The 1,153,433-nt window shown below is 43.6% G+C and overlaps 1 protein-coding gene across 1 annotated transcript; it reads right to left on the reverse strand.

Annotated features, from left to right (window-relative positions):
- Nucleotides 1–111,557: 111,557 nt before the first annotated feature.
- On the reverse strand, nucleotides 111,558–611,085 carry TRPC3 (transient receptor potential cation channel subfamily C member 3). The gene is made up of 12 exons (XM_069743890.1): nucleotides 610,794–611,085; nucleotides 469,028–469,805; nucleotides 294,323–294,502; nucleotides 252,600–252,764; nucleotides 250,697–250,913; nucleotides 247,890–248,123; nucleotides 155,546–155,810; nucleotides 152,445–152,640; nucleotides 136,544–136,753; nucleotides 123,894–123,974; nucleotides 123,352–123,427; nucleotides 111,558–117,115 (listed from the first exon to the last, which is right to left on the reverse strand). Exons 1-12 carry the CDS (start codon nucleotides 610,997–610,999, stop codon nucleotides 116,973–116,975), a joined length of 2,751 nt encoding a protein of 916 aa, XP_069599991.1. The 5' UTR covers nucleotides 611,000–611,085; the 3' UTR covers nucleotides 111,558–116,972.
- Nucleotides 611,086–1,153,433: the final 542,348 nt, after the last annotated feature.

A 1,153,433-nucleotide genomic window follows, 5' to 3' on the forward strand; every position in this document is an offset into this window, starting at 1 on the left:
GAAATATCACAAATTCACATGCTCAGGAACATACTTCATCTACTTCTGATAGGAATATGGGTATAATTATTGATCTGTATGGGGATTATGGGTGAAATATCACAAATACACATGCTCAGGAACATACTTCATCTACTTCTGATAGGAATATGGGTATAATTATTGATCTGTATGGGGATTATGGGTGAAATATCACAAATACACATGCCCAGGAACATACTTCATCTACTTCTGATAGGAATATGGGTATAATTATTGATCTGTATGGGGATTATGGGTGAAATATCACAAATACACATGCCCAGGAACATACTTCATCTACTTCTGATAGGAATATGGGTATAATTATTGATCTGTATGGGGATTATGGGTGAAATATCACAAATACACATGCCCAGGAACATATTTCATCTACTTCTGATAGGAATATGGGTATATCTATTGATCTGTATGGGGATTATGGGTGAAATATCACAAATACACATGCTCAGGAACATACTTCATCTACTTCAGATAGGAATATGGGTATAATTATTGATCTGTATGGGGATTATGGGTGAAATATCACAAATACACATGCTCAGGAACATACTTCATCTACTTCTGATAGGAATATGGGTATAATTATTGATCTGTATGGGGATTATGGGTGAAATATCACAAATACACATGCCCAGGAACATACTTCATCTACTTCTGATAGGAATATGGGTATAATTATTGTTCTGTATGGGGATTATGGGTGAAATATCACAAATACACATGCCCAGAAACATACTTCATCTACTTCTGATAGGAATATGGGTATAATTATTGTTCTGTATGGGGATTATGGGTGAAATATCACAAATACACATGCCCAGGAACATATTTCATCTACTTCTGATAGGAATATGGGTATAATTATTGATCTGTATGGGGATTATGGGTGAAATATCACAAATACACATGCCCAGGAACATACTTCATCTACTTCTGATAGGAATATGGGTATAATTATTGTTCTGTATGGGGATTATGGGTGAAATATCACAAATACACATGCCCAGGAACATATTTCATCTACTTCTGATAGGAATATGGGTATATCTATTGATCTGTATGGGGATTATGGGTGAAATATCACAAATACACATGCTCAGGAACATACTTCATCTACTTCTGATAGGAATATGGGTATAATTATTGATCTGTATGGGGATTATGGGTGAAATATCACAAATACACATGCTCAGGAACATACTTCATCTACTTCTGATAGGAATATGGGTATAATTATTGATCTGTATGGGGATTATGGGTGAAATATCACAAATACACATGCCCAGGAACATACTTCATCTACTTCTGATAGGAATATGGGTATAATTATTGATCTGTATGGGGATTATGGGTGAAATATCACAAATACACATGCCCAGGAACATACTTCATCTACTTCTGATAGGAATATGGGTATAATTATTGATCTGTATGGGGATGATGGGTGAAATATCACAAATATACATGCCCAGGAACATACTTCATCTACTTCTGATAGGAATATGGGTATATCTATTGATCTGTATGGGGATTACGGGTGAAATATCACAAATACACATGCTCAGGAACATACTTCATCTACTTCTGATAGGAATATGGGTATATCTATTGATCTGTATGGGGATTATGGGTGAAATATCACAAATACACATGCCCAGGAACATACTTCATCTACTACTGATAGGAATATGGGTATAATTATTGATCTGTATGGGGATTATGGGTGAAATATCACAAATACACATGCCCAGGAACATACTTCATCTACTTCTGATAGGAATATGGGTATATCTATTGATCTGTATGGGGATTATGGGTGAAACATCACAAATACACATGCCCAGGAACATACTTCATCTACTTCTGATAGGAATATGGGTATAATTATTGATCTGTATGGGGATTATGGGTGAAATATCACAAATACACATGCCCAGGAACATACTTCATCTACTTCTGATAGGAATATGGGTATATCTATTGATCTGTATGGGGAATATGGGTGAAATATCACAAATACACATGCCCAGGAACATACTTCATCTACTTCTGATAGGAATATGGGTATATCTATTGATCTGTATGGGGATTATGGGTGAAATATCACAAATACACATGCCCAGGAACATACTTCATCTACTTCTGATAGGAGTATGGGTATAATTATTGATCTGTATGGGGATTATGGGTGAAATATCACAAATACACATGCCCAGGAACATACTTCATCTACTTCTGATAGGAATATGGGTATATCTATTGATCTGTATGGGGATTATGGGTGAAATATCACAAATACACATGCCCAGGAGCATACTTCATCTACTTCTGATAGGAGTATGGGTATAATTATTGATCTGTATGGGGATTATGGGTGAAATATCACAAATACACATGCCCAGGAACATACTTCATCTACTTCTGATAGGAATATGGGTATATCTATTGATCTGTATGGGGATTATGGGTGAAATATCACAAATACACATGCCCAGGAACATACTTCATCTACTTCTGATAGGAATATGGGTATAATTATTGATCTGTATGGGGATTATGGGTGAAATATCACAAATACACATGCCCAGGAACATATTTCATCTACTTCTGATAGGAATATGGGTATAATTATTGTTCTGTATGGGGATTATGGGTGAAATATCACAAATACACATGCCCAGGAACATATTTCATCTACTTCTGATAGGAATATGGGTATAATTATTGTTCTGTATGGGGATTATGGGTGAAATATCACAAATACACATGCCCAGGAGCATACTTCATCTACTTCTGATAGGAATATGGGTATAATTATTGATCTGTATGGTGATTATGGGTGAAATATCAAAAATACACATGCTCAGGAACTTACTTCATCTACTTCTGATAGGAATATGGGTATAATTATTGATCTGTATGGGGATTATGGGTGAAATATCACAAATACACATGCTCAGGAACATACTTCATCTACTTCTGATAGGAATATGGGTATAATTATTGTTCTGTATGGGGATTATGGGTGAAATATCACAAATACACATGCCCAGTAACATACTTCATCTACTTCTGATAGGAATATGGGTATAATTATTGATCTGTATGGGGATTATGGGTGAAATATCACAAATACACATGCCCAGGAACATACTTCATCTACTTCTGATAGGAATATGGGTATAATTATTGATCTGTATGGGGATTATGGGTGAAATATCACAAATACACATGCCCAGGAACATATTTCATCTACTTCTGATAGGAATATGGGTATATCTATTGATCTGTATGGGGATTATGGGTGAAATATCACAAATACACATGCTCAGGAACATACTTCATCTACTTCTGATAGGAATATGGGTATAATTATTGATCTGTATGGGGATTATGGGTGAAATATCACAAATACACATGCTCAGGAACATACTTCATCTACTTCTGATAGGAATATGGGTATAATTATTGATCTGTATGGGGATTATGGGTGAAATATCACAAATACACATGCCCAGGAACATACTTCATCTACTTCTGGTAGGAATATGGGTATAATTATTGTTCTGTATGGGGATTATGGGTGAAATATCACAAATACACATGCCCAGGAACATATTTCATCTACTTCTGATAGGAATATGGGTATATCTATTGTTCTGTATGGGGATTATGGGTGAAATATCACAAATACACATGCCCAGGAGCATACTTCATCTACTTCTGATAGGAATATGGGTATAATTATTGATCTGTCTGGGGATTATGGGTGAAATATCACAAATACACATGCTCAGGAACATACTTCATCTACTTCTGATAGGAATATGGGTATAATTATTGTTCTGTATGGGGATTATGGGTGAAATATCACAAATACACATGCTCAGGAACATACTTCATCTACTTCTGATAGGAATATGGGTATAATTATTGTTCTGTATGGGGATTATGGGTGAAATATCACAAATACACATTCTCAGGAACATACTTCATCTACTTCTGATAGGAATATGGGTATAATTATTGTTCTGTATGGGGATTATGGGTGAAATATCACAAATACACATGCTCAGGAACATACTTCATCTACTTCTGATAGGAATATGGGTATAATTATTGTTCTGTATGGGGATTATGGGTGAAATATCACAAATACACATGCCCAGGAACATATTTCATCTACTTCTGATAGGAATATGGGTATAATTATTGTTCTGTATGGGGATTATGGGTGAAATATCACAAATACACATGCTCAGGAACATACTTCATCTACTTCTGATAGGAGTATGGGTATAATTATTGATCTGTATGGGGATTATGGGTGAAATATCACAAATACACATGCTCAGGAACATACTTCATCTACTTCTGATAGGAATATGGGTATAATTATTGATCTGTATGGGGATTATGGGTGAAATATCACAAATACACATGCTCAGGAACATACTTCATCTACTTCTGATAGGAATATGGGTATAATTATTGTTCTGTATGGGGATTATGGGTGAAATATCACAAATACACATGCTCAGGAACATACTTCATCTACTTCTGATAGGAATATGGGTATAATTATTGTTCTGTATGGGGATTATGGGTGAAATATCACAAATACACATGCCCAGGAACATATTTCATCTACTTCTGATAGGAATATGGGTATAATTATTGTTCTGTATGGGGATTATGGGTGAAATATCACAAATACACATGCCCAGGAACATATTTCATCTACTTCTGATAGGAATATGGGTATAATTATTGTTCTGTATGGGGATTATGGGTGAAATATCACAAATACACATGCCCAGGAGCATACTTCATCTACTTCTGATAGGAATATGGGTATAATTATTGATCTGTATGGGGATTATGGGTGAAATATCACAAATACACATGCTCAGGAACATACTTCATCTACTTCTGATAGGAATATGGGTATAATTATTGTTCTGTATGGGGATTATGGGTGAAATATCACAAATACACATGCCCAGGAACATACTTCATCTACTTCTGATAGGAATATGGGTATAATTATTGTTCTGTATGGGGATTATGGGTGAAATATCACAAATACACATGCCCAGGAACATATTTCATCTACTTCTGATAGGAATATGGGTATAATTATTGTTCTGTATGGGGATTATGGGTGAAATATCACAAATACACATGCCCAGGAGCATACTTCATCTACTTCTGATAGGAATATGGGTATAATTATTGATCTGTCTGGGGATTATGGGTGAAATATCACAAATACACATGCTCAGGAACATACTTCATCTACTTCTGATAGGAATATGGGTATAATTATTGATCTGTATGGGGATTATGGGTGAAATATCACAAATACACATGCCCAGGAACATACTTCATCTACTTCTGATAGGAATATGGGTATATCTATTGATCTGTATGGGGATTATGGGTGAAATATCACAAATACACATGCCCAGGAGCATACTTCATCTACTTCTGATAGGAGTATGGGTATAATTATTGATCTGTATGGGGATTATGGGTGAAATATCACAAATACACATGCCCAGGAACATACTTCATCTACTTCTGATAGGAATATGGGTATATCTATTGATCTGTATGGGGATTATGGGTGAAATATCACAAATACACATGCCCAGGAGCATACTTCATCTACTTCTGATAGGAGTATGGGTATAATTATTGATCTGTATGGGGATTATGGGTGAAATATCACAAATACACATGCCCAGGAACATACTTCATCTACTTCTGATAGGAATATGGGCAGTGGCGTAGGAAGGGGGGTGCGGGGGGGGGGCGGTCCGCCCCGGGCGGCACAATGCTGGGGGCGGCCGGCGCTGCAGGAGAAGAAGATAAAAAAAAAAAAAAAAGACGCCCCTTTAAATCTTCGGGCGGCGCCGTCCGCCGCCACGACCAGGGCCAGCTCCCCCCACCCCCGGGTCCCGCCCCCGCCCCCGCCCCCCGCTCTATACTCACCTCTCCTGGTTCCTGCGGCGCCGGCAGCTGCAGCCTCCTCTGACTCTGCGACGTCTCAGAGCAGAGGGCGCGATGACGTCACTACTGTGCGCGCCGCTCTGCCTCTCTGTCCTGAGCGTCGCAGAGCCGGAGAGACGCTGACTGCACCGGACCTGCGCTGGGAACGGGAGAGGTGAGGATTTTACTTTTTTTTTTTTTTCTTTATGTCTGACTGTCTGGGGCTGGGGCAATGCTGGAGACCATGGGGCAGATTGCTGGACACACTGGGGCAGTACTGGAGACCATGGAGCAGAATGCTGGACACACTGGGGCAATACAGGAGACCATGGGGCAGATTGCTGGACACACTGGGGCAATACAGGAGACTATGGGGCAGATTGCTGGACACACTGGGGCAATACAGGAGACCATGGAGCAGATTGCTGGACACACTGGGGCAATACAGGAGACCATGGGGCAGATTGCTGGACACACTGGGGCAATACAGGAGACTATGGGGCAGATTGCTGGACACACTGGGGCAATACAGGAGACCATGGGGCAGATTGCTGGACACACTGGGGCAATACAGGAGACCATGGGGCAGAATGCTGGACACACTGGGGCAGTACAGGAGACTATGGGGCAGAATGCTGGACACACTGGGGCAATACTGGAGACCCTGGGGCAGATTGCTGGACACATTGAGGCAATGCTGGAGACCCTGGGGCAGACTTCTGGACACACTGGGGCAATGCTGGACACTGGGGCAGATTGCTGGACACACTGGGGGTAATATACTGGACACACTGGGGCAATGCTGGACACTGGGGGTAATATGCTGGACACACTGGGGCAGACTGCTGGACACACTGGGGAAAGGCTGGACACTGGGGCAGATTGCTGGACACACTGAGGGCAGATTGCTGGACACACTGGGGGTAATATGCTGGACATACTGGGGCAGATTGCTGGACACACTGGGGGTAATATGCTGGACACACTGGGGCAGATTGCTGGACAACATGGGGGTAATATGCTGGACACACTGGGGGCAGGACTTGAGGCATGGGCAGAATGTAGATACGGGGCATGATTGGAGACACGGGGCAGGATTGGATCATGGGGCAGGACGGATACGATGGAGGCTGGTGGGGCAGGATGGGGAGATCATATGGGGTAGAATGGATACTCATGAGGGCAGGATACGACAACATATGGCTGGAGCCAGGAATGAGATAAACGGGGCCAGGGTGGGGAATATTATTACCATAGGGGATAATTAAGGGATATTGTTACTGCAGTGATGTATTTATTTTATTTTTTGAGTATACTGTTTTAAATGGGGGGGCGGTCCTGTTACTGTGCAGAGTGACACTATATCACCTTTTTTTCTTCATGTGGTGTAATGTAGAAGTTGTGAAAAATTAAGTAATGTGTTCTGCAAGCGGAGCTCGAGATAACTGTGTTATTTCCTGCAGAAACGAGTCCTGGCTGGAAGGAATGATGGCGGTCTGTGCTGGATAAAAGATGAAGGACTTCACCTAGAGACGTCACTGGTGAGTCAGTGTTACCTATACACTGACACTATACACTGTATACTATATAGAGGTCCTGTGTATAATGTCACCAGTGATCTCTGTATTACCTCTACACAGACACTGCATACTAAGTACAGATCTCCTGTGAATACTGGCACTTATGGTGATAGTATTGTGGGTTTTTTTTTATTACTGATCAGTATTGTAGTATTCAGTCACTATGTAGTGGTAATATGTGGTCTGGAAATGGTGCGGTGGTATTTGTCCCTTGTATGTAGTATTATTCGGTCACTATGTGGCCTGGTCATGGTGTGGTGGTATTAAGTCACAGGTGTGGCATGTGGGGGTGACACCATTAGGCCCAGTTTAAGTTGTACAAAACAGGAAAACCATTTTTGGTAACCTTTGTGTGTATTGAGCTGGGGGGGGGATGGGGGGGGGGATGGGAGAGGATGGGGGGGGGGGGGGGCGCCAAACTCGGGAACAGCCCCGGGCGGCAAAAGCTCTAGCTACGCCTCTGAATATGGGTATAATTATTGATCTGTATGGGGATTATGGGTGAAATATCACAAATACACATGCCCAGGAACATATTTCATCTACTTCTGATAGGAATATGGGTATAATTATTGTTCTGTATGGGGATTATGGGTGAAATATCACAAATACACATGCCCAGGAACATATTTCATCTACTTCTGATAGGAATATGGGTATAATTATTGTTCTGTATGGGGATTATGGGTGAAATATCACAAATACACATGCCCAGGAGCATACTTCATCTACTTCTGATAGGAATATGGGTATAATTATTGATCTGTATGGGGATTATGGGTGAAATATCACAAATACACATGCTCAGGAACATACTTCATCTACTTCTGATAGGAATATGGGTATAAATATTGATCTGTATGGGGATTATGGGTGAAATATCACAAATACACATGCTCAGGAACATACTTCATCTACTTCTGATAGGAATATGGGTATAATTATTGTTCTGTATGGGGATTATGGGTGAAATATCACAAATACACATGCCCAGGAACATACTTCATCTACTTCTGATAGGAATATGGGTATAATTATTGATCTGTATGGGGATTATGGGTGAAATATCACAAATACACATGCCCAGGAACATACTTCATCTACTTCTGATAGGAATATGGGTATAATTATTGATCTGTATGGGGATTATGGGTGAAATATCACAAATACACATGCCCAGGAACATATTTCATCTACTTCTGATAGGAATATGGGTATATCTATTGATCTGTATGGGGATTATGGGTGAAATATCACAAATACACATGCTCAGGAACATACTTCATCTACTTCTGATAGGAATATGGGTATAATTATTGATCTGTATAGGGATTATGGGTGAAATATCACAAATACACATGCTCAGGAACATACTTCATCTACTTCTGATAGGAATATGGGTATAATTATTGATCTGTATGGGGATTATGGGTGAAATATCACAAATACACATGCCCAGGAACATACTTCATCTACTTCTGATAGGAATATGGGTATAATTATTGTTCTGTATGGGGATTATGGGTGAAATATCACAAATACACATGCCCAGGAACATATTTCATCTACTTCTGATAGGAATATGGGTATAATTATTGTTCTGTATGGGGATTATGGGTGAAATATCACAAATACACATGCCCAGGAGCATACTTCATCTACTTCTGATAGGAATATGGGTATAATTATTGATCTGTCTGGGGATTATGGGTGAAATATCACAAATACACATGCTCAGGAACATACTTCATCTACTTCTGATAGGAATATGGGTATAATTATTGTTCTGTATGGGGATTATGGGTGAAATATCACAAATACACATGCCCAGGAACATACTTCATCTACTTCTGATAGGAATATGGGTATAATTATTGATCTGTCTGGGGATTATGGGTGAAATATCACAAATACACATGCTCAGGAACATACTTCATCTACTTCTGATAGGAATATGGGTATAATTATTGTTCTGTATGGGGATTATGGGTGAAATATCACAAATACACATGCTCAGGAACATACTTCATCTACTTCTGATAGGAATATGGGTATAATTATTGTTCTGTATGGGGATTATGGGTGAAATATCACAAATACACATGCTCAGGAACATACTTCATCTACTTCTGATAGGAATATGGGTATAATTATTGTTCTGTATGGGGATTATGGGTGAAATATCACAAATACACATGCTCAGGAACATACTTCATCTACTTCTGATAGGAATATGGGTATAATTATTGTTCTGTATGGGGATTATGGGTGAAATATCACAAATACACATGCCCAGGAACATATTTCATCTACTTCTGATAGGAATATGGGTATAATTATTGTTCTGTATGGGGATTATGGGTGAAATATCACAAATACACATGCTCAGGAACATACTTCATCTACTTCTGATAGGAATATGGGTATAATTATTGATCTGTATGGGGATTATGGGTGAAATATCACAAATACACATGCTCAGGAACATACTTCATCTACTTCTGATAGGAATATGGGTATAATTATTGATCTGTATGGGGATTATGGGTGAAATATCACAAATACAAATGCCCAGGAACATATTTCATCTACTTCTGATAGGAATATGGGTATAATTATTGTTCTGTATGGGGATTATGGGTGAAATATCACAAATACACATGCTCAGGAACATACTTCATCTACTTCTGATAGGAATATGGGTATAATTATTGTTCTGTATGGGGATTATGGGTGAAATATCACAAATACACATGCTCAGGAACATACTTCATCTACTTCTGATAGGAATATGGGTATAATTATTGTTCTGTATGGGGATTATGGGTGAAATATCACAAATACACATGCTCAGGAACATACTTCATCTACTTCTGATAGGAATATGGGTATAATTATTGTTCTGTATGGGGATTATGGGTGAAATATCACAAATACACATGCCCAGGAACATATTTCATCTACTTCTGATAGGAATATGGGTATAATTATTGTTCTGTATGGGGATTATGGGTGAAATATCACAAATACACATGCTCAGGAACATACTTCATCTACTTCTGATAGGAATATGGGTATAATTATTGATCTGTATGGGGATTATGGGTGAAATATCACAAATACACATGCTCAGGAACATACTTCATCTACTTCTGATAGGAATATGGGTATAATTATTGATCTGTATGGGGATTATGGGTGAAATATCACAAATACACATGCCCAGGAACATATTTCATCTACTTCTGATAGGAATATGGGTATAATTATTGTTCTGTATGGGGATTATGGGTGAAATATCACAAATACACATGCTCAGGAACATACTTCATCTACTTCTGATAGGAATATGGGTATAATTATTGATCTGTATGGGGATTATGGGTGAAATATCACAAATACACATGCTCAGGAACATACTTCATCTACTTCTGATAGGAATATGGGTATAATTATTGATCTGTATGGGGATTATGGGTGAAATATCACAAATACACATGCTCAGGAACATATTTCATCTACTTCTGATAGGAATATGGGTATAATTATTGATCTGTATGGGGATTATGGGTGAAATATCACAAATACACATGCTCAGGAACATACTTCATCTACTTCTGATAGGAATATGGGTATAATTATTGTTCTGTATGGGGATTATGGGTGAAATATCACAAATACACATGCTCAGGAACATACTTCATCTACTTCTGATAGGAATATGGGTATAATTATTGTTCTGTATGGGGATTATGGGTGAAATATCACAAATACACATGCCCAGGAACATATTTCATCTACTTCTGATAGTAATATGGGTATAATTATTGTTCTGTATGGGGATTATGGGTGAAATATCACAAATACACATGCCCAGGAACATATTTCATCTACTTCTGATAGGAATATGGGTATAATTATTGTTCTGTATGGGGATTATGGGTGAAATATCACAAATACACATGCCCAGGAGCATACTTCATCTACTTCTGATAGGAATATGGGTATAATTATTGATCTGTATGGGGATTATGGGTGAAATATCACAAATACACATGCTCAGGAACATACTTCATCTACTTCTGATAGGAATATGGGTATAATTATTGATCTGTATGGGGATTATGGGTGAAATATCACAAATACACATGCTCAGGAACATACTTCATCTACTTCTGATAGGAATATGGGTATAACTATTGATCTGTATGGGGATTATGGGTGAAATATCACAAATTCACATGCTCAGGAACATACTTCATCTACTTCTGATAGGAATATGGGTATAATTATTGATCTGTATGGGGATTATGGGTGAAATATCACAAATACACATGCCCAGGAACATACTTCATCTACTTCTGATAGGAATATGGGTATAATTATTGATCTGTATGGGGATTATGGGTGAAATATCACAAATACACATGCCCAGGAACATACTTCATCTACTTCTAATAGGAATATGGGTATAATTATTGTTCTGTATGGGGATTATGGGTGAAATATCACAAATACACATGCCCAGGAACATATTTCATCTACTTCTGATAGGAATATGGGTATAATTATTGTTCTGTATGGGGATTATGGGTGAAATATCACAAATACACATGCCCAGGAGCATACTTCATCTACTTCTGATAGGAATATGGGTATAATTATTGATCTGTCTGGGGATTATGGGTGAAATATCACAAATACACATGCTCAGGAACATACTTCATCTACTTCTGATAGGAATATGGGTATAATTATTGATCTGTATGGGGATTATGGGTGAAATATCACAAATACACATGCCCAGGAACATATTTCATCTACTTCTGATAGGAATATGGGTATAATTATTGTTCTGTATGGGGATTATGGGTGAAATATCACAAATACACATGCCCAGGAGCATACTTCATCTACTTCTGATAGGAATATGGGTATAATTATTGATCTGTCTGGGGATTATGGGTGAAATATCACAAATACACATGCTCAGGAACATACTTCATCTACTTCTGATAGGAATATGGGTATAATTATTGTTCTGTATGGGGATTATGGGTGAAATATCACAAATACACATGCCCAGGAACATACTTCATCTACTTCTGATAGGAATATGGGTATAATTATTGATCTGTCTGGGGATTATGGGTGAAATATCACAAATACACATGCTCAGGAACATACTTCATCTACTTCTGATAGGAATATGGGTATAATTATTGTTCTGTATGGGGATTATGGGTGAAATATCACAAATACACATGCCCAGGAACATATTTCATCTACTTCTGATAGGAATATGGGTATAATTATTGTTCTGTATGGGGATTATGGGTGAAATATCACAAATACACATGCCCAGGAGCATACTTCATCTACTTCTGATAGGAATATGGGTATAATTATTGATCTGTCTGGGGATTATGGGTGAAATATCACAAATACACATGCTCAGGAACATACTTCATCTACTTCTGATAGGAATATGGGTATAATTATTGATCTGTATGGGGATTATGGGTGAAATATCACAAATACACATGCTCAGGAACATACTTCATCTACTTCTGATAGGAATATGGGTATAATTATTGATCTGTATGGGGATTATGGGTGAAATATCACAAATACACATGCCCAGGAACATACTTCATCTACTTCTGATAGGAATATGGGTATAATTATTGATCTGTATGGGGATTATGGGTGAAATATCACAAATACACATGCCCAGGAACATATTTCATCTACTTCTGATAGGAATATGGGTATATCTATTGATCTGTATGGGGATTAAGGGAGAAATATCACAAATACACATGCTCAGGAACATACTTCATCTACTTCTGATAGGAATATGGGTATAATTATTGATCTGTATGGGGATTATGGGTGAAATATCACAAATACACATGCTCAGGAACATACTTCATCTACTTCTGATAGGAATATGGGTATAATTATTGATCTGTATGGGGATTATGGGTGAAATATCACAAATACACATGCCCAGGAACATACTTCATCTACTTCTGATAGGAATATGGGTATAATTATTGATCTGTATGGGGATTATGGGTGAAATATCACAAATACACATGCCCAGGAACATACTTCATCTACTTCTGATAGGAATGTGGGTATAATTATTGATCTGTATGGGGATTATGGGTGAAATATCACAAATACACATGCCCAGGAACATACTTCATCTACTTCTGATAGGAATATGGGTATATCTATTGATCTGCATGGGGATTATGGGTGAAATATCACAAATACACATGCTCAGGAACATACTTCATCTACTTCTGATAGGAATATGGGTATATCTATTGATCTGTATGGGGATTATGGGTGAAATATCACAAATACACATGCCCAGGAACATACTTCATCTACTTCTGATAGGAATATGGGTATAATTATTGATCTGTATGGGGATTATGGGTGAAATATCACAAATACACATGCCCAGGAACATACTTCATCTACTTCTGATAGGAATATGGGTATATCTATTGATCTGTATGGGGATTATGGGTGAAATATCACAAATACACATGCCCAGGAACATACTTCATCTACTTCTGATAGGAATATGGGTATAATTATTGATCTGTATGGGGATTATGGGTGAAATATCACAAATACACATGCCCAGGAACATACTTCATCTACTTCTGATAGGAATATGGGTATATCTATTGATCTGTATGGGGAATATGGGTGAAATATCACAAATACACATGCCCAGGAACATACTTCATCTACTTCTGATAGGAATATGGGTATATCTATTGATCTGTATGGGGATTATGGGTGAAATATCACAAATACCCATGCCCAGGAACATACTTCATCTACTTCTGATAGGAATATGGGTATATCTATTGATCTGTATGGGGATTATGGGTGAAATATCACAAATACACATGCCCAGGAGCATACTTCATCTACTTCTGATAGGAGTATGGGTATAATTATTGATCTGTATGGGGATTATGGGTGAAATATCACAAATACACATGCCCAGGAACATACTTCATCTACTTCTGATAGGAATATGGGTATATCTATTGATCTGTATGGGGATTATGGGTGAAATATCACAAATACACATGCTCAGGAACATACTTCATCTACTTCTGATAGGAATATGGGTATAATTATTGATCTGTATGGGGATTATGGGTGAAATATCACAAATACACATGCCCAGGAGCATACTTCATCTACTTCTGATAGGAGTATGGGTATAATTATTGTTCTGTATGGGGATTATGGGTGAAATATCACAAATACACATGCCCAGGAACATACTTCATCTACTTCTGATAGGAATATGGGTATATATATTGATCTGTATGGGGATTATGGGTGAAATATCACAAATACACATGTCCAGGAACATACTTCATCTACTTCTGATAGGAGTATGGGTATAATTATTGTTCTGTATGGGGATTATGGGTGAAATATCACAAATACACATGCCCAGGAACATATTTCATCTACTTCTGATAGGAATATGGGTATATCTATTGTTCTGTATGGGGATTATGGGTGAAATATCACAAATACACATGTCCAGGAACATACTTCATCTACTTCTGATAGGAGTATGGGTATAATTATTGTTCTGTATGGGGATTATGGGTGAAATATCACAAATACACATGCCCAGGAACATACTTCATCTACTTCTGATAGGAGTATGGGTATAATTATTGTTCTGTATGGGGATTATGGGTGAAATATCACAAATACACATGCCCAGGAACATACTTCATCTACTTCTGATAGGAATATGGGTATATCTATTGTTCTGTATGGGGATTATGGGTGAAATATCACAAATACACATGCCCAGGAACATACTTCATCTACTTCTGATAGGAGTATGGGTATAATTATTGTTCTGTATGGGGATTATGGGTGAAATATCACAAATACACATGTCCAGGAACATATTTCATCTACTTCTGATAGGAATATGGGTATAATTATTGATCTGTATGGGGATTATGGGTGAAATATCACAAATACACATGCCCAGGAACATACTTCATCTACTTCTGATAGGAATATGGGTATATCTATTGATCTGTATGGGGATTATGGGTGAAATATCACAAATACACATGCCCAGGAACATATTTCATCAACTTCTGATAGGAATATGGGTATAATTATTGATCTGTATGGGGATTATGGGTGAAATATCACAAATACACATGCCCAGGAACATACTTCATCTACTTCTGATAGGAATATGGGTATAATTATTGTTCTGTATGGGGATTATGGGTGAAATATCACAAATACACATGCCCAGGAACATACTTCATCTACTTCTGATAGGAATATGGGTATATCTATTGATCTGTATGGGGATTATGGGTGAAATATCACAAATACACATGCTCAGGAACATACTTCATCTACTTCTGATAGGAATATGGGTATAATTATTGATCTGTATGGGGATTATGGGTGAAATATCACAAATACACATGCCCAGGAACATACTTCATCTACTTCTGATAGGAGTATGGGTATAATTATTGTTCTGTATGGGGATTATGGGTGAAATATCACAAATACACATGCCCAGGAACATACTTCATCTACTTCTGATAGGAATATGGGTATAACTATTGATCTGTATGGGGATTATGGGTGAAATATCACAAATACACATGCTCAGGAACATACTTCATCTACTTCTGATAGGAGTATGGGTATAATTATTGTTCTGTATGGGGATTATGGGTGAAATATCACAAATACACATGCCCAGGAACATACTTCATCTACTTCTGATAGGAATATGGGTATATCTATTGTTCTGTATGGGGATTATGGGTGAAATATCACAAATACACATGCCCAGGAACATACTTCATCTACTTCTGATAGGAGTATGGGTATAATTATTGTTCTGTATGGGGATTATGGGTGAAATATCACAAATACACATGTCCAGGAACATATTTCATCTACTTCTGATAGGAATATGGGTATAATTATTGATCTGTATGGGGATTATGGGTGAAATATCACAAATACACATGCCCAGGAACATACTTCATCTACTTCTGATAGGAATATGGGTATATCTATTGATCTGTATGGGGATTATGGGTGAAATATCACAAATACACATGCCCAGGAACATATTTCATCTACTTCTGATAGGAATATGGGTATAATTATTGATCTGTATGGGGATTATGGGTGAAATATCACAAATACACATGCCCAGGAACATACTTCATCTACTTCTGATAGGAATATGGGTATAATTATTGTTCTGTATGGGGATTATGGGTGAAATATCACAAATACACATGCCCAGGAACATACTTCATCTACTTCTGATAGGAATATGGGTATAATTATTGTTCTGTATGGGGATTATGGGTGAAATATCACAAATACACATGACCAGGAACATACTTCATCTACTTCTGATAGGAATATGGGTATATCTATTGATCTGTATGGGGAATATGGGTGAAATATCACAAATACACATGCTCAGGAACATACTTCATCTACTTCTGATAGGAATATGGGTATAATTATTGTTCTGTATGGGGATTATGGGTGAAATATCACAAATACACATGCTCAGGAACATACTTCATCTACTTCTGATAGGAATATGGGTATATCTATTGATCTGTATGGGGATTATGGGTGAAATATCACAAATACACATGCTCAGGAACATATTTCATCTACTTCTGATAGGAATATGGGTATAATTATTGTTCTGTATGGGGATTATGGGTGAAATATCATAAATACACATGCCCAGGAACATACTTCATCTACTTCTGATAGGAATATGGGTATAATTAGTGATCTGTATGGGGATTATGGGTGAAATATCACAAATACACATGCTCAGGAACATACTTCATCTACTTCTGATAGGAATATGGGTATAATTATTGATCTGTATGGGGATTATGGGTGAAATATCACAAATACACATGCCCAGGAACATATTTCATCTACTTCTGATAGGAATATGGGTATATCTATTGATCTGTATGGGGATTATGGGTGAAATATCACAAATACACATGCCCAGGAACATATTTAATCTACTTCTGATAGGAATATGGGTATAATTATTGATCTGTATGGGGATTATGGGTGAAATATCACAAATACACATGCTCAGGAACATATTTCATCTACTTCTGATAGGAATATGGGTATAATTATTGTTCTGTATGGGGATTATGGGTGAAATATCACAAATACACATGCCCAGGAACATACTTCATCTACTTCTGATAGGAATATGGGTATAATTATTGATCTGTATGGGGATTATGGGTGAAATATCACAAATACACATGCCCAGGAACATATTTCATCTACTTCTGATATGAATATGGGTATAATTATTGTTCTGTATGGGGATTATAGGTGAAATATCACAAATACACATGCCCAGGAACATATTTCATCTACTTCTGATAGGAATATGGGTATAATTATTGATCTGTATGGGGATTATGGGTGAAATATCACAAATACACATGCCCAGGAACATACTTCATCTACTTCTGATAGGAATATGGGTATAATTATTGATCTGTATGGGGATTATGGGTGAAATATCACAAATACACATGCTCAGGAACATATTTCATCTACTTCTGATAGGAATATGGGTATAATTATTGATCTGTATGGGGATTATGGGTGAAATATCACAAATACACATGCTCAGGAACATACTTCATCTACTTCTGATAGGAATATGGGTATAATTATTGATCTGTATGGGGATTATGGGTGAAATATCACAAATACACATGCCCAGGAACATACTTCATCTACTTCTGATAGGAATATGGGTATAATTATTGATCTGTATGGGGATTATGGGTGAAATATCACAAATACACATGCCCAGGAACATACTTCATCTACTTCTGATAGGAATATGGGTATAATTGTTGATCTGTATGGGGATTATGGGTGAAATATCACAAATACACATGCCCAGGAACATACTTCATCTACTTCTGATAGGAATATGGGTATATCTATTGATCTGTATGGGGATTATGGGTGAAATATCACAAATACACATGCCCAGGAACATACTTCATCTACTTCTGATAGGAATATGGGTATAATTATTGATCTGTATGGGGATTATGGGTTAAATATCACAAATACACATGCCCAGGAACATACTTCATCTACTTCTGATAGGAATATGGGTATAATTATTGATCTGTATGGGGATTATGGGTGAAATATCACAAATACACATGCCCAGGAACATATTTCATCTACTTCTGATAGGAATATGGGTATAATTATTGATCTGTATGGGGATTATGGGTGAAATATCACAAATACACATGCTCAGGAACATACTTCATCTACTTCTGATAGGAATAGGGGTATAATTATTGATCTGTATGGGGATTATGGGTGAAATATCACAAATACACATGCTCAGGAACATACTTCATCTACTTCTGATAGGAATATGGGTATATCTATTGTTCTGTATGGGGATTATGGGTGAAATATCACAAATACACATGCCCAGGAACATACTTCATCTACTTCTGATAGGAATATGGGTATATCTATTGATCTGTATGAGGATTATGGGTGAAATATCACAAATACACATGCCCAGTGTCATATTCGATCAATTCCTGGTAAGAACACGTATGTGTACAATTATTGTTTTATATGTTGATTATTGGTAAAATATGATGAAACATTTCATTAACTTCCGGTAAGAATATGGGTATATTTATTATTCTATATGGGGTTATGGTCAGAATGCTATGGATCTACAGATCCTGTAACCTATTTGCATCTGATAGGATTACATGTCCATTGACTTCTCCCACCCCTGGGAGATGTGAGCCCTGGCATCATAGGTCTTTGACCCAGTGTTCCCACCTCCTTATTAGGCCGGCCATGTCATAGAGATGAGCAGTCTTGCACCATACTTCTTGCTTATATACCTATATTATTCTCAATACATTGTCCTTTATAGGATGTTGGATCTTTTGCAGGATTTTATTGGTTACTTAGGTTTGTTGACATCAATAACTTTTAATGGAGAGATATAGAATTTTTTTTAAAATAACTTTTAATAAAATAATAGGTTTTATCTTAACAAAAATATTTGGAAATGGAACATGTATTTTAGTGTATACTGGTCTCTAGGTTAATACGAAGGCCATCATAACAAATCCAACAAAATAGTTTTCATGGAACAATAAATGATCCTGCTTACGTTCACATGTCTGATATAGGACTCGGTATTGCTTCTTCGTCAGTAGGCAAGGCATAATTGAATCTTATGTGCCTGTTTTCCATCCAGGTTCACTTGAATGGGAATGGAAACTTTCATATTGTTCCCCGCTATACAGGGCAGTTTTTTTTTTTTTTGTGTGGCTGTGGGAAAAAGATGAGGGTAACGTATACAGTCATGGCCAAAAGTTTTGAGAATGACACCAAAATGATATTTTCACATTATCTGCTGGCCTCTGGTTTTTATTAGTGTTTGTCTGATGTTTATATCACATACAGAAATATAATTGCAATCGTATTATGAGTACCAATAGGTTATATTGACAGTTAGAATGAGTTAATGCAGCAAGTCAAAATTTGCAGTGTTGACTCTTCTTCTTCAAGACCTCTGCAATTCTCCCTGGCATGCTCTCAATCAACTTCTGGACCAAATCCTGACTGATAGCAGTCCATTCTTGCATAATCAATGCTTGCATTTTGCCAGAATTTGTTGGTTTTTGTTTGTCCACCCGTCTCTTGATGATTGACCACAAGTTCTCAATGGGATTAAGATCTGGGGAGTTTCCAGGCCATGGACCCAAAATCTCTGTTTTGTTCCATGAGCCATTTAGTTATCACCTTTGCTTTATGGCAAGGTGCTCCATCATGCTGGAAAAGGCATTGTTGGGCGCCAAACTGCTCTTGGACGGTTGGGAGAAGTTGCTCTTGGAGGACATTCTGGTACCATTCTTTATTCATGGCTGTGTTTTTAGGCAAGACTGTGAGTGAGCCGATTCCCTTGGCTGAGAAGCAACCCCACACATGAATGGTTTCAGGATGCTTTACAGTTGGCATGAGACAAGACTGGTGGGAGCGCTCACCTCTTCTTCTCCGAATAAGCTGTTTTCCAGATGTCCCAAACAATCGAAAAGGGGATTCATCAGAGAAAATGATTTTGCCCCAGTCCTCAGCAGTCCACTCCCTGTACCTTTTGCAGAATATCAGTCGGTCCCTGATGTTTTTTCTGGAGAGAAATGGCTTCTTTGCTGCCCTCCTTGAAACCAGGCCTTACTCAAAGAGTCTCGGCCTCACAGTGCGTGCAGAAGCCCTCACACCAGCCTGCTGCCATTCCTGAGCAAGCTCGGCACTGCTGGTAGTCCGATCCCGCAGCTGAAACAGTTTTAAGATACGGTCCTGGCGCTTGCTGGTCTTTGTTGGGCGCCCTGGAGCCTTTTTGACAACAATGGAAGCTCTCTCCTTGAAGTTCTTGATGATGCGATAGATTGTTGACTGAGGTGCAATCTTTGTAGCTGCGATACTCTTCCCTGTTAGGCCATTTTTGTGCAGTGCAATGATGGCTGCACGTGTTTCTTTAGAGATAACCATGGTTAACTGAAGAGAAACAATGATACCAAGCACCAGCTCCTTTTACAGTGTCCAGTGATGTCATTCTTACTTAATCATGACTGATTGATCGCCAGCCCTGTCCTCATCAACACCCACACCTGTGTTAATGGATCAAGCACTAAAACGATGTTAGCTGCTCCTTTTAAGGCAGGACTGCAATGATGTTGAAATGTGTTTTGGGGGTTAAAGTTCATTTTCTGGGCAAATATTGACTTTGCAAGTACAGTAATTGCTGTTAAGCTGATCACTCTTTGACATTCAGGAGTATATGCAAATTGCCATTACAAAAATGAAGCAGTAAACTTTGGAAAAATTACTATTTGTCTCATTCTCAATACTTTTGGCCATGACTGTACAGCACTTTGCCAGCCAATTTACTGCTTTATCCAAGCATCCAGACGGCTGCCCAGGGCTCCCCTTTTAGACACAAAAAATGGACAAAAGCGGACAGTAGAACATAAAAAAGAGGTAGGATGACACAAAAGGAGGATACTCAGAGGGACAGAAGGATACAAGAGGGACAGGAAGACCCAAAGCGGGACAGCAGGATACAAAGGGGGGGCATTTTAATCAGTTGTTTGAGTTATCCCAGTTTTTCACAAATCCAAGCACCCTCTGCTCCCGTTTAGCTTGGATAAAAGAGACTCTACTGGATATTTTTATCAGGTAAAGGATAAATATGGGAGTTGGGATTTGTAGCCATGTTATCCAAATCATAATCCCCATATAAATGAATATTGATAATAATCAATAATATAATCATCCACATCTGATGATCATATCACATTACATTTTATGTGAAATTAGTGGGGTAAGGTGTTTGTTGGTTGACAGCACACGCTATGCACGATTGAGCAGCTAAGTATTAAATTTCACAAGGAAAACACAGGCTATTTTCAACTCGACGCTTTAAAGAGGACCTGTCATCACATTCAATGCCACCAAGCCGCTATGGTGGCATAGTTGACAGGTCCAGCTGTGTGGAGAGACCTTTGTCCACCTCCCTGGGTGCCTCCTCATTGAAATACTAAACTTTATTGCCCCCTTGGCGCGCGTAACGGGAATCAAGAAGTGGTCCTGTTGGTGTTTTGGAGTGTGAACCAATCAGTGCTTGAGCCCTGCGCTGTGCCGCGTCATCAGTCGCTGGGCAGTAAAACAATTCCTGCCCAGCAACTGATGACGCAGTGCATTGTAGATAGCGCAGATTTGTTCACACTCCATCGGACCGATACAGACACTTCATGCTTCCAGTGGTGCCCGTCGAGAGGAATAAAGTGTAATATTTTATTGCGGAGGCACCAGGGAGGCGGATAGAGGGCTGTCCACACTGCTGGACCTGTCAGCTATGCCACCATAGCTGCGGCTTGGTGGCGTTGAATGTGATGACAGGTCAGCTTTAAGCCTTTTTTTCAGTACTGAAGATAAGCAGTTAAGTCTCTTAACCCCTTAGTGACAGAGCCAATTTGGTACTTAATGACCAGGCCAATTTTTGCAATTCTGACCACTGTCACTTTATGAGGTTATAACTCTGGAACGCTTCAACGGATCCCGCTGATTCTGAGATTGTTTTTTCGTGACATATTGTACTTCATGTTAGTGGTAACGTTTCTTCGATATTACTTGCGATTATTTATGAAAAAAACGGAAATATGGCGAAAATGTTTAAAATTTTGCAATTTTCAAACTTTGTATTTTTATGCCCTTAAATCAGAGAGATATGTCACGAAAAATAGTTAATAAATAACATTTCCCACATGTCTACTTTACATCAGCACAATTTTGGAAACAAAATTTTTTTTTCTCATTTTTACAACACCATTTTTTTTAGGGACCACATCACATTTGAAGTCATTTTGAGGGGTCTATATGATAGAAAATAATGAAGTGTGACACCATTCTAAAAACTACACCCCTCAAGGTTCTCAAAACCACATTCAAGAAGTTTATTAACCCTTTACGTGCTTCACAGGAACTGAAACAAGGTGGAAGGAAAAAATGAACATTTAACTTTTTTTTGCAAACATCTTAATTCAGAACCATTTTTTTTATTTTCACAAGTGTAAAAACAGAAATGTAACCATAAATTTTGTTATGCAATTTCTCCTGAATACGCCAATACCCCATATGTGGGGGTAAACCACTTTTTGGGCGCACCGCAGAACTTAGAAGTGAAGGAGCGCCGTTTGACTTTGTCAATGCAGAATTGGCTGGAATTGAGATCGGACGCCATGTCACGTTTAGAGAGCCCCTGATGTGCCTAAACAGTGGAAACCCCTCAAGTGACACCATTTTGGAAACTAGACCCCTTAAGGAACTTATCTAGATGTGTGGTGAGCACTTTGAACCCCCAAGTGCTTCACAGAAGTTTATAACGTAGAGCCGTGAAAATAAAAAATCGCTTTTATTTACACAAAAATGATCTTTTCGCCCACAAATTCTTATTTTCACAAGGGTAACAGGAGAAATTAGACCACAAAAGTTGTTGTGCGATTTCTCCTGAATACGTCGATACCTCATATGTGGGGGAAACCACTGTTTGGGCGCACCGCAGAGCTTGGAAGTGAAGGAGCGCCGTTTTACTTTTTCAATGTAGAATTGGCTGGAATTGAGATTGGACGCCATGTCGCGTTTGGAGAGCCTCTGATGTGCCTAAACAGTGGAAACCCCCCACAAGTGACCCCATTTTGGAAACTAGACCCCTTAAGGAACATATCTAGATGTGTGGTGAGCACTTTGAACCCCCATGTGCTTCACAGAAGTTTATAATGTAGAGCCGTGAAAAAAAAAAATCGCATTTTTTCTACAAAAATGATCTTTTTGCCCACAAATTTTTATTTTCACAAGGGTAAAAGGAGAAATTAGACCACAAAAGTTGTTGTGCAATTTCTCCTGAGTACGCTGATACCCAATATGTGGGGGTAAACCACTGTTAGGGCGCACCGCAGAGCTTGGAAGAGAAGGAGTGCCGTTTTACTTTTTCAATGTAGAATTGGCTGGAATTGAGATTGGACGCCATGTCGCGTTTGGAGAGCCCCTGATGTGCCTAAACAGTGGAAACCCCCCACAAGTGACACCATTTTGGAAACAAGACCCCTTAAGGAACATATCTAGATGTGTGGTGAGCACTTTGAACCCCCATGTGCTTCACAGAAGTTTATAACGTAGAGCCATGAAAATAAAAAATCGCTTTTGTTTACACAAAAATGATCTTTTCGCCCACAAATTCTTATTTTTACAAGGGTAACAGGAGAAATTAGACCAATAAAGTTGTTGTGCAATTTCTCCTGAGTACGTCGATACCCAATATGTAGGAATTAACCACTGTTTGGGCGCACCGCAGAGCTTGGAAGAGAAAGAGTGCCGTTTTACTTTTTCAATGTAGAATTGGCTGGAATTGAGATCGGACGCCATGTCGCGTTTGGAGAGCCCCTGATGTGCCTAAACAGTAGAAATCCCCCACAAGTGACCCCATTTTGGAAACTAGACCCCCCATGGAACTTATCTAGATGTGTGGTGAGAACCTTGAATGCCCAAGTGCTTCACAGAAGTTTATAATGCAGAGTCGTGAAAATAAAAAAAATTTTTTTTTCCACAAAAAAGATTTTTTAGCCCCCAAGTTTTTATTTTCACAAGGGTAACAAGAGAAATTGGACTCCAAAAGTTGTTGTCCAATTTGTCCTGAGTATGCTGGTACCCCATATGTGGGGGTAAACCACTGTTTGGGCGCACGGCAGAGCTCGGAAGGAAGGAGCGCCGTTTTGGAATGCAGACTTTGATAGAATGGTCTGTGGGTATTATGTTGCGTTTGCAGAGCCCCTGATGTACCTAACCAGTAGAAACCCTCCACAAGTGACCCCATTTTGGAAACTAGACCCCCCAAGGAACTTATGTAGATGTGTGGTGAGAACTTTGAATGCCCAAATGCTTCACAGAAGTTTAGAATACAGAGTCGTGAAAATAAAAAATATTTTTTTTTCCACAAAAAAGATATTGTAGCCCCCAAGTTTTTATTTTGACAAGGGTAACAAGAGAAATTGGACCCCAGAAGTTGTTGTCCAATTTATCCCGAGTACGCTGATGCCCCATATGTGGGGGTAACCCACTGTTTGGGCGCACGGCAGAGCTCAGAAGGGAGGGAGCACCATTTGGCTTTTTGAGCGCAAAATTGGCTGTTGTGTTTGGAGACCCCCTGATGTACCTAAACAGTGGAAACTCCCCAATTCTAGCTCCAACCCTAACCCCAACACACCCCTAACCCTAATCCCAACCTGATCCATAATCCTAATCACTAACCCTAACCATAATCACAACCCTTACCCCAAAACAACCCTAATGTCAACCCTAACCATAACCCTAATCACATCCCTAAATCCAACACACCCCTAATCCTAATCTCAACCCTAACCTCAAACCTAACCCTAATTCCAATACACCCCTAATCACAACCCTAACCTTAACCCTAATCCCAAACCTAACCCTAATCCCAAGCATAACCCTAATGCCAACCCTAACCCTAATACCAACCCTAATCCAAACCCTAACCCTAATCCCAACTCTAACCCTAACTTTAGCCCCAACCCTAGCCCTAACTTTAGCCCCAACCCTAACCCTAGCCCTAAGGCTACTTTCACACTTGCGTCGTTTGGCATTCCGTCGCAATCCGTCGTTTTGGACAAGAAACGGATCCTGCAAATGTGCCCGCAGGATGCGTTTTTTGCCCATAGACTTGCATTGCCGACGGATCGTGACGGATGGCCACACGTCGCGTCCGTCGTGCACTGGATCAGTTGTGTTTTGGCGGACCGTCGGCACAAAAAAACGTTCAATGAAACTTTTTTTGTACGTCGCATCCGCCATTTCTGACCGCGCATGAGTGGCCGTAACTCCGCCCCCTCCTCCCCAGGACATAGATTGGGCAGCGGATGCGTTGAAAAACTACAGCTGCTGCCCACGTTGTGCACAATTTTGACAACGTGCGTCGGTATGTCGGGCCGACGCATTGCGACGGCCCCGTACCGATGTAAGTGTGAAAAAAGCCTAACCCTAAATTTAGCCCCAACCCTAACCCTAAATTTAGCCCCAACCCTAGCCCTAACCCTACCCCTAACCCTACCCCTAACCCTAACCCTACCCCTAACCCTAGCCCTAACCCTACCCCTAACCCTAACCCTACCCCTAATTTTAGCCCCAACTGCTGTTCTCCTGCCGGCCGGCAGATGGAGACAGATGGCGGGCGCACTGCGCATGCGCCCGCCATTCTCTTCTGCCAGCGGCCAGGAGGAGCAGCAAGAGGATCCAGGGACACAGGTGAGTATGCTAGGGTCCCCGAATCCCCCTATTTCTCTGTCCTCTGATGTGCGATCACATCAGAGGACAGAGAATTACACTTTACTTTTTTTTTTGCGGTCGCGGTAAACAGTTAATTACCGGCGATCGCAAAACAGGGGTCGCATGCTCTTTGGGGTCTCGGCTACCCCCGGCAGCCGAGACCCCAAAGATTCTCGCGGGGCCGGCCGGCGGGCGCACTGCGCATGCGCCCGCCATTTTGAAGATGGCGGCGCCCACCGGGAGACACGAGGAGCATCGGGGGAGATAGGTAAGTATTGGGGGGCCACCTGGGACCCCTTTTCTCTGTCCTCCGATGTGCGATCACATCGGAGGATAGAGAAATTAAAAAGAGATCGCGTTTTTTTTTTTTTGCGATCGCCGGTAAACGGTTAATTACCGGCGATCGCAAATGCGGGGTGGGTTAAAAAACCCCCGAATCATGTTCTCTGGGGTCTCGGCTACCCTCGGCAGCCGAGACCCCGGAGAAAATCCGACTCTGGGGGGCGGTATTCACTTTTTCCACAGCGCCGTTAATTAACGGCGCTGTGGTTTAAGTACCCTTAGCGGCCGCCGTTAAAAGGCGTATCGGCAGTCGCTAAGGGTACTTTCACACTAGCGTTTTTTGTAAATCCGTCACAATGCGTCGTTTTGCAGAAAAAATGCATCCTGCAAAAGTGCTTGCAGGATGCGTTTTTTCCCCATAGACTTCTATTGGCGACGCATTTGCGACGGATTTGCACACTTCGCATCCGTCTTGCGACGGATGCGTCGTGCTTTGGCGGACCGTCGGGAAAAAAAAACCCTACATGTAACGTGTTTTTCTCCCGACGGACTGCTTTTTCCGACCGCGCATGCGCGGCCGGAACTCCGTCCCCACCTCCCCGCACCTTACAATGGGGCAGCGGATGCGCCGGAAAAATGCATCCGCTGCACCCATTGTGCAAAGCGTTAAACGCTAGCGTCGGAATCTCTCCCCGACGCATTGCGAAGGGGAGATTCCGACGCTAGTGTGAAAGAAGCCTAAGGGGTTAAATCAGCCTTTATTTACTTATTTCAGCAACCTTGACGTCCAACCACAAAATATATCAATAAAGTCACAAAAGCTATTTTCAAGTCAATGCTTCAGACAGTTTTCACAATCTTGAAAAAAAAAAAAAAAAAAGCAAAAACTTTGTTAAACCCATCTTTCCAGGCCTGTTTCAGCATCTTTGAGCGTATAAACACTGCATATGTCCAGGAAGTCAATGCAGATATTTTCAAATTAATAGTTCAAACTGTTATCGCTATATTAATGAAAAGCCGTCATATAGAGACAATAAACAGCCTATACTGACTTATTACAGCGCTATTGAATGCAGAATTACCAAGCTGTAAAAGGAAATTACTTAGCCTATTTGACGCTGTAATATAAATGTACATATAGGTATTCATTTATTATGGAGCTTAGGTGCCCACAAGTTTTTAAAGATATTTTTTCAAACAAAGCTGCAAAATTATTTAGCCTCTGTAAATATAATATTTCACATTGAATTACCATGGAGGTGAATAATTCTATTCATATTATTATGGTAAATTCATCAAATGTGATACTGGGCATGACTATTTGGGATAAATATATATGTTCTTAAAATAATGATAAAATATGTTCCTGGGCATGTGTATTTGTGATATTTCACCCATAATCCCCATACAGATCAATAATTATACCCATATTCCTATCAGAAGTAGATGAAATATGTTCCTGAGCATGTGTATTTGTGATACTTCACCCATAATCCCCATACAGAACAATAATTATACCCATATTCCTATCAGAAGTAGATGAAGTATGTTCCTGGGCATGTGTATTTGTGATATTTCACCCATAATCCCCATACAGATCAATAGATATACCCATATTCCTATCAGAAGTAGATGAAGTATGTTCCTGGGCATGTGTATTTGTGATATTTCACCCATAATCCCCATACAGATCAATAATTATACCCATATTCCTATCAGAAGTAGATGAAGTATGTTCCTGAGCATGTGTATTTGTGATATTTCACCCATAATCCCCATACAGATCAATAATTATACCCATATTCCTATCAGAAGTAGATGAAATATGTTCCTGAGCATGTGTATTTGTGATATTTCACCCATAATCCCCATACAGATCAATAATTATACCCATATTCCTATCAGAAGTAGATGAAGTATGTTCCTGGGCATGTGTATTTGTGATACTTCACCCATAATCCCCATACAGAACAATGATTATACCCATATTCCTATCAGAAGTAGATGAAGTATGTTCCTGGGCATGTGTATTTGTGATATTTCACCCATAATCCCCATACAGATCAATAGATATACCCATATTCCTATCAGAAGTAGATGAAGTATGTTCCTGGGCATGTGTATTTGTGATATTTCACCCATAATCCCCATACAGATCAATAATTATACCCATATTCCTATCAGAAGTAGATGAAATATGTTCCTGAGCATGTGTATTTGTGATATTTCACCCATAATCCCCATACAGATCAATAATTATACCCATATTCCTATCAGAAGTAGATGAAATATGTTCCTGGGCATGTGTATTTATGATATTTCACCCATAATCCCCATACAGAACAATAATTATACCCATATTCCTATCAGAAGTAGATGAAGTATGTTCCTGGGCATGTGTATTTGTGATATTTCACCCATAATCCCCATACAGAACAATAATTATACCCATATTCCTATCAGAAGTAGATGAAGTATGTTCTTGGGCATGTGTATTTGTGATATTTCACCCATAATCCCCATACAGATCAATAGATATACCCATATTCCTATCAGAAGTAGATGAAGTATGTTCCTGAGCATGTGTATTTGTGATATTTCACCCATAATCCCCATACAGATCAATAGATATACCCATATTCCTATCAGAAGTAGATGAAGTATGTTCCTGGGCATGTGTATTTGTGATATTTCACCCATAATCCCCATACAGATCAATAGATATACCCATATTCCTATCAGAAGTAGATGAAGTATGTTCCTGGGCATGTGTATTTGTGATATTTCACCCATAATCCCCATACAGATAAATAATTATACCCATATTCCTATCAGAAGTAGATGAAATATGTTCCTGAGCATGTGTATTTGTGATATTTCACCCATAATCCCCATACAGATCAATAATTATACTCATATTCCTATCAGAAGTAGATGAAGTATGTTCCTGAGCATGTGTATTTGTGATATTTCACCCATAATCCCCATACAGATCAATAGATATACCCATATTCCTATCAGAAGTAGATGAAGTATGTTCCTGGGCATGTGTATTTGTGATATTTCACCCATAATCCCCATACAGATCAATAGATATACCCATATTCCTATCAGAAGTAGATGAAGTATGTTCCTGGGCATGTGTATTTGTGATATTTCACCCATAATCCCCATACAGATCAATAATTATACCCATATTCCTATCAGAAGTAGATGAAGTATGTTCCTGAGCATGTGTATTTGTGATATTTCACCCATAATCCCCATACAGATCAATAATTATACTCATATTCCTATCAGAAGTAGATGAAGTATGTTCCTGAGCATGTGTATTTGTGATATTTCACCCATAATCCCCATACAGATGAATAGATATACCCATATTCCTATCAGAAGTAGATGAAGTATGTTCCTGAGCATATGTATTTGTGATATTTCACCCATAATCCCCATACAGATCAATAATTATACCCATATTCCTATCAGAAGTAGATGAAATATGTTCCTGGGCATGTGTATTTGTGATATTTCACCCATAATCCCCATACAGAACAATAATTATACCCATATTCCTATCAGAAGTAGATGAAGTATGTTCCTGGGCATGTGTATTTGTGATATTTCACCCATAATCCCCATACAGAACAATAATTATACCCATATTCCTATCAGAAGTAGATGAAATATGTTCCTGGGCATGTGTATTTGTGATATTTCACCCATAATCCCCATACAGAACAATAGATATACCCATATTCCTATCAGAAGTAGATGAAATATGTTCCTGGGCATGTGTATTTGTGATATTTCACCCATAATCCCCATACAGAACAATAGACATACCCATATTCCTATCAGAAGTAGATGAAGTATGTTCCTGAGCATGTGTATTTGTGATATTTCACCCATAATCCCCATACAGATCAATAATTATACCCATATTCCTATCAGAAGTAGATGAAGTATGTTCCTGGGCATATGTATTTGTGATATTTCACCCATAATCCCCATACAGATCAATAGATATACCCATATTCCTATCAGAAGTAGATGAAGTATGTTCCTGAGCATGTGTATTTGTGATATTTCACCCATAATCCCCATACAGATCAATAGATATACCCATATTCCTATCAGAAGTAGATGAAGTATGTTCCTGAGCATGTGTATTTGTGATATTTCACCCATAATCCCCATACAGAACAATAATTATACCCATATTCCTATCAGAAGTAGATGAAGTATGTTCCTGGGCATGTGTATTTGTGATATTTCACCCATAATCCCCATACAGATCAATAGATATACCCATATTCCTATCAGAAGTAGATGAAGTATGTTCCTGAGTATGTGTATTTGTGATATTTCACCCATAATCCCCATACAGATCAATAATTATACCCATATTCCTATCAGAAGTAGATGAAGTATGTTCCTGAGCATGTGTATTTGTGATATTTCACCCATAATCCCCATACAGATCAATAATTATACCCATATTCCTATCAGAAGTAGATGAAGTATGTTCCTGGGCATGTGTATTTGTGATATTTCACCCATAATCCCCATGCAGATCAATAATTATACCCATATTCCTATCAGAAGTAGATGAAATATGTTCCTGAGCATGTGTATTTGTGATATTTCACCCATAATCCCCATACAGATCAATAATTATACCCATATTCCTATCAGAAGTAGATGAAGTATGTTCCTGGGCATGTGTATTTGTGATATTTCACCCATAATCCCCATACAGATCAATAGATATACCCATATTCCTATCAGAAGTAGATGAAGTATGTTCCTGAGCATGTGTATTTGTGATATTTCACCCATAATCCCCATACAGATCAATAGATATACCCATATTCCTATCAGAAGTAGATGAAGTATGTTCCTGAGCATGTGTATTTGTGATATTTCACCCATAATCCCCATACAGAACAATAATTATACCCATATTCCTATCAGAAGTAGATGAAGTATGTTCCTGGTCATGTGTATTTGTGATATTTCACCCATAATCCCCATACAGATCAATAATTATACCCATATTCCTATCAGAAGTAGATGAAATATGTTCCTGAGCATGTGTATTTGTGATATTTCACCCATAATCCCCATACAGAACAATAGATATACCCATATTCCTATCAGAAGTAGATGAAGTATGTTCCTGAGCATGTGTATTTGTGATATTTCACCCATAATCCCCATACAGATCAATAATTATACCCATATTCCTATCAGAAGTAGATGAAATATGTTCCTGAGCATGTGTATTTGTGATATTTCACCCATAATCCCCATACAGAACAATAGATATACCCATATTCCTATCAGAAGTAGATGAAGTATGTTCCTGAGCATGTGTATTTGTGATATTTCACCCATAATCCCCATACAGATCAATAATTATACCCATATTCCTATCAGAAGTAGATGAAATATGTTCCTGAGCATGTGTATTTGTGATATTTCACCCATAATCCCCATACAGATCAATAATTATACCCATATTCCTATCAGAAGTTGATGAAATATGTTCCTGGGCATGTGTATTTGTGATATTTCACCCATAATCCCCATACAGAACAATAGATATACCCATATTCCTATCAGAAGTAGATGAAGTATGTTCCTGAGCATGTGTATTTGTGATATTTCACCCATAATCCCCATACAGATCAATAATTATACCCATATTCCTATCAGAAGTAGATGAAATATGTTCCTGAGCATGTGTATTTGTGATATTTCACCCATAATCCCCATACAGATCAATAATTATACCCATATTCCTATCAGAAGTAGATGAAGTATGTTCCTGGGCATGTGTATTTGTGATATTTCACCCATAATCCCCATACAGATCAATAGATATACCCATATTCCTATCAGAAGTAGATGAAGTATGTTCCTGAGCATGTGTATTTGTGATATTTCACCCATAATCCCCATACAGATCAATAGATATACCCATATTCCTATCAGAAGTAGATGAAGTATGTTCCTGAGCATGTGTATTTGTGATATTTCACCCATAATCCCCATACAGAACAATAATTATACCCATATTCCTATCAGAAGTAGATGAAGTATGTTCCTGGTCATGTGTATTTGTGATATTTCACCCATAATCCCCATACAGATCAATAATTATACCCATATTCCTATCAGAAGTAGATGAAATATGTTCCTGAGCATGTGTATTTGTGATATTTCACCCATAATCCCCATACAGAACAATAGATATACCCATATTCCTATCAGAAGTAGATGAAGTATGTTCCTGAGCATGTGTATTTGTGATATTTCACCCATAATCCCCATACAGATCAATAATTATACCCATATTCCTATCAGAAGTAGATGAAATATGTTCCTGAGCATGTGTATTTGTGATATTTCACCCATAATCCCCATACAGAACAATAGATATACCCATATTCCTATCAGAAGTAGATGAAGTATGTTCCTGAGCATGTGTATTTGTGATATTTCACCCATAATCCCCATACAGATCAATAATTATACCCATATTCCTATCAGAAGTAGATGAAATATGTTCCTGAGCATGTGTATTTGTGATATTTCACCCATAATCCCCATACAGAACAATAGATATACCCATATTCCTATCAGAAGTAGATGAAGTATGTTCCTGAGCATGTGTATTTGTGATATTTCACCCATAATCCCCATACAGATCAATAATTATACCCATATTCCTATCAGAAGTAGATGAAATATGTTCCTGAGCATGTGTATTTGTGATATTTCACCCATAATCCCCATACAGATCAATAATTATACCCATATTCCTATCAGAAGTTGATGAAATATGTTCCTGGGCATGTGTATTTGTGATATTTCACCCATAATCCCCATACAGAACAATAGATATACCCATATTCCTATCAGAAGTTGATGAAATATGTTCCTGGGCATGTGTATTTGTGATATTTCACCCATAATCCCCATACAGAACAATAGATATACCCATATTCCTATCAGAAGTAGATGAAGTATGTTCCTGAGCATGTGTATTTGTGATATTTCACCCATAATCCCCATACAGATCAATAATTATACCCATATTCCTATCAGAAGTAGATGAAATATGTTCCTGAGCATGTGTATTTGTGATATTTCACCCATAATCCCCATACAGAACAATAGATATACCCATATTCCTATCAGAAGTAGATGAAGTATGTTCCTGAGCATGTGTATTTGTGATATTTCACCCATAATCCCCATACAGATCAATAATTATACCCATATTCCTATCAGAAGTAGATGAAATATGTTCCTGAGCATGTGTATTTGTGATATTTCACCCATAATCCCCATACAGATCAATAATTATACCCATATTCCTATCAGAAGTAGATGAAATATGTTCCTGAGCATGTGTATTTGTGATATTTCACCCATAATCCCCATACAGAACAATAGATATACCCATATTCCTATCAGAAGTAGATGAAGTATGTTCCTGAGCATGTGTATTTGTGATATTTCACCCATAATCCCCATACAGATCAATAATTATACCCATATTCCTATCAGAAGTAGATGAAATATGTTCCTGAGCATGTGTATTTGTGATATTTCACCCATAATCCCCATACAGAACAATAGATATACCCATATTCCTATCAGAAGTAGATGAAGTATGTTCCTGAGCATGTGTATTTGTGATATTTCACCCATAATCCCCATACAGATCAATAATTATACCCATATTCCTATCAGAAGTAGATGAAATATGTTCCTGAGCATGTGTATTTGTGATATTTCACCCATAATCCCCATACAGATCAATAATTATACCCATATTCCTATCAGAAGTTGATGAAATATGTTCTTGGGCATGTGTATTTGTGATATTTCACCCATAATCCCCATACAGAACAATAGATATACCCATATTCCTATCAGAAGTAGATGAAGTATGTTCCTGAGCATGTGTATTTGTGATATTTCACCCATAATCCCCATACAGATCAATAATTATACCCATATTCCTATCAGAAGTAGATGAAATATGTTCCTGAGCATGTGTATTTGTGATATTTCACCCATAATCCCCATACAGATCAATAATTATACCCATATTCCTATCAGAAGTAGATGAAGTATGTTCCTGGGCATGTGTATTTGTGATATTTCACCCATAATCCCCATACAGATCAATAGATATACCCATATTCCTATCAGAAGTAGATGAAGTATGTTCCTGAGCATGTGTATTTGTGATATTTCACCCATAATCCCCATACAGATCAATAGATATACCCATATTCCTATCAGAAGTAGATGAAGTATGTTCCTGAGCATGTGTATTTGTGATATTTCACCCATAATCCCCATACAGAACAATAATTATACCCATATTCCTATCAGAAGTAGATGAAGTATGTTCCTGGTCATGTGTATTTGTGATATTTCACCCATAATCCCCATACAGATCAATAATTATACCCATATTCCTATCAGAAGTAGATGAAATATGTTCCTGAGCATGTGTATTTGTGATATTTCACCCATAATCCCCATACAGAACAATAGATATACCCATATTCCTATCAGAAGTAGATGAAGTATGTTCCTGAGCATGTGTATTTGTGATATTTCACCCATAATCCCCATACAGATCAATAATTATACCCATATTCCTATCAGAAGTAGATGAAATATGTTCCTGAGCATGTGTATTTGTGATATTTCACCCATAATCCCCATACAGAACAATTGATATACCCATATTCCTATCAGAAGTAGATGAAGTATGTTCCTGAGCATGTGTATTTGTGATATTTCACCCATAATCCCCATACAGATCAATAATTATACCCATATTCCTATCAGAAGTAGATGAAATATGTTCCTGAGCATGTGTATTTGTGATATTTCACCCATAATCCCCATACAGAACAATAGATATACCCATATTCCTATCAGAAGTAGATGAAGTATGTTCCTGAGCATGTGTATTTGTGATATTTCACCCATAATCCCCATACAGATCAATAATTATACCCATATTCCTATCAGAAGTAGATGAAGTATGTTCCTGGGCATATGTATTTGTGATATTTCACCCATAATCCCCATACAGATCAATAGATATACCCATATTCCTATCAGAAGTAGATGAAGTATGTTCCTGAGCATGTGTATTTGTGATATTTCACCCATAATCCCCATACAGATCAATAGATATACCCATATTCCTATCAGAAGTAGATGAAGTATGTTCCTGAGCATGTGTATTTGTGATATTTCACCCATAATCCCCATACAGAACAATAATTATACCCATATTCCTATCAGAAGTAGATGAAGTATGTTCCTGGGCATGTGTATTTGTGATATTTCACCCATAATCCCCATACAGATCAATAGATATACCCATATTCCTATCAGAAGTAGATGAAGTATGTTCCTGAGTATGTGTATTTGTGATATTTCACCCATAATCCCCATACAGATCAATAATTATACCCATATTCCTATCAGAAGTAGATGAAGTATGTTCCTGAGCATGTGTATTTGTGATATTTCACCCATAATCCCCATACAGATCAATAATTATACCCATATTCCTATCAGAAGTAGATGAAGTATGTTCCTGGGCATGTGTATTTGTGATATTTCACCCATAATCCCCATGCAGATCAATAATTATACCCATATTCCTATCAGAAGTAGATGAAATATGTTCCTGAGCATGTGTATTTGTGATATTTCACCCATAATCCCCATACAGATCAATAATTATACCCATATTCCTATCAGAAGTAGATGAAGTATGTTCCTGGGCATGTGTATTTGTGATATTTCACCCATAATCCCCATACAGATCAATAGATATACCCATATTCCTATCAGAAGTAGATGAAGTATGTTCCTGAGCATGTGTATTTGTGATATTTCACCCATAATCCCCATACAGATCAATAGATATACCCATATTCCTATCAGAAGTAGATGAAGTATGTTCCTGAGCATGTGTATTTGTGATATTTCACCCATAATCCCCATACAGAACAATAATTATACCCATATTCCTATCAGAAGTAGATGAAGTATGTTCCTGGTCATGTGTATTTGTGATATTTCACCCATAATCCCCATACAGATCAATAATTATACCCATATTCCTATCAGAAGTAGATGAAATATGTTCCTGAGCATGTGTATTTGTGATATTTCACCCATAATCCCCATACAGAACAATAGATATACCCATATTCCTATCAGAAGTAGATGAAGTATGTTCCTGAGCATGTGTATTTGTGATATTTCACCCATAATCCCCATACAGATCAATAATTATACCCATATTCCTATCAGAAGTAGATGAAATATGTTCCTGAGCATGTGTATTTGTGATATTTCACCCATAATCCCCATACAGAACAATAGATATACCCATATTCCTATCAGAAGTAGATGAAGTATGTTCCTGAGCATGTGTATTTGTGATATTTCACCCATAATCCCCATACAGATCAATAATTATACCCATATTCCTATCAGAAGTAGATGAAATATGTTCCTGAGCATGTGTATTTGTGATATTTCACCCATAATCCCCATACAGATCAATAATTATACCCATATTCCTATCAGAAGTTGATGAAATATGTTCCTGGGCATGTGTATTTGTGATATTTCACCCATAATCCCCATACAGAACAATAGATATACCCATATTCCTATCAGAAGTAGATGAAGTATGTTCCTGAGCATGTGTATTTGTGATATTTCACCCATAATCCCCATACAGATCAATAATTATACCCATATTCCTATCAGAAGTAGATGAAATATGTTCCTGAGCATGTGTATTTGTGATATTTCACCCATAATCCCCATACAGATCAATAATTATACCCATATTCCTATCAGAAGTAGATGAAGTATGTTCCTGGGCATGTGTATTTGTGATATTTCACCCATAATCCCCATACAGATCAATAGATATACCCATATTCCTATCAGAAGTAGATGAAGTATGTTCCTGAGCATGTGTATTTGTGATATTTCACCCATAATCCCCATACAGATCAATAGATATACCCATATTCCTATCAGAAGTAGATGAAGTATGTTCCTGAGCATGTGTATTTGTGATATTTCACCCATAATCCCCATACAGAACAATAATTATACCCATATTCCTATCAGAAGTAGATGAAGTATGTTCCTGGTCATGTGTATTTGTGATATTTCACCCATAATCCCCATACAGATCAATAATTATACCCATATTCCTATCAGAAGTAGATGAAATATGTTCCTGAGCATGTGTATTTGTGATATTTCACCCATAATCCCCATACAGAACAATAGATATACCCATATTCCTATCAGAAGTAGATGAAGTATGTTCCTGAGCATGTGTATTTGTGATATTTCACCCATAATCCCCATACAGATCAATAATTATACCCATATTCCTATCAGAAGTAGATGAAATATGTTCCTGAGCATGTGTATTTGTGATATTTCACCCATAATCCCCATACAGAACAATAGATATACCCATATTCCTATCAGAAGTAGATGAAGTATGTTCCTGAGCATGTGTATTTGTGATATTTCACCCATAATCCCCATACAGATCAATAATTATACCCATATTCCTATCAGAAGTAGATGAAATATGTTCCTGAGCATGTGTATTTGTGATATTTCACCCATAATCCCCATACAGAACAATAGATATACCCATATTCCTATCAGAAGTAGATGAAGTATGTTCCTGAGCATGTGTATTTGTGATATTTCACCCATAATCCCCATACAGATCAATAATTATACCCATATTCCTATCAGAAGTAGATGAAATATGTTCCTGAGCATGTGTATTTGTGATATTTCACCCATAATCCCCATACAGATCAATAATTATACCAATATTCCTATCAGAAGTTGATGAAATATGTTCCTGGGCATGTGTATTTGTGATATTTCACCCATAATCCCCATACAGAACAATAGATATACCCATATTCCTATCAGAAGTTGATGAAATATGTTCCTGGGCATGTGTATTTGTGATATTTCACCCATAATCCCCATACAGAACAATAGATATACCCATATTCCTATCAGAAGTAGATGAAGTATGTTCCTGAGCATGTGTATTTGTGATATTTCACCCATAATCCCCATACAGATCAATAATTATACCCATATTCCTATCAGAAGTAGATGAAATATGTTCCTGAGCATGTGTATTTGTGATATTTCACCCATAATCCCCATACAGAACAATAGATATACCCATATTCCTATCAGAAGTAGATGAAGTATGTTCCTGAGCATGTGTATTTGTGATATTTCACCCATAATCCCCATACAGATCAATAATTATACCCATATTCCTATCAGAAGTAGATGAAATATGTTCCTGAGCATGTGTATTTGTGATATTTCACCCATAATCCCCATACAGATCAATAATTATACCCATATTCCTATCAGAAGTAGATGAAATATGTTCCTGAGCATGTGTATTTGTGATATTTCACCCATAATCCCCATACAGAACAATAGATATACCCATATTCCTATCAGAAGTAGATGAAGTATGTTCCTGAGCATGTGTATTTGTGATATTTCACCCATAATCCCCATACAGATCAATAATTATACCCATATTCCTATCAGAAGTAGATGAAATATGTTCCTGAGCATGTGTATTTGTGATATTTCACCCATAATCCCCATACAGAACAATAGATATACCCATATTCCTATCAGAAGTAGATGAAGTATGTTCCTGAGCATGTGTATTTGTGATATTTCACCCATAATCCCCATACTGATCAATAATTATACCCATATTCCTATCAGAAGTAGATGAAATATGTTCCTGAGCATGTGTATTTGTGATATTTCACCCATAATCCCCATACAGATCAATAATTATACCCATATTCCTATCAGAAGTTGATGAAATATGTTCTTGGGCATGTGTATTTGTGATATTTCACCCATAATCCCCATACAGAACAATAGATATACCCATATTCCTATCAGAAGTAGATGAAGTATGTTCCTGAGCATGTGTATTTGTGATATTTCACCCATAATCCCCATACAGATCAATAATTATACCCATATTCCTATCAGAAGTAGATGAAATATGTTCCTGAGCATGTGTATTTGTGATATTTCACCCATAATCCCCATACAGATCAATAATTATACCCATATTCCTATCAGAAGTAGATGAAGTATGTTCCTGGGCATGTGTATTTGTGATATTTCACCCATAATCCCCATACAGATCAATAGATATACCCATATTCCTATCAGAAGTAGATGAAGTATGTTCCTGAGCATGTGTATTTGTGATATTTCACCCATAATCCCCATACAGATCAATAGATATACCCATATTCCTATCAGAAGTAGATGAAGTATGTTCCTGAGCATGTGTATTTGTGATATTTCACCCATAATCCCCATACAGAACAATAATTATACCCATATTCCTATCAGAAGTAGATGAAGTATGTTCCTGGTTATGTGTATTTGTGATATTTCACCCATAATCCCCATACAGATCAATAATTATACCCATATTCCTATCAGAAGTAGATGAAATATGTTCCTGAGCATGTGTATTTGTGATATTTCACCCATAATCCCCATACAGAACAATAGATATACCCATATTCCTATCAGAAGTAGATGAAGTATGTTCCTGAGCATGTGTATTTGTGATATTTCACCCATAATCCCCATACAGATCAATAATTATACCCATATTCCTATCAGAAGTAGATGAAATATGTTCCTGAGCATGTGTATTTGTGATATTTCACCCATAATCCCCATACAGAACAATAGATATACCCATATTCCTATCAGAAGTAGATGAAGTATGTTCCTGAGCATGTGTATTTGTGATATTTCACCCATAATCCCCATACAGATCAATAATTATACCCATATTCCTATCAGAAGTAGATGAAATATGTTCCTGAGCATGTGTATTTGTGATATTTCACCCATAATCCCCATACAGAACAATAGATATACCCATATTCCTATCAGAAGTAGATGAAGTATGTTCCTGAGCATGTGTATTTGTGATATTTCACCCATAATCCCCATACAGATCAATAATTATACCCATATTCCTATCAGAAGTAGATGAAATATGTTCCTGAGCATGTGTATTTGTGATATTTCACCCATAATCCCCATACAGATCAATAATTATACCCATATTCCTATCAGAAGTTGATGAAATATGTTCCTGGGCATGTGTATTTGTGATATTTCACCCATAATCCCCATACAGAACAATAGATATACCCATATTCCTATCAGAAGTAGATGAAGTATGTTCCTGAGCATGTGTATTTGTGATATTTCACCCATAATCCCCATACAGATCAATAATTATACCCATATTCCTATCAGAAGTAGATGAAATATGTTCCTGAGCATGTGTATTTGTGATATTTCACCCATAATCCCCATACAGATCAATAATTATACCCATATTCCTATCAGAAGTAGATGAAATATGTTCCTGGGCATGTGTATTTGTGATATTTCACCCATAATCCCCATACAGAACAATAATTATACCCATATTCCTATCAGAAGTAGATGAAGTATGTTCCTGGGCATGTGTATTTGTGATATTTCACCTATAATCCCCATACAGAACAATAATTATACCCATATTCCTATCAGAAGTAGATGAAGTATGTTCCTGGGCATGTGTATTTGTGATATTTCACCCATAATCCCCATACAGATCAATAATTATACCCATATTCCTATCAGAAGTAGATGAAATATGTTCCTGAGCATGTGTATTTGTGATACTTCACCCATAATCCCCATACAGAACAATAATTATACCCATATTCCTATCAGAAGTAGATGAAGTATGTTCCTGGGCATGTGTATTTGTGATATTTCACCCATAATCCCCATACAGATCAATAGATATACCCATATTCCTATCAGAAGTAGATGAAGTATGTTCCTGGGCATGTGTATTTGTGATATTTCACCCATAATCCCCATACAGATCAATAATTATACCCATATTCCTATCAGAAGTAGATGAAATATGTTCCTGAGCATGTGTATTTGTGATATTTCACCCATAATCCCCATACAGATCAATAATTATACTCATATTCCTATCAGAAGTAGATGAAGTATGTTCCTGAGCATGTGTATTTGTGATATTTCACCCATAATCCCCATACAGATCAATAGATATACCCATATTCCTATCAGAAGTAGATGAAGTATGTTCCTGGGCATGTGTATTTGTGATATTTCACCCATAATCCCCATACAGAACAATAGATATACCCATATTCCTATCAGAAGTAGATGAAGTATGTTCCTGAGCATGTGTATTTGTGATATTTCACCCATAATCCCCATACAGAACAATAATTATACTCATATTCCTATCAGAAGTAGATGAAATATGTTCCTGGGCATGTGTATTTGTGATATTTCACCCATAATCCCCATACAGAACAATAATTATACCCATATTCCTATCAGAAGTAGATGAAATATGTTCCTGAGCATGTGTATTTGTGATATTTCACCCATAATCCCCATACAGAACAATAATTATACCCATATTCCTATCAGAGGTAGATGAAGTATGTTCCTGGGCATGTGTATTTGTGATATTTCACCCATAATCCCCATACAGAACAATAGATATACCCATATTCCTATCAGAAGTAGATGAAGTATGTTCCTGAGCATGTGTATTTGTGATATTTCACCCATAATCCCCATACAGAACAATAATTATACCCATATTCCTATCAGAAGTAGATGAAGTATGTTCCTGGGCATGTGTATTTGTGATATTTCACCCATAATCCCCATACAGATCAATAATTATACCCATATTCCTATCAGAAGTAGATGAAGTATGTTCCTGAGCATGTGTATTTGTGATATTTCACCCATAATCCCCATACAGATCAATAATTATACCCATATTCCTATCAGAAGTAGATGAAATATGTTCCTGAGCATGTGTATTTGTGATATTTCACCCATAATCCCCATACAGAACAATAATTATACTCATATTCCTATCAGAAGTAGATGAAATATGTTCCTGGGCATGTGTATTTGTGATATTTCACCCATAATCCCCATACAGAACAATAATTATACCCATATTCCTATCAGAAGTAGATGAAATATGTTCATGGGCATGTGTATTTGTGATATTTCACCCATAATCCCCATACAGAACAATAGATATACCCATATTCCTATCAGAAGTAGATGAAGTATGTTCCTGAGCATGTGTATTTGTGATATTTCACCCATAATCCCCATACAGATCAATAATTATACCCATATTCCTATCAGAAGTAGATGAAATATGTTCCTGAGCATGTGTATTTGTGATATTTCACCCATAATCCCCATACAGATCAATAATTATACCCATATTCCTATCAGAAGTAGATGAAATATGTTCCTGGGCATGTGTATTTGTGATATTTCACCCATAATCCCCATACAGAACAATAATTATACCCATATTCCTATCAGAAGTAGATGAAGTATGTTCCTGGGCATGTGTATTTGTGATATTTCACCCATAATCCCCATACAGAACAATAATTATACCCATATTCCTATCAGAAGTAGATGAAGTATGTTCCTGGGCATGTGTATTTGTGATATTTCACCCATAATCCCCATACAGATCAATAATTATACCCATATTCCTATCAGAAGTAGATGAAATATGTTCCTGAGCATGTGTATTTGTGATACTTCACCCATAATCCCCATACAGAACAATAATTATACCCATATTCCTATCAGAAGTAGATGAAGTATGTTCCTGGGCATGTGTATTTGTGATATTTCACCCATAATCCCCATACAGATCAATAGATATACCCATATTCCTATCAGAAGTAGATGAAGTATGTTCCTGGGCATGTGTATTTGTGATATTTCACCCATAATCCCCATACAGATCAATAATTATACCCATATTCCTATCAGAAGTAGATGAAATATGTTCCTGAGCATGTGTATTTGTGATATTTCACCCATAATCCCCATACAGATCAATAATTATACTCATATTCCTATCAGAAGTAGATGAAGTATGTTCCTGAGCATGTGTATTTGTGATATTTCACCCATAATCCCCATACAGATCAATAGATATACCCATATTCCTATCAGAAGTAGATGAAGTATGTTCCTGGGCATGTGTATTTGTGATATTTCACCCATAATCCCCATACAGAACAATAGATATACCCATATTCCTATCAGAAGTAGATGAAGTATGTTCCTGGGCATGTGTATTTGTGATATTTCACCCATAATCCCCATACAGAACAATAATTATACCCATATTCCTATCAGAAGTAGATGAAGTATGTTCCTGGGCATGTGTATTTGTGATATTTCACCCATAATCCCCATACAGATCAATAATTATACCCATATTCCTATCAGAAGTAGATGAAATATGTTCCTGAGCATGTGTATTTGTGATACTTCACCCATAATCCCCATACAGAACAATAATTATACCCATATTCCTATCAGAAGTAGATGAAGTATGTTCCTGGGCATGTGTATTTGTGATATTTCACCCATAATCCCCATACAGATCAATAGATATACCCATATTCCTATCAGAAGTAGATGAAGTATGTTCCTGGGCATGTGTATTTGTGATATTTCACCCATAATCCCCATACAGATCAATAATTATACCCATATTCCTATCAGAAGTAGATGAAATATGTTCCTGAGCATGTGTATTTGTGATATTTCACCCATAATCCCCATACAGATCAATAATTATACTCATATTCCTATCAGAAGTAGATGAAGTATGTTCCTGAGCATGTGTATTTGTGATATTTCACCCATAATCCCCATACAGATCAATATATATACCCATATTCCTATCAGAAGTAGATGAAGTATGTTCCTGGGCATGTGTATTTGTGATATTTCACCCATAATCCCCATACAGAACAATAGATATACCCATATTCCTATCAGAAGTAGATGAAGTATGTTCCTGAGCATGTGTATTTGTGATATTTCACCCATAATCCCCATACAGAACAATAGATATACCCATATTCCTATCAGAAGTAGATGAAATATGTTCCTGGGCATGTGTATTTGTGATATTTCACCCATAATCCCCATACAGAACAATAATTATACCCATATTCCTATCAGAAGTAGATGAAATATGTTCCTGAGCATGTGTATTTGTGATATTTCACCCATAATCCCCATACAGAACAATAATTATACCCATATTCCTATCAGAAGTAGATGAAGTATGTTCCTGGGCATGTGTATTTGTGATATTTCACCCATAATCCCCATACAGAACAATAGATATACCCATATTCCTATCAGAAGTAGATGAAGTATGTTCCTGAGCATGTGTATTTGTGATATTTCACCCATAATCCCCATACAGAACAATAATTATACCCATATTCCTATCAGAAGTAGATGAAGTATGTTCCTGGGCATGTGTATTTGTGATATTTCACCCATAATCCCCATACAGAACAATAATTATACCCATATTCCTATCAGAAGTAGATGAAATATGTTCCTGGGCATGTGTATTTGTGATATTTCACCCATAATCCCCATACAGATCAATAATTATACCCATATTCCTATCAGAAGTAGATGAAGTATGTTCCTGAGCATGTGTATTTGTGATATTTCACCCATAATCCCCATACAGATCAATAATTATACCCATATTCCTATCAGAAGTAGATGAAATATGTTCCTGAGCATGTGTATTTGTGATATTTCACCCATAATCCCCATACAGAACAATAATTATACTCATATTCCTATCAGAAGTAGATGAAATATGTTCCTGGGCATGTGTATTTGTGATATTTCACCCATAATCCCCATACAGAACAATAATTATACCCATATTCCTATCAGAAGTAGATGAAATATGTTCCTGGGCATGTGTATTTGTGATATTTCACCCATAATCCCCATACAGAACAATAGATATACCCATATTCCTATCAGAAGTAGATGAAATATGTTCCTGGGCATGTGTATTTGTGATATTTCACCCATAATCCCCATACAGATCAATAATTATACCCATATTCCTATCAGAAGTAGATGAAGTATGTTCCTGGGCATGTGTATTTGTGATATTTCACCCATAATCCCCATACAGAACAATAGATATACCCATATTCCTATCAGAAGTAGATGAAGTATGTTCCTGAGCATGTGTATTTGTGATATTTCACCCATAATCCCCATACAGAACAATAATTATACCCATATTCCTATCAGAAGTAGATGAAGTATGTTCCTGGGCATGTGTATTTGTGATATTTCACCCATAATCCCCATACAGAACAATAATTATACCCATATTCCTATCAGAAGTAGATGAAATATGTTCCTGGGCATGTGTATTTGTGATATTTCACCCATAATCCCCATACAGATCAATAATTATACCCATATTCCTATCTGAAGTAGATGAAGTATGTTCCTGAGCATGTGTATTTGTGATATTTCACCCATAATCCCCATACAGATCAATAATTATACCCATATTCCTATCAGAAGTAGATGAAATATGTTCCTGAGCATGTGTATTTGTGATATTTCACCCATAATCCCCATACAGAACAATAATTATACTCATATTCCTATCAGAAGTAGATGAAATATGTTCCTGGGCATGTGTATTTGTGATATTTCACCCATAATCCCCATACAGAACAATAATTATACCCATATTCCTATCAGAAGTAGATGAAATATGTTCCTGGGCATGTGTATTTGTGATATTTCACCCATAATCCCCATACAGAACAATAGATATACCCATATTCCTATCAGAAGTAGATGAAATATGTTCCTGGGCATGTGTATTTGTGATATTTCACCCATAATCCCCATACAGATCAATAATTATACCCATATTCCTATCAGAAGTAGATGAAGTATGTTCCTGGGCATGTGTATTTGTGATATTTCACCCATAATACCCATACAGATCAATAATTATACCCATATTCCTATCAGAAGTAGATGAAGTATGTTCCTGGGCATGTGTATTTGTGATATTTCACCCATAATCCCCATACAGATCAATAATTATACCCATATTCCTATCAGAAGTAGATGAAATATGTTCCTGGGCATGTGTATTTGTGATATTTCACCCATAATCCTCATACAGATCAATAGATATACTCATATTCCTATCAGAAGTAGATGAAGTATGTTCCTGGGCATGTGTATTTGTGATATTTCACCCATAATCCCCATACAGAACAATAGATATACCCATATTCCTATCAGAAGTAGATGAAGTATGTTCCTGGGCATGTGTATTTGTGATATTTCACCCATAATCCCCATACAGAACAATAATTATACCCATATTCCTATCAGAAGTAGATGAAATATGTTCCTGAGCATGTGTATTTGTGATATTTCACCCATAATCCCCATACAGAACAATAATTATACCCATATTCCTATCAGAAGTAGATGAAATATGTTCCTGAGCATGTGTATTTGTGATATTTCACCCATAATCCCCACACAGATCAATAGATATACCCATATTCCTATCAGAAGTAGATGAAGTATGTTCCTGGGCATGTGTATTTGTGATATTTCACCCATAATCCCCATACAGAACAATAATTATACCCATATTCCTATCAGAAGTAGATGAAGTATGTTCCTGGGCATGTGTATTTGTGATATTTCACCCATAATCCCCATACAGAACAATAGTTATACCCATATTCCTATCAGAAGTAGATGAAGTATGTTCCTGGGCATGTGTATTTGTGATATTTCACCCATAATCCCCATACAGATCAATAATTATACCCATATTCCTATCAGAAGTAGATGAAGTATGTTCCTGAGCATGTGTATTTGTGATATTTCACCCATAATCCCCATACAGAACAATAATTATACCCATATTCCTATCAGAAGTAGATGAAGTATGTTCCTGAGCATGTGTATTTGTGATATTTCACCCATAATCCCCATACAGAACAATAATTATACCCATATTCCTATCAGAAGTAGATGAAGTATGTTCCTGGGCATGTGTATTTGTGATATTTCACCCATAATCCCCATACAGAACAATAATTATACCCATATTCCTATCAGAAGTAGATGAAATATGTTCCTGGGCATGTGTATTTGTGATATTTCACCCATAATCCCCATACAGAACAATAGATATACCCATATTCCTATCAGAAGTAGATGAAATATGTTCCTGGGCATGTGTATTTGTGATATTTCACCCATAATCCCCATACAGAACAATAGATATACCCATATTCCTATCAGAAGTAGATGAAGTATGTTCCTGGGCATGTGTATTTGTGATATTTCACCCATAATCCCCATACAGAACAATAGATATACCCATATTCCTATCAGAAGTAGATGAAGTATGTTCCTGGGCATGTGTATTTGTGATATTTCACCCATAATCCCCATACAGAACAATAATTATACCCATATTCCTATCAGAAGTAGATGAAATATGTTCCTGGGCATGTGTATTTGTGATATTTCACCCATAATCCCCATACAGAACAATAGATATACCCATATTCCTATCAGAAGTAGATGAAATATGTTCCTGGGCATGTGTATTTGTGATATTTCACCCATAATCCCCATACAGATCAATAATTATACCCATATTCCTATCAGAAGTAGATGAAATATGTTCCTGGGCATGTGTATTTGTGATATTTCACCCATAATCCCCATATAGAACAATAGTTATACCCATATTCCTATCAGAAGTAGATGAAGTATGTTCTTGGGCATGTGTATTTGTGATATTTCACCCATAATCCCCATACAGATCAATAATTATACCCATATTCCTATCAGAAGTAGATGAAGTATGTTCCTGAGCATGTGTATTTGTGATATTTCACCCATAATCCCCATACAGATCAATAATTATACCCATATTCCTATCAGAAGTAGATGAAATATGTTCCTGAGCATGTGTATTTGTGATATTTCACCCATAATCCCCATACAGAACAATAGATATACCCATATTCCTATCAGAAGTAGATGAAGTATGTTCTTGGGCATGTGTATTTGTGATATTTCACCCATAATCCCCATACAGAACAATAATTATACCCATATTCCTATCAGAAGTAGATGAAGTATGTTCCTGAGCATGTGTATTTGTGATATTTCACCCATAATCCCCATACAGAACAATAATTATACCCATATTCCTATCAGAAGTAGATGAAGTATGTTCTTGGGCATGTGTATTTGTGATATTTCACCCATAATCCCCATACAGATCAATAATTATACCCATATTCCTATCAGAAGTAGATGAAGTATGTTCCTGGGCATGTGTATTTGTGATATTTCACCCATAATCCCCATACAGAACAATAATTATACCCATATTCCTATGAGAAGTAGATGAAATATGTTCCTGGGCATGTGTATTTATGATATTTCACCCATAATCCCCATACAGATCAATAGATATACCCATATTCCTATCAGAAGTAGATGAAATATGTTCCTGGGCATGTGTATTTGTGATATTTCACCCATAATCCCCATACAGAACAATAATTATACCCATATTCCTATGAGATGTTGATGAGATATATCACCAGGCGTGTGTAACCCGATATTCTACTCATAATCCCATATAGTTACAATCTTTTTCCCTGGTTCTAGTATTAAACTTTAATCCAGCCCTGTGGATGTTCTGATTCATTTAAGTATTTCCATTGAATTCCCTTCTTGCTATATTACAAGAAGTCATTTCCTGGGCTGCATTTGTAAAATGTGCTGCCATCTAGTGGTGGAGTCTAGTATTGCAGCCCATCATCCCATCATCCCATAATCCCAATATGCAGTTTAGTCCGTCCCCGCAATTTTGGTCCTCTCATCGGACTTTTTAAATGGAATTTATCAAGATTTTAATGGAGCAAACACCACAGGTCAGACAGGAAGATTTTTACACTGTTATATAGTTAACTAGATGGTGGCCCGATTCTAACGGATCGGGTATTCTAGACTATGTATAGTAGTATATAGCACAGGCCACGTAGTATATAGCACAGAGATGTAGTATATAACAGCCCACGCAGTATGTAACACAGCCACGTAGTATATTGCCCAGCCACGTAGTATATTGCCCAGTCACGTATATTGCCCAGCCACATAGTATATTGCCCAGTCACGTATATTGCCCAGCCACATAGTATATTGCCCAGCCACGTAGTATATTGCCCAGCCACGTAGTATATAGCACAGCCCACGTAGTATATTGCACAGCCACGTAGTATATTGCCCAGTCACATAGTATATTGCCCAGTCACGTATATTGCCCAGTCACATAGTATATTGCCCAGTCACGTATATTGCCCAGCCACATAGTATATTGCCCAGCCACGTAGTATATTGCCCAGCCACGTAGTATATAGCACAGCCCACGTAGTATATTGCACAGCCACGTAGTATATTGCCCAGTCACATAGTATATTGCCCAGTCACGTATATTGCCCAGCCACGCAGTATATTGCCCAGCCACGTAGTATATTGCCCAGCCACGTAGTATATTGCCCAGCCACGTAGTATATAGCACAGCCCACGTAGTATATTGCACAGCCACGTAGTATATTGCCCAGTCACATAGTATATTGCCCAGTCACGTATATTGCCCAGCCACGTAGTATATAGCACAGCCCACGTAGTATATTGCACAGCCACGTAGTATATAACAGCCCACATAGTATATAACACAGCCATGTAGTATATTGCCCAGCCACGTAGTATATTGCCCAGCCACGTAGTATATAGCACAGCCCACGTAGTATATTGCCCAGCCACGTAGTATATAGCACAGCCCACGTAGTATATTGCCCAGCCACGTAGTATATAGCAGAGACGTAGTATATAACACAGCCACGTAGTATATAGCACAGCTCACGTAGTATATAACAGCCCACATAGTATATAACACAGCCATGTAGTATATTGCCCAGCCACGTAGAATATAACAGCCCACGTAGTATATTTCACAGCCCACACAGTATATAACACAGCCCACGCAGTATATAACAGCCACGTAGTATATTGCACAACCATGCAGTATATAACACGCCATATCCCTGTTAAAAATAAAAAATAGTTATATACTCACCTTCCGTCGGCCCCCGGATCCAGCCCAGGCGTTTAGCGAGGAGCGGAAAAAGCATAGGCAGCATCAATAGTAAAAAGTTGGTCACACAGGGTTAATAGCAGCGCTAACGGACTGCCTTACACCGCGTTATGCCGCGGTGTAATGTCCGTTTAAGGGACTGCTAAAACCCTACGTGGCCGCTGACTGGAGGGGAGTAGGGAGGGGCCAATTTGCGGTCGGACTGTGCCTGTCGCTGATTGGTCGCAGCCAGCCGTGATTTCCGCGACAGACGGACGGAAATACCCATTAGGCAATTATATATATAGATGTATTTGGGCAAAATATTTTTTTTCCTGATTTATAAAAAAATTTACATTTTTGTTGTGGCTTTTTGTAATATACATTTCCTTGCTTTAGTACAGTTGAGTGCAGCCATTGATCTATTTGCTATGTAAGTATTATTATTATTATTAAGTCATCATAAAAGAGCGCAACCGACAGTCATAAAAGAGCGCAACCAACAGTCATCATAAAAGAGCACAACCCACAGTCATAAATAGCGCAACTGACAGTCATCATAAAAGATCACCACCGACAGTCATCATAAAAGAGCGCAACCAACAGTCATCATAAAAGAGCGCCACCGACAGTTATCATAAAAGAGCGCCACCAACAGTCATCATAAAAGCGCAACCGACAGTCATAAAAGAGCGCAACCAACAGTCATAAAAGAGCGCAACCGACAGTCACCATAAAAGAGCACAACCCACAGTCATAAAAGAGCGCAACCGACAGTCATCATAAAAGAGCGCAACCGACAGTCATCATAAAAATGCTACCGACAGTCACCATAAAAGAGCACAACCGACAGTCATCATAAAAGAGTGCAATTGACAGTCACCATAAAAGCGCACAACTGACAGTCATGATAAAAGAGCATAATGGACAGTCATCATAAAAGCGCAATCGACAATCATCATAAAAGAGAGCAACCGACAGTCATCCTAAAAGAGCGCAACCGACAGTCATCATAAAAAAGCGCAACAGACAGTCATCATAACAGAGCAACCGACAGTCCAAGGAGAGCAACCGACAGTCATCATAAAAAAGTGCAACAGACAGTCATCATAACAGAGAGCAACCGACAGTCCGAGGAGAGCAACCGACAGTCATTATAAAAGAGCACAACCGACAGTCATCATAGAAGAGAGGATCATGAATTCTGTGCACTCTGTACTGTCTACAAGAACATCCTTTGTACAGCAACTCCATTCTAGCTGTCTCACTACAGAGATGACTAGATCAGAGTAACTGCACTGAGGCTCATGATTTCTGTGCACACCGTAATGTCTATTCCAATGGTTCCACTAAGGTTTCCATGCACATAAGGCTAAAGTCGTCAGGTTCAGCCACAATGTGAAGTGTATGGGGCCTCTCAACTTTCTTTCCATACTTTATGTGAGTTAAGGGAAGCATCCGGCCTGTAGCAATTCCAATGGTTGATCCTCTTGTTCTCTCTGTAGATAAGCTGCCGCCAAAGGAGCCTGACATCTGCTCTCTAATAGACGGCACAAGAAGGCTCCTGTGTATGTGATAGTCAGGAGAGATAACTGTCCACCAAACGGCTGTAGAGCTGACCGTTATATGTCTGAGGCCGGGTCTTAGGCCATGGTCACACGTTCAGTATTTGGTCAGTATTTTACCTCAATACTTGTAAGCCAAAACCAAGAGTGGAACAGTCAGAGGAAAACTATAATAAAAACATATCACTTCTGCATTTATCACCCGCCATAGCGTACTCAGCTATGGCGGGTGTGCGAGGCAGGCACAACTCTGGCGGGAAGTGAATAGAAGTCTCCCCACAATAGATCTATCGAGAGGTCCAGAAGTTATCACATGAGACTGGAAGAAGAACCCATGGTTGGAACAATCGCTGCCGAGTGAAGCAGAATTTCACTAGTTCTATTAAAAAATTTTTTTTTATCCCACACCATCACTAGTGGAATTCTGCTTCACTCGGTAACTCTTGTTCCAATCATGGATTCTTCTTCCACTCTCATGTGTGTAGCCCTAAAGGGACTCTGTCCGCACAGAATGACTGCGCAGCCAATCATTTTAGTACAACTTCCCACCTACTTGTTTTCCATCTATCTCTGATCTTCTCTGGTTCTATAAAGCCAGAGCTGTGAATCAAAATAGAGGGAGGTGGAATATAGAAAAAAAAAGTAGATGGGAAGGATCACTTAAAGGGGTTGTCCACTACTAGGACAACCCCTTAAACTAAATGTTCGGCCCCAATCCCGTGGTGTCGGCGCTCGCTCTCCCCAAGGCTGTGATGCGTTGTGACACATGATGCTCGGCGCCCAATCAGCACTGGCATCACTGTCTCCGCCTTCGGACAAACTGAACATGAAGAAGAGTCCTTTAAAAGGAATTTATCAGCACAGAATGATTACTCTGGTCGTGCAGTGAAAACAAGTTATCACCTAACTATGGGATAGGTGATAACATGCTGATCAGTGAGTGTGCGACCGCTGGGACCTACACCAATTGGCAAAACGGGGACTTTATATTCCCGTTACAAAATAGAGTGGCTGGTTGGATGCCCGAAAAAGCAGAGTGCTCTGCCCCCCATAGAGCAAAAACGGAGCTCATTCTGAGCATGTGCAGCACTGCTCACAGAATGGAGCTCGGACTAAGAATGTGCACTGCTGCTCAAAGAATGGAGCTCAAACTAAGAATGTGCACTGCAGCTCAATTCTAAGGGCTCGCTCACATTAGCGCATAAATGATCGGTCCTATTCTCATCCAGGAGAGTAAGACGATTTTTTATCACTTGTCATCTGTGTACAAGCTGTATTTTTACTCAGCAGCTATTAATCTTTTACAGGATCATTTACAGTTTCCCATCTTACAGAATTGTAATGTATCTGTAAAAATCTGATGCTATACTGATGGTCCGTATACTGGTGGTCCATATACTGATGGTCCGTATACTGGTAGTCCTCATACTGATGGTCCGTATACTGGTGGTCCGTATACTGGTGGTCTGTATACTGGTGGTCGATATACCGGTGGTCCGTATACTGGTGGTCCATATGGCATCTGATTTTTTTTCTCACACCCATCACATTCCATAGTGAAACCGTAGCATGCCGAACACAGCTGAGAAAAAAATCTGCAACCTGCTTGGCCTCAATGAATAACATTGGTCAGAGAGTAATCCGATTTTTTAATCAAATTGCACTCAGTTATACAGTGGGTACGGAAAGTATTCAGACCCCTTTAAAGGGAGAAGAGCCTTGGTGAGAGAGGTAAAGAAGAACGTCAAGATCACTGTGGCTGAGCTCCACAGATGCAGTAGGGAGATGGGACAAAGTTCCACAAAGTCAACTATCACTGCAGCCCTCCACCAGTCGGGCCCTTATGGCAGTGTGGCCCGACGGAAGCCTCTCCTCAGTATAAGACTTATGAAAGCCTGCATAGAGTTTGCTAAAAAACACATGAAGGACTCCCGGACTGTGAGATATAAGATTCTCTGGTCTGATGAGACAAACAGAGACCTTTTTAGTGATAATTCTAAGTGGTATGTGTGGAGAAAACCAGGCACAGCTCATCACCTGCCCAATACAATCCCAACAATGAAACATGGTGGTGGCAGCATCATGCTATGGGGGTGTTTTTCAGCTGCAGGGACAGGATGACTGGTTGTCAATGAAAGAAACATGAATGCGGCCAAGTACAGAGATCTGGATGAAAACCTCTTCCAGAGTGCTTTGGACCTCAGACTTGGCCGAAGGTTCACCTTCCAACAAGACAATGACCCTAAGCACACAACAAAAATAACAAAGGAGTGGCTTCAGAACAATTCCGTGACCATTCTTGACTGGCCCAGCCAGAGCCCTGACCTAAACCCAACTGAGCATCTCTGGAGAGACCTGAAAATGGCTGCCCAACCAAAGTTCACCATCCAGCCTGACGGAACTGGAGAAGATCTGCAAGGAGGAATGGCAGAGGATCCCCAAAATGCATCATTCCCAAGAAGACTCATGGCTGTACTAGCTCCAAAGGGTACTTCTACTCAATACTGAGCAAAGGGTCTGAATATTTATGACCATGTGATATTTCAGGTTTTCTTTTTTCATAAATTTGCAAAAATTACTACATTTCTGTTTTTTTTCAGTGAAGATGGGGTGCAGAGTGTACATTAATGAGAAAAAAAATGAACTTTTTTGAATTTACCAAATGGCTGGAATGAAACAAAGAGTGAAAAATTTAAAGGGGTCTGAATACTTTCCGAACCCACTGTATGCCAGTGTGAGCGCAGCCTTACAGAGATAAAAGTGCCCATTCTGCCGATCAGTGCAGGTCCCAGCTATTGGACACCACCGATCACCTTGGATAGGTGACAAAGGGATAAAGGGGTTGTCTGATGAAAACAAGTTCTCTATACATGCGTGGAAGCATCGTCATAAGATACAGTTTTCCCTCATAAATAGCGAGATTTTAGTATTCTGTATACCATGGATGGCCAATTTATTTTTCCGAGGGGCCACATGAGAGACTGACTGTTGTGGAGACTAAACCAATAGGCAGAAATTAATTCTGCTCAATAATAATCTAATTATTCCTGTTTTATATTATTTGTATTACTTCATACTGAGCAGAATTAATTCCGCAAATTCGCTTCTGCATGTTACAATAGGGCTTATTATAACTTGTACAATTACTTGTAACAGGGAATCAGCGCCAAATAATTCACTGCTTTTTATAAAATCTGTAAATCATTTGCTCCCATTGTTCAGCCATTGTACCTTGATAAACAGCTACATACAATAAGATGCTCCCACAGCCCTCCCACACAGTACGATCCCACCACAATGTACAATGCCCCCACAAACCCAACCACACACAGTACGTTGCCCCCACACACAGTACAATGCCCATATGATGCCCCCACGGCCCCAGCCACACGCAGTACAATGCCCCACAACCCCATCCATTCACAGTAAAATGCCACCACAGCCCCAACCACTCACCAAACGATGCCCCCCCAGCCACACACAGTACAATGCCCCCACAGCCACACACAGTACAATGCCCCAGCCACACACAGTGCGATGCCACAAGGTACGATGTCCCCACAGCCCCAGCCACACACAGTACAATGCCCCACAACCCCAGCCACTCACAGTAAAATGCCACCACATCCCCAACCACACACAGTTCGATGCCCCCCGAGGCACACACAGTACAATGGCCCCACAGCCACATACAGTACAATGCCCCAGCCACACACAATACGATGCCACAATGTACGATACACCAACAGCCCTAACCACACACAGTGCAATGCCCCCACACACAGTACAATGCCACCACAATGTACGATGCCCCCACACCCCCAGCCACACACAGTACAATGCCCCACACCCCATCCACTCACAGTAAAATGCCACCACAGCCCCAACCAGGGGCTGGCTGGCACTTTTCAGCCTGGGGGGCACCACAAGGCAGTTGGCCCTCCAGTTGCAGTGCTTTCGCCCTGCTTATCTCTGGCCTCTGCATTAAAGCAGCAGAGAAAACAGGCTTTAAAAACAGGCTGGTACATAGATATGGGAACAGAACGGAGCTAGCTGCATATATATGGAAGAAGAACCAAGCTTTCTACCTACATAGATACTATAACAGAAGCAAGCTGACTACATAGATACGAGACCGGAACCAAGATTGCTATGTAGACAAGAAAACTAACTGAAGCTTACTAAAGAGGTATAGGAGCAAAACCGAGCTTACCACAGAGATATTGGAGCAGAACTGATCTTCTACAGAGATATAGGAGCAGAACGGAGCTTAATACAGAGATATGGGCACAGAACTGAGCTTACTACAGAGATATAGGAACAGAATGGAGCTTACTACAGATCTATGGAAGCAAATCCGAGCTTACTGCAAAGATATGGAAGCAGAACCAAGCTTACTACAGAGATATGGAAGCAGAACCAAGCTTACTACAGAAATAAGGGAGCAGAACCAAGCTTACTGCAGATATAAGGGAGTAGAACCAAGCTTACTACAGAAATATGGGAGCAGAACCAAGCTTACTACAAAGATATGGAAGCAAATCCGAGCTTACTGCAGAGATATGGGAGCAGAACCGAGCTTACTACAGAGATATGGGAGCAGAACCGAGCTTACTCTAGAGATATGGAAGCAGAACCAAGCTTACTGAAGATAAGGGAGCAGCTTACTATGTCTACCACAAGGAAGGGAAACAGAACCAAGCTTATGGCATACATATCGTACCAGAATCTAGATTACTACATTGATACAGTACCAGAATCAATGTTACCGCTTAGATATGGTACCATAACTGACCTTACTTACAAACATACATACAACTCCAGAAACACAGACATGTAAACACACAGTACAGCAGGGGCATTGCTAGGGTCCTTAAAGATCAAGGGCCCAAGCCCCATACGACCACCATTTAAAATAGCATGTATATTTAATTACAGTATACCACTTTTGCTAACCAAAAACACACAATGCAAAGACCAATATTATCAATATTACTACTATAAAAGGCCAAAACAATATGGCTGCACAATGCCCACTACCATCACGACCACACGGTGAATACATAATATAATATGACCCACATTCTACTACATTATGACCAAAACACATTAAACTGTTACTAAATAAATAGAAAAAAGCTACTGAAAAGAGCAATATTACCACCTTACAGTAAGTGTATAATGGTAGATACCAGTCCTGCAGAACACACACATGAGTACAGTACAGTTATTTATAGTAACTTACAGCTGGCGTTCTTTCTGATTTGGGCCACACACTTTTCCCATCTTTTCTATCTGGCCCAGACCGACATGACAACTTCTCCAGCGACAACTCATCTGCACAAATTACAACAAAAACACATCTGACTTCTCTCATTTCCATCAGCGTCTTCATCTATTACCAACATACAAAAACTCCCCCTTTGCATGCACCTGAGGAGAGGAACAGTGACCCCAATATTTAAAAAACTGTGTCACTACTATGATTACTCCCTCCCCCCCAAAATTAAAGTGTGCCATAGAAAGTATTAACCCCTTAATCCCATATGACGTACTATCCCGTCGAGGTGGGGTGGGCCTTAATTCCCACCGACGGGATAGTACGTCATAGCGATCGGCCGCGCTCACGGGGGGATCGCGGCCGGGTGTCAGCTGCCTATCGCAGCTGACATCCGGCACTATGTGCCAGGAGTGGTCACGGACTGCTCCCGGCACATTAACCCCCGGCACACCGTGATCAAACATGATCGCGGTGTGCCGGCGGTACAGGGAAGCATCGCGCAGGGAGGGGGCTCCCTGCGTGCTTCCCTGAGACGATCGGTACAAGGTGATGTGCTCACCTTGTACCGAGCGTCTTCTCCCTGCAGGCCCCGGATCCAAAATGGCCGCGGGGCTGCATCCGGGTCCTGCAGGAAGTACTTCCGGGTCAGGAGCAGGCTGCAGCTGCAGCTCTGTAAGCCTGCAGCGATGTGAGTGAGATCGCCGATCTTACAGAGTGCTGTGCAAACTGTAAGATCGGCGATCTGTGATGTCCCCCCCTGGGACAAAATAAAAAGGTAAAAAAAAAAATTTCCACATGTGTAAAAAAAAAAATAAAAAAAAAATTACTAAATAAATAATAAAAAAAATATTATTCCCATAAATACATTTCTTTATCTAAAAAAAAAAAAAAACAATAAAAGTACACATATTTAGTATCACCGCGTCCGTAACGACCCAACCTATAAAACTGTCCCACTAGTTAACCCCTTCAGTGAACACCGTAAGAAAAAAAAAAAAACTAGCCAAAAAACAACGCTTTATTATCATACCGCCGAACAAAAAGTGGAATAACACGCAATGAAGAAAAAGACGGATGTAAATAACCATGGTACCGCTGAAAACGTCATCTTGTCCCGCAAAAAATGAGCCGCCACAAAGCATAATAAGCAAAAAAATAAAAAAGTTATAGTCCTGAGAATAAAGCAATGCCAAAATAATTATTTTTTCTATAAAATAGCTTTTATCGTATAAAAGCGCCAAAACATAAAAAAAGATATAAATGAGATATCGCTGTAATCGTACTGACCCGACGAATAAAACTGCTTTATCAATTTTACCAAACGCGGAACGGTATAAACACCTCCCCCAAAAGAAATTCATGAATATCTGGTTTTTGGTCATTCTGCCTCACAAAAATCGGAATAAAAAGTGATCAAAAACTGTCACATGTCCAAAAATGTTACCAATAAAAACATCAACTCGTCCCGCAAAAAACAAGACCTCAGATGACTCTGTGGACCAAAATATGGAAAAATTATAGGTCTCAGATTGTGGAGACGCAAAAACATTTTTGCTATAAAAAAAGCGTCTTTTAGTGTGGGACAGCTGCCAATCATAAAAATCCGATATAAAAAACGCTATAAAAGTAAATCAAACCCCCCTTCATCACCCCCTTAGTAAGGGAAAAATAATAAAATTAAAAAAATGTATTTATTTCCATTTTCCCATCAGGGCTAGGGTTAGGGTTAGGGCTAGGGTTGGGGCTAGGGTTGGGGCTGGGGTTAGGGTTGGGGCTAGGATTGGGGTTAGGGTTGGGACTAGGGTTAGTGCTAGGGTTAGGGCTAGGGTTAGGGTGGGGTTAGGGTTGGGGTTAGGGTTGGAGCTAAAGTTAGGGTTAGGGTTGGGGCTAAAGTTAGGGTTAGGGTTGGGGCTAAAGTTAGGGTTAGAGTTGGGGCTAAAGTTAGGGTTAGGGTTGGGGCTAAAGTTAGGGTTAGGGTTTGGATTATATTTACTGTTGGGATTAGGGTTGGGATTAGAATTAGGGGTGTGTCAGGGTTAGGGGTGTGGTTAGGGTTACCGTTGGGATTAGGGTTAGGGGTGTTGTTGGATTAGGGTTTCAGGTAGAATTGGGGAGTTTCCACTGTTCAGGCACATCAGGGGCTCTCCAAACGCGACATGGCGTCCGATCTCAATTCCAGCCAATTATGCGTTGAAAAAGTAAAACAGTGCTCCTTCCCTTCCGAGCTCTCCGGTGCGCCCAAACAGGGGTTTACCCCAACATATGGGGTATCAGCGTACTCAGGACAAATTGGACAACAACTTTTGGGGTCCAAGTTCTCTCCTTCTATCCTTGGGAAAATAATGGGGGCTAAAAATCATTTTTGTGGGAAAAATAAGATTTTTTTATTTTCGCGGCTCTGCGTTGTAGCAGTGAAACACTTGGGGGCTCAAAGTTCTCACAACACATCTAGATAAGTTCCTTGGGGGGTCTAGTTTCCAATATGGGGTCACTTGCGGGGGGTTTCTACTGTTTGGGTACATCAGGGGCTCTGCAAATGCAACGTGACGCCTGCAGACCAATCCATCTAAGTCTGTATTCCAAATGGCGCTCCTTCCCTTCCGAGCTCTGCCATGCGCCCAAACAGTGGTTCCCCCCCACATATGGGGTATCAGCGTACTCAGGACAAATTGGACAACAACTTTTGGGGTCCAATTTATCCTGTTACCCTTGTGAAAATACAAAACTGGGGGCTCAAATAATTTTTGTGGAAAAAAAAGAATTTTTATTTTCACGGCTCTGCGTTATAAACTGAAGTGAAACACTTAGGGGTTCAAAGTTCTCACAACACATCTAGATAAGTTCCTTGGGGGTCTAGTTTCCAATATGGGGTCACTTGTGGGGGGTTTCTACTGTTTGGGTACATCAGGGGCTCTGCAAATGCAACGTGACGCCTGCAGACCAATCCATCTAAGTCTGTATTCCAAATGGCGCTCCTTCCCTTCCGAGCTCTGCCATGCGCCCAAACAGTGGTTTCCCCCCACATATGGGGTATCAGCGTACTCAGGACAAATAGTACAACAACTTTTGGGGTCCAATTTATCCTGTTACCTTTGTGAAAATACAAAAATGGGGGCTAAAATATCATTTTTGTGAAAAAAAAGAATTTTTATTTTCACGGCTCTGCGTTATAAACTATAGTGAAACACTTAGGGGTTCAAAGTTCTCACAACACATCTAGATAAGTTCTTTGGGGGGTCTAGTTTCCAATATGGGGTCACTTGTGGGGGCTTTCTACTGTTTGGGTACATCAGGGGCTCTGCAAATGCAACGTGACGCCTGCAGACCAATCCATCTAAGTCTGTATTCCAAATGGCGCTCCTTCCCTTCCGAGCTCTGCCATGCGCCCAAACAGTGGTTTCCCCCCACATATGGGGTATCAGCGTACTCAGGACAAATTGGACAACAACTTTTGGGGTCCAATTTATCCTGTTACCCTTGTGAAAATACAAAACTGGGGGCTAAAAAATCATTTTTGTGAAAAAAAAAAGAATTTTTATTTTAACGGCTCTGCGTTATAAACTGTAGTGAAACACTTGGGGGCTCAAAGCTCTCAAAACACATCTACATATGTTCCTTAGGGGGTCTACTTTCCAAAATGGTGTCACTTGTGGGTGGTTTCAATGTTTAGGCACATCAGGGGCTGTCCAAACGCAACATGGCGTCCCATCTCAATTCCAGTCAATTTTGCATTGAAAAGTCAAATGGCGCTCCTTCCCTTCCAAGCTCTGCCATGCGCCCAAACAATGGTTTACACCCACATATGGGGTATCAGCGTACTCAGGACAAATTGCACAACAACTTTTGTGGTCTAATTTCTTCTCTTACCCTTGGGAAAATAAAAAATTGGGGGCAAAAAGATAATTTTTGTGAAAAAATATGATTTTTTATTTTTACGGCTCTGCATTATAAACTTCTATGAAGCACTTGTTGGGTCAAAGTGCTCACCACATATCTAGATAAGTTCCTCAAGGGGTCTACTTTCCAAAATGGTGTCACTTGTGGGGGGTTTCAATGTTTAGGCACATCAGGGGCTCTCCAAATGCAACATGGCGTCCCATCTCAATTCCAGTCAATTTTGCATTGAAAAGTCAAATGGCGCTCCTTCCCTTCCGAGCTCTGCCATACGCCCAAACAATGGTTTTCACCAACATATGGGGTATCAGCGTACTCAGGACAAATTGCACAACAACTTTTGTGGTCTAATTTCTTCTCTTACCCTTGGGAAAATAAAAAATTGAGGGCAAAAAATCATTTTTGTGAAAAAATATGATTTTTTATTTTTACGGCTCTGTATTATAAACTTCTATGAAGCACTTGGTGGGTCAAAGTGCTCACCACACATCTAGATAAGTTCCTTAAGGGGTCTACTTTCCAAAATGGTGTCACTTGTGGGGGGTTTCAATGTTTAGGCACATCAGGAACTCTCCAAACGCAACATGGCGTCCCATCTCAATTCCAGTCAATTTTGCATTGAAAAGTCAAATGGCGCTCCTTTCCTTCCAAGCTCTGCCATACGCCCAAACAGTGGTTTATCCCCACATATGGGGTATCAACGTACTCAGGACAAATTGTACAAAAACTTTTGGGGTCCATTTTCTCCTGTTACCCTTGGTAAAATAAAACAAATTGAAGCTGAAATAAATTTTGTGTGAAAAAAAGTTAAATGTTCATTTTTATTTAAACATTCCAAAAATTCCTGTAAAACACCTGAAGGGTTAATAAACTTCTTGAATGTGATTTTGAGCACCTTGAGGGGTGCAGTTTTTAGAATGGTGTCACACTTGGGTATTTTCTATCATATAGACCCCTCAAAATGACTTCAAATGAGATGTGGTCCCTAAAAAAAAATGTTGTTGTAAAAATGAGAAATTGCTGGACAACTTTTAACCCTTATAACTCCCTAACAAAAAAAAATTTTGGTTCCAAAATTGTGCTGATGTAAAGTAGACATTTGGGAAATGTTACTTATTAAGTATTTTGCATGACATATCTCTGTGGTTAAGGGTATAAAAATTCAAAGTTGGAAAATTGCAAAATTTTCTAAATTTTTGCCAAATTTCCATTTTTTTCTCAAATAAACGCAAGTTATATTGAATAAATTTTACCACTAACATGAAGTACAATACATCACGAGAAAACAATGTCAGAATCGCCAAGATCCGTTGAAGCGTTCCAGAGTTATAACCTCATAAAAGGACAGTGGTCAGAATTGTAAAAATTGGCCCGGTCATTAACGTGCAAACCACCCTCGGGGCTTAAGGGGTTAAAGCCCATACTGTGCGACATAGAAAAGCTCTGTATGTTCCTTTAAAGAATATAATATCCCAAATGCCCCCCTCTAGCAACAAATACCCTTGACTGTCCACTTGAAGATAACAATGCCCACCAAGAAAAAAAAATAATGGAACCTGAGTGCCCCTATTAAAACTAATAATGTCCCCATTTATAACAAACTAGATGGTGGCCTGATTCTAATGCATCGGGTATTCTAGAATATGTATAGTAGTATATAGCACAGCCACGTAGTATATAGCACAGCCACGTAGTATGTAGCACAGCCACGTAGTATATAGCACAGACAGCCACGTAGTATATACAATGCCTACAAGTAGTATTCAACCCCCTGCAGATTTAGCAGGTTTAATAAGATGCAAATAAGTTAGAGCCTTCAAACTTCAAACAAGAGCAGGATTTATTAACAGATGCATAAATCTTACAAACCAAAAAGTTTTGTTGCTCAGTTAAATTTTTATAAATTTTAAACATAAAAGTGTGGGTCAATTATTATTCAACCCCTAAGTTTAATATTTTGTGGAATAACCTTTGTTTGCAATTACAGCTAATAATCGTCTTTTATAAGACCTGATCAGGCCGGCACAGGTCCCTGGAGTTATCTTGGCCCACTCCTCCATGCAGATCTTCTCCTAGTTATCTTGGTTCTTTGGGTGTCTCATGTGGACTTTAATCTTGAGCTCCTTCCACAAGTTTTCAATTGGGTTAAGGTCAGGAGACTGACTAGGCCACTGCAACATCTCGATTTTTTGCCTCTTGAACCAGGCCTTGGTTTTCTTGGCTGTGTGCTTTGGGTCGTTGTCTTGTTGGAAGATGAAATGACGACCCATCTTAAGATCCTTGATGGAGGAGCGGAGGTTCTTGGCCAAAATCTCCAGGTAGGCCGTGCTATCCATCTTCCCATGGATGCGGACCAGATGGCCAGGCCCCTTGGCTGAGAAACAGCCCCACAGCATGATGCTGCCACCACCATGCTTTACTGTAGGGATGGTATTCTTGGGGTCGTATGCAGTGCCATCCAGTCTCCAAACGTCACGTGTGTGGTTGGCACCAAAGATCTCGATCTTGGTCTCATCAGACCAGAGAACCTTGAACCAGTCAGTCTCAGAGTCCTCCAAGTGATCATGAGCAAACTGTAGACGAGCCTTGACATGACGCTTTGAAAGTAAAGGTACCTTACAGGCTCGTCTGGAACGGAGACCATTGCGGTGGAGTACGTTACTTATGGTATTGACTGAAACCAATGTCCCCACTGCCATGAGATCTTCCCGGAGCTCCTTCCTTGTTGTCCTTGGGTTAGCCTTGACTCTTCGGACAAGCCTGGCCTCGGCACGGGAGGAAACTTTCAAAGGCTGTCCAGGCCGTGGAAGGCAACCAGTAGTTCCATAAGCCTTCCACTTCCGGATGATGCTCCCAACAGTGGAGACAGGTAGGCCCAACTCCTTGGAAAGGGTTTTGTACCCCTTTCCAGCCTTGTGATCCTCCACGATCTTGTCTCTGATGGCCTTGGAATGCTCCTTTGTCTTTCCCATGTTGACCATGTATGAGTGCTGTTCACAAGTTTGGGGAGGGTCTTAAATAGTCAGAAAAGGCTGGAAAAAGAGATAATTAATCCAAATATGTGAAGCTCATTGTTGTTTGTGCCTGAACTACTTCTTAATACTTTAGGGGAACCAAACAGAATTCTGGTGGGTTGAGGGGTTGAATAATAAATGACCCTCTGAAAAGACTTTTCACAATTTAAAAAAAAAAAAAAATAAACAAAGAAATAACATTCTTTTTTGCTGCAGTGCATTTCACACTTCCAGGCTGATCTACAGTCCAAATGTCACAATGCCAAGTTAATTCCAAATGTGTAAACCTGCTAAATCTGCAGGGGGTTGAATACTACTTGTAGGCACTGTAGCACAGCCATGTAGTATATATAACAGCCACGTAGTATATAGCAGCCACGTAGTATATAACAGCCCACATAATATATAGCACAGCCCACGTGATATATAGCACAGCCCACGCAGTATATAACACAGGCCACGTAGTATATAACACAACCCACGCAGTATATAACACTGCCCACGTAGTAGATAGCAGCCAGGCAGTATATAACACAGCCCACGTAATATATAGCACAGCCCACGTAGTATATAACACAGCCCACGTAGTATATAACACAGGCCACACAGTATATAACAGCCCATGCAGTATATAACACAGCCCACATAATATTTAGCAGTGTGGGCACCATATCCCTGTTAAAAAAAATAAATAAATAAAAAATAGTTATATACTCACCCTCCGGCATCCACCGAAGCTGTCCCGATGCGCGCGATGCTTCCGCCAGCTTCTGTTCCCAGTGATGCATTTTGAAATTACCCAGATGACTTAGCGGTCTCGCGAGACCGCTAAGTCATCTGAGTAATTTTGCAATGCATCACTAGGAATGGAAGCTGGCGGCAGCATCGTGCGCATCGGTGGACGGCGGAAGGTGCGCATCGGTGGACGGCGGAAGGTGAGAATAGTACAATTTTTTATTTTTTTTAATTATTTTTAACATTATATCTTTTTACTATTGATGTTGCATAGGCAGCATCAATAGTAAAAAGTTGGTCCGGGATGGGACGACACACTGGCACTGACGGGAGGGAAGTAGGGAGGGGGCACTGACTTGAGGAGAGTAGGGAGAGGCTAATTCGAAGCCAGACTAAGCCTGTCGCTGATTGGTCGCGGCCGGCCGTGACCAATCATCGACCCGGGATTTCCGTTACAGACAGAATGACAGACAGACAAACAGACGAATGTGCCCCTTAGACGATTATATACTGTAAATAGACTAGATGGTGGCCCGATTCTAACGCATTGGGTATTCTAGAATATGCATGTCCACGTAGTATATTGCACAGCCCACGTAGTATATTGCCCAGTCACGTAGTATATTGCACAGTCACGTAGTATATTGTCCAGCCACGTAGCATATTGCCCAGCCACGTAGTATATTGCACAGTCACGTAGTATATTGTCCAGCCACGTAGTATATTGCCCAGACACATAGTATATTGCCCAGTGACGTAGTATATTGCCCAACCACGTAGTATATTTCCCAGTGACGTAGTAAATTGCCCAGTCACATAGTATATTGCCCAACCACGTAGTATATTGTCCAACCACGTAGTATATTGCCCAGTGACGTAGTATATTGCCCAGCCACGTAGTATATTGCCCAGTTACGTAGTATATTGCCTAGTGAATTAGTATATTGCGCAGCCACGTAGTATATTGCCCAGTGACGTAGTAGATTGCCCAGTGACGTCGTATACAGCACAGAGCCACGTAGTATATTGCCCAGTGACGTAGTATATTGCCCAGTGACGTAGTATGCAGAACAGAGCCACGTAGTATATTGCACAGCGACGTAGTATACAGCACAGAGCCACGTAGTATATTGGCTAGTCACGTAGTATATTGCCCAGTGACGTAGTATACAGCACAGAGCCACATAGTATATTGCACAGCGAAGTGGTATACAGCACAGAGCCACGTAGTATATTGGCCAGTCACGTAGTATATTGCCCAGCTGCGTAGTATATTGCCCAGCCAGGTTTGTCACAGGTTAAAAAATAAACATATACTCATCTTTCCGAGGGCCCCTTGTAGTCCACGGCAGCTTCCGGTCCCAGGGTTGGTATGAGCGCAGGACCTGTGATGACGTCGCGGTCACATGACCGTGACGTCATGGCAGGTCTTTCTAGCGCAGGCGCGCAGGGCCTGTGATGATGTCGCGGTCACATGACCGTGACGTCATGGCAGGTCCTTCTCCCATACCATCTTTGCCACCGGAACCTGCAACGGAAGATGGCGGCCGGTGCGAGCAACTACGGAGGGTGTGTATAACAGGTTTTTTTTATTATTATTATTTTTAACATTACATTTTTTACTATTGATGCCACATAGGCAGCGTCAATAGTAAAAAGTTGGGGACACACAGGGTTAATAGCGGTGGTAACGGAGTCCGTTACCGCCGACATTAACCCTGTGTTAGCGGTGACCGGAGGGAAGTATGCGGGCGACAGGCACTGACTGCGGGGAGTAAGGAGCGGCCATTTTCTTCCAGACTGTGGCCGTTGCTGATTGGTCGCGGCAGCCATGACAGGCAGCTGGCGAGACCAATCAGCAAATGAATAACCGTGACAGAAGGACAGACAGACGGAAGTGACCCTTAGACAATTATATATAAGACTAGATGGTGGCCCGATTCTAACGCATCGAGTATTCTAGAATATGCATGTCCTCATAGTATATTGCCCAGTCACATAGTATATTGCCCAGCCACATACTATGTTGCCCAGCCACGTACTATATTGCCCAGCCACGTAGTATATTGGCCAGCCACGTAGTATATTGCCCAGCCACGTAGAATATTGCCCAGCCACGTAGAATATTGCCCAACCACGTAGTATATTGCCCAAACACGTAGTATATTGCCCAGCCACGTAGTATATTGCCCAGCCACGTAGTATATTGCCCAGCCACGTAGTATATTTCCCAGCCACGTAGAATATTGCCAAGCCACGTAGAATATTGCCCAGCCACGTAGTATATTGCCCAGCCACGTAGTATATTGTCCAGCCACGTAGAATATTGCCCAGCCACATAGTATATTGCCCAGCCACAAAGTATATTGCCCAGCCACGTAGTATATTGCCCAGTTATGTAGTATATTGCACAGCCACGTAATATACAGCACAGAGCTACGTAGTATATTGCCCAGCCACGTAGTATATTGCCCAGTCACGTAGTATATTGCCCAGTCACGTAGTATATTGCACAGCCATGTAGTATATTGCCCAGCCACGTAGTATATTGCCCAGTCACGTAGTATATTGCACAGCCACGTAGTATATTGCCCAGTCACGTAGTATATTGCCCAGTCACGTAGTATACAGCACAGAGCCACGTAGTATATTGCCCAGTCACGTAGTACACAGCACAGACACGTAGTATATTGCCCAGCCAGGTTGTATATTGCACAGTCACGTATGTAAAAGGTTAAAAAGTAAAAAAGAAACATACCATCCGAAGAGCCCGTTGTAGTTCCGGCGCTTGTGAGCGGTGTCCGGTCCCAGGATTGGTATGAGCACAGGACCTTCCATGACGTCGCGGTCACATGACCGTGACGTCGCGGTCACATGACCGTGATGTCGCGGTCACATGACTGTGACGTCATGGAAGGTCCTTCTCCCATAGCATCTTTGGTAGCGGAACCTGCCACTTGCAGTGCCGAGGAGAGGACGCGACGGCGGAAGGTGAGAATAAGGTTTTTTTTTTCATTATTATTATTTTTTAACATTAGATCGTTTTACTATTGATGCTGCATACGCAGCATCAATAGTAAAAAGTTGGGGACACACAGGGTTAATAGCGGCGGTAACGGAGTGCGTTACCCGCGGCATAACGCGTTCCGTAACCGTTGGCATTAACCCTGTGTTAGCGGTGACCGGAGGGGAGTATGCGGGCGACAGGCACTGACTGCGGGGAGTAAGGAGCGGTCATTTTCTTCCGGACTGTGCCCGTCGCTGATTGGTCGCGGCAGCCATGACAGGCAGCTGCCGAGACCAATCAGCGAATGAATAACCATGACAGAAGGACAGACAGACAGACTGAAGTGACCCTTAGACAATTATATAGTAGATAATCTCCTCTGAGTGCCCACACAGCTCTGAGTATACAGAATGATGGTCCTACAGATCCCAAAACACAATATGATGCTCCCCAAAGCCCTTTATTATACACTAGATGGCAGCCCGATTCTAAAGAATCGGGAGTCTAGAATCCATATATACTTTATTTATTCAAATGTAAGAATAATACAATTAATAAATAATAGTAAGAAAGAACAAAAATAATAGGCAGTATATGGAGAAAACACCAAACAAAAGTTCAAAATTGGTGTGAAAATGTCACTGAACCACTTCACAACTAAATATATATAGTTTTGGTAAATGGTATTATCATTTTTTTGATGAAATTCGGCAGGAGCTTGAAGAGCAACGTCACTGGGCCCGCCTCCACGCAGTAGAAACTTGCTGTGATGTAAAAATTCAAAAATCACACCAAAATGGCGGGCGGAGTGTGTCACAGTACGGCACGTTTCTGATTGGTCGCTCGCAGCAGGCGGCAACCAATCAGACACTGGACACTGTTGACGTCACTTATCTCCGGACATTAGCTCCGGACATTAGCTCCGGACATTAGCTCCGGACATTATCTCCGCACATTAGCTCCGGACATTAGCTCCGGACAAAGCCACGGAAGTTGGCACAAATTGCAGGAAGTAGTATTCTAGGCAATTAATCTCCGGACATTAGCTCCGGACATTAGCTCCGGACATTAGCTCCGGACATTAGCTCCGGACAAAGCCACGGAAGTTGGCACAAATTGCAGGAAGTAGTATTCTAGGCAATTATATATTAGATTGAGGATCCCAGAGATCTCTATATACTGTATAGTAAATTGACTACATAGCCCCTATAAAAAATATGATGTTCCACCTGCCCCCAATATATAGTTTGAAGGTCGCCACTGCCCCTTGTATATAGTATGAAGGTCCCCACTGCCCCCTGTATATAGTATGAAGGTCCCCCTGCCCCCTATATCTAGTATGAAGGTCCCCACTGCCCCCTGTATATAGTATGAAGGTCCCCTTGCCCCTATATATAGTATGAAGGTCCCCACTGCCCCCTGTATATAGTATGAATGTCCCCACTGCTCCCTGTATATAATGGTTAACAAAGTGGCTCAAAGGTAACAAAGTCAATGTTTTGGAGTGGCCATCACAAAGCCCTGATCTCAATCCTAGTGAAAATTTATGGACAAAGCTGAAAAGGCAGATGTGAGCAAGGTGACCTACAAACCTGGATCAGTTACAGCAGTTTTGTCAGGAGAAATGGGCCCAAATTCTGATCAACTATTGTGAGCAGCTTGTGAAAGGATATCCCAAATGTTTGACTCAAGTCATTCAGTTTAAGGGCAATGGTACCAAATACTAATTAAATGTATGTAAACTTTTGACTTTGCAATAAGTAATAAAAATGCCTTAAAACATTCTCTCTCTCATTATTCTGGAATTTGGCAAATATTAATAATTATTGTAATCCTAACTGACCTAAAACGGGAAAGGTTTATTCTGATTTCATGTCAGATATTGAGAAAAACCTATAGATGTGTCTTTTTATATCGTGTATGGAAAATTCTAGTTTCAACTGTATAGTATGATGGCCCCACTGACCTGTATATATAGTATAAAGGTCCCCACTTCACTATATAAATAGTTTGATGGCCCCAGTTGCCCCATGTATATAGTAGGATGGTCCCAGTTCCCCATATATAGTATGATGACCCCAGTTCCCTCATATATAAAGTACTAGACTGTGGCCCGATTCTAACGCATCGGGTATTCTAGAATATGCATGTCCCCGTAGTATATGGACAATGATGATTCCAGAATTCGCGGCAGACTGTGCCCATCGCTGATTGGTCGAGGCAACCTTTATGACATCATCGTCGCCATGGCAACCATTATGACATCATCGTCGCTGTGCCCGTCTCTGATTGGTCGAGGCCTGGCCCGATTCTAACGCATCAGGTATTCTAGAATATGCATGTCCCCGTAGTATATGGACAATGATGATTCCAGAATTCGCGGCGGACTGTGCCCGTCGCTGATTGGTCGAGGCAACCTTTATGACATCATCGTCGCCATGGCAACCATTATGACATCATCGTCGCTGTGCCCGTTGCTGATTGGTCGAGGCCTGGCGGCCTCGACCAATCAGAGAGGCGGGATTTCCAGGACAGACAGACAGACAGACAGACGGAAAAACCCTTAGACAATTATATATATAGATGATGGCCCCTGTTCACCCCATATATATAGTAGCATATCCCCAGTTCACCCCATATATATAGTATGATTGCCCCAGTTCACCCCATATATATAGTATGACGAACCCAGTTTCCTCATATACAAAGTATGATGGTCCCACAGCCCCATATATATAGTGTGAAGGCCCCAGTTCTCCCCATATATATATATAGTAGGATATCTCCACTTCACCCCATATATATAGTACTAGATGGTGGCCCGATTCTAACGCATCGGGTATTCTAGAATATGCATGTCCACGTAGTATATTGCACAGCCCACGTAGTATATTGCCCAGCCACGTAGTATATTGCCCAGCCAGGTACTATATTGCCCAGTGATGTAGTATATTACCCAACCACGTAGTATATTGCCCAGTCAGGTAGTATATTGCACAGCCCACATAGTATATTGCCCAACCACGTAGTATATTGCCCAGCCACGTAGTATAATACCCAGTGACGTATATTGCCCAGTGACGTAGTATATTGCCCAGCAACGTAGTATATTGCCCAACCACGTAGTATATTGCCCAGCCACGTAGTATATTGCAGTCACGTAGTATATTGCCCAGTCACATAGTATATTGGCCAGCCACGTAGTATATTGCCCAGCCATGTAGTATATTTTCCAGCCACGTAGAATATTGCGCAGCCACGTAGTATTTTGCCCAGCCATGTAGTATATTGTCCAGCCACATAGAATATTGCCCAGCCACGTAGTATATTGCCCAGCCACGTAGTATATTGCCCAGTCACGTAATATATTGCATAGCCACGTAATATACAGCACAGAGCCACGTAGTATATTGCCCAGTCATGTAGTATATTGCCCAGTCACGTAGTATATTGCACAGCCACATAGTATATTGCCCAGCCATGTAGTATATTGCCCAGTCACGTAGTATACAGCACAAAGCCACGTAGTATATTGCCCAGCTGCGTAGTATATTGCCCAGCCAGGCTTGTCACAGTTTACAAAATAAACATATACTCATCTTTCTGAGGGCCCCTTGTAGTCCACGGCAGCTTGGCCCCAGTTCTCCCATAAATATATATAGTATGATGACCCCACAAACCCATATATATAGTATGATGGCCCCAGTTCTCCCATATATATAGAATGATGGCGCCAGTTCACCCTATATATAGTATGATGACCCCAGTTCCCTCATATATAAAGTATGATGGTCCCACAGCCCCATATATATAGTATGATGACCCCAGTTCACTCAGATATATAGCATGATGGCCCCTGTTCCCCTCTTGTATATAGTAGGATGGCCCCAGTTCACCCCATATATATAGTATATTGACCCCAGTTCCCTCATATATAAAGCATGATGGTCCCACAGCCCCATATATATAGTATGATGGCCCTAGTTCACCCCATATATATAGTATGATGAACCCAGTTCCCTCATATATAAAGCATGATGGTCCCACAGCCCCATATATATAGTATGATGGCCCCAGTTCACCCCATATATATAGTATGACGAACCCAGTTTCCTCATATACAAAGTATGATGGTCCCACAGCCCCATATATATAGTGTGAAGGCCTCAGTTCTCCCCATATATATATATAGTAGGATATCTCCACTTCACCCCATATATATAGTACTAGATGGTGGCCCGATTCTAACGCATCGGGTATTCTAGAATATGCATGTCCACGTAGTATATTGCACAGCCCACGTAGTATATTGCCCAGCCACGTAGTATATTGCCCAGCCAGGTACTATATTGCCCAGTGATGTAGTATATTACCCAACCACGTAGTATATTGCCCAGTCAGGTAGTATATTGCACAGCCCACGTAGTATATTGCCCAGCCACGTAGTATAATACCCAGTGACGTATATTGCCCAGTGACGTAGTATATTGCCCAACCACGTAGTATATTGCCCAACCACGTAGTATATTGCCCAGCCACGTAGTATATTGCAGTCACGTAGTATATTGCCCAGTCACATAGTATATTGCCCAGCCACGTAGTATATTGCCCAGCCACGTAGTATATTTTCCAGCCACGTAGAATATTGCGCAGCCACGTAGTATATTGCCCAGCCATGTAGTATATTGTCCAGCCACATAGAATATTGCCCAGCCACGTAGTATATTGCCCAGTCACGTAATATATTGCATAGCCACGTAATATACAGCACAGAGCCACGTAGTATATTGCCCAGTCACGTAGTATATTGCCCAGTCACGTAGTATATTGCACAGCCACATAGTATATTGCCCAGCCACGTAGTATATTGCCCAGTCACGTAGTATACAGCACAGAGCCACGTAGTATATTGCCCAGCTGCGTAGTATATTGCCCAGCCAGGCTTGTCACAGTTTAAAAAATAAACATATACTCATCTTTCTGAGGGCCCCTTGTAGTCCACGGCAGCTTCCGGTCCCAGGGTTGGTATGAGCACAGGCCCTGTGATGATGTCGCGGTCACATGACCGTGACGTCATGGCAGGTCTTTCTAGCGCAGGCGTGCAGGGCCTGTGGTGACGTCGCGGTCACATGACCGTGACGTCATGGCCGGTCCTTCTCGCGCAGGGCCTGTGATGACGTCGCGGTCACATGACCGTGACGTCATGGCAGGTCCTTCTCCCATACCATCTTTGCCACCGGAACCTGCAACGGAAGATGGCTGCGGCCACGCCAAACATTTTTTCTTCGGGTCTGTGAACAAACAGGGTTCCACTCACGCTGATGGCACGTGGTAAAACCAATAAGGGGCATTTTAAGAGGTGCCAACTATTTACAGGGAAAAGTTTTCAGATATTTCACCGTTCATAACCTTATTGTCCGTCACACTCTAACAAACATTATCAAATATTTTTGAACCAGGTAACTAACTATAAACCACAACTGTCATTATCTGTTGGTTCTTGTTCTTTATTTTATCTTCCATGGCAGGTTTTCAGGTTTGCAACCTCCTGGTTGAGAACAGTGTACTCTGGGTATCACAACAGGTGACTCTATTGAAAACAGTCCAGCAACTGGAGTTTGTTTAGCCTTGGTTTGAACTTTACTCCCAGTGGCTATCATCATCATCATCTAAATTAGCCCTTTGTCCTGTACATCTTTTTACATTCAGGACATAGCATCCCCTTTCACTATTGTGCTGGGTGAATGTCACTTTGTCTCCAGGGTAAAGGTCATGGTATGGGTGTCCCTTTAAGAGATGCAATTCAACGTCTCTACGGTTAACAAAGAGTTCTGAAGGCTCTCCATGTTCTCAAATGAACCCCCATCATCTATCCAGATTAAAAGAGACCACAGTTCCTTGTCTGGTCTGACCTTGATCCGTGGGTCTGGCTTTGCGGGACTGGGCTTTGGCCAGCATATTGCATTCCTCCATAGCCTCCTTCTTAGCTCTGGGCTCCTGTTGTTCCGCCTTTAACTTTTGGATCTGTCGCCGACAGTAGTCCTCCTTCTCTACCATCTCTACATGATTTTCCCCTTCCTGGGCCTATTCTGAGAATACCATCAGGTCTTACTTAGGGTGCCTCCAGTGTATGCCTTCCTGCTGCCTGCATGCCCCCAGGGACAAGGGTTTGGGTATCAGAGGGTCTGTCAGTATACCCCCCAGGTCTGTCATGCGGTCCCAGGTTACTGTTGTCACTACCTGGCCGGGCGTTGGGGTTGGCTGGGGTTCTAAAAGTCACACCAGGGTCTCCTCAGCTACCGGGGCAGTTTCCATACCTGCTTTTCCGGGCCCGGTCTCCTTCGCCTCCACTGGGGTTGAGGGCGCGGGCTCCAGGTGTTTCATAGGCGCCGCCATCTTCTTCAGCAGTGCCTCTTTCTACGGCTCCGCTGGGGCTCTGAGCACTGGTGACAAGGTCTGATGATTTATGGTCATCACTGTTTTTAGCAGGGACTCCTTCCATGCGGTCACCGCTGCCAGCTGGGTCCGCAGGAGTTGTCGGGCCAGCTCCTCCATCTCTGTGCTGAGGAGCTTCAGATCCAATGCTGTCATCTGGTCCAGGGTTTCTTCTGGCCGACCGTGGAAGTCCAGTCCTCCTTCCGTAGGTTCCGGCGGCTCTCCACTGCTGTCCGCCATCAGCCATGCTGCGACCACGCTTTCCCGTGCCTCCTTCCTTCTCTCTCTTTCTTGGGCGGTCTTTGCTCCACTTTCCCGCCAGCCATCTCCGGGGGCAGATCCATCCTCCTGACAGACATGTTCTTTTTACCTTAAAGTCTCTGCAGTGGGCGGGTCCAGCTTTCGCACCCATTCTGGAGTCTGGAGCCCCACCCATGACAGCACATCTTTTCCGTTCCTCATCCGCCTCGTGGTGTAGCAATGGTGGCCATTAAACGATCTAACACAGTCCATGGTGCACAGGACTCAATTTTTCAGGTCGGTCCATCCTGTTCGTTACTCCAAGATTTGGAGCGCCCCGCCTGGACCAAGGGGTACTCGGTACCGAGTCCGGTGGTCATTAAAGGGGTACACGGTGTCAGTGATCCGGTCCATGGCCCTGGGAGTCCAAATTAAAGGAAATGTATTTAAAGGGGTTATTAGAAATAAGAATGTTCATGACTCAACCTGTGGCATTTGGTCACGCCGCTGTTTTAAGGGGTACTCTGGGGAGTGATGGCACTGCAGCAAGGATGGTATGGCTTCCCACAGGTGAAGCTGGGTCCCCAGTGCTCCCGGTGTATTTGGCAAAGATAGTGTGGTGCCAGAAATAATCAGAGGACACAAGGTTACAGTCTCTTTACCTGTTTACTGATGGTTACGGCCACAGTCCAGGGTTCCGATAACATGTGTTGGTGAGGTCTGGTCAGCCTGGAAGCAATTATGGATCCCTTTCTCAGGTGAGATTAGAAAGCCTTCCTTCTTACGCTTTGAGGTGAGTCCCTTGCTGCCTATGGCTCCACACAAGGTCCTCTCTTCCCTGTCCTAAAACAGTACCCGCATAGTAGGCAACGCAAGCATTTTTACAGGGTCTTTATCATGACTCCGGGCTCTGTATGTTGCTGTACCTTCAGGTGTGGGTGCTGACAGACGACTTAGAATCTTCTGCCCTCCGGTTCTGCTATGGGACATACAGTTCCACACAGCCTTGGGCTCTCGGTGCCCGGTTCCTGATCTCCAGCATGGAAGGAGCTCAGTTGCAGCTCTCTTCCCGCTCCTTAATTCTCCTGTGCTTCTCTCCTCTGGCACTTTCTACAGATGCAACCAGTCTGCTTCTCCTCTCTGGCCTGGAGCTGCAGCACCACGTGGCTGCACGGCCCCAGCTCCTCTGCTCACTCTCCGTCTGCTCCAGACTCCAAACTCAAACTAACTCCTCCTCCAAGCCAGAATATATATATATATATATATATACAGTTAAGTCCATATATATTTGGTATCGGAAGCAGGGTGTGACCAATAGTATAAAAATTAACTTTTAATTCATATATACTAAAAAGTTGGTATATCCAACTGAGTATGCGAACAAGTGCCAAAAAAAATTGGGTATATCGGCAATTTGGATTGCCGATATACCCCTATATTGCGGATCCCCCACGGAGCGGGCGAGGATCCTTTTCTTACTTTCCCCTGATGAGTTGATCATAACGAAACGCATAGGGAAACATGCGGTGATTATTGGGGTCTATACTACCTGCTCAAACAGTGTGGACGGGTTGATGTGCGGCCAGAATCACAGGCCCCCCCCCTCTGTATGCTGTTACCACGAGAACTCTCACCCACATTACAGGATATTTCGAGGTGAGATCGTTCCAATTTTTTTTGGCACTTGTTCACATTTACTGCATCTCCATATGACAGGTGGGGGCAGCCGACATGCGATAGGTCACAGATATATGAACCTTGTGACTCATGTTTGTGTTCAAATACTCCCACACAGGAGTGTATACCATACCCCCCGTGCTGCTGACACACTAAGGTGTGTTTAGAGACTTTGGGGGTTGGATTTTGATACTATTCCCCTAGTTTGGGAATCTTTCTTTGTGGAGTCTTCTATGTTTTTTACTCAGTTGGATATACCAACTTTTTAGTATATATGAATTAAAAGTTAATTTTTATACTATTGGTCACACCCTGCTTCCAATATCATATTAGACTGGTGTGTATTATAAATTTTTTTTTGATCCATATATATTTGGACAGAGACAATATTTTTCTAATTTTGGTTATAGACGTTATCACAATGAATTTTAAACAAAACAATTCAGATTCAGTTGAAGTTCAGAATTTCAGCTTTCATTTGAGGGTATCCACATTAGAATTGGATGAAGGGTTTAAGAGTTTCAACTCCTTAACATGTGCAACCCTGTTTTTAAAGAGACCAAAAGTAATTGGACAATTGACTCCAAGGCTATTTCATGGACAGGTGTAGGCAATCCCTTCTTTATGTCATTCTCAATTAAGCAGATAAAAGGCCTGGAGTTGATCTGAGGTGTGGTGCTTGCATTTGGAAGGTTTTGCTGTGAAGTAAACATGCAGTCAGAGGAGCTCTCCATGCAGGTGAAACAAGCCATCTTTAAGCTGCGAAAACAGAAATTACCCATCCGAAAAATTGCTACAATATTATGAGTGGCAAAATCTGCAGTTTGGTACATCCTGAGAAGGAAAGAAAGCACTGGTGAACTCATCAATGCAAAAAGACCTGGGCGCCCACGGAAGACAACAGTGGTGGATGATCACAGAATAATCTCCATGACGAAGAGAAACCCCTTCCCATCATCCAACCAAGTGAACAACACTCTCCAGGAGGTAGGCATCAATATCCAAATCTACCATAAAGAGAAGACTGCATGAAAGTAAATACAGAGGGTTCACTGCACGGTGCAAGCCACTCATAATCATCAAGAATAAAAAGGCTAGACTGAACTTTGCTAAAAAGCATCTAAAAATGCCAGCACAGTTCTGGAATAACATTCTTTGGACAGATGAAACCAAGATCAACCTCTACCAGAATGATGGAAAGAGAAAACTATGGCGAAGGCGTGGTACATCATCTGTAAAACACGTCGGAGGCAGTGTGATGGCTTGGGCATGCATGGCTGCCAGTGGCACTGGGTCACTAGTGTTTATTGATGATGTGATACAAGACAGAAGCAGCCGAATGAATTCTGAGATATTCAGAGACATGCTGTGTGCTCAGATCCAGCCAAATGCAGCAAAACTGGTCGTCATTTCATACTACAGATGGACAATGACCCAAAACATAAAGCCAAAGCAACCCAGGAGTTTATTAAAGCAAAGAAGTGGAATATTTTTGAATGGCCAAGTCAGTCACCTGATCTCAACCCAATTGAGCATGCATTTCATTTGTTAAAGACTAAACTTCAGAGAGAAAGGCCCACAAACAAACAGCAACTAAAAAACCACCGCAGTGAAGGCCTGGCAGAGCATCAAAAAGGAGGAAACACAGCGTCTGGTGATGTCCCTGAGTTCAAGACTTCAGGCAGTCATTGCCAACAAAGGGTTTTCAACCAAGTACTAAAAATGAACATTTTATTTAAAATTATTTAATCTGTCCAATTACTTTTGGTCCCTTTAAAAACAGGGTGGCACATGTTAAGGAGCTGAAACTCCTAAACCCTTCATCCAATTTTAATGTGGATACCCTCAAATGAAAGTTGAAAGTCTGAAATTCAACTGCATCTGAATTGTTTTGTTTAAAATTAATTGTGGTAATGTGTATAACCAAAATTAGAAAAATGTTGTCTCTGTCTAAATATATTTGGACCTAACTGTATATATATACACTGTATATACAGTGGGGCAAAAAAGTATTTAGTCAGTCAGCAATAGTGCAAGTTCCACCACTTAAAAAGATGAGAGGCGTCTGTAATTTACATCATAGGTAGACCTCAACTATGGGAGACAAACTGAGAAAAAAAAATCCAGAAAATCACATTGTCTGTTTTTTTAACATTTTATTTGCATATTATGGTGGAAAATAAGTATTTGGTCAGAAACAAACAATCAAGATTTCTGGCTCTCACAGACCTGTAACTTCTTCTTTAAGAGTCTCCTGTTTCCTCCACTCATTACCTGTAGTAATGGCACCTGTTTAAACTTGTTATCAGTATAAAAAGACACCTGTGCACACCCTCAAACAGTCTGACTCCAAACTCCACTATGGTGAAGACCAAAGAGCTGTCAAAGGACACCAGAAACAAAATTGTAGCCCTGCACCAGGCTGGGAAGACTGAATCTGCAATAGCCAACCAGCTTGGAGTGAAGAAATCAACAGTGGGAGCAATAATTAGAAAATGGAAGACATACAAGACCACTGATAATCTCCCTCGATCTAGGGCTCCACGCAAAATCCCACCCCGTGGGGTCAGAATGATCACAAGAACGGTGAGCAAAAATCCCAGAATCACGCGGGGGGACCTAGTGAATGAACTGCAGAGAGCTGGGACCAATGTAACAAGGCCTACCATAAGTAACACACTACGCCACCATGGACTCAGATCCTGCAGTGCCAGACGTGTCCCACTGCTTAAGCCAGTACATGTCCGGGCCCGTCTGAAGTTTGCTAGAGAGCATTTGGATGATCCAGAGGAGTTTTGGGAGAATGTCCTATGGTCTGATGAAACCAAACTGGAACTGTTTGGTAGAAACACAACTTGTCGTGTTTGGAGGAAAAAGAATACTGAGTTGCATCCATCAAACACCATACCTACTGTAAAGCATGGTGGTGGAAACATCATGCTTTGGGGCTGTTTCTCTGCAAAGGGGCCAGGACGACTGATCCGGGTACATGAAAAAATGAATGGGGCCATGTATCGTGAGATTTTGAGTGCAAACCTCCTTCCATCAGCAAGGGCATTGAAGATGAAACGTGGCTGGGTCTTTCAACATGACAATGATCCAATGCACACCGCCAGGGCAACGAAGGAGTGGCTTCGTAAGAAGCATTTCAAGGTCCTGGAGTGGCCTAGCCAGTCTCCAGATCTCAACCCTATAGAAAACCTTTGGAGGGAGTTGAAAGTCCGTGTTGCCAAGCGAAAAGCCAAAAACATCACTGCTCTAGAGGAGATCTGCATGGAGCAATGGGCCAACATACCAACAACAGTGTGTGGCAACCTTGTGAAGACTTACAGAAAACGTTTGACCTCTGTCATTGCCAACAAAGGATATATTACAAAGTATTGAGATGAAATTTTGTTTCTGACCAAATACTTATTTTCCACCGTAATATGCAAATAAAATGTTAAAAAAACAGACAATGTGATTTTCTGGATTTTTTTTCTCAGTTTGTCTCCCATAGTTGAGGTCTACCTATGATGTAAATTACAGACGCCTCTCATCTTTTTAAGTGGTGGAACTTGCACTATTGCTGACTGACTAAATACTTTTTTGCCCCACTGTATATATATATATATCTATATCTAGGGAAGCTCCCCTGAAACTGGGTTCAGAGCTCCCCCTTCTGGCCTGGAGTCAGAACATGTTGCATGCATTGGGCTACCTGTCAAAGGGAACTTCCTTGCTTCCAGGCATGGCATCACCCTCCCCCAAAGGAAGGCAACATCACTGTAACAACCGGTTTCCTGGGATGTTACAGATGATCCTTACAGCCAGCCCACATGGTATGACTGTCTGTTGTGAATTCTGTTATCGAACTCCCTCCTGTGGTCATGAATGGTACTTCGGCGAGTTCTGTCCATGGACTCCCTCTGGTGGCTGTGAGTGGAGCTGCTGCTTCTGAGGTTCCTTCCACAGGTGACGTAGTTTATTCTTTGGCTGGCTGCTCTATTTAACTCCACTCCGATCGTTACTCCATGCCAGCTGTCAATGTTCTTGTACTGGTTCAGTTCGCACTTGGATCTTTCTGGTGACCTGTCTACTCCAGCAGAAGCGAAGTCCCTGCTAGTTTATTATTTGTTCATTGTTTCCTTGTCCAGCTTGCTATCATGATTTTGCCTTGCTAGCTGGAAGCTCTGGGATGCAGAGTGGCACCTCCGCACCGTGAGTCGGTGCGGAGGTCTTTTTGCACACTCTGCGTGGTCTTTTTGTAGTTTTTTGTGCTGACCGCAAAGATACTTTTCCTATCCTCAGTCTTTTTAGTTAGTCTGGCCTCCCTTTGCTGAAACCTGTTTCATTTCTGTGTTTGTGACTTTCATCTTAACTCACAGTCAATATATGTGGGGGGCTGCCTTTTCCTTTGGGGAATTTCTCTGAGGCAAGGTAGGCTTTATTTTCTATCTTTAGGGCTAGTTAGCTCTTAGGCTGTGAAGAGGCATCTAGGCAGTGTTAGGTACGCTCCACGGCTATTTCTAGTTGTGTGATAGGATTAGGGGTTGCGGTCAGCAGAGCTCCCACTTCCCAGAGCTTGTCCTGTGTGAGTTTAACCATCAGGTCGTTCCGGGTGCTCCTAACCACCAGGTCCATAACAGTACAGCTGGCCCAAAGTATTAATGCATCTCAATAGAGGGATAAGAGAAGTTCTGAGACCATTTTTTTTTCTCTGCAGTGTGTTTTGTCTTTCTTTTCCCTTTGACCTCTGGGTGGTTCAGGACACAGGTGTAGATATGGACATTCAAGGTCTGTCCTCTTGTGTGGATCATCTCACTGCAAAGGTACAAAACATTCAAGATTTTGTGGTTCAGAATCCAATGTTAGAGCCAATTCCTGATTTGTTTTCTGGGGATAGATCTAAGTTCCTGAATTTCAAAAATAATTGTAAACTGTTTCTAGCTTTGAAACCCCGCTCCTGTGGTGACCCCGTTCAACAAGTAAAAATCATTATTTCTTTGTTGCGTGGTGACCCTCAAGACTGGGCATTTTCCCTTGCGCCAGGAGATCCTGCATTGCGTGATGTAGATGCGTTTTTTCTGGCGCTTGGATTGCTTTATGATGAACCAAATTCAGGCAGAGAAAATCTTGCTGGCTTTGTGTCAGGGTCAGGATGAAGCGGAGGTGTACTGTCAGAAGTTTAGAAAGTGGTCTGTGCTTACTCAGTGGAATGAGTGTGCCCTGGCGGCAATTTTCAGAAAGGGTCTTTCTGAAGCCCTTAAGGATGTCATTGTGGGATTTCCCATGCCTGCTGGTCTGAATGAGTCTATGTCCTTGGCCATTCAGATCGATCGGCGCTTGCGTGAGCGCAAAACTGTGCACCATTTGGCGGTATTCTCTGAGCATAGGCCTGAGCCTATGCAATGTGATAGGACTTTGACCAGAGCTGAACGGCAAGAACACAGACGTCGGAATGGGCTGTGTTTTTACTGTGGTGATTGCACTCATGCTATCTCCGATTGTCCTAAGCGCACTAAGCGGTTCGCTAGGTCTGCCACCATTGGTACGGTACATTCTAAATTTCTTTTGTCCGTTACTCTGATTTGCTCTCTGTCGTCCTATTCTGTTATGGCATTTGTGGATTCAGGCGCTGCCCTGAATTTGATGGACTTGGAGTTTGCCAGGCGCTGTGGTTTTTTCTTGGAGCCCTTGCAGTATCCTATTCCATTGAGAGGAATTGATGCTACGCCTTTGGCCAAGAATAAGCCTCAGTACTGGACTCAATTGACCATGTGCATGGCTCCTGCACATCAGGAGGATATTCACTTTTTGGTGTTGCATAATCTGCATGATGTGGTCGTTTTGGGGTTGCCATGGCTACATGTCCATAATCCAGTATTGGATTGGAAATCTATGTCTGTGTCCGGCTGGGGTTGTCAGGGGGTACATGGTGATGTTCCATTGCTGTCAATTTCGCCTTCCACTCCATCTGAAGTCCCTGAGTTTTTGTCAGATTACCGGGATGTATTTGAAGAGCCCAAATCCGGTGCCCTACCTCCTCATAGGGATTGCGATTGTGCTATTAATTTGATTCCTGGTAGTAAGTTTCCTAAGGGCCGACTGTTTAATTTATCTGTGCCAGAGCACGCCACTATGCGGAGTTATATAAAGGAATCCTTGGAGAAAGGTCATATTCGCCCGTCGTCATCACCGTTGGGAGCAGGGTTCTTTTTTGTGGCCAAGAAGGATGGCTCTTTGAGACCTTGTATTGATTACCGCCTTCTTAATAAGATCACAGTCAAATTTCAGTACCCTTTGCCGCTGCTGTCTGATTTGTTTGCTCGGATTAAGGGGACTAGTTGGTTCACCAAGATAGATCTTCGAGGGGCGTATAATCTTGTGCGAATTAAACAGGGCGATGAATGGAAAACAACATTTAATACGCCCGAGGGCCATTTTGAGTACCTGGTTATGCCATTCGGGCTTTCTAATGCTCCATCTGTGTTTCAGTCCTTTATGCATGACATCTTCCAAAAGTACCTGGATAGATTCATGATTGTATATTTGGATGATATTTTGGTCTTTTCGGATGATTGGGAGTCTCATGTGAAGCAGGTCAGAATGGTGTTCCAGGTCCTTCGTGCGAATTCCTTGTTTGTGAAGGGGTCAAAATGTCTCTTTGGAGTTCAGAAGGTTTCATTTTTGGGTTTCATTTTTTCCCCTTCTACTATCAAGATGGACCCTGTTAAGGTTCAGGCCATTTATGATTGGACTCAGCCGACATCTGTGAAGAGCCTGCAGAAGTTCCTGGGCTTTGCTAATTTTTACCGTCGCTTCAGCGCTAATTTTTCCAGTGTTGCTAAACCGTTGACTGATTTGACCAAGAAAGGTGCTGATGTGGTCAATTGGTCCTCTGCGGCTGTAGAGGCTTTTCAGGAGTTGAAGCGTCGTTTTTCTTCTGCCCCTGTGTTGTGCCAGCCAGATGTTTCGCTCCCGTTTCAGGTTGAGGTTGATGCTTCTGAGATTGGAGCAGGGGCTGTTTTGTCGCAAAGAAGTTCTGATGGCTCGGTGATGAAACCATGTGCCTTCTTTTCTAGAAAATTCTCGCCTGCTGAGCGCAATTATGATGTTGGCAATCGAGAGTTGTTGGCCATGAAGTGGGCATTCGAGGAGTGGCGACATTGGCTTGAAGGAGCCAAGCATCGCGTGGTGGTCTTGATGGATCACAAGAATTTGACTTATCTCGAGTCTGCCAATCGGTTGAATCCTAGACAGGCTCGATGGTCGCTGTTTTTCTCCCGTTTTGATTTTGTGGTTTCGTACCTTCCGGGCTCTAAGAATGTGAAGGCTGATGCCCTGTCAAGGAGTTTTGTGCCTGACTCTCTGGGTGTTCCTGAGCCGGCGGGTATTCTCAAAGAGGGGGTAATTTTGTCTGCCATCTCCCCTGATTTGCGGCGCGTGCTGCAGAAGTTTCAGGCTGATAGACCTGACCGTTGTCCAGCGGAGAAACTGTTTGTCCCTGATAGATGGACTAGTAGAGTTATCTCTGAGGTTCATTGTTCGGTGTTGGCGGGTCATCCTGGAATCTTTGGTACCAGAGATTTGGTGGCTAGATCCTTTTGGTGGCCTTCTTTGTCACGGGATGCGCGTTCTTTTGTGCAGTCCTGTGGGACTTGTGCTCGGGCTAAGCCCTGCTGTTCTCGTGCCAGTGGGTTGCTTTTGCCCTTGCCGGTCCCGAAGAGGCCCTGGACACATATTTCCATGGATTTTATTTCAGATCTCCCTGTCTCTCAAAGGATGTCGGTCATTTGGGTGGTTTGTGATCGCTTCTCAAAGATGGTCCATTTGGTACCCTTGTCTATATTGCCTTCCTCCTCTGATTTGGTGCCATTGTTTTTCCAGCATGTGGTTCGTTTGCATGGCATTCCGGAGAACATCGTCTCAGACAGAGGTTCCCAGTTTGTTTCGAGGTTTTGGCGGTCCTTTTGTGCTAAGATGGGCATTGATTGGTCTTTTTCTTCGGCTTTCCATCCTCAGACAAATGGCCAAACCGAACGAACTAATCAGACTTTGGAAACATATCTGAGATGCTTTGTTTCTGCTGATCAGGATGATTGGGTGTCCTTCTTGCCTTTGGCTGAGTTCGCCCTTAATAATTGGGCCAGCTCGACTACTTTGGTTTCGCCTTTTTTCTGTAATTCTGGTTTCCATCCTCGTTTCTCTTCAGGGCAGGTTGAGCCTTCGGACTGTCCTGGTGTGGATACTGTGGTGGACAGGTTGCAGCAGATTTGGACTCATGTGGTGGACAATTTGACATTGTCCCAGGAGAAGGCTCAACGCTAACCGCCGGCGCTGTGTTGGTCCCCGACTTCGTGTTGGGGATTGGGTTTGGTTGTCGTCTCATTATGTTCCTATGAAGGTTTCCTCTCCTAAGTTTAAGCCTCGTTTCATTGGTCCGTATAAGATTTCTGAAGTTCTCAATCCTGTGTCATTTCGTTTGGCTCTTCCAGCTTCTTTTGCCATCCATAATGTGTTCCATAGGTCGTTATTGCGGAGATACGTGGCGCCTATGGTTCCCTCCGTTGATCCTCCTGCCCCGGTGTTGGTCGAGGGGGAGTTGGAGTATGTGGTGGAGAAGATTTTGGATTCTCGTATTTCGAGACGGAAACTCCAGTACCTGGTCAAGTGGAAGGGTTATGGTCAGGAAGATAATTCCTGGGTTTTTGCCTCTGATGTTCATGCTGCCAATCTAGTTCGTGCCTTTCATTTGGCTCGTCCTGATCGGCCTGGGGGCTATGGTGAGGGTTCGGTGACCCCTCCTCAAGGGGGGGGTACTGTTGTGAATTCTGTTATCGAACTCCCTCCTGTGGTCATGAATGGTACTTCGGCGAGTTCTGTCCATGGACTCCCTCTGGTGGCTGTGAGTGGAGCTGCTGCTTCTGAGGTTCCTTCCACAGGTGATGTAGTTTATTCTTTGGCTGGCTGCTCTATTTAACTCCACTCCGATCGTTACTCCATGCCAGCTGTCAATGTTCTTGTACTGGTTCAGTTCGCTCTTGGATCTTTCTGGTGACCTGTCTACTCCAGCAGAAGCGAAGTCCCTGCTATTTTATTATTTGTTCATTGTTTTCTTGTCCAGCTTGCTATCATGATTTTGCCTTGCTAGCTGGAAGCTCTGGGATGCAGAGTGGCACCTCCGCACCGTGAGTTGGTGCGGAGGTCTTTTTGCACACTCTGCGTGGTCTTTTTGTAGTTTTTTGTGCTGACCGCAAAGATACTTTTCCTATCCTCAGTCTTTTTAGTTAGTCTGGCCTCCCTTTGCTGAAACCTGTTTCATTTCTGTGTTTGTGACTTTCATCTTAACTCACAGTCAATATATGTGGGGGGCTGCCTTTTCCTTTGAGGAATTTCTCTGAGGCAAGGTAGGCTTTATTTTCTATCTTTAGGGCTAGTTAGCTCTTAGGCTGTGAAGAGGCATCTAGGCAGTGTTAGGTACGCTCCACGGCTATTTCTAGTTGTGTGATAGGATTAGGGGTTGCGGTCAGCAGAGCTCCCACTTCCCAGAGCTTGTCCTGTGTGAGTTTAACCATCAGGTCGTTCCAGGTGCTCCTAACCACCAGGTCCATAACTACTGTCCTCACAGTGCCCTACATATGGTATAATGGTTATCATGGGCCCCTATACACTGTATAATCCCCAAACAGTATTATGGTCACCATAGCCCCCCTATATAGTTTGAGCCTCCACACACATAGCCTCTTACAGTGGGGAAAATAAGTATTTGATCCATTGGTGATTTTGTAAGTTTGCCCACTGACAAAGACATGAACAGTCTATAATAGTAGGTTAATTTTAACATTGAGAGATAGAATATCAAAAATAAAATCCAGAAAATCACATTGTATTTTTTATAAATTTATTTGCATTTTGCAGTGAGAAATAAGTATTTTATCCCCTACCAACCATTAAGAGTTCTGGCTCCTACACACCAGATAGACTCTCCTAATCAACTCGTTATCTGCATTAAAGACAGATGTCTTACATCTCCCCTCGTGGGGTATCCTTGATCATGACTTAGGTGAGAGAACAGCCTAAAACTACACAGGGGAACTTGATCTCAAGGCAGCTGGGACCACAGTCACCAAGAAAACCATTGGAAACACATTACGCCATAAAGGTTTAAAATCCTGCAGTGTCGGCAAGGTTCCCCTGCTCAAGAAGGCACATGTGCAGGCCCATCTGAAATGTGCCAATGAATATCTGGATGATTTTGTGAGTGATTGGGAGAAGGTGCTGTGGTCAGATGAGGCAAAATTGAGAGAAAAATTGATCTCTTTGGCATTAACTCAACTCGCCGTGTTTAGCAGAGAAACACCCCCAAAACATAATGTTTCCACCTCCATGCTTGACAGTGGGGATGATGTTCTTTGTGTCATAGGCAGCATTTCTCTTCCTCCTGTAAAGGATGCTGTTGTTTGGCACATGGTCTGTGGCTCCAGACCAAGCCTGAGTGCTGGACATTACACCAGCCTGTGTGCCCACAGGCCTGGTGGAGCAGAGCCCTGCTATGGACATTTAAGCTTTGTTTTTTTTGCCTGATCAAAAGGCTGTTTACCTTTTGTCTGTGCTTCTGAGTTTATGAAGCAATAAATCCACATGAACTTTTACAGGAACGTGCCTTCTGTTTTCCTCCTGTCACACCCGAGTGAGTTCAACCCCTACAATTGGTACTAGATGTGCAGACAGCATTCCCAGCAGAGACATGAGACTTCTACAGGAAGATCTGCATGTCCTGGGTTAAGTCTGTCGCTAGCCAAAAAGGATCCTTAGACAGAATGGCGTGCCATTGGCTGAGATATGTAAATTTCATATTTTAATCCCTGTTATTTTGTAATTGTAGTATATACTGTAGTTGTCTCGCTTTATAAAATCTTTTGTACTTTTGTAAACACTGCCTATTCTTTTTGGAGTAAAATCTATAAAATTTACTAGTTATGTTTTCCTTGCTCCATAAACTTACCACCATGTCTCCATGCTAAATTCATGCTAGCTGGTGGTTTTGCTCCTGACCCAATATTGATATTAACATAGAACTAGGAGCTTGTGGCAGCGAAGTGTTCTGGGCTTTTGGGGAGACTCTGGCTGTGACGGACAGAGGTTATTATGTGTATTACCCACCTAGGCCTGGGGATATACATACCACCCTCCCTGCAGAGTGCCCAATAGCCAGTACACAACCAGATGGCCTTTCTGGCAAAACACTTATGCTAGGTGTAGTTCCCTGAATGACCTGACGGATTTCGAAAGTGGGATATAATAAATCTCTAACAACTGGGGGGCAACCACACCCCCCCAGTTCATGACACATTGGTGGCAGCAGTGCGATAATAGAGAATTCGTGATCTGGTTTGAGCAATCAAAAAGTTTTGGAGAACGAACTCAGTGTTTATTATTGCTGAGACAATGCAGTGTATAGAGATATTACCCCTTCCTCTTCTCTTTTTTTTTCTGTCTTATGTTTTATTTGGCAACCATGGTTACGCTGGGAGAGGCCTGTTATAGGCAGCAGTCAGAGGACACTCTTATTGCCCTTTGCATGTCGAAACAGATTGACCCCATGGTTCCCAGAGCCCAGCGCAGCCAGGGGTCAGCCAAAGTATGGACAATACTGAGCCAGAGGTCCAACCAGTCCAGGCTGGCCCTACTCGCAGCCAGGGTAGCATGGACCACTATCTGCAAGTGGCCCTACAACAATGCCTCGCAGACGATTACGAGAGATGTCTGCAGCTGTTCCAGCAATACCAGTGAGAGGCTCAAGCCCAGCGAGAGGCCCAAGCTCAGAGAGACCAAGAACTGCAGCTGGCCCAACTCGGAGTAGTATCATCTACCACACAGAGCAGTGAGTCCAGCAACGCTCAGTCCCCTAAACCCTAGCCAGCGCACTTTCCTGTGATGGAAAAAGATGGGGACTTGAACATTTTTCTGCGGGGATTTGAGAAAGCCTGTAGACAGTACCAGGTGCCTGGGGACCAATGGGCCTGATATCTAACCCCAGGGCTCAGAGGAAAAGCCTGAAGGAATTTGCTTCTCTCCTGCCAGACCAAGATGGAGACTATGAGGCCATCAAGCAGGCCCTGATAAATAAATACCAGCTAACTCCTGAGGTTTACCGTAAAAAGTTCCGGAACCTCCAACGTGCCCCACACGACAGTTACAGCGATGTGGTGCATGGACTCAGGATCCACTTTGACCAGTGTATCCAAGGACTCTCAGTGAACATCTTTGAGATGCTGTGGGACCTCATGATAAAAGACCAGTTCCTACATCTTTGCCCAGCTGAGGTGTGACAGTTCGTGATGGACTGGGAGTCAAAAGATGAGGATAAAGCAGCGCAGATCGCCAACACCTACGAGGTCAACCATAAGCCAGAGGTGCGGAAGCCAGTCACCGCCAGCTGGAAAGGGGGTAAGCCATCAACCAACCCCAGTACCCCTGCCAACCGACTCACTGGAGGACTTGTCCCCTTTGCCACCGTCAGGCCTACATCAGACCCTCGCAAGTGTTTTTCTTGCAGTCAGGCTGGACATCTCAGCGCCACTTGCCGGAGAAGCAGAGGAACCCCCCAGCCAAGGCCTCTGGGCCTAATGCAGCAGTTCTTTTTGTGGGTGGGGTTGTTGGGAGGGTTTATGAAAATTTGTAGCACATCACCGTGGGGAGCTACAGGCCAAAAGAACACCAGGGCTGAACGAACCCTCATCCGACCCGATCTGGCAGCTCCTAAAGAGATTATTCCAGGGAAAACCCTGTCTGTCACCAGGATTGGGGGCATCCGCTGTCCCTTGCCGATGGCCAGGGTGTTTATATACTGGGGTGTCAAGAGCGGGGTGAAGGAAGTGAGGTTGTCCAAAAACTTGCCCAACAACGTTTTATTGGGGACTGATTTGGAGAGAATGTTCGCTTATTATGTCCCTGACACCCCTCCCCGATCTGACATTGAAGGTAATGCGGATGCTAATGATAATGATGTGAATATGCATGCTTTACCTGACAGTGATTTACCTGATAATGATTTAAATGATAATGCTTATGTATCTGAAGGTGCAGGAGTACTCCGCCACGTCATGCTGCAGGGTAAGATGGCTGAGGAACCCCTACCAGGAGCAAGCAACAGTGCTAAGGGAAATGGGGAGAGGCACGGGAACCATGAGAAAGGTGCGCTGTGCAACTGACCAGTGCCACAGAGGAAGGTAACTTCCCTATATATAGCACTGCTCCTGAGGTAATGGGGGTGGATGGTACCCATAGCAGCACCAGCTGATGGGTCTGTGGAAATCCCCGGGGAGACAGCCTACATAGCCGCTGTGACTCACAGTCAGAGTGCCCAGAATGCAGGTAACGCTCTGCTTTCTGGACCCTCCTCAGTCAGAGGGTTGACTGAACCAGAGATGGACCCACAGCAGGTCCCAGAGGGTTCTCGTGAAGAAGGGACCTTGATGTCACTTCTGGCTGCCTCCAGCCAGGAGTTCCAGGCTGCTCTGCACTCAGAAGTGAGCCTGGAGTGGAGACCTTGTGACATCTCGCCCATGAGCCCACATCTGAGACTGATAAGGAGAGGGTGTTCTGGGAACGAGGGAGGCTGTACCGGGAGACAGTTCCTGGTAAATCCCGAAAGGAGTGATTCAGGGAAAGACAGCTGGTGGTCATCTCATACCAATTTAGGGGTGAGTTGTTGCGGATTGCCCATGATATCCCATTCGCTGGACACTTGGGGATCAGCAAAACTAAGGCCCGACTGTCTCAACACTTCTATTGGCCCAAGATGGGGACAGATGTAACTAACTACTGCCACTCCTGTATCACCTGTCAAAGAGTGGGGAAGTCAGGGCCTGTTCCCAAGCCTCCCCTGATCTCTTTGACAGTGATAGAGAAGCCTTTCCAGAGGATCACTGTGGACATTGTGGGAACAATGGCCGTCCCCAGAAGTTCTGGAAAGCGGTACATCCTCACTGTGGTAGACTGTTATGACCTGGTGGTCAGGACAATAATGGACCTGGTGGTTAAGAGCACACGGAATGACCTGATAGTTACTGATAATAAAGACGAGCTCTGGGACGTGGGAACTCTGCTGACCGCAATCCCTAAACCTATCAAACACACTAGAAATAGCCGTGGATTGCGCCTAACGCTCCCTATGCAACTCGGCACAGCCTAAGAAACTAGCTAGCCCTGAAGATAGAAAAATAAAGCCTACCTTGCCTCAGAGAAATTCCCCAAAGGAAAAGGCAGCCCCCCACATATAATGACTGTGAGTAAAGATGAAAATACAAACACAGAGATGAAATAGATTTAGCAAAGTGAGGCCCGACTTACTGAACAGACCGAGGATACAAAAGGTTACTTTGCGGTCAGCACAAAAACCTACAAAAAGACCACGCAGAGGGCGCAAAAAGACCCTCCGCACCGACTCACGGTGCGGAGGCGCTCCCTCTGCGTCCCAGAGCTTCCAGCAAGCAAGACAACAAATTAAAAAGCAAGCTGGACAGAAAAATAGCAAACCAAAGAAATACAAGCTGGAACTTAGCTTCTGATGGGAAGACAGATCACAAGAACGATCCAGGAGTGAACTAGACCAATACTGGAACATTGACAGGTGGCATGGAGCAAAGATCTAAGTGGAGTTAAATAGAGCAGCAGCTAACGAATTAACCTCGTCACCTGTGGAAGAAAACTCAGAAACACCCACCAGAGGAAGTCCATGGACAGAACCAGCCGAAGTACCATTCATGACCACAGGAGGGAGCCCGACAACAGAATTCACAACAGTACTACCCCCTTGAGGAGGGGTGACCGAACCCTCACCAGAGCCCCCAGGCCAACCAGGATGAGCCAAATGAAAGGCACGAACCAGATCGGCAGCATGAACATCAGAGGCAAAAACCCAGGAATTATCTTCCTGACCATAACCCTTCCACTTGACCAGGTACTGGAGTTTCTGTCTCGAAACACGAGAATCCAAAATCTTCTCCACCACATACTCCAACTCCCCCTCAACTAACACCAGGGCAGGAGGATCAACGGATGGAACCACAGGCACCACGTATCTCCATAATAACGTCCTATGGAACACATTATGGATGGCAAAAGAAGCAGGAAGGGCCAAACGAAATGACACAGGATTGATAACCTCAGAAATCTTATACGGACCAATGAAACGAGGCTTAAACTTAGGAGAGGAAACCTTCATAGGAACATAACGAGATGACAACCAAACCAAATCCCCAACACGAAGTCGGGGACCCACACAGCGCCGGCGGTTAGCGAAACGTTGAGCCTTCTCCTGGGACAATGTCAAATTGTCCACCACATGAGTCCAAATCTGCTGCAACCTATCCACCACAGTATCTACACCAGGACAGTCTGAAGACTCAACCTGCCCTGAAGAGAAACGAGGATGGAAACCAGAATTGCAGAAAAACGGCGAAACCAAAGTAGCCGAGCTGGCCCGATTATTAAGGGCGAACTCAGCCAACGGCAAAAAGGACACCCAATCATCCTGATCAGCAGAAACAAAGCATCTCAGATATGTTTCCAAAGTTTGATTAGTTCGTTCGGTTTGGCCATTTGTCTGAGGATGGAAAGCCGAGGAAAAAGACAAATCAATGCCCATCCTAGCACAAAAGGATCGCCAAAACCTTGAAACAAACTGGGAACCTCTGTCAGAAACGATGTTCTCCGGGATACCATGTAAACGAACCACATGCTGGAAAAATAATGGCACCAAATCAGAGGAGGAAGGCAATTTAGACAAAGGTACCAAATGGACCATCTTAGAAAAGCGATCACAAACCACCCAAATGACCGACATCTTTTGAGAGACGGGGAGATCCGAAATAAAATCCATAGAAATATGCGTCCAGGGCCTCTTCGGGACCGGCAAGGGCAAAAGCAGCCCACTGGCACGAGAACAGCAGGGCTTAGCCCGAGCACAAGTCCCACAGGACTGCACAAAAGAACGCACATCCCGCGACAAAGACGGCCACCAGAAGGATCTAGCCACCAAATCTCTAGTACCAAAGATTCCAGGATGCCCAGCCAACACTGAACAATGAATCTCAGAGATAACTCTACTAGTCCATCTATCAGGGACAAACAGTTTCTCCGCTGGGCAACGGTCAGGTCTATCAGCCTGAAATTTTTGCAGCACCCGCCGCAAATCAGGGGAGATGGCAGACAAAATTACCCCCTCTTTGAGAATACCCGCCGGCTCAGGAACACCCGGAGAGTCAGGCACAAAACTCCTTGACAGGTCATCAGCCTTCACATTCTTAGAGCCCGGAAGGTACGAAACCACAAAATCAAAACGGGAGAAAAATAACGACCATCAAGCCTGTCTCGGATTCAACCGTTTGGCAGACTCAAGATAAGTCAAATTCTTGTGATCTGTCAAGACCACCACGCGATGCTTGGCTCCTTCCAGCCAATGACGCCACTCCTCGAATGCCCACTTCATGGCCAACAATTCACGCTTACCAACATCATAGTTACGCTCAGCAGGCGAAAACTTTCTAGAAAAGAAAGCACATGGCTTCATCACCGAGCCATCAGAACTTCTTTGCGACAAAACAGCCCCTGCTCCAATCTCAGAAGCATCAACCTCAACCTGAAACGGAAGCGAAACATCTGGCTGGCACAACACAGGGGCAGAAGAAAAACGACGCTTCAACTCCTGAAAAGCCTCTACAGCCGCAGAAGACCAATTGACCACATCAGCACCCTTCTTGGTCAAATCAGTCAACGGTTTAGCAACAGTAGAAAAATTAGCGATGAAGCGCCGATAAAAATTAGCAAAGCCCAGGAACTTTTGCAGGCTCTTCACAGATGTCGGCTGAGTCCAATCGTAAATGGCCTGGACTTTAACAGGGTCCATCTCGATAGTAGAAGGGGAAAAAATGAACCCCAAAAATGAAACCTTCTGAACTCCAAAGAGACACTTTGACCTCTTCACAAACAAGGAATTCGCACGAAGGACCTGGAACACCATTCTGACCTGCGTCACATGAGACTCCCAATCATCCGAAAAGACCAAAATATCATCCAAATACACAATCAGGAATTTATCCAGGTACCCTCGGAAGATGTCATGCATAAAGGACTGAAATACTGATGGAGCATTGGAAAGCCCGAATGGCATAACCAGGTACTCAAAATGGCCCTCGGGCGTATTAAATGCTGTTTTCCATTCATCGCCTTGTTTAATACGCACAAGATTATACGCCCCTCGAAGATCTATCTTGGTGAACCAACTAGCCCCTTTAATACGAGCAAACAAATCAGACAGCAACGGCAAAGGATACTGAAATTTGACTGTAATTTTATTAAGAAGGCGGTAATCAATACAAGGTCTCAAAGAACCATCCTTCTTGGCCACAAAAAAGAACCCTGCTCCTAACGGTGATGACGACAGGCGAATATGGCCTTTCTCCAAGGATTCCTTTATATAACTCCGCATAGTGGCGTGTTCTGGCACAGATAAATTGAACAATCGGCCCTTAGGAAACTTACTACCAGGAATCAAATTAATTGCACAATCGCAATCCCTATGAGGAGGTAGGGCACTGGCTTTGGGCTCATCAAATACATCCCGATAATCCGACAAAAACTCTGGAACTTCAGAAGGAGTGGAAGACGAAATAGACAAAAATGGAACATCACCATGTACCCCCTGGCAACCCCAGCTGGACACAGACATAGATTTCCAGTCCAATCCTAGATTATGAACCTGTAGCCATGGCAACCCCAAAACAACCACATGATGCAGATTATGCAACACCAGAAAGCGGATATCCTCCTGATGTGCAGGAGCCATGCACATGGTCAATTGGGTCCAATACTGAGGCTTATTCTTGGCCAAAGGCGTAGCATCAATTCCTCTCAATGGAATAGGATACTGCAAGGGCTCCAAGAAAAAACCACAGCGCCTAGCATACTCCAAGTCCATCAAATTCAGGGCAGCGCCTGAATCCACAAATGCCATAACAGAATAGGATGACAAAGAGCAAATCAGAGTAACAGACAATAGAAATTTAGACTGTACTGTACCAATGGTGGCAGACCTAGCGAACCGCTTAGTGCGCTTAGGACAATCGGAGATAGCATGAGTGGAATCACCACAGTAAAAACATAGCCCATTCCGACGTCTGTGTTCTTGCCGTTCAGCTCTGGTCAAAGTCCTATCACATTGCATAGGCTCAGGCCCATGATCAGATAGTACCGCCAAATGGTGCACAGCTTTACGCTCACGCAAGCGTAGATCGATCTGAATGGCCAAGGACATAGACTCATTCAGACCAGCAGGCATGGGAAACCCCACCATGACATCCTTAAGGGCTTCAGAGAGACCCTTTCTGAAGATTGCTGCCAGGGCACATTCATTCCACTGAGTGAGCACAGACCACTTTCTAAACTTCTTACAATATATCTCCGCTTCATCCTGACCCTGACACAGAGCCAGCAAGATTTTCTCTGCCTGATCCACTGAATTAGGTTCGTCATAAAGCAATCCAAGCGCCAGGAAAAACGCATCAACATCACGCAATGCCGGATCTCCTGGCACAAGGGAAAATGCCCAGTCTTGAGGGTCACCACGTAACAAAGAAATAATGATCTTTACTTGTTGAACAGGGTCACCTGAGGAGCGAGGTTTCAAGGCAAGAAACAATTTACAATTATTTTTGAAATTCAAGAACTTAGATCTATCACCAAAAAACAAATCAGGAATTGGAATCCTAGGCTCTGACATCGGATTCTGAACCACAAAATCTTGAATGTTTTGTATCCTTGTAGTGAGATTATCCATCCAAGAGGACAGACCTTGAATGTCCATGTTTACACCAGTGTCCTGAACCACCCAGAGGTAAAGGGGAAAAGAGAGACAAAACACACTGCAAAGAAAAAAAAATGGTCTCAGAACTTCTCTTATCCCTCTATTGAGATGCATTAGTACTTTGGGCCACCTGTACTGTTGTGACCTGGTGGTCAGGACAATAATGGACCTGGTGGTTAAGAGCACACGGAATGACCTGATAGTTACTGATAATAAGGACGAGCTCTGGGACATGGGAACTCTGCTGACCGCAATCCCTAAACCTATCAAACACACTAGAAATAGCCGTGGATTGCGCCTAACGCTCCCTATGCAACTCGGCACAGCCTAAGAAACTAGCTAGCCCTGAAGATAGAAAAATAAAGCCTACCTTGCCTCAGAGAAATTCCCCAAAGGAAAAGGCAGCCCCCCACATATAATGACTGTGAGTAAAGATGAAAATACAAACACAGAGATGAAATAGATTTAGCAAAGTGAGGCCCGACTTACTGAACAGACCGAGGATACGAAAGGTTACTTTGCGGTCAGCACAAAAACCTACAAAAAGACCACGCAGAGGGCGCAAAAAGACCCTCCGCACCGACTCACGGTGCGGAGGCGCTCCCTCTGCGTCCCAGAGCTTCCAGCAAGCAAGACAACAAATTAAAAAGCAAGCTGGACAGAAAAATAGCAAACCAAAGAAATACAAGCTGGAACTTTGCTTCTGATGGGAAGACAGGTCACAAGAACGATCCAGGAGTGAACTAGACCAATACTGGACCATTGACAGGTGGCATGGAGCAAAGATCTAAGTGGAGTTAAATAGAGCAGCAGCTAACGAATTAACCTCGTCACCTGTGGAAGGAAACTCAGAAACACCCACCAGAGGAAGTCCATGGACAGAACCAGCCGAAGTACCATTCATGACCACAGGAGGGAGCCCGACAACAGAAGTCACAACAGTAGACTATGCTACCCGGTACCCGGAGACAGTGGCTCTGTCCTCAACTAGGGAGGATAAGGTGGAAGATACCCTTTTGGCCATCTTTTCACTAGTAAGATTTCCCAGGGAGATGCTCACCAACCAAGGGACTCAGTTTGTGTCTTGCCTAATGGAGGATCTCTGTAAGAAAATGCAGGTGAAGCGTCTGGTATCGAGCGCATATCACCCACAAACCAATGGTTTATTAAATCGCTTCAACAGTACCCTCAAACAGATGCTAAGAATGCTGATTGAGACACTAGGACGCAGTGCCTCCCACACCTGTTGTTCGCTTACCGAGAAGTTCCGCAGGCCTCAACGGGGTTTTTCCCCTTTGAGCTCCTGTACGGCAGGCGAGTCCGGGGACCCCTTGGGTTGGTAAGGGAATCCTGGGAAGAAGAGCCAAGCCCTTCAGAAGTGTCCATCGTGGAGTATGTCACGCGCTTCCGTGACAAGATGCAGACCTTGATGCAGTTGGTGCATCACAACATGGTGCAGGCCTAGGCTGACCAAAAGCACTGGTACGACCAGAATGCCCAGGAGCGGATCTACCAGGTGGGTCAGATGGTGTGAGTGCTGGTCCCCGTACCAAAGAATAAGCTTCAGGCGGCCTGTGAAGGCTCGTATGTTGTACACCAACAGCTCAACCCAGTCACTTACGTGGTCTTTCTTGACCACGCTCGGGGTAGGTGCAAGGCCTTCCACGTCAATATGATGAAGGCTTATCAAGAACGTGGAGCCTGCATCCCACCGGTCTGCAACCAGCCTGAGGATGTGGAGGAAGACTCCCTTCTGGACATGCTGGCCCAAGCTAATGCAGGTGGGTCCATAGAGGACATGGAGGTAAGCCCCTTGCTATCCGCACCCCAGCGGTCGCAGTTGCGAGTCACGCTTGAACCCTTCCAAGCCATGTTTACCAACAGACCTGGAAGGACTGAGATAGTGGTCCTTGAGGTGGACATCGGGCATCCACTATGGCAGACATCCTATCGAATTCACAGTGGCATACCTGGATGACATTGTCGTCTTCCGTTTCTTATGGGAGGAACACCTTCAGCATCTCCCGGAGGTGCTCGAGCGCATCCACCAAGCAGGCCTGACCATCAAGCCGGGAAAGTGTCAGATGGGCATGCGAGAGGCCCACTACCTGGGGCATCGGGTAGGCAGGTTGCTCACGAGGCCATTACCTGGGAAAGTGTATGCTATCATGTCCTGGTCCACCCCTAGGACCAAGAAACAGGTGATGTCCTTCCTGGACACTGCAGGGTACTATAGGCGCTTTGTACAAAACTATAGCAGCCTTGTAAAGCCCTTGACGGACCTCACCAGGAAGAAGCTACCCCAGTCGACTGGACAGACAGCTGTGAGGTGGATTTTAGGGCTTTGAAAACAGCACTGAGCAGCTCTCCCGTGCTAAAGGCAGTCGACATCAGTCGGCCGTTCTTGGTACAGACGATGCTAGCTAGTTGTTAGGGTTGGCGGAACGCACCAAATATATTTATTAAGTAAGATTGGTGCGTTCGCCACCCAGGATCCACCGTGCAGGAAAGAACCTGCTGCTAAGTGAATGGCGGCACTATATGGCGGTACAATGTGATTACACACACGGGTTAACTTCACCCTGTGTGAAGGAAGCGATCCCTGTTAAGTCACAGGGTCGCGGTACCGCACAGAGAGCGCAAGCAAGGAACCGCATAACTCTATCCCAGGACACAGCATTAGAGTTAGTGTAGACCTCTTGCGATCGACACTACAATTGGGGTCTCGTAGGTAACTATTATGCACAGAAGTGCATGCTGTGCCACACTAGCGGACGCCACTAACCACCCAGACTTGGGTAAGGTAAGCGCTCTAATAGCGCACGGCGCTGCACTGGCGGTCACAGCAGTTAGACGCTGCTTCCTGTGTTAAAGCTGTGAGTTCAGCCGGGCGCTAGATTTCAGCCATACACCTTACGCGAACAGTCATACACAAGGGATGGGTTTTTTAAGGAACGACTTGCACTCATCAACACACACACGATAACAATTGTATACTAGCGCATGGCCGTGCGGTCATGCGAAGCTTATATAGCTGCAGCACGTTCAGGACCTTTCAAAGAAGGACCAATGGATTTGCAGCAGTACCTGAGCATGTGACCCTAGATCTCCATTGAGAGATCTTGCCCTGGGCATGCTCAGTGTGTGCAAAGCAGGACTTAGTCCCAGAAAAGCCTGCTCGCTGCAGATCAGTGCAGGGTACAATAGCAGAGCCTGGAGAGGCAGTAGTAACCCTTTGCACAATACCAGTCTCAGCGAGACGCTGGGAGCGACGTCTCCGCTGAGCAGGCTCCACTGTGGCCGATGCAGAATGGGAGACCGCAGCAGACACGGACCGAGATTCCCCTGTGCAGCAGAGGAAACTCGACTCCTAACACTAGTTTGGCCTCGGTGCTGTGCTTAGCTAGGTCGACTAGGGAAACCAAGAGCACTCCATGTTGTACCTGAGCCGGAAGCTTCTGCCGAGGGAAGTGGCCTATTCCACCATAGAGAAGGAGTGCCTGGCCATGGTTTGGGCCCTGCAACATTTGCAGCCTTACTTGTACTGACGCACCTACAATGTGGTGATCGACCACAACCCGCTGAGCTGGCTGCACACCGTGTCTGGTATCAATGGAAGATTGCTACGCTGGAACCTTGCCCTCCTACAGCATGACTTTACCATGACCCACAAAAAGGGTAACGAGCATGGCAATGCAGAAGGCTTGTCCCGGCTGGGCGAGCCAGCAGAGGTGCGCATGGAGGAATACCGAGAGATACTGCCTCCATAGCTTTGTGTAATGTGAATGTGTAATGTAAGTCCAGCAGCTGGGCACATTTACTGCTCTAACCAGGTAAATCTCGTCTACCCCAAGCACATGTGGTTTTGGAATTTGCTTTGTTCATCCAAACTCGAATATCCTAACGCAGATTGGGCATAGAGGCAGGATAAATATATATTTTTAATAGGCATCATGAAAGCTATCCACAGTGGCGTTTTTCTGTCTTATGCCTGCATCAGGAACTGAGAAAAGGGTTCCTGCCTTCCAATAGGTGGCAGATAGTTCTTGTTTGGTATTAATGGAAAACTAATTGTGTAATAAGAAAAATGATAGTCCTGCCATCACCCTATGAGCCTTGCAGCCAGAGCTATGGTATTTATGATTTTCCTAGCAATTTTCAAAAGGGGAGTACATTCCCTAGCTCTGCCCACCAAGTGAGGTCACTGAACAGGAAGTAAAAGGCTAATAAGCCCAATTAGGAAGTTGTCTTTTGCCTGGGGATCAGCTATGGGAAGCTGTGCATTTTGACCTGTCACTCTGGGTAGGTCTCCTCCCCCCTCCTCCACATAGCATGCCATTGACTGAGATCTGTAAGTTTCATATTTTAATCCCTGTTAATTTGTAATTGTTGTATATACTGTAGTTGTCTCTCTTTGTAACATCTTTTGTACTTTTGTAAACACTGCCTATTCTTTTTCGAGTAAAATCTATAAAATTACTAGTTCCGTTTTCTGTGCTCTATAAACTTACCACCATGTCTCCATGCTAAATTCACGCTACCTAAAGGGTTGGCTCCTGATTCGATATTGATAATAATATATAACTAGGAGCTGGTGGCAGCAAAGTGTTCTGGGCTTTTGGGGAGACTCTGGCAGTGACGGAAGGTGGTTATTATGTGTATTACCTACCTAAGCCTGGGGATATACATACCGCCCTCCCTGCAGAGTGCTCATTAGCCAGTACACGACTAGATGGCCTTTCTGGCGACTACTTATCCTATGTGTAGTTCCTTGACTGACCTGAAGGTAAGGAGGGCACCAGAGAGCTGCAAGTTTCAAACCGAAACTTGAAAGTGGGATATAATAAATCCCTGATGAACTGGGGGCAACTACACATCCCCCAGGTCATGATAACCTTTTATTAGTAATTTGATGAGGGAGTTATGTAAGGTCCTGCAAATCTCCCAGTTGAGGACTTCAGTGTACCATCCTCAGACAGATGACCTTGTCGAGAGATTTAATAAAACACTGAAGAGCATGCTGTAGAAAGCCATTGAGAAAGATGGTAGAGACTGGGACTGTCTCTTACCATATCTGCTGTTCTCCATCCGTGAGGTTCCACAGGCCTTTACGGGGTTCTCAAAGACATCTGCGAGGTCTCCTGAATACCTGGGAAGCCGAAGTCATGTCCCATAGAAGCGTCATTGAGCATGTGGCGTGAATACAGCAGAGGATTGCGAAGGTGATGCCCATCGTGAAAGAACACCTCCAGGCACAATAAGCTCAGACCAAGGTCTACAACCGGTCAGCCAGAGTGAGGCACTTCCATCCGGGAGACCGAGTTCTTGTGCTAATTCCTACGGTGGACAGCAAGTTCTTGGCCAAATGGCAAGGGCTGTATGAGGTGGTGGAGAAGCTTGGTGATATAAATTATAAGATTCATCAACCAGGAAGATGGAAACCATATCAGGTCTACCATGTCAACCTCATCAAGCCATGGAAAGACAGAGAGCTGGCTGAAACTCTATGCTTGCTGGGCAACCCAAAAAGCGAGGTTAGAGGTATTGCCATATCGTAGACGCTGTCGAAGGCCCAGAAACAGCAGTGCGGGGAGTTACTCCAGAAGAACAGGGAACTGTTCTCAGAATTGCCGGGGTGCATGAAGGTCATAGAGTGCGAAGTTCTGACGGAGCCACATGTGCACATAAATGTGAAACCTTATTGGATTCCGGAAGCCCGTCGAGAACTGATCTCCAAGGAGGTGGAGCGCTTGTTTAAACTCGGGGTCATTGAGGAGTCCAAGAGCGGTTGGTCGAGCCCAATTGTCCTGGTCCCAAAGACCGATGGGGAATGGAGGTTCTGCAATGACTATCGGAAGTCGAATGAGGTCTCCAAGTTTGACGTATATCCCATGCCACACGTTGATGAGCTAACGAAGGGATATTGGCAGGTCCCCATGGAACAGGAAGCCAAGGAGAATACTGTGTTTTTTACGCCAGACGGATGTTTCCAGTATGTCCAGATGCTGTTTGGAATGCATGGGGCTCCGGTGACCTTCCAGAGAGCTATGGGTAGAATCCTTGCACCCCATAAGCAATACGCCGCTGCATACCTGGTGTAACAACTCTGCTGGCATCGCAGCATGGCCTCACATCTCTCACACAATCTTACCCACTGCTCCAGGCCATGATGTGCTTTCTCTTTAATGCCAGCTCCATGTTCTGTGTCTTTGCTCTCTGCATGCCTCATGGCTATGTGTATAGGGGGCCGGCGCCTGAACTCTCTGGTTCTTATAGGAATCAGGTGCACCTGTCCAATCAGTTCCTGACCAATTATCAAGAGGCCTCCTGTATATAGTGCAGCTCCACCCTGTGGTCTGGGCCTGTGCAATGTGTTAGCTCAGTTAGTGTTTAGCTGCTGAGTTTGCCTGGCCTTGCTCTGAGTTTCTCCTCTGAGCTTTTCTCTGTGCTTTTGCCTTGTTCTTGTAGTCCGCCCTCCAGGAGGCAGAATATCCTGGTCCCTGTGTCTTTGTCCCTGTGTCTTGTTCTTTTGCCTTGTCTGTACTTTGTCTTTTCTCGGTCTCCTTGTCCGTGGCTTCCTTCCCTGCTTTCTTTCCTTGTGTTTTCTGTCTGCTTATACTCTGCACTCTTGCGGCTCTGCACTCAGATCTTGCTTCGCACTCTCTGGCTTTGCTCTGTGGCTCCGCTCTTTGCGGTACTATCTGGCTCCGCCTCCTGGGTTTCTGCGCTTTGCTCCGTCTCTGCTCTTGGCTCCGCCTCCAGCGTCTCCGCTCTTGGCGTTACCTCCAGCATCTCCGCTCTTGGCTCCGCCTCCAGCGTCTCCGCTCTTGGCTCCACCTCCAGCATCTCCGCTGTTGGCTCCACCTCCAGCGTCTCCACTCTTGTCTCCGCTCTTGTCTCCGCCTCCAGCGTCTCCGCTCTTGGCTCCGCCTCCAGCGTCTCCGCTCTTGGCTCCGCCTCCAGCGTCTCCGCTCTTGGCTCCGCCTCCAGCGTCTCCGTTCTTGGCTCCGCCTCTTGCGGCTCCGTCCTTGGTTCTGCCTTCTCCTTCTCTTCTCTTAGTTCCACCTTCTACTTGTTACTTGGTCCTCCTGTGTGTACAGGTCCCTACCTGTTCCTTCATTCTCCTTTCCTTCTGGCTTGTTTCCGTACCTGCATCTTCTGTGTGTACAGGTCCCTACCTGTTCCTTCATCACACTCACAATAGGACTGCACTCGGGTGTCATCAGAGTGCAGCCTGATTCATACACCACATCAACCAGACCTGTGTATCCTGTGTTCCTGCCAGTCCTGCCGTTCCTGCCCTGCCTTCCAGTCCTGTGTTCCTGCTGTCCTAGCCAGTCCTGTTTCCTGCCGTGTCTCTGCCAGCCCTGAGCTCTCTGCCGTGTCTCTGCCTGCCCTGTCTCAGCCGTGCCAGCCTACTCGTCTGTGTTCCAGCCGTGCTCGTCTGCCAGTCCTGCCTAATGCCCGCACCAATCCTGGTGTTCCTGTCTCCCAAGTGGGATCAGCAGCCACAGCCAGACACCACCCTGGAGTAGCACCTGGCAGCTGCCTGCTGCACAAGCCTGTCCTCACCATCAGAGGCTCCAGTGAAGACCCAGGCAGCTGCCATAGTCACGCCCCTTCCAGAGTAGTCTGGTTTGTGGCACAGTGGGGCTACAAACCCCCCGAGCTCACGCCCACCAGTCAGGGCGTGAGCGTGACAGTTTGCACAGGCCATGGCCTCCGCTGTATCCCATGTCCTACCGCTCTCTGAGCATGATGAACTTTCTGCCTACCAGTATGAGCAAGCTGAAGAATTTGTTCTGCACTGTGTCGTTCCAATTGAGGAGACCTCGGCCCAATCATAATTTCAAATGCTCTCTACAACCAACTTCTGGCCTATGAGGAAGAGCACAACCCAGCAGACCCACCTAGGTTCTATGGGAATCCAGAGGAATGCCAAAGCTTCCTGGAACAGTGCTTGCGCTACATCCTGCAGAATGCAGCTTGTTTTCCCTCTGACCGGATTAAGGTGGGCTATATCATGTCCTACCTAGCAGGAGATGCTTTATTATGGATTTGTCCCCTCTGGGAAGCAGGGGATCCTATTGTCATGAGTCTTGGGGCCTTCCTGGTGGCCTTCCGTAAAGTCCTTGACAAGCCTCATCCTGCTGCTCCTGTGAAGTCTTCCCCATCTAGATCTGAGAGGCGGTCCAGATGGGCGAAACCCGTGAAGAAATCGTCACGTCTGACCAAGTCCGTCCAAGACCCACCTGTTCCTCTACCTGTCCCAGCAGCTACCCAAGCAAAACCCCAGAAGGCTGATAAAAGTGGGCTGGCAAAGCAGCAGCCCAAATCCAGCTGCAAGAAGGAACGCGGTATCACTGCGGTTGCAAGGAACATCCTGACGGTCTCTGCCCTGTGGATCTAAAACTCCAAAACCCTGGGCCAGCAGGAGAGGCTGCCCTAGGTGAGAGTTCATCCTCTCCATTAAAATCAAAGACTGTGTCTCTGTTTTCCGGGAGCTTTGGTGTGGTAAAGTCGCCAACCATTCGGAGTCGGTGTGTGGTCTCTGTCATACAGCTCCAGAACTTGGTGTGGGCGTTGCCTGATAATGGCCGAGCCCTGCTAAAGAGCAGTCTAGTCCTGCAAGGACAACTACAGCTCCAAGTTGGAGCCTTATACACGAAGAAGTTTGTTTTCCGTATGCTGTCTGTTATACCCATGGGTCATTCTGAGCCAAGGACTCTACCACCCGCTCTGGTCAAGAGTTCCAGTAAAGTGCTTCGTTTGAACTTACCCAGTCTTGAGAAGTGTCTGGTTCCCATGCGTCAAAGACACTCAGCAGTGTCATCTTCTTCAGCTGGTCTGCTAGTCGTCGAGTCAAGATGTGCTGACGTCACCGAAGATGGGGAAACGGTGACGATGTCTCCACACATCTCCAATGACTATACCAGTAAACAGCTAGTCGTCGAGTCAAGGTGTGCTGACGTCATCGAAGATGGGGAAACGGTGACGATGTCTCCACACATCTCCAATGACTATACCAGTAAACAGCTAGTCGTCGAGTCAAGGTGTGCTAACGTCACTGAAGATGGGGAAGCGGTGACTATCTCTCCACACATCTCCCACGACTATTCCTGTAATCCGTTCCTAGGAACATCCCCGCCATTTGGACGATTTCTTCTGGATAACGGGCAGAAGATGGTTCCTATGTGGATACCTTCAGCGTCCTTGTGGCCGGCTGGTGAAGATTTCAAAACAGAACTTTGTTCACCTCAATTTTTCTCTGACCGGGTGGAGCTGTTCTCCACTCACATTTCTAATGACTTTTCTTGTGTTCCGTACCTAAGAACATCTCTGCTACCTGTCGGGCAAAAGTTGAATCCTATGAGAAGGCTTCCAGTTTCCATGTGTCCGGCTGGTGAAGATGTTAAGACGGCAGCATTCAATTCCCTGTTACCTGTCTACCTGAAGGTGGTCCAGCCCATTGTGGAAGCTAACCCTGTTGAGCACCAAGAGACTTTGTTTTATGAGATTCCTGGTGACCCGCCTGCCTTATTCTACCCTGAAGATGTCATGTTGGCCTGGACTATGTGTGCTCCTATCCTTCTTCTACAAGTTATTCTGGCGGGCTTGAAGAAGAGGGGCCGTAAAGGGGGGGGGGTACTGTAACAACTCTGCTGGCATCGCAGCATGGCCTCACATCTCTCACACAATCTTACCCACTGCTCCAGGACATGATGTGCTTTATCTTTAATGCCAGCTCCATGTTCTGTGTCTTTGCTCTCTGCATGCCTCATGGCTATGTGTATAGGGGGCCGGCGCCTGAACTCTCTGGTTCTTATAGGAATTAGGTGCACCTGTCCAATCAGTTCCTGACCAATTATCAAGAGGCCTCCTGTATATAGTGCAGCTCCACCCTGTGGTCTGGGCCTGTGCAATGTGTTAGCTCAGTTAGTGTTTAGCTGCTGAGTTTGCCTGGCCTTGCTCTGAGTTTCTCCTCTGAGCTTTTCTCTGTGCTTTTGCCTTGTTCTTGTAGTCCGCCCTCCAGGAGGCAGAATATCCTGGTCCCTGTGTCTTTGTCCCTGTGTCTTGTTCTTTTGCCTTGTCTGTACTTTGTCTTTTCTCGGTCTCCTTGTCCGTGGCTTCCTTCCCTGCTTTCTTTCCTTGTGTTTTCTGTCTGCTTATACTCTGCACTCTTGCGGCTCTGCACTCAGATCTTGCTTCGCACTCTCTGGCTTTGCTCTGTGGCTCCGCTCTTTGCGGTACTATCTGGCTCTGCCTCCTGGGTTTCTGCGCTTTGCTCCGTCTCTGCTCTTGGCTCCGCCTCCAGCGTCTCTGCTCTTGGCGTTACCTCCAGCGTCTCTGCTCTTGGCGTTACCTCCAGCGTCTCCGCTCTTGGCTCCGCCTCCAGCGTCTTCGCTCTTGGCTCTGCCTCCAGCGTCTCCACTCTTGGCTCCGCCTCCAGCGTCTCCGCTCTTGGCTCCGCCTCCACCGTCTCCGCTCTTGGCTCCGCCTCCAGCGTCTCCGCTCTTGGCTCCGCCTCCAGCGTCTCCGCTCTTGGCTCCGCCTCCAGCGTCTCCGCTCTTGGCTCCGCCTCTTGCGGCTCCGTCCTTGGTTCTGCCTTCTCCTTCTCTTCTCTTAGTTCCACCTTCTACTTGTTACTTGGTCCTCCTGTGTGTACAGGTCCCTACCTGTTCCTTCATTCTCCTTTCCTTCTGGCTTGTTTCCGTACCTGCATCTTCTGTGTGTACAGGTCCCTACCTGTTCCTTCATCACACTCACAATAGGACTGCACTCGGGTGTCATCAGAGTGCAGCCTGATTCATACACCACATCAACCAGCCCTGTGTATCCTGTGTTCCTGCCAGTCCTGCCCTGCCTTCCAGTCCTGTGTTCCTGCTGTCCTAGCCAGTCCTGTTTCCTGCCGTGTCTCTGCCAGCCCTGAGCTCTCTGCCGTGTCTCTGCCTGCCCTGTCTCAGCCGTGCCAGCCTACTCGTCTGTGTTCCAGCCGTGCTCGTCTGCCAGTCCTGCCTAATGCCCGCACCAATGCTGGTGTTCCTGTCTCCCAAATGGGATCAGCAGCCACAGCCAGACACCACCCTGGAGTAGCACCTGGCAGCTGCCTGCTGCACAAGCCTGTCCTCAACATCAGAGGCTCCAGTGAAGGCCCAGGCAGCTGCCATAGTCACGCCCCTTCCAGAGTAGTCTGGTTTGTGGCACAGTGGGGCCACAAACCCCCCGAGCTCACGCCCACCAGTCAGGGCATGAGCGTGACACCTGGATGATATTGTTATCTTTAGCCTGGACTGGGAGAGTCATCAAGAAAAGGTCCAAGCGGTGTTTGATGGTCTAAGGAAGGCGGGGTTTTGAATAAACCCAAATAAGTGTTCCTTGGGGAAAAAAGAAGCCAAGTAGCTGGGTTATGTAGTGGGTCGAGGCAAGATCAAACCCCAAATCAGTAAAGTAGAGGCAATTCAAACATGGCCGTGGCCGCTGTCCAAGAAGCAAGTTAGAACCTTCTTGGGAATCGTGGGATACTACAGGAGGTTCATCCTGAACTTCGCCATGATGGCTGCGCCCCTGACTGCCCTGCTTAAGGGGACGAAATCAGTAATGTTTAAATGGTCTAAAGAGGTGGCCTTTCACAAAACGAAAGGGTCTCTAGGTAAGCAACCGGTTCTGGTAGCCCCTGACTTTAGGAGTTTATACTCCAAACATTTGCCTCAGATGTCGGTTTAGGAGCAGTCCTTTCCCAGGAGCACCCTGTTCTCTACCTGAGTAGGAAGCTGTCCTCATGTGAAATGAATTATTCAGTCGTAGAGAAAGAGTGCTTGGCCATAAAGTGGGCTGTGGACACATTACGGCACTTTCTGGTAGGATGTAGCAAGATTGCCTTGCGCTGGCGTGTACTACGTAGGACATAGAATGAACTTCAATCTAATATTACGGCCAGCATACAGCCAGCGGGTAAGGAAAGGGTGAATCAAACACCCGAAAACTCAGCCCATATGACCAAAAACTGGTCCAGCCAAATTCAGGTGACAGGTTCCCTTTAATGCAGGTAGCGAGTTGATAAGGAGCGTCTAACTGGTTTGTAGGAGCCAGAACTCTTAATGGTTGGTAGGGGATCAAATACTTATTTCTCACTGCAAAATGCAAATAAATGTATATAATTTATACAAGGTGATTTTCTGGATTTTATTTTTGCTATTCTATCTCTCAATGTTAAAATTAACCTACTATTAAAATTATAGACTGTTCATGTGGGTAAACTTATAATATCAGCAAGGGATCAAATACTTATTTTCCCCACTGTCAGAGGCTTAGCTAGGGTTTTTGTTCAGGGGGCGAAACTTCTCAGTGGGCCCCTAGCCAGGTACCCTTGATTACAACTGGGTGACGCACCCTAATAGTAGATGAGGACGTCAGCAGATGACCGCACTGTTGCTGAAAATAATCTATATAAAAACCAATATTGATATCACCGCCACATGGTCAGTGGTAAAAACCAGTCCTACAGAACATATAAGAGATCACAGCACAATTACAGATAATGACTTACCGCTGATGTTCTTTCTGATGGAGTCGTTCACTTTACACGACTTTTCCATCTGGCCCAGACCGACATGACAACTTCTTCCACCAAGGACTCGGCTGCAGAGAATACAACAAAGACACATTTCACTTCTCACATTTTCAGCACTGTCACCAATGGGACAGACTCTATAGTATGGCAGACACTATATTATAATGCACTCCCCACACCCAGAGTATATAGTATAATGCACCCCATAGCAGACTCTATAGTGTAATGCATCCCCTAATATAATGCACCCCCATAGGCAGCCTCTATAGTATAATGCAGCCCCTAATATAATGCACCCCAAATGCAGCCTCTACAGTATAATGCAGCCCTTAATATAATGCAACCCCATAAACAGCCTCTATAGTGTAATGCAGCCCTTAATATAATGCACCCCCATAGGCAACCTCTATAGTGTAATGCAGCCCCATAGGCAGACTCTATAGTGTAATGCACCCTCATAGGCAGCCTCTATAGTGTAATGCAACCCATAATATACATGCACCCTATAGGCAGCCTCTGTAGTATAATGCAGCCCCTAATATAATGCACCCTCATAGGCAGCCTCTATAGTGTAATGCAATCCCATATGCAGCCTCTATAGTATAATGCACCCAAATAGGCAGACTCTATAGCATTATGCACCCCCATAGGCAGCCTCTATAGTGTAATGCAGCCCTTAATATAATGCACCCCATAGGCAGCCTCTATAGTATAATGTACCCCCCATAGGCAACCTATATATTGTATAATGCATTCCCCATAGCAGACTCTATATAGTATAATGCAGTCCCCATAGGCCTCCATATAGTATAATGCACTCTCCATAGGTCTCCATATAGTATAATGCAGTCCCCATAGGCAGAATCTATAGAGCATAATGCACTCCCCATGGGCCTCCATGTAGTATAATGCACTCCCCATAGGTCTCCATATAGTATAATTCACTCCCCATAGGCAGACTCTATTTTGTATAATGCATTCCCCATAGGCAGACTCTATATATAGTATAATGCACTCTCCATAGGTCTCCATATAGTATACTGCACTCCCCATAGGCAGACTTTATAGTATAATGTACCCCCGCATAGGCAGACTCTATAGTATAATGCACTCCCCACAGGCAGACTATATAGTATAATGCACCCCCAAAGATAGACTTTATAGTGTAATGCAGCCCCTAATAAAATGCACCCCCATAGGCAGCCTCTATAGTATAATGCATCCCCTATTATAATGCACCCCCACAGGCAGCCTCTATAGTATAATGCAGCCCTTAATATAATGCACCATCTATAGTGTAATGCACCCTCATAGGGAGCCTCTATAGTATAATGCACCCCCATAGGCAGACTCTATAGTATAATGCACCCCGCATAGGCAGCCTCTATAGTGTAATGCACCTCTTAATATAATGCACCTCCATAGGCAGCCTCTATAGTATAATGTACCCCCCATAGGCAGCCTCTATAGTGTAATGCAGCCCCATAGGCAAACTCTATAGTGTAATGCAACCCTTAATATAATGCACCCCATAGGCAGCCTCTATAGTGTAATGCGCCCCCATAGGCAGACTCTATAGTATAATGCACCACCCATAGGCAGACTCTATAGTGTAATGCAGCCCTTAATATAATGCACACCCATAGGCAGCCTCTATAGTATAATGTACCCTCCATAGGCAGCCTTTATAGTGTAATGTAGCTCCATAGGCAGACTCTATAATGTAATGCAGCCCTTAATATAATGCATCCCCATAGGCAGCCTCTATAGTATAATGTACCCCTCATAGGTAGCCTCTATAGTATAATGTACCCCCCTTAGGCAGCCTCTATAGTGTAATGCAGCCTCATAGGCAGACTCTATAGTTTAATGCAGTCTCATAAAAATAAAAATAAATCCAATACTCACCTCTCTTCCTCCTCGCTCCCCCGCTGCTCTGAGCGCTCACATATCTCCAGTCCGCAGGCGCCAAGTAGTGATGTCAGATGTATGTGGATGCGTTATTTTGACGCGTTGCGGTTTGTGCAAATGGCGGGTGCGTTAAATGACGGATCCACATACATCCGTATGTCCTGCATACCCAATGTTACAGATAGGTGCGCAGGACGCATGCCGAAGTATGTGGAAGTAGGCGGTGCTTAATGGAAGATGTACGCAGCCCTCCGCAGAGCCCCCAAACGCAAATGTGAACCCAGCCTTAAACGCATGCTGTACAACAAATTCTCATTATACACATCGTATACACATATACACACATTATACACACATTATATAGACACATATGCACATTACATACATATCATACACAAACACATACACATACCTTGTATACATGTTCACTGCACATACATCATGCACCTGTTCACAGTATACAAACAATAGATTTACTCATAAACATCATATACATATATGTTTACATTGCACATATGGAAACTATATAACCACATACATGCACTTACTTTTTAGGCAGGATAGATGGAGTGCGAATTGTAGAGTTTCACTCTATCTGGTAGGCGATAGGAATGTGGCCTTAGATAGCATTCACACAAGCAATGCAGTTTTGATCCAAACACGTGCATTTTTTTACTGCCTTCCACAGGTTACACAGGACAAAACCAAACTCGTAAACATAATTCCCCAGGCTACTCACACACGGCTGAGCTAGCCCCAGCTCGGTGAAACAAAACTGCTATTGTCCACAGCCACCAGTGATACTTGCGGTTCTCTGCACATGGCATGTGCAGACTCTTCTCAGACAGAGATTATGTCCGGTCTCCCTTTTATGCTCCAAGACACATCCAGTCTGGTCAGCTTCCCTGAACCGAGTGCTTCAGGAGAACAGCTAGTCTGGGTATATGCAGAGCGAGTCAGGTGATTTAATAGGAATCTGTAGAGCTAGAGGACCCTGCTTCAAACCCTCCTGAAAAAACAGTCATGTGAACATACCCTGGAGAAGATGATGCAATCCGACCTGGGTCTCCTCTCCACAATCCTCATAATATCCCTAATTCTGGGGAATTGTTTAATAAACCGACACGTTTAATAAAGAAGACAAGATGAAACTTTCATATACAATTCTTTTATTATTGCCATAATTATCTGTACATCATCAGCGTAATATATACACCAAACCCGATACTGGCCGGGAACATGACAGACTGGATGTAATAGGAGACCTGCGTCACATTCCCATCTGCCCTTGGTCTTACATGGCTGCTATATGCTGTACATATCTTGGATTGGCTGAATACTCATATTGTCTTATTAAAAGCAAAGGTTGTATACAGTTTACATGTATGATAAATTATTAAATAGAAAGTCTTTACTAAAATTCTGAAGTCCAATGTTCCTTTATCAAAGATCTATATTACAGCATGCTCTAGTTAATATTTCTATCTGTGATGGCGCGTTATATTGTATATTCAAGCTGTCTTCTGAATCATAACTCATTCAATGCAAATAACTGCTGGCATTAAACTGTCCTTTGTGTTCCATGGCGTTGACGTTATTACATTTTCATTCAGCAGTACAGGGGAGCTAGATTCAGTTATTGATGATAGTATAGTAAGGAAACACACAATTACTGGTTTTATCAGCGCTTTTCCCAGATAAGATCATATCCACACTCTGCGAGCAGAGCAGCGGAGAGTTTCTCTCCAACATGTAGAAATATTTTCATTAAAAAGTGCTTATCTTGTTCTGGGTGAATGATAACATAAGCACGGCATGATTGGAGTCTCTGAAGATTCCACATTATGAATAAGGTCTTTGGAAACCTGGAGAACTGAAACATATTCAATATTGGAAACATTTATTCACCAATTTATTTACAGTTGTTATGCTGACGATTCACCACTAGATGGAGACATTGTACAGTTTATTACATTTTATAGCTTGGTTTTGCTAAAGCTATCACCTGCTCTTTTTACGTACATGTAAGGGATGGAAGAGTTCGCAGGAACTAAACATTACATTTACAGATAACATTGAAGGGGGGAAAAGTTCTGAAATAATTTTCTTATTGTTATGATTATTTTTACATGACAGAAACCTGGCATTTTAACAGGAGTGTGAAGACTTTATACTCACTGTATCTCAGATCTTTCAGTTACAGTAGTATATACTGAATCCTACTTGTCTTTTAAATTTATAGGTGCAAGCCCAGGAGAGGTTAGCCTGTGTCAAAGATCCCATCTGAAGAGGTCATTGTCCCTGGTCTATATATATAGCTGTAATGCAGCTCCTAATTCATATAATCAATGGCGGCATATTGCACGCAGAGTGTGCATGTATCAGTTTGCCTGTATGCACGCGCATTAGTGTCACAGCACCCTGCACCGGCATATGCAGTTCATTTTGTGAGGACGAGGTGATCCATCTTTGCTGCATTGTGGCGCTGCGCCGACCGCAACAACATGCAACATGTTGCGTTCGACGCAGGTCGGCGCAGCGTCAAAATGGAGGCATCCGCATATATCCGCATGGCCTGAGTACCCAATGTTAAAGATAGGGTACGCAAGATGCATGCTGACGTAGGCGGAGCTGAAGGAAGAGGTGCTGCAGTGGGCGGGGCTTCACGGAGGAACTACGCAGCCCTCCGCAAAGCCCTCATCCGCAAATGTGAAACCAGCCCTAGGAAAGCTTCTTGCCAGCCAGAGAACGTAAACATACGTATTCTAGGCATCTATCAGCAGCGTCTTATATTATGTGCTGCAGTTTTCATGGTGCCCACTAGATGTCAATAAGGAGTATGCTGCTGAAATAAGAACCCTGCTTTCCCAGTGCTGAGCCGCCTGTATGTTGTCGTCTCATTATCAATAGCTGGTAGAGTTTTGGGCAGAGTTCACACACTGCCGCTGTGTTATTCTATTTGGTGCGATTTTCTACTTTTTTTTAAATAACTTTTTACAATCATGATAATTAAAGGGTCACAGCCACATCCAGTGAATCCAGGGTTACAATGGAAGAATGACAGATATTATACGCATTTTATATAGATTAGAGGTCTAATTGGGCATCATTCACTTATTTATTGGGAGATAAGTGGGACCGGCAATGTTACATCGATAAATATCTGCCTGGTCACATGTGCTAGCCGGCAGATCTCTGTAGACATGACGTCACTGGCAACGCTCACTATATCGGGGGCTACATTGCCTCCCATCAAAGTTTTTATTTTTTTAATATATTGCAATCACCATCATATTATATGTGTACTTACAATTGCTCTTTTTGCCTTTCTACCCAGCTAATTCTTCTCTTTTCCATTAGGTCTATGACCTCCTGTTTCTACATAGAACTTAGAAGCGTTCGGCTAGTCAGTTTTTATTCACGTGATGTCTCTTTTTCCCTTCATGAATCATTCCCCTCTTCAACTCCAGTCCTGGACCAGCTGCTCCCTCCTCCTCTTGTCAGGCACTTCTGCAGAGACAACTCATGCAGGAAAAATTGATCTCCTGTTTCTACATAAAGCTTAGAAGGATTCAGCTAGTCAGTTTTTAATCCCGTGATGTCATAGTCCTAATGGAAAAGAGAAGAATTATCAAGGTAGAAAGGAAAAATCAGCAATTGTAAGTCTACAGTGCTGTGTAAAATGATGACTGCAATATATTAAGAGGATAACAATGTTGATGGGAGGAATGCTTCTTTAAGTCACTTGTTAAATGAGGCCCATCGTGGTGATGTTTCAAGCAAATCTTCCCATTGATGATTCCATGAGGGATGTATTCTTTATACTGAGTGGTGTGTTAGCCGCAGCATGGCGCCATTTACAGTATTAATGGCTACTTTATGAATTAGACCCAGATAACAATATTACCATGAGTCTTTAATTAATGTCCCATTTGTGATATGTGCCCGGTTTGTTCTTTTCAGCTGTTTGCATTAATGGCCAGTCAGTACAATTATGTGCAGCAGACTCTACTGATTTATGAACTAAATTAAATCCCACCATTTTAGAAGACAGAGATATATGACTAAGAAGTATTTACTTCACCTTGAGGTGATAAACACAATTAGCTGAAGCCTTACTAGGCCTTCTTTATTTCTAGTGATTCTAAACTCTATCTGTGACGGGATAGGAATAGTAATCATGGCTCCCAATGTGCGGCCATCGTGAGAGAGGAGCTCTGAGATCCTTGTTAGTCATTTTTAGGTGTCCCTGGTCAGGCAAGTGGGTGCTACTAGACTAAATATGCAGCCCCCCATTCCGGCAGGATAGGTCGGGTGGCACTGGGTGATAGAATATTGTCCCCACCTGTCTGCCGCCGGTCACTGAATGTGCATTGCTGTCCGTTCCTCCATTGAAGGCTGACTGTATTACTGGACCTGCACATTTTTCGTGTGGATTGTCTAGAGGGAAATCCAGAGCATAATGTTCGACAACCGAAACACATGCAGAAATTGCCTGGTTGTTAGGGAATCCCTGCATGTGTTCTGGCTGTAGAAGAGCCGCGGGGACTCGAACATATTTTTCGAGCACGCCGAAGTCACTCGGCTATCACCCGAGCATGCTCGGATAACACCTCATCCGAGCACACTCGCTCATCACTAGTCTGCAGCAATTCTGCAATAACATTCATGGCAACACCGACATGGAACATGTAAGATTTTTCTGAAAATGTATTGTGCTTTGGCTGCAGTAATTGTAAGCGTGTGTCTGTGTATGCCTAAAACCAAATTTCCACACGCAGAAATGCTGAATTGTTTACGTTGTTTTTTCAGCACGTTTTCCACCGGAGTCTGACCCAAAATGTGCCACAGCAATTTGTACTGTTTATTGCATTTTTGTTGCTTTTTTTGTGTGTGTTTCCTGTGCTATGATATGTTTTTGGTGCAGATTTGATTCATTTCTTTTAAAAAAAAATTTTCAATGTAAAAATGCTACAATCGCATTTCTGCAATAAACCCCCCACAGAGTTTATTAGTGTTTTTAAACACACAGTGGGCATGAGTTTTCATGAAATTGCTTAATCTTCTAAACGAACACAAATTTTCCACCAAAAAAGCAATGTTTACTATGCTACGTGGGAACATGGCCTTGAACCTTCGCATAGTGAGGCCAGGGTTACATGAGCATATAAAAAAATCATTAAACTTTGATCCAGAAAAAACAGACAATTTTTATGTCAGTTGTCCATCTGACGTCCATTTTTATACATCAGCAGATATTAATATGTACTGGACCAAATACAGGTTTATATGTTAAAAATTGCAATTTATCTGTAAAAAAAAAACAGATTCTATACGTTTGATCCGTACAGGATCTGTTTTATTTTGTACCCATGGACGTGAATTGGTGAATCTCTTACAAAATACAGAAGAGATTAGATCCGACGAGATTGTTCATGAGCAAATTTGGTCCGTGAAGAAAAATCCCTCATCTGAACAGGTTAATTAAACAGCATTGTGCGATGTACATTTTTTCCAGACGGAAAATACAGTTGTGTGAACTTGGTCTCATTCTGTAACCTCCCCTTTAGGTGTGGTCCATGGGGTTTTGTTGTGGGTGGTCCTAGCTTTCACTTATTTAACCCACGATTGACATGTCGTACCCTTCCCTTTTTTGATGTTCCACCTGTTTCATGATAGATGAGCGCTAACCTGCTTTGTGGGTCAATATTCTATCAAGACGAAGCCTCTACTGACTATGGAATAAATGGCCTGTGCCATCAAGATGGTTTTACTACAATATAGTATGATATGTAGAATATTGTCTCCTCTTCAAAGATAGCACAATGCTAAATAGAACATCTGCGGCAACGTTTTTATAGTCCAAGGGTGTCCGCTCTAAGGACGTGCGCAAATGGTGACAAAAGAAAAGAACATACTTTGTCATAATCATTATTGATATCTATCAACTAATTAATTAAGAATTAATAAATTAGCACATTTATTGGGCCCATTCACAGCGTGTATCATGCTCTCAACAGCTCTCCTGCATTGACTGACCCTTAACCTGCTTGTCTTTTCCTTTCTCCCCAGGTTTTCCAACCCTAAAATCCCCACCATATTGTGCCTCTTTAATGCATGTGCACACCTAGACTATTTAGAGCAGAAACTAAGCAGGCAAGTTTTTAAGGAGTTTAGATTTCTAAGGGGGATGATTTGGAGAGTTTATGTCCTGTTTCAGCTCCACAAACTGAGAAAAAAGCTCAGTGTGCACATTCCCTTAGTCTGACCATCAAACGTTTAATGCCACAAATGAACACATCGGCAAAACCCACATGTCCTTGTCATACTGAGTGTTGCCATATTTGATTATTAACCAAGTCAATTGATTGGAACCATCATGACATGACCATGGTCCTCCGGTACTCATAGAGCAGTTGTCACACCGAGGTACATTTACTAAAATTACATTTGAATGACAACTAGTTAATTGTGTGCTATAAATCAGACTTATTTTCTCTTCAAGTATTGGATGCTTTAATAGTTTATTGCCATTGTACTTGCTGCTGACAAATCTCCGGGAGTCATGACTCATTCACACCTTGACATACTGGGATTAAGCTTCTCACTTAGTTTATGAATCAAGGCTGACAATTCTTCAGTAGCTTGTGATTTGTCTTCTAAGAGTTCGTAGCGGAGACTGGAAATATCTTGTTTGATTTCCTTCAGTTCACCTGTAAGAACAATAAACAGTAATATATAGGTGGTCTCCTGCAGTCACCCTCCAATCTGCCCGGTGGCAGCATTCTGTTCAGTGCCGTATGCACAGGGCCAGACTGGCCATCTGGCAATTCTGACACATGCCAGAAGGGCCTGTCTGGTCGTGGGCCGCCTTGTCTGCTACATTATTAGCAGAATCGGTGTTCTCAAGACACCCATACTGTTAAGAGTTGTGATGGAGCACAAATTCGTTGACTCCGTCACTTAGCCCAGCATGCCATGGGTATCATTCGAAATATTGGTCTTGTAGTACATCTTGCCTTCCTCCATCCAGGGTAATATATCCCCCGTCTGGTGCTTGGGACGAGGACAACATGGGACTGTGTGATTTCAAATGCCAGGGCTGAATTTCCGCCCCAGTTCGTACCTGCGTATGCACCATACATGTTCTATGGACACAAACATTTTGTATACTGACAAGCCTTGTTTGGACTGGAAAAAAAAATCTAAATTTCCCAATGTTCCCTTTATTTAGTGAGTGAACACCTGAAATTCCCTGGTGCTAGAGTATAATAAAAGTTACGCTGAACATGGCATCTGAGCTACAGGCAGGATGTTATAGAGAAGGAAAAAAAAGCTTCAGGGAGCCTTGAATTTCATTCGTTGAAATATCTGGTGTTGGTATACATTAAAGTCCAGTGGGCGGTCCTATTCAGTGATTGACAGTCTTCCCTGTATGACTGCATGCAGAGATAGTGATCAATCACTAGTAGGACCGCCCACTGGACTCCTATGTATACAAACACCAGGGATTTCAAAGAATAAAATACAATCGGACTGCATGATTAAACTTTGCGTAAGTAGAACTTCATATTATAATGCACCATGTTGAGACCTATTAAATGTTTGTTCTGAAATTCTTGGATTATGAAGATGAGTGCAATACCCCAGTGGCATGTGACTTGTTGTAACTCATTAGTAAATGAAAGTTCAGAAATGGCCAAGAGACAAGTTAGATTGATTAGTGTTTTGCTAGAAGATCACTGCTGCTCCAATGATATCACATGTAAGTTTTGCCTGGAGATGACACTTGGATGTTGTCCACTGCTGGCTAGTAGGTGGCCAGTTCTATATTTATCATCACACTGGCTTCACTAACCTACAGTGGTTGTCTCCAGGCTAACGTCATGTTTAGTTCTATTCCTGACAGCGTAATATACACATCATCCATGAAAGTCATTACTGAGACTACCGATATCGCTTGATTTCTTCTCCTCTACATTCACTACATTCTTTACTGCTCATATTAAATTCCCATAAACATGGAGCTTGTTATGATAGCTATGTACAGTGCCTGGAAAAAGTATTCCTACTCTGTGAACTTTTCCACATTTATTCACGTTACACCCACAAACTTAAATGTATTTTATTTTGATTTTAAGGGATATACCAACGCAAGGTAGCAAGCATTTTTGAAGTGTAAAGGAAATTATATATGGTTTTCTAATTACCGTATATACTCGAGTATAAGCCGACCCGAGTATAAGCCGACCCCCCTTATTTTGCCACAAAAAACTGGGAAAACTTATTGACTCGAGTATAAGCCTAGGGTGGAAATGCAGCATTTACCGGTGAATTTCAAAAATAAAAATAGATCATTATTTCCCCATAGCTGTGCCATATAGTGCTCTACACCGTTCATTATTTCCCCATAGCTGTGCCCCATATAGTGCTCTGCACCGTTCATTGTGCCCCATAGCTGTGCCATATACGGTGCTCTGCACCGTTCATTGTGCCCCATTGCTGTGCCATATACAGTGCTCTGCACCGTTCATTGTGCCCCATTGCTGTGCCATATACGGTGCTCTGAACCGTTCATTGTGCCCCATTGCTGTGCCATATACGGTGCTCTGCACCGTTCATTGTGCCCCATTGCTGTGCCATATACAGTGCTCTGCACCGTTCATTGTGCCCCATTGCTGTGCCATATACAGTGCTCTGCACCGTTCATTGTGCCCCATATCTGTGCCCATATACAGTGCTCTGCTCCGTTCATTGTGCCCCATTGCTGTGCCATATACGGTGCTCTGCACCGTTCATTGTGCCCCATATCTGTGCCCATATACAGTGCTCTGCACCGTTCATTGTGCCCCATTGCTGTGCCATATACGGGGCTCTGCACCGTTCATTGTGCCCCATTGCTGTGCCATATACGGTGCTTTGCACCGTTCATTGTGCCCCATTGCTGTGCCATATACGGTGCTCTGCACCGTTCATTGTGCCCCATAGAAATCTCTGCCGCCGCTGCTGCAATAAAAAAACAAACCACATACTCACCTCCCTTGATTGCAGCTCCCGGCGTCTGGTTCCGGCGCCTCCATCTTCCCGGCGTCTCTGCTCTGACTGATCAGGCAGAGGGCGCCGCGCACACTGTATGCGTCATCGCGCCCTCTGCCTGAACAGTCAGAGCGCAGACGCCGGGAAGATGGAGGCGCCGGCCGGGAAGATGGAGCGGCGCCCTGCGGCTGGAACGAGGACAGGTGAATATGCTATGCTTACCTAGTCCTGGCGATCCTCGCGCTGTCCCTCTGCCTGGTCTTCGGTGCCGCAGCTCTTCCTGTCAGCGGTCACCGGCACCGCTGATTAGAGGAATGAATAGGCGGCTCCGCCCCTATGGGAGGTGGAGCCGCTTATTCATATCTCTAATGAGCGGTCCCAGGTGACCGCTGAAGAGGGGAAGAAGCTGCAGCACAGAAGCCCGTGGGACGGCAGGGACAGCGCGAGGATCGCTGGGACTAGGTAAGTATACCTCAGCGCCCTCACCCCCTCACCCGCCGACCCTGCCACCCACATTGACTCGAGTATAAGCCGAGAGGGGCACTTTCAGCCCAAAAATTTGGGCTGAAAATCTCGGCTTATACTCGAGTATATACGGTATATTAAAAATATAAATCTGAAAATTGTGATGCGCATTTGTATTTAGCCCCTGTAGTCTGAAACCACTAAATAAAATCTTGAGTTACAAATAACCTCCAGAAATCACTTAATTAGTAAATAGAGTCAATCTGCATGTAATTTATTCTCAGTATAACTACAGCTTTTCTCGAAGGCCTCAGAGATTTGTTTGAGAACATTAGGGATCAAGCAGTATCATGAACACCAAGGAACACACCAGACAGGTCGGGAATAAAGCTGTGGAAAAGAGTAATTAAATTAGCCCAAGCTCTGAACATTCATGGAGCATTTTTCAATCCATCATTCAAAAATGAAAGGAGTATGGCACAACTGCAAACCTACCAAGACATAGCCATGCAGTCCACCTAAAAGGACATCCCAAGAAAGGAAAGCACTAAGTAGAGAAGCAGTCAAGAGGCATATGGTCTCTCTCAAGAAGCTGCAGAGATCTACAGCTCAGGTGGGAGAATCTGTCCACATGAAAACTATTAGCAGTATACTCCACAAATTTGGCTTTTATTGAAGAGTGGCAAGAAGAAAGTCATTGCAGTTTGCAAAAAGCCACAGCTTACAAGTGGAAAAATTCTAAATTCTATATGTGGCAGAAAACTAACACTGCACATCAGCCTGAAAACACCATTCCCACCATCAAACATGGTGGCAGTATCATGCTGTGGGGATGCTTCTCTTCAACAGGGACAGGGAAGCTGGTCAGAGTTGATGGGAAAATGGAAGGAAAAATATGAATATGGGGCAACCTTGAAGGAACACCAGTTAGAAGCTGCAAAAGACTTGAGCCAGAGCTACAATGGAATGATTTAAATCAAAGCAAATCCATGTATGTGAATGGCCCAGTAACAGTCGAGACCTATATCCCTTTGAGTATCTGTGCCACTTTGTGTTGATATATCAAATAAAATCTAATTAAAATCATGAAAGTTTGTGAGTGTAACATGATAAAATGTGGAAAAGTTCACAGTTTATGAATACTTTTTCAAGACACTCTATGAGTAGTTGAATCTCATCCCCATTCTAGAGCCATCCCTACTCAGCCACAGAAGTCATCCAAAGAGTGCACTAGGATAGTTTCAGACTTGGATAGGAGCAGTCCTGCTAGTATGGACTCTGCAGTGTTATCCCACAGCTTACAGGTGCTCAGTCCTCAGTCTGCCCGCATGAAAGTCCCTCTCTCAGCGCAGTTGCAAGTTGTCCTCTTTGTGGCAGGATGATACAACCCCTTTAAATGATTTATTTAAGAAGGAAGCTGAAGATAAGTAGAAACTATCAAGTATATTCACTACCCCTACAAAAGTCTAAGATGGTATGGATAAAGGACTAATCTTACTGTAGTTACTATTATCTTTATGCTTCAAGAGTAACAATTCTCTGCTTATAACCCATTTGTAGACATTGTGCCATGCACTGTATACACAATTTTTTTTTCTTAGAGTGGTAGCCACATCCTTATTATCATTCGCTATCCCTTATTTTATAGAAACTCATTGGTTTTCTGTGACATCCCTAGGATAACTTTTTATTTCAAGTATTGGAAGGCAATGTATCATCAGAAAATGACCTATTACTTAAACTACATTTTTAAGTTAAAGGGAACCTGTCACCCCCAAAATCGATGGTGAGGTAAGTTCACCGTAATCAGGGGCTTATCTCCAGCATTCTGTAATCCTGTAGATAAGCCCCCGATGTAACCTGAAAGAGGAGAAAAAGAGGTTAGATTATACTCACCCAGGGGCGGTCCCAGTGCGGTCTGGTCAAATGGTTGTCTCAGGTCCGCTCCGGCGCCTCCCATCTTCATTCCATGATGTCCTCTTTTGGTCTTCATGCCGTGGCTCCGGTGCAGGCGTACTTTGTCTGCCCTGTTGAGGGCAGAGCAGAGTATTGCAGTGCGCAGGCGCCGGGCCTCTCTGACCTTTCCGGGGCCTGCGCACTGCAGTACTTTCCTCTGCCCTCAACAAGGCAGACAAAGTACGCCTGCGCCGGAGCCGCGGCGTTAAGGCCAGAAGAGGACGTCATGGAATGAAGATTGGAGGGGTCGAAGCGGACCTGAGACACCCATTTGACCAGACCGCAGCGGGACCGCCCCGGGGTGAGTATAATCTAACGTCTTTTTCTCCTCTTTCAGGTAACATCGGCGGCTTATCTACAGCATTACAGAATGCTGTAGATAAGCCCCTGATGACGGTGAGCTTACCTAACCATCGATTTTGGGGGTGACAGGTTCCCTTTAACCCCTTCCTGACATGGCTCATACTTCTACCTCCTGCAAAGGGTGCTGGTGGACTAACAGTAGTGATCAATGCTATCATTTAGATGTTGCATTGCTCCTCCATGAAGCATTTGCAGGGTGCCAATGGGTTAACACGTCAGTTCGAGGGTCTACTGTAGACCCCTGGATGCTGCCATCTTGGGGCTCCAACGAAGCCCCATTTCTGGGTGGGCTTCTTAGGAGATCACTAATTTTACCATATACTGCAATACCAAAGTATTAATCTATATACTATAAGTGATCATACTTTCAAGTCCCTTAGGGGGACAAAGAAAACATGTAAAATACAAAATTAATATTTTTCTTAAATATTGGGAAAAAAACATGTGACATTGCATGTGCATACGTAGAACCGTCCTGATTAGAGCCAGAAGTCCTGGCTCAGTGTGAGAGACATGGGAATTTCATTGCTTTAGAAGATGAGATGAAAACTGGACTGGTGATGGTGAGGAGCGGATGGGCCGAAGAGCTGAGAGGTAAGTTCAGTATTAAGTATTTTTTCTTTTTTTTAACCATTTTATGGTCCTTTACAATTTATAAAAATGGTGGCCAAAGGCCTATATAAGACTGAGTTGTGAGAGCATTTTGGTCATGAAAAGATGTCACCAGTACCAAATGTCACCATCTTGGTCACTATTGTCACCAATAGATAAAAAGTACCTATTGACTGTTGTTTGCATTCATTTAAATGTAATACATTGTATTGTGCTTAATGTATGTCCTGAAAAATGGTGAGTAGAATTCTGTCTTAGGTGTTCATTGAATATTGTAGATGTACAAGTATTGTCTAAAGTCTTCCTTCATTCTAATAATTTACTGATAGTTTTGTCTATATCAGCATTTTTGAACAAAAAAGTATCAGGTTGGATAATCATTTTTTGCAGTACCTCTAATTGGGAGCCAAACAGCTTGATAAGTCATTAAATGCATAAATAAGCAAAAAAATATTTTGGACGGTCAATATGGCAAGTAGAGGTGGTAAAAGTAAAGCTACATGATTATTGCTCATACCTTCATTCACTTCATCGTTTTCTTTGTCCACTTGGGCTCTCAGCACATATCTTTTTATAAGTCTTTTCATTATATGCTGTCAGAGAAAGTGATACAAAACATGAATCTCTAGAAAAGTGACATACAGTCAGTGCTGTCTTGTATAACATCACTGGTGTGAAGGAATTTCTGAAAGTTTTTTGTGTAAAATCATTTAACTTTGCATATACGAGCAGATAATATTTGCAGGATAGTTCATCTCTGTGGTACACCAATACTTTATAATCGTGGCCGACCTCTGGGAACCTCTCCACATTAGAAGAACAGGGATACAGCACTGATTTAGCATTGTGCCCCCTTCCAAATTTTCACATTTTTCTTGCACAGCAAGGCTAGTAGTCACCCTGCTTCACAGCCGGCCCCATACTTAGATTATGCACAGACAAAGTGCTGAACCAGTACTGCAGCCCCTTGATAACCAGTTTGGAAATCCACCTATTACTTGATCAATGGATTTTTCTTATTGATAATGTATGCATATAGAATTATGAGGAACCACTTACTTGATAGCGTGTTGGACTCTGAATACTGTTGACACTATGTGTCTTAAAAACCTTGGCATTCGATTGGGAAAATAGGTTTAACTGGAAAAGAAGATATGATTGTTAAAATATACACTAAAATTATTTAAAAGAAAAATGTAAGCAATTTTTTTTCAAAAATTCGATTTGCGGTGAATCACATGTACTCCAATTGTCTTGGACAGACATGTATAACACTCTGCGGTCTCCTAAGATTGTTTCCGGCTCTTTACAAATTTATCGCAAACACAGACTTAGTAATGTCAAGGTCACCGCAACATATTTGGCTATGGGTATCTCCATAGTGTGCACAGGAATATACAGGCGGTGTACACACAGATCAGTAGGGCCATGCAAGGGTCATGAGAATTTTAATCAGTTGGCTGATTCTTGTGTCCTTTGGATAGACAGTCGATTCGGGTCCATTGATCAAAATGCAAATACAGTTGAAACCAGAAGTTTACTTCCACTATTTAAAAAGACACATTTACATGTTTTTCTCAATATCTAACATGAAATCAGAATAAACCTTTCCTGTTTAGAGAATGTTTTAAGGCAGTTTTATTACTTACTGCAAAGTCAAAAGTTTACATACATTAAGTTTACTATGCCTTTAAACACTTCTGGACTGCCCATATGATGATATCACGTGTATGGAAGCTTCTGAAAGTTTTTTTGCAAACATGTGAGATAATTACAGACACACCTGTGGATGTATTTTAATGCATGCCTGAAATACACTGTTTCTTTGTGTAGCATAATGGGAAAGTCTCAAGAAATAAGTCAAGATATCAGGAAGAGAATTGTGGACTTGCGCAAGTGTGGCTCATCCTTGGGTACACTTTCAAGATACCTGAAGGTCCCTCATTCATCTGTACAAACAATTATGCGCAAGTACAAATAAGACAGTAATGTCCTGCTATCATAATGATCTGGAAGGAGACGGGTTCTGTGTCCCAGAGATGAACGTGCTTTGGTCCGACATGTGCATATCAACCCAAGGACAAAAGCAAAAAACCTTGTAAAGATGATGGTGGAAGCTGGTAAGATTGTGTCAATATCCACAGTGAATCGAGTAATGTATCAACATGGGCTGAATGGCCACTCTGTTGGGAAGAAGCCATTACTCCAAAAGAAACATAAAAAGGCCAGATTAATGTTTGCAAATGCACATAGGAACAAAGACCTGAATTTTTGGAGACATGTCCTGTGGTCTCATGAAACTAAAATTCAACTTTAAAGGCATAATGAGTGACCATTGTTACGTTTGGAGGAAAAAGGGAGAAGCTTGGAAGCCTAAGAACACATTCGCAACTGTGAAACACGGGGGTGGCAACATCATGTTGCGGGGTTGTTTGCTGCAGGAGGGTAGGTGCTCTTCACAAAATAGATGACATAATGAGAAAAGAAGCTTCTGTGGCAATACTGAAGCAACATCTCAAGACATCAGCCAGAGGGTCAAAGCTTTGGTGGAAATGGGTCTTCCAAAAGGACAATGACCCAAAACATACTGCCAAAATGGTAATAAAGTGGCTTAAGGATAACAAAGTCAATGTTTTGGATTGGCCATCACAAAGCCCTGATCTCAATCCTATTAAAAATTTCTGGGCAAAGTTGAAAAGGCAGGTGCGAGCAAGACAACCTACAAACCTTGATCAGTTACACCAGTTTTTTCAGTGGTTAGAGAAAAAAAAATTATTTTCTTGGCGCTTCCGGAAGACAAGGATAGTTTGAAGGTTGAGATAATTTGCTCAGTACCAAATTTATTAGGACACTTTAATAAGAACAAAACAACGCGTTTCAGCCCACAACGGCCTTCATCAGGTATTATATGTGCTTTTCAAATTGTTTTAAAAGAAAGTTATCTTTATAGACTGGTGACTCCTAACACATAGCAGGGGTGTGCCTGAATTAATTGGGATTAACACTTCACCCCAAGTGAGTCAGTGTAATCTTAAACCAATCCTGATGAATCAAATGTTATAATGGTATAATAATAATAAAAAAAAATATATATATGTAAATAAATATACAAGACATATTATAAATTGTAAAGTTACACAGTAAATCCTTTCAAAAAGTATTTAAAAAACAATTAAATTACATATCGTCTTAGCAAACTTTAAAAATATTTAAAGTTAGGTAAGGAGAAAAAAAAAATAAAAAAAAAAAGTAAACAATAAAAATAAAATAAATGAATGAATAAATTAATAAATATGCGAAGCATATTATAAACTGCAAAATTACACAGTGGATCCTGTAATCCTTTCCACAAATATTTATAAAACAATTAAATAGCATTTTAGCAGAATTCAGAAGGGAAAAAATATACATATACCGATACGCATATACATACATATATACACTTTTTTTTTTTGTCTTTCCTCCTTTTTCTCTCTTCTTCTCTCCCTTTTCCCCTTCATCTTTCATTTACCTCTTCTCCCTCTCCAACCTCCTCCCCTCTCCATTGCGAATCTCTATACATTTTCCACTGTTTCGTTGAGGCCATCGGGATATAAGGTTTTCAATCGGAAAATCCAATAGGACTCCTTTCTATTTAATTTCTGGATTCTGTTGATGTCATTCTGTGGTATTTGCTCCACAGGGGTTACCTTTATGCCAAATTTTTTTGTCATGTTTGGCCAGAAGGTGTCTGGACAGACTGTGTTTTAAAAAACCTTTTTTGGTGTTGTGCCTGTGGCCATTCATACGCAATGGCACTGTCTGTGTGGTGCGACCCACGTATTGAAGGCCACAAGCACAAGTGATCACATAAATAACATAGTCACTATCACAAGTGAGGTGTTGATTTATATTTATGGTTTCTCCTGTACTGCTTGATATTATACAGTTTTGTTTATGGCTGATGATGTTGCAGCAGTGACACTTTTTAGATCCACATTTGAAAACTCCAAAAGGATGTTGTATAGGAGTCTCTTAAGTATTTAAAGAGGAAAGGGGTTTCCCCAAATTACTAGGAGCAATGATGTCTTTAATTGTAACTCCCCTCCGAAATGTGATACCGGGATACTTAGGTAACCATTGTTTTAAAAAAGAATCCTTTCTTAGGATGTACCAATACTTATTTAAAATCTGTCTTACTTGCACGCTTCCCTGATTAAAAGCTGTGATGAAATTATATTCCCATCTAGTATTTTTTTCTATAGTGTTTTCATTTTTTTTTTTTTTTGCACGTCTTCGTTTGTTCGATGTTTGAACTAGAAGGTTGTTTATTGTTCTCCAGTTTTTTTCAGGAGAAGCTTGTGGAAGGATGTCCCAAATGTTTGACCTAAGTCATTCAGTTTAACCCCTTTCTGACATCGGGCATAATAGTACACCAATGTCGGACACCCTCCCCTTGATGTGGGCTCCGGCGGTGAGCACATGACAGCGATTTTAAACAGCTGACATGTGTCCGGAACAGCTGCGGGTGGAATCGTGATCCACCCACTCTATTAATCCATTAAATGCAGCTGTCAAATGCAGACAGCAGCATTTAGTATGCGCTTCTGGCAATCGTGCCGGAAATCACCCCATTGGTGACCCTGTCAAAAGATTGCGGGTCACCGATGGGTTGGTATGACAACCAGAAGTCTCCTCACATTGCTATAAGCGCCACCCAGTGGTCGGTGCTCATAGCAAGAGAGTAATTCTGCTACATACAGGCGATCTGCTCATTGCCAGTATGTAGCAGAGCCGATTGGGTTATCGCAGCTTCTAGTCTCCCATGGAGGCTCTTGAAGCATGCCAAGAGTAAAAAAAAAATGTTTTTTTAATAATATAAAAAAATATATATAAAAAAAGTTTAAATTACCCCCCTTTCACCCCATTCAAAATAAAACAATAAAAAAAATTAAACATACACATATTTGGTATTGCTGTGTTCAGAATCACCAGATCTATCAAAAAAGGATTAACCTGATCACTAAATGGCGTGGAGAAAAAAAAAGTGAAAACGCCAGAATTACGTTTTTCTGGTTGCCACGATATTGCATTAAAGTACAATAACGGCCAATCATAAGGTTCTATCTGCACCAAAATGGTATCATTAAAAATGTCAGCTTGGTGCGCAAAAAATAAGCCCTCACCCAACCCAGATCACGAAAAATGAAGATGATACGGGTATCGGAAAATGGGTCATTTTTTTTTAAATAAAGTTTAGAATTTGTTTTCACCGCTTACATAAAAAAGAAACTAGACATGTTTGATGGCTATGAACTCGGAATGATCTGGAGAATCATAATGGCAGGTCAGTTTTACCATTTAGCGAATCATAGTTAAAAAGCAAAACAAAAAATAACTGTGAGATTGCACTTCTTTTGCAATTTCACCGCACTAAGAATTTTTATCCATTTTACAGTGCACAAAATGTTAAAACCAATGATGTTGTTCAAAAGTACTACTCGTCCCGCAAAAAACAAGCCTTCTCGTGGCCATATTGATATAAAAATAAAAAAGTTATGGCTCTAGGAAGGAGAGCAAAAATGCAAAAGTGAATATACCTCCGAGGGTTAAGAGGTTAAGGGCAATGGTCCCAAATACTAATGAAATGTATGTAAACTTTAAACTTTTGAATTTGCCGTAAGTGCAGTAATAAAAATGCCTTAAAACATTCTCTTTCTCTCTCATTATTCTGTCATTTGGCAAATATTAATAACTAGATGGTGGCCTGATTCTAACGCATTGGGTATTCTAGAGTATGCATGTCCTTGTAGTATATTGCCCAGCCACATAGTATATTGCCCAGCCACGTAGTATATTGCCCAGCCACGTAGTATATTGCCCAGCCATGTAGTATATTGCCCAGCCATGTAGTATATTGCCCAGCCACGTAGTATATTGCCCAGCGACGTAGTATATTGCCCAGTTGCGTAGTATATTGCCCAGCAACGTAGTATACAGTACAGAGCCACGTAGTATATTGCACAGCCCACATAGTATATTGCCCAGTCACGTACTATATTGCCCAGCTACGTAGTATATTGCCCAGTCACGTACTATATTGCCCAGCTACGTAGTATATTGCCCAGTCATGTAGTATATTGCCCAGTTACGTAGTATATTGCCCAGCCACGTAGTATATTGCCCAGCAACGTAGTATACAGCACAGAGCATATTGCCCAGCCACGTAGTATATTGCCCAGTTACGTAGTATATTGCCCAGTTACGTAGTATATTGCCCAGTTACGTAGTATACAGCATAGAGCCACGTAGTATATTGCACAGCCCATGTAGTATATTGCCCAGTCATGTAGTATATTGCCCAGTCACTTAGTATATTGCCCAGCCACGAAGTATATTGGCAAGCCACATAGTATACAGCACAGAGCATATTGCCCAGCCACGTAGTATATTGCCCAGTTACGTAGTATATTGCCCAGTGACGTAGTATACAGCACAGAGCCACGTAGTATATTGCACAGCGACGTAGTATATTGCCCAGCCACGTATGTCACAGGTTAAAAAATAAAAAATAAACATATACTCACCTTCCGATCTGAGGGCCCTTTGTAGTTCTGTTGCCAGCTTCCGGTCCCAGGGTGTGATGATGTCGCGGTCACATGACCGTGATGTCATGGCAGGCCCTTCTCGCGTAGGTGCAAAGGACCTGTGATGACATCGCGGTCACATGACCGTGACGTTATGGAAGGTCCTTCTCGCGCAGGCGCGCAGGACCTGTGATGACGTCGCGGTCTCATGACCGTGACATCATGGAAGGTCCTTGTCGCATACCATCCTTAGCACCGGTACGTCACGAAGAGCGGGAAAGGCGCCGGAGGGTGAGTATATGATGATTTTTTATTTTTTTTATTATTTTTAACATTAGATCTTTTTACTATTGACGCTGCATAGGCAGCCTCATTAGTAAAAACTTGGTCACACAGGGTTAATAGCGGCGGTAATGGAGTGAGTTACCCGCGACATAACGCGGTCCGTTACCGCTGGCATTAACCCTGTGTGAGTGGTGACTGCGGGGAGTATGGAGCGGGCGCCAGGCACCTGACAGCAGGGGAGTAGGGAGGGACTAATCGGACTGTGGCCATCGGTGATTGGTCGCGGCAGCCATGACAGGCAGCTGGTTAGACCAATCAGCGACTTGGATTCCATGACAGACAGAGGCCGTGACCAATGAATATCTGTGACAGAAAGACAGACAGACAGAAAGACGGAAGTGACCCTTAGACAATTATATAGTAGATTATGGTAATCCTAAATGACCTAAAATGCAAAAGGCTTATTCTGGTTTCATGTCACATATTGAGACAAATATGCATATGTATCTTTTTTTTTTTATAGTGTATGGAAAATTCTGGTTTCAACTGTAATTTAGAACCCAAGTCTATTCAGGTCTCATGGTGAAGTATAATGATAATGAACAGACGAGAACAACACAGATCATGTTGACTGCATCATGCAAAATACAGAAATGCCTTGACAGAGACGCCAAAGAGATTAATTATGAATAACATAGGCCAAATCCTGTACTTCATTATATTCATTTTTTAATTACTTGGCTAAGAATGAAGCTTTACGTCTGTGACCAGCATGAAACAAACATGACTGTGTGTCAAGATGCTTTGTATGTGAAGATAATCTTATTAATTTTGCTTGCAGTTTAGTTCATACTTGTATTTGACATTAGTGCTCCAGATAATGCAACACAAAGAGGGTGTAAAATGATTCTATGCTGTAAACAGTGGCTGATCTAGGCTGCATACAGTTGGGATTACTAGCAATGAATTTATAAAATGCTATGCATTTGTATTTGGCCACAGACCTGGCTACATAGGAACATTCAAGAACAGTAAAAAGAAGTACCTGTGGCAGAGAGTTGTGCCCATCTACATTATTTTGTACTTTGTTTTATGTGTGGACAGTTTTGCATTCACAATCCTTTTAGGAACAGATATGGAAGTTTCAAAAACTGATATATATATATATATATATATATATATATATACACAGAGGGTGAAATAAGTATTGAATACATAACCGATTGTCTAAGTAAAGATATTTATAAAGGTGCTCTTGACATGACATTCTCACCAAATGTCGATAACCACCCATTCAATTCACACAACTAAAGAAATCAAACCATAAATGTACATAAACTTAATTATGTGTAATAATGAGAAATGAGAAATGATGGGTAAAACCAGTGAGCTGTCTCAATACCATTACAACATTTTTGTTATAAAACATACCGATGGCATTGACAAAAGAATTTCTAAACTAGTGAAGGTTTCAGTGAGCACTGTTGGGGCAATAATCTAGAAGTGGAAAGAACATCATTTCACTATAAACTGGCCATGACGAGGTGCTTCCCACAAGATTCCAGACAGAGGAGTGAAAAGAATTATCAGAAGAGTTGTCCAAGAGCCAAGGACCAGATGTGGAGAGCTACAGAAAGACTTGGAAGCAGCAGGTACAACTGTTTCAAAGAAAGCAATACGTAATGCAAACAACCTCCATGGCCTGTATGCATGCTCACCACTCAATACTCCATTGCTGACAAAAGCATTTTCAAGCAGTTTTAAAGTTTGCTCAAAAACATTTAGATAAGCTTGTGAAATATGGGAGAACATAGTCGTCTAGTCACATGACACCATAATTGAACTCTTTGGTTGCCATAATATACAGTTAGGTCCATATATATTTGGACAGAGACAACATTTTTCTAATTTTGGATATAGACATTACCAGAATGAATTTTAAACAAAACAATTCAGATGCAGTTGAAGTTCAGACTTTCAGCTTTCATTTGAGGGTATCCACATTAAAATTGGATGAAGGGTTTAGGAGTTTCAGCTCCTTAACATGTGCCACCCTGTTTTTAAAGGGACCAAAAGTAATTGGACAGATTCAATAATTTTAAATCAAATGTTCATTTTTAGTACTTGGTTGAAAACTCTTTGCTGGCAATGACTGCCTGAAGTCTTGAACTCATGGATGTCACCAGACACTGTGTTTCCTCCTTTTTGATGCTCTGCCAGGCCTTCACTGCGGTGGTTTTCAGTTGCTGTTTGTTTGTGGGCCTTCCTGTCTGAAGTTTAGTCTTTAACAAGTGAAATGCATGCACAATTGGGTTGAGATCAGGTGACTGACTTGGCCATTCAAGAATATTCCACTTCTTTGCTTTAATAAACTCCTGGGTTGCTTTGGCTTTATGTTTTGGGTCATTGTCCATCTGTAGTATGAAATGACGACCAATCAGTTTGGCTGCATTTGGCTGGATCTGAGCACACAGTATGTCTCTGAATACCTCAGAATTCATTCAGCTGCTTCTGTCCTGTGTCACATCATCAATAAACACTAGTGACCTAGTGCCACTGGCAGCCATGAATGCCCAAGCCATCACACTGCCTCCGCCGTGGTTTACAGATATTGTGGTATGCTTTGGATCATGAGCTGTACCACGCCTTCGCCTTACTTTTCTCTTTCCATCATTCTGGTAGAGGTTGATCTTGGTTTCATCTGTCCAAAGAATGTTCTTCCAGAACTGTGGTGGCTTTTTTAAATGTTTTTTAGCAAAGTCCAGTCTAACCTTCTTATTCTTAAAGCTTATGAGTGGCTTGCACCGTGCAGTGAACCCTCTGTATTTACTTTCATGCAGTCTTCTCTTTATGGTAGATTTGGATATTGATACGCCTACCTCCTGGAGAGTGTTGTTCACTTGGTTGGCTGTTGTGAAGGGGTTTCTCTTCACCATGGAGATTATTCTGCGATCATCCACCACTGTTGTCTTCTGTGGGTGCCCAGGTCTTTTTGCATTGATGAGTTCACCAGTGCTTTTTTTCTTTCTCAGGATGAACCAAACTGTAGATTTTGCCACTCCTAATATTGTAGCAATTTCTCAGATGGGTTTTTTCCGTTTTCGCAGCTTAAGGATGGCTTGTTTCACCTGCATGGAGAGAGCCTTTGACCACATGTTTACTTCACAGCAAAACCTTCCAAATGCAAGTACCACACCTCAAATCAACTCCAGGCCTTTTATCTGCTTAATTGAGAATGACATGACGAAGGGATTGAACACATCTGTACAAGAAATAGCCTTGGAGTCAATTGTCCAATTACTTTTGGTCCCTTTAAAAACAGGGTGGCACATGTTAAGGAGCTGAAACTCCTAAACCCTTCATCCAATTCTGATGAGGATACCCTCAAATGAAAGCTGAAAGTCTGAACTTCAACTGCATCTGAATTGTTTTGTTTAGAATTCATTGTGGTAATGTCTATAACCAAAATTAGAAAAATGTTGTCTCTGTCCAAATATATATGGACCTAACTGTACACCATGTTTGGAGGCCAAAAGGCAATACATATCACCGCAAAAGCAGCATACTAACAGTGAAGTATGAAGGTGAGAACATCATGGTGTGGGGCTGTTTTCAGCATACGACACTGGCAAATTCATGTAATTGAAGGAAGGATGAATGGTCAAGTGTTCAAAGACATTAAAGATAAAAATCTGCTGTCATCTATGGGGATGATGAAGTTATAATGAGGGTGGACGTTTCAGCAAGACAATGATCCCAAATACACAGCCAAGGAAACTCTCAATTGGTTTCAGAGAAAGAAAATAAAGCTGCTAGAATGGCCCAATCACCTGACCTTAATCCGATAGAAAATTTATGGAAGGATCTAAAGCTCAGAGTTCATCGAAGGAGCCTACAGAGCCTTCAGGATTTTAAGAGTGTTTGTGTGGAAGAAACGGCCAAAATCACACCTGTGCAATGCATGTGACTAGTTTCTTCATGCAGGAGGCATCCTGAAGCTGTCATCACCAACAAAGGCTTTTACACGAAGTATTAAATAAATCTCAGTAAGCGTGTTCAGTATTTTTTCCTGCGTCATTTCTCACTATTACACATAACTCAATTTGTAGACATCTATAGTTTGATTTCTTTCCCGGTGTGTAGTGGATTGTTTTTTTATCGACATATGATCAGAATTTCATCTCAATAGCACCTTTGCTACTTAGAAAATTGGTGGCATGTTCAATACTTATTTCTCCCGCTGTACAGTACAGACCGAAAGTTTGGACACATCTTCTCATTTAAAGATTTTTCTGTATTTTCATGGCTATGAAAATTGTACATTCACACTGAAGGCATCAAAACTATGAATTAACACATGCAACAATCTTGTCTTCCAACAATCTTGAAGGAGTTCCCAGAGATGCATAGCACTTGTTGGCCCTTTTGCCTTCACTCTGCGGTCCAGCTCACCCCAAACCATCTCGATTGGGTTCAGGTCTGGTGACTGTGGAGTACAGGTCATCTGGCGTAGCACCCCATCACTCTTCTTCTTGGTCAAATAGCCCTTACACAGCCTGGAGGTTGGGGTCATTGTCCTGTTGAAAAATAAATGATAGTCCAACTAAACGCAAACCGGATGGAATAGCATGCCGCTGCAAGATGCTGTGGTAGCCATGCTGGTTCAGTATGCCTTCAAGTTTGTATAAATCCCCAACAGTGTCACCAGCAAAGCACCCCCACACCATCACACCTCCTCCTCCATGCTTCACGGTGGGAACCAGGCATGTTGAGTCCATCTGTTCACCATTTCTGCGTCGCACAAAGACACGGTGGTTGGAACGAAAGATCTCAAATTTGGACTCATCAGACCAAAGCACAGATTTCCACTGGTCTTATGTCCATTCCTTGTGTTCTTTAGCCCTAACAAGTCTCTTCTGCTTGTTGCCTGTCCTTAGCAGTGGTTTCCTAGCAGCTATTTTACCATGAAAGCCTGCTGCACAAAGTCTCCTCTTAACAGTTGTTGTAGAGATGTGTCTGCTGCTAGAACTCTGTGTGGCATTGACCTGGTCTCTAATCTGAGCTGCTGTTAACCTGCGATTTCTGAGGCTAGTGACTCAAATAAACTTATCCTCAGAAGCAGAGGTGACTCTTGGTCTCCCTTTCCTGGGGTGGTCCTCATGTGAGCCAGTTTCTTTGTAGCGCTGGATGATTTTAGCCACTGCACTTGGGGACACTTTCAAAGTTTTCCCAATTTTTCGGACTGACTGACCTTCATTTCTTAAAGTAATGATGGCCACTCGTTTTTCTTTACTTAGCTGCTTTTTTCTTGCCGTAATACAAATTCTAACAGTCTATTCAGTAGGACTATCAGCTATGTATCCACCAGACTTCTGCACAGCACAACTGATGGTCCCAACCCTATTTATAAGGCAAGAAATCCCACTTATTAAACCTGACAGGGCACACCTGTGAAGTGAAAACCATTCCCGGTGACTACTTCTTGAAGCTCATCAAGAGAATGCCAAGAGTGTGCAAAGCAGTCATCAAAGCAAAAGGTGGCTACTTTGAAGAACCTAGAATATAAGACATAATTTCAGTTGTTTCATACTTTTCTGTTAAGTATATAATTCCACATGTGTTAATTCATAGTTTTGACGCCTTCAGTGTGAATGTACAATTTTCATAGTCATGAAAATACAGAAAAATCTTTAAATGAGAAGGTGTGTCCAATCTTTTGGTCTGTACTGTATATGTTTATACATATATATATATATATATATATTTAGGTTAAAATTTTATTTCTACCTTTTATCATTTGTACATTATGATTTCAGCAATTTACAACAGATTCTAGCTCTGCTTCTTCTCATCAACATTTTTTTGCACATTTGTTCTGCACTTTTAGTAAAGTTCACAAAGAGTCATTTGCAATATGTGCAAAAGAGCTACCACATTTCATCTTATTGAAAAAACTAGCGGAACTAGCGGAACTAAGCTAATATTAAACTTACACAAAGCACCAAGATAATGGCTGGAGCGCTTGGGTCCCGATGAAAAGCTGCACCACCTAACAGTCAATAATGTCACCATAATGGCTAGCTGTACAGCAGTTTGGAACATAATATAAAGATGAATTAGAAGATAGCGCTGCCTGGTTTAATTCACTGAGTGCGCATTATAGAGCTACTGCTTCATTATGTTCCATGGGTTCTTGTAGACCTATACTTGCATAGACTTTATGTTATTCAGTTTAGTCAGTTATATTGAGATTATTTACCTTATTTTTTTTTGTAAGAATTTAAGCAGTTTTTTTTTCATGTTTTATATTTTTTATTATTAAAGTATCATTGAAAACATTTCTGAAAACCTCATGTTCTGAATTTCAGTCTGGACGGGCATTGGGGTGTGGCGATGCATTTTCAATGCCTCAGCCTATATTCCCGAACTAGCATCACCTTCCCAGGGCCGACTGACAGGATGTTTTCTCTGGTGCATAGCCACTGACCTGTTAATAAGCCAGGGAAGGGTGCAGCAAGGTTGGAAAAGCAGGGAAGGCTGAGGCGCTGTAAGTGCATCAACGTCGCGCCCCATTGCACTTACACACTGAACTTCAAAGCATGATTGATCTTTCCATACCGCTAGAGCAGTACTTTGGAGTTATAAAGGGACAGACTATATGATCTTTTAGAGCACCAAACAGTCATGTAAATGATTTGGGGGGGTTGCTGACAGGTTGCCCTTAATGAACATAGAAAACAGTACATGCGCTACATACCACATTTAACATAAAGACACCATTCCCTCAGTTACATGAGTTGTCCAGCATATTTTTTAGTGGAAGAAACAAAGGAAAAGGAGACATCATTTCCAATTTACCCTGGATTTCGAGTCACCCATTCCAATTTCAATGTCTTTCTGCAGTTTTCTTGTTCTGCACTTCAGGAGGTTGACAATCCTCATTATTAAATACACAAACGATTTAGGACTTGGAACAATGCTGAAAGGAGGAGGAAGTGTTTTTCCATCATCAAAATACGACAGCCATAACTTCGATCGGGCAAATTTCCATTCCACATCACTGTCATCCTGTACGTATAAGAAACATAAAAAGGACTTCTCATATCCATTACATGGACGTGCATGACTCAATTACAATGGAGGAAACAACCATTATTCCAAGCCTTATATTTTCTTCTGTTCGCTTTTAAAGAGACATTTCATTAAGGCTACAACTCTAATACGACTCTAATACATTACATTCTTCCAGTGGAAATATGAAGCTTGGGAAGCAAACATTCAAAACGAATAATAAAATACTGTCCTGTTCCAATCTTTTTGTGAGTGGGCCCAGAGGTCCACCTTACCAGGGCATTGTACACAAGCACCAGCATTTTATTAGATTAGTAAGTCGCGGCTGCAATTTTCCTCTGAGCGACAGGTCACTCTTATTTCATTGAGCTGCCTCCCATGACCTGTCGGTCAGACACAGAAAGTGGGCAGTGAATGGGGAGGGAGGGCATGAAATCTGTAAGTGCAATGCGCCACCCCAATGCACTTACAGCTCATTTGCATAGAAATTCAATGTTGATTTTTTCAGAAACTGCAAAACAGATTCCTACAATTAAGGAATGGACTTAATCAGCATCAAAGTGACTTTGCATTTATGATATTAATTTGAAGTATGAAACCCCCACGACAAGTTCCCTTTAGCAAAAACAATAAAATGAATCAAGGAACTGATCTCATTGTTTGCAACGTAGGCTCCAGTCTAGTGGCTTGATAACAACGTGTCATCTAACATTCTGATCCATTCCTGGATGATTGCCTAGAAATAAATAGGGAAAAAGCCTGATAGCAATTTATGCTCCTCTGTATCAGGCTAAAAACACTGAGCCTTATGCATCAAAGATATGTGGACTCAGCCTTATACAGGCAATTTGATAAAACCTGTTAAGTGACAACTCAGGTCTGCCATACCAGATGCCTATGCACACAATGCCTTGAAAATGTATGCATACCATGTGAACTTTTCCACGTTTTTTTCACATTACACTCAAAAACTTAAAGGGAACCTGTCATGTGAAAAACCGCCATTAGCCTGCAGATATGGGGTTAATCAGGTTAATAGTAGTCTGAACCTGCCCTGCCCTGCGCTTAGAGCCCTGCTACTGGGAGGAAATTAACTTTATTCCTCCCGACAGTGTTTGATGTTCAGCTAAGGGGGTGATACTGACACGGTTTCAGTCACCGCTTTGTGCATAGAGAGTGGGGGCTTTAACTGCACCCCCGGCACTGACTGACAGCTGACTCAGCATTAATATATAGTTTATTGGGATTTTGAATGATATACCAACACAAAGTAGCAACTGTTTGTGAAGTGTAATGGAAATGATACATGGTTTTCTAAATATTTTAAAAATATAAGTCTGAAAATAGTGATGTGCATTTGTATTCAGCCCCTCTGAGTCAATACTTTGCAGAACCACCTTCCACTGCAATTACCGCTGCAAGTCTTTTGGAGTAGGTCTCGACCAGCTTTGCACATCTAGAGGCTGGAATTTTTGTCCATTCTACTTTATAAACTAGCTCTAGCTCTGTGAGTTTGGATGGAGAGTGTTTGTGAACAGCAATTTTCAAGTCTTGCCACATATACTCAATGGGAATTAGGTCTGAACTTTGACTGGGCCATTGAAACAACATGAATATGCTTTGATCTAAACCATTCCATTGTAGCTCTGGTAGTATGTTTAGGGTCATTGTCGTTGGAAGGTGAACGTTCGCCCCAGTCTCAAGCTTTTTGCTGCCTCTACTAGGTTTTATTCCAGTATTGTCGTCATGTATTTATATATACTATATATATATATATATACATTTATTTGTATGTATATCAACTCTGAGCAGCTTACCTGTGCCTGCTGAAGTAAAGCATCCACACAGCACAATACTGCCACCACCATGTTTGATAGTGGGGATGGTGTTTTCAGGGAGAAGTTCAGTGTTAGTTTTCTGCTACACGTAGTGTTTTGCATTTAGCCCTAAAAGTTATACTTTTGTCTCATCTGACTTGAGCACCTTCTCCCACAGGCTAGCTGTGTCCCCTAAATGGATTTTTGCAAACTCCAAACGAGACTTCTTATAACTTGCTTTCAAAAATGGCTTTCTTCTTGCTACTCTTTCAGAAACACCAGATTTGTGGTCTATACTGCTAATAGTTGCCCTGTGGAAAGATTCTCCCACCTGAGCTGTAGATCTTTACAGGTTCTCCAGAGTAACCATGAGCCTCTTGGCTGCTTCTCTAATAAGTGGGATGTCAGTTTACAGTAGATGGACGGCCATGTCTTGGTAGGTTTGGAGTTGTGCTATATGTTGTGCTTCCATTTTTGGATGAAAGATTGAACACTGCTCAAAGAGATGTTCAGAGCTTGGGCTATTTTTGAAAGTTAACCCTGCTTTACTTTTCTCTACAACTTTATCATTGACCTATCTGGTGTGTTCCTTGCTTTTCATGATGCTGTTTTATCCATAATTTTCTCAAACAAACCTATGAGGCCATCACAGAACAGCTGTAGTTATACTGAGAATACACTACACACAGGTGGACTCAGTTTTCTAATTATGTGACATCTGGAGGCAATTGATTACACACAATTTTATTTAAAGGTATCAGACTACAGGGGACTGAATACAAATGCATGTCACAATATTTAAATTTATATTTTTAAAATAATTAGAACACCATGTATCATCTCCTTTACACTTCACAAACACTTGCTACTTTGTTTGGTAGATCTCATAAAGTCCCAATAAAATATGTCTATATGTTTAAGTTTGTCAGTGGAACATGAACAAAGTGGAAAAGTTCATAAGGTACAAATACTTTTCAAGGCAAAATGAGTATTATCATAAATGTAACAATCTGTACAACAACTATAAGGAAAATCTGTCGGCAGGTTTTTTCGTTATAATCTGAGAGCAGTATGATGATGTGCCACTTACTAGACTGTGTGTTGCTGTTTCGATAAAATTCCTGTTTTATCAGCAGGATTAATCACTGCAGGACTAAGTATTTCCTGTCTTTTAATCAACTGCACTGTGTAACACCACCTTCACCACTGATTTGCTTTCACTTAATTTACAGTGAACACAGAAATCTGTCAATCAGTGGCTTGGGTGGGGTTAAACAGGGTTCAGCATTACAGAACTGCTAAATCTGAACCAGAAAAACAGTGATTGCAGCAAAATAACAGCATGCAGACCAGCAAGTGACACACCACTAGAATCAGGGTCTCAGTATCTATATCATGCTGCTCTCAGATTATATAGCAAATACCGGATGACAGATTCTTTATAATAGATTATTTTTTGTCATTGGTAAATACATATATTCACCCCAAAATAGCACCTCGAAAAAACCCAACAAGTACTGCTGTGAAAAAAATAATTACGACTGTAGAAATTTAGAGCAATTAAAAGAAATTTTACAATATTTATCCACTTATGAATCACTTATGAGTCACAGAGCTGGATTCAGAGCCACACAGCTTAGTACTGCTTCATAATCTCCTCCATGCTCAGGGCTGCCACTAGAAATTTCGGGCCCCCATACTGGCAAATTTTTCGGGGCCCCCCTTGAGACTCCGCTCAGGCTCCACCCCAGCCATGCCGCCACCCCTCGAACTGTCCACAGTCCCACCGCTCTCTCTTGGAAAAACTCCACTTCTCATTTATCGCACATTAACAGTTCCCATCACCAGATCAAACATATATCCGGGAGCTATTGTTTTTGCCAAACGATTTTTTAAGCCGCCACCATAACACGGTAGACACTTTTGGCCGGGCCCTACTCTGCTGTAGCCTATTAAATATTTGTTAAAATATGCAATACAATTTAGGTATATTTTTATTTATTTTTAAATTTTTAAAATGACCAATAATCTCACATACAAGGAACAAATACCATGTCCAGACCACATATTACCACCAGTGACCGAATAATATCACATACAAAGAACAAATACCACCGCACCATGACCAGACCACATATTACCACCACAGTGATTGAATAATATCACATACAATGAACAAATACCGCTACACCATGACCAGACCACATATTACCCCCACAAAGTGACCAAATAGCACATACAAGGGACAAATACCACTACACCATGACCAGACCACATATTACCACCACAAAGTGACCAAATAGCACATACAAGGGACAAATACCGCAACACCATGTCCAGACCACATATTACCACCACATAGTGACTGAATACTACAATACTAATCAGTAAAAACACAATACTATCACCATAAGTGCCATTATACACAGGAGATCTGTACTTAGTATGCAGTGTCTGTGTACAGGTAATAGTAATCACTGGTGGTATTATACACAGGAGCTCTGTATATAATGTATAGGTAATACAGTGATCACTAGTGACATTATACACAGGACCTCTGTATATAGTATACAGTGTATAGTGCCAGTGTATAGGTAACACACTGACTCACCAGTGACGTCTCTAGGTGAAATCCTTCATCTTTCAACTTTCATCCAGCACAGATCGCTGTTACTTCTTCGAGCCAGGGCTAGTCTCTGCAGGAAATAACACAGTTATCTTGAGCTCCACTTGCAGAACACATTACTTAATTTTTCCCAACTTCTAACAGGACCGCCCCCCCACTTTTAAACAGTATCTTCATAAAATAAAATACATACGTCCCTGCAGTAATAATATCCCTTTAATTAGCCCCTATGGTAACAATATTCCCCATCCTGGCCCCCGTGTGTCTCATTTCTGGCTCCAGCCATATGTTCTCACATCCTGCCCTCATGAGTATCCATTCTGCCCCATATGATCTCCCCATCCTGCCCCATCATAGAAACATAGTAACATAGTAACATAGTTAGTAAGGCCGAAAAAAGACATTTGTCCATCCAGTTCAGCCTATATTCCATCATAATAAATCCCCAGATCTACGTCCTTCTACAGAACCTAATTGTATGATACAATATTGTTCTGCTCCAGGAAGACATCCAGGCCTCTCTTGAACCCCTCGACTGAGTTCGCCATCACCACCTCCTCAGGCAAGCAATTCCAGATTCTCACTGCCCTAACAGTAAAGAATCCTCTTCTATGTTGGTGGAAAAACCTTCTCTCCTCCAGACGCAAAGAATGCCCCCTTGTGCCCGTCACCTTCCTTGGTATAAACAGATCCTCAGCGAGATATTTGTATTGTCCCCTTATATACTTATACATGGTTATTAGATCGCCCCTCAGTCGTCTTTTTTCTAGACTAAATAATCCTAATTTCGCTAATCTATCTGGGTATTGTAGTTCTCCCATCCCCTTTATTAATTTTGTTGCCCTCCTTTGTACTCTCTCTAGTTCCATTATATCCTTCCTGAGCACCGGTGCCCAAAACTGGACACAGTACTCCATGTGCGGTCTAACTAGGGATTTGTACAGAGGCAGTATAATGCTCTCATCATGTGTATCCAGACCTCTTTTAATGCACCCCATGATCCTGTTTGCCTTGGCAGCTGCTGCCTGGCACTGGCTGCTCCAGGTAAGTTTATCATTAACTAGGATCCCCAAGTCCTTCTCCCTGTCAGATTTACCCAGTGGTTTCCCATTCAGTGTGTAATGGTGATATTGATTCCTTCTTCCCATGTGTATAACCTTACATTTATCATTGTTAAACCTCATCTGCCACCTTTCAGCCCAAGTTTCCAACTTATCCAGATCCATCTGTAGCAGAATACTATCTTCTCTTGTATTAACTGCTTTACATAGTTTTGTATCATCTGCAAATATCGAGATTTTACTGTGTAAACCTTCTACCAGATCATTAATGCATATGTTGAAGAGAACAGGTCCCAATACTGACCCCTGCGGTACCCCACTGGTCACAGCGACCCAGTTAGAGACTATACCATTTATAACCACCCTCTGCTTTCTATCACTAAGCCAGTTACTAACCCATTTACACACATTTTCCCCCAGACCAAGCATTCTCATTTTGTGTACCAACCTCTTGTGCGGCACGGTATCAAACGCTTTGGAAAAATCGAGATATACCACGTCCAATGACTCACCGTGGTCCAGCCTATAGCTTACCTCTTCATAAAAACTGATTAGATTGGTTTGACAGGAGCGATTTCTCATAAACCCATGCTGATATGGAGTTAAACAGTTATTCTCATTGAGATAATCCAGAATAACATCCCTCAGAAACCCTTCAAATATTTTACCAACAATAGAGGTTAGACTTACTGGCCTATAATTTCCAGGTTCACTTTTAGAGCCCTTTTTGAATATTGGCACCACATTTGCTATGCGCCAGTCCTGCGGAACAGACCCTGTCGCTATAGAGTCCCTAACAATAAGAAATAATGGTTTATCTATTACATTACTTAGTTCTCTTAGTACTCGTGGGTGTATGCCATCCGGACCCGGAGATTTATCTATTTTAATCTTATTTAGCCGGTTTCGCACCTCTTCTTGGGTTAGATTGGTGACCCTTAATATAGGGTTTTCATTGTTTCTTGGGATTACACCTAGCATTTCATTTTCCACCGTGAATACCGTGGAGAAGAAGGTGTTTAATATGTTAGCTTTTTCCTCGTCATCTACAACCATTCTTTCCTCACTATTTTTTAAGGGGCCTACATTTTCAGTTTTTATTCTTTTACTATTGATATAGTTGAAGAACAGTTTGGGATTAGTTTTACTCTCCTTAGCAATGTGCTTCTCTGTTTCCATTTTGGCAGCTTTAATTAGTTTTTTAGATAAAGTATTTTTCTCCCTATAGTTTTTTAGAGCTTCAATGGTGCCATCCTGCTTTAGTAGTGCAAATGCTTTCTTTTTACTGTTAATTGCCTGTCTTACTTCTTTGTTTAGCCACATTGGGTTTTTCCTATTTCTAGTCCTTTTATTCCCACAAGGTATAAACCGCTTACAGTGCCTATTTAGGATGTTCTTAAACATTTCCCATTTATTATCTGTATTCTTATTTCTGAGGATATTGTCCCAGTCTACCAGATTAAGGGCATCTCTAAGCTGGGCAAACTTTGCCTTCCTAAAGTTCAGTGTTTTTGTGACTCCCTGACAAGTCCCCCTAGTGAAAGACAGGTGAAACTGCACAATATTGTGGTCGCTATTTCCTAGATGCCCAACCACCTGCAGATTTGTTATTCTGTCAGGTCTATTAGATAGTATTAGGTCTAAAAGTGCTGCTCCTCTGGTTGGATTCTGCACCAATTGTGAAAGATAATTTTTCTTGGTTATTAGCAGAAACCTGTTGCCTTTATGGGTTTCACAGGTTTCTGTTTCCCAGTTAATATCCGGGTAGTTAAAGTCCCCCATAACCAGGACCTCATTATGGGTTGCAGCTTCATCTATCTGCTTTAGAAGTAGACTTTCCATGGTTTCTGCTATATTTGGGGGTTTGTAACAGACCCCAATGAGAATTTTGTTACCATTTTTTCCTCCATGAATTTGGACCCATATGGACTCGACATCCTCATTTCCTTCGCTAATATCCTCCCTTAAAGTGGACTGTAGACAAGACTTTACATAGAGACAAACCCCTCCTCCTCTCCGATTTTTACGATTCTTTCTAAACAGACTGTAACCCTGTAAGTTAACTGCCCAGTCATAGCTTTCATCTAACCATGTCTCGGTTATTCCCACTATGTCAAAGTTACCTGTAGATATTTCTGCTTCTAGTTCTTCCATCTTGTTTGTCAGGCTTCTGGCGTTTGCAAGCATGCAGTTTAGACGATTTTGTTTTGTTCCAATCTCCTCGCTGTGGATTGTTTTAGAAATGTTCTTACCTCCCATCTGAGTATGTTTTCCTGGGTCTTCTTTGTTCAAGTCTAATGTTTTTCTTCCCGTCCCCTCTTCTTCTAGTTTAACGCCCTCCTGATGAGTGTAGCGAGTCTTCTGGCGAATGTGTGTCTCCATCATATCCATCCTACCCCATGATCCTGCACGATCTGTCTCCAATCCTGCCCCCAGTGTCTCCAATCATGCCCCCATGTCTTTCATCCTGCCCCGTATCTCCATTCTGCCCCGTATCTCCAATCATGCCCGTATATCCATTCTTCCCCCAGTGTCTCCAGCATTCTGCCCCCAGTGTCTCCAGAATTCTGCCCTCAGTGTCTCCAGCATTCTGCCCCCAGTGTCTCCAGGATTCTGCCCCAGTGTCTCCAGGATTCTGCCCCCAGTGTCTCCAGGATTCTGCCCCCAGTATTCTGCCCCCAGCGTCTCCAGGATTCTGCCCCCAGTATTCTTCCCCCAGCATCTCCAGGATTCTGCCCCCAGTATTCTGCCTCCAGTGTCTCCAGCATTCTGCCCCCAGTGTCTCCAGCATTCTGTCCCCAGTGTCTCCAGGATTCTGCTCCCAGCGTCTCCAGCATTCTTCCTCCCCCTCCGTGTCTCCAGCATTCTTCCTCATACCCCCCATGTCTCCAGTATTCTTCCTCATATTCCCCATGTCTCCAGCATTCTTCCTCTCCCCCCGTGTCTCCAGCTGTCCGTGGGCCCCCTGGATCTCACCGTTCAAAAAAAAAAAAAAAACACGAGGTGTTCTTACCTGGCCGCACTCCTGCGGTGGGCAAAGCTCCCGAGTCCACGCAGCTGAAGTGTGCACTCGCCGGCGGCTGACAATGACATCAGACGCCGGCGAAGGGTGCACTGCGGCTGAAGTCAGCTGCCAGCCTCCAATTGGCTGGCGACTGTTAACTATTGACGTGTGGGCCCGCACCCGCATGTCAATAACGTTAAACTGCCGCAGCGCCTGTAGGGGGGGCCCAGTGAGCAGATGAGATGGGGCCCGATGCGGGCCCCCTCTGCCCACCGGGCCCCATGCGCCAGTCAGGGCAGTAATGCCCTGATGGCGGCCCTGTCCATGCTACTGCTGCTATTTTTGAACAAGTGCTGAGCAGGGAAAGAGTCAAGAATTCCTCATGCCGGTGTACTGTGTATGGCAGACATCACAGCAGTTGCTTTCCTCCCGCTAGCTCAGAGAAAAATTGAAAATTAGAAAAAAAAAGCCTGAAGAGAGGGATACTGGTATCATTCCTCATAAATATGAGAGCTTATTCTAAAAAGTTACCTAAAATGCCAGGTATGCTTTAGTAGTGATGCTATTAAAAAACTTATATTACCACATGTAAGTTTGCCAGGTGTCTCACAGCTGACATCTCCACAATCACAAGAATTAGGGGCCCAATGTTCATGGGATAAATGGGGGTCTCATCAGCAGGACTCTCTTGACTTATATAATCAATGCTGTGGATATCTTATAAATGTTTTTTTTTTTAACAGGACAACCTTTTACACTCCTTCCCATTCCATGATGAACTATCAAGACATGGAGCAGGTGTGGGTGTATGGAGCTAGCTAAAAGCCCTGCAGCTTAGACCTTTTAGAGATCATTTCATCTTCAACTTGCCTATCCCCTTAACGACCGCCGATACGCCTTTTAATGGCGGCAGTTAAGGGTACTTAAACCACAGCGCCGCTTTTTAACGGCGCTGAGGTTTAAGGTTATAACGCCCCCCCAGAGTCGGAATTACTCTGGGCTACCGGGGGTAGTTGAGACCCCAGAGAACATGATTCGGGTCGGTTTTAACCGTCCCCGTTGTTGCGATTGCCGTTATTAACGGTATAACGGCAACCGCAAAAAAGAAGACAGATTTTCCATTTAAATTCTCTCTCCTCTGATGTGATCGCATGGTTAGGGTTGTGATTAGGGTTAGGTTTGTGGTTAGAGTTATGGTTAGGGTTGGGATTAGGGTTAGAGGTGTGTTGGGGTTAGGGTTGTGGTTAGAGTTGGGATTAGGGTTAGGGGTGTGTTGGGGTTATGTTTGTGGCTAGGGTTATGGATAGGGTTGGGATTAGCATTAGGGATGTGTTGGGGTTAGCGTTGTGGTTAGGTTTATGGTTACAGTTGGGATTAGGGTTAGGGGTGTGTTGGGGTTAGGTTTGTGGTTAGGGTTATGGTTAGGGTCCAAATGCAGCCGATTTTGAGTTCAAAAAGTCAAACGGTGCTTCCTCACTTCTGATCCCTGCCATGCACCCAAGCAGTGGTTTACCTCCACATGTGGGGTATCAGCATACTCAGGACAAATTGCACAACAACTTTGGGGTCTAATTTTTCCTGTTTCCCTTGGTAAAATAAAGTCAGTTTTAGAATTTAGTGAATATGGTAAAAGAGCAAAACAAAAAACAACTGTGGGATTGCACTTTTTTTGCAATTTCACCGCACTTTGAATTTGTTTCCCATTTTCCAGTACATGATATGTTAAATTGAATGATATCATTCAAAAGTACAACTCGTCCCACAAAAAACAAGCCCTCACATGGCCATTTTTACAAAAAAGTAAAAAAGTTATGGCTCTGGGAAGAAGGGGAGCAAAAAATGAAAATCTTTAAATACCTCTGGTCATTAAGGGGTTAATAGTTTAATGTAACCAAAACAACAAGCAGCTAAAAGTAGTCAGCTGTCAATTATTCAGGCATTTTCCGTTATACTTTACAAATGTCTTTTTGAGCGTTTTGCCAGTGTTTTTGTTTAACAATCAAGAAACCATCTGCTCCTTTTCAGAGTTAAAAAATTCTGGTATACACTAGTAAAAAAGACAACACAAAAACATTGGAAAAAGCAATTAAAAAAATTAGCGATCAAAAACATCAAAAAAGCTTCTAGGAATTAAAAAAAAAACACATTATGAGGCTTAAGAAAAAATGCAGGCATCTCCTGAAGTGTCTTCCTCTTGGCAAGTTCACTTTCTTAAAGCGAACCTGTCAGCAGAATTTTGCTAAGTAAACCATAGAAACTGTTAGGTTGGCAGTGTTAAACTGATTAAAATGATATCTGGGGTGAGGAAATCCGTCTTGTGGTTCTTGTGTAATCAGCGTTAGAAATATTCCTGTGCTCCGGGGCACAAACAATCTGTCTCTATGATTAGGAACAGGTTTTTGCTTCGGGTTGGCCCTGTGGGCAGATCTTTCCTTGGGTTCTCTGGCTTAGAGCAGGCACCTCATTCACTGAAAACTTTTAACACAGATTATACAAGAACCACAAGACGGATTTCTTCACCCCAGGTATTATTTTAATCAGTATAACAGCACTAACCTGACAGTGTCTGTAGTTTTCTTAGCAAAATCCTGCTTTTATGTCCTTGTGACATTTGCATCACATTTTTGAGATATCCATGTGTGATCCGTTTTCATACATCTACATAAAAAAAAAATGATGAAATACAATTTAAGTTAATAATGGAAATATATCCATAAAAATCAGATTCTACTCGAATATTAAGTGTAGGATCCATTTTTTTGTACTCACCCATTGACTTGGGTATTCGATCTAAAATTCGACAGCACAAGTCAGAATTGCACGCTCATCTGCATGAGCCATAAAGGCTCAGGCTTAATTAACATGTATTATCTAATGTTTTTAGCACTTATTAGTTAGACAAAGTTAGATTAAAAACTTTTAATGTTTGCATTAATCATTTTTTTCATATTTGCTTAGCAGTAAGTGGCAGAGCACAGCGACTTCTAGATTCAGTTTTCATTTAGCAAGTGTCTAAAACAAGATTTACAGGACAAAGTGACACATAAATCTTCAGCTTGGAAATTACTACTTTAATCTACAGCATTGAAAAGTCATACAATTTATAATCCTTGACCAGTTATATCATCTCACCTAAGCACACATGCCTATGAGGTTGGCTGACCTGTCTTACAAAAACCAAAGTAAAAAATACATGATCTACAGCAAAGATGAATTTTCAATAGGTATTAATGGTGTCTTACTATTTTAGAATTTGTGGATTAAAGTCCATTGCTTTTCAAAATACAATCATCTGACAACTACTACTGTAAATCACATATACCAAATTATGCATACAAATATATGTATACACAGCCATAAAATTAAAACCACCAGCCTAGTAGTCTGTAGGTCCATTTCCTGCCCCCTAAATAACTCTCGCTTGTCAAAATTCATCCAGAACTTTGAGGGTGTCATGTGTCATTGATCCTTTAAGTCTTGTAAGTTGCAAGGTGGGGGTTACACATACACATACCACACATACCACAGACACTCAATGGATTGAGATCTGGGAAGTTTATGGACCAACTCGACAATTTGGACTTTGCCATGTTCCTCAGACCATTCCTGAACAATCTTTGCAGCGTGGCAGGATGCATTACCCTAAAAAGGCCACTTCCATAGGGTAGTTGCATTACCATGAAGCGGTGTGCCATTTTCTGCAACAATGATGCATGTAATGACATCACTTGAGAGCTAGTGACTAGACCTCATGTGATTTCATGACATTGCTGGTGTTTAGCACTCATCAGAAGCAAGAATTTGAGTGCTGCCATAGGAAGTTAACACTCCCCTGGTCCAACTGCCATGGACCCGGTTGCCTACTTGTAATAGATTGAAAAAAGTCAAGGTGGAGGGAATAATGGACTGTTCCAAATATCACTCAATTTTGCATCAAAACCTTCAGACCTCTGCTAAAATCTGAAGATGAAGAGGAATTTCACCTTTCAGCATGACCACAACCTTAAAGAGGTTGTCCACTACTTTTTCATTGATGACCTTCACTTAGGATAGGTCATCAATGTCTGATCGGCCGGATTCCAACACTCGGCATACCAACCGATCAGCTGCTATTGGAATCAGTGGCGGCAGCCACCGGCTGGAAGTACTCACTTTTGGAGTTGTCCGTGTTCTGATAGAGGACGGATCTTTGCTCTACACATCTGCCTCCTGTTCAAATCAATAGGAGGCGGATGTGGAGTACCCTGCCTTCGCAAATGAATAATTCTGGCCGGCGGCGTTCATTAATAATAATAATAATAATAATCTTAAAAAACATTATTGTCACTGTATTCCGCAGAAAATGCCAGCACCACTGAGGTATTTCCATCACTACATAGAAGACCTTCTAATTGCTACATTTTAATTTATAGGCTATTTTCTACAATGTTCGCATTGTTTTCTTTAGTGGAAGAAATCGCACTATACAATCTCCTAAAAATGCTATGCAGGACTCTCCACACAATATCCTATTATGTATCTGTCAGTCTCCTTATACCGATAGCGGAAAACATTTCAAGTGAAATAAATTTATCATGTCCTATCTGAAAGAGACTTTTTCTACTGACAAAAATATAACTTAGATATTTGCTCTATTTTACGCCTCTAAAGAAACCTTAGTGTTCTGTCGATGAAATTAATTTTGCACAGAATAAATTCCATTTTCATACCCAAACCTTTTCTTCCATTTAATTATAAAGTGTAGAGCATATTTTTTAATACAAATTTTTATAATGCTTATGTTGCATTTCGACTTCCCTCCTTACTATTATGGCTATATCTGTCAATCATTTGCATCTTATTTATCAACAATAAACCAACCTGAAAAAAGCACTTAATGTTAGAAAAATACTTTCCTGCATCCAGCTTCATGCAATAATGGGTTCAAATTGTAACGTTTAAGCATACTCAATGTTGGGATACAATGAAAAACCATTTCACATAAAAAAAAGTCACAGCATATTTTGAAAATGTACTTCAAATGGACTTTAACACTTTACCGACATGTAACGTACTGGTACATCATATGACTTTGATGTGGACTGGCACACCAAGCCCCGCATCTCTCCCAGCAAGTAATGGCTGCAGCATTCAGCCATCATCCGCCTCTAACAGCCACTGGTGGAGTGAAGCTCCACCTGCGGCTGTTAATATATTAAATGTCAATATCAATCTCTCACAATATGAATCAGCATTGGGGTGCACCATTCCACAAGCCCATTGGTGCGCGCCCGTGACGTGATAGCGGGGCGCCAAAGTATTACAATGACAGCAGGGGTTCTGCTGTAGACCCCAGTGCTTGTCATCATGATTTACCTGTGAAATACAGAGTTTAGCTGGCGTTCATAGGAAATTGTGATTTTAGCTATATATAGCACAAGCGATCGGATGATTGCAGCTTGAAGTTCCCTAAGGGGACTGACAAATACAGTAAAAATACAGTAAAAAGTAAGATACAACTGTTTTTGTTTTTAAAAAATGCAAAGGTTCAAATCGCCTCCCTTTTGCCCCATTAAAAATAAAACAATTGAAAAAACTAAAATATACACATTTGGTATCACCACATTGAGAAAGTTCCGATCTATGAAAATATAAAATAAATTAATCAGATCCATAAACAATGTATCAAGAAAAAAAATCAAAACGCCAGAATTACATATTTTTGGCTGCCACAACATTGTATTACAAGGCAATAACAGGTGATCAAAACATTGTATCCACCCCAAAATGGTATCAGTAAAAATGTCAGCTCAGCGAGCAAAAAAGCAAGGCCTCACACAGCCCCATAACCTGAAAAAAAATTATTTTCAGATTTTCGATTTTTTTTCACCACAAAAAAAAAACATATTGTACATGTATGGTATCTGCGAAACTGCACTGACTTGCAGAATCATATTGTCATGTCAGTTTTACCATATAAAAAACTATTGTGAAATTGCACTTTTTCCTTTTTTTTGCAATTTCAAAGCACTTGGAATTTTGTTCCCACTTTCTTGTGCATCCTATCATAAAATGAATGATGTCTTTCAGAAGTACAACTCATGCCACAAAAAAGCCCTTGTGTAGCTATGTGGATGGAAAAATGAAAAAGTTATTACACTAGGAAGAAGGGGAGGAACAAGCGAAAATGGAGAAAAATGGAAAATTGGGGATGAAGAGTTCAAAGGGAATCTGTCAGCAGGATTACTCACCCCAAACTATTTATATGCACATGTAGCTCTTTCAAAGACAAGTCCAGGAATATCTTCAGATGGCCAGTACTTTTTTCCATTATTGAGAAATCAGCGCTTGTATTGATATGCAAAGGAGTCCTACGAACTATTTGTAGATCTGAAACCTCTGTCACTCCAGCTCTATTTACCACAGGCTCCTCCTGACTCCCTGATGACTCCTTTGCCTGAAGTCACACATCATAGAGGATGTCAGGCAAGCAGGAGGATGTGGTACTGGACGAGGAATAGAGCTGGAATGACAGAGGCATCGGATCTACAAACAGCTCTACAGCTTAATTAGCATTTTAATTCAAACTCTGATTTCTCAATATCAGAGGAACGGATGGGCCATGTAAAAGGCATTGCCTGACTTGTCTTTGAAATAACTACCTCGTTCGAGGGGTGAAATCTTGCTGACGGATTCACATAAAATGAGTATTTTTTTTAATTAAAAAAATGCAATTCTCATCTATATGCAGTGTTGCTATTGTAAATGTCATCTATTGTGATCTCTTGTAATATCTCTTTAATTCTGCCATTACAACACGATTAGGGTGATGACATTAACAGATCCATACAGATACATATATCCGCAAGTTATAACAAAATACTCTTTCATTAAGCAAAACCTAATAGTATAAAATCCAGGGATACTGTTTATATTACTTTCATTTTCTATTCCAGTGAAGGAATTCCTTCACTGGACTCCTGGATAAAATTGACCTAAAATGTCGTGGGAAATGCGTTCTCCTTAAAAGCTCCTGACATCTTACTTATAAATAAAATAAAAGCAGTATTGCAGCCATCATTTCCGAATCAGTGAATAAGTACAGCAGGCCTGAGATGTGAAGTCTTTCTACTAGAAATACACCAATCAGTTTGGAAATGGCACATTCAGTTAGAAAGCTGACAAGTGAGTATTGGATTACCTCGATTTCTTGATATGAGCTGTTAATCATGGCAATCAGCATGTTCAGGAGGACCACCACCATTGTCACATTGTAGATGCCATAAAGCACATAGCCGATGTTCTCGATAAACTTATGGTCGTATTTCAGAACGACGGATGTTACTTCTGAGAGGCCAAATATGGACCAGAACAGTGTTTTAAAGCTCTCCTCAACACTTAAAAGACAGAAAAAGACAAGTAATGTTAAGTAGAACTTTGCTTCTATTATTTAATTATTGGTACTAGAAGTTATATAGTTGGGAGAAGAGTTATGTAAGTTAGCAAAGAAGTAAAATGGAGGTCTTACAAGTGGCAATCAACCAGCTCATGTTTTTTTTCCCAATCAAGTTGAAATATTAGGACTGACAGTTGACTTATTACTGAAACCAATAATTTATGTTTCTCTTTAAGTTCACTGCCGCTAGTATTGTACTCACAAGCCACTTGTTCGTCTGTTATCGGCGCCGCTCCGATCGGTCTCCTGCAGATTGTGACCTGCCGGATCGCTCCAGTGTTTACTGGGCAAGCCGGAAGTCACAACTCAATGTAAGACTATGAGAGCCAGAACAAGGCCAGAATGAGACTTACATTCAGAGCTTATGACTGTTACCTCTGACTTACGGTCAGTCAGGAGTGACGATCACAAGATGGTGGATTGGGACTGAAGCGGTGCCGGAAAGAGCAGAAAACAGTGGCTGGCAGGGGTGTAACTACAACAGGTGCAGGGGTTGCAATTGCACCAGGGCCCTGAAGCCAAGGGGGCCCTAAAAGTCCCTTTGGCCTATAGAAAAAGACTATTGCTATTAAAGATTTAAAATATTTGGGGGCCCCGTTGGAGCTTTCGCATCGGGGCCCATGAGTTTCAAGTTATGCCACTGGTGGCTGGTAAGTATAATACTATATTAGAGAACTTACATTAGTGACACCATTCCAGTACTGAAATTAAAAAAAACAATGCTGGCGTGGTGCTTTAATTATAATCAAATAAGTAAACTCTGACATCCACATTTCATGTCATGTCTTTTATTTGAGTTTATCAGATACAATGCAAATACATTTGGGCCATTGCATTCAGTTAGTGACCGTACTGGTGATGCATATTCATGATATATAAACAGCACAAACTCTAGACTGATGTACAAAAACAACCTAACAGTTTTACCACGATACTAAATGCATTCTGTGTAAACGATCTTTGCAGACAACATACTTTTCAAATACAATACATTTTCTGAATTGAATCCTTTTCCTATTACAGGTTTTTAAGGATGTATAATGTAGCTCATCCAGTAGCAGTTGTGTTTAGTGTCCACTGTAGGGGTTAAATAATGTGACAGCTTTAAGGTTGCAGTCTTTCTGGATGTGTCCTTTTTTATTCACTTTTGTTTTTACATGGCAAATGAGTTTTGAACGTTGAAAGATTTTTCCGTTTTTTTATTTGTTTTTTTTTTTACATTTTTACTTGTCTTTCCTTTTACCTTTTTTTCACTTAGTCCCACAATTTTATTTCAACACTTATTAGTCTGATCGCTTGTCTAATACACTACAATACTTATGTATTGCTTATAGCAAGATGTAACAGACCACTATACCTGCCCGATCTGGATGTGATTGTTTGACGTCCGATTGGCTTGGCAACAATCAGCTCCCCGTGAATGCAACTTGAGTGTATCTATGGAGTTAAAGAGCAGCCCACTACCTTTCTCACAACTATCGTAAGCAAGCAGTTGCAATTAACTGGTATTTGGAGGGTTAAACAGCCAGGATCTGTGCTTTCATCCGTTGTCTGCACACTCACCATGATGTACTGGTACGTCCAACTGTGGGAACATCTTCCCAAATAGGATGCACCAGTATGTATGATGTTGGGAAAGTATTAAAAGGAATTAGCTGAAAGTTTAGGATAGTATATGGGGTAAAACCAACTTTCCCAAAATGAGCTCCCAATGAGATAGTGACATCACTTGAAGGAGCGTTGCTGGTCTCTGCACTCTGGATATTGAGACATGGCTCTGTTGCCAGCTTGTTACTGCTGATCTGAGCCAACAACAGAGCGCACATTGTCATTGTGCACACAATGCAGGAACAAAGTAAGGACTAGCCCCACCCTGAAAGTGAGTGTCACTGATGGACACGTCATTTCACGACAGCAGTCTCTGCCCCCTTATGACACTTTGAGAATCCCTGCATGCATTGGGATTCTCAACCAATGTGTCATCAGAAAGTAGGGAAAAAATAGAAAAGCAGTTAGACAGAGTAGTTAGGGAAGGTTAGGGAATTTACTAATGCAAGTATATCAGAAAATAGGTCAGATTATGGCACTAAATAGGGATTTAGAATGCATAATTACTTTGCCTTCGGACAACACAACCCATTTAATCATTTACATTATCACTTTATATGTAGCATTAAACTTCAACCTGAAAAGATCTGAAGGAAAGCTCATTATAGGGAACAAAGTCCAGTCATTTATTCTGAAAACTTATTGGGCTCCTACACATGATATGACGATTATGTCACTGTCAGCCTGTGTCTCTTGTGTATGGCCAACATAAGAAACAACAGTAACCTGAATAGGAAGTTTACTTGGCAGCCGTGAGAGAGTTCTTCTCCAGTCTATTAAAGAACCTATTAGCACATGGCTTATACCGGTGACCGGTGAGTCTGTTATTCGAACACATACAAACTTTCACATTGTCTCCTGTCAACACTCAATTGTTATATCTATGTTACCAAAGACATACTGATAGGAATTCTAGATTGTGAGCCCAATCGGGGACAGTGATGATAATGTGTGCAAACTGTAAAGCGCTGCGGAATATGTTAGCGCTATATAAAAATAAAGATTATTATTATTATTATTATGTTCTTTAGAGTGTGGGCTTATAAAGGGGCAAGGGTTCATAGTTACCTTGTCTTATTATTAATTCATAAGTTATTTCTTTAAGTGCACAAAGGCCCCTGCTTTTCATTCTACTTGTGCATTTTATTGCTCAACCAGAAAATGTGTTTATATAAATAATGTAAAACAACTTATAAAAAAGTAAGCATTGCTAAACCAAAAAATATTATAATACTTACGTCGTGAAAGCGGAATTCACTTTAGCTCCAAGGTAGTAAGAATACAGGATAAACATCCCAATCATAAATGCCAGGAAAACCATAATAAAGAGGACCATGAACTTAAAGATGTCCTTCACAGTTCTCCCCAGTGATATCTGTAGAGGTCCAAAACTTTCATTGGCTGGCAGAATGTAGGCTATGCGCGAGAAGCTCAGAACAACAGCTATTGCGTATAGGCCTTCAGATATAATCTGTGGATCAGACGGCAGCCATTTATCTCTGGCTGGAAGAAATCAAATACATGGTAAATAACTACGATAAATAATACTGGAATACAATCTGATCAGTGTCTTAAGTGATGACTGAAGAAAAGCATTACATTTCCCTCGTCCTACTTTACATTCTGGAACTATATGAAATGTCTCTCCAGTGAGTGGTGGATGTTTAGCAGAAGGTGGAAGATTTATGATGTGCTTGTTTAAATTACATCTCATCAAAGTAGCCTTAGATGTATGATGGTCCTACCACTTGTGATCTACATTATTCACCCAAGCAATGTATTCATTCAGAGGACATTTATTAGACAGCAAATCATTTCCAAAGGTCACAATACTATAGACTAGAATAAAACATTGTATGCCTAATCAGTGTAAGAGTGTACAGGGCGTATCATCATCTTGACCATTTACTGATTCTAGATCAACCATACTTTGCTCTATGTCTGTGATTTTGCATATTATGATTTCATTTGCAGCTAGTTCTACCTAACGGAGATAATTTCTATAAAATATCTATTACATATGCATATTGTGCACACTTCTTAGTGCTGCTTCCAAATCACAGACACCGTCATCTGTGATTTTTTATTAATCAGCACTTTCCTAACACTGAGGGAAGTCACTAACCAGAGTGTCTGTCAGTCAGAAATTGATTGCTTCTTTGCACGCTGTAAGAGCGCGAATGTCATATACTGTAAGTACAAATTATTCAAAGAAACAATTTGTTATGCTTTCAGAAACTTTACTGATATGATTTACGTTTTTTCAGTGACATCAATGTTTTCTGTTTTTTTTCTACCCCATTAAAGGAAACCTCTCAGGACAATTTCAGTAAGTAAACTAGCAGTATGGCTGTATGGGTCAAAAAGATTAATAATAATGTTGTAGTAACCTGATGCACCATGGCTGATAAATCAATGTTTAAAGTTATATGGAAATTAGTATGGAAAATCATTCTGGGAGTGTGTATGCACAAGGAGTACATTGACACTCCCTTAAAAGGAACCTGTCACCTGAATTTGGCGAGTCCTTTTTTGGGTCATATGGGCGGTGTTTTCGGGTCTTTTATTAACCCCTTTTTTTCCTGCTGTCCGCACGCTGATCGCGAAATTGACTTGCCGTTGATTCACCAGTGCACTATGTCCCGGAAGTATTTTGCTGTGTTTCGGGACATAGTGTGCCGGCGCATGCGCACTAATGGTTTTTGGCTTTGCCCACAGTTGGGCAAAGCATACTGCGCGTGCGCAAGGCAAGATTGCTTTGTGCACACGTTAACTAGGGAGGAAAGCGAATCAACGGCAAGTCAATTTCGCGACCTTCGTGCGGCCAGCGGGGAAAAAAGGGGTTAATAAAAGACCCGAAAACACCACCCATATGACCCAAAAAAGGACCCGCCAAATTCAGGTGACAGGTTCCCTTTAATGCACTTACAATCTAATTTGCACGTGACTTTGAAGCTTATTTTCTGAGCATACCTAATTAAAAAACAGGTATAATTTGTATTGCTATTTTACGACCTATACTATACAACCATACTGTGACACTAGTCACTACTTACGGAAAAGCTGTGAGGTAAGGCAGTCAAGAGGTCTGGAGTCAGATACCAAAAGAGCTCATTGTAAACTAAGGGGAAAGACAGAGGCATAGTCAGGTCACTGTCTGAGGTCAGAATTCCAGGAAGGTAGCATATCAAGACAAAGGGGCTAGGCAAATGGATGGTCAAAGACAAATCCAAGGTTGGTCAACAAAGTGCAGAATATAACAACTCAAAGCACAGAACAAACACACACCACTTGAGCTAAGCTTCAACTGGCAGTAATTGGAGGCAGAGAGGCAGCTAAATAGCCAGGTAATCACTCCAAACAGGAGATAAATGGACTTACACTCACAACACTGACAGCTCTGCATGCCCCAGCCCTAGATTGGATGGCTGAACTGTCACCAACTGCATCCAGACACAACAATAGGAGGAATAGTGACACAAACCACTAATTTGATTAATGTTATTATGCATTTATGAGTAGAGTTGGGAAAATAAATTTGAAGGACTTTTCTTTTGCCAGGTCAGCAATCTGTGACCTCAGGATGGGAGACCTTCACATCTCCTTACCTTTCGACATTCCTTAGTCTTGTTTTAATTAGTCGGTCTGGAGCGACGTTGTGTGTGCATCACATCACAATGTTTATGTTATGTCAGCGTAGTTAATCAAAAGAAGTGCCGATGGTGCCGGCAGGTAAGGAAATTTGCAGGCTTCCAGCCCATCAGTCACAAATTACTGGCCTGGACAATGGACCAGAGTCCTGTGAATCAAGTCTCTCATCTTTAGTTATGAGTTATGGGAATCAAAATACAAATTGAATATAACTGGAGCTGCCAAGCTTAGTGATAGGCTCAGTGGTGATGAGAACTGTAGTCATAATGTCTCTGCCGCAGCCAAAACACACAAAGCAGCAGAGGAGAGGCAGTGCGGGACCCTGGAAGGGTGATTACTATCTGTGATTCTTGTTTTACAGGTATACAATCGTTTGGACACCACTTTTGTGACATTTGAAACCTTTTTAAGCCTTGCTACCCTAGTATTACAGAATATCTCCCACCATCAAAATCTTCAAAAGTAACCAGCCTACAACCTTCTATGACCTTGTTGCCCCTGTAATGCTTAGGTTATTTTCACACATCAGTTTTTTGCCTTCAGGCATAATTCGTCTATTTTTTCAAAAAACGGATCTAGTGCAAATTGTGAAAAACTGATGCGCCGTATCCGTTTTTTTTGCTGGATCTGTTTTGGTTTATCGGGGAGAGAGAATGTAAAATGCAGGAACGGGGCAGATTCACTGCAAAAAAACGGAATTGGTAGCCGGATCCAGTCAATACAACACACGTTTCATCGGTTTATCGCTGGAACCGTGGCTGGGCGTTTTTTCGCCGGACAGAAAAAAACGTTTATATGGATGTTTTCTCCGTCCACCGGAAAATAAATTTTTGACCGATCCGGCAAAAAATGGATGAAATGTGTGGCCATCAGGCGCAATCCGGCGCTTATACAACTCTATGAGAAAAAAATGGATCCGGCGGGAAAAAAACAGATCCGTTTTTTTCAAAACTCGCCGGATTGTGCCTGACGGCAAAAACCTGATGTGTCAAAGTAGCCTTAAGCTATCATTTGCAAGGTCTTCTCCCCATCTGTATCTTTCTTTTGTAAGGCTTATTTTATTTTTGTCTCTGGTATGTACAGTCACATAACTAACTGCGTCTTACAATAAATTTAACTTACAATAATCTAATCCTATCTCATGGGAAGTATCCCTGTTATTATTTTATTACGTTGACAAATTATTCAAGAAACATTAGTTTTATTGTGGGTATGGTATATTCTGAATTGCAAAACCCATTACATACACAGTGCCTTTTCAGGTACTGTGAAACTATCCTAGCATTACTACGCTGAGAGTTGTACCTAATATTGTAAAACTTCTTGAAACATTTTGAGCAATATACTTGACCTACCATTTTCTTCTGCCAAACTAATCCTAAAATGACCCTATTCCGATACTTTAGTTAATTTCCATTGATAGCACAGATAGGCATATAATTCCTTAGATCAGTTATTCTGCATTCAAGAAAGAAATCAATGCTTCTCTTCCTTGTACAATGGATTTTGTTGTATTGACCTTGACTTTTGTCCAGCATCATCCATCTAATCTTGGCCTTGTATATTTGCATATATAAAATGCATAAGTAGAAAACTTTTTTAATGTCCTTTAAGTTGTGTAAACCTGCATTTTTCTTTGGAAAGTTAATAAGCCAGTATAACTTATTTTACTACTTTATTATTTATTTATTTTTTAAAGTACCATTAATTCCACAGTGCTGCACATTCAAAAAGGGTATATATACATATAATACATATATCAAATACAGTAAAGAAGCTAACAGTGACAGGCTGGTACAATGGGGGAGAGGACCCTGCCCACATGAGCTTACAATCTACAGAGTATAGGGGAAGGAGACAGTGGGTCGGGGAGTTGGAGCAGTTCCGATGTTAGTGAGGTGACAGTGGGGTTATTGCTGGCTGTCGTTTCTGAAGAGATGTGTTTTCAGGTTGGTCTGAAGGTTTCAGTTGTGAAAGACAATCGGACATCTTAACCCCTTCCTTTTACGAATGTGGCCCATTTTCATTTTGTCGTTTCCATTTTTTCTGCTCCTTCTTCCAGAGCCATAACTATTTTATTTTTCTGTCCACATAGCCATATGAGGGCTTGTTTTTTTTGTGGGACGAGTTGTACTTTTGAATGACACCATTTATATTACCACATAGTGTACCCAAAAACAGGAAAAAAATTCCAAGTGCAATTCTGATTGTTTTTTGGGAATTGTTTTTACGGTGTACATTTTGTGGTAAAAATGACCATGCAATATGATTTTCCTCATCAATACTAATTCGGTCATTCCTAACATGTCCAGTTTTTTCATTATTTTAGTGGTGAAAAAAATTTGAAGTTTGAAAAAAAAATTTTGGAGTTGTGTTTCCATTTTCCGAGACCCATAACATTTTTATTTTTGGCCAATGGAGCTGTATCATGGCTTATTTTTTGAAGGGCGAGATGATGTTTTTATTAGTACCATTTAGGAATAGCTGTCACTTTTTGATCGCTTGTTACAGCATTTTTTGTGGAATTGTGGCGACTAAAAAAAGTAATGTTGGTGTTCTTGAATTTTTTTAAATTACGATGTTTACTCTTAGTTTTTATTTAATTTTTGAAATTTTTTTAAACTTTTTTTTTTTTACTTTTCTTGTTAGATCACGTAGAGGGCTTGAAGCTGCAATTGTGCAATCGCTTGAGTCATATGCAGCGATGCCTCAACATCAAGTAGCGAGGGGAGAAGTGGATTAATGGGGCAGCAGAGTTAAGGATAGAGGGGCCACAGAGGATGATATTGCAGTAGTCGAGGCGGGAGACGAAGAGAGCATGCAATAACATTTTAATTGATTTGCAGCTGACTAAAGGGTGGATTTTGGAAATAGTTTTGAGTTGGGATGGTTGCATTTACTAAGGGCTTGATCATATGATTTAAAGGACAGAGCAGAGTCAAGGGTTACACTGAGCAGACTTGTGATACAGGAGAAAGCATGTCATTTATTATGGTAGATAGACCTGGTAGGGGGGTTGAGTGGGATGGAGGAAACATTATGAGTTCAGTTTTTTACTCAGTTTCAGAAAGCGCAATGACAATATGGAAGATATATCTATTAGACACTCTGTGATTCTAGATAGCAGAGAGGTGGCATCTGGGACAGAGAGAGATGTATCGAAATACTGTATCTTTTTACACTATCCTAATACTTATAAGTGATTGAATTCTTGTCATGTCACTAGGATAAAACCCAATAATATTATTATATTGAGCATATCTGACCTGTTGTGAATTCTGTGGCCAGGCTCCCTCCTGTGGTCGTGAGTGGTACTTCGGCTGGTTCTGTCTATGAGCTTCCTTTGGTGGATGAGAGTGGTACTGCGGCTTCTGAGTTTCCTTCCTCAGGTGATGAGGTTAAGTCGTTAGGTGTTGCTCTATTTAAAGGGACTCTGTCACCTGAATTTGGCGGGACTGGTTTTGGGTCATATGGGCGGAGTTTTCGGGTGTTTGATTCACCCTTTCCTTACCTGCTGGCTGCATGCTGGCTGCAATATTGGATTGAAGTTCATTCTCTGTCCTCCATAGTACACGCCTGCGCAAGGAAAGATTGCCTTGTGCAGGCGTGTACTACGGAGGACAGAGAATGAACTTCAATCCAATATTGCAGCCAGCATGCAGCCGGCAGGTAAGGAAAGGGTGAATCAAAAACCCGAAAACTCCGCCCATATGACCCAAAACCAGTCCCGCCAAATTCAGGTGACAGGTTCCCTTTAACTCTACCTAGTGCTTTGATCCTGGCCTCCAGTCAATGTTCTAGTATTGGTCTTGCTTCCTCCTGGATCGTTCCTGTGGCCTGTCTATCCTGCATAAGCTAAGTTTTGCTTGTGTCATTTTTGTTTGCTGTTTTTTCTGTCCAGCTTGCTATATTGGTTTTTCTTGCTTGCTGGAAGCTCTGGGACGCAGAGGGAGCACCTCCGTACCGTTAGTCGGTGCGGAGGGTCTTTTTGCCCCCTCTGCGTGGTTGTTTGTAGGGTTTTGTGTTGACCGCAAAGCTATGTTTCCTATCCTCGGTCTATTCAGTAAGTCGGGCCTCACTTTGCTAAAATCTATTTCATCTCTGCGTTTGTATTTTCATCTCAACTCACAGTCATTATATGTGGGGGGCTGCCTTTTCCTTTGGGGTATTTCTCTGAGGCAAGGTAGGCTTATTTTTCTTTCTTAGGGCTAGCTAGTTTCTCAGGCTGTGCTCGAGGTGCATAGGTCTGGTCAGGAGCGCTCCACGGCTACCTTTAGTGTGGTTGGATAGGATTAGGGATTGCGGTCAGCAGAGTTTCCACGTCTCAGAGCTCGTCCTATGTTTTTGTTAATTGTCAGGTCACTTTGTGTGCTCTGAACTTCAAGATCCATTGTGGTTCTGAATTACCTGTTCATAACAGTACTGGAGGCCCAAAGTACTAATGCTTCTCAATAGAGGGAAAAGAGAAGTTCTGAGACCATTTTTTTTTCTTTGCACTGTGTTCTGTCTTTCTTTTCCCCTTTACATCAGGGTGGTTCAGAACACAGGTGTGGACATGGACATTCAGGGTCTGTTCTCTTTGATGGATAATCTCGCTATAAATGTACAGAATATTCAAGATTTAGTGGTTCAGAATCCTATGTTAGAACCTAAAATTCCTATTCCTGAGTTATTTTCTGGAGATAGAGCTAAGTTTTTGAATTTTAAAAATAATTGTAAACTATTTCTGGCTTTGAAACCCCGCTCCTCTGGTGACCCAGTTCAACAAGTTAAGATCATTATTTCTTTATTACGTGGCGACCCTCAAGACTGGGCATTTTCCCTTGCGCCAGGAGATCCTGCATTATGTAATATTGATGCGTTTTTTCTGGCGCTCGGATTGCTGTACGATGAACCTAATTCCGTGGATCAGGCAGAGAAAAATTTGCTGGCTCTGTGTCAGGGTCAGGATGAGATAGAGATTTATTGTCAGAAGTTTAGAAAGTGGTCCGTGCTCACTCAATGGAATGAATGTGCGCTGGCAGCTATTTTCAGAAAGGGTCTCTCTGAAGCCCTCAAGGATGTCATGGTGGGATTTCCTATGCCTGCTGGTCTGAATGAGTCTATGTCTTTGGCCATTCAAATCGGTCGACGCTTGCATGAGCGTAAATCTGTGCACCATTTGGCGGTATTATCTGAGCATAAACCTGAGCCTATGCAGTGCGATAGGACTTTGACCAGAGCTGAAAGGCAAGAACACAGACGTCAGAATGGGCTGTGTTTCTACTGTGGTGATTCCACTCATGCTATCTCCGATTGTCCTAAGCGCACTAAGCGGTTCGCTAGGTCTGCCACCATTGGTACGGTACAGTCGAAATTTCTTTTGTCCGTTACTTTGATCTGCTCTTTGTCTTCCTATTCTGTCATGGCATTTGTGGATTCAGGCGCTGCCCTGAATTTGATGGACTTGGAGTTTGCTAGGCGCTGTGGGTTTGTCTTGGAGCCCTTGCAGTGTCGTATTCCATTGAGAGGAATTGATGCTACGCCTTTGGCCAAGAATAAGCCTCAGTATTGGACCCAGCTGACCATGTGCATGGCTCCTGCGCACCAGGAGGATATTCGCTTCCTGGTGTTGCATAATCTGCATGATATGGTCGTGTTGGGGTTGCCATGGTTACAAGTCAATAACCCAGTATTAGATTGGAAATCAATGTCTGTGTCCAGCTGGGGTTGTCAGGGGGTACATGGTGATGTTCCATTTCTGTCTATCTCATCATCCACCCCTTCTGAGGTCCCAGAGTTCTTGTCTGATTACCGGGATGTATTCGATGAGCCCAAGTCCAATGCCCTACCTCGCATAGGGATTGTGATTGTGCTATCGATTTGATTCCTGGTAGTAAGTTTCCTAAGGGTCGACTGTTTAATTTATCTGTACCTGAGCACGCCGCTATGCGGAGTTACGTGAAGGAGTCTTTGGAGAAGGGTCATATTCGCCCGTCATCGTCGCCATTGGGAGCGGGGTTCTTTTTTGTGGCCAAGAAGGATGGTTCGCTGAGACCTTGTATTGATTACCGCCTTCTAAATAAAATTACGGTCAAATTTCAGTACCCCTTGCCGCTGCTGTCTGATTTGTTTGCTCGGATTAAGGGGGCTAGTTGGTTCACCAAGATAGATCTTCGTGGTGCATATAATCTTGTGCGTATTAAACGGGGCAATGAATGGAAAACAGCATTTAATACGCCCGAAGGCCATTTTGAGTACCTGGTTATGCCATTCGGGCTTTCTAATGCTCCATCAGTGTTTCAGTCCTTTATGCATGACATCTTCCGAGAGTACCTGGATAAATTCCTGATTGTATACTTGGATGATATTTTGGTCTTCTCGGATGATTGGGAGTCTCATGTGAAGCAGGTCAGAATGGTGTTCCAGGTCCTGCGTGCTAATTCTTTGTTTGTGAAGGGGTCAAAGTGTCTCTTTGGTGTTCAGAAGGTTTCATTTTTGGGGTTCATTTTTTCTCCTTCTACTATCGAGATGGACCCTGTTTAAGTTCAGGCCATTTATGATTGGACTCAGCCAACATCTCTGAAGAGTCTGCAGAAGTTCCTGGGCTTTGCTAATTTTTATCGTCGCTTCATCAATAATTTTTCTAGTTTTGCTAAACCGTTGACTGATTTAACCAAGAAGGGTGCTGATGTGGTCAATTGGTCTTCTGCTGCTGTGGAAGCTTTTCAGGAGTTGAAGCGTCGTTTTTCTTCTGCCCCTGTGTTGTGCCAACCAGATGTTTCGCTTCCGTTCCAGGTCGAGGTTGATGCTTCTGAAATTGGAGCAGGGGCTGTTTTGTCACAGAGAGGTTCTGATTGCTTGGTGATGAAACCATGCGCCTTCTTTTCCAGGAAGTTTTCGCCTGCTGAGCGAAATTATGATGTTGGCAATCGAGAGTTGCTAGCCATGAAGTGGGCATTCGAGGAGTGGCGTCATTGGCTTGAAGGAGCTAAGCATCGCGTGGTGGTCTTGACTGATCACAAGAACTTGACTTATCTCGAGTCTGCCAAACGGTTCAATCCTAGACAGGCTCGTTGGTCGCTGTTTTTCTCCCGTTTTGACTTTGTGGTTTCGTACCTTCCGGGCTCTAAAAATGTGAAGGCGGATGCCCTGTCTAGGAGTTTTGTGCCCGATTCTCCGGGTTTGCCTGAGCCGGCGGGTATTCTCAAAGAGGGGGTAACTTTGTCTGCCATCTCCACTGATTTGCAGCGGGTGCTGCAAAAATTTCAGGCTAATAGACCTGACCGTTGCCCAGCGGAGAAACTGTTTGTCCCTGATAGGTGGACGAATAAAGTTATCTCTGAGGTTCATTGTTCGGTGTTGGCTGGTCATCCTGGAATCTTTGGTACCAGAGATTTGGTGGCTAGATCCTTTTGGTGGCCGTCTCTGTCGCGGGATGTGCGTTCTTTTGTGCAGTCCTGTGGGATTTGTGCTCGGGCCAAGCCCTGCTGTTCTTGTGCCAGTGGTTTGCTTTTGCCCTTGCCAGTCCCGAAGAGGCCTTGGACACATATCTCTATGGATTTTATTTTGGATCTCCCCGTCTCTCAAAGAATGTCGGTCATTTGGGTGGTTTGTGATCGCTTCTCTAAGATGGTCCATTTGGTGCCCTTGTCTAAATTGCCTTCCTCCTCTGATTTGGTGCCATTGTTTTTCCAGCATGTGGTTCGTTTACATGGCATTCCAGAGAACATCGTTTCTGACAGAGGTTCCCAGTTTGTTTCGAGGTTTTGGCGAGCCTTTTGTGCTAGGATGGGCATTGATTTGTCTTTTTCCTCGGCTTTCCATCCTCAGACAAATGGCCAGACTGAACGAACCAATCAGACTTTGGAAACATATCTGAGATGTTTTGTTTCTGCTGATCAGGATGATTGGGTGTCCTTTTTGCCTTTGGCTGAGTTCGCCCTTAATAATCGGGCCAGCTCGGCTACTTTGGTTTCGCCGTTTTTCTGCAATTCTGGGTTCCACCCTCGTTTCTCTTCAGGGCAGGTTGAGTCTTCGGACTGTCCTGGTGTGGATACTGTGGTGGATAGGTTGCAGCAGATTTGGACTCATGTAGTGGACAATTTGACTTTGTCCCAGGAGAAGGCTCAACGTTTCGCTAACCGCAGGCGCTGTGTGAGTCCCCGACTTCGTGTTGGGGATTTGGTTTGGTTGTCATCTCGTTATATTCCTATGAAGGTTTCCTCTCCTAAGTTTAAGCCTCGTTTCATTGGTCCATATAGGATTTCTGAGGTTCTTAATCCTGTGTCTTTTCGTTTGACTCTTCCAGCTTCTTTTTCCATCCATAACGTGTTCCATAGGTCATTGTTGCGGAGATACGTGGCACCTGTGGTTCCATCTATTGATCCTCCTGCTCCGGTTTTGGTTGAGGGGGAGTTGGAGTATATAGTGGAGAAGATTTTGGATTCTCGTGTTTCGAGACGGAAACTCCAGTATCTGGTTAAGTGGAAGGGTTATGTGTTGTGAGTTCTGTTTTGGGGCTCCCTCTGGTGGTTACTGATGGTACTGGGTGATTTGTGTTCTGCTGTCTCTGGTGTCCACCTGTTCTATTAGGATTTGGGAGTTTCCTATTTAACCGGGCTTTCTTGTCATTTCCCCGCCGGCTACCAAGGTTATCAGAGTGTTTTGTTACCTCAGCTTCTGGCTTCAGTAATCTTCAGGACTAGCTAAGTTTTTGATTTTCTTGTTCCACGTTTTGCTTTATTTTTGTCTTGTCCAGCTTGCATATAATTGTTTCTTTGCTGCTGGTTGCTCTAGTGGGCTGTAATTGCTCCTCATGTTCCATGAGTTGGAACATGAGTTCAAGTAATTGCAGGATGGTTTTTTGAAGGGTTTTTTGCTGACCGCGCAGTTTACTTTTGTATCCTCTGCTATCTAGTTTTAGCGGGCCTCATTTTGCTGAATCTGTTTTCATACTATGTATGTGCCTTCCTCTCATTTCACCATCATTATATGTGGGGGGCTGCTATTTCTGTGGGGTATTTCTCTGGAGGCAAGAGAGGTCTGTGTTTCTTCTAATAGGGGAAGTTAGATCTTCAGCTGGTGCGAGACGTCTAGGATCAACGTAGGCACGTTCCCCGGCTATTGTTATTTGTGTGTTCAGGTTTAGGGTCGCGGTCAGCTCAGGTTCCATCACCCTAGAGCTCGTTGGTGCTTGTCCTTTTGTGATTCCCTGCCATTGGAATCATGACAGTATAGCCGGCCAAAATGTTTGGGCTGAAGTAGGAGGAAAAGTAGACTGAGGAAGTTTTTTTTTTTTTTTTTCTCTCCTCTGAGGTTGCTGCCTAGCCTTAATTGCAGCCTGGCTGATTTTTTTTTTTTTTTTTTTCCTCCTCTTAATCCTTGAATGGCTCTGACCTTAGCTGTTTATCATGGACGTCCAGAGTTTAGCTTCCAGCTTGAATAATCTTGCTGCTAAGGTTCAAAATATACAAGATTTTGTTGTACACGCTCCTATGTCTGAACCTAGAATTCCTATTCCAGAGTTCTTTGCTGGAGATAGATCTAGTTTTCTGAATTTTAGGAACAATTGCAAGCTGTTCCTTTCTTTGAAATCTCGCTCTTCTGGAGACCCTGCTCAGCAGGTTAAGATTATTATATCTTTCCTGCGGGGTGACCCTCAAAATTGGGCATTTGCATTGGCACCAGGGGATCCTGCGTTGCTTAATGTGGATGCGTTTTTTCTGGCATTGGGTTTGCTCTATGAGGAACCTAACCAGGAGATTCAGGCTGAAAAAGCTTTATTAGCTCTCTCTCAGGGGCAAGATGAAGTAGAAATATATTGTCAAAAATTTCGGAAATGGTCAGTGCTTACTCAGTGGAATGAGTGCGCCCTGGCTGCAAAGTTCAGAGATGGCCTTTCTGAGGCCATTAGAGATGTTATGGTGGGGTTCCCTGCGCCTACGGGTCTGAATGAGTCTATGACTATGGCTATTCAGATTGATCGGCGTTTACGGGAGCGCAAACCTGTGCACCATTTGGCGGTGTCTTCTGAACAGGCACTTGAGACAATGCAATGTGATAGAGTTCAGTCTAGAAGTGAACGGCAAAACTATAGGCGGAAAAATGGGTTGTGCTTTTATTGTGGTGATTCAGCTCATGTTATATCAGCATGCTCTAAACGCACAAAAAAGGTTGATAAGTCTGTTGCCATTAGTACGTTACAGTCTAAGTTCATTCTGTCTGTGACTCTGATTTGCTCATTATCATCCATTTCCGTCGATGCCTATGTAGATTCAGGCGCTGCCCTGAGTCTTATGGATTGGTCATTTGACAAGCGATGTGGGTTTAGTTTTGAGCCTCTGGAAGTCCCTATTCCTTTGAAGGGAATTGACTCTACACCTTTAGCTATGAATAAACCTCAGTACTGGACACAAGTGACCATGCGTATGACTCCCGTTCATCAGGAGGTGATTCGCTTCCTGGTATTGTATAATTTACATGATGTTCTAGTACTTGGTCTGCCATGGTTACAAACTCATAATCCAGTCCTTGACTGGAAAACAATATCTGTGTTAAGCTGGGGATGTCAGGGGGTTCATGATGATGCACCTCCGATTTCTATCGCTTCATCTACTCCTTCTGAGGTTCCTGTATTTTTGTCTGATTATCGGGATGTTTTTGAGGAGCCTAAGCTCAGTTCGCTTCCTCCTCACAGGGATTGCGATTGTGCTATAGATTTGATTCCTGGTAGTAAATTTCCTAAAGGTCGTTTGTTCAATCTGTCAGGGCCAGAGCATACTGCTATGCGGGATTATGTTAAGGAGTCCTTGGAAAAGGGACATATCCGTCCATCTTCGTCCCCTTTGGGAGCAGGTTTTTTTTTCGTGGCCAAAAAAGATGGGTCCTTAAGGCCTTGTATAGATTATCGTCTTTTGAATAAGATTACCGTAAAATATCAGTATCCTTTGCCTTTGTTGACTGATTTGTTTGCTCGCATTAAGGGGGCTAAATGGTTCACTAAGATTGATCTTCGGGGTGCGTATAATCTTATACGAATAAAGCAAGGTGATGAGTGGAAAACCGCATTTAATACGCCTGAGGGCCATTTTGAGTATTTGGTAATGCCTTTCGGACTTTCTAATGCTCCTTCAGTCTTCCAGTCCTTTATGCACGATATTTTCCGTGAATATCTGGATAAATTTATGATTGTGTATTTGGATGATATTTTGGTTTTTTCTGATGACTGGGAGTCTCATGTTCAGCAGGTCAGGAAGGTGTTTCAGGTCCTGCGGGCTAATTCCTTGTTTGTAAAGGGCTCAAAGTGTCTCTTTGGAGTCCAGAAGATTTCTTTCTTGGGGTATATTTTTTCCCCTTCTACTATTGAGATGGATCCCGTCAAGGTTCGGGCTATTTGTGACTGGACGCAGCCTGCATCTCTTAAGAGTCTGCAGAAGTTCTTGGGCTTTGCTAATTTCTATCGTCGTTTTATAACTAATTTTTCTAGTGTTGTTAAGCCTTTGACGGATTTGACTAAGAAGGGTGCTGATGTTGCTGATTGGTCTCCTGCGGCTGTGGAGGCCTTTCAGGAACTTAAACGCCGGTTTTCTTCTGCTCCTGTGTTGTGTCAGCCTGATGTTTCGCTTCCTTTCCAAGTTGAGGTTGATGCTTCCGAGATTGGAGCGGGGGCGGTTTTGTCACAGAGAAGCTCCGATTGCTCGGTGATGAAGCCATGTGCGTTCTTTTCTAGAAAATTTTCGCCCGCTGAGCGGAATTATGATGTGGGTAATCGGGAACTTTTGGCCATGAAGTGGGCATTTGAGGAGTGGCGTCATTGGCTGGAGGGTGCTAGACATCGTGTGGTGGTCTTGACTGATCACAAAAATCTGATTTACCTTGAGTCTGCCAGGCGTCTGAATCCTAGACAGGCTCGTTGGTCACTGTTTTTCTCTCGTTTCAATTTTGTGGTTTCATACCTGCCAGGTTCAAAGAATGTGAAGGCGGATGCTCTTTCTAGGAGTTTTGTGCCTGACTCCCCTGGAAATTCTGAGCCCACTGGTATCCTTAGGGATGGGGTGATTTTGTCGGCCGTCTTCCCAGACTTGCGACGTGCTTTGCAGAAGTTTCAGGCGGGTAAACCTGATCGTTGTCCGCCTGAGAGACTGTTTGTTCCGGATAGTTGGACCAGTAGAGTCATCTCCGAGGTCCATTCTTCTGCGTTGGCAGGTCATCCTGGAATATTTGGTACTAGAGACTTGGTGGCCAGGTCTTTTTGGTGGCCTTCCTTGTCGAGGGATGTGCGTTCTTTTGTGCAGTCTTGTGAGGTTTGTGCTCGGGCTAAGCCTTGCTGTTCTCGAGCCAGTGGATTGTTGTCACCTTTGCCTATCCCGAAGAGGCCTTGGATGCACATTTCCATGGACTTTATTTCGGATCTCCCTGTCTCTCAAAAAATGTCTGTCATCTGGGTTGTGTGTGACCGCTTTTCTAAAATGGTTCATCTTGTACCCTTGCCTAAGTTGCCTTCCTCCTCTGAGTTGGTCCCTCTGTTTTTCCAGAACGTGGTTCGTTTGCATGGGATTCCGGAGAACATCGTTTCTGACAGGGGATCCCAGTTTGTGTCTAGATTTTGGCGGACGTTCTGTGCTAAGATGGGCATTGATTTGTCCTTTTCGTCTGCATTCCATCCTCAGACGAATGGCCAGACGGAGCGAACTAATCAGACCTTGGAAACTTATTTGAGGTGTTTTGTTTCTGCTGATCAGGATGACTGGGTTACCTTTTTGCCGCTGGCCGAGTTTGCCCTTAATAATCGGGCTAGTTCTGCTACCTTGGTTTCTCCTTTCTTTTGTAATTCGGGGTTTCATCCTTGTTTTTCCTCTGGTCAGGTGGAGCCTTCTGATTGTCCTGGAGTGGACATGGTGGTGGATGGGTTGCATCGGATTTGGAGTCATGTGGTGGACAATTTGAAGTTGTCCCAGGAGAAGGCTCAGCAGTTTGCTAATCGCCGTCGCCGCGTGGGTCCTCGACTTCGTGTTGGGGACTTGGTGTGGTTGTCTTCTCGTTTTGTTCCTATGAAGGTCTCTTCTCCTAAGTTCAAGCCTCAGTTCATCGGTCCTTATAGGATCTTGGAAATTCTTAACCCTGTGTCGTTTCGTTTGGATCGCCCGGCATCGTTTGCTATTCATAATGTGTTCCATCGGTCGTTGTTGCGGAGGTATGAGGTACCTGTTGTTCCTTCGCTTGAGCCTCCTGCTCCGGTGCTGGTGGAGGGAGAATTGGAGTATGTTGTAGAGAAGATCTTGGATTCTCGTGTTTCCAGACGGAAACTCCAATATTTGGTCAAGTGGAAGGGTTATGGTCAGGAGGATAATTCTTGGGTGGTTGCCTCTGATGTTCATGCTGATGATTTGGTCCGTGCTTTTCATAGGGCTCATCCTGGTCGCCCTGGTGGTTCTCGTGAGGGTTCGGTGACCCCTCCTCAAGGGGGGGGTACTGTTGTGAGTTCTGTTTTGGGGCTCCCTCTGGTGGTTACTGATGGTACTGGGTGATTTGTGTTCTGCTGTCTCTGGTGTCCACCTGTTCTATTAGGATTTGGGAGTTTCCTATTTAACCGGGCTTTCTTGTCATTTCCCCGCCGGCTATCAAGGTTATCAGAGTGTTTTGTTACCTCAGCTTCTGGCTTCAGTAATCTTCAGGACAAGCTAAGTTTTTGATTTTCATGTTCCACGTTTTGCTTTATTTTTGTCTTGTCCAGCTTGCATATAATTGTTTCTTTGCTGCTGGTTGCTCTAGTGGGCTGTAATTGCTCCTCATGTTCCATGAGTTGGAACATGAGTTCAAGTAATTGCAGGATGGTTTTTTGAAGGGTTTTTTGCTGACCGCGCAGTTTACTTTTGTATCCTCTGCTATCTAGTTTTAGCGGGCCTCATTTTGCTGAATCTGTTTTCATACTATATATATATATCTCACATTTAGTGTGACCTGATAAATAAAGATGATCACCACTATGGTACTCCAATATAAAAAACCAATTTTATTAAATACAAAGATAAAAAATATATATTTCAATATAAAATTTATGACCAACATGTAAACAGGGGAATAGAATCCACAAAAACAAGGGACAAAACAGCCATAGGCTACCTCACATACATCAGGATAAGCACTAGTATATAGATAATAAATCAATTAAAGGTGACCCACTAATAAACAGTGCCTAGATATATGGCCAAAAGGTAATATTACAAATTTACCAGGTACTGCTATAATAGCATATATCCTAATGAAAGACACTCTTAGCCTGCCTGCTCGCAAAAATGCTAAGCAAGGCTTAGATATGGCATAAACAAGATGGGCAATATAAATACAATAAGTGTATACCTTAACTGTGCGTCCTGAGTAGGAGCCCCGGCGTCCCTCTGCCCCGACACGCGTTTCGCGTTCGCTTCTTCTTCTATATACTAGTGCTTATCCTGATGTATGTGAGGTAGCCTATGGCTGTTTTGTCCCTTGTTTTTGTGGATTCTATTCCCCTGTTTACATGTTGGTCATAAATTTTATATTGAAATATATATTTTTTATCTTTGTATTTAATAAAATTGGTTTTTTATATTGGAGTACCATAGTGGTGATCATCTTTATTTATCAGGTCACACTAAATGTGAGATATTTATGTACAATGGGTACTCTGACCCCCATATAGGAGGGGTGTGTACTATATTGATGAGAGCAAAACGTCTGTGAATATATGTTTTCATACTATGTATGTGCCTTCCTCTCATTTCACCGTCATTATATGTGGGGGGCTGCTATTTCTGTGGGGTATTTCTCTGGAGGCAAGAGAGGTCTGTGTTTCTTCTAATAGGGGAAGTTAGATCTTCGGCTGGTGCGAGATGTCTAGGATCAACGTAGGCACGTTCCCCGGCTATTGTTATTTGTGTGTTCAGGTTTAGGGTCGCGGTCAGCTCAGGTTCCATCACCCTAGAGCTCGTTGGTGCTTGTCCTTTTGTGATTCCCTGCCATTGGAATCATGACAGTTATGGTCAGGAAGATAATTCCTGGGTCTTTGCCTCTGATGTCCATGCTGCCGATCTGGTTCGTGCCTTTCATGTGGCTCATCCTGGTTGGCCTGGGGGCTCTGGTGAGGGTTCGGTGACCCCTCCTCAAGGGGGGGTACTGTTGTGAATTCTGTGGCCAGGCTCCCTCCTGTGGTCGTGAGTTGTACTTCGGCTGGTTCTGTCTATGAGCTTCCTTTGGTGGATGAGAGTGGTACTGCGGCTTCTGAGTTTCCTTCCTCAGGTGATGAGGTTAAGTCGTTAGGTGCTGCTCTATTTAACTCCACCTAGTGCTTTGATCCTGGCCTCCAGTCAATGTTCTAGTATTGGTCTTGCTTCCTCCTGGATCGTTCCTGTGGCCTGTCTATCCTGCATAAGCTAAGTTTTGCTTGTGTCATTTTTGTTTGCTGTTTTTTCTGTCCAGCTTGCTATATTGGTTTTTCTTGCTTGCTGGAAGCTCTGGGACGCAGAGGGAGCACCTCCGTACCGTTAGTCGGTGCGGAGGGTCTTTTTGCCCCCTCTGCGTGGTTGTGCGTAGGGTTTTGTGTTGACCGCAAAGCTATCTTTCCTATCCTCGGTCTATTCAGTAAGTCGGGCCTCACTTTGCTAAAATCTATTTCATCTCTGCGTTTGTATTTTCATCTCAACTCACAGTCATTATATGTGGGGGGCTGCCTTTTCCTTTGGGGTATTTCTCTGAGGCAAGGTAGGCTTATTTTTCTTTCTTAGGGCTAGCTAGTTTCTCAGGCTGTGCTCGAGGCGCATAGGTCTGGTCAGGAGCGCTCCACGGCTACCTTTAGTGTGGTTGGATAGGATTAGGGATTGCGGTCAGCAGAGTTTCCACGTCTCAGAGCTCGTCCTATGTTTTTGTTAATTGTCAGGTCACTTTGTGTGCTCTGAATAACAAGATCCATTGTGGTTCTGAATTACCTGTTCATAACACTGACCACACATTGCATATATCTATATATTGACAAATAACAGTTAAAACCTGAGGAATACAGATATTCAGAACATCCTCACAGAATCCTTAGGCATCCAGTTACAGCTCTACATATATATGCTACGACCCAGCTGCTGGGTGACTTGGGACCAGGGGCTTCTTCCCTGTCCCTACCACTAGGGGGTGCCCTAGCTTGCCCTATACCCTGGGATACTTCTGAAGGTGAAGATTCCAGGACCGCCACCCTTGCCTTATCTCCTGAATCAGCCCACCGTCTGTTCTCTTCCACCACCCAGTGAAGAGGGGCGCTACCGTGCACCGCAGTACACCAACAAGACGAACAAGACAAAATGAACAAGGGTAACTGAAAATAGCAATCATACAAATACTGACTCACATGTAATAGAGGAATGTACCAGGCAGTGCAGGAAGGAGGAATAACCAAAGTAAGGAGGGAAGAGAATAGTCACACTTTCAAACCACACAACAGTCACAGATAAATCCTCCAAAACTCTTTCTCATATAAACACCTCTCCACCAAGCCTTGCAGCAAAAGCTGGCTCTGACATGGGTTTGAATCAGGACCCAGATTATAAAGGGGATGGGAGTGACTAACTGAAATAAACACCATGTAAAAAGAAGGAGAAGTGCTTCTTTTCAGCGCAGGAGTAGGAGCAATCAGACGGTGCAGTCTTCTGGCACTTCTTTGTTGCGGTAACCCCGTGACAATATACCAAAAACAATGTATTCCAATAAAAAGTAAAAACATTCATTACTTATTGAACAAAATATTTTATTATTAATTCCATAATAAAACACATAAACAGAAAAAGACCTAATTAAAGAATAAAAAAAGGGAAGAGCAAGCTAGCCATGAATATTTCTATCAGAAGTGGGATAAATATGAATATAAATAAAAGTATTACAAACAACCAGTTAATATCACAAAGGGGAGATAAATATGAGGGCAACAAAATAGCAATTCTAGTAAATACAGTCAATGTGAAGCAAAAATATATAACCATCCATACTATTGCATCCCTTGATATTGTTAACGCACAATTATAATAACCTCTAATATTTGTTGCACAACTCCCAAAAATGTGGTAAAACATTGGTCTATGTAAGTATTAACACGCAATCAAAAGATTGTGCTGACCAATGGATGTAAATACCGAAGCTTCTTCCCAACTCTAATCCAATGCACATTTTCATGTTAGCTTCCTCTTTGATTGTTAAAGAAGCTAACGAGAAATGTGTTGTGGCCTTATTCAATAATTCAATAGAATATTTTGTGTAATAATTAATAAATACTTTTGTATTTCCTTGGAATACTTTGTTTTTTTTATATTTATTTATATAATATTCCATGGCATTTGTTTGAACAATTTGCAAGAAATAATATTGGTACTTTCTTCTAGTATAGGTTAAACAGCTGTTTACAGTGGGGAAAATAAGTATTTGATACACTGCCGATTTTGCAAGTTTTGCCACCTGCAAAGAATGGAGAGGTCTGTAATTTTTATCGCAGATACACTTCAAATGTGAGAGATAGAATAAAAAAAATCCAGATAATCACATTGTATGATTCTTACATAATTAATTTGCATTTTATTGCATGTAATGAGTATTTGCTACAGTAGAAAAACAGAATTTAATATTTGGTACAGAAACCTTTGTTTGCAATTACAGAGGTCAGGTGTTTCCTGTAGTTCTTGACCAAGTTTCTACACACTGCAGCAGGGATTTTGCCCACTTCTCCATACAGATCTTCTCTAGATCTTTCAGGTTTTGGAGCTGTCGCTGGGCAACATTGAGGTTTAGCTCCCTCCAAAGATTTTCTATTGGTTTCAGGTCTAGACAGGGCAGGTCACTCCAGGATCTTGAAATGCTTCATATGGAGCCACTCCTTTGTTGCCCTGGCTGTGTGTTTCGGGTCATCGTCATGCTGGAAAATGCAGCCACAACCCATCTTCAATGTTCTTACTGATGGAAGGAGGTTGTTTACCAAAATCTCGCGATACATGACCCTATCCATTCTCCATTGAATACAGTGCAGTCATCCTGTCCCCTATGCAGAAATTACCTCCAAAGCATGATGTTTCCCCTACCATGCTTCATGGTTGGGACGGTGTTATTGGGGTTGTACTCATCCTTCTACTTCCTCAAAAAACGGCGAGTGGAGTTGATACCAAAAAATTCAATCATTGACCAGTTCCTCCCATGTAGCTCTGGGCTGATTTCTGACCTTTCTCAGAATTATCCTTACCCCACAAAGCAAGATCTTGCATGGAGTTGCATGGAGCCCCAGACTCAGGAAGATTGACAATCATCTTGTGTTACTTCCATTTTCTAATAATTGTGCCAATAGTTGTTACCTTCTCACCAAGCCTATTGCCCTGTAGCCCATCCCAGCCTTGTGCAGTTCTATAATTTTGTCCCTGGCGTCACTAAACAGCTCTTGGCCATGATGGAGATTTTGGAGTGTGTTTTATTGACTGTGTGGACAGGTGTCTTTTATACGTGTAACAAATTGAAACAGGTGCAATTAATACAGGTAATGAGTGCAGAGTAGGAGGGCTTTTTAAAGAAAAACTAACAGGTCTATGATAACCAGAATTCTTGTTGGTTGGTAGGTGATAAAGACTAGAGTTCTAGTCCTCTTCCTCTCTGAAGAGACTATTTGCATATTTCCCAGAGGAGCATTGCGGCTTTAAATCTCCTCATCTCTGGCATGCCTAACAAGTCACTCTCCGCAAGGAGAAACGTTACTACTTGGATCATGCCATAAAATGCAATTTCATAATTTAAAAACGATGCTGTGTGATTTTCTGTTGTTTTATTTTAGATTCCAGGAATCAATGTCACCATTACACACTGAATGGGAAACCACTGGGTAAATCTGACAGGGAGAAGGACTTGGGGATCCTAGTTAATGATAAACTTACCTGGAGCAGCCAGTGCCAGGCAGCAGCTGCCAAGGCAAACAGGATCATGGGGTGCATTAAAAGAGGTCTGGATACACATGATGAGAGCATTATACTGCCTCTGTACAAATCCCTAGTTAGACCGCACATGGAGTACTGTGTCCAGTTTTGGGCACCGGTGCTCAGGAAGGATATAATGGAACTAGAGAGAGTACAAAGGAGGGCAACAAAATTAATAAAGGGGATGGGAGAACTACAATACCCAGATAGATTAGCGAAATTAGGATTATTTAGTCTAGAAAAAAGACGACTGAGGGGCGATCTAATAACCATGTATAAGTATATAAGGGGACAATACAAATATCTCGCTGAGGATCTGTTTATACCAAGGAAGGTGACGGGCACAAGGGGGCATTCTTTGCGTCTGGAGGAGAGAAGGTTTTTCCACCAACATAGAAGAGGATTCTTTACTGTTAGGGCAGTGAGAATCTGGAATTGCTTGCCTGAGGAGGTGGTGATGGCGAACTCAGTCGAGGGGTTCAAGAGAGGCCTGGATGTCTTCCTGGAGCAGAACAATATTGTATCATACAATTAGGTTCTGTAGAAGGACGTAGATCTGGGGATTTATTATGATGGAATATAGGCTGAACTGGATGGACAAATGTCTTTTTTCGGCCTTACTAACTATGTTACTATGTTACTATCTCTCACAGGTGAAGTGTACCTACGATAACAATCACATACCTCTCCATTCTTTGTGGGTGGGAAAACTAATTGGCAGGGTATCAAATACTTATTTTTACCACTATACCTATGCATTGCACTTACACCAACATACACTCTGGCAACTGCAACTCCATTAAAGGGTTTGTCCACTAAATGTTTGGCCTCGCGGAATGTTTGGCCTCGCCCGGTCAGCACTGGCATCACTGTCCCCCCCTACATATGGATTTAAAGTTAGAGATCAGCTGCAGCCTAAATTTCCTCTTCATGTTCAATCCAGGGACAGTGATGCCAGTGCTGATTGGGTACCAGTGTCTCATTTCACAACACCGCATGGGGCCCCGGGGAGAGCGAGTGCTGACACCGCAAGAACGGCACTGGCATGGGAGGTGAGTATACGTTATTTTATCTGGGCCAAACATTTAGTTCAAGAAGGGGTTGTGCTAGTAGTGGACGGCCCCTTTAAGTAAGAAGCACCACTAGCGAAACAACACCAGGAAGACCAAGGAAATCTCCAAACAAGTCAGGGACAATTTTTTGAGTATATGTCTGGGTTATAAAAAAAAATCCCAATTTCTGATGATCCCCTGAAGCATCATCAAATCCATTATTATCAAATGGAAAGAACATTGAAACACAACAAACCTGCCAAGAGAGGGCCTCCCACCGAAACTCTCAGCCCGGGCAAGGAGGGCATTAATCAGAGCGTCAGCACCGAGACCAAAGGTAGCCATGAAGGAGCTTCAGAGTTCCCAAGCAGAGACTGGAGTAGCTGTCCATATGACCACAATAAGCTGTACACTATACAGAGGTGGCCTTTATGGAAGAGTGGGCAGAAAAAAGCTTACTTACACACAAAAATTGTAAGGCTCATTTTGAGTTTGCCAACAGACATATGGGAGACTGCCCAAATGTATGGAGGAAGGTGCTGTGGTCAGATGAAATCAAAATTTAACTTTTTTGCCACCAAAGTAAATGCTATGTCTGGTGCCAAACCATTACAGCTCATCACCCCACCCCAAGAACACCATCCCCACAGTGAAACATGGTGGTTGCAGCATAATGCTGTGGGGATGTTTTTTGGCAGCAAGGACAAGGAAAATGGTCTTAGTCAAGGGAAAGATGGATGGTGCAAAATACAGGAATATTCTTGAGGAAAACCAGTTTCAGTCGGTTAGTGATTTGAGACTAGGATGGAAGTTCACCTTCCAACAAGACAATGACCCAAAGCATAATGCTAAGGCAACACTCAAGTGGTTAAGGGGAAATGTTTAAATGTTTGGAGTGGCCTAATTAAAGTCCTGATCTTAATCCAATTTAAAATCTGTGGTCAGACTTGAAGATTGCTGTTCACTAAAGGAAACCATCTAACTTGAAGTAGCCGAAGCAGTTTTGTCTTGAGGAATGGGCAAAACTCCCAGTAGCAAGATGTGGAAAGCTCATAAAGACTTATCCAAAGTGACTTGCAGCTGTAATTTCTGTAAAAGGAGGCTCTACAAAGTACTGACTATAGTGGGGTTAATAGTTATGCACTCTGAAGTTTTCAGTTATTTTGTCCTATTGGTTGTTTGCTTCAAAATAAAAATAAAACCAAATGTTCACAGTTGTAGGTATGTTTTATTAGAATGACTGATGTAAATCCTAAAAAAACCCTACAACATTCCAGGTTATGATTGGGTAGACCCTCATGGAAACTCAGTTAAAATTGAATGACAGAATTCCAGATCAATTGGGGTGTTTTGTGGAAGCACATTCAGCACCAAGAAATGTTAAGTTATTTTGGGACACCTTGAAGTCATTTCTCAGAGGCTGTCTCATAGATTCATAGATTAAAAGAAAAACCTCCCAAGATGATGCTGACATTGAATATAGGCTAAAAGAAGCTAAACAATCCTACATTTCAAATCCATGTAATGAAAATACGGTAGTTTGGTTGCAATCCCATAGATTATATATTCAACACGCGGATTCCAAATCTAAATGGAAATAGTTTTTTACTCGACAATCATATTTTGAGCTAGGAAATCAGTCAAGAAAGCTTTTGGCCTTCATTATTCATAGATATAACAATACCAATGCTATAGTTAGGATTTGGACACCAGGAAGTCAGGTTGGTTACTGCTGCAGAAGACATCCTAGATGGCTTTCACAGATACTGTAAATCGCGATATAGTTCCAAACGTATTCACAGTGAGACGGAATGCCTTTCATATCTATCGGTTCTTGAATTCCCCAAATTGGTCACCTCCCAACAAACTTTTTTCAAAGCAGATATCACCCTAGAGGAAATTAATGCGACTCTGGAGGATATGGCCTCGGGCAAGGCTCCTGGACCAGATAGTCTACCATTATAACTCTGTCGTAGATATCAAGAGACCCTGGTACCTCATCTCTTGAAGGTTTTTTCTGAAGCTTTACAAAGTGGTTCTTTACCTGAATCCTTTTATGATGCTAATAGTATAGTTCTGAAAAAAGATGGAAAGGACCCTCTGGTCTCTGGACCTTATCGACCTATTTTGTTATTAAATGTAGACTACAAAATTTTCACTACAATTCTAATTTTGAGACTTAAAAGAGTAATTCTCTCCATTTTGCACCCATATCAAACATTTTTTATGTGGAAAAATACCTCTATCAATATCAGAAGAGTACAACCTATATTCCAGTATAGTTAATTATTGCCGGAGAATAGTCGGGTACTGGATTCACTTAACCCCTAGGTGGTTTTCACGTTAATGATCAGGCCAATTTTTGCAATTCTGGCCACTGTTACTTTATAAGATAATACCTCTGAAACTCTTCAATGGATCCCGGTGATTCTGAGACTGTTTTTTCATGACATATTTTACTTCATTATAGTGAAATCAGAAATAATAGCAAATTAAATGTGGTTTTAAAACTTAACATTTACAAATTAGTTTCTAAAAAGAGGCATATAGCCTCAATAAAATTATGTGAATAATAACCCCATCACACACAGAACAAATACAATAAAATACAGACTCCCTGTTTGGGAGAAAAGAGAGTCCACAGATGGCCCTTGTACTAGCCAGCCCTAGACTGACCCTGCTTGCCTCCCGACGCGTTTCCTCAATATCTTGTTTCATCAGGGGCATGGCACATATCTTTCATGTCAGGAGTAATTGGGCAGCATATCCATCCACCCAGAATAATAAGAGGCAAATGTCAAAAATTGGTTCTTCTCTTCTAAGAGGGCTGAAACTATTGGCTAATTTTACCAAATAGGGATAATATATTTGAAGGGAGATTTTTTTTATTTATTTCTCTCGCTATATACTTACTTCATGATAGTGGTAACATTTCTGCTATGTGACGTTTATTTGTGAAAAAAATGGAAATTTGGTGAAAAATTTGAAAATTTAGCAATTTTCAAAAGGTGAATTTTCATGCCCTTAATTCACAGAGATATGTCACACAAAATAGTTAATAAATAACATTTCCCACATGTTTACTTTACATCAGCACAATTTTGGAACTCAAATTTGTTTTTGTTAGGAAGTTATAAGGGTTAAAAGTAGATTTTTCATTTTTCCAACAAGATTTTCAAAACCTTTTTTTAGGGACCACATCACATTTGAAGTCCCTTTGAGGGATCTATATGATAGAAAATACTCAAACGTGACACCATTCTGAAAGGTACACCCTTCATGGTGCTCAAAACCACATTCAAGAAGTGTATTAACCCTTCAGGTGCTTCACAGGAACGTGGGGAAAAGAAATGAACATTTAACTTTTTTTCACACTATATTTACTTCAGATCCAAATTTTCTTATTTTGACCAGGGTAACGGGAAAAATGGACCCCAAAATATGTTGTGCAATTTCTCCTGAGAATGCCAATAGCCCATATGAGGCAGAAAAAAACTGTTTTGGCGCATGGCAAAACTCGGAAGGGAAGAAGCGCCATTTGATTTTTTGAATGCAAATTTGTTGGAACAATTGGCGAATACCATGCCGCATTAGGAGAGGCTCTAATGTGCCTAAACAGTCAAAATCCCCCACAAACGACACTATTTTGGAAAGTAGACCCTCAGGGAACTGATATAGATGTATGGTGCTTCACTGATGATTAACATTGAGCCGTGAAAAAAAAAATCACATTTTCCTCACAAATGTTTTTAGCCCCAAATTTTGCATTTTCATAAGAGTAACAGGAGAAATAGCATCATACAATTTGTAGTGCAATTTTTCCTGAGTGCACAAATACCCCATATGAGGGACAAAACTATTGTTTGGGCACACAGCAGAGCTCGAAAGAGAAGGAGAGTCATTTGACTTTTTGAATGTAAAATTTTACTGGCATCATTAGAGGATGTCATGTCCCATTTGGAGAGCCCTTGATGTGCCTAAACAGTGGAAACCCTCACAAGTGACCCCATTTTGGAAACTAGACCCCCCTCAAGGAATGTATTTAGGTGCTTCACAAACATTTATAACGCTGAGCTGGGAAAATAAAAAAATCACATTTTCCCCACAAAAATGTTGTTTTGGCCCTAAATTTTGCATTTTTATAAGGGTAACAGGAGAAGTTGCACCTTACAATTTGCTGTGCACTTTTTCCTGCGTACGCCAATACCACGTATATGGGGGAATACTACTTTTGAGGCATGGGTGGACCCCACAGTTTAAAAAAAAATTTATTTAAATAATTAAAAATACGGTGTGGGGAACCCTCTATTCTTGATAACCAGTCTTGCTGAGGGTTGCAGCCCCCAGCTGTGAGTTTTGCCTGGCTGGTTACCAAAAATACAGGGGAACCCATGCCATTTTTTTGTTTTTAAATTGCTTAGAGCGCAGGCGCCGGCTAAGGAGTATTCCTATCAACCGCTCCTGCTCTCACTGTTATTAGTGGCAGCAGGCATTGGTTGATGGGAGCAGTAGTCCCATGAGCGAACACCAATGACTGGAGGTAAATTTTATAACTCCGATCATAACTGCAGGCTCACACTGTCATTTGACAGCATGGGAATCACACCTGTCTGACCGGCAGTGATGATTTTACCGCCGATCAGAAGCGGTGTTTGTTGCACTGTCACGCACATGACAGAGTGACAAATACCCGGTATTCAGGGGGGCCAAACCTAAACGGTAACACAGACTTCATGGTGAAGTCCGTGTTCGGTGTCCATGCCCGAATAGTAGGTGTTCAGTACGGATGCCGAACTTTACTGTTCAGGTTCGCCCATCTCTACTAATGAACTAAGATTAACATCTTCAATAATCCGAACCTCCCATTCCCTTTTCCAAGAATTCTCACGTGCTGCGCCAATTCTTTGGAATGCATTACCCAGGACAATTTGATTCAGGGTATGGTAACCTCATACCCATTCATCCAGCCCCCACTCCCCCGCTCCCCCTACTTGGAGCACTATGGAACGCACGCTCCATCTGCAACAAACTGCCATTTATCCATGACCTCTTCATCACCAACAAACTCTCCTTCCTCGGCCTCACTGAAACCTGGCTCACCCCCTCTGACTCGGCCTCTCCAGCTGCGCTCTCCTATGGCGGATTCCACCTCTCTCACACCCCTCGCCCCAGCAACAAACGCGGTGGAGGAGTTGGCTTGCTCCTGTCCGACACCTGCTCCTTTACTCCAATCCCGCTACCACCCTCCGCTACTCTTCCCTCGTTTGAGGTGCACTCTGTCCGCATCTATTCCCCCTCCAACCTCCAGCTGGCTGTCATCTACCGCCCCCCAGAACTAGCCATCTCCACCTTTCTCGACCACTTCACCACCTGGCTACTTCATTTCCTCTCTGTTGACATCCCCACTATCATCATGGGTGATTTCAATGTCCCCATTGACACTTTCACCTCAGCTACCTCTAAACTTTTATCACTGACTGCCTCCTTTGGCCTCACTCAATGGTCCTCTGAGGCCACTCACAAAGATGGCCACACGCTGGACCTCATCTTCACCCGCCTCTGCTCCCTTACTAACCTCACTAACACACCCCTCCCCCTGTCTGACCACAACCTACTGACATTCTCGTCCCTCTCCTCTCCTAGTGTGCAACCCCCACTCCACAAACTCACTCACCCTCGCAGAAATCTCAAACATCTCAACTTACAATCACTCTCTGAGTCCCTTCTCCCTCTCACAGACATAGCCTCCCTTCATGACACAGATGCTGCTGCCACTTTTTATAACACCACAATAACAACAACACTCGATTCGGCCACCCCACTCATGCATAGTAAAACTCGTACAATTAACAGGCAGCCCTGGCTGACCAGCCTGACCAAAGAATTGAGACGGGCTTCCAGGATTGCTGAGCGGAGATGGAAGCGATCCCACTCTGCCGACCACTTCACTGCATACAAGCAGTCCCTCGCCAGCTTCAAGTCTGCGCTCACTGCCGCAAAACAAACTTACTTCTCATCCCTCATATCCTCCCTGTCCCACAACCCTAAACAGCTTTTCAACACTTTCAATTCTCTACTCCGTCCCCCCGCACCTCCTCCCTCCCCCCTCATTTCTGCTGATGACTTCGCCTCTTTCTTTAAACAGAAGATCGATACGATCAGAGAAAGCTTTGGCCCACAGCGCCCACTGCCCCTCTTAGCTGCTCAACCCTGCTCCTCCAAAACCAGCTTCTCCACCATGACAGAAGATCAGCTCTCCACCCTCCTGTCAAGATCACACCTCACCACCTGCACGCTTGACCCGCTCCCATCCCACCTCATCCCTAACCTTTCCACGGTCTTCATCCCAACCCTAACACACCTCTTCAACCTCTCACTCACAACAGGTGTCTTTCCCTCATCCTTCAAGCATGCCAAGATCACACCCATCCTCAAAAAGCCCTCCCTCGACCCATCCTCTGTGTCTGGCTATCGCCCAATATCTCTTCTCCCTTATGCCTCCAAATTGCTGGAGCAACACGTCCATCTTGAACTGTCCTCCCACTTCTCCTCCTGCTCCCTCTTTGATCGGTTACAATCAGGCTTCCGTTCCCATCACTCAACTGAAACTGCCCTAACTAAAGTCACCAATGACCTACTAACTGCCAGGAGCAAGCGACACTACTCTGTCCTCCTTCTCCTGGACTTGTCTTCTGCCTTTGACACTGTAGACCACTCCCTTTTGCTACAAATCCTCTCATCCCTTGGCATCACAGACTTGGCCCTTTCCTGGATCTCGTCATATCTGACAGACCGAACATTCAGTGTCTCCCTCCCCCACACCACCTCCTCACTTCGCCCCTTGTCAGTCGGTGTTCCTCAAGGCTCTGTTCTAGGACCCCTACTCTTCTCCATCTACACTTTCGGCCTGGGACAGCTCATAGAATCCCACGGTATGCAGTACCATCTCTACGCTGACGACACGCAGATCTACCTCTCCGGACCTGACCTCTCCTCCTTGCTTACCAAAATCCCGCACTGTCTGTCTGCCATTTCAGCCTTCTTTTCTGCTCGCTTTCTACAACTGAACATGGACAAAACAGAATTCATCATCTTTCCCCCATCTCACTCTACCCCTCCACCAGACCTATCCATCAATGTCAATGGCTGCTCACTATCCCCAGTCCCACACGCCCGGTGCCTCGGGGTGATCCTCGACTCTGCCCTCTCTTTCAAGCCACATATCCAAGCCCTTGCCTCCTCCTGTCGTCTCAAACTCAAAAATATTTCCCGGATCCGTGCTTTCCTTGACCGCAACACTGCAAAAACGCTAGTGCATGCCCTTATCATCTCCCGCCTCGACTACTGCAACCTCCTACTCTCTGGACTCCCCTCTAGCACTCTGGCACCACTCCAATCCATCCTACACTCTGCTGCCCGACTAATCCACCTGTCCCCCCGCTATTCCCCAGCCTCTCCCCTGTGTCAAGCCCTTCACTGGCTTCCTATCGCCCAGAGACTCCAGTTCAAATCCCTCACACTGACATACAAAGCCATCCACAACCTGTCTCCTCCATACATCTGTGACATGGTCTCCCGGTACCTACCTACACGCGACCTCCGATCCTCCCAAGACCTCCTTCTCTACTCCCCTCTCATCTCTTCTTCCCATAACCGCATCCAAGACTTCTCCCGTGCTTCCCCCATACTCTGGAACTCTTTACCCCAACACATCAGACTTGCGCCTACCATAGAAACCTTCAAAAAGAACCTGAAGACTCATCTCTTCCGACAAGCCTACAGCCTGCAGTGATCCTCAACCTACTGAACAGCCGTACAGCCAGCTCTTCCCTCTCCTAGTGTATCCTCACCCACCCCCTGCAGACTGTGAGCCCTCGCGGGCAGGGTCCTCCCGCCTTATGTACTCGTGTGCCTTGTTATCTGCTCATGTTTAATGTATTTGTCTATATTTGCCCCGTATTCACATGTAAAGCGCCATGGAATAAATGGCGCTATAAAAATGTATAATAATAATAATAATAATAATTAATCCCCAATACTCACAATTTTAAGAGTAGTTTAAAAATGCATTTCTTCAGACTGGCCTACCGCCTCAACATATTTATCTAACTATCCCTGTGTTGCCCATTCAAAATCTTCTTCATAACCAGGACCCTTGTATCATGTGTTCTCACACCCTTTATGCATTTAGTAGCCCTCTGTGTCTGTACTTATACACATACTGGTTGAACACTAGTTCTTGCAGCATTACTTTACATTACAATACCCTATTTATTACATTGAAGGCTGGACAGTACAATGAAAGCAATTGTTACCATCCACCTTTCGTGTCTCCCCTATTTCCTCATAGATTGTAAGCTTGTGAGCAGGGCCCTCATTTCTCTTGGTATCTGTTGTTTATGTGATTATTGTTATTCTGTAATGTCTTTTATTGTCTGTACAAATCCCCTCTAAAATGTAAAATGTTGCGGAATATGTTGGCGCTATAGAAATAACATTATTATTATTATTATTATGGCCACAGTGTGAATGCACACCTACTGTATGCAATGCACTTATACCAACATATGTTCTGGCTTATATTTTTGGGTTTACAGTATATACCTGTAATATTATATCTTTTTAGAAAGCTTCCTTTTCGATCAGGTTAATGAATCTGGAAAGAAGAGTTCAATTACCCATTGTTGGGGTAAGTAGGCAGTGTCAGCAGAACCAACTATCTATTACTCTTTACATAAAGGAACAATGCAACCTTATGGGATTTTTGTCACCACAAATAGGTACTATACTGCACCTATTACTAGAGTACATGGCATGATATTATGCTACAATTTACTATACCTTGCATCTCAATGCTGGAAATAAATTATTCTGGATTTGTTTTTAGAATAGATGCCAATACCTGATATTCTGGAGTCATAACCTTGGCGTAGAAGAATAACCTAACCTGCTCCACTTGAGACAATGAAGAATGAAACAGATCAGCAATGTATACACGTCTGAAGGGTTTGGTAGCCTACAGCAAATGCAGTGATGGATGGTTCTGTAACACGAGCATCTTTTTTCCAAAATAGATATGTCACTAATATATTTCCTTTCACTTTCCCTATCTGATCCATTTATGATTTTGTTGCATTAATTCTTCTGCTTAAAGACTTGCATACGTCACCATTTATGGATATGGTATAGAATAAACAGTACTTAGAAAATAAACTGCTCATAGGTATGTATTTTTTTCAAATAGAAAATATATTGTGCTAACGTACTTCACAGGTAAGATGGTCTGAAATTAATGCATATTTATGTGCAACTAGATGCATGAAATTACATATGCATTTTTAATTTTTTCCTCTGAATAGCGTTTTCTATTGTCAAACATCTGCTTGATTTCCTTATCATCTACAGCCTGTACTTCTGCAAAAATCAAGTGATTACAAATTATATCCTGACTTACAACTAATCACGAAAGGTAAATTTATTAATATCTCTCCAGTCAATCCCAAGTAGCATAGCGCAGTGAGAAATTATTAGCCTCCAATTTCAGAATATTTTAACACTTAATTCAGATTATCAAAATTTTTTTTAAAGTAGAACAAAGACAACATGAATAGGCAGAAAATACAGTTTCAGCGAATATACTGAAGCCATGAAGTTAGGAGACACCAACTGACCCATGGTGAAACATTAATTGTTGACCTCCTAAAATGTAATAACTGCTTATTCCAACTGCAGCCAAGCACTTCCAATATCAAGGGACTAATCTTTCATATGACTAATAAAATAATTCCTTACAGGGAACCTGTCACCAGGTTTTCCCCATATAAAGTATGGCCAGGGCCTGTAAGCCCCCAATCTGCTCTGCAAGGCACAAAAAAGACCTTTTATTATGCTCACAGATGGCGTGGTCCAGTTCTATGGGCATCTCTGGTTTTGATCTGGCACCTCCTTTCTTTTTATGATCACAGTCCTGCTTTTCTGCTACATGTAGATGGCGCGTCCTACGTCATACACACAGTATCCTCCATCACAAATCCTGCACAGACGCTCTTTTCTTTGTCTTGTTGAGGGCAGAGCAAAGTCCTGTAGTGCACATGCGCTGGCTTTTACCTACAGGTCATCATCACTCTTTGGCCTTTCGCTGCGCATGCTTATTACAATATTTTGCTCTGCCCACGGCAGGGTAGAGAGAAGTGTGCTTGTTGGGGAGCACAATGGAGAACACTATGTAGATGACGTAGGAATCATCACCCCCATGAAACAGGGAAGGAGGACAGTGATCGTAAGAAGAGAGGAGGCATTAGATCAAGGCCAGATACATCCATTTGACCGGACTTTGCCATCTGTCACTATAATAAAAGCTCTTTTCTTGTGCTTTGCAGAGCAGATTACAGTAAATAGTAATAACGGTCCTAGGAGCGCTGGGAATGAGACCAAAATAAGGATTTTAGTGTTGAACCACAACGCGTTTCAACGGTTAAACCGTCTTCATCAGGTGGAAGTTTTTCCACCTGATGAAGACGGTTTAACCGTTGAAACGCGTTGTGGTTCAACACTAAAATCCTTGTTTTGGTCTCATTCCCAGCGCTCCTAGGACCGTTATTACTATTTACTGCATTTTGTATCCTCCTAGAAGGTTAACGGCTGGAGCTGCGGTGAACCTTTTGCTTTCAATTGTAACTGTGACCCTCACAGCGCTCCCTAGTGACCGCTTTCTTTTCCCTTGAATTTTATTGCAGAGCAGATTAGGTAGAAATACACAGCATATCAGAATGATGTAACAGAAGACTGAATAATGATGACCATACTTTATATGGGGAAAACTGGTGACAGGTGCTCTTTAAATAATTGCTGCAAATTGGCTGTCCTGTTGTGAATTCTGTGGCAGAGCTCCCTCCTGTGGTCACAAGTGGTACTTCAGCTGATTCTCTCTGGGAGCTTCCGTTTGTGGAGGAAACTGGTACTGCTGCTTCTGAGTTTCCTCCCTCAGGTGATCTGGTGAGGTCGTTAGGTGCTTCTCTACTTAACCCCACCTAATGCTTTGATTCATGCTTCCTGTCAATGTTCCAGTGTTGGACTTGTGTTTCTCTGGATCATTCCTGTGGCCTACTGCTCTGCATAGCTAAGTGCTTCTTTGCTATTTGTTGCTATTTTTTCTGTCCAGTTTGTCTATTTGTTTTGCTGGAAGCTCTGGGACGCAAAGGGTGTACCTCCGTGCCGTTAGTTCGGTACGGAGGGTCTTTTTGCCCCTTTGCGTGGTTTTCTTTAGGGTTTTGTGTAGACCGCAAAGTTATCTTTCCTATCCTCGTTCTGTCTAGAATATCGGGCCTCACTTTGCTGAATCTATTTCATCCCTACGTTTGTCTTTTCATCTTACTCACAGTCATTATATGTGGGGGGCTGCCTTTTCCTTTGGGGTATTTCTCTGAGGCAAGGTAGGCTTATTTTTTCTATCTTCAGGCTAGTTAGTTTCTCAGGCTGTGCCGAGTTGCATAGGTAGCGTTAGGCGCAATCCACGGCTGCCTCTAGTTGTGTTTGGAGAGGATCAGGGATTGCGGTCTGCAGAGTTCCCACGTCTCAGAGCTCGTTCTATTATTTTGGGTTATTGTCAGATCACTGTATGTGCTCTGACCTCCATGTCCATTGTGATGCTGAATTGCCTTTCATAACACTGTCCCACCATTTACCCCTTACTGCCATTGTACAGGATAGTACATCCAATGGCAGTACCCCCGCTTTGATGTGAGCTCCGGTGGTGAGCCCGCATCAAAGCAGGGAAATGTCATCTGTTTTGAACCCCCACACCTATTAACTAGCTAAATGCCACTGTCAAACTCTGGCAGCGGCATTTAACGCATGCTTCTGGCCATCGGGACAGAAATACACGCACTGCTGACCCCATCACATGAATGGGGCGTATCAGTTCATCGGCATAATAACCAGAGGCCTCCTTGAGACCTCTATGGTTGTTGATGCCAGATTGCTATGAGCGCCACCCTGTGTGGCACCCCAGGAGTCCAGTTGTCACAGTGGCATTGCCTCCCTCACAGGGGTGATGTCAACCTGGAAGCAAGAAGGGATCCCCCTAAGCAGGTAACACTGGCATGCAACACTTTCCTGACTCCAGACCAGAAGGGGGAGCTCTAAACCCAGTTTCAGGGGAACTTCCCTTTAAGTTCTGGTCTGGAGGTGGGTTAGTGTGTGTAAGGGAGCAGTGAGTGAAGGAAGAAGAGGCAAGTGAGGAGAGCCTGGGAGTGGAGCTGCGACTGATCTCACCCCAGTACGGAGCGCCAAGACCAGACATTGGAGTCCGTGGTTGTGTGGGAACTGCAGGCCCCGAAGCCAAATCCGGAGGACAGGAGATTGCAGGTCTCATACCAGAGCCCGGAGTCACCATGAGGGAGTGACACCTGGAAAAGGCTCGAGCTGCCTGCCATATGGGTAGTGTTTCACTATGTGAACTGACTGAGAGAGGGACTTGAGGAGAACTACCAGCATCAGGAAACCAGAGAGCAGCGCAGTAGGGACCCCGCCTGGCTAGGGGAATTCTGAACTGCCTCCAGGCTGCCCGGATCTCTAACACCACCTGTTACCTGTGCTCTGGACTGCACCTAGAATGTAAAGAAACTACAGTCCCTGTGTCCTCCAATTATTCTTGCACCCCAACATCCACAAGCTCTCATAGACTGTTGTGGTAGCCCTGGGGCCCCGCTCCACCTATGGGGAGTCAAACCATCTCAGCTGCAACACCACCGGCCCCAGCGGTCCCCTTAAGCAGGATTGCGGCCATCTCTAGCCGAACACCACAGGCAGCGTCACGAATAATCCCCTACATTTCCCTCATCCCTTTTATTGCATCATGATTTTCTTAAGGCTGCCACTACATGTTTTGAGCAATAATTGACGGTGGTGATGGTGGTTATTACTAGTAATATTACTATTAATATTAATAATTTTAAAAAAGGTTTTCCCTTGGCACTTAAGAAATCATTAGTACGAAGCCCAATAAAGCTTTACATTGACCCTATATTTCTGTATAGATAGAAAAACTTATTTTTTTATTTTAGTGACAAAATAAGTACTAAGCACTATTCAAAAAAACACAGGAGAATATAATGTTTTAACACTTATATCTGGATAGCATTTGTAAAACTTTGAAGTAAACTACTTAAATCCTTCTAAGTAAAAAAAATGTAATAAATCTCTGTAAACATCTCATAAAGCTGTCTCGCACAGTTTTTTTGCAGATTTTGGCTGGATTACTTGCCAGGTCTGCAGGTAAATCCAGACCTCAATGATGTCTATGCCAAGTCTCTCTGGAGGCTGAACCATCTACTAAAACTAATTTTCATTTCTTGATAGTTGTTCATGACCTTAGCTTTGTATTTACGGTCATTATCCTGCAACAGAATTAATTTGGGACCAATCAGATACTTTCCTGATGGTACTGAATAATGGATGAGCACCTTCTTGTGATCCTCAGTATTTAGAATTTCATTAATTCTAATGAGTACATTAAAGGAGTTGTCCGGTCTCCAAAGAAAAGTCTGCAGACACTCAATGTGTCTGTAGACTGCCGTATAGTGACAGTGTGTGATGCTCTGTATTTCTCATGCGAATGGGGATTCACTTGCATATTGCAGGTCACTTGCCCACTAGTCTCACTTGGCTACTGTCAATAGAAGAGAACTGAGAGAAGTCAGGGAGTCTAGTTAGCTTGTTATTGACTTTTGTTCTGGGACAGGACAAGCCCTTTAACTCTACATATAGATATACAATCCCATGTTCACTGCCCCACCTGATCCACGTAGCACTCACTTTCTCTTCCATATCTTATTAAAAATGGCCTCCTGTCAGTCATTTTCTAATATTGAATTATTATTTATCTTTTGGTATTTTCATGTATCTCAACAGTTATGTAGCTAAGGGTTAATGTTTCTCCTTGCGGAGAGCGATATGTCAAGCCTGACAAGTCGAAGTGAGGAGACCTTTAAGCTGCAATGTTCATTTGGGAATTGTCTCTTCAGAGAGGAAGAGGACTCTAGTGTCACCATTAGGAACTAGCAATCCTATGTGGGGGGAACCACTGTTTGGGCGCATGGCAGAGCTCGGAAGGGAAGGAGCGCCATTTGACTCTTCAATGCAAAATTGGCTGGAATTGAAATAGGATGCCATGTGATGTTTGGAGAGCTCCTGATGTGCCTAAACAGTGACACCATTTTGGAAAGTAGACCCCCCTAAGGAATTTATCCAGATGTGTGGTGAGCACTTTGACCCAAAGAAGTGCTTCACAGAAAGTTATAACGTAGAGCCGTAAAAATAAAAAATCATATTTTTTCACAAAAATGATCTTTTCGCCCCCAATTTTTTTTATTTTCCCAAGGGAAATAAAAGAAATTGGACCCCAAAAGTTGTTGTGCAATTTGTTCTGAGTAAGCTGATACCCAATATATGGGGGTAAACCACTGTCTTGGCGCATGGCAGAGCTTGGACAGGAAGGAGTGCCGTTTGACTTTTCAAAGCAAAATTGACTGAAATTGAGATAGGACGCCATGTCACATTAGGAGAGCCCGTGATGTGCCTAAACAGTGGAAACCCCCCACAAGTGACACCATTTTGGAAAGTAGACTCCCTAAGGAACTCATCTAGATGTGTGGTGAGCACTATGAACCCCCAAGTGCTTCACAGAAGTTTATAATGTAGAGCCATAAAAATAAAAAATCATATTTTTCACAAAAATGACCTTTTCGCCCCTAATTTTTTATTTTCCCAAGGGTAACAGGAGAAATTGGACCACAAAATTGTTGCACAATTTGTCCTGAGTACGCCGATACCCTATACGTGGGGGCAAACCACTGTTTGGGCGCATGGCAGAGCTCGGAAAGGAAGGAGCGGCGTTTGACTTTTCAATGCACATTGACTGGAATTAAGATAGGACGCCATGTCACGTTTGGAGAGCCCCTGATGTGCCTAAACAGTGTAAACCCCCAATAAGTGTTCGCAGCCCGGGGTCCACCGTGCAGAGATGGAACCTGCTGCTAAGTAATGACGGACTATATGGCGGTACAATGAGGATACACACATGGGTTAACTTCACCCTGTATGAAGAAAGCCATCCCTGTTAAGTCACAGGGTCGCGGTACCGCACAGAGAGCGCAAGCAAGGAACCACAGAACTCTATCCCAGGACACAGGATTAGAGTTAGTGTAGACCTCTTGTGATCGACACCACAATTGGGGTACCAGAGTAACTAATATGCACAGAAGTGCATGCTGTGCCACACTGGCGGATGCCACAAACCACCCAGACTTGGGTAAGGTAAGTGCTCTAATAGCGCACGGCGCTCCGCTGGCGGTCACAGCAGTTAGACGCTGTTTCGTGCGTTAAGGCTGTGAGTTCAGCCGGGCGCTAGATTGCAGCCATACACCTTACGCGAACAGTCATACACAAGGGATGGGTTTTTTAAGGAACGACTTGCACTCATCAACACACACACGATAACAATTGTATACTAGCGCATAGCCGTGCCGTCATGCGAAGCTCATATAGCTGCAGCACGTTTAGGACCTTCCAATAAAGGACCAATGGGAAGCTGCCACAGAAGTTTAGCACCTTCAGGACCTTCCAATAAAAGACCAATGGGATCTGCTGCAGTATCTGAGCATGTGACCCCCCACCTCCAATGGGAGGTCATCCCGTGGGCATGCTCAGAAAGGGAAAATCTGGACTTAGTCCCAGAAAGACCTGCTCGCTGCTGAACATTGTTAGCTACAAGAACAGAGCCTGGAAGACGTCTCCACTGCGGCTGGAGAAGAATGGGAGACAGCAGCGGAGATGGTTCGAGATTCCCCCTGTGCAGAAGTGGGAACTCGACACCTAACATGCAGAGCCATGAAAATAAAAAAGCTTTTATTTTTCCCACAAAAATGATTTTTAGCCCCCAGTTTTGTATTTTCCCGAGGGTAACAGGAGAAATTGGATGCCAAAAGTTGTTGTCCAATTTATCGTGAGTACACTGATACCCCATATGTGGGGGGAACCACCGTTTGGGTGCATAGCAGAGCTTGGAAGGGAAGGAGCGCCGATTGGAATGCAGACTTAGATGGAATGGTCTGCGGGCAGCACATTGCGTTTGCAGAGCCCCTGATGTACCTAAACAGTAGAAACCCCCATAAGTGATCCCATATTGGAAACTAGACCCCCAAGGAACTTATCTAGATGTGTTGTGAGAACTTTGAACACCAAAGTGTTATACTACAATTTATAACGCAGAACCGTGAAAATAAAAAATAATTTTTTTCCCACAAAAATGATTTTTTTAGCCCCCAAATTTTTATTTTCCCAAGGATACCATGAGAAATTGGACCCCCAAAGTTGTTGTCCAATTTGTCCTGAGTACGCTGATAGCCCTTATGTGGAGGAGAACTACCGTTTGGGCGCATGGCAGAGCTCAGAAGAGAAGGAGCACCGTTTGGAATACAGACTTAGATGGAATGGTCTGCAGGCTTCACATTGCGTTTGCAGAGCCCCTGACATACCTAAACTGTATAAACCCCCATAAGTGACCTCATATTGGAAACTAAACCCCCCAAGGAACTTATCTAGATGTGTTATCAGAACTTTGAACCCCCAAGTCACTACAGTTTATAAAGCAGAGCCTTGAAAATAAATAATCTTTTTATTTCCACAAAAATGAATTTTAGCCCCCAGTTTTGTATGTTCCCAAGGGTAACAGGAGAAACTGGACCACAAAAGTTGTCGTCTAATTTGTCCTGAGTACGCTGATACCCCATATATGGGGTAAACCACTGTTTGGGTGCACGGCAGAGCTTGGAAAAGAAGGAGCACTGTTTTACTTTTTCAATGCAGAATTGGCTGGGATTGAGATCAGACGCCATGTCGCGTTTGGTGAGCCCCTGATGTGCCTAAACAGTGGAAATCCCCCAATTCTAACTCCAGCCCTAACCCGAACACACCCCTAACCCTATTTCCAACCCTAACCATAACCCTAGCCACACCCCTAACCCGAACACGCCCTTAACCTGAACACACCCCTAACCCTAATCCCAACCCTAACCATAACCCTAACCACACCTCTAACCCCAACACACCTCTAACCCCAGCACACCTCTAACCCCAACACACCCCTAACCCTAATCCCAACCCTAACCACACCCCTAACCCTGACACACCCCTAACTCTAATCCCAACAGTAATCCCTACCGTAAATGTAATCCAAACCCTAACCCCATCTCTAGCCCCAACCCTAACCTTAGCCCCAACCCTAACTTTAACCCCAACCCTAATCCTACCTTTAGCCCCAACCCTAACCCTAACTTTAGCCCCAACCCTAAACCTAACCCTAACCCTAATGGGAAAATAGAAATAAATACATTTTTTACATTTTATTATTTTTCCCTAACTAAGGGGGTGATGAAGGGGGGTTTGATTTACTATTTATAGTGGGGTTTTTTAGCGGGTTTTTGTTTGGCATCTGACACATGCTAAAAGATGCTTTTCATTGCAAATAATAGTTTTTGCATCACCACATTTTGAGAGTTATAATTTTTCTATATTTTGGTCCACAGAGTCCCAAGAAAACGATGATATTAGGTCAGAAAATAGAGTATAAAAATCGATACTTTATTGATTAAAAATTGACAACAAGTGAATGGAGACGATATAGAAAACAAAGAAAACTAAGAAAGTGCCTTGAAATATTGGCAGGAGGCGAATGTACAGGAGGTCCAAATTGACTACATTGTCATAGAAAAGCAATATCTAATGAAATTTAATTTATTTTGCAGTGCTATAAAATACCCAATATTATGTATTTAAAGTTGTATACCCCTAATAATAATTATTTAATCATGTAGATTGTGGGGTAACAACCAGACATTGTAACAAGTGGACCGAGGTTACTGCATGCGGCAGTAAACTAACCGCTGAGCACACTCATTATAATAAGAGTCATACAAATATAATTACGAAAGTGAACAATGTCTTACCCACCGCAGTGCAGGGACACTCCACACAAACGCCTCCGCCCCCATGTCATGTGAGGTCTTGTTTTTTGCGGGATGAGTTGACCTTTTTATTGATACCATTTTTGGGCACAAGACATTTTTTGATCGCCTTTTATTCCGATTTTTGGGAGGCAGAATGAACAAAAACCAGCAATTCATGAATTTCTTTTGGGGGGCGTTTATACCATTCCACGTTTGGTAAAATTGATAAAGCAGTTTTATTCTTCGCGTTAGTACGATTACAGCGATACTTCATTTATATCATTTTTTTATGTTTTGCGCTTTTATACAATAAAAACTATTTTATATATAAAAAAATTGTTTTTGCATCGCTTTATTATGAGGGCTATAACTTTTTATTTTTTTGCTGATGACGCTGTATGGCAGCTTGTTTTTTGCGAGACAAGATGACATTTTCAGTGGTACCATGTTTATTTATATCCGTCTTTTTGATCGCGTGTTATTTCACTTTTTGTTCAGTGACATCATGATAAAACATTGTTTTTTGCCTGTTTTTTTTTAATTATTTTTTTACGATGTTCACTGAAGGGGTTAACTAGTGGGACAGTTTTATAGGTCGGGTCGTTACGGATGCGGCGATACTAAATATGCGTACTTTTATTGTTTATTTTTTTCTACTCATAGAAATTTATTTATTTATTGGAACAATATTTATGATATATTTTTTCTTTATTTAGGATTATTTTTACACATTTTTTACATTTTCACTTAGTCCCAGGGTGGGACATCACTATATATTGTCAGATCGCTGACAATCAGCGATCTGACAGGCAGTGCTGCAGGCTTGCAGGTGTCTGTTCTCAGCAGGCGCTGGCAAGCCACCTGCCTGCAGGACCCGGAAGGAGCCTGCAGGGAGGAGGAGGTAGGAGACCCTCTGAACAACGCAATCACATCGCGTTGTTTTGAGGGTCTCAGGGAAGCACGCAGGGAGCCCCCTCCCTACGCGTTGCTTCCATATGGCGCTGGAACACTGCAATCTTGTTTGATCGCAGTGCTTGGGGGGTTAATATGGCGGGAGCGGTCTGTGACCGCTACTGGCACATAGTGCTGGATGTCAGCTGTGATAATCAGCTGACACCCGGCCGCGATCAGCCACGCTCCCCCATGAGCGTGGCTGATCGCATATGACGTACTATTCCGTGGATGGGAATTAGGGCCCGAGTCACATGGATGGAATAGTACGTCTAATGGCAGAAAAGGGTTAATGGCCAATAACCGGTGACTGGACTTCTCCTATTTTGGGTTATTTAACAGATGTACTCCAGTTTGGCCTGAAAGCCAATTGCAAACATTGTTTATAAGATGGGAGCGTGTACAAAAATATGATACATTTTTGCTGGACTTCTTATGATTTCAAAGATGCCAGACTGAGTGCCAGACTGAGTAGGAAAACATCCAATTTACAAGGTGAATTTTAATGCCTGGTTGATTACCGTATATACTCGAGTATAAGCCGAGATTTTCAGCGGGTCGGCGGGTGAGGGAGAGAGGGCGCTGAGGCATACTCACCTAGTCCCGGCGGTCCTGACACTCCCTCTGCCCGTCACACGGTCTTCGGTGCTGCAGCTCTTCCCCTGTTCAGCGGTCACGTGGGACCGTTGATTAGAGAAATGAATATGCGGCTCCACCTCCCATAGGAGTGGAGCCGCATATTCATTTCTCTAATCAGCGGTGGCGGTGACCGCTGATAGAGGAAGAGGCTGCGGCACCGAAGACCGTGTGACAGGCAGAGGGAGCGGGACGCCGGGAGCAGGTAAGTATGTAATATTCACCTGTCGGCGTTCCACACGCCGGGCGCCGCTCTGTGTTCGCGTCCTCTTGCTCTGGCTGTTCAGGTCAGAGGGCGCGATGACGCATATAGTGTGCGCGGCGCCCTCTGCCTGATCAGTCAGTGCGGAGAGACGCCGGGACGAGACGCTGGGAGCTGCAAGCAAGAGAGGTGAGTATGGCATTTTTTTTTTATTGCAGCAGCAATGGCACAGCTTTATATGGCACAGCTATGGGGCAATAATGAACGGCGCATAGCACTATATGGCAGCTATGGGGCAATAATGAACGGCGCAAGCACTATATGGCAGCTATGGGGCAATAATGAACGGTGCAGAGCACTATATGGCACAGCTATGGGGCAATAATGAACGGCGCAGAGTACTTTATGACAGCTATGGGGCAATAATGAACGGCGCAGAGCACTATATGGCAGCTATGGGGCAATAATGAACGGCGCAGAGCACTATATGGCACCTATGGGGCAATAATGAACGGTGCAGAGCACTATATGGCACAGCTATGGGACAATAATGAACGGTGCAGAGCACTATATGGCAGCTATGGGGCAATAATGAACGGCGCAGAGTACTATATGGCAGCTATGGGGCAATAATGAACGGCGCAGAGCACTATATGGCAGCTATGGGGCAATAATGAACGGTGCAGAGCACTATATGGCACAGCTATGGAGCAATAATGAATGGTGCAGAGCACTATATGGCACAGCTATGGGGCAATAATGAATGGTGCAGAGCACTATATGGCACAGTATGGGGCAATAATGAACGGTGCAGAGCACTATATGGCAGCTATGGGGCAATAATGAATGGTGCAGAGCACTATATGGCACAGCTATGGAGCAATAATGAACGGCGCAGAACACTATATGGCAGTTATGGGGCAATAATGAACGGTGCAGAGAACTATATGGCATAGCTATGGGGCAATAATGAACGGTGCAGAGCACTATATGGCACAGCTATGGGGCAATAATGAACGGTGCAGAGCACTATATGGCAGCTATGGGGCAATAATGAACGGCGCAGAGTACTATATGGCAGCTATGGGGCAATAATGAACGGCGCAGAGCACTATATGGCAGCTATGGGGCAATAATGAACGGTGCAGAGCACTATATGGCACAGCTATGGAGCAATAGTGAATGGTGCAGAGCACTATATGGCACAGCTATGGGGCAATAATGAATGGTGCAGAGCACTATATGGCACAGCTATGGGGCAATAATGAACGGTGCAGAGCACTATATGGCAGCTATGGGGCAATAATGAATGGTGCAGAGCACTATATGGCACAGCTATGGGGCAATAATGAACGGCGCAGAGCACTATATGGCAGCTATGGGGCAATAATGAACGGTGCAGAGCGCTATATGGCACAGCTATGGGGCAATAATGAACGGTGCAGAGCACTATATGGCACAGCTATGGGGCAATAATGAACGGCGCAGAGCACTATATGGCAGCTATGGGGCAATAATGAACGGTGCAGAGCACTATATGGCACAGCTATGGGGCAATAATGAACGGCGCAGAGTACTATATGACAGCTATGGGGCAATAATGAACGGCGCAGAGGACTATATGGCAGCTATGGGGCAATAATGAACAGCGCAGAGCACTATATGGCTTCTATGGGGCAATAATGAACGGTGCAGAGCACTATATGGCAGCTATGGGGCAATAATGAACGGCGCAGAGCACTATATGGCAGCTATGGGGCAATAATGAACGGTGCAGAGCACTATATGGCACAGCTATGGGGCAATAATGAACGGTGCAGAGCACTATATGGCACAGCTATGGGGCAATAATGAACGGTGCAGAGCACTATATGGCAGCTATGGGGCAATAATGAACGGCGCAGAGTACTATATGGCAGCTATGGGGCAATAATGAACGGCGCAGAGCACTATATGGCAGCTATGGGGCAATAATGAACGGTGCAGAGCACTATATGGCACAGCTATGGGGCAATAATGAATGGTGCAGAGCACTATATGGCACAGCTATGGGGCAATAATGAACGGTGCAGAGCACTATATGGCAGCTATGGGGCAATAATGAATGGTGCAGAGCACTATATGGCACAGCTATGGGGCAATAATGAACGGCGCAGAGCACTATATGGCAGCTATGGGGCAATAATGAACGGTGCAGAGCGCTATATGGCACAGCTATGGGGCAATAATGAACGGTGCAGAGCACTATATGGCACAGCTATGGGGCAATAATGAACGGCGCAGAGCACTATATGGCAGCTATGGGGCAATAATGAACGGTGCAGAGCACTATATGGCACAGCTATGGGGCAATAATGAACGGCGCAGAGTACTATATGACAGCTATGGGGCAATAATGAACGGCGCAGAGGACTATATGGCAGCTATGGGGCAATAATGAACAGCGCAGAGCACTATATGGCTTCTATGGGGCAATAATGAACGGTGCAGAGCACTATATGGCAGCTATGGGGCAATAATGAACGGCGCAGAGCACTATATGGCAGCTATGGGGCAATAATGAACGGTGCAGAGCACTATATGGCACAGCTATGGGGCAATAATGAACGGTGCAGAGCACTATATGGCACAGCTATGGGGCAATAATGAACGGTGCAGAGCACTATATGGCAGCTATGGGGCAATAATGAACGGCGCAGAGTACTATATGGCAGCTATGGGGCAATAATGAACGGCGCAGAGCACTATATGGCAGCTATGGGGCAATAATGAACGGTGCAGAGCACTATATGGCACAGCTATGGAGCAATAGTGAATGGTGCAGAGCACTATATGGCACAGCTATGGGGCAATAATGAATGGTGCAGAGCACTATATGGCACAGCTATGGGGCAATAATGAACGGTGCAGAGCACTATATGGCAGCTATGGGGCAATAATGAATGGTGCAGAGCACTATATGGCACAGCTATGGGGCAATAATGAACGGCGCAGAGCACTATATGGCAGCTATGGGGCAATAATGAACGGTGCAGAGCGCTATATGGCACAGCTATGGGGCAATAATGAACGGTGCAGAGCACTATATGGCAGCTATGGGGCAATAATGAACGGTGCAGAGCACTATATGGCACAGCTATGGGGCAATAATGAACGGCGCAGAGTACTATATGACAGCTATGGGGCAATAATGAACGGCGCAGAGGACTATATGGCAGCTATGGGGCAATAATGAACAGCGCAGAGCACTATATGGCTTCTATGGGGCAATAATGAACGGTGCAGAGCACTATATGGCAGCTATGGGGCAATAATGAACGGCGCAGAGCACTATATGGCAGCTATGGGGCAATAATGAACGGTGCAGAGCACTATATGGCACAGCTATGGGGCAATAATGAACGGTGCAGAGCACTATATGGCAGCTATGGGGCAATAATGAACGGCGCAGAGTACTATATGGCAGCTATGGGGCAATAATGAACGGCGCAGAGCACTATATGGCAGCTATGGGGCATTAATGAACGGTGCAGAGCACTATATGGCACAGCTATGGAGCAATAATGAATGGTGCAGAGCACTATATGGCACAGCTATGGGGCAATAATGAATGGTGCAGAGCACTATATGGCACAGCTATGGGGCAATAATGAACGGTGCAGAGCACTATATGGCAGCTATGGGGCAATAATGAATGGTGCAGAGCACTATATGGCACAGCTATGGAGCAATAATGAACGGCGCAGAGCACTATATGGCAGCTATGGGGCAATAATGAACGGTGCAGAGCACTATATGGCACAGCTATGGGGCAATAATGAACGGTGCAGAGCACTATATGGCACAGCTATGGGGCAATAATGAACGGTGCAGAGCACTATATGGCAGCTATGGGGCAATAATGAACGGCGCAGAGGACTATATGGCAGCTATGGGGCAATAATGAACGGTGCAGAGCACTATATGGCACAGCTATGGGGCAATAATGAACGGTGCAGAGCACTATATGGCACAGCTATGGGGCAATAATGAACGGCGCAGAGCACTATATGGCAGCTATGGGGCAATAATGAACGGTGCAGAGCACTATATGGCACAGCTATGGGGCAATAATGAACAGCGCAGAGCACTATATGGCACAGCTATGGGGCAATAATGAACGGCGCAGAGCACTATATGGCACAGCTATGGGGCAACAATGAACGGTGCAGAGCACTATATGGCACAGCTATGGGGCAATAATGAATGGCACAGAGCACTATATGGCACAGCTATGGGGCAGCAATGAACGGTGCAGAGCACTATATGGCACAGTTATGGGGCAATAATGAACGGTGCAGAGCACTATATGGTACAGCTATGGGGCAATAATGAACGGCGCAGAGCACTATATGGCACAGCTATGGGGCAATAATGAACGGTGCAGAGCACTATATGGCACAGCTTTCTATGGTACATCTATGGGGAATTAATGAACGGTGCAGAGCACTATATGGCACAGCTATGGGGCCATAATGAACAGTATGGAGCATCTATTTTTATTTTTGAAATTCACCGGTAGCTGCTGCATTTTCCACCCTAGGCTTATACTCGAGTCAATAAGTTTTCCCAGTTTTTTGTGGCAAAATTAGGGGGGTCGGCTTATACTCGGGTTGGCTTATACTTGAGTATATACGGTAATTCATATATTTCATAATAGTGCTACCAGAGGAGCCATATAATACAGTGAGAAAATATGCTCCAGAATTATTTTATGAAGAATTTATGTCATGGGTTTATAGCGACAGAGTGGAACCAGAAGATCGCAGTGTCTGATTTCTCCTACTCCTGCATTTATTAGAAGCACTTCACCTTCATATTAAATGGTGAAGGTTTCTTTAAGCAGTGCAAGGGTTAATCTACTCATAGAGCTCCTGGAAGCTTTCCTGCATTAAGGCTCAGTGGTTCACTGTTTGTCACTCCCTTCTCCTACATAATCTGGGCCCAGACAAGCAGTCATTGTCAGAGTAGCTTATACTGCATGGCTGGAGGTTGTTTGCTGGTGGTTGTTATTTGAGAAGGAATTTGGTTGATTTATCTGTGACTGTTGCAAGATTTTGGGTGTGTTCTAATTCCCCTTCTCCTGCTACTCTGGTTTTACCCCATCCTACTTTCCCTTATGTACTGTATACCTCTGTTGTTTGTGTGAGTACATTTGTATGATTGGTATTTCCTTTATCCCTGTTCGTATTACCTTGTTAGTCTGGTTGGTGTATTACGGTACACTGCTACTCCCCTCTTCCTCGGGTGAGGGAAAAGTACAGACTAAGGGCTGATTCAGGAGCTAAGGTAAGGTACGTGGCACCGGCATCTTCACCATCAAAAATAATACGGGGATCCGGGCAAGCTAGGGCATCCCTAGCATTAGGGACATGGAAGGATTCCCTGGTCCCGGGACAACTGACAACAGAGTCGTGACAATTCATTAAAACAGCCATCAGGACAGCATTGAGGTTCTCCTTCAAGGGTTTTGTCAAAATATAGAATGTTACTCTCAATATATATTTTAAATCTATATGCAGGATAGATGATAAACGTTTAATTGCTCTATGGCCCATCACTGGTTCGTCCAACAATTGCTAGGTGTGAGTACTGAGTTTCCTTTTTTAAGATATTTAACATTTAGCACAAGTTACAGTCTTATTTATGATGAGCAAACTTATAGGGTAACTTTACTTTCAACTATCTTTTTTAGAATAACCTGTTCTGTATGTATACATGAGAAATAACACTAGTTCTGGCCATTATGTGTCTTGTATCCTGCATTTTCACCAGTTTTCTCTCTGCAGGCGCTATAACTTAATTTGTAAGCTAGTGGGAGTGTGGGGGTGATCTCATCTAAATGATTGCCTGTTCCTGACCTAAATATGAGCTAAGTGCGCGCATAAAAGAGAGATACCAGACACAGAGTCGGATATATGCTCCTTACTCGGCAAAGGCTAGTATACAGCTGAATTTTATTATTGGAACAAAGAACCATGCTACAGACAGGAAATGGGTGTTGCACAACTTCTGAATAGTAATGGTGTCAGTCTATGATAGGTCAATTCCAACTCCACTCCATATATGATATTCCATCCAATGCCAAGTATTCAGTGACTTCATCACATTCCAAAAATTCCTTCCAGGGTGCTGCTCCAGGAAATAGACACCATCTTGCTACACCATATCTGAACTACCTTATATAAGGTTTAATAATTGATTTCATTAGCCATTCTCTCCTTCCCAGGAGGAGACTAGCTTTTGAGAACTCTCCCACACACAACACCGCACACAGAGTGGGATTCCTCCTCTACACTCTTTTGTTCTGATTCAAAAAGAAGCAGCAACATGGTGTAAATTATACAGTTACACTGAACACTACAGAGTGAATCCAGCTTTCGGTGAGGTGAAACACTTGCTAGAAAGCTCGGCATGATCTTTCTGTGTCTATCTCCACTTGTCTCTTCAGTCTGCTCCTCACTCCTTATCCCCTCTCCAAAGAGTATAATAGGAGAGGTGTAACTCACTATGGCATGTTGTCTTGTGATGAACAAAATGGATTTGAGCTTTTTTTTTTCCAGAGTGGATTGTAAATTCAGGAGGTATGTGGGAGGTGAAGAAGTGGCTTATACAGTAAGTGTAGAAAAATGGTTTTTGCATTACCTTGCGCTATTGATTTATGTAAAGTTTGTTGAAAGTACAGTTCTCATTTAAGCTGACCATACACATTAGATAGGTAGAAGCTGACAGCTGTCATGCCTGATTCCCCCATATACAGCTGAGAACCAGCAAGGGCTTATCTTTGGGAGAACAAAAGGATCAGCTGAAATTCAACAACCTGGATCCTTCTCTCTCCCCAACATCATTTGTTGAGGGAGACTTAGGAGGGCCCAATATGCATGAAATAGTTCAGACTCCTGTGAAGCAGAGTGAAAAGTATTTCTTGACTGAATAGGATCATAAACTATTCAAGAAAGAAGGTCATATGAGATCAGTATCTATGTGTTTTCTGTGCCCATTTACAATGCACTCCATGGCTCAGCACCACCCTACATCTCCTCTCTGGTCTCAGTCTACCACCCTACCCGTGCCCTCCGCTCCGCTAATGACCTCAGGTTAGCATCCTCAATAATCAGAACCTCCCACTCCTGTCTCCAAGACTTTACACGTGCTGCGCCGATTCTTTGGAATGCACTACCTAGGTTAATACGATTAATCCCCAATCCCCACAGTTTTAAGCATGCCCTAAAAACTCATTTGTTCAGACTGGCCTACCGCCTCAATGCATTAAGCTAACGATCCCTGTGTGGCCTATTTAAAAAAAAAAAAAAAAACAGGTTCCTCGCATTATGTTCTCATTCACTTTATGCAGTTAATAGCCCTCTGTGTCTGTACTGCTACATACTTAGGCAGTTAACTGGTTCATGCAGCTTTACATGAACACCTGAGCCTTACACTATGGCTGGTCCGAATAACTATAGCAATTGTTACCATCCACCTCTTGTGTCTCCCCTTTTCCTCATAGTTTGTAAGCTTGCGAGCAGGGCACTCATTCCTCTTGGTCTCTATTTTGATCTGTGTTTATTGTTACGCTATAATGTCTATTGTCTGTACAAGTCCCCTCTATAATTTGTAAAGCGATGCGGAATATGTTGGCGCTATATAAATAACAATTATTATTATTATTATTATTATTATTAGGGTATGTGCACGCGTCAGGTTTTTTTCCTGACAAAATCCTGACATTTCTGCCAGAAATCCGCGTTTTTTTTCACGCGGATTTCTCGCGTTTTTTTGCGCGTTTTTTGCGCGGATTTTGTGCGGATTTTTTGCGTTTTTTTTGCGTTTTTTTTTTTTTCCTGAATGTCATTTTGGCATAGAAATCCGCAAAAAGAATGAGCATGTCCATTTATTTTGAGGAATGCGTTTTTTTTGCGGAAAAAAACGCTAACATATGCACAAAAAATGCGGAATGCATTCTAAAAGATAGGATGCATAATGTTAGCGTTTTTTTACCGGATTTATAGCGTTTTTATTGCGAAATTCCGCAAAAAAACCGCTAAAAATCCTGACGTGTGCACATACCCTTATAATGCTAATGATTAACCTTTTGATTGTTTACTGTGATTGTAACATAGCATATCAAGCCTAGGAAACATGGGCGTTATAACCATACTAGTCTTAGTGAAGACATAACTCATATGGTGGTTTGTATGATACAGAATACAATGTCATGTAATAAGTACATTATACTTTAGTATCTACAGAGAAGAAATCTGAGGCTATATCGGTATATACAGGTCTGGCAAAAATTAAGAGGCCAACATCAAAACCCTGTCATGGGCATCCCAATCTTTAGACCTGAACCCAGGTATGGAATGGGACTGAAATTTAGCCCTGGAATTTGCAATCACACAGGTCCATGTTGCCGCCGTTTCCAAGTACCAGATGGGGATATATTACTAATATTACCCTGGATGGAGGAAAGCAAGATTTACTACAAGACCAATATTTCTAATGATACTTGTGCTCTGCTGGGGTAAGGGTTAACAGTATTGACAGATGGCCAGTCCAGCCCTGCCTGAACCCCATTGAAAACCTCTGGAATGTAATCAAGAGGATGATAGATAGTCACAAGCCATCAAACAAAGAAGAACTGCTTACATTTTTGCACCAAAAGCAGTATGAAAGACTAGTAGAAAGCATGCCAAGACTCATGAAAGCTGTGATTAAAAATCATGGTTATGCCACAAAATATTGATTTCTGAACTCTTCCTGAGTTAAAACATTAGTATTGTTGTTTCTAAATGATTATGAACTTGTTTTGTTTGTATTATTTCAGGTCTGAAAGCCCTGTTTTTTTAATTTTGACAATTTGTCTTTTTCAGAAAAAAAAATACAAAATGTATTGCTTGGAAATTCAGAGACAGGTTGTCAGAAGTTTATAGGATAAAATAACAATTTACATTTTACTCAAAAATATACATATAAAGAGAAAAAGCTGACAAACTTAACATTTTGCAGTAGTCTCCTAATTTTTGCCAGAGCTGTATATATCAACTGTATCCTGTACGTTTCATACTGTAAATACAAGGCAAATGAAAAACCACTTTGCCTATTCTTCTGTAATTTACTTCCCATTTTACATTGTGTTGTCTGTCAGATGCAAAGTTCAAGTGTTCTTTGGAGACAATCTCTGTTTAACCAGAATATGTGTAAAAATAATTGTCCATGATAAAAGCAGACAAAACTGGAGAGATCATTCAGCCGAAATTGAAGAGATTGAAAATCTAGATAAATCTTTAACAGATGCTAAATGCTCAGCTCCAGATGGCAGTAAAACAGACATGGTAAAAGGAATATTAGGGCAATATTAATCCTTCTATCTAAAACCAGATTGAGGAAAAATATAATCTAACTATTCCTGTGCTCAGAACTTTCTTAGAAATCTAGAATCAGGCAGCTTCTTTTAAACACAAACTACAATGGAAATGAAGAATATATTTGCTACTAAATTCAGACTATGAAGAAAATAAAGGATATAGCGATTTCCTACTGCTGCCAGCCCACCTTAACCGCAGTAACAAATGTATATCCCATTAACCATAAAAGTAATTTCCTAATAATTAGTGAAAAACATAGCTCCAAAAGCTTTGACTAAAACGTGCAGTGATGTCCTGGACTAACAAGGAATATTGAACATAAACACATTTACATTTAAAGCACCACTCCAATTTATTTTTTATTGTATCACTGGATTGCTGCCACTAATCTAATTTCTTACCAGGCGCCATTTTCAGCTGTTCCCAGCGCCACTTTGGTCCTGTGCCGTCATCTTGTAACCACAACTTCTGACTGACTGGAAGTAAAAGGTAATGGTCACAAGCTCTGAATGTAAGTCTATGAGAGTTTTGTTCTGGCCTTATTCTAGCTCTCATAGACTTACAGAGAATAATGACATCTGAATTGTCCAACAAACACTGGAGCGATCCAAGATGACGACCGAAGATGCATCGATGACAAATGAAGATGGCAGCTGGTGAGTGTAATACTGGGGGCAGATTAGTGACATTACTTCAATAGTACACAACAACATTGACCACAAACCTAACCCCAACACACCCCTAATCCCAACCCTAACTGTAACCCTAACCATAAAACTAACCCTAACATACCCCTAATCCTATTCACAACCCTAACTGTAATCCCAACCATAACCACAACCCTAACCCTAGCACATCCCTAACCCTAGCCCAACCCTAATCCTAACATTAGCCCAAATCACTTTAGCTCAACCCTAATCCTAATTTTATCCCAACTCACTTTAGAAAAACCCTAACCCTAACTTTAGCCCAACTCACTTTAGCCCAACTGTAACCCTAATGGAAAAATGGAAATAAATACATTTTTTTACTTTATTATTTATTACTTTTAGCTAACTAAGTGGGCGATAAAGGGGGGGGTTTGATTTACTATTTTTTTTATTTTGATCACTGTGATAGGGTCTATCACAGTGACCACTATGAACCAATAGGAAACATTTCCTAATGTTGCCGGTTGCTGGCCGGCAGATCTCGGCAGCTGCACTGCAAATGCACCTGCCATCTCTCCTGTGGTCTCCCATTCTTCTTCTGCCACAGTGGAGCCTGCTCAGCAGAGACGTCAGTCCCAGCGTCTTGCTCAGTCTCACTCTGTGCAAAGGGTTACTGCTGCTTTTTCAGCTTCTGCCATTGAAGCCAGTGCTGGGCAGCAGCGAGCAGATGCTTTTGGGACTAAGTCCTGCTTTTCCCCTTCTGAGCATGCCCAGGACAAGATCTACCGTTAGAGATTGAGGGTCACATGCTCAGATACTGCAGCAGATCCCATTTGTCCTCCAGAAAAGTCCTGAAGGTGCTCAACTTCTGTGGCAGCCTCCCATTGGTCCTTCTGGGAAGGTCCTGTACATGCTGCACCTATAAAAGGTTTGCATGACCGCACGGCCATGCGCTAGTGTACATTTATATATGTGTGTGTGTTGATGAGTGCAAGTCGTTCTTTAAAAATCCCCTCCCTATTGTATGACTGTTCGCTGAACTGTCAGCATTATAACACACAAAACAGCGTCTACTGCTGTGATCGCCAGTGCGGTGCCATGCGCCATTAGAGCGCTTCCTTAGCCCAAGTCTGGGTGGTTATTGGCGTCCGCTAGTACGGCACAGCTCGCACTCTTGTGCTCAAAACTATTATTTCAGTTTATCTCTTACACCCAGTAGCGGTGACGAGCGCAAGTAGTGTAGACGGACTCAAATCCCGAGTCTTGGGACTGAGTTCGGTGACTCCTTGCTTGCGCTCTTTGTGCGGTACCGTGGCCCTGTGACTTAACAGAGTTCGCTTTCACCGCCATATAGCGCTGCCATTTGCTAGCAGCAGGTTCTCTCCTGCACGGTGGACCCTGGACTGCGAACACCTAATAACATCTCACTATTTACTCGGTGCGTTCCGCCAGTCCTTACATGCATGCCCTCATCATCTCCCGCCTCGACTATTGCAACATCCTTTTCTCGACCTCCCTGCTAACACCCTTGCACCTCTCCAGTCCGTCCTCGACTCTGCAACATCTTTCTCCACGCTACTCCTCCGCTTCCCCCTCTGCAAATCTCTTCTCTGACTCTCATTCCCTCAGCATATCCAGTTCAAATTACTAATACTGACCTACAAAGCCATCCATAACCTGTCTCCTCCATATATCTCCGAACTAATCTCCCGATATCTTCCCTCATGTAATCTCCGGTCCTCCCAAGGCCCCATTCATTTTTCCTTTAATGACAACCAGTCCCCCTGTCCCTCCAACTGAAAAACACCTCCATAGCATGATGCTGCCACCACCATGTTATACTGTTGGGAATGTATTGGGCAGGTAATGAGCAGCGCCTGGTTTTATCCACACACACTGCTTAGAAGTATCACTAAAAAGGTCTGCCTTCGTCTCATCAGACCAGAGAATCTTATTTCTCATAGTTTTTGAGTCCTTCATGTGCTTTTTAGCAAACTCTATGCGGGCTTTCATATGTCTTGCATTGAGGAGAGACTTCCGTCGGGCCCCTCTACCATAAAGGCCTGACTGGTGGAGGGCTGCAGTGATATTTGACTTTGTGAACTTTCTCCCATCTCCCTACTGTATCTCTGGAGCTCAGCCACAGTGATCTTAGGGTTTTTTACCTCTCACACCAAGGCCCTTCTCCCGCGATTGCTCAGTTTCGCTGGACTAGGAAGACTTCTGGTGGTCCCAAACTCCTTCCATTTAAAGATTATGGAGGCCACTGTGCTCCTAGGAACCTTGAGTACTGCAGAAATTCTTTTGTTACCTTGGCTAGATCTGTGCCTTGCCACAATTCTGTCTCTGAGCTCCTTGGCCAGTTCCTTTGACCTCATGATTATCATTTGGTCTGACATGCACTGTGAGCTATGAGGTCTTGCCATATGATAAGCAATAAAAATGCCTTAAAAAATCATCTCTCTCTCATTATTCTGGCATTTGGCGAATATTAATAATTATGGTAAACCTAATCGACCTAAAATGGGAAAGGTTCATTCTGTTTTCATGTCAGATATTGAGAAAAACATGAATATTTGTCTTTTTATATAGTGTATGTAATCTTCTGGTTTCTACTGTACATGTATATATATATACTAGCTGAAGAGCCCGGCGTTGCCTGGGCATAGTAAATATCTGTGGTTAGTTACAGCACGTCACTTCTCTTATTTTCCCATCACGCCTCTCATTTTCCCAATCACATCTTTAATTTTCCCCCTCACATCTCTCATTTTCTCCCTCACACCTCTCATTTTCTCCCTCACTCCTCTCATTCCCCCCTAACACTTGTCATTTCGACCTCACATCTGTCATTTTCCGATCACTACACTATTTTCCCTCACTCCTCTCATTTTGCACTCACACCTTTTCATTTTCACCTCACACCTCTCATTTTCACCTCAGTATATACATGTTTGTCATCTCCCTTATATATAGTATACACCTGTATGTCATCTCCTGTATGTAGTATATACCTGTATGTCATCTCCCCTGTATATTGTATATAGCTGCTGTGTGTCATCTCCCCTGTATATAGTATATACCTGTATGTCATCTCCTCCTATATATAGTGTATACCTGTATGTCATCTCCTCCTATATATAGTATATACCTGTATGTCATCTCCTCCTATATATAGTATATACCTGTATGTCATCTCCTTCTATATATAGTATATACCTGTATGTCATCTCCTCCTGTATATAGTATATACCTGTGTGTCATCTCCCCTGTATATAGTATATATCTGTGTGTCATCTCCTCCTGTATATAGTATATACCTGTATGTCATCTTCTATATATAGCATATACCTGTATGTCATCTCCTCCTGTATATAGTATATACCTGTAGATAATCTGCTCCTGTATATAGTATATACCTGTGTGTCATCTCCTCCTGTATATAGTATATACCTGTATGTCATCTCCTCCTGTATATAGTATGTACCTGTATGTCATCTCCTCCTCTATATAGTATATACCTGTGTGTCATCTCTCCTGTATATAGTATATATCTGTGTGTCATCTCCCCTGTATATAGTATATACCTGTGTGATCTCCTGTATTAGACCTCGTTAACACGTTATTTGCTCAGTATTTTTACCTCAGTATTTGTAAGATAAATTGGCAGCCTGATAAATCCCCAGCCAACAGGAAGCCCTCCCCCTGGCAGTATATATTAGCTCACACATACACATAATAGACAGGTCATGTGACTGACAGCTGCTGTATTTCCTATATGGTACATTTGTTGCTCTTGTAGTTTGTCTGCTTATTAATCAGATTTTTATTTTTGAAGGCTAATACCAGACTTGTGTGTGTTTTAGGGCGAGTTTCGTTTTGTGTGTGGCGACATGCATGTAGCGACTTTTGTGAAATGAGTTTTGTGTGGCAACATGCGTGTAGCAACTTTTTGTGTGACAGGTTAGTGTAGCAAGTTGTGTGCAGCAAGTTTTGCGCATGGCGAGTTTTGCGCGTGGCGAGTTTTATGTCTGGTGCCTTTTGAGTATGTGCAAGTTTTGTGTGAGGCAACTTTTGCATGTGTTGCAAATTTTGTGCATGTGGCAATTTTTCCGCGTGTGCAAGTTTTGCGTGTGGTGAGTTTTCCATGAGGTAAGTTTTGCACTTGTGGCGAGTTTTGCGTGAGCCTAGTTTTTGCATGTGGCGAGTTTTGAGCGGCGACTTTTGTGTTTCGACTTTTATGTGGCGAGGTTGGTGTATGTGTGGTGAAATGTGTGCTGAGGGTGGTATATGTGTTCAAGCACGTGGTAGTGTGTGGCGCATTTTGTGTGTGTGTTCATATCCGCGTGTGTGGTGAGTATCCAATGTCGGGGACCCACCTTAGCAACTGATCGGTATATACTCTTTTGCGCCATCGCTCTCATTCTTTAAGTCCCCCTTGTTCACATCTGGCAGCTGTCAATTTGCCTCCAACACTTTTCCTTTCACTTTTCCCCATTATGTAGATAGGGGAAAAATAGTGTGGTGAATTGGAAAGCGCGGGGTTAAAATTTCACCTCACAACATAGCCTATGACGCTCTCAGGGTCCAGACGTGTGACTGTGCAAAATTTTGTTGCTGTAGCTGCGACGCTTCCAACACTTTTCCTTTCACTTTTTTCCCCATTATGTAGATAGGGGCAAAATTGTTTGGTGAATTGGAACGCGCGGGGTTAAAATTTCACCTCACAACATAGCCTATGATGCTCTCGGGGTCCAGACGTGTGACTGTGCAAAATTTTGTGGCTGTAGCTGCGACGGTGCAGATGGCAATCCCGGACATACACACATACACACACACACACATTCAGCTTTATATACCGTATATACTCGAGTATAAGCCGAGATTTTCAGCCCAAATTTTTGGGCTGAAAGTGCCCCCCTCGGCTTATACTCGAGTCACGGTAGCGGTGGGGTCGGCGGGTGAGGGGGTGAGGGCGCTGAGGTATACTTACCTAGTCCCAGCGATCCTCGCGCTGTCCCTGCCGTCCCACGGGCTTCGGCGCTGCAGCTTCTTCCTCTCTTCAGCGGTCACGTGGGACCGCTCATTACAGAAATGAATAAGCGGCTCCACCTCCCATAGGGGCGGAGCCGCTTATTCATTTCTCTAATCAGCGGTGCCGGTGACCGCTGATAGAGAAAGAAGCTGCGGCACCGAAGACAGGAGGGGACAGCGCGAGGATCGCCAGGACTAGGTAAGTATAGCATATTCACCTGTCCTCGTTCCAGCCGCCGGGCGCCGATCCATCTTCCCGGCCGGCGCCTCCATCTTCCCGGCGTCTCTGCTCTCTGACTGTTCAGGCAGAGGGCGCGATGACGCATACAGTGTGCGCGGCGCCCTCTGCCTGATCAGTCAGAGCAGAGACGCCGGGAAGATGGAGGCGCCGGAACGAGACGCCGGGAGCTGCAATCAAGGGAGGTGAGTATGTGTTTTTTTTTCTTTATTGCGGCAGCGGCGGCACAAATTTATGTGGAACATCTATGGGGCACAGTGAACGGTGCAGAGCACCGTATATGGCACAGCACAGCTATGGGGCACAGTGAACGGTGCAGAGCACCGTATATGGCACAGCACAGCTATGGGGCACAGTGAACGGTGCAGAGCACCGTATATGGCACAGCACAGCTATGGGGCACAGTGAACGGTGCAGAGCACCGTATATGGCACAGCACAGCTATGGGGCACAGTGAACGGTGCAGAGCACCATATATGGCACAGCTATGGGGCACAGTGAACGGTGCAGAGCACCGTATATGGCACAGCACAGCTATGGGGCACAGTGAACGGTGCAGAGCACCGTATATGGCACAGCACAGCTATGGGGCACAGTGAACGGTGCAGAGCACCGTATATGGCACAGCTATGGGGCACAGTGAACGGTGCAGAGCACCGTATATGGCACAGCACAGCTATGGGGCACAGTGAACGGTGCAGAGCACCGTATATGGCACAGCTATGGGGCACAGTGAACGGTGCAGAGCACCGTATATGGCACATCTATGGGGCACAATGAACGGTGCAGAGCACCGTATATGGCACAGCTAGGGGGCACAATGAACGGTGCAGAGCACTATATGGTTCACACCTATGGGGAAATATGGACGGTGCAGAGCACTATATGGCACAGCTATGGGGAAATAATGATCTATTTTTATTTTTGAAATTCACCGGTAAATGCTGCATTTCCACCCTAGGCTTATACTCGAGTCAATAAGTTTTCCCAGTTTTTTGTGGCAAAATTAGGGGGGTCGGCTTATACTCGGGTCGGCTTATACTCGAGTATATACGGTATTAGATATTAGATATATATATATATATATATATATATATATATACAGGTCCTTCTCAAAAAATTAGCATATAGTGTTACATTTCATTATTTACCATAATGTAATGATTACAATTAAACTTTCATATATTATAGATTCATTATCCACCAACTGAAATTTGTCAGGTCTTTTATTGTTTTAATACTGATGATTTTGGCATACAACTCCTGATAACCCAAAAAACCTGTCTCAATAAATTAGCATATCAAGAAAAGGTTCTCTAAACGACCTATTACCCTAATCTTCTGAATCAACTAATTAACTCTAAACACATGCAAAAGATACCTGAGGCTTTTATAAACTCCCTGCCTGGTTCATTACTCAAAACCCCCATCATGGGTAAGACTAGCGACCTGACAGATGTCAAGAAGGCCATCATTGACACCCTCAAGCAAGAGGGTAAGACCCAGAAAGAAATTTCTCAACAAATAGGCTGTTCCCAGAGTGCTGTATCAAGGCACCTCAATGGTAAGTCTGTTGGAAGGAAACAATGTGGCAGAAAACGCTGTACAACGAGAAGAGGAGACCGGACCCTGAGGAAGATTGTGGAAAAGGACCGATTCCAGACCTTGGGGAACCTGAGGAAGCAGTGGACTGAGTCTGGTGTGGAAACATCCAGAGCCACCGTGCACAGGCGTGTGCAGGAAATGGGCTACAGGTGCCGCATTCCCCAGGTAAAGCCACTTTTGAACCATAAACAGCGGCAGAGGCGCCTGACCTGGGCTACAGAGAAGCAGCACTGGACTGTTGCTAAGTGGTCCCAAGTACTTTTTTCTGATGAAAGCAAATTTTGCATGTCATTCGGAAATCAAGGTGCCAGAGTCTGGAGGAAGACTGGGGAGAAGGAAATGCCAAAATGCCTGAAGTCCAGTGTCAAGTACCCACAGTCAGTGATGGTGTGGGGTGCCATGTCAGCTGCTGGTGTTGGTCCACTGTGTTTCATCAAGGCCAGGGTCAATGCAGCTAGCTATCAGGAGATTTTGGAGCACTTCATGCTTCCATCGGCTGAAATGCTTTATGGAGATGAAGATTTCATTTTTCAGCACGACCTGGCACCTGCTCACAGTGCCAAAACCACTGGTAAATGGTTTACTGACCATGGTATTACTGTGCTCAATTGGCCTGCCAACTCTCCTGACCTGAACCCCATAGAGAATCTGTGGGATATTGTGAAGAGAAAGTTGAGAGACGCAAGACCCAACACTCTGGATGAGCTTAAGGCCGCTATTGAAGCATCCTGGGCCTCCATAACATCTCAGCAGTGTCACAGGCTGATTGCCTCCATGCCACGCCGCATTGAAGCAGTCATTTCTGCCAAAGGATTCCTGACCAAGTATTGAGTGCGTAACTGAACATTATTATTTGATGGTTTTTTGTTTGTTATTAAAAAACACTTTTATTTGATTGGATGGGTGAAATATGCTAATTTATTGAGACAGGTTTTTTGGGTTATCAGGAGTTGTATGCCAAAATCATCAGTATTAAAACAATAAAAGACCTGACAAATTTCAGTTGGTGGATAATGAATCTATAATATATGAAAGTTTAATTGTAATCATTACATTATGGTAAATAATGAAATGTAACACTATATGCTAATTTTTTGAGAAGGACCTGTATATATATATATATATATATATATATATCTTTTTGTCTGCATTCATTGTCGCTATCTATTTTGTTGTTTATTATGTCTAGGCCTTATGTTCTCATTTCATTTTCTACTTTTCTCTGTATAGTGGTTCAGTAAACACTTTTGAGAGTGGCAGGGCTCCAGAAGTGAGCTACCTATAAATATGTGCATAACCTTTATTTCATTGCTACAGCACACACCATTGCTTGTGACCCAACACTGAACTTCACTAAATCATATCTATATATATAATTGTCTAAGGGTCACTTCCGTCTGTCTGTCTGTCCTTCTGTCATGGTTATTCTTTCGCTGATTGGTCTCGGCAGCTGCCTGTCATGGCTGCCGCGATCAATCAGCGACAGGCACAGTCCGATTAGTCCCTCCCCTACTCCCCTGCACACACTGCCCGGCGCCCGCTCCATAATCCCCTCCACTCACTGCTCACAGAGGGTTAATGGCAGCGGTAACGGGCCGCGGTGTAACGCACTCCGTTACCGCTGCTATTAACCCTGTGTGTCCCCAACTATTTACTATTGATGCTGCCTCACCATCCGACCGGAAGCTGCCGCTTGCAAAAAAGTGGTCCCGGGAGCGACCCGAGGAGCGGGAAAGGCGGCGGATGGTGAGTGTAGCAGGACTTCAACGGGCCTTCGGAAGGTGAGTATATGTTTAGTCTCTATACTATGTGGCTCTGTGCTGCATACTCCGTCGCTGTGCAATATACTACGTGCCTGGGCAATATACTACGTGACTGGGCAATATACTATGTGACTGTGCAATATACTACGTGGCTGGACAATATACTATGCGACTGGGCAATATACTACGTGGCTGGACAATATACTCCGTTGATACTATGTGGCTGGGCAATATACTACGTGGCTCTGCTATATACTACGTGGCTGGGCAATATACTACGTGACTAGGTAATATACTACGTGACTGGGCAATATACTGTACTACGTGGCTCTGCTATATATTATGGCTGGGCAATATACTACGTGGCTCTGCAATATACTATGTGGCTGGGCAATATACTACGTCACTGGGCAATATACTACGTGGCTGTGTAATATACTACGTGACTGGGCAATATACTACGTGACTGGGCAATATACTATGTGACTGGGCAATATACCGTACTACATGGCTCTGCTATATACTATGTGGCTGGGCAATATACTACATGGCTCTGCTATATACTATGTGGCTGGGCAATATACTACCTCACTGGGCAATATACTACGTGACTGGGCAATATACTACATAGCTGGGCAATATACTACGTGGCTGGGCAATATACTACGTGGCTGGGCAATATACTACGTGGCTGGGCAATATACTACGTGGCTGGGCAATATACTACGTGGCTGGGCAATATACTACGTGGCTGGGCAATATACTACGTGGCTGAGCAATATACTACGTGGCTGGGCAATATACTATGTGGCTGGGCAATATACTACGTGGCTGGGCAATATACTACGTGGCTGGGCAATATACTATGTGGCTGGGCAATATACTACGTGGCTGGGCAATATACTACGTGGCTGGGCAATATACTACGTGGCTGGGCAATATACTACGTGGCTGGGCAATATACTACGTGGCTGGGCAATATACTACGTGGCTGAGCAATATACTACGTGGCTGGGCAATATACTAGGTGGCTGGGCAATATACTACGTGGCTGGGCAATATACTACGTGGCTGGGCAATATACTACGTGGCTGGGCAATATACTACGTGGCTGGGCAATATACAACGTGGCTGGGCAATATACTACGTGGCTGAGCAATATACTACGTGGACATGCATATTCTAGAATACCCGATGCGTTAGAATCGGGCCACCATCTAGTACTATATAAGAAGAGTCTAGTTTCTTAGTGTTGTTGAATCTTGTCTATGGTGGCTCCCAGACATATTCCCGCACTACTAAAATAACATGCTCATTCAATGAAAGAGCTGAGGCTGATGAGTGAATGAATATTTGGCTGAGAGCTATGTAATGTCTATAGCTGGAAAGAAAGTCAGCTCTTGAACATCATTTCAAAGTTATGATCCTAATAAAAAGTTGAATCATTTTAAAATACCTTTTTTTTACACATTTGAAATCTAATTACATATTGTGAAAAAACATAACATCAATATTAGAACTATAACAAATATAACAAAACCTCAAAAATAAAAACAATGAGCCCATACCATACTCTACCATAAATAAATACATCTTCCAAGAGCCATAACTTTTTTATTTTTTCATCAACATAGTTGTTTGAGGTTTTGATTTCAGTTCCAACTGAAGTGTAATTGCAAAAAAAAATAAAAATCCAACAATGTTCACTGCATGGTAAGAATACCCAGGCATCATAGCTTTCAAGGTCAGTATGATTATAGCAGTACCAAATGTATCAAGTTTTTTATTATTTTAGTGGTGAAGAAAATTCTGAAATTTGTAAAAAAAAGGAAAATGTCTTGTTTGTTTTTTTCTTAGATCTGCAACTTTTTCTTTTCTTCCATTGATTAAGCAGTACGATGACTTGTTTTTTTTTGTGGGGAAAGCTTATACTTTTGTGATATCTTTTTGGGGTACATGCAATATTTTGATCACTGTTTATTGTATTTTTGCATTTTTTTGCACAGATGTAACAAAAACAACGGGAATTTGGGCATTTAACATACAGGGTTCATTAAGATTTTAATATATCAAACATTTACAGATGCTGCAAAACTTTTTTTTACATTTATTAACATTTTTTAAACTTTGCTTTTTTATATCCTTAGGAGACTTCAAATTACAATTCAATTGTCTGAATTTCTAAATATTATAGTAGAAGCAATCACAGACTCCTATTAAGCCCAGTCAAAGTCTGGATTTCACAAGAGTACCGATATGGCAGCCTTCAGTAGACTCCCTGCAACCATTGCAACCCATCAGTACCCTGTTATTACATTGGATGGGCGCATGCAATTTAAATGGTTAAGAATAGCTAGTGAAGCTCAGCCCCACCCGTGGCTGTTAGTGGGTGGAGCCGAGCTGATATGGTACAGGGTCAGATCCTGAGCCCGTTCCATAAATCCATCCGCTCCTGATTTCCACTGTACATGTATGGCAGACATCAAGAAGGAGTTAAGATGTGAAATGTAAATATTTTGTGTGGAGGCTTATGTTTCCAGAGGTACACTTTGAAAGGGTTGTCTACAAATAATTAAAAAAAAAAACTAAAGGTAGAGAATGTGTCAAAATGAAAAGTGACTTATATCTTCCCACCTTTTCAGAGTTGCAACTTATACAGTCTCGCTAGTCTTGTTGATTTGTTCTGCAGTGATGTCCAGCATGCATACAGTTAAGGAAATAATTATTTGATTCCTTGCTGATTGCATCAACAGAAGGCTCCTTCTCGCAAAGCATCTTACTTATGGTTTTGTAGCCCATGCCAGCTTTCTGCAGGTCTATGATCTTGTTCCTGACATCCTTATAAAGCTCTTTGGTCTTGCCCATGTTGTAAAGGTTAGAATCTTACTGATTGATTGAGTCTGCGGACAGGAGTCTTTTATAAAGGTCACTATGTAAGACAACTGTTTTTAATACAGTTAACCAGTTGATTAGGAGCATCTAACTGGTGTGTAGGAGCCAGAACTCTTAATGGTTGGTAGGGGATCAAATACTTATTTCTCACTGCAAACTGCAAATAAATTTATATAATTTATACAATGTGATTTTCTGTATTTTATTTTTGGTATTCTATCTCTCAATGTTAAAATTAGCCTGCCATTAAAATTATAGACTGTCCATGTCTTTGTCAGTGGACAATCTTAAAAAATCCGCAAGGGATCAAATAATTATTTCCTTCACTGTATCTGACTGCTGCAGCCAATCACTCTTCTAAACAGTAGTGCCAGCATTTTCTGCACAACTCCAATGGGGAAAGTGTGGGTCCCTTGGGAACATTTGGCTTAACATCAGTGCAGGACAAGTCAACAAGACCAGCAGGACCATAGGTGTGTCAACAATGAAGCAATTCTTGACCCTAACTATCTTCTGTGTGTGACCAAATGGCTTCTCATGCCAACACCAGAATTTCTGAAAGCATCAAAGTGAAGAATGACAGAGTCCAGTATTCACAATGTTTACAGTGAAATTAACCCAATGAATTTTAAATGTCTCATGGTAAACAAGAAACTTGTTGCTTAAAATTCTTTTCGTCCCCACGGGGCAGCCTGTGTCCCATTACAGCGCTCGGTATGAATTAGGAAAATATCATGACATTTCAAACATGGGTATACTTGCAGCAGATATCAAAAGCTGGATAATGTCAGACAGTCCATGTATAATCTAAGGATTGACTCTATTTACAACATTGTTCAATCTTCAGCAGATCTGTCATCATACTATTTAAGGGTTGCATAGTGTAGCCATAGGTACCCTCAATAAAAAAAAACTACTGTTAGAAAAAGGGCCTAATATTTATTGTCCCACCTGGTTAACTGCAAATCTAACATTATACAATAACTCATAGTCTAGATCCTGCTGTATTCACAAGATAAGCCCCCTCCTATAGATGCAGCCAAATGCTATTCACCACTCAATGATGCCAGTGGACTAGTTTCCTTGATCACTGTAATTAGTTAACTTGACCATATGGCATCATTTTTAAGCATGGCAGCATAATATTTGCTTGATGTATCACAACTGAGATCTTGGACTAAATGCAAACTTCATGTTGGGAAGTTTATTTTATCAAGTGCACTTAAGCAGTTTTGGACGATTCCATGTCACAAGGCTTTTAAGTTAGGTATTGATTGCTACTATAGAAAACCCAATCTTTTAGTGGAAGGTTAGATTAATGATGGGCAAAGGTTTTTATTATCAGACTTACAAAACTTTTTTTTAATGATCAGCATGAATGAGAAAGTTATATTTCTTTCTTGTACTTTCTGGTTCTTCTCTGAGGCTATTGGAAGAGCTCAACAACCCTAACCCTGTTCTTTCATGATGACTGTAGTGTCCATCCAGGAGCCCGCTACAGTCATCTATGAAGAGCATAGAGGAGGGGTTGTGGAGCGCTTACTGCAAAAAGGCAAATGCACTTGAGCATTGGGGAAAGCCTTGGGTGCCAGAATAACACTTCATATTTTCATTCATGCTGTGAATGTGGAGTCTGTGAAGTTGGAGTCAGTAGAAATGTACCCACTTCAACTGCAGTTTAAAAAATAAATTTGTTATCAAAATTTTTAAAAAGTAACAATATACATTTTTTTCATGTTTTCATTTCATTCAGAGGCCCTTTTTATAAAAACAAACAAAAAAACAAAAACATGGATAACTAGGTAGTAATAAAAAAAATAATTTATTAGGACTGTGGAGTCAGAGTCTAGAAAAATAGAGGATGTGGAGTCTGAACTTTGGGTTATTGACTCCACAGTCCTGGCTAAAACAGTACACAAAGATATACATGTAAAGTTTAGGCACCCTTGTTCAAAATGACTGTTACTGTGAACAGTTAAGCAAGTTGAAGATTACATGATTTCTAAATGGCCTAAAGTTAAAGATGACACATTTCCTTTGTATTTTAGGCAAAAAAAATACATATTTTCATCTTTTACATTTTAAAAATGACAAAAAGGAAAATGGGCTGATGCAAAAGCTTGGGCACCTTTGGCGATTTGTTTGCTAAGATTACTTTGACCAAGATTTCAGACCTTAATTAGTCTGTTAGGATTGTGGCTTGTTCACTATAATCATTAGAAAATGGCAGGTAATGCAAATATCCCAACTTTATAAAAACCCAGCGTCCTCTAACCTAACCTTATGGCAAAAAACAGCAGCCATGGGTTCTTCTAAGCAGCTGCCTAGCACTCTAAAAATGGTGGAGGCCCACAAAGCTGGAGAAGGCTGTAAGAAGATAGCAAGATGTTTTCAAGTTGTCCTTTCCTCAATTTGAAATGTAATTAAGAAATGGCAGTTATCAGGAACAGTGGAGGTCAAGATAAAGTCTGGAAGACCAAGCAAAATTTCAGTGTGAGCTGCTAGTAGGATTGCTAGAGGCAAATCAGAACCCCTGCTTGACTGCAAAAGACCTTCAGAAAGATTTAGCAGACTCTGGAGTTGTGGTATATTGTTCTACTGTTCAGCGACACCTGCACAAATATGGCCTTCAAGAAAGAGTTATCAGAAAAAAAACCCTCCTGCATCCTCATAATAAAATTCGAAGTATGCAAAAGAACATCTAAACAAGCCATATGCATTTTGGAAACAAGTTTTGGGGACCGATGAGGGTAAAATAGAACTTTTTGGCCACAATTATCAGAGGTATTGGTGGAGAAAAAAGGGCACAGAATTACAAGAAAATAACATCTCTCCAACCATTAAGCATGGGGGTGGGTCAATCATGCTTTGTGGTTGTGATGCAGCCAATGGCACAGGGAACATTTTACAGGTAGAGGAAAGAATGCAATACAACACCATCTGTATAAAAGCTGAAGTTGAAAAGATGATGATTTCTACAAATGGATAATGATCCTAATCAAACATCAAACTCCACAATAGTTTACTTCAAAAGGCGCATGCTGAAGGTTTTATAATGTCCCTCACAGTCCCATGATCTGAACAACATTGAAAATCTGTGGCTAGACCTCAAAATAGCAATGCATGCTAAACGACCCAGAATCTCGCAGAACTGGAAGAATTTTCCAAGGAAGAATGAATAAAAATCCTTCAAACAAGAATTGAAAGACTCTAGTCTCGCTACAAAAAACATTTACAAGTTGTGATGCTTGCAAAAGGGGGTGCTAGTAGGTACCAACCATGCAGTGTGCCTAAACTTTTGCATCTATCCATTTTCGTTTTTTGCAATTTTTAAAATGTAAAAGATGAAAATATATATATTTTTTTTGCCTAAAAATACAAATGAAATGTGTCATCTTTAACTTTAGGCCTTTTAGAGATCATTTCATCTTCAACTTGTTTACAATAACAGTAATTTTGACCAGAGGTGCCCAAACTTTAACATGTCAATGTATTAGAATTTCTCTATACCTCTTCCTATCTAGGCTTGTCAACAGTTTTGCAGGATCAAACCTCTGATAGACTCCCTTTAGTTGTGATTGTGTCCTATGGATAGCATATAATATATTTATTGTCTCCATAAACTATTATTTAATTTTCTAGAAACTAAGCAGGTTTCTAAGGAGAGGCGTGGGAAAGATGGGCAGAAATGCAAGTGAAAACTGTAATGGCTTCCACATGTGTTGTTAACCACATTTCCCACCAAAACACTTATTACGAAAATGTCTGAATATAATTTCAGCAATTTAAAATGACACCTCAAGGACCTGTATTTACTGTTGTTTTTATAGTTTTGTTCTTGATGGAGGGAGGAGGAAGATTACACCAGTTCGAAACAACATGCTAAATATTTTTGGGTGAAGCATATTGCTGACTCAATTTAGGAAAGGCAAAATCCGGTATAAGCATTTTATACTGTACTTGTACAAGCATTAAACAGTAGATAGTTGGATGCTCACGCCAAAATTGTCAGGTTCAGTGAGCATAATGGCATGTTTAAACCATCTTTTGCTCCAGCAGAAGCTAACCCTTAAGGGGCAGACATACTGCTAGTGCAGCTGTATCGAGACTTTGAGGTAGCATGAGACCTGTGTAGGAACAGCTTATAAAAAGGATAATCTGGCCTGTCACTGAAAATCCAAGGCTCTGGGAGGCCCATGGACAGATTACCCTCATCATTAGCAGTGTGCATGGTAGAGAGCGTTCCCGAAGCTCCACTGTCTACAGTAGAAAATGGAAGTGGAGCTGCCAGAAACCATCCTCAGCTTCCTGCCTGGTGTTTTCCCTATGATATAGGTGTAAGGACATCAGCCCGCCATCTGCACTATTTAGAAAGTCCCTGGTTGGAAGAGGAAGGAGGCAATTCCATGGGGAATCATCTGGAGAGGTGAGTAATTATTTTTATTCTTTTTTTAACACATTGGCGAGCGCAAGATATAGCAAAGAGTGGTAGAAGATGCTTTGCAATGAGTTGGGGTGGTGGGAGAGGATGCTATAGAAGGTTTTATAATTGAGAGATAGGTATGACTATATCATAGACTTACTATGAATTTGGGTTGGGGAGGACACTATCAAGGACATGTAATGATTTAGGGGGAGTAGGATGCGATCAGGGACTTACAATGAATTGGGGAGTGGGGGAGAATTCTATTTACAAGACAGGGATTTACATTGAAATTTGGGAAAAGAGGATACAAGACAGGGATATATAATGAATTTAGGGAACAAAGGGCATAAAACACGGGCTTATAATGAATTTGAAGAAGACAAGACATAGGACAGTGACTTAGAATATTTTGGGGGCAAGAGTCATAATCACTGATTAATATATATTTGTTGGGTAATGGGAATTATAGTTAATGGGGTCATAGTGCGCTGACATCAATTTATATTTTGAATTGGTTGGTGGCTAGTTGTATACTAATGGAGAGGTACATATTTGTATTCAGCGATGCAGAGTGGGGGATTTTTATTCAGGAGTAGTGATGAGCGAATTTGTTGTTTGAAAAGGATCGCCAAACATAAATTCAGCACGAATATGGCACATTCGGATTCCTGATGTGAAACCCAATCGAGATTTTATAAAATCGGTAACATTCGGTAAAAGTGTGGGAAAATATTTGCATTGCCACAAAAACAGTTTCAGCACTTTAGCAATGATAATGGTGGTGTATCCTGAGCGTTTGGCATGTGTTTGATGAGGGGAGGGGGTTTGAAGAGCTCAGAGGCGCGGCGTTCTTGTAAGCACAGCACAGTAGTCTTTTTTTCCCTAACTTTATGTGTGCACATTGCGACTAGCCAATCAGGAAACACCCACAATGTATTGACACTATGGCTTGTGTCATAGGTTGATGAAATCACATGTCTCTCTCCATATAAATAGCGGACATCTTCTTTGAGCGCCATTTTGACACTGATACAGCGCAGAGAGGCTGCCCCTGATGCTGCCACCATTAACAGCAAGTTTTTAGCTAGTTAGTTAGGTGGTTGTATATCAGTCACATAGTGTATAGCTAGATAGTGTCCAGTGTGGCTATAAAATTTACCTTCTGGAATTTTTTTGGGGGGCCATTACTGATTTCCACAGACAAAGCCAGCAGGGCACATGTCCTACAAGTGTGTTGTGCACTGCTTCTACAGTGCTCCATGCACGAGTATAGCATTCTAAATAATATTTTTTTCAGTAGCTAAATGTGAAAAAGACTGCTGTATCCCACATTTTAGCTAGTTAGATAGGTTGTTTTATATCAGTCAGATAGTCAGATAGTGTAGTGAGCTACTTTCCAGTGTGGCTGTTAAATTTACCTTCCAACATTTGTTTTCTTTTTTGGACATTACTGAGGTCCACAAAGAAAGCCAGCAGGGCCCGTGTTGTGATCCATGCATGAGTATAGCATTCTAATTCAAATGTAGCTAGTGAAAAAATATTAAACAGCCTGCTGTATCCCACCTTGTAATTTAGTGCTGTGATGATATAAAACTGTGTGCAGACCTAAGGCACATTGAAAAAAGTTATAGTTTTTCTGTTGCTAAATGTGAAACGGCCTGCTGTATCCCACATTGTCATTTTGTGGCGGTGATATATACCTGTCTGCAGACCTAAAGCACATTAAGAAAAAAATTATCATTTTTCAGTTGCAAAAAGTTAGACAACTCGCTGTATCATACTTTGTCATTTGGTTGGGTTGAAATTAAGCTGTAGAGGCCTGATCCAGAGGCCACAAAAAGTCTTCTGTTATTAATGTCATACAGTAAGGGACCGGACTTTAAAATAGTTTGTAGCATCTGCAGTTGGGAAAAAAGTATTTAGTCAGCCACCAATTGTGCAAGTTCTCCCACTTAAAAAAAAATGAGAGAGACCTGTAATTTACACCAAAGGTAGACCACAAATATGAGAGTCACAATGAGAAAACAAATCCAGGAAATCACTTTGTCTGATTTGGCAAGATTTATTTTGCAAATTATGGTGGAAAATAAGTATTTGGTTACCTAAAAACATGCAAGATTTCTGGCTCTCACAGACCTGTATTTTTGTTATCAAAAATGCGGACCAGCAGACCTCAACAATCATCAGCTGCTTATTCTTCCTCCTCTGTTACCATGCCAACTACTTAGAGGCTGGTCTTCAATCGCAGAACCTCGGTTCTTTACTCGCTCCAGTCTCGCTGACTGAGAGACCACCTTCAGCTGTAACGGAAGCGGACATGCCTGCTGTTTTTGACTGATCTCACAGAACGATCACACCACAAGTTTCCCAATCCACAGTAACAAGTTTGTCCAGTTCACCGTACTCTGCCCTCTCACAGCACTGCAGCCAGCCCACGGTTCCACACTTGTGGTCACGTAAAATATTGTTTCCTGCTATGCATGACAAAGCTAAAAGGTTGAACTCCACCATCTCCAATTTGTTGGTCATGGAAATGCTGCCTTTCTACCTGGTAGATAAAGACTGTTTCCGAAATCTGATGGCTGTCGCAGTCCCCCAGTGCCAATTACCCAGTCACGATTACTTTCCTAAGAAAATTGTGCCTGTGTTACACCAGCATGTAGCAGACAACATCACCCGTTCCTTGACAAAATCTCTGTCTGCCAGGGTGGGTGTATTTCACCACAGACACTATAACAAATAATAAACATAGCCAAGGGCATTACATCTCACTGACTGGGCACTGGGTGACTCTGGTGGCTGTGGGGACAGGCGCTGCTCCACAAGTCTTGGAATCCCCAAGGCTTGCAGGACAAACCTCTACATTTAACACTTCCTCCACTGCTTCTGCCTCCTCTAGGGCCTTCACCTGGACCCTCCTGCCTTGATGAGACATGTGTTCCAATAGTGCAGAGAGAACCCCCACCACCTCCATACTGCGCAGCCAGGGCTCACTGCAATCAGGCAGTCTTAAAATTGATATGCCTTGGAGATCGCAGTCATACAGCTGAAGAGTTGTGAACAGCTCTCCAGGCTGAGTTTGCTCAATGGCTGTCTTGATGAACCTGCTTCCAGGGAAGGCCGAGTCCGATAACCACGTGAAACTGGTGGTAGCTCTATGGTGAGACAAGCTCACACACATGCCTTGCATGGTTCACATCCTCAACCTCGTGGTACAGCGTTTTCGCAACCACTATCCTGGCCTGGGTGAGCTGCTCCTGAATGCATGTAAGCTGTATGCTCATTTCTGCCATTTGCACCCCACTGCTCAGTGACTTGCATCGATACAGAGGTCTTTGTCCATGCCAGTTAACAGGTTGATAAGTGTCGACAGTAGAATTCCACTCTGCACATGTTGCAGCGACTGTGGCAGCAGCAACGAGCCCTGACGCAGTATGTCATGTCATATAGCCTGGGCCAACGCAGTATGGACGTGGTGCTTATCAAGTTTAAAAAGTGGGAACAGATTAAGGACCTCTGCACCCTTCTGCACAGTTTCGAAACCATCATCAGTATCACTATTACAGTCATCTATATGCTGAAGCAGACTTTGAATAGCCTGCAGAAGGAGATGGTGGTCCCAGAAGAAGATGAGGAAGCAGAGGAGGATGAGGAAGGGATAACATTGTCTCTAAGTTCAAGACTGTCGTCACACAGGTGGGTGCCAAGAGAAGGTGGATTACTGCGATCGAAGGTGGCTGGTGATAACAGACAAACTATTATCGAAGGTACAAGATTCAAGGAACAAATGGAGGAGGAAGAGGTGATTGGCGAGCAACTGTCAGATGAAGAAGATAATTCTCCCCTCACTGTTGTTCATGGTTGGCAGGAGGAGATGGAGGAACTGAGCCTCATTGTTACCCAGCCACCAACACAGCATAGGCTTGGACCACAGGGTAGAGCTTGATATATGAGTGCCTTCTTGCTGCACTAGCTGCAACATGATCTTCGTATAGTTATAATTAGGAATAATGCTGACTACTGGGTTGCCACTTTTTTAGATCCACGTTATAAAACCAAATATTGCCAGATGATTCCCACCCTAGAAAGGGACCTGCGAATGCTTTTCAGAGAGCTTTTCTCCAAGACAGCAGTGAAGCACACAGTTCGCATCGCATCTCTAGACTTCCAAACTCCGGCACTTCAATTCATCAACTCCAAAACATTACCCACAGAGGTGGAAGTAGAAGAAGCAATTTCTGTCAGTCCTTTGACACTTTTTTAACCAACTCGTGCACCAGCACAACAGAGTCCAAATCTTACATGTGATGAACGAATAGAAAGCATGGTGCAGGTGTACCTAGTACTAAATATCAATACCATAAGGGAAGGTTTGGACCCTTTCACATTTTGGTCTTCCAAAATTGATGGGTGGCCTGAGCTCGCCTCACAAGCCTTGGAAGTTTTATCTTGCCCGGCAGCCAGCGTTCTCACAGAAAGTGTCTTCAGTGCTGCTGGTGGTGTCCTGACAGATAAGCACAGCCAGCTAAAGGTACCGTCACACTAGACGATATCGCTAGCGATCCGTGACGTTGCAGCGTCCTCGCTAGCGATATCGTCCAGTGTGACAGGCAGCAGCGATCAGGCCCCTGCTGTGCTGTCGTTGATCGGGGAAGAAAGTCCAGAACTTTATTTGGTCGCTGGATCGGCGTGTGTGACACCGATTCAGCGATGTCTTCACTGGTAACCAGGGTAAACATCGGGTAACTAAGCGCAGGGCCGCGCTTAGTAACCCGATGTTTACCCTGGTTACCATCCTAAAAGTAAAAAAAACAAACACTACATACTTACCTACAGCCGTCTGTCCTCCAGCGCTGTGCTCTGCTCTCCTCCTGTACTGGCTGTGAGCGCTGGTCAGCCGGAAAGCAGAGCGGTGACGTCACCGCTCTGCTTTCCGGCCGCTGTGCTCACACAGACAGTACAGGAGGAGTGCAGAGCACAGCGCTGGAGGACAGACGGCTGTAGGTAAGTATGTAGTGTTTGTTTTTTTTACTTTTAGGATGGTAACCAGGGTAAACATCGGGTTACTAAGTGCGGCCCTGCGCTTAGTTACCCGATGTTTACCCTGGTTACCGGCATCGTTGGTCGCTGGAGAGCGGTCTGTGTGACAGCTCTCCAGCGACCAAACAGCGACGCTGCAGCGATCCGGATCGTTGTCGGTATCGCTGCAGCGTCGCTAAGTGTGACGGTACCTTAACCCCTGAAAAGTGTAGACCAACTAACTTTCATTAAGATGAACAAGTCAAGGATCTCCAAGGACTTTTGCACCCCAATCGCAGTCTGTACAGACTAGGTGATATTGCATTTTTTAGGGTGATGCATTAATATCACATAACTGCACTCTGTGATATCTTTAGTGTGGCTTCTGTGCCTGCTGTGGATGCTGTTGCTGCTGCTGATGTTAACACAAATTTGTGGAAATGTGAACAGTCATGGTTATTATTATTTATTATTATTATTGCGCCATTTATTCCATAGCGCTTTACATGTGAGAAGGGGTATACATAATAAAAAAACAAGTACAATAATCTTAATCAATACAAATCATGACTTGGTACATAAGAGAGAGGACCCTGTCCGCGAGGGCTCACAATCTGCAAGGGATGGGTGAGAATACAGTAGGCGAGGGTAGAGCTGGTTGTGTAGCGGTTTGGTCCATCGGTGGTTACTGCAGGTTGTACGCTTGTCGGAAGAGGTAGGTCTTCAGGTTCTTTTTGAAGGTTTCCACGGTAGGCAAGAGTCTGATATGTTGGGGTAGAGAGTTCCAGAGTATGGGGGAGGAGTGGCAGAAATCTTGTATGCAATTGTGGGAAGAGGAGATAAGAGGGGAATATGGAAGAAGATCTTGTGAGGTTCGGAGGATGCGTGCAGGTAAGTACTGGGAGACGAGGTCACAGATATTTGAAGGAGACAGGTTGTGGATGGCTTTGTATGCCATGGTTAGGATTTTGAACTGGAGTCTTTGGGTAATGGGAAGCCAATGCGGAGATTGACAGAGAGGAGAGGCTGGGGAATAGCGGTGGGACACATGGATTATTCGGGCAGCAGAGTTTAGAATACCATAGAGTGGAGGGGTGCGAGAGTGTTAGAGGAGAGGCCACAGAGCAGGAGGTTGCAGTAGTCAATGCGGGAGATGATGAGGGCATGGACTAGGGTTTTAGCTGATTCTTGGTTGAGAAATGCATGGATTCGGGAAATATTTTTGAGCTGAAGTTGGCAGGAAGTGGAAAGGGCTTGGATATGTGGTTTGAAGGAGATCAGTGTCAAGGATTACACCGAGGCAACGAGCTTGTGGGACTGGGGAGAGTGGGCAGCTATTTACTTTAATGGATACAGTAGGTCTGTTGGGGGAGTCAAGTGAGATGGGGGAAAGATGATGAATTCTGTTTTGTCCATATTAAGTTTTAGAAATCTAGCAGTGAAGAAGGATGAAATAGCACATAGACATTGTGGGATTCTGGTTAGTTTACATCTGCTGGGTTAGCTGTACTGGAAGGTGTCTCGGTCCCAGTTATACTTATTCTATTCTCGTGACAGTTATTCCACTCCGGTGGTGTCAGGCACTCATTTTTAAAATGTGAACACTCCTGGTTGGGTGTCCATCTGCTCTATTGGGTGTAGTGGAGGAAGTGTAGGTTCCTATTATACTATTTCTACTGTGGTGAAATTGAAGCCACTTCTGTGGTGTAAGGCCCTCATTTCTTTAAATGTGAACACTCCTTGTTGGGAGTCCATGCTGGATTGGATGTAGTGAAAGACCTGTCGGTGCCTATTATACTATTTCTACTGTGGTGAAATTGAAGCCACATTTGTGGTGCCTGCCAATAATTTTTGGAACGTGAACACTCCTGGTTGGGGCTCCTTCATGCTTGTTGCCTGTAACAGTAGGCTTCTGAGACTGTCAGGCCTCCACTTCCTTGGACTCAACTACCTGTGTTACTATCCTTAAATTTTTCTGACAATGGTAGTCTACAAAACTGATATTTGTGCCACCTGAGTGTGGCTCAGCATGAAAGCAGGTAGAGTTGTTGCATGTGGTATCAGGGCTCCCAGGAAAGGGGGCCTACACCGATCCCACCGATCCCTCACCCACCTCGTTTTACTGTGACGTTCAATTGAAAGCTGTAAATGCTGTCCCAGACCCCGATACTCCATGCCTGGCTGATTTCTGCAGTGCCATTTTAAAATTAGTACTGTAGGTGAATTGAGGCCCCTTTCCTGGTGTCTGCTCATAATTTGATGTGTTGTGGAAGCATTTGGGCCCTTATATGGTGTTGTGTATGCATTTGTTTTTGCCTCCCATTGACATGAATGGCGCTCGGTTATGTTCAGCGAATTAGTCGGCGAATATTGTAAATTCGGCGAGCGTAATCCGAACCAAACATTGAAATATTCACTCATCTCTTTTCAGGAGGCAAATGTATATATGACCTTGCTATTTGCAGGGTTGCTGGTTTTCAGTGCAGCAAGAGGAGTCATCGCTGGAAGGTGTCAACATGAATGTCTGACCATATGAAGAAGAAACAAAAGAGAACAATTCTAATCAGATGAGACCTGTACGTCACAGGAGGTAAATATTTACCCTTTAACTATATTGCATGAGTCTTGTTTGTAAAACAAATTCCCTTAAGCTACATTCATAGATCCATGTGAAATGTCTGTGTGCTGCCATATTTTTTTTAACAGATAGCACACAGACCCATAACATTTCAAAGATCCATTCACACATCCGTGAAAAATCACAGTTCTGAGAATGAGACCCGTGAGATTAAGGCTAGTTTCACATTTACGGTTTCACATTTGCGTCTAGGTGCGCAGCGTATCATCCGCAACCGCAAACGCATGCAAAAACGCATGCTAACGCAGCGTTTTTTATCCGCATCAGCTTACGCATGACGGCAAAAAACTGCTGTGTGTGCATTTTTTGCCTGCGTTTGCATTTTTTATGCGCATGCATTCGATATTTGAGGAGGGCGTGTCTTAATGGGCGTGTCTCATTCGGTTCCTGGACAGGCGCAGTCCGAAGTACGCAAGTGCATCAAACGCTTGCGTACACAAGGACATGCATATGCATGTGTTCCCATACACAGTAATGCTTGTTTTTTTTGCACACTCATCCGCATGCGCATGCCTGCGCATATCGGACAAAATTTTGACGCTTCCAAAAATGCAACACGGCGCATTTGCCAGACCCCGCCAACATCGAGAAACAACACATGTGTACGCATCCACAGCCGAACACATGCAAACACATGTCCCTGCGTACACCATGTTAAAGATATGTACGCAGGATGCTTGTGGATGTATGCGGATGAAATGCTGTGTACACAGACACAAATGTGAAACCAGCCTAAGAACATGTCCTATTATGATTCGATTTTGAGGATAAGAATAGGATATACTCAATGGGCATGTGTGATATCTAACAAAAAAATTGGGCAGCACCAAGACACTTTACACTCATGTGTGAATCTAGCATTATTATGAATAACATCATCCCTTAGCATATTGGGTACTTTGCTCTTATATGTAGCGCCTTCCCTTATTACATAGCTTACTCTCTTATGTACAGCAATGTCACTTATTACATAGCATCCTTTCTTGTTATGTACAATCCATCCTTTATTACACAGCATCATCTCTAGCTATACATGACGCTGTTCCTTATTATATAGTGTCTTCTCTTGTTATGTATAGTACTGTACCTCACATAGTGTACTCTGTTACTTTTGTTATTCATATAGCACTCTCTATTACATAGAGTTCTCTAATGTTACATATAAAATAAAATGATTACTGATGGAGCAGCATCTGACCAGAAGACCGGTCTATACGCCACTTCCATTAGAACAGAAGTTTTCCGATATTCCATCAGCAGTCATTTAATTTTATATCTAACAAGTGAGGACACTATGAAATAAAGACAGTTGAATAACAAAAATATCAAGGGTCAGGAAGGTGCTTTACATAGTAAAAGATTATTCTATGTAATAATGGGATGACACTAATGAACCAGGCATGTTTGATTTCTCCATACACAAATCTTTGTTCTCACGCAGACAAGGCACTTCCAAAGGCATCAGCTTGTTCCCATTTCTTACTAAAACTAATGTTTATAGGGGTGTCAGGAGGAATATCTTTTGGCCAAACATGTGTTCAGCTTGCAGCCATCTAAAGCATTTACTTAGCTTTAAAGGGAATCTGTCACCCCTGGGATGTGTATGACCTATTAATATGGGCACACAAGTAATAGAAATCTGCGAGCAATGCCTGGAAGAAATCCCTGCCTCCTGTTTTTATTGTAATACTTACCCCCCTCCATCAGCCCCGAAATCCTGCGCCCTCCACTCCATCAGAAATACATATCTCATCCTCCCTTCTATGGGCACTGCATTCAGGGATCTTCTGTGCAGGTGTTGGTGAGTCACTGTGACCTCTGGTGTGCGCGGCGATAATATACCCTCCCCACTTCCTCACCATGTACACATGGTTCCTAGCGATGACTGCTCAGGGAGGAAGTGGGGAGAGTATATTGTCAGCATGCACACCGGAGGTCACAGTGACTCGCTGACGCCTGCGCAGAAGAACACTAAATGCAGCACCCACAGAAGGGAGGATGAGGGTGTTAGAATCTGTTTTGTTTTTGACCAGCCGCCAAGTTGTTGTGGTTTTCTGGCTGCTGGTCTTTTTCCCCTGGTGCTGGGTTGTCTTAGGTCAGGGGATTGTATCACCCTTTATTATCCAGCACCTGCCTCTCAGTCCTTGCTGAACAACAGTGTTAATCCTCTAGAGTTCTGGCTAGGTGCTTTGATAGCTTTCTGTGTTTGATATTGTGCAGTTCTGGGACCCCCAGTTCTGCTATCCTTAGTTTCTGTTTTCTGTTGGTTTCTGCAGCCTTCTCTGTATTTTCAATTAGGAGGTGACCTGTTTTTATACCCAGTCCTTAGATCTTTTAGGGACCTCCTTCCCCCTATTTATAGATCTTTGCTTGAGATCAACCTAGGATCGTTAGAGGGTCTATTCGCAAGGAATGGGTCACCCACTCCATCGTAGGGTATCAGCCTAGTCTCCGTGCAGGGTCAAGCCATGCCCTGCTTCACTTCCTAGTAAATTAGGTATGTTTCATGTGTAAGATGCTTTATCATATAGTTATTAAGGTTGAAGGAAGACTATAAGTCCATCTAGTTCAACCCATAGCCTAACCTAACATGCCCTAACATGTTGATCCAGAGGAAGGCAAAAAAAACCCATGTGGCAAAGAGTAAGCTCCACCTTGGGGAAAACAATTCCTTCCCGACTCCACATATGGCAATCAGACTAGTTCCCTAGATCAACGCCCTATCAAAGAATCTAATGTATATACCCTGTAACATTATACTTTTTCAGAAATGTATCCAGTCCCCTCTTAAATTTAAGTAATGAATCACTCATTACAACATCATACGGCAGAGAGTTCCATAGTCTCATTGCTCTTACAGTAAAGAATCCGCATCTGTTATTATGCTTAAACCTTTTTTCCTCCAGATGTAGAGGATGCCCCCTCGTCCCTGTTTCAGGTCTATGATTAAAAAGATCATCAGAAAGGTCTTTGTACTGTCCCCTCATATATTTATACATTAAAATAAGATCACCCCTTAGTCTTCGTTTTTCCAAACTAAATAGCCCCAAGTGTAATAACCTATCTTGGTATTGCAGACCCCCCAGTCCTCTAATAACCTTGATCGCTCTTCTCTGCACCCGCTCCAGTTCAGCTATGTCTTTCTTATACACCGGAGACCAGAACTGTGCACAGGATTCTAAGTGTGGTCGAACTAGTGACTTGTATAGAGGTAAAATTATGTTCTCCTCATGAGCATCTATGTCTCTTTTAATGCATCCTATTATTTTATTTGCCTTTGTAGCAGCTGCCTGACACTGGCCACTGAATATGAGTTTGTCATCCACCCATACACCCAGGTCTTTTTCAATGATGGTTTTGCCCAGAGTTTTACAATTAAGCACATAATTATATATCTTATTACTTCTACCCAAGTGCATGACCTTACATTTACCCCCATTAAAGCTCATTTGCCATTTATCAGCCCAAGCTTCTAGTTTACATAAATCATCCTGTAATATAAAATTGTCCTCCCCTGTATTGATTACCCTGCAGAGTTTAGTGTCATCTGCAAATATTGAAATTCTACTCTGAATGCCCCCTACAAGGTCATTAATAAATGTGTTAAAAAGAAAAGGGCCCAATACTGACCCCTGTGGTACCCCACTGCTAACCGCTACCCAGTCCGAGTGTGCTCCATTAATAACCACCCTTTGTTTCCTATCCCTGAGCCAGCTCTCAACCCACTTACACATATTTTCCCCTATCCCCATTATTCTCATTTTATGTATCAACCTTTTGTGTGGCACCGTATCAAAAGTTTTTGAAAAGTCCATATACACTACATCCACTGGGTTCCCTTGGTGTAGTCCGGAACTTACCTCTTCATAGAAACTGATCAAATTAGTGTGACATGAACGGTCGCTAGTAAACTCGTGCTGATACTGGGTCATGAGGTTATTCCTCTTCAGATACTCCAGTATAGCATCCCTTAGAATGCCCTACAGGATTTTACCCACAGTAGAGGTTAAGCTTACTGGCCTATAATTTCTGAGTTCAGTTTTTGTCCCCTTTTTGAGTATTGGCACCACATTTGCTACACGCCAGTCCTGTGGTACAGACCCTGTTATTATGGAGTCTTTAAAGATTAAAAATAATGGTCTATCAATGACTGTACTTAATTCCTGCTGTACTCGGGGGTGTATCCCATCCGGGCCCGGAGATTTGTCAATTTTAGTGATTTTTAGACGCCGCCGCACTTCCTGCTGGGTTAAGCAGGTGACATTTAATTGGGAATTTGTATCACTAGTCATTTTGTCTGCAATGGGATTTTCTTTTGTAAATACTGATGAAAAAAAGTCATTTAGCATATTGGCTTTTTCCTCATCCTCATCCACCATTTCACCCAGATTATTTTTAAGGGGGCCAACACTATTATTTTTAGTTTCTTACTATTTATGTAGTTAAAGAATATTTTGGGATTATTTTTACTTTCTCTGGCAATGAGTCTCTCTGTCTCAATCTTTGCTGCCTTGATTTGCTTTTTTCAGAATTTATTAAATTTTTTTGTATTTATTTAATGCCTCATCACTACCTACTTCCTTTAATTCTCTAAATGCTTTCTTTTTGTCACTTATTGCACCCCTTACAGCTCTATTTAGCCACATTGGTTTCCTCCTATTTCTAGTATGTTTTTCCCATACGGTATGTACTGTGCACAGGTCCTATCCAGGATGCTAATAAACGTCTCCCATTTTCTTTGTGTGTTTTTGTGTCTCAGGATATCGTCCCAGTTAATTGCACCAAGATCCTCTCTCATCCTTTGGAAATTTGCCCTCCTGAAGTTTAGTGTCCTTGTAACCCCTCTATTACACATCTTTTTAAAGGATACATGAAAACTTATTATTTTGTGATCACTATTCCCCAAGTGACCCCCAACCCTTACATTTGATATGCGGTCTGGCCTGTTGGTTAATATTAGGTCTAGCAGTGCCCCCCTTCTTGTTGGGTCCTGAACCAGTTGTGAAAGGTAATTGCCTTTCATAGTTGTCAAAAACCGATTACCTTTGCTGGAACTGCAGGTTTCTGTTCCCCAATCTATTTCAGGGTAGTTGAAGTCCCCCATAATATTGACTTCACATTGAGTCGCAGCTTCATCTATTTGCTTTACGAGGATATTCTCCATTGCTTCCATTATTTTTGGAGATTTATAACAAACCCCTATCAGTAATTTATTATTTTTTCCCCCCTCCCCTTATGTCCACCCACAGAGATTCTACATTTTCATTAAATTCACCTATATTATCACGCAGGATGGGTTTTAAAGACGATTTTACATATAGACACACCCCACCCCCTCGCTCATCTGTACGGTCATTTCTGAACAGGCTATAGCCCTGCAAGTTAACAGCCCAGTCATGGCTCTCATCCAGCCATGTTTCAGATATCCCCACCATGTCATAATTATGCTCCAATAACATTAGTTCTAATTCGTCCATTTTGTTGGCGAGGCTTCTGGCACTAGTATACATGCACTTGATGTTCCTCTCTGTACCTCTATTCTTTCTTAAATTATTAACTGTTCTAACCCCACCCACCATGCCACCGTGACCCCCAACTTCCTTATTTGTGCCCAGGTCTCTGTCTGCACTATCTTCCCCTCCTATAAATTGAATACCCTCCCCCCAATCCCTAGTTTAAACACTCCTCCAACCTTCTAGCCATTTTCTCCCCCAGCACAGCTGCACCTTCCCCATTGAGGTGCAGTCCATCCCTAGCGTAGAACCTGTAGCCAACTGTGAAGTCGGCTCAGTTCTGCAGGAACCCAAACCCCTCCTTCCTACACTAATTCTTGAGCCACTTATTATCCTCCCTAATCTCCCATTGCCTCTATGGCGTGGCACGTGGTACAGGCAGTATTTCGATGATGTGATGATGTATATGTAATGTATAGTTATGCATCTTTATGGGAGTAGGGATAGAGTTGGGGAATTATAGTACAAATGTAGGGTTTAGTTACAGTAACAGTAAAGGTTAGTATATGGTTTAGTGCAGTGGGGGGCACTGTCGATTAGGAAATTAGATGAGTTTAGGATAGAACTGATTAAGGAAATAGGGGATTTCCAAGTTGGGAGGGGCAAGAGTACGTGCAGTTGGGACACTTCCTAGTTCACTCAGTTAGAAAGTCTGATGGAGTTTGGTGAGATTGTTTCAGAAACTAGTTCAAGAAGAGACCAACAGTTCAGGGTCTTAAGGCTGAAAGTCACATGGGCATGAGGAAACAGGAGCAGCATCAGAACGGCAGTGACTAGGTTCAGTGGGATATCCCGGAACGTCCGAGACATACAGTCTGGAAAAGGTTTGGAAGAGCCATACTTTATTTCGCCCTCAGAGGGGAAAACGGGCGGGGACCCCCAAGCATGAACTAGTCTAGCTAGTTGGCAAGCTGTGATACTGGATAGTACCTATCAGGAACAAAGATTGCCAGGAAAGCAATGGACAGCACAGCGGGAAGGATCTGTGATCAATGATAATTTCTGTGCATTGTCTGTGACTAAACTGAACCTGTTGAGTAAAGTTGAGTTGTTAAAAATGGACTCTGACTCTGTCAATCAGTGTGTGTTGACATCTGAACCGGGACTGTGCAACCTGAGGAGAACTCCAATCCAAAAGTGTGTGACTTGCATTACACACAAATCACATAACAGACAGGACATTATGTTTTCTTTGCGGGGTGCCAGGGTGTGCCAAAAAAGCAGGCCCCTGGCTATGACTACCACCTTGGCCCCGCACTCCCTGGAGCCTGGAAGAAATCCTTAACACAAAAAGAAAGAATATAACATTTCTCAGCAACTATGAGACATACATATGCCATATTAATAGCTCAAATATCCCAGGGGGTGACAGATTCCCTTTAAAGGAATAATATTTATGCGCTTTCAGGAGTGTATTGCTCCCCTACCTCCTGGCTTCCTGCTTGCTGGGAAAAGGAGGGGGTGGTGTGCTTCTGATGATTGACAGATAACTGACAGTTCAGATCAGTCTTGGTCTTATTTGTACACTCAAGCAAGCCTTATAGCAAAGATCTTGCAAGTGCTGTGCTCCCTGCCTATGAAACCACTTAGATCTGATAGACTGCAGAGGTAGCCAGTAACCAAGGCCACAAGCAACAAACTTTAACATTAACTCCTTAATGACCGCCGATACGCCTTTTAATAGCGCGGCAGTTAAGGGTTCTTAAACCACAGCGCCGCTTTTTAATGGCGCTGTGGAATAAGTGTATGGCGCCCCCCAGAGACATAATTTCTCCTGGGGTCTCGGCTAACGGGGGTAGCTGAGTCCCCAGAGAACATGATTTGGGATGGTTTTTACTGACCCCGGTGTTGCGATCGCCGTTATTGATGGTATAACGGTAACCGCAAAATATGTCAGATTTTCCATTTAATTTCTCTCTCCTCTGATGTGATTGCACATCAGAGGAGAGAGAAATAGGGTCCTCTGATCCCCCCCATACCTCCGGAGTCCCTGCACCCCCATGATGTCCCCCGGGCCGCCGGTGTCTTTTTCCTGGAGAAAATAGCAGGTGCATGCACAGTGCGCCTGCCAAGATCTGCCGGCTGGCACCTGGCAGCAATATTGGTTCTTTTTGATCACTGTGATAGACCCTATCACAGTGATCAAAATAAAAAAAATAGTAAATAAACCCTCCTTTATCACCCCCTTAGGTAAAAATAATGAAATAAAAATATATTTATTTCCATTTTTCCATTAAGGTTAGAGTCGGGCTAAAGTGATTTGGGCTAAAGTTAGGGTTAGGGTTGGGCTAAAGTGAGTTGGGCAAAAGTTAGGGTTAGGGTTGGGCTAAAGTTAGTTGGGCTAAAGTTAGGGCTATGGTTGGGCTAAAGTGAGTTGGGCTACAGCTAGGGTTAGTGTTGGGCTAAATTGAGTTGGGCTTCAGTTAGGGTTACGGTTGGGCTAAAGTGAGTTGGGCTAAAGTTAGTTGGGCTAAAGTTAGGGTTAGGGCTAGGATTAGGGTTGTGGCTATGGTTGGGATTACGGTTAGTGATGGGATTAGGGGTGTGTTGGGGTTAGGTTTGTGGTTAAGGTTATGGTTAGGGTTGGGATTAGGGATAGGGGTGTGTTGGGGTTAGGGTTGGTTAGGGTTATGGTTGGGATTAGGGTTAGGGGTGTGTTGGGATTAGGGATGTGGTTAGGGTTATGGTTAAGGTTGGGATGAGGGTTAGGGGTGTGTTGGGGTTAGGGTTATGGATAAAGTTGTGATTAGGGTTAGGGGTGTGTTGGGGTTAGGGTTGGAGTTAGAATTGGGGGTTTCCACTGTTTAGGAACATCAAGGGGTCTCCAAATGCGACATGGCACCACCTGATTCCAGCCAATTTTGCGTTCAAAAAGTCAAACGGTGCTCCATCTCTTCTGAGCCCTGCCATGCACCCAAACAGTGGCTTTCCCCCACATTCGGGGTATCGACATACTCAAGAGAAATTGAACAACAAATTTTGTGGTCAATTTTCTCTTGATACCCTTGTGGAAATAAAAAAAAATTGGTTCCAAATAATTTTTTTGTGAAAAAAGTGAAATGTTCATTTTAACTTCCACATTGCTTTAGTTCTTGTGAAGCACCTGAAGGGTTAATAAACTTCTTGAATGTGGTTTTACGCACCTTGAGGGGTGCACTTTTTAGAATGATGTCACTTTTGGGTATTTTCTGTTATATTGACCCCCCAAAGTCACTTGAAATGTGAGGTGGTCCCTTAAAAAAATGTTTTTTGTATACAGTATTTTGTTGGAAATATGAGAAATCGCTGGTCAACTTTTAACCCTTAAAACTTCCTAACAAAAAAATGTGCTTCCAGAATTGTGCTGAAATAGTCGTGTGGGAAATGTTATTTATTAAGTATTTTGTGTGACATATCTCTCTGATTTAAGGGCAGAAAAATTAAGTTTGAAAATTAAAAAATTAAAAAAATTTGCCATATTTCCGTTTTTTTCATAAATAAACGCAAGTCATATTGAAGAAATTTTACCACTATCATGAAGTGCAATGTGTCACATAAAAACATTCTCAGAATCAGTGGGATACGTTAAAGTGTTCCAGAGTTATAACCACATATAGTGACAGTGGTCAGAATAGTAGAAATTGGCCTGGTCATTAAGTACCAAATTCTCTGTCACTAAGGGTACGTGTCCATTGTCCGTAATGACTGCGCTTTGGACAGAGCGGAAAACCCACTCCGCCCAAAGCGTCGCCCCTTTCTGTACGCCGGGTGATTCCGGATGTGTTCCTTGCATACATCCGAAATCTCCGCAACCCATACATAGGGCCCTGTGATTTACCTTGTGGCGACGGAGTGTCGCCGCAAGGTAAACAGACATGCTGCGTTCTAAAAAGACGTGCCACATGTCCGTAAACGCAGGGCCGCCAGATGCGTGTTCACGTGCATAGTGGAGACGGGATTTCATAAAATCCCCTCCACTATGCTGTAACATCTGGACGCTGCGGGTTGAACGCTGCGGCTGTACGCAGTGTTCAATCCGCAGCTAATCTGGATGTAATCCTGAACGTGGGCACATACCCTAATGGGTAAAAAATCCTGCTGTTTTTGTATTTTAATTAGGGGATGAATTACAAAGTTGCTTGTTTTTACAATAACTTTAGATGATGAAAACTCATTAAAAACAAGATAATGTAACGTTACATATTTTTTATTAACAGACAAGACTTGAATTGATCGTTGAGTGAAGCTGGATTTATCGATAGTCAGTGTTCCTTCACCCTTTCATATATAATGAAGTGTAGCTCTTCCATTCAAGTGAACAATCAATGCTTCCAGCTGCATATATTGTTATTCTACTTATTATTACTACGCTTAGCTGCTCAATGGTTTAAACAAATATCTCTTGGGCATACAAAAAGATATCAAGCAAGCTGTTAATTCTGCTTAATAGAGAAAAGAAACAGGTAGCAGTCAGCTGCTTTGATGAATACACTATGTGCTCAGAATCCATGTCACAGAGCAAGGCCGAGAGCAGTTTGATTAATTACAAGCTTTTCCATTTGTGTTTTTGTGTCCCTTTCTAATGACAGCCAATGTAAGGAGCTGGATATAGATTGCCTGTGATTTATTAACATAATAATTACTCGGAGGGTCTGTCACGCACTGATTCATGAAAAGCATACATCTAGAATGAAAACAAACAATCCTGGATTTAGATATCAATGGATAGACAAATGGTCGCTGTCGTAGATCACATCATGTTATTAAATTACTTGCAGCGTAATAGAGGCTAATGCAGGAAACGGAGTGAGTGGTCTGATGTGGTCTATTTACTTAATGCTAATTTCATAATATTACTTCATCTGCCAACTGCACTCAAAATTTCACTGTTGTATGATATTGTTATTGTATCTAGCAATTACTTGGTAATAAGCGACATCTTTCAGGAAGTTTGCAACACACATGAAATTATAATGTCCTCACTGCCAACATGGGTTATGTTATATAAATGCTAAACGAGGCACTGTTTTCAGTCATACCCGCCCGATCCTGCCCGATAGCAAAATACATTTCTTTCAAGTATTGATGGTTATAAATAGTGATGAGCGAATATACTCGTTACTCGAGATTTCCCGGGTGTCCTCCGAGTATTTTTTAGTGCTTGAAGATTTAGTTTTCATCGACACTTTCTGGGGTGCCTCAAGGTGAGTATGCCTCTGAAAAATTATTTTAGAATCATTAATTACTGGGAAAAAAAAATATTTTTTGGGTGTCAGACAACCCCTATAAACAGTATGCCAATGGCCAAGATGGGACCCTGAAGTTCGTACCCAGCTCCAGATGGGAGGCAGATCATTTACATACATACGTATATAACATACAGTGAGTAGTTGGTAAAATGGCACATACATAATAGTGTAATAAGGAAAACTGTTTTGCACAGAAATCCAAGTCTGCGCAAATATGAAATTAAACGAGAATTTCACTTTCATTTTTTTTAAATTGAAACATTGGGATACATGTTAATCTTGAACATGAAGAGGCTTCAAGTCACATTGTAGTTTCTCAAACACTTTATCATCAGGTTTAAAGAAATCTACAAGTTCAAGGGGTTTCATTCTATTGCCCATTTTATATAAAATAATCTTAGTTTTACAAACGGCCGAGCACTTTGAGTCTCTTGGCAGCAAGTAATGAAGAAATGCAAATTACTAAATGAATTATTTGATTAGAAGGTTGCTCATTTTCTATCCTCAGGAGCACATTGCCCCTCAGCCTCCCAACTGTCTGATTGTCAGGGGGAGGTAGGGTCCTGAAGATTGGCAGTTCCGATCTGTGGCATGGCTGTGCGCTGCTCCGAGCTATGCGCCCTCTGATGCTGCAAGCAGAGGTAGCGTCTGCAACACCTGAAGAACACAGGAATACCGAAGCTGATCGGATCCAGCTTCAGAGCAGCACATGCCGGTTTTAAAGCAAAGAGCTTGCTAGCGCACCCTCCTTGCTTAGGAAACAAGCCACGTCTAGCATGCAGCAATGGCGGGAAACCTAGCCAATGTAGCAGTAAAATGTAGAATTCAAAATTCCTCGGTTCTTGAGAAAACAGGATTTGTAATAAGAGCTAAATTGCTATGTTGCTTGTTTTTGCAAACACAATTTTATCCATTTAACAAGATGAGGTCATTTTTTAAGAGCTCTTCCAGACTTTAATATTCATTAGCTTCGAGTGTTAGGGTCTCTAACTCCCGCCACCCCACCAGATAGTTGTTTGATGGGACCATGCACACTGGAATCAGCTTCATATATTGCGCAGTGACTGTGAGTAGTACTGGAAGATCACTCCCATTTAGTTTTATGGGACAAGGTTTGCATTCCCATTCACAGCCATTACACAATGTGCTGACTCAAGCAATGTGGCTCCTTTAATCAACTAATGGGTTGCAGAGAGACAGAACCTCGATAATCTGACCCTAAGGATAGATTATCAATATTAAAGTCCTGGAGAAACCTCTAAACAGCTCACATGCTGGTTCCTTTAAAATTGTAGCTTCCAAATTCTCAAACAACTAATAGAGTAATCATTTAACATGTTTTAAAGAGAATGTGTCACAAGGTTTTTGTCTTCTAATCTAATAGCAGAATAATATAGAGACATGGACCCTGATTCCAGCAATGTGTCACTTACTGGGCTACTTGCTGTAGTTTTGATAAAATCACTGTTTTTTTCAGCAGAAGATTATCACTAGAGGACTAGTAAACGTGCATCTGTAACACCACAGGTAACCGGTTGTTACAGTGATGTTGCCTTCCTTTTGGGGAGGGTGATATGAAGCTTGGAGGCAAGGAGGATTCTCTTTACCAGGTACGGCACTCACATTCAACACAATCTGAATCCAGGCCAGAAGGGGGAGCTTAGGACCTGGATTCAGGGGAGCATCCCTTAGCTATAGGCTTCCTGGTCTGGAGAAGGAGTTGGGAAGTCTAGAGGAGACAGTAAGAGGAGAAGGGGAGCTGCGACCCCTGGAAAGAGTGAGAATTTGAAGGAGTTGAATAGTGGAGGAGCTTAGAGAAAAGGAGCACAGAGGAGGAAGAGGCTCAACAGGGGAACAGCAGAAGGACACCCTCAGAGCCAGAGTGCAGAAACTGAGTACCGGGAGCCCGAGGTCATGTTGTTCTCCATGATGCGCGACAGAACCAGAGGGCATAGGACTGTATGTCAATTGCCCGCATCAAGTCTGAGGTGAAGCAGTTACCTGAGAGCCCGGGTCATGATAGAGACCCTATAAACTGGCTCACACTGCCTATCGTACAGACATCTATCTTAGGACAGGAGAGAGGGGACTTTGAAACCAAGCTTCAAGCAGCCAGGACCTCACCAACTAAAGTAGAGCAAGTAGGAAAGGCTTACGGACCTCACCTGGGAGAGGGATCCTCTACTGCCTCCAAGCCGTCTGGACCATAGCTACCCTGCACTTGGTACCCTGGACTGAGGACTGCTATCATCAGTAAACCAGGTAAAGACTGCAAACCTGTGTCCTCGTTCTTTGCCATACCATCCACCACACCATCGGTGCCCTACACCTGGGAAGCCCTGGTGACCCCACTTCACCTGTGGGAAGCATCACCATCTTGCTGCATACCATCACCCCAGGGGACCCCTTTACGCAGCGTCGGTCCCCACTGACCGAACACCACAGGTGGCATCATGAACAATAAACTTTATTCATAAAACCCCTAAAAGACATTCCCCTTAAATTGGGCGCCCAGGGCCACAGACCAGGTCTCAGCCACCGTGACATCCCCTTTAAGTACCGGACCCAGTACAGAGTACCCCATGGCCCTGGCAGGTGTTCCACATCCAGGTAGTCCTCCAAATTCATATGCTCTGTATAACCCTGCACTCATCAATGAATAGCAGCTTTCTGCCTATTCACAGTACACAGAAAGCTGCCAATCAGTGGTGTGAGTGGGGTTATACATTGATTAGCATGGAGTGAACTGGTAAACCTGCAGCAGTGAAAACTGTAATTTTATCAAAACTGCAGCAACAGCCCAATACATGACTGGAATCAGGAACTCTGCCCCCACATCATGCTGCTCTTAGATAAGTTATCAAAAGCTTGAGACAAATCATTGCTTCCTTCAATAATCACTGCTATTCTTTTTGTAAGTTATTTGAGATGTGCAGACACCTGGATGTTCCAGCGGGTTTGGCCAAACAGTTACAAAAAGTTCAGGTTTGGGTATCAGAACAGTACACGGACCGGAACCCGGACCCCATTTACTTGAATAGGGGGCCCGAACATCCAGTGTTTGCCATGCTGTCATGTGCCTGACAGCGCGGCAAACACTGCTTATGATTGGCGGTAAAATCATCACCTGCGCTGTAAATAAATAATTTTTTTTTAAAAACGGCGTGGGTTCCCCTGTATTTTTGATAACTAGTGAGGCAAAACTCACAGCTAGGGGCTACAACCTTCAGCTGTCAGCTTCAGCAAGGCTGGCTATCAAGAATAGAGGGGTCCCTACGTCTAATTGATACGCCTGTCCTGGGCGGCTGCAGCATGCTATTTTTAGGCTGGTGGGGCCAATATCCATGGCCCCTTACCAGCAAGAGAATACAAGCCCCCAGCTGTCTGCTTTGACTAGGCCGGTTGTCAAAAATGGGGGGACCCCATGCTGTTTTTTTAAATTATTTATTTAAATAATTAACCCCTTTCTAACCTCAGACGGGATAGTATGTCCGAGGTGAGAACCCTTGCTTTGATGCAGGCTCCGGCGGTGAGCCCGCATCAAAGCTGGGACATGTCAGCTGTTTTGTACAGCTGACATAAGCCTGCAATAGCGGCGGGTGGAATCGCGATCCACCCACCGCTATTAACTAGTTAAATGCCGCTGTCAAACGCTCACCGTGGCATTTAACTAGCTCTTCCGGACATCGGGCCAGAAATGCACGCATTGCTGACCCCTGTCACATGATCGGGGGTCAGCGATGCGTCGGCATGACAACCAGAGGTCTATTGAAGACCTCTATGGTTGTTGATGCCGGATTGCTGTGAGCGCCACCCTGTGGTCGGCGCTCATAGCAATGCAGCAATTCTACTACATATAGTAGGAGCGATCTGAGCATCGCTCCTATGTAGCAGAGCCGATCAGGCCATGCCATATTCTAGCCACCCATGGAGGCTATTGAAGCATGGCAAAAGTTAAAAAAAATGTGTTCAAAAATATGAAAAAAAAAAAAAAAATGAAAGTTTGAATCACCCCCCTTTCGCCCCATTGAAAATAAAACAATAAAAAAATCAAATATACACATATTTGGTATTGCCGGGTTCAGAATTGCCTGATCTATAAACAAAAAAAAGATTAACCTGATTGCTAAACGACATAGCAAGGAAAAAAAATTCAAAATGCCAGAATTACGTTTTTTTGTTTGCCGCAAAATTGCATTAAAATGCAATAACGGGTGATCAAAAGAACATATCTGCACCAAAATGGTATCATTAAAAACATCAGCTCGGCATGCAAAAAATTAGCCCTGACCCAACCCCAGATCATGAAAAATGGAGACGCTACGGGTATCGGAAAATTGTGCAATTTTTGTTTTTTAGCAAAGTTTGGAATTTTTTTTACTACTTAGATAAAAAATAACCAAGACATGTTTGGTGTCTATGAACTCGCAATAACCTGGAGAATCAAAATGGAAGGTCAATTTTAGCATTTAGTGAACCTAGCAAAAAAACCAAACAATAAACAAGTGTGGGATTGTACCTATTTTTGCAATTTGACCGCATTTGGAATTTTTTCCCATTTTCTAGTACATTACATGCTAAAAGCAATGATGTCATTCAAAAGTACAACTTATCCCGCAAAAAATAAGCCCTCATCTGGGAAGGAGGAGAGCGAAAAACGAAAACGCAAATCCGAAAAAAGCTGGGGTCCTGAAGGGGTTAAAAAAAAACACAGAGTGGGTACCCCTCTATTCTTGATAATCAGCCTTGCTAAGGCGGACAGATGAGGGTTTCAGCCCCTAGCTGTGAATTTTGCATGGCTCGTTATCAAAAATACAGGGGAACCCACGCTGTTTAAAAAAAAAAAAAAAAAATGTATTTACAGCAGAGACGCCAGCTGATGAATACTCCCATCAGCCGCTCCTACTCTCACTGTTATTAGCAGCAGCTGATGGGAGCAGTAGTCCCATCAGTCAACACCAATGACTGGTGGTAAACTTTATACCTCCGATCATAGCTGTGGGCTCTTACTGTCATCTGACAGCATGGGAACTGCGGCTGTCTAACTGGTGGTGATGATTTTACCGCCATTCAGAAGCGGTGTTTGCCATGCTGTCATGCACATGACAGAGCGACAATTACCCGGTGTTCAGGGGGGCGAACCCAAACAGTAACATGGACTTCCTGGTGAAGTCCGTTTTCTGGGTCTGTGACCAAACAGTAGTTTTTCAGTGTGGATGCCGAACTTTACTGTTCAGGTTTGCACATCTCTATAAGTTATACAATTTTCCACTGTACATTCTTTATTATTAACTTCTTTGTAGTCACAGGAACATTTACACTTCCTTTCATTTAGCTTCATGTCGAAAGATATCACAAAAAATCTAGTTAGTCATATTGTTTTTCTCAGAAGTCAGTAAGACTTAGCTTCGATCACTGCAATTAGGTTCACAGTCTAGTGGTAATTGTATTATTATTATTATTATTATTATTATTATTATTATTATTATTATGTATAGTATAGAACTAAAATATGAAGAATTATGGAATCACAGAATTTATTTTGAAAGATACAATGCAATGTAAATTCTGCATTCTGAAGGACTAAAACCAGGAGACATTAGCAAGTCTCAGCAGGTTGCTTACATAATTCTGTATAGTTCTTAGCTATTGACTTACGAATATAGAACTACACAGTCTGTACTACATGACTATCACAAGTTATTCAAATAGGATTCAGTAGGATTCTTACCGTAAGTGAAATACTCCACTTCAGGAGGAAGTGTCACCAAAGACAAATCACTTTCTTGGATATTTTTATCCACGTACTGTTGAGCTTTAGAGGCTTGCATAAAAGCTAGTAGCCTTGCAGTAAATGCTGCAATGAAGATGGAGAGCATTCCAAAATCTAGAACATTCCACAGCTGCAGGACATATTCCCTGGGTCCTTCCAACCACAGCTCCTTACACTCCGACCACATCATTCCTAAAGAAGAAAATAAAGTTTTTCAGCAGTTACGGTACATAATGTAGTGAAAAGTTTATTCTCCAGTCCAGGCAAGCTAACCTATGTGATTGGAGCGCCCCATCAGGGCAAGGGGTTACTCTGTACTGGGTCCTGCGGTTCACAGGGGGATGTCACGGTGGCTGACCCGGACCGTAGCCCTGGGACATTCGTATAAAAAGGAAAGGTCTTTAAAGGGATAAAGTTTATGTTTGTGACACCACCTGTGGTATTCGGTCAGAGTGACCGACGCTTCTTTAAGGGGTCCACTGGGGTGATGTTATGGCAGCTAGATGGCATACCTTCCCACAGGTGAAGTATATCCCCAGGGCTTCCCAGTATGTAGATGGTGAATGGTGAATGGCGCAATGGAGAACGAGGACACAAGGTTGCAGTCTCTTTACCTTTACTGAAGACTTCAGCATCCACAGTCCAGGGCACAGGACCACAGGGCAAGCAGAGTCCGGCTGGTTCGGAGGCAAGTCCAGAGTCCCCTTATCCAGGTGGAAATCAATAGCCTTCCCTTGCACTGTAGTGGTGTAGTCCCTTACTGCATAAGCTTCAAATAAGGTCCACACAGATGTAGTGTCTCTCTCTCTGTCCCCCGTGGTCAGATAGGACAAAAGCCGTATGACTGGTGGCTTGAGGCTGTTTATAGGGACTGTAGCATGCCCCGGCCCCTGAGGGGTGCCCCCGTGCCTTCTGGGTGTAGGTGCGGACAGGTAACATGCAATTAGCTGTCCTGCCGGTCTCTAAAGTAAGGCATAGAGGTCCTTATTACCTCGGTGTTCCGGCTACTGGTGCTCTGCGCCTCAGAAGGAGGCAGCCTGTTCGGGGCTGGTCCCCTTCTGGTATACTCTCCTTTGCTTTGACTTCCTTCACGCTCGCTGCAATACAATTCTGCTTTCAAATAGTCTCTTTCTGGGAGCTGCAGCTCTTAGGGCATGCACAGCTCCGTGGACCCTCTCCTCTGTCAGGAAATCGCTCCTGCCAAGAACAGCTTCCCTGAAGGACTGACCGACTTTCCCTACAGACTACCAGTTATATATATGTGGGGAGTCACTTAGTAAATAGGATCAGAAGCTCCCCCTGGTGGCCTGGAGTATGAATGTGTTGCATGTTTGTGATACCTGGATGCAGTTATCCTTCCTTGCCTCCAAACGTAGCATCACTCTCCCCGGGAGGAAAGCAACACTACTGCGACAACCAGGACCCTGGAGCGCCGCATGATGACCTCAGTATTTACAGTATATTGCTTCATACATAGAGGCTGGTGTCAAAAATCTAAATAATTCAACTAGTGATGAGCCAGTGTACTCATTGCTCAGGTTTTCCCTAGCACGCTCGGGTGATCTCCGAGTATTTGTTAGTGTTCGGAGATTACGTTTTCATGCTGCAGTTGAATGATTTACAGCTATTAGACAGTTTGATTACATGTTGTTTGGGAGTCTCTAGCAACCAGGCAACCCCCACATGTACTCAGCCTGGCTAATAGCTGTAAATCAGTTAACTGCAGCGATGAAAACTTAATCTCCGAGCAACAACAAATACTCGGAGATCACCCGAGCATGCTCGGGAAAACCCGAGCAACGAGTACACTCGCTCATCACTAAATTCAACCACTAAGAATTCTAAGGGTTAAAACTCAAAAGGGAAACATTAGAGTCAGTTACTGATTTATTTTTACTTGGTCACTGCATGTATTATTGAAAAGATGTGTAATATATGCATGAAGGTTAGTGTGAAGGAGGTGTGAACCAGTCACTCCCTTACCTGCTTAGCATGCAGATAGCCGCATTATACAAAACTAATAATCCTGCCCTGCTAAATCCACAAAAATACTGAAGGAATATATATTTTATTTTAAAATAACACTACCTTGTTTGTCCCATTTACACTAACATCATGAGCTGATTGTAGAAATTATCCAATGAACAAATCAAATGCATGACGTTGTCAGATTGGATTATTCATGCAGGCCATTAAATCACTGTTGTTGGAAACAAATCTTATCATATAAACAGGGAACATGCTCCAGGTAATATGCACACTGTATCAGAACAAAATAATTGTATTACTGATCGTTTTATCCCCATACAGTTTGTATAAGCCCGATGAATAGGCCTTTAAACGAGCATCAATTAACTTGCATATACTTGTTATAGCCAGAAATCTGCAGCATATGCACCTCTAACCGCTACCACTAGGGATGAGCAGACTTGCAGAAGGTCAGGTTTGTCCCAACTTTAGTCCAAAGTTCGGTTACCAGAATTGTACCCGAACTTGAACCAGAAACCGAACCCCATAGAAGTCAATGGGGACCTGGACTTTGTTGCTGTAAAATGGTCGTAGTAAAGGCTAGGGGACTGCAAAAGCCTGTTATGCTGAACACTAAAATGGATTTCCAGGAGAAGTCCATGTTCATGTTCAAACTTTCTAAATTTCTAATGACTAAAAGTGGACGATTGTATCTGAGATAAATACATGTGTCTGACATTTCTACATTGGGTACCATTTGTGTTTATATGGAATAACCATGGTAAAAATGAACCTACCTAGAACCCATACCATGATGAGCATTTCCGTCCATGTAAATCTTGTGGTCTTCACTCTGAAAATCTGCTTTGGATATTCAATGACAGTGATGTTTGGTAGAGTTTTGATGCCTTCAAATCTATCTGATGCATTGAAGACGAGTAGGCACAGGAAAATGATAAATGAGGCAGCATGTGCCACGAACTTCATGAAAGGGCTTCGAAGAATCTTGCCTAGCTAGAAGAAAGAAATACGGTTACTAGGAAATATGTGTAGAATCCAGAGGAAATCATGATTATCTTTTGGGTGTTATTTCTATGCACTAGCCCAGTATGCATAACATTTCCAAAACTAAATAATGTGCTATACATCTTTCTTCCCCAATAGATACTATATAATATGTTTAGATAAAGCCATTAATAAAAGATCATATAAGTTGAGTAATAATAGTAATGTAGATTGTGAGCCTTCGCGGGCAGGGTCCTCACTCCTCCTGTACCAGTTATGATTTAGATTATTGTACTTGTTTTTATTATGTATACCCCTCCTCACATGTAAAGCGCCATGGAATAAATGGCGCTATAACAATAAATAATAATAATAATAATGCATTTTGTAAGATTTTTGAAAACCCTTCCAAGACATTAGCCAAATGTTATCAGTTTAAGAGAGAGGAGCAAAACCTTTCATGTTCAAAGGAACTGGAAGTGTGTGCACAAAAGGCTGACATGCATGAACGCTCGCAATGTGTGAGTGCATGTAAAAAGCATTTCACCAAAGTACTATATCCAGTAGGAAAAAATAACAGTGCTGGCTTCTATCCATGCTTTATACAACAGATCTACATGGCTTTAGAAAAGGTCAGGCAGCTTCTTATACATAGGTATATAAGAAAATCTTGTACCACCTTGCACATTCGGCGACTACACTACTATAAACAACATGACTAAAAAATATCAAAAAAGAAATGTTAACTTATGTGTCAGCACAAGAAAGCCATCAGCGAGCTGGGGAATTCTCTAACATACAACATTCAATCTCTTAAGGCCTTAATATACATTAGAGTAAAGTCAGCCAACCCCCCCCCCAATACTGACGGATTTGGCTGACAGTCCAATGTGTATGGGGGTGCCGGTGGAGTGATTGTCGGGGAAAATGTCTATCTCTCGTGGCCAAGTTCAGACTGCCGATCGCATTGTTCTCCTGGAGATAAGCTACTGATAGACAGCCGGCGGTTTTCTCAGAGAACACAGGAGCGGTCAGCAGAAAGAGCACTCCTGTTTATGGGAGAGTTGGCTCAGATTGCTGTTCAATGAATGATCATCCGCAGCATTGTTTGGCCGACAGCCATCTAGTAGGTTTGGTCAGTTTTTGCCGTACATACACAGCTGTAGACTGAATGCCTATTTCGATGACTGTTAAATTCCCTGACCTCTTCGCTTGGTCACAGTCGAAATGTGCTGACATGTGCTGATACTTGGCACTTGTTCCTGGAATCAGCAACCTCTGACACTCAAGCTGTTGTGAAATTACAATTCTCAACAATTCCCATTATGTGGTGCTCTGTGGCTAGCACTTTAGCACTGCAGTGCTGGGGTCCTGGGTTCAAATCCCACCAAGGACAACATCTGCAAAGAGTTTGTATGTTCTTCTAGTATTTGCATGGGTTTCCTCCCGGTTCTCTGTTTAACTCCAGCTCTCCAAAGACATACTGATAGGGAACTTAGAGCCACAGTGATGATAATGTATTAAAGCGCTGCAGAATATGATAGCGCTATATAAGCAAAGTATAATAAATAATAATGTGGTTATTGCTACGTGGTGGGAATTGTAGCTTCAGAACACATGGAATGCTGAGGGTTGCTGACCCATGGACTTCTAGGCATTAAAATTCATATCATTAGAGCATGAGGAATTCAGTACCCGGCTGCATGGAGCAATCCAGTATCCAACAGCGAGGAATGGCAAGCCCAAGGCGACGACCAATACAACCAGACATTTGATGGCAATAGGTTGTTCTCGTAATCCTGAGAGGTTTTCATACCAGATGGTTAAAAGTTGCTGTTGGCAATTTGGGTGTGCGACAAACTGCAAACACAATAATATTAATAATCAATTGACAATTATCATCAGATCTATCCAGGATATCGGTTCAGTGGAACATTATTGAAGAAAAACGTGAATAGTCCGCAATTCCCATATTTCAATTTAAATTTGGATTTAGGATAGGAAATAAGAACATAAATTGTCGACACAGCATTGTGAAAAGCCATGAACCATTACAATACAAGACTGGTAATGTATGTGTCTAATATGCATGACTGCTGCAGCTACCTTCATATACACAATCCTCTGGCTTACCTAGCGCTGCCTTTTGGAACAACTATAAATAAGGAATGAGTTGCATGGTTTGAACAAATAGTTGGAGTAATGAGCTCACGCAATTTACACAGAAATATGTGTTCGAATAATACAGAATAAAATTGACTATTCATTTCTGCAATTTTCTCAATTTTCTCAGTTTAAGTGGTAGCTCCACATAAATATAGAAGCTGAAAAATAGTCATGCGATCCACTGCACTCTAGCATATCTACTATATAATTGTCTAAGGGTCACTTCCGTCTTTCTGTCTGTCCTTCTGTCACGGATATTCATTGGTCGCGGCCTCTGTCTGTCATGGAATCCAAGTCGCTGATTGGTCATGGCAAAACGACCACGACCATTGCCATGACCAATCAGCGACGGCCACAGTCCGGCGGCAATATGGCTGCTCTTTCCTCCCCGCAGTCAGTGCCCGCTCCATACTCCCCTCCAGTCATCCAGTCAGCCCTCACACAGGGTTAATGCCAGCGTTACCGGAGTGCAGTGTAATGCACTCCGGTTACGCAGCTATTAACCCTGTGTGACCAACTTTTTACTATTAATGCTGCGCATGCAGCATCAAAAGTAAAACGATCTAATGTTAAAAATAATAATAATAATAATAATAATAAAAAAATGTTATTCTCACCCTCTGACATGCGTGCTGTCCTCGGCAGTGCAAGCGGCAGGTTCCGGTTCCAAAGATGCTATGCAAGAAGGACCTTTCATGACGTCATGGTCATGTGACCGCGACGTCATCGCAGGTCCTGCGCTCATACCAACCCTGGGACCGGAAGCTGCTGCGTGCACCGCACACAGGCGAAAGGACTACAAGGAGCCTTCGGAGGGTGAGTATATGTTTCTTTTTTATTTTTTAACCTGTTACATACGTGGCTGGGCAATATATTACATAGCTGGGCAATATACTACGTGACTGGCCAATATACTACGTGACTGGGCAGTATACTACGTGTCTGTGCTGTAAACTACGTGGCTCTGTGCTGTATACTATGTCGCTGTGCAATATACTACTTGACTGGGCAATATACTACGTGACTGGGCAATATACTACGTGGCTGGGCAATATACTACGTCACTGGGCAATATACTACGTGGCTGGGCAATATACTATGTGGCTGGGCAATATACTTCGTGGCTGGGCAATATACTACGTGCCTGGGCAATATACTACATCACTGGGCAGTATACTACGTGGCTGGGCAATATACTACGTGGCTGAGCAATATACTATGTCACTGGGCAATATACTACGTGGCTGGGCAATATACTACGTGATTGGGCAATATACTACGTGGGCTGTGCAATATACTACGTGGCTGGGCAATATAATACGTGGCTGGGCAATATACTACATCACTGGGCAATATACTACGTGGCTGGGCAATATACTATGTCACTGGGCAATATACTACGTGACTGGGCAATATACTTTGTGGCTGGGCAATATACTATGTGGCTGTGCAATATACTACGTGGCTGGGCAATATACTACGTGACTGGGCAATATACTACGTGGCTGGGCAATATACTACGTGGCTGGGCAATATACTACGTGGTTGGGCAATATACTACATGGGCTGTGCAATATACTGTGTGGACATGCATATTCTAGAATACCCGATGCGTTAGAATCGGGCCACCATATAGTTATTTTATACAATTCTATGTATTGTGACAACTAGTGAGAGCTTTCCGAAAAGATAGAATGTCTCACAAGATTGTGGTCCAGAACCTGGTTAAAAGGATTGGCCGTCAATGATGTTTTTCACCATTGGGCTAGAATGTTGAAAAAAAAATCTATTACACTTTAACCCCTTCATGACCCAGCCTATTTTTACCTTAATGACCTGGCCATTTTTTGCAATTTTGCAATACCAGTGTCCCTTTATGAGGTAATAACTCAGGAACGCTTCAACAGATCCTAGCGATTCTGAGATTATTTTTCGTGACATATTGAACTTCATGTTAGTGGTAAATTTAGGTCAATAATTTTTGCGATTATTTGTGAAAAAATTGGAAATTTGGCAAAAATTTTGAAAATTTAGCAATTTTAAAATTTTGAATTTTTATTCTGTTAAACCAGAGAGTTATGTGACATAAAATAGTTAATAAATAACATTTCCCACATGTCTACTTTACATCAGCACAATTTTGGAAACAAATTTTTTTTGTTAGGAAGTTATAAGGGTTAAAAGTTGACCAGCGATTTCTCATTTTTACAACAAAATTTACAAAACCATTTTTTTAAGGACCACCTCATATTTGAAGTCAGTTTGAGGGGTTTATATGGCTGAAAATACAAAAAAAAAAAGACACTATTCTAAAAACTGCACCCCTTAAGGTGCTCAAAACCACATTCAAAAAGTTTATTAACCCTTCAGGTGTTTCACACAGCAGCAGAAGCAGCATGGAAGAAAAAAATGAACATTTAACTTTTTAGTCACAAAAATTATCTTTTAGCAACAATTTTTTTATTTTCCCAAGGGTAAAAGGAGAAAGTGGACCCCAAAAGTTGTTGTTCAATTTGTCCTGATTATGCTGAACCCCCATATATGGGGGGAAACCACTGTTTGGGCGCACGGCAGGGCTCAGAAGGGAAAGAGCGCCATTTGACTTTTTGAATGGAAAATTAGCTCCAATCGTTAGAGGACACCATGTCACATTTGGAGAGCCCCTGTGTGCCTAAAAATTGGAGCTCACCCACAAGTGACCCTATTTTGGAAACTAGACCCCCCAAGGAACTTATCCAGATTAATAGTGAACACTTTGAACCCCCAGGTGCTTCACCAATTGATCCATAAAAATGAAAAAGTACTTTTTTTTCACAAAAATTTTCTTTTAGCCTCAATTTTTTCATTTTTACATGGGCAAAAGGATAAAGTTAATCCTAAAATGTGTTGGGCAATTTCTCCTGAGTACACCGATACCTCATATGTGGGGGTAAACCACTGTTTGGGCGCACAGCAGGGCTTGGAAGGGAAGGAGTGCCATTTGACTTGAATGGAAAATTAGCTCCAATCCTTAACGGATGCCATGTCGCGTATGGAGAGCCCCTGTGTGCCTTAACATTGAAGCTCCCCCACAAGTGACCCCCTTTTAGAAACTAGACCTCCCAAGGAACTTATCAAGATGTGTAGTGAGCACTTTTTACCCCCAAGTGCTTCACAGAAGTTTATAACGCAGAGCCGTGAAAATAAAAAATCCTTTTTTTTTTTCAAAAATGATTTTTTAGCCCCCAATTTTTTATTTATACAAAGGTAACAGGAGATATTGGACCCCAAAATTTGTTGTCCAGATTGTCTTGAGTATGCTCATACCCCATATGTGGGGGGAACCACTGTTTGGGTGCATGGCAGAGATCGGAATGGAAGTAGTGATGTTTTGGAATGCAGACTTTGATTGAATGGTCTGCAGGCGTCATGTCGCGTTTGGAGAGCCCCTGATGTACCTAAACAGTGGAAACTCCCCAATTCTAACTCCAACCCTAACCCCCCACTGCAGTGGAGGGTGATCACCGAGGGCAGGACGGGGCTGTCAGGCGTGGGGGGGGCTGAGGCTATGCAGGAGATGGAGCCGGCAGCAGCAGCAGCAGGTGGGGGTGATCACCGGGGTAGGGGGAGGGGGTGATCACGAGGCAGGGGGGAGGGAGCGGAAATTGGGTGGAGGGAGCAGAGGTCGGGGGGCGTGGAATTGGATGGCAGGGGGAGCGGTGAGCAGCAGAGGGGAGTACCTGGCGGCGGCACTGATGGCAGTGGTGATCGAGGTGAGTATGTGGCTGGGCAAGCAGCAGGCACCTCGCTGTTCAGCTTCCATGGATGCCATGAAGCTGGACAGTGAGGCAGCCATCGCTCACTCTGCCCCCCTACACCTGAATGGAGAGCTAGCGTCACATGAACATTAACTCCAATCAGATCTGGGCAGTGGTGACAAAGTGGTCATCAGAGCGATCGTAGCCAAGGGGAGGCAAAGCCACCCCCCGGTGTCAAAGTACAAGTCTCCCTGTCCCTTCAGGTCGGGTGAAATTTGAATTAACCCTTTCAACCGACCTGCAGGAACGCGATCACGCCATGACGCCACATAGGCATCACAGGTCGGGAAGGGGTTAAATTACCGATCCCTCCCCACATCTCTTCCTCTACTGCTTAGATACCTGGCAACTGCCATGCTTCTTTTCCTAGGCAGATGGACAATCATCACAACAGTGACCAACGCTCCACCACTGCAGTCAAACCAGTTCTGTCCATCATCTTTGATTCATAGACACATGAGACTATTTTAGGCAGTCACTGGCCACTACAGTGACTGACAGCAGCAGAAAATACTGATACCTCTTGGAGTCGAGATGCCAGCCTCATCCTCAATGTCCCTCTGATAGTGTATTGCTCTTGTCAATCAGAGGACTATGTTGTGAGTCAGATTATGACATGGTTACAGCAAGGTATCCATGGCATAATGCTGGGATATGCCATCATTTTGTCATCATTGGGAGGTTTAACTGACAAGATCTCCGCCGATTAAGAGAATGAAAGGGACACATGGCTGGTTTAGTCTTGTGTCCGCTTCGCCCAGCTGTACTTCACTTCAGAGTTCATAGCTGTGAACATTAATGTGCAAAAGTTTGAAGAAGATGAAACATGAAAGCAGAACTGCAACCTCTTTCAAAATCGGTGAAGGTCTTACTGATGGAAAATGTTGGTAAATATTACTGATAGGAATTAACCTTTCATCTCTACTAGACTGTCACTTTGAAAAGAACTTGTAGACCTATAAAAAAGGACATTAAAGAGTAACCACAGTTTTTGTATATCAATAGTAAACCTGAAAATAAGAAAGCTTCTAATATTTATTTTCAAAGAAATCAACTTTTTTTTTCCCTACCAAGACTTATCAGTCATTCTCAAAATTTCCATTTCGCAGGCAAAATCCATCTCCAGTGAACAGATTTTCCCATTACTGAGGCAGGAGATGACAGTTTGTGGTGATAAAGGTCTATGGAGGACTGAAAAAGAGCTTGCAGCAGAACGTCTGTGTCTGCCTCTAGCTCCTCCATCCTCCATAGAATTTTAAAAACACAAATTCTCCTCCTATCAGTAATGTGAACATCTATTTTCACTAAATACACATTTTACTAATTGTATGCATAAACTGAGAAAGAAATATCAATCTAGAAGGAGACGGAAGCAGATTTCTCTGATAAGATATATTACAAGCTTTCTCATTTTCATGTGTACTATTGATTTATGATATTAAAATTAAAATGATGGTTACTCTTTCAACAAATGGTCTTGTAAGACATCTGCTGTGACATCTTCAGCTTTGTTGTCGGATTTACAGATTACGTTCATTGAAGTCAATGATCATACAGCACTGTCACACTTTAAACTGAAGGTTAAAAGAAAATTAAATTGTTTTTGGTTCATCTGTGACTGATTACACTAGAAGCTGCATAATGTCTGACAGTCATAGGCAGAAAAGCAATCTAATGGGAAATGTACTCCAATACTGGCTTCACTCAAATATTGTCTAATATGGAAGGAGTCAATCACTCTTGTCTTCTCGTCACACTAGTATTCTTATGTTACTTTAGATTTTTTGCATCAACGTTAGTTAAAACTAGACTAAGCTGAAATCCTATTTGATTTATGTTGTCTATTTATATTTTCTTTAATTTCAGCTCAGTTTAGAGTTAGAAGAGGTAGGAGAATGTCTGCACACAAGCTGTCAGTTAGCTGTCTGATGGATTGTAGATAGCATTACATCAAGCAGCCTGCACTGTTGTATTTTACATGCAAGCTTTATGCGCCAAATGACACATTTTAATGAAAATAAATTACAAATAATTTTTATTAATAAAAGTACATACAATCAAACAAAATAAATTCAAATTCAAAGGTGTCCATAGCCTTGAAAGTGAATCTATCAGTAGGTTCAACCATCCTAAGTTGAAAATTGAACCAACTTATGCCTTGATATTTGTGATCCGAAGTCTTATTCCCGAGAAATCCACATTTTTTCTTAATATGTACATAAGCTGTTAAGATCTATGGGCAGGGCATAGATCTCCCTGAGAATCTGTATGCAGAGATTATTTTTAAAGAAAAAGAAAGGTAGTGTGAGACATGTAATGATTGACATTCTGCTCTCCCGATCTACATGTCTCGCACTTTCATTTAACAACTCTGGAGGCAGATTCTGTTGGAGCTCTTTGTGCGGCCCATAGATCTTAGCAGCTCAATTACTAATAAGAAAAATGTGGATTTCTCCATCATAAGACATTGGATTGGACTTCAAAATATAATTTTATTCAACATCCTACAACCTTAATGCTAATATAGACAGCTTAGGAGGGTTGATCCTAGTGACAGATTCCCTTTAAGTATTAACTTTTAACACTGACCAAATTTATTTGAGGAATATGCACAGGTTTGACATATCCTATTTCTTGCACATACATATATGAGGAATATCAATAAAAATTCTCTAGTGATTCTTTTTTTGCAACCGCTCCATTCACCAACATTCATATACAACTTAAGTGTGAAAATAATTAAAACTAAAAACTCATTGGGATTACCCATTAAATTACATTGAAAGGCCTTTTCCCACATATGTGAAACTTTAGTTTTTCAGGTTGAAAAATGCAGAGACGTTAAGGCTATGTGCACACGTCGCGAATTTGTTGCAGATCCGCAATGTTTTTTCTGCGTGGAATTGCACCAAATCCGCAAAGGAATGCTCAAGCAAGATTAATCAATGGGAATCCAGAATTGGTGTTCACATGCTGCAGAAAATTCCGTCCTGATTTGCAACGCTTTATTTTCCATAGCATGTCAATTCTTTTTGCGGATCTGCAGCGTTTTTGCATCCATTGACTTAAATTGAGTCAGTCAAATCCACAGCCATACTGCAGGTGTTAAAAGGTTTGCAGATTTGCTGCAGATTTGCATATCAAAAACGCTGCAGAAAGGAAATGATGTCAGTAGAAGTAAAAGTGTGTGGGCAGAGAATATATGCGTGCCTCTGTGTGTGGGTGGAGAATATGTGTGAGCCGAGAATATGTTCGTGTCTGTCTGTGTCTGTCTGCAGGTGTCTGTATGTGTCTGCGGGTGTCTGCGTCTGTCTGCAGGTGTGTGTGTGTGTGGCTGTCTGCTGATGTCTGTGTGTGCATCTGTCTGCGGGTTTGTGTCTATCTGCAGGTGTCTGTGTGTGTCTGTCTGCGAGTGTCTGTGTGTGTTTGTGTATACCCATGGCTAGATGAAGAGAATGGGGCATCAGACTGCGCTGCTCGCCTGTGAGGATAATGTACCAGAAAAGTCCAAATAGAAGTAATAGACTTTATTTCTACGCGTTTCGAAGGGCCCCAACATTGACAAACATGTTGGCCCCCAGCCGGCTAAAGAAAATAGAGGATCTCAATCCCTCTACAAAAAAGCCCAGACAAGGCTCCTATAGATGTGGCATCCCGAGATGCCTGTGTTGCTCCAGCATTATTCATGATGCAAAAACTTTTTCATCAGACTGTGGAAATTCAGATGAGTTTCAAATCAAATACCATTTCACTTGCCAATCCAGTTTTGTCATCTATGTCATTATATGCGAATGTAAGAAATTATATGTGGGCAGGACAACGCAACAGCTGCATAAAAGAATAAACTTGCACAGGTATAATATAAAAGAAGGATTTTTACAGCATGGCCTTTCCAGGCATTATGCAATGTATCACAACAAAAGGATATCCTTCAGGGTTATCCCTATTGACCATGTCCCCCTTGAAAATCTCAATTGAGTCCAGACTCTCAACAGAAAAGAGATCTTCTGGATTCACAAGCTGAACACTATAAATCCCCATGGACTCAACGAAACAACTGATTTGTTCAATTGAGGGGTAAAAAAATAAAAATAAAAAATAATTCTCAAGGATTCTTTTTTTTTTTTTTTTTTTCCACTGTTATCGCTCTGATTTCACAGACTCTTGTGAAACTACCACCAAACAAAACAATCAAATCAAATCCACCCATGGCTCAATGGTTCAAAACATCAGTAGCAGGGTCCTGACAAAGAATAAATGTTTTAACACTGTAGGTTCTAGCACTCGCCCAGCTTGTAAAAGTTATTCATTTTGCTCAACTGCTCTTTTTAATGTGTTTTTTTGTATTTAGATTTTTACATGTATGAGCAATGGTTTTAAGTGCTTTACTCAATTATATTTTATGATTGTTTCGTGTGTTTTATGATGGACATATATGTTTGAATATGTGTTTAAGTCAGATTCCCCACCCACTGGGTGTGGTGCTTTTTGTTTGTGTTTTTTTTTTCTTTGAAAGGAGGCGTCTCCATGTGCCTTCTTTTGCTATAAATACAAGACCCTGTATGTGTATGTGTATAGACTGTCCTGAGGAAGTGGTGTGATCACCACGAAACGCGTAGAAATAAAGTCTATTCTCTATTACTTCTATTTGGACTTCTCTGGTACATTATCCTGACAGGCGAGCAGCGCAGTCTGATGCCCCATTCTCTTCATCTAGCCAAGGATCATCACATCGGGGCTTGCAGCAGCCGCCAATGCTAAGTGCAGTGGTTGTGTCTCACACAACCATAATAGGTGAGTGAATTTATACTATCTCTCACGAATATTCCCTTTATCTCGGATAAGACCCTATGTGCGCTCTATATTCCTTCTAGCTACTTTGTGTATACCCAGGCATCATCTGATGGGACTACTGCCATCCAGCTATGCCTGCTGTCACATATAACAGTGACAGCAAGAGCCGATGATGGGAGAGTCGTCCCATCATCCAGCCCCTGTGTTCAATTGTGAAAAAAAATAAAACAGTTGCATAATTACATATACTATACATACTCACCAAACACCTAATCCCCGACACCCACGTCTCCTTCAAGCAATCAAAAATAATAAACAACATATACTTACCTTTCCGACGTACTCGATTTAACGACGTGTTCCATGACGAGCTCATGTGTAGAACAGTCACATCTCGACCGCTTTACTCGGCCTCCGGCAATACACTGACAGGAGTTAATTGATCCCCCCAGTGTATCACTGAGCCACCGTGAGAATTCACTGGAGTTCAGGAGCCGATCAGCTCCCATGCTCTCACTTGCGGCACTGCTGTGTGAGAAAATTCTCACGCAGCGGTGCTGTAAGTGAGAGCACTGGATCTGATGAACTCCGGTGAACTCTCAGTGATACACTGCGGGAGCGATTATCTCCTGTCAGTGTATCACCAGAGGCTGAATAGAGCGGTCACATCTTCCGATGTGATTGTTCTATACATGAGATCGTCGTGGGACACTTGGCAATGGACTATGGCAGACAGGGAGTATTATGTTGGTTTATAATTTTTGTTGCAGAAGACGAGGGCGTCGGGGATTAGGTGTTCAGTAAGTATGGTAAATTAAGATTCAATAAAGGAGTCTGTGTGATTATTTCTAATAAAAGACTTTATTCTGGCCGTGTTTTTATTAACCATGTAACTATGGGTTTAGTAATGGATAACCTGTGGGCTTGATGTCAGCTGACAATACAAAGGTGACATCAACCCCACAAATATGAACCCCACTTGCCAAAGCTACAGGACAAGTGGGAAGAGCGAGGCTAAGTGCCAGAATTGGCGCATCTACAGTATAAGATGCGCCATTTCTGGGACAGCTGAGAGCTGATGTTTTTAGCCTTGGGGGAGCCAATAACCATGGCCCCTTCCCAGGCTATTATTGTCAGCCCACAGCTGTCTGCCTAGCCTTTGTTGGTTCGATTTTATAGGGGGACCCCTTGTCTATTTTTTTCTGGGGTTCCCCTGTGAACTAGCCAGTAAAGGCTAAGAAAACAGCTATTGTCTCCTTTCCAGAATATTAACATCTACCCTCAGCTGTCGGCTTTCCCTCTGCTGGTTATTAAAATTATGCGGGAGTCCACGCAATTTTTTTAATTAAAAAATAAAAATAAACAGATATTGCATTTCATGCAGATTTCTGACAGTTGCTTTTTTGTTACAGCATATGTGGGTTAATTATGTTAATGCTCCTACATAGGCTGGTGTATGTGTATGTGTCTTTATTTAATATTACTGAGGGTATCTGGCTGAAGAGGTTGAACAAGGAAATGACATCACAATTCTTTTTTTTTTTTAATAATATATATTTAGCTCTATGAATTTACAAAAATACAATAAAATCCACATCAAATCAGCATTAAAAACCCATCAAATTCGCATAAAAACCGTGCGGATTTTCTACTGCGTTTTCTGCCAAGAGAGGCAGAAACTGCGCAGAATTTTACATATGCAAATCTGCAACGCGCATATAGCTTAAAGTGTTTTTATATTTATCTACCATAATTGTAAAAGAAAGTTACAACTGTTAGTCAGATTAAAATTTCAGGAATATTCACTTTTTTAATAAGTTCACTAATCACTGCATACTTATGTCCATTTTAAATATCAATGTACATTTACAACTAGGATCTCCATTCTACTTCTGTTCAGCTTCAGAACAATTACTCCTGATAAGCTGAGAAATTGTAACATTTGTAGACTAAATAGCCATTTTTCAATTTTCCTAACTCCACCGGAGCAAACTCAAATTTTCAAGAAAAAATTAGGTTCCCAAGGTGAACAATAAATGTGATCACATGGAAACCATTGGAGCATACACCCACACATGCATGGTCCTGTTGTATGGTATATGCTTTTCTGCTCATACTGCCTAAGATCTAAACAAAGGACTAAATCTGCTTATCATTAGAATGGATTATAAGATTAGAAAGTATTTATAGTTAAACCTGCACGTTTAAATTATTGACCAATAATTTTAGAAATTAGTATAAATATTAAAAATGTTGTTACATGAACAAAACATACGGTATATGCACTGTTAGGGTATAAGGACGTCACAGTGGGGGTACCTTGCACAGGACAATGCTATGACCATGATGCCACGTATGGCTCAGTTCACATCTTGTCTGTGAACTAAATTCTTCATAGGGCTCCAGAAAATTAGACTCCATTCACCCGTCTAATGCCAAAAGGGTGTTCTTATGGCATATATTCATGGTCAAAAGATTTGAGACTGACAGAAATTTTGACTTTCACAAAGGTTGCTCCTTCATTGATTTTAGATCTTTTAGTCAAATGTTTCTATGGAATTACTGAAGTACAACTATAAGGATTTCATAAGTTTTTTTTAACTTTTGTTAGCAAATACATCAAGTTTATGTAAAGCCAATATTTACAAAGTTGACCCTTATTTTCAGGTCTTCTGCTGTTTGCTCTGGCATACTGGATATCAGATACTTGGTGAAATCCTGACTGATGACTGATGGCAACCCATTCTAATCAGTTCTTGCAATTTCTGAGTTTTTGCTTATCTACCCGCTTTTTAAGAATTGAAAAATGTATTTTTTCAGGCCTAACTATGCTATTATGTTACTATGTTCTCCAGACAATCATTCTTCCAGAAGTCCCATATTGTCTGAAGGGTGCTTTATTAGAGAAAATAAATTTGCAGGAAGTACAAAGATTAGGCTGCAGAGGACGGGGGTACAGTTATTTTCTCTGACTATCCTGGAAGAATGATTGTCAGGAGCACATTTTGTTCTAAAATACCTGCATTTTATTGCTCTGTAACAGGTTCAATGTCCTGAAATGGTTAGCAGTCCCTCAACATTATTGATCCTCTCCCATGTTTCACAGTAGATATAGTGCACTTTCCTTCATGGGTGTCATTGCCATGAGATTCGATTCGGTGGTCCTGTGCTCTTCTGTCAGCACCTCTGTCTGCGGAGCCCAACAGGTTTAATCGCTGTCCAGGTGCCGATTACCTTTTGCCTTTGTCCATTCCTTTTGGACAGGAGGTGTTTTTAATTTGTTATCTAGTCTGTCCTGCAGGTGCTACAATTTAAACCCACCTCCTGCTGATCTTCTCTGCTTGTGATAGTCTTAAGTGGATCCTGCTTGGAATTCTAGTCCTACTTCTAATTATCTAGGCCAGGTAAATAAGTGTACTGCTGGGGTTTCTTTCTTATGCTTCCTAAGGGTACCGTTACACTAAGCGTCGCTGCAGCGATATAGACAACGAGCCGATCGCTGCAGCGTCGCTGTTTAGGTCGCTAGGAGACGTCAAACACCGGCAACAGCAGGACGATGCAGGAGCGATCCATTGACGTACTTATCGTTCTCGCTGGTTGTTAGCTCCATGAAAAAACATTGCAGGCATCGTTGCTTTTGCTGTCAAACATGACGAATCACGCCGACTTGACGACCAAATAAAGTTCCGGACTTCTAGCTACGACCAGCGATGTCACAGCGGGATCCTGATCGCTGCTGCGTGTCAAACACAACGAGATCGCAATCCAGGACGCTGCAACGTCACGGATCGCTGTCATTCTCATTCTAAAGTTGCTCAGTGTGAAGGTACCTTAAGGGTTTCCTTAGAATGTACATGATACACTAGACTGCCTTTTAGAAAGCCAGGTCCGAATTGTCTTCTCTAGTTTTTACCTTCACTGTTTATACTGGTCACATGGTCATACTGAAGCCACTATGGGCTGTGTTACTGGATACTATAGTCTGTACAGGAACCAGGTGGGGTTTGTGCAGCTTTTTCACTGTTAGAACCTTTAACCCCGAGTTTACTACCACATGTGCATAACACTAGGCCTAATTTCTTCTATAAAAGTAAAATTGGTACATGCATTGACAAATGTCTCTAGTTTAGTTTCATCTATTCAAAGAACATTTTCCCATATGGATTATGGTTTGTCTATGTATATTTTGGCAAAGTTCAGTCTGTCATTTTTCTGCCTTTCTTTACATGCAGTGGGGTTCTCCTTAGCTTTTTCAAGGTTCTCTCATCAAATTTTCTTTTTCTGCCACTTTTTAGAAGGTTCAAGACTATTCCATGTGAGACAGACTTTTTGAGAGCATTTTGAACAGTTGAAACTGGGATTCTCAGATCTTTTGAGGTCTTCCTTTACCCCCACTATAATGAGTATTGTTTTACTGCTCAGACCGTTATCTTGTCTTTACCTTTGTGAATAGGAAAATGGAATACAACTAGCCATTTTATGCATCAAAGCTACCATTCATAGGGGAATTAAAGTCATGTGGAGCACTGGTAAGGTGCTAGCATGTGAGTCAATTTTTGAATTAATTACAGGTCAGCCTGATTTTGTCCTTTCATCACGAACATAAACATAAAGACCTTTCCCTTTTACATGGGCGCCCTGGGCCATGGACCGGGTTGCAGCCACCATGACATCCCCCTGTGAATCGCAGGGCCCGGTACCGAATAACCCCTAGCCCTCGGGGCAACTCATCTTGGCGTCACGAACAGGATCTACTGACCCTGAAAATTAGGTCATGTGCGCCTAACTGTTTTTGGCCAGAGACTGTGTATTGTGAATTGCTGCCAAAATCCGCCATTACTGCGCTGCATGAAGCGCGAGGAGGAGACATACCTTCGTGGGCAGAGCCAGCAAAAAAAGAGTGCGAAGCAGGAAAAAACGGGTGCCTCGCTGCTGAGAACGCCAGACGTGAAGACATCGTACAGCGGAGCCGCAAGAAAAGACGCTGCAAAGTGCCGAACGGAGCACCGAAGGAACCATCGCAGATTCCAGAGAGGAGATCCGACTTCTACCAGGGTATCGAGGGGAGGGGAAAGAGCCATGTCCAGTCTGGGAGGGGAGTTGGCGGCGGTCACAACTATAGCACCCCCAGGCCCAGCAGCAGACGCACCTGTGGGCCTAGTGATGTCCCCGGGCCCCACAGAGAATGCAGCCACAGTGCCCGTATCGCTAGTCGAGGCCGCAGCTCCCATAATCCGTCCGGACACCGCCACAGTTACAGCAGCCGTCATGCCCTTGTCCATGCCGTACATACCTGGAGCAGCCTGGCGAATCACATATGTTCACCGATTTTAAAGAAAGACTCTGTAGCCTGTTTGAAGTGTATCCCCTGACAGAGCATCAGAAGATTCATATTCTAACTGGCCAACTGTCTGGAGCGGCCCTGAGGGAGGTGAGATCCTGGTCAGCTGTGGATAAAGGGACTGTGCAGCAGATCTTTGCTAAGCTCAAAGTTACTTTTGACACCTGCACCACTGCAGAGATAAAAATGAAGTTCGGATGTAAACAAAAAGCCCAAGACAGTATTTGGGACTATGCTCTTAATTTTCAGGAGGCACTCTGGGCTGTTAATCAATTAGACCCTAACAGCGTACAGGATGCAGATAAACTCTTGAAAGAGCAGTTCATTGAGGGGCTCCTGTTCCACACCCACAGGGCTCAATTATGTATCCTGGCTTTGCAGAACCCTAACCTAGACTTTGCACAACTTAAGGACAATGCCATCCGGGTGTTGCACAAATCTCCAACCAGCCGTGCAATACCTCCTAGGCGTCCAGCCCTCATGTACCACCAGGAGGTGGCACAATATCCTCAAGTTCCTGCTGAGGCTGATGCCCAGGTCCTCAATGATGATTCTCCCGCAGGACTACGTCACCAAATGCATGAGCTAACCAAGAACTTTGTTGCATTAGCCCAGACCGTGCAGTCCCTACAGGAGGCCCCCAAGGAGAAGATCAAGCTGGCTTCCAGACCGAAGGATGTTCCCTGGCAATGACAGAAGAGGATCCCGCCGACCAGAGGGAGACACGACAATCACTATCATCAGTATGGATGACCCATCTGCCGCCGCTACAACCAGGCAGGTCACATTGCAAGGTACTGTCATTTAAACGAGCAACCCCTGGGGCAGAGGGCCAATCCCCAGGAGTAGGACGACCAGGACCAAACAACTGGCGAGCCAAATACATTGGAGGAAGACCTGTTCTCATCGTGATCGACGGTATTCCCATGAACGCTTTGTTGGACACTGGTTCTCAGGTGACAACTATGCCTTAAATTCTATATAAACTTTATTGGGCTGACACAGACGTTACCCATGGCCCTGATGATGATTTCACCATAGTAGCCAGTACCGGTCAGCCAATACCACAAGTGGGATACAAAGAGGTCACCATTAAAGTGGGACGGGTAGAGTTAAAGTCCCAAGGGATTGTGATTGTTGATATTGATTGACGTGAATGTAACCCCATGATGACCATTGGCACTAATGTTATCAAAAATTGTCTGTCCGAGGTTATTGTCTTGTTACAGCAGGTGGCCGAAACAGCCGATTCCAGTGAACAGAGAGTCCTACAGAAAGAAATCAGGGCTCTGGTACAAAGACAACAGGTAGAACTGTCTGTCTGGTGGAGAAATTGGCAGAATCACAGTGAGTGATCCAATCCCCACTGCAATACCCCCAGAAGTGAAATGTTGATATGGTGTCGGGCATCAATAGGTATCAGAGGTAAACACTACCAGGCACTGGTAGAACCTGTGTATTCTGACAGTAGGTCTACGATCCTGACAGCTAGAGGGGTAGTTGAAGTCTGCAAAGGTAGGGTTCCAGTACGTGTTCTCAACTGCGGAGAGAAGGAAGTTCACTTAACCAGATAAGCCACAATTGCCAAACTGTTTACTGTTGATAATAATGTAATACTGGTGGCAGAACCCTTGGTCCCGTCGACCCAGGCGGAGGACAAGGGCTCTGCAGGTCAAATGGAAGATTGGTGTCAAAAATTACATGTGGGTACTGATTCTACACCTTCATACCAGAAACAAGGGGCTTACAGGGTGGTTCAAGAATATGAACAAGTCTTCAGTAAACACCCACTAGTCTTCGGGCAGGTAAAAGGGGTACAACATCACATCCCCATGGGTAGTCCACGTACCCATCAAGGAGAGGTACCGGCCTGTACCTCCAGCTCATTACCAGTGTGCCAAAAATATGTTGCGAGAGATGAAGGAGGCTGGGGTAATCAGAGAGAGTTGTAGCCCTTGGGCGGCTTTATTAGTCCTTGTCAGAAAGAAAGATGGCACCTTGAAGATGTGTGTAGACTATAGGCAGATTAACCGCATTACACACAAGGATGCATACCCATTGCCCAGAATAGAAGAGTCCTTAGCTGCTTTAAAATCTGCTAACTAATTCTCTACCTTGGATCTCATCAGTGGGTACTGGCAGGTTTCCGTAGCAGAGGCGGACAAGGAGAAGACAGCCTTCACAACACCGATGGGTCTCTCTGGGTTCAATTACATGCCGTGTGGATTGTGCAATGCCCCAGGGATGTTTCAGAGGATGATGGAATGCTGTCTCGGACACAAGAACTTCAAAACTGTCTTGTTTTACCTGGACGACGTCATTGTCTTCTCCAAGATGTATGAGGATCATCTGAAGCACCTTGCCAAGGTGTTTGAAGCCCTGTCCAACTTTGGCTTGAAGGTAAAACCCTCAAAATGTCATCTGTTGAAATCCAAAGTGCAATACCTGGGCCATGTGGTGAGCTCAGAAGGAGTGGCCCCAGATCCAGAGAAGGTCACCATCATCAAGAACAAGCCAAAACCCAGTAATCTCCATAAAGTCCAACAGTTCCTCGGGTTGGTAGGCTATTACCAAAGATTTGTGAAAGACTTCACTAAGATAGCCACCACTACAAGACCTGTTAGTGGGCCAATCCAAGAAAACCAAGGGTAAGAATACCCCATTTGACTGGGACAATGGGCTGGAGAGATCCTTCACTCGATTGAAGTTGGCTCTCACGGGAGAAGAAGTACTGGCCTACCCAAAATATGACCAACCCTTTGTGCTGTACACAGATGCCAGCAACGTGGGATTGGGAGCAGTACTGTCCCAAGTACAAAAAGGCAAAGAGAGGGTAATCGCGTACGCCAGCAGGAAGCTGCGCCCCACAGAAAGGAACCCCAAAAATTACAGCTCCTTTAAGCTGGAATTCCTCGCCATCGTCTGGGCAGTGACATAGAGATTTAAACATTATCTAGCCTCTGCAAAATTTACAGTCTACACGGATAACAACCTGCTGACCCACTTAGAGACTGCAAAACTCAGTGCTTTGGAGCAGCGATGGATGGCTCGGTTGTCCAAATACGACTTCACCATCAAATACCGTGCAGGGCACAAGAATGCCAATGCAGATGCATTGTCAAGAATGCCCAACCTACCAGACGTGGGAGAGGATCCAGAAGAACTTGTAGAAGTAGAGCTGCCAACGTTCCATCGCCCTGGAGTAACTCAATACTCTCATTACGTGAGAAACAGACAAAAACAAATGTGGAGTTACGCTGAATCCGTTGCCCCACCATGGATGGGCAGTAACGCAGGATAGCAACACCGCAATCCATCTGGTGATAGAACTGTTGACACAGGCAGACTCGCACCCTGGTCCAGATGATCCACAAGAGACACAGCGACTCTGGAAGGAAAAAGGCAAACTATTCATCTACAATGGTAAGCTGTGCAGAAGAAACATTGATCCACGCACACATGAGCTAGTCTGGCAGATAGTGGTCCCAAGACGAGATGTGCCCATGGTTCTAGAAGCATACCACGACGGAGCAGGACACTTTCGATGGAAGGAATTGGAGATCCTGTTATGTGGAAGATTCTACTGGCCTGGCATGAGGAAAGCCATTGAAAAGTGATGCTGTGAGTGTGGCCCATGTAGTCTGCGCAAAAAGGACCTTGATAGCCAAAGTGCTCCCCTACAGCCCATAGTCATCAAAAAGCCACTTGAATTGGTGGCCTTAGACCATGTGACGCTAACCCCAAGCCAGTCAGGCTATGTCTACGCTTTGACTATTGTGGATCACTACTCCAGATTCCTGGTGGTTGTACCTGGCAAGGATGAGACAGCCAAGACAGCAGCCCAAGCCTTCCAACAGTACTTCTGTAGACCCCATGGATACCCTGAGAAGGTGCTCACTGACCAAGGTCCAGCCTTTGAAGTGGAGGTATTCCAGGAATTCTGCCACCTGTACGGATGTAGAAAGATAAGAACAACTCCGTATCACCCACAAACAAATGGAATGTGTGAGAAAATGAATCAGATAGTGATTGATCTCCTGAAGACATTGCCTTCACACGAAAGGAACTTATGGCCAGAAAAGTTACCAGACTTGGTAGACTTATACAACCATGTCCCAGTAAATTCCACCAACTATACGCCAGCATACTTAATGAGGGGAAGGTCCAGTCAACTACCTGTCGATCTAGACATGGGAGTCTTAACCCCAGAAGATATCTCACCAGATACAAATTGGGAAACTGAGAGAAAAGAAAAGTACCACCAAATGCAAGAATGCGTAGAGAGAAGTTTAGCACAAACCAGACAAAAGCAAGAAAGAGACTTTAATCCACATGCTCCTGCAAGCCCCTTGTCATCAGGTGAACAAGTGCTCAAATGTAAAAGGAGATTACACAAACTTGATGACCAGTGGGAAGCAGAACCTTAAACTATTCTACCTTCCAACTTTGACAACATGAAAGTCTGCCTTATCAGCAAAGATGGAGGAGAAACATCGACGGCAGTGTCCAGAGACCATCTCAAAATATGCCCTGATAAATTGAGGAACAGAGAAACTGGCCCAGGAACATCTCCACCCATGGAACCAGAGGAAAAGAAAATTTGCACTGTTCTTGGAGATTTTCCCCAGTCTTGGACTCAAGTACATCAGGCCATCGTGATACCTGTCTTGACTTTTCCCCAGCTGGAAATACCAGAACAAAATGTTATTCCAGACCATCCTGAACCAGAAGAGACTCTGCACCAACAGGTTCAAGCAGCAAATGTTACCCCAGCAGTGGAAACAGAAAATCCACCCTCTGCTATTGGTGAATCTGTTAGACCAATGGTGAATCTAAGAAGACACAGACTCTTGCCCAATTTACTTACACAATGCAGGCCTACAGATAGTACACACACTAGTGGGTCCACTACAGTAGCAGCAGACATGTTAGATCAGGAACTACGCAGGTCTACTCGTAGTACCAAAGGTCAAATCCCAGCTCGTTACAGGGACTAAAAATGTCAATAATTGCTGTTATTTGTTTGAATTTCTTGCTTATCTTTGTTACAGGTTTAAAATGGACATTGTGGTAATGGACAATGCTTACCAAAAAACTTTCATTGTAAATAGTTTGGCACCCTCATGGTGCACACTGGTTCTGCTCATTTGCGACATGGGTAGAGCCCTTGTTTGTTTCATCTGACCAAAGACAATACTAGATGAACTCTTATAGACTTGCTTTTGCAACGTTCAAGTGTCCTCACCTCCCATAAAGGGACGCCAAAGTTTGTTATTGTTCAAATGTTTGTCAAAATTGTTTGCATTATTTAACTTGTATTTTTGTAATTCTCTTTTCCTAGTCCGGGAGTACTGGATTTAACGGGAAGTGGGGGAATTGTTATGAACAGGTAATTCAGAACCACAATGGACCTTGAAGTTCAGAGCATACAAAGTGACCTGACATTTACCAAAAACATATGACGAGCTCTGAGACGTGGAAACTCTGCTGACCGCAATCCCTAATCCTATCACACCACACTAGAGGTAGCCGAGGATTGCGCCTAACGCTCCCTATGCAACTCGGCACAGCCTGAGAAACTAAATAGCCCTGAAGATAGGAAAATAAGCCTACCTTGCCTCAGAGAAATTCCCCAAAGGAAAAGGCAGCCCCCCACATATAATGACTGTGAGTAAAGATGAAATACAAACACAGAGATGAAATAGATTTAGCAAAGTGAGGCCCGACTTGCTGAATAGACCGAGGATAGGAAAGATAGCTTTGCGGTCAACACAAAAACCTACAAACAACCACGCAGAGGGGCAAAAAGACCCTCCGCACCGACTAACGGTACGGAGGTGCTCCCTCTGCGTCTCAGAGCTTCCAGCAAGCAAGAAAAACCAATATAGCAAGCTGGACAGAAAAATATAGCAAACAAAAATAACATAAGCAGAACTTAGATTATGCAGGATAGACAGGCCACAGGAACGATCCAGGAGGAAGCAAGACCAATACTAGAACATTGACTGGAGGCCAGGATCAAAGCACCAGGTGGAGTTAAATAGAGCAGCACCTAACGACTTAACCTCATCACCTGAGGAAGGAAACTCAGAAGCCGCAGTACCACTCTCATCCACCAAAGGAAGCTTATAGACAGAACCAGCCGCAGTACCACTCACGACCACAGGAGGGAGCTTGGCCACAGAAATCACAACAGGGAATGTGGCATTCCAGGAGTTCGGGTACCACAGTAGTGCTGTGTTCCTCACGGGGAGGATAGTGCTATGTCTGGAGACAAGTGAGATTTCATTTGGTAGTATTACACACACACAACACCTTCCACTTCCAGGCCAGGAGGGGGAGCTCCAAGCCCTGTTTTAGGGCAGCTTCCCTGAATAAAGATCTTGGTTTGGAGGCGGAGAGAGCACAGTTTGTAGTATAGTAGAAGTCTGTGTGCAAGGACAGACAGGTGTGGAGCACAGAGGAAAGTGAAAGCTCCAAGAGGCCACGAGCAGGCCTCTGAAGAGCTAAAGCGCAAGAATCTGGGTACCGGGAGCCTGAGGCTTTTGTGGATTATAAGACACAGAGCTGAACCGGAGGGTATTGTTCTACAAGGACTTTGCCCATAATTACCTGTGGCACAGCAGCACCTAGGAGCCTGGAGTCACCGAGAACAGACCCCACTTCACACGGCCTGAGCTGCCTGCCATACAGGTACCTGTCTTAGGACAGCAGAATGATTAAAGACCTTGTTGAGTCACTTAGTGGCAGCAGGGATTTAGAGACAGAAAGCGCAGAGTGTTAGGCTCCCACCTGACTTATCCAGGGGAACTTGCTTGTCTCTGGCCTGCCCTGTGGTCTGGTGCCCTGGACTGTGGATGCTGAAGTCTTCAGTAAAGGTAAAGAGACTGCAACCCTGTGTCCTCGTTCTCTGCGCCACTCACCATTCACCATCTACAGTATACACCGGGAAGCCCTGGGGATATACTTCACCTGTGGGAAGGTATACCATCTAGCTGCCATAACTTCACCCCATCGGACCCCTTAAAGTAGCGTCGGTCACCCTGATCGAATACCACAGGTGGTGTCACAAACATAAACTTTATCCCTTTAAAGACCTTTCCCTGGGCGCCCTGGGCCACGGACCAGGTCGCAGCCACCGTGAGATCCCCCTGTGAATCGCAGGGCCCGGTACCGAGTAACCCCTAGTCCTCGGGGCGACTCATAGTCACATACAGATGTAGCCAAGTTTACATGTGGCCTAGTTTAACTTGATAAATAGCCATCTTGATAATGTGCCACAGAAGGCTCTCTCACCAACAAAGATTGATATAACTTAAAAGGAGTTTATTATCCCCTAAAACTCAAATTAAACCATTCATACATTTTTATTGGGACCTAGCCCCTATAAAGATGATACTTTTCGTGTAGATTTTAATTATTGCATTATTTATATATACAAAAATGTATTAGATGTGTAAATGAGGGGGCTTTGGTGTTCCATTGGCCAGGGCATCATTCAGGCCCCATCAACTACAATCCTTCATCCCTCTCTTTATGGTGATTTATAGTGTTTACTTTGGAGCGCTGCCTGAATTGAATCATCATCTCCCTGCACACTGACACTGCAGGAACTGAGAGCACACAGAGTGTCAGTGTGTGCAGGGATATTCACACCCCTCTCCGGTCTGCAGCGGCTGCTCACTGTACACCAGTACAGTACGATGCGCACAGGGGAAAGAGATGAAAGCATGCCTTCCCACACTGGCATTGTGTGCATTTTCAGATCCTGCAGTGTCAGTGTGTGCAGGGCTGAGGATTCAAGACAGGCAGTGCACCAAAGTGACTGCAGTCATTCAACATAAGGGTAGGTGTGGAAGATCGTAATTGAGGGGGCAGAACGGTGCACTGAGGCCCTTTCAGTTACACATTTAAGCTTTATTTACACATAACGGGTTTTTTGCGGCCCGTTATTGCGGGCCTTTTTTGCAGGCTGTATCGCCACAATTTTCATGGTCTGCCGCAATAACGGACCAAAAAGAACTTGCGGATCGACGTTTTTTGGGTCTCCAATACTATGGAAATAGTATTGAAAAGAAACGGTGTTCCTCAAACCCGGAAGTCGCGGTGCACCGAAAAAACAAGCTTCCGTTGTTTTTGCGGCCCCATTGATTTTCAAGTCATTTGCAAGTCATAAATATGGCCCACATGGCCATACGGCACACGGTGCACCGTGAAATTATTGCGGCCCGTTTTTGCGGCCCCATATAAATCTATTGAGGCTGCAATAACGGAACAACGGTATGTGTAAAAGAAGCGTTAATAAAACTTTTTTTTATGTAAAACAAAATATTTAAAATCTACACTGCATGTATAATTTTATAGAGGCCAAGTCCCCTATATGAATGCCTAAAATATTACATTTTAATTTTCTAGTTGACAGACACCCTTTATCATTGCATAAGCCATTGATTGATGTCAAGTAATGCATCAAATAACACTTTTTTTGTGCCGTGAGATCCCAGTGCTGGGTTAAACTTGGATACATCTTTATGGCAGATTTGTTTAAGAAATTCTACACCTGAAATTCAGCTTTATTCACCTGAATAAATGAGACATTCACAGAATAGTCTGGAACAAATCTGTCATGTGTGAATATCTCCCAATATGGCAATTTAATTGATTTTCCAGTCTATTATTACGTGGAACTGTATAGACAACCACAACTTCTTCTGGTAACATCTGCATAGGTTTGCTAAATACACACATGGTCAAAATTGTTGGTACCCCTCGTTTAATGACAGAAAAACCCACAATGGTCCCAGAAATAACCTGAAACTGACAAAAGTAATAATAAATAAAAAATCTATGAAAATGAACAAATTAAAGTCAGATATTGCTTTTCAACCATGCTTCCACAGAATAAAAAAAATAAATAAAACTCATAAAATAGACCTGGGCAGAAATGATGGTACCCCTGAAAATAATGTGACAAAAGGGACATGTTAAATCAATGTGTGGTAACTAGCATCACAGGTGTCTACAATCATGGAATCAGTGAGTGGGCCTGTATATAGGGCTACAGATACTCACTGTGCCGTTTGGTGACATGGTATGTATCACACGCAACATGTTAAAGGTAAAAGGTATAAGACCATCTCCAAGCAGCTTGATGTTCCTGTGACTACAGTTGCACATATTATTCAGAAATTTAAGATCCAAGGGACTGTAGCCAACCTCAATGGACGTGGCCGCAGGAGGAAAATTGATAACAAATCTAAGAGACGGATAATACGAATGGTAATAAAAGAGCCCAGAAACATTTCTAAACAGATTAAAGGTGAACTTCAAGCTCAAGGAACATCAATGTCAGATTGCACCATCAGTCATTGTATGAGCCAAAGTGGACTTCATGGGAGATGACCAAGGAAGACACTATTGTTGAAAAAACAAATCATAAAAAAACAGGCTGGAATTTGCCAAACTACATGTAGACAAGCCACAAAGCTTCTGAGAGAATGTCCTATGGAAAGATGAGACAAAAAGAACTTTTTGGCAAGGCACATCACCTCTATGTTCACAGATGGACAAATGAAGCATATGAAGAGAAGAACACTATCGCTACTGTGAAACATGGAGGAGACTCTGTTATGTTCTGGGGCTGCTTTGCTGCATTTGACACAGGGATTCTAGAGAGAAATGTGCTATCCAGTGTCAGAAAGCTTGGTCTCAGTCACAGGTCATGACTCTTGCAACAAGATAATGACCCAAAACACACAGCTAAAAACACCCAAGAATGGCTAAGAGGAAAACACTGGTCTATTCTGAAGTAGCCTTCTATGAGCCCTGACCTAAATCCTATTGAGCATCTTTGGAAAGAGCTGAAACATGCCCTCTGAAAAAGGCAACCTTCAAACACGAGACAACTGGAGCAGTTTGCTCTTGAGGAGTGGTCCAAAATATGTGTCGAGAGGTGCTGAAGTCTCATTGACAGTTACAGGAATCGTTTGATTGCAGTGATTGCCTCAAAAGGTTGTGAAACAAAATATTAAGTTAAGGGTACCATCATTTTTGTCCAGGCCTATTTCATGAGTTTTTTTTTTTTTTATTTCCGTGGAAGCATGGTTGAAAAGCAATGTCTGACTTTCATTTGTTCATTTTCAAAGATCTTATATTTATTATTACTTTTGTCAGATTCAAGTTATTTCTGTGACCATTGTGAGTTTTTCTGTCTTTAAATGAGGGGTACCAACAATTTTGACCATGTGTGTATTCTAGGTGGACTATACCAAGCCCTAAAATGCTGAAAGAGTTTGAGTACTATTTAACAGATGTTCACATATGATTTATTATTATTGACAAGTAGTTTGGTTGCTTTTCACGTTCCTTTATTTTCCAAAACAGTCTCCAAGCTGAGATCTTAGGGCACGTGGTCATGTTGACACACAGCTTATGAATGTATTCTTTATGTATTCTTCAATGTGTATATGAGTCACATCCAGATAGCAATAAAAGAAGGGTGTGTGTAAATAAGTATAATGGCCGTCACCTTGGCCTTTCTCAAAAGAACGTGATTTAGACAAAGTAACAGAATGCATCCCTTTAAATAGAATATTTGATAAATAATAAATTGAGTGTTTCCCATGTTCCCTTTTTTTACAAACATCCGGTCGATAGTTCTCACATATTTAGGATTCCTTGTGGTTTTTGTGTTGTCTCTTTTGCTTTTTGCCTGCCCTGGATATTTTGAGAACACGTTTGATCTCAGCTGTGATAAACACTGTGCATTCTGTTCCAGGAAAAGCATCCATGTATTTGGCATTACAAATGCCTAATGTTTCTCCTATCATTTCTTATTCTTCCACCATTTATATTCTATATTTCCTGTCTCCTAAGAAATTGTGCAGTCTTTCCATATCTCTTCCCAGAAAATCCATCCCTTTTCTAGAAAGTACTAAAATGTTTGTCAGGTTTTATGTGGACGATATGGATGTTCAAGCTGGAATGTGGAAAATAAAAATCTAATTTATTTCATGTAACAATTCGTATCTACTATATAATTGTCTAAGGGTCACTTCCGTCTGTCTGTCTGTCTTTCTGTCTGTGTCTGTCAAGGATCTTCATTGGTCTCGGCCTCTGTTTGTCATGGAAATCCAAGTCGTTGATTGGTCGTGGCAAAACGCCCACGACAATTTCCATGACAAATCAGCGTCAGGCACAGTCTGGCGGCAAAATGGCTGCTCCTTTCTCCCCGTAGTCAGTGCCTGCTCCATACTCCCCTCCAGTCAGCCCTCACACAGGGAAGCTGCCGCGTGCACCGCACACAGGCGCCAGGAATTCAATTGGCCTTCGGAAGGTGAGTATATGTTTATTTTTTATTTTAAGTCTTTTTTAACCACGCATATAGTGCCCACATTGCTATATATTACGTGGGCTGTGTTACATACTGCGTGGGCTGCGTTATATACTACATGGCTGCTATGTACTAGGTGGGTAGTGTTATATACTATGTGGGCAATGTTATATACTGCGTGGCCTGCATTATACACTACATGGCTGCTATATACTATGTGGGCAGTGTTATATACTATGTGGGCAATGTTATATACTGCGTGGGCTGTATTATATACTACATGGCTGCTATATATTACGTGGGCTGTGTTACATACTGCGTGGGCTGCGTTATATACTAAATGGCTGCTACATACTAGTGGGCAGTGTTATATACTATGTGGGCAGTGTTATATACTATGTGAGCTGCGTTATATACTGCATGGCTGCTATATACTACGTGGCCAGTGTTATATACTATGTGGGCAATGTTATATACTGCGTGGGCTGTGTTATATACTGTTTGGCCTGTGTTATATACTGCGTGGCCACTGTTATATACTGCGTAGCCACTGTTATATACTGCGTGGCCCGTATTAACGCATCGGTTATTCAAGAATATGTTGTGGCCTGTGCTATATACTATGTGGCTGCTATATACTGTGATGCAGCGGTAGGACAATACACAGTAAAACGGCAGTGACCCAAGCAAGTTCAAACAAAACGTTAGCTCCCTCTGCATTGTCTCCTGCTGCCGCTGCTGCTGCTGCTGCAAATTCTCTTGCTGGGAATGTTGAAACTGCAGCGTCTCTTGTTGAAGCCTTTGCTGACTGAGCACAACCTGCTCCAAAAGTTCCTCCATTTTTCCAGCTGGCTTAAACTGTAGCTTTGCAGGCTTAATCATTGACATGCAGCACGCTATGGGTATGCCTCAGTTCACATGCCCGCATTCTCCACCATATGTGATGCAGCGGTAGGACCATACACAGTGAAACGGCAGTGACCCAAGCAAGTTCAAACAAAACGTTCTTTTATTGTGTTACTTCACACAGTCAATATAGTATACAGCTTCTTCATGCAGTCCATTAATAATGCATGGCTATATGACACAGTCAATACACAGGCCGAACTTCCTTCTGTCCAGTTTCCCTGGGTGACCGCACGCCGGTAACAAGTCTCTGTACTCACTCAGCACACTGCCCTCTTTATCCTCTTGAGTGCAGCCGGGTACACATAAGACAGCCCAAGACGCAGGGTGTCAGTCTCTCTGGTTCCTTTAGCCTCTGTGCTGCTCCACACAGAGAGAGCTCTGCAGACAACTACCCTGTCTGCTTCCAAGAACACACTGACACCCTCCCCCAGTACTACAGGGCTTTTTAATCAGTCACTTCTTCACTATTCTAATAACAGCCACACCTGTGTCTGCAGTACGCCATCATGGCCTCACTACGCTTCCATGCACATTCTGGAGAGCACATACAGCGCCCCCTAGCTGTAACAGGGGTCACTGCCTCACATATCCTCCCCCCTGTTCATACCTGTGGGGTTGAACATTTGTTACCCCGTAAGGGTGAAAGACAGGGCATCGGTATGCCCTCCTGACATCCCCGCTCACTACATTAAGAAACCAAAGTAGGGACCGGAACCATCGCTCAACGCACTCATCCCTCCCCTTTGCGTTTCTCCTCCATATTTAATTACGGGACCACCCACCCTGATCTCCATTGCAAAGCCCTATTTTCTGATTAACCGCAGATTTGGGCCAGTTTTGGGTGGTCTTTACTTTGTTTACTTCAGGTTCACTAACCCCCCGGGTCATCCTGTCACCTAAGTATCTGCTTTCGGGCCACTGGTACCGCTTCCTCTGTACCCTTACCCGTGCCTCAGTGACTATATCATGCTGAAATGCCACGGACTGCGCTGGCAACTCTGGGCATATATCTGTACTACGCCGCACCCGAACCGGAGCCTCCCGACAATGCTGTCTAGCGAGCAATCTATCAAATTTACTCTGACCCCCGGCCCCTTCCTTGACCGGTGCCAGAGGGTTCCTCGTGCGCACGTCCCCAGTCGCCTCTGCGATCGTACACTCTCGGCTCTTCTCATACCTGCGTCTTTTATATCTGCGTCTCCGAAAGAGACCCTGGATCTGAGCTGGATCGTTGGGTACAGCCGGGACCAGCTGCTTGGAAAGCATCACCAAACCAGGGATTCAAGCTAGAGGAGGCTAATTTGCATATTCCAGGTGCCTTCTGGGAAAGGCAAGGAGTCTCCCTAAGCTAGAAGATCGTTGGGTACAGCCGGGACCAGCTGCTTGGAAAGCATCACCAAACCAGGGATTCAAGCTAGAGGAGGCTAATTTGCATATTCCAGGTGCCTTCTGGGAAAGGCAAGGAGTCTCCCTAAGCTAGAAGATCGTTGGGTACAGCCGGGACCAGCTGCTTGGAAAACATCACCAAACCAGGGATTCAAGCTAGAGGAGGCTAATTTGCATATTCCAGGTGCCTTCTGGGAAAGGCAAGGAGTCTCCCTAAGCTAGAAGATCATTGGGTACAGCCGGGACCAGCTGCTTGGAAAGCATCACCAAACCAGGGATTCAAGCTAGAGAATTTTTGCCTGTAGGACATTATTGCAAGAAAGCTTGGCTGAGTAGATTACCCAAGAAGGAAAACACAGCAAGTCAGCAGGATCTAGGAGCAACATGGCAGATGTGACAACCTACATGGTGAGCTGCAGCATGTGCTACATGTTCACAGATCGACCAGAAGAAGAATCCAATTTCACCTGTCAGAAGTGTAGACTAGTGGCCCTTTTAGAAGAAAAGGTGCGGGGTCTGGAAGAAAGAATAGCAACTTTGAAACTCATCAAAGAGAATGAAGACTTCCTAGACAGAACAGAAGCATCTCTACTGGTCACAGAAGGTGAAAAAAGTGTCAGAGAACCTCCAAAAGCAGATGAGTGGAAGCATGTGACCAAAAGAAGCAAGAAGACCATGGAGAAATCACCAACCACACAACTGAAGAACCGATATCAAATCTTTGTAGAGGATGAAGATGGCACACCTAAGGATGAAGCAATACCAGCAAGCAAAAAAGAAAAGGGCACACAGCAACAAGTGACAGCAAAAAGTACAGCCTAGAAGCAACGAAGAGTGGTGGTGGTGGGAGACTCACTACTGAGAGGCACAGAAGCAGCCATCTGCAGACCGGACATAACTGCAAGAGAAGTATGCTGCCTTCCAGGTGCGATGATCAAGGATGTGACCGATAGGATACCAAAGCTCTTCAGCTCCAAGGACGTCCACCCATTTCTTCTGATACATGTTGGCACCAATGACACGGCAAGGAAGGACCTACCGACAATCTGCAAAGACTTTGAAGAGTTGGGGAAGAAAGTAAAAGAACTGGATGCACAGGTAGTTTTTTCTTCTATCCTTCCAGTAGACGGGCATGGCACCAGGAGATGGAACAGGATCCTTGATGCAAACAACTGGCTAAGACGATGGTGCAGACAACAAGGATTCGGATTCCTGGACCACGGTGTGAATTACTTGTACGATGGACTCCTCGCCAGAGACGGACTACACCTCAACAAACCTGGGAAACACACATTTGCCAGAAGTCTCGCTACACTCATCAGGAGGGCGTTAAACTAGAAGAAGAGGGGACGGGAAGAAAAACATTAGACTCGAACAAAGAAGAACCAGGAAAACATACTCAGAAGGGAGGTAAGAACATTTCTAAAACAATCCACAGCAAGGAGATTGGAACAAAACAAAATCCTCTAAACTGCATGCTCGCGAACGCCAGAAGCCTGACAAACAAGATGGAAGAACTAGAAGCAGAAATATCTACAGGTAACTTTGACATAGTGGGAATAACCGAGACATGGTTAGATGAAAGCTATGACTGGGCAGTTAACTTACAGGGTTACAGTCTGTTTAGAAAGGATCGTAAAAATCGGAGAGGAGGAGGGGTTTGTCTCTATGTAAAGTCTTGTCTAAAGTCCACTTTAAGGGAGGATATTAGCGAAGGGAATGAGGATGTCGAGTCCATATGGGTCGAAATTCATGGAGGGAAAAATGGTAACAAAATTCTCATTGGGGTCTGTTACAAACCCCCAAATATAACAGAAACCATGGAAAGTCTACTTCTAAAGCAGATAGATGAAGCTGCAACCCATAATGAGGTCCTGGTTATGGGGGACTTTAACTACCCGGATATTAACTGGGAAACAGAAACCTGTGAAACCCATAAAGGCAACAGGTTTCTGCTAATAACCAAGAAAAATTATCTTTCACAATTGGTGCAGAATCCAACCAGAGGAGCAGCACTTTTAGACCTAATACTATCTAATAGACCTGACAGAATAACAAATCTGCAGGTGGTCGGGCATCTAGGAAATAGCGACCACAATATTGTACAGTTTCACCTGTCTTTCACTAGGGGGACTTGTCAGGGAGTCACAAAAACACTGAACTTTAGGAAGGCAAAGTTTGACCAGCTTAGAGATGCCCTTAATCTGGTAGACTGGGACAATATCCTCAGAAATAAGAATACAGATAATAAATTGGAAATGTTTAAGAACATCCTAAATAGGCACTGTAAGCGGTTTATACCTTGTGGGAATAAAAGGACTAGAAATAGGAAAAACCCAATGTGGCTAAACAAAGAAGTAAGACAGGCAATTAACAGTAAAAAGAAAGCATTTGCACTACTAAAGCAGGATGGCACCATTGAAGCTCTAAAAAACTATAGGGAGAAAAATACTTTATCTAAAAAACTAATTAAAGCTGCCAAAAAGGAAACAGAGAAGCACATTGCTAAGGAGAGTAAAACTAATCCCAAACTGTTCTTCAACTATATCAATAGTAAAAGAATAAAAACTGAAAATGTAGGCCCCTTAAAAAATAGTGAGGAAAGAATGGTTGTAGATGACGAGGAAAAAGCTAACATATTAAACACCTTCTTCTCCACGGTATTCACGGTGGAAAATGAAATGCTAGGTGAAATCCCAAGAAACAATGAAAACCCTATATTAAGAGTCACCAATCTAACCCAAGAAGAGGTGCGAAACCGGCTAAATAAGATTAAAATAGATAAATCTCCGGGTCCGGATGGCATACACCCACGAGTACTAAGAGAACTAAGTAATGTAATAGATAAACCATTATTTCTTATTTTTAGGGACTCTATAGCGACAGGGTCTGTTCCGCAGGACTGGCGCATAGCAAATGTGGTGCCAATATTCAAAAAGGGCTCTAAAAGTGAACCTGGAAATTATAGGCCAGTAAGTCTAACCTCTATTGTTGGTAAAATATTTGAAGGGTTTCTGAGGGATGTTATTCTGGATTATCTCAATGAGAATAACTGTTTAACTCCATATCAGCATGGGTTTATGAGAAATCGCTCCTGTCAAACCAATCTAATCAGTTTTTATGAAGAGGTAAGCTATAGGCTGGACCACGGTGAGTCATTGGACGTGGTATATCTCGATTTTTCCAAAGCGTTTGATACCGTGCCGCACAAGAGGTTGGTACACAAAATGAGAATGCTTGGTCTGGGGGAAAATGTGTGTAAATGGGTTAGTAACTGGCTTAGTGATAGAAAGCAGAGGGTGGTTATAAATGGTATAGTCTCTAACTGGGTCGCTGTGACCAGTGGGGTACCGCAGGGGTCGGTATTGGGACCTGTTCTCTTCAACATATTCATTAATGATCTGGTAGAAGGTTTACACAGTAAAAAATCGATATTTGCAGATGATACAAAACTATGTAAAGCAGTTAATACAAGAGAAGATAGTATTCTGCTACAGATGGATCTGGATAAGTTGGAAACTTGGGCTGAAAGGTGGCAGATGAGGTTTAACAATGATAAATGTAAGGTTATACACATGGGAAGAAGGAATCAATATCACCATTACACACTGAACGGGAAACCACTGGGTAAATCTGACAGGGAGAAGGACTTGGGGATCCTAGTTAATGATAAACTTACCTGGAGCAGCCAGTGCCAGGCAGCAGCTGCCAAGGCAAACAGGATCATGGGGTGCATTAAAAGAGGTCTGGATACACATGATGAGAGCATTATACTGCCTCTGTACAAATCCCTAGTTAGACCGCACATGGAGTACTGTGTCCAGTTTTGGGCACCGGTGCTCAGGAAGGATATAATGGAACTAGAGAGAGTACAAAGGAAGGCAACAAAATTAATAAAGGGGATGGGAGAACTACAATACCCAGATAGATTAGCGAAATTAGGATTATTTAGTCTAGAAAAAAGACGACTGAGGGGCGATCTAATAACCATGTATAAGTATATAAGGGGACAATACAAATATCTCGCTGAGGATCTGTTTATACCAAGGAAGGTGACGGGCACAAGGGGGCATTCTTTGCGTCTGGAGGAGAGAAGGTTTTTCCACCAACATAGAAGAGGATTCTTTACTGTTAGGGCAGTGAGAATCTGGAATTGCTTGCCTGAGGAGGTGGTGATGGCGAACTCAGTCGAGGGGTTCAAGAGAGGCCTGGATGTCTTCCTGGAGCAGAACAATATTGTATCATACAATTATTAGGTTCTGTAGAAGGACATAGATCTGGGGATTTATTATGATGGAATATAGGCTGAACTGGATGGACAAATGTCTTTTTTCGGCCTTACTAACTATGTTACTATGTTACTATGTTACTATGTTACCAGGGAACACCTCCAGCTCAGGGTTCAATGGGGTCCCCACAACCTCTACTGCCACAACGTCTAGAGGGAGCCTATCGGGATTACACTCTAATCCTAAATTGGTGACCCCTGTGGCATACATCTTACGATCTTCGGGTTCTATGCACAAAACATCTTTAGCTTCTCCTGCCATTACCTCTAGGGGGAGCCTATCGGGATTACACTCTGTCCCTAGGTTGGCGACCCCTATGTCAGGTATTTCAGCATCTTTGTGTTCTGCACCCAGTATAACTTTTTCCATGAGAGAGTTTACCCTGGTCTCCCACAGGGACCAAAACAGGGGAAAATCTCTTCCCAACACAGTCACATAGGGAAGGGTCTTTGCCACTCCCACCACATGTCTAATGTCTCCACATGGTGTAGAAACATTGACCTCCATGGTCAGGCACTCCCGGATTTCCCCATGGATACCCATCACCTCCACTTTCTGTCCATTGGTGTTGTCCCCAGCAACAAAGGAACGTGAGACCAGAGTCACTTTACTCCCCATGTCCAGGAGAGTCTCTGTTCGGCACCCATTCACTAGTACCTGGCACAATTCTTGTTCGCCACCAGCTGTGCCCCTAGTGGTGATACAGACAGGCCGGGCAAACATAGACTCCTGACCAGTGTTCCCACAGTCCACGGGCTTAAATGTTACTGAACAGTTACTAGCCCCATGTCCGGGCTCTGGTGCAACGTCCTGAGTGGACTTATACCGCTCAATCAATTCTATCAGCAGTTCCAGGTGGCCTAGGTCCCTCAGCCCGACCCAATACTGCATGGCGGCTGGCAGAGCCCTCACCATCCGATCAGCCACGATTCTCTCCATCATCTCATACTGAGAACAGAACTCAGGCTGGAGCCACTCCTCCACCAATTGCAACAAGTCACTTGCTTGAGACCTGGCAGACCAAGTCTCTACATAGGACCACTGGTCCACCCAATGATTGCCCCTTACCTTTGGGGTCTCTTCAGGACTCTGCTGTTCACCCCTCACATTAGAGGTCTCCACTTTACATCGTTGAAGCTCTGCTAGCTCCCTCTGCATTGTCTCCTGCTGCCGCTGCTGCTGCTGCTGCAAATTCTCTTGCTGGGAATGTTGAAACTGCAGCGTCTCTTGTTGAAGCCTTTGCTGACTGAGCACAACCTGCTCCAAAAGTTCCTCCATTTTTCCAGCTGGCTTAAACTGTAGCTTTGCAGGCTTAATCATTGACATGCAGCACGCTATGGGTATGCCTCAGTTCACATGCCCGCATTCTCCACCATATGTGATGCAGCGGTAGGACCATACACAGTGAAACGGCAGTGACCCAAGCAAGTTCAAACAAAACGTTCTTTTATTGTGTTACTTCACACAGTCAATATAGTATACAGCTTCTTCATGCAGTCCATTAATAATGCATGACTATATGATGCAGTCAATACACAGGCCGAACTTCCCTCTGTCCAGTTTCCCTGGGTGACCGCACACTGGTAACAAGTCTCTGTACTCACACAGCGCACTGCACTCTTTATCCTCTGGAGTGCAGCCGAGTACACATAAGACAGCCCAAGACGCAGGGTGTCAGTCTCTCTGGTTCCTTTAGCCTCTGTGCTGCTCCACACAGAGATAGCTCTGCAGACAACTGCCCTGTCTGCTTCCAAGAACTCACTGACACCCTCCCCCAGTACTACAGGGCTTTTTAATCAGTCACTGCTTCACTATTCTAATTACAGCCACACCTGTGTCTGTAGTACGCCCTCATGGCCTCACTATGCTTCCATGCACATTCTGGAGAGCACATACAGCGCCCCCTAGCTGTAACAGGGGTCACTGCCTCACAATACATACATATTCTAGAATACCCGATGCGTTAGAATCAGGGCACCATCTAGTAGTGAACATAAAAGCCTAATCCGTTAATGCACAGTAGCTGGTAGATGGCAAGAAAGGAAAACATTAAGACTGCCGTCACACTAGTAGTATTTGGTCAGTATTTTACATAAGTATTTGTAAGTCTAAACCAGGAGTGGAACAAATAGATGAAAAGTATAACAGAAACATATGCACCACTTCTGCATTTATCACCCACTCCTGGTTTTGGCTTACAAATACTGATGTAAAATACTGACCAAATACTGCTAGTGTGACGGCAGCCTAACTCTGAGCTATATATCAAAGTCACGTGGTGGCTTGTTCTCTTTGCTGTAAAAGCTTCTATTATGTACATCTTGTCAAACAATAACTAAAAATTAATTTTCTTGTCTTGTAGGAGGCATCTGTCATAATTACAGTCATTTGAAATATGCCATAAGAGAGATAATCCAAAGGGCATGAAGAAAATGTCCCATAGTTGGGCTTTACTGGAATTAGATATCCCTAATTTTCCAATGTGGACATCGGCTAAAAAATGCAACTTCTCCTCTGGCATACCAACGACTATGTCATCCATCTATTTGAGTTAGGCCGGTTTCACATGTCCTGATATTTCCGGTACCGGAGATATCCGTGTGTGTACTACGTGTGGCAACCATGTGCCACCCGTGTGCCGCATCAGTACCACACGGACAACCACTGGGGAAGAAGCACTACAGTAAGAGCTGTTCCTCAGCGGCTGATGCTGGAGCAAGCTGTCATCATTCTCCCCTGCTCTGCCGGCGAGCAGAGGAGAATGATGAGCGTTAATTTAAAGTCCGAACGACAGCAGGTGGGGGCTTTTGGGCCTGTTACCCCATCATCCGACACCTGCTATTGCTAATAACAGTGACAGTAGGTGCAGAGGATGGGGGTATTCCACAGCCGCTGGCTGCAGTCGTTCAGAAATAAATGAATGAAAAACCTGACTTGGGTTCCCCCTATTTTATTAACCAACCAGACAAAACTCACAGCTGGGTGCTGCAACCCCAGCTGTCAGCTTCTGCAAACTTGGTTATCAAAAATAGAGGGGTTCCCAAGCTGTTTTTTCAATTATTTAAATAAATAAAAAAAACGGAGTGGGTTCCCCCCCATTTTTGAGAACCAGCCATGCTAAAGCTCACAGCGGGGGGCTCCTATCCTCAGACTGGTAAGGGACCATTGATATAGGCTCCCCCAGCCTAAAAACAGCAGCCCACAGCTGCCCAGAAAAGGTGCATCTATCTGATGCACCTTTTCTGGCGCTTCGCCCGACTCTTCCCACTTGCCCTGTAGCGGTGGCAAGTGGGGTAATATTTGTGGGTTTGATGTCACTTTTCAGATTTCTTTGAGGTCAACAGGATATATGATCACTTAATTAACTGAGTTTGTTAGGCATTATAAGCACTGTGCAGTCTCTTGAAATGCATATTAGTACCCATTTTAACCCTTTAATATTAATTTGGTTTAAATTAGCAAGTTTAGAGCACATCTGTCTCATAAAAGATACACTTTTAATCATTTTTATCTGTTAAAGATGATTTGTTGAACCAGCTGCACGTATTCTAAGTATTATAAAAGGCAAAGATGTGATTTAATAGGCCTGTATTAATATTCACAGCTTTTCTTGATTTAATTACTGCTATTTTGGAACCACTATGGTCAGTTAATCCACCTTTTGCACTTGAAATGTCACTTACATTAAGAAGGAGCTTCTGACAAAATCAGTATGAAATGGTGTTAATGAGCAAATTGGTAGCAGCAAACAGTAATGATGTGTTATGTCTTCTGTTTTCGCTTGCAGCATTTTAAAGATTTTGTACAGAAAGCAAAAGGTTTCTTCAATAAAAAAAAATAAAAAAAAGATTACTGGAAATAGCTTTTTCATGTTTTTTTCTGTAGTCCTCCTGTGCATCTTTAAAAATAAAAGCAACATTTTATAACAGCTGCCTGATGGGACGGCTAAGGAGAACATGTCGGGAAAAAAAAGCAGGATAAGAGGAAACAATGACAGTGTAACACAATTGGATGGCAAAAAAGGTCATAATTTCATATTAAAAACAGAAGGGATAGGGATCTGCAAGATTAGATACCAATCGGGGTTGTGTCCTAATTAACCAGAACTCAGTGTGGATTGTGAACGTTGGCATACTGAAGACCATACAGTCTTATAAAGGTTATATTGTGGTACCATGTTATCTAGAAAAATCTATGTTTATAAGAGTGAAATCTTTATTGGACAACCAGAAAAATTATATTTGTAAGCTTTCGGAGCATATAGGCCCCTTCATCAGGCATTTTCCAAATGAATGACTGTCCAATGAGATGATTCCGACGTAAGTCAGATATAATGTAGTCGTTCATTTCTAATCTACCCGAAGAAGGAGCCTCTGTGCACCAAAAGCAAATATATTGCTACTAACTAGCAAATAAAGGTATCACTCCTAAAATAGTTTTGTCATTAAAAGCATTACCATACAGTCCCAATGAATGAATCTATTACTAATAAGTCCATTTTTAGGGTCCAACCAAAGATTCGGGAGCAGACCAACAATCACAAAGCACATAAAACACATTCAGAATATGTTGCAAAGCTCAGCTGACTACAATATATATCTATTGCAAATTAGTAAGACATTTATTTATAGGATACAAACACAAAACAGAAATAAAGATAGTTTTAACATCAGGGTAAACCAATTTTTTTTTAAATGTGTGTGTATATATATATATAGTTGTGCTCAAAAGTTTACATACCCCGGCAGAATTATTGCTTTCTTGGCCTTTTTTCAGAGAATATGAATAACAACAAAACTTTTTCCCCACTCGACAAAGGGGCTCTACTAAGTACTAATGACAATTGGCATGAAAGGGTTGAATCAGTAAAACACTTATTATACATAGTAACATGGTTATTACGATTGAAGGAAGACTTTAAGTCCATCTAGTTCAACCCATAGCCTAACCTAACATGTCCTAACATGTTGATCCAGAGGAAGGCAGAAAAAAACCCATGTGGCAAAGAGTAAGCTCCACACTGGGGAAAAAAATTCCTTCCGGACTCCACATACGGCAATCAGACTAGTTCCCTGGATCAACGCTCTAACAAGGAATCTAGTATATATACCCTGTAACATTATACTTTTCAAGAAATACATCAAGGCCCCTATTAAATTTAAGTAATGAATCACTCATTACAACATCATACGGCAGAGAGTTCCATCGTCTAACTGCTCTCACAGTAAAGAATCTACGTCTGTTATTATGCTTAAACCTTCTTTCCTCCAGACGTAGAGGATGCTCCCTTGTCCCTGTCTCAGGTCTATGATTAAAAAGATCATCAGAAAGGTCTTTGTACTGTCCCCTCATATATTTATACATTAAAATAAGATCACCCCTTAGCCTTCGCTTTTCCAAACTAAATAGCCCCAAGTGTAATAACCTATCTTGCAGACCCCCCAGTCCTCTAATAACCTTGGTCGCTCTTCTCTGCACCCGCTCTAGTTCAGCTATGTCTTTCTTTATACACTGGAGACCAGAACTGTGCACAGTATTCTAAGTGCAGTCGAACTAGTGACTTGTATAGAGGTAAAATTATGTTCTCATCATGAGTTTCTATGCCTCTTTTAATGCATCCCATTATTTTATTTGCCTTTGTAGCAGCTGCCTGACACTGACCACTAAATGTGAGTTTGTCATCCACCCATACACCCAGGTCTTTTTCATTGACGATTTTACCCAGTGTTTCACAATTAAGCACATAGTTATACATCTTATTACTTTACCCAAGTGCATGACCTTACATTTATCCCCATTAAAGCTCATTTACCATTTATCAGCCCAAAGTTCTAGATTACATAAATCATCCTGTAATATAAAATTGTCCTCCTCTGTATTGATTACCTACAGAGTTTAGTGTCATCTGCAAATATTGAAATTCTGCTCTGTATGCCCCCTACAAGGTCATTAATAAATATGTAAAAAAGAAGAGGGCCCAATACTGACCCCTGTGGTACCCCACTGCTAACCGCGACCCAGTCCGAGTGTGCTCCATTAATAACCACCCTTTGTTTCCTACCCCTGAGCCAGCTCTTAACCCACTTACACATATTTTCCCCTATCCCCATCATTCTTATTTTATGTATCAACCTTTTGTGTGGCACTGTATCAAAAGCTTTTGAAAAGTCCATATACACTACGTCCACTGGGTTCCCTTGGTCCAGTCCAGAACTTACCTCTTCATAGAAACTGATCAGATTAGTCTGACAGGAACGGTTCCTAGTAAACCTATGCTGATATTGGGTCATGAGGTTATTCCTCTTCAGATACTCTAGCATAGCATCCCTTAGAATACCCTCCAGGATTTTACCCACAGTAGAGGTTAAGCTTACTGCCCTATAATTTCCGAGTTCAGTTTTTGTCCCCTTTTTGAATATTGGCACCACATTTGCTATACGCCAGTCCTGTGGTACAGACCCTGTTATTATGGCGTCTTTAAAGACTATAAATAATGGTCTATCAATGACTGTACTTAGTTCCTGCAGTACTCGGGGGTGTATCCCATCCGGGCCCGGAGATTTGTCAATTTTAGTGATTTTTAGACGCCTCCGTACTTCTTGCTTGGTTAAGCAGGTGACATTTAATGGGGAATTTTTGTTATCACTGATCATATTGTCTGCCATGGGATTTTCTTGTGTAAATACTGATGAAAAAAAGTCATTTAGCATATTGGCTTTTTCCTCATCCTCATCCACCATTTCACCCAGACTATTTTTAAGGGGGCCAACACTATCATTTTTTAGTTTCTTACTATTTATGTAGTTAAAAATATTTTTGGATTATTTTTACTCTCTCTGGCAATGAGTCTCTCTGTCTCAATCTTTGCTGCCTTGATTTGCTTCTTACAGAATTTATTTAAATCTCTGTATTTATTTAATGTCTCATCACAACCTACTTCCTTTAATTCTCTAAATGCTTTCTTTTTGTCACTTTTTGTGACCCTTACAGCTCTATTTAGCCATATTGGTTTCCTCCTATTTCTAGTATGTTTATTACCATACGGTATATACTGTGCACAGATCCTATCCAGGATGCTAATAAACGTCTCCCATTTTCTTTGTGTATTTTTCTCAGGATATCGTCCCAGTTAATTGCACCAAGATCATCTCTCATCTGTTGGAAATTTGCCCTCCTGAAGTTTAGAGTCCTTGTAACCCCTCTACTACACATCTTATTAAAGGATACATGAAAACTTATTATTTTGTGATCACTATTCCCCAAGTGACCCACAACCCTTATATTTGCAATGTGGCCTGGCCTGTTGGTTAATATTAGGTCTAGCAGTGCCCCCCTTCTTGTTGGGTTCTGAACCAGTTGTGAAAGGTAATTGTCTCTCACAGATGTCAAAAACCGATTACCTTTGCTGGAACTGCAGGTTACTGTTCCCCAATCGATTTCAGGGTAGTTGAAATCCCCCATAATAATGACTTCTCCTTGAGTTGCAGCTTCATCTATTTGCTTTATGAGGATATTCTCCATTGCTTCCATTATTTTTGGAGACTTATAATTAACCCCTATCAGTAATTTATTATTTTTTCCCCCTTCCCTTATTTCCACCCACAGGGACTCTACATTTTCATTAGATTCACCTATATTATCACGCCGGATGGGTTTTAAGGATGATTTTACATATAGACACACACCTCCCCCGCTTATATGTATGGTCATTTATGAACAGACTATAGCCCTGTAAGTTAACAGCCCAGTCATGGCTCTCATCCAGACATGTCTCATATATCCCCCCCATGTGATAATTATGCTCCAACACCATTAATTCTAATTCCTCCATTTTGTTGGCAAGGCTTCTGGCATTAGTACACATACACTTTATGTATCTCTCTGTACCTCTATTCTTTCTTAAATTATTAACTGTTCTAACCCCACCCCCCATGCCACCACCACCCCCCACTTCCTTATTTGTGCCCAGGTCTCTATCTGCACTATCCTCCCCTCCTATAAAATGAATACACTCCCCCCAATCCCTAGTTTAAACACTCCTCCAAACTTCTAGCCATTTTCTCCCCCGGCACAGCAGCTGCACCCTCCCCATTGAGGTACAGCCCGTCCCTAGCGTAGAACCTGTAGCCAACTGAGAAATTGGCCCAGTTCTCCAGGAACCCAAACCCCTCCTTCCTACACCAATTCTTGAGTGACTTATTAACCTCCCTAATGTCCCGTTGCCTCTCTGTCATGGCATGTGGTACAGGCAGTATTTCGGAAAATACCACCTTGGAGGTCCTTGCTTTCAGCTTGCAGCCTTATTCCCTGAAATCATCTTGAAGGACCTACCTCTAACTTTGTCATTTATGCCAATGTGCTCCATGACCACTGGGTCCTCACCAGCCCCTTCCAGTAATCTGTCAGTCCGATCAGTGATGTGTCAGACTCAAGCGCCAGGTAGGCAGCACACCGATCGACGATCCCTGTCTTTGTGACAGATTGCCCTATCTGTTCCCCTAATAATTGAGTCCCCCACTACCAGCACCTGTCCGACCTGCCCTGCTCTCCTATTTCCCTCCTTATTGGAGCAGACACTCCTCCGGCTTTCAGAGGACATGCCTGGCTGCAGCAGTGCTACCCCAGTACTGGCACCCCCCTCATCTGTCAACTTAGCAAACTTATTGGGGTGTGTCAGATCAGGACTAGCCTCCCTGGCACTCTTCCCTCTACACCGCTTTCTAACTGTCACCCAGCTTGATGCTCCACTGTCCTGCAGCTCCATCCTACCATCCCCCACCTCATCTATCCCATTGAGCATCTGCTCAGTGAGCAGTAGACTCCTTTCCATATTGTCTATGGATCTCAGTGTTGCCAGCTGCACATTTAGATCCAGAATCCGGGCTTCCAAATGCACAACGTGCTCACATCTTGCATTGCATTATGCACCCTTGACCGGCTGCTCAAGGATTGCAAACGTGTGGCAAGATGTACTGGATGGCATTAACAAGAGTGGAGCACATTTCCTAATGGGGATTGCACCAAACAGAAAAGTTTAATAAAAATAAATACAAAGTATTAATAAAATACAGACAGAAATTCAGTAATTCCTCCCATAAAAAGTCCCTGAATCCAAAGTCACTGAATCACAAGTCAAACACCTACCGCCGTTCGCATTTATGCTAATACTTACGTATATTAGTTGCGTTGAGGTATTTAAACTGTTTTTATTTGATTAGTTTAATGCAAACAGCAGAAACTGAAAAAAATCTGTACATTTTGGTAATGATCAACATTTCCAATGGTGGTTGAATTATTTTGATTTCACTTATGTATATATCCATCCATATATTCTGTACAAGGAGCAAAAAAAGACAGTTCACGACTAGTGCAATGACACTGAATATACAGTACACACTACCTACCTTCTTGACTTCATACTTAATAGCCAGTTTTACTCGGCTCAATGAAGGTCGGTGGGATTCCATTGGTTCAGCATCCACATCTCCATTTAGGATAGCCTCTACCTCTTCAGAATCTCGGCACAAGTCAAGAACTCCGACCACAAAGTCTTTGCATTGCATAGACAATTTACGATAGTCATTCTGAAAATCATACAAAAATATAATGGTTCAATTGTTATCCAGTGAATAAGTGACATTTTCTTTCATTCCTTTTTGTTTGAACACAATGAAAAAATACCAAAGAATAACAGATTCATTTAGGACGGAGGTTTTTAGGAGATCATTGTCCATGGCTTTTACAAAAAGTCATTCATTAAACTGGACGTATTCTGCCACTCTTACAATGAGCTTAGTGCATCACAAGAATGCAATATTTGTATAATGTGGCAAACATTCATTTCAATTCTATATCTGACATAAAGGGTTTGAAAGTTTGTCAATTCACTTACATTTATTGATATTTGTGCATACGGAAACTTGTCATACATGGAAGGTAACTTTATTCCTAATTCGCCTATGGGTCAGAAGTAGAAATGAACAAATCAATTTGTAGGTCACTGGTCCAGCAGCCATGTCAGTAGTCTGTTCGAGGGCAGGCCTGGACGGATGGTAGCCTGGCAAACTGCCTCCTAATTGCCATCACCTCTTCTGATTTTTGGGTCCAGCACATGAGTGCTGTCACTCTGGGCCTACCAATCAGAAGCAGACTGAGAATTCTGGCAGGTAGTAGCTGGTTCGTAAGGCTCCCATTCGCTTGTCACTTCTGGCGTGGCCCATGGACCAGATGCATTTGAATCAATCCATTCATATTTAGTCATAATGTAAGGATGTGACAGAGACTGTCATATACCTTCCCCTGAAGACAATAATTGTAGTGTGATTCTAATATACGGTTGTATTGTGTTTTTATGGTACAATGTAAAATGCATAGTGTTTAACCTGGTACATTCAGCTCAGAGGTAGAGACAGTATAGAACACAGTTTAATGCTTAGGTTAGAGATGGCCAGTGTCTTTAGGTACATGAGGACATAAGATAGAGTGTGATAGGCATTGTAAGTGTAATATGCTTTGTGCATACTGTTACAAGATAGTGACAGTAATTAAGTAGGTGAAAGGTTGTTTCCCTAGCAACAGACTACTGCAGCAGACAGAGTAGGTTAGGATATAGTTAAATGTTTAGGAACAGCCTAGCATGGGAAAGTGTAGAGTAAAGCAAAAGGGGATAAGGTCAAGAAAAAGGGGAAGCATTTCCTGGTTTAGTCAGTCTGAGTTAGAGAGAGGTTCATGTGAAGTGGAAGTTCAAGTGTCAGTGGAGTACATATTGTTCTGATAGTATGAGGTCGTAGCAGATTTCCTGCGGACATTCCGGTAACATCCAAGGCCTGTGGCCCGGAGTAGGCCCTGGAATAATTTCTTATTATTTTTCAATGCAGAAGAGGCTGAATGAGGAAAAGTGAGTGAGAGGGAATGGTGGCGGTTCTCAGAAAAACTGTGTTGTGGGACGGGGTGTCCCTAGGACCAACAGAAGCTGTTGAGGATGGGCTAGTCCTAGCAGAAAGTAGGCAAAGTCTTACAATGTGCTGTGTGAATGGAACAACGACCGATGGGTGCGGGCTCTGATACCGCATATTGCAAACATGGACATGGATGCAGAGGAGGTTTCTTGCATAGAGGTGAGTGCAGCCATATGCGGATTTTAATAAGGGTAATCTACCCTACAGCACAGGGTCCGTGGCTCCGGATGGCCCACTGCCAGATTGCCCTCATCATAATGTTTTGTGCACTGCCATCGGGGGTGCACATATCCCAGAAGGGAGCTTTCCTGGTGTTGCGCTGCAGATGATACAGAATGGCCGTTCAGCTCCAGGGGAGCTCCCATTGCCTCTGTTGTGACTTGCCAGCACGATGACGTCATCAGCTGGCACGGCACGATGGAGTCATCATGCTAGTATGTACATGCTTGCCAGTAGAAGTCGAGCCACGGGGACCGGTGCAAAGCGCCAGGGGTACTGGAGAGAGGCATGTCTGTATGTGTTGTTTTGTTTTATTAATATGTGTATGGGATGAGAGGGCCTGTACTGTATATAGGAGGCTATGGGCAGGCTCATAATGGACTTTGGAGGCTATATAGGGGCTCATATGTTAGAACTAGAACATATGTTAAAACTAGAAGTTTGCATACATTATATAAAATGACACATATGCATTTTTTTCTCAATATCTGACATGAAATCAGAAATTTCCCGTTTTAGGTCAATTAAGATTACCATAATTATTAATATTAGCCAAATGCCTGAATAATGAGAGAGAGAGAGACAGAGAGAGAGAGAAAGAGAGAATGTTTTAAGGCATTTATATTACTTACTGCAAAGTCATAATTTTACATACACTAAGATTACTATGCCTGTAAACAATTCTGGACTGCCCATATGATGATGTCACGTGTTTGGAAGCTGTTTTTTGGCAATATCTGAGTTAATTATAGACATACCTGTGGATGTATTTTAATGGACACCTGAAACACACTGCTTCTTTGTATAGCATCATGGGAAAGTCTCAAGAAATCAGCCAAGACATCAGGAAGAGAATTGTGGACTTGCACAAGTCTGGTTCATCCCTGGGTACAATTTCAAGATACCAGAAGGTGCCTCGTTCATCTGTACAAACAATTATGAGCAAGTAAAAACAAGATGGGAATGTCCAGCCATCATACCACTCAGGAAGGAGACGGGTATATAGGAGGCTATGTAGGGGCTCATACTATATATAGAAGGCTGTGTGCACGCTCATACTGTATATAGGAGGCTAAAAAGGGGCTCATACTGTATACCGGAGGCTACATAGGTGCTCATATTGTATATAGAGAGCTGTTTGCTGGCGCATGTATATAGGAGGCTAGATGGTGGCTCATATTGTATGTAGGGAGCTATGTGGGGCTTATACTGCATATAAGAAATTAAGTGAGTGGTCATACTGTATCTAGGTAGCTATATGTTGGCTCACACTGTATATAGAGAGCTATATGTGGGCTCATACTGTATCTAGGGAGCTATGTGCAGGCTCATACTGTATATAGACTATATGGGGGCTCATACTGTATATAGGGAGCTATGTGCGGGCTTATACTGTAAATAGGAGGCTATGTGGGGGGGCTTACTGTGTATAGGGAGCTATGTGGGGCTTATACTCTATAGGGAGCTATGTGAGTGCTAGCTATTAGCTATATGGGGGCTCACACTGTATATAGGTAGCTATGTAGGGGCTGATACTGTATGTAGGGGCTGTTTGTGGAATTATATATGTAGGGGGCTGTGTGTGGGCATGTTGACTGGGCCTATGAGCTGTTATCCTCAGTGCAGTGCAGCTTATGGTTTTCTTCTTTTATCCTGATTGACTGAATTCCCCGATGAATCCCTGACTGGCCATAAGAGGGAGAAACGCGGGTCGGATGAAGATTATTATTTTTATTTATTTATATAGCACCATTAATTCAATGGTGCTGTACATGAGAAAGGGGTTACATATAGAGTTATAGATATCATTTACAGTAAACAGGTTTACAGTGACAGACTGGTACAGAGGGGAGAGGACCCTGTCCTTGCCAACTTACATTCTCTACATTCATTCTATTCTATTACATTCTATTACATTAGATGCTATTAAGCTATGTTCACAACTTTTCAGCCCATATAGGATGTCTCTCTCTCTCGCTCTCTCTCTCTCTATATATATAGAGGATAGTCCATGTCCATGGGCTATAATACTCATAGCTCAAAAAACTCTGATGCAAGTGTTCAGCTTAGAGAACTGCGTAAATGTGAACTAGGACTTGGAGTGTTGAAAGTAGTGAAGGGGACTGCTGAAAGTAAAGGACTTCTGTCGCGCCAGAGAATCTCACCCACTTCATATTATCTAGACACCTAGCGTCCAGAATTCCTACAAAGCTCATTTCATGTTTCTGTGTGCAATATTTCAAGATGAACTGTGATAGCCATGACAGGTTGCAGGCTCTATTATTGGGAATTGTGTTTAAACAAGTCAGCCCTATCCGAACACTGAGACATTTTTTCTTTTACAAGCTATGTGCTCTTCTGAGAGCTGTCATGTCATCAAGAAGATTGTTTGCCATTATCCTGGACTTCAGTGAAGGAACAAACGCTCATAAATCCCAAAAGACCTTCTCAGATCAACAGCAAATGACACATCGAAAAAAGCATCTTCCTTAGCTGTAAAATGAACGCCACTTGTAAGGAGCCTTATCCCAAGTCTTCTGAAATACAGCCAAGATTTTTCTGGCATTCAGTGGTTTTAAATTTGGTGTCTGAACACTTTCCTACATGCTACTTGAGTGCCACGACTAGCGATAACAATTGCTCTTTCCTGTAGAATATATTATACAGTAGATAGGTAGACTGATTATTCCAGTAATTAGTCTTATTATTTTTCCATATCTTCCTCTTATTGGAAAAATTCAGAATCCCCAAGGCAGATTTCTATTATATCACATAAATAATTGAACATCTGGACGCTGCAATGAATTCAATAGCCTTAGGCTGTGTGCCCACGTTGCTTTTTTATGTGTTTCCGCTGCGTTTTTTGACGTAGCAGAAACGCTTATCAGTCGCAATCTGTCGAATTTTGAAAAAAAAAAATAGATCCGGCGACCGTTTTTTTCTCATAGACTTGTATTAGCGATGGATGGCCTCACGTTTCATCCGTCATTCGCCGGATCCTTCGAAAATTGTTTGTCCAGTGGCTGGAGACAACGGACAAAGTAAAGTTTTTTGTGTACATCGAAAAAATGGACAGCGACGGATCCGTCTGTCATTTGCTAGAATGGAAGTCTATGGCACCGGATCCATCAAATGATGAAATCCGGCAATGGATTTGTTTTTTTTAACTGAGCATGCTCCGATCCAATTAGCCAGATCTACTAGTCGGATCCGTCCAAAAAATGGATCCGTCACATCAGTTTTTCACAATCTGCGACGTATCCATCGATCCGTCGAGCCAACGGATTGTGAGTGACGGCAAAAAACTGATGTGTGAAAGGGACCTTAGAAGTTAGAATCAGTTTAAATGCAGGCAACTAGATTACTACATGGCATGGAAGGCCTCTCATATTTATGCGTATAAATATATGTGTGGTCAGTAGAGAGGACTGGCACATGACTTATTCCTTCCAAAGACGTAATAAAACGACAGGGACATTCATTACATTTGGAGGAAAAGCTACTCCAGCAACTAAATTGGAAGGGATTTTTTACAGTTAGAGCAGTCAGACTGTGGAATGCCAACCACAAGAGGTAATAATGGCAGATAATATATTAACCTTGATAAAATGGCTGGATGATTTCCTCACAAAAAAATGGTACAGTACGGTATAAATAATTTAGCGATAAAAATGTATAACTGATGGAGAAAGGTTGAATTTGATGGACTTAGGTCTATTTTCAACCTATATAACTATGTAATATCAGGCATATATTAGAGCTCCGCAGCTCAGCATACTTAGATAAATGAGTTTGGATACCTCCTGGCCTGCATGCTAATCTGCTCACAACAGTCGGTTGGACAAGTACAGAGCTGAATCTCCCATAAGATTGATAGGGATGACGTCCACTACATATGTAGGGGGTATGATATATTATGTTTGTACCCTTGCATTTCTCTTTCATCCCGATGCCGTATAGTATCAGTGTTTGTATATTTGTTAACATATGATGGTACTGCTACACGATTTAGTGTATTACCACTCCTATAAAATGGTACTGCTGCACTGTTATGTGTATTACCATGTCTTGCTAAATGCATATATGTGTAATGTTATAATGTTGTAATGCTGCTATGCATAGTATAGGGTAAGTGCAGTTATTAGATTGGCCACTAGATGGGGGCATTCTAGTGTACAGACCTTTCAGCTAGAGTATAGTGTAGGAAAAGGTTAACTATAGGAGGAGCTGCTGTGTGGTAAGCTAGGAACGTTCCCTTAGGTAGTCAGAAGGGCCTGGGCGCCAGAATAGTCCACATGGGCTCTAGGTCCAGGACACCACAGCAGTCACGCAACGTTTAAGAAGAAGAAGCGAATTATAGCCATATGGAGTCTATAGAACAGAAGTATGGTGTCAAGCAGCAGGATTGCAGCAGTTCATAGCTGGAGGAAGGAAGCGGTCTGGAAAAGTACAGGGCGCAGATTGTTCAGAATGTGGCAGATAAATGCATGGGTTGATGCTCTAAGAACCGGTGCGAAACGGACTGGAGAATTCCAAGAAACAGTGAGTCTGAACAGGGAGAGCACTGCGGTATCGCCTAAGGTGTTATTACCCTGAAATGTACTGAAGGATGTGGAACTGAGTGCAGGGAAAGAGCAGAATGAGAACTGCATGGGACTTGCTGTTGATGTTGTTACTGACAAGAATGTGCTGCCAAGTAGTTTAAGTAAAGTTTCACATGCTGAATTTGAACTGGACTGTGTCTCAATTCTTGTGAAGCCTGCTGCAGAAAGCCCTCAGCACCACAGTGGTATACCTGATGGCGTATTAGGAGAAGACACAGGTATGCAGGTGAGATAATGCTGTTTTTACGTAATCAGAGACCAGGGCAAATATACACCAGTCTGTATGGCCATGACTACTGCCCTTTCACTCCCTTACACATACATTAGCCACTTGCCAAGCAAAATCATCTTCTTATTTCAAATGGCATATGACAACACATATCATTTGTTTTTGTCCTGTTTAAAGCATGAGAAACAACTTTCTGTGCGTTTTTTGATCACAGTGTAATTTATGAGTTATTGGTTTCACCAATTGAAACAAGTGATGAAGCTGATGTCCTGGAAGTCACATTGGGTTCAACACATGCATAGTAGAAAGTGGATTCCTCTGCCCAGAACAGGGAAAACATACTGCATATGTACTGGTCCTGTGTTCTATGGGGAATTCAAGCTGAGTGTGGATGAAGTAGGGGACATAATCCACATCAATTAATGAAAGAGGAGATGATGTAAGCCAAATAAATGTAGGGCTTTGCATGATTCAGAAATGGCCAGTTGACTGGATGGGCTCACCTCATGAAGTATATCTACCAAGCCATAGGTCAGGAGGAAGAAAGTACTAGATACAACAGAGATAAATGTGTGAAAAACAGAAACCGGGCAGTGAAGGGAATCTGGTACCTTGTTGCAGAAGTGCAGTAATAAACAGAAACAATAGAGTTGTATAGGCAATCTGGTACCTTGTTGTAGGAGTGCAGTAGCACACAGAAGCAACAACATTCTGTAGGCAATCTTGTTGCCAGAGTGTGGTAGCACACAATAACAGCAGAGTTGTGAGTGTGGACAGCATCAGGAATTATTGAGATGAGCTATTAACGGGGATCTTGACTTAGCACAGTTGAAGGTGCAACAGCACCAAGAATAGCAAAGATGAGTTGGTTATAAGGTACCTCGATAGCAGATCTGAGCATGCAGACAGCATCAAGATCAGCAATGATGACTTTATTTATCAGTTACCTCGATAGCAGAATTGAGGGTGGGAATAGCAACGTAAATAGCAGGACTGAGCTAGTAGGAGAAACTGGTTGCTGGAAAGGAGTCAAGAGCAGAAAAGAAAATAATTAGACACCAGGCTGGAGTAGAGACAAATGGAAAGTGAAGATTTACTCTTGAAATGTAAAAGGGCAGCATAGTATGCTACTGCCTGAATACTCAGGAGACACACAGAGAGCTAAGCATGGCTTAAAAGCCCTTAGATTATTATATCAAATGTGCAAGATGTGATATCAAAGTAATAGGTGATAACACCGATATATAAAATGCAAGTGACTGGCACACTCCAAAAGTGTTGTGATGCAAAGTGGGGTTTTATTTACATACAGTATTCACAACGTTTCGGTCGTTACTGGACCTTCATCAGTGTGCTAATATACTAGTATGCTTAGAGAAGCCCTGAGTAGCAAGGTTAGATTACATCAGTAAAAAGCCTGAAGACATATAGGTCGCGGGGTAGGCACAAGCCGCAGAGAAACAATGGTGTGTCACAAGTGACACTAACTGCTGGATGGAGCAGGAGCCACACGGAATGTACTGACAGTAAGGGCTGCAAAATAGTGCGCATGAGGTAGAAACAAGCTACTGAGATAGGGTAATGTGTCACGGACTGACACTATCTGCTGAATTAAGCAGGAGGCACGCGGTATGTACCGCCAGTATGGGCTGCAAAATAGTGCGCATGAGGTAGAAACAAGCTACTGAGAGAGGGTAATGTGTCACGGACTGACACTATCTGCTGAATTAAGCAGGAGGCACGCGGTATGTACCGCCAGTATGGGCTGCAAAATAGTGCTCAAGGGGTAGGCACAAACTGCTGAATGAAGCAGGGGCCACACGGTATACACCGCCAGTCTGGGCTGCAAGAATAGTGCGCACTATCCGCCTCATCAGCAACAGGAAGCACGCGATGCACTGTAATAGCTCAATGTATAAGTTTTGGATATGTGGTCTATGTTTTTTTTCTACTGCTATGGTATATCGCATGGCCTGTCCCCTCTTTTTCATGCAGAATAAATATTTTTTTTCAGGCAAATAAACCACTAAAATCTATACTACAGGTATAATTTTTATAGAGTCTAAATCTCCTATATATCTGTATAAGTGGTTAAATCTAGTGTTTCTGGGGTGAAACTCAATAATAATGCAGTATATACAGTAGACATCTAAGCTCCCTTTAAAAAAGCCAGCGACTTTTTACAATGCATCTCAATTCAGAAGATTTATAACCCTTTTTTCAGAAGCACATTTCTATTCTCTCTAAATATATACCAAGTAAATCAATAGAATTTTGTACTATAAAATGTCATTAACAGAAAAATAAAATTTACTTTAAGAATGCACATCAAAATACATTTTTTTCTAAGCCCCATTCCATAATACACTGAAAATGTAGTCTGCCTTTTAGAGTGAAATATTTTTAAAGCACTTCTGACAATGTGCCAGATACAAGGCTATGTTAAAGTCAATTAAAAAATTTCACACATAGCATATGTAGCAACTTCAAAGAGAAAATGAGATTATAACTCATCATTCACATCTTAATACCTAGACTGAGGTTGACACGGAATTAAAGGAAGACTAGAACCATTCTGTCTATCCTGTAAGTGTGTTTAACTTTAGGAACCCCAGAAATGAATGCAAGGGTAAGAATATTGTAAACATGTCAGTGATGTATCACCCAATGGAATGCACAGATGTGCTACTACAACTTCAACTGTCTCTTTACCTGTGGACTCACCAAATGTAACAAGGACGATATCCACAATCTACAGTATCTACAGATAAAACTAGAAGTTTACATGCACTATATAAAAAGACACATTTGCATGTTTTTCTCAATATCTGACATGAAATCAGAATAGTCCTTTCCCGTTTTAGGTCAGTTAGGATTACCATAATTATTATTTGCCAAATGCCAGAATAATGAGAGAATGTTTTAAGGCATTTTTATTACTTACTGCAAAGTCATAATTTTACATACACTAAGATTACTATGCCTTTAAACGATTCGGGACTGCCGATATGATGATGTCATGTGTTTGGAAGTTTTTTGGCAATATCTGAGTTAATTATAGACATAACTGTGGATGTATTTTAACCCCTTTACCCCCAAGGGTGGTTTGCACGTTATGGACCGGGCCAATTTTTACAATTCTGACCACTGTCCCTTTATGAGGTTATAACTCTGGAACGCTTCAACGGATCTCGGTGATTCTGACATTGTTTTCTCGTGACATATTGTACTTCATGATAATGGTAAAATTTATTTGATATTACCTGCGTTTATTTGTGAAAAAAACGGAAACATGGCGAAAATTTTGAAAATTTTGCAATTTTCCAACTTTGAATTTTATGCAATTAAATCACAGAGATATGTCACACAAAATACTTAATAAATAACATTTCCCACATGTCTACTTTACATCAGCACAATTTTGGAACCAAAATTTTTTTTTGTTACGGAGTTATAAGGGTTAAAAGTTGACCAGCAATTTCTCATTTTTACAACACCATTTTATTTTAGGGACCACATCTCATTTGAAGTCATTTTGAGGCGTCTATATGATAGAAAATACCCAAGTGTGACACCATTCTAAAAGCTGCACCCCTCAAGGTTCTCAAAACCACATTCAAGAAGTTTATTAACCCTTCAGGTGTTTCACAGGAATTTTTGGAATGTTTAAATAAAAATTAACATTTAACTTTTTTTCACAAAAAATTTACTTCAGCTCCAATTTGTTTTATTTTGCCAAGAGTTACAGGAGAAAATGGACCCCAAACCTTGTTGTACAATTTGTCCTGAGTACGCCGATACCCCATAAGTGGAGGTAAACCACTGTTTGGGCGCATGACAGAGCTTGGAAGCGAAGGAGCGCCATTTGACTTTTTAATGCAAAATTGACTGGAATTGAGATGGGACGCCATGTTGCGTTCAGAGAGCCACTGATGTGCCTAAACATTGAAACCCCCCACAAGTGACACCATTTTGGAAAGTAGACCCCCTAAGGAACTTATCTAGAGGTGTGGTGAGCACTTTGACCCACCAAGTGCTTCACAGAAGTTTATAATGCAGAACCGTAAAAATAAAAAAAAAAAATTTTTCACAAAAATTATCTTTTTGCCCCCAATTTTTTATTTTCCCAATGGTAAGAGAAGAAATTGGAACCAAAAAGTTGTTGCACAATTTGTCCTGAGTACTCTGATACCCCATATGTGGGGGTAAACCACTGTTTGGGCGCATGGGAGACCTCGGAAGGGAAGGAGCGCCGTTTGACCTTTCAATGCAAAATTGATAGGAATTGAGATGGGACGCCATATTGCGTTTGAAGAGCCACTGATGTGCCTAAACATTGAAACCCCCCCACAAGTGACACCATTTTGGAAAGTAGACCCCCTAAGCAGTGGCGTATCTAGGGGGGGCAGCCGGGGCATTTGCCCCGGGCGCAGCTGGCAGGGGGGCGCAGTCGGGCCACCTAACGTGGCGGTCCGTAGTGTCTCCCCCAGCAGCTGCATTCTGCCGCCCCCCGGACTGGGAGTCAGCTGTTCTCTGTGCCGACTGTCAAGCTGACAGCCGGCACAGAGAAGCTGCAGCGCACCGGCTCCCAGTATTCAGTTGTACTCGTATCTTAGACACGAGTACAATTGAAGATCTGACTGCAGGGCAGCGTCTAAACTGGAGTTGATTTCTTGAGGGGGAGGAGTCGATTGCAGGAAGCTGCTGGTGGAGAAGAGAAGCCGGAAATGAGGAGCTGCAGCATGGAGCCGTGCGAAGAGAGGACCAAGGGGCTGCAGCATGGAGCCATGTGAGGAGAGGAGCTGCACCATGGTGGACCCAGGGTACAAGGAAATGAGGACGCATTTGGAATAGGGGCTGATGAGACGCTGTGTGGGGAATGGGGAGATGATGAGACGCTGTGTGGGGAATGGGGAGATGATGAGGAGCTGTCTGGGGAATAGGGGCTGATGAGACGCTGTGTGGGGAATAGGGGAATGATGAGGAGCTGTCTGGGGAATGGGGGCTGATGAGACGCTGTGTGGGGAATGGGGGGCTGATGAGACGCTGTGTGGGGAATGGGGGCTGATGAGACGCTGTGTGGGGAATGGGGGCTGATGAGACGCTGTGTGGGGAATAGGGGGCTGATGAGACGCTGTGTGGGGAATGGGGGGCTGATGAGATGCTGTGTGGGGAATGGGGGGCTGATGAGACGCTGTGTGGGGAATGGGGGCTGATGAGACGCTGTGTGGGGAATGGGGGCTGATGAGACGCTGTGTGGGGAATGGGGGGCTGATGAGACGCTGTGTGGGGAATGGGGGGCTGATGAGACGCTGTGTGGGGAATGGGGGCTGATGAGACGCTGTGTGGGGAATGGGGGGCTGATGAGACGCTGTGTGGGGAATGGGGGGCTGATGAGATGCTGTGTGGGGAATGGGGAGATGATGAGATGCTGTGTGGGGAATAGGGGGATGATGAGGAGCTGTCTGGGGAATAGGGGCTGATGAGACGCTGTGTGGGGAATAGGGGAATGATGAGGAGCTGTCTGGGGAATGGGGGCTGATGAGACGCTGTGTGGGGAATGGGGGGCTGATGAGACGCTGTGTGGGGAATGGGGGGCTGATGAGACGCTGTGTGGGGAATGGGGAGATGATGAGATGCTGTGTGGGGAATGGGGAGATGATGAGATGCTGTGTGGGGAATAGGGGGATGATGAGGAGCTGTCTGGGGAATAGGGGCTGATGAGACGCTGTGTGGGGAATGGGGGGCTGATGAGACGCTGTGTGGGGAATGGGGAGATGATGAGATGCTGTGTGGGGAATGGGGAGATGATGAGATGCTGTGTGGGGAATAGGGGGATGAAGAGACGCTGTGTGGGGAATAGGGAGATGATGAGACCCTGTGTGGGGAATGGGGGCTGATGAGACACTGTGTGGGGAATGGGGAGATGATGAGATGCTGTGTGGGGAATGGGGAGATGATGAGATGCTGTGTGGGGAATGGGGAGATGATGAGATGCTGTGTGGGGAATAGGGGGATGAAGAGACGCTGTGTGGGGAATAGGGAGATGATGAGACCCTGTGTGGGGAATGGGGGCTGATGAGACACTGTGTGGGGAATGGGGGGCTGATGAGACGCTGTGTGGGGAATGGGGGGCTGATGAGACGCTGTGTGGGGAATGGGGAGATGATGAGATGCTGTGTGGGGAATGGGGAGATGATGAGACCCTGTGTGGGGAATAGGGGGATGATGAGGAGCTGTGTGGGGAATGGGGGGAATGATGAGGAGCTGTGTGGGGAATGGGGGATTTATTGTGTGGGGGAGATTTGGAGAGGAGATGGGGGGATTTAAGGACACAAAATGAAGAGCAAAGGGGGAGATGGGGGGCATATATGAGGAAACAGTACAGGGGAATGGGTTGGCATGTATGAGGAAACAGTATTGGGGAACGAGGGCAGACTTCTGAGTTCTCACAGTGCGCACTGCACACTGTCAGAATTCTCTCATGCTGGCGATTTACATACATGCGGTCACATGCTGACTAGACATGTGTGGCCTCACTCAATGAAAATTAACTGAGCGAGGTCAGACACGTCTAGTCGGAATGTGGCCAGAAGTATACAAATCACATACTTGTGCTGACATGACTGTCCACAGGCAAGGGAGAATCCTAAAAATGTGCAGCACATTAGTTGTGAGAATTCAGAAGCCTGCGATGTCAGGATTCAGCTCTGCAGGTTCCAGTAGTCATCACATGGACACTTCTCTCATATGCGACTTTCATACTTACGGTCCTGTGACAACGAGCTTCTCTTCTGCTTCTCCGTTTTTCACTGAATATTGAGAGCATTAGGGAGAGGAGCTTGAAGGTACATGACTAAGTGTGAAAATCGCATATGTCCTGGGGGGGGGGGGGGGGGCGCCAAAATGAATTCTTGCCCCGGGTGCCAGAAGCCCTAGATACGCCTCTGCCCCTAAGGAACTTATCTAGAGGTGTGGTGAGCACTTTGACCCACCAAGTGCTTCACAGAAGTTTATAATGCAGAACCGTAAAAATAAAAAATAATTTTTGTGAAAAAAAATGATCTTTTCGCCCCCGATTTTTTATTTTCCCAATGGTAAGAGAAGAAATTGGAACCAAAAAGTTGTTGCACAATTTGTCCTGAGTACTCTGATACCCCATATGTGGGGGTAAACCACTGTTTGGGCGCATGGGAGAGCTCGGAAGGGAAGGAGCGCCGTTTGACTTTTCAATGCAAAATTCACAGGAATTGAGATGAGACGCCATGTTGCGTTTGGAGAGCCACTGATGTGCCTAAATATTGAAACCCCCCACAAGTGACACCATTTTGGAAAGAAGACCCCCTAAGGAACTTATCTAGATGTGTGGTGAGCACTTTGACCCACCAAGAGCTTCACAGAAGTTTATAATGCAGAGCCGTAAAAATAAGACAAAAATTTTTTCCCACAAATATTATTTTTTAGCCCCCAGTTTTGTATTTTCTCGAGGGTAACAGGAGAAATTGGACCCCAAAATTTGTTGTCCAATTTGTCCTGAGTGCGCTGATACCCCATATGTGGGGGGGAACCACCGTTTGGGCGCATGGGAAGGCTCGTAAGGGAAAGAGCGCCATTTGAAATACAGACTTAGATGGAATGGTCTGCAGGCGTCACATTGCATTTGCAGAGCCCCTAATGTACCTAAACAGTAGAAACCCCCCACAAGTGACCCCATATTGGAAACTAGACCCCACAAGGAACTTATCTAGATGTGTTTTGAGAACTTTGAGCCCCCAAGTGTTTCACTACAGTTTATAACGCAGAGCCGTGAAAATTAAAAAATCTTTTTTTTCCCCACAAAACTTATTTTTTAGCCCCCAGTTTTGTATTTTCCCAAGGGTAACAGGAGAAATTGGACCCCAAAAGTTGTTGTCCAATTTGTCCTGAGTACGCTGATACCCCATATGTTGGTGTAAACTCCTGTTTGGGCACACGGGAGAGCTCGGAAGGGAAGGAGCACTGTTTTACTTTTTCAACGCAGAATTGGCTGGAATTGAGTTCGGACGCCATGCCGCGTTTGGAGAGCCCCTGATGTGTCTAAACAGTGGAAACCCCCCAATTATAACTAACCCAAACACACCCCTAACCCTAATTCCAACGGTAACCCTAACCACACCTCTAACCCAGACACACCCCTAATCCTAATCCCAACCGCAAATGTAATCCAAACCCTAAGCCTAACTGTAGCCCCAACCCTAACTGTAGCCTTAACCCTAACTGTAGCCTTAACCCTAAATGTAGCCTTAACCCTAACTGTAGCCTTAACCCTAGCCCTCACCCTAGCCCTAACCCTAACCCTAGCCCTAGTCCTAACCCTAGCCCTAACCCTAGCCCTACCCCTAACCCTACCCCTAACCCTAACCCTAGCCCTAACCCTAGCCCTAACCCTAGCCCTAACCCTAACCCTAGCCCTAACCCTAGCCCTAACCCTAGCCCTAGCCCTAGCCCTAACCCTAATGGGAAAATGGAAATAAATACATTTTTTAATTTTTTTTTATTTTTCCCTAACTAAGGGGGTAATGAAGGGGGGTTTAATTTACTTTTATAGCGGGTTTTTTAGCGGATTTTTATGATTGGCAGCCGTCACTCACTGAAAGACGCTTTTTATTGCAAAAAATATTTTTTGCGTTACCACATTTTGAGAGCTATAATTTTTCCATATTTGAGTCCACAGAGTCATGTGAGGTCTTGTTTTTTGCGGGACGAGTTGACGTTTTTATTGGTAACACTTTCGGGCATGTGACATTTTTTGATCGCTTTTTATTCCGATTTTTGTGAGGCAGAATTAGCAAAAACCAGCTATTCATGAATTTCTTTTGGGGGAGGCGTTTATACCGTTCCGCGTTTGGTAAAATTGATAAAGCAGTTTTATTCTTCGGGTCAGTACGATTACAGCGACACCTCATTTATATAATTTTTTTATGTTTTGGCGCTTTTATACGATAAAAACTATTTTATAGAAAAAATAATTATTTTTGCATCGCTTTATTCTCAGGACTATAACTTTTTTATTTTTTTGCTGATGATGCTGTATGGTGGCTCGTTTTTTGCGGGACAAGATGACGCTTTCAGCGGTACCATGGTTATTTATATCTGTCTTTTTGATCGCGTGTTATTCCACTTTTTGTTCGGCGGTATGATAATAAAGCGTTGTTTTTTGCCTCGTTTTTTTTTTTTTTCCTTACGGTGTTTACTGAAGGGGTTAACTAGTGGGCCAGTTTTATAGGTCGGGTCGTTACGGACGCGGCGATACTAAATATGTGTACTTTTATTGTTTTGTTTTGTTTTTTATTTAGATAAAGAAATGTATTTATGGGAATAGTATATATATTTTTTTTTTCATTATTTAGGATTTTTTTTTTTTTTTTTTTTTTTTTACACACACTTGTAAAATTTTTTTTTACTTTTTTACTTTGTCCCAGGGGGGGACAATACAGATCGGTGATCTGCCAATTTGCACAGCACTCTGACAGATCACCGATCTGTCAAACAGCGCTGCAGCGTTACCAAGTGCCTGCTCTGAGCAGGCACTTGGTAAGCCACCTCCCTCCCTGCAGGACCCGGATCCGCGGCCATCTTGGATCCGGGACTTTCTGCAGGGAGGAGGTGAGAGACCCCCGGAGCAACGCGATCACATCGCGTTGCTGCGGGGGTCTCAGGGAAGCCCGCAGGGAGCCCCCTCCCTGCGGGAAGCTTCCCTGCACCGCCGGCACATCGCGATCATGTTTGATCACGGTGTGCCGGGGGTTAATGTGCCGGGGGCGGTCCGTGACCGCTCCTGGCACATAGTGCCGGATGTCAGCTGCGATAAGCAGCTGACACCCAGCCGCGATCGGCCGCGCTCCCCCCGTGAGCGCGGCCGATCGCCTATGACGTACTATTCCGTCCGTGGGAAGTAAAGCCCACCCCACATGGACGGAATAGTACGTCTGATGGCAGAAAGGGGTTAATGCACACCTGAAACACACTGCTTATTTGTATAGCATCATGGGAAAGTCTCAAGAAATCAGCCAACATATTAGGAAGAGAATTGTGGGCTTGCACAAGTCTGGCTCATCATTGGGTGCAATTTCAAGATACCTAAAGGTGCCTCACTCATCTATACAAACAATTATATGTAATTACAAACAAAATGGGAATGACCAGCCAGGAAGAAGATGGGTTCTGTGTACCAGAGGTGAAAGTGCTTTGGTTCGACATGAGCATATCAACCCAAGGATAAAAGCAAAAGACCTTGTGAAGATGATGGTGGAAGCTGGTAACATTGTGTCAATATCCACAGTGAAACGAATTCTGTACCAATATGAGCTGAAAGGCCACTCTGCCAGGAGGAAGCCATTATCCTAAAAGAAATATAAAAAGCCAGATTGATGTTTGCAAATGCACACAGGAACAAAGTCCTTTATTTGTGGAGACATGTCCTGTGGTCTGATGAAACGAAAATTAAACTTTTTGGGCATGATGACCATTGTTACAGTTTGACGAAAAGGGAGAAGCTTGGAAGCCTAAGAACACCTTCCCAACTGTGAAACATCATGTTGTGTGGTTGTTTTGCTGCAGGAGGGACAGGTGCACTTCACAAAATAGATGGCATCATGAAAAAAGATTATGTGGCAATACTGAAAGGGCCACTGTCACCCCCTCCAGCCGTTATAAACTAAAAGAGCCACCTTGTCCTAGCCCCGCACTGTGCATAATGCATAACACACTGCGGGGTTGGGATTCCCAAGGTGGGTGGCCGCACTGGCCGCACAGGTGCAGTCTGCAAGCCTCGCTGTGACGTCAGACGGCCAGAGCTCACTGCGCCTGCACCAGACAGTACTACACAGCGCAGGCGCTGGATTTCATGCAAAAACAGCACGGAGGGGGCGGCGCCCGGCGCCCCTGAAGATTTGAGTGACGGCAGTGTGGCGTTTCAAGCAGGGGGGTGAGGACCTGCCTCCCTGGCTAAAGACAGGTATTTTGGAGAAGTTATAAAACGCTTTATTTTGGGAATAAATGCACCAAAAACTAAAAGAGCCACCTTTGTTGTGAGTTCTGTTTTTGGGCTCCCTCTAGTGGTTACTGATGGTACTGGGTGATTTGTGTTCTGCTGTCTCTGGTGTCCACCTGTTCTATTAGGATTTGGGAGTTTCCTATTTAACCGGGCTTTCTTGTCATTTCCCCGCCGGCTATCAAGGTTATCAGAGTGTTTTGTTACCTCAGCTTCTGGCTTCAGTAATCTTCAGGACAAGCTAAGTTTTTGATTTTCTTGTTTCACGTTTTGCTTTATTTTTGTCTTGTCCAGCTTGCATGTAATTGTTTCTTTGCTGCTGGTTGCTCTAGTGGGCTGTAATTGCTCCTCATGTTCCATGAGTTGGAACATGAGTTCAAGTAATTACAGGATGGTTTTTTGAAGGGTTTTTTGCTGACCGCGCAGTTTACTTTTGTATCCTCTGCTATCTAGTTTTAGCGGGCCTCATTTTGCTAAATCTGTTTTCATACTGTGTATGTGCCTTCCTCTCATTTCACCGTCATTATATGTGGGGGGCTGCTATTTCTGTGGGGTATTTCTCTGGAGGCAAGAGAGGTCTGTGTTTCTTCTAATAGGGGAAGTTAGATCTTCGGCTGGTGCGAGACGTCTAGGATCAACGTAGGCACGTTCCCCGGCTATTGTTATTTGTGTGTTCAGGTTTAGGGTCGCGGTCAGCTCAGGTTCCATCACCCTAGAGCTCGTTGGTGCTTGTCCTTTTGTGATTCCCTGCCATTGGAATCATTACAGTATAGCCGGCCAAAAATGTTTGGGCTGAAGTAGGAGGAAAAGTAGTCTGAGGAAGTTTTTTTTTTTTTTTCTCTCCTCTGAGGTTGCTGCCTAGCCTTAATTGCAGCCTGGCTGATTTTTGTTTTCCTCCTCTTAATCTTTGAATGGCTCTGACCTTAGCTGTTTATCATGGACGTCCAGAGTTTAGCTTCCAGCTTGAATAATCTTGCTGCTAAGGTTCAAAATATACAAGATTTTGTTGTACATGCTCCTATGTCTGAACCTAGAATTCCTATTCCAGAGTTCTTTGCTGGAGATAGATCTAGTTTTCTGAATTTTAGGAACAATTGCAAGCTGTTCCTTTCTTTGAAATTTCGCTCTTCTGGAGACCCTGCTCAGCAGGTTAAGATTATTATATCTTTCCTGCGGGGTGACCCTCAAAATTGGGCATTTGCATTGGCACCAGGGGATCCTGCGGTGCTTAATGTGGATGCGTTTTTTCTGGCATTGGGTTTGCTCTATGAGGAACCTAACCAGGAGATTCAGGCTGAAAAAGCTTTATTAGCTCTCTCTCAGGGGCAAGATGAAGCAGAAATATATTGTCAAAAATTTCGGAAATGGTCAGTGCTTACTCAGTGGAATGAGTGCGCCCTGGCTGCAAAGTTCAGAGATGGCCTTTCTGAGGCCATTAAAGATGTTATGGTGGGGTTCCCTGCGCCTACGGGTCTGAATGAGTCTATGACTATGGCTATTCAGATTGATCGGCGTTTACGGGAGCGCAAACCTGTGCACCATTTGGCGGTGTCTTCTGAACAGGCACTTGAGACAATGCAATGTGATAGAGCTCAGTCTAGAAGTGAACGGCAAAACTATAGGCGGAAAAATGGGTTGTGCTTTTATTGTGGTGATTCAGCTCATGTTATATCAGCATGCTCTAAACGCACAAAAAAGGTTGATAAGTCTGTTGCCATTAGTACGTTACAGTCTAAGTTCATTCTGTCTGTGACTCTGATTTGCTCATTATCATCCATTTCCGTCGATGCCTATGTAGATTCAGGCGCTGCCCTGAGTCTTATGGATTGGTCATTTGCCAAGCGATGTGGGTTTAGTCTTGAGCCTCTGGAAGTCCCTATTCCTTTGAAGGGAATTGACTCTACACCTTTGGCTATGAATAAACCTCAGTACTGGACACAAGTGACCATGCGTATGACTCCCGTTCATCAGGAGGTGATTCGCTTCCTGGTATTGTATAATTTACATGATGTTCTAGTACTTGGTCTGCCATGGTTACAAACTCATAATCCAGTCCTTGACTGGAAAACAATGTCTGTGTTAAGCTGGGGATGTCAGGGGGTTCATGATGATGCACCTCTGTTTTCTATCGCTTCATCTACTCCTTCTGAGGTTCCTGTATTTTTGTCTGATTATCGGGATGTTTTTGAGGAGCCTAAGCTCAGTTCGCTTCCTCCTCACAGGGATTGCGATTGTGCTATAGATTTAATTCCTGGTAGTAAATTTCCTAAAGGTCGTTTGTTCAATCTGTCAGTGCCAGAGCATTCTGCTATGTGGGATTATGTTAAGGAGTCCTTGGAAAAGGGACATATCCGTCCATCTTCGTCCCCTTTGGGAGCAGGTTTTTTTTTCGTGGCCAAAAAAGATGGGTCCTTGAGGCCTTGTATAGATTATCGTCTTTTGAATAAGATTACCGTAAAATATCAGTATCCTTTGCCTTTGTTGACTGATTTGTTTGCTCGCATTAAGGGGGCTAAATGGTTCACTAAGATTGATCTTCGGGGTGCGTATAATCTTATACGAATAAAGCAAGGTGATGAGTGGAAAACCGCATTTAATACGCCTGAGGGCCATTTTGAGTATTTGGTAATGCCTTTCGGACTTTCTAATGCTCCTTCAGTCTTCCAGTCCTTTATGCACGATATTTTCCGTGAATATCTGGATAAATTTATGATTGTGTATTTGGATGATATTTTGGTTTTTTCTGATGACTGGGAGTCTCATGTTCAGCAGGTCAGGAAGGTATTTCAGGTCCTGCGGGCTAATTCTTTGTTTGTAAAGGGCTCAAAGTGTCTCTTTGGAGTCCAGAAGATTTCTTTCTTGGGGTATATTTTTTCCCCTTCTACTATTGAGATGGATCCCGTCAAGGTTCGGGCTATTTGTGACTGGACGCAGCCTGCATCTCTTAAGAGTCTGCAGAAGTTCTTGGGCTTTGCTAATTTCTATCGTCGTTTTATAACTAATTTTTCTAGTGTTGTTAAGCCTTTGACGGATTTGACTAAGAAGGGTGCTGATGTTGCTGATTGGTCTCCTGCGGCTGTGGAGGCCTTTCAGGAACTCAAACGCCGGTTTTCTTCTGCTCCTGTGTTGCGTCAGCCTGATGTTTCGCTTCCTTTCCAAGTTGAGGTTGATGCTTCTGAGATTGGACCCCGGGCGGTTTTGTCACAGAGAAGCTCCGATTGCTCGGTGATGAAGCCATGTGCGTTCTTTTCTAGAAAATTTTCGCCCGCTGAGCGGAATTATGATGTGGGTAATCGGGAACTTTTGGCATTTGAGGAGTGGCGTCATTGGCTGGAGGGTGCTAGACATCGTGTGGTGGTCTTGACTGATCACAAAAATCTGATTTACCTTGAGTCTGCCAGGCGTCTGAATCCTAGACAGGCTCGTTGGTCACTGTTTTTCTCTCGTTTCAATTTTGTGGTTTCATACCTGCCAGGTTCAAAGAATGTGAAGGCGGATGCTCTTTCTAGGAGTTTTGTGCCTGACTCCCCTGGAAATTCTGAGCCCACTGGTATCCTTAGGGATGGGGTGATTTTGTCGGCCGTCTTCCCAGACTTGCGACGTGCTTTGCAGGAGTTTCAGGCGGGTAAACCTGATCGTTGTCCGCCTGAGAGACTGTTTGTTCCGGATAGTTGGACCAGTAGAGTCATCTCCGAGGTCCATTCTTCTGCGTTGGCAGGTCATCCTGGAATATTTGGTACTAGAGACTTGGTGGCCAGGTCTTTTTGGTGGCCTTCCTTGTCGAGGGATGTGCGTTCTTTTGTGCAGTCTTGTGAGGTTTGTGCTCGGGCTAAGCCTTGCTGTTCTCGAGCCAGTGGATTGTTGTCACCTTTGCCTATCCCGAAGAGGCCTTGGACGCACATTTCCATGGACTTTATTTCGGATCTCCCTGTCTCTCAAAAAATGTCCGTCATCTGGGTTGTGTGTGACCGCTTTTCTAAAATGGTTCATCTTGTACCCTTGCCTAAGTTGCCTTCCTCCTCTGAGTTGGTCCCTCTGTTTTTCCAGAACGTGGTTCGTTTGCATGGGATTCCGGAGAACATCGTTTCTGACAGGGGATCCCAGTTTGTGTCTAGATTTTGGCGGACGTTCTGTGCTAAGATGGGCATTGATTTGTCCTTTTCGTCTGCATTCCACCCTCAGACGAATGGCCAGACGGAGCGAACTAATCAGACCTTGGAAACTTATTTGAGGTGTTTTGTTTCTGCTGATCAGGATGACTGGGTTACCTTTTTGCCGCTGGCCGAGTTTGCCCTTAATAATCGGGCTAGTTCTGCTACCTTGGTTTCTCCTTTCTTTTGTAATTCGGGGTTTCATCCTCGTTTTTCCTCTGGTCAGGTGGAGCCTTCTGATTGTCCTGGAGTGGACATGGTGGTGGATGGGTTGCATCGGATTTGGAGTCATGTGGTGGACAATTTGAAGTTGTCCCAGGAGAAGGCTCAGCAGTTTGCTAATCGCCGTCGCCGCGTGGGTCCTCGACTTCGTGTTGGGGACTTGGTGTGGTTGTCTTCTCGTTTTGTTCCTATGAAGGTCTCTTCTCCTAAGTTCAAGCCTCGGTTCATAGGTCCTTATAGGATCTTGGAAATTCTTAACCCTGTGTCGTTTCGTTTGGATCTCCCGGCATCGTTTGCTATTCATAATGTGTTCCATCGGTCGTTGTTGCGGAGGTATGAGGTACCTGTTGTTCCTTCGCTTGAGCCTCCTGCTCCGGTGCTGGTGGAGGGAGAATTGGAGTATGTTGTGGAGAAGATCTTGGATTCTCATGTTTCCAGACGGAAACTCCAATATTTGGTCAAGTGGAAGGGTTAAGGTCAGGAGGATAATTCTTGGGTGGTTGCCTCTGATGTTCATGCTGATGATTTGGTCCGCGCTTTTCATAGGGCTCATCCTGGTCGCCCTGGTGGTTCTCGTGAGGGTTCGGTGACCCTTCATCAAGGGGGGGGTACTGTTGTGAGTTCTGTTTTTGGGCTCCCTCTAGTGGTTACTGATGGTACTGGGTGATTTGTGTTCTGCTGTCTCTGGTGTCCACCTGTTCTATTAGGATTTGGGAGTTTCCTATTTAACCGGGCTTTCTTGTCATTTCCCCGCCGGCTATCAAGGTTATCAGAGTGTTTTGTTACCTCAGCTTCTGGCTTCAGTAATCTTCAGGACAAGCTAAGTTTTTGATTTTCTTGTTTCACGTTTTGCTTTATTTTTGTCTTGTCCAGCTTGCATGTAATTGTTTCTTTGCTGCTGGTTGCTCTAGTGGGCTGTAATTGCTCCTCATGTTCCATGAGTTGGAACATGAGTTCAAGTAATTACAGGATGGTTTTTTGAAGGGTTTTTTGCTGACCGCGCAGTTTACTTTTGTATCCTCTGCTATCTAGTTTTAGCGGGCCTCATTTTGCTAAATCTGTTTTCATACTGTGTATGTGCCTTCCTCTCATTTCACCGTCATTATATGTGGGGGGCTGCTATTTCTGTGGGGTATTTCTCTGGAGGCAAGAGAGGTCTGTGTTTCTTCTAATAGGGGAAGTTAGATCTTCGGCTGGTGCGAGACGTCTAGGATCAACGTAGGCACGTTCCCCGGCTATTGTTATTTGTGTGTTCAGGTTTAGGGTCGCGGTCAGCTCAGGTTCCATCACCCTAGAGCTCGTTGGTGCTTGTCCTTTTGTGATTCCCTACCATTGGAATCATTACACACCTTGTTAGAATGCAGCATTACTGCTGCACAAGGTGGCTCTTTTAGTTTATAACGGCTGGAGGGGGTGACAGTGGCCCTTGAAGCAACATCTCAAGACATCAACCAGGAAGTTAAAGCTTGGGTGGAAATGGGTCTTCCAAATGGACAATGATTCGAAGCATACAGCCAAAATAGTAACAAAGTGGCTTAAGAATAACAAAGTCAATGTTTTGGAGCGGCCATCACAAAGCCCTGATCTCAATCCTATTAAAAATTTATGGGCAAAGCTGAAAAGGCAGGTGCTAGCAAGACAACCTACAAACCTGGATCAGTTACACCAGTTTTGTCAGGAGGAATGGACCCAAATTCCAACCAATTATTGTGAGAAGCTTGTGGAAGGAAATCCCAAATGTTTGACCCAAGTCATTAAGCTTAAGGGCAATGGTACCAAATACTAATGAAATGTATGTAAACTTTTGAATTTGCAGTAAGTAATAAAAATGCCATAAAACATTCTCTCTCTCATTATTCTGGCATTTGGCAAATATTAATAATTATGGTAATCCTAATTGACCTAAACAGGAAAGGTTTATTCTGATTTCATGTCAGATATTGAGAAAAACATGCATATGTGTCTTTTTATAGTGTATGTAAACTACTAATACAGTGGGGCAAAAAAGTATTTAGTCAGTCAGCAATAGTGCAAGTTCCACCACTTAAAAAGATGTGAGGCGTCTGTAATTTACATCATAGGTAGACCTCAACTATGGGAGACAAACTGAGAAAAAAAAATCCAGAAAATCACATTGTCTGTTTTTTTAACATTTTATTTGCATATTATGGTGGAAAATAAGTATTTGGTCAGAAACAAAATTTCATCTCAATACTTTGTAATATATCCTTTGTTGGCAATGACAGAGGTCAAACGTTTTCTGTAAGTCTTCACAAGGTTGCCACACACTGTTGTTGGTATCTGGGCCCATTCCTCCATGCAGATCTCCTCTAGAGCAGTGATGTTTTTGGCTTTTCGCTTGGCAACACGGACTTTCAACTCCCTCCAAAGGTTTTCTATAGGGTTGAGATCTGGAGACTGGCTAGGCCACTCCAGGACCTTGAAATGCTTCTTACGAAGCCACTCCTTCGTTGCCCTGGCGGTGTGCTTTGGATCATTGTCATGTTGAAAGACCCAGCCACGTTTCATCTTCAATGCCCTTGCTGATGGAAGGAGGTTTGCACTAAAAATCTCACGATACATGGCCCCTTTATTCTTTCATGTACCCGGATCAGTCGTCCTGGCCCCTTTGCAGAGAAACAGCCCCAAAGCATGATGTTTCCACCACCATGCTTTACAGTAGGTATGGTGTTTGATGGATGCAACTCAGTATTCTTTTTCCTCCAAACACGACAAGTTGTGTTTCTACCAAACAGTTCCAGTTTGGTTTCATCAGACCATAGGACATTCTCCCAAAACTCCTCTGGATCATCCAAATGCTCTCTAGCAAACTTCAGACGGGCCCGGACATGTACTGGCTTAAGCAGTGGGACACGTCTGGCACTGCAGGATCTGAGTCCATGGTGGCATAGTGTGTTACTTATGGTAGGCCTTGTTACATTGGTCCCAGCTCTCTGCAGTTCATTCACTAGGTCCCCCCGCGTGGTTCTGGGATTTTTGCTCACCGTTCTTGTGATCATTCTGACCCCACGGGGTGGGATTTTGTGTGGAGCCCCAGATTGAGGGAGATTATCAGTGGTCTTGTATGTCTTCCATTTTCTAATTATTGCTCCCACTGTTGATTTCTTCACTCCAAGCTGGTTGGCTATTGCAGATTCAGTCTTCCCAGCCTGGTGCAGGGCTACAATTTTGTTTCTGGTGTCCTTTGACAGCTCTTTGGTCTTCACCATAGTGGAGTTTGGAGTCAGACTGTTTGAGGGTGTGCACAGGTGTCTTTTTATACTGATAACAAGTTTAAACAGGTGCCATTACTACAGGTAATGAGTGGAGGAAAGAGGAGACTCTTAAAGAAGAAGTTACAGGTCTGTGAGAGCCAGAAATCTTGATTGTTTGTTTCTGACCAAATACTTATTTTCCACCATAATATGCAAAAAAAATGATAAAAAAACAGACAATGTGATTTTCTGGATTTTTTTTTTCTCAGTTTGTCTCCCATAGTTGAGGTCTACCTATGATGTAAATTACAGACGCCTCTCATCTTTTTAAGTGGTGGAACTTGCACTATTGCTGACTGACTAAATACTTTTTTGCCCCACTGTATATACACCCTCTATTTAGTTGTAAATACAGGACCCAATTATCTAACATGTGAGTTCCAAATTATTTTATGCCACTGAAGAGTTTCATAACAAAAGTAGGTTCAGTTGCTATTAACTTGAACCTTTTAGGAAGATACTACTACTAATGAAATTAGTGACATGACTATAAAAGTCCAGGTACAACAATAAAAATGATACCTGTTTGTAATACTCCAGTATGCCAGTGCTGAGAAATTAAGGTATGAGGACATACCCGTAATGCCACACATACCAACCTTAACAAACTTAGAGGGTAAATTGCATGTGGCTTCAAAAGCTTGATTTCTCAGCAATGGCAGATTAAATTTCTATTACACAAGTATCAATTTTAAGGGGCTGTCACCAGTTTATAAATGGGTAAAATCTCAAAGGGCTTGTAAAAAACAAGCAACCTTGATATGTACACTGTATTGCAAATCCTCTATGTTCTCAGCAATGAAGGGATTTTTAATTTTAGGGTTCAATATATTGTATTAACAATAAGAACAGTACAACTCATGATACAGTTAAACAAAGTTTCAATATGAGAATGAAGCTGGTGAAGTTTCCTGCCTGATGTAGATTCAAAACAATGCAGAATAATAAAGTAACATTTTAAGCATTATTATCATACATTGGCCAAGACTTTGTTGATGGCATCCTACAAGTCCATGTAAACCTTTATTATACCACTATTAAATAAATTTGCCTTTTATCAACCATGCCTGGAGACGATTAGAATAGATACTTTAAACTGAATCCAAGGGTACCATATAGCATACCATGTTGAAGCAGACCTGTTATCGAGTGTCCTGAGTTGGAGCACATTAACCGCCTCCACACAGTCTATTCTGTTTTTTTTTAGAGTAAAGATCTCCATAGCCTTGGTATAAATTGTTGAGCAGCTAATATGAAGTAAGGTAAAAGATCTTTCTATTTTCAGCAATAGACCCTGGAAACATATGCAATAAAGCTATCTCAGGATATGGCTCAATCTGGTAGTTGTGTAAATCATTGTTGAGAGATAACTTGTCACTACACTGGCTTGACTCCCTGACAGATCCACTAAATATGCAGCATTGATCCGGGGGCACAGGAACACCTCCAACAGACATCTGCCACTTCAGGATAGATTCTATGTAGATTAACAGGTGTTCCGTACCACAGGGCCAAGATCTTATAATTCAGTTTCTGTGATCTACAAGACACAGTAAATTTGTGGATGAGTATAAAGGATTTTGCCCACCTTTCAAATGACGCGTCCCAACTCCCTATGCCATTGGCCCATAGAGTTCAAAGATCTGTCCCCAGGCTCTCCCGACACTATTGCATTATTAATTTGAGAGATGGCGTGTGTTGCTGTTTCCCTTGTGAAACATAGTTGTTTGAAAGAGGTGAGAAGATGGAGCAGCTTGGACTCAGGAGTCAGTGACATAATTTAGATATGAATTTGAAAATATTGCAACCAATGTAGAGGTGCCCTCCTCCTATACCCTAGTATGGCTTCTAGAGTTTTAAGTCCAGTTTGGTGAATTACATCTCTGACACATGGTATAGCCCCTTGCGGTGATAATAGCGCCCCATAAATGAGATCCTGTGAGGTGAGGGGAACTGGGCATTGTTTGCCAAGGGAGTAAGTGGTCCTGGTAATTTTGGACATTAAGGCATTACATTAAATAATACATGGTTATGGTTTGTTAGGGTTGGCTGAGTTCCAACCTCTGTTTATCCACAGAGGGGAACAATACAGAAACGAAAGAGTTGCTCTGCAACTGAGCTGTGTCACTCACACACAGAAATGAAAGAGCTGCTCTGCACTGAGTTTTCACTTGCACACAGAAATGAAAGGGAAGCTCTGCAACAGAGCTGTGTCACTCGCACACAGAAACAAAAGAGAAGCTCTGCTACTAAGCTGTGACGCCCGCACACAGCAACGGAGCAGATGCTCTGCACAGAGCTGTGTCATTCGCACACAGAAACGAAAGAGAAGCTCTGCAACAGAGCTGTGTCACTCACATCCAGAAATGAAAGAGAAGGTCTGTAACTGAGCTGTGTCACTCGCACACAGAAACGGAACAGATGCCTTGAGCTTAATACCCTGACTAGGGTTGTGCTTGCTCTGGAACTTTGCTGTGCTAACTGCACACATGTAGGAACCAGATGCTAAGCAAATGGCTAATTGCCCCCACTGACCCTAGCTGCCTGCCTATATGTACAGTCCCAAAGCTTAGACAGAGTCATGACGCTTGCAGACAGAGTGTTAGAGAATCTCTCACATAGCCCTACATAAAATGATACTAGCGCACCGGGGTGCTCCTCTGAGAGCCTTTTAAACATTAGGTTCCACCCCAAACACTCACGCCCAGCCAGCCGTGACATCGCCCGCAGGCCAATCCAGAGCTGCCATATCACATAAATACTCATTAAGGTGATTTCTGGACTTAGGATCCAGAGTTCTGGACTGCACCTGAATATTACTGGTTACCATAGACTTGGCTGAAGAGCCAGCAGTAACCATACAAACAGCACGAGCCTGAGCAAGACGCTGGGACAGAAGTCTATGCTCAGCAGCACCCGCAGCGGCCGAAGCTGAATGGGAGACAGCAGAGACAGATAAGGCTTGGGATTTATCCTGTGACAATGTGAAAAAAGGGACATGTTAGATCAAGGTGTGTCCACTAACTAGCATCACAGGTGTCTACAATCTTGGAAACAGTGAGTGGACCTCCATATAGGGCTACAGATACTCACTGTGCTGTTTGGTGACATGGTGTGTATCACACTCAACATGGACCAGAGGAAGCGAAGGAAAGAGCTGTCTCAGGAGATTAGAAATTATAGACAAACATGTTAAAGGTAAAAGTTATAAGACCATCTCCAAGCAGCTTGATGTTCCTGTGACTACAGTTGCACATATTATTCAGAAATTTAAGATCCATGGAACTGTAGCCAACCTCCCTGGATGTGGCCGTAGGAGGAAAATTGATGACAAATCAAAGAGAAGGATAATACGAATGGTAACAAAAGAGCCCAGAAAAACTTCTAAACAGATTAAAGGTGAACTTCAAGCTCAAGGAACATCAGTGTCAGATCGCACCATCTGTCATCGTCTGAGCTAAAGTGGACTTCATGGGAGATGACCAAGGAGGACAACATTGTTGAAAAAAAAATCACAAAAAAGCCAGACTGGAATTTGCCAAACTACATGTTGACAAGCCATAAAGCTTCTGGGAGAATGTCCTATGGATAGATGTGACAAAAATGGAACTATTTGGCAAGGCACATCAGCTCTATGTTCACAGATGGAAAAATGAAGCATATCAAGAAAAGAACACTGTCCCTACTGTGAAACATGGAGGAGGCTCTGTTAAGTTCTGGGGCTGCTTTGCCTCATCTGGCACAGGGACTCTAGAATCTGTGCAAGATAACAATGAAATCTCAAGACTATCAAGGGATTCTAGAAAGAAATGTGCTGCCCAGTGTCAGAAAGCTTGATCTCAGTTGCAGGTCATGGGTCTTGCAACAGGATAATGACCTAAAACACACAGCTAAAAACTCCCAAGAATGGCTAAGAGGAAAACATTGGACTATTCTGAAGTGGCCTTCTATGAGCCCTGACCTAAATCCTATTGAGCATCTTTGGAGAGAGCTGAAATATGGAAAAGGCAAACTTCAAACACGAGACAACTGTAGCAGTTTGCTCTTGAGGAGTGTTCCAAAATACCTTTCGAGAGGTGCAGAAGTCTCATTGACAGTTACAGGAAACGTTTGATTGCAGTGATTGCCTCAAAAGGTTGTGCAACAAAATATAAGGGTACCATCTTTTCTCTCCAGGCCTATTTCATGAGTTTTTTTTTTTTTTTTAATTATGTGGCAGGATGGTTGAAAAGCAATGTCTGACTTTTTTTTGTTCATTTTTTAAATTTATTATTACTTTTGTCAGATTCAAGTTATTTCTGTGACCATTGTGGGTTTTTCTGTCATTAAATGAGGGGTACCAACAATTTTGACCACATGTGTATATTTTATAGAGTCAATACAAACAGAGTGATCTGTTTCAAGTGGTTATTTTTGTTAATGTTGATTATGGCTTACAGTCAATGAAAACCCAAAAGTCATTATCTCAGTGAATTAGAATACTTTATAACACCAGCCTGAAAAATGATTTTAAAATCTGAAATGTTGGCCTACTGAAATCTATGTTCAGTAAATGCACTCAGTACTTGGTTGCGGCTCCTTTTGCATCAATTACTGCATCAATGTGGGTGGCATAGAGGTGATCAGCCTGTGGCACTGCTGAGGTATTATGGAAGCCCAGGTTGCTTTGATAGAAGCCTTCAGCTTGTCTGCATTGTTGGGTCTGGTGTCTCTCATCTTCCGCTTGACAATAACCCATAAATTCTTTATGGGGTTAAGGTCAGGCGAGTTTGCTGGCCAATCAAGCACAGTGATACTGTTGTTTTTAAACCAGGTGTTGGTACTTTTGGCAGTGTGGACAGGTGCCACATCCTGCTGGAAAATGAAATTGCCATCTCCAAAAAGCTTGTCAGCAGAGGGAAGCATGAAGTGCTCTAAAATTTCCTGGTAGATGGCTGTGCTGACTTTGGTTTTGATAAAACACAGTGGACTTACAGTACATCAATATATGACATGGCTTTTCAAACCATCGCTGATTGTGGAGACTTCACACTAGATCTCAAGCAGCTTGGATTTTGTGCCTCTCCACTCTTCCTTCAGACTCAGGGAGCTTGATTCCAAATGAAATGCAAAATTTACTTTCATCTGAACACAACACCTTGGACCACTGAGCAACAGTCTAGTTCATTTTCTCCTTGGCATTGTCTATTGGTCATGAGTGGCTTGACACAAGAAAAACAACACTTGTAGCTCATGTCCTGGATATGTCTGTGTGTGTTGGTTCTTGAAGCAATGACTCCAGCAGCAGTCCAGTCCTTGTGAATCTCTCCAAAGTTTTGAATGGCCTTTTCTTAACAAGCCTTTAAAGGGTGCGGTTATCCCAGTTGCTTGTGCACCTTTTTCTACCATACTTTTTACTTCCACTCAACTTTCCATTAAGATGCTTGGATACAGCACTCTTTGAACAGCCAGCTTCTTTAGCAATGACCTTTTGTGGCTTACCCTCAGCAGTCTTCCCTATGATTGTGGAGTGTCTACTGAAGCAGACTAAGGGACCCGTCACACTGAAACAACGCTGCAGCCATACGACAACGATGCCGATCACTGCAGCGTCGCTGTTACGTTGCTGTGTGGTCGCTGGAGAGCTGTCACACAGACAGCTCTCCAGCGACCAACGATCCCGAAGTCCCCTGGTAACCAGGGTAAACATCGGGTTACTAAGCGCAGGGCCGCGCTTAGTAACCCGATGTTTACCCTGGTTACCAGCGTAAACGTAAAAAAACAAACACTACATACTTGCCTTCCGTGTCTGTCCTCCGGAGCTGTGCTTTCCTCTGCACTGTCAGCGCCGGTCAGCCGTAAAGCAGAGCGGTGACGTCACCGCTGTGCTTTCCGGCTGGCCGGCGCTCACAGCCAGTGCAGAGAAGCACAGCGCCGGGGGACAGACACCGGAATGTAAGTATGTAGTGTTTGTTTTTTTACGTTTACGCTGGTAACCTGTTATGATGCGGTGGTCTAGGAGCAACTACCCCTAAAGACAGAAGCAGTAAAACTATCTTGCCTCAGAGAAAATCCCCAAAGGATAGATTAGCCCCCACAAATAATGACTGTGAGTGGAGAGGAAAAAGACATACACAGAATGAAACCAGGATGAGCACAGGAGGCCAGTCTAGCTTGATAGATAGGACAGGACTAAACTAAAGGTGTGGAGGGTAAATCTGCTTCCCAGAGCTTCCAGCAAGACAGAATTAATTCATACTGATAACGCTGGACAAACCTAGAAAGCACTGAACGGATAAGTCCACAATCTGTGAACAGAAAAGCGCAAGCAAAAACTTAGCTTTGCTGAACTGGTCAGGATAACAGGGAAATCTGTTGTGAATTCTGCTTTGGAACTCCCTCCTGTGGTCATGAATGGTACTTCGGCGAGTTCTGTCCATGGACTCCCTCTGGTGGCTGTGAGTGGAGCTGCTGGTTCTGAGGTTCCTTTCACAGGTGACCTGGGTTATTCTTAGGCTGGCTGTTCTATTTAACTCCACCCTGATCGTTTCTCCATGCCACCTGTCAATGTTCCAGTACTGGTTCAGTTCGCTCTTGGATCTTTCTGGTGACCTGTCTACTCCAGCAGAAGCTAAGTCCCTGCTAGTTTATTTTGTTGTTCTTGTCCAGCTTGCTAAAATGATTCTGTCTGGCTAGCTGGAAGCTCTGGGAGGCAGAGTGGCAACCTCCGCACCGTGAGTCGGTGCGGGGGTCTTTTTGCACACTCTGCGTGGTCTTTTGTAGTTTTTTGTGCTGACCGCAAAGTTACCTTTTCTATCCTCTGTCTGTTTAGGTAGTCTGGCCTGCCTTTGCTGAAACCTCTTTCATTCCTGTGTTTGTGTATTTCATCTTAACTCACAGTCATTATTTGTGGGGGGCTGCCTTTTCCTTTGGGGAATTTCTCTGCGGCAAGGTAGGCTTTACTTTCTATCTCTAGAGGTAGCTAACCCTGAGGCTGTGTCGAGGCGTCTAGGCCTGTTAGGTACACTCCACGGCTATTTCTAGTGTGTGTGATAGAATTAGGGATTGCGGTCAGCAGAGTTCCCACTTCCCAGAGCTTGTCCTGTGAGTTTAACCATCAGGTCTTTCCGGGTGCTCCTAACCACCAGGTCCATAACAGTACAGGTGGCCCAAAGTGTTAATGCATTTCAATAGAGGGATAAGAGAAGTTCTGAGACCATTTTTTTTTCTCTGCAGTGTGTTTTGTCTTTCTTTTCCCCTTTACCTCTGGGTGGTTCAGGACACAGGTGTAGATATGGACATTCAAGGTCTGTCCTCTTGTGTGGATCATCTCACTACAAGGGTACAAAGCATTCAAGATTTTGTAGTTCGGAATCCAATGTTAGAGCCTAGAATTCCAATTCCTGATTTGTTTTCTGGGGATAGATCTAAGTTTCTGAATTTCAAAAATAATTGTAAACTGTTTCTTGCTTTGAAACCCCGCTCCTCTGGTGACCCAGTTCAACAAGTAAAAATCATTATTTCTTTGTTACGTGGTGATCCTCAAGACTGGGCATTTTCCCTTGCGCCAGGAGATCCTGCATTGCGTGATGTAGATGCATTTTTTCTGACGCTTGGATTGCTTTATGATGAACCGAATTCAGTGGATCAGGCAGAGAAAATCTTGCTGGCTTTGTGTCAGGGTCAGGATGAAGCGGAGGTGTATTGTCAGAAGTTTAGAAAGTGGTCTGTGCTTACTCAGTGGAATGAGTGTGCCCTGGCGGCAATTTTCAGAAAAGGTCTTTCTGAAGCCCTTAAGGATGCTATGGTGGGATTTCCCACGCCTGCTGGTCTGAATGAGTCTATGTCCTTGGCCATTCAGATCGATCGGCGCTTGCGTGAGCGTAAAGCTGTGCACCATTTGGCGGTATTCTCTGAGCATAGGTCTGAGCCTATGCAGTGTGATAGGACTTTGACCAGAGCTGAACGGCAAGAACACAGACGTCAGAATGGGCTGTGTTTTTACTGTGGTGACTCCACTCATGCTATCTCTGATTGTCCTAAGCGCACTAAGCGGTTCGCTAGGTCTGCCACCATTGGTACTGTACAGCCTAAATTTCTTTTGTCCATTACTCTGATTTGCTCTTTGTCGTCCTATTCTGTTAAGGCGTTTGTGGATTCGGGCGCTGCCCTGAATTTGATGGACTTGGAGTTTGCCAGGCGCTGTGGTTTTTTCTTGGAGCCCTTGCAGTGTCCTATTCCATTGAGAGGAATTGATGCTACGCCTTTGGCCAAGAATAAACCTCAGTACTGGACTCAATTGACCATGTGCATGGCTCCTGCACATCAGGAGGATATTCGCTTTTTGGTGTTACATAATCTGCATGATGTGGTCGTTTTGGGGTTGCCATGGCTACAGGTCCATAATCCAGTATTGGATTGGAAATCAATGTCTGTGTCCAGCTGGGGTTGTCAAGGGGTACATGGTGATGTTCCATTGCTGTCAATTTCGTCTTCCACTCCTTCTGAAGTTCCTGAGTTTTTGTCGGATTACCAGGGTGTATTTGATGAGCCCAAGTCCGGTGCCCTACCTCCTCATAGGGATTGTGATAGTGCTATTGATTTGATTCCTGGTAGTAAGTTTCCTAAGGGCCGACTGTTCAATTTATCTGTGCCAGTACACGCCGCTATGCGGAGTTATATAAAGGAGTCCTTGGAGAAAGGGCATATTCGCCCGTCGTCGTCACCGTTGGGAGCAGGTTTTTTTTTGTGGCCAAGAAGGATGGTTCTTTGAGACCTTGTATCGATTACCACCTTCTTAATAAGATCACAGTCAAATTTCAGTACCCTTTGCCGCTACTGTCTGATTTGTTTGCTCGGATTAAGGGGGCTAGTTGGTTCACCAAGATAGATCTTCGAGGGGCGTATAATCTTGTGCGTATTAAATGGGGTGATGAATGGAAAACAGCATTTAATACGCCCGAGGGCCATTTTGAGTACCTGGTGATGCCATTCGGGCTTTCTAATGCTCCATCTGTGTTTCAGTCCTTTATGCATGACATCTTCCGAGAGTATCTGGATAGATTCATGATTGTATATTTGGATGATATTTTGGTCTTTTCGGATGATTGGGAGTCTCATGTGAAGCAGGTCAGAATGGTGTTCCAGGTCCTTCGTGCTAATTCCTTGTTTGTGAAGAAGTCTAAATGTCTCTTTGGAGTTCAGAAGGTTTCATTTCATTTTTGGGTTTCATTTTTTCCCCTTCTACTATCGAGATGGACCCTGTTAAAGTTCAGGCCATTTATGATTGGACTCAGCCTACATCTGTGAAGAGTCTGCAGAAGTTCCTGGGTTTTGCTAATTTTTACCGTCGCTTCATCGCTAATTTTTCTAGTGTTGTTAAACCGTTGACTGATTTGACCAAGAAAGGTGCTGATGCGGTCAATTGGTCTTCTGCGGCCGTTGAGGCTTTTCAGGAATTGAAGCGTCGTTTTTCTTCTGCCCCTGTGCTGTGCCAGCCAGATGTTTCGCTCCCGTTTCAGGTCAAGGTTGATGCTTCTGAGATTGGAGCAGGGGCTGTTTTGTCTCAGAGAAGTTCTGATGGCTCGGTGATGAAACCATGTGCTTTCTTTTCTAGAAAGTTTTCGCCTGCCGAGCGTAATTATGATGTTGGCAACCGAGAGTTGTTGGCTATGAAGTGGGCATTCGAGGAGTGGCGACATTGGCTTGAAGGAGCCAAGCATCGCGTGGTGGTCTTGACGGATCACAAGAATTTGACTTATCTCGAGTCTGCCAAACGGTTGAATCCTAGACAGGCTCGATGGTCGCTGTTTTTCTCCCGTTTCGATTTTGTGGTTTCTTACCTTCCGGGCTCTAAGAATGTGAAGGCTGATGCCCTTTCAAGGAGTTTTGTGCCTGACTCTCCGGATGTTCCTGAGCCGGATGGTATTCTCAAGGAGGGGGTAATTTTGTCTGCCATCTCCCCTGATTTGCGGCGGGTGCTGCAGAAGTTTCAGGCTGATAGACCTGACCGTTGTCCAGCGGAGAAGCTGTTTGTCGCTGATAGATGGATGTTATGTAGGCAATCCAGTGACACAGTGTGCCAGCAATCAGAGCACATACAGTGATCTGACAATAACCCAAAAACAATAGAACGAGCTCTGAGACGTGGAATCTCTGTAGACCGCAATACCTGGACCTAACCTAAACACAACTAAAGGCAGCTGTGGATTGCGCCTGACACTACCTATGCAACTCGGCACAGCCTGAGGAGCTGACTAGCCTGAAGATAGAAAAACAAGCCTGACTTGCCTCAGAGAAATACCCCAAAGGAAAAGGCAGCCCCCCACATAATGACTGTTAGCAAGATGAAAAGACAAACGTAGGGATGAAATAGATTCAGCAAAGTGAGGCCCGATATTCTAGATAGAGCGAGGATAGCAAAGAGAACTTTGCAGTCTACAAAAAACCCTAAAGCAAAAAACCACGCAAAGGGGGCAAAAAGACCCACCGTGCCGAACTAACGGCACGGCGGTACACCCTTTGCGTCTCAGAGCTTCCAGCAAAACAAAATGACAAGCTGGACAGAAAAAGTAGCAACAAAAGCAAAAAGCACTTATCTAAGCAGAGCAGCAGGCCACAGGAAAGATCCAGAAGCTCAAATCCAACACTGGAACATTGACAAGGAGCAAGGAAGACAGAATCAGGTGGAGTTAAATAACAAAGCAGCCAACGAGCTCACCAGAACACCTGAGGGAGGAAGCTCAGAAGCTGCAGTACCACTTGTGACCACAGGAGTGAATTCAGCCACAGAATTCACAACAGTACCCCCCCTTGAGGAGGGGTCACAGAACCCTCACCAGAGCCCCAAGGCCGACCAGGATGAGCCACATGAAAGGCACGAACAAGATCTGGAGCATGGACATCAGAGGCAAAAACCCAGGAATTATCTTCCTGAGCATAACCCTTCCATTTAACCAGATACTGGAGTTTCCGTCTAGAAACACGAGAATCCAAAATCTTCTCCACAATATACTCCAATTCCCCCTCCACCAAAACCGGGGCAGGAGGCTCAACAGATGGAACCATAGGTGCCACGTATCTCCGCAACAACGACCTATGGAATACATTATGTATGGAAAAGGAGTCTGGGAGGGTCAGACGAAAAGACACAGGATTGAGAATCTCAGAAATCCTATACGGACCAATAAAACGAGGTTTAAATTTAGGAGAGGAAACCTTCATAGGAATATGACGAGAAGATAACCAAACCAGATCCCCAACATGAAGTCGGGGACCCACACGGCGTCTACGATTAGCGAAAAGTTGAGCCTTCTCCTGGGACAAGGTCAAATTGTCCACTACCTGAGTCCAGATCTGCTGCAACCTGTCCACCACAGAATCCACACCAGGACAGTCCGAAGACTCAACCTGTCCTGAAGAGAAACAAGGATGGAACCCAGAATTGCAGAAAAATGGAGAGACCAAGGTAGCCGAGCTGGCCCGATTATTAAGGGCGAACTCAGCCAACGGCAAAAAGGACACCCAATCATCCTGGTCTGCAGAAACAAAACATCTCAGATATGTTTCCAAGGTCTGATTGGTTCGTTCGGTCTGGCCATTAGTCTGAGGATGGAAAGCCGAGGAAAAAGATAGGTCAATGCCCATCCTACCACAAAAGGCTCGCCAAAACCTTGAAACAAACTGGGAACCTCTGTCAGAAACAATATTCTCAGGAATGCCATGCAAACGAACCACATGCTGGAAGAACAAAGGCACCAAATCAGAGGAGGAAGGCAATTTAACCAAGGGCACCAGATGGACCATTTTAGAAAAGCGATCACAGACCACCCAAATGACTGACATCTTTTCAGAAACGGGAAGGTCAGAAATGAAATCCATCGAAATATGTGTCCAAGGCCTCTTTGGGACCGGCAAGGGCAAAAGCAACCCACTGGCACGTGAACAGCAGGGCTTAGCCCTAGCACAAATCCCACAGGACTGCACAAAAGTACGTACATCCCGTGACAGAGATGGCCACCAGAAGGATCTAGCCACTAACTCTCTGGTACCAAAGATTCCAGGATGACCAGCCAACACCGAACAATGAAGTTCAGAGATAACTTTACTAGTCCATCTATCAGGGACGAACAGTTTCTCCGCCGGACAACGATCAGGTTTATTCGCCTGAAATTTTTGCAACACTCGCCGCAAATCAGGGGAGATGGCAGACACAATGAGTCCTTCCTTGAGGATACTCGCCGGCTCAGATGAACCCGGAGAGTCGGGCACAAAACTCCTAGACAGAGCATCCGCCTTCACATTTTTAGAGCCCGGAAGGTACGAAATCACAAAATCGAAGCGGGCAAAAAATAACGACCAACGGGCCTGTCTAGGATTCAAGCGCTTGGCAGACTCGAGATAAGTAAGGTTCTTATGATCAGTCAATACCACCACGCGATGCTTAGCTCCTTCAAGCCAATGACGCCATTCCTCGAATGCCCACTTCATGGCCAGCAACTCTCGGTTGCCCACATCATAATTACGCTCAGCAGCCGAAAACTTCCTGGAAAAGAAAGCACATGGTTTCAACACTGAGCAACCAGAACCTCTCTGTGACAAAACCGCCCCTGCTCCAATCTCAGAAGCATCAACCTCGACCTGGAACGGAAGAGAAACATCTGGTTGACACAACACAGGGGCAGAACAAAAACGATGCTTCAACTCCTGAAAAGCTTCCACAGCAGCAGAAGACCAATTAACCAAATCAGCACCCTTCTTGGTCAAATCGGTCAATGGTTTGGCAATGCTAGAAAAATTACAGATGAAGCGACGATAAAAATTAGCAAAGCCCAGGAATTTTTGCAGACTTTTCAGAGATGTCGGCTGAGTCCAATCCTGGATGGCTTGGACCTTAACAGGATCCATCTCGATAGTAGAAGGGGAAAAGATGAACCCCAAAAATGAAACTTTCTGCACACCGAAGAGACACTTTGATCCCTTCACAAACAAAGAATTAGCACGCAGGACCTGGAAAACCATTCTGACCTGCTTCACATGAGAATCCCAATCATTTGAGAAGATCAAAATGTCATCCAAGTAAACAATCAGGAATTTATCCAGATACTCACGGAAGATGTCATGCATAAAAGACTGAAACACAGATGGAGCATTGGCAAGTCCGAACGGCATCACTAGATACTCAAAATGACCCTCGGGCGTATTAAATGCAGTTTTCCATTCATCTCCTTGCCTGATTCTCACCAGATTATACGCGCCACGAAGATCTATCTTAGTGAACCAACTAGCCCCCTTAATCCGAGCAAACAAGTCAGATAACAATGGCAAGGGATACTGAAATTTCACAGTGATCTTATTAAGAAGGCGGTAATCAATACACGGTCTCAGCGAACCATCCTTCTTGGCTACAAAAAAGAACCCTGCTCCCAGTGGTGATGACGATGGGCAAATATGTCCCTTCTCCAGGGATTCCTTCACATAACTGCGCATAGCGGCGTGTTCAGGCACGGATAAATTAAATAATCGACCTTTAGGGAATTTACTACCAGGAATCAAATTGATAGCACAATCACAATCCCTATGCGGAGGTAGGGCATCGGACTTGGGCTCCTCAAATACATCCTGATAATCAGACAAGAACTCCGGGACCTCAGAAGGAGTGGATGACGAAACAGACAAAAATGGAACATCACCATGTACCCCCTGACAACCCCAGCTGGACACCGACATAGAGTTCCAATCCAATACTGGATTATGGGTTTGCAGCCATGGCAACCCCAATACGACCACATCATGCAGATTATGTAGCACCAGAAAGCGAATAACTTCCTGATGTGCAGGAGCCATGCACATGGTCAGCTGGGTCCAGTACTGAGGTTTATTCTTGGCCAAAGGTGTAGCATCAATTCCTCTCAACGGAATAGGACACCGCAAATGCTCCAAGAAAAACCCACAACGTTTAGCATAATCCAAATCCATCAGATTCAGGGCAGCGCCTGAATCCACAAACGCCATGACAGAATACAATGACAAAGAGCATATCAAGGTAATGGACAGAAGGAATTTGGATTGTACAGTACCAATGACGGCAGACCTATCGAACCGCTTAGTGCGCTTAGGACAATCAGAAATAGCATGAGTGGAATCACCACAGTAGAAACACAGACCATTCAGACGTCTGTGTTCTTGCCGTTCAACTCTGGTCATAGTCCTATCGCACTGCATAGGCTCAGGTTTAATCTTAGACAATACCGCCAAATGGTGCACAGATTTACGCTCGCGCAAGCGTCGACCGATCTGAATGGCCAAAGACATAGACTCATTCAAACCAGCAGGCATAGGAAAACCCACCATGACATCCTTAAGAGCCTCAGAGAGACCCTTTCTGAACAATGCTGCCAGCGCAGATTCATTCCACAGAGTGAGTACTGACCACTTCCTAAATTTCTGACAATATACTTCTATATCATCCTGACCCTGGCACAAAGCCAGCAAATTTTTCTCAGCCTGATCCACTGAATTAGGCTCATCGTAAAGTAATCCGAGCGCCAGGAAAAACGCATTGACATTACTCAATGCAGGGTCTCCTGGCGCAAGAGAAAATGCCCAGTCCTGAGGGTCGCCGCGCAAAAAAGAAATAATAATCAAAACCTGTTGAATAGGATTACCAGAAGAATGAGGTTTCAAGGCCAGAAATAGCTTACAATTATTTTTGAAATTAAGAAACTTAGTTCTATCACCAAAAAACAAATCAGGAATAGGAATTCTTGGTTCTAACATAGATTTCTGATCAATAGTATCTTGAATCCTTTGTACATGTGTAACGAGATTATCCATTGAAGAGCACAGACCCTGAATATCCATGTCCACACCTGTGTCCTGAAACACCCAAATGTCTAGGGGAAAAAAAGACTGAACACAGAGCTGAGAAAAAAAAATGATGTCAGAACTTCTTTTTTCCCTCTATTGAGAATCATTAGGCGGGCTCCTTGTACTGTTCTGTAGGCAATCCAGTGACACAGTGTGCCAGCAATCAGAGCACATACAGTGATCTGACAATAACCCAAAAACAATAGAACGAGCTCTGAGACGTGGAATCTCTGTAGACCGCAATACCTGAACCTAACCTAAACACAACTAAAGGCAGCTGTGGATTGCGCCTGACACTACCTATGCAACTCGGCACAGCCTGAGGAGCTGACTAGCCTGAAGATAGAAAAACAAGCCTGACTTGCCTCAGAGAAATACCCCAAAGGAAAAGGCAGCCCCCCACATATAATGACTGTTAGCAAGATGAAAAGACAAACGTAGGGATGAAATAGATTCAGCAAAGTGAGGCCCGATATTCTAGATAGAGCGAGGATAGCAAAGAGAACTTTGCAGTCTACAAAAAACCCTAAAGCAAAAAACCACGCAAAGGGGGCAAAAAGACCCACCGTGCCGAACTAACGGCACGGCGGTACACCCTTTGCGTCTCAGAGCTTCCAGCAAAATGAAATGACAAGCTGGACAGAAAAAGTAGCAACAAAAGCAAAAAGCACTTATCTAAGCAGAGCAGCAGGCCACAGGAAAGATCCAGAAGCTCAGATCCAACACTGGAACATTGACAAGGAGCAAGGAAGACAGAATCAGGTGGAGTTAAATAACAAAGCAGCCAACGAGCTCACCAGAACACCTGAGGGAGGAAGCTCAGAAGCTGCAGTACCACTTGTGACCACAGGAGTGAATTCAGCCACAGAATTCACAACAGATGGACTAGTAGAGTTATCTCTGAGGTTCATTGTTCGGTGTTAGCTGGTCATCCCGGAATCTTTGGTACCAGAGATTTGGTGGCTAGATCCTTTTGGTGGCCTTCCTTGTCATGGGATGTGCGTTCTTTTGTACAGTCCTGTGGGACTTGTGCTCGGGCTAAGCCCTGCTATTCTCGTGCCAGTGGGTTGCTTTTGCCCTTGCCGGTCCCGAAGAGGCCCTGGATGCATATTTCCATGTATTTTATTTCAGACCTCCCTATCTCTCAAAGGATGTCGGTCATCTGGGTGGTTTGTGATCGCTTCTCTAAGATGGTCCATTTGGTACCCTTGTCTAAATTGCCTTCCTCCTCTGATTTGGTGCCATTGTTTTTCCAGCATGTGGTTCATTTGCATGGCATTCCAGAGAACATCGTCTCGGACAGAGGTTCCCAGTTTGTTTCGAGGTTTCGGCGGTCCTTTTGTGCTAAATGGGCATTGATTTGTCTTTTTCTTTGGCTTTCCATCCTCAGACAAATGGCCAAACCGAATGAACCAATCAGACTTTGGAAGCATATCTGAGATGCTTTGTTTCTGCTGATCAGGATGATTGGGTGTCTTTCTTGCCTTTGACTGAGTTCGCCCCTAATAATCGGGCCAGCTCGGCTACTTTGGTTTCGCCTTTTTTCTGTAATTCTGGTTTTCATCCTCGTTTTTCTTCAGGGCAGGTTGAGCCTTCGGACTGTCCTGGGGTGGATTCTGTGGTGGACAGGTTGCAGCAAATTTGGACTCACGTAGTGGACAATTTGACATTGTCCCAGGAGAAGGCTCAATGTTTCGCTAACCGCCGTCGCTGTGTTGGTCCCCGACTTCGTGTTGGGGATTTGGTTTGGTTGTCGTCTCGTTATGTTCCTATGAAGGTTTCCTCTCCTAAGTTTAAGCCTCGTTTCATTGGTCCTTATAAGATTTCGGAAGTTCTTAATCCTGTGTCATTTCGTTTGACCCTTCCAGCTTCTTTTGCCATCCATAATGTGTTCCATAGGTCATTGTTGTGGAGATACGTGGCGCCTATGGTTCCCTCCGTTGACCCTCCTGCCCCGGTGTTGGTCGAGGGGGAGTTGGAGTATGTGGTGGAGAAGATTTTAGATTCTCATATTTCGAGACGGAAACTCCAGTACCTGTTCAAGTGGAAGGGTTATGGTCAGGAAGATAATTCCTGGGTTGTTGCCTCTGATGTTCATGCTGCTGATCTGGTTCGTGCCTTTCATTTGGCTCATCCTGATCGGCCTGGGGGTTCTGGTGAGGGTTCGGTGACCCCTCCTCAAGGGGGGGTACTGTTGTGAATTCTGTTTTGGAACTCCCTCCTGTGGTCATGAATGGTACTTCTGCGAGTTCTGGCCATGGACTCCCTCTGGTGGCTGTGAGTGGAGCTGCTGGTTCTGAGGTTCCTTTCAAAGGTGACCTGGGTTATTCTTAGGCTGGCTGTTCTATTTAACTCCACCCTGATCGTTTCTCCATGCCACCTGTCAATGTTCCAGTACTGGTTCAGTTCGCTCTTGGATCTTTCTGGTGACCTGTCTACTCCAGCAGAAGCTAAGTCCCTGCTAGTTTATTTTGTTGTTCTTGTCCAGCTTGCTAATATGATTCTGTCTGGCTAGCTGGAAGCTCTGGGAGGCAGAGTGGCAACCTCAGCACCGTGAGTCGGTGCGGGGGTCTTTTTGCACACTCTGCGTGGTCTTTTGTAGTTTTTTGTGCTGACCGCAAAGTTACCTTTTCTATCCTCTGTCTGTTTAGGTAGTCTGGCCTCCCTTTGCTGAAACCTCTTTCATTCCTGTGTTTGTGTATTTCATCTTAACTCACAGTCATTATTTGTGGGGGGGCTGCCTTTTCCTTTGGGGAATTTCTCTGAGGCAAGGTAGGCTTTAATTTCTATCTCTAGGGGTAGCTAGCCCTGAGGCTGTGTCGAGGCGTCTAGGCCTGTTAGGTACGCTCCATGGCTATTTCTAGTGTGTGTGATAGGATTAGGGATTGCGGTCAGCAGAGTTCCCACTTCCCAGAGCTTGTCCTGTGAGTTTAACCATCAGGTCTTTCCGGGTGCTCCTAACCACCAGGTCCATAACAGAAATCCAAAGAGATGTGAATCCAACCAGGAACCATTTACAAGTGGCACTGGCTGAAGGAACAGCCAGGCCTAAATAGCCGAGCAGAAGAGACGATAAGTGGAGGCAGCTGAAGACAGCTAACTCCAAGGAGCAGCCATACCACTTGAAACCACAAGAGGGAGCCCAAGAGCAGAACTCACAAAAGTGCCACTTACAACCACCGGAGGGAGCCCAAGAGCGGAATTCACAACAGTAACCAGGGTAAACATCGGGTTACTAAGCGCGGCCCTGCGCTTAGTAACCGATGTTTACCCTGGTTACCAGTGAAGACATTGCTGAATCGGCGTCACACACGCCGATTCAGCTATGTCAGCGGGAGATCCAGCGACGAAATAAAGTTTCAAACGATCTGCTACGACGTACGATTCTCAGCGGGGTCCCTGATCGCAGTAGCGTATCAGACAAATCGAGATTGTAACGATATCGCTGGAACGTCATGGATCGTGTCGTCCTAGCGATCAAAGTTCCACTGTGTGACGGTACCCTTAGGGTCTGTTTCCACGATCAGGAAACGCTGCGTGTCTGACGCTGCATAGAGCCGCAGCGTCAGACACGCAGCGTCCAGATGTTACAGCATAGTGGAGGGGATTTAATGAAATCCCGTCTCCACTATGCGTGGTAACACGCACGCGGCGGCCCTGCGACTCCGGACATGCTGTGCGTCTTTTCAGATCGCAGCATGTCCGTATATCTTGCGGCGATGCTGCGTCGCCGCAAGATATAGCACAGGGCCCTATGGTGGGGAGCGATGATGCCGGATGTGTGCTGTGAACACATCCGGCATCATCGCGTCCCAGAAAGGGGGCGGGGCTACCGCAGAGCGGCTAAGCCGCTCCGGCGATACCGCCGGCCATCCTGACCGTGGAAACATACCCTAAGGGAACTTTTTAAATGCTTAGAAAACCTTTGCAGGTGTTTTTTGTTAATTATTCTAATTTACTGAGATAACAACTTTTGTGTTTTCATCAGCTGTAAGCCATAATCATCAGCAATAAATAAACACTTGAAATAGATCACTCTGTTTGTAATGACTCTATAATATATGAGTTTCTCTTTTTGTATGAAGATGAAGAACTGAAATAAATTTACTTTTTGATGATATTTTAATTTTGGGAGAAGCACTTGTATATTATATTTCTTGCATTTGCACTTTATTATTATTATTATTATTATTATTATAATAATATTTTTCCATTACATGTAGTTTCTGCTATTTACAATCTTGACCCAGTGATATGTACTTTATTCATTTTCTTTTTTTCTGATGCATGTGCATTTATTTTATTCATTCTGGCACATGCAGTAACTAAGGCTACTTTCGCACTTCCGTCTGTACGGGCCCGTCGCAATGCGTCGAGCCGACGTACCGACGGACGTTGCGAAATAACTGCAAGACGTTGGCAGCGGATGCAGTTTTTCAACCCATCCGCTGCCCATTCTGCAGTCCGGGGAGGAGGGGGCGGAGTTTTGGCCGCAAATGCGCGTTGAAAAATGGCGGACACGTCGCACAAAAAACGTTACATTGAATGTTTTTTTGTGCATCGTGTCCGCCAAAACACGATGGATCCGTCGCACGACGGATGCAACGTGTCGCGATCCGTCGCTAATACAAGTGTATGGGCAAAAACCGCATCCTGCAAGCACATTTGCAGGATCTGTTTTTTGCTCATAACGACGAATTGTGATGGAGGACAAAAGACGGAAATGTGAAAGTAGCCTAAGTGTATATTTATACTATCTTCTTTCATTTATGAGCTATAGTGACATCTTTTCTGTATGTATTCAGCCTGCTCTTTGATTACAAAGGGTGATGATCAGCAGCGCTTTGAATCTTCTGTCATATATTAATTTTTCTTGACCATCAATGTGTTTAATTTTGCCCTCCCTCCGCTCCCCCTTGCTATTTCCTCTTCTCCCCCTCCGCTTTCTCCTTTTTGATTTCATCAGTACCATTCGTAAAAACAATTTTAAATACAATGCACTCATTTTTTATGCATCTTCACCTTTTTTATATACATACTGTCTTTAACTTTATCATATATTACCATTACCAGCTGGTAACTTAACTTATTCTCTTTGCACATGCGTGCTTTTCTTTCTCTCTTACCATCTGAGACACAGTTTCAATGATGTGCGTCGTAGACATTGGTCACTTCCGGTAAGTGGAAAGCATGCTATCCACTTCCGTTATTATGCGCATGCGCCCTCACTCTGATTGACCCGGGCATGATGCTCAGTGGTCGCCACCCACAGGTGTTGGCGATCACTTAGAAATCAGTAAGAGCACTTAATAGTATTTAACCTGACATGATGGACATTACCATGACTTCCCATGACGAAGCTACCTGCAGTAGCGACACGCGTTGGGTCCGGCAGCCACATGTGATTCCACATTTCGTTAAATATTTCTGGCTGTCTATTTATCTTTGTTAGATTGTATGTAGGTCTCCCACCTACTGTAACTCTTTGCGGATTTCTTGTTGACTCCGTCCACTGCACATGGATTCCTTTATTGTTTTCACAAATCTCATTGGAAATCCCTCTGCAGTGGAATCCACATCTTAAATACCAGTTTATGATATTATTCTAATTTAGTATTTTTATATTATACAGTACATTCTAATGCTAGGTTACCATTGGATGGGTTTAACTGCCATTTCTTTATTGTACTACAATATATATTTTTCAATTTATTTGCCATATCCGATCTTGTAGGTCATTCGTATTTTTACTTGGTCATACATGGGATATTATTTCGTATTGTGCCTGCCTATTTCTGTATATGCCTTCTTCCATGTTTATAAATGTTTTTAACTTGTTTTTGGCACTCTTGTTTTCAATAAAGCTATGTTATTTATCATTTCTGGTATGGGCACTTTTGATTTGCTCTATCTTTCCTTTTTCTTCTATCAGGATATTAATATCATCTCACAGTTGTCTACTTAGCCTTTAATGGTTATTAAAATAGGGATGTGAAGAATATGGGGGGATTTAAGTAATGCCCATCAATTTTCATATCATACTATAGTCCTCCTTTAGTATGTGTAGCTGTAACAGGATTCCTGGCTCAGCACGGGGTCCAGCCTTCTCAGCTTCAAATAGAAAAGTCACACCTACCAGCTTAGCTAGTATCCACAGGGGGTCATCCTGTGTAACTGCTTCATTCAGTCAGATGGGAATTTCATAAAGAGATTTAAGGAGAATATGGAGTTATCGTACAGCTCTGAGAACAAAGGATGCATCCCCTTTTATACATTTACACCTGTAGATAGATCACACTTTGTCCTATTTGAATATGTACATTGATACTATTTATTAGGTAATGCATGCTCGGCTCATGGTTCTTTCATGGTCAACTTATGGCTAACATTATCACCACTATACAAAGTTTATTTGTATATGTTGGCTTCTTCCTAAAAAGAACCTCACCCACCTGGTAACTTGAGAATGTAGTCTTAGGCAGCACAAGCAACATAGAATTTATTTTTTTTTACTTCAGCAGCATTATGTAGAGATTGAGGCACTGATTACAGTGATATGTCACTTAATGGGTTGCTTCCTGTAGTTCTGAAAATCTCCTGTTGATAAAACAGTGATTTTATCACTAGAGGACTAGTGAACCTACAGTCACACAGTCCTCCATATTAATGAGCTCTATATAACCCCACCCCCAATTGAGAGCTTTCTGCCTATGCACAGTGTACACAGAAAACTGCCAAATAGTGGTGGAGGTGAGGTTACAGAGAGCTCACTTATTTACACCTTACTAGACTACTAAAGGCATTAAAAGGTGGTGATCAGGGACAGTAAGGGAAGAAAAAATCAGCCTTGGCATTTGAAAGCATGCAGCCCCACCTGTGCTGCTTTCTCCTATTCTCCAGATGGGGATCTCAATTACGAATATTACCCTGCCTCAAGGAAATCAAGATTTACTACAAGAACTATATTTCTAATTATACAGCTATAAAAAGATGTAATAATATTGCAATCACTGATATCCATTAAAAATAATAATTAAATATATATTTATATTATATAGACATATACACACATACACACACCATCTGTTTTATAAATCAGGATAAGGTCATGCATTGTGATGTGTGCACAATAATTATGTCACAATTGAAACCACTTAATGTTCTTACCAGCAATACTCCTTTAATGGGTATTATAAAGTATGATGCTCCTAAAAAAGCCCCCACCCACCGAGCATCGAATTCCTTCCCGTGAATCTCCCTCCATTGCATAGTATGATATCCCCATAGTTCCTACCCCCTCGCCACACACAAAGTATCATGATGACCCCACACAGAGTATCGGGGTCTCACACCTGCCTCCTACTTAGTGTAATGGCCCCCATCTTCCCTTCACTCAGTATAATGGCCCACTCAAGGTGTGTGGGGGGGCTGTGGTGGCTCACTTGAATGGGGAATGCATGACAGCGCGCCAAACACTGCTTTAGAGCGGTGGTAAAATTATTACCGCCAGTCATACAGCCATGTTTCCCACGTTGTCAAATGACAGCTTGAGCCTGCAGCTGTGATCATAGGTGTAAAGTTTACCTCCTATCACTGGCATAGGCTGGTGGGACTACTGCTCCCATTTACCGAATTCTGTTGCCACTAATAACAGTAAGAGCAGGAGAGGCTGATGGGGGACTATTCATCAGCTGGCAACTGCACTCTAAAGAAATAATTTAACAAAAAAACCCTCAGCTGTCAGCTAGGCTGGTTATCAAAAATAGAGGGGTCCCCATGCTGTTTTTTTAAATTATTTAAATAAATAATCTTTATTTTTATATAGCGCTAACATATTCCGCAGCGTTTTATAGTTTTCACACGTTGTCATCGCTGTCCCCGATGAGGCTCACAGTCTAAATTCCCTACCACTATATCTTTGGAATGTGGGAGGAAACCGGAGAACCCGGAGGAAACTCGCGCAAACATGGGGAGAACATACAAACTCCCTGCAGATGTTGTCCTTACCCAGGACTCTAATGCTGCAAGGCTGCAGTGCTAACCACTTAGCCACCGTGCCGCCCCTAAATAATTTAACAAGAATGGTGGCAATAATTTTACCACTGATCAGAAGCAGCGTTTGCCATGCTGTTATGCACATGACAGCCCGACAAACACCCGATGTTCGGGCAGCCGAAGCCGAACAGTAACACAAACTTTCTGGTGATGTCAGTGTTCGGTGTCCGTGCCTGAAAAATAGGTGTTCAGTACGGATGCTGAACTTTACTGTTCTGGTTCTCTCATCTCTATTTATTTAGACTCCATGGGCAATATGTACAGTAACTAAGATGAGGATCCAATATGTTTTTCTATTAAGAATCCGCTTTTGTTCATTGCAATTCATACTTGTATTTTGTATGTAAAGCCTTTTGACATGTAGAGCACCATGAAATCATGGTGCTCAAAAAATAAATAATAATTGTAATAATAAGTTTTTAGCTTAATTCATGTCAGATTTTTGCTGTATTATCTTTGGTAAATCTGTCTTAGTTTTTGTGGTCTTCCACTGTACATTTTTTAAAGGAATCTGCAGGTTTTTGCTATTAATTCTCAATGCAGCAAAATATAGGGCAAGAAAGCCTGATTTCAGGGATATATCACTTACTGTGCTGCTTGGTGTATTGTTCATAGAATACCAGTTTTGTCTGATATAGATGTAGCAGAGCTAAAACGTCTGCTCTGTGTATAACCCCACCCACACTCTTGACTGACAGCTTCTTGGGTACACTGTGCACTGCGAGCAAGCAGCCAATCAGTGGTGGGGGTGGGGTTACAGATATTAGCCTGACTGCTGTGCACATGAGATGTAGTCCTGTTGTGATAAAATAATGATTGTATTGAAACTACAACACCCAGCCTAATAAGTGACCCATCCCCGAAATCAGGCTCTTGTGCTCTTTTTAATGATGCTCTTATATTGAATAGCAAAAACCTGCTGTCAGATTCCCTTTAAACCTTTTGTCGATGTTAGCTTAGTAGAGGAAAAAAAGAGTTTAAATACTGAATGTGAATAAGCCATGAGAAGAAGCTTTATGGTTTCAGAGTCTCCAATGGGTCTGTGCTGCATACAAGGTATGGTACTAAATGTGGAAAATATTAGCACTGTAATACAGCATTTAATGTACAATGCCATCATTTTTTTTGTTGGATTTCTATATAATTTAGAAAAAAAAACCACTATAATCCTTTATGAGAAATCTAACACTTGGCTTCAAAGTATGGAATCCGCATAAGGCTATTATAATTGGACCTAATATTACCATTCCTTTGAAGAGTTTTGATTAATTTGATGTTCTTTTTTCATATGAAAAGTAACAATGTTATTATTATTAACATATACGGTTTAGTCTTTGAAGTCTGTATATGTAGTCGTCTTGCAATAAAGCGAATCAGATATAATTTTAAATGTAGTCTATTGCATTAATGCAGAACATTCTGAAAATGCAGAGAAATACAAAAAAAAATCTCCACCCAAAATCCCAGTACATCCCAGGGGTTTACCTCCATGTACACTGTCATACTGTAAACCAGGCAGACCCATGTCATTGAGATTACATGTCACCACTGGGTCCAGTAACTAAACTCTGCTGTTATTAGGAGGTACCATCAGACTCCAGAAGGTTTCGGGCTACAGATTTCCCCTGTGTGTGATGGAGGACACAGTGAGGATACATCATTAGCTGTCACTACAGTAGAAGATGTAATCATGCCATGGCAGCAGCTATAACACTTACAGCCTAAATAAAATCTCACAGCTGAGCTTAACTTTTCAGTCCTTGGTGATTTATACAATATTCCTGTGTTTTCTTTATTACTAGGAACATTTTAAAATTAAAATAAAAATTTATTGCAATATTTCCAGAACTCACATTACTGAATAACACCAGTAGGGTCTAGTCTAAATGTAAAAATCGATAAATGACAAAATATTGTGCGTACATAAATATTATTGCTATATAGAAATCTGGACATAAAAATTGTACAGGATTACCATGCGTCACTCCACAAGTAGACTGTGATGAAGGCAGTCCTAGTGACACATATAATGCCTTACTGTCAGGGGGTTGCCGCTCTGACTTACCGAAGCAGAACACAAACAACGATGTCATCTCTGTGTAAGAAGGTGACCGGAAGCAACGCACAGAAAAAGCAAAAGTCGGAAGTATTCACGGAAACTATTTATTTCCCTGATATGGCAGGTGTTGTGGTAACTATAGCAAAAGCAATTAATGCTAAAAAGATAATTACAGCATGAGATATACAATAACAAATATACAATGAATCCTCAGGTTCACTCTAACTGCTATGACAGTCTCTTGTTATGCGCTCTTATAACTTCTCACAAAGGGGATGATACCGGTTCTAGAGAAAGTCACTGTATTATCGCTTCTTCTAACACAGTCCCTAGCACTAGTTCATCCCACTAGACTGCAAGTTGTCTTGACAAAGTTTAACAAGGCTCACTGGGCTGCCTTCGCCTCAATAGGTCCTCTCCTTGTCTGTTGTACTAGCCCAGACAACCCTTAAACCATACATCGGTGCTGGATGCAATGGCCCAACTCACATGCAACTCCCGTTCGTCACCGCAGGCATCTACCCCCAACAAAGTAATCTCACAGATTTTTGGTGTTTGATCAAGGTCGGATATCTCTGGTACACAGTGGGATGAGGGATGGACCTCGGCTTTTGACTGGCATAGTCTGAACTCCAGGTCTTGACCGCCACAGGTTAGGTCTTCAGGTCTTGACTGGCAACATCTGGATTCTGGAACTTGCCTGACGTGGATCATACCTTCAGATTTTGACCAGCATTGTCTGAATTCAGGAACTCTCTTGGCGCCGAGTGGGTTCTGCTTCCAGGCATGCCACAACTTGCTGCCTCAGGTCTTCTGTCGCAGCCTGTCACCTCAGCCTCAACATCTTCCTTGATGCACGTCCTACCTGTTCCTTCACTTGGTGCCAAAACTCCTACCGTTTTGGGTCACTGGCCTTTTATATCGTGGAACTGCATAATTGAAGTCACCTGACCCGATGCTCCATTCAAACTCTTCCTCCCTGAAACTCTCTCTCATCTGGTTGGTTTCACAGGGTCTCATTTAAACAGTAGATGGCAGTCTTCTTGCATAAATGCGGCACAACTCTGGATTCTTAACACATCTTGCATCTTCCTACAACTGGTCCACACAATTGCCACTCAACTTGACTTGACGTTGCGGTCAGGTGACCGCTCATGTGACCGCGACGTCATTGAAGGTCCTTCATTCACTGCATTCCTTAGGAACGGAGGGAGATGCTAGCAGCGCTGTAAGACAGGGGCTGTCCGAGGGTGAGTATATCCATGTTTTTTATTTTTATTCTTTATTTTTTACATGAATATGGATCCCAGGGCCTGAAGGAGAGTCTCCTCTCCTCCAGACCCTGGGAACCACACGCCGTATAAGATGACTGGGCGTATAAGATGACCCCCGTCTTATACGGCGGGCATAGCCCAAATTCCATATTTTATATGGAAAAGTTGGGGGTCGTCTTATACGCCCAGTCGTCTTATACACCAGAAAATACGGTATGTAAAATGTCTATTTCTTGAATTACATGTTTTGTATACCAGCAGTAATGATTTCTCTTTTACACAAACTGGTTTGGAAACATATATAGAAAGGCACAAAAAAAAGAAGATTCACATTAAGCATTACAGGATAAACATTGCTAATGAGCATTATGGGGTAGAAGTTGAAAAAGGACTATATTTAATCATTGTGTCAGAAAAGCAATTGGGATTGATCTGACGTACAGATGCACTTTCAACTTCTATCTGATGTTTGTGACCATCTATAATCCCATGATAGTAATTTTTTAGAAATGTGAAAAGCTCATATGTAGTCGTGTCAAGCTTCCTGATATCAGATTTGTGACGTGGCGGTGTAGATCAAGTGCAAACTCTTCTCTTATGTATGCAATCTGAACAGCAATTATATGTCTTATAAATGTTTTATAGTTATATATTAATCTAAAAAAAGGGAATCGGAGAGCACTGAACTTCACTTGGCTTTCTATCTCAAAGCAGATGGCAAGAAATAGATTTGTATAGATATTTTTATGTTTTGCAGTGTTATAAAACATTTCTAGTAATATAGATATAAAGTCCACTTCTATCTCCCAACCTCAGTTAGTGTAGCATATGTGGGCTGATTTACATCTAAACATATGTAAAATATTTATCTACAATTATGGCCAAAAGTTTTGAGACAGACAACAGACAGTTTGCTGCTTTAGAGGTTTTAGATCTTTTACGCTGATGTTTCTATGTTTACTGAAGCAGATTTTTATGCATTTCATACGTTTTAACGTTTTATTGACAAATACATCAAGTATATGCAAAGACTTTCAAGATTTCATCAATTTATCCTTACATGTTGGATATCAGCTTCTGGGCCAAATCCTGACTGATGAAAACACATTATTGCCTAATCAGTGTTTGGAGTTTATCACAATTTCTATATTTTTATTTGTCCATCCGCATTTTGAGGATTGACCACAAGTTTTCAATGCAATTAAGATGTGAAGAGTTTCCCGCCATGGCCCCAAAACGTCAATGTTTTGTTCACCGAGCCACTTAGTTATCACTTTTGTCTTGTGACATGATGCACCTTCATGCTGAAGAAAGCATTGTTTAGCATCAAATTGCTCCTGAATTGTTGGGAGAAGTTGTTCTTTAGAGGGTGTTTAGATACCATTTTTTAATCATGGCAGTGTTTTTAGACGAAATTGTGAGTGCACTCCCTTGGATGAAATGCAACCCAACACATGAATGATCTCAGGATGCACAGGACTTATGGTAGTACTCGGCTTTTGTTCTCCGGAAAACCGTTCTTCCAGAAAACGCAAACAGCTTGATGGGGACTTCATCAGAGAGAACAAGTTTGCTCTAGACCTGTGATGTCCAATCCGTATACTTCCTGTAAATTTATTTTTTCTAAGAAATTGTTTGGGACATGTGGCAGAATGAATGACTGGAAAAGAGTATGTGAGTGTTAGATTGAGTCTTGTGTCACAACAATAGTAAAGCATCCTGAGCACTTACAGAACAGATAGAAGGTCCCTGTGCAAGAAAAATATATGGCTCATCATAATGCACAATTGTATGTTCTTTGAAGGTATAAATTGGTCCCTTTAACTCTTGGGCCACTGTGCAGCTGCACCCTTCCACCAATGATACAGTATGTCCACCCACGATCCTGAGACTTTTCATGTGTGTGGTTGATTTTCATTTTGAAGAGTGGACTCACTCATGACTTTGCTTCAGAAAACTGCTGATGTCTAGTGTGGCACACCTGAGGGTCCGGTCGCCACAGAGGTACTGCACCTCATCCAGAGGTGTGGTATCCCACTCTCAGGTAAGAAAGGGACACCAGCATCCAACACCCCACCACTTCAGTCAGGGCACCTGGGCGTACACCAAGGGAGGATAGCCTCATCCCAGACTGGAGAGGGTAGCTGAGTAGAGGGTGTGGGTGGAGTGAGTAGTTAGAGGAGGAGCTAATTAGGAGGGAAAGTTAGTCAGATTGTGAAAGGAGTTGAGTGAGGAGTGAGACATACTGTAAAGATTGATTCTTTCCATAAATGTAATGTATTTGTCAATAAAATCATATGAAATGCTTATAATTGTACTCAAGTAAAAATAGATACATATGACTTAAAGTTCTAAAAACACTAAAGCAGCAAACTTTACAAAAGCCAAATTTTGTGTCAGCCTCAGAACCTTTGTCCATAACTGTATATTTATCCAGCACAAGCGACAATTTTATTTATACTATAAAGTCATAAAGGGTACTTGTTAGAGATTATCAAAGTATATAAGTGTAATTGCATTCTCCTGGAGTTTTGCAAAATCCTCAGTTTCCTAATTTTTTTGCAATTTATTTGGCCAGCTGCAGCTGCCATTGTCCTAAACCATAAGGGGCCAATACGTAGTTAAAGAAAAAAAAAGATACTCACTGCACGTCTGCTATGCTGCCACTGTAGACTGCCATCGAGTCATTGATACCTCGTTTTCACTTTTCCAGTCACATGCATTCTCTTCTGGCTGGACAAGGCCTCGAATGTCATTCTGCACAGTGCTGTTAGTCAGCTGCCTTGTTGAGCTGGAAGCAGGGTTTGCAGTGAAATAAGAATACGAATGATTGGGCAAGAGAAAAGAAGAGGTACTGAGGACCAGAAGACAGCCTGCAGGGACATCCAGAGCAATGAGGTATTCATTTTATTTACATCCTGAGACCAATATCATAATAATGAACATTTCATTTGCAGAGAATAACTTCACTGCAAATATTATTTTCTTGTAAAATCAGCTTGATTTGACAAATATGAATCTCAGTAGATCTGTTCATCTCTACTAACTGTATTTTATAATAACTTTTCAAAATAACCTGTTCTGTGTGTGAACAACAGTACAACACTGACCCTGGCCATGGTATGTCTTGTATTCTGCACTTTAATCAGTTTTCACAGCTGCCGGCTCTATCTCTAATTTGCAATTGACTCTGAGCTGGTGGGAGGAGATTATCTGTCATGATCTCTCTTATACACAGCACTGCACACTGATAGATGGATTCCTGCACTTCATTGTTTAGCTAACATACAGAGAGAAGCAGCAGAATGAGGGAAATTATACCATTGTACTAAGTATTATAGATGTGAATCCAACACTGGGGTGTAGCAAAAGACTTGTTTGAAAGCTCATCACGCTCTTTATGTTTCTACCTATGCTTGTTTCCTCACTCTGCTCCTCACTCCTCCTTCCATCTCCAAAGAGTATAATATGAGTTATAACTCATTCCAGAAGTTCAGCTTGTTTTGGGGAAAACGGATTTCTTTCAGAGTGTATGGGTAAGTTCTGGAGGCTGAAGGGAAAGGAAGACGTGTCTTACAAGTTAAGAAAAAACTAATTTCTAAAATTTCTGTGATATGATATATTAGAGTTATTCTTATATTTGCTTATATTATCAATTTGTGCAAGGTAGTTGAAAGTACAGTTCCCATTTAAGCTGACCATACACATTAGATTGCTGGAAGCCGATAGCCAATTATTCCCATGTTTTCTATAAGAGAGCAATGGGAGAGGCGTATCCCCCTGCTGCAAAAAATAATAGGATTGCACTCTTACTCAGTAGCCAGATCTTTCACTCCCCCTACATTATCTATTGTGTGAGAGGTTGGAGGTTCCGATACATTTTGATGGTTTACTGATCCTACCAAAATCAGGAAGTTCAGACAACCTTTGTGTAATGTATATGGGGCCTTAAGTGATACTATACTGTATTGCTGAACTGTCGTGTTTGCTATACTCATTATTTCCAAATAAAAAGAACTAAACATTGATACAAGTAAGGTGCAAATATCCATTTTTTCAGTCTCATTTGCTACTTTATTAATGTAACAAACGAAACAAAGCGTAACAAAGGTGTAGATTTTATTGATGATATCATGGGAAATCAGAAATTCCTATGTAAAAAACAAAACAAAAACAGAATAGGTTAATGGGAAAAAATCCAGTGCTTGAGGTATTTCCTAATGATATTTAGAACATTGCAATGATTGCAAATCGAAAAGAGAAAGTATGAAATTGCAATAAGGTTTTTGCACCTCGCTTGGAATTTATTTTCCCATTTTAATGAACAGTATTTGTAATATGAATGGTTCCATTGAAAAATACAACTCACCTCGCAAAAAACAAGCCATGTAAAGGAAAAAAAAGAGCATGCAAAAAAATCGACAGGTCTTTAAGTGGTTAAGGACTGGGAGACTTTTCTTTTTTGCTCTTTCGTTTTTTTCTCCCTGACTGCCAGAACCATAAGACTTTTATTTTTCTACTGACATAGCCATATGAGTTTAGTTTTGAATATCACCACTCAATTTACTTGAATATGTAAGAAAAAGTTCTAATTGTGGTGAAATTGTGGAAAAAAAGCAATTCAGACATTGTTTTTCTTGGCTATTCTTTTTTTTTTTTTTTTAAATTACCTGGTATACCGACAATAGAAAAAACAGCAAAACGAGGCAGAGGTGCTTACCTGCCTAGGCCTCTAAACAAATGCACTAACAGGATGCAGTGGACCCATGTGGTTAAGATGGTGCAGCATAACCGATGAAGCAGCCACTCTCAACCTACCAAACTAATGAAGGGGGTGGCTGCTTGGCACATTGCTGCACATAAAAGACTTGTATGTGGCGCTGTTCACACAATGGAGATGCACAGCATTCAGGCAAGCCTAGTAGTGACACCCTTCTATTAGATCAGGCGGGCTGCCCAGCGCTATCCAAATGCACCCCATGTGAACAGACACCACAGTTTACAAGACAAAAATGGGCCCAACTGCATCCCAAAAAAAGTGAAAAAAAAACAAAAAAAAATAAAAATTTTTTGTGAGGTATTAGTTTATACTTTGGCCAAAATACGCAAGCTCGTAGCCCGTGTCAAGGGTCCCCACGCTTACGGCCCATTTTTGTCTTGTAAACTGTGGTGTCTGTTCACATGGGGTGCATTTGGATAGCGCTGGGCAGCCCGCCTGATCTAATAGAAGGGTGTCACTACTAGGCTTGCCTGAATGCTGTGCATCTCCATTGTGTGAACAGCGCCACATACAAGTCTTTTATGTGCAGCAATGTGCCAAGCAGCCACCCCCTTCATTAGTTTGGTAGGTTGAGAGTGGCTGCTTCATCGGTTATGCTGCACCTGTGTAGTCTCCATCTTAACCACATGGGTCAACTGCATCCTGTTAGTGCATTTGTTTAGAGGCCTAGGCAGGTAAGCACCTCTGCCTCGTTTTGCTGTTTTTTCAAATTTTTGGAGGATCTCTGAATCCTCTTCTCGTGCTCTTGCTGTTTAGAATTAGGACTCGTAAGCGTGGGGACCCTTGACGCGGGTTACGAGCTTGCGTATTTTGGCCAAAGTATAAACTAATACCTCACAAAAAAACGTTTTTTTTTTTGTGTTTTTTGCACTTTTTTTGGGGTGCAGTTGGGCCCATTTTTGTCTTGTAAACTGTGGTGTCTGTTCACATGGGGTGCATTTGGATAGCGCTGGGCAGGCCCGCCAGATCTAATAGAAGGGTGTCACTACTAGGCTTGCCTGGATGCTGTGCATCTCCATTGTGTGAACAGCGCCTCATACAAGTCTTTTATGTGCAGCAATGTGCCAAGCAGCCACCCCCTCCATTAGTTTGGTAGGTTGAGAGTGGCTGCCTCATTGGTTATGCTGCACCTGTGTAGTCTCCATCTTAACCACATGGGTCCATTGCATCCTGTTAGTGCATTTGTTTAGAGGCCTAGGCAGGTAAGCACCTCTGCCTCGTTTTGCTGTTTTTTCTAATTTTTGTAGGATCTCTGAATCCTCTTCTTGTGCTCTTGCTGTATACCGACAATACCAATTTTTTGATTATTTTAGTGGTGAAAATAATCTGGAAAAATGTTTTTGTTTAGTTCCAAGTGTGGTGAAATTGTGGAAAAAAGCAATTCTGACATTGTTTTTCTTGGCTCTTTTTGGGGGGGTAAAAATTACTTGGTATACCGGCAACAGCAATTTTTTGATTATTTTAGTGGTGAAAATAATCTGGAAAAATGTTTTTGTTTATGCTGCCATGTTCCACTGGGGCTTGTTTTTTTGTGTCCTGTGCTTTTTATGGATGTGATTTGGGGGTTTTGATCACTTTTTATTGCATTTTTTGACGTGTAGCGGTAATTAAAAAATGCAGTTCTGGTGTTTCAATTTTTTTTTATCTTTATTTTTTACAGACTGTGCTGATTAATTTTAGATTTTGGTGGCGCAGACTTTTTCAAATGCAGTGATACCACATATATGTATTTTTTATAATATCTTTATTTTTATATGAAACCTGTCAAGTGATACATGCTGCCAAAACCATGGGCATTATGTATCAGCCACTGACTGTGGGATCACAGCCATGTATATTTGTGTATGAAACACTGTGGTGTGACTGACAAGCCTCTGCCTATGTACAGGCAGAGGCTCAGTCACTGTCAGCGGGCAGGGAGAATTCACTGGGGACTCGCCTGTATGACTAGTCTAGAGCACGGCTTTGTCCCTGGCATCTATTAAAAGTAAGTTTTTCTCTGAAAAGCTACAGCCCTGTCCTGTCCTTCAAACCGCACATCCAAACTCTTGCCACCTCATGTCACCTCCAACTCAAAAATATTACCAGAATCCATTCCTTCCTCAGCCCTCAATCTACTAAAACTCTTGTGCATGCCCTCATCATCTCCCGCCTCGACTACTGCAACACCCTCTTCTGTGGTATTTCCGCTAACTCTTTTGCACCACTCCAGTCTGTCCTCAACTCCACTGCCCGCCTAATTCACCTCTCTCCTCACTATTACCCTGTTTCTCCCCTCTGCAAATCCCTTCACTGGCTCCCAATTCCTCAACAAATACAGTTCAAACTACTAACACTGATCTACAAAGCCATCCACAACCAGTCCCCTCCCTATATCTCTGAACTAATCTCCCATTATCTTCCCTCACGCAATCTTTGATCCTCCCAAGACTTCCTATTCTCCACCACACTTATTCAACCGCCTCCAAGATTTCTCCCGAATATCCCCCATCCTCTGGAATTCCATACCTCAACATGTCCGATTATCCACCACCCTCGGATCCTTCAGACGGAACCTGAAAACCCATCTCTTCAGGAAAGCCTACAGCCTGCAATAACCATTCTGCTGCCTCACCACCACCCGAGCTGCCACCTCACCACCACCAGAGCTGCTGCACCCCCGACCTTCTGTCTCTTTCCCACTATCCCGTAGAATGTAAGTCTACAAGGACAGAGTCCTCTCCCCTCTGTACCAGTCTGTCATTGTAAATTCGTTTACTGTAAACGATATCTATAACTTCGTATGTAACCCCTTTCTCATGTACAGCACCATGGAACTAATGGTGCTATATAAATAAATAATAATAATAAATGTATATATATATATATATATATATATATATATATATATACAGTGGGGCAAAAAAGTATTTAGTCAGTCAGCAATAGTGCAAGTTCCACCACTTAAAAAGATGAGAGGCGTCTGTAATTTACATCATAGGTAGACCTCAACTATGGGAGACAAACTGAGAAAAAAAAATCCAGAAAATCACATTGTCTGTTTTTTTATCATTTTTTTTGCATATTATGGTGGAAAATAAGTATTTGGTCAGAAACAAAATTTAATCTCAATACTTTGGAATATATCCTTTGTTGGCAATGACAGAGGTCAAACGTTTTCTGTAAGTCTTCACAAGGTTGCCACACACTGTTGTTGGTATGTTGGCCCATTCCTCCATGCAGATCTCCTCTAGAGCAGTGATGTTTTTGGCTTTTCGCTTGGCAACACGGACTTTCAACTCCCTCCAAAGGTTTTCTATAGGGTTGAGATCTGGAGACTGGCTAGGCCACTCCAGGACCTTGAAATGCTTCTTACGAAGCCACTCCTTTGTTGCCCTGGCGGTGTGCTTTGGATCATTGTCATGTTGAAAGACCCAGACACGTTTCATCTTCAATGCCCTTGCTGATGGAAGGAGGTTTGCACTCAAAATCTCACGATACATGGCCCCATTCATTCTTTCTTGTACCCGGATCAGTCGTCCTGGCCCCTTTGCAGAGAAATAGCCCCAAAGCATGATGTTTCCACCACCATGCTTTATAGTAGGTATGGTGTTTGATGGATGCAACTCAGTATTCTTTTTCCTCCAAACACGACAAGTTGTGTTTCTACCAAACAGTTCCAGTTTGGTTTCATCAGACCATAGGACATTCTCCCAAAACTCCTCTGGATCATCCAAATGCTCTCTAGCAAACTTCAGACGGGCCCGGACATGTACTGGCTTAAGCAGTGGGACACGTCTGGCACTGCAGGATCTGAGTCCATGGTGGCGTAGTGTGTTACTTATGGTAGGCCTTGTTACATTGGTCCCAGCTCTCTGCAGTTCATTCACTAGGTCCCCCCGCGTGGTTCTGGGATTTTTGCTCACCGTTCTTGTGATCATTCTGACCCCACGGGGTGGGATTTTGCATGGAGCCCCAGATCGAGGGAGATTATCAGTGGTCTTGTATGTCTTCCATTTTCTAATTATTGCTCCCACTGTTGATTTTTTCACTCCAAGCTGGTTGGCTATTGCAGATTCAGTCTTCCCAGCCTGGTGCAGGGCTACAATTTTGTTTCTGGTGTCCATTGACAGCTCTTTGGTCTTCACCATAGTGGAGTTTGGAGTCAGACTGTTTGAGGGTGTGCACAGGTGTCTTTTTATACTGATAACAAGTTTAAACAGGTGCCATTACTACAGGTAATGAGTGGAGGAAAGAGGAGACTCTTAAAGAAGAAGTTACAGGTCTGTGAGAGCCAGAAATCTTGATTGTTTGTTTCTGACCAAATACTTATTTTCCACCATAATATGCAAATAAAATGTTAAAAAAACAGACAATGTGATTTTCTGGATTATTTTTTCTCAGTTTGTCTCCCATAGTTGAGGTCTACCTATGATGTAAATTACAGACGCCTCTCATCTTTTTAAGTGGTAGAACTTGCACTATTGCTGACTGACTAAATACTTTTTTGCCCCACTGTATATATATATATATATATATATATATATATATATATATCTGTGATTGTAAAGTCAGTGGATGATATTACTGCCCACAATTTGGGCAGCATGTATCACATGACAGGTTTCCTTTAATGGAGAAAAGATGTGTGATACGATGTATGATTTTATAAAATTCTTTTTTTTTACTTTTTGTTTCCTTAGGAGACTTGAACCTGCAGTCATCTAAACGCCTATGCTAAATTCTTCAGAATTGTATTGCTGTATAAAGAAAAATCACGATCTTCTATAAGCTCCACTGCAGGCTGGTTTTCAACAGAGTACTAACATAGCATACTGTATATAAATGTATTATAATAATAATAATAATGCAAGGCATGGGAGTCTTCAGCAGAACAGTCAGAGATTGACAGTGACATTTAACACATTAAATGGAACCTGTCATGTAAAAAACACTTTTTACTTGCAGATATGTGGCTAATCTGTAAGTTAATGTGGTTCTGAAGCTGCCTGTTGAGAGGAAATCAACATAATTCCCCATGGTCGCCTTGGGCTTTCAGTCATAGGGGTGCAGCCGGTGCAGCTTGAATCACCACTCAATGCTTAAATAATATAAACCAAAATAAAAAAATAGTTCATAGTGATCAGCGACTGTAACCAAGCTCGGGCACTGACTGACAGCCGGCACAACGCTATGACTGAAATCTCAAGGCTGCTGGGAGGAATAAAGTTAATTTCCTCCCGGCAGTGGATCTTTCAGTGCAGGAGCCTGTCGGGTTTAGATCGCTATTAACCTGCAGATTAACCCCATATCCTCAGATTTGTAGTGTTTTTTTACATGAGAGGTTCATTTGAACAGCTGCAGGCGGAACTCAGCTCCACAAGCTGCTGTTAGAGGTAGATGAGTAGATGATGGCTGAACAACACAGCCTTCATCTGCCAGGAATGGGGCAGGCTCAGTTGTGCATGCATATACAACGCTCGTTGCCAAGGAATTAAAGGACTCCTTAAAAGGTCTTGTTTCCTTTGTTACCTCCCCCTTCTTTTATCATAAGTAGAGTCTCTGTAGGATAATGGAGGCAAAACCCCTCTGCTTAGGTCTCTACATATTCACTGAATGCCCTTAAATTCCCAATCTCCACTAGTATAAAAAAACACTTCTTCATATGTCCAATGTTATTTGTGCTCCAGATTGATACCATAGAGATCTGTTAACATTAAAAAGAGTTCCTTCTTGTAATAAAGTCTCTATCCTCCAACAAATGATCACACAGACTTGGTAAGTAAAACTATGGGTGAACGTGTGCTTTACGCCTTGGGATGTGCTTTGAATCATAAAACCGTTACTTACTTTGGAATGCTCTAGAGTCTGAACTGTTTTCAATATCTAGAGAATAGCAGACAGTGAAATGCTTTGATACCGCAGGGGCTTTATGAGCATTTCAACATCATATTTTATATGTAATTGTAATAATCTATTTGCCGGTTTTCCAGGATTACGAGGCAGATGTCCCACATGTAGAATGACTTTGCTATTACTTATTCACTATTTATTTCATTTAGTTCTTGAATATACCGTAATTTTAACACTTTTTAAAATGTGAAGCAATATATTGCTTAGGAGGCAACCATGAGCCATGCATATATTTTTTTTCTTAAAATAGTTGTACGATGCAGAAAAAAATAACAAGCCATCGGATGTTTCTCTAATGATGTGCTCTTCTAGTCCCAGACCGCTGCAGCCAATCAGAGGCTTAAGTGCTCTTGTGACTTTGGAATGGAGAAGGCATCATTCCCTGAGCTGTTGTAAATGTCTGGAGTTGCCTATGCTGGATTCAGTGAGCTGCTGTTATCTGAATATGCCTCCATTTTTTTAATTTTAAAAGCATCCATGGCTTAAAAAAATCTTTCAATGTCTGACAACCCCTTTAAAGACTACCTGTCACGCTATTCAGCCTGACTGCACAACTGAAACCCTGTAAACTATTTTATTCTCCGAAATGCTCCATAGTTTCAGACAAAGTATACTTAGAAGATGTGGTCGGGACCATACGCGGAGAGTATGCCTTGCACTGGCCCTGGCCAACATCTGTAAGCTGCGCTCCAGGTGATTGACTGGTCTCTCCCTCAAGTGTCCTTAAGGAAAAAACAGTCAATCCATTGCTGCAGCGCTGAGAAGATCTTCATGGAAAAAACAGCATTTCAGAGAATAATATACAGTACCTGGCTGCAATCATGGAGCCAGGTTGCGATTGATGCTACCCACAGTTTGAGAAATATGAATTGCCTGACAGGCTCACTTTAAGCTTGAAAACAAGTAAATATAAAGAGAAAAATAAAAGTCAACGGGAACAGCACCGTCATCAGAGGTGAGTATAAGCTATTTGTATTTTACACAGGGAACATAGCAATTGAGAAGCGGTTGTCCGAGAAGTAGACAACCACTGAAATACTACTATCCAGAATTACCAACAGCTCTCATTGTGTCAGGACAATTGTGAAGCAGGGCTGAAAAGTAGCAGGACTTTTCGCATACAAAAGTGGCAATTGGAAGCATTCCCTGGATGTCCCAGAGCGGAGCTTAATTATACCAGTTTGGGACTTCAAAATGTTCATAAGTATGTGAACCTAGTAATGTCAGCACTATCAGGTGAGAAGGTCACTTAACAGATCACATAACCAACTCTAAGCTAAAGATGAGGGCTCCACATGGCCATGGCCTCGTGAGGACCCCGAGAACCTTGTATGTAAACAGTGTCATCACTGTGTTTATTCCATGGGAAATAGTTAAAAGCAGGAAAACCCCTTTAATTTTACTCATCTGTCTTGGTACATTAATCCAACTATTCTCAACTATTGTTCTTTGTCATCCACATCTGAAACAGTTCCAGCTCAGCTACGTCTTTCCTATACACAGTGCCCAGTATTCCATAGTGACATATACCCATATTCTCGTGTATGCCCAGAAATCTTTTGATCTTATTAGGTTTAGCAGAAGCTCTTTATCCTGAACTCTCTGTAGTACTTCCAGTACTTCCCATCTTATGCTCTCCAGCGTCTGACGGTATTGTAAGCTTTTTGCCTATGGAAGGTGCCGGTTTGCAGAACATGATGTGAATAAAGGACAATATACCATGGGAGAACAATACGTAAAATCTACACCTCCTAAGTAAAGTTTTAGCCTAACTATGTACTATGCTTGCTTACATAGCACCAACATATTCTAAATATTCTACACCAACATACAGTGAAGAGCAAAAGGGTAATGTTTTCAACTTTTGAATTTCATTCTTCATATCTCACCATCCACTTCTGCTTTGATCATGAGACTACCATCATTTTATGGACGATCATTTTGGCTTTCTCATACTTAAATTTCACTTGCAACTATTTAGCATATGATTAGTTATGCAGATTCTTGTCATGTCACTGCACTGATGCTGTTTTGCTTCTAAAGATCTAAATTTAAATTTTTATTATTTTGTTATCATTTTGTAAACCCACCTTTGGCTTTCAAAACTGCCTGAATCCTTCTGGGCATGCTGTTGATCAGATTCAAACATGTGTCCTCTGAAATTTGATCTCACGTCTCTTCTACAAGTTCCCAAAGTTGGGGAATACTGGTCGACTCACTTAGGTATGTATACAGTTTTTTCCTTAATTCTACCCACACCCACAAGTATTTGATTGGGCTGAGGTCTGGGGACTGTGGGGACCACTCCAGCACCTCTACTTCATTGTGATTGAACCATTTCTTTACCAATCTCGACTTATGCCTAGTGTTGTTGTCCTGTTGGAACACTATGTCGTCCTTTTCATACCCATAGTACTTGAGCATACAAAGTAACTCATCTTGTAGGATACTCACATATAGCTCAGCATTGAGACCACCATTGATTATTTTCAAGAATCCAATGCTTTTGGCTGTGAAACAACCCCATGTCATCAGGCTTCCTCCACCAAACTTGACATTTCCTTCAATTTCGCAATCCGTTAGCCCCTTTTTCCCTTGTTTCTTTCAGACCCATTTGCACCTACCACAGCCTAGTCTATTGACTTTCATGTCATCGCTCCAGATCACCCATTTCAAATCTTTAAATGTCCACTTTTTGGCACTTGTTTGCAAGCTTGAACCAATGCTTCTTATAACAATATTGAAGTTGAGGCTACTTCAGGCCACCATTCCAGATCTGTATAATGTGCATTACACGGTGCTTGCATCGACGTCAGTGATCTCACTGTTATGATGCATATGAGCCAACTCCACTGCCGTGTTTGTTATGGCAGAATTGATAGACCTTGGCATGAGCCGATTAGTTGACTCTGATATTTTGCCTGGATGTCCACCTTTTGTATTCTTCCAACTGTCATGACACTCACATGATGCAGTTTGGCAATTTTCTTCGCCAAGAGACAGCTATAGATGAGCTGAATGATACTATTTATCTTTTCCTCATTTTGAATCAATTACATTTCACTTTGGAATCAACCTAATAATACACTGAGCTATTATGGAATGTGAGAACAGGTTGCATTTTGTAGTATTCAGGAAGAAAAATATTTTTCCACCACAGGAGCAAAAACAGTAACAATGCAGTAACATGACAAGAATCTGCATAACTATTTTATGTTTGAGATAAGCAAAGATGATTGTCTATAAAATGATGGTAGTCTCACAATCAAAGCAGTAGTGAATGATGAGACATGGAGCCTGAAAGTCAAAAGTTCAAAACATTGTTACACTTTTGCTCTTCACTGTATAAACATATTCTATCAGTATGTCATTGGGAGGAAACCACTGAAAATAAGGGAAAATGTACAAACTCTGTGCAGATGTTGTCTTTCATGGGATTTGAACCCAGTATGTCATCATTGTATAGAAAGAGCCACTAAGCCACAGTGATGCCTTATAACTACAGTTCCACTTTGCATGTAATAGTAATCTTAGTATATAATTTCATAAATGTAGAAGAGCATTCTTTTCCAGTAACTGTTATCAATTTGCAGGACCCAGTCTAATGGCCACTGGAGGGGGGTTCTGAGAACTGTCACCTACCTGATAGCATTCATGGCTTATCATTTGATTAGCCAGCTAGCTAATCAAAAGAAGGGCCATTAATGCCAGGAGATAAAAGGAGCTCCTATACAGCGGCCAAAGATCGCTGATGTGTCAGACTGGATCTTCTGAATCCATTTGCACCAACTCTAGTAACCATATCTTATGTAATGTGCTGTGTCTGAAGATTTATCCACTGTGCCACTCACCTTTGCAATCTGATAACATTACATAATGACTAACTGCTGCCAAAAGACGAATTTCATGTCATTAATATATTAATATATTATTGTAAAGTCGGGCAGCACATTAGAAGCTAAAGAAAAGAAGAGCAGATTAACATATATATTATTTAAAAATACTATTATAAATTAATATATTTCATAGCCAAACTAGCATTGATCAATATGCAATATCCTATGCAACAAACCAATCGAAACCTACATAACTAATAGCAAGTAATGGTGATTTTCAGAATTTTCATATGGATTCTTTGTATGGTGGTTAGTCAGTGTGGCAGATTTAAACACTCAGTAAGTATGAATTTAGACTAGACGTTCATAAAGTTCATAATTCTATGTCATTAAACTATTTGCCATAAACCTGTGTAAATATATATATGGAATGTAGAGTAATTGCATTAATATTCTTACCAATCGCCGTCATCTCTGGTTTCCAGTGCCACTCCGGTCCTGTTCTCACTCACTTGACTGCAATTATGAATTGTTGGATAAAACTATGGTCTACGACTCTGATTCATCAAAGTTTAAACATTTTGCAATTTTTTTACGTTTTCACACTAATTTTTCCCAGGTCCGCCAAAATGATCAGAGCTAGAGCACAATGGGGAATGACATCACAACCCATTAAATTCATGATGATTTGTGATGTTCATTATGCATAAATCTTACTCCAGTCAATGAATTAAGTAAGATGAGAGGCGAATTCCGGCATAATCGATTTTGATGAAGCGGAGTCATAGAGCTCAATGTGATCTGTCAACTTAAAATTGCAGACATGTGATCAAGGCCACGTCACACGCTCAGTACTTGGTCAGTATTTGTAAACTAAAACCAGGAGTGGGTGAAAAGCGCAGAAGTGGTGCATATGTTTCTATTATTTATTGGTTGTCTTACTTTGTACCCAGAGGCAGAGCTAGGGTTTTGGTTCGGGGGGTTTTTTTGTTTGAAGCTTCTGAGTGAGCCCCTAACCAGGTAACCTTGATTACAACTGGGTGACGCACCCTTATAGTGGAGGAGGTACTCAGCAGATGACAGCAATGTTACTGAAAATAATCCCAGTGGTAGAAAACAATCCTACAGAACATATAAGAGATCACAGCACAGTTATAGATGGTGACTTACCGATGACGTTCTTTCTGATGGAGTTTTCACTTTTCACATCTTTTGCATCTGGCCCAGACTGACACGACAACTTCTTCCAGCCATGACTAGGCTGCTGAGAATACAACAAAGACACATTTCATGCCTCATATTTTTAGCCATCACCATCTTTTCCCAACCTGCACAAACTCCTCATCCTGGTGATACCCCAATACTGAGCCGCTGCTGCCGTATGTGTCCCTATTACTGCCCCAGATACCCCAATACTGAGCCGCTGCTGCCGTATGTGTCCCTATTACTGCATCTGCTGTGTGGTTCTCTGTGCCATCTAAATTCTAAAGCAACCCTCTATAATATAGTAATGCCGGGTGCAAGTGCCCTAGAAAATAGTGCCCACATTTTGTCCCCTAGAAAGTAATTTTACCCTGTGTGCCCCCTTGATAATCACAGTAACCTGTGTTCCCCTATAACAATAAGTGCCTACTTAACATTTAATAATGTCCCGAGTCTCCCCACCTTACAGCTCCCCTATACACAATATGATGCTCTTTTAAACATAGTATAATGCCCCCTCACTGTATAGTACCACCCACACAGTATACTGGCGCCTTAGTAGCCCCCAAACTGTTTAATGGCTTCATAACTGTAAGATGACCCCCTCACTGTAATTTCCACACTGTATGATGGCCCCCTAGATAGCCTCCATATAGTATAATGCACCACAGTCCTCAAAATAGTATATTGCACCCTATAGGACTCCATATAGTATAATGCATCCCCCATAGGCCTACTCTATATTGTATAATGCACCCCCATAGGCAGACTCTATAGCATAAGGCAGCCCCCATAGGCAGACTCTGTAGTGTAACGCAGCTCCCATAGGCAGACTCTATAGTATAAGGCGGCACCCCATAGGCAGACCCTGTAGTATAAGGCAGCACCCCATAGGCAGACTCTGTAGTATAAGACAGCACCCCATAGACATACTCTGTAGTGTAAGACAGCACCCCATATGTAAACTCTGTAGTACAAGACAGCACCCTATAGGCAGACCCTGTGGTATAAGGTAGCAACCCATAGGCAGACCCTGTAGTATAAGACAACACCCATAGGCAGACTATGTAGTATAAGACAGCATCCCATGGGCAAACTCTGTAGTATAATGCAGCACTCCAAAAGCAGACTCTGTAGAATAAGGCAGCCCCCGATAGGCAGACTCTATAGAATAAGGCAGCACACCATAGGCAGACCCTGTAGTATAAGACAGCACCCCATAGGCAGACTCTGTGGTGTAAGGCAGCACCCCATAGGCAAACTCTGTAGTATAAGACAGCACCCCATAGGCAGACTCTATAGTATAAGGCAGCCCCCATAGGCAGACTCTATAGAATAAGGCAGCACACCATAGGCAGACCTTGTAGTATAAGGCAGCCCCCATAGGCAGACTCTATAGTATAAGGCAGCACCCCATAGGCTTACTCTATAGTATTTGAAGGAGAAATGTGGCACTCACCCTTTTGCATAGATCTCATAGTTTTTATTACACCATAAAAGGTTAAACAAATTCAGTCCATGGGAACGGCAGGTTTTCCGAGGGATGCGGGGAGATAAAGTGGATGATGGCCGTTTCGCAAACAAAGCACTTCAACGGGTCCAGGACTCTATAGTGTAAGGCAGCACCCGATAGGTAGACTCTGTAGGGTATAGCATAAGGCAGCCCCCATTTGCAGACTCTGTAGTATTAGGCAGCACCCCATAGGCTGACCCTGTAATATAAGGTAGCACCCCATAGGCAAACTCTGTAGTATAAGACAGCACCCCATAGGCAGACTCTGTAGTATAAGGCAGCACCCCATAGGCAGACTCTAGTGTAAGGCAGCACCCCATGGGCAAACTCTGTAAAATAATGCAGCACCCCCATAGGCAGACTCTATAACATAAGGCAGCCCCCATAGGCAAACTCTTCAGTATAAGGCAGCACCCCATAGGCAGACTCTATAGTGTTTGAAGGAGAAATGCGGCACTCACCCTTTTGCATAGATCTCGTAGTCTTTATTACACCATAAAAGGTTAAGCAAATTCAGTCCATGGGAACGGCAGGTTTTCCGAGTGGTGCGGGGAGAAGAAAATGGACAATGGCCGTTTCGCGCACAAAGCGCTTCAATGGGTCCAGAACTCTATAGTGTAAGGCAGCACCCATAGGCAGACTCTGTAGGGTAGGGCAGCACCCCATAGGCAAACTCAGTAGTATATTGCGGCACCCCCATAGACAAACTCTATGGCATAAGGCAGCCCCCAGACTCTGTAGTATTAGGCAGTACCCCATAGGCAGACCCTGTAGTATAAGGTAGCACCCCATAGGCAGACTCTGTAGTATAAGGCAGCAACCCATAGGCAGACTCTGTAGAATAATGCAGCACCCCCATAGGCAGACTCTATAGCATAAGGCAGCCCCCATAGGCAAACTCTTTAGTATAAGGCAGCACCCCATAGGAAGAACCTGTAGTATAAGGCAGCCCTCCATAGGCAGACTCTGTTGTATAAGACAGCAGCCCATAGGCAGACCCTCTATAATAAGGCACCACCCTGTAGGCAGACTCTGTAGTATAAGGCAGCACCCCATAGGCAGACCCTGTAGTATAAGACAGCACCCCATAGGCAGACCCTGTAGTATAAGGCAGCATCCCATAGGCAGATCCTGTAGTATAAGACAGCACCCCCCTCAGGCAGACTCTGTAGTATAAGGCAACACCCCCCACAGGCAAACTCTGTAGCATAAGGCAGCTCCCTCCACAGGCAGACTCTGTAGTACAGTGCCTTGCGAAAGTCTTTGGCCCCCTTGAACTTTTCAACCTTTTCCCACATATCATGCTTCAAACATAAAGATACCATATGTAGATTTTTGGTGAAGAATCAACAAGTGGAACCCAATTGTGAAGTTGAATGAAATTTATTGCTTATTTTAAATATTTGTGGAAATTCAAAAACTGAAAAGTGGGGCGTGCAATATTATTCTGCCCCATTAACTTAATACTTTGTTGCGCCACCTTTGCTGCGATTACAGCTGCAAGTCGCTTGGGGTATGTCTCTCTTAGTTTTGTACATCGAGAGACTGAATTCTTGCCCATTCTTCCTTGGCAAACAGCTCGAGCTCAGTGAGGTTTGATGGAGATCGTTTGTGAACAGCAGTTTTCAGCTCTTTACACAGATTCTCGATTAGATTGAGGTCTGGACTTTGACTTGGCCGTTCTAACACCTGGATACGTTTATTTATGAACCATTTCATTGTCGATTTTGCTTTATGTTTGGGATCATTCTCTTGTTGGAAGACAAATCTCTGTCCCAGTCTCAGGTCTTTTCCAGGCTCCAAGGCTCCAACTGTTAGAATCTGTTTAGTTTGTGACTATCCGCCTTTTTCATGTGGTGTTCTGGCTGCTGGTCTTTTCCCTCTGGTGCTGGGTTTGTCTTGGGTCAGGTGATTGTATCACTCTTTATTAACCAGCACCTGCCTCCCAGTCCTTGCTGGACAACAGTGTTAATCAGCTTTAGTTCTGGCTTGGTGCTTTGCTTTGTTTTATGTGTGTATAATTTGTGCAGTAGTGGGACATCTGGTTCTGTTAGTCTTAGTTTCTGTTTTCAGTTGGTATCTGCAGTCTTCTCTCTGTTTTTTATTAGGAGGTGACCCGTTTTTGTACCCGGTTCTAATAGATAGTGGGAAGGGGTTCCCTAAAAGATCTAAGTCGCTATCGCTTGATATTAACCTAGGATCGTCAGTGGGTCTATTCAAAAGGAATGGGTCGCCCACTCCATCATAGGGTATCAGCCAAGTCATAGTGCAGGGTCAGTTTTCCCCCTTCTACCCTAGTCCTGTGTTGCAGTTCCGTAAGAGTTTGTCCAGCCACACATACAAAAAAGTTTTTACAAAAATCCTCTCCTGGATTCCTTCAAAATGAGCAGCGTCCAAGAACTTGCTCAACGCTTGCAAGGATTAACTTTGGAAGTAGCCAACCTGCAACAGCACGTGAGTAGTTACCCTGGAGCACGCTCTGAAGAACCAAAGGTAGGATTACCTGAGTTTTTTTCAGATAAACGGCAGGAATTTTTATGTTTAAAAATGCATGTTTACTATATTTTCGGCTTAGACTTGGATCCTCAGGGAGTGAATTACAGCATGTGGGGATTATTATGTCTTTATTGTGAAGTGAACCCCAAATCTGGGCATTTTCATTACATCCTGATGATCCTTGTTTGACATCAGTAGAAGCATTTTTTACTGCTATGGGGTTGTTATATGATGATCCTGATCGGGTCACATCAGCTGGGGCAGAGCTCAAACAGCTTAAACAGAGTTCTGTTAATGCTGAGAGGTATTGTACCCAGTTCAGACGATGGTCCGCAGAGGTCAGATGGAATGACCCGGCGCTTAAGAGTCAGTTTATAGCAAGTTTGAGTGAAAGAATTAAAGATTTGCTCATTGCATATCCAGCACCTGTTACTTTGGAAACTGGTATGCAGTTAGCTATCCATGTGGATAGAAGATTGAGAGACAGGCAGAATGAATGCTGGACCCAGTCTCTCAGGATAGCCCCATTGACAGCGGGGAACCGATGCAACTTGGGGCAATGTCCTCTCGTTCTCAGGAGAGAGAGAGGAGGTTCTTGCTGGGGCTATGCTTGTATTGTGGTAAGGCTGACCATTTTATTAAGCAATGCGAGGTTCGCATAAGGAAAGAAAAAAATAGGTCAATCAGAGTATCCCTCCCATTCGCATTGCATTTTTACGGTCCGCAGGAGTTTCTTTTTCTGGTAGTTCTACCTGCCATGGTCATTCGATTGATTTTCAGGTGATGGTGGACTGTGGTTCTGCACTTAATTTGATTGATCAACAATTTCTAGACAAGTATAAGATCGATTCTGTACCTTTAACATGCACTTTTCCTGTAGTGGCAATTGACAACACTCCTCTAGAGCATGGGTGCGTTTTTCGAAAGGTCACCGGGTTTCCACTCCCTGTGAATACTGAACACCAGGAATCTTTACACTTGTTTGTACTTGATAAATTGCCTTTTCCAGTTGTTCTGGGGTTACCCTGGTTAAAGATGCACAATCCTGTACTGGACTGGTCGTCAAGTACGATAAGATCCTTGGGTCAGGAGTGTTATGGGAAATGTTGTTATGTACACATTGCTGCTCTGGTGAAAAGTGAGCTACCTGAAGCCATTCAGGAATTCTGGAAAGTATTTTCAGAGGTGGAGTCACAAGCTCTATCACCTCATAGAGATTACGATTGCGCTATTGAGTTCGTCCCAGGTGCTACTCTCCCTAAAGGTACCGTCACACTCAGCGACGCTGCAGCGAGCCGATCACTGCAGTGTCGCTGTTTAGGTCGCTGTAGAGACGTCAAACACAGCAGCTCCAGAACGATGCAGGAGCGATCCTGTGACGTAACGGCGACTCACTTATCGTTGTGGCTGGTTGTTAGCTCCATGTAAAACATTGCTGGCATCGTTGCTTTTGCTGTCAAACACGACGATACACGCCGACCTGACGACCAAATAAAGTTCTGGACTTCTAGCTCCGACCAGAGATATCACAGCGGGATCCAGATCGCTGCTGCGTGTCAAACACGAGATCGCTATCCAGGACACTGCAACGTCGTTGTCGTTCCCGTTGTAAAGTTGCTGAGTGTGAAGGTACCTTAAAGAGTCATTTATTTAATCTGACGATTCCCGAGAGGGAGGCCTTAAAGGAATTCACCTGCAGACTAGTCTTGCTGCATGTCAAATAAGACTCTCTAAAACCCCTGTAGCATGGGATTCTCGTTTTGTCAAAAAAAGGTGGGGGTCTTAGGCTGTGTCTGGATTTCAGGGAGATTAATAAGATCACTGTGCGCAATCCTTACCCCTTGTCGCTAATTCCGGATTTGTTTAACCAATTAGTAGGAGCCTGTTATGAAAGGTAATTCAGTACCACAATGGACATAGAGGTCAGCGCACATACAGTGACCTGGCAATAACCCAAAAAACAAGAACGAGCTCTGAGACGTGGGAACTCTGTTGACCGCAATCCCTAATCCTCACCAACCACACTAAAGGCAGCCGTGGATTGCGCCTAACGCTCCCTATGCAACTCGGCACGGCCTGAGAAACTAGCTAGCCTGAAGATAGAAAATAAGCCTACCTTGCCTCAGAGAAATACCCCAAAGGAAAAGGCAGCCCCCACATATAATGACTGTGAGTTAAGATGAAAAGACAAACGTAGAGATTAAATATATTTAGCAAAGTGAGGCCCAACTTTCTGAACAGAGCGAGGATAGGAAAGGTAACTTTGCGGTCAACACAAAACCCTACAAAAACCACGCAAAGGGGGCCAAAAGACCCTCCGTACCGAACTAACGGCACGGAGGTACACCCTCTGCGTCCCAGAGCTTCCAGCAAGCAGTAAAAAACAAATTGACAAGCTGGACAGAAAAAAAACAGCAAACAAATAGCAAAGAGTAACTTAGCTATGCAGAGCAGCAGGCCACAGGAACGATCCAGGAGGAAACAGGTCCAATATTAGAACATAGACTGGAGGCCAGGATCAAAGCACTAGGTGGAGTTAAATAGAGCAGCACCTTACGACTTCACCACATCACCTGAGGAAGGAAACTCAGAAGCCGCAGTACCACTTTCCTCCACCAAGGGAAGCTCACAGAGAGAACCAGCCGAAGTACCACTTGTGACCACAGGAGGGAGCTCTGCCACAGAATTCACAACAGTACCCCCCCTTGAGGAGGGGTCACCGAACCCTCACCAGAGCTCCCAGGACGACCAGAATGAGCCACATGAAAGGCACGAACAAGATCGGGAGCATGGACATCAGAGGCTCCCTGAGCATAACCCTTCCACTTAACCAGATACTGGAGTTTCCGCCTTGAAACACGAGAATCCAAAATCTTCTCCACAATATACTCCAATTCCCCCTCCACCAAAACCGGGGCAGGAGGATCAACAGATGGAACCATAGGTGCCACGTATCTCCGCAACAATGACCTATGGAATACGTTATGTATGGAAAAAGAATCTGGAAGGGTCAGACGAAAAGACACAGGATTAAGAACCTCAGAAATCCTATACGGACCAATAAAACGAGGTTTAAACTTAGGAAAGGAAACCTTCATAGGAATATGACGAGAAGATAACCAAACCAAGTCCCCAACCCGAAGTCGGGGACCCACACAGCGTCTGCGATTAGTGAAACGTTGAGCCTTCTCCTGGGACAAAGTCAAATTGTCCACCACATGAGTCCAAATCCGCTGCAACCTGTCCACCACAGCATCCACACCAGGACAGTCCGAAGACTCAACCTGCCCTGAAGAGAAACGAGGATGGAACCCAGAGTTGCAGAAAAACGGTGAAACCAAGGTAGCCGAGCTGGCCCGATTATTAAGGGCGAACTCAGCCAAAGGCAAAAAGGACACCCAGTCATGCTGATCAGCAGAAACAAAGCATCTCAGATATGTTTCCAAGGTCTGATTGGTTCGTTCGGTCTGGCCATTAGTCTGAGGATGGAAAGCCGAGGAAAAAGACAAGTCAATGCCCATCCTACCACAAAAGGCTCGCCAAAACCTCGAATCAAACTGGGAACCTCTGTCAGAAACGATATTTTCTGGAATGCCATGCAAACGAACCACATGCTGGAAAAACAATGGCACCAAATCAGAGGAGGAAGGCAATTTAGACAAGGGTACCAAATGGACCATCTTAGAGAAGCGATCACAGACCACCCAAATGACTGACATCTTTTGAGAGACGGGAAGATCTGAAATAAAATCCATAGAGATATGTGTCCAAGGCCTCTTCGGGACCGGCAAGAGCAAAAGCAACCCACTGGCACGAGAACAGCAGGGCTTAGCCCGAGCACAAATCCCACAGGACTGCACAAAAGTACGCACATCCCACGACAGAGATGGCCACCAAAAGGATCTAGCCACTAACTCTCTGGTACCAAAGATTCCAGGATGACCAGCCAACACCGAACAATGAACCTCAGAGATAACTTTATTCGTCCACCTATCAGGGACAAACAGTTTCTCCGCTGGGCAACGATCAGGTTTATTAGCCTGAAATTTTTGCAGCACCCGCCGCAAATCAGGGGAGATGGCAGACACAATTACTCCCTCTTTGAGGATACCCGCCGGCTCAGATACACCCGGAGAGTCGGGCACAAAACTCCTAGACAGGACATCCGCCTTCACATTTTTAGAGCCCGGAAGGTATGAAATCACAAAGTCAAAACGGGCAAAAAACAATGACCAACGAGCTTGTCTAGGATTCAACCGCTTGGCGGACTCGAGATAAGTCAAGTTCTTATGATCAGTCAAGACCACCACGTGATGCTTAGCTCCTTCAAGCCAATGACGCCACTCCTCGAATGCCCACTTCATGGCCAGCAACTCTCGATTGCCCACATCATAATTTCGCTCAGCAGGCGAAAACTTCCTGGAAAAGAAGGCGCATGGTTTCATCACCGAGCAATCAGAACTTCTCTGTGACAAAACAGCCCCTGCTCCAATCTCAGAAGCATCAACCTCGACCTGGAACGGAAGCGAGACATCTGGTTGACACAACACAGGGGCAGAAGAAAAACGACGCTTCAACTCTTGAAAAGCTTCCACCACAGCAGAAGACCAATTGACCACATCAGCACCTTTCTTGGTCAAATCGGTCAATGGTTTAGCAACACTAGAAAAATTGCAGATGAAGCGACGATAAAAATTAGCAAAGCCCAGGAACTTTTGCAGACTCTTCAGAGATGTCAGCTGAGTCCAATTATGGATGGCTTGGACCTTAACAGGGTCCATCTCGATAGTAGAAGGGGAAAAGATGAACCCCAAAAATGAAACCTTCTGAACACCAAAGAGACACTTTGATCCCTTCACAAACAAAGAATTAGCACGCAGGACCTGAAACACCGTTCTGACCTGCTTCACATGAGATTCCCAATCATCCGAGAAGATCAAAATGTCATCTAAGTACACAATCAGGAATTTATCCAGGTACTCTCGGAAGATGTCATGCATAAAGGACTGAAACACTGATGGAGCATTGGCAAGTCCGAACGGCATTACTAGATACTCAAAATGGCCCTCGGGCGTATTAAATGCAGTTTTCCACTCATCGCCTCGCTTAATTATGCACAAGATTATACGCACCACGAAGATCTATCTTGGTGAACCAACTAGCCCCCTTAATCCGAGCAAACAAATCAGATAACAATGGCAAGGGGTACTGAAATTTGACCGTGATCTTATTTAGAAGGCGGTAATCTATACAAGGTCTCAGCGAACCATCCTTCTTGGCCACAAAAAAGAACCCTGCTCCCAATGGCGACGACGACGGGCGAATATGCCCCTTCTCCAAAGACTCCTTCACGTAACTCCGCATAGCGGCGTGCTCAGGCACAGATAAATTAAACAGTCGACCTTTTGGGAATTTACTACCAGGAATCAAATCGATAGCACAATCACAATCCCTATGCAGAGGTAGGGTATCGGACTTGGGCTCATCAAATAAATCCCGGCAATCAGACAAGAACTCAGGAACCTCAGAAGGGGTGGATGACGAAATAGTCAGAAATGGGACATCACCATGTACCCCCTGACAACCCCAGCTGGACACAGACATGGATTTCCAATCTAATACTGGATTATGGACTTGTAGCCATGGCAACCCCAACACGACCACATCATGCAGATTATGCAACACCAGAAAGCGAATAACCTCCTGATGTGCAGGAGCTATGCACATGGTCAGCTGGGTCCAGTACTGAGGCTTATTCTTGGCCAAAAGCGTAGCATCAATTCCTCTCAATGGAATAGGACACTGCAAGGGCTCCAAGAAAAACCCACAACGCCTAGCATACTCCAAGTCCATCAAATTCAGAGCAGCGCCTGAGTCCACAAATGCCATGACAGAATATGATGACAAAGAGCAGATCAAGGTAACAGACAGAAGAAATTTTGACTGTACCGTACCAATGGTGGCAGACCTAGCGAACCGCTTAGTGCACTTAGGACAATCAGAGATAGCATGAGTGGAATCACCACAGTAGAAACACAGCCCATTCAGACGTCTGGGTTCTTGCCGTTCAACTCTGGTCAAAGTCCTATCGCACTGCATAGACTCAGGTTTAAGCTCAGGTAATACCGCCAAATGGTGCACAGATTTACGTTCGCGCAAGCGTCGACCGATCTGAATGGCAAAAGACATAGACTCATTCAGACCAGCAGGCATAGGAAATCCCACCATGACATCCTTAAGGGCTTAAGAGAGACCTTTTCTGAAAATAGCTGCGAGCGCACCTTCATTCCACTGAGTGAGTACGGACCACTTTCTAAATTTCTGACAATATACCTCTATTTCATCCTGACCCTGACACAGAGCCAGCAAATTCTTCTCTGCCTGATCCACAGAATTAGGCTCATCGTACAGCAATCCGAGCGCCAGGAAAAATGCATCGATATTACATAATGCAGGATCTCCTGACACAAGGGAAAATGCCCAGTCCTGAGGGTCGCCACGCAAAAAAGAAATAACGATCCTAACTTGTTGAACTGGGTCACCAGAGGAGCGAGGTTTCAAAGCCAGAAATAGTTTACAATTATTTTTGAAACTCAGAAATTTAGTTCTATCTCCAAAAAACAAATCAGGAATAGGAATTCTCGGTTCTAACATAGAATTCTGAACCACAAAGTCTTGAATACTTTGTACTCTTGCCGTGAGCTGATCCACACATGAAGACAGACCTTTAATGTCCATTGCTACACCTGTGTCCTGAACCACCCAAATGTCTAGGGGAAAAAAAAGGCAAAACACAGTGCAAAGAAAAAAAAATGGTCTCAGAACTTCTTTTTTCCCTCTATTGAGAATCATTAGTACTTTGGGACTCCAGTACTGTTATGAAAGGTAATTCAGTACCACAATGGACATAGAGTTCAGCGCACATACAGTGACCTGGCAATAACCCAAAAAACAAGAACGAGCTCTGAGACGTGGGAACTCTGTTGACCGCAATCCCTAATCCTCACCAACCACACTAAAGGCAGCCGTGGATTGCGCCTAACGCTCCCTATGCAACTCGGCACGGCCTGAGAAACTAGCTAGCCTGAAGATAGAAAATAAGCCTACCTTGCCTCAGAGAAATACCCCAAAGGAAAAGGCAGCCCCCACATATAATGACTGTGAGTTAAGATGAAAAGACAAACGTAGAGATGAAATAGATTTAGCAAAGTGAGGCCCAACTTTCTGAACAGAGCGAGGATAGGAAAGGTAACTTTGCGGTCAACACAAAACCCTACAAAAACCACGCAAAGGGGGCCAAAAGACCCTCCGTACCGAACTAACGGCACGGAGGTACACCCTCTGCGTCCCAGAGCTTCCAGCAAGCAGTAAAAAACAAATTGACAAGCTGGACAGAAAAAAAACAGCAAACAAATAGCAAAGAGTAACTTAGCTATGCAGAGCAGCAGGCCACAGGAACGATCCAGGAGGAAACAGGTCCAATACTAGAACATAGACAGGAGGCCAGGATCAAAGCACTAGGTGGAGTTAAATAGAGCAGCACCTAACGACTTCACCACATCACCTGATGAAGGAAACTCAGAAGCCGCAGTACCACTTTCCTCCACCAACGGAAGCTCACAGAGAGAAGCAGCCGAAGTACCACTTGTGACCACAGGAGGGAGCTCTGCCACAGAATTCACAACAGGAGCCAAATGGTTGTCTAAGATAGATCTCCGTGGGGCATATAATTTGCTGTGGGTAAAAGAAGGCGATGAATGGAAGACCGCCTTTAATACCCCGGAAGGTAATTTTGAGTATCTAGTAATGCCTTTTGGCCTTACAAATGCTCTGGCGCTCTTTCAAAATTTCATTAACGACATTCTGAGGCCATTGATCGGAATGAGTGTTATTGTTTATTTGCACGATATTTTGATCTACTCGCCCGATCAGGAGTCGCATTGGCAGAGAGTCCGCGAGGCTCTGCAGATTCTGAGAGAAAACACACTCTTTGCTAAATTGGAGAAATGCGAGTTTGCGGTACAGAAAATTGGTTTTTTGGGGAACATTATATCAAGTGATGGTTTTGAGATGGACCTGGTGAAGGTTCAGGCGGTAATGGAGTGGCCTAGACCTGAATGCTTGAAGTCAATTCTTGGTGTTTGCTAATTATTATAGAAAATTCATAAATAATTTTTCTGTTATCGCAAAAAAAAGATTTCCAATACTGTCCAATGGTCCCCTGAGTCTGTCAAGGCTTTTGAGCATCTCAAGGAGAGGTTTAGCTCTGCTGCTGTTTTGATCCAGGCAGATGAGACTAAGCCCTTTCTGGTAGAGGTTGATGCCTCATCAGTAGGAGTGGGGGCTGTTCTGTAACCGGAAGGAGAGGGTGGGGTGCATCCCTGTCTGTTCTTTTCTAAGAAATTTTTGGAGCCGGAGCTCAACTACGATATTGGGAACCGAGAATTGCTGGCTATTAAGCTTGCGTTTGAGCATTGGCGACATTTTTTTTGGAGGGCGCCAGACATACTATACAAGTCTTTACTGATCATAAGAATCTGACTTACCTGGATGCTGCTGCCCGTCAAGCTAAGAGGGCTTTGTTTTTTGCCCGGTTCCATTTCTCTGTGACATATATCCCTGGGACAAAGAATGTTAAAGCTGATGCTTTGTCTCATAGTTTCTCCCCAGCGGTTAATACTGAAAAGGAGGAATCTATTCTGCAGAGAGGGGTGGTGGTGGCAGCATTAGGTTCTGAGTTGGAAAATAGCATTCTTAAAGCCCAGGATGCGGCACCAACTAACACTCCGTATGGGAAATTATTTGTGCCTAAAGCTCTGAGGAGAGCTTTGTTTATGGAATGTCATGAGTCTCATTTGGCAGGTCATCCAGGGATTGCCAAAACAAGAAAGTCGATTGGTCGGAGTTTCTGGTGGCCGGGATGGCTAAGAGAAATTGTCAAGTGAGTGCGTCAGTATACCATGTGCGCTAGGTCTAAGGCTTCTCATGCTCCAACAGCAGGGTTGCTTTGCCCGTTGGAGGTTCCTGGTTCTCCATGGACGCATCTTGCAATGGATTTTATCACCAACCTGCCGGTCTCTGAGGGTTTTTCTGTCATCTGGGTTGTTGTGGACCGGTTTAGTAAGATGTGTTATCTGGTCCCGTTCAATAAATTACCCTGCGCTAAGACACTTGCCAGGGCATTTGTAAAAGAGATTGTCAGACTCCATGGTGTTGCCACAGACATTGTCTCCGATAGATCTGGGGATTTATTATGATGGAATATAGGCTGAACTGGATGGACAAATGTCTTTTTTCGGCCTTACTAACTATGTTACTATGTTACTATGTTAGTTTGTGGTGTTGTGAGTTCCGCTCTTGGGCTCCCTCCGGTGGTTGTAAGTGGCACTTTTGTGAGTTCTGCTCTTGGGCTCCCTCTTGTGGTTTCTAGTGGTATGGCTGCTCCTTGGAGTTAGCTGTCATCAGCTGCCTCCACTTATCGTCTCTTCTGCTCGGCTAATTAATTCTGGCTCTTTCTTCAGCCTGTGCCACTTGTCAATGTTTCCTGGCTGGATTCACATCTCTGCTTGGATTCTCCTGGTTTCCTGACCAGTTCTGCAAAGATAAGTTCTGGCTTTGCTCATTTCAGTCCACATGTTGTGGACTTATTGTTCTGTGCATTCTATATTTGTCCAGCTTGTCAGTATGGATTATTTCTGTTAGCTGGAAGCTCTGGGAAGCAGATTTACCCTCCACACCTTTAGTCAGGTGTGGAGATTTTTGTAAACTCTGCGTGGATTGTTTTGTAGTTTTTATACTGACCGCACAGTATCCTTTCCTGTCCTATCTATCAAGCTAGACTGGCCACCTATGCTAAAATCTGATTTAATTTCTGCGTATGTTATTTTTCCCTCCTCTCACCGTCAATATTTGTGGGGGGCTATCTTTCCTTTGGGGATTTTCTCTGAGGCAAGATAGGTTTCCTGTTTCCATCTTTAGGGGAAGTTAGATCTTAGGCTGTGCCGAGGGGTCTAGGGAGCGTCAGGTATCCCCCACGGCTATTTTTAGTTGCGCTGCTAGGTTTAGGGTTTGCGGTCAGTACAGATACCACCTCCTTCAGAGCTTGTCTCATGTTGTTCCTAAACCACCAGATCATAACATTGTGGCTCGCTTTTGGCGTGCTTTTTGTGACAGACTTAAGGTTCATTTGTCATTTTCGTCGGGTTATCATCCGGAGTCCAATGGACAGACCGAGAGCAAGGACCAGGACGTTGAGCAGTTTTTGAGATGTTTTGTAGCGGACAATCAGGCGATGTGGTCGGAATATCTACCATTAGCTGAGTTTGCGCTCAATAATCATACATCTTTTGTGTTCTCCTTTCTTTTGTTGAACTGGGAAGCATCCATCTTTCTGTCCTTTTTCTAGGATGGGTGCATGGTCCCTGAGGAGGAGAGTTTTGGAAAAGGTTTGGACCAGTGTGCGTCATAATCTGAAACAGGCTAATAGGAGGTCTAAGAAATATTTTGACAAGAGAAGAAGGGAGGTGAGGTTTGTCGTTGGGGACATAGTTTGGTTCTCCTCTGGTAATCTGCGTTTGAAGATCCCTTCTAAAAAGTTGGGGCCTAAGTTTGTAGTATCCTTCAAAGTGTTTCAGATTGTCAACTCTGCAATGGTGAGATTAGACATTCCTTCGCCCTGGAAAATTAATTCACTTTTTCATGTATCTTTGCTGAAGAAAGTTGACACGCCAGATAAGGTGGCTATGCTGTCTGCTCCTCTAATTGATGAGGACTGCGAGTGTGAGATTTTACGCAGTCTTGATTCCAGGTGGCACAGAGGAGGGTTACAGTATGTTGTGTCCTGAAATGGTTTCAGTCCCGAGGACAATTCCGGGCTGAAAGCTGTGGACGTCTCAGCCTCAAGGTTAATTAAGGCTTTTCACATGAGATTTCCGAATAAGGCCCGGCCTAGAGGATCCGGGGGATTCTTGTTAAAGGGGAGGTAGTGTTAGTTTGTGACTATCCGCCATTTTCTTGTGGTGTTCTGGCTGCTGGTCTTTTCCTTCTGGTGCTGGGTTTGTCTTGGGTCAGGTGATTGTGTCACTCTTTATTAACCAGCACCTGCCTCCCAGTCCTTGCTGGACAACAGTGTTAATAAGCTTTAGTTCTGGCTTGGTGCTTTGCTTGTGTTATGTGTGTATAATTTGTGCAGTACTGGGACATCTGGTTCTGCTATTAGCTTCTGTTTTCAGTTGGTATCTGCAGCCTTCCCTGTGTTTTCTATTACGAGGTGACGCGTTTCTGTACCCAGTCCTTAGATCTTTTAGGGAACCCCTTCCCCTTATCTATAGGTCTTTGCTTGAGATTAACCTAGGATCGTTGGTGGATCTATTCGCATGGAATGGGTCGCCCACTCCATCATAGGGTATCAGCCTAGTCATAGTGCAGGGTCAGTTTTCCCCCTTTTACCCTAGTCCTGTGTTGCAGTTCCATAACACCAACAGGTTTTCTTCAAGAATGGTCCTGTATTTGGCTCCATCCATCTTCCCATCAATTTTAACCATCTTCCCTGTCCCTGCTGAAGAAAAGCAGGCCCAAACCATGATGCTGTCACCACCATATTTGTCAGTGGGGATGGTGTTCAGGGTGATGAGCTGTGTCGCCTTTATGCCTTTGTGTTGCCTTTATGCCAAGCATATCATTTGGCATTGTTGCCAAAAAGTTAGATTTTTGTTTCATCTGACCAGAGCACCTTCTCCCACATGTTTGGTGTGTCTCCCAGGTGGCTTGTTGCAAACTTTAAACAACACTTTTTATGGATATATTTGAGAAATGGCTTTCTTCTTCTATAAAGACCTGATTTGTGCAGTGCACAACTGATTGTTGCCCTATGGATAGACTGTCCCACCTCAGCTGTAGATCTCTGCAGCTCATCCAGAGTGATCATGGGCCTCTTGGCTGCATCTCTGATCAGTCTTCGCCTTGTTAGAGATGAAAGTTTAGAGTGACGGCCGGATCTTGGTAGATTTGCAGTGATATGATACTCCTTCTATTTTAATATGATCGCTTGCACAGTGCTCCTACGGATGTTTAAAGGCAGCACCCCCCCACAGGCAGACTCTGTTATATAAGGCAGCATCCCCTCCCCCACAGGCAGACCCTGTAGTATAAGGCAGCACCCTCCCACAGGCAGACTTTGTAGTATTAGGCAGCACCCACCCACAGGCAGACTCTGTAGTATAAGGCAGCACCCCCCACAGGCAGACCCTGTAGTATAAGGCAGCCTCCACCACAGGCAGACTCTGTAGTATAAGGCAACACACCCTCCCTCAGGCAGACTCTGTAGTATAAGGCAGCACCCCCCACAGGCATACTCTGTAGTATTAGGCAGCTGTAAGGACTTGGACTGTAAATCTGTTTCTGTTTGCTGTTTGCCCTCAGTTCAGTTACTTTTGCCCTTACCTAAGATGGAGTCATTGGCCTCACGGGGGCCATCTTGTTTCCTGTCAGATTTTCCTTGTTCCTGTCTGTGGTGTATTTAAGGGAGCTCTGTATATATACTCATTGCTTGAGTATCTTGTTCCTGACTTGTGATCAAGCTGGAAGAACTGCTATCTTGCTGGTTTCTTCATTACTTTGGGATACCCCGTCTGTCTCCGGTTCTACATCTCTTCATTGCACTTGTTTCCCTGGATCTGCTCTGCACTCATCTCTGCCGCTGGACTGCTCCCTGCTAAGAGGCCTGGTCTGGTCTCCAGGTCTCTGGACCTGACATACTTGGACTTCCATGGTCTGTACACGTGCTTACTGCCTATCAAGCTCTGTCTGCTACCAACCTGCTGTGTCATAGCTGTTTACTTGCATATCATTATAAATATTCTTGAACTCTTAACCTATTGACTCTCGGCCTCTTTTCTGACCCATGATACTGATCTCCACTGCACTTAGCACTAAGTTTATTACAGCAGCCTTCATAAAGAAAAACAATAAACACTCACCTCTCTTCTTCATGGTTCCTGTGCTGCTCCCTCTGACCTCCAGACCGCGAGCGCCAGGCAGTGACGTCATCGTGCCCCATGTTAGTGTTGGCGTCGGTGACGTCAGACGCTAAGAGGGGGATTATGGGAGATGGAGCGAAGCGCTCATTCCCTCATCAATGCCTTCAGCTGCATCGGCTAGATGCCAATATTGCTGACCCTGTGATGACAGGTGGGGGGCCCTCTGCTGACACCGCCCCCCCTGCCTGCTCAGGGGCCCCATAGCGGCCGGGTGGCAGAGCAGGGAGATCGATTCTCCCTGCTCTGCTGGAGAATGTAACTGTATCGGCGTGCTGTGCATGCCAATACAGTTACAGTAGCGTAGCTCTGTGTGGGCCCCCTCTGTGCACCAGGCCCGGGGCGATGACCCCCTCTGCCCCACCGGTAGCTATGCTACTGTTTGTACCAGAAATTTTTGGCAAAAACATAATGCATTTTTTGTACACTGCATATTATGTTACAACCCTTTCAAAATAAGTTATTTCCAGTGAAGCTGCAACTCTTTGTTGGATGAGTCACTGAAAGTTACTAGTAGACATAATGGGGCCTCATTCGTGCATACATTTTTTTTCTCATATGTGAAAAAAAGACCTAGCTACTAGATCAGATTTTCTTCAGGGTTTGGTCAGAGTGTCAGATTTGAAATAATTAAATGGGGAGGAAGGGGACTGCAAATAATATAGTGGGAGGAGGGGGACTGCAAATGATGAAGCGGGGGAATACAAATGATGACGCAAGGGGAATACAAATGAAAGGGACTGCAAATGATGAAGTGAGTGGGGGGATGCAAATGATGAAGTGAGGGAGGGGACAGGGCCGTATTTACCACTAGGCACTTGAGGGCACGTGCCTAGGGTGGGACGATGCGGGGGGGGGCAGCACCTGAGCAGGTTTTTATTTTATAAAGTCCGGGTCGGGGTCCCCTTAAACCCCACCCGCCCACACGCCCGCTTGCCTCCTTGAAGACATGTCACATCATACAGTATGATTCATACTCACCTACTCCAGCGATGTCTGGTCTGGTCTCAGCGACGGCAGCTCGTCCTTTGTGAGAGGTCACGTGGTACCGCTCATTAAGGTGATGAATATGGATGCATATTCATGACCTTAATGAGCGGTACCACGTGACTGCTCACACAGGACGAGGGTGCTGCGCCGGGACAGAGGTGGAGGATTCCGTTCTGCGCGGTGTGGAAAATGTGAGTATGAGGACAGCCAGGGAGGACCGGGGAGGATGAAGGAGGACCGGGAGCGGAGCCTGTTGTGAGTTCCGTTCTGGAGCTCCCTCCTGTGGTTGCGAATGGTATGTTTGCGAGTTCTGCCCTTGGGCTCCCTCTGGTGGTTTCGAGTGGAACTGCTGCTCCGTTAGGTAGCTGTAGCAGCTGCCTTCACTAATCGCCTTGCCTGGGTTTGTTATTTAAACCTGCTCTGGGCTTTAGTCCATGCCTGCTGTCAATGTTCTTGGTTGGATTTGATTCTTCCCTTGGATTTCTCATATGGCCAGTCCTTGTCTGCAAAAGATAAGTTTTGCTAGTTTGTTTGTCCATTTGTTTGGACTCTATTGCTTTGCATTTTGTCTCTTTGTCCAGCTTGTCACTATGTCTTATTTAGGCTAGCTGGAAGCTCTGGGAAAGCAGATTTGCCCCTCCACACCGTGAGTCGGTGTGGAGTTCATTTTTGTAAACTCTGCGTGGATTTTGTAGTTTTTAATACTGACCGCACAGTTTCCTTTGCTCTCTGTCTATCTAGTTTAGTATTGGCCTCCCCTTTGCTGAATTCTAATTTCATTTCTGTGTTCGTCATTTCCCGCTCCTTTCACAGTCAATATTTGTGGGGGGCTGTCTTTCCTTTTGGGGGTTTCTCTGAGGCAAGATAGCTTTCTATTTTCTTCTTTAGGGGTAGTTATATCTTAGGCTGTGACGAGGTGTCTAGGGAGTGTCAGGAACATTCCACGGCTATTTCTAGTTGTGTTGTTAGGATTAGGGACTGCGGTCAGTAGAGATACCACCTTCTCAGAGCTGTTCCATATTGCGTTTTAGCCACCAGGTCATTTCAGTGTGGCCTCTTAACCACCAGGTCATAACAGGAGCCATACAAGATGGGAGCGGTGGGGAGCCGATGAGCCATGCATTGAGGGAGCCAGGGGGGAGAGATGAGCCATGCAAGATGGGAGCTGATGAGTCATGCATACAGGGGGATGGGAGATGAGCCAGAGCCACCCATGCATACAGGGAGGGGGAGATGAGCCACGCATACAGGCTAGGGGGGAGAGATGACGAGCCATGCAAGATGGGAGCCGATGAGCCATGCATACAGGGGGGATGGGAGATGAGCCAGAGCCACCCATGCATACAGGGAGGGGGAGATGAGCCACGCATACAGGGAGGGGGGAAGATGAGCCACCCACACATAAAGGGGGGAAGATGAGCCACCCATGCATACAGGGAGGGGGAGATGAGCCATGCATACAGGGAGGGGGGAGATGAGCCACCCATGCATATGGGAGGGGAGAGATGAGCCATGAATACATTAGGGGGGAGTCGGGAGAGATGAGCCATGCATGATGGGAGTCGGGAGCCGATGAGCCATGCATACAGGGAGGATGGGGAGATGAGCCATGCATACAGGATGGGTGGGGGAGATGAGCCATGCATACAGGGAGGGGGAAGAGATGAGCCATGCATGATGGGAGTGGAGAGCCAATGAGCCATGCATACGGGGGGAGATGAGCCATGCATACAGGATGGGAGGGGGGTGGGCCATTATACAGTAAGCATGGAGCATCATATGTGTCCATTATACAGTATTGAGCATCATGTGTGGCCATTATACAGTATGGAGAATCATGTAGTGCCATTATACAGTGTGGAGCATCATGTGTGGCTATTATGCAGTATTGAGCATCATGTGTGGCTATTATACAGTATTAAGCATCATGTGTGGCCATTATACAGTATGGAGCATCATGTAAAGCCATTATACAGTATGGAGCATCATGTGTGGCTATTATACAGTATTGAGCATCATGTGTGGCTATTATACAGTATTGAGCATCATGTGTGGCCATTATACAGTATGGAGCATCATGTAGAGTCATTATACAATATGAAGCATCATGTGTGGCCATTATACAGTATTGAACATCATGTGGGGTCATTATACAGTATTGAGCATCACGTGGGGTCATTATACAGTATGGAGCATCATGTGTGGCCATTATATAGTATTGAGCATCATGTGTGGCCATTATACAGTATTGAGCATCATGTAGGGCCATTATACAGTATTTGGAGCACTGCACAGCCATTATACAGTATTGAGCATCATGTGTGGCCATTATACAGTATGGAGCACTGTGTGGCCATTTTTTTTGGTTTATAATTATTGTTTATGAAACAGTGTGATCAACAGTGCTAAATGGGTGTGGTTGGGACGTGGATATGGGTGTGACTAGTTGTGAAATGGGTGTGGTCAGAGGTGTGGCCTAAAATTTTCCGCGACACACTACGCGCGCCGCAAGCTTTATACCTCTTTCCCTTCTTCAAAAGTTGGGAGGTATGGTACCACATTTGTCAGATCACGGCAAGTGCCGCAAATCCCATAGGGAATGAATGAGGCCAAACGCAGTGTTGCTGTAAGTGATCCGTTATGCGGCAGATGCAGAAAAACTGCACTATCTGCTGCAAAAGGCTACTTTCACATCAGCGATTATTGCCAAAGTCACTGCCGATAGTGTCATACTCACCAAAGGGGGAGGCAGCACTAAAAGTGCCTAGGGCAGCATAAACTCTAAATACGGCCCTGGGAGGGGGGCTGCAAATTATGATGTGGGGGAGGAAACTGCAAATGATGAGATGAGTGGAGGGAGGTGGACTGCAAATGATGACGTGAGTGGGGGGAGGAGCACTGTATACTATGTACAGAGCTCCTGTGTATAATGCCACTGGTGATCACTGTATTACCTGTGCACTACACAGACAGGTCTTTCCTTGGGTTCTCTAGCCTAGAGCAGGAAGAGAAGACTCTGCCTACAGTCCCACCCTGGAGCACGGGCATATGATTAGCTGAAAACTTCTAACACTGATTACACAAGAACAACAAGATGTATTTCTTCATCCCATCTCATTTTAATCAGTTTATCACTTCCAACATGACAAAGCCTGTAGTTTACTGCTGACAGGTTGGCATTAACTTCACAAAACTCCATACTTTTCCATTTAGTAACGTTTGGTCTGTGTACATAGCTTAGACATGGCCAGGTTCAAAAGAAAGTTTTTAAAGTTGTTATTTTCACACTAACACTTAGGAATCGCTTTTTTGAGAGCACAAAAAGTAACAGCAATGTGTTCTTATGAGGTACTGCTCAAGGAAAGAAAAGTTTCATTATGTAATGTGACTGCTATGCATCTGACTCCAGGTGAGATTTTGTTGCTAAAATTATCTTGATTTATGCTAACCTATTGAAATGCTAGTCTGCTGGAGCTCATAGCAGAGGCAATCATGTTTTAATGATATGCATTATTACTGTGGTGCAGCCGGCGGGAGAACCACGCTGTGTACTTTGTGTAGCATGATTTCACAATATTCCTGTACATACTGTACACTGTGAGCTTAGCGAGATCTCTGGGTTAATCAAACACAATTCTGACTCCCAGCCAACTCTTTCTCGGTTCCTCTATCCTTTGCTTTTTCCTTATTCCACACATCTGGCATTGTGTTTCTTCCAGTCATGAACATCATTAACCTGTTCATCTTGTCCATCCTTTGCACAAAGCCAAACACAATCTGCCAGTCTCTTAATTTTCAATCTGCTAGTTCAAACTGCCAGGTGTAAGTAACAGCACATGCACTGTATGGGAATTTTAAAGGGAATGTGTTATCAAAATAAGATCTATTATTTAAATCAAGTTTGTGTGTTAAATGTATTATTTAATATTCGTCAATGTTTTTTTTCCTTATCAAAAACTTTATTAAAAATAAATAGAAATGTTGCATTTTTCACAATAGTGATTTGGATTATTCTAGAGCCATTCATCCTATTGCTTCAGGAAATTAACATGTACATTAGCAGCTTAAAGCATCTGATGAGTGTGTGCCTAGTTATTGTGATGGGAGAGTGAGCAGGAGGAGCTATGACATCATCTATTGTGATTGGTGCAGTCTGTGTTATCGGAGATGCAATAGACTTATACTTCCTGAAAGGACAGGAAGTATCAGTCTAAAATAACCCCAGTGGCAAGTGTGATAATTGTGATATTTATCTCTTCTTTTTTAATACAGATTGTGATATAAATAAAACAAATAATAATAATAATAATAATAATAATAACTGCTCAAGATTTGTAATGGCCCTTTCACACTTTGTCCCACATTCGTTGGTCCTGTTGGGGTTTATTACTCCGGAAAAACAGGATTTAGGCATTTGCATCGATAGGGCCATTGACTATAATGATGCGGACAGAGTCAACATGTAATATTTCTTATCACGGAAATCTGCTTTCTTTGTCATAATTGATCAGTCATTATGAAAATTCTCAATTCTGAGAAGATAGGAGGGTGAAGAGGAGGAAGCAGCTCTGCCTTTGGTCAACATAGAATCTTATCGAAAAACCAACAAAGAAAAAAAGGCAGCATATAGTCCAAATATAACGTAGAAAAACACTTTATTAATAATTATGCCAGATTAAAAACGACAGGGGTAAACAATCACCATGCTGTACTCAGCATGCACCTGAATGGACAGGAGATAGGTGCCTCCAGTATAGAAAAATCCACATAATAACCAGAACAAGTATTATAAGATAATCAAGGGGTACCCCTTGAGAATGGCATCAGCCGAAACGCGCGTCGGGGGGGACAGGGGTGAGGTGCCAGTTCACGTCGTGATATATTGCCACATCAACCGGTATGTATACCAGTGATTTGTATTGTGCATGTGTTTCTGTATATATTTTTTGGACCTGTGCGTCCAATACATCTAGGCATATTTTATGTGCCTTGCACAAATTTTGATTATCTTATAATACTTGTTCTGGTTATTATGTGGATTTTTCTATACTGGAGGCACCTATCTCCTGTCCATTCAGGTGCATGCTGAGTACAGCATGGGGATTGTTTCCCCCTGTCATTTTTAATCTGGCATAATTATTAATAAAGTGTTTTTCTACGTTATATTTGGACTATATGCTGCCTTTTTTTCTTTGTTGGTTTTTGCCTATTGCTTTGCAGTTGGTCCGTTATGGTCCTATTTCTGGTCCCACTTTTACTATACAAAAATGTACCCCACCTGGGTCAAATTATAATGCTGGTGACTTGTTATGCGTCCACTATAGTGTTCTGTTTAATAGAATCTTATCGGTAGCAGCCTCCATCTCCTGTCTCAGTAATGGGACAGTCTGTCTATTCTGAACATTGAACAGATTTTACATCAGAATTGAGAATTTTGAGAATAAATGATCGGTCTTGGCAGAAAAAGAAGCAGATTTTCCCAATAGATATATTCCTTAGTTGCTTATTTTCATGTTTACTACTGATTTATGAAACAAAAATTAAAACGACGGTTACCTTATAATATAACTATGGTGGCTTGGTCATTTTCATTTTGAAATAAGAGCTATTTTCACAGAATGTCATATTAATTAAAATTAATTTACCTTCACTGTATTTTATTACATCCATTAACATGACGACTAGAGTTGTATCTCAACTTTCATGGCAAACCTCCATGGATATAAAGCCCCCACTACTGTACAACAACATAACCCGACAGATATTTCATTCAGGAATATGGAGATTTGGTGACAGCCCTGGCCCCCCTTGGGATGTATGATATTGGCCACACTGGCTTTCATCTAGCTTTAAAATAACACACAAAAAAAACCACAAAACAAAAAAAACACATATAACCTTGAAACAGCTGAACAGAATTAACTCTTGAAAAAGGGATAAATCAAGGTAATAACTTTTCTAAAACAAACATTTTATTATAAAAAAGGTACTTGAGGGTGACAATATGTTTTACAACAGTCACAGAAAGCCGGTGAGCTGGGGACTAATGCCAAGTGAAAATAACAGTCAAAGCAAATCTTTTTGCCAAAGCCTGCTCCATTTACTAGACTGCTGACATTTAGGATTAGGTGCCAACAAAGCCTATGGGGAATGTCCCAGACAACTGTTTCCACTGCCCCATGGCCACCTAGTTAATCATGTTGGCAGCTATTAGCACCTCCCCCACCTGTTTGCTGAAATGCATTTTTAAATAATAATTTAACTATTTCCAATTTTCCATGAAAAAGAGGACACATGAGGCTTTTCAAGCTAAATGTATTCAATACCGTGAATCTATGTTTTGCTATTTTTCTCGCTTATGGGATTTGTTCTGAATTTCTGTCTACTAAAAATCCATGTGTTTTACTGTTTTTCTGTTGAAAATCCAAATATAAAACAACCACCTACACAAGATTTATTATTCCAAGAAAATCCAGCCAAAGACTGGACTTTCACAATCCACCTCGCTCATTCATCAGTGCAGACTTGGCACGGCAGCAGAAATTTAGAAAATTACAGACACAGTAGATAGTTGAGCCATAAAGCATGTAGCAAATATTGCTGTTAGGAACTGAAAATATTTATGGCTGATGTGCCAAAAAACACAGTACTGTATCTGCAATTCAATACAAAACTGAAGGTACATCTCACATGCTCTTTATTTAGGAATCTATAACTATGCATCTGTCCTCTTTATTAATATATGCCCCACATATATACATTTTTGCATAGATTATTTGTAGCTATACTAATTTATGTCGCCATTTACATGAATATCACATGCCTATATGGATACATATGTATGTAACAATTACCCTTTGATGTAAACACATTTTCATTCCTGCCATAGAAAATGTCTTAGTGGAACAGAAATGTAATGTCTTTTATTAGTTACAATAGGCATGTGTGAGCAAGCGAAAAATTAATTACGGTACTATTAATTCTACTTACATATGCAAAGATCTTTAATTTTTGACAAGTCTGCAGTCTCTCTGTGTGAGTACAGACTTGTGAATCCTTACACAGTGCTCTCTGCACGCTGTGAGGATCCTCGGGTGTCAGTGACTTGTGACAACTGATAGAGCTCAATTGTTTTGCTTCTCATTTGTTCCAAAATTTCTTTGGATCACTGTGTGATGTCTAGCTTTTGAGGACCCTTTGGTCTACTTCAATTTGTTAGGCAGGTTCTATCTAAGTGATTTCTTGATTGAGAACAGGTGTGGCAGTAATCAGGCCTGATTGTGAGGCCAGCATCGCAACAGGCAGGAAGAGGCAATGGGGCAGCCAGATGGGGAAGGCGGGCAACTGTTCCCCAGAGCATCCACAAAGGCCAACTTCCCAGGTCAAGGGTTAAGTGTGCCACAGTCTGGCACTTTTTTTGTAAAGAAAGTGCAGATGATAAATGAATGCAACATTGCATTTATAACAGGTGCCATTCCAGCATCAACAGGGGCCTGACCACTACCAGCCTGACCACCTCCAGCATGCTCAGGCACATGTCATCAAAGCACCCGAATAGGTGGGCATAACACCTAGGTCCATAATCAATGTCTGTAGGTGATACCACTGCCTCTTCCCCCTGTGCTACGTGCTTGCCAATCTCCTGTCCATGAAGCAGATGTGAATATCTCCCTCCCTGCACCTGTCCTTGCACATGCGCAAGCACCATCAGCAACCTCATGCAATTCCTTGTCCCAACCCCATGCCTGGGAACGACATTGAAAATACTCAGCCACCCACCCAGAGACCCAAACACTAAATGGCCACATTTCCAGACTGCTTGCCCTGGAAATGTTGTTGTTTAGGCTTGTGAACACTGACGTTTTCCGCAACCTCATGGCAGAGGTCAGGGCCTCCATCAGAGCATTACTGCCATTACTGGTGTATGGAACCCAGAGAGCACAGGGGAACCTGGACTGGTGAGACAAACGATTGTATAATCACTCCTCAAGTCTCCTTAAAAAGGTCTTAAAATACATGAAAAAAAAAAACAAACCTAAAATTTCAAATCCCTCCTCCCCCCACTGAGAATAAAGATATTAAAGAAATAAAAAAAATACATTTGTGCAATTTAGAAAAATCTAATCTATCAAAATCTAAAAATAATAAATCCGATCGTTAAACACTGTAAATAAAAAAAAATTAAAAACCACCAAAATTATTTTTTTTAATTGCCACAACTCAACAAAAATGTTGTAACAAGCGATTAGAACATCACAACTGTCTCAAAATGGTATAAATAAAAACGTCTCGCCCTGCAAAAAATAAGCCATCAAACAGTTTAATCAGCAGAAAAATCAAAATGTTATGAGTCTCATAAAATGGCGACACAATCCCCACAACTTCTTTTTTCAAACTTCAGATTTTTCTTCACCACTAAAGTAATAAAAAACTGGACATGTTTGGTATCACCATAATTGTTTAGAAGAGGAGAATCCTATTAGCAGGCAATTCCCCAAAACAATGTCGGAATTGCATTTTTTTCACAATTTCTCTCCACTTGGAATTTTTTTTACATTGGTAAAATGAATGTTGTCATTCAAATGTACAACTCGTCCTGCAAAAAAAAAAAAAAGCTCTCATATGTTTATGTGAAAAGAAAACTAAAAGAGCTATGCCTTTGGGAAGATGGGGAGGAAAAAATGGAAACATAAAAACAAAAATTGGCAGCAATTGGCATCAATCTGCAAAAGTTTATATTTTTTGGTAGGTGGTTTAGTTCTATGCTTCTGTTTACCTTTGGCCCCATTCACATGTCTGATTTTCTTGTACATGTGCTGTCCATTTTTTAACAGATGATACATGAACATATACAGTCATGGCCAAAAGTATTGACACCCGTGCAATTCTGTCAGATAATACTTAGTTTCTTCCTGAAAATGACTGCAAACACAAATTCTTTGGTATTATTATCTTCATTTAATTTGTCTTAAATGAAAAAACACAAAAAGAATTGTCCTAAAGCCAAATTGGATATAATTCCACACCAAACATAAAAAGGCAGTGGACAAAAGTATTGGCACTGTTCGAAAAATCATGTGATGCGTCTCTAATTTGTGTAATTAACAGCACCTGTAACTTACCTGTGGCACCTAACAGGTGTTTGCAATAACTAAATCACACTTGCAGCCAGTTGACATGGATTAAAGTTGACTCAACCTCTATCCTGTGTCTTTGTGTGTACCACATTGAACATGGAGAAAAGAAAGAAGACCAAAGAACTGTCTGAGGACTTGAGAAACCAAATTGTGAGGAAGCATGACCAATCTCAAGTCCATCTCCAAAGACCTGAATGTTCCTGTGTCTACCGTGCGCAGTGTCATCAAGAAGTTTAAAGCCCATGGCACTGTGGCTAACCTCCCTAGATGTGGACGGAAAAGAAAAATTGACAAGAGATTTCAACGCAAGATTGTGCGGATGTTGGATAAAGAACCTCGACTAACATCCAAACAAGTTCAAGCTGCCCTGTAGTCTGAGGGTACAACAGTGTCAACCCGTACTATCCATCGGCATCTGAATGAAAAGGGACTGTATGGTAGGAGACCCAGGAAGACCCCACTTCTTACCCCGTGACATAAAAAAGCCAGGCTGGAGTTTGCCAAAACTTACCTGAAAAAGCCTAAAACATTTTGGAAGAATGTTCTCTGGTCAGATGAGACAAAAGTAGAGCTTTCTGGGCAAAGGCATCAATATAGAGTTTACAGGAGAAAAAAAGAGGCATTCAAAGAAAAGAACACGGTCCCTACATTCAAACATGGCGGAGGTTCCCTGATGTTTTGGGGTTGCTTTTCTGCCTCTGGCACTGGACTGCTTGACCATGTGCATGGCATTATGAAGTCTGAAGACTACCAACAAATTTTGCAGCATAATGTAGGGCGCAGTGTGAGAAAGTTGGGTCTCCCTCAGAGGTCATGGGTCTTCCAGCAGGACAATGACCCAAAACACACTTCAAAAAGCACTAGAAAATGGTTTGAGAGAAAGCACTGGAGACTTCTAAGGTGGCCAGCAATGAGTCCAGACCTGAATCCCATAGAACACCTGTGGAGAGATCTAAAAATGGCAGTTTGGAGAAGGCACCCTTCAAATATCAGGGACCTGGAGCAGTTTGCCAAAGAACAATGGTCTAAAATTCCAGCAGAGCATTGTAAGAAACTCATTGATGGTTACCGTGAGTGGTTGGTCACAGTTATTTTGGCTAAAGGTTGTGCAACCAAGTATTAGGCTGAGGGTGCCAATATTTTTGTCTGGCCCATTTTTGGAGTTTTGTGTGAAATGATCAATGTTTTGCTTTTTGCTTCATTCTCTTTTGTGTTTGTTCATTTAAGACAAATTAAATGAAGACAATAATACCAAATAATTTGTGTTTGCAATCATTTTCAGGAAGAAAAAGAGTATTATCTGACAGAATAGCAGGGGTGTCAATACTTTTGGCCATGACTGTAGAATAGATCTGCATTCACACAATCAATGGTTTAATGGTTAAAAAATAAGAGACATGTCCGAGTTTAGTCTGATTTGCATGAATGTGCTCATCTGTCTATTAGGCCAGGATCACACATGCGAGAAACACGTCCGTGTCTCGCATGTGAAATCCAAGCTCTAGCGCCGGCACTTCGGGGTGGAGCGTGCGGCCGCATAGCAACACATTGAGCCGTGTCATCAGTGTGTCCGTTTTGACCATCAGTGTGTGCGATACTTGTCCCTTGTATGTGGTATTATTCAGTGACTATGTGGTGGTTATTTGTGATCTTGTCATGGTGTGGAGGTATATATCCCCTGTATTTGGTATTATTTGGTCACTATGTGGTTGTCTAGTCATGGTGTGGTGGTATTTGTCCCTTGTATGTGATATTATTTGGTCACTATGTGGTGGTAATATATGGTCTGTTCATGGTGTGGCGGTATTTGTCCCTTCTGTGTGATATTATTTGGTCACTATGCGGGGAGCAATATGTTGCCTGGAAATGGTGTGGCGGCATTCGTCCCCTTCAAGTGGGAAATTGTGGTCTGGTCATTGTTTGGTGATACTTGTCACTTGGATGTGGTATTATTCAGTCACTATGTGGTGGTAATTTGTGATCTGGTTATGGTGTGGCAGTATTTGTCCCTCGTATGTGGTATTATTGGTCTTGGTATAGGGGATTGTGTTGTGTATGAAAATCACTTGTTTTCTCTAATATCAATAAGGGGAAGATTCTTTATTTCCAATAGAGATTAGTTACTTTGACATTTAACCCCTCCCTGTCCAGTGACTATAAGATAGTAGCAATTACACACTTACACAGGTTCTACAGTGAAAACAAGTAATCATCTATCCTCAGGTCACGTTCACACATTCAGCATTTGGTCATTTTACCTCAGTATTTTTATTCGTATAACATCACCCATGCCCTAACCAATGCAGTTACTGGGAAGGTCCACTTAATTACTGACACATGGACAAGTGCTACTGATGCTACATTTCCCTGATGGCATTCTAGGTGAACCTTGCGGAGGCCAGGACTGAGTAGCACCCTGGAAGGCACACGTGCTACCGAGACTGAGGATTGTGGGACTTAGTTCCATCATGTCACGATACCCGGGTATTAATGCTGCAGGGGAAACTGCACCCAGCAGCAACGGAGCTGGACCATAAACCGGGTAACTAACATGAACACCAAAGGGACCTTTCCCATGAGACAGAGTGATCAGGTAAAGCAAAAGGACCTACGATCATGTGGCAAAGTGGGAGGCGGTCAGGGGGCAGAGCCAGATGTCGGGGAAACAGAGAAGGGACAAGCATAAAAGAATAGTGAAACAGGCAGAGGTCGTAGCCAGAAGATTACCAGATACTAACAGGGAGAGTCAGAGAATAGTCAGAAGCCAAGCCAGGGGTCAGTAATTCAGGAAAATGAATAAAGAACATGACAGCAAGACACTAAGCAAGCCAGCACACACTTCAGAGATCAAGCATACAGACTCCAGAAAAACCTATAGCTGACAAGGATACCAGGTTAGGAGCGAGTATAAATAGCCCTCCCATTTTGAAAGAGAGGCTAAGAACATTAACCCTGAGAGCACAGGACATTAACCTTGTCCTAACCATGACACATCAGAGTTTATTTCACCCCCTGCACCAGTTCCTGCATGCACTCCTCCTCATCCTCCATCTCCACATTGCCATCTCGGATCATGTACTCTATATCAGTCAAAAGCTGGAAGCACTGCTTCGGTGAAGTGGCAGCAGGTTCTGCTGAAAGTAACTTGATTAGGTGATAAACAGCACAACACCAATGAGTTTTTGAAATGTACAACAGACAGATCTATGGCTCTTATCATGGAACCTACAATCAGGCATGGTTGTATGTGATAATGATGGCTCTTAACCTTTGCAAGCTTGCACACTTACCATGCTTGGCCCACATGCTCCAATCCATTTGCTTCATCCACTGGTATGTGATTTCCTGGTTGCATAATCATCGTGCCTATTTTCTGATTCCCTTGCACACTGCATATATCTGTCTTTGCTGGCATGTGGTTTCCTGTGTATTTATCATATCAATTCATTGATGCAAATATACACTTGCCTACATCTGATCACATGTGTTTGTCTATTTCCTGAATGAAAATTCATCCTGAATACATTTTACCTTCGTCTTCTAATTCTCCCCTAATGTGTTTCTGTGACTCCTCTCCCTGCTCACACTTGGCCTATTCCATGTGCACTTAAAGCTTTATAACTTTAGAGTCTCAGGTCTGTTTGACTGTGGTCTGGGAAAACAAGGGTGATTGGGGTGCCACCTCTGAGGATTCTACTGTGTGTGATGTTAAGGTGGAGGAAGAGGAGAGGCCACTTGATGCACTGCTTGCCATCCACTGGAGCCCATGCTCTTTCTGAGCCTCATCTGCAAGGCATACCGTTGTGCGGCAGCCAAAGTAAGGGTGTTGAGTAGCCCATCCAGTAACAGATGTTATCGGTGGTCTTTGAATAGGACGAGATGGTGTTTGTTCAGTTGAGCTTTCATTAACATTAACACCTAACCCACGTACAAGTCGAGCACCAAGCCTATTCCCCCTTCCACCACTACCTCGCTTTTTCCCACTCATATTATATGCACCCTGCTGTTTCACAGGTTTTGACCCACAACTGTCAGTCACCTATCACTAAATAAACAATCACTATTTATTTTCTTAGATAGCGTGCCTGAACAACATTGTTAGGCTAAGTGCACACATTGCAGAATTGCAGCGGAAATTTCCACAGCAATTCCGCAACTGTGCCATGGCTAAAATGCATGCGGAATTGGCATGCATTTTTCAGCTAAACACTAGCATTTTACAAGCGTAATTAGCTTGCAGAATGCTAGCGTTTTCCAAGCGATCTGTAGCATCGCTTGGAAAACTGATTGACAGGTGAGTCACACTTGTCAAACATAGTGTTTGACAAGCGTGACCAACTTTTTACTATTGATGCTGCCTAAGCAGCATCAATAGTAAAAGATAGAGTGTTAACAATAATAATAAAAATAATAAATTATGATATTCTCACCTTCCGGCGTCCCGCGCAGCTTTCCCACTCCTCGCGATGCTCCGGTCCCAGTAATGCATTGCTGCATGACCCTAGATGACGTACGGTCTCGCGAGACTGCATGTCATCACAGGTCATTTTTGCATCTGGTAAAGAGTCCTGATTAAATAAATGTGCGATATGAGCATATTTAACAACTATACAGGCTGCCTATGGATGGGGTGCAATATACTATACAGGCTGCCTATGGGGGTGCATTATACTTTACAGGCTGCCTATGGGGGTGCATTATACTATACAGGCTGCCTATGGGGGTGCAATATACTATACAGGCTGCCTATGGGGGTGCAATATACTCTCTTCTATGCTCAGCATTTAGGTCAGTATAACCTCCATTATTTTCCAGTACTATGTAATACTTGCAGGTACACCCATAGTGGATGTTGGGGATTCTTGTTTACTATTGATAATACCTTTGCATGATGTGTTGGTTCTATTTATTATGAGCATACTGATTGATGCTATATACTAGCTATTGGTAGCGGCTGCACTTCCGTATTTATATAGGCCACCACTTTATCTTTTTACATATGTCAAACTTTATCTCCCCTTGCCTCATGGGTTTATTTGTTTGAATATATTTTGGATATATATGGATACGCTAGTGCATGCCCTTATCATCTCCCGCCTCGACTACTGCAACCTCCTACTCTCTGGACTCCCCTGTAGCACTCTGGCACCGCTCCAATCCATCCTACACTCTGCTGCCCGACTAATCTACCTGTCTCCCCGCTATTCCCCAGCCTCTCCCCTATGTCAAGCCCTTCACTGGCTTCCTATCGCCCAGAGACTCCAGTTCAAAACCCTCACAATGATATACAAAGCCATCCACAACCTTTCTCCTCCATACATCTGTGACATGGTCTCCCGGTACCTACCTACACGCAACCTCCGATCCTCTCAAGACCTCCTTCTCTACTCCCCTCTCATCTCTTCTTCCCACAACCGCATCCAAGACTTCTCCCGTGCTTGCCCCATACCCTGGAACTCTCTACCCCAACACATCAGACTCTCGCCTACCATAGAAACCTTCAAAAAGAACCTGAAGACCCACCTCTTCCGACAAGCCTACAGCCTGCAGTGATCCTGAAGTTACTGAACCGCCGCGCAACCTGCCCTACCCTCTCCTAGTGTTTCATTACCCATCCCCTGCAGACTGTGAGCCCTCGCGGGCAGGGTCCTCCCTCCTTATGTACCCGTGTGCCTGTTATCTGCTCATGTTTAATGTATTTGTCTATATTTGCCTCGTATTCACATGTAAAGCGCCATGGAATAAATGGCGCTATAAAAATGTATAATAATAATAATAATAATAAATATACCTTTTTTGGTAATGTATTCAATATACTTTGTTGAGCATTGGTCATTGGTGTCACTACCCCTGTTAATATTAAATTATTTGTTACTTTGTTTTGTTATGAATTTTAAGTATTACTATCTGTGTTTACTATTAATAAAAAATATATTTTATATTTTGCTCTGTGATTCAGTTTTTTTTCTGGGAGATATAATATACTAAACAGGCAGGCTATGGGGATGCATTATACTATACAAGCTTCCTATGGGGTGCATTATACTATAGAGTCTGCCTATGGGTGTGCAATATTCGATACAGGCTGCCTATGGGGGTGCAATATACGATACAGGCTGCCTATATGTGTGCATTATATTAGGGGCTGCATTATACTATAGAGGCTGCCCATGGGGGTGCTTTATATTAGAGGCTGCATTATACTATAGAGTCTGCCTATGGGAAGTGCACTACATTATAGAGTCTGCCTATGGGGAGTGCATTGTTCTATATAGTCTGCCTATGGGGAGTGCATTATACTATATGGAGGCCTATATTGAGGATTGTCTGGTGCATTATACTATATGGAGGCTATCTAAGGGGTCATCATACAGTGTGGAGATTAGTCTTAGAGCTATCTGTTTGGGGGATACTGAGGGGTCAGTATACAGTATATATGTAGTGAGGGGGCATTAGACTGTATAAGAGAACATCATATTGTGTTGAGAAGATCTTTTAAGGGGGAGACTCGGGACATTATTAAATGTAAAGTGGGCACTTATTGTTGTAGGGGAACCTTCAGGTTACTGTGACTGTCAAAGGAGCACACATGACATTATTACTTTTTAGGGGACAAAATGTGAATACTGTTTTCTTGGGCACTGGCACCTGGCATTACTATATTCCAGAGGGTAGCTTTAGAATTTAGAGGGCACATAGTGCCACACAATAGGTGTAGTAACAGGGTCACATATGGCAGCAGCAGCTCAGTATTGGGGTATCAGCAGGATTAGGAGTTTGTGCAGGTTGGGAATAGTCCCACTGGGGACAGTGCTGAAAATTTGAGATGTGAAATGTGTGTTTATTGTATTCTCTGCAGCCGAGTCTTGGCTGGAAGAAGTTCTCATGTCAGTCTGGGCCAGATGGAAAAGATGGTAAAAGTGAACGATTCCATCAGAAAGAACTTCAGCAGTAAGTCATTATCTGTAACTGTGCTCTGATCTCTTATATGTTCCATAGGACTGGAATTTACCACTGACCATATGGCGGTAATATCCATGTTGGTCTTTATAGAGATTATTTTCAGCAACAGCGCGGTCATCTGCTGAGGTTCTCCTCCACTATTAGGGGGCGTCACCCAGTTGTAATCAAGGTTACCTGTTAGGGGCCCACTCAGAAGCTTCGCCCCCCAATCCAAAACCCTAGCTACGCCTCTGAGTGATACTTAGGGTGCTGAGGTAAGAAGAAACTGCTCTCACTGCTGAACAGTACGTCTTAATGACAATGCATGGTATAATTATCACCAGGTCACTGGAGTGGAGCTTTCTATTGCATATGCTCTCAAGCATTTGTCCTAAAATTCTCGGACAGGTTTCTTTAGGTGTAATAGGGTGATGACCATTTTAATACTATCGTGATCGCCTACCTAGATAAAACTATTGTGATTTGCTAATGAAAATTATTTAGAAATTTAATTATAATGACATTTCCTTTTTAGTTTTTTTAATTCCCTGATAATCCATTTAAAGTACATTGTAGGCTTGCAATGTACAGCTTACAATCCAATATAAAACCTAATAGCGGTAACTGAGCCTAGCAGCTCATAATAGTGCTTACATGGACAGGCTTTGCACAAACACTCCATTTAGCAGGTCCCAGGAGAACCCTGACCAAGAGATAGGTTGTCAAGCTGTGTCATTGCATTAGGTCAAAGTAAATGACAGAATTGTGAGACAGTTGGGTAATCACTAGGGTTAGAATAAGTAAAAGACCAGTGTAATAACCAAGCTATAACTGGCATTTAGGAGGTAGCCATTGAGTGTTTAAATAGGGAGTGGTCCCGTCCAAGGTTCAAAGCAGACGGCTGAGTACAACTGATAATCAGCACTGCTAATTTTGTGGGCAGTGCAAATATGATGCTGCTTTGCAACAGAATTTGCAAATTCAGAATCTGCAAATTTAGGAGAGGGTTCAGACACAGATGTAACAGTAGTTTGGTGATACACATGTTTTACCTTGTTGTTGTCTTTATCATTTAATAAAGTATAACAAATATGTTGCTAGTAGTGTTGAGCGATACCGTCCGATACTTGAAAGTATCGGTATCGGATAGTATCGGCCGATACCCGAAAAATATCGGATATCGCCGATATCGATATCCGATACCAATACAAGTCAATGGGACACCAAGTATCGGAAGGTATTCTGATGGTTCCCAGGGTCTGAAGGAGAGGAAACTCTCCTTCAGGCCCTGGGATCCATAGGGATGTGTAAAATAAAGAATTAAAATAAAAAATATTGATATATTCACCTCTCCGGCGGCCCCTGGACATCACGCTGGTAACCGGCAGGCTTCTTTGTTTAACCCCTTAGTGACCGAGCCAAATTTTTGAAATCTGACCAGTGTCACTTTATGTGGTAATAACTCTGCAACGCTTCAACAAATCCCAGTGATTTTGAGATTGTTTTTTCGTGACACATTATACTTTATGATAATGGTAAATTTAGTTCAACATTTTTTGTGTTTATTTATAAAAAATATCAAAAATTTGAGAAAATGTTAAAAAAATTAGCAATTTTCTAAATTTGAATGATTATCCCTTTAATCCAGATAGTCATACAACAGCAAACCATTAATAAATAACATGTCCCACATGTCGGCTTTACATCAGGACCATTTGTAAAATGTTATTTTATTTTGTTAGCATTTTAGGAGGTTTAAAAATGTAGCAGCAATTTTTCATTTTTTCAAAGAAATTTACAAAATTTATTTTTTTAGGGACTTATCCATGTTTGAAGTGACTTTAGGGGTCCCATATATTGGGAAACCCACAAACGTGATACCATTTTAAAAACAGCACCCCTAAACATATTGAAAACTGCTGTCAGGTAGTTTATTAACCCTTCAGGTGCTTTACAGGAATTAATGCAAAGTGGTATGACAGAAATGAAAATGTGTATTTTTACCACCTAAATGTTGCTAACTTCTAAACAGATTACTACAGCCGTCAGACTCTAAGGCCGCTATTTGGTCATGAATTGCCATGGCAAACATCAGGACAACAAAATCATGATCTGAGGGCACCAATTGGGACAAAGAAGAAGCCCCCACACTCTGTTAACCATTTATAATGATGTAGTCACTATTGACAGCAGCATCTAAGGGGTTAAACAGATTTAGATGGTGCAAATACTGATCGTGGCTGGTACAGCAAGTTGTCAGCTATAGTGTACAACCGACAGATGCTGGATTGTCACCTGTATGGGGAGGCTATTCTCTTATATCTCAGGTCAGTTAAAAGACGTATTGGCGGTCATTAAGGGGTTAAAATGAGCGCCTTTAGGACCTGCGAATGACGTCGCGGCTTCTGATTGGTCGTGTGCCGCCCATGTGACCGCCACGCGACCAATCAGAAGCCGCAATGTCATTCGCAGGTCCTTAATTCATAGAATTAGGAGTTTAGTGAATGAGAATGACGTCACGGCTTCTGATTGGTCGCGTGGCGGTCACATGAGCGGCACGCGACCAATCAGAAGCCGCGACGTCATTCGCAGGTCCTAAAGGCGCTCATTTTAAACAAAGAAGCCTGCCGGTTACCAGCGTGATGTCCAGGGGCCGCCGGAGAGGTGAATATATCAATATTTTTTATTTTAATTCTTTATTTTACACATCCCTATGGATCCGATACCGATACCCGATACCACAAAAGTATCGGATCTCGGTATCGGAATTCCGATACCGCAAGTATCGGCCGATACCCGATACTTGCGGTATCAGAATGCTCAACACTAGTTGCTAGTCAAAAAACATCAGTCAACAAACTAGATGCTCTTGACAGATCTGGTTTTGGAATTGTGTTTCTTTTAAGCAAGGATTGAATTGATATTTAGGTCAGCTGGATAAGTAAAAAAGTAACAAAAAACAACAAAAGATGATGATACATACAAAGATTTAATATTTTCTGACTAGACAGATAGTATGAAGCAAAAGTAGAAATTAACTTTAAAATATGTCATAGCTTTGGAAGCAACCAGATGCTCTGATTCAGCTTCCGCCTAACAATTCTCTGCTCTGCCAGTAATCAGGCTCCAACAACTCCCATAGTGCCTAAAACAATCAAGTGTAGGATGTCAAGTGGGTTTTCATCAAATGTACAGGGTGACTATTACAATCTTCTCCTTATATAACCCTAGATTTATATAAAATGTAATATATTATAAGAAAGTATTAACAATAGAATGATACTTCAGCAAATCCAATATACATTGGCTTGCAAAAATAATCACCCCCTTGATTATTTTTACCTACAGTTGTGGCCAAAAGTATTGACACCCCTGCAATTCTTCTGTCAGATAATACTTGGTTTCTCCCTGAAAATGATTGCAAACACAAATTCTTTGTTATTATTATCTTCATTTAATTTGTCTTGAATAAAAAAACACAAAAAGAATTGTCCTAAAGCCAAATTGGATATAATTCCACACCAAACATAAAAAAGGGGGTGGACAAAAGTATTGGCACTGTTTGAAAAATCATGTGATGCTTCTCTAATTTGTGTAATTAACAGCACCTGTTACTAAATCACACTTGCAGCCAGTTGACATGGATTAAAGTTGACTCAACCTCTGTCCTGTGTCCTTGTGTGTACCACATTGAGCATGGAGAAAAGAAAGAAGACCAAAGAACTGTCTGAGGACTTGAGAAACCAAATTGTGGGGAAGCATGAGCAATCTCAAGGCTACAAGTCCATCTCTAAAGAGCTGAATGTTCCTGTGTCTACCGTGCGCAGTGTCATCAAGAAGTTTAAAGCCCATGGCACTGTGGCTAACCTCCCTAGATTTCAACGCAAGATTGTGCGGATGTTGGATAAAGAACCTCGACTAACATCCAAACAAGTTATAGCTGCCCTGCAGTCCGAGGGTACAACAGAGTCAACCCGTACTATCCGTCGGCGTCTGAATGAAAAGGGACCGTATGGTAGGGGACCCAGGAAGACCCCACTTCTTACCCCGAGACATAAAAAAGCAAGGCTGGAGTTTGCCAAAACTTGCCTGAAAAAGCCTAAAATGTTTTGGAAGAATGTTCTCTGGTCAGATGAGACAAAAGTAAAGCTTTTTGGGCAAAGACATCAACATAGAGTTTACAGGAGAAAAAAAGAGGCATTCAAAGAAAAGAACACGGTCCCTACATTCAAACATGGCGGAGGTTCCCTGATGTTTTGGGAGAAAGCACTGGAGACTTCTAAGGTGGCCAGCAATGAGTCCAGACCTGTATCACATAGAACACCTGTGGAGAGATCTAAAAATGGCAGTTTGGAGCAGGCACCCTTCAAATATCAGAGACCTGGAGCAGTTTGCCAAAGTAGAATGGTCTAAAATTCCAGCAGAGCATTGTAAGAAACTCATTGATGGTTACTGGAAGCGGTTGGTCGCAGTTATTTTGGCTAAAGGTTGTGCAACCAAGTATTAGGCTGAGGGTGCCAATACTTTTGTCTGGCCCATTTTTGGAGTTTTGTGTGAAATGATCAATGTTTTGCTTTTTGCTTCATTCTCTTTTGTGTTTTTTCATTTAAAACAAACTAAATGAAGATAATAATACCAAAGAATTTGTGATTGCAGTAATTTTCAGGAAGAAACTGAGTATTATTTGACAGAATTGCAGGGGTGTCAATACTTTTGGCCACAACTGTATTTTCTTACATTGCAGCCTGTGTTTAAATATTTTTGCAATCCGATTTGTGTGCACTAAATGGTCTAAGTTGGTGAAGTGAACTGAGAAAAATATAGGCATACATTTCATTTATGGGATCAAATAATTAAAAATTGGCATGTGAATATGTATTTACGCCTTTTGTAATGAAGCCCCTGAAAATTTTGGGTGGAAGCAATTACCTTCAGAAGTCACATGTTTAATGCAAAGAAGTCCACCTGTGTTCAATCTAAGTGGCACATGGGCTGTCAGTATATACACACCTTTTCTGAAAGGCCACAACACCATTAAGCAAAAGGCAACACTAAGCAAACAACACCAAGGAGATCTATTAAAAAGTTAAGGTCAAACTTGTTGAGAAGTGCAAGTCTTGTTGAGAAGTACAAGTTAGGGTTGGTTCTAGTGATGAGAGAGTGTATTCGTAGCTCGAGTTTTCCCAAGCACGCTCAGGTGACCTGCGAGTATTTGTAACTGCTCGGAGATTTAGTTTTCATTGCGGCAGCTGAATGATTTACAGCTACTAGCCAGGCTAAGTACATGTGGGGGTTGCCTGGTTGCTAGGGAATCCCCACATGAAATCAAGCAGACTAGTAGCTGCAAATCATTCAGCTGCCGTGATGAAAACTGAATCTCCGAGCAGTCATAAATACTCGGAGGTCACCCGAGCGTGCTCTGAAAAACCCAAGCAGCGAGTACACTGCCACTAGATGGGTCACAAAAAGATATCCCAATCTCATGATCGCCAGGAGCACCCGCAAATCCATTATTATCAAATGGAATGAACATGGTACCACAACAAACCTGCCAAGAGAGGGCCGCCAACCAAAACTGTCAGCCTGGGCTAAGAGGGCATTAGACAGAGCACACAGACCAAAGGTAACCCTGAAGGAGCTGCTGCGTTCCCAAGCAAAGATTGGAGTATCTATCTATAAAACCACAATAAGCTGTAAGCTGTACACTCCATAGAGGTGACCTTTATGGAAGAGTGGGTAGAAAAAAGCCTTTACTTACACACAATAATTGTAAGTCTTGTTTTAAGTGTGCCAAAAGACATGTGGGGGACACCCCAAATGTCCGGAGGAAAGTGCTGTGGTTAGATGAGACCAAAATTGAACTTTTTGACCATCAAGGTAAAAGCTATGTCTGGTGCAAAACTAACACAGCTCATCACCTCAAGAACACTATTCCCACAGTGAAACATGGTGGTAGCAGCATCATCCTGTGGCAATGTTTTTTTCAGCAGCAGGGACAGGGAAAATGGCCTGAGTCAAGTGGAGGATTGATGGGGTGAAATACCAGAATATTCTTGACCCCCCCACAATGTCCCCCCACCAACTGATTTCTTACACTGTCTCCATCCATTTTGTCCCTTGCACAATCCTCTGTTTCAATAAGCCACCCTAACACCCAGTCTACAGAAATAGCCCCAAGTAACCCTTATCTATAGTAATAGCCCCTAACCACCAGTCTACAATAATAGCCCCTAAATCCCAGTATACAGTGATAGCCTCCCTAGTCCCAGTTTACAGTGATAGCCCCCTAAACTGCATTCTACAGTAATAGCCCCCGAGCCACCAGTCTACAGTAATAGTCTCTCTATCTCCAAGTCTACAGTGGTAGCCCTTCTAACCCAAGTCTACAGTAGTAGCCCCCCTAATCTTCAGTCTACAGTAATAGCTCCCCTAATGCCAAATCTACCATAATAGCTTCCCTATCCACCAGTCTACAGTAATAGTCCCTCTAACCTCAATGTATGGTAGTAGCCCCCTAATCCCAGTCTACTGTAGTAGCCTCTCTAATCCCCAGTCAACAGTGATAGGCCCCTAACCACCAGTCTACAGTAATAACCCCCTAACCCCCAGTCTAAATTAATAGTCCCCCTTATCCTCAGTGTATAGTAGTAGCCCTCTTAACCCCCAGTCTACAGTAGTAGCCCCCTAACACAAGTCTACAATAATAGCCCTTCTAACCCCAGTCTACATAATGGCCCCCTATCCCCCAGTCTACAATAATAGCCCCTCTAACACCCAGTCTACAGTAATAGCCCCTAACTTCCAGTCTGCAGTGATAGCCCCCTATTCCCCAGTCTACAGTAATAGTCCTCCCTAATCCCCATTCTACAGTAATAGCCACCATAACCCCCAGTCTACATCAATAGCACCCCTAACTCCCAGTCTACTGTATAAACACCACCTAACCCCTACTCTATAGTGCTTACTCTATGAGCGTTTACTTGCTTTCGCGTCTGTCCTCCACCTGGCTCCAGTGGCTGTCTTCCTCCTGTCCTCCTATGGGCTCTAGTGTCTGTCCTATTCTGTGGCACCCAAATGTGAGGTCTGCAGCGTGGTGAGATGACTTCATCGCGCTGCAGATACAGCAGCATTTGGACACCGCAGCACCTTGGAGCAGGGAGCTGATTGGCGCTCTTCTGGCCCTGAAAGTGCAGGCGCTAGTACTTCTGGGGTCAATCAGCTCCCTCGGTCCATGGTTTATTTGAATTCATGTCTCAAAGAAGAGAATACAAATTAATGGAATTACGTGCTCTCCACTTCTCCGAAAAGACAGCAGATTTATCACATTGTCTAATGGAGGAGGGGCAGGTAAAAAAAGAAAACCTTTTTTCACATTTTGTGCCGCTCCCTGCAACTCGCAACCCTGGGCAATAGCCTAGTGGCAAATAAGGGTCTGAATACAAGCATGTAAACCACCCAGCTTATGAAAAAAAAATTTGAAACCAAACAGCTATATAATCTCTTACGTATTGTCAATATGAGATCTTCATAGACATTCTGACTGTTATGTTTTAATGGTTATGTGCTTGTCACAGCCAATTTGTTTTAATTCATACTAAGTTGCTAAAATTAAAAATAAAGCCACTTGGCAAATATTATTGTTAAAATATCCTACCATTTTGTGATTATAACTTTGTATACAAACTATCCTTTTCCAAATTATCGATCTACTGAGTACAAACTAATTCTGTTGTCATCTTTTCTTTCTTACACTTGAGACTAACATACATTCAATAATGTAACAAACCGTATTGCAATACGGGTTTATTGTGACAGAGAAGAGCCAGAAGACCGCAGCATTTGATTTCATGTACTCCTGCACTGATTAGAAGTACTTCTCCTTCATACTAAACGGTGCAGTTTTCTGTTAGCAGTGCAGTGGTTAAAGATTTCAGCTTAGAGTCTCTGAAGTGTTCCAGCTTGGATGATCTCAGCTGTTAAGTATTGGCCACTCCCCTCTGCTATATATACCCACCTCTGGCAATCTGGATTGCCAGTGTTAAGTCTTGTACTGCCTGGTGTGGAGTAGATCAGTTGGTTGTTGGTAGAGGTGTTTGGAGTGTTGATCTGTGACTGTTGCTTGTTGTTTCGACTGTGTGCAAATCCTCACCCTCTCCTTTTGGTTTACCTTCTTTTTCTCCCCGTTGTTCCTCTCTGTTGTCTTTCAGTGCATAGTTGTATGTTGTGAATTCCGCTCTTGGGCTCCCTCCGGTGGTTGTAAGTGGCACTTTTGTGAGTTCTGCTCTTGGGCTCCCTCTTGTGGTTTCAAGTGGTATGGCTGCTCCTTGGAGTTAGCTGTCATCAGCTGCCTCCACTTATCTTCTCTTCTGCTCGGCTATTTAGGTCTGGCTGTTCCTTCAGCCAGTGCCACTTGTAAATGGTTTCTGGTTGGATTCACATCTCTTTGGATTTCCCTGTTTTCCTGACCAGTTCAGCAAAGCTAAGTTCTTACTTGCTCTGTTCTGTTCACAGATTGTGGACTTATCCGTTCAGTGCTTTCTATGTTTGTCCAGCTTATCAGTATGAATTAATTCTGTCTTGCTGGAAGCTCTGGGAAGCAGATTTACCCTCCACACCTTTAGTCAAGTGTGGAGATTTTTTGTAAACTCTGCATGGATTTTTGTAGTGTTTTATACTGACCACACAGTATTCCATCCTGTCCTATCTATCAAGCTAGACTGGCCTCCTGTGCTCATCCTGGTTTCATTCTGTGTATGTCTTTTCCCTCTCCACTCACAGTCATTATTTGTGGGGGGCTAATCTATCCTTTGGGGATTTTCTCTGAGGCAAGATAGTTTTCCTGCTTCTGTCTTTAGGGGTAGTTAGCGCTTAGGCTGTGACGAGATGCATAAGGAGAGTTAGGAGCATTCCACAGCTGCTTCTAGGGTTGTGTTGAGCTTAGGGACTGCGGTCAGTACAGTTACCACTTCCTTCAGAGCTCGTTCCATGTTGCTCCTAAACCACCGCGTCATAACAGTACAAGTGGCCAAAAATGAATTAAATGCAGCTCAAAAGAAGGAAAAGAAAGTTCTGAACCATTTTTTTTTCTGTGCTCTAGTTGTCTCTTTTTTTCCTCTTGATATCTAGGTGGTTCAGGATATATGCTCTAGAATGGATGTTCAGGGTTTGTTTTCTCGTGTGGATCAACTTGCTGCAAGAGTACAGAATATCCAAGATTATGTTGTTCAGACTCCGGCTTTAGAGCCTAGAATTCCTACTCCTGATTTGTTTTTTGGGGACAGATCCAAGTTTTTGAACTTTAAAAATAACTGCAAATTGTTTTTTGCTTTGAAACCCCGTTCTTCTGGTGATCCCATTCAGCAAGTAAAAATCATCATATCCTTGCTGCGTGGTGACCCTCAAGACTGGGCTTTTTCTCTTGAAACAGGGGATCCGGCATTTTTGAATGTAGATGCATTTTTTCAAGCGCTCGGATTATTGTATGACGAACCAAATTCTGTGGATCATGCAAAAAAAAAACCCTGTTGGCCTTGTGTCAAGGTCAGGAAGCGGCAGAATTATACTGCCAGAAATTTAGAAAATGGTCTGTGCTCACTAAATGGAATGAGGAGGCTCTGGCTGCTATTTTCAGAAAAGGTCTTTCTGAAGCCCTTAAAGATGTTATGGTGGGCTTTCCTACGCCTGCCAGTTTGAGCGAATCTATGTCTCTAGCCATTCAGATTGATCGGCGTCTGCGCGAGCGCAAAGCTGTGCACCGTATGGCAGTGTCCTCTGAGCAAAGTCCTGAACCTATGCAATGTGATAGGATTTTGACTAGAACACAACGGCAGGAATTCAGACGTCAGAATAGGCTGTGTTATTACTGTGGTGTTTCGGCTCATGTTATCTCTGATTGCCCTAAGCGTACTAAGAGAGTCGCTAGGTCTGTTACCATTAGTACTATACAGCCTAAATTTCTCTGTGACACTGATTTGCTCATTGTCGTCCTTTTCTGTCATGGCATTTGTGGATTCAGGTGCTGCCCTGAACTTAATGGACTTGGAATTCGCCAGGCGCTGTGGTTTTTCCTTGCAGCCTTTGCAGAGCCCTATTCCTTTGAGGGGTATTGATGCTACACCCTTGGCCAAGGATAAACCTCAGTACTGGACGCAGATGACTATGTACATGGCTCCAGCACATCAGGAGGATTGCCGTTTTCTGGTGTTGCATAACCTGCATGATGTTGTTGTACTGGGTTTTCCATGGTTACAGGAACATAATCCGGTGCTGGATTGGAAAACTATGTCTGTGACTAGTTGGGGTTGTCAAGGGGTACATAGTGACATTCCTTTGATGTCAATTTCCTCTTCCCCCTCTTTGGAGGTCCCTGAGTTTTTGTCGGATTTCCAGGATGTATTTGATAAGCCCAAGTCCAGTTCCCTTCCACCGCACCGGGACTGTGATTGTGCTATTAACTTGATTCCTGGTTGCAAGTTCCCTAAGGGCCGACTTTTCAATCTGTCTGTACCAGAGCATGCCGCCATGCGGAGTTATGTTAAGGAGTCTTTGGAGAAGGGGCATATTCGGCCCTCTTTGTCACCATTGGGAGCGGGTTTCCTTCTTGTTGCTAAGAAGGATGGCTCCTTGAGACCCTGTATTGATTATCGTCTTCTTAATAAGATCACGGTCAAATTCCAATACCCCTTGCCTTTGCTTACTGACTTGTTTGCTCAGATTAAGGGGGCTAGTTGGTTTACTAAGATTGACCTCCGAGGGGCATATAATCTTGTTCGTATTAAACAGGGTGACGAATGGAAAACTGCATTTAATACGCCCGAAGGCCATTTTGAATACCTTGTGATGCCATTTGAGCTCTCTAATGCTCCATCTGTGTTCCAGTCTTTCATGCATGATATTTTCCGCAATTATCTTGATAAATTCATGGTCGTATATTTGGATGATATTTTGATTTTTTCCGATGATTGGGAGTCTCATGTGAAGCAGGTCAGGATGGTGTTCTAGATCCTTCATGATAATGCTTTGTTTGTGAAGGGGTCTAAGTGCCTATTCGGAGTTCAAAAGGTCTCTTTTTTGGGTTTTATTTTTTCTCCCTCGTCTATAGAAATGGATCCTGTTAAGGTCCAAGCTATTCATGACTGGATTCAACCCACATCTGTGAAGGGCCTTCAAAAATTTTTGGGCTTTGCTAATTTCTATCGCCGTTTCATTGCCAACTTTTCCAGTGTGGTTAAGCCCCTTACTGATTTGACGAAGAAAGGCGCGGATGTGACGAATTGGTCCTCTGCGGCTGTTGAGGCCTTTCAGGAGCTTAAACGCCGATTTACTTCTGCCCCTGTGTTGCGTCAGCCGGATGTTTCTCTTCCTTTTCAGGTTGAGGTCGACGCTTCTGAGATTGGGGCAGGGGCCGTTTTGTCTCAGAGGGAGTCTGATGGTTCTTTGATGAAACCGTGTGCTTTTTTTCCAGAAAGTTTTCGCCTGCGGAACGCAGTTATGATGTCGGCAATTGTGAGTTGTTGGCTATGAAGTGGGCGTTTGAGGAGTAGCGACATTGGCTTGATGGAGCTAAGCACCGCGTTGTGGTCCTGACCGATCATAAGAATCTGATTTACCTCGAGTCGGCCAAGCGGCTTAATCCTAGACAGGCTCGATGGTCCCTGTTTTTCTCCCGTTTTGATTTTGTGGTCTCGTATCTTCCGAGATCTAAGAATGTTAAGGCTGATGCCCTCTCTAGGAGTTTTTCGCCTGATTCTCCTGGAGTCCTTGAGCTGGTTGGCATTCTTAAGGAAGGGGTGATTCTTTCTGCCATCTCTCCTGATTTGCGGCGGGTGCTTCAGGAATTTCAGGCTGATAGGCCTGACCGCTTTCCTGTGGGGAAGCTGTTTGTTCCTGATAGATGGACAAGTAAGGTAATTTCATTGTTCAGTGTTGGCTGGTCATCCTGGGATTTTTGGTACCAGACATTTGGTTCCTAGGTCCTTTTGGTGGCCGTCCTTGTCGCGCGATGTCCGTGCTTTTGTGCAATCCTGTGGGACTTGCGCCCGAGCCAAGCCTTGCTGTTCCCGCGCTAGTGGGTTGCTTTTGCCTTTGCCGGTCCCTGAGAGGTCCTGGATGCATATTTCCATGGATTTTATTTCGGATCTTCCTGTTTCCCAGAAGATGTCTGTTATCTGGGTTGTTTGTGACCGATTCTCTAAAATGGTCCATCTGGTACCTTTGCCTAAGTTGCCTTCCTCCTCACATCTGGTTCTATTGTTTTTTCAGCATGTGGTTCGTTTGCATGGCATTCCGGAGAATATTGTGTCTGACAGAGGTTCTCAGTTTGTCTCTAGATTTTGGCGGTCCTTTTGTGCTAGGATGGGCATTGATTTGTCTTTTTCTTCGGCGTTTCATCCTCAGACTAATGGCCAAACTGAGCGAACTAATCAGACCTTGGAGACCTATTTGAGATGCTTTGTGTCTGCTGATCAGGATGATTGGGTGTCTTTCTTGCCTTTGGCCGAGTTTGCCCTTAATAATCGGGCTAGTTCGGCTACTTTGGTTTCTCCTTTCTTTTGTAATTTTGGTTTTCATCCTCGCTTTTCTTCTGGGCAGGTTGAGCCTTCTGATTGTCCTGGTGTTGATTCTGTGGTGGACAGGCTGCAGCAGATTTGGACTCATGTGGTGGACAATTTGACGTTGTCTCAGGAAAGGGCTCAACGTTTTGCTAACCGCCGTCGGTGTGTTGGTCCCCGGCTTCGTGTGGGGGATTTGGTTTGGTTGTCTTCTCGTCATGTTCCTATGAAGTTTTCGTCCCCTAAGTTTAAGCCTCGGTTTATTGGTCCTTATAGAATTTCTGAAATTATTAATCCGGTGTCGTTTCGTTTGGCTCTTCCAGCCTCTTTTGCCATTCATAATGTTTTCCATAGATCTTTGTTGCGGAGATATGTGTTGCCCGTTGTTCCCTCGGTTGACCCTCCTGCCCCGGTGTTGGTTGAGGGAGAGTTGGAATATGAGGTTGAGAAGATTTTGGATTCTCGTTTTTCGAGGCGGAGGCTTCAGTATCTTGTCAAGTGGAGGGGTTATGGCCAGGAGGATAATTCTTGGGTTGTTGCCTCCGATGTCCATGCCGCTAATTTGGTTCGTGCTTTTCATTTGGCTCATCCTGATCGGCCTGGGGGCTCTGGTGAGGATTCGGTGACCCCTCCTCAAGGGGGGGGTACTGTTGTGAGTTCCGCTCTTGGGCTCCCTCCGGTGGTTGTAAGTGGCACTTTTGTGAGTTCTGCTCTTGGGCTCCCTCTTGTGGTTTCAAGTGGTATGGCTGCTCATTGGAGTTAGCTGTCATCAGCTGCCTCCACTTATCTTCTCTTCTGCTCGGCTATTTAGGTCTGGCTGTTCCTTCAGCCAGTGCCACTTGTAAATGGTTTCTGGTTGGATTCACATCTCTTTGAATTTCCCTGTTTTCCTGACCAGTTCAGCAAAGCTAAGTTCTTACTTGTTCTGTTCTGTTCACAGATTGTGGACTTATCCGTTCAGTGCTTTCTATGTTTGTCCAGCTTATCAGTATGAATTAATTCTGTCTTGCTGGAAGCTCTGGGAAGCAGATTTACCCTCCACACCTTTAGTCAGGTGTGGAGATTTTTTGTAAACTCTGCGTGGATTTTTGTAGTGTTTTATACTGACCGCACAGTATTCCATCCTGTCCTATCTATCAAGCTAGACTGGCCTCCTGTGCTCATCCTGGTTTCATTCTGTGTATGTCTTTTCCCTCTCTACTCACAGTCATTATTTGTGGGGGGCTAATCTATCCTTTGGGGATTTTCTCCGAGGCAAGATAGTTTTCCTGCTTCTGTCTTTAGGGGTAGTTAGCTCTTAGGCTGTGACGAGATACATAGGGAGAGTTAGGAGCATTCCACGGCTGCTTCTAGGGTTGTGTTGAGCTTAGGGACTGCGGTCAGTACAGTTACCACTTCCTTCAGAGCTCGTTCCATGTTGCTCCTAAACCACCGTGTCATAACAGTTGTATCTTTGGTATTTAATTTATCCCTGTACGTACTCCTTTGTAAGGCTACGTTCACATTTGCGGTGCGTCGGGCGCAATCGCGGCGACGCATGTGCCATGCACCCCTATATTTAACATGGGGGGCGCATGGACATGCGTTTTGTTGTGCTTTGTGACGCAAGCATCAGGGCGCAGAGGACGCAGCTTGTTGCATTTTTTCTTGCGCTATAAAAATGAACGCATGCATCACAAAATGCAGCATTTTGCTGCATTTTGCATGTGTTTTTGCGTGCGTTGTGCGTTGCGTCGCCGACGCAGCACACAACAACACAAATGTGAACGTAGCCTTAGTCTCGTTTGTGTACATACATACACTGTTAATCCCCGCTTTCCTGGGTGAGAGTGGGGGACAGATATAGGACAGATTCAGGAGTTTAGCATGGTATGTAGCCCCTGTGTCTTAACCATCAAAAGTAATCTGGGGAGCAAGGATAGCAAGAATGCCCCTAGTATTAGGGCCAGGGAAGAAGTCCTTGGCCGAGGGTATTCAGACAACAGAGTTGTGACAGAGCCAGTATTCTGATAGGACCACCCTCTTTACTCCTAAGTGGTGATTGCGCAGGGGTTGTGCAGTGTTGGGCAAAACCTCTATCCTTGCCGCATGATTAGGTATATACAAGTCATCCTTGAGTTTAGCTTTCCAGGAACTCCACACTTACTGCAACAAATAATGTTTGTTTTTCCTAGAGTTGAGCGACCTTGACCTTTTTAGAGTCGAGCCGGGTTTCGCGAAACCCGACTATCTCAAAAGTCGGGTCGAGTGAAATCGGCCGATTATGACGTAAAGTCGGGATCGACCGAAACACGAAACCCAATGCAAGTCAATGGGGCAGCATAGTCGGCAGTGAGTGGGGGCCAGGAAAACACCTAGAGTGCCCATTTTAATGTCAAAACCATCCATTCTTCTTAATGAAGCTTGTCAAGCGTAATTTACCTTATAATAATTGGAAGGCATTTGAAATTGGGGGTCATTTGGCTAAAGTTGTGGTGGGTAGGGCTGGTTCAAATAATTAGTGGGCCCAGGAAATCTGGACCACGTCACGGCAGTGGAGCAGGGAGAGGTAAGTATTTCAACTTTGCAAGTGCTGTGAACCTGAGCAAGCAGGGGGGGCCCACTCGTTGGCATTGGCACTGGCACAGGGCCCCTCAAAGTACAGCGGTGTGTTTGCACGGCGGGGGCGCCTCCCACCGGCAGCAACACTTTTGCGTACCATGAGAGGCCCTGTGCCAGTGACGTCGCCAACTAGTATTCCTCCCCCCACCTGATGAAGGAACCTGCACTTTCATCTGCACCTTCCTGTTTGTCCCCGTGTAAGGTGGTATGGTATGCGGGAAGGGGGACCTGACTTTCAGCAGGGTCACAATCTTGCAGTGTAGCGTGCACGGGAAATGTTGCGTTATGGGTCAATGTACCAGCAGACTCATCTATCACTGGCTGGGCAATGGGCAGGATGAGGAGGAAACACAGATATAGGCCCAAAGAATAAAGTGGGCTAAATGCAGTTCAAAATTGGTAACACAGGACTAATCAGGGGGCATTGCAGTGGAGGACAACTGGAATGAGAGGCTGACACAGAGAGTAGGCCCAAATCAGTAAGTAGTCGAAATGCAGTTCAAAATTGGCAACAGTAGTAAACAGGCGGCACAGCTTTGTTCAGTGGAGGAGAACAGCAAGGAGTGGCAGACACCGATAGTAGGCCCCAACCCAACTAGTAGGCCAAATGCAGTCTAACATTAACAACTACTTAACGAGCGCCTGAAAACGGAATTTCAGGACAGGAAACCAGGAGAACAGCAAGGAGCGGCAGACACCGATAGTAGGCCCCAAACCAACTAGTATGCCAAATGCAGTTGTTCCGTTTAACCACAATTTAATGAGAGCCTGAAGATAGAAGTTCAGGAAAGGCAACCTGGAGAACACCTTGGAGTGGAACACACCATCTCTCTACACCCCATACCCAATTTGTAGGTCTAATGCAGCGTAGTTTCCAACAACTACTAAACGAGAGCATGATGATCGAAGCATTGGCGAGGAAACCTGGGGAACACCTTGGAGTGGAACACACCATCTCTCTACAGTGGAACACACCATCTCTCTACACCCCATACCCAATTTGTAGGCCTAATGCAGCGTAGTTTCCAACAACTACTAAACGAGAGCCGGAAGATCGAAGCAATGGAGAGGAAACCTGGGGAACACCTTGGAGTGTAACACACCATCTCTCTACACCCCATACCCAATTTGTAGGCCTAATGCAGCGTAGTTTCCAACAACTACTAAACGAGAGCCGGAAGATCGAAGCAATGGAGAGGAAACCTGGGGAACACCTTGGAGTGCAACACACCATCTCTCTACACCCCATACCCAATTTGTAGGCCTAATGCAGCGTAGTTTCCAACAACTACTAAACGAGAGCCGGAAGATCGAAGCAATGGAGAGGAAACCTGGGGAACACCTTGGAGTGTAACACACCATCTCTCTACACCCCATACCCAATTTGTAGGCCTAATGCAGCGTAGTTTCCAACAACTACTAAACGAGAGCCGGAAGATCGAAGCAATGGAGAGGAAACCTGGGGAACACCTTGGAGTGTAGCACACCATCTCTCTACACCCCATACCCAATTTGTAGGCCTAATGCAGCGTAGTTTCCAACAACTACTAAACGAGAGCCGGAAGATCGAAGCAATGGAGAGGAAACCTGGGGAACACCTTGGAGTGTAACACACCATCTCTCTACACCCCATACCCAATTTGTAGGCCTAATGCAGCGTAGTTTCCAACAACTACTAAACGAGAGCATGATGATCGAAGCATTGGCGAGGAAACCTGGGGAACACCTTGGAGTGGAACACACCATCTCTCTACAGTGGAACACACCATCTCTCTACACCCCATACCCAATTTGTAGGCCTAATGCAGCGTAGTTTCCAACAACTACTAAACGAGAGCCGGAAGATTGAAGCTCAGGAAAGGCAACCTGGAGAACACCTTGGAGTGGAACACACCATCTCTCTACACCCCATACCCAATTTGTAGGCCCAATGCAGCGTAGTTTCCAACAACTACTAAACGAGAGCCGGAAGATCGAAGCAATGGAGAGGAAACCTGGGGAACACCTTGGAGTGTAACACACCATCTCTCTACACCCCATACCCAATTTGTAGGCCTAATGCAGCGTAGTTTCCAACAACTACTAAACGAGAGCCGGAAGATCGAAGCTCAGGAAAGGCAACCTGGGGAACACCTTGGAGTGTAACAAACCCTCTCTCTACACCACGGAAGGGCTGATTCTTAGGAAGGAAGGCTGTCGGAAAGAAGCAGGGCGCGTCCGAGGGTGATTATATTCTTATTAGGTATATACTCACCCTCGGACGCGCCCTGCTTCTTTATTTGTAATGAATGTTTATTTGCAATGTGGTTTTGACTTACTCTATTTTTTTGGTAAATAATGATTTTATTATTTTCATTGTTTTGCATCTTCTTGGCAATAATATAAAGAAGACGCGACAGGACAACACTCGGTGGATGCCATATCTGTGTTTAAAATTGAAAAAACCTTTCAGTTAACTACTTGCAGGAGAAAGTTATTGTAGCTGGTGGCCATTTTTAGTACTGTACCAGATTTTTGTTGTATGTGTTTGTTTTTAATGTTAAAATGTCTGCATTTGATATCTCTCCAGTATTTTCTTTTTTATAAGCAAAATACTTATTTTTATATTTTCTGATGTTGGTTCCAGGGGTACACGGGCAGCAGTGGTGTGGTCAGTGGAGGCCTAGTGGAAGGAGTGACCGCAGACAGGCATCGAAGGCCTAAAATAATAACACATGGCTGTAGGCAATTTTAAATTGGTTCCAGGGGTACACGGGCAGCAGTGGTGTGGTCAGTGGAGGCCTAGTGGAAGGAGTCACCGCAGACAGGCATCGAAGGCCTAAAATAATAACACATGGCTGTAGGCAATTTTAAATTGGTTCCAGGGGTACACGGGCAGCAGTGGTGTGGTCAGTGGAGGCCTAGTGGAAGGAGTGACCGCAGACAGGCATCAAAGGCCTAAAATAATAACACATGGCTGTAGGCAATTTTAAATTGGTTCCAGGGGTACACGGGCAGCAGTGGTGTGGTCAGTGGAGGCTTAGTGGAAGGAGTCACCGCAGACAGGCATCGAAGGCCTAAAATAATAACACATGGCTGTAGGCAATTTTAAATTGGTTACAGGGGTACACGGGCAGCAGTGGTGTGGTCAGTGGAGGCCTAGTGGAAGGAGTGACCGCAGACAGGCATCGAAGGCCTAAAATAATAACACATGGCTGTAGGCAATTTTAAATTGGTTCCAGGGGTACACGGGCAGCAGTGGTGTGGTCAGTGGAGGCCTAGTGGAAGGAGTGACCGCAGACAGGCATCGAAGGCCTAAAATAATAACACATGGCTGTAGGCAATTTTAAATTGGTTCCAGGGGTACACGGGCAGCAGTGGTGTGGTCAGTGGAGGCCTAGTGGAAGGAGTCACCGCAGACAGGCATCGAAGGCCTAAAATAATAACACATGGCTGTAGGCAATTTTAAATTGGTTACAGGGGTACACGGGCAGCAGTGGTGTGGTCAGTGGAGGCCTAGTGGAAGGAGTGACCGCAGACAGGCATCGAAGGCCTAAAATAATAACACATGGCTGTCGGCAATTTTAAATTGGTTCCAGGGGTACACGGGCAGCAGTGGTGTGGTCAGTGGAGGCCTAGTGGAAGGAGTGACCGCAGACAGGCATCGAAGGCCTAAAATAATAACACATGGCTGTAGGCAATTTTAAATTGGTTACAGGGGTACACGGGCAGCAGTGGTGTGGTCAGTGGAGGCCTAGTGGAAGGAGTGACCGCAGACAGGCATCGAAGGCCTAAAATAATAACACATGGCTGTAGGCAATTTTAAATTGGTTCCAGGGGTACACGGGCAGCAGTGGTGTGGTCAGTGGAGGCCTAGTGGAAGGAGTCACCGCAGACAGGCATCGAAGGCCTAAAATAATAACACATGGCTGTAGGCAATTTTAAATTGGTTCCAGGGGTACACGGGCAGCAGTGGTGTGGTCAGTGGTGGCCTAGTGGAAGGAGTGACCGCAGACAGGCATCGAAGGCCTAAAATAATAACACATGACTGTAGGCAATTTTAAATTGGTTCCAGGGGTACACGGGCAGCAGTGGTGTGGTCAGTGGAGGCCTAGTGGAAGGAGTGACCGCAGACAGGCATCGAAGGCCTAAAATAATAACACATGGCTGTAGGCAATTTTAAATTGGTTACAGGGGTACACGGGCAGCAGTGGTGTGGTCAGTGGAGGCCTAGTGGAAGGAGTGACCACAGACAGGCATCAAAGGCCTAACATAACAAAAATGTCAATACAATGGTATTGTCAGTGGCAGGCATTGAAGGATGTCAGCGCATAGACTAAACATTGGTGGAGCTGTGAGATAATTTTGCAAGTGGTAGAGCACTGTTTGAGCTGGGGTGGGGGGAAACTGTCTTGTGGCCGGCGGTACAGGCCCAGGGCCCCTCATATTACAACGGTGTGTCTGACGTTGGGTGCGCACCACCACCGCCAGAGACACTTTATTGTACTAGGAGGGACCCAGTGGCAGTGCCGTCGACCAAAAGCGGGCTCACCCACCTCTTCAGACAAACTGCACTCTCACGGGTGCTGTCGCCAAGTGTCGATACCACGGCCCCGTGTGGGGAGTTTGGCCATTTAGTGAGGTGTAAACATGTCGTATGCTGGACAATCAGGTGCAGAAAATTACAAGATTGGAAAAGGCATTCAGAATAGTCCACAGGCAAGACCTTTTCATAGGAAAGCTAGGTGTCAGCCGGGCAAGGTGGGGCAAAAGATTTCGAAATCCAGTTGTGGTTCATTTTAATGAAGGTTAGATCATCTACATTTTGGGTAGCCAGACGAGTCCTTTTTTCTGTTAGTATTGAACCTGCAGCACTGAATACTCTTTCTGATAGGACACTAGCTGCCGGGCAAGCAAGCTCCTGCAATGCATATTCTGCCAATTCTGGCCAGGTGTCTAATTTTGATGCCCAGTAATCAAATGGGAATGACGGTTGAGGGAGAACATCGATAAGGGATGAAAAATAGTTTGTAACCATACTGGACAAATGTTGTCTCCTGTCACTTTGAATTGATGCTGCAGTACCTGTCCTGTCTGCGGTCATAGCAAAATCACTCCACAACCTGGTCAGAAAACCCCTCTGGCCAACGCCACTTCTGATTTCTGCCCCTCTAACTCCTCTGGTCTGCTGGCCCCTGCAGCTCGTGTGAGAACGATCACGGGCGCTGTGTGCAGGGAATGCCAGAAGCAAACGGTCAACAAGAGTTGATTGTTTGGTTGCTAATATTAGTTCCAAGTTCTCATGTGGCATTATATTTTGCAATTTGCCTTTATAGCGAGGATCAAGGAGGCAGGCCAACCAGTAATCGTCATCATTCATCATTTTAGTTATGCGTGTGTCCCTTTTGACGATACGTAAGGCATAATCCGCCATGTGGGCCAAAGTTCCAGTTCTCAAATCTGCGGTTGTGCTTGGTTGAGGGGCAGTTTCAGGCAAATCCACGTCACTTGTGTCCCTCAAAAAACCAGAACCCGGCCTTGCCGCGCCACCAATTTCCAGTGGCCCCGGAAAAGCTTCCTCATTAAAAATATAATCATCCCCATCATCCTCCTCGTCCTCCTCCTCCTCTTCGCCCGCTACCTCGTCCTGTACACTGCCCTGGCCAGACAATGGCTGACTGTCATCAAGGCTTTCCTCTTCCTCAGCTGCAGACGCCTGATCCTTTATGTGCGTCAAACTTTGCATCAGCAGACGCATTAGGGGGATGCTCATGCTTATTATGGCGTTGTCTGCACTAACCAGCCGTGTGCATTCCTCAAAACACTGAAGGACTTGGCACATGTCTTGAATCTTCGACCACTGCACACCTGACAACTCCATGTCTGCCATCCTACTGCCTGCCCGTGTATGTGTATCCTCCCACAAAAACATAACAGCCCGCCTCTGTTCACACAGTCTCTGAAGCATGTGCAGTGTTGAGTTCCACCTTGTTGCAACGTCTATGATTAGGCGATGCTGGGGAAGGTTCAAAGAACGCTGATAGGTCTGCATACGGCTGGAGTGTACGGGCGAACGGCGGATATGTGAGCAAAGTCCACGCACTTTGAGGAGCAGGTCGGATAACCCCGGATAACTTTTCAGGAAGCACTGCACCACCAGGTTTAAGGTGTGAGCCAGGCAAGGAATGTGTTTCAGTTGGGAAAGGGAGATGGCAGCCATGAAATTCCTTCCGTTATCACTCACTACCTTGCCTGCCTCAAGATCTACAGTGCCCAGCCACAACTGTGTTTCTTTCTGCAAGAACTCGGACAGAACTTCCGCGGTGTGTCTGTTGTCGCCCAAACACTTCATAGCCAATACAGCCTGCTGACGTTTGCCAGTAGCTGCCCCATAATGGGAGACCTGGTGTGCAACAGTGGCAGCTGCGGATGGAGTGGTTGTGCGACTGCGGTCTGTGGACGAGCTCTCGCTTCTGCAGGAGGACGAAGAGGAGGAGGAGGGGGTGCGAACGGCTACAGCCAATTGTTTCCTAGACCGTGGGCTAGGCAAAACTGTCCCAAACTTGCTGTCCCCTGTGGACCCTGCATCCACCACATTTACCCAGTGTGCCGTGATGGACACGTAACGTCCCTGGCCATGCCTACTGGTCCATGCATCTGTTGTCAGGTGCACCTTTGTGCTCACAGATTGCCTGAGTGCATGGACGATGCGCTCTTTAACATGCTGGTGGAGGGCTGGGATGGCTTTTCTGGAAAAAAAGTGTCGACTGGGTAGCTCGTAGCGTGGTACAGCATAGTCCATCAGGGCTTTGAAAGCTTTGCTTTCAACTAACCGGTAGGGCATCATCTCTAACGAGATTAGTCTAGCTATGTGTGCGTTCAAACCCTGTGTACGCGGATGCGAGGCTAAGTACTTCCTTTTTCTAACCATAGTCTCATGTAGGGTGAGCTGGACTGGAGAGCTGGAGATCGTGGAACTAGCGGGGGTGCCGGTGGACATGGCAGACTGAGAGACGGTGGGAGATGGTATTGTTGCCACCGGTGCCCTAGATGCAGTGTTTCCTACTACGAAACTGGTGATTCCCTGACCCTGACTGCTTTGGCCTGGCAAAGAAACCTGCACAAATACTGCAGGTGGTGCGGAAAATGGTGGCCCTACACTGCCGGAAGGGATGTTGCGTTGCTGACTAGCTTCATTGGCCGAGGGTGCTACAACCTTAAGGGACGTTTGGTAGTTAGTCCAGGCTTGCAAATGCATGGTGGTTAAATGTCTATGCATGCAACTTGTATTGAGACTTTTCAGATTCTGTCCTCTGCTTAAGGTAGTTGAACATTTTTGACAGATGACTTTGCGCTGATCAATTGGATGTTGTTTAAAAAAATGCCAGACTGCATTCTTTCTAGCATCGGATACCTTTTCAGGCATTGCAGACTGAGCTTTAACCGGATGGCCACGCTGTCCTCCAACAGGTTTTAGCTTTGCCACGCGTTTTGGGCAAGATACGGGCCCGGCAGATGGAACCTGTTGCGATGTTGATGCCTGCTGCGGCCCCTCCTCCTCCGCTTCAGAACTGCTGCCGCCTGCACCCTGTTCCCCCAATGGCTGCCAATCGGGGTCAAGAACTGGGTCATCTATTACCTCTTCTTGTAGCTCGTGTGCAACTTCGTCTGTGTCACCGTGTCGGTCGGTGGTATAGCGTTCGTGATGGGGCAACATAGTCTCATCAGGGTCTGATTCTTGATCAGCACCCTGCGAGGGCAATGTTGTGGTCTGAGTCAAAGGACCAGCATAGTAGTCTGGCTGTGGCTGTGCATCAGTGCACTCCATGTCAGATTCAACTTGTAATGGGCATGGACTGTTAACTGCTTCACTTTCTAAGCCAGGGACGGTATGTGTAAAGAGCTCCATGGAGTAACCCGTTGTGTCGCCTGCTGCATTCTTCTCTGTTGTTGTTTTTGCTGAAGAGGACAAGGAAGCGACTTGTCCCTGACCGTGAACATCCACTAACGACGCGCTGCTTTGACATTTACCAGTTTCACGAGAGGAGGAAAAAGAGCTAGAGGCTGAGTCAGCAAGATAAGCCAAAACTTGCTCTTGCTGCTCCGGCTTTAAAAGCGGTTTTCCTACTCCCAGAAAAGGGAGCGTTCGAGGCCTTGTGTAGCCAGACGACGAACCTGGCTCCACAGCTCCAGACTTAGGTGCAATATTTTTTTTCCCACGACCAGCTGATGCTCCACCACTACCACTACCCTCATTACCAGCTGACAATGAACACCCCCGGCCACGACCTCTTCCACCATACTTCCTCATTGTTTTAAAAACGTAAACAAACTAACGGTATTTGTTGCTGTCACACAAATTACACGGTGAGCTATAACTTCAGTATGATTTAGCTACCCCTTTACAGGTGAGTGAGACCACAACGAAAATCAGGCACAATGTTACACACTCTGTTGTTGGTGGCAACAAATGAGAGAGATGCCACACACGCAGGACTGTCACTGAAGCACAAATGTAAATATTAATCTCCCACTGATTTGATTTTTTTTTTTTTTTAAGGGAGACTTTAGGAAAAAAAAATAATAGAATAAAATGATTTTTTCAGGAAGAATTTAGAAACCAAATAAAATAAAATGATTTTTTCAGGGAGAATTTAGAAAACAAATAAAACAAAAAAAGGCTTTCTATGGCCCACTGAGTGAGAGATGACGCACACAGGAGTCAGGAGTGGCACACAAGCCCAGAGGCCAATATTTATCTCCCACTGATTGATGTAGTGATTTTTTCAGGTAGATTTTGGAACCCAAATCAAGCTAAAAAAAATAATAGGCTTTCTATGGCCCACAATTGGAGAGAGAGAGAGAGATGGCACACCCAGGAGTCAAGACTGGCACACAAGCAAAAAGGACAATATTAATCTCCCACTGATTTGTTTTTTTTTTTTTTTTTCCAGGGAGACTTTAGGAAAAAAAAAATAGAATAAAATGATTTTTTGAGGAAGAATTTAGAAACCAAATAAAATAAAATGATTTTTTCAGGGAGAATTTAGAAAACAAATAAAACAAAAAAAGGCTTTCTATGGCCCACTGAGTGACAGATGACGCACACAGGAGTCAGGAGTGGCACACAAGCCCAGAGGCCAATATTTATCTCCCACTGATTGATGTAGTGATTTTTTCAGGTAGATTTTGGAACCCAAATCAAGCTAAAAAAATAATAGGCTTTCTATGGCCCACAATTGGAGAGAGAGAGAGAGAGATGGCACACCCAGGAGTCAAGACTGGCACACAAGCAGAAAGGGCAATATTAATCTCCCACTGATTTGTTTTTTTTTGTTTTTTTCAGGGAGACTTTAGGAAAAAAAAAATAGAATAAAATGATTTTTTCAGGAAGAATTTAGAAACCAAAGAAAATAAAATGATTTTTTCAGGGAGAATTTAGAAAACAAATAAAACAAAAAAAGGCTTTCTATGGCCCACTGAGTGAGAGATGACGCACACAGGAGTCAGGAGTGGCACACAAGCCCAGAGGCCAATATTTATCTCCCACTTTTTTTTTTTGTTCCAGGGAAAATTTATAAACCCAATAAAAAAAATAATAAATAGGCTTTCTATGGCCCACTATCTGAGAGACAGAGAGAGATGGCACGCTTAGGACTGGCACACAAGCCCAAAGGCCAATATTAATCTCCCTTTTTTTTTAAGGGAGAATTTATAAAACCAAAAAAAAATAAATAAATAGGCTTTCTATGGCCCACTATTTGTGAGAGAGATGGCACGCTCAGGACTGGCACACAAGCCCAGAGGCCAATATTAATCTCCCACTTTTTTTTTTTTCCCAGGGAAAATTTATAAACCCATTAAAAAAAAAAATAAATAAATAGGCTTTCTATGGCCCACTATCTGAGAGAGAGAGATGGCACGCTTAGGACTGGCACACAAGCCCAAAGGCCAATATTAATCTCCCTTTTTTTTTAAGGGAGAATTTATAAAACCAAAAAAAAAAAAAAAATAGGCTTTCTATGGCCCACTATTTGTGAGAGAGATGGCACGCTCAGGACTGGCACACAAGCCCAGAGGCCAATATTAATCTCCCACTTTTTTTTTTTTTTCCAGGGAAAATTTATAAACCCATTAAAAAAAAATAAAAATAAATAGGCTTTCTATGGCCCACTATCTGAGAGAGAGAGATGGCACGCTTAGGACTGGCACACAAGCCCAAAGGCCAATATTAATCTCCCACTGATTGATTTATTGATTTTTTCAGGTAGAATTTAGAACCCAAATAAAGCAAAAAAAAAAAAAAAAAAAAGGGCTTTCTATGGCCCACTGAGTGAGTGATGATGCACACAGGAGTCAGGAGTGGCACACAAGCCCTGAGGCCAATATTTTTCTCCCACTGATTGATGTAGTGATTTTTTCAGGTAGATTTTAGAACCCAAATCAAGCAAAAAAATAAATAGGCTTTCTATGGCCCACTGAGTGAGAGATGACACAGACAGGGATGGCACTCTAGCAGAAATGTCAATCTTAATCTCCCACAAAAAAAAAAAAAAAAAAACAGGGAGTGTCCTTCAATTACTATCTCCCTGCAGTAATCTCAGCCAGGTATGGCAGGCAGCAATAAGGAGTGGACTGATGCACAAATTAAATAAAAAGTGTGGACAAACCAAAAAGATAGCTGTGCAGAAAGGAAGGAACAAGAGGATTTGTGCTTTGAAAAAAGCAGTTGGTTTGCACAGCGGCGTACACACAGCAATGCAGCTATCAGGGAGCCTTCTAGGGCAGCCCAATGAGCTACAGCGCTGAGGGAAAAAAAAAAAAAATGTAGCTTCCACTGTCCCTGCACACCGAAGGTGGTGTTGGGCAGTGGAAATCGCTACAGCACAAGCGGTTTGGTGGTTAATGGACCCTGCCTAACGCTATCCCTGCTTCTGACGAAGCGGCAGCAACCTCTCCCTAAGCTCAGATCAGCAGCAGTAACATGGCGGTCGGCGGGAACGCCCCTTTATAGCCCCTGTGACGCCGCAGACAGCAAGCCAATCACTGCAATGCCCTTCTCTAAGATGGTGGGGACCAGGACCTATGTCATCACGCTGCCCACACTCTGCGTTTACCTTCATTGGCTGAGAAATGGCGCTTTTCGCGTCATTGAAACGCGACTTTGGCGCGAAAGTCGCGTACCGCATGGCCGACCCCGCACAGGGGTCGGATCGGGTTTCATGAAACCCGACTTTGCCAAAAGTCGGCGACTTTTGAAAATGAACGACCCGTTTCGCTCAACCCTAGTTTTTCCTCCACAGTTTCAACAGACATTAATAAAACTTAACATGAAAAGGAAAAAAGCTTTAAAGTAAGGCTCTAATTTTGAGTTGACACTAGGGAACATTGCAAGCAAATCAAGTTCTCCACCCCTTCCACAGCAGACATCAAAAGCACAATGCATGCTCAGTTTGCAGCATCTTATATTGGGCTGCAAGGTATTGTAACACCTCGGAAAGCAGATAATTGCTTCTGATAAAAAATGTTATACAAGGAAATTGCTAATTAATTATCAAGATTAATTAATTGGTTGCACTGAGCATTACATAATGTATCTTTCCAAAATAATTTTTAAATATACTTACTAGAAGGAGGACATTTCCCAGATCAAAGTGAATAAAAATAGTCATGCAGCAATCTATGTTATTATAGTTAAACAGGAGGGAGCAGTGAAAAATAAGGAGCTTGGAACACTTCACTATAAAACAAGACAATCTTGGCTTGGAAGCTGTTTTGACTGCATATCCAAAACGCAGCATCATTCAGAATTTCAGTAATTGTAACATCACTGTAATTTCATTTTCTCTGCTCCTTCAGCTTTGAAAGGAAACGCCGGAGAAAGTAGGTTGAATTGAACTAATCTAAGAGCTCTATTTACATTACTAAATATGTTTATCTCTTAGCTCTGGAATTTGTCTTTTTTATAAAGCAGAGATGTAATTTCAAGTAGCTCTAATTATGTTCTGCGTGACTGTACTGGCATGAAACCAGCTATTCTGGCACAAATGTACACAGTCTTTACCAGAAACGCATCAATTCTCTAGTGCTCATCGTTCATTATTTATTCTTTTCAGATTCTGTTGAAATGTACAATTAAAACTGCACAAATAACAGACCAAGAAAGGAGGGTCTAACATATTTAATTTTACGTGTAAAAGAGGTTGGTTTACATATTTGGTTTAAAAAAACATTAAAAATAATAATTATAAATTGATTAAGAGCTAGAGCGCTGCGGAATATGTTAGCGCTATATAAAAATAAGATTATTATTATAAGAGCTGTAATGAGCAAATCATTCTATTGTTAACTGAATTCTCTGTATTGAATTATTAGGGTATTATTAGTATCACTATCTTCTCTACAACAATATAAAATCTAACAAATATACAGTATATATATATATAATAATAATAATTTTATTTATATAGCATATTTTGCAGCGCTTTACAAATTATAGAGGGGACTTGTACAGACAATAGACATTACAGCATAATAGAAATCACAGTTCAAAATACCGTATATACTCGAGTATAAGCTGAGATTTTCAGCCCAAATATTTGGGCTGAAAGTGCCCCTCTCGGCTTATACTCGAGTCAAGGTGGGTGGCAGGGTCGGCGGGTGAGGGGGTGAGGGCGCTGAGGTATACTTACCTAGTCCCAGCGATCCTCGCGCTGTCCCTGCTGTCCCACGGTCTTCTGTGCTGCAGCTTCTTCCCCTCTTCAGCGGTCACGTGGGACCACTCATTACAGAAATGAATAGGCGGCTCCACCTCCCATAGGGGTGGAGCCGCCTATTCATTTCTCTAATCAGCAGTAACGGTGACCGCTGATTAGAGAAAGAAGCTGCGGCACCGAAGACAGCTGTGACAGGCAGAGGGAGCCGGACGTCGGGACCAGGTAAGTATGTAATATTCACCTGTCCACGTTCCAGCCGCCGGGCGCCGCTCCATCTTCCCGGCGCCTCCATCTTCCCGGCGTCTGCGCTCTGACTGTTCAGGTCAGAGGGCGCGATGACGCATATAGTGTGCGCGGCGCCCTCTGCCTGATCAGTCAGCGCAGAGACGCCGGGAAGATGGAGGCGCCGGAACGAGACGCCGGGAGCTGCAATCAAGAGAAGTGAGTATGGCTTTTTTTTTTTTTTTTTACTGCAGCAGCAGCGGCAATGGCACAGCTTTATATAGGGAACTATGAACGGTGCAGAGCACTATATGGCAGAGCTATAGGGAAATAATGAATGGTGCAGAGCACTATATGGGGCACAGCTATAGGGAACAATGAACGGTGCAGAGCACTATATGGGGCACAGCTATAGGGAACAATGAACGGTGCAGAGCACTATATGGGGCACAGCTATAGGGCAATAATGAACGGTGCAGAGCACTATATGGGGCACAGCTATAGGGAACAATGAACGGTGCAGAGCACTATATGGGGCACAGCTATAGGGAACAATGAACGGTGCAGACCACTATATGGGGCACAGCTATAGGGAAATAATGAACGGTGCAGAGCACTGTATGGGGCACAGCTATAGGGACAATCATGAATGGTGCAGAGCACTATGTGGGGCACAGCTATGGGGCAATAATGAACATGCAGAGCACTATATGGCACAGCTATGGGGCAAGAATGATCTATTTTTATTTTTTGAAATTCACCGGTAAATGCTGCATTTCCACCCTAGGCTTATAGTCGAGTCAATAAGTTTTCCCAGTTTTTTGTGGCAAAATTAGGGGGGTCGGCTTATACTCGGGTCGGCTTATACTCGAGTATATACGGTAGATACCAAGAGGAATGAGGGCCCTGCTCGCAAGCTTAATCTATGAGGAAATGGAGAGACACGAGAGGTGGATGGTAACAATTGCTTTAGTTATTCGGACCAGCCATAGTGTAAGGCTCGGGTGTTCATGTAAAGCTGCATGAACCAGTTAACTGCCTAAGTATGTAGCAGTACAGACACAGAGGCTATTAACTGCATAAAGTGTATGAGAACATGATGCGAGGAACCTGATTATGGTTTAAGTTTTTTTTGTTGTTTGTTTTTTGAATGGGCCACCCAGGGATAGTTAGGTTATGCGTTGAGGCGGTAGGCCAATCTGAACAAATGAGTTTTTAGGGCACGCCTAATACTATGGGGATTGGGGATTAATCGTATTAACCTGAGAATCGGCGCAGCACGTGTAAAGTCTTGGAGACGGGAATGGGAGGTTCTGATTATTGAGGATGCTAACCTGAGGTCATTAGCATATATATATATATATACAGTGGGGCAAAAAAGTATTTAGTCAGTCAGCAATAGTGCAAGTTCCACCACTTAAAAAGATGAGAGGCGTCTGTAATTTACATCATAGGTAGACCTCAACTATGGGAGACAAACTGAGAAAAAAAAATCCAGAAAATCACATTGTCTGTTTTTTTATCATTTTATTTGCACATTATGGTGGAAAATAAGTATTTGGTCAGAAACAAACAATCAAGATTTCTGGCTCTCACAGACCTGTAACTTCTTCTTTAAGAGTCTCCTCTTTCCTCCACTCATTACCTGTAGTAATGGCACCTGTTTAACCCCTTCCCGACCTGTGACACAGCGTATGCGTCATGAAAGTCGGTGCCAATCCGACCTGTGACGCATATGCTGTGTCACAGAAAGATCGCGTCCCTGCAGGCCGGGTGAAAGGGTTAACTCCCATTTCACCCGATCTGCAGGGACAGGGGGAGTGGTAGTTTAGCCCAGGGGGGGTGGCTTCACCCCCTCGTGGCTACGATCGCTCTGATTGGCTGTTGAAAGTGAAACTACCAATCAGAGCGATTTGTAATATTTCACCTAAAAAAATGGTGAAATATTACAATCCAGCCATGGCCGATGCTGCAATATCATCGGCCATGGCTGGAAATACTAATGTGCCCCCACCCCACCCCTCCGATCGCCCCCCCAGCCCCCCGATCGGTGGTCCGCTCCCCTCCGTCCTGTGCTCCGCTCCCCCGTCCTCCTGTCCGCTCCCCCGTGCTCCAATCACACCCCCCCGTGCTCCAATCAAACCCCCCCGCACTCCGATCCCCCCCCGTGCTCCGAACCACCCCCCCTGCACACCGATCCCCCCCCCCTGCACACCGATCCACCCGCCCGCACACCGATCACTCTCCCCCATGCTCCGATCCCTCCCCCCCCGTGCTCCGACGCCCCCCCGTGCCCTGATCTCCCCCCCCGTGCCCTGATCTCCCCCCCTTATACTTACCGATCCTGGCGAGGTCCGTCAGTCTTCTTCCCCGAGCGCCGCCATGTTCCAAAATGGCGGGCGCATGCGCAGTGCGCCCGCCGAATCTGCCGGCCGGCAGATTCGTTCCAATGTGAATTTTGATCACTGTGATATAATCTATCACAGTGGTCAAAATAAAAAAACAGTAAATGACCCCCCCCATTTGTCCCCCATAGATAGGGACAATAATAAAATAAAGAATTTTTTTTTTTTTTCACTAAGGTTGGAGTTAGAACTAGGGTTAGGGTTAGGGTTAGGGGTAGGGTTAGGGGTAGGGTTAGGGTTAGGGGTAGGGTTAGGGTTAGGGGTAGGGGTAGGGGTAGGGTTAGGGGTAGGGTTAGGGTTAGGGTTAGGGTTTCGGTATGTGCACACGTATTCTGGTCCTCTGCGGATTTTTCTGCAGCGGATTTCATAAATCCGCAGTGCTAAACCGCTGCGGATTTATGGCAGATTTACCGCGGTTTTTCTGCGCATTTCACTGCGGTTTTACAACTGCGATTTTCTATTGGAGCAGTTGTAAAACCGCTGTGGAATCCGCAGAAAGAAGTGACATGCTGCGGAATGTAAACCGCTGCGTTTCCGTGCAGTTTTTCCGCAGCATGTGTACAGCGATTTTTGTTTCCCATAGGTTTACATTGAAATGTAAACTCATGGGAAACTGCTGCGGATCCGCAGCGTTTTCCAAAGCGTGTGCACATACCTTTAGAATTAGGCTATGTGCACACGGTGCGGATTTGGCTGCGGATCCGCAGCGGATTGGCCGCTACGGATCCGCAGCAGTGTTCCATCAGGTTTACAGTACCATGTAAACCTATGGAAAACCAAATCCGCTGTGCCCATGGTGCGGAAAATACCGCACGGAAACGCTGCGTTGTATTTTCCGCAGCATGTCAATTCTTTGTGCGGATTCCGCAGCGTTTTACACCTATTCCTCAATAGGAATCCGCAGGTGAAATCCGCAGTAAATCCGCAGGTAAAACGCAGTGCCTTTTACCCGCGGATTTTTCAAAAATGGTGCGGAAAAATCTCACACGAATCCGCAACGTGGGTACATAGCCTTAGGGTTAGGGTTGGGTTGGAATTAGGGTTGTGGTTAGGGTTAGGGGTGTGTTGGGGTTAGGGTTGTGGTTAGGGGTGTGTTGCGGTTAGGGTTGTGGTTAGGGTTACGGCTACAGTTGGGATAAGGGTTAGGGGTGTGTTGGCGTAAGAATTGAGGGGTTTCCACTGTTTAGGCACATCAGGGGGTCTCCAAACGCAACATGGCGCCACCATTGATTCCAGCCAATCTTTTATTCAAAAAGTCAAATGGTGCTCCTTCCCTTCCGAGCCCCGACGTGTGCCCAAACAGTGGTTTACCCCCACATATGGGGTATCAGTGTACTCAGGACAAACTGGGCAACAATTACTGGGGTCCAATTTCTCCTGTTACCCTTGAGAAAATAAAAAATTGCTTGCTAAAACATCATTTTTGAGGAAAGTAAAATGATTTTTTATTTTCACGGCTCTGCGTTGTAAACGTCTGTGAAGCACTTGGGGGTTCAAAGTGCTCACCACATATCTAGATAAGTTCCTTGGGGGGTCTAGTTTCCAAAATGGGGTCACTTGTGGGGGGTTTCTACTGTTTAGGCACACCAGGGGCTCTGCAAACGCAACGTGACGCCCGCAGACCATTCCATCAAAGTCTGCATTTCAAAACGTCACTACTTGACTTCCGAGCCCCGACATGTGCCCAAACAGTGGTTTACCCCCACATATGGGGTATCAGCGTACTCAGGACAAACTGGGCAACAATTACTGGGGTCCAATTTCTCCTGTTACCCTTGAGAAAATAAAAAATTGCTTGCTAAAACATCATTTTTGAGGAAAGAAAAATGATTTTTTATTTTCACGGCTCTGCGTTGTAAACGTCTGTGAAGCACTTGGGGGTTCAAAGTGCTCACCACATATCTAGATAAGTTCCTTGGGGGGTCTAGTTTCCAAAATGGGGTCACTTGTGGGGGGTTTCTACTGTTTAGGCACACCAGGGGCTCTGCAAACGCAACGTGACGCCCGCAGACCATTCCATCAAAGTCTGCATTTCAAAAGTCACTACTTCCCTTCTGAGCCCCGACGTGTGCCCAAACAGTGGTTTACCCCCACATATGGGGTATCAGCGTACTCAGGAGAAACTGGACAACAACTTTTGGGGTCCAATTTCTCCTGTAACCCTTGGGAAAATAAAAAATTCTGGGCTAAAAAATTATTTTTGAGGAAAGAAAACGTATTTATTATTTTCACTGCTCTGTGTTATAAACTTCTGTGAAGCACTTGGGGGTTCAAAGTGCTCACCTCACATCTAGATAAGTTCCTTTCGGGGTCTAGTTTCTAAAATGGGGTCACTTGTGGGGGGGTTTCTACTGTTTAGCCACATCAGGGGCTCTGCAAACGCAACGTAACGCCCGCAGAGCATTCCATCAAAGTCTGCATTTCAAAATGTCACTACTTGACTTCCGAGCCCCGACATGTGCCCAAACTGTGGTTTACCCCCACATATGGGGTATCAGCGTACTCAGGAGAAACTGTACAACAACTTTTGGGGTCAAATTTCTCCTGTTACCCTTGGGAAAATAATAAATTGCAGGCTAAAAAATCATTTTAGAGAAAATAAAATTTTTATTTTATTTTCATGGCTCTGCGTTATAAACTTCTGTGAAGCACTTGGAAGTTCAAAGTCCTCACCACACATCTAGATTAGTTCCTTTGGGGGTCTAGTTTCCAAAATGGGGTCATATGTGGGGGATCTCCAATGTTTAGGCACACAGGGGCTCTCCAAACGTGACATGGTGTCCGCTAATGATTGGAGCTAATTTTCCATTTAAAAAGCCAATTGGCGTGCCTTCCCTTCCGAGCCCTGCCGTGCGCCCAAACAGTGGTTTACCCCCACATATGGGGTATCAGCGTACTCAGGACAAACTGGACAACAACATTTGCGGTCCAATTTCTCCTATTACCCTTGGCAAAATAGGAAATTCCAGGCTAAAAATCATTTTTGAGGAAAGAAAAATTATTTTTTATTTTCATGGCTCTGCATTATAAACTTCTGTGAAGCACCTGGGGGTTTAAAGTGCTCAATATGCATCTAGATAAGTTCCTTGGGGGGTCTAGTTTCCAAAATGGGGTCACTTGTGGGGGAGCTCCAATGCATAGGCACACAGGGGCTCTCTAAACGCGACATGGTGTCCGCTAACAATTGGAGCTAATTTTCCATTCAAAAAGTCAAATGGCGCGCCTTCCCTTCCGAGCCCTGCCGTGTGCCCAAACAGTGGTTTACCCCCACATATGAGGTATCGGCGTACTCGGGAGAAATTGCTCAACAAATTTTAGGATTCATTTTATCCTATTGCCCATGTGAAAATGAAAAACTGAGGCGAAAAGAATTTTTTTGTGAAAAAAAAAGTACTTTTTCATTTTTACAGATCAATTTGTGAAGCACCTGAGGGTTTAAAGTGCTCAATATGCATCTAGATAAGTTCCTTGGGGGGTCTAGTTTCCAAAATGGGGTTATTTGTGGGGGAGCTCCAATGTTTAGGCACACGGGGGCTCTCCAAACACGACATGGTGTCCGCTAACAATGGAGATAATTTTTCATTCAAAGAGTCAAATGGCGCTCCTTCCCTTCCGAACCTTACCATGTGCCCAAACAGTGGTTTACCTCCACATGTGAGGTATCGGTGTACTCATGAGAAATTGCCCAACACATTTTAGGATCCATTTTATCCTGTTGCCCATGTGAAAATGAAAAAAATTGAGGCTAAAAGAATTTTTTTGTGAAACAAAAGTACTTTTTCATTTTTACGGATCAATTTGTGAAGCCCCCGGGGGTTCAAAGTTCTCACTATGCATCTAGATAAGTTCCTTGGGGCGTCTAGTTTCCAAAATGGGGTCACGTGTGGGGGAGCTCCAATTTTTAGGCACACGGGGGCTCTCCAAACGTGACATGGTGTCCGCTAAAGAGTGGAGCCAATTTTTCATTCAAAAAGTCAAATGGCGCTCCTTCCCTTCCAAGCCCTGCCGTGCGCCCAAACAGTGGTTTACCCCCACATATGAGGTATCAGCGTACTCAGGACAAATTGGACAACAACTTTCGTGGTTCAGTTTCTCCTTGTACCATTGGGAAAATAAAAAAAATGTTGCTAAAAGATAATTTTTGTGACTAAAAAGTTAAATGTTCATTTTTTCCTTCCATGTTGCTTCTGCTGCTGTGAAGCACCTGAAGGGTTAAAAAACTTCTTGAATGTGGTTTTGAGCACCTTGAGGGGTGCATTTTTTAGAATGGTGTCACTTTTGGGTATTTTCATCCATATAGACCCCTCAAACTGACTTCAAATGTGAGGTGGTCCCTAAAAAAAATGGTTTTGTAAATTTCGTTGTAAAAATGAGAAATCGCTGGTCAAATTTTAACTCTTATAACTTCCTAGCAAAAAAAAATGTTGTTTCCAAAATTGTGCTGGTGTAAAGTAGACATGTGGGAAATGTTATTTATTAACTATTTTGTGTCACATAACTCTCTGGTTTAACAGAATAAAAATTCAAAATGTGAAAATTGCGAAATTTTCAAAATTTTCGCCAAATTTCCGTTTTTATCACAAATAAACGCAGAATTTATTGACCTAAATTTACCACTAACATGAAGCCCAATATGTCACGAAAAAACAATCTCAGAACCGCTAGGATCCGTTGAAGCGTTCCTGAGTTATTACCTCATAAAGGGACACTGGTCAGAATTGCAAAAAACGGCCAGGTCATTAAGGTCAAAATAGGCTGGGTCATGAAGGGGTTAAACTTGTTATCAGTATAAAAAGACACCTGTGCACACCCTCAAACAGTCTGACTCCAAACTCCACTATGGTGAAGACCAAAGAGCTGTCAAAGGACACCAGAAACAAAATTGTAGCCCTGCACCAGGCTGGGAAGACTGAATCTGCAATAGCCAACCAGCTTGGAGTGAAGAAATCAACAGTGGGAGCAATAATTAGAAAATGGAAGACATACAAGACCACTGATAATCTCCCTCGATCTGGGGCTCCACGCAAAATCCCACCCCGTGGGGTCAGAATGATCACAAGAACAGTGAGCAAAAATCCCAGAACCACACGGGGGGACCTAGTGAATGAACTGCAGAGAGCTGGGACCAATGTAACAAGGCCTACCATAAGTAACACACTACGCCACCATGGACTCAGATCCTGCAGTGCCAGACGTGTCCCACTGCTTAAGCCAGTACATGTCCGGGCCCGTCTGAAGTTTGCTAGAGAGCATTTGGATGATCCAGAGGAGTTTTGGGAGAATGTCCTATGGTCTGATGAAACCAAACTGGAACTGTTTGGTAGAAACACAACTTGTCGTGTTTGGAGGAAAAAGAATACTGAGTTGCATCCATCAAACACCATACCTACTGTAAAGCATGGTGGTGGAAACATCATGCTTTGGGGCTGTTTCTCTGCAAAGGGGCCAGGACGACTGATCCGGGTACATGAAAGAATGAATGGGGCCATGTATCGTGAGATTTTGAGTGCAAACCTCCTTCCATCAGCAAGGGCATTGAAGATGAAACGTGGCTGGGTCTTTCAACATGACAATGATCCAAAGCACACCGCCAGGGCAACGGAGTGGCTTCGTAAGAAGCATTTCAAGGTCCTGGAGTGGCCTAGCCAGTCTCCAGATCTCAAGCCTATAGAAAACCTTTGGAGGGAGTTGAAAGTCTGTGTTGCCAAGCGAAAAGCCAAAAAAAAAACATCACTGCTCTAGAGGAGATTTGCATGGAGGAATGGGCCAACATACCAACAACAGTGTGTGGCAACCTTGTGAAGACTTACAGAAAACGTTTGACCTCTGTCATTGCCAACAAAGGATATATTACAAAGTATTGAGATGAAATTTTGTTTCTGACCAAATACTTATTTTCCACCATAATATGCAAATAAAATGATTAAAAAAAAGACAATGTGATTTTCTGGATTTTTTTTTCTCAGTTTGTCTCCCATAGTTGAGGTCTACCTATGATGTAAATTACAGACGCCTCTCATCTTTTTAAGTGGTGGAACTTGCACTATTGCTGACTGACTAAATACTTTTTTGCCCCACTGTATATATATATATGTGTATATATATATATATATATACTAGATTGTGGCCCGATTCTAACGCATCGGGTATTCTAGAATATGCATGTCCCCGTAGTATATGGACAATGATGATTCCAGAATTCGCGGCAGACTGTGCCCGTCGCTGATTGGTCGAGGCAACCTTTATGACTTCATCGTCGCCATGGCAACCATTATGACATCTACGTCGATACTGTGCCCATCGCTGAATCAGAAACGTGGGATTTCTACGTCCTTTATGACATCATCGTCGCTGTGCCCGTTGCTGATTGGTCGAGGCCTGGCGGCCTCGACCAATCAGAGAGGCGGGATTTCTACGTCCTTTATGACATCATCGTCGCTGTGCCCGTTGCTGATTGGTCGAGGCCTGGCGGCCTCGACCAATCAGAGACGCGGGATTTCTACGTCGATGCTGTGCCGGTCTCTGTTTGGTCGAGGCCTGGCGGCCTCGACCAATCAGAGAGCCGGGATTTCCAGGACAGACAGACAGACAGACAGACAGACGGAAAAACCCTTAGACAATTATATATATAGATATATATATATATATATATATATATATATATATATATATATACACAGTACAGACCAAAAGTTTGGACACACCATCTCATTTAAAGATCTTTCTGTATTTTCATGACTATGGAAATTGTACATTCACACTGAAGGCATCAAAACTATGAATTAACACATGTGGAATTATATACTTAACAAAAAAGTGTGAAACATCTGAAATTATGTCTTATATTCTAGGTTCTTCAAAGTAGCCACCTTTTGCTTTGATGACTGCTTTGCACACTCTTGGCATTCTCTTGATGAGCTTCAAGAGGTGGTCACCGGGAATGGTTTTCAATTCACAGGTGTGCCCTGTCAGGTTTAGTTGGATTTTTTGCCTTATAAATGGGGCTGGGACCATCAGTTGTGTTGTGCAGAAGTCTGGTGGATACACAGCTGATAGACCTACTGAATAGACTGTTAGAATTTGTATTATGGCAAGAAAAAAGCAGCTAAGTAAAGAAAGAAAGTGGCCATCATTACTTTAAGAAATTAAGGTCAGTCAGTCCGAAAAATTGGGAAAACTTTGAAAGTGTCCCCAAGTGCAGTGGCAAAAATGATCAAGCGCTACAAAGAAACTGGCTCACATGAGGATCGCCCCAGGAAAGGAAGACCAAGAGTCACCTCTGCTTCTGAGGATGCTTATCCAAGTCACCAGCCTCAGAAATCACAGGTTAACAGCAGCTCAGATTAGAGACCAGGTCAATGCCACACAGAGTTCTAGCAGCAGACACATCTCTACAACAACTGTTAAGAGGAGATTTTGTGCAGCAGGCCTTCATGGTAAAATAGCTGCTTGGAAACCACTGCTAAGGACAGGCAACAAGTAGAAGAGACTTGTTTGGGCTAAAGAACACAAGGAATGGACATTAGACCAGTGGAAATCTGTGCTTTGGTCTGATGAGTCCAAATTTGAAATGTTTGGTTCCAACCACAGTGTCTTTGTGCGACGCAGAAAAGTTGAACGGATGGACTCTACATGTCTAGTTCCCACCGTAAAGCATGGAGGAGGTGTGATGTGTGGGGGTGCTTTGCTGGTGACACTGTTGGGGATTTATTCAAAATTGCAGGCATACTGAACCAGCATGGCTACCACAGCATCTTGCAGCGGTATGCTATTCCATCCGGTTTGCGTTTAGTTGGACCATCATTTATTTTTCAACAGGACAATGACCCCAAACACACCTCCATGTTGTGTAAGGGCTATTTGACCAAGACGGAGAGTGATGGGGTGCTACGCCAGATGACCTGGCCTCCACAGTCACCAGACCTGAACCCAATCGAGATGGTTTGGGGTGATCTGGACCGCAGAGTGATTGCAAAAGGGCCAACAAGTGCTAAGCATCTCTGGGAACTCCTTCAAGATTGTTGGAAGACCATTCCCAGTGACTACCTCTTGAAGCTCATCAAGAGAATGCCAAGAGTGTGCAAAGCAGTCATCAAAGCAAAAGGTGGCTACTTTGAAGAACCTAGAATATAATACATATTTTCAGTAGTTTCACACCTTTTTGTTAAGTATATAATTTCACATGTGTTAATTCATAGTTTTGATGCCTTCAGTGTGAATGTACAATTTTCATAGTCATGAAAATACAGAAAAATCTTTAACCCCTTTCCCGACATGCGCTGTACTAGTACTGCTCTGCAGGAACTGAGTTCCCGCAAACCGCAGTACTAGTATGGCAGTACGATCGCGAGGCCTCACACTGAGCGCCGCGGCGATCGCGTGCGGGTGTCAGCTGTATATGACAGCTGACACCCCGCAGCAATGCCCACTATCGGCGCCAGCGCTGATCGTGCACATTTAACCCCTCTGATGCCGCTGACATAGAGGGGCATCGCGCAGGGACAGGGGCTCTCTGCGCTCTCCCACCGGAACAACGCAATGCGATCGCGTTGTTCCGGTGTTCCGGAAGGAGTCTCTGGATCGAAGATGGCCACGGGACTCCTTCTGGGTCAGGCGCCGAAAAGCCTCCTGCACTGCCTGTCAGATCGCTAATCTGACACAGTGCTATGCACAGTGTCAGATCTGCGATCTGATCTAATATAGTGATGTCCCACCCTGGGACAATGTTAGAAAGTCACAAAAAAAACTAGAATGTACAAAAAAAAAATCCCCAAATAAAGAAAACAAAATTCCCAATAAATCCATTTATTTATGTAAATAAAAAATAACAATAAAAGTACACATATTTGGTATCGCCGCGTCTGTAACGACCCGCTCTATAAAACTATCCCACTTTGTCCCTCAAAAAAAAAGCCGCCATACAGCATCATCAGCAGAAAAATAAAAAGTTATAGCTTTCAGAATAAAGCGATGCAAAAACAATTACTTTTTATATAAAATAATTTTTATTGTGTAAAAGCGCCAAAACATAAAAAAAATATAAATGAGGTATCGCTGTAATCATACTAACCTGTAGAATAAAACAGCTTTATAAATTTTACCACACGTGGAACGGTATAAACCCCCCCTAAAAGAAATTCAGGAATTGCTGTTTTTTTGTTTATTCTGCCTCCCAAAAATCGGAATAAAAAGCGATAAAAAAATGTCATGCGCCCGAAAATGGTACCGATAGAAACATCAACTCGTCCCGCAAAAAACAAGACATCACATGACTCTGTGGGCCAAAGTATGGATAAATTATAGCTCTCAAAATGTGGTATTGCAAAAACTATTTTTTGCACTAAAAAGCGTTTTTTAGTGTGTGACGGCTGCCTATCATAAAAATCCGCCAAAAAACACTATAAAAGTAAATCAAAACCCCCTTCATCACCCCCTTAGTTAGGGAAACATAATAAAATTTTAAAAAATTTATTTATTTCCATTTTCCTATTAGGGCTAGGGTTAGGGCTAGGGTAAGGGTTAGGGCTAGGGTTAGGGTTAAGGTTAGGGCTAGGGTTAGGGCTATGGTTAGGGTTAGGGCTAGGGTTAGGGTTTCGGTTAGGGTTGGGGTTAGGGTTGGGGCTAAAGTTAGGGTTGGGGTTAGGGTTAGGGTTGAGGCTAAAGTTAGGGTTGTGGGCTAAAGTTAGGGTTAGGGTTGGGGCTAAAGTTAGGGTTTGGATTACATTTATGGTTGGAATTATGTTTAGGGGTGTGGTTAGGGTTATGGTTGGGACTAGGGTTAGGGGTGTGTCTGGGTTAGGGTTTCAGTTAGAATTGGGGGGTTTCCACTGTTTATTCACATCAGGGACTCTCCAAACATGACATGTGGTCCGATCTCAATTCCAGCCAATTCTGCGTTGAAAAACTAAAACAGTGCTCCTCCCTTCCGAGCTCTCCCGTGTGCCCAAACAGGGGTTTTCCCCAACATATGGAGTATCAGCGTACTCAGGGCAAATTGGACAACAAATTTTGGGGTCCAATTTCTCCTGTTATCCTTGGGAAAATACAAAACCTGGGGGCTAAAAAATTATTTTTGTGGAAAAATTTTTTTTTTTAGTTTCACGGCTCTGCGTTATAAACTGTAGTGAAACACTTGGGGGTTCAAAGTTCTCACAACACATCTAGATAAGTTCCTTGGGGGGTCTAGTTTCCAATATGGGGTCCCTTATGGGGGGTTTCTACTGTTTAGGTACATCAGGGGCTTTGCAAATGCAACGTAACGCCTGCAGACCAATCCATCTAAGTCTGCATTCCAAACGGCGCTCCTTCATTTCCGATCTCTGCTGTGCGCTCAAACTGTGGTTCCCTCTCACATATCGGGTATCAGTGTACTCAGGACAAATTGGACAACAACTTGTGAGGTCCAATTTGACCTGTTACCCTTGGGAAAATAACAATTTGGGTGCTAAAATATCATTTTCGTGGAAAAAAATATATTTTTTAATTTTCACGGCTCTGCGTTATAAACTGTAGTGAAACACTTGGGGGTTCAAAGTTCTCACAACTCATATACATAAGTTTCTTGGGGGTCTAGTTTCCAATATGGGGTCCCTTATGGGGGGTTTCTACTGTTTAGGTACATCAGGAGCTTTGCAAATGCAGCGTGACGCCTGCAGACCAATCCATCTAAGTCTGCATTCCAAACGGCGCTCCTTCCCTTCCAATCTCTGTTGTGCGCACAAACAGTGGTTCCCCCTCAAATATTGGGTATCAATGTACTCAGGACAAATTGGACAACAACTTTAGCAGTCCAATTTCTCCTGTTACCCTTGGGGAAAAAATTGCGGGCTAAAAATCATTTTGTGGAAAGAAAAAATGATTTTTTAATTTTCATGGCTCTACATTCTAAACTTTAGTGAAACAATTGGGGGTTAAAAGTGCTCAACACACATTTAGATAAGTTCCTTAGGGGGTCTTCATTCCAAAATGGGGTCACTTGTGGGGGTTTCCACTGTTTAGGCACATCAGGGGCTCTCCAAACGCGACATGGGTTCCAATCTCAATTCCAGCCAATTTTGCATTGAAAAATCAAACGGTGCTCCTTCCCTTCCGAGCTCTGCCATGTGCTCAAACAGTGGTGTAGCCCCATATTTTGGGTATCAGCGTACTCAGGACAAATTGAACAACAACTTTCGTGATCCAATTTGTCCTGTTACCCTTGGGAAAATAAAAAATTTGGGGTGAAAAGATAATTTTTGTGAAAAAAAGATTGTTTTTTTTAACGGCTCTACATTATAAACTTCTGTGAAGTACTTTGGGGTTCAAAGTGCTCACCACACATCTAGATTAGTTCCCTAGGGGGTCTACTTTCCAAAATGTCACTTGTGGGGGATTTCAACTGTTTAGGCACATCAGGGGCTCTCCAAATGCGACATGGTGTCCGATCTCAATACCAGTCAATTTTGCATTGAAAAGTCAAATGGCGCTCCTTCCCTTCCGAGCTCTGCCATGTTCCCAAACAATGGTTTACCCCAACATATGGGGTATGGTCGTACTCAGGACAAATTGTACAACGACTTTTGTGGTCCAATTTCTCTTGTTACCCTTGGTAAAATAAAACAAATTGGATCTGAAGTAAAAGTTTTGTGAAAAAAGTTAAATGTTCATTTTTTTTAAACATTCCAAAAATTCATGTGAAGCACCTGAAGGGTTAATAAACTTTTTGAATGTGGTTTTGAATACCTTGAGGGGTGCAGTTTTTAGAATGGTGTCACTTTTGGGCATTTTGTAAATGGTTTTACAAATTTGGCTGTAAAAATGAGAAATCGCTGGTCAATTTTTAACTCTTATAACTTCCTAACAAAAACATTATGTTTCCAAAATTGTGCTAATGTAAAGCAGACATGTGAGTAATGTTATTGATTAACTATTTTGTATGATATGACTCTCTAATTTAAGGGCATAAAAACTAAAAGTTTAAAAATTGCAAAATTTTCAACATTTTCGCCAAATTTCCATTTTTTTCACAAATAAATGCAAGTCAAATCAAAGAAATTTTACCACTATCATAAAGTACAATATGTCACGAGAAAACAGTCTCAGAATCACCTTGATCCGTTGAAGTGTTTCAGAGTTATGACCTCATAACAGAGTTATGACCTCATAAAGTGACAGTGGTCAGAATTGAAAAAAATGGCCTGGTCAGGAAGTTGAAAACAGGCTTCGGGGTGAAGGGGTTAAATGAGAAGGTGCGTCCAATCTTTTGGACTGTACTATAACTATATATATATATATATATATATATATATATATATATATATATATACATACAGTACAGACCAAAAGTTTGGACACACCTTCTCATGTAAAGATTTTTCTGTATTTTCATGACTATAAAAATTGTAAATTCACACTGAAGGCATCGAAACTATCAATTAACACATGTGGAATTATATACATAACAAAAAAGTGTGAAACAACTGAAAATATGTCTTATATTCTAGGTTTTTCAAAGTAGCCACCTTTTGCTTTGATGACTGTTTTGCACACTCTTGGCATTCTGTTGATGAGTTTCAAGAGTTAGTCACTGTTAATGGTCTTCCAACAATCTTGAAGGAGTTCCCAGAGATGCATAGCACTTGTTGGCCCTTTTGCCTTCACTCTGCGGTCCAGCTCACACCAAACCATCAGGTCATCTGGCGTAGCACCCCATTACCCTCCTTCTTGGTCAAATAGCCCTTACACAGCTTGGAGGTGTGTTTTGGATCATTGTCCTTTTGAAAAATAAATGATGGTCCAACTAAACGCAAACCGGATGGAATAGCATGCCGCTGCAAGATTCTATGGTAGCCATGCTGGTTCAGTATGCCTTCAATTTTGAATAAATCCCCAACAGTCTCACCAGCAAAGCACCCCCACACCATCACACCTCCTCCTCCATGCTTCATGGTGGGAACCAGGCATGTAGAGTCAATCCGTTCAACTTTTCTGCGTCGCACAAAGACACTGTGGTTGGAACCAAACATCTCAAATTTGGACTCATCAGACCAAAGCACAGATTTCCACTGGTCTATGGTCCATTCCTTGTGTTCTTTAGCCCAAACAAGTCTCTTCTGCTTGTTGCCTGTCCTTAGCAGTGGTTTCATAGCAGCTATTTTACCATGAAGGCCTGCTGCACAAAGTCTTTTCTTAATAGTTGTTATAGAGATGTGTCTGCTGCTAGGACTCTCTGTGGCATCGACCTGGTCTCTAATCTGAGCTGCTGTTAACCTGCGATTTCTGAGACTGGTGACTCGGATAAACTTATCCTCAGAAGCAGAGGTGACTCTTGGTCTTCCTTTCCTGGGGCGGTCCTCATATGAGCCAGGTTCTTTGTAGCGCTTGATGGTTTTTGCAACTGCACTTAGGGACACTTTAAAAGTTTTCCCAATTTTTTGGACTGACTGACCTTCATTTCTTAAAGTAATGATGGCCACTCATTTTTCTTTACTTAGCTGCTTTTTTCTTGCCATAATACAAATTCTAACAGTCTATTCAGAAAGACTGTCAGCTGTGTATCCACCAGACTTCTGCACAACACAACTGATGGACCCAACACCATTTATAAGGCAAGAAATCCCACTTATTAAACCTGACAAGGCACACCTGTGAAGTGAAAACCATTTCCGGTGACTACCTCTTGAAGCTCATCAAGAGAATGCCAAGAGTGTGCAAAGCAGTTATCAAAGCAAAAGGTGGCTACTTTGAAGAACCTAGAAAATAAGACATATTTTCAGTTGTTTCACACTTTTTTGTTAAGTATATAATTCCACATGTGTTAATTCAGACTTTTGATGCCTTCAGTGTGAATTTACAATTTTCATAGTCATGAAAATACGGAAAAATCTTTAAATGAGAAGGTGTGTCCAAACTTTTGGTCTGTACTGTATATATATATATATATATATATATATATATATATATATATATATATATATATATATATATACACACAGCTCCGGCAAAAATTAAGAGACCACTGCAATATTTTCAGTTTGTCTGATTTTTCTCCTTATAGGTATATTTTTGATTAAAATGTAAATTGCTCTTTTATTCTATAAGCTACTGAGAACATGTTTTTGAATTCCCAAGCGCTAAATTTTGTATTTATTTTCAGAAAATGAGAAATGGTCAAAATAACAAAAAAAATGCATTGCTTGTAGTTGCAGACCTCAAATAATGCAAAGAAAACAAGTTCATAATCATTTAGAAACAACAATACACTATGTGCAGAATTATTAGGCAAGTTGTATTTTAGAGGATTATTTTTATTATTGATCAACAACTATGTTCTCTATCAACCCAAGAGACTCATAAATATAGAAGCTTAATATTTTTGGAAGTTGGAGTGTTTTTTTTTAGATTTGGCTATCTTAGGAGGATATCTGTTTGTGCAGGTAACTATTACTGTGCAGAATTATTAGGCAACTTAATAAAAACCAAATATATTCCCATCTCACTTGTTTATTTTCACCAGGTAAACCAATATAACTGCACAAAATTTAGAAATAAACATTTCTGACATGCAAAAACAAAACCCCCAAAAATTAGTGACCAATATAGCCACCTTTCTTTATGATGACACTCAACAGCCTTCCATCCATAGATTATGTCAGTTGCTTAATCTGTTTACGATCAACATTGCGTGACGCAGCCACCATAGCCTCCCAGACACTGTTCCGAGAGGTGTACTGCTTTCCCTCCCAATAGATCTTACATTTTATGAGGAACCACAGGTTCTCTATGGGGTTCACATCAGGTGAGCAAGGGGGCCATGTCATTATTTTTTCTTCTTTGAGACCTTTACTGGCCAGCCACGATGTGGAGTAGTTGGAGGCATGTGATGGAGCATTGTCCTGCAAGAAAATCATGTTTTTCTTGAACGATACCGACTTCTACCTATACCACTGCTTGAAGAAGATATCTTCCAGAAACTGGCAGTAGGTCTGGGAGTTGAGCTTCACTCCATCCTCAACCCGAAAAGGTCCCACAAATTCATCTTTGATGATACCAGCCCATACCAGTACCCCACATCCATCTTGCTGGCATTTGAGTCGGAGTGGAGCTCTTTGCCATTTACTGATCCAGCCTTAGGCCTATCCATTTGGCCCATCAAGAGTCACTCTCATTTCATCAGTCCCTAAAACCTTTGAAAAGTCAGTCTTAAGATATTTCTTGGCCCAGTCTTGATGTTTTATCTTAGGCTTCTTATTCAAAGGTGGTTGTTTTTCAGCCTTCCATGCCTTGGCCATGTCCCTGAGTATCGCACACCTTATGCTTTTTGCTACTCCAGTAAAGTTACAGCTCTGAAATATGGCATAACTGGTGGCAAATGGCATCTTGGCAGCTTCACGCTTGATTTTCCTCAATTCATGGGCAGTTATTTTACGCCTTTTTTGCCCAACACGCTTCTTGCGACCCTGTTGGCTATTAGCCATGAAACACTTGATTGTTCGGTGATCACGCTTCAAAAGCTTGGCAATTTCAAGACTGCTGCATCCCTCTGCAAGACATCTCACAATTTTGGACTTTTCAGAGCCCGTCAAATCTCTCTTCTGACCCATTTTGCCAAAGGAAAGTGTTGTGAATTCAGCTTTTGGGCTCCCTCCGGTGGTTGTAGAGGGTAATGCAGTTGTGCCTGGACCACAGGATTGGACAGATGTATCTACTAATTGCAAAACTGACTGGGTATATAGCTTTGCAGGACTCTTTAGTCCCTGCCAGTTGTCCATTGTTTTTGGAGGATTCACATCCCTTCTGGTCTCTCCTGTTCGCTGTGCTTTTCTTCAAAGATAAGTCCTGGCTTTGTTTTTGCTGTCCACCTGCTGTGGACCTTATAGTTCTGTGCATTTTCATGTTTTGTCTTGTCCAGCTTTGTCTGTGAAGTATTTTTTGCAGCCTTGCTGTGTCTCTGGAGATGCAGATATACTCTCCATGTCTTTAGTCAGATGTGGCGTTTTGTATTTTCTGTGGTGGATATTTTCTAGTGTTTTTATACTAACTTAAACGCTGATATACTTCTGCCCCTGTGTTGCGTCAGCCAGATGTTTCTCTTCCATTTCAGGTTGAGGTTGACGCGTCTGAGATTGGGGCAGGGGACGTTTTGTCTCAGAGGAATTGTGTTGGGTCCTTGATGAAGCCCTGTGCTTTCTTTTCTCGGAAGTTTTCGCTTGCGGAACGCAATTATGATGTCGGCAATCAGGAGTTGTTGGCTATGAAGTGGGCATTTGAGGAGTGGCGACATTGGCTTGAGGGGGCAACCACCATATTGTGGTCCTGACCAATCATAAGAATCTGATTTACCTCGAGTCTGCCAAACGGCTGAATCCTAGACAGGCTCGATGGTCCCTGTTTTTCTCCCGTTTTGATTTTGTGGTCTCGTACATTCCTGGTACTAAGAATGTTAAGGCAGATGCCCTCTCTAGGAGTTTTTTTCCTGATTCCCCTGGGGTTCTTGAGCCGGTCGGCATTCTGAAGGAAGGGGTGGTCCTTTCTGCCATTTCCCCTGATTTACGACGGATTCTTCAGGAATTTCAGGCTGATAAACCTGACCGCTGTCCAGTGGGGAAACTGTTTGTTCCTGATAGATGGACTAGTAAAGTGATTTCTGAGGTTCATTGTTCTGTGTTGGCTGGCCATCCTGGGATTTTTGGTACCAGAGATTTGGTTGGTAGGTCCTTTTGGTGGCCTTCTTTGTCGCGGGATGTGCATTGTCATGATTCCAATGGCAGGGAATCACAAAAGGACAAGCACCAACGAGCTCTAGGGTGATGGAACCTGAGCTGACCGCGACCCTAAACCTGAACACACAAATAACAATAGCCGGGGAACGTGCCTACGTTGATCCTAGATGTCTCGCACCAGCCAAAGATCTAACTTCCCCTATTAGAAGAAACACAGACCTCTCTTGCCTCCAGAGAAATACCCCACAGAAATAGCAGCCCCCCACATATAATGACGGTGAAATGAGAGGAAGGCACATACACAGTATGAAAACAGATTCAGCAAAATGAGGCCCGCTAAAACTAGATAGCAGAGGATACAAAAGTAAACTGCGCGGTCAGCAAAAAACCCTTCAAAAAACCATCCTGTAATTACTTGAACTCATGTTCCAACTCATGGAACATGAGGAGCAATTACAGCCCACTAAAGCAACCAGCAGCAAAGAGACAATTATATGCAAGCTGGACAAGACAAAAATAAAGCAAAACGTAGAACAAGAAAATCAAAACTTAGCTTGTCCTGAAGATTACTGAAGCCAAAAGCTGAGGTAACAAAACACTCTGATAACCTTGATAGCCGGCGGGGAAATGACAAGAAAGCCCGGTTAAATAGGAAACTCCCAAATCCTAATAGAACAGGTGGACACCAGAGACAGCAGAACACAAATCACCCAGTACCATCAGTAACCACCAGAGGGAGCCCAAAAACAGAACTCACAACAGTGCATTCTTTTGTGCAGTCCTGTGGGATTTGTGCGTGGGCTAAGCCTTGCTGTTCCTGCTTTTGCCATTACCGGTCCCCGAGAGGCCCTGGACACATATTTCTATGGATTTTATTTCCGATCTTCCTGTTTCCCAAAGGATGTCGGTTATCTGGGTTGTCTGTGACCGATTTTCTTAGATGGTTCATTTGGTGCCTTTGCCTAAATTGCCTTCTTCTTCTGATTTGGTTCCGTTGTTTTTTCAGTATGTGGTACGTTTGCATGGTATTCTGGAGAATATTGTGTCCGACAGAGGTTCCCAGTTTGTTTCTAGGTTTTGGCGGGCCTTTTGTGCCAAGCTGGGCATTGATTTGTCTTTTTCTTCTGTATTTCATCCTCAGACAAATGGCCAGACTGAGCGAACTAATCAGACCTTGGAGACCTATTTGAGATGCTTTGTGTCTGCTGATCAGGATGATTGGGTGGCTTTTTTGCCATTGGACGAGTTTGCCCTTAATAATCAGGCTAGTTCGGCTACTTTGGTTTCGCCTTCTTTTTGTAATTTTGGTTTTCATCCTCGTTTTTCTTCTGGGCAGGTTGAGCCTTCTGACCTTCCTGGTGTGGATTCTGTGGTCGACAGGTTGCAGCAGATTTGGGCTCATGTGGTGGACAATTTGGTGCTGTCTCAGGAGGAGGCTCAACGTTTTGCTAACCGTCGTCGGTGTGTTGGTTCCCGGCTTCGGGTTGGGGATCTGGTTTGGTTATCTTCCCGTCATGTTCCTATGAAGGTTTCTTCCCCTAAGTATAAATATGTGGAGCCCGTTGTTCCCTTTGTTGATCCTCCGGCCCCTGTGTTGGTCGATGGGGAGTTGGAATATGTTCTTGAGAAGATTTTGGATTCTCATTTTTTGAGGCGGAAGCTTCAGTACCTTGTCAAATGGAAGGGTTATGGCCAGGAGGATAATTCTTGGGTTTCTGAATCTGATGTCCATGCCACTAATTTGGTTTGTACCTTTCATCGGGCTCATCCTGATCGGCTTGGGGGCTCTGGTGAGGGTTCGGTGACCCCTCCTCAAGGGGGAATACTGTTGTGAATTCAGCTTTTGGGCTCCGTCCGGGGGTTGTAGAGGGTAATGCAGTTGTGCCTGTACTGCAGGATTGGACAGGTGTATCTACTAATTGCAAAACTGACTCGCTGCCAGTTGTCCATTGTTTTTGGAGGATTCACATCTCTTCTGGTCTCTCCTGTTGGCTGTGCTTTTCTTCAAAGATAAGTCCTGGCTTTGTTTTTGCTGTCCACCTGCTGTGAACCTTATAGTTCTGTGCATTTTCATGTTTTGTCTTGTCCAGCTTTGTCTGTGAAGTATTTTTTGCAGCCTTGCTGTGTCTCTGGAGATGCAGATATACCCTCCATGTCTTTAGTCAGATGTGGTGTTTTGTATTTTCTGTGGTGGATATTTTCTAGTGTTTTTATACTGACCGCATAGTACTCTGTTCTATTCTTTCTATTTAGCTAGTATGGCCTCCTATGCTAAATCCTGATTTCATGTCTGCGTATGTTTTTTCCCTCTCCTCTCACAGTTAATATTTGTGGGGGGCTGTCTGTCCTTTGGGGATTTTCTCTGAGGCAAGATAGGTTTCCTGTTTCTGTCTTTAGGGGTAGTTAGTTTCTTAGGCTGTGTCGAGGGGTCTAGGGAGTGTTAGGTACCCCCCACGGCTACTTCTAGTTGCGCTGCTAGGTTCAGGGTTTGCGGTCAGTACAGGGGCCACCTTCTCCAGAGTACGTCTCATGCTGCTTCAAGGCCACCAGATCATAACAGGAAAGGAAGTTGCCTAATAATTAAGCACACCTTATATAGGGTTTTGATGTCATTAAAAAGATGAGAAAAACAAGTTAGATTGTACTCACCAAAGGGCGGTCCGGTACAATCCAGTCTGATGAGTGCGACGACGTCCTCTTCCTTGCTTCCTGTTGCGGCTCCTGCACAGGCATGCTTTGTCTGCACTGTTGAGGTCAGCTCAAGGTACTGCAGTGTGTAGGTGCCGGGAAAGGTCAGAGAGGCCCAACGCCTGCGCACTGCAGTATTTTGCGCTGCCCTCAACAGGGCAAATCAGTATGCCTGCGCTGGAGCCGCGACAGAAGCAAGGAAGAGGACATCATCGCGTAAAGATGGGAGGTGTCGGACAAAGACCTTGATGTCCATTGGACCGAAATGCACTGGACCGCCCCCCAAGGTGAGTATAATATAACTTGTTTTTCTTATCTTTCAGGTTACATCGGGGGCTTATATACAGCATTACAGAATGATGGCGGTGGCCAAAGCTTATATATGAAAAAGTAGGTGACAGATTCCAATTAGCTCAGGAAGAGTTCAGAAATAAATATTTTGTGGAATAACCATGATTTTTAATCACAGCTTTCATTTGTCTTGGCATGCTTTTGACCAGTCTTTCACACTGCTTTTGGGTGATCAGCCTGTGGCACTGCTGAGGTGTTACGGAAGCTCAGGTTGCTTTGGTAGCAGCATTTAGCTGGTCTGCATTGTGGGGTCTGGTGTCTCTCATCTTCCTCTTTACAATACCCCATAAATTCTCTATGGGGTTAAGGTCAGACGAGTTTGCTGGCCAATCAAATACGGTTAATCAAATACTGTTGCTTTTAAAACCAGGAATTGGTACTTTTGTCAGTATGGACAGGTGCCAAGTCCTGCTGGAGAATGAAATTTCCATCTCCAAAAGCTTGTTGGCAGAGGGAATCATGAAGTACTCTAAAATTTCCTGGTAGAGGAGCTGATTTTGGTCTTGATAAAACACAGTGGACCAACCCCAGCAGATGACATGGGTCCAAAAACCATCATTCATTGAGCACAAATGCTTGATACTTGAGTTTGCATTGAGGTCATTCGAAGACCCATGATACTTGGTGCAAACTTGAGTAGCGAGCACTTGCACTCAATACTAACAATACGACATATTCAATATCAAGACATAATGTTATCAAATCCTTTATAGTACCTTTGGTTTAAAAATTCTCACTATACCCCTGGTTAAAATCACTGAGGGGTGTAGTTTTTAAAATGGGGTCATTAGTGTGGGGTTTCCACTGTTTAGGCACATCAGGGGCTCTCCATGATGTGGCGTCCACTATAGATTTCAGCTAATTTTGCATTCAAAATGTCAGACGGTGCTGTTTCCCTTCTGAGTCCTGCCGTGTGCCCAAACAGAAGTTTTCCCCCACATATGGGGTTTCGCCACAGAAGAAATTGCACAACAAATTTTTGGGTCCACTTTCTCATGTTATCCTTGTGTAAGTAAAAGAATTTGGGGCTAAAACAAAATTTTTGTTAAAAAAAAGTAAAATATACTTTTTTTTTAGAGGTACAGTTTTTAGAATGGTATCACTTTTGGGTATTTTCTGTCATACAGACCCCTCAAAGTAACTTCAAATGTTATGCATGTGGTCCCTAAAAATGGTTTTGTAAATTTTGTTGAAAAATTGAGAAATTGCTGATCAATTTTGAACTCTAACTTCCTAAAAAAAATGATGTTTCAAAAATTATGCTGATGTAAAGCAGACATGTGGGTACTATTATTTATCAACTATTTTGTGTGGTATAATTATCTGATATAAGGGCATAAAAATTAAAAGTTTGAAAATTGCAACATTTTCAAATGCTTTCTCGAACTTTTAAGAATATTTTCATAAATCTACCCAAATCATATAAACCAAAATTTACCACTATTATGAGTACAATATGTCATGTCAGGAAAAAACAGTCTCAGAATCACTGGAATTCGGTGAAGCATTCAAGAGTTATTACCACATAAAATAAGACTGGTCAGAATGAAAAAAATTGGCCTGGTCATTAAGGTCAAAATTAGCTCTGTCACTAAGGGGTTAGGAGGCCATAAACCTAGAATAGCTATTTGAGGAAACAGCTATAACTCTTTACTCTCCTACACATTCTTGGTCATGCTTATGTTCTCAATGGGAACTGAGAAGTAAGCTGCTGATAGATGCCCCTTGGGCAGCTTACATCTCTGCAAAACAAAGGATAGGGCATGTTGAAATTCAGTTTACATGATCTCAAACATCCACTGAATGAAGGCTGGACGACCACCTAATACACATAAGATGATTGTGTAACCTCACTGAAATGATCAGGTTTGATTGCCATTGGTCCAATGTATGTGACCAACTTTAAAAACGTTACCCCTTCATGACCTTGCGGTTTTCCATTTTGGGGCTTTCGTTTTTTCCTCCCCTTCTTCCAAGAACCATAACTTTTTAATTTTTCCATCAACATAACTCCTTTCCCTATAAAGTAGACCTGCATCATTACGGATTGCTCAGGAAAACTGCTTAAATAGCGCTTAGGGAATGGAGCGGTATCCACCGCTATGTGGAAAGAACCTATGTAGAGGTGATGGATCTTGTCAACTTGTGTATATTATTACATCGGTGGTAACAGTGGAGGCAGAGGAATGTTTCACCTTTCAGTTAAACAGGAAGCATTGAGAGATGGACCAATGTCTGCTCTGATCAGTTTGCCCTTTAAGTTAGGGGGGCATCTAAAACATGGAAGAAAAGGAACCTGGAATTCTTGGATATTGGGGTAACCAGTTTGAAGAATATTCTTAAAGTTATGTACTGATCTATAGATTTTATATGCACATGTATGAAGGGTATGCCCAAAAGGTATTTGGACAGAAATCTTATTAGATGACTAGAAATAGGCCCGATTCTATTGCATCGGGAGTGCGGTGAAATGAACATCTGTGTTCAAATCCCCCGCCAAAGCCACGTGGCACCGCTCATTAGCTGAGCGCTCCTGGCGCTCAGCCCAAGAGTGGCGCGGGATTCAAATCACCCACTGGCTGAGCCAATGAGCGGTGCCGTGCGGGATTTGAATCCCCCACTAAACCTCAGTCGACGGGTGGCTCAGCCAATGAGCAGAGCCGTGCGGCTTTGGTGGGGAGATTTGAACCCCGCGCCGCTCATTGGCTGAGGCCAGGGGCGCTCAACTAATGAGCTGTGCCACGCAGCTTGGTGGAGGATTCAAATCGCACATGGCAACATTCATTGGCTCAGCCGGCGGGCCGGGGGATTTGAATCCCGTGCAGCTCATTGGCTGAGCTATTTTATATCCTCCACATTGTGTGTATGTTAGAGCAACAATTTTATAAAATGTTTTGATTTAATATACAAAAAGAAGTACAGTGCTTAAAAAATGTTACAAAAGGCGAAATAAAAATCTGATCTTGATGAACTATCCTAAGGATAGGTCATCAATATATTGTGACAGAACACCTTTAAAAAATGACAAAAATAACACTAAAATTTGTCATATTAAAACCTCACTAAGCACATCCACTGCATGTATAATTATAATTGACTTTGTTATTTTTACATTATGACTAGCCAGTGCACAGTGTTCTACCTTTCTGCTAATTAAATATAGTAGCTTAAAAGAGAAAAGATATTGATTTCTCTATGTAATAAAGTTGCAACCAAAATCATTACATACAATTATGACAAAGACTTCCATTCACTCTTCTAACTGCAAAACCTAAAGATGTAATCACTGTAGTATTATCCCAATTCTATGCTTGAACTCTTTAGTTAAAGGGGCTGTTGATGTAGACGGCATGAGCCACTGAGCAAAGTGATTATCGCTTCAACCTGCACCTGGCATATCTAATGTGATGCCCCACTTCTTGGCTGGCTGCGAGCTTGTATTTTTAGGCTTGGAAGGGCCCAATAACCATGGACCTTCCCAGCCTGATAAAATCAGCTCACATCTGTCTGTTTTGCCTTTACTGGTTATCAAAAATGTCATTTTTATTTATTTTATTTATTTTTATATTATTTTAGTATTATTTTATTTTTATATTATTTTATTTTATTTATTTATTTTCACATATTAGCTTAATACAGTAACCAACAAACGCAAGGCCCTAATTATATACAGTTCTGGCAAAAATTAAGAGACCACTGCAAAATGTTCTGTTTGTCTAATTTTTCTCTTTATAGGCATATTTTTGAGTAAAATGTAAACTGTTCTTTTAATCTATAAATTTCTGACAACATGTCTCTGAATTTCCAAGAAATACATTTTGTATTTTTTCTCTGAAATAGAGAAATGGTCAAAATGAAAAAAAAAACCATTGCTTTCTGTTTCTTTATGTAAAGAAAACAAGTTCATAATCATTTAGAAACAACAATACTAATGTTTTAACTCAGGAATAGTGTTGAGCATTCCGATACCGCAAGTATCGGGTATCGACTGATATTTGCGGTATCGGAATTCCGATACCGAGTTCCGATATTTTTGCGATATCGGGAATCGGTATCGGGAAGAAGAATCATGTGTAAAATAAAGAATAAAAATAAAAAATATTGATATACTCACCCTCAGACGCGCCCTGGTTGTAACCGCTGCAACCGCCATGCTTCCCTTCCTAAGAATGAGCGCGTGAAGGACCTGCGATGACATAGCGGCTTGTGATTTGTTGCGTGAGCGGTCACGCAACCAATCACAAGCCGCGACGTCATCGAAGGTCCTTCACGCGCTCATTCTTAGGAAGGGAAGCATGGCGGTTGCAGCGGTTACAACCAGGGCACGTCCGAGGGTGAGTATATCAATATTTTTTATTTTTATTCTTTATTTTACACATGAATATGGATCCCAGGGCCTGAAGGAGAGTTTCCTCTCCTTCAGACCCTGGGAACCATAGAGGATACCTTCCGATATTTGTGTCCCATTGACTTGTATTGGTATCGGATATCGGTATCGGCGATATCTGATATTTTTCGGATATCAGCCGATACAATCCGATACCGATACTTTCAAATATCGGAAGGTATCGCTCAACACTACTCAGGAAGAGTTCAGAAAACAATATTTTGTGGAACAACTATGATTTTTAATCACAGCTTTCATGCGTCTTGGCATGCTTTCCACCAGTTTTTCACAGTTTTTCTATCTATCTATCTATCTATCTATCTATCTATCTATCTATCTATCTATCTATCTATCTATCCATCTGTAATATTTTTGCACTTTTTTAACACCCAAACATCTGTAATATCTATTCTGTGTTGTTGTTTTTTTTTGTGGTTGTGCATTCTATTCCAGTAAAAGTCACATGGATGGTGAACATGGATGGCACACAGACAGTACAAATGGACAACCAACAGAAAGCTACACCGATTCTAAAAACGAACCTCACGAGTATGTTTTTTTTAAGCGAACGTGTGAAGGGGCCTAAGTCTGAAAACAAACCGCATGCTAGCTTAGAAATTAGAAAAATTCAACATCATAGACCGAGCTGTGATTTCTGTCTTTGTGCAGAGTCACACCAAAATGATGAAATTTAAATCCACAGTATTAGATTTTATTTTTTTATTGGGCAATATATATTTTCATCAGAAAGTATTAGTATAGTATATTAATTTCATCAGAAATTTCATGTGTTGCCTGCGTGCAAGTCTTTAAGGCTGCATGCTAATGCTTCTCTGGTATACTGCCCTTTTCTGTACATCCAGTTTCACCAATGTTGTGTAGACACAACAAGTGACCATCACTAGCTGCAGAGGTTACCTTAAGGGCATTGACACATCACAACTATGGTCAGTGATTGGCTGCAGAGGTCACTTGTCGACCCACCACAATTATCACTAGAGCCTGGTAAACAGAAGCCAACAGTCGACCAAGGAATCATTTGCAAAAAGGCAACTGGGGATTAGTGAGGCATTATTTTATACCTTTGGCAACTCGGTGCAAAAAATAATCGGGTTGGAAGACCCTTTTGATTTAGTTTGTAATGCAGAAGAGTTAGGGACAATTTAAGCCACTAGCCAATCTTTAAATTAACCATGTATTGAGAAAAGCTCATCTATCCCTTCCAATATTACTAAATATATTGATGACTCATCCTTAGGGCTACTTTGAAAAATAACAAAATTATAGCACAATGCGACATTAGCCAAAATTTTGAAATGTTTGTCAATTTGGAGATCACGAAGGTCTATGCACTTTTCAAATGCACTGGATTTATCAAGAAGCATGGAACTCAAGCATGATAAATCAGTTGCATCTGACTCCAACATGCCTCCTCATTAAGACTGGCACAAACAACGCTGCTCTTGATGAATCGGGGGTCCACACCTCCGTCATACTGTTTTGTAGCCACCACCAGCTGCTCTAGGTACTGAACAACAATGATTTTCTACTACAACTTGGTAATATAGCCTACTATGATACTTTTCGCTATACAGGTTTTTACACTATATGAAGCTAGGCAGGTGTGTGTTGTACACATATATGGAATACAATATTTTTGGTGGAGAGAAAAAAAAATTGCAACTGTAATCTGAAATTAATACAATAGTAACACTCTGGAAACAAAAGAACCAATAAACAATACAAAAACAAGTTCCTGAATAAAGCAATACTAGAAGAACAAGTGAAGCAAGTCGAAATATATTCTATTTACATTTTAACTAAGCAACATAAAACTTTTCTTCACTTTGTGTTTTTATCACATAGTTTATAAAGAAAACCACATGTAATATGGGTCAGGGAAAGAACACGACAAATGATAATATTAGAATAAATAAGTACTGATAAGCCTTGGAAGATGGGAAGTTTTCTCATCTTGGATTAAAAGTTGGTATTTGGGGTGTGTTGCAGTTCTTAGCATACCCAAGTGATGCTTAAACAAACAGTCTTACAAATTAGAAGGAAATGTTTTACCTCTGCAAACATTTTATAAACTGGCATGGTGCAGTGAAAGTATGGACCCAGAAGATGAAAGGAAGCCGCAGTAGCACTGAAGTAAGCAGATTCATTAAGTGCGGGAACAGAGCCGACTGTACACTGACGACTGGGAGTGCATAGACAAAGCTTACAGACACTGCTCTCAGACTGGGAATTATACTCAGGCACAACCAAACACTTTATCCGTGGTTCTGGCTTCATATTCAATAGGAGACAGTTGACATTTTTTACATACTTTAGTAGTAATTGTAATATTGTAGATGATTTCCATCTATCACTGGAAAACGTTTCTGGTAAACTTCTGTTCAGTTTTTGCTGATCACTTATTTCCACTTCTCCCCTGTATATGTTGGGTTTTTTTTCTATGTTTTTTTAAAATCTGCCATACAGTTCCAGAGATTTGGTACTTTTTATTTAGTTCTAATTTTTATGGTCTTTAAAAGGGGGTGCTGCTAATAGTTGACCATAATTCTTATAGGGAAGGGGTCCTGGACTGGGGAAATAGACTGATCCCTTCTCAGCTCAGGTTCTGCCCTCCCTCTTCATCTCTTTTCCCAGTTTGCCTGAGTTATGTTGAACACGTTTGGTGTTAATCCCAGCTGTCCCTTTTACGTGCTCTGTAGGGGTGTTTTTTCTGTGGCAGAGTCTGTTTTCTGGTTTTAGCTACTGCCTCTGCTCTTATTGTACTGCCCTTTCTCACCACTCCTCATATATTGGTAAATGTGCTCCGCAGCAATAAAACCCCCTTTCCCTGTTTCTTCTCCCTCTTCTCTTGTACCCGCTGTATAGGAGCTTCCCTCCCTTTTTTTTATACTGATATGTTTATGATATTTTAAAAAAATCAAGTGATTTTGTGTGTTTTGATACGATTTCTATATTTTTAAATCAAGTCACAACTGGTGGTAAAATTACATGGTTTTGAGCTGTATATGAGCTGGGAGTCCGCTGGTGCATACCGTTTCAGCTTGATGATGGTTAAAGATGACAAAATACAGTTTGGTTAAATTCATCTTAATAAAGCTGTGGCCGACTCTAACACAAATATAACTTCTTTTATGGACAGTGTATTTTTTTTTAAAGGTGGGTGTTATGTTTATGGGGCTTATGTTTTCATATCAACAGTCCACGGTTCACTGGAGGTCTGCCTTTAGACTGCTCCGCAGTCTCCAGTAAGCACAAGCCCCCTTAAACGGAACCTGTCAGCAAGATTGTGATTAGTAAACTACAGGCAGTGTCAGGTTGGTGCTGTTATACTGATTAAAATGATACCTTGGTTGATGAAATCCGTCTTGTGGTTGTTGTTTAATCTTAATTTTCAGTATTGAGTTAATGATGTGCTCGTGCTTCGGTGCGGCACTCAAGCATTTTACTGCTCGATAATCACTTTACGGCACATTTAGAAAAAAACAAAAAACAGAATATGCAAGGGAGCAGCAGAATTAAAAACAAAAGCTGGCCAAATTTGACCTGGTGACAGATTTTCCAAATTATGTTTCCCTATGCATGGGCAACATACTCCAGCTATATGTTTGTAATCGTAATAATTTTGTGCCCGTTGACCAATAGGAGAAATGTTATGTGTCTGATGTCTTCATGAGAGAAGTGCTCACCTTGTTTCCCACTATTACTGGGGTCTCAGGAGCTATGTCATAATGTCTGTATACTCTTTTGCTCCCTCCCTGCCCAGGAGATGTATGAATGAGATGTATGATCAGACCATGTTCCTGTACGGTCAGACACAGCCATTACACAGCACATAGCAGGGGCATATTTATAACATTTTCTCAGCATAGGATCAATTTTTTAAACACATCCAATTGTGGAAATTATTATTATTCAAAGATCTATTAATTAAAATGTTGATTAAAATTTACTTTGTTCGTGGGAAAACCTCTTTAACCCCTTTCCCACATTATACGTATAGTTCTGTCTAAGGTGCGCTCCCCATTTGCTGCGGGCTCCGGCAGTGAGCCCAAAACTTTTCTGGCACATGTCAGCTGATCTGAACAGCTGACATGTGTCTCTGAGAGCAGCGTGTGGAATTGTGATCCACCCGCAGCTGTAAACATGTTAAATGCCACTGTCAATTATTGACAGCGGCATTTGACATGCTTGCACCAGGGCGCATCACTAATCCCACCCATCAGCGCCCATGTCACATGACCGTGGATTACCAATGGGTTGGAATGACAACCCAGGGTCTGCAACTGTGGTTGTCACTGCCAGATAGCAATGAGCACCGCCAAGCGGTTGGCGCTCATAGCAAGTGCAGACGCCCTGCTCTGTGTAGCACAAGTGATCACATCATCACAGCTTCTAATCTCCCATGGAGACTACTAAAGCAAGTGAAAAGTAAAAAACATAATGTTTTTAAAAGTAGAAAAAAAAAATATCAAAAGTTCAGATCACACCCCATTCGCCCTATGTTAGGACTCGCGGAACGCACCAAGAAAGGTGATATAAATGCGTTCGCAGTCCGGGGTCCACCGTGCAGGTGAAAACCTGCTGCTAGTAAATACAGACTATATGGCGGTACACTAAAGTATATACACGTGGGTTCAACCTCACCCAGCATGAAGGGAGCAATCCTGTTGCGTCACAGGATCGCGGTACCGCACCTAAAGTGCGAGCGAGTAGTCAGCGTACTTAACCCCAACTGGGATTGAAGTCCGATTAGACCCTCGCTGGCACTACACCACAACTGGGTGTGTAAGGAAACTAAGTTTAAATATATAAATGCACAGGAGTGCGAGCAATGCCGCACAGACGGACGCCACCAACCACACTGGCTAGGGTATGGAAAGCGCAAGGCAAGCGCACGGCGCCGTACAGGCGGACACAGCAAGAGGACGCTGTAATGTGTGTATCGTGCAGATGATTAGTCGGGCGCTAGATAGCTACCAACATCCGCGAGCAGACAACAACTCTAGGGAGGGATATTTAGGAGCTTTCATCCATCGACATACATTCATCTACACACACACACATATAACGTTATGAGACAATACTAGTGCATGGCCGTGCGGTCATGCGCAGTTTATATAGTTGCAGCACAGGAAGTGGCTACAGCACTTTTGCCCTTCGAAGACCTGCCAAGAGGACCAATGGAATGTGCTGCAGAGCCTGAGCACATGACCCTCGATCTCCAACGGGAGATCTTACCCTGGGCATGCTCAGTACGTGCAGGCAAGGACTTAGTCCCAGAGAAGTCCGCTCGCTGCTGACCAGCACTGACTTTAATGGCAGAGACTGGAGAAGCAGCAGCAACTCTTCGCACAGAGTCAGACTGAGCGAGACGCTGGGATCGACGTCCCTGCTGAGCAGACTCCACTGTGGCTGGAGGAGAACGGGAGACCGCAGCAGAGACGGATCGAGATTCCCCCCGTGCAGCAGAGGAAACTCGACTCCTAACACCCTATTCAAAATAACACAATAAAGAAAAGAAAAATACGCATACAGCTTTGGCAAAAATTAAGAGGCCACTGCAAAATGTAAATTGTTCTTTTATTCTATAAACTTCTGACATGTCTGAGAACGGGAGACCGCAGCAGAGACGGATCGAGATTCCCCCTGTGCAGCAGAGGAAACTCGACTCCTAACATTACCCCCCCTCCTAGGGCCCCCCCCTCCTTGGGCCTCGCTACGTTCAAAGGCAGCAATGAGCTGCGGAGCCCGAATGTGCTCAACAGGCTCCCAGGACCTGTCCTCGGGGCCATAACCCTTCCAGTCTACCAAATAAAACTTTTTACCACGCACCACCTTGCACCCCAAAATAGTGTTCACCTCATAATCGTCCGTAGACGAACCCGATGTCCCAGCAGATGACTCGGAAAACCGGGACATATACACGGGTTTCAAGAGGGACACATGAAAGGTGTCGGTGATACCCAGGCGTGGCGGAAGGGCCAAACGATAGACCACAGGATTAACCTGCTCGAGGACCTTGAATGGGCCCAAGTAGCGAGGAGCAAATTTAGTGGACTCAACTCGCAGCCTGATGTTACGGGCGGAGAGCCACACCAAGTCGCCAGGAGCAAAGGTCGGAGCAGGGCGCCGATGAGCATCGGCGGAGGACCTCATTCTCTCCTTAGAGGCCCGAATGGCATCCTGAGTGTGGTCCCAAATATCCCGTGCCTCCACAGCCCAGTCTGCCACCCTGGAGTCGGCGGAAGACACGGGCATAGGCACAGGTACCCGTGGATGCCGACCATAGTTGAGGAGGAATGGGGTTTGTCCAGTGGAGTCGGCTACGGCGTTGTTCAGTGCAAACTCTGCCCATGATAGCAAGGATGCCCAGTCATCCTGCCTGGCTGAAACAAAATGTCGCAGGTATGTGACCAAGGTCTGGTTGGCCCTCTCTACCAACCCATTCGTCTCGGGATGATAAGCGGAAGAGAGATTCAACTCAATACTGAGAAGACGACAGAGCTCTCTCCAGAACCGAGACGCAAACTGGGGACCCCGGTCACTGACAATTTTGTCTGGCATACCATGCAGGCAGAAGATATGTCTAATGAACAACGCTGCCAAGGCCCGTGCAGAAGGTAACCGCGGCAGCGGCACCAAATGCACCATTTTTGAGAAATGATCGGTGATGACCCAAATGATGGTACAGCCGCGAGACTTGGGCAAACCCACAACAAAGTCCATCCCGACCATCTCCCATGGCCTATCTGCCACCGGCAAGGGATAGAGCAAACCAGCTGGCCTTTGACGCGGAGATTTATTTTTGGCGCAGGAGACACACGCCAGAACATAATCCCTGACATCCCGGACCATATGCGGCCACCAGTACGTCCTCGCCAGTAGCTCAGATGTCCTCTTTGTCCCAAAGTGTCCACCCACCCTGGACGAATGAGCCCAAGAGAGAACCTCTGGTCGCAAATTAATGGGCACAAAAGTCTTGCCCGGAGGCACAGACTCTAGCGAAACCGGCGCCACGGTTCTCAGGCTCTCGGAAGGGACAATAAGCCGAGGCTCCTCTTCCTCCTCCTCAGTTGACATAAGGGAGCGAGAGAGAGCGTCAGCACGGATATTCTTCTCCCCGGCGAGATAATGAAGGGAAAAGTGGAACCGGGAGAAGGTCAGAGACCATCTGGCCTGGCGAGAATTTAGCCGCTGAGCTGTCTGCAAATAGACCAAATTTTTGTGGTCCGTGTAAACTTGGAAGGGAAACCGCGCACCTTCCAGAAGGTGTCTCCACTCCGAAAAGGCCAACTTCATTGCTAGCAACTCCCTGTCCCCGATGGAGTAGTTCCTCTCCGCTGGCATGAAGGTCTTGGAGAAGAAGAAGCATGGATGCTTCCGACCTTGAGCATCCTTTTGGTAGAGGACTGCTCCAGCACCAACGGACGAGGCATCCACCTCCAGTAGGAATGGCTTATCCACATCGGGACGATGTAAGATGGGAGCGCTAGCAAAGTGGGACTTAATAGAAGTGAAGGCCTTGGAGACCTCTTCTGACCACAATTTGGGATTCGCTCCCTTCTTGGTGAGGGCTACCAAGGGAGCTACCAGAGTTGAGAAGTGGGGAATGAACTGGCGGTAATAGTTTATGAACCCCATAAAGCGCTGCACCGCTTTAAGAGAATGGGGCTCTTGCCAGTCCATCACAGCCTGTAGTTTGGCAGGATCCATAGCCAATCCCTGGGCGGAGATGATATAGCCCAGGAAAGGTAAGGACTCCTGCTCAAACACACACTTCTCCAACTTTGCGTAAAGAGAGTTTGCCCGTAGGAGGTCGAAGACTCTGCCAACATCTCTCCGGTGGGAGTCAATATCTGGAGAAAAGATGAGAATATCATCCAGATAGACTACTACCGAGGTGGAAAGCATATCCCGGAAGATGTCGTTGACAAAGTCTTGGAAAACGGCAGGTGCATTACAGAGCCCGAAGGGCATCACCAGATACTCATAGTGCCCATCTCTGGTGTTAAATGCTGTTTTCCACTCGTCCCCCTCACGGATGCGAATCAGGTTATAAGCACCCCGCAGATCTAATTTAGTAAACACTCTAGCTCCCCGAAGCCTATCGAAAAGCTCAGATATCAACGGCAAAGGGTACTTGTTCTTAACTGTGATAGCATTAAGACCCCTGAAGTCTATGCATGGACGTAGTTCTCCATTCTTCTTCTGCACGAAAAAGAACCCTGCCCCAGCAGGTGACACTGACTTCCTGATGAACCCTCTTGCCAGATTCTCTTGTATGTACTGAGACATTGCCTCCATTTCCGGGAGAGATAATGGATAGACTCGACCCCGGGGAGGCTCAGCACCAGGCAAGAGATCAATAGGACAGTCATAGGGGCGATGGGGCGGAAGAGTCTCCGCTGCCTTTTTGGAGAATACGTCTGCATAACACCAATATTGCTTGGGGAGAGAGGAGAGATCTGCGGGTACCTCTGTAGTAGTAACCTGAATGCACTCTCGATGACACCTGTTCCCACAAGATTCACCCCATCCCAGAATTCTGCCTGAGGACCACTCGATGTGAGGAGAGTGGTACTGTAACCAAGGTATCCCCAAGAGAACCTCATCAATTCCCTCAGGAATGACGAGTAGAGATATAATCTCCTGATGAGATGGTGACATGGACAGAGTAAAAGGGATAGTTTGATGTGTAATCTGTGTGGGCAGTGTCGACCCATTCACCACTCGTACCGTTACTGGTTGAGATAGCATGACCAGAGGAATTGCGTAACGTTGGGCGAAGGCTGAAGACATAAAATTGCCCTCCGCCCCAGAATCCACGCAAAGTTCCACCGAGTGAGAGGATGAGCCCAATGTTATTGTCCCCTTAAAAGACAATTTGGAGGCAAACGTCGCCGTGTCTAGTGCACCTCCACCAACTACCACTAGACGCTGACGTTTCCTCGACCGCTGGAGACATCTGGAGGCAAGATGTCCAGACTGTTGGCAAAGATGACAAATCTGGAGTGCACGAGCGGTCCGGGACTTAGATCCTGCTCGAGACTCTACCACAGGCTCATGGGGCTCAGGAGCCTGGTCTGGAGATTCCAAAGGTTTGGCGAAGGTGGGAGCCAGCCGAAACCTCTGCCTACACTGGGCTCGCTCTAACCTCCGCTCGAGAAAACGGAGATCAATACGAGTGGATAGAGTAATTAATTCCTCCAGTGTGGCGGGAATCTCCCTAGTGGCCAGGGCGTTCTTAACGTGGTCAGCCAGCCCCCTCCAAAATATTGGAATGAGGGCTTTATCCGACCACTCCAGCTCAGATGCTAAGGTGCGGAAGTGGACGGCAAAATGACTGACCAAGGACGAGCCCTGAGTCAATGCCAACAATTGGAGCGCTGTATCATGGGTGACACGAGGTCCTAAAAAGACCTGTTTCAGAGTGCTCAGAAACAACAGAGCAGTCTGCACCACATGATCGCTATGCTCCCATAGCGGCGTAGCCCACTGCAACGCTCTGTCCGACAGAAGAGACACTATAAATCCCACCTTAGCCCGCTCTGTAGGGAAATGAGAGGCCAGAAGCTCGAGATGGATAGAGCACTGACTCACGAAACCCCTACAAGACTTACTGTCACCAGAGAATTTCTCTGGAAGCGGGAGGCGAGTTAGAGTCGGGACAGGAGCGGCAGTGGACAAGGTGGCTGCAGCAACACTAGCAGCCTGAACAGCGACAGCAGTGACATCCACAGCTGAAGTTGAACGCTCAAGAGCCGCCAACCTTCCCTCCAGCTGCTGGATGTACCGCTGTGAACGCTGATCGTCCATCATTTACTAGCCAGACCCTGGCGCTAGTATTCTGTTAGGACTGGCGGAACGCACCAAGAAAGGTGATATAAATGCGTTCGCAGTCCGGGGTCCACCGTGCAGGTGAAAACCTGCTGCTAGTAAATACAGACTATATGGCGGTACATTAAAGTATATACACGTGGGTTCAACCTCACCCAGCGTGAAGGGAGCAATCCTGTTGCGTCACAGGATCGCGGTACCGCACCTAAAGCGCGAGCGAGTAGTCAGCGTACTTAACCCCAACTGGGATTGAAGTCCGATTAGACCCTCGCTGGCACTACACCACAACTGGGTGTGTAAGGAAACTAAGTTTAAATATATAAATGCACAGGAGTGCGAGCAATGCCGCACAGACGGACGCCACCAACCACACTGGCTAGGGTATGGAAAGCGCAAGGCAAGCGCACGGCGCCGTACAGGCGGACACAGCAAGAGGACGCTGTAATGTGTGTATCGTGCAGATGATTAGTCGGGCGCTAGATAGCTACCAACATCCGCGAGCAGACAACATCTCTAGGGAGGGATATTTAGGAGCTTTCATCCATCGACATACATTCATCTACACACACACACATATAACGTTATGAGACAATACTAGTGCATGGCCGTGCGGTCATGCGCAGTTTATTTAGTTGCAGCACAGGAAGTGGCTACAGCACTTTTGCCCTTCGAAGACCTGCCAAGAGGACCAATGGAATGTGCTGCAGAGCCTGAGCACATGACCCTCGATCTCCAACGGGAGATCTTACCCTGGGCATGCTCAGTACGTGCAGGCAAGGACTTAGTCCCAGAGAAGTCCGCTCGCTGCTGACCAGCACTGACTTTAATGGCAGAGACTGGAGAAGCAGCAGCAACTCTTCGCACAGAGTCAGACTGAGCGAGACGCTGGGATCGACGTCCCTGCTGAGCAGACTCCACTGTGGCTGGAGGAGAACGGGAGACCGCAGCAGAGACGGATCGAGATTCCCCCTGTGCAGCAGAGGAAACTCGACTCCTAACACCCTATTCAAAATAACACAATAAAGAAAAGAAAAATACGCATACAGCTTTGGCAAAAATTAAGAGGCCACTGCAAAATGTAAATTGTTCTTTTATTCTATAAACTTCTGACATGTCTCTGAATTTCCAAGCAATAAATTTTGTATATTCCTTCTGAAAAGGAGAAATGGTAAAAATTAAAATAAATAACCAGTGCTTTCAGACCTCAAATAATGCAAAGAAAACAAGTTCATAATCATTTAGAAACAAAAATACTAGTGTTTTAACTCAGCAATAGTTCAGAAATCAATATTTTGTGGAATAACCATGATTTTTCATGCGTCTGGGCATGCTTTCCACCAGTCTTTCACACTGGCACAAAAATGTTAGCAGTTCTTCTTTGTTTGATGGCTTGTGAATATCCACCATCCTCTTGATTACATTCCAGAGGTTTTCAATGGGGTTCAGGTCTGGAGATTGGGCTGAACATGACAGGGTTTTGATGTGGTGATCTCTTAATTTTTGCCAGAGCTGTGTTTGGTATCGCCTGATCTATCAATATATTAAAAGAATTAATCTGATCGGTAAATGGAGTAACGAGAAGAAAAGTCAAATCGCAAGAATTACATTTTTTGGTCGCAGCAACATTGCATTAAAATGCTATAACCTATAACAGGTGATCAAAAAATCGCATCTGCACCAAAATGGTATCAATAAAAACATCAGCTTGGTGCACAAAAAATATGCCCCCACTCAGTCTCAGATCACGAAAAATGGACGCTACGGGTGACTTTTTTTTAAAGAAACTTTGGATTTTTTTTCACCACTTAAATAAAAAAGAACCTAGATTTGTTTGGTATCTACGAACTCTTAATGACCTGGAGAATCATAATGGCAGGTCAGTTTTAGCATTTAGTGAAGATGATAAAATAGCAAAACAAAAAGCAATTCTGTTTTCCAGTACCCTATATGGCAAAACCAATGATGTCGTTCAAAAGTACAACTCATCCCGCAAAAACCAAGCCCTCACATGGCCATATTGACGGAAAAATAAAAAAGTTACGGCTCTGGGAAGAAGGGGAGCAAAAAACGGAAACTCAAAAATGGAAAAACCTAAGGTGGTGAAGCGGTTAATTTTGTTGCTTTTAGTCCCAGAAGGGGGATACTCTGTGATGAGTTTATTTTCAAGGATAATGAAAAGGGATTGTGAAAAGCAGACAATCCCTTAAACAGTGTGATACCATTTATAAGATGGATAGGGAGTGAGATGTAATCCTGCATGGACATCTTAGTATTACATAACACCCATTAAGAGTCATAACACATATCCTCCATTGCAAGTCTTCAGTGTAAGCACAGTCCATTCCACCTATTCCCTAATCTGATTCTGCTAAATCATATAGATAGGGGTTGCCAAAAAGCTACGCCTTGAGAGAAAGTTTTACTTTGTCTGCACAATACTATAAGACTGCTACAAGTTATGAAATTTCAGGCCAACAGCCTGAAACACCGTGTCTGCGAATTGAGATATTGATTTGGCTTTTATCCTATGTCATATTGCACGACTCGTTAAAGGGTTGATTGTGACTTGTAGGATCGCTACTTCCAACAGGTGGCGCTATAGAGTTTAAGTCCTCTTTTTCTCAGAAGAGGCAATTTGCATATGAAATTTTATTGGAAATTAATTGTTCAACTTGGTGTATATATGAATTGTAATAATATGAAATGTTGCCTGATAGCCAAGGGATTACATAAACTTGTGAATTAATCATTGGACCAGTGTTATTATAATTTAGCTTTGAGAGCATGGTGATAGCCAGCAGCATTAGCCATCTGAAGGAGATGTTTCAAATTCTGCTACCTGCATAATGACCTCAAGTGCACAAACAGAAATGTATAATATACTAAGAAAGAGAAACACAATAGATACAAATTAAACAAATTAAAACATTAGACATAAAATACTAAATTGGAACTTATGGGACTTGTCCTGTAGGTATAGTTTGAGACCCTGGTGCATCAATAATGTAAGTAAAGGATGCAGCGAAAGTAACTAAAATAAAGAACACAAACTTTTGTAAAGCAGAAAAATAAAATCATCAATTAATATTAAGATTCGTTCTAAACTCTGGAACATAAAAACACATCATTGGTTCTTTGAATCAATGAATCAGATAATGTTATCAGGCTACAAAATTATATACGTGGAAAATAGAAGACCTATATAATATATAATATGGTGAAATTAATGTATGTTGATAAAAAAAATGGACGTAGTAGAAAGTAGGAATCCATTCATGGAAAGAAACGTCTGAAAACATTCTTCTCCGATTGCTCCCATCTTACCACATAGATGCTGTTGTTTTAACTAGAGGGGGTTGTTCGAGTGGGCATTTCCATTTCAGCATTGTTGATGGCTTAAAATGGCAGCAGGGGCCTACTGAAGGTCCCAATCTCAGACATCTTGGTTCTCCCATAATTTACTGCATGATACAATACTAAAGCATTGCAGGTTAAAGTCCCCTAGTGGAACTAAAAAACGTGAAAGAATTTTAAGAAAAATTAAGAAATGAATTAAAAACAATCAGATTAAATCACCTACCTGTTACCGATACCAAAATAAAGAAATTACAAAGCAGACATTAAAACATAACATTTTTAAAAGCAAATATAAAAAACTATAGAAGTTTGGCATATCTGTTGCTGGTGTTGTTTTTTTACTATACACTGAATGTAGTATATACAAAACTTAAAAAAAAAACAATGGGGAATTGCATGTTTCCACCATTTCATCCGACAAGGAATTATCACTCCATTTCTCAGTAAAATCTATGACTTTTCCCACAGAAGAATAAAGCAATCAATGGGAAAATAAAAAAGTTGTGATTCTTGGAAGAAGGTGGAGAAGGAAAGAAAAGTCCCCCCACTCCTAAAAGGGGAAGATAAATGGGAAGTCAGCTGAAGTGCAATAGTAAGAAAGTGCAATAATAAATATAGTTTTCCTCTTTAAAAAAGAAAGCAATTACTTAGTAATCACAATAATACAAACTACATACAAAAAATGTAACCTATTATGGTCCCTCCATTTAAATGATAATGGACTCCTGGCACATAAAATGATGCCCATGCCCCGAATATCCATATGCATCATAATAACCACTTATTTTCTGCTTTATGCTGGATAGTGAGGACTGGTAAAGATAAATGCAGTATAGTGCTACCGATTTATTTTCGAATGTATGTAATAAATTACCGCTCTGCCCTTTCATTAGGGTCCTATAAAGGTAAGCCACTGAGCCAAATTCAAATTGCCACTCCCAGCGGGGGTGAAGGTACCCACGGGCACACCACTAATTACAGCAGAAGAGTTAAAGGGAACCTGTCATGTGGAAAAAAAACACTATTAACCTGCAGACATGGGGTTAATTTAAAAGTTAATAATGTTCTTAAGCCGTGTGGCCACTGCATTGAAAGCCTGGCTGCTGTGAGAAAATTACCTTTATTCCCCCCGGCAGCATTGGCTTTCAGTCAAAGAGGGGCAGCCGGTACAAATTCAGTCACGGTTCAGTACATAGTGATCAACGGCTGTAACCAGGCCCCGTCACTGACTGAAAGCTGGCTCTACAACACATCAGTGCTAAGCCAGCTGGCAGTCAGTGCCAGGGCCTGGTTACAGCCGACGCTCATTGTTTACTTAGCAGTGACTGAAGCTGCGCCAGCTGCGCCTCTATGACTGAAAGCCTGAGGCTGCTGTGATCTGGATTGGATCTTGCAATTTTTTTTAAAATGTTGGTACATATACAAATGCCACATGGATGTAAAAATGGACATATGAATAATGCACAGATGTAAAAATTACATACATGACATATGGATTGAATATGGATGAAAATAATTTTTTTTCTGGTGGATAATTGGAAGATTTTACATATGCTCATCGGAACTGTGAGGTAAAATTATAGCAAAGGTTACACTTCAAAGTAATAAGACTAAAATCTCCCTCCCTCATAGGCCTCGTGTTTGTTTAATAGCACTTTACTGTTCATGTGTCATGCCATTTGTTTTCTTTCATATTGTCAGGCAATTCTCTATAATATTCCACAGAGAAAATCCTCTGTCTTAGGATGCCTACAGCGAGAATGTCTGACTGTGACGGCAAGACCACAAATTACTGTTATCAAACTATTACTCTAATATGAGAATACATTATAGATGTTAAATGATATTGTATATAATAGTTCATAGGCCATAATTTGTGTCAGCTCAAGAGAAATGAGACAAAATATATTGCCACATACAATATGCTATGCAAGCTGCTATAATTTATGTTTTGATAAATGGAGCCATATGCTTGAGCACAGTGTTAGTTTTATGCCCAGGACATTTTAATGAATAGTCCTATTAGTGCTTTAATGAAAACAAATCTTCATTTTTCACATACATCACTGCATAAATTCACCAGAACATGCTTAACACTGATCCTGCTGTGTTTCAGAACTACATGTATAACATTTATACACAAATCAGCATAGAGATATAAGGGTTTTATTTTTTCCCTTGTGTTAAAGGGAACCTGGGAGCTTCCCCAGGCCTCCCAAACCACCACCGTGTATTATTAATTCCTTTATACACTTCCTAAGAAGCCCCTTATCATGGCTTATTGATTTATTATATTTATGCCTAAAATAAATTTTATAACTGAGCTTGACATATGCTAATTAGTGTCTGACTAATTGTGGGGCCATTGCTTTCCACATACTAATCATCCCACTAATCATTTTATCACTGCCTTGTGGGCGTGAATGACTTCTAAAAGGTGTCGCCACTAGCTCTTTGCAATCTCTGCCTCACTGGCAATGTGCAGTAAAAGCCGATGTATACTTCTTGGCTTCATGAGTGCCCTACCATGCCCAGAGAAGTAGCAGTGACTTGGGACACAGAAATGTGCGAGATTTGCAAAGAACCGGCAGTAACTGCTGGCTGAGTCCTGCGTCACCAATGTCTCCCTGGGTATGCACCGTGCACCGATGACTCCAAGGAGTGTACAACCAACTCACTATGTATTGTGAAGGAGGCAAATATTTGCAAAAAGCTGCGAGTGACACCACTTGAAAATCATGTCACTCTTGCCCACAGGGACATGATAACACGATTAGTGAGGCAATTAGTCCTAGTAATCACCCACTAATTAGCATATTGCAAGCCCAGTTACAAAATTGATTTTATGGAGACTCAAAAATCTACAGGCCACAAAAAGGGGCTTAGGAAATACATAAAGGAATCATTAAATACATGGTGCCTATATGATGGACATGGGAAAGCTTACAGTTTTCCTTTAAGTGTATTAAGATTATTTACAGCCATTTTTGGTAATTGCTTAGTCTACAGATACCAAATTTCCATAGATAATAACCTCTAATATTGGCTTTTTGCTCAGAAGAAGGGACATATCAGGACACGGACCCAACAATGAAGGATGCCTTGACGATGGCTGTTGGGCTCACATATATTGGCCAATCTATGAGCTAAGTGTTAGGTGTCGAGTTCCCGCCTCTGCACAGGGGGAATCTCGAATCATCTCCGCTGCGGTCTCCCATTTTTCTCCAGCCGCAGTGGAGTCTGCTCAGTGGAGACGTCGGTCCCAGCGTCTAGCTCAGGCTAATGCTGGACGACTGGTTAATACTGACCTTCCAGGCTCTGTTCTTGTAGCCAGCAATGTTCAGCAGCGAGCAGGTGTTTCTGGGACTAAGTCCAGATTTTCCCTTTCTGAGCATGCCCACGGGATGACCTCCCATTGGAGGTTGGGGGTCACATGCTTAGATACTGCAGCTAATCCCATTGGTCCTCTAGGAAGGTCTTAAAGGTGTTCTTCTGTGGCAGACTCCCATTGGTCCTTCTCGGAAGGTCTTGTACTTGCTGTAGCTATAAAAGGTTAGCATGGCCGCAAGGCCATGCGCTAGTATACAATTGTTATCGTGTGTGTGTTGATGAGTGCAAGTCGTTCCTTAAAAAACCCATCCCTTGTGTATGACTGTTCGCGTAAGGTGCATGGCTGCAATCTAGCGCCCGGCTGAACTCACAGCTTTAACACATGAAACAGCGTCTAACTGCTGTGACCGCCAGTGCAGCGCCATGCGCTATTAGAGCGCTTACCTTACCCAAGTCTGGGTGGTTAGTGGCGTCCGCTAGTGTTGCACAGCATGCACTTCTGTGCATATTAGTTACCTCTGATACCCCAATTGTGGTGTCGATCGCAAGAGGTCTACACTAACTCTAATCCTGTGTCCTGGGATAGAGTTCTGTGGTTCCTTGCTTGCGCTCTCTGTGCGGTACCGCGACCCTGTGACTTAACAGGGATCGCTTTCTTCATACAGGGTGAAGTTAACCCATGTGTGTATCCTCATTGTACCGCCATATAGTCCGTCATTACGTAGCAGCAGGTTCCATCTCTGCACGGTGGACTCCAGGATGCGAACGCACCTTATTATATCTGTTTAATTATTTGGTGCGCTCCGCTAGCCCTAACACTAAGTACCTTATTTTTTACTGTGATTTTTCATAGCAATTTTGCAGATTAATATTTCATATATAAATTATTTAGCATTCCCCCATTTTCTATGGCAGTGGTGCAGTTCCAGTGTTCTAGAGTAATCATTCTTAGCAATTCAGGCTGCAACCTTATAGTTTCTTATAGTTATATGTTTTTGGTTGCTACCTGTTCACATTAGCTTAGATTTGCTGGTCCTTTTTCTCTATTTGTAGTAACCACTAATGACAGCCATTAAAATGCTCATAAAGGGGACCTACTTTCTGATTCATGCTGCCAAAACCACAGGCAGAATGAAACAGATCCTGGCTGCACAACTGCAGCCAGGTATATATTTTTGTAAAATGCTCCGGCGTTGCAGAAAAAGTATATTTTAAAGATCTGACCGAGAACATAGCCAGAGATGAGACCAGTCTGGCTCTCTCCAGCTCCATTCTAGGTGCTAGACAAGTATCTCACTATGGAAGGATCTGGCCGGGGTGCAGCCGGACTGTTATGGTTCCCGGCTAGACCTTTAAAGTATATTTTATCTACTAGACTGGAGCACTTCAGAGAAATATATGCAATTGTGTAATTTGGCCGCAAATGTGCAGTGGGGATCTGATTCATGTTGTCAGCTGTTTGGTTGGCATGAATCAGATGACAGGTTTCTGTAAACAACACCTATCTCATCACACTAAAAGAGAAGAAAAGCATGGAATACTGGCCTCAACCACTCCCTTTTGGTGCACATATTAATCTAATATATCTAGAAACTGGCCATATCGTCATAGTCTGTAACCTGTCATCTTCTCTTTTTTCTTTAGGCAATTGCTGTCAAATCTGCAAACACAATAATTGCAGAAATATTCTTTCACTTATTTCCCAGCATGCATTGCTCCTGCCATTGTTCAATAACTTGCCTGCCCTGAACAGGAAGTCTGTCTCTCTTTTACACCTGTATACAGTTTGACTAGGAGAGGAGAGTCAGAGCCTTGCACCAATTCCTGAAATCCTTCTCCGCATCTCTGTTGCTAGAGATGGATTACACTTAACAACAGGCAGTTCACAGTGAGCTAGACAGAAGGGAGAAATCAAGTGTGGGGCATTTGGGAATAATTTTTTGAGAAGTACAGTGACCATTTAAGTCTTGTCACTTCGCCAGGTCTAAAAATACATGCCTTTTAATTACTTTCTACCTTTATATGTGAAAGAATAGTTCTGAGGGAATCTTAGTTGAAAAAACAGAAAATTCTGTAGGTTTGCAATATAAAAGAGGAAGAAAAATGTAAAAAGAATAAAAGCTATTAGCAAGTAATGATGAATCAACAGGTTTCCAATATACTGAATCAACTGATTTGTAATATTGTGTACAAGTTATATGCATGCAAAAATGTACCTTAAATTCTTTTTCAATATTGGCAAGTTTGGCTAATTCATTGCTCAACTCCAATGCTGTGTGAACAGGATCTTCACTGGCTAGAGAGAGATAGGCTGGGCTGGCTAGTCCCTTGTAAGCATTTATCCGGGATCTTGAGTGGCTGAATGAGTCATGTTTTTGCTTATCCATGCAGTCATTGCACTTGCAGAAGTAATCATGTGGCCGTTCTATCTTTGCTCCTTTTATCAATAACATATGCACAACTTCATATTTTTGGCAGTGTGCAGCAAGAATGATGGGTGTGATATCTGGTGAGAACCTAGTACCATCTTCATCATAGGAGTAAAAATCATCATCATCATCCTCTTCCTCCTGCTCACATGGACTAAGGGTTAGTCTTTCGCTTGCTGCAAAAGCAGAATGATTTAAGATGGCTTCAACTATCCTAACATATCCTTTGCTAATTGCAAGAAGCAAGGCATCTCCTATTCGTGCCAAGGAATCCTTCTTCAGCAACAGTTCAGTTACTTCTAAATGTTCATTCCCTACTGCCAACTGTAGGCCGTTTTGTCCCATGTAATCCACACAATTGAAATTCAATGAGCTTGACTCCTCCAGCATTTTTCTAACCACTGGAATGTTCCCATATTCAGCAGCATCTAAGAAACGTTCCTCCTCTGCAGTTAGGTTTGGACCTCGGTTATTAAACATAAATGCGGGGCCACGGACAGCCTGTCTCCTTCCCTTTTCTCTTATCATGGTTACTCTTCTTATGGATGGGCTCCCTTCACCTGCTCTGAAGAAGAAAAAACACAAATTAACCCAATAATCCATACGTATTCACCATTTATGAAATATAGGTGGCCATTCTCCTTACATAGCTGTTGACCAATTGAGTGTTATCTTCTGTCATCTAATATATAGAGTTGAGTGTATGTATGTGTGTCTGTGTATGTATCGAGAAACGGTAAATCCACTTAGCCACGCCCACTCCACATAGCAGGCACAGGCCACATCTAGCTCCGTCGTGACTAGAATTGAGTTGTTTCTGTGAGGCATGACGTCAATGGAAAGGGAGGAGCCTCATGGGTAGAGATGTGAGGGGCAAAATGAGAGATGTCAGGGGAAAAATGAGAGAAGTGAGGTGCTGCTGCAGTATGAGGCTGTGTATAGAGTAGAGTGAAGCGCTGCAGGTGGAGGCTGTGTACAATGCCACATTTTACCTCAGTATTTATAAGCCAAAACCAGGAGTGAGTGAGAAAAATACAGATTTGGTGGCATGTTTCTAATAAACTTTTCCTCTGATTGCTTTACTCCAAGTTTAAGCTTAAAAATACTGAGGTAAAAATACTGACCAAATAATGTGTGAACGAGGTCTAATACAGGAGGAGATGACACACAGGTATATACTATATACAGGAGCAGATGACATACAGGTATATACTATATAGAGGAAGAGATGACACACACAGGTATATACTATATATAGGAGGAGATGACACACAGGTACATACTATATACAGGAGGAGATGACTTACAGATATATACTATATACAGGAGGAGATGACATACTTAGGGCTGGTGGAACGCACTGAGTAAATATTGAGATAGAACAGGTACGTTCGCAAGCCCGGGGTCCACCGTCCAGGAGTGGAACCTGCTGCTAGTAAATGGCGGGACTATATGGTGGCACTACGCCTGAATAGACATGGGTTCCGTCACCCAGTCTGTACAGGAGCGAACTCTGTTACTTCACAGAGTCACCGGGATTAAAGAAGACACTGTGCCCTGTTATCCTCACAAGGGATCAAAGCTCACTAACGGAGCAGGTAGCATACAGTGGTTGTACAGTCAGCAACAGCACTCAAACAACTCCTCTTTGGAGCTGCCGGAATTCTAGTGGCTATAAGCCAGCCCTGAATTCATACACTCAAACTCCTCTCTGGAGGTGCCGGAATTCTAGTGGCTATACGCCAGCCCTGAATTCATACACACAATCTCCTCTGCGGAGGTGCCAGAATTCTAATGGCTTACAGCCGACCCTGAGCACATGCTGACACAGACCATGAGGTAGCTAAGCTCATACACATATGAACATAGGTTGATACTAGTGCATGACCGTGCGGCCATGCAAACCTTTTATAGAGGAAGCTCTCCAGGACCTTCCTAGTGGTCCAAAAGGAACTGCTTCTGGACCTGAGCATGTGACCCTCGACCTCCAATGAGAGGTCATCCCTTGGGCATGTTCAGAAGACGAAAAGCAGAACTTAGTCCCAGGAGCATCTGCTCGCCACAGAACAGTGCTGGTTACAATGGCTGAGTCTGGAAGATCAAAAGTAACCAAGCGCACAGTATCTGCCTGAGCCAGACACTGGGACCGACGTCTCTGCTGAGCAGGCTCCACTGCGGCTGGAGAAGAATGGGAGACTGCAGCGGTGGGAACTCGACACTTAACACATACAGGTATATACTTTATACAGGAGGAGAGGACATACAGGTATATACTGTATACAGGAGGAGATGACATACAGCTACATACTATATACAGGCGGAGAGGACATACAGGAATATGCTATATACAGCGGAGATGATATACATGTATATACTATATACTGGAGTGTATGACACACAGATATATACTATATACAGCAGCAGATGACACACAGGTATATACTATATACAGCGAAGATGACATACAGGTATATACTATATACAGGAGCAGATGACACACAGGTACATACTATATACAGGAGGAGATGACACACAAGTATATTATACAGGAGGAGATGACATTCAGGTATATTCTATATACAGGAGCAGATGACACACAGGTACATACTACAGTTAGGGCCAGAAATATTTGGACAGTGACACAATTTTCGCGAGTTGGGCTCTGCATGCCACCACATTGGATTTGAAATGAAACATCTACAACAGAATTCAAGTGCAGGTTGTAACGTCTAATTTGAAGGGTTGAACAAAAATATCTGATAGAAAATGTAGGAATTGTACACATTTCTTTACAAACACTCCACATTTTAGGAGGTCAAAAGTAATTGGACAAATAAACATAACCCAAACAAAATATTTTTATTTTCAAAATTTTGTTGCAAATCCTTTGGAGGCAATCACTGCCTTAAGTCTGGAACCCATGGACATCACCAAACGCTGGGTTTCCTCCTTCTTAATGCTTTGCCAGGCCTTTACAGCCGCAGCCTTCAGGTCTTGCTTGTTTGTGGGTCTTTCCGTCTTAAGTCTGGATTTGAGCAAGTGAAATGCATGCTCAATTGGGTTTAGATCTGGAGATTGACTTGGCCAGTGCAGAATGTTCCACTTTTTGGCACTCATGAACTCCTGGGTAGCTTTGGATGTATGCTTGGGGTCATTGTCCATCTGTACTATGAAGCGCCGTCCAATCAACTTTGCAGCATTTGGCTGAATCTGGGCTGAAAGTATATCCCGGTACACTTCAGAATTCATCCGGCTACTCTTGTCTGCTCTTATGTCATCAATAAACACAAGTGACCCAGTGCCATTGAAAGCCATGCATGCCCATGCCATCACGTTGCCTCCACCATGTTTTACAGAGGATGTGGTGTGCCTTGGATCATGTGCCGTTCCCTTTTTTCTCCAAACTTTTTTGTTCCCATCATTCTGGTACAGGTTGATCTTTGTCTCATCTGTCCATAGAATACTTTTCCAGAACTGAGCTGGCTTCTTGAGGTGTTTTTCTGCAAATTTAACTCTGGCCTGTCTATTTTTGGTATTGATGAATGGTTTATATCTAGATGTGAACCCTTTGTATTTACTGTCATGGAATCTTCTCTTTACTGTTGACTTAGAGACAGATACACCTACTTCACTGAGAGTGTTCTGGACTTCAGTTGATGTTGTGAACGGGTTCTTCTTCACCAAATTAAGTATGCGGCGATCATCCACCACTGTTGTCATCCGTGGACGCCCAGGCCTTTTTGAGTTCCCAAGCTCACCAGTCAATTCCTTTTTTCTCAGAATGTACCCAACTGTTGATTTTGCTACTCCAAGCATGTCTGCTATCTCTCTGATGGATTTTTTCTTTTTTTTTCAGCCTCAGGATGTTCTGCTTCACCTCAATTGAGAGTTCCTTTGACCGCATGTTGTCTGCTCACAGCAACAGCTTCCAAATGCAAAACCACACACCTGGAATCCACCCCTGACCTTTTAACTACTTCATTGATTACAGGTTAACGAGGGAGATGCCTTCAGAGTTAATTGCAGCCCTTAGAGTCCATTGTCCAATTACTTTTGGTCCCTTGAAAAAGAGGACGCTATGCATTACAGAGCTATGATTCCTAAACCCTTTCTCCGATTTGGATGTGGAAACTATCATATTGCAGCTGGGAGTGTGCACTTTCAGCCCATATTATATATAATTATTCAGTATTTCTGAACATGTTTTTGTAAACAGCTAAAATAACAAAACTTGTGTCACTGTCCAAATATTTCTGGCCCTAACTGTATATACAGGGGAGATGGCATACAGATATATACAGGTGGAGATGACATACAGGTATATACTATATACAGGAGATGACATACAGGTATATACTATATACAGGAGGAGATGACATGCAAGTATATACTATATACAGGAGATGATATACAGGTATATTATATACAGGAGGAAATGACATACAGGTACATACTATATACAGAGGAGATGACATATAGGTATATACTATATACGGGGGAGAAGACATACAGGTATATACTATATACAGGAGCAGATGACACACAGGTATATATATACTAAATATAGGGGAGATGAAATAAAGGTATATACTATATACTATATACAGGAGGAGATGACATACATGTATATACTGTATACAGGGGAGATGACATACAGGTATATACTATATACAGGACATGACATACAGGTGTATATACTATATACAGGGGAGATGACATACAGGTATATACTGAGGGGAAAATGACATTATTGCCATCTCCTCATTGGTCAGACCTCATCTGGAATACTGTGTACAGTTTTGGGCACCACATTTAAAAAAAAGACATCAACAAAGTGGAGCAAGTTCAGAGAAGAGCGACCAGAATGGTGACCGGTCTGCAAACCATGTCCTATGAGGAACGATTACAGGATCTGGGAATGCTTAGCTTGCAAAAAAGAAGACTGAGAGGAGACTTAATAGTTGTCTACAAATAGCTCAAGGGCTGTCACATTGCAGAAGGATCATCTTTATTCTCATTTGCACAAGGAAAGACTAGAAGCAATGGTATGAAACTGAATAGGAGACACAGATTAGAAATTAGAATTTTTTTTTGACAGTTAGGGTGATCAATGAGTGAAGCAGGCTACCACGAGAGATGGTGAGTTCTCCTACAATGGAAGTCTTCAAACAGAGGCTGGAAAGACATCTGTCTGAGATGGTTTAGTGAATCCTGCTTTGAGCAGGGGGTTGGACCAGATGACCCAGGTGGTCCCTTCCAACTCCACCATTCTATGATTCTGATTCTATGAGGTGTGAGGTCAAAATGATAGGTGTTAGGGGGAAAAATGAGAGGAGGGGGAAAATGAGAGGAGTGATGGGAAAATGAGAGATATGAGGGGGAAAATGAGAGGAGTGAGGGGAAAATGAGAGATGTGAGGGGGAAAATGAGAGCTATGAGGGGGAAAATGAGAGAAGTGAGGTGCTATAACTAACCACAGTTAGTGACTATGCCCGGGCAATGCCAGGCCCTTCAGCTAGTTCAATATACATGCATGCTCATTCTTGAGAGGCACGCATACGTTCTTAATAGGATGATAGACATAAGTTGCTGCCAGACATCTCCAGCAGTTGCTCATATCTCTAGCCAAGAAAAAATCAGTCATGTTTAAATCCAACATGCCCAATTCTTTATTTCACTAGCATCTGCCATTAGGGGCAAGTCAGGAAACTACCATACTAGCAGCTCCTGATGAAATTGGCTGCTTTGGCAAACTTTTGGCAGATGTGTATGGCCAATTTTCATTGTGGACAGTTTGCCAGAGAGTGATCAAAAAACATACTTGAATCCATCAAAATGCAATCATTACCTATCGTGGTAGCACATTTCAATTTTCAGTTGATTGTATTTAATTATTGGCTTCAAGATATAATGCAAGCCCTTTATTACAGATTTAAGTTTATAAATAAAAAAGGACCAATAAGTGTGTTGCAAATCGTGCTGTTCATTTTAATGTGGTTACATTAATTATAAATGACATGGAAAAAAATCATTCAAATGCCTCCAGAAAAATAAGATGCTTTGAGTAAAAAAGAATTTGTGTTAATTTGCATGAAATTTGCATGCTCTTATACCATGCAACAATTTGCTTTTAAATCTGACTTTTATTAATGTCAAAGGCAATGTAAGGTTTCAGAAATTAATTATTAGAAATGAGTTATTATTTCACATTCAAATTCTGATTATCTTTAACATTCTTAGGGCTATTCCAGGTACAGTCTGTTCTAAGTGTGGACAGCTAAGAAAATGGTAGGCAAGATACATAATAGGTAGTTACATGAATTGAAAATGTGCATTACCATACAAATCAACTTCTCTCAAATCTAGCCAGCTGTTCCAAAGAAGAAAACTCACCACAGACCATGTGCTGCCTTTTTGTATAGTCCTTTAATTTATAGTAAACTTGGTTACTTTGTCTTATAATTGAACTATTAATTTACTCATCACTTGTTTTCTTGTTTGAAATACTGCTATGGCAAAAATTAAGAGACCACCACATCAAAACCCTGTCATGGGCAGCCCAATCTCCAGACCTGAACGCCACTGAAAACCTCTGGAATGTAATCAAGAGGATGATGGATAGTCACAAGCCATCAAACAAAGAAGAACTGCTTACATTATTGTGACAGAAGCAGTGTTAAAGACTGGTGGAAAGCATGCCAAGACGCATGAAAGCTGTGATTAAAAATCATGGTTATTCCACAAAATATTGATTTGTGAACTCATCCTGAGTTAAAACATTAGTATTGTTGTTTCTAAATGATTATTAACTTATTTTCTTTGCATTATTTGAGCTCTGAAAGCACTGTTTTTTTAAATATTGACCATTTCTCCCTTTCAGAAAAAAATACAAAATTTATTGCTTGGAAATTCCGAGACATGTTGTCAGAAGTTTACAGAATAAATGAACAATTTACATTTTACTAAAAAAAATAAAATATAAAGAGAAAAATCAAACAAACTTAACATTTTGCAGTGGTCTCTTAATTTTTGCCAGAGCTGTATATCTCTACATTATGGAGATGGCTCTGATCTGTCTGACACATAACCAGTAATTATATATATACTGGATGGTGGCCTGATTCTAACGCATCGGGTATTCTAGAATATGCATGTCCACGTAGTATACTGCACAGCCCACGTAGTATATTGCTCAGTCACGTAATATATTGCCCAGCTACGTAGTATATTGCCCAGACATGTAGTATATTGCCCAGTCACGTAGTATATTGCCCAGTCACATAGTACTGCACAGTTCGGCAGACTACGGAGGGTGAGTATAGCAGGTTTTTTGTTTTTTTATTATTTTTAACATTACATTTTTTTACTATTGATGCCGCATAGGCAGCATCAATAGTAAAAAGTTGGGGACACACAGGGTTAATAGCGGCTGTAACAGAGTGCGTTACCCGTGGCATAACGCGATCCGTTACCGCCGGCATTAACCCTGTGTGAGCGGTGACCGGAGGGGAGTATGCGTGCGCCGGGCACTGACTGCGGGGAGGAAGGAGCGGCCATTTTCTTCCGAACTGTGCCCGTCACTGATTGGTCGTGGCTGTTTTGCTGCGACCAATCAGCGACTTGGATTTCCATGACAGACAGAGGCCGCGACCAATGAATATCCGTGACAGACAGACAGATGGAAGTGACCCTTAGACAATTATATAGTAGATATATACTAGATGGAGGCCCGATGCCATCACATCGGGAGAGCGGTAATGTCACGATGGGGGCAGTCTTTGCAGTGTTGAGAATCTCTCCCCCTATGTGCTCACCCAACTATCCACTTTCTATTTCCCCATGTGCTGACTTCTGTCTGTGCTCTGTTCTTTGATCTGTCTACGCCTTGTGCTATCCCCCTTGTCTGCTGTCTCTCTCCTTCCTGTGCTGTGTTCTCCCCTCATGTGCCATCCCGTTTGAGCTGTCTCCCCCCTGTGCTCTGTCTCTCTCACCCCTGTACGCTTTCGCTCTTCCCCATCTGCTGTCTTCTCCTCTCATGTCATCTCTTCTTTGACCTGTGTAGGCATATACAGTGTGCAAGTGTCTGTGGCGTGTACAGCATATACAGAGTGTGTGTGTGGTGCGTACGGCGTATACAGCGTGTGTGTGTGTGCATGGTGCGTACGGCATATAGAGTGTGTGTGTGTGGTACATACGGCGTATACAGTGTGTGTGTGTGTGTGGTACGTACGGCATATACGAAGTGTGTTTGTGTGTTTTGTGTACGGCGTATACAGTGTGTGTGTTTGTGTGTGTGGTGTGACGGTGTTCCGCTGGTGGGACCGCGCAAGAGGCTGGTACCACCAGCAGTTTCCATATTGAGACACTTATCACTTGGGTGTCCCAATATGGTGGTTGGTGAACTTACGCCGCTTGGAATTCTAGGATCTGGACACATCTGGACAGGATGTGAAGACATTACAAGGTAAGTATATACTAATAGATAGATAGATAGATAGATAGATAGATAGATAGACTGATAGAAAGATAGATACAGGTGATTCTCACACAATTAGAATATCATCAAAAAGTTAAATTATTTCAGTTCTTCAATACAAAACGTGAAATTCATATATTATATAGAGTCATTACAAAAAGAGTGATCTATTTCAAGTGTTTATTTATGTTAATGTTGATGATTATGGCCAATGAAAACCCAAAAGTCAGTATCTCAGTAAATTAGAATACTTTATAACACGAGCTTGAAAAATTATTTAAAATCTGAAATGTTAGCCAACTGAAATGTATGTTCTGTAAATGCACTCAATACTTTTGCATCAATTACTGCATCAATGCGGCGTGGCATGGAGGTGATTAGCCTGTGGTACTGCTGAGCTGTTATGAAAGCCCAGGTAGCTTTGATAGTAGCCTTAAGCTCGTCTGCATTGTTGGGTTTGGTGCCTCTCATCTTCCTCTTGGCAATACCCCATAGATTCTCTATGTTAAGGTCAGGCGAGTTTGCTGGCCAATCAAGCACAGTGAAACTGTTGTTTTTAAACCAGGTATTAGTACTTTTGACAGTGTGGACAGGTGCCAAGTCCTGCTGGAGAATGAAATTTCCATCTCCCAAAAGCTTGTCAGCAGAGGGAAGCATGAAGTGCTCTAAAACTTCCTGGTAGACGGCAGCGCTGACTTTGATCTTGATAAACACAGTGGACCTACACCAGCAGATGATATGACTCCCCAAACCATCACTGATTGTGGAAACTTCACAATAGACCTCAAGCAGCTTGGATAGTGGCCTCTCCACTCTTCCTTCAGACTCTGGGACCTTGATTTCCAAATGAAATGCAAAATTTACTTTCATTTGAAAACAACACCTAGGACCACTGGGCAACAGTCCAGTTCTTTTTCTCCTTGGCCTTGGTAAGACACTTCTGGTGTTGTCTATTGGTCATGAGAGGCTTGACACAAGGAATACGACACTTGTAGCCCATGTCCATGCCTGTGTGTGGTGGCTCTTGAAGCAATGACTCCAGCAGCAGTCCACTCCTTGTGAACCTCCCCAAAAATTTTGAATGGCCTTTTCTTAACAATCCTTTCAAGGCTGCAGTTATCCCGCTTGCTTGGGCACCTTTTTCTACCACTTTTTCCTTCCACTCAACTTTCCATTAATATGCTTGGATACAGCACTCTGTGAACTACCAGCTTCTTTAGCAATGACCTTTTGTGGTTTACCTTCCTTGTGGAGTGTGTCAATGACTGCCTTCTGGACATCTGTCAAGTCAGCAGTCTTCCCCATGATTGTGGAGACTACTGAAACAGACTAAGGGACCTTTTTAAATGCTTAGCAAGCCTTTGCAGGTTCTTTTTGTTAATTATTCTAATTTACTGAGATAGTGACTTTTGGGTTTTCATTGGCTGTAAGCCATAATCATCAACATTAACAGAAATAAACTCTTGTACCAGAATGATGTGACTGAAGACAGAAGCAACCAGATGAATTCTGAATTGTACAGATCGACAATGACCCACAACTTACTGCAAAAGCAACCCATGAGTTTTTTATGGCAAATAAGTGGAATATTCTGTAATGGCCCAGTCAATCACAAGATCTCAATTCCATCGAGCAGCATTTCACATGCTGAAAACATAACGTAAGACCTACAAACAAGCAACAACTGAAGAGAGCAGCAGTAAAGGCCTGGCAAAGCATCACAAAGGAGGAAACCCAGATTTTGGTGACTTCAGACGGCCATTGCTTTCAAATGATTCTGTACACATTATTAAAAATGAACATTTTATTGATGGTAAAGTTGATTTGTCCAATTAATTTTGAGCTTTGAGGCTTTGTTGAAAAATGGAGGAGGTTGGCACACATATAAAAAAATTAGACAGTAATACCCAATTTGAAAAATATCTTGTATTAGATATCAGGAGAAATACTGCAATAAAAAAGAGAGTCACAGAATCACATAAGTGCCCTGTTTTAATAATAGGGTCAAAAACTGTAGTCACGTTACTAGTATCTTTAGACTACAGTTTTAATGAGATATTTTTGAAATTGGGTATTACTGTCTAATATTTTTGTATGTGTGTGTTTTTCTGTGCATTATGTAGTGTGAAAGATTTTTTAGGGTGCATTAGGGCCTTTAGGGCTGCCCACTTTGAGCGGAGACGCCATTACATAAACTAACTAGGGTGCCAACCTCCGCTGGTAGGAAGGGTGAATATAGGGTCAATCTAGGGAGAGACTAGCCATAGTTAAAGGGAACCTGTCACCCCGAAAATCGTGGGTGAGGTAAGCCCACCGGCATCAGGGGCTTATCTACAGCATTCTGTAATGCTGTAGATAAGCCCCTGATGTTACCTGGAAGAGGAGAAAAAGACGTTATATTATACTCACCCAGGGGCGGTCCCGCTGCTGGTCAGGTCAGATGGGCGTCTTCGGTCCGCTGTGGCACCTCCCATCTTCATTACAAGACGTCCTCTTCTGATCTTCAGCCACGGCTCCGGTGCAGGCGTACTTTGCTCTGCCCTGTTGAGGGCAGACAAAGTACTGCAGTGCGCAGGCGCCGGGCCTCTGACCTTTCCGGCGCCTGCGCACTGCAGTACTATCCTCTGTCCTCAAGAGGGCAGAGCAAAGTACGCCTGCGCCGGAGCCGTGGCTGAAGACCAGAAGAGGACGTCTTGTAATGAAGATGGGAGGCACCGCAGCGGACCGGAGACGCCCATCCGACCTGACCAGCAGCGGGACCGCCCCTGGGTGAGCATAATCTAACGTCTTTTTCTCCTCTTTCAGGTAACATCGGGGGCTTATCTACAGCATTACAGAATGCTGTAGATAAGCCCCTGATGCCGGTGGGCTTACCTCACCCGCGATTTTCGGGGTGACAGGTTCCCTTTAAGTTATTATACTCCCCTTCCATTTTTCATTTTTTGTACATTTTTTGCACCTTTTTGGATAACTAATATTATTTAATATACCTTTTTAAATATTTCAAGTAAAGGTTAATTTTTAGAGGTCTATGGTTTTCTGGTGTTCAATTAAGCTAAGGACCCTACTATTTCATAATAAGGTTTTTGTGTATACTCAGAGATTGGTCTGCAGATTACATGGGCAGCGCCATGAGGAGCCCTTTATAAGGGAATGTCACAATGGTCATATTTACAGAATTATAGTGTGGGTTGTGTGATGTAGTGACCCATGTTACAGCCAGGGGGCACTGTATGTGCTCCTCAGGATACGCATGGAGGCATATCTGTAGTGGTGATAATGAAACAGTGTCCGGCATGATTGTAAATGGCCGGTATTTGTGGCAGAGGGAGCCTGTAGTGTTGTAGTTCTGGGACCTGTAGTCCCACAAGTATTTGTATAGTTAAAAAGGGAGGCTTGCAGGGTTAGTCAGAGAACCACACACCTCCCACCTATGGAGGTGGTTACAGGTACATGTGACCAGGGTTTGGGTCACATGTTCAGAGTGTATGGACCGGAATGGTCAGAGTGTGAGGTCCTGTGAATGGCCTGTGTGTTGGAATGTCCTGGAGTTGACTTAAAGCACATGGTGAGGCCATGGACTGAGGGCCTGTGGGTTGGAAGTACCTGGAACTGGACTTCCTGAATAGTGTTCGGAGAGGCCGTATCTCAGTGTCTAAAGTCCTGGATGGTCTGTGTTGGAATGGATTCCTGGAAGCACCTGGTGAGGCTATGGACTGAAGGCCTGTGTGTTGGAAGTGCCTGGGACTAGACTTCCGGAATAGTGCACGGAGAGGCCGTATCTGCAGAGCCTGTGATGGCTACTGTGTTGGGGAAGCTACAGCTCCGTCTGTGGGTCTGGACTATCTGAAGTGCCCTGGTCACAAGGACAGTGATTCCAGTTCGACAGCTTCCCTGGGAACCAGGATTGACAGGAGTCAGTGTGTGGAGCAGGAGCTCCTGTAAGGTAACTCCAGATAAAGAGGGTTACAGGCAGAGAAGTGTCTGCTTATGATGTCCCGTTGATGTAAATAATTAACTGATTGTTGTGCGGTTTATGATGTTTATTAACCCCTTAGTGACAGAGCCAATTTGGTACTTAATGACCGAGCCAATTTTTGCAATTCTGACCACTGTCACTTTATGAGGTTATAACTCTGGAATGCCTCAACGGATGCCGCTGATTCTGAGACAGTTTTTTCGTGACATATTGTACTTCATGTTAGTGGTAACATTTATTCGATATTACTTGCGATTATTTATGAAAAAACCGGAAATATGGCGAAAATTTTTAAAATTTTGCAATTTTCAAACTTTGTATTTTTATGCCCCTAACTCAGAGAGATATGTCACGAAAAATAGTTAATAAATAACATTTCCCACATGTCTACTTTACATCAGCACAATTTTGGAAACAAAATGTTTTTTTGTTAGGGAGTTATAAGGGTTAAAAGTTGACCAGCAATTTCTCATTTTTACAACACCATTTTTTTTTAGGGACCACATCACATTTGAAGTCATTTTGAGGGGTCTATATGATAGAAAATAACAAAGTGTGACACCATTCTAAAAACTACACCCCTCAAGGTTCTCAAAACCACATTCAAGAAGTTTATTAACCCTTTACGTGCTTCACAGGAACTGAAACAATGTGGAAGGAAAAAATGAACATTTAACTTTTTTTTGCAAACATCTTAATTCAGAACCATTTTTTTTATTTTCACATGTGTAAAAACAGAAATGTAACCATAAATTTTGTTATGAAATTTCTCCTGAATACGCCAATACCCCATATGTGGGGGTAAACCACTGTTTGGGCGCACCGCAGAACTTGGAAGTGAAGGAGCGCCGTTTGACTTTTTCAATGTAGAATTCTCTGGAATTGAGATTGGACGCCATGTCACGTTTAGAGAGCCCCTGATGTGCCTAAACAGTGGAAACTCCCCACAAGTGACACCATTTTGGAAACTAGACCCCTTAAGGAACTTATCTAGATGTGTGGTGAGCACTTTGAACCCCCAAGTGCTTCACAGAAGTATATAACGTAGAGCCGTGAAAATAAAAAATCGCTTTGGTTTACACAAAAATGATCATTTCGCCCACAAATTCTTATTTTCACAAGGGTAACAGGAGAAATTAGACCACAAAAGTTGTTGTGCGATTTCTCCTGAATACGTCGATACCCCATATGTGAGGGTAAACCACTGTTTGGGTGCACCGCAGAGCTTGGAAGGTTAGGAGTGCCGTTTTACTTTTTCAATGTAGAATTGGCTGGAATTGAGATTGGACACCACGTCGCGTTTGGAGAGCCCCTGATGTGCCTAAACAGTGGAAACCCCCCACAAGTGACCCCATTTTGGAAACTAGACCCCCCATGGAACTTATCTAGATGTGTGGTGAGAACTTTGAATGCCCAAGTGCTTCACAGAAGTTTATAATGCAGAGTCGTGAAAATAAAAAATGTTTTTTTTTCCACAAAAAAGATATTGTAGCCCCCAAGTTTTTATTTTCACAAGGGTAACAAGAGAAATTGGACCCCAAAAGTTGTTGTCCAATTTGTCCTGAGTATGCTGGTACCCCATATGTGGGGGTAAACCACTGTTTAGGCGCACGGCAGAGCTCGGAAGGAAGGAGCGTCGTTTTGGAATGCAGACTTTGATAGAATGGTCTGCGAGCATTATGTTGCGTTTGCAGAGCCCCTGATGTACCTAACCAGTAGAAACCCTCCACAAGTGACCCCATTTTGGAAACTAGACCCCACAAGGAACTTATCTAGATGTGTGGTGAGAACTTTGAATGCCCAAGTGCTTCACAGAAGTTTATAATGCAGAGTCGTGAAAATAAAAAATATTTTTTTTTCCACAAAAAAGATATTGTAGCCCCCAAGTTTTTATTTTCACAAGGGTAACAGGAGAAATTGGACTGCAATAGTTGTTGTCCAATTTATCCCGAGTACGCTGATGTGCCATATGTGGGGGTAAACCACTGTTTGGGCGCACGGCAGAGCTCAGAAGGGAAGGAGCGCCGTTTTGGAATGCAGATTTTGATAGAATGGTCTGTGGGCATTATGTTGCGATTGCAGAGCCCCTGATGTACCTAAACAGTAGTAACCCCCCACAAGTGACCACATTTTGGAAACTAGACCCCCCAAGGAACTTATCTAGATGTGTGGTGAGAACTTTGAATGCCCAAGTGCTTCACAGAAGTTTAGAATGCAGAGTCGTGAAAATAAAAAATATTTTTTTTTTCACAAAAAAGATATTGTAGCCCCCAAGTTTTTATTTTCACAAGGGTAACAGAAGAAATTGGACCACTAAAGTTGTTGTCCAATTTATCCCGAGTACGCTGATGTACCATATGTGGGGGTAAACCACTGTTTGGGCGCACGGCAGAGCTCGGAAGGGAAGGAGCGCCATTTTGGAATGCAGACTTTCATAGAATGGTCTGTGGGCATTATGTTGCGATTGCAGAGCCCCTGATGTACCTAAACAGTAGTAACCCCCCACAAGTGACCCCGTTTTGGAAACTAGACCCCCCAAGGAACTTATATAGATGTGTGGTGAGAACTTTGAATGCCCAAGTGCTTCACAGAAGTTTATAATGCAGAGTCATAAAATAAATAAATAAATAAATAAAAATTTTTCCACAAAAAAGATTTTGTAGCCCCCAAGTTTTTATTTTCACAAGGGTAACAAGAGAAATTGGACCCCAGAAGTTGTTGTCCAATTTATCCCGAGTACGCTGATGCCCCATATGTGGGGGTAACCCACTGTTTGGGTGCACGGCAGAGCTCAGAAGGGAGGGAGCACCATTTGACTTTTTGAGCGCAAAATTGGCTGTCATGTTTGGAGACCCCCTGATGTACCTAAACAGTGGAAACCCCCCAATTCTAGCTCCAACCCAACTCCAACACTACCCTAACCCTAATCCCAACCCGATCCATAATCCTAATCACTAACCCTAACCATAATCACAACCCTTACCCCAAAACAACCCTAATGTCAACCATAACCTTAATCAAAACCCTAAATCCAACACACCCCTAATCCTAATCTCAACCCTAACCTCAAACCTAACCCTAATCCCAATACACCCCTAATCACAACCCTAACCTTAACCCTAATCCCAAACCTAACCCTAATCCCAAGCGTAACCCTAATGCCAACCCTAACCCTAATACCAACCCTAATCCAAACCCTAATCCCAACTCTAACCCTAACTTTAGCCCCAACCCTAGCCCTAACTTTAGCCCCAACCCTAACCCTAGCCCTAAGGCTACTTTCACACTTGCGTCGTTTGGCATCCGTCGCAATCCGTAGTTTTGGACAAGAAACGGATCCTGCAAATGTGCCCACAGGATGCGTTTTTTGCCCATAGACTTGTATTGCCGACGGATCGTGACGGATGGCCACACGTCGCGTCCGTCGTGCACTGGATCAGTTGTGTTTTGGCGGACCGTCGGCACAAAAAAAGTCCAATGAAACTTTTTTTGTACGTCGCATCCGCCATTTCTGGCCGCGCATGCGTGGCCGTAACTCCGCCCCCTCCTCCCCAGGACATAGATTGGGCAGCGGATGCGTTGAAAAACTACATCTGCTGCCCACGTTGTGCACAATTTTCACAACGTGCGTCGGTATGTCAGGCCGACGCATTGCGATGGCCCCGTACCGACGTAAGTGTGAAAGAAGCCTAACCCTAAATTTAGCCCCAACCCTAACCCTAAATTTAGCCCTAGCCCTAACCCTAGCCCTAACCCTAGCCCTAACCCTACGCCTAGCCCTACCCCTACCCCTAACCCTACCCCTACCCCTACCCCTAACTCTACCCCTAACCCTACCCCTAACCCTGCCCCTAACCCTAGTCCTAACCCTAACACTACCCCTAACCCTACCCCTAGTCCTAACCCTAACCCTACCCCTAACCCTACCCCTAACCCTAATTTTAGCCCCAACTGCTGTTCTCCTGCCAGCCAGCAGATGGAGACAGATGGCGGGCGCACTGCGCATGCGCCCGCCATTTTCTTTTGCCGGCGGCCAGGAGGAGCAGCAGGAGGACCCAGGGACACAGGTGAGTATGATAGGGTCCCTGAATCCCCCTATTTCTCTGTCCTCTGATGTGCGATCACATCAGAGGACAGAGAATTACACTTTACTTTTTTTTTTTTTTTTTGCGGTCGCCGGTAAACAGTTAATTACCGGCGATCGCAAAACAGGGGTCGGTAAAACCGACCCCGATCATATTCTTTGGGGTCTCGGCTACCCCCGACAGCCGAGACCCCAAAGACTCTCACGAGGCTGGCCGGCGGGCGCACTGCGCATGCGCCCGCCATTTTGAAGATGGCGGCGCCCACCGGGAGCCACGAGGAGCATCGGGGGAGATAGGTGAGTATTGGGGGGCTATCTGGGACCCCTTTTCTCTGTCCTCTGATGTGCGATCACATTGGAGGACAGAGAAATTAAAAAGAGATCGCGTTTTTTTTTTTTTTTGCGATCGCCGGTAAACGGTTAATTACCGGCGATCGCAAATGCGGGGTCGGTAAAAGCCCCCCGAATCATGTTCTCTGGTGTCTCGGCTACCCCCGGCAGCCGAGACCCCGGAGAAAATCCGACTCTGGGGGGCGCTATTTACTTTTTCCACAGCGCCGTTAATTAACGGCGCTGTGGTTTAAGTACCCTTAACGGCCGCCGTTAAAAGGCGTATCGGCGGTCGCTAAGGGGTTAAACCGGATAGACTGTTTTTGTGAGAAAATGTGCCTGAGCGCTTTACTCCCATTGCCAAGCGAGTGTCCCCCAACCAACTCAGGTAGCGCTATCTCACAGTTGATATAATGTACAGTAGCCGGATATCTCTAATTTTCTAGCAGCTAGCAGCTTCATGATATATTGATATGGTTGTGGTTTCCGGAGCCATTTTTCAAACCCTAGGCTGCATGTTGCTTTCACTACTAGGAGCCTGCATGACCTGATCATGCAACCATAGCCTGCACTGTCCCTGGGCTTGCCTCTGAAAGATATCTGGGACATCATTGGTAAACATGAAAGCGAGATAGTTAACTTACTGTGATTTAAGATCAAGAGTTCCAATGACAACCAGTATGACTGACAGGAAGTAGATGCAAAGCAATTTATACATGGTCACTTGAATGGCTAAATGTATACTTCAAGAGCACATACTATGAAAACTCCATTCTTATATTGATGTTAAAATGTATTATTCCCCCAGTAAAATTATCTTCGCTCCAAAGTCAACTGCTAGTTGAATCTTTTGTCCAGCATGCCCTAAAACACCATGTTTCTATATATCAAAGATAAAATAATTCAGTATTGCAATATAAAGGTTTCTGCTTCCTGGAAATGATTTTAGGCATCACTTCCTAGAGAATTTTTGTTTTCTGCCATCTTGACAGCTAGCTCTCCATTTAAGACTCTAGGTGGAAATGCCTGGAGTGGAGTGACCTTGTGAGTAAAAATAGGCTCAAAATGGAAAATACAAATGACAACAGTCCCTGAGGGGCTCTCAATGGCTATACAGTGGGAGGAAAACATTTGTAATAAGATCCAACATAGAGGTGGACATCTCCGTTAGGAACAATATTGGCACAGAAAAATCACAGAGAAGTTAGAAGCTTGTAGTGATACAGGTTGACATACTGTATACTCCAAAAGAAGCCAATTGTCATTGTATTCTCAGTCAGCCATGTACAATAATTGCTTGCATCTACTGGTTTGTAACACAAAAATGTTGTTTTTGTGTTACAAACACAAACGTGTTGCCATTTTTGTGATTGCCATTCTGTTTGACATAACTCTGTTCCAATCCACTGTTAGTTAAACATGTTGACTATATATAGAGCTTAATGGAATATTCGGCTTTTAATCCAAAATTTACATAATTCAAGAATTAAAATCAATAGAAAGTGTTGAGTAACTGCTATTGCATATACTGATTTTGCATTACATACTGTTCTCTTCTCTATTCATTGCTAAAGTTAAAGCTAAAATTCTGTGGATTTTCTGTTACATGACACAGTCAACAGTTAATGGTATAGGAATACAATGGGTACTTGGGCCTGTATGGTGGAGGTCCAAAAGCTGCCACTGTTTTGGAGATCCTTGTGGCTACCACTGCCTTTAAAGGACCTCATGCACAAAATTTGAAAGTCGGTCAAACAAATAATCTACAAGGGGATCTCCAGACCTTTTCCAATAGATAATATCAGGGGAGAGAAGGTTCAGCCATTGGAGTTTCAAAACCCAATCCTTTTGTTTTCAGAGAAGATGAGCTACTGCCAGAGGAGTTGGGCAGTGGTTTTCTCTTTTCACCCAATTGAAAAAAACAAGAAAACACATGGCCAAGCAGAATGCTCATGTGCATGAGGGTGTCAGAAGAGATTACTTTCTGCTAAACAAGCGTTAAGTTGGCAATTATCTCGTATGTATGGCCAGCTTGGGTGCAAGTGATTTTATGGATACAAATACTGACTTTCTTGACCTGTGAAATAGCAGGAATTATTCAGCTGCCCTTGTACAAGAGGATACAGCCAGATGGACTGAGTTACTGAGCATGTGTGACCACCGATATTGGACAAATAAAAGGTTGTATTCTGATGAAGCATTACAAAAAACAGCAGTGGACACTATTACAACCACGTAACAATATTCAGATGCAGGGACATTCTTTAAAACTATTTCAATTGAAAAATTATGTTTTGCAATAGCCCTGTCAATCCTTTATAGACATATCTAAGTTCTTATCTATATGTGGTGCTTTAAGTGATACATTTCACATATTGCTCCAAGCTATATCTTAAAAACAAATAAAAAAAAACACAATGACAAATTAAAATGTTACAAAAGTCACTATCATTTACATCTATATATGATATATTGCACATTCAGAGATTCTATTTTGGAAATTTTTTAGATTGTCATTGGTTGTAAAATCTGGATGCAGAACTCAGTCTAAAAGGTTTTGTGCACATGGTCAGTATTTGCAGCAAATTTTTCTGCAGTAAATACTGGAATGTTGGCAGGAAAAACACTGTATAATATGTGCATTTTTGGTGAATTTCTTTGCCCGCTCATTTGAATGAGTAAAAAACGCTGCAAAACTGCTGAAATAATTTATGCTTCAGATTTTAAACTGCTTTAAATCGTCAAGGAAAAAAAAGCAGCATGTGCATGACATTTCAGAAATCTCATAAACTTTACTTTTACAGTAAAATGCTGCATTTTTCCACTGCAAAAATGTACAGGTAAAAACGTGGAAGAAACAAAACATGTGAACAAGTTCTGCATTAGGTTTCTAGCAAATCACAAGGCTTATCTATACTGCCACTGTATGTACCTTTGTTAATGGTTTCTCTGCTGTACTGTGACTAGTATTGATTGTAAGGCCGAAAAGCAGAAATGGCAGAGTCCTGTTTGGTTGTCATAGACTAGTCCAATCACCAGAGTGTACAGTTCTGTGCAAAGGTTTTAGAGATATGTAGAAAAAATGTTACAAAATAAAATTTTCTAAAGTAGAAGTCTTAATAGTTTTTTATTATTAAAAAAAAATGCTGAGAATAAAAGGCAGAAGCTTATCTATCATATCTTTTCAGCATAAAAAATAATAAGAATTCCTGGGAGTGATGACATGGGCCCTGTAGAGCCTTGATCTCAACATCATCAAGACTGTCTGGGATTACCTGAAGAGAAAGTATTTGCACAAGCCAATATCCAGAAAAGATCTGTGGCTAGTTCTCCAAGGTGCTTGGAAAAACTTCCCTGATGAGTTCCTTAAAAAAACTGTGTGCAAGTGTACCTAGAGAATTGATGTTGTTTTGAAGCCATAAGGTGATTTTTCTTTTGTTCATTCACTTACCAACTAGTTAATTTATAAAAATAAATAATACTTCAATTTTAGAGAGAATTCTAACTTTGGCAGCAATTTTTCCATACCTGACTGGGATCCAAGAGGTATCGTTTCTCCTTGCAGAGAGTGACATATTAAGCATGTCGAGGTGAGGAGACTTAGAGCAGCAATGCTCCTCTGGGAAATATGAAAATTGTCTCTTCAGAGAGGAAGAGGACTAGAACTCTAGGGCCACCTATTGGAAGTAGCAATCCTAACAGTCAATGTCGACCCTTTAACGAGCCTTGTCACATGACTTAGGATAAAAGCCAAACCAGTGTCTAAATTTGCAGACACTGTGTGTTAGGGGTCGAGTTCCCGCCTCTGCACAGGGGGAATCTCGGGCCATCTCTGCTGCAGTCTCCCATTCTTCTCCTGCTGCAGTGGAGCCTCCTCAGCGGAGACATCAGTCCCAGCGTTTTGCTCAGTCTGACTCTGTACAGAGAGTTACTGCTTCTTTTCTTGCTTCTGCCATTGGAGTCAGTGCTGGGCAGCGGCGAGCAGACGCTTCTGGGACTAAGTCCTGCTTTTCTCGTTCTGAGCATGCCCAGAGTAAGATCTCTCAGTGGAGATTGAGAGTCACATGATCAGATACTGCAGCTAAGGCCATTGGTCCTTCTAGGAAGGTCCTGTATGTGCTCACGCTCTGTGACAGCCTCTCATTGGTCCTTCTAGGAAGGTCCTGTACGTGCTGAAACTATTTAAGGCTCGCATGGCCGCACGGCGCTAGTATTGTTCTATGTTATGTGCTTTGCGCCAGTGTGGTCACGTAAGAGTGTGTTCAGGGAGCTAGCTGAAATAAGCCCCTAGAATGCTGGCACCTCCGGCGAGGAGATTGTGTGCATGCGCGACCACTGACTGCTCTGTTTGGGCAGTTAGCCTGTGCCTCTGTGAAGTCTAACAGGACACAGTGCTTTGCTTTCACGGCTACTCGGTGAATTAACTGAGTTAGTCCATACCGCCATATAGTGCCGCCGTTTGCTAGCAGCAGGTTCTCCTGCACGGTGGACCCCGGGCTGTGAACGCACCAATAACAATAAAAACATCTATATTTACTCGGTGCGTTCCGCTAGCCCTAACACTGTGTTTCGGGGTACTGCCCCTCGTCAGTGCAAAGTGGAGATCTTGTTTGGCTGATTGAGTGGCGTCTGACCGGGATCCATACCTGACTAAAACTTTTGCACAGTACTGTACATGTACATTGAAATAAAGATACGCGCTAATGGTGGTCACATTCATGATGTTACAGATACAGTGGGGAAAAAAAGTATTTAGTCAGCCACCAATTGTGCAAGTTCTCCCACTTAAAAAGATGAGAGAGGCCTGTAATTGACATCATAGGTAGACCACAACTATGAGAGTCAAAATGAGAAAACAAATCCAGAAAATCACCTTGTCTGATTTGGCAAGATTTATTTTGCAAATTATGGTGGAAAATAAGTATTTGGTCATTAACAAAAGTTCATCTCAATATTTTGTTATATATCCTTTGTTGGCAATGACAGAGGTTAAAGGTTTTCTGTAAGTCTTCAGAAGGTTGGCACACACTGTTAGTGGTATGTTGGCCCATTCCTTCATGCAGATCTCCTCTAGAGCAGTGATATTTTGGGCCTGTCGCTGGGCAACATGGACTTTTAACTCCCTCCAAAGGTTTTCTATGAGGCTGAGATCTGGAGACTGGCTAGGTCACTCCAGGACCTTCATATGCTTCTTAAGGTACCTTCACACTGAACGATATCACTAGCGATCCGAGACGTTGCAGCGTCCTGGCTAGCGATATCGTTCAGTTTGACATGCAGCAGCGATCAGGATCCTGCTGTGATGTCGTTGGTCGCTGCAGAAAGTCCAGAACTTTATTTCGTCGCTGGACTCCCTGCAGACATCGCTGAATCGGCGTGTGTGACGCCGATTCAGCGATGTCTTCACTGGTAACCAGGGTAAACATCGGGTTACTAAGCGCAGGGCCGCGCTTAGTAACCCGATGTTTACCCTGGTTACCATCGTAAACGTAAAAAAAACAAACACTACACACTTACCTTCTGCTGTCTGTCCCCGGCGCTGTGCTTCTCTGCTCAGGCTGTGAGCGCCGGCCAGCCGGAAAGCACAGCGGTGACGTCACCGCTCTGCTTTCTGGCCGCTGTGCTCACAGTCAGTGCAGGAAAGCACAGCGCCGGGGACAGAAAGCGGCCCTGCGCTTAGTAACCCGATGTTTACCCTGGTTACCAGGGGACTTCGGGATCGTTGGTCGCTGGAGAGCTGTCTGTGTGACAGCTCTCCAGCGACCAAACAGCGACGCTGCAGCAATCGACATTGTTGTCGGTATCGCTGCAGCGTCGCTGAGTGTGAAGGTACCCTTACGAAGCCACTCCTTTATTGCTCTGGCAGTGTGTTTGGGATCATTATCATGTTGAAAGACCTATCCATGTTTCATCTTCAATGCCCTTGCGGATGAAGGAGGTTTGAACTTAAAATCTTACGATATATGGCCCCATTCATTCTTTCATGTACATGGATCAGTCGTCCTGGTCCCTTTGCAGAGAAACAACCCAAAGCATGATGTTTCCACCCCCATGCTTCACAGTAGGTATGGTTTTTCTTTGGATGCAACTCAGCATTATGTCTCCTCCAAACACGAGTTTTGTTTCAAAAAAACAGTTCTACTTTGGTTTCATCAGCGCATATGACATTCTCCCAATATCCTTCTGGATAATCCAAATGCTCACTAGCAAACTTCAGACGGGCCCAGACATGTACTGACTTAAGCAGGGGGACACATCTGGCACTGCAGGATCTGAGTCACTAGCGGCGTAGTGCGTTACTTATGGTAGCCTTTGTTACGGTGGTCCCAGCTCTATATGCAGGTCATTCACTAGGTCCCTCTGTGTGGTATTTGGATTTTTGCTCACCATTCTTGTGATCATTTCGACCCCACGGAGTGAGATCTTGCATAGAGTCCCAGATTGAGGGATATTTTCAGTGGTCTTGTAGGTCTTCCATTTTCTTATTATTGCTCCCACAGTTGATTTCATCACACCAAGCTGCTTGCCTATTACAAATTCAATCTTCCCAGCCTGGTGCAGGGCTACAATTTTGTTTCCAGTGTCTTTCGACAGCTCTTTGGTCTTCACCATAGTGGAGTTTGGAGTGTAACTGTTTGAGGTTGTGAACAGGTGTCTTTTATACTGATACCAAGTTCAAACAAGTGCCGTTACTACAGGTAATGAGTGGAGGACAGAGGAGTCTCTTAAAGAAGAAGTTAGAGGTCTGTGAGAGCCAGAAATCTTGCATGTTTTTAGGTGACCAAATAGTTATTTTCCACCATAATTTGCAAAATAAATCTTGCCAAATCAGACAAGGTGATTTTCTGGATTAGTTTTCTCATTTTGACTCTCATAGTTGTGGTCTACCTATGATGTCAATTACAGGCCTCTCTCATCTTTTTAAGTGGGAGAACTTGCACAATTGGTGGCTGACTAAATATTTTTTTTCCCACTGTACCAATGAAACTGAGAATTGTTTTTTTTCAGCACCAAATTTTGTTCTTGCAATAGTACCGATAAATTAGATTATGAATCTGATAAAGTCTTACCTAGTTTTTAAGAGAAGCAGTTTTAGAAAGAGACATTATATTGGTTCTTGTTCTAACTATATCAGAAAGAAATGACCTACATTTTCTACTGAGGTGGTGCTTTACGATACTGTGAGTAGCTTAAAATAAAAAATTACAGATACATAACATATTCAACCTTTTTTACTGCTTTATATATTATTGAACTTGTGCAGCCTCAGCATAAGGTAATAATTAGGTTTATTATTAGGTAATAAGTATGTGTTACAGACTTTTTGCTTTCTGAATTGTGTTTTGTGAGACTGTGATTACCTTGAAATAAAGAAAAATGATATACACTATTATAGAGACATGTTTCGTATTAAACTCATGCAATCTAAGCATAAAATAGTAAAAATAACACATACTGTATATGGATGAGATTAAACTTTTCTAACATAAAAAGTGAACTGATATTAAAGCGTTAATCAAAAGGAAATGGAATGAGAAAGACTGCTGGGCAAATTAGACTTGATGTGTAGAATTGCATAGGGATGGGAAAAAAACTTGGCCATAGTAAGAAATCTGTTACATCTATACCTAAGAGGGAATGGATAATGGAAAAAGCAAATGACATGAGCGTTTTGGGAAAAGCCGTTTGAAGTAGCAATGTTAACATGCTTACAGCAGACGGTTCTTAGGCCCTTGCCACCATTCTCGAAAACACTGCCTTTTATCAAAGCCCTAAGAACAGAGACACGAAGACCATTCATTTTGTTGTCCAGTAGATGGGAGAAATAATGGCTTGTGATAGAGGATTAGAAATAAGAGCACAGTGATAACTGTTCGAAATCTGTAGGAGCAAGTGTTTAGTGAAGCATGCTTTGAAAGAGAAGCAGGGCAAATACAATAGAAATATGTGGCTTACAAAAGACCGTGTTCTTCCGGCAGTCTACAGATTGCAGACGGCATGGCACCAAACAATAGTAGAGATGTCAGGATCGATTTTTTTATCACAGTTCAGCGCTTGAGCTGTTTGCAAAAAACATTCTAGAATTATAATAATACCATATTGTTGTATTAAGAAGCCCCACGTGTTCAACTGAATACTTGCCTTGCTATTTATTTCACCTATTCAATCCTTTTCTGTTATTCACATCTTTACAATCACAAATTGTCAGCTGTCCCCATGACCGAACGTACAAGATTATCAGAAACAAGTGTTCATAGGAACACTTGTTTCCTAATAATTGAGAATATAAATGGCTCCCAAACAGCCGATGAACTAACACTATGTTCATTTCTCAGGTGAAATGATCTTTAATGTTGCTTAAAAAAAACCATTGTTCTAAGCTGCACATGATCCTCTGTAAACATGACAGTGCTGCTGAAAATAATGACAGTCCATGAGCACAGACTGATCTATAAATGATTGTTCTATGCGCAAAGGGATCGGCGTGTCTAAAAAGGGAATTAAGTGACCACTGATCAGCTTTTATGTATCTGATATGCAGATGTTTAAGTCCTCTAGTATGCCAGTGTAAACGAGAACAAGATGTACGGTGGTTTTCCCAAGTTATGGTAGCAAGGATTAGTGTGTCAAGTGTGGCCAGTTTTCTGTAACAACAATTTCGAAAAGACTGCAGTAGAGAAGACAGCGGGGACGAAAACAGGAGGTAGAAACAATGCAAACATATGCAGGTCATGCAGCAGATGGCAGGGAAGGAATTCAGAGAGCAGGCACCAGAGAGCAGCTGGGTCAGGAGTTGAAGAGGTAAATGATTCATGCAGGGAAAAGAGACTTCCTGTTTTTACATAGAGCATAGAGCAGAGAAAGGAGAATAATTAACTGGGTAGTAGGGCAATATGAGCAATTGTATGTCCACAGTGCTATATAATGTAATGACTGCAATAAATTAAGAAGATAGAAACTGTGATGGGAGGAGTGCTTCTTTAACTAAATCTTCTCTGAGGAAGCTACTATACTCTACAAATGCAAGTAGTTTCTAAAAGACTGACATGCCACTGTGTTTTCTACAAGTGTTATCATGCCAAGTTGCATCCGAGGCTTGGTCCTAAACATAGGACACAAGAACAGAATGGTAGATGATTCTGTTGTCATTCCACATTTTCCATTAAGTAAACCCAAATTTAAATCTTGAAATATCTCGACTACAGGAACAGTGTGCCTGTCACTGATGCATCTGAACAAGAGGTAAATTACCATACATTTTACTTATGTAATCTATTGTTTTCCTGGGATATAGGTATCTGCTAGGTTTTTAAACCCTGCCACCAATAAAATAATAAATAACACTCATCAACGCAATTTTTCTGGCAAAAGGTTTTAAAACATATTTTAAGTCAGTTTTGGCTGCTGATTATGAATATGAACTCCGTTTTTGGCTATCACATCAGAATTTCGAGATATTTTACATTTTTGATGAAAATTACTCCTAATGTTTTTTTTATAAAAACACATGATTTTCGGTACTACATTTTGTATATTTTTAATCAAGCGCACAGATGAATGGCAAATGGCAGTTATTTGAACTTTCTTTTCTTGGCTGATCTGTGATGTACAGAGTCTGAGTTGTCTGTCATTAAGCTCCAGCAATAGTCAGCCATCATATGTGAGTCCCACCGGCCTTGATACCGTTCTTCCATTGTTTTAATGTCCTGATGAAAATGCTCCCCTTGTTTCTCGCTCACATCCCCAAGGTTCTCTGGAAAAAAGTCCAAATGGCTGTGTAAATAGTGAATCTTGATACTCATTCTACATCCAAGATTTCGCAGACTCGTTAGTAGCTCTTCCACAATCTCTTCATAGTTGTCTGCTTTCTTATTCCTTAGAAAATTCTGCACCACATTACAAAATGCATTCCAAGCTCTTTCTTCTGTCCCATTCAATGATGTTATAAAATGTGGGTCTCTCATAAGTGTTCTTATTTGAGGTCCATCAAATATTCCAGCATTTGTCTTCTCTTCATTAAGACCAGGAAAAGTTGAACATATATAGTTAAAGCATTCTCCACTGTGATTGAGAGCTTTGACAAACTGCTTCATCAATCCAAGTTTTATGTGTAAGGGAGGAAGACAATGTCCTTCCTATCCACTAGAGGATCATGGATGACATTCTTATCACCAGATGCCAAACTCTCGCTGAAGCCATTCAGTTTTCACCCAATGCTCTGCTGTAGCTCTACTGTCCCAGTAGCACAGAAAACAAGGGTGTTATCATAACAAATGGGAATTATGCATGTTCAAAGAAAACAAAGATATTCTCACATTTATTGGGAGACTAAATGAAAACTAAATTTACCTTAGTGAACCGTATAAACCGGCACTTTTCATACACTACTTATATTTATCATGGAATTCATGAAAATGGGCTATATACCTATAGCGCAAAAATGTGATGTGATAGAGAAATTATAAGATCAGATTTGAATTCAGCACCCTCAAATTAGTCTAAAACTGTTCTTAAAGTCCATGCCAGTAGAAAAATTTGTAATCAAATAAGATGAATGTGCATGTTTATGTGAAAAGTCTTTAAAGGTAGCTGTCAGCTAGGCTATTGATGAGCTATCTTATGTGTATTGTAAAGCCTTTTTGAACTATATTCCTCAATATTGAAATTGTCTTTATCCCAGTTACACTAACAGCTTAATGTTACATTGATTTGGTTGTGGAACCAGTGGCAACACCATGCCACATTGTGGCGCCCCAGGGTCCTGGTCATCACAGTAATGTCGCTTTCCTCATGGGGAGAGTAATGCTACGTTTAGAGGCAAGAAAGGATAACTGTAACCAGGTACCACAAACATTCAACACATTCACACTCCAGGCCACCAGGGGGAGCTTTTGATCCTACTAGATGACTCCAATATATATATATATATAACTGGTAGTCTGTAGGGAAAGTTAGTGAGTTCCAGACGGCAGTCTTAGGAGGGTTTACGGAGCTGTGTATGCCACAGTGCTACAGCTCCTGGAAAGAGACATTTAGAAAGCAGAATTGATTGCAGTGAGCATGCAGGAGAGGAAGCACAGAAGAGGATACCAGATGGAGACCAGCCCCGAGCAGGCTGCCTCCTTCTAAGGCGCAGAAATCCGGTAGCCGGACCACCAAGGTTGTAAAGACCTCCACGCCTTACATCAGAGACCGGCAGGACAGCTGAACTTCAAGTTCCCTGTCCGACCCAAAACCCAGGAGGCACGGTGACACCCTTCAGAGCTGGGTCATCTAAGAGACCCTATAAACAGGCTCAAGACACTAGTCATAAGGGTTATGTCCTATCCTACCTGAAAGAGAGAGATAACATCTGTGAGGACCTTATGTGAAGCTTCTAGCAGTAAGGAACTACACCACTACAGCGCAAAGGAAAGCTTCTATTTTCCACCTGGATAAGGGGACTCTGGACTTGCCTCTAAATTGGCCGGACCCTACCTGCCCTGTGATCCAGTGCTCTGGACTGTGGCTGCTAAAGTCTTCAGTAAATGAGGTAAAGAGACTGCAAACCTGTGTCCTCGTTCATTACTGCACCCCTCACCATTCTACCATCTTCACACTGGGAAGCCCTGGGGATCTACTTCACCTGTGGGAAGGTATACTATCTAGCTGCCATAACATCACCCCAATGAACCCCTTAAAGCAGCGTCGGTCACCCTGACCGAATACCACAGGTGGTGTCACGAACATAAACTTTATTCTCTTTAAATACATTTCCCTTTTACATGGGCGCCCAGGGCCACGGACCGGGACACAACCACCTTGACATCCCCCTGTGAACACCGGACCCGGCACCGAGTACCCCACGGCCCTGGTGGGCGACTCGACATCACATATTGCTCATGCTACTGTCAGCCTGCATCTCCTAAATGTGCTACCATGGTCTCCAGACTTTTCTCTCACTGTGCACATCTGGGACATCATTGCTTGGAAATAGAAAATAGAGCCGCCAGCAGCAGATCTTGATGATTTTTGTGCCCAAGTGCATTCAGCATGGAAGCACATTCCTTAGACAACTATTAATAACCTTATGAGCAGCATTGAAGATTTGTAAGTGCATATATTTCTGCACATGGTGTTCATACTTACCATTTGCATATCGTCAACATGCCTATTGATTCTGTGATTTCCATAATGCCACAACTTTTCCTTCTTGGTGTTGCAATTTCAATGGTGACAAGCTCATATTACCAAACAACAAATAGAAGCAGTTATGAAGGCATCATTACTGTGCAAGACATAATAAAAAATGTAAACCAAAAGGTTAGGCATCAAGCCACTAGTTATGAAAAAAGTATGAAAGTCTATATAATTGAACTTTCTTCTACTCCTTCCTTCTGCTGCCAGCACCAGGGTGTAGAATATAATTTCCCTACAGCTTCTAAATTCTCTAGGGAAGGAATATGCTGAGGCTCCTGCACACAACTATCTTATAAAAGTCTTTTTATACAAGTCTTACTGATTATTGTCCAATCATTGTTGTATACTCAGAGCAGTGACTGAACCAGTGCCGGTGTCGTGACTGTAATCAGAATGCTGCCAGGGGTAATAAAGTTCATTTTCTCCCTGCAGTGGTTGGGTATGTGCAGGTGCTGGGTAGGTTAATAATGCTATTAACCTTCAGATTAACCCCATATCTGTAAGTTTATAGTGATTTTTCTGGTGGCAGGTTCCCTTTACATGCACAAAGATTTCAGCCTCCAAGACTCCTATGAATGAAGTGGTCAGAAATTCTTATAAGTAACAACTAGCCTTTATCCTAGTGTCTGACAACACGCTGTAATCTGTACATTAAATTCTTGCTGGGGAAAGCCAACATCACTTTATGTTCTTTTCTGATGAAAGCAAATAACTTTCATATGCATGCTACACTATCCTTTTTTGTTGAAATTTCAGAAGCTAGTGCAAGCGAAACTCTCATATTGGTATCGTTCTAAGTAACCCTTATTTAGGATGGACAGCATAGCTGATGCCCACAGAGCCACGTGGATTAATCTACTACAGATGACATACATAAATATATTCAGGAATTATTATGAATGAAGCTTTAGAGAAAAAAATAATACTTTGATGTCCACTCAGAATAAAATATTATATATTGTACATCCACCCAGAGAAAAGAAAGAAAATGGGCTTAACCCCCAACCATTGTAATAGCAAATGACATTGAGGACACCCATGAAGAAGCAACTTATTTAAAGGGAACCTGTCATGTAAAAAAAAAACACTATTAACCTGGAGAAATGAGGTTAATCTGCAGTTTAATACCATACTGAACCTGACCGATGCCTGCACTTAGAGCCAGCTGCCGAGAGGGTATGAACTTTATTCCCCTCGGCAGCATTCAGTTTTCAGTCATAGGGGTGGGCCAGTGCGGCTTCAGTCATGACCCTTTCTTGTTTTTTTCCTTGTGAAAGCTGCCTACCTGATTTTGTAAGTTTGCCCACTGACAAAGATATGAACAGTCTATAATTTTAAGGGTAGGTTAATTTTAACATTGAGAGATAGAATATCAAAAACAAAATCCAGAAAATCACATTGTATAAATTATATAAATTTATTTGCATTTTGCATTTTGCAGTAGTATCCAAAATGTGAGCTGTAAGATGAAGTTGAGGTACAAGCCAAAGAGTCAAAGCCGGTCGGGGAATATGGTATCAGAGATGGAAAACAAGAGGCAGGGTACTAAATCAGGGATAGGGAACGGGTCTAATACAAATACGGGAAGTCAGAGGCAGAAGGATCACCAGGGTATACTGGTCAGCTGCTCTAGCCTAGAAGCATGAACTATCAAGCTGGCCAGCAGACTGCAGAGGGTTGAAAAAGCCCAGCCAGCTCCAAAACGAGGTCCAGGGGATTAACCCCCGCATGGCCAGTCAAGAGAGATGATAGCAGAAAACAAACCCCGAATTAGATCATGACAATTTCTGGAGCCCTTGATATATGAGCTTTATTACAATGTATGAACAATAATGATATATACTCCCCCTTTGATCCTCACTTATCATGTGATTAATTTGTATTACAATTTATTTGTGACAATCATGTTTATAGGTTTAAATATTTTTGTATATTGGACATGTTTTTTTCTCAAAGGGGCGGGGCTAGACACAATGCTTTAGACTGATAGTGGCTTTCTTTTTTCTATTTTATTTAACATATTACTCCATAATTAAAACCATTGGGGAACTACAAAATTTAAACTTTTTTTTTTATATCTGATTTCACCTGTAACTGGGGCTTACACATTTACCCAAGTTGCAGGACAAATTCAGCCTCTTGGTTGCACTGAAAAGCTGATCTGAATATGTTGGACCCAATAGCTCCTAGTCTTTTCTTGCCCACGGAAGTCGCATGATTGCTAGGATAGGATACTGTGTACACAACGTTTCTTCGGTGCTGTGCATCCAGCAATGAGGAAAGCAGGTGCATGGCTGCTTACTATGCAATGATGTTTTAGAACATTTAATATGCCGACTGCTCACTCATTTCAAGTCTATTGGTGGCCTAGGAGAGTTAAATTAGACAACATATTGTAATGATGGCTAGAATAAAAAGATAGTTTATACTCAAAGACACAATCAATAGGATACATGAAGGACTTTTCTAACACTGAGATGGTAGGAATATCTTTATTCAGTATAACATTTTTTATACAATTACTTTCTTATACAATTACCAGTTTCTATAAATGCCACTCACAGTGTTCAGTTATGTCTATTAAATGTGGTAATAAGCATCCTTGTGCAGAAATCTATATTTTGTCTTTCAGTGGTGACTTTCTTTACATGTACAGAAGTCTAATAAGTTTTAAGCAGCCTTTTACTATTTTTGCTTACTCGAATTTGCCAAGTTGTCAGGACAAATGTTATCTTTGCAGACAAATGTTTCAACTTCAGACATAGACTGTCTCCAGTTATGACAATAACTTTGTTAAGCGCTTTAAAACAACTAAAGGGCTCTCAGTGACTGAGAGATGGAGGCTCATTAACGAACCCTTTACGTTTGAAGAAGTACACGTAAAATTCTGAAACTAGAAATATAGGGGGCGGTAAAATAGAGGCTATAGAGGATAAGAACTAAAAATAATCTTTCTACGTGATGCTCTAATTTCCAGAAAAGCACAAAATATTCTAAACTGGTGCCGTTGTGGAACAAGGTCTTTAAAGGACAGTGTTTAAAATGATTAAAATCTTTTTGATGATAGATTTTGCTATTTACAGACTGACAACAATCAGGAAGGCACTTTATATGCACAGGGTATATCATCACAGTGATCAATTAATATTTGCGTCACAGCCCAAGATAATCAGAAGTATGCCAGTGCTCTGACTCCTGTTTCTTGTAGAGGACACTGAAAACAAAGTTGCAAAGGCTAAGCTTACTTTTAAGTAAAGTTTGCCGTCTTTCTGACTGGTTCAAAAGAAACCGGGATTAGCACAATGCAAATGATCTTTTGTAAAAATGCCCTTTTTCTTACGTTTTTATTAAACCATATTAAACCAATATTTTACATTTATTCTGCATTACGAGAAGTATATTGTCTCAAACTAACTCACATTGTGATCCTCCTAAATTTCGTCTATGTTAATCAAAATACCTGCATATGAATATCCAATAGGGATTCTGCCCTTTAAGAAAATATATTTTAGCAGCTTTCTCTTCAAGCTGACAGCAGATTGGTATGTGAATTCATGTTCATTTATGTGCAACAATGTTATTGGTGAAAATGTCACGTTTCAAAAACTGAAGCTGCAGCCTTCGGAATTACTCGGAGATAGACATTAGACAACACAATGTTGAAATTAGTTTTGTCAAATTGGTGTGGCTCTATACAATCTGGCACTGATTGGACAAAGTTAAAGTGTTCAATGACACCCACCCCCAACCACGTACACTCTGTTAAACACAGAGATTTAACAAAAGGTATACCTGAATTATTATTTTAAGGGAATACAATTTTTTAACTAAATTAGACAAGTTATAACAGGTGAAAAGTATTTGTTCTACCTCCCATGTGAAGAGAAACTAATATCACATTAACATCGCAAAACCGAAACAGTGACATATACTCTATCAATATTAGGATATTAGCGAAGGGAATGAGGATGTCGAGTCCATATGGGTCGAAATTCATGGAGGGAAAAATGGTAACAAAATTCTCATTGGGGTCTGTTACAAACCCCCAAATATAACAGAAATCATGGAAAGTCTACTTCTAAAGCAGATAGATGAAGCTGCAACCCATAATGAAGTCCTGGTTATGGGGGACTTTAACTACCCGGATATTAACTGGGAAACAGAAACCTGTGAAACCCATAAAGGCAACAGTTTCTGCTAATAACCAAGAAAAATTATCTTTCACAATTGGTGCAGAATCCAACCAGAGGAGCAGCACTTTTAGACCTAATACTATCTAATAGACCTGACAGAATAACAAATCTGCAGGTGGTCGGGCATCTAGGAAATAGCGACCACAATATTGTACAGTTTCACCTGTCTTTCACTAGGGGGACTTGTCAGGGAGTCACAAAAACACTGAACTTTAGGAAGGCAAAGTTTGACCAGCTTAGAGATGCCCTTAATCTGGTAGACTGGGACAATATCCTCAGAAATAAGAATACAGATAATAAATGGAAAATGTTTAAGAACATCCTAAATAGGCACTGTAAGCGGTTTATACCTTGTGGGAATAAAAGGACTAGAAATAGTAAAAACCCAATGTGGCTAAACAAAGAAGTAAGGCTACGTTCACACTAGCGTTATGCTAGTGTGCATCGGGTTAGCGTCGGGCAACGCAGCAGCGACGCACGCGTCATGCGCCCCTATAGTAAAAGAATAAAAACTGAAAATGTAGGCCCCTTAAAAAATTGTGAGGAAATTATGGTTGTAGATGACGAGGAAAAAGCTAACATATTAAACACCTTCTCCACGGTATTCACGGTGGAAAATGAAATGCTAGGTGAAATCCCAAGAAACAATGAAAACCCTATATTAAGGGTCACCAATCTAACCCAAGAAGAGGTGCGAAACCGGCTAAATAAGATTAAAATAGATAAATCTCCGGGTCTGGATGGCATACACCCACGAGTACTAAGAGAACTAAGTAATATAATAGATAAACCATTATTTCTTATTTTTAGGGACTCTATAGCGACGGGGTCTGTTCTGCAGGACTGGCGCATAGCAAATGTGGTGCCAATATTCAAAAAGGGCTCTAAAAGTGAACCTGGAAATTATAGGCCAGTAAGTCTAACCTCTATTGTTGGTAAAATATTTGAAGGGTGTCTGAAGGATGTTATTCTGGATTATCTCAATGAGAATAACTGTTTAACTCCATATCAGCATGGGTTTATGAGAAATCGCTCCTGTCAAACCAATCTAATCAGTTTTTATGAAGACGTAAGCTATAGGCTGGACCACGGTGAGTCATTGGACGTGGTATATCTCGATTTTTCCAAAGCGTTTGATACCGTACCGCACAAGAGGTTGGTACACAAAATGAGAATGCTTGATCTGGGGGAAAATGTGTGTAAATGGGTTAGTAACTGGCTTAGTGATAGAAAGCAGAGGGTGGTTATAAATGGTATAGTCTCTAACTGGGTCGCTGTGACCAGTGGGGTACCGCAGGGGTCGGTATTGGGACCTGTTCTCTTCAACATATTCATTAATGATCTGGTAGAAGGTTTACACAGTTAAATATCAATATTTGCAAATGATACAAAACTATGTAAAGCAGTTAATACAAGACAAGATAGTATTCTGCTACAGATGGATCTGGATAAGTTGGAAACTTGGGCTGAAAGGTGGCAGATGAGGTTTAACAATGATAAATGTAAGGTTATACACATGGGAAGAAGGAATCAATATCACCATTACACACTGAACGGGAAACCACAGGGTAAATCTGAAAGGGAGAAGGACTTGGGGATCCTAGTTAATGATAAACTTACCTGGAGCAGCCAGTGCCAGGCAGCAGCTGCCAAGGCAAACAGGATCATGGGGTGCATTAAAAGAGGTCTGGATACACATGATGAGAGCATTATACTGCCTCTGTACAAATCCCTAGTTAGACCGCACATGGAGTACTGTGTTCAGTTTTGGGCACCGGTGCTCAGGAAGGATATAATGGAACTAGGATGGGAGAACTACAATACCCAGATAGATTAGCGAAATTAGGATTATTTAGTCTAGAAAAAAGATGACTGATGGTCGATCTAATAACCATGTATAAGTATATAAGGGGTCAATACAAATATCTCGCTGAGGATCTGTTTATACCAAGGAAGGTGAAGGGCACAAGGGGGCATTCTTTGCGTCTGGAGGAGAGAAGGTTTTTCCACCAACATAGAAGGGGATTCTTTACTGTTAGGGCAGTGAGAATCTGGAATTGCTTGACTGTGGAGGTGGTGATGGCGAACTCAGTCGAGGGGTTCAAGAGAGGCCTGGATGTCTTCCTGGAGCAGAACAATATTGTATCATACAATTATTAGGTTCTGTAGAAGGACGTAGATCTGGGGATTTATTATGATGGAATATAGGCTGAACTGGATGGACAAATGTCTTTTTTCGGCCTTACTAACTATATTACTATATTACTATGTTACTATGACGCACCAGCTTTTTCAAAACTCCATAAATTAATTACCATATATTGTAAACAATTGTGCTCACAACACTGAAGACAATGACCCCGATTCATTAAGAATGACATTTTGTATGAAAATCTTAATGAGTGGCGTGCAGGAATAAGAGGCACCAAATGAATTAAGAGTCACGCGCTACTTAATGAATTCAATGAATCTTATCAGCAGTGGGCATCACCGTATTGCTAGTTAGAAATGTTTCTCCAGCTTATTGATGAATTTGACAGGCAGGTGTTGCCATGCCCCACCCTGGTGTTGCCAATTTTGGCAGAGTTGTTTGAAACTGGTGTGAAAATGTCAAAATTCACAAAAGTTTTGCACAACTCCATGATGCATTAAAATTTTGTGACTGTTCAAAGTGTTTCAAACCAGAATTGGCGTAAACACTTTGATGAATCAGGGCAAATGAGCTTATTGAAGAAGATAAGCCTAAACGTTACATATGTTTTAACAAATAGGCAGCCACATATGGGCAGCCATCTCCCTATTTACATGTGTACGAAATTTACTCAATAAGGACCCCAAACACATTTTTGTGATTTTTAACTTAACCAAGCAAAACTATGGCAATTTTTTTAATTTTCTATTACTGAAAATCTGCATAACTTAACCCCTAATTCCCCCCCCAAAAAATTCTGTTAAGGTAACTTTTTTTAATTCATTATATCACATGTTCCATTTTTTTCAGTGAATTATTAAAAAACGTAGAATTAACCCCTTAAAGTGATTTACCCCATGTCAAAAGGTGATGGTTTTCTGACACTTGTGGGTACAGAAAAAATTGCACAACTTTTGGGGTCCAATTTCTCCTGTTACACCGGTGAAAATAAAAAATTGGGGCTAAAAGATCATTTTTGTGGAAAAAAATAGATTTTTTATTTTCATGGCTCTACGTTATAAACATTTGTGAAACACCTGAGGGCTCAAAGTCCTCACCACACATCTAGATAAGTTCCTTAAGGGGTCTAGTTTCCAAAACGGTGTTCATACCCTTCCGAGCCCTGCCATGTGCTCAAACAATATTTTTTTCCAACATATGGAAAAAAACTCAGGAGAAATTGCACAACAACTTTTGGGGTCCAATTTCTCCTGTTATCCTTGTGAAAATAAAAATATTGGGGCTGAAATATAATTTAAGTGGAAAAAAATGTTTTTTTTTATTTTCACGGCGCTATGTTATAAACTTTTGTGAAACACTTTGGGGTTCTAAGTGCTCACCACCCATCTAGATAAGTTCCTTAAGAGATCTAGTTTCCAAAATGGGATCACTTGTGGGGAGTTTACTGTTTAGGCACATCAGGGACTCTCCAAACGCAACATGGCATCGGCTCTCAATTCCAGCGAGTTTTGCATTGAAAAAAGTCAAACAGTGCTCCTTTCCTACCGAGCTCTGCCATGCGCCCAAACAATGGTTTTCTCCTACATATGTGGTATCAGCATACTTGTGAGAAATTGCACATCTTTTTGGGTGTCCACTTTCTCCTGTTAACCTTTGTGAAAATAAAAAATTTGGGTCTAAATTAACATTTTAGTGAAAAAAAAGTAAATGCTCATTTTTTCCTTTCATGTTCCAATAATTGTTATGAAGTACGTAAAGGGTTAACAAACTTCTTGAATGTGGTTTGGAGCACCTTGAGGGGTGCAGTTTTTAAAATGGTGTCACTTGTAGGTATTTTCTGTTATATAAAATTTTGTTGGCGAAATGAAAAATCGCTGGTCAACTTTTATAACTTCCAAACAAAAAAAATTGGGTTCCAAAATTGTGCTGATGTAAAGTTGACATGTGGGAAATGTTACTTATTAACTATTTTGTGTGACATATCTCTGTGATTTAAGGGCATGAACATTCAAATTTTTAAAATTGCACAATTTTCTAAATTTTCGACAAATTTCCATTTTTTTCACAAATAAATGCAAGTCATATTGAAGAAATTTTAAAACTATCATGAAGTACAATATGTCATGAAAAACAATCCCAGAATCACAGGGATCCATTGAAGCGTTCCAGAGGTATAACCTCGTAAAGTGACAGTGGTCAAAATTGTAAAAATTGGCCTGGTCATTAATGTGCAAACCACCTTCATGGGTAAAGGAGTTAATATTGTAACAAATCCAATTATACATTTTCATACAGCCCAATGGTAAAGAAATCAGTGAAACACTTGTAGGATAAAAATTATCATTACACTACTAGATTAATTCCCTGAGGTGTGTAGTTTCTGAAATGGGGTCAGGGTTTTCTGCTGTGCTGGCACCTTGGGGTCTCTTTAAGTGGCACCCATAAACTGTTCCAGCCAAATTTATGCTCCAAATGACAAATATCATGTCTTACCATCCAACCCCTGCTGTGTGCACAAACAGTAATTTTGGACCACAAAGGTATTGCCACATTAAAGAGAAATCTCTTTACAAATTGTTGAGTCAATCTTATCCTATTACCGTTTGTGAAAATGAAAGATTTGGGGCGAAATCAACATTTTAGCAGAAAAATATAATTTTTTTGTTTTCACATCCCAGAATTATAAAATTCCTTACAGCTTCAATGTGTTGAAAATGCTTACCACGCAACATTTCTTTAGGACTTTAGTTCTAAAACTTTGTGGTGAGTTGGGGTTTCGGCTACTTCAGTACCTCCGGTGCTCTGCAACTGCAACATGGCATCCACTGTCTATTTCAATCAAATTTTCAACATGTATGAAAGCAAATTGTAAAGAGTCAACTAAAATAACCATTTTACTAATAAAAGAAAGTTGTGTTGTATCATAGCTTAGTTATCACACTATTCTACTATTCCATATTCTTGGTCGATGTCATTTGTTGCCTAGAAATCACACAGGTATGAAAAAATCAAATGCAATTCAAAGGGACCCCAACAATGCAAATGGATTCTCGTGGTATTTATTTTACACTAACTGAAAGTGGACAAGTATTATGGAAAAAAATAGTCTGTGCACATTAACATGAGCCATAGCCCTCACTAAAAATATATGATAAAAGGATACATATGGCAGTAGTATGGCTTTTGTCCTGTCATTAAAAGAGCTAGGCTCAAGCAGGATTATACATGAATACCATAAGCTTTTAGAAAAAAAATCCATTAAATGTGTCCAGTACATTCATTCAAACAGAGCCAATAAATTGTGTGTAAATACTCCTGAAAACTATGATTCAATAGAATAAATGATAGAAAGCATAGTGAATTCGTGGTATTTAAATAGGAATTGTATATTGCAAAACAAGAGTAAAAAATCATGAAGGAAATTTTAGGACAGGAAATTATTCTTGTGAATATCCTGCCAGTCATATAATGAAACTGCAATTGGTTTCTGCCCTTTATAAAACATACTGGAGCTAAAATATGTTACAAAGGCTGACTTGGAAAAGAGCTTCAACCCTAAGCAGCTGAGCGGCCTGCATCCAATCTGTCGACTGAAACAGTCATATTCACTAACAAAGACAACAAAATTATTGTTGGCATCAGTGAACCAACACTTCGCCAAGCATTGGACCACTGATTCTTCCTAGCTAAGCCCCCTAAAAATAATAATGTTATAAAAACGGAATCCATCAGAAACAAATCCAATATACTCAGCTTTACGCAGAAAGTGATCATTGTACTCTACTGCACAATAAGGAGGCACAGAAGGAAGCCAGAAGAAAGCCATTACTGCTATAATTCGGCAAAGTATCTCGCCTACAATACGCAAAACAGCACAGAGACAAGCCTCAAAACTTCTGGAACAAGGTAATTTGGAGTGATGAGACCAAAATTGAACTTTTTGGCCACAACCATAAAAGTTACATTAGGAGACAGGTCAACAAGGCCTATGATGAAAGGAACACCATTCCTACTGTAAAGCATGGAGATGATTGCTATTATTTTGTGGATGTGTGAGCTACAAAGGCACAGAAAACTTGGTCAAAGTTGAAGGAAAGATGAATGTACTTTACCAGCAAATACTGGAGGTAAATTTGCACTCATCAGCCCGAAGCTATGCATAGGATGTTCTTGGATGTTCCAACATGACATGAATTCAGCAGGAAAAAAGAAAGAAACCAGAACGTATCGTTCCTAATCACGTCTGACCACTTTTAACTAACAACCCAGCATAGCCAGCCACTAGACTCTAAAACTTAACATTTAATATGTATACCTCTAAAATTATGTGTACTTTAAAAACAATTTGGTGCTCATGTTTAAACGTGCACTAGACAAGAAAAATGGCATGATCTCACCCAATTGCTGTCTCTCTTCTTGTTATAGATTCTTGTGCTTATTGAGAGCACGGCATGGGACGGAGACCAATAGACCTGGCTGACAATTTAAATATCACTGTAATTATAATTATTTTTTTTTTCATCTCGCGGGAGATTTATAATTATAATTACAGTGATATTTAAATTGTTGCCAGCCAGTGATGTAAAGGAATTTTTTAGAGGTATTTTCTTAGCATGCTCTACTGTGTAACAATTGGATGTGAAATTAAAAGAGGTATTTTCTCAGCATGCTCTAATGTTCAATAGCTGGTTGTATTCAAAGAATGCTGATTTTATCTGGTGCTCCTTTGTTATCATCAGAATTTGTTTTACGCCTACCTGCCACTGTATATTTATCTGTATGGTTTTGAGGCATTGCTTTATTTTTTGTATTTGTTTGTATTTGTCTGTATCAAAAAAGTTATAACTTTTTATTGAAAAGAACTAGAACACTCTTTGATTCAGCACGCAGTTTAATGACTGCCTGGTTGATCAGTATGTTTAATGATTAAGTAGGGTGTTACCCATCCCATAAGTGTGGTAATGGGTCAGGGTTATATGTTTACTCTGGGGAGGAAGCTGCCTGGAAGATAACTCTGCCTCCTGAGATTATTGTACATTAAATGGTAGTTACCAGTGTGATGTGTTGTGGCTGCTCTCTGCTCTCCTGATCTTACTGCAGAGCTGTGTGGGATTATAACTGACACATCTTCAGGTTCCTTTCAGCTTCAGCTTCCATCTCATAGGCAGACAGGTTTGCAATTTTGCAATATTCTTGCATCACAGCAGAGCTCAAGAGCTGCAAAAAATGTGCTTGCAAAATGTAAAATTTCATTTATCCTGTTCTGTGTTAGTTACTTCTCTCACACTGGTAATGCCCCCTTTTATTTAAAATATGTTCTTTAGGCAGAGGTATCCTCCATGCAACATCCTCCCCATAGCCTGGAAAAAGGTAATTTACCTATGATAAAAAACAGGGAGTTCTCTGGAATAAGACATCAGATCGCAGATATGAAGGTATAATTTTATTCAGCTTCCTGTTACCTACATTTCCATATAGTACAGCAAATATACGGCACTCCACCAATATGAGATGTGGTGCTCAAGTAGAGTATCCAGCCCGTGTCATACAGCAACAAATAAACTTGGCACTCTGGAGACAATATTACGAGAATGAATTTCCTTTTATTGTGTATTAATAATTTGTTGAACGTTTTCGGTCCTGATGGGGACCTTCATCAGAACTGAATGCTACAAGGTGGAAGGAACCCGTGTAGGCTAGCGAATGGAGAGTGCAAGCTATGTTGCTGGCCTGAATAGAAGGACTGATGGCTCATGTGACTATTGAAAGGAAGAAGGAAATGGTTACCAACCAACATCAGCCGATCAATCTAAAAGAACAGCCAGCATGAGACAGATATTAGTCATTGTTGGACCAAAAGGTAAAAACAACATTTAAATTTCAGCAAAACCAGAGCAGCCAAGAGTCACATAATGAAACGTGACACCAGGAGTCAGGGATGTGTGCGCTGATGCTCTCACATGTTTTCATTGGCAGGAATTCCAGCGTCTCATGCCAGGTGAAGGCAGGTTGTTTCCCCCCACAGCTATGGGATATCCCGATATCGGGATATCCCGATGAATGCATGATGGCGTTGGTGCAACACAAAATGGAACAGCTCTGGTAGGGCGTGGAGCAAGTGGTGTGAGCTCACTGGTGATAGGTATGGGCAGAATCAAACAGGCCTTTTGTGCAACCTCCCGCATTACTTAATTCATATTGGTTCCGTGGGGTTTCATACTCAGCGGTTCACAAGAAACTTGCCTGTATAAGCTTTTACTATTGTTTGCTTGGCTTGAAAGATATGACAAAATTATTTATTGTTCAGCAGGCCCTGTAGATCTGGAAAAAGAGCACATTAGAAAGGAGTACCTTCACCAAAACTCTTTTCGCCTTCTGGACTGTTTAATCACAGTAACTAACATTGTTTGATGTTTTTGTGACATTTGATTTTGTGATGACTTATGATTATGAACCATCCCTCTGCAACAAAACTTTCTGCTTAGCTATTTTCAGGGCACTTTGGGTAAGTGTGTTGGCTTCCTTGTCGAAAGCTAAAGTGGGTGGTTAATTAAGAGAAGATGTGATAGTTAGCAATTGTTCTAACTGAATCTGCATTTGCCGCTACAAGACAGACCAATACAGGCGAGATGCATGGATTCTGTTGAAACAAGTGGATGGTATGGTTTGTCCTTTTCATATAATTTCTGCTTATTTAGATACACGACAGAGGGGTGGGAATTTTTTAGCCCCCCCGCGATGGTGCCCATTTCATATGTTACCTGTTTTAGGCTATATCAAATCGATTCTGTCACAGCACAGCTGTCGGGTGACCCGGGACCAGTGTCTCCTTCTCTGTCTCTAACACTAGGGGGTATCCTAGCTCACCCTGCTGGCCAGGATACTTCAGATGGTGAAGATGCCGGGGTCTCCGCCCTTGCTGTATCTCCTAAGTTAGCCCTCTGTCTGATCTCTCCCCCACCCAGGGAAGAGGGGGCACTACTGTGCACCATAATACACCAACCCGACAAACAAGGCAACACAGTCAAGGGTTAACAGAAAACTACAGGCATACAAAATGTAAGAGAGGAATGCACCAGGGTGTGAAGGTAGGGGAATAAAAACAGAGAAGAATAAGGAATTACTACGCATACAAACCAAGCAACAGTCACTAACAACTCCTTCAACTCTCATCATATGTGCTCCTCTCCCACCGTTAGCCATGTAGCAAATGCTAGCTCTGATGATGATTAGTAAAAGAGCCCAGATTATAATGGGAAAATAAATTGTTAACCAAACATAGCTGTGAGCACAGGGATTTCCGACATAGCAGGTTAACTCCTGTTTGGCCAAAAGAAATAAACACATTTACAATGAAGGAGAAGTGCTTCTTCTCAGTGCCGCAGTAGAAGCAATCAGATGCTGCAGTCTTCTGGATCCACACTGTAGCAGTAACCCCGTTACAATACACCCTCTTCTACGAGGAACCTCCGGAACCTCAGGACCAGGCTTATCAAGGCGTGCCACGGGAAAAGCCCAGACCAGTCTGTCTGGCCGCATGAACATCAGATGCTAGTACCCACATCCTCTCCTCAGGACCGTACCCCCTCTAATGTACCAGATACTGAAGTGACTGACGAACAAGATGAGAGTCCAAAATTTTCGCAATCTGAAACTCTAAATTACCATCAACAATGACAGGAGATGTTGGTAAAGGTGATGGAAAAGAAGATGCAACATATCTTTTGAGGAGAGGACGATGAAATACATTATGGATCCTAAAAGTAGGCGGTAAGGCAATGCGAAATTCTATGGGATTGAAGATGGCTGTGATCTTATAAGGACCGATAAACCTGGGACCCAGTTTCCAAGATTGAACATTCAGCTTAATGGTCCTAGAGGACAACCACACCAAGTTACGATCACGCAGGTCTGGACCCACCAAACGTCTCCAACCAACCACACTCTTTTATTTGGATCCCATCTTTCTCAAATTATTCATAACCCCCTGACATATGGTAGAAATGGAAAATGAAAACTGTTCTTCCTCTGGTAATCCAGAAGGGCGATTACTATTAAAAGAACTAAACTCAGGATGGAATCCATATGCCCTTAAAAATGGAGACTTTCCTGGTTTATTCCTGACAACGATTATTTACTGCAAATTTGGCGGTAAACGGTAAATCAGTAACACACTCCTCCTGATTTTCAGAAACATAACACCTGAGGTACGGCTCTAGATTCTGATTAACCCATTCAGTCTGCCCATTAGACTGCGGGTGAAAAGCTGAAGAAAATGTCATATTGATCTCCAGATGGGTATTCCCCGCTGACACGGGTAGATCAATGATAAAATTGACAAATGAGACTAAGGTCTGCTGGGAATCTTTAACGGTTGGAGAGCCCCCGATGGATGAGTATGAGAGGTCTTAGAACGCGAAAAACACTGCAGGCGACTACATACTCCCAGACATGTTTATGAGCACCTGGCCACCAAAAACGCAGAGTGAGCAGATCAGCTGTAGCTCTATTACCAGGATGTCTGGCAATAACTGAATCATGATGTTCAATGAGGATTCTCAGATGGAGATTTATCAGAGCAAACAATTTACCAAGTGGTCAGGCAGCAGGGGCGTCACTCTAGGCGTCAACAACCTCTCTTTCCAGATCAGAGCATATAGACGCCATAACCATCCTTTTTTGAAGAATAGGTACCGGTTCACACTTATTTCCTCCCCATGAAAGCAATGGGATAAAGTATCTGTCTTAATCTTTTTGTTCCCTGGCTTATAAGGGACAAAAAAGTTCAATCTGGTAAAGAACAATGCCTATCTTGCCTGTCGAGGTGTTAAACGTTTCGCCGATTCCAAGTATAACAGATTCTTATGATCCATGATTACCATCACTGGGTGAACCGCTCCCTCCAAAAAATGACACCGCTCCTCTAAAGCCTGTCTGATAGCTAAGAGTTCCATGTTACCAATGTCCTAATATTTTTCAGCCGGTGACAGTTTTTTAGAAAAATCAGCACTTGGTGCCATTTACCAGGAGACTAACCCTGCGACAATACAGCCCCCACTCCCACCTCAGACGCATGAACCTCAACGATAAAAGGCTGAGAGATGTTGGGCGGAATAAGAATCGGTGAAGAAGAAAAACAGCTTTTCAACACATCAAATGCCTCCCTGACAGGACTGGACCACTTGGAGAAATCTGTCCCTTTCCTGGTCATATTCGTAAGAGGTTTGGCTACTACCGAAAAGTTTATTATGACCTTACGGTAGCAGTTGGCGAAACCTAAAAATCTTTGTAATGCCTTCATATCCTCTGGGCTATCCCATTCCAATACTGTCTGGACTTTCACTGGATCCATGCAAAAACTGGTGGAAGACAACACATATCCTAGGAAAGGGATCTCCTTAACCAAGAACATACACTTCTCGGGTTTGACATATAATTTATTGACTTGGAGTATATGTAAGACCTGCCTGACTTGTATCTCGTGTGACTCAAAGTCAGGTGAACAAATTAATATGTCATCCAGATAGATAACCATGAATCTTCATACCAGGTGACTAAAGATGTCATTTATAAAGGGTTGAAAGATGGTGGGCACGGTCGTCAACCCAAATAGCATCAACAGATTGTCCCTCGGGCGTATTGAACGCTGTATTCCACTCATGCCCCTCTTTAATGTGCATGAGATTATACGTCCCCTGAGGTCCATCTTAGAGAACCATTTTAAAATCTGATTAAAGAGATCTGCAATGATAGTGAGCAGATAAGGATCACATACACTGATCATATTGAGTTCATGGAAATCCAGGCAAGGGCGTAACCCCCATCTTTTTTCTTTACAAAAAGAACCCTGCGGCAATGGGGGATGAGGATGTTCTGATATGACCTTTACCAAGGCTTTCCATGATATAGTCCTTCATGGCCTGTCTTTCTGGACCAGAGATGTGCTCTTGGGCAGCTTGGCACCAGGAACAAGATTAATGGCGCAATCCTAAGGATGATGGGGAGGGAATTCTAGGCACAGACTGAGTATCCGCCCAAGCAAACTGGGTTCCCAAGCAGTGTCCTTGATAATACCCACTCCATTTTACTACTTCCTGAGCCTGCCAATCTACTACAGGATTGTGCCGTGCCAGCTACCTGGTATCAGGGCATCAGCATTTATGAATTCGTCAGGCAGACAAGATAGCAACTTGGTTAGTTCCTTGTAATAGTCCTGTGTAGGATCCAACTCCAATTTTTTATAGTAGCATGTGTCCATAAGTTGTCTGTGTGCTTCCTTCATATACCAGTCCAAGAATAGGGACATTCTACATGCTTCCCAAAATCCACAAATTTAGAAGTCCAGGAAGACCAATTATTTTGTGTGGGCACCCTTACTGAGCAGGTATCTGGATGGCTAGAGTGTATGTTAGGAGTCGAGTTTCCTCTGCTGCACAGGGGGAATCTCGATCCGTGTCTGCTGCGGTCTCACATTCGGTATCGGCCGCAGTGAGCTCTGCTCAGCGGAGACGTCGCTCCCAGCATCTCGCTGGGGCTGATTCGGTGCATAGGGTCACTACTGCCTTTTCTGGCTTTCCTATGGTACCCTGCACTGATCTGCGGCGAGCGAGCCTCTCTGGGACTAAGTCCTTGTTTACTCACACTGAGCATGCCCAGGGCAGGGTCTCCCATTGGAGGTCGAGGGCCACATGTTCAGTCACATGCTCAGGTACTGCAGTACATTCCATTGGTCCTTCTGGAAGGTCCTGAAAGGGCAAAACATGCTCAGGTACTGCAGCACTTTCCATTGGTCCTTCTGGAAGGTCCTGAAAGGGCAAAAACTTCAGTAGCAGCTTTCTGTGCTGCAACTATATAAACTGCGCATGACCGCACGGCCATGCGCTAGTATCGTCTTTTGCTATATGCTTTGCGCCAATGTGGTCATGTGTTTGTATGTGTTCAGGGACCCGGCTGAAATAAGCCCCTAGAATGCTGGCACCTCCGGCGAGGAGATTGTGTATAAATGTGTTCAGGGACCCGGCTGAAATAAGCCCCTAGAATGCTGGCTCCTCCGGCGAGGAGATTGAGTATGCATGCATGACCACTCACTGCTCACATCTGGGTAGTTTGCCTGTACCTCTGTGAAAGTCTAACAGGGCACAGAGCTCACCTCTCGCGGTTACTCTGTGAAGCTAACAGAGTTAGTATATACCGCCATATAGAGCCGCCATTACTTAGCAGCAGGTACTTTCCTGCACGGTGGATCCCGGGTTGCGAACGCACCAATTCCTTTTAATAAACAATATATTTGGTGCGTTCCGCCAACCCTAACAGTATACTAGCGCCAGGATCTGGCTAAGTAATGGCGGATGAACAGCGATTGCAGGGGTACATCCAGCTGCTGGAGGGCCGGTTGGCGTCTCTTGAGCGTGCAACCTCGGCGGTGGATGTTACCGCAATAGCTGTTCAGGCTGCTAGCGTGGCTGCAGCAGCTTTACCCACTGCCACCTCTGTTCCGACCCTATCTCACCTTCCTTTGCCTGAGAGATACTCTGGGGACAGTAAGTCCTGTAGGGGTTTCGTGAGCCAATGTGGTATACACCTCGAGCTTCTGGCTGCACGTTTCCCTACTGAGCGGGCAAAGGTGGGATTCATAATCTCTCTCCTGTCGGACAGAGCGTTGGAGTGGGCTACGCCGCTGTGGGAGCGCAACGATCATGTGGTGCGGTGTTCCTAGGTTTCTGGACACTCTGAAACAGGTCTTTTTAGGACCTCAAGTCACCCATGATACAGCGCTCCAACTGCTGGCTTTGACTCAGGGTTCAACCATGGTCAGCCATTTTGCTGTTCACTTCCGGACATTAGCGTCTGAGTTGGAATGGCCAGATAAAACCCTCATTCCCGTATTTTGGAGGGGGCTGTGTTGTGAATTCTGTGGCTGAATTCACTCCTGTGGTCACAAGTGGTACTGCAGCTTCTGAGCTTCCTCCCTCAGGTGTTCTGGTGAGCTCGTTAACTGCTTCATTACTTAACTCCGCCTGATGCTGCTATCCTTGCTCCTTGTCAATGTTTCAGTGTTGGATCTGAGCTTCTCCTGATTGTTCCTGTGACCTGCTGCTCTTTATAGCTAAGTGCTTTTTGCTTTTTTGTTGCTTTTTTTCTGTCCAGCTTGTCTTTTGTTTTGCTGGAAGCTCTGAGACGCAAAGGGTGTACCGCCGTGCCGTTAGTTCGGCACGGTGGTTTTTTTTTGCCCCCTTTGCGTGGTTTTGCTTTAGGGTTTTTTTGTAGACTGCAAAGTTCGCTTTACTATCCTCGCTCTGTCCTAGAATATCGGGCCCCACTTTGCTGAATCTATTTCATCCCTACGTTTTGTCTTTTCATCTTACTCACAGTCATTATATGTGGGGGGCTGCCTTTTCCTTTGGGGAATTTCTCTGGGGCAAGTCAGGCCTATTTTTCTATCTTCAGGCTAGCTAGTTTCTTAGGCTGTGCCGAGTTGCCTAGGTAGTTGTTAGGCGCAATCCACAGCCGCTTTTAGTTGTGTTTAGGATAGGATCAGGTGTGCAGTCTACAGAGTTTCCACGTCTCAGAGCTCGTTCTTGTATTTTTGGGTATTTGTCAGATCACTGTGTGCGCTCTGATCGCTAAGCACACTGTGTTTCTGGATTGCCTTCATAACACCTGTCATTAGCAAACATAACAGTACAAGGAGCCCAAACTAATGATTCTCAATAGAGGGAAAGAAAAAGTTCTGACATCATTTTTTTTTTTTTTTTTCTGCTCTGTGTTCACTTTTTTTTTTTTCCCTAGACATTTGGGTGATTCTGGACACAGGTGTGGACATGGATATTCAGGGTCTGTGCTCTTCAATGGATAATCTCGTTATAAATGTACAAAAAATTCAAGATACTATTGATCAGAAATCTATGTTAGAACCAAGAATTCCTATTCCTGATTTGTTTTTTGGAGATAGAACTAAGTTTCTAAGTTTCAAAAATAATTGTAAGCTATTTCTGGCCTTGAAACCTCATTCTTCTGGTAATCCTATTCAACAGGTTTTGATTGTTATTTCTTTTTTGCGCGGCGACCCTCAAGACTGGGCATTTTCTCTTGCGCCAGGAGACCCTGCATTGAGTAGTGTCGATGCGTTTTTCCTGGCGCTCGGATTGCTGTACGATGAGCCTAATTCAGTGGATCAGGCTGAGAAAAATTTGCTGGCTTTGTGCCAGGGTCAGGATGATATAGAAGTATATTGTCAGAAATTTAGGAAATGGTCAGTACTCACTCAGTGGAATGAATCTGCGCTGGCAGCTTTATTCAGAAAGGGTCTCTCTGAGGCTCTTAAGGATGTCATGGTGGGATTTCCTATGCCTGCTGGTTTGAATGAGTCTTTGTCTTTGGCCATTCAGATCGGTCGACGCTTGCGCGAGCGTAAATCTGTGCACCATTTGGCGGTACTGCCTGAGGTTAAACCTGAGCCTATGCAGTGCGATAGGACTATGACTAGAGTTGAACGGCAGGAATACAGACGTCTGAATGGTCTGTGTTTCTACTGTGGTGATTCCACTCATGCTATTTCTGATTGTCCTAAGCGCACTAAGCGGTCCGCTAGGTCTGCCGTCATTGGTACTGTACAGTCCAAATTCCTTCTGTCCATTACCTTGATATGCTCTTTGTCATCGTTTTCTGTCATGGCGTTTGTGGATTCGGGCGCTGCCCTGAATCTGATGGATTTGGATTATGCTAAACGTTGTGGGTTTTTCTTGGAGCCTTTGCGGTGTCCTATTCCATTGAGAGGAATTGATGCTACACCTTTGGCCAAGAATAAACCTCAATACTGGGCCCAGCTGACCATGTGCATGGCTCCTGCACACCAGGAAGTTATTCGCTTTCTGGTGTTGCATAATCTGCATGATGTGGTCGTGTTGGGGTTGCCATGGCTACAAACCCATAATCCAGTATTGGATTGGAATTCCATGTCGGTATCCAGCTGGGGTTGTCAGGGGGTACATGGTGATGTTCCATTTTTGTCGATTTCGTCATCCACCCCTTCTGAGGTCCCAGAGTTCTTGTCTGATTATCAGGATGTATTTGAAGAGCCCAAGTCCGATGCTCTACCTCCGCATAGGGATTGTGATTGTGCTATCAATTTGATTCCTGGTAGTAAATTCCCTAAAGGTCGATTATTTAATTTATCCGTGCCCGAACACGCCGCTATGCGCAGTTATGTGAAGGAATCCCTGGAGAAGGGACATATTCGCCCATCGTCATCACCACTGGGAGCAGGGTTCTTCTTTGTAGCCAAGAAGGATGGTTCGCTGAGACCGTGTATTGATTACCGCCTTCTTAATAAGATCACTGTTAAATTTCAGTATCCCTTGCCATTGTTATCTGACTTGTTTGCTCGGATTAAGGGGGCTAGTTGGTTCACTAAGATAGATCTTCGTGGTGCGTATAATCTGGTGAGAATCAGGCAAGGAGATGAATGGAAAACTGCATTCAATACGCCCGAGGGTCATTTTGAGTATCTAGTGATGCCGTTCGGACTTGCCAATGCTCCATCTGTGTTTCAGTCTTTTATGCATGACATCTTCCGTGAGTATCTGGATAAATTCCTGATTGTTTACTTGGATGACATTTTGATCTTCTCAGATGATTGGGAGTCTCATGTGAAGCAGGTCAGAATGGTTTTTCAGGTCCTGCGTGCTAACTCTTTGTTTGTGAAGGGATCAAAGTGTCTCTTCGGTGTGCAGAAAGTTTCATTTTTGGGGTTCATCTTTACCCCTTCTACTATCGAGATGGATCCAGTTAAGGTCCAAGCCATCCAGGATTGGATTCAGCCGACATCTCTGAAAAGTCTGCAAAAGTTCCTGGGCTTTGCTAATTTTTATCGTCGCTTCATCTGTAATTTTTCTAGCATTGCCAAACCATTGACCGATTTGACCAAGAAGGGTGCTGATTTGGTTAATTGGTCTTCTGCTGCTGTGGAAGCTTTTCAGGAGTTGAAGCGTCGTTTTTGTTCTGCCCCTGTGTTGTGTCAGCCAGATGTTTCTCTTCCGTTCCAGGTCGAGGTTGATGCTTCTGAGATTGGAGCAGGGGCGGTTTTGTCACAGAGAGGTTCTGATTGCTCAGTGATGAAACCATGTGCTTTCTTTTCCAGGAAGTTTTCGGCCGCTGAGCGTAATTATGATGTGGGCAATCGAGAGTTGCTGGCCATGAAGTGGGCATTCGAGGAGTGGCGTCATTGGCTTGAAGGAGCTAAGCATCGCGTGGTGGTATTGACTGATCATAAGAACTTGACTTATCTCGAGTCTGCCAAGCGCTTGAATCCTAGACAGGCCCGTTGGTCGTTATTTTTTGCCCGCTTCGACTTTGTGATTTCGTACCTTCTGGGCTCTAAAAATGTGAAGGCGGATGCTCTGTCTAGGAGTTTTGTGCCCGACTCTCCGGGTTTATCTGAGCCAGCGGGTATCCTCAAGGAAGGAGTCATTGTGTCTGCCATCTCCCCTGATTTGCGGCGGGTGCTGCAAAAATTTCAGGCGAATAAACCTGATCGTTGTCCAGCAGAGAAACTGTTCGTCCCTGATAGGTGGACTAATAAACTTATCTCTGAACTTCATTGTTCGGTGTTGGCTGGTCATCCTGGAATCTTTGGTACCAGAGAGTTAGTGGCTAGATCCTTCTGGTGGCCATCTCTGTCACGGGATGTACGTACTTTTGTGCAGTCCTGTGGGATTTGTGCTAGGGCTAAGCCCTGCTGTTCTCGTGCCAGTGGGTTGCTTTTGCCCTTGCCGGTCCCAAAGAGGCCTTGGACACATATTTCGATGGATTTCATTTCTGACCTTCCCGTTTCTCAAAAGATGTCAGTCATTTGGGTGGTCTGTGATCGCTTTTCTAAAATGGTCCATCTGGTGCCCTTGGCTAAATTGCCTTCCTCCTCTGATTTGGTACCTTTGTTCTTTCAGCATGTGGTTCGGTTGCATGGCATTCCTGAGAATATTGTTTCTGACAGAGGTTCCCAGTTTGTTTCAAGGTTCTGGCGAGCCTTTTGTGGTAGGATGGGCATTGACCTATCCTTTTCCTCGGCATTCCATCCTCAGACTAATGGCCAGACCGAACGAACCAATCAGACCTTGGAAACATATCTGAGATGTTTTGTTTCTGCAGACCAGGATGATTGGGTGTCCTTTTTGCCGTTGGCTGAGTTCGCCCTTAATAATCGGGCCAGCTCGGCTACCTTGGTTTCTCCATTTTTTTGCAATTCTGGGTTCCATCCTCGTTTCTCTTCAGGACAGGTTGAGTCTTCGGACTGTCCTGGTGTGGATTCTGTGGTGGATAGGTTGCAGCAGATCTGGACTCAGGTAGTGGACAATTTGATCTTGTCCCAGGAGAAAGCTCAACTTTTCGCTAATCGCAGACGCCGTGTGGGTCCCCGACTTCGTGTTGGGGATCTGGTTTGGTTATCTTCTCGTCATATTCCTATGAAGGTTTCCTCTCCTAAATTTAAACCTCGTTTTATTGGTCCGTATAGGATTTCTGAGGTTCTCAATCCTGTGTCTTTTCGTTTGACCCTCCCAGACTCCTTTTCCATACATAATGTATTCCATAGGTCGTTGTTGCGGAGATACGTGGCACCTATGGTTCCATCTGTTGAGCCTCCTGCCCCGGTTTTGGTGGAGGGGGAATTGGAGTATATTGTGGAGAAGATTTTGGATTCTCGTGTTTCTAGACGGAAACTCCAGTATCTGGTTAAATGGAAGGGTTATGCTCAGGAAGATAATTCCTGGGTTTTTGCCTCTGATGTTCATGCTTCCGATCTTGTTCGTGCCTTTCATGCGGCTCATCCTGGTCGGCCTGGGGGCTCTGGTGAGGGTTCGGTGACCCCTCCTCAAGGGGGGGGTACTGTTGTGAATTCTGTGGCTGAATTCACTCCTGTGGTCACAAGTGGTACTGCAGCTTCTGAGCTTCCTCCCTCAGGTGTTCTGGTGAGCTCGTTAACTGCTTCATTACTTAACTCCGCCTGATGCTGCTATCCTTGCTCCTTGTCAATGTTTCAGTGTTGGATCTGAGCTTCTCCTGATTGTTCCTGTGACCTGCTGCTCTTTATAGCTAAGTGCTTTTTGCTTTTTTGTTGCTTTTTTTCTGTCCAGCTTGTCTTTTGTTTTGCTGGAAGCTCTGAGACGCAAAGGGTGTACCGCCGTGCCGTTAGTTCGGCACGGTGGTTTTTTTTTGCCCCCTTTGCGTGGTTTTGCTTTAGGGTTTTTTTGTAGACTGCAAAGTTCGCTTTACTATCCTCGCTCTGTCCTAGAATATCGGGTCCCACTTTGCTGAATCTATTTCATCCCTACGTTTTGTCTTTTCATCTTACTCACAGTCATTATATGTGGGGGGCTGCCTTTTCCTTTGGGGAATTTCTCTGGGGCAAGTCAGGCCTATTTTTCTATCTTCAGGCTAGCTAGTTTCTTAGGCTGTGCCGAGTTGCCTAGGTAGTTGTTAGGCGCAATCCACAGCCGCTTTTAGTTGTGTTTAGGATAGGATCAGGTGTGCAGTCTACAGAGTTTCCACGTCTCAGAGCTCGTTCTTGTATTTTTGGGTATTTGTCAGATCACTGTGTGCGCTCTGATCGCTAAGCACACTGTGTTTCTGGATTGCCTTCATAACACCTGTCATTAGCAAACATAACAGGGCTGGCTGACCATGTGAAGGACGCTTTGGCCACTAGGGAGATTCCCGCCACACTGGAGGAGCTCATAGCCGTATCTACTCGTATTGACCTCCGTTTTAACGAGCGGAGGTTGGAGCGAGCCCAGTGTAGGCAGAGGTTTCGGCTGGCTCCCACCTTCGCCAAACCTTTGGAATCTCCAGTCCAGGCATCAGAGTCACATGAGGCCTTAGAAGTGACACGAGCGGGATCCAAGTCTCAGTCTGCCCGTGCACATAAGGTCCGTCATGTTTGCCAGCAGTCAGGACACCTTGCCTCCAAGGGTCCTCAGCGGTCGGGGAAACGTCAGCGTCTAGTGGCAGTTGGAGGAGGTACATTAGACACGGCGACGTTTGCCTCAAAGTTGTCCTTCAAGGGGACAATTACCATAGGCCCATCCACTCTAATGGTCGAGCTATGCGTGGATTCTGGGGCAGAGGGTAACTTTATGTCTTCCGCTTTTGCCCAGCGTCACGCAATACCCTTGGTGATGCTCGCCAAGCCGGTAACCGTTCGAGTGGTAAGTGGGTCAACACTACCTTCACAGATTACCCACCAAACCATTCCTTTCACGCTATCTGTGTCTCCATCACATCAGGAGATAATCTCCCTATTAGTCATTCCTGAGGGAATTGATGAGGTCCTGTTGGGGATACCATGGCTTCGCTACCATTCTCCTCATATTGAGTGGTCCTCTGGGAGAATTTTGGGTTGGAGTAAATCTTGCGAGGGTAGATGTCTGAGGGAGTGCGTTCAGGTTGCTACTACACAGGTACCCGCAGATCTTTCCTCTCTCCCCAAGCACTATTGGCCCTATGCAGACGTGTTCTCCAAAAGAGCTGCGGAGACCCTTCCGCCTCACCGCCCCTATGACTGTCCTATTGACCTCTTGCCTGGTGCTGAGCCTCCCCGGGGTCGAGTCTATCCGTTATCTCTCCCGGAGACGGAGGCAATGTCCCAGTACATCCAGGAGAATCTGGCAAGAGGATTCATTAGGAAGTCAGTGTCACCAGCAGGGGCAGGGTTCTTCTTTGTACAGAAGAAGACTGGAGACTTACGTCCATGCATAGACTACAGGGGTCTTAACGCCATCACCGTTAAGAACAAGTACCCACTACTCCTGATATCTGAGCTGTTTGATAGGCTATGGGGAGCGAGGGTATATAAAAAATTAGATCTGCGGGGTGCTTACAACCTGATTCGCATCCGTGAGGGGGATGAATGGAAGACGGCTTTTAACACCAGGGATGGGCACTATGAATATCTGGTGATGCCCTTCGGGCTCTGTAATGCCCCAGCCGTTTTCCAAGACTTTGTGAACGACATCTTCCGGGATATGCTCACCACCTCGGTCGTAGTCTATCTGGATGATATTCTCATCTTCTCTCCAGATATTGACTCCCATCGGAGAGATGTTCGCAAAGTCTTCGACCTCTTACGGGCAAACTCCCTCTACGCCAAGTTGGAGAAGTGTGTGTTTGAGCAGGAGTCCTTGCCTTTCCTTGGTTATATCATCTCTGCCCAGGGTTTGGCTATGGATCCTGCCAAGCTACAGGCTGTAATGGACTGGCAAGAACCCCATTCTCTTAAAGCAGTGCAGCGCTTTATGGGGTTCATTAATTACTATCGCCAGTTCATTCCACACTTCTCAACTTTGGTAGCTCCCTTGGTTGCCCTCACCAAGAAGGGAGCAAATCCCAAGTTGTGGTCAAAGGAGGTCTCCAAAGCCTTTCTCTCGATCAAGTCACACTTCGCTAGCGCTCCCATCCTACATCGCCCCGATGTTGATAAGCCATTTATCTTGGAGGTGGATGCCTCATCCGTTGGTGCTGGAGCAGTCCTTTTCCAAAAGGATGCTCAAGGTCGGAAGCATCCTTGCTTCTTCTTCTCCAAGACCTTCACACCAGCGGAGAGGAATTATTCCATCGGGGACAGGGAGTTGCTGGCCATGAAGTTGGCTTTTTCGGAGTGGAGACATCTCTTGGAGGGAGCTCGCTTTCCCTTCCAAGTCTTCACTGACCACAAGAACTTGGTGTATCTGCAAACGGCCCAGCGGCTGAATTCTCGCCAGGCTAGATGGTCCCTGTTCTTCTCCCGGTTCCATTTTACTCTCCATTTCCTCTCCGGGGAGAAGAACGTTCGTGCTGACGCTCTCTCCCGCTCCGTGGTGTCATCGGAGGAGGAGGAGGAGGAGCCTCGGCTTATTGTCCCTTCTGAGAGCCTGAGAACTGTAGCTCCGGTTTCGCTAGAGTCTGTGCCCCCGGGCAAGACTTTCGTACCAGCTAACTTGCGACCGGAGGTTCTCTCTTGGGCTCACTCCTCCAGAGTGGGTGGGCATTTTGGGACCAAGAGAACATCTGAGCTTCTGGCGAGAACATACTGGTGGCCACATATGGCCCGAGATGTCAAGGACTATATTCAGGCGTGCGTTTCTTGCGCCCAGAATCGGTCTCCTCGGCAATGGCCTGCTGGGTTGCTTTACCCTCTACCGGTGGCAGACAGGCCCTGGGAGATGGTCGGGATGGACTTTGTGGTGGGTCTACCCAAGTCGCGTGGCTGCTCCATTATTTGGGTTGTCACCGACCATTTCTCCAAGATGGTGCATTTGGTGCCGCTTCCTCGGTTACCCTCAGCACGGGCCTTGGCGGTGTTGTTCATTTAACACGTTTTCCGTTTGCATGGTATGCCTGATAAGATTGTCAGCGATCGGGGTCCCCAGTTCGCATCTCGGTTTTGGAGAGAGCTCTGCCGTTTACTCAGCATAGAGTTAAACCTCTCCTCTGCATACCATCCCGAGACGAATGGGTTGGTGGAGAGAACCAACCAGACTCTGGTGACATATTTGCGACATTTCGTCTCTGCTAGGCAGGATGACTGGGCATCTTTGCTACCTTGGGCGGAATTTGCCCTGAACAACGCCGTAGCCGATTCCACTGGTCAAACTCCTTTTCTCCTTAATTACGGCCAGCATCCGCATGTCCCTGTGCCCATGCCCGTGTCATCCACCGATTCTAGGGTGGCAGACTGGGCGGTGGAGGCACGTGACATCTGGGACCGCACACAGGATGCCATCCGGGCCTCCAAGGAGAGAATGAGGGTTTCGGCTGATACACACCGGCGCCCCGCTCCGGTCTTTGCTCCTGGCGACTTAGTGTGGCTCTCCGCCCGTAACATCAGGCTGCGAGTTGAGTCCACTAAGTTTGCTCCTCGCTACATTGGCCCGTTTAAGGTTCTGGAACAGGTCAACCCTGTGGTCTACCGTTTGGCTATTCCTCCACGCCTTGGTATCACCGATACTTTCCACGTTTCCCTCTTAAAGCCCGTTCATTTGTCCCGGTTTTCCGAGTCATCTGCTGGGACATCGGGTTCATCCACGGATGAGTTTGAGGTGAATGCTATTGTGGGGTGCAAGGTGGTACGTGGCAAGAAATTTTATCTGGTGGACTGGAAGGGTCACGGCCCAGAGGATAGAACCTGGGAGCCTGTGGAGCACATTCGGGCTCCGCTGTTTATCGCAGCTTTTGAGCGTAGTGAGGCTCAAGGAGGGGGGGGCCCTAGGAGGGGGGGTAATGTTAGGAGTCGAGTTTCCTCTGCTGCACAGGGGGAATCTCGATCTGTGTCTGCTGCGGTCTCCCATTCGGTATCGGCCACAGTGGGCTCTGCTCAGCGGAGACGTCGCTCCCAGCGTCTCGCTCCCAGCGTCTCGCTGGGGCTGATTCGGTGCATAAGGTCACTACTGCCTTTTCTGGCTTTCCTATGGTACCCTGCACTGATCTGCGGCGAGCGAGCCTCTCTGGGACTAAGTCCTTGTTTACTCACACTGAGCATGCCCAGGGCAGGGTCTCCCATTGGAGGTCGAGGGCCACATGTTCAGTCACATGCTCAGGTGCTGCAGTACATTCCATTGGTCCTTCTGGAAGGTCCTGAAAGGGCAAAACATGCTCAGGTACTGCAGCACTTTCCATTGGTCCTTCTGGAAGGTCCTGAAAGGGCAAAAACTTCAGTAGCAGCTTCCTGTGCTGCAACTATATAAACTGCGCATGACCGCACGGCCATGCGCTAGTATCGTCTTTTGCTATATGCTTTGCGCCAATGTGGTCATGTGTTTGTATGTGTTCAGGGACCCGGCTGAAATAAGCCCCTAGAATGCTGGCACCTCCAGCGAGGAGATTGTATATAAATGTGTTCAGGGACCCGGCTGAAATAAGCCCCTAGAATGCTGGCTCCTCCGGCGAGGAGATTGAGTATGCATGCATGACCACTCACTGCTCACATCTGGGTAGTTTGCCCGTGCCTCTGTGAAAGTCTAACAGGGCACAGAGCTCACCTCTCGCGGTTACTCTGTGAAGCTAACAGAGTTAGTATATACCGCCATATAGAGCCGCCATTACTTAGCAGCAGGTACTTTCCTGCACGGTGGATCCCGGGTTGCGAACGCACCAATTCCTTTTAATAAACAATATATTTGGTGCGTTCCGCCAACCCTAACAGTGTATTCTTAAACCACTGGTAAAGGATACACCCAGCTACATTCAGGACACAACTGACCTATTGAATACACTATCAGCAATAGGTCCTCTACCAGAAGGAACTATCCTATCATGGCTACCATGGATGTGGAATCTTTGTACTCTAATATCCCCCACAGGATGGATTAAATGCCTGCAAATTCTTCCTAGAAAACACGGGGACCGATGCTGATTCTGTGATGAAACTTATAAAATTCATTCTCACCCACAATTATTTTGAATTTGACAACAAGATCTATCTACAGGAGACTGGCACAACAATGGGAAGTAAAATGGCACAACAGTATGCAAATATTTTCATGGCCAAGCTTGAAAGCGACTTTTTGCCCTCATGTCCCATCAGGCCTCTGGCCTACTACCGCTACATTGATGATATTTAAATCATCTGGACGGAGTTGGAGCCACAGCTAAAGAGGTTGCATGAACAGTTTAATCAATTTCATCACACCATAAACTTAACACTCAACTACTCCTGCACTGAAATTAACTTTTTGGACACCATCATTAAGCTGCAGAACAATGAAATAGAAACATCCCTGTATCAGAAGCCAATCGACCGCCCAACATACCTTAAATGGGACAGTTTCCATCCAAAACACATAAAAAACTCTACTGTCTACAGCTAAGCCATCAGAAACAATCGTATATGTTCCAACCCCATGGATAGGGATGATCACCTTGGTCCCTCAGAAATACCTTTTTGAATCAGGGCTACCATCCAATAACAATTCAAAACCAAATTACAAAAGCAAATATACAAAACAATAACACTGGCGCTCAACACTAATGCCTAATGGATATATAGGGAACACTAGAAAAACACAAACCCCTAGCTGCTGGTATCCTCAGAATATGTGCCAATTCTGTAAAAACGAAACAAATATACTACAAACTGGAACCGCGCTTAGGTGGTGCAGGTAACTAACCCCTACTCCCAGGGGTGCAGTACACTTGAGTGCAGCAAAGAATGCAGACACTGTGGATAGTGTGCTGCGTGGGGCCACAGAACAACAAACTGCCCACCGGATGGTAGCAATATAACTGCGCACTGTATAAGCGACACTCCTTGCTCCTCCAATACAAATGATACCAGCCGGCGCGGCGGCCGTCCACACAATGATAATTATAATAGGACTGTGGCCCTTACCGTATGCTGGATGAACTGGGACACCCGACTGGTCCTAGAGGAAGAAGGGCGTTTTCCCTTTGAAATGCGTCGGTTAGCCTTTTTGGTCCCAGCAAGGCTCCTTTTGGCCTGTGACGTCACACGCTTCTATGCAGCGGCGGCCATCTTGGTTTCTTAGTGCAACCAGGAACGCCTACAGCCGGGACGTTCCCTGGCTCTGCACTTACTTGCGTCTCTCTGTTCCGGTCTCGCCTCAGCACACACTAGTGTGCCTACCCTCAGGACAACACCTTCACACTTGCCCCGCTTCTGGTCACAGATAGGAGCATCGCACACCCTCCCTACATTCTCTAGGACCAGTCGGGTGTCCCAGTTCATCCAGCATATGGTAAGGGCCACAGTCCTATTATCATTATCATTGTGTGGACGGCCGCCACGCCGGCTGGTATCATTTGTATTGGAGGAGCAAGGAGTGTCGCTTATACAGTGCGCAGTTATATTGCTACCGTCCGGTGGGCAGTTTGTTGTTCTGTGGCCCCACACAGCACACTATCCACAGTGGGTTATTTCAGTGTCTGCATTCTTTGCTGCACTCAAGTGTACTGCACCCCTGGGAGTAGGGGTTAGTTACCTGCACCACCTAAGCGCGGTTCCAGTTTGTAGTAAATTACAAAAGCAACTAGAATATCAAGGAATCACCTGCTATATTACAAAGCTGAAGAAGAAAATAATCGGGTGCCTTTAGCAGTCACATACAATCCAAATCTGGAGGTGCTAAGAGGAGCTGCACGGATATTACAACAGTTACTACAAAAAGATGCCCGTTTACAATCCATTATTCAATACCCCCCACTTTTGTGTTTTAGGCAGACCCCAAATCTAAGAAGTATCATTGTCAGAAGCTCCCTGTCCTCTCAAACAGCTGTAGGAACCCTTTCTTGCAACCAGAAAAAATGTAAAACCTGCTCATTTATAATGACCACGGACAAGATCAAGATCCCCAATTCACATCAGGACTACAAGATCCCAGGTACTTTCAGCTGCATCACATCTAATGTGGTGTACCTAATTGTTTGTACTAAATATCCAACTAGCGGTCTGTATGTGGGGGAGACAGGGCAAAAGCTTAGAACAAGAATGAACTCTCATCGCCACACAATAAGAAAAAAGAATGGATCTACCTGTGGCAATACATTTCTTTCTCCCTGATCACAGCATTATGGACATGAAATTACTTGTATTACAAGGCAACTTCAAATCTCAGAGCTACAGAAGAGTTTGGGAATATAAGCTGATGATGACCTTTGACACACTTAGTGCAGGAATGAATGTGTCACATGGATTTATCTCTTTTTACATCAATTAAGGAATTTGCTCCTCAGACCGTGTGGGGGCATCATAGCATAAAACCAGACCCCAATCAGAGGACAATAAACCATTCACACTCCTTATCTATGAACTGTTCCAATAATTATGGACATAACTGTTTATCGCTCACATAATGGTAGTTCTGCTTCATCACCTGTCTTATCTATGGAATTATTTCTGTGCTGTGTTGTGCATAAATATGTGATTCTTCAGAATTTCTATTAGTCTATGCCTGATGAAGGGACCTGAATAGTCTCGAAAGCTTGCAATTTGTTACCATCTTTTCAGTTAGCCATTAAAAGGTATCAACCACTGAGGACTCTCAAATCTAAATAGTTTTCTATTCACTGGCTAACACGGTACCAAGATACATATCTTTCCTGACCTAAATTGGAGAGTTTTCCAGGCATGCTTTGTGATGTGCAAAGGTCACTTTGTAGGAAGGTAGTGGGTTATCCTCATCACCAATTGGTAATGGTGTGATTCTGTGACATGCACGTACCTTTTGCTTTATATTAGAAGTGTCACCTTTCATTGCTAACCTATTAATATATGGTACCAAAATAAAAAGTATCACAGGTAGTAAGTAGTAAGGTTAAAGTAAGTCATCTGTCAGGACTGTCAACTGTATATAATCTACATACAGTGGATTTAACAAAAAGTCTACACATCCCTGTTAAAATACAAGATTTACTTCATATAGAAAAATTCAAAGAAGAAACATTTTAGAACTTTTTTGAACTTTACCCATTGCTTTCTATGGGTTAAAAAACACGGCCCTGAGTGGAAGTACGTTTTTTTTGCTGTTCCAAGGTATTGGATATGCTATGAAACACAGTGAAGCAATGAATCTGAGATTTTCCATTTTTGTGTTTTGCTCCCCTTCTTTCCAGAGCTATCATTTTCTTATTTTTCCGTCAATATGGCTGTGTGAGGGCTTGTTTTCTGTGTGAGGAGTTGTATTTTTTAATGACACCAATGTTTTTACCATATAAATTACTGGAAATCAGGATATTTCCAAAAAAAAGTGCAATTTCACAGCTGTTTTTTTTTTTTACATATTCACTAGATGCTAAAAGTTTGCAGATACCAAACATGTATAAGTTCTTTTTTATTTAGGCGGTAAAAAAACCCCCAAAATTTGGAAAAAAAAAACAATCGTGACATTTCCGAGACCTGTAGCATCTCTATTTTTGGGGATTTAGGGCTGGGTGAGGGTTTATTTTTTGCATCCCAAGCTGACATTTTTGGGATATGATCTGTTTAATCGCCTATTATTATATTTTATTGCAATGTTGTGTTGCGACAGAAAATGTAATTCTGGCGTTTAAATTTTTTTCTCGCTAAGCTGTTTACCGATCGAATTAATCATTTTTATATTTTAATAAATCGGGCTTTTCTGAATGCAACAATTCCAAATATGTGTATTTTTATTATTTTATTTTGAGTGGGGTGATTTGAACTTTTAATTGTTAAAAATATTTTTGTATTTTTTTACTTTTCACTTGCTTTAACCCCTTTCTGCCATTAGACGTACTATTTTGTCCATGTGGGGTGGGCCCTACTTCCCAAGGACGGAATAGTACGTCCAGCACGATCGGCCGCGCTCACGGGGGGAGTGCGGCCGATCGCGGCCGGGTGTCAGCTGCTTATCGCAGCTGACATCCGGCACTATGTGCCAGGAGTGGTCACGGACTGCCCCCGGCACATTAACCCCCGGCACACCGCAATCAAACATGATCGCGATGTGCCGGCGGTGCAGGAAAGCATCGCGCAGGGAGGGGGCTCCCTGCGGGCTTCCCTGAGCCCCCCGCAGCAACGCGATGTGATCGCGCTGCTGCGAGGGTCTCCTACCTTCCTCCCTGCAGCAAGGCCCGGATCCAATATGGCCGCGGCATCCGGGTCCTGCAGGGAGGGAGGTGGCTTACCAAGTGCCTGCTCAGAGCAGGCACTTGGTAACGCTGCAGCGCTCTTTGACAGATCGGTGAGATGACAGAGTGCTGTGCAAACTGTCAGATCACCAATCTGTATTGTCCCCCCTGGGACAAAGTAAAAAAAATTGAAAAAAAAAATCCAAGTGTGTAAAAAAAAAAAAAACCCTAAATAATGAAAAAAAAAAATGTATATATTATTCCCATAAATACATTTCTTTATCTAAATAAAAAAAAAACAATAAAAGTACACATATTTAGTATCGCCGCGTCCGTAACGACTCCACCTATAAAACTGTCCCACTAGTTAACCCCTTCAGTAAACACCGTAAGAAAAAAAAAAGAGGCAAAAAACAACGCTTTATTATCATACCGCGATCAAAAAGATGGATATTAATAACCATGGTACCGCTGAAAGCGTCATCTTGTTCCGCAAAAAACGAGCCACCATACAGCAACATCAGCAAAAAAATAAAAAAGTTATAGTCCTCAGAATAAAGCGATGCAAAAATAATTATTTTTTCTATAAAATAGTTTTTATCGTATAAAAGCACCAAAACATAAAAAAAATGATATAAGTGAGGTGTCGCTGTAATCGTACTGACCGGAAGAATAAAACTGCTTTATCAATTTTACCAAACGCGGAACGGTATAAACGCCTCCCCCAAAAGAAATTCATGAATAGCTGGTTTTTGGTCATTCTGCCTCACAAAAATTGGAATAAAAAGCGATCAAAAAATGTCACGTGCCCGAAAATTTTACCAATAAAAACGTCAACTCTTCCTGCAAAAAACAAGACCTCAAATGACTCTGTGGACTCAAATATGGAAAAATTATAGCTCTCAAAATATGGTAACGCAAAAAATATTTTTTGCAATAAAAAACGTCTTTCAGTGTGTGACGGCTGCCAATCACAAAAATCCGCTAAAAAACCCGCTATAAAAGTAAATCAAACCCCCCTTCATCACCCCCTTAGTTAGGGAAAAATAAAAAAATATTTTTTTTTAATTTATTTCCATTTCCCCATTAGGGTTAGGGCTAGGGTTAGGGCTAGGGTTAGGGTTAGGGTTAGGGCTAGGGTTAGGGCTAGGGTTGGGGCTAGGGTTAGGGATAGGGCTAGAGTTAAGGCTACAGTTAGTGTTAAGGCTATAGTTAGGGTTGGGGCTAAAGTTAGGGTTAGGGTTTGGATTACATTTGCGGTTGGGAATAGGGTTGGGATTAGGGTTAGGGGTGTGTTAGGGTTAGAGGTGTGGTTAGGGTTACTGTTGGGATTAGGGTTAGGGGTGTGTTTGGATTAGGGTTTCAGTTATAATTGGGGGTTTCCACTGTTAAGGCACATCAGGGGCTCTCCAAACGCGACATGGCGTCCGATCTCAATTCCAGCCAATCCTGCGTTGAAAAAGTAAAACAGTGCTCCTTCCCTTCCAAGCTCTCCCGTGTGCCCAAACAGGAGGTTACCCCAACATATGGGGTATCAGCGTACTCAGGACAACAACTTTTGGGGTCAAATTTCTCCTGTTACCCTTGGGAAAATACAAAACTGGGGGCTAAAAAATAATTTTTGTGGGAAAAAAAGATTTTTTATTTTCACGGCTCTGCGTTATAAACTGTAGTGAAACACTTGGGGGCTCAAAGTTCTCACAACACATCTAGATAAGTTCGAGGGGGGTCTAGTTTCCAATATGGGGTCATTTGTGGGGGGTTTCTACTGTTTAGATATATTAGGGGTTCTGCAAACGCAATGTGACGCCTGCAGACCATTCCATCTAAGTCTGCATTCCAAATGGCGCTCCTTCCCTTCCGAGCCCTCCCATGCACCCAAATGGAGGTTCCCCCCCACATATGGGGTATTAACGCACTCAGGACAAATTGGACAACAACTTTTGGGGTCCAATTTCTCCTTTTACCCTCGAGAAAATACAAAACTAAGGGCTAAAAAATAATTTTGAGGGGAAATTTTTTTTTTATTTTCACGACTCAGCGTTATAAACTATATTGAAATACTTGGGGGCTCAAAGTTCTCACAACACATCTAGATAAGTTCCTTGGGGGGTCTAGTTTCCAATATGGGGTCACTTGTGGGGTGTTTCTACTGTTTAGGTACATTAGGGGCTCTGCAAACACAATGTGATGCCTGCAGACCATTCCATCTAAGTCTGTATTCCAAATGGCGCTCCTTCCCTTCCAAGCCCTCCCATGCGCCCAAACACTGGTTCTCCCCCACATATAGGGTATCAGCACACTCAGGACAAATTGCACAACAACTTTTGGGGTCCAATTTCTCCTGTTACCCTCAGAAAAATACAAAACTGGGGGCTAAAAAATAATTTTTGTGGGAAAAAATTTTTGTTTTATTTTTACGGCTTTGCATTATAAACTTCTGTGAAGCTCTTGGTGGGTCAAAGTGCTCACCACACATCTAGATAAGTTCCTTAGGGGTCTACTTTTCAAAATGGTGTCACTTGTGGGGGGTTTCAATGTTTAGGCACATCAGTGGCTCTCCAACATGGCGTCCCATCTCAATTCCTGTCAATTTTGCTTTGAAAAGTCAAACGGCGCTCCTTCCCTTCCGAGCTCTCCCATGCGCCCAAACAGTGGTTTACCCCCACATATGGGGTATCAGCGTACTCAGGACAAATTGTACAACAACTTATTTGTTCCAATTTCTTCTCTTACCATTGGGAAAATAAAAAATTGGGGGCAAAAATATTATTTTTGTGAAAAAAAATGATTTTTTTATTTTTAAGGTTCTGCATTATAAACTTCTGTGAAGCACTTGGTGGGTCAATGTGCTCACCACACCTCTAGATAAGTTCCTTAGGGGGTCTACTTTCCAAAATGGTGTCACTTGTGGGGGGTTTCAATGTTTAGGCACATCAGTAGCTCTCCAAATGCAACATGGCGTCCCATCTCAATTCCTGTCAATTTTGCATTGAAAGGTCAAACGGCGCTCTTTCCGTTCCGAGCTCTCTCATGCGCCCAAACAGTGGTTTACCCCCACATATGGGGTATCAAGAGTACTCAGGACAAATTGTGCAACAACTTTTGTGGTCCAATTTCTTCTCTTACCATTGGGAAAATAAAAAATTGGGAGCGAAAAGATAATTTTTGTGAAAAAAAATGATTTTTAATTTTTACGGTTCTGCATTATAAACTTCTGTGAAGCACTTGGTGGGTCAAAGTGCTCACCACACCTCTAGATAAGTTCCTTAGGGGGTCTACCTTCCAAAATGGTGTCACTTGTGGGGGGTTTCAATGTTTAGGCACATCAGTGGCTCTCCAAACGCAACATGGCGTCCCATCTCAATTCCAGTCAATTTTGCATTGAAAAGTCAAATGGCGCTCCTTCCCTTCCAAGCTTTGCCATGCACCCAAACTGTGGTTAACCCCCACATATGGGGTATTGGCTTACTCAGGACAAATTGTACAACAACGTTTGTGGTCCATTTTCTCCTGTAACCCTTGGTAAAAAAAAACAAATTGGAGCTGAAGTAAAGTTTTTGTGAAAAAAAGTTAAATGTTAATTTTTATTTAAACATTCCAAAAATTCCTGTGAAACACCTGAAGGGTTAATAAACTTCTTGAATGTGGTTTTCAAAAACCTAGAGGGGTGCAGTTTTTAGAATGGTGTCACACTTGGGTATTTTCTATCATATAGACCCCTCAAAATGACTTCAAATGAGATGTGGTCCCTAAAATAAAATGGTGTTGTAAAAATGAGAAATTGCTGGTCAACTTTAAACCCTTATAACTCCCTAACAAAAAAAATTTTATTTCCAAAATTGTGCTGATGTAAAGTAGACATGTGGGAAATGTTACTTATTAAGTATTTTGTGTGACATATCTCTGTGATTTAATTGCATAAAAATTCAAAGTTGGAAAATTGCAAAATTTCCAAAATTTTCGCCAAATTTCAGTTTTTTCACAAATAAACGCAGGTAATATCAAAGAAATTTTACCACTATGATGAAGTACAATGTGTCAGGAGAAAACAGTGTCAGAATCACCGGGATACGTTGAAGCGTTCCAGAGTTATAACCTCATAAAGGGACAGTGGTCAGAATTGTAAAAATTGGCCCGGTCCATAACGTGCAAACCACCCTTGGGGGTAAAGGGGTTAATAATCTCATTAGGAGACTTGAAGCTGCGATCTTCTGATTGCTTGTGCTACACATAGCAGGACTCTAACCCTGCTATGTGTAGCAGAAATGAACATCTGCTAGGAATGCCGGCCACAGGGTGGCGCTAATAGCAGATCGGCAATGACAAGCACGGAGGTCTCGTGCAGACTCCTGGTTGTCATGCCAACCCATCGGCGCCTTACGATTATGTGATAGGGGCCTCGATGGGTTATGGGTTAGTGACATGTGCATGTTAAATGTTGCTGTTAGATATTGACAGTGGCATTCAGAGGTATATCTAGGTTTTCTGGTACCCAGGGCAAGAATTCCATTTGGCGCCCCCACCTTAAGCACATAGGCGATTTGCACACTTTATTTATTTATTATGCTTTGCTTATATAGCGCTACCTTATTCTGAAGTGCTTTACAGACATCGCTGTCCCCAATGGGGCTCACAATATAGATTCCCTATCAGTATGTCTTTGGAATGTGGGAGGAAACCGTAGAACCCAGATTAATCTCACATAAACACGGGGAAAGCATACAAACTCTTTCCAGACATTGTCCTTGGTGGGATTTGAACCCAAGACCATAGCGCTACAAGGCTGCAGTGCTAACCAGTGCCCTAAATTACAGTCACATGCCAACGAGCTGCTCTCCCTAATTCTCTCAATGTCCAGTGGAAAACTGAAAGCAGGAAGAGAAGCTTGTTGTCACATGACCATAAGCATGAAAATCACATATGAGTGAAATGGCTAGAACCAGCGAGCAGAGCTAAATCCTGACAGTGAGTATTTTACACACTGTTAGGATTGGCTACAAGGCTTTATTTTATAAATAAGAGTCTTGAGATGAAAGTCTGCAGTCACTCTAAGTGACTGCAGGCTTCTGAATTCTTACAATGCATCCACTGCACACTGTTAGGAGTCGAGTTGCCGCCGCTGCACAGGGGGAATCTCGAACCATGTCTGCTGCGGTCTCCCATTCTGCATCGGCCGCAGTGGAGTCTGCTCAGCGGAGATGTCGGTCCCAGTGTCTTACTGAATCTGATACTGTGCAAAGGGTTACTGCTTCCTCTACAGGCTTTACTATTGTATCCTGCACTGGTCTGCGGCGAGCAGGCTTTTCTGCTTTGCACACACTGAGCATGCCCAGGGCAAGATTTCTCAGTGGAGATCAAGGGTCGCATGCTCAGGTACTGCAGCAACTTCCATTGGTCCTCCATGATGGCCCTGTACATGATCAAGTTCTGTGGCAGCCTTCTATTGGTCCTTCTTGGAAGGTCCTGTAGGTGCTACAGCTATAAAGGGTTCTCATGACCGCACGGCCATGCGCTAGTGTCAATTTATGTATGAGCTCAGCACCAGTGTGGTCATGTTTTGTATGCAGTCAGGGACCAGGCTGAAATAAGCCCCTAGAATGCTGGCACCTCCGGCGAGGAGTTTCATGTTTGCATTTGACTGCATGACCACCATCTGCTCTACTAAGTAGCTGTGTGCCTCTGTGAGCCAAACAGGGCACAGCGTTATCTTTGCGAACAGACTCTGTGAAGTAACAGAGTCTGTTTATACCACTATATAGTACCTCCATATCTAGCTGCAGGTGCTTTCCTGCACGGTGGATCCCGGGTTGCGAACGCACCAATTTCCTCTAATAAATATATATTCGGTGCGTTTCGTCAACCCTAACACACACTTTTAGGATTCTCTCAGTGGACGGTCATGTCAGCACAAGTATGCAATTTGAATACTTCTGGCCACAATCCAACTAGACTTGTCCAGCCTCAATTCATTTTCAGTAAGTCAGGCTATGCATGTCTTGTCAGCACATGACCGCATGTATGTAAATCGCTAGCACAAAAGAATCCTGATAGTGTCCAGTGTGCAGTGTGAGAATTCAGAAGTCTGCAGTCAGATAGAATGACTGCAGACTCATCACAAACCTGGATAACCCCTTTAATGTTCCTAACATAAATAAAAATATAAGAATTAGTATCACAAAAAACATTTACATACAGATACCTTTTCAGATGAACAACTCCAGATACACCATCTCTTTCGTTTTATCTTTATTTTGTCCAGATGCCATGATGACTCCTCTCCCACAGCTCGTCTCCGCAGACTTGTGCAGCACATCCCCACACAATGCCCTTAAAGATACCAGTGTCATTATAGTGCTCCCGAATAAAAATATCTGCCGTATGCTGAGCCTCTGAATAAATAATTGCCCCTCACTATATTCTCTGCACAAAATATGACCCCCCAAACTGTCTCTCTTATGGTACATGTCCGCCACACTGCCCTCTCCTTTCTATATTGGGGTTCTTCTTCACTCTGTGTCCCCCCTATAGGGAGCAGTCTCTATACTGTGGCCCCTCACCACACTCCCCCTCCATGGCTGTGACCTTGCACTTTTCCCCCATGCTACCCCACCACACTACTCAGTCTTTATTCTGTGACCACTCACACTCCCCTCTATACTGTCTCCTTACATTTTTCCCTCAATAGTCTCCTTATACATTTCCCCTTGCCTCTTCATACATTTTTCCTTGCCTTCTCATGCTGTCTTCTCTCAAATCCCCCCTGCTAACCATACGGTCACCTCAAAAATCCTTCTGACTCCCCATACTATGTCTGCAGCCATCAACCCTTCTTTGTCTGCACCAGTCCCCCACTCCCTATACTGTATCTGCACCTATCTTTCCCAATCAGCATCCTGTGAATGCATCCATCCCAAACTGTTTTCTCATACATGCCCCATCTCCCCACTTGCCCCTCATACTAAGGCTTCAAATCTTTCCTGTTTTCCATATTGTGTCTGCACCTGTCCCTCCCTCGCTCCCCAAACTTGTGTCCTCAAATCTCTCCCCATTACACTAAATCATTCCCCCACAGAATACAACCTTCCTCCCACAGAAAAAATCTTCCTCCCAAAGAAAAAATTCTCCTCACAGAATAAATCGTCCTCATAGAATAAATTCCCCCACCCCCACAAAATAAATCCCCCCTGTGGTGAAATATGTGTATATATATCTATATGTGTGTAGTGACATATGTCTAGGTTTATATGTGTGACTAGTGATAATGTAACATCTGTCCTGAAGGCAAGTCGCACCTAGGTGTTAATAGGTACTTTCTTGGGACTAGTAGAAATTGTGTCTCCATATCTCACCAGGAGGTCTAGCTAGGGCCAAGAAGAAAAGTAACATTTGGCACCTCCTAGGTCTTGGAGGGGAGATGCTAATTGCGGCCTGAGGGTATCTATTCCTGAGAACCTTTTCACAAGAGAAAATAATATATTCATTAGTAGCGTGGCCGTGGCCAATCAAAAAGCCAGCAATTATTATATTAACCTGAGGGGCCGGTCTAGAAACCTGACCTCCAGACCAAAGTTATAAATTTAGGCTGCAGACAGAGAATTGTGTTCACATGGTGGGGGCAGCCTGAGAAGCTGGTGTGATCCAATATACGTTCTTCCTACCCTCAGGGAGCAGAAAGCAACTACCAGTTAGATAATTTCTGTAAGTTTCTCCTGTTTATTTTGATACTGTTTTGCATAAGTTGTATGTCTTTTTATTATCATATTTTATACCTTTTTCTTATTGTAAGCATTGAACCTTTTGTTATTAAAGTATAAACTTTAACAAGTTGAACCTTGAATGTTCTAAAAGAATCCATAGCCTAAGGTGTGTGAGCCTTATGAGTGATAGACATTATTAGTATTATTAGTTCCGGGACTTTTCGCCCGTGTATTCGATGAATGGTGGCAACGTGTATGAGCCGGTGTGTGGCCTGGGTCGGTGTGTGATTTATACTCCCATTACAGCATAGGACAGAGGTTGAATGCTGGACTGAGTGGGGAGATAGATTAACTCTTGCAGGCACAACCCCAAGTCACGTGTGAGAGTGGGTACGTGACGAATAGGTGACACCACAGAGATGGGATTTGTGACACCCCAAAGAGTAAATCTTCCCCCACAGAATCTTCCTCACAGAATAAATCCCCCCCACAGAATAAATTCTATTAGTATCTACATTTTCCTTCACTTGGTGTCACCTGTATGCATTTGTAAAATTTATATAACCAGCTTTCCCAGGTTTTATATTTTGACCCATAGACTATCCTTTGCCTACCTTCATGTCTCCTCCATTTGTATCTATTATGTTTATATGTATTATGTTTAGTCTGATTTTAATGTGATTTTTAATAATAAATATTATATGTATACTGATTTTTTGATGGTTTGTTGCTACTCTGTTCAGTTCCTAATTTTGAATAACCAGTGCTTGCCAGAAATACAGAAATTCCTGCAGCTCCTTTAATGTGGCAGTTAGCCTCTAGGTGAACTGTCATTTTCTTTTTGTGTTTTAATCAATTTTTAAAGGAAGTCTAGTTCTAGGTAATGTCACTGCTGTGCCAAATTTAACCCCCTCTTTGATACAGGCTCCATAGCTGAGCCTACATCTTTACAGGCACAAGATAGGTGATTTGATCAACTGTAATGTGCCTCTAACAGCCATGGGTGGAATCACGATCCACCAGCAGCTGTTAACTTGTTAAATGCCACCAGAGGCATATCCAGGGGGGCAGCTGGAGCATGTGCCCCGGGAACAGCCGACAGGGGGTGCCATCGGGCCTCCTGATGCGGCGGTCCATGGAGGCTCCCCGTTAGCGGCATTCTGCCACCCCCACACAGATTCTGCCATTCTCTAAGCCGGCTGAAAGTGCTGAATGTTGGTTCCAAGGGATTTTTACTTGAGACGCGAGTACACTTGAACTAAGCCCTGACCGCTGCCGGCACTTCCGGATCAGTGAAATGCCAGCAGCGTGATCAGGTCATATGATCACGCTGCTGACGTCACTCGCCTGCACTTCAGAGGCGAAGACACAGTTGATTGTAACTGCTCCAGATGGTGTAATGGAGCTGAAGACACTGAAGATTAATGGTGGAAATTTAATGACATGCTCTTTGGGGCTAGGAAGGGATGGTTGGGGTCGGGGACGCTATATGGAGTCAGTGCAAGGGAATGTGTGAGAAAACAGTAGGATTGGGGGATGGCTGCAGACACATGGATAGGAAGCAGGGGGAGTAAATTGAGGACTGCATGTGAGGAGCAAGGCTGGGGGGCTGGATGGGTGGGGGTGAGGTATTTATTCTGTTGGGGGGATTTATTCTGTGAGGAGGATATATTCTGTGGGAGGATTTATTCTGTTGGGGGATTTTTTCTGTGGGGGGATTTATTCTGAAAGGAGGATGTATTCTGTTGATGGGATTTACTCTGTGGGGGGGGGATATATTCTGTGGGGGTGGGAGATTTATTCTGTAGGGGGGATTTAATCTTTGGGGGTGGGGGATTTTTCTGTGAGGATTTATTTTGTTGGGGATTGATTCTGTGGGGAGAGCTTTATTGTGTGAGGAGGATTCTGTGGGGGAAGATTTACTCTTTGGGGGGGATTTATTTTGGGGGGGAATCATTCTGTGCGGGTGTGCCTGTATGTCAATAGCATGAAAAGCCACAGCAGATAAACAGCTGCTTACCTATGGTATGTCCAGACCACTTCAGTCCTCCTTACACATGAATTTGTAATATTTTTATACATAGCAGCTAATTTGTTTTGCCAAAACTTACATCAAGTCCGTCAAAAGCATGTGGGAAAATGTTTATGGTCTTATGAGACAAAGGTTAAACTTGTTGACCATAATTTCAAAGCTTTGTTACATGGCCAACACTGTGCATCACCAAAAGAACAAACCATACCTGCAGTGAAACATGGTGGAGGCTGCATTATGATTTGGGGCTTTTTTTGGTGGTTGGAACTGGATTTTTAATTAATGTGGAAGGCCACTGCTATAAAGCTGAAAATAAAGAGGAATAACAATGGCCCTAAGAATACCACCAAATCAATAAAAGAATGGCTTTGTCAAAAGAAGATTCAAGTGTTGCAATGATCCAGGCCTGAATCCAAGGGGAAATCTGTTGACAAGAAAGGGGCTGTACACAGGAAATGCTCTTGCAAGCAGACAAATTTTGAGTGCTGCTGCAAGGAAAAGTGGGCAAAGATAGCTTATTTTAGATGTGCCATGCTGATAGTCTCCTACTAAAAAGATTAAATGCCGTCATCAATTCAAAGGGTACTTCAACAAAGTAGTAGTTTAATGGTGTGTATATTTATGCAACCACTTTATTTTGCTTCATTTTTCTTTTTTCACCTGAACATATTTCAGTTTGTTTTCCATTTGAAAATGGAAGTACAGATTAGGTGACATTAAATGTGGAAAAAGTTCTAAAATTATTTTGCTTGGTATGTTTTTTTACTTGACAAAAACTTATTATTTTAACAGTGGTGTGTAGACTTTTTATATTCACTGTATGCAGGGCTGGTTTTAGGCAAAGTGGGGCCCTAGGCAAAAGTCTAAAATGGGGCCCCAAATGCTAACATATTGCACGTCACACAGAAGCATTTCTGTTGTATTTACATGCACTGAGTTCAGGCTGCTAAACGAGTGGGATCGATTCGACAATATTGAAGTCGTTCGCTTGTTTCCCGGCCTCTTTACACAAACTGAGAAAAAATGATGGGAACAGAATAATCACTAATAGATCAATCTGTCCCCATACAGTATCATGTTATCAGCAGCATATCTACAGTTTACATTAGTGATGTGCTGCGAGAACAATGATTTCTGTTCCGGCATAAACAATTCAATCACTCGATGAATATGCAGCATTTTGCTTGTTTAGTGTAATACACCTGTAATGCCGGTGGGTTTATACCTTGTTTCTTCAGGGTTACTCTGCATGTCTCCACTTTTACCCTTGTTCCTCTCCCCCTAATGTGCATGGATACCGTTGTCTGTTACCTGTATGGATGCAGATCAGTTCCCTGCCCCGCTGCGTAGCTGTACATGTATTGTGATGTCTTTGCTCTTCTGCATGACCATCCGCATGTGTCTTCCCTGGCTGCTGTTGTGAAAGCTATCTGTGGGTTGCAAGGTTCTCTGCAGCTGGTGAATGAATTCCATGTGTGTTCAGGCTTGCAGTCACTGCCAGGTGCCCTAAGCCTCAGTTCCTGTGCTGACTGTGCTGTAATGGTTTCTGTTTGTGCTTAGGGTGCATGCGGCCACACCTTCCCTGCTTTTATTAGTGTTTGTGTGTGCACCTGTGTTGCTTTCCTCAGCCTACTGCTGAGGGGCAGCTCCTATATAAACTCTCTCTTTCCTGTTGGGCATGGCCAGAACATTGCATTGTTTCTGTGTCTTGTCTTGTGTGTGAGGTATCCAGCTCCCGTTCTGTCTGCAGTCTGTTCTGGGAGAGTCGATACCTGTTTTTCCACCTGCTCTGGGGGCAGAGTACCCAGATCCATTTGTGTCTTGCTTTTCCACCTGTTCTGGGGGCTGAGCACCCAGATCCATTTGAGTCTTGTTTTTCTGCCTGTTCTGGAGCAGAGTACCCAATCCACCTATCCTGGAGGCTGCATATCCAGTACCTGACCCTGTCTAAACTGTGTCCTCTGTGTTATGTTCCTGAAGTCCTTTGGTGCCTGACACCCCATACCAAGTGACGTTGAACATTCTGGGCTCATCTTTTAAAGATGGAGTCCGGTGTTCTTGCTGAGCTTTTACTATGCTGTGCTCAGCCTGCAATGCTTTGCTAACTCCGTCCGGCCCAGGTCCAGTCTGGCGGTGCTTGCACCATCCCGCTTGAGTTTCTTCCTAGGTCTGATGCCCGGAGCCTGACGGCCATAGCTATGAACCTGATGACCAGCCGATGTCTGTTGTGAATTCTGTGATCAAGCTCCCTCCTGTGGTCACGAGTGGTACTGCGGCTTCTGAGATTCCTTCCTCAGGTGATGAGGTTAAGTCGTTAGGTGCTGCTCTATTTAACTCCACCTAGTGCTTTGATCCTGGCCTCCAGTCAATGTTCTATTATTGGTCTTGCTTCCTCGTGGATAGTTCCTGTGGCCTGTCTGCTCAGCATAAGCTAAGTTCTGCTTGTGTTACTTTTGTTGCTATATTTTCTGTCCAGCTTGCTTTATTGGTTTTCCTTGCTTGCTGGAAGCTCTGAGACGCAGAGGGAGCACCTCCGTACCGTTAGTCGGTGCGGAGGGTCTTTTTGCCCCTCTGCGTGGTTGTTTGTAGGTTTTTGTGTTGACCGCAAAGCTATCTTTCCTATCCTCGGTCTATTCAGTAAGTCGGGCCTCACTTTGCTAAATCTATTTCATCTCTGTGTTTGTGTTTTCATCTTACTCACAGTCATTATATGTGGGGGGCTGCCTTTTCCTTTGGGGAATTTCTCTGAGGCAAGGTAGGCTTATTTTTCTGTCTTCAGGCCTAGCTAGTTTCTCAGGCTGTGCCGAGTTGCATAGGGAGCGTTAGGCGTAATCCACGGCTACCTCTAGTGTGGTGTGATAGGATTAGGGATTGCGGTCAGCAGAGTTCCCACGTCTCAGAGCTCGTCCCATGTTTTTTGGTTATTGTCAGGTCACTTTGTGTGCTCTGAACTTCAAGGTCCATTGTGGTTCTGAATGACCTATTCATAACAGTACTGGAGGCCCAAAGTACTATGCTTCTCAATAGAGGGAAAAAAGAAGTTCTGAGACCATTTTTTTTTCTTTGCACTGTGTTTTGCCTTTTTTTTTCCCTAGACATTTGGGTGGTTCAGGACACAGGTGTGGTGATGGACATTAAAGGTCTGTCTTCATGTGTGGATCTTCTCACTGCAAGAGTACAAAATATTCAAGACTTTGTGGCTCAGAATTTTATGTTAGAACCAAGAATTCCTATTCCTGATTTGTTTTCTGGAGATAGAGCTAAATTTCTGAGTTTCAAAAATAATTGCAAACTGTTTCTGGCGTTGAAACCTCGCTCCTCTGGTGACCCAGTTCAACAAGTTAAGATCATTATTTCTTTATTACGTGGCGACCCTCAAGACTGGGCATTTTCCCTTGCGCCAGGAGATCCTGCATTATGTAATATTGATGCGTTTTTTCTGGCGCTCGGATTACTGTACGATGAACCTAATTCAGTGGATCAGGCAGAGAAAAATTTGCTGGCTCTGTGTCAGGGTCAGGATGAGATAGAGATTTATTGTCAGAAGTTTAGAAAGTGGTCTGTGCTCACTCAATGGAATGAATGTGCTTTGGCAGCAATCTTCAGAAATGGTCTCTCTGAAGCCCTTAAGGATGTCATGGTGGGATTTCCTATGCCTGCTGGTCTGAATGAGTCTATGTCTTTGGCCATTCAGATCGGTCGACGCTTGCGTGAGCGTAAATCTGTGCACCATTTGGCGGTATTATCTGAGCATAAACCTGAGTCTATGCAGTGCGATAGGACTTTGACCAGAGCTGAAAGGCAGGAACACAGACGTCAGAATGGGCTGTGTTTCTACTGTGGTGATTCCACTCATACTATCTCCGATTGTCCTAAGCGCACTAAGCGGTCCGCTAAGTCTACCATCATTGGTACGGTACAGTCGAAATTTCTTTTGTCCGTTACTTTGATCTGCTCTTTGTCTTCCTATTATGTCATGGCATTTGTGGATTCAGGCGCTGCCCTGAATTTGATGGACTTGGAGTTTGCTAGGCGCTGTGGGTTTGTCTTGGAGCCCTTGCAGTGTCTTATTCCATTGAGAGGAATTGATGCTACGCCTTTGGCCAAGAATAAGCCTCAGTATTGGACCCAGCTGACCATGTGCATGGCTCCTGCGCACCAGGAGGATATTCGCTTTCTGGTGTTGCAAAATCTGCATGATGTGGTCGTGTTGGGGTTGCCATGGCTACAAGTCCATAACCCAGTATTAGATTGGAAATCAATGTCTGTGTCCAGCTGGGGTTGTCAGGGGGTACATGGTGATGTTCCATTTCTGTCTATCTCATCATCCACCCCTTCTGAGGTCCCAGAGTTCTTGTCTGATTATCGGGATGTATTCGATGAGCCCAAGTCCAATGCCCTACCTCCGCATAGGGATTGTGATTGTGCTATCGAGTTGATTCCTGGTAGTAAGTTTCCTAAGGGTCGACTGTTTAATTTATCTGTACCTGAGCACGCCGCTATGCGGAGTTACGTAAAAGAATCCTTGGAGAAGGGTCATATTCGGCCGTCGTCATCGCCATTGGGAGCAGGGTTCTTTTTTGTGGCCAAGAAGGATGGTTCGCTGAGACCTTGTATTGATTACCGCCTTCTAAATAAAATCACGGTCAAATTTCAGTACCCCTTGCCGCTGCTATCTGATTTGTTTGCTCGGATTAAGGGGGCTAGTTGGTTCACCAAGATAGATCTTCGTGGTGCATATAATCTTGTGCGTATTAAACGGGGCGATGAATGGAAAACTGCATTTAATATGCCCGAGGGCCATTTTGAGAACCTAGTTATGCCATTCGGACTTGCCAATGCTCCATCAGTATTTCAGTCCTTTATGCATGACATCTTCCGAGAGTACCTGGATAAATTCCTGATTGTATACTTGGATGATATTTTGGTCTTCTCGGATGATTGGGAGTCTCATGTGAAGCAGGTCAGAATGGTGTTCCAGGTCCTGCGTGCTAATTCTTTGTTTGTGAAGGGATCAAAGTGTCTCTTTGGTGTTCAGAAGGTTTCATTTTTGGGGTTCATTTTTTCCCCTTCTACCATCAAGATGGACCCTGTTAAGGTCCAGGCCATTTATGATTGGACTCAGCCGACATCTCTGAAGAGTCTGCAAAAGTTCCTGGGCTTTGCTAATTTTTATCGTCGCTTCATCTGTAATTTTTCTAGTATTGCTAAACCATTGACCGATTTGACCAAGAAGGGTGCTGATGTGGTCAATTGGTCTTCTGCTGCTGTGGAAGCTTATCAAGAGTTAAAGCGTCGTTTTTCTTCTGCCCCTGTGTTGTGTCAACTAGATGTTTCGCTTCCATTCCAGGTTGAGGTTGACGCTTCTGAAATTGGAGCGGGGGCTGTTTTGTCGCAAAGAGGTGCTGATTGCTCGGTGATGAAGCCATGCGCCTTCTTTTCCAGGAAGTTTTCGCCTGCTGAGCGAAATTATGATGTTGGCAATCAAGAGTTGCTGGCCATGAAGTGGACATTCGAGGAGTGGCGTCATTGGCTTGAAGGAGCTAAGCATCGCGTGGTGGTCTTGACTGATCACAAGAACTTGACTTATCTCGAGTCTGCCAAATGGTTGAATCCTAGACAGGCTCGTTGGTCGCTGTTTTTCTCCCGTTTTGACTTTGTGGTTTCGTACCTTCCGGGCTCTAAAAATGTGAAGGCGGATGCCCTGTCTAGGAGTATTCTCAAAGAGGGAGTAATTGTGTCTGCCATCTCCCCTGATTTGCGGCGGGTGCTGCAAAAATTTCAGGCTAATAAACCTGATCGTTGCCCAGCAGAGACACTGTTTGTCCCTGATAGGTGGACGAATAAAGTTATCTCTGAGGTTCATTGTTCGGTGTTGGCTGGTCATCCTGGAATCTTTGGTACCAGAGATTTAGTTGCTAGATCCTTTTGGTGGCCGTCTCTGTCGCGGGATGTGCGTTCTTTTGTGCAGTCCTCTGGGATTTGTGCTCGGGCTAAGCCCTGCTGTTCTCGTGCCAGTGGGTTGCTTTTGCCCTTGCCGATTCCGAAGAGGCCTTGGACACATATCTCTATGGATTTTATTTCGGATCTCCCCGTCTCTCAAAAAATGTCAGTCATTTGGGTAGTTTGTGATCGCTTCTCTAAGATGATCCATTTGGTACCCTTGTCTAAATTACCTTCCTCCTCTGATTTGGTGCCATTGTTCTTCCAGCATGTGGTTCGTTTACATGGCATTCCAGAGAACATCGTTTCTGACATAGGTTCCCAGTTTGTTTCGAGGTTTTGGCGAGCCTTTTGTGCTAGGATGGGCATTGATTTGTCTTTTTCCTCGGCTTTCCATCCTCAGACAAATGGCCAGACTGAACGAACCAATCAGACCTTGGAAACATATCTGAGATGTTTTGTTTCTGCTGATCAGGATGATTGGGTGTCCTTTTTGCCGTTGGCTGAGTTCGCTCTTAATAATCGGGCCAGCTCGGCTACCTTGGTTTCACCGTTTTTCTGCAATTCTGGGTTCCATCCTCGTTTCTCTTCAGGGCAAGTTGAGTCTTCGGACTGTCCTGGTGTGGATACTGTGGTGGACAGGTTGCAGCGGATTTGGACTCATGTAGTGGACAATTTGACCCTGTCCCAAGAGAAGGCTCAACGTTTCGCTAATCGCAGACGCTGTGTGGGTCCCCGACTTCGTGTTGGGGATTTGGTTTGGTTGTCATCTCGTTATATTCCTATGAAGGTTTCCTCTCCTAAGTTTAAGCCTCGTTTCATTTGTCCGTATAGGATTTCTGAGGTTCTTAATCCTGTGTCTTTTCGTTTGACCCTTCCAGATTCTTTTTCCATCCATAACGTATTCCATAGGTCATTGTTGCGGAGATACCTGGCGCCTGTGGTTCCATCTGTTGATCCTCCTGCCCCGGTTTTGGTGGAGGGGGAGTTGGAGTATATAGTGGAGAAGATTTTGGATTCTCGTGTTTCGAGACGGAAACTCCAGTATCTGGTTAAGTGGAAGAGTTATGGTCAGGAAGATAATTCCTGGGTCTTTGCCTCTGATGTCCATGCTGCCGATCTTGTTCGTGCCTTTCATATGGCTCATCCTGGTCGGCCTGGGGGCTCTGGTGAGGGTTCGGTGACCCCTCCTCAAGGGGGGGTACTGTTGTGAATTCTGTGATCAAGCTCCCTCCTGTGGTCACGAGTGGTAATGCGGCTTCTGAGTTTCCTTCCTCAGGTGATGAGGTTAAGTCGTTAGGTGCTGCTCTATTTAACTCCACCTAGTGCTTTGATCCTGGCCTCCAGTCAATGTTCTATTATTGGTCTTGCTTCCTCCTGGATCGTTCCTGTGGCCTGTCTGCTCAGCATAAGCTAAGTTCTGCTTGTGTTACTTTTGTTGCTATATTTTCTGTCCAGCTTGCTTTATTGGTTTTCCTTGCTTGCTGGAAGCTCTGAGACGCAGAGGGAGCACCTCCGTACCGTTAGTCGGTGCGGAGGGTCTTTTTGCCCCTCTGCATGGTTGTTTGTAGGTTTTTGTGTTGACCGCAAAGCTATCTTTCTTATCTTCGGTCTATTCAGTAAGTCGGGCCTCACTTTGCTAAATCTATTTCATCTCTGTGTTTGTGTTTTCATCTTACTCACAGTCATTATATGTGGGGGGCTGCCTTTTCCTTTGGGGAATTTCTCTGAGGCAAGGTAGGCTTATTTTTCTGTCTTCAGGCCTAGCTAGTTTCTCAGGCTGTGCCGAGTTGCATAGGGAGCGTTAGGTGCAATCCACGGCTACCTCTAGTGTGGTGTGATAGGATTAGGGATTGCGGTCAGCAGAGTTCCCACGTCTCAGAGCTCGTCCTGTTTTTTGGTTATTGTCAGGTCACTTTGTGTGCTCTGAACTTCAAGGTCCATTGTGGTTCTGAATTACCTATTCATAACAGATGTCCCAGCCGATGACCTGGGCTGCCACGCCAGTGCCCCAGATGTCTATCCAGTGTCCCTGATGTCCTGATGTAACCAATGACCTGGGATGCTACGCAGTGTCCCAGATATCTATCCGGTGTCCCTGATGTCCTGATGTAGCCAATGACTTGGGCTGCCATGCCAGTGTCCCAGATGTCTACCCGGTATCCCTGATATCCTGATGTAGACATGACCTGGGCTGCCACACCAGTGTCCCAGATGTCTATCCTGTGTCCTGATGTTCCGATGTCCTGCCTGTGTCCTGATGTTCTGATGTTCAGCCTGTGTCCTGATGTCCTGCCTGTGTCCTGATGTTCAGCCTGTGTCCCGATGTCCTGCCTGTGTCTCGATGTCCTGCCTGTGTCCAAGGTCCTGATGTCCTGCCTGTGTCCTGATATCCTGAGGTCCAGCCTGTGTCCTGATGTCCTGCCTGTTTCCTGATGTTCTGATGTTTAGCCTGTGTCCCGATGTCCTGCCTGTGTCCAAGGTCCTGATGTCCTGCCTGTGTCCTGATATCCTGAGGTCCAGCCTGTGTCCAGATGTCCAGCCTGTGTCCGATGACTTGATGTTCAATTTGCGTCCAACATCCTGAGGTCCGACCTGTGTCCAGATGTCCAGCCTGTGTCCAATAACCTGATGTCCAATCTGAGTCTGATGTCCTGAGGTCGAGCCTGTGACCTGATGTCCAGCCTGTGACTGATGTCCTGATTCCAGTCTGTGTCCTGATCTCCAGCCTATGTCCTGATGTCCTGCCTGTGACCCGATGTTCCATCAGTTCCCCGGGGTCCACCCTGTGATGACGTCTATCCTTGGTCGATGTCTGATGTTCTCCTGCTGAGCCTGTGATATGCCTGAGGCCTGAGAGAAAGGCCATCCTAGTATGCCCGTGCCAGATGACCCTGGACGGCATCAACCCGTGATGACCTCTGACATCGTCTGAAGTCTGTCCGAGGTCAGTGTCTGATGTTCTCCTGCTGAGCCTGTGCTGCTCCTGAGGCCTGAGAGAGAAGCCGTCCTAGTATGCCCGTGCCAGATAACCCTGGACTGCATTAACCCGTGATGTCCTCCTGCCTTCTTCTGTTATCCTGAGACGTGTACCCCTCCTTGATGTGCGTAATCGGGATCCTGGCATCATTATGTTTTGTTTATGTACTGTGTTTTAATTTAAGTAAACTTTGTTTCTTCATACCTAAAGTTGTGGGGTGTAATCTAGTTCTGCATATCATATCACCATCTTGACCACATGCTCAACTACCACCGACCCTGCTCGCTGCCCTTCCCTATTCTGGGTAGGTCCAGGTTACTCTATGTGGTCCAGTGGGTTCCGTTCCCGCTTGGGATGCTCGCCCCATGTTGTCATGGTCTGGTGATGTGGACGCGTCGGCTAGGCTGCGCCTGCAGTCGCAGTTGTAACAATACCCCATAGTCCTCCATATATTATAATGTGCACCACAGTCCTCCATATTATAAAATGCACACCCCATAGTCCTCCATATAGTTTAATACACTCCCTATAGTCCTCCATATAGTATAATACACTCCGTATAGTACTCCATATATAAAAATACACTCCTCAGTTCTCCATATAGTATTATACACTTCCGATAGTCCTCCATACAGTATAATACACTCCTCATAGTCCTCCATATATGAAAATACATTCCTCAGTCCTCCATATAGTATAATACTCTCCTCATAGTTCTCCATATATGAAAATACACTCCTCAGTCCTCCATATAGTATAATACACTCCTCATAGTCCTCCATATATTAAAAGACTGCTCAGTCCTCCATATAGTATAATACACTCCTCATAATGCTCCATATAATATTATACACTCCCCATAGTCCTCCATATAGTATAATACACTCCTCAGTCCTCCATATAATATAATACACTCCTCAGTCCTCCATATAGTATAATACATGCCTCATAGTCCTCCATATATTAAAATACACTGCTCAGTCCTCCATATAATATAATACACTGCTCAATCCTCCATATAGTATAATACATTCCTCATAGTGCTCCATCTATATATATAATTGTCTAAGGGTTTTTTCGTCTGTCTGTCTGTCTTTCTTTCTGTCTGTCTGTCTGTCCTGGAAATCCCGTGTCTCTGATTGGTCGAGGCCGCCAGGCCTCGACCAATCAGCGACGGGCACAGCGACGATGATGTCATAAAGGACGTAGAAATCTCACGTTTCTGATTCAGCGACGGGCACAGTATCGACGTAGATGTCATAATGGTTGCCATGGCGACGATGATGTTATAAAGGTTGCCTCGACCAATCAGCGACGGGCACAGTCTGCCGCGAATTCTGGAATCATCATTGTCCATATACTACGGGGACATGCATATTCTAGAATACCCGATGCGTTAGAATCGGGCCACAATCTAGTATAGTATAATGCACCGCCAGTCATCCATGTAGTACAATTCACTTCCCATAGTATAATGCACCCCATAGTTCTTCATATAGTATAATGTATTCTCCATAGTCCTCGATACAGTATAATGCAGCCACCCCATAAAGCATAATGCAGCCAGTCCACAGAGTATAATGCAGCCACTCCACGGAATATAATGTAGCCCCCTCAAGAGAATAATGCAGTCCCACCATACAATATAATGTAACCCCCATAGAATATAATGCAGCCCCCCTCATATAGTATAGTACAGCCCCTCCATAGAATTTATGGCAGCCCCCCTCAGAGTATAATGCAGCCCCCCATAGTATATAATACAGCCCTTCCATACAATATAATGCAGCCTCCTAATATAGTATAATGTAGCCCATCCATAGAAGACAATGTAGCCCTCCTCATATAGTATAATGTAGCTCCGTCATCGAGTATAATGATACCCCCATACAATATAATCTAGCCCCCATAGAATATAATGCAGCCCTCCATAGAATCCAATGTAGTCCCCTCATATAGTATAATGCAGCCCCCTCATAGAGTATGATGCAATCCTCCCTCATAGAATATAATACAGCCCCCCATAGAGTATAATGTAGCCCCCATAGAATATAATACAGCCCACCTCCAACATAGAATATAATGTAGCCCCATCAAAGAGTATGATGCATTCCTCCCTTATAGAATATAATACAGCCCCCCATATAATATACTGTAACCCCCATAGAATATAATACAGCCCCCATAGAATATAATGTAACCCCTATAGCTTATAATACAGCCCACCTCCCCATTGAATATAATGTAGCCCCATCACAGAGAATGATGCAATCCTCCCTCATAGAATATAATACAGCCCCCGTGTAATGTACTGTAACCTCCATAGAATATGATACAGCCCCCCATAGAATATCCTGTAACCCCCATAGAAAATAATATAGCCCCCCATAGAATATACTGTAACCCCCATAGAACATAACACAGCCCCCATAGAATATACTGTAACCCCCATAGAATATAATACAGCCCCACAATAGAATATACTGTAACCCCTCATAGAATATAATACAGCCTCCCATAGAATATACTGTAACCCCATAGAATATGATACAGCCCCCCATAGAATATAATGCAACCCCCCATAGAATACAGCCACCCCCAAGAATGGCCCAACAGTCATCAGTATGCTAAATACAATGAATATTTTTGCATCATTCAACACTTGTTCTTTTCAGCTCCAAAGTGGGTGTAAATAAATGGGAGTCCACATTTTTGGATGCAAATTAATGGTATAAAGTTTGGCATAACTTAGAGACTAACTTGTAGCAAGATGTAATAAATCTATCACACAGTGTGTGCGACGGTGATAAATTTGGCGCAAGTTCAGACTGCCGGACTAAGTTTACTTTGTTTATTAGACAGTATTACTAAATGTGGACTATTGGAGTGGGAGCTTTATGCAAACATAAAATCATATTTAAAAAAAAAATAAATACCAAAAACCAATGGAAATTGTATCTTTGCCACCTTCTGGCATGAATTATATGATAGTCTATTAAAATGGATTTAACTTCACAAAACGAAAAAATCATATTCATGGAACTCCTGAGTGGAAGATCGTTTTTTTCGCTGTTCATTTAGGGAAATGTCTGTGATCTCTTTGTACTCAAGCACATAAATATTTCATGATAAATAAAAAAGTAATTGATTATTTCAAACTATTTGGTAACAAGGTATGGGCTTTAATAGAGCTGTCACTTATAAACTAGGTAATGAATATCAAGAAAATTCAGTAAGTAGATTAATGTCTGTTAGAAATACAGAGCACCTTGAAAAATAATTGCTCTTTAAAGTTATTCCTTACCAGCTTATAATAAATTATTATTTGAGAAATTCACAATATAAGAGTCATTTCAGAACGCACAGTGCAGTTCTTTCAATGATGATAGGACATGGCACTCCACTGAAAATCAAGCGAATGCTTAAAAATTATGGAATTCCCACCCAGACATAAGGGCTGTTCTCTCAGTTTTTTCATTTTGTTACCCATGTACTAAAATTCAGATATGACAAAATAATAATTAGAAGTTATCAAAGTGTATGTAATAAAGAAGAACAATATTGGATAAGTACATTTTCAATAACAATGTTTTTGGGATATAATCTACAATATAATTATAAATGCCACTATATTAGTATTAAAAATAATGACAATATAACAAGGGATAAATCAAATTACCTGCACACAAAATGATATATAATAATAATACAGGAACCTTGCAGTATAGAAATGATGAGGATAGCATCAAGAAAAAGACCAGATTTCCTCAATAGTACAACACTGTGTTCTTCTATTGAAGCAGGAACCAAAAATGCCATGAAACAAAACTAGAAATTAATCTAAGAGGTACAACATATTAATATACCCCCTATAATTTATTAATATCTTGCTTGGACTTTCCATTGACAATTGGCATATTTGGATGTACTTGCAATCCTCTTGGCTAAATCAACAGCATCTGAATATCCTTAGTATGATAACATAATAAGTTTACAGATGTACTTTGACGCAAAAAGTTATAGATTCTTTACAAGGACGAGGTTGCCACCTTAAATGTAAATGTAAGAGTGTTGGACTGTACTGTTGAGTTCCTGCCCCTGAAGACAACAATCACGCTATGTAAATGATGTCATGTGTTTGCATACATATATTGTAAAGTGTGAACTATGTCCTGTGGTTTTTATTGAGTATTGTAATTTAGACTGTGGCATGGTAAAGTAGGTAACATAGGTCATATGATTGTGTGATTGAAATTATCCCAGTGGCCAAATTGCCTAAATCTCATCTGTTTAACCTCTCTGTTCCAGAAAGAGATGCCTTGAAAGAGTACATTCAGTCTCTACAACGGTCACATAAGGCCAGTCGGCGTGAGATTTTTCTTTGTTAAGAAAAATTAAGGAGGTTTGTGCCCTTGTGTGGATTTTACAGAGATTGATAAGATCACTGCATGTAATCTATAACCTTTACCGTAATCATTCCTGATCTACTAATCAACTAGCGGGGACCAAGTGGTTTTCTAAACTGGATCATAGAGGGGCATATAACCTTATACTTGTTCGACAAGGTGATGAGTGGCAAGAACTGCCTTCCAGTCACCCAAGACTCACTTTTAACATTTGGTGATGCCATTCAGTTTCCCCAATGCTCCAGCAGTGTTTCAGAACTTCATAAATTATATTTTTCCTTCTTTGGTGTGTAGATTTGTGGTGATATACTTGGATGATATCTTGATTTCCTCTAGTTGTCGTGAGGAGCATTGGGAGAATGTTTGACAGGTGCAAGTGTCAATTTGAGGTGCAGCAGATTCAGTTTTTGGGTCATTTTGTTTCTGCTTAAGATTTTCAGATGGATCCCGTTAAGATGCAGGCCATCCTTGATTGGGTACAACCTATTAGTCTTAAAGCTTTACAGAGGTTTTTTGCAATTGTTTCTTCACACTCATCTTCTTAACAAAGTGCATGACTGTATTGGCTGTATATCCTGGTTCCTCTGCTACCTCAAGAGCTGTTTCCATGTCCTTTTGGTGGCGCAAAATAATGTTGATGGGTATGTCAGTAAGTCCAGAGTTTGTGCCAGGTCTAAAGCCTCTTGCCAGGCCCCGACAGGGTTTCTTTTGTCTATCGAGGTTCTGTCTCAACCTTGGACTTATTTGTTCATGGATTTCATCACAGATTTGCTTACTACTGGTGGTAATGCTGTAGTATTGGCAGCACGGTGGCGCAGTGGTTAGCACTGCAGCCTTACAGCGCTGGAGTCCTGGGTTCAAACCCCACCAAGGACAACATCTGCAAAGCGTTTGTATGTTCTCTCCGTGTTTGCGTGGGTTTCCTCTGGGCACTCCGGTTTCCTCCCACATTCCAAAGACATACTGATAGGGAATTTAGATTGTGAGTCCCATCGGGGACAGTGATGATAATGTGTGCAAACTGTAAAGCGCTGCGGAATATGTTAGCGCTATATAAAATAAAGATTATTATTATTAGTATGGGTGGTGGACTGTTTCAGCAAGATGGTTCACTTGGTTCATTTATTACAATTGCCTATGGCTAAGAGTTTAGCTATATTGTTTATCTCTCACATCGTTAAGTTACATGGTGTTTCTAAAAACATTATTTCTGATAGATGGGTTCACTTTATGGCTATCTTTTACTCAAGATTAGAAATTAAGCTTTCGTACTCCTCAGGTTATCATCCTGAGAATAATGAACAGACGAAGAGAATGAATCAAGAATTAGAACAATATTTAAGATGTTTTGTTTCGTCTACTCAAGAGGACTAGGGGATTTTCTTGCACTGGCTGAGTTTGCTCTCAATAACCTCACCTCTTCAACTACCAATACCTCACATGTTATTTGTTGTGGGGGGTTTCATCCAGTTTTTGGAAATTTTTCTGGTTTACAGTCTGCAATCCCAGAGGAGGAATGATATTCTCATTTGATTAACATCTGGAGAAAAGTTGAAGAAGGTCTTCTGGTAACTTGTGATTGGAACAAGAGATCTACGAACCGCAGATGTAGGAGGACTCCTGTCTTTAAGGTGGGAGATTTTGTTTGGCTATATTCCAAAAATCTTCATCTTAAAGTTCCATCAATTAAATTTGCTCTTAAATTTGTTTGTCCATATAAGGTATTTAAGATAATTGATCCTATGACTGTCAAGCTTCAACTCCCCATTGCATGGAGGATTATTAATTCCTTCCATTCCTCGCTTCTCTAAAAGTTTTATGGGAATCCAGGTGCCCGAACATCACTGAGGATGACTTGGAGGAGGACAAGGAGTATGAAGTGGAATGAGTTTTTGTATCCAGATGTGTCAGATGTCAACTGCAATATCTCATTAAATGGAATGGTTTTGTCAGCAGTTGGGGATCTCAGTGGGTTTAGTGGTCCCTCATAAAGGGGGGTACGGTGATGCATCTGGGTTCGAACCCTTGAGCCTGTGCTTCATGGTCTGCTTTTCTGTCTGCCAAGCCACAGCAAATACACCTTTCCACTGAATGTTTACTTTCTGTTATCCTTGCTTCAGTCTTTTTAGGGTAACAGGTGTTTTCATTTACTGATTTGTATGCCCCATCACCTTTTGGGTGCAGGTTACTATAACGTTTCCCATAATGGAATTTCCTGTTGGTGATAGTGTCATTTGGATGTCCAGCCATCCACTACATCAATGCTGTAGGTTAAGCCAGTCAGTGAAAGACCAACTAGGGTTTATCTCTCTCCTGTTTCTGTTCTTTACCCTGCACCCATCTTCTGTTTCATTTTAGGAAGTGGGCACCATATTCTCTAACAGTATACACTTAATCCTTTATTTTGTATTTTGTAGTTTGTTTTATTCACTTTGGGATGTCTATTTCAGCACACTTTAACTTATGTAGGTAATTTGCACTCTGCACTGCCCTCTGGTTCTTTAGGAGGAACGTGAAATGCTTAATGGCCTTCCAGGCAGCTTTGGTCTGAGTTGCCATCATCTAGTCTGTGCTTAGGGCTATCTCAGCTCACGCAGAATTGACTAGGGATTGTGTGGTCAGGATCTTTAGTCTGAACAGGAAGTGGCTGGGTGAATTGCAGTTTTAGTGTGTTACTTATTTTCCCTAGTGAGTTACACTATCATAACATGTCCTATCCAAAAGGACCGGCCAATCTAAATGGTATGTTCTCTACATGGGAGACGGCAAGCAGTGGGGTGCCGCAGGCATCTGTGCTATGACTGATTCTTTTCAACCTTTCTATTAGTGACCTCATTTATATGTATAAATATTTGTGTGGTCAATACATAGGACTGAAAGCATAGGAGGAAAAAGCAAATGGGTAGTTCTGCGCTGCCGTGAAAGAATGGAGAATGTGTGGTTGTCCTGATGAGGACGTTGTATACTTTGAAACGCGTTGACGAATAAACCACTTACTATTGGATTGCATCCTCCATTCTTAGTTCCATCATCTTCAAACTTTACAGGTTATTTTTAGTAAAGTACTCCAGGAAAGCATCTCTTAGAAAACTCTCAAAGATTTTGCCCACGGTATAGGTTAAATTTATAAGCTTATAAATAATACACATATTTAGTATCGCCGCGTCCGTAACGACCCGACCTATAAAACTGGCCCACTAGTTAACCCCTTCAGTGAACACCGTTAAAAAAAAAAAAATGAGGCAAAAAACAACGCTTTATTATCATACCGCCGAACAAAAAGTAGAATAACACGCGATCAAAAAGACGGATAAAAATAAACTTGGTACCGCTGAAAACGTCATCTTGTCCCGCAAAAAACGAGCTGCGATACAGCATCATCAGCAAAAAAATTAAAAAGTTATACTCCTCAGAATAAAGCGATGCAAAAATAATTATTTTTTCTATAAAATAGTTTTTATCGTATAAATGCGCCAAAACATAAAAAAAATAATCTAAATGAGGTATCGCTGTAATCATATGGTTAGGGTTGGGGCTAGGGTTGAGGCTAGGGTTAGGGCTACAGTTAGGGTTGGGGCTAAAGTTAGGGCTGGGGCTACAGTTAGGGTTGGGGCTAAAGTTAAGGTTAGGGCTACAGTTAAGGTTGGGGCTAAAGTTAGGGTTAGAGTTGGGGCTAAAGTTAGAGTTAGGGTTGGGGCTAAAGTTAAGGTTAGGGCTACAGTTAGGGTTGGGGCTTAAGTTAGGGTTAGGGTTGGGGCTAAAGTTAAGGTTAGGGCTACAGTTAGGGTTAGGGTTGGGGCTAAAGTTAGAGTTAGGGTTGGGGCTAAAGTTAGGGTTAGGGTTGGGGCTAAAGTTAGGGTTTGGATTACATTTACGGTTGGGATTAGGGTTAGGGGTGTGTCAGGGTTAGGGGTGTGGTTAGGGTTATGGTTGGGATTAGGGTTAGTGGTGTGTTTGGGATAGGGTTTCAGTTAAAATTGGGGTTTTCCATTGTTTAGGCACATCAGGGCTCTCCAAACGTGACATGGCATCCGATCTCAATTCCAGCCAATTCTGCTTTGAAAAAGTAAAACAGTGCTCCTTCCCTTCCAAGCTCTCCCATGTGCCAAAACAGGGGTTTACCCCAACATATGGGGCATCAGCATACTCAGGAAAAATTTGACAACTATTGGGGTCCAATTTCTCTTGTTACCCTTGGGAAAATAAAAATTTTGGGGGCTAAAGAAACATTTTTGTGGGAAAAAAATTAATTTTTATTTTTATGACTGCATTATAAACTGTAGTGAAACACTTGGGGGTTCAAAGTTCTCACAACACATCTAGATAAGTTCCTTGGGGTCTAGTTTCCAAAATGGTGTCACTTGTGGGGGGTTTCTACTGTTTAGGTGCATCAGGGGCTCTGCAAATGCAATGTGACACCTACAGACCAATCCATCTAAGTCTGCATTCCAAATGGCGCTCCTTCCCTTCCGAGCTGTGCCATGCGCCCATACGGTGTTTCCCCCCCACATATGGGGTATCAGCGTACTCAGGACAAATTTAATAACAACTTTTGGGGTCGAATTTCTCCTGTTACCCTTGGGAAAATACAAAACTGGGGGATAAAAAATAATTTTTCTGAAAAAAAAAGAATTTTTATTTTCACGGCTCTGCATTATAAACTGTAGTGAAACACTTGGGGGTTCAAAGCTGTCAAAACACATCTAGATAAGTTCCTTATTGGTTCTACTTTCCAAAATGGGGTCACTTGTGGGGGGTTTCAATGTTTAGGCACATCAGGGGCTCTCCAAACGCAAAATGGCGTCCCATCTCAATTCCAGTCAATTTTGCATTGAAAAGTCAAATCTTCCCTTCCGAGCTCTGCCATGCGCCCAAACAATGGTTTACCCTCACATATGGGATATCGGCATACTCAGAACAAATGGCACAACTTTTGGGGTCCAATTTCTTTTCTTACCCTTGGGAAAATAAAAAATTGGGGGCGAAAAGATCACATTTGTGAAAAAATATGATTTTTTATTTTGACTGCTCTGCATTATAAACTTCTGTGAAGCACTTGGTGGGTCAAAGTGCTCACCACACATCTAGATAAGTTTCTTAGGGGGTCTACTTTCCAAAATGGTGTCACTTGTGGTGGTTTCAATGTTTAGGCACATCAGGGGCTTTCCAAACTCGAAAACCACTAAACCAGTAGAAGACGGGATCCTAGACAACGCAAAAAAACAAAAGACCAAGGAACCCTAAAATGTAACTTTTAATTTATTAAAGTTAAAACCAATTTATTCCAAATTACGAAGACACTCTGACAGTAAAAAGGAAATAGGGGAAGGGGAAAAAAAATAGAAATGTTAGCTATCTTACCCTGTCTGGACCCTAATACTGGTCCCTGCCTGACAGCGGAGGTTGGCACCCTAGGTTTCAGCGGTAGGCGCCCCCACTCGATGACTGTTAGGTGTTGAGTTCCCGCCTCTGCACAGGGGGAATCTCAAACCATCTCTGCTGCGGTCTCCCATTCTTCTCCAGCCGCAGTGGAGTCTGCTCAGCGCAGACGTCGGTCCCAGCGTCTTGCTCAGTCTCACTCTGTGCATAGGGTTACTGCTGCTTTTCCAGCTTCTGCCATTGAAGCCAGTGCTGAGCAGCGGCGAGCAGACGCTTCTGGGGCTAAGTCCTACTTTGCACACACTGAGCATGCCCAGGGCAAGATCTCTCAGTGGAGATCTAGGGTCACATGCTCAGGTACTGCAGCGACTTCCATTAGTCCTTCTCACGGAAGGTCCTGCAGGTATTAGGACTAAGTTCTGATTTGCACACTGAGCATGCCCAGGGCAAGATCTCTCAGTGGAGATCTAGAGTCATATGCTCTGGTACTGCAGCAATTCCATTGGTCCTTCTTTGAAGGGTCCTGTACGTGCTGCAGCTATTTAAGGCTCACATGTCCGCATGGCCATGCGCTAGTGTACATTTGTAAACGTGTGTGTTGTGAGTGAAAGTCGCTCTTTAAATCCCTATTGGATGACTGTTCGCGGAAGGTGTAAGTTTGCTATCTAGCGCCCGACTTATCCAACAGCACGTCACACACTAATACAGCGTCTAGTTGCTGTGTCCGCCAGTGCGGCGCCGTGCGCTTTCACAGCGCTTTCCTGACCCAAGCCTGGGTGGTTAGTGGCGTCCGCCAGTGCGGCACCGCACGCACTCTCGTGCATTCTTTTGTTATTATTTTGGTTACGCTGACACCCCAGTTGCGGTGTTGACCGCAAGTAGTCTTCACAGACTCAGATCCCAAGTCTTTGGACTGAGCTCAGAGACTCCTTGCTTGTGCTCTTGTGTGCGGTACCTGTGACTTAACAGGGTTCGCTTCCTTCACACAGGGTGGTTAACCCGTGTGTATTCACATTGTACCTCCATATAGTCCGTCATTACTTGGCAGCAGGTTCCATCTCTGCACGGTGGACCCCGGGCTGCGAACGCACCTTATTCTACCTATCTTATTATTTGGTGCATTCCGCTAGCCCTAACAACGATGGCTCACCCTAATAGCCCTTTGTAACCCATATAGTCTTAAATGTGCAAATATAGCCATTACCCAAAAAATAAATGAATAAAAAAACCAAGGAAAAAAGAAAAAATAACCAGAAAAAATCAAAAAACACAACTCAGCAAAAAAACAAAAAATTGTCTTTTCACAATCAGACCCTTAATAGGGTATTGATAAACATATATACATGGAGTCAAAGGTAAGATGTGTCAAAGTCTTCTCTATCCAAGAATGATTCTAAAATAATGAGGAAACTGCTCCAGAAAGATTAAAGGGGGTACAAACAAAGTCCCAATTACCCCTGTGGATATATATCCAACACACTAAACAGTTAAATATCTTATCTATCCGGATATAAACAAATGGAGCAGTAACCTGAGAAAAATAAACCCAAGAGATCTTATTAAACAAATTTCATAGACATATCTCTAGATGATAGTGCCCTGTTTTCATAGCCCAATACACACAAAAAAGATAAAGCGCTTCTACTCATCGTTTTTCAATATTCCATTTTGAGCGCTCAGGGCATCCATCAAATCATCCAGACGACCTCCGATAGGGGCATCATCACTCGCTATACCCGACGCGTTTCCCCCCAGTGAGAACGGCGGGGGTTCATCAGGGGATAAAGACCATCTGAACAATGAGGAGGTATCATGGTCATTAAGTTCCTTAGGGGGTATACTTTCCAAAATGGTGTCACTTGTGGGGGGTTTCAATGTTTAGGCACATCAGGAGCTCTCCAAACTCAACATGGCATCCCATCTCAATTTCAGTCAATTTTGCATTGAAAAGTCAAATGGCGCTCCTTCCCTTCCGAGCTCTGCCTTGTGCCCAGACAGTGGTTTACCCCCCCATATGGGGTATCGGCGTACTCAGAACAAATGGCACAACAACTTTTGGGGTCCAATTTCTTTTCTTACCCTTGGGAAAATAAAAAAATTGGGGGCGAAAAGATCACATTTGTGAAAAAATATGATTTTTTATTTTGACTGCTCTGCATTATAAACTTCTGTGAAGCACTTGGTGGGTCAAAGTGCTCACCACACATCTAGATAAGTTCCTTAGGGGGTCTACTTTCCAAAATGGTGTCACTTGTGTTCACAGAGACAGGCTCTCTCTGAACTAAGAGCATTGCGTGATGTAGTATTTAAACCCGCCGACAAGGGGGGGAACGTGGTGGTTTGGCCCATCGCGATGTATGAGCGTGAGGCCTTTAGGCAGTTGAGGGATAAAAAGTCATATTTAACCCTCACCTACAACCCAGTTGGTACTTTTCAGAGGGAGCTTTTACGGATCCTTGAATTGGCACTCTCTCAGGGAGTGATCACCAAGAAGGTTTTTGAGGGGTTATTTGTTCAGTCTCCAATTATGACTTTGTTACCTAAAATTCACAAAGACCCGGTGGTGCCATCGGGTCACCCTATTGTCTCTGGTGTGGGAGGATTATGCGATCCAGTTTGCAAATTCATTGATCATTATCTCCATCCTTTGGTTGAGACGCTTCCCTCCCACGTCAGAGACACTACGGAGGTTCTTCAGAGACTTGATGGTCTTTCTCTGGAACCCGGCATGTTGCTGGTCACGGCGGATGTGGAATCCCTCTATACCTGCATAGCTCATCAACATGGAGTGAGGGCTGTGGAATTTTTTCTGAGTACGAGCAATCTGGATGTCACATTGCAAAGTCTTGTTCTTGAGTTATTAAAGTTCATATTGACGCATAATTTCTTTACATTTAAAGATTGCTTTTTCTACAGCAGCGCAGGACCGCAATGGGCGTGGGGTGTGCGCCATCCTATGGTAACCTCTTTCTCGGCTATTGGGAGAGGGAGGTTTTCAGGGATGGCGCATGCGCCGTGTCCCAGGTCGTCGGTTGGTATCACTATATTGATGACCTATTATCTGGCAGGGGTCTGAGGCTGATCTTTCTTCCTTTTTTTCTTTTCTTAATAGAAATGAATATAATACCAAATTGACTTTCAAACATCATGATTGGAAGATAGATTTTTTAGACATCCAGATTGTTGTGGAGGATGATTACTCAATTCAAACTGATGTAGTTAGGAAGGAAACTTCTGTAAATGCTCTCCTCCACGCGTTTTCGGCCCACACTCCTTCCATGGTACGGGCGATCCCGATAGGGCAGGTCCTGCACATCAGGCATTTGTGCTCTACAGCCGAGCGCTTTGAGGAGCAGGCGCTGGACCTTCGGGATCGCTTCCGTACACGTGGCTACAGCAATCGGTGTATTAAGAGGGGTTACTGGAGGGCTAGGACATCCGCTCGTGGCCGGCTCCTGTCGGGCTCCAAGAAAGATAGGGATGACTTGAATCAAATTAGATTTATCTCTACTTATAATAATATGTGGGGTACGATTTGCAGCATCCTTAATAAACATTGGTCTATTCTAAAGACCGAACCGGTTATTGGTGATCTTCTCCCTGAGAGAGCGCTTTTGACAGCAAGAAGGAGTAATAATTTAAAGGACCTATTGGTCAAGAGCCACTATGTGGCAACTCCCTCATTTCCATTCTATACTGGTAAACCACGGCAGGGATGTTTCCGCTGTGGCTCATGCATAGCTTGTCACAATACTGTGCGGGCGTTTGACTTTGTCATCAGATGGAAAAAAGAGCTCAGGGAATCCATATCCTGTAGCAGTGACTTTGCCATCTATCATGCTACTTGCCCTTGTAGTCTAATATACATCGGCCTCACGTCAAGGGAGTTACGTGTGAGAACAAGAGAGCACGTCAGGGACATTAAGGCGGCTCAATCCGCTGCAGACGTGGCCTCCTTAAAGACGATCCCCCGACATTTTAGGCTGCGCCATGCATGTGATTCGGACTTATTGAAGGTCCGCAGAATTGACCGTATACACTGTGGGATCAGAGGTGGTGATCTCAAGCGTAAATTGGCGCAGCTTGAGTGCCGCTGGATCATTACATTGGACACCATGACCCCCTTAGAGTTAAATGAAAAACATTAGTTTCTCATCTTTTTTATAATCTAGTGCGTCTGTTTTGGGGTACCCGATGCCATTACTAGCGGTGATTTGTGCCCTGTTGTAGTTATTGATTTTATCTGATTTTTAATGTGTTTTTGTGTCCCTTTTTTCATTAGAGTTCGTTATATTGGATAAAGTGCATCTGCTTTGATATTATGCCACCTCCTACACCTGACCGGCTCATTTGCAAACAATTGATGCCCTTTCCGGTTTACAACTTGGTCATCCCCATGCCATCATATACGTCATGAACAACTTTGTATTAACATTCGGGCTGTCTTATGCTCTTTGATTGTTATTTGTTAAAATTGTAATGTGTTTGGCGTAAATATGTTATTACCGTATATACTCGAGTATAAGCCGAGATTTTCAGCCCAAATTTTTGGGCTGAAAGTGCCCCTCTCGGCTTATACTCGAGTCACGGTGGGTGGCAGGGTCGGTGGGTGAGGGGGAGAGGGCGCTGAGGCATACTTACCTAGTCCCGGCGATCCTGACGCTCCCCCTGCCATCCCACGGTCTTCGGTGCCGCAGCTCTTCCCCTCTTCAGCGGCCACGTGGGACCGCTCATTAGAAAAATGAATATGGACTCCACTCCCATAGGGGTGGAGCCGCATATTCATTTCTCTAATCAGCGGTAACGGTGACCCCTGATAGAGGAAGAGGCTGCGGCACCGAAGACCAGCTGTCCGGGGGAAGGAGCGGGACGCCGGGAGCAGGTAAGTATGTCATATTTACCTATCCCCGTTCCACACGCCGGGCGTCGCTCCATCTTCCCGGCGCCGCTCCATCTTCCCGGTGTCTCTCCGCTCTGACTGTGCAGGTCAGAGGGCGCGATGATGCATATAGTGTGCGCGCCGCCCTCTGCCTGATCAGTCAGTGCGGAGAGACGCCGGGACCGGAGGCTGGGAGCTGCAAGCAAGAGAGGTGAGTATGGCTTTTTCTTTTATTGCAGCAGCAGCAGCAGCAATGACACAGCTTTCTATGGTACATCAATGGGGCAATAATGAACGGTGCAGAGCACTATATGGCACAGCTATGGGGCAAAAATGAACGGTGCAGAGCACTATATGGCACAGCTATGGGGCGATAATGAATGGTGCAGAGCACTATATGGCACAGCTATGGGGCAATAATGAACGGTGCAGAGCACTATATGGCACAGCTATGGGGCAATAATGAACGGTGCAGAGCACTATATGGCACAGCTATGGGACAATAATGAACGGTGCAGAGCACTATATGGCACAGCTATGGGACAAAAATGGACGGTGCAGAGCACTATATGGCACAGCTATGGGACAAAAATGAACGGTGCAGAGCATTATATATGGGGAACAGCTTTATATGGAGCATCTATGGGGCAATATTGAACTGTATGGAGCATTATATGGGGCTCCTAATTCAATATTGATATTCAAAAACACTTAACCTACTGATGTCTCAATTAATTTTACTTTTATTGGTATCTATTTTTATTTTTGACATTAACTGGTAGCTGCTCCATTTTCCACCCTAGGCTTATACTCGAGTCAATAAGTTTTCCCAGTTTTTTTTGGCAAAATTAGGGGGGTCGGCTTATACTCGGGTCGGCTTATACTCGAGTATACACGGTTTATATTGATTATGCATTTTGTATATCATATGGTCTATGTGGGTATACACTTACGGCGTCTCCTTAGGTCAGCTGCCCTTATTCAATATGGCGTATGGATCCCTTCCTGCCACGAGTAGCGCATGTGCGCAATTGACTCCTCCTCCCTACATCCTGTCTGGCGTCTCTACGTGGCGATGCACTTGCTATCCCTATGGTAACTTACCATTATGCCTTGTGACGCCGGATGTGATGTCATGGGGTTGTGTGGCTCCGCCCCCATGCGCTCGCTGGACGCGGCCGGATACGATCACACTCACCACCGATGATTGGCTACCCGGCCCAGAGTGGGGTATATAAACTTGTGGCCTGGCACTTTTGCACACTGCCCCCTGAGGAAGCAGCGAAATGCGCATTGGGGTATCGGAGCAGTGCCTAGTGCTATCCTAATGTTATAAACAGGTGGCCTTGGAGCAGCATGAAATGACCTTCGCTGGAGCACTGGTAACTTTACTGACCGCAAACCCTGATCCTATCACCGCAACTAGAAGTAGCCGTGGGGTGTGTTATGATTAGGTAATTCAGTACCACAATGGACATGGAAGTCAGAGCACATACAGTGACCTGACAATAACCCAAAAACATAGAACGAGCTCTGAGACGTGGGAACTCTGCTGACCGCAATCCCTAATCCTCTCCAACCACACTAAAGGCAGCCGTGGATTGCGCCTAACGCTCCCTATGCAACTCGGCACAGCCTGAGAAACTAGCTAGCCTGAAGATAGAAAATAAGCCTACCTTGCCTCAGAGAAATACCCCAAAGGAAAAGGCAGCCCCCCACATATAATGACTGTGAGTTAAGATGAAAAGACAAACGTAGAGATGAAATATATTTAGCAAAGTGAGGCCCGACTTTCTGAACAGAGCGAGGATAGGAAGGGTAACTTTGCGGTCAACACAAAACCCTACAAATAACCACGCAAAGGGGGCAAAAAGACCCTCCGTACCGACTAACGGCACGGAGGTACACCCTCTGCGTCCCAGAGCTTCCAGCAAGCAAGAAAAACCAAATAAGCAAGCTGGACAGGAAAAAACAGCAAACAAAAATAACAAAAGCGGAACTTAGCTATGCAGAGCAGCAGGCCACAGGAACGATCCTAGAGGAAGCAAGTCCAACACTAGAACATTGACTGGAGGCCAGGATCAAAGCACTAGGTGGAGTTAAATAGAGCAGCACCTAACGACTTCACCACATCACCTGAGGAAGGAAACTCAGAAGCCGCAGTACCACTCTCCTCCACCAACGGAAGCTTATAGAGAGAATCAGCCGAAGTACCACTTGTGACCACAGGAGGGAGCTCTGCCACAGAATTCACAACAGGGGTGTGCCTAACCAGACCTAGACACCTCGACACAGCCGGAGAACTAAATATCCCTAAAGATGGAAAATAGGAAAACTCTCTTGCCTCAGAGCAGACCCCCAAAGGATAGGCAGCCCCCCACAAATAATGACTGTGAGTAGAAGAGGAAAAGACACACGCAGACAGAAAACAGGGATAAGCAAAGGAGGTCACTTCTACCTAGATAGGAAAGGATAGTACAGGATACTATGCGGTCAGCATAAAACACTACAAAATATCCACAGCAGAAAAATACAAAAACTCCACCACCCAACTAAAGATGTGGAGGGTATATCTGCGACTCCAGCGAATCCAACTAGACTGAGAAAAACATCAGGCACAGTCTAGCAGGAACAAAATAGAAACAAGATCAGCACAGGAAATAAACACACAGCAGTGTGTCTAAAAAAATGAAGCCAAACACTTATCTTTGCTGAATTGGCAGCAAGCAGGAGAGGCCAGGCAGAGGACCAACATATCCAAAGGAACATTGAATACTGGCAAGGACTAATGAGTCCTGCACAGCTAAATACCCCAGTCAGAATTGCAATTAGCAGAAACACCTGTCCAAGACTGCTGCTCAGGAATAACTGCATTACCATCAACATCCACCGGAGGGAGCCCAAGAGCAGAATTCACAACAGTACCCCCCCCCTTGAGGAGGGGTCACCGAACCCTCACCAGGGCCCCCAGGCCGGTCAGGATGAGCAAGATGAAAGGCACGAACCAAATCAGCGGCATGGACATCAGAGGCCGAAACCCAAGAATTATCCTCCTGGCCATAACCCTTCCATTTGACAAGGTACTGAAGCTTCCGCCTCGAAACACGAGAATCCAAAATCTTCTCAACCACATATTCCAACTCCCCATCGACCAACACAGGTGCCGGAGGATCAACAGAGGGAACAACGGGCTCCACATATTTCCGCAACAAAGATCTATGGAAGACATTATGGATAACAAAAGAGGCAGGAAGCGCCAGACGAAAAGATACCGGATTAATAATCTCAGAAATCCTATAAGGACCAATAAACCGAGGCTTAAACTTAGTAGAAGAAACCTTCATAGGAACATGACGGGAAGATAACCAAACCATATCCCCAACCCGAAGCCGGGAACCAACACAGCGACGTCGGTTAGCAAAACGTTGAGCCTCCTCCTGAGACAACACCAAATTGTCCACCACCTGAGCCCAAATCTGCTGCAACCTGTCAACCACAGAATCCACACCAGGAAAGTCAGAAGACTCAACCTGCCCAGAAAAAAAAAAAGAGGATGAAAACCAAAATTACAAAAAAAAGGCGAAACCAAAGTAGCTGAACTAGCCCGATTATTAAGGGCAAACTCGGCCAATGGCAAAAAAGCCACCCAATCATCCTGATCAGCAGACACAAAGCATCTCAAATACGTCTCCAAAGTCTGATTAGTACGCTCGGTCCGGCCATTTGTCTGAGGATGAAATGCAGAAGAAAAAGACAAATCAAAGCCCAGCCTAGCACAAAAGGCCCGCCAAAACCTAGAAACAAACTGGGAACCTCTGTCGGACACAATATTCTCAGGAATACCATGCAAACGGACCACATGCTGAAAAAACAACGGAACCAAATCAGAAGAAGAAGGCAATTTAGGCAAAGGCACCAAATGAACCATTTTAGAGAATCAGTCACAAACAACCCAGATAACCGACATCCTCGGGGAAACAGGAAGATCGGAAATAAAATCCATAGAAATATGCGTCCAGGGCCTCTCAGGGACCGGCAATGGTAAAAACAACCCACTAGCACGGGAGCAACAAGGCTTGGCCCGCGCACAAGTCCCACAGGACTGCACAAAAGACTGCACATCACACGATAAAGAAGGCCACCAAAATGACCTACCAACCAAGTCTCTGGTACCAAAAATGCCAGGATGACCAGCCAACACAGAACAGTGAACCTCAGAAATCACTCTACTAGTCCATCTGTCAGGAACAAACAGCTTCCCCACAGGACAACGATCAGGTTTGTCAGCCTGAAATTTCTGAAGAACCCGTCGTAAATCAGGAGAAACGGCAGAAAGGACCACCCCTTCCTTCAAAATACCGACTGGTTCCAAGACCTCAGGAGAATCAGGCAAAAAACTCCTAGAGAGGGCATCAGCCTTAATATTCTTAGAACCTGGTAGATACGAGACCACGAAATCAAAATGAGAAAAAAACAAGGACCATCGAGCCTTTCTAGGATTCAACCGTTTGGCAGACTCGAGGTAAATCAGATTCTTATGATCGGTCAAGACCACAATACGGTGCTTAGCTCCCTCAAGCCAATGTCACCACTCCTCAAACGTCCACTTCATAGCCAACAACTCCCGATTGCCGACATCATAATTGCGTTCAGCAGGCGAAAACTTATGGGAAAAGAAGGCACACGGTTTCATTAAGGAACCAACAGGATCCCTCTGAGACAAAACAGCCCCTGCCCCAATCTCAGAAGCGTCAACCTCAACCTGAAACGGAAGAGAAACATCCGGTTGACGCAACACAGGAGCAGAAGTAAAACGATGCTTAAGTTCCTGAAAGGCAGAGACAGCCGCAGAGGACCAATTCGCCACATCAGCGCCCTTCTTCGTCAAATCAGTCAAGGGTTTAACCACGCTGGAAAAATTAGCAATGAAACGGCGATAAAAATTAGCAAAACCCAAAAATTTCTGAAGGCTCTTCACGGATGTGGGCTGAATCCAATCATGAATGGCCTGAACCTTAACCAGATCCATCTCTATAGACGAGGGAGAAAAAATAAAGCCCAAAAAGGAAACCTTCTGCACCCCAAAAAGACACGTAGACCCTTTCACAAACAAGGCATTGTCACGAAGGATCTGAAATACCATCCTAACCTGCTGCACATGAGACTCCCAATCATCGGAAAAAATCAAAATATCGTCCAAATATACAATCAGGAATTTATCAAGATAATCCCGGAAGATATCATGCATGAAGGACTGAAAAACAGATGGAGCATTAGAGAGTCCGAATGGCATCACAAGATATTCAAAATGGCCCTCAGGTGTGTTAAACGCAGTTTTCCATTCATCACCCTGCTTAATACGAACAAGATTATAAGCCCCCCGAAGGTCAATCTTGGTAAACCAACTAGCTCCCTTAATCCTAGCAAACAAATCGGAAAGCAAAGGTAAAGGATATTGAAACTTGACCGTAATCTTATTCAAGAGGCGATAATCAATACAGGGTCTTAAGGAACCATCTTTTTTTGCAACAAAAAAGAAGCCCGCTCCCAACGGTGAAGAAGATGGCCGAATATGCCCTTTCTCCAAAGACTCTTTAATATAGCTCCACATGGCGGTATGTTCAGGTACAGACAGGTTGAAAAGTCGGCCCTTAGGAAACTTACAGCCTGGAATCAAGTCAATAGTACAATCGCAGTCCCTGTTTGGTGGAAGGAAACTGGACTTGGGCTCATCGAATACATCCTGAAAATCAGACAAAAACTCCGGAATTTCAGAAGAGGGAGAAGGGGCGATAGACATCAGAGGAACATCATTATGAACCACCTGACAACCCCAACTAGTCACAGACATGGACTTCCAATCCAAAACAGGATAATGTACCTGCAACCACGGAAAACCCAGCACGATAGCATCATGCAAGTTATGCAACACCAGAAATCAACAAACTTCCTGATGGGCTGGCGCCATGCGCATGGTCACCTGTGTCCAAAACTTGGGTTTATTTTTTGCCAAGGGTGTAGCATCAATGCCCCTTAAAGGAATAGGGTTCTGCAAAGGCTGCAAGGGAAAACCACAACACCTGGCAAACTCAAAGTCCATCAAGTTCTAGGCAGCGCCTGAATCCACAAACGCCATGACAGAAAATGATGACAATGAACAGATCAAGGTCACAGATAACAGAAATTTAGGTTGTACAGTACAGATGGTAAATGAACTGGTGATCCTCTTGGTCCGCTTAGGGCAGACAGAAATGACATGGGAAGCGTCGCCACAATAATAACACAACCTATTGAGACGTCTGAAACCTTGTCGTTCTGTTTTAGACAGAATCCTATCACACTGCGTAGGCTCAGGAATTTGCTCTGAGGAAAACGCCATAGCATGCACAGTTCTGCGCTCCCGCAAGCGCCGATCAATCTGAATGGCCAGAGACATAGAATCACTCAGATTGGAGGGTGTGGGAAACCCCACCATAACATCTTTAACGGATTCAGAAAGACCCTTTCTGAAAATTGCCGCCAAAGCATCATTATTCCATTTCATCAATACAGACCATTTTCTGAATATCTGACAATACAATTCTGCCGCCTCTTGACCCTGAGACAGGGCCAACAAGGTCTTCTCAGCCTGATCCACCGAATTAGGTTCATCATACAGTAATCCTAACGCCTGAAAGAAGGAGTCTACATTCAGCAAAGCAGGATCCCCAGATTCCAGGGAAAATGCCCAATCCTGTGGATCACCACGTAGCAGGGAAATGATGATTTTAACTTGTTGAATGGAATCACCGGAGGATTGAGGTTTCAATGCAAAAAACAGTTTACAGTTGTTTTTAAAACTCAAAAATTTGGACCTGTCACCAAAAAACAAATCAGGAGTAGGTATCTTCGGTTCTAAAGCAGGAGTCTGAACAATGTAATCAGAAATACCCTGTACTCTAGCAGCAAGCTGGTCTACACGAGAAACTAATTCCTGAACATTCATGCTAGCAAAAGGCTCTTCAGCCACCCAGAGATAAAGAGGGAGGAGAAGACAAAACAGGCTGGAGAAAAAAAAAAGGCTCAAGATCTTTCCTCCCTTCTTCTGAGATGCATTTAACTCATTGTTGGCCAGTAGTACTGTTATGAACAGGTGGCCTTGGAGCAGCATGAAATGACCTTCGCTGGAGCAGTGGTAACTTTACTGACCGCATACCCTGATCCTATCACCGCAACTAGAAGTAGCCGTGGGGTGTGCCTAACCAGACCTAGACACCTCGACACAGCCGGAGAACTAAATATCCCTAAAGATGGAAAATAGGAAAACTCTCTTGCCTCAGAGCAGACCCCCAAAGGATAGGCAGCCCCCCACAAATAATGACTGTGAGTAGGAGAGGAAAAGACACACGCAGACAGAAAACAGGGATAAGCAAAGGAGGCCACTTCTACCTAGAGAGGAAAGGATAGTACAGGATACTATGCGGTCAGCATAAAACACTACAAAATATCCACAGCAGAAAAATACAAAAACTCCACCACCCAACTAAAGATGTGGAGGGTATATCTGCGACTCCAGCGAATCCAACTAGACTGAGAAAAACATCAGGCACAGTCTAGCAGGAACAAAATAGAAACAAGATCAGCACAGGAAATAAACACACAGCAGTGTGTCTAAAAAAATGAAGCCAAACACTTATCTTTGCTGAATTGGTAGCAAGCAGGAGAGGCCAGGCAGAGGACCAACATATCCAAAGGAACATTGAATACTGGCAAGGACTAATGAGTCCTGCACAGCTAAATACCCCAGTCAGAATTGCAATTAGCAGAAACACCTGTCCAAGACTGCTGCTCAGGAATAACTGCATTACCATCAACAACCACCAGAGGGAGCCCAAGAGCAGAATTCACAACACCTAATGGGTGAGACTTTACTCAATCCAGCATTTCCCCTCCTATGATTATATGTGCATATTCACTTTGGATCTGTGTCATGGGTTTCTGGCACGTTTTATACACGGAGTAAAGGAGTTGTCTGGTCATTATTACATGTACCTCACCCATATACATATGTTTCTCAATTGGGGTTACTCATTTGCATATTATCTCTAACAAATGTAAACATGTGGTTATTGGTTGAGAACCCATGTATTATAGATAGCCTGTCACTGCCTGTATGCATCGTCATATAACTAACCTGTCCTGGACGTTTCGGGTTTTATTGTGTGAATTTATTTGCCTGTGTTTTTTGTATTATTGTTCTAATAAAATTTTGTAATTTTTCATAAGAAGGTTTCTCATGGCATATGTTATGTATCTGACATTAGTAATTATATTTGGGAACTCTAGGCTCCTTTCTTTTTCTCTTCATGGTCATTAAGTTCCTTAGGGGGTCTACTTTCCAAAATGGTGTCACTTGTGGGGGGTTTCAATGTTTAGGCACATCAGGGGCTCTCCAAACGCAACATGGCATCCCATCTCAATTCCAGTCAATTTTGCATTGAAAAGTCAAACGGCGTTCCTTCCCTTCTGAGCTCTGCCCTGCACCCAAACAGTGGTTTACCCCCACATATGGGGTATCAGCGTACTCAGAACAAATTGTACAACAACTTTTGGGGTCCATTTTCTCCTGTTACCCTTGGTAAAATAAAACAAATTGGAGCTGAATTAAATTTTTTGTGAAAAAAAGTTAAATGTTCATTTTTTTTAAACATTCCAAAAATTCCTGTAAAACGCCTAAAGGGTTAATAAACTTCTTGAATGTGGTTTTGAGCACCTTGAGGGATGCAGTTTTTAGAATGGTGTCACACTTGGTTATTTTCTATCATATAGACCCCTCAAAATGACTTCAAATGTGATGTGGTCCCTAAAAAATATTGGTGTTGTGAAAATGAGAAATTGCTGGCCAACTTTTAACCCTTATAACTCCGTTAACAAAAAAAATGTTGGTTCTAAAATTGTGCTGATGTAAAGTAGTAAAGTAGACATGTGGAAAATGTTACTTATTAATTATTTTGTGTGACATATCTCTGTGATTTAAAGTCATAAAAATTCAAAGTTGGAAAATTGCAAAATTTCCAAAATTTTCGCCAAATTTCCATTTTTTTCAGAAATAAATGCATGTTATATCTAAGAAATTTTACCACTAACATGAAGTACAATATGTCACGAGAAAACAATGTCAGAATTGCCAAGATCTGTTGAGCGTTCCAGAGTTATAACCTCAAAAAGGGACAGTGGTCAGAATTGTAAAAAAAGGGGTTAAAATGATACCTTAGTTGATGAAAAAAGTCTTGTGGCTGTTTCTTAATTTTTATTTTTATTTTTGTGTTAATGATATGCTTGTGTCCTAAGGCGGGGTTCATGTATGTGGTGCTCTGGTATGTGGTGTCCCCTAGTTTGCATAATGAAAACCATCACATACTGAATTTAAAAAAAAGTTTGTGAATTTGCTCAAACAATTAATTAAGTCACTCACAATGTGATGGCTAGAACTACTTCTCTTTGGTGAGATGTGTGACGTTAGATGATAATGATGACATTGCTTGCTATTCACAACTGCCTTTCCAGATTGGCACAGATATGGAGAGCAGTCAACTCTTTGTGATGATAAGTTTTGCAAAACTTTTGCAGCAGTAATTATTCTGAACATAGATGTACATTACACTGCAGGACTACTCACAGTGGGGGATTCATCACTGCTCACGTTACAGTTATAGAACTCAAGCAGCGAGACATCTGAATACATTATTTAGGATACAGTTAGACTGCTGTTATCTATCACATACGAGACACCAAAAATGCCACATACATCATATAGGAGACATTGAAACTGCTGTAAACATTAGATAGGGTACACTGAGACTGCTGTATATGCATCCCATAGGAGACACTGAGACTACTGTATATACATCACATAAGAGACACTGAGATTGCTGTATATATATAACATAGGAGACACTGTGACAAGTGCATATACATCACATACGAGACACTGGGGCTGGAACATATACATCCCAAAAGAGACACCCTGCTGGAGAATATGTATCACATCGGAAGACACTGGGACTGTGGATATACATCAGATAGCAGACACTGGGTTTAATGCATACACAGCACATAGGAGACACTGGGGCTGAAGCATATACTTCACAGAGAAGTCCCCGAGGCTTTAAATATACATCACATAAAAGACTCTGGGGCTGCAGCATATACCGTACATCATATAAAATACAGGATTTCCCTATCTGTTCCCATAATAATTGAGTCCCCAACTACCAGCACATGTCTGGCCTGCCATACAGTCTTATTCCCCTCCTTAAAGGAGAAAACATTGAGAGGTTGAGTCTTGCTGCTGCAATGCTACACCTGTACTGAGAGTCCATCATCTGCTAACTTAGCAGATTTGATGGGGATGCCAGATCAGGACTAGGATGACAATCTTCTTTCCAGCCTTTTGTCGCCAAGCTAACTGTCTCATTGATCATGTGTTGTGACAGTGAAACATCCGCGACACATGCAGCTATGGCGCCAAACAGCTGACCAGTAGGAGCAAACCAGGTATACGGGTTCCTTGTGCAGCTTATTCGGTAAGCGCTATAACTTGCCGAATAAAGAGGGAGCTGAACAATATCGCTCATCTCTACCCAAAACATAAAAGGGGACATAATACAGTTGGGAAAAAAAAGTATGTCGTCAGCCACCAATTCTGCAAGTTCTCTCACTTAAAAACACGAGAGAGGCCGGTAATTAACATCACAGGTAGACCACAGCTATGAGAGTCAAAATTAGAAGATAAATCCAGAAAATCACCATGTCTGATTTGGCAAGATTTATTTTGCAAATTATGGTGGAAAATAAGTATTTGATCATTAATTAACAAAAGTTCATCTCAATATTTTGTTATATATCCTTTGTTGGCAATGAGGTTAAATGTTTTCTGTAAGTCTTCACAAGGTTGGCACACACTGTTGGTGGTTTGTTGGCCCATTCCTCCATGCAGATCTCCTCTAGAGCAGTGATATTTTGGGAATGTCGCTGGGCGACAGAGGCTTTCAACTCCCTCTAAAAGTTTTCTATGGGGTTGAGATCTGGAGACTGGCTAGGCCACTTCAGCACCTTCATTTGCTTCTTATGAAGCCACTCCTTCATTGCCCTGGCGGTGTGCTTGGGATCATTATCATGCTGAAAGACCCATCCATGTTTCATCTTCAATGCACTTGCTGATGGGAGGTTTGCACTCAAAATCTCACGATACATGGCCCATTCATTCTTTCATGCACACGGATCAGTCATCCTGGTCACTTTTCAGAGAAACAGCCCCAAAGCATGATGTTGCCACCCCCCATGCTTCACACTAGGTATGGTGTTCTTTGAATGCAATGGAGCATTCTGTCTCCTCCAAACACAACGAGTTTTATTTCTACCAAACAGTTCTACTTTGGTTTCAGCAGACCATATGACATTCTCCCAATACTCTTCTGGATAATCCAAATGCTCTCTAGCAAACTTTCCTAGAAAGCTCCCTGGCTCGAGTTCATATGAGGACAACCAGCAGAGGGCGCCTCTTATGATCTCGAGCAAGGGAGCTTTCTAGGAAAGTTCCCACAATCTAGGAACAGCCAGCAGAGGGCGCCTCACCGCAAATGAAGCTAAATATAGATCATTGACCTATATTTAGCTTCATTCGCTGGGGTTTTGCAGAAATGAGCATCCTGCATTAGCTGAGCTCGTGTCTGCAAAATATTTTAACCCCTTCAGATGGATCTACATCATTGGACTTTACAGATCTGCGGAAGGTATGTATATTGTTGGTTTATTATTTTTTTTTAATTTACAGATCGAGGGTCTTCAGTGAGTGGATTGAGAGTAGAATAAATTAATACAACAGCCTTTGTGATTTTTTTTATAAATTAATTTTTAATAATGTGTGTGGTTTTTTTTAACCCTTTACTAGTATTGGATTAATAATGGATAGGTGTCATAATTGACGCCTCTCCATTATTAATTTGGCTTAATGTCACCTTACAATAGCAAGGTGGCATTAACCCTTCATTACCCCATATCCCACCGCTACACGGGAATGGGAAGAGAGTGGCCAAGTGCCAGAATAGGCGCATCTTACAGATGTGCCTTTTCTGGGGTGGCTGGGGGCAGGTGTTTTTAGCCAGGGGGGCCAGTAACCGTGGACCCTCTCCAGGCTATTAATATCTGCCCTCAGTCACTGGCTTTACTACTCTGGCGGAGAAAATTGTGCGGGAGCCCATGCCAATTTTTTCTGCCATTTAACCCCTTATTTTACTAGCTAGAACGGCCAAATTTTGCATATACACACTACTAACATTAGTAGTGTGGAATATGCAAAAAAAATGGTGATATGAGATGGTTTACTGTATGTAAACCATGGCTAATATCATGTCGGGTTTTAGGAAGGAGATAGCAAAAGCCGGTAATTGAATTACCGGCTTTTCTCTCTAACAGCGCTGCGTATTCCTCGTAAGTCACACTGCTGGTCCGTGTGTAATCCGTATTTTTGGGGCTTCCATAGACTTTCATTGACGTTTTATTTGCGCAATACGGTGACAAACGCAGCATGCTGCGATTTTCTACGGCCGTAGAAAGCCGTATAATACGGATCAGTTTAATACGGCAGATAGGAGCAGGGGCATAGAGAATAATTGTGCCGTATTTTTTGCGAGTTTTACGGACGTAGTTTCTGCGCTCTTACGTCCGTAAAACTCGCAAGTGTGACGCTGGCCTAAGTGGGAGAATTTGCACAATTGGTGACTGACTAAATACTTTTTTTCCCCACAGTATAAATGGAAAATAACCTCTGTGAATTCATTTTCCAGGGCAAATCCATGTAAACAGGCAAATTTGAATTTTGTCTGATCAGCTCATCTCTATATGATGACACTATCAATAGTGGAGCTCATTTTACTAATGGAAACTGTACAAGCACAGGAATAAATACAAATAAATACAATCATTGTATTACTGCAAATTGCTCTCTTCTAAAGTATATGAATCCAAAATAATTACATTTCAAGGCACAGTTAAGACAAACTACACTCAAGCTCATCCACTTGCCATTTCAGGTACTGTCAAAATTATTTCATTGTCCATAGCTGCAACATTTAGCTTGCAAACCATTTTCTAGTACATATTCACGTAAAACAGCAGAATTACTCGGTTGTGGTCTAGGTAAGCTTTCATTTTCAAGAAAACCAAAAGGTTCTGGATATCATAGCGGCTACAGAAATTCATTCCTTCTTTAAAATCAATTTTCAATCACAATACCTAGAAACTTAGAACTTCAATTATTTTGCAGTACAGGTAGTGAAGACCTATTCAGAAGATCAAATTCTCTAATATACTGGAGCCTTAGGCCGGGGTCACACCTAACGTATCAAAATACGGTCCGTTTTTTACAGCCAAGATACGCAGAAAATTTCCTGAACAGTGATCCGTATTCAGTGCAATGATGCGATTTTTTTCTCCAAAAATGATCCGTGTGTCATCTGTATGGCATCCGTACGGCGAGATTTACTCGCCGGCTTGCAAAATGGACATAGAATGGATCCATGGGCTCAAATATTCGTTAAAACATATACAATATACAGTCTATATACTGTATATCTACTATATAATTGTCTAAGGGTAACTTCCATCTGTCTGTCTGTTTTTCTGTCTGTCATGGATATTCATTGGTCGCAGCCTCTGTCTGTCATGGAAATCCAAGTCGCTTACATTAGCAAGGTGACATTAACCCTTTATTACCCCATATCCCACCGCTACTTGGGAGGGGGAAGAGAGTGACTAAGTGCCAGAATAGGCGCATCTTACAGATGTGCCTCTTCTGGGGTGGTTGGGGGCAGATGTTTTAGCCAGGGGGGCCAATAACCATGGTCCCTCTCTAGGCTATTAATATCTGCATTCAGTCACTGGCTTTCCCACTCTGGTGGAGAAAATTGCGCGGGAGCCCACGCCAGTTTTTTCCATGATTTAACCTTTTATTTTAACACCTAGAGCTCCCAAATTTTACACACACACACACACAGTTCTAACATTATTAGTGCGGAATATGTAAAAATATAATGGATATGAAATAGTTTATTGTATGTAAACCATGTCTCATATCCTGTTGGGTTTGATAAGGAGATAGCAAAAGCCAGCAATTGAATTACCGGCTTTTAAGCTATCTAGCGCTGTATTAAATATAATTATATATATATGTGTGTGTGTCAATGAGATAATAGGTATATATACAGTTAAGTCCATACACAGTACGGATCAAAAGTTCGGACACACCTTCTCATTTAAAGATTTTTCTGTATTTTCATGACTATGAAAATTGTAAATTCACACTAAAGGAATCAAAACTATGAATTAGCACATGTAGAATTATATAGTTAACAAAAAAGTGTAAAACAACTGAAAATATGTCTTATATTCTAGGTTCTTCAAAGTAGCCAACTTTTGCTTTGATGACTGCTTTACACTCTCTTGGCATTCTCTTGATGAGCTTCAAGAGGTAGTCACTGGGAAAGGTTTTCACTTCACAGGTGTGCCCTGTCAGGTTTAATAAGTGGGATTTCTTGCCTTATAAATGGTGTTGGGACCGTCAGTTGTGCTGTGCAGAAGTCAGGTGGATACACAGCTGATAGTCCTACTGAATAGACTGTTAGAATTTGTATTATGGCAAGAAAAAAGCAGCTAAATAAAGAAAAACGAGTGGCCATCATTACTTTAAGAAATAAAGGTCAGTCAGTCCGAAAAATTGGGAAAACTTTGAAAGTGTCCCCAAGTGCAGGTGCAAAAACCATCAGGCGCTACAAAGAAACTGGCTCACATGAGGACCGCCCCCGGAAAGGAAGACCAAGAGTTACCTCTGCTTCTGAGGATAAGTTTATCCGAGTCACCAGCCTCAGAAATCACAGGTTAACAGCAGCTCAGATTAGAGACCAGGTCAATGCCACACAGAGTTCTAGCAGCAGACACATCTCTACAACAACTGTTAAGAGGAGACTTTGTGCAGCAGGCCTTCATGGTAAAATAGCTGCTAGGAAGCCACTGCTAAGGACAGGCAACAAGCAGAAGAGACTTGTTTGGGCTAAAGAACACAAGGAATGGACATTAGACCAGTGGAAATTTGTGCTTTGGTCTGATGAGTCCAAATTTGAGATCTTTGGTTCCAACCACCGTGTCTTTGTGCAAGGCAGAAAAAGAGAATGGATGGACTCTACATGCCTGGTTCCCACTGTGAAGCATGGAGGAGGAGGTGTGATGGTGTGGGGGTGCTTTGCTGGTGACACTGTTGGGGATTTATTCAAAATTGAAGGCATACTGAACCAGCATGGCTACCACAGCATCTTGCAGTGGCATGCTATTCCATCCGGTTTGCGTTTAGTTGGACCATCATTTATTTTTCACCAGGACAATGACCCCAAACACACCTCCAGGCTGTGTAAGGGCTATTTGACCAAGAAGGAGAGTGATAGGGTGCTACGACAGATGACCTGGCCTCCACAGTCACCAGACATGAACCGAATCGAGATGGTTTGGGGTGAGCTGGACCGCAGAGTGAAGGCAAAAGGGCCAACAAGTGCTAAGCATCTCTGGGAACTCCTTCAAGATTGTTGGAAGACCATTTCCGGTGACTACCTCTTGAAGCTCATCAAGAGAATACCAAGAGTGTGCAAAGCAGTCATCAAAGCAAAAGGTGGCTACTTTGAAGAACCTAGAATATAAGACATATTTTCAGTTGTTTCACACTTTTTTGTTATGTATATAATTCCACATGTGTTAATTGATAGTTTTGATGCCTTCAGTGTGAATTTACAATTTTTATAGTCATGAAAATACAGAAAAATCTTTAATTGAGAAGGTGCGTCCAAACTTTTGGTCTGTAATGTATATTTGGACAGAGACAACATTTTTCCAATTTTGGTTACAGACATTACCACAATGAATTTTAAACAAAATTCAGATGCAGTTGAAGTTTAGACTTTCAGCTTTCATTTGAGGGTATCCACATTAAAATTAGATGAAGGGTTTAGGAGTTTCAGCTCCTTAACATGTGCCACCCTGTTTTTTAAAGGGACCAAAAGTAATTGAACAATTGACTCCAAGGCTTTTTCATGGACAGGTGTGGGCAATCCCTTTGTTATGTCATTCTCAATTAAGCAGATAAAAGGCCTGGAGTTGATTTGAGGTGTGTTGCTTGCATTTGGAAGGTTTTGCTGTGAAGTAAACATGCGGTCAAAGGAGCTCTCCATGCAGGTGAAACAAGCCATCCTTAAGCTGCACAAACTTAAAAAACCCACCCAGAAATTGCTGCAATATTAGGAGTGGCAAAATCTACAGTTTGTTACATCCTGAGAAAGAAAGCCCTGGTGAACTTGCGCAGTGCGCCCGCCATCTGTCTCCATCTGCCGGCCGGCAGGAGAACAGCAGTTGGGGCTAAAATTAGGGGTAGGGTTAGGGGTAGGGTTAGGGGTAGGGTTAGGGGCAGGGTTAGGGTTAGGGGTAGGGTTAGGGGTAGGGTTAGGGCTAGGGTTAGGGCTAGGGTTAGGGCTAGGGCTATAGTTAGGGTTAGGGCTAGGGTTAGGGCTAGGGTTAGGGCTAGGGTTGGGGCTAAATTTAGGGTTAGGGTTGGGGCTAAATTTAGGGTTAGGGTTGGGGCTAAATTTAGGGTTAGGCTTCTTTCACACTTACGTCGGTACGGGGCCGTCGCAATGCGTCGGCCCGACATACCGACGCACGTTGTGAAAATTGTGCACAACGTGGGCAGCAGATGTAGTTTTTCAACGCATCCGCTGCCCAATCTATGTCCTGGGGAGGAGGGGGCGGAGTTACGGCCACGCATGCGCGGTCAGAAATGGCGGATGCGACGTACAAAAAAACGTTTCATTGAACTTTTTTTGTGCCGACGGTCCGCCAAAACACAACTGATCCAGTGCACGACAGACGCGACGTGTGGCCATCCGTCACGATCCGTCGGCAATACAAGTCTACGGGCAAAAAACGCATCCTGCGGGCACATTTGCAGGATCCTTTTCTTGTCCAAAACGACGGATTGCGACGGAATGCCAAACGACGCAAGTGTGAAAGTAGCCTTAGGGCTAGGGTTAGGGTTGGGGCTAACGTTAGGGTTAGAGCTGGGATTAGGGTTAGGGTTTGGATTAGGGTTGGTATTAGGGTTAGGGTTGGCATTAGGGTTACGCTTGGGATTAGGGTTAGGTTTGGGATTAGGGTTAAGGTTAGGGTTGTGATTAGGGGTGTATTGGGATTAGGGTTAGGTTTGAGGTTAGGGTTGAGATTAGGATTAGGGGTGTGTTGGATTTAGGGTTTTGATTAGGGTTATGGTTAGGGTTGACATTAGGGTTGTTTTGGGGTAAGGGTTGTGATTATGGTTAGGGTTAGTGATTAGGATTATGGATCAGGTTGGGATTAGGGTTAGGGGTGTGTTGGGGTTAGGGTTGGAGCTAGAATTGGGGGATTTCCACTGTTTAGGTACATCAGGGGGTCTCCAAACACGACAGCCAATTTTGCGCTCAAAAAGTCAAATGGTGCTCCCTCCCTTCTGAGCTCTGCCGTGCGCCCAAACAGTGGGTTACCCCCACATATGGGGCATCAGCGTACTCGGGATAAATTGGACAACAACTTCTGGGGTCCAATTTCTCTTGTTACCCTTGTGAAAATAAAAACTTGGGGGCTACAATATCTTTTTTGTGAAAAAAAAAATATTTTTTATTTTCACGACTCTGCATTTTAAACTTCTGTGAAGCACTTGGGCATTCAAAGTTCTAACCACACATCTAGATAAGTTCCTTGGGGGGTCTAGTTTCCAAAATGGGGTCACTTGTGGGGGATTACTACAGTTTAGGTACATCAGGGGCTCTGCAATCGCAACATAATGCCCACAGACCATTCTATCAAAGTCTGCATTCCAAAAAGGCGCTGCTTCCCTTCCGAGCTCCGCCGTGCGCCCAAACAGTGGTTTACCCCCACATATGGCGCATCAGCGTACTCGGGATTAATTGGACAACAACTATTGCAGTCCAATTTCTCCTGTTACCCTTGTGAAAATAAAAACTTGGGGGCTACAATATCTTTTTTGTGGAAAAAAAAATATTTTTTATTTTCACAACTCTGCATTCTAAACTTCTGTGAAGCACTTGGGCATTCAAAGTTCTCACCACACATCTAGATAAGTTCCATGGGGGGTCTAGTTTCCAAAATGGGGTCACTTGTGGGGGATTTCTACTGTTTAGGCACATCAGGGGCTCTCCAAACGCGACATGGCGTCCGATCTCAATTCCAGCCAATTCTACACTGAAAAAGTAAAACGGCACTCTTTCTCTTCCAAGCTCTGCGGTGCGCCCAAACAGTGGTTTACCCCCACATATTGGGTATCGACGTACTTAGTAGAAATTGCACAACAACTTTAGTGGTCTAATTTCTCCTGTTACCCTTGTGAAAATAAAAATTTGTGGGCAAAAAGATCATTTTTGTAGAAAAAATGCGATTTTTTTTTTCACGGCTCTACATTATAAACTTCTGTGAAGCACATGGGGGTTCAAAGTGCTCACCACACATCTAGATATGTTCCTTAAGGGGTCTAGTTTCCAAAATGGGGTCACTTGTGGGGGGTTTCCACTGTTTAGGCACATCAGAGGCTCTCCAAACGCGACATGGCGTCCAATCTCAATTCCAGCCAATTCTACATTGAAAAGTAAAACGGCGCTCCTTCACTTCCAAGCTCTGCGGTGCGCCCAAACAGTGGTTTACCCTCACATATGGGGTATCGACGTATTCAGGAGAAATCGCACAACAACTTTTGTGGTCTAATTTCTCCTGTTACCCTTGTGAAAATAAGAATTTGTGGGTGAAAATATCATTTTTGTGTAAACAAAAGCGATTTTTTTATTTTCACAGCTCTACGTTATAAACTTCTGTGAAGCACTTGGGGGTTCAAAGTGCTCACCACACATCTAGATAAGTTCCTTTAGGGGGTCTAGTTTCCAAAATGGTGTCACTTGTGGGGAGTTTCCACTGTTTAGGCACATCAGGGGCTCTCTAAACGTGACATGGCGTCCGATCTCAATTCCAGCCAATTCTGCATTAAAAAAGTCAAACGGCGCTCCTTCACTTCTAAGTTCTGCGGTGCGCCCAAAAAGTGGTTTACCCCCACATATGGGGTATTGGCGTATTCAGGAGAAATTGCATAACAAAATTTATGGTTACATTTCTGTTTTTACACTTGTGAAAATAAAAAAAATGGTTCTGAATTAAGATGTTTGAAAAAAAAGTTAAAAGTTCATTTTTTCCTTCCACATTGTTTCAGTTCCTGTGAAGCACGTAAAGGGTTAATAAACTTCTTGAATGTGGTTTTGAGAACCTTGAGGGGTGTAGTTTTTAGAATGGTGTCACACTTCATTATTTTCTATCATATAGACCCCTCAAAATGACTTCAAATGTGATGTGGTCCCTAAAAAAAAATGGTGTTGTAAAAATGAGAAATTGCTGGTCAACTTTTAACCCTTATAACTCCCTAACAAAAAAACATTTTGTTTCCAAAAGTTGCAAAATTTTAAACATTTTCGCCATATTTCCGTTTTTTTCATAAATAATCGCAAGTAATATTGAAGAAATGTTACCACTAACATGAAGTACAATATGTCACGAAAAAACATTCTCAGAATCAGCGGGATCCGTTGAAGCGTTCCAGAGTTATAACCTCATAAAGTGACAGTGGTCAGAATTGCAAAAATTGGCCTGGTCATTAAGTACCAAATTGGCTCTGTCACTAAGGGGTTAATCTTTATTTTCAGTTCTGAGAAAATGATATGCCTGTGCTTGGAGGAGGCCTGTGGGGTCTTCATGTGGTTCTCTGATTAGGTATTCATTGGTTTCTGACAGGTCACTCAGTGACCTGCCCCCTAGTTAACACAATGAATATTATATATACATACTGAAACATTTTTAATCAGTATAACGGTGCCGACCTGACACTGTCTGTAGATTACTGTGCACAATCCTGATGACAGATTCCCTTTAGCATTGAAGTTGCAACACCAAGAAGGACAAGCCTTAACATTATGCTAATTGAGAAGTAACAGATGCCACTAAGATTTGTAAATTATCAAAGTTTAAAGCACCTAGCTCCTATCTGTGGTATGTGCGAGGGAAATAAAAGCAAACTTTTTTTTAGGCAAATTAAACCTTAAAGGGAACCTGTCACCCCGTTTTTTCAGATTGAGATGAAAATACTGTTAAATAGGGCCTGCGCTGTGCGTTACAATAGTGTATGTAGTGTACCCTGATTCCCCACCTATGCTGCGAAATACATTACCAAAGTCGCCGTTTTCGCCTGTCATTTTTACTAAGTACCCCCCTGAGGAAGGAAGTGTTGTATACTTCCGAAACGCGCGTCGGGGAGGGCGGGAGTGCCTCTATGTGACCCTGTCATTATCTACAGGTATGTGATGTGGGACATGTCTTTGGTGCAGGATGTCCTGCCTATACCTACCTATATATGTATGATTTTATGACTGTCCCCCGGGTGTTTTCACATATGGCCCTTTCTCCGCCTGCTTGCTATGTGGGAGGATCTGTTGCCCTTTTATTCGTTGCCCTGTCTTGTGGTCTGTTTTATGTATCCAATAAACTTTATGTATTGTGACCTCAATAATAGTCTGTGGACGTTTATACACTGATTTTTTCTGGTGGTGCTTGGTCAGGTCAGGTGGGCATGGTGACATCGCTCTTTTCTTCCCCAGCTTTCCATTGGTGGCGTAGTGGTGTGCGCATGTCCAAGTGCCGAATCCACTGCGCGCAGGTGAAGAAAAAGCGCGCGATCTGCGCTATTTCCCTGGTCATCGGTGGGGGCGGCCATCTTCCTGAGGCCGCGCGTGCGCAGACGGAGTGCTCTGCTGCACGGGGCTTCATGAAAATGGCTGCGGGATGCCACGCGTGCGCAGATGGAGATCGCGACGGCCATTTTCCTGAAGCCGAGATGCCTTGAGATCATACAACCATCTTGTGAGGTTTGTGCTTTGTGCTTTCCTATGCCTTGATATCGGTTTGTTTGATCTGTTCCCTGACTTTGGACTTCATTCTGACCATCCACCTGTTTAACCCCTTCAGTTCCTATCCATTATCCTCCCGCTACTCTGACCTTGAAACGTTACCTGACTATGCTTTTGTCTTTCTTCTGTTTATGACGTACCCTCCTGGCTTCTGACCTTGGACTCCTTGACCACTGTGACTCACGGCTTGGCCGTGAGAAGTGACTAGCGTCACTGCTACAAGGGAGAATGGAAGCAACGCCTAAGGCATCAGTGTCTACACAAGCCATCGGGAGGTGTCTGCACAACATTGGGCTAGAAGCCAGATGTCCAGCTATAGGTGTTACATTGACCTAACGCTACTAATCTCATAGGCTATCAACTTGCAAAGCAAGAAAGCAATGCAGGCTGGAATGGAGATCTATCTTATTCACTGATAAGTCCTTCTTTTGTCTTGAAAACCACAACTAACATGTCTATTGATTCTGTGTTTTCCACAATTCCATCACTTTTCTTTCTCAGTGTTGCAGTTTCAGTGTTGTGGAGTATATATATATATATATATATATACCCATACATACATTTGTATATGGATATGCAGTATTTCACAAGAAAAAGCAAAAATCTGACCATGACTGATTATTTCAATGGCATTTCCAAATAGAATCAGTAGCGTAGCTACCGGGGGGGCAGAGGGGGCCATCGCCCCGGGCCCCGCGCTCTGAGGGGGCCCACCGGGAGCTATGCTACTGTAACTGTATCAGCACGCGCAGCGCGCCGATGCAGTTACATTCTGCGGCAGAGCAGGGAGAATCGATCTCCCTGCCCTGCCGCTATGGGGCCCCTGGGCAGGTGGGGGGGCCCGATGCCAGCAGTGGGCCCCCTGCCTGTCATGGCATGGTGAGCTGTATCGGCATCTAGCCGATACAGCTCACCGCAGTGATGAGGGAAGGAGCGCTGCGCTCCTCCCATCATCCCCCACACCGTTTGACAGCGGGCGCGATGACGTCACAGCCCAGCGTCCACTGTCAGACGAGCAGGAGCAGGAAGCGCCGCTGGAACAAGGAGGAAGAGAGGGGAGTATTTATTTGCTGTGTTTTTATGGGGGCTGCCTCATATACAATATCTGCCTATAGGGGGGAGTGCTGCCTGATATACATTATCTGCCTATAGGGGGGAGTGCTGCCTGATATACATTATCTGCCTATAGGGGGGGAGTGCTGCTTGATATACATTATCTGCCTATAGGGGGGAAGTGCTGCCTGATATACATTATCTGCCTATAGGGGGGGGAGTGCTGCCTCATTACAATATCTGCCTATAGGGGGGGAGTGCTGCCTCATTACAATATCTGCCTATAGGGGGGGAGTGCTGCCTCATATACAATATCTGCCTATAGGGGGGGGAGTGCTGCCTCATTACTTTATCTGCCTATAGGGGGAAGTGCTACCTCATTACAATATCTGCCTATAGGGGGGAGTGCTGCCTGATATACAATATCTGCCTATAGGGGGGGAGTGCTGCCTCATTACAATATCTGCCTATAGGGGGGAGTGTTGCCTGATATACATTATCTGCTTATAGAGGGGGAGTGCTGCCTCATTACAATATCTGCCTATAGGGGGAGTGCTGCCTGATATACAATATCTGCCTATAGGGGGGGGGGAGTGCTGCCTCATTACAATATCTGCCTATAGGTGGGAGTGCTGCCTGATATACAATATCTGCCTATAGGGGGGAGTGCTGCCTCATTACAATATCTGCCTATAGGGGGGAGTGCTGCCTCATATACAATATCTGCCTATAGGGGGGAGTGCTGCCTCATATACATTATCTGCCTATAGGGGGGAGTGCTGCCTCATATACAATATCTGCCTATAGGGGGGGAGTGCTGCCTCATATACAATATCTGCCTATAGGGGGGGAGTGCTGCCTCATATACAATATCTGCCTATAGGGGGGGAGTGCTGCCTCATATACATTATCTGCCTATAGGGGGGAGTGCTGCCTCATATGCAGTATCTGCCTATAGGGGGGGAGTGCTGCCTCATATACAGTATCTGCCTATAGGGGGGGAGTGCTGCCTCATATACAGTATCTGCCTATGGGGGAGGGAGTGCTGCCTCATATACAGTATCTGCCTTAAGGGGAGGGAGTGCTGCCTCATATACAGTATCTGCCTATGGGGGGGGAGTGCTGCCTTATATACAGTATCTGCCTATAGGGGGGGGTGCTGCCTTATATACAGGATCTGCCAATAGGGGGGGTGCTGCCCTATATACAGGATCTGCCTATAGGGGGGAGTGCTGCCTTATATACAGTATCTGCCTATAGGGGGGAGTGCTGCCTTATATACAGGATCTGCCTATAGGGGGGAGTGCTGCATTATATACAGTATCTGCCTATAGGGGGAGTGCTGCCTTATACACAGGATCTGCCAATAGGGGGAGTGCTGCCTTATATACAGGATCTGCCTATAGGGGGGAGTGCTGCCTTATATACAGGATCTGCCTATAGGGGGAGTGCTGCCTTATATACAGGATCTGCCTATAGGGGGGGAGTGCTGCCTTATATACAGGATCTGCCTATAGGGGGGGACTGCTGCCTTATTCTACAGGATCTGCAGCTATGCATCCTTTACCTTAGAAATAATTCCTGAAAGACCCAAGTGAAAAAGTCATGTCACCTGATGCAATTTGATGCTCTGGACAATGTTTCTCTGGCAAACCATGGGGGGTTCCGGCATTCATATGAATGTCACCTCCTACCTAAAAATGTGGAACATTTAGTCTATGTGCACACGTTCAGGATTTCTCGCAGAAAATTCCTGAGAAAAAACTGACATTTTCGGCAAGAAATCCGCAAGAAAGCTTCATGCGTTTTTGCCGCGATTTTGCCATGGTTTTGCCGCATTTTTGCCGCGTTTTTTTCCGGACACTTCCCAATGCATTTTGTAGTGGGAAATCCGCAAAAATAACGCAAAATTATTGAACATGCTGCGGCTTTTACCGCTATGCGTTTTTTTTCGCGGACAAAAACACATCATGTGCACAAAACATGCGGAATTCATTCTAAATGATGGGATGCTTATTGTATGAGTTTTTTTTGTGGTTTTATAGCATTTTTATTGGGAAAAACCGCGAAAAAAACGCAACGTGTGCACACAGCCTTAAAGAAAATATCTCCACATGAGTATTTGAAATATTAGGTCTGAAGCGGCTTTCACCACTGTTGCAATACAATTCACTGAGATTTATTTATTAGGAGATAATGAATTTTATAGAATGTGAAGGCATTTTAGTTTAAAAGTCAAGATTTCCATATCCTTATTATGTTCCTAATCACACATGGACATTGTATTAGTTTTTAATAACTATTCTACAGTATATTATAAAGGATTAATATTCTTCCATTTTTCCCCTTTTCCTATTAAACTATCAATTGCTATTGATATTGTGATTTATATCCAGGTGTGAAATAATCCCACAAAAGACACAGTATTTAGCGAGGTGACATTAAATTATTAATAACAACCTTTAAGTATTCCTCTTCTGCTCATCTGAATATAGTGCAATATGTTTGTATTTATGTGCTGGTTTGTTTGTTACAGCATGATCTAGTGGTGGCTGAATTTATAGCCTGTGTTTTTAACAGCAGATAGAGTGTTGCATTGTGGGATTGCAGCAAGGTATGCTGGGGAGAAGAAAGCTACATTTTCTTCTGTGTACTTCATGGGACACATATGTTCATGTGCCCTCCTGTAACTACTCCAACTTGAGTTTGCTATCTGGTTAGATTGCACACCGTATCAACGTGTATGAAGACAGAACAATTCCAATCGATTCATCACAGGAAGGGGAATGCATCACTGCACATACAATTCTATATCTCTGGGCCATTGATACTGAGTTTGAAACTTTACCAATGAAAAACTCAAGTATTTTCTTTCTTGTGTGTATTACTGAGTACTGAAAAGATTATACAAGACTTAAAAATTATGACCATTTTCCTCCAGAAATGTCTATACAAATCCATGTAAAGTTAATGGTGCTGAACTGCAGAACACAGACACAGCCTATTGACAGTAGAGTTCAGCAAATATATTGGCATCCTGGGTCCTGGCAAAAGCCAGATGTGCATATAACAAGGGATACAAGTTGTCTGTCTCTATAGATGAGCTGATCTTTCAAAATTTGAATTCTCCAGCTTTGCCAAATTTTCTCCAAAAACTAAATTTGTGGAGAATAAATTTCCACGAATCTCAATACCGGAAAGCTTGAACTTTCTCAGAAAATACACATGGGGGAAAGGAAAGACAGAGAACTCAGCTGACCATAAAAGCTTACAATCTATAGGAAAGAGAGAACCCTGCTGATCATAACAACTTACACATTACAGAAGAGATGACCCCACTGATCATAAGAGCTTACACCTCTACAGGAGAGAGCGACAGAGAGAGAGGACCAAGTTAACCATAGGAGCTTACACATGTTCAGGATGTGACACTAGTCACTACTCATGGACAGGCTGTGAGGCAGAAGAGTAAGACATTCCGGGGTGAATACTGAGAGAGTGCGTAGATAACCAAGGGAACAGACGAAGGCGTAAGTCAGGTCATAGTCCAGGGTCAATAACAAGAGATAGCGGATCAAATGCCGAAGGACAAGCCAAAGTGATCGAACACGTCCAAAGGGTCAGGCAGCAGAAGATCAGAACTCAGAGCAACAAAATCAGGCTAACAATCGCCAAGAAGCACAAACTACTTCTGGCAGGGATCAGGGGCAGACAGCTCAGTTAAGTAGCCATGCGATCACAAGAACACTGAACACCTGCAGTATGTCCCCCACATCCCAATCACAGATTGGACAGCAGAGCTGTCAATCAAGGCACCGACAGCCCAGCAAGCCCATCACAGGATTGGACAGCCAAGCTGTCAATCAAGACACAGACAGCTCAGCAAGTCAGTTTCCATAGAACAGCATAGCAATCATTCACTGAGCTAAGGAATCGTGAAACAGGAGATGCAAATTGCCTCTTCAGAGAGGAAGAGGTCTTGAACTCTATTGCCACATATTGGTAGTATCAATCCTAAATATCAATATCGACTGTGGGCATATGGCCTAGGAGAAAAGAATTGGGCTTTTATCCTAAGTATTATTGCAGGGCTTGTTAAAGGGTCGATATTGACTTTAAGGATTGCTACATCCAATAAGTGGTACTAGAGTTCAAGTCCTCTTCCTCTTTGAAGAGGCAATTTGCATTTTTAATTTCCCAGAAGAGCATTGCATTGCATATAGGCCTCCTTAAAGTGAACGTCACTATCCACAAGGCGAAACATTACTTCTTAGATTCCACTCTATAGACTTACCCAGTGGTTGTGGAGATGGAAAATGACTCTGCCGTACAAACTATGCTCAGCTGGAAACCACTGATTGCTTATGATCCAAGTACTGACTGTACAAAGTATGATAATTCGCTAGATGTCATCGTTGCAAAGCGTTATGGGGAGGCCCATGCAACAATGCAAGAAGACATTAGCCCACTTTCCGATGCTTCAACAGTGGGGAAAATTGTGCAAGGCACGGTTTGTTTTTTTTTGTAAACCGCAAATCAAATTTTGAAGTCTTTGAATTTTCATGAAACAATGAATTTCAGAATAGTCAACTTGAACTGAAACCTCCTCTATCTGACACAGAATAAAATATGCCCTCGTCTGACTACCACCAAGGTCCAGACTGGACACTTTACCAGAGCATTGCAAATCTTTGTTCAACTCTAGTGGACATGTACATCCTTGTTTTGTGGGGGAAAAAAGAAACCAAGTTTTTCTAATCACGTTTTTCTAATCATGGAGAAATCCCAAGAATATGGCTAAAAGAAGTTGCAGTAGCATAGCATATTTCGGAAGTGAGGTTGAGAACTGTCAGCCATTACCAAGATGGCATTCTATAATAGACGTTTTCACAGGATAAGTCATGGTGTCCATTAGCACCATGTTAGATTTTTTTCAAGATACTGGCACACATGATACAGGCTTGTCTTGCAGGTGTAGAGTCTGATTTCATTGCAGCCTGCAGATATATTATCAGAATGATTCCTCTTTTGAAGTGATTCCAATTAATTCCATTTTACAGTATTAGAGAACTGCATAACGCAATTCCATAAGATTTCAATTGCCTCCACGTTACATTTTAGTGCAACTGTGCACCCCTAGAATAAGAAAATAGAATATGAGCTTTGTATCCACACCATCATGCTCGTCATCTCAAGGATTTTTTTTTAATATTATTCAGCCGCCGATATATGAAAGAAAGCCTTCGGTCCATTCAAAATGAATGTCTAATAATTATGTAAGTGCTGCCCAATAAGAGCCTAGGTTCAAAGAAAAGGTCTGTAAATGTCTCATAGGTTCTCAGGTTTTCTGCTATTTCTGTCTGAACACAAATAAAGACATTGTGTTACAGAAAATCACAAAAGATATTCACTGCTGGAAAATACAGAAATTCTGAACGGTTTCTAATCTCCTGCTCTATAAATGCGGGTGTTATAGAACTGACACAAAATAAACAATATATGGTATAATAATGTCATTTCTCCATTGAACACTGTGCAGTTCACAATATATTAACCTACTTTTTTCTGTCGCGTAGATTTGCATGCGCCAAATCCATATAACAAATAGGCATTACAGCACCCTGTATAGTGGGGATTTATATACTTATCAGAAAATAGGGAAAAGAAATTGGCTTGTAAGAGGTTGAAAGTACTTTTCATAGCAAAAGGGTAAAAGCCAGGAAATCAGCCGTCTCTGACACAGACTTGCTTTATGAATAAAACTATTATCACAAACTTGACAATGTCCAGAAAATTAAGCAAACCTTATCTTTTTGCCTTTGACTGCGTTTTTTATTCAGCCAAACTACTGTATTAAGATTATTGGGTCAAAATAATTATTTATTCTATGGACCAAAGACCCCTATACAATACACCTACAGGAATTTTTCGAGTATCCCATTCAAAATCCATTGGCATTAATATGAAGCTGGTCCTCATTTGCAACCAACACAGCTTCCACTTTTCATGTTAAAGGGAACTTGTCAGCAGGATTGTGCACAGTAACTTACAGACAATGTCAGGTGATGTGCCATTATACTGATTAATATGACACCTGGGATGATGAAATCCATCTCGTGGTTGTTTTTTAATCTTTATTTTCAGTTTTTAGTTAATGATATGCCCGTGCCCCAGGGTGGTCCTGGAGGGGGGTCTTCAAGTGGTGCTCTGATTAGGTATTCATAATGAAGACTGCTGACAGGTTACTGATACCTCAGTGACCTGCACCTAGTTTACATAATGAATATTATACACTGCTCAAAAAAATAAAGGGAACACTAAAATCCCACATCCTAGATATCACTGAATGAAATATTCCAGTTGTAAATCTTTATTCATTACATAGTGGAATGTGTTGAGAACAATAAAACCTAAAAATGATCAACGTAAATCACAACTAATATCCCACGGAGGTCTGGAGTTGGAATGATGCTCAAAATCAAAGTGGAAAATGAAGTTACAGGCTGATTTAACTTCAGTGGAAATGCCTCAAGAGAAAAGAAATGATGCTCAATACTATGTGTGGCCTCCACGTGCCTGTATGACCTCCCTACAATGCCTGGGCATGCTCTTGATGAGGCAGCGGATGGTCTCCTGAGGGATCTCCTCCCAGACCTGGACTAAAGCATCCGCAAACTTCTGGACAGTCTGTGGTGCATGTTGGTGGATGGTGTGAGACATGATCTCCCATATGTGTTCAATCGGATTCAGGTCTGCGGAACGGGTGGGCCAGTCCATAGCTTCAATTCCTTCATCTTGCAGGAACTGCTGACACACTCCAGTCACATGAGGTCTGGCATTGTCCTGCATTTGGAGGAACCCAGGGCCAACGACACCAGACAAGGGGTCTGAGGATCTCATCCTGGTACCTAATGGCAGTCAGGCTACCTCTGGCGAGCACATGGAAGGCTGTGCGGCCTTCCAAAGAAATGCCACCCACACCATTACTGATCCACTGCCAAACTGGTCATGCTGAAGGATGTTGCAGGCAGATCATTCTTCACGGTGTCTCCAGACTCTGTCACGTCTGTCACATGTGCTCATTGTGAACCTGTTTTCATCTGTGAAGAGCACATCTGTGAAGAGCACAGGGCGCCAGTGGCGAATTTTCCAATCCTGGTGTTCTGTGGCAAATACCAAGCGTCCTGCACATTGTTGGGCTGTGAGCACAACCCCTATCTGTGGACGTCGGGCACGCAGACCATTTTCATGGAATCGGTTTCAGTTTGTGCACATGCACATTTGTGATCTAACAAAAAAACACCATAAGAGTAAAAACCTCCACTATTCCAGACAAAAAAATACCAGTACACAGGTATACTGTCAAATAAATAAGGTAGCACAATGCGGCGCTAAAACATGGAAACATGAAAATTGCACTGCACTACTGCACTAGAAATATGAAAAAGTGAGAGCGTCTAGTGCATAAATTGGCTAATTCATGTGTACCTGGCAGCCACACTAAGGCATCTCTCATACACCAGGTCCTAAACTCTCCTTTCCTCGCTGAGAATAAGCGTCTTCATCTGAATGGGAACCTGTGAATCCTCTTCTTAGACTAAATTTCTCTTTCTCTGTGGAGGGGTAATGGACCTGCTGAGATCAAAACACCTGTGGCTAGGAGGTGGAGGAGTGCTCAGTCAGAAGGCTAGTGAATACAAATTTAAAAAAACTGACCGTCACATCCAAACACAGACCAAGTGTGAACAGGTGCTGAACCTAGAGTCACCAACTCGTATACAGTCAAATAAATAAGGCAGCACACTGCGGCGCTAAAACATGCAAACATGAGAATTGAACTGCATTACTGCACTAGAAATATAAAAAAATTAGAGCATCTAGCGCATTAATTGGCCAATTCATGTGCACCTGGCAGCCACACTAAGGCATCTCTTGTACACCAGGTCCTAAACTTTCCTTTCCTCACTGAGAATAAACATCTTCATCTGAATGGGAAACTGTGAATCCTCTTCTTACACTAAATTTCTTTCTCTGTGGAGGGGTTTATTTGACTGTATATGAGTGGGTGACTCTAGGTTCAGCACCTGTTCACACTTGGTCTGTGTTTGGATGTGACGGCCATTTTTTTAAAAATTTGGCTTGGATCTTGACCTGTGGCTTTTTTCTCTTGTCTTTGACATATGTGCTCCTGACCAGTACTGACCCATTTGGCTTGTTGTTGACTCTGTGTTTGCTTATTCCTTTTGCACTGCGCTACAGTCTTATATTGACCAGGCTTGTTTTAACTATTCTGCTGCCACATGGTGGTGGCCTCGCCAATGCATTGAAGGTCTGGTCTTGCTGTGCGCAGTCCTCCCTCCACTCTATTGCCACCTAGTGGAGCTTGCATTTACCTGCATTGCAGCGGCGTGACAGGGTTCACATTGCTTCAATGGCAATGCGCTGACGGCATCAATTACACAGCGGCACCAACGCAATATAACAGATACTTCAGCGCACCCGACTGCCATTATGTAGCGCATTGCTAACGCATGCGCATGTGTTAGCGATGTGCCGTCATTCTGTAATGGACCCTCAGACTCGGTCTGCAGCGGTCCCGGGTTGATCAACCGCTAGCGTAGGTGGAGCATCTGCGCTATCGCGATCGCATAACGCGATCTTTAAAAGGCACTAGCGTTGGTGCAGTCCATTTAACGCTTTGAACGGACTGCACCAACGCAATGTGAACCCTGCCTTAGGCAAGAGAAATTGTGTATCAAATTGTACCATTCGTTTTCTAATATTAACCCTTCTGAAAATTAAAAACTTGGGGCCAAAGCAACATGTTAGTGTAAAAAAATGGTAATTGTACAATTACTCAGCCTAATTTTATACAATTCTGTGAATCGCCTAAAGCTCCAGAATTCAGTTGGCGCTCCTTTCCTTCCAAGCAGCGGCGTGTGCCCAGACAGTAGTTTTCCACCACATATGGGGTATCGGTGTACTCAGAAGAAATTGCACTACAAACTTTAAATGGGATATTGTTTTTTTTTATTTTTCCTTTTTTTCAGAAGACGAGGATCGTCAGTTGGATTGAGAGTACAATAAAGATATTAAAACCCCATGTGTTCATTTATTTCATTAAAGTATTTTAATCATAATGTGTGTGTTTATTTAACCCTTTATTACTATTGGATTAATAATGGATAGGTGTCTTATTGACATCTCTCCATTATTAACCTGGCTTAATATCACCGTACATTAGCAAGGTGACATTAAACCCTTATTACCCCATATCCCACCGCTACTCGGGAGTGGGAAGAGAGTGGCTAAGTGCCAGAATAGTCGCATCTTACAGATGTGCCTTTTCTGGGGTGGCTGGGGGCAGATGTTTTTAGCCGGTGGGGGGGGGGGGGAGGGGGCAAATAACCATGGTCCCTATCTAGGCTATTAATATCTGCCCTCAGTCACTGGCTTTCCCACTCTGGCAGAGAAAATTGTGCGGGAGCCCACGCCAGTTCTTTCCGTGATTTAACCCTTTATTTTAACACCTAGAGCTCCCAAATTTTACACACAGACACTTCGAACATTATTAGTGAGGAATTTGTAAAAATATAACTGATTTGAAATGGTTTACTGTATGTAAACCATGTCTCATATCCTGTCGGGTTTGATAAGGAGATAGCAAAAGCCGGCAATTGAATTACCGGCTTTCCTGCTATCTAGCTCTGTATCAAATATAAATCTACTATATAATTGTCTAAGGGTCACTTCCGTCTGTCTGTCTTTCTGTCTGTCTTTCTGTCTGTCACAAATATTCATTGGTCGCGGCCTCTGTCTGTCATGGAAATCCAAGTCGCTGATTGGTCACGGCAAAACAGCCAATCAGCGACGGGCACAGTCTGGCGGAAAAATGGCTGCTCCTTACTCCCCGCAGTCACTGCCCGGTATCCGCTCCATACTCCCCTCCAGTCACCGCTCACACAGGGTTAATGCCGGCGGTAACGGACCACGTTATGCCGCGGGTAACGCACTCCGTTACCGCTGCTATTAACACTGTGTGTCCTCAACTTTTTACAATTGATGCTTCCTATGCGGCATCAATAGTAAAAAGATCTAATGTTAAAAATAATAAAAAACAAAAAACCTGCTATTCTCACCCTCTGTCGTCTGATGATGCGCTCACGCCCACCGCCAGCTTCCGGTCCCAGAGATGCATTGCAAAATTACCCAGAAGACTTAGCAGTCTCGTGAGACCGCTAAGTCATCTGGGTAATTTCGCAATGCATCCTGGGAACGGAAGATGGTGACAGCCGTGCGCGTATCGCCGGAGCTTCGCTGGATCCTAGGGGGTGAGTATATAACTATTTTTTATTTTAATTATTTTTTTTAACAGGGATATGGTGCCCACACTGCTGTATACTACGTGGGCTGTGTTAGATATCACGTGGCTGCTATATACTACATGGGTAGTGTGAAAAACTGCGGGGGCTGTGTGATATACTGTTGGGGCTGTGTGATATACTGTGGGGCTGTGTGATATACTGCGGGGGCTGTGCTATATACTACATGGGCAGTGTGATATACTGCGGGGGCTGTGTGATATACTGCGGGGGCTGTGTGATATACTGCCGGGGCTGTGTGATATACAGTGGGGCAAAAAAGTATTTAGTCAGTCAGCAATAGTGCAAGCTCCACCACTTAAAAAGATGAGAGGCGTCTGTAATTTACATCATAGGTAGACCTCAACTATAGGAGACAAACTGAGAATAAAAAATCCAGAAAATCACATTGTCTGTTTTTTTAACATTTTATTTGCATATTATGGTGGAAAATAAGTATTTGGTCAGAAACAAAATTTAATCTCAATACTTTGTAATATATCCTTTGTTGGCAATGACAGAGGTCAAACGTTTTCTGTAAGTCTTCACAAGGTTGCCACACACTGTTGTTGGTATGTTGGCCCATTCCTCCATGCAGATCTCCTCTAGAGCAGTGATGTTTTGGGCTTTTCGCTTGGCAACACGGACTTTCAACTCCCTCCAAAGGTTTTCTATAGGGTTGAGATCTGGAGACTGGCTAGGCCACTCCAGGACCTTGAAATGCTTCTTACGAAGCCACTGCTTCGTTGCCCTGGCGGTGTGCTTTGGATCATTGTCATGTTGAAAGACCCAGCCACGTTTCATCTTCAATGCCCTTGCTGATGGAAGGAGGTTTGCACTCAAAATCTCACGATACATGGCCCCATTCATTCTTTCATGTACCCGGATCAGTCGTCCTGGCCCCTTTGCAGAGAAACAGCCCCAAAGCATGATGTTTCCACCACCATGCTTTACAGTAGGTATGGTGTTTGATGGATGCAACTCAGTATTCTTTTTCCTCCAAATACGACAAGTTGTGTTTCTACCAAACAGTTCCAGTTTGGTTTCATCAGACCATAGGACATTCTCCCAAAACTCCTCTGGATCATCCAAATGCTCTCTAGCAAACTTCAGACATGCCCGGACATGTACTGGCTTAAGCAGTGGGACACGTCTGGCACTGCAGGATCTGAGTCCATGGTGGCGTAGTGTGTTACTTATGGTAGGCCTTGTTACATTGGTCCCAGCTCTCTGCAGTTCATTCACTAGGTCCCCCCGCGTGGTTTTGGGATTTTTGCTCACCGTTCTTGTGATCATTCTGACCCCACGGGGTGGGATTTTGCGTGGAGCCCCAGATCGAGGGAGATTATCAGTGGTCTTGTATGTCTTCCATTTTCTAATTATTGCTCCCACTGTTGATTTCTTCACTCCAAGCTGGTTGGCTATTGCAAATTCAGTCTTCCCAGCCTGGTGCAGGGCTACAATTTTGTTTCTGGTGTCCTTTCACAGCTCTTTGGTCTTCACCATAGTGGAGTTTGGAGTCAGACTGTTTGAGGGTGTGCACAGGTGTCTTTATATACTGATAACAAGTTTAAACAGGTGCCATTACTACAGGTAATGAGTGGAGGAAAGAGGAGACTCTTAAAGAAGAAGTTACAGGTCTGTGAGAGCCAGAAATCTTGATTGTTTGTTTCTGACCAAATACTTATTTTCCACCATAATATGCAAATAAAATGATAAAAAAACAGACAATGTGATTTTCTGGATTTTTTATTCTCGGTTTGTCTCCCATAGTTGAGGTCTACCTATGATGTAAATTACAGACGCCTCTCATCTTTTTAAGTGGTGGAACTTGCACTATTGCTGACTGACTAAATACTTTTTTGCCCCACTGTACTGCGGGGGCTGTGATATACTGTGGGGGCTGTGTGATATATTGCGGGGATTGTGTGATATACTGTGGGAGCTGTGTGATATACTGCGGTAGCTGTGCGGTATATTACGTGGGCTGTGTTATATACTGCGTGGGCTGTGCTATATACTACATGGACAATATTATATACTATGTGGGCTGTGTGATATACTGCGGGGACTGTGCTATACACTACATGAGCAGTGTTATATACTGCATGGGCTGTGTTATATACTGCGTGGGCTGTGTTATATACTGCGTGGGCTGTGCTATATACTACATGCCCTGTGTTATATACTGCGTGGCCTGTGTTATATACTACGTTGCCTGTGTGATATACTGCAGGGGCTGTGTGATATACTGCCGGGGCTGTGTGATATACTGCGGGGGCTGTGATATACTGTGGGGGCTGTGTGATATATTGCGGGGATTGTGTGATATACTGTGGGAGCTGTGTGATATACTGCGGGAGCTGTGTGATATACTACGTGGGCTGTGTTATATACTGCGTGGGCTGTGCTATATACTACATGGGCAATATTATATACTATGTGGGCTGTGTGATATACTGCGGGGACTGTGCTATACACCACATGAGCAGTGTTATATACTGCATGGGCTGTGTTATATACAGCGTGGGCTGTTATATACTGCGTGGGCTGTGCTATATACTACATGCCCTGTGTTATATACTGTGTGGCCTGTGTTATATACTATGTTGCCTGTGTTATATACTGCGTGGCTGCTATATACTGCGCGGGCTGTGTTATATAGTACGTGGGCTGTGTTATATACTGTTTGGGCTGTGTTATATACTGCGTGGCCTGTATTAACGCATCGGGTATTCTAGAATATTTATGTATGTATATAGCAGCCACATAGTATATAGCACAGGCCACGTAGTATTTGCTATATAATACATATGTAACGCTCGCGCCGAGACTGGTTGGCACGGGCGTCTGGGGGTGTGGCCCCACTGGACCACAGACCAAACTTCCCTGGAAGGGGCGTAACTAAGTAGCTTCCTAGGTGTTCACTGGAGCCTCTGATGTTGAGGTCAGACTTGTGCAATAGGAAGCTACCAGGTGCCACTCCAGGGTGGAGTCTGACTGTGGATGCTATCCTACCGGAGACGAGACACAGGCAGGCTGGCACAGCTGTGACACTGGCTGACGGATGGGTACGGCAGAGGCCCTCACAGGCAGACTGGCTTGACGGAGATACAGGCAGACAGACAGGCACGGCTGGCACTCAGGCAGACAGGCGGGCACGGCTGGCACTCAGGCAGACAGGGTTGATACTCTGGTAGGAACTGGTATACAGGCGGGTGTATGGAAACAGGTAAGAACCTGTTCAGACTGGAGAGTATATGGAAACAGGAAGGAACCTGTACGGCAAGTTGCTGAACAGAGGTAGAGCAAGAGCGGATGCAAAGCAGAACCACAGGAGGCGGAGTAAGAGCAGGAAGGAGAAGGCGGAACTAAGAGCAGAGAAGCAAAAGGCAGAGCTGAGAAGGAGAAGGCAGAGCTAAGAGCAGAGAAGGAGAAGGCAGAGCTAAGAGCAGAGAAGGAGAAGGCAGAGCTAAGAGCAGAGGAGAAGGCAAAGCTAAGAGCAGAGAAGGAGAAGGCAGAGCTAAGAGCAGAGAAGGAGAAGGCGGAGCTAAGAGCTGGAGGCGGAGCCACATGCAGAAACTCAGGAGACGGAGCCAAGAGCGAGAGACGTAGAACCGCAAGGAGCGGAGCCGCAGAGTGAGAGCTGAGCAGAGCCGCAGAGCAAGGCCACAGAGTGCAGAGCAAGGTCAGAGTGCAGAGCAAAGTTTACAGAGAGCAGAGCTGAGAGCAAAGCCACAGAGTGCAGAGCTGAGAGAAAAGCTGCGAGACACAGAACCACAGGTTGCGGTAGAACTGAGCAGAGAGAAGCAGAGCCACAGACAGTGGGGAACAGAGCAGAAAGATAAGGCGGAGGTACACACAGCAGAGTGGGAAATGACTAATGACAAAGGAGGAGCAGGAACGGACATAGACCAGAGTTCAGACAGGAACGGACATAGAAACAGAACACAAATTAAGGCCTGCAATTGCAGCCCTCAGAGACAGGAAACAGACACGACCTGGCAGCTCAGTAGCAAGTGCTAACTGAGGGAAATAGTTTGCTCAGGCATCCTCCAATGGGTGAGGATGCCTTAAGTATCAGAGGCCTCAAGGCTATTGGCCAGGAGCACCTTAGTGAGGTGCACACAGTCTCAATAAGAATCCAAAGTTGCTGGCCCCGCCCCCCTATGCACACAGCCAGGAAGTGTACACAGAGCAAGCGGCCATGGAGCACATGGCATGGAGCCGGCGGCAGACAGATCTCACAACATGGCACAGGGTAAGTGAGTAGATGTAATAGGCAGGTGGGGAATTGAAGGCCATGCAGTGATGCCGGTAGGGTTCTTACAACATGGCTCCTATATACTACGTGGCCTGTGCTATATACTATGTGGCTGCTATATACATACATACATATTCTAGAATACCCGATGTGTTAGAATCGGGCCACCATCTAGTATATGTGTCTCACTGACATCTATAATATAATGCTGGGAGCGTCACTCTGTCCGAAGCCTTTATAGACTGCGCAAGCGCAAGCGCCAGCGCCGGCGCAGTCTGGACCCCACAGAGTGACGCAGCCCAGGAGACCGTGGTATACGTAAGCACTGAACGCACACCACGATCTCAAACGGAGAAGCAGGGATGTGCCAGGAGGGTGAGTATGCTATATTCACCTGTCCCCTTCCAGCGCTGCGTGCCTTCCGGGTCCCCTGCCTGTGACGTTCAGTTCAGAGGGCACGATGACGCGCTTAATGCATGCCGCCCTCTGACTAAACAGTCACAGCCAGAGGACCCAGAAGACGGAGCGGCACGCAGCACTGGATTAGGGCCAGGTGACTATAGCAAGTGTCGGCGCCCAGCGACGATAAGTGAGTATGTTTTTTTTATATATATCGCAGCAGCATACGGGGCATATAATACTATGGAGCATTTTATGGGGGCCATCAACCATAATGGAGTAGCATATGAGGCATATACTATGGAGCATCTTATGGTGGCCATCAACTTTTATGGAGCAGTATACGGGGCATATACTATGGAGCATCTTATGGGGGCCATCAACCATAATGGAGCAGCATATGGGGCATATACTATGGAGCATCTTATGGTGACCATCAACCATAATGCAACAACATATGAGGCATATACTATGGAGCATCTTATGGGGGACATCAACATTTATGGAGCAGTATACGGGGCATATACTATGGAGCATCTTATGGGGGCCATTAATCATAATGGAACAGCATACGGGGCATATTCTATGGAGCATCTTATGGGGGCCATCAACCATAATGGAGCAGCATACGGGGCATATACCATGGAGCATCTTATGGGGGCCATCAACCATAATGGAGCAGCATATGAGGCATATACTATGGAGCATCTTATGGGGGCCATCAACCATAATGGAGCAGCATATGAGGCATATACTATGGAGCATCTCATCATGTGTATCCAGACCTCTCTTAATGCACCCCATGATCCTGTTTGCCTTGGCAGCTGCTGCCTGGCACTGGCTGCTCCAGGTAAGTTTATCATTAACTAGGATCCCCAAGTCCTTCTCCCTGTCAGATTTACCCAGTGGTTTCCCGTTCAGTGTGTAATGGTGATATTGCTGTGTGCCCTTTTCTTTTTTGCTTGCTGGTATTGTTTCATCCTTAGGTGTGCCATCTTCATCCTCTACAAAGATTTGATATCGGTTCTTCAGTTGTGTGGTTGGTGATTTCTCCATGGTCTTCTTGCTTCTTTTGGTCACATGCTTCCACTCATCTGCTTTTGGAGGTTCTCTGACACTTTTTTCACCTTCTGTGACCAGTAGAGATGCTTCTGTTCTGTTTAGGAAGTCTTCATTCTCTTTGATGAGTTTCAAAGTTGCTATTCTTTCTTCCAGACCCCGCACCTTTTCTTCTAAAAGGGACACTAGTCTACACTTCTGACAGGTGAAATTGGATTCTTCTTCTGGTCGATCTGTGAACATGTAGCACATGCTGCAGCTCACCATGTAGGTTGTCACATCTGCCATGTTGCTCCTAGATCCTGCTGACTTGCTGTGTGTTTTCCTTCTTGTGTAATCTACTCAGCCAAGCTTTCTTGCAATAATGTCCTACAGGCAAAAATTTGCGAGCCTTACGGCGCGCGGTTTGGTGATGCTTTCCAAGCAGCTGGTCCCGGCTGTACCCAACGATCTTCTTGCTGAGGGAGACTCTTCGCTTTTCCCAGAAGGCACCTGGAATATGCAAATTATCCTCCTTAAGCTTGAATCCCTGGTTTGGTGATGCTTTCCAAGCAGCTGGTCCCGGCTGTACCCAACGATGGGGATGGGGGTGCAGGATGGGAGCAGCAAATGACAGGATAAGGGGCGCAAGATGGTAGCAGCACATGACAAGATTAGGGCGCAGGATTGAAGCAACACATACCAGGATGGAGACCATATACCAATATAAATGCTCGCCACCCAGGCATAGAACGAGTTCAATAGCTAAAATATATATATATATACATATATATATATATATATGTATATATATAGACTGTATATATCTTTTCAAGAATATTTGAGCCAATGGATCCATTCTATGTCTATTTTGCAAGTCAGCGAGAAAATCTCACCGTACGGATGCCATATGGAGGTTTACATGCACAAAATACGCAGCCACACCTTGCCAATCGATGACATATGGATCACTGTTCAGGGAAAATTTCTGCGTGTTTGGTCAGTAAAAAACGGACCGTATTTTTATACATTGTGCGTGACTCCAGCATAAAAGTATGTCCACACATTGCGGATTTTGATGCGCTTCCGCATCATTTCTGAACACGCAGAATTGCCTCAAATCCGTAGTGCATTGTGCACACAATGTTAATCAATGGAAAATACAAAAACGCTGTGCACATGCTGCCAATGGGTGAGTATAATCTAACCTCTTTTTCCCATCTTTTAGGATACATCGGGGGCTTATCTACAGCATTCCAGAATACTGTAGATAAGCCCCTTATGCCGGTGGGCTTAGCACATCTTCCATTTTGGGGATGACAGGTTCCCTTTAACCCCTTTACCCCCAAGGGTGGTTTGCACATTAATGACCAGGCCAATTTTTACAATTCTGACCACTGTCCCTTTATGAGGTTAACTCTGGAATGCTTCAACGGATCCCGGTGATTCTGACATTGTTTTCTCGTGACATATTATACTTCATGATAGTGGTAAAATTTCTTTGATATTACCTGTGTTTATTTGTGAAAAAAAAAACGGAAATTTGGCGAAAATTTAGAAAATTTCACAATTTTCCAACTTTGAATTTGTATGCAATTAAATCACAGAGATATGTCACACAAAATACTTGATAAGTAACATTCCCCACATGTCTACTTAACATCAGCACAATTTTGGAACCAAAATTTTTTTTTGTTAGGGAGCTATAAGGGTTAAAAGTTGACCAGCAATTTCTCATTTTTACAACACCATTTGTTTTTGGGACCACATCTCATTTGAAGTCATTTTTAGGGGTCAAAATGACAGAAAATAACCAAGTGTGACACCATTCTAAAAACTGCACCCCTCAAGGTGCTCAAAACCGCATTCAAGAAGTTTATTATCCCTTCAGGTGTTTCACAGGAATTTTTGGAATGTTTAAACAAAAATGAACATTTAACTTTTTTTCACAAAAAATTCACTTAAGCTCCAATTTGTTTTCTTTTACCAAGGGTAACAGGAGAAAATGGACCCCAAAAGTTGTTGAACAATTTGTACTGAGTATGCCGATACCCCATATGTGGGGGTAAACCACTGTTTGTGCGCATGGCAGAGCTCGGAAGCGATGGAGCACCATTTGACTTTTCAATGCAAAATTGACTGGAATTGAGATGGGACGCCATGTTGCGTTTGGAGAGCCACTGATGTGCCTAAATATTGAAACCCCCCGCAAGTGACACCATTTTAGAAAGTAGACCCCCTAAGGAACTTATCTAGATGTGTGGTGAGCACTTTGACCCACCAAGTGTCTCACAGAAGTTTATAATGCAGAGCCGTAAAAATAAAAAATAATATTTTTTCACAAAAATGATTTTTTTGCCCCCAATTTTTTATTTTCCCAAGGGTAAGAGAAGAAATTGGACAACAAAAGTTGTTGTACAATTAGTCCTGAGTACGCTGATACCCCATATGTGGGGGTAAACCACTGTTTGGGCGCTTGGCAGAGCTCGGAAGGGAAAGAGCGCAATTTGACTTTTCAATGCAAAATTGACTGGAATTGAGATGGGACACCATGTTGCGTTTGGAGAGCCACTGATGTGCCTAAACATTGAAACCCCCACAAGTGACACAATTTTGGAAAGTAGACCCCCTAAGGAACTTATCTAGATGTGTGGTGTTTATAAGAGTTTATAACGCAGAGCCGTGAAAATAAAAATTCTTTTTTTTCCCACAAAAATTATTTTTTAGCCCCCAGTTTTGTATTTTCCCAAGGGTAACAGGAGAAATTGGACCCCAAAAGTTGCTGTCCAATTCGTCCCGAGTACACTGATACCCCATATGTGGGGGGAACCACCGTTTGGGCACATGGCAGAGCTCAGAAGGGAAGGAGCGCCATTTGGAATGCAGACTTAGATGGAATGGTCTGCAGGCATCACATTGCGTTTGCAGAGCCCCTAATGTACCTAAACAGTAAAAAAAAAAACACAAGTGACCCCATATTGGAAACTAGCCCCTTCAAGGAACTTATCTAGATGTGATGCGATCACATCGCGCTGCTCCCAGGGTTTCAGGGAAGCACGCAGGGAACCCCCTCCCTGTGTGATGCTTTCCTGTGCTGCTGGAACGCTGCGATCATGTTTGATCGCAGTGTTCCGGTGGTTAATGTGGCGGGAACGGTCCATGACAGCTCCTGGCACATAGTGCCGGATGTCAGCTGTAATAATCAGCTGACACCCGGCGGCGATCGGCCTCGCTCTCCCGTGAGCGCGGCTGATCGCGCTGGATGTACTATCCCGTAACTGGGAATTAAGTCCCAGGTCACCTTGACGGGATAGTGCATCCAATGGGATTAAGGGGTTAATTCCTGTGGAGCACCTGAAAGGTTAATACATTTTTCAAATGAGGATTTGAGCACTTTGAGCGTTTTTTTTAAACGGTTTCTCTTTTGGGTATTTTCTGCCATATAGGCCAATCAAAATCACATCAAATGTGATGTGGTCCCTACAAAAATTGGTTTTCTAAATTTTGTTGGGAAAATTGAGAAATTGATGGTCAACACTTAACCCTTCTAACTTCCTAACAGAAAAAAATTATATTTCAAAAATGATGTTTTTGTAAAGTAGAAGTGTGGTAAATGTTATTTATTAACTATTCTGTGTGATATAACTCCCTGGTTTAAGGGCATAAAAATTAAAAGGTTGAAAATTGAGAAATTTTTGCCAAAATTCCGATATTTTCACAAATAAACGTGAAAAATATTGTCAGATATAAGTCAGAACAAGAAAAAAAAAATCACAAACATAGCCTTAGAACATCCAACCCATGACTATTCATGACAGCACCCCTACTTTAATGTCTACAAGCCTATTGCGCGGCACCTCAAAAACAACATTGACCATACCATTTCTCATTGTGTTGACAACGGCTCTCACAGGATTGACCTTGTCTACCCCAAAATTAAAGCCAAGATATGAGAAACTATCACCTTTTTGAAGGAGTTTTCTCACCTATTTCCTAACAAGACTCATGGACGGAATTTGGGCAGTGTGTTCTCTTTCCACACCAGAATCTGCCCCCTTTCTAGGTTCTTCAAACACCAGAAGTAAAAGAAAGCCATTTCTCTAGCAAATCATATCCTAAATATCACATTTTATGACCACACACACAATCCCTGTAACTGCTCTACTACACATATGTAAAGGCTAGGCTAAATTTAAGACACTAAACTGACTTCTATAATACTTTATTGTAAGAGGTTTCTACAATGCTTTAATGAAAGTGGTCACACGTTAACGTATATTAACCCCATAACTACCAAGCACCATAAACATACAACACTTGATTTTGAGCTTTAACCCCACTTTAATAGAAACTTGGGGCACAGAGTTAAAAGCTCCTTGTCCTGCAATCTAGCAGGAGCAGGTATAGTTCCCAGCTGGCAAACACAACTACCGTGGGTACCATGGGGGAGAAGACAGAAGTGGTTAATTGCCTCAATGAATGCAATGAAGTGTCCAGAAACATCTTGACTCCTGATACTTCAGTAGGACCCAGTGATCACATAAATGCCAGGTCTCAGATTAGCTCTGCCAGTGACTTTCTCTACGCTACTGTAGTGGGCTGTTTTCTCTTGTAACTGGGCTCCCCATGAACAGTGGAAAAAATGATCAATAAAGGAACAAAATGTTCTCCAGAGATCTTTGATGATCTCATGAGGAACAAAATATGTAAAAAATATATATAGATGGCAAAAAAAATAAAGAAATGAAAAGTCCACAAAGTAAATTAATTCAATAAATTCGATTTTTTTTAATATAAAAATAAATTTTATTATTTACACCTCCAAGAATCTCTCATTAAAGGGGTTGCTTGGTCTAAAAAGCAAAGTCTGCAGTCACTGACATGGCACATTGTCACGATTCTCCAGTCCTTTAAGTGACTTCTTAGGAAAGCAGATGAAGAACTTCTACTAGTGCAGGAAGACAAGTTGGACTGCTCACTTTCTATTTTCTCAATAAAAAGGCTTTTGTAAAATGACACACTGAAATATATTTTATATAATTTCACTTTCCACTAATATACATACATAAACCAATGATTGAAACACACAATACATATATACATGGACAGGACTGTAGTGAATAGCTCGATAAATAGCATTGTGTATAGCACCAGAAGATAAACTAAATTAAAACGTAACTTCTTATGGAGACATAAAAAATAAATCATTTATGTATTACCATGTAGTAGAAGGTTTACAATAACAGTATGGTAGAAGTAGTAAAAATATTTTTTTATCATCACTATAAGCTTAGTTATTACATGCTTTTAAAATGAGTGCACAAAAACACAAGGCAAATATATTCATCTTCATTTATCACAGCGTAGGCAGAGTAGCCCAAGAAAAGCACCAGCATCTGGCCATCAGAGGGCGCTGTGGTTAGCTCTACCTTCAAACAGCGCATCCAGTGCATTATTTAGATATTGACAGGCGATAAGAGGGCTGACACATTGCAGACCCACAGTGATGCTCCATTAGCTCAGTTTAAGACATCCAAAGGAAAAAATGTTGGTTTTCCCCAACAGGTATGAAGGAGGCAAGACATCCAACTTACTCCATATAAGATGCTGTAATATTTATATTATGCAAATTGCCTCTTCTGGGATAAAGAGGACTTAAACTCTATAGCGCCACCTGTTGGAAGTAGCGATCCTACAAGTCACAATCAACTCTTTAACGAGTCGTGCAATATGACTTAAGATAAAAGCCAAAATAGTATCTCAATTCGCAGACACGGTGATTCGGGCTGTTGACCCTCGTCAGTAATATTTATGGAACTTATGTCCTAAATACCTGCAAAAAATACTGAGAATGTGCACACATGTACATTGGGCTTAGAATAAGCTAGAAATATATGTATTATAAAATGCACATTATATTTAACGCCCTGCTGGTTACACTCTATACTGTAACTAAAACACAAAAATGCTCAATATAAAAATAAATAAAGTTGGTACCTTGGTGGCAGCTCATACGCCATAACCCTTCAGTCCAGCACAGGAGAACAATTCAATTGTTCATCTCACCATCACATGCCATGTGTGAGGGTAAGGGTGGCATGATCCTTGGGTCAGTAACATGAACTGATATGGACTCTCCAAGAAACCTGGGCTTATGGCAGCTATAAGTCAGGGGCGGAGATACCATTGGTGCAACCTATGGGCTGCACAGGGGGCTCTAAAGGTAAGTGGCCACTGCCAATTCCAAAGAAGCAGGCAGCTTCTATCACAGACACGTCATTTAACTGCAAGGGACCCATATACTGTTCTTGCACAGGGGCCACTTCTGGCTCAGGCCACCCTGCTATGAGGACAGCTCCCATGGACATTTCATCTGACACATGAGTGACCCAGCCCACCAGGGCAATATTCACCCAGAGGTCACAGAACCCTGTGTATTGGGGTACAATGTCCACATCAATGCCTGACATTATCAGACACGATTACTATTCAGACACACACACATAGTAAAATAAGACAAATATGTAAGAAATGAAAACATCTGCTCCTGTTTGTGCAAGGATTAAAAACTGTACATCATAGCGCACTCTATTCTATACTATTCTTCTGCAGCAGATGGCTATGGCATACAGATCTGACCCGACTACCTTTATACCCAAAGCTTGTGGTTGGAGAAGATGAAAACTGGCGTGTCTGAAGAAGTTACCAGACTCAAGGATAATCTACTGTGCAGAGACATTTGTGGATGATTTCACAGCTGTTACATGTGTTGTGAAATGGAATATTACCACCAAACGTCACCCTGGCACACTAGGCATCCCATAATCGACAAGAAATCCATGCATATAATATATTCATGGGACTGCAGGTATTGAGGAATCCTGAAAGTTAGAAAGTAATTTTCGACCTAGCATCACACATAATCCAGATGTCATCTGCTTGGGTGATGATGAACACAACCATCTTCTGTGAGGAGGACGGCTGGCACATTGATTACAGTCAAGTCCCATCAGTGCTTTCCTATACACGCCAATAAACATAGATATCTAGGGAAGAAACGTGTATCAGACCATGCAACAGAGACAGAAGAAAGTTACGGAATATTTGTACATATACAGTACAGGTTAGAATATTTACATATGCATGTAACATATTTATATCCATATATACAGATAGACAGATAGATCTCTACACACACATATGTATATATATATATATATGTACAGTTATGTCTACATTGGTGTGGATATACACTTATGATTATGCGTGGGTATACAGCTGGTCATTCATAGGTATATGATCATACCTTAAGTAACCAAACTTGACCTGACATACGTGCATCAATTGAATTACAGATGAATATCATCAAATCATATCCATTATTGACAATCCCTAATGTGACCGTCCATGGCTTCCCAGCTGAATATGATCATATATGTGTGTGTTTTATATATATATATATATATATATATATATATATATATATATATATATATATATATATATATATATATATCTACATATATATATCAATACAGATAGGTGGTGGATGCCCCTCATGGAATAGACAGTTTTGAAAGCAACAACTTCCCCTTTATGAATAGAACACATATGACACATATGTATAATCAGTAAAGCCCCCCAGCATAGCCAGGACCTTACAGGGGTGCTGTGGATGGATGGGTGGGTGACATCTCTGCATTATAGATCTGCTTATTCCTTAGTGCCACAACACATCTCACCATGACCCAGGCAGGTTGGCACCAAGGTGCTGTGTGTGAATGGATTCCTAAGCAGGTGTACCTTACATCACAACCTCTCAGCTGGTGCCTGGCACTTGAAGGAGATACATAGAAGATATCTGATACCATGTGGCATCTGCCTCCCGAATGGCATCTGATTCTCCCCCTGAATTCCCACCTGTGCCCAGCACTAATGGTGGTAGTGGTGTGTATGCAGCTGGGTAAGAGTGTGGAAGTTCCTCTACAAGTTGCATGTATAGCAGCAGAGGTGGCATTCTAGGGTGGCTGGCATATCATGGCACGTCTCAGTGGTGGCAGGTGATAAGAGAGAGTATACTCACAGGGAATGGAGGTGGTAGAGGTCACTGCGGGACCCCCCAGCAATAAACGAGCTGCTCTCGGCAGGTAAGACCAGCACTCCCTGGGGCTGTGGCAGTGGTGCCCACTGACCCCCATTCCGTGCCAGCCATCCCCCGCGTTCCCCCAGGTCCGGGAAGCTGGCCCTGCCAGGTGGCAGCTCCTTGCATATCCTGCCCTTTGTGGACATGCAGGAATCCCCGGGGCGTGTGAGGTAGCTGAGGGGTCAGGTGTGTGCACGGCTCCGTACAGCTGGGCACCGAGCAGGGAACTGGCGAGTGGTGGTGCTGGGAAGAACTGTACAAGTGCTGCCAGCTGCCCTCCTCCCGCCCGCGCTCTCCTCCCCTCCCGCACCGGCCGCCCATATCCCAGCACTGCAAGCGGAGGACGGACCGGCGGCCGGGGACGTGTACTCCGGTAACACCTGTGTGGTCGGCGGACACGTGAGGAGACGAGGAGGGCACTGCCTGCAGGGGCGAACACACCGGACGGTCCAGGCGGCGGGCATGCGGGAGAGGACACAGCTGACAGACATGTGCCCCTTATCTGATTACCAGCAAGGGTTAATAACAAGTTATATTCCACTTCTGTATCATCTGAAGTGATCTGGTAATAATCACAGAGCAGAGATCTGTACAGTACAGTGATATTCTGCTCCGACCCCTGTGGGGGGACACACTAAGCACCCTGCCATTATTTGGGAGGGGGAAAAAATCCATTTCCCCTGTTTGTTTTGTAGGATTACCTTGACGTTTCTGCTCCATATTCTTTAATATTGGCACCTGTCGTTCATGGACTTTGTACATAATCAAACATTTTTTTAGCACCGAAAGTCAAATGTTTAGTCAAAATGTCACAAAATTTCCCGGAGGAGAAAATTCCTGGCGAACACAAATGCACTTGGGGGAAGCGGACAGGGGTACGTGTGCACAGTAGATTCAGGGTAAGGCTGCGTGTCCACGTTCAGGATGGCCGGCGGTATCGTCGGAGCGGCTTAGCCGCTCTGCGGTAAGCCCCGCCCCCTTTCTGGGGCGGGCGCGATGATGCCGGATATGTTCACAGCACACATCCGGCATCATCGCTCCCCACCATAGGGCCCTGTGCTATAGCTTGCGGCGACGGAGCGTCGCCGCAAGATATACAGACATGCTGCGATCTGAAAAGACGCGCAGCATGTCCGGAGTCGCAGGGCCGCCGCGTGCGTGTTGCCACGCATAGTGGAGACGGGATTTCATTAAATCCCCTCCACTATGCTGTAACATCTGGACGCTGCGTGTCTGACGCTGCGGCTCTATGCAGCGTCAGACACGCAGCGTTTCCTGCACGTGGAAACAGACCCTTTAAGAGACTATAAAAAAGGCACAAATTGGAAGAAGAACCAGGCACAAGTGAAAAAAGTAAATTACAGCACAAAGTAGACAAAAAAGGCACAAATGCAATAATGAATCAGGAAAGTGAATTTGTCATCAGGCCTTTGCCACCTAATCTGGGAGCAGCATGCTGCAGAGTTAGAGACCCTGAATCCAGCAATGTGTCACTTACTGGGCTGTTATGCTGTAGTGTTGATGAAATCAGTGTTTTATCAGCAGGAGGTCAGATGGGACTACTACACCAAATGCCATGTAGTCCTCCACATTCATGACCTTTGTATAACCACGCTCCACCACTGATTGGCAGCTTTCTGCCTATGCACAGTACACAAAAAGCTGCCAATCGGTGGTGTGGGTGGGGTTATACAGAGCTCAGCATTCAGAAACTGGAAGATCAGTAGCAGATAAAGCAGGATGTTTATCAAAACTGCAGCAAACAGCCCAGCAAGTGACACATCAGTGGAATCATGATCTCTGCCCCTACATCATGATGCTAACAGGTAGCAAAAAAAGTGACAGGACAAAGTAGCAGCTAACAATAAACAGCTACAGTTTAATTACCCAAAATGTGGTTTTTTTTGTGAAATATAGTGGAGCGCCCCCAGTAGGGCAGTGGGGTACTCGGAGTCGGGCTCTTCGGTTCTCAGGGGGGATGTCACGGTGGCTGAGCCGGTCTGTGGCCCTAGGGGCGTCCGTTGATAAAAGGGGGAAAGGTCTTTAAAGGGGAAATGTTCGTGATGCCACCTGTGGTATTCGGTCAGGGTGACCGACGCTGCTTAGGGGTCCGCTGGAGTGATGTTATGGCAGCTAGATGGTATACCTTCCCACAGGTGAAGTGTATCCCCAGGGCTTCCCAAAGTGTAGATGGTGGATGGTGTGAGGCGCAGCGAAGAACGAGGTCACAAGAGTGCAGTCTCTTTACCTTTTTACTGAAGGTTCAGCATCCACAGTCCAGAGCACCAGATCACAGGGCAGGCAGAGTCCAGCCGGTCCGAAAGCAAATCCAGAGTCCCCTTATCCAGATGGAAATCAGAAGCCTTCCTCTAGCGCCTGAGTGTTGTAGTACCTCCCTGCTGTGCGTCTCGGTAAGGTCCTCACAACTGTTGTGGATGTTATGTCTCTTTCACTCTCTGTCCCCCTGGTGGTAAGGATAGGACAAACCTGTATGACTGATGGCCTGAGGCTTTTTACAGTGACACTATCACGCCCCGGCCCCCACAGTTGCCACTGTGCCTCCTGGGTATAAGGTCGGGCAACTAATATGGAACTAGCTGTCCTGCCGATCTCTGGAGCCAGGCTTGGAGACGATGACTCCCTTGGTGTTCCGGCTACCGGCTTCTGCGCCTCAGAAAGGAGACAGCCTTTTACAGGGCAGAACTCCTTCTGGTTTCCTTTCCTTTTGCTATGACTTCGTTTCTCACTCTCAGCAACGCAATTCCTTTCAATGTCTCTTTCTTTGGATGCTGCCGCATTGGTAAGCAGGCGCAGCTCCGTGTCCTTCTGTCTAGGCCTCTGACAGGATCCCACCCCTGTCAGGGACCCACTGCCAGAGTGGAGCTCAGATAGCAGCTTACTGAGTGTAGCCCAGCCAGCCTCCGCCAGACTGGTGCTGCCTGGGTGAAACCCAGCTCGCTTCTGCCTAACTTCCTGTCCAACCCACCAGTTTTACCTGATTGTGAGGAGTGCCCTAATAGATAGGAGCATGGCTCCCCCTGACGGACTGGAGTGTGAAGTGTGTTGTGTGGTTTGTGATACCTGGTAAAGTGATCTCCTTTATTGCCATCAGATGTAACATTACTCCCCCTGGTGGAAGAATGACATTACTGCAACGACCAGGACCCTGGGGCACTGCACTAGTTCTAAAGTTATTGCCACTAGGGTTGAGCGACTTTTACTTTTTTAGGGTCGAGTCGGGTTTCGCGAAACCCGACTATCTCAAAAGTCGAGTCGAGTGAAATCGGCCGATTATGGTGAAAAGTCGGGGATCGACCGAAACACAAAACCCAATGCAAAGTCAATGGGAATTTTTTTTTTTCCTCTCTCTCTCTCTCTCTCTCTCTCTCTCGCTACAGCGCACAAGCGACAAGATGGCGATAGGCGTCCACGCCCCTAAGACCTATGTCATCACTCTGCCCACGCTCCTTCATTGGCTGAAAAAATGGCACCAAGCGCGTCATACGAAACGCGACTTTGGCGCGAAAGTCGCGTACCGCATGGCCGACCCCACACAGGGATCGGGTCGGGTTTCATGAAACCCGACTTTGCCAAAAGTCGGCGACTTTTGAAAATGAACGATCCGTTTCGCTCAACCCTAAATTGCCACTAAATATTTCTCTTCTGAGCAACTGCTGGTTGTCAAGACAGATCCCTCTATAGAAAAAGATGCAGAAAATGGGTTACAGGAGTTGCCCTCTCAAGGGTGATCTAGTGATGGCAGGCCGCCTCTTTCCGGGGAGCTGGATTATCTGGCTCTGCTCACAAAAAAAGAGATTCTTGTTTTGGAACCCAAACGGACACCTCTTATTTGTGCTCACGAGCAGGTGAACACGTCTTTTATGCTAAAATCCCTGCAATCCTATGCAGTTGAAACCCCAGTTTCTGTTGCATCAGCAGCCATTATTATTCCCCCTCCCAGTGAGAGCGATCCCGAAACTACAGGTGGTTCTCTTTGGGGTTCCGGTTCCCATTCTTCCCAGAAGTGGCGGATTGGTTGTGAGCGACCCATCACTAGCATGAAGCAGGAGCCGAGCGAGCAGCCAGTGCACCATTCAGAGTAACGGAGAGCAGCATGGATAGCACATAGAGAGCTGTCAGGTGGATTATCATGTGGCCGGTATCGTCTCCAGTCCTTACTCCATCTGCTGGAGCGCTTGCTCTGACGCGCTCTCCTGTGTTTCTCCTACAGCGGATGTAGCCTGTAGGCATCGTGTCTCTCCGAAAATAAAGGATCATCATTCCGAAATCAGACATGCCGGATCCTTATCTCTGGTGTCATTTGCTAGGGACAGCCATTGTCTCGATGCCCAGTAGACTGTTGGCCGGGCCCGCTGGTATTGGTGGGTTCGACCGACATTAGTCTAATATGTTTGGAGGCCTTGAGTTAGCGGCTACACTGGGTAGCACTAGTAATGCTCAGTGATTCATATATGTTCAATGTGTGCTCCATTTTCATGAGCAGCGAGCCTTTCCCCCCAACATGGTTTCCAAGTTGTGTGTCCTCAATCACATTGACAGGACAATGATAAATGACAGATCTTGTCTCTTGTTTTATCAGGTTGGCTGTGGAATTCTGTCATCACCCCTGTCATGCCAACCTTGTTACTGTGTCTGCGGTCTACATTCTCTCTACACAACCTCTTTTGTACATGAGCAGTGGATATACAATCACCTTCAGAGTGTGCAATGGAGTAACAGATTTACCAAAATCAAATGAGTGCAAAGTGAGCATCATGATAACCTGAGCTCAAAGCGTTGTGGATGTGAGTCGACCACCAGGGCAGAGGGGTATGGGTCCAGTATTAAAGGGGAAGTCACGTGGCTGCGACCCGGTCCGTGGCCCTGGTCCGGTGCCCAATAAAGGGAACGGTCTTTTAAGGGAAAAGTGTTTATAAGTCTATCGTGATGCCACCTGTGGTGTTCGGTCAATAGTGGGACCAGGGCTGCGTTAATGGGGTCCTCTGGGAGAGGTTATTGCAGCACTGATGGTACACTTCCCACAGGTGACGCAGGGTCCCAGGGGTCCTAAGGTGTATGGTGGTGATGACGGCTGCCGGTAAATGAGTAAAGGACACAAGTTGTAAGTCTTTATCTGGTTTATTGTAGTTGGCAGGCCACAGTCCAGGGCACCGGCAACAGGTACATAGGAGTCCAGGCAGCCCAGAAACAAGTGGAGTCCCCTTGGCAAGTCAGGTTAGGAGCCTTCCACTCTGCACTTGCTAAACTCCCTTGCTGTCTGAAGTGTTCCAAACAAGGTCCTAATTCTTTCAGTTCTTTCTCCTGTCCTGGAACAGGTACCTGTATGGCAGGCAGATTGAGCCGTACTTTCTGGGGTCTCTACACGGTGACTCCAGGCTCCAGGATGCTGCTGTGCCACAGGCTTAATTTGGGCAATGTCTGTATGATTTTATGCCCTCCGGTTCTGCTGAGTGTCCTGTAGTTCCATTCTAGCATCGGGCTTCCGGTACCCGGTATCTGCTCACTGACTCCTCGGAGGCCTATTCTCAGCCTCCTTGAGCCCTGAATCTCTCCTCTGCTCCTTTCCTGTCTGTCCTCACTCACAGACTGTCTTTACAAACTGAACTAGCTCCTCCTCCAAACCAGGATCTTTATCCAGGGAAGCTGCCCCAAAATAGGGGTTTGAGCTCCCCCTCCTGGCCTGGATTCAGGAGGTGTTGTGTGTGTGATAATCTGCCAAAGGGAATCTCACTTGTCTCCAGGCATAGCACTACCCTCCCCGAGAGTAAGGCAGCACTACTGTGGTACCCGAACTCCTGGGGTGCCACAGATGCTGTGCTCATCATAAAAAAGGCTCTGAAACCTAGAATTTCCCCACCTATACAGTACTACTACCTCTTGAAGCTCATCAAGAGAATGCCAAGAGTGTGCAAAGCAGTCATCAAAGCAAAAGGTGGCTACTTTGAAGAACCTAGAATATAAGACACAATTTCAGTTGTTTCACACTTTTTTGTTAAGTATATAATTCCACATGTGTTAATTCATAGTTTTGATGCCTTCAGTGTGAATGTACAATTTTCATAGTCGTGAAAAAACAGAAAAATCTTTAAATGAGAAGGTGTGTCCAAAGTTTTGGTCTGTACTTTACATTCTAGTCTCATCTGTCACTGTTGCAGAACGCTGTGCTACAGCTGAGGATAGTCTTGTAGATTTGTATGAAAAAAACTGAGAACGTCCGATAAGGACTGTACTTGTAGATTGTAAGCTTGTGAGCAGGGACCTCAACCCTAATGTCACTGTTTAAATTGTCTTAACTTGAACTGAATTTATTGTCTGTACATGTCCCCGCTTAATTGTAAAGTGCTACGGAACTTGTTGGCGCTATATAAATAAAAATGATTATTATTATTATTATTATTAGAGATGTTTTAAGTGTTATATTTGTGCCAGTGCCATCGGGAAACATAACCTGTTTGGAAGCTGATCAGATTTAGGCCCTGTAGCAGTAAGGCTCTTAGACCGGCAGGCCTGCAGTTACTCTCAGTAAACTACCTGTGTTACTATCCTTAATTTTTTTCTAACAATAATAGTCTATGGAGCTGATATTTGTGCCACCTGAGTGGTTGAGCAGAAAAGCAGTTTGAGTTGCTGCATGAGATACTGTATCAGGGCTCCCAGCACAGCAGGCCTACACCGGTACCTCACCCACCTCTTAATTTTAACTTAAATTCAAAGCTGTGAACGCTGGCCCAGACCATGTCTCATGAATGGCTCATGCCTGACTGCTCCACCATTATAACATTTCTTCTGCGGGTCAATTGATGCCACTTTTCCTGGTGTCTGCCCCTAATTTTTGGAAATATTTGGACTACAAGTTTTTTCTCCTTCATGTGTGTTGCCTGAATACACCTGTCACTCATCCACCTGTTACTGATCAATGGTTAAGCTACAAATGCTGGTCCAAGCCCTGTACCAGACCATGTCCCAAGCATACATGCTGCGCAATTATAGTAGTTGTACTCTGGGTCAATTGATGTCACTTTTCTTGGTGTCTGCCTCTAAATTGAGCTTTTTTGGCCACCCTGAAGATGTTGTCTATGCGTGGGGTTTTGCCTTCCATTGAATTCAATGTTGTTCAGTTATGTTCGACGAACATCGGGAAGTTAGCCGATCCATACTGAATCTTGAGATCTGTGCTCATCTCTACTCCTGTGTATAATTTCACTGGTGAGCCACTATATTACCTGTACACTATACACTATATATACAGCTTCTGTGTATAATGTCACCAGTGATCACTGTATTACCTGTACACTACATACAGAGCTCCTGTGTATTTCACCGGTAATCCCTGCATTACCTGTATGTACACTTGAATAAAATGAAGTTTTTAACGTCCACTCAATAACCTGATTTTGGATGTCTCTTACTGGAACTTTTTTGTTTGATTACCATGGCAGCACCATCCTGGAGTTCACACCCAAAGCCAGAGAAATTCATCTAATGGTGAGCTGAACAACTTTTTTTTCTATATTATCTGTATACTGTTCACTATATACAGAGCTCCTATCTGTAATGTCACTGGTGATCGTTGTATTATCTGTACACTGACACTATATGCAGAGTTCCTGTGTATAATGTCACCATTGATCACTTAATTACCTGTACACTATATACAGATCTCCTGTGTATAACGTTACCAGTAATCACTTTGGTACCTGTACACTATATACAGATCTCCTGTGCATAATGTCACTGGTTATCACTGTATTACCTGTACACTGACACAACATACAGAGCTCCTGTGTATAATGTCACTGGTGATCCCTGTTTTACCTATACACTCACACTATGTACAGTGCTACTGTGTATAATTTCACTAGTGATCACTGTATTATCTGTATTCTATATACAGTACAGAGATCCTGTGTATAATGTCACCAGTGAGTCCCTGTACCTGTACATTTATACTATACACTGTATACTATATACAGAGCTCCTGTGTATAATTTCAATGGTGATCACGCTATTACCTGCATAATGACAGTATATACAGAGCTCCTGTGTATAATTTCAATGGCGATCACTCTATTACCTGTATAATGACAGTATATACAGAGCTCCTGTGTATAATGTCACCAGTGATCACTGTATTACCTGTACACTATACACTATACACAGAGCTCCTGTGTATAACGTCACTGGTGATCATTGAATTACCTGTACACTGACACTATATGCAAAGCTCCTGTGTATAATGTCACTGTGGATAACTGTATTACCTGTACACTGACAGTATATGCATAGCTCCTGTGTATAATGTCACCGGTGATCCCTGTATAACCTGTACACTGACACTACAGTATATGCAGAGCTCCTGTATATACTGTAATGTCACTGGTGGTCACTGTATTACTTGTACACTGACACTATATAAACAGCACTGGGGCATAATTTCACCAGTGATCCCTGTAAAACCTGTACACTGACATTATATACAATGTCACTGGTGATCCCTGTATTACCTATACACTGACACTATATACAGAGCTACTGTGTATAGTTTTAATGGTGTTCACTGTATTACCTGTATACTATATACAGAGCTTCTGTGTATAATGTCACTGGTGAGTCCCTGTACTACCTGTACATTTACACTATATACTATATACAGAGCTCCTGTGTATAATGTCAGTGGTGATCACTGTATTAACTATTCTATATACAGAGCTTCTGTGTGTAATGTCACTGGTGTGTCACCGTATTACCTGTACACTTACACTATACACTGTATACTCTGTACAGAGCTCCTGTGTATAATGTCACTTATGGTAATATTGTGGTGACCGTTGTATTATCTGTACACTGACACTATATGCAGAGTTCCTGTGTATAACGTCACCATTGATCACTTAATTACCTGTACACTATATACAGATCTCCTGTGTATAACGTTACCAGTAAGCACTTTGTTACCTGTACACTATATACAGATCTCCTGTGTATAATGTCACTGGCTATCACTGTATTGCCTGTACACTGACACTATATACAGAACTCCTGTGTATAACGTTACCAGTAATCACTTTGTTACCTGTACACTATATACAGATCTCCTGTGCATAATGTCACTGGTTATCACTGTATTATCTGTACACTGACACAACATACAGAGCTCCTGTGTATAATGTCACTGGTGATCCCTGTTTTACCTATACACTCACACTATATACAGTGCTACTGTGTATAATTTCACTAGTGATCACTGTATTATCTGTATACTATATACAGAGATCCTGTGTATAATGTCACCAGTGAGTCCCTGTACCTGTACATTTATACTATACACTGTATACTATATACAGAGCTCCTGTGTATAATTTCAATGGTGATCACTGTATTACCTGTGCAATGACACTATATACAGAGCTACTGTCTATAATGTCACTGGTGATCACTGTATTAACTATTCTATATACAGAGCTTCTGTGTGTAATGTCACTGGTGTGTCATCGTATTACCTGTACACTTACACTATACACTGTATACTCTGTACAGAGCTCCTGTGTATAATGTCACTTATGGTAATATTGTGGTATTGTGTTTTTTTTATTAATGATCAGTATTGTAGTATTCAGTCACTACATGGTGGTAATATGTGATCTGGTCATGGTGTGGTAGTATTTTTTTCTTGTATGTGGTATATTGAGTCACTGTGTGGTAGGAATATATGGTGCGATGATTATGTGGCAGTATTTGTCCCTTATTTATGGTATTATTTGGTAATTACTGTATGTAGTGGTAATATGTAGTCTGGTGATGATGTGACAGTATCTGTCCCTTGTATATGGTACTATTTGTCATGCATGTGACATATTCCGTTAAAGAAAAATAAATAAAAATATTCTTAAAAAGATTATTGGATATTTAACACATTTTTAATAGAGTAGAGTAGGGCCCTGCCAAAAGCGTCTACTTAGTCATGGTGGCAGCCTTAAAATAATCTTTTGCCTTAAACAAAACCTGATAGCTATGTATGCGATATAGGGTTTGATGGGAACTGTTACTGTGTGATTGGTGAGGACGTGGTGCAGAAGTGGAGTGGGCAGTGGGGCTATGGAAGGTTTGATGATAGGGTTTGATGGGAACTGTTACTGTGTGATTGGTGAGGATGTGGTGCAGAAGTGGAGTGGGCAGTGGGGCTATGGAAGGTTTGATGGATCGAGGCGGAGCTGGGGTGGAGCTTGGGCAGAGTTTCAAGGGGGCCTGAAAATTTAGCCAGTATGGAGTCCTGAAATTCCAGGTGGCAGCCCTGCATTGGATGATGGTGGGGCAATGCCTTCTAAACTGCCTGGGGCCATTGCTGCTTTTGTTCTGCCCTTTCTCACACTGTAACTATAAACCTGGTAACATATTATCAACCTTTCTTGCATGGTCTCCACCTGTCAGATTTTTTTCACTCTCTGTTCATTCATTTTCCCTCTCGCTCCTTCTCTGTCTATTTATTTCTTTTTCTCCAGCTTCGATTTATAATTCCTGTTTCTCCAGTTATGTGTTGAAATTTGCTCCTTTTTAGAGGTTTTATTATTCTCTATACATTTTGCACCACTTTTTAAGTTGGCTTTCTTTTTTAGTCTTTTTTATTTCTGTTTGACAACTTCGCTTATCCAGATGTTTTTGACAGATTCATGAAATACAACTTTTTTCAAACGCTGCCTTTTATTTTGGCAGGTCAATAAAGTCGGAGTAAGGCTTGTGGTGCATTTTTGCAACTTTTTAAAAAGTCGGAAAAAGTGGGCAAAGACAAAAATAAAGAGTACTGTGTGCCTTTTTGAAAAATTGGGCCCGAAAATGTGAGCATATACCTCAGGATAATGAAAGAATAGTAACTTCAATAAAATGCAAGTGATAAATTGGACTATTTGTTTCTTTTTTTCTTTCTATACCTTGGACTGTTTCCAGGGCGCCTCCCCAGGGCGCCCGCAGCATTTACTAACTCCGTAGGTAATTATACAGCTATTATGGCTGCTCCAACTTAGGTGGTTATCATACCGTGTATGGGGTATATTATGCTTTAGACCTATTGGGTTGAGTGCGCAATAGAAGGATGTTACTACTTGTGCAGGGTATATTTACTTATAATTGCGTTACTGTGGGCGTCTGTTTCTGAACAGGTGCGAGTGGGTGTTCTGTTCCCCTCCTCCGTGTGGTACCTGTATTGTGAGTTTAGTAATAAAATTTACATTTTTTTCATACATTGTACTTTGGAAGTCTTTTGTCGTATGTTTTTTCTTTGTCTTGGACTGTTTCTGTCTATTAATCTTTTTTTTTTCTCTGTCTATTCCTCTCTGTCTCCTTCTGTCCATTTTTCTTTCACTGTCCATTTATTTTTCTCTCTCCATCTCTTCCTCTCTTTTGTTGTGTCCATTTCTCTCGGTTTCTGCCCTGTTCTCTTTCTGCTTATACCTCTCTTTGTTCATTTCTTTTTGTCTATCATTCCATCTCTCTCTCTAACCATTTTTCTCTCTTTTCTTGCATCTCTACATGTTTTCCTCTCTCTGGCTGTTCCTCTCTCTCTGCCCGTTTCTCTCTCTCAGCATATTTCTCTCTACCCATATCTCTTTCGTTTTTTCTTTCTCTCTATCCAATTCTTTCACTCTCTCTCTCTTCCCTTTTTCTCTCTGCCTGATTCTTTCTCTCTGTCCCTTTTATTCTCTGTCCATTTTTGTCTTTCTCTGTCTGTTTCTTTTTCTAAGGGCGGCGACAGACTGCCGTATTTCTCGTGTGAGAGTCACACCGTAAACCTCGTACTGGTTGTCGGCTCTCCTGACCTGAACTTGACAGCTGCATAGTAATCCATCATGCTGTCTTGCTCATATGGCACCCCAGGAGTCCAGTTGCCACAGTAGCATTGCCTCCCTCACAGGGAGTAATGTCATGCCTGGAAGCAAGGAGGGGTCCCCTTACTAGGTGTCAGTAGGATAGAAGTAGAGCAGAACCTGGGGAGTGGAGCTGTGATTAAACTCTCCCCAGAGCTGAGCGCTAGGAACCAGATACCGGAGTCCGTGGTTGCGTGGGAACTGAAGTCCTGGCAGCTAAATCCGGACAGCAGGGGACTGCAGGTCTCCTGGCCCGATCTAATACCCAGCGGCACAGCAGCAAACCAGAGCCTAGAGCCGACACAAAGGAGCGGCACCTGTAATAGACTTCAGCTGCCTGCCATGCGGCAATGGTTAGTTTTTAAAAACAGAGAGACAGCAGCAGGAGAGTGAGCTGTTGGGCAGCAAGGAAAAATAAGGGGGACAGCGCAGAAGGAAGGTCTCCGTACCTACCTGGCCAGGTGTATCCAAAAATTGCTTCCAGGCTGCCCGGCTTTCCATTACGATCTGTTACTAGTACCTTGGCCTGTACTATCAACCATCAAGTAAAGGAAAATTTCAGCCCTTGTCATTCAGTGATCTCCTGCGCCCTGAGTCCTGCACCACAAGGTACACGAAGCCTGACATAGACGGGATCGGTAGCCCTGGCGCCCCGCTCCACCTATGGGGAGCAGAACCATCCTAGCTGCGTCACCATCAGCCCCAGCGGTCCCCTTTAGCAGCGTTGGCCATCCGTTGCCAAACACCACAGGTGGAGTCACATTAAATCCCATATACACATTCCCCATTTAACGGCACAGCCAGGGTCACGGAGTGGAGTCACGGCCCCGTGACTTCACCAAAGAACTATCCAACCCGGTTCCGAGTACCCCACGCCCTGGTGGGCGTGTCACTCAGGTCAGGAGAGGTGCTGGCCAGTCCATGCAGTGTGATGCAATTCTCACATGAGAAATACGGCAGTCTGTCTCTGCCCTAACTCTCTGACTGTATATTTCTCTCTCCATTTGTCCATTTCTGTCTCTTTCTCACTCTGCAATTTCGCTCTCCTTGCTTGTTTCTCATTTGTTCTTTTTTGTCCACTTCGCTCTAAATTTTTGTCATTTTCTCATTTTTTGTGTATTTTTCTCCTTGTTCTCTCTGTCCTTTGTCTATCTTTCCATCTATCTTTCTTTCCTTTTATCTCTGTTCATTTATCTCTATTTCCCTATGCATGTTTTGGTCTCTCTATGCCTGTATATTTTTGTCTTTTTGCCCATTTCTCTCTATACGTTTTTCACTCTATCAGTTTTTCTATTTTTCTCTCCACAGTTAAATTCTGGGTGGCTGTTGACTGCTATTTTTAGGCTGGGGGGGGGCAATATCCATGGCTGTCTGGTTTAGCAAGGGTGGTTGTCAAAAATGAAAGGGGACCACATTTATTTAAATAATTAAAAAATATGGTGTGGGGACCCTTCTATTCTTGATAACCAGCCTTGCTACTTGTTGCAGCCCCCAGCTGATTGCTTTGCCTGGCTGGTATCAAAAATACAGGGGAACCAACACCTTTTTTTTCTTATTATTATTTATTTACAGCGCAGGAGCCAGCTGATGAATATTCCCATGAGCCACTCGTGCTCTCACTGTTAGTAGTTTCAGCAGGTGTCCGCTGATGGGAGCAGTAGTATCATAGCCGATACCAATGACCGAAGGTGAACTTTATACCTCCGATCACATCTGCGGGCTCAAGCTGTGATTTGACAGCACGGGAACCGCAGTTGCGAGAAAATTTCTCACGGTACAGAGGCAAGTTCACTGCAGTTCAGCGGGAGAATTTCACTGCGGTGAATTTGAACTGCGGGGAACTCGCCTCTTCACCGTGAGACTTTTTCTCACGGTGCAAAGGTCACCGCAATTCAGCCCAGCTAGGAATCCAGCCTCAGTGAATGGCAGTAACCTAGATGACGCCACCCCTAGTAACTGATGCTGCTGCGCTCGCAGCAGCTCATTCACCAGTGGTTCTCAGCCTGGCCGGTTGCATCTTGGCACCATCCAGGTTGAAAACTATTTATCCCCCAGGCATGGATTACGGCATGGAACAGAATGATGGACAGGTGAGGGATACGGTTGTTTTTTTTTTGTTGTAGTGCAGAAGATGAGGGCTTCAGTGGAATTAAGCGCTAGGTGAGTATAACTGTGATATTTTTAAATAAAAAAGTAAAACTGTGTTTTTTTATTTCAAATAAAAGAGTTTATTCTGGCTGTGTTTATTTACCATATAACTATAGCATTAGTAATGGAGAGGTGTCTTATAGGCGCCTCTCCATTACTAAGCTATGGGCTTGATGTTACCGGACAATACCAAGGTGACATCAACCCCAAAAATATGAACCCCAATTGCCACTGCTATAGGGCAATTTGGAAGAGCGAGGCAAAGCACCAGTATTGGCGCATCTAACAGATGCGGCTTTTCTGGGTGGCTGCAGGCTGCTATTTTTAGGCTGGGGGGGGGGCAATATCCATGGCCCCTTACCAGCCTGAGAATACCAGCCCCCAGCTGTCTTTAGCAAGGTTGGTTGTCGGAAATGTGGGTGACCCCACACCATTTTTAGAATTATTTATTTAAATAATTAAAAAATATAGCGTGGGAACACTCTAGTCTTGATAATCAGCTTTGCTGAAACTGACAGCTCAGGGTTGCAGCCCCCAGCTGTGAGTTTTCCCTGGCTGACTATGAAAAATACGGGGGATCCCTGTCTGTTTTTTTTAATTATTTACAGCGCAGGAGCCGGCTGATATACCGTATTTTTCACTTTATAAGATGCACTTTTATGATCCCCAAAATCAGGGGGGAAATGGGGGAACATCTTATAAACTGAACACTGTTCTTACCGATGCTGCGGGCCCGGAGCTGGAGGTGTTGCGGTGGTCATGTGGCGGTCCTGCGGTGTGCGGTGGTGGTACGTCGGCAAGTGATGGTCCTGCGGTAGAGTTACGGTGGCAAGCGGTGGTGGTACGGCAGTGAGTGGTGGCCCTGCGGCGGTGGCATATGGCGGCCACCATTCTTCTGGGGTCTGGCATCTGGCTTCTGGCTTCTCAGTCGGCGCAGGCGCAGATGGAGGAAGGCCGAGATCTCTATCCGCGCCTGCCTCTACCCGTAATCTCCAGGAAAATGGCCGCGGATGCGGTGAAGGCGCAAATGGAGCTCTCGGCCTGGCCTCGATGATCTCACCGCTGGTCAATGATGCTGCGCTCGCAGCAATTCATTCACCAATGGTTTTCAGCCTGGATGGTGCCACGACATGGATTACGGCGTGGGACAGAATGAGGGACAGGAATGGTATATTGTTTTTTATGTTACTTTTATTACAGGAGATTGAGGGCTTCGGTGGAATTAGGCAACATGATAAGTATGGTTTAATTGAGATTATTAAAGGAGTCTGTGTAATTTTTTCAATTAAAGGACTTTATTCTGGCTATGTCTTTATTTACAATACAACTATAGGATTAGTAAAAGAGAGGTGTCTTATAGACACCTACCTCTCCATTACTAAGCTGTGGGCTTGATGTCACCTGACAATACAAAGGTGACATCAACCCCAAAAATATGAGCCCAACTTGTCACTGCTACAGGGTAAGTGGGGAGACCCAGGCAAAGCACCAGAATTGGTGCATATACAGTGGGGCAAAAAAGTATTTAGTCAGTCAGCAATAGTGCAAGTTCCACCACTTAAAAAGATGAGAGGCGTCTGTAATTTACATCATAGGTAGACCTCAACTATGGGAGACAAACCGAGAATAAAAAATCCAGAAGATCACATTGTCTGTTTTTTTATCATTTTATTTGCATATTATGGTGGAAAATAAGTATTTGGTCAGAAACAAACAATCAAGATTTCTGGCTCTCACAGACCTGTAACTTCTTCTTTAAGAGTCTCCTCTTTCCTCCACTCATTACCTGTAGTAATGGCACCTGTTTAAACTTGTTATCAGTATATAAAGACACCTGTGCACACCCTCAAACAGTCTGACTCCAAACTCCACTATGGTGAAGACCAAAGAGCTGTGAAAGGACACCAGAAACAAAATTGTAGCCCTGCACCAGGCTGGGAAGACTGAATCTGCAATAGCCAACCAGCTTGGAGTGAAGAAATCAACAGTGGGAGCAATAATTAGAAAATGGAAGACATACAAGACCACTGATAATCTCCCTCGATCTGGGGCTCCACGCAAAATCCCACCCCGTGGGGTCAGAATGATCACAAGAACGGTGAGCAAAAATCCCCAAACCACGCGGGGGGACCTAGTGAATGAACTGCAGAGAGCTGGGACCAATGTAACAAGGCCTACCATAAGTAACACACTACGCCACCATGGACTCAGATCCTGCAGTGCCAGACGTGTCCCACTGCTTAAGCCAGTACATGTCCGGGCATGTCTGAAGTTTGCTAGAGAGCATTTGGATGATCCAGAGGAGTTTTGGGAGAATGTCCTATGGTCTGATGAAACCAAACTGGAACTGTTTGGTAGAAACACAACTTGTCGTATTTGGAGGAAAAAGAATACTGAGTTGCATCCATCAAACACCATACCTACTGTAAAGCATGGTGGTGGAAACATCATGCTTTGGGGCTGTTTCTCCGCAAAGGGGCCAGGACGACTGATCCGGCTACATGAAAGAATGAATGGGGCCATGTATCGTGAGATTTTGAGTGCAAACCTCCTTCCATCAGCAAGGGCATTGAAGATGAAACGTGGCTGGGTCTTTCAACATGACAATGATCCAAAGCACACCGCCAGGGCAACGAAGCAGTGGCTTCGTAAGAAGCATTTCAAGGTCCTGGAGTGGCCTAGCCAGTCTCCAGATCTCAACCCTATAGAAAACCTTTGGAGGGAGTTGAAAGTCCGTGTTGCCAAGCGAAAAGCCCAAAACATCACTGCTCTAGAGGAGATCTGCATGGAGGAATGGGCCAACATACCAACAACAGTGTGTGGCAACCTTGTGAAGACTTACAGAAAACGTTTGACCTCTGTCATTGCCAACAAAGGATATATTACAAAGTATTGAGATTAAATTTTGTTTCTGACCAAATACTTATTTTCCACCATAATATGCAAATAAAATGTTAAAAAAACAGACAATGTGATTTTCTGGATTTTTTATTCTCAGTTTGTCTCCTATAGTTGAGGTCTACCTATGATGTAAATTACAGACGCCTCTCATCTTTTTAAGTGGTGGAGCTTGCACTATTGCTGACTGACTAAATACTTTTTTGCCCCACTGTAATAGATGCGCCTTTTCTGGGCAGCCGCGGGCTGATATTTTTAGGCTGGGGGGAACAATATCCATGGCCCCATACCAGCCTGAGAATACCACCAGTTGTAAGCTTTCTTTTTAATTGATTAAAAATAAGGTGTGGGGACCCCTCTATTCTTGATAACCAATCTTGATGAAGCTGACAGCTGAGGGTTGCAGCTACCGCTGTAAGTTTTGCCTGGCTGGTTATAGAAAATATGGGGGAACCCACGCCGGGTTTCTCATTCATTTAGTTATAGCGCTGGCGGCGGATGAGGAATACCCCCATCATTTGCTCCTGCTGTCAGGCCGGCTTCACACTCAGCGTATGAAAATACGGTCCGTATATTACGGCCGTAATACGCTGAAAAGTCCCGAAAATAGTGGTCCGTAGCTCCAGCGTAGGCAGGGTGTTTCAGCGTTTTTTGCGCATGCCATCCTCCGTATGTAATCCGTATGGCAGCTGTAATGCGTGTTTTTATCGCAGGCTTGCAAAACCGACATACGGCTCTACAAGGGATCCATGTGTTAAAAAAAAAAAACCATATATACTGTCTCTCTCTCTCTATATATATATATATATATATATGTCAGGGAGACACATATATGTATATATATTATTACTTCATACAGCGCGAGATAGCAGAAAGCCGGTAATTCAATTACCGGCTTTTGCTTTTTCCTTCCTAAACCCGTCATGATATGATACCTGGTTTACATACAGTAAACCATCTCATATCACCATTTTTTTTTGCATATTCCACACTACTAATGTCAGTAGTGTGTCTATGCAAAATTTGGCCGTTCTAGCTAGTAAAATAAGGGGTTAAATGGCGGAAAAAATTGGCGTGGGCTCCCGCGCAATTTTCTCTGCCAGAGTAGTAAAGCCAGTGACTGAGGGCAGATATTAATAGCCTGGAGAGGGTCCATGGTTATTGGCCCCCCCCGGCTAAAAACATCTGCCCCCAGCCACCCCAGAAAAGGCACATCTGGAAGATGCGCCTATTCTGGCACTTGGCCACTCTCTTCCCATTCCCGTGTAGCGGTGGGATATGGGGTAATGAAGGGTTAATGCCACCTTGCTATTGTAAGGTGACATTAAGCCAGATTAATAATGGAGAGGCGTCAAGTATGACACCTATCCATTATTAATCCAATACTAGTAAAGGGTTAAAAAAATAACCACACACACATTATTAAAAATTAATTTATAGAAAAAATCACAAAGGCTGTTGTATTAATTGATTCTACTCTCAATCCACTCACTGAAGACCCTCGATCTGTAAATTAAAAAAAAAAAAAAACCAAGAATATCCTTACCTTCCGAGGATCTGTAAGGTCCAACGATGTAGATCCATCTGAAGGGGTTAAAATATTTTGCAGACACGAGCTCCGCTAATGCAGGCTGCTCATTTCTGCAAAACCCCGGCGAATGAAGCTAAATATAGGTCAATGACCTATATTTAGCTTCATTTGTGGTGAGGCGCCCTCTGCTGGCTGTTCCTAGATCGTGGGAACTTTCCTAGAAAGCTCCCTGGCTCGAGTTCATATGAGGACAACCAGCAGAGGGCGCCCTCTTATGATCTTGAGCCTGGGAGCTTTCTAGGGAAGTTCCCACGATCTAGGAACAACCAGCAGAGGGCGCCTCACCGCAAATGCAGGTAAATATAGGTCAATGACCTACTTTACCTACATTCTCCGGGGTTTTGCAGAAATGAGCAGCCTGCATTAGCGGAGCTCGTGTCTGCAAAATATTTTAACCCCTTCAGATGGATCTACATCGTTGGACCTTACAGATCCTCGGAAGGTAAGGATATTGTTGGTTTATTTTTTTTTTTAATTTACAGATCGAGGGTCTTCAGTGAGTGGATTGAGAGTAGAATAAATTAATACAACAGCCTTTGTGATTTTTTCAATAAATTAATTTTTAATAATGTGTGTGGTTTTTTTTTAACCCTTTACTAGTATTGGATTAATAATGGATAAGTGTCATAATTGACGCCTCTCCGTTATTAATTAGGCTTAATGTCACCTTACAATAGCAAGGTGGCATTAACCCTTCATTACCCCATATCCCACCGCTACACGGGAATGGGAAGAGAGTGGCCAAGTGCCAGAATAGGCGCATCTTCCAGATGTGCCTTTTCTGGGGTGGATGGGGGCAGATGTTTTTAGCCAGGGGGGGGGCCAATAACCATGGACCCTCTCCAGGCTATTAATATCTGCCCTCAGTCACTGGCTTTACTACTCTGGCGGAGAAAATTGTGCGGGAGCCCACGCCAATTTTTTCCGCCATTTAACCCCTTATTTTACTAGCTAGAACAGCCAAATTTTGCATAGACACACTACTGACATTAGTAGTGTGGAATATGCAAAAAAAATGGTGATATGAGATGGTTTACTGTATGTAAACCAGGTCTCATATCATGTCGGGTTTAGGAAGGAGAAAGCAAAAGCCGGTAATTGAATTACCGGCTTTTCTCTCTAACAGCGCTGCGTATTCCTCGCAAGTCACACTGCTGGTCCGTGTGTAATCCGTAATTTTGGGACTTCCATAGACTTTCATTGACGTTTTATTTGCGCAATACGGTGACAAACGCAGCATGCTGCGATTTTCTACGGCCGTAGAAAGCCGTATAATACGGATCAGTTTAATACGGCAGATAGGAGCAGGGGCATAGAGAATAATTGTGCCGTATTTTTTGCGAGTTTTACGGACGTAGTTTCTGCGCTCTTATGTCCGTAAAATTCGCAAGTGTGAAGCCGGCCTCACTGTTATTAGCGGCAGTAGGTGTAGCTTGATGGGAGTAATAGCCCAAAATCCCCCACATGCTGTCATTGTACTAACTTGAATATAACTCTCATCATTCTCCTCTGCTCGCGCCAATTGCTGGCAGAGCAGGGGAGAATGATGAAAGCCATCTTCAGCACCTGGTGCTGGGGAACAGCGCTTACTTTAGCGATTCTTCCTCGGCGCCGATGCGTGTCACATGGATGACATCTATGTGTGTTATGTGTATGAACGTGTGCCGGACATTTTTCCGTCCGTGCTCACAATAAAAACCGATATGTCTACGTGTGGGGCACACGGACACACGGTCTTTGTAAACACACTGACATGTGCACAAACCCATTCAGTTGAATGGGTTTAAGTGTGCCAGTGTCTCCGGTACATGTGAAAACTGTCACCACACATACTGGGCACACTGAGGTATGAAATAGGGTTGAGCGAAACGGGTCGGCCAGATTCAGAAGTCGCCGACATTTGGCAAAGTCGGATTTCATGAAACCCGACCCGACCCCTGTGTGGGGTCGGCCATGAGGTCGGCGATCTTCTGATCTGGAATCGGAATTCCGATACTGAGTTCCGATATGTTTAAGATATCGGGAATCGGTATCAGAATTCATATTTAAGTGTAAAATAAAGAATAAAAATAAAAAAATATTGATATACTCACCCTCGGATGCGCCCTGGTTCTCACCGGCAGCCTTCCTTCCTAAGAATGAGCACCTGAAGGGCCTTCGATGACGTCGCGGCTTGTGATTGGTCACGTGAGCGGTCACATGGGCGGTCACGCGACCAATCACAAGCCGCGACGTCATCTAAGGTCCTTCAGGCGCTAATTCTTAGGAAGGAAGCGTCCGAGGGTGCGTCCGAGGGTGAGTATATTCCTAATAGGTATATACTCACCCTCGGACGCGCCCTGGTTCTAACCCGCAGCCTTCCTTCCTAAGAATCAGCGCCTGAAGGACCTTAGATGACGTCGTGGCTTGTGATTGGTCGTGTGACGCCATGTGACCGCTCATGCGACCAATCACAAGCCGCGACGTCATCGAAGGTCATTCAGGCGCTCATTCTTAGGAAGGAAGGCTGCCGGTTAGTACCAGGGCGCGTCCGAGGGTGAGTATATCAATATTTTTTATTTTGATTCTTTATTTTACACATAAATATGGATCCCAGGGCCTGAAGGAGAGTTTCCTCTCCTTCAGACCCTGGGAACCATTAGAAACCCAATGCACTGCATTGGGTTTCGTGTTTCGGCCGACCCAGACCCCGACTTTTCTATAGGATCGGCCGATTTCACTCGACCCGACTTTTGAAAAAGTCGGGTTTCGTGAAACCCGACCCGATCCTATACAAAGAAAAGTCGCTCAACCCTAGTATGAAAGAGGCCTAAAGCTGAGGAGGGAGAGGAGCAATTCTCCCCTTTCTCTACAGGGATGGATAGTGATTGGTGGAGGGAAGTGTTGCTAAGCTGCCTCCACCGATCACCTTTCTGTCTCTGCACATTATTTAATGTCACAACTATGGTTTTTGTTATGATAGGCAATTCAGTAACACAATGTACATAGCGATCAGAGCACATACAGTGATCTGACAATAACCCAAAATAATAGAACGAGCTCTGAGACGTGGAAACTCTGTAGACCGCAATTCCTGATCCTCTCCAAACACAACTAGAGGCAGCTGTGGATTGCGCCTAACGCTCCCTATGCAACTCGGCACAGCCTGAGAAACTAACTAGCCTGAAGATAGAAAAATAAGCCTACCTTGCCTCAGAGAAATACCCCAAAGGAAAAGGCAGCCCCCCACATATAATGACTGTGAGTAAGATGAAAAGACAAACGTAGGGATGAAATAGATTCAGCAAAGTGAGGCCCGATATTCTAGACAGAACGAGGATAGGAAAGATAACTTTGCGGTCTACACAAAACCCTAATGAAAACCACGCAAAGGGGGCAAAAAGACCCTCCGTACCGAACTAACGGCACGGAGGTACACCCTTTGCGTCCCAGAGCTTCCAGAAAAACAAATAGACAAGCTGGACAGAAAAAATAGCAACAAATAGCAAAGAAGCACTTAGCTATGCAGAGCAGCAGGCCACAGGAATGATCCAGAGAAACACAAGTCCAACACTGGAACATTGACAGGAAGCATGAATCAAAGCATCAGGTGGAGTTAAGTAGAGAAGCAGCTAACGACCTCACCAGATCACCTGGGGGAGGAAACTCAGAAGCTGCAGTACCACTTTCCTCCACAAACGGAAGCTCCCAGAGAGAATCAGCCGAAGTACCACTTGTGACCACAGGAGTGAACTCTGCCACAGAATTCACAACAGGTTTTCACCAGTCCGAGATCCTTTTAGGAAAGGTGAACAAACAACCCCCATCATCCTTCAGAATATACTGTATCAATGGGTATATTCTGAAGGATGATGGGGGTTCTAGCCATATTTAGTGTAAATATACACTGTAATGTAGTGTCCAAAGTGTTTATTGCAAATGTGACTACCACCTCCCTCATCTTTCAGAATACATCCATGTATACAGTAAATGGGTGTATTTCTGAGAATGAGGAGGGTGGTAGTCACAATATACATTACTGCAGGCACTGTACTGTAATTCAAAGATCTCCCATAACAGAGTGTCATCCACAGATAATGTTTTTGCAGTTTCTTAAAGGTTTTTGCAAAATATTTGGCTCAAAATATTTTTTTTCTTATTTTCCTCTCTAAAATCTAGGTGCGTCTTACAATCAGGTGCGTCTTATAAAGTGAAAATACGGTATGCTCTTATCAACCACCCCTGCTCTCACTGTTATAAGCGGTAGCAGGCGCTGATTGATGGGAACAGTAGTCCCATCAACTGACATCTGTGACTGTGGCTGACCGGCGGTGATGATTTTACCGCCTATAAGAAGCGGCGTTTTCCGTGCTGTCATGCACTTGACAGCATGGCAAACACTGGATGCTCGATTCCCGCATTCAATTCTGAAAGCCGAACACAAACTTTTTGTAACTGTTCAGCCGAACCTACCGGACCTGAACATACAGGTGTCCGGCCATCTTTATTCTCTAATCTTTCTCTACTAATATCTCGATCTCTACCTGTTTCTCATTTGCTGTCCATTTGTTTCTCTTTGTGTTTTTGTTCATTTCTTTCTCTTTGTCCAATTTTCTCTCTTTTGTCCTTTTCTCTTTATCGCTGTTTGTTTCTCTGTCTCTTTGTCAGTCACTCTTTTCACTTCTCTCACTCTCTCTGACAGTTTTTGTCTCTCTCTCCCAGTCTCTTTCTTTTTCTAGCCATTTTCCTCTTTATCCATTTACCTCTTTCTTTCTCCATTTCTCTCTCGATCTCCTTGACTATTTCTCTTTTTTTCTCTTTCTCTTCATCTTTTTCTCTTTCTGTTTCTCTCTCTGTGTATGCTTTGTCTCTCTGTCACCAACCCACTCTCTTTTTCCTTTTTTTATCTCATTTTTTATCTCTCTTTTTTTAGTTATTTCTCCTTGTTTTTTCTTTCTTTTTGTCTATTTTTCTCTCCAATTCTCTTTCTTCTTGTCTGTTTCTTTCTCTGTTTGCGTCTCTTGTTATCCGCTTCACTTTCTGACTTTATGTCCATTTTTCTCTCTTTTTCTATTTATACCTGTTTCTTTATCTCCCTGTATATCAGTTTTTCTAGCGTCCATTTGTCTGTCGCTTTGTGATTGCTGCTGTCATTCTTTTTGTTCCGTTTTCTCTCTTTGACCATTTTTGTCTTTCTCTGTCCATCTGTCTCTCTCTAGTCGCCTCTCTATCCACTTTCTAGCTCTTTCTGTTTATTTTTCTGTCTCTAAGTCCATTTGTCTCTCTGACTGTTTGTAGCTGTCTCTCTTTGTCTGTTTGTCCGTTTCTGTTCGTTTTTCTCTCTTTCTGTTCCTATCTCCCTTTGTCTGTCATTTTCTTTGTCTGTGTCCACTTATCTCTATCAATTTCTTTCTCTCTGACCTTGATTCATCATTGCTGTTTCTCGAGTTTTCTGGAATAATTTTCTCTTTTATAGTGGCTTTAGTTTTTGTGCTTTTCTCTAAAACATTTTGAGCCACTTTTTAAGTTGTTTTTCTTTTTTAAGTCTTTTTTTATTTTTCCTCAGCAACTTTGTTTATTCAGATGTTTTTGACAGATTCATGAAAGGCGACTTTTATTAAATGTCGCATTACTTTGGCGCATCTCACCCAAGTGATGCTACAACGTCAGAAAAACTGGTCTGAGAAAAACTAGCATTTTTTATTTAATGCCAAATTTGTGAACCACATCTGCTACTTTGAAGAGTTTGGCACAAAAAAAAAATAAGTGAATACCATAAGTCAAAGAGATAAAAGTGACTTCAATAAGTTACAAACTGTTTATTGGTGCATCAGTCTTTCCTTTTCTTTCTATCTCTTTTATCTGTTTCTGTCTCACTATCAATTTCCATTTCTCATTTTCTCTGCCAATTTTTCTCCCTCTGTCCTTTTTTCTCTCTCTCTCTGTCTGTTTCTTGCTCTCTCCCTCTGTTCTTGTATCCCTCTTGATCTGTCTGTTTCTTGCTCTCCCTCAGTCCTTTTTCTCTCTCTCTGTCATTTTCTTTCTCTCTTTGCATGATTATCTCTCTCAGAACATTTCTCTCTGTTCTTGAGGCCATTTTTCTTTTTCTCTGCTCATTTCTTTTTTGTTGATTTCTCTTTCTCTCTGTCTCTCAGTTACACTCTCTCTACTTATCTCTATCTCTGCTTCCTTCTTTCCCTTCTTCGTTTTTTCTGTTTCTGTCCATTTGTCTCTTTTTCTCTGCCCATTTCTCTTACTCTTTCTTTCCTCTGTCTGTTTCCCTCTCTCTGACCATTTCACTCTCTTCCTGATCTTTTTGCTCTATTTTTGCTCTGCCCATTTTTATCTCTCTGCCAATTTCTTTCTCTCCCTCTGTTTCTCTCTCGTTCTTGCCCTCTTTGCTTCTCTCTCCCTCTGTTTTTCTCTTTTTTTGTCTGCTCCTCTCTCAATTTTTTCTATTCATCACACTTTGTATTTTTCTCTTTGTCATTGTCCATTTCTATCTCTGTCCTTTTCTCTTTCTCTCATTTCTATGTCTCTCTTTTTCTATTTGTCTTTCTCTTTTCCTGTTTTGGTCTCTCTTTGCTTTCTCTCTTTTCTTTCTCTTTGTCAGTTATTTTTTTTGTTGTTAATTTCTCTCCTTTTTTATCTTTATTTCTTTTTTTTGTCCATATCTCTCTCTCTCTGCCCATTTTCTCTCTCTATGACTATTTCTCTTTCTCCTTATTTTTCTCTTTCTCTGCCCATTTCCCTTTCTCTATGCTTATATCCCTCTGTTTCGCTATCTGCCCTTTTCTCTCTCTGGGTATGTGCACACGTCCGGATTTCTTGCAGAAATTTCCTGAAGAAAACCGGAAATTTTCTGCAAGAAATCCGCATTTTTTTTTGCGTTTTTCTTTGCGTTTTTTTTTAGCATTTTGAAAGCATAATTAGCTTGCAGAATGCTAAAGTTTTCCAAGCGATCTGTAGCATCGCTTGGAAAACTGACTGACAGGTTGGTCACACTTGTCAAACATAGTGTTTGACAAGTGTGACCAACTTTTTACTATAGATGCAGCCTATGCCGCATCTATAGTAAAAGATAGAATGTTTAAAAATAATAAAAAAAATTAAAAAAATGGTTATACTTACCTGCAAACATCCGATCTCCTCAGCAGCGTCCATTCCTATAGATGGTGTGTGTGTGCAGGACCTTCCATGACGTCGCGGTCACGTGAGCGGTCACGCGACCAATCACAGGACCGCGACGTCATCGCAGGTCCTACACACAGACCATCTATAGGAACAGAAGTGGCAGCATGCACCGCTGAGAGGCGGGAAGACACCGGGGCCATCAGAGGGTAAGTATATATATATATTTTTATTTTAATTCTTTTTTTTTTACTAATTATATGGTGCCCAGTCCGTGGAGAAGAGTCTCCTCTCCTCCACCCTGAGTACCAACCGCACATAACTGCTTACTTCCCGCATGGTGTGCACAGCCCCATGCGGAAAGTAAGCAGATCAATGCACTCCTAGGTGTGCGGAATCCCCGCAATTCCGCATTTTTAATGAACATGTTGCTTTTTTTTCCGCAATGCGATTTTTTCGCGGAAAAAACAACATTTGCACTAGAAATGCGGAATACACTGTAATTAATAGGAGGCATATGTAAGCTTTTTTCGCGTTTTTATCACGTTTTTATAGCGAAAAAACGCAAAAAAACGCGAAAAATACTGAACGTGTGCACATGGCCTCTGAGATCCTTTCTCTGTCAATTTCTCTATTACTCTGTCCATTTCATTCTCTCTTTCTACTCATTTCTTTCCCTTCTGACTTTTTTCTCTGTGTCCATTTCACGCTTTCTCTCTGCCAGTTTCAGTTTCTCAGCCTATTTCTTTCCCTCTCTGTGCATTTCTTTTTTTTATCTGATCATTTATTCTCTCTCACTGTCCATTTCTCTGTTGATTTCTCACTTTTTTCTATCCCTCTTTTTGTCCCTTTCTATCTCTCTCTCTATTTGTATTTTTCTCTCAGTGTCCTCTCTTTCTATTCCTCTTTCTTTGATTCTATTTATCTTACTAAGTCAGTTTCTCTCAGAGAGCTTTTTCTCTCTTTGCTCATTTCTCTCTGTCAGCCTGATTATCTTTCTCTCAATCTTTCTCTCTGCTTGCATTTCTCTTTTCTGCTCATTTCCTTCTCTCTGCCATTTCCTTCTCTTTCTTACTCTCTACTTATTTCTCTCTCCCTCTTTCTGCCTATTTCCATCTATCAGCCTGTTTCTCTTTATCTTTCTGCTCATTTCTTTATAGGTCCATTTCTTTCTCTCTCTGTTTATTTCTCTAGCCATTTCTCCCTCTTCTACTTTTTTTCTCTATTTTACACTATCTGACAATTTCACACTCTCTCTCTCTCCCTATTTATCTTTTTTTGCACAATTATTTATCTTTCTCACTCACTCTCTTTGTTTCTCTCTCTCCCTCCAATTGTTTTTCTTTCTCAACTTGTCTTTCTTTATTTTTTACTTTTTCTCTCACTTTGAATTATTTTCTCTCTCTCATTGTCCTTTTCTCTCTCCCTCTATCTCTCTGTCTCTTTCTTTCTGCCCACTTTCTTTCCCTCTTTCTGTTTTACTTTATTTATCTCTCTTTATCCAGGTATCACAAACCTGCAACACATTTCACACTCCAGGCCACCAGGGGGAGCTCTTGCTCCTAATTATTAAGTCACTGCCCACATTGGTAAAATTGGTGACCTGTAGGGAAAGTTTGTCAGTTGCTGGCTGAGCTCCGCTCAGATAGTTGGTCCCTGGCAGGGGTGGGATCCTGTCAGAGAACGAGGGAGAAGGACACAGAGCTGTGCATGCCCTCAGAGCTGCAGCTCCTGGAAAGAGACATTGAAGGCAGAACTGTGTCGCAGCGAGCATGCAAAAAAAGTCATAGCATAGGAGTGGATACCAGAAGGGGACCAGCCCTACACAGGCTGCCTCCTTCTGAGTCGCAGAAGCCTGGTAGCCAGAACACCGAGGGAGTAATGATCTTTATGCCTTGCTCCAGAGACCGGCAGGACAGATAATTTCATGTTACCTGTCCGCCCTACACCCAGGAGGCATGGTGGCAACCCTTAGAGGCTGAGGCATGATAGAGTCCCTATAAACCGCCTCAAGCCACCAGTCATACGGGTTTGTCCTATCCTATCCGTAGGACATAGAGAGAGACATAACATCTACAACAGTTGTGAGGACCTTATGAGAAGCTTAGCAGTAAGGGACTACAACACTGCAGTGCTAGAGGAAGGCTACTGATTTCCACCTGGACAAGGGAACTCTGGACTTGCCTCCAAACCGGCCAGACTCTGCCAGCCCTATAATCTGGTGCCCTGGACTGTGGATGCTGAAGTATTCAGTAAAGGTAAAGAGACTGCAACCTTGTGTCCTCGTTCTTCTCTGCGCCTCTCACCATCCACCATCTACACACAGGGAAGCCCTGCAGACATACTTCACCTGTGGGAAGGTATACCATCTAGCTGCCATAACATCACCCCAACGGACCCCTTAAAGCAGCATCGGTCACCCTGACCAAATACCACAGGTGGCGTCATGAACATTTCCCCTTTAAAGATCTTTCACTTTTACACGGACGTCCCAGGGCCACGAACTAGGTCAGCCACCATAACATCCCCCCTGTGAACCGAAGGACCCAGTACCAAGTACCCCACGGCCCCATGGGGGCGCTCCAGTTTTGGCGTTACGAACAGGATCTACTAAACCCCGTAAATCGGGTCATGTGCGCCTAGAGACTGTGCCAGAACTGTGCCTAACCGTGATTTATGCTAAAAGACTGTGTGACTGATGAATTGTGATTTGCCGGCAAAAATTCCCGCCAAAACCGCCGCCATAGCAGCGCCACGAGGAGCGCTGGAGAAGAAGAAGGGCGTGCCATCATGGGCGTGAACCAACTGAGAAGTGCGAAAAATAATGGCTGCCCACTCCAAGTACTACTGTACCATGCGGACATGTCCATCAGCAACAGAGATCCACCTCCTGATCCTGAATGGCAGAAGAAAGAGAATGAAGACGCTCCGTCCCTGAAGGAGAGAGGGGGAAAGGGATGAGGACCCAGAAAGAAGGAACATGGAGGACAAGATGGAGAGCAGCCAGGACTCGGAGTGTGGGGTGGAAGCTGAGGACTCACCCAGCTACCAGGATGGAAGCCGCAGCAAGCCGTTACCAGAGGTCCTGGAGTTCCTGAAAGCGGAGGTGGAGGAACTCACTGACCAACTTCTGCGGACACAGCTGAGCACCATTACCGGGTGGAAGGAGGCCTTCATCGCGAGCCTTATCAGACCTCCATCGGCAGCCTCGTCTGGTCCAGAGCAGGAAAGAAGATCCGGCGCCCTGGAGCCAGAAACAGCGGCACTGCTGAAAAAGATGACGGCGCCGACAAAAGACCTGCAGCCTGCACCTTTGACCCCAGAGGAGTCGGAAAGTGAGACGCCGTTGAAGAAGATGACAACACCGCAGCCTGTCAAGCGACCAGCGACTGCAGCTTCAGCAGAGGAGCAGACCGGCACGGGAAGGACCGCATCTGAGGCAGGTATGAAGAACGACCCTGCCCCAGTGACCGACCCCGCTTCAGTGACTGCTACTGACCCTGCTACAGTGACCGATCTTACCGCTACCGACGAGTTGCTGGTAGGCCTTCTCTCAGCACCATCTGCCCTCCGATCTGATTGGGGCCATTGCTACGTTCCCTGGGACCATGACTCTGATATGGAGAGACTGTGGCCCCTGGCCCACCAAGCATAAGAGAAAATAAAAAGAAAGAATGTGACCAGGGCCGGACTGGGACTAAAATTCAGCCCTGGCATTTGAAGTTACACAGGTCCACTTGTCACATGGTGACTGTATAATATTTTTGTACACTTGTAGGCATGGCTGGTTTTAGGCAAAGTGGGGCCCTAGGCAAAGTTTAAAATGGGACCCCAAATGCAAACATATTGCACATCACACAAAAGCATTTTGGTTGTATTTACATGCGCTGAGTTCAGGCCACTAAATGAGTTTGATCGACAATGCTGAAGTTGTTCAACGCTTGTTTCCCAGCCTCTTTCCACCGTCTGAGAAAGAATGATGGGACAGAACGATCACTAATAGATCACTAACAGATCACCATACAGTATCATGTTATCAGCAGCACATCTACAGTTTACACCGGCGATGTGCTGCTGAGAACAATGATTTTTGTTCTGGCAAAAACAATCTGAATATGCAGCATTTTACTTGTTTAGTAAAATTCACCCCATAGTCCTCCCTATATTATAATATGCACCACATTCCTCCATATAGTATAATACACTTCCTATAGTCCTCCATATATTAAAATACACTGCTCAGTCCTCCACATAGTATAATACACTCCTCATAGTACTCCATATACCATAATACACTCCTCATAGTGCTCCATATAGTATAATGAACCACCATAGTCATCCATGTAGTACAATTCACTTCCCATAGCATAATGCACCCCATAGTTCTTCATATAGCATAACGTATTCCCCATAGTCCTCGATACAGTATAATGCATCCTACATACAGTATAATGCAGCCACCACCCTACAGAGTATAATGCAGCCACCACAGAGTATAATGCAGCCACCTCAGAGTATAATGCAGCCACCCCAGAGTATAATGTAACCCCCATAGAATATAATGCAGCCCCCCTCATAGTTTAATGCAGCCCTCTCATAGAGTATGATGCAATCATCCCTCATAGAATATAAATATAATACAGCCCCCCATAGAATATAATGTAGCCCCAAATAGAATAGAATACAGCCCATCTCCCCATAGAATATAATGAAGCCCCATCAAAGAGTATGATGCAATAATCCCTCATAAAATCTAATACAGCCCCCCATAGAATATAATACAGCCCACCTCCCCATAATATATAATGTAGCCCCCCATAGAATATAATGCAGCCCCCATAGTATATAAGACAGCCTCCCCCATAGAATATAATATACCCCCATAGTATATAACAGCCTCCCCCATAGAATTTAATATACCCCCGCAATAGTATATAACACAGCCACATAGTATATAACACAGCCTCCCCCATAGAATATAATATACCCCCATAGTATATATCAAAGCACAGCCTCCAATCAATTCCATTTTCTGCCACTTTTGATGTCACATCACCTGTGGGGTGATAGGAGAATAATTATTCATCACTCCCTTTGTCATGCACGTATGTCTCATTTATCATAATGAACACTTCCGTAGTGTCACGGACCCTAATGCTATATTTATATATATATTGTATATTTTTATTGTGGCGTGTATACGCGGTTTTCCTCACAATGTTCTTTTTTTACCCCCTTTTTTCTTATTTCATTTATATGTAATATGTGGGGGGTTTTGTATATAAATTGTGTATGCCAAGCAGATCTTCTTTGATATAGGCATGTTGCACCTTGGTGGGGTTATTATTCCCTCTTTTTTTAGCGATTTAGGCACATTTAGGATTAATTTCTTTCTTTATTATGATGGTATGAGCTGTCGCTCTAAATTGGGTGTACCTGGCCTCTTTTTCCGGATTACTCCACTGTGCGCATGTCCGCTGCCGTCTGTTGTCTTGGGCATTGTGGGCGGCGCCATCTAGTGACGCATGCGGTGCAGTGACGTCATTGCGACGGAGCTGTGGACCGCGGCGCCATGTTGGACGCCGTCCGGGATGCAACTCCCGGCCGGGCAAGCGGGGACATGCGCCGCACCAGGTGGAACTAATATCACTATTGGGGGACCTTTAAATAGCACCTTTGGACACTCAGCAGCACCGCCCCCTGACGAAGCTGATGCGAAACGCGCGTTGGGGCTACGGTGTGGATCTTCCCTGATGCCAGCACATGGGTAATAACTCAGGGTGGGTTTTTGACTGCATACATAGTGATCATTTGGAGCCTGTGTACAGGGCTCAGTGATCTACCGACACGGATCTTATATACCCTGGTCTTATGCCTGCTTATTTCTGCACTATGTACTTTATAATGGTATAATGGCATCGGTTTTTTCCACACTGTTTCTGTGATCTGTGCTACCCTACTCTCTCTTTGTTTGCAATAACTCCTATTTTTTTGTAATTTAATTGTATTTATATACTTGATTGTTGTATTTTGGTGATTAATAAATTTGTAATATTATTATAGACATGTACTCCGTCTGTTTCTGTGGAATTAATTGTGGGAGTGTCCTATACGTACTTCTGAGATACCATTCTCCTTAGTAGGCTCCCCACTGTGGTTATGAGCATGTTGGAGAAATTTGGATTTTTATCTTTCATTTTGGGCTTGTTTTATTACAGCCCACACAGTAGTAAATACAGCACAGCCCACACAGTAGTATATACAGCACAGCCCACACAGTAGTATATACAGCACAGCCCACACAACTGTAACTGAGGCAATGACAGACTAGCACAGCCCACATCTCATCTCTCCTCCCCCCCAATAATGGCCCCACAGTCCAGTAAAAAAAAACCACACACTCCTCTCCACTCCTCTTGCCCGCGCTGCTCCGTGCTCCTGTCTCGGCGGCTGCAGTCTGCCCGGGACACAGCAGGTGCGCGATAATATGACATCATCGCGCACCCACAGTATCAGAGGCAGAGCGGGGAATGATGGGAGAGGGAGTGTCAGCAGACGCTCTCTCCTCCATCATTGCATTCAACTGTACTGGCATCCTAGACGCCAGTATAAATGAATGCGGCGGCGGCAGCACTGTTGGGGGAGGGAGGGTAAGAGTGCATCAGCCCACTACTGGCACCGACCCTTCTGGCATTTGCCAGAAGTGCCCAATGGCCAGTCCAGCCCTGAAAGTGACTGTAAATAGTTAACTAAAGTTTAGAAAAGGTGTGCTCACTGTATTAATCGGTGCTCAGGAGAAAAAACATGTAAATATCAAAAAAGAACTCCGGCACACAGACGAGGAATCCAAATGAATAATAAAGTTTATTTATAATCTTCTCGATATTTCATAAATCAAAAATTAGACTCAAAAATAGACTCTGCACATGGTAGCAAAACAAGTTGAGTGTATCAATTTCGTATCAGGTATCAATTTCAACATTTCGGCTGACTCTGAGCCTTTATCAAGATATACCTGTATCTTATAGTAGGCAAATGTCCGGGTGATCTATCCGTAGTGCGATACCGCACTGATACGAAATACTGATACGATGTGCCGGAGTTCTTTCTTGATATGTAAATAGTTAACTGTTTGCTGCAAGTTCCAGAATTGACTGTGGCGGTTTTCAAGTTCGTTAAACCTGACCAGGTTTCCATTTAAAGGGGTCCCTCATTTAAAGGGATCCCTCATTTAAAGGGATCCTCGGTTTACAGAGTTTTGTTTTGCTTCAAGGACATTTGGATCATTGCACATAGTTGGCACCTCCAAGGTGCACACTGGTTCTGCCCACTTGCCAGCGTGGGTAGGGCTTGACTTGCTTGTATATAGTATGCACCTTCTTAAAGGTGCTTCCTACTGGTTTTACAACAAAAGCTTTTACAGAGACCTGAAGAAAAACCTATTGGTGTGGCAGAATTCCAGGTTGGGATACACGCCTTGTAGACCAACGTTGGGGGTTAATAACGGGTCCCTCGCATCGTTCCTGCTATTACCATGTTAATAACTGACTTGAGTATTGATGTTTTGCGCTACCTCAGTAAAAGAGACTTGAATACTGTTTACTCCCTTAAAGGGAATGTTTAATTGTTGCACTTGAGAGAGTATATTAAAGAGTTAAAATAGTAGTGAAAGCTAACATTTGAATTTAGTTAAAATAATGTTTCAGTATAGCCGACAATGAGTATTGATATCTTGATGCACTTTTGAATAAAATAAAGAGAGAATAAATTGAAGGAAAGTGCAGCGAGCCCGTGGGGGTTGATAGACTGTTCTGCACTTGAAGAAGAGTAAAAGTAATAAGATGTTGATTTGCTCTTGAATAGTGTTGAGCGATACCGTCCGATACTTGAAAGTATCGGTATCGGATAGTATCGGCCGATACCCGAAAAGTATCGGATATCGCCGATAACGATATCCGATACCAATACAAGTCAATGGGACACCAAGTATCGGAAGGTATCCTGATGGTTCACAGGGTCTGAAGGAGAGGTCTGGGCCCTGGGATCCATATTAATGTGTAAAATAAAGAATTAAAATAAAAAATATTGATATATTCACCTCTCCGGCGGCCCCTGGACATCACCGCGGGTAACCGGCAGGCTTCTTTGTTTAAAATGAGCGCGTTTAGGACCTGAGGAATGACGTCACGGCTTCTGATTGGTCGCGTGCCGCCCATGTGACTGCCACGCGACCAATCAGAAGCCGCGACGTCATTCCTCAGGTCCTAAATTCCTAGAATGAGGAGTTTAGTGCCTGAGAATGACGTCGTGGCTTCTGATTGGTCACGTGGCGGTCACATGGGCGGCACGCGACCAATCAGAAGCCGCGACGTCATTCTCAGGCACTAAACTCCTCATTCTAGGAATTTAGGACCTGAGGAATGACGTCGCGGCTTCTGATTGGTCGCGTGGCGGTCACATGGGCTGCACGCGACCAATCAGAAGCCGTGACGTCATTCTCAGGCACTAAACTCCTCATTCTAGGAATTTAGGACCTGAGGAATGACGTCGCGGCTTCTGCTTGGTCGCGTGGCGGTCACATGGGTGGCACGCGACCAATCAGATTCCGCGACGTCATTCCTCAGGTCCTAAACGCGCTCATTTTAAACAAAGAAGCCTGCCGGTTACCCGCGGTGATGTCCAGGGGCCGCCGGAGAGGTGAATATATCAATATTTTTTATTTTAATTCTTTATTTTACACCTCACTATGGATCCGATACCCGATACCACAAAAGTATCGGATCTCGGTATCGGAATACCGATACCGCAAGTATCGGCCGATACCCGATACTTGCGGTATCAGAATGCTCAACACTACTCTTGAATAAAGAAAAATGCTTGATTTGCACTTAATAGATAGTATACCTATAAGGGTAATTGTATTTCATAGTTAGCTATAAGTTATGTTGTTTTCTTAATGATACCGTATTGCCTAGAAGTGGATTCACAATGTATATATGTTTTTGTTATGCATCGTTCAAGAGTCCTCACCTCCCATAAAGGGAAGCACCAGTTATATTAACCCCTTCACCCCCGGAGCTTTTTCCGCTTTTTCATTTTCGTTTTTTGCTCCCCTCCTTCCCAGAGCCATAACTTTTTTATTTTTCCGTCAATATGGCCATGTGAGGGCTTATTTTTTGCGGGACGAGATGTACTTTTGAACGATACCATTGATTTTACCATGCCATGTAACAGAAAACGGGAAACAAATTCCAAGTGTGATGAAATTGCAAAAAAAGTGCAATCTCACACTTGTTTTTTGTTTGGCTTTTTTGCTAGGTTCACTAAATGCTAAAACTAACCTGCCATTATGATTCTCCAGGTCATTATGAGTTCATAGACACCAAACATGTCTAGGTTATTTTATATCTAAGTGGTGAAAAAAAATTCCAAATTTTGCTAAAAAAAAAAAAAAAAAAATTTGCGCGATTTTCCGATACCCGTAGCGTCTCCAATTTTCGTGATCTGGGGTCAGGTGAGGGCTTATTTTTTGCGTGCCGAGCTGGCGTTTTTAATGATACCATTTTGGTGTAGATACGTTCTTTTGATCGCCCGTTATTGCATTTTAATGCAATGTTGCGGCGACCAAAAAAACGTAATTTTGGCGTTTTGATTTTTTTTCTCGCTACGTCATTTAGCGGTCAGGTTAATCCTTTGTTTTTATTGATAGATCGGGCGATTCTGAACGCGGCGATACCAAATATGTGTATGTTTGATTTTTTTTTAATTGTTTTATTTTGATTGGGGCGAAAGGGGGGTGATTTGAACTTTTATATATTTTTAATTTTTTTTATATTTCTAATCACTTTTTTTTTTTAATTTTAGCATGCTTCAATAGCCTCCATGGGAGGCTAGAAGCATGCATAACTCGATCGGCTCTGCTACATAGAGGTGAAGTACAGATCACCTCTATGTAGCAGAAATGCAGGGTTGCTTTGAACGCCGACCACAGGGTGGCGCTCAAAGCAATCGGCCATCAACAACCATAGAGGTCTCAAGGAGACCTCTGGTTGTTATGGCGATGCACTGCTGACCCCCGATCATGTGACGGGGGTCAGAAGTGCGAGTACTACCGGCCGCGCGGCCGGGAGCGCTAGTTAAATGCCGCTGTCAGCGCTTGACGGCGGCATTTAACTAGTTAATGAGCGCGGGCGGATCGCGATTCCGCTCGCGCTCATTGCGCGCACATGTCAGCTGTACAAAACAGCTGACATGTCGCGGCTTTGAAGTGGGCTCACCGTCGGAGCCCACCTCAAAGCAGGGGATCTGCCAGCTGACGTACTATTCCGTCAGCTGGCAGAAAGGGGTTAACCCCTTAAGCCCCGAGGGTGGTTTGCACGTTATTGACCGGGCCAATTTTTACAATTCTGACCACTGTCCCTTTATGAGGTTATAACTCTGGAACGCTTTAACGGATCCCGGTGATTCTGACATTGTTTTCTCGTGACATATTGTACTTCATGGTAGTGGTAAAATTTATTCGATATAACTTGCGTTTATTTGTGAAAAAAACGGAAATTTGGCGAAAATTTAGAAAATTTTGCAATTTTACAACTTTAAATTTTTATGCCCTTAAATCACAGAGATATGTCACGCAAAATACTTAATCAGTAACATTTCCCACATGTCTACTTTACATCAGCACAATTTTGGAACCAAAATTTTTTTTTGTTAGGGAGTTATAAGGGTTAAAAGTTGACCAGCAATTTCCCATTTTTACAACACCATTTTTTTTTAAGGACCACATCTCATTGGAAGTCATTTTGAGGGGTCTATATGATAGAAAATACCCAAGTGTGACACCATTCTAAAAACTGCACCCCTCAAGGTGCTCAAAACCACATTCAAGAAGTTTATTAACCCTTCAGGGGTTTCACAGGAATTTTTGGAATGTTTAAATAAAAATGAATATTTAACTTTTTTCACACAAAATTTATTTCAGCTCTAATTTGTTTTATTTTACCAAGGGTAACAGGATAAAATGGATGCCAAACATTGTTGTATAATCTGTCCTGAGTACGCTGATACCCCATATGTGGGGGCAAACTACTGTTTGGGCGCATGGCAGAGCTCGGAAGGAAAGGAGCGCCATTTGACTTTTCAATGCAAAATTGACAGGAATTGAAATGGGACGCCATGTTGCGTTTGGAGAGCCCCTCATGTGCCTAAACATTGAAACCCCCCACAAGTGACACCATTTTGGAAAGTAGACACCCTAAGGAACTTATCTAGATGTGTGGTGACCACTTTGACCCACCAATTGTTATAATGCAGAGCCGTAAAAATAAAAATCATATTTTTTCACAAAAATGATCTTTTCGCCCCCAATTTTTTATTTTCCCAAGGGTAAGAGAAGAAATTAGACCACAAAAGTTGTTGTACAATTTGTCCTGAGTGCGACGATACCCCATATGTGGGGGTAAACCACTTTTTCGGCGCATAGCAGAGCTCAGAAGGGAAGGAGCACCATTTGACTTTTCAATGCAAAATTGACTGGAATTAAGATGGGACGCCATGTTGGTTTGGAGAGCCCCTGATGTGCCTAAACATTAAAACCCCCCACAAGTGACACCATTTTGGAAACTAGACCCCCTAAGGAACTTATCTAGATGTGTTTTGAGAGCTTTGAACCCCCATGTGTTTCACTACAGTTTATAACGCAGAGCCGTGAAAATATTTTTTTTTTTTTCGCAAAAATTATTTTTTAGCCCCCAGTTTTGTATTTTCACAAGGGTAACAGAATAAATTAGACCCCAAAAGTTGTTGTCCAATTTGTCCTGAGTACGCTGATACCCAATATGTGGGGGGGAACCACTGATTGGGCGCATGGCAGAGCTTGGAAGGGAAGGAGCGCCATTTGGAATGCAGACTTAGATGGATTGGTCTGCAGGAGTCACGTTGCATTTGCAGAGCCCCTGATGTACCCAAACAGTACAAACCCGCCACAAGTGACCCCATATTAGAAACTAGACCTCCCAAGGAACTTATCTAGATGTGTTGTGAGAACTTTGAACCCCTAAGTGTTTCACTACAGTTTATAACGCAGAGCCGTGAAAATAAATATTCTTTTTTTTCACAAAAATGATTTTTTATCCCCCAGCTTTGTATTTTTACAAGGGTAACAGAATAAATTGGACCCCAAAAGTTGTTGTCAAATTTGTCCTGATTACGCTGATACCCCATATGTGGGGGGGAACCACTGTTTGGGAGCATGGCAGAGCTCGGAAGGGAAGGAGCGCCATTTGGAATGAAGACTTAGATGGATTGGTCTGCAGGCGTCACGTTGCATTTGCAGAGCCACTGATGTACCCAAACAGTACAAACAACCCACAAGTGACCTCCCACGGAACTTTTCTAGATGTGTTGTGAAAACTTTGAACCCCCAAGTGTTTCACTACAGTTTACAACGCAGAACCGTGAAAATAAAAAATCCTTTTTTTTTCCCACAAAAATGATTTTTAGCCCCCCAAATTTTTATTTTTCCAAGGATAACAAGAGAACTTGGACCCAAAAAGTTGTTGTCCAATTTGTTTCGAGTACGCTGATACCCCATATGTTGGGGTAAACCCCTGTTTGGGCGCACGGGAGAGCTCGGATATAAAGGAGCACTGTTTTACTTTTTCAATGCAGAATTGGCTGGAATTGAGATCGGACGCCATGTTGCGTTTGGAGAGCCCCTGATGTGCCTAAACGGTGGAAACCCCCCAATTATAACTGAAACCCTAATCCAAACGCACCCCTAACCCTAATCCCAACTGTAACCCTAACCACACACCTAACCCTGACACACCCCTAATTCTAATCCCAACCCTAATCCCAACCGTAAATGTAATCCAAACCCTAACCCTAGCCCTAACCCTAGCCCTAACCCTAACCCTAGCCCTAACCCTAATGGGAAAATGGAAATAAATACATTTTTTTAATTTTATTATTTTTCCCTAAGGCTAGGTTCACAGTGCGTTAGGGAAATCCGTTTAGCGCTAGCGCTAGCGGATTGCGCTAACGCAATGTCTTTTTAGGTGTCGCGTTTAGTGGTCGCGTTAACGTCCCTGCTCTGGAAGATCGGGGATCGGACCTCGGGCGCGCCGCGGACGCTGCAAGCAGCGTCCGAGGCGCGCCACAAAAGAACGGCACCTTGCTAGCGCGAGCCGAAAATGGCACGCTCTAGCGATGCGCTACACCCGAAAATCACATTGCTGTCAATGGGTGTGCTAACGGACCCTTTGCACGGGGTTAATTGTGACATTTTCGCCGTGCAACGCCATCCGTTAGCGTTAACCCATTAACGCAATGTGAACCTAGCCTAACTAAGGGGGTGATGAAGGGGGGTCTGATTTACTTTTATAGCGTTTTTATATCGGATTTTTATGATTGGCAGCCGTCACACACTAAAAGACGCTTTTTATAGCAAAAAAGTTTTTGCGTCTCCACATTTTGAGACCTATAATTTTTCCATATTTTGGTCCACAGAGTCATGTGAGGTCTTGTTTTTTCCGGGACGAGTTGACGTTTTTATTGGTAACATTTTCGGACACTTGCCAGTTTTTGATCGCTTTTTATTCCGATTTTTTGTGAGGCAGAATGACCAAAAACCAGCTATTCATGAATTTCTTTTGGGGGAGGCGTTTATACCGTTCCGCGTTTGGTAAACTTGATAAAGCAGTTTTATTCGTCAGGTCAGTACGATTACAGCGATACCTCATTTATATCATTTTTTTATGTTTTGGCGCTTTTATACGATAAAAGCTATTTTATAGAAAAAATAATTATTTTGGCATCGCTTTATTCTGAGGACTATAACTTTTTTATTTTTTTGGTTATGATGCTATATGGCAGCTCGTTTTTTGCGGGACAAGATGACGTTTTCAGAGGTACCATGGTTGTCTATATCCGTCTTTTTGAGCGCGTGTTATTCCACTTTTTGTTCAGCGTTATGATAATAAAGCGTTGTTTTTTGGCTCGTTTTTTTTTTTTTCTTACGCTGTTCACTGAAGGGGTTAACTAGTGGGCCAGTTTTATAGGTTGGGTCGTTACAGACGCGGCAATACTAAATATGTGTACTTTTATTGTTTGGTTTTTTTTTTTTTTTTAGATAAATGTATTTATGGGAATAATATATTTTTTTTCTTCTTTATTTAGGGTTTTTTTTTTGTTTTTTTTTTACACGTGTGGAAATTTTTTTTTTTACTTTTTCACTTTGTCCCGGGGGGGACATCACAGATCACCGATCTGACAGTGTGCACAGCACTCTGTCAGATCGGTGATCTGACATACAGCCGGGCAGGATTAGAGCTGCAGCTGCAGCCTGATCCTGACCCGGAAGTGCTCCCTGCAGGACCCGGATGCAGCCCCGTGGCCATTTTGGATCCGGGGCCTGCAGGGAGAAGACGCTCGGTACACGGTGAGTACATCACCGTGTACCGATCGTCTCAGGGAAGACCGCAGGGAGCCCCCTCCCTGCGCGATGCTTCCCTGCACCGCCGGCACATCGCGATCATCTTTGATCGCGGTGTGCCGGGGGATAATGTGCCGGGAGCGGTCCGTGACCGCTCCTGGCACATAGTGCCGGATGTCAGCTGCGATAGGCAGCTGACACCCGGCCGCGATCGGCCGCGCTCCCCCCGTGAGCGCGGCCGATCGCATATGATGTACTATCCCGTCACTGGGAATTAAGTCCCAGGTCACCTTGACGGGATAGTACGTCATATGGGATTAAGGGGTTAATTTGTTTTATTGCATTTCAAAAATGTGTATGTCTTTTGCTAATGTATTGTTGTTTTTCGCTTCCCAGTCCGGGAGTACTGGATTTAACGGGGGAGTGCAGCGCCCCAGGGTCCTGGTCATTGCAGTAATGTCATTTTTCTCTAGGGGAGAGTGATATTACGTTTGGAGGCAAAGAAGGATAACTGCATTCATGTATCACAAACATGCAACATATTTCACACTCCAGGCCGCCAGGGGGAGCTCTTGCTCCTATTTATTAGGTCACTCCCCACATTGATAAAACTGGTGACCTGTAGGGAAAGTTAGACGGTTGCTGGCTGAGCTCCGCTCAGTTAGTTGGTCCCTGGCAGGAGTGGGATCCTGTCAGAGAACGAGAGAAGGACACGGAGCTGTGCATGCCCTCAGAGATGCACCTCCTGGAAAGAGACATTGAAGGCAGAACTGTGTTGCAGCGAGCGTGCAAAAGAAGTCGTAGCAAAGGAGTGGATATCAGAAGGGGACCAGCCCTACACAGGCTGCCACTTTCTGAGGCGCAGAAGCCCAGTAGCCGGAACTCCGAGGGAGTAATGTTCTTTATGCCTTTCTCCAAGGACCGGCAGGCAGCTAATTTCATGTTACCTGTCCGCCCTACACCCAGGAGGCACGGTGGCACCCCTTAGAGGCTGGGGCATGATAGAGTCCCTATAAACCGCCTCAAGCCACCAGTCATACGGGTTTGTCCTATCCTATCCGTAGGACATAGAGAGAGACATAACATCTACAACAGTTGTGAGGACCTTATGAGAAGCTTAGCAGTAAGGGACTACAACACTGCAGCGCGAGAGGAAGGCTACTGATTTCCACCTGGACAAGAGAACTCTGGACTTGCCTCCAAATCGGCCGGACTCTACCAGCCCTGTGATCTAGTGCCCTGGACTGTGGATCCTGAAGTCTTCAGTAAAGGTAAAGAGACTGCAACCTTGTGTCCTCGTTCTTCTCTTCGCCTCTCACCATCCACCATCTACACACCGGGAAGCCCTGGGGACATACTTCCCCTGTGGGAAGGTATACCATCTAGCTGCCATAACATCACCCCAGCGGACCCCTTAAAGCAGCGTCGGTCACCCTGACCAAATACCACAAGTGGCGTCACGAACATTTCCCCTTTAAAGACCTTTCCTGTTATGACTTGGTGGTTAGGACAATAATGGACCAGGTGGTAAAGAGCACACGGAAAGACCTGATAGTTAATAATAATAATACAGGACAAGCTCTGCGACGTGGGAACTCTGCTGACCGCAATCCCTAATCCTATCACACACACTAGAAATAGCCGTGGATTGCTCCTAATGCTCCCTATGCAACTCGTCACAGCCTAAGGAACTAGCTATCCCTGAAGATAGAAAAATAAAGCTTACCTTGCCTCAGAGAAATTCCCCAAAGGAAAAGGCAGCCCCCCACATATAATGACTGTGAGATAAGATGAAAATCACAAACACAGAGATGAAATAGATTTAGCAAAGAGAGGCCCGACTTACTGAACAGACAGAGGATAGGAAAGGTGACTTTGCGGTCAGCACAAAAACTACAAAAAAACCACGCAGAGGGCGCAAAAGACCCTCCGCACTGACTCACGGTGCGGAGGCGCTCCCTCTGCGTCCCAGAGCTTCCAGCAAGCAAGACAAAAATCAAAATAGCAAGCTGGACAGAAAAATAGCAAACATGAAAAACAAGCAGGAACTTAGCTTCTGTTGGAGAAGTCAGGTCACAAGAACGATCCAGGAGCGAACAGACCAATACTGGAATATTGACAGGTGGCATGGAACAATGATCTAAGTGGAGTTAAATAGAGCAGCCAGCTAACGAATTAACCTCGTCACCTGTGGAAGGAAACTCAGAAGCCGCAGCCCCACTCACAACCACCAGAGGAAGCCCATGGACAGAACCAGCCGAAGTACCATTCATGACCACAGGAGGGAGCTTGACAACAGAATTCACAACAGTACCCCCCCTTGAGGAGGGGTCACCGAACCCTCACCAGAGCCCCCAGGCCGACCAGGACGAGCCAAATGAAAGGCACGAACCAGATCGGCAGCATGAACATCAGAGGCAAAGACCCAGGAATTATCTTCCTGACCATAACCCTTCCACTTGACCAGGTACTGGAGTTTCCGTCTCGAAATACGAGAATCCAAAATCTTCTCCACCACATACTCCAACTCCCCCTCAACCAACACCGGAGCAGGAGGATCAACGGATGGAACCACAGGCGCCACGTATCTCCGCAACAACGACCTATGGAATACATTATGGATGGCAAAAGAAGCTGGAAGGGTCAAACGAAATGACACATGATTGAGAACCTCAGAAATCTTATACGGACCAATGAAACGAGGCTTAAACTTAGGAGAGGAAACCTTCATAGGAACATAACGAGACGACAACCAAACCAAATCCCCAACACGAAGTCGGGGACCCACACAGCGCCGGCGGTTAGCGAAACGTTGAGCCTTCTCCTGGGACAATGTCAAATTGTCCACCACATGAGTACAAATCTGCTGCAACCTATCCACCACAGTATCTACACCAGGACAGTCCGAAGACTCAACCTGCCCTGAAGAGAAACGAGGATGGAAACCAGAATTGCAGAAAAATGACGAAACCAAAGTAGCCGAGCTGGCCCGATTATTAAGGGCGAACTCAGCCAAAGGCAAAAAGGACACCCAATCATCCTGATCAGCAGAAACAAAGCATCTCAGATATGTTTCCAATGTCTGATTAGTTCGTTCGGTTTGGCCATTTGTCTGAGGATGGAAAGCTGAGGAAAAAGACAAATCAATGCCCATCCTAGCACAAAAGGATCGCCAAAACCTCGAAACAAACTGGGAACCTCTGTCCGAAACGATGTTCTCCGGAATGCCATGTAAACGAACTACATGCTGGAAAAACAACGGCACCAAATCAGAGGAGGAAGGCAATTTAGACAAGGGTACCAAATGGACCATCTTAGAGAAGCGATCACAAACCACCCAAATGACCGACATCTTTTGAGAGACAGGGAGATCCGAAATAAAATCCATAGAAATATGCGTCCAGGGCCTCTTCGGGACAGGCAAGGGCAAAAGCAACCCACTGGCACGAGAACAGCAGGGCTTAGCCCGAGCACAAGTCCCACAGGACTGCACAAAAGAACGCACATCCCGTGACAAAGAAGGCCACCAAAAGGATCTAGCCACCAAATCTCTGGTACCAAAGATTCCAGGATGACCAGCCAACACCGAACAATGAACCTCAGAGATAACTCTACTAGTCCATTTATCAGGGACAAACAGTTTCTCCGCTGGGCAACGGTCAGGTCTACCAGCCTGAAATTTTTGCAGCACCCGCCGCAAATCAGGGGAAATGGCAGACAAAATTACCCCTTCTCTGAGAATACCCGCCGGCTCAGGAACACCCGGAGAGTCGGGCACAAAACTCCTTGACAGGGCATCAGCCTTCACATTCTTAGAGCCCGGAAGGTACGAAACCACAAAATCAAAACGGGAGAAAAATAGCGACCAACGAGCCTGTCTAGGATTCAACCGTTTGGCAGACTCGAGATAAGTCAAATTCTTGTGATCCGTCAAGACCACCACGCGATGCTTGGCTCCTTCAAGCCAATGACGCCACTCCTCGAATGCCCACTTCATGGCCAACAACTCTCGATTGCCAACATCATAATTGCGCTCAGCAGGCGAAAACTTTCTAGAAAAGAAGGCACATGGTTTCATCACCGAGCCATCAGAACTTCTTTGCGACAAAACAGCCCCTGCTCCAATCTCAGAAGCATCAACCTCGACCTGAAACGGGAGCGAAACATCTGGCTGGCACAACACAGGGGCAGAGGAAAAACGATGCTTCAACTCCTGAAAAGCTTCCACAGCCGCAGAAGACCAATTGACCACATCAGCACCCTTCTTGGTCAAATCAGTCAACGGTTTAACAACACTAGAAAAATTACTGATGAAGCGACGATAAAAATTAGCAAAGCCCAGGATCTTTTGCAGACTCTTCACAGATGTCGGCTGAGTCCAATCATAAATGGCCTGGACTTTAACATGGTCCATCTCGATAGTAGAAGGGGAAAAAATGAAACCCAAAAATGAAACCTTCTGAACTCCAAAGAGACACTTTGACCCCTTCACAACCAAAGAATTAGCACGAAGGACCTGGAACACCATTCTGACCTGCTTCACGTGAGACTCCCAATCATCCGAGAAGACCAAAATATCATCCAAATATACAATCAGGAATTTATCCAGGTACTCTCGGAAGATGTCATGCATAAAGGACTGAAATACTGATGGAGCATTGGAAAGCCCGAATGGCATAACCAGGTACTCAAAATGGCCCTCGGGCGTATTAAATGCTGTTTTCCATTCATCGCCCTGTTTAATACGCACAAGATTATACGCCCCTCGAAGATCTATCTTGGTGAACCAACTAGCCCCTTTAATACGAGCAAACAAATCAGACAGCAGCGGCAAAGGATACTGAAACCTGACTGTAATTTTATTAAGAAGGCGGTAATCAATACAAGGTCTCAAAGAACCATCCTTCTTGGCCACAAAAAAGAACCCTGCTCCTAACGGTGATGAAGACGGGCGAATATGACCTTTCTCCAAGGATTCCTTTATATAACTCCGCATAGCGGCGTGTTCTGGCACAGATAAATTGAACAGTCGGCCCTTAGGAAACTTACTACCAGGAATCAAATTAATAGCACAATCGCAATCCCTATGAGGAGGTAGGGCACTGGATTTGGGCTCATCAAATACATCCCGGTAATCCGACAAAAACTTCAGGACTTCAGAAGGGGTGGATGACGAAATAGACAAATATGGAACATCACCATGTACCCCCTGACAACCCCAGCTGGACACAGACATAGATTTCCAATCCAATACTGGATTATGGACCTGTAGCCATGGCAACCCCAAAACGACCACATCATGCAGATTATGCAACACCAAAAAGCGAATATCCTCCTGATGTGCAGGAGCCATGCACATGGTCAATTGGGTCCAGTACTGAGGCTTATTCTTGGCCAAAGGCGTAGCATCAATTCCTCTCAATGGAATAGGATACTGCAAGGGCTCCAAGAAAAAACCACAGCGCCTAGCAAACTCCAAGTCCATCAAATTCAGGGCAGCGCCTGAATCCACAAATGCCATAACAGAATAGGATGACAAAGAGCAAATCAGAGTAACGGACAAAAGAAATTTCGACTGTACCGTACCAATGGTGGCAGACCTAGCGAACCGCTTAGTGCGATTAGGACAATCGAAGACAGCATGAGTGGAATCACCACAGTAAAAACACAGCCCATTCCGACGTCTGTGTTCTTGCCGTTCAGCTTTGGTCAAAGTCCTATCACATTGCATAGGCTCAGGTCTATGCTCAGATAATACCGCCAAATAGTGCACAGCTTTACGCTCACGCAAGCGTTGATCGATCTGAATGGCCAAAGACATAGACTCATTCAGACCAGCAGGCATGGGAAATCCCACCATGACATCCTTAAGGGCTTCAGAGAGACCCTTTCTGAAAATTGCTGCCAGGGCACATTCATTCCACTGAGTGAGTACAGACCACTTCCTAAACTTCTGACAATATATCTCTACCTCATCCTGACCCTGACGCAGAGCCAGCAAGATTTTCTCTGCCTGATTCACTGAATTTGGTTCATCATAAAGCAATCCAAGCGCCAGAAAAAACGCATCAACATCACGCAATGCCGGATCTCCTGGCGCAAGGGAAAATGCCCAGTCTTGAGGGTCGCCATGTAACAAAGAAATAATGATTTTCACCTGTTGAACAGGGTCACCTGAGGAGCGAGGTTTCAAAGCAAGAAACAATTTACAATTATTTTTGAAATTCAGAAACTTAGATCTATCCCCAAAAAACAAATCAGGAATTGGAATCCTAGGCTCTGACATCGGATTCTGAACCACAAAATCTTGAATGTTTTGTACCCTTGCAGTGAGATTATCCATCCAAGAGGACAGACCTTGAATGTCCATATCCACACCTGTATCCTGAACCACCCAGAGGTCTAGGGGAAAAGAAAGGCAAAACACAGTGCAAAGAAAAAAAAATGGTCTCAGAACTTCTCATATCCCTCTATTGAGATGCATTAATACTTTGGGCCACCTGTACTGTTATGACCTGGTGGTTAGGACAATAATGGACCAGGTGGTAAAGAGCACACGGAAAGACCTGATAGTTAATAATAATAATACAGGACAAGCTCTGGGACGTGGGAACTCTGCTGACCGCAATCCCTAATCCTATCACACACACTAGAAATAGCCGTGGATTGCTCCTAACGCTCCCTATGCAACTCGTCACAGCCTAAGGAACTAGCTATCCCTAAAGATAGAAAAATAAAGCCTACCTTGCCTCAGAGAAATTCCCCAAGGGAAAAGGCAGCCCCCCACATATAATGACTGTGAGATAAGATGAAAATCACAAACAGAGAGATGAAATAGATTTAGCAAAGAGAGGCCCGACTTACTGAACAGACAGAGGATAGGAAAGGTGACTTTGCGGTCAGCACAAAAACTACAAAAAAACCACGCAGAGGGCGCAAAAGACCCTCCGCACCGACTCACGGTGCGGAGGCGCTCCCTCTGCGTCCCAGAGCTTCCAGCAAGCAAGACAAAAATCAAAATAGCAAGCTGGACAGAAAAATAGCAAACAAGAGAAAAACAAGCAGGAACTTAGCTTCTGTTGGAGAAGACAGGTCACAAGAACGATCCAGGAGTGAACAGACCAATACTGGAACATTGACAGGTGGCATGGAGCAATGATCTAAGTGCAGTTAAATAGAGCAGCCAGCTAACGAATTAACCTCGTCACCTGTGGAAGGAAACTCAGAAGCCGCAGCCCCACTCACAACCACCAGAGGAAGCCCATGGACAGAACCAGCCGAAGTACCATTCATGACCACAGGAGGGAGCTTGACAACAGAATTTGCAACACTTTCCCTTTTACACAGACGTCCCAGGGCCACGGATCAGGTCAGCCACCGTGACATCCCCCCTGTGAACCGAAGGACCCAGTACTGAGTACCCTACGGCCCCATGGGGGCATTCCACAAACATAAATAGTATTGTATTACAGTACGACTCAAGGGTATTTTATCATTTCACCATCTAGTGGTATTGACGCACCACCTTGTGAGATGCAGGGCCTAGTATCTCGGAGGATGGTTCAGTCACGGTGACTCCGATGGCTCTAACAATCCCTAGGTTTGGTGGCAATTATAAAGGGGGAGACGACGGATATATGAGACTGAGTTATGTTGATGCCCGCAAGGGATGAGGCTGCGGACGAAAAAGGCATACATCGGAGTCTCGTGCAAACTTGAAAGATGATCTTTACTGAAGACTTGTAACAATCCTTATATTTTTTAATATAACAGTCGTAGGTAGCCGATAAAATTTTTCTTACAATTGCAACGGTCAAAGCCTTTTCTCGGTCCCGGCCTTGGGAGGATGGTGGTAACTTTTCATTTGACTAACTGTGCTGCATGAAGGGGGAGGATCAAACTGACCTTAATCAGATCGGAGTTTCCAGGGAATTTGCTGCTCAGTTTCTGCAGTTCCTTTTCTTGTCTCAGCACCCTGTTGCTGTAAGATGCGGGGCACTCTGAATAGATTGCTATTTGTACACCCTGCTTGCCCCCATCCAGGATCCCCAATTTTCTACCTCCTCTCCCCACCAAAACCGTCCATAAAGTGCTTTTCGTCCTGCACACACCACCTCCAACTGCTCCTTATCTTCAAATCAGAAAAACACGTTGCAATGCCAAACTAAGGCAGAAGAGGGCAGCATAGTACTACAAGTTGTAATACCAAAACAAGGCAGGAGAGGGCAGCATAGAATTAAATAGTTTACCTCCTCCCAAGGCAAGACAAGGAGCCGGTGTCGCAAGTGTAATCATGTAAGGAATAGAGAACACACTTACCATATGATATATAACATACATTAGTAATGGCTTTCCTGGTCACTACAGTATCAGGAAAATATGTTCCTTGCATATAGTAAAATGACGATCCCTTTACCCCATCTTGTGACCACAGCTGTGACTGGCTGGAAGTCACTGCTAATGGTCAATATACAGTATCTCTTAAAGGGGTTGTCCTATAAAAACCAATAAGTCTGCAGTCACTCAGTGTGACTTCAGACTTATGAATCCCCCCCAGTGCACACATTGAGGGGATTTGCTAGTTTCAGACCTGTAAACGGAGGGTGTGGATGCGTTATACATACCCTTGGCCAGTGGTCATGGCCTTGCTCCATACACTTGTTTGAGCCAAGGCCATGCCCCGACCACCGTATGAAGTGCTAGGCCACACCCACTGGCCGGGGGTACGTATAACTCATACATACTCTCCGTTCCTCAGTCTGAAACAGATGAATCCCTGCAGTGCACAGTGCGTGCGCTGGGGGATTCATAAGTCTGTTTGCAGTCACATAGAGTGACTGCAGACTTATTGTTTTTTTCACATGTGGACTGTTGTCCTCCCTTGCATCACTTGTCAACCCCATTAATGTAAGTGTATAAGAAACTCAATTTGAGTGTCATAGACTTACATTGAGAAGTAACTTCCAGTCCGCTAAGCAAACACTGTTGTGTTCTGGCCTGTCACAACTCTGCTCATGTGATGCAGGGGAGGACAACAGACCACATGTGAAGTTGCGCTGCTCACACGATGTTACCTAATACCAGGTCCCATTCACTGGCTGCAGGGGATGGTTCTCCACACACAATTATTTGCAGACAACTCTGCATTTGAATTAGACAAGATGGCAAAGTATTTTTTTTTATGGAACCTGAAAGCTGATTCATAGCACCATGGGCAGCATGAGCCAGAGAACAGTTTAGTTATTACAGCCATGTATGTTTTACCCTGAGGCATTGGAGAGATTACATACCATAAAATGCTGCCCTTGAACAATGCTGGCTTTTGGTGGCTTCTAACCGACCTGTTAACCTAGTCTTCAGGTATCTCCTTAAACATATATACCGTACATACTCAAGTATAAGCCGACCCGAGTATAAGCTGAGACCCCTAATTTTGCCACAAAAAACTGGGAAAACTTAATGACTCGAGTATAAGCCTAGGGTAGGAAATGCAGCAGCTACTGGTAAATTTCAAAAATAAAAATAGATACCAATAAAAGTAAAATGAATTAAGACATCAGTAGGTTGTGTTTTTGAATATCCATATTCAATCAGGAGCCCCATATAATGCTCCATACAGTTCATGATGGGCCCCATAAGATGCTCCATACAAAATATGCCCCATATAATGCTCCATAAAGTTTATGATGGGCCCCATAAGATGCTCAATATTAAAATATGCCCCATATAATTATGCACAAAGGTTAATAATGGCCCCATAAGATGCTCCATAGAAACATTTGCCCCATAAAATGCATAAATGTTATTATGGCCCCATAAGATCCTCCATAGAAACATTTGTCCCATATAATGCTGCATAAAGTTTGATTATGGCCCCATAAGATGCTCCATAGAAACATTTGCCCCATACAATGCTGCATAAAGGTTGATTATGGCCCCATAAGATGCTCCATAGAAACATGTGCCCCATACAATGCTGCATAAAGGTTGATTATGGCCCCATAAGGTGCTCCGTAGAGTAATATGCCCCATATGCTGTTGCTGCGATTACATCATTGCGCCCTCTGACCTAAATGTCACAGCCAGAGGATGCGGAAGACAGAGCAGTGCCCGGTGGTGGAACGGGGACAGGTGAATATTGCGATGCGCACCCTTCCCCATTATACTCACCTGCCCGGCACGGTCCCTTGCAGCTTCTCACTGACATGGTCTTAGCGCCGGCAGCTTGTTCCCTATGGGATTGGATTCGCATCCATATTCATTACTTTAATGAGCGGTACCAGTGACCACTGAACACAGGAAGAGCTTCCGGCGCCCGGACACCATCGGAGATGCAGGGACTGCACTAGGAGCAGGTGAGTATGCGACATCCGCCGCTCCTCCTCCCCCGCTGTCCCCCTGGGACAATGACTCAAGTGTAAGCCTAAAAATGGGCTGAAAATCTCGGCTTATACTCAAGTATAAAAGGTATATAGGGATTACTGTCAGGGGAGCAGTGCTGGGAGAATCCTCTTGGGCTAGCCATCTTACTCGCATTTAAGGAATCAAACCAATTGAATCAAATGCTATGCTAAGGTTATGCTTACTCATAAGATCTTTGATTTCTACAAGTCCACTGAACTGATCAATAAGTTCAACCACAATACAGTAAAAAAAGAGACTTTCATCTGTAGGTCCCGTGGAAACGCAGCAGCGCGAAACGGCCGTCGTCTGTCACAATTCACATTCTCCCCTGCTGAAGATTCTTCCGTTGCAATAAAGGACTATTTTTAGGACAGTGAGTGCTCTCAGTTTTCTTCTTTCATTGATCAATAAGTTCCATAGTAGCTCAACTGTCTATGTTTAGTAATAAAGATCAACCCCCTGGTTAAAAAATGTATTCAAGGCAGTGTCTTTCTGATAACAAACACTTTCATCCTTTCATGGTCCTGCAATTATCACATTGGTATCGAGGTGTTTCCGATGCGTGGCTGATTGAAATTAGTGCTTGTTGGTATCATCCATGCTTGGCCATTCCCGATGGGTCTGGACTCTGGACACATTTCTCATGCAATGCACAACATTTGTCAGCCGTTTTGAGCAGCCTTGCACAAATTTCAGTTAATTCCTTCCAAGGAGAGAAATGTTTTAATAGTGTATGTGTGGAGAATGTATAAACTGAAAGACTATGTTTCAAGCTGTCTAAATATTACAACAGTTTACATTTATGCGCTAAGTTTAGGAAACTAGGTTTTGGTTTTGGTATTGTCATACTTTTTAACCTACACGAACGTACTTTTATTTATAATCTTTAATAATATATACATAGATGTAGGCAAACATTCAGCTTATCACATTTTTAAAAGGGTTTTATACATTCCTTAGGGCTCTCTAGACACTTTTAATTGATAAAATTTTCTGCATGACATAACACAGCAAACAGTGTGGAACTCTGGAGGCCTTCAAAAACGCAGGGCTTCCATGAACAACAATTTCTAGGACCTGTTTATATCTTCCAGTAGCCCAAACTCATGCACAGAGATGGTGGCACAGAGATGGTGGATGCTGCTTATGTTATCTTGCTCCACAGCGTGGAACACATTTTTGACCTGACGAGTCTTGTGACGCAGCGTGCTCTACCTGCCTTCATAGACATTACATTTTGTTGCAAGATATACTGCAATTGTTCTTCTATTGCATTTATCTGTTTGTGGTTGGTTTAGTTGCACAAAGTTCTCCATATTTCATTCTGTTTAATGCAATTGATTTAACGGGGTAATCCACTACCTGAACAACCGATTCTTAAATTGCTACCATGCCTTTTGTAAAACAACAAAACTTTATACTCACTTCCCGCATAGGCACGATACCAGCAGTGTCAGTGCTCTGTCTGCTGGAGCTCGTGTCACTTCATGCTTCCCACAGAAGAAACTTTCCTTCATAGCGCCATCATATTCCACAGCACTGTGCAGAAGTCATCATGTGACATTAATAATCTCCAGCAGACACAGCACTGACACTGCTGAAATGCCATTAATGGGGGAGGTTAGTTTAAGGTTTTGTTATTTTACATAGGGCACATTAGCATCTAAAACTAATTTAGACAGGCAGATAATTGTCATATGAGGGTTTATGGTTCATTACTGATTATTAGTCCTTGTAATCAGACCAGCAATCACCCAATGAACAAGCAAAACTCTCGTTTATCATGAAGGTATTTCATAGACTGGTTTAAATGCACCTTTAATAATTAACCATGACTACATAATGTAAATTTAAGGCGTGTGATTTCATTGAGATTATGAAACCCTGCAGAATAACAGGAAGATGCTGACTGTGTTACACAACTGGTATCTGCCTATAACAAGTTGCTCCAATTGCTGCTGTTTAACCATATAAATGCCTATATCAATCTCTGTCAGTGGAATCTATATGTCTTCATTGCTTGTGTATGTGCACACAGACTCCCATCGCCCTCCCCCAATTATGTTAAGCTGATGGGCTGTCATAGACATTCGGGGCCCTGCCCCATAACTGCCAGCTTGGTCCTCTACAGCCAGAGTTATATAGGAAAACCACAATTATACTATGTACTGCAATAATGTGGTATTTCAGAATATACAGCTCTGGCAAAAATTAAGAGACCACTGTAAAATTTTCTGTTTCTGATTTTTCTTTTTATAGGTATATTTTTGAGTAAAATGTCGGATTTTGATCTAATTCTTGGATCAAACTTACTAATGCAAGACTATGAGTTTGTGAAAGATTGGACAACACTCATATGCAATTCATGTGCTGTCTATTTTCACATATTGTTAGATATGAGAAGCTTGAAAAACCTCAATCACTTTTCTTTGCATATGTAATAAACTGATAAAACTGATGACTGTGCACTTACCAAAATTAGAAGGTAATCTCCTGAATGAACACTTATAGGTACCCATCTATGCTAAAGATTCAATTTTTTCTGTTCTGTCATCACATGATAGACACAAACAGCGCCTGACGTATCCGATTGGCTATTTTGGGATACATTGGGTTTTGATCATTGGTTCTTTCATTTTACAAATAAAGATAGCACAGAAGTTATTGTGAAAAGAGTTTGATACTAGAGTGGCTTCACTTTAAAAGGAATCTGTCACCAGGTTTTTGCTGCCACATCTGAGAACAGCATAATGTATTGGCAAAGACTATAGTTTCAGTGATGTGTCACTTATTGAGCTGTCTCAGCGGATGCACATTCACTGTTCTCAATCATCAGTGCAATTACGCAATTGACTGACAAGTGATGGACGAGGCCGCAGCTGTGTTCCCTACTAGGCCAGTTATTGAGGAAATCACAGTGAGCATATGGTATATACAGCTCCAACTCCAGACATGAAATATATATTCTATACAGTTATGGCCTAAAGTGTTGGCATTCTTAAAATGAAGTATTTGTCCCAGAAAATTATTGCAATTAAGCATGGTTTTTATACACATGTTTATTTCCTTTGTGTGTATTGGAACAACACAAAAAAAATGAGAAAAAAAAGGCAAATTGGTCATAATTTCACATAAATCCCCATGAATGGGTGGACAAAATTGAGGGCACTTTTCCAAAAATGTGGGTAAACAACTTTGTTTCAAGCATGTGGTGCGTATTCAAACTCACCTGTGGCAAGTAAGTTAACTCAATCTTTGCATTGTGTGTCTGTGTGTACCACACTAAGCATGGAGAATAGAAAGCGGAAAAGAGAACTGTCTGAGGACTTGAGAACCAAAATTGTTGAAAAATATCAACAATTTCAAGGTTACAAGTACATCTTTAGAGATGTTGATGTTCCTTTGTCCACAGTGTTCACCATAATCAAGACATTTACAACCCATGTCACATGGACGGCAGACAAAAATTAATGAAAGGTTGCAAGGCTGGACTGTCTGGATGGTGGATAAGCCACCCCAATCAAATTTTAAAAAAAGTCAAGTGGTCCTGCAGGCTCAGAGTGCATTCATGTCAGCGTGAACTATCCATCAACATTTGAATTAAATGAAACGCTATGGTAGGAGATCCAGGAGGACCCCACTGCTGATACAGAGACATAAAAAGTTAGCAGTTTGCCAAAATGTATGTGAGTACAGAGCCAAAATCCTTCTGGGAAAGTCTTTTGTGGACAGATGAGAGAAGGATAGAGCTTTTTGGTAAAGCACATCATTCTACTGTTTATCGAAAACGGAATTATGACCACAAAGAAAAGAGCACAGTACCTACAGGTAGATATAGCGGAGGTTCAAAAATGTTTTGAGGTTGTTCTGCTGCCTCTGGCACTGGGAGTCTTAACTATGTGCAAAGCATCATGAAATCTGAAGATTTTGGGTCCATAATGTAGTGCCAAGTGTCAAAAAGCTGGGTTTGCGTCCTAGATCATGGGTCTTCCAGCGGAATAATAGTAACATAGTAACATAGTAACATAGTTAGTAAGGCCGAAAAAAGACATTAGTCCATCCAGTTCAGCCTATATTCCATTATAATAAATACCCAGATCTACGTCCTTCTACAGAACCTAATAATTGTATGATACAATATTGTTCTGCTCCAGGAAGACATCCAGGCCTCTCTTGAACCCCTCGACTGAGTTCGCCATCACCACCTCCTCAGGCAAGCAATTCCAGATTCTCACTGCCCTAACAGTAAAGAATCCTCTTCTATGTTGGTGGAAAAACCTTCTCTCCTCCAGACGCAAAGAATGCCCCCTTGTGCCCGTCACCTTCCTTGGTATAAACAGATCCTCAGCGAGATATTTGTATTGTCCCCTTATATACTTATACATGGTTATTAGATCGCCCCTCAGTCGTCTTTTTTCTAGACTAAATAATCCTAATTTCGCTAATCTATCTGGGTATTGTAGTTCTCCCATCCCCTTTATTAATTTTGTTGCCCTCCTTTGTACTCTCTCTAGTTCCATTATATCCTTCCTGAGCACCGGTGCCCAAAACTGGACACAGTACTCCATGTGCGGTCTAACTAGGGATTTGTACAGAGGCAGTATAATGCTCTCATCATGTGTATCCAGACCTCTTTTAATGCACCCCATGATCCTGTTTGCCTTGGCAGCTGCTGCCTGGCACTGGCTGCTCCAGGTAAGTTTATCATTAACTAGGATCCCCAAGTCCTTCTCCCTGTCAGATTTACCCAGTGGTTTCCCGTTCAGTGTGTAATGGTGATATTGATTCCCTTTTCCCATGTGTATAACCTTACATTTATCATTGTTAAACCTCATCTGCCACCTTTCAGCCCAAGTTTCCAACTTATCCAGATCCATCTGTAGCAGAATACTATCTTCTCTTGTATTAACTGCTTTACATAGTTTTGTATCATCTGCAAATATCGATATTTTACTGTGTAAACCTTCTACCAGATCATTAATGAATATGTTGAAGAGAACAGGTCCCAATACTGACCCCTGCGGTACCCCACTGGTCACAGCGACCTAGTTAGAGACTATACCATTTATAACCACCCTCTGCTTTCTATCACTAAGCCAGTTACTAACCCATTTACACACATTTTCCCCCAGACCAAGCATTCTCATTTTGTGTACCAACCTCTTGTGCGGCACGGTATCAAACGCTTTGGAAAAATCGAGATATACCACGTCCAATGACTCACCGTGGTCCAGCCTATAGCTTACCTCTTCATAAAAACTGATTAGATTGGTTTGACAGGAGCGATTTCTCATAAACCCATGCTGATATGGAGTTAAACAGTTATTCTCATTGAGATAATCCAGAATAACATCCCTCAGAAACCCTTCAAATATTTTACCAACAATAGAGGTTAGACTTACTGGCCTATAATTTCCAGGTTCACTTTTAGAGCCCTTTTTGAATATTGGCACCACATTTGCTATGCGCCAGTCCTGCGGAACAGACCCTGTCGCTATAGAGTCACTAAAAATAAGAAATAATGGTTTATCTATTACATTACTTAGTTCTCTTAGTACTCGTGGGTGTATGCCATCCGGACCCGGAGATTTATCTATTTTAATCTTATTTAGCCGGTTTCGCACCTCTTCTTGGGTTAGATTGGTGACCCTTAATATAGGGTTTTCATTGTTTCTTGGGATTTCACCTAGCATTTCATTTTCCACCGTGAATACCGTGGAGAAGAAGGTGTTTAATATGTTAGCTTTTTCCTCGTCATCTACAACCATTCTTTCCTCACTATTTTTTAAGGGGCCTACATTTTCAGTTTTTATTCTTTTACTATTGATATAGTTGAAGAACAGTTTGGGATTAGTTTTACTCTCCTTAGCAATGTGCTTCTCTGTTTCCTTTTTGGCAGCTTTAATTAGTTTTTTAGATAAAGTATTTTTCTCCCTATAGTTTTTTAGAGCTTCAATGGTGCCATCCTGCTTTAGTAGTGCAAATGCTTTCTTTTTACTGTTAATTGCCTGTCTTACTTCTTTGTTTAGCCACATTGGGTTTTTCCTATTTCTAGTCCTTTTATTCCCACAAGGTATAAACCGCTTACACTGCCTATTTAGGATGTTCTTAAACATTTCCCATTTATTATCTGTATTCTCATTTCTGAGGATATTGTCCCAGTCTACCAGATTAAGGGCATCTCTAAGCTGTTCAAACTTTGCCTTCCTAAAGTTCAATGTTTTTGTGACTCCCTGACAAGTCCCCCTAGTGAAAGACAGGTGAAACTGCACAATATTGTGGTCGCTATTTCCTAAATGCCCAACCACCTGCAGATTTGTTATTCTGTCAGGTCTATTAGATAGTATTAGGTCTAAAAGTGCTGCTCCTCTGGTTGGATTCTGCACCAATTGTGAAAGATAATTTTTCTTGGTTATTAGCAGAAACCTGTTGCCTTTATGGGTTTCACAGGTTTCTGTTTCCCAGTTAATATCCGGGTAGTTAAAGTCCCCCATAACCAGGACCTCATTATGGGTTGCAGCTTCATCTATCTGCTTTAGAAGTAGACTTTCCATGCTTTCTGTTATATTTGGGGGTTTGTAACAGACCCCAATGAGAATTTTGTTACCATTTTTCCCTCCATGAATTTCAACCCATATGGACTCGACATCCTCATTCCCTTCGCTAATATCCTCCCTTAAAGTGGACTTTAGACAAGACTTTACATAGAGACAAACCCCTCCTCCTCTCCGATTTTTACGATCCTTTCTAAACAGACTGTAACCCTGTAAGTTAACTGCCCAGTCATAGCTTTCATCTAACCATGTCTCGGTTATTCCCACTATGTCAAAGTTACCTGTAGATATTTCTGCTTCTAGTTCTTCCATCTTGTTTGTCAGGCTTCTGGCGTTTGCGAGCATGCAGTTCAGAGGATTTTGTTTTGTTCCAATCTCCTCACTGTGGATTGTTTTAGAAATGTTCTTACCTCCCTTCTGAGTATGTTTTCCTGGGTCGTCTTTGTTCGAGTCTAATGTTTTTCTTCCCGTCCCCTCTTCTTCTAGTTTAACGCCCTCCTGATGAGTGTAGCGAGTCTTCTGGTGAATGTGTGTTTCCCAGGTTTGTTGAGGTGTAGTCCGTCTCTGGCGAGGAGTCCATCATACCAGTAATTCACACCGTGGTCCAGGAATCCAAATCCTTGTTGTCTGCACCATCGTCTTAGCCAGTTGTTTGCATCAAGGATCCTGTTCCATCTCCTGGTGCCATGCCCGTCTACTGGAAGGATAGAAGAAAAAACTACCTGTGCATCCAGTTCCTTTACTTTCTTCCCCAACTCTTCAAAGTCCTTGCAGATTGTCGGTAGGTCCTTCCTTGCCGTAATGACCCTAAACATACTTCAAAAAGCACCTGGAATGGATGGAAAAAGCGCTGGTGAGTTTTGAAGTGGCCAGTAATGAGTCAGGATCTAAATTATATTGAACACCTGTGAAGAGATTTTAAAATGTTTGTTGGGAGAAGGAACTCTTCAAATATGAGAGACCTGGAGCAGTTTGCAAAAGAAGAGTGGCCCAAAATTCCAGTTCAGATATGTAAGAAGATTGTTGATGGTTATAGAAAGCAATTGATTGCAGTTATTTATTCCAAAGTGTGTGCAATCAAATATTAACTTGAGGGTGCTGACAATTTTCTTTGGCCCATTTTAGGGTTTTCTTTGAAATTCTGTAAACTTCTCCCCTTTTTATCTGATTTCAGGCATGATTTTCACATTGCCGACACCTGTTTCTTGCCAGAGGTGAGTTTGAGCAAGTATCACATGCTTGAAACAAGGTTGTATGCCAGCATTTTTTGGAAAGGTGTCAACAATTTTATCTGGCCATTTCCAGAGGATTTCTGTGAAATTATGTCCAATTTGTCTTTTTTCAAATTTTTCTTGTGTTATTCCAAATACACACAAAGGAAATAAATATGTGGATATCAAAACATGTGCAATTGCAATAATTTTCTGGGAGAAATACTTTATTTTCTCGAACAATTTTAAGGGTGCCAACACTTTTGGATATGACTGTATATACAGTGGGAACGGAAAGTATTCAGACCCCTTTAAATTTTTCACTCTTTGTTTCATTGCAGCCATTTGGTAAATTCAAAAAAGTTCATTTTTTTCACATTAATGTACACTCTGCACCCCATTTTGACTGAAAAAAACAGAAATGTAGAAATTATTGCAAATGTAATAAAGAAAAACTGAAATATCACATGGTCATAAGTATTCAGACCCTTTGCTCAGACACTCATTTTAAGTCACATGCTGCCCATTTCCTTGTGATCCTCCTTGAGATGGTTCTACTCCTTCATTGGTGGCCAGATGTGTTTAATTAAACTGATAGAACTTGATTTGGAAAGGCACACACCTGTCTATATAAGACGTCACAGCTCACAGTGCATGTCAGACCAAATAAGAATCATGAGGTCAAAGGAATTGGCTAAGGAGCACAGAGAAAGAATTGTGGCAAGATACAGATCTGGCCAAGGTTACAACAGCATTTCTGCAGTACTCAGGGTTCTTAAAGGGAACCTGTCACTCCCAAAATCGAAGATGAGCTAAGCCCACCAGCATCAGGGGCTTATCTACAGCATTCTGGAATACTCACCCAGGGGCGGTCCTGCTGTGGTCCAGTCTGATAGACATTGCGGTCCAGTCCGTGGCCTCCCATCTTATGATGACGTCCTCTTCTTGTAGTCATGCTGCGGCTCCGGCGCAGGCCTACTTTGTCTGCCCTGTTGAGGGCAGAGCAAAGTACTGCATTGCACAGGCGACGGGAAAGGTCAGAGAGGCCCGCCTGCGCACTGCAGTACTTTGCTCTCAGGGTGCCACTCTGCCCTGAAGGTCAGCATCCCGGAGTCGCCTCTTCACTGTAGATGTTGACATTGGCGTTTTATGGGTACTATTTAATGAAGCTGCCAGTTGAGGACCTGTGAGGTGTCGATTTCTCAAATTACAGACTCTAATGTACTTGTCTTGTTGCTCAGTTGTGCAGCGCGGCCTCCTACTTCTCTTTCTACTCTGGTTAGAGCCTGTTTGTGCTCTCCTCTGAAGGGAGTAGTACACACCATTGTAGGAAATCTTCAGTTTCTTGGCAATTTCTCACATGGAATAGCCTAAAATTCTAAGAACAAGAATAGACTGTCGAGTTTCACATGAAATTTTTTTTCTAGCCATTTTGAGAGTCTAATGGAACCAACAAATGTAATGCTCCGGATTCTCAACTAGCTCAAAGCAAGGTCAGGTTTATAGGTTCTCTAATCAGCCAAACTGTTTTCAGCTGTACTAACATACTTGCACAAGGGTTTTCAAGGGTATTCTAACCATCCATTAGCCTTCTTACACAGTTAGCAAACACAAAATACCATAAGAACACTGGAGTGATGGTTGTTGGAAATGGGTTTCTATACACCTATGAAGATATTGCATTGCAAACCAGACATTTGCAGCTAAAATAGTCATTTACCACATTAACAATCTTTAGAGTGTATTTCTGAATCATTTAATACTAGCTTCATTGGAAAAAACTGTGCTTTTCTTTTATAAATAAGGAAATTTAAGTGACCCTAAACTTTTGAACGGTAATGTACATGAATGCATTATGTTCGTCCCGACACCAAAAATATATCATAAATACTGGATTAATGCAAACCCCAATATTCATCACTGACCACTAAGTAAAGTAAAGACCAAAGAATCTGAGATAATTCATTTGAACAGAGGAAGGTCCTGTGTTTCATCACCTCTGAGTATACAAATTCTTGACTTAGTGGCTAGTTCTCAGCAGATCTCTTGTTGTAATTACCTGTTCACAGCAGGAGGTCCTACTGTAATGGAGATTGAAGTGGCTATTCTTTCTTAATTCACCAGTTATAATTAATTACATATGTTTAATGTGAGGGTGATACAGTATGTCCTCTCTCCGGAGATGTCTTTATGGGTTTTACAATTTTTCTCTATAACAAGATGCCTGTTATTATTTTTATATACAGTGCCTTGCGAAAGTATTCGGCCCCCTGGAACTTTTCAACTTTTCCCACATATCATGCTTCAAACATAAATATACCAAATGTAAATTTTTGGTGAAGAATCAACAACAAGTGGAACACAATTGTGAAGTTGAACGAAATTTATTGGTTATTTAAAATTTTTGTGGAAATTCAAAAACTGAAAAGTGGGGCATGCAATATTATTTAGCCCCTTTACTTTCAGTGCAGCAAACTCGCTCCAGAAGTTCATTGTGGATCTCTGAATGATCCAATGTTGTCCTAAATGCTTAATGATGATAAATATAAAATCCACCTGTGTGTAATCAAGTCTCCATATAAATGCACCTGCTCTGTGATAGTCTCAGGGTTCTGTTTGAAGCACAGAGAGCGTCATAAAGACTAAGGAACACAACAGGCAGGTCCATGATACTGTTGTGGATGTTAGGTCTCGAGTTCCCGCTTCTGCACAGGGGGAATCTCGAGCCATCTCCGCTGCGGTCTCCCATTCTTATCCAGCCGCAGTGGAGTCTGCTCAGCAGGGACGTCGGTCCCAGCGTCTTGCTCAGTCTCACTCTGTACAGAGAGTTACTGCTGCTTCTTCAGCTTCTGCCATTAAAGCCAGTGCTGGTCAGCAGCGAGCGGACTTCTCTGGGACTAAGTCCTTGTCTGCACACACTGAGCATGCCCAGGGCAAGATCTCCCGTTGGAGATCGAGGGTCATGTGCTCAGGCCCTGCAGCACATTCCATTGGTCCTCTTGGCAGGTCTTGGAAGGGCAAAGTTTCTGTGGCCACTTCCTGTGCTGCAACTATATAAACTGCGCATGACCGCACGGCCATGCGCTAGTGTACATTTGCATACGTGTGTTTGTTGTGAGTGCAAGTCGTCCTTGGATACCCCTTCCCTATTGAATGTCTGTTCGCGGAAGGTGTATGGTTGCTATCTAGCGCCCGACTTATCCTACAGCACGTATCACACATTACAGCATCCAGTTGCTGTGACCGCCAGTACGGCGCCGTGCACTTCCTCTGTGCTTTCCTTACCCAAGCCTGGGTGGTTAGTGGCGTTCGTCAGTGCGGCACCGCATGCACTCTTGTGCCCTAATATTGTTATTCAGCTTCCTTACACACCCAGTTGCGGTGTTGTGCCAGCAAGGGTCTAATCGGACTTCAATCCTAGTTGGGGTTGAGTTCGCTGACTACTTGCTCGCGCTCTATGTGCGGTACCGCGATCCTGTGACGCAACAGGATCGCTTCCTTCACGCTGGGTGAAGTTTAACCCACGTGTGTATGCTTATGAGTACCGCCATATAGTCCGTCATTACTTGGCAGCAGGTTCCATCTCTGCACGGTGGACCCCGGGCTGCGAACGCACCATACTCTATCTGTCTTAGTATTTGGTGCGTTCCGCTAGCCCTAACAGTGGAGAAGTTTAAAGCCGGATTTGGATACAAAATGATTTCCAAAACTTTAAACACCCCAAGGAGCACTGTGCAAGCGATCATATTGAAATGGAAGGAGTATCATACCACTGCAAATCTACCAAGACCCGGCCGTCACTCTAAACTTTCATCTCAAACAAGGAGAAGACTGATCAGAGATGCAGTCAGGAGGCCCATGATCACTCTGGATGAACTGCAAAGATCTACAGCTGAGGTGTGACATTCTGTCCATAGGGCAACAATCAGCCACACACTGCACAAATCTGGCCTTTATGGAAGAGTGGCAAGAAGAAAGCCATTTTTCAAAGATATCCATAAAAGTGTTGTTTAAAGTTTGCAACAAGCCACCTGGGAGACAGACAAGCATGTGGAAGAAGGTGCTCTGATCAAATGAAACCAAAATCAAACATTTGGCAACAATGCCAAACGATATGTTTGGCGTAAAGGCAACACAGCTCATCACCCTGAACACACCATCCCCACTGTCAAACATGGTGGTGACAGCATCATGGTTTGGGCCTGCTTTTCTTCAACAGGGACAGGAAAGATGGTTAAAATTGATGGGAAGATGGATGGAGCCAAATACAGGACCATTCTTGAAGAAAACCTATTTGAGTCTGCAAAAGACCTCAGACTGGGACAGAGATTTGTCTTCCAACAAGACAATGATCCCAAACATAAAGTAAAATCTACAATGAAATGGTTCACAAATAAACATATCCAGGTGTTAAAATGGCCAAGTCAAAGTCCAGACCTCAATCCAATCGAGAATCTGTGAAAAGAGCTGAAAACTGCTGTTCACAAACGATCTCCATTAAACCTCACTGAGCTCGAGCTGTTTGTCAAGGAAAAATGGGCAAGAATTTCAGTCTCTTGATGTACAAAACTGATAGAGACATACCCCAAGCGACTTGGAGCTATAAGCACAGCAAAAGGTGGTGCAACAAAGTATTAAGTTAAAGGGGCTGAATAATATTGCACACCCCACTTTTCAGTTTTTGAATTTCCACAAAAATTTAAAATAACAAATAAATTTCATTCAACTTCACAATTGTGTTCCACTTGTTGTTGATTCTTCACCAAAAATGTACATTTGGTTTCTTTATGTTTCAAGAATGGTACGTGGGAAATGGCTGAAAAGTTCCAGGGGGCCGAATACTCTAGCAAAGCACAGTAATCATTGTGTTTTCTGCTGCAGGTCCAGCAATTATCTGAATGTTGTACTCTATAACTTCATCTGCTGTAGGTCCAACAATTATCAGTCTTTACATTATGTTGCTCTTAGATTAGGCAGCAAACTGGTGACAGATTCCCTTTAAAGTTCTATGGCTTGACATTTACCAGTAGCACGGTGTACTGCAGCATAGTTATATTTTCCAAATTTATAAATAAAGTTATGTGGGAAATATATCATTTTTTAAACATATTAGTACATGTACATTATTGTACAGTTTTATCTATCCAATTACTGCGACCTCGGTTCTCATGGGTCAATCACATTGAGTGATCCATTTCTGCTTCTTGGAAATTGTCTCTTTAAGTGAGTTTTGCCTGTTCGCTTTCAAATGATGTTGCATTGAGCAGAAGAGGCAGCTACCGCGATGAAGCACAGGTATTTTGAGATCATGGTAGTGGCGAGATAACAATTCCATTACTGTCTTAGAAATTTAATACACTGAGGACATATCAATGAAGAAAATCCCCACTTCATAAAAGAGCAATATTCCTATTAACTGCCAAGGCTAAAATTAATTAACTTGGCTCTGATTATTTTCCTTATTTCAAGTAATACATGGTTTATATCATCAGTTTATAAGCAGACAGAAATAATTCATTAGGCTAAAGCTAAGCATCAATAGTCCAAGGAAACTTTTTTTTTTAAACATCTGAAACTACTAGAGGTTATTCATAAGCAGTGTTGCTGTCAGGCTGCTGCAGTGCAGTACAGTGCAACCTCCACCAGGGGGAGCTTAAGAGGAAAGTGAGACCGCACACACAGGACAGCAGAACAGACGCCATCAAGTGGCGAGAGAGTGGTCAGACAAGCCGAGTCAAAGCACGAGATAGCACGACAGTATAATAGGATTAGACAGACGGATAGTCAGGACGTAGCCTGAGATCAGTAAACCAGAACGGGCAATATATGGTACAATAGGGACAAACAGTAACGAAGTAAATAGCCAAGCCAGGAGATCAGAACCGGAGAATCAAGCAGATAAACAGACAGAGAAATACTGGGAAAAGGGCAGACAGAGGGAGTAAACAGACACAGGACAACTCATGGTTCACAGCAGGCAAATCAAGAGCTACCAGCAGGGTCAGGATAACACGCCGAAGGCAGAACTATAGCTGACACTGCCAGCAAGATTCATGGAAGCTAAATAGCAAACCTGAACCCAGAATGAGGCAGAGCAAAGTTAACCTTTGACATGATCCGTCCAAAAAAAAGGGCAGACACTAATAAACCCTGGAATGGTTCATGACAGTTGCATTTTACATTGCAACAGTTTTCACAGTATTAAGGAATGTTGTGTGCCTCTGATTGTCTGCAAAAAAACCCTACAGAGACATTTCTTACTTTGAACTGTGTTGCTGATCAAACTGTGAAAAAAATTCATAACACACAGATGTCATTCATGTGCTGTCCGTATTTTACTGTTTGATGGGTAGAAGAAGCAAATACATTTTTTGCACATATGTGAAATACATATGCAAGAAATATTGTAGAAACTGACCCATAGAGCAAAAACAGATCCATCAAATTGAAAATATGGTAAATTTTTTCATAAATGAGAAAAAATGATGTGTGAAACCAAACTAAGGCTTGATTCATTCAGACGTTAATTATTTTCATGTACTCCAAAAAATAATTTGAATTATCACCAGAGTTTTGGTTCAGAGTTTCATCATTGGCTAGTCAGAGTTTTAGGTTTTTAGCATAAGTGTTTCATCAGCAATTTTTACATATGGAGTATGATGCAGTGAGGGGGATCATCGAGGGCTGGTATGTGTCCCCCAGGATGCGCATAGAGGCGTATTAACCCCTTCATGACCCAGCCTATTTTGACCTTAAAGACCTTGCCGTTTTTTGCAATTCTGACCAGTGTCCCTTTATGAGGTAATAACTCAGGAACGCTTCAACGGATCCTAGCGGTTCTGAGATTGTTTTTTCATGACATATTGGGCTTCATGTTAGTGGTAAATTTAGGTCAATAAATTCTGTGTTTATTTGTGATAAAAATGGAAATTTGGCGAAAATTTTGAGAATTTCGCAATTTTCACATTTTGAATTTTTATTCTGTTAAACCAGAGAGTTATGTGACACAAAATAGTTAATAAATAACATTTCCCACATGTTTACTTTACATCAGCACAATTTTGGAAACAAATTTTTTTTTTGCTAGGAAGTTATAAGGGTTAAAATTTGACCAGCGATTTCTCATTTTTACAACGTAATTTACAAAACCATTTTTTTTAGGGACCACCTCACATTTGAAGTCAGTTTGAGGGGTCTATATGGCTGAAAATACCCAAAAGTGACACCATTATAAAAACTGCACCCCTCAAGGTACTCAAAACCACATTCAAGAAGTTTATTAACCCTTCAGGTGCTTCACAGCAGCAGAAGCAACATGGAAGGAAAAAATGAACATTTAACTTTTTAGTCACAAAAATTATCTTTTAGCAACAATTTTTTTATTTTCCCAATGGTAAAAGGAGAAACTGAACCACGAAAGTTGTTGTGCAATTTGTCCTGAGTACGCTGATACCTCATATGTGGGAGTAAACCACTGTTTGGGCACACGGCAGGGCTTGGAAGGGAAGGAGCGCCACTTGACTTTTTGAATCAAAAATTGGCTCCACTCTTTAGCGGACACCATGTCACGTTTGGAGAGCCCCCGTGTGCCTAAAAATTGGAGCTCCCCCACAAGTGACCCCATTTTGGAAACTAGACCCCCCAAGGAACATATCTAGATGCATATTGAGCATTTTAAACCCCCAGGTGCTTCACAGAAGTTTATAACGCAGAGCCATGAAAATAAAAAATAATTTTTCTTTCCTCAAAAATGATTTTTTAGCCTGGAATTTCCTATTTTGCCAAGGGTAATAGGAGAAATTGGACCATAAATGTTGTTGTCCAGTTTGTCCTGAGTACGCTGAAACCCCATATGTGGGGGTAAACCACTGTTTGGGCGCACGGCAGGGCTTGGAAGGGAAAGCACGCCATTTGGCTTTTTAAATGGAAAATTAGCTCCAATCATTAGCGGACACCATGTCACGTTTGGAGAGCCCCTGTGTGCCTAAACATTGGAGATCCCCCAGAAATGACCCCATTTTGGAAACTAGTCCACCAAAAGAACTAATCTAGATGTGTGGTGAGGACTTTGAACCCCCAAGTGCTTCACAGAAGTTTATAACGCAGAGCCATGAAAATAAAAAAAAAAAATTATTTTCTCAAAAATGATCTTATAGCATGCAATTTTTTATTTTCCCAAGGGTAACAGGAGAAATTTGACCCCAAAAGTTGTTGTCCAATTTCTCCTGAGTACGCTGATACCCCATATGTGGGGGTAAACCACTGTTTGGGCACATGTCGGGGCTCGGAAGTGAAGTAGTGACGTTTTGAAATGCAGACTTTGATGGAATGCTCTGTGGGCGTCATGTTGCGTTTGCAGAGCCCCTGATGTGGCTTAACAGTAGAAACCCCCCACAAGTGACCCCATTTTGGAAACTAGACCCCGAAAGGAACTTATCTAGATGTGTGATGAGCACTTTGAACCCCCAAGTGCTTCACAGAAGTTTATAATGCAGAGCCGTGAAAATAATAAATACGTTTTCTTTCCTCAAAAATAATTATTTAGCCCAGAATTTTTTAATTTTCCCAAGGGTAACAGGAGAAATTTGACCGCAATATTTGTTGTCCAGTTTCTCCTGAGTACGGTGATACCCCATATGTGGGGGTAAACTACTGTTTGGGCACATGCCGGGGCTCGGAATTGAAGTAGTGACGTTTTGAAATGCAGACTTTGATGGAATGCTCTGCGGGCGTCACGTTGCGTTTGCAGAGCCCCTGATGTGGCTTAACAGTGGAAACCCCCCACAAGTGACCCCATTTTGGAAACTAGACCCCGAAAGGAACTTATCTAGATGTGTGGTGAGCACTTTGAACCCCAAGTGCTTCACAGAAGTTTATAATGCAGAGCCGTGAAAATAATAAATACGTTTTCTTTCCTCAAAAATAATTATTTAGCCCAGAATTTTTTAATTTTCCCAAGGGTAACAGGAGAAATTTGACCCCAATATTTGTTGTCCAGTTTCTCCTGAGTACGGTGATACCCCATATGTGGGGGTAAACTACTGTTTGGGGCACATGCCGGGGCTCGGAATTGAAGTAGTGACGTTTTGAAATGCAGACTTTGATGGAATGCTCTGCGGGCGTCACGTTGCGTTTGCAGAGCCCCTGATGTGGCTAAACAGTAGAAACCCCCCACAAGTGACCCCATTTTGGAAACTAGACCCCGAAAGGAACTTATCTAGATGTGTGGTGAGCACTTTGAACCCCCAAGTGCTTCATAGAAGTTTATAATGCAGAGCCGTGAAAATAATAAATACGTTTTTTTTCCTCAAAAATAATTATTTAGCCCAGAATTTTTTATTTTCCCAAGGGTTACAGGAGAAATTGGACTCCAAAAGTTGTTGTCCAGTTTCTCCTGAGTACGCTGATACCCCATGTGTGGAGGTAAACCACTGTTTGGGCACACATCGGGGCTCAGAAGGGAAGTAGTGACTTTTGAAATGCAGACTTTGATGGAATGGTCTGGGGGCGTCACGTTGCGTTTGCAGAGCCCCTGGTGTGCCTAAACAGTAGAAACCCCCCACAAGTGACCCCATTTTAGAAACTAGACCCCCCAAGGAACTTATCTAGATATGTGATGAGCACTTTGAACCCCCAAGTGCTTCACAGACGTTTACAACGCAGAGCCGTGAAAATAAAAAATCATTTTTCTTTCCTCAAAAATGATGTTTTAGCAAGCATTTTTTTATTTTCACAAGGGTAACAGGAGAAATTGGACCCCAGTAATTGTTGCGCAGTTTATCCTGAGTATGCTGGTACCCCATATGTGGGGGTAAACCACTGTTTGGGCACACGTCGGGGCTCGAAAGTGAGGGAGCACCATTTGACTTTTTGAATACGAGATTGGCTGGAATCAATGGTGGCGCCATGTTGCGTTTGGAGACCCCTGATGTGCCTAAACAGTGGTAACCCCTCAATTCTACCTCCAACACTAACCCCAACACACCCCTAACTCTAATCCCAACTGTAGCCATAACCCTAATCACACCCCTAACCACAACCCTAATTCCAACCCAACCCTAACCCTAATCACAACCCTAACCACAACCCTAATTCCAACCCAACCCTAACCCTAAGGCTATGTGCCCACGTTGCGGATTCGTGTGAGATTTTTCAGCATCATTTTTGAAAAATCCGCGGGTAAAAGGCACTGCGTTTTACCTGCGGATTTTCCGCGGATTTCCAGTATTTTTTGTGCGGATTTCACTTGCGGATTCCTATTGAGGAACAGGTGTAAAACGCTGCGGAATCCGCACAAAGAATTGACATGCTGCGGAAAATACAACGCAGCGTTTCCGCGTGGTATTTTCCGCACCATGGGCACAGCGGATTTGGTTTTCCATATGTTTACATGGTACTGTAAACCTGATGGAACACTGCTGCGGATCCGCAGCCAAATCCTCACCGTGTGCACATAGCCTAATTCTAAAGGTATGTGCACACGCTGCGGAAAACGCTGCGGAAAACGCTGCGGATCCGCAGCAGTTTCCCATGAGTTTACAGTTCAATGTAAACCTATGGGAAACAAAAATCGCTGTACACATGCTGCGGAAAAACTGCACGGAAACGCAGCGGTTTACGTTCCGCAGCATGTCACTTTTTTGTGCGGATTCCGCAGCGGTTTTACAACTGCTCAAATAGAAAATCGCAGTTGTAAAACCGCAGTGAAATACGCAGAAAAAACGCGGTAAATCCGCCATAAATACGCAGCGGTTTAGCACTGCGGATTTATGAAATCCGCAGCGGAAAAATCTGCAGAGGACCAGAATACGTGTGCACATACCGAAACCCTAACCCTAGCCCTAACCCTACCCCTAGCCCTAGCCCTAACCCTAACCCTACCCCTAACCCTACCCCTAACCCTAACCCTACCCCTAACCCTACCCCTAACCCTACCCCTAACCATATTCTAAGATTAGTGGAAAAAAAAAATCTTTATTTTTTATTGTCCCTACCTATGGGGGTGACAAAGGGGGGGGGGGCATTTATTATTTTTTTTATTTTGATCACTGAGATATAATCTATCTCAGTGATCAAAATGCACTTTGGAACGAATCTGCCGGCCGCATGCGCCCGCCATTTTGGAAGATGGCGGCGCCCGGGGAGAAGACGGACGGACCCCGGCAGGATCGGTAAGTATGATGGGGTGGGGTGAGCACGGGGGGGGGGATCGGAGCATGGGGGGGTGGATCGGAGCGCGGGAGGGGTAAAACGGAGCACGGGGGGGTGGAACGGTGCACGGGGGGGTGGAACGGAGCACGGGGGTGGAACGGAGCACGGGGGGTGGATCGGAGTGCAGGGGGGGTGATTGGAGCACGGGGGGGTGATTGGAGCACGGGGGGAGCGGACAAAAGCACGGGGGGAGCCGGAGCACAGGACGGAGGGGAGCCGGAGCAGTGTACCGGCCAGATCGGAGGGCTGGGGGGGGCGATCGGTGGGGTGGGGTGGGGGCACATTATTGTTTCCAGCCATGGCCGATGATATTGCAGCATCGGCCATGGCTGGATTGTAATATTTCACCCGTTATAATAGGTGAAATATTACATATCGCTCTGATTGGCAGTTTCACTTTCAACAGCCAATCAGAGCGATCATAGCCACGGGGGGGGGTGAAGTCACCCCCCCTGGGCTAAACTACCACTCCACCTGTCCCTGCAGATCGGGTGAAATAGGAGTTAACCCTTTCACCCGATCTGCAGGGACGCGATCTTTCCATGACGCATATGCTGCGTCATGGGTCGGATTGGCACCGACTTTCATGACGCAGCGTATGCGTCAAAGGTCGGGAAGGGGTTAAACCCACTGGAGCGCATTGTGATTACAGCAAATAATAATGATAACAAGGCAGAGTAAAAGTGAGTGTGTATTTGGTCGAAGTAGTTGACCAAGTCAGATTTTAAGAATACCTGACATGGGCTTTTATTTTTGGAGGAATTTGCAGGTTTGGTAGTGGGGCGAACTCTCCCTCCACTCTGGGTTTTGGGAGTGGTTCTGTGTCCACGATTCCCATTTAAGCTCTCAGTTTTATCTTGGGTGGGTCAGTTTGGTTTTGCAAGCTGCAGAGCAGGAGGCTCTCTGCAACCCAGGCCTGTGTGAAGTTAACACAGAGCCAGGAACTTCAATGCTGCTGACACACCCAAGAGACACAGTGGTGCAGTTGGATTGGACACGGACTGGTATGTGCAAACGTTGCAGATTTGCCTGCAGAATTTTCTGCACAGAATCTGCACATCTTGGCAGAAAATGCAGGTAAAAATCCACACGTTTTTGATGCATATTTGATGCGGATTTGATGATTTTTTTCATGCAGATTTTTGTGTCTTTTTGTGACCTAAATAAAGATCTATTATTTTAAAAAAAGAATTGTGATGTAATTTCTTTGTCCAACCTCTTATTTTACATACTCCATGGAAGAATAGTGTTTACACACAGACAGACAAACAAACAGACAGATAGACAGATAGATAGATAGATAGATAGATAGATAGATAGATAGATAGATAGATAGATAGATAGATAAATAGATAGATATAGATAGACTGATATAGATAGATAAAATGGTACATAAATAGTTAAAGACACACACACAAAATCTGCACGAAATATCTTTAATTAAAAAAAAAAATGGCGTGGGCTCTGGAGCAATTTTCTGCACCAGAGGGGGAAAGCTGGCAGCCAGGGGCCAATATTTCAAGCCTGGGAAGAGGATAATACCTATGGAGCTTCCCAGGCTATGAATATCAGCCCGCAGCTGTATATTTAGCCTTTACTAGCTACTAAAATAGGGGACCCCCCAAAAAAATGACGTGGGTCCCCCTATAATTTAAAACCAGAAAAGGCTATGCAGACAGCTGCGGGCTGATATTCATAGCCTAGAAAGGGGCCATAAATATTGGCCCCCCTGGCTAAAAATACCAGCACCCAGCCACCAGAATTGGCACATCTGGCACTTAGCCTCTCTTTTCCCACTGCCGTGTATCGGTGGCATATGGGGTAATAAGGGGTTAATGTCACCTTTGATTGTAACGTGACATTAAGCCTGGTTAATAATGGAGAAGCGTCAATGAGACGCCTATCCATTTTTAATCCTATAGTTATTAATGGGATAAAAAAGACTCAGCCAGAAAAGAGTTTTTAATGAAATAAAACACTACACAATTTTTCATAATTTTTATTCCATGCCTAATCCAATCGAAGCCATCTATCACCTGCAAAAATATAAAAAAACAAACACAAATACTCCCTGTTCTGACACAGTCCCTCTTTAATAACGAGTGTCTCACGACAATCTCCCCTATAGAGTGGTCACATCAGCACACGTGACCGCTCTATAGGGCCTCCGATGACACACTGAATGGACCCACGGACACACGGACTGAACCCTCCTGCAGTGTATCATCGGAGTTCACTTTACGGCACTACAGCCGTGAGAAAATTCTCATGCTGTAGTGCCACAATTGACGGGTGAACTCAGGTGACCTGTCGGCGGCTGAGTGATACAGTGCGGAGGATTATCTCCATCATTGTATCACCAGAGCCCCTGGAGAGTGGTCGCATCTGCTGAAGTGACTGCTCTCCACAATCATTTTTAATTGAATTATGTCGGACACAGGGAGTATATTAATTGTTTATTATTTTAATTTTATTTGCACATGATCGATGGCGTTGCGGGATTAGGTGTATATGGTAAGTATGTACTATATGTGTACTATATGTGTTTTTTTTTTTAACATTCAACATATTAGCCGGATGATGGTACTACTTTTCCATCATTGGCTAATGGTGTCACTGTAGTAGTCATAGCCGGATGGGACTATTAGTCCCATCGGACGATGCCTGCCTACACACAGACACACACACACAGCCCCGCACAGCCACGCACACAGACAGATTCACCCAGACACCGGCGCACACACACATACAGGCAGACCCCCGCACACACAGACACGCACATAGTCTCCGCCCACACTCTTCCCTCCTCCCGATCTGCAGCATTTCTAGCACCTACATCCGCAGCAAATCTGCAGATCTTTTTACATTTGCCTGACTCAATGGAAGTCAATGGGTGCAGAAATTCTGCAGGTCCGCAAAAAGAATTGACATGCTGTGCAAAAAAAACGCGTTTCTCCGCAGCATGTGCACAACAAATCTCCATTTCCCATAGATTTAGACTGTGTGCCACGTTGCGTTTTTTATGTGTTCCCACCACATTTTTGCCACAGCGGAACTGCTTAAAAAACGCAATCCTATGGGATTCAGCAGTTGCTGTGCCCATGCTGCGGCTTTTCCAGCTGCGGAATCGCATAGCGGTAATATCCGCAGCATGTTCATTATTTCTGTGGAATCTTGGCGATTCCGCCGCCATAGGATTGCATTGAAACGCCTACTTTATGCATGTGGCTATGCCCACCATGCGTACGAGAGCGCTTCATGTGCAGATGTTACTCAGAGTCTGGAGGAGAGGAGACTCTCCTCCAGGCCCTAGATACCATATTCCTGTAAAAAAAAGAATTAAGATAAAAAATAGGAATATACTTACCTTCTGATGGCCCCAGAGTCCTCCCGGCTCCCAGCGGTACACGCGGCGGTTTCCGTACCCAGGGATACATTGCGTGAATCACCTGAGATGATGTCGCGGTCATGCGACTGTGACGTCACAAAGGTCCTTCATGCAATGCATCCCTGGGAATGGGCCCTATAGATATCACTGTGTCTCCTCAGTATCAATGCGGACCAGGTGATCTACAATCCAGCTGTCCTGCCAGTTTCAGCTATGCCACTATAAAGTTCAGCACGGCCACTTTCTTCCTGCTCTCGGAATCTGCACTAGCCAGGGAGGTAGCCACTTCTTCGCTCTGTTCCACTGGCGCTATTCTCCTGCGCTTCTCATTCCTGCAATCTTTTCCACAATCCGTCTTTCTTTTCTCTTCGTCCAGGAGCTGTAGTACCTAGGACTACATGCCCCCCTCAGACCTTCTGACACTCTATGTCTGTTTGCTCATTTCTGGTCTCCCTGGACCAACTGCTCACTGACAGTCTGACTGAAACTGCCCCTCTCCCTCCAGACCAGAATGTATTTATAGGGGAGTTCACCCTGAATCTGGGTACAGAGCTCCCCCTTCTGGCCTGGAGTATGAACGTGTTGTATGTAAGGTTTACCTGGTGAAAGTTATCCTTCATCCCCTCCAAGCGTGACACCACTCTCCCCATGGGGAAAGCAATGCCACTGTGATGGCCGGGACCCTGGGGTGTCACATATATATCTCTTTTCAAAAAATGCTAGTGCTTAAAATAGCATAACTGCAGAGCCAAAAGATGGCCATGTTCTGCCCACTAGCATGGGATCTATAGAGTGCTCTAAAGCAGTAAAATGCACCTATTACTATCTATCTCATAAATTAAAGATTGCTCTTACCCATTGTTCCCCAGAGAGACACCACGAGAGCAGCCCCTACGCATATTTCGCGTTGGCTACTTCAGGGGGCCCATGGTGTGGCGGTATTTGTCCCTTCTATGTGTTATTATTCTGTCACTATGTGGTTGTAATATGTGGTCTGTGTTATGTTTGCTAATGACAGGTGTTATGAAGGCAATCCAGAAACACAGTGTGCTTAGCGATCAGAGCGCACACAGTGATCTGACAAATACCCAAAAATACAAGAACGAGCTCTGAGACGTGGAAACTCTGTAGACTGCACACCTGATCCTATCCTAAACACAACTAAAAGCGGCTGTGGATTGCGCCTAACAACTACCTAGGCAACTCGGCACAGCCTAAGAAACTAGCTAGCCTGAAGATAGAAAAATAGGCCTGACTTGCCCCAGAGAAATTCCCCAAAGGAAAAGGCAGCCCCCCACATATAATGACTGTGAGTAAGATGAAAAGACAAAACGTAAGGATGAAATAGATTCAGCAAAGTGGGGCCCGATATTCTAGGACAGAGCGAGGACAGTAAAGCGAACTTTGCAGTCTACAAAAAACCCTAAAGCAAAACCACGCAAAGGGGGCAAAAAAAACCCACCGTGCCGAACTAACGGCACGGCGGTACACCCTTTGCGTCTCAGAGCTTCCAGCAAAACAAAAGACAAGCTGGACAGAAAAAAAAGCAACAAAAAAGCAAAAAGCACTTAGCTATACAGAGCAGCAGGTCACAGGAACAATCAGGAGAAGCTCAGATCCAACACTGAAACATTGACAAGGAGCAAGGATAGCAGCATCAGGCGGAGTTAAGTAATGAAGCAGTTAACGAGCTCACCAGAACACCTGAGGGAGGAAGCTCAGAAGCTGCAGTACCACTTGTGACCACAGGAGTGAATTCAGCCACAGAATTCACAACAGTACCCCCCCCTTGAGGAGGGGTCACCGAACCCTCACCAGAGTCCCCAGGCCGACCAGGATGAGCCGCATGAAAGGCACGAACAAGATCGGAAGCATGAACATCAGAGGCAAAAACCCAGGAATTATCTTCCTGAGCATAACCCTTCCATTTAACCAGATACTGGAGTTTCCGTCTAGAAACACGAGAATCCAAAATCTTCTCCACAATATACTCCAATTCCCCCTCCACCAAAACCGGGGCAGGAGGCTCAACACATGGAACCATAGGTGCCACGTATCTCCGCAACAACGACCTATGGAATACATTATGTATGGAAAAGGAGTCTGGGAGGGTCAAACGAAAAGACACAGGATTGAGAACCTCAGAAATCCTATACAGACCAATAAAATGAGGTTTAAATTTAGGAGAGGAAACCTTCATAGGAATATGACGAGAAGATAACCAAACCAGATCCCCAACACGAAGTCGGGGACCCACACGGCGTCTGCGATTAGCGAAAAGTTGAGCTTTCTCCTGGGACAAGATCAAATTGTCCACTACCTGAGTCCAGATCTGCTGCAACCTATCCACCACAGAATCCACACCAGGACAGTCCGAAGACTCAACCTGTCCTGAAGAGAAACGAGGATGGAACCCAGAATTGCAAAAAAATGGAGAAACCAAGGTAGCCGAGCTGGCCCGATTATTAAGGGCGAACTCAGCCAACGGCAAAAAGGACACCCAATCATCCTGGTCTGCAGAAACAAAACATCTCAGATATGTTTCCAAGGTCTGATTGGTTCGTTCGGTCTGGCCATTAGTCTGAGGATGGAAAGCCGAGGAAAAGGATAGGTCAATGCCCATCCTACCACAAAAGGCTCGCCAAAACCTTGAAACAAACTGGGAACCTCTGTCAGAAACAATATTCTCAGGAATGCCATGCAACCGAACCACATGCTGAAAGAACAAAGGTACCAAATCAGAGGAGGAAGGCAATTTAGCCAAGGGCACCAGATGGACCATTTTAGAAAAGCGATCACAGACCACCCAAATGACTGACATCTTTTGAGAAACGGGAAGGTCAGAAATGAAATCCATCGAAATATGTGTCCAAGGCCTCTTTGGGACCGGCAAGGGCAAAAGCAACCCACTGGCACGAGAACAGCAGGGCTTAGCCCTAGCACAAATCCCACAGGACTGCACAAAAGTACATACATCCCGTGACAGAGATGGCCACCAGAAGGATCTAGCCACTAACTCTCTGGTACCAAAGATTCCAGGATGACCAGCCAACACCGAACAATGAAGTTCAGAGATAAGTTTATTAGTCCACCTATCAGGGACGAACAGTTTCTCTGCTGGACAACGATCAGGTTTATTCGCCTGAAATTTTTGCAGCACCCGCCGCAAATCAGGGGAGATGGCAGACACAATGACTCGTTCCTTGAGGATACCCGCTGGCTCAGATAAACCCGGAGAGTCGGGCACAAAACTCCTAGACAGAGCATCCGCCTTCACATTTTTAGAGCCCGGAAGGTACGAAATCACAAAGTCGAAGCGGGCAAAAAATAACGACCAACGAGCCTGTCTAGGATTCAAGCGCTTGGCAGACTCGAGATAAGTCAAGTTCTTATGATCAGTCAATACCACCACGCGATGCTTAGCTCCTTCAAGCCAATGACGCCACTCCTCGAATGCCCACTTCATGGCCAGCAACTCTCGATTGCCCACATCATAATTACGCTCAGCGGGCGAAAACTTCCTGGAAAAGAAAGCACATGGTTTCATCACTGAGCAATCAGAACCTCTCTGTGACAAAACCGCCCCTGCTCCAATCTCAGAAGCATCAACCTCGACCTGGAACGGAAGAGAAACATCTGGCTGACACAACACAGGGGCAGAACAAAAACGACGCTTCAACTCCTGAAAAGCTTCCACAGCAGCAGAAGACCAATTAACCAAATCAGCACCCTTCTTGGTCAAATCGGTCAATGGTTTGGCAATGCTAGAAAAATTACAGATGAAGCGACGATAAAAATTAGCAAAGCCCAGGAACTTTTGCAGACTTTTCAGAGATGTCGGCTGAATCCAATCCTGGATGGCTTGGACCTTAACTGGATCCATCTCGATAGTAGAAGGGGTAAAGATGAACCCCAAAAATGAAACTTTCTGCACACCGAAGAGACACTTTGATCCCTTCACAAACAAAGAGTTAGCACGCAGGACCTGAAAAACCATTCTGACCTGCTTCACATGAGACTCCCAATCATCTGAGAAGATCAAAATGTCATCCAAGTAAACAACCAGGAATTTATCCAGATACTCACGGAAGATGTCATGCATAAAAGACTGAAACACAGATGGAGCATTGGCAAGTCCGAACGGCATCACTAGATACTCAAAATGACCCTCGGGCGTATTGAATGCAGTTTTCCATTCATCTCCTTGCCTGATTCTCACCAGATTATACGCACCACGAAGATCTATCTTAGTGAACCAACTAGCCCCCTTAATCCGAGCAAACAAGTCAGATAACAATGGCAAGGGATACTGAAATTTAACAGTGATCTTATTAAGAAGGCGGTAATCAATACACGGTCTCAGCGAACCATCCTTCTTGGCTACAAAGAAGAACCCTGCTCCCAGTGGTGATGACGATGGGCGAATATGTCCCTTCTCCAGGGATTCCTTCACATAACTGCGCATAGCGGCGTGTTCGGGCACGGATAAATTAAATAATCGACCTTTAGGGAATTTACTACCAGGAATCAAATTGATAGCACAATCACAATCCCTATGCGGAGGTAGAGCATCGGACTTGGGCTCTTCAAATACATCCTGATAATCAGACAAGAACTCTGGGACCTCAGAAGGGGTGGATGACGAAATCGACAAAAATGGAACATCACCATGTACCCCCTGACAACCCCAGCTGGATACCGACATGGAATTCCAATCCAATACTGGATTATGGGTTTGTAGCCATGGCAACCCCAACACGACCACATCATGCAGATTATGCAACACCAGAAAGCGAATAACTTCCTGATGTGCAGGAGCCATGCACATGGTCAACTGGGCCCAGTATTGAGGTTTATTCTTGGCCAAAGGTGTAGCATCAATTCCTCTCAATGGAATAGGACACCGCAAAGGCTCCAAGAAAAACCCACAACGTTTAGCATAATCCAAATCCATCAGATTCAGGGCAGCGCCCGAATCCACAAATGCCATGACAGAAAACGACGACAAAGAGCATATCAAGGTAATGGACAGAAGGAATTTGGACTGTACAGTACCAATGACGGCAGACCTAGCGGACCGCTTAGTGTGCTTAGGACAATTAGAAATAGCATGAGTGGAATCACCACAGTAGAAACACAGACCATTCAGACGTCTGTATTCCTGCCGTTCAACTCTAGTCATAGTCCTATCGCACTGCATAGGCTCAGGTTTAACCTCAGGCAGTACCGCCAAATGGTGCACAGATTTACGCTCGCGCAAGCGTCGACCGATCTGAATGGCCAAAGACAAAGACTCATTCAAACCAGCAGGCATAGGAAATCCCACCATGACATCCTTAAGAGCCTCAGAGAGACCCTTTCTGAACAAAGCTGCCAGCGCAGATTCATTCCACTGAGTGAGTACTGACCATTTCCTAAATTTCTGACAATATACTTCTATATCATCCTGACCCTGGCACAAAGCCAGCAAATTTTTCTCAGCCTGATCCACTGAATTAGGCTCATCGTACAGCAATCCGAGCGCCAGGAAAAACGCATCGACACTACTCAATGCAGGGTCTCCTGGCGCAAGAGAAAATGCCCAGTCTTGAGGGTCGCCGCGCAAAAAAGAAATAATAATCAAAACCTGTTGAATAGGATTACCAGAAGAATGAGGTTTCAAGGCCAGAAATAGCTTACAATTATTTTTGAAACTTAGAAACTTAGTTCTATCTCCAAAAAACAAATCAGGAATAGGAATTCTTGGTTCTAACATAGATTTCTGATCAATAGTATCTTGAATTTTTTGTACATTTATAACGAGATTATCCATTGAAGAGCACAGACCCTGAATATCCATGTCCACACCTGTGTCCAGAATCACCCAAATGTCTAGGGGAAAAAAAAAAAGTGAACACAGAGCAGAAAAAAAAAAAAAAAAAATGATGTCAGAACTTTTTCTTTCCCTCTATTGAGAATCATTAGTTAGGCTCCTTGTACTGTTATGTTTGCTAATGACAGGTGTTATGAAGGCAATCCAGAAACACAGTGTGCTTAGGGATCAGAGCGCACACAGTGATCTGACAAATACCCAAAAATACAAGAACGAGCTCTGAGACGTGGAAACTCTGTAGACTGCACACCTGATCCTATCCTAAACACAACTAAAAGCGGCTGTGGATTGCGCCTAACAACTACCTAGGCAACTCGGCACAGCCTAAGAAACTAGCTAGCCTGAAGATAGAAAAATAGGCCTGACTTGCCCCAGAGAAATTCCCCAAAGGAAAAGGCAGCCCCCCACATATAATGACTGTGAGTAAGATGAAAAGACAAAACGTAGGGATGAAATAGATTCAGCAAAGTGGGTCCCGATATTCTAGGACAGAGCGAGGACAGTAAAGCGAACTTTGCAGTCTACAAAAAACCCTAAAGCAAAACCACGCAAAGGGAGCAAAAAAAACCCACCGTGCCGAACTAACGGCACGGCGGTACACCCTTTGCGTCTCAGAGCTTCCAGCAAAACAAAAGACAAGCTGGACAGAAAAAAAAGCAACAAAAAAGCAAAAAGCACTTAGCTATACAGAGCAGCAGGTCACAGGAACAATCAGGAGAAGCTCAGATCCAACACTGAAACATTGACAAGGAGCAAGGATAGCAGCATCAGGCGGAGTTAAGTAATGAAGCAGTTAACGAGCTCACCAGAACACCTGAGGGAGGAAGCTCAGAAGCTGCAGTACCACTTGTGACCACAGGAGTGAATTCAGCCACAGAATTCACAACAGGTCTGGTAATGGTGTGGCAGTATTTCTTCCTTGTACGTGGTATTAATCACTTTGTGGTGGTAATATTTGGTCTGGTCATAATGTGATGGTATTTGTTCATTGCATGTGATATTATTGTTCATTTTAACCCCTTTCTGACATAAGACGTACTATCCCGTCGAGGTGGGGTGGGCCCCTATGACCACCGACTGGATAGTACGTCATATGCGATCGGCAGCGCTCACGGGGGGAGCGCCGCCGATCGCGGCCGGGTGTCAGCTGTTTATCGCAGCTGACATCCGGCACTATGTGCCAGGAGCGGTCACGGACTGCCCCCGGCACATTAACCCCTGGCACACCGCGATCAAAGATGATCGCGATGTGCCGGCGGTATAGGGAAGCTTCCCGCAAGGAGGGGGCTCCCTGCGGGCTTCCCTGAGCCCCCCGCAGCAACGTGATGTGATCGCGTTGCTGCGAGGGTCTTACCTCCCTCCCTGCCTGCTCAGGACAAATTGTACAACAACTTTTGGGGTCCATTTTCTCTTGTTACCCTTGGTAAAATAAAACAAATTGGAGCTGAAGTAAAATTTTTTGTGAAAAAAAGTTAAATGTTCATTTTTATTTAAACATTCCAAAAATTCCTGTGAAGCACCAGAAGGGTTAATAAACTTCTTGAATATGGTTTTGAGCACCATTAGGGGTGCAGTTTTTAGAATGGTGTCACACTTGGGTATTTTCTATCATATAGACCCCTCAAAATGACTTCAAATGAGATGTGGTCCCTAAAAAAAAATGGTGTTGTAAAAATGAGAAATTGCTGGTCAACTTTTAACCCTTATAACTCCCTAAAAAAAAAATTTTGGTTCCAAAATTGTGCTGATGTAAAGTAGACATGTGGGAAATATTACTTATTAAGTATTTTGTGTGACATATCTTTGCGTCTGGAGGAGAGAAGGTTTTTCCACCAACATAGAAGAGGATTCTTTACTGTTAGGGCAGTGAGAATCTGGAATTGCTTGCCTGAGGAGGTGGTGATGGCGAACTCAGTCGAGGGGTTCAAGAGAGGCCTGGATGTCTTCCTGGAGCAGAACAATATTGTATCATACAATTATTAGGTTCTGTAGAAGGACGTAGATCTGGGTATTTATTATGATGGAATATAGGCTGAACTGGATGGACAAATGTCTTTTTTCGGCCTTACTAACTATGTTACTATGTTACTATGTTACTATCTCTGTGATTTAATTGCATAAAAATTCAAATTTGGAAAATTGCAAAATTTTCATAATTTTCGCCAAATTTCCGTTTTTTTCACAAATAAACGCAGGTACTATCAAAGAATTTTTACAACTATCATGAAGTACAATATGTCATGAGAAAACAATGTCAGAATCACTGGGATCCGTTGAAGTGTTCCAGAGTTATAACCTCATAAAGGGACAGTGGTCAGAACTGTAAAAATTGGCCCGGTCATTAACGTGCAAACCACCCTTGGGGGTAAAGGGGTTAAAAAATGTATGTGATACATTATCTTAAATAAAAATAAATAAAAATATACCTAAAAAGAGTATTGGATATTTTAAGAAACGTTTAATAGTTAGAGTAGGGCCCTGGCAAAACAGTCTACCTTGTCGTGGTGCTGGCTTAAAAAATCTTTTGGTGGTGAAGACGCCGTGGGCACTTACCATGCCTTAGCTCTTGAATCCACCCTCAGTCTGTACTCTTCTCCCACACAGGTGTGATGGAAATATATATTTCATATAGATCTCACTTGCATATAAACTCATATATACTTACAGCTAATATATACACTATAATCAATTGCTTAAAATGGCTGACATAAATTGATATAAGCCAGACAGACTGTTTGGGGCTTTCCAAGCAAAATGCGGAACAGCACCAGATGTACTAAGTGATGATCAGATGTCTCAACTTTGTCCTAGATGCAGAAAACAGAGACAGCTACACTTTATTTGCTTAATCTGCATTCATATCTGCATTAATCACAAAATTCCATATATATTTAGATAACCAATAACAGAGGAGCTTGACAATATGGTAATTAACTAACCACCCCTAACCACCCCCTTTCTACATGCAATTATAAAACCATGTATGTACAATAAATCATCAGTATTGATGGACTGTTATTCTGTCACCATAGTGTGCAGTCCATTCTTGATGAGCGCTCAAAATACTCAGACTTATTGCGAATGTCCGCAGCACACACAGGGATAGATTTATCCAAACCAAATTTCCATAACACAGGGAAGAGGGGAGTAATATTGTACCATAGTACACCAACCAGACTAAAGGATAATATGAACAGGGATAAAGAAAAATACCAAACATACAAATATACTCACATGTATAACAGAGGAATGTACCGGGGAGTGGACGATGGGGTTAAATCAAAGTAGGAGAAGAAATGGAGTTATCACATATTTAAAACCATGCAGCATAAACTAGCTCTGACAATGAGGGCTAGCCAGGACCCAGTTTACATAGGAGATGGGAGTGGCTAACAGTGCACAGCTGAGAGCCCTAACGCTTCATGACCTCTCAACTGAACAGATTAACCCCTGAACTGCCAAAAGAAATTTACACCATTTAATATGAAGGTGAAGTGCTTCTAAGGCTACTTTCACACTTCCGTCGGTTCGGGGCCATCGCAAACCGTCGGCCCGACGTACCGACGGACGTTGTGCTAAATTTAGCACAACGTGGGCAGCGGATGCAGATTTACAACGCATCTGCTGCCCATTGTGATGAGCAGGGAGGAGGGGGCGGAGTTCCGGCCCTGCATGCGCGGTCGGAAATAGCAGGCACGTCACACAAAAAAACATTACATTGAACTTTTTTGTGTGCGTCGCGTCTGCCAAAACACGACGGATCCGTCGCACGACGGATGCAACGTGTGCCCATCCGTTGCGATCCGTCGCTAATACAAGTCTATGGGCAAAAAACGCATCCTGCAAGCACATTTACAGGATCCGTTTTTTGCCCAGAACAACGGATTGCGACAGAGGACAAAAGACCACCATGGAGACAACAATGACCCTCACTGTCGCCCTGATCCACTCCTGCCTGGACTACTGCAATGCTCTATTAATTGGCCTCCCCCTCACTCGACTTTCCCCTCTACAGTCCATCCTTAATGCAGCAGCCAGGGTCGTCCATCTGGCTAAGTGTTACTCGGACGCGTCCGCTCTTCGCCAGTCATTACACTGGCTGCCCATTCATTACAGGATACAATTCAAAGTACTTGTTCTCACCCACAAAGCTCTCCACAGTGCGGCACCCCCTTACATCTCCTCCCTCATTTCGGTCTATCGGCCTAGCCGACCGCTGCGCTCTGCAAATGACTTTCAACTAACCTCTGCACTAATCTGTATCGCCCACTCCTGACTCCAAGACTTCTCCCGTGCTGCGCCAATCCTCTGGAATGCTCTACCCCAAGATATTAGGACCATCCACAATTTGCATAGTTTTAGGCGCTTGCTCAAAACACATTTGTTCAGAGCGGCCTACCACGTTCCCTAATCAAAGTCATGCTATGTTTGTGTGTGTGTAGCCCATTCACTATCTCCATCTATCCCCCACCCCTGAAGATGGCTGGACCATCATTGTAAATACATCATTGTAAATACACACCTGTACTTTGTATCTCCCCCACCTCATTGTAGATTGTAAGCTCTCACAAGCAGGGTCGTCTTATTTCGCTTTAATTATTGTATTGTTAACGTTGTTACTTATGACTTTTCAGTTTGAAACTGTTAAACTGTAAAGCGCTGCAGGATATGTTGGCGCTATATAAATAAAGATTATTATTATTATTAAAAGACGGAAGTGTGAAAGTAGCCTAACCAGTGCAGCAGTAGGAGAAATCATACGCTGCTGTCTTCTGGCTCCTCTTTGTTATGATAAACCTGTGACACATAGGCTCTATACTGTAAAGCTGAATTGCAATCAAATACTATTTGCCAGATGCAGGACAAAAGTATGCATAGTAAACTATGTCTATGCAACTGTATATGTAAAAATTATAAATTTTAAAGAAAAATAATATTAAAAAACACTATTACTATTACTCGGTAAAAAAAATCCCAATTCGATTGGTTTGGGAGCTGCTTATTAGGTACTAGATGGTGGCCCAATTATAACGCATCGGGTATTCTAGAATATGCATGTCCATGTAGTATATAGCACAGCCACGTAGTATATTGCCCAGGCATGTAGTATATTGCCCAGTCACGCAGTATATTGCCCAGTCACATAGCATGTTGCCCAGCCACGTAGTATATTGCCGAGTGACGTACTATTTTGCCCAGCTACATAGTATATTGGCCAGCTACGTAGTATATTGCCCAGTGAGGTAGTATATTGCCCAGCCACGTAGTATATTGCCCAGTCAGATACTATGTAGTATATTGCCCAGCCACAAAGTATATTGCCCAGCCACGTAGTATATTGCCCAGTCACGTAGTATATTGCCCAGCCACGTAGTATATTGCCCAGTTACGCACTATATTGCCCAGCTACGTAGTATATTGCCAGCCACATAGTATATTGCCCAGTAACCTAGTATATTGCCCAGTGACGTAGTATATTGCCGAGCCACGTAGTATATTGCCCAGTCACATAGTATATTGCCCAGCCACGTAGTATATTGCCCAGTAACGTAGTATATTGCCTAGCCACATAGTATATTGCCCAGTCACGAAGTATATTCCACAGCCCACGTAGTATAAAGCACAGCCCATGTAGTATATTGCACAGCCCATGTAGTATATAGCAATGTGGGCATCATATCTATCAGGAGAAACCACCAGGTGGCACTCCCCAGTGGTCTATGCTGCCCTGACAGTGAGAACCCAGAGTCTCAGACAGCCTGTGACAGCTATACTCACAGCGCCCGAGAGCTGGGCAAGAAAACACCGTAACAGCTGAGCTGGAGTGAGCAGAACGCCAGGTAGTGAATGTACTGAAAGGACCTGTGGTCACGTGACAACAGGGGGCGGGGCTTAGTGTCCTGTAGCAGGAGTATGCAGGATACTACAGGAACAAAGGGTACAGGAGAAGGGAAAGGGAGTCACCGGACACCAGGGAAAGGATGAGGCAGAGGGAGGCGCAATCCAAGACAAGCCGAGGTCAATAAATGGGAACGGAAACGCAGTACACAAGGAGCAAGGAAATAAAGAATAGTCAGGGACATGGCAGGAGTCAGAAAACCAGAGAAGCAGATACACAGTACAGAATCAGAAGGCAAAATCACACCAGGGAACAGAACCGAGTCAGAACCATACAAGCAAGCTACAATACTGGCACAAGGCACAAGCAAACAGAGGCCAACACCCTTAGCCAATAGCAAAAGTATAACTGACAGAGATTGAAGCTTCCCAGGACTATAAGAAGCTCACCCCGAACCAAAGAGAGGCCAATAACAAGCCCCAGGTGTGCAGGTCAGAGCCTGCACTGATCAACACATTAACCCCTGGCGTGCAGGTGAAACCCAGCACTGGGATCATGACAATATCCCTGTTAAAAAAAAGAATTAAAATAAAAAATAGTTATATACTCACCTTCCGGAGCCCCGGATCCAAGCGAAGCGGTTACCGACGCTGAGTCCTCGCGCGCTCCGGTCTGAAGAGTGCATTGCGGTCTCACGAGATGATGACGTAGCGGTGGATCCCAGGGGCCGACGGACGGTGAGTATATAACGATTTTTTTTAAAATTATTTTTAACATTAGATCTTTTTACTATTGATGCCGCATAGGCAGCATCAATAGTAAAACGTTGGTCACACAGGGTTAATAGCAGCGTTAACCGAGTGCGTTACACCGTGGCACAGCGCAATCAGTTAACGCTGCCATTAACCCTGTGTGAGCAGTGACCGGAGGGGAGTATGGAGGGGGTACTGACTGCGGGGAGGAAGGAGCGGCCATGTTGCCACCGGACTGTGCCCGTCGCTGATTGGTCGTTGCCGCGACCAATCAGGGACTTGTATTTCCATGATAGACAGAGGCCGCGACCAATGAATATCTGTGACAGACAGACAGACGGAAGTGACCCTTAGACAATTATATAGTAGATACTTATATCCCACATCTGGCAAATAGTATTTGATTGCAATTCAGCTTTATAGAGCCTGTGTTTGCAGCCCATATGATTATGATATAATCAAGATATAATTTTACTTGTATGTACTATAAGAAAATCGAACTTTTGATTACTGCTTGTCTCCTTCCTTATATTTGAAACCATAATTTAATAATTTATATACTTGTCTGAAGCAGCTCCCAAGCCAATCACATTCTGATTTTTTCACTGAAACAGCAACATGTGTTTAAATGTAATTTTCAATAAAATTTATAACTTTTACATATATAGCTGTGCCGTCTCTTGGTTCTCCAAGAGATTTGAATACTTTCCCAGTCCAGACACAAAGTGGCTGCAGCACTGACCATAGACACTAAAACACTATTTCACACATATATTACTTTTTTATGTGGATGAAGTATGATTTTTAGATGAAACCTCTCAATTTGAACAAAGCTAAATCTAGATAACGTTGAGTAATTATGTAAATGCTGCTTGTTACTCATCTTGTGGAAACAGGAACACATGGGCTACTTGCACAGTGAACAAGTCTGTATGATCATGTTCACACACCACCAAGAAACCTGAAGACACAAAAGAGAATAGTAAAACCAAAAACACTCAGTTTGAAAAAATGTTGCAGTAATCCGCAAGTGCTAGTAAAAGATGTAAAAAACAGGGTATTTGGTTGATACGTTTTTTGCAAAAAATGTATACTAAGCTGCTCTACCAATCTTCACGGTATACCATTATCAGAGCAGTCCTAACTAATGTATGCAATCCCTATCTGATGTATTTAAAAACCTGATCATCTGTATATAACCTGTGTGAACAGGGTTCAGAGAGGAAAAATCCATGTGTGCATACAGGGTAGAACAGCTTTTGTGCAGATAGCCCAAGAGGAGTGGTGGAACTCCCCAGTCTTGTAGACACAAGAGAACAATATGACTGGGGAGTTCCACCACTCCTCTTGGGCTATCTGCACAAAAGCTGTTCTACCCTGTATGCACACATGGATTTTTCCTCTCTGAACCCTGTTCACACAGGTTATATACAGATGATCAGGTTTTTAAATACATCAGATAGGGATTGCATACATGCATGCTCTGATAAGGGTATACCGTGAAGATTGGTAGAGCAGCTTAGTATACATTTTTTGCAAAAAACGTATCAACCAAATACCCTGTTTTTTACATCTTTTACTAGCACTTGCGGATTACTGCAACATTTTTTCAAACTGAGTGTTTTTGGTTTTACTATTCTCTTTTGTGTCTTCTTGTTACTCATCTTGTACAGACTCTCTGCTGTATTATGTTTTCTTTTCTATTCACATGTACAATGAAGGAGAAATTGTAGAGGTTCTTACTTGGGATCTGTGTGCAGTTCATTTGCACCCTGCAGACATCAATGTGATTAGCAGCTTAGCACTGAGTAACTGTCAGCCGAGCTCCCACAATGCACTGCTTTTAGGTAACAGGAAGCAGGCAAATTTTAATTTTAGCTTGCTGCCTGAACAGATTAAAATATGCAAGATTAGTAAAGCATAATACTTGTAAAGATATTCTACATTTTGCTTTAAATTAATACATCAAATCTTGTAAATATGTTAAACAAAAGAGGAGTTTATTTAACTATAGAAATGTTTTCAGTATGTGAATTGGAATTCATTTTTTCAATTCGGTCTACATTAAAAAAATTTGCATAACATATTAAAAAGATTGTCCAGATCTGTAAAATTAATATCCCATGCTTAGGATAGGTTATGAATCACAGATGGTGGGGGGCCAACACTGTGCACCCCCTCCAATTAACTATTATCAGGTCTGGTGATGGTGTGAGGGTGGGCCAGGGTGGTATTCATGGCTGAGAGCAATCCCTGTATCACACCCTGGCCTCGCCTCACAAATAGTGTTGAGCGATACCTTCTGATATTCAGAAGTATCGGTATCGGATTGGATCGGCCCGATATCGACAAAATATCGGATATCGCCGATACCGATACCCGATACCAATGCAAGTCAATGGGACAAAAATATCGGAATTAAAATAAACCCCTTCTTTCCTTGTGGTTAATTCCACATGAAGGAAAACAACAAAGAATAACGTAGAATGTATCGGGGGAGGTGGAGGAGATATTAAAGGCATAGAGGTTTAGCCCAAATCAAATGGAATTTTTTTAACATGTTCGGAGTTACATAGATATTAACTATGTTTAGATTTTTTATATTTTGTCAGATATTTATGTTTCACTATTTCCATGCCCTGCAACTTTTTTTTTACTTCTCCCACACTTTCCTCTTCATCATCCTCAGCAGCAGCATCTTTTTCACCAAAATCTTCTTCACCTTATTCATCTTCTTCTTCACCTTCTTCCTATTATTCTTTTTGTAAAAATTCTCCATATTCTTCTTATTCAACTCTTATTCTTCTTCATATTCTACTTCTTCATCTTCTTCATATTCTTCCTCTTCATAATATTCTTATTTGTTACAGGCATTCCTGTAGTTGTTATCTATAAAAGTTTGAGGATTACACCTTCTGGTCTGCCTGTCACAAAAGATTTACAACAGTATTTGTCCGCGTTCAGTTTTGCCTGCAGCAGCAGGTATTTTCCAGGGGCATCACGAGGAGGAACGGACTCACCCCCATACACTGCTTAGTCTTCTTCTGCTTATAATTTAGATAATATCTTTTGCTCTGATTTTTAGTCTTATGCTTAATGTTCTTCTGCTTTTTGTTCTGCAGCTTTTTGTTCTTTTGCTTCTCGGTCTTCAGGGTCGTCATCTTTAGGGTGTTGAACTTGGAACTGTAGCAGGAGGTACAAGAAGGCTGAGTAACTGCCGAGAACCAGCTGATGGTAATGGAACCTGGATGGCTACCCGAAGGTAGAAGAGCCAATGGCACGACCGAGGACCAGTGACGGTACTGGAACTTTGTTACTAAGCAGGAGGTACCCGTGCCTGAAAGCACTACCAAGGACCACCTGACGTTGGTGGAACTCAAATACCCAGAAGGAGGCACCTAAGCCAAAGGCTCTGCCCGGAACCAGCTGACGGTGCTGGATCCAGGATGGGGAGCAGAAGGCAGAAGAGCAAAAGCACTTCCGAGAACCAGCTGATGGTACTGGAACCCGGATGGCGACCCGAAGGTAGAAGAGCCAATGGCATGACTGATGACCAGCTGACGGTACTGGAACCCGGTTACTAAGCAGGAGGTACCCGTGCCTCAAAGCACTACCAAGGACCACCTGATGTTGGTGGAACTCGGATACCCAGAAGGAGGCACCTAAGCCAAAGGCTCTGCCCGGAACCAGCTGACGGTGCTTGAACCAGGGGGACCTAGTCAAGATTGTCTTCCCAAGAACCAAAGTCCTACAGGGGGAGCTTGTCTGTTGTGAATTCTGTTATCGAACTCCCTCCTGTGGTCATGAATGGTACTTCGGCGAGTTCTGTCCATGGACTCCCTCTGGTGGCTGTGAGTGGAGCTGCTGCTTCTGAGGTTCCTTCCACAGGTGACGTAGTTTAGTCTTTGGCTGGCTGCTCTATTTAACTCCACTCAGATCGTTACTCCATGCCAGCTGTCAATGTTCTTGTACTGGTTCAGTTCGCTCTTGGATCTTTCTGGTGACCTGTCTACTCCAGCAGAAGCTAAGTCCCTGCTAGTTAATTATTTGTTCATTGTTTCCTTGTCCAGCTTGCTATCATGATTTTGTCTCGCTAGCTGGAAGCTGTGGGATGCAGAGTGGCACCTCCGCACCGTGAGTCGGTGCGGAGGTCTTTTACACACTCTGCGTGGTCTTTTTGTAGTTTTTTGTGCTGATCGCAAAGATACCTTTCCTATCCTCAGTCTGTTTAGTAAGTCTGGCCTCCCTTTGCTGAAACCTGTTTCATTTCTGTGTTTGTGACTTTCATCTTAACTCACAGTCAATATATGTGGGGGGCTGCTTTTTCCTTTGGGAAATTTCTCTGAGGCAAGGTAGGCTTTATTTTCTGTCTGTTCTGTCCCCACATGAGGCGAATGAAGGTGTCGCAGACTAATAAGAGTTGTGAGAGAGATAATCGTACCTTCGTATTTCCTCGATATGAGGCAGACAGGACCAATGCTGCTCAGCGTCCAGAGAGATGATGCACTCCAGGGATTGTGTAATCCAGACTTGTTTATTTTGTTGATCTGGACATACAGCGTATAACTGGTAATACAGAACTTCTCCAGAAATGCAGGGTAGACAGGGTACAGTAAGATGTAGCACCAAGTGTGTCTGCAAGTGTGAGCAGCATGAGAGAGTGGTTGAAAGACTGATGCCTTCCTAAGCCCAGTTCAAAAGCACGTCCTCTCACAACAGAAAGTAAACTGGAAATGGCTGCCAGAGGAAGAGAAGATTTGACCCCTGAACCGGATGTAAGACATGCCCACAAGAAATACATGAAAAACAAGCTGCCATACAGAAAAAGGCCATTGGGTGGCAGCAGAGTAAAATATAACAACATACATGGAAACTGAGGAATATACATGGAACAGCACACTCCCCGTCTGAAATTCCGTAAGGGATTTCACTATATCAATGTCCTTAAAAAGTCCAACAACCTAGAAAGTGAAACCAAACATGCATGTAATGCAATAATAACTTTAAACAAGACATTAAGTCAGTTCCTGAGATAATCCAATGGAAAACCCATCTTCGGATCAGAGAAGCCGCACTAGGCCAAACTATCTCTGACCCACTGTAATCCAATGGGTAAAGTACTAGTGCAGTGTTCTGTTCATAGTTTATCCTACCGGAATGTCCTCGATTGGTAGTATTTTTTTTGGCAGACGTGCCAACCATGACAGTCTTTGTCTCCATGTGGCTTGTGATAAGATCTCGCAATGTGGACTAACCTTGCAATAGTCTTAATGAGTTTCATCCAATTGGAGAAGCGTTCAAAGCGCTGACAACCGAGGGTGGAGGTTCATTTAGCGTTCGTGGCCAGAGCACTGACCTCGGAGCGGACTTCTGGATCATCGTCCGGATCCTGGATGCTGAAGACTTCCTGAACACATTCACTTCCCTTCTGTTCCAGCAGAAACTTTGGACCTTCAGGTAGACAACAGCTGCAATGGCCTCCGTGGATGCATCCGAGAACACATGGAGTTCCGTCCTGGTGCTAGCAGCAAGTGAGATTCCAGCGTAGCATCTCGGTATATGGATTTTATCCAAGGCACACAAAGACTGCTTCCAGGTTTCCCATTTTGGTTCCTTATCAGGAGGTAGAGGGGTATCCCAGTCCTTGACAGTTTCGGACAGCTGTCTCAGAAGGGATTTACCTTGTATGGTAATTGGTGCTACGAATCCCAGTGGGTCATACAGGCTATTTACCACTGACAGGACACCACGTTTAGTGAATGGTTTGTCTGCACAGTTGATTTGGAATCCGAAGGTGTCGGCTGACAGGTTCCACCTCAGGCCTAAGCTTCTCTGCACAGGCGGACGGTCTGGTCCCAGGTCTATGTCCTTGAATCCAGGTGCGTGGTCGCTTGACTCAAAGGCTCTCATGACAGCCGGGCTGTTTGAAGCAATTTTGTGCAGTCTAAGCTTAGCTCGGTACAGCATATGTTGGGTCCTTTTGAGTAGGTCGATTGCAGCTTCTTCTGTAGGTAGAGATTTTAGTCCATCATATACGTAGAAGTCTTTCTCTACAAAGTCTCTGGCGTCTGTTCCATACTCGGACTCTCCTTCTTGTGCGGTTCTCCGCAGGCCATATGTTGCCACAGCGGGTGAAGGGCTGTTCCCGAATACGTGCACCCGCATGCGATACTCCACCATCTCTTTGCTGGGGTCATTGTCCTTGTACCACAGGAACCTGAGGAAATTCCTGTGGTCCTCTCGGACTATGAAACAGTGGAACATCTGTTCAATGTCGGCGGTGATGGCAATGGGCTCTTTCCTGAACCTCATCAACACTCCTACTAGGTTGTTTGTCAGATTAGGACCTGTGAGGAGGACATCATTGAGAGATACGCCTTGATGTTTGGCGCTTGAATCAAAGACAACTCTAATTTGTTTAGGTTTCTTCGGGTGATATACTCCAAATGAGGGTAGGTACCAGCACTCCTCGTTTTCCTTTAAGGGAGACGCTGGCTCCGCATGGTTGTTATGGAATATTTTGCCCATAAAGGTGACAATGTGTTCTTTCATCTCCGGTTTATTGCTTAGCGTGCGCTGGAGAGAGTTAAATCTGGACAAGGCTTGTTCACGATTGTTCGGGAGCCTTACCCTGGTAGCTCGGAAGGGTAAGGGGAAAACCCAGTGATTGGTTTCGTCCTTAAGGAACTCATTGTCCATTATCCTGACAAATTCCTTGTCTTCCATAGATGGGGCTACTTTGTTGTCATCCTTAGTGGTATGAAACACCAATTTTCCCAAGTCGTCTGCATAGGGAGAAGGGATAACATCAGGCAGCTGTACAGAATCTGGAAGCTTTTCCTTCACCTCATAGTGATGAGGACATGGTTTGCAGAAGGTAGTGCGCCCGTCTCGGCGTACGTACGTCTTAAAGGAGTGGACTCCTGTTTGGTCCAAGCATACATTTCCTATGACTACCCACCCCAAGTCAAGTCTCTGGGCGTAGGGGGCGTAGTCAGGACCATTACACTGTTGGCGGACCTTATGTATCCTCAAATTGTCTCTGCCGAGCAGAAGTAGGATTTCAGCATCTGTGTCCAAAGGTGGGATAACGCTGGCTAGGTGCCTTAAGTGTGGTTGGTGGAAAGCAGCTTCCGGGGTAGGGATCTCATCCCTTTGGTCTGGTATTTGATCGCATTCAATTAGCGTAGGTAGGGGTATTTCTACGTCTTCATTGACAGGAGAAGCGATGAAACCTTGTGCTCTTCTGCCGCTAGTCTCTATGCGCCCCGAGCAAGTATTCAGAGTGTAGGGCGTTGCTGGTCCCTTGATTCTAAAGGCTTCAAAGAACTTAGGTCCAGCTAGGGATCGATTGCTCTGATCGTCAATGATGGCATACATTTTTACAGCCTTCTCTGGTTGCCCTTCTGGATAGACTCTGATTAGGCATATCCTGGCACAGCATTTAGCACTTTGATTCTCCCCACATACCTCTGAGCATGAGCAGGACACAGCTGTGGTGGACTTGGCGTGATTCTGTGGCTCCCCGCCATGGTTTGTAGCGGGACCAGAGGTAACTGCGACTGCTGGATCGCTGGTGGCTGAGCCTGGGTGCAAGGCTGATGGGTGTCTGTCGCTATGACACTCTTCACACTTAATGGCAGATTTACAGTCTTTGGCCATGTGTTCTGATGAAGCGCAGCATTTGAAACATATCCCAAGTTCGCTGAGGATTTTCTTGCGCTCCTGCATGGTTTTGGACCTGAAGCCTCTACATTTGTTCAGTGAGTGTGGTCTTTTATGAATGGGACACTCACGATTGAAAGACTTATCCCTCGACGGAATAGTGTACTGCTTGTCGGCAGGTACTGCAGGCGATGGCAGGTTAGTCTTTCTGACGCTTACACTGTTCCTTGAGTCCTTGCGTCTATGTGCGACACTTTCATACCTTGATGAAGGTGTTGCTGGAGCTGCAGTGTTAGACTCCAGGAAGTCGAGGCTAGGGTCGTTCCTCATTTGGGCTTGTTCGTCAATGAACTTGCAGAACTGAATGAACGGAGGAAAGGTGACGTCATGTGACCTTTTATACCTGGAGACGCACACTGCCCACTTCTCTTGCAGACTGTGTGGCAGCTTTGAGATGATCGGGTTCACCCCGTGGGCAGTGTCCAGGTAGCACAGTCCAGACAGACGAGGGTCTCTTTTAGCAAGTTCGAGCTCCATAAGCAGGTCACTTAAATCCAGAAGCTTGTGGGCTTCCTTAAGGTTGATCCTTGGAACGTTCTGCAGTCTCTTGAATAGGGACTTTTCTATGGCTTCAGCGCTGCCGTAGGCTCTTTCGAGTCTCTGCCAGGCAGCAGCGAGACCTGCTTCAGCTTGCCCCACATAGACGGTCCTAAGACTCTTGATACGGTTTGTGGATTCAGGACCCAACCATTTTACCATGAGGTCGAGCTCCTGCTCCACGGATAGGTTGAGATCAGCAATGGCGGCCTTGAAGGTTGCTTTCCAGGCTCTGTAGTTCTCTGCACAGTCGTCGAATTTTGAGAGGCTAGTGCTGATTAGCTCCCTGCTCACCATGAACCTGGCAAACTCGGACATGTCTGATCCTTCACTCCTTGTTACCATATTAGCTTGTGGTGCCCCTCGGGCGTATAAGCCGTGTGGCGTGGAAGGGTGAATTGTTCCCGGGTAGAATGATGTCGCTGCAGGGTTGAGCTGTGGTTTAACCTCTAGAGATTCCGATGACTGCTGCTTGAACTGTGGAGGCGGGCTGGAGTGTGCCTTGTGGTCGTCTTGCGATGATGATTGTTCCTGAGGGGGTACATCACGGCGTTGGTCTTGGGTCTCTGTAGGGGCTGTGGGCGATACTGGCACCATAGGTTGGGCTGACTTGGACGTTTCCGCAATGTTGGGTTGAACGTCACTGGAGAAGGTGTGCGCTGCAGGTATCTGTTTCTGCACGTAGTCTCTGGTACGAACAGCTGGGTCGTCTTCTTCCTGTGGTGGCAGGCAAATTGGGTCGAGGTTTTGCTTCAATGCTTGCTCGAGTATTTTTACTTCGGCTAATGCAATTTCTTCCTCCATTTCTGTTTGAAGAATCTTTGCTCTAGCCTCTGCTTCTGCTCTCTTCGCTTCTGCTTCTGTTTTCTTTTCGGTGTATGAACGTCTTAGCTTGGACCGCTCTGCATTTAAACGGGCCTCTAGGATTCTGTCGCTGAGGGCTGAAGTTCTTGAGCAGGATGATTTGTATGACCGAGCAGAGTGTTTAGACGAGGCTGACCTGTGCGATCTAGTTTCTTGCAGATGGGTGATACGAAGCTCCGCTTTATCTTTGGCGTCTTGCACGGCGGCGTCCCTTTCTCTGTCTGTGGAATCTGCCTTGCTTAACTCTGATAGGGCTTCGTCGATTTTAGATTCTTTTAGGAAGGCAGCATACTTCGCGGACAGTCTCTTGTATCTGCCGTGGGCCACGTCTAGCTGTCTTATAGTGTCCTGTAAACCCGCTGCATCATTTTTATGGCGTTGGACGCTTGACATAAGGGAGGCGACTCGTTCCCATAGGTCGTCCAAGTTGTCATTGAACTCATCCCTTGTGGAACAGTAATTCTCGAGGACCTTTAATGTTGGCTTGATGGAACGTACTGGTCGTGCATCTGGGTCTGCTGTGGAAGCGGGCTCTGCTTCCTGGTCTTCATAATGGACAGTATCAGGTTGTATTTGCTCTGTTTCAGCATTGGGGAACTGTGGAAGGTCCTTTTCGGCCATTTTGATTTAAGGTGCGCTGTCCCTTTAAGAAACTGAACCTTTGAATTGGGGGCTGGAAATTGCGGTGCAGCTTAGTTGCGACCCCCTGATAAGATTCCCAAGGTGTTGTTGGAGAATTGTGGGGTTCTGCGGTCCGACGATCTGCAGCAGTGTGGTATAATACACAGAGAGTCTTTATGTACAATGCAGTCTGAGGTGATGCTGCAGGAGATTTCTTAGCAGAGCAGGGCTGCAGTATGTGAGCGGGCAGAGAGCGGGCACGTGAATAGTGATATAAGGGTGATTCTGGCCGGGCTTCAAGGCAGTCTTTCGACTGTTCTGTCCCCACATGAGGCGAATGAAGGTGTCGCAGACTAATAAGAGTTGTGAGAGAGATAATCGTACCTTCGTATTTCCTCGATATGAGGCAGACAGGACCAATGCTGCTCAGCATCCAGAGAGATGATGCACTCCAGGGATTGTGTAATCCAGACTTGTTTATTTTGTTGATCTGGACATACAGCGTATAACTGGTAATACAGAACTTCTCCAGAAATGCAGGGTAGACAGGGTACAGTAAGATGTAGCACCAAGTGTGTCTGCAAGTGTGAGCAGCATGAGAGAGTGGTCGAAAGACTGATGCCTTCCTAAGCCCAGTTCAAAAGCACGTCCTCTCACAACAGAAAGTAAACTGGAAATGGCTGCCAGAGGAAGAGAAGATTTGACCCCTGAACCGGATGTAAGACATGCCCACAAGAAATACATGAAAAACAAGCTGCCATACAGAAAAAGGCCATTGGGTGGCAGCAGAGTAAAATATAACAACATACATGGAAACTGAGGAATATACATGGAACAGCACACTGTCTCTAGGGCTAGTTAGCTCTTAGGCTGTGAAGAGGCGTCTAGGCCTGGTTAGGTACGCTCCACGGCTATTTCTAGTTGTGTGATAGGATTAGGGGTTGCAGTCAGCAGAGCTCCCACTTCCCAGAGCTTGTCCTGTGTGAGTTTAACCATCAGGTCGTTCCGGGTGCTCCTAACCACCAGGTCCATAACACTTGTCCTATTGGCACTACTGAACCAGCCTTGATTGCCACTTCCCGCAGCCCACATAGGAAGCACTTAAACTGCAGGCACAATGGAGTCGGCTAACCCGACCGCAACACGACAGGACAATGTTTTGGAGTCTAAGTGACCTTGACACTACCCGGAAACAATGAGACATTTTCCAGATTCATTTTTGTGACTCCAAACAGTCACTAAATCAATATATATACCTCCACATAATGCACTAATGGAAAAACCGGAAAAAAACTAGGAGTTTTTGTATAAAAAGCACCAATAGCTTTATTATACACCAGTCAACAAACAATTAAAAACACAAACACAGTGATGAAAGTGTTGGTAGAACAGATATAGGTGGCCCTCAGTACAATAACACGTACATAAATACATCAGTGCAACCATAAGTTAGATCTATTTGAGACAAAGAAACCCCTCCTTAAAGGTATACCGCATGTGCACTACCTTCATTAATGTGAACCAGGGTCATTGTGGCAACAGCCATCAATTTTACCGGCGGTAGGTGAAATGAGCACACCTGGGGGCTACTAAAATTTATGGCTGTTGCCACAATGACCCTGGTTCACATTTATGAAGGTAGTGCACATGCGGTATACCTTTAAGGAGGGGTTTCTTTGTCTCAAATAGATCTAACTTATGGTTGCACTGATGTATTTATGTACGTGTTATTGTACTAAGGGTCACCTATATCTGGTGTCTTTGTCTACCAACACTTTCATCACTGTGTTTGTGTTTTTAATTGTTTGTTGATTGGTGTATAATAAAGCTTTTGGTACTTGTTATACAAAAACTCCTAGTTTTTCGACGGTTTTTCCACTACCCGGAAACAGCAGGCATGCTGGAACCAGGCTGGGCAGGAGGGAGTACCCATGCCAAAGACACTTCTGAGCAGCAACTGGCGGTGTTGGAGCCCAGGGTCATAGGTAGAAACTGACTGTAATAATTGCCGCACACACAGCTGGGGATCAACTGACGCTACTGAACCCCAATAACACGGCAGCAAGTGTTGACTGTGCAGACAGCACTTCCGAGCACGAACTGGCGGTGTAAGTGCCCAGGGACAGCAGGAGGAGCAGAGTGTAGGCTGAAGCCTGCACTGGAGGGAGTTTAATATTTGATGTTGTGACAGCGTGGCGGTCTCATGACACATTGCCGCACACAGAGCTGGGGATCAGCTGACGTTACTGATCCCCAATAACACGGCAGCAAGTGTTGACTGTGCAGACAGCACCTCCGAGCACGAACTGGCAGTGTAAGTGCCCAGGGACAGCAGGAGGAGCAGAGTGTAGGCCGAAGCCTGCACTGGAGGGAGTTTAATATCTGATGTTGTGCAAGCATGGCGGTCGCATGACACATTGACGCACACACAGCTGGGGATCAGCTGACGTTACTGAACTCCAATAACAGAGGAGCAGCTGTTATCTGTGCAGACAGCACTTCCGAGCACGAACTGGCGGTGTAAGTGCCCAGGGACACCAGAAGGAACAAAGTGTAGGCCGAAGCCTGCACTGGAGGCAGTTTAATATCTGATGTTGTGCCAGCGTGGCGGTCGCATGACACATTGCCGCACACACAGCTGGGGATCAGCTGACGTTACTGAACTCCAATAACAGAGGAGCAGCTGTTATCTGTGCAGACAGCACTTCCGAGCACGAACTGGCAGTGTAAGTGCCCAGGGATAGCAGGAGGAGCAGAGTGTAGGCCGAAGCCTGCACTGGAGGGAGTTTAACCCCTTCACCCCCGGAGCTTTTTCCGCTTTTTCATTTTCGTTTTTTGCTCCCCTCCTTCCCAGAGCCATAACTTTTTTGTTTTTCCGTCAATATGGCCATGTGAGGGCTTATTTTTTGTGGGACAAGATGTACTTTTGAATGATACCATTGATTTTACCATGCCATGTAACAGAAAGCGGGAAAAAAATTCCAAGTGTGATGAAATTGCAAAAAAAGTGCAATCTCACACTTGTTTTTTGTTTGGCTTTTTTGCTAGGTTCACTAAATGCTAAAACTAACCTGCGATTATGATTCTCCAGGTCATTACGAGTTCATAGACACCAAACATGTCTAGGTTATTTTTTATCTAAGTGGTGAAAAAAAATTCCAAATTTTGCTAAAAAAAAAAAAAAAAAAAATGCGCGATTTTCCGATACCCGTAGCGTCTCCAATTTTCGTGATCTGGGGTCAGTTGAGGGCTTATTTTTTGCGTGCCGAGGTGGCGTTTTTAATGATACTATTTTGGTGTAGATACGTTCTTTTGATCGCCCGTTATTGCATTTTAATGCAATGTCACGGCGACCAAAGAAAACGTAATTTTGGCGTTTTGATTTTTTTTCTCGCTACGTCATTTAGCGGTCAGGTTAATCCTTTGTTTTTATTGATAGATCGGGCGATTCTAAACGCGGCAATACCAAATATGTGTATGTTTGATTTTTTTTTAATTGTTTTATTTTGATTGGGGCGAAAGGGGGGTGATTTGAACTTTTATATATTTTTTATTTTTTTTATATTTTTAATCACTTTTTTTAAAAATTTTGGCATGCTTCAATAGCCTCCATGGGAGGCTAGAAGCATGCATAACTCGATCGGCTCTGCTACATAGAGGTGAAGTACAGATCACCTCTATGTAGCAGAAATGCAGGGTTGCTTTGAACGCCGACCACAGGGTGGCGCTCAAAGCAATCGGCCATCAACAACCATAGAGGTCTCAAGGAGACCTCTGGTTGTTATGGCGATGCACTGCTGACCCCCGATCATGTGACGGGGGTCAGCAGTGCGAGCACTTCCGGCCGCGCGGCCGGGAGCACTAGTTAAATGCCGATGTCAGCGCTTGACGGCGGCATTTAACTAGTTATTGGGCGCGGGCGGATCGCGATTACGCTCGCGCTTATTGCGCGCACATGTCAGCTGTATAAAACAGCTGACATGTTGCGGCTTTGAGGTGGGCTCACCGCCGGAGCCCACCTCAAAGCAGGGGATCTGCCAGCTGACGTACTATTCCGTCAGCTGGCAGAAAGGGGTTAATATCTGATGTTGTGCAAGCGTGGCGGTCGCATGACATATTGACGCACACACAGCTGGGGATCAGCTGACGTTACTGAACTCCAATAACAGAGGAGCAGCTGTTATCTGTGCAGACAGCACTTCTGAGCACGAACTGGCGGTGTAAGTGCCCAGGGACAGCAGGAGGAACAAAGTGTAGGCCGAAGCCTGCACTGCAGGCAGTTTAATATCTGATGTTGTGCCAGCGTGGCGGTCGCATGACACATTGCCGCACACACAGCTGGGGATCAGCTGACGTTACTGAACCCCAATAACAGAGGAGCAGCTGTTAACTGTGCAGACAGCACTTCCAAGCACGAACTGGCGGTGTAAGTGCCCATGGACAGCAGGAGGAACAGAGTGTAGGCCGAAGTCTGCCCTGGAGTGAATTTAATATCTGATGTTGTGCCAGCGTGGCAGTTGCATGACACATTGTCGCACACACAGCTGGGGATCAGCTGACGTTACTGAACCCCAATAACAGAGAAGCAGCTGTTAACTGTGCAGACAGCACTTCCGAGCCCGAACTGGCAGTGTAAGTGCTCAGGAACAGTAGGAGGAACATAGTGTAGGCCGAAGCCAGCCCTGGAGGGAATTTAATATTTGATGTTGTGCCAGCGTGGCGGTCTCAAGACAAATTGCCGCACACACAGCTGGGGATCAGCTGACGTTACTGATCCCCAATAACACGGCAGCAAGTGTTGACTGTGCAGACAGCCCTTCCGAGCACGAACTGGCGGTGTAAGTGCCCAGGGACAGCAGGAAGAGCAGAGTGTAGGCCAAAGCCTGCACTGGAGGGAGTTTAATATCTGATGTTGTGCAAGCGTGGCGGTCGCATGACACATTGCCGCACACACAGCTGGGGATCAGCTGACGTTACTGAACTCCAATAACAGAGGAGCAGCTGTTATCTGTGCAGACAGCACTTCCGAGCACGACTAGGCAGTGTAAGTGCCCAGGGACAGCAGGAGGAACAGAATGTAGGCCGAAGCCTGCACTGGAGGGAATTTAATATCTGATGTTGTGCCAGCGTGGTGGTTGCATGACACATTGCCGCACACACAGCTGGGGATCAGCTGACGTTACTGAACCCCAATAACACGGCAGCAAGTGTTGACTGTGCAGACAGCACTTCCGAGCACGACTAGGCAGTGTAAGTGCCCAGGGACAACAGGAGGAACAAAGTGTAGGCCGAAGCCTGCACTAAAGGCAATTTAATATCTGATGTTGTGCCAGCGTGGCGGTCGCATGACACATTGCCGCACACACAGCTGGGGATCAGCTGACGTTACTGAACCTCTATAACACGGCAGCAAGTGTTGACTGTGCACACAGCACTTCTGAGCACGAACTGGCGGTGTAAGTGCCCAGGGACAGCAGGAGGAACAGAGTGTAGGCCGAAGCCTGCACTGGAGGCAGTTTAATATCTGATGGTGTGCCAGCGTGGCGGTCGCATGACACATTGCCGCACACACAGCTGGGGATCAGCTGATGTTACTGAACCCCAATAACAGAGGAGCAGCTATTAACTGTGCAGACAGCACTTCCGAGCACGAACTGGCGGTGTAAGTGCCCAGGGACAGCAGGAGGAGCAGAGTGTATGCCGAAGCCTACACTGGAGGCAGTTTAATATCTGATGTTGTGCCAGCATGGTGGTCGCATGACTCATTGCCGCACACACAGCTGGGGATCAGCTGACGTTACTGAACCCCAATAACAGAGGAGCAGCTGTTAACAGTGCAGACAGCACTTCCAAGCACGAACTGGTGGTATAAGTGCCCAGGGACAGCAGGAGGAACAGAGTGTAGACCGAAGCCTGCACTGGAGGCAATTTAATATCTGATGTTGTGCCAGCGTGGCGGTCTCATGACACATTGCCGCACACACAGCTGGGGATCAGCTGATGTTACTGAACCCCTATAACACGGCAGCAAGTGTTGACTGTGCAGACAGCACTTCTGAGCACGAACTGGCGGTGTAAGTGCCCAGGGACAGCAGGAGGAACAGAGTGTAGGCCGAAGCCTGCACTGGAGGCAGTTTAATATCTGATGGTGTGCCAGCGTGGCGGTCGCATGACACATTGCCGCACACACAGCTGGGGATCAGCTGATGTTACTGACCCCCAATAACAGAGGAGCAGCTGATAACTGTGTAGACAGCACTTCCGAGCACGAACTGGCGGTGTAAATGCCCAGGGACAGCAGGAGGAGCAGAGTGTATGCCGAAGCCTGCACTGGAGGCAGTTTACTATCTGATGTTGTGCCAGCATGGCGGTCGCATGACTCATTGCCGCACACACAGCTGGGGATCAGCTGATGTTACTGAACCCCAATAACAGAGGAGCAGCTGTTAACTCTGCAGACAGCACTTCCAAGCACGAACTGGTGGTGTAAGTGCCCAGGGACAGCAGGAGGAACAGAGTGTAGGCCGAAGCCTGCACTGGAGGCAATTTAATATCTGATGTGCCAGCGTGGCGATCGCATGACACATTGCCGCACACACAGCTGGGGATCAGCTGATGTTACTGAACCCCTATAACACGGCAGCAAGTGTTGACTGTGCAGACAGCACTTCTGAGCACGAACTGGCGGTGTAAGTTCCCAGGGACAGCAGGAGGAACAGAGTGCAGACCGAAGCCTGCACTGGAGGCAGTTTAATATCTGATGGTGTGCCAGCGTGGCGGTCGCATGACACATTGCCGCACACACAGCTGGGGATCAGCTGATGTTACTGAACCCCAATAACAGAGGAGCAGCTATTAACTGTGCAGACAGCACTTCCGAGCACGAACTGGCAGTGTAAGTGCCCAGGGACAGCAGGAGGAGCAGAGTGTATGCCGAAGCCTACACTGGAGGCAGTTTAATATCTGATGTTGTGCCAGCATGGTGGTCGCATGACTCATTGCCGCACACACAGCTGGGGATCAGCTGACGTTACTGAACCCCAATAACAGAGGAGCAGCTGTTAACAGTGCAGACAGCACTTCCAAGCACGAACTGGTGGTATAAGTGCCCAGAGACAGCAGGAGGAACAGAGTGTAGACCGAAGCCTGCACTGGAGGCAATTTAATATCTGATGTTGTGCCAGCGTGGCGGTCTCATGACACATTGCCGCACACACAGCTGGGGATCAGCTGATGTTACTGAACCCCTATAACACGGCAGCAAGTGTTGACTGTGCAGACAGCACTTCTGAGCACGAACTGGCGGTGTAAGTGCCCAGGGACAGCAGGAGGAACAGAGTGTAGGCCGAAGCCTGCACTGGAGGCAGTTTAATATCTGATGGTGTGCCAGCGTGGCGGTCGCATGACACATTGCCGCACACACAGCTGGGGATCAGCTGATGTTACTGACCCCCAATAACAGAGGAGCAGCTGATAACTGTGTAGACAGCACTTCCGAGCACGAACTGGCGGTGTAAATGCCCAGGGACAGCAGGAGGAGCAGAGTGTATGCCGAAGCCTGCACTGGAGGCAGTTTAATATCTGATGTTGTGCCAGCATGGCGGTCGCATGACTCATTGCCGCACACACAGCTGGGGATCAGCTGACGTTACTGAACCCCAATAACAGAGGAGCAGCTGTTAACTCTGCAGACAGCACTTCCAAGCACGAACTGGTGGTGTAAGTGCCCAGGGACAGCAGGAGGAACAGAGTGTAGGCCGAAGCCTGCACTGGAGGCAATTTAATATCTGATGTGCCAGCGTGGCGATCGCATGACACATTGCCGCACACACAGCTGGGGATCAGCTGATGTTACTGAACCCCTATAACACGGCAGCAAGTGTTGACTGTGCAGACAGCACTTCTGAGCACGAACTGGCGGTGTAAGTTCCCAGGGACAGCAGGAGGAACAGAGTGCAGGCCGAAGCCTGCACTGGAGGCAGTTTAATATCTGATGGTGTGCCAGTGTGGCGGTCGCATGACACATTGCGGCACACACAGCTGGGGATCAGCTGATGTTACTGAACCCCAATAACAGAGGAGCAGCTGTTAACTGTGCAGACAGCACTTCCGAGCACGAACTGGCGGTGTAAGTGCCCAGGGACAGCAGGAGGAGCAGAGTGTATGCCGAAGCCTGCACTGGAGGTAGTTTAATATCTGATGTTGTGCCAGCATGGCGGTCGCATGACTCATTGCCGCACACACAGCTGGGGATCAGCTGACGTTACTGAACCCCAATAACAGAGGAGCAGCTGTTAACTGTGCAGACAGCACTTCCAAGCACGAACTGATGGTGTAAGTGCCCAGGGACAGCAGGAGGAACAGAGTGTAGGCCGGAGCCTGCACTGGAAGCAGTTTAATATCTGATGTTGTGCCAACGTGGCAGTCGCATGACACATTGCCGCACACACAGCTGGGGATCAGCTGACGTTACTGAAACCCTAATAACACGGCAGCAAGTGTTAACTGTTCAGACAGCACTTCCGAGCACCAACTGGCGGTGTAAGTGCCCAGGGACAGCAGGAGGAGCAGAGTGTAGGCCAAGGCCTACACTGGAGGCAGTTTAATGTCTGTTGTGTCTGCGTGGCGGTCGCAGGACACATTGCTGGCTACACAGCAGGGGAACAGCTGGCGTTACAGAACCCCACTGACACATGAGCGAGTGTTTTTCTCGGTGCAGCCTGCACTTTTGAGCACCAACTGGCGGTATTGGAGCCCAGGGAATCTAGGAGGAGCAGAGTGTAGGCCGAGGCCTGCACTGGAATCAGTTTAATGTCTGTTGTGTCTGCGTGGCAGTTGCAGGACACGTTCCTGGCTACACAGCAGGGGAACAGCTGGCATTACTGAACCCCACTGACACATGAGCGAGTGTTTTTCTCTGTGCAGCCTGCACTACCGAGCACAAACTGGCGGTATTGGAGCCCGGGGAATCCAGGAGGGGCAGAGTGTAGGCCGAGGCCTGCACTGGAGGCAGTTTAATGTCTGTTGTGTCTGCGTGGCGGTCGCAGGACACGTTGCTAGCTACACAGCAGGGGAACAGCTGGCGTTACTGTACCCCACTGACACATGAGCGAGTGTTTTTCTCTGTGCAGCCAGCACTTCCGGGCACCAACTGGCGGTATTGGAGCCCGGGGAATCCAGGAGGAGCAGAGTGTAGGCCGAGGCCTGCAATGGAGGCAGGTTAATGTCTGTTGTTTCTGCGTGGCGGTCGCAGGACACGTTGCTAGCTACACAGCAGGGGAACAGCTGGCGTTACTGTACCCCACTGACACATGAGCGAGTGTTTTTCTCTGTGCAGCCAGCACTTACGGGCACCAACTGGCAGCATTGGAGCCCAGGGAATCTAGGAGGAGCAGAGTGTAGGCCGAGGCCTGCAATGGAGGCAGGATAATGTCTGTTGTTGTGCCAGCGTGGTGTTCGCTGGACACGTTGCCGAATACACAGCAGGGGAACAGCTGGCATTACTGAACCCCACTGACACATGAGCGAGTGTTTTTCTCTGTGCAGCCAGCACTTCCGGACACAAACTGGCGGTACTGGAGCCCAGGGAATCCAGGAGGAGCAGAGTGTAGGCCGAGGCCTGCAATGGAGGCAGGTTAATGTCTGTTGTTTCTGCGTGGCGGTCGCAGGACACGTTGCTAGCTACACAGCAGGGGAACAGCTGGCGTTACTGTACCCCACTGACACATGAGCGAGTGTTTTTCTCTGTGCAGCCAGCACTTACGGGCACCAACTGGCAGCATTGGAGCCCAGGGAATCTAGGAGGAGCAGAGTGTAGGCCGAGGCCTGCAATGGAGGCAGGATAATGTCTGTTGTTGTGCCAGCGTGGTGTTCGCTGGACACGTTGCCGAATACACAGCAGGGGAACAGCTGGCATTACTGAACCCCACTGACACATGAGCGAGTGTTTTTTTCTGTGCAGCCTGCACTACCGAGCACAAACTGGCGGTATTGGAGCCCGGGGAATCCAGGAGGGGCAGAGTGTAGGCCGAGGCCTGAAATGGAGGCAGGTTAATATCTGTTTTGTCTGCGTGGCAGTCGCAGAACACATTGTTGGCTACACAGCAGGAGAGCAGCTGGCATTACTGAACCCCACTGACACATGAGCGAGTGTTTTGCTCTTTGCAGCCAGCACTTCCGGGCACCAACTGGCGGTATTGGAGCCCAGGGAATCCAGGAGGAGCAGAGTGTAGGCCGAGGCCTGCAATGGAGGCAGGATAATGTCTGTTGTTGTGCCAGCGTGGCGTTCGCTGGACACGTTGCCGAATACACAGCAGGGGAACAGCTGGTGTTACTGAACCCCACTGACACATGAGTGAGTGTTTTTCTCTGTGCAGCCAGCACTTCCGGACACAAACTGGCGGTACTGGAGCCCAGGGAATCCAGGAGGATCAGAGTGTAGGCCGAGGCCTGCAATGGAGGCAGGTTAATGTCTGTTGTTGTGCCAGCGTGGCGGTCGCTGGACACGTTGCCGGATACACAGCAGGGGAGCAGCTGGCGTTACTGAACCCCAATAACACTGGGTCATGTGTTGACTGTTTAGCCAGCCTGCAATGGAGGCAGGATAATGTCTGTTGTTGTGCCAGCGTGGCGGTCGCTGGACACGTTGCCGAATACACAGCAGTGGAACAGCTGCCGTTACTGAACCCCACTGACACATGAGTGAGTGTTTTTCTCTGTGCAGCCAGCACTTCCGGGCACCAACTGGTGGTACTGGAGCCCGGGGAATCCAGGAGGAGCAGAGTGTAGGCCGAGGCCTGCAATGGAGGCAGGTTAATATCTGTTGTTGTGCCAGCGTGGCGATCGCTGGACACGTTGCCGGATGCACAGCTGGGGATCAGCTGATGCTACTGAACCCCAATAACACGGCAGCAAGTGTTGACTGTGCACGAACTGGCGGTGTAAGTGCCCAGGGACAGCAGGAGGAGCAGAGTGTAGGCTGAAGCCTGCACTGGAGGGAGTTTAATATTTGATGTTGTGCCAGCGTGGCGGTCTCATGACACATTGCCGCACACACAGCTGGGGATCAGCTGATGTTACTGATCCCCAATAACACGGCAGCAAGTGTTGACTGTGGAGACAGCACTTCCGAGCACGAACTGGCAGTGTAAGTGCCCAGGGACAGCAGGAGGAGCAGAGTGTAGGCCGAAGCCTGCACTGGAGGGAGTTTAATATCTGATGTTGTGCAAGCGTGGCGGTCGCATGACACATTGACGCACACACAGCTGGGGATCAGCTGACATTACTGAACTCCAATAACAGAGGACCAGTTGTTATCTGTGCAGACAGCACATCCGAGCACGAACTGGCGGTGTAAGTGCCCAGGGACAGCAGGAGGAACAAAGTGTAGCCCGAAGCCTGCACTGGAGGCAGTTTAATATCTGATGTTGTGCCAGCGTGGCGGTCGCATGACACATTGCTGCACACACAGCAGGGGATCAGCTGACGTTACTGAACCTGTTATGAACAGGTGATTCAGAACCACAATGGACCTAGTGGTTAAGAGCACACAAAGTGACCTGATAGTTACTAACATAGGACGAGCTCTGAGACGTGGGAACTCTGCTGACCGCAATCCCTAATCCTATCATACCACACTAGAGGTAGCCGTGGATTGCCCCTAACGCTCCCTATGCAACTCGGCACAGCCTGAGAAACTAGCTAGCCCTGAAGATAGAAAAATAAGCCCACCTTGCCTCAGAGAAATTCCCCAAAGGAAAAGGCAGCCCCCCACATATAATGACTGTGAGTTAAGATGAAAATACAAACACAGAGATTAAATAGATTTTAGCAAAGTGAGGCCCAACTTACTGAATAGACCGAGGATAGGAAAGATAGCTTTGCGGTCAACACAAAAACCTACAAACAACCACGCAGAGGGGGCAAAAAGACCCTCCGCACCGACTAACGGTACGGAGGTGCTCCCTCTGCGTCTCAGAGCTTCCAGCAAGCAAGAAAAACCAATATAGCAAGCTGGACAGAAAATATAGCAAACAAAAGTAACACAAGCAAAACTTAGCTTATGCAGGGCAGACAGGCCACAAGAACGATCCAGAAGAAAGCAAGACCAATACTGGAACATTGACTGGAGGCCAGGAACAAAGAACTAGGTGGAGTTAAATAGAGCAGCACCTAACGACCTAACCTCGTCACCTGAGGAAGCACATAGACAGAACCAGCCGAAGTACCACTCATGACCACAGGAGGGAGCTTGACCACAGAATTCACAACATGAACCCCAATAACAGAGGAGCAGCTGTTAACTGTGCAGACAGCACTTCCAAGCACGAACCCGCGGTGTAAGTGCCCAGGGACAGCAGGAGTAACAGAGTGTAGGCCAAAGCCTGCCCTGGAGGGAATTTAATATCTGATGTTGTGCCAGCATGGCAGTCGCATGACACATTGTTGCACACACAGCTGGGGATCAGCTGACGTTACTAAACCCCAATAACAAAGGAGCAGCTGTTAACTGTGCAGACAGCACTTCTGAGCACAAACTGGCGGTGTAAGTGCCCAGGGACAGCAGGAGGAACATAGTGTAGGCCAAAGCCTGCCCTGGAAGGAATTTAATATTTGATGTTGTGCCAGCGTGGTGGTCTCATGACACATTGCCGCACACACAGCTTTGGATCAGCTGACGTTACTGATCCCCAATAACACGGCAGCAAGTGTTGACTCTGCAGACAGCATTTCCGAGCACGAACTGGCGGAGTAAGTGCCCAGGGACAGCAGAAAGAGCAGAGTGTAGGCCGAAGCCTGCTCTGGAGGTAGTTTAATATCTGATGTTGTGCAAGCGTGGTGGTCACATAACACATTGCCGCACACACAGCTGGGGATCAGCTGACGTTACTGAACTCCAATAACAGAGGAGCAGCTGTTGTCTGTGCAAACAGCACTTCCGAGCACGAACTGGCAGTGTAAGTGCCCAGGGACAGCAGGAGGAACAAAGTGTAGACCGAAGCCTGCACTGGAGGGAATTTAATATCTGATGTTGTGCCAGCGTGGCGGTCGCATGACACATTGGCGCACACACAGCTGGGGATCAGCTGACGTTAGTGAACCCCAATAACAGAGGACCAGTTGTTATCTGTGCAGACAGCACATCCGAGCACGAACTGGCGGTGTAAGTGCCCAGGGACAGCAGGAGGAACAAAGTGTAGCCCGAAGCCTGCACTGGAGGCAGTTTAATATCTGATGTTGTGCCAGCGTGGCGGTCGCATGACACATTGCTGCACACACAGCAGGGGATCAGCTGACGTTACTGAACCTGTTATGAACAGGTGATTCAGAACCACAATGGACCTAGTGGTTAAGAGCACACAAAGTGACCTGATAGTTACTAACATAGGACGTGCTCTGAGACGTGGGAACTCTGCTGACCGCAATCCCTAATCCTATCATACCACACTAGAGGTAGCCGTGGATTGCGCCTAACGCTCCCTATGCAACTCGGCACAGCCTGAGAAACTAGCTAGCCCTGAAGATAGAAAAATAAGCCCACCTTGCCTCAGAGAAATTCCCCAAAGGAAAAGGCAGCCCCCCACATATAATGACTGTGAGTTAAGATGAAAATACAAACACAGAGATGAAATAGATTTTAGCAAAGTGAGGCCCGACTTACTGAATAGACCGAGGATAGGAAAGATAGCTTTGCGGTCAACACAAAAACCTACAAACAACCACGCAGAGGGGGCAAAAAGACCCTCCGCACCGACTAACGGTACGGAGGTGCTCCCTCTGCGTCTCAGAGCTTCCAGCAAGCAAGAAAAACCAATATAGCAAGCTGGACAGAAAATATAGCAAACAAAAGTAACACAAGCAAAACTTAGCTTATGCAGGGCAGACAGGCCACAAGAACAATCCAGGAGAAAGCAAGACCAATACTGGAACATTGACTGGAGGCCAGGAACAAAGAACTAGGTGGAGTTAAATAGAGCAGCACCTAACGACCTAACCTCGTCACCTGAGGAAGCACATAGACAGAACCAGCCGAAGTACCACTCATGACCACAGGAGGGAGCTTGACCACAGAATTCACAACAGTACCCCCCCCCTTGAGGAGGGGTCACCGAACCCTCACCAGGGCCCCCAGGCTGACCAGGATGTGCCAAATGAAAGGCACGAACCAGATCGGCAGCATGAACATCAGAGGCAAAGACCCAGGAATTATCTTCCTGACCATAACCCTTCCACTTAACCAGGTACTGGAGTTTCCGTCTCGAAATACGAGAATCCAAAATCTTCTCCACTATATACTCCAACTCCCCCTCAACCAAAACCGGACCAGGAGGGTCAACGGATGGAACCACAGGTGCCACGTATCTCCGCAGCAATGACCTATGGAATACGTTATGGATGGTAAAAGAAGCTGGAAGGGTCAAACGAAAAGACACAGGATTAAGAACCTCAGAAATCCTATACGGACCAATGAAACGAGGCTTAAACTTAGGAGAGGAAACTTTCATAGGAATATAACGAGATGACAACCAAACCAAATCCCCAACACGAAGTCGGGGACCCACACAGCGCCTGCGGTTAGCGAAACGTTGAGCCTTCTCCTGAGACAATGTCAAATTGTCCACCACATGAGTCCAAATCTGCTGCAACCTATCCACCACAGTATCCACACCAGGACAGTCAGAAGACTCAACCTGCCCTGAAGAGAAACGAGGATGGAAACCAGAATTGCAGAAAAACGGCGAAACCAAAGTAGCCGAGCTGGCCCAATTATTAAGGGCGAACTCAGCCAAAGGCAAAAAGGACACCCAATCATCCTGATAGGCAGAAACAAAACATCTCAGATATGTTTCCAAGGTCTGATTGGTTCGTTCAGTCTGGCCATTTGTCTGAGGATGGAAAGCCGAGGAAAAAGACAAATCAATGCCCATCCTAGCACAAATGGCTCGCCAAAACCTTGAAACAAACTGGGAACCTCTGTCAGAAACGATGTTCTCCGGAATGCCATGTAAACGAACCACATGCTGGAAGAACAATGGCACCAAATCAGAGGAGGAAGGCAATTTAGACAAGGGTACCAAATGGACCATCTTAGAGAAGCGATCACAAACAACCCAAATGACCGACATTTTTTGAGAGACGGGGAGATCCGAAATAAAATCCATAGAGATATGTGTCCAAGGCCTCTTCGGGACTGGCAAGGGCAAAAGCAACCCACTGGCACGAGAACAGCAGGGCTTAGCCCGAGCACAAATCCCACAGGACTGCACAAACGAACGCACATCCCGCGACAGAGACGGCCACCAAAAGGATCTAGCCACCAAATCTCTGGTACCAAAGATTCCAGGATGACCAGCTAACACCGAACAATGAACCTCAGAGATAACTCTACTCGTCCATTTATCAGGGACAAACAGTTTCTCCGCTGGGCAATGGTCAGGTCTATTAGCCTGAAATTTTTGCAGCACCCGCCGCAAATCAGGGAGATGGCAGACAAAATTACCCCCTCTTTGAGAATACCCGCCGGCTCAAGAACACCTGGAGAGTCAGGCACAAAACTCCTAGACAGGGCATCCGCCTTCACATTTTTAGAGCCCGGAAGGTATGAAACCACAAAGTCAAAACGGGAGAAAAACAGCGACCAACGAGCCTGTCTAGGATTCAACCGTTTGGCAGACTCGAGATAACTCAAGTTCTTGTGATCAGTCAAGACCACCACGCGATGCTTAGCTCCTTCAAGCCAATGACGCCACTCCTCGAATGCCCACTTCATGGCCAGCAACTCTCGATTGCCAACATCATAATTACGCTCAGCAGGCGAAAACTTCCTGGAAAAGAAGGCGCATGGTTTCATCACCGAGCCATCAGAACTTCTTTGCGACAAAACAGCCCCTGCTCCAATCTCAGAAGCATCAACCTCGACCTGGAACGGGAGCGAAACATCTGGTTGGCACAACACAGGGGCAGAAGAAAAACGACGCTTCAACTCTTGAAAAGCTTCCACAGCAGCCGAAGACCAATTGACCACATCAGCACCCTTCTTGGTTAACTCAGTCAACGGTTTAGCAATACTAGAAAAATTATTGATGAAGCGACGATAAAAATTAGCAAAGCCCAGGAACTTTTGCAGACTCTTCAGAGATGTCGGCTGAGTCCAATCATAAATGGCCTGAACTTTAACAGGGTCCATCTCGATAGTAGAAGGGGAAAAAATGAACCCCAAAAATGAAACCTTCTGAACACCAAAGAGACACTTTGACCCCTTCACAAACAAAGAATTCGCACGCAGAACCTGGAACACCATTCTGACCTGCTTCACGTGAGACTCCCAATCATCCGAGAAGACCAAAATATCATCCAAGTATACAATCAGGAATTTATCCAGGTACTCTTGGAAGATGTCATGCATAAAGGACTGAAACACTGATGGAGCATTAGGAAGCCCGAATGGCATAACCAGGTACTCAAAATGGCCCTCGGGCGTATTAAATGCTGTTTTCCATTCATCGCCCTGTTTAATACGCACAAGATTATACGCACCACGAAGATCTATCTTGGTGAACCAACTAGCCCCCTTAATCCGAGCAAACAAATCAGACAGCAGCGGCAAGGGGTACTGAAATTTGACCGTGATTTTATTTAGAAGGCGGTAATCAATACAAGGTCTCAGCGAACCATCCTTCTTGGCCACAAAAAAGAACCCTGCTCCCAATGGCGACGACGACGGGCGAATATGACCCTTCTCTAAGGCTGGGTTCCCATTGCGTTATGGGACCGCGTTAAACGGACAGCGTTGCACGGCGAAATTAACGCCGTGCAACGCGGCCGTTAACGCGCCCATTCACGCTAATGGGAACGCGCTTCACTAGGGATTCCTGGCGCGCCGCGGACGCTGCTTGCAGCGTCCGAGGCGCGCCCGCGGTCCGTTCCCCGCTCTCGCAGATCGGGGATCTGCGAGAGCGGGGATGTTACCGCGACCCCGACCGCAGCCCCATAGAAAACATTGCGTTAGCGCAATCCGCTAGCGCTAGCGCTGAACGGATTGCACTAACGCAATGTGACCCTAGCCTAAGGATTCCTTTACGTAACTCCGCATAGCGGCGTGCTCAGGCACAGACAAATTAAACAGTCGACCTTTAGGAAATTTATTACCAGGAATCAAATCGATAGCACAATCACAATCCCTATGCGGAGGTAGGGCACTGGACTTGGGCTCATCAAATACATCCCGGTAATCTGACAAGAACTCTGGGACCTCAGAAGGGGTGGATGATGAAATAGACAGAAAAGGAACATCACCATGTACCCCCTGACAACCCCAGCTGGACACAGACATTGATTTCCAATCCAATACTGGGTTATGGACTTGTAGCCATGGCAACCCCAACACGACCACATCATGCAGATTATGCAACACCAAAAAGCGAATATCCTCCTGATGCGCAGGAGCCATGCACATGGTCAGCTGGGTCCAGTACTGAGGCTTATTCTTGGCCAAAGGCGTAGCATCAATTCCTCTCAATGGAATAGGATACTGCAAGGGCTCCAAGAAAAACCCACAGCGCCTAGCATACTCCAAGTCCATCAAATTCAGGGCAGCGCCTGAATCCACAAATGCCATGACAGAATAGGATGACAAAGAGCAGATCAAAGTAACGGACAAAAGAAATTTCGACTGTACCGTACCAATGGTGGCAGACCTAGCGAACCGCTTAGTGCGCTTAGGACAATCGGAGATAGCATGAGTGGAATCACCACAGTAAAAACACAGCCCATTCTGACGTCTGTGTTCTTGCCGTTCAGCTCTGGTCAAAGTCCTATCGCACTGCATAGGCTCAGGTCCATGCTCAGATAATACCGCCAAATGGTGCACAGTTTTACGCTCACGCAAGCGTCGACCGATCTGAATGGCCAAAGACATAGACTCATTCAGACCAGCAGGCATAGGAAATCCCACCATGACATCCTTAAGGGCTTCAGAGAGACCTTTTCTGAAAATTGCTGCCAGCGCACATTCATTCCATTGAGTGAGCACAGACCACTTCCTAAACTTCTGACAATATATCTACCTCATCCTGACCCTGAGACAGAGCCAGCAAATTTTTCTCTGCCTGATCCACTGAATTAGGTTCATCATACAGCAATCCGAGCACCAGAAAAAACGCATCAATATTACATAATGCAGGATCTCCTGGCGCAAGGGAAAATGCCCAGTCTTGAGGGTCGCCACGTAATAAAGAAATAATGATCTTAACTTGTTGAAATGGGTCACCAGAGGAGCGGGGTCTCAAAGCCAGAAACAGTTTACAATTATTCTTAAAACTCAGAAACCTAGCTCTATCTCCAGAAAACAAATCAGGAATAGGAATTCTTGGCTCTAACATAGAATTCTGAACCACAAAGTCTTGAATATTTTGTACTCTTGCAGTGAGATGATCCACACAAGAAGACAAATCTTTAATGTCCATCACTACACCTGTGTCCTGAACCACCCAAATGTCTAGGGGAAAAGAAAGACAAAACACAGTACAGAGAAAAAAAAATGGTCTCAGAACTTCTCTTTTCCCTCTATTGAGAAGCATTAGTACTTTGGGCCTCCAGTACTGTTATGAACAGGTGATTCAGAACCACAATGGACCTAGTGGTTAAGAGCACACAAAGTGACCTGATAGTTACTAACATAGGACGAGCTCTGAGACGTGGGAACTCTGCTGACCGCAATCCCTAATCCTATCATACCACACTAGAGGTAGCCGTGGATTGCCCCTAACGCTCCCTATGCAACTCGGCACAGCCTGAGAAACTAGCTAGCCCCGAAGATAGAAAAATAAGCCCACCTTGCCTCAGAGAAATTCCCCAAAGGAAAAGGCAGCCCCCCACATATAATGACTGTGAGTTAAGATGAAAATACAAACACAGAGATGAAATAGATTTTAGCAAAGTGAGGCCCGACTTACTGAATAGACCGAGGATAGGAAAGATAGCTTTGCGGTCAACACAAAAACCTACAAACAACCACGCAGAGGGGGCAAAAAGACCCTCCGCACCGACTAACGGTACGGAGGTGCTCCCTCTGCGTCTCAGAGCTTCCAGCAAGCAAGAAAAACCAATATAGCAAGCTGGACAGAAAATATAGCAAACAAAAGTAACACAAGCAAAACTTAGCTTATGCAGGGCAGACAGGCCACAAGAACGATCCAGAAGAAAGCAAGACCAATACTGAAACATTGACTGGAGGCCAGGAACAAAGAACTAGGTGGAGTTAAATAGAGCAGCACCTAACGACCTAACCTCGTCACCTGAGGAAGCACATAGACAGAACCAGCCGAAGTACCACTCATGACCACAGGAGGGAGCTTGACCACAGAATTCACAACATGAACCCCAATAACAGAGGAGCAGCTGTTAACTGTGCAGACAGCACTTCCAAGCACGAACTGGCGGTGTAAGTGCCCAGGGACAGCAGGAGTAACAGAGTGTAGGCCAAAGCCTGCCCTGGAGGGAATTTAATATCTGATGTTGTGCCAGCATGGCAGTCGCATGACACATTGTTGCACACACAGCTGGGGATCAGCTGACGTTACTAAACCCCAATAACAAAGGAGCAGCTGTTAACTGTGCAGACAGCACTTCTGAGCACAAACTGGCGGTGTAAGTGCCCAGGGACAGCAGGAGGAACATAGTGTAGGCCAAAGCCTGCCCTGGAAGGAATTTAATATTTGATGTTGTGCCAGCGTGGTGGTCTCATGACACATTGCCGCACACACAGCTTTGGATCAGCTGACGTTACTGATCTCCAATAACACGGCAGCAAGTGTTGACTCTGCAGACAGCATTTCCGAGCACGAACTGGCGGAGTAAGTGCCCAGGGACAGCAGAAAGAGCAGAGTGTAGGCCGAAGCCTGCACTGGAGGTAGTTTAATATCTGATGTTGTGCAAGCGTGGTGGTCACATAACACATTGCCGCACACACAGCTGGGGATCAGCTGACGTTACTGAACTCCAATAACAGAGGAGCAGCTGTTGTCTGTGCAAACAGCACTTCCGAGCACGAACTGGCAGTGTAAGTGCCCAGGGACAGCAGGAGGAACAAAGTGTAGGCCGAAGCCTGCACTGGAGGGAATTTAATATCTGATGTTGTGCCAGCGTGGCGGTCGCATGACACATTGGCGCACACACAGCTGGGGATCAGCTGACGTTAGTGAACCCCAATAACATGGCAGCAAGTGTTGACTGTGCAGACAGCACTTCCAAGCACGAACTGGTGGTGTAAGTGCCCAGGGACAGCAGGAGGAACAGAGTGTAGGCCGAAGCCTGCACTGGAGGCAGTTTAATATCTAATGTGCTCGTGGGTGGTTTGTCGAGAATGGCCGCCTTTTCTAACATGCCTGTGCTACCGATGGCTGTAGAGTGGGCTGGGAGTGTGAAGATGACTAGGAACGTGGTGCTGTGGGTGGAATTACACTGGGTCTCTAGACAACGTTGCCAGAGGTTCTTCCATGGCGATCCTGTGAGGAAGCCGAACCAGCTGTGTGTGAGCTGGAGGAAGAAGCTACAACACGAGCTGAAGAGGTGGTAGGTGCCGCTGTAGGTTGGCCTAGGTCTTCAGTGTGTTTTTGTAACTCCACCGCGTGCTTGACCCGCACATGTTTCCACATATTTGTGGTATTGAGGTTGCTGACACTTTTCCCTCATTTCATTTTCTGATGACACAGCTTGCATTTGACAAAGCAAATGTCATCTGCAACTGTGTCAAAAAAGGACCAGGCACTGCAAGTCTTGGGAGCGCCCACTTTGGCTTTCGGAAGAGGCATGCTCCTAATGGATGCCGAAGTGGAGGCTACAGGCACCGCAGTCTTCCCCCTCCCTCTCCCTCTTTGGGCCGTTCGGGGAATCTCTTCCTCAGAGCTGCTCCCACCACCTTCCTGTACCTCATGCCATGATGGGTCAAGGACCTCATCGTCTACGCTAACCTCTTCCACCAACTGCTTCTCCTGGGTAATCTCGGCAGCAGAGTACGAACCAGAAAGTGGCACCTGAGTCTCATCATCAGATACGTACTGAGGTGTGCTGACCGGAGGCACTGTCCCACCCGCCTCTTCAGATTCAGAGAGACATAGCTGTTGGGCATCACTGCATACTGCCTATTCTTCATATTCTAGAATGCTGCTTGGCTGGCCCCCTATTTCCAAGCCAAGAGATTCAGAGAACAGAGATGGCTCCTGTCCTGGTCTCTCTGACTTCCTGGGCAATTTGGCAGGTGGTGAAGAGACAAATGGTTGCTCTTCAGTGCTCTGTGCCTGAGAGGATGTGGCACTAATTGAAGTCAATGTGTTAGCTGCCATCTATCTGACAATGGCTTCAATTTGTTCGCCCCGCAGCAGCGGGGTACGGCGACCTCCTACAAAGCTGCGCATGAAGGTCTGTTCCCTGCTAAAACTGGGTGATGATGAGTCACTGGTGCCCGCAGCAGGCACAGAATCCCCACGTCCTCTCCCTGCTCCATGCCCATGACCACGTGCCTTACTCCCTGCCTTCTTCATCTTGGTAGACTGATAAAGATAGGCAGAAAAGTACTAAGGGCTTATTGTGCTTATTCCTGAACAGCTCCTAACAGGTATAAGAAATACTAATTTTATAAAGTGTGGACTACACTTTAATATGAGCTAATGTGGCCTACATGACTGTAAAGTGGAGTTTTTGGTGAACTTTATAAACTTTTGGTTTGTTTCGCAGAACAGACACTACAGAGTGAGCTGCACTCACACACAGACCGTGCAGACAGCCGTGAACGGCGCTGCAAGGCCAAAACAAGCTCCTCTATGTAATCCTATATAGTGTTTTTCCACAATCTAGCAGGATTCGCTAGATTTGAAAAAATTTGAAAAAATGTGCAGCAGGCTGCACTAATTGAGAAATGGACAATGGAACGGTATGAGGTAGTGATGCACCCTGAGCTGACTACAACCGGCTGTGGCGGTAGGTCAGACTACAGAGCGAGCTGCACTCACACACAGACCATGCAGACAGCCGTGAATGGTGCTGCAAGGCCAAAACAAGCTCCTCTATCTATTCCTATATAGTGTTTTTCCACAATGCAGCAGCATATGGAGGGAAAGCCACCAATAGGATAAATTTGAAAAAATGTGCAGCAGGCTGCACTAATTGCAAAAAAGGACAATGGATTGAGCAGTATGAGGCAGTGACGCACCCTGAGCTGACCACGACCGGCTGTGGACAGACAACAGAGTGAGCTGCACTGACACACACAGAGACCTTGCAGACAGCTGTGAACAGCGCTGCAAGGCAAAAGCAAGGTTCTCACACAGCAGTTGCTAAATTAGCCTGGGTAAAGCACAATGAAGCAAATCACTATCTCTAAACTGGCCCTCAGTCAGAACACAGCATCCTGTCCCTAACAGAATTCACAGCAGAGTGAACCCAAAATGGCGGCGGCGACTTTTATATGGCATCGTGACATAATTTCAGCAGCCAATCACAGCCATGCCAGTAGTTACATGCCCACCATGCAGAACAGGATGTGCCCACACTTGTAATCATTCCTCATTGGCTGAATTAAATAAAACCAGGACTTTGCATTATGGGAACTTCCAATTCTGGTATCCGATATACTAAAAGTATCGGAACTCAGTAGCGGAATTCCGATACCGCGAATATCGGCCGATACCCGATATTTGCTGTATCGGAATGCTCAACACTACTCACAACGCAATATTGTCTTTCCTTCTGCATACCTGTGTTCTGGGTCTCTGCGCCATCAGGTTCCTCTTTAGGCTGCTGAAGACTCCTTGTCGACGCTATCACACAAAGAGAGGCACAGTCCAGCTCAACTTTAACAACAACTGCTTTACTTGGTTCTTTACACAGCACATCCAAATTATTTCCAGCATCCACATCAAGTGTCAGAACATGCAACTCCTCTTCTGTCCCTGTCCTTTTCTCTCGGTCACTAAGCCTGCTTCCGGGACGGACCATACCTTTTGATCCCTCAGCGTCCTCTCTGTTCAGCCCTACTCCATTTGAGGACTCCCTCAGCCCTTTTGCCCCGGTTGAGGGCATCAGCCCATGCAATAAGCTGCCACATGATGAGTGACCTGCCTGTACTGCTTAGCCTTTTCTAGCAACTGCAGTCCCACTAATACTGCACCGCTAGCACTGTTGCTTCTCCTGATAATGTCCAGACCAGGGATGCTGTATGGCTGGACCTTATTCTTCAACATTGCGTAGCATGGTGTAGCTAGCCCAAGTGAGCTGAACGGGCACCATGGCCCTAACTGAACACTATCAGGAAGTCCTTCCTGCGTTATCCACCGTTCCCTTCCTATGTTTAACCATATACTATCAGAAACTCCTACTATGCTATGTGCAATCCTATACTCTATGTGCCTCTATCTTGTGGCTGAACTAAGCACTTCACTTTCCCTACAATAAGACAATATACACTGTGCAGCAGCAGCTAGGAAAGCATAAATAAATACACTCTTAACATATACAGTAATAATAGAACCAGGACATAATTAAAGGGGTAGGGGCGCACATCAGTCCTTGTAACCCCTTACATTGGCAAAATGTAGCCAGTTTACAGAGCCAGAACAGCACATCATAAACTGCGTAGAGGATGTTTTCAGGGAATGCAGGTGTCTGAACCTCACCAATTAGATATTGATGAGCTTTCCTAAGTATATCTAAGTAGAGGACAATAACTTTAACCCCTTTACACTAAAGTCTTTTTTTACCTTCCTGACCAGGTCAAACTCTTCAATTCTAACCAACATAACGTTATGAGGTAATAACTCTGGAACACTTCAATATAACAGTTGAAACCATAAGTTTACATACACTATAAAAATACACATATGCATGTTTTTCTCAATATCTGATGTGAAATCAGAATAAACCTTTCCCATTTTAAGTCAATTACGATTACCATAATTATTACTATTTTCCAAATGCCAGAGTAATGAGAGAGAGAGAGAATGTTTAAGGTATTTTTACTACTTACTGCAAAGTCAAAAGTTTACATACATTTCATTAGTATTTGAAAAAAACAAAAAACAACTAGGCCCAAGAGCAATATAGATAAAATATAAATTTTATTGTATATAAATTTTTAAAAAAAGCATAAAAACATTAAGGTTACGACACAATTTTAGAAGCGATACAGACAACAACCTAGTACCGCAGACAAGAAACAGGGTATTGCACTAAAATATTGACCAATGGAGGGATAAATAATGAGTGTAATCAAAAATACAATACATATGAAACTTAATTAATGTATATGGCAAATACAATGTACAATACTACCCAGTTGGTCAAGACTGATTATCCCATAAAAATATCAAAAGTGCATAGTGCCAAAGTGCAATCAATCAAAATTGGTATGACCTATTAGTAACTGTGCAAGCATATACAGGCTAAATTATACCCCAAGTGGAGAATGCCCTAATGTAATGGACTATAGAAGTGCCAAACAGACATATATACCAATAGTATAACAATGCGCATACATTAAACCAAGTGGAGACACAATAAAGTAAGGTTACCTAACATAATGGGCACTGTGTTCAAATAGTAATACAAAGGAGATATAAAGAGTCATCCTGTACCTGATTGCGGGAATAGAAACCCCAACGTACGTTTCGCACACTTGCTTCCTCGGGGGGTGTATTTTTACTACTTACTGCAAAGTCAAAAGTTTAGATACATTTCATTAGTATTTGGTATGATTGCTCTTAAAGTGAATGAGTTGGGCCAAATGTTTGGGATATCCTTCCACAAGCTTCTCACAATAGTTGGACGGAATTTGGGTCCATTCTTCCTGACAAAACTGGTGTAACTCTTCCAGGTTGGTAGGTCGCCTTGCTCGCACCTATCTTTTCAGCTTTGTCCATAAATTGAGATCATGGCTTTGTGATGGCCACTCCAAAACATTGACATTGTTATCCTTAAGCCACTTTGTTACCATATTGGCAGTATGCTTTGGGTCATTGTCCATTTGGAAGACCAATTTCCACCCATGATTTAACATCCTTGCTGAAGCCTTGAGATGTTGCTATAGTATTGCCACATAATCTTTTCTCATGATGCCAACTATTTTGTGAAGAGCACTAGTCCCTCCTGCAGCAAAACAACCCAACAACAAGATGCTGTCACCCCCATGTTTAATATTTGGGATGGTGTTATTAGGCTTCCAAGCTTTTTCCTTTTTCCTCCAAATGTAACGATGGACATTATTCCCAAAAAGTTCAATTTTAGTTTCATCAGACCACAGGACATGTCTCCAAAAATGAAGGTCTTTGTTCTTGCATGCATTTGCAAACATTAATCAGGCTTTTTTATATTTCTTTTGGAGTAATGGCTTCTCCCTGGCAGACTCGCCTTTCAGCCCATGTTGATACAGTACTCGTTTCACTGTGGATATTGGCACAATCTTACAAGCTTCCGCTTTTGCCCTTGGGTTGATATGCACATGTCAGACCAAACACGCTCATCTTTGGGACACAGAACCCGTCTCCTTCCAGAGCAGTATGATGGGTGGACATTCCCATCTTGTTTGTACTTGCGTATAATTGTTTGTACAGATGAATGAGGCACCTTCAGGTATCTTCAATTTGTACCCAAGCATGAGTCAGACTTGTGGAAGTCCACAATTATCTTCCTGATATCTTATCTGATTTTTTGAGACTTTCCCATGACGCTACACAAAGAAACAGTGTGTTTCAGGTGTGCATTAAAATTCATCCACATGTGTGTCTATAATTATTTCAGATGTTGCCAAAAAATCTATCAAAAGCTTCCAAACACATGACATCATCATATGGGCAGTTCAGAATTGTTTAAAAGCATAGTAATCTTTGTCTATGTAAACTTTTGAGTTTGCAGTAGGTAATAAAAATGCCTTAAAACATTCTCTCTCTCATTATTCTGACATTTGACAAATATTATTAATTATGGTAATCCTAATTGACCTAAAACGGGAAAAGTTTATTCTGATTTCATGTCAGATATTGAGAAAAACATGCATATGTGTCTTTTTATATAGTGTAAGCAATCTTCTAGTTTCAACTGTACTTCATGATAGTTGTAAATTTAATACACATTTTTGAACCATATTTTTTTTGTTAGGAGATTAGAAGAGTTAAAAATGTATCAGGACTTTTTCATCTTTACAACAAAATTTTCAAAAACAATTTTTTCAGGGACTCTATCACATTTGAAGTGACATTGAGAAGCCTATGTGACAGAAAATACCCAAAAGTGACCCCATTTTAATAACAGCACCCTTCAAAATGCTCAAAACCACATTAAGTAAGTTTATTAACCCTTTAGGTGCTTCACAGAAAGGAAAGCAATGTGGAAGGAAAAAATTAAAATTTTCTCTTTTCAAAGGGGATAATAAAAGAACATGGGTAGAGCCCTTGCCCCTGAGGTGCCAGAAAAGGAGACTCCCATAACTAACCTCACTTTACAAACTACACCCCTAATGAATTAGTTTGGGGTGCAGTGAGCACATTGACACCACATGTGCTTCACAGAATTTTATACCATTGAGTATTGAAAAATAAATACATTTTACCACTACAATGTTGTTTTTGCCCCAAGTTTTTAATTTTATAAGGGCTAATAGGAGAAATTGAACCTCACAGCTTGTTGCACAATATATCTTGAGTGTGCCAATACCCCTCATGTAATCAGGAGCTACTTTTAAGGCACAGTGGAAATCTCAGAAAGAAGAAGCACTATATTATTGTGCAGATTTTTCTGTTATGGTTTGCAAGTGCAATGTCACATTTGCACCATTGGACGGCGAAGAAAAAATAATTAGAGTTCTACCACAAAAAAATAGTTTTAGCACCAGATTTGACATTTTCAAAGGTGAAAAGTTGGTAAAAATGGCACCAAATTGTGTCACACAATTCCTACTCAATGTGGCAATACCCCATATGTAGCTATATAGTACTGCTGAGCCACACAGTGAGACTTGGGAGGGAAGTGGTGCTATTTGACTAGAATAGTTTGCGGATCCAATATATAGAGCCGTTAATTGCCAGAAGAGCAAAAATCCCCCTCAAGTGACCCATTTTGGAAATTACACCCCTCTGGGAATTTATATACATGTGTAATGACAATTTTGACTCCATGGGTGTTTTCCAGAACCAAGCATCAATGGATTTTGATGAATGAAAAATTCCAAATCTGCCATTGTAGTGCCTAGTACATTGTACTGCTCTTATATTGTGCCCAGCTCGTGCTTCTGTAGGCACACACCCTTTAAATTAATGTAGCTCTCATCACTACAGAAACGCCAAAACTCTGAATGCTAAATGTGATTTAGGCATGCTGTGGGTCTCAAAAGGTAAAGGAGCATCATGATACTCTGAGGACGGAACATGTGCTATGCATTCAGCACATGGCATTTTTGGTGCTATTCTCTTCTAGCCTTGGGGCATGTTCAGTTGAAGCTTTTTGTTCTTAAGATGGTGCACGCGCAATGATGCCGTAGCCTGTTTGTTCGTCAACCGCTACAGGTGATAGATATTTAAACAATTATATAAGATACTAGATGGTTGCCCGATTCTAACACATCGGGTATTCTAGAATATGTATGTAGTTTATTTATGAAGTTATCAGAATAATGCAATTTATACACAGGATTCGGCCAGCCGGGCGCGACCCATTAGCAAAGCGTGGTTCAAGTTCCGTGCCAATTTGCGGCTGGACTGCATCTGTCGCTGATTGGTCACGCCCGGCCGCGAACAATCAGTGAAGCCTGCTCCAGGTTTTTGAGGGCCCCGGGCGAAAGAGTCTCAGTGGGTCCCCCTCTTTAACACATACCATGATTCATGATGCACAGATACAGCAGAGAAATATAGCACAGCCAAGTAGCATACAGCCCACGCAGTATATAACACAGCCCATGTAGTATATAACAGCCCACGTAGTATATAACACAGCCCATGTAGTATATAGCACAGCCCCAGTAGTATATAGCACAGACACGTAGCATATTGCCCAGCCACGTAATATACTGCACAACCACGTAATATATTGCACAGCCATGTAATATATTGCACAGCCACTTAGTATATAGCACAGCCACGTAGTATATAGCACAGAGACGTAGTATATAACACAGCCTATTCAGTATATAACACAGGCCATGTAGTATATTGTCCAGTGACGTAATATATTGCACAGCCACGTAGTGTATACTACAGCCACGTAGTATATAACACAGCCCATGCAGTATATAACACAGGCCACATAGTATAGAGCCCAGCGATGTAGTATATTGCCCAGCCACGTAATATATACCACATACACATAGTATATAGCACAGAGATGTAGTATATAACACAGCCCATGCAGTATCTAACACAGCCCACATAGTATATAGCAATGTGGGCACCATATCCCTGTTAAAAAAAAGAATTAAAATACAAAATAGTTATATACTCACCCTCTGTCGGTCCCCGGATCCAGCCCAGGCATTTACCAATGCTCGTCGTGACGCTCCGGTCCCAAGAATGCACCAAGATGACCGCTACGTCATCATCTCTCGAGACCGCAATGCATGGACCGGAGCAGCGGGAAAGGCGATGGAAGGTGAGAATATAATGATTTTTTATTTTGTTCATTATTTTTAACATTAGATCTTTTTACTATTGATGCTGCATGGGTAGCATCAATAGTAAAAAGTTGGTCACATAGGGTTAATAGCAGCATTAACGGATTGCATTACACCGCGGCATAACGTGGTGTAACGCAGCCATTAACCCTGTGTGAGCGCTGACTGGATCGAGGGGGCACTGACAGAGAGTAGGAAGGGGTGAATCCCGTGGAAATTCCGCATCGCTGATTGGTCGCGGCCGGCGGGCACAGTTTGGCCGCGACCAATCAGCGATGCGGGATTTCCGTGACAGACAGAAAGAAAGACAGACAGGCGGAAGTGCCCCTTAGACGATTATATACAGTATATAGATTTACACAGAACTAACTGCATGATTGCTTTGCTGTACCCACCCCTGATGAAGCCACATTTGTAGCGGCAATACGCATGGGGGAGCATCATTAACTGTTTGTTACCTTGCGTGGTACCCTAACATGATATCCCTCTTAAAATTAGTTGTGCCGGTATAGTATATTTTGGAACCTATAGTGGCAGCTGAACTCACTCAGCAGTACATGGAGGTAGAAAACAGGAACACTGTCTCTTTAAATCTTCTGTTTGTTTATTATATAGCGGCATAAACCAACATGAAGGAAAACATAAAATAGTGCCCTGCAGACAAAACAGTAAGACAACAAAAAAAAAAAAAAATGTTGTAACACAGTCCATAGATTTGAGGGGAGCTGCCCCGCTGAAGCAACACAGGTTCAGTCTTTCATTCTAAGGGCACAAACCATTGGAGGAGATCCTCTCTTTAGCCCTGCTGAACCATGACTGCCACTGGAGTCCAGTTATTTAAGCCCCAGACCACTCCCTGGGCTGGAGATAAGGTAGAAATCCTCCCACCTGCTCTATGGATGTCCACATAAAAGCCAGCCCATTATACAAATTAGCTTAACCCCTCACCACACTTAGTGTGCTAGAAGAAAAAGCTTTGGGTTTTATATCACTGACGCCACAAAGCATAGTGAAACATATCTCCACTCCAGCACTTTACCACTGTCTTTGTCACACTATATATAATTTTTATTATCTGCCTTTTCTATATTTTTTTGCATCAATTTTGCAATCAATTTTTTTGCATGCATGTCTGAATCCTTACTTATCTACTGTATGTGAAATACAGATTTGCATGCTGCACTGTATATAAAATCAGTGCACTTTATTGTATTGCAACTAAATTGACAACATTTTCTATATAGGCAGACTTTTTTCCACTTCTAGCGCCCCATTTGTATTTTGAGTTTGGATGCTTGGTTGGGAACCACAGGTTAGGTGGACCTAGGACACATACAGACTAGGTTGTTATTTTGCTATATTGTAGCCATTTTTGTGTTTTTTAATGATTTTAATCAATTTGTGTTGCTTACTGATTATTGTTGACATAGTAATTTTTGTGTGGTGATCACTATTGTCTACAGATTTCTTTCTTGTTCAAATGTGCATTTGGATTTGGGAGCACAGATTTTACTGGATTTCTTTACAGGAGGCTAGAAGCCATTGTGCTTTCCAGAGTCTTTGTGCTACCGGTAACATGGAAGCCCCTATTTTTCCATTAACAGGAGACAGACCTGAGTGGGGCTTGTTTTCTTTTGTGGATTGAGCTTTTATTGGGAACATTTTATATAAAATTGTGGATCGCATTTATTCTGTGCTGAGAATTTACAATGGAGTTTCCATGTTAATATTCGAAAGATACGATTCACATGAAACTCCCGAGGGAGCTCTTCACTATAATGAGGCAGCAGAGTTACTGTGGCCTCCACCTGGTCTCTGTTCAGTGGTTTCCATCTTTTTAGAGGGGCAGCAACTGTGGCCTACCACGCTTTTATGCACTACTGTATTAAAAAGATGGACATGGCGAGATCATAGACCAGACTGAGTTCAAAGTGTTTCCAGCTGCCTCTTTATAGAGAATCTTCCGCTGGGATTTCATCTGAATCAAATATTTCAGAGATTTACACAGAAACCCCGGTATAAGCGTTCAGCGTAGAGCGCAGGATAAATATGAGCCAAGCCGCAGAAATAACAAATTAATAGTAGGACAAGAACTGGTTTTCTTTCTTTTGTTTAATGTCATTCACCGCATAAGTCATAAGATAGCTATATTCTTTGGGTCAGTGCGATTGTAGTGATACCAGATTTATATTGTTTTTTTATGTTTGGCTACTGTCACACATAAAAGAATCTTTTTTTTTCCGAAAAAAGTTTTTGCAACTCCATATTTTGAGATCTATAGTTCTTCTGTATTTCTGGTAACTCAGTCAGGCTTATTTTTATTGATATCATTTTCAGGCACATAACATTTTTGATTGCTTTCTATTCAAATTTTGTTCTTTATTTTGTGATTTAAAAAAAAAAAAAATTAAAAAATTTTTAACTTTGTTTTTTACTTTTTACTTAGTCTCTGTACGGGACTTTATCTTTTATAACTCTTATCGGAGGTCATTATTTGACTTTCCATTGCCATGACTACCATTGGCAGCCTGCGCTTATGCTACGTCACAGGGCGCCGTTTGAGTGGGAAAGGGAGCCCCTTCTCTCTCCTAGCCTTCTAAATGCTGCGATCGCTATAGATTGTGGCTTTTAGGGAGTTAAACAGCCGATCTTAGTGCAGGCACTGCCCCTGGCTCTGACAGCCAGAGTTTGGCTACCGCTTAAGCTGAGCTCCCAGCAGCGATTGTGCGAGCAGAGCTCATGTGGTTGTATGACCACCATGATGTAACTGTATGTCATATTTTAGGAACCCCTTCTCAACTATGACGTACCGTTACATCAAATGCCGTGAAGTGTTTTAATGAATACTGTATTTTACAGACTTTTGGATGCACACCAGGTTTTAGTCAGCAGAAAACAGGAAAAATCTCCTATTAATTAAAACTGTCCTGGCAGTGTAAGGAAAAAGTAGGGGTTCAGTGTCTCTAATTTTAATGGACTAGGGTAAAGTAGTGAGATAATAGATCTATTGTTCGTGTTCTTGTGCAGCACAGGTATTATATATATATAGATTTGCATTATGCACATAATGAACAATGTGCGGTAAACAAATCTACACAACACTACTACAAGCGCAGTACAAGCACAATCAGCTCTGCTACATACACACAGCACTGCTGTATACACACAAACACACAGCTATACCATAAACACTACAGTTCTGCTACATGTACACATACACACACAGCTCTGTTATATAAACAACATAGCTGTCCAACATGCTCAACATTGCTACATAAACACAGCTCAGCTACATCAGCACACACAGCTCAGCTACATCAACACACCATCAACTCAGCTGCAGCCTGCACAGGAATGGAGAGGTAGCTTTGTTACCGAGAAAGCATTAATGCCTGCTTTTCTGGTGGTTGCCAAGGTTTCAACTCAATTGTGACAGCGGCATTCAAGAGGTTGGAAATTAGGAAACATGATTGTGAGATGCAAATGGCTTTATGATGACAGTCAGGTGTCTACTGAAGGGCCACACGTCTTCTATATCAGTGAAACCAAGCCTATGGAGTCATCTCAAGTTAAAAAAGATCAAAAAAGTTTTATGGACACAAATACAGTGGTGATGTAAACTACAGTTTTGATCGAAAAAAAAATATCTGATTTAACTCTAAAAATTAAAAAAAGTAAAAATAGGGTCTAGCCTAAGAGAAGCCACTTAACCTCAACATATATTTTTGGAGTGTGGGAGGAAATCAAAGTCCCTGAAGAGAACCATCACAAGCACAGGGTGAATATACAGACTCTATGTAGATATTATTGTTTGGTGGATTCAATGCCAGGAAGACAACTGTGCAAGGCATCAATGGAAACCATTGAGCCATAATGATGTGCCAGATATTTATAGAGACGATTGCATGGCTAGAATTGGAATAGATGCATTATTATCATTGAAAATTAAAAAGTTTGCGGGGGTTATCTCCAAAGCTTCGAAGATACACCGAAAGGGAATTTACAGTATATAGTGAGCACCAATGGAACAGTGATGATGGTGTCTGTAAAGCGATGTGGGAGTCAATAGCGCTTTCAAAGCACATAAAATAAATACAAAAACTGCCATGTCGAGATTGAAGCCACATTGTTAGCAAACAATTGCGGAATGAGGGAATTCTGCACTGGATGATAAATGTTCTGAGTAAAAGGCAGGTAGATTACATTGCACTAAATATTATTGCACCCCAAAGTAAAAATACACAATTCTCTGAAAATCTGTACACTTCAAAAATCCTGCAATCAAGAAAATAAACTAACTGCAATAACAACCTTGCACTTTTGCATTGATTTTCCATGTGGGTGTCAATTGTTTATTGAACCAGCCCATCCACCATCCCATTTGCAGCTGTGTAATACTTCATCTTCCGAAAACTAAGTCTTATAGTTTATTGATGGGACCTATACTGCAGAGAATCTAGGTTAATGCAAATGCATGATCTCCGATCTCACTTACTATAGGTTACATAACAGATCTATTCTTGTCAATTGACAAGTGAGATATACAGAAACCTTTCCATCTTCATTTAATGTATATCAGGTCATAAGGTCAGGCCTTATCTTATTGACTGTTCACTTCAAATTATAGCTTGACTAACCCACTTGCTCATAGGCAGAGTATAATTACTAATTAAATTAAAGGCTTTGTTGTTAAAAAAAAAGAAAAGAAGTTAATAATAGTTCATTAACCCTTTACCGCAAGAGCCTGTTTTCACCTTTGTGAACTGGACACTTTTTATATTCCGACCACTGTCACTTTATGTGACTATAACTCTGGAACGCTTCAATGTATCCCACTGATTCTGAGAATTGTACTTCATGATAAAATTTGCTCGCTAGGATTTGCATTAATTTCTGAAAATATTGGAAATTTGGCAAAACTTTTGAAAATTTCACAATTTTTAAACTTTAAATCTTTATGCCCTTAAACCAGAGAGTGACAACAAAATAGTTCAAAAATAATATTTCCTACATGCCTACTTTACATCAGCACAATTTTTGAAACATAAAGTCTTTTTGTTATGAAGTTAGAAGGGTTTAAAGTTGATCAGCAATTTGTAATTTTTCCATAAAATTTGCAAAACCACTTTTTTTAGGGACCACCTCACATTTGAAGTAACTTTGAGGGGCCCATATGACAGAAAATACCAAAAAGTGACACTATTCTAAAAACTGCGCCCCTCAAGGTGCTCAAAACCACATTCAAGAAGCTTATTAACCCTTCAGGTGCTTCACAACAATTAATGGAATGTGGAAGGAAAAAAATAACATTTAACTTTTTCCCACAAAAATTTTTACATTAGCGCCAAATTATTATTTGCACTAGGATAACAGAAGAAAATGCACCATAAAAGTTGTTGTGCAATTTTCTCCTGAGTACGCCAGTACTACATATGTGGAGGAAAACTGCTGTTTGGTCACAGGGCAGGGCTCGGAAGGGAAGAGAGCGCCATTTGACTTTTGAAATGCAAAATTGGCTTGAACATGACAGCCAATATGCCTTTTAACTGGCCTGACATATAAGAGCATAGCCTCCCCATACAGGTAACAATCCAGCATCTGTCGGTTGTGCACTATAGCTGACAACTTGCTGCATCAGCCATGATAAGTGTTTGCACCGTCCAAATCTGTTTAACCCCTTAGATGCTGCTGTAAATAGTGACTACATTATTATATATGATTAACAGAGTGTGGGGGCTTCCTCTTTATCCAAACTGGTGCCCTCAGATCATGATTGTGTAGTCCTGATGTTTGCCGTGGCAATTCATGACCAAATAGTGGCCTTAGAGTCTGACGGCTGTAGTAATCTGTTCAGAAGTTAGAGGCATTTAGGTGGTAAAAATCCACATTTTCATTTCTGTCATGCCACTTTGCATTAATTCCTGTAAAGCACCTGAAGGGTTAATAAACTACCTGACAGCATTTTTTGATATGTCAGGGGGTGCTGTTTTTGAAATGGTATCACGTTTGGGGGTTTCCCAATATATGAGACCCCTAAAGTCACTTCAAACATGGATAAGTCCCTAAAAAATAAATTTTGTATATTTCCTTGAAAAAATGAAAAATTGCTGCTACATTTTTAACCATCCTAAAATGCTAAAAAATTAAAATAACATTTTACAAATGATGCTGATGTAAAGCCGACATGTGGGAAATGTTATTTATTAATGGTTTGCTGTGGTATGACCATCTGGATTAAAGGAATAATCATTCAAATTTTGAAAATTGCTAATTTTTTTACATTTTTATCAAATTTTTGATATTTTTTATAAATAAACACAAAACATATTGACCTAAATTTACCAATATCATAACGTATAATGTGTCACGAAAAAACAATCTCAAAATCACTGGGATTTGTTGAAGCATTGCAGAGTTATTACCACATAAAGTGACACTGGTCAGATTTTAAAAATTTGGCTCCGTCACTAAGGGGTTAATAGCTGACGCCATGTCGTGTTTGAAGAGCCCATGAGGTGCCAAACAGTGGAAACCACCCACAAATGACCCCATTTTGGAAACTAGACCCCTCAAGAACTTTATCTAGATGTGTGGTGAGCACCTTGAAACCTCAGGGAATTCACAAAATTTTATAATGTTGAGCCGTGAAAATTAGAAAACACATTTTTTCCACAAAAATTCTATTTCAGCCTCAATTTTTTTATTTTCACAAGGGTAGCAAGAAAAAAATTGTCCCCTAAATTTGTTGTGCAATAGCTCTTGACTACACCGATACCACATATTTGGAGGAAAACTACTGTTTTGGCACACGGCAGGGCTTTGAAGGGAAGGAGTGCCATTTGAATTTTGGAATAAAAAATTGGCTTGAATCAATGGCCGATGCCATGTTGAGTTTGGAGAGCCCCTGAGGTACCTAAACAGTGAAAAAATCTCAAATAACTCCATTTTGGAAACAAGACCCCTCAAGGAATTTATCTAGATGTGTGGCAAGCACATTGAACCCTCAGGGCCTTCACAGAATTTTATAATGTTGAAACGTGAAAATTTTAAAACATATTTTCCACAAAAAAATGTTGTTTCAGCCCCATTTTTTTTAATTTTCACAATGGCAACAGGAGAAAAGGGATGCCAAAATTTGTTTTGCAATTTTTCCAAAGTACGCAGGTACCCCAAAGTTGTTGAAAAACAACTGCTCTGGCGCATGGTAGGGCTGGAAAGGGAATAAGTGCTATTTTGGCTGCAATAGGTTGCGGATACCATGTCACATTTGAAGAGCCCCTGAAATGCCAAAACAGCAGAAACCCCCACAGGTGATCCCATTTTGTAAACTACACCTCTCAAGGAATTCATCTAGGGGAGTAGTGATTATGTTTAACCCTCAGGTGATTCACAAACTTTTATCAAATTGGCCTGAGTAAATGAAATGTTACTATTTTTTCCACTAAAATGTTGCTTTGACCGCAAATTTGCAATTTTCAAAAGGGGTAATAGGAAAAAACGAACAGTACAATTTGTTAATTTAAGCAATTTCTCCTGAGTACATGAATACCGCAAAAGTGGTCAAAAACTACTTTGAGGCACAGTGCAAAGCTCAAAAGGGAAGAAGCTGCACTGGTTTGAGAGGGTCATGTCACTTTGGCAGAGCCCCTGAGGTGCCAAAACAGCAGAACCCTCCCATAAGTGACCCCATTTTACAAACCATACCTCTGAATGAGTCCATCTAGGGGTGCAGTGATCATATTGACACCACAAGTGGGTTACAGAATTTTATACCACTGGGCAGTGAAGAAAAAATAACTACATTTTTACCACAAAAATTGTTTTAGCCCAAGAGTTTACATTTTCACAATGGGAAATGGGTAAAAAGGGTGCCAAAATGTGTCTCACAATATCTTCAGGTCAGTAGGATTACAGTGATACCTCATTAATATCTTTTTTATGTTTTGGTGCTTTTATACAATAAAAACTATTTTATAGAAAAAATTATTATTTTTGCATCGCTTTAGTCTGAGGGCTATAACTTTTTTAATTTTTTGCTCATGATGCTGTATCGTGGCTTATTTTTTGTGGGACAAGATGTCATTTTCGGCAGTACCATGTTTATTTATATCTGTCTTTTTGATCGCGTGTTATTCCACTTTTTGTTTGGCGGTATGATGATGAAGAAGGCCCCCCATCGCCATCTTGGATTCAGGGCCTGCAGGGAGGAGGATGGAGGAGACGCTCGGAACAACATGATCACATCGCGTTTTACCAAGGGTCTCATGGAAGCGTGATGTTTCCCTATGCCGCTGGAATGCTGCTATCATGTTTGATCGCAGTGTTCTGGGGGCTAATGTGCCGGGAGCGGTCCGTGACTGCTCCTGGCACATAGTGCCGGATGTCAGCCGTGACCGACCGCTTTCCCCCGTCAGAGCGGCCGATCACCTATGACGTACTATCCCATCCCTGGGAATTAAGTCCCAGGTCACCTTGACGGGATAGTATGTCTAATGGCAGAAAGGGGTTAAGAATAGACAAGAATGTAACTTGGTCGCGAACATGACATTATTAATAACATGACATTTATAGTAAGTTTATATTTAGTAACAAGAATTACCGCAAAGTTTGTAACGCCGTCTACTCATTAAGCTGGTTACTAATGTCATTACAATCAATAAAAAAGTTTATGAAACAACAACCGCAATGCTAACTGTGCTAACTCAAAGATAAAAAATAGATACATAAAATACAGTTTCAGGTGGCAAAAGAGAGAGAAGTAAGAAGAAAAGAATGGGAGAAGAGAAAAGATAGTTAAAAAAAAAAGAATCTCCACCGATCAGGCCCAGGCCTCCCTACAGGCAAGAAAAGGAAGCAAGATCTTAATTGATTGGTTTTATGTAGATGAGACAAATCAAAATTAGTTTAGTTGCGCTATGATGGCGTATATTAGATTCACGGTGAAAATTAAGGTCCAGATAGCCACGTGTCTAATTCTGGAGATTCCCTAAATGGAATCTAGGAGCCCAAGTGTGATAGATTTTATCAGTGATTCCCTTTGCTTGAGCTATAATCTATAGATATCATTAAGTTCTGCAACGAGTTCGGAACGTGAGGGCGATTTCTCTTGTTTCCACAGTCGAGGATTCAGGTTCCTGGCGGCAGTGAGGAAATGTCTAATAAGACCCTTCAAAAACTTGGATATTGTCATATCACTTAAGGATAATAAAGCTAGCTCCATTGAATTTCGGATCCTGAGGATATATAATCTGTTATAGACATCAAAAATTGCAAACCATAATTTATTTTTGGGTGGACAATCCCACCAGATTTGGGCGTATGTGCTTTCTTCTTTTAGACATCTACATCAAGTATCCGGAGTTGTTGGAAACATGGAGTGAACAGCAGAGGGGCATTTATGCCACCTTGACAAGACCTTATAGCTCCTCTCCTGTGACACCAAACACAGCGATGACAGAAATGTAAATAGAAGTATCTTTGACCTCGCCTCGGGTGATAGAAGTTTCCCCAAGTCGCTCTCCCAATTTGAGAAAAATACTGAGAAATCGTGTAGGGGAGTTTTTCCTTCTTGATAGAGCTTATACCAAAGAGAGACTGTATGTTCTGGAGGGCCCTCTGATATGCGGGGAGTCAGCGGTCTACAAATGTTAATTGGTTAATTATTGCATTGATAAAGCTTTTCAATTGTTTGTAAAAGAACCAGGTACCTGTGGATGGGTCCTCGGCTAAAAATATTTCTTGGAGAGACTTTATTTCGCTTTGGTTTACATAGTCATGTATAATAGGTCGCGAGTCTCTGTGTTTGTGCAAAAAGTTCACCCTACCTATCCCTGTGGGGAACGCTGGATTATCATAAACTGGAGTTAATGGTCCAGGTGATGTTGAGATTTGAAGACCTCTATTACCTCGTTTGATAAATAGTATGATGTTCCTAGTAAGGAAAGGCAGAGAAGCACCTACCTCTTCCCTCAGCTCCCTTTGTGATCCGAAGGACCACATGAGAATAATGACCATTAAGGTCATCTTCCAATTTGACCCACTTCTTGTTATTTTTGCTATGGAATAAATTTAGTATGCATGTTCCAAGTGAAGCATGTCTATATGCTGTGAAATTTGGGACACCAATTTCACCCATTTGCTTGGAACTGCCTAATAAAATGTATGAAATACAAGCTTGATTGTGTGACCAGACAAATCGAGTGATCACTTTTTTGAGGCAGGAGAAGAAAGAGGTGGGTAATTGTTTGAAAATAGTATAGGAGACGTGGTAGTAGATCCATTTTACTTGCGTTCGCCCTGCCAAACCATGATAGCTGTAGTTTGTGCCACTTCTCTAGATCCTGTTCTGCTTTGTGTAGAGCTACCATAAAGTTTGCTTCATATAACTGGGAGACTTTAGCTGTTATCTTGACCCCGAGAGAGGTGATAGAATCAAAACGTCATTTGAAAGGGAAATAGATGCCTAGTCAATCAGCCACTGTTTGTTGTAATGATATCTTCAATATCTCAAATTTATGGGAATTCATTTTAAAATTACTTAAAAGGCCGAAATAATATTTGGCAGGCTTGTGGTAGTGGATGTGATGTAAAGGAGGATGTCATCTGCAAATAATGCCAATTTGTGCTATTCCGATTGGAGTTGTATAACTTTGATTGAGTGATTGTTGCGTATTGCTATACACTTTCTCCCCCCGTCAGTATTCCGGGTTTTCGAAGTCACCTTGTGAATGATCTTGCCCTTTGTTAAGATGGAGTTTTCTGTTCTTGTCTGCCCTATTTCCTGTTCATTTGTTTAAAACCCAGCTCAGGTGTCAGCTTCCTTGCTAGCGTATTCTGCTTCCGTTCCCCTTCAGCTCAGCTGCTTGTTCTACTGTGCTTCTACCCGTGGCTCTGGACATTCTCTGCATATGTAAGCTACACTCTTTAAGTTATCTTTAGTCTGTTGACTTTGGAACTTAACCCTTGGTTCACTCCTCCTGGTAAGAACTCTGTTTCTGAACTGTGTTTTTGAACTATGTTGCTGGACTGTGTTTTGCTACCTAATCCTTCATTTACTCCCCACGGTGGGAGCTATTGGAAACAACACCAGTATAATACTTTAATGTGAACTTGTTTCTGGACTTACCTGTGTTTATGCCACAGCTGAAATCAACTTGTGAACTAGTTTCTGGACTTTCCCGTGTTCATGCCACACCTGAGATTAACCTGTGGCCTTATTCTGGACTTCCCTGTGTTTTCTGCATACCTGGATTTGGCTCTTTCTGCACCAACAGTGTTTTGGATCTGCACCACGTCACCTGTTACACTCACCTTTTGATCACCTTGCCGAGGACTCTGCCTTAAGAACTCTGCTGATTTGCTGTATATGTTTCAAGGACTTGTTTCATTGCAGGTCACTGTGGGTTATCAGTATATTGTTTTGGGTGTTATTGCTGTTGTATAAATACACTATTTGCACTAAAGAAACCCGTCTCTGTCTGTTCATTGCCCCACGCTACCAGAATCCTCGGGTTCCTACAATAGTATTACACCCCCTTTCTATTTTTGATAAAAGGGATATATGTGTTTGAATTACGTGGATTAATGGCTCTTGCCAATAATTTACAGCTTTGTTTTCCGTATTGATAGAAGCGGTTTCTGAGTAGTTCTCTAAAGATTTCTGATCTATTATGGCGAGTAATTTTTGCCTTGCTGTAGAGAGATTTGCGAGTGCATTGGCAGAGAGATTCTGTTTATGTTGGCTTTCTAATGTATGAATTTGTTTTGACAATTTGGCTATCTCAGCAACTCTCTCCCCCTTCAAACGCGCTCCAAGAGAAATAAGTACTCCCCTCAAACTGCCCTTCAGAGTTTCCCATTTAATGGAGGGAGATGTGGGATCCCCTTCATGGTCCACCATAAAATTGGCTATCGTTTGTTCTACCTCGGACTTGCTCAAGAAGTCCCGTAGTAAATTCTCGTTCAGGCGACAAGAGAAGCCCAATTTTACATTGCTGTTTAATAGGATTGAAAAGTATATGAGAGCATGATCTGACCACAATATTGACCCCACATCAGCCTCCACTGGCAGATCTAGTAAGTTATGTGAAATGAAAAAATAATTCTGCTATAGACGTTGTGAATTTGTGAGCAGAAGCTATAATCTTTGGAGTTGGGGTGGAGAGCCCTCCAGACATCCACAAGCCTCATGCCAACCATCTGTTCTCCTACTTAACTAATAACAGCTGAAGAATAAGAGGACTTACCCAAGGAGATGTCAATTGCGGGATTAATGGGTATGTTGAAGTGGCCCCTGAGTATCACAGGAGAGGAGCCAAGGCACCTCTTGCACTCCACTCCAAACTGCCATTGTCCTTGGTTTGGAACATATACATTAGCTATGACAAGTTTACGACCTCCCCACGAAATTCATAGGAAAATGAATCTAACCTCTTGATCAACTAAAGAATCTAAGATTTCGGGCATGAAGGATTTGTGAAAAGCTATCGAGACCCCTTTGGATTTGGAATATGGATTTGCACTATAGTACCATTTAGTATAGTATTTTGAGGTGCGTTGTGGTATAGCCCCCATTTTAAAATGGGTCTCCTGAAGCATTAGCTCCGAGTTTTGTTGTTTATGGTTGGAAAATAGAAAATGTCTTCTCTTTTCTGGTATATTTAGCCCCCTTACATTTAGGGAGCAAAACTTAATTTTTTCCATAATCTAAATACTTTCCAGTGCTCCGGATTCCTGGAACTTCGCCCGAAGGAGAGATCTGTGGAGATGAAATGTGGTTGGATAGGATAGGGTATTGGTTAGAGAGGGAATGAATAGCAAAGCAAAAGAAAAAGAATGAAAACAATGACAAAGAAAATTGAATTATAGCAAGTGCTCTGCGCATCTAGCGCCATTTGTGCTAACATTGGTAGTAGACTACCTACGCACCGTACAAGGAGAAAGGAAGCCTAGAATGGGCAAGGACCGCACCTGCCCCCCCCACCCCCCACCCAGCAGGTCTCATGAACTCATTAAAACATGGAACCATGTATATTTTTGATTCCGTTTTATTCAACTTTTTTTCTTCGGTATGATGATAAAGCATTGATTTTTTATTTTTTTTATTGTTGTTCACCAGATTTTTATGGTAATTATCTGTCCCTGGTCAAATAGGCCCAGAATACATTGACATATTATTAAGTCAGATGTCAAAAAGGGGTTAATTGCAGGACATATTGAAACATTAATCTAGAGGTGTTGTCACTTCTATGGAGGATTTTTAGACATGTCCTCTGATGTCACTGTGCAGAGAGGGGAAAGACGTGAGTTTCAATACTTTGATACTGTCTTAGCACTATAGTTTATACTGTAGCAGCATCCACTGTAGGTATTGCTATTGCAATATTGCCTGTGATGGTAATGGTCTGTACCAGAACAGGAAGTATGAATCTATTATGAAACTTTAAAATGTGGTCCAGGTCTGATGCTTGTGCCTAGGACATGTCATCAATTTGAGATCGGTAGGGGAGGTAAAGTGCATCACTTGACAGTGGCCACAAAGCAATATATAGTGTGCTTCTCACCATTTATTGCTTATATTCAGCCACTGCCGTAACAAATTTCAGCTAAGTGGCAGCAGTACAAGGTTAGTCCAACCAACAGAAATGTCAAGAATATGACAGTTTCGGACAACCTCTTTAAATTGGTCAAATAAGATAGATACAAGTATCTGCAGAGCATTTTCAAAACCAGTGACATTTGGTGAGATTGCTAAGAATCTGAAGTCTGTGATGAACATTCAAATTACATTACCAGCAGATGTCATTAATATAAGGACATGTCATATTTTTTCTTGTATGCCAAAACAAAGCAATTTTCATCTGGTTTTGGATGTTTTTTTAACCTTCAGTGTGTTATCTGTTTTTCCTCATCTGAAAAATAAACTGATGGAAGATTGCCAACTTTCTCTTAGCATTAATTAGTGAAAAACAGGCATCAAATGGATGCAGCATGAATGGCATCCATGTGCTGTCCATTTTTTTTCCAGACCTGTTCATATAAATTGGTGAGCTAGAGCGCTAGAGAGTTATGCTGTTTGCAACATACATCTAATATCCTGCTGCCATTCTGTTCATTTAACCTTTAAAGGGGTTATCAAGGACTAAGAAGTTGATTACATCTTCTAAAAATCAGATCACCAGGGTTCCTGGGGGTTTATACCATTGCAGTTTCACAGTATATAGGGATAAGGGGTCTCTGCACAAATGACTCTGTACACTGAGTACTGGCTTTTCTTGGGGACTGTAATTCATACCACATTCACCTCAATGACAGTTGAGATGCAGTACCTGGGAACTGCCACAATATAGCGTATGCAACTGTGTTGTCTGGTACTGTACGTTGTGAATGACTGGTGACTGTGGCACCAAGTATCAGTTAAGCGCTGTAGGTGTGGGATGTTGAACTCGGTGTAACAGGCTACAGTATACCCCAAGTTCAAGCTATACTCAGGGTATGTTATGGCCTAGGCCAGTTTATTCTCCAGGGTATAAATTGGCCTATGTCTTTTCACACCTCTTCGTGCTACATTATACCTCTCTTGATATCAGCAGCATTGAGTGTTATACACAAGAAGAACTTAATTTTTAAACATCTTATTGTGGGTTCAGGTTTGTCAGGTACAGTGGGAGTAAAAAGTATTTAGTCAGCCACCAATTGTGCAAGTTCTCCCACTTAAAAAGATGAGAGAGGCCTGTAATTAACATTATAGGCAGACCACAACTATGAGAGTCAAAATGTGAAAACAAATCCAGAAAGTCACTTTGTCTGATTTGGCAAGATTTATTTTGCAAATTATGGTGGAAAATAAGTATTTGGTTATTAACAAAAGTTCATCTCAATATTTTATTATATATCCTTTGTTGGCAATGACATAGGTCAAATGTTTTCTGTAAGGCTTCACAAGGTTGGCACACAATGTTGGTGGTATGTTGGCCCATTCCTCCATACAGATCTCCTCCAGAGCAGCGATGTTTTGGGCCTGTCGCTGGGCAACACGGACATTCAATTCCCTCCAAAGGTTTTCTATGGGGTTGAGATCTGGAGTCTGGCTAGGCCACTCCAGGACCTTCATATGCTTCTTACAAAGTCACTCCTTCATTGCCCTGATGGTGTGCTTGGGATCATTATCATGCTTAACCCCTTTCTGCCATTGGACGTAATATTCTGTCCATGTGGGGTGGGCCTTAATTCCCAAGGACGGAATATTATGTCCAGCGAGATCGGCCGCGCTCACGGGGGGAGCGCGGCCGATCGCGGCCGAGTGTCAGCTGCCTATCGCAGCTGACATCCGGCACTATGTGCCAGGAGCGGTCACGGACTGCCCCCGGCACATTAACCCCCGGCACACCGCGATCAAAGATGATCGCGATGTGCCGGCGGTGCGGGCTTCCCTGAGCCCCCCCGCAGCAACGCGATGTGATCGCGTTGCTCCGGGGGTCTCTTACCTCCTCCCTGCAGCAAGTCCCGGATCCAAGATGGCCGCGGATCCGGGTCCTGCAGGGAGGGAGGTGGCTTACCAAGTGCCTGCTCAGAGCTCGGTGATCTGCCAGAGTGCTGTGCAAACTGTCAGATCACCGATCTGTATTGTCCCCCCCTGGGACAAAGTAAAAAAGTTTAAAAAAAAATTTCCAAGTGTGTAAAAAAAAAAAAAAAAAATCCTAAATAATGAAAAAAAATATATATTATTCCAAAAAATACATTTCTTTATCTAAATTTAAAAAAATAAAAATAAAATAAAAGTACACATATTTAGTATTGTCGCGTCCGTAACAACCCGACCTATAAAGCTGTCCCACTAGCTGTCCCACTAGTTAACCCCTTCAGTAAACACCGTAAGAAAAAAAAAAAAAAACGAGGCAAAAAACGCTTTATTATCGTACCGCCGAACAAAAAGTGGAATAACACGCGATTAAAAAGACGGATAAAAATAACCATGGTACCGCTGAAAGCGTCATCTTGTCCCGCAAATAACGAGCTGCCATACAGCAACATCAGCAAAAAAATAAAAAAGTTACAGTCCTCAGAATAAAGCGATGCAAAAATAAATATTTTTTCTATAAAATAGTTTTTATCGTATAAAAGCGCCAAAACATAAAAAAAATCATTTAAATGAGGTATCGCTGTAATCGTACTGACCCGAAGAATAAAACTGCTTTATCAATTTTACCAAACGCGGAACGGTATAAACGCCTCCCCCAAAAGAAATTCATGAATAGCTGGTTTTAGGTCATTCTGCCTCACAAAAATCGGAATAAAAAGCGATCAAAAAATGTCACGTGCCCGAAAATGTTACCAATAAAAACATCAACTCGTCCTGCAAAAAACAAGACCTCACATGACTCTGTGGACTCAAATATGGAAAAATTATAGCTCTCAAAATGTGGTAACGCAAAAAATATTTTTTGCAATAAAAAGCGTCTTTCAGTGTGTGACGGCTGCCAATCATAAAAATCCGCTATAAAAGTAAATCAAACCCCCCTTCATCACCCCCTTAGTTAGGGAAAAATTAAAAAATAAAAAAAATTTATTTATTTCCATTTTCCCATTAGGGTTAGGGCTAGGGTTAGGGTTAGGGCTAGGGTTAGGGCTAGGGTTAGGGCTAGGGTTAGGGCTAGGGCTAGGGTTAGGGCTAGAGTTAGGGCTAGGGTTAGGGCTAGGGTTAGGGCTAGGGTTAGGGCTAGGGTTAGGGTTGGGGCTAGGGTTAGGGCTAGGGTTAGGGCTAGGGTTGGGGCTAGGGTTAGGGTTAAGGCTACAGTTAGGGTTGGGGCTAAAGTTAGGGTTAGGGTTTGGATTACATTTGCGGTTGGGATTAGGATTAGGGGTGTGTCTGGGTTAGAGGTGTGGTTAGGGTTACCGTTGGGATTAGGGTTAGGGGTGTGTTTGGATTAGGGTTTCAGTTATAATTGGGGGGTTTCCACTGTTTAGACACATCAGGGGCTCTCCAAACGCGACATGGCGACCGATCTCAATTCCATCCAATTCTGCATTGAAAAAGTAAAACAGTACTCCTTCCCTTCCGAGCTCTCCCGTGTGCCCAAACAGGAGTTTACCCCAACATATGGGGTATCAGCGTACTCAGGACAAATTGGACAACAACTTTTGGGGTCCAATTTCTCCTGTTACCCATGGGAAAATAAAAAACTGGGGGCTAAAAAATAATTTTTGTGGGAAAAAAAGAGATTTTTTATTTTCACGGCTCTGCCTTATAAACTGTAGTGAAACACTTGGGGGCTCAAAGTTCTCACAACACATCTAGATAAGTTCGTGGGGAAGTCTAGTTTCCAATATGGGGTCACTTGTGGGGGGTTTCTACTTTTTAGGTATATTAGTGGCTCTGCAAACGCAATGTGATGCCTGCAGACCATTCCATCTAAGTCTGCATTCCAAATGGCGCTCCTTCCCTTCCGAGCCCTCCCATGCGCCCAAACGCTGGTTCCCCCCCACATATGGGGTATCAATGCACTCAGGACAAATTGGACAACAACTTTTGGGGTCCAATTTCTCCTTTTACCCTCGAGAAAATACAAAACTGGGAGCTAAAAATAATTTTGGGGGGAAATTTTTTTTTTATTTTCACGGCTCTGCGTTATAAACTGTAGTGAAATACTTGGGGGCTCATAGTTCTCACAACACATCTAGATAAGTTCCTTAGGGGGTCTAGTTTCCAATATGGGGTCACTTGTGGGGGGTTTCTACTGTTTAGGTACATTAGGGGCTCTGCAAACACAATGTGACGCCTGCAGACCATTCCATCTAAGTCTGTATTCCAAATGGCGCTCCTTCCCTTCCGAGCCCTCCCATGCACCCAAACGCTGGTTCTCCCCCACATATAGGGTATCAGCGCACTCAGGACAAATTGCACAACAACTTTTGGGGTCCAATTTCTCCTGTTACCCTTGGGAAAATACAAAACTGGGGGCTAAAACATTATTTTTGTGGGAAAAAATTTTTGTTTTATTTTTACGGCTCTGCATTATAAACTTCTGTGAATCTCTTATTGGGTCAAAGTGCTCACCACACATCTAGATAAGTTCCTTAGGGGGTCTACTTTTCAAAATGGTGTCACTTGTGGGGGGTTTCAATGTTTAGGCACATCAGTGGCTCTCCAAACGCAACATGGCGTCCCATCTCAATTCCTGTCAATTTTGCATTGAAAGGTCAAACGGCGCTCCTTCCCTTCCGAGCTCTCCCATGCGCCCAAACAATGGTTTACCCCCACATATGGGGTATCAGAGTACTCAGGACAAATTGTGCCACAACTTTTGTGGTCCAATTTCTTCTCTTACCATTGGGAAAATAAAAAATTGGGGGCGAAAAAATAATTTTTGTGAAAAAAAATGATTTTTTTATTTTTACGGTTCTGCATTATAAACTTCTGTGAAGCACTTGGTGGGTCAAAGTGCTCACCACACCTCTAGATAAGTTCCTTAGGGGGTCTACTTTCCAAAATGGTGTCACTTGTGGGGGGTTGCAATGTTTAGGCACATCAGTGGCTCTCCAAACGCAACATGGCGTCCCATTTCAATTCCAGTCAATTTTGCATTGAAAAGTCAAATGGCGCTCCTTCCCTTCCGAGCTCTGCCATGCGCCCAAACTGTGGTTAACCCCCACATATGGGGAATCAGCGTACTCAGGACAAATTTTACAACAAAGTTTGGGGTCCATTTTCTCCTGTAACCCTTGGTAAAATAAAACAAATTGGAGCTGAAGTAAATTTTTTGTGAAAAAAAGTTAAATGTTAATTTTTATTTAAACATTCCAAAAATTCCTGTGAAGCACCTGAAGGGTTAATAAACTTCTTGAATGTGGTTTTGAGAACGTTGAGGGGTGCAGTTTTTAGAATGGTGTCACACTTGGGGATTTTCTATCATATAGACCCCTCAAAATGACTTCAAATGAGATGTGGTCCCTAAAATAAAATGGTGTTGTAAAAATGAGAAATTGCTGGTCAACTTTTAACCCTTATAACTCCCTAACAAAAAAAAATTTTGGTTCCAAAATTGTGCTGATGTAAAGTGGACATGTGGGAAATGTTACTTATTAAGTATTTTGTGTGACATATCTCTGTGATTTAATTGCATAAAAATTCAAATTTGGAAAATTGCGAAATTTTCAAAATTTTCGCTATGTTTCCGTTTTTTTTCACAAATAAACGCAGGTAATATCAAAGAAAGTTTACAACTATCATGAAGTAAAATATGTCATGAGAAAACAATGTCAGAATCACCGGGATCCGTTGAAGCGTTCCAGAGTTATAACCTCATAAAGGGACAGTGGTCAGAATTGTAAAAATTGGCCCATAACGTGCAAACCACCATTGGGGGTAGAGGGGTTAAAGACCCATCCAGGCTTCATTTTCAATGCCCTTGATGATAGGAGGTTTGCACTCAAAATCTCACGATACATGGCCCCATTCATTCTTTCATGTACACGGATCAGTTGTCCTGATCCTCTTGCAGAGAAACAGCCCCAAAGCATGATGTTGCCACCCCCATGCTTCACAGTAGGTATGGTGTTCTTTGGATGCAACTCAGCAATTTGTCTCCTCCAAACATGACAAGTTTTGTTTCTACCAAATAGTTCTAAATGCTGTCTAGCAAACTTCAGACGGGCCTGGACATGTACTGGCTTAAGCAGGGATCATGTCTGGCACTGCAGGATCTGAGTCCCTAGTGGTGTAGTGTGTTATTGATGGTAGCCTTTGTTATGGCGGTCCCAGCTCTATGCAGGTCATTTACTAGGTCCCCCCTGTCACGATATGGTATTAAATATCATAAGTAGTTCTCTTGCTAGCCTGCGTGGGCTAAGCCCCCCTTCTTGGAGTGATACTGCAAATTCCTGGCTTTCCTTCTCAGAGAGTGTGGGGGTTAGGAGAGCCAAAAGTATTTACGACCGGTATTTCCTATGTAAGCTCTTGTTCAGCTATAAGTGAAGTAGAAACTTCGAGGATCCATGAAAGATTCTTTGTTTAGTTTTTGTTAGATATTAGGCAAGCGATTTAAGCTAGACATACGAAAATATATATTCTTATTCTCACTCGGTGTACCTACCCATTCCCCGAAGCACGGGCTTCTAACTCCGTCTGGTAAAAAAGTAGGGTTTTCTCTGTAAATATGTATCCCAGATAGGACATATTTGATCTCATTAGAATGCTCACGTTAATCCGAGATGAATGATGGGTTGGTTAGGACTATGAGATGTTTTGTAGCAGAATTATAGAAATTAGATATAGGTTAGGGTAAAATCAGTAAACTGAAGAGGTAGGAGGGACGAGGTGATCCAACCCCTTTCTGGGATGTTACAGGCTTAAGCTATAACTGTCTGCACACATCCCCAGCTTTCTTCTTGTCCTATTTTCCTGGAAGAGCTGAGTACATCCCATGAGTTGGGACGTATGGAAAACTGCCCTAGCCTGGTTGCCTGTCATGCTTTGAACATGTGAGTGTTGCTTTTTCTCATTTATTCCCTTTATGTTATAATTACCCTTGTACATATTTGCAATTGTCTCATTTATAACATCTTTATAAAATATTTTTGATAAAGCACTGCCTAATTTTTTATGGGATATAATATTATATGTTAGTTCATTCTCCATGCTCTAAACGCACCCTGTCTCTGGAAGAGAATTATGCTACTGTGTTGGGTTAGCTTCGGACCCGTTTAATCGAAGCTGGTGGCAGTGATACCGTGCAGACTTTTGGGTTATGCTGAAGCGACTGCGGCATTGCTAATTATTGTTCCTGCCTGAGTGGGAGTAGTTTATCGCGTCGCTGCAGCGTGCCCAATAGCCAGTACATAGCAGGCAGCCTTTTCTGGCCTGAGAGTAAGGGGGCGCCAGAGAGCTGCAAGTGTTAAGTGGAACTGTAAGCGGGATATACATAAATCCCTGCAGTTTGTGGTATATTGAAAGCAGTGGGATACCTAGAATAAGCCCCTGCTGTAAACTAAGAGGTCAATAGCCTTGTGTGTGTTTTCTCATCACATCGTGGAGTGGAGGGATAACTAAGATAAGCCCCCCTGCACATGTGATAGCAGTCTGTTGGCCTAAAGTCACCTCAATCCTTGACGTAGGGGTGACGGTCACGGTGTGAATCCTGACCCATTGGTGACAGCAGTCAGGGGAATCGTGACACCCCCATGTTCTGGGATTTTTGCTCACCGTTCTTGTGATCATTGTGACCCCACAGGGTGAGATCTTGAGTGGAGCCCCAGATTGTGGAAGACATTATCAGTGGTCTTGTATGTCTTCCATTTTCTTATTATTGCTCTCACAGTTGATTTCATCACACCAATCTGCTTGCCTATTGCAGTTTTAGTCTTCCCAGCCTGGTGCTACAATTTTGTTTCTGGTGTCCTTCGACAGCTCTTTGGTCTTCACCATAGTGGAGTTTGGAGTGTGACTGTTTGAGTTTGTGGACAGGTGTCTTTTATACTGATAACAAGTTCAAACAGATGCCATTACTATAGGTAATGAGTGGAGGACAGAAGAGCCTATTAAAGAAGAAGTTACAGGTCTGTGAGAGCTAGAAATCTTGCATGTTTTTAGGCTACCAAATGCTTATTTTCCAACATAATTTGATAATTTGCAAAAAAAATCTTGCCAAATCAGACAAGATGATTTTCTGGATTCATTTTCTCATTTTGACTCTCATAGTTGTGGTCTAAATATGATGTCAATTACAGGCCTCTCTCATCTTTTTAAGTGGGAGAACTTGCACAATTGGTGGCTGACTAAATACTTTTTTCCCCACTGTATTATAGAGCCTACATTTAGGCAGCTTGGCATCAGGGACGAGCTTTATGGTGCAATCAAAAGGACGATGGGGAGGGAGTACTTGTCACCCCTTCTCCGAGAATACATCCCCAAAATCCGACAGGTAACTCGGCACAGACTGTGTATCCATCCACCCAGGTGGGTTACAGCTGGTAGAAAATATTGTGTTCTACCCACGGATGTGATAAGAACACCCAGGTTTTGAACCTTCCCGCAACCCAGGCCACCTAGTTTTCCTGGCAGTTGCTTACTATGTGGTTGGGAGGGACTTGCGCACACAAAATGGTCCTTTTTACCACTATAGAAACACACTCCCCTTTTATGCCAAACAACAGGCAGTTTACCAGAGTGAGGTGCTGCACCAACCTGCATGGGTTCCTCAGTAGGCCCAGTACTGACCTCCCTTGACCCCAAACCTCCCTCACACAGAGGTGACTCCCTATGTCTCTGACAAAGACGGTGTCATCAGATATAAGGCCCAGGGCCAGAAAAAATTCTCCACCAAATAAAACGACTGAGAGATGAGAAAGAAAACGCCCATGCTTGGGGGTCCCCCTGGAGGAGCAAGATTACTATCCCCACACGTTGCTCCTCTGTACCTTAGGAAACTGGACGTAACCTGAAGTACAGTTTACAGGCCTCACTGGACATAGCAAACTTGTCACGCACCTTGAGGAACCTGTCAGGCTACGCGATCTTAGGCTCCACTATGGTTTGCCTGGTAGATGAGAATGCCACACCAGATGTATTAGGGTGCTGCAAAACTACCATGTGTAAATCTTCCACCACCAGACTGAGCTGCTGCAGTTGCCGTCAGAGCAGCAATTTGATCCATAATGTATCAGAGCTAATGTCACGACACAGCTTTTGGGTGACCCGGGACCAGGGGCTCCTTCCCTGTCCGTAACACTACAGGGTTCTCTAGCTTGCCCTATTCCCCAGGATACTTCTGAAGATGAAGCTGCTGGGACCTCCACCCTTGCCTTATCTCCTGAGACAGCCCTCTGTCTGTTCTCCTCCCCCACCCAGGGAAGTGGTGCACTACTGTGCATCGTAGTACACCAATACAACAAACAAGGCAACCCAAACAAGGGTTAACAGAAAACTCCAGGCATACAATATATTCACTCAGATATAACAGAGGAATGCACCGGAGCATGGAGGTAGGGGAATAAACCAAAATAGAGAATGATAGGGAATTACCACACTTACAAAACAAGCAACAATCACAGATAATTCTGTGCCATTATAAAAGGTTCTACTGTGGGTCAATTGATCACTCAACAACCTGTGTTACTTTCCTTACATTTTTCTACCAATAGTACAACATGAAACCGATGATTGTGTTGTCTATGTGTGGCTGGAATAATAAAAAAAAATTGGAGGTGTTGCACGAGGTATCAGATCTCCCAGCTAAGAAGGCTTACACTGCTCCCTCAACCACCAGGTCCTCATTGAAACTTCAATTCCAAGATGTAAGTGCTGGGCCAGACCCTAATACCACATGCATGGCTGACTGCTTCTGTGCCATCATACAAGGTTCTACTATGGGTCAATTGATCAGTCAACAACCTGTGTTACTTTTCTTACATTTGTTTTACAAATAATACTATATGAAACTGATGGTTGTGCCATCCGATTATGGCTGGAATAAAAAAGAAAATTGGAGTTGTTATATGAGGTATCAGTTCTACCAGCTAAGAAGGCTTACAGCGCTCACTTAACCACCAGGACTTAATTGAAATTTCAATTCCAAGCTGTCAATGCTGGGCCAGACCCTGATAACTCATGCATGGCCTATTGCTGACTGCTGCTGTGACGTTTGCAAATTTCTACTGTGTGGCTACTTTTCATGGTGTCTGCCCCTAATTTTAGCTGTTTGGGAAGTTTTTTGTCATCCCTTAAGATGTTGTGTATACGTTTAGTTTAGCCTCTCATTGAATCTAATGGGGTTCAGGTACATTCAGCAATCCATTCGGCGAATGTTTGAGCTTTCAGTTAACTGAACCAAACCTTGAAAGGTTCACTCATCTCTAATCATTATGACAGATTTCCTTTAACCCCTTAACGACCGCCGATACGCCTTTTAACGGCGGCAGTTAAGGGTACTTAAACCACAGCGCCGTTAATTACCGTCGGTGTGGAAAAAGTAAATAGCGCCCCCCAGAGTCCGATTTTCTCCGGGGTCTCGGCTGCCGGGGGTAGCCGAGACCCCAGAGAACATGATTCGGGGGGGGGGTTTTACCGACCCCGCTTTTGCAATCACCGGTAATTAACCGTTTACCGGCGATCGCAAAAAAAAACACGATTTCCCTTTTAATTTCTCTGTCCTCCGATGTGATCGCACATCAGAGGACAGAGAAAAGGGGTCCCCGATAGCCCCCGATACTTACCTGTTTCCCCCGGTGCTCCTCATGGCTCCCGATGGGCGCCACCATCTTTTTCCACGCATGCCACGCATGCGGGGTCGGAAATGGCGGACACGACATACAAAAAAACGTTACATTGAACGATATTTTGTGCCGACGGTCCGCCAAAACCAACTGATCCAGTGCACATCGTGATCCGTCGGCAATACAAGTCTATGGGCAAAAAACACATCCTGCGGGCACATTTGCAGGATCCGTTAGCTGTCCAAAACGATGGATTGCGACGGATGCCAAACGACGCAAGTGTGAAAGTAGCCTTATGGCTAGGGTTCGGGTGGGGGCTAAAGTTAGGGCTAGGGTTAGGATTGGGGCTAAAGTTAGAGCTAGGGTTGCGGCTAAAGTTAGGGTTAGAGTTGGGATCAGGGTTAGGGTTTGGATTAGGGTTGGCATTAGGGTTATGCTTGGGATTAGGGATAGGTTTGTGTTATGTTTGCTAATGACAGGTGTTATGAAGGCAATCCAGAAACACAGTGTGCTTAGCGATCAGAGCGCACACAGTGATCTGACAAATACCCAAAAATACAAGAACGAGCTCTGAGACGTGGAAACTCTGTAGACTGCACACCTGATCCTATCCTAAACACAACTAAAAGCGGCTGTGGATTGCGCCTAACAACTACCTAGGCAACTCGGCACAGCCTAAGAAACTAGCAAGCCTGAAGATAGAAAAATAGGCCTGACTTGCCCCAGAGAAATTCCCCAAAGGAAAAGGCAGCCCCCCACATATAATGACTGTGAGTAAGATGAAAAGACAAAACGTAAGGATGAAATAGATTCAGCAAAGTGGGGCCTGATATTCTAGGACAGAGCGAGGACAGTAAAGCGAACTTTGCAGTCTACATAAAACCCTAAAGCAAAACCACGCAAAGGGGGCAAAAAAAACCCACCGTGCCGAACTAACGGCACGGCGGTACACCCTTTGCGTCTCAGAGCTTCCAGCAAAACAAAAGACAAGCTGGACAGAAAAAAAGCAACAAAAAAGCAAAAGGCACTTAGCTATACAGAGCAGCAGGTCACAGGAACAATCAGGAGAAGCTCAGATCCAACACTGAAACATTGACAAGGAGCAAGGATAGCAGCATCAGGCGGAGTTAAGTAATGAAGCAGTTAACGAGCTCACCAGAACACCTGAGGGAGGAAGCTCAGAAGCTGCAGTACCACTTGTGACCACAGGAGTGAATTCAGCCACAGAATTCACAACAGTACCCCCCCTTGAGGAGGGGTCACCGAACCCTCACCAGAGCCCCCAGGCCGACCAGGATGAGCCGCATGAAAGGCACGAACAAGATCGGAAGCATGAACATCAGAGGCAAAAACCCAGGAATTATCTTCCTGAGCATAACCCTTCCATTTAACCAGATACTGGAGTTTCCGTCTAGAAACACGAGAATCCAAAATCTTCTCCACAATATACTCCAATTCCCCCTCCACCAAAACCGGGGCAGGAGGCTCAACAGATGGAACCATAGGTGCCACGTATCTCCGCAACAACGACCTATGGAATACATTATGTATGGAAAAGGAGTCTGGGAGGGTCAAACGAAAAGACACAGGATTGAGAACCTCAGAAATCCTATACGGACCAATAAAACGAGGTTTAAATTTAGGAGAGGAAACCTTCATAGGAATATGACGAGAAGATAACCAAACCAGATCCCCAACACGAAGTCGGGGACCCACACGGCGTCTGCGATTAGCGAAAAGTTGAGCTTTCTCCTGGGACAAGATCAAATTGTCCACTACCTGAGTCCAGATCTGCTGCAACCTATCCACCACAGAATCCACACCAGGACAGTCCGAAGACTCAACCTGTCCTGAAGAGAAACGAGGATGGAACCCAGAATTGCAAAAAAATGGAGAAACCAAGGTAGCCGAGCTGGCCCGATTATTAAGGGCGAACTCAGCCAACGGCAAAAAGGACACCCAATCATCCTGGTCTGCAGAAACAAAACATCTCAGATATGTTTCCAAGGTCTGATTGGTTCGTTCGGTCTGGCCATTAGTCTGAGGATGGAAAGCCGAGGAAAAGGATAGGTCAATGCCCATCCTACCACAAAAGGCTCGCCAAAACCTTGAAACAAACTGGGAACCTCTGTCAGAAACAATATTCTCAGGAATGCCATGCAACCGAACCACATGCTGAAAGAACAAAGGTACCAAATCAGAGGAGGAAGGCAATTTAGCCAAGGGCACCAGATGGACCATTTTAGAAAAGCGATCACAGACCACCCAAATGACTGACATCTTTTGAGAAACGGAAAGGTCAGAAATGAAATCCATCGAAATATGTGTCCAAGGCCTCTTTGGGACCGGCAAGGGCAAAAGCAACCCACTGGCACGAGAACAGCAGGGCTTAGCCCTAGCACAAATCCCACAGGACTGCACAAAAGTACGTACATCCCGTGACAGAGATGGCCACCAGAAGGATCTAGCCACTAACTCTCTGGTACCAAAGATTCCAGGATGACCAGCCAACACCGAACAATGAAGTTCAGAGATAAGTTTATTAGTCCACCTATCAGGGACGAACAGTTTCTCTGCTGGACAACGATCAGGTTTATTCGCCTGAAATTTTTGCAGCACCCGCCGCAAATCAGGGGAGATGGCAGACACAATGACTCCTTCCTTGAGGATACCCGCTGGCTCAGATAAACCCGGAGAGTCGGGCACAAAACTCCTAGACAGAGCATCCGCCTTCACATTTTTAGAGCCCGGAAGGTACGAAATCACAAAGTCGAAGCGGGCAAAAAATAACGACCAACGGGCCTGTCTAGGATTCAAGCGCTTGGCAGACTCGAGATAAGTCAAGTTCTTATGATCAGTCAATACCACCACGCGATGCTTAGCTCCTTCAAGCCAATGACGCCACTCCTCGAATGCCCACTTCATGGCCAGCAACTCTCGATTGCCCACATCATAATTACGCTCAGCGGGCGAAAACTTCCTGGAAAAGAAAGCACATGGTTTCATCACTGAGCAATCAGAACCTCTCTGTGACAAAACCGCCCCTGCTCCAATCTCAGAAGCATCAACCTCGACCTGGAACGGAAGAGAAACATCTGGCTGACACAACACAGGGGCAGAACAAAAACGACGCTTCAACTCCTGAAAAGCTTCCACAGCAGCAGAAGACCAATTAACCAAATCAGCACCCTTCTTGGTCAAATCGGTCAATGGTTTGGCAATGCTAGAAAAATTACAGATGAAGCGACGATAAAAATTAGCAAAGCCCAGGAACTTTTGCAGACTTTTCAGAGATGTCAGCTGAATCCAATCCTGGATGGCTTGGACCTTAACTGGATCCATCTCGATAGTAGAAGGGGTAAAGATGAACCCCAAAAATGAAACTTTCTGCACACCGAAGAGACACTTTGATCCCTTCACAAACAAAGAGTTAGCACGCAGGACCTGAAAAACCATTCTGACCTGCTTCACATGAGACTCCCAATCATCTGAGAAGATCAAAATGTCATCCAAGTAAACAATCAGGAATTTATCCAGATACTCACTGAAGATGTCATGCATAAAAGACTGAAACACAGATGGAGCATTGGCAAGTCCGAATGGCATCACTAGATACTCAAAATGACCCTCGGGCGTATTGAATGCAGTTTTCCATTCATCTCCTTGCCTGATTCTCACCAGATTATACGCACCACGAAGATCTATCTTAGTGAACCAACTAGCCCCCTTAATCCGAGCAAACAAGTCAGATAACAATGGCAAGGGATACTGAAATTTAACAGTGATCTTATTAAGAAGGCGGTAATCAATACACGGTCTCAGCGAACCATCCTTCTTGGCTACAAAGAAGAACCCTGCTCCCAGTGGTGATGACGATGGGCGAATATGTCCCTTCTCCAGGGATTCCTTCACATAACTGCGCATAGCGGCGTGTTCGGGCACGGATAAATTAAATAATCGACCTTTAGGGAATTTCCTACCAGGAATCAAATTGATAGCACAATCACAATCCCTATGCGGAGGTAGAGCATCGGACTTCGGCTCTTCAAATACATCCTGATAATCAGACAAGAACTCTGGGACCTCAGAAGGGGTGGATGATGAAATCGACAAAAATGGAACATCACCATGTACCCCCTGACAACCCCAGCTGGATACCGACATGGAATTCCAATCCAATACTGGATTATGGGTTTGTAGCCATGGCAACCCCAACACGACCACATCATGCAGATTATGCAACACCAGAAAGCGAATAACTTCCTGATGTGCAGGAGCCATGCACATGGTCAGCTGGGCCCAGTATTGAGGTTTATTCTTGGCCAAAGGTGTAGCATCAATTCCTCTCAATGGAATAGGACATCGCAAAGGCTCCAAGAAAAACCCACAACGTTTAGCATAATCCAAATCCATCAGATTCAGGGCAGCGCCCGAATCCACAAATGCCATGACAGAAAACGACGACAAAGAGCATATCAAGGTAATGGACAGAAGGAATTTGGACTGTACAGTACCAATGACGGCAGACCTAGCGGACCGCTTAGTGCGCTTAGGACAATCAGAAATAGCATGAGTGGAATCACCACAGTAGAAACACAGACCATTCAGACGTCTGTATTCCTGCCGTTCAACTCTAGTCATAGTCCTATCGCACTGCATAGGCTCAGGTTTAACCTCAGGCAGTACCGCCAAATGGTGCACAGATTTACGCTCGCGCAAGCGTCGACCGATCTGAATGGCCAAAGACAAAGACTCATTCAAACCAGCAGGCATAGGAAATCCCACCATGACATCCTTAAGAGCCTCAGAGAGACCCTTTCTGAACAAAGCTGCCAGCGCAGATTCATTCCACTGAGTGAGTACTGACCATTTCCTAAATTTCTGGCAATATACTTCTATATCATCCTGACCCTGGCACAAAGCCAGCAAATTTTTCTCAGCCTGATCCACTGAATTAGGCTCATCGTACAGCAATCCGAGCGCCAGGAAAAACGCATCGACACTACTCAATGCAGGGTCTCCTGGCGCAAGAGAAAATGCCCAGTCTTGAGGGTCGCCGCGCAAAAAAGAAATAATAATCAAAACCTGTTGAATAGGATTACCAGAAGAATGAGGTTTCAAGGCCAGAAATAGCTTACAATTATTTTTGAAACTTAGAAACTTAGTTCTATCTCCAAAAAACAAATCAGGAATAGGAATTCTTGGTTCTAACATAGATTTCTGATCAATAGTATCTTGAATCTTTTGTACATTTATAACGAGATTATCCATTGAAGAGCACAGACCCTGAATATCCATGTCCACACCTGTGTCCAGAATCACCCAAATGTCTAGGGGAAAAAAAAAAAGTGAACACAGAGCAGAAAAAAAAAAATGATGTCAGAACTTTTTCTTTCCCTCTATTGAGAATCATTAGTTCTGGCTCCTTGTACTGTTATGTTTGCTAATGACAGGTGTTATGAAGGCAATCCAGAAACACAGTGTGCTTAGCGATCAGAGCGCACACAGTGATCTGACAAATACCCAAAAATACAAGAACGAGCTCTGAGACGTGGAAACTCTGTAGACTGCACACCTGATCCTATCCTAAACACAACTAAAAGCGGCTGTGGATTGCGCCTAACAACTACCTAGGCAACTCGGCACAGCCTAAGAAACTAGCTAGCCTGAAGATAGAAAAATAGGCCTGACTTGCCCCAGAGAAATTCCCCAAAGGAAAAGGCAGCCCCCCACATATAATGACTGTGAGTAAGATGAAAAGACAAAACGTAAGGATGAAATAGATTCAGCAAAGTGGGGCCCGATATTCTAGGACAGAGCGAGGACAGTAAAGCAAACTTTGCAGTCTACAAAAAACCCTAAAGCAAAACCACGCAAAGGGGGCAAAAAAAACCCACCGTGCCGAACTAACGGCACGGCGGTACACCCTTTGCGTCTCAGAGCTTCCAGCAAAACAAAAGACAAGCTGGACAGAAAAAAAGCAACAAAAAAGCAAAAGGCACTTAGCTATACAGAGCAGCAGGTCACAGGAACAATCAGGAGAAGCTCAGATCCAACACTGAAACATTGACAAAGAGCAAGGATAGCAGCATCAGGCGGAGTTAAGTAATGAAGCAGTTAACGAGCTCACCAGAACACCTGAGGGAGGAAGCTCAGAAGCTGCAGTACCACTTGTGACCACAGGAGTGAATTCAGCCACAGAATTCACAACAGGTTTGGGATTAGGGTTAAGGTTAGGGTTGGGATTAGGGGTGTATTGGGATTAGGGTTAGGTTTGAGGTTAGGGTTGAGATTAGGATTAGGGGTGTGTTGGATTTAGGGTTATGGTTAGGGTTGACATTAGGGTTGTTTTGGGGTAAGGGTTGTGATTATCGTTAAGGTTGTGATTAGGATTATGGATCGGGTTGGGATTAGGGTTAGGGGTGTGTTGGGGCTAGGGTTGGAGTTAGAATTGGGGGGTTTCCACTGCTTAGGTACATCAGGGAGTCTCCAAACACGACAGCCAATTTTGCATTCCAAAACGGCGCTACTTCCCTTCTGAGCTCTGCCGTGCGCCCAAACAGTGGGTTACCCCCACATATGGGGAGTCAGCGTACTCGGGATAAATTGGACAACAACTTTTGGGGTCCAATTTTTCCTGTTACCCTTGTGAAAATAAAAACTTGGGGGCTACAAAATCTTTTTTGTGGAAAAAAAAATATTTTTTATTTTCACGACTCTGCATTATAAACTTCTGTGAAGCACTTGGGCTTTCAAAGTTCTCACCACACATCTATATAAGTTCCTTGGGGGGTCTAGTTTCCAAAATGGGGTCACTTGTGGGGGGTTACTACTGTTTAGGTACATCAGGGGCTCTGCAAATGCAATATCACACCCACAGACCATTCTATCTAAGTCTGCATTCCAAAACAGCGCTCCTTCCTTTCCGAGCTCTGCCGTGCGCCCAAACAGTGGTTTACCCCCACATATGGGGCATCAGCGTACTCGGGATGAATTGGACAACAACTTTAGTGGTCCAATTTCTCCTGTTACCCTTGTGAAAATAAAAACTTGGGGGCTACAAAATCTTTTTTGTGGAAAAAAAAATATTTTTTATTTTCACGACTCTGCATTCTAAACTTCTGTGAAGCACTTGGGCATTCAAAGTTCTCTCCACACATCTAGATAAGTTCCTTGGGGGCCCTAGTTTTCAAAATGGGGTCACTTGTGGGGGGTTAAAACTGTTTAGGTACATCAGGGGCTCTGCAAACGCAACATAACGCCCACAGACCATTCTATCTAAGTCTGCATTCCAAAACGGCGCTCCTTCCCTTCCGAGCTCTGCCGTGCGCCCAAACAGTGGGTTACCCCCACATATAGTGCATCAGCGTACTCGGGATAAATTGGACAACAACTATTGCTGTCCAATTTCTCCTGTTACCCTTGTGAAAATAAAAACTTGGGGGCTACAATATCTATTTTGTGGAAAAAAAAATATTTTTTATTTTCACGACTCTGCATTCTAAACTTCTGTGAAGCACTTTGGCATTCAAAGTTCTCACCACACATCTAGATAAGTTTCTTGGGGGTCTAGTTTCCAAAATGGGGTCACTTGTGGGGGGTTACTACAGTTTAGATACATCAGGGGCTCTGCAATCGCAACATAACGCCCACAGACCATTCTATCAAGGTCTGCATTCCAAAACGGCGCTCCTTCCCTTCTAAGCTCTGCTGTGCACCCAAACAGTGGTGTACCCCCACATATGGCGCATCAGTGTACTCGGGATAAATTGGACAACAACTATTGCTGTCCAATTTCTCCTGTTACCCTTGTGAAAATAAAAACTTGGGCGCTACAATATCTTTTTTGTGGAAAAAAAAATATTTTTTATTTTCACGACTCTGCATTCTAAACTTCTGTGAAGCACTTGGGCATTCAAAGTTCTCACCACACATATAGATAAGTTCCATGGGGGGTCTAGTTTCCAAAATGGGGTCACTTGTGGAGGGTTTCTACTGTTTAGGCACATCAGGGGCTCTCCAAACGCGACATGGCGTCCGATCTCAATTCCAGCCAATTCTACATTGAAAAAGTAAAACGGCACTCTTCCAAGCTCTGCGGTGCACCCAAACAGTGGTTTACCCCCACATATGGGGTATTGACGTACTCAGGAGAAATTGCACAACAACTTTTGTGGTCTAATTTCTCCTGTTACCCTTGTGAAAATAAAAATTTGGGGGCAAAAATATCATTTTTGTAGAAAAATGCGATTTTTTTATTTTCACGGCTCTACGTTACAAACTTCTGTGAAGCACCTGGGGGTTTAAAGTTCTCACCACACATCTAAATAAGTTCCTTAAGGGGTCTAATTTCCAAAATGGTTTCATTTGTGGGGGGTTTCCACTGTTTAGGCACATCAGGGGCTCTCTAAACGTGACATGGCGTCCGATCTCAATTCCAGCCAATTCTGCATTGAAAAAGTCAAACGGCGCTCCTTCACTTCCAAGCTCTGCGGTGCGCCCAAAAAGTGGTTTACCCCCACATATGGGGTATTGGCGTGTTCAGGAGAAATTGCATAACAAAATTTATGGTTACATTTCTGTTTTTACACATGTAAAAATAAAAAAAATTGTTCTGAATTAAAATGTTTGCAAAAAAAAAGTTAAATGTTCATTTTTTCTTTCCACATTGTTTCAGTTCCTGTGAAGCACATAAAGGGTTAATAAACTTCTTGAATGTGGTTTTGAGAACCTTGAGGGGTGCAGTTTTTAGGATGGTGTCACACTTGGTTATTTTCTATCATATAGACCCCTCAAAATGACTTCAAATGTGATGTGGTCCCTAAAAAAAATTGTGTTGTAAAAATGAGAAATTGCTGGTCAACTTTTAACCCTTATAACTCCCTAACAAAAAAAAAATTTGTTTCCAAAATTGTGCTGATATAAAGTAGACATGTGGGAAATGTTATTTATTAACTATTTTTCGTGACATATCTCTCTGATTTAAGGGCATAAAAATACAAAGTTTGAAAATTGCAAAATTTAAAAAATTTTCGCCATATTTCCGTTTTGTCATAAATAATTGCAAGTAATGAAGAAATGTTACTACTAACATGCAGTACAATATGTCACAAAAAAAAACAGTCTGAGAATCAGCGGGATCCGTTAAAGCGTTCCAGAGTTATAACCTCATAAAGTGACAGTGGTCAGAATTGTAAAAATTGGCTCGGTCATTAAGTACCAAATTGGCTCTGTCACTAAGGGGTTAATCTCTTTATTCTGTAATTTTACTCCAGATTTGTTTTTGTAAGAAATAGACCTAAAAGTGAGCCATCATTAATTTTTGAAATATGTGGAAATGTAAAGTAAATCTACAATGATGTAAAAGCATAAAAGTTTGATGACACACAGTGGCAAATATTCTAAACAAATATAGAAATTACCTGATATAATCCCCTTTTTCAGGCCTCCAGTGAAAATGCATATCTGATTGATCTGTTTAATATATTTGTGTTAGTAGCAAAATTGTTTATAAAATAATAAACCAATATAAGTATGAGTTTAGCATTGCAGTTTCTCAACAATTAAGGAATTTCACGTTTGGCTATCATGGAGAGATAACACACAGATAACAGGAAAACACATTCAGTTTTACAAAAAGTCCTAAAACTTTAGTGGAAACATTGAAACAGATTATGTGTCAACCCTAATTTTCATATTTGCTGTTCAGCTAAATTAGGCTATGCTAAATTAGGTTATGTTATAAGCGCTGATACTAGACCTTCCAAAAACATGATCATCTTTTCTCTTTTCATTAGTCTTCAAAATGGCACAAGAATGTTAAAATATTACTATTTGTTTTGCAGTGCATGTCAAGAATAGTAAAATAATTAGGGACAAGTTCACACTCAAAATATGTAGGATGTTTTCTCATACAGATTTATAGAGCAATTCAGATTTATGTTCTTTTATATGTGATATACATTAAAACCATGCTAAAATCATATACACTCTTAAACATTGAAATTGCAACATGAAAAAGGAAAAGTCATGGAATTAAGAAAAATGCAGTACAGATAGACATGTTAATGATAAGCAAATAACAGTTCCTTTCACAATTTCTGACTAATGATGTTCCAGAAGTGCTTGATGTGGAGACATCCGGAGATCCTGCAGGCCATGGTGGCAAGTTTAGACCTTGCAACCTGCTCACAGTAGCAGAAGCAACATTTGACTTGACTTGTGTTTTAAAATTACCTCCTGGAACATTTCCACATTTATGGCTAATATTGCATCCAAGACAAAAGTTGTACTCATTGCTGAAGAGTAAAGACCTCCATTCCAGCCAACATTGCCATCTTTCCATGCATCATGAGTCTTTGAGAGCAGTGGCTTGCGGTCAATGGAACAGGCTTGGTTAGTGATGTCTAATTTCAATTGCAATACAGAATGGATCACTTTGTGCCATTCTTAAAATCCGACAAGAACATGTGTGCAATGTCATGTACAGGCCTTCACGATGGAACATCACACTACTCCTATGATTATGGTGTGTGGTGGCATAATGTATGCTAGCAGGGCTTCTCAGCCAGAAAAATCCATGTAAAAAAACTGTGTGAATATACGCGTACTATCTGTAATGCTTGATGGTAGACACCATCTGACAGAAAATTCAAGCTTATTCAGAAGCCCCATGTAGATACTGAGAGGAGATTTGTAACAGGTTGCATATTCAGGAAACACCTCAAACATGACACCACGGTAGACTGTTACTAGAGAAATGCCTGCAGGAGGTTTCTCGTCCTAAAAAGTAAATTCTAGATAGTGGCTCTCATAGAGATGGAAATAATTTTTCTGTTGTTACATCAAAAGTCCCTTATACTATTGAGTTCCCCTTATACTAATGAGTGTCTTGATACTCACATTATCTTGATGACTTAATTTTGAAGAGTCTTAAAGCCCCACCATTTGTGGTGCTTTGTGTTTACTAGATGAAAATGTAGTTTTTATAGTGTACCGTTTATGTTTTTTTATTACAATGAAATAAAACTTTGATGACCGAATAGTAATGCAAAAGTAGTATATCAACAGTAATATTTTCATAAATATAAGATTCAGTACCAAAAAAAAACAAATGAGCTGCCTTCAGATTTTACTGAGACATGAAAAATTTTGTCACCCTTTTCAGTCACTTAAAGTGAATTATTCTTCAGACTGACCAGATAAGTAAAGGAGTAGAGTTGGCCATGCACACTGTGTACATAATAATTGCCCTAATTACTTTCCAAGCATACACGTATCCCTAGAGTTTATATCATTTTAAGAATTTTAAGAATTTAGCTTTGGGTATTCAACTACAGGCAATACTGATTTATTTTCCTGGCAGGATCAGCCAAAATGTCAGCCAAATTATTTTTTTTCCAACTTAATTTTTTTTTAAATTACCATTCTGGAGAGTTTTTTTTTAGTGTGCACATTGAAACTTCCCCAAGAACTCTATTTCCTACACATGGTAAAGGCATATTTCTGTTGCAAATTATAGACTTTGCAATAAACATAAATATAACTTACCCTTCAGCTAAGTAATAAGAATTACTGTTTCCATTAGAGAATCTACTGTGAGAGATTATATTATATTTTATTTTATCCAATCGACATAATTTCAAGACAGAAAATGATGGGGAAAAAAATGTCAGACATTTATTACACTGACGTCTTTCTATATATTGTGTCTTTGTGTGCGCTCTTACCTTTATTCTACCTTTAAAACATTTTCTGATGCTAATCCAAGTTTTCCCACTGTTTTGTTTGATCATTACTTTGAAAGGCAACACAGACCTGCTTTGAATGATTTCCTTCCCTTTGAGTCAGTGATCAATTTCAATTCACACATACTGTTTTTGGATGATGAAATACATGGCACAGCAGCAATCTGTAACCTATTTATTAGTTTATGGATGTACTACTAAGTAGCAACCTGGAATAATTACATACATTAGTAAACTTAAATTTGAAAATGACTTGCATTTATCCACAGCCACACATGATTACTCTTGATTAGCTAAAAACATCCTGTAAGTTATAGACAAAATTAGACTTAAAAAATACTGTACTAAATAGCTCACTAACTATATGGTAATCCGTTATTATATCATTTTTTAAATTCTGCATAAAGGTGAAAAATATATATTTACTTCCACTTTGTGTCCCATTAAATGTTAGAACCTTGCATGAATTAGTCATTATGGATACCGTAGTATTTATTAATAGTAAAGAGAGAATAGTGAAAAGAGATTACAGAACCAAGATATTTTTTATCTGTGACGATGTATACAACCACATTATGTCTCTGTGAATGATTTGTATATTTAGAGCCAAAGGTGTTTTTGTGTCTTGCCTTGTGAAGTAGATCTTTAAAGGGAACCTGTCACCTGAATTTGGCGGGACCTGTTTTCGGTCATATGGGCGGAGTTTTCGGGTGTTTGATTCACCCTTTCCTTACCCGCTGGCTGCAATATTGGATTGAAGTTCATTCTCTGTCCTCCATAGTAGACGCCTGCACAAGGCAATCTTGCCTTGCGCAGGCGTGTACTACAGAGGACAGAGAATGAACTTCAATCCAATATTGCGGCAGCATGCAGCCAGCGGGTAAGGAAAGGTTGAATCAAACACCCGAAAACTCCACCCATATGACCGAAAACAGGTCCCGCCAAATTCAGGTGACAGGTTCCCTGGAACAACTGTGTCTGTAGGGTCACCCAACGACCATGGCCTGTAAGCTCCTGCTCAGAACAGGAGCTGATACTCCTCCCTGCCTGCGAGATTCTGATCTGATGCCTTGCAATGCAAAAATATTCCAGACTATTAGATCAAGGTAGGAAAAGTTGATGTCCCATCCTGGGACCAGTTAAATAAGTAAAAAATAAGTTTTATAAAATTGTAAAAGTGTAAAAAAAAAATCACAAACTAAAGAACAAAAAAATTAAAGAATATTAGTCCAATAAATACATATATTTATGTAAAAACAAAAATAAACAAAGTACACATATTTGGTATCGTCCAACAACCTGACCTATAAAACTTTTACAACAGTTAACCCCTTCAGTGAACAGATATCATCAAGAATACAAAGTTATTTTTGCATGATTTTGTAATTTGATAACAGCCTAACCTGAAATACTTGCTGTGGTCAGAAGTATTGTTAGAGTGGAATTAAAAAAATGGTTTGTGCTTTGCTGTTCAGACCAGAAATAAAGGGCAAGTTAAATAAACCCAAGATCACATCACGTTTAAGTGGTAGTGGTAGACTGTAACATTTTGTAACATTTTGTCTCACCTCATTTCGATTCCTTGTGGGAAGTTGCTTTATGTAACCTGAGATGACACTCTGTTACTTTGCTAGGAGTAGAAAGACTTTGTGAATAATATATTTCAGTGCTGTATAACTCTGGGGAATAAAGAAGCAGCAAATAGTTTTCTAGATATTAATAACATTAGACAAGATATCTTAGTATTATGGCACATTATAGAACAAGGGTCGCTGGATGAGTGTGTCGCAAGGATGTACACAAAACTGTGATATTAGGCAATAAGGGGAATTTAAAGTCTCTATTATTGTGCCTAAATAGTGTGAAATAAACAAACATAAGAATAAATTATTCACATTTTCAATTACATAAAAATTCAATATGGATTTTGACTTTGTTACTTCAGCCAGACCTCACAGGAAAAATAATTATTGCAATTTATTGCAATATATCATTATAAAATGGTGTAAGAAAGTTTAAAGAGAAAGGAAATTCCAAATAAGTAATTTTAACTTTCTTTTCATTCTTCTGGCATGTTTCCGTTTAATTTTAGTGATGATAAAAGTTAATGTCCCCCAGGAAATTTTCACTTAAAAAGGTTGTCTACTACTGTACAACCCCTTCTTACCTCTTTCAGACCCTAAGCCTGTTTTCACATTTATGACCAGGCCAAATATTACAATTCTGACTATAGTCAATTTATGAGATAACTCTGCAATACTTCAACAGATCTTTCTGATTAATGGAATGTTTTTTCATGATATTTTGTACTTCACGATAGTCGTAAAATTTCTTTGATATGACTTGCACTTATTTGTGAAAAAAAACTGAAAGTTGGCAAAAAAAATTTTAAACTTAATTTTTATGCCCTTAAATCAGAGTTATGTCACATCAAATAGTTAATAAATAACATTTCCCACATGCCTACTTTAGATCAGCAACATTTTTGAAACATAATTTTTTCGTTAGGAAGTTATTAGGGTTCAAATTTGACCAATGATTTCTAATTTTTTCAACACAATTTACAAAACCATTTTATTTAGGGACCACATCCCATTTGAAGTGACTTTGAGGGGTCTATATGACAGAAAATACCCAAAAGTGACACCATTCTAAAAACTACAACCCATAAGGTGCTCAAAACCACATTCAGGAAGTTTATTAACCCTTCAGGTACTTCACGATAATTTTTAGAACATGGAAGGAAAAAATGAATATTTATCTTTTTATCACAAAAATTTTATTTTAGACCCACTTTTTTATTTTCACAAGGGTAACAGGAAAAAAGGGACCTCAAAAATTGTTGTGCAATTTCTCCTGGGCAAGCCGATACCCCTTATGTTTGGGCACATGGCACATGGCAGTGCTCGGAAGGGAAGAAGCACTATTTGACTTTTTGAATGCAAAATGTTCTAGAATGAATAGTGCATGGCATGTCGCATTTGGAGAGCCCTTGCTGTGCCTAAACAATGGAAACCCCCCACAAGTAGCACCATTTTGGAAACTAGACCACTCAGGTAACTTATCTATATGTGTGGTGAGCACCTTAAATGCCAAGGTGCTTCACAGAAATTTAGAACATTGAGCCATGAATATCACATTTTTCCCACAAAAATGTTTCTTAGCCTCAAATTCTGTATTTTCACGAGGGTAACAGGAAATGGCAATGCTCATTTTGTTGATAAATTTCTCCTGAGTAAATTGATACCCCACATGTGCGGAACATCTACTGTTTGGACGAATGGCAGGGCTTGGAAGGGAAAGAGAACCATTTGACTTTTTGAATGCAAAGTTTGGTGTAATAATTAGCGCACGCCATGTCACATTTGGAGAGCCCCTGATGTGCCCAATACATGGAAACCCCCAACAAGTGACACCATTTTAAATACTAGACCCCTCATGAATTTTATCTATATGTGTGGTGAGCACCTTGAACCCCTAGGTGCTTCACTGAAGTTTATAAGATTGAGCTGTGAAAATGAAAAAAAAATCACATTTGTCTCCCAAAAAATGTTTTTTAGCCCCAAATGTTTTTATTTTCACAGCCGCAACAAGAGAAATTACACTATACAATTTGTTGTGCAATTTACCCTGATTGTGCTGATACCCCATACTTGGGGGGTAACTACTGTTTGGTCGCATCACAGGGCTTGGAAGTCATGGCACACTTTTTGAAAGCAAAATGTGTTGGAATAGTTAGCGCATGCCATGTCAAGTTTGGAGAGACCCTGATGTGCCTAAACAGTGGAAAAATTCACACGTGACACCATTTGGGAAACAAAGATGTCAGAGTCTCACGACACTCCCAAGAATATGACAGGATGACCAGAAGGTCATTGTGGAAAATATGTTGAAAAAATTTCCATCAGACAATGCTAGCGGCAGGGGGAAATCTTCCTTGCCCAAACAAGGAGGAGAGGCGATAGTGTCACACACCAGGTACAATGGAGACCGGGATACACTGTCAAATGCCTGGGACAATTTCATGACATTCCCCCAGCCTTCTATGCCCTGATGACCAAGTATTTTTGAAAGGGAGGGAAAAGTTTTTAAAGATGGTCAAGCAATACCTGGCCAACAAAACCAGCATACTCGCTACTTTCTCTGAGACCTTCAGCTATTGGATCTCAAAACTGGACACCTGCCATGATTTATGCTGCCCTGCTGCTAGAATCTTATATGAGCAGGTTTTTAGTGCCACTGGGGAGTCATAACAGACAGGCGTTTTTGCCTGTCAACAGGCTCTCTCTGATAACAATGAACAAAGCCTTAATTAAATCTGACTTTTCCACACTATCAAATGACAGCTGCACATAAAGTGCTTTTTATGTTCAATATTTAAATGAGGCCCACCAGTTGTTGCATTCTAGATTCTAGGGAAATTTAATTTAACTAGTAAAGGTTATGTTTTAACAATTGGGAAAAACTCTTCTCTGCTGTATACTGTTTACCCTGAGAGTTGTGCAACAGTTTGGCTAATCTAAGCTGTGGCTGATTATGAATGACTGGATGACCCTATTTATGTTTTGTTCTTGGCTTTGCACTTTAAGCCTTTATGAGATGCAGCGTTTCGCTTACTCTGTGTCTTGGGGGACACTTGCTTGGCATGGGATTCAAGCACTCAGGCATGGTTTCCTCATATAAATGTCTGTTTGGTTTATTAAACATCATAAACCACATAACGTAAAGCTCATTTCAATACATCCACGAACATGTCATGACCCCCAGTTTGTTCATGTAGCAGATAAACTTCTTTTAGGCATATTACAATCCCCTTGACCAGGGTTACCTTCCAGGAGCTCCTGCTCCACAGGCTGACTCCTCATCAGTCCAAGGTCCTCAACAGGACGGTGTCTTTCTCAGTGTAGTGCCATCCCATTCTCTATTCACACATGTGGCCTGTCCAGGTGCTATTCTGGACACTCGTCCAACACCCAGGCCACTAGGTCCAAAGCCTCACCACATGCCATTCAGGGAGATAGCACACCCAACACATAGGCTTTTCCAGGACCTACAGCACAGACCATTCAGGTCCAAACACTCTCAACCATGTGACCCACACCCTGGTCACATTACATACTTGTAACCACTCCCAGAGGTGGGAGTTGTGTGTGTGGCTAGTCTGACCTGCCCATCTCTCATAACTATCCCCGTCAGTCTCCCTTGTTAAGCGATACAACTTACTTGTAGAACTACAGGTCCCAGAACATCCATACTTCAGGCTGACGGTGCACAGTGTCCTTTCCATGGCCTCAATATGCCTCCATGCGTATTCTGGGGAGACCATACAGCGCCCCCTACCTGTAACAGGGGTCACTGCACCACAGAGTGTAAAAGTACCACAACTACATTTTCTTAATTTTTTTATGAGGCACTCCAGTTGATGCTTTCAAGGGTGTACTGCAGTGCACAGGCGCCCGGCCTCTCTGACCTTTCCCGGCACCTGCTCTGCCCTCAACGGGGCAGACAAAGTACACCTGCGCTGGAGCCCTAGCGTGAAGACAAGAAGAGGACGTCATCGTAAGAAGATGGGAGGCCCCGGACCGGACTGCGATGCCCATCGGACCAGAACAGAACCGGGTCCGTCCCTGGGTGAGTATAATCTAACCTCTTTTTCTCATCTTTCAGGATACATCGGGGCTTATCTACAGCATTACAGAATGCTGTAGATAAGCCCCTGATGCCGGTGGGCTTAGCTCACCTTCGATTTTGGGGGTGACAGGTTCCCTTTAATCCTGCAAATTGTTCTGCTATGTACAAGAAAAAAACTTTTCAAGGCTGGCTGAAATTCCTTCTATATTCTACAATAACACTGCTCTTATCTGCATTTTGTCTAGGTGAAGTGTGACATGCAGAGTGAGGACAGCAGCAGGTGTAAAGGGGAGGGATTTGCAGCACCACAACAGGCAGAAAGATGCAGTGGGGTAGCCAGAGACACAAAGTGGGCAACTGTTCCCCAACGTACTAATACGGGTGAAGTTGCAAGCCAAGGTTTAGGTGTTCCCAGGTCTGGCAATATTTAAAGACAATCTAGTTAACCCAAAAAATGCAATTTGCAACTTCTGTCATGCCAGTGTAAGGGGAACTACCGCACTGTGGGTACCTGTTTGCCAGGGCCGGAACTGTCCAGTCTGCATCTCCTGTTCCCGGGGGGAAAGCGATAGTGAGCTGCACCTTCCCCCTGGGGAGGGGAGATAAAAGAAGAAAGCACGCGCAGCAGAGCAGTTTGGTGCAAAACCAGGGCAGTGCGCAGAGAGATGAGCGGCGCACTCTGCTTCCCATTCTCCCACCAAGTACTGGAGCTGTGGCAGCCCCCATCGACTACAAAGGGACTGCACCAGAGAAAGAAGGACTGCTGCGCTCAGGGAAGCTGCTTGCTCAGCAGCAGCTAGGGAGAGTAGTGCTCTGTCCTGAGAGCACCAGCCAAGCGCAGGTCAGCGTCCGTCATCTGCCTCCGCCAGCTGTGGGGACCAGAGGGAAGAAGACATGCAGTGCGAGTCCAATAACTGCCAGATAACAAGGCGCCGTACGGTCTGTGTCCATGAATATAGCGCATGTGTCACATAAGAGTAACCGGGAACGGGACAGACACTTGCACTCTGACTTTGCCAGTATATATTTGCCGAGCCATGATTGGCTCATACAGGACTGTGACCCATAGCCCTGTCAGCCACTGCAGCAGAGACCAGTGAATGCTCCAGTCCCAGAGCATTCGTACAGCATTGGCCTGCGACCAAGCACCGCCACCGCTGACAGAAACTGTGAGGAGAGTTGTGCAGGGGCCACATCGGGCTCATACAGAGCAGTGGCTCACACTCCTCCGGCCACAACAGTATATGGACTAGGGGCCCAGTGGAAGGTACTGGAGACCGACCACTGCCACCAGAAGACAGACCACCGTTATCACCAGGACCTTCTTAGACAAGCACCGCACCAGCTGTTGTTGGCTTTCAAGCAGCATCTAGAGTCAGTGAAACGTCTGACATGATAAGTGTTCATCAGAGCTGCCGTTATCTGAACCATTGTTCTTCAACTCACAACATACTTTGCCGTTTGAACTGTTTAATCCCCTGTTTAACCCTTTAGCTCATTGTGTGGAGTTTTCCCTTGTTATTAAACTTGTTAACCCTTGCTCTGCCTCCTGTTTGTCACTGCATCCCGCACCCTGCTTACACTTGACATAGTCGGCAGGATGCAGACCACGGGTGCAGAGGTGACAGACCAAGTTAGTTAGTTAGGGGAGCTCCAAGGGCTAGTATACCACTGGGGACAATATTGAGTAACCTCCCTAAGTTTACAGGGAGCAATCTTCTGCTATGGAGCTGGACTGAGCGAGTCAGGGATATGTTGAGGATGTACCCCATGACACCCATAATGGAGGCAGAGATTGCCCTGATGGTTCTGGATGGAGAGGTGAGGATTTACATTATGTTACAGTCTCCCCATGAGCGTGATACCTTTACCAAGGTGCTACAGATTCTAGAAGAGATGCGCGGAGACCCCACAGATGTCAGAGAATTGTGTATACGCTTGTTTAGGCGTGTCCAAAGGTAGGGGGAGTTTGTGACTCATTACATGAACGTGCTACAGGAGATCCATACTGCAATTAATAAGAAAGATGGCATAGGCCTAGGACCCCCTGACATAGTGCTGCGAGATGCGCTGCTTAAGCAAGACTTGGATGAGCACCTGCGAGCTAACCCGCTCATGACATTGTCAGAGATGGGGGCAGAAGTGCGCAAAAGAAACTAGGAGCAGGGGACCGCAGCCTTGACAGGGATGGTCCGGAGCCCCGAAGTATCTACCCAGAAAGAGGATGAGCCGGAGTGGTCCTGCGAATTACGACAGGGAATGCGGAAAATCATGGCAGAAATCGAGAGCTTGAAGGAAGTCCTTGCTGCTGCCTTAGGGTCCACTCCCATACATCGGTGTAACTTACGTCAAGAGAACAAATACGTTAGAGGAGAGATGCGGAGCATAAGAAAAACTCTAACAGCAGCCCCAAAATTTACTTCCAGACCCTGGGGTGAAGAGTGACTACAGGTGGGGTATGTCTCTCAGAGAGGATGGTGATCCAGACCAAAACATCCACCAGACAGGCGCAGAAGTGTGTGTTGGACGTGTGGAAGAATGGGGCACCTGTCAAGAAGTTGTCCCATAGAAGAAAGCCGACAGCGAAGATCCGCTCACCCCTCCGAAGGTCCTGCTAACTGGAGAGAACGCTGCACCTGGAAGAAATGGTACTGTGAGCGAAGGGGAACATCATCCAGAGTAAGACAGAGCCATGACATCGGACGCCGAGAAGAGAGGGAGAAGGTGTCGACTGTCTACGGTGAGATGTCTGTGCTGCTCAGGCACGTGGAGGCAAATCGGGTGGAACGTCAAATTGGATTTGATGGGCCCGTCTATGAGGCTCAACCCAAAGGGGAAGAAAGGATGCCTACCCAAGCAGTCCACTGAAGTATATCGCGACCATGCCTGTCACAACATCCTGAAGGAGAAGAGAAATTGTCAAGTGTCTCTGAAATGCTCACTCCCACGGTTCCCGATGGTGATGAAGAAGAATCCCTTGCTTTGTGATCTGAAATGAATAGTTCACTGCCCACCAGCCCAAGGGATCCTGACCAAATAGAAGAGATGCAAAGTGTACCTAAGATATCTCCTCCTGCAGCTGTGGATTATAAAGAGGAAGAATTTTTTGACCTGCCCCATGTTGAAGCAGAAGAGGAACAGGCTCCTGAAATGACTGCTCCATCAGAATTGGGCACGTCCCTGTCCTCACCCACTCAACCTGAAGTCCTGAATACTCCTGACAAGCAAATTCAAGTGAAGCCTCAAGGTACACAGAGCCAAGAGAGTTCAGAAATGTATGTGAAAACTGTGTGTATCTGTCCCACTTCTGGAGCTCATAAGGGAGCTCGAAGAGTTCTCACCCGTGGAACGGCAAGCTAAAGGAGAAGGGGAGTGTAAGGGGGATGACCGCACAGTGGGTACCTGCTTGCAGGGGCCGGAACTGTTGAGGCTGCATCGCTTGTTCCTGGGGGGGGAAGCAATAGCGAGCCAGACCTTCCTCCTGACCAAGGGGGGTGGGATGATAAAAGAAGAACGCGCGCAGCAGAGTAGTTTGGCGCAAACCCAGGGCAACGCCACATAAGAGTGACCGAGAACGGGACAGACACTTGCACCCTGACTTTGCTAGTATATATTTGCAGAGCCACATTGGGCTCGTACAGGACTGTGGCCTGTACCCCTGTCAGCAGAGACCAGTCATCCAAGCACCGTCACCGACATCGCTGACAAAGACTGTGAGGAGAGTCGTGCAGGGGCCACGTCGGGCTCAGACAATGCCATGGCCCACACTCCTCCGGCCACAACAGTATATGGACTAGGGGCCCAGTGGAAGGTACCAGGGGCCGACCACTGCCACCAGAAGACAGACCACCGATATCACAAGGACCTTCTTGGACAAGCGCCGCACCAGCTGTTGTCGGCGATACGTACTTTCAAGCAGCATCTAGAGTCAGTGAAACGTCTTACACGATAAGTGTTCATCAGAACTGCCATTATATGAACCATTGTTCTCCAATAACAATATCCTTTGCCATTTGAACTGTTTAATCCCCTGTTTAATCCTTTACCTCCCTACATGGAGTGTTCCCCTGTTATTAGACTTGTTAATCCTTGCTCTGCCTCTTGTTTGTGACTGCATCCCGCAACCTGCTTACACCAGCATCAGCAGTAGCAGCACAACTACCAGCTGGACCACCATAATCCTGCTCAGGCACAGGCACATGCATTTGGCTCAAGGAACTACTTGAGCCAAATGCCAGGGTCTGCAAAAAGTGTCTGCGGGTAACATCAATGCCTCTTCTCCTGTTTTACGTGCGCGTCAATACCCTGTTCATGATGTAGGTGAAGATGCCTCCCACTATGCACCTGTCATTGCACACTTGCAACAACTGTCAGCAACCAGATCCACGTCCTTGTCCCAGCGCAGTGTTCAGTTGTCCCTATCATAGTCCTTGGAACGCAAGCATAAATATGCAGCCACCCACTCACAGGCCACGATACTAAATGGCCACATTTCCAGACTGCTTGACATGGAAATGTTGCTGTTTAGGCATGTGGAGACTGAAGCTTTCGGCAACCTCATGGCATTGGCTGTCCCTCAGTACTTGGTCCCCAGTAGCCACTATTAGAGGTCATATAAAATGTTGCAGTACCAGAAGGCCCTACTTAAAGAATTATTTTAAAAAATCCCATCTGGCTGGTGACAGAGGTCACAGTTCCTTGGCCAACCAAGGAGTAGAGACAAGGGAGACACACGCTGGATGCAGCAGGAGCAGGAGAACATTATCAAAGGTCTGGGACAGCTTTCTCAAACCCCCCATCGTCCTGGCCTGATGCGTGGTGTACTCTGACAAAGAGGATAAAGTTTTAGAAGATGCTAAAGGAGTACTTTACCGAACATTCCAGCATCTTCCATGATTTCTCTGTGTCTCCAAGCTAGACACCTGGCATGAACTGTTTCTCTACGCCTTGGAGGTCCTGGCCTGCTCTGCCGCATTTTGTCAGAGTGGGTTTTTAGTGCCTTTTCTGCAGCATTGGATTACCACAGCGGAACATAAACTCAAATCCAGTGTTTTTTTTTTCTGGTCTATTCCCATGCACCCCTTCCCCAGGATTTCATCTTTTTTGTGTAGGTCTCCTCCAGCACCATATCAACAGGGTGGTCATGCTACCCTTGCTACAAATTTTTTAAGGGCATTTATGATGCCCACATTAACAATTTTTAGAGGCCTACATTAAACACACTTTAATATATACAGTGGGGTAAAAAAGTATTTAGTCAGTCAGCAATAGTGCAAGTTCCACCACTTAAAAAGATGAGAGGCGTCTGTAATTTACATCATAGGTAGACCTCAACTATGGGAGACAAACTGAGAAAAAAAAATCCAGAAAATCACATTGTCTGTTTTTTTATCATTTTATTTGCATATTATGGTGGAAAATAAGTATTTGGTCAGAAACAAACAATCAAGATTTCTGGCTCTCACAGACCTGTAACTTCTTCTTTAAGAGTCTCCTCTTTCCTCCACTCATTACCTGTAGTAATGGCACCTGTTTAAACTTGTTATCAGTATAAAAAGACACCTGTGCACACCCTCAAACAGTCTGACTCCAAACTCCACTATGGTGAAGACCAAAGAGCTGTCAAAGGACACCAGAAACAAAATTGTAGCCCTGCACCAGGCTGGGAAGACTGAATCTGCAATAGCCAACCAGCTTGGAGTGAAGAAATCAACAGTGGGAGCAATAATTAGAAAATGGAAGACATACAAGACCACTGATAATCTCCCTCGATCTGGGGCTCCATGCAAAATCCCACCCCGTGGGGTCAGAATGATCACAAGAATGGTGAGCAAAAATCCCAGAACCACGCGGGGGGACCTAGTGAATGAACTGCAGAGAGCTGGGACCAATGTAACAAGGCCTACCATAAGTAACACACTACGCCACCATGGACTCAGATCCTGCAGTGCCAGACGTGTCCCACTGCTTAAGCCAGTACATGTCCGGGCCCGTCTGAAGTTTGCTAGAGAGCATTTGGATGATCCAGAGGAGTTTTGGGAGAATGTCCTATGGTCTGATGAAACCAAACTGGAACTGTTTGGTAGAAACACAACTTGTCGTGTTTGGAGGAAAAAGAATACTGAGTTGCATCCATCAAACACCATACCTACTGTAAAGCATGGTGGTGGAAACATCATGCTTTGGGGCTGTTTCTCTGCAAAGGGGCCAGGACGACTGATCCGGGTACATGAAAGAATGAATGGGGCCATGTGTCGTGAGATTTTGAGTGCAAACCTCCTTCCATCAGCAAGGGCATTGAAGATGAAACGTGGCTGGGTCTTACAACATGACAATGATCCAAAGCACACCGCCAGGGCAACGAAGGAGTGGCTTCGTAAGAAGCATTTCAAGGTCCTGGAGTGGCCTAGCCAGTCTCCAGATCTCAACCCTATAGAAAACCTTTGGAGGGAGTTGAAAGTCCGTTTTGCCAAGCGAAAAGCCAAAAACATCACTGCTCTAGAGGAGATCTGCATGGAGGAATGGGCCAACATACCAACAACAGTGTGTGGCAATCTTGTGAAGACTTACAGAAAACGTTTGACCTCTGTCATTGCCAACAAAGGATATATTACAAAGTATTGAGATGAAATTTTGTTTCTGACCAAATACTTATTTTCCACCATAATATGCAACTAAAATGATAAAAAAACAGACAATGTGATTTTCTGGATTTTTTTTCTCAGTTTGTCTCCCATAGTTGAGGTCTACCTATGATGTAATTTACAGACGCCTCTCATCTTTTTAAGTGGTGGAACTTGCACTATTGCTGACTGACTAAATACTTTTTTGCTCCACTGTATATGTATAATCCCCAGGGGTAAATGTTTTTCAGCCCATGCACTTACCAGTCTAGGATACCCACTCCTTAATAATGGAAAATAATGTTTTCTGAGGCCTTCCACTATGTCTCTTCAAAGTGGTATTGGAGTGCTCCTTCAAATTTTGGGTATCCCTTGCACTTAGTTGATGCGCATTACCATTGTAGGAGATCCACAACTTAGGGCTGTTAGGTGATTGTCACGTAGGGAGTTCTTATACTGCATACAGGAGTTCCTAGCCCAGACAGGAGAGTGTGTACAGCAAGAACAGAAGATACTGGTCTCTTCCATATGAGGCAGAGTTGATGCAAAATGCTCCACTATATTCCCCAGAAGGGTTGATGAAATAACAGTCCTTGATGTTGCTACATTAAACTAAGCACTTTTTTCAGGGCTAATTCAAATAGATTCTATAGCCTTATAATAATACCGCTTTTATCTGCTCTTTGTCTATGGTGAGGTGTGACCATAGACATAGCTTATGACAGGCATCTCGTCAGTGATTATTGCCTTATAAATTATCATTTTTACTGCGGCTTTTTTCCATGCACCCATTGACAGATTCATGTTTTTTATTGTGACCTGTACTCAGAAATTCATCAAAGTTGGCAGTGTTACCTGCGTGCCTCCAGTTTGTTGATGCTATGTACAAGAAAAAAATCTATTCAGGGCCAGTTGAAATCCCTTCTATTTTCTACAATAATATCGCTCTTATCTGCACCTCGTCTACAGTGAGGTGTAGCAGTAGGAATAGCGCATGACAGGCATCTGCTCAGTGATTTTTGCCTTTATAATTATAGTTTTTGCTGCTGATTTTTTCCAAGTACTCATTGACAGATTCATGTTTTTTACAGTGATCTATACTCATTAAAGCTGGCAGGGTTACTTCTGTTCCTCCAGAGTTTGTTGCTGCCACGTACAAGAATATATCTTTTCAGGGCCAGTTGAAATGCCTTCTATATTCTACAATAACACTGCTCTTATCTGCAATCCGTTTACTTTGCGGTGTTAAACTAGGTATAGCGTATGAGAGGCATCTAGTCAGGAATTATTGCCTTATAAATTCTGAACCTTTCTTCCTGCACTGATTGACTGAATCGGATTTTTTACTGTGATCTATACTCATAAATTAATTAACCCTTATCCGGCTGAATAGGTACAATTGTAACTATTCCGTTTTAAAATTGCAATAACTTTTTTTTGAAAAGACGTAGAGGGCTGAAATTTCGTGACATCTCTACATTTTTGGTCCAGAATATATTGGCCAAATTTCAATAAAATATCTCCACCCGCTTCCGAGATAAGGGGTCGAGATCTTTTTGCATCCATAACAAGCTGCATAGGTACAAATGTACCTCATATATTTTGAATGAAGATAATGCAAGGGAAAAAGCATAAATTTTTTTTTAATGATAATGCTATTTAACTATTATAAACAAGTAAAAAACTGTTCATTTACATTATAAAAGAAAATGTAAGAAACTTTTTTTTATTGATTTTCTTTGCAAGTAATGCATGTTGGCTTTGCTACAGAGTGTTCATCGCAAATGGGTTTCACACAAACCACACAAGACTTTCTAGTCTTGCGTTGTTTTCGCCTCAGGTCTCTGCAGACATAGCAACTACCAACAACAGGGGAGGGTCCACGACTACCATGAGGTATTTTGGGGCCAGCTGCTGGCTGCGATGCTACCACAATGCATCGTCCAAGCACCATTTCTACTGCACCTCGAAGAAAATGGTTTCTCATTATCATTTTGTTTGTACTACGATCTTCAATTGCAATCATACACAGCTGATTTGCGAGATCTTTCAGGAACTTTCTTCGTTGATCCTTTGCCCTGAAGCTTGGATTGTGTTCTCTGTAGATGATGTAGGATGCTAACCCACTGACATCAATCATATTGTAGAAAAATGCCAAAGTCCAACGTGATGTTCGTCGTTTCACAGTGTACTCTCCCAACATTTTATCCATAACATCAACGCCACCTTTTGTTATGTTGTAGTATTTTATTATCTCTGGCTTGGCTGCTAGTGTCTCTTCAACTTCTCCCGTCATGTGCATAGATGATAGAAGCACGACTGATTTGTTCTTCTTTGGTACATATGAACAGACTGTTGCATCATGATTGTAGGCAAAATTTGTCGAGTATACAGGCCTTTCTTTGGCAGGCTGCATGTTGTTAGGTAGGAACCTTTTGTTTTTTCTCACTGTACCAACTAGTGTCATGTTCCAGGAGTTCAATACCTTAGCTAGTTCCATGGTTGTAAAGAAGTTATCGGTGGTGACATTTCTTCCAGAGCCTTTATACGAGCTCACTAGGTCCAATACTGTTCGTTCTCCAATGTTTACTTGTCGAGGACCATCAGTTGGTTTCCCAGTGTAGAGCTGACCTTGTAAAGGGTAGGCATTTGATGAGTCACAAGCCCAGAAAATCTTTATGCCATATTTAGCTGGTTTTGAAGGTATATACTGGGTAAATTTAGTATGACCTCTAAATGGAAATAATTGCTCGTCGACGGTGATACAATGATATGGCTTGTAGGCTCTCTCCAGATTACTGTTCAGCATTGTCCAGATGTCCCGTATTGGTGCAGCTTTATCTGTTTGCACACGTTCTGCACGTGTATTTTCGTTGTCAAACCTGATAAATCTGAGTATCATCTTGAAGCGGTCACGAGACATGGCTGCACGTATAAGAGGCAGAGCAGCAACATTCCACATTTCCTCCAGATTCTCTTTGTTGGCTCTGTGCACACCAGCAGCAATCAGTATGCCCAAAAATGCATGAAGTTCAGTTTCAGTAAATTGCTTGAATGTTTTTTGTGGTGGCCGTTTGGAAGAATCAGGAAAACGTTGTACCAGTTCGTTGTTGTAAGCATCACAAACTCTCTTGGCCTTTCGATTCGTTTCCCGTAATATGATGTCACACATCTCGGGAGTCATGATGGACTTGAATAGCTCTTTTGCTGTATATAGGTTGCTGATTGCTGCAGGGCCACCTCTTTGTCGTAGGACATTACGAGATTTTGTTTGTGCATTTGGCAGTGGATTACTGCACCATTGAGTTTCATCCTTAGCAGTCCAAATGTCGCCTGCACTTTGAGGCACAGAATCATCCTCAACACTTTCGTCTGATTCGTATTCATTTTCATGCTCTATGACCATTTCTTGTTCAATGTCTGAATCTTCTTCAGTAACATCCACTTGTGGTACATAGTTTTCATCATCAGATGGAACATATGGTTCATCCTCATGCTCAGAATCAGATTCTTCTAGCATTCGCATTATTTCGTCAGACGTAAATCTGTAAATATGAAAAAATGTAAAATAAATAATTTTCCGAAATACTACATTATTGGCTTTTCACAAAATTATACTAACCTGCAAACACGTTTTCTTGGATTATGGCGGAAACTAGATCCAGCATTACTATCACTCATGATGACTTGCTAGATGAATTTTGGCTTCGTATTTTGTGCTGAATATAAATAAAACATCGTAAAACAATATGTAGATACTAATTATTATCCATTTTTCGTATAAAAATTATACCTATAGTGATAAGTTTCATACAAAATATATGTAAGCCAAGTCCAGGCTGAAAGACAATTTGACTGTTCTGTCCCCACATAATGAGAATAAAGGTATAACTGGCTGTTAGATGCTGTGAGACTTTCCTACCTTCGTTTCCAAGAAATTGAAGACTTCACAAGCCTAGAAATGTGTGCTCACAGCAATGAGATGAACAGCAAAATGGCTAATGAGAGGAGGGAGGCAGGAAGACAAGTAGAAGCCACTCCCAGTTTGAATTAACTTAATTGACAGCAACATAAGTGACCAGTAACAACACTGAACAATAGATATCAGCATAACATTTGTAGCTGAATGAACTTTAGTTTCTGAAACCAAGTAAAGTCTTCCCACAGTGGAGGTATATGTGAAGGTACAATTGTACCTATGCAGCCTGTTAAGGTTGTAAAATTATGCAGCCTGACAAGGGTTAAAACAGGTAAAATTCACTGTTTCTCTGTAGCATCTGAGGCAGAGTGGTGTGGCTATTAAAATAGAGAAGAAGTCTCCTTCTCCATTTTAATAGTGTCTTGTTCTTTTGGTCATTATACAGTGAAAATAGGATACAATCTCTCAATGTTTTCTGCCCGGGAGGTCCCACAGATTCCACTGCTGCCAACAGTTTGTCAAGGAGAACAGATCCCATCATTTTTACCACTTTGTCACAGATGACACCGGAGCGATCACACAGATGCCACTGCTGCCACCTGTTAGTCAGACGAATGTAGTTCTGCTGCCAGGGCAATCAAGCAATTGACCGACAAGTGATGGACAAGGCCGCGGGTGCTTCCACTACAAGACCAGTTATTGGGAGCTCACAGTGAGCGTATGGCATATACACCTCCGATTCCAGTGCATGAAATATATATATACCCTGGTACGGTCACCGCTAACTCCACAATAACAAAAAAATAACCACTGTTAGCTGCCATCACCAATCGTTTATACAGGCCTATTGGACTTCTGTTACAGGTAGTGTATCAATCGTTTATACAGGCTTATTGGACTTCTGTTACAGGTAGTGTATGGCTTCAAGGGTGCGATTTACAGATCATTTACATTTGTATGTATTCATTCCAGAAAAGTAGTCAGTGTTAATAAAAAATATAAAAAGATGATACAAAATGGGAACAAAGCAATACGATACATACAATTACATAAAATAAAAAGGAACAGCTAAAGGGAATTACTAAACCTGATGTTGCAGGAATGGCTCTTATCTTTGTGGAGGGAAGCAGTCTGTTAGAATTTTATGAGATCCCTAACTTTCAGGATATCTTTTCCCCTGGAGATCCCAGGTGATAGATATCGTCATCATGTTTCTTTTTGCAATTTTATCTGTCTATAGAGATGACACATAACATGGATAGCATCATCCATAAGGCAAATATTAAGTTGGAGGGGTTAGAATGGCATTATGCTGATATGAGTGAAGACATTATGTGTGACCCTTCGCTATGACATCGAAAATATATCTCCCATAAATATCGGATCAATGCAAACTCCAATATTCATCGCTGGTCACTGGTTCCAGCTCGTCTGTGATCAGTGCTTTGATCAGAGAAAGCTCATTGGTTTAGAAACATATTTCCCTGCCTCTGACTAAACAAATCTCAGACTTGGTATCTTCTTATCAGCTAATCTCCCTGTTGTGATTAAATGGTCAGTGCAAGAGGCCACTACTTCAATGAAGATTGAAATGTCAGCTCTCTCTCAACTCTCTAGTTATAATTAGTTTTCTCTTTTCCCTAGCGATAATTTTTACCATATGTTCAATGTGAGGTTGATATGTCCCCTCTCTGGAGATATGGATTTTAATTTTTCTCTATGACACAATCCCTAATAGCTAGGTAATGGATGGCAGTCCTTTTGCTTTATATTAGCTGTACAATTTGAGGCTATTGGAGCTATACAGCTATGATAGTAATATACACATTGATAGATCTACCTATTAACCCTTTTAAGCCCCAAGGTGGTTTGCACGTTAATGACCAGCCAATTTTTACAATTCTGACCACAGTCACTTAATGAGGTAATAACTCTAGAACGCTTTAATGGATCTTGGTGATTCTGAGAATGTTTTTTCGTGACATATTGTACTTCATGATAGTGATAAAATTTATTCGATATGAGTTGCGTTTGTAAAAAAAAAATGAAATTTGGTGAAAATTTGAAAAATGTCATAATTTTCCAAATTTGAATTTTCATGGCCTTAAATCACAGAGATATGCCACACTACAAAGTTAATAAGTAACATTTCCCACATGTCTACTTTACATCAGCACAATTTATGTAACACATTTTTTTTAGGAAGTTATAAGGGTTAAAATTGCAAATTGCCTCTTCAGAGAGGGTCGATTGTGACTTGTAGGATCGCTACATCCAACAGGTAGCACTATATAGATTTCAAGTCCTCTTTCTCTCTGAAGAGGCAATTTGCATAGAAAAAAATAATTAATTTTCGAAAAAATTTTACTTCAGATCCAATTTTTTTTATTTTGGCAAGGGTAACAGGAAAAAATGGATGGCAAAATCTGTTGTGTAATTTCTCTTGAGCATGCCAACCCCCAATAAGTGACCCCAATGTACAAACTGGTTTTAGGAAGTTTTGCCCCCAGCAGTTCGCCCCCAGCATTTCGCCCCCAGCAGATTTTTCGCATCCAGCAGTTTGCCCCCAGATGTTTCACCCCCCGGATGTTTCGCCCCCAGCAGTTCGCCCCCAGCAGTTTGCCCCCGGATGTTTCACCCCCAGCAGTTCGCCTCCAGCAGTTTGCACCCAGCAGTTCGCCCCCAGCATTTTGCCCCTGGGTACATTTCACCCCCGCACATTTCGTCCCCAGCATTTGGCCCCCAGGATGTTTCGCCCCCGCACATTTCACCCCGGCACATTTTGCCCCCAGCATTTGGCCCCTGGATGTTTTGCCCCCGGTAGTTCGCCCCCAGACGTTTGCACCCTTGTGGTTCATGAATTCCTTTCCATCATCAATGTTTAGCTCCAAGAAGTTTGCCCCCGGCAATTCGCCCCTGGATGTTTGTACCCTTGTGGTTCATGAATTCCCATCCGTCATCAATGTTTCTCCCCCAGCAGTTCGCCCCCGGCAGTTCGCCCCGGGATGCTTGTACCCTTGTGGTTCATGAATTCCTGTCCATCATCCCCAGCAGTTCGCCCCGGCAGTTCGCCCCTGGATGTTTGTACTTTTGTGGTTCATGAATTCCCGTCCGTCATCAATGTTTCGCCCCCAGCAGTTTGCCCCCAGCAGTGCGCCCCCGGATGTTTCACATCCGAATGTTTCTCCTACAGCATTTTGTCCCTGGATGTGTCGCCATCTTATGTTTCGGACCTAACATTTTGACCCCAGAGGTTTCACCCTCAAATTTTGGGGTCAACATGCAGGAATCAAAACATCTAGGGCTGAACATACCTGGGGGTAAAATATACAGGACCCCAATTGCTGGAGATTCCTGTGGCTGCCTTTTCAGCAGCTCACCCAGTGTCTCTTCTGGTTGGCCTTAAAGGAGTAGTATCTCCCTAGAACAAAAAAAATGGACATACTTATCAGTCGCAGCTGCAGCTCCTTGGGTCACGGAGTGCAGTCTAGCTGTACCCCGTGATGTCTTCTCCTGCTTCTGACTGTCTTTTCATCTTACCTGGATCACTGATCCATGAAGCATGATGAATGCCGCAGCAGTGAGGCCGAATGTCTCCAGTCCGCTCACTGACATGACGTCACTGCTGCCCCATTTATCAGTCAATTCAGGGGGCATGATGCCTCTCCTGTCACCATGGAATTGCATATATAGATCAATAGTTGGCGGTTTGCAAGTAGAGCGCTGGCAGTAGTCCCAGGAAGGGGAAGGTAGACAGCCGAGTCCCTGCAGCTCCAGCCGGGCACCCCCAATAGAGGATATGATAACAGGTCATAGAATTAAAAGCCGGTCCTAGGAGCGCAAAAAAAGGACTCTGACACCAGGTTGAGTTGAGCCACAATGCGTTTCATTGGCATACACCATCTTCTTCAAGTGGTCCACCTGAAGAAGATGGTGTATGCTGTTGAAACGTGTTGTGGCTCAACTCAATCTGGTGTCAGAGTCCTTTTTTCTGCACTCCTAGGACCAGCTTTTCTTCTATCTCCTGTCACCAAGACTCATGGTGGCCTCTGGATCCAGCATGGCCATCGCCAGCCCACACAACCAGGAGAAGATTAGGCAAAGATGAGCAGAAGACCTCTAGGTAAGTACTAGGAGGGGAAGATCGGCAGCATGCTTACTGCAACATGATTGCTGAATCATGCTGCCTTATTTTGATTTTGCAATCCGGCTATGTATAGAATCATGGGGATTGTTGACTGACTACAGGGTTAATCCCACCAACCATCTCTGCAGAACTGAGATATTGGCTTTGCTGAACTAAAGTGGTGGTTAACCAGCTTCTACAGAACCTCTTTATCAGGTCTTCAGATGGGGGGTTTTGGGATTAGCCCTCACAGAACACTCTGCCAGTATACAAAAGAATGGAGCAGCAGATAAAAGTGGTATTCTCACTTCAGGATCCGTTTTTCTATAGATACCCATTCCTCAGATTAGGCCAAGAATAGGGTGCAGTTGTATTCTGCATTGAACCAGCTGTTTATTAGCAACTTTCAGCACCAACGACAATAACAAGTGACTGTAAGCTGCAGCCATAGCTGTCCATGATTTCAGTGAGATCCAGGGAAGATGTGACTGGCAAAGAGCTGATCCACCGTGCCATGCCTTATGCAGGGGCATGCACTGCTCCGTGCAGAGAAATGCATGTTCTGGATGGGACTCAGTTGTGTGTATTCAGTCTTTCAGCAACAAATGGCCCTTTGGGGACAACCATTAAATTGGTGTGGCCCTTGGTGAATATGAGTTTGACACCCCTGATCTAAGACAAGTGACCATCATTTTACTGTCATGTACTAGTGGTGTTACATTTAATGGCTTCTTTTTGTCATCCATTACATATCATACTGTACCTAGTGATGAGCAAACCTGATCTGGAAATTACTTCTTTTCCCATTTGCTGAGGTCCCGACCTGTGTGGAGAGTCCCGATAATGTATAAAATGTAATATGATTATTAGCTTTCCCTGCTAGCACACCGTGGGCTCTGAACGCCCTTCTGTCTGTGTTTCTGCTTGCTGAAATGTGTGTGTGTATGGATCCCAAATCCCTCATTCCCTCCCACCAAAAGAATTTTTACGACCTCTGTAAATAGACAATTGTACCAGCTAAAACTGGTCTGATATCTCTCTTAAGACAGGAGGTTCTTTGTTCTAATATAGTAAGATATTGGGCCACCGATTTAGGCTAGGAAAATAATAAGTGCATACTGCTAACATCCATCGGTAGATCTGCCAAACACTGTAAGCACGAGCCTCTAATCCCAACCGGTACAAAGTACGGATTTCTCCAGAACCGTGTGTCCCAACTAGCCCGAATTTGGTACCAATAAAAAACCAATTTTAATACAAGATGGATGAGGTGTGTTATGACTCTGCCAGATTCTCCAGCAAAGATATGACAATTATAAGAATTGCTGTTGAAATCTGTATGTCTGAGGAGAGGGGAGGGTCACAGGAAACCAGCCCCTTTAGTGATGTCACCAGGCTGCAGGTATAAGGGACTCCACTTAACCCAGCCTTCAGTTATGCCCGAGGAGCTGTTCCTATCCAGACCTCCTGATGCACTGGGATATTTGGGGCTCTGCCTACCAGCATGGTTTTGCCTGAAATGATCAGAGAACATGTGAGTTTTATCTTTCTTCTTTAATCCATGTTATTTTTTAATTGCTTTGTACATACTTTCAATTGTCTCTTATTGTAACATCCTTGTAATCTTTTTATAAACACTGCCTAATCTTTCAGAGTAAAATATTTAAATTACTAGTTTCGTTCTCCTGCTCTAAAATGTACCCTCAGTCTCTGGAAGGGAATTACGCTACTGTTTTGGGTTATCTTCGGACCCATTAATCGAAGCTGGTGGCGGCACACCATGTCCTGTGCTTTTGGGAGTCGTAGCGATGGTTGCATTAAAAATTATTGTTGCTGCCTGAGTGGAAGTAGTTATATCGCCTCACTGCAGCATGCCCAATAGCCAGTACCTATCAGGCAGGCTTTCTGGTGACTAATTACCCCAGGTGCAGTACCTAATCTGACCTGAGGGCAAGGGGGCATCAGAGAGCTGCAAGTTCTCACACGGAACTGTAAAGCGGGATATACATAAATCCCTGCAGTTCATGTTATATTGTAGGACCAGTGGGATAACTAAAATAAGCTCCTGCGGTAAACTAAGAGGTCAATAGCCTTGTGTGTGTTTTCGTCACATTTGAGCAGTGTAGGAATAACTAAGATAAGCTCCACTGCACGTGTCATAGCCATGGGTTGGCCAAAGGTCACCCCGATTGTGACATATTGGTGACAGTCATGGTGCAATCCGTGACAGGTACAAACATCCGGGGGCAAACTACCGCGGGCAAACTGCTGGGGGTGAACAATTAATGATAGACAGAAATTCATGAACCACAAGGGTACAAATATCTGGGGGTGAAACATTGATGACGGACACAAATTCAAGAACCACAATGGGACAAACATCTGGGGATGAACTTCCAGGGGCGTTCTGCTGGGGGCGAAACATTGATGACGGACAGGAATTCATGAACCACAAGGGTACAAACATCCGGGGGCGATCTACTGGGGCGAATTGCTGGGGGTGAAACATTGATGATGGACGTGAATTCATGAATCACAAGGGTACAAACACCCAGGGGTGAACTGCCGGGGGCGAAATGTGTGGGGGTGAGATGTGCGGAGGCGAAACATCCTGGGGGCCAAATGCTGGGGACGAAATGTTCGGGGGCGAAATGTACCCAGGAGCGAACTGCTGGGTGCAAACTGCTGGGTGCAAACTGCTGGCGGCGAACCACTGGGGGCAAAACATCCGGGGGCAAACTGCTGGGGGCGAAACATCCGGGGGGCAAACTGCTGGGGGTGAAACATCCGGGGGCGAACTGCAGAGTGCAAAACATCCGGGGGCGAACTGCTGGGGGCGAAACATCCGGGGGGCAAACTGCTGGGGGTGAAACATCCGGGGGCGAATTGCAGAGTGCAAAACATCCGGGGGCGAACTGGTGGGGGCGAAACATCCGGGGGTGAAATGTGCGGGGTGAACTGCTGGGGGCGAAACATCCGGGCGCGAAACATCCGGGGGCGAACTGCTGGGGGCGAACTGCTGGGGGCGAAACATCCGGGGGCGAACTGCTGGGTGCGAAACATCCGGGGGCGAAATGTGCGGGGGTGAACTGCTGGGTGCGAAACATCCGGGTGCGAAACATCCGGGGGCAGACTGCTGTGGGCGAAACATCCGGGGGCGAAACATCCGGGGGCAGACTGCTGTGGGCGAAACATCCGGGGGCGAAATATCCAGGGGCGAACTGCTGGGGGCGAATCATCCCGGGGGGAAATGTGCGGGGGCGAACTGCTGGGGGCAAAACATCTGGGTGCGAAATATCCTGGGGTGAACTGCTGGGGGCGAAATGTGCGGGGGCGAAACAACCTGGGGGTGAAATGCTGGGTGCGAAATGTTCGGGGGCGAAGTGTACCTGGGAGCGAACTGCTGGGGGCGAAATGCTGGAGGGCGAAATGCTGGGGGCGAAACTTCCAACTCCCTTTCAAACTACACCTCTCAATTAATTCATCCAGGGGTGAAGTGATCATATTGACACTATGGATATGTCACAGAATTTTAAACCATTGGACAGTGATGAAAAAATAACTACATTTTTACCATCAAAATTTTGTTTTAGCCCCAGATTTTCACACAAGAGGTGGGTAAAACTGCCACTATAATTTCTCCCACAATTTCTGCTTACCATAGCAATATCCCATATGTGGCTGTACAGTGCTACTTAGCCATACAGAGAGACTCGGGAGGAATGGAGCGCTATTTGCCTCCTGGAGCGCATATTTTCCTTGAACAGTTTGAGGACTCCATATACAGAGCTCTAATTGCTAGAAGAGCAGAATCCCCCCTCAAGTGACCCCATTTTGGAAATGATACCCCTTTTGGGAATTTATCTATAGGTGTAGTGACGATTTTGACTCCATGAGTATTTTCCGGAAGCAAGCAGCAATGAATATTGCTGAGTGAAAATTGCAAACTGCCATTGTAGTGACCAGCATGCAATAGTGACCACTATGTTGCAGTCACCAGTATGTTACGCAGCCAGTGCTTCTGGAGACATGCACCAGTAAGTTAGGCGGGCTCTCATCGCTTCAGAAATGCCAAACATGTGGATGCTACATGTGGTTTAGGTACACTGTAGGGCTCAGAAGCGAGGGAGGCATTTGGATTTGGGAGTGCAGAATTTGCTGAAATTCTTTTGAAGAGTTATGGAGCCATTTCACTTTTCCAGACCCTTTGTACTACCAGTAACGTGGAAGCCCGTGGATTTCCATTGACATATGGCAAACCTGAGTGAGGACTTGCTTTTATTGTGGATTGAGTTGAAGATTTTATTGGGCACATTTTACATAACATTTGGGATCACATTTATCAGGCGCTCTACGCTGACCACTTATTTTGGGGTTTCTATCTAAGTCTCTGAGTGATGTGATTCAAATCCATTTACTATAACGAGGTAGCAGAGTTACTCTGGACTCCATCTGGCCTCTGTTCAGCACCTCTGTCCTTGTTTCCAGAAGTGCACAAAACTGTGGCAATGGCACTTTTATGCAATCCTAAAAAGACAGACACCACCGGTTCACAGGTCCACAGATCCTCCATTCGCCTCATTATAAGGAATCTTCCACTAGAGGTTCCATCTGAATCACGTTGTTCTGTCTCCGCCATCTAATTTGTTACATCTGATTATCTGTTTGCATAATTTGTAGTTTTTTCACTAGTATGAGTGTACAGGAAGTCATATATTCATATCTTTATTTGTCTACAGTGTTTTGGCTCCCTCTAGCGGTCAGAGTCATGTTCACAGTCCTATTTTCTGTTTTTTCTATTTTCCATGTCTGATTCTCCTCCCCCTTTTTGCAATGCATTATGGTAGCTCAGCCTCCATCTCCCTCCATTTCCCTCCATTTCCTTCAGTCTGCTTTCAAAGAAAGATGCTTTCACTTCATCCCCCTTGTGATTGCATTGCCGGTATGTCTTTATGCTTTCTGTAAATAATTTCTGCTCTAATATTAGCCTAGCTTAGTCAGTTGTACTCCTAGTTTAGTTACTAGCCTTGTAAATGTTCATGCATAATGTACATCATGTGTAGTATGTATTTCTGCTATACCATGCACTGATTGTATGTAAATGATTGTTTACAGTTTCACAGCACCAATATACTATCACTTTCAATAAAAGCACAGACTCAACCACAGTCTCCTTATTGGACGCCGGTATAACAGTTTAGCTGCCTGTATAGCTACATATGAGCCTGCCTCATTTAGTGAGGACAGAACACATGTATTTCAGAGATTTACACAGAAACCTCTGTGAAAGTGCTCAGCGCAGAGCAAAGAACGTGCGCCAAGGCATTACTACTAACTTTGGGAGGCAGAATGAAAAAATCAGCAGCTGGTGAAGAATTGTTTGTATATATTTTTTATGCCGTTCTTCGTGCGGTATAACTGATTAGGTGACTTTTTTCTTTGGGTCAGTGCAATTACAGATTTATATTGGGTTTTTTGTTTGGTTGCTGTCACACTAAAAGACGCTTTATATTGCAAAAAAATAGTTTTTCCATCAACATATTTTGAGAGCTATAATTTTGCCATCTTTTGGCCCACAGAGTCATGTGATGGCTTGTTTTGTGCTGGACAAATTTACGTTTTTATTGGTGCCATTTTAAGGCACGTGACATTTTTTGATTGCTTTCCATTCCAAGTTTTGGGAGGTAGAATTAACAAACACCAGCAATTCAGGATTTTTTTATATTTGGGAGGAGGTTTATGCCATTTCCTGTGTGGTAAAATTGATAAGGCAGTTTTATTCTTCAGATCAGTACGATTAAGCATCCCCATACTATAGAAAACAAACCAAAAACAGGCAGAGATGCTTACCTGTCTAAATGGGCCTCAATACAATTGCACTGACAAGGTGCAGCGGACCCAAGTAAAATGGCATCTGCACAGGTGCAATACCAAATGAAACAGCCAGCCTTCAATCAGGGATTGGCCGTGTGACACACCAATGCACTAAAATATATACTCTGTATGTAGCATGTTCACACAAGGAATGCAGAGCATCTGGTTCTCAGCCTATTAATGACACCCTATGGCGGGCTGCCCAGTGCTAACTATAATGCATCCTGTGTAAACAGAGGCCACAATGTACAGAACCATTTGGGTCCAACTGCACCCCAAAAAAAATACAACGTGCAAACTGTCAGCTCTGCACTGATAGAGAAAGTTGTTGATCATGCATTCCACATGATCAAGCAGCTTTCTTAGCTCTAGTGATCTGGATGTCTTCATGACAACATCGGGTCAACATGACAGCGATAGCGACCCCGCGTCATGCCGTGGGGTCTCCGATCCAAAGGCAGAGGGGCTGTCATCTTTCTGCTGGCTCCCAAAATGCTGTAACCACATTTGATCGATCGCAGCATTCAGGGGTTAACGTACCAGGAGCAGTGTGGGACCATGCCTGGTACTTAGTCAGGGTCAGACTGGCCCACCGGGACACCGGTGAAATGCCCGGTGGACCCCGCCCCAGAGAGGAGGAGGAAGGAAAAAAAAGGGATGCGGGCCCTTTAAATCTTCAGGCAGGGCCGGCGGCACCACCCGGCAAACCCAGGTAAGCGCTGGGGGCCCTGGGCGAACGGGGGTGGGACATGGAGTATGGGGTCCGTGAGTCGGGGGAGTCTGGTGCCAGCGCTGGCATCGGGCCCCCCTTCTAATACTCACCTCTCCTCGTTCCGGGCGGCAGCTGCTGTGTGTTCAGCACCCTCTGACTCTGTGACGTCTCAGGGCAGAGGGTGCGATGACGTCATCACTGCACACTCAGCCTCTCTGTCCTGAGCGTTGCAGAGCCGGAGAGACGCTGAGTGTACGGGACCTGCGGTGGGAACGGGAGAGGTGAGGATTTTACTTTTTTTTAGTGTATGGGGCCCATAGTAATGTATGGAGGAGCGGGGGGGCTTAATACTGTGTGGGGGTCCTGTAATACTGTATGGAGGAGCTGGGGGGCATAATTCTGTGTAGAGTAGCGGGGGGGCATAATACTGTGTGGAGGAGCGGGGGCAGGCATGATACTGTATGGAGGAGCTGGGGGGCATAATACTGTGTGGAGGAGCGGGGGGCATAATACTGTGTGGAGGAGCTGAGGGGCATAATACTGTGTGGAGGAGCTGGAGCTGGGGGGCATAATACTGTGTAGAGGAGTGGGGGGCCCATAATACTGTGTGGAAGAGCTGGGGGCATAATACTGTGTGTAGGAGCTCGGGGGCATATTACTGTGTGGAGGAGCGGGGAGCCCATAATACTGTGTGGAGGAGAGGGGGCATAATACTGTGTGGAGGAGCGGCATCCCATAATACTGTGTGGAGGAGTGGGGGGCCCATAACACTGTGTGGAGGAGTGGGGGAACATAATACTGTGTGGAAGAGTGGGGGTCCCATAATACTGTGTGGAGGAGCAGGGGGCCTATGATACTGTGTGGAGGAGCAGGGGGGCATAATACTGTATGGGGGAACGGGGTCCCATGATACTGTGTGGAAGAGTGGGCTCCCATGATACTGTATGGAGGAGCGAGGGTCATAAAACTGTATGAAGGAGCGGGGGGCCATAATACTGTGTGAAGGAGCGGGGGAGCATAATACTGTGTGGAAGAGCAGGGGTCCCATAATACTATGTGGAGGAGCAGGGGGCCCATGATACTGTGTGGATGAGCAGGGGGGCATAATACTGTATGGGGGAACGGGGTCCCATGATACTGTGTGGAAGAGTGGGCTCCCATGATACTGTATGGAGGAGCAGGGGGCATAATACTGTATGAAGGAGCGGGGGGGCCATAATACTGTCTGGAGGAGCGGAGGGGCATAATACAATGTGGAGGAGCATGGGGCATAATACTGTGTGGAGGAGCTGGGGGGCATAATACTGTGTGGAGGAGCACGGGGCCCACAATACTGTATGTAGGAGCAGGGGGCCCATAAGACTGTATGGAGGAGCATTATATGGGGCCAATAATACTGTATGGAGGAGCATTATATGGGGCCAATAATACTGTACGAGGAGCATTACATGGGCCAATAATACTGTATGGTGGACTATGTGGTTGGCCATAATACTGTATGGAAGACTATGAGGTGGCCATAATACTGTATCGAGGAGCATTATATGGGGCCAATAATACTGTATGGCGGACTATGTGGTTGGCCATAATACTGTATGGAGGACTATGAGGTGCCGATAATACTGTATAGAGGAGCATTATGTGGGGCCAATAATACTGTATGGAGGAGCATTATGTGGGGCCAATAATACTGTATGGAGGAGCATTATATGGGGCCAATAATACTGTATGGAGGAGCATTATATGGGACCAATAATACTGTATGGTGGACTATGTGGTTGCCCATATTACTGTATGGAGGACTATGAGGTGCCTGTAATACTGTGTGGAGCACTATGTGTTGACCATAATACTGTATGGAGCACTGTGTGGTGCCTATATATTGTGCTATATCTGTTTTTTTATCTGTGCATCAGGAATCATGGCATGTGTTAAAGGGGCCCACTGATACTCTTTCACCTGAGGCCCATGAAAACCTGGAGCCGACCCTGGCGACAACGCACATCAAGATGAATGCCGGCTGCTCTGTGACAGGCCATATGTTGAAGTCACATAGCAGTTTTGTTAAATGACTCCTGCAGCCTTTGATAGGCCGACGGCATTTAAATAATAATAATAATAATAATTTTTATTTATATAGCGCCAACATATTCCGCAGCGCTTTACAAATTATAGACGGGAATTGTACAGACAATAGACATTACAGCATAACAGAAATATAGTTCAATACAGATACCAGGAGGAGTGAGGGCCCTGCTCGCAAGCTTACAAACTATGAGGAAAAGGGGAGACACGAGAGGTGGATGGTAACAATTGCTTTAGTTATTCGGACCAGCCATAGTGTAAGGCTCAGGTGTTCATGTAAAGCTGCATGAACCAGTTATCTGCCTAAGTATGTAGCAGTACAGACACAGAGGGCTAATACTGCATAAAGTGTATGAGAACATGATGCGAGGAACCTTTTTTTTTTTTTTTTAAATAGGCCACAATAGGCATTTCAATGTTACTGCTATGTGATGTCGCCGCGCGGCATATCACAGAGCAGAGAACCCTCTCACAGCTGCAGTCAGCAGCCATTGTAACGACCACACCGAATATGAAGCCACAAGAGGATGTCGGGGAGCGCAAGAAGGTGGAAATCCCCCCTCTGTAGTTGGGCAAGGTAGTGGCCATATGGACAAACATAGCGGCCCAGGGAGAGTTCATTAAATAAAGGGGCCCAGGATGAGGACATTATTACTGGAAGGGGTGCAGGATAAGGACCTTATTAAGGTGGACATTGGGGTCCAAGATGGAGACATTAAATAAAGGGGTCCAGGATCTGGCACCTTATGAAATAAAGGGGTGACATAGTTACTGTATTGAGGTCAGGATGAGGAACATACATTATTGGTTTATGGTGGCAAGTGGGGACATAATTACTGTAGGGGCCAATCAGGGGACATTATTACTGCTGTAATTTACTTTTGAGCTTACGGTCTTCCATGGGGAGAACAAAAGGGGGTCCTGCTACTGTGCAGGGTGGCACTATGTCTTTTTTTTCTTCATCTGACATAATATAGAAGTCGAGGAAAATAGTGGGGAATGTGCTCTGGAAGTGATCAGCTATAGTTAACTGTGCTATTTTCTGCAGAGACGAATCTTTGCAGGAAGAAGTAATGACGGTCTGCACAGGATGAAGAAAAAAGACTTCAACTACACATGTCACCAGTGAGTCAGTGTGTTGCTTGTACACTTACACTATATCCTGTATACTGTATACAGAGCTCCTTTGCATAATGTCACTGGTGATCCCTGTATTACCTGTACACTGACACTATATACAAAGCTCCTGTGTATAATGTCACCGGTGATCACTGTGTTACCTGCACTCACATTATATACAGGGCTCCTGTGTATAATGTCACCGGGGATCACTGTATTACCTGTACACTATACACCATATACAGAGCTCCTGTGTATAATGTCACTGGTGATCACTGTATTACCTGTCCACTGACAATATATACAGAGCTCCTGTGTATAATGTTACTGGTAATCACTGTATTACCTGTACACTATACACTATATACAGAGCTCCCGTGTATAATGTCACTGGTGATCACTGTTTCACCTGTACACTATATACAGAGCTCCAGTATATAATGTCACTGGTGATCAATGTATTACCTGTACACTGACACTATATACAGAGGTACTGTGTATAATGTCACTGGTGGTAATAACAGTGTTGTTAGTATTGTGGTATGTATTCATAATCAATATTCTAGTATTCAGGCACTATGTGTTGGTAATTTGTGGTCTGGTCACAGCGTGGCAGTATTTCTCCTTGTATGTGGTATCATTTGGTCCCTATATGCTGGTAATATTTATTTTTACTCATTTATATAGCACTATTAATTTCACAGTGCTTTACAGACATTATTGCCACTGTCCCTGATGGGGCTCACAATCTAGATTCCCTATCAGTATGTCTTTGTAAATGTGGGAGGAAACCACAGAACCCGGAGGAAACTCACGCAAACACGGGGAGAACATACAAACTCCTGGCAGATGTTGTCCTTGGTGGGATTTGAACCAAGGACCCCAGCGCTGCAAGGCTGCAGTGCTAACCTCTGAACCGTGCTGCCCTAATATGTCATATTATTCAGTCACTATGTGGTGGTAATATGTGATCTGGTCATGGTGTGGTGGCATTTGTCCCTTGTATATAGTATTATTCAATCACTATGCGGTGATTTGTTCTCTCTGATATTAATTAGGAGAAGATTATTTATTTCCATTAGAGTTTTAATGCTTTGTACACAGCGGCAGAGATGCACTTACAGGGGGTTTCCTGTAGAAAAAAAGTAATCACCTCTCCACAGGATAAGTGATAACCTTTCTTGGAGGTGCATTGAACAGCAAGGCGGATTGCTGCAGAGAGGAAAAAGAAAAAAAAAAAGTCTTTAAATCTTCAGCTTAGCGAGTGTGACCTGAGCGTAAGTGTGAACGGCGGTAAGTGTGACTTGTGATTCAGTGAAGAGGTATTTGAAAAGCCTTTAACAAATACCTGTGTGAATTTGTGTGAGTTGCTGAATTGCTGTCTGTATTTTATTAATACTTTGTATTTATTTTTATTTAACGCTTTTGTCTAGGGGATTCCCCTTTAGGAAATATGCTCCACTATTGTTAATGCCTTCCAATACACATCTTGCCACATGTATGCAGTCCTTGATCAGCCGGTTGAGGGTGCATACTGCTGTGTGAGATGTGAGCACATAGAGCATTTGGAAGCCCAGATTCTGGATCTAAATGTGCAGCTGGCAACACTGAGATTCATAGACAATATGGAGTGGAGTCTTCTGCTCACTGAGCAGACGCTCAATGGGATAGATGAGGGGGAAATGGTAGGATGGAGCTGCAGGACAGTGAAGTAGCAAGCTGGGTGACAGTTAGAAAGCGGTGTAGAGGGAAGAGTGCCAGGGAGGCTAGTCCTGATCTGGCACACCCCAATAAGTTTGCTAAGTTGGAAATTGAGGGGGGTGCCAGTACAGGGGAAGCACTGCTGCAGCCAGGCATGTCCTCTGAAAGCCAGAGGAGTGACTGCTCCAGTAAGGAGGGAAATAGGAGAGCAGGGCAGGCCAGACAGGTGCTGGTAGTGGGCGACTTAATTATTAGGGGAACAGATAGGACAATCTGTCACAAAGACAGGGATCGTCGAACGGTGTGCTGCCTACCTGGCACTCGAGTCCGACACATCGCTGATCGGGTGGACAGATTACTGGGAGGGGCTGGTGATGACCCAGCGGTCATGGTGCACATTGGCACAAATGACAAAGTTAGAAGTAGGTGGAAGGTCCTTAAAGATGATTTCAGGGAATTAGGCTGCAAGCTGAAAGCAAGGACCTCCAACGTGGTATTTTCTGAAATACTGCCTGTACCACGCGCCACGCAAGAGAGGCAACGGGAGATTAGGGAGGTTAATAAGTGGCTCAAGAATTGGTGTAGGAAGGAGGGGTTTGGGTTCCTTTAGAACTGGGCCGACGTCTCAGTTGGCTACAGGCTCTACGCTAGGGACGGGCTGCATCTCAATGGGGAAGGTGCAGCTGTGCTGGGGAGAAAATGGCTAGAAGGTTGGAGGAGTGTTTAAACTAGGAATTGGGGGGAGGGTATTCATTTTATAGGAGGGGAAGATAGTGCAGATAGAGACCTGGGCACAAATAAGGAAGTTGGGGGTGGCGGTGGCATGGGGGGTGGGGTTAGAACAGTTAATAATTTAAGAAAGAATAGAGGTACAGAGAGGAACATCAAGTGCATCTATACTAATGCTAGAAGCCTCGCAAACAAAATGGACGAATTAGAATTAATGTTGTTGGAGCATAATTATGACATGGTGGGGATATCTGAAAGATGGCTGGATGAGAGCCATGATTGGGCTGTTAACTTGCAGGGCTATAGCCTTTTCAGAAATGACCAGACAGATAAGCGAGGGGGAGGGTGTGTCTGTATGTAAAATCGTCCTTAAAACCCAACCGGCGTGATAATATAGGTGAATCTAATGAAAATGTAGAGTCCCTGTGGGTGGAGGTAAGGGGAGGGGGAAAAAATAATAAATTACTGATAGGGGTTTGTTATAAATCTCCAAAAATAATGGAAGCAATGTTGAATATCCTCGTAAAGCAAATAGATGAAGCTGCGACTCAAGGAGAAATCATTTTTATGGGGGACTTAAACATAGTAACATAGTTAGTAAGGCCGAAAAAAGACATTTGTCCATCCAGTTCAGCCTATATTCCATCATAATAAATCCCCAGATCTACGTCCTTCTACAGAACCTAATAATTGTATGATACAATATTGTTCTGCTCCAGGAAGACATCCAGGCCTCTCTTGAACCTCGACTGAGTTCGCCATCACCACCTCCTCAAGCAAGCAATTCCAGATTCTCACTGCCCTAACAGTAAAGAATCCTCTTCTATGTTGGTGGAAAAACCTTCTCTCCTCCAGACGCAAAGAATGCCCCCTTGTGCCCGTCACCTTCCTTGGTATAAACAGATCCTCAGTGAGATATTTGTATTGTCCCCTTATATACTTATACATGGTTATTAGATCGCCCCTCAGTCGTCTTTTTTCTAGACTAAATAATCCTAATTTCGCTAATCTATCTGGGTATTGTAGTTCTTCCATCCCCTTTATTAATTTTGTTGCCCTCCTTTGTACTCTCTCTTGTTCTATTATATCCTTCCTGAGCACCGGTGCCCAAAACTGGACACAGTACTCCATGTGCGGTCTAACTAGGGATTTGTACAGAGGCAGTATAATGCTCTCATCATGTGTATCCAGACCTCTTTTAATACACCCCATGATCCTGTTTGCCTTGGCAGCTGCTCCAGGTAAGTTTATCATTAACTAGGATCTCCAAGTCCTTCTCCCTGTCAGATTTACCCAGTGGTTTCCCGTTCAGTGTGTAATGGTGATATTGATTCCATCTTCCCATGTGTATAACCTTACATTTATCATTGTTAAACCTCATCTGCCACCTTTCAGCCCAAGTTTCCAACTTATCCAGATCCATCTGTAGCAGAATACTATCTTCTCTTGTATTAACTGCTTTACATAGTTTTGTATCATCTGCAAATATCGATATTTTACTGTGTAAACCTTCTACCAGATCATTAATGAATATGTTGAAGAGAACAGGTCCCAATACCGACCCCTGCGGTACCCCACTGGTCACAGCGACCCAGTTAGAGACTATACCATTTATAACCACCCTCTGCTTTCTATCACTAAGCCAGTTACTAACTCATTTACACACATTTTCCCCCAGACCAAGAATTCTCATTTTGTGTACCAACCTCTTGTGCGGCACGGTATCAAACGCTTTGGAAAAATCGAGATATACCACGTCCAATGACTCACCGTGGTCCAGCCTATAGCTTACCTCTTCATAAAAACTGATTAGATTGGTTTGACAGGAGCGATTTCTCATAAACCCATGCTGATATGGAGTTAAACAGTTATTCTCATTGAGATAATCCAGAATAACATCCCTCAGAAACCCTTCAAATATTTTACCAACAATAGAGGTTAGACTTACTGGCCTATAATTTCCAGGTTCACTTTTAGAGCCCTTTTTGAATATTGGCACCACATTTGATATGCGCCAGTCCTGTGACTCAGTGATTTCCAAATTAATCTACAGGGCGTTGCCGGCAACTGAAAATGACCAGACGGAGACTCATGTCTCTGTATGGGGGATCGAGCAGATCTCTGGCCCCCGTTTATTGTGTATGAGTTTTCATAGTCATAGAAATTATACTTCAACCAATCAGCATAAGAATATGCTCACAGTTCTTAACCTATAAGAATGCAGGAAAAACTTAACCCATGAGGATACAGGAAAAATGGAAACTACAGATATGGTCATGTCTTTTTGGCATAAAAAACATATTAACAGATGCCTCAGTCTTGTATAGCGACACACCCCCGAGTCTCTTATCTGGCTCGGCTCGAGTTAGAATACTCAAGGTCTTTATAGCAATTATGAACCATAGCCTAGTTGAATAACAAAATGTTATCTTCGTGAGAAACAGGACAGAGTTACTTCATGGCAGCTGTAACCTTCTACCTAAGTAAATAACAGAATTTATCTTTAACCAACAAGAAAATGGAGTCAAAGCACAAAATAGAGAATCTAGCACAAAATGGAGAATCTTTCATAATTTGTTCCTTCACATTTTCCCCTAGATAAATTTTGTTAATTAATGTCCAGCATCAGAGGTACTATCCCAAGCTATAAGCTCGAGGGGTACTGGTCTTCACATGACTGGTGCCATGTTACCAGCCATGGCTGTTGCGGCGTACCCGTCCCCCCTGTATACTAGAATTTATGAATAACAATTGTTGATGACGGTGGTGGGGATCTTTTGAAGATAGCCATACACTTGGCTTCAACATCTTCATCAGGTAACTTTGTGAAATCGGTGTAGAGAAGAGCAGGGGTGGAAACGCTTTTGGTTTCATCATTAGTTGTCTTAGTGCAGAATTTCCTAATACATACAGAAATACACCAAAGAACAAGTTTTAGTATTACATACCTGACAAGGATAAAGGCAGCGATATGTAACAAACTTTGCAAGATTCAGCCCCCAAGTCCCTCAAACCAATTGGCTGGATTAAGAAAGGAGAAGGTGTCTGCCCACCAACTGTCCTTATTACAATTATTGTCTTTATCATATTAATCTCTGAGTCTTTGAATGTCTTTTAAAGGTACCTTCACACTCAGCGACGCTGCAGCGATACCGACAACGATGCCGATCGCATCAGCGTCGCTGTTTGGTCGCTGGAGAGCTGTCACACAGACAGCTCTCCAGCGACCAACGATCCCGAGGTCCCCGGTAACCAGGGTAAACATCGGGTTACTAAGCGCAGGGCCGCGCTTAGTAACCCGATGTTTACCATGGTTACCAGCGTAAACGTTAAAAAAACAAACACTACATACTTACCTTCCGCTGTCTGTCCTCCGGTGCTCTGCTTTCCTCTGCACTGTCAGCGCCGGTCAGCCGGAAAGCAGAGCGGTGACGTCACCGCTGTGCTTTCCAGCTGGCCGGCGCTGACACAGGATGCAGGAGGAGTGCAGAGAAGCACAGCGCCGGGGACAGACAGCTGAAGGTAAGTATGTAGTGTTTGTTTTTTTAACGTTTACGCTGGTAACCAGGGTAAACATCGGGTTACTAAGCGCGGCCCTGCGCTTAGTAACCCGATGTTTACCCTGGTTACCAGTGAAGACATTGCTGGATCGGCGTCACACACACCGATTCAGCGATGTCAGCAGGAGATCCAGCGACGAAATAAAGTTCTGGACTTTCCTCAGCGACCAACGATCTCCCAGCAGGGGCCTGATCGTTGGTCGCTGTCACACATAACGATTTCCTTAACGATATCGTTGCTACGTCACAAAAAGCAACGATATCATTAACGATATCGTTATGTGTGACAGTACCTTAACTTTAACTTTAGAGTACTATTGGGATCTGTATAATGACAGAAAGCGGGTCCAATAATCTGACACATACCACCCTGTGCTGCAGTTAAGTAGTCCAGTACTACAGTATATTACTTAGTGACTCAATCAATATGAAAGTCTCGCACTCAACTTCAGTTTCTTGGATTAATGATTTTTATTGGTGCAAGGTAGCACTGGAAACGTTTCAGCTCACATGGAGCTTTCATCAGTCACTACAACATGTGAAAAGATATATTTACATAAGGAACAAAGGCAAAAAAACCAAAAAACATAACAGACAATGTGTACCAAAAATAAATAAATAAATATAAATCAGAACAAAAGTATATACAGAAATAACGCAGGGTCCTGTGTTAGCCAGAGACATATAGAGTAAATGTACAAAACGTATCGCGTAGCAGTGAAAACACGCTATTGCATACTTGCTCGATAAAGGTGAGACTGAGTAGAAAAAACACACATACCGTGCTGAGCCATACACGTATACACGGACAAATCTTAAGTTGGTGTAGAGATGGTGCTTGATGCCTAACGTGGCGTAAAAGAAATAGCAATAAGGTGGAGGAATGATGGAAACCCTGAGTGACAGAGTTCCATAGACATAGACATATACTTACAGCCAAAAACCGTAGGAGAATAGGACAATTGTCCTGTGTTATAGAGTATAAGCTATAGAATATAGAATCTGTGAAAAAATAGAGGGGAATAGGTGGTATCTTTGTCACCTACTACAATGTGGTATGTAACATTAGCAGAAGCCAGGATAAGAGTTACCTTGTATAAATAAATAAATAGTACTGGAGAGGGTGGGCCTGATGGCGACCAGCAAGAAAGTAGGGGCTGTAAAAGATATAGTATATATAGAGAAGTAGGTGGTTAGGCATGAACCCACTGGTCCAATGACATAATACTGCAAGACACCCTATGTTATACCTTATATTTGTAAAGTCTGCGGAGGGAGGTGGTAGCCTCCAATCTGACCATAGGCGGAACAGGGGCTGTGAAATATAGTATATATACAGTATAGATAGGGGAGTGGATGGATAAGAATAAATCCAATAGCTAAAATAGTATAATCCTACAAAAGGACAATAGCTGTACCTTATACTTATAGTGTCCGCGGAGGGAGGAAGTGGCCTCCAATCTGGCATAAGCGGAACAGGGGCTGCAGGGAGTAAAGTGGCAGTCAGATGCAGCCGAGCAGAGCTAGCATCACCTATAACTTAACTAAAGGGGCCATCGCTAAACATAAGAGGAAATACCTGTAATGGCGAGCCGCCTGGAGCTAGGTCACCACCTCTAAGACGCGGAGTCCACCGCACGTCTGTCAGGAGGGACCAAAGGAGCGCTATTTAAGCCCGGCATCGGGCTTACGAAACCGGAAGTGACGTAATGAGTCATGGCAATGGGCGGAAGTGAATGGCCGTGCGTTCCACTAAGAGGAACTGCGTTCCACCCGTGGAACGCTGGGGAGTAATAGCCTAAAAATATATTCTATAGAACAAGGACGTAAGCGCCACATAAAGAACCAGGCTGGGGATCTCGACACAATAATTACATGGAGGGGGGAAAAATGTATAGAGAGGGGAAAAGATATATATGGTATGCCTGATGGATGGGAAGGGGGGGAGGAGTCATGAGAAAGGAATGATACTAATACCAGAGACCATGGTGAGCAGCAGAGGCGGGCCTGTAGTGGACAAAGATGCGTGCATAGTATATTTTACATGCAGATAGGTAATATCAGAGACTATAGTGTGACATCCTGTCCACAACATGACAGAATAAGAAGGTGACAACATGGTCATTCGTACGTCGGTGCATATCCATAGTGGATGGTGACTTAGACAGGGTGCTTCAGACGGTGACTCGTGATGTATCAATCATCATTAGTATAGGCGATTCTAAAAAACAAAATACAGAGTCAGGACTTATGCATGTACAATAAACCACATGAATAACGGTAAATAGCATGGGTATGATAGCCTCATATATCTGCCAACATTTTATAGTTCTAAGTATGATAACTGGGTACGGTATGTGTGTATCGTATCAGCATAATAACCTCATACAAAAGCAGATAGTTCATAGTCCCTATTCAGACCTCTGGGTGCTAGGGTGTCCAATGTGTGGATCCAGTACGCTTCACGCTTCTTTAGCATAAGGATCCTGTCTCCCCCCCTGCGTTGTATAGGGACATGTTCTAGAACCTGAAATCTTAGTTGGGAAATGTTATGTTTCAGTGCATGAAAATGATGAGGTAGTGGGAGAAGTAAATTCTGGCAGCGAATTGTAGATTTGTGCTTGGACACTCTGTCCCTGATGGATTGTGACGTCTCACCCACATATAATAACCCGCATGGGCACTTTATCACATACAGTGGGGCAAAAAAGTATTTAGTCAGTCAGCAATAGTGCAAGTTCCACCACTTAAAAAGATGAGAGGCGTCTGTAATTTACATCATAGGTAGACCTCAACTAGGGGAGACAAACTGAGAAAAAAAAATCCAGAAAATCACATTGTCTGTTTTTTTATCACTTTTCTTGCATATTATGGTGGAAAATAAGTATTTGGTCAGAAACAAACAATCAAGATTTCTGGCTCTCACAGACCTGTAACTTCTTTAAGAGTCTCCTCTTTCCTCCACTGATTACCTGTAGTAATGGCACCTGTTTAAACTTGTTATCAGTATAAAAAGACACCTATGCACACCCTCAAACAGTCTGACTCCAAACTCCACTATGGTGAAGACCAAAGAGCTGTCAAAGGACGCCAGAAACAAAATTGTAGCCCTGCACCAGGCTGGGAAGACTGAATCTGCAATAGCCAACCAGCTTGAAGTGAAGAAATCAACAGTGGGAGCAATAATTAGAAAATGGAAGACATACAAGACCACTGATAATCTCCCTCGATCTGGGGCTCCACGCAAAATCCCACCCCGTGGGGTCAGAATGATCACAAGAACGGTGAGCAAAAATCCCAGAACCACGCGGGGGGACCTAGTGAATGAACTGCAGAGAGCTGGGACCAATGTAACAAGGCCTACCATAAGTAACACACTACGCCACCATGGACTCAGATCCTGCAGTGCCAGACGTGTCCCACTGCTTAAGCCAGTACATGTCCGGGCCCATCTGAAGTTTGCTAGAGAGCATTTGGATGATCCAGAGGAGTTTTGGGAGAATGTCCTATGGTCTGATGAAACCAAACTGGAACTGTTTGGTAGAAACACAACTTGTCGTGTTTGGAGGAAAAAGAATACTGAGTTGCATCCATCAAACACCATACCTACTGTAAAGCATGGTGGTGGAAACATCATGCTTTGGGGCTGTTTCTCTGCAAAGGGGCCAGGACGACTGATCCGGGTACATGAAAGAATGAATGGGGCCATGTATTGTGAGAATTTGAGTGCAAACCTCCTTCCATCAGCAAGGGCATTGAAGATGAAACGTGGCTGGGTCTTTCAACATGACAATGATCCAAAGCACACCGCCAGGGCAACGAAGGAGTGGCTTCGTAAGAAGCATTTCAAGGTCCTGGAGTGGCCTAGCCAGATCTCAACCCTATAGAAAACCTTTGGAGGGAGTTGAAAGTCCGTGTTGCCAAGCGAAAAGCCAAAAACATCACTGCTCTAGAGGAGATCTGCATGGAGGAATGGGCCAACATACCAACAACAGTGTGTGGCAACCTTGTGAAGACTTACAGAAAACGTTTGACCTCTGTCATTGCCAACAAAGGATATATTACAAAGCATTGAGATGAAATTTTGTTTCTGACCAAATACTTATTTTCCACCATAATATGCAAATAAAATGATAAAAAAACAGACAATGTGATTTTCTGGATTTTTTTTTCTCAGTTTGTCTCCCATAGTTGAGGTCTACCTATGATGTAAATTACAGACGCCTCTCATCTTTTTAAGTGGTGGAACTTGCACTATTGCTGACTGACTAAATACTTTTTTGCCCCACTGTATATTACATACGTGGAGTCGCATGTAAAGTAACCCCTGATCCTAAATTCCTTGCCCGAACGTGGATGCCTGATGGATCCGCCTTTTTGGACATTATTGCACTGGACACACCTAAGGCAAGGAAAGGTGCCCTCTCTAGGTGTGCCCAAAAATCTTTGTCGTGTGGTAATGTTTGTACCGATGTCTGCCTTCACTAGGTTGTCTCTCAGGTTAGGGGCCCGTTTAAAACAAGGGAGGAAAGGGCTCTGGAATTCTCTTACGTTAGGATAGGCATTAGCGAGGATTGGCCAGTTGCTTCGTATGGTTCTGTGTAACCTATACATGAAAGGATGAAATGAATGCACAAATGGAATACGTGAGTTAGTGTCAATCTTGGGTCTATTTGTGGTTATTTTGGATTGTTCCAGGAGGGGTAAGGGGTAACCCCTGGCTCTAAACTTCTGGGTCATTTCTTGTTTACGTAATTCTCTGGTGTCTAGATCAGAGACAATACGTTCCACCCTATGATATTGTGCTTTAGGTATAGATCTTTTGGTGGATAGTGGATGAAGACTACTAAAGTGTAAAAGACTGTTGCGGTCTGTGTTCTTCGAGTAAAGGTCTGTGCTTAGAAGGCCGCTAGAGTCCTTTATCACCAATGTGTCCAGAAAGTTCATTCTCCATAAATTATAGCTCATGGTGAATGTAATGCCTGGCCAAGATGCATTGAGAAAAGATAGAAAGGTGTGTAGGGATTCTTCCGAACCCCGCCATACACAGAAAACATCGTCTATAAATCTTTTCCATATAATAACGTTATCCCTGAACAGGCGACTGGGGTAGATTTTGCTCTCTTTGAAGTCGATCATATATGCATTTGCATAAGGGGGTGCTGCGTGCGACCCCATGGCGGTCCCTCGTTTTTGTAGAAAAAACGTATCCTGGAATAGGAAATAGTTGGATGTGAGTATGATATTGAGTAAATCAATGCATAGTGACGTATGGTCTATGTCCCTATCTGTGCTCTCAAGAAGTTGACGGGTCGACTGGATACCTTCCCCATGGGGGATGGAGGTATAAAGATCCTTCACGTCGAAGGTGACCAAATAGGCGTCTACCGGAATGCTTCTGGTTTCTTTAATGAGGTGTAAAAAAGAGCCAGTGTCTAATAGAAATGATTTCGATCTCTGAATGAGTGGAGTGAGTATTCGTTCAATATACCTCGCTAAGGGGGATAGTATAGAGTCCGTGGAGGCCACTATGGGTCTCCCCGGTGGGTTCTCTAGATTCTTATGGACCTTCGGCAGGGTGTAGAATACCGGTGTTATGGGATTCGAGTTTTGTAGAAACTCGCTTGTTTTTTGGTCTACAACACCCCGGTCCATGTAGCGATGAAGTATAGTTTCAATTTTCTGACGAATGCCTGGTAAGGGGTCCCTATCCAATGGCTGATAGATCGAGTCGTCACCTAACTGTCTTGTAATCTCTGCTACGTACTTGTTTTTATCCATCACGACTAGTGCCCCACCTTTATCAGCCGGTTTAATTATGATGGTTCTGTCTTCTTGAAGATTTTTGAGGGAATGTTTCTCCTCTACAGTAAGGTTAGGGGGGTAGAATAATTGTCCCCTCCCCATATCCTCTTTAAGTGATGTAAATGAGTCTTTAATGAACCCAATGAACGTCTCAACCTCGTGGTGACTCTGTGGGGGTCTAAAATGGCTTTTATTGCGTAGGCCTAAACTAGCTGATGATAGCAGTTTCGGGTTGTTGTTTACCAGAGTCGTGTCTATAGTAGGAGGAATAGTAGCAAAATGTGCTTTCAATCTAATAGACCGAAAAAATCTCTGTAGATCCATATCTAGATCGAAAGTACGGCATCGATACGACGGACAAAAAGAGAGACCCTTCTGTAGTAGTGAGTGCTCCGCAGGACAGAGTGAAGATTGGTAGAGCAGCTTAGTATACATTTTTTGCAAAAAACGTATCAACCAAATACCCTGTTTTTTACATCTTTTACTAGCACTTGCGGATTACTGCAACATTTTTTCAAACTGAGTGTTTTTGGTTTTACTATTCTCTTTTGTGTCTTCAGGTTTCTTGGTGGTGTGTGAACATGATCATACAGACTTGTTCACTGTGCAAGTAGCCCATGTGTTCCTGTTTCCATAATTGTTCTCTTGTGTCTACAAGACTGGGGAGTTCCACCACTCCTCTTGGGCTATCTGCACAAAAGCTGTTCTACCCTGTATGCACACATGGATTTTTCCTCTCTGAACCCTGTTCACACAGGTTATATACAGATGATCAGGTTTTTAAATACATCAGATAGGGATTGCATACATTAGTTAGGACTGCTCTGATAAGGGTATACCGTGAAGATTGGTAGAGCAGCTTAGTATACATTTTTTGCAAAAAACGTATCAACCAAATACCCTGTTTTTTACATCTTTTACTAGCACTTGCGGATTACTGCAACATTTTTTCAAACTGAGTGTTTTTGGTTTTACTATTCTCTTTTGTGTCTTCTGGTTTCTTGGTGGTGTGTGAACATGATCATACAGACTTGTTCACTGTGCAAGTAGCCCATGTGTTCCTGTTTCCATAATTGTTCTCTTGTGTCTACAAGACTGGGGAGTTCCACCACTCCTCTTGGGCTATCTGCACAAAAGCTGTTCTACCCTGTATGCACACATGGATTTTTCCTCTCTGAACCCTGTTCACACAGGTTATATACAGATGATCAGGTTTTTAAATACATCAGATAGGGATTGCATACATTAGTTAGGACTGCTCTGATAAGGGTATACCGTGAAGATTGGTAGAGCAGCTTAGTATACATTTTTTGCAAAAAACGTATCAACCAAATACCCTGTTTTTTACATCTTTTACTAGCACTTGCGGATTACTGCAACATTTTTTCAAACTGAGTGTTTTTGGTTTTACTATTCTCTTTTGTGTCTTCTGGTTTCTTGGTGGTGTGTGAACATGATCATACAGACTTGTTCACTGTGCAAGTAGCCCATGTGTTCCTGTTTCCATAATTGTTCTCTTGTGTCTACAAGACTGGGGAGTTCCACCACTCCTCTTGGGCTATCTGCACAAAAGCTGTTCTACCCTGTATGCACACATGGATTTTTCCTCTCTGAACCCTGTTCACACAGGTTATATACAGATGATCAGGTTTTTAAATACATCAGATAGGGATTGCATACATTAGTTAGGACTGCTCTGATAAGGGTATACCGTGAAGATTGGTAGAGCAGCTTAGTATACATTTTTTGCAAAAAACGTATCAACCAAATACCCTGTTTTTTACATCTTTTACTAGCACTTGCGGATTACTGCAACATTTTTTCAAACTGAGTGTTTTTGGTTTTACTATTCTCTTTTGTGTCTTCAGGTTTCTTGGTGGTGTGTGAACATGATCATACAGACTTGTTCACTGTGCAAGTAGCCCATGTGTTCCTGTTTCCATAATTGTTCTCTTGTGTCTACAAGACTGGGGAGTTCCACCACTCCTCTTGGGCTATCTGCACAAAAGCTGTTCTACCCTGTATGCACACATGGATTTTTCCTCTCTGAACCCTGTTCACACAGGTTATATACAGATGATCAGGTTTTTAAATACATCAGATAGGGATTGCATACATTAGTTAGGACTGCTCTGATAAGGGTATACCGTGAAGATTGGTAGAGCAGCTTAGTATACATTTTTTGCAAAAAACGTATCAACCAAATACCCTGTTTTTTACATCTTTTACTAGCACTTGCGGATTACTGCAACATTTTTTCAAACTGAGTGTTTTTGGTTTTACTATTCTCTTTTGTGTCTTCAGGTTTCTTGGTGGTGTGTGAACATGATCATACAGACTTGTTCACTGTGCAAGTAGCCCATGTGTTCCTGTTTCCATAATTGTTCTCTTGTGTCTACAAGACTGGGGAGTTCCACCACTCCTCTTGGGCTATCTGCACAAAAGCTGTTCTACCCTGTATGCACACATGGATTTTTCCTCTCTGAACCCTGTTCACACAGGTTATATACAGATGATCAGGTTTTTAAATACATCAGATAGGGATTGCATACATTAGTTAGGACTGCTCTGATAAGGGTATACCGTGAAGATTGGTAGAGCAGCTTAGTATACATTTTTTGCAAAAAACGTATCAACCAAATACCCTGTTTTTTACATCTTTTACTAGCACTTGCGGATTACTGCAACATTTTTTCAAACTGAGTGTTTTTGGTTTTACTATTCTCTTTTGTGTCTTCTGGTTTCTTGGTGGTGTGTGAACATGATCATACAGACTTGTTCACTGTGCAAGTAGCCCATGTGTTCCTGTTTCCATAATTGTTCTCTTGTGTCTACAAGACTGGGGAGTTCCACCACTCCTCTTGGGCTATCTGCACAAAAGCTGTTCTACCCTGTATGCACACATGGATTTTTCCTCTCTGAACCCTGTTCACACAGGTTATATACAGATGATCAGGTTTTTAAATACATCAGATAGGGATTGCATACATTAGTTAGGACTGCTCTGATAAGGGTATACCGTGAAGATTGGTAGAGCAGCTTAGTATACATTTTTTGCAAAAAACGTATCAACCAAATACCCTGTTTTTTACATCTTTTACTAGCACTTGCGGATTACTGCAACATTTTTTCAAACTGAGTGTTTTTGGTTTTACTATTCTCTTTTGTGTCTTCTGGTTTCTTGGTGGTGTGTGAACATGATCATACAGACTTGTTCACTGTGCAAGTAGCCCATGTGTTCCTGTTTCCATAATTGTTCTCTTGTGTCTACAAGACTGGGGAGTTCCACCACTCCTCTTGGGCTATCTGCACAAAAGCTGTTCTACCCTGTATGCACACATGGATTTTTCCTCTCTGAACCCTGTTCACACAGGTTATATACAGATGATCAGGTTTTTAAATACATCAGATAGGGATTGCATACATTAGTTAGGACTGCTCTGATAAGGGTATACCGTGAAGATTGGTAGAGCAGCTTAGTATACATTTTTTGCAAAAAACGTATCAACCAAATACCCTGTTTTTTACATCTTTTACTAGCACTTGCGGATTACTGCAACATTTTTTCAAACTGAGTGTTTTTGGTTTTACTATTCTCTTTTGTGTCTTCAGGTTTCTTGGTGGTGTGTGAACATGATCATACAGACTTGTTCACTGTGCAAGTAGCCCATGTGTTCCTGTTTCCATAATTGTTCTCTTGTGTCTACAAGACTGGGGAGTTCCACCACTCCTCTTGGGCTATCTGCACAAAAGCTGTTCTACCCTGTATGCACACATGGATTTTTCCTCTCTGAACCCTGTTCACACAGGTTATATACAGATGATCAGGTTTTTAAATACATCAGATAGGGATTGCATACATTAGTTAGGACTGCTCTGATAAGGGTATACCGTGAAGATTGGTAGAGCAGCTTAGTATACATTTTTTGCAAAAAACGTATCAACCAAATACCCTGTTTTTTACATCTTTTACTAGCACTTGCGGATTACTGCAACATTTTTTCAAACTGAGTGTTTTTGGTTTTACTATTCTCTTTTGTGTCTTCAGGTTTCTTGGTGGTGTGTGAACATGATCATACAGACTTGTTCACTGTGCAAGTAGCCCATGTGTTCCTGTTTCCATAATTGTTCTCTTGTGTCTACAAGACTGGGGAGTTCCACCACTCCTCTTGGGCTATCTGCACAAAAGCTGTTCTACCCTGTATGCACACATGGATTTTTCCTCTCTGAACCCTGTTCACACAGGTTATATACAGATGATCAGGTTTTTAAATACATCAGATAGGGATTGCATACATTAGTTAGGACTGCTCTGATAAGGGTATACCGTGAAGATTGGTAGAGCAGCTTAGTATACATTTTTTGCAAAAAACGTATCAACCAAATACCCTGTTTTTTACATCTTTTACTAGCACTTGCGGATTACTGCAACATTTTTTCAAACTGAGTGTTTTTGGTTTTACTATTCTCTTTTGTGTCTTCAGGTTTCTTGGTGGTGTGTGAACATGATCATACAGACTTGTTCACTGTGCAAGTAGCCCATGTGTTCCTGTTTCCATGATTGTTCTCTTGTGTCTACAAGACTGGGGAGTTCCACCACTCCTCTTGGGCTATCTGCACAAAAGCTGTTCTACCCTGTATGCACACATGGATTTTTCCTCTCTGAACCCTGTTCACACAGGTTATATACAGATGATCAGGTTTTTAAATACATCAGATAGGGATTGCATACATTAGTTAGGACTGCTCTGATAAGGGTATGCCGTGAAGATTGGTAGAGCAGCTTAGTATACATTTTTTGCAAAAAACGTATCAACCAAATACCCTGTTTTTTACATCTTTTACTAGCACTTGCGGATTACTGCAACATTTTTTCAAACTGAGTGTTTTTGGTTTTACTATTCTCTTTTGTGTCTTCAGGTTTCTTGGTGGTGTGTGAACATGATCATACAGACTTGTTCACTGTGCAAGTAGCCCATGTGTTCCTGTTTCCATAATTGTTCTCTTGTGTCTACAAGACTGGGGAGTTCCACCACTCCTCTTGGGCTATCTGCACAAAAGCTGTTCTACCCTGTATGCACACATGGATTTTTCCTCTCTGAACCCTGTTCACACAGGTTATATACAGATGATCAGGTTTTTAAATACATCAGATAGGGATTGCATACATTAGTTAGGACTGCTCTGATAAGGGTATACCGTGAAGATTGGTAGAGCAGCTTAGTATACATTTTTTGCAAAAAACGTATCAACCAAATACCCTGTTTTTTACATCTTTTACTAGCACTTGCGGATTACTGCAACATTTTTTCAAACTGAGTGTTTTTGGTTTTACTATTCTCTTTTGTGTCTTCTGGTTTCTTGGTGGTGTGTGAACATGATCATACAGACTTGTTCACTGTGCAAGTAGCCCATGTGTTCCTGTTTCCATAATTGTTCTCTTGTGTCTACAAGACTGGGGAGTTCCACCACTCCTCTTGGGCTATCTGCACAAAAGCTGTTCTACCCTGTATGCACACATGGATTTTTCCTCTCTGAACCCTGTTCACACAGGTTATATACAGATGATCAGGTTTTTAAATACATCAGATAGGGATTGCATACATTAGTTAGGACTGCTCTGATAAGGGTATACCGTGAAGATTGGTAGAGCAGCTTAGTATACATTTTTTGCAAAAAACGTATCAACCAAATACCCTGTTTTTTACATCTTTTACTAGCACTTGCGGATTACTGCAACATTTTTTCAAACTGAGTGTTTTTGGTTTTACTATTCTCTTTTGTGTCTTCTGGTTTCTTGGTGGTGTGTGAACATGATCATACAGACTTGTTCACTGTGCAAGTAGCCCATGTGTTCCTGTTTCCATAATTGTTCTCTTGTGTCTACAAGACTGGGGAGTTCCACCACTCCTCTTGGGCTATCTGCACAAAAGCTGTTCTACCCTGTATGCACACATGGATTTTTCCTCTCTGAACCCTGTTCACACAGGTTATATACAGATGATCAGGTTTTTAAATACATCAGATAGGGATTGCATACATTAGTTAGGACTGCTCTGATAAGGGTATACCGTGAAGATTGGTAGAGCAGCTTAGTATACATTTTTTGCAAAAAACGTATCAACCAAATACCATGTTTTTTACATCTTTTACTAGCACTTGCGGATTACTGCAACATTTTTTCAAACTGAGTGTTTTTGGTTTTACTATTCTCTTTTGTGTCTTCAGGTTTCTTGGTGGTGTGTGAACATGATCATACAGACTTGTTCACTGTGCAAGTAGCCCATGTGTTCCTGTTTCCATAATTGTTCTCTTGTGTCTACAAGACTGGGGAGTTCCACCACTCCTCTTGGGCTATCTGCACAAAAGCTGTTCTACCCTGTATGCACACATGGATTTTTCCTCTCTGAACCCTGTTCACACAGGTTATATACAGATGATCAGGTTTTTAAATACATCAGATAGGGATTGCATACATTAGTTAGGACTGCTCTGATAAGGGTATACCGTGAAGATTGGTAGAGCAGCTTAGTATACATTTTTTGCAAAAAACGTATCAACCAAATACCCTGTTTTTTACATCTTTTACTAGCACTTGCGGATTACTGCAACATTTTTTCAAACTGAGTGTTTTTGGTTTTACTATTCTCTTTTGTGTCTTCAGGTTTCTTGGTGGTGTGTGAACATGATCATACAGACTTGTTCACTGTGCAAGTAGCCCATGTGTTCCTGTTTCCATAATTGTTCTCTTGTGTCTACAAGACTGGGGAGTTCCACCACTCCTCTTGGGCTATCTGCACAAAAGCTGTTCTACCCTGTATGCACACATGGATTTTTCCTCTCTGAACCCTGTTCACACAGGTTATATACAGATGATCAGGTTTTTAAATACATCAGATAGGGATTGCATACATTAGTTAGGACTGCTCTGATAAGGGTATACCGTGAAGATTGGTAGAGCAGCTTAGTATACATTTTTTGCAAAAAACGTATCAACCAAATACCCTGTTTTTTACATCTTTTACTAGCACTTGCGGATTACTGCAACATTTTTTCAAACTGAGTGTTTTTGGTTTTACTATTCTCTTTTGTGTCTTCAGGTTTCTTGGTGGTGTGTGAACATGATCATACAGACTTGTTCACTGTGCAAGTAGCCCATGTGTTCCTGTTTCCATAATTGTTCTCTTGTGTCTACAAGACTGGGGAGTTCCACCACTCCTCTTGGGCTATCTGCACAAAAGCTGTTCTACCCTGTATGCACACATGGATTTTTCCTCTCTGAACCCTGTTCACACAGGTTATATACAGATGATCAGGTTTTTAAATACATCAGATAGGGATTGCATACATTAGTTAGGACTGCTCTGATAAGGGTATGCCGTGAAGATTGGTAGAGCAGCTTAGTATACATTTTTTGCAAAAAACGTATCAACCAAATACCCTGTTTTTTACATCTTTTACTAGCACTTGCGGATTACTGCAACATTTTTTCAAACTGAGTGTTTTTGGTTTTACTATTCTCTTTTGTGTCTTCAGGTTTCTTGGTGGTGTGTGAACATGATCATACAGACTTGTTCACTGTGCAAGTAGCCCATGTGTTCCTGTTTCCATAATTGTTCTCTTGTGTCTACAAGACTGGGGAGTTCCACCACTCCTCTTGGGCTATCTGCACAAAAGCTGTTCTACCCTGTATGCACACATGGATTTTTCCTCTCTGAACCCTGTTCACACAGGTTATATACAGATGATCAGGTTTTTAAATACATCAGATAGGGATTGCATACATTAGTTAGGACTGCTCTGATAAGGGTATACCGTGAAGATTGGTAGAGCAGCTTAGTATACATTTTTTGCAAAAAACGTATCAACCAAATACCCTGTTTTTTACATCTTTTACTAGCACTTGCGGATTACTGCAACATTTTTTCAAACTGTGTTTTTGGTTTTACTATTCTCTTTTGTGTCTTCAGGTTTCTTGGTGGTGTGTGAACATGATCATACAGACTTGTTCACTGTGCAAGTAGCCCATGTGTTCCTGTTTCCATAATTGTTCTCTTGTGTCTACAAGACTGGGGAGTTCCACCACTCCTCTTGGGCTATCTGCACAAAAGCTGTTCTACCCTGTATGCACACATGGATTTTTTGCCTCTCTGAACCCTGTTCACACAGGTTATATACAGATGATCAGGTTTTTAAATACATCAGATAGGGATTGCATACATTAGTTAGGACTGCTCTGATAAGGGTATACCGTGAAGATTGGTAGAGCAGCTTAGTATACATTTTTTGCAAAAAACGTATCAACCAAATACCCTGTTTTTTACATCTTTTACTAGCACTTACGGATTACTGCAACATTTTTTCAAACTGAGTGTTTTTGGTTTTACTATTCTCTTTTGTGTCTTCAGGTTTCTTGGTGGTGTGTGAACATGATCATACAGACTTGTTCACTGTGCAAGTAGCCCATGTGTTCCTGTTTCCATAATTGTTCTCTTGTGTCTACAAGACTGGGGAGTTCCACCACTCCTCTTGGGCTATCTGCACAAAAGCTGTTCTACCCTGTATGCACACATGGATTTTTCCTCTCTGAACCCTGTTCACACAGGTTATATACAGATGATCAGGTTTTTAAATACATCAGATAGGGATTGCATACATTAGTTAGGACTGCTCTGATAAGGGTATACCGTGAAGATTGGTAGAGCAGCTTAGTATACATTTTTTGCAAAAAACGTATCAACCAAATACCCTGTTTTTTACATCTTTTACTAGCACTTGCGGATTACTGCAACATTTTTTCAAACTGAGTGTTTTTGGTTTTACTATTCTCTTTTGTGTCTTCAGGTTTCTTGGTGGTGTGTGAACATGATCATACAGACTTGTTCACTGTGCAAGTAGCCCATGTGTTCCTGTTTCCATAATTGTTCTCTTGTGTCTACAAGACTGGGGAGTTCCACCACTCCTCTTGGGCTATCTGCACAAAAGCTGTTCTACCCTGTATGCACACATGGATTTTTCCTCTCTGAACCCTGTTCACACAGGTTATATACAGATGATCAGGTTTTTAAATACATCAGATAGGGATTGCATACATTAGTTAGGACTGCTCTGATAAGGGTATACCGTGAAGATTGGTAGAGCAGCTTAGTATACATTTTTTGCAAAAAACGTATCAACCAAATACCCTGTTTTTTACATCTTTTACTAGCACTTGCGGATTACTGCAACATTTTTTCAAACTGAGTGTTTTTGGTTTTACTATTCTCTTTTGTGTCTTCAGGTTTCTTGGTGGTGTGTGAACATGATCATACAGACTTGTTCACTGTGCAAGTAGCCCATGTGTTCCTGTTTCCATAATTGTTCTCTTGTGTCTACAAGACTGGGGAGTTCCACCACTCCTCTTGGGCTATCTGCACAAAAGCTGTTCTACCCTGTATGCACACATGGATTTTTCCTCTCTGAACCCTGTTCACACAGGTTATATACAGATGATCAGGTTTTTAAATACATCAGATAGGGATTGCATACATTAGTTAGGACTGCTCTGATAAGGGTATACCGTGAAGATTGGTAGAGCAGCTTAGTATACATTTTTTGCAAAAAACGTATCAACCAAATACCCTGTTTTTTACATCTTTTACTAGCACTTGCGGATTACTGCAACATTTTTTCAAACTGAGTGTTTTTGGTTTTACTATTCTCTTTTGTGTCTTCAGGTTTCTTGGTGGTGTGTGAACATGATCATACAGACTTGTTCACTGTGCAAGTAGCCCATGTGTTCCTGTTTCCATAATTGTTCTCTTGTGTCTACAAGACTGGGGAGTTCCACCACTCCTCTTGGGCTATCTGCACAAAAGCTGTTCTACCCTGTATGCACACATGGATTTTTCCTCTCTGAACCCTGTTCACACAGGTTATATACAGATGATCAGGTTTTTAAATACATCAGATAGGGATTGCATACATTAGTTAGGACTGCTCTGATAAGGGTATACCGTGAAGATTGGTAGAGCAGCTTAGTATACATTTTTTGCAAAAAACGTATCAACCAAATACCCTGTTTTTTACATCTTTTACTAGCACTTGCGGATTACTGCAACATTTTTTCAAACTGAGTGTTTTTGGTTTTACTATTCTCTTTTGTGTCTTCAGGTTTCTTGGTGGTGTGTGAACATGATCATACAGACTTGTTCACTGTGCAAGTAGCCCATGTGTTCCTGTTTCCATAATTGTTCTCTTGTGTCTACAAGACTGGGGAGTTCCACCACTCCTCTTGGGCTATCTGCACAAAAGCTGTTCTACCCTGTATGCACACATGGATTTTTCCTCTCTGAACCCTGTTCACACAGGTTATATACAGATGATCAGGTTTTTAAATACATCAGATAGGGATTGCATACATTAGTTAGGACTGCTCTGATAAGGGTATACCGTGAAGATTGGTAGAGCAGCTTAGTATACATTTTTTGCAAAAAACGTATCAACCAAATACCCTGTTTTTTACATCTTTTACTAGCACTTGCGGATTACTGCAACATTTTTTCAAACTGAGTGTTTTTGGTTTTACTATTCTCTTTTGTGTCTTCAGGTTTCTTGGTGGTGTGTGAACATGATCATACAGACTTGTTCACTGTGCAAGTAGCCCATGTGTTCCTGTTTCCATAATTGTTCTCTTGTGTCTACAAGACTGGGGAGTTCCACCACTCCTCTTGGGCTATCTGCACAAAAGCTGTTCTACCCTGTATGCACACATGGATTTTTCCTCTCTGAACCCTGTTCACACAGGTTATATACAGATGATCAGGTTTTTAAATACATCAGATAGGGATTGCATACATTAGTTAGGACTGCTCTGATAAGGGTATACCGTGAAGATTGGTAGAGCAGCTTAGTATACATTTTTTGCAAAAAACGTATCAACCAAATACCCTGTTTTTTACATCTTTTACTAGCACTTGCGGATTACTGCAACATTTTTTCAAACTGAGTGTTTTTGGTTTTACTATTCTCTTTTGTGTCTTCAGGTTTCTTGGTGGTGTGTGAACATGATCATACAGACTTGTTCACTGTGCAAGTAGCCCATGTGTTCCTGTTTCCATAATTGTTCTCTTGTGTCTACAAGACTGGGGAGTTCCACCACTCCTCTTGGGCTATCTGCACAAAAGCTGTTCTACCCTGTATGCACACATGGATTTTTCCTCTCTGAACCCTGTTCACACAGGTTATATACAGATGATCAGGTTTTTAAATACATCAGATAGGGATTGCATACATTAGTTAGGACTGCTCTGATAAGGGTATACCGTGAAGATTGGTAGAGCAGCTTAGTATACATTTTTTGCAAAAAACGTATCAACCAAATACCCTGTTTTTTACATCTTTTACTAGCACTTGCGGATTACTGCAACATTTTTTCAAACTGAGTGTTTTTGGTTTTACTATTCTCTTTTGTGTCTTCAGGTTTCTTGGTGGTGTGTGAACATGATCATACAGACTTGTTCACTGTGCAAGTAGCCCATGTGTTCCTGTTTCCATAATTGTTCTCTTGTGTCTACAAGACTGGGGAGTTCCACCACTCCTCTTGGGCTATCTGCACAAAAGCTGTTCTACCCTGTATGCACACATGGATTTTTCCTCTCTGAACCCTGTTCACACAGGTTATATACAGATGATCAGGTTTTTAAATACATCAGATAGGGATTGCATACATTAGTTAGGACTGCTCTGATAAGGGTATACTGTGAAGATTGGTAGAGCAGCTTAGTATACATTTTTTGCAAAAAACGTATCAACCAAATACCCTGTTTTTTACATCTTTTACTAGCACTTGCGGATTACTGCAACATTTTTTCAAACTGAGTGTTTTTGGTTTTACTATTCTCTTTTGTGTCTTCAGGTTTCTTGGTGGTATGTGAACATGATCATACAGACTTGTTCACTGTGCAAGTAGCCCATGTGTTCCTGTTTCCATAATTGTTCTCTTGTGTCTACAAGACTGGGGAGTTCCACCACTCCTCTTGGGCTATCTGCACAAAAGCTGTTCTACCCTGTATGCACACATGGATTTTTTGCCTCTCTGAACCCTGTTCACACAGGTTATATACAGATGATCAGGTTTTTAAATACATCAGATAGGGATTGCATACATTAGTTAGGACTGCTCTGATAAGGGTATACCGTGAAGATTGGTAGAGCAGCTTAGTATACATTTTTTGCAAAAAACGTATCAACCAAATACCCTGTTTTTTACATCTTTTACTAGCACTTGCGGATTACTGCAACATTTTTTCAAACTGAGTGTTTTTGGTTTTACTATTCTCTTTTGTGTCTTCAGGTTTCTTAATGGTGTGTGAACATGATCATACAGACTTGTTCACTGTGCAAGTAGCCCATGTGTTCCTGTTTCCATAATTGTTCTCTTGTGTCTACAAGACTGGGGAGTTCCACCACTCCTCTTGGGCTATCTGCACAAAAGCTGTTCTACCCTGTATGCACACATGGATTTTTCCTCTCTGAACCCTGTTCACACAGGTTATATACAGATGATCAGGTTTTTAAATACATCAGATAGGGATTGCATACATTAGTTAGGACTGCTCTGATAAGGGTATACCGTGAAGATTGGTAGAGCAGCTTAGTATACATTTTTTGCAAAAAACGTATCAACCAAATACCCTGTTTTTTACATCTTTTACTAGCACTTGCGGATTACTGCAACATTTTTTCAAACTGAGTGTTTTTGGTTTTACTATTCTCTTTTGTGTCTTCAGGTTTCTTGGTGGTGTGTGAACATGATCATACAGACTTGTTCACTGTGCAAGTAGCCCATGTGTTCCTGTTTCCATAATTGTTCTCTTGTGTCTACAAGACTGGGGAGTTCCACCACTCCTCTTGGGCTATCTGCACAAAAGCTGTTCTACCCTGTATGCACACATGGATTTTTCCTCTCTGAACCCTGTTCACACAGGTTATATACAGATGATCAGGTTTTTAAATACATCAGATAGGGATTGCATACATTAGTTAGGACTGCTCTGATAAGGGTATACCGTGAAGATTGGTAGAGCAGCTTAGTATACATTTTTTGCAAAAAACGTATCAACCAAATACCCTGTTTTTTACATCTTTTACTAGCACTTGCGGATTACTGCAACATTTTTTCAAACTGAGTGTTTTTGGTTTTACTATTCTCTTTTGTGTCTTCAGGTTTCTTGGTGGTGTGTGAACATGATCATACAGACTTGTTCACTGTGCAAGTAGCCCATGTGTTCCTGTTTCCATAATTGTTCTCTTGTGTCTACAAGACTGGGGAGTTCCACCACTCCTCTTGGGCTATCTGCACAAAAGCTGTCCTACCCTGTATGCACACATGGATTTTTCCTCTCTGAACCCTGTTCACACAGGTTATATACAGATGATCAGGTTTTTAAATACATCAAATAGGGATTGCATACATTAGTTAGGACTGCTCTGATAAGGGTATACCGTGAAGATTGGTAGAGCAGCTTAGTATACATTTTTTGCAAAAAACGTATCAACCAAATACCCTGTTTTTTACATCTTTTACTAGCACTTGCGGATTACTGCAACATTTTTTCAAACTGAGTGTTTTTGGTTTTACTATTCTCTTTTGTGTCTTCAAGATTCTATATTCTATAGCTTATACTCTATAACACAGGACAATTGTCCTATTCTCCTACGGTTTTTGGCTGTAAGTATATGTCTATGTCTATGGAACTCTGTCACTCAGAGTTTCCATCATTCCTCCACCTTATTGCTATTTCTTTTACGCCACGTTAGGCATCAAGCACCATCTCTACACCAACTTAAGATTTGTCCGTGTATACGTGTATGGCTCAGCACGGTATGTGTGTTTTTTCTACTCAGTCTCACCTTTATCGAGCAAGTATGCAATAGCGTGTTTTCACTGCTACGCGATACGTTTTGTACATTTACTCTATATGTCTCTGGCTAACACAGGACCCTGCGTTATTTCTGTATATACTTTTGTTCTGATTTATATTTATTTATTTATTTTTGGTACACATTGTCTGTTATGTTTTTTGGTTTTTTTGCCTTTGTTCCTTATGTAAATATATCTTTTCACATGTTGTAGTGACTGATGAAAGCTCCATGTGAGCTGAAACGTTTCCAGTGCTACCTTGCACCAATAAAAATCATTAATCCAAGAAACTGAAGTTGAGTGCGAGACTTTCATATTGATTGCTGACGGTTTGGGAACCTAGTCTCTGCACCACATATATAGCAGTGCACACGGTGTTTATTTGTATATTGATTAGTGACTATGATAAGTTGGTTTTGGACAGCAACAGTAGTATTAAGTATATCCAATATATCCCAAATTTGATCATCTAGATAGTCTGTGGCCCTAAGCAATTTATCCCACATTTGTGTAATCATAGAGTAAATGAAAATAGAACTGAATTTTATTGGCTATACCCATCTGTACTATTAATATTTCATGATATTGTACAAACTTATTATTCAAGGATGTTGGAGAATTTAGGCTGTCCCATGCGGTTACCAATATTATTAAATGGAAATACGAAAAACTAAAACATTATGTCCCCTTATTTGCTACTAGTCTGTTTGACCAGCTTGCAGTGCGATACGTGGATCCACGTCGGCTTTCCTTCCAGCTTTACTGACATAGGAGTAATGAGGAGGACTTGGTAGGGACCTTCATACAAGGGTTCTAGTTCGTGTTTTCTGACATAGCTTTTCACGACCATAAAACCACCAGGCTTCAAATTGTGACAAGTGTCGGTTTCTGCTGAATCTGGAAGGGAAGAAGAAACTAAAACATGGTTGTTAGCAACATTTTTACTAAGCTGAATAACATATTGAACAGCACGGTCAGTTTCTTCTGATAACTACTGAGGCTTGAAATTTGCAACTGAGGGCCTAGCACCAAACAGTATCTCATATGGGGACACGACATGTTTTGTAATAGGGGCAGTACAAATGTGGTACAGTACAATGGGTAGGAGCTCTGGCCATGGAGCCGTAGTCTCCTGCATCATTTTGGTCAATTGTCCCCTCAGTGTGCCGTTCAGCCTCCCAACTTTCCCACTGGATTGTGGATGGTACGGAGTATGGAGGGCTACAGTGGATCCAAGCATTGTCAGAACCTCCTGATACACATGAGAAGAAAAGGCCGGACCTTGGTCACTTTCAACAACTTCTGGAACACCATATCTGCATATAACTTCCATCACCAGTTTCTTTGATGTGGTCTTTGCAGTCATGTTGGTAACGGTGAATGCTTCCGGCCAATTGGAGAACATGTCAACAACCACCAGACAATATTCATACCTTCCAGACTTAGGCAACGTGATGTGGTCCACCTGGAGCCTTTGGAAAGGATAGTCGGGCTTAGCAAGGTGCTTTGGGTGTACACGTTGAAGTTGACCGGGATTTCAGGTCTGACAGATATTACATGCACGGTTGAGTGCTGTCAGTGTCAGGACTGTAGAAATACCTGGAGCCCAGTAGAATTTTTGTACCAGGTCAAGGGCCTGGTTTTTTCCTTGATGTGTGGGCCCATGTGCCCATGTGGCAATAGCAGGGTACATTCACTAACGGAGACACACAAGTTGGTCCTTTTTCCAGAGACCATTGTCCATACATGCTCCATCAGCTTTCCACTGCTTCACTTCTTCCTTTGGGGACATTCTCTGCATCGTCATTAAGCGGTCTCGCGGGGTCCGACAGAAAACTTCAGTCTGTTGTGGATCATCAGGTTCCTGTAGAGTCAGTGTTTCTTGTAACTGTTTACGCTGAGAGCGTGTGGTCACCATAGCTGGTATGGTCTGTTCAATGGGTAGGAGAGCAGCAGCTTTTGCTTGCATATCCGCAAAGGCGTTACCAACAGTCTGTGGACTGTTCCTAGGACCATGCTCCTTAACTTTGATAATGGCCACCTGAGTAGGTAATTTGATTGAGTCCATGAGGGTTTTAACAGCTTCAGCATTCTTCACTGGAGTTCCGGCAGTAGTAATAAACCCTCGATTGGACCATAGGGCTCCGAAACCATGAGCAATACCAAATGCATACTGTGAGTCCGTGGTATATATTAGCCCGCCTCTCTTTGGCCAAAGTACATGCAGTAGACAGAGCCTGAAGTTCTGCTTCTTGTGCTGACAGTGAGGGAGGGAGTGCAGCTGCGTGCACTACAGTGTCTTCCATAGTAACAGCGTATCCTGTGTGGAATCTGCCAAAATCATTACCATATCTTGAACCGTCTTTCAGGGCATTGTAGAGGGGTAGCATTATGCGGGATGCGTCCGGTATCCACTGACGACAATAAGTACATAGTCCAAGAAAACGCTGGAGTTCAGTCTCATCTTTTGGGAAAGGAAGGGAGCTGACGGCTATTTTTTTTTTTCTTCTGTGAGGTGTCTGGCATCCTGAAGGAGACAGTGACCCAAAAACATCACTTGACCAAGGCAGAACTGAAGTTTCGAGGCCGAAACCCGACAGTTCAGACCTGCCAAATACTTGAGGAGGCTAACAGTGGCAACAATGGCTTCCTGCTCTGTTCGTGCACACAACAAAAGATTACCCACATACTGAAGCAGCGTGACATAAGGATATTCTAACTGCCAGGGTAAAAGACACTCGCCCATATTTTTTTTTGCAAACTGATTGGGACTGTTTTGGGCCCCTTGTGGCATAACTGTCCACATCAATTGTCGTCCCTGATAAATGAATGCAAACAGAAACTGGCAATCTGGGTGTAATGGAATGCTGAAGAAGGCATTGGCGATGACTGTGAACCAAGCAGCATCCTGAGGTATCTGGGACAAGAATATGTGGATTAGGCACCACCGGATTTTCTAGAACAGTAACTGCATTAACTGCCCGTAGATCTTGTACCAGCTGGTACACAGGGGGTTGGGCGGGTAGGGTCTTTTTCTTAACGGGAAACAAAGGCGTGTAACATGGGGAAACACAGTACCATTATCGAGTAACATTTGTATTTTCCCCTTGAGGCCCCGCTCCTGATCATGTTTCAAAGGGTACTGATGGACTTTGGGAAAAGGGGCACCAGATTTGAGAAACACTTTTACTGGTTCTACAGGCATTATTGGGGGTGAATCTGGGCCTATCAGGGCCATCATAACCGTGGAAAGGACGTGTAAGATACAGATCTCATTATGTTGATCTGCATAGGGGTTATATAACGTAAGTACCATCTGACCATCATCTTGGAATTATATTCTGGAGCGGAACTGTGATAATAAATCTGCCCCCAGTAAATTTACCGGACATGAGGGAGAGATTACGAACTGAGCAATAACTTCAGGGAAAGGTCCCACAGGGATGGGTTTTGTGAGAGTATATTTATTGGGTCTGCCATCTACTCCAATTAAAACAAGCTCTTGATCTGAGAATTGACATGGCAGGGCTTGGAGATTCCCAGACATAGGGTTAAAATGGATATTGGAGTATGGGACTGGATTTGTGTAAGGTGGGAGGGCAGGAGCTAAAGTCTGTTGCATGGGTTAACTGATAAGGAAGGGAGCTGTGTCCTTGAAGCTGCGGCTCCTTGAAGCTGCAGTGGGGGCTAGAGAGCGAGCAAAAATCGCTGCAGCTGCTGATTTAACCTCTAAATTCCCTGCTGATGCAGAATGGGTTAAGTTCTTCTGAAAACTTTGTACTACTTTTTTTCAATGCATCGTCCGGAATGGAAATCTCAATATCGGGTCTGACTGACATTATTGCCTCTTTCAATTCAGATTTAAGGCCGGACATTAAAGCTACTGAAAAAAGGTGTGAATGGGCTTTATTATACAGTGAAAACCCCAAATCTTTAAATACTACCATAAGACGCCCATAGAACTTCTCGGCAGTCCAGGATATATTGGTGCCTTGGGGTTAAGGGGCATAGGGCTTACAGTCGGGAGAAGAGGCTTAATTTCCTGGGGAGGGACCATATTATCTAGCAGGGAGGGGAGCCCCCCTGTACCAAATTTTTCATTGTTTGCTTTCCCAACACATTAATCTCAGTCACTTTCTCAGTTCCTTCTTGCACCACAAACATCCAGTTTTTGTCATAGTAATAGACAACTTTCCTTTTTCAATGTAACAAAAACAAATCAGAATTCACTTCCTCTGTTAATCCTTAGTTTGCTATTTATCAACCATTCAACTTGAAGCAGGTGAATCTTTTACCAATCTTTCAATTACACTGATAACCAAACATACTCTTACAGGTTTCCTTCCAAAACTAGGCACCATGTTTTACTTTAGACTTACAATATTTCTTTCTAATTCATTACAATATTGTTGTTTTAAACAAAACACAGATCTCCCAGCGCGTTCTACACCAAGGACATAAATTTCAGAGAGGAGGCAGCTACGTGCCCCCTCCATACCAGAGACACATCAGAGATAAGAATATCACAACATTCCTGAACACAAAAGAAAACAATACCGCAGCTGTTTGACTCCCCCCTCCCATCGGGTATCTTAGAAATTTACACACAGCAACGGAATACAGCAGTTCTCAGACTTAATTAATTTCTACAAAACCTTCATCACACAATTCATATGCCAGAACACCTTAGAAAAACCAATGATTGAGAATATTTTCCTCATCCTTGGGCTAACAATATCAGATTCATCACACAAATTCAAAGTCTTCTCTTACTTCCATGGAAACATGATTCTCCTTTAGAGCTAAATATCCTTACTTTGTCGTGCATAGTACTAGAGCGGCCGTATATAGTCTATTCTACTGGGTCTACCTGTCCCCCACTGGGACAACCCAAAAACGCGGTACTCAGTGAAAGGAGGAGGGCATCTCAGACCATCCCTCCGGACACCTCTGGATATATATACTGTATACTTCTATATATTCCTGAGTTACGTATCCTACCCAATCTTCGATCACCTCACCATGCCTGATTCTAACAATGATCAGGAATTCAGGATATTTTGACTATAAAGAGAATTACATCACTGGTCAATCCGGGGTGTCCGTGCCTTATGAGGTACGGTTCGAGCACTGGGCTCCCAACGGAACTACACCTCTATATGATTCCACCCAAAAATCACCCACCATCGGGGACAAACCTCAGATCCTCTTTGCAGCACAAACACAGGAAAACCACACCAAACGGTCAGTTCTGGACAGTATAACTGCCAACTTACCGTGGTTGTTGTGGGGGATGATCAGTCCCAATTTTCCAGTGCCTGTGTCCGCTCCGAGCGTCCTTTGTCTTGTTGTCCTCCGGGGGGCAGAGGCATTCCTGTTTGGGGCCCCACGTTTCGGGCGCCAAGCTGTTGAAGGAGGATCTAAATTGATCCTTCACGGTTGACTCAGTGATTTCCAAATTAATCTACAGGGCATTGCCGGCAACTGAAAATGACCAGACGGAGACTCATGTCTCTGTATGGGGGATCGAGCAGATCTCTGGCCCCCGTTTATTGTGTATGAGTTTTCATAGAACAATTCACCGACATATGACACCATAAAGGTACAGTAAATGACACCAATAAAACTTAACATTTACTAATTTCAAATATTAAAACAATACACCATACACGACCTATAAAAACGTATTGCTGCTAATAAAGATACAAAATGCACAAAATCCCTATAGGGCCAACCGTCTGTACCCTACCCCGCCGCGGAGGCCGGCACCCCATAAAACCTGCGCAACGGCGCCCCCGCTCAACGTAGACTAGCCCAATCTGACCCTAATAAGCCCTATCGTGTGAAAAATAGGGTACCACTCAGCAGACCATACAGACAGACAAGACAAACAAAAACTAGGACTAAGAGAAGATAATATTGCACATATATATAAAATACATCTATTGTGCAATACAAAGGCTGTGCAACCAGTGTATAATAACACTCGTTAATTATATTGCACATATAACGCCTTACCCAAGAACTAAACTGAACCTATAAATGCGCCCTACCTGTCTGCGGGGGTTGGCACCCTAATAACCTGCGCATATGGCGCCCCCGCTCCCGTCGACTATCCCTATTAAACCCTAAACCCGCTATGTATGAGTTTTCATAGTCATAGAAATTATACTTCAACCAATCAGCATAAGAACACGCTCACAGTTCTTAACCTATAAGAATACAGGAAAAATGGAAACTACAGCTATGGTCATGTCTTTTTGGCATAAAAAACATATTAACAGATGCCTCAGTCTTGTATAGCGACACCCCCCCCCCGAGTCTCTTATCTGGCTTGGCTCGAGTTAGAATACTCAAGGTCTTTATAGCAATTATGAACCATAGCCTAGTTGAATAACAAAATGTTATCTTCGTGAGAAACAGGAGAGAGTTACTTCATGGCAGCTGTAACCCTCTACCTAAGTTAATAACAGAATTTATCTTTAACCAACAAGAAAATGGAGTCAAAGCACAAACTGGAGAATCTAGCACAAAATGGAGAATCTTTCATAATTTGTTCCTTCACAACCTTTTACAACTGGTTCAGGACCCAACAAGAAGGGGGGCACTGCTCGACCTAATATTAACCAACAGGCCAGACCGCATATCAAATATAAAGGTTGGGGGTCACTTGGGGAATAGTGATCACAAAATAATAAGTTTTCATGTATCCTTTAATAAGATGTGTAGTAGAGGGGCTACACGGACACTAAACTTCAGGAGGGCAAATTTCAAACGGATGAGAGACGATCTTGGTGCAATTAACCGGGACGATATCCTGAGACATAAAAATACACAAAGAAAATGGGAGACGTTTATTAGCATCCTGGATAGGACCTGTGCACAGTATATACCGCAAGGGAATAAACATACTAGAAATAGGAGGAAACCAATATGGCTAAATAGAGCTGTAAGGGGCGCAATAAGTGACAAAAAGAAGGCATTTAGAGAATTAAAGGAAGTAGGTAGTGATGAGGCATTAAATAAATACAGAAAATTAAATAAAGTCTGTAAAAAGCAAATTAAGGCAGCAAAAATTGAGACAGAGAGACTCATTGCCAGAGAGAGTAAAAATAATCCCAAAATATTATTTACCTATGTAAATAGTAAGAAACTAAAAAATGATAGTGTTGGCCCCCTTAAAAATAGTCTGGGTGAAATGGTGGATGAGGATGAGGAAAAAGCCAATATGTTAAATGACTTTTTTTCATCAGTATTTACAAAAGAAAATCCCATGGCAGACAATATGATCAGTGATAACAAAAATTCCACATTAAGTGTCACCTGCTTAACCCAGCAGGACGTACGGCGGCGTCTAAAAATCACTAAAATTGACAAATCTCCGGGCCCGGATGGGATACACCCCCGAGTACTGCAGGAATAAAGTACAGTCATTGATAAACCATTATTTTTAATCTTTAAAGAGTCCATAATAACAGGGTCTGTACCACAGGACTGGCGTATAGCAAATGTGGTGCCAATATTCAAAAAGGGGACAAAAACTGAACTCAGTAATTATAGGCCAGTAAGCTTAACCTCTACTGTGGGTAAAATCCAGGAGGGCATTCTAAAGGATGCTATGCTGGAGTATCTGAAGAGGAATAACCTCATGACCCAGTATCAGCATGGGTTTACTAGGGACTGTTCATGTCAGACTAATTTGATCAGCTTCTATGAAGAGGTGAGTTCCGGACTGGACCAAGAGAACCCAGTGGATGTAGTGTATATGGACTTTTCAAAAGCTTTTGATACGGTGCCACACAAAAGGTTGATAAAATGAGAATAATGGGGATAGGGGAAAATATGTGTAAGTGGGTTGAGAGCTGGCTGGGTCGTGGTTAGCAGTGGGGTACCACAGGGGTCAGTATTGGGCCCTCTTCTTTTTAACATATTTATTAATGACCTTGTAGGGGGCATTCAGAGTAGAATTTCAATATTTGCAGATGAAACTTAACTCTGCAGGATAATCAATACAGGGGAGGACAATTTTATATTACAGGATGATTTATGTAAACTAGAAGCTTGGGCTGATAAATGGCAATTGAGCTTTAATGGGGATAAATGTAAGGTCATGCACTTGGGTAGAAGTAATAAGATGTATAACTATGTGCTTAATTCTAAAACTCTGGGCAAAACCGTCAATGAAAAAGACCTGGGTGTATGGGTGGATGACAAACTCATATTCAGTGGCCAGTGTCACGCAGCTGCTACAAAGGCAAATAAAATAATGGGATGCATTAAAAGAGGCATAGATGCTCATGAGGAGAGCATAATTTTACCTCTATACAAGTCACTTGTGCGACCACACTTTGAATACTGTGCACAGTTCTGGTCTCTGGTGTATAAGAAAGACATAGCTGAACTGGAGCGGGTGCAGAGAAGAGCAACCAAGGTTATTGGAGGACAGGGGGGTCTGCAATACCAAGATAGGTTATTACAATTGGGGCTATTTAGTTTGGAAACATGAAGACTAAGGGGTGATCTTATTTTAATGTATAAATATATGAGGGGACAGTACAAAGACCTTTCTGAGGATCTTTTTAATCATAGACCTGAGACAGGGACAAGGGGGCATCCTCTACGTCTGGAGGAAAGAAGGTTTAAGCATAATAACAGATGCGGATTCTTTACTGTAAGAGCAGTGAGACTCTGCCGTATGGTGTTGTAATGAGTGATTCGTTACTTAAATTTAAGAGGGGACTGGATACCTTTCTGGAAAAGTATAATGTTACAGGATATATACACTAGATTCCTTGATAGGGCGTTGATTCAGAGAATTAGCCTGATTGCTGTATGTGGAGTCGGGAAGGAATTTTTTTCCCCAATGTGGAGTTTACTCTTTGCCACATTGTTTTTTTTTGCCTTCCTCTGGATCAAAATGTTAGGGCATGTTAGGTTAGGCTATGGGTTGAACTAGATGGACTTAAAGTTTTCCTTCATCCTTAATAACTATATATACAGGAGGAGATGACACACAGGTATATACTATATACAGGAGGAGACGACACACAGGTATATAATATACAGGAGGAGATGACACACTGGTATATACTATATACAGGGGAGTGTTATGACCTGGTGGTTAAGAGGCCACACTGAAATGACCTGGTGGCTAAAACGCAACATCGAGCGAGCTCTGAGAAGGTGGTATCTCTACTGACTGCAGTCCCTAATCCTAACAACACAACTAGAAATAGCCGTGGGATGTTCCTGACACTCCCTAGACACCTCGTCACAGCCTCAGATATAACTACCCCTAAAGAAGGAAATAGAAAGCTATGTTGCCTCAGAGAAACCCCCAAAAGGAAAGATAGCACCCCACAAATATTGACTGTGAAAGGAGAGGGAAATGACGAACTCAGAAATGAAATAAGAATTCAGCAAAGGGAGGCCAAAACTAAACTAGATAGACAGAGAGCAAAGGATACTGTGCAGTCAATATTAAAAACTACAAAATCCACGCAGAGTTTACAAAAATGAACTCCACACCGACTCACGGTGTGGAGGGGCAAATCTGCTTTCCCAGAGATTCCAGCTAGCCAGAATAAGATATAGTGACAAGCTGGACAAAAGAGACAAAATGCAAAGCAATAGAGTCCAAACAAATGGAGAAACAAAACTAGCAAAACTTATCTTTTGCAGACAAGGACTGGCCATATGAGAAATCCAAGGGAAGAATCAAATCCAACCAAGAACATTGACAGCAGGCATGGACTAAAGCCCAGAGCAGGTTTAAATAACAAACCCAGGCAAGGCGATTAGTGAAGGCAGCTGCTACAGCCACCTAACGGAGCAGCAGTTCCACTCGAAACCACCAGAGGGAGCCCAAGGGCAGAACTCGCAAAAATACCATTAGCAACCACAGGAGGGAGCTCCAGAATGGAACTCACAACAGTACCCCCCCTTGAGGAGGGGTCACCGAACCCTCACCAGAGCTCCCAGACCGATCAGGACGAGCCAAATGGAAAGCATGAACCAAATCGGGAGCATGAACATCGGAGGCAACAACCCAAGAATTATCCTCCTGGCCATAACCCTTCCACTTGACCAGATACTGAAGCTTCCGCCTCGAATAACGAGAATCCAAAATCTTCTCTACCACATATTCCAATTCCCCCTCAACCAACACCGGAGCAGGAGGATCAACGGAGGGAACCATAGGTACCACATATCTCCGCAACAAGGATCTATGGAACACATTATGAATGGAAAAGGAAGCTGGAAGGGCCAAACGAAAAGACACTGGATTGATAATTTCAGAAATCTTATAAGGCCCAATAAAGCGAGGCTTGAACTTAGGGGAAGAAACCTTCATAGGAACATGACGAGAAGACAACCAGACCAAATCCCCAACACGAAGCCGGGGACCAACACACCGACGATGGTTAGCAAAACGCTGAGCCTTCTCCTGAGACAACGTTAAATTGTCCACCACATGAGTCCAAATTTGCTGCAACCTGTCCACCACGGAATCCACACCAGGACAGTCAGAAGGCTCAAGTTGCCCTGAAGAAAAACGAGGATGAAAACCAAAGTTACAAAAAAAAGGCGAAACCAAGGTAGCTGAACTAGCCCGATTATTAAGGGCAAACTCGGCCAACTGCAAAAAGGTCACCCAATCATCCTGATCAGCAGACACGAAGCATATCAAATAGGTTTCCAATGTCTGATTGGTTCGCTCCGTTTGGCCATTTGTCTGAGGATGGAATGCAGAAGAAAAAGACAAATCAATGCCCATTCTAGCACAAAAGGACCGCCAAAACCTAGAAACGAACTGGGAACCTCTGTCAGACACAATATTCTCCGGAATACCATGCAAACGAACCACATGCTGAAAAAATAATGGAACCAAATCAGAAAAGGAAGGCAACTTAGGCAACGGCACCAAATGGACCATCTTAGAAAACCGGTCACAAACCACCCAGATGACAGACATCTTCTGAGAAACAGGAAGATCAGAAATAAAATCCATGGAAATATGCGTCCAGGGCCTCTCAGGAATAGGCAAAGGCAAAAGCAACCCGCTGGCACGGGAACAGCAAGGCTTGGCCCGAGCACAGGTCCCACAGGACTGCACAAACGAACGCACATCCCGCGACAAGGAAGGCCACCAAAAGGACCTAGCCACCAAATCTCTGGTACCGAAAATCCCAGGGTGACCAGCCAACACCGAACAATGAACCTCAGAAATTACCCTACTAGTCCATCTATCAGGAACAAACAATTTCCCCACAGGACAGCGGTCAGGTTTATCAGCCTGAAACTCCTGAAGTACCCGCCGTAAATCAGGGGAGATGGCAGAAAGAATCACCCCCTCCTTGAGGATCCCAGCCGGCTCAAGAACTCCCGGAGAATCAGGCAAAAAACTCCTAGAAAGGGCATCAGCCTTCACATTCTTAGATCCAGGAATATACGAGACCACAAAATCAAAACGTGAGAAAAACAAAGACCACCGAGCCTGTCTAGGATTCAACCTCTTAGCAGACTCGAGGTAAATCAGATTCTTGTGATCAGTCAAGACCACCACGCGATGCTTGGCTCCCTCAAGCCAATGTCGCCACTCCTCAAATGCCCACTTCATAGCCAACAACTCCCGATTGCCGACATCATAATTACGCTCAGAAGACGAAAATTTTCTGGAGAAGAAGGCACAAGGTTTCATCAAAGAGCCATCAGAATTTCTCTGAGACAAAACGGCCCCTGCCCCAATCTCAGAAGCATCAACCTCAACCTGAAAAGGGAGAGAAACATCTGGCTGACGCAACACAGGGACAGAAGTAAAACGACGTTTAAGCTCCTCAAAGGCCTCAACAGCCGCAGAGGACCAATTCACCACATCAGCGCCCTTCCTCGTCAAATCGGTCAGAGGCTTCACAACTCTCGAAAAATTAGCAATAAAGTGACAATAAAAATTGGCAAAGCCCAAAAATTTCTGAAGGCTCTTTACAGATGTAGGTTGAGTCCAATCATGAATGGCCTGGACTTTAACAGGGTCCATTTCAATAGCCGAGGGAGAAAAAATGAAAAACAAAAAAGAAACCCTCTGAACTCCAAAGAGGCACTTAGACCCCTTCACAAACAACGCATTAGTACGAAGGACCTGAAACACCATCCTAACCTGCTTCACATGAGACTCCCAATCATCGGAGAAAACCAAAATATCATCCAAATACACAATCATGAATTTATCCAGATAATTCCGGAAGATATCATGCATAAAGGACTGAAATACCGATGGAGCATTAGAGAGCCCGAATGGCATTACAAGATATTCAAAATGGCCTTCAGGCGTATTAAATGCTGTTTTCCATTCATCACCTTGTTTAATACGCACAAGATTATATGCCCCTTGGAGGTCGATTTTAGTAAACCAACTAGCACCCTCAGGGTATGTGCACACGTCCGGATTTTTTGCGTTTTTTTTGTGGAATTTCACTATAAAAATGCTATAAATCCGCATAAAAAACGCTAAAATTATGCATCCTATCATTTAGAATGCATTCCGCATTTTTTGTGCAGATGTATGCGTTTTTTTCCGCAAAAAAAACGCAATCTGCAAAAAGAATGGACATGCTCATTCTTTTTGCGGATTTAATAGCAAAACTGACTTTCAGGAAAAAAAAAAAACGCAAAAAATCCGCGCAAAAAACGCGCAAATTCCGCGAGAAATCCGCGCGGAAAAAAACGCGAATTTCTGGCAGAATTCTCAGGATTTTGTCAGGAAAAAAACCTGACGTGTGCACATACCCTCAATCCGAGCAAACAAATCAGAAAGCAAAGGTAACGGATACTGGAATTTGACAGTGATCTTATTGAGAAGGCGATAATCTATACAGGGTCTCAATGAGCCATCCTTCTTGGCAACAAAAAAAAATCCCGCTCCCAACGGTGACGAAGACAGCTGTATATGCCCTTTCTCCAAGGACTCCTTTACATAAATCCGCATAGCGACATGCTCTGGCACAGACAGATTGAAAAGTCGGCCCTTAGGGAACTTACAGCCAGGAATCAAATTAATGGCACAATCGCAGTCCCTATGAGGAGGTAGGGAACTGGACTTGGGCTCATCAAATACATCCTGGAAATCCGACAAAAACTCAGGAACTTCAGAAGAAGGGGACGAGGAAATGGACATCAAAGGAATATCACTATGTATCCCCTGACAACCCCAACCAGTCACAGACATAGATCTCCAATCCAGCACTGGATTATGTTCCTGTAACCATGGAAAACCCAGCACAACAACATCATGCAAATTATGCAACACCAAAAAACGAATATTTTCCTGATGTGCTGGAGTCATGCACATGGTTAACTATGTCCAGTACTGAGGTTTATTCTTGGCCAATGGCGTAGCATCAATCCCCCTTAAGGGAATAGGACTCTGCAAAGGTTCCAAGGAAAAACCACAGCGCTTGGCAAATTCTAAGTCCATTAAGTTCAGGGCAGCGCCAGAATCCACAAATGCCATAACAGAAAAGGACGACAATGAGCAAATCAGGGTAACAGACAAGAGAAATTTAGGCTGCACAGTACTAATGGTAACAGAGCTAGGGACCCTCCTAGTACGCTTAGGGCAATCAGAAATAGCATGAGCTGAATCACCACAGTAAAAACACAGGCCATTCTGACGTCTGAATTCCTGCCGTTCTGCTCTAGTCAAAATCCTATCACATTGCATAGGCTCAGGACTTCGCTCAGAGGACACTGCCATATGGTGCACCGCCTTGCGCTCACGCAAGCGCCGATCAATCTGAATGGCTAGAGACATAGATTCGCTCAAACCGGTAGGCGTAGGAAAGCCCACCATAACATCTTTAAGGGTTTCAGAAAGACCTTTTCTGAAAATAGCAGCCAGCGCTTCTTCATTCCATTTAGTGAGCACAGACCATTTTCTAAATTTCTGGCAATATAACTGCCGCTTCCTGACCCTGACACAGGGCCAACAGTGTTTTCTCAGCATGCTCTACAGAGTTAGGTTCGTCATACAACAATCCGAGCGCCTGAAAGAATGCATCTACATTCAATAATGCCGGATTCCCTATTTCAAGAGCAAATGCCCAGTCTTGAGGATCACCACGCAGTAAGATATGATGATTTTCACTTGCTGAATGGGATCACCAGAAGAACGGGGTTTCAAAGCAAAAAACAATTTGCAGCTATTTTTAAAGTTCAAAAACTTGGATCTGTCCCCAAAAAACAAATCAGGAGTAGGAATTCTTGGCTCTAGAGCCGGAGTCTGAACAATATAATCTTGGATACTCTGGACTCTTGCAGCAAGTTGATCCACACGAGAAAACAAACCCTGAACCTCCATACCAGAGCATATATCCAGCACCACCCAGATATCAAGAGGAAAAAGAAGACAGAACAGAGTACAGAAAAAAAATGGTTCAGAACTCTTTTTTTTTTCCTTCTTTTGAGATGCATTCAATTCATTCTTGGCCTGCTGTACTGTTATGACCTGGTGGTTAAGAGGCCACACTGAAATGACCTGGTGGCTAAAACGCAACATGGAACGAGCTCTGAGAAGGTGGTACCTCTACTGACCGCAGTCCCTAATCCTGACAACACAAGTAGAAATAGCCGTGGGATGTTCCTGACACTCCCTAGACACCTCGTCACAGCCTCAGATATAACTACCCCTAAAGAAGGAAACAGAAAGCTATCTTGCCACAGAGAAACCGCCAAAAGGAAAGATAGCCCCCCACAAATATTGACTGTGAAAGGAGAGCGAAATGACGAACTCAGAAATGAAATAAGAATTCAACAAAGGGAGGCCAAAACTAAACTAGATAGACAGAGAGCAAAGGATACTGTGCGGTCAGTATTAAAAACTACAAAATCCCCGCAGAGTTTACAAAAATGAACTCCACACCGACTCATGGTGTGGAGGGGCAAATCTGCTTTCCCAGAGCTTCCAGCTAGCCAGAATAAGACATAGTGACAAGCTGGATAAAAGAGACAAAATGCAAAGGAATAGAGTCCAAACAAATGGACAAACAAAACTAGCAAAACTTATCTTTTGCAGACAAGGACTGGCCATATGAGAAATCCAAGGGAAGAATCAAATCCAACCAAGAACATTGACAGCAGGCATGGACTAAAGCCCAGAGCAGGTTTAAATAACAAACCCAGGCAAGGCGATTAGTGAAGGCAGCTGCTACAGCCACCTAACGGAGCAGCAGTTCGACTCGAAACCACCAGAGGGAGCCCAAGGGCAGAACTCGCAAAAATACCATTAGCAACCACAGGAGGGAGCTCCAGAACGGAACTCACAACAGGGGAGATGACATACAGGTAAATACTATATACAGGGGAGATGACACACAGGTATATACTATATACAGGGGAGATGACACACAGGTATATACTATATACAGGGGAGATGACACAGGTATATACTATACAGGAGGAGATGACGTACAGGTATATACTATATACAGGAGGAGATGACACACAGGTATATACTATATACAGGGGAGATGACACACATATATACTATATACAGGGGAGATGACACACAGGTATATACTATATAAAGGAGGAGATGATACACACATATATACTATATACAGGGGAGATGACACACAGTTATATAATATATACAGGAGGAGATGACACACAGGTATATACTATATACAGGAGGAGATGACATACAGGTACATACTATATACAGGAGGAGATGACACACAGATATATACTATATATAAGAGGAGATGGCACACAGGTGTATACTATATACAGGAGGCGATGACACACAGGTATATACTATATACAGGGGAGATGACACACATATATACTATATACAGGAGGAGATGACACACAGATATATACTATATACAGGAGGAGATGACATACAGGTAAATACTATATACAAGAGCAGATGACACACAGGTATATACTATATACAGGAGGAGATGATTTACAGGTATATACTATATAAAAGAGTAGATGACACATAGGTATATAGAGGAGGAGATGACATACAGCAGGTATATACTATATACAGGGGAAATGACATACAGGTATGTACTATATACACGAGATGACATACAGGTATATACCATATATAGGAAGAGATGACATACAGGTATATAGTATATACAGAAGAGATGACATACAGGTATATACTATATACAGGGGAGATGACACACGTATATACTATATACAGGGGAGATGACACACAGGTATATTCTATATACAGGAGGAGATGACATATAGTTATATACTATATACAGGAGGAGATGACACACAGGTATATACTATATACAGGGGAGATGACACACACATATATACTATATACAGGGCAGATGACACACAGGTATATACTATATACAGGAGGAGATGTTTTGTGAATTCTGCTCTTGGGCTCCCTCCGGTGGTTGTTGATGGTAATGCAGTTATTCCTGAGCAGCAGTCTTGGACAGGTGTTTTTGCTAATTGCAATTCTGACTGGGGTATTGCCAGTAGTCAATGTTCCTTTGGAAGTGTTGGTCCTCTGCCTGGCCTCTCCTGCTTGCTGCCATTTCAGCAAAGATAAGTGTTTGCTTCATTTTTTTAGACACACGGCTGTGTGTTTATTTTCTGTGCTGCTCTTGTTTCTATTTTGTTCCTGCTAGACTGTTCCTGATGTTTTTCTCAGTCTAGTTGGATTCGCTGGAGTCGCAGATATACTCTCCACATCTTTAGTTAGGTGGTGGAGTTTTTGTATTTTTCTGCTGTGGATATTTTGTAGTGTTTTATGCTGACCGCATAGTATCCTGTACTATCCTTTCCTATCTAGGTAGAAGTGCCTCCTTTGCTTATCCCTGTTTTCTGTCTGTGTATGTCTTTTCCTCTCCTACTCACAGTCATTATTTGTGGGGGGCTGCCTATCCTTTGGGGGTCTACTCTGAGGCAAGAGAGTTTTCCTATTTCCATCTTAGGGATATTTAGTTCTCCGGCTGTGTCGAGGTGTCTAGGTCTGGTTAGGCACACCCCATGGCTACTTCTAGTTGCGGTTATAGGATCAGGGTTTGGGGTCAGTAAAGTTACCACTGCTCCAGCGAAGGTCACTTCATGCTGCTCCAAGGCCACCTGATCATAACAGTACTACTAGCCAACAATGAGTTAATTGCATATCAGAAGAAGGGAGGAAAGATCTTGAGCCATTTTTTTTCTCTAGTCTGTTTTGTCTTCTCCTCCCTCTTTATCTCTGGGTGGCTGAAGAGCCTTGTGCTAGCATGAATGTTCAGGAATTAGCTTCTCGTATAGACCAGCTGGCTGCTAGAGTACAGGATATTTCTGATTACATTGTTCAGACTCCTGCTTTAGAACCAAAGATACCTACTCCTGATTTGTTTTTTGGTGACAGGTCCAAATTTTTGAGTTTTAAAAACAACTGTAAACTGTTTTTTTTCATTGAAACCTCGATCCTCCAGTGATTCCATTCAACAAGTTAAAATCATCATTTCCCTGCTGCATGGTGATCCACAGGATTGGGCATTTTCCCTGGAATCTGGGGATCCTGCTTTGCTTAATGTAGACTCCTTCTTTCAGGCGTTAGGATTACTGTACGATGAACCTAATTCGGTGGATCAAGCTGAGAAGACCTTGTTGGCCCTATCTCAGGGTCAAGAGGCGGCAGAATTGTATTGTCAGAAATTCAGAAAATGGTCTGTATTGATGAAATGGAATAATGATGCTTTGGCGGCAATTTTCAGAAAGGGTCTTTCTGAATCCGTTAAAGATGTTATGGTGGGGTTTCCCACACCCTCCAATCTGAGTGATTCTATGTCTCTGGCCATTCAGATTGATCGGCGCTTGCGGGAGCGCAGAACTGTGCACGCTTAGGCGTTATCCTCAGAGCAAATTCCTGAGCCTATGCAGTGTGATAGGATTCTGTCTAAAACAGAACGACAAGGTTTCAGACGTCTCAAAAGGTTGTGTTATTATTATTATTATTAATATTTATTGTTATAGCGCCATTTATTCCATGGCGCTTTACATGTGAGGAGGGGTATACATAAAAATAAGTACAATAATCTTAAACAATACAAGTCATAACTGGTACAGGAGGAATGAGGACCCTGACCGCGAAGGCTCACAATCTACAAGGGATGGGTGAGAATACAGTAGGTGAGGGCGACGCTTTTTGTGGCGACGCTATTGTGGCGACGCTTCCCATGTCATTTCTGTCTGCCCTAAGCGGACCAAAAGGATCGCCAGTTCATTTACCATCAGTACTATACAACCTAAATTTCTGTTATCTGTGTCCTTGATCTGTTCATTGTCATCATTTTCTGTCATGGCGTTTGTGGATTCAGGCGCTGCCTTGAACTTAATGGACTTTGACTTTGCCAGGCGTTGTGGTTTTCCCTTGCAGTCTTTGCAAAACCCTATTCCTTTAAGGGGCATTGATGCTACACCCTTGGCTAAAAATAAGCCCCAGTTTTGGACACAGGTGACCATGCGCATGGCGCCAGCCCATCAGGAAGATTGTCGATTTCTGGTGTTGCATAATTTGCATGATGCTATCGTGCTGGGTTTTCCATGGTTGCAGGTACATAATCCTGTTTTGGATTGGAAGTCCATGTCTGTGACTAGTTGGGGTTGTCGGGGGGTTCATGATGATGTTCCTCTGATGTCTATAGCCCCTTCTCCCTCTTCTGAAATTCCGGAGTTTTTGTCTGATTTTCAGGATGTATTCGATGAGCCCAAGTCCAGTTTCCTTCCACCACACAGGGACTGCGATTGTGCTATTGACTTGATTCCAGACTGTAAGTTTCCTAAGGGCCGACTTTTCAACCTGTCTGTACCTGAACATACCGCCATGCGGAGCTATATTAAGGAGTCTCTGGAGAAAGGGCATATTCGTCCATCTTCTTCACCGTTGGGAGCGGGGTTCTTTTTTGTTGCTAAAAAAGATGGTTCCTTAAGACCCTGTATTGATTATCGCCTCTTGAATAAGATCACAGTCAAGTTTCAATATCCTTTACCTTTGCTTTCCGATTTGTTTGCTAGGATTAAGGGAGCTAGTTGGTTTACTAAGATTGACCTCCGAGGGGCTTATAATCTTGTTCGTATTAAGCAGGGTGATGAATGGTAAACTGCGTTTAACACGCCCGAGGGCCATTTTGAATACCTTGTGATGCCATTCGGACTCTCTAATGCTCCATCTGTTTTTCAGTCCTTCATGCATGATATATTCCGGGATTATCTTGATAAATTCCTGATTGTATATTTTGAGTTTTTCCGATGATTGGGAGTCTCATGTGCAGCAGGTCATGATGGTATTTCAGATCCTTCGTGACAATGCCTTGTTTGTGAAAGGGTCTAAGTGTCTTTTTGGGGTGCAGAAGGTTTCCTTTTTGGGCTTTATTATTTCTCCCTCGTCTATAGAGATGGATCCGGTTAAGGTTCAGGCCATTCATGATTGGATTCAGCCCACATCCGTGAAGAGCCTTCAGAAATTTTTGGGTTTTGCTCATTTTTATCGCCGTTTCATTGCTAATTTTTCCAGCGTGGTTAAACCCTTGACTGATTTGATGAAGAAGGGCGCTGATGTGGCGAATTGGTCCCCTGCGGCTGTCTCTGCCTTTCAGGAACTTAAACATCGTTTTACTTCTGCTCCTGCGTTGCGTCAACCGGATGTTTCTCTTCCATTTCAAGTTGAGGTTGACGCTTCTGAGATTGGGGCAGGGGCCGTTTTGTCCCAGAGGGATCCTGTTGGTTCCTTAATGAAACCGTGTGCCTTCTTTTCCCGTAAGTTTTCGCCTGCTGAACGCAATTATGATGTCGGCAATTGGGAGTTGTTGGCTATGAAGTGGGCGTTTGAGGAGTGGCGACATTGGCTTGAGGGAGCTAAGCACCGTATTGTGGTCTTGACCGATCATATGTTATGGCTGGCAATCAGGCAACACAGCGTGCAGTAATCAGCGCACATACAGAGATCTGGCAATAACCCAAAACAATAGGACGAGCTCTGAGACGTGGAATCTCTGTAGACTGCAGTACCTGATCTATCCTCACACAACTGGAAGCAGCAGTGGATTGCGCCTATCAACTACCTATGCAACTCGGCACTGCCTGAGGAGCTGACTAGCCTGAAGATAGAAATACAAGCCTGACTTACCTCAGAGAAATACCCCAAAGGAATAGGCAGCCCCCACATATAATGACTGTTAGCAAGATGAAAAGACAAACGTAGGAATGAAATAGATTCAGCAAAGTGAGGCCCGATATTCTAGACAGAGCGAGGATAGCAAAGAGAACTATGCAGTCTACAAAAAACCCTAAAACGAAAACCACGCAAAGGGGCAAAAAGACCCACCGTGCCGAACTAACAGCACGGCGGTGCACCCCTTTGCTTCTCAGAGCTTCCAGCAAAAGATAATAACAAGCTGGACAGAAAAAAACAGAAAACAAACTAGAAGCACTTATCTAGCAGAGCAGCAGGCCCAAGGAAAGATGCAGTAGCTCAGATCCAACACTGGAACATTGACAAGGAGCAAGGAAGACAGACTCAGGTGGAGCTAAATAGCAAGGCAGCCAACGAGCTCACCAAAACACCTGAGGGAGGAAGCCCAGAGACTGCAATACCACTTGTGACCACAGAAGTGAACTCAGCCACAGAATTCACAACAGTACCCCCCCCTTGAGGAGGGGTCACCGAACCCTCACCAGAACCCCCAGGCCGACCAGGATGAGCCACATGAAAGGCACGAACAAGATCTGGGGCATGGACATCAGAGGCAAAAACCCAGGAATTATCTTCCTGAGCATAACCCTTCCATTTGACCAGATACTGGAGTTTCCGTCTAGAGACACGAGAATCCAAAATCTTCTCCACAATATACTCCAATTCCCCCTCCACCAAAACAGGGGCAGGAGGCTCCACAGATGGAACCATAGGTGCCACGTATCTCCTCAACAACGACCTATGGAATACATTATGTATGGAAAAGGAGTCTGGGAGGGTCAGACGAAAAGACACCGGATTGAGAATCTCAGAAATCCTATACGGACCAATAAAACGAGGTTTAAATTTAGGAGAGGAAACCTTCATAGGTATATGACGAGAAGATAACCAAACCAGATCCCCAACACGAAGTCGGGGTCCCACACGGCGTCTGCGATTAGCGAAAAGCTGAGCCTTCTCCTGGGACAAGGTCAAATTGTCCACTACCTGAGTCCAGATCTGCTGCAACCTGTCCACCACATAATCCACACCAGGACAGTCCGAAGACTCAACCTGTCCTGAAGAGAAACGAGGATGGAACCCAGAATTGCAGAAAAATGGAGAGACCAAGGTAGCCGAGCTGGCCCGATTATTAAGGGCGAACTCAGCCAACGGCAAAAATGACACCCAATCATCCTGGTCAGCGGAAACAAAACATCTCAGATATGTTTCCAAGGTCTGATTGGTTCGTTCGGTCTGGCCATTAGTCTGAGGATGGAAGGCCGAGGAAAAAGATAGGTCAATGCCCATCCTACCACAAAAGGCTCGCCAGAACCTCGAGACAAACTGGGAACCTCTGTCAGAAACAATATTCTCAGGAATGCCATGTAAACGAACCACATGCTGGAAGAACAAAGGCACCAAATCAGAGGAGGAAGGCAATTTAACCAAGGGCACCAGATGGACCATTTTAGAAAAGCGATCACAGACCACCCAAATGACAGACATCTTTTGAGAAACGGGAAGGTCAGAAATGAAATCCATCGAAATATGTGTCCAAGGCCTCTTCGGGACCGGCAAGGGCAAAAGCAACCCACTGGCACGTGAACAGCAGGGCTTAGCCCTAGCACAAATTCCACAGGACTGCACAAAAGCACGCACATCCCGTGACAGAGATGGCCACCAGAAGGATCTAGCAACCAACTCCCTGGTACCAAAGATTCCTGGATGACCGGCCAGCACCGAACAATGAAGTTCAGAGATAACTTTACTAGTCCACCTATCAGGGACGAACAGTTTCTCGGCCGGACAACGATCAGGTTTATTAGCCTGAAATTTCCGCAACACTCTCCGCAAATCAGGGGAGATGGCAGACACAATGACTCCTTCCTTGAGGATACTCGCCGGCTCAGATAACCCCGGAGAGTCGGGCACAAAACTCCTAGACAGAGCATCCGCCTTCACATTTTTAGAGCCCGGAAGGTATGAAATCACAAAATCAAAACGAGCAAAAAATAACGACCAACGGGCCTGTCTAGGATTCAAGCGCTTGGCAGACTCAAGATAAGTAAGGTTCTTATGATCAGTCAAAACCACCACGCGATGCTTAGCACCCTCAAGCCAATGACGCCACTCCTCGAATGCCCACTTCATGGCCAGCAACTCTCGGTTGCCCACATCATAATTACGCTCAGCAGCAGAAAATTTCCTGGAAAAGAAAGCACATGGTTTGAACACTGAGCAACCAGAACCTCTCTGTGACAAAACCGCCCCTGCACCAATCTCAGAAGCATCAACCTCGACCTGGAACGGAAGAGAAACATCAGGTTGACACAACACAGGGGCACAGCAAAAACGACGCTTCAACTCCTGAAAAGCTTCCACGGCAGCAGAAGACCAATTAACCAAATCAGCACCCTTCTTGGTCAAATCGGTCAATGGTCTGGCAATGCTAGAAAAATTACAGATGAAGCGACGATAAAAATTAGCAAAGCCCAGGAATTTCTGCAAACTTTTTAGAGATGTCGGCTGAGTCCAATCCTGGATGGCCTGAACCTTAACCGGATCCATCTCGATAGTAGAAGGGGAAAAGATGAACCCCAAAAATGAAACTTTCTGCACACCGAAGAGACACTTTGATCCCTTCACGAACAAGGAATTAGCACGCAGTACCTGGAAAACCATTCTGACTTGCTTCACATGAGACTCCCAATCATCTGAGAAGATCAAAATGTCATCCAAGTAAACAATCAAGAATTTATCCAGATACTCACGGAAAATGTCATGCATAAAAGACTGAAAAACAGATGGAGCATTGGCAAGTCCGAACGGCATCACCAGATACTCAAAATGACCCTCGGGCGTATTAAATGCCGTTTTCCATTCATCTCCCTGCCTGATTCTCACCAGATTATACGCACCATGAAGATCAATCTTAGTAAACCAACTAGCCCCCTTAATCCGAGCAAACAAGTCAGAAATCAATGGCAAGGGATACTGAAACTTAACAGTGATCTTATTAAGAAGGCGGTAATCAATACACGGTCTTAGCGAACCATCCTTCTTGGCTACAAAAAAGAACCCTGCTCCCAATGGTGACGACGATGGGCGAATATGTCCCTTCTCCAGGGACTCCTTCACATAACTGCGCATAGCGGTGTGTTCAGGTACGGACAAATTAAATAAACGACCCTTAGGGAATTTACTACCAGGAATCAAATCGATAGCACAATCACAATTCCTATGCGGAGGAAGGGCATCAGACTTGGACTCTTCAAATACATCCTGAAAGTCCGACAAGAACTCTGGGATGTCAGAAGGAATGGATGACGAAATAGACAAAAATGGAACATCACCATGTACTCCCTGACAACCCCAGCTGGTTACCGACATAGAGTTCCAATCCAATACTGGATTATGGGTTTGTAGCCATGGCAACCCCAACACGACCACATCATGCAAATTATGCAGTACCAAAAAGCGAATAACTTCCTGATGTGCAGGAGCCATGCACATGGTCAGCTGGGCCCAGTACTGAGGCTTATTCTTGGCCAGAGGTGTAGCATCAATTCCTCTCAACGGAATAGGACACCGCAAAGGCTCCAAGAAAAATCCACAACGTTTAGCATAATCCAAATCCATCAGATTCAGGGCAGCGCCTGAATCCACAAACGCCATGACAGAATATGATGACAAAGAGCACATTAAGGTAATGGACAAAAGGAATTTGGACTGTACAGTACCAATAACGGCAGAGCTATCGAACCGCCTAGTGCGTTTAGGACAATTAGAAATAGCATGAGTAGAATCACCACAATAGAAACACAGTCTGTTCAGACGTCTGTGTTCGTGCCGTTCTACTTTAGTCATAGTCCTGTCGCACTGCATAGGCTCAGGCTTACTCTCAGACAATACCGCCAGATGGTGCACAGATTTACGCTCGCGCAAGCGACGACCGATCTGAATGGCCAAGGACATAGACTCATTCAAACCAGCAGGCATAGGAAATCCCACCATTACATCCTTAAGAGCTTCAGAGAGACCCTTTCTGAACAAAGCCGCTAGTGCAGATTCATTCCACAGAGTGAGTACTGACCATTTTCTAAATTTCTGACAATATACTTCTACATCATCCTGACCCTGGCATAAAGCCAGCAGATTTTTCTCAGCTTGATCCACTGAATTAGGCTCATCGTAAAGCAATCCCAGCGCCTGGAAAAATGCATCAACATTACTCAATGCAGAATCTCCTGGTGCAAGAGAAAACGCCCAGTCCTGTGGGTCGCCGCGCAAAAAAGAAATAATAATCAAAACCTGTTGAATAGGATTACCAGAAGAATGAGGTTTCAAGGCCAAAAATAGCTTACAATTATTTCTGAAGCTCAGGAACTTAGTTCTGTCACCAAAAAACAAATCAGGAATCGGAATTCTTGGTTCTAGCATCGATTTCTGATCAATAGTATCTTGAATCTTTTGTACATTTACAACGAGATTATCCATTGAGGAGCACAGAGCCTGAATATCCATGTCCACAGCTGTGTCCTGAAGCACTCTAATGTCTAGGGGAAAAAAAAGACTGAAGACAAAGCTAAGAAAAAAAAATGATGTCAGGATTTCTTTTTTCCCTCTATTGAAAATCATTGAAAGGCTCCTTGTACTGTTATGGCTGGCAATCAGGCAACACAGCGTGCAGTAATCAGCGCACATACAGAGATCTGGCAATAACCCAAAACAATAGGACGAGCTCTGAGACGTGAAATCTCTGTAGACTGCAGTACCTGATCTATCCTCACACAACTGGAAGCAGCAGTGGATTGCGCCTATCAACTACCTATGCAACTCGGCACTGCCTGAGGAGCTGACTAGCCTGAAGATAGAAATACAAGCCTGACTTACCTCAGAGAAATACCCCAAAGGAATAGGCAGCCCCCACATATAATGACTGTTAGCAAGATGAAAAGACAAACGTAGGAATGAAATAGATTCAGCAAAGTGAGGCCCGATATTCTAGACAGAGCGAGGATAGCAAAGAGAACTATGCAGTCTACAAAAAACCCTAAAACGAAAACCACGCAAAGGGGCAAAAAGACCCACCGTGCCGAACTAACAGCACGGCGGTGCACCCCTTTGCTTCTCAGAGCTTCCAGCAAAAGATAATAACAAGCTGGACAGAAAAAAACAGAAAACAAACTAGAAGCACTTATCTAGCAGAGCAGCAGGCCCAAGGAAAGATGCAGTAGCTCAGATCCAACACTGGAACATTGACAAGGAGCAAGGAAGACAGACTCAGGTGGAGCTAAATAGCAAGGCAGCCAACGAGCTCACCAAAACACCTGAGGGAGGAAGCCCAGAGACTGCAATACCACTTGTGACCACAGAAGTGAACTCAGCCACAGAATTCACAACATCATAAGAATCTGATTTACCTCGAGTCTGCCAAACGGTTGAATCCTAGACAGGCTCGATGGTCCTTGCTTTTTTCTCGTTTTGATTTCGTGGTCTCGTACCTTCCGGGTTCTAAGAATATTAACACTAGGACTACTGGACTCGTGACCCCGCCTAGAACTACTGAAAGGAGTCATTTTGACTCCTTGCTTGTTTTCGTTTATTTTTAGAGTTTCATTTGTGGTTATTTATTAATAATTATATTTTTTGTAATGTATTATTATTGTGAGATCCAACAGTAATGCTTTTGATTGTTTTTTTCTGCTTTTCTTATTTTTCTACAGAAAATAACAATAATTATAATAGACGTTTTTCAAACATTTTTTTTTATTCAAGTGCACACATATAAACAACAACTGAAGAACAAAAAGCAGAGAAAATGTAGGTGGAGGAGCATAAAAATAAAAATATGGCGCAGAATTCACCTTCTAAACATTTGGTGTTTCGCATTTTAGGCATTGCCTTTGATTTATGGCAGTACATTGCCCACACAAAGACTTACCACAAGTCTTACAATTGCTGACAGATCTATTTTTCTTGCACTTTTCTTTGATCTGGCAAAATTTTGTTTGAACCATCACTTCTGAACATGTAGAAACTTGGGACGTGGAACCCTTTTCCCTATCTGTGACATAAGGACCACTCAACTCTCTCACAAGCGTTTGCAAAAATGCCTTGCGTGACATTTTTTGGTGGGTAATCTCCTTGAATATTATACATGCATTTATACCCGCAAAGTCTAAGGCATTTTCAAATGCATGAACAGGCCATCTCCTCGTGGATGTTCGTGTGGTATATTTTCGTGCCATCTGATCCACTACATCTACTCCATATTTTGTTTCATTGTAAAACTTTACCGTTTCTGGAGTTTTTTTAGCGGAATCAGACGCAACAACAACATCTGGATGGACGGAACTCAAAATGACAACATTTTTGTTGGGCTTTCCTTGATATACTGTAAGTGTAAAATTGTCTTCATTTCTAAACACTTTAGTGTTGTACAATTCCTCTTTCATGGATTTTATTTCTTTAGGCACTTCTCGCCTTATCTTATTCAGTGTTCCCACGATGGTTGTTCCTTTGCTTTTTAGCTGTTTAGCTAATTTTAATGAAGTAAAATAATTATCGGTTGTAACATTGCGACCTTTTTTCAAAAACGGGTCCAATAACTTCATTACCACATGGTCAGCTAAACGGTCCTCAGCACGGCGTGTGTCATCTTTGCCTAGATAAGGGAAGCCATTTGCCAGATATTTGCTCTCCTTATCAACAGCTAGCCAATATTTGTGGCCATATTTATCTGGTTTGGAAGCATCCACCGTTATGTATGGGCCAGGTTTGTAACACGCAATACAATTTTCAATAAAACTGTCCCACACAGTAGAAAATAGAGCAAACTTGTCCGTTTGCAGTCTCTCCGATCGAGTAGATTTCTCATCAAATCTGAGAAACCTCATAATTTCAACAAAGCGGTCCCTAGACATTGTCGCTTTGCAAAACGGTATTCCCCAGTCATTACACCAAATACTGCTAATCGAGTGACGGTTCGTGCCAGATATTCCACGAGCATAGAATATCGCAATGAATGCATCTAGCTCCTCATCAGATAGAGTAAACTGTAAATTATTGTTCCTGCATGCTTCTGCAAGCGTACAGTTCTTTATATGTGTCAATATATATGAATAAAAAAATAAACGCCATGCGCTCAAAGGACTATCGATAATGATATTTCTTCTGGTGTATCCTGTAGGGCCAGGTGCTTCTCGAAGAATATTTTGGCTGTCACGCCTACCAGGCAAGTGTTGTCCAATTTCAACAGGTTTCCATTGAATACCATCCGCTGAAACTAGTATTCCTTCAGATTCGCCTTCTCTGATGTTTGTTGTTGCATTACCTTCGCCGCCATCGTTATCTGTTGTTCTTTCATTTCTGGGACGTTTTGCTGATTTTTTCTGTCCACGACCAGGAGGATGGTCACGAGGCAACATAACTGCATGAGCCCGATCCCCAGTTGATGTGCTTGGAATATCTGGAAAAAAGTTGATGAATATTTAGAATTTTTGTTTTGTAAGGGTCCGTGCACACTGGCTGGATTAGCGGCGGAATATCCGACCGGATATTCTCACCACAATCCGGCCCGTACCTGCCCGCTCAGGTACAGAGCAGAGTTTCATACCTGAAGCTCCGCTCCGAACCCCGGGCTGGAGCCGCTGTCTGGGACGGAGCCGTGCTCACGCGTAAGCAAGCGCTGCTCTGTCCCTGACAGCGGCTCCAGCTCGGGGTTCGGAGCGGAGATTCAGGCATGAGCGGCCTGTATTGCGGCAAGAATATCCAGATGGCTATTCAGCCAGAATTCTGCTAGTGTGCACAGGCCCTAACTCAGTGTGTGGAAGAACAAATAAATACACATAACTACTTACCTTCTGGATTTGTTCCTTCTGAGTCTTCAGATTCACTTGATATGTTCTGAGGAATGAAATCTTCATCACTGTCAGAATCAAATACATGTTCCTGCAATTCGGATTCCGATTCATCCTCCGGTATGGATTGCAAAGTAGCCAGAATATCCTGAGGCTTTATCAAACGTCTTCTCTCCATATTCCTCACAAATTCCATAATTCTATATAGTTCCCTGCTGAAAAATAGAAATGAAATGAAAACTAAAAGAAATAATAACTGTTCTGCCACCTTCAAAAGTAGGTGGGCTGAATCAGTTGACAGACAGCTAAACTATTTCATAACAATTCATACCTGTATGAGTCTTCAGAGCTCGTATGTCTGCGTCTGTTCTCTTTGTCTCTTCAGCTGAACTGAAAGTAAAGTTACTATCCAGAATACTGTCTCCTGCTAGGACCTTAGAAAAACACCACCCTTCATTAGCATAAGATAAGAGCCTAGAGTAAACAAGCTATTTTGTTCAGCATTACACAGTAATACAAGCAGGTAAAACACAAGGAAAATGTGAAAAGTTGACATGTAAATTGAACTACATCTATATGAACATCAGGGTAAATAAGACAGAGTGAAAAAATTATGCACAAAACTTTATAGCAACATTTAGTGACAAAAGGACCTCAAAATATAGTAGGGAGTCATAATGACTCCCTTCAGTAGTTCTTGGTAAATTTTGAAAAAAACGCGCAAATTTTTTACCAAAATTATTTATTCTCACAAAATCTTTTTTCACATCATATTTGAGGAAAAGTCACCGAGTTTCAAGCCGGAATTCTGAAAAATGTAGTCACAGAAGAGAAATAAAAAACGAAAGGAGTCAAAATGACTCCATCAGTAGTTCTAGCTGATGCCCTCTCTAGGAGTTTTTTGCCTGATTCTCCTGAGGTCTTAGAACCAGTCAGTATTTTGAAGGAAGGGGTGGTCCTTTCTGCCGTTTCTCCTGATTTACGATGGGTTCTTCAGAAATTTCAGGCTGACAAACCTGATTGTCAACATATAACCCAGACCCATAACCACAAACTCGGGATGGGCAACACTCGAATATAACATCAAACATAATGATCCGCTAGGCAGATATTAAGCTGCATGCTGAATCAAAGAGGGCTATGTTTTTTTATAAAAAGTTATAATTTTATTAACACATACAGAACAAATACTAAAACAATGCCTCAAAACCATATGAACCAATTATATGATGGAGATAGGCGTAAATAGAATTATAATATTAATAGGAGAGCACCAGGTAACATATATATACATAAATTCGTTAAATTTGGCAATGGAGCATGCTGAGAAAATACTTCCAATGAATATTAGATTTAGGTACCTATTATTTGTTGCACAATATTAATAATGTAAAAATATTTATATACATCCAAGTATCAATTTAATGAAATATATACATAAGTGAATATTATTCTAAAAAGACCCATAAGGGTATATTAAAGCATTGACAACAGTTAATGTACACAGAAAGCTATTCACATAATTCAAGATAGCCTAATTACGGTTCAATTATGTCAAAATCACCAATGCTTTATAACCGCAAAACGTATTCAATCTACAGCTGATATTTAATGTGTAAATTCAATTACACGCACTGCCAAATGGTACTTCAATTGCACCATTAAACAAATCAGTGGCTTTGAACTAAAGCTAAAATTAGTACCATAATGGCTATACTCCGATTATATACTCAGAACAATTTGCTGTACATGTGCCCTTATTGTCATGTGGGTAAACATCTATCGAGTCGGCATAACCTAATTTGGCAGCGCAACAATATAATAGATGGATTCCGATAATATGCTGTGCTCCGATACTGAGAACAATTTACTATAAATATGCCCTTATTATCATGTGGGTAAATATCTATCGACTGAGCATAACCAAAATTGGCTGCGCAACAATATGATAGACGGGTTCAAATTATCCCATGACCGGTGCCGAAAGTGATAGCTACAATGAGCGAACAATGCAACACCGCTAAACAGCCTAATTACAACAGAGCCGCTAGTAAGTATACTCTGTGCCAAAACTTGATGTAATACGAATAATAAATGCTGTCAAGCAATATATGAACCCTCAATACAGCAGGTGGCCATCCATGTATAGCAGAGAACTAATGCGCCAAATAAATGGTCTGAAACAGACCTAATTGCCAAGCAAACAGTAATTTACATGCATCTACACATGTCTAAATACAGGGTACGTAAAGACCCCTAAATATACGTATTACCTAATTACCGGGTGCTCCCCGCTTCCAGCCGCACATGGCACGCCACTCTCCGCCAAACCCCGACGCGCGTTTCGCGACAGCTTCCTCCTGGGGGCGTGTCTATAGAGAGGCGTCATAGAGCTTTTAAGCCACAAAGAGCCAATAAAATCCAAGAGGGGTGGGTCTAGCCATCTCATACTATTACCTGGAAAAGCCTGATGGAATTAACCACAGCCGCGGGACAAATCCCACCAGCAAATTGACTGGTAAAAAGCCAATTTATAGATCTACCAGTTCTAAAAAAGATAAGTACGTGCCAAATGTATTTATTGACAAAAACAGCCCTGAAAGAGAACGGGATGGATAGTCCCACATAAAGAATTAAAACTAACCTACCGGCAATCACCGCAATCATATATATTTCACTGCAAACATATAAATGTCTATTAAGAGGCACCAACCGCCCCCCTGAAATAGATAGTGGAGGTGTACTAAAGAAATATAGCATTACCGAACCACGATATACTTTCAGACTATAAAACTACAATGAAAAGAAACTCCAGAAATACATGTCAAAAAACGTAAAATAATAATAATGAAACCAATCATGATAATAATACAAACAAGTGAAACCAAACATTAATGATAATAGAAATACATTTTATATAAAACGTCCCTGCTAACGAAAAAAATCATCAAAGCCCCCCAATACTGGAGAAAACAGCGAATTGTAAAGCATGCATATTCGCAGTTAGATTAATCGACTATCAATTGGATACCAATACTAATAATAAACCCAAAATAAGTTAAAAGAAAAGTGAAAAATAAAATGAGCAAAATGTGAACTAAGAAGTACACTAACACCTAAACACCTATGCAGATCGGTATGTAGTGACTGGAGCCTCCCCTGCAGGTTGAGGCAACCAGCCACGATCATAACCTCTGACAAAGATGGAAAAAATAATTACCTGAACAGATAAGTCCAACAAATAAACAAGTAAAATAGAAAATTTATGAATTAACGTGTTGTGAATAAGAATATAAAATATATACCAAGTGAATTATAAGAATCAATGGCGGTGAGAAACAGCGGAGAGCTCGCCTACAGGATGGGATCATCCGCAAATATCTACATCGGCCAAATGATACATTAAATATCTCTAAGTGAAAGGATAATAAAGAAAGAAAAGAAGTGATAACTCAGAGAAGAAGTGAAAAGAAAAGAATAATGTAATGGACAATATTTAATAATAAAATAATAAATAAATAATAAAACCCATATATAAGATAAATTCAGTGTATATTTTCATTATATATAAATACACATAAATAGAACACTGTGAATCAATACATCCCCATAGGTACACGTTATTAAAGACAAAACAAAAAAATATATTCTAGAGTTCATATGTAGCTTAAAACAGCCAAACACACCCACAACTCTTCAGGGTGTTTAGAGTTCAATATATATATGATGAATTTCTGCGCGTGAAAATGCAATTGAATTAATAAAGTTCAATATATATATGATGAATTTCTGCACATGAAAATACGATTGAATTGTGGCACATCCTTCACGGCTCTTCTGTAGTCATGAATCACTAAGCACAGCAGGCATTCCCGATGACCCAACGAATCCAAGATTCCAAAGAAAAACTAGGAAAGCAAGCCGTAGCATGGCTATATTCCAAAGATAAGTCCGTAAAAACATGAACACTGAACAACTTTCACCGCTCATCATCCATCCGAAGTCAGATGAAACGAATCTGTATCCGGTATACAATCCCAAGTCCGAATCAGAGGGATCCAAGGTGAGTAGATAAAGGCAAACCACATATCCTCTATAGATTAATAGGATCAAGCTCTATGAAGAAATAAAAATGAATTAAAACAAATAAAAAACAACATAAAAAGAAACACCTACAAGACACCAAACAAATTAAAAATGACCAATGCCGCTAAACAGAAAAGGACGGATGAAAATATGTAAGTCATAAAAAGGCCCCAAAGCCAAAATTTTCGTTAAGACCTTGGGGTGCCAGCGTTCCCAACCGATAAATCCATCGGCTTTCAACCTGAGCCAACTTTTTAGCTAGGTCACCCCCTCTAGGTCCCATGCTAACAAGATCCATGGCCTTGACTTTCATCAGCCTAGGATCGCTATTGTGAAATTTTTTGTAGTGCCTAGGAAGTGTTTTGAGGCTAGCAAAATCCTGAACCATCTTAGATTTTTCTATGTCAAGGCAATGCTCACGAACACGTATTTTTAGCTCTCTCGTTGTGAGGCCAATATAGACCTTGCCACAAGGGCACGTGGAGTGATAGATCACACCTTTGGATGAACACGACAAAAATCTTCTGATCTCGTAGCTTTTAGATCCATCGAAGTTGGTAAACTTTTTAGCTTTAACGCAATTGGCGCAAGCTTTACAGCGGCCGCAAGGAAAAAACCCAATTAAATCCAGTTTTGCTCCCTTACTTTGACTACGAGGCTCATAATGGCTATGGACCAAGATGTCGAGAATGTTCCTCGACCTTTTTGCCACTATCGACGGCTTAGAGGGCAAGCATTGCTTGAGAACCGGATCAGTGTGTAATACGGCCCAATGTTTCTCTATGATATTTTTAAATTGAAACCATTTATTGTGGTACCCGGTAATTAATCTAACTTGATCCTTGTCTTTATGCAACCTCGAGATGTTATTATATAATAAGGTATTCCTGGGAGTCCTTTCAGCCCTTAACCGGCCATTTCGTATTGTTCTTTGACTATAGCCTCGCTGCAAAAATCTTTCGGCAAGATCATCTGCCTGTGTGGAAAAATCTTCATCCTTAGAACAAATGCGTCTCACCCGCAAAAACTGTCCAACAGGTATTCCTCTAATTGTGGATGGCAGGTGAGCGGATTCTGCATGAAGCAAAGAATTGGTGGCAGTGGGCTTACGAAAAATGTTGGTAACAAGATCACCCTCAGGCAGGGCACGTATCTGCAAATCGAGGAAATCGACAGACCTACCATATTTGAAGGTCAGCTTAATATTAAGATTATTGCGATTGAGGGCAGCCATGAGAATGTGTAAGTCATTGATGCCCCCCTCCCATACAAACCAAACATCATCAATATATCTCATCCAACCTTGGATGAGATCACTCTGGGGGATGGGATTACTCATAAAGATCTCCCTCTCCCAAGCCCCCAGAAAAAGGTTTGCATAGGAGGGGGCACAGCAAGCCCCCATCGCGGTACCTTGCAACTGCAGATACGTGCCCTGCCCGAACACAAACACGTTGTGTGACAAAACATACTCAAGTAATTCCAACAAAAGTTGAACCAAATTCTTATCCAGATTACTTGCGCTCAAATATAGAGCCACAGCCTCAATCCCATCTGCATGCCTGATGGAGGTGTAGAGTGCCTCTACATCAGCAGTCACCATTATACTGTTTGGACTCAACTGAAGGTTGTCCAGCCTCTGCAAGGCAGCTGTGGTGTCCTTGATAAATGATGGAAGTTGATTCACTAGAGGTTTAAGATAGTAATCCAAGACTTGAGTAATTACTTCGCACAGACCTCCATTGCCGGACACAATCGGCCTGCCAGGAAGGCCACTCGGATTTTTGTGTATTTTAGGGATAAGGTATAGTGTCGGCATCCTAGGTTGCATATTTCTAATGAGTTCAAGCAATCTCTTTGGGATAGTACCTTCATGAAAAGCTCTTTCCAAGATCTCAATCAATTCAGATTGAAAAGCCACCATAGGATTCAAAGCAAGCTTCTTGTAGCAGGTTCTGTCATCCAACAATCTGTAAGCCTGCTTCTCATAAAGAGTGCGAGGCCAGATGACCAAATTTCCGCCTTTGTCGGCTGCCTTATATACTACATCATCCCATTCTTTTAGGGCCTGTAAAGCTTGTTTTTCCTGTTGCCCAAAATTGGACGAACCAAACCCCTTGGCTGCCAGTTCTTCTATTTCTTTGGTAGCCAACCTAGTAAACACCTCCACTGCCGGACATAAATTAAATGCTGGGAATTTCTTAGTCCTACTCACCAAATGGTCAGGAAAACCACTCACCTCAGACGGATTGCTTTCACGCTCCAAGGCCTCCAAGTTGGCAAGAGCCTCCCTCTCTTCTTCAGTATCAAAATTTTCATCAGTTTGTCCCTTGAAATGTAGTCTTTTTAATATCAGCCTTCTTGAAAATAAATGCAAATCCTTTACCGATGTGAAGGCATCTAGGGAGTAGGATGGACAAAAAGTAAGACCTTTTTCAAGGATTGACGTCTGTATGTCAGTCAAAACATGTTCCGACAGATTAATCACCTTCATTTTGTCGTTTCTCTGGTAATTCCTTTTTTTGAAAAATTCATTAGATTTGGAATTTCCTCCAAATCTAGTACGTTTATTCCAAGGAGTGGAGTCGTTCCCTTGATTGGATGTCCCTGCATGTGAAACTGAGGATGCTGAGCTAAATGATTCCGATCTAGCTTGACGTTTCTCCTCATTAGATCGTGGATTTTGCCATCTATAAATTTTGTTGTTATCGTAGTCGGTAACATCTCTTAAATATTTATTTGTTTTCAACGCACAGATCTCTTTTTCCCACTTTTCAAGATCGTTATCAATTTCTTTTAAAAATGATTCTAACTGATCATTTTTTACATCTTTTTTGAGGGAAAGGTCTAAATTACTTATTTCTTTTTCAATTTTCTTTATAGATAAGATGTTACTCTCTATAATTATCTGAAGAAACTCCAAAGTGCAGACAGAAGCAGCTGTCATCCAACGATCAATCAAATGTTGCTCACCTAAATCAAACGTAGGGTAAAGCTGCACCCGTAAACCACGGGGAATTATTTTCTGACTTACATAGTTTTCCAATGTTGTCTTGGTCCACCATATTTTAGTTTTTTTGTGGATACACCTTTTATACTGTTTCATCACGTCTCTTTCTATACTAGAAGCATCGGTCATGGGTTGAGAGGCATTGGAACGAAAAATATTTGAAGCTTTTTGTCGCCAGCTTAATTCTCTGGCTGAGAAATCCATTATAAGGAATCGGGTACACTGCCTATGGGCAGAAAAACAATATGTCAACATATAACCCAGACCCATAACCACAAACTCGGGATGGGCAACACTCGAATATAACATCAAACATAATGATCCGCTAGGCAGATATTAAGCTGCATGCTGAATCAAAGAGTGCTATGTTTTTTTATAAAAAGTTATAATTTTATTAACACATACAGAACAAATACTAAAACAATGCCTCAAAACCATATGAACCAATTATATGATGGAGATAGGCGTAAATAGAATTATAATATTAATAGGAGAGCACCAGGTAACATATATATACATAAATTCGTTAAATTTGGCAATGGAGCATGCTGAGAAAATACTTCCAATGAATATTAGATTTAGGTACCTATTATTTGTTGCACAATATTAATAATGTAAAAATATTTATATACATCCAAGTATCAATTTAATGAAATATATACATAAGTAAATATTATTCTAAAAAGACCCATAAGGGTATATTAAAGCATTGACAACAGTTAATGTACACAGAAAGCTATTCACATAATTCAAGATAGCCTAATTACGGTTCAATTATGTCAAAATCACCAATGCTTTATAACCGCAAAACGTATTCAATCTACAGCTGATATTTAATGTGTAAATTCAATTACACGCACTGCCAAATGGTACTTCAATTGCACCATTAAACAAATCAGTGGCTTTGAACTAAAGCTAAAATTAGTACCATAATGGCTATACTCCGATTATATACTCAGAACAATTTGCTGTACATGTGCCCTTATTGTCATGTGGGTAAACATCTATCAACTCGGCATAACCTAATTTGGCAGCACAAAACACCGCTAAACAGCCTAATTACAACAGAGCCGCTAGTAAGTAAGGCCATAGATCTTGTTAGCATGGGACCTAGAGGGGGTGACCTAGCTAAAAAGTTGGCTCAGGTTGAAAGCCGATGGATTTATCGGTTGGGAACGCTGGCACCCCAAGGTCTTAACGAAAATTTTGGCTTTGGGGCCTTTTTATGACTTACATATTTTCATCCGTCCTTTTCTGTTTAGCGGCATTAGTCTTTTTTAATTTGTTTGGTGTCTTGTAGGTGTTTCTTTTTATGTTGTTTTTTATTTGTTTTAATTCATTTTTATTTCTTCATAGAGCTTGATCCTATTAATCTATAGAGGATATGTGGTTTGCCTTTATCTACTCACCTTGGATCCCTCTGATTCGGACTTGGGATTGTATACCGGATACAGATTCGTTTCATCTGACTTCGGATGGATGATGAGCGGTGAAAGTTGTTCAGTGTTCATGTTTTTACGGACTTATCTTTGGAATATAGCCATGCTACGGCTTGCTTTCCTAGTTTTTCTTTGGAATCTTGGATTCGTTGGGTCATCGGGAATGCCTGCTGTGCTTAGTGATTCATGACTACAGAAGAGCCGTGAAGGATGTGCCACAATTCAATCGTATTTTCATGTGCAGAAATTCATCATATATATATTGAACTTTATTAATTCAATTGCATTTTCACGCGCAGAAATTCATCATATATATATTGAACTCTAAACACCCTGAAGAGTTGTGGGTGTGTTTGGCTGTTTTAAGCTACGTATGAACTCTAGAATATATTTTTTTGTTTTGTCTTTAATAACGTGTACCTATGGGGATGTATTGATTCACAGTGTTCTATTTATGTGTATTTATATATCATGATAATATACACTGAATTTATCTTATATATGGGTTTTATTATTTATTTATTATTTTATTATTAAATATTGTCCATTACATTATTCTTTTCTTTTCACTTCTTCTCTGAGTTATCACTTCTTTTCTTTCTTTATTATCCTTTCACTTAGAGATATTTAATGTATCATTTGGCCGATGTAGATATTTGCGGATGATCCCATCCTGTAGGCGAGCTCTCCGCTGTTTCTCACCGCCATTGATTCTTATAATTCACTTGGTATATATTTTATATTCTTATTCACAACACGTTAATTCATAAATTTTCTATTTTACTTGTTTATTTGTTGGACTTATCTGTTCAGGTAATTATTTTTTCCATCTTTGTCAGAGGTTATGATCGTGGCTGGTTGCCTCAACCTGCAGGGGAGGCTCCAGTCACTACATACCGATCTGCATAGGTGTTTAGGTGTTAGTGTACTTCTTAGTTCACATTTTGCTCATTTTATTTTTCACTTTTCTTTTAACTTATTTTGGGTTTATTATTAGTATTGGTATCCAATTGATAGTCGATTAATCTAACTGCGAATATGCATGCTTTACAATTCGCTGTTTTCTCCAGTATTGGGGGGCTTTGATGATTTTTTTCGTTAGCAGGGACGTTTTATATAAAATGTATTTCTATTATCATTAATGTTTGGTTTCACTTGTTTGTATTATTATCATGATTGGTTTCATTATTATTATTTTACGTTTTTTGACATGTATTTCTGGAGTTTCTTTTCATTGTAGTTTTATAGTCTGAAAGTATATCGTGGTTCGGTAATGCTATATTTCTTTAGTACACCTCCACTATCTATTTCAGGGGGGCGGTTGGTGCCTCTTAATAGACATTTATATGTTTGCAGTGAAATATATATGATTGCGGTGATTGCCGGTAGGTTAGTTTTAATTCTTTATGTGGGACTATCCATCCCGTTCTCTTTCAGGGCTGTTTTTGTCAATAAATACATTTGGCACGTACTTATCTTTTTTAGAACTGGTAGATCTATAAATTGGCTTTTTACCAGTCAATTTGCTGGTGGGATTTGTCCCGCGGCTGTGGTTAATTCCATCAGGCTTTTCCAGGTAATAGTATGAGATGGCTAGACCCACCCCTCTTGGATTTTATTGGCTCTTTGTGGCTTAAAAGCTCTATGACGCCTCTCTATAGACACGCCCCCAGGAGGAAGCTGTCGCGAAACGCGCGTCGGGGTTTGGCGGAGAGTGGCGTGCCATGTGCGGCTGGAAGCGGGGAGCACCCGGTAATTAGGTAATACGTATATTTAGGGGTCTTTACGTACCCTGTATTTAGACATGTGTAGATGCATGTAAATTACTGTTTGCTTGGCAATTAGGTCTGTTTCAGACCATTTATTTGGCGCATTAGTTCTCTGCTATACATGGATGGCCACCTGCTGTATTGAGGGTTCATATATTGCTTGACAGCATTTATTATTCGTATTACATCAAGTTTTGGCACAGAGTATACTTACTAGCGGCTCTGTTGTAATTAGGCTGTTTAGCGGTGTTGCATTGTTCGCTCATTGTAGCTATCACTTTCGGCACCGGTCATGGGATAATTTGAACCCGTCTATCATATTGTTGCGCAGCCAATTTTGGTTATGCTCAGTCGATAGATATTTACCCACATGATAATAAGGGCATATTTATAGTAAATTGTTCTCAGTATCGGAGCACAGCATATTATCGGAATCCATCTATTATATTGTTGCGCTGCCAAATTAGGTTATGCCGAGTCGATAGATGTTTACCCACATGACAATAAGGGCACATGTACAGCAAATTGTTCTGAGTATATAATCGGAGTATAGCCATTATGGTACTAATTTTAGCTTTAGTTCAAAGCCACTGATTTGTTTAATGGTGCAATTGAAGTACCATTTGGCAGTGCGTGTAATTGAATTTACACATTAAATATCAGCTGTAGATTGAATACGTTTTGCGGTTATAAAGCATTGGTGATTTTGACATAATTGAACCGTAATTAGGCTATCTTGAATTATGTGAATAGCTTTCTGTGTACATTAACTGTTGTCAATGCTTTAATATACCCTTATGGGTCTTTTTAGAATAATATTCACTTATGTATATATTTCATTAAATTGATACTTGGATGTATATAAATATTTTTACATTATTAATATTGTGCAACAAATAATAGGAACCTAAATCTAATATTCATTGGAAGTATTTTCTCAGCATGCTCCATTGCCAAATTTAACGAATTTATGTATATATATGTTACCTGGTGCTCTCCTATTAATATTATAATTCTATTTACGCCTATCTCCATCATATAATTGGTTCATATGGTTTTGAGGCATTGTTTTAGTATTTGTTCTGTATGTGTTAATAAAATTATAACTTTTTATAAAAAAACATAGCACTCTTTGATTCAGCATGCAGCTTAATATCTGCCTAGCGGATCATTATGTTTGATGACAAACCTGATTGTTGTCCTGTGGGGAAGCTGTTTGTTCCTGACAGATGGACTAGTAGAGTGAATTCTGAGGTTCACTGTTCTGTGTTGGCTGGTCATCCTGGCATTTTTGGTACCAGAGACTTGGTTGGTAGGTCATTTTGGTGGCCTTCTTTATCGCGTGATGTGCGGTCTTTTGTGCAGTCCTGTGGGACTTGTGCGTGGGCCAAGCCTTGTTGCTCCCGTGCTTGTGGGTTGCTTTTGCCATTGCAGATCCTTGAGAGGCCCTGGACGCATATTTCTATGGATTTTATTTCTGATCTTCCTGTTTCCCAGAGGATGTCGGTTATCTGGGTTGTTTGTGACCGATTCTCTAAGATGGTTCATTTGGTGCCTTTGCCTAAATTGCATTCTTCTTCTGATTTGGTTCCATTGTTTTTTCAGCATGTGGTCCGTTTGCATGGTATTCCTGAGAATATTGTGTCCGACAGAGGTTCCCAGTTTGTTTCTAGGTTTTGGCGGGCCTTTTGTGCTAGGCTGGGCATTGATTTGTCTTTTTCTTCTGCATTTCATCCTCAGACAAATGGCCAGACCGAGCGTACTAATCAGACTTTGGAGACTTATTTGAGATGCTTTGTGTCTGCTGATCAGGATGATTGGGTGGCTTTTTTGCCACTGGCCGAGTTTTCCCTTAACCCCTTCAAGTCGCGGCCCTTTTTCATTTTTGCGTTTTCGTTTTTCACTTCCCTCCTTCCCTGAGCCATAACTTTTTTATTTTTCAGTCAATATGGTCATGTGAGGGCTTATTTTTTGCGGGACAAGTTGTACTTTTGAACGACACCATTGGTTTTACCATGTCTTTTACTAGAAAACGAGAAAAAAATTCCAAGTGCGGTGAAATTGCAAAAAAAGTGCAATCCCACACTTGTTTTTTGTTTGGCTTTTTTGCTAGGTTCACTAAATGCTAAAACTAACCTGCCTTTATGATTCTCCAGGTCATTACGAGTTCAATGACACCTAACATGACTAAGGTTATTTTTTATCTAAGTGGTGAAAAAAAATTCCAAACTTTGCTAAAAAAAAAAAAAAAAAAAAAAAAAAAAGTGCCATTTTCCGATACCCGTAGCGTCTCCATTTTTCTTGATCTGGGGTCGGGTGAGGGCTTATTTTTTGCGTGCCGAGCTGATGTTTTTAATGATACCATTTTTGCACAGATACGTTCTTTTGATCGCCCGTTATTGCATTTTAATGCAATGTCGCGGCGACCAAAAAAATGTAATTCTGGCGTTTCGGATTTTTTTCTCGCTACGCCGTTTAGCGATCAGGTTAATGCTTTTTTTTAATTGATAGATCGGGCGATTCTGAACACAGCGATACCAAATATGTGTATGTTTGATTTTTTTTTAATTGTTTTATTTAGGATGGGGCGAAAGGGGGGTGATTTAAACTTTTATATTTTTTATATTTTTTTCATATTTTTAAAAACATTTTTTTTTTACTTGTGCCATGCTTCAATAGCCTCCATGGGAGGCTAGAAGCTGGCATAGCCTGATCGGCTCTGCCACATAGCAGCGATCATCAGATCGCTGCTATGTAGCAGAAATGGAGGTGTGCTGTGAGCGCGACCACAGGGGGGCGCTCACAGCAGGCCTGCATCAGTAACCATAGAGGTCTCAAGGACCTCTATGGTTACCTTCCTGATGCATCGCCGACCCCCGATCATGTGACGGGGGTCGGCGATGACGTCATATCCGGCCGCCCGACCGGATGCGGTAGTTAAATGCCGCTGTCTGTGTTTGACAGCGGCATTTAACAGGTTAATAGCGGCGGGTGAATAGCGATTTCACCTGCCGCTGTTGCGCGCACATGTCAGCTGTACAAAACAGCTGACATGTCGCGACTTTGATGTGGGCTCACCGCCGGAGCCCACATCAAAGGGGGATTCACGGCATGCGCAGTACTAGTACGGTGCATGTCGTGTAGGGGTTAATATTTGGGCTAGTTCGGCTACTTTGGTTTCGCCTTTTTTTTGTAATTTTGGTTTTCATCCTCGTTTTTCTTCTGGGCAGGTTGAGTCTTCTGACTTTCCTGGTGTGGATTCTGTGGTTGACAGGTTGCAGCAGATTTGGGCTCAGGTGGTGGACAATTTGGTGTTGTCTCAGGAGGAGGCTCAACGTTTTGCTAACCGATGTCGCTGTGTTGGTTCCCGGCTTCGGGTTGGGGATCTGGTTTGGTTATCTTCCCGTCATATTCCTATGAAGGTTTCTTCTCCTAAGTTTAAGCCTCGGTTTATTGGTCCTTATAGGATTTCTGAGATTATTAGTCCGGTGTCTTTTCGTCTGGCGCTTCTGGCCTCTCTTGCTATCCATAATGTCTTCCATAGATCTTTGTTGCGGAAATATGTGGAGCCCGTTGTTCCCTCTGTTGATCCTCCGGCCCCTGTGTTGGTCGATGGGGAGTTGGAATATGTGGTTGAGAAGATTTTGGATTCTCGTTTTTCGAGGCGGAAGCTTTAGTACCTTGTCAAATGGAAGGGTTATGGCCAGGAGGATAATTCTTGGGTTTCGGCCTCTGATGTCCATGCCGCTGATTTGGTTCGTGCCTTTCATCTTGCTCGTCCTGACCGGCCTGGGGGCTCTGGTGAGGGTTCGGTGACCCCTCCTCAAGGGGAGGGTACTGTTGTGAATTTTGTTCTTGGGCTCCCTCCAGTGGTTGTTGATGGTAATGCAGTTATTCCTGAGCAGTAGTCTTGGACAGGTGTTTCTGCCAATTGCAATTCTGACTGGGGTATTTAGCTGTGCCAGACTCCTTAGTCCTTGCCAGTAGTCAATGTTCCTTTGGAAGTGTTGGTCCTCTGCCTGGCCTCTCCTGCTTGCTGCCACTTCAGCAAAGATAAGTGTTTGCTTCATTTTTTTAGAAACACGGAAGTGTGTTTATTATCTGTGCTGATCTTGTTTCTATTTTGTTCCTGCTAGACTGTTCCTGATGTTTTTCTCAGTCTAGTTGGATTCGCTGGAGTCGCAGATATACTCTCCACATCTTTAGTTAAGTGGTGGAGTTTTTGTATTTTTCTGCTGTGGATATTTTGTAGTGTTTTATGCTGACCACATAGTATCCTGTACTATCCTTTCCTATCTAGGTAGAAGTGCCTCCTTTGCTTATCTGTTGTGAATTCTGTTGTCGAACTCCCTCCTGTGGTCGTGAATTGTACTTCGGCGAGTTCTGTCTATGGGCTCCCTCTGGTGGCTATGAGTGAAGCTGCTGCTTCTGAGGTTCCTTACACAGGTGACGTGGTTTATCCTTTGGTTGGCTGCTCTATTTAACTCCTCTCAGATCGTTACTCCATGCCAGCTGTCAATGTTTTTGCATTGGTTCAGTTCGCTCCTGGATCTCTCTGGTGACCTGCCTTCTCCTGCAGAAGCTAAGTTCCTGATAGTCATTATTTGTTCTCTGTTTTCTTGTCCAGCTGGTTATCATGATTTTGTCTTGCTAGCTGGAAGCTCTGGGATGCAGAGTGGCCCCTCCGCACCGTGAGTCGGTGCGGAGGTCTTTTTGCACACTCTGCGTGGTCTTTTGTAGGTTTTTGTGCTGATCGCAAAGTTACCTTTCCTATCCTCTGTCTATTTAATAAGTCTGGCCTCCCTTTGCTGAAACCTGTTTCATCTCTGCGTTAGTGACTTCCATCTTTACTCACAGTCAATATATGTGGGGGGCTTCCTTTACCTTTGGGGAATTTCTCTGAGGCAAGGTAGGCTTTATTTTCTATCTCTAGGGCTAGATAGCTCTTAGGCTGTGACGAGGCGCCTAGGTCTGGTCAGGAGCGCTCCACGGCTATTTTTAGTGTGTGTGATAGGATTAGGGCTTGCGGTCAGCAGAGCTCCCACATCCCAGAGCTCGTCCTGTATGAGGTTTAACTATCAGGTCATTCCGGGTGCTCCTAACCACCAGGTCATAACAGTACAGCTGGCCAAAAGTATTAATGCATCTCAATAGAGGGATAAGAGAACTTCTGAGACCATTTTTTTTTCTTTGCACTGTGTTTTGTCTTTCTTTTCCCCTAGACCTTTGGGTGGTTCAGGACACAGGTGTAGATATGGACATTCAAGGTCTGTCCTCTTGTGTGGATCATCTCACTGCAAGGGTGCAAAACATTCAAGATTTTGTGGTTCAGAATCCTATGTTAGAGCCTAGAATTCCTATTCCTGACTTATTTTCTGGGGATAGATCTAGGTTCTTGAATTTCAAAAATAATTGTAAACTGTGTTAGGTCTCGAGTTCCCGCTTCTGCACAGGGGGAATCTCGAGCCATCTCCGCTGCGGTCTCCCATTCTTATCCAGCCGCAGTGGAGTCTGCTCAGCAGGGACGTCGGTCCCAGCGTCTTGCTCAGTCTCACACTGTACAGAGAGTTACTGCTGCTTCTTCAGCTTCTGCCATTAAAGTCAGTGCTGGTCAGCAGCGAGCGGACTTCTCTGGGACTAAGTCCTTGTCTGCACACACTGAGCATGCCCAGGGCAAGATCTCCCGTTGGAGATCGAGGGTCATGTGCTCAGGCCCTGCAGCACATTCCATTGGTCCTCTTGGCAGGTCTTGGAAGGGCAAAGTTTCTGTGGCCACTTCCTGTGCTGCAACTATATAAACTGCGCATGACCGCACGGCCATGCGCTAGTGTACAATTGTTAATGTGTGTATGTTGTGAGTGCAAGTCGTCCTTGGATACCCCTACCCTATTGAATGATTGTTCGCGGAAGGTGTATGGTTGCTATCTAGCGCCCGACTTAGCCTACAGCACGAATCACACATTACAGCGTCCAGTTGCTGTGACCGACAGTACGGCGCCGTGCACTTCCTCTGTGCTTTCCTTACCCAAGCCTGGGTGGCTAGTGGCGTTCGTCAGTGCGGCACCGCATGCACTCTTGTGCCTTAAAATCGTTATTTAGTTTCCTTACACACCCAGTTGCGGTGTTATGCCAGCAAGGGTCTAATCGGACTTCAATCCTAGTTGGGGTTGAGTTCGCTGACTACTTGCTCGCGCTCTATGTGCGGTACCGCGGTCCTGTGATGGAACAGGATCGCTTCCTTCACGTTGGGTGAAGTTTAACCCACGTGTGTATACTTATGAGTACCGCCATATAGTCCGTCGTTACTTGGCAGCAGGTTCCATCTCTGCACGGTGGACCCCGGGCTGCGAACGCACCATACTCTATCTGTCTTAATATTTGGTGTGTTCCGCTAGCCCTAACATTACACTAGCGCCAGGGTCTGGCTAGTAATGACGGACAAACAGCAATCCTTGCGGTATATCCAGCAGCTGGAGGGTAGGTTGGCGGCTCTTGAGAGCGCAACCTCAGCTGTGGATGTTACCGCGGTTGCTGTACAGGCTGCTAGCGTGGCTGCAGCAACCCTGTCCATTGCCACCCCTGCTCCGACATTTTCTCGCCTCCCACTGCCAGAAAAATTTTCTGGTGATAGCAAGTTTTGTAGGGGATTTGTGAGTCAGTGCTCTATTCACCTCGAGCTCCTGGCTGCACGTTTTCCCACAGAGCGGGCTAAGGTGGGATTTATAGTGTCTCTCTTGTCGGACAGGGCGTTGGAATGGGCTACGCCGCTGTGGGAGCGTGGCGATCATGTGGTGCAGAGTGCTCCGCTGTTTCTGAGCACTCTGAAACAGGTCTTTTTAGGACCTCAAGTCACCCATGATACGGCGCTCCAACTGCTGGCATTAACTCAGGGTGAGTCCTTTGTCAGTCATTTCGCCGTCCAATTCCGCACTTTAGCTGCTGAGCTGGATTGGTCGGATAAAGCTCTTATCCCCATATTTTGGAGGGGCCTGGCTGACCACGTTAAGGACGCTCTGGCCACTAGGGAGATTCCTGCCACACTGGAGGAGTTAATAACTGTCTCCACTCGAATTGACCTCCGTTTTAACGAGCGGAGGTTAGAGCGAGCCCAGTGTAGGCAGAGGTTTCGGCTGGCTCCTACCTTCGCCAAACCTCTGGAATCTCTGGTCCTGGTTCCTGAGTCACATGAGGCCAGGGAAGTGTCACAAGCGGGATCTAAGTCCCGGACCGCTTGTGCACTCAAGGTCTGTCATGTTTGCCAGCAGTCAGGACATCTAGCCACCAGATGTTCTCAGCGATCGAGGAGACGTCAGCGTTTAGTGGTAGTAGGTGGAGGTACACTAAACACGGCGACGTTTGCCTCTAAATTGTCCTTTAAGGGGACAATTACTATAGGCTCATTCTCCCACTCGGTAGAGCTCTGCGTGGATTCTGGGGCGGAAGGCAATTTTATGTCTTCTGCCTTCGCCCAACGTCACGCAATACCCCTGGTTATGCTAACTCAACCAGTAACGGTACAAGTGGTGAATGGGTCGGCACTGCCCTCACAGATAACACACCAGACCATCCCTTTTACTCTGTCCATGTCGCCATCTCATCAGGAGATTATATCTCTGCTCGTCATTCCTGAGGGAATTGATGAGGTCCTGTTGGGAATACCTTGGCTACGGTACCACTCTTCTCATATCGAGTGGTCCTCTGGCAGAATCCTGGGATGGGGCGAATCTTGTGGGGGTAGGTGTCAGAGGGAGTGCGTTCAGGATGCTACTACAGAGGTACCCGCAGATCTTTCCTCTCTCCCCAAGCAGTATTGGTCTTATGCAGACGTGTTCTCCAAAAAGGCGGCGGAGATCCTTCCGGCCCATCGCCCCTATGACTGTCCTATTGATCTCTTGCCTGGTGCTGAGCCTCCCCGGGGTCGGGTCTATCCGCTATCTCTCCCGGAGACGGAGGCCATGTCACAGTACATCCAGGAAAATCTGGCAAGAGGATTCATTAGGAAGTCAGTGTCACCTGCTGGGGCAGGGTTCTTCTTCGTGCAGAAGAAGAATGGAGAATTGCGTCCATGCATAGACTACAGGGGTCGTAACGCCATCACCGTTAAGAACAAGTATCCTTTGCCCTTGATATCTGAGCTCTTCGATAGGCTTCGGGGAGCAAGGGTATTTACTAAACTAGATCTGCGGGGTGCTTACAACCTGATTCGCATCCGTGAGGGGGACGAATGGAAGACGGCTTTTAACACCAGGGATGGGCACTATGAATATCTGGTGATGCCCTTCGGGCTCTGTAATGCCCCAGCCGTTTTCCAAGACTTTGTGAACGATATCTTCCGGGATATGCTTTCCACCTCGGTCGTAGTCTATCTGGATGATATTCTCATCTACTCTCCAGATATTGACACCCACCGGAGAGATGTTTGCAAAGTCTTCGACCTCCTACGGGCAAACTCCCTCTATGCCAAGTTGGAGAAGTGTATGTTTGAGCAGGAGTCCTTACCTTTCCTAGGCTACATCATCTCTGCCCAGGGATTGGCTATGGATCCTGCCAAACGACAGGCTGTGATGGACTGGCAGGAACCCCATTCTCTTAAAGCGGTGCAGCGCTTTATGGGGTTCATTAATTATTATCGCCAGTTCATTCCGCACTTCTCAACTTTGGTAGCTCCCTTGGTTGCCCTCACCAAGAAGGGGGCGAATCCCTAATTGTGGTCTGAGGAGGTCTCCAAGGCCTTTAACTCTATAAAGTCACACTTCGCTAGCGCTCCCATCCTACATCGCCCCGACGTTGATAACATTTATCATGGAGGTGGATGCCTCTTCTGTTGGTGCTGGAGCAGTCCTCTTCCAAAAGGATGCTCAAGGTCGGAAGCATCCTTGCTTCTTTTTCTCCAAGACCTTCTCACCCGCAGAGAGGAATTATTCCATCGGGGACAGGGAGTTGCTAGCCATGAAGTTGGCTTTCTCGGAGTGGAGACATCTCTTGGAGGGTGCACGTTTTGCCTTCCAAGTCTTCACAGACCATAAAAATTTGGTGTACCTGCAGACAGCCCAGCGGTTGAATTCTCGCCAGGCCAGATGGTCCTTATTCTTCTCCCAGTTTCATTTCACCCTCCATTTTCTTTCTGGGGAGAAGAACATTCGGGCCGACGCTCTCTCTCGCTCTGTTGTGTCATTGAGGAGGAGGAGGAGCCTCGGCTTATTGTCCCCACCGAGAGCTTGAGAACTGTGGCCCCGGTTTCGCTAGAGTCTGTGCCCCCGGGCAAGACTTTTGTTCCATCCAATTTGCGACCGGAGGTTCTCTCTTGGGCACACTCGTCCAGGGTGGGTGGACATTTTGGTACCAAAAGGACATCTGAGTTACTGGCGAGGACGTACTGGTGGCCGCATATGGCTCGTGATGTCGCAGAGTATGTTCGGGCGTGTGTCTCTTGCGCCAAGAACAAGACTCCTCGGCAACGGCCAGCTGGTTTGCTTTATCCTCTGCCGGTGGCGGACAGGCCCTGGGAGATGGTCGGGATGGACTTTGTGGTGGGCTTACCCAAGTCTCGTAACTGCACCATTATCTGGGTGATCACCGACCATTTTTCCAAAATGGTGCACTTGGTGCCTCTTCCACGGCTACCTTCTGCACGGGCATTGGCTGTCTTGTTCGTCAAGCATATCTTTCGCCTACACGGTATGCCAGACAAAATTGTTAGTGACCGGGGTCCCCAGTTTGCGTCTCGATTCTGGAGAGAGCTTTGTCGTCTACTCAGTATTGAGTTGAATCTCTCTTTGGCATATCATCCCGAGACGAATGGGTTGGTAGAGAGGGCCAACCAGACCTTGGTCACATATTTGCGACATTTTGTTTCTGCCAGGCAGGATGACTGGGCATCCTTGCTATCGTGGGCAGAGTTTGCACTTAACAATGCCGTAGCCGACTCTACCGGTCAGACTCCATTCCTCCTAAATTACGGCCAGCATCCGCGTGTTCCTGTGCCCATGCCTGTGTCTTCTGCTGACTCCAGGGTGGCAGACTGGGCTGTGGAGGCATGGGACATTTGGGACCGCACGCAGGATGCCATTCGGGCCTCCAAGGAGACAATGAGTTCCTCCGCCGATGTTCATCAGCGTCCCGCTCCGACCTTTGCTCCTGGCGACTTGGTGTGGCTCTCCGCCCGTAACATCAGGCTGCGAGTTGAGTCCACTAAGTTTGCTCCTCGCTACTTGGGTCCCTTCAAGGTTCTCGAACAGGTTAATCCTGTGGTCTACCGTTTGGCTCTTCCTCCACGCTTGGGTATCACCGACACCTTTCATGTGTCCCTCTTGAAACCCGTATACATGTCCCGGTTTTCCGAGTCATCTGCCGGGACATCGGGTTCGTCTACGGACGATTACGAGGTGAACGCTATTTTGGGGTGCAAGGTGGTACGCGGCAAAAAGTTCTATCTGGTGGATTGGAAGGGTTATGGCCCAGAGGACAGGTCATGGGAGCCTGCTGAAAACATTCGGGCCCCACAGCTCATTGCTGCCTTCGAGCGTAGCGAGGCCCAAGGAGGGGGGGCCCTAGGAGGGGGGTAATGTTAGGTCTCGAGTTCCCACTTCTGCACAGGGGGAATCTCGAGCCATCTCCGCTGCGGTCTCCCATTCTTATCCAGCCGCAGTGGAGTCTGTTCAGCAGGGACATCGGTTCCAACGTCTTGCTCAGTCTCACGCTGTACAGAGAGTTACTGCTGCTTCTTCAGCTTCTGCCATTAAAGTCAGTGCTGGTCAGCAGCGAGCGGACTTCTCTGGGACTAAGTCCTTGTCTGCACACACTGAGCATGCCCAGGGCAAGATCTCCCGTTGGAGATCGAGGGTCATGTGCTCAGGCCCTGCAGCACATTCCATTGGTCCTCTTGGCAGGTCTTGGAAGGGCAAAGTTTCTGTGGCCACTTCCTGTGCTGCAACTATATAAACTGCGCATGACCGCACGGCCATGCGCTAGTGTACAATTGTTAATGTGTGTATGTTGTGAGTGCAAGTCGTCCTTGGATACCCCTACCCTATTGAATGTCTGTTCGCGGAAGGTGTATGGTTGCTATCTAGCGCCCGACTTAGCCTACAGCACGAATCACACATTACAGCGTCCAGTTGCTGTGACCGCCAGTACGGCACCGTGCACTTCCTCTGTGCTTTCCTTACCCAAGCCTGGGTGGCTAGTGGCGTTCGTCAGTGCGGCACCGCATGCACTCTTGTGCCTTAAAATCGTTATTTAGTTTCCTTACACACCCAGTTGCGGTGTTATGCCAGCAAGGGTCTAATCGGACTTCAATCCTAGTTGGGGTTGAGTTCGCTGACTACTTGCTCGCGCTCTATGTGCGGTACCGCGGTCCTGTGACGGAACAGGATCGCTTCCTTCACGTTGGGTGAAGTTTAACCCACGTGTGTATACTTATGAGTACCGCCATATAGTCCGTCGTTACTTGGCAGCAGGTTCCATCTCTGCACGGTGGACCCCGGGCTGCGAACGCACCATACTCTATCTGTCTTAATATTTGGTGCGTTCCGCTAGCCCTAACACTTTGTTTCTGCTGATCAGGATGATTGGGTGTCCTTCTTGCCTTTGGCTGAGTTCGCCCTTAATAATCGGGCCAGCTCGGCTACTTTAGTTTCTCCTTTTTTCTGTAATTCTGGTTTCCATCCTCGTTTCTCTTCAGGGCAGGTTGAGCCTTCGGACTGTCCTGGTGTGGATGCGGTGGTGGACAGGTTGCAGCAGATTTGGACTCATGTGGTGGACAATTTGACATTGTCCCAGGAGAAGGCTCAACGTTTCGCTAACCGCCGGCGTTGTGTTGGTCCCCGACTTCGTGTTGGGGATTTGGTTTGGTTGTCATCTCGTCACGTTCCTATGAAGATTTCCTCTCCTAAGTTTAAGCCTCGTTTCATTGGGCCATATAAGATTTCTGAAGTTCTTAATCCTGTGTCATTTCGTTTGGACCTTCCAGCTTCTTTTGCCATCCATAATGTGTTCCATAGGTCGTTGTTGCGGAGATACGTGGCGCCTATGGTTCCCTCCGTTGATCCTCCTGCCCCGGTGTTGGTCGAGGGGGAGTTGGAGTATGTGGTGGAGAAGATTTTGGATTCTCGTGTTTCGAGACGGAAACTCCAGTACCTGGTCAAGTGGAAGGGTTATGGTCAGGAAGATAATTCCTGGGTTTTTGCCTCTGATGTTCATGCTGCCGATCTTGTTCGTGCCTTTCGTTTGGCTCATCCTGATCGGCCTGGGGGCTCTGGTGAGGGTTTGGTGACCCCTCCTCAAGGGGGGGGTACTGTTGTGAATTCTGTTGTCGAACTCCCTCCTGTGGTCATGAATGGTACTTCGGCGAGTTCTGTCTATGGGCTCCCTCTGGTGGCTATGAGTGAAGCTGCTGCTTCTGAGGTTCCTTACACAGGTGACGTGGTTTATCCTTTGGTTGGCTGCTCTATTTAACTCCTCTCAGATCGTTACTCCATGCCAGCTGTCAATGTTTTTACATTGGTTCAGTTCGCTCCTGGATCTCTCTGGTGACCTGCCTTCTCCTGCAGAAGCTAAGTTCCTGATAGTCATTATTTGTTCTCTGTTTTCTTGTCCAGCTGGTTATCATGATTTTGTCTTGCTAGCTGGAAGCTCTGGGATGCAGAGTGGCCCCTCCGCACCGTGAGTCGGTGCGGAGGTCTTTTTTGCACACTCTGCGTGGTCTTTTGTAGGTTTTTGTGCTGATCGCAAAGTTACCTTTCCTATCCTCTGTCTATTTAGTAAGTCTGGCCTCCCTTTGCTGAAACCTGTTTCATCTCTGCGTTTGTGACTTCCATCTTTACTCACAGTCAATATATGTGGGGGGCTTCCTTTACCTTTGGGGAATTTCTCTGAGGCAAGGTAGGCTTTATTTTCTATCTCTAGGGCTAGATAGCTCTTAGGCTGTGACGAGGCGCCTAGGTCTGGTCAGGAGCGCTCCACGGCTATTTTTAGTGTGTGTGATAGGATTAGGGCTTGCGGTCAGCAGAGCTCCCACATCCCAGAGCTCGTCCTGTATGAGGTTTAACTATCAGGTCATTCCGGGTGCTCCTAACCACCAGGTCATAACACTTATCCCTGTTTTCTGTCTGCGTGTGTCTTTTCCTCTCCTACTCACAGTCATTATTTGTGGGGGGCTACCTATCCTTTGGGGGTCTATTCTGAGGCAAGAGAGTTTTCCTATTTCCATCTTTAGGGATATTTAGTTCTCCGGCTGTGTCGAGGTGTCTAGGTCTGGTTAGGCACACCCCACGGCTACTTCTACTTGCGGTTATAGGATCAGGGTTTGCGGTCAGTAAAGTTACCACTGCTCCAGCAAAGGTCATTTCATGCTGCTCCAAGGCCACCTGATCATAACAGAGATGACACACACATATATACTATATACAGGGAAGATGACACACAGGTATATACTATATACAGGAGGAGATGACATACAGGTACATACTATATACAGGAGGAGATGACACAGATATATACTATATATAAGAAGAGATGACACACAGGTATATACTATATAAAGGGGAGATAACACACACATATATATACTATATACAGGAGCAGATGACACACAGGTATACACTATATACAGGAGGAGATGACACACAGGTATATACTATATACAGGAGGAGATGACAAACAGGTACATACTATATACAGGAGCAGATAACACACAGGTATATACTATATACAGGAGCATATGACACACAGGTATATACTATATACAGGAGGAGATGACTTACAGGTGTATACTATATACAGGAGGAGATGACATACAGGTATATACTATATAAAAGAGGAGATGACGCATAGGTATATAGAGGAGAAGATGACATACAGCAGGTATATACTATATACAGGGGAAATGACATACAGGTATATACTATATACAGGAGATGACATACAGGTATATACCATATATAGGAAGAGATGACACACAGGTATATATTATATACAGAAGAGATGACATACAGGTATATGCTATACACAGGAGGAGATGACACATAGGTATATACAATATACAGGAGGAGATGACATACCACAGGTATATACTATTTACAGGGGAGATGACATACAGGTATATACTATATACAGGAGATGACATACAGGTGTATACTATATATAAGGCTAGGTTCACATTACGTTATGTGAACCCGTTAAACGGACTACGTTACACCGCGGCATAACATGGTGTAACGTAGTCCATTAACGCCGCCATTGCTTGTAATGGCGAACGCATCGCTAGCACGCCCACATTGGGCGTGCGCTAACGATGTGCCATCATTTGAGTGACGGACCTCGAACGCTGCTTGCAGCATTCGCGGTCCGTTCCTCACTAGCGCAGATCGGGCATCTGCGCTAGCGGGATCGACAAACACGATCCCTTTTGGGACATTGCAATGTAAACCTAGCCTAAGGGAGATGACAAACATGTATATACTGAAGGGAAAATGAGGTGTGAGGTGAAAATGAGAGGTGTGAGGTGAAAATGAAAAGGTGTGAGTGCAAAATGAGAGGAGTGAGGGAAAATAGTGGAGTGATCGGAAAATGACAGATGTGAGGTCGAAATGACAAGTGTTAGGGGGAATGAGAAGAAGGAGGGGGAAAATAAGAGGGGTGATGGGAAAATGAGAGGTGTAAGGGAGAAAATGAGATATGTGAGGGGGATAATGAGAGGCATGATGGGAAAATAAGAGAAATGAGGTGCTATAACTAACCACAGATATTTACTATGCCCAGGCAATGCCAGGCTCTTCAGCTAGTTATATATATTTGTAAGAAAATATATAATATTTTTCATGTAGAAATGTTTGCAACCAGTGCAAACATTGCATTAATACATTTTAATTACTATTTTAAGCTTAATTTCACAAAAAAGCAAACTACAAGAAAACTGGTGGCACCTTCCCTTTAAGCTTAAGAAGGGACAACCTCTTTAACCCTGAAAAATAAATAACTTATTCAAATCAGTACCAGGTTGCAATTTGAAACCTCTTCGGCCAGCCTGAAAAAAACTGATTTTGAAGTGGATCTTCTTGTTTTGAGTTAAAAGATCAGTAGCGCACGGTGACTTAACCCCTTAGCGACCGCCGATACGACTTTTAACGGCGGCCGCTAAGGGTACTTAAACCACAGCGCCGTTAATTAACGGCGCTGTGGAAAAAGTAAATAGCGCCCCCCAGAGTCGGAGACCCCCGAGACCCCAGAGAACATGATTCGGGGGGGGTTTTACCGACCCCGCTTTTGCGATCGCCGGTAATTAACCGTTTACCGGCAATCGCAAAAAAAAAACAACGCGATTTCTTTTTAATTTCTCTATCCTCCGATGTGATCGCACATCAGAGGACAGAGAAAAGGGGTCCCCGATCGCCCCCCGATACTCACCTGTCTCCCCCGGTGCTACTCGTGGCTCCCGATGGGCGCCGCCATTTTCAAAATGGCGGGCGCATGCGCAGTGCGCCCGCCGGCCGGCCCCGGGAGAATCTTTGAGGTCTCGGCTACCAGGGGTAGCCGAGACCCCAAAGAGCATGATCGGGGTCGGTTTTACCGACCCCTGTTTTGCGATCACCGGTAATTAATTGTTTACGGGCGGCCGCAAAAAAAAAAAAAATGCAAAGTGTAATTCTCTGTCCTCTGATGTGATCGCACATCAGAGGACAGAGAAATAGGGGGATTCGGGGACCCTATTATACTTACCGGTGTCCCTGGGTCCTCCTGCTGCTCCTCCTGGCCGGGGGCATCTTCTGGGCAAAAGAAAATGGCGGGCGCATGCGCAGTGCGCCCGCCATCTGTCTCCATCTGCCGGCCGGCAGGAGAAGAGCAGTTGGGGCTAAAATTAGGGTTAGGGTTAGGGCTAGGGTTAGGGTTAGGGCTAGGGTTAGGGTTAGGGCTATGGTTAGGGCTAGGGTTGGGACTAAATTTAGGGTTAGGGTTGGGGCTAAATTTAGGGTTAGGGTTAGGGCTACATTTAGGGTTAGGGTTGGGGCTAAATTTAGGGTTAGGGTTGGGATTAAATTTAGGGTTAGGGTTGGGGCTAAATTTAGGGTTGATTAGGGTTATGGCTAGGGTTGACATTAGGGTTGTTTTGGGGTAAGGGTTGTGATTATCGTTAGGGTTAGTGGTTAGGATTATGGATCAGGTTGGGATTAGGGTTAGGGGTGTGTTGGGGTTAGGGTTGGAGCTAGAATTGGGGGGTTTCCACTGTTTAGGTACATCAGGGGGTCTCCAAACACGACAGCCAATTTTGCGCTCAAAAAGTCAAATGGTGCTCCCTCCCTTCTGAGCTCTGCCGTGCGCCCAAACAGTGGGTTACCCCCACATATGGGGCATCAGCGTACTCGGGATAAATTGGACAGCAAAAACTGTGGTCCAATTTCTCTTGTTACCCTTGTGAAAATAAAAACTTGGGGGCTACAAAATCTTTTTTGTGGAAAAAAAAATATTTTTTATTTTCACGACTCTGAATTATAAACGTCTGTGAAGCACTTGGGCATTCAAAGTTCTCACCCCACATCTATATAAGTTCCTTGGGGGGTCTAGTTTCCAAAACGGGGTCACTTGTGGGGGGTTACTACTGTTTAGGTACATCAGAGGCTCTGCAAATGCAACATAACGCCCACAGGCCATTCTATCTAAGTCTGCATTCCAAAACGGCGCTCCTTCCCTTCCGAGCTCTGCCATGCGCCCAAACAGTGGTTTACCCCCACATATGGCACATCAGTATACTCAGGATAAATTTATCAACAACTTTAGTGGTCCAATTTCTCCTGTTACCCTTGTGAAAATAAAAACTTGGGGGCTGCAATATCTTTTTTGTGGAAAAAAAAAAATATTTTTTATTTTCACGACTCTGCATTCTAAACTTCTGTGAAGCACTTGGGCATTCAAAGTTCTCACCACACATCTAGATAAGTTCCTTGGGGGGTCTAGTTTCCAAAATGGGGTCACTTGTGGAGGGTTTCTACTGGTTAGGTACATCAGGGGCTCTGCAAACACAACATAACGCCCGCAGACCATTCTATCAAAGTCTGCATTCCAAAACGGCGCTTCTTCCCTTCCGAGCTCTGCGGTGCGCCCAAACAGTGGTTTACCCCCACATATTGGGTATCGATATACTCAGGAGAAATCACACAACAACATTTGTGGTCTAATTTCTCCTGTTACCCTTGTGAAAATAAAAATTTGGGGGCAAAAAGATAATTTTTGTAGAAAAAATGCGATTTTTTTTTTCATGGCTCTACGTTATAAACGTCTGTGAAGCACATGGGGGTTCAAAGTGCTCACCACACATCTAGATAAGTTCCTTAAGGGGTCTAGTTTCCAAAATGGTGTCACTTGTGGGGGGTTTCCACTATTTAGGCACACCAGGGGCTCTGCAAACGCAACATGGCGTCCAATCTCAATTCCAGACAATTCTACATTGAAAAAGTAAAACGGCACTCCTTCCCTTCCAAGCTCTGCAGTGCACCCAAACAGTGGTTTACCCTCACATATGGGTTATCGACATATTCAGGAGAAATCGCACAACAACATTTGTGGTCTAATTTCTCCTGTTACCCTTGTGAAAATAAGAATTTGTGGGCGAAAAGATCATTTTTGTGTAAACAAAAGCGATTTTTTATTTTCACGGCTCTACATTATAAACTTCCGTGAAGCACTTGGGGGTTCAAAGTGCTCACCACACATCTAGATAAGTTTCTTAAGGGGTCCAGTTTCCAAAATGGTGTCACTTGTGGGGAGTTTCCACTGTTTAGGTACATCAGGGGCTCTCCAAACGCGACATGGCGTCCAATCTCAATTCCAGCCAATTCTGCATTGAAAAAGTCAAACGGCGCTCCTTCACTTCCAAGTTCTGCGGTGCACCCAAAAAGTGGTTTACCCCCACATATGGGGTATTGGCGTATTCAGGAGAAATTGCATAACAAAATTTATGGTTACATTTCTGTTTTTACACATGTGAAAATAAAAAAAATGGTTCTGAATTAAGATGTTTGCAAAAAAAAGTTAAATGTTCATTTTTTCCTTCCACATTGTTTCAGTTCCTGTGAAGCACGTAAAGGGTTAATAAACTTCTTGAATGTGGTTTTGAGAACCTTGAGGGGTGCAGTTTTTAGAATGGTGTCACACTTCGTTATTTTCTATCATATAGACCCCTCAAAATGACTTCAAATGTGATGTGGTCCCTAAAAAAAATGTTGTTGTAAAAATGAGAAATTGCTGGTCAATTTTAACCCTTATAACTCCCTAACAAAAAAAAATTTTGGTTCCAAAATTGTGCTGATGTAAAGTAGACATGTGGGAAATGTTATTTATTAACTATTTTTCGTGACATATCTCTCTGATTTAAGGGCATAAAAATACAAAGTTTGAAAATTGCAAAATTTTAAAAATTTTCACCATATTTCCGTTTTTTTCATAAATAATCGCAAGCAATATCGAAAAAATGTTACCACTACCATGAAGTACAATATGTCACGAAAAAACAATCTCAGAATCAGCGGGATCCGTTGAAGCGTTCCAGAGTTATAACCTCATAAAGTGACAGTGGTCAGAATTGTAAAAATTGGCTCAGTCAGTAAGTACCAAATTGGCTCTGTCACTAAGGGGTTAATACTTTAAAAAACACCAGATAACTATTTAAATCTGTGAAAATTGGCTATTTGCCCATTTTTATGCCAGTTCTGCAGCCAGAACACATTTGGTCCAGGCTAGAGTGACCTGAATTTGATGTGCAGCATCACTCTGTATGAAATGCTGGTGTGAGATCAGTGGCACAACTTCTTTTAACCCTCTTAAAAACACTAGTCACTTAATTAAATCTGTAAAACTTGGCTACTTGTCCACTTTGATGCCAGTTCTCATGCCAAGAACACATTTGGGCCAGACCTAAAGTGACCTGAGTTTAATGCGGGCCATCACTATGTATGTAATATTGGTGTGAGATTGGTGGCCAAAAGTTATTTATCCCCTTTAAAACACCAGTAACTTATTCAAATCTGTGAAAATTGTCTATTTGCCCACTTTGATACCCGTTCTGATGCCCCTGACGCTTTTGTGCCAGGCTAGAGTGACCTGAATTTGATGCTGGGAATCACTATGTATGTAAAGGTGGTGTAAGATCATTGGCCCAAAATCATTTAACCCATTAAGACATCAGTTACTTATTCAAATATGTGCAAATTTGATATTTGCTCACAATAGCCCTTTCAATGACGCCCTTCCTGCAAACTGCCCACTTTTATGTCAGTTTTCTCAGTTTTGAAGCTGATTTTAAGTGTATTCACATCAGGGCATTTCGCTGCCTTGCATTTTATTACTGTGAATTTTGACTTTTGTTGCTAAACCTATAAAAAATAGAAGAAAAAATATAGACAAATAAGAAACTGCAGAATAAGAAACCAAGTTCAGCATTGTGAGTCAGCACAGGCAGCATTTTTATTAAATCTACAGGGCCAATAAATGGATCTCCATGCCATCCCCCTTCCCATTCCTAAAACAGAAAAAATCAGCATGCGTGCTGCAATTGTGAAGTCTAAAATTCCCTACATAAACAATTATATTGTATTTATAAAAACAGTATTCAGGTCACTAAGCCCAACTTCTGTAAGGCATCTGTTGCCTCAGGAAGAAGCTGAGATTTGTCACTGCCTTTTATGTTTGTAAGTGCACAGGACATGTTTTTAAGGCAGATACTTCCTGGAAACCGCCTGAAAAATGGATTTATGAACGTTAAAAATAATGATTACATACACAGCAATGTCAAAATGACTTGCTGTGCATGTGCTCTGCCTTTCTTAATTTTTTTTAACTGCGGTTAAAGAAGGGAAAAGTCCAATCTTCAGGCGGCTAATGCTTGGAATATTCATAACCCCCCCCCCACACACACACACACACACACACACCCATAAAAAAAAAAAGATGCCAGCAGCACAGCTGTTGCAGAGGCCAAAAGAAAAAAATGCTTCAGGAAAAACATGGCTAACCTTGTCCTGAAGCATCTTTTGCAAAATAATAATAATAATAATTTTTTATTTATATGGCGCCAACATATTCCGCAGCACTTTACAATTAAGCGGGGACATGTGCAGACAATAAATTCAGTACAAGTTAAGACAATTTAAACAGTGACATTAGAAGTGAGGTCACTGTTCGCAAGCTTACAATCTACAAAGGAAATGGGGGGACACAATAGGCGAAAAGTGCTTGTTACTTCATGTCTGGCAATTATAGTAAATAGGGATTTTCATATAAAGCTGCATGATCCGGTCATCAGCCTGTGTGTTTAAGTGCAAGAGTCAAGTATCAAGTGCAGTTATCATGTGCATGGAGGGTGAGGAGACAGATGCATAGTAGGGTGCAGATTCGGAATAATATTTGGAAGGAGGGAACAGGGCAAAGTTAGTTTACTGAGTAGTTGATGTGGTAGGCTTTGTTGAAGAGATGGGTTTTTAACCCCTTTCTGACATGGGACGTACTATCCCGTCGAGGTGGGGGGGCCCCCATGACCACGGACGGGATAGTACGTCCAGCGCGATCGGCGGCGCTCACGGGGGGAGCGCCGCCGATCGCGGCCGGGTGTCAGCTGTTTATCGCAGCTGACATCCGGCACTATGTGCCAGGAGCGGTCACGGACCGCCCCCGGCACATTAACCCCTGGCACACCGCGATCAAAGATGATCGCGATGTGCCGGCGGTATAGGGAAGCTTCCCGCAGGGAGGGGGCTCCCTGTGGGCTTCCCTGAGCCCCCGCAGCAACGCGATGTGATCGTGCTGCTGCGAGGGTCTCACCTCCCTCCCTGCTTCCTCCAGCCCCGGATCCAAGATGGCCGCGGATCCGGGTCCTGCAGGGAGGGAGGTGGCTTCACAGAGCCTGCTTAGAGCAGGCACTGTGAAGGCTGCAGCGCTGCATGTCAGATCAGTGATCTGACAGAGTGCTGTGCAAACTGTCAGATCACTGATCTGTGATGTCCCCCCCTGGGACAATATAAAAAAGTAAAAAAAAAATGTTCAAAATGTGTAAAAAAAAATAAAAAAAAATATTTCTAAATAATGAAAAAAAAAAAATTATTCCCCTAAATACATTTCTTTATCTAAATAAAAAAAAAAACAATAAAAGTACACATATTTAGTATCGCCGCGTCCGTAACGACCCGACCTATAAAACTGGCCCACTAGTTAACCCCTTCAGTAAACACCGTAAGAAAAAAAAAAAAACGAGGCAAAAAACAACGCTTTATTATCATACCGCCGAACGAAAAGTGGAATAACACGCGATCAAAAAGACAGATATAAATAACCATGATACCGCTGAAAGCGTCATCTTGTCCCGCAAAAAACGAGCTGCCATACAGCATCATCAGCAAAAAAAAAAAAAAGTTATAGTCTTGAGAATAAAGCGATGCAAAAATAATTATTTTTTCTATAAAATAGTTTTTATCGTATAAAAGCGCCAAAACATTAAAAAATGATATAAATGAGGTGTCGCTGTAATCGTACTGACCCGAAGAATAAATCTGCTTTATCAATTTTACCAAATGCGGAACGCCTCCCCCAAAAGAAATTCATGAATAGCTGGTTTTTGGTCATTCTGCCTCGCAAAAATCGGAATAAAAAGCGATCAAAAAATGTAATGTGCCCAAAAATGTTACCAATAAAAACGTCAACTCGTCCCGCAAAAAACAAGACCTCACATGACTCTGTGAACCAAAATAGGGAAAAATTATAGCTCTCAAAATGTGGTAACGCAAAAAATATTTTTTGCAATAAAAAGCATCTTTCAGTGTGTGACGGCTGCCAATCATAAAAATCCGCTAAAAAACCCGCTATAAAAGTAAATCAAACCCCCCTTCATCACACCCTTAGTTAGGGAAAAATTAAAAAAATGTATTTTTTTCCATTAGGGTTAGGGCTAGGGCTAGGGTTAGGGCTAGGGTTAGGGTTTGGGCTAGGGCTAGGGTTAGGGCTAGGGTTAGGGCTAGGGTTAGGGCTAGGGTTAGAGTTAGGATTAGGGCTAGGGTTGGGGCTAGGGTTAGGGCTAGGGTTAGGGTTAGGGCTAGGGTTAGGGCTAGGGTTAGGGCTATAGCTAGGGTTAGGGCTATGGTTAGGGCTAGGGTTAAGGCTACAGTTAGGGTTGGAGCTAAAGTTAGGGTTAGGGCTATGGTTAGGGCTAGGGTTAGGGCTACAGTTTGGGTTGGGGCTAAAGTTAGGGTTAGGGCTAGGGTTAAGGCTACAGTTAGGGTTGGGGCTAAAGTTACGGTTAGGAATAGTACAGTTGGGAATAGGGTTGGGATTAGGGTTAGGTGTGTGTCAGGGTTAGAGGTGTGGTTAGGGTTACTGTTGGGATTAGGGTTAGGGGTGTGTTTGGATTAGGGTTTCAGTTATAATTGGGGGGTTTCCACTGTTTAGACACATCAGGGGCTCTCCAAACGCGACATGGCGTCCGATCTCAATTCCAGCCAATTCTGCGTTGAAAAAGTAAAACAGTGCTCCTTCCCTTCCGAGCTCTCCCGTGTGCCCAAACAGGGGTTTACCCCAACATATGGGGTATCAGCGTACTCAGGACAAATAGGACAACAACTTTTGGGGTCCAATTTCTCCTGTTACCCTTGGGAAACGATGCGCTAACGATGTGCCATCATTTGAGTGACGGACCTCGAACGCTGCTTGCAGCATTCGCGGTCCGTTCCTCACTAGCGCAGATCGGGCATCTGCGCTAGCGGGATCGACAAACACGATCCCTTTTGGGACATTGCAATGTGAACCTAGCCTAAGGGAGATGACAAACATGTATATACTGAAGGGAAAATGAGGTGTGAGGGGAAAATGAGAGGTGTGAGGTGAAAATGAAAAGGTGTGAGTGCAAAATGAGAGGAGTGAGGGAAAATAGTGGAGTGATCGGAAAATGACAGATGTGAGGTCGAAATGACAAGTGTTAGGGGGAATGAGAGGAAGGAGGGGGAAAATAAGAGGAGTGATGGGAAAATGAGAGGTGTAAGGGAGAAAATGAGATATGTGAGGGGGATAATGAGAGGCATGATGGGAAAATAAGAGAAATGAGGTGCTATAACTAACCACAGATATTTACTATGCCCAGGCAATGCCAGGCTCTTCAGCTAGTTATATATATTTGTAAGAAAATATATAATATTTTTCATGTAGAAATGTTTGCAACCAGTGCAAACATTGCATTAATACATTTTAATTACTATTTTAAGCTTAATTTCACAAAAAAGCAAACTACAAGAAAACTGGTGGCACCTTCCCTTTAAGCTTAAGAAGGGACAACCTCTTTAACCCTGAAAAATAAATAACTTATTCAAATCAGTACCAGGTTGCAATTTGAAACCTCTTCGGCCAGCCTGAAAAAAACTGATTTTGAAGTGGATCTTCTTGTTTTGAGTTAAAAGATCAGTAGCGCACGGTGACTTAACCCCTTAGCGACCGCCGATACGACTTTTAACGGCGGCCGCTAAGGGTACTTAAACCACAGCGCCGTTAATTAACGGCGCTGTGGAAAAAGTAAATAGCGCCCCCCAGAGTCGGAGACCCCCGAGACCCCAGAGAACATGATTCGGGGGGGGTTTTACCGACCCCGCTTTTGCGATCGCCGGTAATTAACCGTTTACCGGCAATCGCAAAAAAAAAAAAACGCGATTTCTTTTTAATTTCTCTGTCCTCCGATGTGATCGCACATCAGAGGACAGAGAAAAGGGGTCCCCGATCGCCCCCCGATACTCACCTGTCTCCCCCGGTGCTACTCATGGCTCCCGATGGGCGCCGCCATTTTCAAAATGGCGGGCGCATGCGCAGTGCGCCCGCCGGCCGGCCCCGGGAGAATCTTTGGGCATGATCGGGGTCGGTTTTACCGACCCCTGTTTTGCGATCACCGGTAATTAATTGTTTACGGGCGACCGCAAAAAAAAAAAAAATGCAAAGTGTAATTCTCTGTCCTCTGATGTGATCGCACATCAGAGGACAGAGAAATAGGGGGATTCGGGGACCCTATTATACTTACCGGTGTCCCTGGGTCCTCCTGCTGCTCCTCCTGGCCGGGGGCATCTTCTGGGCAAAAGAAAATGGCGGGCGCATGCGCAGTGCGCCCGCCATCTGTCTCCATCTGCCGGCCGGCAGGAGAAGAGCAGTTGGGGCTAAAATTAGGGTTAGGGTTAGGGTTAGGGCTAGGGTTAGGGTTAGGGCTAGGGTTAGGGTTAGGGCTATGGTTAGGGCTAGGGTTGGGACTAAATTTAGGGTTAGGGTTGGGGCTAAATTTAGGGTTAGGGTTAGGGCTACATTTAGGGTTAGGGTTGGGGCTAAATTTAGGGTTAGGGTTGGGACTAAATTTAGGGTTAGGGTTGGGGCTAAATTTAGGGTTGATTAGGGTTATGGCTAGGGTTGACATTAGGGTTGTTTTGGGGTAAGGGTTGTGATTATCGTTAGGGTTAGTGGTTAGGATTATGGATCAGGTTGGGATTATGGTTAGGGGTGTGTTGGGGTTAGGGTTGGAGCTAGAATTGGGGGGTTTCCACTGTTTAGGTACATCAGGGGGTCTCCAAACACGACAGCCAATTTTGCGCTCAAAAAGTCAAATGGTGCTCCCTCCCTTCTGAGCTCTGCCGTGCGCCCAAACAGTGGTTTACCCCCACATATGGGGTATCAGCGTACTCAGGACAAATTGTACAACAACTTTTGGGGTCCAATTTCTTCTCTTACCCTTGGGAAAATAAAAAATTGGGGGCGGAAAGTTAATTTTTGTGAAAAAATATGATTTTTTATTTTTACGGTTCTACATTATAAACTTCTGTGAAGCACTTGGTGGGTCAAAGTGCTCACCACACATCTAGATAAGTTCCTTAAGGGGTCTACTTTCCAAAATGGTGTCACTTGTGGGGGGTTTCAATGTTTAGGCACATCAGGGGCTCTCCAAACGCAACATGGCGTCCCATCTCAATTCCTGTCAATTTTGCATTGAAAAGTCAAACGGCGCTCCTTCCCTTCCGAGCTCTCCCATCCGCCCAAACAGTGGTTTACCCCCACATATGGGGTATCAGCATACTCAGGACAAATTGTATAACAACTTTTGGGGTCCAATTTCTTCTCTTACCCTTGGGAAAATAAAAAATTGGGGGCGGAAAGTTAATTTTTGTGAAAAAATATGATTTTTTATTTTTACGGTTCTACATTATAAACTTCTGTGAAGCACTTGGTGGGTCAAAGTGCTCACCACACATCTAGATAAGTTCCTTAAGGGGTCTACTTTCCAAAATGGTGTCACTTGTGGGGGGTTTCAATGTTTAGGCACATCAGGGGCTCTCCAAACGAAACATGGCGTCCCATCTCAATTCCAGTCAAGTTTGCATTGAAAAGTCAAATGGCGCTCCTTCGCTTCCGAGCTCTGCCATGCGCCCAAACAGTGGTTTACCCCCACATGTGGGGTATTGTCGTGCTCAGGACAAATTGTACAACAATGTTTGGGGTCTATTTTCTCCTGTTACCCTTGGTAAAATTAAACAAATTGGAGCTGAATTAAATTTTTTGTGAAAAAAAGTTAAATGTTCATTTTTATTTAAACATTCAAAAAATTCCTGTGAAGCACCAGAAGGGTTAATAAACTTCTTGAATATGGTTTTGAGCACCTTGAGGGGTGTAGTTTTTAGAATGGTGTCACACTTGGGTATTTTCTATCATATAGACCCCTCAAAATGACTTCAAATGAGATGTGGTCCCTAAAATAAAATGGTGTTGTAGAAATGAGAAATTGCTGGTCAACTTTTAACCCTTATAACTCCCTAACAAAAAAAAATTTTGGTTACAAAATTGTGCTGATGTAAAGTAGACATGTGGGAAATGTTACTTATTAAGTATTTTGTGTGACATATCTCTGTGATTTAATTGCATAAAAATTCAAATTTGGAAAATTGCGAAATTTTCAAAATTTTCGCCATATTTCCGTTTTTTTCACAAATAAACGCAGGTAATATCAAAAATTTTTTACCATTGTCATGCAGTACAATATGTCACGAGAAAACAATGTCAGAATCACTGGGATCCATTGAAGCGTTCCAGAGTTATAACCTCACAAAGGGACAGTGGTCAGAATTGTAAAAATTGGCCCGGTCATTAACGTGCAAACCACCCTTGGGGGTAAAGGGGTTAAAGCGTGCTTGAATAGGTCGGGGCTAGGTATCAGCCTGATCGTCTGGGGAAGTGCATTCCAGAGAGCTGGCGCAGCACGAGAGAAGTATTGGAGACGGAGTTGCGAGGTTTGGATTACGGGGGATGTTAGTCTTAGGTCATTTGTAGAACGGAGGGCACGTGTAGGGTGATAAACACAGATGAGACAGGAGATAAAAGGCGGTGCAAAACTGTTGAGAGCTTTGTGGGTAAGAGAGATGAGTTTATACTGGACCCTGTAGCGAATGGGTAGCCAGTGTAATGACTGGCACAAGATGGAGGCATCGGTGAAGCAGCTGGACAGAAATATGACCCTGGCTGCCGTATTCAAGATGGATTGGAGAGGAGAAAGTTTGGTAAGAGGGAGACCAATCAGAAGAGAGTTTCAGTAGTGCAGACGAGAATAAATAAGAGTGACAGTAAGAGTCTTAGCAGTTTCAAAGGTGAGAAAAGGTCAGATTCTGGAGATGTTTTTAAGATGCAGGTGACAAGAGCGAGTGAGTGATCGGATATAGGGAGTAAAGGAAAGTTCGGTGTTGAATATGACCCCAAGACAGCGGGCATGCTGCTTGGGAGTTATGATTGAACCCTCCAGGGTAATTTCAATGTTGGGTAGAGTGATATAAGTAGAAGTGAGAAACACAAGAAGTTCCGTTTTGGAGAGATTTAGTTTCAGATAGAGGGAGGACATGATGTTAGAGACAGCAGACAGACAATCCTTGGTATTTTGAATTAGAGTAGGGGTCATGTCAGGGGAAGAAGTGTATAATTGGATGTCATTAGCATAGAGATGATACTGGAACCCAAATCTGCTGATTGTTTGTCCAATAGGGGCCGTGTTTAGAGAGAAGAGGAGGGGGCCTAGGACTGTGCCCTGCGGAACCCCGATAGTAAGGGGACGAGGAAAGGAAGAGGAGCCGGCAAAAGAAACAGTGAAGGAGCGGTCAGAGAGGTATGAGGAGAAACGGGAGAGGGCTGTGTCCTTGAGGCCTATGGAGTGGAGCATAGTGAGAAGGAGCTGGTGATCCACAGTGTCAAATGCGGCAGAGAGATCCAGGAGAATCAGCAGAGAGCAATGACCTTTGGATTTAGCTGTTATTAGGTTGTAGGCCGAGCAGAAGCGAGGAGCTTGGAAACTTCTTCTTCTGAAACAGGCTCAAAGATGTCTAGTGAGCTTGAGGTGCGGCAGGGAAGGGGATCCAGGCACTGAGGAGATTGGACTGAGATATCATGATGGATGTGGTTGATGTTTTCTAGGAAATAAAAGGCCAGATCCTCACCACTGAGATTTTTGATGGGGGCCTGTACTTTAGGTTGCAGGAGGGAGTTTAAGCTTTCAAAAAGTCATTTTGGGTTGTTGGATAGTGAGGTGATGAGGGTGGTGAAGTAGGATTGTTTGGCCAGATAAAGGGCAGAGCTATAGGTTTTGAGGATGAACATATAGTGGATAAAGTCTTCTGCTAAGAGAGATTTTCTCCACTGCTGCTCTGCACACCTTGAGCAACGCTGAAGAAAGCATGTTTGCATAGTGTGCCAGGGCTGCCGTCGTCTGTGTCAAGTCTTTCTGTGTGCTGCTTCATCTAGGGCATGCTTCAGTGTATTATTGAAGTGTGACAATGCTAAGCCTGGACAGGAGAGGGGGGAGATGAGGGCTAAAGATGTGTGGAGATTGTCCATAAGCTGCTGGGTATTAATGGAACGTGTATTCCGATAAGTGTGGTAAGTGGGGGTGTCCCGAGTGAGGAGACAATTCTTGACAGAGAAGGAAAGAAGGTTGCGGTCTGAGAGCGGGAGAGGAGAGTTAGTAAAGTAGTGCAGCGATCTGGGATGGGAGAAAACCAGGTCCAGAGTATTCCCATCCTCATGCGTAGGAGAATTAGTAAACTGTGAGAGGCCGAATGAAGAAGTTAGAGAAAGAAGATGAGAGGCAGATTGGGAGAGGGGATCATTGATGGGGATGTTAAAGTCTCCCATGATGAAGGTGGGGATGTCACAGGATAAAAAGTGAGTAAGCCAGGTGGCAAAGTGGTCTAGAAACAGGCGGGAGGAGCCTGCAGGGCGATAAACAACTGCCACTCGCAAGGAGAATGGCTTAAAGAGTCTGAAGGCGTGCACTTCAAAGGAAGGAAATGTAAGTGAGGGAACCAGGGGATGACCTGGAAAGCACATTGTGATGAAAGGAGCAAACCAACACCTCCACCCTGTCCTCAGGTCTGGTGATATGTGAGAATTTCAGCCCACCAAATGAGAGAGCGGCAGCAGCGGTGGTGTCTGAGTTCTGGATCCAGGTTTCTGTAATAGCCAGAAGGTTAAGGGAATTAGAGAGGAAAAGATTGTGAATGTAAGTTAGTTTGTTACACACAGACCGTGCATTCCAGAGAGCACAGTGGAAAGCGATAGGAGAAGGCATGCACTGAATGTTAATAAGATTAGCAGGGTTTCTATATGCAGTTGGAGGAGAGTAATGTATGCTGGTGGAGGGAGGCCCAGGGTTGGGGGAGATGTCGCCTGCAACTAGTAAAAGGAAAAAAAAACAGAAAGAGCAGGTGGTGGGATGACTTGTATGAACGTTTTGAATGCTGCATGGAGGTATTGGCTGGTTTGGAGTGGGTAAGAAATATCAGTAGAGCCTCAGAGTTAAACATGGAAGAGGGGAGAAGGGAGGGGTGGATATGGAGAGAGTGCACAGAATGTGTTAAAGGGTGGGCGAGTTGTGAGAAAGCAGAAGTAAAAACAAATAAGAAGCAGATTGATATGATCAATGCATAATGTAGCATGACTGACCAAGAAGCATGATTGTTTGAAAAACTTAAGCACCTTACCTGTCTCCTGCCCTGTCCAACTGCCATTGTCTAACTGCCAAGCACTTTATACTGTTGCACTTAATATCTGTTGCACACGCGACCTCGTGCGTGTGCTATCCCAGCCAGACAAAATATATATGAAATGAAATGACTGCTAGCATCAGGAACCAAATGGCCACAATCAGCAATTAACCAATTAGCATAAAAAAATCCTGTGCAGATATGCTGGCATCCAGGCTTGGACTGACCCACAGGAGAACAGGAGAATCCTCTGGTGGGCCCCTGTGCTGTAATAGGCCACCACCCTCTTATATGAGCAGTACTTGGCACAACATACTTGAATCACTATGTACAGACACAGGCAGCATCTTTAACAATCTACCAAGTTCATTATCATATAAATTTGTGATTGAGGATTGTAGAAGGGAAGTGCACCCAAAATGTACATCTTTACATAGAGATGTGTTTAGTGCATGTTTTGGGTATATCCCCCACATGTATACCACATGGAGCAAAGCCCCCCCCCCCCCAGCTTGCTGTAAAACAAAGCTGCCACGAGTTTGAAAAACAAGTTTCATTTAGGACTGAGGGGGTGTATCTTAGTGGACAATAGACCGTGACCTCATCTCACACACCATGGGCTGGACACACCTCTTTTAGCTGGTCACTTATAAGGGACACGACCAGGTGGTTCTGCCTCTTTTGCTATGCCTGCATGCTGGAATGATCATGGATCCACATGGTGGGTGAATATATCTGTATCCCCTTTTCTTACTAGGCCCTGTAACCTCTTAGGCCTTAGGGTTAGTAAGCTATAGATGGGAGGGCTGATATTGCATGTGTGATTTTGGTAATTGGGCAGTTAATTGTGGGTTTTTTTATATTGTGGTGATATTGTTGTGCTATTACTGGATATTGTGGGTTATTACTGTGTGATACTGTTGGGATATCACTGTATACTGTAGTGATATTACTGTATTAGAGTTGTAATATCCGTATATTGTGTGTGTGTGTATATATATATATATATATATATTTATAGTCGCCAGCTTGGGTATAAATATATATGTACAGTATGTTATAGACTGCAGACTTGTGTGTGTGAAATAAATACCCTTTATTGACACACGGTTTTGTCTCAGTTAGTATATAATATAAGGAATAGATAACAGTGTATAGTATAGGTAAAGATAACGTTGTGGTATTAAGTGGATATTAATTATTAGTAGTTAATTTTGGCGTTAATAGTTGATATCGGACCTCACTAGAGGTGCAGAGAGAGTTATTCTTTGATACTATAAATTAGTAATTTGTGGAGGAAAACCCTGTCCCTTTAACAAGGATAATATAACATTTGCATGTAGATGAAAAATGGGGCCCTGGAGTTGGTTGTTGGTGGGCCCTTGACACCCCATTTCAACACTGCTGGCATCTAAAGGATGATATGTAAACATATACTTAGGACTCAGAAGAAGAGTGTTATGGGGATCCAAGTATTCACCCTGTGGATTTGAAAGTACTGCTACTTGTTCTGGTACTCTTGTAAATGAAAAATATTATCATAATTTGTTCCAGATTAAACCAATTAAACAATTCTTCCATATCATAGTCATATCAGATGTTCCTTTCTAGTGATGAGCTACAGTCACATTGGTTAGATCCCACTGATCTTTTAGAGCTTCAACAAAAGCAAAACAATCAATATATTACAGATTTCTTTAATTTTGAATGTGTCATTAAAGCAGTGAGATTGTTAAGGAAAGATACATAGGCATGCAAATGTTGTTATTGTGAACAGTTAAGCAAGTTGAAGATGAAATGATCTCTAAAAAGCCTATAGTTAAAGATTACACATTTACTTTGAATCTTAGGCAAAAAATATATATTTTAATCTTTTACAGTTTAAAAATAAAAAAAGGAAAAAGGGTTGATGCAAAAGTTTGGGCACCCTGCATGGTTAGTACCTAGTATCACCCCTTTTGAAAGTATCACAGCTTGTAAGCACTTTTTGTAGCCAGCCAAGAGTCTGTAAATGCTTGTTTGAGGGATTTTCATCCATTTTTTCCTTGGAAAAGTCCTCCAGTTCTGTGAGATTTCTGGGTCGTCTTGTATGCATTGTTATTTTGAGGTCTAGCAACAGATTTTCAATGATGTTCAGATCAGTGGGCTATGAGGGCCATTGTAAAACCTTCACCTTGCACCTTTTGAGGTAGTCTATTATGGATTTTGACATGTTTTTAGGATCATTATTCATTTGTAGAAGCTATCTTCCTTTCAACTTCAGCTTACTACAGCTAGTGTGATGTTCGCATCAAGAGTGTGTTGAAATTTAATTGAATCCATTCTTCCCTCTACCAGTGAAATGTTCTCCATGTCATTGGCTGCAACATAACCCCAAAACATGATTAATCCACACCCATGCTGAATGATTGTCAAGATGTTCTTTTCCTAAAATTCTGTCATTTTTCTCCACACATACCTTTGTGACCAAAGAGTTCTATTTTAACCTCATAGGTCCACAGGACTTATTTCCAAGAAGCATCAGGCTTGTTTAGATGTTCTTTTGCAAATTTCTGAAGCTGAATTTTATGGTGATGACGCAAGAGAGGGTTTTTTCTGATGACTCTTCCATGAAGGCCATATTGGTGTAGGTGTCTCTTAACAGTAGATTAATATACCACAACTCCAGAGTCTGCTAAATCTTATTAAAGGTCTTTTGCATGGGTTCTGATTTGCCGCTCTAGAAATCCTATGAGAAACTCTCACTGAAATGTTGCTTGGCTTTCCACATCTTATCTTGACCTCCACTGTTCCTGTTAACTGCCATTTCTTATTTACATTTCAAACTGAGGAAAGGGCAACTTGAAAATGCTTTGCTATCTTCTTATTGCCTTCTACTGCTTTGGGGGCCTGTTGTGAATTCTGTTGTCGGGCTCCCTCCTGTGGTCATGAATGGTACTTCGGCTGGTTCTGTCCATGGACTTCCTCTGGTGGGTGTTTCTGAGTTTCCTTCCACAGGTGACGAGGTTAATTCGTTAGCTGGCTGCTCTATTTAACTCCACTTAGATCCTTGCTCCATGCCACCTGTCAATGTTCCAGTATTGGTCTAGTTCACTCCTGGATCGTTCATGTGACCTGTCTTCCCATCAGAAGCTAAGTTCCTGCTTGTATTTTCTTTGGTTTTCTATTTATCTGTCCAGCTTGCTATTTTTATTGTTGTCTTGCTTGCTGGAAGCTCTGGGACGCAGAGGGAGCGCCTCCGCACCGTGAGTCGGTGCGGAGGGTCTTTTTGCTCCCTCTGCGTGGTCTTTTTGTAGGTTTTTGTGCTGACCGCAAAGCAACCTTTCCTATCCTCAGTCTGTTCAGTAAGTCGGGCCTCACTTTGCTAAATCTATTTCATCTCTGTGTTTGTATTTTCATCTTTACTCACAGTCATTATATGTGGAGGGCTGCTTTTTCCTTTGGGGAATTTCTCTGAGGCAAGGTAGGCTTTATTTTTCTATCTTCAGGGCTAGCTAGTTCCTTAGGCTGTGCCGAGTTGCATAGGGAGCGTTAGGAGCAATCCACGGCTATTTCTAGTGTGTTTGATAGGATTAGGGATTGCGGTCAGCAGAGTTCCCACGTCCCAGAGCTCGTCCTTTATTATCAGTAACTATCAGGTCTTTCCGTGTGCTCTTAACCACCAGGTCCATTATTGTCCTGACCACCAGGTCATAACAGTACAGGTGGCCCAAAGTACTAATGAATCTCAATAGAGGGATAAGAGAAGTTCTGAGACCATTTTTTTTTCTTTGCAGTGTGTTTTTCCCTTTACCTCTGGGTGGTTCAGGACATAGGTGTAAACATGGACATTCAAAGTCTGTCCTCTTGGATGGATAATCTCACTACAAGGGTACAAAACATTCAAGATTTTGTGGTTCAGAATCCGATGTCAGAGCCTAGGATTCCAATTCTTGATTTGTTTTTTGGTGATAGATCTAAGTTCTTGAATTTCAAAAATAATTGTAAATTGTTTCTTGCCTTGAAACCTCGCTCCTCAGGTGACCCTGTTCAACAAGTAAAGATCATTATTTCTTTGTTACGTGGTGACCCTCAAGACTGGGCATTATCCCTTGCGCCAGGAGATCCTGCATTGCGTGATGTTGATGCGTTTTTCCTGGCGCTTGGATTGCTTTATGACGAACCTAATTCAGTGGATCAGGCAGAGAAAATCTTGCTGGCTCTGTGTCAGGGTCAGGATGAAGCGGAGATATATTGTCAGAAGTTTAGAAAGTGGTCTGTGCTCACTCAGTGGAATGAATGTGCCCTGGCAGCAATCTTCAGAAAGGGTCTCTCTGAAGCCCTTAAGGATGTCATGGTGGGATTTCCCATGCCTGCTGGTCTGAATGAGTCTATGTCTTTGGCCATTCAGATCGATCGGCGCATGCGTGAGCATAAAGCTGTGCACCATTTGGCGGTATTATCTGAGCATAGACCTGAGCCTATGCAATCTGATAGGACTTTGACCAGAGCTGAACGGCAAGAACACAGACGTCGGAATGGGCTATGTTTTTACTGTGGTGATTCCACTCATGTTATCTCCGATTGTCCTAAGCGCACTAAGCGGTTCGCTAGGTCTGCCACCATTGGTACGGTACAGTCTAAATTTCTATTGTCCGTTACTCTGATTTGCTCTTTGTCATCCTATTCTGTTATGGCATTTGTGGATTCAGGCGCTGCCCTGAATTTGATGGACTTGGAGTATGCTAGGCGCTGTGGTTTTTTCTTGGAGCCCTTGCAGTATCCTATTCCATTGAGAGGAATTGATGCTACGCCTTTGGCCAAGAATAAGCCTCAGTACTGGACCCAATTGACCATGTGCATGGCTCCTGCACATCAGGAGGATATCCGCTTTCTGGTGTTGCATAATCTGCATGATGTGGTCGTTTTGGGGTTGCCATGGCTACAGGTTCATAATCCAGTATTGGACTGGAAATCTATGTCTGTGTCCAGCTGGGGTTGCCAGGGGGTACATGGTGATGTTCCATTTTTGTCTATTTCGTCTTCCACTCCTTCTGAAGTTCCAGAGTTTTTGTCGGATTATCGGGATGTATTTTATGAGCCCAAAGCCAGTGCCCTACCTCCTCATAGGGATTGCGATTGTGCAATTAATTTGATTCCTGGTAGTAAGTTTCCTAAGGGCCGATTGTTCAATTTATCTGTGCCAGAACACGCCGCTATGCGGAGTTATATAAAGAAATCCTTGGAGAAAGGCCATATTCGCCCGTCGTCATCACCGTTAGGAGCAGGGTTCTTTTTTGTGGCCAAGAAGGATGGTTCTTTGAGACCTTGCATTGATTACCGCCTTCTGAATAAAATTACAGTCAAATTTCAGTATCCTTTGCCGTTGCTGTCTGATTTGTTTGCTCGTATTAAAGGGGCTAGTTGGTTCACCAAGATAGATCTTCGAGGGGCGTATAATCTTGTGCGTATTAAACAAGGCGATGAATGGAAAACAGCATTTAATACGCCCGAGGGCCATTTTGAGTACCTGGTTATGCCATTCGGGCTTTCCAATGCTCCATCAGTATTTCAGTCCTTTATGCATGACATCTTCCGAGAGTACCTGGATAAATTCCTGATTGTGTATTTGGATGATATTTTGGTCTTTTCGGATGATTGGGAGTCTCATGTGAAGCAGGTCAGAATGGTGTTCCAGGTCCTTCGTGCGAATTCCTTGTTTGTGAAGGGGTCAAAGTGTCTCTTTGGAGTTCAGAAGGTTTCATTTTTGGGGTTCATTTTTTCCCCTTCTACTATCGAGATGGACCCTGTTAAAGTCCAGGCCATTTACAATTGGACTCAGCCGACATCTGTGAAGAGCCTGCAAAAGTTCCTGGGCTTTGCTAATTTTTATCGGCGCTTCATCGCTAATTTTTCTAGTGTTGCTAAACCGTTGACTGATTTGACCAAGAAGGGTGCTGATGTGGTCAATTGGTCTTCTGCAGCTGTAGAGGCTTTTCAGGAGTTGAAGCGTCGTTTTTCTTCTGCCCCTGTGTTGTGCCAGCCAGATGTTTCGCTCCCGTTTCAGGTTGAGGTTGATGCTTCTGAGATTAGAGCAGGGGCTGTTTTGTCGCAAAGAAGTTCTGATGGCTCGGTGATGAAGCCATGTGCTTTCTTTTCTAGAAAGTTTTCGCCTGCTGAGCGTAATTATGATGTTGGTAATCGAGAGTTGTTGGCCATGAAGTGGGCATTCGAGGAGTGGCGTCATTGGCTGGAAGGAGCCAAGCATCGCGTGGTGGTCTTAACAGATCACAAGAATTTGACTTATCTTGAGTCTGCCAAACGGTTGAATCCGAGACAGGCTCGATGGTCGTTATTTTTCTCCCGTTTTGATTTTGTGGTTTCGTACCTTCCGGGCTCTAAGAATGTGAAGGCTGATGCCCTGTCAAGGAGTTTTGTGCCTGACTCTCCGGGTGTTCCTGAGCCGGCGGGTATTCTCAAAGAGGGGGTAATTTTGTCTGCCATCTCCCCTGATTTGCGGCGGGTGCTGCAAAAATTTCAGGCTGATAGACCTGACCGTTGCCCAGCGGAGAAACTGTTTGTCCCTGATAGATGGACTTGTAGAGTTATCGCTGAGATTCATTGTTCAGTGTTGGCTGGGCATCCTGGAATCTTTGGTACCAGAGATTTGGTGGCTAGATCCTTTTGGTAGCCGTCTTTGTCACGGGATGTGCGTTCTTTTGTGCAGTCCTGTGGGACTTGTGCTCGGGCTAAGCCCTGCTGTTCTCATGCCAGTGGGTTGCTTTTGCCCTTGCCGGTCCCGAAGAGGCCCTGGACGCATATTTCTATGGATTTTATTTCGGATCTCCCCGTCTCTCAAAAGATGTCGGTCATTTGGGTGGTTTGCGATCGCTTTTCTAAGATAGTCCATTTGGTACCTTTGTCTAAATTGCCTTCCTCCTCTGATTTGGTGCCATTATTTTTCCAGCATGTGGTTCGTTTACATGGTATCCCGGAGAACATCGTTTCTGACAGAGGTTCCCAGTTTGTTTCGAGGTTTTGGCGATCCTTTTGTGCTAGGATGGGCATTGATTTGTCTTTTTCCTCGGCTTTCCATGCTCAGACAAATGGCCAAACCGAACGAACTAATCAAACTTTGGAAACATATCTGAGATGCTTTGTTTCTGCTGATCAGGATGATTGGGTGTCCTTTTTGCCGTTGGCTGAGTTTGCCCTTAATAAATCGGGCCAGCTCGGCTACTTTGGTTTCGCCGTTTTTCTGCAATTCTGGTTTCCATCCTCGTTTCTCTTCAGGGCAGGTTGAGTCTTCGGACTGTCCTGGTGTAGATACTGTGGTGGATAGGTTGCAGCAGATTTGGACTCATGTGGTGGACAATTTGACATTGTCCCACGAGAAGGCTCAACGTTTCGCTAACCGCAGGCGCTGTGTGGGTCCCCGACTTCGTGTTGGGGATTTGGTTTGGTTGTCGTCTCGTTATGTTCCTATGAAGGTTTCCTCTCCTAAGTTTAAGCCTCGTTTCATTGGTCCGTATAAGATTTCTGAGGTTATCAATCCTGTGTCATTTCGTTTGGCCCTTCCTGCTTCTTTTGCCATCCATAATGTGTTCCATAGGTCGTTATTGCGGAGATACATGGCGCTTGTGGTTCCATCCGTTGATCCTCCTGCCCCGGTGTTGGTTGAGGGGGAGTTGGAGTATGTGGTGGAGAAGATTTTGGATTCTCGTATTTCGAGACGGAAACTCCAGTACCTGGTCAAGTGGAAGGGTTATGGTCAGGAAGATAATTCCTGGGTTTTTGCCTCTGATGTTCATGCTGCCGATCTGGTTCGTGCCTTTCATTTGGCTCATCCTGGTCGGCCTGGGGGCTCTGGTGGGGGTTCGGTGACCCCTCCTCAAGGGGGGTACTGTTGTGAATTCTGTTGTCGGGCTCCCTCCTGTGGTCATCAATGGTACTTCGGCTGGTTCTGTCCATGGACTTCCTCTGGTGGGTGTTTCTGAGTTTCCTTCCACAGGTGACGAGGTTAATTCGTTAGCTGGCTGCTCTATTTAACTCCACTTAGATCCTTGCTCCATGCCACCTGTCAATGTTCCAGTATTGGTCTAGTTCACTCCTGGATCGTTCTTGTGACCTGTCTTCCCATCAGAAGCTAAGTTCCTGCTTGTATTTTCTTTGGTTTTCTATTTTTCTGTCCAGCTTGCTATTTTTATTGTTGTCTTGCTTGCTGGAAGCTCTGGGACGCAGAGGGAGCGCCTCCGCACCGTGAGTCGGTGCGGAGGGTCTTTTTGCGCCCTCTACGTGGTCTTTTTGTAGGTTTTTGTGCTGACCGCAAAGCAACCTTTCCTATCCTCAGTCTGTTCAGTAAGTCAGGCCTCACTTTGTTAAATCTATTTCATCTCTGTGTTTGTATTTTCATCTTTACTCACAGTCATTATATGTGGGGGGCTGCCTTTTCCTTTGGGGAATTTCTCTGAGGCAAGGTAGGCTTTATTTTTCTATCTTCAGGGCTAGCTAGTTCCTTAGGCTGTGCCGAGTTGCATAGGGAGCGTTAGGAGCAATCCACGGCTATTTCTAGTGTGTTTGATAGGATTAGGGATTGCGGTCAGCAGAGTTCCCACGTCCCAGAGCTCGTCCTTTATTATCAGTAACTATCAGGTCTTTCCATGTGCTCTTAACCACCAGGTCCATTATTGTCCTGACCACCAGGTCATAACAGGGGCCTCAATCAGTTTCATTTTCAGAGTGCTAGGCAGCTGCTTAAAAGAATCCATGGCTGTTTGTTGGCACAAGGTTAGAGGAGGCTGGGTTTTTATAAAGCTGGGAAATTTGCATCACCTGGTCTTTCCTAATGATGATAGTCAACAAGCCATAACGCTAACAGACTAATTAAGGTCTGGAATCTTGGTCAAAGTTATCTGAGCACAAAAATCTCCATGGGTGCCCAAACTTGTGCATTGGACCACTTTCCGTTTTGTAATTTTAAAAGTTTAAATAAATGACCTTGTTTGCCTAAACTACAAAGGAAGTGTGTCATTTTTAACTTTAGGACTTTTAGAGATCATTTCATCTTCAACTTGCTTAACTGCTTACAATAGCAGTAATTTTGACCAGGGGTGCCCAAACTTTTACATACCACTGTATATTTCAATCAGGTTTTATATGGAACAAGGCTTAAAGTCGTCATTGAAGAGAAAGCAACACATGATGCCCCCATGTGCAAGGAAGCATAAGGTCCTTCAATGCAAACGAAGCATGAAGTCGCTCAGTGGAAACAAATCAATATTGCTCTGGAAACAAGTTACAGCTTTTTCGTGGCCAGACAATAACAATATAAAAAAAAGCTTAGACTAATAACTAACTCAATGCCGCCAGTCAACAGCTGATATTAAGGGGGTTAAAATATGCATTTGTTTTCCCGGATGAAGTATTTGTGGCAAAACATACAGGGTTTTTTTTTGTATCTGGGACTGTGTCCCACTTGTATTGGAATTTACTCTTTAACACTTTGCATTTTCCTTTTTCCCAGTGTCGCACTAGGGTGCCAAGGGCCCACCTGTAACCTATGCACGACAGCGGCGTTTCTGACAGTGAATTTAGTGTCCCAAGCAAGTTAATTACATGGCTTTTATTGTCCAAATACTTCACACATGCAATCGCTCACCTCAGGATTGCAACCGAGAATACAAAAATAAAGCGCAGAGCTGCTGGCACTTGCACCACCGTAAGATTCTTGCGGCTGTAATTACAATGAACTCCTGCAATTCAGTATGCTTCAAATCACATTCCAGGACATACATAACAGCCCTTGCGTGTGATTCCCCTCAATAGTGTAGTGACCAAGCACTCCTTCTCCACTCCACTATAATTTTTCTCTGCCGTGGTAAGTTTCCTGCTCAAGTACTATAGGTAACCTGATGTTCTTCTCCGTTCACGTCTTGCGACAGAATCGCTAATAGCCCTACCTCAGAGGCATTTGTTTACATTATAAATCTGTTCCTAAAGTTGGGATTGATCAGGATAGGCTCTATGCACAGCCCCAACTTCATGGACCAGAAAGGCGTCCTCCACCTGAGGATTCCTACTGGACCATAACCGAATTCCTGCTCTTTAAGATAATGGTCTGTGGTGCTGATCTCCCAGCAAAATAGGGTAAAAAAATCTATAATATTCAATGATACTGAGGAACACTCTCATCTGTTTTGTAGTAAGAGGCCGGGGTTAGTTTTGAATTGCTACGATATCATTTATTTGGAATTTGGTAATCCCATAGCCAGTCATGTACCCCAAATACTGGACTTCTTCAAAACCTATCACACATTTTTGGAGGCTTGCCATCAAGCCCGGGGCTCTGAGCGAATCCACTACTTCTTGTACCATGAACAAGTGGGTATGCCAGTCGATACTATAGATGATGATATCACCTAAGCAAGCAGATGTATACTTCTGATGGGGCTCTAACAGTATGTCCAAAAGGCAAGATTACATAGTGATAGAGATCCTCAAGGGTAATGGAGGCAGTCTTTTCTTTGGCCAAATCTGTCACAGGCACTTGCCAGTATCTCTTGGTTAGATTGACCTTCGTGAAGTACTGGGAATGTCCCAGTCTCTCAATCAGCTCATTCACCTGGGGCATTGGATAATGGTCAAACTTTGACACCTTATTCAATTTCTGAAAATCGTTACAGAACTGTTACAATCCATCTGGCTTTGGAATCAGTACAATTGGACTAGCCCACTCACTCCTGGACTTTTCAATGATTCCTAACTGGAGCATCTTCTTTACCTTTTTGGAAATTGCTAATCTCCAGGCATCTGGCACATGGTACTGTTTCATTCACACGCTTACCTGAGGCTCAGTGACAATGTGTAATGGGAGTGGTGGTGGAACCACTGTGCGTGATCCAAGGAGATCCTGGAGGGGCATAACTAGTTGACTCTTTGTTAGAGTCCCTCATGGTGGGGATAGGCTTGGCTCCAGTTGAACACCAAGTGATACACCAGGACAGACCTTGGACACATGGGAGCTGACCCCAAAGGGGAGGTAGCTGGAATGACCTTGAAGGGAAAGTTCAGCTGATATGACAGGAATACAGGAGCTGCAGGTGCTGTTGTGGATAGCTGAAATACAAGCAAACACTGATAGCTGCAGACATGAACTGCTGGCATCCAGGTTGTCACAGGCAGGTACAGCTGGTATGCAGGTTGGCAGGGCAGTGCAGTCAGGTACGGCAGATATACAGGCAGGCACAGACAAGTGCAGGTAGTTGTGGCTGATATACAGGTGGGTACGGCAAGTGCTGGCAAGTACAGCAAGTACGGCTGGTGTACAGGCAGGCACAGTTGGGCACAAGCAGGTAATGGAAGATAAACTAGGACAAGGGACCTGAGAACTAGCAAGCATGCATCTAAAAAAATAAACACATTGCTCACGCATCTCCTCTCAGGTGGAGGTGTCTTAAATGATAAGTGTCTCCCGTCAATTGGCTGGAGACACTTTAGGACATCATGCGCTGGCTGTTTAAGAAGGACGGAGCGTGTGCATACCCTAATTACAGTACCCGGGTAACTGCAAGCTGTGCTCGGACCCCAGGCAACAGCAGGAGGAGGAAGTGTGGGGGGCGAGGGCCACAGCGGTGAGTGAGTTGGTGTCCCTGCTCTGGTGGAGGTAACACAGGCACTACAGTAATCCCCTTTATGCCCCCTCTTTTTCAGGCCCACAAGAAATCTCTCTAGGAGGAGAGGGACATGGATGTTCTCCCTGGGCTCCCATGATCTCTCTTCAGGACCGAATCCCTTCCAATACACAACAAAAAATGTTTTTCCTCTTACCCATTTTGTGGCCAGAATATTTTCTACCTCATCTTCAGAGCTGACTGAAGCAGGAGTGGATCCTGGGTCCTTGAAGAAGGCACTGAAGACGTAAAGAGGGCCAGGAGTTTAAGCTTGTAAGCTACGGCATTAATCTTCTGTTTGAGAACCTCAAACGAACCAATTAAGCGAGGAACCAAATTATATGATAGCTTCAGATGGACATTCTTTGGAAAAAGACAAACCTTAACGCCAGGATGAAACAGAGTCGGGTCTAGACTTTCTTTTCCAAGTGTCTCTTCATACACTCAGAAGATTTGATAAATGAGGTCTTGGTGTCCCAGATTCTAGAGAAGCCCTTGATTAGAGCTTCAGCTGCAGGAATGTCGGTGGTAGTAGACACAGGAAACAGAATATTGGGGTGTTGACCATACGCAATGAAAAATGGAGATTTAGCTGAGGAATCACTCACATAGTTGTTATATGAAAATTCGGCCCAAGGTAGGAGTTTGTACCAATCACTGTGATGTGCATTAACAAAGTTAATATAAGGTATATGAGCCAGGTACAAGAAAACCCGTGCAAATTGTACATGTTAATCTATAAAAGAAATGGAAAGATCAGGAATGTCTGGCTATAGAGCCGACTCTGTCCGCATCTCCTAAGGTTCCTTCAACACCAGCCAGGGAAGAGGCTTCGGGCAGCACCTTTAAGATGCCCTCAGTGAACAGCTGGAAGGCATCTTGCAGAAAAGGCATCCTCCCCAATAGGGAGGTGTCAGAGTAACGACTATAGTTTCCATACAACCCTTGTGTGTGTTCATTATCCCGATTCTGTTCCAGTATTCATGAATAGTGCATTTGGTATCCTGAAACCACTCTTACGTTACCTGAACCCTGGAGCCACTATGGCAGTACCTGAACTCTGTAGACGCTCCAACAGTACTTGAACTTTGTGACAGCTCCAGCAGTATCTGAACCAGGAAGCCGCACCTGTCAGAACAAGCTCCGAATCCAGTCTTGTCTGTGACTCTGTGTCAGTATCTGTTCTGCACGAGGATCCAGAACCTGTGTAGTCTGAAGAGAGCCTGAATCCCATCCTGCCAGTTACTCCGTGTCCAGTCTGTGTCAACAAACCTGACACCCCAGGGGTCAGCAGCTGCAGTACCGGAGACTTACTAATAGTGGTATCTGGTCGCTATCTGCAGCTCAAGCTTAACTTCACCATCAGGATCTCCAGTGAAAGCCAGGTAGCCGCTCAACTACACCCTTTCTAGGTAAGCCCAGTCCCGTAGCACAGTGGGTCCACGAACCACGTGATCTACCTGACGGCATGACAGAAGGTCCAAGTCATTATCATCTTGGGTTTATTCTTTGGAATAGGCAGTCCAGAGGATGTTAACATTTTTGACAGTATGTCATGGCTAATTATATATGGAAAATAAAATAACTACACTTCTGCAAATTAACTTTTGGGTTAAGGCTGGTTTCACACTTGCGTTTTGATCTGCAGCGTTTTAAGCGCGTTTGCAAACGCATGAAAAAACGCATGTGAACGCATGCAAACACTGCGTTTTTTAGATGCATGCGTTAACGCATGCATCTAAAAAAACGCAGCGTTTGCACGCGTTCACATGCGTTTTTTCATGCGTTTGTGTTTTTTTTGTGCACATGTCCAAAAATATCACAGGAGCCAAAAAAAGATAACCAGACACCACCAATAGGAATAGAGAGGGCTTATATGATGGGCTCTCTATATATAGATCATGCATTAGTCACTAAGACATTTGATAATTCTAGTGCTTCTAAGAACTTCAACAGAAAGCAATATATTAACTGTAATACTGTTTCAGTGGTTTATAAAATTGACTGCATAACCTGTAACCTGTCATATGTTGGCTGCACTTCTTGTAAGTTAAAAACACGGATCAGTGAACACTTACATGAAATAGAGAAGTCTGGTGAGTCTGTTCGTTCAGTGTCGGCAGCCTCCAGGCATTTCATTACCCAGCATTCTGGCAGTACTAAAAGTTTCCGTGCTAATGGAATAGAACGTGTTAACAAACCATTGCGGGGAGGTGATTCCAGACGCTGTCTATTGATGCGTGAGGCATTTTGGATTTATCACCTGAGCACTCGTTCCCCTGCTGGTCTCAATAAGCGCAATTAATTAATGTATCATTATTAGTGTCTCTGTCATGGGTATTCGAAATTAATGTGTTTTTTATGTGTCTAATATGTTTATACAAATTTTTTATGTTTATGTATTTTTTCCTTCTTTGTTTTATATTGTAATTTGTTAGTGGGATTTTTTCCTGTCATGTGATTTGGGGATTGTTGTCTATTGGCTGGTGGTGGCTATATAGTATTACTAGTTTTACTCAGTTGTAGCTCTGACAAATATCTGCAAAGATCGAAACGCGTAGCTCGTTTCCTATTGTGCTGTGGAGAGTTATCCAGTTTGTGCTTTTATCATGTACTAATAAAGGACTTAATTTTTAAATTTTGGAGCTGGAACAAAACTTTTTTCGTCTTCTTATCCAACACTACGTGGATCAACGTGGAAGTTCCGTGCACCTGCTGCAAGCTGCCTGGTGAGCTGGCTTTTTGTTTTTCTCTATGTGTAGACCCTAGGGCTACAGAAATTTTAACAGCTTGCTACTGTTTCCTGTGTCATGATGGATCTTCGCATGGAGGGAGAGCTTTTATTTCAACCTGGATTTCAGCTTCAAGATTTTTCTGGCCTGTGCTTTTGCTTGGGAGCAAGACCAAAACCGCCAAAGATGGAGAAGGAGACAACATAGGCGTTTTTGGAGGCACCCCATAATGAAGTGCGTGAGAGCCGTGGAGCCTATCACACGCTCTATACCGAGCTGAATGCCGACCCAGAGAAATTCCAGGAGTACACGAGAATGTCGCAAGAATCGTTCCGGGATTTGCTGTCTCGTGTCCAAGGAGCGATACGGCGACAGGACACCCAGCTCCGTAGAGCGATTCCACCCGAGGAACGTCTGCTGGTGACATTAAGGTATGTTTAAAATCTAAACCAATGACAGTCCCAATTTTGTTTATTCTGACATTTTTTTTTGTGTTTTCCTCTTTTTTTTTTTTGTTTTTAACCACACCATAAAAAGAGTAGATTGTAATGTTGTTTGTGTTTTTCTTCTAGATTTCTTGCCACAGGGGAGAGTTTATCTTCCCTCCACTTCCAATACCGGATTGGAATATCCACTCTGCCCGGAATAGTTGTGGACACCTGTCTGGCTTTATGGAATGTACTCCGTGAGGAGTTTATACCAGTACCCACCGTGGACATGTGGCGTGAAATTGCAGATAAATTCTTGAATGTGTGTGATTTCCCCAACTGTTTAGGAGCGGTGGATGGAAAGCACATCCGCATTATCAAACCTGCCAGAACCGGATCGGAGTTTTTCAACTACAAAAAATATTTTTCTGTAGTGCTCATTAGGGTTGAGCGAAACGGGTCGGCCAGATTCAGAAGTCGCCGACTTTTGGCAAAGTCGGGTTTCATGAAACCCGACCCCTGTGTGGGGTCGGCCATGAGGTCGGCGATCTTCTGATCTGGAATCGGAATTCTGATACCGAGTTCCGATATGTTTAAGATATCGGGAATCGGTATCGGAATTCATATTTAAGTGTAAAATAAAGAATTAAAAAAAAAAATATTGATATACTCACCCTCGGACGCGCTTTGGTTCTCACCGGCAGCCTTCCTTCCTAAGAATGAGCGCCTGAAGGACCTTCGATGATGTCGCGGCTTGTGATTGGTCGCGTGAGCGGTCACATGGGCGTCACGCGACCAATCACAAGCCGCGACGTCATCGAAGGTCCTTCAGGCGCTCATTCTTAGAAAGGAAGGCTGCCGGTGAGAACCAGGGCGCGTCCGAGGGTAAGTATATCAATATTTTTTATTTTGATTCTATATTTTACACTTAAATATGGATCCCAGGGCCTGAAGGAGAGTTTCCTCTCCTTCAGACCCTGGGAACCATTGGAAACCCAATGCACTGCATTGGGTTTCGTCTTTCGGCCAACCCCGACCCCGACTTTTTTTATAGGATCGGCCGATTTCACTCGACTCGACTTTTGAAAAAGTCGGGTTTCGTGAAACCCGACCCGATCCTATAAAAAGAAAAGTCGCTCAACCCTAGTGCTCATGGCAATAGCTGATGCGGACTGTCACTTCATCGCTGTGGACATTGGAGCTTTTGGCCGTGGCAATGATTCCCAGACTTTCAAGAGCTCGGATATGGGCCGGCGTGTGTATGGCAACAATTTTAATTTTCCCCCTCCACAGCCTCTACCCAACACTCAAGGCCCACCGCTGCCATTTGTTATGGTTAGGGATGAGGCCTTCCAGATGTGTGAAAATCTACTGAAGCCATATTCCAGTCGGGACTTGGACCACACTAGAAGGATCTTCAACAACAGACTGACCAGGGCCCGGAGAACAGTAGAGTGTACCTTTGGCATTCTGGTTGCTAAATGGTGCATTCTTGCAACAGTCATAAATCTAAAAGTGGAAACAGTCGACGAGGTGGTCAAAGCCTGTGTGGTTCTCCACAATTACATAACTACTAAGGAGTGACCCCACATTGAACTGGATGAACCAGTTGCGCACCCACTGACTGATTTCCATCATCACCCGCTGCGGTCAATTGCAGCCGTTGGTCTCATGCGGGACCAATTTGCGGCCTATTTTGATTCAGATATTGGACCGGTGTCATGGCAGGACAATGTTGTTTAAATGTCCAGTTGTATCTTTATCTGTACCAGTAAGTTTCTATAATGAAAATAATATTTCAAATTAATAAACTTTGGTGTTGGTTGTGTTGACCGTGTCTCCTATCTTTTTCCTCTCCAAACCAAGGTTGCCCTAAAACGGGCAGTAGATATGTATGTAATATCATTTTTTGAAATCCAAAACCAGGAGTGGGTGATACAGGCAGAGGTGCTACTTATTATGTTAATATCATAATTGACCTCTTATTGTTCCACTCCCTATTTTGGTTTACAAATAATGATATAAAACACTGGTCACATACTTCTAATAATGGCAACCATGTTGATTTATTGGTAAGCTTGTTGACGTCATTGCGTCAAGACTCTATACTCATATATCCATTGGACACAAAATGGAGAGACAATCACTGTCACGCTATCTATACTCATCAAGTCAAGTGTCAGAAATAATGAATTCATGATAAACATATACAGGCTCATGAATTCACTATTTCTTACACCTGGGCAGGTGAACATAGATATGTAACGTGTGACAACCATTGTCACCTCAATTGGTGTGTAATAGATTAGGTATAAAGAATAGAATATAGTGAATATACAAGGCAGTTATCTACTCAACAGGTCAGGTGTCCTAACTTTTGAGTTTTTGGACACCTGACCTGTTCAGTAGAGGACTGAACTGGATTTCCACCATTTTCTCTTCGTTCTGTCACACTAGGCATATACAAAAATAGAGTATGGAAATAAATGTTATATTTTTGGGGCCACCACATATCTCTATACTAAAGACACACATATAGCTGCAGTCTTGTATTTTTAACTACTGGAGATATATTGTGGCCCAAAGAATACGTGTGTGGCGAAGTTTCTTGGCGCACGGTGTGTGTTGCCGGCAGCGATAGACACAATAAACCAAATATAAGTGTGGCAAATTAAACTGTTTTTATTTAGTTAACAAAGTCTAAAACTTATTTTTTGGTACCGCGATGGCTTGTACCGCGACGGCTTGGGGTAGAGTGATGTAAACGGGGGGTGTGAAGAACTGAAGCCTGGCTAACCGTGGATGACGCAGAGGTGGCAGAAGAAGGGGCAATGAAACTAGAAGGGTCTGGAAGTTTGGGGATGGGGCTTGACACATGAGGGGCTTGAGATGCACTGGAAGGGTGAGACAAAACTGACAATACAGACACATCGGAAGGTGATGGGGGAGGAATACTAAGAGTTTTTTTTTCTGAGTTTTTGTTTGGGTTTGCCTGGTAGGGGGACGTCTTGGTGGGCTCATATGCTGTAGCGTGGTGGCGGGAGACACGTCACAGTCCAGCTGCACTGTCTCGCAGTCCATTGCGCTTGTCGAGCGCTCGGCAACGCCAGAGTCCAGCTGCATCATGGTGTGGGGGGGAACATAAAGCCCTGCCAGGGTCCTGCTGCATCATTGGGGGGAACATAAAGCCCTGCCAGGGTCCTGCTGCATCGTGGTAGGGCCGGTCCGATAAGCCATGCCTGGGTCCTGCTGCATCGGGGTGGGTCCTGGCCGGAAATCCATGCCTGGGTCCTGCTGCATGGGGGGGCGGTCCGATAAGCCATGCCAGGGTCCTGCCGCATTGGGGGGCCGCTCCAATAAGCCATGCCTGGGTCCTGCTGCATCGGGGGGCCACTCCGATAAGCCATGCCTGGGTCCTGCTGCATCGGGTGAGGGCCGCTCCGATAAGCCATGCCTGGGGCCTGCTGCATCGGAGTGGGTCCTGGCCAGAAAGCCATGCCTTGGTCCTGCTGCATCGGGGGGGGGGCGGTCCGAAAAGCCACGCCAGGGTCCTGCTGCATCGTGGTATCAGTGGAGGAGGTCCAAGCCGGAGCAGTGGTTGTCACAGTTGTGGCGGTGGGATGTCCAACTGCACTCATCATGGTGTTGGCGCTGTAGTGGAGTCCACCTGTGGAAGGAATTGAGGTGGCTGTGCAGTGGTCGGCATGGAGGTTAATCGTGACAGTGACGGCACAGTTGGATATGCCGCCACTGTCTGCTGTAAATTCCGACATTGCTGCATAGCCTGCACAAAAGCAGCATTGCAGGCCTGCATCACACTGAGCTGGAGATCAGGGCTAAGGTGTTCCGACATGCCCTGCTCAATTTGGTTGAAAAAATGTTGAGCTGGCCTCTGGAGGTCGGCTTTCACTTGATCAAGGCTTTTGGTGACCTCCTGGATACGGCAATTCAAGAGGTTATGAGACACATCCATTTGGTCACCTAAAGCCTTGACTGCTTCGTGTAAAACCGAGCTCAAGTGCAAAAACTCGGGCATGAGTGACCTGTCCGAAGCCCTCTGTCGCTGCCGGGATGAGCCCCAAAAAAGGGTGCAGTGGAAGAGGAATGCGAAAGGGGAAGACCTGATGGGCCAGCTCCCTGGTCTCCAGTTAGTGTGGAAGGCCCACTTGCTGCTGCGCTGCTGGATGGCTGGGACGGGTCCGTGGCTGCCGGCTGAAGGACCGCTCCAGAACCTGGGGCGACAGTCATGCTGTGTGTGCTGTGAAAAAAGGAATACCAAAAAATAACCAGACGCTAAATCCTGTGGAATTTGAAAATACAGATTATGTCAATGCAATACAACCGAAAGCATGTGAGCAAAACTTACGTTCTCTGGAGAAGGACCAGCCTTACAAATGACAGCACACAATGATATTTATACAGTCTGGTCCTTGCTCCTGAACCACTGGCAGCACGACTCTCTTCACGCAGGTCCTTGTTGAAGCGGTCCTTCATGGAACACCAATGTGTTTTTACTTTGTCCACTGTTAAAAAAAAAATTATGGTCAGTAAATGGACTTTTTGCCGTGCAAAGACAACTGTGCGTGATGAAAGAAACTCCGAAAAGTTTCTTTCATCACACACAGTCAAGAGAGCACGGCCAAGGTCTCTGCTGCTTCACACTGCAGTGCAATACTTACCAAATGCATTACGGACCCGTGGCGTGGCATTGTCCCAGCCATCCCACAACGCTTGGGCCACCTCGTTCCATAAACGGCGGAGCGTGCTGTTCATCGAATGCAGTGGATCCCGGCTGTCCCACAACGGAACTCGCTCCTGGACCAGGGTTATAAGGAGGTCATTGTCAATACGGTCATCGTCCAGTCGTAAAACCTAAAATTAAAAGAAAATCATTAAAGTATGCTCAATCACAGATAACAGATGATGAGAAATGGCATGAATATGAAAGTCAACATACAAAAGGATTCCAGAAGAAAAATTTTAAGAAATTCAAGGGTAAAGAAAGGAAGATTCAAGAATATTACAATGAGGACAGTCAGCCTTGTATACATACCCGCTGCCTTCTTCCCACCGGAGGTTGACTCCGCTGCTCCGGCCCGGTCTGTGTCTCAGTGGAAGTGCTCTAAAAAAAAGGAAAAATAAAATTGTCACATGTGTCGATGTTACAGTGAATACTTACCAAGCTGAAGAGGCAAACACTCACCTCACTGACATGCTCCACTTCCGACTGACGTGGCTCAAACTCCTCACCAGATGAAGACTCCGAAGAAGACATTCTGATGCATGTGGAAAAAAGAAATGGAAGAAATTAGGACATGTAGAGCCAAAAATTTGAAAAAACAGGCATTGGTTAGGATATACTCACATTGATCTGGGTCTTGTCCTCCAAAATGCGGCCTGACAGTGTCTTGTCTTCTTCAGAGTCTGATGAGAAGTGTCCTGAAACTGTCCCCAACCTCCCTTTTATCACCTTGATGCTAGGGGGTGGCTTATCAGTGTCTAGACCTCCTTATCTTAATTGAAACGCATGCGTTCAAAAACGCATGCAAACGCATGTACGTAAAAAACGCATGCATTTCCATAGACTCCAATGCATTTTTGATGCCAAAAAATGCAAACGAACGCATTTGTTTTTATGCGTCAAAAAAACGCCTCTGAAAATTACTACATGTTGCATTTCTGCAAATGAACGCATGCAGCAAAAATCCGCATGCGTCGTAAAACGCGACCAAACGCATATACAAAAAGCATGCGTTTTTAATGTTAAACATAGGAAAAAAAACGCATGCGTTTTTATGCGGTACAAACGCTGCAGATAAAAACGCAAGTGTGAAACCAGCCTAAGACAGTATTATTAAAAGATAAAACAAAGTATTTTTCAGTCTTTTTCCAACATTGTTTTCTATTATTAAGAATAGAAGTTTGATTTTAGACTTAAATATAGTTCTCAATTGTTGTGAACTCAATAAAAATAGTTTTACCATATTTCTACACCTGCTGACAAATTTAATATATATATATATTATGTGTTAGTAATTTACTGTATTGAAGCTTTAGTCATGATCAAAATATTCCTTTTATCTTGATCAAAGCATATAAGATATGTACTCTATTTTCAACATAAATAACAAATAATAGGGGAAAAATTTTGATTATTTTTGCTTCGGTAGATGTTATGTTTGGTATGGCCTTCAAGTGTGATATTCGGCTTGTGTGATTATGTTTTTTTTCTCGGTCAGCACAAAAAGCTTTTCCATATTACAATTTTCAGTGCTCCTAGTTACATTCAGTAAGTAAAATATTGGTTTTAATCTCACAGGCTTTAAAGCATGTTATTATAGAGCTTTGAGCTATCCCTTGGTTCAGTCAATATTGGAAAATACCAGAAACCAATAAAGGAATTTACATAATATTAATTTAGCATTTACAACAAAGTAAACGGTTTCATGATTTACAATGGAAAGGGAAAATAAACTGGACCTTTATTGAAAGGGAATATATATCGTCATGACGAGGGAGTATCTTGACAATGTTTGCTTATATGCTGCAAAATAACTTGACAACATGGTTTCAAACATTTAAAACAAGTGTAAATTGTAGCAATAACACATATAATTCATTATTTAGACTGCCTTTACATATTTTTATATTTTTTTCATTGTACTTTTTTTTACTAGGAACATAATTTAAAGTCTAAAAGGTTTAATAGCAAAAGGTTCAGTTATAATAGGGCAATCTTATTTGTGAATTCAATATGGAGAGTGAGGCAGCACATCCAGTGAAACCTTTTATTAACCAATGCAACGTTTCATCTCCAGTGAGCTTTTTCTGGAGCTGTGTGTCACATGGGTTAATGAAAGGTTCATTTCACAGGTTGTGCTACTTCACTCTTCATATTTGTTGACTGTTGGTTACTGTTGGATTAAGTCCGCGGAGGCGTGCACCCCATCTTTCAAATAGTCTTTCCTTTAATTTGTGAACTAAATCCTGGGATTCACTTAGTACTGACTACAGTGAACGGTACCAAGAAAAAATAAAAAGATCCCTTAAAATATGAAAAAAATTAGTGCCTGGTTTCTGGTAATTTATTAAACTTGGCCAAGAGCGTTTCTTACCCATTGAGTCCCCATGGGCTGCAGTACTTTAGCTCCGCTTCTCTCTGGCACGGTACTGTGGCACAGTGGTTCTGGTGGTTGGTATTACAGTGATTAATTGTCATGTACAGTTGTATGAAAAAGTGTTTACCCCCTTCTGGATTTCCCATTATTTTGCATGTTTACTACACTTAAACGTTTCAGATCACCAAACAAATTTAAACATTAGACAAAGATAACACAAGTAAGCAGAAGCAGTTTTTAAATGAAGGTCTTTGGGAAGGTAACTTCAAATTCCCTAGCCACACGCAGATCTGGTTCCTGCCACAGCTGATCTCAATCAAGAAATCACTTTTAACACTACTTGTCTGACGAAGTGAAGTAGACCAAAACATCCTAAAAAGCTAGAGATCATGCCAAGATCCAAAGAAATTCTGGAACAAATGAGAAACAAAGTAATTGATATCTATCAGTCTGGAAAATGTTATCAAGCCATTTCTCAAGCTTTGGAACTCTAGCAAACCACAGTGAGAGCCATTATCCACAAATGGCGAAAACATGGAACAGTGGTGGTGAACCTTCGCAGGAGTAGCCGGACTACCAAAATTACCTCAAGAGCACAGCGATGACTCCTCCAAAAGGTCATGAAAGACCCCACATCAACATCTAAAGAACTGCAGTCCTCACTTACCTCAGTTAAGATCAGTGTTCATGACTCCACCATAAGAAAGAGACTGGGCAAAAATGGCCTGCATACCAGAGTACCAAGATGAAAACAATTGCTAAATCATATGAACATAAAGGCTCATCTCAGTTTTGCCAGAAAACATCTAAATGATCCCCAAGACTTTGCGAGAATACTCTGTGGACTGACGAGACAAAAGTTGAACTTTATGGAAGGAGTATGTCCCATTAGACATCATACTAACAGTAAAATATGGTGGTAATAGTGAGATGGTCTGGGGCTGTTTTGCTGCTTCATGACCTGGAAGACTTGCTGTGGTAAATGGAAGCATAAATAGTGCTGTCTACCAAACAATCCTGAAGTAGAATGTCATTTGTTTGTGACCTCAAGCAGAAGCGCACTTGGGTTATGCAGCAGGACAATGATCCAAAACACACCAGCAAAACACACCAGCATCTTAAGACTTTGGAGTGGCCTAGTCAAATTCCAGACCTTAATCTGATTGAAATGCTGTGACATGACGTTAAAAAGGCGGGTTCATGCTCAGAAAGCCTCCAATGTCACTGAATTACAACAATTCTGCAAAGATGAGTGGGCCAAAATTCTTCCAGATTATTGTAAAAGACTCCTTGCCACTTATCACAAACATTTGATTGCAGTTGTTGCTGCTGAGGGTGGCGCAAACAGTTATTAGGTTTAGGGGGCAATCACACAGGGCCCTGTAGGTTTGGATTTCCTTTTCCATTAATAATAAAGATCTTTATTTAAAAACTGCATTTTGTGTTTACTTTTATTACCTTAGTCTAATATTTAAAATTGTTTATTGATCTGAAACATTTAAGTGTGACAAGCAGGCAAAAGAATAGGAAATCAGGAAGGGGGCAAACACTTTTTCACACAACTGTATAATTCACATGACCACTGCAGCTAGTCACTGGGCTTAGTGGTAATGTAGATTGTACAGTATACAGCTGGTGATGCCACTGATTGGTTACAATAGTCCTGTGAATGACTGATGGGATTTCATCACTCAGTGGCAGGAGATTCAAGGTGTTCTCTAAACCGCTTTGTTTGGTGCATAAACTACTTGATCTTTATTCCAGCACCAGCAACTGCATTTGAAGAGTGATAATGGGATAGCGTTTAGGGCAGCATGTAACATAGTAACATAGTAACATAGTTAGTAAGGCCGAAAAAAGACATTTGTCCATCCAGTTCAGCCTATATTCCATCATAATAAATACCCAGATCTACGTCCTTCTACAGAACCTAATAATTGTATGATACAATATTGTTCTGCTCCAGGAAGACATCCAGGCCTCTCTTGAACCCCTCGACTGAGTTCGCCATCACCACCTCCTCAGGCAAGCAATTCCAGATTCTCACTGCCCTAACAGTAAAGAATCCTCTTCTATGTTGGTGGAAAAACCTTCTCTCCTCCAGACGCAAAGAATGCCCCCTTGTGCCCGTCACCTTCCTTGGTATAAACAGATCCTCAGCGAGATATTTGTATTGTCCCCTTATATACTTATACATGGTTATTAGATCGCCCCTCAGTCGTCTTTTTTCTAGACTAAATAATCCTAATTTCGCTAATCTATCTGGGTATTCTAGTTCTCCCATCCACTTTATTAATTTTGTTGCCCTCCTTTGTACTCTCTCTAGTTCCATTATATCCTTCCTGAGCACCGGTGCCCAAAACTGGACACAGTACTCCATGTGCGGTCTAACTAGGGATTTGTACAGAGGCAGTATAATGCTCTCATCATGTGTATCCAGACCTCTTTTAATGCACCCCATGATCCTGTTTGCCTTGGCAGCTGCTGCCTGGCACTGGCTGCTCCAGGTAAGTTTATCATTAACTAGGATCCCCAAGTCCTTCTCCCTGTCAGATTTACCCAGTGGTTTCCCGTTCAGTGTGTAATGGTGATATTGATTCCCTCTTCCCATGTGTATAACCTTACATTTATCATTGTTAAACCTCATCTGCCACCTTTCAGCCCAAGTTTCCAACTTATCCAGATCCATCTGTAGCAGAATACTATCTTCTCTTGTATTAACTGCTTTACATAGTTTTGTATCATCTGCAAATATCGATATTTTACTGTGTAAACCTTCTACCAGATCATTAATGAATATGTTGAAGAGAACAGGTCCCAATACTGACCCCTGCGGTACCCCACTGGTCACAGCGACCCAGTTAGAGACTATACCATTTATAACCACCCTCTGCTTTCTATCACTAAGCCAGTTACTAACCCATTTACACACATTTTCCCCCAGACCAAGCATTCTCATTTTGTGTACCAACCTCTTGTGCGGCACGGTATCAAACGCTTTGGAAAAATCGAGATATACCACGTCCAATGACTCACCGTGGTCCAGTCTATAGCTTACCTCTTCATAAAAACTGATTAGATTGGTTTGACAGGAGCGATTTCTCATAAACCCATGCTGATATGGAGTTAAACAGTTATTCTCATTGAGATAATCCAGAATAACATCCCTCAGAAACCCTTCAAATATTTTACCAACAATAGAGGTTAGACTTACTGGCCTATAATTTCCAGGTTCACTTTTAGAGCCCTTTTTGAATATTGGCACCACATTTGCTATGCGCCAGTCCTGTGGAACAGACCCTGTCGCTATAGAGTCACTAAAAATAAGAAATAATGGTTTATCTATTACATTACTTAGTTCTCTTAGTACTCGTGGGTGTATGCCATCCGGACCCGGAGATTTATCTATTTTAATCTTATTTAGCCGGTTTCGCACCTCTTCTTGGGTTAGATTGGTGACCCTTAATATAGGGTTTTCATTGTTTCTTGGGATTTCACCTAGCATTTCATTTTCCACCGTGAATACCGTGGAGAAGAAGGTGTTTAATATGTTAGCTTTTTCCTCGTCATCTACAACCATTCTTTCCTCACTATTTTTTAAGGGGCCTACATTTTCAGTTTTTATTCTTTTACTATTGATATAGTTGAAGAACAGTTTGGGATTAGTTTTACTCTCCTTAGCAATGTGCTTCTCTGTTTCCTTTTTGGCAGCTTTAATTAGTTTTTTAGATAAAGTATTTTTCTCCCTATAGTTTTTTAGAGCTTCAATGGTGCCATCCTGCTTTAGTAGTGCAAATGCTTTCTTTTTACTGTTAATTGCCTGTCTTACTTCTTTGTTTAGCCACATTGGGTTTTTCCTATTTCTAGTCCTTTTATTCCCACAAGGTATAAACCGCTTACACTGCCTATATGTCTTTCAGTATATCTTGTATCGCTTTTCTGTGCATATATTTAGGGCTCACTCCTCCCCATGCCAGTAGACAGCTTAGTAGCTAAATGTATTAAACCATCCTTACATTGTACTTGATCTACTGTAAGTACTATTTTAGGGCACCAATAATAGAATCCACTGAGCTAGAATTTGTGTGTTTCATTTATAAATTCCCCTTACTCATACTAGAATGTTTTCCAATGTGTTCTATGAGCTTTTTCATTACTGTATTCAGAAAGCTTATTTTTGTTCATGATATAACCATATGATGGCTTGAGTTTTATGAGACAAGCTGAATTTTTTAATGCCACCATTTTGATGTACATGTAACATATTGAAAAATCTAATTCTAGGAATAGGAAGAGTGAGGAGCAGGGAGTAAAAACAAGCAGAGGGATAAATAAAAAATGTCGAGGTGAGTTTCCTAACATGTTTTACATCGCCCTAGGGCTAATTCACATCCAGACAGCTTACCTCTGATGTACTGTATAACTTCTTCCAAACTGGTGCTGCTAGTCTCTGTATGCTTAAAAATAAAGGAAAAGCAGTAATCCCTCTTTGTGTGCTGTTTGAGAGATCATAATAGCTAGTCTCCTTTCCCCAACTCATAGTGATTGCAAATTAGTGATAGCATTTGCAGAAAGGAAATCTAAGGTAAATTCAGGATACAAGTCATATAATGGCCAGATGTTGTATTAATTCTCATGTACACACACAAGACAGCTTTTTCTGGAAAATTACTTGAAATTATAGTAGCCCTTTAAATATCAAATACAATGAAAACTTATATTCTTTCATACTCTAAAGTAAGTATGAGGAACCTCCGGCCAGCGGGTCATTCACTGAGCAATTTTGTTGACAGGTCCATTAATTCCTCCCTGGACTGTGAGTATGCACTCGGAGTGTTAGCTGCAGCGGATTCTATAAATGATTACGTCCTGATTCAGGCTAGTGCCATTCTTTGTGGGCTGAGTTAATGCCCTGCCCTCCCATGTCAACGACTAGGTAAGCAGTCGCAGTGTCACCTATGCAATAAATATACAGTGCTGTGTTGCTTTTGGGGGACAGCTTTGGTGGTGCCCTGAGCTGGGAGGAGGGTGTGCCAGCCGTGCAAGTCTGTGGGCCCTGGAATTTCATAAAATGTCAACGATGAGTGGGGTCACCTTCCCATTAATTATCCTGTAGTGGGCTCCCGAGATCTCATTCTGCAAATGCGCCACATTCACCTACCATTTTCCTAAAGCCCGCAGCGGTGAAATCAATGGCAAGTGTACTCCGCTCAATGCCTACATTTTATGAAAGCCTACGGCCTGCAGCCTCGCACGACAAGGACACCCCTCCTTCCAGCCCAGGGTCCGACGCATGACCCTCACTCCTGACACCACTGGCCTCCTGCAGTAGGGACCCTGCCTCCCGTGGCCCAGCTCCAATGCAGCTGGTAAGCTACTTTTGAATTATAAGATGTGCCCCCATTTTACTGGCAGAGTTTTGGGGAAAAAAAGTGTGTCTTATTCGAAAAATATGGTATGTTAATATATTTTTTAAACTTTTTTTTCACATTGCTATATTAATACCTAGAGTAAAAATAACCCCATGGTCCACTTTGACAATTGTTTCCACCTTGGCAATGACAAGATTACATATCTGCTTTAAAGGGAACCTGTCACCAGTTTTAGCCAATATGAGTTACGGCCATCACCTTTCAGGGCTTATATACAGCATTCTATAATGCTGTATGTTAGGGCTAGTGGAACGCACCGAGTAAATAGAGATGTTTATTGACATTGGTTAGGGTTGAGCGAAACGGGTCGTTCATTTTCAAAAGTCGCCGACTTTTGGCAAAGTCGGGTTTCATGAAACCCGATCCGACCCCTGTGCGGGGTCGGCCATGCGGTACGCGACTTTCGCGCCAAAGTCGCGTTTCAATGACGCGAAAAGCGCCATTTCTCAGCCAATGAAGGTAAACGCAGAGTGTGGGCAGCGTGATGACATAGGTCCTGGTCCCCACCATCTTAGAGAAGGGCATTGCAGTGATTGGCTTGCTGTCTGCGGCGTCACAGGGGCTATAAAGGGGCGTTCCCGCCGACCGCCATGTTACTGCTGCTGATCTGAGCTTAGGGAGAGGTTGCTGCCGCTTCGTCAGAAGCAGGGATAGCGTTAGGCAGGGTCCATTAACCACCAAACCGCTTGTGCTGTAGCGATTTGCACTGTCCAACACCACCTTCGGTGTGCAGGGACAGTGGAAGCTACATTTTTTTTTTTCCCCTCAGCGCTGTAGCTCATTGGGCTGCCCTAGAAGGCTCCCTGATAGCTGCATTGCTGTGTGTACGCCGCTGTGCAAACCAACTGCTTTTTTCAAAGCACAAATCCTCTTGTTCCTTCCTTTCTGCACAGCTATCTTGTTTGTTTGTCCACACTTTTTATTTAATTTGTGCATCAGTCCACTCCTTATTGCTGCCTGCCATACCTGGCTGAGATTACTGCAGGGAGATAGTAATTGAAGGACAGTTCCTTCTTTTTTTTTTTTTTTTTTTTTTTTTTGTGGGAGATTAAGATTGGCATTTCTGCTAGAGTGCCATCCCTGTCTGTGCCATCTCTCACTCAGTGGGCCATAGAAAGCCTATTTATTTTTTTGCTTGATTTGGGTTCTAAAATCTACCTGAAATAAAGACTACATCAATCAGTGGGAGAAAAATATTGGCCTCCGGGCTTGTGTGCCACTCCTGACTCCTGTGTGTGCCATCTCTCAGTCAGTGGGCCATAGAAAGCCTATTTATTTTTTTGCTTGATTTGGGTTCCAAAATCTACCTGAAAAAATCACTACATCAATCAGTGGGAGAAAAATATTGGCCTCAGGGCTTGTGTGCCACTCCTGACTCCTGTGTGCATCATCACTCACTCAGTGGGCCATAGAAAGCCTTTTTTTTTTTTTTTGCTTTATTTGGGTTCTAAATTCTACCTGAAAAAATCAATAAATCAATCAGTGGGAGATTAATATTGGCCTTTGGGCTTGTGTGCCAGTCCTAAGCGTGCCATCTCTCTCACAAATAGTGGGCCATAGAAAGCCTATTTATTTTTTTTCTTTTGGTTTTATAAATTCTCCCTGAAAAAAAAAAGGGAGATTAATATTGGCCTTTGGGCTTGTGTGCCAGTCCTAAGCGTGCCATCTCTCTCTCTCAGATAGTGGGCCATAGAAAGCCTATTTATAATTTTTTTTAATTGGGTTTATAAATTTTCCCTGAAAAAAAAAAAAAAAAGTGGGAGATTAATATTGGCCTCTGGGCTTGTGTGCCACTCCTGACTCCTGTTTGTGCCATCTCTCAGTCAGTGGGCCATAGAAAGCCTATTTTTTGTTTTATTTGTTTTCTAAATTCTCCCTGAAAAAATCATTTTATTTTATTTGGTTTCTAAAATCTTCCTGAAAAAATCATTTTTTTTTATTATTTTTTTTTTCTAAAGTCTCCCTGAAAAAAAAAAAATCAAATCAGTGGGAGATTAATATTGCCCTTTCTGCTTGTGTGCCAGTCTTGACTCCTGGGTGTGCCATCTCTCTCTCTCTCTCCAATTGTGGGCCATAGAAAGCCTATTATTTTTTTAGCTTGATTTGGGTTCCAAAATCTACCTGAAAAAATCACTACATCAATCATTGGGAGAACAATATTGGCCTCTGGGCTTGTGTGCCACTCCTGACTCCTGTGTGCGTCATCTCTCACTCAGTGGGCCATAGAAAGCCTATTTTTTGTTTTATTTGTTTTCTAAATTCTCCCTGAAAAAATCATTTTATTTTATTTGGTTTCTAAATTCTTCCTGAAAAAATCATTTTTTTTATTATTTTTTTTTCTAAAGTCTCCCTGAAAAAAAAAACAAAAAACAAATCAGTGAGAGATTAATATTGCCCTTTCTGCTTGTGTGCCAGTCTTGACTCATGGGTGTGCCATCTCTCTCTCTCTCTCCAATTGTGGGCCATAGAAAGCCTATTATTTTTTTTGCTTGATTTGGGTTCCAAAATCTACCTGAAAAAATCACTAAATCAATCAGTGGGAGATAAATATTGGCCTCTGGGCTTGTGTGCCACTCCTGACTCCTGTGTGCGTCATCTCTCACTCAGTGGGCCATAGAAAGCCTATTTTTTGTTTTATTTGTTTTCTATTCTATCTGAAACTAAACCTGTCAAAAACTGAACTCCTCGTGTTCTCTCCCTCTACTAACCTACCTTTGCCTGACATTGCCATCTCCGTGTGCGGTTCCACCATTACTCCAAAGCAACATGCCCGCTGCCTTGGGGTCATCCTTGATTCTGACCTTTCATTCACCCCCTACATCCGATCACTGGCTCGCTCTTCTTACCTGCATCTCAAAAACATTTCTAGAATTCGCCCTTTTCTTAATTTCGACTCTGCAAAAACTCTGACTGTTTCACTTATTCATTCTCGTCTGGACTATTGTAACTCTCTACTAATCGGTCTCCCTCTTGCAAAACTCTCCCCGCTCCAATCTGTCCTGAATGCTGCAGCCAGGATCATATTCCTCACCAACCGTTACACCGATGCCTCTACCCTGTGCCAGTCATTACACTGGCTACCCATCCACTCCAGAATCCAGTACAAAACTACTACCCTCATCCACAAAGCACTCCATGGCTCAGCACCACCCTACATCTCCTCCCTGGTATCAGTCTACCACCCTACCCGTGCCCTCCGCTCCGCTAATGACCTCAGGTTAGCATCCTCAATAATCAGAACCTCCCACTCCCGTCTCCAAGACTTTACACGTGCTGCGCCGATTCTTTGGAATGCACTACCTAGGTTAATACGATTAATCCCCAATCCCCACAGTTTTAAGCGTGCCCTAAAAACTCATTTGTTCAGACTGGCCTACCGCCTCAATGCATTAACCTAACGATCCGTGTGTGGCCTATTTATAATAAAAAAAAAAAATAAAAAAAAAGGTTCCTCGCATCATGTTCTCATACACTTTATGCAGTATTAGCCCTCTGTGTCTGTACTGCTACATACTTAGGCAGGTAACTGGTTCATGCAGCTTTACATGAACACCTGAGCCTTACACTATAGCTGGTCCGAATAACTAAAGCAATTGTTACCATCCACCTCTCGTGTCTCCCCTTTTCCCCATAGTTTGTAAGCTTGCGAGCAGGGCCCTCACTCCTCCTGGTATCTGTTTTGAACTGTATTTCTGTTATGCTGTAATGTCTAATGTCTGTACAAGTCCCCTCTATAATTTGTAAAGCGCTGCGGAATATGTTGGCGCTATATAAATAAAATTATTATTATTATTATTATTATTATTAAATTCTCCCTGAAAAAATAATTTTATTTTATTTGGTTTCTAAATTCTTCCTGAAAAAATCATTTTTTTTATTATTTTTTTTTTCTAAAGTCTCCCTGAAAAAAAAAAAAAAAAACAAATCAGTGAGAGATTAATATTGCCCTTTCTGCTTGTGTGCCAGTCTTGACTCCTGGGTGTGCCATCTCTCTCTCTCTCTCCAATTGTGGGCCATAGAAAGCCTATTATTTTTTTTGCTTGATTTGGGTTCCAAAATCTACCTGAAAAAATCACTACATCAATCATTGGGAGAAAAATATTGGCCTCTGGGCTTGTGTGCCACTCCTGACTCCTGTGTGTGGCATCTCTCACTCAGTGGGGCATAGAAAGCCTTTTTTTTTTTTTTTTTTTTTTTTTTTTGGTTTCTAAATTGTCATTGGAAAAATCATTTTATGTTATTTGGTTTCTAAATTCTTCCTGAAAAAATCATTTTATTTTATTTTGTTTCTAAAGTCTCCCTGAAAAAAAAATAAAAAAATAAAAAAAAACAGTGGGAGATTAATATTAACATTTGTGCTTCAGTGACAGTCCTGCGTGTGTGGCATCTCTCTCATTTGGTGCCACCAAAAACAGAGTGTGTAACATTGTGCCCGATTTTCGTTGTGGTCTCACCCACCTGTAAAGGGGTAGCTAAATCATACTGAAGTTATAGCTCACCGTGTAAGTTGTGTGACAGCAACAAATACCGTTAGTTTGGTTACGTTTTTAAAACAATGAGGAAGTCTGGTGGAAGAGGTCGTGGCCGGGGGCGTTCATTGTCAGCTGGTAATGAGGGTAGTGGTAGTGGTGGAGCATCAGGTGGTCGTGGAAAAAAAAATATTGCACCTAAGTCTGGAGCTGTGGAGCCAGGTTCGTCGTCTGGCTACACAAGGCCTCGAACGCTCCCTTTTCTGGGAGTAGGAAAACCGCTTTTAAAGCCGGAGCAGCAAGAGCAAGTTTTGGCTTATCTTGCTGACTCAGCCTCTAGCTCTTTTGCCTCCTCTCGTGAAACTGGTAAATGTAAAAGCAGCGCGTCGTTAGTGGATGTTCATGGTCAGGGACAAGTCGCTTCCTTGTCCTCTTCAGCAAAAACAACAACAGAGAAGAATGCAGCAGGCGACACAACGGGTTACTCCATGGAGCTCTTTACACATACCGTCCCTGGCTTAGAAAGTGAAGCAGTTAACAGTCCATGCCCATTACAAGTTGAATCTGACATGGAGTGCACTGATGCACAGCCACAGCCAGACTACTATGCTGGTCCTTTGACTCAGACCACAACATTGCCCTCGCAGGGTAATGATCAAGAATCAGACCCTGATGAGACTATGTTGCCCCATCACGAACGCTATACCACCGACCGACACGGTGACACAGACGAAGTTGCACACGAGCTACAAGAAGAGGTAATAGATGACCCAGTTCTTGACCCCGATTGGCAGCCATTGGGGGAACAGGGTGCAGGCGGCAGCAGTTCTGAAGCGGAGGAGGAGGGGCCGCAGCAGGCATCAACATCACAACAGGTTCCATCTGCCGGGCCTGTATCTTGCCCAAAACGCGTGGCAAAGTCAAAACCTGTTGGAGGACAGCGTGGCCATCCGGTTAAAGCTCAGTCTGCAATGCCTGAAAAGGTATCCGATGCTAGATAACATTGGGGTCTGTTACAAACCCCCAAATATAACAGAAAGCATGGAAAGTCTACTTCTAAAGCAGATAGATGAAGCTGCAACCCATAATGAGGTCCTGGTTATGGGGGACTTTAACTACCCGGATATTAACTGGGAAACAGAAACCTGTGAAACCCATAAAGGCAACAGGTTTCTGCTAATAACCAAGAAAAATTATCTTTCACAATTGGTGCAGAATCCAACCAGAGGAGCAGCACTTTTAGACCTAATACTATCTAATAGACCTGACAGAATAACAAATCTGCAGGTGGTTGGGCATTTAGGAAATAGCGACCACAATATTGTGCAGTTTCACCTGTCTTTCACTAGGGGGACTTGTCAGGGAGTCACAAAAACATTGAACTTTAGGAAGGCAAAGTTTGAACAGCTTAGAGATGCCCTTAATCTGGTAGACTGGGACAATATCCTCAGAAATGAGAATACAGATAATAATTGGGAAATGTTTAAGAACATCCTAAATAGGCAGTGTAAGCGGTTTATACCTTGTGGGAATAAAAGGACTAGAAATAGGAAAAACCCAATGTGGCTAAACAAAGAAGTAAGACAGGCAATTAACAGTAAAAAGAAAGCATTTGCACTACTAAAGCAGGATGGCACCATTGAAGCTCTAAAAAACTATAGGGAGAAAAATACTTTATCTAAAAAACTAATTAAAGCTGCCAAAAAGGAAACAGAGAAGCACATTGCTAAGGAGAGTAAAACTAATCCCAAACTGTTCTTCAACTATATCAATAGTAAAAGAATAAAAACTGAAAATGTAGGCCCCTTAAAAAATAGTGAGGAAAGAATGGTTGTAGATGACGAGGAAAAAGCTAACATATTAAACACCTTCTTCTCCACGGTATTCACGGTGGAAAATGAAATGCTAGGTGAAATCCCAAGAAACAATGAAAACCCTATATTAAGAGTCACCAATCTAACCCAAGAAGAGGTGCGAAACCGGCTAAATAAGATTAAAATAGATAAATCTCCGGGTCCGGATGGCATACACCCACGAGTACTAAGAGAACTAAGTAATGTAATAGATAAACCATTATTTCTTATTTTTAGTGACTCTATAGCGACAGGGTCTGTTCCGCAGGACTAGCGCATAGCAAATATGGTGCCAATATTCAAAAAGGGCTCTAAAAGTGAACCTGGAAATTATAGGCCAGTAAGTCTAACCTCTATTGTTGGTAAAATATTTGAAGGGTTTCTGAGGGATGTTATTCTGGATTATCTCAATGAGAATAACTGTTTAACTCCATATCAGCATGGGTTTATGAGAAATCGCTCCTGTCAAACCAATCTAATCAGTTTTTATGAAGAGGTAAGCTATAGACTGGACCATGGTGAGTCATTGGACGTGGTATATCTCGATTTTTCCAAAGCGTTTGATACCGTGCCGCACAAGAGGTTGGTACACAAAATGAGAATGCTTGGTCTGGGGGAAAATGTGTGTAAATGGGTTAGTAACTGGCTTAGTGATAGAAAGCAGAGGGTGGTTATAAATGGTATAGTCTCTAACTGGGTCGCGGTGACCAGTGGGGTACCGCAGGGGTCAGTATTGGGACCTGTTCTCTTCAACATATTCATTAATGATCTGGTAGAAGGTTTACACAGTAAAATATCGATATTTGCAGATGATACAAAACTATGTAAAGCAGTTAATACAAGAGAAGATAGTATTCTGCTACAGATGGATCTGGATAAGTTGGAAACTTGGGCTGAAAGGTGGCAGATGAGGTTTAACAATGATAAATGTAAGGTTATACACATGGGAAGAGGGAATCAATATCACCATTACACACTGAACGGGAAACCACTGGGTAAATCTGACAGGGAGAAGGACTTGGGGATCCTAGTTAATGATAAACTTACCTGGAGCAGCCAGTGCCAGGCAGCAGCTGCCAAGGCAAACAGGATCATGGGGTGCATTAAAAGAGGTCTGGATACACATGATGAGAGCATTATACTGCCTCTGTACAAATCCCTAGTTAGACCGCACATGGAGTACTGTGTCCAGTTTTGGGCACCGGTGCTCAGGAAGGATATAATGGAACTAGAGAGAGTACAAAGGAGGGCAACAAAATTAATAAAGGGGATGGGAGAACTACAATACCCAGATAGATTAGCGAAATTAGGATTATTTAGTCTAGAAAAAAGACGACTGAGGGGCGATCTAATAACCATGTATAAGTATATAAGGGGACAATACAAATATCTCGCTGAGGATCTGTTTATACCAAGGAAGGTGACGGGCACAAGGGGGCATTCTTTGCGTCTGGAGGAGAGAAGGTTTTTCCACCAACATAGAAGAGGATTCTTTACTGTTAGGGCAGTGAGAATCTGCAATTGCTTGCCTGAGGAGGTGGTGATGGCGAACTCAGTCGAGGGGTTCAAGAGAGGCCTGGATGTCTTCCTGGAGCAGAACAATATTGTATCATACAATTATTAGGTTCTGTAGAAGGACGTAGATCTGGGGATTTATTATGATGGAATATAGGCTGAACTGGATGGACAAATGTCTTTTTTCGGCCTTACTAACTACCGTATATACTCGAGTATAAGCCGACCCGAGTATAAGCCGACCCCCCTAATTTTGCCACAAAAAACTGGGAAAACTTATTGACTCGAGTATAAGCCTAGGGTGGAAATGCTGCATTTACCGGTGAATTTCAAAAATAAAAATAGATCATTATTTCCCCATAGCTGTGCCATATAGTGCTCTGCACCGTTCATATTTCCCCATAGGTGTGAACCATATAGTGCTCTGCACCGTTCATATTTCCCCATAGGTGTGAACCATATAGTGCTCTGCACCGTTCATTGTGCCCCATAGATGTGCCATATACGGTGCTCTGCACCGTTCACTGTGCCCCATAGCTGTGCCATATACGGTGCTCTGCACCGTTCACTGTGCCCCATAGCTGTGCTGTGCCATATACGGTGCTCTGAACAGTCAGAGAGCAGAGACGCCGGGAAGATGGAGGCGCCGGCCGGGAAGATGGATCGGCGCCCGGCGGCTGGAACGAGGACAGGTGAATATGCTATACTCACCTAGTCCTGGCGATCCTCGCGCTGTCCCCTCCTGTCTTCGGTGCCGCAGCTTCTTTCTCTATCAGCGGTCACCGGCACCGCTGATTAGAGAAATGAATAAGCGGCTCCGCCCCTATGGGAGGTGGAGCCGCTTATTCATTTCTGTAATGAGCGGTCCCACGTGACCGCTGAAGAGAGGAAGAAACTGCAGCGCCGAAGCCCGTGGGACGGCAGGGACAGCGCGAGGATCGCTGGGACTAGGTAAGTATACCTCAGCGCCCTCACCCGCCGACCCCACCGCTACCGTGACTCGAGTATAAGCCGAGGGGGGCACTTTCAGCCCAAAAATTTGGGCTGAAAATCTCGGCTTATACTCGAGTATATACGGTATGTTACTATGTTACTATGTTAGAAAGAGTGCAGTCTGGCATTTTTTTAAACAACATCCAATTGATCAGCGCAAAGTCATCTGTCAAAAATGTTCAACTACCTTAAGCAGAGGGCAGAATCTGAAAAGTCTCAATACAAGTTGCATGCATAGACATTTAACCACCATGCATTTGCAAGCTTGGACTAACTACCAAAGGTCCCTTAAGGTTGTAGCACCCTCGGCCAATGAAGCTAGTCATCAACGCAACATCCCTTCTGGCAGTGTAGGGCGACCATTTTCCGCACCACCTGCAGTATCTGTGCAGGTTTCTTTGCCAGGCCAAAGCAGTCAGGGTCAGGGAATCACCAGTTTCGTAGTAGGAAACACTGCATCTAGGGCACCGGCGGCAACAATACCATCTCCCACCGTCTCTCAGTCTGCCATGTCCACCGGCACCCCCGCTAGTTCCACGATCTCCAGCTCTCCAGTCCAGCTCACCCTACATGAGACTATGGTTAGAAAAAGGAAGTACTTAGCCTCGCATCCGCGTATACAGGGTTTGAACGCCCACATAGCTAGACTAATCTCGTTAGAGATGATGCCCTACCGGTTAGTTGAAAGCGAAGCTTTCAAAGCCCTGATGGACTACGCTGTACCACGCTACGAGCTACCCAGTCGACACTTTTTTTCCAGAAAAGCCATCCCAGCCCTCCACCAGCATGTTAAAGAGCGCATCGTCCATGCACTCAGGCAATCTGTGAACACAAAGGTGCACCTGACAACAGATGCATGGACCAGTAGGCATGGCCAGGGACGTTACGTGTCCATCACGGCACACTGGGTGAATGTTGTGGATGCAGGGTCCACAGGGGACAGCAAGTTTGGGACAGTTCTGCCTAGCCCACGGTCTAGGAAACAGTTGGCTGTAGCCGTTCGCACCCCCTCCTCCTCCTCCTCGTCCTCCTGCAGAAGCGAGAGCTCGTCCACAGACCGCAGTCGCACAACCACTCCATCCGCAGCTGCCACTGTTGCACACCAGATCTCCCATTATGGGGCAGCTACTGGCAAACGTCAGCAGGCTGTATTGGCTATGAAGTGTTTGGGCGACAACAGACACACCGCGGAAGTTCTGTCCGAGTTCTTGCAGAAAGAAACGCAGTCGTGGCTGGGCACTGTAGATCTTGAGGCAGGCAAGGTAGTGAGTGATAACGGAAGGAATTTCATGGCTGCCATCTCCCTTTCCCAACTGAAACACATTCCTTGCCTGGCTCACACCTTAAACCTGGTGGTGCAGTGCTTCCTGAAAAGTTATCCGGGGTTATCCGACCTGCTCCTCAAAGTGCGTGGACTTTGCTCACATATCCGCCGTTCGCCCGTACACTCCAGCCGTATGCAGACCTATCAGCATTCTTTGAACCTTCCCCAGCATCGCCTAATCATAGACGTTGCAACAAGGTGGAACTCAACACTGCACATGCTTCAGAGACTGTGCGAACAGAGGCGGGCTGTTATGTTTTTGTGGGAGGATACACATACACGGGCAGGCAGTAGGATGGCAGACATGGAGTTGTCAGGTGTGCAGTGGTCGAAGATTCAAGACATGTGTCAAGTCCTTCAGTGTTTTGAGGAATGCACACGGCTGGTTAGTGCAGACAACGCCATAATAAGCATGAGCATCCCCCTAATGCGTCTGCTGATGCAAAGTTTGACGCACATAAAGGATCAGGCGTCTGCAGCTGAGGAAGAGGAAAGCCTTGATGACAGTCAGCCATTGTCTGGCCAGGGCAGTGTACAGGACGAGGTAGCGGGCGAAGAGGAGGAGGAGGACGAGGAGGATGATGGGGATGATTATATTTTTAATGAGGAAGCTTTTCCGGGGCCACTGGAAATTGTTGGCGCGGCAAGGCCGGGTTCTGGTTTTTGGAGGGACACAAGTGACGTGGATTTGCCTGAAACTGCCCCTCAACCAAGCACAACCGCAGATTTGAGAACTGGAACTTTGGCCCACATGGCGGATTATGCCTTACGTATCCTCAAAAGGGACACACGCATTACTAAAATGATGAACGATGACGATTACTGGTTGGCCTGCCTCCTTGATGCTCGCTATAAAGGCAAATTGCAAAATATAATGCCACATGACAACTTGGAAATAATATTAGCAACCAAACAATCAACTCTTGTTGACCGTTTGCTTCTGGCATTCCCTGCACACAGCGCCCGTGATCGTTCTCACACGAGCTGCAGGGGCCAGCAGACCAGAGGTGTTAGAGGGGCAGAAATCAGAAGTGGCATTGGCCAGAGGGGTTTTCTGACCAGGTTGTGGAGTGATTTTGCTATGACCGCAGACAGGACAGGTACTGCAGCATCAATTCAAAGTGACAGGAGACAACATTTGTCCAGTATGGTTACAAACTATTTTTCATCCCTTATCGACGTTCTCCCTCAACCGTCATTCCCATTTGATTACTGGGCATCCAGATTAGACACCTGGCCAGAATTGGCAGAATATGCATTGCAGGAGCTTGCTTGCCCGGCAGCTAGTGTCCTATCAGAAAGAGTATTCAGTGCTGCAGGTTCAATACTAACAGAAAAAAGGACTCGTCTGGCTACCCAAAATGTAGATGATCTAACCTTCATTAAAATGAACCACAACTGGATTTCGAAATCTTTTGCCCCACCTTGCCCGGCTGACACCTAGCTTTCCTATGAAAAGGTCTTGCCTGTGGACTATTCTGAATGACTTTTCCAATCTCGTAATTTTCTGCACCTGATTGTCCAGCATACGACATGTTTACACCTCACTAAATGGCCAAACTCCCCACACGGGGCCGTGGTATCGCCACTTGGCGCCAGCACCCGTGAGAGTGCTGTTTGTCTGAAGAGGTGGGTGTGCCCGGTTTTGGTCGACGGCACTGCCACTGGGTCCCTCATAGTACAATAAAGTGTCTCTGGCGGTGGTGGTGCGCACCCAACGTCAGACACACCGTTGTAATATGAGGGGCCCTGTGCCTGTACCGCCGTCCACAAGACAGTTCCCCCCCCCCCAGCTCAAACAGTGCTCTACCACTTGCAAAATTATCTCTCACAGCTCCACCAATGTTTAGTCTATGCGCTGACATCCTTCAATGCCTGGCACTGACAATACCATTGTATTGACATTTTTGTTATGTTAGGCCTTCGAAGCCTGTCTGCGGTCCCTCCTTCCACTAGGCCTCCACTAACCATTGTACTGCTGCCCGTGTACCCCTGGAACCAATTTTAAATTGCCAACAGCCCTATTTTTTTATGTTAGGCCTTCAAAGTCTGTCTGCGGTCCCTCCTTCCACTAGGCCTCCACTGACCATTGTACTGCTGCCCTTGTACCACTGGAACCAATTTTAAATTGCCAACAGCCCTATTTTTTTATGTTAGGCCTTCGAAGCCTGTCTGCGGTCCCTCCTTCCACTAGCCCTCCACTGACCATTGTACTGCTGCCCTTGTACCACTGGAACCAATTTTAAATTGCCAACAGCTCTATTTTTTTATGTTAGGCCTTCGAAGCCTGTCTGCGGTCCCTCCTTCCACTACGCCTCCACTGACCACATCACTGCTGCCCGTGTACCCCTGGAACCAATTTTAAATTGCCAACAGCCCTATTTTTTATGTTAGGCCTTCGAAGCCTGTCTGCGGTCCCTCCTTCCACTAGGCCTCCACTGACCATTGTACTGCTGCCATTGTACCACTGGAACCAATTTTAAATTGCCAACAGCCCTATTTTTTTATGTTAGGCCTTCGAAGCCTGTCTGCGGTCCCTCCTTCCACTAGGCCTCCACTGACCACACCACTGCTGCCCGTGTACCCCTGGAACCAATTTTAAATTGCCGACAGCCAGCCCAATTTTATTATGTTAGGCCTTCGAAGCCTGTCTGCGGTCCGTTCTTTCTACTACTACTACACTGACCAGGCCACTGCTGCCCGTGTTCCCCTGGAACCAATTTAAAATTGCCTACAGCCATCTGTTATTATGTCAGGTCTTCGATGCCTGTTTGCGGTCACTCCTTCCACTAGGCCTCCACTGACCACACCACTGCTGCCCGTGTACCCATGGAACCAATTTAAAATTGCCTACAGCCAGCCCAATTTTTTTATTTTAGGCCTTTGATGCCTGTCTGCGGTCCGCTCTTTCTACTACTACTACACTGACCAGGCCACTGCTGCCCGTGTTCCCCTGGAACCAATTTAAAATTGCCTACAGCCATGTGTTATTATGTTAGGCCTTCGATGCCTGTCTGCGGTCACTCCTTCCACTAGGCCTCCACTGACCACACCACTGCTGCCCGTGTACCCCTGGAACCAATTTAAAATTGCCTACAGCCAGCCCAATTTTATTATGTTAGGCCTTCGAAGCCTGTCTGCGGTCCGTTCTTTCTACTACTACTACACTGACCAGGCCACTGCTGCCCGTGTTCCCCTGGAACCAATTTAAAATTGCCTACAGCCATGTGTTATTATGTTAGGCCTTCGATGCCTGTCTGCGGTCACTTCTTCCACTAGGCCTCCACTGACCACACCACTGCTGCCCGTGTACCCCTGGAACCAATTTAAAATTGCCTACAGCCATCTGTTATTATGTTAGGCCTTCGATGCCTGTCTGCTTTCACTCCTTCCACTAGGCCTCCACTGACCACACCACTGCTGCCCGTGTACCCCTGGAACCAATTTAAAATTGCCTACAGCCATCTGTTATTATGTTAGGCCTTCGAAGCCTGTCTGCGGTCCTTCCTTCCAATAGTTCTCCACTGACCAGACCAATGCTGGCCGTGTACCCCTGGAACCCAGCTGAAAGTGCATGTAGCCTCCTTTTTTTCTTTGTTTTATATTTAGAAAGCCCAGATGAACTACGCTGTGCAACGGTTCAAGCTACCCAGTCGACATTTCTTTTGCGAGAAAAGCCATCCCAGCCCTCCAGCGGCATGAAAAAGTCTGCATTGTCATAGCACTCAGGCAATCAAACAGTAGAAAGGTGCACCTGACAAGAGACGCATGGACCAGTAGGCATGTCCACAAAATGTTACGTGTCCATTACGGCGCACTGGGTTAATGTGTTGGATGCATGGTCCACAGGGGACAGCCTACAAAGTCTGTCTGCAGTCCCTAATTCCAATTTTCCTCCGCTGACCACACCACTGCTGCCCGTGTACCCCTGGAACCAATTTTACAGTGTCTACAGCCTAATTTTGTTATGTTAGGCCTACTATGCCTGTCTGCGGTCCCTCCTTCCAATACTCGTCCACTGACCACACCACTGCTGCCCGTGGACCCCTGGAACCTATTTTTAATTGCATAGAGCATCCTTTTTTTAATAGTAGGCGTACAAAGTCTGTCTGCGGTCCACTATTGAAATTGTCCTCCAAAGCCCAGAGCACTGCTGCTTGTGTACCCCTGTAACTTTTTTAAGCTGCAGTGAGACACATTTTTGGTTTAAGTCCTACTACCTTGAAACCAGGGATTCAAGCTTCAGGAGGCTAATTTGCATATTCCAGGTGCCTTCTGGGAGAAGCGAAGTCTCCCTAAGCTAGAAGATCGTTGGGTACAGCCGGGACCAGCTGCTTCGAAAGCATCACCAAACCAGGGATTCAAGCTTCAGGAGGCTAATTTGCATATTCCAGGTGCCTTCTGGGAGAAGCGAAGTCTCCCTAAGCTAGAAGATCGTTGGGTACAGCCGGGACCAGCTGCTTCGAAAGCATCACCAAACCAGGGATTCAAGCTTCAGGAGGCTAATTTGCATATTCCAGGTGCCTTCTGGGAGAAGCGAAGTCTCCCTAAGCTAGAAGATCGTTGGGTACAGCCGGGACCAGCTGCTTCGAAAGCATCACCAAACCAGGGATTCAAGCTTCAGGAGGCTAATTTGAATATTCCAGGTGCCTTCTGGGAGAAGCGAAGTCTCCCTAAGCTAGAAGATCGTTGGGTACAGCCGGGACCAGCTGCTTCGAAAGCATCACCAAACCAGGGATTCAAGCTTCAGGAGGCTAATTTGCATATTCCAGGTGCCTTCTGGGAGAAGCGAAGTCTCCCTAAGCTAGAAGATCGTTGGGTACAGCCGGGACCAGCTGCTTCGAAAGCATCACCAAACCAGGGATTCAAGCTTCAGGAGGCTAATTTGCATATTCCAGGTGCCTTCTGGGAGAAGCGAAGTCTCCCTAAGCTAGAAGATCGTTGGGTACAGCCGGGACCAGCTGCTTCGAAAGCATCACCAAACCAGGGATTCAAGCTTCAGGAGGCTAATTTGCATATTCCAGGTGCCTTCTGGGAGAAGCGAAGTCTCCCTAAGCTAGAAGATCGTTGGGTACAGCCGGGACCAGCTGCTTCGAAAGCATCACCAAACCAGGGATTCAAGCTTCAGGAGGCTAATTTGCATATTCCAGGTGCCTTCTGGGAGAAGCGAAGTCTCCCTAAGCTAGAAGATCGTTGGGTACAGCCGGGACCAGCTGCTTCGAAAGCATCACCAAACCAGGGATTCAAGCTTCAGGAGGCTAATTTGCATATTCCAGGTGCCTTCTGGGAGAAGCGAAGTCTCCCTAAGCTAGAAGATCGTTGGGTACAGCCGGGACCAGCTGCTTCGAAAGCATCACCAAACCAGGGATTCAAGCTTCAGGAGGCTAATTTGCATATTCCAGGTGCCTTCTGGGAGAAGCGAAGTCTCCCTAAGCTAGAAGATCGTTGGGTACAGCCGGGACCAGCTGCTTCGAAAGCATCACCAAACCAGGGATTCAAGCTTCAGGAGGCTAATTTGCATATTCCAGGTGCCTTCTGGGAGAAGCGAAGTCTCCCTAAGCTAGAAGATCGTTGGGTACAGCCGGGACCAGCTGCTTCGAAAGCATCACCAAACCAGGGATTCAAGCTTCAGGAGGCTAATTTGCATATTCCAGGTGCCTTCTGGGAGAAGCGAAGTCTCCCTAAGCTAGAAGATCGTTGGGTACAGCCGGGACCAGCTGCTTCGAAAGCATCACCAAACCAGGGATTCAAGCTTCAGGAGGCTAATTTGCATATTCCAGGTGCCTTCTGGGAGAAGCGAAGTCTCCCTAAGCTAGAAGATCGTTGGGTACAGCCGGGACCAGCTGCTTCGAAAGCATCACCAAACCAGGGATTCAAGCTTCAGGAGGCTAATTTGCATATTCCAGGTGCCTTCTGGGAGAAGCGAAGTCTCCCTAAGCTAGAAGATCGTTGGGTACAGCCGGGACCAGCTGCTTCGAAAGCATCACCAAACCAGGGATTCAAGCTTCAGGAGGCTAATTTGCATATTCCAGGTGCCTTCTGGGAGAAGCGAAGTCTCCCTAAGCTAGAAGATCGTTGGGTACAGCCGGGACCAGCTGCTTCGAAAGCATCACCAAACCAGGGATTCAAGCTTCAGGAGGCTAATTTGCATATTCCAGGTGCCTTCTGGGAGAAGCGAAGTCTCCCTAAGCTAGAAGATCGTTGGGTACAGCCGGGACCAGCTGCTTCGAAAGCATCACCAAACCAGGGATTCAAGCTTCAGGAGGCTAATTTGCATATTCCAGGTGCCTTCTGGGAGAAGCGAAGTCTCCCTAAGCTAGAAGATCGTTGGGTACAGCCGGGACCAGCTGCTTCGAAAGCATCACCAAACCAGGGATTCAAGCTTCAGGAGGCTAATTTGCATATTCCAGGTGCCTTCTGGGAGAAGCGAAGTCTCCCTAAGCTAGAAGATCGTTGGGTACAGCCGGGACCAGCTGCTTCGAAAGCATCACCAAACCAGGGATTCAAGCTTCAGGAGGCTAATTTGAATATTCCAGGTGCCTTCTGGGAGAAGCGAAGTCTCCCTAAGCTAGAAGATCGTTGGGTACAGCCGGGACCAGCTGCTTCGAAAGCATCACCAAACCAGGGATTCAAGCTTCAGGAGGCTAATTTGCATATTCCAGGTGCCTTCTGGGAGAAGCGAAGTCTCCCTAAGCTAGAAGATCGTTGGGTACAGCCGGGACCAGCTGCTTCGAAAGCATCACCAAACCAGGGATTCAAGCTTCAGGAGGCTAATTTGCATATTCCAGGTGCCTTCTGGGAGAAGCGAAGTCTCCCTAAGCTAGAAGATCGTTGGGTACAGCCGGGACCAGCTGCTTCGAAAGCATCACCAAACCAGGGATTCAAGCTTCAGGAGGCTAATTTGCATATTCCAGGTGCCTTCTGGGAGAAGCGAAGTCTCCCTAAGCTAGAAGATCGTTGGGTACAGCCGGGACCAGCTGCTTCGAAAGCATCACCAAACCAGGGATTCAAGCTTCAGGAGGCTAATTTGCATATTCCAGGTGCCTTCTGGGAGAAGCGAAGTCTCCCTAAGCTAGAAGATCGTTGGGTACAGCCGGGACCAGCTGCTTCGAAAGCATCACCAAACCAGGGATTCAAGCTTCAGGAGGCTAATTTGCATATTCCAGGTGCCTTCTGGGAGAAGCGAAGTCTCCCTAAGCTAGAAGATCGTTGGGTACAGCCGGGACCAGCTGCTTCGAAAGCATCACCAAACCGCGCGCCTTACGTAGGACATTATTGCAAGAGAGCTTGGCTGAGTAGAGTACACAAGAAGGAAAACACACAGCAAGTCAGCAGGATCTAGGAGCAACATGGCAGATGTGACAACCTACATGGTGAGCTGCAGCATGTGCTACATGTTCACAGATCGACCAGAAGAAGAATCCAATTTCACCTGTCAGAAGTGTAGACTAGTGGCCCTTTTAGAAGAAAAGGTGCGGGGTCTGGAAGAAAGAATAGCAACTTTGAAACTCATCAAAGAGAATGAAGACTTTCTAGACAGAACAGAAGCATCTCTACTGGTCACAGAAGGTGCAAAAAGTGTCAGAGAACCTCCAAAAGCAGATGAGTGGAAGCATGTGACCAAAAGAAGCAAGAAGACCATGGAGAAATCACCAACCACACAACTGAAGAACCGATATCAAATCTTTGTAGAGGATGAAGATGGCACACCTAAGAATGAAGCAATACCAGCAAGCAAAAAAGAAAAGGGCACACAGCAACAAGTGACAGCAAAAAGTACAGCCAAGAAGCAACGAAGAGTGGTGGTGGTGGGAGACTCACTACTGAGAGGCACCGAAGCAGCCATCTGCAGACCGGACATAACTGCAAGAGAAGTATGCTGCCTTCCAGGTGCGATGATCAAGGATGTGACCGATAGGATACCAAAGCTCTTCAGCTCCAAGGACGTCCACCCATTTCTTCTGATACATGTTGGCACCAATGACACGGCAAGGAAGGACCTACCGACAATCTGCAAGGACTTTGAAGAGTTGGGGAAGACAGTAAAGGAACTGGATGCACAGGTAGTTTTTTCTTCTATCCTTCCAGTAGACGGGCATGGCACCAGGAGATGGAACAGGATCCTTGATGCAAACAACTGGCTAAGACGATGGTGCAGACAACAAGGATTTGGATTCCTGGACCACGGTGTGAATTACTGGTATGATGGACTCCTCGCCAGAGACGGACTACACCTCAACAAACCTGGGAAACACACATTCGCCAGAAGACTCGCTACACTCATCAGGAGGGCGTTAAACTAGAAGAAGAGGGGACTGGAAGAAAAACATTAGACTCGAACAAAGACGACCCAGGAAAACATACTCAGAAGGGAGGTAAGAACATTTCTAAAACAATCCACAGTGAGGAGATTGGAACAAAACAAAATCCTCTAAACTGCATGCTCGCAAACGCCAGAAGCCTGACAAACAAGATGGAAGAACTAGAAGCAGAAATATCTACAGGTAACTTTGACATAGTGGGAATAACCGAGACATGGTTAGATGAAAGCTATGACTGGGCAGTTAACTTACAGGGTTACAGTCTGTTTAGAAAGGATCGTAAAAATCGGAGAGGAGGAAGGGTTTGTCTCTATGTAAAGTCTTGTCTAAAGTCCACTTTAAGGGAGGATATTAGCGAAGGGAATGAGGATGTCGAGTCCATATGGGTTGAAATTCATGGAGGGAAAAATGGTAACAAAATTCTCATTGGGGTCTGTTACAAACCCCCAAATATAACAGAAAGCATGGAAAGTCTACTTCTAAAGCAGATAGATGAAGCTGCAACCCATAATGAGGTCCTGGTTATGGGGGACTTTAACTACCCGGATATTAACTGGGAAACAGAAACCTGTGAAACCCATAAAGGCAACAGGTTTCTGCTAATAACCAAGAAAAATTATCTTTCACAATTGGTGCAGAATCCAACCAGAGGAGCAGCACTTTTAGACCTAATACTATCTAATAGACCTGACAGAATAACAAATCTGCAAGTGGTTGGGCATCTAGGAAATAGCGACCACAATATTGTGCAGTTTCACCTGTCTTTCACTAGGGGGACTTGTCAGGGAGTCACAAAAACATTGAACTTTAGGAAGGCAAAGTTTGACCAGCTTAGAGATGCTCTTAATCTGGTAGACTGGGACAATATCCTCAGAAATAAGAATACAGATAATAAATGGGAAATGTTTAAGAACATCCTAAATAGGCAGTGTAAGCGGTTTATACCTTGTGGGAATAAAAGGACTAGAAATAGGAAAAACCCAATGTGGCTAAACAAAGAAGTAAGAGGCAATTAACAGTAAAAAGAAAGCATTTGCACTACTAAAGCAGGATGGCACCATTGAAGCTCTAAAAAACTATAGGGAGAAAAATACTTTATCTAAAAAACTAATTAAAGCTGCCAAAAAGGAAACAGAGAAGCACATTGCTAAGGAGAGTAAAACTAATCCCAAACTGTTCTTCAACTATATCAATAGTAAAAGAAAAAAAAATGAAAATGTAGGCCCCTTAAAAAATAGTGAGGAAAGAATGGTTGTAGATGACGAGGAAAAAGCTAACATATTAAACACCTTCTTCTCCACGGTATTCACGGTGGAAAATGAAATGCTAGGTGAAATCCCAAGAAACAATGAAAACCCTATATTAAGGGTCACCAATCTAACCCAAGAAGAGGTGCGAAACCGGCTAAATAAGATTAAAATAGATAAATCTCCGGGTCCGGATGGCATACACCCACGAGTACTAAGAGAACTAAGTAATGTAATAGATAAACCATTATTTCTTATTTTTAGTGACTCTATAGCGACAGGGTCTGTTCCGCAGGACTGGCGCATAGCAAATGTGGTGCCAATATTCAAAAAGGGCTCTAAAAGTGAACCTGGAAATTATAGGCCAGTAAGTCTAACCTCTATTGTTGGTAAAATATTTGAAGGGTTTCTGAGGGATGTTATTCTGGATTATCTCAATGAGAATAACTGTTTAACTCCATATCAGCATGGGTTTATGAGAAATCGCTCCTGTCAAACCAATCTAATCAGTTTTTATGAAGAGGTAAGCTATAGACTGGACCACGGTGAGTCATTGGACGTGGTATATCTCGATTTTTCCAAAGCGTTTGATACCGTGCCGCACAAGAGGTTGGTACACAAAATGAGAATGCTTGGTCTGGGGGAAAATGTGTGTAAATGGGTTAGTAACTGGCTTAGTGATAGAAAGCAGAGGGTGGTTATAAATGGTATAGTCTCTAACTGGGTCGCTGTGACCAGTGGGGTACCGCAGGGGTCAGTATTGGGACCTGTTCTCTTCAACATATTCATTAATGATCTGGTAGAAGGTTTACACAGTAAAATATCGATATTTGCAGATGATACAAAACTATGTAAAGCAGTTAATACAAGAGAAGATAGTATTCTGCTACAGATGGATCTGGATAAGTTGGAAACTTGGGCTGAAAGGTGGCAGATGAGGTTTAACAATGATAAATGTAAGGTTATACACATGGGAAGAGGGAATCAATATCACCATTACACACTGAACGGGAAACCACTGGGTAAATCTGACAGGGAGAAGGACTTGGGGATCCTAGTTAATGATAAACTTACCTGGAGCAGCCAGTGCCAGGCAGCAGCTGCCAAGGCAAACAGGATCATGGGGTGCATTAAAAGAGGTCTGGATACACATGATGAGAGCATTATACTGCCTCTGTACAAATCCCTAGTTAGACCGCACATGGAGTACTGTGTCCAGTTTTGGGCACCGGTGCTCAGGAAGGATATAATGGAACTAGAGAGAGTACAAAGGAGGGCAACAAAATTAATAAAGGGGATGGGAGAACTACAATACCCAGATAGATTAGCGAAATTAGGATTATTTAGTCTAGAAAAAAGACGACTGAGGGGCGATCTAATAACCATGTATAAGTATATAAGGGGACAATACAAATATCTCGCTGAGGATCTGTTTATACCAAGGAAGGTGACGGGCACAAGGGGGCATTCTTTGCGTCTGGAGGAGAGAAGGTTTTTCCACCAACATAGAAGAGGATTCTTTACTGTTAGGGCAGTGAGAATCTGGAATTGCTTGCCTGAGGAGGTGGTGATGGCGAACTCAGTCGAGGGGTTCAAGAGAGGCCTGGATGTCTTCCTGGAGCAGAACAATATTGTATCATACAATTATTAGGTTCTGTAGAAGGACGTAGATCTGGGGATTTATTATGATGGAATATAGGCTGAACTGGATGGACAAATGTCTTTTTTCGGCCTTACTAACTATGTTACTATGTTACTATGTTACCTGTGTCTGTCTGCGCCACTCAATTCAGCTGTGTTCCTTTGAAAAAAGCTGAGCGTCAATAGTCTTGTTTTCAGCCTCTGGGAATTTTAAAACTGCATTGGGGGTACAACTTTGGTAGGGCCTACTAACGGTGTCTGCCTCCCCAAGGTGTGCCCCAGGTTTCCTCGCCATTGCTTCGATCTTAATGCTCTCGTTTAGTAGTTGTTGGAAACTACACTGCATTAGGCCTACAAATTGGGTATGGGGTGTAGAGAGATGGTGTGTTCCACTCCAAGGTGTTCCCCAGGTTTCCTCTCCATTGCTTCGATCTTCATGCTCTCGTTTACTAGTTGTTGGAAACTACACTGCATTAGGCCTACAAATTGGGTATGGGGTGTAGAGAGATGGTGTGTTCCACTCCAAGGTGTTCCCCAGGTTTCCTCTCCATTGCTTCGATCTTCATGCTCTCGTTTAGTAGTTGTTGGAAACTACACTGCATTAGGCCTACAAATTGGGTATGGGGTGTAGAGAGATGGTGTGTTCCACTCCAAGGTGTTCCCCAGGTTTCCTCGCCAATGCTTCGATCTTCATGCTCTTGTTTAGTAGTTGTTGGAAACTACACTGCATTAGGCCTACAAATTGGGTATGGGGTGTAGAGAGATGGTGTGTTCCACTCCAAGGTGTTCCCCAGGTTTCCTCTCCATTGCTTCGATCTTCATGCTCTCGTTTAGTAGTTGTTGGAAACTACACTGCATTAGGCCTACAAATTGGGTATGGGGTGTAGAGAGATGGTGTGTTACACTCCAAGGTGTTCCCCAGGTTTCCTCTCCATTGCTTCGATCTTCATGCTCTCGTTTACTAGTTGTTGGAAACTACACTGCATTAGGCCTACAAATTGGGTATGGGGTGTAGAGAGATGGTGTGTTCCTCTCAAAGGTGTTCCCCAGGTTTCCTCGCCAATGCTTCGATCTTCATGCTCTCGTTTAGTAGTTGTTGGAAACTACACTGCATTAGGCCTACAAATTGGGTATGGGGTGTAGAGAGATGGTGTGTTCCACTCCAAGGTGTTCCCCAGGTTTCCTCGCCAATGCTTCGATCTTCATGCTCTCGTTTAGTAGTTGTTGGAAACTACACTGCATTAGGCCTACAAATTGGGTATGGGGTGTAGAGAGATGGTGTGTTCCACTCCAAGGTGTTCTCCAGGTTGCCTTTCCTGAGCTTCGATCTTCCGGCTCTCGTTTAGTAGTTGTTGGAAACTACACTGAATTAGGCCTACAAATTGGGTATGGGGTGTAGAGAGATGGTGTGTTACACTCCAAGGTGTTCCCCAGGTTTCCTCTCCATTGCTTCGATCTTCATGCTGTCGTTTAGTAGTTGTTGGAAACTACGCTGCATTAGGCCTACAAATTGGGTATGGGGTGTAGAGAGATGGTGTGTTCCACTCCAAGGTGTTCTCCAGGTTGCCTTTCCTGAGCTTCGATCTTCCGGCTCTCGTTTAGTAGTTGTTGGAAACTACACTGCATTAGGCCTACAAATTGGGTATGGGGTGTAGAGAAATGGTGTGTTACACTCCAAGGTGTTCCCCATGTTTCCTCTCCATTGCTTCGATCTTCATGCTCTCGTTTAGTAGTTGTTGGAAACTACGCTGCATTAGGCCTACAAATTGGGTATGGGGTGTAGAGAGATGGTGTGCTCCACTCCAAGGTGTTCTCCAGGTTGCCTTTCCTGAGCTTCGATCTTCCGGCTCTCGTTTAGTAGTTGTTGGAAACTACACTGCATTAGGCCTACAAATTGGGTATGGGGTGTAGAGAGATGGTGTGTTACACTCCAAGGTGTTCCCCAGGTTTCCTCTCCATTGCTTCGATCTTCATGCTCTCGTTTAGTAGTTGTTGGAAACTACACTGCATTAGGCCTACAAATTGGGTATGGGGTGTAGAGAGATGGTATGTTCCACTCCAAGGTGTTCCCCAGGTTTCCTCTCCATTGCTTCGATCTTCATGCTCTCGTTTAGTAGTTGTTGGAAACTACACTGCATTAGGCCTACAAATTGGGTATGGGGTGTAGAGAGATGGTGTGTTCCACTCCAAGGTGTTCCCCAGGTTTCCTCGCCAATGCTTCGATCTTCATGCTCTCGTTTAGTAGTTGTTGGAAACTACACTGCATTAGGCCTACAAATTGGGTATGGGGTGTAGAGAGATGGTGTGTTCCACTCCAAGGTGTTCCCCAGGTTTCCTCTCCATTGCTTCGATCTTCATGCTCTCGTTTAGTAGTTGTTGGAAACTACACTGCATTAGGCCTACAAATTGGGTATGGGGTGTAGAGAGATGGTGTGTTACACTCGAAGGTGTTCCCCAGGTTTCCTCTCCATTGCTTCGATCTTCATGCTCTCGTTTAGTAGTTGTTGGAAACTACACTGCATTAGGCCTACAAATTGGGTATGGGGTGTAGAGAGATGGTGTGTTCCACTCCAAGGTGTTCCCCAGGTTTCCTCGCCAATGCTTCGATCTTCATGCTCTCGTTTAGTAGTTGTTGGAAACTACACTGCATTAGGCCTACAAATTGGGTATGGGGTGTAGAGAGATGGTATGTTCCACTCCAAGGTGTTCCCCAGGTTTCCTCTCCATTGCTTCGATCTTCATGCTCTCGTTTACTAGTTGTTGGAAACTACACTGCATTAGGCCTACAAATTGGGTATGGGGTGTAGAGAGATGGTGTGTTCCACTCCAAGGTGTTCCCCAGGTTTCCTCGCCAATGCTTCGATCTTCATGCTCTCGTTTAGTAGTTGTTGGAAACTACACTGCATTAGGCCTACAAATTGGGTATGGGGTGTAGAGAGATGGTGTGTTCCACTCCAAGGTGTTCCCCAGGTTTCCTCGCCAATGCTTCGATCTTCATGCTCTCGTTTAGTAGTTGTTGGAAACTACACTGCATTAGGCCTACAAATTGGGTATGGGGTGTAGAGAGATGGTGTGTTCCACTCCAAGGTTTTCTCCAGGTTGCCTTTCCTGAGCTTCGATCTTCCGGCTCTCGTTTAGTAGTTGTTGGAAACTACACTGCATTAGGCCTAGAAATTGGGTATGGGGTGTAGAGAGATGGTGTGTTACACTCCAAGGTGTTCCCCAGGTTTCCTCTCCATTGCTTCGATCTTCATGCTCTCGTTTAGTAGTTGTTGGAAACTACGCTGCATTAGGCCTACAAATTGGGTATGGGGTGTAGAGAGATGGTGTGTTCCACTCCAAGGTGTTCTCCAGGTTGCCTTTCCTGAGCTTCGATCTTCCGGCTCTCGTTTAGTAGTTGTTGGAAACTACACTGCATTAGGCCTACAAATTGGGTATGGGGTGTAGAGAGATGGTGTGTTACACTCCAAGGTGTTCCCCAGGTTTCCTCTCCATTGCTTCGATCTTCATGCTCTCGTTTAGTAGTTGTTGGAAACTACACTGCATTAGGCCTACAAATTGGGTATGGGGTGTGGAGAGATGGTGTGTTCCACTCCAAGGTGTTCCCCAGGTTTCCTCTCCATTGCTTCGATCTTCATGCTCTCGTTTAGTAGTTGTTGGAAACTACACTGCATTAGGCCTACAAATTGGGTATGGGGTGTAGAGAGATGGTGTGTTCCACTCCAAGGTGTTCCCCAGGTTTCCTCTCCATTGCTTCGATCTTCATGCTCTCGTTTAGTAGTTTTTGGAAACTACACTGCATTAGGCCTACAAATTGGGTATGGGGTGTAGAGAGATGGTGTGTTCCACTCCAAGGTGTTCCCCAGGTTTCCTGTCCATTGCTTCGATCTTCATGCTCTCGTTTAGTAGTTGTTGGAAACTACACTGCATTAGGCCTACAAATTGGGTATGGGGTGTAGAGAGATGGTGTGTTCCACTCCAAGGTGTTCCCCAGGTTTCGTCCACATTGCTTCGGTCTTCCGACTCTCGTTTAGTAGTTGTAGAAAACTACACTGCATTAGGCCTACAAATTGGGTATGGGGTGTAGAGAGACGGTGTGTTACACTCCAAGGTGGTCCCCAGGTTTCGTCCACATTGCTTCGATCTTCCGACTCTCGTTTAGTAGTTGTTGAAAACTACACTGCATTAGGCCTACAAATTGGGTATGGGGTGTAGAGAGATGGTGTGTTACACTCCAAGGTGTTCTCCAGGTTGCCTTTCCTGAACTTCTATCTTCAGGCTCTCATTAAATTGTGGTTAAATGGAACAACTGCATTTGGCGTACTAGTTGGTTTGGGGCCTACTATCGGTGTCTGCCACTCCTTGCTGTTCTCCTGGTTTCCTGTCCTGAAATTCCATTTTCAGGCTCTCGTTAAGTAGTTGTTAATGTTAGACTGCATTTGGCCTACTAGTTGGGTTGGGGCCTACTATCGGTGTCTGCCACTCCTTGCTGTTCTCCTCCACTGAACAAAGCTGTGCCGCCTGTTTACTACGGTTGCCAATTTTGAACTGCATTTCGACTACTTACTGATTTGGGCCTACTCTCTGTGTCAGCCTCTCATTCCAGTTGTCCTCCACTGCAATGCCCCCTGGTTAGTCCTGTGTTACCAATTTTGAACTGCATTTAGCCAACTTTATTCTTTGGGCCTATATCTGTGTTTCCTCCTCATCCTGCCCATTGCCCAGCCAGTGATAGATGAGTCTGCTGGTACATTGACCCATAACGCAAAATTCCCCGTGCACGCTACACAGCAAGATTGTGACCCTGCTGAAAGTCAGGTTCCTCTTCCCGCATACCATACCACCTTACACGGGAACAAAGAGGAAGGTGCAGATGAAAGTGCAGGTTCCTTCATCAGGTGGGGGGAGGAATACTAGTTGGCAATGTCACTGGCACAGGGCCTCTCATAGTACGCAAAAGTGTTGCTGCCGGTGGGAGGCGCCCCCGCCGTGCAAACACACCGCTGTACTTTGAGGGGCCCTGTGCCAGTGCCAATGCCAACGAGTGGGCCCCCCCTGCTTGCTCAGGATCACAGCACTTGCAAAGTTGAAATACTTACCTCTCCCTGCTCCACTGCCGTGACGTGGTCCAGATTTACTGGGCCCACTAATTACTTGAACCAGCCCTACCCCCCACAACTTTAGCCAAATGACCCCCAATTTCAAATGCCTTCCAATTATTATAAGCTAAATTACGATTGACAAGCTTCTGTAACAAGAATGGATGTTTTTGCCATTAAAATGGGCAGTGTAGGTGTTTTCCTGGCCTCCACTCACTGCCGACTATGCTCCCCCATTGACTTGCATTGGGTTTCGTGTTTCGGTCGCTACCCGACTTTTCGCCATAATCGGCCGATTCCACTCGACTCGACTTCTAAGATAGTCGGGTTTCGCGAAACACGACTCGACTCTAAAAAGGTCAAGGTCGCTCAACCCTAATATTGGTGCGTTCGCAGCCCGGGGTCCACCGTGCAGGAGTACCTGCTGCTAGCAAACGGCGGAGCTATATGGCGGTATAGACTAACTCAGTTAATTCACTGAGTAGCCGTGAAAGGAAAGCACTGTGCCCTGTTAGACTCCACAGAGGCACAGGCTAACTGCCCAAACAGAGAGCAGTCAGTGGTCACACAAACACACAAAACTCCTCGCCGGAGGAGCCAGCATTCTAGGGGCTTATTTCAGCCGGGTCCCTGAATACACTCAGACTCAATCTCCTCGCCGGAGGAGCCAGCATTCTAGGGGCTTATTTCAGCCGGGTCCCTGAACACACATACATGTGACCACACTGGCACAAAGCACAAAACATAAGACAATACTAGCGCATGGCCGTGCGGTCATGCGCAGTTTATATAGTTGCAGCACAGGAAGCTGCTACTGAAGTTTTTGCCCTTTCAGGACCTTCCAGAAGGACCAATGGAAAGTGCTGCAGTACCTGAGCATGTTTTGCCCTTTCAGGACCTTCCAGAAGGACCAATGGAATGTACTGCAGCACCTGAGCATGTGACCGAACATGTGGCCCTCGACGTCCAATGGGAGACCCTGCCCTGGGCATGCTCAGTGTGAGTAAACAAGGACTTAGTCCCAGAGAGGCTCGCTCGCCGCAGATCCGTGCAGGGTACCATAGGAAAGCCAGAAAAGGCAGTAGTGACCCTATGCACCGAATCAGCCCCAGCGAGACGCTGGGAGCGACGTCTCCGCTGAGCAGAGCCCACTGCGGCCGATACCGAATGGGAGACCGCAGCAGACACGGATCGAGATTCCCCCTGTGCAGCAGAGGAAACTCGACTCCTAACATTACCCCCCTCCTAGGGCCCCCCCTCCTTAAGCCTCACTACGCTCAAAAGCTGCGATAAGCAGCGGAGCGCGAATGTGCTCCACAGGCTCCCAGGTTCTATCCTCTGGGCCGTGACCCTTCCAGTCCACCAGATAAAATTTCTTGCCACGTACCACCTTGCACCCCACAATAGCATTCACCTCAAACTCATCCGTGGATGAACCCGATGTCCCAGCAGATGACTCAGAAAACCAGGACAAATGAACGGGCTTTAAGAGGGAAACGTGGAAAGTATCGGTGATACCAAGGCGTGGAGGAATAGCCAAACGGTAGACCACAGGGTTGACCTGTTCCAGAACCTTAAACGGGCCAATGTAGCGAGGAGCAAACTTAGTGGACTCAACTCGCAGCCTGATGTTACGGGCGGAGAGCCACACTAAGTCGCCAGGAGCAAAGACCGGAGCGGGGCGCCGGTGTGTATCAGCCGAAACTCTCATTCTCTCCTTGGAGGCCCGGATGGCATCCTGTGTGCGGTCCCAGATGTCACGTGCCTCCAACGCCCAGTCTGCCACCCTAGAATCGGTGGATGACACGGGCATGGGCACAGGGACACGCGGATGCTGGCCGTAATTAAGGAGAAAAGGAGTTTGACCAGTGGAATCGGCTACGGCGTTGTTCAGGGCAAATTCCGCCCAAGGTAGCAAAGATGCCCAGTCATCCTGCCTAGCAGAGACGAAATGTCGCAAATATGTCACCAGAGTCTGGTTGGTTCTCTCCACCAACCCATTCGTCTCGGGATGGTATGCAGAGGAGAGGTTTAACTCTATGCTGAGTAAACGGCAGAGCTCTCTCCAAAACCGAGATGCGAACTGGGGACCCCGATCGCTGACAATCTTATCAGGCATACCATGCAAACGGAAAACGTGTTTAATGAACAACACCGCCAAGGCCCGTGCTGAGGGTAACCGAGGAAGCGGCACCAAATGCACCATCTTGGAGAAATGGTCGGTGACAACCCAAATAATGGAGCAGCCACGCGACTTGGGTAGACCCACCACAAAGTCCATCCCGACCATCTCCCAGGGCATGTCTGCCACCGGTAGAGGGTAAAGCAACCCAGCAGGCCGTTGCCGAGGAGACCGAATCTGGGCGCAAGAAACACACGCCTGAATATAGTCCTTGACATCTCGGGCCATATGCGGCCACCAGTATGTTCTCGCCAGAAGCTCAGATGTCCTCTTGGTCCCAAAATGCCCACCCACTCTGGAGGAGTGAGCCCAAGAGAGAACCTCCGGTCGCAAGTTAGCTGGTACAAAAGTCTTGCCCGGGGGCACAGACTCTAGCAAAACCGGAGCTACAGTTCTCAGGCTCTCAGAAGGGACAATAAGCCGAGGCTCCTCCTCCAATGACACCACGGAGCGGGAGAGAGCGTCAGCACGAACGTTCTTCTCCCCGGAGAGGAAATGGAGAGTAAAATGGAACCAGGAGAAGAACAGGGACCATCTAGCCTGGCGAGAATTCAGCCGCCGGGCCGTTTGCAGATACACCAAATTCTTGTGGTCAGTGAAGACTTGGAAGGGAAAGCGAGCTCCCTCCAAGAGATGTCTCCACTCCGAAAAAGCCAACTTCATGGCCAGCAACTCCCTGTCCCCGATGGAATAATTCCTCTCCGCTGGTGTGAAGGTCTTGGAGAAGAAGAAGCAAGGATGCTTCCGACCTTGAGCATCCTTTTGGAAAAGGACTGCTCCAGCACCAACGGATGAGGCATCCACCTCCAAGATAAATGGCTTATCAACATCGGGGCGATGTAGGATGGGAGCGCTAGCGAAGTGTGACTTGATCGAGAGAAAGGCTTTGGAGACCTCCTCTGACCACAACTTGGGTTTTGCTCCCTTCTTGGTGAGGGCAACCAAGGGAGCTACCAAAGTTGAGAAGTGTGGAATGAACTGGCGATAGTAATTAATGAACCCCATAAAGCGCTGCACCACTTTAAGAGAATGGGGTTCCTGCCAGTCCATTACAGCCTGTAGCTTGGCAGGATCCATAGCCAAACCCTGGGCAGAGATGGTATAACCAAGGAAAGGCAAGGACTCCTGCTCAAACACACACTTCTCCAACTTGGCGTAGAGGGAGTTTGCCCGTAAGAGGTCGAAGACTTTGCGAACATCTCTCCGATGGGAGTCAATATCTGGAGAGAAGATGAGAATATCATCCAGATAGACTACGACCGAGGTGGTGAGCATATCCCGGAAGATGTCGTTCACAAAGTCTTGGAAAATGGCTGGGGCATTACAGAGCCCGAAGGGCATCACCAGATATTCATAGTGCCCATCCCTGGTGTTGAAAGCCGTCTTCCATTCATCCCCCTCACGGATGCGAATCAGGTTGTAAGCACCCCGCAGATCTAACTTTGTAAATACCCTTGCTCCCTGTAGCCTATCAAACAGCTCAGATATCAGGGGTAGTGGGTACTTGTTCTTAACGGTGATGGCGTTAAGACCCCCGTAGTCTATGCATGGACGTAAGTCTCCAGTCTTCTTCTGTACGAAGAAGAACCCTGCCCCTGCCGGTGACACTGACTTCCTAATGAATCCTCTTGCCAGATTCTCCTGGATGTACTGGGACATTGCCTCCGTCTCCGGGAGAGATAACGGATAGACTCTACCCCGGGGAGGCTCAGCACCAGGCAAGAGGTCAATAGGACAGTCATAGGGGTGGTGAGGCGGAAGGGTCTCCGCAGCTCTTTTGGAGAACACGTCTGCATAGGGCCAATAGTGCTTGGGGAGAGAGGAAAGATCTGCGGGTACCTGTGTAGTAGCAACCTGAACCCACTCCCTCAGACATCTACCCTCGCAAGATTTACTCCATCCCAAAATTCTCCCAGAGGACCACTCAATATGAGGAGAATGGTAGCGAAGCCATGGTATCCCCAACAGGACCTCATCAATTCCCTCAGGAATGACTAATAGGGAGATTATCTCCTGATGTGATGGAGACACAGATAGCGTGAAAGGAATGGTTTGGTGGGTAATCTGTGAAGGTAGTGTTGACCCATTTACCACTCGAACGGTTACCGGCTTGGCGAGCATCACCAAGGGTATTGCGTGACGCTGGGCAAAAGCGGAAGACATAAAGTTACCCTCTGCCCCAGAATCCATGCATAGCTCGACCATAAGAGTGGATGGGCCTATGGTAATTGTCCCCTTGAAGGACAACTTTGAGGCAAACGTCGCCGTGTCTAGTGTACCTCCTCCAACTGCCATTAGACGCTGACGTTTCCCCGACCGCTGAGGACCCTTGGAGGCAAGGTGTCCTGACTGCTGGCAAACATGACAGACCTTATGTGCACGGGCAGACTGAGACTTGGATCCCACTCGTGTCACCTCTAAGGCCTCATGTGACTCGGATGCCTGGACTGGAGATTACAAACGTTTGGCGAAGGTGGGAGCCAGCCGAAACCTCTGCCTACACTGGGCTCGCTCCAACCTCCGCTCGTTAAAACGGAGGTCAATACGAGTAGAGACAGTTATTAACTCCTCCAGTGTGGCAGGAATCTCCCTAGTGGCCAGAGCGTCCTTAATGTGGTCAGCCAGGCCCCTCCAAAATATGGGGATAAGGGCTTTATCCGACCACTCCAGCTCGGAAGCTAAAGTACGGAAGCGGACGGAAAAATGGCTGACCAAGGACTCACCCTGAGTTAATGCCAGTAGTTGGAGCGCTGTGTCATGGGTGACTTGAGGTCCTAAAAAGACCTTTTTCAGAGTGCTCAGGAACAACGGAGCACTCTGCACCACATGATCACCACGCTCCCACAGCGGCGTAGCCCACTCCAACGCCCTGTCCAACAAAAGAGACACAATAAATCCCACCTTAGCCCGCTCTGTAGGAAAACGTGCAGCCAGGAGCTTGAGGTGAATAGAGCACTGACTCACGAATCCCCTACAAGTTTTGCTATTTCCAGAAAATTTTTCTGGCAGCGGGAGGCGAGATAACGTCGGAACAGGGGTGGCAATGGACAAGGTTGCTGCAGCCACGCTAGCAGCCTGTACAGCAACTGCGGTAACATCCACAGCTGAGGTTGAGCTCTCGAGAGCCGCCAACCTACCCTCCAGCTGCTGGATATACCGCAAAGATTGCTGAATGTCCGCCATTTACTAGCCAGACCCTGGCGCTAGTATTCTGTTAGGGCTAGCGGAACGCACCGAGTAAATAGAGATGTTTATTGATATTGGTGCGTTCGCAGCCCGGGGTCCACCGTGCAGGAGTACCTGCTGCTAGCAAACGGCGGAGCTATATGGCGGTATAGACTAACTCAGTTAATTCACTGAGTAGCCGTGAAAGGAAAGCACTGTGCCCTGTTAGACTCCACAGAGGCACAGGCTAACTGCCCAAACAGAGAGCAGTCAGTGGTCACACAAACACACAAAACTCCTCGCCGGAGGAGCCAGCATTCTAGGGGCTTATTTCAGCCGGGTCCCTGAATACACTCAGACTCAATCTCCTCGCCGGAGGAGCCAGCATTCTAGGGGCTTATTTCAGCCGGGTCCCTGAACACACATATATGTGACCACACTGGCGCAAAGCACAAAACATAAGACAATACTAGCGCATGGCCGTGCGGTCATGCGCAGTTTATATAGTTGCAGCACAGGAAGCTGCTACTGAAGTTTTTGCCCTTTCAGGACCTTCCAGAAGGACCAATGGAAAGTGCTGCAGTACCTGAGCATGTTTTGCCCTTTCAGGACCTTCCAGAAGGACCAATGGAATGTACTGCAGCACCTGAGCATGTGACCGAACATGTGGCCCTCGACCTCCAATGGGAGACCCTGCCCTGGGCATGCTCAGTGTGAGTAAACAAGGACTTAGTCCCAGAGAGGCTCGCTCGCCGCAGATCAGTGCAGGGTACCATAGGAAAGCCAGAAAAGGCAGTAGTGACCCTATGCACCGAATCAGTCCCAGCGAGACGCTGGGAGCGACGTCTCTGCTGAGCAGAGCCCACTGCGGCCGATACCGAATGGGAGTCCGCAGCAGACACGGATCGAGATTCCCCCTGTGCAGCAGAGGAAACTCGACTCCTAACAGTATACCTCCCAACACGACCTGTAAGAGAAGAACAATAACTTTTATTATACTCACCTGCGGGGCGGTCCGGTCCGAGAGGTGTCGCTTTTCTTGGTCTGGCGCCTCTCATCTTCTTACGATCGCCGTCCTCCTGCTTGTATCATGTGAATGACGCATCCCTGCATCATCCACACAATATCCTCAGCATCGCAATCCTGCGCATGTGTACTTCTCTGACTTGTTGAGGGCAGAGCAAAATACTGCAGTGTGCAGGTCCTGGGAAAGGTCAAAGAGCCCTGCAGTACTTTACTCAGCCCTAGTCAGGGCAGAGAAATACGAATGCGCAGGAGCGTGATGCCAAGAAGATTGTGTGGATGACGAAGGGACGTGTCATCTACATGGAGCAAGCAGGAGGATGGCGATTGTGAGAAGATGGGAGGCGCCGGACCAAGAACAGGGACACCCCTTGGACCGGACCACCCCGCAGGTGAGTATAAAAAAAGGTATTTATCTTCTCTTACAGGTTGGGTGCAGATATACCGGATTATAGAATGCTGTATATCAGCCCCAAAAGGCAGTGTCCTTACTTCACATTGGCCAAAACATGTGACACATTCCCCTTAAAGAAACCAATAAATGTTTCAAATTAAGATTGCATGATGGTTTTTCTAAGTGCACAGGTGCAAAAAAAATGAATATGCAAATGTTGAACTAAGTGCCTTATTTTCTCCTACAAGCTTTTGCCTTGCCTGCAAAAAGTACTATATTGTTGTTCATATTTTCCATTAAACTCAAAAACAATTTGTGATTAGCATGGACAAACTTCACATTGTTAGTTAGGTTTTATTACTGTAATTTATTTAATTCATTTCTTAGTTGTGTCCACGTCTGGAAAACAAAAGGCCGCATTTTAAGTAAAATGACTATTGGAGTAAAATCAATTACTATTGATGTAGACAGCCGCATGAAGCTTTGTTGAAGTAGAGGAGATGTGTTATTTAACAAGAAATGACTGCTGCAACTGCATGAGCAAAATACATAAACAGCAAGATTATCCATTGGAAATAATGAGTTGGCAAAGTTGATATCCAGATACAACACAACAACATGATGCACTCGGTGACACATTCTTGGAGATACCGGTAATTCTATACTTGGACATTTTTCCTGAGATTTTTTGCAAGTATTATTGTGTAAATTACTATGGTATTACTATGTTACTCATAAATAATATGGTATTTACAAAAAACAAAAATATCACTTCTCACAACTTGATTGACTGATACACAAAACTATTAATGATCGTATTTTTTTCTGTTCGTGTTTCATTTCTGAAACATACTGATTAGTACTAACATTAGAAAATTAGATACTTTTTTTGTTTTATTACTATTATAATTGGACATTTATTTAACACATTAAATCCCCAAGACATAGTATTATGTCCAGGGAGATTGTGCCTTAACACAAACTGTTGTGGTAGTAGTATCGGTTCAAATGGTGATATGGATTCTCTAAGCCATAAGTTAGGGTGAGGGACATGGACAAGATGCAACGAGGCAGCAGAACTGAATTTGCCGGACAGCACATGGCTCACCAAGGACCAAGACAGCTGCGGATGCAAGACAAGCAATGGTCAACAAGCCAAGATGGAGGCTTTAGATGCAGCTTGAGAGCAGTTAGATACAGGAACAGAACTATATGCAATCAGGTATATTTTCTAATTGGATCGCTGTGACCAGTGTGGTATGGCAGGGGTCGGTGTTGGGACCTATTCTCTTCAACATATTTATTAATGATCAGGTAGAAGGTTTACATAGTAAAATATCGATATTTGCAGATGATACAAAACTATGTAAAGCAGTCAATACAAGAGAAGATAGTATTCTGCTACAGATGGATCTGGATACATTGGAAACTTGGGCCGAAAGGTGGCAGATGCGGTTTAACAATGATAAATGTTGGGAAGAAGGAATCAATATCACCATTACACACTGAACGGGAAACCACTGGGTAAATCGGACATGGAGAAGGACTTGGGGATCCTAGTTAATGATAAACTTACCTGGAGCAGCCAGTGTCAGGCAGCGGCTGCCAAGGCAAACAAGTTCATGACTTGATATCATGTATCAATGCTCAGGATCAAGACGTTCTCCCTGTTTCATCCTCTGTATATAATGCACTGTATGTTCCTGAGCAACTGGGCAAACATATTAGGCCATTGCTTAGTGAATAATATGGGTAAAAAAATATTTAATTAAGGAATTTGGATTTTTTTTTTACTAGAATTTTCTTCAAAGAGCAATTTCCGAAATTACTTATATATTTATATTTCTAGTCACCATGCATAATAATGGCATTAGAGAATAAAAAAATGATAGAGAGCCAAACATAAGATTAGTTTATATCCTACCAAATCACCTTTGAAAGAATATACAACCTAGACAGCAGACCCTGTCAATATACCCAGCAAGGGAACCATTAACAGAAAAGTGTCATTGAATACACATGGGAAATGACCTGATTCCTGATTTGGGCACTAGCCATTCTCTGGGGACAGAAAATGGGAAAGGCCTGATTAAGGCTTTTCGTCAAAGTCAAATCTTCAAGAGCATAGAAGGTGAGGCCTCACAATGAAGCCGCATAAATGGGTAATATGTTATGTTCTAACGTGATAGCCTCCACATCAAGGACATATTGCGCATTGTCTTACATTTGCATTTGACTTTTTACAGGGATTTAGGGGTGGCCTACTAAAAGCATTGCAGGATTGCTCTGTGCTAGCCAAAATAAATGACTTTGAGTATTGTTTCTTTAACAGAATAATGTGTGTTAAAACACAAAGGGACAGAGCATATAATCAAATCCAATATTTCCGGGAGGGAAGTCAGCTGGGAAGCTTAACATTGTTATCATCATTAGATGACTTTCCACTGTCTTCAATATTACTTTTTTGCAAGAGAGGATAATTAATCCAGTGACAACTAGCCACAGTAACAATAATAAGTATGATAGTTTAAGGGTTTCTGGCAAAGATGAAAACAGCCGTTATTGCATGTTTAATTCCTATACAACAGAGAAATCTGTATGACATACGTCGGCCATGTGTGATATGAAACAAACTAGCTTTAGGTAACAAAGCACACATCACATTTGCAAATCTAATGCTTAGAAATTATACAATTGTAATATAAAAATAATTTAAATGTAGACATAGCTTTATGGCTACTACTATGATATGGCATATGAAGAGGGATCTGGCGCTTGATGCTTGATATAGAAATACTTTAATTATGTGGTCCAATACAGTGCACACAATACATGACTAGTGATGAGTGAATACATTTGGCACTATTCGTTACTCGCACAAACAGTACGCTATTCGGGCTATTCATTATTCAGCGAGTAATTCGGTATTCGCCTCCGTATATTCAAATGACCCGCCCAGCATGTTTAGTGCCTTATTTTCAGCCAATGAACATGCTGGGCTTGCTTGCCAATCAAATTCACAGTTTAGAAAAGTTGCCCTTGGAGTTCAAACTTTAAGGGTATGTTCCCACGGACAGTAAACGTTGCGGGTTGGATAATGCGTACATCCGCAGCATCAATCCCGCAGCAGCCAGATGTTACAGCATAGTGGATGGGATTTCAAGAAATCCCATGACCACTATGCGTTCAGAGACGCCCGCAGCATGCCTGCGTAAACGGACATGCGGCGCGTCTTTCCATCTCCGTAGCATAAATTACCCATTCACTATCATTAGAAACTGCATTATCGTCTTAGGCTAGGTTCAAACTTGCGTTGTGCAGTCCGTTCAACAAATCCGTTAAACGGACTGCAATAACGCAAGTGCCAACTTTGGCACTGCGCTAGCGTAGATGGAGCATCTGCTCTCTCCATCTGTGCTAGCAGTGCGCTAGGAGTGACGGACCCGGAAACGCTGCAACCCGCGTCTCGGGTCCGTCACTCAATGACGGCACATCGCTAGCGCACACCCATTGTGGGCGTGCGCTAGCGATGCGTTCGCCATAGACAGTAATGGCGGCGTTAACGGACTACGTTACACCGTGTTATGCCGCGGTGTAACGTAGTCCGTTAAATGGGTTCACACAACACAGTGTGAACCCAGCCTTACTAACATGCATATTAAGTGCGGGAATGCAGCTTACTATGCATGTGTACAATTTACATAAAGCTTACCTTGTTTCAGCCGGAAGATCGCGTATACTGCAATTCTCACGATCAATCAGTTGACTGCGAGAACTGCAGTGCTCGTGACTGCCGGGGACTGTGTTATCTCCTCCGGTCATCAGCTTCCAGCTCTGCTGTGTTCAACCAAAGGCATCCAGATGTAGCAGAGCTGGACTCATCGTGGGACAGTATGTTTATCTTCTCGGCAGACAGGTATGGCATATTGTTGCTTTTTATTTTAATTCTATTACAGGAAAGCTAGGGCTTTGGTAGAATTAGGTGATGCAGTATGCATGGTTTAAATAAGATCTGTTAAAGGAGTTTGTGTCATTATTTCAATTAAAAGACTTTATTCTGGCTGTGTCTTTATTTACCATGTAACTATGGGATTAGTAATGGATAGGTGTCTTACAGACGCTTCTCTATTACTAAGCCGTGGGCTTGATGTCACCTGACAATACAAAGGTGACAGCAACCCCACAAATATTACCCCACTTGCCACTGCTACAGGGCAAGTGGGAAGAGCCTGGAAAGTGCCACAATTGGCACATCTTCAGATGTGCCAATTGTGGGGCGGCTGCGGGCTGCTTTTTTTAGGATGGTGAGGGCCAAAATCCATGGGCCTCGCCAGCCTGAGAAATTCTGGCCACAACCATCTGCTTTTTCCTTGGCTGGTTATCAAAAATAGGGGGATCCCATGCTATTTTTTTTGGAGGGGATCCCACTATTTTTGCTAACCATCCAAGGTAAGCAGACTGCTGTGGCCTGGTATTATCAGGCTGGTAATGTTCATAGATATGGAATCCTTACCAGCCTGAAATACCAGATGGACAGATAATGTTTTCTCTACTCTAAATTTCCATCTCTGCAGTGGTGATGTCACATTGACAGCAAGCATCACCACTGTAGTCAATCACTAAACTCAACAGTTCAGCATACGTTGTTATTTTACATGCCTCAAGCTTTTGGGGTCCACTTTGCTGAAAGTTTAGAACACTATAAGAGTCAGCTTTAGCTGTCAGTTCCTCAAAGGAATCAGTTTGTTCACCACCTTTCTGATGAGAAACCTCACAAACATCAGCATATAGATTTCCTCTGGTTTGGCTATATGCTCTTTCATAGGAGGATGGCTAAACTTTGCCTATTTGGAGGATGTATTATTCACTCACAAGAATAAGCTGCTGTGCTCCCCCCTGTGTTGGCAATCTTTGTATACTCTCTATAATGATGATACTTTCATAAAGGTACAGTAGATTGGTCTACACCACTATACTTCATCAACTGAAGCTATAGCTTTTCACTTGCTCCACTGCTGTTACCTAAAACCTTGGGGCAGCACATCTTTTATACTGAGTGCAACCCATTTGCTAGCTATCTATGGTGGATAAAATTTTGTACTACTGCACAGCTTCTTATGCTCTGCTATTTGACCTCTACTTATAGAAAACAAGAACTTTTAATATTCTCTGCAGTGTTTACAAGGGGCAAGGTTACTCTTACGGTGCAAACCCTATGCTGCTCTGGTCACTGACCCAGCCATTCTATCCACCAGAAACTTATTGATTAATTACTAAGGATGCATTACACCTAATAAGCTAGGAAACATCCAACACCTAGACCTTTTTCATCGTTCTCACCACTACCATTTGCATCCTACCTATGTTGCAGAGATCCATAGCTCAGATGAAATCAAAGTAGAATTTTTGAACTAAATGTAAAATGCTATGTGTGACATTGAACTAACACTGCACAACACCATGAAAACAACATCCCTATCGTCAAACATGGTGGTGGAAGCATCATGCTGTGGGGATGCTTTTCTTCAGCAGGGACAGGATAGCTGATCCGAGTTGATGGGAAGATGGGCGGAGATAAATACAGGGCAATCTTGGAAGAAAAGCTGTTAGAGGCTGCAAAAGAATTGAGACTGGGGCGTAGGTCCACCATCCAGCAGAACAATGGCCCTAAACGTACTGCCAGAGCTACAATGCAATGGTTTAGATCAAAGCATATTTATGTGTTTGAATAGCCCAGTCAAATTCCAGAAATAAATCTCATTGAAAATCTGTGACAAGACTTGAAATTTACCGTTCTCCATCGAATCTCACTGAGCTAGAGCTACCTTTTTAAGATGTATTGACCCCTCAAGTAAAAGTGTATTCCTGTTAGTGTTTCTGTGTAAGTTGGTTAAGAACTAGAAAAGTCTGCTGTAACTTGGGCTCTCACATAATTTTTTCTGATTCCTGAAAGTTAAATTGTTATATTTGGTAACATACGGTATCTCTACCCATCAAGACCGTACAACTTTAACAGGACAAATGTCAAAAGAATATATCATAGAAGTACTTTGCTTTTTAATATAAGCAAAAAAAGTATCAGCTAAGCCACACGGCTTAAAGGGTTCGGTAAGTCCCCGGTAAACAAGGTTGCCCACCATCTGTAAAATTGGGCACTTTTTTTCACTCTGAGTGTAAAATGTTTGAAATTTTTAAGAAGCTAGAGAAGATTTTTCAAAATAGAGCGATTCATGAATTTGGTGCAAAAGTCAAAAATGGCCGGTCTTTAACTATTTTTGCAACATTTTGGGCGCAAAAGTAGCACCTTTCACAAAATATCACAAAAAATGTGGCAAAATACTGGAGTGCTGAAAAATACAGCAGGAAAGAAAGAATGACGTTATCTGGTGCCAAATTTTTTTACTTTTTAAAAAGTTGCAATTAATGAAACAGGGGAAAACATTTGCAATCTCTAAACTCTGCCACAAAGCTGAAAACAATAAAAAAAATAGGTGTTTACCGTGTGCCTTGATGGGCTCATCAGGATACAGCAAAACCTTGAACAAGGAAAATGGCCATACAACAAGCTCGCCAGGAATGCTTTTGCAATAACAAGAAAAAGATCCCACATAGGTTCAAATATGCCCAGATAATACTGACTAGGACCACTGTGCTGCACAACTCAGTGGACTCAAGGGTAGTCACTATCTTGCAATATTTTAGCTAACAGTACCCCCCATTTATTATTATAGCCGAGAAGTTTATCTAGGATACAGGAGAAATCAAATGGATGTCAAGGGTGACCAAATGGTAGTGCAGCACAGCAGTTCAAAAACTTAAAGAAAAAAATGTTAAATCTTCCTTTGCTCCCACCCTGTAGGTAATTCACCTATGGCATTGTGAACACTTTTTCACAGTTGTAGTTTTTTCAGATACAGTTAGCTCCGAGACCTGAGTCTGATGAGCACTAAGACAATTTGGTGTCTACAATTGCCTAAGTCTGGCACCAAATTAACTACCTATGCATGCATGCTAGCCAATATTCCCATTGCAATCTCTGTGGTGGGGCCTAAGCTCAGTTACCAACCTGGATCTGGTCACTGTAATGATGCAAAATTATGTCCGGCCGACAGCTGCATTGGTCAAGAGGAAAGTAGTGATTCATCAACCGAAGCATGATACCACTGCCGACTTGCCAGAGGGCCCTTTAGATGCATCACTGATACTAGCCCCCACAGCTTTCATCTCAACTGCATACTGTAAATGAGACAACCTTCTCCCTTGCCAGATAAACTGGATTGGGATGACGTCTTCTTTAACTGGACTGGTTTCTTTCTCACCTGGTCATACGCAGGGCCGTATTTGCCACTAGGCACTCGAGGGCACGTGCCTAGGGCGGCGACATTGCGGGGGGGCGGCACCTGGGCAAGGATTTTTTTTTTTTTTTAGTCACAAACGCGACCGACGCAAAACCCCGCCCCCCGCACCCCCCTGCCCGCCTCCCCGCGCCCCCCCGCCTCCGCATCCCACCCACCCTCTTTGAAGATGATACTCACCTGCTCCAGCCTCCAGCGATGCCTGTTCTCACCATCTGTAGCGCGTCCTGAGTGAGCGGTCACATGGTACCGGTCATTAAGGTCATGAATATGCGCATATTCATGACCTTATTGAACAGTATCACATGACCGCTCACTCAGGAAGAAGGCGCTGCGGCGGGACAGAGCGCCAGAGGGATGTCAGCGGCTGCGGCGCGCGCGGTGTGTGGGACAGGCAGCTGAGCTGACAGGTGAGTATGAGGACGGACGGGGGGCGATGAAGTTCTGCAGGGAGGGAGGGGGGGCGATGAAGTTCTGCAGGGAGGGAGGGGGGGCGATGAAGTTCTGCAGGGAGGGAGGGGGGGCGATGAAGTTCTGCAGGGAGGGAGGGGGGGCGATGAAGTTCTGCAGGGAGGGAGGGGGGGCGATGAAGTTCTGCAGGGAGGGAGGGGGGGCGATGAAGTTCTGCAGGGAGGGAGGGGGGGCGATGATGTTCTGCAGGGAGGGAGGGGGGGCGATGATGTTCTGCAGGGAGGGAGGGGGGGGGCGATGATGTTCTGCAGGGAGGGAGGGGGGGCGATGATGTTCTGCAGGGAGGGAGGGGGGGCGATGATGTTCTGCAGGGAGGGAGGGGGGGGCGATGATGTTCTGCAGGGAGGGAGGGGGGGGCGATGATGTTCTGCAGGGAGGGAGGGGGGGGCGATGATGTTCTGCAGGGAGGGAGGGGGGGGCGATGATGTTCTGCAGGGAGGGAGGGGGGGCGATGATGTTCTGCAGGGAGGGAGGGGGGGCGATGATGTTCTGCAGGGAGGGAGGGGGGGCGATGATGTTCTGCAGGGAGGGAGGGGGGGCGATGATGTTCTGCAGGGAGGGAGGGGGGGCGATGATGTTCTGCAGGGAGGGAGGGGGGGCGATGATGTTCTGCAGGGAGGGAGGGGGGGCGATGATGTTCTGCAGGGAGGGAGGGGGGGGGTGATGATGTTCTGCAGGGAGGGGGGGGGCGATTATGTTCTGCAGGGAGGGGCGATGTTCTGCAGCTGTCACGGTCCTGTAGAGTTATCGGACATGTTTCTCTGTTGGGCGCAGATGGAGCAGATAACGGCAGACGACCCCCATCCTCCGCGGAGTCCCGTCCACACTGGGAGATCCCGCGTCCGCAGTCGCTTGTGCCGGTGTCACCCGCGTGGATCAGCGCCGTCCTCCCGCGGAAATATCCGGTGATCAGACAGCGAGGCTTCTACTCTAATATTCTGACCTATAGCGCCGCTCCTCTGGTGAAAGTGAGTGCAGGCGTCACATGACCGGCAGCCGCGTGCTATACTGCATGTGTCCACGGCTACAGAGCGCTCTGTCCCCGCCGTTCTCCGGTGTCTCCTGGTGCTGCAGCTTCAGCCGCCATTTCCATTATATTGCAGGATGTCAGCGCCGGACCAAGCGTTCAACCGAATCTCCTGAGACAAGTGGACGAGGAGCGCAACACCCCGAAAGGTGAGCGGAGGATACTTGTAACAACCACAGGAAGGTAGACCCCGGCAACCAGATCCAACAGTCACAATAGGAGATGTCACAGCTCACCTCCTCCTCCTCCTTAAAGGGAACCTGTCACCCCCAAAATCGCGGGTGAGGTAGGCACACCGGCATCAGGGGCTTATCTACAGCATTCTGGAATGCTGTAGATAAGCCCCTGATGTATCCTAAAACATGAGAAAAAGACGTTATATTATACTCACCCAGGGGCGTTCCCGCTGTTGGTCCGGGTCTGGCACCTCCCATCTTCATCAGATGACGTCCTCTTCTGGTCTTCACGCCGCAGCTCCGGCGCAGGCATACTTTGCCTGCCCTGTTGAGGGCAGAGTAAAGTACTGCATTGCGCAGGTGCCGGGAAAGGTCAGAGAGGCCCGGCGCCTGCACAATGCTGTACTTTGCGGGTTCAGACGAAGTCCTGTGCGCCTGCGGGTGGAGTGGTGAGCTGGCTAGGGCTTTCACGCCCAAACTTTTTTCTGTGTTTCTAGTATATAACACAGCCCACATAGTATATAGCTCAACCACGTAGTATATACCACAGCCTATGTAGTATATAGCACAGCCACGTAGTATATAACACAGCCATGTAGTATATAGCACAGCCCACATAGTATATAGCACAGCCATGTAGTATATAACACAGCCCACATAGTATATAGCACAGCCATGTAGTATATAGCACAGCCACATAGCATATAACACAGCCTATGTAGTATATAACACAGCCCATGTAGCATATAGCACAGCCACGTAGTGTATAACAGAGCCCATGTAGTATATAGCACAGCCACATAGCATATAGCAAATCCCACGTAGCATACAACACAGCCCACATAGCATATAGCACAGCCACGTAGTATATAGCACAGCCACATAGCATATAACACAGCCCACGTAGCATATAGCACAGCCACGTAGATTATAGCACAGCCACGCAGCATATAACACAGCCCATGTAGTGTATAGCACAGCCACACAGCATATAGCACAGCCCATGTAGCATATAACTCAGCCCACGTAGCATAGAGCACAGCCACATAGTATATAACACAGCCCACGTAGTATATAGCACAGCCATGTAGCATATAACACAGCCCACGTAGTATAAAGCACAGCCATATAGCATATAACACAGCCCGCGCAGTATATAACACAGCCCACATAGTGTATAGAACAGCCACATAGCGTATAGCACAGCCCATGTAGCATGTCAGAAGGGGCCCATATATGGAGCTCAGAGCTGTGATAAAGATCGTGAGAGATCGAAACGCGTAGCTGGACTATTGGTATGCTTAGCACACCGTCACAGTATGAGGATTGAGCCGCTTTTGTAATTTTAAATGTGTCTTCAATAAAGAAATTCGTTTAATGAGCTGGGACAACACCTTTTTTTTTCTTCAGTGCTACTACACGTCGGGTTCAGACGAAGTCCCGTGCACCTGCGGCTGGAGTGGTGAGCTGGCTAGGGCTTTCACGCCCAAACTTTTTTCTCTGTTTCTAGTATATAACACAGCCCACATAGTATATAGCTCAACCACGTAGTATATACCACAGCCTATGTAGTATATAGCACAGCCACGTAGTATATAACACAGCCATGTAGTATATAGCACAGCCCACATAGTATATAGCACAGCCATGTAGTATATAACACAGCCCACATAGTATATAGCACAGCCATGTAGAATATATCACAGCCACATAGCATATAACACAGCCTATGTAGTATATAACACAGCCCATGTAGCATATAGCACAGCTACGTAGTATTTGGCACAGCCACGTAGCATATAGCACTGCTCACATAGCATATAGCACAGCCACGAGCATATAAGACAGCCACATAGTATATAACAGCCAACATAGTATATAGCACAGCCACATAGTATATAACACAGCCCATGTAGTATATAGCACAGCCACATAGCATATAGCAAATCCCACGTAGCATATAACACAGCCCACGTAGCATATAGCACAGCCACGTAGTATATAGCACAGCCACATAGCATATAACACAGCCCACGTAGCATATAGCACAGCCACGTAGATTATAGCACAGCCACGCAGCATATAACACAGCTCACGTAGTGTATAGCACAGCCACATAGCATATAGCACAGCCCATGTAGCATATAAGTCAGCCCACGTAGCATAGAGCACAGCCACATAGTATATAACACAGCCCACGTAGTATATAGCACAGCCATGTAGCATATAACACAGCCCACGTAATATAAAGCACAGCCATATAGCATATAACACAGCCCGCGCAGTATATAACACAGCCCACATAGTGTATAGAATAGCCACATAGCGTATAGCACAGCCCATGTAGCATATAACTCAGCCCACATAGCATATAGCACAGCCACATAGTAGTGTATATAACACAGCCCACATAGTGTATAGCACAGCCACATAGCAGATAACACAGCCCATGTTGTATATAGCACAGCCACGCAGCATATAGCACAGCCTACGCAGCATATAGTACAGCCACATAGCATATAGCACAGCCCACGTAGCATATAACTCAGCCCACATAGCATATAGCACAGCCACATAGTATATAACACAACCCACGTAGTATATAGCTCAACCATGTAGCATATAACACAGCCTACGTAGCATATAGTACACCCACGTAGTATATAGCACAGCCATGTAGAATATAACCCACCCCACGTATTATATAGCACATCCCACGTAGCATATAACACAACCCGCGTAGCATATAGCACAGCCACATAGTATATAGCACAGCCACATAGCATATAACACAGCCCATGTGGTGTATAACACAGCCCACATAGCATATAGCACAGCCACGCAGTATATAACACAGCCCACATAGTATATAGTACAGCCATGTAGTATATAACACAGCCCACGCAGCATATAGCACAGCCATGTAGCATATAACACAGCCCACATAGTATATAGCACAGCCACATAGCATATAGCACAGCCACATAGTATATAGCACAGCCACATAGTATAAAATATAGAATATAAATAATTCACATTCCATGTTATCTCATGCTATAGAGTGAGAACAAATTGTTAGGACTTTTTTTGCAGTCATCTGCTAAAATAAATATTCCTGGGTCAAATGGGTGACATGTTGGGAGTGGTGGGATGTGTATCTAGATCCTTAGAAATATTTCATGTTAGCCTCAGAACTTTTGTTTGATTTGCTCTTTGTCTTTAAAACGTCGAGACCTAAGGACAGGGAATCTGACAAGTGACAGTGATATAAGAAACCATCAAAATGACTGTCAGGGAACTTGGGAAGCATCAGAATGAGAGCAGTGGAGGAACAGATAGGTGAGCATTTCACCATTTAATGGGAACCAGTCATGTAAACTAATGCTATTAACCTGCAGATATGGGGTTAATCTGCAATAGTGTTTTGACACCATGTGTCACTGGCACTATTGGCCCTGCTGCCAGTAGGAAATTAACTTTATTACTCCTGGCAGCATCGGGCTTTCAGTCAAAGGGGTGGATCGGCACACTTTCAAACACAGTTCTGTGCATAGAGAGCAGTGGCCGTAACCATGCCTTCGCACTGACTGACAGCAGGCTCTAATGTTGTGTTGGCTGGCAGTCAGTGCCGGGGGCGCAGTTACAGTCGCTGCTCTCTGTGCACAGAGCGGTAACTGAAGACATGCCGGCTCCACATCTGGCACTATCCAGGTAAAAAAACTGTTTACCCCCAGGCATGGATTACGGCATGGGACAGAATGATGGACAGGTATATGGTTGTTTTTTAGTTTTGTTTCATTACAGGAGACAATGGCTTCAATGGAATGGGTGTTGAAGTGAGTATGGCTAAATTAAGAAACATTAAAAGAGTCTGTGTCATTCTTTCAATTAAAGGACTATATTCCGTCTGTGTGTTTATTTACAATATAACTGGAACCCTCGACAGGGCCATGGGGTACTTGGTACCAGGTCCGGGGCTTAAAGGGGATGCGTCATGGCAGCGGTGACCCGGTCCGTAGCCCTGGTTGCACAAGTAAAAGGGACGGTCTTTAAAGAGGTTTTGTGAATAAAGTTTATTTGTGACGCCACCTGTGGTATTCGGTCAGGGACGACCGATGCTGCTTAAAGGGGTCCTCTGGGGTGATGTTATGGCAGCAGGAATGGTATGGCTTCCCACAGGTGAAGCTGGGTCCCCATGGCTCCCGGTGTGTAGATAAATATGGTAGATGGTGTAGCAAGAAATGGAGGACACAGGATTGCAGTCTGAGTCCTCCAGTTGGGAGTCCCCCTTACCAGGTGGGGTTAGAAGCCTTCCCTCTAGTGCTGTGGTGTAGTCCCTTGCTGCCCTAGGCCTCTCACAAGGTCCTCACATTTTCTCCCTGTTCCCTAGGTTAGTAGGACACTATCCATATGTCAGGTAGCTCGAGCCTTTTAACAGGGTCCTCAAATTTCATTGATGGACAGGTGACTTGCAATCCAGCTGTCCTGCTGGTTTCTGCTGTGAGGCGTAGAGTACTTCACAACCCCCCAGTTCTTCACTCTCCTTCGCTACACTTCCCCTACACACTCTCTACAATCTGTTCTGCTTTTGCACTTTGCTCTTTCCATGAGCTGCATCACCTCTCGTGGCTGCACGGCTGTTATGTTTGCTAATGACAGGTGTTATGAAGGCAATCCAGAAACACAGTGTGCTTAGCGATCAGAGCGCACACAGTGATCTGACAAATACCCAAAAATACAAGATCGAGCTCTGAGACGTGGAAACTCTGTAGACTGCACACCTGATCCTATCCTAAACACAACTAAAAGCGGCTGTGGATTGCGCCTAACAACTACCTAGGCAACTCGGCACAGCCTAAGAAACTAGCTAGCCTGAAGATAGAAAAATAGGCCTGACTTGCCCCAGAGAAATTCCCCAAAGGAAAAGGCAGCCCCCCACATATAATGACTGTGAGTAAGATGAAAAGACAAAACGTAGGGATGAAATAGATTCAGCAAAGTGGGGCCCGATATTCTAGGACAGAGTGAGGACAGTAAAGCGAACTTTGCAGTCTACAAAAAACCCTAAAGCAAAACCACGCAAAGGGGGCAAAAAAAAACCCACCGTGCCGAACTAACGGCACGGCGGTACACCCTTTGCGTCTCAGAGCTTCCAGCAAAACAAAAGACAAGCTGGACAGAAAAAAAGCAACAAAAAAGCAAAAAGCACTTAGCTATACAGAGCAGCAGGTCACAGGAACAATCAGGAGAAGCTCAGATCCAACACTGAAACATTGACAAGGAGCAAGGATAGCAGCATCAGGCGGAGTTAAGTAATGAAGCAGTTAACGAGCTCACCAGAACACCTGAGGGAGGAAGCTCAGAAGCTGCAGTACCACTTGTGACCACAGGAGTGAATTCAGCCACAGAATTCACAACAGTACCCCCCCCTTGAGGAGGGGTCACCGAACCCTCACCAGAGCCCCCAGGCCGACCAGGATAAGCCGCATGAAAGGCACGAACAAGATCGGAAGCATGAACATCAGAGGCAAAAAACCAGGAATTATCTTCCTGAGCATAACCCTTCCATTTAACCAGATACTGGAGTTTCCGTCTAGAAACACGAGAATCCAAAATCTTCTCCACAATATACTCCAATTCCCCCTCCACCAAAACCGGGGCAGGAGGCTCAACAGATGGAACCATAGGTGCCACGTATCTCCGCAACAACGACCTATGGAATACATTATGTATGGAAAAGGAGTCTGGGAGGGTCAAACGAAAAGACACAGGATTGAGAACCTCAGAAATCCTATATGGACCAATAAAACGAGGTTTAAATTTAGGAGAGGAAACCTTCATAGGAATATGACGAGAAGATAACCAAACCAGATCCCCAACACGAAGTCGGGGACCCACACGGCGTCTGCGATTAGCGAAAAGTTGAGCTTTCTCCTGGGACAAGATCAAATTGTCCACTACCTGAGTCCAGATCTGCTGCAACCTATCCACCACAGAATCCACACCAGGACAGTCCGAAGACTCAACCTGTCCTGAAGAGAAACGAGGATGGAACCCAGAATTGCAAAAAAATGGAGAAACCAAGGTAGCCGAGCTGGCCCGATTATTAAGGGCGAACTCAGCCAACGGCAAAAAGGACACCCAATCATCCTGGTCTGCAGAAACAAAACATCTCAGATATGTTTCCAAGGTCTGATTGGTTCGTTCGGTCTGGCCATTAGTCTGAGGATGGAAAGCCGAGGAAAAGGATAGGTCAATGCCCATCCTACCACAAAAGGCTCGCCAAAACCTTGAAACAAACTGGGAACCTCTGTCAGAAACAATATTCTCAGGAATGCCATGCAACCGAACCACATGCTGAAAGAACAAAGGTACCAAATCAGAGGAGGAAGGCAATTTAGCCAAGGGCACCAGATGGACCATTTTAGAAAAGCGATCACAGACCACCCAAATGACTGACATCTTTTGAGAAACGGGAAGGTCAGAAATGAAATCCATCGAAATATGTGTCCAAGGCCTCTTTGGGACCGGCAAGGGCAAAAGCAACCCACTGGCACGAGAACAGCAGGGCTTAGCCCTAGCACAAATCCCACAGGACTGCACAAAAGTACGTACATCCCGTGACAGAGATGGCCACCAGAAGGATCTAGCCACTAACTCTCTGGTACCAAAGATTCCAGGATGACCAGCCAACACCGAACAATGAAGTTCAGAGATAAGTTTATTAGTCCACCTATCAGGGACGAACAGTTTCTCTGCTGGACAACGATCAGGTTTATTCGCCTGAAATTTTTGCAGCACCCGCCGCAAATCAGGGGAGATGGCAGACACAATGACTCCTTCCTTGAGGATACCCGCTGGCTCAGATAAACCCGGAGAGTCGGGCACAAAACTCCTAGACAGAGCATCCGCCTTCACATTTTTAGAGCCCGGAAGGTACGAAATCACAAAGTCGAAGCGGGCAAAAAATAACGACCAACGGGCCTGTCTAGGATTCAAGCGCTTGGCAGACTCGAGATAAGTCAAGTTCTTATGATCAGTCAATACCACCACGCGATGCTTAGCTCCTTCAAGCCAATGACGCCACTCCTCGAATGCCCACTTCATGGCCAGCAACTCTCGATTGCCCACATCATAATTACGCTCAGCGGGCGAAAACTTCCTGGAAAAGAAAGCACATGGTTTCATCACTGAGCAATCAGAACCTCTCTGTGACAAAACCGCCCCTGCTCCAATCTCAGAAGCATCAACCTCGACCTGGAACGGAAGAGAAACATCTGGCTGACACAACACAGGGGCAGAACAAAAACGACGCTTCAACTCCTGAAAAGCTTCCACAGCAGCAGAAGACCAATTAACCAAATCAGCACCCTTCTTGGTCAAATCGGTCAATGGTTTGGCAATGCTAGAAAAATTACAGATGAAGCGACGATAAAAATTAGCAAAGCCCAGGAACTTTTGCAGACTTTTCAGAGATGTCGGCTGAATCCAATCCTGGATGGCTTGGACCTTAACTGGATCCATCTCGATAGTAGAAGGGGTAAAGATGAACCCCAAAAATGAAACTTTCTGCACACCGAAGAGACACTTTGATCCCTTCACAAACAAAGAGTTAGCACGCAGGACCTGAAAAACCATTCTGACCTGCTTCACATGAGACTCCCAATCATCTGAGAAGATCAAAATGCCATCCAAGTAAACAATCAGGAATTTATCCAGATACTCACGGAAGATGTCATGCATAAAAGACTGAAACACAGATGGAGCATTGGCAAGTCCGAACGGCATCACTAGATACTCAAAATGACCCTCGGACGTATTGAATGCAGTTTTCCATTCATCTCCTTGCATGATTCTCACCAGATTATACGCACCACGAAGATCTATCTTAGTGAACCAACTAGCCCCCTTAATCCGAGCAAACAAGTCAGATAACAATGGCAAGGGATACTGAAATTTAACAGTGATCTTATTAAGAAGGCGGTAATCAATACACGGTCTCAGCGAACCATCCTTCTTGGCTACAAAGAAGAACCCTGCTCCCAGTGGTGATGACGATGGGCGAATATGTCCCTTCTCCAGGGATTCCTTCACATAACTGCGCATAGCGGCGTGTTCGGGCACGGATAAATTAAATAATCGACCTTTAGGGAATTTACTACCAGGAATCAAATTGATAGCACAATCACAATCCCTATGCGGAGGTAGAGCATCGGACTTGGGCTCTTCAAATACATCCTGATAATCAGACAAGAACTCTGGGACCTCAGAAGGGGTGGATGACGAAATCGACAAAAATGGAACATCACCATGTACCCCCTGACAACCCCAGCTGGATACCGACATGGAATTCCAATCCAATACTGGATTATGGGTTTGTAGCCATGGCAACCCCAACACGACCACATCATGCAGATTATGCAACACCAGAAAGCGAATAACTTCCTGATGTGCAGGAGCCATGCACATGGTCAGCTGGGCCCAGTATTGAGGTTTATTCTTGGCCAAAGGTGTAGCATCAATTCCTCTCAATGGAATAGGACACCGCAAAGGCTCCAAGAAAAACCCACAACGTTTAGCATAATCCAAATCCATCAGATTCAGGGCAGCGCCCGAATCCACAAACGCCATGACAGAAAACAACGACAAAGAGCATATCAAGGTAATGGACAGAAGGAATTTGGACTGTACAGTACCAATGACGGCAGACCTAGCGGACCGCTTAGTGCGCTTAGGACAATCAGAAATAGCATGAGTGGAATCACCACAGTAGAAACACAGACCATTCAGACGTCTGTATTCCTGCCGTTCAACTCTAGTCATAGTCCTATCGCACTGCATAGGCTCAGGTTTAACCTCAGGCAGTACCGCCAAATGGTGCACAGATTTACGCTCGCGCAAGCGTCGACCGATCTGAATGGCCAAAGACAAAGACTCATTCAAACCAGCAGGCATAGGAAATCCCACCATGACATCCTTAAGAGCCTCAGAGAGACCCTTTCTGAACAAAGCTGCCAGCGCAGATTCATTCCACTGAGTGAGTACTGACCATTTCCTAAATTTCTGACAATATACTTCTATATCATCCTGACCCTGGCACAAAGCCAGCAAATTTTTCTCAGCCTGATCCAGTGAATTAGGCTCATCGTACAGCAATCCGAGCGCCAGGAAAAACGCATTGACACTACTCAATGCAGGGTCTCCTGGCGCAAGAGAAAATGCCCAGTCTTGAGGGTCGCCGCGCAAAAAAGAAATAATAATCAAAACCTGTTGAATAGGATTACCAGAAGAATGAGGTTTCAAGGCCAGAAATAGCTTACAATTATTTTTGAAACTTAGAAACTTAGTTCTATCTCCAAAAAACAAATCAGGAATAGGAATTCTTGGTTCTAACATAGATTTCTGATCAATAGTATCTTGAATTTTTTGTACATTTATAACGAGATTATCCATTGAAGAGCACAGACCCTGAATATCCATGTCCACACCTGTGTCCAGAATCACCCAAATGTCTAGGGGAAAAAAAAAAAGTGAACACAGAGCAGAAAAAAAAAAAAAAATGATGTCAGAACTTTTTCTTTCCCTCTATTGAGAATCATTAGTTAGGCTCCTTGTACTGTTATGTTTGCTAATGACAGGTGTTATGAAGGCAATCCAGAAACACAGTGTGCTTAGCGATCAGAGCGCACACAGTGATCTGACAAATACCCAAAAATACAAGATCGAGCTCTGAGACGTGGAAACTCTGTAGACTGCACACCTGATCCTATCCTAAACACAACTAAAAGCGGCTGTGGATTGCGCCTAACAACTACCTAGGCAACTCGGCACAGCCTAAGAAACTAGCTAGCCTGAAGATAGAAAAATAGGCCTGACTTGCCCCAGAGAAATTCCCCAAAGGAAAAGGCAGCCCCCCACATATAATGACTGTGAGTAAGATGAAAAGACAAAACGTAGGGATGAAATAGATTCAGCAAAGTGGGGCCCGATATTCTAGGACAGAGCGAGGACAGTAAAGCGAACTTTGCAGTCTACAAAAAACCCTAAAGCAAAACCACGCAAAGGGGGCAAAAAAAAACCCACCGTGCCGAACTAACGGCACGGCGGTACACCCTTTGCGTCTCAGAGCTTCCAACAAAACAAAAGACAAGCTGGACAGAAAAAAAGCAACAAAAAAGCAAAAAGCACTTAGCTATACAGAGCAGCAGGTCACAGGAACAATCAGGAGAAGCTCAGATCCAACACTGAAACATTGACAAGGAGCAAGGATAGCAGCATCAGGCGGAGTTAAGTAATGAAGCAGTTAACGAGCTCACCAGAACACCTGAGGGAGGAAGCTCAGAAGCTGCAGTACCACTTGTGACCACAGGAGTGAATTCAGCCACAGAATTCACAACACACGGCCTCTCCTCTTTCCTCATTGCCTCAGACTGTATCAGTCTGCTGTCTGGCACTCACTCCTAACTTCCCCTAAAGGCCAGAATATATATATATGGGAGCCACCCACAAGCTGGATCAGAGCTCCCCCTTCTGGCCTGGAGTATGAACATGTTGCATGCTTGTGATTACCTGCTAAACGAGATCCTTCCTCGCTTCCAAGGGTGACATCACTCTCCCTGTGAGGAAAGCAATGCCACTGCAACAACCAGGAACCTGGTTACATGGCTATAGGACACAACTTCAAAGTATGATTGGTCCCCTATTCTTAATGGTTGGTGAGACGTTCTTTTTCTGTAATTCAGTGCCTTTTTTCTCCACACACACCTTTGATCATTGCGGCCAAAGAATTCTATTTTAACCTCATCGGTCCACATGACTTGTTTCCAAAATGCCTCAAGATTACATAGTTACATAGTTATTAAGGTTGAAGGAAGACTATAAGTCCATCTAGATCAACCCATAGCCAAATCTAACGTGCCCTAACATGTTGATCCAGAGGAAGGCAAAAAAAAACCCATGTGGCAAAGAGTAAGCTTCACCTTGGGGAAAAAAATTCCTTCCCGACTCCACATACGGCAATCAGACTAGTTCCCTGGATCAACGCCCTATCAAGGAATCTAGTGTATATACCCTGTAACATTATACTTTTCCAGAAATTTATCCAGTCCCCTCTTAAATTTAAGTAATGAATCACTCATTACAACGTCATACGGCAGAGAGTTCCATAGTCTCACTGCTCTTACAGTAAAGAATCCGCGTCTGTTATTATGCTTAAACCTTCTTTCCTCCAGACGTAGAGGATGCCCCCTTGTCCCTGTTTGAGGTCTATGATTAAAAAGATCATCAGAAAGGTCTTTGTACTGTCCCCTCATATATTTATACATTAAAATAAGATCACCCCTTAGTCTTCGTTTTTCCAAACTAAATAGCCCCAAGTGTAATAACCTATCTTGGTATTGCAGACCCCCCAATTCCTCTAATAACCTTGGTCGCTCTTCTCTGTACCGGCTCCAGTTCAGCTATGTCTTTCTTATACACCGGAGACCAGAACTGTGCACAGTATTCTAAGTGTGGTCGAACTAGTGACTTGTATAGAGGTAAAATTATGTTCTCCTCATATGCATCTATGTCTCTTTTAATGCATCCCATTATTTTATTTGCCTTTGTAGCAGCTGCCTGACACTTGCCACTTAATATGAGTTTGTTATCCACCCATACACCCAGGTCATTTTCATTGACGGTTTTGCCCAGAGTTTTAGAATTAAGCACATAATTATACATCTTATTACTTCTACCCAAGTGCATGCTCATTTGCCATTTATCAGCCCAAGCTTCTAGTTTACATAAATCATCCTGTAATATAAAATTGTCCTCCCCTGTATTGATTACCCTGCAGAGTTTGTTGTCATCTGCAAATATTGAAATTCTACTCTGAATGCCCCCTACAAGGTCATTAATAAATATGTTAAAAACAAGAGGGCCCAATACTGACCCCTGTGGTACCCCACTGCTAACCGCTACCCAGTCTGAGTGTGCTCCATTAATAACCACCCATTGTTTCCTATCCCTGAGCCAGCTCTCAACCCACTTACACATGTTTTCCCCTATCCCCATTATTCTCATTTTATGTATCAACCTTTTGTGTGGCAATGTATCAAAAGCTTTTGAAAAGTCCATATACACTACATCCACTGGGTTCCCTTGGTCCAGTCCGGAACTTACCTCTTCATAGAAACTGATCAAATTAGTCTGACATGAACGGTCCCTAGTAAACCCGTGCTGATACTGGGTCATGAGTTTATTCCTCTTCAGATACTCCAGTATAGCATCCCTTAGAATGCCCTCCAGGATTTTACCCACAGTAGAGGTTAAGCTTACTGGCCTATAATTTCCGAGTTCAGTTTTTGTCCCCTTTTTGAATATTGGCACCACATTTGCTATACGCCAGTCCTGTGGTACAGACCCTGTTATTATGGAGTCTTTAAAGATTAAAAATAATGGTCTATCAATGACTGTACTTAATTCCTGCAGTACTCAAGGGTGTATCCCATCTGGGCCCGGAGATTTGTCAATTTTAGTGATTTTAAGACGCGCCGCACTTCCTGCTGGGTCAAGCAGGTGACATTTAATTGGGAATTTTTATCACTAGTCATTTTATCTGCCATGGGATTTTCTTTTGTAAATACTGATGAAAAAAAGTCATTTAGCATATTGGCTTTTTCCTCATCCTCATCCACCATTTCACCCAGACTATTTTTAAGGGGGCCAACGCTATCATTTTTTAGTTTCTTACTATTTATGTAATTAAAGAATATTTTGGGATTATTTTTACTCTCTCTGTCAATGAGTCTCTCTGTCTCAATCTTTGCTGCCTTGATTTGCTTTTTACAGAATTTTTTTAATTTTCTGTATTTATTTAATGCCTCCTCACTACCTACTTCCTTTAATTCTCTAAATGCTTTCTTTTTGTCACTTATTGCGCCCCTTACAGCTCTATTTAGCCATATTGGTTTCCTCCTATTTCTAGTATGTTTATTCCCATACGGTATATACTGTGCACAGGTCCTATCCAGGATGCTAATAAACGTCTCCCATTTTCTTTGTGTATTTTTGTGTCTCAGGATATCGTCCCAGTTAATGGCACCAAGATCCTCTCTCATCCTTTGGAAATTTGCCCTCCTGAAGTTTAGTGTCCTTGTAACCCCTCTATTACACATCTTTTTAAAGGATACATGAAAACTTATTATTTTGTGATCACTATTCCCCAAGTGACCCCCAACCCTCATATTTGATATGCGGTCTGGCCTGTTGGTTAATATTAGGTCTAGCAGTGCCCCCCTTCTTGTTGGGTCCTGAACCAGATATGAAAGGTTATTGTCTCTCATAGTTGTCAAAAACCGATTACCTTTGCTGGAACTGCAGGTTTCTGTTCCCAAATCTATTTCAGGGTAGTTGAAGTCCCCCATAATAATGACTTCCCCTTGAGTCGCAGCTTCATCTATTTGCTTTACGAGGATATTCTCCATTGCTTCCATTATTTTGGGAGATTTATAACAAACCCCTATCAGTAATTTATTATTTTTCCCCTTCCCCTTATCTCCACCCACAGGGATTCTTCATTTTCATTAAATTCACCTATATTATCATGCAGGATGGGTTTTAAGGACGATTTTACATATAGACACACCCCTCCCCCTCGCTTATCTGTACGGTCATTTCTGAACAGACTATAGCCCTGCAAGTTAACAGCCCAGTCATGGCTCTCATCCAGCCACGTTTCAGATATCCCCACCATGTCATAATTATGCTCCAGCAACATTAGTTCTAATTCGTCCATTTTGTTGGTGAGGCTACTGGCATTGCACTTGATGTTCCTCTCTGTACCTCTATTTCTTAAATTATTAACTGTTCTAACCCCACCCCCCATGCCACCGCCACCCCCAACTTCCTTATTTGTGCCCAGGTCTCTGTCTGCACTATTTTCCCCTCCTATAAATTGAATACCCTCCCCCCCAATCCCTAGTTTAAACACTCCTCCAACATTCTAGCCATTTTCTCACCCAACACACCTGCACCCTCCCCATTGAGGTGCAGCCCGTCCCTAGCGTAGAGCCTGTAGCCAACTGAGAAGTCGGCCCAGTTCTGCAGGAACCCAAACCCCTCCTTCCTACACGAATTCTTGAGCCACTTATTAACCTCCCTAATCTCCCGTTGCCTCTCTGGCGTGGCACGTGGCACAGGCAGTATTTCAGAAAATACCACGTTGGAGGTCCTTGCTTTCAGCTTGCAGCCTAATTCCCTGAAATCATCTTTAAGGACCTTCCACCTACCTCTAACTTTGTCATTTGTGCCAATGTGCACCATGACCACTGGGTCCTCACCAGCCCCTCCCAGTGATCTGTCCACCTGATCAGCGATGTGTCGGACTCGAGCGCCAGGTAGGCAGCACACCGTTCGACAATCCCTGTCTTTGTGACAGATTGCCCTATCTGTTCCCCTAATAATTGAGTCCCCCACTACCAGCACCTGTCTGGCCTGCCCTGCTCTCCTATTTCCCTCCTTACTCGAGCAGTCACTCCTCCGGCTTTCAGAGGACATGCCTGGCTGCAGCAGTGCTACCCCTGTACTGGCACCCCCCTCATCTGCCAACTTAGCAAACTTATTGGGTTGTTCCAGATCAGGACTAGCCTCCCTGGCACTCTTCCCTCTACCCTGCTTTCTAACTGTCACCCAGCTTGCTACTTCACCGTCCTGCAGCTCCATCCTACCATTTCCCCCTCATCTATCCCATTGAGCGTTTGCTCAGTGAGCAGAAGACTCCTCTCCATATTGTCTATGGATCTCAGTGTTGCCAGCTGCACATTTAGATTCAGAATCTGGGTTTCCAAATGCACAACGTGCTCACATCTCGCACAGCAGTATGCACCCTCGACCGGTTGATCAGGGATTGCATACATGTGGCAAGATGTGCACTGGATGGCATTAACAATAGTGGAGCACATTTCCTAATGTGGATTGCACCGGACAGAAAAGTTAAATAAAAAAAATAAAAAATAAATACATAGTATTAATAAAAAACAGACAGTAATTCCTCCCTTGGAAACTCCCTGAATCCAAAGTCACTGAATCACAAGTCACACTTACCGCCGTTCACACTTACGCTCAGCTCACACTCGCTATGCTGAAGATTTATAGATTTTTTTTTCTCTAGTTCCCCTCAACAGCAATCCACCTTGCTGTTCAAATGCACTTCCAAAAAGATTGTTTAGATGTTCTTTTGCATACTTCTGAAGCGGAATTTTATGGTGAATATGCAGGAGAGCTTTTCTTCTGATGACTTGTCCATGTAGGCCATATTTGTGCAGGTGTTCTGAATAGCGGAACAATGTGCCACAACTCCAGAGTCTGCTAATCTTTCTGAAGGTCTTTTGCAGTGAAGCAGTGGCTCTTATTTGCCTCTCTAGCAATCATACAAGCAGCTCTCACTGAAAATTTGTTTGGTCTGCCAAACCTTATCTTGACCTCCACTGTTCCTACTTACTGTCATTTCTTAATTATATTTGGACAAAGGGCAACTTGAAGATGTGTTGATATCTTCTTATTGCATTCTTCTGCTTTGTGGGCCTCTGCCATTTTTATTTTCTAAATGCTAGGCAGTTGCTTAGAACAATCCTTGGCTGCTATTTTTTGGCGGAAAGTTAGAGGAGGCTGGTTATTTTTATGAAGTTGAGAAAAAATATTTCACTGTTTTTAAAAATATTTTACCTCACAAAATATATCCTCTGCGATCTCCTGCTGTAATGTCAGTATTGTCTTTTGCTTCTGTGATGCAGTGACCCATGTTACAGCCAGGGGGCACTGTATGTGCTCCTCAGGATACGCATGGAGGTGTATCTGTAATGGTGATTATAAAACAGTGACCGGCAAAATTAAAAATGGCCGGTTTGTGTTGAAGTAAGGTTGTTGTGGGACCTGTAGTCCCCCAAGTATTTGTGTTTGTTTCCTTAAAAGGGAGGCTTGCAGGGTTAGTCAAAGAGCTGGGCGGGACTGGCAAACCATATACACCTCCCACCTATGGGAGTGGTTACAACTACATAATGTGACCTTGGTTTGGTCACATGGTGAGAGTGTACGGACCTGAATGGTCAGATTGTGAAGTCCTGGATAGCCTCTGTGTTGGAATATCCTGGAGTGGACTGGATTCCTGGGAGCACCTGGTGAGGCTATGGACTGAGGGCTTGTGTATTGGAAATGCCTGGGACTGGACTTCCTGAATACACATAGAGAAGCCGTATTTGCAGAGCCTGTGATGGCTACTGTGTTGGGGAAGCTACAGTTCCTTCTGTGGGTCTGAACTGTCTGAAGTGCCCTGGTCACAAGAATGGTGATCCCAGTTTGGCAGCTTCCCTGGGAACCAAGACGGACAGGAATCAGTGAGTGGAGCAGGAGCTCCTGTAAGGTAACTCCAGATAAAGGCAGAGAAGTATCTGCCATTGGAACAGACTGTCAGTGCTTATGATCTTCCATTGATGTAAATAATGAACTGATCGTGGTGCGGTTTATGATGTTTAACCCCTTCATGACCCAGTCTATTTTGACCTTAAAGACCTTGCCGTTTTTTGCAATTCTGACCAGTGTCCCTTTATGAGGTAATAACTCAGGAACGCTTCAACGGATCCTAGCGGTTCTGAGATTGTTTTTTCATGACATATTGGGCTTCATGTTAGTGGTAAATTTAGGTCAATAAATTTGTGATAAAAACGGAAATTTGGCGAAAATTTTGAAAATTTCGCAATTTTCACATTTTCAATTTTTATTCTGTTAAACCAGAGAGATATGTGACCCAAAATAGTTAACAAATAACATTTCCCACATGTTTACTTTACATCAGCACAATTTTGGAAACAAAATTTTTTTTTGTTAGGAAGTTATAAGGGTTAAAATTTGACCAGCGATTTGTCATTTTTACAACGAAATTCACAAAACCATTTTTTTTAGGGACCACCTCACATTTGAAGTCAGTTTGAGGGGTCTATATGGCTGAAAATACCCAAAAGTGACATCATTCTAAAAACTGCACCCCTCAAGGTACTCAAAACCACATTCAAGAAGTTTATTAACCCTTCAGGTGCTTCACAGCAGCAGAAGCAACATGGAAGGAAAAAATGAACATTTAACTTTTTAGTCACAAAAATGATTTTTCAGCAACAATTTTTCTATTTTCACAATGGTAAAAGGAGAAACTGAACAATGACAGTTGTTGTCCAATTTGTCCTGAGTACGCTGATACCTAATATGTGGGGGTAAACCACTGTTTGGGCGCAAGGCAGGGCTTGGAAGGGAAGGAGCGCCATTTGACTTTTTGAATCAAAAATTGGCTCCACTCTTTAGCGGACACCATGTCACGTTTGGAGAGCCCCCGTGTGCCTAAAAATTGGAGCTCCCCCACAAGTGACCCCATTTTGGAAACTAGACGCCCCAAGGAACTTATCTAGATGCATAGTGAGCACTTTGAACCCTCAGGTGCTTCACAAATTGATCTGTAAAAATGAAAAAGTACTTTTTTTTCACAAAAAAATTCTTTTCGCCTCAATTTTTTCATTTTCACATGGGCAGTAGGATAAAATGGATCATAAAATTTGTTGGGCAATTTCTCCCGAGTACGCCGATACCTCATATGTGGGGGTAAACCACTGTTTGGGCACACGGCAGGGCTCGGAAGGGAAGGCGCGCCATTTGACTTTTTGAATGGAAAATTAGCTCCAATTGTTAGCGGACACCATGTCGCGTTTGGAGAGCCCCTGTGTGCCTATGCATTGGAGCTCCCCCACAAGTGACCCCATTTTGGAAACTAGACCCCCCAAGGAACTTATCTAGATGCATATTGAGCACTTTAAACCCCCAGGTGCTTCACAGAAGTTTATAACGCAGAGCCATGAAAATAAAAAATAATTTTTCTTTCCTCAAAAATGATTTTTTAGCCTGGAATTTCCTATTTTGCCAAGGATAATAGGAGAAATTGGACCCCAAATATTGTTGTCCAGTTTGTCCTGAGTACGCTGATACCCCATATGTGGGGGTAAGCCACTGTTTGGGCGCACGGCAGGGCTTGGAAGGGATGGCACGCCATTTGGCTTTTTAAATGGAAAATTAGCTCCAATCATTAGCGGACACCATGTCACGTTTGGAGAGCCCCTGTGTGCCTAAACATTGGAGATACACCCGAAATGACCCCATTTTGGAAACTAGACCCCCAAAGGAACTAATCTAGATGTGTGGTGAGGACTTTGAACCCCCAAGTGCTTCACAAAAGTTTATATTGCAGAGCCATGAAAAAAAAAAAAGATTATTTTCTCAAAAATGATCTCTTAGCCTGCAATTTTTTATTTTCCAAAGGGTAACAGGAGAAATTTGACCCCAAAAGTTGTTGTCCAGTTTCTCCTGAGTACGCTGATACCCCATATGTGGGGGTAAACCACTGTTTGGGCACATGCCGGGGCTCGGAAGTGAAGTAGTGACGTTTTGAAATGCAGACTTTGATGGAATGCTCTGTGGGCGTCACGTTGCGTTTGCAGAGCCCCTGATGTGGCTTAACAGTAGAAACCCCCCACAAGTGACCCCATTTTGGAAACTAGACCCCGAAAGGAACTTATCTAGATGTGTGGTGAGCACTTTGAACCCCCAAGTGCTTCATAGAAGTTTATAATGCAGAGCCGTGAAAATAATTAATACGTTTTCTTTCCTCAAAAATAATTATTTAGCCCAGAATTTTTTATTTTCCCAAGGGTTACAGGAGAAATTGGATCCCAAAAGTTGTTGTCCAGTTTCTCCTGAGTATGCTGATACCCCATATGTGGGGGTAAACAACTGTTTGGGCACATGCCGAGGCTCGGAAGTGAAGTAGTGACGTTTTGAAATGCAGACTTTGATGGAATGCTCTGTGGGCGTCACGTTGCGTTTGCAGAGCCCCTGATGTAGCTTAACAGTAGAAACCCCCCACAAGTAACCCCATTTTGGAAACTAGACCCCGAAAGGAACTTATCTAGATGTGTGGTGAGCACTTTGAACCCCCAAGTGCTTCATAGAAGTTTATAATGTAGAGCCGTGAAAATAATAAATACGTTTTCTTTCCTCAAAAATAATTATTTAGCCCAGAATTTTTTATTTTCCCAAGGGTTACAGGAGAAATTTGACCCCAAAGTTGTTGTCCAGTTTCTCCTGAGTACGCTGATACCCCATGTGTGGGGGTAAACCACTGTTTGGGCACACGTCGGGGCTCAGAAGGGAAGTAGTGACTTTTGAAATGCAGACTTTGATGGAATGGTCTGCGGGCGTCACATTGCGTTTGCAGAGCCCCTGGTGTGCCTAAACAGTAGAAACCCCCCACAAGTGACCCCATTTTAGAAACTAGACCCCCCAAGGAACTTATCTAGATATGTGGTGAGCACTTTGAACCCCCAAGTGCTTCACAGACGTTTACAACGCAGAGCCGTGAAAATAAAAAATCATTTTTCGTTCCTCAAAAATGATGTTTTAGCAAGCATTTCTTTATTTTCACAAGGGTAACAGGAGAAACTGGAGCCCAGTAATTGTTGCGCAGTTTATCCTGAGTATGCTGGTACCCCATATGTGGGGGTAAACCACTGTTTGGGCACACGTCAGGGCTCGGAATTGAGGGAGCACCATTTGACTTTTTGAATACGAGATTGGCTGGAATCAATGTTGCCATGTTGCGTTTGGAGACCCCCTGATGTGCCTAAACAGTGGAAACCCCTCAATTCTAACTCCAACACTAACCCCCCCACACCCCTAACCCTAATCCCAACTGTAGCCATAACCCTAATCACAACCATAACCCCAACACACCCCTAACCCTAATCCCAACTGTAGCCATAACCCTAATCACAACCCTAACCACAACCCTAATTCCAACCCTAACCCTAAAGCCATGTGACCACGTTGCGGATTCGTGTGAGATTTTTCAGCATCATTTTTTAAAAATCCGCGGGTAAAAGGCACTGCGTTTTACCTGCGGATTTTCCGCGGATTTCCAGTGTTTTTTGTGCGGATTTCACCTGCGGATTCCTATTGAGGAACAGGTGTAAAACGCTGCGGAATCCGCACAAAGAATTGACATGCTGCGGAAAATACAACGCAGCGTTTCCGCGCGGTATTTTCCGCACCATGGGCACAGCAGATTTGGTTTTTCATATGTTTACATGGTACTGTAAACCTGATGGAACACTGCTGCGAATCCGCAGCCAAATCCGCACCGTGTGCACATAGCCTAATTCTAAAGGTATGTGCACACACTGCGGAAAACGCTGCGGATCCGCAGCAGTTTCCCATGAGTTTACAGTTTAATGTAAACCTACGGGAAACAAAAATCGCTGTACACATGCTGCGGAAAAACTGCACGGAAATGCAGCGGTTTACATTCCGCAGCATGTCACTTCTTTGTGCGGATTCCGCAGCAGTTTTACAACTGCTCCAATAGAAAATCGCAATTGTAAAACCGCAGTGAAATGCGCAGAAAAAAACGCGGTAAATCCGCCATAAATCCGCAGCGGTTTAGCACTGCGGATTTATCAAATCCGCAGCGGAAAAATCCGCAGAGGACCAGAATACGTGTGCACATACCGAAACCCTAACCCTAGCCCTAACCGCACCCCTAACCCTACCCCTAACCCTAACCCTAACCCTACCCCTAACCCTACCCCTAACCCTACCCCTACCCCTAACCCTACCCCGACCCCTAACCCTAACCCTACCCCTAACCCTACCCCTAACCCTAACCCTAACCCTATTCTAACATTAGTGGAAAAAAAAAATTTCTTTATTTTTTTATTGTCCCTACCTATGGGGGTGACAAAGGGGGGGGGGTCATTTATTATTTTTTTTTATTTTGATCACTGAGATATAATCTCAGTGCACTTTGGAACGAATCTGCCGGCCGGCAGATTCGGCGGGTGCACTGCGCATGCGCCGCCATTTTGGAAGATGGTGGCGCCCAGGGAGAAGACGGACAGAGCCCCGCAGGATCGGTAAGTATGATGGGGTGGGGGGGGAGCACGGGGGGGGGGATCGGAGCATGGGGGGTGGAATCGGAGCGCGGCAGGCGTGGAACGGAGCACGGGGGCGTGGAACGGAGCACAGGGGGCTGGAACGGAGCACGGGGGGGTGGAACGGAGCACGGGGGGGTGGATCGGAGTGCAGGGGGGGTGATTGGAGCACAGGGGGTCCAAAAAGGGATGAACAGCGCTCCAGCCGGGTGTCGTGGTAACAAAAAGGTCTTTATTAATCCATGTAAAAGCACAGGGGGGTGATTGGAGCACGGGGGGAGCGGACAAGAGCACGGGGGGGAGCGGAGCACTGGACGGAGGGGAGCCGGAGCAGTGTACCGGCCAGATCGGGGGGCTGGGGGGGCGATCGGTGGGGTGGGGTGGGGGCACATTAGTATTTCCAGCCATGGCCGATGATATTTCAGCTTCGGCCATGGCTGGATTGTAATATTTCACCCGTTATAATAGGTGAAATATTACAAATCGCTCTGATTGGCAGTTTCACTTTCAACAGCCAATCAGAGCGATCGTAGCCACGAGGGGGTGAAGCCACCCCCCCTGGGCTAAACTACCACTCCCCCTGTCCCTGCAGATCGGGTGAAATGGGAGTTAACCCTTTCACCGGATCTGCAGGGACGCGATCTTTCCATGACGCCACATAGGCATCATGGGTCGGATTGGCACCGACTTTCATGACGCCTACGTGGCGTCATGGGTCGGGAAGGGGTTAATAAACCAGATAGACTGTTTTTGTGAGAAACTGTGCCTGAGTGCTTTAATTCCATTGCCAAGCAAGTGTCCCCAAGACACTCAGGTAGCGCTATCTCACATATGGTGCTAGACTGCAGGCAATGGTCCAGAAAGCACGTGTGGAGTTGATTGCTGTAACTCAGCGGGTTACGAAGTTTGCTGTGGTTAGGCAGCTCCACGAAGCTTACAAGCGTCTGGCTGTAACTCGGCGGGGTTACGAAGAGCTGCTGTGGATCGGCGGGTCCATCAAGTCTGTGGTGCGGAGCCATGCAGAGCCTTGTGGAGAGGAGCTGCAGTTGCAGCAAGAGGTTCTGCAGCAGCTGGAGCTGCAGTGGCAGCAGCAGCGGCTTGTGATCGGCAGCCAGAGGTGCTGGCGGTTTGTGACTGCAGTAGGAACTGTGGCAGTTCCTGCAGGAGCTTGTGAGGTGTCATAAAACCATTGGTGGTCCAGGTCGTAAAACTCTTAAAGGGCCAGTGCAAGCCCAGAGACATATTGGTGTACTGTGTGAACTGGGGCCTGAGAGTACCGTGAGGAGTCCACGGGGTGTAACCCAGGGAAGGGGTGGTGTCCCTAAAAGGGGTGGTGTCCCTAAAAATGGACGGTAACCCAAACATGGATGGTTGCCCAAAAAGGGGTGGAGTCCCAAAAGGAAGTGGTAACCCAAACAGGGATAGTTGCCCAAAAGGGGGTGGAGTCCACGGGAATGGTAGTTTCCCAAAAAGAGGGAGAACCTCCCAAAGTTAAAAGGGTGGTACAGACAGATGGTTGCCAGGGACAATAGTACTATGTGTGTGCAATTTGTCATAAGAACTACCCTCCTGGCAAGAGGCTGCGTGGGTGTGCTCTGGAATTGAACGCAGCGGTAGAGGATGCATTTGGCCTGGTCGACTTGGGGAGCTCTGTGACCCTAGTAAGGGCTGTGAAGGATAAATTTGTAATGTCCAAAAATAAGATCGATGTCACCTGCATCCATGCCTGAGACTGGACTTCATGAATAGCGCACGGAGAGGCCGTATCTGCAGAGCCTGTGATGGCTACTGTGTTGGGGAAGCTACAGTTCTGTCTGCGGGTCTGGACTATCTGAAGTGCCCTAGTCACAAGGACGGTGATCCCAGTTGGGCAGCTTCCCTGGGAACCAGGAATGACAGGAGTCAGTGTGTGGAGCAGAACCTCCTGTAAGGTAACTCCAGATAAAGGGAGGTATGGGCAGAGAAGTATCCGCCATTGGAACAGACTTTCAGTGCTTATGATGTTCCATTGATGTAAATAATGAACTGATCTTGGTGCGGTTTATGATGTTTAATAAACCGGATAGACTGTTTTTGTGAGAAACCGTGCCTGAGTACTTTAATCCCATTACCAAGCGGGTGTCCCCAACACACTCAGGTAGTGCTATCTCACACTTCCTCCCCTGCCCAGGAGCTGTGGTATGTTCAGTACATGGTGAGACACAGACAATTTTTAAAATGAACTTTTGTTCGTGGGAAAACCCCTTAAAAAATCAAATATCAACGGTAACATGGCTCCTCCTAAAAAGTAAGCCAATGACAATGAAAGGAAAGCACAACATTGAAGACCACAAAGGGCAAATGAGACTCTTGAAGAACAACAGCATCGCTGGGACAAAAACAATGCATATAAGTGTAGGTGTCAAGCACATGAGTCCCCTGATACAAAAGCCATTAGATTATCACAGGATGCCATTAGGCAACAACAGCACTGCATGCCTCCCCCTGCATGCCTGACATTTCCGCCCTCCCGATGCAATAGCATCGGGCCTCCATCTAGCTTTTTAAATAAATTTGTGCATATGCAGCTGAAGCCAGAAGTTTACATGCACTATATAAAAAGAGACATATGCCTGATTTTCTCAATATCTGAATCAATGAAATCAGAATAAAATATTCCCATTTTAGGTCAATTAGGATTACCATAAGTATTAATATTTGAAGAATGCCAGAATAATGAAAGAGAGAAAATATTTTAAGGCCTTTTTATTACTTACTGCAAAGTGCCTTTGAACAATTCTGGACTGCCCATAGAATGATACCATGTGTTTGGAAGCTTCTAACAGGTTTTTTGGCAACATGTGAATGAATTAGAGACACACCTGTGGATGTATTTTACTGCACACCTAAAACACACTGCTTCTGTCACGGGGCAGAAATAGGAAAACAGGAGATGAGGAATCTGGGCCCCTGAACTGCCCCTCATGCTAGGGGAAGCCCTGTCTTTCCTTAACTTGGGGGTACCCTTGAAGGTAGGGAGGCCCAAGTCACCGACCTGTCCCTGTCTCCTGTTAAACCCTGAACTAAACCCCCACCCCAGGGGGTGAACAGTGTAAACAGCACCACAAGGCAAATAAACAATATGAGAGTGAAGGGAACAAGATACCCAAAGGTGAATGCACAAACTACAAAGAAACAATAACACCACACTTAGCTTTCTCTGCTGCAATACACCGCACAGCAGAGCAAGGCACCTGGAATGAGTATTCAGCTGTAGAACCACAGCACACAGCAAGCTCCTATTCCAGCAAGGTTGGTATCCAAAGGACTTGTATAACCAACAGTCAGCTGCTGCACCAGGTAACCTTATAAAGGATGGTGGGAGTGGTCACAAACATCAGCTGACCAAGCAGCAATGCAATGCAATAACACCAGCGGCTACCTTCTGCATTAACCCCCAATGACCAGAAAGGAAAAAAGGTTTAAATCAGAGGGAAACTGTTATGAAAGGTAATTCAGTACCACAATGGACATAGAGGTCAGCGCACATACAGTGACCTGGCAATAACCCAAAAAACAAGAACGAGCTCTGAGACGTGGGAACTCTGTTGACCGCAATCTCTAATCCTCTCCAACCACACTAAAGGCAGCCGTGGATTGCGCCTAACGCTCCCTATGCAACTCGGCACGGCCTGAGAAACTAGCTAGCCTGAAGATAGAAAATAAGCCTACCTTGCCTCAGAGAAATACCTCAAAGGAAAAGGCAGCCCCCACATATAATGACTGTGAGTTAAGATGAAAAGACAAACGTAGAGATGAAATAGATTTAGCAAAGTGAGGCCCAACTTTCTGAACAGAGCGAGGATAGGAAAGGTAACTTTGCGGTCAACACAAAATCCTACAAAAACCACGCAAAGGGGGCAAAAAGACCCTCCGTACCGAACTAACGGCACGGAGGTACACCCTCTGCGTCCCAGAGCTTCCAGCAAGCAGTAAAAAACAAATTGACAAGCTGGACAGAAAAAAACAGCAAACAAATAGCAAAGAGGAACTTAGCTATGCAGAGCAGCAGGCCACAGGAACGATCCAGGAGGAAACAGGTCCAATACTAGAACATTGACTGGAGGCCAGGATCAAAGCACTAGGTGGAGTTAAATAGAGCAGCACCTAACGACTTCACCACATCACCTGAGGAAGGAAACTCAGAAGCCGCTGTACCACTTTCCTCCACCAACGGAAGCTCACAGAGAGAACCAGCCGAAGTACCACTTGTGACCACAGGAGGGAGCTCTGCCACAGAATTCACAACAGGAAACCAGATCTGCCACAGATCCAAACATGGATCGTGACAGCTTCTTTGTGTAGCATCATGGGAAGTCTAAAAATATCAGCCAAGATATCAGGAAGAAAATTGTGGACTTAATCTTGTCTGATCCAGATTTGTGTAAGTACAATTTCAAGATACCTTAAGCTATCTCATTCATCTGTACAAATGTACAAATAATTATACATAAGTATAAACAAGATGGGAATGTCCAGCCATGATACCGCTCAGGAAGGAGATGGGTTCTGTGTCCCAGAGATGAACGTGAAATTGAAAACTGAACGATGATGAATCTGAACTAAAATTGAACTTTTTGGGCATAACGACCATCGTTACGTTTCGAGGAAAAGGGGATAAACTTGGAAGCCAGAGTACACCATCCCAACTGTGAAACACGGAGGTGACATCATCATGTTGTGGGCTTGTTTTGCTGAAGGAAAGACTTGTGCACTTCACAAAAAAGATGGCATCATGAGAAAAGAAGATTATGTGGCAATACTAAAGCAACATCTCAACACATCAGCCAGGAAGTTAAAGCTTGGGCGGAAATGTGTCTTTCAAATGAACAATGACCAGAAGCATACTGCCAAAATTGTAACAAAAAGGCTTAAGGATAACAAAGTCAATGTTTTGGAGTGGCCATCCGAAAGCCCTGATCTCATTCCTATTGAAAATGTATGGGCAGAGCTGAAAAGGCAGGTGCCAGCAAGGTGACCTACAAACCTGGAACAGTTACTCCAGTTTTGTCAGGACAAATGGGAGCAAATTCTAAAAAACTCTTGTGAGAAGCTAGTGGAAGGTTTATTCTGATTTCATGTCAGATATTGAGAAAAAATGCAAATGTGTTTTTTTATACAGTGTATGTAAACTTCTGGTTTCAACTGTATGTGTTATTATACTCATCTACCTGTGCCTTTAACACTATTGAAATGCTTACACAAGGCTAAAATAGTAACTCCAATCTGTAAGGTGTATTCAATAGTTCAGAGAGAGTGTGCACACCATTGCTCGATACTCAATTGAAAATTAGGGCTTTCAGGCATGCTTGTAACTCGATGAAGTATCACAGGTGCTTGAGTGTCATGCTTGAGTTCCTGACGCACATGTCTTGTGTGCAGTTAGACAGCCATTAAACATGCAGGGATTGTTTGCCATAAACGGTAATGATGACGCATCATGTCATCGGGTCTTATATGAAACCCGGGGATGTGATGCACGGCACACTGCATTCAGGAAGCAGTTCAGGGAGAGTTGTTATAGGAGGGACAGCTTACGCTTAACTTAATAAATAAATAATTAAAAAAAGACTCTGAGGTCCTCCCTATTTTTGATAACCAGCTTGTGACGCTAGTTACTTCTCACGGTCAAAGAGTCCAAGGTCAGAAGACAGGAAAGTACGTCATAAACAGAAGGAAGAGACAAAAGCATAGTCAGGTAACGTTCTGAGGTCAGAGTACCGGAAGGGTAAGGGATCAGAGCTGAAGGGGTTAAACAGGTGGGTAGTCAGAACAAAGTCTAAGGTCAGGCAACAGATCAAACATATAGAACACAACACAAACCTTGCAAGATGAATGTACGTCTGGCAGTGTTCTGGGAAACTCAGCTCAGTTAAGAAGCATGGCCATTAAGTGGAATAATGAACACATGAGACAGCCGACGCCTCACAGTCTCAGATTGGATAGTTGAGCTGTCAATTAACACACTGACAGTTCAGCACACCCCTATACCAGATTTGATGGCCGAGTTGTCAGTAACTGCATCCGAGACACCCTGAGGGATGGAACCATGACATGGCGAAGGTAAAGCAGACAGCTGGGGCTCATATTATCAGGCTAGGAAGGTCCCAGTGTGACCCAGAAGCTCTGATTAGAATTGCTGCTAGCACCCGGCGCCTGTGAATAACAGGAACTTTAGTGCTATTCTCAGATACCGAACATATCAGGGAACATGGGCTACATACGAGAAGCTTTGTGGGAACATTTTTTAAAATAAATTAGTGAACGAGGGATAGTGTGGGGGAGTCTTTATTCAAATAAAATGATTTTTTTTTATGTATGTGTGTTTTTTCTTTTTATTACTGAGTTTGTAATAGGGGTGTCATTTATTAAATTATTTATTTATTAACAATGTTATTAAATAAATGAAAACGATGATGTTGTTTCTCCTATTTATGATAAAAAGCAAAGTTAAAGCAGACAGATGGAGGCTGATATTATCAGGTGGAAAGCTCCATGGATATTGGCCCCTTCTCAATCCAAAAATACATACCTGCAACCACCCCAGAATTGGCACATCCATTAGATGAGCTAATTCTGGCACTTTACCCTGCTCTTCCCAATTGCCCTGATGCGGCAATCGAGGTAACTGGCATCAAACCAAGGGGTTAGTAATGGGGACATGTCTAATCAGACACCCCTATTACTAGCCTAGTAATAAAAGTTAAAAAAACACACATACAAGAAAAAATACTTTATTTGAATAAAGACTCCCCCACACTAGCCCTTGTTCACCAATTTATTATTAAGAATTGTTCCTGCAAAACTTCTCTGATGTAGTCCACGTTCCCCCATTCTCACACATCTGTGAAAAGCAGTAAGGTTTCTGCTCTCGTAAGAGCCATCGGGGCTTGTTGCGTTGATTTAGAACCAGCGGCTCTGATGAGAATGTTTGTCACTACCCGGCACCTGTGAATAACAGTAACTCTACTGCTATTCACAGATGCCATTGACATCAGGGAAAGCGGACTACATCGGATGAGCTTCGTTGTAAACATTTTTGATAATAAATTGGTGAATGAGGGATAGTGTGAGGGAGCCTTTTTTAAATTAAGTATTTTTTTTCTCTGTGTGTTTTTATTTTTTATTACTGGACTAGTAATGGGGGTGTCTGATAGATACCTCTCCAATACTGACACCTGGGCTTGATGACAGCTGACAACAACCCCAAAAATATTACCTCCATTTCCATTGCAAAAGGACAATCAGTAAGAGCAGAGCAAATGTGATGTGCCAAATTTGGGGTGGCTGCAGGCTTGTATTTTTAGGAGAATATCTATTTATCGACCCAGCCTGATAATATCAGGCCTCAGCTGTATGCTTTACCTTGGCTGGTTGTCAAAAATGGGGGGGATCCGAATCACTTTTTAAAATTATTTATTCATTAAGTTCCCATCAGCGACCTGGGAGTCAGAGATGCACACAAGCGTCTTCCTCATGCTGTTCCCATTTCACTTGAGCACTGTTTCTATCCATTTCACCAATTTTCCTTCTTTCCAACCATACCTGTTAGGATCTGGAGGAAAAATGGTCAAGCTTCCCATTGACTTCCACTATACTCGTTACACAAATCAAGCCCGTCCATGTGTCCAACCTGCTCAATTCGAGTACTGAACACTCGAAAAATTTCGTGCTCTATCATCACTAGTACCCAACAATATTGTTTAGGGTGACTAGTAAATATCTGATATTTAAAATGTTTGAAACTAGGTATGGGAAATACCCAAAATGTTGCATTCATGTACAGTATGAGCTTCTTCAATACAAGGCCAATCATCTCATTTTGTTGCTCATCTCATTTTAGTCAAATTTATTGAAAAAATTTGTTTCAAAAGCCATTTAAATACACCAGTTTAGGCTGGATCTATAGCTAATGTAAAACAAATTGGTTTCAGGGTATTTTAGGCAATATTTCACTAATCTCTACTGAGTTGTAATGTGCAGTTCTATTCCAAAATTTAGATATATTTATTAAAGATTAGATTACCGTGAAAATAGTCATTATAAGAAAATCTTACATTGATATTTCTCCTGAGCTTTTGGCTGTATCAAGTCTAATTAGACATGAAATATTCTGAGCTCATAGTTGTTCAAATTATAACAGTTCCTTCCTTCTTTTCTTCCTTCCTTCCTGATTGAGCAAATTTATAGTGTTGAAGAGATTAAGGGAGATTGTACAGGATTATTCTTAAAACATTCATTTCAAGCAGGGAATATGAAAACATAACAAAATAAGTTATAATAACTCAATTTTCTATGTTTATTGTATATTGATATTAAGCTGCTAATCACTGGTGTGGTCAGTGTTGGACCATGATTTACTTGGGCAGCAGTCCGGGCAGTGGTAATTTCCAGCTGATAAGACACTCGTATTGAAAAACAGCATACTGCCTAATAAGTTATAGATTGCTAAAATCAGTGTTTCAGCCCCTGTCTCCTTCTGTCCTCAGATTACATAGCACAAACATGCTGACAGATTCCCTTTTACTGTCCTGCAATGATAATATGCTGACCATTCTCATGTAACCTCTGCAGCCAATCACTGACCTGAGCACTGACCAGGCATCACCACTAGTGTTGAGCCACCTCCCTAGTGTTAGGGTTCGGTTCGAGTTCGGTTCGGTTCGTCGAACAAGGAAGTGTTCGACGAAATGTTCGTCGAACGTTCAACGAACACCGTCGAACCCCATTGAAACCAATGGCAGGCAAACACAAACACATACAAACACATGGAAAACACATAGAAAACACCTTAAAAGGTGTCCAAAAGCTGACAAACTGCTCAGAAGACACAACAAACACATGGAAAAGTCACAACTACATATAGTCATGCGAAAAGAAAAGAGGTGGAGGAGTAAAAGGAGGAGGAGACACAGATATAGGCATGTCATGCCCTTCCAAAATCAAGAAAGGCTGGAGTAAAAATGTAAACTCATTCTACCAATACCCAGACGTCTTGACAAAAAAAATAAAAAAAGAAATATCTTTAGGTAGAATGGCAGCGGCTCCATTCAGAACACTTTCCTTAGAAGATGTAGTGGTATCCCCGTTGGGAGTTGTGCCAAAAAATGAACCCAATACATTCAGACAAATCCACCATTTGTCATATCCAAGGGGCAGGTCAGTAAACAACAACATCGATGCGGAACCAAGTACAGTACTATGTACTGTACCTCCTTTGACGAGGCAATCAGGTGGGTCAAGAAGTTGGTAAGGGGCACCCTAATGGCCAAAACAGACATTGAGGGGGCGTTCCGGTTACTACCTGTGCCTCTGAATAGTGTCCTCCCATTGGGCTGCTTCTGTGAAGGAGCATACTACATAGATCGCTGTTTGCCCATGGGGTGCTCCATATCTTGCTCACTATTTGAGGCGTTTAGTTGCTTCCTCGAATGTGTCGTCATGGACATTTGTAAGGCGGCACATATTATCCATTACCTCGACGACTTCTTATGCCTGGGCCCAAAAGATTTGCCACAGTGTGAAAACATGCGGTAGTCCACCTGTGAGAAGGAGAGAGCTGGAGGGAGAGTGGACACCCCAGAGCCGAGGGGTTAGATTGAGAAAGAAAGAAGGTGGTATAGCTTGCTTCATGGGTTGGGTACTCTGCTGAGTAGCAGAAATTGCTACTAGGCCCAAAAGGATTTCCTGGGCCAAATGCCATTAAAAAAGAGTATTTAGGTAAGCAGGCGGTGTAGCTTGCTTCATGGGTGGGGTACACTGCTGAGTTGCACCAAATTCTACTAGGCCCAAAATGATTTCCTGGGCTAGATGCCGTTAAAAAATAGTACATAGGTAAACAGGTGGTGTAGCTTGCTTCATGGGTGATGTACGCTGCTGAGTAGCACCAAATTCTATTATGCCCAAAAGGATTTCCTGGGCTAGATGCCGTTACAAAATAATAGTTAGGTAAACAGGTGGTGTATATTGCTTCATGGGTAGGGTACGCTGCTGAGTAGCACCAAATTCTACTAGGCCCAAAAGGATTTCCTGGGCTAGATGCCGTTACAAAATAGTAGTTAGGTAAACAGGCGGTGTAGCTTGCTTCATGGGTGATGTACGCTGCTGAGTAGCACCAAATTCTATTAAGCCCAAAAGGATTTCCTGGGCTAGATGCTGTTACAAAATAGTAGTTAGGTAAACAGGCGGTGTAGCTTGCTTCATGGGTGCGGTACTGTGCTGAGTAGCACAAAATGCTATTAGGTACAAAACGATTTCCTGGGCTAGATGCAGTTAAAAATTAGTAATTAGATCAACAGGCGGTGTAGCTTGCTTCATGGGTGAAGTACGCTGCTGAGTAGCACCAAATTCTACTAGGCCCAAAAGGATTTCCTGGGCCAGATGCCGTTAAAAATAGTACTTAGGTAAACAGGCGGTGGGTGGCTGGGCCACTCTGCTGACTAGCAGATACTGAAGCTTTGGAGCAGACCTCTGAATCCCAGGCCTGTTGTGAATTCCGCTCTTGTGCTCCCTCCGGTGGTTGTAAGTGGCACTTTTGTGAGTTCTGCTCTTGGGCTCCCTCTTGTGGTTTCAAGTGGTATGGCTGCTCCTTGGAGTTAGCTGTCTTCAGCTGCCTCCACTTATCGTCTCTTCTGCTCGGCTATTTAGGCCTGGCTCTTTCCTTCAGCCAGTGCCACTTGTAAATGGTTCCTGGTTGGATTCACATCTCTTTGGATTTCCCTGTTATCCTGACCAGTTCAGCAAAGCTAAGTTTTTGCTTGCGCTTTTCTGTTCACAGATTGTGGACTTATCCGTTCAGTGCTTTCTATGTTTGTCCAGCGTTATCAGTATGAATTAATTCTGTCTTGCTGGAAGCTCTGGGAAGCAGATTTACCCTCCACACCTTTAGTCAGGTGTGGAGATTTTTTTTTGTAAACTCTGCGTGGATTTTTGTAGTGTTTTATACTGACCGCACAGTATTCCATCCTGTCCTATCTATCAAGCTAGACTGGCCTCTTGTGCTCATCCTGGTTTCATTCTGTTTATGTCTTTTCCCTCTCCACTCACAGTCATTATTTGTGGGGGGCTAATCTATCCTTTGGGGGATTTTCTCTGAGGCAAGATAGTTTTCCTGCTTCTGTCTTTAGGGGTAGTTAGCTCTTAGGCTGTGACGAGATGCCTAGGGAGAGTTAGGAGCATTCCACGGCTACTTCTAGTGTTGGGTTGAGCTTAGGGACTGCGGTCAGTACAGTTACCACTTCCTTCAGAGCTCTTTCCATGTTGCTCCTAGACCACCGCATCATAACAGTACAAGTGGCCAAAAATGAATTAAATGCATCTCAAAAGAAGGAAAAGAAAGTTCTGAACCATTTTTTTCTGTGCTCTGGTTTGTCTTTTTTTTCCTCTTGATATCTGGGTGGTTCAGGATATATGCTTTGGCATGGATGTTCAGGGTTTGTTTTCTCGTGTGGATCAACTTGCTGCAAGAGTACAGAGTATACAGGACTATGTTGTCCAGACTCCGGCTTTAGAGCCTAGAATTCCTACTCCTGATTTGTTTTTTGGGGACAGATCCAAGTTTTTGAAATTTAAAAATAACTGCAAATTGTTTTTTGCTTTGAAACCCAGTTCTTCTGGTGATCCCATTCAGCAAGTAAAAATCATCATATCCTTGCTGCGTGGTGACCCTCAAGACTGGGCTTTTTCTCTTGAAACAGGGGATCCGGCATTATTGAATGTAGATGCATTTTTTCAAGTGCTCGGAATATTGTATGACGAACCTAATTCTGTTGATCATGCAGAAAAAACCCTGTTGGCCTTGTGTCAAGGTCAGGAAGCGGCAGAGTTATACTGCCAGAAATTTAGAAAATGGTCTGTGCTCACTAAATGGAAAGAGGCTCTGGCTGCTATTTTCAGAAAAGGTCTTTCTGAAGCCCTTAAAGATGTTATGGTGGGCTTTCCTACGCCTGCCGGTTTGAGCGAATCTATGTCTCTAGCCATTCAGATTGATCGGCGTCTGCGCGAGCGCAAAGCTGTGCACCATATGGCAGTATCCTCTGAGCAGAGTCCTGAACCTATGCAATGTGATAGGATTTTGACTAGAACAGAACGGCAGGAATGCAGACGTCAGAATAGGCTGTGTTTTTACTGTGGTGATTCGGCTCATGTTATCTCTGATTGCCCTAAGCGTACTAAGAGAGTCGCTAGGTCTGTTACCATTAGTACTATACATTTCTCTTATCTGTGACCCTGATTTGCTCATTGTCGTCCTTTTCTGTCATGGCATTTGTGGATTCAGGCGCTGCCCTGAACTTAATGGACTTAGAATTCGCCAGGCGCTGTGGTTTTTCCTTGCAGTCTTTGCAGAGCCCTATTCCTTTGAGGGGTATTGATGCTACACCCTTGGCCAAGGATGAACCACAGTACTGGACACAGATGACTATGTACATGGCTCCAGCACATCAGGAAGATTGCCATTTTCTGGTGTTGCATAACCTGCATGATGTTGTTGTACTGGGTTTTCCATGGTTACAGGAACATAATCCGGTGCTGGATTGGAAAACTATGTCGGTGACTAGTTGGGGTTGTCGAGGGGTACATAGTGACGTTCCTTTGATGTCAATTTCCTCTTCCCCCTCTTCTGAGGTCCCTGAGTTTTTGTCGGATTTCCAGGATGTATTTGATGAGCCCAAGTCCAGTTCCCTTCCTCCGCACAGGGACTGTGATTGTGCTATTAACTTGATTCCTGGTTGCAAGTTCCCTAAGGGCCGACTTTTCAATCTGTCTGTGCCAGAGCCTGCCGCCATCCGGAGCTATGTTAAGGAGTCTTTGGAGAAGGGGCATATTCGGCCCTCTTCGTCACCATTGGGAGCGGGTTTCTTTTTTGTTGCTAAGAAGGATGGCTCCTTGAGACCCTGTATTGATTATCGTCTTCTTAATAAGATCACGGTCAAATTCCAATACCCCTTGCCTTTGCTTACTGATTTGTTTGCTCAGATTAAGGGGGCTAGTTGGTTTACTAAGATTGACCTCCGAGGGGCATATAATCTTGTTCGTATTAAACAGGGTGACGAATGGAAAACTGCATTTAATACGCCCGAAGGCCATTTTGAATACCTTGTGATGCCATTTGGGCTCTCTAATGCTCCATCTGTGTTCCAGTCTTTCATGCATGATATTTTCCGCAATTATCTTGATAAATTCATGGTCGTATATTTGGATGATATTTTGTTTTTTTCCGATGATTGGGAGTCTCATGTGAAGCAGGTCAGGATGGTGTTCCAGATCCTTCGTGATAATTCTTTGTTTGTGAAGGGGTCTAAGTGCCTATTCGGAGTTCAGAAGGTCTCTTTTTTGGGTTTTATTTTTTCTCCCTCGTCTATAGAAATGGATCCTGTTAAGGTCCAAGCTATTCATGACTGGATCCAACCCACATCTGTGAAGGGCCTTCAAAACTCTTTTTGGGCTTTGCTAATTTCTATCGCCGTTTCATTGCCAACTTTTCCAGTGTGGTTAAGCCCCTTACTGATTTGACGAAGAAAGGCGCTGATGTGACGAATTGGTCCCCTGAGGCTGTTGAGGCCTTTCAGGAGCTTAAACGCCGATTTACTTCTGCCCCTGTGTTGCGTCAGCCAGAAGTTTCTCTTCCTTTTCAGGTTGAGGTCGACGCTTCTGAGATTGGGGCAGGGGCCGTTTTGTCTCAGAGGGAGTCTGATGGTTCTTTGATGAAACCGTGTGCTTTTTTTTCCAGAAAGTTTTCGCCTGTGGAACTCAATTATGATGTCGGCAATCGGGAGTTGTTGGCTATGAAGTGGGCGTTTGAGGAGTGGCGACATTGGCTTGAGGGAGCTAAACACCGCGTTGTGGTCCTGACCGATCATAAGAATCTGATTAACCTCGAGTCGGCCAAGCGGCTGAATCCTAGACAGGCTCGATGGTCCCTGTTTTTCTCCCGTTTTGATTTTGTGGTCTCGTATCTTCCGGGATCTAAGAATGTTAAGGCTGATGCCCTCTCTAGGAGTTTTTCGCCTGATTCTCCTGGAGTCCTTGAGCCAGTTGGCATTCTTAAGGAGGGGGTGATTCTTTCTGCTATCTCCCCTGATTCGCGGCGGGTGCTTCAGGAATTTCAGGCTGATAGGCCTGACCGCTGTCCAGTGGGGAAGCTGTTTGTTCCTGATAGATGGACAAGTAAGGTAATTTCTGAGGTTCATTGTTCAGTGTTGGCTGGTCATCCTGGGATTTTTGGTACCAGAGATTTGGTTGCTAGGTCCTTTTGGTGGCCTTCCTTGTCGCACGATGTGCGTGCTTTTGTGCAGTCCTGTGGGACTTGCGCCCGGGCCAACCCTTGCTGTTCCCGCGCTAGTGGGTTGCTTTTGCCTTTGCCGGTCCCTGAGAGGCCCTGGACGCATATTTCCATGGATTTTATTTCGGATCTTCCTGTTTCCCAGAAGATGTCTGTTATCTGGGTTGTTTGTGACCGGTTCTCTAAAATGGTCCATCTGGTACCTTTGCCTAAGTTGCCTTCCTCCTCAGATATGGTTCCATTATTTTTTCAGCATGTGGTTCGTTTGCATGGCATTCCGGAGAGTATTGTGTCTGACAGAGGTTCTCAGTTTGTCTCTAGATTTTGGCGGGCCTTTTGTGCTAGGATGGGCATTGATTTGTCTTTTTCTTCGGCGTTTCATCAGACTAATGGCCAAACTGAGCGAATTAATCAGACCTTGGAGACCTATTTGAGATGCTTTGTGTCTGCTGATCAGGATGATTGGGTGTCTTTCTTGCCGTTGGCCGAGTTTGCCCTTAATAATCGGGCTAGTTCAGCTACTTTGGTTTCACCTTTCTTTTGTAATTTTGGTTTTCATCCTCGTTTTTCTTCTGGGCAGGTTGAGCCTTCTGATTGTCCTGGTGTTGATTCTGTGGTGGACAGGCTGCAGCAGATTTGGACTCATGTGGTGGACAATTTGACGTTGTCTCAGGAGAGGGCTCAACGTTTTGCTAACCGCTGTCGGTGTGTTGGTCCCCGGCTTCGTGTGGGGGATTTGGTTTGGTTGTCTTCTCGTCATGTTCCTATGAAGGTTTCTTCCCCTAAGTTTAAGCCTCGGTTTATTGGTCCTTATAAAATTTCTGAAATTATTAATCCGGTGTCTTTTCGTTTGGCTCTTCCAGCCTCTTTTGCCATTCATAATGTTTTCCATAGATCTTTGTTGCGGAGATATGTGGTGCCCGTTGTTCCCTCGGTTGACCCTCCTGCCCCGGTGTTGGTTGAGGGAGAGTTGGAATATGAGGTTGAGAAGATTTTGGATTCTCGTTTTTCGAGGCGGAGGCTTCAGTATCTTGTCAAGTGGAAGGGTTATGGCCAGGAGGATAATTCTTGGGTTGTTGCCTCCGATGTCCATGCCACCGATTTGGTTCGTGCTTTTCACTTGGCTCGTCCTGATCGGCCTGGGGGCTCTGGTGAGGGTTCGGTGACCCCTCCTCAAGGGGGGGTACTGTTGTGAATTCCGCTCTTGTGCTCCCTCCGGTGGTTGTAAGTGGCACTTTTGTGAGTTCTGCTCTTGGGCTCCCTCTTGTGGTTTCAAGTGGTATGGCTGCTCCTTGGAGTTAGCTGTCTTCAGCTGCCTCCACTTATCGTCTCTTCTGCTCGGCTATTTAGGCCTGGCTCTCTCCTTCAGCCAGTGCCACTTGTAAATGGTTCCTGGTTGGATTCACATCTCTTTGGATTTCCCTGTTATCCTGACCAGTTCAGCAAAGCTAAGTTTTTGCTTGCACTTTTCTGTTCACAGATTGTGGACTTATCTGTTTAGTGCTTTCTATGTTTGTTCAGCGTTATCAGTATGAATTAATTCTGTCTTGCTGGAAGCTCTGGGAAGCAGATTTACCCTCCACACCTTTAGTCAGGTGTGGAGATTTTTTTTTGTAAACTCTGCGTGGATTTTTGTAGTGTTTTATACTGACCGCACAGTATTCCATCCTGTCCTATCTATCAAGCTAGACTGGCCTCCTGTGCTCATCCTGGTTTCATTCTGTTTATGTCTTTTCCCTCTCCACTCACAGTCATTATTTGTGGGGGGCTAATCTATCCTTTGGGGGATTTTCTCTGAGGCAAGATAGTTTTCCTGCTTCTGTCTTTAGGGGTAGTTAGCTCTTAGGCTGTGACGAGATGCCTAGGGAGAGTTAGGAGCATTCCACGGCTACTTCTAGTGTTGGGTTGAGCTTAGGGACTGCGGTCAGTACAGTTACCACTTCCTTCAGAGCTCTTTCCATGTTGCTCCTAGACCACCGCATCATAACAGTACAAGTGGCCAAAAATGAATTAAATGCATCTCAAAAGAAGGAAAAGAAAGTTCTGAACCATTTTTTTCTGTGCTCTGGTTTGTCTTTTTTTTCCTCTTGATATCTGGGTGGTTCAGGATATATGCTTTGGCATGGATGTTCAGGGTTTGTTTTCTCGTGTGGATCAACTTGCTGCAAGAGTACAGAGTATACAGGACTATGTTGTCCAGACTCCGGCTTTAGAGCCTAGAATTCCTACTCCTGATTTGTTTTTTGGGGACAGATCCAAGTTTTTGAAATTTAAAAATAACTGCAAATTGTTTTTTGCTTTGAAACCCAGTTCTTCTGGTGATCCCATTCAGCAAGTAAAAATCATCATATCCTTGCTGCGTGGTGACCCTCAAGACTGGGCTTTTTCTCTTGAAACAGGGGATCCGGCATTATTGAATGTAGATGCATTTTTTCAAGTGCTCGGATTATTGTATGACGAACCTAATTCTGTTGATCATGCAGAAAAAACCCTGTTGGCCTTGTGTCAAGGTCAGGAAGCGGCAGAGTTATACTGCCAGAAATTTAGAAAATGGTCTGTGCTCACTAAATGGAAAGAGGCTCTGGCTGCTATTTTCAGAAAAGGTCTTTCTGAAGCCCTTAAAGATGTTATGGTGGGCTTTCCTACGCCTGCCGGTTTGAGCGAATCTATGTCTCTAGCCATTCAGATTGATCGGCGTCTGCGCGAGCGCAAAGCTGTGCACCATATGGCAGTATCCTCTGAGCAGAGTCCTGAACCTATGCAATGTGATAGGATTTTGACTAGAACAGAACGGCAGGAATGCAGACGTCAGAATAGGCTGTGTTTTTACTGTGGTGATTCGGCTCATGTTATCTCTGATTGCCCTAAGCGTACTAAGAGAGTCGCTGGGTCTGTTACCATTAGTACTATACATTTCTCTTATCTGTGACCCTGATTTGCTCATTGTCGTCCTTTTCTGTCATGGCATTTGTGGATTCAGGCGCTGCCCTGAACTTAATGGACTTAGAATTCGCCAGGCGCTGTGGTTTTTCCTTGCAGTCTTTGCAGAGCCCTATTCCTTTGAGGGGTATTGATGCTACACCCTTGGCCAAGGATGAACCACAGTACTGGACACAGATGACTATGTACATGGCTCCAGCACATCAGGAAGATTGCCATTTTCTGGTGTTGCATAACCTGCATGATGTTGTTGTACTGGGTTTTCCATGGTTACAGGAACATAATCCGGTGCTGGATTGGAAAACTATGTCGGTGACTAGTTGGGGTTGTCGAGGGGTACATAGTGACGTTCCTTTGATGTCAATTTCCTCTTCCCCCTCTTCTGAGGTCCCTGAGTTTTTGTCGGATTTCCAGGATGTATTTGATGAGCCCAAGTCCAGTTCCCTTCCTCCGCACAGGGACTGTGATTGTGCTATTAACTTGATTCCTGGTTGCAAGTTCCCTAAGGGCCGACTTTTCAATCTGTCTGTGCCAGAGCCTGCCGCCATCCGGAGCTATGTTAAGGAGTCTTTGGAGAAGGGGCATATTCGGCCCTCTTCGTCACCATTGGGAGCGGGTTTCTTTTTTGTTGCTAAGAAGGATGGCTCCTTGAGACCCTGTATTGATTATCGTCTTCTTAATAAGATCACGGTCAAATTCCAATACCCCTTGCCTTTGCTTACTGATTTGTTTGCTCAGATTAAGGGGGCTAGTTGGTTTACTAAGATTGACCTCCGAGGGGCATATAATCTTGTTCGTATTAAACAGGGTGACGAATGGAAAACTGCATTTAATACGCCCGAAGGCCATTTTGAATACCTTGTGATGCCATTTGGGCTCTCTAATGCTCCATCTGTGTTCCAGTCTTTCATGCATGATATTTTCCGCAATTATCTTGATAAATTCATGGTCGTATATTTGGATGATATTTTGTTTTTTTCCGATGATTGGGAGTCTCATGTGAAGCAGGTCAGGATGGTGTTCCAGATCCTTCGTGATAATTCTTTGTTTGTGAAGGGGTCTAAGTGCCTATTCGGAGTTCAGAAGGTCTCTTTTTTGGGTTTTATTTTTTCTCCCTCGTCTATAGAAATGGATCCTGTTAAGGTCCAAGCTATTCATGACTGGATCCAACCCACATCTGTGAAGGGCCTTCAAAACTCTTTTTGGGCTTTGCTAATTTCTATCGCCGTTTCATTGCCAACTTTTCCAGTGTGGTTAAGCCCCTTACTGATTTGACGAAGAAAGGCGCTGATGTGACGAATTGGTCCCCTGAGGCTGTTGAGGCCTTTCAGGAGCTTAAACGCCGATTTACTTCTGCCCCTGTGTTGCGTCAGCCAGAAGTTTCTCTTCCTTTTCAGGTTGAGGTCGACGCTTCTGAGATTGGGGCAGGGGCCGTTTTGTCTCAGAGGGAGTCTGATGGTTCTTTGATGAAACCGTGTGCTTTTTTTTCCAGAAAGTTTTCGCCTGTGGAACTCAATTATGATGTCGGCAATCGGGAGTTGTTGGCTATGAAGTGGGCGTTTGAGGAGTGGCGACATTGGCTTGAGGGAGCTAAACACCGCGTTGTGGTCCTGACCGATCATAAGAATCTGATTAACCTCGAGTCGGCCAAGCGGCTGAATCCTAGACAGGCTCGATGGTCCCTGTTTTTCTCCCGTTTTGATTTTGTGGTCTCGTATCTTCCGGGATCTAAGAATGTTAAGGCTGATGCCCTCTCTAGGAGTTTTTCGCCTGATTCTCCTGGAGTCCTTGAGCCAGTTGGCATTCTTAAGGAGGGGGTGATTCTTTCTGCTATCTCCCCTGATTCGCGGCGGGTGCTTCAGGAATTTCAGGCTGATAGGCCTGACCGCTGTCCAGTGGGGAAGCTGTTTGTTCCTGATAGATGGACAAGTAAGGTAATTTCTGAGGTTCATTGTTCAGTGTTGGCTGGTCATCCTGGGATTTTTGGTACCAGAGATTTGGTTGCTAGGTCCTTTTGGTGGCCTTCCTTGTCGCACGATGTGCGTGCTTTTGTGCAGTCCTGTGGGACTTGCGCCCGGGCCAACCCTTGCTGTTCCCGCGCTAGTGGGTTGCTTTTGCCTTTGCCGGTCCCTGAGAGGCCCTGGACGCATATTTCCATGGATTTTATTTCGGATCTTCCTGTTTCCCAGAAGATGTCTGTTATCTGGGTTGTTTGTGACCGGTTCTCTAAAATGGTCCATCTGGTACCTTTGCCTAAGTTGCCTTCCTCCTCAGATATGGTTCCATTATTTTTTCAGCATGTGGTTCGTTTGCATGGCATTCCGGAGAGTATTGTGTCTGACAGAGGTTCTCAGTTTGTCTCTAGATTTTGGCGGGCCTTTTGTGCTAGGATGGGCATTGATTTGTCTTTTTCTTCGGCGTTTCATCAGACTAATGGCCAAACTGAGCGAATTAATCAGACCTTGGAGACCTATTTGAGATGCTTTGTGTCTGCTGATCAGGATGATTGGGTGTCTTTCTTGCCGTTGGCCGAGTTTGCCCTTAATAATCGGGCTAGTTCAGCTACTTTGGTTTCACCTTTCTTTTGTAATTTTGGTTTTCATCCTCGTTTTTCTTCTGGGCAGGTTGAGCCTTCTGATTGTCCTGGTGTTGATTCTGTGGTGGACAGGCTGCAGCAGATTTGGACTCATGTGGTGGACAATTTGACGTTGTCTCAGGAGAGGGCTCAACGTTTTGCTAACCGCTGTCGGTGTGTTGGTCCCCGGCTTCGTGTGGGGGATTTGGTTTGGTTGTCTTCTCGTCATGTTCCTATGAAGGTTTCTTCCCCTAAGTTTAAGCCTCGGTTTATTGGTCCTTATAAAATTTCTGAAATTATTAATCCGGTGTCTTTTCGTTTGGCTCTTCCAGCCTCTTTTGCCATTCATAATGTTTTCCATAGATCTTTGTTGCGGAGATATGTGGTGCCCGTTGTTCCCTCGGTTGACCCTCCTGCCCCGGTGTTGGTTGAGGGAGAGTTGGAATATGAGGTTGAGAAGATTTTGGATTCTCGTTTTTCGAGGCGGAGGCTTCAGTATCTTGTCAAGTGGAAGGGTTATGGCCAGGAGGATAATTCTTGGGTTGTTGCCTCCGATGTCCATGCCACCGATTTGGTTCGTGCTTTTCACTTGGCTCGTCCTGATCGGCCTGGGGGCTCTGGTGAGGGTTCGGTGACCCCTCCTCAAGGGGGGGTACTGTTGTGAATTCCGCTCTTGTGCTCCCTCCGGTGGTTGTAAGTGGCACTTTTGTGAGTTCTGCTCTTGGGCTCCCTCTTGTGGTTTCAAGTGGTATGGCTGCTCCTTGGAGTTAGCTGTCTTCAGCTGCCTCCACTTATCGTCTCTTCTGCTCGGCTATTTAGGCCTGGCTCTCTCCTTCAGCCAGTGCCACTTGTAAATGGTTCCTGGTTGGATTCACATCTCTTTGGATTTCCCTGTTATCCTGACCAGTTCAGCAAAGCTAAGTTTTTGCTTGCACTTTTCTGTTCACAGATTGTGGACTTATCTGTTTAGTGCTTTCTATGTTTGTTCAGCGTTATCAGTATGAATTAATTCTGTCTTGCTGGAAGCTCTGGGAAGCAGATTTACCCTCCACACCTTTAGTCAGGTGTGGAGATTTTTTTTTGTAAACTCTGCGTGGATTTTTGTAGTGTTTTATACTGACCGCACAGTATTCCATCCTGTCCTATCTATCAAGCTAGACTGGCCTCCTGTGCTCATCCTGGTTTCATTCTGTTTATGTCTTTTCCCTCTCCACTCACAGTCATTATTTGTGGGGGGCTAATCTATCCTTTGGGGGATTTTCTCTGAGGCAAGATAGTTTTCCTGCTTCTGTCTTTAGGGGTAGTTAGCTCTTAGGCTGTGACGAGATGCCTAGGGAGAGTTAGGAGCATTCCACGGCTACTTCTAGTGTTGGGTTGAGCTTAGGGACTGCGGTCAGTACAGTTACCACTTCCTTCAGAGCTCTTTCCATGTTGCTCCTAGACCACCGCATCATAACAGTACAAGTGGCCAAAAATGAATTAAATGCATCTCAAAAGAAGGAAAAGAAAGTTCTGAACCATTTTTTTCTGTGCTCTGGTTTGTCTTTTTTTTCCTCTTGATATCTGGGTGGTTCAGGATATATGCTTTGGCATGGATGTTCAGGGTTTGTTTTCTCGTGTGGATCAACTTGCTGCAAGAGTACAGAGTATACAGGACTATGTTGTCCAGACTCCGGCTTTAGAGCCTAGAATTCCTACTCCTGATTTGTTTTTTGGGGACAGATCCAAGTTTTTGAAATTTAAAAATAACTGCAAATTGTTTTTTGCTTTGAAACCCAGTTCTTCTGGTGATCCCATTCAGCAAGTAAAAATCATCATATCCTTGCTGCGTGGTGACCCTCAAGACTGGGCTTTTTCTCTTGAAACAGGGGATCCGGCATTATTGAATGTAGATGCATTTTTTCAAGTGCTCGGATTATTGTATGACGAACCTAATTCTGTTGATCATGCAGAAAAAACCCTGTTGGCCTTGTGTCAAGGTCAGGAAGCGGCAGAGTTATACTGCCAGAAATTTAGAAAATGGTCTGTGCTCACTAAATGGAAAGAGGCTCTGGCTGCTATTTTCAGAAAAGGTCTTTCTGAAGCCCTTAAAGATGTTATGGTGGGCTTTCCTACGCCTGCCGGTTTGAGCGAATCTATGTCTCTAGCCATTCAGATTGATCGGCGTCTGCGCGAGCGCAAAGCTGTGCACCATATGGCAGTATCCTCTGAGCAGAGTCCTGAACCTATGCAATGTGATAGGATTTTGACTAGAACAGAACGGCAGGAATGCAGACGTCAGAATAGGCTGTGTTTTTACTGTGGTGATTCGGCTCATGTTATCTCTGATTGCCCTAAGCGTACTAAGAGAGTCGCTGGGTCTGTTACCATTAGTACTATACATTTCTCTTATCTGTGACCCTGATTTGCTCATTGTCGTCCTTTTCTGTCATGGCATTTGTGGATTCAGGCGCTGCCCTGAACTTAATGGACTTAGAATTCGCCAGGCGCTGTGGTTTTTCCTTGCAGTCTTTGCAGAGCCCTATTCCTTTGAGGGGTATTGATGCTACACCCTTGGCCAAGGATGAACCACAGTACTGGACACAGATGACTATGTACATGGCTCCAGCACATCAGGAAGATTGCCATTTTCTGGTGTTGCATAACCTGCATGATGTTGTTGTACTGGGTTTTCCATGGTTACAGGAACATAATCCGGTGCTGGATTGGAAAACTATGTCGGTGACTAGTTGGGGTTGTCGAGGGGTACATAGTGACGTTCCTTTGATGTCAATTTCCTCTTCCCCCTCTTCTGAGGTCCCTGAGTTTTTGTCGGATTTCCAGGATGTATTTGATGAGCCCAAGTCCAGTTCCCTTCCTCCGCACAGGGACTGTGATTGTGCTATTAACTTGATTCCTGGTTGCAAGTTCCCTAAGGGCCGACTTTTCAATCTGTCTGTGCCAGAGCCTGCCGCCATCCGGAGCTATGTTAAGGAGTCTTTGGAGAAGGGGCATATTCGGCCCTCTTCGTCACCATTGGGAGCGGGTTTCTTTTTTGTTGCTAAGAAGGATGGCTCCTTGAGACCCTGTATTGATTATCGTCTTCTTAATAAGATCACGGTCAAATTCCAATACCCCTTGCCTTTGCTTACTGATTTGTTTGCTCAGATTAAGGGGGCTAGTTGGTTTACTAAGATTGACCTCCGAGGGGCATATAATCTTGTTCGTATTAAACAGGGTGACGAATGGAAAACTGCATTTAATACGCCCGAAGGCCATTTTGAATACCTTGTGATGCCATTTGGGCTCTCTAATGCTCCATCTGTGTTCCAGTCTTTCATGCATGATATTTTCCGCAATTATCTTGATAAATTCATGGTCGTATATTTGGATGATATTTTGTTTTTTTCCGATGATTGGGAGTCTCATGTGAAGCAGGTCAGGATGGTGTTCCAGATCCTTCGTGATAATTCTTTGTTTGTGAAGGGGTCTAAGTGCCTATTCGGAGTTCAGAAGGTCTCTTTTTTGGGTTTTATTTTTTCTCCCTCGTCTATAGAAATGGATCCTGTTAAGGTCCAAGCTATTCATGACTGGATCCAACCCACATCTGTGAAGGGCCTTCAAAACTCTTTTTGGGCTTTGCTAATTTCTATCGCCGTTTCATTGCCAACTTTTCCAGTGTGGTTAAGCCCCTTACTGATTTGACGAAGAAAGGCGCTGATGTGACGAATTGGTCCCCTGAGGCTGTTGAGGCCTTTCAGGAGCTTAAACGCCGATTTACTTCTGCCCCTGTGTTGCGTCAGCCAGAAGTTTCTCTTCCTTTTCAGGTTGAGGTCGACGCTTCTGAGATTGGGGCAGGGGCCGTTTTGTCTCAGAGGGAGTCTGATGGTTCTTTGATGAAACCGTGTGCTTTTTTTTCCAGAAAGTTTTCGCCTGTGGAACTCAATTATGATGTCGGCAATCGGGAGTTGTTGGCTATGAAGTGGGCGTTTGAGGAGTGGCGACATTGGCTTGAGGGAGCTAAACACCGCGTTGTGGTCCTGACCGATCATAAGAATCTGATTAACCTCGAGTCGGCCAAGCGGCTGAATCCTAGACAGGCTCGATGGTCCCTGTTTTTCTCCCGTTTTGATTTTGTGGTCTCGTATCTTCCGGGATCTAAGAATGTTAAGGCTGATGCCCTCTCTAGGAGTTTTTCGCCTGATTCTCCTGGAGTCCTTGAGCCAGTTGGCATTCTTAAGGAGGGGGTGATTCTTTCTGCTATCTCCCCTGATTCGCGGCGGGTGCTTCAGGAATTTCAGGCTGATAGGCCTGACCGCTGTCCAGTGGGGAAGCTGTTTGTTCCTGATAGATGGACAAGTAAGGTAATTTCTGAGGTTCATTGTTCAGTGTTGGCTGGTCATCCTGGGATTTTTGGTACCAGAGATTTGGTTGCTAGGTCCTTTTGGTGGCCTTCCTTGTCGCACGATGTGCGTGCTTTTGTGCAGTCCTGTGGGACTTGCGCCCGGGCCAACCCTTGCTGTTCCCGCGCTAGTGGGTTGCTTTTGCCTTTGCCGGTCCCTGAGAGGCCCTGGACGCATATTTCCATGGATTTTATTTCGGATCTTCCTGTTTCCCAGAAGATGTCTGTTATCTGGGTTGTTTGTGACCGGTTCTCTAAAATGGTCCATCTGGTACCTTTGCCTAAGTTGCCTTCCTCCTCAGATATGGTTCCATTATTTTTTCAGCATGTGGTTCGTTTGCATGGCATTCCGGAGAGTATTGTGTCTGACAGAGGTTCTCAGTTTGTCTCTAGATTTTGGCGGGCCTTTTGTGCTAGGATGGGCATTGATTTGTCTTTTTCTTCGGCGTTTCATCAGACTAATGGCCAAACTGAGCGAATTAATCAGACCTTGGAGACCTATTTGAGATGCTTTGTGTCTGCTGATCAGGATGATTGGGTGTCTTTCTTGCCGTTGGCCGAGTTTGCCCTTAATAATCGGGCTAGTTCAGCTACTTTGGTTTCACCTTTCTTTTGTAATTTTGGTTTTCATCCTCGTTTTTCTTCTGGGCAGGTTGAGCCTTCTGATTGTCCTGGTGTTGATTCTGTGGTGGACAGGCTGCAGCAGATTTGGACTCATGTGGTGGACAATTTGACGTTGTCTCAGGAGAGGGCTCAACGTTTTGCTAACCGCTGTCGGTGTGTTGGTCCCCGGCTTCGTGTGGGGGATTTGGTTTGGTTGTCTTCTCGTCATGTTCCTATGAAGGTTTCTTCCCCTAAGTTTAAGCCTCGGTTTATTGGTCCTTATAAAATTTCTGAAATTATTAATCCGGTGTCTTTTCGTTTGGCTCTTCCAGCCTCTTTTGCCATTCATAATGTTTTCCATAGATCTTTGTTGCGGAGATATGTGGTGCCCGTTGTTCCCTCGGTTGACCCTCCTGCCCCGGTGTTGGTTGAGGGAGAGTTGGAATATGAGGTTGAGAAGATTTTGGATTCTCGTTTTTCGAGGCGGAGGCTTCAGTATCTTGTCAAGTGGAAGGGTTATGGCCAGGAGGATAATTCTTGGGTTGTTGCCTCCGATGTCCATGCCACCGATTTGGTTCGTGCTTTTCACTTGGCTCGTCCTGATCGGCCTGGGGGCTCTGGTGAGGGTTCGGTGACCCCTCCTCAAGGGGGGGTACTGTTGTGAATTCCGCTCTTGTGCTCCCTCCGGTGGTTGTAAGTGGCACTTTTGTGAGTTCTGCTCTTGGGCTCCCTCTTGTGGTTTCAAGTGGTATGGCTGCTCCTTGGAGTTAGCTGTCTTCAGCTGCCTCCACTTATCGTCTCTTCTGCTCGGCTATTTAGGCCTGGCTCTCTCCTTCAGCCAGTGCCACTTGTAAATGGTTCCTGGTTGGATTCACATCTCTTTGGATTTCCCTGTTATCCTGACCAGTTCAGCAAAGCTAAGTTTTTGCTTGCACTTTTCTGTTCACAGATTGTGGACTTATCTGTTTAGTGCTTTCTATGTTTGTTCAGCGTTATCAGTATGAATTAATTCTGTCTTGCTGGAAGCTCTGGGAAGCAGATTTACCCTCCACACCTTTAGTCAGGTGTGGAGATTTTTTTTTGTAAACTCTGCGTGGATTTTTGTAGTGTTTTATACTGACCGCACAGTATTCCATCCTGTCCTATCTATCAAGCTAGACTGGCCTCCTGTGCTCATCCTGGTTTCATTCTGTTTATGTCTTTTCCCTCTCCACTCACAGTCATTATTTGTGGGGGGCTAATCTATCCTTTGGGGGATTTTCTCTGAGGCAAGATAGTTTTCCTGCTTCTGTCTTTAGGGGTAGTTAGCTCTTAGGCTGTGACGAGGTGCCTATGGAGAGTTAGGAGCATTCCACGGCTACTTCTAGTGTTGGGTTGAGCTTAGGGACTGCGGTCAGTACAGTTACCACTTCCTTCAGAGCTCGTTCCATGTTGCTCCTAGACCACCGCATCATAACACAGGCCATAGTATGAGGAAACAACTCTACAGATGACCCCACCCACCTGGAATTGACGATGGCAACGTCATGTAAAACTCAGCAAGGGGACTAAATAAAAGAGTCTCCATTTTATCCAAAAATTCGGCCACAGACACCACTTAAATGGCATCAATTTTGCCAGAGTTTTTTAAAACGGTTGGTGAGGTGATTTTCAAAAATCATCAAGCTTTTAGTCTCCCCAAGATGACACAGGGGTAGAAAATTCCTTGTGGATCCAGGATTTGTTCATCTTGATGAACGTTAGTCTGTCTATATTGTCACTGGAGAGCCACGTGCGCTTATCTGTCAGCACACCACCAGCAGCGCTGAACACACGTTCAGAGAGAACGCTGGCTGCCGGGCATGACAAGATCTCCAAGGCGTGAGTGGCGAGTTCAGGCCATGTTTCAAGATTGGAAGCCCAAAATGAGCAAGGGTCCAGTTCCACAGTCATGGCATTGATGTTAACTTGGAGATACTCTTGTACCATCCTCTCTAGGCGCTGGCTGTGCGTCAGACTTCTTGTCTCCTGTGGCCTTGCAAAGGATGATCTAAAAAAATCTTGAAACGATTGGAAACAATTGCTGTTACCACCAGATACGATGTTACTGTTACAGTTTGAGTGATGACTCGATAGTCCCACGGTTGGCAAGTTAGAACTCAGAGATTGACTACGTTCACCACTGGTGTTTTGTGAAAAAGCAGATGTTAGATTCTGTAACAGTCTCTGCTGATACTCCTGCATGCGTGAATCCCTTTCTATGGCAGGAATTATTTCGCCAAATTTGCTTTTGTACCGGGGATCTAAGAGTGTGGCAACCCAGTAGTCGGCATTACTTTGGATTCTGACAATCCAAGGGTCATGTTGCAGGTAGTGCAGCAAGAAGGCACTTATGTGTCTTGCGCATCCAGGAGGACCAAGTCCTTGTTGTTTTGGTGGTGGCGAGGTGAGAATCATGCTTCCTTCGTCAGCCCTCTCCCCCCAACCTCGCATAACAGAAATTTGATCAAGGTCTCCCTCATCTGATGAGTCTTCCAGGCCCAGCGCCAGTTCGTCCTCCACTTCTTCCTCGCCTCCTGCACCTTCCTCAACAGTTTGGCTGCTACCATGCGCCCTCGGTAATCCCTCTCCCCCAGCCTCCAATGCCAGCCGCCTTGGTGCAGCCAACCTTCTTGACCTTGGAGATATGATCCCTTCCGCATACGACTCATCCTGTTCCTCCTCCTCCTCTTGTTCCACCACCTGACTCTGAACACTGTGTAAGGTGAGCTCCAGCATGTAAATTACCGGAATGGTCATGCTGATAATGGCATCATCAGCACTAAACATCTTTGTCGCTATTTCAAAACTGTGCAGAAGGGTGCATAGGTCCCTGATCTGAGACCACTCCTGCAGCGTGATTTGCCCCACCTCTTGATCTCATTTGCCCAGGCTATACGTCATAACGTATTGCACAAGGGACTCGTCGGTGCTGCCACAGTCGCTGCAACATGTGCAGAGTTGAATTCTACCATGTGGGCACATCGCATTTCAGCTGGTGAACTGGCAGGCCCAATGACTTCTGTAGAGATGCATGTCGGCGAGCTGCGGGATGCGAACGGCGGAAGTGAGCAAACAGCGACCGTGCCCTCTGCAGAAGCCCATCTATTCTGGGATAGTAGGATAAAAATTGTTGGACAGCCAGGTTCAAAACGTGAGCCATACAAGGCACGTGTGTGACATTGCCCCGGTGAAGGGCTGCACCCAGGTTTGCAGCATTGTCGCACACAGCCTTCCCTGGCTGCAGGTTGAGTGGAGACAACCATTGATGGAACTCGGTCTCCAGAGCTGACCACAACTCCTCAGCTGTGTGACTCACATTTCCCAGACATTTCAATGTAAACACTGCCTGATGCCGTTGAGCCCTGGTAACAGCATAGTGAGGAGGTGTGCAGGATTCCTTCTGCGCAGTTACAAAGTGGGTGGCATTACCAGACAGGCTTTGGGTGCAGGTGGAGGACCAAGAGGAGGTTGAAGAGGCAGAAGCAGTGGAGGAACTTCTAGATACAGAGGATCAACAAGCAACTCATGCCGACGGAAAGACTTGGACAGCAGCCCCTTCTCCTGAAGTCGCCGTAGTTACCCAGTGCCCAGTCACCAACATGTAATGCCCCTGTCCATGTCTACTCGTCCAAGTGTCTGTGGTGAAATGCACCCTGTCACACACAGAGTTTCTCAAGGAAGCGGTGATGTTGTGTGCGACATGCTGGTGTAGTGCATGCACAGCTTTCTTTGAGAAGTAGTGGCGACTGGGCATCTGGTACTGGGGCACTGCGACGGACACAAGGTCTCGAAAATCCTCTGTGTCCACCAGGCAGAAAGGCAGCATTTCTGTAGCCAACAGCTTGCAGATGGAGAAATTCAACCTCATAGCTTTGTCATGGCTTGGAGGAAATGGTCTTTTACTTGTCCACATCTGAGGGACTGAGGGCTGGCTGCCGTGCTTAGACGGAGTTGAGTAGGGTGTCCCTGGCAAACTACTGGTCTGTGAGGAAGGTGCAGGCGGAGATGTTATGTTGCCTTGATCAAAATGTGGTGTCAATGTCGGAGAGCGCTCAACACCAGCAGGTGTTTCCACTTGCAAATGTCCTGACGACCTGCCAATCACACTGGCTGTTGCGGGTAAAGAGGTGGAAGGTCTGCATCCAAAACCATGTGTGACTGCTGTCCCAACACTCACAGAGGATTAAGAGGACACGGATGCACTTGATGGGGCAGACAGTGGTTGACCCGGCCCACTAGGCCGCATTGTAACACAGTAAGCTTCCCACTGCAACTTATGCCTCATATCCATGTGACGGTTCATGCATGAAGTACTCAAGCTTGTGATTTTTTGGCCTCTACTGAGATTTTGTTGACAAATCTTACAGACAACATAGTAACATAGTAACATAGTAACATAGTTAGTAAGGCCGAAAAAAGACATTTGTCCATCCAGTTCAGCCTATATTCCATCATAATAAATACCCAGATCTACGTCCTTCTACAGAACCTAATAATTGTATGATACAATATTGTTCTGCTCCAGGAAGACATCCAGGCCTCTCTTGAACCCCTCGACTGAGTTCGCCATCACCACCTCCTCAGGCAAGCAATTCCAGATTCTCACTGCCCTAACAGTAAAGAATCCTCTTCTATGTTGGTGGAAAAACCTTCTCTCCTCCAGACGCAAAGAATGCCCCCTTGTGCCCGTCACCTTCCTTGGTATAAACAGATCCTCAGCGAGATATTTGTATTGTCCCCTTATATACTTATACATGGTTATTAGATCGCCCCTCAGTCGTCTTTTTTCTAGACTAAATAATCCTAATTTCGCTAATCTATCTGGGTATTGTAGTTCTCCCATCCCCTTTATTAATTTTGTTGCCCTCCTTTGTACTCTCTCTAGTTCCATTATATCCTTCCTGAGCACCGGTGCCCAAAACTGGACACAGTACTCCATGTGCGGTCTAACTAGGGATTTGTACAGAGGCAGTATAATGCTCTCATCATGTGTATCCAGACCTCTTTTAATGCACCCCATGATCCTGTTTGCCTTGGCAGCTGCTGCCTGGCACTGGCTGCTCCAGGTAAGTTTATCATTAACTAGGATCCCCAAGTCCTTCTCCCTGTCAGATTTACCCAGTGGTTTCCCGTTCAGTGTGTAATGGTGATATTGATTCCCTCTTCCCATGTGTATAACCTTACATTTATCATTGTTAAACCTCATCTGCCACCTTTCAGCCCAAGTTTCCAACTTATCCAGATCCATCTGTAGCAGAATACTATCTTCTCTTGTATTAACTGCTTTACATAGTTTTGTATCATCTGCAAATATCGATATTTTACTGTGTAAACCTTCTACCAGATCATTAATGAATATGTTGAAGAGAACAGGTCCCAATACTGACCCCTGCGGTACCCCACTGGTCACAGCGACCCAGTTAGAGACTATACCATTTATAACCACCCTCTGCTTTCTATCACTAAGCCAGTTACTAACCCATTTACACACATTTTCCCCCAGACCAAGCATTCTCATTTTGTGTACCAACCTCTTGTGCGGCACGGTATCAAACGCTTTGGAAAAATCGAGATATACCACGTCCAATGACTCACCGTGGTCCAGTCTATAGCTTACCTCTTCATAAAAACTGATTAGATTGGTTTGACAGGAGCGATTTCTCATAAACCCATGCTGATATGGAGTTAAACAGTTATTCTCATTGAGATAATCCAGAATAACATCCCTCAGAAACCCTTCAAATATTTTACCAACAATAGAGGTTAGACTTACTGGCCTATAATTTCCAGGTTCACTTTTAGAACCCTTTTTGAATATTGGCACCACATTTGCTATGCGCCAGTCCTGCGGAACAGACCCTGTCGCTATAGAGTCACTAAAAATAAGAAATAATGGTTTATCTATTACATTACTTAGTTCTCTTAGTACTCGTGGGTGTATGCCATCCGGACCCGGAGATTTATCTATTTTAATCTTATTTAGCCGGTTTCGCACCTCTTCTTGGGTTAGATTGGTGACCCTTAATATAGGGTTTTCATTGTTTCTTGGGATTTCATCTAGCATTTCATTTTCCACATGAGTTGGGTCATCCTTTGCGATGTCAAAAAATGCCCAGGCTATGCAAGGCTTAGAGCCCGTGCGACCTGAAGAGCCACCACGACTTCTGGTCTGAGGCACAGTTGGGGTTGAGGATGCAGTTGTTGACATGCTTCCAGTACTTTGTCTCTGTCCAGGAAGGCACACCGTTAACTCATTGTCAGACTCATCTCTAGCATCCTCCTCCACCTCCTCTGCTTACCTCATGGACTGACGGACTGGGGGTTGACAGTAAGTGGGGTCTACAACCTCGTCATCATCATACTGTGTGTTTTCACACCCGTCGTCCTCAGAGCCAACCTCTTCCTGTCCCGACCGAAAAGTCAAGTTTTCGTTCCAATCAGGTATCTCAGTCTCATCATCATCTTCCTCATTGTCTCCACCAACAGGAGTTGCAGTTTGGGAACGAGGGTCTACATTATGCTCAGAACCTTCTTCATCTGGGCCTGGATCCGACTCACAAAGATTCTGGGTATCAGTGCAGATCATTTCCTCGTCTGGATTCACAGAAGCTCTGGAGCAGACCTCTGATTCCCAGGCTATAGTATGTGTAAACAGCTCTACAGACTCAACCATGTGTATTACCCCATGCTCAGACGGGCAGCTGGAGACTTGGGAGCTGTGAGGAAGCAAGTGCGATTGGGGTGACAACTCTGAGGACTGGAGTAGTTGTGATGTTGAAGTTGACATGGAGAAGAGCCCACTTGAACGAGCACTTGATATCCATTCAAGTACCTGCTGTTTTTGTGCCTCATCTGGAATTTTTGGCGCTGCTTGTAGTGATGATCGTAAGAAAGGGATCATATCAGATTGTCCACGAAAAGAAGTAGACATCTTACTTTGGCTGGAAGATGGTCTTTCTTCTGCAGATGTTACTGTTGCGTTACCACCTACCTCACGGACACAACCTTTTTTCCCTTTCCAACATGCCTATTCCCCTTTCCACCAGCAGCAGGCCTTTTGCCACTCATTTTAGTGCTTAACTAATTGGCAACTCTGTATCTGTAGTTGTTGGCACAACAACCGATGGATGACAACCGAGCAGAACTGAGTGGCCAAACTGTGCTACTAGGCCCAAAACTAATAACTGGATTAGATGCAGTGAAAATTGAGATGCACAGGCTGTATAGTTTGTTTCACAGGCGGGCTACTCTGCTGACGTGCAGACACTGCTCCTAGGCCTTAAACTATTAACTGGATTAGTTGCAGTGAAAATTGAAATACACAGGCGGTATAGTTTGTTTCACAGGCGGGCTACTCTGCTGACGTGCAGACACTGCTCATAGGCCCTAAACTATTAAATGGATTAGATGCAGTAAAAATAGAGATACACAGGCGGTGTAGTTAGTTTCACAGGTGGGCTACTTTGCTGACGTGCAGACACTGCTCCTAGGCCCTGAACTATTAACTGGATTAGATGCAGTGAAAATTGAGATACACAGGCGGTATAGTTTGTTTCACAGGCGGGCTACTCTGCTGACGTGCAGACACTGCTCCTAGGCCTTAAACTATTAACTGGATTAGATGCAGTGAAAATTGAGATACACAGGCGGTGTAGTTAGTTTCACAGGTAGGCTACTCTGCTGACGTGCAGACACTGCTACTAGGCCCAAAACTATTAACTGGGTTAGATGCAGTCAAAATTGAGATACACAGGCGGTGTAGCTAGCTTCACACTCAAAAAAGAGAGATTTTCAGAGTATAGGTTGAGCTGAAAAACATGGTTTTCTTTATTATAGACACCAGAACAAAAAGTTATCACCGCAGTGTTTCGTAGGTAACGTTTCAACCCACAGGGTCTTTTTCAAACCTTACTTGAATCAGTAGAAATAGGGCTGGAGGGCACAGGTCCCTGGAGGGGTGTAGTAGTCCCGTTGGGGGCTATAGATAAAATAATGCTGGTATCTGGTGGTGTGACACACACCACCGCCACAGATACCAGCATTCCTTTATCTACAGCCCCCAACGGGACTACTACACCCCTCCAGGGACCTGTGCCCTCAAGCCCTATTTCTACTGATTCAAGTAAGGTTTGAAAAAGACCCTGTGGGTCGAAACATTACCTACGAGACACTGCGGTGATAACTTTTTGTTCTGGTGTCTATAATAAAGAAAACCACATTTTTCAGCTCAACCTATACTCTGAAAATCTCTCTTTTTTGATTGCGACTGTTGTTATACAGGACTATACTCTGGAGTACCCCTCCATGTTCAGTCTGCACCACCACTAGCGAGAGTGCTCGTCTTTTTCTTTCCTAGCTAGCTTCACAGGCGGGCTACTCAGATGACTATCAGACAATGCTAATAGCCCAAAAGGATTGGCTGAGCTAGATTACACCAAATGCTGTCACAAACACATGCACAGCACTGGCACAGACCTGCCTGGCAAACAGTGCTATGAACTGCTCTAACCTACCCTGAAAAGGGCTGATATTACAACTAGTCCCGACTCCTCCCGACTCCCTAAACCTATCTCTCTGACAATTCGCTCCAAAATAACACTCTTAGTCTGTATAGCGCCCACAGCAGCTGCGGTGCCGTCTGACACTAAGCTGCAGCAGTGAGGAAATGGTGGCGACGGGGCAAATGGCTGGTTCTTATAGGGCAAGGAGGACATGTGACGTACACAGCCAATGACACATGCCCTTGCTTGTGTGTATCACATGCACATTGCTGTGTGTGTGCGTGCACTGCTGATAGGCTGAGAGACTGCAACTCCCACTGTAAATGCGAGAAAGAAAAATAAATGGAGATCGGCGTTATTTCAGCACAGATCTATCCCCCGCCCACTATACACTGAAACAGTCTATTAACAATGATAAACAGTTTTAATGTGCAAATCAAGCTAGGCTTTTGGTGAACAAACAGTTATCGAACAGAAACTCGAACAGACGAATTTTAAGCAAATTGTTTGGGTTCGACGAACGACTTGAAACAGCTCGAATTTGAAATTGGCAAACAGTTCGACTCGAACACCGCTCATCTCTAATCACCACTAGCCTAATAATTGAATAGGTCATGTATACTTGGCTGACACTTCATCGCTGCAATGCAGGTAAAGTGTGGTGGGACCAACATAATATCAGCAAGTTTACTAGCTGAGCATAAGATATTTAGTTATTTTACCATATGTCCAACTCATGTGCCATCTGTGCCATTTCCAAATGCTATCCATTTTATAATATTTTAGTTTCAATATGTTTATTTGAAATTTTTCAGCATAACATAACATTACATAGATACTCCTCCATGCAGAAAAAGTAGGCAAATTATTGGTAAGTACAACACTTGTTGAATGGAGGAGTCAATTTGACAGGGGGTGGGTCAGACATAGAGACATGGTAAATACAACACAAATACAGACAAGGGGTAAAAACAGGGCAGGGTACATCATTGCTGTGGGCGTAGTTATGGGTACAACACAGAGGGGAGTAGAATATTATGAGTCAATACCCAGACGCGTTTGGGCTTTAACCAAACATGAATATACAAGATTGTGTGGGTTATAAACAAACAGGAGAGCGCCCCTAGATCCCCTGAGGGTCCATTTCACTACATAAGCAACCGAGACTAACCTACAGCTCATACACTTATGATTATTTACGGAGATAGCGTGAGGGCCTGAGCCAAAAGAGCGCCGGAGCCAAGGTCAAGCCAGGGGTTCCAACTCTGAAAAAAGACAATCCACTCATCATTCCTGGTTGCTTGAATTCGTTCGTATAATAGGATCTCATTCGCCCTATCTTTAAACAGCGAGATAGACAACGATGGGGTTCTCCATTTGGCAGCTATGTGAATTTTGGTCGCCATACATATGGTGGTCACCAATTTCTGCAGACTCTTTGAAAACCCGGGGTGTTTCTTACCCAACAGAAAAACTGTGGGATCCATGGGGATCCTTTTACCAAAGATCTGGTCAATAATCAATTTGACCTCACGCCACAGAGCCTCGACAACTGGACACTTCCACTAAATGTGAAGCATATCACCTGGGACATTGCAGCCTCTAAAGCAGTTTTCAGAAATGTGAGGATATATGGCTTGGAGTCTTGTTGGAATGTGATATGCTCTATGTAGTACTTTAAGTGATGTTTCAGCCAACGATGTCTGATGACTACCTTTTGATAACGTGTCACAACAAATATGCCATGTCTCTATTGGCATGGTGAGTCTCAGATCCTTCTCCCACTGTAGCATATATTTTAATTTCCCTGCTGTGCGTGGTATATTGAACATAGAGTATTTCAAGGATATTATCCCATTCCCCATTGGGTTGTTTATACACCTCTGTTCAAAACTAGTTGGACAGAACGGGATCCCGTGGGACGAGTTCTGCCTAGCAAAATGGAAGACCTGGTATATGCTTAGGGATTCTCTAAACGGTGGCTCATATCGTTGAACAAATTCTTGTCTGGTGAATAATAAATTAAACGGTGAACAAAGATGTCTCAGCGTGGTAATCCACCAGGAGAAGTGTGCTGGTTCCATCCCCGGTAGGAACATGGGATTGTGAAATAGAGAAATGAGGGGGGAAAACTTTGACTGCAATCCGTACTTAAATCTCTCCTTCCTCCATAAGATTAGGGAGAGGGCCGAAAAAGGGGCTATAACTAAAATATTTTGCAGGAGTTTTTCAGTACACTACAAAAGACCGCGAAGTGAATGTGGTCATAGAAAATGAGATTCTAATTGTACCCACCTAGGACTATTGCTATTAGAATTAAGTTTGGCCATTTGAGCTATTTGGGCGGATTTAAAGTATAGCGTAAAATTGGGTAGTGATAGGCCTCCTATCTTTCTATGCAAATACATGACATTTTGTTTGATGCGGGGTCTCTCACCATTCCAGATAAACCTTGATATACTGTAGTTGACTGGATATCCTGGAGGCTTTTTGATGGTATCATTATAGGGAGTGATCTAAATAGATACAAAAATCTCAGAAGGGAAATCATCTTTATTGTGTGTAGCCGGCCCAGCCAAGATATTGTCATACGTGACCACTTGGCTATATCAGCCTGGAAATTTCTGATTAAGGGGGAGTAGTTCCATTTAAAAAGAGATGATTTGTGGGTTGTAAGGTTAATTCCCAGGTAAGTTAGAAAATGTTCCTTCTTTGTAAATCCGAATTGCGAAACTAAATTATCTTGGTCTCCCCTGGGAGTGTTAATAAACAAAGCCTCCGATTTATCCACATTAATTTTGAGGCCTGATATTTTTTCAAATGTACGAAGGAGAGAGAATAGGTTAGGTAGAGTGGAGTAAGGGTTAGTTAGTGTCAGGAGAAGGTCATCCGCGAAAAGGCTAACTTTATATTGTTCGCCTAGACCTGTAGGACCTAGAATGCTAGGGTTATTTCTTATAGCTGCGGCTAACGGCTCCATGGCTAATGCAAATAGTGCTGGGGATAACGGGCATCCCTGTCATATGCCTCGTTGTATAGCTATAGGGGTAGGTTTGGTTGATGGGAGTTTGAGGTAGGCAGTCGGTTTATCATATATTAGCTGGAGGCATGAGGTTAATTTTTTGGGGAAGCCAAATTTAGTCAACACTGTAAACAGGTAGGGCCAAGTAATTGTGTCAAAAGCTTTTTCAATATCTAAAGCTAATACCATGAGTGGTTTTTGGGAACGATTTGCTGAGTGGATAACGTTAAGATTTCTTCGTATATTATCAGGACCTTGCCTCATGGGAATGAAGCCTACCTGATCTTGATGTATTAGCGAAGGGAGAATTTTGTTAAGTCTATCAGTGATGAGTGATGTAAATATTTGTAAGTCAACGTTTAAAGGGAACCTGTCACCCCGAAAATCGCGGGTGAGGTAAGCCCACCGGCATCAGGGGCTTATCTACAGCATTCTGTAATGCTGTAGATAAGCCCCTGATGTTACCTGAAAGAGGAGAAAAAGACGTTAGATTATACTTACCCAGGGGCGGTCCCGCTGCTGGTCAGGTCGGATGGGCGTCTCTGGTCCGCTGCGGCGCCTCCCATCTTCTTTCCATGACGTCCTCTTCTGATCTTCAGCCACGGCTCCGGCGCAGGCGTACTTTGTCTGCCCTGTTGAGGGCACAACAAAGTACTGCAGTGCGCAGGCGCCGGAAAGGTCAGAGAGGCCCGGCACCTGAGCACTGCAGTACTTTGCTCTGCCCTCAACAGGGCAGACAAAGTACGCCTGTGTCGGAGCTGTGGCTGAAGATCAGAAGAGGACGTCATGGAAAGAAAATGGGAGGCGCCGCAGCGGACCAGAGACGCCCATCCGACCTGACCAGCAGCGGGACTGCCCCTGGGTAAGTATAATCTAACGTCTTTTTCTCCTCTTTCAGGTAACATCGGGGCCTTATCTACAGCATTACAGAATGCTGTAGATAAGCCCCTGATGCCGGTGGGCTTACCTCACCCGCGATTTTCGGGGTGACAGGTTCCCTTTAATAAAGAAATGGGCTGGTAATTTTTAACTAATAAGTGGTCTCGTTTTGGCTTGGGAATAACCGTCACATGCGCGACATAGAACTCGGAAGGCATTTGGGAGCCCGTGAGAAGGGCGTTACAAAAATGTTTAATGTGAGGCATAAGGAGGTTTCCACATTTTTTATAGTAGAGAGCTGAAAGGCCGTCAGGTCCTGGTGCTTTCCCTGCTTTTAGATTTTTAATTATCAAATTAATTTCCTCAGGTAAAATTTCCGACTGGAGCTGCTGTGCCATAGATTCAGTAATTTTGGGGAGGGTTATGTCCTGTAGGAAAGAATTCAAAAGATTCGTGGGAGATGCTTGAGGGGAGGAGTATAATTTCTGATAATAATCTTGAAGGACTCTATAAATGGTCTCAGGATGAGCTGATATATGTCCCGAATTATCCCTGATGGAGGGGATGGTATTTATAAATTCTCTCGCTCGCAATTGACGTGCTAGCATTCTGGAGGGTTTGTTTGCCTGCTTATAGAAGGTGGCTCTGGTCCAGGCTAGGGCTTTTTCCATTCTACTAGTGAGGATAGCATCCAACTGCCTTTTAACGTCCTGAATTTGTTTTATTAAGTAACTGGACGTAGATAGTTGATTCGCCTGTTCTAGCTTAAATAGCTTGGTTTCCAGTCTATTTTGGAGGTCAGTTCTGCTTTTTTTACGACAAGAAGCTATTTTGATTAAAGAGCCAGTGATGAACTTTTTATGGGCCATCCAAATATTCCCAGGGGTGGAGTCTCTGGTCTCGTTAGTTTGGAAGAAAAGTTTTAGTTCCTCAGTGATTTGGGATGATATTGAAGGATCTATGATTAGGGATTCATTTAATCGCCATTTAAAAAGGTTAGATGTAGTGATGTCAAATTTAAAGACAGATAAGACGAAGTCATGATCTGATCATGTCGATGGGACATGGCGCGAATACAAGACCGTCGCAAGTGAACTCGCTATCGTTATTTGTAGGTCAATTCGTGAATACGATTTATGGACTGGTGAGAAGAATGTGTAGCCCCTCATAGGCCCATTTACCTCCCTCCATATGTCCACCAGTCTATTCTCGTTCATCATACGTAGAATTTTTTTTCTGTCAGTCTTGGTAATGTCAGATCTTCATACTGAACTGCTAGCCAGGCTCGGGTTCGAGGCTAAGTTGAAATCTCCACACCAAACTAGGTGATGGTATGAGATTGGGGAGAGTTTTGATAGTATCATTTTAAATATCGACAGTTGGGTAGTAGCGGGGAGATAACTATTTACAATACAGAAGTTTTTACCCTGCAATGTCCCTTGTAAGATTATGAACCTGCCCTCTGGGTCCGAATATGAGTCAGTTAAGTGAAAAGGGAAAGTGTTTTTGAGGAATATAGCCACACCCCTAGTTTTACGGTCCCAGGAGGCTAAATAGAAGCGGGAGTAACCAGAATCAAAGTATTTAGGAGAAGAAGTAGTGGAGAAATGAGTTTCTTGTAAACACAAAATATCAGGTTTGTGTTTATGGTAGTCCAAAAAGGCTTTTTTCCATTTAATAGGTGAGTTCAGCGCTCTCACATTGTGAGAGATCACTCTACACATGGTTAGTCAAATATTTACCGCTTACAGACCAGGAGACCCAGGCGCTCTTCCAACTCAGCCAGAGGAATCGCCTCCGTTGAAAGTAACGGAATGGACAGCAATGAGCAAATCTGAGGGGAAACAATAGGAAGGGTACATACAGGGGAGGACAAACACATATAACATTAAGAAAAAGTGAATTTGAGCTCTAGGCCCAGAATGTATGGTGACCCGGAGTGCCATAATAGAAAGCAATCCAGGCATCACCTAAGTTAGGCAACATGTGGTGAACCCGAGGTCCTACCCGTTATAACACAAAGCCCTTCTAAGATATAATAATGAAAGAGGGGGGGTAAAAAGGGGGGGAGAGAGAAGGGAGCGGGAAATAATAAAAAAAAAAAAGGGGGGTGGGGGTGAGGTGGTAGGGGATGTGGTAGCTGGGGTTTAGGTAGATTCGGGCCCATCTTAATATACTCGGAATCAGAAGGTTACTCAATAGTATAACAGTATGGAACAATAAAACCAGTATAACTTGGCATAGCCAGCAGCAGACTGCGATATAGCAGCACAACTAGATCAAGCTACTATAGAGCCTTTAAGAACCAGTCAAGTGATTCATGTGCGTTGGCTCCTAGTTTTAGGAGCTGGCTGCCATTCTCTGGTCGGACGTGGCTTTCTTTGCGGTTGTGGTGGTAAGGTATCAGGGAATGGTAATCCAGCTTGTTCGAGGGCCTTTTTACCTTCCTCCAACGAACGACATATGTGCAGTTCATCCCCATGTGTGAAGGATAAAGAGAATTGGAAACCCCAGCGGTATTTAACTTGTGCTGTTTGCAGGGCTATAGTGACTGGCTTTAGGGCTCTCCTGCGAAACAGCGTGGCTGGTGCAATGTCTGAAAATAGACGCACAGAGTCTGGAAGGCCAGGTAGTATAGACAGCGGTCTCGCAGCATTCAGAATGAGATCTCTGGATTCCTCATATTGCATTTTGAGGACTACGTCTCTGGGGATGTCTGGGGATCGCGGCTTACCCAGAGATCTATGGATCCTTGTAATATGCAGTAAGGAAGGGTCTGCAGCCGGTAAAAGTGCTGTGAACAACGTGGTAATTGTCTCTTTTAGTGCTACATAGGATTCTGGCAGTCCACGTACCCAGATGTTTCCTTTGTGAGACCTGTTTTCCAAGTCCTCACTTCTTTTGCTCAAGGTCCATAATGCGGTCCGCATGGTGCTTGAGGGTCTCTTGATCTTCCTCTAGCGCCTCCGCCGTGGCGTCCATCTTTTCCTCCAGGCTTGTCATACGCTGAATAATATCCTGCAACTGGGTGGTAACAGCCTGCATAGCAGTGGTGAGTTCAGTGCGGAAGGTCTCCTGGAGGGTTTTGGTTAACGCTGCGGTGGAAATGCCAGCGTCCCCTCCATTATTCAAGTCCTCGTCACCTGCTCCTGCGCTTAGCTGCAAGGACGGAGCGGGAGTGGAGATAGGCGCGGCGGCCATTTTACCAGCGCCGATGCCCGCCAGGAGCTCAGAGATCGGGCGACTCACCAGCTGGCCAGCTCCCCCTTTCTTGGGCATTATAAGCCACGGGACTCTCGGGTATGGGGAGGGTCCGTCCGATGCAAAATCTCCCCGATTCCGGTGCTCGGTGGGGGTATATTTGGACGTCGGGCTGCGGAGCTCAGCAGAGCACGTCCGGCTCCATCAAAGTCCGTGCATGCGGCCCCTTTTTATAATATTTTAAAGGGAACCTGTGACGTCCCCCATGCCCCCTAAACAAGCAGCAGTCACTTATTTATGGGTAAATTCCCGCCTATCCCTGTATAACGTTTTTTTCTGTACAAATGAGGTTTAGAAAAGCATTTATATTCTCTCCAGCTGCTATGCCAATGAGGGCTTTGACTAGTCGTTGGGGAGCTAGTTGCCCAGACTAGTCAGCCCTCTTTCCAGGTTATCACTCCCTGTGAGCATGATAAAATCATTTACATGAGCGGCATCATCACTGCTCATGCAAATCTTGTGCATGCGGGTGGGTCTTTCCGGCAGCGTCACTGTGCCTCTGAAGCCAGGTGTACAGCTTCAGAGGTGCCCACTGTGCCTGACCAGAAGCCATCTTCCAAACTTCAGTACACGCGCAGTGTGTGCCTCTCAAGCCAGGAAGCATACACCTTGTTTCAGCAGAGACACAGTGACGCTGCCAGAATGATAGGCGTGCATGCGCCAGACTTGCGTGAGTGGCGATGACACCACAAATGCAAGTTGTGTCATCACTCCCTCAGGGGCGTGATAATATGTAAAGAGGGCTGACTAGTCAGGGACAACTAACACCACATTGATTAGTCAAAGCTCTAACTAGCATAGGAAATGAGGACAATATAAATGCTTTTTTTAAGCCTCATCTGTACAGAAAAAAACATTATACGGGGATAGGCAGGGAATCTACTCATAAATAAGCGAATGCTGTTGGGTTGGAGGGCATGGGAGACTTGGCAGGTTCAATTTAAAGGATTGTCTGTGCAAAGTTATAATTTTACCAACAGCTTGGTATATCATATAACAAGTTATATTCATTTGTCAGCACTCACCTGGATCCAGTGGTGACTTCAGCAGCATGTCACCGCTTATGTCACTATTAATACTCTGCTGAAATCACCTGACTGTGTCGATCTTTCACAGGCTGCAGTGGTCCTGCTGCTGCTGAAATGGTGACATCTACCTTTCTGGTATAAACGCAGGACACCAAGTGGCCTGCGATCCAGATACAATAAATGCCGTTAGGTGAGTATTGCTTTGTTAGTTTTTAATATACTAAGCCACCGCTAAAATTTAAATGTTGCCCAGATAACCCCTTTAGAGCCACATTCAGGTGTCTGTGTTTCACGTATGTGTTCTATTAATGTATTTCACGGATACAGTACTTATCTATTATAATCTATGATGCTATTCAATTGTCCATATTTTTCATGGACCATGTGCAAAACTGATTGAGACATGTCCATTTTTTCTGGTAGCATGCATGAAAAGGGCCAATACAAGTCTATGGGTTCATGAAAAACACATACCACACAAGGATGGCATTCATGCACTGCTGTCTTTAACATTGCAAAGGATAGGAGAAATTTTGCCATTTATTTATGTATTCATAAGTGAAAAACACTGATGACACACTGATGGTAAAAACTGACACACTGACCAAACTCTGATGACCCACTGATGGTGAAAACTGACACACGGACCAAATACTGATGACACACTGATGGGAAAAACTGACACACTGACCAAACACTGATGACACACTGATGAGAAAAACTGACACACTGACCAAACACTGATGACACACTGATGGTGAAAACTGACACACGGACCAAATACTGATGACACACTGATGGTAAAAACTGACACACTGACCAAACACTGATGACACACTGATGGTGAAAACTGACACACGGACCAAATACTGATGACACACTGATGGTAAAAACTGACACATGGACCAAACACTGATGACACACTGATGAGAAAAACTGACACTTGCACCAAACACTCATGACACACTGATGGTAAAAACTGACACATGGACCAAACACTGATGACACAATTATTTCATATAAGTGTTTGAAGGGAATCTGACAGCAGTTTTTTGCTATGTAATCTGAGAGCAGCATGAGGTAGGTACAGAGACTCCAATACCAGTGATGTATCACTTAGTTTACCAGATGCAGCAATAATGATATTCGCCATTTTCTCTCCTGCAGATCCAGCAGAACTCACTTGTTGAGCTGTGCACAATGTCACTAACATCACAGTTTTCTGTATGCATTGTATAATTACAAAATCTAAAAAATGATTACCCAAAATGTGGTAGATAAATAATTTATTGGATTGGTGCATTTCATCAACGATAAAGAGAAGGGTCTAGATTGAGTTGGTCACTCCAATAAATAAATCTAATACTACGTGATTCATAATATATTGTCAGAACACTGCACTAAGCAAAAATATATATAAATCATATTAAAAAGTTAAAATGCATCAAAATATATTACATACTAATAAAAATAAGCATATTACACAGTGGGAAAATAAGTATTTGATACACTGCTGATTTCCCACCTACAAAGAATGGGGAGGTGTGTAATTTTTATCATAGATACACTTCAACTGTGAAAAACAAAATCAAGAATTACAGAAAATCACATTGTATGATTCTTACATTATTCATTGGTATTTTATTTAATTAAGTAAGTACCGTATATACTCGAGTATAAGCCGATAATTTCAGCCCAAATTTTTGGGCTGAAAGTGCCCCTCTCGGCTTATACTTGAGTCATGGTCGGCGGCGGGATCGGCGGGTGAGGGGGAGAGAGGACTGTCACATACTCACCTGCTCCTGGCGCTCCTGACGCTGTCCCTGCCTGTCCCATGGTCTCAAGGTGCAGCAGCTCTTCCACTGTTCAGCGGTCACGTGGTACCGCTCATTAAAGTAATGACTATGGACTCCACTCCCATAGGGGTGGAGCCACATATTCATTCCTGTAATGAGCAGTACCATTGACCGATGAGCAGAGGAAGAACTGCGGCACCCGGAGACCATGGGACAGGCAGGGACAGCGTCAGGAGCGCCAGGAGCAGGTGAGTATTTCATATTCACCTGTCCGCATTCGAGCCGCCGGGCGCCACTCCAGCTCCATCTTTCCGTCCTGTTGCAGTGACTGTTCAGGTCAGAAGGTGCGGTGACATATTAGTGTGCGCTCTGCCCTCTGCCTGAACAGTCAGTGCGGAGAGATGGGACGATGAGGAGCAGCGGGCAGCAAGAAAGGTGAGTATGTCATTTTTTTTATTGCAGCAGCAGCATTACAAGGGGCTCAGTTTTATATGGAGCATCTTATGGGGCCATAATGACCTTGTAGTGCGGCATTACAAGGGGCACAGTTTTATATGGAGCATCTTATGGGGTCAAAATGAACTTGTAATGCAGCAGTACAAGGGCACAGTTTTATATGGAGCATCTTATGGGGCCATAATGAACTTGTAATGCAGCATTTCAAGGGGCACAGTTTTATATGGAGCATCTTATGGGGCCATAATGAACTGTATGGAGCATTATATGTGGCACAGTTTTATATAGAGCATCTTATGGGGCCATAATAAACTTTAATGCAGCATTACATGGGGCATATTTTTCTAAGGAGCATCTTATGGGCCCATCATGAACTTTATGGAGCATTATATGGGCCCATCATCAACTATATGGAGCATTATATGGGCCCATCATGAACTTTATGGAGCATTATATGGGCCTATCATCAACTTTATGGAGCAGTATATTGGCCCACGATCTACTTTATGGAGCATTAAATGAGCCATCATGAACTTTATGGAGCATTATATGGGCCCATCATGAACTGTATGGAGCATTATTTGGTCTATGGTTTTGTACAGTATGTACAGTATTTTGAGAATTTAATTGCTATAGTATGGATTTTTTTTAAGTCTTTTTTTTTATCCCATTAGAAATGGATCCCAATACTTCTGATCCTGGACCCAAACAAAAACGCAGGTCATACGAAGCTAGTTTCAAACTTAAGGTTGTGTCAAAAGCAGAAGAAAGCAATAACAGTGGAGCAAGTAGGGAATTTTGTGTTAACGAAAAACAAGTGAGGGAGTGGTGGAAAATGAAAGCTGACTTGGTAAAGATTCCAAAGGCAAAAAAAGCTTGACGTGATTTAAGCCCTTTACCCCCAAGGGTGGTTTGCACGTTAATGACCAGGCCAATTTTTACAATTCTGACTACTGTCCCTTTATGAGGTTATAACTCTGGAATGCTTCAACGGATCCCGTTGATTCTGACACTGTTTTCTCGTGACATATTGTACTTCATGTTACTGGTAAAATTTCTTTGATATTACCTGCGTTTATTTGTGAAAAAGATGGAAATTTGTGAAAATTTTGAAAATTTCGCAATTTTCCAACTTTGAATTTTTATGCAATTAAATCACAGAGATATGTGCAGCACCCCAGGGTCCTGATCGTTGCAGTAATGTCATTCTTCCACCAGGGGGAGTGATGTTACGTCTGAAGGCAATAAAGGAAATTTCCTTAGCAGGTAAATATTATGCATGCAACATGTTCACACTCCAGACCAGAAGGGGGAGCTCTAAGCCTGTTTATTTGTGAACTCCCCTTTAAAACATCCTGATCTGGAGGGAAAGGGGGTTCAGAGTTCAGTTCCTGTCAGGAAGACAGAGGAAGAGGAGCTCTGTGGCATGAAGTGCTACAGCTCCTGGGAAGAGACGTGGAAAGCAGAACATATTGCAGAGAGTGTGCAGGAAAGCAGAGCACAGGAGAGGAATATCAGAGGGAGACCAGCCAGGAGAAAGAGACTTAACATTTACAATAGTTGTGAGGACCTCACCGAGAAGCTCAGCAGGAAGGTACTACAACACTCAGGCGCTAGAGGAAGGCTACTGATTTCTGGATAAGGGGACTCTGGATTTGCCTTCAGACCGGCTGGACTCTGCCAGCCCTGCGATCCGGTGCTCTGGACTGTGGATGCTGAAGCCTTCAGTAAAGGTAAAGAGACTGCAACCTTGTGTCCTCGTTCTTCACTGCGCCTCACACCATCCACCATCTACACTCTGGGAAGCCCTGAGGACATACTTCACCTGTGGGAAGGTATACCAACTAGCTGCCATCACATCACCCCAGCGGATCACTAAGCAGCGTCGGTCACCCTGACCGAATACCACAGGTGGTGTCATGAACATTTCCCCTTTAAAGACCTTTCCCCCATTTATTAATGGACGTCCCCTAGGGCCACGGATCGAGTCAGCCACCGTGACATCCCCACTGAGAACCGAATGACCCGTTTAGTACTCCACTGCCCAAAGGGGGGGCTATCCAACTTGGCATCACGAACAGGATCTACTTAAGCCTGAAAGAATTGTATTTGAACTGTTTGTGCTGAAAGACTGTGTATTGCCGAAATACACCATTGCCGCGCAGCGTGGAGAGCGAGGAGGAGGAGACGCACCTTCGTGGGGAGAGCCAGCCGAAAAGAGTGCAAAGCAGGAAGGATGGGTGCCACACTGCTGCTTGGAACGCCGGAAGTGGAGACGTTGTACAGCGGAGCCGCAAAGGGAGACGCCAGATTCTGTCAGGTTAGCGAGGGGAAATTGCCATGTCTTATCCAGGAGGTGAGTTGGCGGCGGCCGCAGCCGCAGACCTAATGGCACCCCCAGGCCTCACAGTGGACGTGCCTGCAGGCCACGCAGCAGAGCCCGCCGCTCCTATCAGCCAGCCGGGTGCCGCCTCAGCTACAGCGCTACAGCGGCCATCATGCCCTTCTCCATGCAATACATACCTGGAGCAGCCTGGCTCCCACTATATTTTGGGGAATCGCATACGTTAGCTGACCTTAAAGAGAGACTTTGCAGCCTGCTTGAAGTTTATCCCCTGACAGAGCATCAGAAAGTTCACATTGTAACGGGCCAACTGCTTGGAGTGGCCCAGAGGGAAGTGAAATCCTGGCCAGCTGTGGATAAAGAGACTGTGCAGCGGGTCTTTGCCAAACTTAAGACCATCTTTGACACCTGCACTGCTACAGAAATTAAATTGACGTTCTTTGGGTGCAAGCAGAGGCCACAGGATAGCCTACGGGACTATGCCCTTAATCTCCAGGAGGCACTGCGGGCGATCAGGCAGGTTGACCCTAACAGTGTGCCAGATGAGGACAAACTCCTAAAGAAGCGGTTCATTGAGGGACTCCTGTGCAATAACCAAAGGTCCCAACTGCACCTCCTGGCCATGTAGAACCCTGACCTGGCCTTTGTGCAGTTCAAAGACAAGGCCATCCAGGTACTACAGGAATGGCAGCTCAGCCGTGCAGTTCCCCCTAGGCGCCCAGCCCTAACGTACCACCAGTAGGTGGTGCCCTATCCTCAAGCCTCTGCGGAGGCCGATGCTCAGACCCTGGAAGATGATTCTCCCGCCAGACTACGCCTCCAGCTGCAGGAGCTGACCAAGAACATTGCTGCATTAGCCAGGACCGTGCAGTCCCTACAGGAGGCCCCCAAGGAGAAGATCAAGCTGGCTTCCAGACCGGAGGATGTTCCCTGGCGATGACAAAAGAGGACCCAGCCGACCAAAGGCAGAGACGACGATCGCTATCATCTGGACGGACGACCCATCTGCCACCGCTGCAAAGAGGCAGGCCACATTGCAAGGTACTGTCATTTAAACGATCAACCCCTGGGGCAAAGGGCCAACCCCCAGGAGTAGGACGATCAGGCCCAAACAACTGGCGAGCCAAGTACGTTGGAGGACGGCCTGTTCTCCCCATTGTGATCGACGGTATCCCCATGAATGCTCTGTTGGACACCGGTTCTCAGGTGACAACTATGCCTTATGTCCTTTATAAACGTTATTGGGAGGACACCGACATTACTCGTGGCCCTGATGACGATCTCACCATAGTCACCAGTATCGGCCAGCCACTGCCACAAGTGGGATACAAAGAGGTCACCATTAAAGTGGGGCGGGTTGAGTTAAAATCCCAAGGGATCGTGATTGTTGATATTGATCGCCGTGAATGTAACCCTATGATGACCATTGGTACTAATGTCATAGAAAATTGTCTTGCAGAGGTTATTGTCTTGTTATAGCAGGTGGCAGAAACAGCTGGTTTCAGTGAGCAATGTGTCCTGCAGAAAGAAATCAGAGCTCTGGTACAGAGACAGCAGGTAGAACTAGCTGGTGGAGAAATTGGCCATGCCACAGTGAGTGACTCAATCCCAATTGCAATACCCCCCAGGAGTGAGATGTTAATATGGTGTCGGGCAACAATAGGCCTCAGAGGAAAAGACTACCAGGCCCTGGTAGAACCTGTGTATTCAGAAAGTAGGCCCACAATCCTGACAGCCAGAGGGGTGGTTGAAGTCCGCAAGGGGAGGGTGCCAGTACGTGTCCTTAACTGTGGAGAGAAAGAGGTCCACCTAACCAAATAACCACCTAACCAAATATGCCACACTTGCTAAACTGTTTACTGTTGATAACAACGTGATACGGGCAACAGAACCCTTGGTCCCGTCCAACCAGGCGGAGGACAATGGCTCTGCAGGAAAAATGGAAGATTGGTGTCAGAAATTACATGTGGGCACTGATTCTACACCATCACACCAAAAACAAGGGGCTTACAGGGTGGTCCATGAGTATGAGCGAGTATTCAGCAAGCACCCACTAGATTTTGGGCAGGTAAAAGGGATTCAACATCATATCCCCACGGGAGATAATCCGCCCATTAAAGAGAGATACTGTACTGTACCTCCAGCTCATTATCAGTGTGCCAAAGACATGTTGTGAGAGATGAAGGAGGCTGGGGAAGTTAGAGCCAGTTGTAGCCCCTGGTCAGCTCCATTAGTCCTCGTCAGGAAGAAGGATGGCACGATGAGGATGTGTGTTGATTATAGGCAGATAAACCGCATTACACATAAAGATGCATACCCTTTGCCTAGAATAGAAGAGTCATTAGCTGCTTTAAAATCTGCTAATTACTTCTCTACTTTGGATCTCACCAGTGGGTACTGGCAGGTTCCCGTAGCAGAGGCGGACAAGGAAAAGACGGCCTTCACCACACCGATGGGGCTCTGTGCGTTCAACCACATGCTATTCGGACTGTGCAACGCTCCAGGAACGTTGACCAGAGGATGATGGAGTGCTGTCTTGGACACAAGAACTTTGAAACCGTCTTGCTGTATCTGGACGATGTCATTGTCTTCTACAAGACTTATGAGGACCATCTGGAGCACCTGGCTGAGGTGTTCGAAGCACTGTCCAACTTTGGCCTAAAGGTAAAACCATCCAAATGCCATCTGTTAAAGCCCAAAGTGCAGTACCTGGGCCATGTGGTGAGTGCCGAAGGAGTGGCCCCAGACCCTGACAAGGTCACTGTGATCAGAGACTGGCCGAAGCCCAGCAACCTCCATGTATTCCGGCAATTCCTCGGGTTGGTAGGCTACTACAGGAGATTTATCAAAGACTTCACCAAGAAAGCCGCACCACTACAAGACCTGTTAGTGGGCCAATCTAAGAAAACCAAGGGTAAGAATACCCCATTTGACTGGGACGACGGACTGGAGAGGTCCTTCACTCATTTGAAGTTGGCTCTGATGGGAGATGAGGTGCTGGCTTACCCTGAATATGACCAACCATTTGTGCTGTACACGGATGCCAGCAACATGGGACTAGGAGCCGTGCTGTCCCAGGTCCAGAAAGGCAAAGAAAGGGTAATCGCTTTTACGCAAGCAGGAAACTTCGTCCCACTGAAAGGAACCCTGACAACTAAAGTTGCTTTAAGCTGGAGTTCCTTGCCATCGCCTGGGCAGTGACGGAGAGATTCAAGCATTACCTGGCCTCAGCAAAATTCACCGTCTTCATGGACAACAATCCACTGACACACTTGGACACAGCAAAACTTGGTGCCTTAGAGCAGTGGTGGATGGCCTGGTTGTCCAATTATGATTTCACCATCAAGTACCGGGCAGGGCACAAGAATGCGAATGCCGATGCATTGTCCAGAATGCCCAACTTGCCAGAAACGGGAGAAGACTCGGATACCCTCGAAGAAATAGAGTTGCCAGCTTTCCATCGCCCCAAGGCCACTCAGTATTCTCATCATGTGAGGAACCGGCACAGAGACAAGTCAGAAGCCACGCTGAATCCCTTGCCGCACCATGGATGGGCAGAGACCAAGGACTGTGACCCCGCGGTCCGTCAGGCGAAAGAACTCCTGACGCAGGCAGGTTCACACCCTGGCCCAGACAATCCACAAGAGACGCAACAACTGTGGAAGGAGAGAAGCAAACTCTTTATCCACAATGGTAAGCTGTGCCGAAGAAACATCGACCCACACACTCATGAGTTGGTTTGGCAGATAGTGGTCCCAAGGCAAGATGCGCCAATGGTTCTGGAAGCGTACCACGATGGAGCAGGACACTTCGGATAGAGGAAGTTGGAGAGTCTACTTCGTGGAAGGTTCTACTGGATTGGTATGAAAAAAAACATCGAAAAGTGGTGCCGAGAGTGTGGCCCGTGTAACTTGCGCAGAAAGGACCGTGACAGTCAGAGGGCACCCCTCCAACCCATAGTTACCAAACAACCACTTGAATTGGTCGTGCTAGATCATGTGAAGCTAACACCAAGCCGATCCGGCTATGTCTACGCTCTGACCATTGTAGACCACTACTCCAGATTCCTCGTCATTGCACCTGTCAAGGATTTGATGGCAAGAGCAGCAGCCAAGGCCTTTCAGCTGTACTTTTGCAGACCACATGGATACCCAGAGAAGGTCCTTACTGATCAAGGTCCAGCAATTGAAGCGGAAGTGTTTCAGGAGTTCTGCAACCTGTATGGATGCAAAAAGATCAGAACAACTCCGTATCACCCGCAAACCAACGGAATGTGTGAGAAGATGAACCAAGTAGTGATTGACCTACTGAAAACCTTACCTATACAGGAAAGGAACTTATGGCCAGAAAAGTTGCCAGACTTGGTAGACTTGTATAACCACATTCCAGTGAATTCCATCAACTGTACTCCAGCATACCTGATGAGAGAAAGATCCAGCAAACTTCCTGATGATCTAGACATGGGAGTCCTAACCCCAGAAAATCCATCATCTGATGCAGATTGGGACACAGAAAGACAGCAAAAGTATCGCCAAGTACAAGAGTGTGTTGAAAGAAGTCTATCTCAAGCCAGACAAAAACAAGAGAGAGACTATAACCAACGTGCTCCTGCAGTTCCCTTGTCACCAGGCGAACAAGTGTTAAAGGGTGAAAGAAGAATGAACAAACTTGATGATCAGTGGGAAGCAGAAGCATATACCATCTTGCCATCCAACTTTGATAATACTAAAGTGTGTCTCATCAGCAAAGATGGAGGAGAAACTTCAACGACAGTGTCTAGAGACCATCTCAAGAAATGTCCTGACAAAGTGAAGAACAGAGAGCCAGACCCAGGAACATCTCCACCGATGGAAGAGAAGATGATACACACTGTTCTTGGACATTTTCCCCAGTCTTGGACTCAAATAAATCAGGCCATTGTGATACCTGTCTTGACTTTTTCCCAGCTGGGAACACTCAGAACAAAATGCAACTCAGAACCATCCAGAACCAGAAGAGACTCCGCACCAACAGGTTCAAGCAGCAATTGTCACCCCAGCAGTGGAACCAGAGACTCCACCCTCTGCTATCGGTGAAACTGTTAGACCCATGGTGAATCTGAGACCACGCAGACGCTTACCTAGTATACCTACATATAGTACATGCACTAATGGGTACGCTACAGTAGACACAGTAGATCAGGAACAACGCAGGTCTACGCGTAGTACCAAAGGCCAAATTCCAGCCAGGTACAAAGATTAAAATTGTTAATAACTGCTGTTATATGTTTGAATTGCTTGCTTATCTTTGTTACAGGTTTAAAAATGGACATGGCGGTAATGGACAATGCTTAGCCAAAGACTTTCATTGTAAATAGTTTGGCACCTCCAAGGTGCACCCTGATTCTGACCACATTGCAGACATGGGTAGAGCCTTTCTTTGCTGCATCTGCCTAACGGCAATACCAATGTACTTTTGCAAACTTATTTTGCAACGTTCAAGTATCCCCACCTCCCATAAAGGAAAGCCAAAGTTTTACAATTGTTCAAATGTTTTTCAAAATATGCATGTCTTTTTGCTAATGTATTGTTGTTTTCTTTTCCCAGTTCCAAAGTACTGGATTTTACAGGGGGGGGGGGGTGCAGCGCCCCAGGGTCCTGGTCATTGCAGTAATGTCATTCTTCCACCAGGGGGAGTGATGTTACATCTGAAGGCAATAAAGGAAAATTCCTTACCAGGTAAATACTATGCATGCAACATGTTCACACTCCAGACCAGAAGGGGGAGCTCTAAGCCTGGTTTAGGTGAATTGCCCTATAAAACATCCTGATCTGGAGGGAAAGGGGGTTCAGAGTTCAGTTCCTGTCAGGAAGACAGAGGAAGAGGAGCACTGTGGCATGAAATGCTACAGCTCCTGGGAAGAGACGTGGAAAGCAGAACATATTGCAGAGAGTGTGCAGGAAAGCAGAGCACAGGAGAGAAATATCAGAGGGAGACCAGCCAGGAGCCAGCTGCTTCCTTCTGAGGCGCAGAATCTGGTAGCCAGAATACCGAGGAAGTACGGATCTCTACGCTTTACTTCAGAGACTGGCAAGACAGATACAGTAATTCCACATTACCTATCCGACCTTATACCCAGGAGGCAGGGTGGCAACTTGTGGGGCCTGGGGCGTGATAGTGTCCGTGTAAAAAGCCTCAGGCCATCAGTCATACGGGTTTGTCCTATCTTATCCATGAGGGGGACAGAGAGAAAGAGACTTAACATCTACAATGGTTGTGAGGACCTCACCGAGAGGGAGGTAGTACAACACTCAGGCGCTAGAGGAAGGCTACTGATTTCCACCTGGATAAAGGGACTCTGGATTTGCCTTCAGACCGGCTGGACTCTGCCAGCCCTGCAATCTGGTGCTCTGGACTATGGATGCTGAAGCCTTCTGTAAAGGTAAAGAAACTGCAACCTTGCGTCCTCGTTCTTTACTGCACCTCACACCATCCACCATCTACACTCTGGGAAGCCCTGGGGACATACTTCACCTATGGGAAGGTATACCAACTAGCTGCCATCACATCACCCCAGCGGATCCCTAAGCAGCATTGGTCACACTGACCGAATACCACAGGTGGCATCACAAACATTTTCCCTTTAAAGACCTTTCCCCCATTTATTATCAGACATCCCCTAGGCCACGGACCGGGTCAGCCACCGTGACATCCCCACTGAGGACCGAAGGACCCGGTACCGAGTACCCCACTGCCCAAAGGGGGGGGGCGATCCATATGTCACACAAAATACTTAATAAGTAACATTTCCCACATGTCTACTTTACATCAGCACAATTTTTGAACCAAAATTTTTTTGTTAGGGAGTTATAAGGGTTAAAATTTGACCAGCAATTTCTCATTTTTACAACACCATTTTTTTTAGGGACCACATCTCATTTGAAGTCATTTTGAGGGGTCTATATGATAGAAAATACCCAAGTGTGACACCATTCTAAAAACTGCACCCCACAAGGTGCTCAAAACCACATTTAAAAAGTTTATTAACACTTCAGGTGTTTCAAGGAATTTTTGGAATATTTAAATGAAAATGAACATTTAACTTTTTTTCACAAAAAATTTACTTCAGCTCAAATTTGTTTTATTTTACCAAGGGTAACAGAGAAAATGGACCCCAAAAGTTGTTTTACAATTAGTCCTGAGGACGCTGATACCCCATATGTGGGGGTTAACCACTGTTTGGGTGCATGGCAGAGCTCGGAAGGGAAGGAGCGCCGTTTGACTTTTCAATGCAAAATTGACAGGAATTGAAATGGGACGCCATGTTGTGTTTGGAGAGCCACTGATGTGCCCAAACATTGAAATCCCCCACAGGTGACACCATTTTGGAAAGTAGACCCCCTAAGGAACTTATCTAGATGTGTGGTGAGCACTTTGACCCACCAAGTGCTTCACAGAAGTTTATAATGCAGAGCCGTAAAAATAAAAAATCATATTTTTTCACGAAATGATTTTTTCGCCCCCCAATTTTTTATTTTCCCAAGGGTAAGAGAAGAAATTGGACCCCAAAAGTTGTTGTACAATTTGTCCTGAGTACGCTAATACCCCATATGTGGGGGTAAACCACTGTTTGGGTGCATGGCAGAGCTCGGAAGGGAAGGAGCGCAATTTGACTCTTCAATGCAAAATTGACTGGAATTGAGATGGGACGCCATGTTGCGCATAGAGAGCCACTGATGTGCCTAAACATTGAAACCCCCCACAAGTGACACCATTTTAGAAAGTAGACCCCCTAAGGAACTTATCTAGATGTGCGGTGAGCACTTTGACCTACCAAGTGCTTCACAGAAGTTTATAATGCAGAGCCGTAAAAATAAAAAATCATATTTTTTCACAAAAATGATCTTTTCACCTCCAATTTTTAATTTTCCCAATGGTAAGAGAAGAAATTGGATGACAAAAGTTGTTGTACAATTTGTCCTGAGTACGCTGATACCCAATATGTGAGGGTAAACCACTGTTTGGGCGCATGGCAGAGCTCGGAAGGGAAGGAGCGCCATTTGACTTTTCAATGCATAATTGACTGGAATTGAGATGGGACGCCATGTTGCGTTTAGAGAGCCACAGATGTGGCTAAACATTGAAACCCCCCACAAGTGACCCCATATTGGAAACTAGACCCCATAAGGAACTTATTTAGATGTGTTGTGAGAACTTTCAACCCCCAAGTGTTTCACTACAGTTTATAACGCAGAGCCGTGAAAATAAAAATTATTTTTTTTCCACACAAAAATTATTTTTTAGCCCCCAGTTTTGCATTTTCCCAAGGGTAACAGGAGAAATTGGACTCCAAAAGTTGTTGTCCAATATGTCCTGAGTACACTGATACCCCATATGTGGGGGGAACCACCGTTTGGGCGCATGGGAGAGCTCGGAAGGGAAGGAGCGCCATTTGGAATGCAGACTTAGATGGAATGGTCTGAACGCGTCACATTATGTTTGCAGAGCCCCTAATGAACCTAAACAGTAGAAATCCCCCCATATTGGAAACTAGACCCCCCAAAGAACTTATCTAGATGTGTTGTGAGAACTTTTAACCCCCAAGTGTTTCACTACAGTTTATAATGCAGAGCCGTGAAAATAAAAAATCTTTTTTTCCACAAAAATTATTTTTTAGCCCCCAGTTTTGTATTTTCCAAGGGTAACAGTTGAAATTGGACCCCAAAAGTTGTTGTCTAATTTGTACTGAGTACGCTGATACCCGATATGTGGGGGGAACCACCGTTTGAGTGCATGGCAGAGCTTGGAAGGGAAGGAGCGCCATTTGGAATGCAGACTTAGATGGATTGGTCTGCATGCGTCACATTGCGTTTGCAGAGCCCCTAATGTACCTAAACAGTAGAAAACCCCCACAAGTGACCCCATATTGGGAACTAGACCCCCCAAGGAACTTATCTAGATGTGTTCTGAGAACTTTGAACCCCCAAGTGTTTAACTACCGATTATAACGCAGAGCCATGAAAATAAAAAATATATTTTTTTCCACAAAAATTATTTTTTAGCCCCCATTTTTGTATTTTCCCAAGGGTAACAGGAGAAATTGGACCCCAAAAGTTGTTGTCCAATGTGTCCTGAGTACACTGATACCCCATATGTTGGGGTAAACAACTGTTTGGGCGCACGGGAGAGCTCGGAAGGGAACATAGTAACATAGTTACTAAGGTTGAAGGAAGACTTTAAGTCCATCTAGTTCAACCCATAGCCTAACCTAACATGCCCTAACATGTTGATCCAGAGGAAGGCAAAAAAAAACCATGTGGCAAATAGTAAGCTCCACTTTGGGGAAAAAAATTCCTTCCCAACTCTACATACGGCAATCAGACTAGTTCCCTAGATCGACTCCCTATCAAGGAATCTAGTATATATACCCTGCAACATTATACTTTTCAAGAAAGGTATCCAATCCCCTCTTAAATTTAAGTAATGAATCACTCATTACAACATCATACGGCAGAGATCTATAGTCTCACTCCTCTCACAGTAAAGAACTCGCATCTGTTATTATGCCTAAACCTTCTTTCCTCCAGACGTAGAGGATGCCCCCTTGTCCCTGTTTCAGGTCTATGATTAAAAAGATCATCAGAAAGGTCTTTGTACTGTCCCCGCATATATTTATACATTAAAATAAGGTCACCCCTTAGAGTTCGTTTTTCCAAACTAAATAGCCCCGTGTAATAACCTATCTTGTTATTGCAGACCCCCCAGTCCTCTAATAACCTTGTTCGCTCTTCTCTGCACTTTTTTACACACCGGAGACCAGAACTGTGCACAGTATTCTAAGTGTGGTCGAACTAGTGACTTGTAGAGAGGTAAAATTATGTTCTCCTCATGTGCATCTATGCCTCTTTTAATGCATCCCAGTATTTTATTTGCCTTTGTAGCAGCTGCCTGACACTGGCCACTGAACATGAGTTTGTCCTCCACCAATACACCCAGGTCTTTTTCATTGACGGTTTTGCCCAGAGTTTTTGGAATTAAGTGCATAGTTATACATCTTATTACTTCTACCCAAGTGCATGACCTTACATTTATCCCCATTAAAGCTCATTTGCCATTTACCAGCCCAAGCTTCTAGTTTACATAAATCATCCTGTAATATAAAATTGTCCTCCTCTGTATTGATTACCCTGCAGAGTTTAGAGTCATCTGCAAATATTTAAATTCTGTTCTGAATGCCCCCTACAAGGTCATTAATAAGTATGTTAAAAAGAAGAGGGCCCAATACTGACCCCTGTGGAACCCCACTGCTAACCGCGACCCAGTCCAAGTGTGCTCCATTAATAACCACTCTTTGTTTCCTATCCCTGAGCCAGCTCTTAACCCACTTACACATATTTTCCCCTATCCCCATTATTCTCATTTTATGTATCAACCTTTTGTGTGGCACCATATCAAAAGCTTTTGAAAAGTCCATATACACTATGTCCACTGGGTTCCCTTGGTCCAGTCTGGAACTTACCTCGGCCGCTATCGGCCGCGCTCCCCCGTGATCGCGTATGACGTACTATCCCGTCGGTGGTCATACGGGCCCACCCCACCTCGACGGGATAGTACGTCATATGGCAGAAAGGGGTTAAACACACATCTAGGGGCTGCAATACATCCACCTGGAATAACCGCCAAAGTAACTTGAGAAGACTTTGCTAGTTTTTTTATGTCATCAGATGTGTGTGCTCTGAACATATCCCAGACTAGCAATGATGGTTTTTTCTTTAAGGTTGCTCCTGGTCGTCCATTCCAAATTTCTTCCAGCCACTTTTTTGTTTCGTCTTCATCCATCCAGCCTTTAACATGTGCGCGCACTGTAATTCGTGGTGGAAAATTACCCTTTTTAGGCAATGTCTTTCATTTATGCCTGTAATGGGGCTTTGGTTGCCACTATTGTGAGGGGGTGGGATCTGAATGTGGCAACCCAACCTATAAAACTGTCCCACTAGTTAACCCCTTCAGTGAACACCGTAAAAAAAAAAACGAGGCAAAAACAATGCTTTATTATCATACCGCCAAACAAAAAGTGGAATAACACGCGATCAAAAAGACGGATATAAATAACCATGGTACCGCTGAAAACGTCTTCTTGTCCCCCCAAAAACGAGCCCCAATACAGCATCATTAGCAAAAAAAGAAAAAAGTTATAGTCCTCAGAATAAAGTGATGCAAAAATAATTATTTTTTCTATAAAATAGTTTTTATTGTATAAAAGCGCCAAAACATAAAAAATGATATCAATGAGGTATCGCTGTAATCGTACTGACCCGAAGAATAAAACTGCTTTATCCATTTTACCAAATGCGGAACGGTATAAGCGCCATTTTCCCATTAGGGTTAGGGCTAGGGCTAAGGTTAGGGTTAGGGCTATGGTTAGGGTTAGGGCTAGGGTTAAGGTTAGGGCTAGAGATAGGGTTAGGGCCAGGGTTAGGGCTAGAGTTAGGGTTAGGGTTAGGGTTAGGGCTAGGGTTATGGCTAGGGTTAGGGTTAGGGCTAGGAATAGGGCTAGGGTTAGGGCTAGGGTTGGGGCTAGGGTTAAGGCTACAGTTAGCGTTGGGGCTAAAGTTAGGGTTAGGGTTGGGGCTAAAGTTAGGGTTAGGGTTTGGATTACATTTACGGTTGGGAATAGGGTTGGGATTAGGGTTAGGGGTGTGTCAGGGTTAGGGGTGTGGTTAGGGTTACCATTGGGATTAGGGTTAGGGGTGTTTTTGGATTAGGGTTTCAGTTATAATTGGGGGGTTTCCAGTGTTTAGGCACATCAGTGGCTCTCCAAACGCGACATGGCATCCGATCTCAATTCCAGCCAATTCTGCGTTGAAAAAGTAAAACAGTGCTCCTTCCCTTCCGAGCTCTCCCATATGCCCAAACAGGGGTTTACCCCAACATATGGGGTATCAGCGTACTCAGGACAAATTGGACAACAACTTTTGGGGTCGAATTTCTCCTGTTACCCTCGGGAAAATACAAAACTGGGGGCTAAAAAATAATTTTTGTGGGAAAAATTTTTGTTTTATTTTTACGACTCTGCATTATAAACTCCTGTGAAGCCCTTGGTGGGTCAAAGCGCTCACCACACATCTAGATAAGTTCCTTAGGGGGTCTACTTTCCTAAATGATGTCACTTGTGGGGGGTTTCTACTGTTTAGGTACATTAGGGGCTCTGCAAACGCAATGTGACGCCTGCAGACCATTCCATCTAAGTCTGCATTCCAAATGGCGCTCCTTCCCTTCCGAGCCCTACCATGTGCCCAAACGGTGGTTCCCCCCCACATATGGGGTATCAGCGTACTCAGGACAAATTGGACAACAACTTTTGGGGTCGAATTTCTCCTGTTACCCTCGGAAAAATACAAAACTGGGGGCTAAAAAATAATTTTTGTGGGAAAAAATTTTTGTTTTATTTTTACGGCTCTGCATTATAAACTTCTGTGAAGGCTTTGGTGGGTCAAAGCGCTCACCACACATCTAGATAAGTTCCTTAGGGGGTCTACTTTCCAAAATGGTGTCACTTGTGGGGGGTTTCTACTGTTTAGGTACAGTAGGGGCTCTGCAAACGCAATGTGACACCTCCAGACCATTCCATCTAAGCTGCATTCCAAATGGCGCTCCTTCCCTTCCGAGCCCTCCCATGCGTCCAAATGGTGGTTCCCCCTCACATATGGGGTATCAGCGCACTCAGGACTAATTGGACAACACATTTTAAGGTCCAATTTCTCCTGTTACCCTCGGGAAAATACAAAACTGGGGGCTAAAAAATAATTTTTGTGGGAAAAAGTTTTTGTTTTATTTTTACGGCTCTGCATTATAAACTTCTGTGAAGCCCTTGGTGGGTCAAAGCGCTCACCACACATCTAGATAAGTTCCTTAGGGGGTCTACTTTCCAAAATGGTGTCACTTGTGGGGGTTTCAATGTTTAGGCACATCAGTGGCTCTCCAAACGCAACATTGCATCCCATCTCAATTCCTGTCAATTTTGCATTGAAAAGTCAAACGGCGCTCCTTTCCTTCCGAGCTCTCCCATGCGCCAAAACAGTGGTTTACCCCCACATATGGGGTATCAGCATACTCAGGACAAATTGTACAACAACTTTTGGGGTCCAATTTCTTCTCTTACCCTTGGGAAAATAAAAAATTGGGGGCGAAAAATAATTTTTGTGAAAAATATGATTTTTTATTTTTACGGTTCTGCATTATAAACTTCTCTAAAGCACTTGGTGGGTCAAAGTGCTCACTTCAATGTTTAGGCACATCAGGGGCTCTCCAAACGCAACATGGTGTCCCATCTCGATTCCAGTCAATTTTGCACTGAAAAGTCAAATGGCGCTCCTTCGCTTCCGAGCTCTTTCATGCGCCCAAACAGTGGTTTACCCCCATATGTGGGGTATCGGTGTAGTCAGGAGAAATTGCACAACAACTTTTGGGGTCCATTTTCTCCTGTTACCCTTGGTAAAATAAAACTGTAAAATTGGAGCTGAAGTAAATTTTTTGTGAAAAAAAAGTTAAATGTTCATTTTTATTTAAACATTCCAAAAATTCCTGTGAAGCACCAGAAGGGTTAATAATCTTCTTGAATATGGTTTTGAGCACCTTCAGGGGTGCAGTTTTTAGAATGGTGTCACACTTGGGTATTTTCTATCATATAGACCCCTCAAAATGACTTCAAATGAGATGTGGTCCCTAAAAAAAATGGTGTTGTAAAAATGAGAAATTGTTGGTCAAATTTTAACCCTTATAACTCCCTAACAAAAAAAAATTTGGTTCCAAAATTGTCCTGATGTAAAGTAGACATGTGGGAAATGTTACTTATTAAGTATTTTATGTGACATATCTCTGTGATTTAATTGCATAAAAATTCAAAGTTGGAAAATTGCAAAATTTTCAAAATTTTCGCCAAATCTCTGTTTTTTCACAAATAAATGCAGGTAATATCAAAGAAATTTTACCACTATCATGAAGTACAATATGTCACAAGAAAACATTGTCAGAATTACTGGGATCCGTTGAAGCGTTCCAGAGTTATAACCTCATAAAGGGACAGTGGTCAGAATTGTAAAAATTGGCCCGGTCATTAACGTGCAAACCACCCTTGGGGGTAAAGGGGTTAAATAAACCTTTCAAAGACTGTGTGCGAAGGATGTGGCATAAATAGATGTCATATGGTCAAGTCCGACTGACAAAACTTGGAAATCTGATGAAGCCGGACATAGAATTAATAGCAAAGTGTGTTCGTGATGCATGGGAAGAGATTCCAGAGGACATGGTGCAACGCGTATTCAAGAAGTGTGGCATTAGTAATGCTATGGATGGCAGTGAAGACAACGCTTTGTATGAGAATGACAGCAGTGATGGTGATGACAAACTCAGTGATGATGACAACGTCTATGCTGATAACCTCTTACCAGCTGAATTTGAAGCTCTGTTTGGAGATACAGATGAGGAATCCAGTGAATTTGAAGGATTTTAACTCTTGTGTTTTAGTTTGCTTGCTGATTGAGCTACGGTTTTTGTACTTTTAAAGTTATTGTTGTTACCGTATTGTTTTTGTTGACCCTTTTTTCCACTTACAGTGCTAATTTAATGTTTTCTTTTAAATAAATATTCAAAAAAATACTTAACCTACTGATGTCTCAATCAATTTTACTTTTATTGGTATCTATTTTTATTTTTGAAATTTACCAGTAGCTGCTGCATTTCCTACCCTAGGCTTATACTTGAGTCAATAAGTTTTCCCAGTTTTTTTGTGGCAAAATTAGGGGGGTCGGCTTATACTTGGGTTGGCTTATACTCGGGTATATACGGTATTTGGTACAATAAAAAACAGAACTTAATATTGGTACAGAAACCTTTGTTTGCAATTACAGAGGTCAGATGTTTCCTGTAGTTCTTGATCAAGTTTTCACACACTGCATCATGGATTTTGGCCCACTACTCCATACAGATCTTCTCCAGATCTTTCAGGTTTCGGGGCTGTCACTGGACAACATTGAGTTTCAGCTCCCTCCAAAGATTTTCTATTGGGCTCAGGTCTGGAGCCTGGGTAGACAATTCCAGGACCTTGGAATGCTCATTATGGAGCCACTTTTTAGTTGCCTTGGCTGTGTATTTCAAGTCATTGTCATGCTGGAAGACCCTGCCATGACTCATCTTCAATGCTCTAATTGAGGGAAGGAAGTTGTTGGCCTAAATCTCGCGATTCATGACCCCATCCCCATCCATCCCTTGTCCTGGCCCCTTTTGCAGAAACACCCCCCCAAAGTATGATGTTTCCCCACCATGCTTCATGGGTGGGATGGTTTTCTCGGGGTTGTACTCGTCCTTCTTCCTCCAAACACTGCAAGTGGAGTTAATACCAAAAAGTTCTATTTTGGTCTCATCTCAATTTGGTCTCATCTGACCACATGACCTTTTCCCATGCCTCCTCTGGATCCTCCTTATGGTCATTGACAGACTTCAAACAGACCTGGACATGTGCTGTCATGAGCAGGGGGAACTTGTGTGCCCTGCAGTATTTTAATCCGTGACAGAGCAATGTGTTACTAATGGTAATGTTTAAGACTGTGGTCCTAGCTTTCTTCAGGTCCTCCCATGTAGTCCTGGGCTGATTCCTGACCTTTCTCAGAAGCATACTTACCCCACAAGGTGAGACCCTGTATGGAGCACCAGACCATGGAAGATTGACAGTCATCTTATGTTTCTTCCATTTTCTAATACTTGCGCCAACAGTTGTTGCCTTCTCACCAAGCCTTTTGTCCTGCAGCCCATCCCAGCCTTGTGAATGTCTACAATTTTTTTCCTGGTGTCCTTAGACAGATTTTTAGTTTTGGCCATGGTGGAGAGGTTAGAGTGTAATTGATTGAGTGTGTGGACAGATGTCTTTTGTACATATAACAAGCTCAAACAGGTGCAATTAATACAAGTATTGAGTGCAGAGTAGGAGGGCTTCTTAAAGAAAAATTAACATGTCTGTTAGAGCCAGAATTCTTGCCAGGTGGTAGGTGATCAAATACTTATTTCATGCAATAAAATGCAATTTAATTATTTAAAAACATATAATATGATTTTCTGGATTTGTTTTAAAAGTCTGTCTCTCACAGTTGAAGTGTACCTGTGATAAAAATTACAATTATAGGACTCTCTATTCTTTGTAGGTTTGAAAACTTGCAAAATCGGCAGTATATCAAATACTCATTTTCCCCACTGTATATAATTCATACAGTATATCATAATCTAATCTTTATTTTTTTTTTTACATAGCGCTAACATATTCTGCAGCGCGTTACAGTGTGCACACATTGTCATCACTGTCCCCGATGGGGCTCACAATCTAAATTCACTATCAGTATGCCTTTGGAATGTGGGAGGAAACCGGAGTGCCAGGAGGAAACCCACGCAAACACGGGGAGAACATACAAACTCCTTGCAGATGTTGTCCAAGGTGGGATTAGAGCCCAGGACTCCAGCGCTACAAGGCTGCAGTGCTATCCACTGAGCCAACGCACTGCCCCTCGGTGCAAAGAGTATAGTGCATAGGGATATTGTCACGACACAGCTATCGGGTGACCGGGGACCAGTGGCTTCTTCCCTATCCCTAACACTAGGGGGCGCCCTAGCTCGCCCTGCTCCCCAGGCTACTTCAGATGGCGAAGATGCAGGGGCCTCCGCCCTTGCTTTATCTCCTGAGTTAGCCCTACATCTATTCTCTTCCCCACCCAGGGAAGAAGGGGCGCTACTGTGCACAGTAGTACACCAACCCGACAAACAAGGCCACACAGACAAAGGTTAACAGAAAACTCCAAGCATACAAAATATTCACTCACATATAACAGAGGAATGCATAAGGGTGTGGAGGTAGAGGAATAAACCAAAATAAAGAAGGATAGAGAATTACCATGCATACAGACCAAACAACAGTCACAGATAATTCCTCCAACATTCCTCCTCATATGTACTCCTCTCCCACCGTTAGCCATGCAGCAAATGCTTGCTCTGACAAGGATTAGTAACAGAGCCCATATTATAAAGGGGAAGGGATTAGCTAACTGAGCTCAGCTATGAACACAAGAATTTCCAACATGGCCAATTAACCCCTGTTCTGCCAGAAGAAATAAACACATTTAAAATGAAAGAGAAGTGCTTCTTCTCAATGCCAGAGTAGGCGCAATCAGACGCTGTAGTCTTCTGGCTCCACACTGTCATGGTGACCTTGTGACAGATATACTAAGCTATCATGCTGAAGAGCTGCAATCAGTAAAGTGTATAGTGCCATTCCAGATAATATATGCTTATGATTGGTCAAATACAATTAGCATGTTCAAATATAATACACATAAAATAACAGTAAAGGGAGAGTACCAACCAGCAGTCTCTCACCTGCATGCCCAACGCATGTTTCGCCAATGCTTTTGTTAAGGGGAGGGGTTGGCTTTTTGCTAACTTGTATAGGTTTATATACATTGTATAGTGGCAGAGAGCTGCAAATTAGTGGTGGCATGGTAAGGCAGCTTGCTCTGTAGTGATAATCTCCTGCTGTTAAAATAATGATTGTATTGAAACAGCAAAACACAGATCAGTAAGTGACATTAGTGTAAAAAGGGTCTCTACTCCTACATTATGGTGGCTTCAGATGACAAAAACATGGTGACAGATTCCCTTTAAATATGAAAGAAAAATGGATATCACACTGATGGTAAAAAGCAAATCTATTGTCCAAACATGGAACAAAATCTGATCAAGCACACTGATAAAAAATGGTCCATCACATCTATGCATAAAAATGAAAAATAAATGAATACTTACTTAGACCCTAAAAAAGAGCTGCTCTTTCTGGCTCATTTAGGGAGTCATAAACTGTGTGCCCCTTTCATCACATCTGTCATGATCCAGACCGGGTTTTGAGTTCTGTCTCCCTTTTCCTGGTCTGATCTTGTCAGGGGTTAACTTTTCTCAGCCTCAGTCTGGTTTCAGATTTTGCTATTTATCTCTGTTTCATCCTGCAGGCGATGTCAGTTATAGTTCTGCCTGTGTCATGTGCAGCTGACTCTGGTATATCCTGACTTGTCCTGCTGCGTAAACTGCCTGAAGCTGTGTCTCTGTTTTCCCCAGTCCTCGTCTTGACTCAGTGTTTCCCTTTTACGTGTTTACTCTCTGGTTTTCACTTGGCTTGTATCCTGACCTGCTTTTGCCTTCTGTCTTTGGCTAATCTGCATTTGACTGTTACTGACCTTTTGGCTTGTCTCTGACTCTGTGTTTTGTCTATTCTTTTGGTACTGCGCTACTGACTATATCTACCCGACTTGTTTGACCTTCATGCTGCCATCTAGTGGTAGCCTCGCTGCTGCAAAGGCCTGCTTTGTCTAGGTGCAGCCCTCCTTCCACTCTATAGCCATCTAGTAGAGCTTGCACCTACCTGATTTGCAGCAGCGTGACAATATCCATGTTTTCTATAGCTAAAAAGTTAATTTCATACCGACAGCAAAATGAAACCTTACATATTTTCTGCACTGAATCTAGTTGTATTATAATGAAATCCTGCACTGCTATGGAAATTGTTTTCATCCTGTAGTTCAGTGAACCTTCAGACTTTCCTTAGATTTTTTACAAGGGATGTTGCAGCACATCAATTGATTACCTTCAGTACACAATTCTACATGCATGGTCCCCTTCACCCTGTGCTATAAAACACTACGTCACCATCATTGACAAACTCTGAAAAAAATACATTTTGCTTATGTGAATCTGAGTTTCAACATGCCCTCACGTTGAAAAGCACTCTTTCATCTAGTACATAGCAGGGAAAGCTGTTTTTGTCAGATTCTTTTACAAAGTTTAATGCAGACGCTGTCAGAAAGAATCTGAAGCTGGACTTACCGCAGGCCAGTTAATAAATCAAAGGTGCACACAGTATCAAACAGACAGAAGATAAGAATAATCATACTCAGTTTTCTGACCATTGCTTTCTTCTCGGCGCTCCATGCTTAGAATATACAGCTCAGGGGAAGGTATTTGATAATTTAGTTCAATGTACTAGATAAAGTGGAAGCAACATGCCAGGTGCACAGTCTGAGGCTAAAACACTGTCAGAGGAAATAAACGTAACTGGAATAGTGTGATAAAGAAAGTGACAGGAGAAAAGTAAAATTTTAGAGAATTGTGCAGCTATCATAAAGGTGCTTCTCACAAAATTAGAATATTATCAAAAAGGTAATTTATTTCAGTTCTTCAATATAAAAACTGAAACTCATATATTATGTAGAGTCATTATAAACAGAGTGATCTATTTCAAGTGTTTATTTCTGTGAATTGATCACTCTGTTTGTAATGACTTGTTATTCTTAAGCCACTTTTTTTTACCATTTTGGCAGTATGCTTTGGGTCATTGTCCATTTGGAAGACCCATTTCCACCCAATCTTCAGCTTCATGGCTGATGTTTTGAGATGTTGCTTCAGTATTGCCGCATAATCTTCTTTTCTCATGATGCCATCTATTTTGTGAACTGCACCCGTCCCTCCTGCAGCAAAACTACCCCACAACATTCTGCTACCTCCCCCATGTTTCACAGTTGGAATGGTGTTCTTAGGCTTCCAAGCATCTCCCTTTTTCCTCCTAATGTAACGATGGCCATTTTGCCCAAAAAGTTAAATTTTAGTTTCATCAGACCACAGTAGATGTCTCCAAAAATAAGGTCTGTGTTTCTGTGTGCATATGCAATCATTAATCTGGCTTTTTTAAGTTTCTTTTAGAGCAATGGCTTCTTTCTGTCGGAGTGGCCTTTCAGCCCATGTTGATACAGTACTCATTTCACTGTGGATATTGACATAATGTTTCCAGCTTCCACCATCATCTTCACAAGGTCTTTTGCTTTTGTCCTTGGGTTGATATGCACATGTCGGACCAAAGCATGTTCATCTCTGGGACACAGAACCCGTCTCCTTCCTCAGCTGTATGATGGCTGGACATTCCCATCATGATTGTACTTGTGCATAGTTGTTTATACAGATGATTGAGGCACCTTCAGGTATCTTGAAATTGCACCCAAGAATGAGCCAGACTTATGCAAGTCCACAATTCTTTTCCTGATATCTTGGCTGATTTCTTTAGACTTTCCCATGATGCTGCACAAAGAAACAGTGTGTTTCAGGCGTGCATTAAAATACACCCACAGGTGTGTCTCTAATTAACTCAGATGTTGCCAAAAAGCTATCAGAAGCTTCATAACATATGACATCATCATATGGGCAGTCCAGAATTGTTTAAAAGCATAGTAATCTTAGTGTATGTAAGCTTTTGACTTTGCAGCAAGTAGTAAAATGCCTCAATACATTCCCTCTCATTATTCTGGCATTTGGCAAATCTTAATAATTATAGTAATCCTAATTGACCTAAAACGGAAAAGGTTTATTCTAATTTCATGTAAGATATTGAGAAAAACATGCATATGTGTCTAATTTATTTAGTGTATGCAATCTTCTAGTTTCAACTGTATTAGTACGATATACTCTGCTCAGAAAAATAAAGGGAAAACTTAAACAACAGAATATAACTCCAAGTAAATCAAACTTCTTTGAAATCAAACTGTCCACTTAGGAAGCAACACTGTTTGACAATCAATTTCACATGCTGTTACGCAAATGGAATAGACAACAGATGGAAATTATTGGCAATTATCAAGACACTCTCAATAAAGGAGTGGTTCTGCAGGTGGGGACCACAGACCACATCTCAGTATCAATGCTTTCTAGCTGATGTTTTGGTCACTTTTGAATGTTGGTTGTGCTTTCACACTCGTGGTAGCATGAGACGGACTCTACAACCCACAAGTGGCTCAAGTTGTGCAGCTCATCCAGGATGGCACATCAATGCAAGCTGTGGCAAGCAGGTTTGCTGTGTTTGTCAGCATAGTGTCTAGAGGCTTGAAGCACTACCAGGAGACAGGCCAGTATTCCAGGAGACGTGGAGGGAGCTGTAGGAGGGCAACAACCCAGCAGCAGGACCACTACCTCAGCCTTTGTGCAAGGAGGAACAGGAGGAGCACTGCCAGAGCCCTGCAAAATGACCACCAGCAGGTCACAAATGTGCATGTGTCTGCACGAACGGTTAGAAACCGGCTCCATGAGGATGGTCTGAGTGCGCGATGTCCACAGATGAGGGATGTGCTCACAGTCCAGCACCGTGCAAGACGCTTGCCATTTGCCACAGAACACCAGGATTGGCAAATTCGCCACTGGCGCCCTGTGCTCTTCACAGACGAAAGCGGGTTCACACTGTGCACATGTGACAGACGTGACAGAGTCTGGAGATGCCATGGAGAGTGATCCGCTGCCTGCAACATCCTTCAGCATGACCAGTATGGCAGTGGGTCAGTAATGGTGTGGGGTGGCATTTCTTTGGAGGGCCGTACAGCCCTCCATGTGCTCACCAAAGGTAGCCTGACTGCCATTAGGTACCGAGATGAGATCCTCAGACCCCTTGTGAGACCATATGCTGGTGTCAAAAATAGGAGAAAAAAGGAGCATACCATGGACAATATATATAATATTAAATCTTTATTAGTGCATAAAAATCATTAAAAATCAGTAATAAATCACAGTATATATATTTACCAATGAACAGCAAGAGAAGGGGGACAGTTACTCCAAATAACCCCTGAAAAATGCTGCAGGGGGAATTCCACATGTAGTCGGTAAAGTACACCATGTACTCCCCAGCAGCGCTATAAAGGCACGGCAGGACCAGGGTAGGGCAGAGTAATAGATCTATCTGCAATAAAGCAGAGCCCAAATGGGCTACCTCTGCATGTAAATAGGATAATATAATAATGCCCTACCAACATGGACTCACCAGAGTAAGTGCACAGGGGTGCAGAGGGGTAACCAGCCAGGAATAGAGACCCCCGACGCGCGTTTCGCAGCGCTAACACGCCGCTTCCTCAAGGGAGTATCATGTTGGTGCGGTTGGCCCTGGTTTCCTCCTAATGCAGGACAATGCCAGACCTCATGTGGCTGAAGTGTGTCAGCAGTTTCTGCAAGATGAAGGCATTGAAGCTATGGACTGGCCCGCCCATTCCCCAGACCTGAATCTGATTGAACACATCTGGGACATCATGTCCCGCACCATCCACCAAGGTCACGTTTCACCACAGACTGTCCAGGAGTTGGCGGATGCTGTAGTCCAGGTCTGGGAGGAGATCCCTCAGGAGACCAGCCGCTGGAGCATGCCCAGGTGGTGTAAAGAGGTCATACAGGCATGTGGAGGCCACACACTACAGCGCATCATTTCCTTGTCTTGAGGCATTTTCACTGAAGTTGGATCAGCCTGTAACTTCATTTTCCACATTAATTTTGAGCATCATTCCAACTCCAGACTTCCGTGGGATATTAGTTGTGATTTACATTGATCATTTTTAGGTTTTATTGTTGTCAACACATTCCACTATGTAATGAATAAAGATTTACAACTGGAATATTTCATTCAGTGATATCTAGGATGTGGGAATTTAGTGCTCCCTTTATTTTTTTGAGCAGTGTATGATACTTGCATTGGGTCTATGTCTATAGTTATACCTCTGTACCTCCCTAAGATCTGTCTGTAATTGTCTATAAACTACAGATTTTTGCTGCTCAGATGAAAATGAGTATTCTTGAATTTGTAGCTTATCTTCTATCCACGTGATAAGTGATAAATTCCTCATTGATGGAGGTCTGACCATTAAGACCCACACTGTGTGAATGAAGAGTCCTGTGTGATTGAAACAGTGGTCCATAATGCACGTTTCTGCTCCATTCATTCTTAATGGGGACTTTGGAGATAGCTGAACACTTCATTTGGCTTGTCATAAAAATGAATTGAGCAGCAGTGCACATGGTCAACCATCTTTCCGTTTATATGATGCTCTTCAGAGTCCCAGTTCTCCATTTCATTGGGGGTCCGAGTGGTTGGAACTAGGGTTGAGCGAAACGGATAGTTCATTTTCAAAAGTCGCCGACTTTTGGCACAGTCGGGTTTCATGAAACCCGACCCAATCCCTGTGTGGGGTCGGCCATGCGGTACGCGACTTTCGCGCCAAAGTCGTGTTTCAATGACGCGAAAAGCGCCATTTCTCAGCCAATGAAGGTGTACGCAGAGTGTGGGCAGCGTGATGACATAGGTCCTGGTCCCCACCATCTTACAGAAGGGCATTGCAGTGATTGGCTTGCTGTCTGCGGTGTCACAGGGGCTATAAAGGGGCGTTCCCGCCGACCGCCATCTTACTGCTGCTGATCTGAGCATAGGGAGAGGTTGCTGCCGCTTCGTCAGAAGCAGGGATAGCGTTAGGCAGGGTCCATTAACCCCCAAACCGCTTGTGCTGTAGCGATTTCCACTGTCCAACACCACCTTTTGTTTGCAGGGACAGTGGAAGCTACATTTTTTTTCCTCAGCACTGTAGCTCATTGGGCTGCCCTAGAAGGCTCCCTGATAGCTGCATTGCTGTGTGTACGCCGCTGTGCAAACCAACTGCTTTTTTCAAAGCACAAATCCTGTTGTTCCTTCCTTTCTGCACAGCTATCTTGTTTGTTTGTCCACACTTTTGATTTAATTTGTGCAGCAGTCCACTCCTTGTTATTGCTGCCTGCCATACCTTGCTGAGATTACTGCAGGGAGATAGTAATTGTAGGACAGTCCCTGTTTTTTTTTCTTAATTCTCCCTGAAAAAAAAAAATAGTGGGAGATTAATCTTGGCATTTGTGCTTGAGTGCCAGTCGTGTGTGCCATCTCTCTCCAATTGTGGGGCACAGAAAGCCTAGTGTCTATAATCCTTTTTTTTTTTTTTTAATTCTCCCTAAAAAAAAAATAGTGGGAGATTAAGATTGGCATTTCTGCTAGAGTGCCAGTCCTGTGTGTGCCATCTCTCTCTCCAATTTTGGGGCACAGAAAGCCTAGTGTGTAATACTGGCCCTGATTTCTTGGCAATTCTCCCTAACAAAAAAAAGTAGTGGGAGATTAAGATTGTCATTTCTGCTAGAGTGCCAGTCCTGTGTGTGCCATATCTCTCCAATTTTGGGGCACAGAAAGCCTAGTGTGTAATTTTGGCCCTGATTTCTTGGCAATTCTCCCTGACAAAAAAAGTAGTGGGAGATTAAGATTGGCATTTCTGCTAGAGTTCCAGTCCTGTGTGTGCCATCTCTCTCCAATTTTGGGGCACAGAAAGCCTAGTGTGTAATACTGGGCCTGATTTCTTGACAATTCTCCCAGAAACAAAAAAAAAGTGGGAGATTAAGATTGGCATTTGTGCTTGAGTGACAGTCCTGCGTGTGTGGCATCTCTCTCAAATTGTGGGCTATGGAAAGCCTAGTGTCTGCAATACTGTTTTTGTTTTTGGTTTTTAATTCTCCCTGAAAACAAAAAATAGTGGGAGATTAATATTGGCATTTGTGCTCCAGTGCCAGTCGTATGTGCAATCTCTCTCAAATTGTAAGCCACAGAAAGCCTAGTGTCTATTTTTTTTTATTTTGGTTTTTAAATTCTCCCTGAAAAAAAATAGATAGTGGGAGATTAATATTGGCATTTGTGCTTGAGTGCCAGTCGTGTGTGCCATCTCTCTCAAATTGTGGGCCACAGAAAGCCTAGTTTTTCTTTTTTTTTATTTGGTTTTTAAATTCTCCCTGAAAAAAAAATAAATAGTGGGAGATTAATATTGGCATGTATGCTTCAATGCCAGTCGTGTGTGCCATCTCTCTCAAATTATGAGCCACAGAAAGCCTAGTGTCTGTTTTTTTGTTTTTTGTTTTTTAAATTCTCCCTGAAAAAAAAAATAGTGGGAGATTAATATTGGCATTTGTGCTTCAGTGCCAGTCCTGCATGTGTGGCATCTGTCTCATTTTGTGCCACAGAAAACCGAGTGTGTAACATTGTGCCTGATTTTCCTTGCAGTCTCACCCACCTATAAAGGGATATCTAAATCCTACAGAAGTTTGAGTTCACCTTGTAAGTTGTTTTACAGTGACAAATACCGTTACTTTGGTTACGTTTTTAAAACAATGAAGAAGTCTGGTGGAAGAGGTCGTGGCCGTGGGCGTTCATTGCCAGCTGGTAATGATGGTAGTGGTGGTGGAGCATCAGGTGGTCGTGGGAAAAACAATATAGCACCTAAGTCTCGAGCTGTGGAGCCAGGTTTGTCGTCTGGCTACAGAAGGCCTCGAACGCTCCCTTTTCTGGGAGTAGGAAAACCGCTTTTAAAGCTGGAGCAGCAAGAGCAAGTTTTGGCTTTCCTTGCTGACTCAGCCTCTAGCTCTTTTGCCTCCTCTTCTGAAACTGGTAAATGTAAAAGCAGCGCGTCGTTAGTGGATGTTCACGCTCAGGGACAAGTCGCTCCATTGTCCTGTTCAGCAAAAACAACAACAGAGAAGGATGCGTCAGGCGACACAACGATTTACTCCATGGAGTTCTTTACACATACCGTTCCTGGGTTAGAAAGTGAAACAGTTAACAGGCCATGCCCATTACAAGTTGAATCGGACATGGAGTGCACAGATGCACAGCCACAGCCAGATTACTATGCTGTTCCTTTGACTCAGACCACCACATTGCCCTCGCAGTGTACTGATCCAGAATCAGACCCTGATGAGACTATGGTGCCCCGTCACAAACGCTATACCACCGGCTTACACGGTAACACAGACGAAGTTGCACATGAGATAGAAGAGGAGGTCATAGATGACCCAGTTGTTGACCCCGATTGGCAGCCATTGGGGGAACAGGGTGCAGGTGGCAGTAGTTCTGAAGCGGAGGAGGAGGGGTCGCAGCAGGCATCAACATCGCAACAGGTTCCATCTGCCGGGCCCATATCTGGCCCAAAACACGTGGCAAAGCCAAAATCAATTGGAGGACAGCGTGGCCATCCGGTTAAAGAAGCTCAGTCTGCAATGCCTGAAAAGGTATCTGATGGTAGAAAGAGTGCAGTCTGGCATTTTTTTAAACAACATCCAAATGATCAGCGCAAAGTCATCTGTCAAAAATGCTCAACTACCTTAAGCAGAGGTCAGAATCTGAAAAGTCTAAATACAAGTTGCATGCATAGACATTTAACCATCATGCATTTGCAAGCCTGGACTAACTACCAAACGTCCCTTAAGGTTGTAGCACCCTCGGCCAATGAAGCTAGTCAGCAACGCTACATCCCTTCCGTCACTGTAAGGCCACCATTTTCCGCACCACCTGCAGTATCTGTGCAGGTTTCGTTGCCAGGCCAAAGCAGTCAGGGTCAGGGAATCACCAGTTTCGTAGTAGTAAACACTGCATCTATGGCACCGGCAAGAATACCGTCTCCAACCGTCTCTCAGCCTGCCATGTCCACCGGCACCCCCGCTAGTTCCACGATCTCCAGCTCTCCAGTCCAGCTCACCCTACATGAGACTCTCGTTAGAAAAAGGAAGTACTCATCCTCGCATCCGCGTACACAGGGTTTGAACACCCACATAGCTAGACTAATCTCGTTAGAGATGATGCCCTACCGGTTAGTTGAAAGCGAAGCTTTCAAAGCCCTGATGGACTACGCTGAACCACGCTACGAGCTACCCAGTCGACACTTCTTTTCGAGAAAAGCCATCCCAGCCCTCCACCAGCATGTTAAAGAGCGCATCGTCCATGCACTCAGGCAATCTGTGAGTACAAAGGTGCACCTGACAACAGATGCATGGACCAGTAGGCATGGCCAGGGACGTTACGTGTCCATCACGGCACACTGGGTGAATGTGGTGGATGCAGGGTCCACAGGGGACAGCAATATTGGGACAGTTCTGCCTAGCCCACGGTCTAGGAAACAGTTGGCTGTAGCCGTTCGCCCCCCCTCCTCCTCCTCCTCGTCCTCCTGCAGAAGCTAGAGCTCGTCCTCAGACCGCAGTCGCACAACCACTCCATCCGCAGCTGCCACTGTTGCACACCAGTTGTCCCATTATGGGGCAGCTACTGGCAAGCGTCAGCAGGCTGTATTGGCTATGAAGTGTTTGGGCGACAACAGACACACCGCGGAAGTTCTGTCCGAGTTCTTGCAGAAAGAAACGCAGTCGTGGCTGGGCACTGTAGATCTTGAGGCAGGCAAGGTAGTGAGTGATAACGGAAGGAATTTCATGGCTGCCATCGCCCTTTCCCAACTGAAACACATTCCTTGCCTGGCTCACACTTTAAACCTGGTGGTGCAGTGCTTCCTGAAAAGTTATCTGGGGTTATCCGACCTGCTCCTCAAAGTGCGCGGACTTTGCTCGCATATCCGCCGTTCGCCCGTACACTCCAGCCGTATGCAGACCTATCAGCGGTCTTTAAACCTTCCCCAGCATCGTCTAATCATCGACATTGCAACAAGGTGGAACTCAACACTGCACATGCTTCAGAGACTGTGCGAACAGAGGCGGGCTGTTATGTATTTGTGGGAGGATACACATACACGGGCAGGCAGTAGGATGGCAGACATGGAGTTGTCAGGTGTGCAGTGGTCGAAGATACAAGACCTGTGTCAAGTCCTTCAGTGTTTTGAGGAATGCACACAGCTGTTAAGTGCAGACAACGCCATAATAAGCATGAGCATCCCCCTAATGCGTCTGCTGATGCAAAGTATGACGCACATAAAGGAGCCGGCGTCTGCAGCAGAGGAAAAGGAAAGCCTTGATGACAGTCAGCCATTGTCTGGTCAGGGCAGTGTACAGGATGAGGTAGCGGGTGAACAGGAGGAGGAGGACGAGGAGGATGATGGGGACGAGTATTTTTTTAATGAGGAAGCTTCTCCGGGGCCACTGGAAATTGGTGGCGTGGCAAGGCTGGGTTCTGGTTTTTTGAGGGACACAGGTGACGTAGATTTGCCTGAAACTGCCCCTCAACCCAGCACAACCGCAGATTTGACAACTGGAACTTTGGCCCACATGGCGGATTATGCCTTACGTATCCTCAAAAGGGACACACGCATTATTAAAATGATGACCGATGACGATTACTGGTTGGCCTGCCTCCTTGATCCTCGCTATAAAGGCAAATTGCAAAATATTATGCCACATGAGAACTTGGAACAAATATTAGCAACCAAACAATCAACTCTTGTTGACCGTTTGATTCAGGCATTCCCAGCACACAGCGCCGGTGATCGTTCTCACATGACCTGCAGGGGACAGCAGACCAGAGGTGATAGAGGTGCACAAATCAGAAGTGGCATTGGAGGGGTTTTCTGACCAGGTTGTGGAGTGATTTTGCTATGACCGCAGACAGGACAGGTACTGCAGCATCAATTCAAAGTGACAGGAGACAACATTTGTCCAGTATGGTTACTATTTTTCATCCCTTATCGATGTTCTCCCTCAACCGTCATTCCCATTTGATTACTGGGCATCCAAATTAGGCACCTGGCCAGATTTGGCAGAATATGCATTGCAGGAGCTTGCTTGCCCAGCAGCTAGTGTGCTATCAGAAAGAGTATTCAGTGCTGTTGGTTCAATATTAACCGAAAAAAGGACTCGTCTGGCTACCCAAAATGTTGATGATCTAACCTTCATTAAAATGAACCACTACTGGATTTCAAATTATTTTGCCCCACCTTTCCCGGCTGACACCTAGCTTTCCAATGAAAAGGTCTTGCTTCTGGACTGCTCTGACTGAGTTTTCCAATCTCGTAATTTGCAGCAGCTGTTTGTCCAGCATATGACATGTTTACACCTCCCTACATGGCCAAACTCCCCCCACGGGGCCGTGGTCTCACCACTTGGCGCAAGCACCAGTGAGAGTGCCATTTGTCTGAAGAGGTGGATGTGCACGCTTTTGGTCGACGGCACTGCCACTGGGTCCCTCATAGTACAATAAAGTGTCTCTGGCGGTGGTGGCGCGCAACCAACGTCAGACACACCGTTGTAACATGAGGGGCCCTGGGCCTGTACCACCGGCCACAAGACAGTTTCCCCCCCAGCTCAAACAGTGCTCTACGATTTGCAAAATTATCTCTCACAGCTCCACCAATGTTTAGTCTATGCGCTGACATCCTTCAATGCCTGGCACTGACAATACCTGTGTTGACATGTATGATGCTACTTAAAATAGTCTGGGGCAGTGTCCTATATTTACACCAATAAATACTTTGCGCCAAATTACTAGGTCAGAAACACAGCAGAGGAGCCCACCCCTGTACCTAAGTATTCCACCCTTTTGTTTTTTGGTTTTGTTGTATTGCGAGACATTAACATCTATTTATTTTTTGGGAGTACTAACTGTCAGACACTCATTACAATCGGCCTCCGCTGACAACACCAATGCTGTCTGTGTACCCCTGCAAGATAATTCCAAGTGCATAGAGCCTACTTTTGTTATGTTAGGCCTACTAAGCCTGTCTGCGGTCCCTCCTTCCAATAGTCCTCCACTGACCACACCACTGCTGCCCGTGTACCCCTGGAAGCTATTTTAAAGTGCCTACAGCCTACTTTTGTTATGTTAGGCCTACTAAGCCTGTCTGCGGTCCCTCCTTCCAATCGTCCTCCACTGACCAGACCACTGCTGCCCGTGTACCCCTGGAACCTATTTTAAAGTGCCTACAGCCAACTTTTGTAATTTTAGGCCTACTAAGCCTGTCTGCGGTCCCTCCTTCCAATAGTCCTCCACTGACCACCCACTGCTGCCCGTGTACCCCTGGAACCTATTTTTAAGGGCCTACAGCCTACTTTTGTTATGTTAGGCCTACTAAGCTTGTCTGCGGTCCCTCCTTCCAATAGTTCTCCACTGACCAGACCAATGCTGCCCGTGTACCCCTGGAAGCTATTTTAAAGTGCCTACAGCCTACTTTTGTTATGTTAGGCCTACTAAGCCTGTCTGCGGTCCCTCCTTCCAATAGTCCTCCACTGACCAGACCAATGCTGCCCGTGTACCCCTGGAACCTATTTTAAAGTGCCCACAGCCTACTTTTGTTATGTTAGGCCTACTAAGCCTGTATGCGGTCCCTCCTTCCAATAGTCCTCCACTGACCAGACCAATGCTGCCCGTGTACCCCTGGAACCTATTTTTAAGGGCCTACAGCCTACTTTTGTTATGTTAGGCCTACTAAGCCTGTCTGCGGTCCCTCCTTCCAATAGTCCTCCACTGACCACACCAATGCTGCCCGTGTACCCCTGGAACCTATTTTAAAGTGCCTACAGCCTACTTTTGTTATGTTAGGCCTACTAAGCCTGTCTGCGGTCTCTCCTTGCATTAGTCCTCCACTGACCACACCACTGCTTCCCGTGTACCCCTGGAAGCTATTTTAAAGTGCCTACAGCCTACTTTTGTTATGTTAGGCCTACTAAGCCTGTCTGCGGTCCCTCCTTCCAATAGTCCTCCACTGACCAGACCAATGCTGCCTGTGTACCCCTGGAACCTATTTTAAAGTGCCTACAGCCTACTTTTGTTATGTTAGGCCTACTAAGCCTGTCTGCGGTCCCTCCTTCCAATAGTCCTCCACTGACCAGAGCAATGCTGCCCGTGTACCCCTGGAACCTATTTTAAAGTGCCTACAGCCTACTTTTGTTATGTTAGGCCTACTAAGCCTGTCTGCGGTCCCTTCTTCCAATAGTCCTCCACTGACCAGACCAATGCTGCCCGTGTACCCCTTGAACTTATTTTAAAGTGCCTACAGCCTACTTTTGTTATGTTAGGCCTACTAAGCCTGTCTGCGGTCCCTCCTTCCAATAGTCCTCCACTGATCAGACCAATGCTGCCCGTGTACCCCTGGAACCTATTTTTAAGGGCCTACAGCCTACTTTTGTTATGTTAGGCCTACTAAGCCTGTCTGCGGTCCCTCCTTCCAATAGTCCTCCACTGACCAAACCAATGCTGCCCGTGTACCCCTGGAACCTATTTTTAAGGGCCTACAGCCTACTTTTGTTGTCTTAGGCCTACTAAGCCTGTCTGCGGTCCCTCCTTCCAATAGTCCTCCACTGACCAGACCAATGCTGCCCGTGTACCCCTGGAACCTATTTTAAAGTGCCTACAGCCTACTTTTGTTATGTTAGGCCTACTAAGCCTGTCTGCGGTCCCTCCTTGCAATAGTCCTCCACTGATCAGACCAATGCTGCCCGTGTGCCCCTGGAACCTATTTTTAAGGGCCTACAGCCTACTTTTGTTATGTTAGGCCTACTAAGCCTGTCTGCGGTCCCTCCTTCCAATAGTCCTCCACTGACCAGACCAATGCTGCCCGTGTACCCCTGGAACCTATTTTAAAGTGCCTACAGCCTACTTTTGTTATGTTAGGCCTACTAAGCCTGTCTGCGGTCCCTCCTTCCAATAGTCCTCCACTGACCACACCAATGCTGCCCGTGTACCCCTGGAACCTATTTTAAAGTGCCTACAGCCTACTTTTGTTATTTTAGGCCTACTAAGCCTGTCTGCGGTCCCTCCATCGAATAGTTCTCCACTGACCAGTCCAATGCTGCCCGTGTACCCCTGGAACCTATTTTAAAGTGCCTACAGCCTACTTTTGTTATGTTAGGCCTACTAAGCCTGTCTGCGGTCCCTCCTTCCAACAGTCCTCCACTGACCAGAGCAATGCTGCCCGTTTACCCCTGGAACCTATTTTTAAGGGCCTACAGCCTACTTTTGTTATGTTAGGCCTACTAAGCCTGTCTGCGGTCCCTCCTTCCAATAGTCCTCCACTGACCAGACCAATGCTGCCCGTGTACCCCTGGAACCTATTTTAAAGTGCCTACAGTCTACTTTTGTTATGTTAGGCCTACTAAGCCTGTCTGCGGTCCCTCCTTCCAATAGTCCTCCACTGACCAGACCAATGCTGCCCGTGTACCCCTGGAAGCTATTTTAAAGTGCCTACAGCCTACATTTGTTATGTTAGGCCTACTAAGCCTGTCTGCGGTCCCTCCTTCCAATAGTCCTCCACTGACCAGACCAATGCTGCCCGTGTACCCCTGGAACCTATTTTAAAGTGCCCACAGCCTACTTTTGTTATGCTAGGCCTACTAAGCCTGTATGCGGTCCCTCCTTCCAATAGTCCTCCACTGACCAGACCAATGCTGCCCGTGTACCCCTGGAACCTATTTTTAAGGGCCTACAGCCTACTTTTGTTATGTTAGGCCTACTAAGCCTGTCTGCGGTCTCTCCTTGCATTAGTCCTCCACTGACCACACCACTGCTTCCCGTGTACCCCTGGAAGCTATTTTAAAGTGCCTACAGCCTACTTTTGTTATGTTAGGCCTACTAAGCCTGTCTGCGGTCCCTCCTTCCAATAGTCCTCCACTGACCAGACCAATGCTGCCTGTGTACCCCTGGAACCTATTTTAAAGTGCCTACAGCCTACTTTTGTTATGTTAGGCCTACTAAGCCTGTCTGCGGTCCCTCCTTCCAATAGTCCTCCACTGACCAGACCAATGCTGCCCGTGTACCCCTGGAACCTATTTTTAAGGGCCTACAGCCTACTTTTGTTATGTTAGGCCTACTAAGCCTGTCTGCGGTCTCTCCTTCCAATAGTCCTCCACTGACCACACCACTGCTTCCCGTGTACCCCTGGAAGCTATTTTAAAGTGCCTACAGCCTACTTTTGTTATGTTAGGCCTACTAAGCCTGTCTGCGGTCCCTCCTTCCAATAGTCCTCCACTGACCAGACCAATGCTGCCTGTGTACCCCTGGAACCTATTTTAAAGTGCCTACAGCCTACTTTTGTTATGTTAGGCCTACTAAGCCTGTCTGCGGTCCCTCCTTCCAATAGTCCTCCACTGACCAGACCAATGCTGCCCGTGTACCCCTTGAACTTATTTTAAAGTGCCTACAGCCTACTTTTGTTATGTTAGGCCTACTAAGCCTGTCTGCGGTCCCTCCTTCCAATAGTCCTCCACTGATCAGACCAATGCTGCCCGTGTACCCCTGGAACCTATTTTTAAGGGCCTACAGCCTACTTTTGTTATGTTAGGCCTACTAAGCCTGTCTGCGGTCCCTCCTTCCAATAGTCCTCCACTGACCAAACCAATGCTGCCCGTGTACCCCTGGAACCTATTTTTAAGGGCCTACAGCCTACTTTTGTTGTCTTAGGCCTACTAAGCCTGTCTGCGGTCCCTCCTTCCAATAGTCCTCCACTGACCAGACCAATGCTGCCCGTGTACCCCTGGAAGCTATTTTAAAGTGCCTACAGCCTACTTTTGTTATGTTAGGCCTACTAAGCCTGTCTGCGGTCCCTCCTTCCAATAGTCCTCCACTGATCAGACCAATGCTGCCCGTGTACCCCTGGAACCTATTTTTAAGGGCCTACAGCCTACTTTTGTTATGTTAGGCATACTAAGCCTGTCTGCGGTCCCTCCTTCCAATAGTCCTCCACTGACCAGACCAATGCTGCCCGTGTACCCCTGGAACCTATTTTAAAGTGCCTACAGCCTACTTTTGTTATGTTAGGCCTACTAAGCCTGTCTGCGGTCCCTCCTTCCAATAGTCCTCCACTGACCACACCAATGCTGCCCGTGTACCCCTGGAACCTATTTTAAAGTGCCTACAGCCTACTTTTGTTATTTTAGGCCTACTAAGCCTGTCTGCGGTCCCTCCATCGAATAGTTCTCCACTGACCAGTCCAATGCTGCCCGTGTACCCCTGGAACCTATTTTAAAGTGCCTACAGCCTACTTTTGTTATGTTAGGCCTACTAAGCCTGTCTGCGGTCCCTCCTTCCAACAGTCCTCCACTGACCAGAGCAATGCTGCCCGTTTACCCCTGGAACCTATTTTTAAGGGCCTACAGCCTACTTTTGTTATGTTAGGCCTACTAAGCCTGTCTGCGGTCCCTCCTTCCAATAGTCCTCCACTGACCAGACCAATGCTGCCCGTGTACCCCTGGAACCTATTTTAAAGTGCCTACAGTCTACTTTTGTTATGTTAGGCCTACTAAGCCTGTCTGCGGTCCCTCCTTCCAATAGTCCTCCACTGACCAGACCAATGCTGTCCGTGTACCCCTGGAACCTATTTTAAATTGCATAGAGCATCCTTTTTTTAATTGTAGACATACTAAGTCTGTCTGCGGTCCATAATTGAAATTGTTCTCCACTGACCAGAGCAATGCTGCCTGTGTACCCCTGTAACCTTTTTTAAACTGCATTGAGCCAAATTTTTTGTTTAAGGCCTACTACCTGTGTCTGTCTGCGCCACTCAATACAGCTGTCCTCCTCTGAAAAAAGCTGAGCGTCAATAGTCTGGTTTTCAGCCTATAGGAATTTGAAAACTGCATTGGGGCTACTACTTCGGTAGGGCCTACTAACGGTGTCTGCCGCTCCAAGGTGTTCTCCAGGTTGCCTCTCCATAGCTTCGATCTTCTAGCTCTCGTTAAGTAGTTGTTGAAACAACACTGCATTAGGCCTACAAGTTGGGTCTGGGTTGTAGAGACGGTGTCTGCCGCTCCAAGGTGTTCTCCAGGTTGCCTCTCCATAGTTTCGATCTTCTAGCTCTCGTTAAGTAGTTGTTGAAACAACACTGCATTAGGCCTACAAGTTGGGTCTGGGTTGTAGAGACGGTGCCTGCCGCTCCAAGGTGTTCTCCAGGTTGCCTCTCCATAGCTTCGATCTTCTAGCTCTCGTTAAGTAGTTGTTGAAACAACACTGCATTAGGCCTACAAGTTGGGTCTGGGTTGTAGAGACGGTGTCTTCCGCTCCTAAGTGTTCTCCAGGTTGCCTCTCCATAGCTTCGATCTTCTAGCTCTCGTTAAGTAGTTGTTGAAACAACACTGCATTAGGCCTACAAGTTGGGTCTGGGTTGTAGAGACGGTGTCTGCCGCTCCAAGGTGTTCTTCAGGTTGCCTCTCCATAGCTTCGATCTTCTAGCTCTCGTTAAGTAGTTGTTGAAACAACACTGCATTAGGCCTACAAGTTGGGTCTGGGTTGTAGAGACGGTGTCTGCCGCTCCAAGGTGTTCTCCAGGTTGCCTCTCCATAGCTTCGATCTTCTAGCTCTCGTTAAGTAGCTGTTGAAACAGCACTGCATTAGGCCTACAAGTTGGGTCTGGGTTGTAGAGACGGTGTCGGCCGCTCCAAGGTGTTCTCCAGGTTGCCTCTCCATAGCTTCGATCTTCTAGCTCTCGTTAAGTAGTTGTTGAAACAACACTGCATTAGGCCTACAAGTTGGGTCTGGCTTGTAGAGACGGTGTCTGCCGCTCCAAGGTGTTCTCCAGGTTGCCTCTCCATAGCTTCGATCTTCTAGCTCTCGTTAAGTAGTTGTTGAAACAACACTGCATTAGGCCTACAAGTTGGGTCTGGGTTGTAGAGACGGTGTCTGCCGCTCCAAGGTGTTCTCCAGGTTGCCTCTCCATAGCTTCGATCTTCTAGCTCTCGTTAAGTAGTTGTTGAAACAACACTGCATTAGGCCTACAAGTTGGGTCTGGCTTGTAGAGACGGTGTCTGCCACTCCAAGGTGTTCTCCAGGTTGCCTCTCCATAGCTTCGATCTTCTAGCTCTCGTTAAGTAGTTGTTGAAACAACACTGCATTAGGCCTACAAGTTGGGTCTGAATTGTAGAGACGGTGTCTGCCGCTCCAAGGTGTTCTCCAGGTTGCCTCTCCATAGCTTCGATCTTCTAGCTCTTGTTAAGTAGTTGTTGAAACAACACTGCATTAAGCCTACAAGTTGGGTCTGGGTTGTAGAGACGGTGTCTGCAAGTCCAAGGTGTTCTCCAGGTTGCCTCTCCATAGCTTCGATCTTCTAGCTCTCGTTAAGTAGTTGTTGAAACAACACTGCATTAGGCCTACAAGTTGGGTCTGGGTTGTAGAGACGGTGTCTGCCGCTCCAAGGTGTTCTCCAGGTTGCCTCTCCATAGCTTCGATCTTCTAGCTCTCGTTCAGTAGTTGTTGAAACAACACTGCATTAGGCCTACAAGTTGGGTCTGGGTTGTAGAGACGGTGTCTGCCGCTCCAAGGTGTTCTCCAGGTTGCTTTTCCATAGCTTCGATCTTCTAGCTCTCGTTAAGTAGTTGTTGAAACAACACTGCATTAGGCCTACAAGTTGGGTCTGGGTTGTAGAGACGGTGTCTTCCGCTCCAAGGTGTTCTCCAGGTTGCCTCTCCATAGCTTCGATCTTCTAGCTCTCATAGTAACATAGTAACATAGTAACATAGTAAGGCCGAAAAAAGACATTTGTCCATCCAGTTCAGCCTATATTCCATCATAATAAATCCCCAGATCTACGTCCTTCTACAGAACCTAATTGTATGATACAATATTGTTCTGCTCCAGGAAGACATCCAGGCCTCTCTTGAACCCCTAAACTGAGTTCGCCATCACCACCTCCTCAGGCAAGCAATTCCAGATTCTCACTGCCCTAACAGTAAAGAATCCTCTTCTATGTTGGTGGAAAAACCTTCTCTCCTCCAGACGCAAACAATGCCCCCTTGTGCCCGTCACCTTCCTTGGTATAAACAGATCCTCAGCGAGATATTTGTATTGTCCCCTTATATACTTCTACATGGTTATTAGATCGCCCCTCAGTCGTCTTTTTTCTAGACTAAATAATCCTAATTTCGCTAATCTATCTGGGTATTGTAGTTCTCCCATCCCCTTTATTAATTTTGTTGCCCTCCTTTGTACTCTCTCTAGTTCCATTATATCCTTCCTGAGCACCGGTGCCCAAAACTGGACACAGTACTCCATGTGCGGTCTAACTAGGGATTTGTACAGAGGCAGTATAATGCTCTCATCATGTGTATCCAGACCTCTTTTAATGCACCCCATGATCCTGTTTGCCTTGGCAGCTGCTGCCTGGCACTGGCTGCTCCAGGTAAGTTTATCATTAACTAGGATCCCCAAGTCCTTCTCCCTGTCAGATTTACCCAGTGGTTTCCCGTTCAGTGTGTAATGGTGATATTGATTCCTTCTTCCCATGTGTATAACCTTACATTTATCATTGTTAAACCTCATCTGCCACCTTTCAGCCCAAGTTTCTAACTTATCCAGATCCATCTGTAGCAGAATACTATCTTCTCTTGTATTAACTGCTTTACATAGTTTTGTATCATCTGCAAATATCGATATTTTACTGTGTAAACCTTCTACCAGATCATTAATGAATATGTTGAAGAGAACAGGTCCCAATACTGACCCCTGCGGTACCCCACTGGTCACAGCGACCCAGTTAGAGACTATACCATTTATAACCACCCTCTGCTTTCTATCACTAAGCCAGTTACTAACCCATTTACACACATTTTCCCCCAGACCAAGCATTCTCATTTTGTGTACCAACCTCTTGTGCGGCACGGTATCAAACGCTTTGGAAAAATCGAGATATACCACGTCCAATGACTCACCGTGGTCCAGCCTATAGCTTACCTCTTCATAAAAACTGATTAGATTGGTTTGACAGGAGCGATTTCTCATAAACCCATGCTGATATGGAGTTAAACAGTTATTCTCATTGAGATAATCCAGAATAACATCCCTCAGAAACCCTAAAAATATTTTACAATAGAGGTTAGACTTACTGGCCTATAATTTCCAGGTTCACTTTTAGAGCCCTTTTTGAATATTGGCATCACATTTGCTATGCGCCAATCCTGCGGAACAGACCCTGTCGCTATAGAGTCCCTAAAAATAAGAAATAATGGTTTATCTATTACATTACTTAGTTCTCTTAGTACTCGTGGGTGTATGCCATCCGGACCCGGAGATTTATCTATTTTAATCTTATTTAGCCGGTTTCGCACCTCTTCTTGGGTTAGATTGGTGACCCTTAATATAGGGTTTTCATTGTTTCTTGGGATTTCACCTAGCATTTCATTTTCCACCGTGAATACCGTGGAGAAGAAGGTGTTTAATATGTCAGCTTTTTCCTCGTCATCTACAACCATTCTTTCCTCACTATTTTTTAAGGGGCCTACATTTTCAGTTTTTATTCTTTTACTATTGATATAGTTGAAGAACAGTTTGGGATTAGTTTTACTCTCCTTAGCAATGTGCTTCTCTGTTTCCTTTTTGGCAGCTTTAATTAGTTTTTTAGATAAAGTATTTTTCTCCCTATAGTTTTTTAGAGCTTCAATGGTGCCATCCTGCTTTAGTAGTGCAAATGCTTTCTTTTTACTGTTAATTGCCTGTCTTACTTCTTTGTTTAGCCACATTGGGTTTTTCCTATTTCTAGTCCTTTTATTCCCACAAGGTATAAACCGCTTACACTGCCTATTTAGGATGTTCTTAAACATTTCCCAATTATTATCTGTATTCTTATTTCTGAGGATATTGTCCCAGTCTACCAGATTAAGGGCATCTCTAAGCTGGTCAAACTTTGCCTTCCTAAAGTTCAGTGTTTTTGTGACTCCCTGACAAGTCCCCCTAGTGAAAGACAGGTGAAACTGTACAATATTGTGGTCGCTATTTCCTAGATGCCCGACCACCTGCAGATTTGTTATTCTGTCAGGTCTATTAGATAGTATTAGGTCTAAAAGTGCTGCTCCTCTGGTTGGATTCTGCACCAATTGTGAAAGATAATTTTTCTTGGTTATTAGCAGAAACCTGTTGCCTTTATGGGTTTCACAGGTTTCTGTTTCCCAGTTAATATCCGGATAGTTAAAGTCCCCCATAACCAGGACCTCATTATGGGTTGCAGCTTCATCTATCTGCTTTAGAAGTAGACTTTCCATGGTTTCTGTTATATTTGGGGGTTTGTAACAGACCCCAATGAGAATTTTGTTACCATTTTTCCCTCCATGAATTTCGACCCATATGGACTCGACATCCTCATTTCCTTCGCTAATATCCTCCCTTAAAGTGGACTTTAGACAAGACTTTACATAGAGACAAACCCCTCCTCCTCTCCGATTTTTACGATCCTTTCTAAACAGACTGTAACCCTGTAAGTTAACTGCCCAGTCATAGCTTTCATCTAACCATGTCTCGGTTATTCCCACTATGTCAAAGTTACCTGTAGATATTTCTGCTTCTAGTTCTTCCATCTTGTTTGTCAGGCTTCTGGCGTTTGCGAGCATGCAGTTTAGAGGATTTTGTTTTGTTCCAATCTCCTCGCTAACTCTACTTAACTCGCTAGCTCTCGTTAAGTAGTTGTTGAAACAACACTGCATTAGGCCTACAAGTTGGGTCTGGGTTGTAGAGACGGTGTCTTCCGCTCCAAGGTGTTCTCCAGGTTGCCTTTCCTGAGCTTCTATCGTCAGGCTCTTGTTAAATAGTTGTTAAATGGAACAACTGCATTTGGCCTACTAGTTGGGTTGGGGCCTACTAACAGTGTCTGACGCTCCTTGCTGTTCTCCTGGTTTCCTGTCCTGAAATTCCATTTTCAGGCTCCCGTTAAGTAGTTGTTAATGTTAGACTGCATTTGGCCTACTAGTTGGGTTGGGGCCTACTATCGGTGTCTGCCACTCCTTGCTGTTCTCCTCCACTGAACAAAGCTGTGCCGCCTGTTTACTACCGTTGCCAATTTTGAACTGCATTTCGACTAGTTACTGATTTGGGCCTACTCTCTGTGTCAGCCTCTCATTACAGTTGTCTTCTACTGCAATGCCCCCTGGTTAGTCCTGTTACCAATTTTGAACTGCATTTAGCCCACTTTATTCTTTGGGCCTATATCTGTGTTTCCTCCTCATCCTGCCCATTGCCCAGCCAGTGATAGATGAGTCTGCTGGTACATTGACCCATAATGCAACATTCCCCGTGCACGCTACACAGCAAGATTGTGACCCTGCTGAAAGTCAGGTTCCTCTTCCCGCATACCATACCACCTTACACGGGGACAAAGAGGAAGGTGCAGATGAAAGTGCAGGTTCCGTCATCAGTTGGGGGGAGGAATACTCGTTGGCGACGTCACTGGCACAGGGCCCCTCATAGTACGCAAAAGTGTCGCTGCCGGTGGGGGGCGCCCCCGCCGTGCAAACACACCGCCGTACTTTGAGGGGCCCTGTGCCAGTGCCAATGCCAACGAGTGGGCCCCCCCTGCTTGCTCAGGATCACAGCACTTGCAAAGTTGAAATACTTACCTCTCCCTGCTCCACTGCCATGACGTGGTCCAGATTTCCTGGGCCCACTAAATACTTGAACCAGCCCTACCCCCCACAACTTTAGCCAAATAACCCCCAATTTTCAATGCGTTACTATTATTATAAGGTAAATTAAGATTGACAAGCTTCAGTAACAAGAATGTATGTTTTCGCCATTAAAATGGGCACTGTACATGTTTTCCTGGCCTCCACTCACTGCCGACTATGCTCCCCCTTTGACTTGCATTGGGTTTCGTGTTTCGGTCGATCTCCGACTTTTCGAGATAATCGGCCGATTCCACTCGACTCGACTGTTGAGATAGTCGGGTTTCACGAAACCCGACTCGACCCTAAAAAACTAAAAGTCACTCAACTCTAGTTGGAACCATAGCGATCAAGTGGTACAGTCATTGGCCTTTTTGAAATGTCCTTTATAAGAAAAGACAAATGTGAATCTCAGGGCATGCTCAAATCATTTGCAGCTGAAAGTGGTACTATGCTCTGCTGAAATGTGGCAGACATCTGTTAATGCAAATATATTAACTTTTCTTTTGCAGATTAGTATAGGATTGTGTGACACAGTGAGGGAAATCATATGTGAGGGTCATTACGTGTCCTCCAGGATGTGCATAGAAACATACTAAACCCGCTGAACCGCATTATAATTACAACCACAGCTGTGATTATAATACAAAATAAAAGTGAGTGTGGACTTGGTCAAGGTATTTGAGCAAGTCAGATTTAGGAAAAGCTGACATGAGTTTTTATTTTTGGAGAGCTCCATAGGAAGGTAGTGGCATGGATCTTTCCCTCCAGTCCGGTTCTTGAGAGTGGCCCATGTCCACGATTCCCATTTAAGCTTTCAGTTATGGGTTGGGTGAGTCAGTGTTGGTTTGCAAGCAGCAGAGCAGGAGACTCTATATATTCCTGTATGTGTGAAATTGAACACAGACGAGAGTGAGAGACTAGAGCAAAGCCATTACCGCACCCGTGAGTTATACAGTGGTGCAGTCGCCAACGGCAATGGACTGATACAGATGTTCCAGCTGCGAACTGGATAATAAAGTTTGGATTTACATTGTAAGTTGGCAAATAAAAACATTTAGGCCATGTGCATACGCTGCGGATTTTGCTGTGGATCCGCAGCGTTTCCGCAGCTGCGGGTCCGCAGCGGTTTCCCATGCGTTTACAGTACAGTGTAAAGCTATGGAAAACGCAATCCGCAGTGCACATGCTGCGGAGAAAAATGCGCGGAAACAGAGCGGTTAATTTTCCGCAGCATGTCAATTCTTTGTGTGGATTCCGCAGCGGTTTTACACCTGCTCCATAATAGAAAACCGCCGGTGTAAAACCGCAGTAGAAACCGCACAAAAACCACTGTAAATCTGCAGTAAATCCGCGATAAATCCGCAGGAAAAATGGAAAAGTCCGCAGTGGACCTTTCTACGTGTGCACATACCCTTAAGTTGAACTTTCTTGGGTCACTGCCTCATTTCCGCACGGATGTGAAAGCCGCTGCCTTACAGTTGTTAACAGTTATTGTGACTTTCAAGTAAATCTGTCAGGTGATTCATGCTGCCCCAAACCATTGACAGCACAAATTGCCGACTGGCTTCACAATTGCAGCCAGGTATATAATTTCTTGAAACGCTGCAGTATTCCAGAGAAGATATACTTTGAATATCTAGCTTGGGACTGATCTGGCATCATCCCCAACTGGCTCTTCCTTGCTCTGCTGCAGGAGATTGGAAGGTTCCTCCTTCACATGTGTATAGTGCAAGACCTGTCAAAAATCTCAAGAAGTACTGAAAATAGCTCTCTGCGAGCAGCGCAGGACAAGTCCCTGGCTGGATCTTCATATTTCGGAGAATTATACAGTATACTTGACACTGATTTTTGCGGGAAGGAGGGTGGCCCCATTAATCGTGAATTGCAGAATAGGAAGCAGGAGGTAGCTCAGATCTGTCATGGTTTTTAACGTGTGTACTACACTGCACCTCATGCTTTGAATTTAGATGCCTTATCATGCAGGTGGTGCTCAGGTTCAGAAGGTTTATGCCTCGCTTCAGGCTCTGATGGCACAACGTGCAAACTACCCGACGCTTGTTGACAGGACATTCCCTGAAGAAATTTCATGCCAGAGCTCCTTTGAGCTGATTTGCACCTTGCTCCCTCTTTTGCTGTGCTGCTGGGGCAGAATGGCTACCTCCTCTTCCTCCAAACTGTGCACGTCACTAGGATGGCCTCCTCTCCATGTGGGGTCTAGGACCTTATCATCACCACATCATCTTCTACCGACTCCTCACCCTTGCCCTCCTTGCCGATCGGCACACTGCAGTTGGCACCTGTGTTTTGTCATCCTCTGACAAAGCTGCATTGGCACAGTAAATTTATTTTTTTGCCACACTACTAGAAAATACACAGCAGTCAAGAAAAATCATTTGTTCGCCCTTCAAATGGCTGCAGAGATTTTTTTATTTCCTACTCTACTAGAATACACACAGCGGTCCAGAAACTCACACAGGCAGTGTTGCAGAGTGCACATAGTGGATTAAAGACACAGTACTACCACAGGTGGGCTGCAGAGTACACACAGCAGCATAAAGGCACAGTACTCCCACAGGCGGAGTTGCAGAGTACACACAGTGGCTTAAAGTCAAAGTACTCCCGCAGGTGGGGTTGCAGAGTACACACAGCAGCTTAAAGGCACTTTACTCCAACAGGCAGGAGTGCAGAGTACACACAGCAGCTTAAAGGCACAGTACTTCCAGAGGCAGGGTTCCAGGGTACACACAGCGGCTTGAAGGCACAGTATTCCCACAGGTGGGGGTGCAGAGTACACAAAGCGGCTTTTGGCACAGTACTCTCACTGAGTCAAGTGCAGAGTTCACACAGTGGATTAGTGTCACAGTGTGCTACTCAACAATGTCCCTCACTCCAGCTACATCCTATCCCTACACTAAGCAGAGCAGAATAGCGACGGCACCCGTGATCTGGCATATATACATTACAGGTCACATTGTACACCGGCCAATCACAGCCTTATCACAGTTCCGGTTCACTCATCCCTAGTTGCTAGTGTTATGATGATCTAGCATACAATCCCTAAGGAATTGAATTTGTTCCCTAGGTATTGACGAAGCTTTCTCCAAAAAGTACGTAGCAGCTTCACATCCTTTTTGATTTTCAATCACCGTGTATAATGATGTGATATCCAAGGTACCCATTATATAGTGGTCTTTCCATTCTATATCATTCAATATGTTCAGTATATGGGTACTGTCTTTAAGGTGAGTCGGAAGAAGGGGCACAATTTGCTGTAAATGTTGATCCACAAAGTGCGACATATTAGCAGTTAAACAGTTTATACCTGATACAATAGGACACCCTGGAGGATTTATTGCATTTTTGTGGATTTTTGGTAGGTAATAAAAGGTGGCTAGCCTCGGGAAGGGATTATTTATAAATTCAAATTCCTGTTTACTTAAAAACCCTTTGTTCAGTCCAAAAGTTGACTGTGAAGCTGTGAAGCTGCTATGTACTTTTTGGAGAAAGCTTCGTCAATACCTAGGGAATAAATTCAATTCCTTAGGGATTGTATGTTTTTTATTCTCACACAAAATTATTTTAAATACCAGGAGCACTACTACACCCAGCAATGGGGTACAGCAATGGGGACCAGGTTCACGCCAAGTTATGCAAATATGTACGTTGGACATTGGGAGGATACTTACATCCATCCCGACGGTGTCTTGTGTGCAGACCTGGTCCTCTGGTGCCGATATATTGATGATATTATATTCATTTGGTCAGGCGGCCCCCAATTTCTTCAATTATTTTTAGCTAATATTAATAAAAATGATTTTTATCTGAATTTTAATGCCACCGTTAGCACTATATAAACATTTTAGACTTAACTATTTTTATTGAAGACTCCTGCATACATACTTGCACTTATAATAAGCCCACCGATGTCAACAGTTTTATTCATACTAACAGTTGCCACCTACCCACATGGCTGACGAATGTACCTAAAAGCCAATTCATGAGGCTACATCGAAATTGCTCAAAACCCCAACAATATGAGAAAGAAGCAAATTAATTGACAGCTAAATTATTAGAGAAAGGTTATGACCCAAAAACACTAGAAGCATCCAAAAATCAGGTTTCTACCTTATCCCGTATGGATTTATTAAAAGGATTATCAAATATGATGTAAAATATATTGACCTTGAGATCCAGATGTAGTTTAATTGTTTGGTCGTCAAGATTGTTAGTCCTTTAGCGTTACCAAGGGTGCACCACGTGGAGGCGGACTAACGTTACACCCCAGGCTGGACTGATGAATGTGAACAACTATACAGACAATTTCTTGAGAGTGAAGATGGGGAAATCGGTGATGAGTTGCTGAACAAACTGAATGCAGCATGTTGTGTCAAATGGAGGGAAACAGTTGAGATCTTGGACTTTAAAAGGTCAGTAGAAAAGAGGGGTCTCTTTTAAGAAAACTAGAAGGAAACGTAAAGCAAAACAGAAAACGAATGCTGTAACTCTAAATCACATTGCAGCACACATTGTGAACACCTCAAGAACCCCTAAAGACCAAGCTCATACCATAGAAGTTAAAAATAAGTTTAAGCTACTAAAATCACCTGTGGCATCAACTGAAGAATATTCCCGTCCTTTTACAACTTGTGACACTGAAATTGCCCTTGTTGATACTAAAAGTAACAAAGCTCCAGGATTTGATGGGATTCATCCCGAATTTCTCAAAAATTGTGGACCTTTTGTGAAAAAATGGCTGGCAAAGTTCATCTCAGATATCATGGAGAATGCTCAAGTCCCCAGTAAATTAAAACACACCAAGATCATTGCATTGTTAAAACCTGGGAAGCCTGAAGATAATCCATCAAGCTATAAACCCATTGCTTTATTGAGCTGCCTTTACAAGCTGTTAGACCGCTTAATCTATAACAAGATCAATTTAAAGATTTTTGACTCAATACCTATAGAGCAAGCCGGCTTTGGACCTTCTCGAAACTGCAGTGACCAAGTTTTAGCCTTGACAACTTTAATTGAAGCTGAATTTCAAAAGAACAAGAAGTTTTCAGTGGCGTTCATCGATCTTTCTGCCGCATATGACACTGTGTGGAGGGAAGGACTTCTATATAAGTTTCTGAAGGTGATTCCATGTAAGAAAATTGCGTACCTCTTGAATAATATGATTGCAAATCGAACCTTTCAACTTATCATGGGTGATTTAACCAGTTGTAAGAAAATCTTAAACAATGGTTTGGCCCAGGGATCAGTGCTGACACCTCTCTTGTTTGCTTTAAACCTAGCTGTAATTCCTTACACAATATCACGGAAATTTGGATACGCTGATGACTGGGCACTTGCTACAGTGAGCAATACAATGGAGGAAGCAGAGGAGGTTCTAACAGAAGATCTTAGTGTAATGGGAAAGTATTTTTGACAATAGAGGCTAATGCCCAATTCATCAAAAACGGAAGTATGTTGCGTTCATTTACACAACGCAAGTGCTAAGACTGAACTCAAAGTACGTTTTGAAGGTCAACTTGTCAAACACAACTTCAATCTCAAGTATTTAGGCATAATTCTTGATAGAAGCCTAACCTTCAAATCTCACTTGGAAAAGACAACACAGAAACTGAAAGCACGCAATAATATCATTCAGAAACTCTGCGGATCCTCCTGGGGTTCCTCCACACCTGTCTTGCGAACATCTACCCTTGCCTTGGTGTACTCTACCACAGAATATTGTGCTCCAGTATGGCTGAATAGTTGTCATGTGAATGCAATCGACAATCAGTTGAACAACTCTATGCGCATAATTTCTGGTGCTATCAGACCTACGCCCATCCATTGGTTACCTGTCTTGACCCATATCGCACCTGCAAATCTGAGAAGACAAAAACTCCTACTTAAAGAATACACCAAAAGTAGTGAATAATGAAAATCTCCCAATACATCAAAATATCCAAGATGTTCAAATACAGCGACTGAAATCAAGACATCCACCCATCCAAACCACAATTACCCTGTATGAACATGATTTCAATTTAGAAGAGAAATGGTGTGAACTTTGGGTCAGTGCAGTAGACGGTGAGCCTCAAATGTTTCCTCACTTTAAAAATCCACCACCAGGCTTCAATCTGCCAAGGAAAACCTGGGTCACTTTGAATCGTTTCAGAACAAACTTTGGTGTCTGTGCATATCTTATGCATAAGTGGGAAAAATCAGACTCTCCTGCCTGTGACTGTGGAGCTGACCATCAAACAATTCAGCACATTGTCGAGGAATGTCCCCTCAGATCTTATACTGGTGACAAGAATGATTTCTATGCTGAAAATGACAATGTTATTGCATACATAGAAAATCTCGATATCCGACTCTGATTTCTGTTCCTTTGTTCTTTTTAATCACTGTTTATCATTTATGTATTCTTATATGATGTTTAAATATATGTTCAAACAATTAAATAAATTATTAAAAGGAAAATCCCAGAAGGACAATACTGATCAAATGGGGTTTGTCCCCATTATAACATAATTCAATTCAAATTCCTTCCTTCTTAGAAAAATAGTGAGGAAACACTGGAGTATTTTGAAAGACGACAAAATTCTTGGGAACCATAACTCCACTCATCCGCGTTTTATTTATAAGAAAGCCCGTAATTTGGGAAATTTGATCGCACCAACAGTACAACATCATCATATTCCCAATACAAAAAAATTCCTTGATAAAAATCATTGCGGGTTTTTTTTCCATGTCGTAAGTGTGCAATGTGTAGAAACACACAAAGCAAAAAACAATGCACAATTGTCAGAAACGGAAAAAATTATGACATTAAACAATATATTACGTGCACCACGGAAGGAGTTATATATGCCATTAAGTGCCCTTGTGACAAATAATATGTGGGCAGGACTAAGCGCCCACTTAAAATAAGGATCAGTGAGCAGATGCGCAATATTAAACGTAAATTCACAGGACATCCTTTGTTCAAACACTTTGTGCAAAAGCATAATAGTGATGTAAATTTAATAGAAATAATAGGATTGGAACAAATGCAAATACCATGGAGAAAAGGAAATTACATTGCACTTATGTCTAGAGCAGAATGTAAATGGATCTTTATATTGGATACTCTCATCCCAAAAGGACTGAACAGCGAGTTTGAACTTTTTGGCTTTATATAGGATCAGCAGAGAGGACTTCCTCCCCAATATAAGAGTTAATGCAGGAACTAAGGACCATCCCTGAAGAAGGAAAGCGCTTCTTTCCGAAACGCGTTGGATTTTGTGGTAATTTCTGCTATCCGTACTCTTGCGCTGTCAGATCTTTAAACTATCCCGCCGCCTCACGTGACCTGTGACGTCACGGCAGGTCCTGCTACGGATCGCACACTGCGAGGGAAAAGTGACTATAGCGGGCATCGGTGACTCTCCAAGCAACACAGGACTCCGGACACCTACACCAGCAGAAGCCACGAGAAAGGAGCATCTTTCTCTTACTCACAACCAGCGCTCTGCACAAGGTAACCAGCGGCTTACATGCATCGGATTTCCGACCTGGTTTAATCCCATTGCAGCACGCCGAACGACCTCCCTTTTTAGTGAAGCTCTGCCACCGGCCGGGGCTGCTTCCTTTTTTCTTAATATATTTTTTAACCATATTTCCTTTTTCTCCCTTTTTTTCCTGCATGCACATTTTTGCAAGGACACTGTTATTTCTCCACTAAGTTTTCCCATGTGGTGGGAATAATTATATCTAAAACAGAACCTATTTAATTACTCCATCTCCATTATGACATTTGTGTGACCATTTGAGACTCGTCATCACCGTCCCTCTTGAAGGTGGCACGTATAACTGTTTATTATAGACATCGCTATTATAGACTGCTTAATCAAAATTAATTGGCTTTTTGTTGGTGATATACCGTCGGCCTGGTGTGACTTATTACGCTGTTAATTCATTTGTATAAAATTTGATCTACTGTATATAATTATCCCTAGGGACTATTTCTTTCTAGTTAGACTTCGTTGTGGGAAAAGTGCAATTATATGTCTGTAGAGGGTTTATTCATATATTTGTGTCTTTTTACATCAGTTTTTCTATTAAACATAGGGTCATCCCTCTCTTTTTTTATCTCGTTGTGCGCAAATTTATTTCTATGATGTACATTTGTAAACATGCACTGCTTTTTCAGTGATTACTTCACCCCACACACACAAATGGTGAGTCACATATGCAAACATATTTGTAAACATGCACTGCTTTTTCAGTGATTACTTCGCCCCACACTCACAAATAATACACCATTTGAAAGATAAACATGCCCCTTCAGCAAGAAAAGACACAAACAAACCATACATCCACGATTTGAGCAATAAATACAGTTTAAACATTCATTTTCAGAAACCTGCAGAAAAAACAATAACCTGCAGGTGGCACCACAACCTCGAGACTTTTTTTAGCCTCTACTTATCAAACCAATTTATTGTATTACCAATCTACATATATAAATACCTCTCTGTGTTCAACATCTCATTAAATACATTAACATTTGACCAGCGTGATTTTCCTGAAATTGCCTGCGCCCCCGACAACCAATGTGAGAAAATTTCGCATGGGCCAACTAGTTTACATATAATGCGGAAAAAGAACTGAGGTTCTTCCAACATCAGCCTGTGTGATTGACATGTTTGAGGTAACATTTTTAGGCTGTCTGCTTGCTGATAAAGTCATGCAAGGAAATGAGCTAGGGTTGTGAAAATATGAATACAGTCACAATGGAGACATTCTGAATCCAAGATAATATGGATGTAGTGATCAATCATGTATTCACCAGCATTTCGAGATCTGATTGACTGGATACACCAACTGTTGTGAATTCTGTGGCTGAATTCACTCCTGTGGTCACAAGTGGTACTGCAGCTTCTGAGCTTCCTCCCTCAGGTGTTCTGGTGAGCTCGTTAACTGCTTCATTACTTAACTCCGCCTGATGCTGCTATCCTTGCTCCTTGTCAATGTTTCAGTGTTGGATCTGAGCTTCTCCTGATTGTTCCTGTGACCTGCTGCTCTGTATAGCTAAGTGCTTTTTGCTTTTTTGTTGCTTTTTTTCTGTCCAGCTTGTCTTTTGTTTTGCTGGAAGCTCTGAGACGCAAAGGGTGTACCGCCGTGCCGTTAGTTCGGCACGGTGGGTTTTTTTTTGCCCCCTTTGCGTGGTTTTGCTTTAGGGTTTTTTGTAGACTGCAAAGTTCGCTTTACTGTCCTCGCTCTGTCCTAGAATATCGGGCCCCACTTTGCTGAATCTATTTCATCCCTACGTTTGTCTTTTCATCTTACTCACAGTCATTATATGTGGGGGGCTGCCTTTTCCTTTGGGGAATTTCTCTGGGGCAAGTCAGGCCTATTTTTCTATCTTCAGGCTAGCTAGTTTCTTAGGCTGTGCCGAGTTGCCTAGGTAGTTGTTAGGCGCAATCCACAGCCGCTTTTAGTTGTGTTTAGGATAGGATCAGGTGTGCAGTCTACAGAGTTTCCACGTCTCAGAGCTCGTTCTTGTATTTTTGGGTGTTTGTCAGATCACTGTGTGCGCTCTGATCGCTAAGCACACTGTGTTTCTGGATTGCCTTCATAACACCTGTCATTAGCAAACATAACAGTACAAGGAGCCTAACTAATGATTCTCAATAGAGGGAAAGAAAAAGTTCTGACATCATTTTTTTTTTTTCTGCTCTGTGTTCACTTTTTTTTTTTCCCCTAGACATTTGGGTGATTCTGGACACAGGTGTGGACATGGATATTCAGGGTCTGTGCTCTTCAATGGATAATCTCGTTATAAATGTACAAAAAATTCAAGATACTATTGATCAGAAATCTATGTTAGAACCAAGAATTCCTATTCCTGATTTGTTTTTTGGAGATAGAACTAAGTTTCTAAGTTTCAAAAATAATTGTAAGCTATTTCTGGCCTTGAAACCTCATTCTTCTGGTAATCCTATTCAACAGGTTTTGATTATTATTTCTTTTTTGCGCGGCGACCCTCAAGACTGGGCATTTTCTCTTGCGCCAGGAGACCCTGCATTGAGTAGTGTCGATGCGTTTTTCCTGGCGCTCGGATTGCTGTACGATGAGCCTAATTCAGTGGATCAGGCTGAGAAAAATTTGCTGGCTTTGTGCCAGGGTCAGGATGATATAGAAGTATATTGTCAGAAATTTAGGAAATGGTCAGTACTCACTCAGTGGAATGAATCTGCGCTGGCAGCTTTGTTCAGAAAGGGTCTCTCTGAGGCTCTTAAGGATGTCATGGTGGGATTTCCTATGCCTGCTGGTTTGAATGAGTCTTTGTCTTTGGCCATTCAGATCGGTCGACGCTTGCGCGAGCGTAAATCTGTGCACCATTTGGCGGTACTGCCTGAGGTTAAACCTGAGCCTATGCAGTGCGATAGGACTATGACTAGAGTTGAACGGCAGGAATACAGACGTCTGAATGGTCTGTGTTTCTACTGTGGTGATTCCACTCATGCTATTTCTGATTGTCCTAAGCGCACTAGGCGGTCCGCTAGGTCTGCCGTCATTGGTACTGTACAGTCCAAATTCCTTCTGTCCATTACCTTGATATGCTCTTTGTCGTCGTTTTCTGTCATGGCGTTTGTGGATTCGGGCGCTGCCCTGAATCTGATGGATTTGGATTATGCTAAACGTTGTGGGTTTTTCTTGGAGCCTTTGCAGTGTCCTATTCCATTGAGAGGAATTGATGCTACACCTTTGGCCAAGAATAAACCTCAATACTGGGCCCAGCTGACCATGTGCATGGCTCCTGCACATCAGGAAGTTATTCGCTTTCTGGTGTTGCATAATCTGCATGATGTGGTCGTGTTGGGGTTGCCATGGCTACAAACCCATAATCCAGTATTGGATTGGAATTCCATGTCGGTATCCAGCTGGGGTTGTCAGGGGGTACATGGTGATGTTCCATTTTTGTCGATTTCGTCATCCACCCCTTCTGAGGTCCCAGAGTTCTTGTCTGATTATCAGGATGTATTTGAAGAGCCCAAGTCCGATGCTCTACCTCCGCATAGGGATTGTGATTGTGCTATCAATTTGATTCCTGGTAGTAAATTCCCTAAAGGTCGATTATTTAATTTATCCGTGCCCGAACACGCCGCTATGCGCAGTTATGTGAAGGAATCCCTGGAGAAGGGACATATTCGCTCATCGTCATCACCACTGGGAGCAGGGTTCTTCTTTGTAGCCAAGAAGGATGGTTCGCTGAGACCGTGTATTGATTACCGCCTTCTTAATAAGATCACTGTTAAATTTCAGTATCCCTTGCCATTGTTATCTGACTTGTTTGCTCGGATTAAGGGGGCTAGTTGGTTCACTAAGATAGATCTTCGTGGTGCGTATAATCTCGTGAGATTCAGGCAAGGAGATGAATGGAAAACTGCATTCAATACGCCCGAGGGTCATTTTGAGTATCTAGTGATGCCGTTCGGACTTGCCAATGCTCCATCTGTGTTTCAGTCTTTTATGCATGACATCTTCCGTGAGTATCTGGATAAATTCCTGATTGTTTACTTGGATGACATTTTGATCTTATCAGATGATTGGGAGTCTCATGTGAAGCAGGTCAGAATGGTTTTTCAGGTCCTGCGTGCTAACTCTTTGTTTGTGAAGGGATCAAAGTGTCTCTTCGGTGTGCAGAACGTTTCATTTTTGGGGTTCATCTTTACCCCTTCTACTATCGAGATGGATCCAGTTAAGGTCCAAGCCATCCAGGATTGGATTCAGCCGACATCTCTGAAAAGTCTGCAAAAGTTCTTGGGCTTTGCTAATTTTTATCGTCGCTTCATCTGTAATTTTTCCAGCATTGCCAAACCATTGACCGATTTGACCAAGAAGGGTGCTGATTTGGTTAATTGGTCTTCTGCTGCTGTGGAAGCTTTTCAGGAGTTGAAGCGTCGTTTTTGTTCTGCCCCTGTGTTGTGTCAGCCAGATGTTTCTCTTCCGTTCCAGGTCGAGGTTGATGCTTCTGAGATTGGAGCAGGGGCGGTTTTTTCACAGAGAGGTTCTGATTGCTCAGTGATGAAACCATGTGCTTTCTTTTCCAGGAAGTTTTCGCCCGCTGAGCGTAATTATGATGTGGGCAATCGAGAGTTGCTGGCCATGAAGTGGTCATTCGAGGAGTGGCGTCATTGGCTTGAAGGAGCTAAGCATCGCGTGGTGGTATTGACTGATCATAAGAACTTGACTTATCTCGAGTCTGCCAAGCGCTTGAATCCTAGACAGGCCCGTTGGTCGTTATTTTTTGCCCGCTTCGACTTTGTGATTTCGTACCTTCCGGGCTCTAAAAATGTGAAGGCGGATGCTCTGTCTAGGAGTTTTGTGCCCGACTCTCCGGGTTTATCTGAGCCAGCGGGTATCCTCAAGGAAGGAGTCATTGTGTCTGCCATCTCCCCTGATTTGCGGCGGGTGCTGCAAAAATTTCAGGCGAATAAACCTGATCGTTGTCCAGCAGAGAAACTGTTCGTCCCTGATAGGTGGACTAATAAACTTATCTCTGAACTTCATTGTTCGGTGTTGGCTGGTCATCCTGGAATCTTTGGTACCAGAGAGTTAGTGGCTAGATCCTTCTGGTGGCCATCTCTGTCACGGGATGTACGTACTTTTGTGCAGTCCTGTGGGATTTGTGCTAGGGCTAAGCCCTGCTGTTCTCGTGCCAGTGGGTTGCTTTTGCCCTTGCCGGTCCCAAAGAGGCCTTGGACACATATTTCGATGGATTTCATTTCTGACCTTCCCGTTTCTCAAAAGATGTCAGTCATTTGGGTGGTCTGTGATCGCTTTTCTAAAATGGTCCATCTGGTGCCCTTGGCTAAATTGCCTTCCTCCTCTGATTTGGTACCTTTGTTCTTTCAGCATGTGGTTCGGTTGCATGGCATTCCTGAGAATATTGTTTCTGACAGAGGTTCCCAGTTTGTTTCAAGGTTTTGGCGAGCCTTTTGTGGTAGGATGGGCATTGACCTATCCTTTTCCTCGGCTTTCCATCCTCAGACTAATGGCCAGACCGAACGAACCAATCAGACCTTGGAAACATATCTGAGATGTTTTGTTTCTGCAGACCAGGATGATTGGGTGTCCTTTTTGCCGTTGGCTGAGTTCGCCCTTAATAATCGGGCCAGCTCGGCTACCTTGGTTTCTCCATTTTTTTGCAATTCTGGGTTCCATCCTCGTTTCTCTTCAGGACAGGTTGAGTCTTCGGACTGTCCTGGTGTGGATTCTGTGGTGGATAGGTTGCAGCAGATCTGGACTCAGGTAGTGGACAATTTGATCTTGTCCCAGGAGAAAGCTCAACTTTTCGCTACTCGCAGACGCCGTGTGGGTCCCCGACTTCGTGTTGGGGATCTGGTTTGGTTATCTTCTCGTCATATTCCTATGAAGGTTTCCTCTCCTAAATTTAAACCTCGTTTTATTGGTCCGTATAGGATTTCTGAGGTTCTCAATCCTGTGTCTTTTCGTTTGACCCTCCCAGACTCCTTTTCCATGCATAATGTATTCCATAGGTCGTTGTTGCGGAGATACGTGGCACCTATGGTTCCATCTGTTGAGCCTCCTGCCCCGGTTTTGGTGGAGGGGGAATTGGAGTATATTGTGGAGAAGATTTTGGATTCTCGTGTTTCTAGACGGAAACTCCAGTATCTGGCTAAATGGAAGGGTTATGCTCAGGAAGATAATTCCTGGGTTTTTGCCTCTGATGTTCATGCTTCCGATCTTGTTCGTGCCTTTCATGCGGCTCATCCTGGTCGGCCTGGGGGCTCTGGTGAGGGTTCGGTGACCCCTCCTCAAGGGGGGGGTACTGTTGTGAATTCTGTGGCTGAATTCACTCCTGTGGTCACAAGTGGTACTGTAGCTTCTGAGCTTCCTCCCTCAGGTGTTCTGGTGAGCTCGTTAACTGCTTCATTACTTAACTCCGCCTGATGCTGCTATCCTTGCTCCTTGTCAATGTTTCAGTGTTGGATCTGAGCTTCTCCTGATTGTTCCTGTGACCTGCTGCTCTGTATAGCTAAGTGCTTTTTGCTTTTTTGTTGCTTTTTTTCTGTCCAGCTTGTCTTTTGTTTTGCTGGAAGCTCTGAGACGCAAAGGGTGTACCGCCGTGCCGTTAGTTCGGCACGGTGGGGTTTTTTTTGCCCCCTTTGCGTGGTTTTGCTTTAGGGTTTTTTGTAGACTGCAAAGTTCGCTTTACTGTCCTCGCTCTGTCCTAGAATATCGGGCCCCACTTTGCTGAATCTATTTCATCCCTACGTTTGTCTTTTCATCTTACTCACAGTCATTATATGTGGGGGGCTGCCTTTTCCTTTGGGGAATTTCTCTGGGGCAAGTCAGGCCTATTTTTCTATCTTCAGGCTAGCTAGTTTCTTAGGCTGTGCCGAGTTGCCTAGGTAGTTGTTAGGCGCAATCCACAGCCGCTTTTAGTTGTGTTTAGGATAGGATCAGGTGTGCAGTCTACAGAGTTTCCACGTCTCAGAGCTCGTTCTTGTATTTTTGGGTGTTTGTCAGATCACTGTGTGCACTCTGATCGCTAAGCACACTGTGTTTCTGGATTGCCTTCATAACACCTGTCATTAGCAAACATAACAACCAACCCTTAAATTATGCTGATTGAAGCTTTCAATCAAGAGTAAACAAATGATGAAAGGAAAAGAAAAAACATACAATTCTAAAACATACTTACAACCATTACAGTACCCAATTATAAAATAGACTGAAACTCATGAGTGGTTGGAAATATTGGACATGGCCTTTTTACATTTTATTTAAGATAAATAATAGAAATTAAGTTTAACTTTTTTAAATAGATATGTGAAAAATTATTATATCCAAACATAAGAGCACAGCCATAGGCTAAAACCCATCCTGTAAAACATATTGCATTGTTCCGAAAACAAAAAAATTATGACGTGTAAATTTAATGTGACGAGTGGGTATATACCCAATTATGTTTGGTTTATTGTGTCTATTGCCGCCGTCAATACACACCAATAAACTTCGCCACACACTTATTCTTTGGGCCAAAACATATCTCCAGTAGTTTAAAATACAAGACTACATTTATATGTGTGTCTTTAGTATACAGATATGAGGTGGCCCAAAAAATACAACAGTTATTTCCATACTCTGTTTTTGTACCTAGTGTGACAGTACAAAGAGAAAATGGTGGAAATCAAGTTCAGTACTCTACTGAACAGGTCAGGTGTCCAAAAACTCATAAGTTAAGACACCTGACCTATTGAGTTGATAACTGCTTTGTATATTCACCATATTCTCTTATACCTAATCTATTACACAACAAATGAGGTGACAATGGTTGTCACACGCTACATATCTATGGTCACCTGGCCAGGTGTAAGAAATTGTGAATTCATGAGCATGTATATGTTTATCATGAATTCATTATTTCTGACACTTGACTTGATGGGTATAGCCAAACACCGAACCACCATGGGGCATGAAATCACCAGACATGGGAATATTACAAAATATGACTTTATTTATCAGACTGGCAACAATATTAAATATAAAAATAGTTTAATATAAAAAAAATTTTTTGCAAAATTTCCGCAAGGACAGGATTCCACAATAATCGTACTCAGCCAAATAGCCCTCTCAAAAAATATAAGGAAATATATACTTTTTTAATTGTACATATCATAAAGTGCAAAAGGTATCAAAATGAAGTAAAATTAATTCCATAAAAAATGTGCACAAAATAAGTGCAAAATTTGCATAAAAGAGGCTCAAAACCATTATATAAAAAGTGCCCAGGAGTGCATGATACAAAATAAAATATAATACTAGCGTACACAAATAACAATAAAGTTGTTAAGCAAGTGCCCAAGTGCATAGACCTCTATGAAGGTCCAACACCATGTGACCAATATCAGGGATTATGATAGCACAATATATTACTTATATATACCTGGGGGGTAGGCTGAGACCTGGACCTGCGGGCGCCCGACGCGCGTTTCGGAGGTATATCCTTCGTCAGGGAGTATTGATGGGTATAGATAGTGTGACAGTGATTGTCTAAGTCTTAATAACCAAGAGAGAAAGCATTACTGTAAAAAAATGCACACCATCAAATGAATAAATGTAAAAAATAACATAGGCTGATTTTATTAACAGATCAAAAACACACAACATAAACAATAAAAACATGATTAAAAACATATAGAGACGCCATCAAGAACACACAGGAAACATGTGTAATGACTCAGTGTAATAAGATAACCCAAAAGAAAGGGACCTAATGGCTCATAGGGTGTAGCGCAAAAATATATAAATATACTGGCAATAGGACAGTGCAAAAAACGGCTCGCAGGGCCGCAAACACGGCACCAAGCAAGCAAGCAGTAACAGGCACAGAAAATGTCCACAAAGCAATAGACAACAAAGAGCCAAAAAGCAGACTAATAGGTCACCTATACAAAATAGTATCCCTGAGCCACAGAACATGAGCAGGAGAAACCTCCCATAGAAATACCACCTGGTGACGTGATGCCCCACGCGTATTGCCCGACCCAGCGTTGACATGCATTTACATGCGTTTTTGCATGCGTTTTAAACGCATTAAAAACGCTGCAGAAAAAAACGCAAGTGTGAAACCAGCCTTAGGGGGTCAATGTTGCCACCATTAAATATAGTTTTTCCAACTTCTAGTTTAGAAAAGACTGTATGTTATACCTTCCAACAGCAAGTAATATATTATCTCCATTATTGCGATTATGTATGGTATAAACACAAGTGATATATAGGCTTCATGCTAATATATCACATTTATTATAAGTGTACAGGTCCTGTTTGTTGTCATACCGAATTATACTTGATGAAAAATCAGGAAACAAAGGAAATAACCCAGACAGAAAAGCTCACGTGGAAATGACCTTAGAGGAGCATTTTAAGTGAAGAGTATCTAGCCGATTAGTATATACAAGAGATTGTAAAAATTGCTTTATTCTGTGTAGCAAAGCAGATGACATGACTTGTACAATGAGACAGAAAAACATTAATGAACATCACCGGGGAAACAGAATTTTCAATGACAGGACGTGCCACAGTTTCAGCATTTTTTTCTTCAATCCAGTCTTCTGTATATCAGTAATATATTCTCTAGGAAAAAGGAAACCCACCTTTGCTCCAGTACTGTCAGTGCTGCTTTACATTTCATATGTGTCTTCACTAGCAGTGAAAAACCAACAGAGCAAGCAAATTACTTTATTAAAAAGACCTTTGTCATATCATATAAAATATTTCATCATATTACTAAAATAAATACGTTATTATTTAGACCTAAAAAGGCAAAATAGAGCTACATAGTAAAATATGGAATACCTGACAGGTAATCAGTAGGAGTAAAGATTAAAAGGGTGTTCTGGAACCTAAAATGTCCTTTCCAAATATCTATCTTTACACCCTAATCTGTCTAACCCTAAATGCGTTTCTTTCCTGTTTCTGTCTCTGCCCCCTTAGGACATCTTGTTTCATAGATAGAAAATGCTGCAGCACAGATAGTTTCAGAGTGTGAGTGCTGCACTCATATTTCTGGCAGGATCTATCACCATGGATCCAGGACATCTTCACTGGATGGCAATGCAAGAAACTGTAGTAAGTGCAGCGCTGACCCCTGATGACATCCTGTTTGAGGATAGGTGATAGACGCTGCAGGGAAGTGAGTGCAGCTCCTGCCTCCTGTGACATCCTGCTTCAGACTTCTCTCAAACAAAATGTCACAGGAAGTGCAGTAAAACAACACATTTAGCGATTAGCTAGATAGCGAAAAGCGCGCACATCAACTTTGGGGTCTATTTAAGACCAGCTGGGACATACTTTTAAACATGGCCCCATTGAAGAAGCCAACGCGAAACGCGCGTTGGGGCTGTCCTCGTGGTGTCTCTCCTCGTGGTGTCTCTCCTGGGGAATCATGGGTAAGAGCAATTCATGACTTATGAATATATGCTGTATTGGGTATGCTTTATTGAATTTGAGTACTCGATAGATCCCACATTGTAGGCAGAACATGGCCAACTTCTGCTCTGCTCTGCTGCACCTATGCTGTTTATTCCATATATACAAAAAGCACTAGCACTTTTGGAATGATGTATATATTTCCCATGACTGCTCTTGCCACCTCTATATGCCATACAGATTGAGAGAACCACGTTTTTCTCTGTCCATCCCTCTCTATATGATCACCTTGTCTTGATTAATTTTTTTATTTATGTTTACGTGCCTAAATATTTAATAAAGTTAATAAATGTTTGTATAAAAATTATTGGACTCTTTACTCCATGTCCTTTTGTATTTAGATAGGGAAAATTGTAGGGTATTATATAATAAAGTTAATGTGTAAAGATAGATATTTAGAAAGCACCTTTTAGGTGCCAGACCACCACTTTAAGTGGCCGATTCATCATTGCTTTTGAGAATTTTTCTGGAGTAAAAATGGTTCCAATAGTGATATATTTTTGAAGGGTAATGCATTATTACGTAAACAACCTCTTCTTAAATGTTGTAATCCCCTCTACAAAATAAAAAAAATGATTCTCATCCCCTGTACTGTCATCCTGACTAATCCAAGGGGCATTTCTTTACTCGGCTTTACATGCTGTTATCAAGTCTCCTCACTCACAACCCCAGTTGTGCTTGACATTATACTAACTTGCTGTATACTAAAGGAGAAAATCGAGTCCAAACTGGCAATAAAATTACACCATTGTCACTGCACTGTATTCTAATATTCTGCATAATGTAGGTTTAATCTGTTTTTACCACTTTCTCAAATTTGACAACAGACTTTCTTGGGCACAGAAAGAGTTTATCATGAAAGGAATTGATTTTATACTGAAGAATAATTTTTTGACATTTAACAATATATTCTTACATCAAATCAAAGGGACTGCGATGGGAACTAAGGTAGTACCTACATTTGCCAAGCTTTTTATGGGGGTGTTCGAGGAAATTTTTATTCTGAATGACATATAGCGTACAAATATAATTTTATATAAAAGATTTATAAATGATCTGCTTTTGATTTGGGACAATTCTACCAATAATATCGAGGCTTTTATTCAGGAAATTAATTCTATCAACTGGGTTCTTTCGTTCACCGTTTCCTATAATAATATTTCTATTCATTTTGTTACCCTGTTCAACATTTTTTTTAAAAAGTGGACACTAATGGATATATCCATTACAGTAGTGGACACTATAATAAATGGCTCAATAACATCCCAGGTAACAAGCTTCGTCGCATTAGAAAAAACTGTTCATTAGATACCGACTTTAACCCCTTTACCCCCAAGGGTGGTTTGCACGTCAATGACCAGGCCAATTTTTACAATTCTGACCACTGTCCCTTTATGAGGTTATAACTCTGGAACGCTTCAACGGATCCTAGTGATTCTGACAATGTTTTCTCGTGACATATTGTACTTCATGATAGTGGTAAAATTTCTTTGATATTACCTGCGTTTATTTGTGAAAAAAACAGAAATTTGGAGAAAATTTGGAAAATTTCGCAATTTTCCAACTTTGAATGTCTATGCAATTAAATCACAGAGATATGTCACACAAAATACTTAATAAGTAACATATCCCACATGTCTACTTTACATCAGCACAATTTTGGAACCTAAATTTTTTTTTTAGGGAGTTATAAGGGTTAAAAGTTGCATAGCAATTTCTCATTTTTATAACACCATTTTTTTTAGGGACCACATCTCATTTGAAGTCATTTTGAGGGGTCTATATGATAGAAAATACCCAAGTGTGACACAATTCTAAAAACTGCACCCCTCAAGGTGCTCAAAACCACATTCAAGAAGTTTATTAACCCTTCAGGTGTTTCACAGGAATTTTTGGAATGTTTAAATAAAAATGAACATTTAACTTTTTTTCACAAAAAAATTTACTTCAGCTCCAATTTGTTTTATTTTACCAGGGGTAACAGGAGAAAATGGATGCCAAAAGTTGTTTTACAATTTCTCCTGAGTATGCCGATACCCAATATGTGGGGGTAAACCACTGTTTGGGTGCATGACAGAGCTCGGAAGCGAAGGAGGGCAATTTGACTTTTCAATGCAAAATTGACTGGAATTGAGATGGGACGCCATGTTGCGTTTGGAGAGCCACTGATGTGCCTAAACATTGAAACCCCCCACAAGTGACACCATTTTGGAAAGTAGACCCTGTAAGGAACTTATCTAGAGGTGTGGTGAGTAGGGTTGAGCGAAACGGGTCGAACATTTTCAAAAGTCGCCGACTTTTGACAAAGTCGGGTTTCATGAAACCCGATCCGACCCCTGTGCGGGGTCGGCCATGCGGTACGCGACTTTCGCGCCAAAGTCGCGTTTCAATGACGCGAAAAGCGCCATTTCTCAGCCAATGAAGGTAAACGCAGAGTGTGGGCAGCGTGATGACATAGGTCCTGGTCCCCACCATCTTAGAGAAGGGCATTGCAGTGATTGGCTTGCTGTCCGCGGCGTCACAGGGGCTATAAAGGGGCGTTCCCGCCGACCGCCATGTTACTGCTGCTGATCTGAGCCTAGGGAGAGGTTGCTGCCGCTTCGTCAGAAGCAGGGATAGCGTTAGGCAGGGTCCATTAACCACCAAACCGCTTGTGCTGTAGCGATTTCCACTGCCCAACACCACCTTCGGTGTGCAGGGACAGTGGAAGCTACATTTTTTTTTTTTCCCCTCAGCGCTGTAGCTCATTGGGCTGCCCTAGAAGGCTCCCTGATAGCTGCATTGCTGTGTGTACGCCGCTGTGCAAACCAACTGCTTTTTTCAAAGCACAAATCCTCTTGTTCCTTCCTTTCTGCACAGCTATCTTGTTTGTTTGTCCACACTTTTTATTTAATTTGTGCATCGGTCCACTCCTTATTGCTGCCTGCCATACCTGGCTGAGATTACTGCAGGGAGATAGTAATTGAAGGACAGTTCCTTTTTTTTTTTTTTTTGTGGGAGATTAAGATTGGCATTTCTGCTAGAGTGCCATCCCTGTCTGTGTCATCTATCACTCAGTGGGCCATAGAAAGCCTATTTATTTTTTTGCTTGATTTGGGTTCTAAAATCTACCTGAAAAAATCACTACATCAATCAGTGGGAGAAAAATATTGGCCTCAGGGCTTGTGTGCCACTCCTTACTCCTGTGTGTGCCATCTCTCAGTGGGCCATAGAAAGCCTATTTATTTTTTTGCTTGATTTGGGTTCCAAAATCTACCTGAAAAAATCAATAAATCAATCAGTGGGAGATTAATATTGGCCTTTGGGCTTGTGTGCCAGTCCTAAGCGTGCCATCTCTCTCTCTCAGATAGTGGGCCATAGAAAGCCTATTTATTATTTTTTTTATTGGGTTTATAAATTTTCCCTGGAAAAAAAAAAAAAAAGTGGGAGATTAATATTGGCCTCTGGGCTTGTGTGCCAGTCCTGAGCGTGCCATCTCTCTCACAAATAGTGGGCCATAGAAAGCCTATTTATTTTTTTGGTTGATTTGGGTTCTAAATTCTACCTGAAAAAATCAATAAATCAATCAGTGGGAGATAAATATTGGCCTCTGGGCTTGTGTGCCACTCCTGACTCCTGTGTGCGTCCTCTCTCACTCAGTGGGCCCTAGAAAGCCTATTTTTTGTTTTATTTGTTTTCTAAATTCTCCCTGAAAAAATCATTTTATTTTATTTGGTTTCTAAATTATTCCTGAAAAAAATCATTTTTTTTGTATTTTTTTTTTCTAAAGTCTCCCTGAAAAAAAACAAAAAAAGCAAATCAGTGGGAGATTAATATTGCCCTTTCTGCTTATGTGCCAGTCTTGACTCCTGGGTGTGCCATCTCTCTCTCTCCAATTGTGGGCCATAGAAAGCCTATTAATTTTTTTGCTTGATTTGGGTTCCAAAATCTACCTGAAAAAATCACTAAATCAATCAGTGGGAGATAAATATTGGCCTCTGGGCTTGTGTGCCACTCCTGACTCCTGTGTGCGTCCTCTCTCACTCAGTGGGCCCTAGAAAGCCTATTTTTTGTTTTATTTGTTTTCTAAATTCTCCCTGAAAAAATCATTTTATTTTATTCGGTTTCTAAATTATTCCTGAAAAAAATCATTTTTTTTGTATTTTTTTTTCTAAAGTCTCCCTGAAAAAAAAAAAAAAAATCAAATCAGTGGGAGATTAATATTGCCCTTTCTGCTTGTGTGCCAGTCTTGACTCCTGGGTGTGCCATCTCTCTCTCTCTCTCCAATTGTGGGCCATAGAAAGCCTATTAATTTTTTTGCTTGATTTGGGTTCCAAAATCTACCTGAAAAAATCACTAAATCAATCAGTGGGAGATAAATATTGGCCTCTGGGCTTGTGTGCCACTCCTGACTCCTGTGTGCATCCTCTATCACTCACTGGGCCCTAGAAAGGCTATTTTATGTTTTATTTGTTTTCTAAATTCTCCCTGAAAAAATCATTTCATTTTATTTGGATTATAAATTCTTCCTTAAAAAATCATTTTTTTTTTTTTTTTTCTAAAGTCTCCTTTTAAAAAAAACAAACACAAATCAGTGGGAGATTAATACTTACATTTGCGCTTCAGTGACAGTCCTGCGTGTGTGGCATCTCTCTCATTTGTTGCCACCAACAACTGAGTGTGTAACATTGTGCCTGATTTTCGTTGTGGTCTCACCCACCTGTAAAGGGGTAGCTAAATCATACTGAAGTTATAGCTCACCGTGTAAGTTGTGTGACTGCAACAAATACCGTTAGTTTGGTAACGTTTTTAAAACAATGAGGAAGTCTGGTGGAAGAGGTCGTGGCCGGGGGCGTTCATTGTCAGCTGGTAATGAGGGTAGTGGTAGTGGTGGAGCATCAGGTGGTCGTGGGAAAAAAAAATTGCACCTAAGTCTGGAGCTGTGGAGCCAGGTTCATCGTCTGGCTACACAAGGCCTCGAACGCTCCCTTTTCTGGGAGTAGGAAAACCGCTTTTAAAGCCGGAGCAGCAAGAGCAAGTTTTGGCTTATCTTGCTGACTCAGCCTCTAGCTCTTTTGCCTCCTCTCGTGAAACTGGTAAAAGTAAAAGCAGCGCGTCGTTAGTGGATGTTCACGGTCAGGGACAAGTCGCTTCCTTGTCCTCTTCAGCAAAAACAACAACAGAGAAGAATGCAGCAGGCGACACAACGGGTTACTCCATGGAGCTCTTTACACATACCATCCCTGGCTTAGAAAGTGAAGCAGTTAACAGTCCATGCCCATTACAAGTTGAATCTGACATGGAGTGCACTGATGCACAGCCACAGCCAGACTACTATGCTGGTCCTTTGACTCAGACCACAACATTGCCCTCGCAGGGTGCTGATCAAGAATCAGACCCTGATGAGACTATGTTGCCCCATCACGAACTCTATACCACAGACCGACAAGGTGACACAGACGAAGTTGCACACGAGCTACAAGAAGAGGTAATAGATGACCCAGTTCTTGACCCCGATTGGCAGCCATTGGGGGAACAGGGTGCAGGCGGCAGCAGTTCTGAAGCGGAGGAGGAGGGGCCGCAGCAGGCATCAACATCGCAACAGGTTCCATCTGCCGGGCCCGTATCTTGCCCAAAACGCGTGGCAAAGTCAAAACCTGTTGGAGGACAGCGTGGCCATCCGGTTAAAGCTCAGTCTGCAATGCCTGAAAAGGTATCCGATGCTAGAAAGAGTGCAGTCTGGCATTTTTTTAAACAACATCCAATTGATCAGCGCAAAGTCATCTGTCAAAAATGTTCAACTACCTTAAGCAGAGGGCAGAATCTGAAAAGTCTCAATACAAGTTGCATGCATAGACATTTAACCACCATGCATTTGCAAGCTTGGACTAACTACCAAACGTCCCTTAAGGTTGTAGCACCCTCGGCCAATGAAGCTAGTCATCAACGCAACATCCCTTCCGGCAGTGTAGGGCCACCATTTTCTGCACCACCTGCAGTATCTGTGCAGGTTTCTTTGCCAGGCCAAAGAAGTCAGGGTCAGGGAATCACCAGTTTCGTAGTAGGAAACACTGCATCTAGGGCACCGGCGGCAACAATACCATCTCCCATCGTCTCTCAGTCTGCCATGTCCACCGGCACCCCCGCTAGTTCCACGATCTCCAGCTCTCCAGTCCAGCTCACCTTACATGAGACTATGGTTAGAAAAAGGAAGTACTTAGCCTCGCATCCGCGTACACAGGGTTTGAACGCCCACATAGCTAGACTAATCTCGTTAGAGATGATGCCCTGCCGGTTAGTTGAAAGCGAAGCTTTCAAAGCCCTGATGGACTACGCTGTACCACGCTACGAGCTACCCAGTCGACACTTTTTTTCCAGAAAAGCCATCCCAGCCCTCCACCAGCATGTTAAAGAGCGCATCGTCCATGCACTCAGGCAATCTGTGAGCACAAAGGTGCACCTGACAACAGATGCATGGACCAGTAGGCATGGCCAGGGACGTTACGTGTCCATCACGGCACACTGGGTAAATGTGGTGGATGCAGGGTCCACAGGGGACAGCAAGTTTGGGACAGTTCTGCCTAGCCCACGGTCTAGGAAACAGTTGGCTGTAGCCATTCGCACCCCCTCCTCCTCCTCCTCGTCCTCCTGCAGAAGCGAGACCTCGTCCACAGACCGCAGTCGCACAACCACTCCATCCGCAGCTGCCACTGTTGCACACCAGTTGTCCCATTATGGGGCAGCTACTGGCAAACGTCAGCAGGCTGTATTGGCTATGAAGTGTTTGGGCGACAACAGACACACCGCTGAAGTTCTGTCCGAGTTCTTGCAGAAAGAAACGCAGTCGTGGCTGGGCACTGTAGATCTTGAGGCAGGCAAGGTAGTGAGTGATAACGGAAGGAATTTCATGGCTGCCATCTCCATTTCCCAACTGAAACACATTCCTTGCCTGGCTCACACCTTAAACCTGGTGGTGCAGTGCTTCCTGAAAAGTTATCCAGGGTTATCCAACCTGCTCCTCAAAGTGCGTGGACTTTGCTCACATATCCGCCGTTCGCCCGTACACTCCAGCCGTATGCAGACCTATCAGCGTTCTTTGAACCTTCCCCAGCATCGCCTAATCATAGACGTTGCAACAAGGTGGAACTCAACACTGCACATGCTTCAGAGACTGTGTGAACAGAGGCGGGCTGTTATGTTTTTGTGGGAGGATACACATACACGGGCAGGCAGTAGGATGGCAGACATGGAGTTGTCAGGTGTGCAGTGGTCGAAGATTCAAGACATGTGTCAAGTCCTTCAGTGTTTTGAGGAATGCACACGGCTGGTTAGTGCAGACAATGCCATAATAAGCATGAGCATCCCCCTAATGCGTCTGCTGATGCAAAGTTTGACGCACATAAAAGATCAGGCGTCTGCAGCTGAGGAAGAGGAAAGCCTTGATGACAGTCAGCCATTGTCTGGCCAGGGCAGTGTACAGGACGAGGTAGCGGGCGAAGAGGAGGAGGAGGACGAGGAGGATGATGGGGATGATTATATTTTTAATGAGGAAGCTTTTCCGGGGCCAGTGGAAATTGTTGGCGCGGCAAGGCCGGGTTCTGGTTTTTGGAGGGACACAAGTGACGTGGATTTGCCTGAAACTGCCCCTCAACCAAGCACAACCACAGATTTGAGAACTGGAACTTTGGCCCACATGGCGGATTATGCCTTACGTATCCTCAAAAGGGACACACGCATAACAAAAATGATGAACGATGACGATTACTGGTTGGCCTGCCTCCTTGATCCTCGCTATAAAGGCAAATTGAAAAATATAATGCCACATGAGAACTTGGAACTAATATTAGCAACCAAACAATCAACTCTTGTTGACCGTTTGCTTCTGGCATTCCCTGCACACAGCGCCCGTGATCGTTCTAACATGAGCTGCAGGGGCCAGCAGACCAGAGGTGTTAGAGGGGCAGAAATCAGAAGTGTCGTTGGCCAGAGGGGTTTTCTGACCAGGTTGTGGAGTGATTTTGCTATGACCGCAGACAGGACAGGTACTGCAGCATCAATTCAAAGTGACAGGAGACAACATTTGTCCAGTATGGTTACTAACTATTTTTCATCCCTTATCGACGTTCTCCCTCAACCGTCATTCCCATTTGATTACTGGGCATCAAAATTAGACACCTGGCCAGAATTGGCAGAATATGCATTGCAGGAGCTTGCTTGCCCGGCAGCTAGTGTCCTATCAGAAAGAGTATTCAGTGCTGCAGGTTCAATACTAACAGAAAAAAGGACTCGTCTGGCTACCCAAAATGTAGATGATCTAACCTTCATTAAAATGAACCACAACTGGATTTCGAAATCTTTTGCCCCACCTTGCCCGGCTGACACCTAGCTTTCCTATGTAAAGGTCTTGCCTGTGGACTATTCTGAACGACTTTTCCAATCTCGTAATTTGCAGCACCTGATTGTCCAGCATCCGACATGTTAACACCTCCCTAAATGGCCAAAGTCCCCACACGGGGCCGTGGTATCGCCACTTGGCGACAGCACCCGTGAGAGTACTGTTTGTCTGAAGAGGTGGGTGTGCCCGCTTTTGGTCGACGGCACTGCCACTAGGTCCCTCATAGTACAATAAAGTGTCTGGCGGTGGTGGTGCGCACCCAACGTCAGACACACCGTTGTAATATGAGGGGCCCTGGGCCTGTACCGCCGGCCACAAGACAGTCCCCCCCCCCCCCAGGTCAAACAGTGCTCTACCACTTGCAAAATTTTCTCTCACAGCTCCACCAATGTTTAGTCTATGCGCTGACATCCTTCAATGCCTGGCACTGTCAATACCATTGTATTGACATTTTTCTTATGTTAGGCCTTCGAAGCCTGTCTGCGGTCACTCCTTCCACTAGGCTTCCACTGACCTGTCTACTGCTGCCCGGGTTCCCCTGGAACCAATTTTAAATTGCCTACAGCCAGCCCAATTTATTATGTTAGGGCTTCGAAGCCTGTCTGCGGTCCCTCCTTCCACTAGGCCTCCACTGACCTGTCTACTGCTGCCCGGGTTCCCCTGGAACCAATTTTAAATTGCCTACAGCCAGCCCAATTTATTATGTTAGGGCTTCGAAGCCTGTCTGCGGTCCCTCCTTCCACTAGGCCTCCACTGACCTGTCTACTGCCGCCCGTGTTCCCCTGGAACCAATTGTAAATTGCCTACAGCCAGGCCAATTTATTATGTTAGGGCTTCGAAGCCTGTCTGCGGTCCCTCCTTCCACTAGGCCTCCACTGACCTGTCTACTGCTGCCCGGGTTCCCCTGGAACCAATTTTAAATTGCCTACAGCCAGCCCAATTTATTATGTTAGGGCTTCGAAGCCTGTCTGCGGTCCCTCCTTCCACTAGGCCTCCACTGACCTGTCTACTGCTGCCCGGGTTCCCCTGGAACCAATTTTAAATTGCCTACAGCCAGCCCAATTTATTATGTTAGGGCTTCGAAGCCTGTCTGCGGTCCCTCCTTCCACTAGGCCTCCACTGACCTGTCTACTGCCGCCCGTGTTCCCCTGGAACCAATTGTAAATTGCCTACAGCCAGGCCAATTTATTATGTTAGGGCTTCGAAGCCTGTCTGCGGTCCCTCCTTCCACTAGGCCTCCACTGACCTGTCTACTGCCGCCCGTGTTCCCCTGGAACCAATTGTAAATTGCCTACAGCCAGGCCAATTTATTATGTTAGGGCTTCGAAGCCTGTCTGCGGTCCCTCCTTCCACTAGGCCTCCACTGACCTGTCTACTGCTGCCCGGGTTCCCCTGGAACCAATTGTAAATTGCCTACATCCCAATTTTTGTTATGTTAGGCCTTCGAAGCCTGTCTGCGGCCCGTTTTTCCACTACTACTACACTGACCAGGCCACTGCTGCCCGTGTTCCCCTGGAACCAATTTTAAATTGCCTACAGCCAGCCCAATTTATTATGTTAGGGCTTCGAAGCCTGTCTGCGGTCCCTCCTTCCACTAGGCCTCCACTGACCTGTCTACTGCTGCCCAGGTTCCCCTGGAACCAATTTTAAATTGCCTACAGCCAGCCCAATTTATTATGTTAGGGCTTCGAAGCCTGTCTGCGGTCCCTCCTTCCACTAGGCCTCCACTGACCTGTCTACTGCCGCCCGTGTTCCCCTGGAACCAATTGTAAATTGCCTACAGCCAGGCCAATTTATTTTGTTAGGGCTTCGAAGCCTGTCTGCGGTCCCTCCTTCCACTAGGCCTCCACTGACCTGTCTACTGCTGCCCGGGTTCCCCTGGAACCAATTTTAAATTGCCTACAGCCAGCCCAATTTATTATGTTAGGGCTTCGAAGCCTGTCTGCGGTCCCTCCTTCCACTAGGCCTCCACTGACCTGTCTACTGCTGCCCGGGTTCCCCTGGAACCAATTTTAAATTGCCTACAGCCAGCCCAATTTATTATGTTAGGGCTTCGAAGCCTGTCTGCGGTCCCTCCTTCCACTAGGCCTCCACTGACCTGTCTACTGCTGCCCGGGTTCCCCTGGAACCAATTTTAAATTGCCTACAGCCAGCCCAATTTATTATGTTAGGGCTTCGAAGCAAGTCTGCGGTCCCTCCTTCCACTAGGCCTCCACTGACCTGTCTACTGCTGCCCGGGTTCCCCTGGAACCAATTTTAAATTGCCTACAGCCAGCCCAATTTATTATGTTAGGGCTTCGAAGCCTGTCTGCGGTCCCTCCTTCCACTAGGCCTCCACTGACCTGTCTACTGCTGCCCGTGTACCCCTTGAACCAACATCAGAAAATATAAAAATAAGTATTTTGCTTATAAAAAAGAAAATACTGGAGAGATATCAAATGCAGACATTTTAACATTAAAAACAAACACATACAACAAAAATCTGGTACAGTACTAAAAATGGCCACCAGCTACAATAACTTTCTCCTGCAAGTAGTTAACTGAAAGTTTCAATTTAAAACACAGATATGGCATCCACCGAGTGTTGTCCTGTCGCGTCTTCTTTATATTATTGCCAAGAAGATGCAAAACAATGAAAATAATAAAATCATTATTTACCAAAAAAATAGAGTAAGTCAAAACCACATTGCAAATAAACATTCATTACAAATAAAGAAGCAGGGCGCGTCCGAGGGTGAGTATATACCTAATAAGAATATAATCACCCTCGGACGCGCCCTGCTTCTTTCCGACAGCCTTCCTTCCTAAGAATCAGCCCTTCCGTGGTGTAGAGAGAGGGTGTGTTACACTCCAAGGTGTTCCCCAGGTTGCCTTTCCTGAGCTTCGATCTTCATGCTCTCATTTAGTAGTTGTCGGAAAGTAGGCTGCATTAGGCCTACAAATTGGGTATGGGGTGTAGAGAGATGGTGTGTTCAACTCCAAGGTGTTCTCCAGGTTGCCTTTCCTGAGCTTCGATCTTCCGGCTCTCGTTTAGTAGTTGTTGGAAACTACACTGCATTAGGCCTACAAATTGGGTATGGGGTGTAGAGAGATGGTGTGTTCCACTCCAAGGTGTTCTCCAGGTTGCCTTTCCTGAGCTTCGATCTTCCGGCTCTCGTTTAGTAGTTGTTGGAAACTACACTGCATTAGGCCTACAAATTGGGTATAGGGTGTAGAGAGATGGTGTGTTCCACTCCAAGGTGTTCTCCAGGTTGCCTTTCCTGAGCTTCGATCTTCCGGCTCTCGCTTAGTAGTTCTTGGAAACTACATTGCATTAGGCCTACAAATTGGGTATGGGGTGTAGAGAGATGGTGTGTTCCACTCCAAGGTGTTCTCCAGGTTTCCTCGCCATTGCTTCGATCTTCCGACTCTCGTTTAGTAGTTGTAGAAAACTACACTGCATTAGGCCTACAAAATGGGTATCGGGTGGAGAGAGATGGTGTGTTACACTCCAAGGTGTTCTCCAGGTTTCCTCGCCATTGCTTCGGTCTTCCGACTCTCGTTTAGTAGTTGTAGAAAACTACACAGCATTAGGCCTACAAAATGGGTATCGGGTGGAGAGAGATGGTGTGTTACACTCCAAGGTGTTCCCCAGGTTGCCTTGCCATTGCTTCGGTCTTCCGACTCTCGTTTAGTAGTTGTAGAAAACTACACTGCATTAGGCCTACAAAATGGGTATCGGGTGGAGAGAGATGGTGTGTTACACTCCAAGGTGTTCCCCAGGTTGCCTTGCCATTGCTTCGGTCTTCCGACTCTCGTTTAGTAGTTGTAGAAAACTACACAGCATTAGGCCTACAAAATGGGTATGGGGTGGAGAGAGATGGTGTGTTACACTCCAAGGTGTTCTCCAGGTTTCCTCGCCATTGCTTCGATCTTCCGACTCTCGTTTAGTAGTTGTAGAAAACTACACTGCATTAGGCCTACAAAATGGGTATCGGGTGGAGAGAGATGGTGTGTTACACTCCAAGGTGTTCCCCAGGTTGCCTTGCCATTGCTTCGGTCTTCCGACTCTCGTTTAGTAGTTGTAGAAAACTACACTGCATTAGGCCTACAAAATGGGTATCGGGTGGAGAGAGATGGTGTGTTACACTCCAAGGTGTTCCCCAGGTTGCCTTGCCATTGCTTCGGTCTTCCGACTCTCGTTTAGTAGTTGTAGAAAACTACACAGCATTAGGCCTACAAAATGGGTATGGGGTGGAGAGAGATGGTGTGTTACACTCCAAGGTGTTCTCCAGGTTTCCTCGCCATTGCTTCGATCTTCCGACTCTCGTTTAGTAGTTGTAGAAAACTACACTGCATTAGGCCTACAAAATGGGTATCGGGTGGAGAGAGATGGTGTGTTACACTCCAAGGTGTTCCCCAGGTTGCCTTGCCATTGCTTCGGTCTTCCGACTCTCGTTTAGTAGTTGTAGAAAACTACACAGCATTAGGCCTACAAAATGGGTATGGGGTGGAGAGAGATGGTGTGTTCCACTCCAAGGTGTTCTCCAGGTTGCCTTTCCTGAGCTTCTATCTTCAGGCTCTCGTTAAATTGTGGTTAAATGGAACAACTGCATTTGGCGTACTAGTTGGTTTGGGGCCTACTAACAGTGTCTGCCGCTCCTTGCTGTTCTCCTGGTTTCCTGTCCTGAAATTCCGTTTTCAGGCGCTCGTTAAGTAGTTGTTAATGTTAGACTGCATTTGGCCTACTAGTTGGGTTGGGGCCTACTATCGGTGTCTGCCACTCCTCGCTGTTCTCCTCCACTGAACAAAGCTGTGCCGCCTGTTTACTACGGTTGCCAATTTTGAACTGCATTTCGACTACTTACTGATTTGGGCCTACTCTCTGTGTCAGCCTCTCATTCCAGTTGTCCTCCACTGCAATGCCCCCTGGTTATTCCTGTGTTACCAATTTTGAACTGCATTTAGCCCACTTTATTATTTGGGCCTATATCTGTGTTTCCTCCTCATCCTGCCCATTGCCCAGCCAGTGATAGATGAGTCTGCTGGTACATTGACCCATAACGCAACATTCCCCGTGCACGCTACACAACAACATTGTGACCCTGCTGAAAGTCAGGTTGCTCTTCCCGCATACCATACCACCTTACACGGGGACAAAGAGGAAGGTGCAGATGAAAGTGCAGGTTCCTTCATCAGGTGGGGGGAGGAATACTAGTTGGTGACGTCACTGGCACAGGGCCTCTCATAGTACGCAAAAGTGTTGCTGCCGGTGGGAGGCGCCCCCGCCGTGCAAACACACCGCTGTACTTTGAGGGGCCCTGTGCCAGTGCCAATGCCAACGAGTGGGCCCCCCCTGCTTGCTCAGGTTCACAGCACTTGCAAAGTTGAAATACTTACCTCTCCCTGCTCCACTGCCGTGATGTGGTCCAGATTTCCTGGGCCCACTAATTACTTGAACCAGCCCTACCCACCACAACTTTAGCCAAATGACCCCCAATTTCAAATGCCTTCCAATTATTATAAGGTAAATTACGCTTAACAAGCTTCATTAAGAAGAATGGATGGTTTTGACATTAAAATGGGCACTCTAGGTGTTTTCCTGGCCCCCACTCACTGCCGACTATGCTGCCCCATTGACTTGCATTGGGTTTCGTGTTTCGGTCGATCCCGACTTTACATCATAATCGGCCGATTTCACTCGACCCGACTTTTGAGATAGTCGGGTTTCGCGAAACCCGGCTCGACTCTAAAAAGGTCAAGGTCGCTCAACTCTAGTGGTGAGCACTTTGACCCACCAAATGCTTCACAGAAGTTTATAATGCAGAACCGTAAAAATAAAAAATCATATTTGTTCACAAAAATCATGTTTTTGCCCCCATTTTTTTATTTTCCTAAGGGCAAGAGAAGAAATTGGACCTCAAAAGTTGTTGTACAATTTGTCCTGAGTACGCTGATACCCTATATGTGGCGGTAAACCACTGTTTGGGCGCATGGAAGAGCTCGGAAGGGAAGGAGTGCCGTTTGACTTTTCAATGCAAAATTGACAGGAATTAAGACGGCACGCCATGTTGCGTCTGGAGAGCCACTGATGTGCCTAAACATTGAAACCCCCACAAGTGACACCATTTTGGAAAGTAGACCCTGTTAGGGTTGGCGGAACGCACCAAATATATAATTTATTAAATGGAATTGGTGCGTTCGCAACCCGGGATCCACCGTGCAGGAAAGCACCTGCTGCTAAATAATGGAGGCTCTATATGGCGGTATATACCAACTCTGTTAGCTTCACAGAGTAACCGCGAGAGGAAAGTTCTGTGCCCTGTTAGACTTTCACAGAGGCACAGGCCAACTACCCAGATGTGAGCAGTGAGTGGTCATGCATGCATACAAAACTCCTCGCCGGAGATGCCAGCATTCTAGGGGCTTATTTCAGCCGGGTCCCTGAACACACTTAAACAAAATCTCCTCGCCGGAGGTGCCAGCATTCTAGGGGCTTATTTCAGCCGGGTCCCTGAACACATTCAAACACATGACCACATTGGCGCAAAGCATATAGCATGCGCAGTTTATATAGTTGCAGCACAGGAAGCTGCCACTGAAGTTTTTGCCCTTTCAGGACCTTCCAGAAGGACCAATGGAAAGTGCTGCAGTACCTGAGCATGTTTTGCCCTTTCAGGACCTTCCAGAAGGACCAATGGAATGTACTGCAGCACCTGAGCATGTGACCGAACATGTGGCCCTCGACCTCCAATGGGAGACCCTGCCCTGGGCATGCTCAGTGTGAGTAAACAAGGACTTAGTCCCAGAGAGGCTCGCTCGCCGCAGATCAGTGCAGGGTAGCATAGGAAAGCCAGAAAAGGCAGTAGTGACCCTATGCACCGAATCAGCCCCAGCGAGACGCTGGGAGCAACGTCTCCGCTGAGCAGAGCCCACTGCGGCCGATACCGAATGGGAGACCGCAGCAGACACGGATCGAGATTCCCCCTGTGCAGCAGAGGAAACTCGACTCCTAACATTACCCTCCCTCCGAGGGCCCCCCCTCCTTGAGCCTCACTACGCTCAAAAGCTGCGATAAGCAGCGGAGCCCGAATGAGCTCCACAGGCTCCCAGGTTCTATTCTCTGGGCCGTGACCCTTCCAGTCCACCAGATAAAATTTCTTGCCACGTACCACCTTGCACCCCACAATAGCATTCACCTCAAACTCATCCGTGGATGAACCCGATGTCCCAGCAGATGACTCGGAAAACCGGGACAAATGAACGGGCATAAAGAGGGAAACGTGGAAAGTATCGGTGATACCAAGGCGTGGAGGAATAGCCAAACGGTAGACCACAGGGTTGACCTGTTCCAGAACCTTAAACGGGCCAATGTAGCGAGGAGCAAACTTAGTGGACTCAACTCGCAGCCTGATGTTACGGACGGAGAGCCACACTAAGTCGTCAGGAGCAAAGACTGGAGCGGGGCGCCAGTGTGTATCAGCCAAAACTCTCATTCTCTCCTTGGAGGCCCGAATGGCATCCTGTGTGCGGTCCCAGATGTCACGTGCCTCCACCGCCCAGTCTGCCACCCTAGAATCGGTGGATGACACGGGCATGGGCACAGGGACACGCGGATGTTGTCCGTAATTAAGGAGAAAAGGAGTTTGACCAGTGGAATCGGCTACGGCGTTGTTCAGGGCATATTCCGCCCAAGGTAGCAAAGATGCCCAGTCATCCTGCCTAGCAGAGACGAAATGTCGCAAATATGTCACCAGAGTCTGGTTGGTTCTCTCCACCAACCCATTCGTCTCGGGATGGTATGCAGAGGAGAGGTTTAACTCTATGCTGAGTAAACGGCAGAGCTCTCTCCAAAACCGAGATGCGAACTGGGGACCCGGATCGCTGACAATCTTATCAGGCATACCATGCAATCAGAAAATGTGTTTAATGAACAACACCGCCAAGGCCCGTGCTGAGGGTAACCGAGGAAGCGGCACCAAATCCACCATCTTGGAGAAATGGTCGGTGACAACCCAAATAATGGAGCAGCCACGCGACTTGGGTAGACCCACCACAAAGTCCATCCCGACCATCTCCCAGGGCCTGTCTGCCACCGGTAGAGGGTAAAGCAACCCAGCAGGCCGTTGCCAAGGAGACCGATTCTAGGCGCAAGAAACGCACGCCTGAATATAGTCCTTGACATCTCGGGCCATATGCGGCCACCAGTACGTTCTTGCCAAAAGCTCAGATGTCCTTTTGGTCCCAAAATGGCCACCCACTCTGGAGGAGTGAGCCCAAGAGAGAACCTCCGGTCGCAAGTTAGCTGGTACGAAAGTCTTGCCCGGGAGCACAGACTCTAGCGAAACCGGAGCTACAGTTCTCAGGCTCTCAGAAGGGACAATAAGCCGAGGCTCCTCCTCCTCCTCCTCCGATGACACCACGGAGCGGGAGAGAGCGTCAGCACGAACGTTCTTCTCCCCAGAGAGGAAATGGAGAGTAAAATGGAACCGGGAGAAGAACAGGGACCATCTAGCCTGGTGAGAATTCAGCCGCTGGGCCGTTTGCAGATACACCAAGTTCTTGTGGTCAGTGAAGACTTGGAAGGGAAAGCGAGCTCCCTCCAAGAGATGTCTCCACTCCGAAAAAGCCAACTTCATGGCCAGCAACTCCCTGTCCCCGATGGAATAATTCCTCTCTGCTGGTGTGACGATGTTTTGGAGAAGAAGAAGCAAGGATGCTTCCGACCTTGAGCATCCTTTTGGAAAAGGACTGCTCCAGCACCAACGGATGAGACATCCACCTCCAAGATAAATGGCTTATCAACATCTGGGCGATGTAGGATGGGAGTGCTAGCGAAGTGTGACTTGATCGAGAGAAAGGCTTTGGAGACCTCCTCTGACCACAACTTGGGATTTGCTCCCTTCTTGGTGAGGGCAACCAAGGGAGCTACCAAAGTTGAGAAGTGTGGAATGAACTGGCGATAGTAATTAATGAACCCCATAAAGCGCTGCACCGCTTTAAGAGAATGGGGTTCCTGCCAGTCCATTACAGCCTGTAGCTTGGCAGGATCCATAGCCAAACCCTGGGCAGAGATGATATAACCAAGGAAAGGCAAGGACTCCTGCTCAAACACACACTTCTCCAACTTGGCGTAGAGGGAGTTTGCCCGTAAGAGGTCGAAGACTTTGCGAACATCTCTCCGATGGGAGTCAATATCTGGAGAGAAGATGAGAATATCATCCAGATAGACTACGACCGAGGTGGTGAGCATATCCCGGAAGATGTCGTTCACAAAGTCTTGGAAAACGGCGGGGGCATTACAGAGCCCGAAGGGCATCACCAGATATTCATAGTGCCCATCCCTGGTGTTAAAAGCCGTCTTCCATTCATCCCCCTCACGGATGCGAATCAGGTTGTAAGCACCCCGCAGATCTAACTTTGTAAATACCCTCGCTCCCCGTAGCCTATCAAACAGCTTAGATATCAGGGGTAGTGGGTACTTGTTCTTAAAGGTGATGGCGTTAAGACCCCTGTATTCTATGCATGGACGTAAGTCTCCAGTCTTCTTCTGTACGAAGAAGAACCCTGCCCCTGCCGGTGACACTGACTTCCTAATGAATCCTCTTGCCAGATTCTCCTGGATGTACTGGACATTGCCTCCGTCTCTGGGAGAGATAACGGATAGACTCGACCCCGGGGAGGCTCAGCACCAGGCAAGAGGTCAATAGGACAGTCATAGAGGCGGGGAGGCGGAAGGGTCTCCGCAGCTCTTTTGGAGAACACGTCTGCATAGGGCCAATAGTGCTTGGGGAGAGAGGAAAGATCTGCGGGTACCTGTGTAGTAGCAACCTGAACGCACTCCCTCTGACATCTACCCTCACAGGATTTACTCCATCCCAAAATTCTCCCAGAGGACCACTCAATATGAGGAGAATGGTAGCGAAGCCATGGTATCCCCAACAGGACCTCATCAATTCCCTCAGGAATGACTAATAGGGAGATTATCTCCTGATGTGATGGAGACACAGATAGCGTGAAAGGAATGGTTTGGTGGGTAATCTGTGAAGGTAGTGTTGACCCATTTACCACTCGAACGGTTACCGGCTTGGCGAGCATCACCAAGGGTATTGCGTGACGCTGGGCAAAAGCGGAAGACATAAAGTTACCCTCTGCCCCAGAATCCACGCATAGCTCGACCATAAGAGTGGATGGGCCTATGGTAATTGTCCCCTTGAAGGACAACTTTGAGGCAAACGTCGCCGTGTCTAGTGTACCTCCTCCAACTGCCACTAGACGCTGATGTTTCTCCGACGGCTGAGGACCCTTGAAGGCAAGGTGTCCTGACTGCTGGCAAACATGACGGACCTTATGTGCACGGGCAGACTGAGACTTGGATCCTGCTCGTGTCACCTCTAAGGCCTCATGTGACTCGGATGCCTGGACTGGAGATTCCAAAGGTTTGGCGAAGGTGGGAGCCAGCCGAAACCTCTGCCTACACTGGGCTCGCTCCAACCTCCGCTCGTTAAAACGGAGGTCAATACGAGTAGATACGGCTATGGGCTCCTCCGGTGTGGCGGGAATCTCCCTAGTGGCCAAAGCGTCCTTCACATGGTCAGCCAGCCCCCTCCAAAATACGGGAATGAGGGTTTTATCTGGCCATTCCAACTCAGACGCTAATGTCCGGAAGTAAACAGCAAAATGGCTGACCATGGTTGAACCCTGAGTCAAAGCCAGCAGTTGGAGCGCTGTATCATGGGTGACTTGAGGTCCTAAAAAGACCTGTTTCAGAGTGTCCAGAAACCTAGGAACACTCCGCACCACATGATCATTGCGCTCCCACAGCGGCGTAGCCCACTCCAACGCTCTGTCCGGCAGGAGAGAGATTATGAATCCCACCTTTGCCCGCTCAGTAGGGAAATGTGCAGCCAGAAGCTCGAGGTGTATACCACATTGGCTCACCAAACCCCTACAGGACTTACTGTCCCCAGAGTATCTCTCAGGCAAAGGAAGGTGAGATAGGGTCGCAACAGAGGTGGCAGTGGGTAAAGCTGCTGCAGCCACGCTAGCAGCCTGAACAGCTATTGCGGTAACATCCACCGCCGAGGTTGCACGCTCAAGAGACGCCAACCGGCCCTCCAGCATCTGGATGTACCCCTGCAATCGCTGTTCATCCGCCATTACTTAGCCAGATCCTGGCGCTAGTATACTGTTAGGGTTGGCGGAACGCACCAAATATATAATTTATTAAATGGAATTGGTGCGTTCGCAACCCAGGATCCACCGTGCAGGAAAGCACCTGCTGCTAAATAATGGCGGCTCTTTATGGCGGTATATACCAACTCTGTTAGCTTCACAGAGTAACCGCAAGAGGAAAGCTCTGTGCCCTGTTAGACTTTCACAGAGGAACAGGCCAACTACCCAGATGTGAGCAGTGAGTGGTCATGCATGCATACAAAACTCCTCGCCGGAGATGCCAGCATTCTAGGGGCTTATTTCAGCCGGGTCCCTGAACACACTTAAACAAAATCTCCTCGCCGGAGGTGCCAGCATTCTAGGGGCTTATTTCAGCCGGGTCCCTGAACACATTCAAACACATGACCACATTGGCGCAAAGCAAATAGCATAAGACGATACTAGCGCATGGCCGTGCGGTCATGCGCAGTTTATATAGTTACAGCACAGGAAGCTGCTACTGAAGTTTTTGCCCTTTCAGGACCTTCCAGAATGACCAATGGAAAGTGCTGCAGTACCTGAGCATGTTTTGCCCTTTCAGGACCTTCCAGAAGGACCAATGGAATGTACTGCAGCACCTGAGCATGTGACCGAACATGTGGCCCTCGACCTCCAATGGGAGACCCTGCCCTGGGCATGCTCAGTGTGAGTAAACAAGGACTTAGTCCCAGAGAGGCTCGCTCGCCGCAGATCAGTGCAGGGTACCATAGGAAAGCGAGAAAAGGCAGTAGTGACCCTATGCACCAAATCAGCTCCAGCGAGATGCTGGGAGCGACATCTCCGCTGAGCAGAGCTCACTGCGGCCGATACCAAATGGGAGACCGCAGCAGACACGGATCGAGATTCCCCCTGTGCAGCAGAGGAAACTCGACTCCTAACAGACCCCCTAAGGAACTTATCTGGATGTGTGGTGAGCACTTTGACCCACCAAGGGCTTCACAGAAGTTTATAATGCAGAGCCGTAAAAATAAAATAAAATTTTTTTCCCACAAAAATTATTTTTTAGCCCCCAGTTTTGTATTTTCCCGAGGGTAACAGGAGAAATTGGACCCCAAAATTTGTTGTCCAATTTGTCCTGAGTATGCTGATACCCCATATGTGGGGGGAACCACCGTTTGAGTGCATGGGAGGGCTCGGAAGGGAAGGAGAGCCATTTGGAATGCAGACTTAGATGGAATGGTCTGCAGGCATCACATTGCGTTTGCAGAGCCAATAATGTACCTAAACAGTAGAAACCCCCCACAAGTGACCCCATATTGGAAACTAGACCCCCCAAGGAACTTATCTAGATGTGTTGTGAGAACTTTGAACCCCCAAGTGTTTCACTACAGTTTATAACGCAGAGCCGAGAAAATAAAAAATCTTTTTTTCCCACAAAAATTATTTTTTAGCCCCCAGTTTTGTATTTTCCCAAGGGTAACAGGAGAAATTGGACCCCAAAAGTTGTTGTCCAATTTGTCCTGAGTACGCTGATACCCCATATGTTGGGGTAAACCCCTGTTTGGGCACACGGGAGAGCTCGGAAGGGAAGGAGCACTGTTTTACTTTTTCAACACAGAATTGGCTGAAATTGAGATCGGACGCCATGTCGCGTTTGGAGAGCCCCTGATGTGCCTAAACAGTGGAAACCCCCCAGTTATAACTGAAACTCTAATCCAAACACACCCCTAACCCTAATCCCAACGGTAACCCTTACCACACCCCTAACCCAGACACACCCCTAATCCTAATCCCAACCCTATTCCAAAACCGTAAATGTAATCCAAACCCTAACCCTAACTTTAGCCCCAACCCTAACTTTAGCCCCAACCCTAACTGTAGCCTTAACCCTAGCCCTAATCCTAACCCTATCCCTAACCCTAACCCTAGCCCTAACCCTAGCCCTAACCCTAACCCTAGCCCTAACCCCAACCCTAGCCCTAACCCTAACCCTAGCCCTAACCCTAACCCTAACCCTAATGGGAAAATGGAAATAAATACATTTTTTTAATTTTTTTATTTTTCCCTAACTAAGGGGGTGATGAAGGGGGGTTTGATTTACTTTTCTAGCGGGTTTTTTAGCTGATTTTTATGATTGGCAGCCGTCACACACTGAAAGACGCTTTTTATTGCAAAAAATATTTTTTGCATTACCACATTTTGAGAGCTATAATTTTTCCATATTTTGGTCCACAGAGTCATGTGAGGTCTTGTCTTTTGCGGGACGAGTTGATGTTTTTATTGGTAACATTTTCGGGCATATGACATTTTTTGATCGCTTTTTATTCCGATTTTTGTGAGGCAGAATGACCGAAAACCAGCTATTCATGAATTTCTTTTGGGGGAGGCGTTTATACCGTTCCGCGTTTGGTAAAATTGATAAAGCAGTTTTATTCTTCGGGTCAGTACGTTTACAGTGATACCTCATTTATATCATTTTTTTATGTTTTGGCGCTTTTATACGATAAAAACTATTTTACAGAAAAAATAATTATTTTTGCATCGCTTTATTCTGAAGACTATAACTTTTTTATTTTTTCGCTGATGATGCTGTGTGGCAGCTCGTTTTTTGCGGGACAAGATGATGTTTTCAGCGGTTTCATGGTTATTTATATCTGTCTTTTGATCGCGTGTTATTCCACTTTTTGTTTGGCGGTATGAGAATAAAGCGTTGTTTTTTGCCTCGTTTTTTTTTTTTTTTTTACGGTGTTCACTGAAGGGGTTAACCAGTGATATAGTTTTATAGGTGGGGTCGTTACGGATGCGGGGATACTAAATGTGTGTACTTTTATTGTTTTGGTTTTTTTTATTTAGATAAAGAAATGTATTTATGGGAATAATTTTTTTTTTTTTTCATTATTTAGGAATTTTTTTTTTTTTTTTTTACACATTTGGATTTTTTTTTTTACTTTTTTACTTTGTCCCAGGGGGGGGACATCACAGATCGGTGATCTGACAGTTTGCACAGCACTCTGTCAGATCACCGATCTGACTTACAGCGCTGCAGGCTTACCAAGCCCTGCTCTGAGCAGGCACTTGGTAAGCCACCTCCCTCCCTGCAGGACCCGGATGTCGCGGCCATCTTGGATCCGGGTCTGGAGCAGGGAGGGAGGTCTAGGTATAGTTCAACGCAGCGGGGGAGTCGGCGCTGGCGGCAGGCGGGCCCCCCTGCCTCACAGGGGCCCCATAGCAGCTGTGTGATGTGCCGCTAGCTGGGGGCCCCTGGGGGAGCGAGGACCTAGGCAGCTGCCTGCCCCTAACGCCGGCCCTGCCTGCAGGGGCCCCCTGGAGCCTCCGGGCCCCTGTGCAGCTGCACAGGTTGAACAGGCGGTATGTCCGCCCATGGGTAGGACCACTTAACCCCTTCATCTGCGACTCAACTTACATAGCCATAATATTAAAAAAGGTTTACTTACCCATGGCCTTTCTAAACACTACGCTCTGGTACACAGTAAAGATTTAAATCTATAAAGATCAGCCCAATTGATCATATTCCAAAGCATGTCCCAAACAGATCTTAAAGGGACACTGTCACCTGAATTTGGAGGGAACAATCTTCAGCCATGGAGGCGGGGTTTTGGGGTTTTTGATTCACCCTTTCCTTACCCGCTGGCTGCATGCTGGCTGCAATATTGGATTGAAGTTCATTCTCTGTCCTCCGTAGTACACACCTGCACAAGGCAATCTTGATGAGCATGAGGAGGGAACATCATACATGCTGTCCGGTACTAGGAAAAGAAACCCACAGGCACCAAGAATGCAGGGGCAGATAGAGGCACCACCATTACACTATGTGCATTGCACTTCAAGTCAGGTGACAATCTTCCAGACCCAGGGATGCATCCCATGCCATTTTACTGAAGAATGTAACAGAACCAGCGAACATATATAGCCACCTGGAATGATCTCTAGGCCATAAATGGAACTAAAAAGCAGGTGATGCACTCTGGCCAATCATGAAGGAACAATTCAAACTTCCATCAGAATAAGATGTACACCTCACCACGGACGCACCTGCAGGCCCCATCTTACCAACGCAGCTTCAATCAGCAGGCCGGACCCCACTGCCGCTACAGTGTCCATCATGCCGTTGTCCACAGTAGCCAAAGGGATTGAGTCTCAACCAGGAGTGCAGAAGACAGCCCCTCTCATGGTGACCACTGACCTGGAAGCGCAACCACCCTACAAAGACAGAAGAAGTGTCAAGTGTTACATCTATGGCAAGTTTGGCCATTTCTGGAACCAGTGCAGAGCACCCATGCAACCCAAGAGTTGGGCCAGAGAAACAGGTCAAGGAAGAAGTACAGAAGGCAGTAAAGTACCCCGTCCATGGGACAGGGGTAAGCAAGCCAGGTCCGCAAGACACTATGCTCCTGACATGTTAAACCCCGTCTGCAGGACCAATACCTCAAATTGACCTGAAAGTGGATGGCGTTGTCAGATATTTTCTTCTGCACACCATAGTAACATAGTAACATAGTTAGTAAGGCCGAAAAAAGACATTTGTCCATCCAGTTCAGCCTATATTCCATCATAATAAATCCCCAGATCTACGTCCTTCTACAGAACCTAATAATTGTATGATACAATATTGTTCTGCTCCAGGAAGACATCCAGGCCTCTCTTGAACCCCTCGACTGAGTTCGCCATCACCACCTCCTCAGGCAAGCAATTCCAGATTCTCACTGCCCTAACAGTAAAGAATCCTCTTCTATGTTGGTGGAAAAACCTTCTCTCCTCCAGACGCAAAGAATGCCCCCTTGTGCCCGTCACCTTCCTTGGTATAAACAGATCCTCAGCGAGATATTTGTATTGTCCCCTTATATACTTATACATGGTTATTAGATCGCCCCTCAGTCGTCTTTTTTCTAGACTAAATAATCCTAATTTCGCTAATCTATCTGGGTATTGTAGTTCTCCCATCCCCTTTATTAATTTTGTTGCCCTCCTTTGTACTCTCTCTAGTTCCATTATATCCTTCCTGAGCACCGGTGCCCAAAACTGGACACAGTACTCCATGTGCGGTCTAACTAGGGATTTGTACAGAGGCAGTATAATGCTCTCATCATGTGTATCCAGACCTCTTTTAATGCACCCCATGATCCTGTTTGCCTTGGCAGCTGCTGCCTGGCACTGGCTGCTCCAGGTAAGTTTATCATTAACTAGGATCCCCAAGTCCTTCTCCCTGTCAGATTTACCCAGTGGTTTCCCATTCAGTGTGTAATGGTGATATTGATTCCTTCTTCCCATGTGTATAACCTTACATTTATCATTGTTAAACCTTATCTGCCACCTTTCAGCCCAAGTTTCCAACTTATCCAGATCCATCTGTAGCAGAATACTATCTTCTCTTGTATTAACTGCTTTACATAGTTTTGTATCATCTGCAAATATCGATATTTTACTGTGTAAACCTTCTACCAGATCATTAATGAATATGTTGAAGAGAACAGGTCCCAATACTGACCCCTGCGGTACCCCACTGGTCACAGCGACCCAGTTAGAGACTATACCATTTATAACCACCCTCTGCTTTCTATCACTAAGCCAGTTACTAACCCATTTACACACATTATCCCCCAGACCAAGCATTCTCATTTTGTGTACCAACCTCTTGTGCGGCACGGTATCAAACGCTTTGGAAAAATCGAGATATACCACGTCCAATGACTCACCGTGGTCCAGCCTATAGCTTACCTCTTCATAAAAACTGATTAGATTGGTTTGACAGGAGCGATTTCTCATAAACCCATGCTGATATGGAGTTAAACAGTTATTTTCATTGAGATAATCCAGAATAACATCCCTCAGAAACCCTTCAAATATTTTACCAACAATAGAGGTTAGACTTACTGGCCTATAATTTCTAGGTTCACTTTTAGAGCCCTTTTTGAATATTGGCACCACATTTGCTATGCGCCAGTCCTGCGGAACAGACCCTGTCGCTATAGAGTCCCTAAAAATAAGAAATAATGGTTTATCTATTACATTACTTAGTTCTCTTAGTACTCGTGGATGTATGCCATCCGGACCCGGAGATTTATCTATTTTAATCTTATTTAGCCGGTTTCGCACCTCTTCTTGGGTTAGATTGGTGACCCTTAATATAGGGTTTTCATTGTTTCTTGGGATTTCACCTAGCATTTCATTTTCCACCGTGAATACCGTGGAGAAGAAGGTGTTTAATATGTTAGCTTTTTCCTCGTCATCTACAACCATTCTTTCCTCACTATTTTTTAAGGGGCCTACATTTTCAGTTTTTATTCTTTTACTATTGATATAGTTGAAGAACAGTTTGGGATTAGTTTTACTCTCCTTAGCAATGTGCTTCTCTGTTTCCTTTTTGGCAGCTTTAATTAGTTTTTTAGATAAAGTATTTTTCTCCCTATAGTTTTTTAGAGCTTCAATGGTGCCATCCTGCTTTAGTAGTGCAAATGCTTTCTTTTTACTGTTAATTGCCTGTCTTACTTCTTTGTTTAGCCACATTGGGTTTTTCCTATTTCTAGTCCTTTTATTCCCACAAGGTATAAACCGCTTACACTGCCTATTTAGGATGTTCTTAAACATTTCCCATTTATTATCTGTATTCTTATTTCTGAGGATATTGTCCCAGTCTACCAGATTAAGGGCATCTCTAAGCTAGTCAAACTTTGCCTTCCTAAAGTTCAGTGTTTTTGTGACTCCCTGACAAGTCCCCCTAGTGAAAGACAAGTGAAACTGTACAATATTGTGGTCGCTATTTCCTAGATGCCCGACGACCTGCAGATTTGTTATTCTGTCAGGTCTATTAGATAGTATTAGGTCTAAAAGTGCTGCTCCTCTGGTTGGATTCTGCACCAATTGTGAAAGATAATTTTTCTTGGTTATTAGCAGAAACCTGTTGCCTTTATGGGTTTCACAGGTTTCTGTTTCCCAGTTAATATCCGGGTAGTTAAAGTCCCCCATAACCAGGACCTCATTATGGGTTGCAGCTTCATCTATCTGCTTTAGAAGTAGACTTTCCATGGTTTCTGTTATATTTGGGGGTTTGTAACAGACCCCAATGAGAATTTTGTTACCATTTTTCCCTCCATGAATTTCGACCCATATGGACTCGACATCCTCATTTCCTTCGCTAATATCCTCCCTTAAAGTGGACTTTAGACAAGACTTTACATAGAGACAAACCCCTCCTCCTCTCCGATTTTTACGATCCTTTCTAAACAGACTGTGACCCTGTAAGTTAACTGCCCAGTCATAGCTTTCATCTAACCATGTCTCGGTTATTCCCACTATGTCAAAGTTACCTGTAGATATTTCTGCTTCTAGTTCTTCCATCTTGTTTGTCAGGCTTCTGGCGTTTGCGAGCATGCAGTTTAGAGGATTTTGTTTTGTTCCAATCTCCTCGCTGTGGATTGTTTTAGAAATGTTCTTACCTCCCATCTGAGTATGTTTTCCTCGGTCTTCTTTGTTCAAGTCTAATGTTTTTCTTCCCGTCCCCTCTTCTTCTAGTTTAACGCCCTCCTGATGAGTGTAGCGAGTCTTCTGGCGAATGTGTGTTTCCCAGGTTTGTTGAGGTGTAGTCCGTCTCTGGCGAGGAGTCCATCGTACCAGTAATTCACACCGTGGTCCAGGAATCCGAATCCTTGTTGTCTGCACCATCGCCTTAGCCAGTTGTTTGCATCAAGGATCCTGTTCCATCTCCTGGTGCCATGCCCGTCTACTGGAAGGATAGAAGAAAAAACTACCTGTGCATCCAGTTCCTTTACTTTCTTCCCCAACTCTTCAAAGTCCTTGCAGATTGTCGGTAGGTCCTTCCTTGCCGTGTCATTGGTGCCAACATGTATCAGAAGAAATGGGTGGACGTCCTTGGAGCTGAAGAGCTTTGGTATCCTATCAGTCACATCCTTGATCATCGCACCTGGAAGGCAGCATACTTCTCTTGCAGTTATGTCCGGTCTGCAGATGGCTGCATCTGTGCCTCTCAGTAGTGAGTCTCCCACCACCACCACTCTTCGTTGCTTCTTGGCTGTACTTTTTGCTGTCACTTGTTGCTGTGTGCCCTTTTCTTTTTTGCTTGCTGGTATTGCTTCATCCTTAGGTGCAGCCAGTCCTCACACCGATGCAGCCAGAAGTGTGATGAGACCTGTGGAACTCGCTGATCCCACCTGCCTATCAGAATCCTCTGTGTCTCGCATGGGCATTGATGGTCAAGTAAGACATTCCCAGCCTACAAGGCCTCTGAGCGTGTGCACTCAGCCAGGACACTCTATCCTGTCCCAGTTTGTGGTGTCAAGAACCTGCCATTAAACCTGCTGGAAGCGGACCTACTGCAGAAGCTGAAGGCAACCACAGTGTTCCAGGAAGATGGGACCGTGACACTTTCTTCATCCCTGACCCAAGAAGAATCATGCTGGCAGCCCTACAAGAACCTCAAACAACCGATGAGGCCTACCCTAGGAGGTACTGGACGTAGTACCAGAGAGTCTATGGTCTAAGGAGCCCCAGGACGTGGGAAAACCTCAAGTTGCCCAAGTACGGGTGTCACTCAAGCCAGGTACCCCGTACCCTCATATGGCCCAGGCCAGGCCTAGAGTCAAGCTGCCTCTGACCAACTGAAGGTCTACCTGGAAATAGGAATCATTGTTCCTTGCACATCGCCTTGCAATACCCCGCTTTTCCCAGTCAAAAAAAAAAGACTGTAAAAGGAAAGCCAGCCAAGTTCAGAATGGTACATGACCTGAGAGCTGTGAATGACGCCACAGTGTTTGAAACTCCAATTATGCCGAATCCGCACACTCTGCTCTCAAATGTGCCTGCCACAGCAAGTGTTCACAGTAACCGACCTGGCTAATGCTTTCTCCAGTGTTCACTTCATCCAGAAGACCAGTACCTGTTTGCCTTAACGCACCAGGGGAGACAGCACACATGGACAGTTATGCCACAGCGGGCCCAAAACAGCCCTTCACAGTTCAGCAAAGCAATGTCCACAGTCCTCACCAACTGGGTCACATAACATGCAGAAGTAACCCTGCTACAATACATGGACAATCTACTCCTTTGTGCACGTATAAAGCCCAATCCTTGTCTCTCCTACTCTACCTGGCGGAGCAGCACTGCAAGGTCTCAAAGAACCAAGTCCAGTGGTGTCTGAAGCGAGTTACGTTCCAGAGACACTGTATTGCTCACCAGACAAAACATCTGACAGATAACCAGAAGACCACAGTGGAGAAGATGGTTCCTCCAACAACTCCAAAGGCGCTACAGGCCTTCCTTGGTCTAGTTTTGTAATGCAGAGCCTGGATCCCTGATGCTTCAGTTCTAATGCAGCCTCTGTATGACTGTGTCAACATAACCCCGTTCCTCCTGACAGATGCAGCCTTCAGCTTGTTCAAGAAGTTAAAAGACTCTGTAGTCTCAGCGCCAGCACTAGGCTTACCTGACTACGAGAAGCCATTCCGTCTCTACCTGATGGAAAAAGAAGGCCTTGCTACTGGAGTCCTGATGCAGCTTTAGGGGGGAAAGCCGAGACCTTTGGGCTAATTTTCAGCTTGCTTGGATCCAGTTGCAAGGGAAGCCCCCTCCTGCATAAGAGCAGCATTTGCAGCATACGCCCTCCTGGACAGGACTGCTGTCATCATTGTTGGGTATCCATTGGAAATCCTGGCTCCGCATGACATCTCAGCAATCCTCAACCAAACCCAGCCAAAACATCTCTCCACCGCCAGGCATCTTTGCCTCCAGTGCTCTGTACTCCTGCCCGACAATGTCACCATCTCCACATGCACAGTCCTCAACCCGTCCACTCTACTCCCACTCCCAAGGGGGGATACAGATATGGACCCTCAGATCAAAATTCTGATCAAAATCTGCATGATATCTTCCACAGGGATCTGGATTTGCTCCGGATGGATGACCATGATTGCTTCAGCATCATGCAACAGGAAACAGCAGGACTACCCAAGGTGGCAGAAGAGCCACTGACCAACCCAGAGTTGATCCTCTATGTGGATGGCTCCAGATTTGCAAATGAAGGAAGATTCCAGACAGGATGTGCAGTGACCAGCAATCAAGAGATCCTCTGGTCCAGAATCCTGCCGCCTAGTCTGTCAGCCTGTAATGACCAGAGGTCCGAATAAGATCCAGTGAGTCACAAACCAAGACCAAGGCAGAAATCTCCAACAGTAGTTTACTCAAAGGCAAAATAAGTAAGGTAATATGAGGAATACTCAGGCAGATGCACCCCAAAGATACACTAATTCAGCAGCAGCTGAAATCACTGTGCCACTCCAAGGTCTCCTGAGAACTGTATACTCCAACAGGCTAGTAATCAATTTACCTCACAGAACAACTCAATGCAAGAACAAGCGTAAATTGAATGTAGTGTTATCAAGAGGAGCCCCTGGAATGACACACTGAGTATAACTTACACACATCTACTATGCGATACACCTCTAAAGTAACGATTACACACTCTGCAAAGGGATACCCGGGTATCTATGACTATGGTACCGTAACCTAAGATGAGGCCTCTCCCAGGCAGGATTCCACACAGGCTGCAGCCAGTCCAAGTCTTCAGCGCCAATAAATTACAGCACGCTTCTCCGTCTTGTCGGACGATGCCGAGCCCAAACGCCGAGGACTTAGTTTAGTGGACTAAAGAAGTTATCTCTTCTCCTGTAGTTCCTAGAAATGTTCTTACAACAATCCATCCGTCTTTATATATCAGCAGTCTGTCCAAACTTGTTTCTCAACTCAATGCACAGGGACTCCACAGACTCTCAAGTACGTACTGGGCTTTCAGTAAAGTCTCAGTCTTCCAAAATAAAAGGTTAACTGTTTCCAGGAAAATGTTAGCAACAAAAACAAGTCTCTCACATAGTTGATTCTTCTCGAAGCTTGTCTCCAACACACTGGCAGCAAATTCACACAGTCTCTTTCTATAACACTGCTGCTTCCTTCTCCTTCCCGCCTTTTCTTCTCTGCTCTCTCTTCCTTATCTCACAGTTTACACAACCGACACCAGACCCCACCCACCAGCACACATAGTCTCCGGGGGCCTGGCAGTGTCTGTCCTTTGCTGCAGCTGGCAAAAAACACAGGGTCCTAGTGCCCTCTCTGTGGGACTACAGTTCACCCTCTTACAAGCCCAGGAAGTAGAACTGATAGCGCTGACGAAGGCCTGCCAGATTGCAGAAGGCAAAACTGCGAACATATACACCGATTCAAGGTACTCACATGGCATAGCACACGACTCTGGACCTGTCTGGACTGCAAGAGACTTCATCACAGCAAGCGGAACAACCGTGAAGCATCATGGAGCCATCAGGGACCTGCTGGATGCACTCCAACTTCCAAAAAATGGTGGCAGTACTAAAAGTCAAAGCATATGGAAAATTGAACACAGTAGAGGCACAGGGTAACAACATGGTGGATATAGCAGCCAAAGACGCAGCCAAAGGAAGGCAAAATGGAGAAGTGGGAGAGGTCGCAGAGCCGAACGGCTACTACATGACGACTGAAGACAAGAAACCTGACCAGATGACGTCCTGTGATCTGCTCAAAAAGCTGCAAGAGCAAGCCGCAAAAAAGGACAAGAAGGAATGCTGGATGCGGAAGGGAGCAACACATGAAGAAGGAAGGGTATACGCAATGGACTACAAACCCTGTTTATCCCGAAGCATGTATCCTATGGTGGTCCAGTGGGCACATGGGACCACACACAGATCAAGGACACAGATGAATGATCTGATTGGTGCTTACTGGTTGCTCCAGGGATCTCCACCCTAACAGCCAAATTCACTAGCAGCTGTCTGACCTGAGGCAAATGCAACCCTGGAAGAATGGAGAAAGTTCCCACACATCTTCTTGCCAGCCCGCTGTACCCCTTCCAGAGGATCCAGATAGACCACATCCAGATGCCACCAAGTGGAGAATTCGAATGTGCCCTTGTAGTCGTGGACGTGTTCTCAGGATGACCAGAAGTTTTCCCAGTGAGGAACCAGTCAGCAAAGACTACTGCAAAGAAGCTACTCTCAGAGATGAGATATGCAGATATGGGGTCCGAGAAGTGATGGAGAGTGACCAGGGACCCGCATTCACAGCAAGTCTCACACGAGAGATCTGGTCAGCAGTAGGGTCAGATTTAGGCCTACACACTCCCTACAATCCCCAGAGAAGCGAGAAAGTGGAAAGACTGAATGGGACACTTAAGAACAGGATGTTGAAAGTTGCCCAAGAGACATGCAAACCATGGCATGAGACACTCCCAATCACACTACTTAGTTTTAGGCACACTCCTAGAGGCCCAGAAAAGCTGTCACCATATGAAATTTTGTTTGGGTCTAGTCCCAGGTTAGGGGTATTCTTTCCCTCAGCAGCTGATTATGCAATATGATACTTTGTCTGCTTATGCAATTGAACTCACCAAGAAACTTGCTAACATCCATTCTCGAGTTTTTTCTTCATTGCCAGATCCAGATTCAGTGTCCAGTACGCACTCCTTGAAGCCAGGAGACTCGGTGTTGGTGACAAAGTTTGTAAGGAGAACACCACTCGATCCCAGATTTGATGGTCCTGTTCAAATGCTGCTGATGACACCAACCTCTGTGAAGCTGGAGGGAAGACCCACTTGGATCCACTCATCGCATTGCAAGAAAGCTCCCCTACCAGAAGTTGACACCCAAGCCAGAACGATGTTGTGGATGCCCTGCCTGACCGAATAGATGACCTACCTGATAAAGAATACACTACACATGCTATTGACTAAGAGACTGATTGCAACTAACCCCCGTTAGGGACAGATCTCCTGACCGCCCATTTGAGAAAAGTCTGTACGGAGTGGGGCGTAGGCACTAGGCTTGCGTCAGTTCACCGACAGCACAAAAGAGTTGCAGCACTTTGGGACAGGAGGCTATGTTTAGGGCAAGTGATATCTAAGGGGGGCTTGTGATAGAAATATTTATATCATGTAGATCTCACTTGCATGTACACTCCTCTATAATCATATATACTCATATAAACGCAAATATATCTATATACACTATAATCAATTGCTTAAAATGGCTGACATAAACTGATATAAGCCAGACAGACTGTTCGGTGATCTCCACCCAAAAAAGCGGAAGAACTCCAGATGTATTAAGTGCTGATCAGATGTCTCAAATTTGTCCTAAATACCGAGAGCTACATTTTAGTTGCTTAATCAGCAATCATATGTGCATTAATCACAATATTCCATATATATTCAGATAACCAATAACAGAGGAGCTAGACAATATGGTAATTAAGTAACCACCCCTAACCACTCCTTTCTATATGCAATTATAAAAATATGTATGTACAATAAAGTGTCAGTATTGATGGAATGCTTTTCTGTCACAATGGTGTACAGACTCATTCTTGAGCGCTCAAAATACTCAGTCCTATTGGGAACGGCCGCAGCACACACGGGATAGATTTATTCAACCCAAATTTCCATATCAGGAGGAGGAGGTGTTGCATTGTATGTTAGAAAAGCATATAGCTGCACAGAGATTGAAGCTTCAGAGACTGGGAGTTCCATGGAAACTGTTTGGGTAAGAATACAAGGAGCGAACAATGCAAAGGACACCATTGTAGGCATTTACTAAAGGCCGCCTGTGCAAGCTGAAGGTATGGAGGAACACTTTATGCCTCAAATGGCCACGTTCTCCAAAAAATATGACATAGTTGTCATGGGAGATTTCAACTATCTAGACATTTGTTGGGAATCTCTCTCAGGCAAAACTAGCAGGTCAAACAAATTCTTATCTTCTCTTGCTGACAATTTTTTCTTCCAAGGTAGGAAAGAAAACAAGGGGATCTGCTACCTTGGATCTAGTTATTATAAACAGGGAGGAAATGGTTGAGGAGGTAAGAGTGGCTGGGACCCTAGGAGGTAGCGACCATGCTATTTTAGAGTTTTGGATAACTAGAGGAGAAAGACCTGTGAAGACTCAGACGTCTAGGTTAGATTTCAGAAAAGCAGATTTTAAGGGACTCAGAAAGAGAATCGGAGGGATCCAATGGCTGGATATCTTTAAGGACAAAAATGTCCAGGAAGGATGGGAAATCTTGAAAAAATGAGATTCTCAAAGCACAATCGTTAACGATTCCAAAAAGAGGGAAGAATAGGAAGCATTTAAGGAAACCAGGATGGATGAACACAGAAGTTAAAAACATGCTAAAAAGGAAGAAAGAAATGTTTATCAAATGGAAAGAGGGAGGCATATCTAAGGAAGAATGTAATGCTGTCTGCAGAAGCTGCAGGGCGCAAATCAGATTAGCTAAATCTGACAACGAATTAAGGCTTGCAAGAGACATCAAAAGCAATAAAAAATGATTTGGGGGATATGTCAAAAGTAAAAGAAAAGTCAAAGATGCTATAAGATTTTTACAGGATGAAAATGATGAAATGGTAAGAAAGGAAGTTGAGAAAGCCAAACTTTTAAATTCCTATCTTGCATCTGTTTTCTCTCTGAAAGAAAATGTAACATCAACTGATCTTCACTTTCCTATTAAGGGAATAGAAGAATCCAGGATATTTATAAACAGAGAGATAGTGAGGAAACACTTAGCTAACATAAATGAATTCAAGTCTCCGAGTCCAGATGAATTATGCCCCAGAGTACTGAAGGAGATAGCAGAAGAAATTTTTGAACCACTTTCCATAATCTTTTAAAATTCATGGAGAACAGGAGAAGTCTCAGAAGACTGGAGAAGAGCAAATGTTGTTCCTATTTTCAAAAAGGGGAAGAAGGTGGACCCAGGGAACTATAGGCCCATGAGTCTGACATCTATACCAGGAAAGATCTTTGAACAAATTATTAACCCTCCGTCACATACAATATTCGGACTAACGAGTTCACATACAATGTGCCTGTCAGGCTCCTGCTGGAAAAATACCTATAGTATCTAATGTTTGCAATTTCAGTGCTCTAAAAGTGATCAGTGACCTTCATAGGGATGTAATAAAAGAGACTACACATAATCAGTTGCAAAAAAAACATTTACTTAACATAAAACTAATAACTATGAAATACAAACTTTTCAAAACTCCCGCCAAATAGTCCCCAGTTTGACTCTCTCAAAAAAATGTACAAAGAAAATTTTTGAACACAAACTTAATTTTAAGGTACCTTAAGTACTATTAAAAACATATTCAATCAGAAGTAGATGCTGAGGTTTCCCCAGAAAAGTCACACTTGCAGAGCAAATAGCAAGAATTACACACCATTTTTGCATGTGTCAGGCAAATTGCTTTATGACATTTGAGACATTCATAATTTGAAAGCCTTCTGGTTCTGCTTTCCATTTGGCAGGTGGTGCATCTCCTTCTTTTGTGAGGTGGTGCAGATGGTGACTTTTCACCATCATCTTCTGGGCGGAACCTTTTGAGCTGAACTTGAAGGCGAGAGGGGATACCGATTGTTTTCACGCTTCTCCTGCGTAGCTCTCCAAGTACTAGTTCATGGGCCAATTTTTTCAGATACAATCGTCTACGGAGTGGTTCAAGCTTGTTTTCAAGATAAATTACTTGTGAATTTATACCACCCAAATTCAACATAGCAAAAAATATGACCATTGGCCAGCGTTTGATGTTTCTGCTGACGTTGAAAGTGGAGCACATCTGATCTGCTGTATCCACACCCCCTTTGGTGGCATTGTAAAATGTAATTATCTCGGGTTTTTTTCTGCCCCAGTCCCAGGATCGATGACAGCATCATCATGAAGTGTTGATAGAAGAAGTACGATTTTTTTAGCATGTGGTACATAGGAAACTAAAGCCTTTTCATTATGGAATGCAAACATACTGCTGTACTGTTGTCTCTCTTTCACACTTACAAACTGTGGCGGCAATTCCCTTTTGTTTTTTCTTACAGTTCCCACATATGACAGCTTCTGAATTTTCAGATAATCAATCAGATCACAACTTGTAAACCAATTGTCAGCTGTAATATTGCGACCTGATCCAAATAAGGGTTCAGCCAGTCTTTTTACAACATCAATGGGTTTGTTGCTCACACAGTAAGGCCCTTCTGGTTGTTTTCCTGCATAAACTTCCAGGTTGTAAGTGTAGGTCTTACTGGCATCAACAAGGGCATAAATTTTTATTCCATATTTGTTTGGCTTTGATGGAATATATTGATGAAAGGCACATCTACCACGAAAACCAGGGAGCATTTCGTCAATAGTGAGATTCTCTCCAGGGTAATAACTTTGTTTACAGTTTACAACAAATCTTTGAAATATATCACGAATTGGAGCAAGTCGGTCATGTGTTTTGCGTTCGGTTCGGGTAGTTCTGTCGTCAAACCGAAGGCAACGAATTAGAATCTTGAATCTGTTTATGGACATAACAAGGCTAAATTTTTCAACTCCATCCCCATCTTTACCCCAAAGTTCCTCCAAACTTTGTCTATTTGCCCTATAAGCTCCTGCAAGGTACAGTAATCCAAAAAAAGCACGCAGTTCTATTTCATCTGTGGGCTTGATGGTTCTGTTGCAGATGTACTTGTCCTTTATAATGTCTATATATTGGTTGGTATATGTGACAATAGAGTCCAGAATGTCATCTGTAAATATACTGTTCCAGCATTCAACTGCAGTTTTTGCATTACGTGCAGTTCCTATTACTGCAGGAAGGTGAGTAATAATGTTTAAAGGTTCCCTACGTTTTTTCTGGAATGGCTTCTTGTTCCATTTAGTATTTTTATCTTTTCCAAAATAATATGATCCAACTTCTTCATCCTCACCACTGTCACAATCTTGCTCTGTTTCAGAATCCAGGACACATTCTTCCACCTCATCATGAGAATCAATCTCACTTTCCTCTCCTAAATCCTCATTCAGTGTGAGGTCTCTATCATCTAACAGCATGTTTGTTACTTCCTCAACATCAAGTTGTTTGGATAAATTGTACATTTTCCTCTCCATTTCAGCAGATAATCTGAAGCAAGAGAAGGATCTGCTGCAGCCGCCATTCCTACATGCTTGTATCTCATCTTTACCAGGTGAGCAATCTTCTTGGTGTATTTACTCTGGTAACATAGATAAGACCTTATTGCGCCTTTTTGTCTCCCCCTTTTCTTTGCAATAGAGACAGAGAAAGGAGAGGAATGAACACAGAGCTTGATGACTTCTGCCATAATAATGTAATGTGTGAATAATGCTTTGTATTTATTTTACTTTATTGTTTAATCTTATCATTTATTAAGTAAATTCATTTTTGTTTACTCAATATTCTTGTGAACATTTTTTTATTCATCACAATCCTTGAATCCGTTACAAAACAGTCAAGGGGCTGCATGCCTCAATGTCCCAGCATGTGTGAATTTAACAGCGCATGCACCGCAATATGTGCAAACACAGGCTGACCACATGATATTGACACAAGTGACGTGTACACCACCTCCATTCAGCTTATTCATTGGCCAACCTCCGCATTATAAACCGTACCTATACCTCTCGCAACACACGCCTCCTGATGAAAACATCAACGTGCGTTGGGGCAGTGGGAACTCTGCAGGCAGCTGGTGCAATTCACATGTAAGTGATGTTCTTACTTTAGCTCTTCTTCTGTTTGAGGTGTTTTGGAAAGGTAAATCCAACTTATTACAGTATTTATAGGGGAACACGCTACATTTATCTTATACCTAACGTATCTCAAACCACCACCTGCATATGCTAATGTTCCTCTGCATGTGTGCTTAGCAGCATTTGATTTATATTTTATTTTTGTACTTTGTGTCTCAGTTAATAAAGTTTATTTTTATTGGGTACATACGAGTATACTCTGTAGGTCTCTTTTTTCTACTTGTTTCTGGTTTTGGTATATTATGTGAGATGTGCCTATTATTCTGGTTCTTATATGAGTACTTTGTTGTTAATACAAAAGAGCAAATGCAGCAAGTCAGTCAGTTTCTGAAACTTCAAGGACTCTAAACGCTACTTTTCAAGGTCCCCATTTGACCATCCAACAGCATTTCCACCACTCTTCCTAAAAACTTGACGCTGGTGTAGGAAAAAATTGTTCATGTTGAACTAAAACTCCAGTGTTATTCATCTGTCCCAGCTTAAGCACTGGGTTTTGGTTTTTCATTTATTTTTTTATTTATGCATTAGTTATATAGTTCTATCATATTCTGCAGCTGTTTACATACATTATTATCACTGTGCCCTTTGGGGCTCACAATCTAAATTTGTTATCGGTATGTACTTGGAGTGTGGAAGGAAACCAGAGCACCAGGAGGAATCTCATGCAAACAGGGGGAGAACATGCAAACTCCTTGCAGATGTTGTCCTTGGTGGGATTTGAACCCAGAACCCAGCGCTGGAAAGCAACAGTGCTAACCAATGAGCCACTATGCTGCCCTTTATTATCCTATGACCATTTCTCTCTGTAAATCCACACATCACATTACTATAAGGGTATGTTTCCAAGTTCAGGAAACGCTGCGTTTTTGATGCTGCATTGAGCCGCAGCGTCAAAAACGCAGCGTCCAGATGTTACAGCATAGTGGAGGGGATTTCATGAAATCCTGTCTCCACTATGCATTAAAAGACGCATGCGGCATACCCGCGAAAACGCACATGCGGCGCGACTTTTAAGAATGCAGCATGTCCTTACATTGCAGAAAAAACACAAGGACAGCGCAGGTGACCTGCCAGTGACCTCAGGTGCAGATTTGGTCAGGATATTACCTGCATAAAATCCTGACCAAATCCTGATGCAATCCTGAACGTGGACACATACCCTCATAAACTTGCGAGCACCGTTGATGTCATAATTAGAGTTGAGCGAATATGTTCAGGTTCCCTCTTATTTGGCAAGCTATAGCGCTTGCCGAATAAGCTGCAGAGGGAACCCGCCTTCCTGGATCGCGCCTGCCGATCAGCTGATCGGCGCCGCAGCTGCATGTTTTGCGGCTGTGTCACAGTCACAGCACATGCATGGAGAGCCCAACAAACAGACTCTCCATGCATGTGTTGTAACTGTCACACAGCCACGACACATGAAGCTGCGGTGCGATCCAGGAATTTGGGTTCCCTCTGCAGCTTATTCAGCAAGCGCTCTCTTCATCTCTAGTCATAATATAAAGTCTTTTAAGGCTAGCTTGGCCAGTAACTTGCCTGAGTATCAAGTATAGTAATGCACTCTGCTAGATTTCAGACACATTTTCCACATGGGTTTTCTTAAGCCAAGTATTTTATTATCTGTTCACCTGCTCAAGATTTACCAAGCTGAGTGTAGCTTTTCTAGGTGATATTCAAACTTTTGTCTTAGATTTCAACGTACCAAACAACTCCACTCAACTATTCTTGATGTTGCTCACAATATATCTGTGTAGGATTGAATTTCCTGAAATTTTCACATAAATTCGACCACTTCCAGATTTGATTTGCAGTTTACAAGAAGAAAAAAAAACTTGCCTGGCACCACTTCCCACACTGCCTAAGCATCACAGACCAGGCTAATGTCTTTTTTCTGTTATCGTGCAGCCATGAGGAAGCCCACGCGAAACGTGCGTTAGGGCTGCTTTTGTAAACCATTTGCACAGACTTATCTGGGTGAGATATTATTGCCTTTATTGATGCATAGTGCATAGAGATCTGGATACCTAATTTTGGGCCACAATTGTGGTGATCTATGTGGCTTTTGATTTACCCAAGATCTACCTTGTAAACGGTAACATATGCTGGAACATAAATAATGCTATTATCCCCTGGTCCTCTTTACATATATATGCAATTGGGATGATTTTCTGTCTGTGTCCTTCATCATTGAATCTGTTTGTCCATGTACTTATTATATACTATTTTGTATTTTGGTGTGATACCTTCTATATTTATTACTAATAAATATTTGATTTTATTTTATAGGTAGTTTGGTACTCCTTTTTCTTTTGTTCAGAATCTCAATTTGCAGACACTGTGTTTCAGAGTACTGCCCCTCATAAGTGCAAAGTGGAGATCTGGTTTGGCTGAGTGAGAGGCGTCTGACCAGGATACAAGAAGTATCGTTTCTCCTTGCGGAGAATGACATGTTAAGCATGTCGAGATGAGGAGACTTGAAGCCACAATGCTCCTCTGGGAAATATGCAAATTGTCTCTTCAGAGAGGAAGAGGACTAGAACTCTAGTGCCACCTATTGAAAATAGCAATCCTAACAGTCAATGTCAACCCTTTAATCAGCCTTGTCACATAACCTAATACCAACATGGGTTTACTAGGGACCGTTCCTGTCAGAACCAAGGGAACCCAGTGGACGTAGTGTATATGGACTTTTCAAAAGCTTTTGATATGGTGCCACACAAAAAGGTTGATACATAAAATGAGAATAATGGGGATAGGGGAAAATATGTGTAAGTGGGTTGAGAGCTGGCTCAGGGATAGGAAACAAAGGGTGGTTATTATTGGAGCACAATCGGACTGGGTAGCGGTTAGCAGTGGAATACCACAGGGGTCAGTATTGGGCCCTCTTCTTTTTAACATATTTATTAATGATCCGGTAGGAGGCATACAGAGTAGAATTTCAATATTTGCACATGACTCTAAACTCTGCAGGGTAATCAATACAGAGGAGGACAATTTTATATTACAGGATGATTTATGTAAACTAGAAGCTTGGGCTGCTAAATGGAAAATGAGCTTTAATGGGGATAAATGTAAGGTAATGCACTTGGGTAGAAGTAATAAGATGTATAACTATGTGCTTAATTCTAAAACTCTGGGCAAAACCGTCAATGAAAAAAACCTGGGTGTATGGGTGGATGACAAACTCACATTTAGTGGCCAGTGTCAGGCAGCTGCTACAAAGGCAAATAAAATAATGGGATGCATTAAAAGAGGCATAGATGCTAATGAGGAGAACATAATTTTACCTCTATACAAGTCACTAGTTCGACCACACTTAGAATATTGTGCACAGTTCTGGTCTCCGGTGTATAAGAAAGACATAGCTGAACTAGAGCGGGTGCAGAGAAGAGCGACCAAGGTTATTAGAGGACTGGGGGGTCTGCAATATCAAGATAAATTATTACACTTGGGGCTATTTTGTTTGGAAAAACGAAGGCTAAGGGGTGATCTTATGTTAATGTATAAATATATGAGGGGACGGTACAAAGACCTTTCTGATGATCTTTTTAATCATAGACCTGAGACAAGGACAAGGGGGCATCCTCTACGTCTGGAAGAAAGAAGGTTTCAGCATAATAACAGATGAGGATTCTTTACTGTAAGAGCAGTGAGACTATGGAACTCTCTGCCGTATGATGTTGTAATGACTGATTCATTACTTAAATTTAAGAGGGGACTGGATACCTTTCTTGAAAAGTATAATGTTACAGGATATATTCTAGATTCTTTGTTAGGGTGTTGATCCAGGGATCTAGTCTGATTGCCATATGTGGAGTCGGGAAGGAATTTTTTTCCCCAGTGTGGAGCTTACTCTTTGCCACATGGGTTTTTTTTGCCTTCCTCTGGATCAACATGTTAGGGCATGTTAGGTTAGGCTATGGGTTGAACTAGATGGACTTAAAGTCTTCCTTCAACCTTATGTTACTATGTTACATGACTTAGGATAAAAGCCAAACCAGAATCTCAATTTGCAGACACTGTGTTTCAGGGTACTGCCCCTCGTCAGTGCAAAGAGGAGATCTGGTTTAGCTGAGTGAGAGGTGTCTGACCGGGATTCAAGAAGTATCGTTTCACCTCGTGAAGAGTGACATGTTAACCCCTTTCTGACCTCGGACGGGATAGTACGTCCGAGGTCAGAAGCCCCGCTTTGATGCGGGCTCCGGCGGTGTTTTGAACAGCTGACATGTGCCCGTAATAAGCATTTAACTACCGCATCCGGCCGGGCGGCCGGAAATGACGGCATCGCCGACCCCCGTCACATGATCGGAGGTCGGCGATGCTTCAGTATTGTAACCATAGAGGTCCTTGAGACCTCTATGGTTACTGATCCCGGGCAGCTGTGAGCGCCACCCTGTGGTCGGCACTCACAGCACACCTGATTTTCTGCTACATAGCAGCGAACAGCAGATCGCTGCTATGTAGCAGAGCCGATCGTGCTGTGCCTGCTTCTAGCCTCTGATGGAGGCTATTGAAGCATGGCAAAAGTAAAAAAAAAGTAAAAAAAATGTGGAAAAAAAATATATAAAAGTTTAAATCACCCCCCTTTTGCCCCAATCAAAATAAATCAATAAAAAAAAATCAAATCTACACATATTTGGTATTGCCGCGTTCAGAATCGCCCGATATATCAATTAAAAAAAAAGCATTAACCTGATCGCTAAACGGCATAGCGAGAAAAAAATTCAAAATGCCAGAATGACGTTTTTTTGGTCACAGCGTTAAAATACAATAACGTGCGATCAAAAGAACGTATCTTCACCAAAATGCTATCATTAAAAACGTCATCTCAGCACGCAAAAAATAAGCCCTCAACCGACCCCAGATCATAAAAAATGGAGACGCTACGAGTATCGGAAAATGGCGCAATTTTTTTTTTAGCAAAGTTTGGAATTTTTTTTCACCACTTAGGTAAAAAATACCTGGAGAATCATAATGTCAAGTCCACAATATAAGAAAAAAGCAGGAAAACATCCGCACCGCTGTTATTCGTTATACCCTAATGAACCTCCTCCACTACACCGCACTGCCGTACATAGCCTTATTGAAAAGTATCACTTGCCGGGGTGCTCCTCTTGCAACAGTGCATAAAAATCCACAAAAAAAGAAAAAGAATAGAGCGCCCTCACCGGTTGTGAAACGTCAGATTTATTCGGACAAAAACATACAGAACGCAGGGAGGGTGGTGAATGCACACAGACAACGGCTGTTTCGTGCCAAATGCACTTCAACTGGTGCTAGGATTTAGTGAACCTAGCAAAAAAGCCAAACAAAAAACAAGTGTGGGATTGCACTATTTTTGCAATTTCACCACACTTGGAATTTTTTTCCCGTTTTCTAGTACACGACATGCTAAAACCAATTATGTCGTTCAAAAGTACAACTTGTCCCGCAAAAAATAAGCCCTCACATGGCCAAATTGACGGAAAAATAAAAAAGTTATGGCTCTGGGAAGGAGGGGAGTGAAAAACGAACACGGAAAAACGAAAAATCCCAAGGTCATGAAGGGGGTTAAGCATGTCGAGATGAGGAGACTTAAAGCCACAATGCTCCTCTGGGAAATATGCAAATTGTCTCTTCAGAGAGCAAGAGGACTAGAACTCTAGTGCCACCTATTGAAAGTAGCAATCCTAACAGTTAAAGTCAACCCTTTAATGAGCCTCGTCACATGACTTAGGATAAAAGCCAAACCAGAATCTCAATTTGCAGACACTATGCTTCGGGGTTCTGCCCCTCATCAGTGCAAAGTGGGGATCTGGTTTGGCTGAGTGAGAGGCGTCTGACCGGGATCCAAGAAGTATCGTTTCTCCTTGATGTTCTGTATTGTCTAAGATCGTATGGTCAGCAGGGTCATTTCTCTTCTGTTGAGTGCAAGATCTTATGATCAGTGGGGTCCTCTTTCTCTTCTTTGATGTGTAAGTTCTATGAAATTTTTGGGCAGGAGGATGAATTTTGTTGAAGAAATATAATTTCTTATTTTTTATGTAGACATTTAACTATGCATGTTTATTTTTGCACACCTGTTTTACTAGTCCAATATGACAATCAAACAAGCCACACCTATTCTGTGGCTTACTGCCACTTTTTGCTTTCTGAACATGTACCTACATACCTAGCATCTCTTATTACTTCCTTTTTGATAAGGGTGGAATATTTGGGTTTGAAAAGAGTGCATAAGCTAAACTATAATGTTGTATAAATGTATGGTAAAAGAAAAACTGTCAATGGAAATGGATGAGGCAGTGTAAAAGAAAGACCCATACCACTGCTAAGAATGTGGGAACTGCTAGCAGCAACAGCAGAAGCATCATCACCACCACTAGCGCTAGTTGTCTATGCAGTACATGTACCAAATGCAGACCACAATTGGCCTCTTTTACCTGCAGAAAATGAATTAACAAAGAGGAAGAGAAGGGCATTATGGAACATTTAGCACATCACACTCAGTCACAACAGGATGATGTTATATCTACAGTGATACTATTAGTTTAAATGAGTGTTCTATACAGAATGATCTGCCTGATCACAAATTACTTAAGAGGAATCATTTTTGGACCAGCCTTACTGCATGGTGAATGGATCAGCGAGGACCAGGACAGCCATCCATGCAGGACAGTACGCTCATAAGCAGAGCAGGAAACACTAGATGAAGCAGACACAGTTGTGATGATACACATGGGAACAATAGATATACACAGTAGTATTCTTATATACTGTATTTCAGCAGGAATGCTGTTAATCACAGGAATAATTCAGAACTATGTGCAGTCTGGTATCTTCCAGTAGGGATGCTGTTAAATACAAGGATAACAAAGAAGTATATGCAGTCTGGAATATTTCAGCAGGGATGTACATAATAGCAGGATAGCAGTAACATAATGGCAACTGAATCATGCCTGCAGAGGTGTGTAAAGAGTAATAAAGGAATAGGCAATTTGGTAAGTGGCTTGCAGAGTTAAGTTTTATAGCACAGATGAGTAGAGAAGGGCAAACCCATATGGTAAAGTTCAGGGTCGATGGATGAACCCAGAAGACGGACTTCTCCCAGGAGTCGTTGTTATTATACTGATTCGGCAGCCCGAGACAAGCTTGTTGAAAGCCAATCTACAAGCTTTACTGTGTGGGCACTTCCAGCTCAATCACAGCTATGTCAAATATTGTCGACGTGGGGTCTTGTCTATTTTTGATAACCAGCACAGGCAAAACCAACAGCTGGGGGCTGCAGCCCCCAGTTGTCAGATTTATCTTGGCTTGTTATCAAAAATAGAGTAGTCCCCACGCCATTTTTTTCATAATTCTTTAAATAAATAATAATTAAATTTTTTTTTTATAAACAGGTAAGTTAAATCAGACATCTGAGGGCTGATATTCTCATCTATTAGATACGCCAATTCTGGCGCTTTTCCAAGGTCTTCCCAATTGCCCTGGTGTGGTGGCAAATGGGATAATAGTTTTGGGGTTGAAGTCAGCTGATTTATGTTCGCTGACATCAAGCCCAGGGTTAGTAATGGCGAGGTGTTTTTAAGACACCCCCGTTAATAACCCCATAGTCAAATGTAATAAATACAAACATAGGAGTAAAATCCTTAATTTGAAATAAATACTCCCCCCCCTACCCTCTTTTACCCACTTATTCCACAAAAATATAAATAAATAACAAAAGAAAGGTTATGCTCTCCTGTCTGCCTTTAATCCATTAATGTCCATCTCCCATGACAATCCGGATAGTTTGATGAGCGGTCACATCAGTGATGCGACCTCTCACAACGCCAGCAGGGTAAGTGGGAAAAGCCAGGCAAAGTGCTTGGCTTCGCGATTCTCACTTGCACCTGTGCGTTGGCAAATGTGGCAACAGTTGTGGGGTTGATGTCAGCTGTTTTATGGCAGCTGACATCAAGCCTGTGGGTTAGTAATGGACAGACTTCTATAAGACATGCCCATTACTAACCCTGTAATCAAAAGTAATACAGACACAGGAAAAATTCCTTTAATTGAAATGTAATAAAGACACATACAAAGTACAGTTTTTTAACCCCTTTACTCCCAAGGGTGGTTTGCACGTTAATGACCGGGCCAATTTTTACAATTCTGACCACTGTCCCTTTATGAGGTTATAACTCTGGAACGCTTCAACGGATCCCAGTGAATCTGACAATGTTTTCTCGTGACATATTGTACTTCATGACAATGGTAAAAATTCTTTGATAGTACCTGCGTTTATTTGTGAAAAAAAAGGAAATTTGGCGAAAATTATGAAAATTTCGCAATTTTCCAACTTTGAATTTTTATGCAATTAAATCACAGAGATATGTCACACAAAATACTTAATAAGTAACATTTCCCACATGTCTACTTTACATCAGCACAATTTTGGAACCAAAATTTTTTTTTGTTAGGGAGTTATAAGGGTGAAAAGTTGACCAGCAATTTCTCATTTCTACAACATCATTTTTTTTTTAGGGACCACATCTCATTTGAAGTCATTTTGAGGGGTCTATATGATAGAAAATACCCAAGTGTGACACCATTCTAAAAACTACACCCCTCAAGGTGCTCAAAACCACATTCAAGAAGTTTATTAACCCTTCTGGTGCTTCACAGGAATTTTGTGAATGTTTAAATGAAAATGAACATTTAACTTTTTTTCACAAAAAATTTAATTCAGCTCCAATTTGTTTTATTTTACCAAGGGTAACAGGAGAAAATGGACCCCAAACATTGTTGTACAATTTGTCCTGAGTACGCCAATACCCCAAATGTGGGGGTAAACCACTGTTTGGGCGCATGGCACAGCTCGGAAGCGAAGGAGCGCCATTTGACTTTTCAATGCAAAATTGACTGGAATTGAGATGGGACGCCATGTTTCGTTTGGAGAGCCCCTGATGTGCCTAAACATTGAAATCCCCCACAAGTGACACCATTTTGGAAAGTAGACCCCCTAAGGAACTTCGTGTTTCTATAAAAAGACCAGTAGCGCTTCAACCCTTAAGAAACTCGGCAGCAAGTAATGATACAATTCCACCTTTTTGTATCGTAATCTATATACAAAATTAAAAAACAATACCTGCGCTGAGTGACAAAAAATCCTCCAAACCACACAATTTATGTTGTTAAAAAGAAAGAATATTTATATAAGTTACCATACCAGAATAACCAGAGCATAACCGTGGTATGGATAAGTGTCCTATATCATAGGATGCCAGGAGCGTTATGTTTATCAAATAGGTGAATATAACAAATTGTTACCTTTGAATAATCAATGGAGTTAACCGGCTCCTTGTGGTGATCTTATTGAATCCTGTCCATAGCATCCGTAATATGAAAAAAAAAAAAAAAAAAAAACTGGCAAGCTTCCTGCAGTTATCCTGCGGTTTTTATCTTCAGGTAAAGCCACTCTGGATAAAGTCCGCTGCGTCCGTAGTTGCGGTGTGTGTCTTCAGGTGGAGCCGCTCTGTGCGCTGCCCCGGCCGGCGGCAGAACGCTCAAAGCACGCTCCCCGCTTGGGACTCTTGAACGCTGGGGTAGCCGCTGGGTCCTCTGCCGAAGCAGGACCTTCCGTGACGTCACGGTCACGTGAGTAAACACGTGACTAGGCTAAGGAGGCTAAGGAGAGCAGCGAGGATCAAATCCTACGCGTTTCGGAACTACCGTGTTCCTTCTTCAGGGATGGTCCGTACTAGCAGCTCTCCATCTTATATATCCTCCAGCGTTCCAGCAATGCCCTTAATTGGTGAACGCAAACAGCTCTACTTCGCTATTAAGGCCCCTTGGGGCCAACGTATCCAGTTCAAAAATCATTTTCGTTTCTTCTCTTGACATTTGTCTAATATAGTCACCCTTCGTCCAACTTTTAGGTACAGTTTTCAGACCTGTGATACATGTACCACTGGGTGAACTTCCATGACAGGTGAAGAAATGCTTAGATAGAGGGTGACCTTGAAATTTTTTATTTATATTCCTAAGATTTTCATTTATCCTTACATGTAGGGGATGCTTCGTCCTCCCGACGTAGATCTTATCACACGGGCACCTAATGGCGTAAATTACCCCTTCAGTCTTGCAGGAAATATGATCCTTAATACGCCAGTTGGTATTAGCACTTGACAATAGAAATTGTTTTTTGGTGTTTAATAATTTGCAAGATTTACATTTTAGGCAAGGATAGAAACCTGGTGGTTTATAGACAGATGGATATGACTTCACAGCGTAGGAATGTGGTACAGTAGGGGCTATTTTATTGCCCAGGTTATTTGCCCTTCTATAAATAAATTTGGGACGATCCGGAATCTTCTCCCCAATTATTTTATCTTCTTTTAGTATGTCCCAATGTCTATTGACTATACGTTTCAAAAGATACGTGTTTGCATTAAATTGTGTAATAATAGGAGTGATCTCCAATGGGAGTTGTTTTTCTTTCTCTCTTATATTTTTATTCAAAAATTTGGTTCTTGGGATCCCTCCAATTATATCCTTAGTTTTGGACAGAGAGTTTTGATCATATCCCTTCTGCACAAATTTCTGTGTCAAGATGTCCACTTCTTTATTAAAATCCTGTGTCTTAGAGCAATTTCTATGCGCACGTATAAATTGACTCTTGGGGATGTTCATTAGCCAACTGGGGAGATGACAGCTACCCAAGGAGATATAATTATTCACATCAGTGGGCTTGTGAAAAGTTTTAGTGCAAATGTGTTTGTCCTCTATAAAAATAGTGAGATCCAAAAAATCTATGGATACGGTACTGGTGACCGCTGTGAAATTTAAAAAATACGAATTTTTATTTAAATTAGTAATAAAATCCAACAATAAACTGGGGCCACCAGCCCAAATAAAAACAATGTCATCAATAAAACGCTGCCATAGTACCAGGTTCGCACCAAGGGAGCCATCTACATAAATGGTATGATGCTCCCATTCCCCTACATATAAATTAGCATAACTCGGTGCGAACCTGGTACCCATCGCAGTGCCCCACTGCTGGGAGTAGTAGTGCACATTGTGTTTAAAATAATTATGTGTTAAAATAAACTTCATACAATCTAAAATGAACTCCACTTGCTCACCAGGAACATCCCCCTGTGTGTCTAGAAAGAATTTAGTAGCCTCACACCCTTTGTCATGCTGTATGACTGTATATAAGGATGTGATGTCCAGGGTTCCCAGGATATAGTGGTCCTTCCATTCTACATCCTCTAGAATTTGTAATATATGTGTACTATCCCTTAAATACGAGGGGAGTTTCGGAACCAGTTTCTGTAGATGGCTATCCACATATTTCGACATGTTGGCTGTTAAGCACCCAATCCCTGATATGATTGGTCTCCCAGGGGGATGAATTATACTTTTATGTATTTTAGGGAGATAATAGAAAAAGGGAGTTCGTGGATGTTCCGTATTAATAAATTCAAATTCATGTTTATTGAGGATCCCTTGTTGGAAACCTCTTTTAATCAAAACCTTCATCTCCTGGATATATCCCTCTGACGGGTCCTTTGGTAAAATACTATATGTTTGTTTATCCCCAAGTATACGTAGGGCCTCTTTCATATAATCTTCTGAGTCCAGAATAACAATACCTCCCCCTTTGTCCGCTGGGCGGATAATTATTTCTTTGTTATCTTGAATACGTTTTATGGCCTTCCGTTCCTCATTTGTCAAATTATTTTTAAATTTGGAACATCTTTTATCAGAAACTTTCTTAATGTCCCTAATGACATTTTTTTGGAAGGCTTCAAATGATTCCGAATACTCATGAGACGGATTAAAGTTGGATTTGGCTCTTAATGAGGTGTGAATAAATGGATCCGACTTGGGGGGGGAAATTGAGGTAACACTAGCAGTAGAGACCTGATTTTTCATAAAATATTTTTTTATAGCAAGTTGTCTCATAAATTGTTTGATACCAATAAAAGCTTGGAACTTATCAAATTTTGTATTTGGAGCATATTTTAGTCCCTTATTTAATAAAGAGATTTCATTGGTATCCAAAGTGTGCTTACTCAAATTAAAAATAGTACATTGCTGTTGATCACTTTTTTCTAGTGCTTTTTGTTTATATTTCCTCTTTTTTTGGGCATATTTCCCGCCCCTACACCCCCTTTTCCTTGTTTTTTTTGAACCAACTGAAAAAAAGGATGATTACGATGTTTATTCTTTTTTTGTGTAATAATCTCAGTATGATGATTTTCTGCATTCATTATGGCAGATTTTTTTAAGCCATTGGTGGTTTTATTGGAACATTTCCTAATCTGAGATTGATTTTGACTATTGTGATCCAGAGTGGCCGTTCTACTTGTACATGGGGAATCGGCGTCTCTATCGAGGATCTGATACCTATTTTGAAATGCCTGTGAGGAAATAGGTGTGTACACAGAGATATCATGACCCGAATTCCATGAACCCCTAGAGTTATTGTTCATTATTGATATATTGGACCCCTCTTGTATCTGACTACTTTCCAGATTATCTGTGGGATGAATTGAGAATCTCTCCCAGGATGAGACACTATTCATAGTTTCATCTAATGTAACAAATTGATCAGAAGTATTGTTTTTATCTTTATCATATACCTCCCTTCTTACCTCTTTATTGCTTGGATGTCCAAAATAACTCTGATTCTCATTGTTCTTTGGAGGTACTGATTTATCCCAATTAGGGATTAGATCCCTGCCAAATTTCGTTCGTTTTTTATCAAGAATTTCTTTTTCTTTTGCAAGGATTCTACTTCTAATACTTTTAGAGAGTTGAATAATATCGGGATGTTGTTCGAAGGGTGTTATTTCCTCAAACAATTTCGATATATTATGCTTAAGTACATTCAGATGTTGTCTCCTTTTTTCAATAATAAAAGACACTGTTCTAATTGAGAATTCTCTGAACATACTATCCCATTCTTTCACTGTCTCTGGGTCGCCAATATCCCCTGATATTGGTTTATAAACTTTTAGACCCTTGGGTAATTAAACGATAAGTATCTTTCCAAAGTTGCTATCTCCCAGAGATCTCTCATTTCTTTGATTAAATGGGTTTCCAAATTTCTCAAGGATCCTAGTGCTTTCGTAATATTATCCTTATTTGATCTCCTTGGGGATACCGAGTGAGCTAAGTTAAAAAATTTACTAATGGTCTGTATTCTCATACTTCTATCAGCACAGAGATCTTTCATGGTGAGGAATGTTAGGGGTCGAGTTCCCGCTTCTGCACTGGGGGAATCTCGAGCCACTTCCGCTGCGGTCTCCCATTCTTGTCCAGCCGCAGTGGAGCCTGCTCAGCAAGGACGTCGGTCCCAGCGTCTTGCTCATTCTCACTCTGTTCAGAGAGTTAGTGCTGCTTCTCCAGTCTCTGCCATTAAAGTCAGTACTGGTCAGCAGCGAGCGGACTTCTCTGGGACTAAGTCCTTGTCTGCATGTACTGAGCATGCCCAGCGTAAGGTCTCCCGTTGGAGATCGAGGGTCATGTGCTCAGGCTCTGCAGCACATTCCATTGGTCCTCTTGGCAGGTCCTAGAAGGGCAAAAGTGCTGTGGCCACTTCCTGTGCTGCTCCTATATAAACTGCGCATGACCGCACGGCCATGCGCTAGTATTGTCTTGTTATTATGTGTGTGTGTAGATGGATGTATGTCGAAGGATGAAAGCTCCTAAATATCCCTCCCTAGTGTTGTTGACTGTTCGCGGATGACGGTAGCTATCTAGCGCCCGACTTGCCATCTACACGATACACACATCTCAGCGTCCTATAGCTGTGCCTGCCTGTACGGCGCCGTGCGCTTGCCTTGCGCTTTCCATACCCTAGTCTGGGTGGTTAGTGGCGTCCGTTAGTGCGGCATCGCTCGCACTCTTGTGCACATATTTGTCCTAAGGTTCTCTACACACCCAGTTGCGGTGTTACGCCAGCAAGGGTCTAATCGGGCTTCAATCCCTTCTGGGGTTAAGTCCGCTGACCACTTGCTCGCGCTCTAGTGCGGTACTGCGGTCCTGTGAGTTAACAGGATCGCTTTCTTCACGCTGGGTGAGGTTTAACCCACGCGTGTATACTTTAGTGTACCGCCATATTGTCTGCCAATTACTAGCAGCAGGTCTCCACCTGCACGGTGGACCCCGGACTGCGAACGCACCTTTATCATCTGTCTTGGTGCGTTCCGCCAGTCCTAACAAGGAAAATCGGGGATGCCGCTGGCTGGAAAAAGTGGAAAAAATAATAATAAAATCGTGTTTCTATAAAAAGACCAGTAGCGCTTCAACCCTTAAGAAACTCGGCAGCAAGTAATGATACAATTCCACCTTTTTGTATCGTAATCTATATACAAAATTAAAAAACAAGTAATACCTGCGCTGAGTGACAAAAAATCCTCCAAACCACACAATTTATGTTGTTAAAAAGAAAGAATATATATTTATATAAGTTACCATACCAGAATAACCAGAGCATAACCGTGGTATGGATAAGTGTCCTATATCATAGGATGCCAGGAGCGTTATGTTTATCAAATAGGTGAATATAACAAATTGTTACCTTTGAATAATCAATGGAGTTAACCGGCTCCTTGTGGTGATCTTATTGAATCCTGTCCATAGCATCCGTAATATGAAAAAAAAAAAAAAACTGGCCTAAGGAACTTATCTAGAAGTGTGGTGAGCACTTTGACCCACCAAGTGCTTCACAGAAGTTTATAATGTAGAACCGTAAAAATAAAAAATCATATTTTCACAAAAATTATTTTTCGCCCCCAATTTTTTATTTTTCCAAGGGTAAGAGAAGAAATCGGACCCCAGGAATTGTTGTACAATTTGTCCTGAGTACGCTGATACCCCATATGTGGGAGTAAACCACTGTTTGGGCGGATGGGAGAGCTCGGAAGGGAAGGAGCGCCGTTTGACTTTTCAATGCAAAATTGACAGGAATTGAGATGGGACGCCATGTTGCGTTTGGAGAGCCACTGATGTGCCTAAACATTGAAACCCCCCACAAGTGACACCATTTTGGAAAGTAGACCCCCTAAGGAACTTATCTAGAGGTGTGGTGAGCACTTTGACCCACCCAGTGCTTCACAGAAGTTTATAATGCAGAACCGTAAAAATAAAAAATCATATTTTTTCACAAAAATTATCTTTTCGCCCCCAATTTTTTATTTTTCCAAGGGTAAGAGAAGAAATTGGACCCCAAAAGTTGTTGTACAATTTGTCCTGAGTACGCTGATACCCCATATGTGGGGGTAAACCACTGTTTGGGCAGATGGGAGAGCTCGGAATGGAAGGAGCGCCGTTTGACTTTTCAATGCAAAATTGACAGGAATTGAGATGAGACGCCATGTTGCGTTTGCAGAGCCCCTAATGTACCTAAATAGTAGAAACCCCTCACTAGTGACACCATTTTGGAAAGTAGACCCCCTAAGGAACTTATCTAGATGTGTGGTGAGCGCTTTGACCCACCAAGGGCTTCACAGAAGTTTACAATGGAGAGCCGTAAAAATAAAACAAAAATTTTTTCCCACAAAAATTATTTTTTAGCCCCCAGTTTTGTATTTTCCCGAGGGTAACAGGAGAAATTGAACCCCAAAAGTTGTTGTCCAATTTGTCCTGAGTGCGCTGATACCCCATATGTGGGGGGAAACCACTGTTTGGGCACATGGGAGGGCTCGTAAGGGAAGGAGTGCCATTTGAATGCAGACTTAGATGGAATGGTCTGCAGGTGTCACATTGCGTTTGCAGAGCCCCTAATGTACCTAAACAGTGGAAACCCCCCACAAGTGACACCATTTTGGAAAGTAGACCCCCTAAGAAACTTATCTAGATGTGTGGTGAGCACTTTGACCCACCAAGGGCTTCACAGAAGTTTATAATGGAGAGCCATAAAAATAAAACAAAAATTTTTTCCCACAAAAATGATTTTTTAGCCCCCAGTTTTGTATTTTCTTGAGGGTAACAGGAGAAATTGGACCCCAAAAGTTGTTGTCCAATTTGTCCTGAGTGCGCCGATACCCCATATGTGGGGGTGAACCACTGTTTGGGCGGATGGGAGGGCTCAGAAGGGAAGGAGCTCCATTTGGAATGCAGACTTAGATGGAATGGTCTGCAGGTGTCACATTGCATTTGCAGAGCCCCTAATGTACCTAAACAGTAGAAACCCCCCACAAGTGACACCATTTTGGAAACTAGACCCCCTAAGGAACTCATCTAGATGTGATGTGAGAGCTTTGAACCCCCAAGTGTTTCACTACAGTTTGTAACGCAGAGCCGTGAAAATAAAAAAAAAAATCTTTCCCCCCAAAATTATATTTTAGCCCCCAGTTTTGTATTTTCCCGAGGGTAAGAGGAGAAATTCGACCCCAAAAGTTGTTGTCCAATTTGTCCTGAGTACGATGATACCCCATATGTTGGGGGGAATCACCGTTTGGGCGCATGGGAGGGCTCGGAAGGGAAGGAGTGCCATTTGGAATGCAGACTTAGATGGAATGGTCTGCAGGCATCACATTGCGTTTGCAGAACCCCTAATGTACCTGAACAGTAGAAACCTCCCACAAGTGACCCCATATTTGAAACTAGACCCCCCAGGGAACTTATCTAGATGTGTTGTGAGAACTTTGAACCCCCAAGTGTTTCACTACAGTTTATAACGCAGAGCCGTAAAAATAAAAAATCTTTTTTTTCCCACAAAATTATTGTTTAGCCCCCAGTTTTGTTTTTTCCCAAGGGTAACAGGAAAAATTGGACCCCAACAGTTGTCCTATTTGTCCTGAGTACGCTGATACCCCATATGTTGGGGTAAACTCCTGTTTGGGCTCACGGGAGAGCTCGGAAGGGAAGAAGCACTGTTTTACTTTTTCAACGCAGAATTGGCTGTAATTGAGATCGGAAGCCATGTCGCTTTTGGAGAGCCCCTGATGTGCCTAAACAGTGGAAACCCCCCAATTATAACTGAAACCCTAATCCAAACAGTCCCCTAACCCTAATTCCAACGGTAACCCTAACCACACCTCTAACCCTGACACACCCCTAACCCTAATCCCAACCCTATTCCCAACTGTAAATGTAATCTAAACCCTAACTGTAACTTTAGCCCCAACCCAAACTGTAGCCCTAGCCCTAACCCTAGCCCTAACCCTAACCCTAGCCCTAACCCTAGCCCTAACCCTAGTCCTAGCCCTAACCCTAACCCTAGCCCTAACCCTAGCCCTAACCCTAACCCTAGCCCTAACCCCTGCCCTAACCCTAGCCCTAACCCTAACCCTAACCCTAGCCCTAACCCTAGCCCTAACCCTAGCCCTAATGGGAAAATGGAAATAAATACATTTTTTTAATTTTTCCCTAACTAAGGGGGTGATGAAGGGGGTTTGATTTACTTTTATAGTGGGTTTTTTAGCGGATTTTTATGATTGGCAGCCGTCACACACTGAAAGACGCTTTTTATTGCAAAAAATATTTTTTGCGTTACCACATTTTGAGAGCTATAATTTTTCCATATTTTGGTCCACAGAGTCATGTGAGGTCTTGTTTTTTGCGTGACGAGTTGACGTTTTTATTGGTAACATTTTCGGGCACGTGACATTTTTTGATCGCTTTTTATTCCGATTTTTGTGAGGCAGAATGACCAAAAACCAGCTATTCATGAATTTCTTTTGGGGGAGGCGTTTATACCGTTCCGCATTTGGTAAAATTGATAAAGCAGTTTTATTCTTCGGGTCAGTACGATTACAGCGACACCTCATTTATATCATTTTTTTATGTTTTGGCGCTTTTATACGATAAAAACTATTTTATAGAAAAAATAATTATTTTTGCATCGCTTTATTCTCAGGACTATAACTTTTTTATTTTTTTGCTGATGATGCTGTATGGTGGCTCGTTTTTTGCAGGACAAGATGACGCTTTCAGCGGTACCATGGCTATTTATATCTGTCCTTTTGATCGCGTGTTATTCCACTTTTTGTTCGGCGGTATGATAATAAAGCGTTGTTTTTTGCCTCGTTTTTTTTTTTTCTTACGGTGTTTACTGAAGGGGTTAACTAGTGGGCCAGTTTTATAGGTCGGGCTGTTACGGACGCGGCGATACTAAATATATGTACTTTTATTGTTTTTTTTTATTTATTTAAATAAAGAAATGTATTTATGGGAATAATATATATTTTTTTTTCATTATTTAGGAATATTTTTTTTTTTTTTTTTTTTTACACATTTGGAAAAAATTTTTTTTACTCTTTTACTTTGTCCCAGGGGGGGACATCACAGATCGATGATCTGACAGTTTGCACAGCACTCTGTCAGATCACCGATCTGATAGCAGTGCAGGCTGCTTCACAGTGCCTGCTCTGAGCAGGCTCTGTGAAGCCACCTCCCTCCCTGCAGGACCCCGATCCGCGGCCATCTTGGATCCGGGCCTGGAGCAAGCAGGGAGGGAGGTAAGACCCTCGCAGCAGCGCGATCACATCGCGTTGCTGCGGGGGGCTCAGGGAAGCCCGCAGGGAGCCTCCTCTCTGCGCAATGCTTCCCTGCACCGCCGGCACATCGCGATCATCTTTGATCGCGGTGTGCCAGGGGTTAATGTGCCGGGGGCGGTCCGTGACCGCTCCTGGCACATAGTGCCGGATGTCAGCTGCGATAGGCAGCTGACACCCGGCCGCGATCGGCCGCGCTCCCCCCGTGAGCGCCGCCGATCGAGCTGGACGTACTATCCCGTCCGTGGTCATAGGGGCCCACCCCACCTCGACGGGATAGTATGTACGATGTCAGAAAGGGGTTAATTGAAATAAAAACTCCCCAACCCTCATTTTCCCATTTATTTAACAATAATAAACAGGCAAAGTGATACTCACCTTTCCGCCTGTAATACATTAACCCCTATCCGACATTTGTAATACATGCCTGTCATGTTCGGGAAGGACTTCCCGACCGACGCAGTACATGTATGTCCTGTCAATCATGCAACCACTGCAACTAATTACTTGGTGATCGCATGAATGTCCCTGCTGCTTCTCACAGCAGGGAACATGGTGCCTTTGTCCTGCGGGATGGCAACGAAACTACAATCACTGTGATTGACTGTTTAATCATGAACAGTCAATTGAAGCATTTCTCAGTGTTTCAGGCAACCAGATTGCCTGAAACACTGATGTCCAGCCTAGGTATTTTTACTGAATTGAGTTAGTTAGCGTCCGCATGGAAAAAAAAGAATCAAAAAAGAATTTAGATTAGTGACAGTAAAAATATACTGTAGTAATCGTTGACTGCTACTGCATTTTTCACTGAATTGAATCAGGTCTATTGTCATTTGCGGCGCTCAGTAAATTGTCCTTTACTGACACTCGTTTACTAATTTGTTTTTTATTTTACCATATTTTTCTTTCTATATTCTTTTCTTTTTTTTCTCTTCTAAATAAAATAAAAAGTTTACACAAAACACTCACAAACACACCTGAATAAAATTTGGTAAACACACAAACTTCACATACCTAAAAAAAAGTCATCCCCTTCGTCCCAAACTCGGTATTCAGCAGAGGAGGCATACACTTTATTTATCTCTAACAATGACAGTGAGGGAGAGGATCCCACCCTGCTTTAGTTTTCTGACTACGACTCCTCTTCATCCGGTGATACCGAACCGCCATGCAGACACCCCAGGGCAGAAACTGAACCAGTGCCCACTGTTACCGACCCCGTATGGACCTCACCTCCTGAAAATTATGAGCTACAGATTCCTGATTTTGAGGCACAATTAGGAACCAAATTTGACACCACCGGCCTCACAGAAATAGACTTTTTAAAAGTATTTTTCTCTGCATATTTTCTGAATCTCATGGTGTCGCCAGCAAATTTGTATGTCCAGCTATTTTTATCCCAAAATCTGACTTCATCATTTACCAAATGGACCCTATAGACGCCATAGAAATTATGACGTTTTGGGGCCTGGTTCTTCACATGGGAATTGTGAAGAAGCCAGAAATTTGTCAATATTGGAGTGTTGACTTTTGCATAACATTCCTGTGTTCCGGATGGCTATGGCACGGACACGCTTTGAGGCAATTCACAAATTGCATTTCAGTGATTATGCACAATGTCCAGCCCGAGATTACCCCAACCTTTACTGACTTTTCAAAGTTTGTCCGGTCATTGAGTACTTCACCAACAAGCTTGCTTAGGTGTACAACCCCCAAAGAGACATCTGTGTGGATGAGTCTCTAATCCACTTCAAGGGGAGGCTCAAATTCCAGCAATACCTGCCCAGTAAGAGGGCCAGGCATGGAATTAAGCTGGACAAACTGTGCGAGAGTACCTCAGGGTACACTTAAAAATTTAGGGTTTATGAAGGGAAGGACCTCCGAATTGAACCCCCTGAATGCCCTCTGTTCTGGGAGTGAGTGGGAAAATTGTGTGGTATTTGGTGCACCCACTGCAGGATTAAGGTTATCACCTCTATGTAGATAACGTTTATATCAGCATCCCACTGTCCAAGTCCCTCTCTGCACGAGCTACCGCAGTCTGCGGTACAGTCTGCAAAAATTAGAGAGGCCTTCCTAGGATGCTAATTTGGAAGATGCTCAGAAAGGGCGAGAGCAGCACCCAATGTAGCGACAACATGTTGGTGTACAAGTACAAGAACAAGATGGATGTCCTTTTCTTCACCACCATACATAATAATGGCAGCACCCTCAGCACTATACGAGGTACCTCTACAAAGATCCACAAACCACACTGTGTATTGGGATACAACAAGAACATGAGGGAAGTTTATCTCTCTGAACATGTCATCCAGCCATACAGTGATTTGAGAATAGCCACGGTGTCGTACAAGAAGCTGGTGGTCCACATCATACAGATGGCAATGTACAATGCCTTCATGCTATCACGATGTGTAGGCCAGACCGGGACCTTCCTTCAGTTCCAGGAAGTAGTGAACTGGAAGCAGCAGGCCCCAGTATTTCCAGAACTGAAAGTACCTGTGTTGTACCAGGCCAACAGTTCCCTGGTGAGGACCCTCTAACTGCAAATAGAGGAAGGACGCAAAAAAGGACAAAGTGTGTTACAGAAGGGGGATATGAAAGAACACCACTTATCAGTGTGTGACACCTGCCCCGATAAACCTGGTCTGTGTATGAAAGACTGTTTCAGAGCCTACCACTAATCTATGGACTAATACATTTTTTTCTGACTTACACAACTTACATATGACTACCTGAATAAACCACACAACTCATATGCCAACCTGACGTATTGTACACTACTCAGATATGCCAACCTGATGTACACTACATAACTCATGTATGCCACCACAAAATTCACATACCAGGAAAACACTAGAACAATTCCAATATAAGGTCACTAGTGGGGGGGGTTTCCACTGTTTAGGCAATTCATGGGCTCTAGGGGCTCTCTGAGTGAGACGTGATGCCCGCAGACTGTTTTCCTCTACATATGGGGCATCAGAATACTCAGGAGAAATTACACAACAGATTTGTGGCTAAAAGATAATTTTTGTAGAATAAAAGTTATTTTTTATTTTTACAACTTAACCTTATAATTTTCTGTGAAGCAATTGGGGTTTCAAGGTGCTCACCACACATTTAGATAAATTCCTTGGGGGGTCTAGTTTCCAAAATGGGGTTAATGTGGGAGTTTCCACTAGTTAGGCACATCAGGGGCTCTCCAAACACGACATGACGCCTCCAGACCATTCCATCAAAGTCTGCATTTCAAAACGTCACTCATTCCCTTCGGAGCCATGACGGCCGCCAAAACAGTGGTTTTCCTCCACATATGGAATATTGTATTGCCAATACCTAAAAAGGTCAGATACGGCTTTAAAGAAGGCGATTAATTTTATTACAATAATTAAATGATTACAGAAAACAGGAAATAGTGTGATATTACGTACACTTTTGCATAATATAAATCACAATGGTAAAATGCTTACATTACACACTACACAGGAAAAACTTCACCAGGAATAGTACACTTCATCTGTCCAGAAGCATCAGCTGTGAGAAGCAAACAGCCAAAACAGAGAAATTCCTGGGATATCTACACTGTGGACCCACGGGCATCTCCTTCATTCCACAAGTTAACAAGCTTTTGTCTTAGGGCTCATACTTACCTGCGAGAAACTCGGATGAGTCTCGCACATCAATACCCGGCACTGCACCCGGCACTCAGTTGCGAAGCGTGTGGACGCATAGCAATACATGTAGCCTCATGCTCCGCTCCTGAGTGCCGGGTGCAGTGCCGAGTATTGACGTGCGAGGCTCATCTGAGTTTTTCGCAGGTAAGTATGAGCCCTTAGCTGCAGTCTTCCCCAGCTTATGTATTGCTTAGAACAGGGGTGAGGAACATTAGGCCCACGGGCTGGTGCAGTGCCCCAGGGTCCTGGTCATTGCAGTATTATCGTTCTCCTCTAGGGGGAAGTGGTGTTACGTTTGGAGGCAAAGAAGGACAACTGCATCCAGGTATAACAAACATGCATCACATTTCACACTCCAGGCTACCAGGTGGATCTCTGCTCCTATTTACTAGGTCACTCCCCACACTTAGGTAAAACTGGTGACCTGGAGGGATAGTAAGTTAGTTGCTGGCTGAGCTTAGCTCAGGTAGTTGGTCCCTGACAGGGGTGGGATCCTGTCAGAGATCGAGGAAGAAGGACACGGGGCTGTGCATGCCCTGAGAGCTGCAGCTTCCAGAAAGAGACACTGAAGGAGAACTGTATTGCAGAGGGGGTGAAAGAAGTCGTAGCAAAAGAGTGAATACCAGGAGGGGAACAGCCCTACACAGGCTGCCTCCTTCTGAGGTGCAGGATCCCGGTAGTCAGAACACCGAGGGAGCAATGATCCTTTATGCCTTGCTCCAGAGACTGGCAGGACAGCTAATTTCACGTTACCTGCCCACCCTATACCCAGGAGGCAAGATGGCACCCCTTAGAGCCTGGGGCATGATACAGTCCCTGTAAAACGCCTCAAGCCACCGGTCATACGGGTTTGTCCTATCCTATCCGAGGGACAGAGAGAGAGAGACATAACATCTGTAACATCTGTGAGGACCTTATGAGAAGCTTAGCAGTAAGGGACTACAACACCCCAGTGCTAGAGGAAGGCTACTGATTTCTACTTAGACATGGGAACACTGGACTTGCCTCCAAACCGGCTGGACTATGCCTGCCCTGTGATCTGGTGCTCTGGACAGTGGATGCTGGAATCTTCAGTAATGGCAAAGAGACTGCAGCCTTGTGTCCTCGTTCTTCACTGCGCCTCTCACCATCCACCATCTACACACTGGGAAGCCCTGGGGATACACTTCACCTGTGGGAAGGTATACCATCTAGCTGCCATAACATCATCCCAGCGGACCTCTTAAAGCAGCATCGGTCACCCTAACCAAATACCACAGGTGGCGTCATGAACATTTCCCCTTTAAAGACCTTTCCCTTATACATGGATATCCCAGGGCCACAGACCGGGTCAGCCACCGTGACATCCCCCTGTGAACCGAAGGACCCGGTACCGAGTCCCCCGCTGCCCTTGGGGGTGCTCCATTGGATATCATCTGGTGCGGCCCGCAGGCACTTTGCCCATTTTTGGCCTCGGGCCATTTAATTCTTCAGAGGTATTGTGTCCGACATGTATTGAATAGGGCTTAGTAAAAAAGGGCGGCCTCCCGCACCTCACCCTGGACTACAAGTCCCTTCATGCCCGCTTCCCCCAGACACCGCGCATGCACAGTGCCTTCCTGATTCCAAGTTTGGAGCTTTTTAGATGCAGCCCTTGGCCCATCATGTAGGTGCAGAGCCAGGGGTTCTCAGCTGCAACTGAAAGTGCTGCAAATGTATTTTATGGAGTGGAGGAGAAGGGAGAACAATGGGCAGCGTGCACTGCAAGTGCAATCCAGGAACAGCCTCCAGTAACCCCTGGCAGCTCTGCAGGAAGATCTGGAGCTGCACACTTTGCATCTTTGTTGTAAAACTAGAGAGAAAGGGAAGAGAGGAGAGGCATAGTCTTTTGTTCCCCCCTATCCACCTCCCCCTCCCAGCCAAAGCAAAGAGGAGAATGCCTCAGCCTGGTAAAGGGGGTAAGAGGAGCCCAAATTCTGGAGTTTGCACGGTGACGTCACCGCTGTGCATTCCGGCTGGCCGGCGCTGACACAGGATGCAGGAGGAGTGCAGAGAAGCAGAGCGCTGGAGGACAGACAGCTGAAGGTAAGTATGTAGTTTGTTTTTTTAACGTTTACGCTGGTAACCATGGTAAACATCGGGTTACTAAGCACGGCCCTGCACTTAGTAACCCGATGTTTACCCTGGTTACCGGGGACCTCGGGATCGTTGGTCGCTGGAGAGCTGTTTGTGTGACAGCTCTCCAGCGACCAAACAGCGACGCTGCAGCGATCGACATCATTGTCGGTATCGCTGCAGCGTCGCTGAGTGTGAAGGTACCTTAAGACGCTCAAAAGACAACCTCAGTATACCCCTTTAAGCTAATTGAAAGTCAGAGCAAATCCTAACAAGCACATGGTTGCTAAGAGCAATGTTATCTCAATATTCATAAAGCACATGGCTGGCTGAGACTGCCTTTAAGTTGATGATGTCAGAATCGTTTACTGGGTTACTGCAGTAACCCAAAATGGACAAGGACAAAGCAAACTGGTCGTAGGAAAGAAAACAAGATCTGATGACTGAGGCAAGACAGTGAATAAAACTCTAGGCTTTCTCATTTTCCTCTTCTCAAATTCATACTTATATCCACTTCAAATGTCATAAATTAAGTGCATTTTAGTGTATTACAGTTGGGCCTCAAATTAAATTTCTGACACACATTCTATTTATGGTTGTAGATGTGGACCACTTTCACAGGATCTACAGACAATTTGTTGTACACGTGGGGCTTTTCACTGCACTCAACTGACAGCAGGTGTCAGGTAAAATATGATTTGGACATGTTACATTTGAACATTTCCCCTGCTCTGTTCTGCTCAAAGTTTAGCTACTGAGAAGTCCACTAGCTGTTTATCTTTTTCTCCCCTATTGAATTAACAATCATAATGTTAAAAGGGGCTATTTTTTTTTTACTATGGGCCTAAGAACTAACAGGCAGATAGTTGCTAACTGCCTGTTCTGCCCACCGCCAATCTGTGCCGGCTCACAGCGGTCACAGACCACTATTGCCAGTGATTCTGATGCTTCTGCACAAGTCACATCACCAAAGCAGCTGATTCTGTTCCGCTCTGCTCTGTTGGCGGCGCCTGGCTGCTAATGTTATGCTGACTGACTGTCGGCTTACCACTGCATAACTGCAAGAAGCTGGCTTTCAATCAATAACACAGTCATACCCCACTGACAGAGCAGCCTGGAAGAGGAAGAGCTTCTCTGTTGACATGAAGCAGTATAAACACTGGTAGTGGAGGTACATGACCAATCTGAGATGGTGCAACTACCTACATATTATTTCTTAGGTCTATAATAAAAAAAAGTAAAAAAAAAAGTCTCAGAAATCCCATTTAATGAAAGTTTGCTTTCTAATAAAACATTTAGTAGCCATCAGGTATTTTGTATAAACACCCTCAGTTGGCATATGGGGTCAATTACAGATGTGCATTTATTTATCACCTTAGTGACAGAGCCAATTTGGTACTTAATGACCGAGCCAATTTTTGCAATTCTGACCACTGTCAATTTATGAGGTTATAACTCTGGAACGCTTTAATGGATCCCACTGATTCTGAGAATGTTTTTTCGTGACATATTGTACTTCATGTTAGTAGTAACATTTCTTCGATATTACTTGTGATTATTTAAGAAAAAAGGAAATATGGCGAAAATTAAAAAAATTTAGCAATTTTCAAACTTTGAATTTTTATGCCCTTAAATCAGAGAGACATGTCACACAAAATAGTTAATAACATTTCCCACATGTCTACTTTACATCAGCACAATTTCCCAGGCAGCCGAGATCCCAAAGATCCGACGGGTGCCGTCCGGCAGATTTTTTCCCAGAAAAAGATGGCGGCGCTCATCGAGAGCCACGAGGAGCATCGGGGGAGATGGGTGAGTATCGGGGGCGATCAGGGACCCCATTTCTCTGTCCTCTGATGTGCGATCACATTGGAGGACAGAGAAATTCATTGGGAAACCGCATTTTTGGGTTTTTTTTGCGGCCGCCGGTAAACGGTTAATTACCGGCGATCTCAACCCGTTGGTCAGTAATAACTGACCCGAATCATGTTCTTTGGGGTCTCAGCTACCCCCGGCAATCAAGACCCCAGAGAAAATCCAACTCTGGGGGGCGCTATACACTTTTTCCACGGCTCCGTTAACGGCGCTGTGGTTTAAGTACCCTTAACTGCCACCATTAAAAGATGTATCGGCCGTTGTTAAGAGATTAAAACTGGATACATTTACTATGTCATGACGATAACTTGCACACATTCCCAGAGCCATGATACTGGCTGCATTCACTGTTCTCCTCCTTCCTGTGTCAGGCCACCATGCTGAGTCCTCAGACAGCTCTTCCAACTCTGCTGCACATCCCTGCTGTCTTGACTTGACTATAGAAAGGTGCTGCCAGTTTGTGCAGGAAATTAACCCCGTGTGTTTTGCAGAATTTAACTTCCCAAGCCTATCTCTATGCAGCAGGAGCTTTATTGGGCAGCTCCTCCCACCATTATTTGCCTGAATGTTGGTTCCTAGTTAGTTCATCTGCTAGTACAGCATACTGTTTATTTGCCTGTTTGTATTGATTCTCCAGTTGTATACCCATCTTGTTTGACATCAGTTTTGTACTCTGATCCTGTGCTGCCTGCCTTGACCCATGATCTTCTGAGCACATCTTTGCCTTCGTTCTCCTTTACCTTGTGCCCATGTCTATGACCCTCTGTTACCTGCTGAAGACATGGGGACTGCCCTGGAGTGGTACATGGTGACAACGTGTAGCCAATTCTATCCTCACCATCAGAGGCTCTAGTGATGTGCTCCCCAACTCCGATTCTCAAGAGCCACCAGCAGGTCACGTTTTCAGAATTTCCTTAGTGTTGCAGAGGTGAAGATTGCATCACCTGGACAGGTAATAATTCCATCACCTGTGCAATACTAAGAAAATCTTGAAAACTTGTCCTGTTGGTGGCTCTTGAGGACTAAAGTTGGGGAACACTGCTCTAGTAAATACCAGGTAGTCACTTAGCTATGCTCCCCAGGGTAAGACCGGCCCATGGTGCAGTGGGTCCACATCCACTAGCATTACATACTAATTGTGAAATGTTATCAAGTGGTACCCAGCGTGGAATAGCATTGAATTCTGCTGCATCTATCCACGTGTTATGCAGGTTTACATAAGTCTAGAGGAGCTTCAAAGATAACATGGAGGTGGAAACCCATTCTTAATGGAACTGACATCACTGCATAAAAAACCTCATCTATGTATTCAGTGCTCTGCAATAAACGTCTGCCTCTGAGCACATAGAAATTATTAATAATAATCATTACTAACCACCTATTAAGTATTTTTTTTTGTATGAAAAAATCCATTTGAAGAAGGATGTGGTGAAAACTCGACAAGTAGAGCAATTAGGCCCCAATCACTTATTGCAAACTTGATTTGATGTTATTTTTCTATACTATATGGAAAGCAGCCTTCTAAGTTTGTTTCATTTATCTACATTCAGAAAAGTATGCTGCTAAATTATGGATCTTCAATCTATTGGTAATAGAGTGGCAATGACGTGTGTTCCCTATTGGGGGCATGTATCTTAATCTGACTTGTTTACTTACATGGAGGGAATGGAAAATAAGTCTCCAGTTGGTGTCTGGTACCCAGTGTGAAAGGCATCAATGTGACATGGGCTGATAGACAAATCTGCATTTCCTTCTCTAAGTAAACATCTCATTC

The sequence above is a fragment of the Ranitomeya imitator genome, chromosome 1 (assembly GCF_032444005.1).
Source record: "Ranitomeya imitator isolate aRanImi1 chromosome 1, aRanImi1.pri, whole genome shotgun sequence".
Lineage (NCBI taxonomy): Eukaryota > Metazoa > Chordata > Amphibia > Anura > Dendrobatidae > Ranitomeya > Ranitomeya imitator.

Bases quoted from the DNA above. Each gene is read 5' to 3' on its own strand.
- TRPC3 (XM_069743890.1), bottom strand. From the start codon at position 610,999: ATGTCCACAAAGGGCAGGATATGCAAGGAGCTGCCACCTGGCAGGGCC. The intron at 252,765-294,322 runs GTAGGTAGTGTG...TTGTGTTTGCAG, and splicing joins TTAAGTATGAAGTCAAGAAG to TTTGTCGCACACCCAAATTG. The intron at 123,975-136,543 runs GTAAATTGGAAA...CTTCTTTTCCAG, and splicing joins TGGGTGACTCGAAATCCAGG to TTAAACCTATTTTCCCAATC.